This window comes from Lissotriton helveticus, chromosome 9, assembly GCF_964261635.1.
Source record: "Lissotriton helveticus chromosome 9, aLisHel1.1, whole genome shotgun sequence".
In the NCBI taxonomy this organism is placed as follows: Eukaryota; Metazoa; Chordata; class Amphibia; order Caudata; family Salamandridae; genus Lissotriton; species Lissotriton helveticus.
In genome coordinates, this window is record NC_136070.1 from 488,188,982 (window position 1) to 489,342,414 (window position 1,153,433).

General features: G+C 44.4%; 2 protein-coding genes and 1 pseudogene across 2 annotated transcripts; 2 read left to right on the forward strand and 1 right to left on the reverse strand.

Annotated features, from left to right (window-relative positions):
* Window positions 1–101,821: 101,821 nt before the first annotated feature.
* GPHB5 (glycoprotein hormone subunit beta 5) lies at window positions 101,822–118,106 on the forward strand. The gene is made up of 2 exons (XM_078662087.1): window positions 101,822–102,025; window positions 116,981–118,106. The coding sequence occupies exons 1-2, from the start codon at window positions 101,822–101,824 to the stop codon at window positions 117,167–117,169; spliced, it is 393 nt and encodes a 130-aa protein (XP_078518213.1). The 3' UTR covers window positions 117,170–118,106.
* Window positions 118,107–156,153: 38,047 nt separating this feature from the next.
* RHOJ (ras homolog family member J) lies at window positions 156,154–668,443 on the reverse strand. Its single transcript, XM_078660325.1, has 5 exons — window positions 667,783–668,443; window positions 307,472–307,530; window positions 218,576–218,740; window positions 182,844–182,939; window positions 156,154–157,139 (listed from the first exon to the last, which is right to left on the reverse strand). The coding sequence occupies exons 1-5, from the start codon at window positions 667,940–667,942 to the stop codon at window positions 156,993–156,995; spliced, it is 627 nt and encodes a 208-aa protein (XP_078516451.1). The 5' UTR covers window positions 667,943–668,443; the 3' UTR covers window positions 156,154–156,992.
* A 454,259-nt stretch (window positions 668,444–1,122,702) lies between these two features.
* LOC144783203 (calponin-3 pseudogene) lies at window positions 1,122,703–1,123,212 on the forward strand (annotated as a pseudogene).
* Window positions 1,123,213–1,153,433: the final 30,221 nt, after the last annotated feature.

Consider the following 1,153,433-nt stretch of genomic DNA (forward strand, 5'->3'; position numbering starts at 1 on the left):
CCCTCCCCCCTGCCGTTTCCTGCTCCCGACTCTCAGCTGCACTTCCCTCCCCTTCCCTATTTAATGGTGGCCACGCCAAAGGCAAGCCTGTCTGCGCCTGTCTGTGACCCGGCCAGTGCCAGGGATCCTGGATCTCTGACCACCCACCGCTACGACTCAGCTGCTCTCCGCACACTCAACCCCGGAAGGAACAACAACTGCCAACTGTCGCAAAACTCCACCCACAGCCAGTTCTCCTGATGACTCTGCTGCCAAACCTTCATCACCCTCTGCACCCCAAGCCGTCCACCAGCACTCTCGAAGCCCCGACGTGCATCCTCTTCAACGTGCATTCCCTGCACAGACACGCCGTAGAGATCTGGGACCTCCTCAACACCCTCTCACCAGACATCGCCTTCTTCACAGAAACTTGGATCAACTCCACCTCCGCCCCCGACATCACCGCCGCCATCCACGATGGATATAAGATCCAGAAGAAGGAGCGCCCCAACCACCCGGGAGGAGGACTTGCCATCACACACAAGAACTCCTTCCGACTCACCACCTCCAGCACGAGCGACAGCCCATCTACCACCAAATGCCTCCATTTCCTACGAGGCCCTCTCACCTGCAGACCTCCCAGGCCTCAAACTGCGTTCACCACTACCATTGCCGACCTCAGCGTGCCCCACGCCATCCCCTCCCTGGACTACATACTCATCGGAGACCTCAACTTCCACTTCAATAACCCCAGCGATCCCAACTCAGCCAGCCTCCTAGACAACCTCGCCAACCTCGGACTGAAACAACTTGTCACCACCCCTACCCACAAGGCAGGACACACCCTCTAACCCATCTTTGCAGGAGGTAACAACATCCACTTCAGCCACACCACGCAAAGCTCCTGGATGGACCCCCACTGCGTAAACTTCCAAGTCGACAAACCCACAGCCCCCAAACCTGCCCCGCTCCCTCTGCGAAGGAACTGGGGAAAGGTCACCGAGAAGCAGCTCAACGCCGCCCTCAACCGTGATGCCGTCTACCCCATGACCGACGCCAATCTCACAGCCAAAGAACTTCACAGATGGATCACCAACTGCGCAGACGAGCTCGCATCACTCCGCAACCCAGACAGACAGCGCCCCAGAAAGGCCAACTGGTTCACCGCCGACCTCCAAGTATCTAGACGCACCTGCAGACGTCTCGAGAAGAATTAGAGAAACAGCAAATCCTCAGAAGACCGCACCACATACAAGAACGCTATGACAGAATACCACCAACTCATCAGATCCACCAAAAGGACCTTCATCCAGAACAAGATCCTCGCCAACTCCAGTAACTCAAAGGAACTTTTCAGCATCATCCAGAAATTCCCCAAGCCCCTAGCGAAACCACAGACATCACCCACTCCCAGGACCTCTGCAACAAGCTCGGCTCCTACTTCCATCTGAAAATCAAGTCCCTCTATGACAACTTCAAAAAACAGACACCGGACTCCGAAACCACTCCCTCCTCCAGCATCGCCAGCTAGCTCACCATCTTCTCTTGGACCCCAGTCACCACTGAAAACACTGCATTGACCAAGAAAGGCTTTAACTCAGGAGCCCCCACAGACCCCTGCCCTCCGCACATCTTCCACACAGCCGCCACCATCACACCAGAACTACGACGCACCATCAACACCACCTTCGAAACAGGCACATTCCCGGATGACTGGAAATGCGCAGCAGTCAAGCTCCTACTCAAAAAGCCCTCAGCAGATCCTATGGACCTCAAGAACTACCCATCTCCCTCCTCCCCTTTGGGACCAAAGTCACAGAGAAGACCGTCCAACTAACAAAATTCATTGAAGAGAACTCCATCCTGGACCCCACCCAATCCAGATTCTGCAGCAACCACAGCACCAAGACCGCTCTAGTCACCGCTACAGATGACATCTGCACCCTGCTCGACCAAGGTCACACTGCAGCCCTGATCCTACTTGACCTCTCTGCAGCCTTCGACACTGTCTACCACTGCACACTCACCACCAGACTCCACAACACCGGCATACAGTGAACCACCGTCGACTGGCTCCGCTCCTTCCTCACTGGCAGAACCCAAAGAATCAGACTTCAAGTGTTCCTCCCCGAACCCACAGAGATCAACTACGGAGTACCCCAAGTCTCATCGCTCAGTCCTACTCTCTTTAACATCTACATGGCCCCCTTCTCCGCCATCGTCAGACAGCACAGACTCAGCATAGTATCCTACGCCGACGACACCCAGCTCATTCTCTCCCTCACTAAGGACCCCAACACCACCAGACTCAGCTTCCAGGAAGGAGGGGTGTTGCATCCTGGATGAGCAGCAACTGACTGAACCTCATCTCAGAGAAGACAGAGGTGATGGCCCTCTGACCCTTCCCCTCTGCATGGGACAACACCTGGTGGCCCACCGACCTCGGCAGCCCCCAACCTCTCAGACCATGCCCAGAACCTCGGCATCGTACTCGACTCCTCCCTCTCCATGACCAGACAGACCAACGCCATCGCCTCCACTTGTTTCAACTGCCTCCACATCCTTTGGAAGACTTTCAAACGGATCCCCCGAATCAAGAAAGACCATCACCCACGCACTCATAACCAGCAGACTGGACTACGGAAACACCCTCTACATCGGGATCAAGTCTCTGCTGGGCAAACTCCAGTCCATACAGAACACCGCAGCCAGACTTGTCCTCGGCATCCCTCGACACAAACACATTCACCCAATACCTGCAAAACCTCCACTGGCTCCCCGTCTAGAAGAGAGTAACTTTCAAGATACTCACCCACGCCTACAATAGCCTCCATAACACCGGACCCCAATAGCTCAACAAAAGAATCTCCTTCTACATACCCAAGAGAAAACTCCGATCCGCCAACCTCGCTAAACCCCCATGCCAAAGCCCCGCACATCCGAAAGGCAAGAATGGGTGGCGGAACCTTATCCTACATCGCGGCTAAGACCTGGAACGCGCTCCCGATCTACATCAGACGTGCCCCCATTCTGCACATCTTCAGGAAGACCCTCAAGACCTGGCTCTTTGACTGACCGGAGATGCTCCCCCCAATGCCTTGAGGCCCTCATGGGTGAGTAGCGCACTTCAAAATTCCCTGATTGATAGCATACACACACTGCACAGCACTGCACCATCCCTGTACTGTGCTATTCACAGGCACAAATATGCCCATCACATGTATAACAAACATGCACTGCGCAGTGGATTGTCTCTTTTGCCGAGTGCATGATTATGATGCCTCGAAGCTAATCTAGCCATTTTAATACTTTGTTGTGCACTTTTAAAAACTGTGTTACTTTGCACTCTTGGACAAGCTTTTGTTGGCTCTTACCTGTCGCACGCTTTCCCTGCCAGCGCCCCGGTCCACCACGGGTATTCAACATTGCTGTGGAGGGCGCCGGCAAACAGTTGCTGTCTTTGACCTCATTTAACTTAGCGGGTCACGTGGAGTGCGACCCTCAAGCCCAACCCTATTTAGAGCTCTGTGGCTGAAATAGCACTTGATTCTCTCCTTTGCCGAGTGCATGATTACGATGCCTCGAAGCTAATCTAGCCGTTTTAATACTTTGTTGTGCACTTTTAAAAACTGTGTTACTTTGCACTCTTGGACAAGCTTTTGTTGGCTCCTACCTGTCGCACGCTTTCCCTGCCAGCGCCCCGGTTCACCACGGGTTTTCCCGATTGCTCTGGAGGGCGCCGGCAAACAGTTGCTGTCTTTGACCTCATTGGCCTTAGCGGGTCACGTGGGGCGCGACCCTCAAGCCCAACCCTATTTAGAACTGTATAGTCGCGCCAAAGTCTAGCCCGTCTGCGCCCGTCCGTGCTGAGTATGCGCCTGGGGCCAGGCGGGCTGGTCCCCGGTTCTTCTTACCCCAAGTAAGCACTCTTTATTCTACTCATACATTACTGTCTCTCAAACCATCTAGGAAATCCTGTCATCACACATTACCCCCTGTTGCCCTTCCTTATCTACACTGTGGTATTTGTCATCCCGTCCGCCGCAGGAAATGGAGCATCAGGACGGCATCTTTGGATACTGGGGCGTCTAAATCCACATCTTCGGAGAATGAACTAGGCTTTCTTGTCAATGCAAGATCCCTGATTAAAAATAACACCGCCTTCAGGGACTTTGTGTCATTGAGAAAGCCTTCCTGGGTTTTCATTACTGAAAGCTGGATTTCGGAATCCTCCGGCCGACCTTGTTGGGGCAATTCCCACGGGCTATACCTTGACAAGGATGGATAGAACGGGGCGAAGAGGTGGCGGGCTGGGTATATTACGCAAAGGCTCCTCTATTTGTCGAATTGAACATCTCTCTACCCCTGCAGATCCCTTTGAGGTCATGTATTTCTCTATCAACTCCACTCCTACAGTCTCATTTTAGGGCATTTTATTCTATAGACCTCCAGGCCCTAGAACCTCCTTTAGTCAAGATCTGTTGAGGCTATTAGAAACCTTGATTGATAGACCTAATCTCACTCTTTTGGGTGATTTCAATTTTCATCTAGAGAACTTGACCTCAAGTGATACTCGGTCCCTGATCGAAACTCTGCATGCTTGTGGCCTGACCCAACTCGTGGATAGCCCCACACACTTAGCAGGTCATACACTTGATGGTGTTTTTTCCAATGATCTCAGATTAAAAACCGGTACTCCAATCCCTTTGGCTTGGTCAGACCATTTGGCAGTGCCTATTGAGCTTAAAATCCAACATATTCAGCCAGATTCATCATTGCAAATTGCGCTCGCAAAGGGCCAGATTCTCAGAATCTGGCCCTTTGCGAGCGCAATTTTTGCATTTGGGATTCATCATCCCAAATGCAAAAATCGCTAATAGCAAAATCGCAAAAGTGCGAGGAATTGCATTTAAGGAATCTCTATTTGAGATTCCTTAAATGCAATTCATTAACCATTTTTAAATTGCGAATTCGCAATTTTTGGCCGCTATTTACCGCGAAGTCTGACTTCGTGGTAAATAGCGAAAAATTTGAAAAATGCACTTTAGTGCATTTTTCTAAGTTGTATGTTACACACACACATGTCCTTTGGGCATGTCTGTGAGCAACATCAGTCTACATTTTCATTTCAGGGGTGCTACAGGGTGTCCTTTGGACACCCCTGGCACCCTTGAAATCGCATCCTTATTTGCGATTAGCAAATTGCTAATCGCAAATAAGGAATAACTCCCATTCATTCCTATGGGCTTTTAGGCCATAGGAATGAATAGGAGTTATTCCTTATTTGCGATTAGCAATTTGCTAATCGCAAATAAGGAAGATGTAGGAATCGCAATTTTCTGTGCAATTTCTACATGAATCCCGTTTTGCAAGTCCTTAATAGCGATTCCTTAATATTTGCTATTAAGGACTCGCAAAACGGGACAATGATGAATCTGGCTGATTGTCCCTAAGAATGATTCTAAGAAATGGGAACTCAGAAGGAACCTTAGGGATATTAATAATGAAGCACTCGCGCTGTTTCTGAATAACCTTAGCCCCCCCGCCAATAAGGACACTAATACTGCTGCAGCGGATCTCTTTAACATCATTACTCAGGCCGTAGACATCTTAGCCCCGACAAGCAACATTACTCTGCCAGAAAGAGCCCTTCCGCTCCTTGGTTTTCGGATAGACTCAGACGACTGAGACAGGGCTGCAGAAAGCAGGAGAGGCTCTGGGGCACCCATCTGGATTCCACTGAGAATAAACAACGACATAAAATCCTTTTAAAAGAATATAAATTAGCAATTATTGAGGAGAAAAAGGCCTATTTTTTATCTGACCACCTCATTGAATTCTTCCAGGGATCTTTTTAAGATCATTGATTCCCTCTCTGCCTCTCAGACGGTGGATCCCATAGTGGAATCCCAGGAGTTTTGTAACAAAATTGCTGACATTTGACATTGGAACTCCTCAATCGGGAGTTAGATCCGCTTCCTTTGCCTCCCACAGCCACCGTATTGTATGAACCTACAGAACCTGGATCTAGTCTTCTCTCTTTTTTTCCTCTCCTCACCCTAGAGGACACAAATTGCCTCCTCGACAAAATCAGATCAGGTACCCCTCTAGACCCCTGCCCATTAAAAATCTTGAAGTCCTGCAGGGAGGTGATTTTGCCCCCCCTTCTAGAGGTGCTTAAACTTGCCATCGCTGAGGGGGTTTTCCCCCCTCTCCTGGAAACTGGCAGTGGTTAAGCCACTCTTGAAGAAAGCCTCCCTGGACCCTGGGGTCCCGAAATCTTCGACCTATTTCCCTTTTACCGGCCCCCGCTAAAATATTGGAAGTCCATCTCAACCACCATCTTACCACCTTTTTGGATGACTTGAATTTGCTGGACTTTTCGCAACATGGTTTTCGACGAGCCCACAGCACCGAATCCGCCCTTACTGTGGTGACTAATAACATCCGCACGAAGGTTGACAGGGGCCATATCACCCTCTTGGTTCTACTCAACCTTACGGCAGCCTTCGACACTCTATCACCCTCTGTCCTGGTCTCCAGGCTCAGGGAGATAGGTGTTGATGGCTCTGCCCTTAGTCTCTTAGCCTCCTTTCTCCATCAAAGGGAGCAGAGAGTGAAATTGGGTGATTTTCTGTCCCCTTCTATCCCTGTGCAGTGTGGGGTCCCCCAGGGATCTTCCCTAAGTCCCACCCTTTTTTAACATTTATGCCAGGGTGGTAAGATCCTATAGGTTTGAGTTATTGTCGTATGCTGACGACACACAAATCATGGTCTCCCTAACGCAATCGGTGAATGATTCTGCCCTCAAGTTTAGATCCTGTATGGAGGCAGTTTCTCGATGGATGGTCCAAAACTTCCTTAAACTCAACGGAGAAAAGACCGAGGTTCTGATCTTCGGGGGTGGCCAGGACATCTGGTCAAAAGACTGGTGGCCGAACTTACTTGGAGACTGCCCTCTCCCTTCGCCAGGAACCTAGGGGTCCTGATTGATACCACTCTCTCCTTTGACCGGCAGGTCAGTAGGACTGTGTCCACCTTCTGTGGTGTCATCAGGATCCTTAGAAAGATTGGATCCTATCTTTCTCCTGATGCGAGGAAGCAGGCCACTGTGGCTCTAGTCTCTTCGAGACTAGATTACTGTAACGCGCTGTATGGGGGTATGAACAAGAGTCTTGTTCACCGCCTACAGATGGTCCAGAACGCCGCAGCCAAATTGGTTCTCAATCTCCCTAGGCTCTCCTCAGCTTCCCTGGCCAGGAAAGCCCTGCACTGGCTGCCTGTTCAGTCTAGGATTTCCTTTAAGCTCCTTTGCCTAGCCCATGGGGCTATTTATGGCTCTGGATCAGAGGGCATATGGTCTCTCCTAGTTCCCTACATCCCCAGTAGAGCCTTTCGGTCATCTACCAAAAATCTTCTTTTAGTTCCTAGATTTGCCAATGCAAGATGGGAAGGCAGGGCCTTTTCCACCTTGGTACCTAAGCTCTGGAATTCCCTTCTTCCCGATCTGATAGGACAACCATCTTTGGCATGCTTCCGTAAGGATTTGAAAACCTGGCTTTTCCGAGAGGCCTACTCATAGTTATGTACCTGGTGATTTGAGACCTGTTACTTTGATATCTGCCTTGTCTGGCGCCTTGATGCCCTTGGGCTAAGTTGCGTGTTATAAATCCTCATTCATTCATTCAGTATTGCATACCAAAGCCGATGTTGGCTATGGGTGAGCTAAGCACACAGCAACTGAACTTTGAATGAGTGAGCCTGTAGTTTTCACTCCAGTGACACAGATTGATAGGCTTGTTCATTCCTGCTGATCACTACATGGTATAATGCCACCACCACATTTGTGTTGCTTAACTCCTGATGTCGCCCATGGGCATACACTGGACTTTTCTGTCCAAACAATGTGGCAGTAGTGATCATGCCATTGGCCGCCAGTCACTATCAAGTTATTGCATCTCACACTATTTATGCAGCCTTGTATGAGCTGGTTTAGTCTAGTGGGGTGATCACAAGAAACCCTTTATGGTCCACTATATTTTGTGTGTCAGACCAAATACACAACAGTTTAGGTTAAAATAACCGCTGCAGGGAGAGAAAAAAGCAGATCGTGACCATGCAGGCAAAGAGGAGAAAGCTGGCAGCAATGTTTACAGTTGTTTCAAGAATGCTGCTCAAACACTATGGATCACAAATATATGGACATCTTCAGCCAACAGTACCCAAAATAAATTATTGAAATGATTTGTTTATTGTGGAGTGCTACTTATTTCTAGAATATTATTTAGAAATGTTCCTAGATTCTAGAATATTCCCTGATTTATATGCCATTGTATTAAAAGCCATGTCACCAATGTTTTCAGCCATTTCCTGTGTTCTAATGTCTATATCTGCGGTGGGAAAGACTTAGGTATATTTTTAGCTTTCAAATAAATTACATGTGGTATCTGTAAGTTGTCTGTTGCAGGTGTATGTTTGCTCCTAGCAAACGTCATTTGTATTTCTGTTGCAGTCTCTCCACAGGTACATTTCACTATACATGGTCCAATTCATAGTCATTGTAGGTAGGAGGCTGGCTTAGTTTATGGTGCACACTTATTTAAGTGATGCACCTTGCACTAATCCAGGCAACCCTTTTGGTGATTTTACTGGTCTTTGATAACCTTTGAAAGATCTCAAAGTAGTAGCTGTGGCGAGTAGACTTCAGGCTTACCTTGAAGAGAACACTAACAAGCCTTAGCAGCTGCAACTCACGTGGAGAGCGAAGAAGGAGCAACGTTGGGACCAGCAAGGTCTAAGGGACTCACCACAAGCAGGAGAGTCGAAGCAGGCCCCAGGCAAGCAGGGGAGCCCACTGGAGCAGGAGAAGACCCCCAGGAGGACCCACAGGCCACAGGCAGAGGAGTCACAAGAGGACCTCGAGCAGCTCACCAAGAAGGAAGGTCCATGGTGCAGAGGATGTGGTGAGGATGCTGTACTTGGCAGAAAGAGATGCTGGAGGCAGGAGCTTCTTGTAGCATGACGATCTCTGGAGTGCAGAGCCAACAGGCCTTGGCAATGACAATTCAACACGGTACACAGTGGTTGTGACGGGGGATAATTGCCTTAAAATTGCAGAAAAGAGAAGTCAGCACTCGGGGGAGTTGTTGTTGAGCCTTTCAAAGTCCGTGGGATGGGAGGAGCAGCAGACCGGTCAGCTAGGTTGAGGTGCCTGCAGATGCAGGGGAGTCACTCCTTCACTTCAAGGGAGATTACTTTGGGTGTCCTTGATGCCCACAGGTCTCTTGAAGATCCTTGAAGAAGCACAGTTACAGACAACGAAGAGGACTTGCAGAACAGTGAATCCAGGAGTTGCAGGAGTCTTCCTTGATGCATTCTTTGCTCCAGGCGAAGTCCAATGAAGTTCAAGTGTCCAGACAGTCAAAGAGTGACGCGGTTTCAGGCTTGAGTCTTGTCCCACAACAAATCTGAGGACCCACCCACAGGTAAGCCCTTTAATACCCTAGGAAGGGGGTTAGGATGACTCACAGGTCCCTCTCAGAGGAGGAGGTGGACATAGGGGGGGGTCATACTCCCATGTTCTTTGTCCATTTTCTCACCAGAGTGACAGGCAAGAGTTCCCTGAACTGGCTCAAACTGGAATATGCAAGGAGGGCACCAAATGTGCCCTTCAAAACAGTCTGGTGGCGCTGGCAAGAGTCTCCACCTCACCCCAATTCACTAAGTCCTATCTGCGTGGTGGTCACACCTCCCTGCAACAGGAATCCTATTGTTCTACCTTCCCCTTCTCAAGCTCCGCTCAGGATCAGGAGGAGGGAAAAATCATGTCTGTGGTCGTCAGCAGCACTAGCTTCCTGTCAGATCCTCAAAGGCTGTAACCAGGAGCACAGGGGGGTACCGTAAGGGAGCCCCCCGTACATGGGATCATAATTCCAACACTGGAATTGATGTTGGAGTATGATTCCAACATGTTTAATACCAAACATGAACGGGTTCGGTGCAGCCACTATATAGTTAGACATCTCGTAATGACTGGTGTCCACTATATGTATCAAAAAGGCTGACTGCACTTCTAAAGCCTGTATAATCAACTTTGGGGTTTTTAGAGGTGTCCTGCTCAAGCAGGGGCACCCTCACACTTATAACCAAGCACCCTGCCTTCAGGACTGAACGGCCTACCATTATGGTGACTTATAGCTTTTAAGTATAGTAACCTCCGATATAAGGAAACTTATATCTGTCATGAGAGGTGCAAGCACCAACCACCACAGGCTGCAATGGCAGGCCTGTAGTAACAGTTTGAGGTGTCTCCCATGGGTGGCACAATACATGCTGCAGCCCATGGGAGACCCCTGGTGTACCTATGTCCTGGATACCTTAGTACCAAATACTAGGAGGCAGATTTACAAGCCTCTTGCGCCACTTTTGCGTCACTTTTCCCATGTAAAAAATGACGCAAAAGTGGCGCAAGGGGTTTGTAAATCTGCCCCTAGGTACTTACAAGGGTGCACCAGTAGCCACTTGTGGATGCACAGATGTACTTACCATGGTCAATGTAAGGAGTAAACAGAGTGACTGGGGTCCTGATTAGCAGGAACGCAGTCAGTAACAAAAAACATACTGACACCAGCAAAAAGTGGGGGTAACCATGAAAGCAGATCCTACCTTCCTACATAACACCCCCCTAAATGAAAAGAGATGAGACAAACCTTGACCAGTTGAGTCTTCATCTTCTAAGTGGAAACATCTGGTGGTGAGATCTGCATTGCCATGGTTACACCAAGGTCTATGTTCCACAGACAAGTCCATCCCCTGTATGGAAATGGACCACCTCAAAAGTTTAGGGTTTTCACCCTTCATCTGTTTAAACCATAAGAGGGGTTTATGGTCTGTCTGAATAATGAAGCGAATGCCAAACAGGTATGGCCTCAACTTCTTCAAGGCCCAGACCACAGCAAAAGCCTCCCTCTGAATAGCTGACCAAAGCTTCTCCCTGGGGGCCAACCTTCCGCTTTTAAAAGCTACTGGTTGGTCCTGGCTATCTCTGTTAGGTTTTGATAATACTGCACCTACCCCTCAGAAGCTCTGTCTGGACAATTAAGGTTTTGGGGTAATCAGGACTTTGCAGGATGAGAGCAGAGCACCTGGCTTGCTTCAGGTCACCAAATGCCTTCTGACAGCTGACGGTCCACTTAATTGTCTTAGGCATTCTTTTGGAGGTGAGATCAGTAAGATGAGTCACAATGGATCCATAGCCCTTAACAAACCTCCTGCAGTACCCAGTTAGGTCCAGGAATGCTCTGACCTGAGTCTGGGTAGTGGGAGCAACTCAGTCCATTATAGTCTGAATGTTACTCTCCAATGGTTGCACTTGGCCTCCACCTACAAAGTGACCCAAGTACACAACCTTTCTCTGTCCTATCTGGCACTTTGTGGCCCTGATAGTGAGTTCTGCCTTTTGCAGGGCCTCCAGAGCATTCCTGAGGTCGAACAGGTGATCCTCCCAGGTGGAGCTAAAGACAGCAATATTATTGAGATATGCGCAATATAGGCTTCCAGATCTATTAGGACTTTGTTCACCAACCTCTGAAATGTGGCAAGTGCATTCTCCAAGCCAAAAAGCATTACATTAAATTGATAATGCCCACTAGGGGTTGAAAATGCTGTCTTTAGTTTGACATCCTTACAGAGTCTGATTTGCCAGTTACCAGCAGTTAGGTCAAATGTACTAATACCACAGTATCAATCGGCTCATATGCCCGAGGAATTGGATGGGCATCAGTCCTAGTGACTGCATTGAGACCTCTGTAGTCTACACAAAACCTTATCTCTCTCTTACCATCTTGGGCGTGTGGTTTTGGCACAAGCACTGCAGAACTAGCCAATGATCCCAAACTCCAGCATCTTTTAGACCTAAGTCCTGATGCAGTCTTTGACATGGTCAAGCTGTCTGTAGATTTTACTCTTCACAGGCAGACTGTCGCCTGTGTCCATCAGGTGGTTTGACTGTGTGTCAGAGAGAACAAGTTCGGTAACTGTTTAAGGACTTGCCTACAATCATGATGTGAGACTGCCTGCCAAGGCCACTCAATCAACTGACCCATCAACAAGGTCTTGAGGCAGGAGATCAGAGAGACGGTCACTCTCTTCCTCCTGTTCATCAGTTGCCATGAGCAAGCTCATGTTAGCCCTCTCAATAAAAGGCTTTAGACGGATCATACAAAGAACTCTGTGAGGGCTTCTTGGAGTGCCTAGGTCAACTAAGTAGGTGATGTTTTTGTCAAGGATAATGTGGGGGCCACTCCACTTGTCCTGGAGAGCTGCTGGGGCCACAGGCTCCAACACCCACACTTTCCATCCAGCCTGGTAAACAGTCAGTATAACCATTTGGTCAATCCAAGCTTTCTGAAGCTCCTGACTGGCCTCCAGTGTTTGACTGGGCGTCTTTATACACTCAGTCATATGTGAATGCAGTCCACTATGTCATGCTTAGGGGGTTTGAGAGGCCCTCCCAGCCCTCCTTAATCTGACACAATGGACCCCTAACTGGATGTCCAAACAGAAGTTTAACTGGGCTGTAGCCCACCGCCTTCTGATGAACCTCTCTCTAGGCAAAGTGAAGGCAGAGTAGTGAGACATCCCATTTTTGCCCCACCTTTTCTAGGTGACCCATGATCATACCCTTTAGGATCTTGTTGAACCTTTCAACAAGCTCATTGCACAGTGGATGGTAGGTTGTAGTAAATTTGTAGTTTTCACCACACTCTTTCCGCATTGCAGCGATGTAGGTGGACATGAAGTATGTAACTCTGTACGACAGAACCTCCTTAGGAACCCCACTCTGGAAAAGACTCCCAGAAGGGCCGTGACCACCCCAGTAACTGTAGTGGTCCTAAGTGAAATGTGGAATAGCTTCTGGATACCTAGTGGCATGGTCTATCACCACTAGGATGTAACTATGTCTAGATACTGTTGGAAGGTTTAAGGGACCATTAATGTCTATCCCTACCCTCTCAAATAAAACCTCAACCACTGGCAGTGGAATTAAGGGGGCCTTTGTAGTGCCACCTGCCTTTCCACAGGCCTGGCAAGTGACACAGGAGTGACAAAACTCCTTAGTATTTTCGTACTTGTGGTGCCAGTGAAAGTGAGAGATCAGTGGTTCCCAAGTCTTGCTTTGCCCAAGATGTCCTGCAAGGGGAATGTCATGTGCTAGGGATAAAAGAAATCCCCAGAACTTTTGAGGTATGATCAACCTCCTGGTGGCACCAGGCTAGGGGTTACTTTCAGAAAACATGAGCATGTCTTCCCAGTAGATCCTATGGGGCCCACTAACATTCCCTGCCTCCTCAGCAGCAGATTGCTGTCTGAGCTGTTCAAGAGAGGGGCAATATTTCTGCTCCAGACTCAAGTCTGCCCTGGAAGGGCCCCCTGCTCCCAAGAACTCTGCCTTGTCAGTCCCAAGTTCCTCTGGGACAGTTCCCTCACTGGGACTAAGGTCAACTCCCTCAGGAGACTGCTCCTTACTGGGAGTGTGAGAGGAGAATAATTCTTTACCCTTCCTGCTTCTTCTCTTAGGAGCTAACTGGTCCATTCTTCCAGGATCCAGAACTCCCTCAGTGCTTAACTGGTTGGCCTGAGCCCCGGTAACAGCAAAGGCACTGGCAGAGATTCCCATCATCTCTGCATTTGTCCTCGTCTCCACTTCAGACGAGGCTCTAGTTTCTACCCAACAGACAGTTTGCCCAACAGACAGCCCATGGGTAAGTCTGAAGAAACCAAAAATCTCTTAGGGCCAGTTACCCCTCCCCAGCTGAGATTTACAACTGCCAAGGAATGATCAGTCCTTACATTGCTTGCATTGACCTCATGGTAAACTTGACCAAATATGATCTGTTCAAGAGATACATGTTTCTCTGTCACCATAGTGACATTGGGCCTTGTATCCCTGTATGCCACAGGTTCTTGACCATTAATCAGGGGCTGCTGCTTGTACTTGTCCATGTTAGTGGGACTTACAAGTTAAGTCTCAAGTTCCATGCCACTGTCACAGACAAGGACAGCCTGAGTGGGTGTTCTGACTAGGCCAGAACCTACTTCAGAAGTCACGTTTAACCCTACTAATCCCTTGGGAGCACTACTACTACTTGTACTAGGGCTAGGGGCATTAGTTGCTTTAGGAGCAGTAGTAGCAGTTTCCTTGGTGCCAGGATTAGAGCAATTGGCATCCCTTGCTCTATGGCCTTTCTCCTTACACAGGTAGCACCAAGGTTTCTTGGCAGAGGAAGAGGAGGATTGGGCCCTACCCCCAGTGGAGGATTTTTGGAGACGTTGTGAAGGCTCTTTTTTGTCTTTACCTTTCTTTCCAACCATACCCTTAGGGCTTGGAAGAGTCTTGCTTCTTGTAGTCCACCACCATTATTTTTCTGCTTGACCCTGGTGCAGACCCATTTGTCTGCCTTATTTCACAATTCTTGGTGAGAGGTCAGATCAGAGTCCACAGGTGCAATAGCTGTTTTGGACTATTATTAAGGATATGCTACCTCATCAATAAATTGTACAGTCCTTCATAGTCATGTACATTACTTCCATGAAGCCAGCCTTCCAGAGCCTTAATAGCACTATGTACAAAATCATCCCAGTCTTGGGTGTGTGCCTTCTGCGTGTCCCTAAACTTAACCCTGTATTGCTCAGTGGTTAAACCAAGCCCATCTATGAGGGCACTCTTTAAAACTTTGTAGTTGGCAGCATCTTCCACTTTGACAGCAAGAAGTTTTTCTCTACCTTTGCTAGCAAAGGAGAGCCACTGGATTGCTGCCCACTGCCCTTGAGGGACCTTCTGTACCTTACAGACCCTCTCCAAGGCAGTGATCCATTTATGGATATCATTTGCCTCCTGATAAGGGGGACTATCCTGCTCAGGTTCCTAGTACCATAGGACTGCTCCCTAATCCTAGGTTCGTCAGTGCTGCCACCATGGGACCCTAGTCCCAAATTCTTCCTAACCTTTTATACTTCCAGGGTCTTCTTATCAAGGGTCAACTGCTCCTTCCTGAGCCTTAGCTTAGTTCTCTCAAGTTTGAGCAGGTGGTATTCCCTCTCTAAGGACTCCTCCCTCTTGCTAGAGATGGAGGTCCCTATGGAAGTGTTAGAGGAATTTGAATTTACAGAGGGTGACCTAGACCTCCCCTGGACTCTTTTCACACTCCCAGGAGGAACAACGGGAGACCTACCTCTATGGGTCTCCTCTGGGTCATCCAACCCATTCCCTGGGAGATCAGAGTTTACCAGTGTGAGGGCCTCAGACCCCTCCTGGACAGGCTCAGAATTGTGGTCACTTGGGTGAGCCATCCCTAACCCCTTCTTTTTGGGCCTCTTCCAACCCGGAGTTATCCTGCTCTTATGGCCTCTCAGGATTCTGAAGGTCATACTGCAGGAGCAGCTGTAAGAGTTGCTCTGTGTTAGGGTTGCTACCTGTCTTTAACTTCCCGGATGCAGCCAGGGTCTTACGTTCCTGGAACTTAAGACCACTGTATCTAGAAAGTTGGGACCCACTAACTTCCCCAACTAAAGACGTGGTGACTAGGTGTAGTGTGGTGCTGCACCTACCTACCCTAGTAAGACTAAAGTCCAAAGATTGAAGAAATGGTTGTGATAGACTGTTAGCTGCCAATCCAAAAAGTTCAGTGAAACTTGCTAATCACAAATATTATTTTATATGTAACTACACCTAGATTAGCTGGTAAAACAGTGTGGACAAGATGTAGGTAATCCCAATTTACCTATTCTTAAATACCAAATTTTACCGATTCCGTATTTAAGAATAGGTAAATGGGATGTAGATACATTTTCGGTAAAAATTACCGAATCGGTAAGATTCGGTATTTACCGAATCGGTATTTACCGATTCGGTAATTGCCATTCATTCCTATGGGCCTGGAGGCCCATAGGAATGAATGGCAATTGCCGAATCGGTAAATACCGATTCGGTAAAATGGGGGCAACATTCAAGGGTGCCAGGGTGTCACTTTGACACCCTGTTGCACCCCTGAATTGTGCTTGTGTGCAGATGTGGCACACATACATGCCCTAAGGGCATGTATGTCTGCCACATGGCACAGTTGAAAATGCACAGATTTGCATTTTGAAAGGTATTCCTTATTTACCACCAACTTATAGTTGGTGGTAAATAACGAATCCTAAAATGGGAAAAGCACTCATTTGAGTGCTCCCTACATTGCAAATTTGGTAATTTACCGATTCGGTATTTTAAGGAATCGGTAATTTACTGATTCCTTAAAATACCGAATCCGTAAATTACTGAATTTGCAATTTAGGCCACCTACATCCCAAAGGGCCAATACCGGTCGGTAACGGCCGAAATTCGGTAATTTCGGCCATTACTGACCGGTATTGGGCCACCTACATCTGGCCCTGTAGGTTTAAATCCATTGGCTGTACACCAATGTAGGAGGCTAGCTTAGTATATGGTGCACACTTATTTAAGTGATCCACTTTCCACTAATCCAGGCAACCCTTATGGTGATTTTAGTGGTCCTTGATAACCTTTGAAAGCTCTCAAAGAGGTAGCTGTGGAGAGTCTCTTTCAGGCTTATCTTGAAGGAGTGTTAAGCAGCTTGTTTTTACCATATTAATCATGTGGTGTAGGTTAAATAAAATAGAACCACACAGTATATATATATATATAAATATGTCTATTTGTTACACAACACTCACTAACACATTGGTATATCTCCTACCCGAAGATATAAACACAAAAACACAGTAATACTTCAATTTCAATAAGGTAAGGAGCACAAAATACAGTGATCTCCAGGGGGTGACCAAACCATGTATTAAGAAAGTGGAATGTGAACTGTGACTGAATTCGGGACTTGGACTAGGAGATTCAGAGGAGCTGGGACACAAGGAACCACCCAAGGTAAGTACCAAGGAACCATACGGAGGCTGTGTGCAGAGTGGAAACACAGGTGTGTGTCCAATAGAAGTCAACAGGGAAGTCACAGTTGCAGTTTTTAAGAAGAAAGACCCTCCCCAGTGGACTCTGAAGAAACGCAGCGGAAGACAGAAGGTTTAGAGTCACCCTACCTGTGGATACCCCAGGAACCAGGATACCTACACCAGGAAAGCTGGGTGCATAGGAGCGAAGTGACATCAGAAACAGCTGTAGACCCCAATGGAGGACTTCAGTAAAGATGCCGCTGGAGAAGACTGTGCAAGAGTCTGGTGGGATCCAAGGGTGGATTCCTGAGGAAGAGAACCTGTAAGTAGAGGGGACAGAGTCTATGCCATTTCGAGGTGACCAGGAGGTACGGAAGAACAATGCCCACTGATGCCAGATGGTTCTGAAGTGTTGACAATGACCTTGTCTCTGCAGCTGTGAGGACCAGTTGATGCTGAGGAAGACAAGGTGCTGTGCACGAGCTGTCTCACATCAGAAGTTGAGAACCAGGGGGTCGGTGTCCGGCGGGAGCACCAAAAACCACGGCAGCTGCCACTTGTATTGACAGCAAAGAAGAAACAACGTTGTGACTAGTAAGGTCCAAGGGACTCACCACAAGCAGGAGAGTCAGAGCAGGCTCAGAGCAAGCAGGGAAGCCCACTGGAGCAGGAGCACACCATCAGGAGGACCCACAGGCAAAGTAGTCAGAAGAAGACCTTGAGGCGCTCATCAAGGAGGAAGGCCCACGGTGCAGAGGATGTGGTGAGGACATTGTACTTAGCAGGAAGAGATTCTGAAGACTAGAGCTTCTTGTAGTTTTATGATCTCTGGAGTACAGAGCCAACAAGCCATGGCAATGGCAAGTCGATGTGGTGCATAGCGGTTTGGTCCCGTTGTTTACATTGGGGGGATACTGGTCTCAAAATTGCAGAGAAGACATGTCAGTCCTCGAGGGAGTTGCAGAACCACCACCTGTGTTGCTGAGCCTTTCAAAGTCCGTGGGACGTAAGGAGCTGCAGAACGGTCAGCTTTGTTGCGGTGCCTGTAGATGCAAGGGAGTGACTCCTTCACTCCTAAATTATTTCGGGTGTCCTTGATGCCCACAGGTCTGTTGAAGATCCTGGAAGAAGCACGGACACAGACGACGAAGAAGACTTGCTGAACAGTGGAACCAGAAGCAGTAGGAGTCTTCCTTGATGCAGTCTTGGTTCCAAGCTAAGTCCAGCGAAGTCCAGTCTTGGTTCCAGACGAAGTCCAGCAAAGTCCAAGTGTCCAGATAGTCGAAGAGTGATAGAGTTTTAGGCTGGAGTCTTGTCCCATGAAAAATCTGAGGACTCACCCACAGGTAAGCCTTTAAATAACCTAGGAAGGGGGTTAGGACGACTCAGGGATCCCTCCCTGAGGAGGGCCTGGACAGAGGGAAGGATACTCCTATATCCTTTGTCCAGTTTCACCCCAGAGTGGGAGCCAAGGGCTCCCTGAACAGGCTCAAACTGGAGTATACAAGGAGGGCAACAAATGTTCAAAGCAGTCTGGTGGTTTTGGCAAGTCCCCCTACGGCAGCCCGTATACACTAAGTCCTCTCTGGGAGGTGGTTCCACCTCCCTGCGACAGGAAACCTATTGTTCTACCTTCCCTTACTCGAGTTGGGCTCAGCAGCATGAGGACAGAATCGTGTCTGTGGTTGGGAAAAGCACTAGCTTGCTGTCAGGCCCTGAAAGGCTGTAACCAGTAGTACAGGGAGGTACCCTAAGGGATCCCCCAGTATATGGGATCATATTTTCAACACTTGGTTTTATACCAAACATGACCGGGTTTGGGGCAGCCACTATATAAGTAGACATCTCGTAAGGACTAATGTCCACTACATGTATCAAAATGGTTGACCGCACTTACAAAGCTTGGAGAATCGACTCTGGGGTTTGTCGGGGTGTCCTGCTCATGTAGGGGAACCCTCACACTTATAACCAAGCATCCTGCCTTCAGGACTGAAAAGCCTGCCTTAGGGGTGACTTATAGGTTTTATGTGTAGTGACCTCAGATATAAGGAATCATATATCTGTCGTGAGAGCTGGAAGCATCAACCCACAGGGGCTGCATTGGCAGACCTGTAGTCACAGTTTGAGGTGTATCCCATGAGTGGCACAATACATGCTGCAGCCCAGGGGAGAGCCCTAGTGTACCTTAGTCCTGGACCTTAGTACCATATGCTAGGGACTTACAAAGGTACACCAGCAGCCAATTGTGGATGTACAGTAGTACTTACCATAGTCAATTTAGGTATTTAGGGAGAAAGCACTGTAACTGGGGTCCTAATTAGCAGAAACCCAGTCAGACTAGTCAAACAAAACATACTAACACCAACAAAAAGTGGGGGTAACCATGAAAGCAGATCCTACTTTCCTAAAGTCATGAATGCCTTGTAGTTTTTATCCTATGTTTGAGGTACATTTAATTTTTTTTTGATTCTCAATATCCAATGGAGTGCTCACTGAGATCAAACAAAGTTGTAGATTTGCATAATTACTCCTATCATATCATTGCAAACTCATGCGGATTGTCCTCAGGAACGATAATTCACATGGTAGGTGTAGCATTATTGTGCATTCACATATTTGTAATGATTTTTCAGATGGAGAACGCCCCCTCCTACAACACCATTAAATATGTGGAGAGGATTTGGCACAACGGCCAGAGCTGCAGACTGGTAGCTGGGGATGTGGGTTCGAGTCTCAGCGTCTGCTCAACATCCTGTGATTCTGGGCAGATCACTTAATCTTTCCATGCCCATGGACAGCGTCTGGATGCCCTCACGTGCCATAACCTAAGCTATATAAATCTACAATTATTATTTATTCCCTTTCCTTAGTAACTTTGGAAGTGCACATAATTCTTCCTGTTGCAGTAATGGTTTTCCTTGTGTGTAAAAGATGGGAAAGGACATGGAAAGGTGTTGTTAATACCTGCTTTGTGGTTGTGCACAATATTTGCATGGTCAGCCCTAATGTTACATGACCTTCCTTTCTTATTCCCTGTCGTGATCTAATCAAATTTACACAGGGAAAGTTAATGGGAAACCTGCCAAAAACTGGCAGGTTTCCAAACTAACTCTTGATTTCCTCCCCTCATTCAGAGATGTGAAAACTGCTTAATTTTTTTCAGCTGAGCCTCAAGTAGTCCCTCATTTGGTAACTGCGTGCTGGTGGGACAGTCACCAGAGAACTGCTGGCTTCATTGCTTCTGAAGGTCTGTGCTCTATTCGTCTTTTTCTCCTTATGCAACTAGGTCTACTGCAAAAAAACACAATGCGGCATATTATCAAGCAAGGCGTTAACATTATCGCCGCTTTAGCGGCAGAAAATTGCCGCTGAATGGGCTTGATAATACACCGTAGAGAATTCCAATAGAAGCCTATGTTTACACCCGAACATGGGCTTCTATGGGAATTCACATGGGTGTATTATCAAGCCCATTATCGCCGCTTTAGCGGCAGTTTTTTGCCGCTAAAGCGGCGATAATGCTAACGCTGTTTCTTGATAATATGCCCCAATGTTCCCCAAGCGCTTGGAGAAAATTCAAAGTGCATCACAGACATTGATTTTTTGTTTTAAGAAACAGCTCCTTCACCCCGCCTTTGGGAGTATATTTCTAAAAATTATAAAAGCATACACGGACCTGTATACAATGAGATGGTGGCCTGGCCTCCATTGCAGTGGAAGTACTTTCGGTAGAGTGGGGACACTCTAAATTAGGTCAGCTAGCTGGAATTTGTTACCACAGCAGTTGGCAGAAAACCCACCAATTACTAAACAAGGCATTTCTCTTGTGGATAATCAACCAGGTGTACTTTATCAGGAGGATTAAGGTGATTTGCATTTGTGATCATTTTCAAATCTCGATGCTGTGAAACAGGCTTTGCATTTTCTGAGCACAAATCCAACATTTTTCACACCTTAGTCAGTATTTGTAACTTGAGTCCTACAATGTTGTGTACAGTGGAAAGTATGAATTGTCTTCTCATTTGATGGATATGATCAATTTTTTTATTATGAATTTTCTCACTCAAATACAATGGGCAGATAACCATGTTGAAGGATGGTATCCGAAATTGCAGTGCAGATATTGTTTATTTTTTGTGCTAAAATGGCATTTGCATCAGTTTCTGGCACACGTTGGTGGCAAGGCCATGCTAGTCATGTTGGACCTGTCGGCGGCCTTCGACACCGTCCCTCATGCGGCGCTCCTCGCCAGGCTTCATGACATCGGCATTAGAGGGACGGTGTTCAAATGGTTTACATCTTTTTTGGAAGGCCGCCGCCAGACGATCTGGGTCTCGCAGCGCTCCGCCGAGATGCCGCCTCTGGGGGTTGGGGTTCCACGGGGTTCTGTGTTGAGCCCATCATTATTTAACATCTTTATGACCCCTCTGGCGGCGGCGGTGGAGGCGTATGGGGCCCAGATTGTGTCCTACGCCGATGATACGCAACTCCTCTTCACATGTGGCAAAGATCAGCCATTTGATGGAGAGGGTATTCGGGCCTGTCTGGCCATGGTATTCGACTGGTTCCAGCACAACAACTTGAAGGCCAATTCCAGCAAGTCGGAGGTTCTCTTTTTTGGATGTGCTACTGACCCCGAGTGGCGACAATGGTGGCCGGCTGAAATGAGTCCCCCGGCACAATCATCTTTGGTTGCCAAAAATCTCGGGGTTAAACTTGACAATAAATTGTCATTGAGAGCCCACGTACTTGGTCTAGTGGGCGCCTGCTTTGGTGTTCTGAAGATGCTCCGCAAGTTTCTACCATTGCTCTCTGCGGAGCATAGGCGGATTACCGTGCAGGCGCTCATTGGATCCAGGCTGGACTATGCCAATGCCCTTTTCCTCGGCCTCCCAGACTATCTGGTCCAGCGTCTACAGGTGGCGCAAAACTCTGCTGCCCGCGCGATTTTTGGCCTGCATAGGCGATCGCGAGCCTCGGGGCTGCTCCAGAAGCTCCATTGGCTGCCTATCCGTAAGCGGATTATGTTTAAATCCCTTACGTTGATGCACAAGGCACTGTTTGGCTCTGGGGCCGGATATTTACGGCGCAGGTTGGTCTTTTACCGCCCTACTCGCCTACTGCGTTCTGCTGCTCTTTTTACTGCCGTGGTTCCTCGCGTGCACAAGGCCCGCACTGGGGGCCGTTCCTTTGGCTTCAAGGCACCTCAGTTGTGGAACTCCTTACCACTGGCGCTACGCAGTACGCCTAATTTGTTTCAATTTAGGAAGAGCTTAAAGACATGGCTTTTTAATGCTTAGTTGTTTTTTTGGGGGTCTTTCTTTTCTGTATTGTTTCGTGTTATGTTATTACGCATTGAGCTGTTTGTGGAAAGCGCCGGGACACTCTGTCGGAGTAGCCGTGCGCTATATAAATACAAATTAACATAACATAACATAACATAACATAACACGTCAAAAGGCACATAATTGTTGCCACAACAACAAACATTTTGATTTAACAACTGTTAATATATCATTTCTAGATGTATGCGTAGGCATTACACCACATTTAACTTCTGATGACATCACAGGGTTGTACTTTTCCCCATTCATAGCCTTTTTGCCTCTTAACTTCCTGTAGTGTATTGAAATGGAGAGAAAACTACAGAAAGTAAACATGATTTCTTTTAGAATCGTATTTACGTATTTACTGTTTGTTGCTGTGATAGAAATGGTATTCCTGGCTGGCTGAAGTATGCACCCATGCCAGACAGGAACCATCACTCTAGTCGGGGTAAGCTAGATGCACACTGAAAGATAGCCTGTGCTCACACTCTGGTAGCTTGGCACAGAGCAGTCAGGCTTATCTAAAGAGGCAATGTGTCAAGTATTTGTGCAACACTCTCACACAGTACCACAATGAATACACCACAAAAATTCTCCACACCGGTTTAGAAAAATAGGGACTGTTTATCTGAGAAAAATAAGACCAGAACAACAAAAATAGAATCAGTAGTAGTCAAGATATGAATTTTTAAAGATTAAATGCAAAAACAGTGCTTAGAATTCACAAGCGATCGAAAGGTTACTTGAGGTAACGAGGGACCAGTGCAAATCCAGTTTCACGGCAAGCCGGCCACAGGACACATGCAGGGCCCTCTGAGAAAGTACCTTGGATGTATTAAAGTGAAGACGCTGAGGGCACGTGCATTGATCATTTCCACCGAGTCGGGTCGCTGCGTCGTCGTTGAGCTTCACTGAGTGAAGACAATGGACTGTCACCAAACTGCATAGATAGTCATCATCGGGCCGTACAAGCTGTAGGACTGATGTCGACGAACAGCCTCTGCGTTGGGGTCAAAGGGCGATGGGTCAATTCCAATCGGAGCAGAGATGACAATGCATCGGGTTTGTAGGAAAACAGGTGCAGAACCAATTTGTGAGGCCCAGAACTTGGAGAGGGCACCTCAGGCAAGGGTGGGGCTCACAGATGGCAGAGTCTAACAGCACCAGCATGATTGCCGGAAGTCTTTTTTGTCCCTGAGACTTCAAAAAACAGGAGGCAACCCATCAAGAAGGTCCAGCTCTCCTTCAGCTGAGTCAGGGAGAAGCAGGCAGCAGGACAACAAGCACAAAAGCAGTCCTTTCAGAAAAACAGTCCAGTTGAATCCTTTAAACTGCACAGCAGACCTCCTGACAGAGGTTCAGTTCAAGATCTAGAAGTTACTGATTTTAGGGGGTCAGAGACCCAGTATTTATACCCAAAAGTGTCTTTGATGTAAGGGGTGTCTTCAGAGCATGTCTCTGAAGTGCACAAGGATCACATTTCACCCAGTCTTGTCTGCCAGGCTATCTGGGGGGAGTAAATAAGTGCTTTGTGTGTGGACAGGACACTACCTATTGAGGTTTCAGTGTCACCCCTTCCCATTCCTCCCTGGCCAGGAAGATCCACCAGAATGCTGATGAGTGCTCAGAATGCAGATGAGCCTCACCTTCCTGTGTTTGTGGCTGTTGGACATGGCCCTTTCTGCAGGGTTACCCCAAAATTGTCGCATTCCTCCTCCTCTTTTTCTGACCTTCTTTTTATTGGCTTTAGGACTCTGAGCAGTTCACCACTGCTAATCAGTGCTAAAGTTCATGTACTTCTTCCATTAACATGTGTATAATTGGTGTATGCATGACTGACATATTTAATTCACTTGTAAGGTGGTTATACTATATACTCAGGGCCTCTAATTTCAAATACTACTAGGGGGCTACAGCGCGGATTGTGCCACCCACAGAAGTAGACTTTCAAACCTGTCTCAGGCCTGCTACTGCAGGGCCTGAGAGTGAAGTTTACTGCTAATTTACCTTGGCACTTAAAACCTACTTGCCAAGCAGTAAACTCCCCTTTTTTATTAGTCACACCTAAGGTAGGCATTAGGTTTCCCTAAGGACAAGGTGTTATGTGCTGCTCCCCCAATAAAGTTCCCTGACAACTTTCAGATAACGTCTGGCCATGGACAAAAGATATGCATCTGATTACAGCTAAGCCGATGTGAAACGTAGGAGTTCAGATAGATATGAAACTCTCTATGGAAGCTCAGGTTAATAATATAGTGGGCTCCTGCCATGGTATTATGAGATACTGAAGGAAAATTGTTCCCTTGATTTTACAGCCAACAAGAAAGCTAGTGGTGCAGAGTATAATTTTAAGCAGGATTGATTACTGTAATGCCCTCCTACTATCTGCTTAAAAGACTCTGTAGACCACAGGTAATGGTGGCTAAACTAGCCCTCAATAAATTGTGGTTTGACTCCGCAAAAGATACATTAAAAGAACTCCACTGCCTATCAATAAAAGAGAGAGGGGTTTTTAAAGTGATGGGCATAGTCCAGAAAGCCTTAAATAGACCAGGACCCAGACTCCTACAGGATAAATTCACCTACTATAAACCGGCTAGGAGGCTGAGATCGTCATCAGCTAACCTTGTACATGTACCAAGATTTAGGAAAACTAGAGTAGGAGGGGACCTTTTCAAGTCAAGGTAGCACAGGCTTTGACTAAGCTGCCTATCTCACTTAAAACAGAGATCTACTTAGTTTCAGGAAGAACCTAACAACTTGGATCAAGGGAGGAGTCTGTACTGTTCAGAAGAACAAAAACGGTTATCCCAGCCTTGATCTTACTGATAAACTCTGATAGTGTCAAGAAGCCTGCCAGGTACACGTTGTGTTTTATAAATGAATAATATTAATGATAAGTAAGTAAAAGCTAGTACTTGTACCTTTGCACTTTACATGTCCCGGTTGTGACAAACAGCCTATTTCGTTTTTCACTACTTTGAAGCCTATCCCTCTCATAGTGTAATATTGGTAAATGATTAATAATCTTTTAAACTTTAATTTCTGATCAGAGAGGAGTAGCTTCTTGATGTTTCGTATGTTTGGAATGGTATCGATAAATCCTACTTCAGGTGAGGTTGGATTTAACATTACTATTTGTGAAATGCCCTTTTTAGAAAGTGGACATTACTCTACACTTACTGCTCTGTGTGCCTGACAGCCTGTCTCCAGTACATGTCTGGGCTGGGGTGGGTGGCAGCTATATTTGTGCATTCCCTATAAACAGCCACTGTTAGAAATGGGGTTCCTGGTTGGCTAAGGTATACGCCCATGTACCAAACACATGATGTAACGTCAGCCCTTCCCATTCCTCCCTGCCCAGGAAGACCCATTAGAATGCAGATGAGTGTTCAGAGTGCAGATGAGCCTCACCTTCTTGTGTTTGTGTCTGTCTAGATGGAATGCCGAAATTGTAGATGTCACCCAACCCAGACGTGTATTGAAGACAGGCTGTAAGGCACAAAGAGCAGTAAGTGCAGAGTAATGTCCACTTTCTAAAAGTGGCATTTCTAAAATAATAATGTTAAATACAACTTTACCAGTAAGGAGAATGTATCACTACCATTTCAAAGATATGAAACATGAAAAGCTACTCCTCTCTGATTAGAAATTACAGCTTAAAAGTGAAATAAGGAACTCACAATGCTGGCCTATTAGAACGGTAGGCCTCATGGTAGTGAAAAAGAAATAGGTTCTTTGTGTCACTACCAGGACATGTAAAACATAAAAGTACATGTCTTACCTTTTACTTACATGGCACCCTGCCCTTAGTGTTACTTAGGGCCTTTCTTAGGGGTGATTTATATGTAATAAAAGGGGAGTTATATCATCTGACAAGTAGTTTTAAATGCGAAGTCAAAGTGGCAGTAAACTGCCCAAACAGGCACTGTGGCAGTGCTGAGACAGGTTTGAAAGGTTATTTCTTTGGGTGGCACACTCAGTTCTGCAGCCCACCAGTAGCATTTGAGTTACAGGCTCTAGGTATACGATATACCACTTTACAAGAGACTTACCAGTACATCAAATATGCCAATCAGGTATACACCAATGTTTAGGGGAGAAGCACATGCCCTTTGGCACTGGTTAGCAGTGGTAAAGTGCTCAAAGTCCTAAGGCTAACAAAAAGAATGAACAAAATCGAAAGGCAAAACGTCTGGGGAAAGACCACCCTAAGGATGACAGGTCAAACACAGTGCTTCTGTCCCTTTGGACTAACTCCTTTGCTCAAGGCAGCTGTGGCCCAAATCCTGCCCTCTCTAATGGCCTTTAAGATGGCTCTTTTGAACTGCTGGTCATTACCCGTCATTACCAGTGGAAGAGGTGTGGCGCCTCGGCCAGGGCGACTGATGCTGGAATCTGGGGACCACGGTTCGATCCCCGGCTACGGCGGCAGGTCAGCCCAGCACCATGTGACTCTGGGCAATAGCTCGCTTAATCTTCCCGACGGCCCCCCAGCGCCTAGAGACCCTTACGGGTGATTGTGCGCTTTACAAATGTGGACTTTACTTTACCCAAGCACACCACCGTACTCGGCTTGCTACTTGAGGAACAAAATCTGGATGCCCTTTTCCTTACCAAAACATGGCTTTCAAGCATAGCGGACCCTGCAGTAGTACAAGCCTTGCCCCCTGGATGCTTGATTCAGAGTCAGGATCGGGAAGTAATCAGAGGCAGGGGGATGGCATTATCTTAGACAAGTTCAACTGCCGGATCTTACCTAGCCTGATTCCGGATTGTGAAAGCTGTCTCTTTGCACTCGGCTTCTCCTCTACGTGCACTTTCTCTGGCGTCCTTATTTATCGCCCACCAGGCCCAATGGGCCTTTTCCTTAGGGAACTCCCGGATTTCTTAGCTAAATCGATCAGCTCTTTTTCGAATTTTTCTGTTTTAGGTGATCTTAATATTCATTTTGATCTGTCATCCTCTGCGAATGCCGAGGCTGCTCTGGCATTGAAATTAAAAGTGTCTGACCACACCCACCAAAAAAGGCCACTTCCTCGACCCGCTATTTTCTAACATTGAAAGTATTGCTGTGGGAAAACATATTCCAATGCCCTGGTCAGACCACTACATGGTCCCCTTTCTTTGGACCCATTATGACGGTGGTCAGCCAAGGTGGAAAGGTAAGAATGTGGTGTCAGAACTGGCCTAAACATCCTATCGAATCTTGGGCATCTGCACTTGATAACACTAGACCTGTCCTAGGGAATGATCCTGAATGTGCTAATACCAAAGTCAATTTATGGCTGGAATCATCACTAGATATGCTTATTCCGAAAATTTGGATGACTAGGAAAAAAAGACGGCCCTTGTGCAGCGTGGTACTCCCTCTAACTTAGAGAACTGAAACAATCATGTAAACGCTTGGAGAGAAGTTACAGAAGGGACTTCTCGAGTATGAAGAAAATTAAATATAGGGAAGCCATCAAAACCTATAAGGCAGAAATTAGAACTGCCCAAGCTGAGTACTATGGAAAAAAGAACACCTCAGCCTCCAACTCCCCCGTGAAATTTTTTAAATTGTGAAATCCCTTCTTAAGACCCCTCTGCCATCGGAGGATATTTTAGGACGCTGCACTAAGTTGGCTCATTTATTCCATAAGAAAATTTATGACATCTACTCCACCTTTTTCTCCCCTATCAGCTTCTGCAATTACCCCCGCAGAGGCTAAATCCCAATTGGTAGAGCCTCATATTGAGACTATCCCTCTTATGGATACGAAATCCCCAAAAACCTACTTGGAGCGGTTGAAATCTGGCTCCCCAAGGGATGTTGTACCCCCCACGACTCTCAACCTGGTCTTTGACTCTGTTGCTCCAATTATTCTGGACCTCATCAACATTTAGTTATCTTCAGGGATCGTTGCGTCTCCATGGAAGCAAGCTATGGTCAGAGCTCTTTTGAAGAAACCTTCTCTTGACCCTGAAGTCTTTGCTAACTATCGGCCGATCTCACTCCTACCAGGGATTGCAAAAATATGCGAAAAAATATGTGAACTCCGTTTTCTCCACATTTCTGGAGGAGAATGAATGCCTTCACCCCTCTCAAACGGGTTTTAGACCCCAACAAGGCACGGAGACGACCTTGTTGGCGGTGGTCGAAGAAGCCAGGAAAATTCTAGACATGGGTGGGTCTTCAGCTATTATTTTGCTCGACCTCAGTGCGGCTTTCGACACTGTTAATCACCAACTTCAGATCACAAGACTTAGAGAGATTGGGGTGACAGGAATTTTACTTAAATGGCTTGAGTCCTTCCTGGTAGATAGGACATTCCAAGTCTTCGAGGACAATTTCAGCTCTGAAAGAATGCCACTACGATGTGGGGTGCCACAGGGCTCCTCCCTGAGCCCCAAACTCTTTAATGTTTATTTGCGCCCACTGGCCAAGCCCTTTGGGGTTAGCATCATCTCCTACGCTGATGATACTCAGCTGATTGTGTCCCTCAACACTCTGGACAATGTAAAGAAAAATTTGGCCAGCTGCTTGAAAAGGGTCTCCGCATGGCTGGATGACTCTTTCCTAAAGTTGAATGCAACTAAAACTGAGCTGATGTTCTTGGGTAAGACCACTAATATAGACACCAGCGCAATTTGGCCTAAATGTTTAGGGGTGATGCCTACCCCCAAAGCTCAAATAAAAAGTCTTGGGGTGTGGCTGGACCATAGTCTGAATTTCAAAGAACAGGCGCGTAGGGTGGCAGGTACCTGTTATGGTATTTTAAAAATGATCAGGAAGGTTCTTCCTCTTCTGCCGTTTATTGCCAGGAAACAATTGGTGCAAGCCTTGATCCTCTCAAGGCTTGATTATGTCAATGTGCTTTACCTGGGGTCCCCAGCCACAACCATTAAAAAATTGCAAACTGTTCAAAACTGTGCAGCGCATCTTCTTATGCAGGTTCTTAAGCAGGAATCGGCCCAGCCTTATATCACCTCCCTGCACTGGCTTCCGGTGGCTGAGAGAATCCAGTTCAAGGCTCTGTGCATGGCTCAGAAGTCACTTTCAGCCAGGGCTCCTCCGATTCTTCAATCCATTATATCCCCTTACCTCTCTAAAAGATCCTTGCTCTCTGAGAATAAACATCTAGCAACGGTTCCCAGAGTATACTGAGCTAGGAGTGGGGGGACATCTTTTTTCCCACATCGCGGCCAAATGCTGGAATCAGCTTGCAGACCATGTCCGAATCGAGGCTAACTATCTCTCCTTCCACAAACGACTGAAGACTCTGCTGTTCTCTGGAAGCCTCGGATTGTTTTTTGATTGTTTGATGGCTCTGTCTCTAGTGCTGGGAGGCCTTTGGTAGCGATGCACTCTATACGTGTATATTCATTCATTCATTCATTCATTCATTATGACCCCTGATATAAGAGTAAGCTAGGGCAGTGCCAGGGGTGCCGGACTGCTAAACAGGGTAGCAGATGCTACTACACGGTGGCTTGTAATTGGCGTACTTGTTTGTACATTTGTCAATAAAAACATCTGTAATGCTTCAAGGACAAAAAGAGAAGCCAGATATAAAGAGCCAATGTAGATTCAGCAATGGATGAATAACTCCCTCCATTAAAAAACATACTTTGGGAAGTCAGGTGAGGCAGACAAAAACAGGAAGCTTTAACAACGATGGAATTAGAGAGAAATATCACACGCAATAAGGTGGAATTAGCTAAAAGGCTCTAGTTTTTACAAAGAAGGATATAGCTTGGATTGAACCAAGCTAGACCTCAAGGATGACTAAAATAGCTTCATTCAACAAGAGTTTAACACTAGCCAGAGAGGGAAACTATTACATGGTCATTGTTTACAATGGATGTAGTTCTCATAATTCACCACTCTGTTCTATGGAACAATGTATTAGAACCCTGACTCTTGACAAACAAAAAGACACTTTTTGCTGTTTGCAGGGGGCTTAAGAAGGACAAAGAGATGAAGCTTAGTAGTTCTGATTTGTTAAGTGTTTTCAACAAGGTACATCTTCTGTGGCAGTCGCCTACTTTCTACATCTATTTTAAAAATGTGAGTCATTTAAGTGTATAGTATCCCTATTGTAGTCCCAAACAATAATTATATATTTCCTATTCACTAACAAATGTTTTAAAATCCCTATTTAAGATGGTGCTTAGTATGCAATTAGTACAGTTTGTACAAACTATTACAACTATGCTTCCGAGTTTCAGCCCATTTTATGAAGCCTCAGCAAAATTCTAGCAAGCACAAATTTCCAAATAAAACAAATCCGCTTTGGGTGCAATTCACAAAGAAAGTCATACATCTTTGTTGGCTGTAACTGGGAGTACAGGAAGGTACCCTAAGGGAGCCCCCAGTATATGGGATCACACTTCCAACACTTGGTTTTATACCATAGATGACCGGGTTTGGTGCAGCCACTATATAAATAGACATCTCGTAAGGACTGATGTCCACTGATGTCAAAATGGCTGACCACACTTACAAAGCTTGGAGAATCGACTGCAGGGTTTGTAGGGGTGTACTGCTCATGTAGGGGCACCCTCACACTTATAACCAAGCACCCTGCCTTCAGGACTGAAAGGCCTGCCTTAGGGGTGACTTATAGGTTTTATGTGTAGTGACCTCAGATATAAGGAATCATATATCTGTTGCGAGAGGTGGAAGCATCAATCCCCAGAGGCTGCATTGGCAGACCTGTAGTCACAGTTTGAGGTGTCTCCCATGGGTGCACAATATATGCTGCACCCCAGGGGAGACCGCTAGTGTACTTATGTTCTGGACCTTAGTACCATATACTAGGGACTGACAAGGGTACCCCAGTAGCCAATTGTGGATGTACAGTAGTACTGACCATAGTCAATTTAGGGGGAAGCACTGTGAATGGGGTCCTGATTAGCAGGCCAAACTAGTCAAACAAAACATACTGATACCAGCAAAAAGTTGGGATAACCATGAAAGCAGATCGTACTTTCCTAAAGTCATGAATGCCTTGTAGTTTTTATCCTAGGTGTGAGGTCCATTTTTTTTTTGCTTTGCAGTAACCAATGGAGTGCTCACTGAGATCAAACAAAGTTGTAGATTTGCATAATTAATCCTATCATATCATTGCAAACTCATGCGGATTGTCCTCAGGAACGATAATTCACATGGTAGGTGTAGCATTATTTTGCATTCACATATTTGTAATGATTTTTCAGATGGACAACGCCCCCTCCTACAACACCATTAAATATCTGGAGAGGATTTGGCACAACGGCCAGAGCTGCAGACTGGAAGCTGGGGATGTGGGTTCAAGTCTCAGCGTCTGCTCAACATCCTGTGATTCTGGGCAAATCACTTAGGGCCAGATGTAGGTATCCAAATACCGGTCGGTAACGGCCGAAAATACCGAATTTCGTCCGTTACCGACCGGTATTTGGATACTGAGATGTAGGGCCACCTAAAATACAGATTCGGTAATTTTACAGATTCGGTAAAATTACCGATTCTGTAAAATTACCGAATCTGTATTATTAGATGTAGGTAGCACTGTAATCAGTGCTACAGGGCTTTAAGAATTCGTTATTTACCACTAGAAGTTGGTGGTAAATAATGAAAAGCCTTGAAAAAGCATTTTTTTTCTTTTCAAACGCTGCCATGTGGCAGACATACATGCCCTTAGGGCATGTATGTCAGCAACATGTGCACCCATACACGATTGAGGGGTGCAACAGGGTGTCAAAGTGACACCCTGCCACCCTTCAATGTTTCCCCCAATTACCGAATCGTTATTTACCGATTCGGCCCATAGGAATGAATGGCAATTACCGAATCGGTAAATACCGATTCGGTAATTACCGAATCTTACCGATTCGGTAATTTAAAAAGAGAAATTACCTACATCCCATTTACCTACTCTTAAAATCGGTATGATTCGGTATTTAAGAGTAAGTAAATCGAGATTACCTACATCTGGCCCTTAATCTTTCCATGCTCATGGACAGCGTCTGGATGCCCTCACATACCATAACCCAAGCTATATAAATCTACAATTATTATTTATTCCCTTTCCTTAGTAACTTTGGAAGCACACGTAATTCTTCCTGTTGCAGTAATGGTTTTCCTTGTGTGTAAAAGATGGGAAAGGACATGGAAAGGTGTTGTTAATACCTGCTTTGTGGTTGTGCACAATATTTGCATAGTCAGCCCTAATATTACATGACCTTCCTTTCTTATCCCCTGGTGTGATCTAATCAAATTTACAGAGGGAAAGTTAATGGGAAACCTGCCAAAAACTGGCAGGTTTCCAAACTAACTCTTGATTTCCTCCCCTCTTTCAGAGATGTGAAAACTGCTGTAGTCCCTCATTTGGTAACTGCTTGCCGGCTTAGTTGCTTCTGAAGGTCTGTGCTCTATTCTTCTTTTTTTCCTTCTGCAAATAGGTCTACTGCAAAAAAACACAATGGGGCATATTATCAAGCAAGGCGTTAACATTATCACCGCTTTAGCAGCAGAAAACCGCCGCTGAAGCGGTGATAATGGGCTTGATAATACGCCATAGAGAATTCCCATAGAAGTCTATGTTCACACCATAACATGGGCTTCTATGGGAATTCACATGGGTGTATTATCAAGCCCATTATCGCCGCTTTAGCGGCAGTTTTCTGCCGCTAAAGCGGCGATAATGTTAACACTGTTTCTTGATAATATGCCCCAATGTTTCCTAAGCACTTTGTAGAAAATTCAAAGTGCATCACAGGCATTGATTTTTTGTTTTAAGAAACAGCTCCTTCACCCCGCCTTTGGGAGTATATTTCTAAAAATTATAAAAGCATACACAGACCTGTATACAATGAGATGGTGGCATGGCCTCCATTGCAGTAGAAGCACTTTCGGTAGAGTGGGGAAACTCTAAATTAGGTCAGCTAGCTGTTATTTGTTACCACAGCAGTTGGCAGCAAACCCACCAATTACTAAACAAGGCATTTCTCTTGTGGGTAATCAACCAGGTGTACTTTATCAGCAGGATTAAGGTGATTTGCATTTGTGATCATTTTCAAATCTCGATGCTGTGAAACAGGCTTTGCATTTTCTGAGCACAAATCCAACATTTTTCACACTTAGTCATTATTTGTAACTTGAGTCCTACAATGTTGTTTTCAGTGGATAATATGAATTGTCTTCTCATTTGTTGGATATGATCAATTTTTTCATTATGAATTTTCTCACTCAAATACAGTGGGCAGATAACCATGTTGAAGGATGGTATCCGAAATTGCAGTGCAGATATTGTTTATTTTTTGTGCTAAAATGGCATTTGCATCAGTTTCCTGCACATGTCAAAAGGCACATAATTGTTGGCACAACAACAAACATTTCGGTTTAACAACTGTTAAGAAATCATTTCTAGATGTATGCTTAGGCATTACATCACATTTAACTTACGATGACATCACAGGGTTCATAGCCCTTTTGCCTCTTAATTTCCTGTAGTGGAGTGAAAACTACAGATAGTAAACATGATTTTTTTTAGAATCGTATTTACTGTTTGTTGCTGTGATAGAAATGGTATTCCCGGCTGGCTGAAGTGTGCACCCATGCCAGACAGGAAGTCGGGGTAAGCTAGATACACACTAAAAGATAACCTGTGCTCACACCCTGGTAGTTTGGCACAGAGCAGTCAGGCTTATCTAAAGAGGCAATGTGTCAAGTACATTCTGTCCATCAACTGTGTTTTTTGCAATGTTCACCCTGAGTGGGCTGGGTATGCTCAGACGTGAGTCCCAGGCTCTCCACACCACTGGAGTCAAGCTATCCAGGCTGATGAAGGCTGATAGCCAGAAACCGGTCCTTGGATGCTTGATTCCGGTCTGGGAAAGACATGGCTTGGTAGTTCGGACTGGACTGTTCCCATGAGGCACAGGGTCAGAGCTGATTTGCACATAGCCAGTGTCTAACCCAGGGTGGTGTGAAGTGCATAAAAACGATGGATTTAGGCCCAGATCCTTGTACTGGGGTGAATGTATGACATTGTTCTACATTCTGTCCATCAACTGTGTTTTTTGCAATTTTCACCCCGAGTGGGCTGGGTATGCTCAAACGTGAGTCCCAGGCTCTCCACACCACTGGAGTCAAGCTATCCAGGCTGATGAAGGCTGATAGCCAGAAACCGGTCCTTGGATGCTTGATTCCGGTCTGGGAAAGACATGGCTTGGTAGTTCGGACTGGACTGTTCCCATGAGGCACAGGGTCAGAGCTGATTTGCATATAGCCAGTGTCTAACCCAGGGTGGTGTGGAGTGCAAAAAAACGATGGATTTAGGCCCATGTCCTTGTACTGGGGTGAATGTATGACATTGTTCTACATTCTGTCCATCAACTGTGTTTTTTGCAATTTTCACCCCGAGTGAGCTGGGTATGCTCAGACGTGATTCCCAGGCTCTCCACACCACTGGAGTCAAGCTATCCAGGCTGATGAAGGCTGATAGCCAGAAAACGGTCCTTGGATGCTTGATTCCGGTCTGGGAAAGACATGGCTTGGTAGTTCGGACTGGACTGTTCCCATGAGGCACAGGGTCAGAGCTGATTTGCATATAGCCAGTATCTAACCCAGGGTGGTGTGGAGTGCAAAAAAACGATGGATTTAGGCCCAGATCCTTGTACTGGGGTGAATGTATGACATTGTTCTACATTATGTCCATCAACTGTGTTTTTTGCAATTTTCACCCCGAGTTGGCTGGGTATGCTCAGACGTGAGTCCCAGGCTCTCCACACCACGGGAGTCAAGCTATCCAGGCTGATGAAGGCTGATAGCCAGAAACCGGTCCTTGGATGCTTGATTCCGGTCTGGGAAAGACATGGCTTGGTAGTTTGGACTGGACTGTTCCCATGAGGCACAGGGTCAGAGCTGATTTGCATATAGCCAGTGTCTAACCCAGGGTGGTGTGGAGTGCAAAAAAACGATGGATTTAGGCCCAGATCCTTGTACTGGGGTGAATGTATGACATTGTTCTACAGTCTGTCCATCAACTGTGTTTTTTGCAATTTTCACCCTGAGTGGGCTGGGTATGCTCAGATGTGAGTCCCAGGCTCTCCACACCACTGGAGTCAAGCTATCCAGGCTGATGAAGGCTGATAGCCAGAAAACGGTCCTTGGATGCTTGATTCCGGTCTGGGAAAGACATGGCTTGGTAGTTCGGACTGGACTGTTCCCATGAGGCACAGGGTCAGAGCTGATTTGCATATAGCCAGTATCTAACCCAGGGTGGTGTGGAGTGCAAAAAAACGATGGATTTAGGCCCAGATCCTTGTACTGGGGTGAATGTATGACATTGTTCTACATTATGTCCATCAACTGTGTTTTTTGCAATTTTCACCCCGAGTTGGCTGGGTATGCTCAGACGTGAGTCCCAGGCTCTCCACACCACGGGAGTCAAGCTATCCAGGCTGATGAAGGCTGATAGCCAGAAACCGGTCCTTGGATGCTTGATTCCGGTCTGGGAAAGACATGGCTTGGTAGTTTGGACTGGACTGTTCCCATGAGGCACAGGGTCAGAGCTGATTTGCATATAGCCAGTGTCTAACCCAGGGTGGTGTGGAGTGCAAAAAAACGATGGATTTAGGCCCAGATCCTTGTACTGGGGTGAATGTATGACATTGTTCTACAGTCTGTCCATCAACTGTGTTTTTTGCAATTTTCACCCTGAGTGGGCTGGGTATGCTCAGATGTGAGTCCCAGGCTCTCCACACCACGGGAGTCAAGCTATCCAGGCTGATGAAGGCTGATAGCCAGAAACCGGTTCTTGGATGCTTGATTCCGGTCTGGGAAAGACATGGCTTGGTAGTTCGGACTGGACTGTTCCCATGAGGCACAGGGTCAGAGCTGATTTGCATATAGCCAGTGTCTAACCCAGGGTGGTGTGGAGTGCAAAAAAATGATGGATTTAGGCCCAGATCCTTGTACTGGGGTGAATGTATGACATTGTTCTACATTCTGTCCATCAACTGTGTTTTTTGCAATTTTCACCCCGAGTGGGCTGGGTATGCTCAGACGTGAGTCCCAGGCTCTCCAAACCAGTGGAGTCAAGCTATCCAGGCCGATGAAGGCTGATAGCCAGAAACCGGTCCTTGGATGCTTGATTCCGGACTGGGAAAAACATGGCTTGGTAGTTTGGACTGGACTGTTCCCATGAGGCACAGGGTCAGAGCTGATTTGCATATAGCCAGTGTCTAACCCAGGGTGGTGTGGAGTGCAAAAAACGATGGATTTAGGCCCAGATCCTTGTACTGGGGTGAATGTATGACATTGTTCTACATTCTGTCCATCAACTGTGATTTTTGCAATTTTCACCCCGAGTGGGCTGGGTATGCTCAGACGTGAGTCCCAGGCTCTCCACACCACTGGAGTTAAGCTATCCAGGCTGATGAAGGCTGATAGGCAGAAACCGGTCCTTGGATGCTTGATTCCGGTCTGGGAAAGACATGGCTTGGTAGTTCGGACTGGACTGTTCCCATGATGCACAGGGTCAGAGCTGATTTGCATATAGCCAGTGTCTAACCCAGGGTGGTGTGGAGTGCAAAAAAACGATGGATTTAGGCCCAGATCCTTGTACTGGGGTGAATGTATGCCATTGTTCTACATTCTGTCCATCAACTGTGTTTTTTGCAATTTTCACCCCGAGTGGGCTGGGTATGCTCAGACGTGAGTCCCAGGCTCTCCACACCACCGGAGTCAAGCTATCCAGGCTGATGAAGGCTGATAGCCAGAAACCGGTCCTTGGATGCTTGATTCCGGTCTGGGAAAGACATGGCTTGGTAGTTCGGACTGGACTGTTCCCATGAGGCACAGGGTCAGAGCTGATTTGCAAATAGCCAGTGTCTAACCCAGGGTGGTGTGGAGTGCAAAAAAACGATGGATTTAGGCCCAGATCCTTGTACTGGGGTGAATGTATGACATTGTTCTACATTCTGTCCATCAACTGTGTTTTGCAATTTTCACCCCGAGTGGGCTGGGTATGCTCAGACGTGAGTCCCAGGCTCTCCACACCACTGGAGGCAAGCTATCCAGGCTGATGAAGGCTGATAGCCAGAAACCGGTCCTTGGATGCTTGATTCCGGTCTGGGAAAGACATGGCTTGGTAGTTCGGACTGGACTGTTCCCATGAGGCACAGGGTCAGAGCTGATTTGCATATAGCCAGTGTCTAACCCAGGGTGGTGTGGAGTGCAAAAGAACGATGGATTTAGGCCCAGATCCTTGTACTGGGGTGAATGTATGACATTGTTCTACATTCTGTCCATCAACTGTGTTTTTTGCAATTTTCACCCCGAGTGGGCTGGGTATGCTCAGACGTGAGTCCCAGGCTCTCCACACCACTGGAGTCAAGCTATCCAGGCTGATGAAGGCTGATAGCCAGAAACCGGTCCTTGGATGCTTGATTCCGGTCTGGGAAAGACATGGCTTGGTAGTTCGGACTGGACTGTTCCCATGAGGCACAGGGTCAGAGCTGATTTGCATATAGCCAGTATCTAACCCAGGGTGGTGTGGAGTGCAAAAAAACGATGGATTTAGGCCCAGATCCTTGTACTGGGGTGAATGTATGACATTGTTCTACATTCTGTCCATCAACTGTGTTTTTTGCAATTTTCACCCCGAGTGGGCTGGGTATGCTCAGACGTGAGTCCCAGGCTCTCCACACCACGGGAGTCAAGCTATCCAGGCTGATGAAGGCTGATAGCCAGAAACCGGTCCTTGGATGCTTGATTCCGGTCTGGGAAAGACATGGCTTGGTAGTTCGGACTGGACTGTTCCCATGAGGCACAGGGTCAGAGCTGATTTGCATATAGCCAGTGTCTAACCCAGGGTGGTGTGGAGTGCAAAAAAACGATGGATTTAGGCCCAGATCCTTGTACTGGGGTGAATGTATGACATTGTTCTACATTCTGTCCATCAACTTTGTTTTGCAATTTTCACCCCGAGTGGGCTGGGTATGCTCAGACGTGAGTCCCAGGCTCTCCACACCACTGGAGTCAAGCTATCCAGGCGGATGAAGGCTGATAGCCAGAAACCGGTCCTTGGATGCTTGATTCCGGTCTGGGAAAGACATGGCTTGGTAGTTCGGACTGGACTGTTCCCATGAGGCACAGGGTCAGAGCTGATTTGCATATAGCCAGTGTCTAACCCAGGGTGGTGTGGAGTGCAAACAAACGATGGATTTAGGCCCAGATCCTTGTACTGGGGTGAATGTATGACATTGTTCTACATTCTGTCCATCAACTGTGTTTTTTGCAATTTTCACCCCGAGTGGGCTGGGTATGCTCAGACGTGAGTCCCAGGCTCTCCACACCACTGGAGTCAAGCTATCCAGGCTGATAAAGGCTGATAGCCAGAAACCGGTCCTCGGATGCTTGATTCCGGTCTGGGAAAGACATGGCTTGGTAGTTCGGACTGGACTGTTCCCATGAGGCACAGGGTCCGAGCTGATTTGCATATAGCCAGTATCTAACCCAGGGTGGTATGGAGTGCAAAAAAACGATGGATTTAGGCCCAGATCCTTGTACTGGGGTGAATGTATGACATTGTTCTACATTCTGTCCATCAACTGTGTTTTTTGCAATTTTCACCCCGAGTGGGCTGGGTATGCTCAGACGTGAGTCCCAGGCTCTCCACACCACGGGAGTCAAGCTATCCAGGCTGATGAAGGCTGATAGCCAGAAACCGGTCCTTGGATGCTTGATTCCGGTCTGGGAAAGACATGGCTTGGTAGTTCGGACTGGACTGTTCCCATGAGGCACAGGGTCAGAGCTGATTTGCATATAGCCAGTGTCTAACCCAGGGTGGTGTGGAGTGCAAAAAAACGATGGATTTAGGCCCAGATCCTTGTACTGGGGTAAATGTATGACGTTGTTCTACATTCTGTCCATCAATTGTGTTTTTTGCAATTTTCACCCCGAGTGGGCTGGGTATGCTCAGACGTGAGTCCCGGGCTCTCCACACCACTGGAGTCAAGCTATCCAGGCTGATGAAGCCTGATAGCCAGAAACCGGTCCTTGGATGCTTGATTCCGGTCTGGGAAAGACATGGCTTGGTAGTTCGGACTGGACTGTTCCCATGAGGCACAGTGTCAGAGCTGATTTGCATATAGCCAGTGTCTAACCCAGGGTGGTGTGGAGTGCAAAAAACGATGGATTTAGGCCCAGATCCTTGTATTGGGGTGAATGTATGACATTGTTCTACATTCTGTCCATCAACTGTGTTTTGCAATTTTCACCCCGAGTGGGCTGGGTATGCTCAGACGTGAGTCCCAGGCTCTCCACACCACTGGAGTCAAGCTATCCAGGCTGATGAAGGCTGATAGCCAGAAACCGGTCCTTGGATGCTTGATTCCGGTCTGGGAAAGACATGGCTTGGTAGTTCGGACTGGACTGTTCCCATGAGGCACAGGGTCAGAGCTGATTTGCATATAGCCAGTGTCTAACCCAGGGTGGTGTGTAGTGCAAAAGAACGATGGATTTAGGCCCAGATCCTTGTACTGGGGTGAATGTATGACATTGTTCTACATTCTGTCCATCAACTGTGTTTTTTGCAATTTTCACCCCGAGTGGGCTGGGTATGCTCAGACGTGAGTCCCAGGCTCTCCACACCACTGGAGTCAAGCTATCCAGGCTGATGAAGGCTGATAGCCAGAAACCGGTCCTTGGATGCTTGATTCCGGTCTGGGAAAGACATGGCTTGGTAGTTCGGACTGGACTGTTCCCATGAGGCACAGGGTCAGAGCTGATTTGCATATAGCCAGTATCTAACCCAGGGTGGTGTGGAGTGCAAAAAGACGATGGATTTAGGCCCAGATCCTTGTACTGGGGTGAATGTATGACATTGTTCTACATTCTGTCCATCAACTGTGTTTTTTGCAATTTTCACCCCGAGTGGGCTGGGTATGCTCAGACGTGAGTCCCAGGCTCTCCACAGCACGGGAGTCAAGCTATCCAGGCTGATGAAGGCTGATAGCCAGAAACCGGTCCTTGGATGCTTGATTCCGGTCTGGGAAAGACATGGCTTGGTAGTTCGGACTGGACTGTTCCCATGAGGTACAGGGTCAGAGCTGATTTGCATATAGCCAGTGTCTAACCCAGGGTGGTGTGGAGTGCAAAAAAACGATGGATTTAGGCCCAGATCCTTGTACTGGGGTGAATGTATGACATTGTTCTACATTCCGTCCATCAACTTTGTTTTGCAATTTTCACCCCGAGTGGGCTGGGTATGCTCAGACGTGAGTCCCAGGCTCTCCACACCACTGGAGTCAAGCTATCCAGGCTGATGAAGGCTGATAGCCAGAAACCGGTCCTTGGATGCTTGATTCCGGTCTGGGAAAGACATGGCTTGGTAGTTCTGACTGGACTGTTCCCATGAGGCACAGGGTCAGAGCAGATTTGCATATAGCCAGTGTCTAACCCAGGGTGGTGTGGAGTGCAAACAAACGATGGATTTAGGCCCAGATCCTTGTACTGGGGTGAATGTATGACATTGTTCTACATTCTGTCCATCAACTGTGTTTTTTGCAATTTTCACCCCGAGTGGGCTGGGTATGCTCAGACGTGCGTCCCAGGCTCTCCACACCACTGGAGTCAAGCTATCCAGGCTGATGAAGGCTGATAGCCAGAAACCGGTCCTTGGATGCTTGATTCCGGTCTGGGAAAGACATGGCTTGGTAGTTCGGACTGGACTGTTCCCATGAGGCACAGGGTCAGAGCTGATTTGCATATAGCCAGTATCTAACCCAGGGTGGTATGGAGTGCAAAAAAACGATGGATTTAGGCCCAGATCCTTGTACTGGGGTGAATGTATGACATTGTTCTACATTCTGTCCATCAACTGTGTTTTTTGCAATTTTCACCCCGAGTGGGCTGGGTATGCTCAGACGTGAGTCCCAGGCTCTCCACACCACGGGAGTCAAGCTATCCAGGCTGATGAAGGCTGATAGCCAGAAACCGGTCCTTGGATGCTTGATTCCGGTCTGGGAAAGACATGGCTTGGTAGTTCGGACTGGACTGTTCCCATGAGGCACAGGGTCAGAGCTGATTTGCATATAGCCAGTGTCTAACCCAGGGTGGTGTGGAGTGCAAAAAAACTATGGATTTAGGCCCAGATCCTTGTACTGGGGTAAATGTATGACATTGTTCTACATTCTGTCCATCAATTGTGTTTTTTGCAATTTTCACCCCGAGTGGGCTGGGTATGCTCAGACGTGAGTCCCGGGCTCTCCACACCACTGGAGTCAAGCTATCCAGGCTGATGAAGCCTGATAGCCAGAAACCGGTCCTTGGATGCTTGATTCCGGTCTGGGAAAGACATGGCTTGGTAGTTCGGACTGGACTGTTCCCATGAGGCACAGTGTCAGAGCTGATTTGCATATAGCCAGTGTCTAACCCAGGGTGGTGTGGAGTGCAAAAAACGATGGATTTAGGCCCAGATCCTTGTACTGGGGTGAATGTATGACATTGTTCTACATTCTGTCCATCAACTGTGTTTTTAGCAATTTTCACCCCGAGTGGGCTGTGTATGCTCAGATGTGAGTCCCAGGCTCTCCACACCACGGGAGTCAAGCTATGAAGGCTGATGAAGGCTGATAGCCAGAAACCGGTTCTTGGATGCTTGATTCCGGTCTGGGAAAGACATGGCTTGGTAGTTCGCACTGGACTGTTCCCATGAGGCACAGGGTCAGAGCTGATTTGCATATAGCCAGTGTCTAACCCAGGGTGGTGTGGAGTGCAAAAAAATGATGGATTTAGGCCCAGATCCTTGTACTGGGGTGAATGTATGACATTGTTCTACATTCTGTCCATCAACTGTGTTTTTTGCAATTTTCACCCCGAGTGGGCTGGGTATGCTCAGACGTGAGTCCCAGGCTCTCCACACCACTGGAGTCAAGCTATCCAGGCTGCTGAAGGCTGAGAGCCAGAAACCGGTCCTTGGATGCTTGATTGCGGTCTGGGAAAGACATGGCTTGGTAGTTCGGACTGGACTGTTCCCATGAGGCACAGGGTCAGAGCTGATTTGCATATAGCCAGTGTCTAACCCAGGATGGTGTGGAGTGCAAAAAAACGATGGATTTAGGCCCAGATCCTTGTACTGGGGTGAATGTATGACATTGTTCTACATTCTGTCCATCAACTGTCTTTTTTGCAAGTATTTGTGCAACACTCTCACACAGTACCAGAATGAATACACCTCAAAAAGACGCCACACAGGTTTAGAAAAATAGGGACTATTTATCTGAGAAAAATAAGACTAGAACAACAGAAATAGAATCAGTAGTAGTCAAGATATGAATTTTTTAAGATTACATGCAAAAACAGTGCTTACAATTCACAAGCGATCGAAAGGTTACTTGAGGTAACGAGGGACCAGTGCAAATCCAAAGTTTCACGGTGACCACGATTGAGGGCAAGCCGGTCACAGGACCCATGCAGGGCCCTCTGAGAAAGTACCTTGGATGTATTAAAACGAAGACGCCGAGGGCACGTGCATTGATCATTTCCACCGAGTCAGGTCGCTGCGTCGTCGTTGAGCTTCACTGAGTGAAGACAATGGACTATCACCAAGCTGCATAGATAGTCATTATCGGGCCATACAAGCTGTAGAACTGCTGTCGGCAAACAGCCTCTGCGTCGGGGTCAAACGGCGATGGATCAGTTCCAATCGGAGCAAAGATGACAATGCATCTGGTTTGTAGGAAAACATGTGCAGAACCCATTTGTGAGACCCAGAACTTGGAGAGGGCACCTCAGGCAACGGTGGGACTCACAGATGGCAGAGTCTAACAGCACCAGCATGATTGCAGGAAGTCTTTTTTGTTCCTGAGACTTCAGAGAACAGGAGGCAACCCAGCAAGAAGGTCCAGCTCTCCTTCAGCTGAGTCAGGGAGAAGCAGGCAGCAGGGCAACATGCACAAAAGCAGTCCTTTCAGAAAAACAGTCCAGTTGAGTCCGTTAAGCTGCACAGCAGACCTCCTGACAGAGGTTCAGTTCAAGATCCAGACGTATATGATTTTAGGGGGTCAGAGACCCAGTATTTATACCCAAAAGTGCCTTTGATGTAGGGGGTGTCTTCAGAGCATGTCTCTGAAGTGCACAAGGATCACATTTCACCCAGTCCTGTCTGCCAGGCTATCTGGGGGGAGTAAATAAGTGCTTTGTGTGTGGACAGGACACTACCTACTGAAGTTTAAGTGTCACCCCTTCCCATTACTCCCTGGCCAGGAAGATCCACCAGAATGCTGATGAGTGCTCAGAATGCAGATGAGCCTCACCTTCCTGTGTTTGTGGCTGTTGGATATTGCCCTTTCTGCAGGGTTACCCCAACATTGTCTCATTACTCTTCCTCTTTTTCTGACCTTCTTTTTATTGGCTTTAGGACTTTGAGCAGTTCACCACTGCTAATCAGTGCTAAAGTGCATGTACTTCTTCCCTAAACATGTGTATAATTGGTGTATACATGACTGACATATTTAATTCACTTGTCAGGTGGTATTCTATATACCCAGGGCCTGTGATTTAAATACTACTAGTGGGCTACAGCGCTGATTGTGCCACCCAAAGAAGTAGCCTTTCAAACCTTTCTCAGGCCTGCCACTGCAGGGCCTGAGAGTACAGTTTACTGCCAAGTTAACTTGGCACTTAAAACCTACTTGCCAAGCAGTATACTCCCCTTTTTTATTAGTCACCCCTAAGGTAGGCACTAGGTATCCCTAAGGGCGAGGTGTTATGTGCTGCTCCCCCATTTAAGTTCCCTGCCAGCTTTCAGATAACGTCTGGGCATGGACAAAAGATGTGCATCTGATTACAGCTAAGCCGATGTGAAACGTAGGAGTTCAGATAGATATTAAACTCTCTATGGAAGCTCAGGTTAATAATATAATGAGCTCCTGGCATGGTCTTATGAGATACTGAAAGAAAATTGTTCCCTTGCTTCTACAGCCAACAAGAAAGCTAGTGGTGCAGAGTATAATTGTAAGCAGGATTGATTACTGCAATGCCCTCCTATTATCTGCTTAAAAGACTCTGTAGAACACAGGTAATGGTGGCTAAACTAGCCCTCAATAAAATGTGGTTTGACTCCGCAAAAGATACATTAAAAGAACCCCACAGCCTATCAATAAAAGAGAGAGGCATTTTTATAGTGATGGGCATAGTCCAGAAAGCATTAAATAGACCAGGACCCAGACTCCTACAGGATAAATTCACCTACTATAAACCGGCTAGGAGGCTGAGATCGTCATCAGCTAACCTTGTAAATGTACCAAGATTTAGGAAAACTATGGTAGGAAGGGGACCTTTTCAAGTCAAGGTAGCACAAGCTTTGAATAAGCTGCCCATCTCACTTAGAACAAACAGAGATCTACTTAGTTTCAGGAAGGACCTACAAACTTGGATCTAGGGAGGAGTATGTACTACTCAAAAGAACAAAAACGGTTATCCCAGCCTTGATCTTACTGATAAACTCTGATAGTGCCAAGAAGCCTGCCAGGTAAACGTTGCATTATATAAATGAATAATATTAATGATAAGTAAGTAAAAGCTAGTACTTGTACCTTTGCGCTTTACATGTCCTGGTTGTGACAAACAGCCTATTTAGTTTTTCACTACTTTGAAGCCTACCCCTCTCATAGTGTAGGATTTAACATTACTATATTAGAAATGCCCCTTTTAGAAAGTGCTAAATGTAAGGCCTGGTAACAGAGGTGACCAGGACTCCAGCGTGCACCAACAATGATTTAAATTCTCCAGTCAAAAGTATATCGTGTTTTAGTCACACATTTAATCACAATTCATTGTATTGCTTCACCAATTACATAACATTTCAAGTAAATATCATGGAGAAAGTCCAACAAATAATTAATATAGTCCAATGTGAAATACATAAATTACACCAAATTAAATGACATCATAAGTTGCATAAACCCAATGCATTTCGGGGCTTGTGCCCCTTCGTCAGGGGTCTGCATGAAGAGAAGAAAAAAAGAAACAGGAAGAAAGAAAACTAAGTTACTTCCAGTGCTTAGGAGGAAAATGTTTTTTCTACATGTAGTGTTTTTTTTTTTGTAAAATTTTTATTTTGCAGAATATCAGTTGAAACGGAAAGGGGGTGGGAACAGTAAGAGGGGAATCAGAAAAAAGGAGAAAGATAGGCGACATGCCGCCACACAACCCCACACAGGGGGCGCAGAAACAGGGAGGGTGCATGCAAAAAAAAGAGGGGCGACAGGGCTCTGCAGTTCACAGGTAGCCAACAATAGTCCGATAAGCAGCGGGGGAGTATCCACCCAGTGCAGCATCTAGTCCAGAACAGGTATCCGTAGATCAAAGGAACATCCCAAGTTCGCCCAGTGTCCAGCAACCCTCCCTAGTCATAGCCAGTCGTAGCGAAAGAGAGAAGAAAGAAAGGAAGAACACAGGATGATTACCCCAACTATCCCTCCACCCTCAACCCTCCCCAACATCACCCTCCCCCCGGCGGCGGCGACCAACAATCACACAGTGCTATGCAAACATTCTCGTACTCAGAGTTGGAAAAGATGAAGAGACCGCAGTGTCGACGGACATACGGCCGAAGGTAAGCCTCGGGACAGAAATCTTACAAGCGAGCCCCAATTATACGTAAAATTTTTAAAATTCCCCAGGAAGATATCAGAGAGGCGTTCCATGCTCAACAGACGCCACAATCGGGCATGCCACAAGGAAAGAGCAGGGGCAGACGGGGACTTCCACGCAGCCGCCAGAGTCATCTTGGCCGCACCCAAACATAGCCACATAACACGCTTATCCGCTCTAGTCTGATGTTCAAGCAGCGGGTCCCTAAGCCCTAGTAGAACAAAGGCCATGGTGGCCGGGATCGGGTAACCCAGGATATCCTTTACGTGGGAGAGAATCTCAGCCCAGAATGGCTTGACGGCGGGACAATCCCACCATATATGGCTAAAGTTTCCTAACATCCCACAACCCCGCCAACACCTATCTGAAGCAGTAGGAAATATACGGTGTAATTTAGAGGGATACAGGTACCAATCAAAGACGAGTTTCATATGTGCTTCTCTGAGGTCAGTAGAGTGATTATGTGATGTCACATCTCTCCACAAGGCCTGCCATTCAGTAGTAGAGATGTCCCTCCCCAGTGTGGCTTCCCAGTGGTCCTGATAGCGCGGTCGCGGTGCCACGGTAGAGTCTAACAGCAGTTTGTACAGGAAAGAAATCGTTCCCTTCATGGTGGAGGTGTGAAGAATGAAGGATTCAAATTTCGATAAGGGTCTGGTAGCCGCGTCCACTACGGCAGGTGACGTCGCCCAATGTAGGAGTTGGAGATGTCTGTAGCGTTCTGTCGGAAGGACGCCGTAGTCCCTCATGCAGTTGTGGAAAGTGAGGGGTTCGACGCCATGGAATAAATGGGTGAGGGATCGACAGCCACCCTCCCTCCAAGCGTCAAAGGGACCTTCCTCCAGGGCCGGGGTAAAAGCCGGGTTGAAATGAATCGGGGTGAATGGGGACGGGAATGTGGTCCATCGGTCATCACCGCTCACCGTGTCCCAAACCTTCAATACCGTGCTCGTGGGAGTGCTAATGTAGGCATTTTTTGGCCGGTCTGCTTTAGGCTTCCAGGCCAAATCCCAGATGGAGCGACCCGCAACACTCCGGTCCATGTGGAGCCAGTGCTTTTCCGATAGCTGTTGGGACCACTCTACGATGACCCTCAGTTGGGCGGCCTTGTAGTATAAATGCATGTCCGGAAAGCCAACCCCACCTTCCAAGCGTGGGCGCCGCAGGACCGAAAACGGGAGCCTTGCACGGCCACCCTGCCAGACATATTTCAGCATCACAGTCTTCAATCTGCGGAAGTAATCTAACCCTATCGGAATAGGCAAAGCCTGAAAGAGGTACAACAGCTTGGGAAGAAGCACCATTTTAAGAGCGTGTATCCTGCCCAGCCACGAGATGTATTTAGGCTTCCACCTTTCCAGCTCCGCCTTAACAGTAGAGAACATCGAAGGGAAGTTAGCTTGGAACAGGGCGTTCATGGAGGGGGTCAATCGCACGCCCAGGTAAAGCAAGGACTCCGACGCCCAGGCGAGTGGGGTGAGCGGCCGGGTCAGTCGTACCTCCCCCGCCGACAGGGTCAGATTCAGGATGTAGGATTTATCGAAATTGACCTTGAAGCCCGCCACCTCTTCGTAGACGGAGAGCACCGAGTGGACATGCGGGAGCGACAGCGCAGGCTCCCTGATAGACAACAGAACGTCGTCTGCAAAGAGCGAGATCTTGTGCTGCTCGCCCGTAAAGGGAAGGCCCAAAATCCTCTCATTGTCCCGCACTGCCATAGCCAACGGCTCAATACTAAGAGCAAAGAGAAGGGGCGAGAGGGGACATCCCTGACGCGTCCCCCGGGAGTGACGGAAACTCGAGGATCTATGGCCGTTGACCAACACTCGGGATGTAGGGCTGCTGTAGTTGGCCTCAATCATCTTCACAAAGGAAGGCGAGAAACCGAAGGCCACCAGCGTCTTGTGCAAAAACCCCCAGTCGACGCGGTCGAAAGCCTTCTCCGCGTCGAGCCCCACTAGCACCGCAGGCACGCGAAATCGTTCCGCCTTTTCGATGAGGTGTATGACGCGGCGCAGGTTATCATGGGTCTGCCTGCCTTTAATAAACCCCGATTGATCAGGATGAATCAAAGTAGGCATCAGATCCTGCAGTCTACCCGCCAGAATAGAGGAATACAGCTTGGCGTCTAAGTTGAGAAGCGCGATCGGCCGGTAGGATGTACAGAGAGTAGGGTCCTTCCCCGGCTTGGGAATGACAGTGATCAGAGCGTCGGCCATAGAGTCCGTGGTTCTGCCATCAACCGCCATCGCGTTGAAAAGTGAGACCAGGTAATCACACACTTCAGAGGCGAACGTTTTGTAAAAGAGGGCCGTGTAGCCGTCAGGCCCTGGGGCCTCGTGCAGCTTCAGGCCTTTAATGGCGTCTAAGACCTCTTCTCGGGTGAAGGGGGAGGACAGTGAATCATTCCATTCTGTAGAGACTTTCGGGAGAGGCAGACCCTCCAGGAATTTGGACTGTGCGTCCGAATCAAGGGTGTCACTCGAGTAGAGTGCCGCATAAAAGCGCCCGAATACAGTCGCTTTGGCAGCATCACTGTGCTGGACAGAGCCCACGTGGTCGCGAATTCCCCCTATATAATCCTTCTCACGCTTGTCCCGGAGTTGCCGGGCAAGATGGCGCCCGATCTTGTTGCCCTGGGAGTAAGAGGTGCGCCTAAGACGCAGAAGAGTATACTCCGCCCTGTTATTGTAATGGGCCCTCAGTTTCCCTCGCACCGCCGTTAGGGGGCGTAGAGTCACCCTGGAGGGGTTCGCCTTGTGTGCCTGCTCTAAGGAAGCCAGTTCCAGTTCCAGAGCCTCCCGTTCCTTGCGCCTCAGTTTGTTCAAGTTTGCATTGAGGGCGAGGCATGTGCCCCGCAGAGAGGCCTTGCATGCGTCCCACGTGGTATACACCGACGTGTCCGCAGGTGGATTGAGGAGGAAGAAGTCACCAATTGCCTTGCGCAGAGCCTTACACGATTCCCCATCACGCACTAGAGCCGCCGGGAAATACCACTTGCGCCAACCATCCCCCCCGGTGGCCCAGTGCAGTCCCAGAACCACGAGGCTATGGTCCGATAGTGAAAGCGGAAGAATATCAGCTAATTGGATGTCCCCCCGGAGGGCCTGACTAACCAAAACATAATCAATGCGGGAGCATGAGTGATGTACGTTGGAGAAAAAGGTGTAATCCCTGGTCTGTGAGTGGAGAGAGCGCCAACTATCAATCAGTCCCATGTCTCCTATCTGACGTTTAGTTTCATCTGAAAAGACCCCAGTGTCTGCCCTGCGGCCCCCAGAAGTATCCAGACCCCTGTCCCACACCATATTGAAATCTCCTAATAAGAGTAAGTGACCCTCCACAAAGTCCCCCATCCTGTCCAGCAGCTCCTGCAGAAAGCCATTCTGTCCCGCATTAGGGTGTGGAAAAGTAAATTTTGTCATGTTCTGTGTCCCTACGTGTCATCCATCATATGTTATGTGTGCATGACCAATATGCATATGTTATTCCCCATGTTTGATTAATGACGCAATTATAGTTGTGTCCACCTCTAGTATGCCAGTTTCCAGTCCTCGTGAATACTACGAATATCAGGCCTATGTAAAATTATGTTGCCACGTTTCTCAGTGTGCACGTTATTCCATTATAAAGTCCCCGTTTCTAGGCCTCAAAAGGGCCCGGACATCAGATTCAGCTCCTGTCTCCTGAAGTCCTCGCTGAGGAGCGATACAGCCCCCACCTGTATCCTCGACCCTTCACTTACTTCCTGCCTCGCAGTGCCCGGTGCAGCTTGGCTCTGCCTCTGAGTCTGCCAAGACTATGTTATGATTCCAGTTATCAGTTCAGTCCTCCTTCTCTGCATTCCTAAGCTACTGAACTGCATCAATAGTTTCCGTCATTGTCTAGCCTTCTCGTCTCCACGTTAGAGAAATACTGTATTTAATGGTCATTTAATATTCTTCATCACGCACTACATGTAGAATAATGCATGGTCCAGTCTTAGAGTCAGTTAGCCTTTCCCCTCATGACTTCTAGTTTATATCAACATGTTCTCTAAACATCAGATACTAGATAGGGTTTAGGTACATGTCGCTCCGACCCTCCAGACTTTAGTCTCTGCTCCTAGCACAGAGTTCATAGCCCCCAGCTTCTCCTAGTGATACGTCATTGCCAGTTTGCGCGCACCATCAGGTTAGAGGTCCCGGCTCCTTAGGTAGCCCCCTCCATGGTTTCCGTCCCATTCATGACATATTCTGTTACATCTGCACCACATGTCTATGTATACGCCCAGTTACACCTACTTTTACTCTTATCTTTCGCGACTGCTACGCGTCACGCCTTCTGCTCCACCCACTGCTACGCCTACTGCAATGTAATGCTATGTGTTTGCGTTATGTATATAAACTCATGTATTGTTATTAAAAGCTAGCGCGCTCATTCCAGACCCAGCCCCAGCAGCTGCTGGGCCCCTGTTCCTATGCAGGTCGTCCTGTTCCTGTCCTTATGCTGTATTAAACCTGAAAAAAAACTCCTACTACCTCGAATCTTGACTCTTATTTATTGAGCTATCTGTTATGATATATGCCTAGTCAAAAATAGGGTATTATTTATTTATTTACCACATAATGGCGCCCGAACAGGGACTTGCCCTTTCTCCACGCGTCGGTGAAGCCACGCCGACCCCCTGACCCTCTGCAGTCGTGACGGAACTCTTCTGCGCAGTGGCAGATATTTCTGCTCAAGTATCCCTCAGGCCCACGGAGGAGACGGAGGAGGCGGTCCAGCATCCAGACGAGACGGTGGAGGAACGCGGCGAGTCCCGACCAGAGCCCAAGCCAAGAGTCCAAGGTCCGAGGTATCCGGAGGCCCACCCGTAACTGAAGTCCGAAGTTCGTCGTCCGTCGTCGTAGCAGTCCAGTCCAGTCCAAGGCCTTCCGTTCTTGCTGCCCGGTGAGTACCATTACTGGGGTAGTATCTAGACAGGGTCAATCTAAATTGACTCTGGTCCGTGGGTAGGTGGTACCCAGGCCCACAAACGAAGTGTTCACCTAGGTGGATACGGGTCTTGATGCGTCCCTTTATGGGACCGGTATGTTCCGTACTGTTTCAGCAGTGCATCCAGTAACTCTAGTCTGTTCCGTTCTCGAGAAATTCTTGTGTTTCTGTTCTCAGTATTCCAGGTAATAGTCTGTCCGAACTGTAATGTTATGATGTTGTTCAATGTATTTTCAATGTCGTGGTATGCCTGAATTGTTTTCTCAATTGTTATTGTTCTTCGTCTATTGTATTGTGTTCCGATTCAAGTTTACAATGTCTCTCTTTTCGAGACTACGTCAGTTAAAAACTAGAAAGGGTTTGTTAGAAGAAGCAGTTCCTGTCCCGCCCAGGGACAGTCCAGGTCATTTTATGTATCAGAAACATGGCATAAGCGCCATATTGTATCTAGATTTATGGGTAGATTATACCAAACAGTTAGAAGAAAAGTATAGATGGCCCGTATCGGGTACATGGGATGCTGAATGCATCATGCGAGTAGAAGAAGCATTATGGAAAAAGAAAGCCAGACAGTCACAGAAAGACGCCATCGAGTTATGGCGCAAAGAAGCTCATAAAAGAACCGAAAAAGAAATCAGAAAGTCAGAATTAAGTAGAGAATCCTTAGAACGAGCCCAAGAAAGAGAATTAATCGAGATAGGTGAACGAGTTAGAACCGAACAATCAGACCGGCAGAGGCATGCCCTTATTAAGGGTATGTATCCTCTTCTTGCTGAGGGCTTGCCAAAAGCGACCCCAGAGGCATCCAGTAATTTCCCGCCACCACTAGTTCCGACCAAGCTACGTCACAAACCGACCGCAGCTGATATTTTTATTTCGTCCTATCTGGACGACACAGTCCCCGAATATGCAAATCCTGTTCGCGCTCCGCCAGTCCCTGTAAATCAGGTAATTCCTGCTCCTCCAGACACCGGGGTGCCCTTAACAGCCCTCCCGGGTCAGCCCGCCATACAAGTCCAGCCCACGTTACAATTACCGACCCTGCCAGGACGAAAAGCATCAGTTGATGATTCCAGTTTAGGGGCCGCAGGAGGAGGTCTTCCTCAAACCCCGCCGCCACACAAGCGTTTATCAGCACTCGAATTACATGCTCAAGCATCACAGCGTACTCCTAAGAGTAATAAGTCTGTTGCAGAAATCAGGCAAACCCTTGGCGAATGTGTCTATGACCCAGTTCCAGGCGAATTTAATATGGTTTTATATTCCGTACGCATAAGGAGAGTAACCGAGTATCTAGTCACCCTGCCGAATATGAAAGAAGATCTAGACAGAATATATCGTTTCATCCGTACAGGGGATGATCCAGAAAGTATTAGTGATGCCATGTCTCAAAGGAAAGCCGAGATTCAGCGTATGATATTAAAGTTTTTAATTAACTGTCTAATAAGAGAACAAGATTACCCGTCTAAAGATCCAGACGAAATGAAAACTCTGACAAAGTGGAGTGATAATATAGCCGAAGGAAAGCACAATACCATTGGTGCCATGGAAAGTATGTACAAGAAAATCCGTAGAGAGATAATAAAGATACACGAACAGCGTAAAGCAGCACAAGTAAGCGAGAAAGAAAGTACCTCTGATCCTGAAGAGGAAGACGACGAGAATACTGCCAGAATAGCGTATGTAGGAAAACCTAGATTTCCAGATCGTCATTTACGTCTAGAACCCAAGTCTATTTTCCATCATCCAGCACCAGAACAAGGTTCCCTAGAACAAGTATTTCAAGCTACCGATCACATTCTGAAATCACGAATCGGTTACAGTGAGTTAAGTACTATGCATGAACAAGAACTAGTCCGATCAGCAGTCCGATGGATTACTGATTCTACCACTTTTCCAGACGAAATAGTGGCACAAATGTTTCTGAAAATGCCCCCAGCCGAGCAGCGACTGGTGGGTATGTATATGATTCAGCACCTCATTACTCTGTATGAGGGTCAACATTCCGATCCAGGTCCGTTACATGATATCCTGAACGAGTTACTCCAGTACAAATGGAGAGGTCTAGGTACCAATTTAATTAGTGTCATTCTAGAACAGCGCCACAAATATAGAACGTTTCTAAACCCGCATTTTGTTCATGTCTCACCCCCAGAAAGTAAATCATTCTACATAGACAGACAGAATCCGTTACGAGAAGTCCACCCAGTCAGAGGGGCGGGTGGCGAAATGCAGCGAGTGTTTGTATACACTCCGATCACAAAGATGGAACTTCTCGAGATGAAGAAATTAATTCCCTGTCATGACAAAGATCCAGCAGGGTTCCATAGAGAATTAAAAGACATGCTCCGTATGGGAGAATACACTTACCCAGATATCATTAAAATGTTAAAGGTCCTGTTGCCCGCAGGGGTGTATGAAAAGCTAAAGGAAAAAGAATGGGAGGTGGGAGAGAAAAAGATCGATTGGACAGTTCTAGAAGCTGAAGACAAGGCACGAGTACCAGGTACCGGTCTTGGAGATAAATGTAAAGAATTACCAGAATTATTGATTCAAGTTTTACCCAGATTATTGACAACTAGAAAAGAAGACTGGGATGCAATCTCAGCCTGTAAACAGAAGCAAGATGAAGATATTAGTGATTTTTATTCTAGATTTGAAAAATGTTTCAGTATCAACAGTGGTCTCAAGACAAGTAGTGAGTCATACCCTCACCTTTTTGTTACTAAATTAGTTGAGAACTCAAGCCCACAAATTAAAAATCGAGTTCTGAAAGTCGAAAGTACCTGGCAGGCTAATACCCCGTCCCAGATGTTGCAAATGCTTCAGTACCACCAGAATAGAATCAGGGAAGAGCAAGAACACGAAAGAAAACGTATGAAAGACACGAAAATGAAAGTGCTAGTTGCACAATCTGTTCCTCAAGACAGTCAGAAGAGGGGTCCGAATCAAGCCAGTCATCCTGCAGCTCACGTTAAAGGGAACTGCAATTATTGTAAACAGCCAGGTCATTTTATAAATGAGTGTGCAGTTCTGAAACACAACATAGCTACTGGTAAGACAAAAGAAAGACCACGTCCGCCTAGACAAGAACAAGTTTCACAGACTCCTCAGTCACAGAATGCACAACAGACAGTTACAGTACCGCAGCCTATTGCTGCAACACAGCACGTTACATCGCAGATGTACCAGTATGCACAGTCTGAGTATCCAGAGTACCAGCAGTATTCATGAAACAGCCTAGAGAGGGAGGTAGGCTTGCCTCTCATCGAGATACCTGTAGATCAAGAAGGTCCCTATGTTCACAGTCAAGTATTAGGGAAAGACAGAAAGTTTTTGATTGATACAGGGGCAAGTAGGACCACAATTAGTCACGCCGAAGTTCCAGGGGCTCCGCTCTCAGGCTCAAGAAATGTTTCCCTTGGATTTTCAGGAAAGCCTATTATAAATGAAATATCAAAGCCAGTTACTCTAGAAGTAGGTCCATTGTCCCGTACTACTGATCTGTTACTTACTAAGTCATGTCCAGAAAACCTATTAGGCATTAAAACACTGAAAGAATTAGGTGCAGTCATATGCTGTTCCCCAGAGGGAATACGTCTGTTCCTACGTGACTTTAAGGGTCACTATGTATTACGAGATTTTGATTCAAGACTGTCTAATGTTCCGCAGCATTTATGGGCGCAAGGTCCAACTGATGTAGGTTACATGCAAATCACACCCTATCGTGTGACTCTCAAACCAGGTGTAGTGTTACCACGAATCAGACAGTACAGATTGCCACCCGAGGCTGTAGCAGCCTTATCCAAAATTATTGACGAGCTCATCGCTCAAGGAGTAGTTGTAGAAACTGACTCCAATGTATGTAATTCTCCGATCATTCCAGTCATGAAACGTACTGATCCAAATGCACCCCCAGTATATCGATTAGTGATTGATTTACGAGAACTTAATAAATGTATTATTCCGCAGTACCCAGTTGTCCCAGACATCTCTTCTCTATTGACAGCCATTGATTCCGAAGCCACGTTCTTCACAGTAATAGACCTCAAGAATGCATTTTTTAGTGTTCCCATTCATCCAGACAGCCAGTTTCTTTTCGGATTTTGTTTAAATGGAAGGAGCTATATGTTCACACGCGCTCCTCAAGGTTTCACAGAAAGCCCTAGTATTTACAGTCAAGCACTTAAGAGACAACTAGACAATATTCACATGCCAACTGACACTGCCCTGCTCCAGTACGTCGATGATCTCCTGATCACAGCCCGTTCTGAACGTGCTTGCGAGCGAGCATCCCTTACAGTTCTGTATTTTCTAGCCGAGATGGGGCACAAGGTGTCCCCTTCGAAGCTTCAATTCTGTGTCCAGCAAGTGGTATACTTAGGACACTTGCTGTCCAAGAGGGGTAGGCAGTTGACACCAGACCGTATCCAGTTAATAGCGAGTCTTCCCCAGCCCAGAACCCAGAAGGAGGTACGTGCCTTTATCGGCCTTACTTCTTATTGTAGACAATGGATTCCTCAGTATGCATTTCTAGCCAAGCCACTGATACAGTTAACGACACAGGAGGCAGCCGTATCGACTGTTCTCCCTTGGACATCTGAACATACACTTAGTTTCAACGAGTTAAAGAAAGCCCTATGCCAAGCTCCAGTTCTAGCTACACCGAACTACAGTAAGCCTTTTACACTTTTCGTTACTGAACGCGAAGGTACAGCATTATCTGTTCTTACACAAGATCAAGCAGGACAATACAAGCCCTGTGCTTATTTTTCTAGCACATTAGATCCAGTCGCCCAGGCTTTGCCTGCGTGCCTCAAGTCAGTTGCAGCCACAGCACTAGCTATCAGACAAAGTGATTCCATAGTTTTAGGACATACCTTGACAGTACAAGTCCCACATTCAGTAGAAGTTCTTTTAAACCGAACACAAACTCAGCACTTGACAATTGCACGTTTAACAGGTTATGAATTGACACTGTTCCAGCCACACATAGAAATCAGACGCTGCAACGTTCTGAATCCTGCTACACTGTTACCATCAGTTAGTTCAAATCCTGCCACACACGACTGTGTGGAAGTAGTCAACATTACGACAAAGCCAAGACAAGACCTGACAGACATTCCGTTACCAGATCCTGACCTGACACTTTATGTGGATGGTTCATGTATGAGAACTAGTACAGGAGAACTAGTCGCCGCGTATGCAGTGACTACTGACACTGAAGTTATTGAAACACACCGTATTGACACCCTGTCCGCTCAAGCAGCAGAGCTAGTTGCTCTGACACAAGCCTGCATACACGCCAAGAACCTGAAAGTTAATGTTTACACAGATTCACGTTACGCATTTGGAGTCGTACACGACTTCGGAGTGCTCTGGCAGGAGAGAGGTTTCATGACTTCTCATGGAACCAAGATTCAGCATGGTCTCCTCATTCAAGCACTGTTAGATGCCATACATTTACCGACATCTATCGCTATCATGAAATGCAAAGCACATACGAAAGTTACTGACATTATTTCCCAAGGTAACGATCTAGCAGACCGCACAGCCAAGCTTACAGCACAGACTCTAGACATTCAAGTTAATCCGACACAGACACATACTCCAGATCCGATTACATGTATGACAGTTAAGGACCCTACGCAAGATGTCATAGATATCCAGTTACATGCTACTCCCGATGAAATCAAGAAATGGTCTGAACAAGGAGGGGTCCAGACAGATCAAGGATGGTTAACGAAGGGTAGAGCCACATGGTTTCTCCCCGACTCTATGGTTCAAGTCATTATTAATACCGCACATAGTCCAGCACATTTAGGAGAAAAAACTATGTTAGACAGTATCCAGAACATTTGGTTCAACAAGCATTTACGAGCTGCAGCTAAGCAGAAAGTCCGTACCTGTATGATATGTTGTCAGTTTAATCCAGGTAAAAGTATCCCGGTGGAACAAGGTGGTTTCCAGCCTCCTGACCACCCTTTTGAAGTCCTCCAGATGGATTATATTCAGATGGAGCGATGTCGAGGTTTCAAGTATGTCCTTGTAGTTGTATGCGCTTTGTCCAGATGGACAGAAGCATATCCGGTCCCAGATTACACAGCCGCGACCACTGCCAAGCAGTTGGTTCGTGAGTTTTTCCCTCGATATGGACTCCCTAGAGTCGTATATTCTGATAACGGCCAGCCATTCTCCTCAGAACTAATGAAGCACGTTTCTCTGTTATTAGGGTATCAGTGGAAGTTTCATTGTGTACGCCATCCTGAAGCAGCCGGTCTAGTCGAGAGACATAACCAGACCCTGAAAATCCGTATTGCAAAAGTGTGTAAAGATAAGGGTGTGGACTGGCTAGTAGCTCTGCCAGTCGCTTTATTTTACATGCGCATGGTCGCACATTCCAGATCAGGTCTGTCCCCGTATGAGGTCGTATTCGGCCGCCCCCCTAACATGTGGGGTACTCCTAGACCCCGAAGTATTACTGATGTTTCATGTAATATGCTGACAGATTACCTAGCTTCCTTGATGTCTGCCCTCAACTCATGTCGTTCACAGGTTGCTGCCGCATTTCCAGACAATACCGAGGTGGCACCGCATGAAATCGTTCCAGGTTCCATGGTGATGGTCCGGAACTTTGACAGATCAAGTCCGCTGGAGCCTCGATGGAAAGAGCCCCGTCAGGTCCTCCTCACCACCCGTACAGCCGTGAAGTTGGAAGGCCGAAAAGGATGGATACACCTTTCTCACGTTAAACTTTTTAAAGGACTGAAACCCGTCTTTAAAAACATTTCCCAGGATTTTAAGGACTGCCAAAATATTGTTCCTAAGGACTGTCCCGCAAATGACATTGATACAACCCCTCCCTTGGTAGAGAAAACTCCGCAGCAGGAGTATAAGCAAAAGCTCCGGTCTAGTAAAATAAGTCAGTCAGTTTGATTGTCTAAGTCCTCCCCTAGGTGAAACGGTTAGACTGTTTCTGACATGTATAAAATAGACCCCCATAGTGAGAGAATTAGTAAAAACTCAATCAGATGTATCGTTTTTCTATGTTTCATATTATTCATCAGCATTTTGATTTCCTGCACCAGTTATGCATTTTTCCTGTATTTTCCAGTTCCTCACGCAAATAAGCCTTCTAATGTTACAGTAGAGCACACGTTTAGTGATCTGCCTCCTCACGAATATTCTTACCGCCTCGCTATGCGTAATAACTCATTTATCCGTATGTTACATTACTCACACCAGACCAGCAATGCCACTAATTGTTGGGTGTGTGGTCGACTCCCCCCTTTCCAGACACCGAAGGGAGTTCTGCCACTTTTTCCTTATCCATTCTCACATAATGGTTCGTGTGGAGCATGGTCCACGTTGACGTCATCCTCAACAGATATGTCTTTTCTTAACAGTACATGTTTCCCAGACAAGCAAGGTCTCCCCCACAGAACCGGGTTAGATCTAGAAAATGAAGTGTACAATTTAGGTAATTATTCGTCGAATTTCATGGTCCTGAATGTTCAGTCTGATACTACTCCAGACTTACCTGCTATTTCAGTACTACCAGTCAAAGGCGAATTATGTGTCCGAAATAAGGGTTCCGTACATGTAGGACATAGTGATTGTATTACTATTGTCAAGTATAGTGACAGTGGGAAATCTATTTTCAAAGCTTCACGTCATTCATATTTTGTTTGTGGTCAAACTGCATATGTTCGTCTGCCCCTCGATTGGGAGGGAACCTGTTACATTGCTTTCCTACTGCCACCTGTTTTTCTAGCCCCACCTGACTACCATAGGAATTCCTTCCTAGTACATACTAGACACAAGAGAAATCTCCCGATTGTCGATTATACTGAAACTGCCGCAGAACAATTCATTGATATTGATAAAGGTGTGTTCCCTTATTTAGGCACAGTTGTAAACAGTAAGTTAATCCGTAGGTTAACAAGAACCCTTGAAGCAGTAGTAGATGAGACTGCCTCCGCTCTAGGTAACTTAACCGAAGAGCAATCCTTTATGAGAATTGTCGTTTTACAGAATCGTCTCGTCCTTGACGTCATACTGGCCGATAGGGGCGGGGCCTGTAGAGTCATCGGATCTAGTTGCTGCATTTTCATTCCAAATAACGCGCCGTCTGTTTATTCAGCTATAACCAGACTCCATAAAATTGCCCATCTGTTACACCAAGATCCAGGCACCTGGACATGGTCCGGTTGGTTCTGGAATATAATTTCCGCATGGGGATGGAAAGTCCTGTCCTTTCTAGGTATCGCAGTAGCGATCATATTCAGCTGCTGCCTCTGTATACAATGTGGCCCTGCGATTTGCGGCATGTGTGCTACCTCTTGTATTCCTAGTCCCAAGCCCCGTTCTAAATCCCGTTCCAAGACAATTCGAGACGAGCAAATGATACTGTATGAAATGATAGATGGTATCATGAATATTGATGTTTCCTGATGGAAACGTAGTGACAAGGAGGGAATGTGGAAAAGTAAATTTTGTCATGTTCTGTGTCCCTACGTGTCATCCATCATATGTTATGTGTGCATGACCAATATGCATATGTTATTCCCCATGTTTGATTAATGACGCAATTATAGTTGTGTCCACCTCTAGTATGCCAGTTTCCAGTCCTCGTGAATACTACGAATATCAGGCCTATGTAAAATTATGTTGCCACGTTTCTCAGTGTGCACGTTATTCCATTATAAAGTCCCCGTTTCTAGGCCTCAAAAGGGCCCGGACATCAGATTCAGCTCCTGTCTCCTGAAGTCCTCGCTGAGGAGCGATACAGCCCCCACCTGTATTCTCGACCCTTCACTTACTTCCTGCCTCGCAGTGCCCGGTGCAGCTTGGCTCTGCCTCTGAGTCTGCCAAGACTATGTTATGATTCCAGTTATCAGTTCAGTCCTCCTTCTCTGCATTCCTAAGCTACTGAACTGCATCAATAGTTTCCGTCATTGTCTAGCCTTCTCGTCTCCACGTTAGAGAAATACTGTATTTAATGGTCATTTAATATTCTTCATCACGCACTACATGTAGAATAATGCATGGTCCAGTCTTAGAGTCAGTTAGCCTTTCCCCTCATGACTTCTAGTTTATATCAACATGTTCTCTAAACATCAGATACTAGATAGGGTTTAGGTACATGTCGCTCCGACCCTCCAGACTTTAGTCTCTGCTCCTAGCACAGAGTTCATAGCCCCCAGCTTCTCCTAGTGATACGTCATTGCCAGTTTGCGCGCACCATCAGGTTAGAGGTCCCGGCTCCTTAGGTAGCCCCCTCCATGGTTTCCGTCCCATTCATGACATATTCTGTTACGTCTGCACCACATGTCTATGTATACGCCCAGTTACACCTACTTTTACTCTTATCTTTCGCGACTGCTACGCGTCACGCCTTCTGCTCCACCCACTGCTACGCCTACTGCAATGTAATGCTATGTGTTTGCGTTATGTATATAAACTCATGTATTGTTATTAAAAGCTAGCGCGCTCATTCCAGACCCAGCCCCAGCAGCTGCTGGGCCCCTGTTCCTATGCAGGTCGTCCTGTTCCTGTCCTTATGCTGTATTAAACCTGAAAAAAAACTCCTACTACCTCGAATCTTGACTCTTATTTATTGAGCTATCTGTTATGATATATGCCTAGTCAAAAATAGGGTATTATTTATTTATTTACCACAAGGGGCATACAACACAGCAAAAGTACATAGGCGTCCATGCAACAATCCCTTCACCAGCAGCCAACGGCCTTCCTTATCCACACTAACCCCCACGGGCTGAAAATGCAGGGAAGCTCGGAAGAGTAGGGCCACCCCTCTATGCTTCGTGGTCGCAGATGCCCTGTAGATAAGGGGGAACTGCCTATGACGAAGCCTCAACTCATCCCTCCTAGCCAGATGTGTTTCCTGGAGGGCCACCACATCTAAATGATGATCCATGATGTACTTCCAGAGTTTCTGCCGCTTCTGCGGAGAGTTAAGGCCCTTCACATTCCACGTTCCTATGCAGACAGGCATAAGGGGCAACACAGAATCCACGCTATGTTCACAACCAGACAACCTCGGTGCCCGCACCGGCCCCGCACATGCATCAGGGCCCAAGCCCACGGAAAGATCCGGGGGAAGGATCCCAGCCACACCCACTCCAAACGACCCACAAGGTCATACCGCAGGCCGCGCCCGGCATTCACGTTCCGAAGGTACAGGGGGGTCATGAAAAGGTACATCCCGAAACAACATACAAACGTATAGGAGAACGCCATCAAAAATATCCCCAGCAGACACCCATCACATATCGCCGCCGCCACCCCCCGTATCCCCAACCCCAAACCAAACCACCCCGCCATGACACCCATAGGCAGAGCTTCAAGAGGCCCACCCTCTCCCCCCCCAAGAACAAAGAACAACAAAATACAACTCAAGGCACTGAACCTGAACCTCGCAGTCTTCAGTTCCAGTAGGTCGTGGTTCAGAAGTCTCCCACTGGACTGGGGTCGGGGCGGGGGGGTCCACCTGGGGACCCCCAGGTCCACAGTCCGGGGCGTCTTCTCCAAAAGTACCATTGTGCCCCGGGGACCTCAGGCCAAGAGCCCCTCCGACGCCACTCCATGAGTTCGGGGTCACGCTGCACCAGAGCCCATCTGGGGATCAGTCACGGTGGCGGAGGCCACCGAGGCCACTGCGGCCCCTCTCTCTTGCTCACTAGTCGCCGAATCCGGCCGTCGTCGTTCTGTTGCCGGGCCTACATTGTGCCATGATGAAGAGCGTCGTCGCCTCCGAAACGGGGAGCTACGGGCCTCCTGCGTCGGTCCCGCTTCTTCAATACCTAGGAGATCCCTTGCCTCCCGCAGGGAGTTGATCTGTCGCAACCGATTCTCCCAACGAAAGATGATCCTGAAGGGGTGGCCCCAGGAGTAAGATACTCCGCGTTCCCGGAGGAAGGCGGTCACAGGGCGGAAGTCCCTCCGCTTCTGCAAGGTCGTTGCTGCCAGGTCCTGGTAAAGCTGGGGGCGATGGCCCCTAAATTGCAACGAGGTAGTGGTTCTCGCTTTTCGCAATATCTTCTCCTTCAACTGAAAATCGTGTACGCAAACAAGAATGTCAGGAGGCGGCCCTCCGCCCCTCCTGGGCAGCCCCACTCTATGCACTCTGTCCATCTGGATGTCACGTACCTCCTCATCCTCCAAGATCTGGAGAAACAGGGCCAGGACGTACCCACGCAGGTCCCCTGCCTCGCCGTCCCACGGCACCGCTTTGATACGAATGTTATTTCTTCTGGAGCGGTTTTCCAAATCTTCTGCGTGGGTTTGTAAATCCAGATTCTGCTCCGTAAGGCGTATGATGTCCTGTTGGAGTTGATGCACATCATGCGCCATGCTAAGATCATGGTCTTCCAGCGTCGCCACCCTTTCGCCGATCCCATCCACGTCTCTCCGCACCTCCCTGAGGTCCGAGGCCAACTGCGTACGGAGTTCGGAAATATCGTCCTTGATAGTGGCGAAGAGTTCTGTCATGAAGGCTTTAGTCGCCGGCGCCTCATCATCTGACTGTCTGGAGGAGCCACTGGCCCCCGGCGAGGCTGGCTGCTGCGATGGTTTGAGGACTACCTCCTTCCCCGTCTTCCCCCCTTTGCGCTGCGAGTTGGACATGGTGGTCAGGCTCCTCCACACTCCTACACACAGGCTCCAGATCACCGCCACTCGGAGGGCGGGAGCCGGGACGGCGATTCACTGCGTCAGGGCGACCCGCCGATGGCGCTGGTCGTCCACTCCAGTGGTCAGTCAGGTACCCCCCTACGGCAGTGCGGCCACTCTTCCTCTAGGTCACCTCGATCCGACGGCGTACCAGTGTCCAAGATGCAATCCAGGGGCAGAAGGCGGCCGGCACCGCAAGGCAGACTGCTAGGCTCAAGGCCGACGGCACCCCAATGTGGCACGCATCCCCTCCAACGGCCAATACCAGGGACAGTCCAGATCGGTCGGCCAGCGATAAGGTTCCTCCAAAGCAGCTCCAAGCGTTCGGCCGCTACCAGGGCCCACTATCCGAGTGGCGGCAGGTACAGCGCTCTGCTCCCCAAAACCGCGTTGGCAAGACGCGAAAGCCCCGTTTTCTCCAGGCGTCGCCGTAAAAGCCCACCTCCAACGAAATGGCAAACCACTCCACAGTCTCCATTAGCAGTGACCAGGGCCCCCGATGGTGTCTAGAGCCCAGCCGCTACCGTGGTCCGGCTGCCAGGCTCAATGCCTCGTGCCTCGCTGTTCGTAGGCGTGTGTAAGCCCTCGTATCGGCCCTCCAGCCACCCGCACTGACCAGGCCCAAAATCAGCAGTCACCCACGAGGCGCGCGACCTGGCGCCGACACTGGGCCTCGCCACTCCGCAGCCTCTCCTGTCTTTTCCCGCTGGTAGGCACGCCGGTCCGTCACTCCCCGGGGTGAGGAACCCCTCTGGTCTACCTCCGGTGTGCAGCGCTCGGATCGGCTCCGACTTCCAGGGGGGGGGGCCTCCCCCCGGCTCCCTCCGCCGGCCCCAGGTGTCGTCCAGTCACCGGTCCGGGCCCGGGCTGCCGACCGCTCCTCCCAGTGTCCTGCAATGGACGCTCCCTCCGCCGGCGGGTCCGGATCTTCGCTGCTCCCGCTCAGCGCGGCGTACCCTGCGCCGGTGCTGCGACAAGGCCCGGAACTGCTCCGCCTCCTCCGGTCACCAGATCACGCGAGGCCGCCGCCTCGCAGGCCGCCGCCCAGCACTCAGTTCTCGCCTCTCACCGGTCACCCTCCGACGAAGGGGGGAAACCGGAACACACCGCCAGCAATCGGCAGCCCCCGCCGACCGTACAGCGTAGATAGGGCGCCTCGGGACCCCGCAATTAGCCGCTATGCAGGATCGGCGTCGGAGAGGCTCGAGAAAGCGTCCTACTCCGACGCCATCTTGGCCACGCCCCCCCCATGTAGTGTTTTTAACATCAGTCTTACCGCAACTATGGAGTTGCGGTAAGACTGATGTTAAAAACACTACATGTAGAAAAAACATTTTCCTCCTATGCACTGGAAGTAACTTAGTTTTCTTTCTTCCTGTTTCTTTTTTTCTTCTCTTCATGCAGACCCCTGACGAAGGGGCACAAGCCCCGAAATGCATTGGGTTTATGCAACTTATGATGTCATTTAATTTGGTGTAATTTATGTATTTCACATTGGACTATATTAATTATTTGTTGGACTTTCTCCATGATATTTACTTGAAATGTTATGTAATTGGTGAAGCAATACAATGAATTGTGATTAAATGTGTGACTAAAACACGATATACTTTTGACTGGAGAATTTAAATCATTGTTGGTGCACGCTGGAGTCCTGGTCACCTCTGTTACCAGGCCTTACATTTAGCTATCCAATAGTGTGCAGGCACTAATCCAACGCGCACACATACCGTACAAACAGGCTAAATTGGATTCATGAGTGCAGTCCCCACATACATTCACCTTTTAGAAAGTGGACATTACTCTACACTCACTGCTCTGTGTGCCTGACAGCCTGTCTCCAGTACATGTCTGGGCTGGGCTTGGTGGCAGCTATATGTCTGCATTCCCTATAAACAGCCACTGTTAGAAATGGGGTTCCTGGTTGGCTAAGGTATACGCCCATGTACCATACACATGATATAACGTCAGCCCCATCTATTCCTCCCTGCCCAGGAAGACCCAACAGAGTGCAGATGAGTGTTCAGAATGCAGATGAGCCTCACCTTCTTGTGTTTTTGGCTGTCTAGAAGGAATGCCCAAAAGTGTAGATGTCACCCAACCCAGACGTGTATTGGAGACAGGCTGTGAGGCACAAAGAGCAGTAAGTGCAGAAAAATGTCCACTTTCTAAAAGTGGCATTTCTAAAATAATAATGTTAAATCCAACTTTACCAGTAGGGAGGATTTATCATTACCATTTCAAAGATATGAAACATGAAAAGCTACTCCTCTCTGATTAGAAATGACAGCTTAAAAGTGAAATAAGGAACTCACAATGCTGGCCTATGAGAACGGTAAGCCTCATGGTAGTGAACAAGAAATAGGCTCTTAACTTTTACTTACATGGCACCCTGCCCTTAGTGTTACTTAGGGCCTATCTTAGGGGTGACATATGTAATAAAAGGGGAGTTATACCATCTGACAAATGGTTTTAGATGACAAGTTAAAGTGGCAGTAAACTGCACAAACAGGTGCTGTGGCAGTACTGAGACAGGTTTGAAAGGTTATTTCTTTGAGTGGCACACTCAGTTCTGCAGCCCACTAGTAGCATTTGAGGTACAGGCCCTAGGTATTCGGTATACCACTTTACAAGAGACTTACCAGTACATCAAATATGCCAATCAGGTATACACCAATGTTTTGGGGAGAAGCACATGTCCTTTAGCACTGGTTAGCAGTGGTAAAGTGCTCAAAGTCCTAAGGCTAACAAAAAGAATAAACAAAAACGAGTGGCAAAAAGTCTTGGGAAAGACCACCCTAAGGATGACAGGTCAAACACAGTGCTTCTGTTATTATTGTCCCTGATATAAGAGTAAGCTAGGGCAGTGCCAGGGGTGCCGGACTGCTAACCAGGGTAGCGGATGCTACTACACGGTGGCTTGTAATTGGCGTACTTGTTTGTACATTTGTCTATAAAAAACTTCTGTAATGCTTCAGGGACAAAAAGAGAAGCCAGACATAAAGAGCCAATGTAGATTCAGCAATGGATGAATAACTCCCTCCATTACAAAACATACTTTTGGAAGTCAGGTGAGGCAGACAAAAACGGGAAGCTTGAACAAAGATGGAATTAGAGAGAAATATCACACGCAATAAGGTGGAATTAGCTAAAAGGCACTAGTTTTTACAAAGAAGGATATAGCTTGGATCGAACCAAGCTAGACCGCAGGGATGACTAAAATAGCTTCATTCAACAAGAGTTTAACACTAGCCAGAGAGGGAAAATATTACATGGTCATTGTTTACAATGGATGTAGACTCGTAATTCACCACTCTGTCCTATGGAACAATGTATTAGAACCCTGACTCTTGACAAACAAAAAGACACTTTTTGCTGTTTGCAAAGGGCTCAAGGAGGACAAAGAGATGCAGCTTAGTAGTTCTGATTTGTTAAGTGTTTTCAACAAGGTACATCTTCTGTGGCAGTCGCCCACTTTCTAAATCTATTTTAAAAAATGTGAGTCATTTAAGTGTATAGTATCCCTATTGTAGTCCCAAACAATAATTATATATTTCCTATTCACTAACAAATGTTTTAAAATCCCTGTTTAAGATGGTACTTAGCATGCAATTAGTACAGTTTGTACAAACTATAACTATGCTTCCGAGTTTCAGCCCACTTTATGAAACCTCAGCAAAATTCTAGCAAGCACAAATTTCCAAATGAAACAAATCCACTTTGGGTGCAATTCACAAAGAAAGTCATACATTTTTGTAGGCAGATCTACATCTATGTGCCAGTGCAGGTTTAGGATGTTCTAGTATTCACAAGCATTCATAGAAATAGGAGGAAAGAAGTGACATGTCCCATTCTTCTCACTGAAGTTATTTAATGTCACAAATTTAGCACTTTTAATTATGCTATTAATGTTCTCATATTCTGATGACATTCATACTGTGGTGCATTTCAATGAATATGATTTTTTTACCGTAAAACCTCACATTTCATGACAATTGACAATTATAAAGGGTAGTCTTATGTGGGGACCCCTGGCATTCTGCAAACAGCACAACGCAATCTAAACATTTGTTGTGGGCACAACATCTATTTTGGGGTCCCTGTTTGTAACAACTTTGACTTTGTTACCTATATCCAGCTAATTTAAGCCTTTGTGATGTCAAACAATACTGAGTTACATGTTAAACCTTCAGAAAGAGTACTAAAGTAAAGCTTGAAAAAACACTGATAAAACCATTTCTTTTTGCCCTTCGATCTAGAATGTTACAGCAATATTCTATGTGGAATTCAGTGTCTAGCCAGTGTGTTCCCTATATTGCAGCAGAGACAAAGTAATGGTATTTTGGGAGATGTTCAGTGTGTCTGGAGAATAATATTAAAATAAAAAGCAAATAGCACTTGAAATTGTAGCTTTAATTGCTGGATATTAGTCATTAAAAATAACATCTCTTCACAATTTGTCTTCATGTAAAAGTGAAGATCAAAGCATTGCTCTGAATATTTGCACATTCCAATTTAATGTTCCCCTCTTTCAATGGGTACTCTTTTCTGGCTATATAATGTACTCCATCTCTCCTGGCGTAGAGAAATTGGTTTGGGCAGGAGACAGTAGAAGGAAGAAAAGGTAAAGAGTATGTTGTAGTGATAGAAGGGAAGTAAAATGTGGAAGGGAAATACAGATAGATATGAAGTACAGATATAGGAGAGGTAGGGAGAGATGTAACTTAAAGAGAGAAAGGTGAGGTGGTCAGAAAAAAACTGAGAAGTAGAAAGAGACATAGGTATTGTTTTATAGTAAGGTAAAAGAGGTACAGATATGGAGAAGGAAATGTAGAAAGACTGGGAGAGGTTGGTTAGGCGAGGGTGAGGTATACAAAGAGAGGTAAGGTAGGTAGAAATAATATAGGTAAAGACAGATAAAGGGATAGTTAGCTGGGTAATGAGGTGAGGAAGTAAAACATATATAGAGATATTCAAGGAAGTTAAAGATAATTGTGAGGTTGAGATAGGGGCATTATGAGAAGTGGCATAGGAAGACAGGCCGGGAAAAGAAACCAGCTTGTCTTATTGAAACATGAAGTAAGAAGAGCACATAGGTAGAAAGAGGGAGGCGCTGTAGAGAAAAAGAGTTGAAGTAGAGAAACAGAGGTGAGGGAGAGAAAGGAAGAAGAGGTTGATACAGATGTAGAAAAGGTGAGGTACAGAGAGAGAGAGTTGTGAGGCAGGAAGAATGGTATAGACAGAGAGGTGATGTAGACAAAGATCTAGGGGCCAGATGTACGAAGCTTTTTTCAGCTTGCAAACAACCCGATTTGCAGAATTGGGCTATTTGCTGCCTGAATAAAGCATGTTTAAATGTCCAAAACCATATTTGCGATTCAACTAAGCTATTACTGAATCACAAATTGGGTTTGAGAGTCGCTGTTAGGAAGAGGCATGCCAAGGGCGTCCCTTCCTAATAGCGAGTCGCAGGGGCATGTATGAATGTTTTGCGACTGGACGGTGGTCACAAAACATTCATCATTTGCGACTCCATGAAGGAGGTAGTAACCCATTCGCAAATGGGAAGGGGTTGTGAATGTTGGCCTAATATTTTTTTTAAGAGCAGGCAGTGGTCCCACGGTCCCACGGACCACTGCCTCCTCTTGAAAAATGAAAAGGAAACTTTTCTTTTTGAAATGCATGGAGTTTTCCTTTAAGGAAAATGGGCTACATTTAAAAATAAAAAATTGCTTTATTTAAAAAGCAGTCACAGACATGGTGGTCTGCTGCCCCAGCAGGCCACCATCCCTGTGAGTGCTGGCCATTCCCAATGGGTTGCAAATTGAGATTTGCCTCATGAATATTAATGAGGCACGTCCCTTGCAACCCATTGGGAATCTCAAACCGTGTACAACACACTGTTGTACATAGCTGTTTGCGATTTCTTAATAACGAGTTGAAAAAATTTGCTATTAGTGGAAATCACAAACACAAGTCTATGTACATCTGGCCCTTAGAGAGGTTAAACGAGATGGATTCAAATAGAGAAGGAGGTTCAGGAGATAGAGAGAGGGGGTAATGAAAGAGAAAATGGGGTAGAAAGAAAGGAGTAAGGCTGTGAGAGAAGTGAGCGAGAGGAAATAAGTAGAAGGAGGGAAGGTGGAAAGTTCTTGTTGCGAATGAAGGTTGAGGTAAATTGAGACTAAATATAGTGAAAAAGAGATGGAGGGTGAAATGTGGGTACTGAGAGAAATGTGAGGTAGAGAAAAGAGGGAAAACGAGACGTGAGGTAGATAGTGGTAAGGTAGAGGGCTGAGCAAGTTGTATAGAGAGGTGAGTTCTAGAAAGACTAAAAGGTAGATAGAGTGGTGTAGTAAAGAGCGAGAGGTGAAGAAGATGGAGGACATGTACAAGGGGATGAGACAGAAACAACAGAGAGGTGCAGTGGCAAGGTTGATCTATAAAGAGGGGTAGAGATGTAAACATAGACACAGAGAGTGGTTGAGGAAAAGGTTAATTCATAAGAAAGTTTGAGAAGGGTAGGGTACGGAGAGGTGTATTCTGAGAGGCGAGGTAGGTAAAGAAGGAAGTACATAGATAAGATAGAGAAAGGAAGGAGGTACAAGGTAAACAGAAATAGGTGATGGAGAAGAAATGAGGTGACATTACAACACACAAGCGTTTTGAGACAGGAAAACGTTTCTTAAGTGTAATGCCTGCCTCGAGGACGGGTACATTTTGGGGTGCAAAGCCTTGTCTATCTTTTTTAGTAGATAGGCTTTGTGTCCAAAACCTGGTTGGTTGCATGGGAGGGCCCATGTTCTACCAATAGGTTGCCCGCTTGAAGTAAAGTAGATCACCGTAGTGATTTTGTGTTACTTTATGGCTACTTTCTAGTGCAAATCAAAATTTGAATTGGAATTGTGCTAGTGTAATGCCTTTGACTAATCTGGCCCAGAGCGTACCATTTGTGATGGTTTTATTGTAAGCTTTTACTCACAATGTACTCAAATGTCCCCTTACCTTGTCCTCAAGTGATTTGTACTAATATTAGTAATAAGACATAAACGATTTTCTTTCTCAATTTTTCACAGCTGTAAATATTAGGTGGTATTACCCATTTAAATGACACTGAATAACTCCAAAAAAGACATGTGAAATGTGAGTTATTCTTGTCAGTATTTGAACAGATGACTCACATGTCACACATCGTGCCACAACAAATACACCATGGCCATAGTTTAGTGTAAAAGGCCATTTATTAGGACAGGGTTGCAAAACGTATTAAACCTTTAATCAACATTTAACATTAACTTTGCAATTACGAACATCACCATACATTCCACAAGCACTCACACCAGCTTTCAATACCTCAAGCCATCATACCTTGTTCCATATTTCACTCATCCACTCCTTGGGCTCTTGCCATCTATCCAGGCTCTCTTTCCTTTTTCTCCCAAACACCGTCCCCTGAAACTCTTTCCTCACTCTAGGACACACCGTACACTGTCTTTTGTCACCTGTACCGCATGCTTGCCCCCCCACCCCCTCCCCCGAGGTTGTGGATACGCCCCCTTGTGACTCTCCACTCCCCAAAATACCGCCTATCCCTGCAACCTGTCCTAACTTTGGCAAGACGCTAGGAGTCACAAAAATCTCACTCCAATACCCTGTAATCATGTAGATTGGGCGAGTGGACAAACTTCCTGCCTACCCTTTTCCTTCCCACCCAGTAATGCTCAGAGTCAGGAAGAGGCTGGACACGCCCTTCCTGACTCTTATAAACCTCCACTAACTCCCAGCCCTTCCCCACCCTAACTACCTATCAGCTGCCATGTCCTTTTTGGGCACGAAGCACCCCAGGGGAAGACTAGTCTGCGACCTGCTTCCTCCGGGGTCATCATAGTGCCACAACAATCACACTATGATCATAGTTTAGTGTTAAAACCATTTATTAGGACACAGTTACAAAACTTATTGAACTTTTAATCAACATATAACATTAATTTTGCAATTACGAACCTCCCCATATATCCTGCGAGCGCTCACACCCCACACCAACTTTCAATCCCCCAAGCCATCAAACCTTGTTCCATACTTCACAGTTCTACTCCCTGGGCTCTTGCTATCTATGCAGGCTCTCCTTCCTTTTTTTCCCAAACACCCTCCCCTGAAACTCTCTTCCCGCTTGACAACACACCACACACTGTCTTTTGTCACATGTTCTCCATTCTTCTTCCCCGAGGGTGTGGACACGTCCGCATGTGATTCTCCACTCCCCAAAATACTGCATCCCAAAAAAATGCCGTAGTGTGTTTTTCTGCCCCCCAGATAAATTTCAGACATCGCTTTCAACAGGGATCTCGCCTGCACCAGATATTCTCATGCCATAACCCCATCCCGTAATTCCATCATATAATAGGCATTCCCCATTTGTGAAAGGTGCACCCTGTCATCCCAAAAAAGACAAAATTCTTCCTCCTTTATGCCCCATATGCCAAATCACCGTGGTGCTCCTGTTGTCACAAACAATCCCTCATAGCTCTGTTGAGCTTGCGTTGAGCTTAATCAATTGCCGAATGTCTCAGTGTCTCCCTCCAAACCCGACGTGGCACCAATTCAGTCCACACTGTGCAAGCCCTGGCAAAGTTCGATTTGATTGCTTTCAGATCACGCTGGATATGCTGTAACAAAGGCAAGCCGGATAATTGTGCCTAATCATTTTCCCCTAGATGAATCAAGAGCATGTTGGGACAACCATTCTGTGGCACCAGCTCCGTCAACCAAGGCAGCAAATTATCCCAGCGCATTCCCCCTTTACCTCACCATATCACCTCATGCCGGCTGCTGTGCAGTCCTAGGTTCCGTCCGTATATTTGTTGGTCAGCATACTTTTCCGCCCAATGCACAAACCAATGTCCGATGATCCAGGTCACTGTCTTGGATCCGGGCCCGCTCACACATCCTGCATTAGAAGAATAAAGTGAATTGGGTCTGGCCTCCCCTACTACTTATTATGTTAACAACAAGGACCCCCTGGTACAGATACGTATCCTGGGACAGGGTAAACAATGTATGTAAATTAACACTCCCAGGCATAAATTACAACGGTAACACAATAGAGTGAACAAACAAACTACTAGGGTTTCAAAAAATATACATTTTTAATTCAATTAAAAAGACAGTTAATAATAGTCGGTGCAATGATTAAAGTTAATAAAAAATCCTGGACTAATACATATGGATTCACAAAACAATTAGTTTTAATATAAAAGTATAAAAAAATCAAAAGAGGTTAGATGGTATCCGGTCGACGCGTTTCAACATAAAATTATGTCTTCATCAGGACATTTACCATCCAATTTCTGTAAAAAAGATTATAACAGATTTTTAATGATAATACTCTAGTAGTTATAGATTTGTTACAAGTTTCTATCAGTTTTACACATGTTTGGTATAAAATATGATATACCGCTCCTTATATATATGTCATACACCTATGCATATGTCAGTTGATAGTCAATACATGCCAACAACGAAATACAATATATGATAAATGAATTTTATGCATTACCTAATTGACTGACCTTATTCTTAAATATATTCCTGTTTGTTAAAACGTCAGTAAAAAAGCGGAAAATTCTCCCTGCTTTTGAGTACAATGATTTTAGCTCACTGATTTAGCTAAATGTTTATTCTCCATTTCATACATTGCATATAATCAACTTAATTGTCTTCCTTTGCGCATTTTCCGCTTTTTTACTGACGTTTTAACAAACAGGAATATATTTAAGAATAAGGTCAGTCAATTAGGTAATGCATAAAATTCATTTATCATATATTGTATTTCGTTGTTGGCATGTATTGACTATCAACTGACATATGCATAGGTGTATGACATATATATAAGGAGCGGTATATCATATTTTATACCAAACATGTGTAAAACCGATAGAAACTTGTAACAAATCTATAACTACTAGAGTATTATCATTAAAAATCTGTTATAATCTTTTTTACAGAAATTGGATGGTAAATGTCCTGATGAAGACATAATTTTATGTTGAAACGCGTCGACCGGATACCATCTAACCTCTTTTGATTTTTTTATACTTTTATATTAAAACTAATTGTTTTGTGAATCCATATGTATTAGTCCAGGATTTTTTATTAACTTTAATCCTTGCACCGACTATTATTAACTGTCTTTTTAATTGAATTAAAAATGTATATTTTTTGAAACCCTAGTAGTTTGTTTGTTCACTCTATTGTGTTACCGTTGTAATTTATGCCTGGGAGTGTTAATTTACATACATTGTGCTCCCCTACTACTTACCCCTACAACCACCCCAGCACTGGAACAAGACCCCCTTTCATTTTCTCACATAGCGTTCACAGCACTGCGACCTCCACCTACTAATCTGACAAATCTGACCCCAATCCCACCGCAAGAAGCTGCTTCCATCGCTGCACCAACCCGTAAGGAGCGTGTCCCAAAAACAGCCGGATCCCTCCCCAATCGCGCAGTTCCATTGGCAACACCACCAACAACTGAAAAGCCGACACATTCCGGCCATCCTCATGACAGAAAACGACGGTATAATGCCACCCTGGTCACTTCTGAAAACAACGCCATTCCCGTACTGGGCACACTTCAACACTGCCTCCCTTGCACAACTATACCCACTTCTCCTGCCTTGTTGATTGGTCTTTGAACACCACAAACATATCCCTAAACCACCCAGATCCAAATGCACTTCCTCGTACATCACCCCCAACTCTGTCTTAGACCCCAACAATTCTGAAACCTGAAACGCCCCATAGAATATCCAAATCATGCAAAGACAAAAAACAGCGACCTCAAAAACATCATAACAACACACAGGTAACACTGCCAACAATTATTTTAATAGGTCGAACGTAATGGCTTCTCTCAATGCCCTTCACTCCCTCACTGTTTACCCTACCCTTTCAGAACGCGGCCCAGAATCTCATCATCGGCAGGGTGGAAACCTCAGTACAGTTTACCATAGAATGAGACCCCTGCCAAATTGCCCCCAATAGTTGTGGATGATAAACCTTTGTCGATGCAGAACAAAACAAAGAGTAACACACTCCTCTCTGCTGCCTCCTGATCTGGTTCCCAGTGTCACTGTGAACCGTTCTAAAACTCTCTAAACTCGCTCCAGGCCAATCTGTAACATCTTCTCGTGGATTCAGCTAACAAGCCCTCAACCAGACCCACAATTCTCATTTACCCAGAGCCCAAATATCTGCTGGTAAAGGCCTGTTGACCACATCGGCTCCTGGCGCCAATTGCAAAAACGATGCCACTGCAAACAAGATGATGAACCCGTAATGTCATTCACCCAGGTGAATGTTTTTCTCCGAAAACAATATTCAAATGTAAGCATGTCAGCATGAATTTCCTTAACAGACGCACCACCCTCAGGCCTCTAGCCTTCTGTCGGTTGACCAGTTCAACCACCGTCATGTTGTTCACATTAAACAACACAGTCCTGTTTGCCAGCTCTGTCCCCCACACCTCCAGTGCCACCAACAGTGGGAAGAACTCCAAAAAGGGTATGCTATTCTCTTGACTCAACGAGTGCATCGTCCAGCACTCTGCTAACTACCTCCCATCCCAAAACAGACCAAAACCCTGAGCATCTGCCACATTCGAAAACATCTAGCCTGCCATACAGTATTCTCATCCAGAAAACGCAAGGCACTCCATCAAAATCTTCCCAAAAAGTCCTCCACACCCCCAAATCTGCCCTGACTGGCAATTAGATTCACACTGTGCTGCGGCAAAACCGCTCCTGGCATAGCCTTACCCAGGTGCCTTCAGAATGTCCGTTCTGCCCTGACCACACAACACACAAAGTGCAAGAAAACTAGCAACTTCTGCATGCATCGCAATTCAATCTTGCGGTCCCCCATCACCTCCAATAGAAAACCCTGAATATCCTCCTCCTTTGCTTGCGGAAACCTCTCCAGCATCTGTACCGTATCTAATTTGATGCAGAGAAAAGTTGACCCTCTGTCTTCTGCGGCGCCAGAGGCACCCCAAAACACCCTACCATGTCCTGAAAATGTTAAAGGGCCCTGAAACATTCCCTAGAGTCTTTCCTGCCCACCAGCAAAAAATCATCCAGATAGTTCGACACCTCCTTATGGCCACTGGATTTCGTGAAAACCCATTGCAAAAAGGTACCTAAAGTTTCAAATAAAAGCACAGGAAATGGCACACCCCATCGCCAAACCTTGTCCACATAGATGGCCCCCCTCCAGTAGTGGAAAATCCGCTGGATGAATCAGTAACAAACGGAAAGCTGACTTAATGTCACATTTCACCAGCTGTGCTCCCTGGCCGCAGTTGTACGAGGTGAACAGCAACATCTACCGACCCTTACCACACCCTAGAGTCCTCCTTCGGCTATGACAGATGATGGATCAACTGAAATTCCCCCGCCACTTTTTTAGGCACCACCCCCAAAAGAGAAATAATCAAGTCGGAGATGGGCCAATCCCAATAAGGCCCGGCTATTTTCCCTTGTGCCACTGCTTTGTCCTGTTTCACCAACACCACCCCAGAAAACTCCTTAGCAGACCGTAAATTGTCTGCCCACCTTCGACTCCTGACATCCAATCCTGAAACCTTTTGTCAAAACCACATTCCAGCTGCAAAGCTTCCTCCCTACCAGGATATATCTCTAGCCAAGGCCCTAAGGTGTCTGCCTTAATGGGAGTGATTGACTTTTGTGCCAGGGTGCCCCCGTTGATCCCTTCCCCTGGACGCCTTCCACTGTTCAGCTGGACTGGCCAGTGTGAAGCCCTTAGTGATAGGATATCTCCCCCCGCACTTGGAGCACTTGTGCCTAAATTTACACGGGTGACGGGAACAGAAATCTTTAGTCAAGTTCCAGCACGCCCCAACAGAGGCCGTGGATTGCGTGAATAACATCCTTTGCATCCAAAGTTCACGGTCCACCTCCCCCAGGGCTTCAGACTCACACAAAACTCTTCATCGTAACTGAGCCATGCAAAACCTCCAAAGTGCATATGGACCTTCCTGATAATGCACATATATTGTACTGTGCTATCTCCTTGTCGCCATGTTTCTCACAGTATATACTGGCATATATCAAGAAAGCGGACATGCAATTCTCTAAGTTAATTAGTACACTGGGCCTTCTAGTCCGTACCCACTCTTCCTCCTTGGACCCCTCCTTCGTCTGAATTTCCCTATGTAAAAGTTTGAAAACATCCACATATTAATGTTTCCAAAATCTGTTCTTGGTCTTCTCAGATAAATGAGACCTGGGTCTGGCATCACCAGACCCATGTAAGGTAACCGCTTCTTATGTTTGCTATCGTCTGAGGTCTCATTCCCTATCGCTGCCTCAGACTCATCTGAACTATCAGACTGACACCTTTCCCCCCGCAGATTTTTCCGCTACATCACTTGAGCATCTCTTTTCCCTTCACAGTTCCTTTAACCTTACCCACGTCAATGACTCCTCTCCAACACCGACAGACCTGCTGGTGGCTCTCCTTTTCTTCTGCTCCCCGCTTCTCAAATGGACCGCCGATACCCGTACCTGAAGGCAATTGCTCCGACTCCTTCTGCTCTGTGCGACTCCAGCCGCTCTACTTTGTCCCCGTGCTCTTGGTGCCTTCCCTGTCCGCACTTGACCTCTGCAAAACACCAACTGCACCACTGGTTGCACACCCTTTTCCTTTATGACGCACCTCAGTCATCTCTGTTTTGTCTTCCTCTCGAAACTCCTCTTCTTTCCACTCATCGCTGCCCTCAACATAATCCAGCACCAGCGCATCCTCGCCCTCCTCAAACTCACTCATCCTTGCCACCACATCACGCTTCTGTACACACACATCTTTGTCCCAGCGGAACCCTTGATCCTGTGAAGTAAGAAATGCGTGAGCCCTCGGTGTAGGGGTAGCAGCCGTAGACCTCTCCACCTCTTCCAGCCAACGTCTTAATGCCGTAGTGTGTCCAGCGGGCTTCCCCGTCAGTCTTTAAGCCTCTACTGCTGACTTTGGCCACATTTCCCCCACCCAGCTGCACCAACAGCGAGGGTCCTGAGCACCACCGGGCCACTAAGCCGCAAATGCTCCCTGCCTGTCTGGGCCCGCACCTCTTCTCCCATTACGGCATTGGGAGTAACCTTTGACACCCTCCTCTCTGCCTCAGCCTCTTCCTGGCACTAGATTGCCTCTCCCAGCTTTCCTCAGTCTCCTGGACCAAATGGTGCTGTTCTCTAATCTGTGCCTCTATGTCTACCCCCTACCATCTGTTGTCAGGCGTGCTGCTGTACATCGGGCAACTGCCCACCAGCCTTATCTCAACACCCTTGCAGGAATCCCCCTCCCTCCCACTCCCTTCAGGACCCCCACAGGCCTGTCCCCCTGCAGCATTCTTCAGTTTTTTAAATGTAATGTCCCTTTGGTCCAGCCTGGTCTTTATACGCCCCTCTTATAGCAATGGCAATGGAAAAACCCACCGGGGCCTCCGGCCCATCTTTTTTCTATCCGCTGGCTAGCAAGAGGACATTGGGGGTAGGCCCGCCTCCGCAGGCTACACAGAGTCATCCTGTTTCCCAGCGGGAGCGTGGCTTGCAAGTGGGCCGGGAGGCTGCAACGCCTCATGCCCAGCCTCGCATTACCTGTGGAGCGTTGAGTGCTCCTGCCCAACCCTTGCGTGGCCTTCGCTCTGCGCCCTCATCCCCCTCGGTGATTTGCATGCAGCAACAGCCACAGCTCCACCGACCTACGCAGAACACATCGGGTGGTTCAAATTAACCCATGCTTGCCCCTGCACACCAGGCATCAGCAGATCTTGACGGCTGGCTGCACCCAGTGAGTGCATAGTGGCCCTGACCTCTGCCTTTGAAGGCATGGCCATGCCTTTTGTCTCGACAAAATATTGTATAAACTTCACAAACTTCATACCTACCCTTTTCCTCCCCAACCGGTGATGCTCTGAGTCAGGAAGAGGCCGTACACACCCTTCCTAACCCTTATAACCCCCCCTAACTCCCACTCCTTACCCCCTAACTGCCTATCAGCTGCCAAGTCCTGTTTGGGCACGAAGCACCCCAGTGGGAGGACTATTCTGTGACCTGCTTCTCCCGTGGGCCATCAATTGCCCAAATGTACTAACTAATGCACCACTGCCAAGTGACACAACATCACACAAATCGGCAAAAAGCAACAGATTGGTGTTTACTTTACAGTGCAAAAGATATTTTTAGCTGGAAAAGTGCGCTTTTTTCAGTGCCTTCAGTGTTTTGCACTGACTAGCGCTGCACTACTTCAAGGAGGTATTACTGGGATAGTGAAAGCACCTTTACTTTTGATGCAAGTCCTGACCTACTAATAGAGTGAGACTGGGCAGTGTGTCAAAAACATACACCTCCTTGAAGCAAGTGCTAACAAAGAGAATATTTTACTTTCTCAAAACACCTACATGGTGCATGTGTGCTGAAGTTCACAGAACACCTCCACATGGTGCATATGTGCTGAAGTTCACAGAATAGCTCCAGTGTGCATGATCCTTACATGTTTTTCCACAATTTGTGCTGGAAGGGTATGCTTTCAATACAAATTATATGCTAGACAGCACACACTCACATACAAGGCAGCCTTTAAGAGCACCATTGGAGGGGAAGACAGCAGCAGCAGGTCAATCTTAGCACATATGGCTGTGCACTGTTTTACCCCTTGCACAACGTAGTTGAAATTGAGTACATTTCCCTGCGTCAATGTTAGAAATGGGGGCCAAGTAGGGACCCTTGCTTCTAATCAGGATAAAGGAGTTACACTCTTTTGATAACCCTTGCTCACACCCCTTGATAACTTGGCATGAGCAGACAGGCTTATCCCAAAGGCAATTTCCCAAGTATTTGTACTCCAAACACACATTAACACAGTGAAAACACCACAAATGGACACCACACCAGTTTAGAAAAATAAAGTATCTTTATCTACACCAAACAAGACCAAAACGACAAAAATCCAATATAGATGTATCAAGAATATAAGTTTTAGAACAGTTACTTGTAGAAACAAATAGCTCCACCTGGGGCTATTACGACTTTGTGGCAATGTGTCTGTTGTGTTTCCTTGTAGCCAGAAACCATTGCGGCCCACGATAAGGTCAAAATGGAGATTATGATGGTTTTTGACAACACTCCTTCATATACCCACTAACCTCAGTTACACTAGGGCAGCCAACTCTGGGTCTTTCCTAGAATGACATGGAGGCTCTACATGATACTAGACTTTGTAAATATAAACAGAATCTGTAACATACATTTGGGTCAGAGGAACCTTGCAGGGAGTTGTTGGACAATGAGTGAGTTTTGAATGAAACAAGGCTTATGATTAACATGGAATTTCGATCCACAGAGATATTTACTCTCTTTGCGATCCTTTCTGTTTACCCATTTCTAGAGCGGGGCCTCATTTCCCTGAGCAGTCGCCAGGAGAGGTGAGGAGTACTCCCACATAAAGGTGGGTGAGTACACAAATGTTATGATGATGATCTACATTGCTACAAATGAGTGGTGAATTGGACAATAATGCCATTTTCTAAAAGAGAGATATTGAGCAACAGTGTTTTTGGATGTTCTAGGTCAGAGAAGATTTTTATAATTTACTATTATATATTGTTTTGTAGGAATGAATCCAGGGTTCGTGTATGATTCGCTCACCTGATGCGAGTCACAGGACATGGTAGGCTGTATTGCACCAACCATTTGAGTTGTTAATCACTACATTTCACATTTTTGCAGTAGCTTTGTTATATTGGTCCTGACGAAAGCCTGGATAGAGGTATCCAAGTGGCTGAAACATGTAGACCTGCCATTTCACCGCATATGACAGTTATTTTTTCAAAATGTCAGCGCGCTGTTTTTAGATTTGACACCAGGATAGTGTTTATTAAAGTTTCAGAAGTATCCTAATAGCCAATTTTAACGTTTGCACAATATACTTTTTCACTTTATTGCACTGCAAACCTTCAGCACCACTGATCAAAACTGGCTAGTGGCTGTACCGATCACTGGGGTACAAAACAAGCATAGTTTTGATATTACTTTTTGCTGGTTGCACGAATGGTGCTACCAATCACAAATCCCAGATGATGAAGTGTCGCCACTCATGTGGGCTGATGGGATTCTTTTCTACTTAATGTATGCTTTTTCTTCTCTTTGGCCTAGTCATTCTAATTCCTCTGTTAATCTCTGTCTTATGGTTTGCAGACCGGTAGGTTTATTGTGTTTTTGTGGTTGTAGAATGGGAATAAAACAATACCTGGTCTTTAAAAATGGATATTCCCTAGGACCCTCTGATTAAGTTTTTTTGTGTAGGGGAAGATAAAACTCCTGCCAGACCTAAGCCATCCCTTTTTATACATATAAGCCACCCCTAAGGTAGGCACTGGGTAACCTAGATGGTAGGGTGCAATGTATGTAAAGGGCAGGGCATGTATTTTTAAGAATTACATGCCCTGGTAGTGAAAAACTCCCAAATTGGCTTTCCACTGATTCAAGGCCTGTCTCTTGCATTGGATAACATTGTGATTACCATAATGCATCTCTTAAGTGTAATTCCCAATGTAAAGAGAGAATATTTTCAAGTTTGGAGTCTCTGGATTCACAATCTAAAATGACAACTCATGGTGAAGTTGGATTTTAGGTTGTAAGTGTGAAAATGCCACTTTAAAAAAGTTGGCACTTTCTTACTTTAGCCATTTTTGCGCCTACTACTCCATCGCTGTCTGCTTGAACTTTTGAATGTGCCCTGGTCCAGGTCGACCGGATATCCCAAATAGGCACGTATTGCTTCTAAGCACTATTGTGCAGTTTATTCTTGAAAAATTCAGATTTCAAGTTCTATTTATTGTATTTTTGTCATTTTGGCTTTGTTTTTTTATTAAATTAAGTTCTATTTTCCAACCTGGTGTGGAGTCATCGTGTGTGGTATTTTCACTGTTTTACTGTTTGAAGTGTTGCACAAATACTTTACACATTTCCTCTAAGTTAAGCATGACTGTTCTGTGCCAAGCTACCAGAGGGTGAGCAAAGGTTAATTTAGGGTTTACCTTACACTTAGTCTAAGACTGTGGTTGCTTCCTGATTTGGGCTCATATCCTAGTCAACCAACAAACCAATTTCTAACACTATTCTATGGGGAAGTGTGTAATCAAAGTACATTGCTGTCAAAAAATTGAACAAGAAAATGTTTGCTCTAGGTGTTTGTGTTCTTATTTGTAAAGGCTTTTTGTTGGTGTGTGCTATGTTTGGATGCCCTTACAGAAAACACCCACAGAGGTACCCAAGGCAGGAGGCATGCTGTGTTAAGCATAATATTCTAAAGTCACACGTTTTAGACCATGTCCTTAATTTCATAGGCCGCACCTCTTGTGAAGGATTCCTAGTAATGTGCCTTTGACCACACCCCTTCCAGATTACCCTCATCTCCATCTCACTTATGGACCTGGCTAGAATAGAGTCTTCTGTTAGATATACAAACAATCTGTTTTAATGAAGAACTGCCTGAGCTGATTTTTTTTAAGAAAACAAACTCTTAGATTGAGTATTTGTTTTCGCTAAACAAAAATGTTTGTTGAGTTTGGACAGTATCATGTTCTGTACTTGTCCAAAAGGGATCTGGGTATTTCTTTTTGGCATTTGAGTGCATACCATAACTCAAAATATCTCAGAATATGTGAATGTTTGGCTGACAACAAAGCTCAGAAAAATAACACATTGCTGCCCTGCAATTCCAAGTTTTGTTGTTAACAAACCCAGACACGGCCTGTGCAGGTAAGAGGAGTGGGGCCGGGTTGGGGGAGGGGATTCGACTGATGACCATGAGATAAATAAATAAATAATTTGTCCTCATCGTCGTCTTTCGAAATGTACCCCACTGCTCTTACCTGCATGAGCCGTGGCTGAGCAAACCATACACTAACTTGGATATATTTTGCATTGATTATTGCGCAAAAGTCACCTAAAAGGAACTTACAGATCCCTACTGTGCCTACAAAGTGTAGAAAACTGGATCATGATATGTCCCCCTGGGGCTTTAAACATGGCACCCACTCAACAAATTTTCCGTGCTGTGAACAGAGTTACGGAAGCGGTGTCTGTCTTCACAGTATGGAGATTATCTGCAAGGTGAGTATAGTGATTACCTGCAAGGAGATGGTCTCCATACCCTGTTTTTTTGGTTCTCTGTGTTCTGCTGTCTAAGTTCCCCACTTTGCATTTTATAGCTACATAGTTTTAAATGAATTTTGGGCACCTGTGAGATCTTATGTTAGTAAATAGAACCAGCATCGCTCCTATAGAATGCAACCAACCCTGATACCTGACATACAGACTGAACACCTCACATGGCTGTTACTCATTCCTTGGATTAGGTACTCATCCTATTATGAAATAGTAGCTTTTCCTGCCTCAGAGTCGCACTAACATCCTTTTATTAATCTTGTTGCAGACTTTCCACCAGATATTTAATAATTTATGGTAAAATGTCTTACTCATGTTGATGGTTTATTTCATCGCTATATCATGAAGGCTTGTGATTATAATGGATATTTCAGTGTGTTGTTTTATATCTCTTTGGTCCTGATGATGGCTCGGGCTCTGCCATGGTTGATATTGCTGTAGCAATTCATACATTGCAACAGGTGGAAAGCTCCTAAAAGCCTGTGTAAAAAACAGTTGGTTTAATTATATAAAAATGCATGGACTTTAATGAAAGACAAGCAGTACCAAAAGTGGGGTCTCAAAATATTGGCCTACCCTCCATACAATGACAAGGGGGTGGGCTCTGGTTGGACAGCAAAATAAACACTGTTGCTATTTGTCTTTTGTAAATGGATATGGTTTAGAATCAATGCTTTAAAGTAACATGTTTTACTTCATTGGTATATAGGGTTGAAGCGTATCCCAGCTACTGCAGCCTTTAGCAAAGGCCATTCTCACAACATGCATAATATTGTGGTACATGGTGTTGATTTTTGTATGGGATTTTCTTTCTAGGGTAGTTAAGAGGGGCAACCCACAAAGCAATGCCCAACTATTTTCTAACACTGCCCCTGACAAAAAGTCATCCATTTTCTTTGCCAATACATGTTGTAATTATGATACTTAGTGTAGGATTAGTTCCATCGGAGGACCAGATTAATTCTGTACTTTTATGAAAGGCATTTAAATTCTTCCATGTTGGAACTCCTGTAGTATTTCTTCTCTTTCTTCAAGGGGTTACAGGAGTTCTGCATATATATTTACACATGTAATAAAACAGTATATCTCATTAGGTGGTTACAAAATAAAATCAGAGGGTCATCAACATGTTAGGGCAGCAACTAAAGTTGTGATGCTTTGTTGCGTGAGAGAGCAGAAAGTGCCATATATTCCTAACATTTGGCACTGTCCTGTTCCCTCCTTACCGGTGGCGCACAATCAGGCTGCCTAGCACCACACTCATACCTTTTTGTAACATAGTACACAGTTGTCTGTGTCAGAACTGGCATAGGTTTTGTACTGGAAGGGTACTCTTCCAATACAAAATAGTATGTCTAGACACATTTTTTAAATATAATACGCTGTGGACACTTGGAGTGTGCCGGGCTGTGTGTACAGGGAACTCTCCTGCTTTCTGCCTACTTTCTGCCTACTCTTTCTACTCTTTCTGCCTACTCCTCGCGGAACCCGCTCCGCGGGTCCCGCTTCGCCGGGATTGGCTGCTGTCACTCGAGGATTACTGCTTGTCATCTGTGAGGTGGGAGCTGCAGGGCTGCGAGCAGAGCGGGGGTCTGGGACTACCTTCCCCAGAAGCGCCCGCCGCCCAGATTTACAGCACCTGGGCTGCTCTCCCTGCTGGCCCCTCCCCATCTGTTTGAAAAGCCCTTGCCTTCGGCTCACCTGTGGGACGCTATGCTGTGGACACTTGGAGTGTGCCGGGCTGTGTGTACAGGGAACTCTCCTGCTTTCTGCCTACTCCTGGCGGAACCCACTCCGCGGGTCCCGCTTCGCCGGGATTGGCTGCTGTCACTCGAGGATTACTGCTTGTCATCTGTGAGGTGGGAGCTGCAGGGCTGCGAGCAGAGCGCGGGTCTGGGACTACCTTCCCCAGAAGCGCCCGCCGCCCAGATTTACAGCACCTGGGCTGCTCTCCCTGCTGGCCCCTCCCCATCTGTTTGAAAAGCCCTTGCCTTCGGCTCACCTGTGGGACGCTACGCTGTGGACACTTGGAGTGTGCCGGGCTGTGTGTACAGGGAACTCTCCTGCTTTCTGCCTACTCCTCGCGGAACCCGCTCCGCGGTTTCCTGTTCGCCGGGATTGGCTGCTGTCACTCGAGGATTACTGCTTGTCATCTGTGAGGTGGGAGCTGCAGGGCTGCGAGCAGAGCGCGGGTCTGGGACTACCTTCCCCAGAAGCGCCCGCCGCCCAGATTTACAGCACCTGGGCTGCTCTCCCTGCTGGCCCCTCCCGTTTACCACGGACCTATAAACTGAACTGACCAGTCCCGCTGCGCGGGAGCGACCGGGAGAAGCCCGGGACAAGGGCGGGACCGTCTTTGGCCATCAGGGGCCGACTGAGGCCGGGTCGGGCCCCCCCTCTGTCATCTTGCAATTGTGGTACTAGGGTTACTCTTGTAATGATCGTAGGTATTACCAACTGTACAACATAGTACAAATACTGTATACTAAGATTGCTAAATATGACAACATCTATAGCCGGCACCCCCGGTACCCCTTATCCGGTCGAGGTCGGGGCAGCCACCCTGGGCCCTTTGGATAAATATTTTTGTTGGGTTTCCAATGACATCGACAAGGAAATTGCCCTGGCGGAGAGACGCGCTGAGCGTAGGCTGTCCATTGAACTTCTTAAAATACCCATGGATAAAAGACAACCACAGATATTTCCGGCATTGGTTCCTCCCCGGTCATCTGTAAACCTGCCAATGGCTGACGAAACGCCCTATCCTTTTCCCCCAACTACAGTCTTGCTCCCTGACCCGCTTGAGATTACTAATCTCTGCTCTTCCCCTGCAAGTGCACTTCCCTCACTTACCGATCCAATAGAACATCTAGATCCGACTCGATATTGCGTGTCAGATCAAGTGGTAGGAGTAAAATCATCATCTAAGAGGAAGAGGTGTCCTCCTCCTAGAAAGTGTTATCAGCCCAAACCTTCAAAAAAATCAAAGAAAGTGGCGGCATGCACCCTGCAGCAACGTAATGAGCTGGTCCCAGTGCGAACATAACATATAAGGAGGGGGCCGCTCCTAAGGTGGTTAGCCCTCCCTCGATTAATTTCCACCCACCAGTTATGGGATTGCTAGAGCTCCCACCCGCACCATTGGTTCTGCCTCTTGTGGAGGGTACTGCCCCAGTTGATCCTAGTCCGAGAACTCAAATAGGACATGGTGAGTCACATTTATTACCCCTACTTTGTTACTCGAGTTGGAGAAGCTGATCAGGTCTTTACTGACCCCGCTCGAGGATCAAGTAAAAAAATTAACAGAAAGGCTAGACCATTTTGAGCAGGTAACCCTGGATAATTTTTACTCTACGAAAGCATTGATCAAGTCCCATAAAAAGACAGGGGAGTCCACTAATCATCATCAATATGGTGGGCAAGTGAAAGATGCTTCGGTTGTTGTATCTCCCACATTGGCGGACAGTACCCAACAAGGCCACAGGTAAAAGGTCAAATGAAAAAAGCTAATGCAGAGACAATTAATAAACCTAGTAGCAAGATTGCTATAGAGGGAAATCTTCCTGCTTTGGTTGCCACGGGTTCAAAAGACCCCTCTAGCATAGTGAATCCCCGACCCAATACCTCCCAAGTCTCATCTAATAACCCAAGATCTTGTCATACTACTGCAGCCAGCAGTAGTAGAAACATCTTGGAGAATAAAAAACCTCAAACACCATCATCACACGATATCCCCCACCCTCCCACTTCCCCCTCTAGATCTGCCAATAGCATGCCCAAACAACCATTAGCGGAGGGGCCGCGTAGGATACCACACATGAATCTTACCCCTGACTCTTTTCCCTACGTAGCTGTCCTTATAAATGTCCCATCATTGCCAGCCGAACAAAGGGAAACGTTTCAAATGCTAAAAAATAAGGTTATGCATTGGCTAAAGGTCAATAGACCATTACCAGGGGGAGTGGATGGTTTGATCATTGGAGTACGAAGGACTGAGTGGATCGGTTGTACTTCTAAGAAAGTGGGGGGTGATTGTATAGTTATTAATTTCCAAAATCCTAGGGTGGTAAATTTGATAACGAAACAGGATGGGGGTTCTGGTTTTGGGGGAATTGGTATTGTAGATTTAACCTTTTTTTATCCAAGACCACCAGGTGTTGAATCTATTATGACAATGTATCCAAAACCCTTAACTAGTGTCCCCCATCGGGGGTTTGTTCCCCCTGCTGTACCACTTCAACTGAGTTGCCATCATGGTGGTACAAATATTAATTGTTTCGGACTCTTGAGGAACATGGGGAGGGAGTATTGACAAATGTTTGATAACTGTGCAAATGTAGAAGCTGGTAACAACAATGAAACCAAAGGTGGTGGTTCCAATAAAACTGTTACAGACTCAAATGTGGAACCAAATAGCATGAACATCTATTCTGGGTTAGTGGCTCTGGAGCATATAAGTGGGGAATGTAATGAAACTTCAGGGAGTGAGGAGCAAAACACTTTAAATACCCATGATGATCTACCGGTTGAGACTAATAAACTAGAACCCGTAGGACTAGTGTCCATGGATGGCACAAGTGTAGGGAAGTTTCTCTCATGGAATATTGCTGGGCTGGCCGGTAAAGTGATGTCTCAGGATTGGATTGATTTTATTGATGGTTATGAAGTTTGTTTATTCCAGGAGACATGGGCATGCGACCCTATCTTCCACCATGGCTATTTGAATTTTTCAATCCCGGCAAGTAAAGGTGCAAGGGGTCGTCCGAAGGGTGGCCTCAGTATTTGGGTGAAACAATGCTCACATATCAAAGTAAAAATGGTCAGTTTGGGTTGTAAGGATATCCTAATGTTAAGATTAACCCCAGAAAAGGGGGGGGGGGGTTTAGATATCTATAACATATATGCTAGGGGTACTAACATAGGAAGCTCTCCCACTCTAGAAGCCCTGTCCACCTTCCTAGACTCACAGTCTCAGGGGAACAAGATTATATTAGCGGGAGACCTGAATAGGACTTACGAGCCTCTTGATACTACGGATGATCCCGTGGGGCAGGATGAGGACTCACATTGGGGCGTCCCGACCTCGACCCTGGTTCCCGTCAAACGATGGACGAAAGACATTCTGCTAATGAACGCCATTTGCTTGGAACACGGGTTGAGAGCTCTCAATGGAAGAACGAAAGGCGATAGGGAGGGCGCGTGCACTTTTGATAATGGCCTAAACCATAGTAGGATAGACTATGTCATCTGCAGCCTTAGTCTATGGCAGTGGATTGGGGACATGAAAGTTGAGGGTAGATTGGAAAGCGACCACAATCCCCTCTGCATGACCCATAATTGGTGGTCAGTTGAGTCTGGCAGTCAGCTGGGGAATGAAGAACTAATGCCCACAATGACGAATGACATGCGTAGACTTCACTGGCCAAGTGTCATGGCGAATGCGGATTCTATGGATTATATAAACTCTGAGCTGGATGTTGCAATTGCTGCAATGGAATCCGTAAATTCCGTTAACCCAGGGTCCAGGGAAATAACGGATATACACAATGAATTTTTTGGCCATATAAGACCTCATTTTTTGAGAGCCCGTAAGCCCAATAGGAAAAATCCTCCCAGATTAGCCAAGTGGTTTAACCAGCAGTGTAGGACAGCAAGGGTAGCCCTGGGCAACGCTATCAGGAATAGGGACAGGGAAGCCATAAGTAAGGCTAGGAAGCATTATAAGGCCAGCATACTGCTTGCGAAAAAACAATGGGATGAAGAGTACTGGGTAGAATTGAAGGAAGCATCGGGGGCCAAGGACTCCAGGTTATTTTGGAGGCTACTAAAGTGGGGAAGAGGTGGGAATCCAGACAAACCAGACAATAATGTCGCAGAGGGCGCCTGGGTAGAATATTTCAAACCCTAATATGCAGAGTCCACGGAGGATGGGTCTGCAAGAATTATTCCAGCAGTATTCGCAAGGGATGATTTATTCTCCCTTAAGGAATCAGAAGTTGCAATATGTGCTGCCCAAGGGGGTAGGGCCCCGGGTCTTGATGGGATTCCACCGATTTCCCAGTTGAACGTGGTGTTCGACAGGGATGCGCGATGGCACCCTTGCTCTTTTCGCTATTTATTAACGGAATTGTGGCTCGGATGTTGGATGTCCCTGTGGATGCACCCTCGTTGACGGGCCTCAGGATTCCTATCCTGATGTTCGCCGACGACACATTGATTTTGTCCAAGACACCTGGAGGCCTGCAGCGCGCCCTCCACACCTTTGACCGCTTTTGCGGAGAACGTGGCTTGGAAGTGAACGTTGGTAAAACCAAGCTGATGGTCTTCTCGCATAAGCGTAGAGCCAGCCCAAAAATAATCCTGAACAATAGTGTGTTGGAGGTAGTTAGCGTATTTACCTAGCTTGGGGTCCAGATCTCTAATGACTCAAAGTGGTCCCAACATTTAGACAAGGCGACCCTTAAACACCAACAGATCGCGGGAGCATTAAGGGCGGAACATAAAAAATCAAAAACAAAACCTATTAAACCAGTCTTGGCTGTTTATGATGCCAAGGCCATAGGGTCTGCCCTATATGGGGCGGAACTATGGGGCTATAATAATGTTTCTTCCTTGAAGCTATCAGAGAATAGGTTTATTCGGGGTATAACGGGTCTCCCCCAGAGCGCCCCATTAATCCCGCTTGGTCTCGACTTAGGGAGAAGATCGGTCAGTGACCGAGTAAGACTGCGTCCTATCCTTTATTGGTGTCGCCTTTGGACCACTCCAGAGTTACGGCATTATGCTGAGGGATTCCTATCAGTAATAAAAATGGATGTTTTCCATAAAATAGCTTGGCTTAAACACCTTAGGGCTGCTTTAGGTGAACTTGGCCTTTCTAATCTCTGGAACAACCCCTCGGAGGAAGCCTTCCCCACCAAAAATACCATCAAAAGTTTATACTGAGGTAGGATTGACAATAGACTCTGGATCAGAACGAGAGCCGATACGATGGGGGGGCGTTTTCTGGAATTTAAACAGTGTCCACTGTTAGAACTTTATTGGGACACAATTACCGTCCCAGGAGACAGGAAACTAATGTTCCAGTTGAGATCTGGTTCCCTCCCTTTGAGGTCTTTGACGGGTAGGTGGAGGAGTGCGACCACTTCGAGCTGCCCGGTGTGTGGAGCAGCCAAGGAAACCATAGGTCATTTTTTATTTCTCTGTAAGGCATATATAATCCCCCGAAGAGTATGGCTGGTACCAATCTGTAGGAATTTAGGGACATCCAGTGGAGTTGAGGCGCTAAGAGTGATCTGCACGTCTGCTGATCTGTCAATTGTTCTTGGAACAGCAAAATACTTGGGGTGGGCTTGGTCAATTAGGCGGAAGGGTATTTCTGTTAACGAAAAATGATTTTTCTGTGTGTAAATGTGCATTTAATTGCTTTTATTCTTTAGTGTCAAAGCTGTCACAACAGTTTTTAACAATTGATGTATAATAATGATCAATTTCAAGTGTTGTATATTCTTTTTTTTTTTTTATGTATGTTGTGCTTTTATGAGTATTTGCTCGAATAAAGCTTTGAAACCAACCGAATAATAATAATAATAATAATAATAATAATAATAATAATAATAATAATAATAACAAAGTTGAAACTGTTTTGAGAAATAAAAGCATTTCTCCAAGTTAACGCCAGTGCCAAAGAGGCATTATTTTTGGTGCAAAACCATGTCTGCTGTTGTTAGTAGATAGAGCTTTGCATTAATAAGCATGGGAAGGTCCATGTACCACTTATGGAACACACACCTGATGCAAAATGATGCAAAGCAGTGCAAAGTGCTGCTTTGTGTTACTTTTAGGGGTACATTCCAACGCTGGAAAGTAAATTCCAAATAAACATTTTGCTCTGGTTTGTGTCACTTTAGTGACACAAACCCGTCAAAAAATGTTAGCATATCTGCCACACTTTACTCAGAGTACTGAGTAATGTAAAGTCTGAGAAATGTACATATGTAATGCATTTTAAAAATAACTGCTGGAAAGTGGATTATTGGTAGGGGTAAGTATGCACCTACCACTAGTCGTAAGGCCACCGACACGGTATAGAATCCTGCAAGGGTCTCAGTAAATTAGCCTCTTGCTCAACCCTAGACAGGAGCGTAAAGCATTTAAAAACACCAATACATCAAATAAGTAAGACACAACACACAATAAAAATCCCACACCAATTTATAAAATTAGCACATGTTCTTATGAACAAATAGTCACCAAAATGACAAAAATCCAATGTAGGGAATTGAAGAAATTAATTTCTAAAGATTAACCACTTTATAGTGCTTAAAAATATATAGTGCCACTCTGGGAAATCTGGTCGCGCTTGACTGGGACAAAGCCAAAGTTTGAGGCTGATCATGATACAGCCAAGGTCGGATACACTTAGAAACTTTTCTGGAGCTTTTTCTTCTGACGCTGCTCAGCCCACCACAGCAGGCTGGATTCGGGAGGGTTCGCAGGCTAGACTTTCTGTGAGGCCCTGGTCGAATCGTGGAAGTTTGGAGCTCCGGAGCTTTCAACGGGACAAACCTGAATTCCTGGCCAGGATACAGTTGAATGTAGTCGGCTTGACTCTCGAGTTCAGGTCGCTCACTTTATAAACATTTTCACAAAAGCTCTCCAACGTTTCTCAAACTTCAAGAGGTGCTTCCTGAAGGTCTACTTGTAGGTTCAAAGTGTCCAAATCACCAATCCAAAGATCTGTAGTCTTCTAGATGATCTCTGGGATGTCTGGACCACAATTTGCACAATGCAGCTGGCTAAAACCGTAAAAGTCCACTGGACGCACTCCAGGATAGGGACTCTTGGTGAAGAAGATGCAGGTGGGCTCTTTTAACCTGTAGTGTGCAGGGAATACCCTCCCTAATTCTTCTTCAAGCAAGGCACAGTCCCCAGGGCTGTAGTACCAGATTGTGAAGCAGGCACAGTCATCCAGAGTGCAGACCTTTGGATGCGAATCCAGATCCCAGCAGGGCAGTCCTTGTTTTCGTAGTAGATTCAGGCAGCAGATCTGATAGAGTATGCATTGCTCATATATTTATTCAGTGTCTGGGGCGACAAGCAGGGGGGCACCTCTGTTCAATGAGATGCTGGGTGCCACCCCAAAGCATTACAACTTCCCCCAAAGTGTGGCATCTTCCTGTTCCACAAAGCACTGCACTTCCAAAATCCAACATGGATGATTTCTCTACAGGCGAGTAAGAGCTAGCTAAACAATCCCACACTGTGGCTCATTTCCATTAGCTCTCCTCCCCTGACCTCTGAAAATTCCTGTCCTAAGCCTGCCATCTGGCTGAGGCACACAATGTTGGGGTGGGTGCGCCTTACATTCCTTACTGGTCAGCTCTCTCTTTGAGCTCAGTTTGATTTACCCAGCCCCCTCTGCAGGACCCATCCTCCTCAGCTTCAGGGCTCTCTCCATCAGATAACCTCTGCTCTGGCCAGGCCACTTATTATCTAATCAAAGCAGCCTGGCTAAGCCTGTTAAGGCTGGCCAATCAGCAGAGACCACTAGAAGGCTTGTGTTTGGATTACAGAAGGGAAAGTTCTATAACTTCTCTTCTGTACTAGTTATGATAAATTCAACATTGGCAAGTTGCTGACTTCATCTATACCAATTGTTTAAGTCTTTGAATGATAGTTTACTCCTTTCCTAGCAATAAATATATCTAAATAAAATATTGCAACATTAGCCTATGGAGCTAAGTATCTGCAATGGGGAAAAAGAAATTGGCGATGTCTCCTCATCAGGGCAAATTAAACATCTTTTATAAGTCCCTGCTGATAGTGTATGCCCCCACCACTGGAACACCTTGTCGAGACCTGGGGGTGTCTAATATGTACACAAAATAAGGTAGATTAGCACTTTTAAAGTGCCCATACCACCAAAGTCGAGTTTGGACACAATTTACTTTGTAAGACTGTCTGCAAAGCTGTTAAAATGACAGTAGGCACTGGATTTGTACATGTGCAAGTGCAGGAAATCTGCTGGACCTCTAAACTTCCAAGCCCTATTACATACTTGTGACTTATAGGTAATTTGAACCCCCTAGCCCTATTATATACTAGGGACTTATAGGGATTGGTAATACCAATTATGAAAATTTACTTTTAAAGACAGGCTGCAAGGTAGGACTGCCTTTAAAAGGACAGTAAGCACACAGCAGCGCACACATGCAAATGCAAGAAATCTGCTGGGCCTCTACACCTCCATGCCCCATTATACAATATGGACTTATAGGTAGATTGCACCCCCTGGTACTATTATCTACTAGGGACTTATAAGGTCTGGCATTGCCAATTTTAAGCTTACCCTATCACATGTACCTTTTTACACATAGCACTGGCCCCGGGCCTGGTTAGTAGAGCTAAGGGTTCCATCAGTCAGTTTGCACCAGTATCATTCCACAAACAAATTGGGGTGAACAGGGCAAAAGTAAGACTTTCTAACAACAACCAAATCACAGACATTGATGAATTTAACTACACAGTCATTGCACAGTTTTCCAACGACATATTAACCTCACCAGACTCTCTTGCCTGTGAAACAAACTTGCTTTTTTGGCTAGACACTTGCAGTGTAGTCAGGGCCAGAATGGCCGCTCTGGCACTTCTCTGGTAGTGGTTACTTTCAGAGACGAATGGGCGACCATGGCACAGCAAAGCCCATGTGCATGGACATCACATAAGGGTCATAGCTGCGACCCCTTGCCCTGTTTTTGCAACCCCTGACCTAAGAGGTAGCAAAATCAGTAGGATGGGGAGCCCAAGGATGTTTTTTGAGAGTAGCCAGAGAGAAATTGAGCTCCTGTCTACACTACCAGATGAGAGTGATTAAGTTTTGTGAAAAAAGAATGCAGTGTACAATGATAAGGTGATATGTGAATTTAAATTTGACCTATGAGAAACCCTACCTTTATTAATGTCTCTCACAGACCAAACTAAAAACAGTGCAAACGACAGTCTGTACCAAATAATTGTCTGTTGTTCAAAAAAGACTTTTACATTCATATATCAGACTATTTGAGAAACATCAGATCTATTTGGATCGTATAGTCGTGATGAGACAATAAAATACACCAAACAGTCTTAGTTTTGTGTCTTGTGTGTGTTTACATGTTACTTCTGCTACGTAAAGTTAGCCCATAGGATGTTGGGAGGAGTAGGAAACCATAATGAATGTGGTATTTTCCCACTTTGTCTCATAGAGCGTGCCTCCTTTTCCCCATAGCCACTGCCAGATGAGGTGAGGTATCCTCCTCATGCATTTGGGGTAAGAACGTATTGGCATGTACTCATATTTGGGTGTATGTAGAAAATAATGAGAGTATCACTACAATCTATGATGTTTTGTTTTGAATGTGAGATCTCTGTGCATATTAAAATGGTTGCCCCTATTCCCTTCACTGTGTTACAGAAACCGTAAGCTGTACGGGACTTGCAGAGGAAGGATTGTACATTCCTGATTGCAGGTGATTCGGTTGTATCTGTTCCAACCGTTTCTAGTGTACTTGGATTGACAAATATCTTTTTATATTTATCATATTCTTTGTATATATTTTTTTCACATCTGCAGTAGCATCATAGTAGTGGTCCTGAAGTAGGCATTGGATGAAAAGTTTTCCATATGTGCTGAAACATGTTGACCTCTTTTTTGAACAAAAGACAGTTATTTGCTACAGGCTGTCATTTGCACTGTTTTTAGTTTGGTCCATGAAAGACATTAATAAAGGTAGGGTTTCTCAAAGGTCAATTTTAAATTCACATATCACCTTATCATTGTGCACTGCATTATTTTCCCACACTTAATCATTCTCATCTGGTAATGTAGACAGGAGCTCAATTTCTCTCTGGCTACTCTCACAAAACATCCTCTGGTTCCCCCGTCCTTCTGATGAGGTTGTAGCCCTTAGTGTCACCAGTGTGACATCAATGAGGAGAGCCAGATGATGAAGCATGTCACCTGATGGTAAGTAATGGGAATCTGTTCACTTAAATAGGACTTTCCATTGTAGTATTCTTCATTAAGGAAGTTGGTGCACACACAAGTATTGGTTTGCTCTAGAGTTCATAGCGTTCAGAGTTTTGCTTTCAGACCCTTGGATATTCGTGTTGTATAGACGTTGTTGTGGGGCAAGTTATCCAGGTCAGGTCTCTAAATATTGCCTCAGACCCTATCCATAACTGTGTTTTTTCTGTAGCAAAATCAGTGCCAGGTACACAGCAGAGGATTTTAAACATTACACACAATAAACAACTTATTTACAAAAACATTAAATCAACATACAATTTCATAATCAATACAATACCCCTTGATATCATTCATCCACATTCGCTCTCAAGAAGTTCTCGCATTCAACACTTTCATACATGAATATTTTGCTTACAATAACAATTCTTTTATGTACATTTCATATACAATTTTTTCAAGAACCATAGTGTACTGTGTGCACTAAATCAAAAAATTACAGATCTTAATTATAATTCCTTATGGTTCGTACTGAAAATAAGGTCTACGCGTTTCGAACTCCCATATGTAATGGGGTTCTCATCAGGACCGTAAACTGTAAGTGGGAAAAAGAGAAGGGACTCTTATTAGTTCATTCAGAAAATACTCCCTAAAAAGCTGTGTTGCGGCTCAACAACCGCCTTTCTGCATCTTACCTCTCTAATATGTCTTCTACGTGTGGGGTCTTTTAGTTCACCACGACGCGGAACCACCTGGATGGTAAATGTGTATTGTTTAGCTTTCATATATATCCATACTTCCAAGTCACTCAAGAAATGAATGAAGCAAAACACTCACTTGTTCTCTTTCGTGGACTTTCTCTACTGCTGTGAAGAGATTATGGAAAACTATTTTTACTATGTTGTTTAAACGCGTAGTCACTCCCTGTTGTACTATCACTGTGGTGGAGCTTCTTACCTAAATGGGGATCTGGAGCACCTTTAGTTATGGACCCTTTGTTTATGAAGTGCTGATCTGGGCACCTCCGCCAAGCGCCTAGTGGGAGAGACAGGGACGGGTCAGTCTCAGTCTTACGGTTTTATCGGCAATTGCGAGGCGTAGAGGATAACTTTGTACTTCAAAGCGTTGATGGCGTCTTACCTCGTTGCGTCCTGTTTTCACAGCTGTGTTTCGATTCGGTCTCTCGTTGCCGGTCGGTCAGAGTGTCTCCGCAGATGCGTTTCCGTTTTATTCATATCACGTGATATTCTCTCAGAAAGTGAGCGCCATCTTTAAATGGGGGATTTGTTCTTACACTCACATTCTCAGATGGTCCTTTCCAACTAGAAAACGCACACTTCCTCTGCAACAATCATTGTTGTGATATTTCGAGGGACTTCCCTCATAAATTTCGAAGGTAGAAGGGTCACATTTAGTCATGATACCAGATTAAGAGTGGCAATTCGTTTAGACAGTGATTAGTAACTTTTCTACAGTTTATATATTTCTGATAATTCATTGAGTCCTTCAATGGCCGAATTGAATTTCAGAATCATCATGGCTTCTTTTTGTGCAAGTTTTGCCTCCAAATCTCCTCCTCTTGGATCTGTCTCAACTTTCATGATGACTGTCCACCGTAGATCATTGTCTTTATGATCTTTCAATTGCCAGTGATTCACCAAGGGAGCATTAGGGACCTTTCTTTTTATCCTGGATCTATGTTGTTGGATTCTCAAACGAATCTCCTGATTGGTTTTGTCAATGTATATTGCATTACATGGACATATGATCCCATAAATCACATTCCGTGATTTGCAGTTTGTAAAATAGTCATGTCTCCACATTTTTTCATTGTGCTTGAAAACGGACTCTTCTTCCGTTGAAGCGCAGCAATTACAACTACCACATTTGTGGTGGCCTGTTATAGGGGGTAGTCCAATCATAGTTCTTAGTGTCGGTTGCGGTTTCATTGGCAGTGCTGCTCTCACCAGTTTATTGGCAATGCTTGACTCTTTCTTGAAAGCAAATAATGGAGGTTTTTTCAATTCCTCTCAGAGGCCAACTTCATGCAATCATAGAGGAAGCATCCCAACAAGGCTTCCTCGGAAAAAAGGAATCAGAGTATCTAAAAATTCAACACCCTAGAATTCCTCTGTTTTATGTACTGCCAAAAGTACACAAGAATAAGGAAACACGTCCAGGACGCCCAATCGTCTCAGGTTGTGAATCCCTAATGGAGCCTATATCAAAATTCGTGGACTTCTTTTTAAAGCCTTTCATACCAGATGTAAAATCATACATCAGAGACACCACGGACTTCATAAATAAGCTAAATGAAGTGGAATTTGATAAGATGCATGATTGGATGGTGACAATGGACATCACGTCCCTGTATACTCAGATACCACAAGAAGATGGTATACAGGTACTAAAAAAGACATTGGAAACAAGAGAACGGCCACAAAAGGTTCCGACAGAATTTATTATACAATTGGCAAGCTTCGCATTAAAAAAGAATTATTTCTGTTTTGATGGAGAATTTTATTTTCAAGTAGGCGGCGTCGCAATGGGATGTCCGTTTGCTCCTGAATTAGCCATTTTGTATATGTCAAGTTATGAAGACAAGTTTGTGTACCAAAACAATCCGTTTGGAGCATGGATAAAACATTGGAAGCGTTTTATAGACGATATATTTTTTGTATGGTCTGGAAAATGAACTTGAGAACTTCCATGGCTGGTTGAATAATAGCACACAGGATATTAAATTCAGCCTAACATATTCCAAAAGTAAAATGCCTTTCCTAGATGTCGAGATTCACCCTTCGGATGAAGGAGGCCTAAAGACTACGTTGTATAAAAAAGAGACAGACAGAAATCGAGCGCTACATTTTAGCAGCAACCACCCCCGGAGCCTAAAAGAAAATTTACTTAAGAATCCGCAGAAATTGCCAAGACAAGGAGGAATATATCAGACATGCAGAAAAATTGACTATAAATCTGATTGACCGGGGCTACCCCAAAAAATTACTGAAAAGATCCCAAAAAAGAGCGTGGTGGACCCCACGAGATTGCCTATTAGAGAAAAGATCGAGACAAAAAGTGGACAGAATAGTGCTAGTCACCACATACTGCCCCAATTCCAATAAACTTAAAAAGTTGATTAACAGCAACTGGCATTTGGTTAAAAATCTATGTGAGGAATTGAAAAAACCTCCATTATTTTCTTTCAAGAAAGAGTCAAGCATTGCCAATAAACTGGTGAGAGCAGCACTGCCAATGAAACCGCAACCGACACTAAGAACTATGATTGGACTACCCCCTATAACAGGCCACCACAAATGTGGAAGTTGTAATTGCTGCGCTTCAACGGAAGAAGGGTCAGTTTTCAAGCACAATGAAAAAATGTGGAGACATGACTATTTTACAAACTGCAAATCACGGAATGTGATTTATGGGATCATATGTCCATGTAATGCAATATACATTGGCAAAACCAATCAGGAGATTCGTTTGAGAATCCAACAACATAGATCCAGGATAAAAAGAAAGGTCCCTAATGCTCCCTTGGTGAATCACTGGCAATTGAAAGATCATAAAGACAATGATCTACGGTGGACAGCCATCATGAAAGTTGAGACAGATCCAAGAGGAGGAGATTTGGAGGCAAAACTTGCACAAAAAGAAGCCATGATGATTCTGAAATTCAATTCGGCCATTGAAGGACTCAATGAATTATCAGAAATATATAAACTGTAGAAAAGTTACTAATCACTGTCTAAACGAATTGCCACTCTTAATCTGGTATCATGACTAAATGTGACCCTTCTACCTTCGAAATTTATGAGGGAAGTCCCTCGAAATATCACAACAATGATTATTGGAAAGGACCATCTGAGAATGTGAGTGTAAGAACAAATCCCCCATTTAAAGATGGCGCTCACTTTCTGAGAGAATATCACGTGATATGAATAAAACGGAAACGCATCTGCGGAGACACTCTGACCGACCGGGAACGAGAGACCGGATCGAAACACAGCTGCGAAAACAGGACGGAACGAGGTAAGACGCCATCAACGCTTTGAAGTACAAAGTTATCCTCTACGCCTCGCAATTGCCGATAAAACCGTAAGACTAAGACTAACCCGTCCCTGTCTCTCCCACTAGGCGCTTGGCGGAGGTGCCCGGATCAGCACTTCATAAACAAAGGGTCCATAACTAAAGGTGCTCCAGATCCCCATTTAGGTAAGAAGCTCCACCACAGTGATAGTACAACAGGGAGTGACTACGCGTTTAAACAACATAGTAAAAATAGTTTTCCATTAATCTCTTCACAGCAGTAGAGAAAGTCCACGAAAGAGAACAAGTGAGTGTTTCGCTTCATTCATTTCTTGAGTGACTTGGAAGTATGGATATATATGAAAGCTAAACAATACACATTTACCATCCAGGTGGTTCCGCGTCGTGGTGAACTAAAAGACCCCACACGTAGAAGACATATTAGAGAGGTAAGATGCAGAAAGCCGGTTGTTGAGCCGCAACACAGCTTTTTAGGGAGTATTTTCTGAATGAACTAATAAGAGTCCCTTCTCTTTTTCCCACTTACAGTTTACGGTCCTGATGAGAACCCCATTACATATGGGAGTTCGAAACGCGTAGACCTTATTTTCAGTACGAACCATAAGGAATTATAATTAAGATCTGTAATTTTTTGATTTAGTGCACACAGTATACTATGGTTCTTGAAAAAATTGTATATGAAATGTACATAAAAGAATTGTTATTGTAAGTAAAATATTCGTGTATGAATGTGTTGAATGCGAGAACTTCTTGAGAGCGAATGTGGATGAATGATATCAAGGGGTATTGTATTGATTATGAAATTGTATGTTGATTTAATGTTTTTGTAAATAAGTTGTTTATTGTCTTTAATGTTTAAAATCCGCTAAAACAAATGAAAAAATAACAGATTGAATAGTAATTAAAAACTTCAAGATTCAGTCAAAAAATCAAATTCGCCCTCATAGTGTTTAATTCGTGTGATGGGAATATAAATAGAATTCTCGTGACTCATATTGGCAGCAGTGGCAATTGTTCTATAGTATAAACTAGGCAGAGTTTGGCCTTGCTGTCTGGGAGCCCATACCCAGTGTTGTGTATCCAGGTACACAGCAGAAGCAAGTCCTTATGGCTGTTGGTTGGGACTCCTTTCTCTTTGTTTCCCATCTATTTTTTGTTACACTAATATTAAATAATACTTAATTATTTATTATCAGTGTAATAATAAAGTGGAGTAAAATTAGCTGCACTTAGGCCCTCCCTGGAAGATAAGGTAAGTAAAAAATGTGTTTAAATGCTAATTGTTTGCCTGTTTGAGAGTGAGCATGTGGTTATGTGAGAGAGTGGGTGTGTGTAACTGTGAATGTGGGATGGGGATTAAAGGTCAAAGAGCGTGTGATGTCACGCTACCCTTGGTGCCTCAGTGAATTGACGTTCATGTGCATGTGGCCCCATTCTTCTGATGGCCCCTTGGAGCGTTGGTTGTGTTTGGTTTTTGAGTCAACCCGGAGTAGGCTTAGTATAAAGGACTCAGCAAATAATCTAATAGTGCCAAGAAATCCTATATTGTAGGCCGACCTGTTTAAATCCACAACATACATACAAGCACCGAACAAAGGGGCAAATCCACAAGAAAGTGGCAAAGTGTGCCGTTAAGGCAAGAAGGCTAACGACAAGCTTCGTCACTTTAGAAAAGCAGGTCTGCACCATATTTACTAGAATATGGTGCAGCCCTGCGTTTCTCCCTCTGCTGGTGCTAAATATAGCTGCCTAGAGCCAACGCAGGCACCTTTGCATCATAGTGCAAGGGTGCCTATGTTGAGAGGAATATTGTTTATGTGCAGGAAGGTCCCCCTTCCTGCTTATAAACAATCTTGAAATGCTGCTTTGTAACTTCTATATGTGCTGCTTAATTCAGCATACATAGAAGTTGCAAAACTGCAGTTTTTAAAAATTATTGTTTATGTGAAATAAAGGGGCACCTTCCTGCACCTAAATAATCATTGGTGTTTTGCTGTTTCTATGTGTGCTGCACAACGCACCACACATGGAAACAGCAAAAAAGAGGAGAAATAACGCATTTCTCCTTGTTAATAATTTTGGTGCTTCCTCCTATTTATGCTGCTCTCGTAAATAGGGGGCAGCGTCAAAATCAATGAGTGTTATGGTGGAAAGCCCACCACAAGATCCATTGCCCTCCCTTTTCACGCTAAGTATAGAGTGAAAAGGTGCCTTAATTACACATTAAGTGGCTCAACAATGCCTTGTAAATAAGGTGAAGCCCCTATCGTCCACAATGTCACTTTGTGGTGATGGTAGGAGCTTGAAAATTTGCCCCAAAGTGCCAACTGAGCTCACTTTAGGATACAGATTTTTTTAATTGAACCGTATGTGCTAACGATTGTTGATACTTGCTGTTCTTCTTTCGAGGTTCAGTGCCTGTTGAAACAGCAGCTGTTTGCGATTTGTTGCTACCTGAAAGAATACCAGTAATGATCCCAGGCATCTTCTGCCTTAATGCATAAATACAATGGTTCCATCCTAATGCTTCTTACAATTATGTCACCCTCCCCACAGCCCCAAGCCCTGCCAGGAGATAATGTGTTTTGTTTGAGTGAATGCAGGTATGAAACAATGCCCTCAGTATGAAGAGGGAGGCTGGCTTTGGGATCAGCGCTTTTGATGTTTCCTGTAGTCCTTGCAAGTATCTGCCTCTCCTTAGCTTTGATTGACAAATCCCTTCCTATATATCTCAGCAATTAAAGGACTCGAGAGAGGCTTCGCTGGAGAGCCCCCGGTCGAACCTATTAAGTGCTTCTGTGCAGACGGATTCCTGACAATCTCTCAAACTTTACCTATTAGCAGGTTTTAAAGCCAGACTTCCAGCTCTGCAGCTCACAAACAAGGTAAGTGTTGGCCTGGGTCTGTGTCCGTGTTCCTGCTGACTGGAATTTTCAAACTATAAATCACTAAAAGTATTTAAGCAGAACGTGTTTTAGAAATACAATTTGTATTACTTTAATATTATTCTATAAACCTATGAAATGTAGGCTATGTGCAAATTCCTAACAATATAATGTACAATGAATAATATATCGAACATTAGCCAAAATGTATACTTTTGGATAGCAACTTCTTTTTACCCACTCTTCCTATCTTTTGCTTTCTCTCTCTGTATATGTGTTTCCATGCATGCGCATGTCTATATGCGTGTGTGTGCGGTCGGTGTATGTGAGTGAGGGTGTCAATGTGTGTGTGTGGGTATACATGCGTGTGTGTGAGTAGAATACCCGAATATGCATGTGTGTATATATAACTATAGAGAGTGATAAAAGACAGATAGCTATCAAGGTAACTCCGAATTTTCATTTTCTGCCTAGTTCAATATTATATGTTCGAGACATGCATTAAAATACGTTTAGTGCCAAAACAAACTCATCACAATAATACGATATATAGTAACTGTTATATGCTGAATTAATCATAAATGTGATAATACATTCTGTAGCTATTTATTTACTTTATTGTTTTGTAATGCTGGCTTCTGGCAGACAGCTACTTCGTAGGACTAATAACTGTGTTGTAAGCAGGGGCGTCATTAACCAGTCTGCTCTCCAAGCGAGTGATGAGAGAAAAATTCATATTTGGAAGTAGGGCCCTATCATGAATAGCCGGCGCCTGTTTTTTTGTGTTTGAGGTGTCTAACGTTCATACCTATAACACAGAATGTATCCATGTTAAGCCATTAAGTTTAGGAAGCACAAGTCGGAAATACGAGTGGGGTTTGCTGCTCTCTGTTTCTGGCATCTTCTTTCTGAAGCGCATATATTATCTCAGAGAAATAAGGTCACCACTGTATGTGAAATATACATTGTTTTTTGCTTTTTGGCCTTCCAAGACCTGAGTCAAGAAGGTGTGCTTGGAATTGTGTCGCGAGGTGGCCGTCGGTTTAGTCCAAACAACAATGAAGCCTCACCGTGTGCTGCTTGGCTCGCTAAAGCTGCTGATCGTGTCCACCTGTCTCAGTGCTCTCAAGACCTCCAACGTCAACCTGCGCACGTTCATTGGCTGCGCTGTGCGTGAGTTCACGTTCATGGCCAAGAAACCCGGCTGCAAAGGGCTGCGTATTACCACTGACGCCTGCTGGGGTCGCTGTGAGACCTGGGAGGTGAGTACCACGTCATGCTATGTTATGCGCTTTTATCTGTCTTGTTATGTCATGATATGTTGCAAGGATCTGTATGCAATAACTGTCTATACAGAGGGAGGCCCATATTAGATCCTCTCGACTTGCGTCTCTTGTTTTTCGTTTTTCTGTTATCATCTTTTATGTGTACTATTATCTGTTGAATTCTCGCCTCATATGTTATTGCGTGCCCTGTTTTACTGTATTCTGTCATTATCATGTGAATTGCTCTGACACCTTCGGGTGAAGCTAGCGCTATATAAAACTTATAAATAATAAATAAATAAATATAAGACTTTGAGTTGGGTTTGCTTTGCTTTTTCAACACAAACCTAAGGCAAAGTCTACCGGTTGGATTTCGAATCCAAAGCAAATTGAGGTTTGCAATGGCCTGTAACGCAAGGTAATGGACTGCTCTGCTTAATTTTGCATCACGGGAAGTTCCATGAATGGTGCATGGGTGTTCCCATTCAACCACTCAAGGGTTTCAGAGATAAATCCCTATCAACAAAAAAATGTAGGCAAGGATTTGCAGCAAAGTACTGGGGCTTCCTGAGGCAGGTATAACTAGGAGAAATGTTTTCATTTCCCATTTGTCTCTCTATGTATGTGTTCTACAGCACACATACAAAGAGGGAAATGCCTTAAAGTATGTGGTACACAACACTCCTGGACAAAAACTATACTAACCACAACACAGTCACCCTTGCACTGTTGTGGCAGCCAAAAGTGCGTCAGTGAACAGAGGCGCATCATAGTAAATATGGCGCTGTTCTATTCTCTCACATTCATGCAATGCAGTGCAATGCAAAATAGTGCATCAACTTTCCTTGCTGCGCGGCATTGCACAATTTCTTTGTAGTTTTGGCCCAGACTTTGCATGTAGCTGGAAGGCTAAAAACAAATAAACATATGGATCATGAATTACAAAGTATAACATAAGATAAAGTTTGGTTATATAAGCAATATAAAATTAGACCAAATACAAGACAACCTTATAAATGCAGTTACAAGAAATGTTTTCAATTTAAAGCATAGAACCATTGTCTGACAAAATATATTTTCTTCCTCTGGGACGCCAGACCAGTGACACAAGTTTCTTATTGCAAGATATTATCTGCCACTAGAGCGCTCTTGTAATAAGAAAATTATATCTCACATTTTATACGGATATATCAGTATCCCTTGTGTTTCATCATTGTAAACGCCGAAGAAACGACATTATAGTCACCGAAATAATTAAATGTTCGACCTACCACTGCAAAATGATAAGTTACCCGACTCAAACTTACACTTTGCACAAGTCGTCATGTGGAAATGCCAGTGCACATTGCCTGGTCAGTAGAGTAAATTGCCATGAATGTAGTACAGGAATTATCTGTGCAAAATTTAAAGTCAGACTATTCCCACTTTGATGCAATTAAATTCTGCCATGCAAACATGATAGCCAGGATGAAAGGTTTCCAGAGTGACGCCTTTCTTTCTTATATTCATGTACAAAATATCAATGTGTGAGGAATGATTAAGAAACCCGAATACCATGCACATCTCCTCTGGTTTCACAGTTAATACAAGCACATTGGTTTTGTCCAAAGCGGTTATCAATTTAACAGGCATTGTTGTGCCTGCCCTCGTGCTGATTTTGGACTCAAAAACACACACCTCCCGGCTACCAATTCCCACAATAGACGGTTCAAATGAGAATTTCTAAAAAAATGTATCCTTAAATTTCATTATGAAAAAGACAGATACAACTGTGCCTTAGGGAGAGTTACCAAAAGAAGGGGCATATTATCAAGGAGCGGCGTTAAAATTATCACCGCTTTAGCGGCAGGAAACTGCTGCCAAAACGGCGATAATGGGCTTGATAATATGCCGGAGAGAATTGCAATAGAAGCCCATGTTAACACCAGAACATGGGCTACTATTGGAATTCTCAAGGGCATATTATCAAGCCCATTATCGCCGCTTTAGCTGCATTTTCCTGCCGCTAAAGCAGCGATAATTTTAACGTCGTTCCTTGATAATATGCCCCGTGGTGTCTAACTCTAGTCTTAATTTTAGTTTTTCTGAGTAAATATTCGTCACTTTCTTACAATACTTGGAACTCTAAATTGCCGTTTAACATTCTGTCCATTCACGTATTACCCTTTTGATGTAGATTTGTCCCTTCATACAATGACAGAACAGCAAATGTCCTGCATTTTCGTCAATATTACATTTTAGTCTGATATATAAAATAAAAACTTCCAAAACAGTTAATTAATACCTTAATTTTTGGTTGTTTCGTTTACGTTCTCTCTTTCATGACGCAGTTTGGTCTATATGTCTACTTATCGTGATCCCTAGGGACAGACATCCAAAAGTTCTAGACAATGCACCAACATTTCCCCAAATATTACTAAACAATGGTTCTTGCTCATTAAATGTACAGATTATGCCGTCCGTGCATTGCTCTATTCATGATTTAGGGCCAGATTAACTAAATATTCATGTAGCACAGTAATCAAATTCTCTGCTGTGCGATGGGAAAACACAGCACAGAGTCATAGGCCCTAAAACTGGCCTGCTGCAGCTGTAATCCCTGCAGGGATGCAGAAGCTTGTCTTGCATGATGCACAGCCAGGTGCCATGCTGCAGAGGTGAGAATGTCTAGCATAAAATTTGTAGTGGAAGCTTGCTTTTCCTATTTAAATTCCCATGCCTTGATAAACTTAGAAGAATCCAGCACATGCAGTGCAGAGTATGTTTTTTTTTTTAAATAAACACATTTTTCCTTGTTACCATCTGCTTCAAGGACTCATTTATATTTGAAACAAAGCCCAGTCTGGCTACCTTTCTATGGATTGGGCTTGTGTCAAAACCTATGAGTATTTGCGCTGCTTTTCCCAAATAAAGTCCTTTGATAAAAAGTGACACAAAGTAGCGGGAAGAGGTCTTTGACCTGAGAAAAGACAACATTTCGGTGCCAAATACCAGTGCAAAAACATTGTAAGATTTTGCATAATTTTACATCGTATTCTGTGGCTTTTCGACAGCGCAAACCTTTAGTAAATCTGGGCCTTCGTTTTTTAACCAACTGTCTGAGTAGACATTTATTTTCCCACAGTAGATGAACTTGCTTACCAATACTTTTGGTGTCTGAAAGACCATGTACAATGATTTTCTAAGCTTGTATATGTATATACATTCCAGAGTGAGAGCAAGCCTCTTTAATATCGAGTCAAGGAGTATTTTTAGTATTTTGTCGGTCCTACACTATGCGTACGAGGTCACACCACTGACATTTACAACTCCAACACATCACATCTCTGCAACCTACCTCCAGCCTCCTTTTCAAAGACCAGGGTCTTGTTTGTATAATTGCGAGCGGGATAAATATCATAAATGCCTCCATTATGCATTTATTGCACCTTCTTAGGACTCTAACCCAATATTTATCCAAAAGACATTTTGTAAGGTAGTATCCAATCTGATTCATAAAGACATTGCTAGCAGGCCAGAAGAGAGCTTGCCATGCAAAGTGATCTGCGATCTAACACATTCAATTAATACATCTAAAGGCCTTTTACATTTTTAATGTAATCTGGCAAATGTCTCATGCACACCTGACGTATACGACTTCCAAAGGTGTTCATTTGCCACAGCTTTTTATACCCTTTACATTTAAAGTTATTGTGCAAATGGCAGTAACTTTTTCTTATTTCATTTAGCCGAGCTGATCCAGTTATGTACATTTTTCTCATATTTCATTAGCAGTGTGATTACTGTGCACTATCCTGATATCTGCATGGTATGTGTCTAGGGTAGTATTTGCATACTATGATGAAATCACAAAGACAAGAATTGCACTTTTGGAAAGTAGGAGATAGTAAATAATTTCCTCATGGATAATGAGTCAATTGTTTTTGAGTCAGCCCTACAGTATGATTTTGAAGACGAGGGAAAAGAGTGCACTTTTGATGCAAACTGAGTTATGATCCCATAATTTAGGAGGAGGTTCTGAGAAGGACCTGGATAGTGTAATTCTTTTTCTGGCAAGTGTGTTGTTGAATAGATGTTTGTTTCTGCTTCTTAGCGCCCTGCATTCTCTCGATGCTTTGAGATTTTTTAATCTAATTTGGGATTTTGAGGCGGAAGGCTTTGTAGGCTAATCAGACTGTTTAGAGTGAATATCTAGCTTTGAAGTTATCCAGTTTAAGCTATTTAGGCTAGATGAGATATTTCGCAAGTTGATCTCTTGATTTATCTTTAAATTTGTGAATGTATCTCTGAGTTTGTTGATTATGTCAAAGAAAAAGAACGAAAAATTGCTGCATTTAGGTTCACTGGGACCCTCAACTGTTGAATGTAATATGTTATGTGAGATAATGTTTAAAACAACCTTTTTGGACGTGTTCTTGGCCCCATTGGTTTGTGACTTAAGGAAGGAGGCTTTGGCTGTCATTGCAGTAATTTTGCAAATTTTCCTTTGCCTTTTTAATTTATTATGAAATTTAGTAGAATGAAATTTTCTCTCTGTCCTTTTACCTCTTCTCAATTTCTGTCTATTCTAACCGAGATTGGGAGAGACCCATTTAAAGGATTGCTTTTGTTTTTTATCATGAGAAAACAATTTTGATTGTGATTTCCTTTGGAGTTATACGAGTTAGGAGGAGAAAATCTAGGAACGCAGCACTTTTTTTTTCTACGTCTCTGAAACGTTTCATCCATGTCTATTTTTGTTTGCGGTGGACACTGAGAACAGGAAAATTACCTGATGATAAAGGGGATTATTGTGTGTTCCGATCAGTACATTTCAAATGGGCCTTAAAAGTGTACTTTGATGGTTTACAGAGAATTTGATATTGATTCCAGGGAGTTTTTTTTAGGAGGAAAGCGTGAGTTATGAGACAGTGAGGTCTGTGGGTGTATTTCATTTTATGTTGTAGTGACTGAGAAAAACATGTTTGTAGGAGTGGAAAGGAAGAAGGTCAGGAGTTCCTTGTACTATTTATTAAGAAGATGTTATTCCCTGGAGAGTGATAGATTTTGGTAAATCTGTTTGTGATCATCGAGTAAAATGAGATAGACAAGTCAGTGTTCAATGTATGTAGAAGGATGTATAGGACAGATTACAATTTGAAATGCTTTCTGTACTTTCTAGTGAGAATATATCCGTGAATGGATCATCCATTTTTAACCCACCTTCTTCTTTACATAAACAAAGCTATTATAGTTAAAATAAATAGTGTAGCTAGGAGGAAGTCTTATTTGCCACTCTAGTGTCAGCATATCAGAGGTTTTAGGTGAAGTGGAAGTTTATTTCAAAGAACAATCCTGCGAAGAGAATCCAGTGCTCAGAGACTACAAATGACACAGAAAATGTAAGATTCCAATTTATGGGACCTTACAGATGGAATTAAAGTGAGACCATGGGAGGTGTCTATAGTTAACAGGGTCCTAAATGTAGAATTCCTTAGGCCTCTGCATTTCAAAAACATTGTAGCTAAACTGGAGGAAAGTCACAAATGCCTAGACAGATACTTTGTGCAGTGCAAAAGAGAGGTCACCACTGCACGGATAGATGTGGCCTTTTGACAAAAATGAAATAAACAAAGCCTTTCAATTCTGTTCCAGGTAAAAGACATTTGTTCTGGTAAATTTATGAATTGAGAGGTTCAGTGAAAGATCTGCATCAATTTTAATCCCCATTTTTCTTACATTTTGTTCAGTGGCTGGTCTGACACCAAGGGGATAATTAGCCCCCCATGTGCACCCCCCACCTCGCCTTCACTTCTGGGGCCCGCAGGGGGCCTCCGAAGTGAAGACCGCATGCCTTTCCACCACGGAAAGGCATTGTTCTAAGCCTATCCTAATATGTCTGGCGGTGTCTGATAGACACCGCCACCATATAAACCCCGGGGCAGAAAAGCGGCGGACGGTGTTTCCGTCCGCCGCGGTCCCCCCCGCCATAGTAATATGGCAGGGGGGAAATGGGTGGCGGGCGGGCATGGATGTCGGGCGGATCGCCACCATGGCTGTGGCGATCCGCCCGACATCGTAATGGGCCCCTAAGTAAATCCATTGGCACCATCAACACAAAAAGGAAGATTTCTGTTTGTGATCCATTACCCTTCATTCTGTTGCAAGCCTTCCTATTGACCATTGCCTCCTGGCCGTTACTGAAATTGGCTCTTGAGTCAGAGAAATCAGCGTACGTTTACAAGTAATGGAGAGTTCCTCCTTCCTTATTGTGCATGGCTGTCTTATTGCTGTGGAGGCCTAAACAATGTGTTTTGTGTTTGTGTGTTACTGGCCTTTTTAAAGTTAATTCATGCTTCAAGGGGAATCCAACCTAGACCTCTCAAAATTGGTATGTGATCTCATCTCTTCACACCCTTGACACAGTAAGCAGACATATGGCAAATGGCTTTGCTAGTTGCCAGTGTGGCATTTGGGAGATCTCAAATTAGACTGTTACCCCATTGGAATGTACAATAGAGGTATGCATGGCTAAACCACACTTGCCTCTAGCACACAGCCTAAACCACAAATGCGTCTTAACCACGCATTCCTTTACCACGCATGCATATACCATGTCATTTTGTAGTAATGGCATAAATGGTAAAGGGGTATGCATGGCTATGGACGCACCCCCCTCCCCCTGTCCTAGGCTACAAACTCCCCACCTGCCCTCCCCCACCCTGAGATCCAAATACCCTGTACCCCAAGCTGTCCCTAAGCCTTAACAAACACTACCTGACCCCCTTGCACCCCCCCAGCGCTGTCCCTAAAACTACCCAAAGCCCTTCCACTGCCCTGAGGCCTAAAACTCAAACACCTGTTTTTAAAAAACTACCTGACCCCGAGCCCTAAAAACGACCCCGACTACCCATTCCACTCCCCCTGCACTGAGGCCTGAAACCCTGTCCCTTAACAAACACTACTCTGACCCCCTCCCACCATGCGATGTCCCTAAAACTACCCCAAGCCCTTCCACTACCCTTAGACCTAATACCCTAACCCCTAATTAAAAAAAATACCCCAACCCTCCCCCAGCCCTGGAAACTACCCCAACCACCCCCCAGCCCTGTAGACTACCCCAACCACCCAGCCCTGAAAACTACCCCGACCCCGAACCCTGAAAACTACCTCCATCCCCCCAGCCCTGAAAACTACCTGTAACCCACCCAGCCCTGAAAACTAGCCCGAACCCCCAGCCCAGAAAACTACCCCAACCCCTCAGCTCAGAATACTACCCGATCCCCAGTCAAAAACCTAACGCCGACTCCCCAGCCCAGAAAACTACCCGACCCCCCCAAGCCCAGAAAACTACCCCGACCTCCCCAAGCTCAGAAAACTACCCCCAAACTTCACCAACCCAGAAAACTACCCAGCCCAGCCCCACTTACCTCACAGCGGCTCTCTTCCTGGCAAGGTCTTCCTCCTTCCGACCCTGTAGCAGCTAGACTTCGTACTGCCTTAACCATGCATATGCATGGTTAAGGTATATACATGGTTAAGGCAAGCGTGGTTATGCTTGTGAAGTCAGAACAAGCGTGGCTGAAGGCACGGTGTTCCGACTGTTTCCCTCCCATCGAGGAGAGAGAAGGATAGCACCTGCATTCCTCCCCTGAAGTCTGTATCAGGGATGTATATATTTAGTTTCTCTATTAATCATAGTTGGAAAGAGGTAATTCCCACAATTTTCTCAGTCTTAATTACCACAGATTTAGCAGATGGCAACAGTTTATGTGGTAATTTGAAGGACCCAGTGTTTGAACTGGCCATGAAGTTTCCATTGACATTGAATAGGGGAAGAGGAATTCAGTTTTTGCTGGATTTACTTTCAGAGAGAAGGAACTCACCCAGTTAGTTTTCCGGGGAGTGATTTTGAAGCTCTAATGTGAGATGGATTTGCTGCTTTAAGATAGTGTTGTGTATAATCTGCATATTGGAGTATGCGGTTCACATTTTCCGGAAGCACGTTCCCCATATAGAGTTTTGACAATGAAAAGATGGAGCCATTACATTTTACTAATAGGATAGAACACCTGAAAGAGCCTAGTTGAACAAACTGTGATCTGTCAGAGAGGAAAGACACAAAGCATTGCATCACGTATCAACAATAACTATTCCCACTCCAGTGAGTGTAACAGTAGGGAAAGTGCTGGCTAGCAGAGGAGTAAAAATTACTATTCCCACTCCAGTGAGTGCAAAAGTAGGGAAAGAGCTGGATAGCTGAGGGATAAAAATTACTACTCCCACTCCAGTAAAATAAACAATAGGGAAAGTGTTGGATAGGGGAGACGAAAAAATTACTATTCCCACTCCAATGAGTGCAACAGTACGGAAAGTGCTGGATAGCGGAGGGGTAAAAAATACTATTCCCACTCCAGTGAGTGCAACAGTAGGGAAAGTGCTATATAGCAGAGGGGTAACAATTACTATTCCCACTCCAGTGAGTGCAACAGTAGGGAAAGTGCTGGATAGCGGAGGGGTAAAAATTACTATTCCCACACCAGTAAGCGAAACAGTAAGTGTTGGATAGCAGAGATGAAAATATTACTATCCTCATTCCGCCCACACCAGTAAGAGAAACAGTAGAGAAAGTGTTGGATAGCAGAGTGGAAAAAATTACTATTCTGACTGCAATGAGTGCAACAGTAGGGAAAGTACTGTATAGCGGAGAGGAAAAAATAACCATTTCCACTCCATTGAGTGCCACAGTAGGGAAAGTGCTGGATAGGAGAGGGGTAAACATTACTATTCCCACTCCAGTGAGTGCAATAGTAGGGAAAGTGCTGGATAGCGGAGGGGTAAAAATTACTATTCCCGCTCCAGTGAGTGCAACAGTAGGGAAAGTGCTGGATAGCGGAAGGGTAAAAATTAATATTCTCACTTCAGTGAGTACAACAGTAGGGAAAGTGCTGGATAGCGGAGAAACAAACATTACTTGTAACATTTAAACAATGGAATTTCGTTTTCAAAATCATAAAAATAAATAAACAATATTTTAAAAATATACATTTAAATATATTAAACATAAAATAAACACATTTTATAATATTATTTACATATAACAAAAAGCTACAAATATTATATAAATAAATTAATGAATACATTTAAAAACAATTATTTAAAAGGAGCAAATATTAAAAGAATGATGTAACACATAATTGTATTTATTTTGTTTCCTACCCTAGAACACGACACCAATAAAAACACTTAAAACTTTTTATTTACATTTATTTCCATAATTGACATAATTAATAACCAATTAAGAAATATTATTAATAAAAACAATAAACATCCATCAAAAATACATGCTTCAACACTATTATATCCACAGCACACACCTAAAACAAATTACACAATTACCATATTTAATTTCTAATTAATCAATTTTAATTAATTAACTAATTATCAATTTATCAATTAAAAATAAATCACTTCCTACCCTTCTCACAATTTACTCCTATAAACACCACAAGACACACCTAAACCTATTTTCAAAATGAACATAATTAATTACTAATTAAATATTTAAAATTAATTACAAACTAATTATTATATCATCAATTAAAAATAAATGACTTCCCACCCTTCCCACCTATACATACCACAACACATACCTAAAAGTAATTATACAATTACCATAATTAATTGCCAATTAATTAATTAAAAATTAACAATAAATTATTAATGAATTTATAAAAAAATACTTTTCACATCTAACACAATACCATCTCAATTAAACAAATATTAATAAATAAATACATATTCGATACCTTAAGGGCCTGATTCTGATGCGGTTAGGAAAGCATTCCTACCTAGGGCCTGATTCTGATACGGTTAGGAAGGCCTCCTAATGGCATTTGCTCCTTCCAAATCGGATCGGGAACGTGTCTTGCCGACCCAGGGCCCAATTATGATGCGGTTAGGAACATATGCTCCCATTGAAGTCAATGGGAGTCTAACCAAATCGTATCTGAAAGCATCTGGATGCATCGTACTCCGTCGGTTGGACTCTCCCGATCCGAGTGGGTCGGAAACCATTTCCAACCCGATTCGGTTGGGAAGCTTTCCAACCCGCATCAGAATCAGGTCCATAATATAATTAAATTACTTCCCACCCTATTCACTTATAACCCCACAACCCGCTACAGTACTAAAAACGCAAAATTCAATTAAAAAATAATTAATACCAACTAAATTTTTACAAAAATAATAAAAATACACACAATTCTTATACAAAAATACACAGCATATACATATAAAATATATTCTAAAATACATAAAATGAATAAAAAAATCGATAATTTTAACAACTATATTTTTGCAAAAGATAATAAACACTTCGATATTTTAAACAACAATATTTTTACAAATGATATTAAACACTTTGATATTTTAAACATTGATATTACTTACCTAACTATCGATATTCTTGACCACAATTAATTTTTCTGGCGATATTTCTCACCCACAATATTTTTACCATGATATTGGTGCAAGTCGATATTTATACATTGATATTTAGGGGCCCATTAGGATCTCGGGTGAATCGCCACCACCCACATGGCGGTGGCGATCCGCCCAAGATCCATCCCCGCCCGCCACCAATTTCATTCGCCATATTACTATGGCGGGGGGACTGTGGCGGGCGGAAAGATCGTCCACCGCTTTCCCCCCCGCTCAACAAGTTGACTGGGCGGAAAATAGTTTAATATGGTGGCGGTGTCTGTCAGACACCGCCAGCCATATTATCATGGGGCGGAAACATGCAAAAGGCATGCGCTAATTGCTTGCAGGGGCCCATTGTGGACCCCCATGGACTCTGGGGGGTGGGGGGTGAACATGGGGGCTACCTATGGTACCCCCCTGCAGTTCCATGCACAACATGGCAGGCACCCCGCCACAATGACAGGAATGCAGGATGCACCGCCACTGTGGCAGGTGCATCCTAATAGCCCCCATGGGACCCCGGCCCTTATGGCGGGCGGTCCCATTTCCCGATAGGATGGCGGGCAAACAAAGTCCGCTCACCATCCTAATGACCCCCTAAGTCTCTGCACCTTCATGATTACTGCTTAGCACTTTCACTTAGACTGTTATGTTGCATTTACCACCTTTTTAATGGGTGGAGAATGTTCTCCATTCTTAGTACCACTTATGCCACTACCTATGTCTATTGATGTCCTTGGAAATGCTTTCTGTGGGATGGGAAGGGCTACTTTTACCTCACAAGCATCCAACTTATTTCAGTCTTAGGGGCAGCAGCCCATGTAAGATTTCCACCTATAACGACATTATGGCTGCCTGAGTGATTTGTCACTGTATATTCACCCACTGGGAGACAGATTCAGGATCAGGCAAGAGTATGTACGATAGAGTATGATTGCACAACCCAATCATGAGTTAGGTGATGAAAACAGTCAGTTTCATTTTACCCCTGATAAATGTTGGCAGGCCAAATTTACCAGGTGAAAAAAAACTGTGGGCATGTAGATTGTGGTGCAGTTGTTACCAATAGCATGTTGGGCTCCATTTTCACAGAGAATCACGTGTTTGGTGTTATTTATCACTTTAAAAAACTAGTGCAACGATAACACAGGAGTTGTAATCAGGGTCTTAGTGGGATTCCTTATTTCCTGCTGCTAGAAGAAATTTGGAATTACTATGTGGAAATCGAGGCAATGTTACTGGAGACAAGGCATGGCCTAAGATCTAAGGTTACACTTAGGGCCCGATTCCGATCTTGCTCGGAAGGGCACCGAACGCGATACGGCCGGAAAAATTGCGAGCCGTACGCGTGTTTTCTGCCTGACTCATACAGCTGTACAAGTGAGCAAGTACGATGCAAGCAACGCGAAATTCACCGACTGAATTGTTTCGGGGTCCAAACCGCTCCCTACATCTCGTCCGTAAGCAAACCGCGCCGTGCAATGGATGCGATTTATGACCGAGCCAGTACAATGCAGGTGTCGGACAGCCGGTTCGCGCCGAAGTTTGCTGCTCGCAAAACATCCAGGAAGTTGCATTTGGGGGTCCGCTTTGGACCCCCTGTCACCCGCAGCCTTACAACACAGGGGGAGACCCAAGAGACTCCCCAACACAGGCATATACGGTGTGGATGGCACTGACGCGTACCCACTGTGGGGGCGTCTTTGTGCGAGACGTACCCATTCAGTCAATGGGAGCCCATGTACGCGTCGTACGACCAGCTCCCTTTGACTTCTATGGAAGTCTGACCGAACTGAGTCCAGTAGCATGCGGCCGCATCATACTCGCTCGGTCGGACTGCAGGAGTCTAGCTCGGTCGGAAAACACTCTGGATCCAGCTCGGTCAGAGAGCTTTCCGACCCAGATCAGAATCGGGCCCTTAGTGTTGAGGTGTTGGATGTTCTCTAAATTTGGGACTAATTAGGGGTGCATATGCAGAAAATATAAGATGGCAACCTTGCTTGAATTAGGATATGCATCCTTATGTTCTCGGAGTAGGTAGTAAAAGTGAGCAGTGAAATTGGTGCGGGACAGGGGTGGAGGGAGGAGAGAATGTTGCCTAATAGGGGGAGCTTTACCTGCTTTTCTCTGAACATTATGTGTTATCCTATTACCTTATGAGAGGGGTAGACGCAGGCCAGGGACTGTGGACGGGTTGCACTTCTACTCTCAACGTGGGAACACTGTGGCCAGTCTGCCTTGGTCCAGCTCCCATTCCCAAGGACCAGATTAAGAGTCTGGGTATTTGGTTAATCGCAACTTGGACTTTAAGGGGCAGGCATGGATGGGGGCAGCTAGTTGTTATAGAATCCTTAGGATGTTGCGTAAAATTCTCCCTCTTCTTTCATTCTCTGCCAGAAGAATTATGGTCCAGGTATTGATCCTTTCTCGCTTTGACTACGCAAATGCTCTCTATTTAGGAGCACCACATAATACCATTACTAAACTACAGATTGCTCAAAACTGTGCAGTACGTATGCTCCTGCGGATTCCCAATCGCCAATCAGCTCTTGCCACTCTCCACTGGCTTATCCTGCAGGAGAGAATCAAGTTTAAGGCTCTTTGTGTTGTACATAAGACACTAGCAGGGAAGGGACCGCTTCTTCACTCATATGAAGGTATCTTATTTTTTTTATAATTTTGTGCTCAATACTGCTGTCTGATGCTGTCTGATGCTGGAAGACAGGAAAAAACTCAAGGATATATTTGATCCTTCATTGTCCCTGCTACTTGAGTGGTAGACCTATTGCCTTAATTTGTAAGAATTGGTTGACCTGTAGGATATGCATTTGTAAGAACGTGTTGACCTGTAGGATAGCTCAGTGGTATAAAGCCCGAGATTGTGAGATCTGTGTAACTTTTCATTCTCCCACCGTGGGGGGTGATTATGATGGCAGGTGGATCACCACCGCCCGGCCGGCAGTGGTGATCTGCCCGCCATCACAACCTGATTTACCCCCGCCACATTACCATGGCAGGGGTTATCGCGGCAGATGCAAAGTGCGTCTGACGCTTTTCCGCTGTTCGTCAATCGTTAGGATTACCGGCCGGGCGGACTTGGGCACTAATATGGTGGTGGTGCCTACCAGGCACCACCACCATACCGCCGCATGTATGGCGGCCGGTCCCAGCATTGCTAGTGTGGCGAACGGACGAAAGTCCGCCTGCCATCCTAATGGGCCCGTAGTGTTCAAGTTGTTTTTCACTTCATTTTATGATGAGAACTTTCTCGGTAGAAGAGATTGAAAAAATGATTTGAATTGCAATATAGTAGTGATAGGAGAGGCTATATACATTTTGAAAAAATATAGGGGTTTGCGTGGAAGTGCATACACAGAGAATCTCTACTGCCTATAAAGCCTATGGACTTGATTATAAGATGGACCGCTGAACTTGTGGTGGAGGTGTGGTGGTGGTCAGGGACCAGCACACAGTGGTCTGACCACTGTATTCCTAGTATCATGGTGTAGGACGTGAGTGGGCCACCAAAGCTGCCAGGGATCTGTGATCCCTTGCACTGGCGCAGTGGTTTTGAGGCAGCATTATGCTTGGCAGTGCTGCTGCGGCACCACCAGGCATATTACAAGTTTCCTCATTGCGACCCTAACCACGGCAGTGAGAACGCATTTGTTATGGTGGTGGTGAGGAAACAAAGGGGGCATGCCTCATGGCCCATGGGATGCATGAAGGGGGGCACATGGTGTGCCTCCCTGTATGCATGCATGCCTAGTTCCTGCACGGCATGGAATTAACAGTCCATGCCATGCATGAAACTTCTTTGATGTTCCCATTGCGGTGCCTTTTCTTTAAAGCACTGCTGTGGAAATACTAAAGGACCACCCGCCAGACTACAAGGGAACTTGTAATCTGGAAGGCAGCCGGAAGTCGTGTTTGGCGGTGCGGGAGCAGGGCAGTGCAGGAGCACGGTGGTGGCGTGCCGCCCCGCACCACCAAACTCGTAATCAGGCCCTATGTCCTTTAGTTAATTTCTTTAATGTAATAAAACCCACATTTTTGAGAATTTTCATGTGAAGTGAATCCCTCTAACATGGATGGTTCTGGATAGCTTTGCATACCATGAATGTATTGGAACATGTCATGAGTGCTTCTTCACAATTGCTTGCAAATGCAATTTGTTTGGAAATAATACTGTAAAATGTACTATTTGGCCCTTTTATTTACAGTTTTTTTCTTGACGGAAAACCCCTCAAACACCTGAGGGAGAAAGAGTTGCTTGCTACTCTGGGTGCTAATATATACAGCACCAGTCTGAAAGCTCTTGAGCTGCAGTTTGAACCTTACTTGTAAGCTATGGGCACAAACGTTGTTAACACATTTTCATAACAAAGCGAAACATATTCGTATAAATCTTTGCTTGAATAATATCCAAACCCTTTGTTTTGCACAACTGTTCTTAAATACTTAGCTTAATTTTATTACTCTCAACAGAAACCTATCTTGGAGTTGCCTTACGTCGATGCACATCACCGAGTATGCACCTACAACGAAACTAAACTGGTTACAGTGAAAATGCCGAACTGCAGTCCAGAAGTGGATCCCTTCTATACATACCCTGTAGCCATCAGGTGTGACTGTGGGGTGTGTTCAACTGCCACCACCGAGTGCGAGACATTCTAAGTGCCTCTTTAGCTACATACCTGTTCGTAGTACAATACTTATAGCAATAAAAATATATTCTACATGAATGCACTTGATTTCCAGCAATTAGATATTTAAATTATGTCTTTATACTGTATAAGATAGAGGTTCTCAACCATTTGACTTCTGGGACCTCACTTAATCATTACTGAAACTCGGGGAGCACCACTGAATCATTATTGGAAGTCGGGGACACCGGCACAACCATTTTCTATGATTTGAACCGCAAAACAATACACAACAAATACACAAACAAGCATTAAGCAGACAAATACACAAATTATGAAAGATTTTATTTAATTCATCTGTAAATATTGAGAAAGGTAATGTTAATTCTAGTTAGAAGATTGGAGGTTTTTAAATTCAATTGAGGCCACTCATCGTCCATACAATATTTTGTTTGATGCAGTTCCACTACTCTCACGAATCAATAGAATACAAACTTCATTTTTAGCTTCCACTTCACTTTCAAATTCTTTCACATTTACATTTTAAAAGGTTCAACTGCACATTTTGCTTCTTTATTTATATACAATTTATTAATCACCTTATTTAATTTTCAAAGCAGTGGTGGACCCTTTCAGTAGGCTTTGAAGACCCCCTGGGGTCCCCGGCTCACAGGTTAAGACGCACTGGTATAGGTTATTATTTATATTCACATATGGAATTAATTGCTTTGCTCTTTGCTGTTGTAGAAAGTGAAAGTGATTTTGATATTAAAGTATTAAAATACAACCATAAATAGTACTGCAATTCTGCAATTATAAATGTATTTAAATTCTATTTTTATCCTAAATGACTTAAAGGTTCACATTGTTACAAGCAGATGCCAAAGGAAATTCTCAAGAATTATGGATTTTTGTAAATATTTTTACTTGCATTATTAAAATTTATAACCACTCTTTTTTAAATGCGTGAAAAGTCTTTATGTAATTTTATACAGTATGATCTGTTGTAATTTCTAATAAAAATGTCAAAGTTTAATCAATTACCGTAATTAGATTCTGTGATTCAATAAAAAGCCAATATTGCATCTTTTCTTATCCAAGGCAAGATTCCAATTTTTGGAACAGCAACTTTCTTTGACACGTCCACACGTCCACACACCATTCAACATCAATCTAATATTGAATATTAATATCCAAAGCAAATTAAATAGTAAGGGCCTGATTCACAAAGGAAGGTAAACTTACACTTTTGTGTAACTTTACTACTTTTTGGTGTTCAGAAACTGGGTGCAGAGTTTTATGAATCCAGACTTCCTACTACTTATATGTGCACAGTTTCAGGACAAGAGACTGAGCAAATGGGGCAGAGAACTCTGCACACATTAGTATAGGGAGTGCAGAGGCGTACAACTCCGCATGTAGTCTTTGAATACCAAAAGAAGTAAACTTACAAAAAAGTGCAAGTTTACCTTTGTGAATCAGGCACAACATTTTTAAGCTACAGTCCTTAGACTGATAGCCTAAACAACTGCACCTCAAAAGGAATACATTATTTTCTCCCAGAAATATGTCTTCACGTGCTGTCCACGAAGTTATTTTTGAGTTTTGGGGAACTGTGATTTGACCATTACTATATGGTCTATTGCTATTTCACTCTAGAATTCGTAATTTCTACTTTCTGGGAATGTGAAAACAAGGATTCTGCAATGAACTCACTGTTCTGCATACCTTCTATTTCTGTTGTAAAATGGCATTCTACATCCTTTCTCTAAGCCACTCATCCATCATTTTCTAGCAGTTCCACTTCATAGTCCTCTGAAATGTTCATGATAAGAAGGGTAACGCTCCTCTACCCCAATGCTGCTACCCTCTGCAGTCCTGGCTGTTCACCTGGGCATTGGGTTCTTAATCGTCCGCCTCTCATCCATCAGTATTTTTACAGAGGATAGAAGTCAGAATTCCTGAAATACATTTACAATCTCAAGAACCTGGGAACTACCCTAGGATAATACTGAAAATGGCACACGGCCACCTACACCAAACTGTTGCTCCCGGCCTTTGACCCTATGTCTTCTTCCTCCAGTTCTCAAATGCCCAACACACTCCTACATCCCAGCACCTGCTACAAAATTCCAATATTGACATTGTGCTCATTCAGTGCTGTCTGTCACTGGAGCATTCTGCACAAAAGGACACAGTCATGCACCTGTCAAACTGATAAGCAGCGAAAACCCCAGGGAAATGCATCACCTACTGAGTAAACAAAACTATTGTCAATGTGCATACCGTTCAGCCTAAATAACAAGAAACCACTAAGTGGTGCATCAACATTACCACCTGGTGAAGGTGCAGACTTCATCAAGAGGCCCTCAACCTACAGTTTTTGCTTCAGATTGGCCAATAAATTATCATATGATCTACCTATCTTACTCGATTCACACTTTCAACCATATGACACCAATCCTTGGGGATCTCCATTGTCTGTCAGTACAAGAAGGGACCAGGACTAAGATCTGCCATGGACCAATACATCTTTGTGAGCTGATGTGCCTGATTATTCAAAGGACAGACTCACCTGTCATGAATCCTCATGGCTGCTGTAGTTTAAAGACTGGTTGGTTAATTGGTTAGTCCCTCCTTCAAGCTCAAGAGATGCTGTTAGCAGGCGTTTCTGTGCCCATGGTGCAATTTTGTGGTGTAGCTTGCCAGAGAATATGCGGGGAGTTTCTCATTACAAGTCATTCTGAAAAATACTTCAAAGCATACACATTTTTAGAGACTTGTCCTTTTCTCGTCCAGCCTTCCTCGGGATTTCATTTCAGGTCTTGATTGCAATTTGTAGATCTCGTGCAGCAGTAGAAATGACTTAGGCTGGATTGGAATATTCAAGGACAATGACGCCTATTTTCTTCAATTGCTGGGATAACCAATTATCCCCTTGAGCCACAGTGAGTTTGCATGGAGAGAAGAATTATACAATACTTTCCATACTCATCTAGCACAACGTCCCCCCCCCCCCCCTTCGGGAAGTTAATGCTGCCCTCCTTAGCTCTAACTTCCACATTTTATCACCTATCTTCAACAGTCACATGCTCACAATGCAAAAGTGACTTTTGGGCGCAAGCACACTCTAGTACGACAGCCAAGACTGTGATGATTCTTTGCTATGGATGAATGTTTGTGGAGCTGTACTTCAGTTAGTCACTACTCGTGGGCTGTCTGGATAAGCTAAACCTGCTGCTTAAGTGAAGAAAACTTCAAGAAAGTGCAATCAAAAATTACTTTATTATAAGAATAGATCCTGGACTCCCAGCTCACACCAGGGCAGCAGTTTAATTGCTTAAGTTGGAGTTCCTTTGAACACACACACATAGGGGAAGAGTTGCTAACTTTTAGCTCAGTACAGCGCAGTACCCAAAGTTGCTGCACTGTGCTGAGCAAGGGAGAGACAGCAGCACAGAGGCAAATCTATTAAGTATGGCCTACTGCTACTCTCGTCCCTTAAAACACCACACAAGCAGGTTACCTAGCACGTGGCACACTTTGCACCATGGTCCAAGGGTGTGTATGAGGTATGGGATAGGTTTTGTACTGGAAGCAAACTCTTCAGTACAAAATCCTATGTCTAGACAATTTTTAAAGCATTGGGGGGCTTACTTACAAGCCAATTGCGCTGCCGGTGCGTCACTTTTTTTGACACACTGGCGGCTTAGCGTGCCTGCCCATATTTACAAGCCAAGTCAAAGTCACCCTATGTGACTTTTCATGGCCTGGTAAATATGGGCCCCTTTCACACAATACTCTGTGGGAAAGGGACATTCCAGGGTTGTTGCTGTCGGTGTTCCCAAGCAACATCCATGGAACTAGACACGTTCCCAGATTGAAGCATTTTGCAAAACTGAGAATGCGTCAGAATACTACACCTCACATGGGGAGGTGTAGCAATAGCGCAACAAGGGGCAAAACTTGTATTTATCCTTGGTTTTTCCTCTTTCTACGTGTGCTGCACTCTGCAGCATGCATGGAAAGAGGATCATGCCATTAATAATTGTTTTTGTGCAGGAAGGTCTCCCTTCCTGAACAAAAACAATAATTACCGCAGCACAGGCACCCTTACAAAATGACACAATGGTGACTGCGCTGGCCCATGGTAGCCAATTGTGCGCCAGTACAGTGGAAAGCACAAGGATGCGTTGTATTATTGTTACTACAATGCATCCCTTTGCTTTGAAAATGATGCAGCACAGCGCAGCTAAATGGCTTGCGGCACAGTGCTGCATAATTTTCTTGTTGAGGAGGCCATGGATGTGTTTGTTCAGCGCAGCTTACAAACAATGGGGCAGATTTACAAGCCCCTTGTGACATCTTTCGACACCGTTGCGTCACTTCTGTGATGCAGTGGCATCGTAAACAATGCAAAACCAAAGGTGGTGATGGATGGAGCGTTGACAATACAAACACTCACCCCCAGTGAACTGATCTGGGTTTAATCAATCACCGTTCTTTAGCTCACTCCGCCACCCCAGTTCAGACATGGCCATATGCAAATCAGTCTGACCCCGTGCCTCATGGGAACAGTCCAGCCCGAACTGCCAAGCCATGTATTCCCTGGACCGGAATCAAGCTTCCCAGGACCGGTTTCTGGCATTACAGCCGTCTTCAGCCGGGCTTGCTTGACTCCAGTGGGAAAGTGAGCAAGGGACTCACGTCTGAGCATACCCTGCCAACTTAGGGCGAACAAAGAAAAACCAAAGGTGGTGATGGACCGAGCGTTGACAATACAAACACTCACCCCCAGTCAACTGATCTGGGTTTAATCCATCACCGTTCTTTAGCTCACTCCGCCACCCCAGTTCAGACATGGCCATATGCAAATCAGTCTGACCCTGTACCTCATGGGAACAGTTCAGCCCGAACTGCCAAGCCATGTCTTCCCTGGACCGGAATCAAGCTTCCCAGGACCGGTTTCTGGCATTAGAGCAGTCTTCAGCCGGGCTTGCTTGACTCCAGTGGCAAAGTGAGCAAGGGACTCACGTCTGAGCATACCCTGCCAACTTAGGGCGAACAAAGAAAAACCAAAGGTGGTGATGGACCGAGCGTTGACAATACAAACACTCACCCCCAGTCAACTGATCTGGGTTTAATCCATCACAGTTCTTTAGCTCGCTCCGCCACCCCACCTTGGTTTTTCTTTGTTCGCCCTAAGTTGCCAGATTCCGGTCCTGGGAAGCTTGATTCCGGTCCAGGGAAGACATGGCTTGGCAGTTCGGATGGACTGTTCCCATGAGGCACAGGGTCAGACTGATTTGCATATGGCCATGTCTGAACTGGGGTGGCGGAGTGAGCTAAAGAACGGTGATGGATTAAACCCAGATCAGTTGACTGGGGGTGAGTGTTTGTATTGTCAACGCTCCGTCCATCACCACCTTTGATTTTTCTTTGTTCGCCCTAAGTTGGCAGGGTATGCTCAGACGTGAGTCCCTTGCTCACTTTGCCACTGGAGTCAAGCAAGCCCCGCTGAAGACGGCTGTAATGCCAGAAACCGGTCCTGGGAAGCTTGATTCCGGTCCAGGGAAGACATGGCTTGGCAGTTCGGGATGGACTGTTTCCATGAGGCACAGGGTCAGACTGATTTGCATATGGCCATGTCTGAACTGGGGTGGAGGAGTGAGCTAAAGAACGGTGATGGATTAAACCCAGATCAGTTGACTGGGGGTGAGTGGTTGTATTGTCAACGCTCCCTCATTCACCACCTTTGGTTTTTCTTTGGTTTTTCTTTGTTCGCCCTAAGTTGGCAGGGTGCTCAGACGTGAGTCCCTTGCTCACTTTGCCACTGGAGTCAAGCAAGCCCGGCTGAAGACGGCTGTAATGCCAGAAACCGGTCCTGGGAAGCTTGATTCCGGTCCAGGGAAGACATGGCTTGGCAGTTCGGGATGGACTGTTCCCATGAGGCACAGGGTCAGACTGATTTGCATATGGCCATGTCTGAACTGGGGTGGTGGAGTGAGCTAAAGAACGGTGATGGATTAAACCCAGATCAGTTGACTGGGGGTGAGTGTTTGTATTGTCAACGCTCCGTCCATCACCACCTTTGGTTTTTCTTTGTTCGCCCTAAGTTGGCAGGGTATGCTCAGACGTGAGTCCCTTGCTCACTTTGCCACTGGAGTCAAGCAAGCCCCGCTGAAGACGGCTGTAATGCCAGAAACCGGTCCTGGGAAGCTTGATTCCGGTCCAGGGAAGACATGGCTTGGCAGTTCGGGATGGACTGTTCCCATGAGGCACAGGGTCAGACTGATTTGTATATGGCCATGTCTGAACTGGGGTGGAGGAGTGAGCTAAAGAACGGTGATGGATTAAACCCAGATCAGTTGACTGGGGGTGAGTGGTTGTATTGTCAACGCTCCGTCATTCACCACCTTTGGTTTTTCTTTGGTTTTTCTTTGTTCGCCCTAAGTTGGCAGGGTATGCTCAGACGTGAGTCCCTTGCTCACTTTGCCACTGGAGTCAAGCAAGCCCGGCTGAAGACGGCTGTAATGCCAGAAACCGGTCCTGGGAAGCTTGATTCCGGTCCAGGGAAGACATGGCTTGGCAGTTCGGGATGGACTGTTCCCATGAGGCACAGGGTCAGACTGATTTGCATATGGCCATGTCTGAACTGGGGTGGTGGAGTGAGCTAAAGAACGGTGATGGGTTAAACCCAGATCAGTTGACTCGGGGTGAGTGTTTGTATTGTCAACGCTCCGTCCATCACCACCTTTGATTTTTCTTTGTTCGCCCTAAGTTGGCAGGGTATGCTCAGACGTGAGTCCCTTGCTCACTTTGCCACTGGAGTCAAGCAAGCCCCGCTGAAGACGGCTGTAATGCCAGAAACCGGTCCTGGGAAGCTTGATTCCGGTCCAGGGAAGACATGGCTTGGCAGTTCGGGATGGACTGTTTCCATGAGGCACAGGGTCAGACTGATTTGCATATGGCCATGTCTGAACTGGGGTGGAGGAGTGAGCTAAAGAACGGTGATGGATTAAACCCAGATCAGTTGACTGGGGGTGAGTGGTTGTATTGTCAACGCTCCCTCATTCACCACCTTTGGTTTTTCTTTGGTTTTTCTTTGTTCGCCCTAAGTTGGCAGGGTGCTCAGACGTGAGTCCCTTGCTCACTTTGCCACTGGAGTCAAGCAAGCCCGGCTGAAGACGGCTGTAATGCCAGAAACCGGTCCTGGGAAGCTTGATTCCGGTCCAGGGAAGACATGGCTTGGCAGTTCGGGATGGACTGTTCCCATGAGGCACAGGGTCAGACTGATTTGCATATGGCCATGTCTGAACTGGGGTGGTGGAGTGAGCTAAAGAACGGTGATGGATTAAACCCAGATCAGTTGACTGGGGGTGAGTGTTTGTATTGTCAACGCTCCGTCCATCACCACCTTTGGTTTTTCTTTGTTCGCCCTAAGTTGGCAGGGTATGCTCAGACGTGAGTCCCTTGCTCACTTTGCCACTGGAGTCAAGCAAGCCCCGCTGAAGACGGCTGTAATGCCAGAAACCGGTCCTGGGAAGCTTGATTCCGGTCAAGGGAAGACATGGCTTGGCAGTTCGGGATGGACTGTTCCCATGAGGCACAGGGTCAGACTGATTTGCATATGGCCATGTCTGAACTGGGGTGGAGGAGTGAGCTAAAGAACGGTGATGGATTAAACCCAGATCAGTTGACTGAGGGTGAGTGGTTGTATTGTCAACGCTCCGTCATTCACCACCTTTGGTTTTTCTTTGGTTTTTCTTTGTTCGCCCTAAGTTGGCAGGGTATGCTCAGACGTGAGTCCCTTGCTCACTTTGCCACTGGAGTCAAGCAAGCCCGGCTGAAGACGGCTGTAATGCCAGAAACCGGTCCTGGGAAGCTTGATTCCGGTCCAGGGAAGACATGGCTTGGCAGTTCGGGATGGACTGTTCCCATGAGGCACAGGGTCAGACTGATTTGCATATGGCCATGTCTGAACTGGGGTGGTGGAGTGAGCTAAAGAACGGTGATGGGTTAAACCCAGATCAGTTGACTCGGGGTGAGTGTTTGTATTGTCAACGCTCCGTCCATCACCACCTTTGGTTTTTCTTTGTTCGCCCTAAGTTGGCAGGGTATGCTCAGACGTGAGTCCTTTGCTCACTTTGCCACTGGAGTCAAGCAAGCCCAGCTGAAGACGGCTGTAATGCCAGAAACCGGTCCTGGGAAGCTTGATTCCGGTCCAGGGAAGACATGGCTTGGCAGTTGGGGATGGACTGTTCCCATGAGGCACAGGGTCAGACTGATTTGCATATGGCCATATCTGAACTGGGGTGGCGGAGTGAGCTAAAGACGGTGATGGATTAAACCCAGATCAGTTGACTGGGGGTGAGTGTTTGAATTGTCAATGCTCCGTCCATGACCACCTCCGGTTTTTCTTTGTTGGCCCTAAGTTGGCAGGGTATGCTCAGACGTGAGTCCTTTGCTCACTTTGCCACTGGAGTCAAGCAAGCCCAGCTGAAGACGGCTGTAATGCCAGAAACCGGTCCTGGGAAGCTTGATTCCGGTCCAGGGAAGACATGGCTTGGCAGTTGGGGATGGACTGTTCCCATGAGGCACAGGGTCAGACTGATTTGCATATGGCCATGTCTGAACTGGGGTGGAGGAGTGAGCTTAAGAACGGTGATGGATTAAACCCAGATCAGTTGACTGGGGGTGAGTGGTTGTATTGTCAACGCTCCCTCATTCACCACCTTTGGTTTTTCTTTGGTTTTTCTTTGTTCGCCCTAAGTTGGCAGGGTATGCTCAGACGTGATTCCCTTGCTCACTTTGCCACTGGAGTCAAGCAAGCCCGGCTGAAGACGGCTGTAATGCCAGAAACCGGTCCTGGGAAGCTTGATTCCGGTCCAGGGAAGACATGGCTTGGCAGTTCGGGATGGACTGTTCCCATGAGGCACAGGGTCAGACTGATTTGCATATGGCCATGTCTGAACTGGGGTGGTGGAGTGAGCTAAAGAACGGTGATGGATTAAACCCAGATCAGTTGACTGGGGGTGAGTGTTTGTATTGTCAACGCTCCGTCCATCACCACCTTTGTTTTTTCTTTGTTCGCCCTAAGTTGGCAGGGTATGCTCAGACGTGAGTCCCTTGCTCACTTTGCCACTGGAGTCAAGCAAGCCCAGCTGAAGACGGCTGTAATGCCAGAAACCGGTCCTGGGAAGCTTGATTCCGGTCCAGGGAAGACATGGCTTGGCAGTTGGGGATGGACTGTTCCCATGAGGCACAGGGTCAGACTGATTTGCATATGGCCATGTCTGAACTGGGGTGGCGGAGTGAGCTAAAGAACGGTGATGGATTAAACCCAGATCAGTTGACTGGGGTTGAGTGTTTGAATTGTCAACGCTCCGTCCATCACCACCTTCGGTTTTTCTTTGTTCGCCCTAAGTTGGCAGGGTATGCTCAGACGTGAGTCCCTTGCTCACTTTGCCACTGGAGTCAAGCAAGCCCGGCTGAAGACGGCTGTAATGCCAGAAACCGGTCCTGGGAAGCTTGATTCCGGGCCAGGGAAGACATGGCTTGGCAGTTGGGGATGGATTGTTCCCGTGAGGCACAGGGTCAGACTGATTTGCATATGGCCATGTCTGAACTGTGGTGGCGGAGTGAGCTAAAGAACGGTGATGGATTAAACCCAGATCAGTTGACTGGGGGTGAGTGGTTGTATTGTCAACGCTCCGTCCATCACCACCTTTGGTTTTTCTTTGGTTTTTCTTTGTTCGCCCTAAGTTGGCAACGTATGCTCAGACGTGAGTCCCTTGCTCACTTTGCCACTGGAGTCAAGCAAGCCCGGCTGAAGACGGCTGTAATGCCAGAAACCGGTCCTGGGAAGCTTGATTCCGGTCCAGGGAAGACATGGCTTGGCAGTTGGGGATGGACTGTTCCCATGAGGCACAAGGTCAGACTGATTTGCATATGGCCATGTCTGAACTGGGGTGGCAGAGTGAGCTAAAGAACGGTGATGGATTAAACCCAGATCAGTTGACTGGGGGTGAGTGTTTGTATTGTCAACGTTCCGTCCATCACCACTTTTGGTTTTTCTTTGTTCGCCCTAAGTTGGCAGGGTATGCTCAGACGTGAGTCCCTTGCTCACTTTGCCACTGGAGTCAAGCAAGCCCGGCTGAAGACGGCTGTAATGCCAGAAACCGGTCTTGGGAAGCTTGATTCCGGTCCAGGGAAGACATGGCTTGGCAGTTGGGGATGGATTGTTCCCGTGAGGCACAGGGTCAGACTGATTTGCATATGGCCATGTCTAAACTGGGGTGGCGGAGTGAGCTAAAGAACGGTGATGGATTAAACCCAGATCAGTTGACTGGGGGTGAGTGGTTGTATTGTCAACGCTCCGTCCATCACCACCTTTGGTTTTTCTTTGTTCGCCCTAATGTTATGTTACTTTATTTCTTTTATAGCGCACGGCAACTCCGAGGAGCATCCCGGCGCTTTGGCAAAGAAAGACAGCATAGAAAGCAACCACACAACAAAAAACAGAAAGAAAAACTATTTCTTAAAAAGCCATGTCTTCAGATCCTTTCTAAAGGTCAGAAGACAGGGAGCCGATCTCAGGGACACTGGTAATTCGTTCCATGCCTTGGGTGTCAGATAGCGGAAAGAACGACCTCCCAATCGTGCACGACGAATTACAGGAACTTTAAGCAAAGACAGACCCGATGACCTGCGATTCCTGCTTGGCACATACCGGAAAAAGCGTTTCCCAATATATTTGGGGCCAATACCATTAAGGGCCTTGAAGGCCACAGTCAGGCATTTAAAAAGGACCCGCTTGGAGATGGGTAGCCAATGAAGAGTGTTCAATAAGGCAGTGGCGCCAGCTCTCCTTGGGAGTCCAAAAATGGCACGGGCTGCCGAATTCTGGACTACTTGCAAACGGGTCATAAGATATTTTGGTAGACCCAGAAAGAGAGCGTTTGCGTAGTCTAGACGCGACCCGATTAATGCCTGTACGACTGTTTTCCTGTGATTGAGTGACAGTAGAGGGAAAAATTTCCTCAACATCCGTAAGATGCCGAAGCACTTCCCAACAATGGACAAGATGTGGGGTCCAAAGGATAACTCACAGTCCACTATCACTCCTAAGTTCTTCGCCTTCGCAGCAACCTTGTCAGGAGGAGACATATCCTGAGGCCACCAGGATTTCCAGTCATGTTCCGGTGCGCAACCAAAAAAAAGCAACTCTGACTTGTCAGAGTTGCATTTTAAGCCATGACCTCTGAACCACTCAAACACCGCACCAAGGCAATCCCTGATCTTTATGCCATCAAATGACCCCTCCCTGTCACATGTGAACAGGAGTTGGGTGTCATCAGTGTAAGACACGATCCGGGCGCCAAAAGATTCCGCGACTTCCGCCAGAGGGGCCATAAAGATGTTAAACAGCATAGGGCTGAGAATGGAGCCCTGCGGGACTCCCACCTCTAGCGGAGCCATATCAGCGGAAAAAGGGGGCGCCCAGATCGTTTGCCGGCGGTCGGCCAGAAATGATTTTAGCCAGTTCCACACCGTTCCTCGAAGGCCACACTCCCAGAGTCTTACAAGGAGGGCATCATGAGGAACGGTGTCGAAAGCCGCCGACAAGTCAAGCATGACTAACACGGCCTTTCCCCCCGAGTCGAGTACTTCCCTGATAGCATCAGTGACCTCCAGCAGAGCCAGCTCCGTGCTAAAATTAGCTCGGAAGCCGGACTGCGAGGAGTGCAATAGGTCGTTTCCTTCGATGAAACTGGAAATTGTCCTATGCACATACCGCTCGGCCACTTTTGCCAGAGCAGGGAGAAGGGAGATTGGCCTGTAGTTGGCATGTATCAAGGGATCCAAGGTGGGTTTTTTGAGCAGTGGTAAAATCATGGCTCGCTTCCAGGCCAGAGGCACCTCCCCTGTCGACAGAGATGTATTCAACAGGGGGTTCACCAAGATGTTAATGGCGGGAGCCACTTTTCCCAAGCATTTAGCCGGACATGGATCTAAAGGAGAGCCGGATTTCAGGCCGGACAGCAACTCCAAAGATGTACTAAGATCCATAGGGGGAAATGCAAAAAGGAAAGGGCCATGGTCTTCCACCGAACGAGATGGCGGTGGGTGGCTCACAACCGGTTGCGCACTAGAGAGAGAAGCCTGGATGGCTGTAATCTTACTGACAAAGAAGGTGGCAAGTTGTTGTATCCACGCGTCCGTATGAGTATGGTTAGGGGTGCAGACAGCAGGAGAGATAAAGTCCTGGACCACTTTGAAAATTTCTTTGCAGACATTATCAGCCTCATCAATACGATGTTCAAAATAGACCTTTTTAGCATCCCAGATAGAATGATGATAGGCTTTAATGGCTGCCCGAAATTTAATTTCTCCGCTGGGTCGTAAGTCCGCCTCCAGGCCCTCTCAGCCCTCTTACACTCCTGACGTTGGGTCCTCAACTGAGGAGAGAACCAAGGGGCAGACGCCCTACGCTCTCCTAGTTTAGATCTTTTAATGGGGATTAAGGTCTCAAATCTTGCCAACAGCCATTTATGCAAGAGAGCAAGATTTTCCTCCAAATTTCCAACAAGGGGGCAAGGTGAGGAGATAAGAGCCTCAGACAGCATGTCCCCAGAGAGCAGATGAAACGGGTGTGAAGTTCTCGCAGCCACAATTTCTCTCTCCCGAACCGAGGCAGTAACCAGCAAAGAAAAGGAGATTAAAAAGTGATCCGACCAGAGTACTGGCTGTGTGGCACAGACCGAAATGGGTCTTGTTGAGAATACCTGATCTAAGGTATGGCCTTTATTGTGTGTAGGGCCTTTCACAAAGGGGAATAACCCTAACGGAGCCGTAATATCATTAAGTTTTATAGTGTCCGGGTCGCAACTATTGTCCATATGGACATTGAAGTCTCCCAGGAGAATACAGTGGTCTGACCTGAGACAAGAGACTGCTAATGCTTCTTGCAGTTCATCAAAGAAAGGCCCTATTGATCCAGGGGACCTATATATAAGTATCCCAGTGCAAGCCTGGAGGGAGGAAAGATGTAAGGTGAAACCAAGTGCTTCACATCCCTGTATATTCTCCACCAGAAAGGTAGAGCAGGGAGTACTCTTTTCCACAATAAGAGCAACTCCCCCACCTCTGCCCGATGTTCTATCCCTCCTGAAGATGGTATAATTCGGAGGGATGGCATTTGCCAGGTCTGGCGCGGAGAAATCACCCAACCAGGTCTCGGTCAAAAACAGACACTTAATGCCCTAAGTTGGCAACGTATGCTCAGACGTGAGTCCCTTGCTCACTTTGCCACTGGAGTCAAGCAAGCCCGGCTGAAGACGGCTGTAATGCCAGAAACCGGTCCTGGGAAGCTTGATTCCGGTCCATGGAAGTCATGGCTTGGCAGTTGGGGATGGACTGTTCCCATGAGGCACAGGGTCAGACTGATTTGCATATGGCCATGTCTGAACTGGGGTGGCAGAGTGAGCTAAAGAACGGTGATGGATTAAACCCAGATCAGTTGACTGGGGGTGAGTGTTTGTATTGTCAACGTTCCGTCCATCACCACCTTTGTTTTTTCTTTGTTTGCCCTAAGTTGGCAGGGTATGCTCAGACGTGAGTCCCTTGCTCACTTTGCCACTGGAGTCAAGCAAGCCCGGCTGAAGACGGCTGTAATGCCAGAAACCGGTCTTGGGAAGCTTGATTCCGGTCCAGGGAAGACATGGCTTGGCAGTTCGGGATGGACTGTTCCCATGAGGCACAGGGTCAGACTGATTTGCATATGGCCATGTGTGAACTGGGGTGGCGGAGTGAGCTAAAGAACGGTGATGGATTAAACCCAGATCAGTTGACTGGGTGTGAGTGTTTGTATTGTCAACGCTCCGTCCATCACCACCTTTGGTTTTTCTTTGTTCACCCTAAATTGGCAGGGAATGCTCAGACGTGAGTCCCTTGCTCACTTTGCCACTGGAGTCAAACAAGCCCGGCTGAAGACGGCTGTAATGCTAGAAACCGGTCCTGGGAAGCTTGATTCCGGTCCAGGGAAGACATGGCTTGGCAGTTCGGGATGGACTCTTTCCATGAGGCACAGGGTCAGACTGATTTGCATATGGCCATGTCTGAACTGGGGTGGCGGAGTGAGCTAAAGAACGGTGATGGATTAAACCCAGATCAGTTGACTGGGGGTGAGTGTTTGTATTGTCAACGCTTCGTCCATCACCACCTTTGTTTTTTCTTTGTTCGCCCTAAGTTGGCAGGGTATGCTCAGACGTGAGTCCCTTGCTCACTTTGCCACTGGAGTCAAGCAAGCCCGGCTGAAGATGGCTGTAATGCCAGAAACCGGTCCTGGGAAGCTTGATTCCGGTCCAGGGAATACATGGCTTGGCAGTTCGGGATGGACTGTTCCCATTAGGCATAGGGTCAGACTGATTTGCATATGGCCATGTCTGAACTGGGGTGGCGGAGTGAGATAAAGAACGGTGATGGATTAAACCCAGATCAGTTGACTGGGGGTGAGTGTTTGTATTGTCAACGCTCCGTCCATCACCACCTTTGGTTTTTCTTTGTTCGCCCTAAGTTGGCAGGGTATGCTCAGACGTGAGTCCCTTGCTCACTTTGCCACTGGAGTCAAGCAAGCCTGGCTGAAGACGGCTGTAATGCCAGAAACCGGTCCTGGGAAGCTTGATTCCGGTCCAGGGAAGACATGGCTTGGCAGTTCGGGATGGACTGTTCCCATGAGGCACAGGGTCAGACTGATTTGCATATGGCCATGTCTGAACTGGGGTGGCGGAGTGAGCTAAAGAACGGTGATGGATTAAACCCAGATCAGTTGACTGGGGGTGAGTGTTTGTATTGTCAATGCTCCGTCCATCACCACCTTTTGGTTTTTCTTTGTTCGCCCTAGGTTGGCTGGGTATACTGAGACGTGAGTCCCTTGCTCACTTTGCCACTGGAGTCAAGCAAGCCCGGTTTAAGATGGCTGTAATGCCAGAAACCGGTCCTGGGAAGCTTGATTCCGGTCCAGAGAAGACATGGATTGGCAGTTCGGGATGGACTGTTCCCATGAGGCACAGGGTCAGACTGATTTGCATATGGCCATGTCTGAACTGGGGTGGCGGAGTGAGCTAAAGAACGGTGATGGATTAAACCCAGATCAGTTGACTGGGGGTGAGTGTTTGTATTGTCAACGCTCCGTCCATCACCACCTTGGGTTTTTCATCGTAAACAATGCGCCATTATGCAACAAATTAACAACGTGACGCATCTAGTGAGATTCGTCACGTTGTAAAGCCCTGCGCTACATTATACCTGTGTCAGGTATAATGTATGAAGGGTGGGCGTTCCATCGCAAGGAAGCCCAGTAAAAGGGACGCAGTGAAACCTACAAGATTTCACGGAGTCACTCTTCCATCCCCGCTGCGTCAAAACCTTACGCCTGCCGTTACGACACAAGAAGCGACATGGATCTGACTACCTTGCGCCACGGTGCGCTGCATTCCAAATGCGACGCATCCGTGGTGGTACAAGGGTAGTTTTCCGTCTCGCATCTTTATTGGCGCATCCCTGCTAATATAATAATCCACATTTGTATAGCGCACAATCACCCGTTAGGGTCTCTAGGCGCTGGGGGCCGTCGGGAAGATTAAGCAAGCTATTGCCCAGAGTCACATGGTGCTGGGCTAACCTGCCACCGGAGCCGTGGATCGAACCCTGATCCCCAGATTCCAGCGTCAGTCGCCCTGGCCACGGCGCCACACCTCTTCTGCGCCAGTCCTTGTAAATCTGCCCCAATGTGTAAACTGTTTGGAGAACTACATATATTTCTACAACTTTGCACCTGTCTCAAGGAGGCGTTATTTTTGTATTTACAGCCCAGTCGGACAATTTTAGTGGATAAGGTTTTGTGTCAAAAAATCTTGGTTGCTTGCGCTGGAAGTGCTACTCATGGTACAAACCCTTTGACTCAGAGTGGCAGAAAGCAGTACAAAACCCTAATTGTACCAAAAAGGGGTAAAAAACATTATTTTGCGCTGAAAATAAAATACCTTTTCAAGACTTTGCGCCAGTTAGCATCACTTTGCGTCCGCCTCAAAGTCATGATAAATCTGCCCCATACTTTTTCAAATGTAACATCTCACCAAGATTCCACCATCCCATCCTTTAAATGATGCAAAGCAAGAAATCATTATAACAGTATCATACCGCAAAATAATGGGGATCCCTGGCATATTGTCTTGAATGGACTCTGAGACTCCCATAACTCACAGATATTTATAGACCTAGGTCTGAATAGAAGGCATTCTGAACAGTGGGGCTTCCCAGCACCATAGGGACTGCAGGGGCCTGTATTACGCCCCTGCATTACAACTGTAAAAAAAACTCTACTACGCACACTAAATTGAGAGTACCTTAGTACAGGAAAAGTGGCATCACGCACCCTTTGACCATGAATGTCATCATATGGTTGACTGACTGTTCCATCCTTAGTCTTTCGACAGCCTCCACCCCTCCCCCCAGTCCCACCATTTGCTGCCGAATGGATAGATTAGGAGGAAGAGTTAAAACGACATCTTCTCTCAATATTACTAGTTTTGCTGACACCGGGGTAGCAAGGACAATCCAGTACTAGCAGCTACTAAGCCTTGCTACCCTAGTTGCCAGCCATAGAAAGCAGAGCAAGCAAGAGAGAGAGTAGACAAATATTCATTTATTTTCATCCAACCCTGATAGACCGCAGTGTTGCTGCAATAGATTACTTGGTCCACTGCGCCCAAATAAATTCTGAATTGGCAAACAAAGGATTCACTGTTGGTTTTCGACGGATTCAGAAATGTTCAGCATACTGCACTTGTCATTAGATCAGATAACGAATGTAAAATGGTGTCATCTCTTTCTTTTGCTTCGCTGCTTACAATTAAAGAATTATTAATCCAGTGAGTGGTTCTAGGAGTAACATGACAAAGTACATTATCACTTCACTGTAAAATTTTCTTTGACAGATCTCTGGCAAAATGTTCATCTAACTAAATGTATTTAACATTAACACTACAAAAACAATACATTTTGAATTGTATTTCTAAGAAAGATGGAGTTTGTTGCACTGTTTACTCAAATGTGCTAATTTAGCAAGAACAAGTGAACTTTCTCAGTCATTCTTTATTACGTGGTTTTGTTGTTTCAAAACTAAATTTAACAGGTGAAGTTTACACTGCTAAAAATCAGTAATACATCTAATCGATCTCACAGCTGATTGGGACTCTGTAGGACAATAATACACATGGTGATGGTCAATCAGCCCATAGTTAGAAATTACAGAATAAGCCCTTAAATGCCATGGCTAGCATGCAACACCTGTAGAGGCGGGCTTCCATTGTTGTTGTGTCAGATTGATTGACAGGTACTTTGGGAACTTTTCAATTGCCTTTACATCACAGTGGCAGAATACCATGATCATATAGACTTTGCATATATGTACATTGTATAAAATGTCATTGTCTTCACACACCCTTTGAGCTCCGAAGATATTACAGGTTAGAGCCCTTGTCCATGAGCAGCCCCTGAAAAGCCTACTGCTAATTGATGTCCTCGACACCATGGTAATAACACAGGTGACAAAATACATTGGAGAAAATTATTAGGGATCATGTTACACAAAGTGCACCAGGGGTGCAACAGGTATGTTCTCCTCTCCACTTGTAAATGAGGACTCCTTGTGGCTTTGCACCTGACCTTAGTACAGAAATGGTAGAGACAAAGACGCTTTTTAGGCTCTCCCTGACAGCCTTACCTGTGGACGGTCCTCTGACCATGTCCGGCAATTTTGGGCCCCACTCTGATGCTTTAGATCAAGGCACCTAGTCTCACTCTCTCTGTTTGCCTTTTTAATTCCTCTGGCTTTTCTGCCTCTTTCTTTTTCACTTCTCACTTTCACCTTTCACATTTTCCCTCTTCTCACTTTTGCTCTTTTTCTCACTCCTTGTCTCTTTCTCCCCGCCACGCTTCATTCACTTTTGCCTCTTTCTGCCCGCTATCCACTCTTTGTCTCTCTGTGTCACTTTTTCTCACATTAGCCCCGTTCGATCTTCTCACATTTGACAAGTTTTGCTCGCTTTTCCACTCTCACTCTTCATTCACTCTTCACTCAATCTCTTTCTAGCTTTATTTTTTCCTCTTCTTGGCCTTCTTTTTGCCTCCATTTGAAACCCTTTTGCTTCATTTTCCCTTCTTCCACTAATGTTTCATGCCTTTCACTTACCTTCTATTTCTGTGCCATGTTTCCTGCTACTTGCTCCCGCTCTGCCACCTAGCCCTGCCCTCTGGATCGCTTCCCCCCCTCTCGGACCTTCTTAATGGCAGCCACAGAGTGCCCAAAGACCTATATGCCATGAACCCCAGTTGCCCATCCATGCGATGCACTCTGTCCTCGCCCACCCGGACTGAAGATACATTATTCTGGCACTTCTCCTGCTGCATACCTGCCATCCTGCACACTCCGACTTCCTCCTGCATCTCCCCAACCTGCTTCCCCTGGCCGCTCCCGCCTTTGCTTCCTGCACACGCAACCTTACCTCTTAAAACACCACCAGGCTTAACACAAACGCCACTTCTCTTCAAAATCTGACTGCGCACCAAAAATGCCTTAGAAGTCTGAGACCTCCTGTATGACCTCCTTCTGTACATACTCTACCTCACCAAGACCTGGCTTACCCCAGCATCTGCCCAGGCCATCACAGTGCCCATCCCTCATGGATACAAGATCGAATGACACAATAGAATCAGTAAACCCAGTGGTAGACTCATCATCATGTACAAAAGAAACTAAATTGCTCCATTACTTCAGCGAACCCCTGTGACCACCTAGAGCACCTACCCTTCAAACTCAGGACCTCAGGCACCATCACCCTGAGAGCAGCACTGCTCTAGCTGCTGTCTGGACCAAGATCTAATTTCTGCACCCCTCTCATGGACCTCATTGCCCCCCGGTGCTCGCCTTCAACTCCTTCATTTCACTAACCACAACTTTCAATTGCAGGATCACACCAACCCCAATAACACCAACCTCTTTGAAGACTTGAGCATATTAGGATTCACCAAACAAGTCAATGACCCCTCTGCCCTGTATCCACCAACTTTTCCTACATCACGGTGGACAAGCTCACCCACTCACTTGGGCCAACCGCTCCCTTGTCTGCTTTGGGCAGCACCTGCCCATAGCAACACAGAATCATTTATACCATGACTACTTGGCGCATCTTGAATAAGATCTCCAAAGAAATCTAGACATAGAGGCTCAACTTCAATGCCCGCATCACCACAACAAAGTATCACCATGAACTTCAACACATGGATCACCTCCTGTGCAGGCTCCCTGACACCGTTAAAAACACCTTCTCCTCTCAGTCAAAGCCACAGGCAAGTTGGTACAAGAAAGAACGAATATTCCCCAAGTGCCACTGTAAATAGCTGGTACACTGATGGCCCAATCCCCATGACAACAATGACAGAGACACCTACAGATCAGCCCTCCGTATCTACCACCAGAGAGACTCAGAGCCATCAAGCACTCAGCACTCACAAAACGGATTGAAAACAGCTTCAATTCCTCGAAAAGAACGTTCGTCATAGTGAATGAATTCCTGTTCCCTGCTGCTAGTTCCATGATTGTCACCCCCTCACAAGAGCTCGGCACCCAACTCACAGTCTACTTCTGTTACAAAATCAACACCATTTACAACAATTTTCACTCCAACGGTACCTCTCTACGCTTGCTATCTTCCAGTCCAATTACAAGAACATCCTGAAACCACCCTAACCTGCTGGCAAGCAATCACCCCTCTAGAAACCTCCAACACCATGTGCTCCATGCACGCACTCTAGGCCCTTTCAGATCACTGCCCTCTCTTTATTTTCACCAACTGACTTGACCTCATATGCACAGTCCTCACACTAATCCTCAAAGGCTCTCCTACCACTGCCACATTCCTGGACCCCTGCAAACACTCCACCATATTCCCTCTCCTAAGGAGACCCTCTGCTGACCCAAAGACACAGGCTATCTACAGACCTCTCTCCCTCCTCCCTTACCTGGCCAACGTATTAGAAAAGCTTAGGACTCAACTGACTGGCTGACCACCTCAGTGCCAACCACCTCCTGGACCCCGCCCAATCTGGATCCACCACATCTTCATGCAAAGCCACAACGAGACCAGACTCCAGGATCACCGCTCTGATGGATCAGCTCCTCCCTTTCAAGATGCATCCAAACAGTGAGCTTAGCCCTGTACATTTCCACTGCCTCCTTGCTGGTCTGTGAGGTCCCTCAAGGCTCCTCCAAGAGCCCTATGCTATTCAATATCTAAATGGCCTCTCTCACCAACTTCTTCAACACTCACAAGCTCAGCATCATCTCCTATACCGTTAACACCCAACTCATCCTCTCCCTCTCTGAGGTTACCTCTAACACCCAGGCGATCTTCAATTGCAAGTCTGAGGTCTCAAACTGGATGAACACCAACTATCTGAAACTCAATACAGACAAGATGTAAGTGGTCCTATTCGGAAGACACCTCTCTCTTGTCCTTGGCTTGATAATTGCCCTGCAGTGGCCACAGGTGAGGTGTTGAACCAAGTTTAAGGGATGGAGGATAAGTGATTCAGTACCAATCTATATTTTTTCAGAGAAGCCCCTTTTCTAAAATTCAAAGAGGGTGTCACTCCCACCACATCTTGAAGGGTGTCTTCACAATGAAGGATATCCCAAATTGTTTTCAAAATCCCCCTAAAGTTATTGGCCTGTGTATTAAATGTAGTAATGAATTAAATGGATTCCTTTGATTTATTGGTTCTTGCAATTCCGGTCAAAACTGTTTTCTAAAGAATGGCTTTCCTACTCATCATGTTTACTCTGTTGAAAGAATATGAACTGTCCAAGATAAAAACAAAAATATAAAATCCCAAAACACATTACAAGCAAAATAGATGTTGTTTTCTATGTAATACTGTGCCCATTAATGAAATGCATAAAATGCTATACGTTGTCTGTAAAGAAATACACATTGGAACATATGAGAACTATAACAAATGGAGACATGAGTTACAGCACTAAAAGGCACTTTATGAACTCTTATGTAAGTGACTGGAAGTCAATGAAGTTCTTTGGTATTGTTTGTAATCCCAAGACCCCTACAAGACTTGATAGAAGACTAGCCCTTCATAGTATGGAGTCCAGCTTGTGGTAAATAAAATATTACCCTGGCATAATTCCTAGGCATTAACAATTATCATGCATCAAGTGAGAAGCAGAGTCCGTGGTATCTGAGTTAAAATGGGCTTTATTCCAATAACTCGAGTCATGGGAGAATATGTTCCATCACCACTGAGGTTCAGGAAGAGTCTTCTAACATTTATTTACTGAACATGATATTTATACATTTAGTCTTGTACATAGGACGTAGGAAGGAACGCTCGAGGCAGAGCAGAGAAAGAAAATGAGATAAGAACATGTGGGCGTACATGAGGGTGTGTACTTCGATGAGTCCTAGGTAGGTGATAGGTAGGTGTCATAGGTGGGTGGGTACTTAGAGGAGGAGTTTGCATGACCAGCTCGAACTTTGTCCTACTTGTGTGCAACATGAGCATGACGTGCAATTGACGTGTAACTGGGAGGAGAGCTGACTTTCAGTCTAGAAGAGATCTCTTGTGTCAAGGCGACCAGCACATCTAGTACTAACTGATATCTTGAGTCAGGGGATGTATTATCTGAAGCAAAGGTTGCTCGTCACTAAATGACAGAAAGGGCATATTTATTCGTTCGTTGCATGAGCTTTCTATGGATGCAAGCACTGTAATCCACTTAAACAGAGACAGAATGGCTGGGCCCTATCTATGCAGATGGGTTCTGTGTACCTTCTTCACCAGACTGAAATGTGATTCTGTAAAGCAAACAGATAACTGTTATTCATAATACTGTCTTGGCAGGCCTTACTGGGCTTCTTGCGGCTTTCAGTGTGTCAGGAGTCATGAAAACATTAATTCAGGGACTGGTGGTTCAATCTGAACCACAAAAAGGGTTCAGTACGATATTTATTTAAAAGTGCACAATGTAAAATACATGGGCCTTCATGTTAGCTTAACTTTTGGGAAACTTGATGACAGGCACCTTAATGCAGGACATAAATGCAGAGGCCTAGTGATTCAGGCCACTACAAGGAAATATGCATGGATGACATGCACACACATGTAACATAGGGTATACGTAGGGGGCATCCTGGTCAGGCAAAATTTCATTTTCCTCAGTCCCTCCTTGTCCCCTACGTAACCCTTTAGGATACATCTATATTCATGAGACCGTATAGTTCATCATACAGAATCATTTGTTCATCTTTAACTCTTTGTTTACGTGGATGGGGAATACAGGCAGTAGCACACAGGCCGCAAATGGCCGGGCCACACTGCAGACAGAGACAGCAACCAAATATCATGAGTAGGACCAGTCCTACGAAAGACAATACTTTCCATCCCCAAGCAGATATTATACCCCAGAGCCAACTGGACCAAGTCCATGTGCCTGGGTCTTGATGTATGACATTAGCAATTTTGTGGAGTCTTTTTATCGCTGCGTACACGGATGGCGCGTTATTTGGGATGAAAACGCAACAACTAGATCGGATCACTCTACAAGCTCCGCCTCTATCCGCCAAGATGACGTCTAGAACGAGGCGGTTTTGAAGAACGACAAGTCTAATAGCAGACTGTTCCTGGGTCAAGTTCGCCAGGGCAGATGCAGTTATATTTACAACTGTTTCAAGAGTCCTTGTTAACCTGCGTATCAGTTTACTGTTTTGGACGGGACCTATGAAGAAAAAGAATCCTTTGTTGAAATCTGTATATTGCTTCCAAGCTGTTTCAGTCTGATCGATCCCTGCGGAATCTGTCTCTCTCTTTTGTCTAACATGTTCTAGTCGTGAATCTCTATGATAATTGGATGGGGCTAGAAAAACGGGTGGCAATAAGAATGCTATATAACAAGTCCCACCCCAGTCTAAGGGCAGATGTACATAGGCTGTCTGACCGCAAATGAAATAGGTATGGCGTGATGGTTTGAAAGAAGAAAGTCCTTTATCATTAAATTCTACTACAGTGTTACACTCGCTGTGTCCCATATGTACTGAGCCTTTCTTACTAACACATAGGTCACCTTTTGCTGGCAGGACTGATATAAACGGTGGACCTGTATTTTGCTTGGGCTGAACATTTAACATTATAAAATTAACAGATGCATTTCCCTGCTCATACTCTTCATTTTCTAGATCGGTTCCCTTTCTTTGGGGGAATCCGTCTTTGTCTGGAAAGCATGCTTCATTCATTACTTTATTCAGGTTTCCATATATCCAGCCACCTGGATAAGCTATGTACCTTCTATCTATTGAGGTCATTAGAGCAAACCATGCTCCACATGAACCATTGTGTGAGAACGGTAAAGGGTAGAAGGGCAGAACTCCCTTCGTTTCTTGATAAGGAGGCAGTTGGCCACATACCCAGCAATCAGTCGCATTGCTGGTCTGGTGAGAATGGTGTAACATTCGAATAAATGTATTGTTACGTAGTGCAAGTCGATATGACAATTCATGAGGAGGCAGGTCACTGAATGTGTGCTCTGCGGTCCTGTTACTGGAAGAATGTATATGTGAGGAAACGGGAAAGAAAACATGTAGCAATAAACTGATACCAATTATAACAATGCACAGTATAAAAAAATGATCAAGGTAACTATACATCTACTGCGTAATATCTTGCAGTATTTTTCCTTCTTATCTCTCTTCTTGCTATTCTCATATGTGATCTTATACATGTCAGAAATCAAGTCTAACCGATTCACCACCGGGTGGTCTTAAACAATTAAACTACGTCTGACTTACTAGATCGCAACTTAAACCTATACTCCTGCTGTGGAGTCTTTTCTAGCAAAGGTCAGTGTTCTTTATAAAAGTTTCAAAGTTCCAAATAGTCCGAAGTATCTTTTGTAGTGATGAAGGTGAGTTCGGCCTTTACGTCCTTCCACCAACTTCGGCGTCTTCCAATGTGGCTCAAGGGGGCTTGAACGATCAAAATTCCGGACACAAGTATAGAATCTTCTGGTGCTTATGGCATGTTCCTTGACCTGGGTGTTGTCAGGGAAGGCGGCAGTCCTGTGAACAACAAGAGAGTAGTGCAGACATCAAGGAAGCCAGGTAATCTGTCAGCATGTTACTGTCAACATCAGTTATTTACTTAAGCATAGGTGTACCCCACATATTTGGCGGTCTACCGAAAACTACTTCATAAGGAGATCGGCCTGTTCTGGAATGAGCTACCATTCGCATGTAAAAGAGGGCAACCGGCAAGGCTACCATCCAATCCACGCCTTTTTCTGTACAGATCTTAGCAATTTTTGTCTTAATTATCTGATTATGTCTTTCTACAAGGCCTGCTGCTTCTGGGTGTCGGACACAATGGAACTTCCAGGTATATCCTAACAGAAGAGACACTTGTTTCATTAGTTCAGAGGAGAATGGCTGGCCGTTATCTGAATGGATCACACGCGGCAATCCATACCTGGGGAAGTACTCGCGCATTAACTGTCTGGCTGTTGTCACAGCAGTGTAATCTGGAACTGGATATGCTTCTGTCCATCTAGATAGTGCACACACTACTACTAAGACATACTTGTAACCTTTACATCTGTCATTTCACTATGAGCTGTGTTTATGATTACTTGTACCATAGAATCTGGGAGAAACCATGTAGCTTTTCCCTTAGTCATCCAAACTTGGTCAGTCTGAACCCCTCCTTGTTCAGTCCACTTCTTTATCTCATCTGTGGTGGCATGTGTCTGTATGTCGAGTACATCATGTGTAGGGTCCCTGACTGTCATACTTTTTGTCAGCAACGGTACCTCTGTCCTTGTCGTGTCTGTTGGTGTCTGTGCTGTAAGTTTAGCTGTTCGGTCTGCCAGGTCATTACTCTGGGAAATGGTGTCTGTAACTTTGGTGTGAGCTTTGCACTTCAGGATAGAAATGGCTGTAGGTAAATGTATGGCTTCCAACAGGGCTTGAATAAGTTGGCCGTGCTGAATCATGGTCCCATGGGAGGTCAAAAAACCTCTCTCTTGCCACAGGACCCCAAAATCATGAACTACGCCATAGGCATATTGTGAGTCTGTATAAATGTTCACTTTCAAGTGCTTAGCTCTTATGCAGGCTTGTGTCAGAGAAATGAGCTCTGCTGCTTGTGCTGACAGTGTGTCTATTTTCTGTGTCTCTATGACTTCTGTGGTCACGGCATACGCTGCTACTAACTCTCCTGCACTCGTTCTCATGCATGAACCATCTACATAGAGCGTCAGGTCAGGGTCTGGTAGTGCAATATCTGTCAGGTCTTGTTTTGGTCTTGTCACTATATTCATAACTTCCACACAGTCATGTGGTGGTGTATTTACTGTACTTGAGGGCAAAAGTGTTGCAGGATTCAGAATGTTACAACGTCTGATCTCTATGTGTGGCTGAAATAATGTCAGTTCATATCCTGTCAGTCTCGCTACAGTCAAATGTAAAAATAAAAAAAAATATAAAAAAGCATAAAATGTTTACCGTGACATGGAGTCGCTAAAACTGGCGCGTGACATAATGCTCTTTTTAATTCCTCAAATGCCAAGGTGTGTTCTTGTGTCCTAGGGAGTACAGTCAGAGTGGCTGCCTCCTGTGTAGTTAGCTGTATGAGTGGTTGGCTAGATACGCATACTGGGGAATCCATTGCCTACAGTAAGAAGTGAGGCCAATAAAGGCACGTACTTCCTTTTGTGTCTTGGGCTGTGAAAGGTTAGCAATGAGCTGTATACGTGCTTGTGTTAGCTGTCTCCCCTCTTTGGAAAGCAAGTGTCCAAGATACACCACTTGCTTTTCACAGAATTGCAACTTCGAAGGGGACACTTTGTGTCCCTTATCTGCCAGAAAATGTAATACTGTCAGTGATGCATTTTCGCATTTTATTTCTGAACGTGCTGTAATTAGGATGTCATCTACGTACTGGAGTAGGGCAGTGTCAGTAGGCATGTGAACACTGTCTAGCTGTCTTTTTAATGCTTGACTGTAAATACTAGGGCTTTCTGTAAAACCTTGTGGAGCTCTTGTAAAGACAAAGCTACGACCTTTTAAGGAAAATCCGAACAGGTACTGGCTGTCGGGATGGATGGGGACACTAAAGAAAGCATTTTTCAAATCGATAACAGTAAAGTAAGTAGCCTCTGAATCAATAGCAGTCAATAATGAAGAAATGTCTGGCACCACTGGATATTGTGGTACTACACATTTGTTCAATTCTCGCAGGTCAATAATCAATCGGTACACTGGCAGTACACTAGGATCAGATCTTTTAAGGATAGGAATGACAGGCGAGTTACATACATTTGAGACTGTCTCTACCACTACTCCTCGTGCAATAAGTTCGTCAACTAATTTCAATAAGGCTGTTTCGGCGTCAGGTGGTAACTTGTATTGTCTAAGACGTGGAAGTACCACTCCTGCTTTGAGTGTGACATGGTGCGGCGTTATGTCCATGTAACCTACGTCAGTCGGTCCTTGTGCCCATAGTGTCTGTGGCACATTCTTGAGTCTGTGGTCAAAATCAGTCAGTACATAATGTCCCTTAAAATCACGTAAGAACAGGCGTACTCCCTCTGGAGAACAGCAGATAACTGCTCCTAGATCTTTTAATGTCTTCATACCAAGTAAGTTTTCTGGACATGACTTAGTAAGTAGCAGGTCAGTGGTACGTGACAGTGGACCAACCCCTAGGGAAACTGGTTTTGATACTTCGTTAACAATAGGCTTTCCTGAAAATCCCAGGGAAACATTCTGTGAGCCTGAGAGAGGTGCCCCTGGAACCTCGTCATGACTGATGGTAGTTCTGCTCTCCCCTGTGTCAATCAGAAACTTTCGATCCTGACCTAGAACACGACTATGTACATACGGACCCTCTTGATCTACAGGAACCTCAATAAGGGGCAAGCCTACTTCCCTCTCGAGGCTGTTTCATGAGAACTGTTGATATTCTGGATAGTCAGACTGTGTGTACTGATACATTTGTGGTGTGGCATGAACAGGCGGTGGTGGAGGAAAATTCGCTACTGTCTGTTGTGTGATCTGTTGCGTGTTATTCTGTCTAGGAGTGTACTGTCGCTCTTTTGTCTTGCCTGTAGCAATGTTGTGTTTCAGGACAGTGCAGTCCTTTACAAAGTGACCTGGTTGTTTGCAATAATTACAGTTCCCTTTAACTGGTGTTGTGTTATGTTTGTTTGAAGTCGCCGGTACCGTCTGGGCAATCAGCACCTTCATTTTGGTCTCTTTCATGCGTCTCTTTTCATGATCCTGCTCTTCCCTAATTCTGTTCTGATGATACTGTAGCATCTGTAACATTTGTGAAGGGCTGTTTGCTTGCCAAGTACTCTCAACCTTCAGTACTCTATTCTTGATCTGGGGTAAGGAATTCTCTACTAATTTGCTCACAAAAAGATGTGGAAATGACTCGCTACCAGGCTTAAGGCCACTATTAATAGTAAAACATTTCTCAAATCTAGAATAGAAATCACTTGTGTCCTCGTCTTGCTTTTGTTTACATGCTGAAATAGCATCCCAATCTTCCTTTTTAGTCATCAATAATCTTGGCAAAACTTGTATCAGAAATTCAGGTAGTTCTCTATCTCTTTCTCCAAGACCAACTCCTGGGAGCCTGCCCTTCTCTTCTGTTTCCAATGCATCCCAACTTAACTTTTTCTCACCCACTTCCCAGTCTTTTTCCTTAAGCTTTTCATAAATCCCTGCAGGTAACAGTACTTTTAATAGCTTCAGAATGTCAGCGTATGTATAATCTCCTATGCGGAGGATGTCTTTTAATTCACGGTGAAATCCCCCTGGGTCTTTATCATGACAAGGCAACATCTTTTTCATTTCAAGAATCTCTAATTTCGTTAAGGGGGTGTAAACATACACCCGTTGTAACTCATTGGCCGCATTCTTGACGGGATGAACCTCTCGTAGGGGGTTCTGTCTGTCTATGTGTACGTTATGTCTGTCATGGTGTAAGACTGGAGGCATGCATGTGGTCAGAGAATCTATGTACTTATGTCGTTGATCCAGGATTACATTAATTAATTCAGTACCTAAACCTGTCCATCTATCTAGTAAAATGTCGTCTAGTAATTTATGCAAGTGACCAGGAACAGAATGCTGACTTTCATACAACGTTATCAAGTGTTGGACCATGTAAATACCAGCCAAACGCTGTTCGTTCGGTGGAAGGCTTAAGAAAGTCTGAGCCACTATATCACTGCTATATATATTGGCATTGGACACCCACTGAGTGGCTGACCGGGCCAACTCTATTTCGTGTTGTGTGGGAGGTCTCTCACTCCCTATCCATTGTTTCAGTGCTTTTTCAGTAGCCTGGAATAATGCTTCAAGGGAATACCTTTCTTTTATAGCTGGCCCTTGTTTACAGTAATCAAGGCACTTGGGTCTGTCAAACTGTCGCGCTTTTCCTACATAATTAATCTTGCCTTTCGGATCCTGACGATCCTCTACCTCTTCCGCTGATGACTCGCCCTTCTCGTCAGACTCTTTTCTGTGCCTTTCTATTATTTCCTTTCGTATTTTCTTGTACATGGCATCTATCTGTCCCTGTTTCTCATGTCTACCGGCATCTATGTGATCACTCCATTCTATCAAACCTGGCTTTACATCTCCGTCTCCTTCGTCTTGTTCCCTGATCAGGCAGTTAATAATAAAACGTAAGATATGATTCTTAACCCCTACCTTTCTTTGTGCCATGGCTTGTGCTATACTATCTGGTCCCTCCCCCGTTCTAATAAAACGATACATGCTATCTAGGTAATCTTTCATGTCTGGTAATGTCTCTAGATATGCAACAGCTTGTCTTAGTCTGCGTGAAATCACGACCATTGAACCCTTTCCTGGTTCTGGATCATATACACAAAATGGAATGGCTGCATCTACAGTAGGCACCCCTCCCACTGCCCCGGGACCTACGTCATCTTTTACGGGCTGCTGCTGAAGTTGCTGGAGTTGATCTGCTGGTGGGGGTGGAGGAAAACCTGCATTAACGTAGTCTGGAAGGGACTCGTCTAGATACGAGGAAATGAACGCATCTGATGCTGTCGGCTTTATTCTATGTACTCTATATGGTACAGGTGGTGGCGTCCGCGGCCTACTGGATCTTTCTGAGGTGGTCACTTTAGCTAGTTCTTCTGACAGAACGGGATAAATACCATTAACAACGGCGTTTCTTTCCCTATCAGTCTGTTCTGTTTTGACACGTTCCCCCTCCTCCCGCAGTTCCTTTTCTCTGGCTTTTTCCCCAGCTTGTCTAGTTCTATCTGCTTTATTCAATTCTTTCTCTGTTCTCCTATGTGACTCTTTGCGCCACAATTCGATGGCATCTTTCTGAGAGGGTCTTGACTTCCTTTTCCATAGCGCTTCCTCCACCCTCATAATACATTCAGGATCCCATGTTCCCGAGATTGGCCATCTATACTTTTCCTCCAGGTCCTTTGTATAGTTTACCCATAAATCTAAAAACAAAATGGCGTCTGATCCATGCTTATTATACATATAATGACCAGGTGTGTCTCTAGGCGGGATGTTAACTGACTCTTCTAGTATACCTTTTCTGGTCCCTATCTGACGTAACTTTGAAAACAGTGGCATGTTTGAAATCAATACAATGAAAACACAATACACAAAAATAGACTGAAACAATCAACAATCATTCATACAAGAAACATTATAACACTAAAACAGACACAGTCTAACCTGATACATGGAATAAAACATGTACTTGAAAACAATAAAGTTTGTGCACTGGAATACAGTACAACCATACCGGTCCCAAAAAATGAGACACGTCTTTACCGGGCCCACGTTTAACCGTGGACCCGTCTTGACCGTTTCCACTTTTTACAGTGGACCCGTCTTGACCGTTCTCATTTAAAATGAGCCCGTCTTGAAACTTGATACATTCCCCATAGTGGTACTCACCGGGAAGCAGAACTTGAAACTTGAAGGCCTCGGAAACTTGACTTGACTACGCTTGCGCCTTGGAACGGGTGGACCTCTGGAGACCTCGGACCTTGCTCTCTCACGGGCTGGGCTCTGGTTGAGACGATCCGCGATCCTCACCGCCTCGTATGGATGCCTGGTCGCAGTCCGTCCTCCTCCTGGGCCTGAGGGAGTAGCGGGAAAACCCGATGGCGTGCGCACTTGAAGTCCGTCACGGCTGTAGAAGGGGGCAAAGACTAGACCCACAACTCCGGCGAGTGGGGAAAGGGATATGTCCCTATTCGGGCGCCAAATTAATGTGGTAAATAAAATATTACCCTGGCATAATTTCTAGGCATTAACAATTATCATGCATCAAGTGAGAAGCAGAGTCCGTGGTATCTGAGTTAAAATGGGCTTTATTCCAATAACTCGAGTCATGGGAGAATATGTTCCATCACCACTGAGGTTCAGGAAGAGTCTTCTAACATTTATTTACTGAACATGATATTTATACATTTAGTCTTGTACATAGGACGTAGGAAGGAACGCTCGAGGCAGAGCAGAGAAAGAAAATGAGATAAGAACATGTGGGCGTACATGAGGGTGTGTACTTCGATGAGTCATAGGTAGGTGATAGGTAGGTGTCATAGGTGGGTGGGTACTTAGAGGAGGAGTTTGCATGACCAGCTCGAACTTTGTCCTACTTGTGTGCAACATGAGCATGACGTGCAATTGACGTGTAACTGGGAGGAGAGCTGACTTTCAGTCTAGAAGAGATCTCTTGTGTCAAGGCGACCAGCACATCTAGTACTAACTGATATCTTGAGTCAGGGGATGTATTATCTGAAGCAAAGGTTGCTCGTCACTAAATGACAGAAAGGGCATATTTATTCGTTCGTTGCATGAGCTTTCTATGGATGCAAGCACTGTAATCCACTTAAACAGAGACAGAATGGCTGGGCCCTATCTATGCAGATGGGTTCTGTGTACCTTCTTCACCAGACTGAAATGTGATTCTGTAAAGCAAACAGATAACTGTTATTCATAATACTGTCTTGGCAGGCCTTACTGGGCTTCTTGCGGCTTTCAGTGTGTCAGGAGTCATGAAAACATTAATTCAGGGACTGGTGGTTCAATCTGAACCACAAAAAGGGTTCAGTACGATATTTATTTAAAAGTGCACAATGTAAAATACATGGGCCTTCATGTTAGCTTAACTTTTGGGAAACTTGATGACAGGCACCTTAATGCAGGACATGAATGCAGAGGCCTAGTGATTCAGGCCACTACAAGGAAATATGCATGGATGACATGCACACACATGTAACATAGGGTATACGTAGGGGGCATCCTGGTCAGGCAAAATTTCATTTTCCTCAAGCTATATAATAGAAGTGGGATGTCTGGCTCCAAGTGGAATGAATGTAGAGAAATGACAGCATGTAAACCTGCTTGTACTCATAATGTAAATGCAAATGTAATTGTAATTTGCACTTGTATAGCGCCTATCACCCAGGGGTCTCTAAGCGCTGTACGAATACCGCTGTGGAACCCTTCCTGGCCTGTTTCTGTGAGGTGTCCACTCCTGGGCACCCCCAAGGTGAAGCCAGGCATCCTAGCGTTGTTAGGGCCAGTGTGGAGATTAAGCAAGCTATTGCCCAGAGTTGCAGAGTGGAACCCATGATTAGAGTAGGCACCGAGGCGAGAATTATCAGGTCCGAGGACATTGAGCCCGAGACCCTGCCGCGACAGGGATTGAACCCTGGTCCCGGGCCAGACCTCTGCCTCAGGGTCTGCCGCTCTAATCGGTGAGCCACACTTCTCCTCATAAGAAACAACAAACCTTTTCAGACCCCGTAATGCCATCAGTAACTACTAATAGGATTTTTTTTAAAGTAATTTTAGGTAATTTTTATCTAATTTGCGTACAAAATGATGAAGCATGTTGTATTCTTTGATTCTGGACATATATTTTCCTTTCAGAGATACAAGGCGTGGTTGTGTCCAATTATGAAAATATTTTGAATCTTCTTCCGAAGGCGCTTGTGTTTTTAATGATGAAAATAATTTTTTATCTCCTATCAGAAAATCCATTGATTTATCGAAGTCTTTTATCTGGTGAAACTGTTGATGTTGTGTTTGTATCTGGGACAGCAAGAGTGTGTGCGTTTGTGCCTGTGACAGAGAGAGAGAATATATTAAATTGACAACCTTTTACCAACTCTGGCCACAATCTGTTGGTTCTGTGGCTTAGTTAGGACTCATGAGGAGCTTCTTTAAGTGTGTCCAAGAGTTGATAGGGAGCACGTTTGCGAACATTTCATGCAGCGCAGCAAAGAAACGTACTCCATTTTATTTTGTTCAAGGAAGACATCAGAAATGTGCCATATTTACAAAGATATGGAGTATTTCTGCTGCCTCCTTGCGCTGGTGCATTGTGTGCACCCTAGTGCCAACACGGGCACAGTTGCCTGCATTATGAGCCGGATTGTTTTTGTGCAGGAAGGAACACCTTACTACACAAAACAATCCTTAAAGTCATGTTCCTTTTTCTATGTGTAATGTGTAATGCATCAGACATAGAAAAAAGGAAGAAATAAGGAGAAATAAATATATTTCTCCTTGTTATGCCTGGGTCCGGGAGGCGTACTATTTTGATGCATTTCAAGGTTCAACACAGAACGTTGTGCAAGAGCAACATAAACCTTAAGTCAGATTTATGAAGCCATGCACAGCTACTATGCGTGGCCCTGAGTGGTTCCATAAATCTGGAGTAAGGGAGAGCAAATCGCTTTGTTGCCTTATTCTGCCCTGGGAAGGTGTTGCGTGGGTATTGTGTAAATCAAGGAGAACTAGCCATAATATCGGTGCTCCTTTTGTATGCTTGTACAGGGGAAACACATTTGTGTTTTTAGAAGACCCTCACTCATCAACCTAGTTGGTGACATGCTTCATCATTGGGTCCCACCCAACGTACTGAAGGCACTGTTGCGTGGGTGTTTCCATGGATTTCCCATGGTTTTTGATGCATTCCCAGATTTAACAAAACTGGTAAACCTATGACTGTGCCAAAAAGATACACCTTCGCAGTGGAGGATTAACGAGAAGAAATATGATTACTTCTCCATGATACTTCCTCTTTCCTTGTGTGCTGCATTCTGATAGAGGAATATGTGTCTCAGGATTGTTTTGTGCAGGAAGGTGCTCCTTCCTGCACACAAACAATCTCCTACAGATCAGGGTGGGCTCAAACATGGTCTAGAGAGCTCTTTAGAGAAGTCTTGTTTTTTTTTATATGGGGTTTTACATTTAATAAAAATTTCTAACTCACGCCAAGGTATCCCTTTATTAGTGGGGTGAGCGGGGAAGATTGAAAAGCTATGGGAAGAGGGAATCAGGATATTGTGGTCCTATGACCCTAAGTGGCAACATGTTTCTGCCCTACTCTATTGGCCTGTATAGGTCATGGGCATTCTTTAGGGCAATACCAGAGAAGTGAAATCCCCCACTGATGCAACCCTGTAAATTATACAGGTTTGTACATGTTATGCTAAAGGACAAATCCCCATATATAAAAATGGAGTGGAGTGTAAAGTATAAATATTTGAAACTAAAAACGGACTTGTAACTACCGTGAACAAGAACAGTTGTGCTCGAAACGCATAGGTGAAGGAAGTATTTTAGAGCTGGATTAAACTGTGTTGATATCTACCCGAGAAGAGTGCGGCGTCATTATTTACTTGCTACAGAATATATATATATATATATATATATATATATATATATATATATATATATATATATATATATATATCCAACGCAAAAGGTTGCCCCAAGAGAGAAACCAGCCGGCAGATAGGATTTCACATTTATTGACGATCACAGCGCACACAGGCAAATGCGCGAACACCAGCCTCCTCAGTTCATAATTTGCCGATTTGCCAGACGCGTTTCGAGAAATGTATCTCTTCTTCTGTGGCAGCTTGTTAACTCATACGGTTTTCCTTACACCATTTATATCATCAACTTCCAGCCCCAGTGGGCGTTGCCTCTTGCACGGCCTTATGGATGTCGTAATGCATTGATTCCACATTTATGAATCCGTTTAGAGTTAGCTGAAAAACATAATAAAAGCATTGTTTACCTCAGTGGGCAGTGGCACAGCCGCGAGGGAAACCCACCATCTGAAAATGGGCCCGAGATGGCGCCAAACGGTGTCACTTTAAAGGGAGGCAGTATTCACGACTATCACTATGAAGCAGAGCGGACCTTATGCAGAGACTCTGTGCCACTGCCCACTGGGGTAAACAATGCTTTTATTATGTTTTTCAGCTAACTCTAAACGGATTCATAAATGTGGAATCAATACACTACGACATCCATAAGGCCGTGCAAGAGGCCACGCCCACTGGGGCTGGAAGTTGATGATATAAATGGTGTAAGGAAAACCGTATGCGTTAACAAGCTGCCACAGAAGAAGAGATACATTTCTCGAAACGCGTCTGGCAAATCGGCAAATTATGAACTGAGGAGGCTGGTGTTCGAGCATTTGCCTGTGTGCGCTGTGATTGTCAATAAATGTGAAATCCTATCTGCCGGCTGGTTTCTCTCTTGGGGCAACCTTTTACGTTGGATATATATATATATATATATATTGTCAAGGTACTTATATCTGCATTCATGTATAGTTAAACTTTTTTACCCGTAGGAACTTTCCTTCACAATATTTTTGACGCCAATATTCTTGCCCGTATATATTCTCCCACAACATTTTTGCTTCTGATATTCTGTCTAAACACTGGCGTTTCATGCTACATGGCAAAATGCCATTTCGTGCTGCTCTTAGAAAGCCTCTCAACATAAATAAATGTGGGTAGGAAAGTTTATTAATGTTTCACATTGCTAGGCCCTATTAAAAAAAGTCTATCACATTGTGAATCTGAAGTAGAATTATACATTTGTGAAAGGTACCATAGAAATCAAAATAAATAACTGTAGCGATGGTCAATTCCCTCAGGTGCTATTTATCTACTAGAACCACAGAACTTAAGGTGTAAGGCTCTGCAAAGTAGGGCCATTGGTTCTCGGAGAAAGTATCAAACATCAACTGAGGTCATTGATCTACTGTAGATAAATGGTACCTGTGATAGTACCCAAAGGCAAACTACCATTACTATAGGTTATTTGTTCTCTAATCGTGGCTCACGAGGTACCAAATACAATCACTGTACTTTACAATGAAAATGTGATAGCTGCTGATTAGGTGGTGTAAGGCGACAGTTGCTTGGTGGCCCTATGTGGGCCTAGATAAAAAACAAAAACACCCTTGTATATGACAACTCACCATGTGGATGTTTACTGAAAGTATCTGCCCTTTTGTAGTTTGAAGATGTTCCATGTTGACCATGGCTCTGGGATCACCATGAACCGGTATGTGTTTGAGATGTTAAAACCACATGGTAATCTTCCTCATATTTGCAGTCTAACAAGGCCATGACTGCATGATGCTGAACATGATTTAGCACTGAACCATGGGGGTAAAGGTGAGTTAGCGATGTCTTGCATGAGATTTGTACGCAAGGCACATCTTCCCGTACAAACAATTTCCGCAGATAACAACCAAGGGTCAATTGTGTTATATGTGTAATTTTCACCCCCCAAAAATTATTATGCATGGAAATTGCAAACATTTTCTGCTAGGGCATTGTTTCTTCCTGTTTTTGTGTGCCACTAGTATTCCCTATAAAGCCAGGTTGGGTTAGTTTTTGTGATTGATTTTAGTTGATATTACATCAAGATGTAATAGGATCCAAAGCCAGCAAGGAAATGGGACCCCATCCTGTGTCTTGCTCGTGAAGCATTTGGCATGCACTGGTCTCTGGTGCCCTTGCACCTGCTGCACTACTGAGATCTATGAACCTGCTTTGCATGGAATCCTATTTCTGGTTGAATTGCTCCTTCTCCAGTACCTCCACTGTGCATGTTTAATGTGAGGTCTCATGGTATGCTTCACGGTGCCTTTGAATGCTGCACTTGCATTAGCTTTAGGGGCAAAAATCAATTTGTAAAGAGTTAGGCTGCATCGTTCGAGCTCCGGTGCAAAACCTTAGCAAATCAAGGCCCAATTGTTCTGAGGTAATAGGTACTCAGATGTGGATATCAGGACTGAAGTACTAGACAGCGCCTTGAGATTCTCACGGGTGAGTAGTGCGCTCTACAAATTCCTTCAGTGAGTGAGTGAGATTGGCTACAAGTGGCAACAGAATTCGTTTTGCATTGAAGCCTTTTTTTTTATAGGCAGTCATTTAAATGGTTGGCCACAGAATGTATATGTTTGTGGGTGTAAAGCAGTTCTTGTTGTATATTTGTTCATGTCACTCAGACCACGTCCCCTTATAAGGCGAAAAATCGAAAATAAACATGTTAAATGTTTTTGCCCAAGGATCTCTGTTGTTAGTTCAACTTAGACATTTTTAAAAACTTAGAAGTCTATCGGACCAATATCTAAAGTACTTTTCAGGGGGAATGTGACATATGCATGTGAACGATGTTCTGTGAACGTATGGTAAGATACACCTAGGTGTAAGGACTTGCTTATGTCTGTGAAATATGAGTGGGTAACACAAGCATGCACCTGGTATTTTCAGCGGAAGTTAAGCATGTGAGTGTTTACACACGAGATTCAGGGAAGTGGTTAGGGAACTCCCAAGCAGATATTGTGAACACCCAGTCAGATTTAACTTAGTTGCAGTTCACAACCGTTATCGAGTACATTTCCCAATATTGAAAATCTGAAAAAACAAGTTGCGCATGTTAATAATAATGTCTACAAATGTCCCAATTACCACAGCTTTAGATGGGCAAGAGATATACAGCCTGATTCATGTACATGCCGTTTTGCGTGTCCCTAATAGCGAATCATAGCGATTCGCTATTGAGGACACGCAAAACGGCATTCATGTAGGAATTGCTAATAAAATAGCGATTCCTACATGTTCTTTATTTGCGAGTAGCAATTTGCTACTCGCAAATACTCCCCATTCATTCCTATGGGCCAAGAGGCCCATAGGAATGAATGGGGATTTGCGAGTAGCAATTTGCTACTCGCAACTAAGATAGCGATTTTAAGGGTGCCAGGGGTGTCCAAAGGACGCCCTGTAGCACCCCTAAAATGCACTTTTGGACAGGTGTTGCGCACACACATGTCCAAAGGACATGTGTGTGTGCTACATGCAACTTTGAAAAATGCTTTTAAAAGCATTTTTCTGAGTTTTTGCTATTTACCGACAGGTCTGACCTGTCGGTAAATAGCGGCCCCAAAAGTTCAAAATCGCTATTTCTTGATGTTTCATGAATAGCATTTGAGGAATCTCTATTAGAGATTCCTTAAATGCTATTCCTCGCATATTTGCGACTTCTTAAATAGCGATTTTTGCATTTGGTATCATGAATACCAAATGCAAAAATCGCACTCGCAAAGGGCCAGATTCTCAGAATCTGGCCCTTTGCGAGTGCAATTTACCTACATGAATCAGGCTGATAGAAACATGAGATATATTGTAAGTAGTAATTAAAATTCTAAATTGTATTTATATAGCCCTCACCATCCCTGGCGAGGCGTTGAAGCGCTTTTAGGCGAGTAGTACGCTACTCCGGAATTCTAGGTTAGAGTTTTTTAGTCAGTAGATTAGTAACATACATTAAACTGGATATAGAAACGGTTTAAAAAATCAAAACAAAAAATATGCCTGATTTCGTAATCTAAAACCTGTTTATTTTCTACAGTGAATTAAATACACATACATAGGATAAGAAAAAGGGCATACGAGTATTTTATTCAGGAACACCAGACACTAAGGGGCAGATTTATGAAGGCCTTGCGCCGCCGGTGCGTCATTTTTAACATGGGAAAAAGTGACGCACCGGCGGCGCAAGGCCTTCAGCCCCTAAGCCTGTTTCTCCAAACAGTCATAAGTCATGTATTGGTCGGATATGTTTAATGATCCAAATTTGATTAATTCATAAACAAATGCAGACAACAGGGCTTATTTACAGGCCCCTTGTGCCACCGGGGCATCACTTTTTATATGGTAAAAGTCAGTTGCGGCTGGCATGACTCCCGGGTGGGGGGTTGCTGGGGCGGGGGGTTTATTTAATAATAAAAAGAAACTTACCTTCCCGCCGGCCTGGTCACGCGCCGTCTCTGCTTCTGCTCTCCTGCAGGAGGAGGAAGCAGGCAGCCAGGCTCCCACCCCTAAGCCAAGACGCCGCCCAGTCTGGGGCTAATGGCCCGGCCATGTTCTCCACATGGAGAAGGGTAGAGTGTGCATGACTAGTTTGGTCGTCCCCAGAGGGCAAACCAAACCAGTCATGTGCACTCAGGAGTGGCCACACCACTCCTCCCCTGCCCAGTCCTGCATGCAGAGCAGCTCCGCCCACCCACAACCAATCCCCTCTGCGTTCTAACAGTGCGAGAAGCAGAAATATAAAATAGTAGTTATTACCATCTTATGTTTCTGCTTCTCACACTGCAAGAAAGCAGTGGGGCGTCGCTCCTCTGCCCTTGTGGAGGAGTCATCCCTGGAAAAAGTGATGCACCGGTGGCGCAAGGGGCTTGCAAATAATACACATAATGTATGACTCGCAGGTTACTCCTGTCTTATTGAACTAGGCCTTATGTTCACATGTCATATCGCTAGCCTTCTCGCCTACACTTACCCCGGACCCAAAAGAAGAGTGCATGCATTCAGCGCCGCCATATTGGCTCACATCTGTAGATATGTCACTCACGATACAAGTGGTTCTCCAGAAACCATCACAGTGGGATCTCAGACGCAACATCACTCAGCAAACGTTTCATATGCTTTTGTTGTATTCACCACACTTTCTGTACTTTGAAATCAACATATTCACTAGCAGCGTCTTAAATGAATGAGTTTTATGTCAAAATCCAGACTTGCTTTCACATGATGTTGACAAACTCTCGATAAACGTGCTTATTACAGAAGACGTTCAATATAAAACTTAAGTGGCATTGACATACATCTACACAGATATCATTCACTGTTTGGAATGCTATTGTGCTCCCAGAAACCTATCAGGCACTTGCAGTTAGCCCTTGATTTAAAATAGCAAATAAAATAAAAGTTGGCATTAGATTTCCATACAGATGTTAGTGTGAACGTAATCACACGCCATCTTGTGACACTATTAATGTAGGACTAATTCATTTTAGTATTATCAAAGGTGTCAAATATATCTGGAATGTCATAAAAATAACTAGTACAGTTATTGTATAGTAGTAATTCATACATTGTGTGCTTCTCACCCAGTTTTGTTAAGGTTACCCGAGATGTACCAACCAACTTTGCATAATTTTTTGTTGGGTCATCAAAGCACAAAGCACCTTCATTGCAACAGTACCAGGGCCTTATTTAAGCCACCTGACATATGTGTTTCTTCTGATGTGTGGAAGGCAGCGCTACAAATCTAGCCTGGTTCTCTAAAGTCATTAATAGGAAAATAAAATTTCAATTACATATCTAAAATATTGTAGTTTGAGGGTTTCACAGATTGAAGGCAGCCCCTGATTAATGAGGGCTCCATACTGGTCATTCTCCCCATTTCAGCTTGCAGACAGCAGCGTGCCTTCTTCTTCATTCGGCCATTGTTGCCGCAACCCGTTGTGGCAGGCACGTTTCTCGGCAGCGGCTCTAAAACATGTTTAATGTAGTACCGTCCTGCTGCATTCTGGGAAAGATCTCATACGATTGAACAGCACCGATGACAGGTCAGACGGCCCCCCTTCTTCTTCTTGGGGTGAAAAATTGTTAAGATGGCTTCGTCGAACACTGTCTTGAGGCCTTTCTGCGTCAGGGCGGAGCATTCCACGTAGCACTGGGCACCGATCTGCAACACAGGAAGCGAGAAAGGCGCGTGAGAGGTGGCGGGAAAGTTCACATTCGAATAAACACACTTATGAAATATATTGCTTTATAACCTGAACTCTAACACGAAATGTAAATTGATGTAAATTGATGCATTACTCTCGGTGAAATTAAATCTTACTATATTGTAGCTCTTAGGATTTTACAGCCAGATTCATCAAGGGAAATTGCGCTCACAAAGGGCCAGATTCTGAGAATCTGGCCCATTGCGAGCGCAATTTTTGCATTTGGGATTCATCATCCCAAATGCAAAAATCGCTAATATAGAATTCTCAATTTTGCGAGGAATTGCATTTAAGGAATCTCTATTTGAGATTCCTTAAATGCAATTCATGAAACATTTAAAAATTGCGAATTCGAAATTTCGGGCCGCTATTTACCGCGAAGTCAAACCTCGTGGTAAATAGCGGAAACTTAGAAAAATGCACTTAAGAGCATTTTTCTAAGTTGTATGTTACACACACACATGTCCTTGGGACATGTGTGTGCGTAACACCAGCGTCCAATATCATTTCAGGGGTGCAACAGGGTGTCCTTTGGACACCCCTGCACCCTTGAAATCGCAAACTCAAAATGCGAATCGCTAATAGCGATTCGCACATTGATATGTGTTCCCATTTATTCCTATGGGCCTTTAGGCCCATAGGAATGAATGGGGAGTTATTCCTTATTTGCGATTAGCAATTAGCTAATCGCAAATAAGGAAGCTGTAGGAATCGCAATAAATATTGCGATTTCTACTTGAATCCCGTTTTGCGAGTCTGTAATAGCGATTCCTTAATAATCGCTATTACAGACTCGCAAAACATGCCGATGATGAATCTAGGTGTTAGTGTGTTATTATGAAATACGCAATCTTCATAATTTTATTCTTATGTAATGCATTATTTGGCGCTTTAGGGAGTAGAGTTGGCTTTTACTTGCATATGCTTTTTAAAGTTTAGTTGGGCGAACAGAGGGGTATATATTGACAAGCCCCTATCACCACAGGGACGTCACTTTTCATGACATTCCTGTAGCGATAGGAGCTTTGCCTTATTTACAAGGCAGCAGCTTAACTCTGCCTTGTAAATAAGGACCCCATACATGCAATGCTTAGCGTGAAAGGGGAGGGCAATGGGTGTTGCAGTGGGCGTTCCACCGCAACACCCATTGATTCTGACGCTGACCCCTATTTACAAGGGAGGCGTAAATAGGAGGACTCGCTTATGACCAGGGAAAACCTGGTTTTACCCCGGGACAACGTGGATAAATGTTTAATTAGCATGCATATTCTTGATTGAAGTTGATAAATGCCACAGTCATTGTCAGTTGCTGGTCAAGGACAATCCAATAGCAAAGTCTGCAATGCTGTTTCAATTGGATGAAGGCCCATTAGTTGCCAGATTTATATTGGAATACATGTTAAATTACAAGACCTTGGCCTGATTTGCTAAATTTGTTGCTACACTGCTTTGCATTAAAAAAAATCTTAGAATTATGCCCCCTTTTCTATTTAGCTGTACAGTGATGCAGGAGCACAAAGAATGTGATGCAGAGCACGCTTTGTGTCATGCAAATCACTGATGTGCTGGGCTTACATTTAAAGAGTGAGACTAAGTGGCATAACACATCCAACATACTGAGCAAATATGGCAAGCCAGGAGAGAAAGGAGGGCATAAGCCAGAAGAGTCCAGTTCAGAAGGTGTAAACCAAGGAGGTGGGTATTCAAGAAAGTGCTACAAAGAGGTAGCAGATGTTCATGCAAGAAGGGGTGGATAATCTGACCTCAGAGGTGATAAAACATGAGAAAGATCCCTTTGCTGTATCCCAAAAGTGAAAAAGGCTGCCATCTGGAAAGGCCTCTTTGATAATGTCAATGCAATGACACGATGACTCTGGATGAATGTAAGAAGAAGTGGGGGTGATTATACATTTAGGACAAAGGAGAAGCTGGCAAAGAACATGAGGCCTACTATGGCAACAGGTGATGGCCCAGTCACCCCGCAAGAGCTGATGCCCAATAAGGTGGCAACATTTTGCTCTTTGATGGATGGTGGAGGAAGTGATGACCCAAATATTGATGATCTAGAGGACACCATCATATCTCAGGTTGAGAAAATTGGCAAAGAAAAACATGTAACCAAATGAATCATGTTTCAAGACATAGGTGTGAAACATAACACGTCACACGCACTCACTATGGTTGTTGAAGTTGCATCTGGTTTGTGTGGGGAAACATCCTTTACAACGCTGTGTTTACACCGCGTGTCCTTTACAATGCTGCCATTACAACGCAAGTCATTACTACGACTTGCATTGGATGGTGCTATTGCTTAAGGAATAGTTTGATTTTCTATTCCAACAACTTCCCTACTGTTACGTGGGCTGGAGTTGGAATAGAAAATTAAATTATTCCACAATCCAGCGCCCTCCAACGCAAGTCGTTGTAACGACTTGCGTTATGAAAACTGCGTTGTCAAGTACCGCGATCAAAATGATCGCGTTGTACTGACATACATCCGTTTGTGTGGAATATTCCATTTTGAATTGCAGATTTACAATATCTGATGGGCAGCATGCTAGAATTGTATTGAGTGTTTTCGTACTGTGTAGTAACTCATGACCTTTGGAGCCAGGATCAAAAATGTACTGATAGGACATGGGTCGCATAATCCAAATTTGTATTGAAATCTATATATTTATTTTTTAGGTCGAACAGGAATGTGTTTGGCTATAATCACTATGGAAAAGTATTCAGTATCTCTCAGAGGAAGATTGTTACAAACATTTATATTTTTTAAAATATATTTTCGGATATAAAATACATTTCCCATGCTTCCCTCTATGCTCCTAGCTCTTCTGCTCACACACTGCCCTGCATCCTCCATGCCCCTCGTGCTCACACATTGCTCACTCTGCGCCCTGACCACTTAGCTGGTATCCTACTCTCTCTGCATCTTTTACCTGCATTACACACAATGCCTCTACAGAACTTTGTCACATGAACTACTGTTTGGGCCACAGCACCAGGGTTACACAGACTGATACTATTGGCCAAGAAAAGGGCTGGACTGGCCATGATTAAATCAGTGCGTACCTGATGAGATGGATTCATGTATTATCATAGGCTTAGCTGTCTGATTGAGGAAGTGTGAGAAAGTGATTGGCTGCTCTCGCCTTCCATGAGCTGCCTGCTATTTGTTAATCTGTAAACCACTTGTTCAATCAATGGGGAGAGGATGTGGTCAAGTGGCTAGGGCCGCCGATCTCAAATCTGGGTAACCGGGTTCGAGTCTCGGCAATGACACTCAACATTCTGTGATTCTGGGCAAATCACTTACTCTCCCTATGTCTAAGAAAAATGAATGTGTCCTTGTGTAAGGCAACTGTTGCTCGTGTAACATGCTCTGATACCTATCTAAAACTCTGAAAAAAATATGCTAATCCCCACAGCTCCTAAGGCAACATCTAAAGCAGATGCTATAATTACTTCACCCACTATGTTGAGCTTGTGGGGCAGATTTACAATAACCAGTTATTTTGCGTGACGTAAAAAAACCCTTGCGCTACCTTGGATGCGCCGTATTTACAATGTGGCGCACCGTGGTGCAAGAATGGAAAGATAAGTGACGCATCTTCTGACATAAAGGCAGCGCATTGCTGAAGTCATGTCGCAAGCACGACGCAACTCCAGCAATGATTAGGAATGCCTATTCCTAACATACTGCATCACTCCTTACGCCTGCTTCAAGCGGGCGTAAGGTTTTGATGCAGTGGCATCGTAAAAGTGACTCAGTGAAGTCTTGTAGATTTCACTGCATCACTTTTACGAGGCTTTCCTATGTCGGAATGTCCACCCTGCATACATTATACCTGACGGAGGTATAATGTAGCGTAGGGCTTTTACATCTCAGTAGATGCGTTACGTTGTAAATATGCTGCATAGTGGTGCATTGGTTACGACACCGCTGCGTCACAGAAGTGATGCAACGGTGTCATAGAAAATGGAGGACTGCGACCCATCAGAATGAACTGCACCACTTTCATGCCTTAGGAAATCTGTTGTCACCAACAACAGTGGCATAAGGCATACATTTCTCATCTAGTGAGGGAGGGCACCATCTGTGCAAGGGTGTACTATATAAAAGTAAGCAAGCCCTATCAGGGTATTGTCACTTTAGCGGGATAGGATTATAGGTTATTGGCAGATACAGTTCAAAGACCTAGCTTGAAGGGCATTGGGATGATGTGTGCATTTGCAGGTTGGTTGCGTTGCCATGTCCAACATACTTCATACTTTGATTCATGGACATGTATTACCATCACACTGTCCCCCAACTTGCCAAAATGTCACTTTAAATTTGCATAGTTGAGCATGTTAAATCTGATGACCTTGCGTAACTTTTCAAAGTCATGTTGCAAGAATTTGTTCCAGATTTTATGTGGCAAAAGCTCACAACATAAACATATCAAACTCAAAATTGGCAGTTGTCAATGATGATTAATTCTTCAGAAATGTCCTGATGAATATGGCCACTGCACTGATCTCAAGGATCAACATTGTGAGCTACAGTCAGTCCTTTACTCCTGTACAATTGCACATAGGGGGCAGAGTGAGGAAAAGTTGTATGTAACGTTTAAAATAGATGCACTACAATTCCCAACATGCAAATCTGTGATCACAAAAAAGATAAGACTGGCAGAAAGGTATCGTATATGATTGGAAACACGTACTAAAAAATTACTACTGTACCCTTAACAGTAGCTCCCCATGTCGGGGTTGGGTCGCTGGACGAATATTACAATCACAAGTGGTAGTAAACACACCACATATTAATAGAGTGGTATATACATCTGCATTAAAATCCTACATGCACAGAGGATTTGTTTTTCAATTAAACTCTCACAGCCATGATGATGCAGACATGTACTTCCCTTGCAGGCTTACATACCTTCATTAACAACCCTACAGAATGGTTTATTATGATAGGTCACCAAATGAAGAATCCCTAATAAGTGGACACATGTCTTTGCTACATATGCTGATTTTATTACTTATGCAGTTGTTACTTTTACCTATTCTCTTTGTACTATCTCTGCTCTATTTAGATGTGTTCCAGGGGGTTAATGGTTCGTTGTAAAATCATCACTTGCAGTTCTATTGTTTGTGAACTATATTAACTTTTAAAACTGAATACATAACAGTAAAACATCTATGACAGTGCACAAAAACAGCCAGTGGTACTGGAACAATTATAATAGTGGGGTGCTGTAAATATTGTTACATCGCTGAACTCAGAGAGATTCTGAAAAGTCCAAGCATCATACAAAGAAGAAGTGTTGCAAATGAGCCACACCCATTCAGCAACAGTGTGCATTTTGGAGAACACTGTTACAAATACATTACTAAATCATGGTGTAGTAGGCACTGTCATTTACACAAGCCCATTTTCCACTGAAATAATCACTCAATTTGCACAGACATAGTTTTACTGATAAAACTGTATAGCGCATAATGTGTTGATAATTGGTTTTAGAGAATATTTGTAATTTGTGCATCACTAAGTAAAGTGTCTTGATTTCTTTTTATCCTATTAAAATCTGTTTTTCCACCACACTTAAAAAATACAAAAAGCACTTCATTTGTGCTTTACTAACTGTATATTTATTTTGAAATATTTGTTCAGTACGTTTATAGGTATTTTAATGTTGTTGTGTGTTAGACAAAGACATCTTACAATTTTTCTTTTCACACCAGCAAGATTTTCACAGTTCACTTTATAAAATTCCCTCACTTTGCAGTCAGAGAAATAAAAGTAAACACCAATGTCCACGTAAGAAGAATATCCAGCAATTTATAAGACTAGCCTGACATTTGGCCTCTATATCTGACCAAACCCAGCAAACCTGACAAGATAAAACAACTTTTAAAGCCATCTTGAAAGCTCATTCTCCATCAGAACGCCCGCATGGTTACTCTCGGGGGTGCTGCAGCACCCTTAGCACCCCTACTTCCAGCACCTATGAAAACAACCAGTTTTGAATGTCTTGCCAAATGGGATGGCCAACATTTAAAACGGAGTTTTTTTTATAACACACTTTATTGATTTTTGCAACAGATCTAAAGGACTGTAACATACTAACTGTACAACAATGGTGCTGTATTCCTCAAATCCCTCACCCCCCTCTTGCCACCTCCCAGGGATATATTTACATATGTGCACTAGTGGGCGATTGGAGCCCTGACCTATTGTATGTCTGGATTTCGATGTCGAGTAGTGGCCCAATGGATTAGTCCTGTTGATGATGATGCCCCTGTAATTCACCCATGAACACCATAGTTTTGTGAGCCTCCGGGGGCTTCCTCAGGTCTCTCAGTAAGGTTGTGTCCTAGTCATGCACCAGTCCATTCCCCTCTTATATTCGGCAAGAAACTGTGTTGTTTCCAATTTCCATTGTCACGCTCTGTTACTCTTAGCCACAGCAAACCCCAACCATAGTAATGCCAGCAAGTAGCGACTCAAGGAGAGGTCAGTGTTGATATGACGAAGGGGCAATCTGGGGTTGCAGGGGATAAGATGATCTAAGAGATGTTCTAAGCAGGGTAAGACCCGTTCCCAGTATAAGCGTAGTTTTGAGCATCGCCATTTGGTGTGGAGGAAGTCTCCATCTTGAATGCTGCTGCGCAAACAATGGGGGGAGGCGATCAGCCTCATCTGTTTAAGTCTATGTCTCGTAAGGTATGTTCTATAATGGTAGTTAAGGTGAATGAGGCGAAGTCACTTGGCTATTGCTACCTGCCCAGCGATATTTCAGCCTCCCTTCAGTCTTCGTCCTCGAGCGGTCCTATGTTTTTTTCCCAGGCTGTGCGTAATGCTGGGAGGGTGTCAGCAGTGGCGGCTGGTGTCATTTGAAAGTGGTGAGGCATAAAATTATTGCAGTACTGCACTATGGCGAGTGAGCATAGCGAGCGAGGCCGAACAACTTGCATTTCAAGTAGTACTCTGTGTAAAAAATGCCTGCATGTAACAGCAAAGGCTTCCCATATTATCGTTTCTACTGGTGGAGTTGGCACACACTGAAACAACACGCGACAAAACTGTTCTCCAGTCACAATTTTGAACCATACATGGAGGCACTCGGTAAGGAATTCTTTAACTGACCCGTAATTCTGAAAAGTTGCACCTGTTTCTGTGCCCTGTTCCTAATAGCCTTCTACGTTTTCTCTTATAAGAACTTTTATTTACTGAACAGCATGGACAAGCTGGCTGCACGCTGCACTTCACTACACCCATTCTGTTCATGACCTGAGGTGCACTTCCCATACAACTGCAGAAAAACAAACACTAAATTCCTTGTTTTGTTCGTGTGGCAGTTTCCCAGTTAATTTGACAAAAATTAGCAATTTGTGAAATATTTGTGAATATATAGATGCACGATTTTGCGAAGGTTATATTTCCACAACAGAGGAACTGTTCTTAAATGAACTCTCCTTTGTCTTCTGCGGCAGTTAAAAATGTAGCTCAGCTAAAAGAATAGGGGCCATATGTATCAAGGAACCATTTTGCGATTCTGTAATAGCGATTTTTAAGAAATCGCTATTTCAGAATCGCAAAATGGTATGTATCAAGAAAAATGCAATTTTCTAGTGATTTCTTGATATTCCTTAATTGGAATACTTTCCCATTCATTTCTATGGGCCAGGAGGCCCATAGGAAGGAATGGGAATTTTCTCTCAATTTGCGATTCGCAATTTGCTAAAATTGAGAATAATTTCAAGGGTGCAGGGGTGTCCAAACGACACCCTGTTGCAGCCTTGAAATAAGCATAGGGGCACATGTGGTGCACATACATGCCCTTAGGGCATGTATGTGCGTCACATGGCACTTTGAAAAATGCAAAAATGTGCATTTTTCAAGGAATTCGCAACTTACCACCAACTAGAAGTTGGTGGTAATTTGTGATTCCTTAAGGCCATTTAGCAATTTTTTTTGCCTTCTTACATTGCATTTAAGGAATCGCAAAATGTGCGATTCCTTAAATGCAATCACCAAATAAGGAATCGCAAATTTTGCAATTCCTTATTTTGCATCGGGATTTCCTTCATACATATCATTTAGCGAATTCACATTTGCAATGGCTGAAATTCTGCGAATTTCGGCCTTTGCGAATGCGAATTTCAATGATACATATGGCCCTAGGTCTCCTCTCTCTGGAACAGCAAGTTGTGGAAAACACACGATACCGACATTTTTAAAAATGGGCAAAGGGAGTGAGAAGTTATGATTTTTTAAATAAAAGGCGAAAAGTGTCCATACAACACAATGTAAATCTCAAAAGTCAATGTTATTTAGGAAGCAAATATTCTCAAGTATCTTACAAGAAGTAGAGCAGGAAACGGACATTTATTTTTCCATCTTTAGAGACGACTGCAGAAATAATTCACACGTAGAAAAGAAGAGGGAAAAATAAATACGGACAAACGAGAAGCAAGAAATTGGATTTTTGGGGCCATGACAGACAGGCTTATTGTCCACAATAATTCTGCTTATCAGATGCTTTCTGCTAGAGGGAAGCCGTGAAGGAGGACGCCAGGCCGAGGAAAGAGAGGGAAGGCTGGGAAGAGTTCTCAAAGAATTCTCAATCCTGTCGGCGCTCGGAGTTGATATTTCAAATGCTAATTGCACCTTTTGAGTAGAGATAATGGGCAATGAAAGACAAAAAGACGTCACGGCAAAAAAATTAACATAACCATGCTTAAAGCACCATATGGGGCCACAATACCTACACAAGCCGGCGCAGCATATTGACCGAAACTGTAAATTAAGCACTGCTTATCACGCTCCCTCCCCTCTATAGCTGTCTCTGAGGCATGGAAACACACAAGTAATGAAGATTAGGAGGTATCCGTCATGCACAAGGAAGAATGCCGACGGATGTGTCCAGAACTTGTCATTAAAAAGAATCCCGATTTTAAAACCCATAGCTCCTAACAGATCTCACCTCCAGCCCTCGCTATCTAGGTCTCGAATTTTGGGTATATCTTAAATGATAGTGTCCTTAATAACACTGATTTTAAGGCCCATAAGGGAGTTGACATCCCACTGTGCGCTTGGAAGCAGCTCCGATAGCTGAGGTGTTATCACGGGTGAGGTGAATATCGAATAGTTCCTATCAGCAGCTGGGAGTGAAGCGGAAAGGCAATATTGTCTGGGAGGCTGGGACAATGCAAGCGATTAGAGGAGTTCATTTATTCCCAAGTGGGTTGGTGTCAAACGTGACTAAGGCAGAGCAATGGGATTTCCCCCACAATCGCGCCTTGCAGAATTACTTGGGGGGGGGGGGGGGGAGGTCGCGCTGGGGTGGGGGCCAGGGAATAAAAATAAATAAAAGCAAAAGAAAGAAACCTTACCTGACTGCCGGTCTGTGCAGCATCTTCTGGGCCCTTGACGCCTTCATTAGAGAAGCAATCCCACCCTCAGCCAATATTGGCGCTGGAGCAGCGCCAGGATTGACTCAGGGCACGGTTACTCTCCGCCCCCCAGCCCATTAGGAGACCGAGGTTTGAGCCTTTGCTCAACCCTCGCTCTCCTAATGGGCATGCACCAACCAGAGCAGACACAAGTGGGCATGACTGGGCACGGCGTACAAATTTGCCGACCTTCCCCACTCATGCGCACTTGTGCTGCTGCCTGCTGCCCCTGGTCTGACAATGCCTGTCAGTCAACATGACACAGGACTGCTCATCCCCTTCAGACTCTGAAGGGGGTGGGCGGTCTGACGTCATGCTGACTGACATGATTGCCATTTCTCCCTCGGCGTCTTTGAACTTAAGTAAACTGAGAGTTTACTTAAGTTCAGAGACGCTGAGGGAGCTGGGGGCAGGGGCATGGGGGGGGGCAACGCCCCAGCACCCTAATGAACGCACCGCCCCTCGGTGTCAGGTATATGATACACCAGAGAGCAATACATCTGTGATATTTTGTGTTCCCCCAGTTCCTACATTAGCAGTATGGCATCCAAGGGGTATACTCTCAGAGGGTCTCTAGTCCTGTAATGTTTGGTGTAAGAGCATGGCGGAGTACCGATAAAATTGGCTGCAGTGCAAGGTGTATTCTTTTTTAGTGTTTGATATGTTTTCAGTGTGAAATCCTCCATCAGGCCCCCTTAAAACTGGGTTTTAATCTGAAAAGTTTGACATGTGAGATTTTCGGGTCTGAAGCAGCACAAGAAAAGGCATGCAATAGCCATCTATCAAAGCGATGCAAAAATTCTGCTATATAGGGCTCTTGCATTGTGCATGAATAAATTAGTGCTTACACAAAGCGGGCACAAAAGACTGGCCACCCTAACAGCGCTACAAAAAGAAGCACACAACAAGAATCCATACTTGGGCAACAACCATGGAGATTCTCCTCCTGCTACATGGACAGGGCTTGCTTAGCCGAACTTATTAGCAGAACACCTATTCAAAGAAATATTAAATTCTTCCATGGACATCATTAGGAGTTGCAGCTGCGATCCCTGCTTTTTCCTTGTGACCCCTGGCACTACCTTTGCGACACCTGGCCTCAGAGGTGGCGAACACAGTGGCAGCTTGTCCTTATGGACGTTGGATGGGGGTCCACCATCTTTATTTTCCTCTAAATTTATTTATTGCACTAATAGTGAATAATATTTCATTATTCACTGTTAGTGTGATAGAAAATGGAGTACAATTAGCTGGAATATTACCTTCCCTGGCAGCCGAGGTAAGAAAAGAAATGCTTTAAAATGTATGTTCTGTGCGTGGTTGTGGGTGGGTGTGTGTTTAGGTGAGAAAGAGTATGTAAGTGGGATCGTGCGTGTATGTTTAAGCATGTGTGTGTGAGTGAAACTGAATTCAAAGGGTCTGTGATGTCACTTCTGCTATCCCTCGCATTTTGGTAAACTGACCTTCATGTGTTCAGACACTATGGGGGATATTCTCAAGAACGTGTGATAATCATTGCAAAATGATCTTAATGCAACTTTGCACATCATAGTCTATCGCGACAAAATAGCACTGCGTTAATGTTATATTCTCAACCCGCTGCACCATGCGATTGTATCAGGATAATGCGCCGAATGACAGTGTGAAAATCAATGTGACACCGAACAAATGCGAAGCACGGACACGAAAAAAGTTGCTATGCCCCTGAAGACGAGGTTCAGTCCGCAGGAAGACAGGATCATCGTCACAGAGGTGATAGAACACTACCAACAACTGTTCGACACCTCCTCTGTGTCATTGGCCAGACAAACGGATATATCGCAGACCATCGTGAACAACGTGAATGCAGTCGAAGTGTTGAGGAGGTCAATGGAGGAGGTCAAGAGGCGCTGGCATGATGTGCAAAGCCAAACCAAACAGAAACTTGCTGCCAAAAGGAAGGCAGCAAAGGCGACTGGGGGTGGGAGTCCTGCGCCACAGGAGGAGCTGGATGAGCTGGAGGAAATTGTGGCCACAGTCATCAGTGTGGAGACGGTGCAAGGAGTTGGGAGCCCGGACACAGATCGATATGACCTGGCCCAGCGGCAACAGGGTGAGTATCGACCAGGTACTGGGAAGGCGGAGAGAGATGGGAACAATGGCAAACATGCACAATTATGTGTAGCACACTGCACACGCACAATGATTGTGGAACATGTCCCTGATACCCTGGCACACTGCAGCACACATAGAAACAGCAAGTAGGCCCCCGTCCACTATGTGCACAAAGGGCCCCCCCTCCCTATCACTAATCCCACAACCTACCCATGCACATGTGCTGAGTCCAGCAAAGCAGCGGCTCTGTGAGCCACACTGATAATGCAAGTGACACTGCATGACCGATAGCATGGCTGCAGCTAAAATACATGACATGGTGCATGACACAACACTGAGGTGGCCCAGTGTGGATCACATCCTCAAAGTAGCAGGTCACACTCTGACACATCCACGTGCACATACAACCCCTGACGTCAAAAACACATCTGCAGACAAACAATGCACAAGAGTACAAAAACCGTCCAAGATCACAAATGACCCAAGTCGCCAACATCTCAGCACACGAAAAGCACACAAGTCAAAGGCACACCGCCTCAAACGGATAAGGGGCCACTAAATCAGAGCTGCAGGGGTGACTCTCCTACAAAGCAGCACACACACATAGCAATCACAGCACATCAACATTGATGACAATATAGTACAAAGTGCAACACTTTCACTACAGGACAGTAGACACAACTGGTGCCACTTGTGCGTAGAAACTGTCCAATCACATCTGCCATTGCAGGAAACTGTGAGATGATAATATATATATAATATATGATATATAATATATGAGTACGTGGAGAAGTGTGGCTCAGTGGTTAGAGGCGGCAGACCCGGAATCTGAGATCGACCGTGGACCAGGGTTCGATTCCCCGCCTCGGCGGGTCTCGGGCTCATAAATTCCACGGTCTCGACAATTCTCGCTCCGGTGCCTCCTCGACTCACGGGGTCACACTCTGCGACTCTGGGCAATAGCTTGCTTAATCTCCACATCGGCCCCTCGTGGCGGGATGCCTGGCTTTCACCTTGTGGATACCCTGCCGGGGTTTCTCACAGGGGAATACCAGGACGGGTTCCCTAAGCAAGCGCGGAGATGCCCCAGGGTAAGTCCTGCGCTATATAAGTTTCATACATTTACATTTACATTTACATTTACATTTAACCTCACATCCGTCATGTAGTCAAAATGTTCACTGTCTCCCATCAAATAGCCATCTCCTCCAAAACAGTCACAATGTACATTGTCATGCTGTCTGTCTGGAAACATGTACAATGCGTCGGACGTCGAATAAGCTGGGAAAGGCAGATGGCATAAACAGAGACACGACGAATGGATTGAGATACATGCGCAGAGGATCGCAGAGAGGAAGATGCACAGCTGCTTAGTTGTAATGTATAGTCATGCGTATTATAGCGAGCCACGTGTTTGCTGATTAAAACAAACAACAGACTGGTACAGTATGTTGGGAGGTGGAGATGAGATACGACAGATTGTTGTACTTATGGGTAGGATTTAAAGTACGAAGAAGCTTAGTTGGACAACCTTGCTGGCTCTGAGACACTGCGCAGACTGGGCGGAACTCGGAGAACAGTAAGGAACACGTTGTGCCATCTGGGTGAAATCGCCCTGATGGGAAAAACCAAGTTACGTCATGGTTTTGGTACATGCTGGGAGGGGGAGGTGGAAGGGAAGGGAATGTCTGACACGTGTTGGGAGTGTCAGTGGGAGGGGGGAGGGAAGGGGAAGTTAAAGTTTTCTAGGTTCAGAGAAACGGTCAAATATCAGGTGGTAAACATCACTTACAACAAAACTTTTACAACGCACTACCATTACAACGCGGTCATTACAACGCAAACTATTACAACGCATTGCTCTGGGAGGCGCTCTAGGATAGGGAATAGGTTAATTTACTATCCAATAACCTTCCCTAGTGTCCACGGGGACTGGAGTTGGAATAGTAAATTAAACTATTTACTATCCAGCACCCAAAAGCGCTATGCGTTGTAATGGTATGTGATGTAAAAACCGCGTTGTAAAGGCAGGCGTTGTTATAGCCTGCGTTGTAACGTCATACATCCATATCAGGTACATAACCAGACACAAAGATACGATGACATGATAAAGCATGGCGCTTTCGTTGGACTGCTATGGGAAGAGGTAGGCAGTAATGGCTGAGGATGGGACGCCGCCTTATTTGACAGTATTATCCTGGAACAACAAGGCCTCAACGATTCTAGGAAAGGGAGGAATGTTCTTGCCTACCTGGAACGACAACAGGCAAGCATAGTGTTGCTACAGGAAACGCACCTGCCACCATGTCTGAGTCATACATTTGCTAGCAGATGGGCACAGATTAGAGTGTTTTCCTCCTATTCATCATATGCTAGAGGCACGGTTGTGCTGATTAAGAAGTCGATTCACTTCATTACGCTGGGAAGCATAACAGACACAGAAGGTAGATATGTAATTGTGTGGGGCAGATTTGGGACTGACACGGTAACCATTGTCAATTGCTATGCACCCAATGTTGACACGCCAGAGTTCTTCACAATACTATGGGGGAAGTTTGTAAATATCGGCTCGATGCACGTTATATGGGGAGGAGATTTCAACGTAGCTCTGGCACCTGATCTAGATAGGGCTGATGGATGTATGCAATACAATCGCAAGGCAAGGGATGTGTTACAAGGCATAATAGAGGAGGGAGGGCTAATTGATAGTTGGCGTTTTTCACATCCTGTACAAAGAAAAGGGACGCACTTCACGTCATACGCTGGTACATGGGCCAGACTTGATTATTGTCTCCTGTCCCGAGGACTGAGTACAGATATGGGGAAGGTTATCCATTTAGCCAGGACATATTCAGATCATTGCCCGGTTTTAACGCAGATACGAATGCCCGGCTACGATCGAACCCGCCCCCCGTGGAGGATACAGCCCACGGCGCTGCTAGATCAAGTTTTCAAGACTGAACTAGGAGACGAAATTGCTGCGTTCTTCCCTCAAAATAAAGGGTCGGTGGAAAGCGTAGAGGTAATATGGGAAGCATTCAAAGTCACGATTAGGGGCTACTGCATTTCCAAAAGCTTTGGTGTGCTACGGGACATAAAAGGCACCATACGCAAATTAGAGCAGGAGTTGAAACAGCTGGAGCTACAGATGGCAAGAGGGGATGATGGGAGACTTTAAAAAGATTTTAGGGCTACACTATCAAAATATGAAGAAGAGGCAGCAAGGGAGGCGAAATTTAGAGGTAAACATTGGATTGCCAGGAGATACTGTTAAGGGGAAAGGCCGGGACTGGCGTTAGCAGAACTCATTAGGAACCCTTGATTTGGCACCAACATACTGGAAATTGCCGAGAAGGGAGGCGAACTATGCCAAGACACAAGAGGCATAATAAAAGTGTTCGAGGCACATTATGAATCACTATATTCGACACAGAGGCTAGACGAAGAAGAGGTTGGACCCTTCTTAGATGACATTGCACTGTGCTGGCTTAGTGACTTGCATAGGACATTCCTTAGTGCTCCTCTGGAGCTAGATGAGATTAGGGACGCAATAATGTCACTAAAAAATGGTAAGGCATCAGGTAGTGATGGCCTACCTGCTGAATTCTATAAACAATACATCGATATAATGGCCCCTGTACTTAAGGAGGTCTATGAGGAATCATTAGAGATAGGGATTTTACCTGGTTCGATGCGAGAAGTGATCATCACGTCCCTGGTAAAACCCGGGAAGAACCCCTCAGATTGCGATTCCTACCGCCCACTATCCCTTATTAACTGCGACGCTAAAATTTTGGCCAAAGTGCTGGCCACGCACCTTTCCCTTCTTGTGACAAAAATAGTGCTTCCGGATCAGGCAGGGTTTGTTCCTGGATGATCCACGAATCATAATTTGCGCATCCTGTTTTCATTGATCCAAACCATAGCTCCAGAGTTTCCGGTGGCTGCAGTTTTTTTAGATGCGACTAAAGCATTCGATTCGGTCGAATGGCAGTATTTATTCTCCATATTGCATAGAATGGGGTTTCCTAAAATATTTATTGCATGGATTCAATTGCTATATACCCGCCCTACTGCCAAAGTACTTATCAATGGACAGTTATCTACACCACTGTCAATTACCAGGGGTACCCGTCAGGGGTGCCCACTAACCCCCTTGCTATTCGCTATCACGATAGAGCCACTAGCATGTCGTATACAACAGCTTCACAAAGCCAGTGCGTTCAAATGCTTCCAACGTCAAATAGGAATCTCGCTATATGCAGATGATCTGACATTAAATGTCGTAGACCCCCAAACAAACCTGAATCCAGTGCTGCGCGAATTCTTAGTATTTGGCCATCTCTCGGGCATACAGATAAATTGGGGAAAGTCGCAATTCTTTCCACTCACTGCTGCAGTTACGGAGTTTCAGCTGGATTACCCGCTGAAGTGGTGTAGTACGGACCTCCGGTATCTGGGAATTCAGGTCTCTAAAGATAGAGAGGAGACGCTTAGACTAAACTATGGCACGGCCATTACCAAGTTAGCGGATAATGTTACCCGTTGGATATCTCTGCCGCTCTCCATGGCAGGCAGAGCGTCCCTGATCAAGATGGAAGTACTGCCTCGCTTCCTATACCTTTTCCTCAATGTTCCTTATTACCCAGGCACTTTTTTCTTTAAGACGCTGCGTTCAGAAATGCTCAGACTGTTCTGGGGTGGTAAACAGCCACGCTTAAAGTGGACTGTCATAACGCAACCATACGATAATGGGGGATTCAATGTACCTGATTTCGAGGTATATTATATGAGTGCACAGGCACACTATGCCTATCACTGGATGGTGCCAACGCGTTTCATGCCACAGCTGGCAGTGGAGGACTGGGTGGCTCGACCGCTGCCCTTGGCTGGCCTCATACATGGCCCGGTGGGGGCTGTTGAGACACCGCTCACCACAGTGACAAGCACGATAGAGGCCTGGAGGAGGATAGCGAAAAAACTACAGCTAAAGTTTTTATACTCCCCACGTATGCCACTGAAATACCATCCAGGGATGGCACTGCTACAGGAAACTGGATTTCAGGTTATGTGTAGACGCCTTGGGATTGCCACATGGGGGGATCTGTTCTTAAATGGGCAGATTCGCAGCAGGGAACAGATGTTCCAGGGATTGCAGCCCACACAACTAGACATTTTTTATTATGTTCGACTGACACAGGGACTTAAGGTGGTCTTGCCAGATTACCCAGGGGAACCCAAGATCGCCGTCCTACTGCATGGCATGTTGAGCTCGTCTGATGGGAGGCACACAGTCTCCGGTATCTATAGGAGTATACAAGCTCAAAGTCAGGCAGTCAATAGCACCGCTCGCAGACGATGGAGCGAGGACATGGGGTGCGATATATCGGAGGAGCAATGGGATTATTGTTGTGATATAACTGCCAACATAGCGGCCAGTTGCCGACTTAAGATAATCCACTTTAAGGTTATACAAGGACTTTACTATACACCAGCAATGAAACTCCGGTTTCACTTAGTGACGGATGACAAATGTGCACGATGTAAGGCTGATGGAGCAGGGTTTATGCATTTGGCGTGGGAGTGCCCTGCTGTATGGGAATATTGGACGCAGGTACACGAGGGACTACAAACCATGCTAGGCCACACGTTTGACAGGGATCCACTCATCATGCTATTGGGGTATACCATGCAGATACCTAAGCAATCCAGGAAACTACTTGACATCGCTCTACTGCTGGCAAAACGAAGGGTTGCCTGTCGATGGGGGAGGGGAAGAGCACCGAAATTTAAGGAATGGCTCACAGATTTAACCTACTGTCAGGAGCAACACGCTGTTCATGCAGAAACACTGCCTACAGCGAGTAGGCCCAAAGATATCTGGGGACCCCTTCAGACATACCTAGTAGGTAGATCAGAAGAACAGGGCAGCGTAGAGGCAGATGGAGACGAAGAGGCTGAGTTTCTGTAGAGAAGTATGTAACCTGTATTTATTATGCTTATGTTACGGGACAGCACGGGGTGATGCTATACCTTAATGCTCTATGATTGCTGGATGTAAAATGCTTTCTCCAGATTGACGCATGATGAAAGTGGAGGTCGTAATGTGCTGCTGCTTTGACCTACCATCACACTGTGATCTGAAAGTTTATCTGACATGGGGCTCATGGATGTGTTGTGTGGCGAAGTCTTGAAATGTTTGCATGCCTCTGGTAGGGAAAGTGATATGCTAATGAGATTCAATATGTCCGAAACTGCTCTTTGTGACTACTGGAAATGAGACACTACATATAATGGACAATGATATGTATCTCTGTTTATACTCTGATGCAAAATCCAAAATAAAGTTTAAAAAAAAATAAAAGTACAATGCGTCAACATACATGGAACACACTGTTAACCAGCATCTCCCCTTTACATTGCAGAGGGACAATCAACACATCCTGCAGAGCAGACCAGACATCTCTTCAGTGATGATGAAGAGGACCACCTGGCCATCTGCTCTGACATCCTCCAACGGGTCGTAGACAGCATCCGCACCCCACCACTGTCCGTACCATGCTCTCCAACAATCCTTGGCTGACATCGCTGGGGCCATTACTCGGAAACAAGAACTGTCTAGTCAGACAGGCTCCAGCGATGACAGCACAGAGTTGGCACAGATGCGGAGGACAAAGTAGACCATGGAGCCGATGCAGGCTGGAAGTATGGCTGCCACGGCTGAACACCAGCGAGATGTAGCTGGGATCTTCCATGCCCTGCAGATCCTCATCTTGCCATTGCTGCCACAGAGCTTGTCCCAGATGACTGCTGCAGGATCTTCGGCACACACATCTCCGCCCCTGATGTGTCATTGGCACACAGTGATGCAGCCCTACCACCTTCGCCCCCTGATATGTCAGTGGCACACAGTGATGCAGCCATAACACCACAACACACACCTGACACACTGGACACAGAAGACATAGCAGAGGAGTAAGATGTGGATGGTAAGGACTGTGTGAGGAAGGAGATAGTAGCATCCATCCTTGTCATATGGCCTGTCCCTGCATGGTTCGGCCCTGTCCATCATGCCCTGGAACAACACCTCCCACTGTCCCCGAAACACTCTGCGACATTCACCTGGACCCCGACATGGACGGCCATATCTGCTCTGGTTACCAATGATACAGCAATGCGGCTGCGGACTGAACTCTTCCTCCTCCGATTGACTTTTCATTCCCCCAAGGATTCTGGTTGGCCCTCTACTGGGCAACCATGTAATGTGGGGTTTGCATGGCCAAGTACTGCTCCAGCTCCGACACTCCACAGAATGTGAATAAAACATTCCAAATCACACAGATGTGTCATGTCTATGTTCGATCAAGTATAAAAGTATGGAGGAATGTAGGAACATTGAGTGCACTAAAAGGTAAACCCTGGGAACTGACATCAATGCGCATATTTAACCCTGACCCAAATGGCCAATTAGATGACTGTGAAGGTGTGAACTAACTGTGGCCTCATTGCACATGAACACCAATCTCGCAACCCCCCACCTTAGCCCCAAGTCCATGTCTTAAACAGGTCTGTGTGTAAAAATGTCAATTTGGTAGCAGGCCTGAAGAAGTTTCTCTTATCACATGTGACAACAGAACATCTCTTCGCATACCTACTCACACACATCTGTGTGGACACAGCCTGTTTTGATGGATTAGATTGATTCACATGGCAAGAAGTTGGACACTATACTCACATTGCTGAAGACACGTAAGAGCACAGATCTACCAGCAACTATCCCAACTACAATGTCTGGCTCACAGAGGTGGAGCTGTCAATAGGGACTCACCCCCAATAGAAATGCATCAGTCAGTCCCTCCATGTGTATGGACAATGCTCATTGAGGCACACTATTTGTCATTCTAATCAACACTCATCACAGTTGAACACTAGTGAAGTTGCGTAGACTTTATTAGCATGTGCGTGTCAGTAGGGGCAAGACAAGGGCCACAACATGCAGACCAATGCTTAGGACACTTACAGGCAGCATAGGAACATGTCGAGGTACAAGTAATAGGGAGGAAAAATGAACACAATTAATTACGGTTGGCAACGCGCTCAGCACACCTTGCCTTGCTGGACGAGTCATGTGATGTTTGGCGTCGGCTCATTGCCCCGTGTCAGGGAACACGACTCACAGCCCATTGGATCTGCATAGTGCTGTACCACCGGACTCCGCCGACTGTCTGCTCTGCTGACAGTGAGCAGGTGAAAGGGTCCAACAAGGTCACATGTTGGACATTGCCATGTGTGTACTCTCCCTCCAGCAGCATGTCAGATTTTGGAACGTTGCCAAACGACGCTGTGTAGCTCCACCCATGGGACTGCATCACCTTGCACAGGTGTGTGTCAACACGCATAGGTGCACGCACATGCATTCTGAGTCCAGGCGAATGCAGACATGTCTACTGTTGTGGTGGGATATGTGACCATTCCTCCGAGATGCAGCAAGGTGTTGGGACCTGTGCTCTGGGTTGCAATCAGTTGTGGCTGCAGGAACGTAGTTACTCTTCCATGAATGCAAGCGCAGCTTCATAGGCAATTAGTTCCAAGAGTACGTTGTTGTTGAGTTCAATGAACACAAGGGAGAGCCAATCCATTAACTGGTCCACACAGCTGTGCTCCGTCCACACCGTTTCACCAATCCGCAACACAGCCCAATATGGGAGCGCCTCGATGTGGTCACTGCACACGATGACTTGTGCAATCTCCCATCCCCAACTGCCACCACATAAGCAAAATATCAAGGCATCCCATGCACTGGTATCACGTTTGCACTCCTGGTCGTGGGCCAACAGGGGTTGCACACACAAGTCATAATCCAGTTCAGCTACCGTTGTGTTGGATAGGCAGACATCCATGGGCCACTCGAATGTGCATGCTCGACAGTGGAACCAGAGCTGAACGCAGGTGACGTATGCAAGACGGAAGCTCAGATGGTAACTGATGCGCAACACTGCCAGTAGCAGTGATCCCAATAGATGCAGCATACGTGCACGGTACAGTTCCACGTGACAGGGGTTGTGCATGTGCCTGGGATGGCCTTCCATTGCAATTGTTGGTCTCGTAGAACTGGCACTGTTCAAACCGGCTGCAATTATGTGGATGATATGCCACAGCTCGGAGCAATGATTCATATGTGTGTGTAACGTTTGGACATATGGGTTGTTTTTTACTTATGTGTCAAGGGTATCCCATGCAGGTGTACCTCAAGCAGGGACAACTGTGTGTGGGGTGTGGACACATTGGTCTTTCATTAGCTCAGTTCGTGGTGTGGGAGTCATCAAAATCTGGTATCGTATCTCTCTCAGGGGATGCCAGCTGCATTCAAGACCAAGGTCGGAGGTTCAGATGTTCTTCCGCCTTATGTATTGAGACAAAGGAGCTTTCATACCTAATGTTAGTTTGACTACTGCTTGCATCTTTTAAATGTGATGTGGCCTTCGTGCAGCAATTGTGCCAGGCCTTAGACTTATGGTGCACCAATAGCGAGATGCACACAAAAGTTGGCATGTATGAGCCAAGAGCCTGATTGGCCTTGCACTCCATGTACAATCTCTCTCTTGCTCTCTCTCTCTCTCTCTCCCTCTCTATCTCTTTCTCTCTCTCTCTCTCCCTCTCGTCCTCTTACTTTCTCTCTCTCCTGCTCATTTTCTCTCTTTCTTCTCTTTCTTTCTCTCTTTCCCTCTCTCACTTTCTCTCTCTTTCTCTCTCCCTCTCTCTCCCTCTCTCTCTGTCCTTTGATGAGTGCATGACACACCTTCTTATCTTGAATTTTGTCTTGCAGGCTGTGACTTACAGATTGTCCAGGGATGACCCATCATGACTCTTCCAAACAGTTGTTTAGAGTCAAATTCGATTGTGATATTTTGTTTGGACTTTCAATGGTGAATGAATGATTATCCTTTTTCTGACCACACATGAATGTTAATTGTAATCGTGCGACATCAGGCAAATGATTTGTTCATGATTTCGTGAAGATGATGTGCAATATCTTGGTCGGGAGGGTGCCCAAGAAAGGCCCCAGGGGTGAGGGGAGGGTCCTGGGGGTGGTGGCGGTGGGTGTTGTGACCTTCTTGGGTGTCCGAGCTGCATGATCGTTGGCTCCATGGCATCTGTTGTTCTTCAGGTGTGGCTCTGGACTGGGCTCCCTTTTCATGGTTCAGGTTGTCGTCTGACTTTACACCAGGTAAGAGCAGGTGTTAAATCCCTACGGCTAACACACCTTATCACCTGTTTTGTGATCTTATCGCAGATCTGGCTGGTCATTGAGAATGTTGTGGCGTGGTGTTGTTGTGACTTTTTGCACGGGAATGCCTACTCTGCATATCATTAGCATTAGTTGCCGGGGGCATCTGTGGTGATGTTTTTAGCGGCTGCTATCGCAGCGGAAGTGGTGATATTGCCTGTTAGCACCAGATTGTGAATGGGGCACTACGTTTATCACCACTTTGGCTGAGATAAAGTGCCGATAACTCGGAGATAAGTCCTTGAGAATATGCCCCAATGAAGTTGTTACTTTGGTGCAGCTTTCACCTTCAGTGTGAATAAAGTAAAACACATATTATGTAAAAAGGTTGTTCCTTCGGTGGCCAAATATTTTAATTATTGGTATACATCTATAAATCTCAAAGGTGGGTGACAGGAAAATTTATTCTAGACAAGAATTATTCAAAAAAATATATACTTTATTTTCCTTTTTTTAATTTCATATAAATACTGTTTTAGATCAGAGATTGCATAAAAAATACATCTAATTGTTTCGAGAAATCAGGAGTAACAAAAATAGATCATAAATATAAACAACAAGACACCCCTTGGTAACAACCATACCAATCAACCTACTCACGTACTAGCACTCATACCACAATCAAATCACATACTCAGATGGAAAAAAGGAACTGGATAATAGTTAGCAAGATCACAATGCTATTGTTAGGGCCCCAAGATGTAGTTTTCGGCCCAAGCAGCAGGTCTACGCGCGTTTCGGCGGCTCTAGGCCACCTTCGTCAGGACCTTTTTCATCATGTTAGAGCAAATACCAGGGGATATTTTTGTTACTCCTGATTTCTCGAAACAATTAGATGTATTTTTTATGCAATCTCTGATCTAAAACAGTATTTATATGAAATTAAAAAAAGGAAAATATAGTATATATTTTTTTGAATAATTCTTGTCTAGAATAAATTTTCCTGTCACCCACCTTTGAGATTTATAGATGTATACCAATAATTAAAATATTTGGCCACCGAAGGAACAACCTTTTTACATAATATGTGTTTCTGTTCCCCTCTGTTCCTTGGCCACAACTTGCTCTTTTGAGGGGGTCCCATTGTACATGTTGCTAATAAAGTAAAACACTCCAGACTTACAGTGAGACACTACAGGTTAACAAGACAGTCAAGAAAAAAAAGATAGTTCTTTTAAATCCCCAAATACTTTTTGAGACCTGCAAGGCCACAAGCAATTTATTATAGGTCCCATCTGTGGCAGACTCCACGGGTGCAGATATCAGGCTGAGTTAGACTATAGCTCAACTTGCTCACACAGGCACATGTAATCACATGCACCCTCCCTCCACCCATTCATTCCTCTTCCACCCATCCCTGAAAACCTGTCTATCAACTCACAACAGAGCATTAATCCTCCTACACATCAACACAGACATCCATGCATTCTTCAGGTACCTCTCTACCTCTTCTAATTTACCATTCACTGCACATATACCATGAACTAGTGTGGCTGGGCAACTGCACCTGTGTTGACTGTAACTGAATGTGTGTCTGATGTAACTTTGGTAATCTTTGGGCTTGGACAGTATGCACAAAAATTCCTTTCTTACATACTGAATTCATTGTCCCTAAACAACTGCTAGATCTTGTGTGTGTGGACAAAGGAAACTAAAGCACCAGGAGCAGAAGACAGGTATTCAAAGAGTTGAGAAACCAACATATACATCGACCCATTTCCAATGCATTCATTCATCATTTCATCCACTACCCAGAAGAAGCTTCAAGCTATCCACCACCAGTCACATTTCTATACAAATACTTGCATTGATGCTTTCAGTATTGCTGACACATGTTCCTGCCTGCAACCTGCTCCTTAATTCATCCATTTATCTGTGTATCCTCCTTCTCCATTTGATCCTTCTGTTCATCCAGGTATCCACCCACACTGATGCATCTATCACTCATTTACCCACAAACTAATATGTGATGCCTATAGGCACATCTATAAGTGTTCCCTTTGAATGAATGTAACAGAGAACGTTTTCTTTTTGCTGCTGGTTAACCAGGTGGACGATTGTATATACCATATAGTGACATGGCGCTCTTATAGTTGGGTTTTCATGGGACCTTTTATCTTCTGTGGGTGCAAGATTTTGTGAATGTAAGAGGGTGGAAATGAGAACAACGTGATGGCAGAGGTGTAGCGATAGACTGCAGAGACCATCCTTCCACTCAGACAATCATTCTCCCATATCATTACATTTATCACAAGTCCACCCATAAACATGCATTGATTTATTCATTCAACTACATTCATGCATGCAACTATTCATCACCTCACACCCATTTATCTAAGCTATCTCCATCCATGCATCCATCCATCCACTCATGTATTCATTAACTGAACTCATACACACAAATGCACCTACACATATCACTTTCTCCACATACTCCCCTACTTATTAGCTATCTACCCTTTATCCAAACGGTTTCACCCACTTACACTTCATACCCATACAGCCATCCATCCATCAAGGGACCCGCTCCATCCGTCTATGGCACCACACCAGTACTTCACCCATCTAACTTACATAATCATCCATTTATTGAGCAACACTCATGCATCCACTGATTGATTCACAATACACTCATGCATCCTGCCACCGTGTATATGCCTGTAAAACTTCCCTGTGACTGTATTTATGTTATCTGGATATATGTTGTTTGGTTATAGTTGCACCTGACCTTGTTGTATGTGTGTGGATGGATGGCTGAATATATGTTGCTGTATGTGCATTGCAGTCTTTTATTACTAGGAGCACACAAGGCCAAGTACATAGGTTCGCGTATGTGTTCGTTTGGGAGTGCAAATATGCCTGTTGGTGCATTGCTCTGTGGGTTGCATGTGTGAATATGTGACTAGTTTGCTTGTCTCTCCGACAAGCAATCGAGAGAACTGTGACTTATTAGATTCATCTGTGCTAGTTATTTAAATTGGTTAGTTCATTAATCTTCAAAAGTGTTTTGGTCCTTAATTTCATGAGTTGCATGGAAGTGTACTTTCAAGTCGTGGAATTAAACTTCTGAAATGTGGAGCGTGGCTAACGGGGCTTTAGGGGGCAGCCAACCACTAGGGAGGTTTGCAACCCCGGGGTTTTTGGTCCAATGATGTGGCCCAGGCACAATTGAGCTTGTTGGGTGACTTTTGGGCTGGTGGGAGTGGGGTTACTTAACCGGCTTTTTCGGGCTCATGTCACCATTTTGTGTAAGGTGACACAATAGCCGGTTTCTGAGAGGGAGTGGTGAAGTTGTTCTTATCCACCCTCCCACCCTTACTAATTTCGTTTTTTTTCCTGTAAGGTCAGTTATGGAGTATGGGCATTTTTGTTAATCACAGGTTTCCGCTTGAAGCAATTTCAAGGCGGTTGGTAGCTATTTTTTACATATTTACAGGTTAAGTTTACGGCTGTGAACAAATTACTCTGGGAACAGGCAATAAGGAGAAGTTAAGACAGAAGATAGTTAGGTAGATGTTTAGATGAGTAGGTAAAAGGTCACAGGGTTAAAGTTCAACAGTTAATGACCGGGTAGTGGTTTTAAATAGTTGCAAGGAAAGGATAAGGGTTGGGAAATCTTAGGGGTGGGGGTAGGAGGCAAGGTAGGTGAATACATATATAGTGAGGAGTAGTTTTGTAAGGCTAAGGCCAATGTTAACATTGTGAGATGCACCTGTCTTCAATAAAGCAGCCTTTTTCACACATAAAAAGTGTGATTTTGGTCTGTGCTGTGCCCGCGTTTGGCCTAAAGTCACACAACACACCTTCTTACAGGGTCTTATAGTTGTACCTGTTTCGCCAGTTTTATTCCTTGCTCGTATGTGATTGGTTTCTCTTTCATGTACAGCAGGCGAGACAAGGTCTTGGGATCATCACGGAGATCAATCTGTCAACAAACAAATAAAGTAATATTTAACAGCTTGAGGAGGCAGAGAGTTATGTCGATCAATGCTTGCAAGCATTCCTTATGGGATAACGAGCCAGCATGTTGGTGTGATACATGCTTGCATTCCTTCACTACCAATACAGATAATGATCCATGAGTTTTTTTTGCTCCTTTATGAAGCAGGGGGCATGTCAGAGCGCACAACTCAGCGAGAAGCCAATATTTTGCTGATGCATCTGGAAACTAATACAGGACTCAAACAACCACATTGTGTATATGTATAGCTGCTTTTCAAAAAGTCATTGCAATGTGAGGGAATGCTTGTACTCTGGCAACAAAGGAAAGCCACACCATTACATTTTGCAACATTTAAGATAGTTCTCTTCTTCAAAATGTTCTCTGGATTTACAAAAATATTATTTTTGAAATCCTATTTGGGTTTAATCATGATCCTTTTGCTGCTGCCCTTACAATTTTCCTCGCCCTACAATAAAAGTACGAACTTAAGAAAATACAAATATATTTAGGCTTTAAAGACTATCCTACATCACTTTCATTCGAGTTAGACAAATGTACATAGTTCACAATGTTAGATAGTGCACCAAGCTTCCCTGCTGACGAACCAAAATGGCGTTCCACTAAGGGATGAGCAAGCTGTGTTGGGCCTCACATACTGAAAATAGATTCAGTAAAAAAGGACGAAATTTGTGCACTGTCTTCTACCGAATGCATTTGTGTTCTGAGAACCAAACAGTGTAGTAATATGTTGGTTCACAAAATACTGAGGGCCTCTTTTCCTATATTTTGACCCACGCAGTGCAGCAAGCCTTCCTGATGCACTGCCATGCATCAAAATAAAAGGGCAGAAATGTCCCATATCTACAAGATACAGCACATTCTTGTCCTTCTCCCCTGTGCACAAACTCCAGTCTTGCACCACCGTAGACACCCTTGTACCATGGTGCAAGGGGGCCTGCATTGCAGAGATGATTGTTGTTGTACAGGAAGGGACAACTTCTTGCACAAAGACAGTCATTAATGGCGTTTTGCTCCTTCAGCACACATAGAAAGTACAAGTATTGCTACTTCTTGCGCCACTCCTACTGGTGAGGCGTAGAATTCTGATGTAATCCCAGGTTTACAGCACTTTGTAAATCTAGGAATGTGTCAGGCTCCATGGACGTTGTGTGGGAACACCCACAGCAACTCCCATGGAACGCCCCTTTCACGCACAGTGATGCACAAAAGGGGCCCATATTTACAAGGCCAAGAAAAGTCACTCAGGGTGACTTTACGTGGCCTTATAAGTAAGGGCAGGCACACTGCACTGCCAGTGCATCAATAAAAGTGACGCACTGGCGGGCAATGGGCTTGTAAACAAGCACCTGAGTCGCAGTGGGTCGCAATTTGACCTACCCCATAATATTTATGAGGCAAGTTATAGTTTGCGACCCACTATCAGGAGCGTAACTGTGGGCCAACAGCCCCCGTGGTGCAGGTGGGGAAGCGTTTCTTGTTTTGGAGGGGGCCTCCTCACCCTTCAAACCAGCCCATTGCATGGTTTGCAGACTGTGTGCAATGGCATGGAATAAGAAACAGTTAAACGCTCGGGAAACCACACTGCTTTCCCCAGCGGGCCCTAGCAGCTTGGAGGGACACCATTTAGAGGGCCTTCATTGAGCCTAAGACAAATTAATATCTGTTTGATCTGGGAGACTCCAAAGTACCTCGTCACATCTTGCAAGAGGACTCCCATAATTTTGTGTTGTCACTGCACACTATGCATGTCTACAGTCATAGGCGTGCTGTGCTGTTGAGGTCGCAGATACCCTTTCCTGTTTGTGAATAGGGGACCACATCCTTTGAGATGTCAGTAAAATAGTAATGTTTTGTGACCAGTTTCAGTCACATAACATTAATACATACCATAAGGAATCGCTATTTGGAAAGGACGCACATAGCCCGCCCCTTCCAACTACTGATTCCCTATGGTTTTCTAAATTCGGTTATCAACTCTGAAAACCTTTTCTAAATGGGTTCAGTACATTTCTAAAAGAGTTTCAGTGGTCGTAAACCCTCTGACTTAACGAAACAGAGGGTATGCGACTTGAAAAATGTTTTGTACATTTGGCCAATTGTGCTTTCTTTCATCTTGTCTGGAAAAGGGATGTGAGGAAATGCAGTAGTACACTGTTGACAACTTTATTTTTTTTTATATATAGCATAAAAACACTTTTTTTGCCAGAAATTTCACCTGCATGCAAAGATTGAGGTGCAAAATGTGTCACCTTTATTAAACATTACTTTCAGAGTTATAACTTTGGTCACGCTATGGAAAGATGTATGTAGATTTGTGACACGCTGAGTGAAAATCCGCTGCGTGAATGGTTAAAAAGTGTGCAGACGAGGCTTGTAAAGGAGCTCCCAAATCTTTCACTCCATCCCAAAAAAATTAATTCCAAGTTGCCTTTTTAATCCCATGGCACACACTGACGTAAACAGGGAGCTATTTTGTAATTCAATGCAATGTACGGACCTTTGTCAATAAAACTAGCATTTTTTTTCCATTTTCCCCTCAAAGTTATTGTCATAAAATGCTCTGCAGAATATTAGAAGAAAATACTTTACACCCTTAGAAACGTTGCAGATCAAATTAACATTTATTTATTGGTTTAGTGTCATTCCACAACTTTTCGTCTGTTGATCGATATTGTTAAGGAAATGCAGCAGTACTTCATAGTCGCACATTAATCACTCTATGCCAGTAAGGGCTACATAGTCAAAGCTCATGAAGACATGGCTTAATATTTACCGATCAAAATGGTTGCTGGTTGTAAAAAGGTTACAGAAACACTTTTTCAAAAATATCAAATTAGCTAAATATGCATTGGCAAAATTAGGTCTTTCTTTAATGTGCTAATTCATGCTTGTACAGGAAGACATACATACTGTTTCCATGCATTAGCAAGTTAAAGAACATCCATTACTGAAAAACATAAAAGAGAGTTCAATTCATGGATACATTCCAATATAATAATTATAACCTATAATCCGTATAGGCGCTATATGGAGGATAGATTGGCCAAGGAGTCCTGTAAACCTAGCATAGCTGTACATCATTGGGGAGAGGAGTTGGCCTAACGGCTAGGGGGGTCGAGGACAAATCTGGCAAACGGGTTTGAGTCTCTGCAAGGATGTGCAACATCCTGTGATTCTGGGCAAATCACGTAGGGGCGGATTTATGATGACTGGCGCATCCCCAGGGATGCGCCAGTCATCCTGCGCCGCTGCTCCGCCACCCATGGTGCGCCGCATTTACAATGCGGCGCACCATGGGGCAAAAACGGCACAGATGCGTGACGCATCTGTGGCGTAAAGGTGGCGCATTGCTGGAGCTGCATCGCAAGCGCGACGCAGCTCCAGCAAGGCTCGGGGATGCCCCATCTCCACAATGCTGCGTCAAGACCTACGCCTGCTTCAAGCAGGCGCAGGGTTTTGACGCAGCATTGTCCTGAAAGTGACTGAGTGAAATCTCATAGATTTCACTCAGCCACTTTTAGGAGGCGTTCCTGCGCAGGAACGCCCCCCCCTGCGCAGGAACGCCTCCTTATGGCGCAGGGCTTTACAACGTGACGCATCTCCTACATGCGTCACATTGTAAATAGGGCGCATTATTTGCGCCACCGTTGCGTCAAATAAAGTGACGCACCGGCGGCGCAAGGCCTTCATAAATCTGCCCCTTAATCTCCATGTGCCTAACAAAAATGAATGTGTCCTCATGTAACGCAACTGGTGCTCATGTAAAGCGCTCTGATATCCGATACCTTCCGGTCAAGTTTGCGCTATATAAAACTCTGTAAAAACAAAAATCTAAAAAATCTGAATACTGAGAATGGACAACATCTGGCCTGTGATCAAACTAAACATATGGGCCGATGGGAGCGTGGCCTTTTTTTCCGCATAAGGGCAGGCACAAGTACCTATTATACTTTCCCCTGGGCTTTCAAGTAAATCTTGATTTTATCCCCTGTCCATGTAATGGGCATTCAGGCCAAAACCTGTTAAATTTCTTGTTTTACCGTCAGCATTATGAACGGTATACTAAATCGTTCCTACTCCCTTTTTTTTAAACACTGACCATAGAGATGCATACAAAACCCTTCTCACATAGAGAGAGGACGAGTTAATAATTTGTGAGGGCGCCTTTTTGAAAACTGCAGTTCGAGCCCGTATTTCGATGAACACTGTATAACTGCACTTTAATAGCTTGTACTATATTGAAGAATTATGTGTTGTGTTTAAGATTTTATGACTTTGTATGTATTTAAATATCGCATGTGCTTGCTTGTTTTATGGATATGTTTTTATCCGAATAAAGTAATAAAAGAAATGGAAATACCTTATAAACAACTCTTCCTTCACAGAACATGTCATGCCATCCTATGCCATCTTATGACACATGGAAAGAGCAAAGAGCCATTAATGATTGTTTAAATTTAATGATAATTTATGTGCAGGAAGGTGTCCCTACATGCACATAAACAATCATTAAATAAGAGCGATTTGCTACTTCTATTTCTGCTGCAGAAGTAACAAATAGCCATTATGGATTGTTTATGTGCAAGAAGGAACACTTTCCTGCAGATTAACCAATGACTCCCTGCAATGCAGGCTCCCTTGCACTATGGTGCAAAGGTGCCGGCGTTGGAGCTAGGCAGCTAATTTTAGTGCCAGCACTAGTGAAAACACAGGGGTGCATTGTACTGTAGTAAATATGTTGCAGCCCTGCATTTGAAAAAATATCCCAGCTTGGCACTAACAAATTAGGCGCAGCTCTGTGCTCCGACATTTTCTAGTAAATATGCCCCTGCTTCTCCTGGTTCTAAGTACATCTCCTTTATGCACAGGAAGGCACAAGTGAAGACACCCTAATGTTTATAGATATTACCAAACACTGGTACCTATACATTTTATTTTTCAATACATCGAGCAGTTCTTTGCCTGAAGCGTCCAACATAGAAAGAAAGAAGGAAGGTGAGAAAGAAAACAAAAGTGCACTAAACATTTTGGGCAAAGTAAATAGATCAAGTGAAATATCACAAACATTGCATATGGCTTTTGTTGTAGATCTCACACAATTTCGGGGTGGTCATTTTAGGGTCAGGCTGTCCTGGAGTGCAGAAAAAGAAAGCAATAAGGAGACCATCTAAGAGTCATGATTCACTGACTCGTACATGAAAAAACAACCATGCAACACAAGAAGAGAAGCGCTCTGCTATATTTTATTGGGACATTCTTAATAGCATCAATGTGTAACTACATGGCAAGGAAAAGCTAGAAGAAATGTTGTATCGTTATTAATGTTTCTCAATGAACAATGTAATTTAGCACACTTATGATCGTTTGTATATCATTATTAATGTTTTGTTTTATTTCACTTATGTACAAAATGATAAAGAACATAACTGTTAAGACCATCATCCTTAGGGTGGTCTTCCCCCCAACTTTTTGTCTGCGTGCCACCACTTTTTGCAGATTCTTTTTATTGGCCTTCGGACTTTGAGCACTTTACCACTGCTGACCAGGGCTATAGTGCATCTGCTACTCCCCTAAACATGGTAACAATAGTGCATACACAATTGACAAATTTAATTTTCCTGTAAGTCCCTTGTAAAGTGGTATACCATATACCCAGGGCCTGTAAATGAAATGCTGCTAGTGAGCCTTAGCACTGATTGTGCTACCCACACAAGTAACCCTTGAAATATGTCCCACGCTTGCCAATCCAGAGCCTGTCTGTGCAGTTTTACTGCCACTTCGATTTGGCATTCAAGACCGTTTGCCCAGTCCTAAACTCCTCTTTTATTACACATAAGTCACCCCTAAGGTAGGCCCTGGGTAGCCCATAGGGCGGGGTGCTGTTTCAAGAAAAAGGTAGGACATGAACTTTTAAGATTTCCATACCCAGATAGTAAAAAACAAAACACTTAATTCATTTTTCACTAGTGTGAGGCCTGCTTTTCTCATAGGGTAACATTGGGAATCCCTTAATACACTTTTAAACTGTAATTCCTGATTAGAAAGGAGTGGCTGTATCATGTGCTATATCTTTGGAATGGTAATGATAAATCCTCTTTACTGGTAAAGTTGTATTTACAATTAATATTTTAGAAATGCCACTTTTAGAAAGTGGACATTTATCTGCTTCTACAACTCTGTGTGCCTGTAGCCTGTCTCCAATACACATCTGGGGTGGATGACAGTTACACTTTGTGCATTCCCTCCAGACATCCACAAACGCAGGAATGTTAGGTGTGTCTGTGTACTCATCTGCATTCTGATGCCTCTTCCTGGACAGGAGGAGCTGACACACCTGAACAGGCTGTGCCCTGTCCTCACACAAAGGGCTTAGTACCCTCTATAGATAGGCTGGTGCCAGGGCTAATAAGAAAGGACTTTTGTGCACTTGAAAGACCCCTCTTTGAAGTCACCCCCATCTCAAAGGCACAACTGGGTATAAGTACTGGGTGTCTGATCCCACCAAAGCAGACAATTCTGGACATGCGACTGGGCTTTGTCAGCAGAACTGCTCTGCCACATCAAGGACTGCTGATCTAGAAGACCTGCGTTTTTGCTGTGCTGCCCTGCTGCCTGCTGCTCTCTGACCCTGCTGACCCTGCTGTTGGAGTGGTGTACTCTGCCATGCAACCAAAGTTAGCATGCCTCCAGTTGCTTGAGACTCAGGGCTCAAGCTTCCAGGATCAAGGTACTCTGTTCCCTCAGATCTTCATGGCTCTTGTATCCGGTCAGCACTCTATCGTGATCAGCCTGAAGTGCTGACTTTGCCCAGATAACCTCCATTGGCGCTTATTGCTTCTAAGCACTAGAATTCTTTTTATCCTTTAAAAATTAATAACTCGACTTCTACATTTTGGATTTTTGTTCCTGTGGTCTTGATTTATTTATAAAATGAGTGTTTTTTTTCTAATCTATTGCAGAATATTTTTGTGTTCTTTTCATTGTTTTACTGTGTGTGTTTGTGTGTGTGTGTTGCACAAATACTTTACACATTGCCTCTTAAAATAAGACTAACTGCTCTGGGTAAGCACAGGTTATTGTTTAGTGTGTATCTGAATTACCTTGACTATTATTGTGGTTCCTGCTTGGAAAGGGTGCATACCCCTGCCAACCTAGTTGGTCTATGGAAATATTGAGTGACAACTTTACAGGTTTTTATGCAGAATGTGTTGTTTATAGTGTGGGAAACCTTCTTTCCAACCTGTATTGCAATGGAAGAACAATAGGAGTCTGAATAATAACCAAACAGCAAATAGCATGTGCTGATCAATTCTTGATTCTTTTGAACACACTATATAAAAATGTATAAAAATTGTGACAAAGGTTCTAGAAGAGCTGCTTTGGCAAGCCATATCTAAAGGTGAGATGTCACAGACAGAAATGCAAGATTGAACAGGCAGTGAGGAAAGAAAAGCAAAGAAAACAAAACAAAACAAGAGAACAAAATAGAAAGGAAAATAGGGGAAAATTAAAAAAGCAAAGTGCATTTTGTACTTGATATGAAAAAAGACAGTCAAGTTGAGCACATCATCTGTAAGACAACAAATAATTCCTCAAAAAGTACTAGTTAGTTTCATCCAATTCTCTTGAATGGTAGATTCACACTCCTTCTTAACGGGTATGCTTCAAGAGGACTACTTAGGAAGTTGTGTGGACTATTCTCATTCTTTGGATCGCTTGTGACATGTCTGATACTGGGTGAAATACCTGATAACAGAGGCATCACTGAAATTCTCTAGAGGTGGATTAAGATGAAAAGAAACTCCTGTTTTTGAGAGTAGGTTTTCTAGAGAATCCTCCTACCACTCAAATAAAAGAGGGTTTCATGCATAAATCTGTGATAATATTGAAAAACATTAATTTGTGACAAAAGTTGATAGATTTTTCAACAATATTGTTGTTATTAATATCGTTTTCAATAATATAGTTGTAAAAATAGAGGGCCTCATTTACAATATTTTAACGCACGGTAGAAAGCTTCCCTGCTGCTTAGCTGTGCATCAAAATAAAAAGGCAGAAATGCGCCGTATCCACACTCCTGTCCTCCCCTGCGCCGACGCACAAACAGCGCCATGCGCCATGGCAGACACCCTTGTGTCATTTTAAAAGGGTACCTGCGATGAGGGGATGATTGTTTTTGTGCAGGATGGGACACTTCCTGCAGAAAAATAATCATTAAAGGCATTTTCCTCTTTCTATGTATGCTGCACACACTGAAAGAGGAAAACACATGGCGAAATAAAAGTATTTCTCCTCATTGCGCCTCCTTACGACTTCCCTGGGGACACATAGGATTCTGACACAATCTCAGGTTTACAAAATGTTGTAAATCTGGGAATGCATCAACTTACATGGTTGTTGCCTGGGAACACCCATGGCAATACTTATGGAACTCCCCTTTTACGCAGAGTTATGCGTGAAAGGAAAACATATTTACCAGGCCATGAAATGTCACGCAGGATGACTTTACATTGACTTGTAAATATGGGGAAGCCCTTTGCACTGCCGGTGCGTCAATAAAAGTGACACACCAATGGCGCAATTGGCTTGTAAATAAGCCCCATCGTTTTTTAATGTTCTTAGTTTATTAGGTGATATATTAATTTTATGTGTTATTATTTGCATAATTGTTAATAATATTTTTAATATAATTTGTCATTTTTTCATGATTTATATGCTTTTTATTTAATTGCTAATAGTAAATATATTGTTGTAGCAGGTTGCTATGCTTGTAGGGTGGGAAGTTAATTAATTATAATTGATACTAAATTATAGATTTATTATTAATAATTTAATTGATTTTTAAATATTTTAATTTTGTAATTGTATTTTTTATGTTTTATATTAGGTGCTGGCTGTTGGGTTAGTTGAGGTATAGGGTGGGAAGTTAATTAAGTAATAATTAATTAACAATTAATTATTTAATTGGTTATTGTGTAAGTTCTGTAATGATTGTATTTTTTAGTTATATGTTAGGTGCAGGCTGCTTTGTTAGTAGGAGTATAGGGTTGGAAGTTAATTATTAATTAATAAGTTAATTGTGTTACATTTATTTTATATTGATTGTATGTTAAGTGTGGGCTGCAGGGTTTGTGGGGGTATAGTGTGGTGGGTTAATTAAATAACAAATAAATGAAAGTTTTTTTTCAACTTTTAATTTGTTTACTAATCATAATAAATTTGTAATTGTTTTTATATTTTATCTATTTATATATATATATATATATATATAGTTAATTAATAAAGTAAATATTAAGAGTTGTATATTTGTTATAAATTTATATATGTTAAATTGAACTACTTTCCTTACTGTTGCACAGACTGCAGTGGGAATAGCAATTGTTACTCCTCCAAAAGTTCAATACTTTCCCTACTGTTACGTAGACTGGAGTGGGAGTAGTAATTTTAACCCCTCCAGAGTCCAATACTTTCGAAAATATCTTTCACATTTGTGTTTCCTGCTACTGACTGTTACCTGATCAAATCATTCTGTTGTGTTTATAGACCAGCGTATTTTCGATCTTGTTGAAAAGCTCATAATATATTGGGAAGTACAAGATATCATCAGTTTATCATATTTATGTTGCAATAGTCTTGTCTATGTACCTTGTTCTTATTATGTAGAAAGATAGAGTGAACACATTTATGAATGTACTGTTAAAATAAAATATTTTTTGTATTTTTATAAGTCAAGTCAATAACCTTTATTCGGATATGCATTATCCATAAAAGTACAAACATAAACATAATCACGTACATAGTCCATCATTATTAATAATAAAATCATTAGTTAATATTTTGCATTTGCTTTAGTAGTTTTTTATGTTTTATGTATTCACATATAATATATATGCTTTTTTATGGTAGTAAATTAAAAAACACAAAAATGCTATATAATGTAAAACATATATTTTAATAATAGTGCTATATTATATATAGGCATATATAAATATACAGAGAAATATATACTTATGTATGTATGTCTATATTATAAGTATATATTTATATATCATATTAAATGTTACTTACATTTATTTAATTTACATTATATTAACGTTTTATATTTAAATATTTAAGATTTACTATTTTAATCTATATATACACAAATATATTTTAAGAAACAATAGTTGTCTATGTTATTAATTAGTGTGAAAATATTTTTTTTAAATATTTTTGTACTTACCTTTATACGTATAGGGAAACTATATTTTTGTAATCAATATTTTTGACGCATGATTACTGTATCACATTTTTGATCAATATTGTGTCAGTTATTCAGGTCATGATCTGCTAATAAGGGCAGTTATGTTGGAAGAGATAAGGAAAGTGTGAAATGGTGTATCTGTACATGAGTTCCGGAATAGATTTTAAAGGTATGAGATAAGACAGATCGGATAGGGGAGAGGGTGTGGCCTTACCCAACGGTGGGGAACCGGGTTTGAGTCTCGGCAGGGACGCTTAACATGCTGTGATCATAGGCAAATTATTTAATCTCCCCGTGCCTAATAAAAAAAAACGTATGTGTCCGTCTGTAAACAACTGGTGCTCATGTAAAGTGCTCCGATACCTTTGGTTCAAGTTTGCGCTATATAAAACTCTGAAAAAAAGAAGAAAAAAAGACAGGGGGGCGCCCGCAGCATTACCTTAACAACAGTCAATTAAACTGGCATACACCTCACAGAAGGTAAACTGATAAATTATGTATTATCACTATGCGAGGTACACATGCAATAAAGTTCAACCCACGGGAGTCGCCAGAAAAATAAAATACCGCCACTCCTAATCATATCCCGAATGGCAGTAAGTGAGAAAGTGAGACAAAAATGCAAGGCGCTCCCCTTGGGAGACTCTGAAAACAATGGAGCCAAATTGTGTTTTTATACCTAAATTCATTTATACATCCAACTCATTCTTCTCTTCATCCGACTTTACTTCTCTACCTCCATCGATCCAGCCATCTCTCCGTCCATCTATCTCTCCATCCGTCCATCCATCTCTCCATCCATCCATCCATCCATCCATCAATCATCACTGATCCCTCCAGTCACCCATCATTTTAGCCTGATTTTCTTCCATCAATCTTTCTTCCCATCCATAAACGTGGTAATAATAACTGTCCTTAAAAGTCACTATTCGCTATATTTCTTTAGCAGGCTTCAAGAAGATGTGCATTGTGAGAACTATTTAACATTCCTTGAGTTTTGCCATGGCGTAATAAGTTTATTTCACATGTTTGCCTGTTTCCATTCCTTCCCTAGTGTATTTTTTAGGTAAACAAATTCAAAATAAATATTTAAATAGCGCGAACTCGGTCCAAAGACATTGCAGCGACTAACATGTGCACCAGACTACATTACTCAAATTCAGATTGTTTTTAGGCACAGGTGAGTTAACTGATGTGCCCAGAATCACAGGATGTTGAGTCCCAGTTCCAGAGCTGGCATTTCTCTCCTTAGTGCATACATGTTCTACCATTTGCTTATCAGCACTCACGTGAAATTTAAAAAAGAGTGATAAAACAACAACTGTAGAATCCAAATTAAATATGGTTGCTCTATTACATGTCCAGATATCTCTGAAGTTCAGTTCAGCCCTTGAGCGTTGGTCAAGTCCAAATGTAGTCCGCAATGTAAGAGTGGTTTTACAATGGCACAATTCACCCAAGTATGATTTCAAACCCGAATCATATTTTCATTTTCAGTACAATTTGCTGTGAACCATTTTGATAAAATGAGAAAAATAACCATCTCCTGTGTTCTCTAACGGTTCTGAGTTTCAATTTGAATTCTTTATCAAATACATTAGCTTATTTTTTGTTTGTTTGCACAGTTATAAATATTTCTAGAGGTTTTTGGCAAAAATAATTTTATGCAAGATTTTTTCACATTTTTTTATTGGACATATTTATTGAAGCTCATTTATTTTCTGAGCGGTTTCTGAGCTGCGGTAATACGTTGCTTGCTCGAGTGGGCAGGAAGCATTTTGATTAATTTCCACGTAATTTAGAACTTAAATGGTCTTTCAGTCCCACCTCCGCATCCGCACTCAGCCCGCGATGCTCATTCCTCCTTCCTGGACATCTGATCGATAACGGGCTGGTATTTAAAATGTTGCTGAACCGCGCTTTTGAACAATGCATTTTCAAACGTGATTTATATACAGCCGTGTACGTTGCTAACAGGACCATCTGAAACATTCTCGTGCGATATGTGACATCATTCACATGTCTGAGTTAAACGCCTGATGCCATAGGATATACCGTTTGTTTTCTTCTGTGCTGTACTCTATAGTGCATGTTTTGCTCTTAGTAATGCTGATAACACTGAGGCAGGAGCGAAACACAGGCCCCTGCAGCCCTTGAGGGCCCAACCCTCCAGGTGGCCCCCAACCATACAAGTGGCCCCATTTTTTCAAGGGACAATGAATATATACGTGAGCTACGAGAGATTCAGTGCCTCATCATATGCAGCGGCGAGGTATGGGGGTGCATAATTTTGCATTACGCCACCGCACTGAGGGTATTTGCTGTCAGCCGGGCTTCTACGATCTTTGCGATTCTGTGAAAAGTCACTCTTACCGTGTTCTGTGAATCTGGTATAATCAGTGGTCGAAGCAGGGGAAAAAAAATAGGGGAACTTTGGCCAGAGAATTAGAGGGTGGGAATAACCCATGGATTCGATAAGTGGGCGGAGTTAGAGGTGTGGCCAGAATGCACAAAACATCCCAATTTTCATATTTGTTTGGCATTTCACTGACCAGTTACAGCTTATTATGCTATTTAATTCAACCAATGGATACACATGATTATTTTGGGTTTAATATGAGTCATTGACATTAAAATACATTCACAAAGTGGGATATGTTTCCAATCACAGAATGTCCCAAATACGCTTTACAGTGGAATCACAAGTCATTTGTCTCCTAGCCATGTAGTTTCTGTCATCAGCACTTGTCCTCCCTTTTTCCACAAGAGCAGTTTAAATATGAAAAATATCCTAGTTTGCAAATGTTTTTTATAAAATATTTGCCACATTATTCAACATCTGTCTCATAATCTGATAATGTTAACTAATAAATAGTTGGTAGCTCAAATGGATCGAAAGTTAATAAAAAATATGACTTGTGTTGCTGCAAAGTGAACAGCCCTTTCCAAAGGTTGACTGATCACCTTTCTCACTGCTGCATTTCCATGTTATACTGGTATTAATAAAGCAAAATCTTTCCAGAGACTGATAGCATGTGTAAAAATGTCAAAATAAAAAAGCATCAGAAAATATATTGCATTATGCTGCAGCTTTTTTTTATGCTGCATAATTTAGTCAACACTGCAGCATAATTTTGTCCTCCATTGCTGCATTGTAGACCTGGCTTTTACAGCGGGTTTATCATCAGATTTTCTGTTTTGTTGCCTGTAAATTAAATGCTGCTAGTTGGATTTTCTGCTTTTTTTGCCTGTAAATCAAATGCTGCTAGTGGGCTTGTAGCACTGGTTATGCCACCCACATAAGCAGCCGTTAAATGTGACTCAGGCCTGCCACTGCAGTGTCTGTGCACAGTTTGTTAACTGCAATGTCGACCTGGCAAGTGCACCCATTTGGCAGGCCCTAACCTTCCTGTCTCTTACATGTTAGTTACCCCTAAGGTAGGCCCAATGTACCCCTGTGGGCAGGGTGCAGTGTATGTGAAAGGTAAGATATGTTTGTGGTGTGTGTGTCATGTCCTGATTGCGCAATACTGCCATTTTCGTATTTCACTGTTGCAAGGCTATCTGTTTTTATAGGATAGAATGGGGAGTTTGCTTATAACATCTTATAGGCCTAACTACCCCTGGGAACAAGGTAGGAAAATAAAGTTTAGTATGCCTGAACACAGAATGATAAATGCATCTTTTAGTGAGGGTGATTTTTACATTCTGTGTTTGAAAATACCCCTTTTAGAAAGTAGGTATTTTCTTGCTTAGCCATCCGTCTGCTAGAATGTGTATTGACTGTCTGGCTTTGGAGTCACAGGGGCTGGGGATGTGCAGTAGCTCCAGAGAGTCTGGATGAGTCAGCGCTAAGCGGAATATGCCTGGTCTGCATTTTGAGTGGTGGGAGGAGTAGCACCTGCACCTGAATAGGGATGAGCCCATCTTCCACAATGATGGCACCGCCCCCCTGTGGTGTGTCTGGAGCCAGGGCTCACACTGAGCCAAGTGCTCCCTATAACTGATTTGGACTGGGCTTAGAGCCCTGGGCCAGGAGAGAACAAAGAGATTTACTGTATAAAAAGAAGGGTCCAGACTTTTAGATCACTGCTGAACTAAGGAACCTGCCAGGTAGAAGGACCAAGAAAGCTGGAGGGGGAGTACTGCTCTTATGCTGTGTGCTGTTGGGGTTGGCCTGTAGTGGTTGCTTCTGTCTTGGGTAGGGAAAGGACTGGACTGTACTTTCATCATCCTGCTGTTAGAGGTTTCTCCAAGGGCTTGAAGTAGAGCCCGCCTCATATTGGAAGTCTCAGGGATAGAAAAGACTTCAGATATCACTTATGGGAATCAAGAGGAACCTTTGCCAAGGAGAAGAGCCGAAGAAGCTGATGAGGAATACTGTCCCTGTGCTGTTTGCTGTCTGGGGTTGGCCTGCAGTGGCTACCTTCTGCCAAAGAAAGGGAAAATGACTTTGCTGTTTGCTGTGTCCCCTGCTTGAGGAAGATCTCCAAGGGCTTGAAACTGAGCTTGCCTACTGTTCTGAAGTCTCAGGGACACAAAGACTTCACCACGAGCTACCGTGAACTTAACTTCCTTGCGGGGATTTCTGACCTGCTAAGAGGTGCCTGTTGTTGTTTTGGACCTCTATGGGCTTTTTTGTCGCTGGGAGCTGGAAAAGTAATGCAACTTCGAGAAGTGCAACACATCGCACCTGTTTCTAAAGCATCACTTAAGAAATCATCACAGCGCCTGCCCACGGCTTGAGAAATCGCCACACACCACTTCGAGTGCACCGGTGTCCGTAGTCCAAGATCACCGCACCGATTCCAACGCAAGTCCTGCTGTTCCGTTGCAAGAACCCACGCATCGTCCCGTATTGTTGCATCACATCGATGGCGCCAGGTCTGTCGCATCATTGAGGGACGCAGTAGGAAATTGATGCATCACCTCCCCACTCAGAAAGAAACCGACACATCACCTCTTCTCCGGTAAGGAACTGACGCATCACCTCCCCTGCGCAGCAGTAAGGAACCGACGCATCACCTCCCTCAGAGCAAGGAACTGACGCATCACCTTCCCTGTGACCCTTTTTGGGTGAGGTAGACTGGCCTTAAGGGCTTTAGCGCTGGTAGCGCCCAGTACAACAAACTTTGTTGTTGCTCCCCAATGACCACCTCTGCTACAGATTCCCTCACTGCCACCCTTTTACAGTGCCCCTCAAGTCTCCATTACCACACTCTCTCTCAGTGGCTTCACTAGGAGGGTGCGGGGGGTGCCGCCCGCAAAGGGTGACACCAACACATGGGGTGACACCAATCTGCACTGCAGCCTGCTCTCACCTTTACTGTCGCTCCCTGTGCAAGCCAAGCTTGTTCCTCATGCTGTTCACACTCGCCAGCGTCTCGCAGGAGATCTGCAATGCTTGACTGCAATTTTCTTTGCTCACAAGGCAACTCTATAGCAGCCTAGCTCATCTGAGGGTGCATGGTTTCCTATTTTTCAGTATCTTTCAGTCTTCAGTTTTCCAGCGAACCAGTTCAAAATTTCAGCTTGCTCTTCACTACAGAGCCACCTGTTGCTCGCACTCTTGTTTATACATATCCAAGGAAGACAGATGGAGTAAGAGATAGAGGGAGCTAGAGGGAGTAATACAGAGAGAGGGAGCTAGAGGGAGTTAGAGAGAGAGAGGGGGTTAGAGGGAGCAAGAGAGAGAGAGAGGGAGCTAGAGGGAGTAAGACAGAGAGGGAGCTAGAGGGAGGAAGACATAGAGAGAGGGAGCTAGAGGGAGTACGACAGAGAGAGGAAGCTAGAGGGAGTAAGAGAGAGAGAGAGAGAGGGAGCTAGAGGGAGTAAGACAGAGAGGGAGACAGAGGGAGTAAGACATGGAGAGAGGGAGCTAGACAGAGAGAGGGAGCTAGAGGGATTAAGATAGAGAGAGAGAGAGAGAGAGAGAGAGGGAGCTAGAGGGAGCAAGACAGAGGGAGAGGGAGCTAGAGGGAGTAAGAGAGAGAGAGAGAGAGCTAGAGGGAGCAAGGCAGAGTGAGAGGGAGCTAGAGGGAGTAAGACAGAGAGAGAGAGCTAGATGGAGCAAGACAGAGAGAGAGGGGGCTAGAGGGAGTAAGAGAGATAGAGGGAGCTAGAGGGAGTAAGAGAGAGGGGGCTAGAGGGAGTAAGACAGAGAGAGAGGGAGCTAGAGGGAGTAAGACAGAGAGAGGGGGAGCTAGAGGGAGTAAGATAGAGAGAGAGGGATCTAGAGGGAGCAAGACACAGAGAGAGGGAGCTAGAGGGAGTAAGACAGAGAGAGGGAGCTAGAGAGAGCAAGACAGAGAGAGAGGGAGCTAGAGGGAGCTAGACAGAGAGAGGGAGCTAGAGGGAGTAAGAGAGAGAGAGAGGGAGCTAGAGGGAGTACGACAGAGAGAGGGAGCTAGAGGGAGCAAGAGAGAGAGAGAGAGAGGGAGCTAGAGGGAGTAAGACAGAGAGGGAGACAGAGGGAGCTAGAGGGAGTAAGACATGGAGAGAGGGAGCTAGACAGAGAGAGGGAGCTAGAGAGATTAAGATAGAGAGAGAGGGAGCTAGAGGGAGCAAGAGAGAGAGAGAGGGAGCTAGAGGGAGCTAGAGGGAGTTAGAGAGAGAGAGGGAGCTAGAGGGAGGAAGACAGAGAGAGAAGGAGCTAGAGGGAGTACGACAGAGGGAGGGAGCTAGAGGGAGTAAGAGAGAGAGAGAGGGAGCTAGAGGGAGTAAGACAGAGAGGGAGACAGAGGGAGCTAGAGGGAGTAAGACATGGAGAGAGGGAGCTAGACAGAGAGAGGGGGCTAGAGAGATTAAGATAGAGAGAGAGGGAGCTAGAGGGAGCAAGACAGAGGGAGAGGGAGCTAGAGGGAGTAAGACAGAGACAGAGGGAGCTAGAGGGAGTAAGACAGAGAGAGGGAGCTAGAGGGAGTAAGACAGAGAGAGGGAGCTAGAGGGAGCTAGACAGAGAGAGGAGCTAGAGGGAGTAAGACAGTACCTAGCGCCGTACATTTCTGACAGAGGTGGTCCATGCAGTAAGTCGTGAGGGGGTGACACCATGAGGTACCCGCACCGGGTGACACCAACCCCAGTGACGCCACTGCTCTCTCTCAGATACATTTAATTTGATTTACAGTGCCACTCATACCAGTGTAGTGTGTCAGAGCACTTTACATCACACACAACACACAGAGACAATCAATTATATGTGTAAATCACTGTATAGGAAATTTACATAAGACAAAAGATTGCAAGATGTAGTAGTCACATGACAACCATACTAATAAGCAGTATAATTTAATAGTGATTGGTCTGTAGAAACACAAACTCAGAATTTAAAACGTAATACCATGGTTGGGGGTTCTCTTTAATATTCAGAATTGTTTTCTATCCAAATGAACACTATTTGCAAAATTAGGATATTCAAAGACTTGGGGAAAAAAACATAACCCTCCAATTTATACCTTGCAGTTTGCATCCGCAGCAAGAAGCCTTGTGTGCTGTCTTGTGCCAACATGTTGTAAATGAGGCCCTACGTTTGTTTTTCTGGATTCCAAAGCCCACCACATTTTGTTGACGACATGAAGGGTTGGGTGAATTGGTCTATTGAAAAAACCTCCGAGGGGGACTGCATTATTATTAATTACAAACATCCTAGGTTTACGGGCAAGATCTTGCTTAGGGCTTCATCTTATCTTCCAAATTCTGGAAATATCAGGCTTCTCTCTTTGGGCTTTTTTTTTCGCCTCTTGTACCAAGAATCTCTAGAGCCTGAATGCCCATCTACTAATCAGCTTATTCCCATTAATTGTTCCTTCTTATATTCCTCTTTCAAATCGGTTCAAGGCCCTGAATGAACTGAAGAGGGTTGACTGATGCCCAGTCTCTGGGGGCATGCTTCAATCAACTTGTTTGGATGGCCCTATTTTTTTTTGGAACAACTTGTACTGGTCTTGATTAATACAACATACAAAGCCTGAAAGGTCAACGTACAGTAAAAGAAAAAGGCATTGCAAAAAATTAATTCCTACTTGTATAGTCCCACCCTGCAATGCCTGTCAAAGAAACACAAAGAAAGGTCAAGTAGTACAGCATTCGTCCCACACCAACTTAACTCCTCCTCATCCCATGAATGTCTGAACCTCGTCAGAAACCAATTGGTGTACAGAACAGATAGGTTCCAATTCTATGCCCCGATACTCCACCCAACCCTGCCATATTTTGGGGAATTTCTGAGTACAGCCTTTCACTTTATATGCCGCCACCTCTAAGTACATGCAGTGGTCCATTCCCCTTTTCCACACAGCCAGGAAAGGGGGAGTTGTTGCCTTCCATTCCTGTGCAATGTTCCATTTTGTCAGAGTCAGACTCAAAATCAAAAGTTTATGTCTGTTGTCACCTAAGGTGTCAGTGATATGAAGAAAAATGAGTTTTGGATCAATGGAACCGACCAGAACCCTTGTCAAACATGTGGTCACTCAGCGGCACCCATATGGAGGAAAATGCCATCCACCTCGTTACATCGAAGGCAGGATGGAGAGGTAATCACTGCCATCCGCTAAAGCCAATGGCATGAAGAAAAACTCTGTGGAGATATTTAATTTGGATCAGTCGAAGTCTGCCTGTGATGGCAGTCTCACAGGGTGCACTCAATGCCTCAGTTCAGTCCTCTTTTTTCAGAGCCCCTAGGTTGGAGGGCACTGAATGTGTCGGGGTGATGGGAGATCAGTGTCTAGTAGATCTTCATGACCTTATGGTCCCCCAAATCGCCCTAGAGAAGCTAGCCATCAAGTGGGTTAAATTTGGTCTTTGATTAAGTTGGTATTCAATCTTAAGGATAGTCTCACAAATAACATCCCCCAAGGTCGATTTCCAAATTAGGTCCCACACGCGAAAGCCCTTCAATGCCACGACCTGCGATAGTCAATTTTCTCCACAACCCCATTTGTCGGAAAGAGAAGAAGGCCATTGATTCAAAACTACCCTCCTTGCTGGGGGAAGAGCATTACAGTTTCTCCTACCATGTAGGTAGGAGACAAGGGAGGAGTTTCCCATTGCCCACTTTTCAGACGCATTTTCAGAGTTGCCCTTGTAGTCATTACACCAATCATTTATAATCAAAAGATGGGATGAGTGATAATAGAATTTGAAATCCGCCATGGCGGTACCTCCACAATAGGTGGATTGAAAACATATGCTGAGGGGGATCCAAGAGGTTCGCCCTTCCAGAGAAAGGTAGTAAGGATAGAATTACATTTATGGAACCAGTATCATGGAATATCATATGGGAAGTTCTGTATTTGATAAAGAAGCCGGGGCAGAGACAACATTTTACAAATGGCAGACCGACAGGTCAGGGGACAGAGGCAAGACTGACCATGTCAAGACATCTCATAAGCGAGCCAATACAGGCTCCAGTTTACATGCACACACCAGCGTCTTATCAGGGGATACAAAAACACCTAGATACTTGAACCCATTCAAGGAAATCTGCAATCACTACACAAATGGAAAGCCCTGAGGACTGGCGCCTACTGAAAACTCTGTAGATTTAGACTCATTGATATGGAGACGCGAGGTTTTCCCAAAGATAAGCATTATTTGTAGGATACGGGACCTTAACTTGTTCAGTTCCGATAGGAAGAAGAGGACATCATCCGCATATAATGCTATTCTATCAGAAAGTCATTCCCTCCCATTTGAAGCCCCGCACCTGAGAGTCCATCCTCAACCAGGCGACCAGTGGCTCCATGGCAAGGGCAAACAGCAGTGGGTAGAGGGGGCATCCGTGCAATGTCCTCGGCTGTATTGGAAATGAACCAAACTGGCATTCCCCACCTTCTCTGTCACTGTCAGATCGGTGTACAGCAGCTTAAGATATGAGAGAAACCAGGTGCTGAAAAAGGGCAAATAAGTACTCCTAACTCACGGAGTCGACAGCTTTGTCGATATCGGCGAGGAGGATTGCCATTGGTCCCTCTAGCTTGTCAGCGAGCTCAAGTGTGTTATATAATCATTGAATGTTATGGTGGGTAGGGCAATGAGGCATAAATCCTGCCTGATCAGGATGTACTAGGTCTGGAATCATGCATACGAACCTATTTGCAAGCGCTTTAGCCAAGAGTTTCACATCAGATTCAACAGGGACATCGGGCGATATGCGGAATGTTCATGCTGTAAGAGGTGCAATGGTCTATGTGCTGTCTGCCCACCATTCCTGTGACCCTGTGCTTCCAGGATTGCCATTCAGGTTTTGAGATCCACCAAGCTACTGACGCGGCCACTCTCCGTGGTGTTTAGTCCTCACAGTGTGGGTTTTAAAGTCTCCCACAGCTTTGCGGGGATGTAACGGAGCCCACATTGTGCCTGAAATATTCCTCGATGGAGCATTCTATGTGTATACTTTATTCTGGGTTATGTAAATGCCAGGGTTTGGATGGCCCTATAAATCATACTCCTCACCCCTGCCATAATTGTGAGCCTACAGCTGTGCTTGCTGCCCCTGTTTCTCTTAACCCTTTCCTGTCAGTCAAGGGTGCCCAGACAATGGCACTTAGCCTCTCTGTTTTAGCCTTAACATCAACATATACTGTCTATAATGGGATTTGGTAATTCACATTTTGGAATATCTCTGGGCAAAATAGATTAAAAGCCCCAGGTTAGCATATCACTTCTACCTCGCATATAATTTGCCTCCAGGAAACTTGGCGTGTGGCACCTACTCATGTTGAATATTGCTCTTCCTTTTTTACTGCTGCTATCCTATCACCTTCAGGTCATGCCAAAGGTGGTTTGCAGACTTTAATTTCAAAATTGCTATATGTTAATATTAGAGGTCTGACACCGCTTCCCCATATTATCATTTTGTGTTCTTGTCTTTTAGAGGCGATCAGATCAAGTGATAATCAATTTTTACAATAATGTCTTTGATTCCACCCACAGTAACGTTGTTTTCGCCCTTGATGTGGACTTAGACATGCTGTTGAGTACAATTCATTCTAATTGCCCCATCTGATGGGTTGGTGATTTTGATATACAAAAATGCTCTCTCTCAGCGAGACGCATGTGTGGTATTACCAACCCAGTGAGGGTTGGCATTTTACACTTTCCACACAACACTTATGGAAAGTCTCTAAATTCTTTATTGTTTAAATTTGATTTCTTGCTATTGGAGAATTGTCGTTCTTTGACTAATGAGCAGACCCATTCCTTTATTGGTAGAGGTGCAAACACTAGAATTGATCACATCCACTGTTAGTCACATTGTTTACTAATTTTGTGGTAATTCAACCCACAGTGAGTGACCATACTCCGATCCACTTATCTGTGTCTTTCCATGCTAAAAGTGTAGGAAACGCTGACTCAGTTAGACCAAATGGCATCTGTATTAAATGGTCAGGGGTTGATCCCTTGTGTGTAATTCAGAGGCTGTTAATCACAAATGTAACTGAGTTGAATTATTGTTTGGCCACTGAGGTGGACCATGCTGGGTTGATTCATGGTTTTGAAACAATTGCTAGACCTTTTAATTGTTTATTGACATGACCATCTACCTAGGACCTCCAAGAGACATGGATGGTCTGACCACTCATGTACACAGGCATCTAAGATGCTGCACATTGTTTTGCAAAGTTCTCCCCACGGACTATTCTGTGATTAAGCAATTAAGAAAGCAATGTAACTTGGCATTAGCCTCCAGGAAAAAGGTGCTTATGGAGCAGGGTTGGCTAAATCTGGCCCAGGCAGCAGAAACCAATGATGTCATTTTGTTTTGGAGCATGGTGTACCCCTTTTCTAAAAATTATTCTGCCCCTGAATTAACTTTGCCTGTCCCTCTCCAAGCGTGGGTTGACCTTTTTTCAAAGATCTTTGATCCCCCACGAGTAACGACTTTGAGTACGGCCATTTAGCTCCCGTGGATGAATGTTAGAGCAGCAGCAGGCCTCTCGTATTTACCTTGGATGAGGTCATCTTAACCATAGAAAGTTGTGCTGGGTGTAAAGCTACCGGGTCAGATGGGGTGTCGGTTGATGCTTTTAGAGCTTTGGGCGAGTTATGGGGCCCCATTCTGACTCAAGAGTTTAATGAGGCGGATGAGGATACAATACCTTCCTTCCATGGGTTGATTCCATCACAGTGCCTATTTTCATAAAGGAGGAATACATCTGACCTGAAATGCTATCGCCCTCTCTCCCTTCTGGACTCCGCTACAAAGTTGTTGGGTAGGTTTCTTTTGCAGAATTTAGAGCAGTGGGCCACTGATAATTCTATTCTCTCGAAGGCCCTGTGTGGGTTGAGGAGGGTGATAGAGACAACGGAGCAGTATGCAAATTTAGACCTGCTCATTGGTACATATACCAAGACTAAGCCAGGTTTTCTTCACTTGTGCTTCACTGACCTTAGCATTGCCTTTGAACTCATGGGCCATTAGATCTGCGGCTCACACTGCTCACACTTGGGGCACCCGAGAACATGGTTTCTTTCTTGTCTTGGCTGTATGAGAACTTATCTGCCAAGGTCCATTATGGCCCCATGGGCAATGTTCTCAACTGCTCAAAATCAAGAGGAGAGTTAGACAGGGCTGTGTCCTGGCACCATTCCTCTTCTTTTTTTATAGAAATGGTGTAGACGGTGCCCTGAAGACTATGCAGGCTGATGCACCCATTGTTGCTGGTCACTCGGTTCCCGTGCTGCTGTACGCTGACCATGCGGTCCTAGGGCCTCATTTATGAGGCCTTGCGTGAGTTTTGCGCTTCCGATGCGTCACTTTTTGTGACGCATTGGCGGCGTAAAACTTGCCTCCTGATGCGCACTATTTACAAAGTGATGCATCTAAGCAGATGCGTCACTTTGTAAACCCCTGCGGTACATTATACCTGCGTCAGGTATAATGTATGCAAAGGGGGCGTTCACACGCAAAAAGCCTCGTAATAGTGACGCAGTGAAATCTATGAGATTTCACTGCGTCACTTTTAGGACGCTGTTGCGTCAAAATCTTGCACCTGCCTCACAGCAGGCGTAAGACTGATGCAAGCCCTTTCACATGGGGCTTTCCCCATGTGAAAGGACGCATTGCTGGAGTTGCGTCACTTTTGTGACACACCCCAGCAATGCGTGACTTTTGTGCTTAGAGATACGTCAGAAATACTGACGTATCTGTAACTCCTTGCGACATGATGCGTCATATTATAAATATGACGCATCAATCATGTCGCAGGGAGAGCGCAGTGAAAAGTGACGCATCGCTGTTTTCACGCAGCGATGCGTCACTTTTCATAAATAAGGCCCCTGATGTCTAGGACAGATGTTGGTCTGCAAAGACTGATTGACACCTTTGCTGATTTTATGAGGTTAGAAAATGAAAGATTAAAATAATCGAAACATTTACGATGTCGTGTGGAAAAAACATCAAGAGGTGTAGAACATCCTTTATCAAGGGCATTCCTATTGTGACGGTCAATTCATTCTGTTGTTTTGGGCATTCTTTTTTCTAATAATGGCTCATGGTCCTAACTTGTACAAAATGCTAGATCAAGAATTAGTAGAGTGTGCAAGGGAGTTTTCAGATTCTCCCTTAAACGTGGCAGCTGCCCCATTAGGGAAATGGTTAATATCTATAAAGCTAGAGCTTTGTCAGCTGCTATGCATGGCAGGGGTCTTCGGAGTCATACGTCTTGTAGTCCTCCCCAGGTTGAGGGGAATGCCTTTCTTAGGCTTCTCTTATGTACCGCCGCTTTAACACCACCTTCTACTGTTCATAAGGAAGTGGGGCTAACTCACCTGGAAGTTCTGCTCTTGCTTAAGCCTATTCTACTCTGGTACTCATTATGGGCCAAAACTGAAACGGCCTTTATGAAGTCTTTTATTTTTGATTGTTTAGTGTTAGACTACATTTTTTTTAATACTGCATGGCTTTTTTATATTAATGAAATTTCTAAATTACCGCTTGGTTCCCCTGTGCTCAAAGATCCTCTCAGAATGCCGGTGAGCTCACAAAAGTCCTGAACACCTCCATCACCTCAGTCTCCTTCCCTGAGGAATGGAAACACTCTGAAGTGAGCCTCCCCTGAAGAAACCATCCACCACCCAGCACAATCGAAGAACTACCGGCCCATCTCCCTTCTACCCTTTCCAGCTAAGGTGCTTCAGAAGGCAATCAGCCAGCAACTCACCAAAAACCTGGAACACGACAACCTCCTGGTCCCCTCTCAATCTGGATTGCCAGCCGACCATAGCACAGAGACAGCCCTGATTGCAGCGACCAACGACATCAGGGCCATCCTAGTCGAAAGCGAAAAGGCAGCCCTCATCCTCCTGGAGCTGTCAGCCACCTTTGAAACTGTTTCCCATCACATCTTGATCAACAGACTACACCACATCGAATCCAGGTAGACCCCATCAAATGGATCACTTCATATCTCACCGGAAGAACCCAGAGAATCCATCTCCCACCACTCACCTCAGACCCGAGAAGATCATCTGCGGCATCCCTCAATGAACGTCCCTCAGTCCCAACCTCTCCAACATGTACATGACCCCCCCTGTCCAACATCATCGGATCACAAGGACTAAACATCATCTTCTACTCTGATGACACCGAGCTCATCTTCTCTCTGTCAGAAGACCCCTCCACCATCAAAGCAAATTTCCACAAATATATGAGGAACGTTGCCAACTGGATGAAGGACAACTATCTCAAGCTCAACAAGGACAAGATGGAAGTTCTCATATTTGGGAAAAACACCTCCCCGTGGAGTGATGTATGGTGGCCTGCTAAACTCTCCCAATCCCCCACCCCAACATACCATGCCGCAACCTCAACATCATCTTGGACAGAAAGCTATCTATGAAGAAACAGGTAAACTCTCATCCGTCTGCCTCCACACCGTACGTATGCTCCGCAAGATCTTCAGGTGGCTCCTAGTCAACACCTGGAGGACTGTAGAACAGGCCCTCATCACCAGCAGGCTGGATTATTAGGAACACACTCTATGTAGGAATCACTGCACACCTCCTAAAAAGACTACAGACAATACAAAACTCTGCGACAAGACTCATCCTCAGCCGTCCCCAGACGGATCCATAACACACCCCACCTCAAGCTACACTGGCTACTGATCTAGAAGAGATGCCAGTTAAAGATGTTGACCCACGCATACAAAGCCCTGCACAACGAAGGACCAGCATACCTCAACAAATGCATGACCTTCTATCAGCAGATAAAACCCCTATGATCCACCTCCCTCTTCCTCACAGACACCCTTCAGGATCTGCCAAAACAACAGCAGAGGACGATCCATCTCACACCTGGTGGCCAAAGCTTGAACAACCTTCCCCTGCACCTCAGGTCCACCTCCTTACTCTAGCAATTCAAGAAAGGACTCAAGCCCTGGCTGTTCTATTGAACAGATAATTACAAAGCAGTTACAAACTCCAGGGCCTTGAGACCCTCACAAGTAATTTGCTGCACTTTATAAATCCTTTAATTATTGATTTTCACAAGAGTGAGGTCATGGCCTTCTTTTTAGGTGCTAGGCTAGAACACAGGGCCCTTGTTGAGTCCAAGAAATCAACTGTTGTTTCCTATCCATTGAATGCCTTCCTGGAGTACTTTCAACCATACCTGCCACTGTTGACCAATACCCAACACCGCTTTGTTCCAACAGGGCTGAGGTTGGGCATAGTACACCATGTTGTCACCTTCCCTACTATGAATCAGTGGCTCAGTGACATAGCACTGTGACCATGTAATGGTATGTCGAGAGCACCCAGCACTTTATATTTTGTTGCTTACATGATGGTGTAAGGAAATATTTTCTGAAACTGATCATTGTGTGCATTGGAAGACCCCGCCTTCTGTTTGAGTACTGCATCTTACATTTACGGAGCATTCCGAATTAGAAAAACATTTTTATCTAATTGTAGTACTTGCTATGTATGCTCGTTTAATTCTTGGGGTGCCTGTTTGGGTGCTGTTTTTAGCTGCATGATTTTTAAAATTGCATGACTGTACCACTGTTCTTAATTTGTTTTTAATTTAATTTATTTTGTTGTATTTTGTATCACCTGTTCCTCCATGGCCCAACGAGACAGTGTCAAATAAAGATTTCGGAATTTGAATTTGACTCAACAATAATATCTTTCTTGTCCAGTTTAAGTACCGCCTCCAAAATCAATTTCTCTGGAAAGCTAAAACCACGTAAAATTGTCACTACTTTCATGTGGTCGATTGCCACTTCCTGGGGCACGGAATTTTGTGGCCATGACCAGGGTGTATGATTGTGGATTTGAGCTAGATTCGGGAGGCAATGTTAGGGTGCCCTGACAGTGAGTCTGCAGGAAAGGGACCCCTGAAGGGCTTTGAGTGTCAGAGGGTTGGGTACTTCAAGGGGGATCACAAGTGTCCCAAGCGGTCCCAGCCCCACACCTCTAGGCAGTCACTGGGGTTGGTGAGTGTAGCGTTTGGGGAGGAGACAGTCCCAGATAGTTTGGGGGATAGTGCATGAGTTAACCTTGTGTCCCTGGATGACAGAGAGATGGCGCAAAGAACCCACATGCCTGACAATACTAGGAAGTACAGTCAGTTGGTCACCATCAATGGGCACAGGGTAGAGGCTAGGAGAGACACAGGAGCCATCATGACAACCATCAGGTGTCATCTGGTGTCTCCAGAGCAGTTAGTCCCTAATGTGTTCCACCAGGTGGTTGCAGCTGACAGCTGTGAGAGCCACTACACAGTGGCTCTGGATCCCTTTTCATGAGGGGGGTGTCTCAGGTCTGCTTAAGGTAGCTGTGAGTTCATGCATGCCTATAGATTGTCCTCTGGGTAATGACCTGGAGCATATACCGCCTGGAAGGAGGTGGAGTTCAGGTCCTGAATGGAGATGTTGTGGTTGCCTGAGTGGGTGTGCCTGACGACACGGTCCATGGCAGGCCGTCAGGGTAGTCAAGGGGACCTGGCCCTGAAAGAATCGCCCAGGCACCTGCCATAGAGAGAAAGGGCAAGGGGCATGGTAAATCCCTCGCGGTCTGGGAGGAGGCTGAACCTCGAGCAAGCTGCGGTACGGTACCAACAGGGGAGTAGGTGGCTGAAAAGAAGGTAACACTCCAGTAAGACGATAAGCTCTTCTTTAATCGTCCCAGTACATCGCTGTCTCGGCAGCAACTGCCGTCTGAGCATCCATACATTCTACACCTAGAATCCAGGTACCACGCGCACGCTGACACTCACGTGGCATCATGGAATATTATAAGTAAGCATCCTAACACATACCCCTCCCTTCATTTAAAACATAGAAGTTCAACTTCCCCCCCTCCCAAAATTGAAAACAAAAGCACAAAAGAGAGAAAGAAAAGAAGAAAAGAAAAAAAAAACACAGAGAAAAACTAACACCAGTATCTGACAATTTTCAAGATGTAACAAAATCACGATATTTGGCAGGAACAAATTTGATCCTTAAAGACCTTCTCTGAGGAACAGAACCATTATCAGTAATACTCACATTCGGATTCATAATGACGCCAGAAGAAACATGGGAAGACAAACCAAATTTGTCTTACACAAAATCAACCTTGGATTTGGGTACAATAGAAATGCAAGACTTGTTCCAAATCTTCCCATTGTCAAGCACCCCAACATGGTCTTTTACCTCTATGACCCGAACAGGAGGAGAAAATTTAGCATGTCCCTTGCGCACAAGTACAGGTTTTTTGATCCTCACCCAATCACCTTGACACACAGGAGATGTTCTGATGCTTTTATGTGCATATTTTGCCTGAGCAGCACCCCTAACATCAGCTACTCGTCCAATTTTACCCACATCAATTTCCTTCCTTAACATCCAATTCTTATTAAGCTTAGAACCTGCTACTCTACCCCTGAGTAAAGGGAAAGGTGACACACCCGTACTAGCATGAGGGGTAACTCTCATAGCCCACAACATGTCCGAAATCACCTGCTTCCAATGTAACCCATTTATAGAAGCCAATTGTAATTGATCCTTAATAACACGATTCAGGCGCTCAACCAAACCATTGCTACATGGATGATATAAAGAGGTAAGCACATGTTTAATACCATGTTTCTTAAAGTAATCCTCCATTTCAGCAGAAACCAAATGGGTACCATTGTCAGATACTAATTCCTCTGGGAACCCCTCTCTCAGAAAAACATCTGTAAAGAAATTAATCACCGTGGCAGAATTAATACCCTCAACAAATTTAACATCTGGCCATTTTGACATGTAGTCAATTAAGACTAATGCATACTTGGGAGAACTACCCAAATCATTAAATGGACCAGCTACATCGAAAGCTAATTTGCACCATGGTACCTCTTTAACAGAGATAGGATTCATAGCAGAAGGACAAGTAACTCGAGTCTTGTCGCTCAAAACACAGGCTCCACAATCACGCACACAGTGTTCAATTGCCCAATCCACACCAGGCCACCAAAAATCTTCACGTACTCTACGTTTCATAGCACGGATACCTAAATGACCAACATGAGCTAAATCCAGAACTGTTTTACAAAGCGACATGGGCACAACCAACAAACCCCCCCTGCGTAAAATACCATCCACCAAGGACAACTCATCACTAACTCTACTGAATGGAACCAACTCTGCAGATAAAGACTTGTCACAGGGCCATCCATTAGTTAGAAAGTCAATCACTTTACATAAGTCAACATCCTCAGAAATTGCACGTCTCCAATCAACCTCAGACAAAGAAGCGTCTGTCTCAGACACAGAACTAACAGCACACACCATCTCCAACTGGTCACATTCCAGCTCCAAATCATCGTGAGAAAGGGGTAACTTCGACAAACAATCAGCTACACTGTTGTTTACCCCCGGAACATACTCTAAATGATAATTGAACTCAGCCAGTCTTTACTGCCACTTCGCTATGCGAGGTGTGGCTCTTCCACCACCCTTGGTTGTGAAGAGATCCACCAAAGGTTTGTGGTCAGTTTTGAGTATTATGTAATTACCCCACAAAAAATTTCTAAAATATTGTACACCCCACCATAAGGCCAAAGCTTCCTTTTCAATAGTCGAATAGGTACTTTCAGCACCTCGAAGAGTTCTGGAAGCAAAAGCTATTACCTCCTCTCTATTATCAGATCTCCTTTGCATTAAAACCGCACCCAGGCCAACATTACTGGCATCTGTAACGACGATGCACTGATCATTGAGATCAAATAACTTGAGATGACGTGCCTGCGCAATTACCTCTTTCAAAGAGTTAAAATCATTAGCACACTGCTCAGACCAATCATACCTTGCATTTTTCTTCAGCAGATTACGTAAACACACAGTTCTGTCAGAAAAATTGGGAACAAATTTTGCGTAATATTCAAATAGTCCTAAAAAGGAACGTAATTGGTCTTTGTTCTGCGGTTCAGGTGCATTGCGAATGGCATCCAACAGTTTCATTTTAGGTTGCACACGCTTGGCCGAAATATGGTGACCTAAATAATCTACGCCGTCCCTGAGAAAGCTGCACTTATCCTTCCTTAAACCTTAAGCCATCCTCAATGACATAAATCATACACAATGTGCACTCTCCCTTAAAATCGAGCTTCGCTTTCAATTTGCCGAAAACTTCTACTCTTTTACCCCCATAAGCAAACATCTTGATAGATGATGGTGTCAAAGGGATTTCACCCAGAACCACAAAGTCTCCAACATTAATTAAAGTGAAAGGAGACCCTGAATCAGCAAGAAATTTGGTTGACTTATCATTAAGATTGATAGCACACATAGGAGACTTTCTCCTCTGGGATTCATCAAGGGATGCAATTTCCACTATACCCTCAGCCTCCATGGGAGAAGCCGATAACATCAACAACTCATAACAGGTGTCATCATCATCATCACATTCCACATTATGCTCCTCTATATTCTTTACGGTATGTGCAGATCCTCTTTGTACAACAGAAACCTTGCACATACGCGCCAGATTACCTCTTTTCCTACATTTGAAGCAAGATTGATTAACAGCAAAACAAAATTTGAAATTCCCCAGATGTGACCTACTGCCACATCGATAACATGATAAGCCTTGAGGATCATTCTTTGATTTGGAGACTGACGGCCGGGAAGCACTTGTGTTCGTAATCTTGGAAGACTTTGAAGGCTTGGGAGTGAGTACATTGATCTCAGTTACAGTAGAAGATGTAGAAGCAGTAGCAGGTGCACTCATCTTTCATACAGAACTGTGAATGTTCAACAGATTTAGCCAGAGTCAAAGCAGTCTCTAAATCAGGATCATCAGACGACAAAAGCTTCTCTCGCACTTTTTTGTCACATGTGCAATAAATCAACTGATCACGAATGATCTCATCTCTGAACTCTAAGTAGTTGCAGTTCACTACTAAAATCCTCAAAGCTGCAACAAAGTCATCAATTGACTCTCCAGGCATTTGTGCACGTTGCAAAAATGTATGACGTTCCAAAACAATGTTGCGTTTGGGATTAAACCTCTTATCAAGCGTTCTTATCAATGAAGCATATTCATCAATGACCAGTGAATCACCATCCTCACGTGAATTGTTGAGTATTCTCACTTCCTCCAGAGGCAGCGTTTCTAGGATGGATCTGCCTTCAACCCCCAGATTGTACACAAGAAGTGCCTTCTTCTTTTTTGAAGTGAATATGTCACCATCAATTGCATCAATGTAAGCCTCAAAAGTGGCTATCCATTGCTTCCAAATCATGGGAGGAGGACCAGGAGATTGCAAAAAGGGAGGTGGTGACTCTACTTTCTCCATTTGCGTGGGTGAGTTGCTGCCCCAAGCGAATAAAAAAAAAATGACTTTATGTGAATACAACACCTTAAAATTGCTTAAGTGCCAAATAACAGTTTTCCCTAGTGTGCAATGTGATACAGTCAGCCTTCAATTCAAGATATTTTATCTTTTTTTTTTGTTTTTAAATGTTTAAAATGTCTTTATTCCTCAATGTTGAACTCCTCTCGCGCTGAGCCTCTGTGCACTGTCAGCCAAGTTCATAAGTTAATTTAAACAAAAATGATTAATGCTTGCTTTTTAAAGCATAATCAAATAATTGCCAGGATTAACTTCTCCATTGCACTGCAGTTTGTTCCCAGCTTGTTAGAATTGCTTAAAATCCTCTTAAGCACGCAGAAATGAAATATGGAGAGCTTGCCCTTTAACGCGCTGAAAAATGCGTGTGCTTTCAGTAAGATTCGGAGGCCATTGTCAAATGGAAGCACTGACGCGGCAAAATGTTGATGCTAAGTCTCCACGGTAACGCTGGGAGACGTACGCTGCAGCACACGCGCACAGAAAGAGGCTCGCGCAGAGACAAACTCGCGCACCAAACGTTGTTGAAGAAGCGGGCTGAATAATAGGCAAACAGCAAAGATTTAGATAAATCCTCGGCAGAGGAACTCACGACATGCAGGAGAAGACCCGGAAAGTTCAGAAATTACGTCCGTCGTTCAGCCAGAAATTCGGGGAATTGACACGACGTCGCGGTTGCCTTGCCGTGGAAGAACACAACCTCCAGGACGTCCGGCAACATTCGTGAGATCAGCTGATGCTGGGAACCCTCATCGTCAATGAAAAGAAGGTAACACTCCAGTAAGACGTTAAGCTCTTCTTTAATCGTCCCAGTACATCGCTGTCTAGGCAGCAACTGCGTCCGAGCATCCATACATTCTACACCTAGAATCCAGGTACCACGCGCACGCTGCCACTCACGTGGCATCATGGAATATTATAAGTAAGCATACTAACAGTGGCCGAATTGGGGAACCTTTCTGAGCTCACCAATTGGCAGCAGGAAGGGGGTCCAACCAAGGAGGAGTTCTGCGGAGCTCAGAAAGAATGTCCTTATCTTGAGGGTCTGCGGCAGCAGGCTAAGACTTAGGCAGCTGGTGACACCTCTGGAAAGCACCTGATATATTGGGAGAATGGTCTCCTGTATAGTGAGCCTACATTTCCTGAGCCTGGTGCAACATGTGTGTTGGCAGTCCCCTAGTGATACAGGACATTTCTCCTGGATCTGGCTCATGATGTGCCACTGGCAGGTTATTAGGGGCAAGACAAGACCCCTGACAGGCTTGTCACCCACTTGTATTGCCTCAAATGAGGAAGTCCTCAGATGCATAATGTAGGTCCTATCCTACCTGCCAGACAAGGCAAAACAGGGGAAGTGCAAGGCTTCCCTACAACGGTTTCCGGTAGTTAGCACCCTCTATGAGAGGGTGGGCATCAAAATCATCGGGACTTTGGACCCCAAGACAGACATGAACAATAGATTTATTCTGGTCTTGGTGGACCCTGCCACCCGGTACCCGGAAACTATCCCCCTGAGGACTGTGACTGCACTGGTCGTGGCCAGGGCACTAATGGAAAACTTTACCTGTGTGGGTTTCTCCAAATAGGTGGTCCCTGACTGGTTACCAGTGTCATGTCTTACTACATGAAGGCTATACACAAAGAGTGTAAGGTGACCTACAAGTTCACCACTCTTTACCACTCCCAAACCAATGGGCTGGTTGAGAGGTTCACCTGAACCCTGAAAGGCATGATTATGGGTCTGTCAGACCCCCTGAGGCATAAGTGGGACGTTCTCCTGCTATGCCTTTTTGTTTGCGTTGAGGGAGGTACAGCAGAAGGTGGTTGGTTTTAGTGCATTTGAACTTCTGGACAGGCACCCTGTGAGATAACCTCTCAGTTTAGTAAAGGAGGGCTGGGAGCGAGCTCTCAGGAGAGCTCCCCATGATGTGGTCAGCTACAAGCTGGCCCTTCGCAACCAAACAGGCCACTACTGGAAACTCACCCAGGAGAATCTGGAAGCTAGCCAGGAAGACATGAAATGCTGATATGACCAGAATGCCACTCTAGTGGAGTTCCAGCTTGGCCAAAAAGTGTGGGTGATGAAGCTTGTGGAACCCTGTGCTGTGCAAGACAGCTGGTCTGGGCCCTATGAGGTAAAGGAGCGAAAGAGCAATGTCACCTACCTGGTGGACCTCAAAAGTCCTAGGAACAGTTGAGGATCCTGCATGATAATTGCCTCAAGCACCACTTCGAGAGGTCTGAGATTACCATGCTCTTGGTAACTAATGATGGGGTGGAAGAGAAGAGTGAACCTCTCCCCGACCTCCCTTCTTGCAAAAAGCAGGATGGCTCAGTGGAGGGTGTATGTCTCGCCTCCACACTGACCCTAGATCAGCAGAGAGACTGCCGGCAGTTGTTGGGGCAGTTTGTCTCTCTCTTCTCACTTACCCCAGGGCTCACTACATGTTGCACCCATGATATTAACACAGGGACAACCCAAATTTGAAAAATAAAATGTCAGGGATTGCAATCTCAGAATATTCTGCCCCAGCCTGTACTGTTCTCTCTTTCCCTCATTGGAAAATACACATGATCATGGCTTTGGGTTTTCCTTATCCATTCACATGCAGGCACAAATTAAAGGAAAATGGGTCATGACCAAGGGTCCTCCGCTAAGGCGGAGGAGCGTCGCCCCACTGCCTCAAAGCACAAAAGAAAGGAAAAAGAAAATGATAATAACTAGTGTTATTAACATTTTATTTTGTTCTCCTGCTGCGGCAGCATGCTTGCAGGGGCGGGGCATGGCTGAAGGGCAAGAGAGGAGGGTACAACCCTCCTAAATGCGCAATGGCTGTTTGGTTGCCCCTCTCGGGTCGCCCAAAACAGTCATGCGCACTTTCCCTGTTCTCCATGCAGGCTGCATTACAGCCTGTATGGATAACATGCTCAACCCTACAGCCCCAGGCTGAGCGCCGCAGACCAATCACAATGCAGCGTTGTGATTGGCTGCAGGGAGCGTGGGAGCCCTGGTGCTTTCTGCTTCCTGTTTCTCACAAGAAGCTAGGAAAAGGACGCAGGAGAGGCGGTGGCGGCTGGCAGCTGGCCAGGTGTAAATGTTTTTTTTTTAAAATGATATCCCCTCCGCCCCTTAACTGCTGCTTCCAGACAGCAGCTGCTACTGACCTTGTTGTCTTTCTCCAGCATGTACTTCACTTTAGTGGTATGGGGCTGATTCACGAATATTCAGGAACATTTTAGTGCCCACGAAAATTTGTAAATGACTGCTATCCTATGTGAAAATTACTAATAGGAAACAGGAGGATAAAAAGGTGTGGGATAGGTAAGCCTGGTGTGAACTGGAATGGCAGTGAAATGCCTAAGACAGCCCGGGCAGGTTGGCAAGGGTCATGTGTTAGCCACAGTGTTCATGTAGTACTGCTACTAAACCTTCCTCAGAAGGTGGCGAGGTGACCCATAAAATATGTTGTTCTTTCATATGGGGAGTTACCATGTTTGCAGTTCCAGTTTCTACACTGCCATCTCTATCTTCCTGCTTGGGATAGCTGCTACGTTCTATTTCTAATCAAATATATCGGGCGAGTAACTTGCTTCATTTGATTCCCTACAATATGTTGCTGCTCATGTTTAAAAGCCCTCTTTGTGGTGCAGAACCCCAAATTATAGTTTTATAATGAAAAAAATAGGAGAATGTTGCTGCTTATGTTTAAAAGCCCTCTTTGCGGAGCAGAACCCCAAATTATAGTTTTATAATGAAGAAAGTAAGAGAAATACTTGATGCAGACCTAAAGTATATACGATATATGATTTTATTGGATCATTACCTTTTCTTTATCAAATAGAGTAATGATGAGCTTCTGGAGGCATATTGGCAGACATTTTGTGACCATGGGGTATTGTCAAGGTTTGCAGTATTAATTTGAGTTGTAAACAGCAGTGGTACTCTGCTATGGTGGAGCCCCCCTGTTGGCCAGCTGAGGGAAAGAAAAAATAAAATGATAATAAAAGAGTATTATTATAATGTTATTTTTTCTCTTGACAGAGCCGAGGGTGGTGCTGGGCCATGCCACGACAGGCACCAAAGGGGAGTAGTGGGCAGCACTGCTGTCAGTGTGCATGACGGTTTGGCCGGCTGTCTTGGCCAAACTGTCATGCTCTGACATCTCCCCAGCCTGAGTTGCATTGCCGGGTGGAGAGAACAGCAGGCGTAGGCTCCCAGTCCCCTATGGAGCAGAAAACAAGTTTGCTCAGGCCAATCCAAGCCCTTCTCTCATGCTGGCCAGCATGAGGGAAGCACTGGGATTGGCCGTGGGGAGTCTGGGAACCTCAGGACGTACCCAGCAGGAAGGAGAAGAGCGGTGATCGGCGAGGAGCAGTTAAGTTATTTTCTTTTTTTTGTTTATTTTGTCGTCCGTCTGTTACCCCACCCCATACCCTTCCCCACACCACCACTCTACTGCGAGACCAGCCACTACCTGTTGTAAAAGTACTTTTCAGGAATTTACCTTTTGTGCATCAATACCTGTTGCATACCTGAGTTCCTATGAGAACATAGGGCACGTGCGGCATACACGCCTTAACTTCAGACACCCATTCTTCCTGGACATTGTGGTAAGAAGCAGGGTTTACCACAGAGAAACAGATCAGAAATACATCTGTGTTGGGATATGAAAGAGGTCTCAGTTGATTGTAATCTTCCTGTGAGAAAGGAGACAAGAGGCAGATATGATTTCGAGTAAAAAGAAGATATCTGTACATTGCAACTCATCACCACAAACATTTAAGACATATTTCTGAAATGAAAAAGTCATCTGTAAATTGCAAGTAGAATCTTTCATATTCACATGTTAGATTGCTGGTTTGTGAAATCACTTATTAAACATCGTGCTCTCTCTGAGGAGAATTTGAGAGGATAGACATCACATTAAAGACGGTCTTCACCTTAATGTGAGTGAACGCCTATGTTTCTCTGGCCCAGGCACGGAAATTGTGCCTTACTGCGCATTCTTTTAGACATACTGCACATTGTCATTAAAAAGTAAATTCATGGCGTGAGAAAATGGCAGCTCAATAGCACTGAATGTAGCAATTCCCACAATTATACTAAAAGCCTCCACGATAGCCTCACAGGTGACCTTTTCTCATAGCGGGCCTGAGCTTTCTCTGGTTTGGACATTTTTGATGATGTGAATAGATAGCTACGTTTGGTGTTGTCATTCCATTATATTTGCCTTGGTGTCACAAAGGTAGATCAGATCATCATTGCTTTGGAAGTTGGAGTTACACCTGCTTTCTTTTTCAAAGGAAACGTGGGACACAGTCCCTACCTTTAGTCATATTTAAGCTGGCTTCTTGCCTTGTCTGTATTATTGACAAACCTAGTCACTTTTTCGACTCTGCGCAGTACTGTTGACGAAACCTTGCAGGCCATTTCAGATGAAGCCTCTCAAGTCCAGTAGCATTCACAAACGGTCCTATTCTCCTAACAGTAATCAGCCAGCACCATTTGTTTTTAATTGTAATACTACTGTCCAAATGTTAATCTTTCTAAATTTGGATGAAAATATAGGTAGCTGCTAAGGTAAGTTAGTACTTGCAGGTCACAAGTTTGAATCCTGGTAAGTTGAAAAAGAATGTAATAATTAATTGGTTAATAAAGTGAAAAGCTCTGTGTTACGCTCTCACCATCACAGGCACAAACTATGACTGAGGTGGTATGGATCCACTGCAGTCAGGTGCTGTGTGTATCCATCTGCTGAAAGTTGCCTGGGTGCTTCCTTAGACCCCTCTCTGGCATCTTCCAAGATTCTCTATTGGAGGTCGCACTAATATTATGCCTCATTCTATCATGGCATACAAATAGTAAATGAAATTAATATTGTTCAAAAATATCAAATTGAAGGAATACCATTTTAAAAATATCGTCAAGACAAAAATATCGAGGAACAGAATATAGAAAGTAAGAATAGCATATTTTATGTATGTGATTTTAAAAAAATATCTTTGCATGTAATATTGATTACTTCAACATTTAGTTATTTATTTTGAGTTTTATATAGCGCTGGCTAAACCCGGAGGTATCAGAGCGCTTTAAATAAGGATCCACAAAGTTACAACAATTATATTAGTTACAAGTTACAACAGTTCACGATAAAATTTCCAGAGCGTCAGAAGACGAAGTAAATGGAGCTTGAAGGGAAATGGGGTGGGGTATAAGAGGGGGAAAGGATGGAGATAGGATGGATGGAGAGACGAAGGAGAGTCTGCCCAAAGTCCGGCTGAGTAGGTGACGGCTGAGGGGGAAGTCCACAGCCCATCTCCTTTATAGGTATCAGGTAGCTCCACTGAGCATCAGTCAAGCTGTGGTAGCAAGCCTCAGCCAGGCCTACTAGTGCAAGGGATTCCCCCTTCTCTGCTTAGAGTCCTTAGACCAATAATAAGAAGTTGGCACAGAAACTGGAATAGAAAATATAAAGTTTATTAAACCTCATGAGGTGGAACTACATTTACACAACACCCTTCGGTATGGTATGAGGTAGCACACTGACTAGAAGGAGCTTGGTCCTTTTATACCCACACAGGGGCTGAAATGAAGGCGGTACAAGGCAAAGAGTGTTGGTTTCAAATACATATAAGGTCATACAGAGAGTGTACTAGCAACAAGTGGGAAGGGCTGACAGTTAGCAAATTCTGGTGGACACATCTTGACAGTTACAAACTGGAGACAGCTGTATGCTCAACTGAGCATGTTCAAAGCAGAAGAGGATACATATATCTTGTCTCTAGGCAGATTTCAAGAGCAGTTAACAGGAAGGTAGAACAGAGCACATGGCAAACAAAATAGTTGACAGAAATACAAAATGGATTCCATAAACGGACAAGATAGTCTCTAAATACAAGATGTCTTCTGCTAATTCTTAACCTAATCATTGCTAAATTACAACAGAGCGGCTAGGTCTCAATGGGAAAACAGTTAGAGAGCAAAGAGGAGGAATGAATGGGGCGTAGAGGAGAAAGTGGGTGGACTAAAGGGGTAGGGGGAAGAGTACGATGGAGAGACAAAGTAAGGTCTGCCCAATGTCCGGCTGGGTAGGTGAGGGCCGAAGGGAAAGTCCACAGCCCATCTCCTCTATATCTATCAAGTAGCTCCACCGGGCATCGGCCAAAAGGCTAGGTCTCCACAGTCAGAGGTAGGTTCACGAATTCGGTATCCTGAAGGGTAGGACGGATAGGGGATGAGTTTGAGAACTGGTCGAAGTCCGGTTTATTGTCAGAGGAGTAGCACGTCGTGGTAGGGAACACAGTGACAGCCATTTTAGGGTCAGACAAGGGATCAACAGGTAGTAACAGGGAGGGCAAAAAAACTTGCTTGCCAAAAGATCATGGTGGTCCCCATGCCTTCACCACAGACCTGACTTTGGGGCGCATCAACAGAAGAATCAGAAGTATGCAGCAACAGCCCAGCGCAAGGAACACGGACATGCTTGAAACTTGCAAAATAGATGAGATCCATCTCTACCTCAAGATCGAATGTGGGTATGAAGCACTCCAGGTCCCCTCTATGCAGAGTCCGACGATCAGGCATGATGAGTCGACGGGCACCACTTCCAACATGGCAACCGGGATGACCATGGGTAGCAGCATGCTTTCCACCAGTCATGGCCAGCGAACTCGTTTCTGAGGGTCCCCACTGCCTCCCAGGGCAATCCTTAGGAATCATTTTAGGGCCTTATAAGTAAATGCCTGCTGATTAGGTCTTCCTGAGCATTTGCAATTGGAGACAGGCAGGGGTGATGTGTAGTCCTGCAATTTTCACTGCTGGGCACTGTCAGTGCTTGTTGGACTATGGGGAAGGCACAGAGCCCCTTCTACTTTAAAACCCATCCTGCTGCGCTGAGATATTGGCTGTTGCTGGGGATCCTTGTGCAAAGCCCCTTTCATTTATTCAGTCTTCTGCTGAGTGCCAGGCGCCATTTTAGGGTCAGGCAAGGCTCCGGTTCGCTGCAGTTTTCTAGCCAGTCGGGTACTGAAATTTCTCCCACTGCCCTTAAACCACATCCGGTCCTTTAAGTGCGCCCGCCTCACCGTGTAAGATGTAAGAGGTGTGCCTTCCAGGGGACCATGTGTCCGCAATGAGGGTCCCGACAGAGGTCCTCCGGTGGCGGTATGTAGCGTCCTGCTCACCGCTCATTCAGGGATCATGATGGGTGTGCAGCCACTACAAAATCTGCCAGTCCGCTCCGATGAGGCGTATAGGGATTAGCGGCTCTTCCTCCTTTCGAGTGCTGCAGCAGCCATTTTGTGCCGCTCCACTGCTGATCTCTCGGAGCCCCTGCGATGCTCAAAAAAGGTCTTATTTCTGTAGGTGTGGCACTCGTTCAGCCCTTACTGGATCGTTAGCATTTTCGCAGCCTCTGAGGCAAGTTTGGCGAGTTTTAAGGGCGCTTATGTGCTCGGAATACTGAAGCCGACCGGGAGCTGAGGTGAATCACATCCACCCGGCCAGATGTTAAAGTCCTGAAGAACATTAACTTGTATTAAATATCTTTTTTAATTAGTTAAATATATATTAGCTCTTATATTAGATGTAGGTTTTATTATTATAATTGTTTTTAATTTTGTAGTATAGTTTGTATGTTTTCATGTGTAATGAATATTGTTTTACATTTAATTAGTATATTACAATATTGTAGTGGGTTGTTGAGTTTGTTTGGTTTTATATTTTAAAATTATTTTATGCTCAATTAAATCTTTAATTGGTAAACAATTATGTGAACTATTGAACTTATTAATTGTTAATTTAATTATTCAACTGTATTTTTTTATTTTTAATGTGTTATGTAATTTTTTATAATTTAATAACTAATTTACATTTAGTAGCATGTGTTGGGTTTCTATGGGAATATGGTGGGAAGTTAGTTAAATAATCAATTATTGTTTTTCTTTTAATTCATGTTATCGAGGATCCTGGTAGGGCTCAGCACTTTAGTCTGGCTGCCCCTTCACTACCTGCTTTTACACCCATCTCAGCCTCTCAAGTTAAGGAACTCTTGATGAGCATTAAATCGGGTTCGCCGATAGGCCCGTGTCCCCCAAAACCTTGCAGCTGCCTAAGAACTTAGTGGCAGAATATCTTAGGAAGCCTTTTGATCTCATCTTGGAAATCGGAAACTTTCCTCGGTCTGGGAAAGAAGTCATTGGTATGAAATGTTATCGCCCTATCTCCTTGTTACCCGTGCAAGGGAAAACTTTAGAGAAATACATTTATCAGGAGTTAGTTACATTTATCATGGACAATGACCTCTTGTACTCCTCTCAGAATGGATTTAGGAGCGGCAAGCATTGAGTCTGCGCGCATTTTAGCAGTAGACTGTATTAGAAGCCAGGTGGACCGGGCGGAGCTGCTATCTCAGTCATACTGGATTTATCAGCAGACTTCGAAACAGTCTTGCCTACACGTGTGGTTCAAATGCTACAAAATCTAGGTATGGACTACCTAGCACTTGATCTCCTTCATTCCTTCCCTACGGATAGGCTTCAAATTGTTAGCTGTGGACAGCTCAGGGTCAAGGCATTTAATTTACTGTGTGGGGTGCCGCAGGACTCCTCTCTTAGCCCTCCTCTTTTTAATCTTTATGTTTACCCCCTTGCAGCTTTGGTGAGGTCCTTTGGCTTCCAGTGGGTTTCGTGTGTGGATGACACGCACATCACTATGTCAATTACAGACAGTTTGCCATTAATGACTGATAAATTTAAACATTTCATGGCTGGTGTTAGCAGCTAGATGAGAGACAACTTTTACAAATTAAATCCGGATATAACCGAGGTTATGGTGTTTGGTCGGAGCTGTGGTGACCTGAAGCATGTGACCCCGTACCCATTCCTGTGAAGTCAGTTAAGAACCTTAGGGTTCTATTTGAGAGATCCTTGAATTTGAACATGCAGGTAACCCGTATTTCTTCAACCTGTTTCTATATCATCTATACCTTAAAGTGTGCTGCATGTATGTGCACCACATGGCACATAGAAAAATGCAAAACTGTGCATTTTTCTAAGGATTTGCAACTTACCACCTGGAAGTTGGTGGTAAATTGCACTTCCTTAAAGCAGGTACGCAATTTAAAAGGCGCCTCCTGCATTGCATTTAGAGAATCGCAAATTGCGATTCTCTAAATGCATTCGCAAATAGGTAATTGCAAAAATTGTGATTCCCTATTTTGTAATTGCCTTTGATAAATCTCAAAAGGCTTTTGCCCGTTCGAAAACGGTCCGATTCTGCTCATCAGCCCGTTTGCAAACAGGAAAACGCTTGATACATCTGGCTCTTTTAACATTTCAAAACTTAAATGTTTTCTTCATAGTTTTGTTACTATACTTTTAGATCCAGCAGTAGCTTTCTGCCTTATTTTTTTTTTGTCTTTTTCTTTTCGCGTAGTTCTTTGTTTCTGTGCTTTTCCCCCGCAATGGGCCTTTGTACAGAACATGGCTTAGCACTTTGATACCTTTGGGTTTAGTGAGCTTAATAAGGATTTGATTTAATTTTCAATTTTGTTCTCTTATTGATGACGGAATGGTTCCGTCATGACAACGCCTGGATAGGAATGTCCAGCACAGGGCTGGAATTCCTGCCGCACGCAAGCGGTTAAGTGTGTTTTTGATTGCTTATGTGTAACTGATATTTTCTACAGTTTAATTACTAATTCATAATTTGCCAGGGGTTAGCTGGGTTCATAGAGGAATAGGATGGGAAGTTATTTAATTTATGAATTCTGTTTTTTTTTTATTTATTTTTTTTAAACCTTTATTGTAAAAAGGGTGGACACAATTACATGTTAACGAAAACCACATCCGGTCAATATCACAGAGACGGGCAATGCAAGTCAAAAAATCAATACACATACCACCCGCCTCCCAAAGTCCACATCAACACCCAGGATACTGTTGTACCAGAACGGCACCAGGATAAAAGAGGTTATGTTTTCATTTTTTAAAGGGTTCAGAGATAAAGCAGGATCCGACATCATACAATCCAGCAGCATCAGAGAGAGGGAACATCGCAATTCAGGATATACACATTTGGGACCGCCGCCGGCAGGGCGCAGACATTAACGCGCACTAAACAGGATAGGCAACAAACCGCACATCACGCCCTCCTATGCAGCACACGTCCGCTGAACCAAAAACGCGACACGATGATAACCTCCCCCCTACTGGCCCGAAACATAAAAACATCCAATGAACTACCTACTACTCGGAATCCCAGAAAGAAGATAAGAAGAACAAAAAAAGAAGCCCAAGCAAAGCAAGAGAGAGAAAGAGGCCCTAGTAACTAAAAAAGAGAAAAAGAAAAAACAGAGAAAACAGAGAAAACCCCCCACCCTGCACCCCTGCCTCCGGCTACGGCCCCCCCCTCAGCAGTGTGCCTGTCGCCCGCTGTATGAACCCGAGATTTAGAAGAAAGAGAAAGGAAACAACCACCCGTCCAGACTAAAAACCCCAAGCGAGGGAAGAAAAGAAAGAAGAAAAGAAGCAGGAGATGGCGCCACAGCGCTTGTGAAGGGAGGAAAAGGGAATAGAAGGTCATAGAAAATAACAAAGAAAAATAAAAATAAACCCCCCCCACCCTACACCTCTGCCGATGGCTACGACCCAACCCCACTAGCAGCGTGTCTGTCGCCCCCTAAACTACACCCCAAGGAAGGGAAAAGACGGAGGAGAGTGCAACTTCCCCCGCCCCGCTCGCACAAGGCAACACAAATCTAGTACACGCAGGTCCACGAACTGATACACGTAAACGGCATTAGAAAGACATAGCAGTAAAGCATCTCCCCATCAGTAGCTGGCCGAAGAATCCGCCCCACATCACACAGAAAAATTCAACCCTGCCCCGCTTTAACACGCCCGTTGGCGCGTAACAACCGAACAGTCGCCCCACCGTACAATGTCCAATGATCAGGGTTAACAGGAAAGCAAGGCAACGCCAATACCATGTGAGAGTTCTGCAGCAGGGAACCATCAAGACACAACCAACGATTGTCCGAGTTCAGCAACAAAGTACCAAGCCAGCCTTCCAGATCGCGCCGCCGCCAGGGCAACAAAGAGTCGAAGGCCACGTTGTCCGGGGGCACAGGCGGGGCAATTCGAATGGGCAAAGTCAGTGTTCCGTGGAAGTGGTCCGCCCGAGGTGTAGTTGCATGCCCCCCTGCGCCACACATGTGATCGGCTGTGCGGGACTTATACACCACACCTGATGGAGCCCCATAATTGATCAACTCTAGGCGTGCAACAGTGGATCCGAACGTTGGCACAGTGCCGTGAGCTGCTCTTACCATCACAGGATTAACGTGACTCCCACCCGTCGGAGGGGCAACAATGGCGTCCAGCTGTAGTCCAAGGGCTCTGACTCCTCCCACCCAGGCAGCATGGAGGGAGCCGAGAGCAACAAAGAGGTCCCGACTCGTGGGCTTCATCATATGTTTCTGGGCCAGTATCAGTCTCTCAGGGTGCAGCTCCTCACACAAAACGGCAACAGAAGCCCTGTCAAGTGTAGCTGATAGAAGAGCCTTGGTAAATCCACTAGGCAGGGGTCGTCACTAACATCAATAAGTAAGGGCAAGCCACCATAGCCCACATGAATGTGCACAAACCGTGCCGTCACTGATGCCTCGTGCGAGGCGCAGGCAGAAGTGGCGCTGTGAGACACAGAAGGCTGTTACAGCGGTGAACCCTCCAGGCACATGCAAAATCGGCAACTTTTGCTGTACTAACACACTGGAGAAGCAGGGTTCACAAACATGGTCCAATGTCGACACGGACGGTAGTGTTGTGCCCAGCCAATATGGCGGCCCCCTTCTTCACCGGTCCACACCAGCAGGAGAAAAACAGGATATAGTTGTGCGGGCTCGCAACGAGGGAATCCTGAAGCTTAGCAGCTGTGGCCGGAGTAGCGCGCTTACCCCATCTCCGTCAGCGCGGGTAATGTGTCGTCCCCCGCAGTCCCGACTGGCAATCGTCCAGGCCCGCCCAGCCACGGCCTCAATTAACTGCGGTAGCCGGAGCCGATCTCCAGCACCTCCGGGTGCAGCCCGATTCCGCCGCAGCCCGGGCAGGGAGGAGCTTAGGACGGGTTCTCGATCACGCCAAAACACCGGAGTTGCCGTCAAGTATGCCCCAGACCATCCGGCGTATCATCGTGCCGTTCACGAGCCTGTGCGAGCGGGAGCAGGCAGGATTTCAACAGGATTAACGGTGCGGGGTGAATTCTGTTTTTCTTTTACATTTTTTATGTTAATTGAATATTTAGTTGACAATTAAATAAGTACATGTTCAATTGATTATATTTGTTATAACAGCTAATTGTATTTTAATGAATGTCTTATTTATTGATAAGTGCATTTAATAATGAGCTTTTTAAAACTAATTTTATATTTATTTTTATGTTCATTGTATTTGTTTATCTAATTACCATTCTTTTGTTATTATTTTTCATTTATCATTTACTTTAAAGTTTTTTGGGGATTGTCATTGTTGTGGGTAGTAGGGAATGTATTTATTTCATTTTCATTTTGTTGAAAAATGTTTCTATTATTAATTCCTTCAATTACATTGCATTTTATCTATTTATAATGAATTTATTTTTTATTTTCAATATGTTTTAATATATTTATGTATTTGTATTTTTATGCGTTTTCCTTTATCTCTTTTTATTCATCCTTAAATAGGTCATCACAGGAATTATGGGACTGGTAGTTCCTCCATACAATTGAGCCTTAAATGAGGTGCTGCCAAAAGCGTCCATCCGTAATCAAATGAAAATAATCACTGGGGTGTTCACAAAAGTGTAGGAAAATCAATCTACAGGAAGCAGAGGCGGCACGGGACCCGGTACAGATTTTGATGAAACTTAGGAGGAATGTAGATTATGGTTTGGAAAGGGTCCTTTTTGTTAGTCGAACTAAATTAAAAAGGGTTTTTAGTTATAGTTTCTCAGACACCAAGCAAAATGTGTTTATCAGTTCCTAATCAAAAGTTAGCACGTATTACATGTAATAAGGAAACCCAATGTTATCTTATGAGAGAGGTAGGTCTCACGGGGAAAAAAAACGAATTTAGGAGCTTTGCATCCCCAGTGCATGGAAAATCTAACAGTACATGTCCAACCTTTTAATTACTATGCATCCAAGGCGTACCTTAGGGGTAATGCATACACAATAAAAGGAAGGCTTACGGGCTTGTCAAGGGATTTATGTAAGTGGGTGGCACAATAAGAGCTACAGGCCCACTAATAGCATTTCATTTAAATGCCCTAGGTATAAGGTAAACCACTTTACTTGGGACTTTAAGTAAATTAAATATGCTAATCAGGTTAAACCAATTTTACCTTGCTTTCTGGCGCGAGCACATGCACTTTAACACTGGTTCGCAGTGATAAAGTGTACAAAGCCCTAAAGCCTACAAAAACGAAGTCAGCAAAATAAGAGGGGTGAAGGCAAAGAGACTGGGGGTAACCCTGCAGAGAAGGCCAAGTCCAACAGAGGTGGCCCTGCTCTCTGCCTCTCATGGAACACAGAGGTTGCTGTGCTGCATTGTGTGACAACTTTGTAAATCTGTCCCAAAGTGTACTGTGATTTCCTTTTCAGATGTCCCATTCATAATGACACCCCAACCTTTCATATCAATTATTCCAACAAACGAATGCTGTGCACTTAGCCCAGTCCTATCTTAAAGATAGAAACTGCCACACAAGCAAACATTAAAATACCAACCTTTCATTGGTTCTAACTGATGAAGTTGCAACAAATTAGGCCCTATCCATGATAATATCACGATGTATAAAAACCAAGCAGTGCGGATGACATAAAGACCAGTAAATCGATAAAGTGCTAGAGCTAAATAATAATAACCAATGTACAAAAAGTCGAGCTCCGTGAATTGTTTGATGCTTTGAGAGGCAATATCTTAGCTTGGCTGAGTGCCAAGGTGAGACCACCAATTGCTAGCTTGAAACTTTAAGAAATTGATGAGCGTCTAGTTTTACAGGGCGATAACTATCGTTATCCTTCCTTGCTTTACAGCCCTTTGCACCCTTGGTGTACTACTGTGGAGTAGCATCCAAATAAAGATTATGGGATAGTTGGTTGCAGAGCAGGACACTTGATCGATTACCTGAGAAGGGCGAAAGCTGGCAAAGGGAAAACTTCACAACTAACATTACTCATTGATTGTGCATAGCATTTCCTGTCTTTCCTGTCCCTAATATTCCTGGCCACGTCTTCCTACGCACATTCAATGGTAAAATAGTGCCAGAGTGTGGCAGATGGAACAAACTTTCTTAAGTATTTCCTTCTGACATCTAGCCACGTGAAATAATTTGTGTCATACATGGCAGAATTGCTTTCCTAATTCACACATCTTTTCACATATAATGACTATTCTATTGTCAAGACTGAGATTCCCTACCCCCCCCCATTTTGACGTATCAAAAGTTTCTTTGTAACAAATGATTCCTAATGCTACCCTACCTCATTCTGGTATATTCCATAATATTTTCTTGTTTATCCGCAGTTTTATAAATATTGCCTCACTTAATAAAGACCAGATAACAAAGGGTGTTTTTAAGTAACTTAAACTTGATTGGCTGCCTTTCAACCAATCAACCTTAGTCACTGTGTTTAGACATTTCTCATTCGCTGAAATCAGACTTGCTAAGGGCAACGATTTAAGGTTCATGGAGGCAACCCAGTCAGAACACTCATTTTAGTCTCACTGCAGAGAAAATATTTGCATAACGTTATAAGAGCCTTAATCCCTTGCTCCCCTCTTCTCCGCCATAGGCAGAGTGCAAAAGAAGCCAGTTTCTATCACTTTCACTTTTCTGTGGAGGCTTTCATATTTCCTGCTAATGATAAAAATAGTATCATTGTTTTGCTCCGATTCGTCAATGCTTTAAGTAGCCTGATATATGTTTCTACTTCTTCGGGCATGTTGAGTGTCGAGTGTAAGGCTGGGGTTCATAGTAAAAAAGTGGAGCCAAGAGGCAATTGTGTAGAATGACTAATTGTTTCCCAAATTTAACGAGATATGAAGGATTACAGCTTGGCTAGATGCAGTGCTGACACTGCCTGGTTCAAAAGAAAAACGCAATGGCCCAGATTTACTATATTTGGCACAATGCAATGCTGCCCCAAAGTTGGTTCACTGTCTTGCATCAAATGGAGAGAAAATAAATGTGGCAAATTCACTAAGATATGGAAAGCAAATTCTCTCCCTCAGCGCTGGTGCACTTTTGGCAGCTTTGCGTCAACAAAGCTCACAGCCTTGCATTATTGCTTTTTAGTTGCAATGGCAGGGGTCCCTTCCAATACAAAAACAATGATTTAAGGATTTCCCACTTTGCATGTGTACTGTACAATGCGGCACACATGCAACGTTGTTAAAACAAGGAGAAATTATACATTTTTTCTTTGTTACACGTGCCTAAATAATACTTTTGGCTCAAATCCTGATTTAAGTTGGATAGTAATCCTCACTCTAAGACTTTGGACTGGGTTAGCATCACTAAAGTACGCAAACCCAGCGCAAAGTGTTAGTAAATAAAAAAAATAAAAACATTCATTAAGGGCCTGATTTAGACTTTATTCCATTACAAAGATGGAGAAGCGTGACTCAATGGTTAGAGCGGCAGACCCTGATGCAGAGGTCTGGCCCGGGACCAGGGTTCAATTCCCACCTTGGCGGCTCTTGGACTCAATATCCCTGGACCTGATAATTCTCCCCTCGGTGCCTAGTCTAATCATGGGTCCCACTCTGTGACTCTGGGCAATAGCTTGCTTAATCTCCACAACGGCCCCAGCAGCGCTTGGATGCCTGGCTTCACCTTGGGGGTGCCCAGGAGTGGACATTTCACAGGAAAGCCAGGATGGGTTCCACAGCGGTATGAATACAGCGATACGAGACCTCTGGGTAGAAGTGCGCTATATAAATACAAACACATTTACATGTACATGGCAGATATCCCTTTCACTGTATTACGTGCTGTTGGACCTGGCCCTTTTTGGCAGGTTCACCCCGAAACTTTTTTCTTTTTCCTAGCCTGTTTCTGGAACCTAGTGTTGATGATTTTAGGCCTTTTCGCACTTTTTCACTGTGGTACAGTGTAAAGTGCGTGAGCTCTCTGTATGTGTGGTGAGTGACCTGCCCTCCCATAGGAATGAATGGGGAATATGTATGCCAATGATAGTTCCTGATGTGTGGGGAGTGCAGGGTTGAGTTTGGTATGTGCGAACTCGTGAGATTGAATGCTGCGTAATGATGTATGCGGCATGATTGTGTCTAGTGTAGAAGTGCAATTTTTAGAAGTTGGCATATTTGGGTAATCTGTGCCTGGCGTGTGATTGGCTGGAGCCTGGCTCCAGGAGTGAGCCTGGGCCTGCTTGTGGATTGACTGTCTGGTTTGAGGATGACAGGGGCTGGGGAGCCCCCAGGAGGTTGTCTGAGTCAGCCCTTGGTTGAATGACTGCATCTGCTGCCAGGGGAGTGGGTGGAGATAGCACCAGGGAGTGAACAGGGCTGTGCCTGCCTGACCACAATGCTGGCTCCACCCCCCGCTGGGCGACTGTCGCCTCTGCCCCTCACAGTGAAAGGAATTCCCTATAACCAGTTCTAGCTGGTTCTCACACTGCCTGCACCCTGCTAGACAAAGGATTTCTCTGTATAAAAAGGGGCTGTGTCCCCTTCCAAAATGTTCTTGTTTCTGACTTGAATCTGCCAGGGGCGTGCTGCTGCTTGGGCCCAGGGAAATCCCTGGGCCCTGCCCAGCCCCGGGACACCTGGAGGACTTTGCTCTGCCCTGGGATCCTTTGGACCTTCTTCCTATCCCCCCAGGACTTTACTGGAACTTTATTTTGGCTTCTGGCGCTTGAGGAGCGCTTTGATCTTGCCCCTAGCGCCTGGGAGCGCTTATTCTGCTGTTATAGCGCTTGGGAGCGCTTTTATGATCCAGGCAGGTGCCCACCCTGCCTTTCGTATGGCCGCGGACCTTGCCGCTTATTTGCCTGTTTTTTACTTAATTATTTGAAGCCGGTGCCCACCCGGCATTGCCTGGTGTTCCTACCGCTGCTGCCCGGGACTGCCGAAGGAGCAGAGCCCTGATTGGCTCAGAGCGACGAGCCCCCTCAGTAACTGCCGCGCTGTGAGTGGCGGGCCGTGGGAGGCTCGCCCTGGAAGGCCGCACTGTGATTGGTGCAGCGCTGGAGGCTGCACCGACGAGCCGCGCTGGGATTGGCCATCGCCCGGGAAAGGAGGAAGAATGATGGCGGCCGGTCGACAGGGCTCCCGTGAGCTGAGGGAGCCCTGCCGCGAGAGGAAAGGAAGCCGGGCGTGAAGCGGAGCCACCCGACCAGCCCGGTGAGTGTCGAAAGGCTAGGGGTAGGCTGGGAGCTCCGCGGGCGGCAGTGCCTGATCAAGGCAGTGTTCGAGTGGCCCCGTGGCAGCGGGCCGCTCCTCCGCCATGCGGTTGAGAGCCCCGAGGCTCTTGCGGGCATTGTTTGTTTTGAGCCCTGCAAGGCTCCAACGTAGGGGCATAATTGTTTAGAGAGCCTGTGTGGCTCAGAGGGGGCTACATATGTTTGGAGAGGCCCCAGTGGGGGTCCAGAAGGCCCATGATTGTTTTAGGAGCCTGAGTGCTCCGACGGGCATTCCTTTTGATCACGAGTCCCCAGAGGGGGGATTCCAACGTTTGGGGCATGTGACATGCCCAGAGCCTGTGTGGCTCCAGCATTTGGCCGCAGTGTTTGGTGTCAGAGCCTGTGTGGCTCCAGCAGTGGGCGCAGTTTTCGCCTAAGGGTCAGTGAGGACCCTGTCGCAGTTTTGATTCACAGCTGCCCAGCAATTAGTGGGCAGCTGCACCGTTTAGGTCTTGTTGGTGTTCCCAGGTACCCAGCAAGTAGTGGGCACCTGCAACGTTTAGGTTTTGCGTCAGTGGCGCACCCCTGACTGGCGCTGCATTGGCAGCGCGCCCTGACATTCTGGACACAGGGCTCTTTGGTCCCTTTATTGGATGGGGGCTGGTATGTGACTTTATTTAGGCGCAATGTGATCTGGTGCTAGGGAATGTAATGCATTTAATATGATTACGCACCTTGATCTTACACCTCTGAATGTTTTTGGGCATCATGTGTTTTTGCGCTATTGAGTTCTGTTCTGGCACCTCTGAATGTTTTTATGCATCATGTGTCTTTCTTGATTTTACACCTCTGAATGTGTTGGTTGATGCATCATGTGTTTTTCCTTCCCTACACCTCTGAATGTTGTGAAGCATCATGTGTAATGTGTTCTTGCTGATACCCCTAAATGTATTTTAATCTTAGGTGGTTGTTCTTTCCTGTAAAGGTAGTCCTAGTGAGGTCCTGGTCCCCTGCGTGACATTCTCCTAAGGTGGTTAGGGTTGCGTAGGTGGTACTTACCTGTTACCAGTAGTTACTGGTTGCATGCTATTCTTGCTAATTTGTGCTACAGTGATTTTATATCCTTTTATTCTAATTTCTGACAGTATTTCTATTTCGAAAAGTGTTGATTCTGACAGTGGCCCATGTGGCCCTGTCTGGTGAATAATCCCTTGTGAATATTGACCGTGCCAGTTGGCACAATGTACCTGTGTGATTTCTATCTGATGTGATTTGGACAATACAGAAGTTATTTTATATAACCTTGTGTGGAGTTCCTTTGTGGTGTGCCTAGGATGTTGTTGCTGTTGTGTGCTGGCGCAAATGCTTTACACATTGCCTCCGAGTTTAGCCTTACTGCTCGTGCCAAGCTACGAAGGGGGTGAGCAGGGGTTATCTTGGCGTGTGACTCCCTTGCCCTGACTAGAATGGTGGTTTCTGCCTGGCTTTGGCGTCAGCCTTAGCCTATCAGAAATAGCCAGTTCTAACACGTGCCATTGGATATAATACACTTGTAATACAGTGGATGGGATACCTGTCACGTTTGTAATGGAGTAACCCATCCGCCAAACTCTAAATCAGTCCCTTAGTATTGGAATTCGAACTGAAAAAGTTATATCTACACAGTGCAATGAATCAGAGTGCATAAAAGTGCCTTTAGGTACATTAAAATAGACCACGGTTTGAAAATCCAAAACAATCTATTGAAAATCACAAACAGGGCTTTGGATCCACCTATATCAGATGGTTTTCTTCCAACTCCAATTTGCTCATCTTTCATCTTGTCTAGGCTCGAGTGGTTTTGAAGACACCCCAAACTTTATGATTCGAGAGCTTGATTAATCTACTGAAACAATGTGCCACAGTCTTCTTCTTTAGAATTCCATCAGTACATTCAGAATCTCTGCTCCTTGATTGTGCTAATTTGTTGTGCTCTGCTAATCTATCGGAAGATGGAATTATGTTTTGATTTTTTAGAAAATCAAAGATTTGTTTTCATTTATGTCACCTGAAATTTGTACCAGAACTCCCAACTCAAGACAGAGATGGTAGGAATTGGTTCCAAATTTCTTACCACCAAAGTAGGGCTGACAGGGATCTCCCTCGGTACAGCAACTGCCTGCACAAAGGAGTTAGGGGCATATTAGCAAGAACCTCGTTAAAATTATTGCTGTTTTAGCGGCAGGAATTTGCCGCTAAAATATCGATAATGGGCTTGCTAATATGCGTTATAGAATTCCAATAGAAGCACAGGTTAGATGTCCTTCACATCTAACCTGGTCTTCTATTGGAATTCTATAACGCATATTAGCAAGCCCATTATCGCCATTTTAGCAGCAGTTTCCTGCCACTAAAACAGCGATAATTTTAACGAGGTTCTTGCTAATATGTCCCGTAGTTCATTATCTTTCTAGTTATTAGACTTAGCAATTGCTACTCTTGACTGTAGGACCTCACCTTAAACCCAGAACTCTCAATGTCTGTATAATTGAAGGATGGTTGTGAGATAGTGCTTACAATGTCTGACTGGTGCAAGATATGCTCCCTACATTTCTCTTGCACTCTTGAAATTAGTATCTGCATAATGTTTATGGATGATGTATCACTGCCTTGCATATCTAACCCAAGTCAACCAGAATATCTCCATCACTGTGGTGTTACGCAAAATGAAGGAGCCCGCTGCAGAATGTGAAGAGGGGCCTTGAGTCTCCCATATCTCACAAAGATTAATTGTGTTTGAAGGAGTCCTCTGAGGGGTTGGGGACCCTCTGCACTGGAGGCTCTGTAGGGGTCTGCGTTACATGTCTGCTCTGCTGCATGTCCTTATTATTCTGAGGCTCACGACAGAGATTGGACGCATGAGATTTGGTCCTTCAGGCCAGTTGTTCAAATATTGGCACACGAGCTTTCACTTTCTTCATCTCTATACATCTCTGGCGCTATTAGCTCATTCTGCAAAATCAGAACTGTTGGTCTTAGCAGAAGACTCAATTCACACAGGGTGCTTGTGGTTTCACCCAATGTATTTTGGTATTTTTATAGCTATGCTCCTCTCTTGGTCTGTAATTACTGACTATTGGAAGTGAAGTACACTACCCAACTTTCAAGGATGGAAGAATAAACCGACAAATATTAGAAATCTGAAGCAGTGATATAATTTTAGGAATTTTTCGCCAAAAAATGTTTTCAAGAATAACGAATTTAAGAATAACGCTTCAGAACATACGTTATTGAGAAATGTATGAGGATTTCAATACAAACGGATTGTTGTAAACTATAGATACTTTTATTTATGGATTCTGAATTGAGTTTGTGTTCTATTTATCAGATACATTGTTGTATTTATTGAATCATAAAAGCATTCATTTATTGTCACGTATTTATTTGATTTCTATGTAATTTTCGATGTTTCTATGATTGAATCATAATATAAAAATATTTTACAAATAATGCATTTTAAAATTGTAGATGATTGGTATTATTTTGATGCAATTGAATTACACATTTTGCTGGAGTTTTTCGTGCCTCAGAGAGTTTATGGTTTGACAGGAAGACTTAAGTGTCTATACCACAGTACAACTATTTTCATTTAGGTTCCGGGCTAGCTCGTGACAGTTGCGTGTTAGCAATAAATGCAGTTAGACAACATTTAAGTTTCTACCTCCTCGTCTGCCTAATCTTCATATTTGTTCCCACCCACTGTTGTTTTGGATTTAAGAAGTATATAACTGTCTCAGTTCCATAACATCTAGTGCAAATACGTAATCATGCTTTCTGTTATTCTAGTAAACCAATTCATTAAACCATGCTGGGAGACCTGGAGGTATTTGCGCGCGGAGAATTTTTAAGGCAAAGCCGTCAATTTCAGTATTCTCACCGGTGCGTTCATACTCCCCTTTCAGGCCTCCATTCCGCGTCCCTTGTGGGCGCCTGCAATCTGTTTCATGGATTTTAAAAATCTAAATGACACCTTGTGATGCGCAATTAGTAACCGCTCAGTAGTCGCCAGGTGCTAAGCAGACAGTGAAAGACGGCCCCAGGTAGCAGCAGAACGCCAAGAAGTGATCCAGCGAAAGATATATTTCTTAAAATAACAATATCCAGAGAGCTGCTGCCTGACCTTCTGTTGTGAGTCTGTTAACAGGGAGGCATGAGCGTAAATTTACCAAAATGCCAGTGGCAGCGAAAGTGAAATCACACGCCCTTTGACCTTTAATATCACTCACACACACATGTTTACACGTACACACATTAGCACTTACACATACTCTCTCACATAAACAGACAAACAATATACATTTTAAAGCATTTTTACTTACCTGAGCTGCCAAGAAAGGCCATATTCCAGCTAATTAAACACTATTCACTATTCGAGTAAAACAAAAATTGAGAGAAAACAAAGCGAAAGGAGCCCCAACCGACGTCCATAAGAACGTACTGTCACTGTAGGGCTTATTATTAAGAAACAGCGTTAAAATTATCGCCGCTTTAGCGGCAGGAAACTGCTGCTAAAGCGGCGATAATGAAATTGATAATATGCCTTTGTGAATTCCAACTTGGGTTGAGGGGTTGGCCTAACGGCTAAGGCGCTCGACCTCGGACCTGGGGAACTTGGTTCGAGTCTCAGTAACGACGCCAAAAAACCCCTGCGATTCTGGGCAAATCACTTAATCTCCCTGTGCCTAAAGTGCCTAAAAAAAAATGAAAGTAACTGGTGCTATGTAAAGCGCTCTGATAACTGATTCGTTTCGGTTCAAGTTCGCGCTATATAAAACTCTCTAAAAAAAAAAAAAAAAATCCCATTGAAGCCCATGTTCTGGTGAACATGATCTCCTTATTGGAATTCTCAAGGGCATATTATCAAGCCCATTATCACTGCTTTAGCAGACGTTTCCGTCTGCTAAAGCAGCGATGATTTTAACGCCGTTCTTGATAATATGCCCCTGTGTTCTTGGAACTGATTTTGCCAACTCTACGGCCAGGGGTTGCAAAGACAAGGCCAGGGGTTGCAAAGGCAGTGCCAGAGGTCGCAATGGGTAAGCCAGGGGGTTGCAGCTGCGAACCCTGTTGACTCCTAAATGATGTCAAAGCATGGAGGTTTGGAAAACACAAAAACGCAGGTGCAATTCAGTATTCACATATGCATGGAAGGATTGTTTTCTTTGCACGTCCTTGTTCATTGGAGCATCTGTGTCAGGGTATAATACAGTATTTTACCACACAGTAGAGGGTCCTTACTTCTAAGTGATTTTATGACTATTCCTAAATGTGGGGAAGGGGTGTAGGCCCTATATTATATATATACTTGTGAGCCCACAATAGGGCCTAGGTGTGTATGACCATACCTAAGTGTAAGGGGTTTGGAATCACTTGAGGTGAAGGGTTTGCACTAAAATACAGTTGAGTTGGCTACTGTGTGCCAATTGTAGAGTGATATAAATTTAAATTTTTAGTTCGCAGAATTGATGTATGTCTTAAATGGTAAAACTGTCCTGAAGAAGGTGATGTAAAACATCCCAAGTGCCACCGAAATGCCGCGTAGACTTAGCCCTTTTTTCCTTTCTGTAGTATATTGTCCAATTGCAATATAATTAATGGGTATTTGACAATTATTAGAGTCTCACAGGGAGGGACGAGGGGCTTGGTAGGTCCAGAATACAGGCCCCGGGGATACTGGTAATGGAGAGAGGTATGCTGTTCTTAGAGGGGACGGAGTGAGAAATGTGACAGGCCACATCAGTGATGACAGCTACAGACAGGTGCTAGATAGGACAAGATAGTGCGTGCTCGTCCAGGGATAGCTCCAATAAGGAGCAAGGGCCCTCACACACCTGAGTGGTGTCATGCTTCATCATAGGGCAGCTCCTTGTTGGGCCGGTGCTGCAATGCCCAATGGGCACCGCAGGGGGGCTCTTTGTTGGAGGTCTTCTCGGTTTGCCGTTGTGAAGCTAAATGATGTTTTTGGAGGGTGCCTATGTGTAGTGAGTAGAAATGGGATTCTGTGCTTGTGGTTTTTAAAACGGCTCCTGGATTCTCCAAAGACAATTTATACGAGGAGTACCTGGGCCATGTTTAAAAACATACTAAAGAGTCGTAGACTGAGGAGGGAGGATTAAACCTGTCTCAGTTCTAAGGTTAGTGAGTTGTGGAGGGGGTCAACATGTTTCATGCCTTAATCAGTTCGTAAGGCTCTAAGCATTTCTTCAGGACCTTTTTATCCTCATCTACTTGGAGGGGGCAGCGTGTGGTGACTAGCTAAAGGGAGTAAAGAGTCATATCCCCTCAAGTCAGGATTCAACAGTAATCCTAATGTGGAGTGAACACAAAAGGTACAATTATACCTTCTGGAATTTCATGCACCTGAAAGAGAATGGATCGAAAACAGTTAATAAACAGCAGGGAGTGGCCTTGTTCACACTGGTAAAGAAACCATGAGATCATGGAAGGAGAAATAGGCACGTGAGCACCTAAGCAGGATCAGGTGAAAACAGGCAAGCAAGTAAATAGACAGGATAGAATAAAAAACACAGTGGTCATGATAACGTGTTATCAATAAGATATCATTTCTGTCTTAAGATCTGAAGGTCCACATATGAATACACAATTCAAAAACCCATACATACATCATTTTCGTGAGTATGTGGCGAGGCCACATGGTGATGCTTCTGTCGCAGGGCAGTGCAACTAGGGGAGTAGATGTACCCCCCATGACTCTGTGCTCAAATATGTGTCCTATGCAGTCTCTGCCACCAGTGAACTCACCTAAATAGGGGGTTGTTCTGCCCCAACAGAGACAAGCCGGGATGCTTGCTGGCGTTGCAGAGCCGGCCCAATAAGGAGCTGCCCTATGATGAAGCATGACACCCTCGGGTGCTCCTTATTGGAGCTATCCCTGGATGACCAAGCACTTTCTTGTTCTATCTAGCACCTGTCTGGAACTGTCATCACTGACGTGACCTGTCACATTTCTCACTCCGTCCCCTCTAGGAACACAGACAATGACATCTTGCAAATCTTAGATCTGAAATAGATTGAGGTACTGAAATAATTTTGGTTTTTAATAATTTTTGATTCAAGGTACGTTTTTAACTTGTTTACATTATTTGATTTATGGATGATACTTTGTAATGCCTATATTTTTATATAAATAAATATGAATGAATTATTTTATAATAATGTGACAGAGTCATACAGCTTTTTAGTTTGTTTAAGCTGCTCACTGTATACTATTTATTAGAGCATCTCTATTCAGGCCAGGGGTAGAATTTTGGGGTTTTACTGTTAAAAGCTTGCACAAAAGGGAATATATTTTGCTTCCAATATAAGTGACTTCATTGCTCAACATTCTCACCCAAAATAATGTTGCTGTAGACCCTAATTTACTGTCGCTTGAGACATTGAAAACTGCTGAAACAGAGACAGAGTTAATTTGACAGAGAGTCACTGTAATGAGAATATTCCACTTGTCAATTAATGACTTTATTTTCATATCAAGTCCCTGATTACTGAGTAGGGTGTTAAATTCCGATCTCTGCACAAATTGCAAAAGGATTGAAATATCAAGCTGAGCAATCATTATTGCAATCCCGTCGTTTTCCTCTAAAAGATTTCAACAGGGCAACATACTGAAATCTATCTGTGGAAAAGGCCCAGAAAAAAGCCAAACTTGGAAATCAATGTGGAGGATACCAATCCTACATATTATGCCTCGTTTACCTATGAAATCCGTGAACTAGGATTTATTTACTGCAGCCTATAAATTAATTAGTCAAATCCAGCCCACATGCAATCTTCAGAGGATGATGAACGTTTCTGTGTTGAAGATGCACTCCATATTTAGAGGGTAATGGGCTGGATTTAGAGTTTGGTGGATGGGTTATTCCATCACAATTTCTGCCTTGACAGAAGTGCATTGGGATAAACTAAATCAGGACCGATGCCCACCATCACAATGTAGCAGCTGGGCCAAGTGGGTTTTCTTCACATGTTGATTACTACAGGGGCAAAAAACGTTGGGGTGTATTCATGAAAACATGGCTTAATATATTTATAAAATGCGAAATGACCCTCATGAATGTGAAGACTCATTTTCTAAATCTACACGTTTGGACTCCTATATCAGGCTAGGGGTCTGCGCTCGCAGAGCTTGGTTGGAACCCCATGCATAATAGAGCAGTAGGCTCCCATAAGCCATGTGGGTATAGGGGTTTGCTAATGCTCACATGCTCTTGTCCCTTCATCTGAAAGAGTGGAAATGACATGCTTCAACCCCTAAATTAGGGATTGAAATTGTTAGACCTGAAGCCCTTGGGGTGGCATTGTCTCAAACCTTTTGCCTTCACTCCTCCTGTTTGCTGAATTCGTTTTTGTTGGCTCTAGGACTCTGGACACTTTACAACTATTAATCAGTCTAAGGTGCTTGTACTCTCCTTCAAACATGGTAAAATTGGACTACATCTGATCAAACCTGGTTGCCTTCTTATCCCTTTTACCAATACCAAACATTAACCTCTTTCATATTGCTCACTCCACTGACATAATCAACAACACTGTGCCAACCCTCCAGAAACTTGATTAAAAATCGTATTCACGAGGGAGGAGCTTAGCGCGCATCCAAGATGGTCGCGTGAGCTCAGAGCTCCCGGACCCTCGCCACCTCCACCGATTATCCTGCACCTTATCCTGATTTGGACGACGGGCTTTTGTGGTCGTGACCCTGCTGATTATTTCCTCGTTTCCGCATTTCGTCTAGGCTCCCGGGAGCCGGAAATATGGACTTTTGACCATTTTTGGCCTGCTCCATGGTACTGCCCCGGGCTTGCTTTCCCTGCCAGCCGGGTGGTAATTGAATAACAACGGCACGTGTGACTCTCCCCTGCCCGGTCTCCAACTTTCGGTTTCGATTCCGGTGCCTCCACCTCATGGACTCTGCCTTGGTCGCCTAGGTGATTTGATCCTCTCACCAGGCCCGCAGGTGCTTGGCGATCCTGGTTTTTCCCTGCTTCTTGACCGGTGGCTGGCCTTTACCGATTCTCCGACTTGCTGAGGGCACTTCGAGTGTAGCCATTTTCACTAGGTCTCAGAGTACCCCTCGGGGCTCACAACCCAAAATGGCCACCAAGCCCGAGGGAGAAAGACGCAAGACCAGACCGGCAGCTCGAGGAGGCTCTGTGCAGTCCAACGTCATGGATCGATACACCCTCACTAAGGGCTCTCCGGGTGGACCGAGCAAACCCCCTGCCAACCTTGGGGACGACTCCCTGTTGGATGGAGATCTGTCGTTGAAAGACGTCATGGGCGCCATTAATGGGATGAAGGCCATGCTAGGACAGCAATACGAGGCCCTGACCCATAAGTTGGACACAGTTGCCATAGATGTCACCCTGATCAGGGCGGACCTTGCGAAGACTAACGAGAAGGTCAAATCCCTAGATCTGAAGACATCTAGCCTTATTACCGACGTCTCCGAATTACAGACTGAAGTCGGTAACCTGAGGTCCGCCCGTGACTACCTCTCTCGACGCCTGGATGATTTTGAAGGCCGCGCTCGACGGAACAACGTCCGTCTGGTCGGAGTACCGGAGACGACGGAATCATCATCGGTGGATCTACTAGTGGAGGACCTTGTCCTGAATCACTTAGCGCCCAAAGGCCTTAGCAAGTTTTTTGCAGTAGAACGGGCCCACCGTATCCCGGGTGGCCCGCCTAAGCTTGGAGCTCCCCCGCGGCCCATCATTGCACGGATCTTTAACTTTCGTGACAGAGACGTGATCCTCCAGGCTTCCCGCACATCGGGCCCTACGGCTTATGAGAATGCTTCGGTTAACTTCTACCCGGACTTCACCCAGCAGGTACAGAAGCAGCGCCTTGGATTTCAGGGGGTGAAGAGGAGACTGTGGGACAGAGACATGAAATATGCCATGCTTTTCCCGGCTCGCCTGCGTGTGGTCTACAATGATAGGACATTTTTCTTTGATCATCCTGGAGCAGCCAGCGACTGGCTGGACTCACTGCCCCCTCGAGAACAATTTGACCGTCCTGATCACTCCGGTGGTGCGGGGGACGGCCCGGTGGAGCAGGAATGAGGAGCGAACTCAGCTCCCGGGCCGCCTTGTTGACTTTTGGCAGTGGTTTGATGCTACGCAACTATTGTTTGCTATTGTGTTGTCAGAACGGGGTGTGGGCGGGGGTCGGGTGAATCTTCCTCCTCTGGGGTTCTTTTCGTAGATTAGTTGTATATTAGGGCGACAGGCACACTGCAAGTTGGGGTGGCTCTTGAGTCTTACGCAGGGGTGCGGGGTGGGGGGTATGATGATGTTTTGGGGGGTTAAGGGGTTTCGATTTTTGTTTCTCTGTTTTTTTCAAGGCACTGTACTGATGATCTTCTGTATTTACGTGTTGCGTTGGGGGTGGGGGGGCCTTGGGGTGGCCTGTGGGATGGGGGATAGGGGACTACGTATACTGTGTTGGAACGTCAATGGGTTGGGTGATAGAATTAAGAGGGGGGTGGTTTTGCAGATGCTGCGACGCTTGTCTCCGGATGTGGTTTTGCTTCAGGAGACGCATCTGCTCGGCAACACGTGCCATGCACTGAATAGGCGTGGCTATCATCTCATTGCACACTCAGGTTTCACTTCTGGCTCCAGGGGGGTGGGTATTATGGTTCGGACCTCCCTCCCTCTCGCTGTAGACGATATTATACTTGATGATAGAGGGCGGTACGCCGCCATTGTTGGGCGCTGGGAGGGGAAGGTGATTACTATGTTTTCGGTCTATATACCACCGGGCCTCCAAACTACGACTTATGCCGATCTGGGAAGAGTGATTCTGGGGGTCCCCGAAGGTTTGCTGGTGGTTGGGGGGGATTTCAATTCGGTAGTGTCTGGGACATTTGACCGTTACCCTCCCCGTGTTATCGCACAATCTCAATCCTGGTTGGGGGACTTCCTGGAGGCGCTGGGGCTGGCTGATTGCTGGCGTTTACATCATCCTGGGCAACGCCAGTATACCTTCCACTCTGGGGCCCACGGTAGCCTTTCGAGACTTGATTATGTACTGATGCCCTCCTCTCAGGCTTCCCTTATAAGGGAGGTTAAACACCTGGCCAGGGGTATCTCGGATCATTCCCCGTTGTGGTTGGTTGTGAACGCACATCTGGCTTCGGAGGGTCGTCTCGCCCCGATTAACCCGTGGTACCTCCGCGATCCTAAGATCAGGAAGGAACTCCTTGCAGCGATCAATCACTACTTTACTGACAACGTTGGTTCAGTGACCTCTTCTGTTTCTCTATGGGAAGCGTACAAAACTGTAATTCGAGGCCAGGCCCTCTCATCGATTGGCCATGTTAAGAGATGTAGGCGGGAGGAGGTTGTCCGTCTTTAGTCTGAAGTTTCCGCCCTTGAAGGGGAGTTGGATTCTGGGGTCTCCCCTGAGAAGCTGCACCTTCTAAGCCTGAAACAGCTTGAATATAGAGCGCTGGTGACTGATGCTGCGAAAGAGATGGGTCGTGAACGGCAGGGGCAGCTGTATGATGTGGGTGATAAGGCTGGGAAATTGCTGGCTTGGTTGGATAGGAGAGAATGTGCGAGTCGAGTAGTTCCTGTTGTGGTGGATGAAAATGGTGTGGATGTCACTGATCCAGCTGGAATCGTGACGCGCTTTGCTGACTATTTTCGGGTGGTGTACTCCTCGGTGTCAGATCGGCCGAAGCGGGACTCCCACTTGCTTCTGCGTCATATCTCGCTCCCATGCCTGTCTGATCAAGAGAGGGATCTGTTGGAAGCTCCGCCCACTGCGGATGAGATTGCGACCGCTATCCGCTCGATTCGCTCGGGGCGGGCCTCGGGCCCGAATGGGCTCCCCATTGAACTTTATAAGCTCTGTCCGGATGTACTGGCGCCGTATCTCCGATCGATGTTCTTGGAGTCACTGGAGGAGGGGTTTCTTCCTCCTGACCAGAGACTGGCCTCCATAGTAGTTATCCATAAGGAGGGTAAGCCGCGTGACCGTTGTGAATCCTTTAGACCTATTTCCCTGATCAATGCTGAACCTAAGATCCTAGCCAAAGTCCTTGCTAATCGTCTGGTGTCTGTTATAGGCGATCTGGTTCACCCGGACCAGTCCGGCTTTATACCGCACCGAAACACGGCACTTAACCTTCGGCGACTGCATGGAGTCCTCGCGAGAGCGGGGACTCTGCGGGAGCCAGCCATCTTGGCGTCCTTGGACGCCACCATGGCGTTTGACACGATCGAGTGGCCTTATCTTTGGGCGGTCCTCAGTAAATTCGGTTTTGGACCCGCCTTTATTCGCTGGGTGCAATTGCTCTATGCTGACCCCTTAGCCAGGGTGGTGGTGAATGGGCGGGCCTCGACCCCCTTTGCTCTTGGTAGGGGGACACGCCAGGGTTGTCCTTTGTCCCCGCTCTTGTTTGCCCTAGCTCTGGAACCACTGGCGGCTTGGTTGAGGTGGGAACCGTCCTTGAAGGGAATTAGATGGTCCCCGGACTTTGAGGATCGGATATCTCTGTACGCAGACGATATACTTTTGTACCTTACGTCACCTCGTAAGTCGTTAATCGTCCTTTTTGATGTTTTGACTTCATTTCATAAAAATTCCGGTCTAGTTATCAACTGGTCAAAATCCTGTATTTATGTTCTTTCCGGTGACGCTCCACTTCTGCCACGTGGCTGTCCCATCTCGGTGGCGCTGGAGGGTTTTAGGTATCTGGGGATCTTTATTACCTTGGACCCCGCACTTCGATATAAACGCCATTTGCTGCCCCCCCTCCAGCGCCTCCGTGCGGATGTTGGAACGTGGAGTCGGCTTCCTCTCTCTCCTCTGGGACGAGCAGCGTTGTTTAAGATGATGTCGCTCCCCCGATTTCTCTATGCGCTTCAGAATACGCTCGATGTTGTACCGGCTAGCTATTTTCGGGAGATTGAGGGCCTCCAGAGGCAGTTGATATGGGGGGGCCGGTCTCGCATTGCCCTTTCGAAGCTTACACTCCCGTGGTACGATGGCGGCATCGCTCTCCCTGACATCCGTCGCTACTACCGGGCCTCTCAGCTGGGGGCCATCAATCATGGCTCCTACACTCCTTTGCCAAATCCGGCCTTCGCGATGGATAAATGGTTGTTGCCCGGTGGTGACTACAACAGGGCTCTATATGCGAAGTTGACAGTCGGGTCACTTACGGGCCCACTAAAACAGTCGTGCAGGTGTGGCATCGGGCCACGGCTGCTACAGGCTGGGCTGATAAGTTGACCCGTGCCACGCCGCTTTATGCCTCAGATAAACTTGGCTCCCTCTGGCGGTCGAAGGGGTTTGATCGATGGGACATGATTGGGATCAGCAAGGTTGATGATGTATTGATCAAGGGTAGGATCAAGTCGTTTGATGAAATGAAAGTTGAATATGGGCTGAATGATAGAGAATCCTTTAGATATGCGCAGGTCCGACACGCGGTCCTGTCTGTTTTCCCCCTGGGCTCGGATGTTCCGGAAGCGTCCCCGCTTGAGGATCGGATACTGGATGGGCATGTCCCGGATAGCACGATCTCCCTCATTTATAAAAAGTTAATCAATATTAGGATTGATCTATTGGATAGCCTTCGGGAGTTGTGGACTAGTGATGGTCTGGAGCTGGATGATGAGGACTGGCAGGCTGCGCTCTCTTCTCCTAAGGAGGTAGCTATTCCGGCACACCTTCGATTTGTCCAGCTCAAAATTCTTCATAGGGTATATGTGACTGGTCCGCGTCTGGTGCGCATGGGATTCTCGGCGGATGGATTGTGCAGACGTGGTTGCGGTATGGTGGCCACGTTCCTACATATCATTTGGGAATGCCCTGCTGTACTACACTATTGGAATCGCGTGCATGATGTAATGAGTGAGGTTATGGGTATGCGGTTGAAGCCTGAAGCGCGGAGATGCTTGTTGAATGTTTGGGAACCGAATGATTGTACCCAAGCGCAGCTTCGATGGGTGACACTGGGTAACATGATAGCCAAGCGTGACATTGCCCAGCTTTGGGGCGCTCAGAGGCCTCCTATGGTTCTGGCATGGCAACAGAACATGGACTGGTCCATGTTTCGTGAAAAGACTGTATATGTCTCCCGGGGCAGACCTGGCAAGTGGGGGAAGATTTGGACTCAATGGAACGCGTACCGTGGAGATATATGTACCCCCCCTTTCAGAATTTGATACCGACTTGTCTTCCTCCCAACCTGATGTTTCCTCCGCAGAAGTATAGATCTATTGATTGTTTCTGTTCTCCTTCTCTTCCCCCCCATCCCACAGTATATTTTGAATGCGATACTGTTAGCTTTATGTTTGTACCCCCCCCCGCAAAACCACATGATGACATGCTTGTACTGGACTGCCTTGTTTTCTTTTGTTTTTCTATTTTCTTGTTCTTTATATTCAATAAAAAAGTTAAAAAAAAAAAAAAATCGTATTCACCATAAACCCAAATCTACATTAGACTCCCTATGGCATAATAAACACATTAAACTTGATGGCACAACCATTTACTGGGAAAATAGGGCAAACAATGGCATCAACGCAGTACACGACTTGGACACCAATGACATCTCCATACCATTCTCATCACTGCAATTCACTCATAATTTACCCAATATGGACTTTTATAAGTTCTTCACACTAAAATTTGCGATAAGCAAACTAGGTAATCCTCATTCTCCGAACATACCATCACTTTTAAGGTAACACATGAAACAAGGACACATTGCTAAGACATATGGACTACTAAATACAAATAATATCCAACCAATAAAACACACTATTACAAAATGGACCGAAACACTTAAAGAATTCACAGACACTACCATCCCACTAGCGACATGGTTAGAAATCTGGCGCTCTTCCTTCAAAGGAAACATGGCATCCTCACTTGCTCAAACTAGATACTGGTTAATAAACAATGGGCCTTATAACAATGGCGGTCAGACTAGGGTCTGATGGCCATCGTTGCTGGATGGAGACTGACCGACATGTAGTCGGCGGTTCCATCTGACAAATTAAGATGTGGCTTCTGTGTAGGCAGTCAGAGACATCCCCTTTTCCATTACAGCTTGTGCTCAGACGTGAGTCCCGTGCTCTCCATGCCACTGGAATCAATCTATCCTGGCTGATGACGGCTGATAGCCAGAAACCGGTCCTAGAATGCTTGATTCCGGTCCAGGGAAGACATGGCTTGGCAGTTCCGGCTGGACTGTTCCCATGAAGCACAGGGTCATGACTGATTTGCATATGGCCATGTCTGAACTGGGGTGGTGTGGTGAGCAAAATAACGATGGATTAAACCCAAATCTGTGACTGGGGGTGAATGTTTTGCCATTGTGCAACATTCCGTCCATCAATTGTTGTTTTAGCATTTGTCATCCCGAGTGGGACAGGTATGCTCAGACGTGAGTCCCGTGCTCTCCATGCCACTGGAATCAATCTATCCTGGCTGATGACGGCTGATAGCCGGAAACCGGTCCTAGGATGCTTGATTCCGGTCCAGGGAAGACATAGCTTGGCAGTTCGGGCTGGACTGTTCCCATGAGGCACAGGGTCATGACTCATTTGCATATGACCATGTCTGAACTGGGGTGGTGTGGTGAGCAAAATAACGATGGATTAAACCCAAATCTGTGTCTGGGGGTGAATGTTTTGCCGTTGTGCAAAATTCCGTCCATCAATTGTTGTTTTTGCATTTGTCACCCCGAGTGGGACGGGTATGCTCAGACGTGAATCCTGTGCTCTCCATGCCACTGGAATCAATCTATCCTGGCTGATGATGGCTGATAGCCAGAAACCAGTCCTAGGATGCTTCATTCCGGTCCAGGGAAGACATGGCTTGGCAGTTCGGCTGGACTGTTCCCATGAGGCACAGGGTCATGACTGATTTGCATATGGCCATGTCTGAACTGGGGTGGTGTGGTGAGCAAAATAACAATGGATTAAACCCAAATCTGTGTCTGGGGGTGAATGTTTTGCCATTGTGCAACATTCCGTCCATCAATTGTTGTTTTTGCAGCCCGGAAAAGGGCAGCAGCACAAACCGCAGTGAAAAAGGGGATTTCTTTTAAACATGTGGTGCCTGACACACGTGACATGGATATTTGGGGGGCACTACAGGTGCCCCTGGGACCTTATAGCGGAGGAACGTGAGGAATGGGGGCCCTGCTAGGGGCCCTCAAAATCCCTTTCTGACAGCCTTTCCATGGCGGTCCGACCGCCATGGAAAGGCTGTCGAAAGGAACATCGTAATCGCTACGGTGGTGCCTGAGCAGGCACCGCCCCTATTGTAGGGATTACGATCCAACTGACAGCCCAACGGGATCCTAATGGAGCGATCGGACCACTATGCTGGATGTCTTAGCATCGACATCGGTGGCGGTTCAACCGGCATCCTAATGAGAATTCATGTGTTTTGTACCTCCAGCAAACTCCACAACCATAGTCTGATATAATTCCAAAAATGCTGGAACTGCAACTCAGAGGTGGGTGACTTACCTCATATGCTCCTACACTGTATATGTACTCTTCCCCTCTGGGCTCAGATCCAAAGTTCAATACAGAAGTTTTTGAAATTGCCCTTTCTGAAGGGTCACCCCCAGACGTTTTGTCTTTCTACTCCCCTTTTTGCTGAATTAATTTTTGTAGGCTTTAGGACTCTGGGCACTTTATCACTTCTAACAAGTACTTAAGTGCATGAGCTCTCCACTTAAAACATGGTAACACTGGCTTCTCCACAATTTGCATGTTTAATTTACTTATAAGTCCCAAGTAAAGTGCACTATAGAAGTCCAGGGCCTGTAAATTAAATGCTACTGGTGTGCCTGCACCACTGATTGTGCCACCCACATCAGTAGCCCTTTAAACATGTCTCATGCCTGCAATTGCACAACTGGGTGAGCGGTTTTAATCTGCTAGGTTGACCTGTAAAAGTAACCTCCTTGCCAGGCCTTCATTTTTTTATTTTTTAATACATTTGTAACCCCTAAGGTAGGCCCTGGACAGCCCCAAGTGCAGGGTGCAATGTAGTTAAAAGGTAGGGCATGGATTTTTACGTTTTACATGTCCTGATAGTGAAATACCCTTTAATTCTTTTTTCACTACTGCAAGGCCTAGCTCTCACATAGGATAACAATGGGATATCATTATTACAGTTTAAAAGTGTAACCTCCAATTGGGAAAAGATGGGACGGCCAAATTTCGTGTCTCTGGAATAACAATTCAAAAACATAACTTATGGTGACATTTGTTTTTAATTTGAAATTCTGAAAATGCCACTTTTAATAAGTTGGTGTTTTCTTACTGTAATCATTTTGTGCCTTTTGCCTGTCTCTGAAATATACATCTGGGGTGGGTGACAGTTGTCTTCCTGCATTCCCTCTAGATAGCCACACACAAAGGAAGTGTAGGTGTGACTGAGCAGTATGAGAGGGAGGAGCTGATACTTACACCTGAAAGGACTGTGTCCTGTCCTCACACAAAGGGTTGTGTATCCCCCTGTAGTGAGTCTGGAGCCAGGGCAGGGAAGACAGGGTCTTGTGCACTTCAAAGGCATCTTTTTGCAGTCTCCCTACTTCAAAGACCCAACTGGGTATAAGTACTGGACCTCTGACACCACCAAAGGAGAAAACCTTCTGGAACTGTGGACATTTTACCAGGAAGAAGAACTGTTGTGCTGCCAGGAGGGACTGCCACTTTGCTGAACTGCTTTGATGTATTGGCCTGCTGCCTCTTGCCTGGGAGTGAGAAGGACTGTACCTGCATCTCTACATCCCAGAACCAAAGTATCTCAAAGGGCTTGTTGGCTTGCCTACTGTTGCTGAAGTCTCAGGGATATCAAAGACTTCACCCTACAACTTGCATCCAGCACCTGAACTCTGCCTGCTGTGAGTCCTGCTCTGCCATGTGGTGCCAACCCAGTCCTGGGCTCTTGGATGTGAGTTTTCACTGCTGCAACCCAGAAAATCCACACATCGACGACGAACCAGGTAATTTCCCTCAAAGCCTCGCTTCGACGGTGCAACGCCTCAATGCATCGCTGCTGCTGCATGAACCGCGTACATCGCATAGCCGATGGCACGATGCATTGCCCCCTGTTTCTGATGCATCTCTGACTTTGCGCTGCTCGGCATCAATGCATCGCTTTTTGCTGAACGCATCACCTACAGCCCAACGATTTGATAACAATACGTCGCCCTGATGTTCATCACATCTTGACGGTCAACACATCTTCGAATTTACGCAGGTCTGTATCAATGCATCGTCCCATCTGCAAGATCGACAGCGACGCATCGCCTTCTTCGCTCCATGCATCACCCTCAGCGTCAACGCATCGAAGGTACAGTTCAGCCGGCCAAGGCTGGTCCCAGTATCCAACCTGCGCTACATCGCGGTCGGCCTGAATTTTTGGATTTGCTGCTGTCAAGAGCAACCAGATAGCTCTGGTTGGCGCTATTTGTTTTTAAGCTTTACAAAACAGTTTATTCTTTAAAAATTCATATCTTAACTTCTACTCATTGGATTTTTCTCATTGTGGTCTTGTTTTACTCATAATATTATTGGTTAATTTTCTAAACTGGTATGGAGCCCATTTGTGATGTTTTCACTGTCTTACCTGTGCTGTGTCCACCAATACTTTACAAATTGCCTCTTGAGCTAAAACTGACTGCTCTGTGCCAAGCTGACAAATGGTAAGCACAGGTTAATTTAAAGTGTGTTACTGACTTACCCTGACTAGGATTGTAGTTCCTGCTTAGACAGAGTGCATATCTCTGCCAACCAGAAACCCAATTTGTAACAAGAAGATATCTAATATCAGGTTTACTGTAGACTTAGTGATGGTATCACTGGGAATATTTGCTGCTTTGACTGTACCCCCTCTCAAGTTGTCTTATCTCTTACTAATTGACTGTATGCTAGTTCTGGGCAACAAACTGATCCTATCAGAATGGAAAATAACCTCAAACATTTCTTACTGTACTTGGTGGGCATGGCTTTGCATAATAAGATTCGCTGACAAAGACATACAATACCCATCAAACCTCGCTCTTCCCCAGAAATATATTTGGGATACCTTACATATCTCTCGTCAAACTCACAAACTACCTTAGAATGCCTTAAAAAACTTTTTAGGCTTTCTAACCCTACAAAGTTTTCTACTGCCACTCGCTTTGTGACATGCAAACTTGTAAACTTGCAAATTCACCATTAACCACCCCACAAGTGCATAACCAACAATCACTCCCCTATCACCCTCTGTCCCAGACTATCTATCCCTTTTCTTCTCTTTCCGTATCCAGCTGTTGTCACATGGATTCCGGGGGACATTGTCGTCTTCCCTAGGTTAGCATGAGCACGCTGCAGACTGTCCCTGCTTTGCGCACGTTACTACACTAGGTTATTTTACAAAAGTATCTTTTGTAACTTTCACACAAGAAGATACAGTTATTTTGCATGCATTGCGAGTTCCTGGGATTTAGTTAAACATTGTGTGCAAGGTTGAACAACAGTACCCCTTGTAATTCCGTTCCAGTCAGACCCTAGCGCCTAGACAAAACATTCAAATATTGCTGTTGTTTGGGAATACATACTTTGGTCTTATTGGAATACACGGATAATTATGCAACACTTGGAGAGGGACCTTTCCAGGGAGAAGAGCATGAGAGCACCAGTGGTGTAGATTTACCACCTATAGATTGAGGTATGGGGTATGCAGATAACACCCAGAGAACTTCTAACATATACACATCTTGCTTCTATACAAGGGGAGGGAGGTTAGGCTACTCTGCCGTATATAATGACAGCATTTTTAATGATTTACGGACTGCTTGCTATGCTGACCGTATTTGTGTTCTGCATTTTTCTGCGTATTGTGGCACGTATACTTCATAATAGAGCACGTTAGTTAAAATAAATATTTTAAACTTGTTTGTGTCTCTATCAGATCTTGTTGTGGACGAGGATAAGAGTGGGAGTGAAAGGGAGTGTCTGTCAACCGCGACTACTGAGAAAGTCAGGAGTGTTGTATTCCGGGGTGCCTAATCACTTGAGTCTCTGTGTGTGATTAGGAGGGCAAGTGAGGCACTATAGCTAGTCAGTCCTGGGCTCATGGGTGTTAAAGTGGTGGGATGCCTCAGTCCCTGGTTACTAAGGTTCTGTAATCCTACACATAGTTTTGTGTTTGCGCAGAGTCCCTCAACACTGTTATTACCTAATACAAATGTACCATCTGACTTTCCTATGAACACACATATACCATGCATACACTGCCAATGCAGCAAGACTACTACTTGCCTCAAGCGCCAATGGATTTGGACTCTCTCCAACAGTCAACCACACATCTACAACCTACAAATACACCTCACTCCCAGCAGTGATAAACCCATATGGGATTCCTCTTTTCACTAATTCTTTAAAGTGGCTTACAACCATGTTTCCACCCAACTGGTTACATCTATTTCTGTCTTTTGTTTTTATGTTTCTATTAAACAGCAAATACTTTTTTCCTGAAAATAACTACATTGTGCCTACATCTAATTGACAAATTTAATTGACGTGTAAGTCCCAAATAGATAGTGCTACATGTACCCAGAGCCTGTAAAGTAAATGCTGCTAGTGGCCCTGCAGCACTCATTGAGCCATCCACTAAATTATCACTTTAAAAAGTGTCTCAGACCTGCCACTGCAGCCTGGAGTTGCCTTTTTAAACTGCCATTTCGACCTGGCAAAATAAACCTTATAAGTCACCCCTAAGATAGGCCCCAAAGGCCCATAGGGCAGGGAGCATTCTATTTAAAAATTAGGACATGTGGACTTAGGTTTTACTCCGTCAACATAGACCACATGATGGCTCCCTCCTGCGTTCTCAATAGCTTTCCCCCACTAGAACTTACCAAACTGGAAAAACTCATGAGCCAGATTAAATCTGGATCACCCATCGACCCAGCTCCTCCCAGCGCTCTCACCCAGATAACCCATCTGATCTCGCCCACCATACAAGACCTGCTCAACTCATCCCTCCAGACTGGTACTGTTCCACCTCCATGGAAAAGGGCAATGGTTAGAGCTCTATTAAAAAAGCCCAATCTGGATCAATCCAACCCCGCTAACTATAGACCTATATCCCTTCTGCCATGGCTTAGCAAACTTCTCGAGAAGCATGTAAACATCATTCTCACTGACTTCCTGGAAGCCAACAACATACTAGACCTCTCTCAGACCGGCTTCAGGCCCCGTCATGGTACGGAGACTGCACTTATTGCAGTGACGGAGGAGGCACGGAGGATCTTGGACGATGGCGGGTCCACAGCCATCGTCCTACTCGACCTAAGTGCCGCCTTCGACACTGTCAATCATAACATCCTACTTCACCAGCTTAACAAAATAGGAGTGTCAGGCACAGCACTCATTTGGCTGAGGTCTTTCCTTACGGATAGATCCTTCCAGGTCTTTGAAAGGGACTTCACCTCAGCCAGTAAACCCCTCACTTGTGGAGTGCCTCAGGGCTCCTCCCTGAGCCCTACCCTTTTTAATGTCTACCTACGCCCCCTAGCTGATGTCGTCCGCCCATTCGGGGTGAAAATTGTCACCTACGCGGACGACACGCAGCTAGTGGTAGCACTGGACCCCCCCCTGAACTCTCATCACAGATTACATATCTGCCTTGAAGCCGTCGCTGCTTGGATGTCTAGCTCTTGTCTCAAACTTAACGGGCACAAAACAGAGATAATGCTCCTTGGAAATAACATCTCGAAATCCATCAATCCCATCTGGCCTCTCTGCTTAGGAAGCCCCCCGCAACCCAAGGAGCAAATCAAGAGCTTAGGCATCTGGCTCGACCACACTCTAACCTTCAACTACCAAGCCACCAAGCTTGCTGCCACCTGCTTCGGGCTGATGAGACTTCTCCGCAAAATCCTCCCCCTCCTTCCGTTCCATTCAAGACGGATTATGGTTCAAGGCCTGATCCTCTCCCGTCTCGATTGTGGAAACGCCCTATATCTGGGGGCCCCACAATCTACACTTAACAGACTCCAGGTCATTCAAAACTGTGCGGCAAGAATCCTCCTGGATATCCCCCGCCGAACTTCAGTCAGAGCCAGACTGAAGGATCTTCACTGGCTCCCGGTGAGATCCAGAATTGAATTTAAGAGCATGTGCATCGCACACCGATCCTACTGGGGTACAGGCCCCTCTATTAACTCCCCCCTGATGAAAGCCTATCTACCCTCCCGCCCACTCAGGTCTACAACCTCCCACCTCACCTCAGTACCACGCATTAGGAAGGCCAGATGTGGAGGCCGCTCGCTTTCTTACAACCTGGCTAGGATCTGGAACTCCCTTCCCCTCCCTATCAGATCAGAACCTAACCTTCTCACCTTCCGTAAACTATTAAAAACTTGGCTCTTCAGCAAAATTCCAATCTAACTTTTCACTCAGCTTCTCTTACTCCAGCCTCTCCAGCCCAACTCACTCTTTTCTATAGCGCTGGGACGCCCCTGGGTAGCCAACGCGCTTTACAAATCATCAATACAATACAATACAATACAATGTTCTGGCAGTGAAAAACTACCAAAAATCACTTTTCACTGTTGTAAGGCAGACCACTCCCATTGACTAACACCGGCATACCTTATTACATTTAATACGTTCTAACTTTGGATTGGGAGCAGATAGAGATATGCCGTTTACTCTCAAATGAATTATTGTAATTTAAAATCCTCTTTAATGGTAAAGGCAGATTTTAAGCCACAATTCTAGAAATACCAATTTCAGAAAGTTGGCATTTTCATGTCTGAACCATCTGTGCCTTCTGCCTGTGTCCTGGGTCACATGACTGCGAATGGCTTTGCTGTTTGGGGTTTGTGTATTCCTTCCCGACTTTGACACAAAGGGTGCTTAGGTGTGAGCATGATGGGCCATCCTGACAAGATGACTAGAGTGTGGTTGCACCCAGCCTCACATACACTTCAAAGGGCTTAGCCTCCTGCACACACAAAGAAACTTGACACCCGGCCTGCCCTGCCATTTGTCACCCCAGACAGTTTGGAGCCTGTACATGGGAAGGATAAGGACTTTCCAGAAGCAGTGTTTGGGTTTGGACAGGAAATCCCTCCACACAAAGCTTGGACATCCAGAGCCACTGTTCAGAACACTCCTGGACCCGTGGAATTTACAGAGATTGCACTCACTGCTGCCAGAGGGCTACCCTGCTGCTTGAAGGACTGTCTTGCTGTCTGAGAAGGAAGACTGTACCTGTTGCCTTCATCCTAGGCTAACCAGAGTGAATCCAAGGGTCAGCTGGATGACCTCCTGTGTGAGCTACAGGGACACAAAAAGCTTCAGAGGTTTCTCTGCAACTCCCCAGCTGATTTGCTGCAACAAAACTTACAACGGGACCTGCCTGAGCCCTGCTGGCCTCTGCTGGTTTAGGTCCCTGATGCCCAAGAAGTACAGTCAAATGTCCTGGACCCTTGGCTGGCATCAATGTGTACTCCTCCTAAATTAAAGGTGACAATCCAGAAGTTTGGGTCATGAACAAGCCAGTTTGTGCCAAGACACTCCCGCCCGTGACAACTGCCAACAAAAAGCTCAGGTGAGACTGCCTCTTCAACAGCAACTGCCAGTGGTGACCAGAAAACATGAAACCCGCACTTCGCGCTACAACGACAGCACGGGATGACCACCAACATGATGCTGCCACACTGACCATCTATGAAGCTCAATCGGCTCTTCGTTCTATAGCAGCGACTGTCCACAACACCAAGCCTACTTCTCACACAACAGCGACGAACATCAATAACGCTCATCCTCCTCGCAGCCTCAACCAATGTGACTCAGACTAAGAAGATAACTTTTCAGCAGGACTAGCTTGGTCCCTGTATCTGAACTGTGCTTCTTTGCGGTCAGCCTGAACTTGTGACTTTCCCTCTGTTTAGCGAGACCAGATGAAATGAAATTGGGTATTTATAACGCGCGCGAATACTCACAGAGAATGTCCCTGCGCTAATCTCAAAAAACAAGAACGAGAAAAAGGCCCTCCCCGAAACCAGGTGTTATTGTTGGAACAGCCAATATTTTAAGTTGTTTCCTGAAAGATAGCAGGTCCTGAGCCAGTCTAAGGTATAAGGGTAATTCATTCCACAGACGAGCAGCTTGTACCTAAAAAAAGACCTTCCTCCTTTCCGAGATCTAGTGATCTTGGGAATCACCATGAGGGATTGTTTAGAGGATCTTAGGACCCGTTGAGGCTGGTAACGTTGGATCCCATTTCTCAGGTAAACTGCACCCGTATCATGGAAGGCATGATAAGCGAGCACTAGGGCCTTCTTAACCTGGACCCTCTTTCTCACCGGGAGACAGTAGAGTGCCTTCAGGTGAGGTGACATGTGTGTTCTGGGGTTTACCATAAGGATAGCTCTGGCTGCAGCATCCTGTACAAACTGCAGCCGCTTGAGCAAATACTCTGGCAGCCCCAGATACAAGATGTTTACGTAATCCAACCTAGATGTAATTAAGGCTTGCACTACGATCTTATGGGATTCCATCGGGAGGAGGGTAAGAAAGTTTGTTACCATTCTTATCAAGCCGAAGCAAGTACCAGCGACTGCTTGAATTTGGGCCTTCATTGCTAGACTCAAGTCTAACTTGACTCCCAAGTTTTTAATCGCACTGAATGGGGCCGAAGGAGGGGACATGTCGCCGGGCCACCATGAATTCCAATCCGCACATGGGGTGCAGCCGAAAAAAATGATTTCGTATTTTTTCTGGATTACACTTAAGCTGGTTAAGTCGCATCCAAGCAAAAACCACTGTTAAATATTTATTTATCTCCCTTCCACGAAAACTCGCACCTTTGTCACATGTGAAGAGGAGTTGCATATCGTCGGCGTAGGAAATAATCTTTGCTCCATGCAGTTCTGCCAGACGAGCAAGAGGGGCCATATAAATATTTAAAAAGTGGGTCTCAAAATAGAGCCCTGCGGGACACCCACTTGCATTGGAGGAATGGCAGCTGTAAATGGCGGAGACCAAATTTTCTGCTGCCGCTCCATTAGGAAGGAAGCAAACCAATTGTACACTGTACCCCGACACCACACTCTGCTAACCTGCGCAAAAGCCGGTCTTGGGGCACGGTGTCAAAGGCTGCGGATAGATCCAGCACTAAGAAGGTAGCACAGCCCTCTTTGTCAATCTGAGCGTTAATCGTTTCTGAAACCTCCAATAGGGCTGTTTCTGTGCTTAGAGTAGTTCTAAATCCCGACTGGCTATCATGAAGCACGTGGTTTCCTTCTATGTAGTCTGTTAAAATGGAGTTAATGTACTTCTCCAGGACCTTAGAAAAATAGGGTAACAGGGAGATAGGCCTATAGTTGGAGGTGACCGCAGGGTCCGCTGTAGGTTTTTTCAGGAAGGGGATGGTTTTTGCCCTTTTCCAGCAGCTAGGTACCGTTCCATGTCCAAGTTACAAGTTACGAACTGAATTGACTGCAGAGTTTAAAAGTTCCGCAATCTTTTTCAGGATAATTGCTGAGCAGGGGTCAGAAGGGGAGCCCGACTTCACAGTTACCATGATGTCCAAGGATTTTTCTAGGGAAACAGGGGGAAATTTGGAAAGTGCGCAACCAGCCCCCAAGGGCAGGGCACTCCAAATCTCATCAGTTTCTGTTGTGCCCGTAAGTGCAAATGACTGTTGAATCAGATGGATTTTGCCGTGGAAGAAACCTGCCATCTGATAAACCCAACTGGAGGTGGGAGTGAAAGCCTTGCTTACAGCACTGGGAGATGAGAAATCATTAACAATTTTAAATATTTCTTTTCCTTTATTAGCGGTCCCTTTTATTTTTAGGGTAAAGACATTTTTCTTTTCAGCCCGCACACCGTTAAAATAAGCTATATGGCTTTATTCTTAGAGTCGAACTTGGTTCGTCAGACTCTCTCTAAGTGTTTGCAGGCACTCCTGCTTTTCCTGAGAGTCTCTGTAAACAATGGCGCAGAGACGCGGTCACTTGTGGCTTTACGCGTTGAGGAGGGCGCCATCACCGCGACCTTTTCTTCAAGCCATAGCTCTAGACCAGGGGCATCAATTTCTGGGTTTCCAGTGAAGGGAATCAGGTGCTAACCCAGAGCTCTCTCCAGGCTATCAGATGTAACCTGATTAAAGGGTCTGAAGGTAACAGAACGGAGCTTATCCCTAGATTGAGCTTGGGATAAGGACCTAGGGATTCTAAAACTCAAGAGAAAGTGATCTGACCATACCAGTGGTTGAGGAGCATCAGTTTCCATACTGACGCTGGAAAATAATTGGTCTAACATGTGGCCCTTTTCATGGGTGGGAAGATGAATATAAGGGGACAATCCGAAGATCGCTAAAGATTCCAACAGTCGAATCGCCTCGGGGTCAGAGGGATCATCCATATGGATATTAAAATCTCCTAACAAAAGGCAGTGCCTGTACTTAACTGAAATGGGGGAAATGGCTTGAGTGCGTCACTCAATAAACTTGCCACCCTGACCTGGTGGCCTATAAACCAAAATGCCCACAATAGATTGATGATCCGCGATAGTGATCACAAAACTGAGGCTTTCTGCCTCGACAATATCCTGGGCAGGGAGAATAGAGCAGTTCAATGAGGATTTAAAAATTATGCCAACTCCACCCTCTCTTCCTACAGGCCGATCCTTCCTTAAGATCTGGTAGCCCGGTGGGATAGCCCCTGCTATCGTAGGGTTCAAGCCGTCATTCAGCCAGGTTTCAGTTACAAACATAACATCAGGGTCGGACTCAGATAATAAGTTGTTGGACTTCAAGTTTTTTTATAGAGCGGGTGTTCAGGAGGAGAAATTTCAGTGGGTAATTAACCCGTAAGCCCAAATCCAGAACTGAACCCTTGCCCGCCTTGATAGCGCTTCCGCCTCTCAGTTTGCTGCTGAGAGGGTCTGCCACCCAGTTGCACACATGGCATATAGGTGGGGTCTCAGTCATACTATTAATACCTTTATAACAGCAGTTTTGTGACTGATCCCCAATATCAAGGAGCTCTGATCTGCTGTAAATGACAGAATACCCTGGTAGAGGCAGGTACCGGGCAGAATTTCCGGCTCCAGACTACTGCGGGACGCTGAGGGGCGCAGACAGGCTTGCCTTAGGTGCGCCTTCAGCACGCCAGCGGCGCACACGCTCGTGCATCGTCTCGTTATGTAGGCACCAGGTCTTGACGACTAGACTGCGCTGGAAGTAAAGATGGCTGACTCGGACAAGTTGGTAAAACACTTGCGATCCGGTGCCCCCAACCGCAGTGAGTTCCGAGTAATTAAAAACAATTCCCACAGTTCCCCCACAATTAAAGGAGCCTAAAATCGATTTTCTGTATAAATTTTAAAGATAGTAAGGACCCCATAATTCACACACGATAGCAGCAAAATACATTTTAAAGATGACAAGCACACAGTATTTCACACACACCAGTGGCAAGGCGAGTCAAACAATGTCAGTTTCAGGTTTTCGAGATGACAGCAAAGGGCACTTTTTGTCCTGGTAGGTGGTATCTCCACTTAACATTTTTAACTTGAATGTCTCCAGTTTTACTGCTTGGATGTTTGTCAAAGTGGTATCATTTTATTTATTAACATTTACTCTATTTTTCTAACTTAGCCTGGAATTTTACTAGTGTTGTTTTTTTAACTTTATTACTGTTTGCGTGCTGCATAAATATTTTACAAATTGTCTCTAAGTTACATCTGACTGCCTTGGTGCCACACTACTGAGGGCTAAGCACATGTAAATATGGTGATTTTTGTGGTTCACCCTGACAAGAATTGTGGTTCCTGCCTAAGTGGGGCTTCCACCTCCCTCAGCCGATAACCTAATTTCTTACAGAAATAGAGGGTTGCATTACTCACAACGTTTATGAGCAGTGGAGTAGAAAGGGCTTGCATTTTTTTGTATGCACGATGTATATCCTCTTTCAGCATTGTGTGCCCGAGCCCTGTGCCAAGCTGAACTGACATAGAGGGCTAAACTGCAGGAAATTAGGGTGTCCAGCTGGTCTGGGATCCAGCAGCTACTATTGAACCAGATCAGGGATCCGGACTGGCTTCACTGATATATGCATAATTTGTCCTGGTGTAATTTAATGATACTGGGATACATTTAACAGTTCCTGCTAGTCGTCTGCTTTCCATTCTGAGCAGCAACTTGCAGGTGGTGAAGGGGCTTTCTTATGTTCAATCTAGGTAGGCCAAAAACAAAAGCCGAATTTAAGATGCCTTCAACTCTCCTGTCTCTCATTTCGTTCGAGTATGATCCTGGCTGGGAGCAAGATGAAGCCTAACACCTAGATGATAATGGAATGGAGGGAAATAAAAGCACACAACTTATTATCACTTGACAAGTATTTAAGAGAAATATTGGAGGCAGACTTTTGACTTTGTTCAGCTCCCGTTTATAAGCAATGTGCATGCCATGTGACGACATCAGATGTAACAGTCTGTCTGAGTGGTTACAAAAATAACAATTTAAATAAAACTAATTTAAAAAAAACTGTAATTCTTTATCAGCGCTGTTCTTCCCAATCTAGGGTGTCAGAGCGCTTTGCATCAGATGCACATATTATACACGTTATACATGAACAATAAATCAAATGTGTAATAACCAAGGTACATGATTTGTTACATACGAAAATGAGGTTTACTAGGAGTATGAGTCACTCATTGTCTTTCCTGATAGGCATTAAGACCCATATTTATCAAGGTTTTGCGTCGTTCTTGCGTAACGCAAGGGGACGCAAGGGCGAGGCAAAACCTAAGTGAGATTTATCAAGCCACACAAGGTTACCTTGATGGCCCTGCACGGCTTGATAAACCCAGAGTAACGCAAGGCAGTGCGAATAGCTGCCTTGCTTTACAATGCGGGCGGGAGGCGTTCCATGGGTGAAGCGTGGGTCTTCTCACCCATCCACCCATGGATTTTGATGCATTCCCACATTTGCAATTAGTGATAGACCTGTGAAAGTGTCAAAATACAATGCCTCCCCAGTTGTGACATAACAAGGAGAAATTACTTTATTCGCCTCACTTTTCCTCTTTCCGGTGACTGGTAGGGACACAGAGCCAGACGTATAATGTGGGACCACCAAATGTTTGCTGGGGGTGACTTGATATATAGGGGGAGCACAATACTTGTGTAAAAAAATCCTTTCCTCTAATCCTTTATCCAACCTCTTAACATACCAACAATTATCTCTTTAAAAAAAGAGCAGCACATTTTATTCACTTTCAATCAGTGATAAGAACACCTTGAAAATGGAATATTCAATGTAACTTTTCGGTCGTTTTAAAATGTCTCCACTTAGAGTGATTTCTAAGCCCAATTATCTATTTTCGTGTGAAAGAGAGAGGTGTGATTCCAAATAAGGAAAAAAGACTTCTAATTGTTCTTTCCATTCGTGTGATACTATTTATTATATTCGTTGCTTTCATATAACATTCAAGCAGGGAGGAATTTGCTTGAGAGCGACATTAAAAACGTAACATGCTGATTCAAATGTCTTTAATCCATCCCTGATCACAATTTAATGACATTGTAATTTTAATTACAGAAACACAAGCGTGCATCTGTTCTTCAAGCAATCTCTCCCTTCCTTAATTTGTATGGCAGGTATATCCAGGTATGGTGGTTGCCGTACTTCCGTCTGCAGAGATATGTTTATTTGTGAAATCTCCATTTACGTCGCCAAATGTATGCTTGCTGAGGGCACTAGTTTGAAAACAATTCCTATGTTAAATAACTTACTAATTTTCTGATTGTGTGTTTTTTTATGTGTATGGATGAGTGCGTCTGTGTGCAGGGAAAGAGGTGTCATAGGGCGTGGGTGGACATTTTCGCTTGAGGCAGCTGAAACTCTGAAGCCAACCCTGCAGGCACACAATCCTTTGACAATCATAATTGTTGCAGGATCTAAGTCTGGTCTAAAGCTGGATTTGCAGAAGGGATAATTTTGGCGTCTGAAGGCACTTGCTGGGAGAACACAGAAACTGAAGACCTGCAGAACATTTGACACATTAGTTTATGACCCTGTCCACGTGTAATTTGCAACTTTTTTCTGTTTTGCTAGCAATGATGGGTGTTGCTCAGGAGACACTGCAGAAGTAGCAATCTGTGCTTGTGTCCGCCTCATGTATTGCATGCGTGTCCTCGCCCTTGCTCATGAACCCTGCTTCCTGCTCAATGCCCTGATCCTATGGCTTCCTTGGCTTGTCTTCCACTTCTGCACGTTATTTAATTGTTTATTCATCATTTGCATGAGGTCCTTTCTCTCTTCGCCTACTTGGCATCTTACTGTGGTTGTGGGTGTTCACTGACCGCTTCCCCACTTTCCTGCCCAACAACCCATTGGTAAAACAGAAGGGTCAGAGGGAGGGGTAGTTCTGGGAGACCCACTACAAGCAGTGAGAGATGCAGGGGATTTGGACATTTAAGAAGTCACAGGAGTTCTGTGCTTCAGAAGCTGTGTAGGAGCTGCCCAGTCAGAGTTTAAAGTTGAACCTGGAACCATGGACTTCTGAAATTTAGGGGATTATTTATGAGAGCTTTGCATCACTTTTGCACTATGTAAAGCGGTAAATGCATGATGCAAGGCGCTGAATCATATTTATGAAGCCACACAAAGCTGTCCTGCGTGGCTCTGAATGGCCTCATCAATCTTGAGTAAAGCGCAAATCGATGTGTCACCTCGCTCGGGAGGCATTCCATGGATGTTGCGGTGAGTGTTTCCAAACAACACTCATGAATTTTGATACTGTTCAATAAGCTACATTACCTCCCATCCCTCCCTCGCCTTCCTTCATAACCAATGAGGCCCCTTCACTCCCAAAGACTCACCCTTAACCTATAAAAACATCCTCCACCCTCAACAACTTCTGCTCTTTTTCACCTCTCGAGTGAGACTTATCTTTGACTTTCCAATCTGTGGCGAGGCTGTCGGTCTTCAGATGTTGGTCATGGCCTATGCAGGGCATTGAGCGGAGATCTTCCGACAGTGCGGTTGTCTCCTGTGGCTCTTCAAGGGAAGGTGTGGAGCGCTGGCATATGGATGTTGTGGCGGAATCCAGTGGTCATCTGGTTGCTGGGGTGCGTTTCCGGGTCACGTTCGTGGAGCAGCTGGGCTGGATGGAAAATGCCAACAAAGGGATGTCTACAGAAATTACAACTATTGGTAGTTAGAATGTTTTTTTTCCCACTTTTTGTGTTTGTTTTATGGATTTGCTCTGCTATTCTTATTGTCTATGTGGAAGTGGCTGGTCCTCATTGGGTTTGAGCCTTCATTCCCAGTGGCTATTTATAGAGTTGGCGTTTGGGTTTGTGGCACTTGCTGTTCATGATGGATCACAAAATGTTGTTTAAGAGGAATAATGTGGTGTCCTCCACCTCTTCATTGGAGGAGGAATCTCCTGATCCCTGTAAGAGTCTTCGTGCTCGGAGTCCTGCGTGGGTGAAAGGCCTCTCATGACCAGGGAGGGAGTGCGGGGCATGATTGAGACTGCGGTGACCAAGTATGTTCTTTTTCACTCAGTTGTCCATCTCTATTTTGCTAGCTATTCCCTCATTGGTTAAGAAGGAAGGCGAGGGAGGGACAGGAGGTAATGCATCCATTACTTACTGATAATGGCATTACTCCTAGTCCTACTCCCTCGACTTCTTCAAGGTCCCTTCCACCCTCCAGGTGCGGTCCAACGTAGTTTTGGCTTGGCTTTTTATGTAAAGGAGGTGGTGGAGGCAGGGGGTGTTTTTGTAGGTTAAGACTGGGTCTATGGCAGGCAAGGGGCCTCATTGGTTAAGAAGGAAGGTGAGGGAGTAGGACTAGAAGTAATGCCAGTATCAGTAAGTAATGGATGCAAATCCTTACGCCTCTAGAGGTGAGGCGTAACAAGGAGAAAGCTCTTAATTTTTCCTCGCTATGTCCTCTCTCTCTATGTTTGCTGCATTTTTCAGCACACATACAAAGAGGAAAACACCTCTTAGGATTGTTTCTGTGCAGGAAGGTTCCACTTCCTGCACAAAAACAATCCTGCATGCAATGGAAGTACCTTGGCGCTAGGATGCGAAATGGCACCAGCGCAGGGAGAAAGGACAGGAATGCACCATATTGCATAAATACAGTGCAATCCTGCCCTTTCACTTTGGAGTAGGGCAGAGCATCAAGGTGCCTTTCTGTGCAGCCAAAATCCTGTCAATGCGGGCCGCAGAGCCAAGTGAGAGGAGAGATGGAAGTGTGGCAGTGGAGTAGCAAGCTGAGAGAAGGCAGAAGAAGTTGGCAGCTGGTGTCACTTGCAACCCCCATCCACCAGTTTACCCACCCTGCTCTCTGTACACTCTTGAGGGAATTTGGAGATACCTTGATGGTCACATAGAGGACTCACTGCTTTGTACTGGCAGGAGGATAAAAGAGCTTTATTCGAGTAATGAGAGCCTACTCTAGATTACATATATAATCACTATTGATAAATATTTCAATGTCAAACTGCCCCCCATTTCTGATGCTGCACACCAGGGTTTTAAAATATCTTAGGATAAGAACAAGGTGCAAGGAAAGTCAGTACAGGGCAACATGACCTCTCCACCAAAACACAGAGCCAGATTTGTGAAAATGTCATGCAACACAGCAAGACATGTTGCTGTGCTGTGATGAGCCACATGAGCGGGAGAGAGCAGGATATCTACTAAGATATGACTCATTCTTGCTCTCTTTCTGTGCTGGTGCACTGAGTGCAGCCTAGCACCGAAGGAGGCACCCTTGCACCATGGTGCAAGGGTGCCTCTGTTCCCTATCTGCACAAAAACAATATTTTGAGGCATTCTCCTTTTTCTATGTGTGCTGCAGAATACAGCACAAATAGGAATATTAAATAACAAGGAGAAATAAAAAAATGTCTTCTCGTTATGCCCCTGTTGGAAAGTTGTGACATTTTGAGCATTCCCAGATTTGCAAATCTTTGTAAATCTGGTAATGCGTCAAAATCCAGGGGTGGATGCATGGGAACGTCCATGATCTGGTTGTGTGATGGAACCACACATGCTTTTAGCACGCATGTCGGTTCCACGCAGTCTCAACGACGCATGTCTTAATCACAAATATGTCTTTAGCACGCATGTCTTTCAAACAAATAATGCACTGTTAAGGCATGTATGGTAGACACATATCTGTGGTTAAGACTTGACAGGTAAGTCTTAAACCGCGACCCCTGCCCCGCCCTGAGTCCTATAACTACCCCTCCCTCATGAAAACCAACCCCCCTCCCCCCGAGCGCTAGAAACTTCCCTGCCTCCAGTCCTAAAAACTACCCTGCTATTCCCTAAGCCCTAAAAAACTACCCCGACCTTCCACTGAGCCCTAACCTCTACCTCGCCCTCCCCTAATCCCTAAAGACTACCCTGATTGCCCGAGTCCTAAAAACTACCCTTACCCTCTACACCCTAAAAAGTATTACCATACCTGCCCACCGCTCTGAGCCCTAAAATGCCTCCTAAACTCCTGCCCTGACACCTAAAACTACACCTTCCCTCCTAAAAAACAACCCACTCACCCGACAACTACCCCAGCCCTAAAAACTACCCTGAAGCCCCAGCCCTGAAAACTTCCCCGAACTCCCAGCCCTGAAAACTAACCCAAACCCCCAGCCCTGAAAACTGCCCTGAAAACTACACCAAACCCCCCAGCACTGAAAACTACCCTGAACCCTCTCAGCCCTGAAAACGATATCATGCCCCCAAACCATACAAACTATGCCCCCACAACTCGTTCCCAGCCACACTTACCTCACCGTGTCACGTTCTTTCCCAATCCTTCCTGCTGCTTGGCTGCTGCCGCCAGCTAGCAGCTATAATGCGCATTGCTGAGGCCGCGGTGTTCCGACTGTTTCCCCCAAGCTCCACCCATGGAACGACTACCTAGCCCTCTAAGGTATATGCAATAGGGCAACTTGCAAAACGTCTGTAGGCAAGTACTATTACCAAAATCTGAAGACTGCATGTATGCCCTCTCATGATAGCATGGAGCAACTATATATATAGTAATGTATTGAAAAGTAATTGCATGTTGGAAGATCTACCGCCTTCAGGGTCAGATGTTAATGGTAGATTTATTTTTACACATATATACGAGACATTCGAGACCTACTGCTATAATGCCTAACTTGCACAATATCTTCCCTAATTATGGACTGGCAATTGTGTACTTTCCGTAACCAATGAATTGTCTTATTTAGTAGGGCTTCTTTGCTTTCACAAACCCCAGGAATTAGTCTAGGTATGTTTGTTAAGAACACCCCCGTGAGCACTGGCACACTTCTTCATAGGCACATCGTGCCTTGAGGTCAATCCCTTGCACATCAAGAATGAGGGACCAACCAGCAGACTTCAATTGGCACCTGGTGGGAGTCTCAGATTGATTGAACCCATAGTCTCCCCTCTTTGTTGCATACTCTGACCCTCCTGTCTATTCACTCCTCCACATGGTGGACAGTTGCTCTATGGCTAAGACTAGGATAAAAATCCCTAGATGCTGTGGAAGCAAAGGTATGTGATGGATTTATGGCTTAAGAGCTTGAGGGAGCTAAGGGAGGGGCTGTCACTTGTGGGTCAATCAGTTTAGTAGTTCTAGATGGATAATGACTTTGTGAAGATTGTGACAGATTTTCTTTCAATTCGCTGATCTCTTCCATTATCGGTGCCAACTGGTCATCAGTAATAATGTCCACTGTAGAGGTGCTCAATCTTGGTTTCGGGCTGCTAGGGGCTATATCACTTGAAGTGGGGGGGAGGTCATACTGCTGCAAAAGAGCTGTAAATCTATTAGTAAATTCAACATCAACATGGAAGGGAGCTGATTCGGCTTCTCTTACTGTAGTGTCAAGTGGTATATCGAGCTGTGGTGTGCCAGGTGCCGCCCCAACAGTATTTCCACATGCCAGTAACCCTGATGTCTGTGTTTTACACGAGTTTGCATGTGGTTCAACTAAGGAATATTTTAGATCTGAACCCTTTATTTTCAATGGTTGTGAAAGATTTTCCTTGTCGTTTTGCATGAGCAATCCCTCCACTGCTTCAATTAAGCCCTCAATGTCCTCCAGTGTGCAATTATCTGTGGCATGCTTATTCTGTTTCTTTGCTAGCCCTGATTCCCCAGTATTATCCAGAGCCATGCATTCCCCATTGTCTAGTCCAGTGGGCAGAGAGGGCGCACTACTAAAGGGGACAGGAGTGCTTACAATTGGGTAACCCGGAAAGTATACACCCAATATTGCAGGCAGCTCACTAGATGATGCGTGCAGCGTACAATAACAAGCATCATCGACCAGATAATGTCCCAGAGACCCACATGCACTTCTGGGGGATGGAGAGTTCTTAAAGTGTTTGGGCCAGCTAGTCGGTTTTGTATATATAGTACTATACCAGTTAAACCTTTAGAAGATGTAAGACTTGGACCTTTGAGACAAACCGTATTAAAGAGAAAGAAATCAGTGCCTCTGCGTGTATATGCCATTTCGATTGGAGCAAAGAGGCAGGCAACAAAGAAGAAGGTAGAGTCACTCCCAGCATTTAAAATAACCACTGGTTGTAAAATTGGATATTAAACCAAAAATTGACAGTATCTTTATTGATAGATCCCAGGGGGTGGCCCAGCTCAGCCTCTTCTGGCCGCTTTGCCTGGGTATATCCTGCAAATGTCCCGTGCTGCAGGGAAGGCAGATGCAATTTGCGAAACGGCCACTACAACAAAGCCGTTTCCACGAAATCCTTAACCACGCATGCAGTACAACGCATGCGTGGTTACCACTAAAGCCTTTACCACGCATACCTTTACTACGACATTTGTAGTAAAGGCATATGTGGTAAAGGTAAAAAGTAAAGAATTGGGGGAAAAACTCACCAGAAGTAACGTCGGGATATGAAGATAATCAGCGTCGTTTAAGAGAAATCGGGAAAAAAAATCAGTTTCCTCTTAACGACGTATTACGTCACCACGCAAGTATTCGAGTTAAAGGTTATGCGTGGAAAACGAATTCCGTTGTAACGCATGCGTGGTAAAGGCATGCGTTGCAACGGAATTCGTTGTAACGTCATACATTCATGCAATTTATGTGCCGGGAGGCAGCTGCTGGTGTGGGCATGATGGCTCCTGCCACTAAGAGTGCTGGTGCCTGTCGTCTCTCCTGGGCTGAGAAAGGTCCCCTGTGCTGTAGTTGACAATCGGCATTGGATTAACCTTGGCTTCCAATGTTTTCTTTGATTTGACAGTATGGTATTTCAGCTTGTAATATTTTCTTGCTCACTTCTTTCACCCCACCCCTTCAAATTCAAGGCTCTTTATGTACTTGCCATTCTTTTTGTCATCTACTTATTCTAGAGCATCTATGAGGTCATCAAATGTTTTGATCCATGCAGTCCATCTGGCACCAATATTCTGCTTTTTTTGGCGATGTCAAATTGCAGTGGGGGTTTCAGGAACGTGGCTGTCCTGTACTTCACGCTTCTTAAGCAGCCATTAAACACTTTCACAATTCTAAAGGTGTTTAGGCATATTGAATGCCCACCTGCTACCTTGCACGCATCAGCACTTGCCATCACACCCAATTTGAGATTGTGTGGCACTTCCCTTGTTCATCCTGGGAAGTCTGTTTGCACTCCCTGTACCTGATTGTCCGTTTTCATCTAACTGTCTCTGCAGTTAGTGCTTTCTTGCACCTGACTATCATTGCCTTTAGTGCTTCTTCATACCTGGTTGTTGCTGTCTTTAGTGGTTCTGCTTTGTATGGATGATGGCAAGGCCCGGACTGGTTGTTGCGGGCACGGGGCTATCCTCCGGTGGGCCGCATGGGTGGGGTGGTTTTGAGCCCCTGGGGCCGTTTTTGTTACCGGGCCGTTATTGCAGCATAGCTGCAAAAATGGCTCTGTAACAAAATCGGCTGAAAACCAGCCCTGGTAAAGAGCATGGTCGCACCCCTGACCCCCGGGGAGGGGGTGGGGGGGGGGGGGCGGCCGAGCACTTTGCCAGGGCCGGTTTTGGTTCCCAGTCCGGCCCTGACGATGGCTCTGTGTAATGCTGTGGCGCATAATTCTTTCACCATTACCAGTATCCTTCTGGCAAGCTTTCTGATGGTGTTCCTCTGCAGGGCGTTCATCTTCTTCAGTGGTCTTGTATGAACTAGAGCAGCGCTTTGACTCCACATAGGTCAACCGCAGCCTGTTTCTTGGGGTGCCAGTGGCATGCACAAGCAGATTGCTGGAACTTGGCAACCTCCCAGGGAGAGCAGTTTTGTTTTCCTGGGACATATCCCCCTACTCGTCACCAGTTGTAGCATCCACCCCAGCTCTAGAGCATGCCAATGACCAAGCCACTCATGGCTTTATTTTTCGGCATGCAACTGTTAACTGAACGCATTGACCACACCCAGATATCTGCGAACTGATTATGTAACTTTGTAAGGAGTCCGGCAAGGACCACAAGAGTACTGCTGCACATGATCATACAACACTACACTCTCTCTACCTTCAGCAGCAGCGTCATGATGTCGGCTCACAGAATCGTTCTGTTCCATGGGTGTGGTCACTGTCCCAGTCTCCAGTCTCCAGATCACTGCAGTCAAGATCTTACGGGGACGCAGGCCCAGCACACAGTCCGCACCATCAGATGAAGCGCGGCACTGTGATGCACCACTGAGTGCACATCCCAGCACTTTGTGCTCATCCACCAGTCCTGTTTTCCACAGCAGGAGAAGGGGATAGAGTAACCCGATGGGGGAATTCTGTGAAATCTTCCTCCACCGAGTGGGGGAGTTTAAAGTTTTCAAGTGGTTCTTCTCTTCATAGTGGGGACTTATCTCATAATGTAAAGATTGGGATGAGAAAGTGATGAGAAGGCAATACATGTGTTTATGGTGTTACCTTACTCATTGCTGTTTTAAAGACTGCCTTTGATATGCCTCCCACTTTACCCATTAGTTGAGAGGCCCTACTTGCTCTCTTTTTACTATACTTTATATATCATCTGAAGGTTGGGCTTAATTGGGGCAGACATATATCCTATCAGGTGCACAACATTTCTTCATAAAACATCCCATTGGCATCTGGAACGAGATAATTCTACATCAGTGGTGTTTTCTGCCAAAGTATGGATTTACCACACATACCACATAATGCACCACTTGCTGCATAATCTGCAGATTTCAACAAGAAGAATGTGTTTCTAGCTCAAATGGATAAACATTTAGCAAGAAGCCTGACACATGGCACTGCACTGTTGCAGTCTATTTGCAAAAGTTAACTGGTTACGTTCCAGGGGATGAATTTGATATATTCAGCTGTTAAACTGGTACTAATGAGACAAAACCTTTGCCCAGATTAATATGTGCTAAAGTGACAAAGCAGTCACATAATACTACCACAGAATGTTACATATAACATTTTACATGTTTCCTTTACTTACCACATATTTGTAAATCTCCCTTGCCACATAATTCCAGTGACTCTTGCAATAGCTGCCGCATAACATTTCGTAATACCATCATAGGATACATATCTAATTATGTATAGGATATTAATATGTTTCTATTGGTAAAAGTGCATCGCACAGAAGATGCAGCGTACATGTCTGCTATTCTTTACACTGTCACTTTGACTTCAGCCACTTGCGCTACGCTTCCCCTTCCCCCCAATGGCATGAATTTCCAACGTCTAACAATGCCTGTACGGATTTTGAGGCTATACTTAACATCTGCTTCCCTGTGTGTGACCTAGCAGATTAAATTGTAATCGCTCTTCTTGACCAGAGCAACCAATTTAAACAAGAACAGTTTAATGGCTATTATTAAAGAAAATCACAGCTTTTACAATTATCTCTTCTGACGTGCCCGGCTTCACATCACGAAATCCTCTAATTGTTTTTACGAAAGGATCCAGTTTACGAGTATTTATGTCTACCACTAGATGGCAGCAGATATCCTAGAGACAAAGGTTCGGAAAAAGGAAGCTCGCAAAATGTATATATACTGTGCTTTCTGCAGGCTCACACATCCAATTACATCTATTTATAGAACTAGAACCTCAATTCTCCTGCGAAATTACAACTTGAAAAAGTCATTAATACAATGGGACTGCTATGATATGTTTCCTGTGGGCTTTTTTCAATTGTAATCCAAACATATTAAAAAGTCAACAATGCTTCTCGACTATCTCTTCTGCTAGTCCTCCCTTTAGAATTCTTATGTCTCGGGGAGGCATGCTTCTTCTCCATTTCCTGTGAGGTTAACCGCACGAGGAGAAAGGTTATGAGCTTTGTGTAAAAGTGGCACAAGATTTACACATTCTCCTTTTACACTCAGCCACAGTTGCCGTGTTGGAAGTACTTTTTAGCTCTCAGCCACACAACATTTTAGTTGTGTGCCCCAGTCCTATTGTTTCTGAGACAAAGCATATACTAAGGGCCTTATTACGACTTCGGCTGTCAGACCACCTGACTGCCTAAGCCGTATCCACCACAAGACTGCAATGCTGGTGGCCTTGAGACCGCCGCCAGGCCGGATGAAAAAAATAATAATAATCAGTGTTTTATATAGCGCAAACTAGACCCGAACATATCAAGTACCAGAGCACTTTACATGAGCACCAGTTTTGTTACAGATGGACACATTCATTTTTGTTAGGCAGGGAGAGATCAAGTGATTTGCCCAGAATCACAGGATGTTAAGCGTCGATGCCGAGAGTCAAAACCGGTTCCCCAGCTTCTAAATCGACTGCTCTAGCAGTAAGGCTACATCCTCATCCTACTGAGTGAGCCTGATGCCAAAGCAGCAGCCCAGCAGCGCCTGCACTGTCCTGCGCGCACTGCTGCCATGCTCCTTGTTCCCCATGTCACATAAAATCGGCAACAACGCCCTGTTTGGGGCCCACCCCTTGCCGTTCCCCTAGCTTTTTCATGGCTGTTTCACCTCCATGAAAAGGCTTGTGGAAAAGCACGTTGGAATATGGACGGTGGTGCCAGGCCTGGCACCGCCTCCATTCCTCCCCGCTCTGAACACTGCCAGCCCCGTGGAATCCAGGATCCTGGCGGTGCTGGCGGTGTTGTGGCGGGCTGATTGCTGTCCGACCGCGAGACTTCTAAACAGGCGGTCGGACATCCTAGGTTACGGCAGTCGGACCACCACCACGAGTACAGTGGTCTCGAGACCGCCAAACACGTAATAAGCCAGTTAGTGTTGCTTTGGGTTAGACCCTTCTCATGATTTGATGGAACTGTTGGGCATCTCAGGAATCTGCGCCCTGTTTGATGTCCTTCCTTTCTGTGCTTGTTCCACAGAGGAGCACATCTGTCTCTCATTGTTCTTAGAGGTTGAGTTCTGTCCTTTCACTGTTGACCTGAAGGAACGTTTTTTCTCTGAGTTCCAGATCTCCATAGTAGTGCATGTCTTTCCTACATCTCTTCCCCACTTAATGCACCCAATACCTAACGCCCCCATCCTCCTCTCTTAATTAGCCTCCCCCTCACCAATTCATCTGTTGCTCCCCGATGCTCCCTGTCCTGTTCCATTGCTCCCCAGTGCTCCCTATCCCACACCACTCCCAATTTCAAATTTTTATGAATATTTAAAAACAAATTTTACAAGTTCCAGGCCCTTGCAAAGTGTCTCACTTCCTTTATTTGCACTCCTCCATGCTTTCTTTTTCACTTTTAATTTGCCGTTCTAAAATGGTCATCTTGGAATGACTTCCTCTGCACACCTGCATTAGGATGCGTGCAAACGCATCAGTGGCCATCTTGGAATTTATTTTCTTTAATATAGAACCCATTCCAAGATGGCACTTATGAGTCTGGATATGTGTGCATGCGCAATGAAGCAGTGGCACAGATTTTGCTATTAAGTAATGCTAATGCAAAGAAGCCTTAGCAAAACCAATAACTTGGGGCTAGATGTAGGTAAAAAGGTTTTACCGATTCTAAAACACCGAATTTTACAGATTCTGTATTTTAGAATCGGTAAAACCTATGTAGGTAATTATTCAGTATTTTTTACCGAATCGTTAAAATTCGGGATTACCGAATCGCCCATAGGAATGAATGGCAATTACCGAATCGGTAAATACCAATTCGGTAAAATTGTGAAATAGTCAAGAATGGCAGGCTGTCACTTTGACTCCCTATTGCACCCCTGATTAGTGCTTGTGTGCCACATGGCACAGGAATAAATGCACATATTTGCATTTACGTAGGAATTCGTTATTTACCACCAACTAATAGTTGGTGGTAAATAACGAATCCTTAAAGCCCTGTAGCACTGTTTACAGTGCTACCTACATTTCAAAATACAGATTTGGTAAAATTACCGAATCTGTATTTTTTCATGCCCTACATCTCAGTATCCAAATACCGGTCGGTAACGGCCGAAAATCGGTATTTTCGGCCGTTACCGACCGGTATTTGGATACCTACCTACATCTGGCCCTTGGTCTTTTATAGTCAAGACGTATTGTCATTACTAATAATTGTTGATTCTATGATAGCTTAGAAGTTGAAACAATGGCACATACTATGAATACAAAGGACTTGCAATTAACCTTTCTATCATCTAGTTTTAAGTACATACTTGAATTTATAAGCTGTGATTTGTAATGAAAGCCTTGCTTCTGTCTGTGGTCGAACATCTGCGCCAGATGAAACAAGAAATTCTAATACCAAATGAACCAGGAGCAAACAAGGGGCAAGTTAAATATCATCAGCTTTTCCTACTGATAGCCGGTGCTTTAAATTGGCCGCTACTCACCTGTACTGAGTATCTGCACTTCTTATTTTTACTGATCAGAGTACCAGCACTTCTCCACTGCTAAGGAGAGTACTGGTACTTATTGAAGGTAAGCTAATTGGTGCTAGTACTGCGGAACTCGAGACAGTCAAGAGTGCAGCAGATCTGTAGGGCACTCTGACAGCCAAAGTGACTTTCTTTTGTGCAATTACGCGAAACTTTAGTAAAATTATGCGAAATGCAAAACCTACATCTGATGCTATATTTTAGCATGGAGTGCGTTCTTACGTTAATTTTGGATGCGCGGACACTTAGCGCCAAAAAAGCTCAAAGACAAGTGTTGCAAACAGCACCTTCTCACATTCTGGCAGGTCGCATTGTTCCTGTGTGCCTGCTCTAAATTTTGCCGCAAACAGCACGTAATTATCCGATATGGCGATATAGCGCTATTTTCAGGATTTCGCGTAAGACGTGAAGTTATGCAAGTTTTCGCTTGTCTAACCGACCTTTCTCCCAGGCCTATATATCAGGCGTACAGTGCACGAAATACAGTGACTTTAGGATCCATGGAACACGTAAATAAATGTTATTTAAAAAATATAAGTGCAGCAATAAAAAATATGACAGACGCTACTTTATTTCACACCCTCACTAAGGGTATGCTTTTGCTTCAAGTCACAAAAGTCATGACAAATAAAGGTTACATGCTTTGGGAACAATGATCTTTTCCTAATAAAAATATACAGAGGTGTCATCGAGTGGGCTTTTCTTTAAATAGTAAATGATTCATTTCGGCATTATTCTTGCTACACGCTTGCCCATGGGATGATGATATACTGCTTACGACCAGAAGATGTCCCAGAAATTAAAAAATAATTGTCTTTACAGCTGCTAACGTAGGAAGAGCAGTTTGTCTCCCACTCACTGCTCAAAATAAGAGCTGTGAATCAGAGTGACTCCCGCCTTCCGTCTTCTTGACCAGACAATGGTGTTTTTGTAATACAGGGTAAGTTTACAATAATCATTCTTCAATCTTGCGCTTTTCAGTGAAATAACTGGCAGCTTTGACTGAGTAGGGTGAACATCTGAAACAGATCATGGAGCAACATCTTTCCACCCAGGAAGCCCCCCAGAAACAGTTGCGGCCGTCATGACTCGCGGGTAGAGGGGTGCCAGAGGGGTGAAAGTCGCGCGGGGAGGAGATGGTAATTAAAAAATCTAAAAAATGTAAACTTACCTTCGCCTCCGGTACCACGTTGCGTTTCCTGTCCGCGCCTTACAGGAAGCCGGCAGGCTCCCTCTCCTCCCCTAAGCCAATAACAACTCTGCAATGGCAGCCTTGTGATTGGCAAGGATGCCGACCCCACAGGCATTTATGGGGAGCCCATTTTCTCTATGTAGGCTGCATGCAGCCACATAGAGAAAATGCACAGTGTGCATGACTGGAGGGCTGACCAAACAGGCAGCGTCCACAACAGTGCTGCAACAAGAAACCTCGCAATATTAAAAATCTCCCATGGATCATTAAGGTTTTGTAAGTACAATAGAGCAGGTTTAACCTGAATAAAGCCTCTCCCTTTCAAGATTGGGACTAAAAACCTCCTGCGGATAGTGCAATAATGATCACAAAACATAATAAAATGCAGTGGGTCCTGTATCAAATAATTATCACAGGGACCTAAATCACATGTTCTGTTCCAGCCTTGTGAATTTCCCAGATAAAAAAAAATTAAGTTAAAACGGAATGTGCATTTCAATATTCTCTCATTTCCATTTCACAATTCAGTCTAACATATTCTGCTTCATTTCGTTTCTCAAGAGACTCTGGACCTATTTTATCAAGGTTTTGCATTGCCCATGCCGCACAAGGTGACGCAGGGCGATGCAAAACCTAGAGTGAGATTCACCAAGCTACGCAAGGCCACCTGGCATGGCCCTGCATTGCTTGGTAAATCTGGAGTAATGCAAGCCAGCTAAGTCGCTGCCTTGCGTTACTTTGTCATCAGAAGATGTTCCGATGGTGAAACAAAGGTATTCCCATGCATCCACCTATTGAATTTGGTGCATTCCCAGATTCATCAAGACAAGTAAACCTGAGAATGCGTCAAACTGCTACACCCTCCCAGGAGAGGCAAAACATGGAGAAATATAGTTATTTCTACTAGTTGTTTCCTCTTTCTAAGTGTGCTGCATTCGGCAGCACACCTAGAAAACAGAAAATGCCTCGGAGGATTGTTTTGTGCAGAAAGTCGCCCCTTATTGCACAAAAACAATCCTGCTTTAAACGGAGGCACCCTTGTGCCAGGACGATTGTGTTGACACAAGGCAGCACATTGTGCGGCAGCGCAAGGAGAGGACAGGAATGTGCTATATATATATATATATATATATTCACTGAAAAAACCATAGGTTATAGACCATATATAGTTAGGAATTAGCATTTAAAAAACCTTATTTTACTCACACAAAACCATTGAAATTCCATATATAGTTAGTTGCACTAACTATATATCGCGCACCCGCAATCCACTGCTGATCATGTCACATATTACATCATTCATGACATGGTCAGTGACATCACTGATGACATCACTGATGACATCTCAAATGACATCACTGATGACATCACTGATGACAACATCCAGTGACTGTATGTTTCTGTAAAGTTAAAATATGTCTTACATATTGAAGAATGAGTGGATGTATAAGTGTCTGGATGAAGGATTTAGTAGGTGCGTGACTGACTGTATGAGTGAGTGATTAAATGTGTCTCACTGAATGCATGGGTTAGTGACTAAACTGTCTTAATTTGTGCATCATTATGTCTGTTGTTCTGTAAACTGCTGCATGTGTTGATCATTAGCTATACGAGAGGCTATATGTGTTATTAATTGGTTGCCCAAGTATTTATATGGGAGATTGAGTTTGTGTGGGGGTGGCTGGAAGGTGTGCGACTCTATGCATAGATGTGTGAGCAGTTTATTCACTAGGTGTATGAGTTCAAGAGTGCATGTGGAAACAGCTACATAGGCAGTTGACTGTGTGCATGAGTGAATGGATATCTCAATGCTACATGTCATAGTAAGTACATATGTAAAACACAGTACATGTGAGAGTTGGCATATATAAATAACTGTGCATGAGAGCCACTGAATGAGTGAGTGGTTGTATCGATCATTGTGAACTTGTATCAGGGATTGTATAAGAGAGTAAATATGTGTTAGTATATGTTTCAATAAGTAAGGTGTGTTTAACTGTATAGTTGAAGAAATGGAGGTGAGATTGTTTCTTTGCATGACTGACTGGGTGTGTGAGTAACTCCATGGATGAGTGGCAGTGTGTGAGTGTCTGTATACACTGAGTGTATCTAAGGTTATATTAGAGTCTGAAGAGGTTTATCGTATTAGCACAAGAATGATGTCATTTGAGATGTCATCAGTGATGTCACTGACCATGTCATGAATGATGTAATATGTGACATGATCAGCAGTGGATTGCGGGTGCGCGATATATAGTTAGTGCAACTAACTATATATGGAATTTCAATGGTTTTGTGTGAGTAAAATAAGGTTTTTTAAATGCTAATTCCTAACTATATATGGTCTATAACCTATGGTTTTTTCAGTGAATTTTCAAGGTTTTGTAAATGCTAATTCCTAACTATATATGGTCTATAACCTATGGTTTTTTCAGTGAATTTCAATGGTTTTTTAATAGCAAATATCATAAGCTGTCGAATGTCAAGTACGTGGTAAGTGAAAACATTTTCGCGTTTATGCACACTGATCTGCTTTGAATGGTGCCCCCCCCCCTCATTTCTATTAGGAGTACTCTCGCTTTGCAGATAGTGAAAGGTAGTTAACGCAGGCCTTTGCCCCCGTTGTAATCCGTCGTGCCTGCTTCTCTCTCCATTTGATTGATTGTTATCCAAGTATTTACTGTTTTAGAATTAGTTCTCTTTGGTTCATTCTCTATTTACAAACAAACACAGAGTCGCAATACTCTGTTTAGTCTTTGCAGATAACGAAAAATCGTGTAAAAAAAAAGAAAAGGAATCGAGCAAAATCAGTAGGCCACTAATGGGATCTCTTTTTGACCTCGCTAAAATAGAAACATTAGGAACAACCCCTCATGACAAATACAAAACTAGTGAGATGAACTGAACTCCACACAATGATGGCTGCAAAACAGCTCGGCTCCGCCACCCACCCCGCCCAAAATAACGATAAAGAACGGCTGCCATGATTGGTTGCGGAATGACCACGACGGAGCTACAAAATGGTGCTGCTCTCATGCTAACCCCAGCTTCAGTCTGAAACATCCAGAAACACTGTAGACTACCAATTCGATCAGTTCCGGTAGCGCCCCAATGTAACCCGGTAGAGAAGAACTAGCCCTCCCCTCTTTGACTGATGGTTCTTGTTGCCTGTCCCTTCTGTTGTCATTTAACAGAACTATTTAGCCTGCTGAAAGGGGTTGTGTTCCGACCGCTGGTTGGTGGAGACATTTTGACTATATTCTGTACCTGCGTTGTCGCGTAATGCGTCATATGACGCGCCGCGTTAGCGCATCCGGAAGTCATCCGGGGCGCGCAGCGCGTAACGTAAGCATAACAAGTCATGTGACTTGTTAATAAAACTTTTCATTGGTTCATTTTACTTTTCTTATTGTAATGATGAAAGGCTTGGTCATATGACCTAAAAATTACGCTTTTCATTACTTCCGAACATTATTTTTTCTTAAATATATGTTATAATGTTCCAGGCTAATGTACTTTCCCGGAAATTTTACAACTGTCCTGCAAGTAAAATATATTCTTTTTTCGAGAAAAAGAGCGTTTCTTCGTCCCATGACGGAGCCGTTGAGCAAAAGAGGGTCGACCTGCTGTCTTAGTCGCCGATACGCCTGAATATGAGATTCTTATCGATCACTTTATGTTGCAGGAATAGAAAACACAACAGCCCTTGACCATTTATCTTTACTGCGTTCCTTCGTATTATACCTTTTACCCTTCATGTAATTGGTCTGCTTTATTTCACTTGCCTTTTAATGATTCTAAAACAGTCACTATTATTAAAAACTTTACCAATGTATATACTACTACCATGTTTTCTTTTAAAAACCTTTATTGTGAAAATTTCATTATACAAATACTTGCCTATAACCACGTGGGCCTGCCACAGAGCAAACTGTAATCGTATATGATGAATAGACATTTACACTGTAGAGGAACGTAACGGGCGGGCCATTAGGTTGCAAGAACTAAGGTGTCTAACAGTTACGGAATCGGTGGACGTACATTTTATAATTAAAATACGACAGGGCCAGTTACAATAAAATTATCTAGATATACATTTGCGGGCAAGTACCATGGGTGACGTTAATTCGAACTTTCAACAGTACAGTAATCAATAACACATCAGAACTTAATATCAATAGGGATGTCGAAATATTCAATCAATTCTCGTCCCCGCCCGCCATGTGCTTCAAAACTGCATACGTATCTCGTGATTTCAAGGTTCTGCAACCAGTACACAACAAGGAGTTACGAGTCCCATTTATTCCGGCGCCATTTTGGGCGAGGACGGGCAGGTCCAGGATATAGTCAAAATGTCTCTACCAACCATCGACTATGATGATGTTCATATGCTGTATTTATTAGAGTAACACTCATCTGTCCACATGAAATTAATTTGCCACAATCTAAACATGTCATTTTAATCTTTCCAAAGTTCTTCTAAATATTTGGGACCGTTTCCCTTGCCTCTGAAGCTCTCAGTGCCACTTCTTTGATGAATGTACTAGCAGGTCAGGGGTTCTCCTCCAAATCTCTCTTTTATGCAGCACTATAATTAATTGGTGCCACCTCTCCATATGACGATGCATGTTATAGTTACCACTACTATATTTTTTTTCGGTTCCTCTGGAGAGTTCATCGTGGCAGATGAAGCGTGTAACGTACCGGGCATTTACCATTTTTTGCATGTACAGGAAAGGAAAAAAAAATCGAGCGTCCGAGTTCTAAGGTGTCCCAGGGCCATTTTAGTGGACCAGGCCCAAATCCAAAGAACAGGCCGCCATTTTGAGAGTCCTCATGCAGCCGCCTGTCGCTGTAGCATCAAGAGCAGCCAAAACTCAGCTGAATGGCAACTGAAACGGTAAAGGGGCGCCCCACTACAGCAGACGAGCCTCCACCTAGGAAGGCCCATTCACGCCGGCTCCCCCCCCTTCGGGCACCCCACGCCGTTATTCGGAGCAGTATTGTAGGATGGCCACACCAGTGCGGCAACTTGCTAGACATCACCTCGGTGGTAACCGAATCTCAACGCCTTGTGGTGTCTTCTATTCAGAAAACATTGTTATGCTGCCTTCGACCTATTCTCCGCAAGTGCGCACACAACTCAACTGCATAGCTTGCTAGACACCACCTCGGTGCCATCCGGATCTTGGAATGTCAGCACCTTTTGGTGTCTTCTCTTCAGAAAATATTGTTGCGCTGCCTTTGGCCCCATTCGCACATCAGTCCGCTACTGACGCCATCTCACAGGCTAATGGGGCGCCCCACGCCGACTTTCAGCATTGTAGAATGACCACACCAGTACAGCAACTTGCTAGACATCACCTCGGTGCCATCCGGATCTCGGCGCCCCACTGCAGATGAAGTGCCTCTCAACTATGAAACCACCACGGTGACATCCGGATCTTGGCGCGTTGTGCTGCCTTCGGCCTATTCGCACATCGGTCCGCTACTGACGCCATCTCACAGGCTAATGGGGCGACCCACGCCGAGTTTCAGCATTGTAGGATGACCACACCAGTACAGCAACTTGCTAGACATCACCTCGGTGCCATCCGAATCTTGGCATCTCAACGCCTAGTGGTATCTTCCATACAAAAAATATTGTTACGCTGCCTTTGGCCCCATTCGCACATCAGTCCGCAACTTAGACATCACCTCGGTGCCATCCGGATCTTGGCATCTCAGCGCCTTGTGGTGTCTTCTACTCCGAAAATATTGTAGAAAATATTGTTGCGCTGCCTTTGGCCCCATTCGCACATCAGTCCGCTACTGACACCATCTCACAGGCCAACAGGGCGCCCCACGCCGACTTTTACCATTGTAGGATGGCCACACCAGTGCCACAACTTGCTAGACACCACCTCGGTGCCATCCGGATCTTGGCATCTCAGCGCCTTGTGGTGTCAGTCAGAAAATATTGTTGCGCTGCCTTTGGCCCCATTCGCACATCGGTCCGCTACTGACGCCATCTCACAGGCCAACGGGGCGCCCCACGCCGACTTTCAACATTGTAGGATGGCCACACCAGTGCGGCAACTTACTAGACACCACCTCGGTGCCATCCGGATCTTGGCGCGTTGTGCTGCCTTCGGCCTATTCGCACATCGGTCCGCTACTGACGCAAACTCACAGGCCAACGGGGCGCCCCACGCCGACTTTCAGCATTGTAGGATGGCCACAACAGTGCTGCAACTTGCTGGACACCACCTCGGTGCCATCCGGATCTTGACGCGTTGTATTGCCTTCGGCCTATTCGCACATCGGTCCGCTACTGACGCCGCCTGACGTGCCAACGTATTTTCTCCGCATTTTATACCCTATGCCGCATAACAGGTCATGTGACTTGTTTATAAAACTTTTCATTGGTTCATTTTACTTTTGGTTTCCTAATGATGGAAGGCTTGATCATATGACCTAAAAACAACACTTTTCATTGGATGAAAACTTTTTTTTTCCCCCAAACGATGAAAGCCCCACCTTGTTTCTGGATGTTTCAGACTAAACTGGCGTCAGCATGAGAGCACCACCATCTCGTAGCTCCGTCGTGGTCATTCCGCGAGCAATCATGGCAGCCGCTCCCCACCAGAAGCCTGCAGGAGTCGGGGCCCCCAAAACTTTTGATGAATTCTCAAGGCGGAGGGGACGCTTTCGAGAATGGGGTCCAAGACCTAGCAGACAAGCGTCGGATTTCCAAGGTGTCCCAGGGCCATTTCAGTGCACCAGGCCCAAAAAGGAAAGAGCCTGCCGCCATTTTGAGAGTCCTGTGACAGCCGCCTATCGCTGCACCGCAAGAGTGGGCGCAACTCAGCTGAATTGCGGCTTTTGACACAGTGGACCAAAAACGGACGGAATGGCAACTGAAACGGTAAAGGGGCGCCCCACTACAACAGAGGAGACTCCACCTGGAGAGGCCCGTTCACGCCGCCTCCCCCGGGGCGCCCCACGCCGTTATTCGGAGCAGCATTGTAGGATACCAAAACCAGTGCGGCAACTTACTGGACATCACCTTGGTGCCATCGTTCTGCTGCCTTGGAACTATTCGCACAACAGTTTGCTACTGATGACCCACCCCCCGCGACGCCCCACGCCGTTATTTGCTGGGTGGCAACTTACTAGACATCACTTTCGTGTCATCTAGATTTCGGCGCGTTCTGCTGCCTTGGAACTATTCGCACAACAGTTTGCTACTGATGACCCACCCCCCGCGACGCCCCACGCCGGAAATCTGGACGTTGTGCTGCGTTGGGACTATTCGCACAGCCGACCGCTACTTCGTTGTTTTTCCCTAAAAATGTTTATATGTTATTACTATTTTTGTTTTCTTGTATATATTTATAAATTATTAAAGTTTTATAATCTTACTACTTTGTCGGAGTGCTATATATTTTTAATGTGACACATAATTGTAAAAACTTTGATGTACAAAGAGTCATTCCTGGAATCTTCCGCTTCACGCTCGGTCCCCTCCCCAATCACAATACAGGATGGTTTTCAGATAATAGCAACGCTTCTGCTGTGACGGATCTCATCGAGTGTGGACCTTGATCTACTATAACTCCTTTGAAGAGGGGTGATTCTTTACAGCTGTGGCCATAAACTACATCTGCAGGGCTAGCTGATAGCCTAGGACCGGCCTGGACAATCGGACACAGAGGAAAAGGAGTGTCAGAGGGTGCGGTAGTGAATAGGGCGAAAGGGAGGTGTCGGGCGGGCACAGGGTGTGATTCTCAGGGAAGAGCAGCGCAGATGGGGGGAGGTTTATTACCCATGCATAACACAGACAGCGGGGGTGACCACTGCCTGGGTGAGATGCTTGCGAGGGTGGGGAGCCATGCTAAGGATCGACAGCGTGCACAGAGTGGGTCTGGTCAAGGCATCTAAAATGGCTGCCGTGCACGACAAAAGTGTGGCATTTGAAAAAAGACAAGATGGCGCAGACAATGTTTTTCAACACTTCCTGATTTCCTTCGAATCGAACGTTAACAGACGTTGGGGCATATTACCAAAGTTAAACGATATTTATCCCTAACGATGCATTGCAAAGATTTTTTTACCGTCAGAAATTATCGCAGATAAACCTTGCTATTATCAAGGTTTATCGCAAATACGATAAAAAACGACCGCAATGCATTAATATCGCTGAAAACTCCGCGATATTCATGCATTACCGAGCTAATGCTCTTAGCCATGTTATCCACCTCCCATTGGATAACATGGCTAAGAACTGCTCAGGGCAGCTGTTACTTTTTGGAGATATTCGCGCTTATCTCGAATATTTCCAAAAGTTGATAATAGGAGATAGCGATGTTAGCGACTGTTTCCAGTCGCTAACATCTTGGCATGCCCACTTTGCATGTCATTAGTGATAAACATCACTCACATGCAAAGTGGGGCCCAAGATGGTCGCTATCTCCTACTAGCCGTCGCTAACTGGTGTTAGCAACAGCTAGGTAATACAGATATAATTTTATCTCCGCGAAGCGGAGCGCTGTTACAGATATATATCTTGTTTTTGAACGTTAATTTCTCAAAATGCACTGAAGCACATATATTGAGACCTAGCAAAGGCACATCGGGCTACCAGTCCCTAATATTTTACCAAGTTTCGTGCAAATCCATTCAGCCGTTCGATTATTATTATTATTTTTTTTTTTTGCCCCGCGGGGCCCTTTTAAAACCTCCACATCAAACTTAGGAGGTCAGCGAGGATCTACTATGCCCCCTTATGGTCATTTGCCCCTTCGCTTTGGCCTCCTCTTGTCTCTCGATCCTACCGAGAGACAAGATGGCGGCCGCTACGTACTGTTTGGAATGTTTACAGACACCGGAGAGCCAATCAGCTTCGCTTCGCAAAGCTCCGTAACGCGAAAAGTACGCGAAGCGGTGCGCTGTTACAGATATATATCTTTTTTTGAACGTTAATTTCTCAAAATCCACTGAAGCACATATATTGAGACCTAGCAAAGGCACATCGGGCTACCAGTCCCTACAATTTTGCCAAGTTTCGTGCAAATCCATTCAGCCGTTCGATTATTATTATTATTTTTTTTTTTTGCCCCGCGGGGCACTTTTAAAACCTCCACATCAAACCTACGGGGTCAGCGAGGATCTACTATTCCCCCTTATGGTCATTTGCCCCTTCGCTTTGGCCTCCTCTTGTCTCTCGATCCTACCGAGAGACAAGATGGCGGCCGCTACGGACTGTTTGGAATGTTGACAGACGCCGGAGAACCAATCAGCTTCGCTTCACAAAGCTCCGTTGCGCGAAAAGTACGCGTCCTGGAGCGCTGCCCGGTCCGCTGTTACAGATATATATCTTTTTTTAAACGTTAATTTCTCAAAATCCACTGTAGCACATATATTGAGACCTACAAAAGGCACATCGGGCTACCAGTCCCTACAATTTTGCCAAGTTTCATGCAAATCCATTCAGCCGTTCGGGCTAAAAGTGAGGCCAACCGCCCTATGGAAAACTCAATGTTAAAAACACGTTTTGGGACCCCCCTTTTTTCTCAGCCCCCCCTTGACGAACACCCCCCAAATTTTCAAGGGCTGCTCAGAAACAAAATGTTCCATTTTCCTGAAAATTTCAGCCAATTCCGTCCACAAACGCCAAAGTTATTAGACATAGAATTTTCAAAAATCCCATAGAGAAAAAATCCTAACTATATATACCTACTGGCGACCGCCAGTAGGTAATATATATATATATATATCATTCCAGTAAGCAAGGCGACTGTGATCTCTGAAACGCGTCTGTTTTTTTGCACTATGCAGTTCACTTGATAACTCTTTTGAAAAATAAAATACCTGCCATTTTTGAGAAAGAAGAAAAGTGTCTGTTTCTCTGTTTTGCCACAAGCATCTGGGAGATTTTAACTTGATATATATATATATATATATATATATATATATATATATATATATATATATATATATATATATATATATATATATATATATATATATATATATATATATATATATATATATATATATATATATATATATATATATATATATATATATATATATAATTAAAAAAAATAATTTTATTGGCATTTAACATGGTCACAGATAAGCAGATACAGTCATTACAATTTTCTGTTCTTCCATATTACTAGAATATATCACACCAGCAGTAGACCCGATCCCATTGCACAGTATTGGATCCCATCATCCACCGGTGGGTTTACAACTCACTCATTATGCATAGGAATGCTTAACCTTCCTGGCTACTGTGAGTCTACCTGCTGCAGTGTATTATCCAAACTCCATGTATCTATAAGTATCTGAGGGTCCAATCCATCTTGACTAGGAGCTCCAATGGGGAGACCTCCTGTATAATGCCCATTAAACTCAACTATCAACAAACAAATGCACGGTGGCATAAAAGTTTCCAGGAACTGAGAAACACCAATCAGTGTGAATGTAATGCTTGTTGGGCGGGGATTGGGGGTCAGTCTAGTCATCAAGCAGTTATCCCACTCATCCTGTGCTCAGCAAAATGCGGAGAGATCCGAAGAGCGTCCACCGTCTCTACTGCGTACCACTGCACTAACTCACCAGGCTCACCCCCAATCTCCATCACTCTTGCTGCCTGTTATTAGCCCTTATTGAGGGCCTTCCTTCTGATCTGACTCCCCGGCTACAGGCGCACATCCTTCACCTGCCTGAGATCCATCTTGGCTTCCTTCTTCAGTATCACGCTCCCGCTCCGGGTGTTCCCGGGCATCCAGGTTATCCCGCCTAGGAATGTGCCATATAATGTTAAATATGGCGCACTCCTGCTATCTCCCTTTCACACAGTGCATCAAGGCGTCTTGCTATGTTGTGTTACGTGAAAGTATTGAGAGAGCGCCATTTACAGTGAAATTTGGAGGGGTGCAGCATATGTACAAGTAGTCAGCACCCGCATATATAGAGGCCTGTTAATCATAGTTAGATGCAAGATGTGAAAAGTGCTAAAGTGAATTGGTATCAGAATATGTGCAGAGCCAACGTTACAAAGTGCAATCCATGCTTGCTGACATATATAGATGCTTTAAAATTAAACCTTCTCCTAATGCAACGTGTGTTTAACAATGCAATAGAACTTGAGATCTGCTTTATCTGAAACGTAACGAATTACATACATATATATATATATGATTTGCTTAAAGTAGAAGATGCATTTATTGTTTAAGGTTGATGTCTAGTGAACGAAGAGAACAAGTTAATGTAAAACGTTGGGCCTATAAAACCCAAGCAGAGGCCTAGTTAATGGAAACAGTGCAGGCCTGTTGAGAAATGTCTTGTTTAAACATTGAGCTGTAGACAGGAGGGATAGATGTGACCTTTAAGAAATGTTGCAATAATCATAGACTGCGAGTTATTTGCGTGTATTCCTTTGCAGGCGCCTCATCAAGCAGATAGTAGAGTAGAAGGGCCCATTGTGTGAGTATGTTAGGATTCTAGACTCAGACATGGAAGAGTAGACCAGGAATTTACAGAAGCAACTTGAAAGGATGAAGAGCCTGAGACCCAAGGACGGCTGAACGGACAAAGATGGATCCTCGCCATGTGGAATTTTACAGAACTTAACACCTTCTAGAGGGCGTACCTATAGGCGTGTCAACAACATTGTGGGGTTTGTATTAGGGACAGTGCCCCGAGGGTGGAGGCAGAGCAGATGGCTGAGGGACTAGAGAGAGCGGTCACATGGGCAAGGAGCTTAACAGCAGTGATGGAAATTTTAGTCTAAGAGAGAAGGTGGTGAACTTCTTAGGAAGTCTCCACGACTGACACCTTTGGTTAGGTTGGGCTATTGTTGAGTAGGGATGTCATCTAGCCTAGAGTAGGGACAGACTAATCTGAATTGATGTCTTTTATCTTGATGGGCACCAGAACACAAGTTATAGCTATCCTGTTTAGTTTAATGGTTCTGGAATTGATTCTCGTTCTTTTCATTAGTCGATTGAGACTTTTCCGTAGGATTATGTTTGTACTAGTACCTGTTTATCTTCTGAACCTCTTGTTGAGGTGCCTGTATCTTCAGTTATTTTTGGTTATGTAATAAACCCTTTAAATTCAGTCTTTAGTCAGTGGTTCTTTGGGGAAAGCAATTGGGTATTCTGAAATTGATTTATTTAGTTGTGACTAGATTGCCTAAATTTACTCTATGACAGGTAAAAAGGTTCAGTCGACCTGTGACGGGATTCTGGAGAATGGTAAGCCGACTCTAGAAGTTAAATCCCGCCTTTTCAGTTGGTAGCAGTGTAGGATGGTTGCCTTCTAGAGAAAGGGTAATCTAGAAGTAGGTTGAGATTTCCCCGAGGCCCATAAAGAAGAACATGAAGAGTGTCCAGAGAGCCACGGACGGAGGATGGCGTTCCATGGAATCTGACGGAGAGTAACAGTGCGGCGGAAAGCAGCAGGTCGGAGGAGAGTGAGTATGAAAAGGGTCATGCGTTGCTAGATTGCGGTGTTATGTTGTGTCATTGTGTTGTAATGTCTTGCGGAGTTTTATGCCTGTAGTGTGAAAGGAGATCAGGTTGTGAGCGCGCGCAACCGGTGAAAATCTTAAGCTCAAGGAAAGTTTAAGTGATTGGGGTGTATCGAACATCCAAAGTAATTGTCGACTGTTGTGAGAGGGGGTCATGAGGTACCATTGATCGCTCGAAGGACTGTGTGGGTAACGGACGCTGGTCGGAAGTTACCGGAGGTTAAAGAGGTGATTGTCCGTTCGCTCGCGGACAGGCATTCGCCGGAAAAGGTGACAATTACAGTAGACTGTGGCTGTACAGTCAGGGAGGTGGCTGCTTGATCGGAAGTAATCATTTCTAGTATATGATTGGGACGCATGCGTGACCGGCGAGACATCGGAGAAAGGAGGGGAACTGCTGCGAAACGGAGGCGAGTGACGCCAGAAGGAGCCGCGCTGTGATAGGGCGGTTGGTGTGAAGCCGCGCTGTGATAGGGCGGTTAGTGTGAAGCCGCGCTGAGATTGGTGGATTGTCATCAGGAAGAAAACGAGGGTTGTAAACAAGGAAACGTTGTGGGTTTCATCATGAAATGTTTTAAAGTATTGCGGAAATGTTTCAAAGGAGAAAACAAGATAGAACCTCGGGGCGGGGAGGAGGCTCCACCCGAGGATACTCCAGCTTACTATATGGCAACGAATGTTGGGTTGCATACCATATTGTGGCTTGATAATTGGTGTAAGATGACAGACGGAAATGAAGAATTGACCTTCCCGAAATACGGGACGTTTAGACTAGAAGTGTTGTATCAACTGAAAGCGATTAGGGCTGCATTGCGACCTTTGCCCAGACCAACACAGTTTGAAGCGCTCAATGCATGGATCAGGGCAGCCCACGACAGGAACAGAGACAGGAGACAGGGAAGAGTGAAGCGATCGGTAAGGGCGGTTCAGGAAGCGAGATGGGATGCCATGGAAAAGAGATGGAGGGTACAGACCATTACAGTAGATAAGGTGTATTCGTTACTGGAAAGTACAGGGGATGGGAAGAAAAAGAGTACAGAAGATGAAGACAGCGAGACAGATGACAGCCTGATAGAGAGGCTGTTGTCAGAAAGGCCACCCCCATACAATCCAGAGCTAGAGGGAACACAACAATCGAGAAAGCACTGGGAAGCCCCAACAGGGGAAGGCGGAGTTCCAATGGGGAACGGATGGGACACCTCAGGGGAAAAGTTTACCCCAGATAAGGGATAAAAGGCACCTCCACCCTCACCGGTAAATAAAGTAGTGGGAAGATTTACAGTACAGAAGGTACGGGTGGAAGAGGGTGTCCATTCTCAGAAACTGCCAGACGCACTTACAGTACCGGTTACTATAGGTCATAGTATCAGTGTACAATCCAGAACAGACACATCATGAGAATTTACCCCAGATGGGGAGTGAGAGAAGTGCAAGTGATGGTAGAACTCATGTGGCAGATGGGTGGAAGACATTACCTCGACCTGTAGAACGGAGCACCCCATTGGTAACATCGGCAGACCCTTCGGAAGACAGAGGGGGTTGGAGGGGATCGATGGATCTGAGAGGACCAAGGCCGAAGTCGATGAGGGAGTTGAGGCCAGATTTGAGAACCTGGGAAACAGTTGTGGATACCCAGAGCGATAGGTTTGAGGAATGTGTTTGGGTCGGAGAACGAGGAGAATAGAATGGTCTCTCACTGTGCAGCTAGTGAAAGCAGACAAGAATGGGAACGAGAAGGTGTGGGAAGTAGGGGGACGTCCCACCACACCTCTGGAAACAGCAGACAAGAGTGGGACTGCGAGACCTGTGAGGGTAGAAGGGTTCCTCCTAACACACCTGAAGAGAACAGGGGAGGGAGTCAGAACGGCAGCGGGAGGGACTCTAAGGAAACTTCTAGCCAAGGCACGTTGAGAGCGGCAATAAAGGCAAGAAGGTTAGATGTGCTGAGACTAAGTAGAGGAGATTGTGGAAGGTACACTGCCACTAGAAAGGATTGAATTATACGAACCAGATGAGCTATTGTTTGTGGCAAAGGATGTCACTCGGAAGGCTAGGACTGCTCATGAGAAACTCTCAGAATTAGCGAACAAGTATGAGGTGGATTTGACAAAAACGAAAGCCCTACAAGGGGGCCATAGGTTACAGTACTCCAGATCAAGACCTGGAAGAAAAGAGGGTGATCGGGTTAAAGACCCATATCAGGGAACTGATCATGGGAATCCGAACATGGTCCAACTTGGAGAAATGGGAGGAAAGGTGGTCAAGGAAAAAGACAGTTAGGCGGAGTGTTATAGGGACACACCCGGGAGGAGGGTTGATGCATGCTGAAGCGTACCCCTTGCGGGAGGTGGCCCATGGGGGATATGTACATGTACCCTGGAGCAGGGGAGACCTGGCTGCCTTTACTAACACTTTCCCAAAGTTGCGAGAGAGCCCAGTGGAATGGTACAAGCAGGTAGAGAGGTTCGTTAAAATCTCAAAGGTGCTGTGGATTGATTTAAACACACTGTTTGACATTGTGGTTCCAAGTGATTTGTGGATAGCGTGCAAAGTCAGTGTCGAATGGCCCATAGCGGAGCCAGAGCGAGATAAAGCCACAAACGGGTCGTCACCTAGGGTAATGGCAAAGTACGAGCAGGCGGTCACGTGGCTGAAGACTAAAGTACCGCCACAGGACATAGACTGGGTAAAAATAGATCGGACTAGGCAGGAACCAAAAGAGACGGTGCATGAGTACTATGAGAGGCTATTGCTGATTTTTAAACAGTACAGTGGATTAGATGTGATGGATCCGAAGGATATGGGACAGTTTGTATCCAAGTTTGTGCTGGGATTGAGGCCTGATATCTGCCTCATGATACAGCAACATTTGATCTGTTGTCAAAACAAGCCTTAAGACGAGATTTTGAGGTATGCAAGGTACTGCAGTGATGAGATAGATTCGAAAACGAAGAAGCTTAAGGACAAACTGATGCTAGTCCAGATGCAAGCAGGAGGACAGGGCCAATCAGGAAATGGCACCTTGGGAAGGAAGTCAGGGGGACAGAAAAGAGACAATGAGGAAGGTCCGAGACCTAGGATAGATATAGCGACCCTGAAAAAGACGACCAAGTGCCATCAGTGTCACGAGGTCGGGCATTGGAAACGCGAGTGCCCCCATAATCCGGACAACCAGGTGCAGGAGGAGGAGGAGGAAGTCGAGGAAGTCGAAGCCCCTCGGAGGCGGAAGGTGACAATGACTAAGCCCCAAATGACAAAAGGGGGGACATCGGCCCCTAGGGCTCCGGTTCCTCAACCACCTAAGATTTCAGTAGGGAACAAAGTTTACAAGCAGATGCCCTTCATAGTCGAGGGAGATGAGCATTATTACTTTGATCCAGTGTCAGGACGGTGCCTGAATGGGGAGGAAGACTGTACCCTTGGAGCGGTACTAGAGGTAGATCAGAGGGGACCCTTTGTAGAGGCTGACGTAGACAGACACCCACCACCTTCCTGGTAGATACTGGAGCTTCCAGGTCTTCCAGGTCTACTGTGCGGTCCGCAGTGGTCCCCAATTTGCCCCTTTCAGGACAGACTATTCAAGTGGTGGGGTTGCAAACAGAAGAATGACAAATCCCCTGACAGAGCCAGTTCCGGTAAAGATCGGAAGTTTCAGAGATAGACATCAGTTTGTGGTGTGTGATTCTAGCCCCGTATGTCTGCTAGGAAGAGACCTTCTGTGTAAGCTGAATTGCACCATCTATTGTACCCCCAAGGGAGTAGAGTTGCAGACTAATGATGATGATGCCGATTTCAAGGTTGCAAATTCGCATGTGTGCATTGAACTGTACCCTGCCATAACTGTGGAAGAACTTCCCTGGGATTTGAGAGACTCAGTCGCACCGGAAGTGTGGGACTTTACGGGGGAAGAGATCGGACTGATCAAAGGAGTAGAGCCTGTTAGAATACAGATAAAGCAGAATGCTGACTTCCCTAGAACGCCACAGTACAAGCTGACCCCAGAGACACTTGAAGGTATAAAACCTGTGATTGAGTCCATGATTAGACAAGGGATCCTGAAGGAGGTTATGGGCAGCCCTTGTAACTCTCCGATAATGGGCTTGCAGAAGCCAAGCGGGAAGTATAGGATAGTACAGGATCTACGAAAAATTACCAACATAGTTGTCCCATGTTGTCGAGTGGTACCGAATCCAGCAGTAATACTGTTTCAGATACCGTTCCAAGCTGAGTGGTTTTCTGTGATTGATTTGTGTCAAGCTTTCTTTTCCATCCCACTGCATGAGGAAAGACAATTTCTTTTTGCGTTCAAAATAGAGAGTCGCGTGTTAACATGGTGCCGTATCCCACAAGGGTATGCAGAGAGCCCAGAGAACTTTAATCAGTTGCTGAAAAGGAATTTGGAGAGTCTAGTACTGCCACAGAACTCAGTTCTCGTACAGTATATAGACAACCTCCTTGTTGTGTCAGACTCCGAAGACGCTTGTAGGATTGACACCATAGCCTTGTTGAACCATTTGGGAGAGAATGGGCACAAGGTATCACCTAGCAAGTTACAGTACTGCCTGCAAGAAGTGCAGTATCTGGGTCACAGAATAGCAGGGAAAGCGGAAAGTGTCACCAGACAGAATAGAAACGATCATGAGAATGACTGTGCCCTCGACCCAGAGAGAGGTTAGAATGTTCTTGGGCATGGTTGGCTACTGCCGACAATGGATTGCAAACTTTTCTCTGAAAGCAAACCCCTTGCAGAAACTGACGCACAAGGACGTAATAGATCCGGTACCATGGGACACAGACTGTATGATGGCTTTTCTCGAGCTGCGAGAGGACTTGTGTCGTGCTCCGGCTCTGGGAATGCCAGATTACCACAAATCATTTGCATTATTCTGCTGCGAAAGGGAAGGATGTGCTTTAGCAGTTTTAGTGCAAGATCATGGATGAGTCCGTAGACCAGTTGCCTACTTTTCGGATACCTTAGACCCAGTAGCCACAGCGTTGCCCGGATGTCTCAAATCTGTTGCAGCAACAGGTGTCAGCATTGAAAGATGTGAAAGCATTGTAATGGGATATCCACTGAAAGTGCATGTACCTCATTCTGTGGAATTGTTGATGACCAGGACGCAGCACTTAACCAACAACAGGCTCACACGCTACGAGCAGGTCATACTTGCTGCGGAGAATGTGACTCTCAGGAGGTGCTCTGTCTTGAATCCTGCTACCTTGTTGCCATTACCAAACGATATAGAAGATGATTGGGAAGACCATGATTGTCTTGATGTAACTGAACTGTGCACAAAGCCTAGGCCGGATATTGTTGATGTGCCGTTGACCGACCCAGCTGAAATTTACTTTGTCGACGGCTCATGCATAAGAGACAATACTGGTCAGTTGAGAGCAGCGTTTGCTGTTTGTACTATTTCTGGAATAATTGAAGCAGCCTGCCTGGAAGGAGTACACTCTGCACAGGTGGCTGAGATCATTGCGTTGACGCGTGCCTGTTTGGCAGCCAACGGAATTCGGATTACCATCTACACCGACAGCCAATATGGGTTTGGGGTGGTTCATGACTTCGGTCAGTTGTGGTCTCAGCGGGCCTACATGACGTCATCTGGCTCCCCAATCAGGAATGGCGAATTTGTCAGGTTATTGCTGGAGGCCTTGCAGGGTCCTGCAGCGATAGCAGTGTTTAAATGTACAGCACACACCAAAGGCACAGACTTCGTGACTATGGGGAATCGCTATGCTGATGAAGTTGCACGTTACTGTGCAGAGCAGGGATATTCATATACTGAACAGACGATCGAGGGGCCAAAGGAGAGAACTGAGCTAAGCATGATGCTTGAAGTGGCAGATACCTGGGAAGAATTGAGAGACATGCAAGGACAGACGTCAGACTATGAGAAAAGGGTGTGGGAATCGGCTGGTTGTGTCAAGGGAGATCTGGACATGTGGATTTCAGCGGATGGAAGAGCTGTGTTGCCGAATGAGTTGGTGAGTGCGATGGCACGACAGATACATGGTCCTGTGCATCTGGGAAGGCATGGTCCTGTGCATCTGGGAAGGGATGCGATGTTGCGTGTGTTCAGACAGACATGGTACAATCCCAAATTTAGACAGGCTGCGGAAGCAGTATGTCAGAGATGCGTGACATGTCAACAGATAAATGTTGGGAAAAGAACACCAGTTACACTGAGTCACATTGGAAGGTCTGGCAGACCTTTTTACAGGATGCAAATAGATTTCATTGAAATGCCGAGGTGTAATAGCCTTAGGTATGTCTTGGTGATTGTGTGTGTATTCTCTAGGTGGGTTGAGGCATACCCTACACGCAGGTGCGATACACTCACTGTGGCTAAACTATTGTTGAGGGAATTGGTGCCACGATTCGGGGTTCCGACCTCTCTGGAATCGGACCGAGGAAAACATTTTAATAGCGAAGTTGTGAAGATGCTTTGCTCTGCTCTGAACATTGATCAAAGACTGCATTGTAGCTACCGTCCAGAGGCTTCTGGCATAGTAGAGCAGATTAATGGGACCCTGAAGGCCCGAATGGCAAAAGTGTGCTCATCCACGTCCCTGAAATGGCCCGATGCACTGCCGTTGGTATTAATGAGTATGCGTAGTACCCCGGATAGGAGGACAGGGCTCTCACCTCACGAAATCCTGATGGGGAGGGCTATGAGACTGCCATCTATTCCTACAACTGCCTTGCTGAATATCACAGATGACCTGATTCTTGATTATTGCAGGGGACTATCTGATGTCATCCGTTCTGTGTCCCTTCAGGTGCAGGCTGCTGAAGTTCCGGCTACTAGCGACCTCTGTCACGACCTGTGTCCAGGTGATTGGGTTTACGTGAGGAAGCACGTGAGGAAGAGCTGCTTGGATGTTCGTTGGAGAGGACCTTTCCAGGTGATACTTGTGACCACTACTGCTGTGAAGTGTGGCGGATTGCCGAATTGGGTCCATGTGTAGTGTAGTTCCTATCATCCCAATAGGCTCTGCGCATTGGAATAATACCTCCAATAGTATAGACCTAGACCAGACGTTAACTAGGTCTTCTACTGTCGATATTAGACTTAAAGTTTTGGGTTTGCCAGCTAGCTCAGAGTTCACTAGAAACTTTCTCGAATAGACAAGGAGGAATTGAACCTCCCTGGATAGACAAGAAGGGATTTAGTTTCTGACAACCATAGAACATGACAACTTTGCTCTCCCCTAATCAAGAGTGTATCTCTAGAGTCGTGTGAAAACAAAAGACAACTTATTTTACTCAGTCAGTACGTGCATTCTTAGTTTCACCAGATTGTAGAGAAAAGGAAGAGCGGGCGTGTTCAATAAAAGATGTTATTTATTGATCAGTCTCTCTTCTCGTACAAGAGAAATGAATCGATATTATTGCAATACTTATGGTTAAGTAAAGTGCATACAATAAAAGCAGAAGTATAAAATAATACTGTAAAAACATTTATATGGTTTCTAATCCATATAGTGGTTTAAAATGGATAAAATAGATACATACATATAAACATTTGACTAATCGTACTCAACTGGTGCTTCTAACCACGCCTACCCCAGTGTACCTGACCTAAGCCTAATACGTGGGCGGGGATAGAAAGTAGCAGTCTAAGTTAAGTTTGTTTTGCCAAGTGACTGATTCAAGAATTCTCTGCAAGGGGTTATTCAGTTCCGTACCTGAGGTCTAGGATGGTTGAGGGATAGTATCTCTCGTCTGAGGTTTCGATATTCCAAGCTGCCTGCGAGGGCTGCTCGGAAGCGCCGGAGCTGGATTTCTCGGCAGGAGAAAGCAGCGTCTCGTTCTCAGCGCGTCAGGAAGGCGGGGCAGCGCCGGGGGGCTTCGCTCTCTGCTGGGCTTCGGCAAGTCTCGCTGCTCCGATCTCGTCACCACCGCGTGTGTTTGCTTAAGGCAATATCGGTAATATTTATACCTGTAAGGTGCCGAGATTGACGTAAGGATGGACATAGATACATCAATAAGGATGTCATACGAGCTGGTCGTTAGCGCATTCTTTTACTGAAGTTCTCGGTGAAATCAAAACAATGGCCGCAGGGTTTTTCCCAGGTTGTCATAGGTTTGATTTGTTTTGAGAACTCCGTATGCCTTATCAGGGGCTGGAGGAATATTGCTTGCCTAATTAGATGGCAAGCGTTATGACCTAATCAGATAACGCGCTCCTGTGCCGTGTTCTGGCGTAATCAGATAACGGTTTCTGCATCATGGGATGGCTGCTAGTTAACTCGTTAACCAGAATAGGGTCAGGAATAGGGGGATCGATACAGAACCTATAGGAATACATCACACCCACTCCACGCTAACTATGGCCATATTTACGAATCTAGGCATAGTAAAACATACTGTAGAGTATCGTGTATACCTTACCACCCCAAAATACACATAATGCATTTTGAAATTATGTAACATACGGGGAAAAAATAGTCACATGTACTATATGCATTTAAGCAGTAGACTAATGCTAAATTAATCACGCATGTATTCATTATTAGTAATCGAATATGAGAATTACACATGAAATGGCTCTTAATACAGAAGAAAAGTTCGAGACCACTTCATCACAGTTTAAAAAATATTTATAAACATACCAGCGGGCAGCTAATGTCTATGAAGTTTCTAAAAATAGAAATTAGTTCTCTAAGAATAGTTCTTACTTTAAGCAGAAGAAAAGTGTCCCGTAAAAAAAATATTTTGGGGCTGCTAAAAAAATTGCTGTCCGTGGACTGGAGGAAAAGTCGATCTTGCTACTTTATTTTTAAAGTTGAAGGCCAAATTCAAGGTGTCGGGAACGCCGTGTGCTAGCTTGCTCAAGAGTCGTTATTTCTGCTCTGGTGAGAACATCATATCGTTGAGACTGCTGAAAAAGCTGTCAACAGCTTCCTGTGATAGTTCCACTAACTCGGAAAAGGATGTAACCATGCATTCATGTGCATGATTGTCTCCATTGACGTTTTGATTAGTATTGCTGACAGAAGGTTGTACCTGATCGATGCTGCTTTCATCTTGATCTTCACTACCCCTTAATCGTAGTGGTGAAGTTTCCACGAATGCCGTCATCAGGATTGGCAGCCGTTGAGGGCAGCACAATGCATGAGCCTTTACCGGACCCAACAATGTTTCTGCATCCATTGGCGCATCCGATTGTAGCGTCAGACAGGTGTCCAACACCCATTCTTCTCCGCACAGCATGCACCTTAATACAGGTAAAACACATCTTTGCCATATCGGCCGAAATGAAAGAAACCAAGTCATGTTCATGTCTCTAAGCCGGGTTAGTCCCAGGATTTTTGATATCCGGTCCCGGTATCCAATGGCTCGGATTGTTTCTTCCCTTGTCGCAGGTGTTTTGTCTGTGACACGGTTTGCCATAACGAAATATAAGGACTAAGAATAGGATTCCTGCAATTAGTCCCAGAATGAGGGGAACTCCTCCAAAAATCGAATGGACGAAGTCTGGAAAAATACCCAGTATGGCTTTGAATGGTGTTAATGCCATCGAAAATACTGTCTTAAATACATTTGAGACTCCACTGGTATCAGAAATATTTAAGATTTCATTCAGGATTTCTGCGAAATGTATGGGGGAATTAGTTGATAACAATGAGTGAATCTCTGCAGTCGTCCTTGCGACTAGGAGATCATACGTTTCTTTTGATGACGTGAGCCTGGTCGGCGTCTGAAGAAGCACTGTTTTCATTCTGCTTAAAGTATCAACTCGAATAGAAGTAATTTTCAAGTGAGGCCATGCCCTTGCCTCCCTGTCTGGAAAGGAGCTGGGGAACAATAAGCGTCCACAGCACATGACCTTCGCAGTCGTACTAACGAGATAAGGAACCCCGGGCAGTAGACTACAACATCTGCGATCCACAATTAGAATGTAACTCCCGTTATAGAGTCTTTTAAAGAATGGTTCTATCTCTGTTGCAGGTGTGCCTAGCTGGTGACATGAAAGGTTATTTGAGTTCCCTTCACAGGCTCCATGCAAACTAATTCCATTACACAGAAGTGTACCGCTTAGTGACATCGCACAATTATTGCCACTAAGAAACACTTTCTGTCCTTTATTACTGACACATGCATGTGAATAGGGCAAGTTCCATGTTGTCTTAATGTACCCTTTTCCCAATTTTTCGTACATGCCAGCCTGTATATATTTTTGGCAGTATTGAAACCTGAAAGTTGATATCGGAATATTAATTATCCCATGTATTATCCATTCAATGACAGGTCGTTCTGACATTGTCAATGGTAATCTCTCGAGTTTCTCAATGCTCAGGATTGTATAATCAGCACCCTTCTGTGCCATACTGATCTGTTTATCAGTAAGGTTAAAGATAGTGAATAGTGATGTTGTGTTGATTAAACGCCAAGGCACATAGCCTGAACGCAGGTTTTGTAACGTCCAGCCAAGCTGTACAATAGAACGCAATTGAGACTGACCGTGTTGTAACAACAGTAAGTCTTGCGATATTATGTCGATTGCTGAAGACACAATGCTGTCCAATGAAAAGATTCTGGAGGACAGAGTCATTAACCCATTGTCCACTACAGAAAGCGATTTTTCCAAATTAATACGGTCAATTTCCCGTATACTTTCTGCTGTCTCAATTTGAGTTATCTTCCAGGCCTCGTTGTAAGCTGCATATATAGAGGCTGCTATGAAGCGTTTTTGACGCTGTTTGCGTGGTCCCATAATGAAATCACGCAAGTCAGCACCATCAGTAAGTAAAGTTAGGTGTTGCTTAATTTCTGTCAGTGTGGAAGTTTTTAGCCATTGAAGGCAGAGTTTGCCCACACTGTAGGTGGTGATTATCCCTGGGTGTTGTCTTTGGGAATATCTAGGGTCTGGCCTGGTCAATTTGAACCCCTGTGTTTTGTTCAGGAATCTGTCTTGACAGTTATTAGTATCTGTTGGCCAGATCAACCATTGTTTCCAATCAGGATTTGTTCTGTTTTGGTTTAATACATAGTTTACGTCTATTTCTTCATCTGCAGAGTTATTGCTGTTCATTGTTGGTTTTGGAATAGACGGTTTATTTAAGTCTTTGATTTTGGCTAATCCAAGACAGCTAGTTTGTTGAATAGTTTCATTCAAGAATATAATTTGTTCTGGGATCATGCAGGCTCTAAACAATGATTCTATACCTTGTACTTGCCATTCTTTTGTACCCCAAACACTTTTTACTTCAACATTTTTGTCCCAATAATCAAAACCAAATGTATTCATTTGTTCAAAAAATGAGTCCGAATATATCAATTTTGTGTTTGTAAGCATGGTTTTTGTTCCTGTCTTATTTGACAATTTGAAATAAAATGTTTCAGCATTACTTGTGTTGAACCCTGAAAAGTATGAATATTTGTCATAAAAGGTTCTTGAGCTTCCTTTTGGAGGGGTTGCACAATGTTCCCATTGATTATAATTTAAAACATTTCTAGGTTGTGCTGATTTATGTAAAAAATGGTTACCATAGTGGTTGTAGCAGTACATACTATCATAATTAGACGAACCCTGCAAATAATCATGTTTGGTAAATTTAGCAGACATCACTAGATCAGACATCATGTTATTAATACTTTCAAAGTCCCAATCATCAGCAAATGAGTTTGGTTTTACAAAGTCACTCAACGAGATCTTGATTTGGTGTGGATATTTGAGGATCTCTACCGGACCATAAATTTCATAGTCAGTATTGTCCCAAGCTACCCCACCCGGTATAGGATTGGCTGTGAAATTGACTGAAGAAAGTTCTCTTTTCTTGACGTGTGAAGACGTGTGTGGCTTGAGGATCAAGTTGATTTTCTGGCTTGCTGTGTCCATTTTAGCATATTTTCCCTCAATGAAGCGTCCCAAACATAGTATCATGATGAGCCAAAGTATCAGGATAAATACACCAAATGACACCCAAAATTCAATCCACGGAGAAATCAGATAGGTTTCTTTCAGCTGTTTCAAAAGTTCCTTAGCTTTATCTTTAAAAGTTTTTGTTGATGGCTGTGTCTTTGATTCACTTAGATCTTCAGAAGAATCTTCAAAGTTGATGAAGTAGCCGGATGCCGTTCTGTCTATTGTTCAAATTGCTTCAGGATTACTGTTTCTTGCAGCTTCAGCATATTCATTTGTTACTTCATTGTAGGTTGGTGTGTCTCTACTAAATGTTTTTATTTGGGTTTTCAGAGGTGTGAGTTCCATTGCATTGTTGCATAGTCCTTGTTGTTGTTCTGTAGGCGTTTCAAATGTGATTAGCCTTTTAGTTAGCACCTCTGTACTTGTAGCAAACCTTGGTGTTCTACTACTTATCGGTAGTCCACTTGGCCTACTGTTTGTTATCGGCCACATGATTGTGGTTTTACCAGGTCGATGGATACAACTCGGTTCTCCTTTTTACCAGCAAGCGGCGGTAGTACAACTGATCTTGTCCCGTTGATGGACAAGACAGGAACTGCTTTTCTGTAAGAAGGCCCAAATTCCTTCTTTACCGCGATCTTTTCTCTGACTAGATCCCCGACTTTTGGAATCCAGACAGGTCTTGCTGGGACAGGTGGTGGTTCTTCAGTGGTTGTTGGCTGCTGTTTCAACTTTATGTTGCTCAGGTCTTTTCTTGTTTCGTTTAAGTCCTGTAAAATAGCCAAACGATCTTTGATATCAAAGCTTTTTTCTTTTACCACTGAAGTCTGACTGTCAAGATCTAAGACTAGCATCCTAGTTCCAAACAGTAATTCGTACGGACTGAATCCCCTCAGAGAAGTTCTTGGCAAGTTGTTTAGACTACGTTGGACACTTATTAGATGTTTGACCCACCCAGCTCCCGAACCTAATACCTTTGCTGTTATAGATTGCTTTATGTCTTGTTTTTTTCTTTACACCGTCCCGTATCCCTCAGGAAGGAAGTGAGAAGAATCCCGCTTCGCTATGCTCATTTGGCCGTGCTTTCCCACAAGCTTGAGGGCTAAAGTGAAAACATTGGTCAAACGTAGCATGCTCCTAGCGTATATGCCATTTAGACTCGCAAATCTTGTATAACAGTCCCGACGTCAGCCGAGTGCCGGGGTCTACATTTATAAGTGGAAACTAGTCTTTATTTGTTAATGGGACGCATTATTTACACTTGTTTCCCTGATTATTGTTTAGCCCTTATTGAGTGAAACGCCATGGTATTACCCCGTTCCTCTCGCCGCTGCGATCTCTGTTGCAGCCCGGGCATTTTTTTACAAAGATGTGATGATGCAGGCTCATGCCTGGCCACCAGTACACTGATTGTAGTTCTTCCAGAGAATCTTTTAGTTTGAGGTGTCTGAGACCCTCGCCCATATGTGCGTCTGCTATTAACAAAGTTCTCCTGTCCTTGTTTGGAATTACTCTATCCCCCACATTGGGCGCCATGTAGTGTAGTTCCTATCATCCCAATAGGCTCTGCGCATTGGAATAATACCTCCAATAGAATAGACCTAGACCAGACGTTAACTAGGTCTTCTACTGTCGATATTAGACTTAAAGTTTTGGGTTTGCCAGCTAGCTCAGAGTTCACTAGAAACTTTCTCGAATAGACAAGGAGGAATTGAACCTCCCTGGATAGACAAGAAGGGATTTAGTTTCTGACAACCATAGAACATGACAACTTTGCTCTCCCCTAATCAAGAGTGTATCTCTAGAGTCGTGTGAAAACAAAAGACAACTTATTTTACTCAGTCAGTACGTGCATTCTTAGTTTCACCAGATTGTAGAGAAAAGGAAGAGACGGGCATGTTCAATAAAAGATGTTATTTATTGATCAGTCTCTCTTCTCGTACAAGAGAAATGAATCGATATTATTGCAATACTTATGGTTAAGTAAAGTGCATACAATAAAAGCAGAAGTATAAAATAATACTGTAAAAACATTTATATGGTTTCTAAGCCATATAGTGGTTTAAAATGGATAAAATAGATACATACATATAAACATTTGACTAATCGTACTCAACTGGTGCTTCTAACCACGCCTACCCCAGTGTACCTGACCTAAGCCTAATACGTGGGCGGGGATAGAAAGTAGCAGTCTAAGTTAAGTTTGTTTTGCCAAGTGACTGATTCAAGAATTCTCTGCAAGGGGTTATTCAGTTCCGTACCTGAGGTCTAGGATGGTTGAGGGATAGTATCTCTCGTCTGAGGTCTCGATATTCCAAGCTGCCTGCGAGGGCTGCTCGGAAGCGCCGGAGCTGGATTTCTCGGCAGGAGAAAGCAGCGTCTCGTTCTCAGCGCGTCAGGAAGGCGGGGCAGCGCCGGGGGCTTCGCTCTCTGCTGGGCTTCGGCAAGTCTCGCTGCTCCGATCTCGTCACCACCGCGTGTGTTTGCTTAAGGCAATATCGGTAATATTTATACCTGTAAGGTGCCGAGATTGACGTAAGGATGGACATAGATACGTCAATAAGGATGTCATACGAGCTGGTCGTTAGCGCATTCTTTTACTGAAGTTCTCGGTGAAATCAAAACAATGGCCGCAGGGTTTTTCCCAGGTTGTCATAGGTTTGATTTGTTTTGAGAACTCCGTATGCCTTATCAGGGGCTGGAGGAATATTGCTTGCCTAATTAGATGGCAAGCGTTATGACCTAATCAGATAACGCGCTCCTGTGCCGTGGTCTGGCGTAATCAGATAACGGTTTCTGCATCATGGGATGGCTGCTAGTTAACTCGTTAACCAGAATAGGGTCAGGAATAGGGGGATCGATACAGAACCTATAGGAATACATCACACATGCTTCTCACACCCGACGAGCTCCAGCACCTAAAGAAGGAACAGCTCCTCCCCTGGGTGAGAACAATAACGATGAAGAAGATCCAGAAGAGGGGACAAGTCAAGCTGTGGGGGTGCTGGTAGAAGTTGGGAACTCCCCTGATCAAGCTGTGTATGATCACGACGACAGTGACACTGAATCCGCCCCAGAAGAAGGAAGTGGCGGAGAAGGTGATCTGAGTGCAGAAGAGGCTGACCAGGAGGACGAACAGGGTGTGCAAACGAGAGGCAGGCGAGCAAGAAGTGCAGAAGCTCATTGGCCCGAAAGGCGGAGGCGAATGAATGTGAGATTGGCTTCCGAAAGAGAACTCGCCCCTGTGTCCGAAGAGTCTGATCTGAAGGAGAAAACGAAGGAGCGGCGCAGAGTGGACCGAGAAGGTCAAGGAGGGTGCGAGTGCCGTGCCAAAGATATGCCACTCCAGAGTGGACCTATCCTTTCACAAATGTTAGGATTACCAATGCCAGGGGTACTGAGGTCCGGGAGGGTGAGGTCAGTGGAAGTGACCAGCACAATCCCCAATGTTAAGCTGCAAGTGGTGCTGTTGATACCTGGACTTGAAATTGAAGGTATCCTGACACTCACCATTCCTAATCCCCCTCTCCTAAGCAAGATACGTGATTTACTCCTGGAAAGACTGATTTTTCCTACCTTCGTTCCGGACATGCCAGCCTATGATGTAGTTGTGCTTCGCATGGAACTTTTGGATTATGTGTTGCAGGCAATCGGATCAAGCATAATCATAGACTATTAAGAGCTGTAAAATTGAACTTTGAACTTTTGAAAAGAACTCTGAGTTTTAAAATGTGCGTTGAAAGACTCTGAAAAGACTGTTGTGAATAACTGTTAAAAACTAACCTAGAGCCGAGTGGAAGAAGAACAAAGTTAGGGACTTTCCACAGAGGAAGGAGAAGGGTTAGGGCTGTCTGTTGATTGAGGAAAAAGAAGAACTGAAACAGAATATTCAAGTTGCCAGGTGTGGTTCAAGAGACTCAAATAGCAAAGAAAGAGAATTGGGTGCTTTCCGAGCACGAACTGCTTGAGCCAAAACCATGGCACCTGGAAACCCGAATCGTAGAGCCAAGTGCATAGCAGGCACCCTTTTAGCAGGAGTGATTCTCCTTATAGTTATAGTAGTTTCAGTTTCCTATTTTGCACCACACAAACCAGTAGAGAAGGCTGAGGGGACACAGGCACCTGACACCCCTAGCCAGAAGGAAGAAAGAGAAAGAAGAGAGAAGGCCTTACTGGCTGCAGAAAGTCGTAGGTTGCATACTGACCTGTCTAAAGGAAATTTTGGACAGAATGCTTATGCAAAACTGTTGTATGAATACATTGATGCGATGGATGCGAAAGACTGTTATGTGTGTATGCAGTTGCCAGCCTCAGTAGACGAGGGTATTAGATATCATCACCTTCCGTTGACATATGGAATTTCCTGTAGTTTGTTGATTAGCATATTGTATGGTAGAAATCATTTTGAATATTATTTTTCAAATTATGATGCTGTGTTACCAGAAGTCCCAAATTACAAGCATTTGAATAAGTGGGACTATTATAAATCGGAAGACAGACTGGGATATTCTTTCATTCCCACACGAGAACTAGACACACCGTATGCACACCGACACAATTTGACTTGCTCATTGTCAGAGGTGGAAAAGAAGTTCATTGAGCAGGTGGAAGATAGGTACACGAAGCAAAAACAGTTGCGAGATTCAGGACAAGGAAAGGTAGATTGGACCGAAGAAGAGAAGAAGCACAAGTCAAAAGGGAGTTACGGTCCAATAGCTTTAGATGAAGTACAGAAAGGGAAGTTATGTCTCCACAGACCACAGACGTATTATGAAAATGTGTATGTGGGTCAGACCACGTGCGAACACACCTTTACATTAGAGTACTACACGAAGGACTTCTTGAAGAGCGTGGTGCAAGTGATCCCTACTGTATACTTTGTCTGTGTAAAGAATGCGTACGTGAGATTGCCAGAGAAGTGGTATGGAACATGTTATCTAGCAATTATCTTTCCCAAGATTTACCATACTGAGGATTTTGCTCTCTTGGAGGGAGGGTCTCAGAGGAGGGTAAAGCGGGGGGAGGGTGCTGGAGCAGTGATTGGAGATGTGTTTGGAGCAGCGATACCTATGTTAGGAGTCATTTTGAATGACATCAAGATAAGACGGTTAGCAACTGTAGTGGATGAACTGTCAATGAATACAGCCAAGTCTCTAGTGCTGGTTGAGGGTGAGATGTTGTCGATAAGGACAATGGTTTTACAGAACCGTCTTGCCCTAGACGTCCTCCTAGCAAAAGAGGGCGGAGTCTGTAAACGTTTGAAGATTCAGGAATGCTGCACTTATATACCAGACAACTCTAAGGATCTGGAGGCATATATAAGCAACATTACTGCGATCCATTATGAGATCGAGGACTTGACCCAAGAGAATACATGGGAGACTGTTGGCAAGGGATTTGGGAAGGTTGGAAACTGGTTTGCCAACCTAGGAAAGGGTTTCCTTGGTTTTGTACTGAAACCCCTTATCATAGCAGTGGCATGTGTGATCGCCTTGTGGGGTTTAGTGAGGTTGTGCAAGTGGTACAAAGCGAATAGATTGGCGAGATCCATGAGAGTGCAAGAGAAATGCGAATGGAAAGACTGCAAGATAATCAATATCGCAGTTTGAGAGCATTGGAGATGCTCAAGAGGGGAAAAATGGCAACAAGCTCTGTTTAGTTCAGTTCATATCCTGAGGATGATGTGAGGGTGGTGATGACACGGGTCATCAAAGGGGGGAACTGAGAGAGCGCCATTTACAGTGAAATTTGTAGGGGTGCAGCATATGTACAAGTAGTCAGCACCCGCATATATAGAGGCCTGTTAATCATAGTTAGATGCAAGATGTGAAAAGTGCTAAAGTGAATTGGTATCAGAATATGTGCAGAGCCAACGTTACAAAGTGCAATCCATGCTTGCTGACATATATAGATGCTTTAAAATGAAACCTTCTCCTAATGCAACGTGTGTTTAACAATGCAATAGAACTTGAGATCTGCTTTATCTGAAACGTAACGAATTACATACATATATATATATGATTTGCTTAAAGTAGAAGATGCATTTATTGTTTAAGGTTGATGTCTAGTGAACTAAGAGAACAAGTTAATGTAAAACGTTGGGCCTATAAAACCCAAGCAGAGGCCTGGTTAATGGAAACAGTGCAGGCCTGTTGAGAAATGTCTTGTTTAAACATTGAGCTGTAGACAGGAGGGTAGATGTGACCTTTAAGAAATGTTGCAATAATCATAGACTGCGAGTTATTTGCGTGTATTCCTTTGCAGGCGCCTCATCAAGCAGATAGTAGAGTAGAAGGGCCCATTGTGTGAGTATGTTAGGATTCTAGACTCAGACATGGAGGAGTAGACCAGGAATTTACAGAAGCAACTTGAAAGGATGAAGAGCCTGAGACCCAAGGACGGCTGAACGGACAAAGACGGATCCTCGCCATGTGGAATTTTACAGAACTTAACACCTTCTAGAGGGCGTACCTATAGGCGTGTCAACAACATTGTGGGGTTTTGTATTAGGGACAGTGCCCCAAGGGTGGAGGCAGAGCAGATGGCTGAGGGACTAGAGAGAGCGGTCACATGGGCAAGGAGCTTAACAGCAGTGATGGAAATTTTAGTCTAAGAGAGAAGGTGGTGAACTTCTTAGGAAGTCTCCATGACTGACACCTTTGGTTAGGTTGGGCTATTGTTGAGTAGGGATGTCATCTAGCCTAGAGTAGGGACAGACTAATCTGAATTGATGTCTTTTATCCTGATGAGCACCAGAACACAAGTTATAGCTATCCTGTTTAGTTTAATGGTTCTGGAATTGATTCTCGTTCTTTTCATTAGTCGATTGAGACTTTTCCGTAGGATTATGTTTGTACTAGTACCTGTTTATCTTCTGAACCTCTTGTTGAGGTGCCTGTATCTTCAGTTATTTTTGGTTATGTAATAAACCCTTTAAATTCAGTCTTTAGTCAGTGGTTCTTTGGGGAAAGCAATTGGGTATTCTGAAATTGATTTATTTAGTTGTGACTAGATTGCCTAAATTTACTCTATGACAGGTAAAAAGGTTCAGTCGACCTGTGACGGGATTCTGGAGAATGGTAAGCCGACTCTAGAAGTTAAATCCCGCCTTTTCAGTATGATAAACCTGGCCCTCTGTGTTTAAACTCTAGATAGTCAGTAAAAGAACACATATAACAATACATTTTATATTCAAAATACACTGTCAATGGGTGAAATTACTGCAATTTGCTATAAGTTACTTGTGAAGCACTTCATTGCCCTTGCCGCTGGCCAGTGGTATATCAACATCTTTATTAAATAAGATAATAAATCAATTCACTTTAATAAGTCAGGAATAATGGTAGAAATATCTCATCAAACAATGCACAAGGTCTAGTCACAAAATATCGTAACTCAGGTTTTAAACAATAGGATGTATTAACTTTTCAAAGTAACAAACTCGAAGGACTGTAATATTTTACAAGTATAGCAGTGAACGTGCACTTAATAGAAACTACTGCACCTGTCCCGCGGTGTCGTAAAGTCCCAGTAAGTGCTGCTTTCCTCCCACAGTCACAGTCACTGAAAGAGAAAAGAACAGAAATAGATCAAATCTCTTTTCCTACAGACTGCAGTGCTGTAGATGGAATTAGCAATGGAGGAGGAGGGGTGACACCGAGTTTCAACATTTCAAGGTAAGAGAACTGCTCTTTAAGCAGATTGAAGCAGATGGTCTTTGTTAATTCTTCAGTGGAATGCATCATGCATGGCTGAGGCTGGTATATTTTTGTCATTCTAGCCTCCTGGGAAAATATGGTTTTGAGCTTACAAACCGAGGCACCAGTAAACATCTGAGAGATTATCTGAAACACTAAGGAAAATGAAAGATGATTTTTCTGTCAATAGTTTTAGTAACTCATAGTTTGTCTGTTTTATCGATCAATGTTCATTGACATCCAGCAACTTCGAATTTTCAAAATTTGTACATAAACAAACAATGGGCAATAACCTGGCACATAGGTTCAATGACGTCAATTCAGTGGCGTAATGCAAAATGATGGGGGCCCTACACAACGTGGCGGTGGCCCTTGAAACCAGTGGCGTAGCAAGGGGGAGGGGAGGGTCCGTGCGGCACAAGTTTTTGGGGCGGCAGACTACCCCCTTACCTGTGGCAGTTGCAGGGCAGCAAAGATGGAAATTGACAGCAACCCCCCTGCTCTAACATGCGGCTGCGGGTGGCAATCTCAGGGGCCACCACGGGTGGCAAAAGGTGTTGTTACGCCACTTCTTGAAACTTCATATCTCACAGGCATGCATAGGCTTCGACAAAAATTGGGGATCACTTTATGCATGGGGTCCCCTGTGCTGCAGGGGCTGCAGGGTCCTTCGTTACACCCCTGCGTCACTTCCTTTGATATCATTAGGTGGTCAACGAGAAAATGCAACGTCTTCCGCTTTGCTTATGACTGGTGAAATCAGTGGTGTAGGAAGGGGGTTGCGAGCCGGCTTCGGGTGTCATCACTGAGGGGGGGGTGACAAAATGGCAAAAAGATGTGTTTTTTAAACACATTTTATTGCCATTTTGTCAAGCCAGGGGTGACAAGTGTCATCACTGAGGGGGGTGAAAAAATTGCAAAAATATGTGTTTTAAACACATATTTTTGCCATTTTGTCAAGCAGGGGTGACAAGAAATTTTCTGCACCCGGTACCACCAGACCTTGCTACGCCACTGGGTGAAACGACGTAAGTTAGGGACAATATAAATCTTTTCCCTTATAAACTGCATAAAATGAACTTGGAGGTGCTTTCTGTTCGCATTTGATGCAGTATAATGTGTGGTACAAACTTTTCCGAAAGGTTTTCACCTGTTCTTCGGCATCTAGAGTGGTGCAAGAAGCCAAACTGGGCTGTCTGGTCCATCTTAGATGAGGAGTACGGAGGGTCAAAGGGCTGCAGGGGTGGGGGTGGGGTCATGGCAGGAAATCCACATCCAATAGGGGGATTTGCAAATCGACTGATAAACTAGTTCCTAGTACATGTGGCACAAATATGGTATCAATGGTTTGATGCAGTTTTCAACAGCAAGGGTAATCAACTACATTATTGCAAAAAGGTGCTTTAATGGAATTATCTTTTGTGGGTGGGACGCAGATCAACCCCTTGCAACTAATCCTTTGCTAAGAACTAGTCAATAATAACAGACCAGTTTTGGCTTGTATCATAAAACCTGAACATATTTATGAATAAGTGACTTGTTTTGGCTTCAAAATGTGTACTATAAAATATACTATTGCAATATTTTTTTCCAGGCTCAGTTGATGTAGAGAAGAAAGGTTTTCAACTATATTTCATGCTGTTAACATTTGCGTAGCCTCAATGGGGCAATACATCTTTTCCATTCTCTTAAAACAATTTATTTTCTTGTTTTTATAGTTAATTTTATGTTTTAAATAATTTCATTGTTCATCATGAGCATCAACATCATTAACAAAGACAAATACTTGTGGTCTTTACATGCAACACTTTAATAAAATGTATTTATGGAGCACTAAGAGTGTAAGTGTCTGGGAAGAGTGAGGGCCTCATTTATGAGGTTTTACCATAGGGCAGCGCTGCAGGCCTTCCTGTTGTGCTGCCCTACGGTGAAAGAAAAGGGCAGGAATGCGCCGTATCTAAGAGATACGGCTCATTCCTGTCCTTTTCCCCTGTGCCGGCGCACAGTGGATGCCGTGCGCCAATCGAGGCACCTTTGCACTACGGTGCAAGGGTGCCTGCATTGAGGGGATGATTGTTTTTGTGCAGGAAGGGAACCCTTCCTGCACAAAGCAATCACAAGAGGTTTTTTCCTTTTTTTCTATGTTTGCTGCAGAATGCAGCTGCTTGTACATTCCCGTAATAAGAAGGTGCACATTGTGAAAACACACAGTACAATTGGGGAAGCAGGGCCGCATTCACAAAAAAAAATTATGCAGCGCAAGCCATTTTGCTGCACCGAGCTGCATTACTTTAAAAGCACAACAATGCGTTGAATTAACAACAATACAACAGATTCAAGTGTTTTCCCCTGCACAGGTGCACAATTGAATGCCATGCACCAGAGCAAGCATCCATGCGTCATGTTTCAAGGTTGCCTGCGTTGCGGGGATGATTGTTTTTGTGGAGGAAGGGGCGCCTTCCTGCACGATAACTATCATTGATGGCATTTTCCTCTTTCTATGTGTGCTGCAGATGCAGCACACCTAGAAATCAGAAAAAACTAGGAGCAATAAAAGTATTTCTCCCCGTTGCACCACTCCTACGTCTCCCTTGGGGGGGGGGTGTAGGATTCTGCCGCATTTCCAGCTTTACAAAACTTTGTAAATTTGGGAATGTGTCAGGTCCCATGGATGTTGTGTGGGAACACCCACAGAAACACCCATGGAACGTCCCTTTCACGCAGAGTAATGTGTGGAAGGTGCCAATATTTACAAGGCCATGAAAGTCATGCGTGGTGACTTTACGTGGCCTTGTAAATATGGACAGGCGCACTGCTCTGCCGATGTGACAAAAAAACTGACACACCGGCGGCGCAATGGGTATATGAGGCCCGCAATCTGCAACCCATGCAACAGAGTGAGTCAAACTCTTTGCAGATGTCATTGACAAACAGAGACCTCATTTTGAAGACAATTAAGAGCCAGATTGCCGTTTTACCATAGTACAACCTAAAAGGGGCCATCCGTTGAATGATGTCTCAAGAAATCATAAAACCCAAGTTGATGTCATAAAATAAGTAGACATTGTAGAATGCCTAATGTTGGAGATTGATAGAGTCCGAGCATTGGACAAAGAAGACTGCTTGTATATACAATTGTAGGACCTCTTTAAACTTTAGAGACAGACACATTTTATACTGTTGTTTTGTTAGACAGAAAATATAGACGTTTCTAAAGCTGTTAAGTTCTAAACAAATTCAAAGATAACAATAGGACATATTTGGGGGCTTAGAGTAAAAAAAAAGGTACATATGGATAAAGTGTTCCTTCTAAACACACGGCAGTGTAATCGGATCAGTCGTTGCTTCAATGGTGAAGAAGGAATCATGAAGTGTGCATAATACGACTGTGCTGAATGTAAAATGGATTCATTACTTTTTAGCTCGTTTACATGAACCTTTATACCAAAGTCTGCAAGTCGCACTTTTCACTATTGGGAGAACCACATTTAAATGTTAATGATGTGCCGTGCAGATATGTATCATCAGCTCACATTTGAGCCTTGACTTCATCCTTTAGAGCACACTCTTCATGGACCTTTAATTTTATGGGAAATATTTTAAGAGGTACTGAGAAATACTGAAGGACCCCACATGCTGCATGCTCAAATGGAAATTAGATAATTATAATTTTGGAATGCACATGTCCTGAAAAAGTGCAGGTGCATCACATTTTAATTCCCATATTACAGAAGGATCCATGCACTTGTGCTTCCATAATATAAAGACGCGCCCCTGCAGCGCAAAGGCATGAAGTGACCTACGAGCAACATTGTAGCTTCAATAATATGGTCTCTTGTATCTTCATAGTTAAGCGCCAGAAAATGTAATCTACATTGCATTTAGAAATAGGTAAACTATGTGACAAAGATGCAAGTGTACATTTTTACACAATACATATGGTGTTGCACTTATCGTCAACAATATTTTAATGTTATGAGCATTATTGGTATAGCATTGTGAAAAATAGATACCTTGCTGAATTAAGTGCTGCCTGGAATTGAAAAATGTGTAGTGTTCTAGATCCCCACATTGGGTCCAGATTTTACTCATTAGATAATTTCAAACATTTGCAATAGTCAAAAGTTGGAAATGGACACCCCAGTACAAAAGTGATAACGTGCTTGTGAAAAAAAATAAAAATCTGCATTCACAATCTCAAATAAAAGCAGTTTTTAAAATGCTAATTTTTTTTTATTAACATCAACCTCAGAAAAAAGAATACCTGCTATCCAAAAATATATTACGTGGTTTATCATGTTCTCTAAAAGTGTAACTTACGAAAACCACAAGCTTTGAGGCCCAGATTGACTAAAATTCACGCTCTGCAGCACCAAGGTTAAAAAATTGGCAGCACTAAATCAGTGAAACCCTAAGCAGTGCTATGTGGATCAAAGACGAGCCAGCTCTGCCTAGGGTAAGGATTCTGCTGGAATTTCACCCTTACATTTGAACGTACGGACATCAGTGCAAAATGCGTCATTTTTGGTAAATAACATAACGTGTGCATTTGTAAAGCACACGTTCACCCTCAAAGTGGCATCTTGGTCCTGAATAACAGATGTTTATTGTTACCCAGCTCAAAGGTACTCAGTGGTACTAAATGAACATTACTCCTAGGAATATCATGCGTTATTCTGCTTCTACACTTTGGGGGAGATTGACTAAGATTTTGTGCTGTGTTTGCGTCACCAAAGTGACGCAAATCAACGCGAAATCTTTCTTTCCTTATTTACTTTCCCGCGTTAATCTTGTTTAACACTGGAAATAACGTAAAAGTAACGCGAAGCAGTGCATATCACTACGTGGAATTACTTTGCGGATCCCATGCAACCACCCAAGGTTTCTCACGCTAAACCCAATAAACGTGAGAAAACTGCGCCCTTTTAAACTAGGTGCAAGGAAGGACAAATGCTTTCATTTCTCCTTCCTTTTCTGACTTTGCATGCGTGCTGCACTGTGCAGTATGTATACAAAATAGGTAAAGCGTTCCCTCGAGTCTAGGCATATTATTTTTGTACAAGAAGGGTATCCTTCCTGTACAAAACCTATGCTAGACTCACACACACACCGTAGCACTAAGGTGGTGTGTGGCGTACAGCAGCTGTAATCAGTGCCAGTGCAAGGGAAAGGGGAGGAGAGAGACATAGCTTTGAAAATATGGCTCTCCTGCTTCCTTCCTGTCATAGCAATGCAGCGCAGCCTAGCGGGAGTCTGCACTGCGTTGCGTGGAGATTTGGTAAAATTCCCCCTCTGTGCACCTGGTTTCATTTGGCCTTAGGTTTTTCACAATGCCAGATAAAGCATAAGGGCATTGACATTGTTGCCACACTGTTGTGTCCCTTTTCCATAGACATTAGTTAGGTAATGCTTGTACTTTTAATGCAAAGTGATTTTGTCACTGCGGTAAGATCAACATTTGATGCAAAATAGTGGTTGCGTATGGTGCTTGATCGGCGTTGCTGCTTATGCTGTTGTGCATCACCTACACCGAGTGAGTGCCCACACTAACGCAGAGACGTTTTAAAGTGTGGGCCATTGCCCAGGGACCTCAACTTCTAAGAGGCCCCTGAGAAAGTAAACCTTTTTTGTATCTTACTTGTGCCTATTCCTGTATCTTAAACTTTATTATTCACAACTTGTTGGCATCATGGGGCTTGAATTAGCAGAACATGGCTAATAAGATTCAACGTTGTTCTGAACATGGGCCTCCAAACTATTTCTTGCTCAAAATCTTGAAGATGCCACTCACACTGAAGTGCAATAAATCTGGACTTCAGTGTTCTTTTGATGCCAATTCTATATATAAAAAAGCTGCAAAATGTTCCCGTTGATATACAAGAAATGTTTATTAAAGCATGGATGCGAAAATGCTAAACCTAAAAGCAAGTGCTTAGCAATGAATTTTCACTTAAAGTGTTAATATGCAAGAAGAGTAGTGTTTAGAAAATGATGATATCCAATCTGTAACCATTTGAAAGTCAGAAGGGCCATTGGACTCCGAATATTGCCTGCTAATCTGCCAGGAGGGAGCGCAGAGGCTGCCATAACTGCAAATGAACGTGGACGAGTTAATCTCATATCCATGGCAGATTAAATTCCATGTCTTCAAATGTTGTATAAAATGGAACGTAAATATCAAAGTTAAGCTTTTTGCACATGGCACTAAAGCTCTTAAGAATTGCATCTAATGCCGCCCAAGATAATGGTGGTGGCCCTGGGCAAGTAATTTAACGCCTGTCATTATCTGACTGGTACATGTTTGCTTCATCAGGCTTTATTACTTCATTATTTTGTGTTCTGATTGAGATGTATATCTGCTGAAGCCACCTTGCAATTGCGCCCTGCTGCAGGCCCAGGCAGAGACATGGTGCTAAGGGGGACTTATAACCAGTACAGTATATAGGAATCAGGTCTACAGTAAAATATAAATGGGGACTTATTTTTGTTTACACATATCTTTTGCTTTAGGTCTAGTTTGCTGTTTTTCTGGTTGAATGTATGTTTAAAGGAATCATCGACAATTTCCCATAAATTCTTTTATATCACCGTGCATACTGAATTCCAATGTTAGCAAGAGATTTTGCCATGGTGAAGACAAGATGAAAAGTCCCCCCACCCCGCCCCACATCTCCAAAGTCTGAACGGTGCAAAGACTTTCAACACTCGAGGTAATATAGCATTTTACCTGCTGCAGTGCTCCTCATAAACTTAAAAGGCAATTTTCAGACATATTCTACTTATTTGGCACCACGCCGAGATGATGCTTTAAAGGGCGGCTTTAACGTGCATTATGAAAGTGCTACCTCTACTTCAAACAGATGAACCAGGAAGTACTGTGACTCCTACCTTAACTTGTCTGAAAACATCTCAAGCTACTTTACAATTCAATTATGACCAACTGTCATGCAGGCCTTAATTTTGACAAAACCAGATTACACAAATACTATCTATTTCTATATACATTTGTAATTGAATTTCAAGTTCTAGTTCTACAGGGCCGGACTGGCCGTAGCACGAGGTTTCCCTGTGGGCAGGCAGGGTGGGGGCCTTGTTTTGATTCACCCTGGGCGTAGTTCGCGGAGCCGCACTCCGCGGAGCTACGCGAAGACTCACTTGCACTCCGCGAGCTACGCGTAGCTCCGCGGACATGCGTAGTTGCTTGCTAGACCCGTTCGCGTGCCGTTTTTCGTCTTCGGGAGCGCGGTGCGCGTGTTCGGGGCGCTGCCTGCATGCTCGGGATGGCTAGCGCGCTAAGTTACCCAAGAGGTTTGTCCCGCCCGCTTGCGTTTCCTTATTTCCTGTTCCGGGTCACAAGTAACGTGTTCGGGTTGTGCACGACATGTTCGGGAACTCATCTTCTTGTTCGCACTACAAAAGTGCGTGATCGCGCTAAATATCGCGCGAACCTACATGGTGGCACACGCGACCGGGAAAAAGTAAACGCAGAACCAAGGTAAGCTATTGCCGCGCACGCGATAATGTTATTCAGCGCGCGAGAACTACGCTACGCACCGGATCGTGGAGTAATCGACAGCTACGCGTTCTCCGCGGAACGCGGAGTTGCCGAAACTCCGCAAGCTCCGCGAACGGAGCGTAGTTCTTCGCCCAGTGTTAGTTTTGATCAGTGGGGGCCGGTTTTTCAGCAGAAGTGCTTGACACTAGTATCCCCCACCCGCTTCTTAGTAACACTCCCCCCTCACCCTGGGGCCGATCAAGTGGAATTGCTGGGGCTGGCTTCTGTTCCCAGTCCGGCCGTGTATTTCTATTTGTGAGCACACTATTACCAAAAATAGAGTGTCCCAGTGTTGAATACAGCCATGTTGGGTTAACCAGCAAAGAGGTAGGGTTTGAGCAGTTTTCGAAATGCTAGGTAGTAGGTTTTGAGACAAAGTCAGCATTGAGGCTATGGAACGCTGTCCCACCTCATCTTGGTCTCACAATGTTTACCATATACTTACGCTTACCAATGCCTACACAACAACGGACCCAAATATGTCAACGTCGGAAAAACTTCCACGTACCCAAAAGAAACCTCCGATCTGCCAATCTCACACTAGCTGAAACCCTGCACATCCACAGAACCAGAGCAGGCAGAAGATCGTTCTCTCACACTACAGCCATGACCTGGAACAAGCTACCGACAGACATCAGATGTGCCCCCTCCCTGGACACCTTCAAGAAGGCTCCCAAGACCTGGCTCTTCGGCTGAACAGATCTGTGTACCCCCCTCAGCGCTTTTAATTGAAATAATATGAACAACACTTTTAAAGAGTCACTATGTAGAATGTAAGTATTAAAGGAAAGCTATACTTTGTAGCTGGACCATTTCAGAAAGTGAATGAGTTCAGTGGGGTCGGAGGGGGTCCCAGAGCGGTGTTCTCAGTCGTGATAGGTGACCAGTTGGAGATGGTGGGCTGGCTGGTGTCTCTGGGAGGCAGAGGGCTGGATGTGGCGTCTAGTGGGTGGTCGACGAAGTTGTCGTAGAGTGTTCTGATCTTGAGGTGGAGGTAGGTTCCAAGCTTGTCGCAGAGGTCTTGGGATGGGGTGATGTCTGTGGCTTCACTGCGTGGGTTGGTGAAATCCTGAATGACACTGAAGAGTTCCTTGGAGTTGGCGAGGATTTTGTTTTGGATGAAGTTACTTTTAGTTGTTCTGATTTGGTTGTGGTAGTCAGTCATGGCCTTGCGACCCTCACAGGTGAGTAGCGCGCTTACAATTACTTGATTGACTGATTGACTTATACTCTGTGGTGTAAAGTAATTGTTACGTGCATTTTGCGAGGCAGTAAAAAGTGTTTTTCTCATGTCAATTTACCGGTACTGTAATAACTAACTCTAGCATATTTTCTGGATACCTTGTACAAACATCACATTCCATGCATAGCAAAGAAATTCACGTGTTCAACGTCAAGTCCACATCTCTGGATGCTTCTTCTATAGAGATCTCTACGTATAAAGCAAGCTAGCTTATAAATTATGACTGTGGAGTTTATTACACAGTTCAGGAATGAAGGGTATCCAGACAGATCACATATTCAGCTCCCATTATAGAGCTGCCTATGGGATCCATCTGGCCCAAGTGAGATATGCTGAACTTGTCCTGGTGTAATGTGCCAACACTATGACACAGCTCAGCAGCGGCAGACATTGTCTGCTTTCTGGTCAGAAAAGCGAAGTGCAGGCAGCAAGGAGATTTTCTTATTTTAGAATCAAGGTGGCCCCAAAACAAAAACTAATTTAAAGGGCCATCAGCCCTTTTTTTTTTTACTGTGATTCTGGTTGGTAGCAATTTGGAGCCTAACACCTAGATGCTAAAGTAATGGAAGGGAAACAAAGGCACATCTTGTTATCATTTCGCAAGTACTTAAGAGAAACTATGATTTGGAGGCAAGCTTTTGACTTTGTTCAATCCCTATATATAGGAGATTTTCATGCACTGTAAGAATGCCAGACGTATAGGTCTGTACATGTATTTACACTAATAATTTAAAAATCACACATTATTTAATTGAATTCTTATATAGCACTACTCATCCCCATGTGGGATGCCAGAGTGCGTTACATAACATGCATACATACATACAACATACATAACACGCGGGCAAATTTCATTGCATGCGCTGAGCTGAAACACCAAATGTGTTTCAGCGCGTGCAATGAAATTCGTTCTATTTATTTATTTTTTGAAATTACTCCGGTCGGCCGTGAGCCAGAGTTTACTAAACCCCAACCTGCCCCTCCCCGCCCCGCCTCACCACCACACGGCACTCTCTCCATGAGCCGCTACCGTCTACCTTTTTTTTTTTTTTTTTAAATTCCTTTTTTTAATTTTTTTTTATTGAGATGGATCAGAATACGAAAAACACATACATATTTACAGATTACAGATATCAGATATCAAAAAACAAGACATATCGGAAATTTAGACATCAGGATTAAAACAGATTCACAGATATAAATAATTCTTTAACAACTACCAGTAGTAGTCACAATCCAAATGGCTTAAATATAAATTGGCATCATAGGAAGACGTTACCTTACAAAGCATAATAGGTAGTATAGGGACAAATAAAATCCATCATCTTATTTTCCTCCAGTTACTTAGCGGAGCCCATATCTTTTTGCCATGCTCTTTCCTCTTTTTACCCTTAAAATTATATAAACATTCTTCAATATTATGGGTCCCTAGTAACCTCGTGAGCCACATCTGAAATGTGGGAGCTATCGGGTCTTTCCAGGCCGCCGCAATTAAAATTCTAAAAACAGCGACACACAGAAAAATAAAGGCTTCGGCTTCCTGATCAACTTTAAGATTTTCATCCCTGCCAATCAAAACAGTAGTTGGGGATAGAGGAATTTGACACTCTAGCAGCCCCGATAGAAACTTCTCCATTTCTTTCAAAACGGGCTTGAGATTCTGGCAAGAGTAAAACATATGTATTAGATCTGCCGGACCTTGGTTGCACCTTGGACAACTATCTGTATCCCTTTTACCCCATTGAAACAGCTTAGCGGGGGTGTAGTAAAGATTAAAAATCATCTTATAATGTTGTGCCTTCAGATTGGTCGCTCTTAATACTTTCCTGTTTAATGCCAGAGCATAATCCACATCAATGTCTGGATCTCCTATTCTTACAGCCCAGGCATTTTCTACTTGTCCGATATCCTCTTCCAATCCCTGTAAAAGATGATTATAGCCTATTTTAATCTTTTTACCCCCAGTCTTTATATATTGTACAAGTGGATTTAGCTCCTGAATAGAAACCCTAGGTCTTAGTGCCTTCACTGTTTGTTCTAGCTGTTTGTATAACAGCCAGTGATTCGAGGGGATACCAATTTTTTGTTGCAAGGCCTCAAACCCTAGGATATCATCTTTACACATTACATCCCCTAAGCATCTAATGCCCAAGCTCTTCCAGAGGCCACTATTCCTGTTTTGTCCAAGATGTAAGAATGGGCTTGAGTTCCAGAGATCTATTGTACCGTTAATCTTAGGAATCTTAAGAAATGTCAACGCCGCCTTCCATGCCCCCCACGCAGACAGCATCACTTTACTTTTACTCCGCTTAAAATACAGGACATTGATTTCACGTGTTAGAATCCCCCTGGCCTTATCACCCGTTACTAGTTCATAGATTGTGGGGATTCTGTGGGTACCATGCAGTGCTTCAGGAAGATCATAATACAATAGATGGTTCATACGTAACAATAAGCAGACCCAATGGTATAACCTTAAGTTAGGTGCAGATAATCCACCTCCCTCTAACGGTGTAGAAAGTCGAGCTAACGATCTTCTAACTTTGCCATATTGCCATAAAAATTGTGAAAAAACTGCTTCCATCTTTTTCATCAAGCCTTCATCAATTAATAGCGGTATGGCACGGAATAGATACAATAGCTTTGGGAACATTGACATTTTCAAAACATTTACCCTCCCGATCAGAGACAAATGTAGTACATCGATCCTTCTCAGTTCTTTGTCAATTGTAGCTAATAAAGGCCCATAATTTACATTTGCATTAATTTTTACTCCTAGATAGACCGCGGAGTCCACATACCTTTGATCTCTTTTCTGAATGTTCTTAGAACAGATTATTATAGTTTTTTCTGTATTGAGTTTATACCCTGAATAGTTCCCGAACTCCTGAGCCAAACTACTTAGTTCCTGCATTGCCGGTTGCGGATTAGTAGTGACGATTGCCAGGTCATCCGCATACGCCAATAACTTGGTGGTATGACCATAAGATACAACAGGAGATATTCTATCGGATGCAAGAATCTTCCTAATTAGCGGGTCAATGTACAATGAAAAAAGTATGGGTGAACAAGGGCACCCCTGACGGGTGCCTCTTCTAATCACTACCTCATCTGATTGAAAACCCATTGTAGTAATTCTAGCAACTGGGTCCATGTACATCGCTTTAATGGCTTTCCTGCATTTTTCTCCAAAACCCCTTCTGACCAATATCTCCCACATAAAATCCCAGACCACACGGTCGAAAGCCTTCTCGGCATCCAAAAGGATCATAGCCATATCTCCACCCGTAGCAGTGACTGCATCAAATAGTGAAATTGCCCTTGCTGTATGTTCCGTGGTACCTCTCCCTGGGACAAATCCATGCTGCCATGGTGAAACGAGTTGGCTAATAATCCGTCCTAACCTTTTTGCCCAAACTTTAGAGTATAACTTAGCATCTGTGTTTATTAACGATATCGGACGGTATGATCCTGGATTCTCCTCTGGTTTCCCCTTTTTATGAAATATAACGATATTGGTCTGTTTCCATGAGTCCGGGATAATACCTGAGCATATTATTCCATTAAAAAGATCTTCAAGCAAGGGGAGGATTTCATCCCCCAACACCCTATATACCTCTATTGGCAGACCGTCTGGTCCCGCCGCTTTACCAGCTGCCAGTTCATTCAGAGCGATTTTTATCTCCTCTGCTGTTATATCCAATTCTAAACTAGCCCTGTCATCCGCTTCCAGCATTGGGGTTAGGGGGGACTGATCTTGCATAAATGGTACTACCCCTGGCTCTTGATCATATAATTTAATTAGTTTTGAAAACATGCGGGGCAAGATGGCGGCCGTGTAGACGGCCGGGAAGCAGCTCGATTGAGGAGGTGCACTATGAATGTTTGACAATCCCCGTAATCCCTCTACCGAACGTACTGTGAGGGCATGGTATCGATAGAATGTCTGAGAAACTGACCTGTCAGGTATGCGAAGCAAAAGACGCGAGCTGGAGCTGATCAGGCGTTGAGAGGAAAAAAATAAAAAAAGGCGCTGCATGAAACTGACCCGCCGTCAGCCGCTGAAGCGGCTCTTGCTGGACGTATTGCAGGTAACGAGGAGGCTGAGAGGCGGGGCGGCTGCCGGACTGCTGGCGGAGGCGGAGGCGGAGGCAGTGGAGTTCGTGGAGTCTGCCTTCAGCAGACAAGCGGTGCGGAGCATTTGGTTAAAACGGAGCTGGCAGCGGAGCAGGAGATCCCGCTCAGCTGAATTACGGCAAGCTGATACTCGATTGTGCTGTCAAGCGAGCTCTGTACAAGGCGAGGTGGGGCTGAAACGGTACACTCTGGAGGATCCCCTGGACTTGAAAGTGGAGGAGGATACTAAGAGCGATTGTATCTTAGGCGGTAAGGAGCAGTTTGGGCTGAAAGAGAGGAGGAGGGAAATTATGGCCCCTAAAATGAACACCAGCGCCAAAGCTGCTGCTAGGAGGAAGGCAGCAGCCGAGTTAGCAGAATCGTTGATAGATTTAGAGGGCAACAAGAAGAAGAATCAAGGCTCCCCTTCACTTAAAAAACCGATACAGCAGCAAGGGGCAAGCAAATCAAATCCGGATTCCCAGGGTACTATCCCAATTTCAGATATTTTTCAGAGAGTGAGTAAAAATAAAGACTCCAAGGATATTAAGGCTGATTTAACTCAGATTCAGACGCAAACTACACAAAAGCTTGATGTGGGATCCCCTGATGACACAGAAGGGGGGCATATTGAGCAACCTAATACTGTTGAAAATATAGAGGGGGAAGAACAGCAGGGGGAGGCTCCTGAAATTGAACCTGCGGATAATGTCTCAGCAATACCCCGAGTATTAGAAGGGATCCTGGAGGACGATACCGGGGGGAGTCACTGCGGTAAAAAAGAAGCCCCGAGTGAGGCATTCTTCTCTGTATCAGAGGGCGGAGAATGGTCGGAAGATGAGGAGGACAGCCTGGAACAAGAAGGCAGTGATTTAGACTCTGGCAGTGATTTGGAACAAGTTGAAGGTAGTCCCCCGAATACAGCGGTGAAAACTTTATTGAGATCGAGAATGCACAGCCAGAAGAAGGAGCAGCCGCAGATTAATACTGCCACAGATGGTCTAGGTGGGGAATCTGCACAAATGTCCCTTCTGGAGGTTATTCACCAGGAGATTCTAGCGCATCGAGAGGAAGCAAGACAGGAGAGTCGTAAGTCTCAGGCAGCAGTCAGAAAAATACAAGAGGCAGTCAGGAAACTGACCAAGGTATGTGGGAACTTGGGAGAACGGATCACCAATTTGGAAGATAGAGTTGTTTCTACTGAAGCGGAGTCAGCGGCTGCTTCCAATAAGGTTGATATGCATGCAAAGCAGCTAACGGATATGCAATGGAAGCTTGAGTCATTGGAAAACAGATCGCGTCAAAACAATCTACGTATTCTGGGAATCCCTGAAGGGTCAGAGGGTACAGATATGAAATCATTCGTTGTAAAACTGTTCGAACATGCCTTTATGGACTTAAAAGACTGGGATTTTGACAGGGAGGTTCAGAGAGCACATCGTATCCCTGCTAATATCCATAAAAATCGGAAAGAGAGTGACAAGCCTAGAGCGATCTTAATCTTTTTGGGTAACTTCAATCTGAGGCAAGCGATCTCTGAGAGGGCGAGACCGGATAAACAAAAGGCAGTTGATGGTTTTACGTTTTTTGTCCGCCCTGACTTTTGCCATATTACGGTTGAGAGACGTTGGAGATTGCGGCAGATGATCAAACCGTTTCAGGACAAGGGCATGCAGGCTTATCTGATTAACCCCGCTCAGCTGAAAATAATCAAAAATGGAAAAACATTTTATTTTTCTTCTGAGATTAAGGCAAAAGAATTTCTCTTGTCATAGGTAGCCTAGGACTCTGCAAGTGGTTAAACGGTCAAAGTGTGTTTAAAATACTGGTCTCATCTATTTGTGAGTTCATTATATTGGTAATTATGGTTAATTGGTGTTTTGAACTGAAACTTATAAGGTAGGGGGTCACAAAACTAAAATCTAAAACAAATTCTAATAAAAAAAAAAAAGAAAGGGGGAAAAAAATGGTTACAGATCTTCCTCCTCAATCTGAGCTGTAAACCATCACGTGCACAGACCTTCGGTCTGAGCGCCTCTGGGCAAGGGGGGGGGTGAAGGCCAGCTCCAGGCTGGAGCTGGGTAAGGGGAGGGAGAGAGTGCAGAGGGAGGGAGGGGTGGGGGAGGAGGGGGAAGGGGAGAAGAAAACCTTGGAAAATCACGAGATGGAAAGGATTTGGTTTTGGACGGATATCAGATATATGGTGAACTGTCAATTTAGGAAACGCAAATACTGTAACAATGTCAGACATTAGGATATGTTCTATTAACGCAGGGGGGTTAAATGATTGGAAGAAACGGCAGAGAGTGAGTCACTTGGTTAGATCTAATAATATAGATATAGTTTGTATTCAGGAAACCCATATCCCCTGGAATAAAAGAAAGTTGTTGGAGATATGTGGGTATACCTTGATTGGATGTTCATCGCAATCATCAACGATCAGAGGGGTGGCTATTTTGGCTAAAAATAATTTGTCCGGGGTGAAGCGTAGTAAAACTGATGGCTCTGGCCGATGGGTACTAGTTGAAATGAATTTGGGCTTCACGCTGTGTACAATATACGGTCCGAATGAGGATGACCCTATGGTATATGACAAATTAGAAGAAGAGTTGGCTAACTGGACGAACCCGTTGATAGTATGCGGTGATATGAATATCTCCGCAGGTTGGCAACGGGGGAGGGACTACACAGGTCGCAAACGTAAAGTTAATAGAGCTTTAAGTTCCTTGATCCAGTCTCACGGTTTGGTGGAGGTATGGGGAGAAAAAGTGCCCGGAGATCGAGGGTATACATATTTCTCCCATCCGGCACAGAAATATTTTAAACTGGATTACTTCTTTGTCACAGCGGGGGAAATCGGTAAGGTCAATATTGACAAATTACCAAGAATAATATCCGACCATAATCCCCTAATTCTGAGCCGCTACCGTCTACCTGTGCCACTTGGTTTCTCTCATTCAAATTTATCACCCTTACTTGGGACAAAGAGAGTATTAATATGAAAAGAAAATAGGCTCTGTTTGAAGTGACAGAGCAGAAACCCACTGAAAATCAGTCCCTCAAAATAAACACATATATCTCAGTTCAGAAATAAAGCAAATGGGACCATGAGAGAAGAAAGTTAGAACAAAACAAGTGGGACGGACTTCATATAAGTGTACTACTACTGAGGAATCTAAATTCAGTAGTGTACATTTTGGATAAAACGGTCACCAAATAAAATTGACATGCCTCTCAAGCTCCATTACCCAAGGAGCAAATGTTTTTGTATTATTTTCTAATAGCACTGCTGTTGGGTGCGTGAAAATATAAAGGGTAAATTGATAGAAATACAAATACCTCTTCCCTAAAGGAACACTTCTTCCGGTGAAAAAAAGCAAACATGACCTCTATTAAATAACAGTTGATCCTTTAACACAAAACGGCTAAGAGTCAGTCATTGAATGTCCACTTAGTTCTCCTCTAATTGACTTGTATTGACTTTTATGCCAATTAATAGCTTTACTTTGTCAGTGGGCATGGCAGCTAATTCTTTTTGTCAAGAGCCATTGAATAATGAAGAAAGAATTGAGAGTGGAAATTACAATTTCTGTATTAGTCACAAATTAAATATTGAAGAGAGTGATATAAGATAACAAGCCAGCTACGGTCTACATATACACAAATTGAAAATGTAAATATTGGGAAATTTGTCTTCCAGTGTCTACTTAACCTATGGACTAGAAGTCCCGGGCGTAACTTAAAAAAATGAGAAGAGCTCCCTCAGCACTTTCGGAGGACAGGGTATGTTGTATTTAAGAAATTAATTTAAAAAAGGAATATTGGGGTTTATTCTACCAGTGTCACATGTAACATCATTCCATATTCACTCCCATTCGAGCATACCTTTTCCTATTCATAAAAAGCCTTTAGACTAATTTTCAATACACATCTCAAAGGAGAGACAGGAAGAATTTTATGGACATTTATTGACTAAAATCTCTCACTTTACTGAAGTTGACCATGTGATTTTGAGAACTTTACTATGCTAAAGATAATTAAGCAATAACGAAGTTCTCAAATATTCCAAAGATTCATTCTGTTCTGTGAGACCTCGGTGTAAAGGATCTCTGGGGCTAGTCTACTCTATCAGTAAAGAAAACCTCCTTCATTTCACTGCCCTGTTGAGTGCTTAGTCACGAAGATTATGTTTTTACGATTGAGACTTTGGAGGTTGCTTTGAGAAGGCCAAATTGTGTCCAGTTAAATTCTCTAATCAGATATGAATGTGGATCAATATCATACGTAATGGTAAAGGGTAACCTAGGGCAGGCAGAGGGAAGCTTCCTCGTAATTTGTAGAGGGATCTGGTGTGTACAGAAGAGGTTAGGAAAGATTTAGAGGACCATTTAAAATCATTATCATGGAAATGTTTAATATGAATCAACATGCTAGGACTGTAAAGCATCAAACAGATGCGAACCTGCCTCACCTTTTAAAAGATAGTGGCACATGAACAATACAAGCTTAGGGCCTTTTTATGACTTTGGTGGTCCTCCAGTGGCACCACTACCGCCCCGTCCGCAGGAGGGTGGCCAAGGCCGTGGTGCTCCCGCCGGCCTGATTCAGAGTTAAATACAGGTCAGGCGGGCGGTGTTGCGGGGTCTCACTGGGGTGGCCTGCTCAGCTCATAGGCGAGCCTAACATGCAGCCCGCCGTCATGACAGCACCGACTATATGTTCCAACACAGTGTGGCTTGCATGCCACACCGTGCAGGAACAGGGGTACAAATTACAGGGGGCACATGTGCCCCATCTGCATGCAGCCCCGGGACTAGATCCTGCAGGGGGCCCGGTTAGAACCCCCATAGTTGCCTCTACGCCACACTTTTCATGGCCAGCTCCCTGCCATGAAAAGGGCAGTGGACAGGCAGCTCAAAATGAGCTTGGTGGTGCTGCAGCAGCACCGCCAGCATATTACTGCCCATTTCCAGACCACTAGAGCAGCGGGATCCCTGATCCCGGTGGGGCTGGCGGTCTTGTGGCAGTCGGACCACCACACTTTTAATTCTGCGTGTGGGCAGGCAGTGTGGCGGTGGTTGGACTGCCACCATGAGTACAGCACTCATATTCAGGCCCTTAAAGAAAGAGGTATGTGAGACACAGTGAATACCAATAAGCCACACTCCCACATTCTACTCTAAATTAAACCTGTTGAAAATTAGAAGGGAAAAAGGTCTGGGAAAAGGCAAAATATGCAGCATTCGATGTGTTAAAAACAGAGTCTGCATGATATGCCTTGTTTTCAGTTGGAAACTAGGAATTTGAGGTATTTACCACCTGTGGTTAATACCTCACCCAGTATAATGGTAAATACATCACCCTACTCCAACAAACTTGTAGTGAGGGCTCTTGAGTAGGAGTAACCTTTTGAGGATAGGATCATGATGCTTCTGTGAACAAAGTCTATTATTATTATAGTTCTGAAAGTGGTCCACAGATAAGACTGCTTTCTTCTACACTTAGCCCAACTTGGATGAACATTGACCCCTTATCCAATTGGTATATACAAGAGGGTGTAAAAGGATGAAAGGCATACCCAGGTGCGACTTGTGTGGATAGTACATTGGACTTGGTTCAAACTAGAAATTGGTACTAATTCAACCAGTGGCTTATCTTATGGATTCAGTATTTCCTCTAGAAACTGAAAATTTTTCCTTTTGCAATGTATTCTAAATCAGGCCATGAGAGAAGGAACGCAATTTAGCCCATGATGTACATGTTGGGCCACACAGTCACCGTGGGTTTGGCGCAACTCACATTAAGGCCCTAAATCTGGAAAAAAGTTGATGAAAAATTTCCTCAGTACTTACTTTACTATAAAAATTGTGCAGGGACCCACCTTTTCTTTACTCAGGAACCATCCGCCAAAGGTGCTGAAGGAGGAGGGGGCAGCCAAATGCCCTGGTAGCCTAGTTTTCATTCCACTTCATGTCTCTTTGAACAATCACACTTTCTGTCTCTCTATCTCACTCTTACAGTTTCTTTTCAATTGTGTACTGCTCATTTGACACTGCATTACTGACCTTTTCTTTCTCCAACTTTATCCTCTTTTATGTGTTTCTTTCTCTTCTCTAGGTAAAAGTCTGAATATAAAAAATATGTCCTGGTTTCTAAAAGTAATATCCAGTATCCACCCCCTGCAACAAACTGTACAAAGTAACCACTCTGTTTTCACAACCACAGGGAAAAGCCCTAAGCTTATGTAAAGTGTTCTTCTTGAAAGAACTCAGGCTGATCAATTTACTGTCTCTGTTTTTTAATTGATGTAGCTTTAATAATTGATGTAGACTATTCTTTACACAGAGCGTAGCTGATGATCTATTTCTAAACGTGTCATTATTTACAGTCAATCTGCGATTATAGTTAATTTTTCTAAGAACATTTTAATGGATTACTAAAATTGTTTTAGCTGACATATATTAATTGTTTTTTACCCAATTAATTTTTAGGACTTCCAAAGTCTATAAATGGTATGATTTTAAATTGATTTAATCAATATTTTAAATATTATTTGTGTTTTCTATTTCCTACTGTAATAAGATATTTAAAAGTAGATTACAAAAAAAGATGACTAATTACTACGTCCAAGTTGTAGAAAGAAATTTAAAAAGGCGATCTCATGTGAAACTATATGTGAATGCTTGCTCCCTCCAAATAAATCCACTGTGCTGAGGTTAAGTATGAAGTCCTCATAATATGTTTTTCTTTGGCACTCACGAAAAAAAAACGTAAAAATGTGCGACAGCACAGTGTGGTTAGTGCCATTCATGTTAACACAGGATCACAAAGTTTGGGATTTTAGACACAACAGTAAAGCCATGCACAGAGACAGAACTGCTCAGAAGGTGCTGCACCAGGCATGCTCTTCAAAAAATAGGTGGATTTCACAAAATGTACAGGCCTGCATAAATTACTATTATACCTTCATACGTTTGCACCAATGTTTGCACCACCTGGCAAGTGAGATGAATTCTGCCACCGACTGATTCAAAAGTTGTTGTACACAGTAATGCACGACTGCATTGGCACCAATCTGTTCTATGTAATGAAGAAATGCTGGTGCAATGTAGGCCCTGCACTAATTCGGGTTCCGGCCACAGGTGTTTATGTGGTGTGGGAGTGAAGTGGGTGTGCACTGTTTCTTGCGTCCCTACTGCAAAGGTGCTTTACTTGTCCCACTGCAGCTTGGGAAGTGAGCAGGAAGATGGCTGGCAGTGTGCTTCTTTCAAACAAAACCTTTCATGCCGGTTATTTCTGAGAATCAAAGAGCAAGTAAATAATCTGAATACTGTGCAAAATCGAATAAATCAACTCTGGGCCTTTTAAGTTGTATAGTGTATGAGCGGTCCTAGATTAAAACGTCAGGAACCACAAGTGTCCGATTTACAAAGTCTCGATGCAACGCAGCATAGCTACCAGAATTGGTGTGTTGTGTTACGTAGGAGAGAGAAAGCTGGGCAGTGGCATATCTACTAAACTATGGCACTCTCCTGCTCTCTCCCTAGTGCTCGGGCACAATCAGGCTGCCTAGCTCAACACACACACACACATCTATGCAGCATAGTGCAAAGGTGTCTGCATCATGTCTGGCATAGGTTTTGTACTGGAAGGGTACCCTCCCAATACACAATACTGTGCCTAGACAAACATTACAATGTTTCCCACTTTGGATGTGTGCCGCACAGTGCACCACACATGCAGTTGGAAAAATTAGAGAAATAAAACATTTTTCCAGGTTAATGCCAGCCTCAGAGAGATGCTATTTGTTGCCCCAATATCCTGTCAACTATTGTTAGTAGATCGGGCTTTGTATCAAAAACCACAGGTGCTTTGACAGGAATGCTGAAGTAACACCCACGAAATGGCCCCCTGATACAAAGTAATATTCAGCAGTGTGAAGCAATGCTTTGTATTACCTTTAGGAAACTTTCAAGCACAAAACACGTTTGTACTGGAAAGTAAATTCCAAATAAAGTTTGCACCAATTTACATCACTTTTGTGATGCAAACCTTGTACAAAATGTTAGTAAATATGTCACCTAGTCTACCACACCAGCACAAATTTACTGACCACTATGCTAATAAACTTCAACAGAGGTTGAAAAATTAAGCCATGTTATTTTTTTTTTTAAATCAATTTTTATTGAATTTTTATAACAAAACAAAAGAATCAACCACAATATCTATATAGCAGTCCACGTTTCATCATTGTATAGATAGTTAAAGGGAGGGTAACTATCCCTGTTAATCAACAATAGAGAAGGATCAGAGACAATTTTACCGAGGAAATAGCACAGTTGACCAGTCAACCCCGGTGACCCAGGCACTTTCCCCATATCTGATCATGTTTCTCCAGACACCCCTTTGCCTCAAACACAAGTTTTTCCTGCAGCGCACACCAGTCTACCCCCTTCTGCCACAAAACAATCCCCGGTGGGGCCGGGTTTTGCCATCGTTCCGCCACATCACGTTTCGCCACTAAGGTCACAGTACCTTGAAATGCCCTGTCTGCTCTGGTGCCTCCAAACCCCTCCAGGTCCCCAACCAAGAAAGGTATGGAGAGTGGTCGACTTTCCACCCCAGCACCTCCGAGAGATCCTCCGCTATGGCCTTCCAACATCACCACTGAATCACTGAACAGGATCATATCATGTGGTAAAAATCTGCAAGTACCGCAGAGCAACAAGGGCAAGCCAGCTCAGAAAGGAGAACTGCGCATTGCAGTCTAGCTGGGGGTGAGACATGCGCAATGGTTCAGACGTAGTCTGGCTGAGGCAGTGAGGGTGTGAGGGCATGCCTCAGTTGGAAATCTTTATAGAACTGTAAGGAGTGTAGTGCATAAATGTCATGAAGGTTCTGGAAGGAGCACATGTGTGTCCCAGTCCAAGTCATGTAATTGTATGCATTACTGCTGCGATTTTAACAATGAGGAGACCAATATAGGTGGTTTGGGAGTTGTTTATGAAATGGCTATCGACCCATTAGGAGGTGCACTAAAAACATTAAATCATTTGTCAAATAATATCAAATAATTCTGTTATTCATGAATTATTATTATTATTGAACTGCATTATATTCGAAACAGTAACCTACAACCAAGTGGTAGTCTTTCTACCCTGGTTCCTAACTGGATAGAGGCTGATTATGATGTGGCAGATCCAGCAGCCACCACCAAACATTTTTTTAAACATTTTTTTATCTGTTTATTGGCATTTTATGAACAGGTTTTACATCTTAAGTAAACATTTCCATTAATTATCACTCCAGTTCGGCACTTAGCATGCGGCACACAAATCCAGTAATTTGCAGTCTGATATAGATATCAACATCCAGCAATAGCTAAGTACAAGGGTTCCGCCTGGTGTGGCGGGGTTATTCCCACTGAGATCAATGAGGATAGCGGTTGTGCCAGCGTGTATGTCTTTGTGTTTATGTGGCTTAGCACCGCATACACATGTCTATACCACCAGTGCTTTAAATGGTAAAAAATAAATGAAGGTACTCACCAAAAATAAGCAGTGGATTGAGGGTGGAGTTTGGGGCTGGGCAAGGGGTGGGGCTATTTATTTTACCTTTCTGAGCTGTGTGTGCAAAAAATATGCATGCATTGTAAAAATGTCTAACCATTTACATAGTACTTACCTAAGATTATGGTTATAAAACAAATGTTTATCAATAAATGGCACACTGACAAAACAGTACTAGTGCTGCAGTTTTTCCAAAAAAGCATGAAAGCATTGCAGGGATTTTGTTTCATGCAAATCCCTTTCATTTAAAATGTTGATGGGCAAAGATTTACGGGCGTTTAAAACAGTGGGTATGCTAACAATCTGCATGCCCTGAACAATGTGGCCCAAACTCGAGCCTATTAGGTTTTATGGATACCTTCTGACCCCCTCTGAAAGATACCCTGCAGTGATACTCCACCTTTCACTTCAGAGAGGCACACGCAGCTCTCCGTGTTCTACTGAAGACACGCTGCTGTGCTGGTGCTTTTGAACCAGCGCAGCCCAGGCTTCAGCTCCATTTCTGTTCTGTCAATTTAACCCATTGCAGGCCGTGCAGAAAGAGCTGCCAAGGATGGAGCTAAGGAGCGCAGCACCAACCGTATCAAAACCAGGCGGTCATGAGCACCGGTACTCTCCTTTCCCGAGGAAAGGTCCCGGTACTCAAGGGGAGAAAATATAAAAGTGCCGGTACTCAGTACCGGTGAGTACCGGCCCATGTAAAGCACTGTATACCACCATATGACCCTTTGAGACCCCTCCAAGGGAGTAGCTAGGAAAACCACCAAATGAAGAGCATGGGATGGGGGCTGGGACACCGGAATAAAGAGCAGGAAGGGATCAAAACAGAGACAGGAAGTGGGGCAGGATGGCACTTAGGCAGTGGTGGAAATGGATTTAGACTTCGGAAGTGAAGTGAGGAAGATGTGGGGGGCGGAGTAGAATGGGGGAACAGCAAATAACTCCTCCTTGGATGTCATTCAACACCATGCAAAGTGATGCACTGACTTTACCCCAAACTGCCAAAGAGATGATCAATCCAACCACCATGGAACAAGGCCCAAATAAGAAGGTCCTTGAAGGACTTCCTCTCTGCAAGGTCCTATTTACAAAAATAAATTAAGAAATATACTGACATATATTCTTAGAAAATTTGCATAGTTTTCCTCATTTTTCTTTTTTTAAATGTGCAATGCCCGATGCCTCCTAATTATAATTCTTCTCCCTAGCCTGGCCAGAATTTTGAAACCAAAAACTGGGCTGTCATATCCAGGGAAATAGGACTAAACTGTGGCACCTACCATGGATGTTAAAGTATCGCAATGCGAATGCCCAAGACATAGGACCACATGAACGTAACCAAAATTATATTAAACTGCCTCCATTCAAAGCCTCCAGCCTGAAGCCACTCTGACTGAACCTAACTTTGCCAGTTAATGCCTTCCCTTCCCATGTTGCGATGGACTCCAAGACCAGGCTGGTGATCCAGTGGATGCTGTTTCACTCCTCATTAAAATCTGCTGTGCTGGGTTAATGGGGCAGTATAACAGCCACATTTTCCAAGAACAGAATTTTGATACCCTGTGTGAGAAGAGGGCTGGTGAAAAGGTGAGCCACTACACCACTCTCATATAAGTGCACACTAGAAGTGGATGAGAAAAACAAATTAACATGAGCCAGAGCCGATCCGATTGTAAGGCTTGGGTCTCACAGCCTGTGCATGTGCCAATCCCCGAAAATGTTTGCCGGGTACATCATAGAACACCACCTAAAATATGATAAAGTCTTTTCAAAAATCAAAAAGTGTATTTGTTTAACATGTGTGAGCGTTGACATGTATATGTCACATTATATATAGAACTGCACTGAGAAGTAATTTTAAAAAACAAGAACATAAAAACCATTTCTGTCCCTGGAAACAGTGGCATTAGTGAATTAAGAGGCAAGACAATTGTCATGTGAACCCTGTATGTGGCTCAGACTGTTATAGATAAAGCAACATTATAGTCTAGTAAATCAAACACAAAAGGTTTTTATACAGCTGGTATTTTGAAGTCATAAATTTGAAGGTGCTTTCATATGGGATAATGAAGGAAAAGGAGGTTCAATGAAATACATTTTTGCCAGTGATCAGACAGTTGGGTTAAGAGGAAAATCCACAATTAATCCAGGTTTTCTGGTTTCACTTTGTACAAATCAGCCACTAAAGGGGTATCTATATGTCTCTTCTTGTTCCCTTAAATGTTAAAGCTTTGTTTTTACCTCCGTGCACAAGTGTTGAGCGAGGGTGTCCAGCAGAAGACATGAAAGCTTGGCTTTTTATGGGCTCTAGGTTCCAACGGGCCCTCGAACTAAACCAGAGCCAGGCTTCAGACTCAAGCCGGGCTCGAGCTTTCCGTGTCTCGGCCAACTCTAGTTCTCATCCGACCCTCTCTCAAAAACCAGGACATTTATTACTTATTGAAAAAAACATCTGAACACCAGTACAGGCCTTGTAAAACCAGAACTGCCCAGGGGAAATCTGGGACGTCTGGTCACCGGATGTATGACGTTACTACGCGGTCAAAACACCGCACTACCATCACAACGCAGCTTTTACAACGCAAGTCGTTACCACGACTTGCGCTGTAGGGTGCTGGACTTAGGAATAGTATGATTTACTATTCCAACTCCAGCCTACATACAGTAGGGAAGGTGTTGGAATAGTAAATCACACTATTCCTTAGTCTAGAGCGCCCTCCAGCGTAAGTCGTGGTAACGACTTTCGTTGTAAAATCTGCATTGTGATGGTAGTGTGGTGTTTCGCGTAGTAAAGGTTGTTTCCCCTGGTCACCCTACCCCCCACAGGCCCCTCCCCTAAACCACTGCTCCGCTGCCCTCCACCACTGGTCCCGCCTCTTTTCCACGCCTTGATGTATTCCTCCCCATTACTTTCACAGTAAATCTCCCTTTGCATAGAATCCTCATTGCTTTGTTGCTACGTTTGCAGTATTCATCACATACTTACAGATGCATGCAAGCGAAAAAAGATGATTGTCGCAGTTTACCTAATCCTCTAAGACTGCGAAATGTTCCCAGACCAGGACAAATGCAGGAACACGTTTTAGTTTTATTACTGCGTTTCAGCAGCACCGTAAAAATAATTATAATAACATTATTTTATGAAAGAGCAAATCAGAAAATACTTTGTAATAGTAAGATGTAGTTTGATGAATAATTTGATCTGTAATGAAATCACCCTAATAATATACAAATGAAACATTATTTCGTATGAATAATTCATACACTATAACCCAAAAAGAAATATGCTATAACTCCATGGATAAAAATAGTGATTTAAACAAAGTAGATAAACCACATGTGGAAATTCCAATCAACCTGAGCAATGCTAGTAGATGGTACGTGCCAATGAAACCAGGTATTAAATAGTTCCTCACTGTTTTTTTCTATGAAGTTTGACGGGCGTGTAGAATTTGAGGGGAGATCGCACACAGACTTCACTTACAAAACAAATCTTAATAATTCTCGAGCATAGAAAGCCAGATTCTATTTTACTTTCTCTCTCTCCAACCACCAGCTTGGTAGCTCCTAACAGTGCTCACACAGCTACACAGCTTACCTCAGGCCCAAATACTGAACTAATCACATAAAAAACATCACTTTTTTTAATCAATGCAATAATAACAATTCCAGAACATAGGTTTCCCAAATGGTCATTACGTGCGTATGCAGTAGGGTGGTTTTTGACTAACCCTCAAATTATCTTATTTAATCAATGGATGCTTTTGTCTACCCCAGAAATATCATGTGTAATGAAAGACAGTTGTGTCTACAGGGCTTAATGTAAAAAAGGGCCAGAGCCCATGGTATCTCCTAGGATGTGCCTGCAGTTTGCAGCACTTAGTGCCCTGGCCAGTGCTCGAAACTGCCCGTAGCAGGGGCCTAGATGAGCTGCTATTATTATATTTTAGTGTACATTGAATTGATAGACGAACCTGCTGAAAATAGGTAGACAGCACCACCATGAGGTGTCCTGTCATAATAAAGTGCTGTGTTAAGGATTAAGTGCTGTGATGAGCACCGGCAGACACCAGTGCAAATTAAGCACTGTAAAATACTTCCGGAATTATCTGGTGTAAACAAGGGCAGTGTTTGTCTAATACCGGAGATATCGTGTTAAGTCAAGGGCCTTATTGCCTACCACCGACATTATCGTGTTTATTTAAGGGCAGCTTTGTCTACTCCTGAAATATCTTGTATAATCAAAGGCACTTTTTATCTACCAAAAGAAATACCTTATTTAATCAAATGTAGCTTTGGTCTACCCCGGAATAATCTTATTAGCATGCACGAGGTTAGGATAAAAGTCAAGTTGGACATACTTTACTTTATTTCTGCACATGGAGAACATGTTTCAACACAAATCCATGCCTGCAATAACATACCATGAAAAATTGGGATTTATGCGTCTTTAATTCTCAGCTATTTCACCACTCCTCCTTACTTGGAGTACATGTTAATGTAGTTATGCATTCAGTTTGATAAAATGCATTGACAATGTTCGGAAAACACCCATATATCTGATACTTGTAATGACAGCTCTCATGGCAGCCTCTGGAAACACAATTTTCACGACCTTTTGACATACGTGACTGTGAAAAATCCGCACAGCTGGCGAATTTTCCACAATTGTAAGTGGCATTCTAAACAGGAAATTCTTCAGCTTCTGAACCTGTATTACAGGATCTGGGAGGTCCGGCCACAGATGACCCTTTTGGTGCCTGGCTGTTGGAATTACACATGGAAAAATTGCTATTAAATGTCCCATTGAGGGGAGAGAACACATGTCTTTGCCTTGTCCTGCATGCCTGACAGTCCCCAACTATAAGAATGTAAGTTTGATGATGTCATATGGGGTTTTGCGATCTATTGTAACATCTTTCTATGGATGGCCCCTTTAATTGTACTCACTCTTAATTTAAATGTTAATCGGAGGAGACTGTTTAACTCCATGCAAGAAACGTACAGCCGGTATTCAACTGTCTGCATAAGGAAACAGCATCAGTTGTTTGTGGGTAGTAAATTCACCTTATGCTGCAGAGAAGCATACTGCTGTTTTCCTTTGTTAAATCCACTGTGATTGGTTTAACCAAAGATGCTCTTAGAAACAGGTGGAAATGTCACAAAAGGCACTTCCTCTGACTTTCTGTTGTTAACAGGTTACGATTATAGATTATTTTCGCTTTGACTCTTTCAAAATGGTTTGCCACATTTTTCGTTTAATCGTAAAAGATAATTACAAAGATTAGCAAACTATGACAATAATATTTTAATAAAAATCATATTGAGAGTTAAAAAAATATTTTTTGATATACTAATAATTACTATTTATTCCTGTTGAAAGCACACTTTGCTGAACTGATAGGTTGACACTAAAATTGTATTTACCACAAAAAAACTGAAGTAAATGCATAGTATGGTCTGCTGTGCGCCCAAGTCTAATACCAATAACCAACAATAATCAATAACACTGGAGTAACCACTAACCTTGGGTTTCTGAGCAGGGTGCTGCCAGGCAAAAATCACTTCAATACCTCGTTTTGGGTAGTAGGCACTCTCTAAATTCAATTACAATCCAGTCCAATAATGTCTAGAATTAAAAACAACTACATCTTATATAATATTGTTGAAAATATTTTTTGCATTTTTTGCATCTCCCAATATTCATATGACAAAATAAAGGCCACAATCATTACAGTGATTTTCTTTAGATTTGGGCAAGAGCAGAGTAAAGATGTTATAGACTCAAACTGAGAAATCTTTTTTTTTTTTTTTTGATTATAGTAAAAAGTATTATTTATTCCTGTTGAAAGCAAGCTTTGTCAAACTAATAGGATGCCAGCTAATTTAATGTATCACAAAGAAACTGAAATAAATGCATTAAATGCCTACTTGAGCACACAAGACTAATAACCAACAATAATGAATAACACTGGAGTAACCACTAACCGTGGGTTCCTGAGAAGCGTGCTGCCCAGAATAAAGCACTTTGACACCTCGTTAGGGGTAGTATGTGTTCTATAAATGTAATTACAGTACAATGTAATAATGTATACAATTAAACAAAACCCTAGATGAACTTGTTCTCTGTCCCATGAAAACACAATATTTTTCTGTCTGAGATTGTCCTGATATTCATATGACAAAATAAAGGCCACAATAATTTTTGTGATTTATGTGTTTTAGACTTGAGCAGAGTAAATGTTTTATAGACTCTTATTTGTATACACAGAGTAGACAGCTCCTTTCTGAGGGTCTTTCGTTAAAGTGCCAGATTCCTCTAAATTCTTCACTCTTGTGGGCAGACTTGGATGCTGCAGCCGATTGGGTTGAGCCTCGGGGATGACACTCACCCCTCCTACCATGGGGTAGTGCGGCGGCAATCCCCCCTCCTTTCTCCTGCACCAGGGCCCAGGAAAGGGTCCTGGGCCCCACCTCACCTTCATGGGGAGCTCGACGGCGCTCCCCGACTTCTGCTTCCCTGGGGCCCAGTATTGGGGGTCCGGGGTCCCTTTCATCACTTTGCGGGGGTGCAACGGCGCTGCCCGACTTCCGCTTCTCCGAGGCCCGGAGTTGGGGGTCCTGGGCCCCTTTCATCATTTTGCAGGGGCGCAAGGGCGCTCCCAGACTTCTGTTTTCAATGGTGGCCAGGGTGTGCTCCTGCCACCCGAGGGCCATTTCACAGGGAGCGCGATGGCGCTCCTGGACTTTACTGCATGGGGGGCACAGGTTGGAGAGCCTAGGCCCCGTAGGCACCTTCCCGGGGGGAGGGGGGGGGGGCGCAATAGCGCACACCGGCATCTCCTTCTTCAAGATGTCAGCCTCTGCGACCTGACACATCCCGGAGGCACATCAAAGACCGGCAGCGGAGCTCCACGCGCTTCGTCATCGGTCCCAGCAAAGGTCAAAGGTCGCCTACCTTCTGGGGGGCATATCTCGGCCCCGGTGCGGCCAATTTTGACAATCTTGGCCTCTCCTCACTCCTAGTGGCCAGCCCTAGCCATCTGGCGCACTTTCTACCACCCTCTTGGGAGGCCAGGAGCCGTCTTCACTGGCTCCTTGTGCCAGGTGGCCAGCCCTAGCCATTTGGAGCACTTTTTTACCACCCTCTTGGAGGCCAGGAGCCGTCTTCACTGGCTCCTTGTGCTAGCCTTTCACCTGGCTCTCCTTCTGGACCTCTCCTCTCTTTGCGCAGAGGTCCAGGCTTCTTCTCACTGGCTCTGGACTCCCTCCAAGGTGCAGTCCAGTGTCCTGGGACAGCAGGGAGTTCCTTCTTCCAACTGCCCATGGCGCCAGGTTCCAGCACCAGTCTTTCTCAGCCAGGCCAAACCCCAGAGAGAGCTCCTCTTCCTGTGCAAGACCTTTTAAGAGAAATTGGAGGGCTGGCAGGAAGGCACTTCTGCCTTATCCTGCAGCGACACATCACCTCTATGCCCCTGTTTGCTCCTTCCTGCATAGGCCTCTGGGATACTTCAAGATGTCGTCGTCCAGGGGTCTCATGCAACATGGTCTCTGAAAAGTCCCTTACCCCCTTGCTGACTTCATGGCCCGGGCCGAAGCAGGCCTGGAGCCTGGCACCTGGTGATAGCTTCTGATTGATAACCTACAGCTTCACCCCATCTCGCTCTCTTGGAGAGAAGACCTTCACCCTTGGGAATGCTTGAAGTGCAGGGACAGGCCTCTGATACTCCAGCTTGGGGAGGAAGGAAATGCATCCAGACTGGCAGGGTCACACCTGGCCAGGCTCTGGTTATGAGCTGAGTCAGAGAAATAGGACATTTCTGGATGACCCATAAGCAGTACAGATATGGCTTTAGACTCAGCAGAATACTTCTTTTTACACAACTTACACTGTACTTTGATGCATGTCCGAAATCTGTAGGCCTTGGGAAATTAAATTAGCCCATGTGGTCTCTGTCTCCATAGGAGAGTAATGGAGTGTTCCTACAGTGAAACAGTAAAGCACACTGACTTTCCCTTACATGTGTCTCCCCACATTATAAAGCCTATTCCCTGTCACCACCCAATTCTACATAATCCCTGCTGCACCATTATATCTGTACCAGCTTCTGGGCTGCACATGACAGGGCTTTGTCCCACAGCCCTTACATGGGTACACACACGTGTGCGCATGTGTCCACATATAACCAGTCTGGTGCCCCTTACCCTGGCTGCAGCAGCCTTATCGCACAAGGCGGACACCGGTGAAATCCACATACAGTCCGTTGCATCATGAGTTCACTGTGGGTGAGTCCCCCCTTATGAGTCTCTCCCACAGTACAAGCTAAAAAATAAGGTCAGAACTACCTTCTCATACACTCTTACTCTAACTGGCTTAGTCATTCTTACTCTTACTCTCACCTACTCTTTGTCATTTATTCTCACTTCCCCTGACTAACTCATTCTCATTCACAGTCAAAATCGCGGTTACTCACTGCCACTAATTTGTATTAGTACTCATCCCCATTCACACCCTGTAACACTCCATCGGCTGATTTTAAGTCATTCATTCTTGGTCAGCCACTCTCACTCACTAGCAGTCATTCTTACTCTCACTCATTCTCAATCACTGTGAGTCACTCATACTTACTTACCGACACTCAGTCTCACCCAGTATCACTTACTGCTTGTCATTGACGCTCACAAATATAAACACATTCACACATACTAATGCTCTTTCTCACAAACATATAGTCTTACATACAAACACACAAAGAACATACACTTCATAGCGTATTTTTTTTACTTATCTCAGTTCCCATTCCAGCTCCTGATAATCCATTTTTTATTACACTAATATTAAACATTAGACTATTGCTTGTTATTAGTATAATAAAAAAAATGGTTCACCCCTGTGGTTTTAGCACGGACTTTTTCACCTCTGAGACAGAGGTAGAAATGTCAATACCATTGGTTGCAAGGGGCAAGACCAGGGTCTCAGCTGTGACTCCCGAAGACCCCTAAATGACATCTATATATAGAGAGGAACAAAAAGTGGAAAAAATGAATTTGGCAAGTGTTGACTTCATGAGTGTTCCCAGACAGTAATGCAGGTCTATATTTTTATTGGACAGTGATATGTATTTTGCCAGATTACATTTTAACATTCCACAATTGATTTTACCTTCACTCCTTTCACGTTTGTTGCTGGTGTGTGCATGTGGAAAGCTCTGGTAGCTGATTTTCGTACTGCAGCAGCCCTGAAGTATTTTGCTCTGCTCAGACAGCAGCCAATATCCCCCTAGAGAGATTGTGCTTCAATTCAACGGTACACTGAGCAGACCGAAAGCCAAGCAAGTCCCGGCTAAACCCAAGGAGCAGGAATTTCCACAACATGAACAAAGGGATAGCGAGGGCTTCATTTCTGAAAAGTATTGCATCGCTGCGGGAAAACAATGATTCAACACTTTTCAGTGCGCCATCCTTGTGACACCACGGATGTGCCATATTTACTGTACAGCGCTCCATGTTGCAAGGATTTACAGATATGTCAGTGTTCCTGGCGTATCTGTAGGTGCAAAATTGACGCATTGCTTGAGTGTGTCTGAAAACAGACGCAACTCCAGCAATGGGGCTTTTCACATGGGGCTTGCCCTACGTCACTCCTTATGCCTGCTTCAAGCAGGCTAAGGGATTTGACATTGTGACGCCCTAGAAGTGGCGCCGTGAATTCTCATAGATTTCACTGAGTCATTTCTGCGTGGCTTTCCTGCGTTGGAATGCTCACCCTGCCTACATTATACCTGATGCAGGTATAATGTAGCGCAGGGTTTACAAAGTGACGCATCTGCGTCACTTTGTAAATATGGCGCAGTGTGGTGCAGTTTTCACCTCCGTAGGGTCACAAAAAAATACGCAATGGCAGCGTAAAGGCCTCATAAAAAAGGCCCCTGATTTCTGTATGTTCATCCCACATTGGTGCTTTACCCTATATAACTGATTGCATTATGGTACACAACTATGGGACTCAAAGCTAGGGGGCTCGCTTGCCAGAAAAATTATGAAACGTGGAGATACGGTGGATAAACATGGCTACTTTGGAGAGAGCATCATTTTAGAAATGAATTCATACATTTTTGCGTACAAGATTTCACTCAATACTTATCCGAGCCTCCTCCAGTCACTCTTTCTACAGCCAACCTAGCTTCCCCCTTTCTTTATACCGCACCTCAAGTAATGTTTGCTGTTGTATTTATGAGTTACAAGATAGGGCACTCCCCGCCTTTCATTAGGGTATCCAGCATTGCTTCGATCGGGTGACATCATCACAGCAGATGTTCAGGATACTCCCATGGCAAAAATGTACACTTTATCAAACCGGAAAAACTGTACATAGTCAATGGTTATCTTTCAAAACTTTAGATAGTGTGAAGGCTGTAGGAAGTACATTGCTTTGTTAAAATCTATGTCAGGGCTTTTTAAATTTTTTACACTTGACTTCTTTTGATAACAAATTACTTTATGACTATTTCTCTCTTAAGCCCATATGTAGGAAGCCTAATTGCGCTCGCAAATGCGGAAATTCGCTGAATTTCAGCATTTACGATCGCAATTAGGGCAGTGTGCTACACAAAAACCCACATGCAAAATAAGGAATAGCAAAATTTGCGGTTCCTTATTTTGGTATTGCATTTAAGGAATCGCAAATTGGGATTCCTTAAATGCAATGTAGGAAGCACCCAAGTTGTGCGACTTTTGGCTCAAGGAATCGCAAAACACCAACAACTTCAGGTTCGTGGTATTTTGCGATTTCTTTGAAAAATGCACTTTTTGGCATTTTTCAAAGTGCCATATGGGTCACATACATGCCCTTAGGGCATGTATGTGGGCCACATGTGCACACATGTCAATTTCAGGGGTACAAAAGGGTGTCCTATTGACACCCTTACAACCCTGAAATTGCATTCTCAATTTGCGATTCTCTAATTGAGAATCGCAAATTGAGAATGTCTTCTCACTCATTCCTATGGGCCTTCTAGCCCATAGGAATGAATGAGAAGGTATTCCTTATTTGCGAATCACAATTTGCGATTCACAAATAAGGAATAAGTGGGATTTGCAATAAAATTTGCTAATCCTACCTACATTTCGTTTTGCGATTCTCTAATTGCAATTCCCTAAAAATCGCAATTAGAGAATCGCAAAATGAAAATTACCTACATATGCCTCTTAGTTCCTTCTATTTACAATGGAAAACCAACTTTTGGGAGGTGTACAATAATACATTACCTAACAAGATCTTTATTGTTCATTAATATGTCTTTAGCTTTCCAGCAGTTAAATGTTTTTTTCCCACAAATATGGCGTCTTGGTTCGATGCCAGGTATTTTTCAACCACTTATGAAGGACTTCAGTATGTAACATAGGAAAGCAAGTATATCAAATTGGTTAACTTCATGGAGTAAAAATTGCCCCCCAGATTTATAAAAAAGTCATGCAATGTAGTGCTTTTGTGGAACAGCAGAACAGCAGCACCACATCTACTAAGGTATAGCGCTCTTGTCTCCTTTCACTTTGCTGCCACACTTTAGGCGGCCATGCGCTAAGGCACCCATCCTTGCGCCGCAGTGCTAGGGTGTGTCCGTTCTGTAAGGAATAGTATTTCGTCTGGAAGTGTATCCTTCCAGCACAAAAATGATCCTTTAACACATTTCCTGCTTTGTATGTGTACAGTACAATGCAGCACACATGCAAAGGAATGAGAAATCAATACATTTCTCCTGTTATGAATGCCTCGAAAACGTGTAAGAATTTGGCACAAATCCCTGTCTACGAATATTTGTATTAGAGATTTGCATCAAAATGCATGGATGGTTGCATGGAAACTCCCGTGAACCGCCCATGAAACGTCCCCTGGAAGCAAAGCAATGTAAAGTAGAACAATTCTGCGTTACTTTGGTAAACTATCCATTGCAAAGCCTGATTTACAATGGATAGTAATTCCCAACGTTTCACTTTGCGTAGGGTTTGCGGTACAAAAATAATGAAAATCTGGCGCGAAGCGATAGCAAATCAGGCCTTGTTTTTTACAGTAGCGAAATCTACAAGTTATACCGCAGGCTTAGAGGCTGCAAAACAAACTATAGAACTTCAGGCCCCAAAATACAACGCCAACTTGTTGGGAAGAAGACCAAGTATTTAGCTTGCAAGCGAATACTTTTGAGTCTAAGAAGTTAGGCTCTTTATGCCCATCCATGCCATGTGATAACCACAAGGAAAAGAAGTCAGAACAAACCACTATTCAATAAAGGTGCTTGTTTGTAAAACAATTAGGCCCTGATTCGCAAAGAGCTTCCAAACTCATAGCGGAGGCTCCGCTGTTGTCGCAGGATCTCCGCAATGCAGTTTCCCATTGCAAAGATCCTGCCAGAAGTGCCGAGGCTCATGGTAAATTGTGGCTTGAGCCTGTATTAATTAAATATTTACTGTTTCTTATTTCAGAATGGAAAATACCAAGAGGGTTGAACTGGGCAGGAAATAGCTGTATCCCAGGCTGTCTGAAGCCGGAGAACAGTTTTAAATTTTATTACATATCCCTCCACTGGTGCCACTATAAATGCCACTCTACCCAGATGGACTGGCAATAAAATTAAAGCCCTCAGGAGCTATTTATAAAAGGGTTTGCGCAGCAAATACATGGTTTATTTCTTAACATTTCCGTCTGTATTTATCCATATTTATTTTTTGGTCATTTTATCTGTATTTATCCACATTTATTTTGTGTTTTGTATAAAAACGAAGTTGTAAAACTACATTTCCATATTTATTTAACCGATCGACGTGCACTCATACTTTGATGTCTGTCATGTTTTAGCTATTTAAGCTTCCAAACAATATATACAAATGCATCCACTGGTTAATATTAGCGTTATACCACAAATGTATGTTGACATATGCGGTTATTTGAAACTATTTCATCGTGTTTTTTCCTTTTCTATGCTATCCATCGTTCAGCTGTTGGGCTATAATTCATGAATAAAAGCAAGGAGGTTCACTTAAAGAAGCACCATTTTCTGTATTTATCCACCTCAAAAAATAAATGCTGACAGAAAACACATTGTTTTCTGTCTGTATTTATCTGTAAAAGTCTGGTAAACTGGAAAACAGGGAGCCTTAATTATAATTTATATTCCAGTTTAGGAGTTTTCCTAATATCTTTGGCAGTCTACACACAGGTTACCCTTTTGCACTGGCAGCTTTGAATTTAGGTCAACTATGTGATACCTATTGGTAGCTGGTGAATGGCTTGTCACTCTTTTACACGGGTGGCTGGGAGTGCTCAGTCTTGCAGCCCACGGTGAGACTTACCAGTTAATTTGTGACTCGTCTTCCTAATATTGCGCTAGCGTTGTCTCTCCGACGTGGCGAGAAGCAGAGGAAAAGAGGCACGGATCAAAGTTAATAATGCAGCCCTAAATTAGCAGGTGACAAGCTCTAGATGAACTGCTGTAACTAACCAACCAAGCATTCACCCAAAGAGAATAATGAGTTATACTTCCAGTTTAGAGTGGGCACTCTCCCGCTGAGAAAATTTACATTCAAATGGCCCCGTGGGGGCCACTGATGCATGCACCATCTGTATCACTACAGCGGAGAGTGTTGCATATGTAGTTTGTGCCTGCTCAACTTATGCTCGTCCGCGCAAAACCTGGCTAGTTCTTGTATGCAGATGCCTTGGTATCCGTAGCCATTCTGCTGCCCTTCGTATCCTGAGGTCAGACTGTAACTTGGCGCTTGCCATTCCAGTAGCTAAGATTCTGGGCGCCATGTGGATAATCTTTTATTGTATTGATATCGGCCTTGAACGACATGAATTATGAATATGTCACACCGCAAATGTACTGTTTTATCTCTTTATTATGTATTTTTATCTGTATTTTAATTTGTATGGCCGTATTGGCTGAAATTAGGTTATTTTGACTGACTGAGATTAATGACCAGTTTGCACTAGGTCCAAGGGGCAGTGAAGTGTTACAATTTATTGTAGAAGGAGCATCACAAACAAGAGGTACTACACTTCAAATGGTATTACTTCATATAAAACAAATATGGGTCAAGATGAGATTACGAGGGCATGTCATTTTCCACTTAAGGCCTAATCACAGGTTTGGCAGTGCAGGAGAAGACCGCCATGCAGGCGGCCCGCTACCATACCGCCAAACCTGTGTGCCTACCACCCGCCAGAGTACAAGTTTCCTTGTGTCTAGTGTGCTTTTTTGGGTGATCCCATGGCATTGCTTCTGAAAATGGGAACCGCAATAGGAATGCCAAAAATAGTTACTGCACGGTATGGACTGTAAAATCCATGCTCTGCAGGAACTGGGGTGCATACACACCGGGGGCCTATGTTGTGCCCCCCTTCATGCATCCTTATGCACATGGGCAACAGGGGGCCCTGCAGGCCCCCCTTTGTTTCTGAACCGCCAGTCTTGTCATGGAGTAAAGATTTCCATGACACAGCTGGCCATCCTAAAACTCGTAATATGCATGTCAGTGCCCCAGCGGCACCACCAAACTATTGCTGTGTCCCTGACTGCTGCGCCACTGCCAGGGAATGGATGTTCACAGGCGGCAGTGCAATGGGGGTCCGAATGCCAAAGTTGTAATTAGGCGGTCGGACTGCCAGAGTGGCAGTGGCTGGACCCCCACCGCCACACCCACTCGTAATTAGGCACTAAGGGGCAGATGTATCAAGCGTTTTTCCCCCTCTAGGCCCGTAGAAATGAATGGGAAGCCATTCCTTATTTGTGACTCGCAATTTGAAAGTCACAAATAAGGAATATGTAGGAATCGCAATTATTATTGCGAAACCTACATATATTGCATTTTGCGATTCCATAATAACAAATCGGTAAAATTTATTATGGAATTGCAAAACCCAATATTGATACATCTGGCCCTAAGTTTTATAAACAGTAAGCACTGTCCTGGCATTTTTGGGTGACTGCAAGAATGAGACAATGGGAAGTAGTAGAAAGAGTGAGATTATGGATGGATGACCTAATATGTGACTGAATACATGACTGAGTGAATGGAATAATTACTACTCACATGCATGAATGAGCCTATGGATGTGTGAATGAGTGAGTACATGGATAAATGGGAGAGTGAACACAGGTACACAGGTGATTGAGTGTGTGAATGTGCAGATGACTAAGTGCATGGATGATCAGGTGATTGAGGGCAAGGGTTCATATGTGAATGAGTGCATTTACCACAAAAGTTGAAGCTCATTGGTCTTCATAGTGGATGCTAGGAGATAAGACGAAGCTGTGGAGAATGGGCTGGCAGTGGACTAGTAAACACAGAGGGCTTGAGAGGCACAAGAAGCATAAATTCGCCTTCTAGGGAAATGAAGAGTGCAAGAACAACTGGGAACCAGTGGTGCCTAGTATGTGCCTTGGGCTGTGAAGTACACATGAATTAAGATAAGGAGGTCGAAGAGTAGGGAGAATGGTGGTCAGCAATATAGGAATGTGGAGGGAATTACCTTAGGGGTAATGACCACAGCTGGTAAGCCCAAGAACGCCTATGCTTTTTAGGAAATGCTTATGAAAAATGTCACTATTTGAGTCAAAAATGTGTCCAGGAAATAGCCACCCTATAGCCAGTTCAGCTCGTTCACCTTACCTCCCTCGCTGATTGAAATGTGTGGAAAAGGGTTCCACTCTACCACTTTCAAAGACCACCAGCCACCACTGATGTCTACCTTAACTTATGCAACGTATCGCTTTATGTGCTAACAGCGCCCAAGTCAACTGCAATTGATCCTTGATATGTTTTTGTTTCTGTGAGTAACATTACATACATTGCTTGTCAGTTAATGGTAGTTTGACGTAGAGGTGTTCTATCTCGCGAGACGCAGCCATCTGTCACAGACATGTGACTCCATGACAAAGCTGAGACAGCTGTCATCCCGCCAACGGCTGCCAAGAGTTATCTAAAGCTTATCTAAAGCTGACAACCAACATTGGCATACTTACGTCCCCAAGCGCCTACGCTGCAAGTGGCCCTCGTAGGCTGGTGTATCAAGTGACTGGGACAGACTTCATTCAGGGTTGCTGGCTTAACATGTCGCCAAGAGACCGAGTCCTTAAAGCAGCTGTCTGGGGTCCCCTTACATTGAAATTTATAGTCAGACATAACGTGTATATTTAAGCAAAGTATAGACACCAATTTTGGATAACTATTTAAGATACCGGACTAATGTGTCCTTCGTGTGAATGCAGTGGATGTGCCTGGGAGTGGTGAAAGGGTTAAAATCTGAACTGCAGGATAAGTATTAGGGACACATTATTACTTTTTGCACGCACTGGGACTAACAGTATGCACAATTACATACAAACATGTGAACAAAGAACATTCTCAATATGCTAGACCACCCAAGTTGGTTAAAAAAAAGAAAGAGGCAGCTTTAAGCGGTGTCTTTCCTTGCAAGACCGAAAAGTTGGAAGATCAAGTAAGAAAATTTGGGACAGATTTACTAACTTTTCAAACAATTCTGTACAGCAACCAAAGCTGCTGCTGCTGTGTTGTGTGTAAGGGAGAGATTAGAACAGCTTCATATTAACTAAGATATGGCACTGTTTTTCTCTCCCCCAGTCATGACGCACTTAAGGCTGTCCTGGGCCAATCCACGTACCACAGCGCCATGGTGAAGGGTAGTGTGCGTGATGTTTTTCACATTTGCACTGGAAAGAGACCCTTTCTGCACAAAATACAATGCATAGACATAGTTTAACATTTCCCCCACTTTATGAGTATACTGTTAAGTGTAGTGCACAGGCAAAGTTAGAGAAGTCTGGAGAAATTGAAACAAAGAAGCATTATTTTTGGTACAAACCAATGCCATACATTTTGATAGATGGGGCTTTGCATCAAAAACCATGGGTAGTTGCATGGGAATGTCCAGGTACCAACCGTGGTATGACCCGTTGACACAAAGCAACTCAAACCACCTACTTTTATGAGTTACTTTAACTCCTTTTAAGGCGGCCCAAATTCCGCTGTGGTACGGGAGTCTAAATAATGGGCGTGCCGCATCATCCAACGGATGTACGCAGCACTAACGAGGAACTGCTCGTGACGGACGTTGGCCGACGCGCACACGCGAGTTAAGGATACTATCTAAGGCAAATAAAGTTTTAAGTTGGAAAGTGAATCCAAAATCAACGTAAACATGGAGCAAATTAATTGTACCACTGTCACATCATTTGCTTAGCATTCGTAAAATGCAGTACATGTAGAAAGCACACCAGCAGAAGACTTCTTTCCAGGCTCAAAACATTGAATGTAATTTAATTATCACAGCACAATGAGCTCTTCGCAGCATCCTATGTAAATCTGCAGTCTGGATGGTTTTTTAGTTGCGGGTTATTTCAGCATACCACAGATGCTTACTAATAGCATATATGCAGATGTGCAGAGCTTAATATGCCTTTTATTGCCATTTTTTAGAGTAGATAGCGGCCCTGACTCACGAGAGGCGTGGCATTAAGTAGGTCATGATGCCCTTCCCCTCCATCCACAATGGTAAGAAACAGCATATTACGCTCTGCACAACTGCAAAAGTGGTTTTTGCCATGGTATTTTTTCATGTGTACCTGTTTTAACAAAATAGTTTTAACCCAAACCAGGATTCAAGGGGTTACATTTGTTCAGTATAATAAACTCACAATGAGGAGACATTGTAGCTGTTAGCAACACTATTTTTTCCCTTCGCATTTGTAACTGATACATGCAATCTGTGAGGCAGTAAAGAGTGTTTTTCTAGTGTCAGTTTTGCTCTACTCTGGTAATAAATCCAAACTTAACATTTGCACTGCAGTATTAAATGTGTGAATGCAAGATTATAGGTACAGCTGCTTTAAATATTATGCTTTATTGGCTCATATTTATTTTAACTCCTTGGTATAACAAGGTTTTCTGTATTTATCAATTTTTTTTAATGTTGTTTTATATAGCACGAATTTGACCTGAATCGGGTATCAGAGCGCTTCACATAGCACCAGTTGCGTTACATGAGGACACATTCATTTTTTGTTGGGCCCGGGAGATTAAGTGATTTGCCCAGAATCACAAGATGTTCAGCGTCGTTGCCGAGACTCGAACACAGTTCCCCAGATTCGAGGATGACCGCCCTAGCCATTAGGCCAACTCCTCTCCTCATCTTTTTCAGAAGATGGTGTGTGCCGCAGAACTACCAAACAAAATGAAGCAAGTAACAGGAGAAAATTGGCTGCAAGTTGAAGGACAGGTGACACTAAGAATATCCATTGGGAGGATATCAGTAACAGGGGTGTTTTGGGATACAGGGTTCTAAGTGACAACACAGGTAAGACTGCAGGTGTTTTGAGGTCTGCTTTCCTCTGTCCTGCAGCCTCAGACCTGAGGCTGGGTTGAAGAATCGAGCTTCAGATGACATGAAAAGTGTCTGCCGGGATCCACTTGTTTCACTCAGTCGGGGTTGTAGAAGCTTGCGCCTGTTACTAGTGTTTGCTCCAGCACCAATAACTCAACAATTGCGCATACGTTTAATGCTGCTGCCACTGTTAGGGCTGATAGTAAAATTACATATGCTGCTACTATTACTGCCAAACTTGGACTACTATTACCACAATTACTAATACTTTTAGGAGTAATAGTAATGCTGCTCTTTGTACTGCTACTTATGCAAATCCAGCTCCTACAACTAACACTATCATAAATGCTAATACAACGACTACTTATACAGAAAGTGCCGTAACCACTGTCAAATATGAGTAGTAGCAGCATAATCATTTTAATAGAAATGCTAGAGTTACTTCTACGATCACTATGATCAATCCTAGATTTCCCAGTACTTTTCTTACTTTCAGCATTTGTGTTACTAATGCTACTGGGATCATAATGAAACTGTTACCATTGTTGCAGCTAATATTAGCATCAGTGATATTGCTAGTCCCAAGTATCACTAAGAATATTATGAGAGCCATTAAAACTGCAAGTAGCAGTACTCCAAACACTATTGTCATTTAGAGATGCAATAACTTGTATTGTTACCACGTTACTAGCATTTGGTTTGGAATCACTTTATTTTTGATACTGCTACTAGGAAATGTAATAATGCTGCTGGTGCTTATTACTAGTAGCAAATGTAAAACTATTATGTATTCTGTCACTACTACAGCAATTACTGCTGATAGTAGTGAGAGTATTATTCCTATTAGTACTATTAATAACAACTATAATAATAATCATACTAGTCTCGTCTTGCTTTTTATACATTTCCTTATTTCATAGCACTATAACCAGAAGGTGCTAACATCACATAATAAAGGCTATAGCTGCAAGATGATAACTGACTGAGCTCTCTTGTACTACTTGTAGGACTAATAATGTTGAACGAGTATAAGAATAGTACTACTCCTGGCATTGTTATTATTAGCACTGGTGCTGCTGGAGTTAGGTTTTGGGTTAGTAATTTACCTGGACTAATTTTGTCCGGTTTATAATTAGGGACGTCCTCTAAGCTTTAAATCAGGTGGAATACAATACAACTAAAAAGCACTATAAGTAACAACATGGAGGGAATGACAAAGATAGAAATGCAAAATAGAAGTCCAATCAAAAGTGCTTGTGCCCCCACCTCAAACATTATTAAACTAAAACGTTCCACGTTAAGAAGTAGAACCTTAGAATATACTGAAACACTTTTGAAAGCACTGAATTTCATCAACACATACTGGATTACACAACCAAAAGTAGGTATGTTAGATGGATGATGAATTATAGGGCAATCAAGACTCATTAAGAACTATAGGCCTCATTATGATGTCGGTCGGACTTGCATCTGACTGATATTGTTACGAACTGAAACCGCCCGCCATAGGCTGGTAGTTCCGTCTGCAGTATTTGAATGTGCCCCCCCCCCATGACTCCACCATGATTATGGGATTAAGCGTCATTCCAACGCTCCAATGGGCTCACGGAGCCCGTTGAAAGTACAGCAGAATACCCTTGCAGGTCTCCCTCCAACGGCCGTCATTGTAATATGGTGGTTGGAGGGAAACCATCAATGTCGAGTGGAAAAGCCTACGACCATCTGTTGGATGGCTTTCCACCTGACATTGTAATTGGGCCCTAAAGGGTTAATGTCATGAGAAAGCTATGCGGGTTGAGGGTCCACCAATGGGATGTTTGTGCAAGTCACATAGTTGTTTCAGACTGTCATCAGTCCTAATCTTTACCACTTCAATTCAATCTTAATCCTTTGCAGTACATGACAATAAAGACTTGGACATCAGTGCTGAGACAAGTGCTAAAGCACCCAATGAACGCCTAAGTAGACAATCACTAAGCAGTTCAAACAATGAACATGGCCTGATTTACAAATGTTCATGTAACATATTTGGAAAATCCCATTTTATGCTTTTAAAGTCTACACCTGATTCACAGAACCATGAAGCGATTTGTGCTGTGAAATTCTACATCCTAATTCACAGAAACATGTATTGCATTTTTTTAAAGCAATAAGTGCACTTATGACAGTGGAAAATCCATGATTGTGTTGGATTTCGACTTAAAGGTTTGAGAGCAAGACAGGTGGGCCAAGATTTACATATATTTCATACAACTCAGCAACCAAAGTTGCTAGTGTTCATTGCACAAGAGGGAAAAACAGTGCATAACTAAATCTAGTACCACTGGCCTGCTGCTGTTGTATCCCCAGCGCTCGCGCTCTAACAAGCTAACTTGAATGACCCACAGCCTCGCATCATGATGCAGAGGTGTGTGTGCACTGTCTACCATAGGATTTGTATTGGAAGCATAACCTCCAGGACTAATTGCTATGTCTGGATAAACTCAGAAGACTACTATGCATTGGATGTGAGCTGTGCATTGCCAAGGGCATGCAATACGTTCTTTTCTAGAAATTAACACACTGCCAAATTTTTTTACAGTTGCCTCAAGTAAGCATTTTTTTAATGCAAAATCCTGTCTGAACATTTAGTAAATTGGACTTTGTGTTCATGGGAGTTTGTACGGATCTGGCCAGTAAGGATCCTTAAGGTAAAATGACACAAAGCAGAGCAAAGCGTATTGAATTCTGAGAAAAGACACCTTCCAACACAAAACCTTTTCATAGCAGGAATGCAATGTATTTAAGACAATACTGCGCATCTCTTCCTTTTCCCCTGTGTTGGCACCCTTTTGGCAGTCTAGCGCCATCGCAGACACCCTTGCAACATGGTGCAACGGTGCCTGCATTGCAGAATGCAGCACACATAGAATGCCACACACATAGAAAGAGTAAGTAACGAGGAGAAATAAAGATATTTCTCGTTGTTATGCCTCCGCTGGGTAGGTGTAACTTTTTGGCTCATTCCCTGGTTTACAGTTCTCGTAAATCTGGGAATGCGTGAAAAAACATGGGATTTGCACGGGAATTCCCACAAAAAACCCCATGGAATTGCTTCCCAGGGCAGCTAAGGCAACAGAGTGATTTGTCCTGCGTTGCCTTACTCCAGATTTATTGAGGCACTCAGGTCTGCACAAAGTGGCCTTGCTTGTCTTAATAAATCACATCTTTACACCACTTTGCACTGGTGCAAAGCCTTAGTAAATCTGGGCCATGGTGTTTCAAGGGGCGGCCAATCACAATGCAGTGAACACACAAACTGCTAAGCTGTGGATAGTCATAAATATTTTGCAGATACTTTTTGTGTTGAGAATATCAAGTTATATGCCAAGACAATCATTCCATTTCACAAAGGCTGTAGAGCCAGACCACTGCTAGTTTAGGGATGTGTCATTTCATGTGTTCTCATTTCACAGCGTTACTTTAGAGACATGTATTTCTAAAGCTGAATTGTGTGTTGCACGTCCTGCGTCAAAGCTCCTTCCAACTAGGCTCCATGTAAAAACATGATGGCCAGATTTAGGCACTACATCTACAGTAGCTGGTACGGCTTCACAAAGGTAATCCGGTCCTTGCCGCTCGAAGCAGTTCAGATTGGCCTGGTCCATACCCCCAAACATAAACGTGCAAGTACACACCTTCATGTACCCCTACCCTCTAATTTATTTAATGAATGGACACAGGGACTGGCTTGAAATCAGTCCTGCCTGATTTCATATTAAACATGCCAGAAATCCCTTTGATAAGAAGCTGTGGTAATTCTTGAGATGGAATCAGTGCTTAATCTGAGCTAGTGGTTTCTGGTGCTCAGCACCAGCACTTAATTGTCAACACAGGTACTTATGACAGCTGCCACGTGGTGGCACTGTTCGTGAAATTTCGAGATAAGCTGAACAACAGTTGTTAATGAATTCAATATACATTAGAAACAATTGAAACCTGCCTCCGAAGCCATTCTTATAGATTTGGGGGCCTCAAACAGGCTACATTGTCACACTTGTAGGAGTGTGGTTGTGTAGGTACTGTCATTGGCAGTGGCAATAGACGGTGCTAGCTCCGTAATCCCCTGACGAGGGCCCTGGCACTTTTTTATCTTTTTTCTGCAAATGAAGCACTGGATGGAGTTAGCTTCAGAGGTCATTAGTGTTTTGGCCTGCTACTTCAATTCCATTTAAGCATTAGGGACAGACATTATGCTTATTATTGAGGAAAAGAGCCCTCATTCAGATGCGGGGGGCCTGAGCTCCAGGGGGCTCCCTACAGCAATATGCACGGGTGGCAGACCCCTAGCCTGAGAGCTCCTGACTGGATCTTGAGGGCCCCCCTGCAAAGTACATGGAGGGGGGCCCTCAAGTTTCGTTATGGCACTGCCCTCATTAAGAGAGGTCTGGAATTGAATTAAGGAGCGGTAATACTGGAACTGGTATAATCAATATTAGGAGCATTGGTAATACTGAGACTCAGTAATACAAAGAGATGAAAGACTGATCCCCTGTACATCCCATGGAATGGGAATAACATGTGAAAATCAGGACTACTGCCCCAATTTCACGTATGGCAATTTTCAGTCCCATTACTTTTCCCGGGGACAAAGTCTGACAAGCATGACCTGGAAGATTTGTCCCCTGTACACTATGTAGTATTACTGTACCTGGTAATGGAAGCATCACTACAAGAGTAATCTTTTATGTACTCTTACACGCTTTTGTGACTATGCCCTATATGACTTAAATGTTGTTTGGCATGAGTTGAAATGGTAAACCAAGATTTAACGCAATGGGGTTTGAAAACTTAGAAGACTGTGCACTGCTGGAAAGATATTTGCCTAGCGACAAATCAGTGGCTAATGCAAAATTATTCTGCAACCAATACAGTGAAACATTTTCTTATTTCTAAGTATAATGATGTCATTAATTTTAAAAATAACTAATACATGACAAAAAATAATGAGAGTCATCAGTTAATATGTGGTTTAAAATAGCTTCAGAATATTATATCTAAATATTCTGTAGAATATTAACATCAAAGTAGGAAATATTATTTGAAAGTAATCACGCTACAATCAAATACTATTTCAGAAACATGACAAAAAACTGAAACTATAAAATATTAATTAGAGCAAAATTAAATGAGTATAGTGGTGTAATCCATCAATAGAATGATACATGTTAAATATGAACAATAGCAATAAAGAATAATATTAGCTTTTTAAAACATTGAATAGATTGTGGGGGATATTTACAATGAAATAGCGCAGTGCGACAACGCAATACATTTTCTGTGCTGAGCGGTGCCATTCAAAAAACGCAGGGAAGCGCATATTTACAGGAATATGGAGTACCCCTCCGCTCTCCCCTGCACCAGCGCTAAGGCAACAGGCGTGCGCAAACGCAGGCACCCTTAAACCATGGTGCAACGGTGCCTGCGTTGTGGGGATGATTGTGTTTGTGCAGGAAGGTGGCCCTTCCAGCACATAAACAATGAATAATGGCATTTTGCTCCTTCTATGTGTGCTGCAGAAAACAGTATTTCTCCTTGTTGCACCACTTTAACGTCTCCCCAATCAGTAGTGTCAAGAAGCCTTGGAGGTTGCGTGGGAATGCAGAATACTGTGTGAAAGAGGGCCATATTTACCAGGCCATGTAAAGTCATGTAAAGTGGGCCAGCACACAGCGCCACAGGAACGTCAAAGAAAATGACGCTCAGGTGGCCTTAGGGGCTTGTAAATATGCCCCTATGTTCTTTCTTGCAGATGCAGTTTGTCGTAGGTTCATTCCACCTTAGCTCACCCTGAAAAAGTGCTGGACACTTTGGAGAATCTTATTAATGAATACAACGATCCTTCTCTATGCAGTTAATTAGGTTTTCCATGTTTAACAATCATCACACAGTATGTTGCTTAGATAATAAGGCATTCAAACCATATGTCCGCTCTGCTTTCAGTTTCAGTGTTGTACTGTTACCTAGCAGACCTGCAGGGCGTTGCTGATTGTCAGGAAAACTCACTCCGAATCTTAATTTTCCATGCCTGAACATCATGTCAGTTGTTTTATGTTTCATGTTTTATTTTGCCGGCTTTGCTCCATAGACTAAATAGAGGCTAACGGAGCTTGCTTACTGGCGTGGAATAAAGCATGTAAAAGTCCATAATTGCTTTGATTTTGGCTTTTTTCTGAAATGCTTTAAAGCTTAGGCTATGTATGTTGAGAGAAAACTTGCTATAGCATAGCTTTGAATGATGATGCATGACAATATAAGTTCATCTCTAATTTTGGGCGATCCACCCCCCTCCACAGCGCCACATTTACTTGATTTACATACTCATGTCTCCCTTTGTGTGACTGTGTCTTAGGTTGAACAAATTCATGGCAGAAGGAGCCTGGAATTTAGGACTGTGGCTGCCTCCTGCTAGCTTCTCAGGCTAGTCTGGGTTGCGGAAGATATGCACAGTAGAAACAAGAAGGAAGGGTGGCTTCATTGACCATAAAGACCTGTCCTAACCCCTTCCACCTGCAGGCATGGGCTGGTAAGGATAATAAAGGGTTTGGGGGCAGGGGCAAACCAGGCCTGCCAAATGACAAGGAGGTGCTCATCAAGGCATACATCAGAGCTTTCTGTGCACCAGAATGCTGGGAACAATGCCCAGGCCATGTCCCACAGATGCTTTTTGATGCTAGCCCAGTCAGCCCATCAAAAAACATTTCAAAATAGCATTTCTGAACTGAGGAGCTTGGAAAAAATCAAGGTAATTTCATGATATCCCCAGACACTATATAATCTTTTGTTAATGCTATTATACGTTTACTTTACTACTAAAGAGAACCAATTAAGTTACTTTATTCCAGCATTACCTTTTTAAGTGTAGGCTTCCCACTGTAAGGTGTGACATTTCCAGTACATGAGAACAAAGTCATAAGTGTGAGAGAGAGAGCAGAATTTGCTCTGTCGTTTGTAGGGGTGCATTATAATCATGAGTAGTCCGCACCTGCATATAATCTTTGTCATGTTAACATTAGTGCCACTAGATTGTGTATTGTAATGAAGTGGAAGGTGAAGTGATAGACATATTTTTGTATAATATGAAGAAATCAGCATTGCAATTACGTGTGTTTAGATGAAACCATAATGTGTAGAATTGTACATGTGACTAATGATCGGTTCTTAATTTGTAATGTTTATGTAACGTACCGATTTAAATCTGCCCAGTAACAATGATCATGTATAAGTGTGTTTATGAAACTATGTGCTACTTCTTATGTTGGTAGAATGCTGTAGCCCTACCGTGTATTTCTCCATGTTGCTCTCACGTTAGGTTTGCTAGTAGAATTTATGTGGATGTTGAAATTGTTCTTTCTCACGTTTTCTGTTGTAGGTGGAGAAATGCATCTTTCTTATTTAGAATAATGTCTTTATTTTAGGAGTTAGGCTTAGAGAGGAGAAGATACTATGAACGGTGATGCTGATAAAGTGAGCTGGTGTTCTTTCTCACCGGAGAGAGCCTGGGAATCAAGGTAATCGAGCCAAGGCCTAGGAGCTTCGCTGCCACATGGAAAGTTACCTACGAGGAGGGGTCTTGCGTGGATAGGGTGATGTTGCAGAGCATCATGGGAAGTCTCGAACCAAGTTTAGTATTGGAGTTAGGGACAGAGTCCGGGGTCTTCTGCCTTGCCTTGAGATGAGAGAGCATCTTAGAATGAGCTCTGTAGCTTTATGCTACTGAACCCATTCAACGTGAGTGGCCTTCTTAGGAAACATTCACAGGCGGAACTCGCTTTGGTAATGCTAAGTAGGGATGTCACTTTATCAATAGTATAGGGACAGACTAATGCTTTTTTATCTACGAACCTCCAATGAAGGGGACTCTTGACATAAGAGCTGTAATATTTTGCTTCCTGATCCTCAATTTGTTATTTTGTGTATGGTACATCATCTTAACTTCGCCTGTAGGTTTGGCTTTGTATTAGTTACAATGTATTCCTACACTCTCGTTTTGAGGTGTTTGTATGTCCAACTGTTCTTGGCTTTGTAATAAGTCTTACTAAACTTTGGATCGAGAGTCTGTGATTCTTCGGAGTCATATTTATTTCCCCTCTACACTTTCAAGTAGATAAAAAGAGACGTTGGCCAATCGTTCCCGAGTAAGTCTAGAATGTTGAACCCAGCTCTTTCAAGGGTCTCAAAATTCTGCATAAGGAATTAGCAAATTTGTTTTCCAATATAGTGGTTTCCATTAGGCACATTAAAGATAATCTATCATATTCTTGACATTTCATATTTTTTAAAATGTATGACCTTTTTTACAATTTCATCTTAAGAGCATGAACTAACCTCCAACGATAATGTTAGAGGTATACCTGAACTGGGGGTCCCAGAGGCTTCCTTCAGACTCAAGCCTTCAGTTGGCAAAAATATATTTTTGACATCTAAGATAATGATATCACTGCAATAAACCATCATCATTAATAGTTTTCCTTTGAATACCTTAATAGAGGCATGCCTGAAGACCTCCTATAAAGCCTCTTATAGCGTAAAGGCCCATTCAGAGCAGTTTCAGCCTAGAGTTAATCTTTATGGCAGTGTTCCTCCAAGTCATTGGACTCGTGTACACTACACCTTAGAACTAATATTGGTTTACAATTCACAATTTTTTGTTATTTATTAACCAACTTAAGCAAAACATTTTCTTCTCACAAAGCACTATTTTTGCTTTCTCATTATTTATAGATCATATGTTCTTAATGCAATAATCTTGCTAAGTATGTATTTTAGATTGTAAATCTTGTAATGTAGCATCTAAATGACCTAGCTCATTAGCAACCAACAAGGAGCCAATATGTCTAGGCAGTAATTAGGGGAAAATTATATTGTATTATCAATGACAATAGGTAAATTCACAATATATAAATAAGCAATATTAAAACAATGCAAGGTATCCTGCACTAAACAGCCTTGCTTTAACCCTCTTTAATGGCAATCTTAGAGAGTATTATTCCATATAAGCTCAATCTGGACCGGATGTTTAAACTGTGATAATTTTAATATTGACAAAGGGTCTGAAGTATATGAAGTGCTTCACGTTTTGGACACATAATTGAAAAGCAGCAAAGCAGCTATAAAAACAAGTATCTAACTCTTTGGATGTATTACCAATTTCACCTGAAAACAATGGTCAAAAGTGGAGTTATTCTTTTTGAATCCCGCTTGTTAAACCAGGATAAGATTACTAAATATTTTATTGAAGCAATATATTTGTGGCAACATTTTCAACTCAAGAGTCAATATAAATATTAATCTATAGCAGGATTAGTAATTTCTACTACCTTTTAAAAAAAAGGTTACAATAGTGCCTCACTCTAAAATGGTAGGATGTGTCTCTAAGAGGTTACTGACCTAGCCTGCTCTCCAGATGCTCTTACGCTTTCAGGCTTACTAAGGCCTTTATGCTGCCGTTTGGAGCTACTGACTCGGCCACATGGATCTTGGCCATGTTTTGCACACTTACTACTTTTGCTTCCTTTTACTCCCAGTTCTTGGACTCAATACCGGAATGCCTCACCTGTAACTTTGCAGGGATATTTCCTCTTAGAGATGCATCTGCTTTTATGGCCTGATTGGTTTTTTAAATATTGTTGTGGGTTGCAACATGGAAACTGCTACCTAGCTCATTACTGCATTGTTCTGACAAGACTTCTAGCCTTGAAAATGTACAAAGGACGAAACACGTGTCGGCTGCTTCTGTTGTTTGCATTTATCAAGACTTGGAAATGTTCAAAGAATATTATCACATATGAGAAAAGAAGAATTGCCATGGACCATACAAGTTCATTCACTTTGGATTACCTGTGTTATTTATCCTTACTATATTGACATCTTGTGTGTGCTTCAATACTGATTATTGTATAATTCTCATTTTCACTTAACCCCTTGCAAGCACGGCGAATTTTCGCACTGTGCGGCCGTTTTAAAGAGTGGGCAGGATCATGATGGCCCCCAGCCGTCATCAGCACACGCCCACCGTGATGCATGACTGACAGGGGTCTTCATCAGCATGGAAGGGGTTAAAGTCACAAAACACCAAATGGCACAAGAGATACCCAGCATAATAGTTTCTAACATAAGACGGCAATTTAATTTACTTCTATTTGACTTTTTCTTTTAACAGCCTAGAAAAGCAATTTCTTTGGGTTCTTTAGGCAGATAAAGTTGAAGAATATCCATTAAATTTCAATCTGTGATGCACTATGCAGACATTTCCTTTGGTAATTTTACATTTGGCTTCAAACCAATGCATTATGCCTGTTTTTTTACAAATTATCTCAATTTAGACATTTTAACAGGAGAGTAACTAAAACAATTCCTCAGTTTATCATACCAAACAAGCAGTGGTCTATTATTCCTATATAGAACACTGAGTCCCTCAATTTGCACTTATTTTAGATGAGGCAAGGCCTTTTAAAAATAAGGAGCACATAAGTCATAAAGACTGCAGAAATTACATTAGCAAAATAGAGATGTATTTGTCTTGCATAGAAGGCAAAAGATGAAATAATGCTTGTTGGTGAAAGTGGTCAGTCTTATCCCTAAACGTCACTAGAATGTGTTATTTTCTGTCAGTAGTCTGGGTACCACGAACATGTATTCAACTGGATTCAACATCTTGCCATATTTAAAAGCCTTAGACACAGACCCTTCCTCTTTAAACTGACCATTTAAATAATTAACTGGTGTTCAAGAAGAAGACTGCTGTAGGCCATCACATTTGAAGTGATTTTCAGAAACGATATGTTGCATGAAGGATACTCAAGGACTCTAATAAATCATTTCAAATATCGTCCGCTTTTTTTGCACATTTCTGTTTCAAGATAAAAGTCAAACCCGATCAACATTCATTAACATATGACCTTCCTAATTCATTCAATTGTCTGATCAAAAGATTTAGCATAGATATGCATTAAACTAATACACAGATTCAAAACTTAGGAATTCAGTTATTACAAAATGTAACCACTGACAAGTTGAATTAAATTTACGGGCCTTAACATTCAAATTTTATAAAGGCAAGAAAAGTCCAACCAATCCCTGTCTTGCATCAGCTAAGTCTCTTGCAGCAAGATCAATTCATTTTTAGTAAACAAATTGAACAACACCCTATTTCATAAGTGTTGGAACAAACCATCATCATTTCACACAAAGAAGGGCATGGGGATGTTAGGAAAATGTTACAGTGTTCCTATTAGGTGAAACAAATAAAACATTCACACTAATAGATGGATGAGATTCCTTTAATGCTCAACAGCAATGATTGATATTAGCCATAGGCGGACATACCCTTGTAAAGCACTGTTTTGAATGGGCTCCTCAGAATATAAATAATAATTATCAATACTTTTACATCTGCCATTGTTATATTGGTAATTGACGTGCTGTTATCCCTATCCATTTATTTCCATAGAGTGAAATACAAGACCATGATGGCAAAATCCGAGAAAGAAAACATTTCAAGCATCCCAATGTTGTTAACAGTATAATTTAAAGTGAAAATCACTTTAGTGATTTCTCCGACCTGTGTAGATTTCACAAATGTAAACAACTAGGGCCCAGATGTAGGTAATAGCACATTACAGAATGGTAAATACCGAATTTTACCGATTCGGTATTTACAATTCGGTAATTGCTATGTAGGTAAAAAATTCAGTAAAAATACCGAATCGGTAATATTCGGTAATTACCGAATCGGTAATTACCGAACGGTATTTGACATTGATTCCTATGGGCCTTGAAGCCCATAGGATTCAATAGCAAATACAGATTCGGTAATTACCGAATTTACAAGGGGGACAGGGTGTCACTTTGACACCCTGTTGCACCCTGTTTCTGGCTTGTGTGCCATGTGACACACATGGCACAGGTGTACATGCACAGATGTGCATGTACACTGGAATTCGTTATTTACCATGGAATAGTATTCCATGGTAAATAACGATTCGGTAAGGGCCTGTGGCACTGATTACAGTGCCACCTACATATTGATTTACAGAATCGGTAATCTTACCGATTCGGTATTTTACCGACTCTGTATATTTACCGAATCGGTAAAATTACCGATTCTGTAAATCAATGGCCCCCTACATGTCAATTCCCAATTACCGGTCGGTAACGGCCGAAATCGGCCGTTACCAACCGGTAATTGGCGACCTACATCTGGCCCCTAGTATGTTGTATTTACATTCTTTAACTCCGATACATGACTAACTTGTTTTACAATATTCTGCATATTTGTGGGTTGAATGTTATTAACCATTTTCCCTTCCTAACAAAATCTAAAGAGATTCAATAAATCAAAATAGAACAATAGTCATTCTTCTGAATGTTAAACTTCTATAGGTCACTCGTCAAGGATATTCTTGATGCACTTCACTCTAATCATAATTTTGTCTCAGAAAAATCATCTAAAGAATGGCCACCACAAGGCTTGTTAGAAAATACAGCCTCTAGATCAGATGGTATCAACAATTTATTATTTTTATCACTTTATTTTTAATTCATCTCACTTTTCTACTTTGTTCTAAATAGCAGCCAACAGGGTTCCCATGAGTGAAGCCAACATGAGCTGGATATAATTCGAGAGGGCGGTTTTGAAATACACATTTTTTCAACCACAAAATTGATTCTTTTGAATTTGTGTCTTTATGGTGGAGTTTGCACTGGGATTCACTTCTGTAAAATGATTCTATAAAAGGTAAGATTTGGCAAGTTTATGTTCAGTGCATATTTCCATAAGTAATGATGACTGTGTATACAGTTGATTATTAAGTAAATGTAGGGTTTCTGACATTCCCTGTAAAGTCATTTGCATTAGCATAATGCAATTTAAAAAAGTGAATGTGTCTAACTTTCTTGTGATCCTTCCATTTGTAAGTTTTCAGTTAATTGCCCTAAAGATAAATTGTGATCATTTGGGTACCATCTCCCAAAGCAGTTTCCATAAATTATATAGAAGAGATTTAAAAACTAGAAAGGAAGAAATTCAACCTAGCGACTGATATAAGACAAGCAAAGTCAAATTATCACTAGCTGCTTCAGTCATCATATGATTGAAGCCACTTGCCTCTATACAAGAAATGTTTGTAGCTTCTGTGATCCTTATTTTTGAATTTCTTTTGTAAAAAGTTCTTTCTACAAAATTCCTGATAGAAACTGCCAAGAGAGATACAGAACCCATGGTGCTAATGTCAACATTTCTTTCTCTTGAGATTCTTTTTAGTTGTAGGTCTCATTTTCACTTTTCTTTAAAGCAAAGTTAGTTCTTCATTGTTGGTATGGGTTTTAGAGAACCCCTTTCGCTTTAGAATGACATTTTGAAGTTAACACCAAATTCCTACAAAAAGTAAACGAATAAAAGAACTGAACACCAGTGTCTTTCCTCCTTTGTCCTTTAGCTTTTTGACCAGTGACCATGCAGATGTATCACTCATACACCACTCATAAATCATGGCAGAGCAGAAAGTTATCACTGTACAAGAGGTAAGTATGCGGTGGGTGATGCATGTCCTTTCAAGTGTGTAATGTGTTAGTTGTTGGTTCTAGCACAAATAGTAATAAAGCTATGCAATGCAGGGCAAGCAAATGTTTAAAGGGATACATCAGCCAACAAAGTTTATCACTGGGCAGGGGGCCGGTCTGAGGTGGGGGCATACTTGCCAAAGTCATGCACAGGTTTGTTAGTTACACAAACCGCATGCCATTTCTTACTGGGAAGGCCCAGTCTCCTTCACACCTTGACCGCCATCATCCATCGAAGTGGGTAAGGTGCAAAATCTTGATGTGGATTTAAATGGTAACAAAGAGTTTACAAAGTCATCCATGACAGGGTAAACAAAGATTCCTTCATCTACAGTTTGTTTTACCTCTCTGCACCAAACTTGACCTCTTGAGGTTCAGGTGAGAATTAATGACCTGCCTTTCGACCACTGCATAGTGACTGTGATCGCATCAATATTCATGAATTATTAATAAAAAGAAGTGAGCACTGGACCAATGGTCAGATCTGTCTGCCTCCCAATACCTCTTGCAAGCTATCCCCCACCACTGTTCATCTCTCTAAACATCTGCTTTGAAGAGCTTCAGAGCGGAAAAAAGTGACAGAAATCAATTTTTTCAAATATATTTGATTGCTCAAGATTATGTGATTTTTTTCATGTAGAATTGACCAAGAATGTTGAGTAAGAAAATTGAAATGCAAATAAGGAAGTCAGGTTTTTCCTTGAAATAAATGGTAATGACCAGGTGCCATACCTCCTGGATGGAGGATCATGTATAAAAGAGCTGAGTGACAGGAATAAGAGTGCTATCTAGCTCCAAACACTCTGAAAAGACTTGCCACCCTCAGGATATGGGTAATTATGCACAGTTGGGAATCATTCTGTTTGTTACACACGCTACAGTCTTGAAGGGATAGAATTGTTCGGAAAGGAGAGCACCAGTCAGTCAAATGCCTATTTTTAAAGAAAGCTGGATTTTAACATTTAATTGTGCTGTTTGTTGTTGTGGAGGTTAGAAAACCTAACAATGGGCTATTTTTGCATCTGATGATGCAAGTTTGCTACTCAAGTAAACCATACTTCAATATGCAAAGCAAAGATACGATGAGGGAGAGAAGCTAAGGGGTCTATTTATTAGTCGGTTTGTGTTGCTCTTGTGCCATGCAGCGTGGTGCAAAAGCGACGCAATCCTTACATGTAAAATATGAAGTCACGCAAAGCCACTTTATGTGGCACTGAGTGGCTCCATAAATCTGAAGTAAGGCAATGCAGCACAAATCACTATGTTTCCTTACTCTGCCCTGGTAAGGCGTTCCATGGGTGTTGCGTGGGTGTTCCTACATATCTCCCATAGTTTTTGACGCATTCCCAGATTTACCAGAAACAGCAGATCTAGGAATACACCAAAAAGATACGCTTTCTCAGGTGCGGCAAAATGAGGAGAAATATATTTATTTCTCTTTGTTACTCTATTCTGCAGCCCACTTAGAAATAGGAATATGCCTCTCAGGATTGTTTTTGTGCAGGAAGGTATCCATATCTGCACAAAAAACATCCTGCAGCGACACACCATGGTGCAAGGGTGCCTCGGTTGGCACAAGGCTGTCAAAGGGGAGCTAGCGCAGGAAAAAAGGCAGTAATGCATTGTACTGCATTCCTGCCCTTTCCAAGACACGTAGTGCAGCGCAGGAAGGTGACTTGCTGCACTGCACTCGTGACATTCTCGTAAATGGTCCCTAAGGGATTATGCCTATATCTTTTGGGTAGAGGATGCAGCCTTACGGCTAGGGCAGTCAACCTCAAAGCTGGGGAACTGGGTTCGACTCTGGGCAACGACGCTCAACATCCGGTGATTCTGGGCAAATCACGTAATCTTCCTCTGCCTAACATAAATGAATGTGTCCTTGCGTAACAAAACTGGTGCTATGTAAAGAGCTCTGATACCCAATATCTTCGGATCTAGTTCACGCTATATAAAACTCTGAAAATAAATAAATAGCTTTTCTTTTCTCATCATGAACTAGTCTTCGCTCAAGGGCAAAAAAAGCACTGTGTAGTAAAGGTAATATACAAAATGCAAGGATCCATACTAGGTCACTGATAGTCTTTGTTAACATCCGGCACACAATTGAAATAGGTCTACCAGCAGGGGAAGACATTCATCAACAGTAAAGGCCTATAATACGAGAGACTTTGAACTCTGAAGCTGGTAAATGAAGGTATCAGCTTAAGTGGGATTCCGAGATGTGTGGTAATAACACACCCTCTGGGTTTTCCAAACATAAATTTAGCCTAGAAAATCTGGGGGTGTTTGTGTTTGGAAAATGACCCGGAATTAACCTCATGGAAACTGTGTGGAAACACAAATTTCTGCAATATTTGCCTATATCTCAGGGTAGATGTAGTTCTAGGTTGCAGACTTACCAATGTGGAGTTATTGCTTAATACATAGTGAGGGCCTCTGCTACACATTGATGGGTTTGCACAAGCATCAGTGGTACTCCGGAGGTGGCCGTTTACAGAGGTGAGTCGCAGTGGAAACAACAGATTGTTATATTTTCGATTCACCCCTTACCCTAATTCTTCATCCAGATCATCCTCTCTTGCCACATTTGAGGTCCATCATTGCAGCTCAGTACTTTCACAATATAATCCAATGGGGGAGGGGGCTTTTCAAGGATTAATAGGGAGTAGAGGGCCGAGGCAAAGGTCGACAGTAACATTATTGTGATAGGTGCACACTTTTAAATGCTGTAAAGTTTAAAACTTTTCTATTTGATGCAGTTGTATTGACAATGAGATTTCTGGAGAATAGAGTATGGTATTATCTATCTGAAAGACTTCTCAAAACACATATCCCGCTATTATTTGCAATATTACATTAAGCCGGAAAACAACCTTTACAACGCAACTTTTACAACGCACTACCATTACAACAAAACTTTTACAACGCAAGATCCATTACATCGTATGCCATTACAACGCAACCATTACCTCGCATGACACTACAACGCATACCATTACAACGCATGTCATTACAACACAGTCATTACAACGCATACCATCACAACGCATAGTACCCTTACACTATCCAAAATGTACCATACTGTTGCACCCCCTGGAGTTAGAATAGTAATTTTTACCCCTACACTATCCAACACTGACCCTACTGTTGCACCCCCTGGAGTTAGAATAGTAATTTTTACCCCTACACTATCTAACACTTACCCTACTGTTGCACCCCCTGGAGTTAGAATAGTAATTTTTACCCCTATACTATCCAATACTTACCATACATGCAATGTAATGGTATGCTTTGTAATGGTATGCGTTGTAAAGGTAGTATGCGTTGTAATCGAATGTGTTGTAAAGGTAGTTTTTAGACAATTTGTTGTAATGGCATGCGTTGTAATGGAATGCGTTGTAAAAAATGCGTTGTAAAGGCATGCGTTGTAAAAGTATGCGTTGTAACGTCAAATATCCCATTAAGCCTATCCTCTTCGTGGTAAGCACTCTTCATCTGTTCCTAGTTGAAGCCACTGCTTATTCAAAACAACATACTTTACACACAGACACCCACTTCACATTCAAAGCTGTCAGATGTTGAACATCTGCAATTTCCAGAGTTCTGTACAACAAGAACTGATTTTGCCTGAAATTCCTCCCTCGCTTAAGCCACAAGCCCTCTCAAAAACTGTTTGTTTCTTTCTTTTTCTTCAGGAAAGATCCAAAACTGTCCATCTAAGTAAGTTACTCGTATGATACTCTATTTCCATAATAACTATCCTTTTCTTGACCGTATTGGTGTAGCTGCCCCTTTCTCCTCATTTCCTATTTCCAGACAGGGCCCAGAAGATGTTTACTACCGGTCAGGTAGACAGGAACAATTAGGCCTTCCTTCCACATTTTCCGTTCACCAAACAATGTATACATGTTTAACCTACATCTTACGTGTGAAAGAAATGCGCAAACTCTGCTGGCCCTTTGGCTTGTTCTTGTGAAGAGGGAACCTATCGATTTTAATTTTTTTGCTACTTTTCTACATATGAGGTCGTATTTTTTTTTACATAGGAACCAGCTCCCCATACTTTCAGTATATCCTCCAGACTAATTGCTATGCAGATCTACAGCACTCTTAGCGTAAAAAAACAGGAAATGCTCACTAATTGTTCCTCTTTGGGCCAAGTTCACAACATATTTCCATTGTGCACACTCAATTTTATCTGGCTTCTCACCCTTATGGGTCTAGTGGCTCAGTCCTCCTTTTTTCTGCCCGTATTTTACCATACCAAAAATACTTTATTATTACTGTTGAAATAATTTTTAAAAATGCTGATACTTGCTGCATGGAGCTGCCTTGCGCAGTGAATCTGTCTGATGGCTCTTGTAGGTGCTGTCACCTCTTACCCCAAGAATGACGCGAGCCAGAGGAGGTACGGTAAACACGTCTTTATTCTGCCGTGTACACCTCCTTACTGCCTTGTTGCCGCCTACTTCCTTTCCTCCCCACGCCCTTCCTGTGCTGCCTGTCCTGTCACACATACAGGGTCAGGCAGCCACATTACGACATCTCCCCCTTTTGTATAAAGTCTTACTGCATCCTTAGATTACTTCAATGAGGCGTTCCGGCCGTCGAACTTGTCGTCGGGGTCTCGCTGATCTGTCTGAGGTGTGTCGATGACGTACAGGGTGGTCCTGTCTGGCTGGGCTGGATGAGCCGCAGTCGCTGCTTCTACTCTTACTTTCAGATTCGGTAGATGATTCCCACTGGTGTTGGTCATTTGTCCCAGGTGGGTTGCATTTCTTGAAGTGTGATACATTACGTGTTATTTTCTTGTGATCTCCTTGGGCCGTAATCATTGTCCCTCTCCTACGGCTGACCTTTAGTGGGTGTGCCAGGTAGCGACTGTCTGCTTTGGTTCCTCGATCTCTCCGGACTGTCACCCAATCTCCTTCTCTGATGTCCGAGTGCTTTGCATGTCTCCTCTGATCAGCATATGTCTTCATTTTCAGTTTCTTGTCGTAATCAATATTGACTAGTGTCTCATGGTCAGTGTTTGTTGGTCTTGACTGACTCGCATTGGCTATGGTTGGCAGCCGGGTGCGTGGAACTCTCCCTAACATGAGGGTGGCTGGACATTGATCTGTGGTGCTGTGAGGCGTGGTGCGATACGCTCTTAGCACTTCATTCAGTGCTTGTTGAATGTCTTTGTGGGCCAGCTCCGCTTGTTGCACAGCTTTCTTTAGTGTTCCCATAAATCTTTCCACCATGCCATTGGCTTGTGGCCACAGTGGTGTGATTCGCTGATGTTTGAAGTCCAGGTGTGTCGCGAAGTTGGCAAACTCGTGACTGTTGAATGGAGGCCCATTATCGGATTTGACACGTAGAGGAATGCCCCATGCTGCAAACGTTTCATCAAGCATTGGAATTACTGCAGCTGCTCTGGTGGATGGTATGAGTTGGGCGAACGGGAATCTGGAATACTCGTCCATAATGACGAGGATGTACTGTCCTGACTTCAGGGGACCAAAGAAGTCTACTGCCACTTGCTGCCACACTCCTTCGGGCAATTCAGACATCTGTAGTGGAGCTGGCGGGTCGTCTCGACTTACTAGTTGACAAGATGTGCAGTCTTTGAGAGTGTCTTCCACCATTTGATCCAGTGTCGGGAACCAAACCCGTTCTCTTAGCGCTTTCTTGGTGGCACTTGTTCCACGATGGCCTTCATGGGCAAGGTTGATGACTCCTTGTCTCAGTTTCTGAGGAATGACAATCCTCCCCCCTCTCAAGATGAGACCGTCACTGCTGATTGAGAGTTCATCTTGGACATGACGGAATGCAAGAAGCTCCTTAGCGAGAGGGCTGTGGTCATCCGGCACGTGGCGCCATGAGCACTGACGGATACGATCCGAAACAGCCTGGACAACTGGGTCATGAGCCGATGCTTCCTGAATGGCGGACAGCGGGACTGTGGGAGGACACGCTGCATCAATGACAAAGTGTAAATATTCCTCGGCAATGGAAGGCGGAGGAGTGGCAGAGACTGTCGGGTGGCGTGACATATAGTCAGCAGGGTTGTCCGATTTCCCCGGCTTATGGACAATAGTATAGATGTAGTCTTGCAGACGGAGGCCCCAGCGCTCTATGCGTGGAGGCATCTTGGCCCTGGGATTGCCGAAGATGGTGATGAGGGCCTGATGGTCAGTGACAATGGTAAAATGCTTGCCGTAGACAAAGAGGTGGAAGTGTTCACACGCCCAGACCACCGCTAGGCTCTCTTTCTCCGGCTGGGAGTACCGAGTCTCGGTGTCAGTGAGACTACGGCTGGCGTAAGCAATGATGTGCCGTTGGTCAGAGTCCTCCGTGTATTGGGCAAGGATGGCACCGAGGCCAACCGGACTGGCATCCACCGTGAGTTCCGTCCGCTTCTTTGCGTCAAAGTAAGCCAGATTGATCGCCGAGCTGACAGCCTTCTTGATCTTCTTGAAGGAGTGATGGCAGGCGTCTGTCCACTCGAATGGCTGACCTTGACGGGTGAGTTCCCGCAGTGGATGACTAAGAGTCGCAAAGTCCTGTATGTATCGGGAGCTGTAGCTCGCCATACCGAGGAATGAGCGAAGGTCACTCACATCCTGAGGTGTTGGCGTGTCTGCTAAGGCTGACACCTTTTCGGGATCTGGTGTCATGCCATCTCTGGAAAAGATGTGTCCATAGAACTTCAGGTGTGATTTGTGAAACTCACATTTGGCCGAGTTCAGGGTGAGGTTTGCCTGGAGGAGCGCATGACACACTCGGTCAAGGGCCGTGTCATGTTCCGTCTGATCCTTGCCATACACCAGGAGATCATCGCTGTAGTTGAAGGAATTCGGTATGCCTTGTATTACCCGTCTGATGGTTTCTTGGAAAATTTCAGCGGCCGATGATATGCCAAAGTTCAGGCGTTTATAACGGAAAAGGCCTTGGTGTGTTGTGAATGTGGTGATGTAGCGGGAGCGTTCATGGAGTTCAAGCTGGTGATAACCTTTGTTGAGGTCTAGCTTTGAGAAGACGGTGGCTCCATTGAGACGGGCGATCATGTCACTGATGTGTGGCCCAGGGTGGCGTTCACGTTCAATGGCCACGTTAGCTGCACGCATGTCTACACAGAGACGCACTTTGTTGTTTTGTCCCTTTTTGGGGACGACAACCACGGGAGATATCCATGGCGTAGGGCCGGAAGTACGTTCAATGATGTCGGCTTTGAGTAGTTCCTGTAGTTCATCATCTACTGCCTGTTGCAGATGAAATGGCACTTTCCGATGGTGTTGTGCTACTGGTGTGACACGGTCGTCTATGTGTAATTTAACCTTAAAGTGGTTCAGTTTTCCCAGTCCTTTAAATAAGTTGGGGAATTTTGCCACAATGTCTGGTGCATCTTCAGTCATGTAGAGAAGTTCTACCAATTTGAGTCGTTCCGCTGTTGGCAAGCTGAGTAGACAGTCAGCTATGTCTGGGCCTTCTACCACATGGATGAATGCTGGAATTGTCCGATCCCGAAAGGTTAGGGTAGTGTGGAACCGGCCTAGGCATGTTAGTGGCTTCCTGGACATCCATGTAAAGATCCGCACAGCTGCTGGTTCTAGCACCGGACGTGGTTTCATACTCTGATGTTCTAGCGCGCAGATATAATTCAGGGAGGCTCCTGAGTCTAGGACAAATTTGGCTGGGTGACTTCCAATTCGAATGTCTAGTTTCTTATATTTTCGCAGCCGATCCGGATCTGAGACCATGCATATATATTCGTCACTATCTTGAGACACAGGCGTGCGTGTCGCGGAGTCACTGGATGTTGACCTCGACCGACGAGACTGGCGTGATCCGAGGGAGTGATCACTGGACCGTGAAGAGCTGGTGGAGTGTCTTTCCTGATCTTTGACAGCACGTGCATGATGGTGTTTTGAGGATTGGTTCCTGGAAGATCGCTGTCTTGAGCGTGATGATCTTTGCCTTGACGACTTAGCTTGGCATACACTTTCAAAGTGATTGTCTCTGCCACAGTGGTGACATCGTTGCCCCATGGCGGGGCATTGACCTGAATGTGGATAGTCCTGTCCGCATCGATAACAGCTGGAGTGTGATTTGGTGGATTTAGTAGAGCGTGACTCCCTTGATCCGTGATTCGCTCTGGACCTGTGAGAAGAGTGATGATGTGTCGATTTTCTTGATTTCCCTCGATCAATCTGGTGTGGACGACTCTTGTGACTTCTTGCTTGAAGGCGAAATGCCTGTTCTTTTTTGTCTGATTTGTTCCCTTCCATTTTCTTGGCATGGTCTTCTGCCTGGTCGTTTATACGTGTCATTTCTTCGATTTCCTCTAGTGAGTAGTGTTTCTTTAACAGGCGTCGCCTTAGTGACTCGGATTGACATCCTTCAATAATGCGTAGTCGCAGTGCATCCTCAGTGTTGAAGTCATCAAAATTGCAGTGTCGTGCTAGTCGTCGAATGCGTAATATGAAGTCACCCATTCTTTCTTCTTTTTCCTGTGTAGCTAGGTTAAACGTGTATCGTTCGTAGTCAAGATTGTATTTGTGTAAGAATTGCCTGTCAAGAATTCCTTTGACGTCATCATATGAAGCAGTGGCTGCATTGGGCAATTCTTTGATGAGTTGAGCAATGTCTTTTCCTACTAGATTGCGTAGGGCAACTAGTTTCTGTTTGGGGTCCTGGACTTGTGCACCTGTCATATAGTCCTCAAAATCTTCAGACCACGTCTTCCATTTGGGGCCCATACTGCTGCCAGAGGTGAGCTCCAATGGCTCTGGTGGCCGGAGGTATGATAGTCCCATGATGGGGTGGGGCCCTGTGTGGTTCATGATGGCAGCGTTGGTAGGTGGAGCTTGTGTTCCTGGTGTCGCAGGTGCAGCTGTTGCTGGCGTTCCTCCTGTATCACTGGAGGAGCTAGATACCAATGACATGCTCAGAGAAAGAGCTTAGCGTGATTTGGGGCCACTTTATGGAAGTATTTCGAAATGCCTGACTCTAAAATGGCCGCTCCAGTAAATGTGCATGGAAGTCAATGGGCCACGCCTGACCTCAAAATGGCCGCCGTCGGTGACACGTGGTATGGCTTGGAATAGTTACAGTCTATGTGGAAGTACGTTTTATTTAGGCAATTTAGGGCAGTCGCTTTGTTTTCTGGACTCACCCAGCTTGGCTGTGTGCACCACGCGTCTCTCGCTCGCTTCGGTGCGGCCGCAGCGCCTTGCAGCGCCTTTCGCGCTCTTTTTCTCCAGCCAGGTGTCTGCAGCGTCTTGCACGCTTTCGTTTGGTGGGTGGCTGCAGCGTGATGGGACACCGGCGTCTTCCTCCCCCCGCAGCGGTTCCTTTCTTACCGCGCTGTTGTGGGGACAGAGGGCAGGAGACAGGGGGCGGCCCGTTGGCGCTTGAGCGCGGTTTGTTCTCCAGGCGCCCAGGCGCCACTCTGGCAGGGGCTGCAGGCTCGAGCGTTCGGCTGCACACAAGCAGCGGGGTGTTGAGGCGACGTGGGATCTATTGCAGGAATCCCACCCTCGTCGCCATTGTCACCTCTTACCCCAAGAATGACGCGAGCCAGAGGAGGTACGGTAAACACGTCTTTATTCTGCCGTGTACACCTCCTTACTGCCTTGTTGCCGCCTACTTCCTTTCCTCCCCACGCCCTTCCTGTGCTGCCTGTCCTGTCACACATACAGGGTCAGGCAGCCACATTACGACAGGTGCAGAGAAGTGCATCGGACAGAGGGCTTTATTTTAATCTTGGTAGAGAGGGAACTCTGCAACAACAGTGATGGAGAGCCCTCCCGGCCAACATTATGGTCTGCCTGTGTGATTTAAATTCGGGTGAACTATAGACTGACAAAGCCAGAGACCACCCACTTTACAAAACCTGTCACTGCCAGGAGGTAAGGGACATTGAAAAGTACACAATACCCCCTCAATATGCAAGGAAACTCCCATAACAAGGGGGGGGGGGGGCATTGTTTTTTTATTTTCTTTTTGGGGAAAAAAAAGTTGTAAGTTTGATGTACGACCATGTTATGTTGCTAGAGCCATCTGTCAACCTTTCCATGCATTGGCAGGACCCTATGACGGCAGTAATTTACTCTGTCGCCTTGGTGGAGGATGGGCCAATCCACCAAAATGTATATGAGTGCCAGACTTTCCAGTGGCATCCCACCCATAACCTAAACAGCATCACATTTCCGTGTGCCACCCCATCAGTGACATGGTTTAGCATCACCTGTAAAGGTAGGGCTGGATGCTTTAGGTTTAACCCTGAAGTGCCAAGTACTTTACATCCATCAGGCTGTCACCTCACCCTCTCACCTGTCATCAGATGGTTAGGTGGGATCAGGACACTCAATGATCTCACCCCACACTGTATCGAGCTAGGGGAGGATGGGGTGAAAAAGCAACAGGCTAAAAATCCAAGTCTGCAAAGTGCATTAGTTGTCTCGATGCAGTTTGAAGGCCAGAGCTTTCAGTTTACTCTTTTAGTGCTCGAGGTGGAAAAGAGCTGTTTCTGCACCATGGGTCTGTGGTGTAGCCAGTTGCTGAGGAACTGCTCATGAACCTTAAGGTATGTTACAAAACATGTATCTCCAATATTGTGCATGTGGGTGAGAGTGTGTTGAGAGAGTGTATATATGTGTATGTGTGAACTTCTGTTTGTGTGAAAGTGAGTGAGAATGAGTATAAGGGCACCCATGGCAAAATGCTGCTGATGAATACTCAAGATAATTATTGTCATAAGGGGCACACGTGGCACAATTTCATCACATTAGAAGTAGTTCTTGACATAAGGGCACCCATATCAAAATGTTGACATACTTGAAGTGACCCTTGCCATTAGGGGTTCCCATTTCAAAATGCTGGTGCTGGCACACTAGATGTAATTCTTGGCATAAGGAGCACCTATAGCAAAATGAAAGCACTCTAACAGTGGAGGTAACTATTGATATACGGGAGATAGCAACTGCTCATTTTGGATAAAAATGGGGTAAACTCCTGGGGAACATCAGGCATCATTGGCTTAGCCCACCATGAAAGTACTTGATAATTTAGTGAGTGTCCTGACAGATTCAATGATTTCAATTAAGTTTATGTGAAAATTGTGCTTCAACCTGCACTATTCGACTTTTCTCAAGGAGAGAACCCTCTAAACCCTCACAAAAGAAGTCACACTGAGTTGGTTGGATCACTGTTTGGAATTCAGGGCATGCATTATGCTTCACAATTTCCAAAGATCACCATTTCCCACTGGTCTATTTTTGTATTGCTATAGGAGATTCTATTGGACCACATTACCTCATCTGATTTTTGTTTAAATCATTTTTTATGTTGGCAGATTGTGCCTCTTGTGAGCACCTGGTCATGTGAATACATTTTCTTATATTAAATATGTGTTCATTCTCATAGGAACGTGGAAGAAATTGGGTTGTTGGTTGACTGGAGTGTGAGCCCTGGTCAGGAAGCAACCCCAATCCCTATTATGGTAAGGCACAAGCAAACCCAAAATGACCCAGTGCTCAACCCCCCTGGTAGCTTGGCACAGAGCAGTCAGGCTTAACTTAGAGCCAATATGTAAAGTATTTGTCCAGCACTTCAAACAGAAAAACAGTCTAAACACCACACAAAATTGATCCCACACCACATTAGGAAAATAGAGCTGAATTTAATAAATAAAACAAGACCAAAATGACAAAAACCCAATCAGTAGAACCAGATTTAGGATTTTTTAAGAATAAAGCGTAAAATAGAACCTGAAAGCATAAAGTGCCAACCATGGCTATCTGGTAGTGCTGGACCAGGACAAAGTCGAGAATTTTATGCTGACCACACTGGACCGCAAGTGGGAAACAGTCTCAGATTAGTCCTGCCGAAGTTTCACTTACTCAGTGTTATGCCAAGAGTCCTGTTCGCGTTGGAGAGGGCAGCAAAGGAGCATGGAGAGCATCGTGGGAGGTGTTGACACGGCACGAAGGGAAGGACGGGTCTTTCAGACGGACAGGCTGGTGGTTTGTGTTGGTGGTCCCCTGCGAGAGGTCGATGCTGCAGTGTGAAGATATGGGCTAGTGTCGGCTTGCACTGATTTTCAGTGTGAGCAGTGTGATCTCGGTATGAATGGGACTATTTACAGTCGCAAAGAGGCCAAAAACTTGAATTAAAATCCTATGAGCCACATCAAGGGTCCAGGACCTTGGAGGCTCCGCTTGGGGGTCAGGAACTCACTGAAGCTGGGTCCAGATCCCATGGTCCAGGAGCTGTTTGGGAAGCCTTTCGTGTCCTATGCCTCAGATCAGGATGCCAGAAACCCTTGAATCAATCTGGGTTCAAGATGAGGTTGCAGGTCCAGTTCTTCCTCCCCAGTCAAGAGGCAGCAGGTCAGTACAGCAGGGAAGTAGCAGTTCAGCAAAGTGGCAGTTCTTTTAGCAGCCCAGCAGTCCTTCTTCCTGGCAGTGTATCTACAGGTCCAGAAGTGTACTGTAGTAGTGGTGTCTGAGGTCCAGTATTTTAACACTGCTGTGCCTTTGAAGTGGGAAGAAGCTTATAGAGTCATGTCTTTGAAGTGCACAGATGCCCGGCCTCCAGACTAAATACAGGGTGAATGCAGCCCTTTGTGTGGGGACAGGACAAGCTTATTCGAGTGTAAGTGGGACTTGGCCCAGCTTCACCCGCTCATCCGCCAGTGATGGCCTATCCAGTCACACCTAAGCTCCCCAATGTGTGTGACTGTCTAGGAGGAATACACTAAACCCAGCTGTCAGCTACACCCAGGCACATGATCCAGAGACAGGCTGCAGGCACCATATGGCCAAGGCAACAACATGCCAACTTTCTAAAAGTAGCATTTTCAGCATTGCAATTTAAAATCTGACTTCACCATAAGTGAGGATTTTAAATTGTGTTTCCAGAGACACCAAACATGAGGGGATTGCCTGCTGATATTTGGAAATTATATTTATAAAATGTAATAAGGCAACTCCAATGCAATCCTATGGAAGAGGTAGGCCTTGAAGTAGTGAAAAACAAATGTAAGAGTATTTTACTACAATGACATGTAAAACTTAAAAGTGCATGTCCTACATTTTAAATACATTACATCCTGCCTGAGTGTGAAAGTGTGCGCCGATGACCTCGCACCACTAAAGAACCCTCCAAGCAGACCCGGCAGCAAGAAAACCCCCTGGTTCACCGACGAACTCAAGGACTCCAAGAAGAACTGCTGCACCCTCGAGAAAGCCTGGCGCCACGACCAGACCACAGACAACATGACCGCCCTCAAGCACGCCACCCGCAAGCACCACCAGCTTATCCGCGCCACCAAGAAGACAGCACTCAAAGAACGACTGGACAACAACGCGCACAACAGCAAGGAACTCTTCAGCATCGTCAAAGAGTTCTCCAACCCCAGCACCGGAAAAAACGACATCGTTCTTCCACCGCAAGATCGCCGACATACACAGCAGCTTCGGCGCACAGACCACGCACCCTACCACCGAACCAACGCCCGCCACCACTACCCTCAGCAACTGGACCCCGGTCAGCACCGAAGACACCACCCGCACGATGAACACCATCCACTCCGGATCCCCATCCGACCCCTGCCCCCACCACGTCTTCAACAAGGCCGACGCCATCATCGCACCCCAACTCCGGGACATCATCAACACCTCCTTCCACACCGCCACCTTCCCGGAGAGCTGGAAGCACGCCGAGTTCAACTCTCTCCTGAAGAAACCAACAGCGGACCCCACCGACCTCAAGAACTTCCGCCCCATCTTGCTCCTCCCTTTCCCTGCCAAAGTCATCGAGAAGACCGTCAACAGACAGCTTGCCGCCTTCCTCGAGACGAACGGATCCTTCGACCCCTCGCAGTCCGGTTTTCGAGCCAACCACAGCACCGAGACCGCCCTGATCGCAGCCACCGATGACATCAGATCCCTGCTCGACAACGGGGAAACAGCGGCCCTCATCCTCCTGGACCTCTCTGCAGCGTTCGACACTGTCTGCCACCGCACCCTAGTGCAGCGCCTCAGCAACATCGGAATCCAAGGGAATGCACTGGAATGGATCATCTCGTACCTCGCCGGAAGAACCCAGAGAGTCCGCCTCCCCCGTTCAGATCCGAGGCCACTGAAGTCATCTGCGGCGTACCACAAGGCTCTTCACTCAGCCCAACCCTCTTCAACGTCTACATGAGCCCCCTCGCAGCCACGCACGCCAACACAACCTCAACATCATCTCCTACGACGACGATACCCAGCTAATCCTCTCCCTCACCAATGACCCCACCACCGCCAGAGCCAGCCTACACGAAGGGATGAGAGACGTCGCCAAGTGGATGAAGAACAGCCGCCTGAAACTGAACTCAGACAAGACGGAAGTCCTCATCCTGGGATCACCGCGCTCCGCCTGGGACGATTCCTGGTGGCCCCCTGCCCTGGGCACCACTCCCAAGCCAACGGATCACGCACGCAACTTGGGCTTCATCCTGGACTCCTCCCTCTTGATGACCAGACAAGTCAACGACGTCTCCTCATCGTGCTTCAACACCCTGCGCATGCTCCGCAAGATCTTCCGATGGATCCCCACCGAAACCAGGAAGACCATCACCCAGGCACTTGTCGCCAGCCGACTGGACTACGGGAACACCCTCTATGCCGAAACCACAGCCAAACTCCAAAAGAGACTCCAACGCATCCAGAACGCCTCCGCACGACCCATTCTGGACATCCCCCGATACAGCCACATCTCCGGCCACCTTAGAGACCTGCACTGGCTCCCCGTCAGCAAGAGAATCACGTTCAGGCCCCTCACCCACGCACACAAAGCTCTCTACGACCTCGGCTCCAAATACCTCAACGACCGCCTGACCTTCTACACGCCCAACCGCCAGCTACCATCGACCAGCCACGCCCTCGCTGCCGTACCACGCATCCGCAGAGCCACCGCCGGAGGGAGATCCTTCTCCTACCTGGCAGCCAAGACTTGGAACTCCCTCCCCATCCACCTTCGCTGACCCAAGACCATCTCTCATTCAGGAAGCAGCTCAAGACCTGGCTGTTCGAGCAGTGACATACCCCTCTCCCCCAGCGCCTTGAGACCCTCTCGGGTGAGTAGCGCGCTATACAAATGCCTTGATTGATTGCCCTCTGGACTGTCCAGAGCCTACCATAGGGGTGACTTATATGCATTAAAAATGAAGGTTTGGGCCTGGCAAATGGTTTATTTTGGCAGGTTAAATTGGCAGTTTAAAAACTGCACACATAGGATGCAGCAACAGGCGTGAGACATATTTAAAGGGCTACTTAAGTGGGTGGCATAACCAGTGCTGCAGGCCAGTAGTAGCATTTCATTTACAGGCACTGGGCACATTAGTGCCACCTTCCTAGTGGCTTACAAGTAAAATAAATATTCCAATTAGGTATTAGCCAATCTACAATGTTTTAGTAGAGAGCGCTAGCACTTTAGCACTGGTTAGCACTGGTAAAGTGCACAGAATCCTAAGGCCAACAAAAACGAATTCAGCAAAAATGGAGTCAAAAGGTTTGGGGATGACTCTGCAGAAAGGGCCAAGTCCAACACAAGGTTTTCTGCCTGTTTGTGAGCAGTATGATTAACCATCCTCACTTCACTTGAAAGAATCAGATAGGGCACGAAGGATCCATCGCACTAGGCAGCAAACATGGATTCCTGCTCATTAAAAAGCCCCCATGAGCCCAAGTAGCACGAAGGATCCACCGTGCTAAGTAGCTACCATGGCTTTCACAGCCAGCACACGAAATGACTAAAAGGCAGTGAAGTTCTCAGTTAAACAATCCCGACTGGAATAAAGATAAAAGAAACTAAACGGACAAAAAAACACACTATTGTCCAGAAACCCACCGTGCTGTCAAAAATCAAGAGCCCTGATGAGAGTCCGCATATTTAATATCAGAGACTCGAAACATGTTGGCTTCACTATGATTTGTGATATGAACATGAAGGAATTATGAATTCATTTTTTGTCTATATACAGAGGAACAGTCCCATGTATCAGCGCCTAGAGACCCTAACGGGTGATTGTGCGCTATACAAATGTGGATTATTATTATTATTTGACACCAATGTGTTCCATGTGTTTTCCTGGCATACTTCCTTGTTATATATGTGAAGAGTTTTAAACCCTGATGTATGAAGCACTTTTGTGGGTGGGGGCAAACCTTGCAAGTCACAAAATCACCACGTTTATGACCACAAAAGAGATTTGTACAATTTACAGTAGCTATTTTACAAATTTCAAAAACGATTTCTGTTTCGTGAAAGGTCTTTTGTAGTCTTTTCGTAATCACATATAGGATAGGGCCTGAAAGGTGCAATCTGCTCTTGTTTGAGACTCTGCTTCTGAAAAGGATGTAGCTATGGTTTGTGACCACAATTTCAGTAACAAACCACTCATCAGTTGCTGACCAACCCACAGTTAGGGTGGTAATTGATTTGTTAAAGGGGAACCTGTCCCCATAGGAGAGCTTTCCATCGGGGAAGTATGCTAGCGGTCCTGGAAAGTCGTCCCAAACAGGAAACATTTTTAAGGAACACCCCTCAAGTTAAGGGACATGGTTTGATTTATAAAATATTTCTTATTTGGGAACGCAAATGAAGGGACTGAAATCTGCTGTCCCTTTCAAGCCTCCATCTTGTCCTTTGCAGCCATTCACAGAGGGTTGCAAGGTGTGATCTACCCAATTAAAATTAGGCATCTCGTTTTGCGACCATGGCGACCTGACAATTTCCAAAGTGAGCTATTGGTATTTATGTCACATTTCAAATTGCATTCTCAGTTGGTGTGTGCATTGTGCATTGTACATCCCTGGTTTGCAAATGAGAATAGTACATCAAGCCTTTAATTTCTAGTTCTCTTAATTGCCAAGTGTCATATTAGTGTTACTATTCGCAATCCTTTCAGTCCTTTAGGTTAAGTGCTATCCAAATTCAATAAACATCAGAATGAATGATTAACAAAACAAACTTCAAATCTATGGTTTATATCCCTTCTTAATAACAAATATAAACCCAGCAGGCATACAAGCAGCATACATATACCCAAAAGTGTAAAAAAAAACTGTAACACATATGTTTTCAAGAACAAAATTAAAGGTTGATGATTAAGCTATAATATATAAACAAAAATGTTCTAAACAAATACAGACAGAAATATATAAAGAAATCCAGGAGACTTTTATGTGATTTTTAGTATGTTGTAAATTGCCTTTATTGGCAACAGCAGAATATTATATTATCCTGATGCAAAATACAGATCTTTCCAACCAGAGTCTAAATGTAAATCCTCAAAACAGGGACTTTGCTAAAATCTTGAACTCTGTCATCAAGAAAACCATTACCACTACCCCTTTTTAAGAAAGTATAACCGCTATTTTTTTTATGTGTATCATGATTGCTTGCTTTTTTCTTGGGGGGTTCTGAAATCATCTTGCCCATCCCCCAACTATTCCTGCATACCTCAATTTGTCACACCTGACAACTAAATGTGCAATTATGGTTTTCTTGGCAAAAAAATGTTGGTAATGGTTTCCTTTGTTACATATTTTTGCTATTCACGTAACATCTACAAAAACAAACAGTATTTTCGTACCAGCATAAGCAATATGTTTGGGGGGGGCCTGACTACAGGAGGTGTTATATATTTGAAACTCCCCTCCTACATTGCCACACCACACCCAACTTGGCGGCTTATTTACAAGCTCATAGCGCCACCATTGCGTCACTAAGTTTGACGCAAGGGCTGCACAATGGTCTTGCCCATATTTACAAAGTCACGTAAAGTCAAACTGCGTGACTTTTCATGGCCTTGTAAATATGGGGTCCTCTCATGCATTACTCTGCATGAAAGGGGTGTTTCATGGGTGTTGCTGTGGGGCTCCCACGCAACTTCCACGGAAGATGAGGCATTCCCAGGTTTACAAAAAGGAAAAACAGGTGTATGACATTTTGTAAAACTGGAAATGTTTGGGAATCCTAAACCTCCACAGGGGTGGCATAGGAATGGCGCAACACTTTTATTTCTCCTGGTTTTTTCCTCTTTCTATGCATGCTGCAGAATACATAGAAAGATGACAATTACAATAATGATTGTTTTTGTGGAGGAAGGTGCCCCTTCCTTCACAAACAAATCATCTCCGCAGTGCAGGCACCCTTGTAAAATGACACAAGTGTTCCTGCGCTGACGCATGACAGCCAATTGTGACAAGCGCAGGAGAAAGCACAGGAATGCGTTGTATTGTTGTTAATATGACAATTCCCTGTGCTTTGAAAATGACGCAGCATGGGGCAGCTACTGGCTTGCGGCGCGGTGCTGTACCATTTTCTTGTAGATGAAGGTCTTAATAAATCTGAGGTGAAGAATAAAGTTTCCCTTTTCGGCGCACCCTTCGGAGTGTAAAAAGACAGTAGTCAGAGAATCACTTCAGTGAAGAGGTACTCCTCTAACAACCTTGAAAGCCGTCACACGGTTTTGTAAGTCTGATATCAAAACAACCAAACCAAACTCTTTGATCCATCCATATCAAATGATTGTCCCAGGTTGTGTTGACTAATATTACTGAGAAAGAAACTGAAATGCTAATGAGGAACCGTGACTTTTCCAGGAATAAAATGGAATTAATAGAGATCAGTCCTTTTTATACAACAGATAGTGTATGGATATGATTGACTGACGCAAATAAAACTGATATTCTGCTCCAGGCATCCTAAGAAAACCCAACTGCATCTCTCAAGTTATGGGTAATTACTCAGATTCTGGATTCGCGTTACAATAAGTCTCGAAGGGATAGAATAATTAGGAAAGCAGATCATTGTTCAGGGACATGCATATTTCTAAGAAAAGGTGGAATTTTAATATGGCACGGTGCTGTGTTTTGCTGTGCAAGAAAGAACTGAAATGGGCAGGATGCAACTTGCTGAGCTCCATGGTATTGAAAATGGTGAGACCTACCTTGAGTCGCCTCCTGCTGCTATTACTGCAGACATTTACTGCATTATAGGACCTCCCATTGCAACCCTTTTTCCATTCCTATCCTCCCTGGATTAACATCCTTACTGAGCACGGAATAAGAAATCTTATATCCCTTCCATCTCTTTCATCTCCACTCCTTTCTGTTCCCAGCTATCCGTATGCTTCTCAAAGAAACCCACAACTGCACTCACGTGAAGCTGGTTTACTCCTTGGCGGTCCAACTTCTCTTGTCCCACAAATATGTCATCATGTGAATTGGAGACAATTTACCCCTCCTTTTCCACATCCATTGTAGATGAATTTTCACAAATATTAGGAGGGCTGATTTTTTTAAAATACCTCATCTAATCTGAGAATACGGGCCAAATTAAAGCATGGTAAAATGTTCATCAATCAATGCATTTGTAAAGCGCACTACTTACCCGTGAGGGTTTCTTGGCGCTGGGGGGAGGAGGGGGTAGGGGGGCCGCTACTGCTCGAAGAGCCAGGTCTTGAGGAGTCTTCTCAAGGTGAGTAGGTCTTGGGTCAGCCAAAGGTGAGTGGGGAGGGTGTTCCAGGTCTTGGGAGCGAGGTAGGAGAAGGATCTGCCACCGGAGGTCGATCGTTGGATGTGGGGGACAGAGGCGAGGGTGAGGCTGGCGGAGCGGAGTTGGTGGGTGGGGGCGTAGAAGCGGAGTCTGCTGTTTAGGTAGGCTGGTCCTGCGTTTTGGAGTGCTTTGTGTGCGTGAGTGAGAAGCTTGAATGTAATCCTCTTGTCGACGGGGAGCCAGTGTAGGTCTCTCAGGTGGGGGTGATGTGGCTCATTCATTACAACAGCGAAGCCTGCATCATTTCTGGCATTTTGTGTTATTCTTGTTATGCAAAATTTTAAAATTAAGCCACTAAGCCATTTCGTGTAATTTCAAGTCTGCTCAGGTGAAATTCTATTCTGGGTGCCCGGGCCCGACCGGCAACCCAAAGCAGCCCTGGCAATTTTGTCGGACCGGCCCCCACCCTTGGGTGTCTGGAGGGTGCAGGCATGAAGCATTGGTGCTTAATAAAACCAGCCCCCAAGACGGCTGCTTTTGTTACTGGGATCAGATATTTCAGCATTGCGTTAAAACCAGTCTCTACTGCTCCAAAATCGGACATCACGGCTCCAAAACCGGCCCCCACCATTTCAGCCTCTCGGGCAAATGCCCAATGCCCGTGACGACCAGTCCGGCCCTGGTAGAAGCAAAGGAACGAATAAAAAACACAGAACGTGAATGGCTGTTGTTTAAGGTACCTTTGTTTTTAACACAAAACCTGTCCTTGTGTGCTTTTAGGAAGTAACGACATAGTTCGAACTAAAATATAGTGCTACATGCCAGTTTTGGATTTCACTTAATTTTTCTGAAAGTTTGTTCAATTACACAAAAAACATTTGCACACTCATACTCGAAACCTAGCACTGAAGTCTTCATGGCATCTTTTAAGCAACACTGACTTTGTTATCTTTACCTGTTCTACGGTACTTACAGCACATGTACAAGAGCATCACTTGCTTGTTTCCTGGTACTCTACATCACTTGCCACCATCAATGGTTCAGAGATACTTTTTTTCTACCCATGTACTATATTAATTGAGCCACTTGATAGCTTGGACCTTATGTTTTGCATTTTATTCTGCCTAACTCAAAGCCTTCTTGGACTTTTTGTATAGGGCCATGCTTATTCTGGGTGTTTTTATTAAAAACTTTATAAACCACTCTCATACGCACTAGTTCTGATTCGCACTATGGAGAATACCTCAAATAAATAAATTAATACAATTTAGCAGCGAGGTACAGAAGGGAGAGGGGTTAGAGCACACGTTCTTAAGTTATAATTCTTTGCAAAAGTTAAATTTTTCCTAAAGATCAGTGCATATAACTTTGAACTTTTGGGGAACTGATGTTACAGAGAGGCAAATGACTAGCCTTCCCCAGATCATTATTTAGTTAAGTAAACACTTTACTTACGTTTTTGGTTTTTTTTTAGAAAGAGAAACAATTGGGTGGGGTAGGTTGTGGCAGAACGAATTAGTAGGTGGCTTCAGGCTCCTAAAAATTCTCAAATACAATCAGTCTCAACGTCCACTACTTATCTAATCGGTAAACTACAATTCATACTCATTTAAGAGGATAATCCTCTGGGGACCATCAACCACAGCAGTACATGCTGCCTTTGGAGCTGCAGCTCAGGTCCAAGAGCTAAAATCTAGCCTCTCAACAGTGATGACTGAGCCAATAGGAGAGGAAATGCAGGGCTACTAGGGAGGGTAGCCCCTTTAGGGCACATATAAAGCTGCAAATGCGGAAGGCAGCCAAACCTGTTCTCCTAACTTCTGCCTTCTGCGTTCCTTTCCCAGGCAAGTGCTATGAAGGTTTCTGAGGGAGAAAGAAAGTTATGTAGATGGCCACAGGGAACGTGGTGGAGGACTGAGACTTTCATCAGATTGCCGCCTTCTGCACTCATTTTCTGGGATGGACAATTCCAAGACAATGATTGTGGCCCTGGATGATTGAATTTTGGAAGGCAGAACCCTTTAGTGGAACTACCCCTGCTCTTCACATAAGGGAGAGACATTAGACTTGAGAAGATTTTATAAACCTGGGCAGATAGGAGAATATATCTACCAAGATGCTAAATGTATGCCTTTGAAGTAAACAATAAAGAGAGGAATTGTGCGGAAAACTATCACGACCTGGTTGACTAGTACAGTTAGGTAAGTGGGAGCTCCTCTAAATATCAGTGAAGCTCCAGTCTGCCAAACAGGCAGGTCCACCACCTATTTAAAGGTGGGAGAACTCGCAATTGTCTGCTTGTGATATCACAGCTGTTTCTGGAACCTTCGTTTTGTTTCTTATTAACAGACCCACATATGGGGATTGTTTTTGAGAAATAAAAACAATACAAACTCAATGTGCATGCAATGGCATCCCACTCAGCATTACATTTATAATCGAATTGTTTCTACTATGTTGGCAGAAGCATTTTGTTAGAACCATCACATCAGTCTTAGGGTGGTCATCCCCCAAACTTTTTGCCTTCCTCCTCCATTTCTGATGGTCTCATTTTTTTCTGGCCTTAGTGCTTAACCACTGCTAACCAATGCTTTCATGTGCTCTCTCCTTAAAACATGGTAACATTGGCTTTTCTCAAATTGGCGTATTTAATGTACTTGTAAACCTCTAGTAAAGTGGTAGTAGATGTGCCCAGGGTCTGTAAATTAAATGCTACAAGTGTGCATGCAGCACTTATTGTGCTACCCATTAGAGTAGTCCTGTGAGCAAGTCTCAGGCATGCCAATGTAGCCTATGTGTGCAGTTTTAAACTGCCATTTCGACCTGGAAAAATAAAAGTTTTGCCAGGATCACACCTTCCTTTTTAGTACACATAAATCACCCCTAAGGTAGGCCAGAAACAGCCCACAGAGGAGGTGCATTGTATTTAAAAAGTAGGGCATGTCCCGGTAGTGAAAAACTCTTACATTAATTTTTCACTACTGCAAGGTCTACCTCGCCCATAGGATAATATTGGAGTTACCTTATTACATTTAATTAGCTGTAATTTCTAAATGGTAGCAGGTACCCAGTTAACGTTTGGTGTCTTTGGAATTGTAATTACAAATCCTCTTTCATGGTAGTTGGATTTTTAATTACAATTTTGGAAATAACACTTATAGACAGTTGCCGTTTTCCTGCCATTTGCCATTATGTGCCTGTATCTTGTCTCTGGGTCAAATGACTTGGTGTAGTTGACAGTTGGGATTTGCGTATTCCTCCTCGGCAGCCACACACAATAGGGAGCGTAGGGGTGTTTGGATGGGCCATCACTGGCAGGATGAGAGTGAGGAGCTGGGCACAGCCCCACATACACTTTAATATGCTGTATCCTGCCTCCATACAAAGGGTTGCATACCCCCTGTAGTTAATCTGGAGCCAGGGCAAGGAAGGCAGGGCAACAGTGCACTTCAAAGAGATGTCTCTAGAAGGTTCACTCCACTTCAAAGGCACAACTGGGTATAAATATTGGACCTTCGATGCCAATTCTTCTGTACATTTGTGGACCTGTGGATGCCAAAAAGAAGGATCGCTGAGCTGCTGAAAGCAAGGCTTCTCTGTTGGACTGCTACTCTGAAGGACTGCTGCTCTGCTGTGCTGACCTGCTGCCCTTATGCCAGTGTGAGTGTTGGAAATAGCCTTTTCTGCAGGGTCACCCCAAAACATGTTGCCTTTGTTCTCCCAGTTTTGCTGAATTTGTTTTTTTTGGCTTTCGGATTCCGAGCACTTCTCCACTGCTAACCAGTGCTAAGGTGCATGTGCTCTCAACTCAGAACATGGTAACATTGGCTTATCCATGACTGGCATATTTAATTTACTTATTAGCACTACATGTGCCCAGTGCCTGCAAAACATATGTTGCTAGTGGTCCTGCAGCACTGATTGCGCCACCCACTGAAGTACCTTTTTTAACATGTCTCAATGCTCCATTGCAGTACCTCTGTGTGCAGTTGTAAACTGCCATGTCGACCTGGCAAGTTAACCCTCTTGCCAGGCCCAAACCTTTCTTTTTGATAGATATAAGAAACCCCTAAGGTAAGTCATGGACAGCCCATGGGCAGGGTGCAGTGTACATAAAAAGTAGGACATGCACTTTTAAGTTTTACATGTGTGATTAGTGAAAAACTCTTAAATCGTTTTTAGTACTGCAAGGCATATCTCTCTCATAGGATAACATTGGGAATACCTAATTACATTTTACAAGTGTAGTTTCCAATTGGGAAGAGACTGGACCCCCAAGTTTGGTGTCTCTGAAATCCCAATTAATCACAAACTATGGTGAAGTCGGATTTTAAACTTTTAGAAAGTTTGCATTTTCTTACTTTAGCCATTTGGTGCCTGCTGCATGTTTGGATTGGGTGACAGCTGGACTTTGTGTATTCTCTCTAGACAGTCACACACAAAGGGAGCTTAAGTCTGACTTGAGGGGCAACCTGTGTCCTGATGGGCCATCATGGCCAGGGCGGGAGGGAAGCTGGATACAGCCTCACACTTATACCTGAATAGGCTGTATCTTGTCCCCACACAGAGGGCTGCATACTCCCCTGTACTGAATCTGGAACCAGAGCAGGAAGGGAGGACATCTGGGCCGTTCAAAGACCTTGTTTAAAGTCTCCCCCATTTCAAAGGCACCACTAGGTATAAGAAATGGACCTCAGACACTACCACTTCAGCACACTTCTGGACTTGTAGATACTCTACCAGGAAGAAGGGCTGCTGAGCTGCTGAAGGACTGCCACTCTACTGGACTGCTGCTCTGAAAGAACTGTTTTCCTGCTGTACTGACCGGCTACCTACTGCCCTCTTTGCATGGGTGAGAAGGAATGACCCACATCAATTGAACCCAGACCAGAGTGATTCCAGGGCTTGCCTCCTGATTGAAGTCTCAGGGACATAAAAGACTCCCAACTCACCTATAACATCATTGAGTCTGCCCTGCCAAGTGGGGCCGACCCAGTTTTGGTCACTTGGAAGTGGGTTTGAAGTGCTTCTCCAGCAGAATCCACACATTGCCGTAGATGTAAAGACTCGGAACTAGCGCTAGGATCAGCTCCGATGCACTGAGATATAGCTGTTTTGAATTGTACATAGGAAGCACCATTTCAACAGTACACCAAAGGATCTTATAACATGTTAGAGCAATTAAAAATAAGGACCAGGCATACCTCATGGCAAGACATTTCCAACAGTCTCACGATAATAATCTGGAAGATCTGAGATACATTGAATTAGATCAAATGCCACAAAGACTCAGAGAGGGCAGCAGGGAGAGATACCTGAGACAGCTTGAATCGAGACATATTGTACGCTTAAACTGTAAGATCCCTAATGGACAGAACACCGAGGAAGAGCTCTATGTACACCTGTGAACATATAAACAGGATTGATGGTGGCAGATCTTTTCCAACTGACAACAGATAGGAACACAAGTTTGATTTTTTATCTCTATCATACACATACAATTAAGAGAGATTATAAGGTGTTAGCACACTCCTTTTTACCATTAGGACATTTTTGCAATTTATTTAGTCACATAGCACTTTAAATTTTCCATAAGGTGGTTGGTCCACAATGTCGATAAGTAGAGGGATCGGGCACTGGCCCTATAATGTATGAGTGGAACAAACAATTGAATACAGGATTGACAATGTTCAATGTGGTTTGATGTGAATATGATCCCTCCCCTATTTTGGGGATCAAATTGTTGACACTGTGAGAGTAGAATAGTGAGACAATTAAGGCACAATGTACAGATCACTTTACCTGTTTTAGAGACATTGCACAGGAGCAATTGTGATAGCATTTGCTTTTAGAAGATTTAGAGCGGTTCAAATATGTGGTTTGGCAGCTACAGCAATTACATTCAGTAAAGGCACTTGCTTGTGAATGCCATACATGTAAATAGTAAGGCTTGTAGAGGATTTTGGTACCTATAGCCTCAACTCTACGTGGAATACTTTATTTAAATTTCCTACGCTCATACGCTCATCTGTACATTTTTGTGCGCCACATGGTTGGATGAATTTACTCAGTCATTGTCGTTTGGACAGAAAGGCAGCACAGATTATTGGTTTTTAGAATAGACATTGTACTAGAGTATTAAGTATAATTATTAGGTTTTAGAGCGTTAGAAATGGCCCATGAAGATTGGGTCAGATGGTGAAAATATGTTGCCAGTTGGGCAATTCCGGCTATTAATGATCTACTGGAAAGTGGTTGTACTGGGCAAGGGCAGTCTGTACCTTGCGTTCATAGATTTAGGGACTGCCTTCGACCTGGTCCCGCGTGTCCAATTGTGGAGTGTCCTCGAAGCACAGATTAGGTGGGGTGATCAGGGTCAAAAAACATCACGTATCCCTGTAAATAGGGGTGTCCGCCAGGGTTGTGTGCTAGCCCCCACTCTGTTTTCACTATATGTAAACGGAGTGGTGGAGCACCTTCTCAATCAACCAGCAGACGCACCTACCCTGGCTGGTAGGAAAATCCCCACCCTCCTATTTGCAGATGACACCCTCCTGATCTCAAAAAACCCAGTAGGCTTGCAACGCCTACTCACCAGCTTCAAGGACTTCTGTGATTCTAGGGGTCTTGCTATTAATGTAGGCAAAACTAAGTTCCTGGTCCTAAACCCCCCAAGGAAAACTGTTATTCCACCTTCCTTGGACTCTGTCCCACTTGAGAGGGTAAAAGAGTTCGATTATTTAGGTGTGCGCCTATGTGATTCCATGAGTTGGAAACCTCACCACCAAAAGATATTGTTGACTCATAAGAGGGTGGTAGGGGCACTTTTGAAGGAACAACGTACCTCTGCACTTAAACCCATTGGTCCTGTTCTGGACATCTACCGGGCAAGGGGGGTGAGCGCAGCTTTGTATGGGTCTGAACTGTGGGGTGTTCAGAAAGTAGACTTTCTGACCCACTCTGAAAATAAATTCCACAAAGATCTTTTGGGCTTACCGCATAGCACACCATCTCTCCCACTTCTCTTAGATGCGGGCACTCGCCCAATAAGTGATCAGGCGAGGTTGCGCCCCCTCCTCCTATGGGCACGAATCTGGAGGGTACCTGAACTATCTAGTTATGCCGAAGGCCTAAGGGAACTACTCTCAACATCTGGCTGGTATAAGGTCCGGTGGTTAAGAGAAGTTAAGTGCCTTCTTTGTGACCTGGGCCTTGAGGATTCCTGGGCTAATAGAACTGCCCCGCCTAAACAGATCCTAAAGAACCTATATTGGTCATGGGTGACGCATGGCAGGAACTGCAGCTCTAAACTGTGCAGAACCACTGTAGAATTTGATGGTTAAGGAGGTCCCCTTTTGCGAACCATACTTAGATATGATTTCCAAATCCTGGGATAGGGCACTTTATTTCAAGTTCAGGGTGGGCTCACTGCCAGTGGGGAAATTGACTGTCAGCTGGAAAATACCGGCGCAAACAACATAGAATTGCCCTTTCTGTGTAAATAGGCCCGAGACAGTCTCTCACTTACTGTTTGAATGCCCAGTCTATGCAGTCCCTCGCCGCGTTTGGCTGAAGCCGCTCTGCAGGACCTTTGGCACCAGATCTCATCTGGAGGCCATACGAATTTTAAGATCAGATCCCCGCCCCCTGTTTGCCTGCTGCCTGGCCAAATTCCTTGGTTGGGCGTGGCGGGTTAGATCCTCTAGGCTACTGAGTCTCCCATAAATACCTATTGTACTTGTGCCAATGTTTTATTTGTATGGTATTAATCAATGACTAATTTGTATATTTGTATCAAGGAACAGAGTGCTCTCGAGATTTTAATGTTCTTATTTTGCTCTGTAATGCTTTTTAAGATATGTTCAATATATCGAAATAAAGCTGTTTCTACTACTACTACTGTAATGAATGAAGAGGTGGTTTTAACACTTTCAATATTGCTGGTGATTCTATACCTTTTTTTGGTGTAACGCAGTAATTTTGTACATACTTGCTAACGCTCTGTCACATATTTTATATATTCTGCATATCATGTAGATAATAAGGTTTACTGTTTTTACTCTGTCAATGCCATCGTTTGCAAAGGGTTGTACTGTCACTTTTTTTCATCCTTGTTCAAACTTTATTCACTTTTATGCCCTGTTACTTTAAAATTTGAAACTGCTATAAATAGTAAGAAAAATGGCGGCAAAACAGGTTTGACAAAGACTGCTTGTGCAGTAGAAACGCGTTACCTGGATCAACGTGGCTCGAAAATAAATCCCTTTTCAGCTATCCCGAGGATGCTGGAATCCGTTTCTTATGAGGGAACAGTTGTTTTGCATATATATATATATATATATATGTATATATATATATATATATATATATATATATATATATATATATATATATATGTATATATATATGTTTTTATTCAATTTTCTTTCTGCAAAGTGCAAGTGTATGTGGGCTTGAAAAACAGACATATCTACGCGTTTCAGCTGTGGCCTTCAACTGGGATATACACACACACACACACACACACGCACACACACACACAGACCTTAATACTTACCTGCAAAATATTATACATTTACATGTAAAACCTTTACCACAGGTGTGTCTTTACCATTCATGCCTTTGCAACGAAATTCACTATAAAGGCATGAGATGTAATGGCATATTTGTTGTAAAATCCTGCATGGTAAAGGCATATGTGGTAAAAAGACATGCATGGTAAAGTCTGCGTGGTAAAGGCATGAAAGGTTCTGTCGTCTTTGTAAAGGCTTCCCTCAGTTGTGACATGGTCAGAATTTATGTGTGCGTGCTGCTAAACTTTTATGAAAAAGTCATTGAAACAGCTCAGTGAGTTAACCATCTGCTGCTGTGACCTATCTGTAACCCACGGGTCATATCCTTAAATCCCAGCAGGACTGCTGCAGTCTTCAAACCTTCTGAGACTGTGAAAATGAGATCCTTCCAGATGGGGAATGTTACTAGTTATTTTTACAGCTCGGCAAATGGCAGCAGATAATACTCTGGAGAAAGATAAGAAAGATAAGGTATTATTGTACATAGAGTGTGCAGTGCTGATTAATGTGGAGTTTGTGAAGGGTGATTATGGCTGAGTGCTGCAAAATGTGGATGTAGGAGGGAAGTGTAGTTTGTGTACCTGTTCTGGCTAAAACTGGTGTAAAAGTCTGGCCATACTTTCCTTCAGGGGTAGGTTCTAGACTCATTTGAATATGGTTGGCCCCTGACTGTAATCAATTAGAAGGGCAAACTGATGGAATGGAGTGCATCTAGAGTAGTGTTTATGTATTTCCACCCATTCCTTTTTTGCTGGTTAAGGGCCCATATAGAGTAGTACACTAACAGAAAAAATCCACAAAGGGTCAAATGTGGTAATTAATTTAGGAGGTAATTACTTCTTCATTATAGACATGCTAGTTGGATGAAATGCGGTCTTGCTGACTTTGCCAGGTGCACCCTCATTTCCACAGATAAGAGGCAGTAGTAAATCTGCTGAGTATGGTGGACATTAAAATTCACTTAGAATCAGAAAGATATTTGGTGGATATTCTGCTGAATATCACTGATGTGGGAACTAGATAATAACAACAGAAAAAGGTAAAACAATTTCCAGAGCAGCAAAATTAGCTGACGATGGACATATTACATTTTCCTGGCAGAACTCTGAACCGGTGTTCAAATATGTTTGGGTTTCTGAGTGATGTGAATAAGAGGTAAATGGTTTATTGGTGAATTAATGGGTTACATTATTTAAGTGGATCTTAGTACCACCAAAGTGACTTTTTAGCCATCAAATAGAGAGTAAAAAAACATACTATAAAAAACATTTTAAAAGGTGTTTACACAGTAAAGTGGCTTTTAAATCATCAAACCACAGGGTACAAAATGTACCATAAAAATACATCTAAAAAGGTGTTCACGTAGTAAAGCTAGATCCAAGCTGTTAGTTCAGATTCGTCAAGATGCTGGATCAAAAGATTTCAGAGATGTGGCTCTGAAAAATAATTAAAAAAATATTGTAACCGCCATTCATTTTTTTATTAGGTGAAGTGTTTGTGTGTGCTGCCCCACAGCGTGATGGAAAGAAAATCCCATATAGAAGCAATATATTGGGTTGCAATATTATGAGCACTGGAAGTAAGGCACCTTTTCCTGAAAAGACTGTATTAGCAGAGTTAAGCTGTCCCCTCCAAACAGTGTTATCAAAAACAGAAAGAAAATGAAGTTTAAGTTGCAAGAGGGAAACGTAGAAAGCATAAGATGGGGAGCGATGTTATCTGTCTGAGGTGGAGCGGAAGATCGTTCCAGACTCTGTCTGCGCAGAAGGAGAAGGAGCAGCCTCCCGATCTGGTCTTTCTGGTGTGGTGGACCACCGCGTAGGAGAGCTGGGCTGATCATAGGGTCCTTTGGGGTGCGTGGAATTTGAGTCGGCTGTTCAGGTATGCTGGTCCGGTGTTGTGGACGGCCTTGTGAGTGTGGGTCAGCATCTTGGATGACTATAGCTTCGATGGGGAGCCAGTGGTGTGTGCGCAGGTGCTGGGAGATGTGGCAGTGTCTTGGAAGTGTTTTGGATGTTCTGTAGCTTCCGGTGAGATTTTTGTTTATTCCGGCATAGAGTGCGTTGCCGTAGTCGAGCCTGCTGGTGACCAGGGCATTTGTGACGGTCTTTCTGTGTTCGAAGGGGCTCCATTTGAAGGTCTTACGTAGGAGGCGGAGGGTGTGGAAGCAGGAGGACGAGACAGAGTTTATTTTATTTATTTATTTATTATTGCTATTAATTAAGCGCGAACGAACACCCGTAGGGGTCTCAGCGCTTAAAACCAACTACATAAGTCTCAGTAAGTGCCGCTATGGTATTATTGGTTAAAGAGCCAAGTCTTTAACTGTTTGCAAAAAAGCAAACGAGTAGGACTTATCCTGATTGTTAGTGGCAGTGTGTTCCATAACTTGGGAGCAGAAACCAAAAAGCGACGGTCGCACCAAGAAACTGTTTTTGTGCGGGGCACCACTATTTGATTCAAGGTGGTGGAACGGAGTTGTCTGGAGGGAATGTAGGGGATCAAATGATCCTTAAGGAACTGCGGTCCCTGATTGTGGAGTGCTTTATAGACTATACATAAGTCTTGAACTTAATCCGATTACGGATTGTCAGCCAGTGATAGTTCCTTATTGTTTCTGAGATAGATTTAAATTTGGGTGTTCTAAACAGGAGTCTGGCAGCTGCATTCTGTATAGTTTTCATTTTATTAGTCACACGAATCTGGGCATTTACAAATAGACCGTTACAATAATCCAAGGAGGATAGGACTAGGGAGCTTACTAGAGTTTTTCCAGCTGTGTCAGGTAAGAAAGGAATCATTTTCCTCACTAGTTTAAGTTTGTGACAGGCTATGGCTGCTGTTTTATTAGCATGGGCCATAAGATTGAGGCCTTCATCAAAAACCACTCCCAAGTTCCTCACCTTAGAAACCGGTTCAGGGGGAGCTCCGAAGGATGAGGGCCACCAGACTGAGGACCAGCCTGGTGAGAGTGGTCCGAAGATGGCAACCTCCATTTTTTCAGAGTTAAGTTTAAGACAATTGGAGGCCATCCACACTCCAATTGCTAACATACCTCCTTGAAAACGATTTGCCACCTTGTCTCCATCACTATTTATTGCCAGGACCAACTGCGTGTCATCTGCGTAGGAGGTTAGGCTCATCCCATGGGCTTTGATGACTTTGGCCAGGTCCGACACATAGATATTAAACAGTGTCGGACTTAGGGATGAGCCTTGAGGAACCCCGCACGGCAATGACAGCTGGGATGATTGGAAAGGTCCCAGGGAAACCGCCTGTGTTCTCCCAGCTAAAAATGAGGCCAACAACTTTTTCTCAACCCATTGAATACCCATTTTTCCGACACGGTCGACCAAGATCTTATGATCGACCGTGTCGAAAGCTGCGGACAAATCAAGCATCACCAGGACAGCTGTTCCTCCCTGATCCCGGATGACTCTAATATCATCGGCTGCTTTAATTAAAGCTGTTTCCTTACCATGGAATTTTCGAAATTCAAATTGGGTACTATCCAGCTGATGATGTTTCTCGATGAAATCTGATAGCTGATGGTTCATAGCTTTTTCGGCTACTTTTGCCAGAAATGGGAGACTCGCTATGGGTCGATAGTTTTTTAACTCATCCTTGTCCAGGAGCGGCTTTTTTAAGAGGGGTTTTAAAAGAGTCTTTTTCAATATGTCGGTGTAGATCCCAGATCTAAACATGTGGTTGCAAACTTGTGTAATGACCGTAACAAGGGAGTCCATCACCGGGGGCAGGACTTTGAAAGGACAGGGGTCTAAGGCGGATCCAGTTTTAATGGATGTAATAATCTCCATTGTTTGGTCGTCCTTGAGATCAGTAAAGTACGTAAATAGAAGGTGAGAGGGGATGTTACTGGTAGAGTTTAAGATGACATCTATTTTAGAGGAGAAGGCTAGATATATATCATTTACTTTTGTAAAAAAGAAATTTGCAAGCGCATCACAAAGTGATTGGGAAGGTGGAGGTATTAAATCAGGAACATTTCCAGCAAGCTGCCTTGAGATATCATATAGTTGCTTACTAGAATTTTTCGCCTTCTCAATTCGTTCAGCAAAGAACTTCCTCTTTGCCTCTACGATCATAGATTTATAGGTTGCGAGAATTTCCTTGTAACTGGCTTTGCTCTCTAAGTTGTAAGATTTTCACCAATGCCTTTCCCTATTCCTACATAGTTGTTTCTGTTTCCTTAAATCATCAGTGAACCATGGGGCCGAGGGGGTGGCCCTATTTCTTGACAATGTTTTAATAGGTACTAATGAGTGAGTAGCATACCCTAACCAGTCCTGATATTGAAGAGTGGCAGTGTTAGGATCGGTGGCTAAAGTGGGGCGTGTACTGTCCAGTAACTCTTTTAAGTCTGTCTTATTTATATCTTTCCAGACCTTTAACAATTCGGGTCTGGAGATGATGGCTCTGTGAATGGGGCTCTCCGTAATTGTAATTCTGCCTAAGATGGCATGGTGGTCAGACCATGTCATAGGGAGGATATCTGTTATACACAATCCCTCGAGATTGGAAAACATGCCGTCCAAGATATGGCCGGCCTCATGGATAGGGGATGTTACCACTTGATGGAGCCCCCACGTTTCCATGTCTGTGAGTAGGGAGAGGGTATCTTTATCATCAAGTTGCTCTAAATGGAAATTCCAATCAGCCATGACTGTATAGAATTGTTCAGTCATTAATGACTCCAGTAAAGAGCCTAGATTGGAGAGGAAGCTTGTACGTGCTCCTGGAGGTCGATATAATAACACTCCTTTAAAATTATAAGACGAGGTTAACTTAATGTCAAAGTGTAAAGCCTCACAGCATAACGAAGGGATGGACGAAGTCCTTACTAAGTAACTTTCCCTGGCAATTATGGCCAGCCCACCCCCTCTTTTGCCCTTTCTATCTTCTCGATAGGCCTTATATCCTAGCGGAACCGCAATCACTAAATCCGGATCAGATGCTTCATCCATCCACGTTTCCGTGATTAACAGGATATCTAATTTCCTAACATTGATTAGGTCCGCTATTTCCTGTCTATGCTTTCCCAAGGACCGAGCAGTGGAGTGGTGTGGCTCACCGGTTAGAGGCGGCAGACCTGGAAGCAGAGGACGGCCTGGGACCGGGGTTCAATTCCCGACGTGGCAGGGTCGTGGACCAGGGTCAGCAGACTCGATAATTCTCGCCTCGGTGCCTACACTAACCAGGGATCACACTCGGCAACTCTGGGCATTAGCTTGCCTCATCTCCACAACGGCCCCCCACATACGCCGGGGATGCCTGGTTTCACCTTGGAGATACCCAGTAGGGACCATCTCACAGGGAAAGCCAGGACGGGTTCCCCAGCGGTCTAGAGCGCGTAGATACCCCATGTGGGGTGATTCATGCGCTTTACAAGACAAGACAAGACATTACATTAATAAGTCCTATAAAAGTCTTGACCGATTTTGAATTGGTCTTTCCAGTAGGATATGCCTTACTAGTGTGGATGGGAATGACAGTGTTACATTGCGGACAGCTCAGTGAAGTGGAATTTACGGCCAACTCCGGATCATGCCTTATACAATGGATTATGGGGGATAAGCCTAACTCTAATAGATGTGATCTGGAATATGTTAGTCGATCATCCGGAGCCTTTGGGCCAGGGGGAGTGGCCCTCGGCCCGGTACCGGCGCGGACGTGATGACATTACCCTTTTATCCAGTGTTGAGGAGGGTGGGATGCGGCCAGCTACTGGAGCGCCACCCTTTCCTTCCCCCAATTTGGCGGCTGCTTACCCTCTGTTCCCCAGCGTCAGCAAGCAATCTGCGTGAGTATACTGCCGTTTCAGGAATTAAGGCTCTCAGTATTAAATTGTGGACAAAGTTTGAAAATAAATGTCAAAAATCAAATCAAATGCACACTTTTTAAAATTAGCGAGACAGAGCCCCGGGCGGTCTGGCGGTCCATTTTGAGCTCTGAGTCCAGGATGATTCCCAAGTTGTGCGTGTTGTCCACGTGGGTGGGCAGACTTCCGAGGGCAGGGGGCCCGAGGTGTCGTGCCAGGCGTCGGGGTTTGGGCCCATGAATGAGTACTTCCATGTGGATACTATTATCAACGGGCCAATATTTTCGTTGCATCTTTAAAAAGTCTATATGGACTCAAGTCCTTACTTATTTAACAAAAAAGCTGGAAAACCAACAACATGTATTCACGTCATCTAATACAAAAGAATATTCAAGGGTGATTACTGAGTAGCACTGCATATTTATAAAAGGCTAAGACCTCCAAACAGCAAGCACTTCCTAAACAAAACAAGCATTTGCAATTCCATCGGTTTCGCAATTACAAGAGTTTGAGCTATTGGCATTGTGAGACCTATTGCATTGCAAATATTTTTTTTGTAGTCAAAACCCCTGTGACGCACTTTCATGTGCATTAAGGCTGTGCCCCTTTCTTTAAAAAAGCTATGTTTAACAAAAGGTGTGCAACACTATTAAAGTGAAACTGTGGAATGGGGGCTTTTCTAAAAAAAAAAAAAAAGCATCTGTTCGTCAAACAAATGCTTTTTTTGTAAAAGCCCACATGCCGTATTCCACTTGAATATCGACTGTGCACCTTTCCTTAGACACGACTCTTCTAAAGAAAGGGGCGTGGCCTTCATGCATGTGAAAGAGTGGCATGGGTGCTTTGACAACAAAAAATAATGTTTGCAATGCGATAGGTCTCGCATTTACAAGAGTTTAAGCTGTTGGCATTTACAGTGCCAATGCTCAAAGTCTCCTAAATGCGAGGCCTTTGGCATTGCAAAGAAGCAGCCACCATTGTCCCGCCTGTTGGAAAGTGCGCATGGTGAGTTGAATGTAAGGAAAGCAGGTCGTGCCAGCAGTAGGAGAAACTCATTAAAAAAAGTAGTGCTTACAGACTAAATAAAACATACCATGCAACAACACAATTAAAAAGTTCAGTCATGATGGGAGGTTTCGAATAAAGACAAGGCGGTACTAAGGAGGGACTAACAAGGCAATTAAGGTATCCGAAACCAGCATTTACGAAGGATAACAACACAAGCCAATGAAAAATCTGGGTGGAGACTGGGTGAAGCTTCAAATCTCTAACTCAATACAGCATGCCTCACAGAGCAGCGCATACGCTGCCCAGGCTTGACCTAAATACTATAAAAACAGCAGTTAAAATGCTGCTGTGTCAGCAAAGTAAGTTTATCCTAGTGCACACACTGGCTCTAATCTAATAAAAAGACTAGTTAAGCCTGTCACCAAAACCTAGTAGGAACACAATGCAACAATGTAACAAGTCAGGAAATTACTTAGCTTTGAAAGGCAGCCCTTAAAAACAACGACAAGCCATGAAAAACACATGAAAACCAATGGCTGAAGGGCTGACCCAAAGCCGACTCTCTGTCTGTACTTCTTATTGTATCTTTTCGAAGAATTGATGACATGAACTCTTCCAAACTGTTAAAGCTGTCTGTTGACAGGCCTAAAAGCACCCCACCATACTTCCTACAAGAAAAGCAATTGAGCTGTGATTTACCGTGGTGTGTCCCCTGTTGTGACATCATGGTATGGGAGCAGTAAATGGGATAGAAAGCAAAGTTGGACTGTCTGGACAGCTTTCTGAGTTGCGATGGCTGGAGAGTATCAAAGATGTGAGCAGGATGAGACTTGAGGGTTTGGAGGACTGAGAGATATGAAGCTCATCGTCTTGGACATACAGTCTACAAAAAGCTAGGTACAGACGAAGGGAAAAGTCACAACCTTTGGCATCAGATCACATCACACAGGTTGACCCCTTGACGCTCCAGTAGCCTTTCAACAGTCTCCTATGTAGTGCTGAAGGGCTAGGGGAAGGGTGAGGGCTGGAAACTATAGAAAGTAAACTCGGTCCGTAGAACCCTCTTTACCTTCTGATCCAGACACTCTCTCCTTGAGCCTTGACGCCAGAGGAAGCAAATGTGTTGCCAGGAGGTACCAAAGAATAAACCTGCATTGATGTCAGTGGTTATGAAGAATGAGCCTGTGAGAGTCAGTGTTCTGAGGGATGCCAAGTGACTAGCTGAGATGAATGATGAGGGGATGAGTGAAGCAGAGGGATGAGTGAGGCAGTTGTGTGATGCTAGGAAGTTGTGTGATGTGTGTGTGGATGACAGAAGTGAGGACATGGATGGAGGTGAATCATATGACATCAGGGTGTTTATGAGTGTTGTGCGTTGTGTGATGTTGCGGTTTGTGATTGGGGTGGTCTATGTTAGGTCAGGGCTGTAATGGAGGCCCCCGTAGTGTGGGGGCTCCAGGTTCACCCATAGTGGTGGGAGGCCACTCAGCCCCTACTGATGTGAGTGAGGGTAGCCCCTTGAGCATATCTTGCAGGGGGGGCCCTAACGTTTTGTTACGCCACTGGTCAGAAGGCTTGGGAGTGATGTAGTTTATATATGATGGCATAATGATTGTAAGTATGATGGGCTTCTTGTGAAGTCGGCCGTGTGACGTAAGGTAAAGGTGCTTCTGAGTGGGTGTGACACATGATGTCACAGTGTTTGTAAGTGTGGTGGCTATGTGTTGTCAGGGTTATTATAAGCAAGGTCATCTTCGCGATGTCAATAATATGCTAAGGTGGAACGAATGATTTTGGGTTGTTTGTGAATGCGATGGGCAGTTTGATATCATGGTGCTTATGAGGATGAATGATGTCATGGTGGCTGAGAGTGTGACAGTCTTATGTGGTGTCAGAGTTTTTGTGAGGTGGGCTGTGTGATGTTAGGGTGTTCATAAGTGAGGTAGGGTGAATAATGAAGATATTGCTCAGGGGGCATCAGCAGTACGGGTACACAAACACTCTTGGGTAGCTGTGTGCTATACAAGTCGATATAATAACACATTGGATCTGTACTTTATTATTTTACTGCTGATTCTTTCTATTAATCACCCTAAAATATCAACAAGACACTGATTTAGGATTGAACAAGACTCCCTTTTTAACTGTGCATGACTCCACCCACTCTCGTATGTGACTCAGAGATTCAATGATGTTCCACAGGCAAATCAACTGAAATGTCACACCGGAAATAAACAATGTGGTGGATCCTGTTCCTAAGCCACAAGGCCAGGTAAATACATCGATTGGAGTGTTTCTTCCATGAACATAAAAATATGATCTGTTTTCAGAGAGGACGAGCAAAAAACACTGTTGTCCACAAAGCTTTTTACTTGGAATCTTTACTTAACTACGTTTCTGAGGTATTTTATTTTGCGTTGGTGGTGGGAGTGTATGCAAAATACCATTGCACAACATGCAGTAATTTTTGTCAAATCTTTTCTCATCATGGAAAAGCGTTATAAGCAAATGGTTGATTGTTGCTGTATTGGTATGTCGTTAAATATGTAGAAATCCTTTCATGCTTTGTGCCACAAAAATACTGCATGAATGATTACACACAAGGCGCAAGAATGTCATTCGTGAATAAGGCCCCTATTGTACTTGGAGACAATCGGTCTTTCAGTAGTACTCGGCGTATAACAGGGTCTCTCTCCAGACAATATCTGAAGAGGTTTTAATTAAAGAACAAGCAAGAGTGTTAACACTGGCCATTTGTATTTGCAGATCACGTCCGTCATATTATGGATATTGGAAAGGTCGATTACTCATGCATAACATAGTCTCCAAACATCGGTCTGCTTTACAATGCACGTGGGCTGAACTACGTCCCACCACACTCTCCACCAACACTAGCCATTTTAGGCAGAATGATGTAAAGTGCTAAAAAGCTCATCTTCCACTGTTCGTTCTATCGTGACCGGAAAATAGTTCTCAATTAAAGAAAAAAAGATTTTTTTTTCCAAAAGGCCTGATGCTACTACAAGTCATTCTTGTGTCATCAGGGCATGTGGATACAGAACAAAAACAATATCAGCTGTCTTTTATAAGTTTTACATTTAAATTTGTATTTAATTTGGGTAAACTCCTTAAATATGCTGTCTGGAAACCTCTTTCCTCTTTACCAGAACCTGACCTGACCGCCTTCCTCGAGACGAACGGATCCCTCGACCCCTCGCAGTCCGGCTTCAGAGCCAACCCCAGCACCGAGACCGCCCTCCTCGCAGCCACCGACGACATCCGGACCCTGCTCGACAAGGGGGAAACAGTGGCCCTCATCCTCCTGGACCTCTCCGCTGCGTTCGACACGGTCTGCCACCGCACCCTAGTCCAGCGCCTCAGCAACATCGGTATCCAAGAGAAGGCACTGGAGTGGATCATCTCGTTCCTCGCCGGAAGAACACAAAGAGTCCGCCTCCCCCCGTTTCGCTCCGAGACCACCGAAGTCATCTGCGGCGTCCCGCAAGGATCTTCACTCAGCCCCACCCTCTTCAACATCTACATGAAACCTCTCGCAGCCATCGCACGCCAGCACAACCTCAACATCATCTCTTACGCCGACGACACCCAGCTGATCCTCTCCCTCACCAGAGACCCCGACACCGCCAGAACCTGCCTACACGAAGGGATGAAAGACGTCGCCGAGTGGATGAAGGACAGCCGCCTGAAACTGAACTCGGACAAGACGGAAGTCCTCATCCTGGGATCTTCGCCCTCCGCCTGGGACGACTCCTGGTGGCCCCCAGCCCTGGGCACCGCACCCAAGCCAACCGACCACGCACGCAACCTGGGCTTCATCCTGGACCCCTCCCTCTCGATGACCAGACAAGTCAACGCCGTCTCCTCATCGTGCTTCAACACCCTGCGTATGCTTCGCAAGATCTTCAGCTGGATCCCGACCGAGACCAGGAAGACTGTCACCCAGGCACTCGTCACCAGCCGACTGGACTACGGAAACGCCCTCTACGCCGGAACCACAGCCAAGCTACAGAAAAGACTCCAGCGCATCCAGAACGCCTTCGCCCGACTCATCCTGGATGTCCCCCGACGCAGCCACATCTCCAGCCACCTGAGGAACCTGCACTGGCTCCCCGTCGACAAGAGGATCACGTTCCGGCTCCTCACCCACGCACACAAGTCTCTCCACGACCTGGGCCCCAAGTACCTCAACGACCGCCTGACCTTCTACACGCCCACCCGCCAGCTACGGTCCACCAGCCTCGCCCTCGCAGCCGTACCACGCATCCGAAGAGCCACCGCCGGAGGAAGATCCTTCTCTTACCTGGCTGCCAAGACTTGGAACTCCCTCCCCATCCACCTTCGGCTGACCCAGGACCATCTCGCCTTCAGGAAACAACTCAAGACCTGGCTGTTCGAGCAGTAGCATACCCCTCCCCCCAAGCGCCTTGAGACCCTCCCGGGTGAGTAGTGCGCTATACAAATAGCATGATTGATTGTTTGATTGAAAGGTCTAGCATGTCAGGTGCGGAAAACATAACAACACAGTGAGGTTTTTATTACGGAAAAGACCTGAATACTGACACGTTCCTAATCGCTCAGCTCCAAAGTTTCTGCAAGATGGAAGACCATCCTAAGGCTATCAGGTCTCACACTCTTCATTACTCAAGCTGGAGCCAGTGGCGTAGCAAGAGGGGGCAGGGGTAGGGAGGGCGGTCGGCCCCAGGCGGCACCAGTTTTAGGGGCAGCGGCCTCCCCCTGGCTCTTACCTGCCGTTTCGGGGAGATAATCTCTCACCCCCCACTCTTTTGTGCGGCTGCCGCGGGGGCAAATGCAGGGACCACCCCGGGTGGTCAAAGGACTAGCTATGCGACTGGCTGGAGTAATCGCGTAATTTTGGTAATTTTGTATCACGAAAGTAATGCGCAATTACTGACATTACTACAATTAACTTGGTGTAATTAAAATGTCTCCCAGGCCTAGTTTGTAGGTTGCATTAGGGCCCATGACAACTCTGTTGCTGCATTGGGCGTGACCACGTATTATAAGGAATAAAAGAGGCTCCTGAAAAAACCTTGGGCCGCAGCACTAGTTTGTTTTTCAAATTACACACACACCCACCCTGTAGACAGTGAAATCCATGATGCTTTGCAATATCCTTATAGTATATGGAATAATGCTTCATCATAGCTGCTAAGGTTTCATATTGCTATGTGTGCTATTTTCATAATTTCAGCGTAATTATGCATAACATTTCAATTACTGAGAGTGACACTTTCTCACGAGCAAAATCAAACAATGAAGATGAGGGAAACATATAAATATCAGAAATTACACCCATAAGCAGTAGAAAAATCATCAATAGTAGCTCAAGCAGAGTGCCGACCGCCCTGCTGTCCGGCACGCTGCCCGCTAGTTGCACCTGTCATGGCTGTAGCAATTTAATTAGCATTACATATAGCAGCACAGAAGTGTTTACTTTAGGACATCTTTTTAATACCGGCTGAGCTCACTGAAGTCTCTCAGGCACTTACTTAGTTCTGGCGAGGCGGCGGTCATGCTACTCAGAACATCAGTGCAGACTCCAGGGTCTCTCTGTCCCACAGGATGGGAGGCTCCAACAACAATACCACAGATTTATTCTCAGTTGCCTATTGTTGCCGGGCGGGCCAGCAGAAAAACATTCCTGCCTTAGCCAGCCTTTGCCCACTGGGCCCCGTGGATCCTCCCTGTTGCCTGCAATCAATCTTAATCAGAAGCAGATCATCGGTGTGGACTCCAGGCCACTCTCTGTTCACCTGGGATCTGGCCCAAGTTGATGATGTGAGGCCCCAACGACACTCTTCTCAGCTGCCTAAATAAAATGAAGAGTCAACACAGTCACAAACTCAACAGCTGCCGGCACCATGAGACAGCAGGCATTGGGCACTGGAAATTCTCAGGCTGGGTGAGGCACACACAGCCACTCACATCCGGGGAGCCAGGGTGCTGTAGTGGTATTTAAAAAACTACACTCCTAGCCCTAACCAAAATGACCCCAAAAGCCAAGTGGTCCGCCCCAGCCAGCCGGCGCACCAGCCCCAACACCACAGCCAGTGGCACAGATGAGTTGCCTAAGTCAACACATGACACACACAACTTGCAGACAGCCTCCACATCAGCACCAGGCATTGTCTGGGGGGAAAGCATCGGGCCACACACAATTAGGCGGGCAGCAGCCCGAGAGCGTGCCAGGGCGCTGTTTACCTTATGCGGCTCTCATCAAAACTACAGTGTGAGTGACCAGATTCATGAGTGTGTCGGCAGACTTCAAGTTCAGCTGAGCTAATACAGGGCTGGCAGCTGATTGGCCACACACTAAGCAACTTTTCTGGGCGCCCACCAGGCAACTTCCCCTCAGAGTCCTGGCCGCGACTCCCTCAGCAAATGCGCCACACAAGTATTCAGGTGGAGAAGCAGCTGCACAGCGGGTGTGCTCTGGCTCCAGCGTCCTCGGGGATGACATTGTGACCGTTTAGACTCAAAACTCGAGGGGGTAAGTCCCTGGCGGTACTAGGTGCAAAAGCGTGGAATACTCTCCCCGCACATCTGAGAGGATTGGACAGTGAAACAGAGTTCCGTAAACAACTAAAACCTGGCTTTTCAAACTCCAAGACACAATTGCCAGAGACCTAGTGTGATTCCTGATCTGGTCAAGTCAAGCAGCAAGGCAACATTACATCGGTTGGCCATACTTGGGCGCCTAGATGCTCCTTGGAGCGATTGTTGCGCGATATAAATGGGCAATTACATTACATTACATTACATTGTTAAAATGTTACTGTGCTGCCAGTGCCACATCCTCACAAACTTTATCAAACGTTTATCAAACTTTCTTTTGACTCCCAAGCCAGCAAACTGGCCTCTGTTTGGTACATCCTGAAGATGATTAAAAAATGACTGCCGTATTTACCAGATGACACACGAAAGACAGTGGTCACGGCCTTGGCCTTGTCAAGGTTGGATTACGGGAATGCACTGTACGCCGGAGCCAAGGTACAGATTCTTTCCAAATTACAACGTTTGCAGAATGCAGCTGCAAGGCTGGTACTCGACATTCCTAAATATGAGCCAATTTCCCACAAATTAAAAAAACCCTCCACTGGCTCCCAATTGCAAAAAGAGTGCAGTTTAAATCTTTATGCCTGGCCTATAAGGCGTTACATGGATCTGGCTCACAGTTCCTGAAAACCCACTTGAAACTGTATGAACCCTCTAGAGTCCTTAGATCGAGCCAATCAAAATTATTCACGGTTCCGAAATTCAGATGGGCCAGATGGGGTGGAAGAAGTTTTCTTTTGCACACAGCTAGGGCTTGGACATTGTTGCCACTCACCATAAAAAACAGTCCGTCTTTAGGCTCCTTTAGAAAAGCAGTTAAAACATGGCTCTTTACCGCGATACGCTAGGCTACCCGTCCCAGATTCTTGCGGTCTGTCACAGCGCCAAGACGCCCTTGGGCATTCGCGCGCTCTATAAATGGATACATCAAATCAAATCAAATCAACTGCAGCACCCACTCTCACCACCGCAGGAGGCAGATGTTCCATGCCTTTTAAAGTCACTGGACTCACTGCATTGGCTGATGTCTCTGTATTAGGCATTGGGCACTGCGTCTGACGTCAGTACTAGTCAGAATCGATGCTGCGCTGCGGGAATATTTCTTCTTATTACATTGTAGCCAGTAGCAGCTAGCTGCTCAGCCCGCCCCCAAGCCTGCCAGGAGCATCACACACGCCATGGCACACTGCCACTCCAACTCAGTCAGCACATCGCTAAAGGCTTGACAGCTGAGGCAGGCGATATGCCTATAATGCATGACTTTGCATTTCAGTACGGTGATGCGGACCACCACACTGAAATGCGCTAGTGTAACGCCTGATGCGTGGTACTTGGCAGGGCTGCTTCTTACCGTATGTTTTTGTTTCAGTTTTAAGGTGTACTAACAAAATATTCCAATCAGAAGAAACCCTAGCAATATGTTCTGGTTTACCTACACAAAAAAGTATTCTAAGATTCTTTTCGTTTGTTGGCAGGTAAATAAAGCCACGCACAGCCTTGTCGCAAGAGGGCAATAGTTTTTTCCGCCTCAGCACTATTCCAAATATACACCTGGGAGAAATAAGGTGCTTCCTGGAACTGAAAGAGGATTAAGTTTGGCATGTACTGCCAGTCCAAGTTTCAAATAAAAATGTGAAGGTTCCCTGAAGAGCTTCTATCAGCAATGTGCTCTTCTAAATGCATCAACTGTGAAAATGTTTCTGTCGTGGAGGAACGTCCTTTAGGCTTCCCACCCCACACCACAGCAGCAGCCCTGGAATAGAAAGCTTGTTCTTTCTAAACGTCTATTATTTAGGGAGGCTAATCAAAGCCTATATTTACAAGCCAACATTGCTGCAAAGGATGACCTAAATTTTGCCAAACATATGGTGTGAAATTCTTGACCCGATATAAATTAATTATTCAGATTATACAGAACTGACACACTAGAACTGAAACTTCCTGCCTGCCAACAATACAATATGACTGCCTTGCTCCCACCGACTGCTGAAAAAAACAGCACTATTATTTTTAAAGCTAAAATTTTAAAAGAGTTTTCCAATTAAAATCATCGGTAACATTGGCAATAGTTTTGAATCTCCCGTTTTAGAACCCATAACAATATTCACTTGTAAAAAAGTATTTACTGTGAACCAGGACCAGATTCATCATTGTATTGCATTGCTCTTGCGGCATGCATGGTGTCGCAAGGGCAACACAATACTTAAGTCACTTTTACCAAACAATGCAAGGCCACCTTGTGTGGTCCTGCATTGCTTGGTAAATCTTAAGTAATTCATGGCAGCGCACGTAGCTGCTTTGCGTTACTGTACCCTGGGAAGGCATTCCATGGGTGGAATGTGGGTAATCCTCTTCTCCTTTACTGATCTCTGAATTACTCTTTTTTTTTCCTCTTTACACTCGTAAGACGCTAACGCCTTATCTGTTATCCTATGTTAACAAATTGCCCTATGTTTGATCTGTTCTTGATGTGTAAATTATCCTGTAAAGCGCTCTCATACTCTTGGGCCCAGTAGCGCTAAATAAAACCTATTAAATAAATAAATAAAATAAAATAAATGGATTTTGGAGCATCTGAGATTTATTGCATTCTGCAGCACACAAAGAAAGAAAAAGAGGTGTTCGTTCCCGCTATGGCGCAAAGGTGCCCGTGTTGTCACTAGGCAGCAGATTAGAAAATATTGCACAAGCTGCCCTCACCCTTTCATGAGACACAGCAAGTTGTCTTGCAATGTTGCGTTGCATGAAATATTGAAAAATCTGTCCCCAAATGTGCAAGGGGATTGAAAGCAACAGATGCAAAAAGCAGTTCTTCAAAGATACCACAAGCAAGTAGCCCAGTATTGAATGTTTCTTTCTTGATGCAATGTAACATTTACAGAGGAAGACTGTGGGCATCACAGTTTGCAATGGCACAGTGTCACAAGGCCAACAAGGGGCATTTGTTTCCTGAGCCTTTATTTTATGAAAACTAAAGATGCCGGCTTGTAAAACTAGTCTAAATTGGGGAAATAGATTGCAATCATAGGAGGTGGGGAACCAACATAAATGCAACTCAATCACGATACAGTGTTTTGACATAAAAACTGTGTAACTCAACGGATTTCTGGTCAGCCTTTATTCTATCATAGAAAGCTTTTCAAAAACAGGCTGCCTGACAACTTCATAACAATCAGGTTGTCAACCATGACATTGAAGCAGATCTACTTTGCAGTTTTATAAAAATAGTCTTACCACACTAAAGCATCAGAATATTGTTAAATTTAACTGAGAGAGTGTAGCTGATGGATTACCCCATTAAGACAGCACAAGACTAGTGGGCCTCACATAATTCTATCTTATATAAAATGAAAAAACATACTTGTGGCAAACAAGGTGGGCCCAGATCACGGAGTTTCAGGAAGTGACCAGGGGTGATGCCGGCGGGTGATGTCAAGGGTCCCATAGCCACTGCGTCTCTGGGAAGGAGGAAATTGTGCGGAATGATTTTCATAACCATTCATATGCCAATGAGAGGTTCAGCTATGGCTGAGACTCAAACAGCGAAGCAGGCGTGGACTACCAAAAGGTAATACAGGCAGTAGGGGATGAGCCATTGGAATGCGGCAGGTCCCCCAAGATGTGGAGGCATGGCAGGAGGCCCAAGAGGGCACTGCAAGCTAGCGTGCACACCATGTACCAGCCTGCAAGTTGCCCACCCCCAAGAACGGTGACATTGTATCAGGGCCTATATTGCTCAAAGAGGGAAATGAAGAGAGAAAGGTTAGAGCTTCAGCCCTCAGCAGACAGAGAGAGAATGCGGCAGGGGGAAAACAACATCTGTCAATGGGAAGGAGTGAGGGAAGTGAAAGAACCCAATATGGGAAGGTCCCTGGGTGGCTAGGTGCTAGACGCTGAGCATGAGTGTGGGGACAATAAGTGGGTAGCATGGGAGGGAGGGGGCAACATGAGAGTCTGCTCACCATGTGGTGGAATGAGGTAAACATTTTTCTATACTTTTCAGTGTAAGAACACAGTACACTTATACAAAAGGACTTGACTTTCTTACTCACTGTTCGTCCCACAAGTTAAAGAAGATAGATGTTTAGTGAAGACAGAAAGCGACCATTGGTCTATGGCCCATTGAAATTCACATAAAATCCTTTGCAGTAAAACAGGTAAACCAGTAATTACTACCAGGTCTGAATGTGACATCATGTCTGTTATCCATGTGCTAGGTGGCCTACCAAATAAACACATTGGAGGACACCTTAGACACATTTCTAATTTTACCAGATAACCTGACCCTTGCCTAACGTAAAAAGAACCAACTCAGAAAAGGAAGACATCAACCTACACAAAGTGCTATAGATTGACCAGGGATAGCAAGGTCCATGCCTATTTCCCTCTTCTCCAGGAATATTGGATTACTCCCATTGGGTTTCTTCTATTGCAACTTTCATCACCTAGCAACAGGACCCAATGATAAAATAAATCGCCACCAGGTGGATAGAGAGGTTTACCATATTTTTCCTCCACTAGCAACATCTAATAGGTTCCAAGCATTGGCTTCACTACATAATAACTATCTATTCCAACAAAGTATGGTGGGGGAGAGGTATGACATAAGAGTGGGAGCGGAATCTATCAAAGGGAACAAAATCCGAGCCGGTGGCTGGGCTGCTAGAACCTAATTTGTTCTGTTTAAATGACTTTGAGGATTTTTCTGGGGTAAAGAACCTGTGACCTAGTCCAGTAATAGATGCCGAGCCTTGTAGTTCCAATGCTCCATCTTGTGTCGAATGCCCAATGGTTAGCTCTAATAATGGATCCGAGGATTGTTATTTATTTGCTACATGGAACATATATGGACTGCAGAACAAGGTGGGCGAGTTAGAATGGTCTACTGTTACCACTGGGCTGAATATTATATGCCTCCAGGAAACTCCATTTCCTGTCGAGGGGTATTCTTCACACTTTTGGGTGCTATTCCCTCCTCTTTGGGAAGGGCTAAAGGAGGTTTACAAGTCGTAATTTCTAATAACCTCCCAGTTATGGTTAAACGATCCTCATCAGCATGACCGCATACCCAGATGCTATGGTTAGCTAATAAAAGTGGACCAGATGTGGTATTGGTCAATTTTTATAACAATGTTTTTAATTCTACCCGTAGCTCCATGGTTCGTACTTTAGATGCTGCATTGGAAGCTTTTTTTTAAGTCTAATTCATTCTGATTTTATTGTGATCTGAGCTGGGGATTTTAATATCCAGCATTGCCCTTTACCTGCATTGCAGGGATGGAGATGATTTGTTGCATTTCTGTCACAATGATTATGGCAATATCATTTATTTTTAAAGATGATCTCCTTCTGTTCGAGAGCAAAAGTGGTTGGAATGGGGTACAGATATACACTTTTACTGGTAGAGCTGCCTGATCATGTGCTATAGTCTATGGCCAGTAAAACAGGATGTTCCCTTGGGTGTGGATAGATGAAGTGAGCCAAAGGGTCAAGAGAAAATAATTACAAATTAAGTCAAGAATTCTTACAATTTATTGAGAATACAAAAAGTTTTTTTTTAAAACGAAGAGTGGACCAGAAGGATCCCACTCCACACAACTAAAACCATAAAAACGTTTTTACATTCAATATTGGCCAGCAAGATTGAAACACAAAAGACAGAAGGGACTGTAAGACATAGAATAATGCAATACTAATTGTATATTCGGAGCCGTTTGTAAACACCTAAGCTATGTACACCATAATTTTGTCTATCAGCAAAAGATGTAGAGATCATGAATTATACTTGGTGTAGCGTCGACGCGTTTCGGTGGTATTTCAAAGTTCTATCCATCTTTATCAAGACAATGTTTTGATTTCTGTCAGGGTTCAGGGGTCGATATAATTGCCCTAGAAAAATAAACATACAATAAATTCTGATGCATATCAAGTAATTTATGATCGTTATTTTTAACGGTGTTATCTCTTTAGCCTGTAAAACATACAACATGGCAATACATTTATATAAACCCACTCTAAAATATCTTGGTGGTATTGTAACTGAGGTTTTTTTCAATACATCATACACGTAGGTATACAGTCACTGTTGTACAGATTATGGTTCTTCTTACAAATTTATACCAAGGGAATTAACAGTTATAATACATGTCTTTATGCAGGATCAATTATTTACCCTCCTTTCGCAGAGATAGAAAATTCAGTTCGTTAACCATTTATTAGTTTCTTTATATCACTCTCTTTGAGGAAAACCTGTTCTTATTTGAGTGGAAATTAACAAATACTGTGCATCATCCAAAAGGATGAAAAGCTGAAAGGCTTTTGAAATATACAAAGTTGATACCATGTCTAACCATCTGTAAATTATTTCCTGCCTCTTTCTTCGAAGATAAACTATTATCTTAAGGCCTTTCAGCTTTTCATCCTTTTGGATGATGCACAGTATTTGTTAATTTCCACTCAAATAAGAACAGGTTTTCCTCAAAGAGAGTGATATAAAGAAACTAATAAATGGTTAACGAACTGAATTTTCTATCTCTGTGAAAGGAGGGTAAATAATTGATCCTGCATAAAGACATGTATTATAACTGTTAATTCCCTTGGTATAAATTTGTAAGAAGAACCATAATCTGTTCAACAGTGACTGTATACCTACGTGTATGATGTATTGAAAAAAACATCAGTTACAATACCACCAAGATATTTTAGAGTGGGTTTATATAAATGTATTGCCATGTTGTATGTTTTACAGGCTAAAGAGATAACACCGTTAAAAATAACGATCATAAATTACTTGATATGCATCGGAATTTATTGTATGTTTATTTTTCTAGGGCAATTATATCGACCCCTGAACCCTGACAGAAATCAATACATTGTCTTGATAAAGGTGGATAGAACTTTGAAATACCACCGAAACGCGTCGACGCTACACCAAGTATAATTCATGATCTCGACATCTTTTGCTGATAGACAAAATTATGGTGTACATAGCTTAGGTGTTTACAAACGGCTCAGAATATACAATCAGTATTGCATTATTCTATGTCTTACAGTCCTTTCTGTCTTTTGTGTTTCAATCTTGCTGGCCAATATTGAATGTAAAAACTTTTTTATGGTTTTAGTTGTGTGGAGTGGGATCCTTCTGGTCCACTCTTCGTTTAAAAAAAAAAACTTTTTGTATGCTCAATAAATTGTAAGAATTCTTGACTTAATTTGTAATTTGTAATTATTTTCTCTTGACCCTTTGGCTCACTTCATCTATCCACACCCAAGGGAACATCCTGTTTTACTGGTTAGCTAACCCCAATTACCTTGACTCTTGTTAAGGGGTACCTCTCATACCTACCGCTATAGTCTATGGCCGCCAGTAACAAATTTGGTACTCCTTGTATTATTCCATCTATACTAAGTTACCCCAGCCCAATAATACCTTTATTTGTTTTGGGGCCATAAAGGAGTGGACTCAATAATAGCTACCAACGTCACTCCAGTTAGGCCAAATGGGGTCCGTACTATATGGGCAGGAGTGGAACCTAACTGAGATTAGCTATTGCCTGGGGAGGTGGTAACCCAGGAATATATGCTAAAAACTTTTTGTATGCTCAATAAATTGTAAGAATTCTTGACTTAATTTGTAATTTGTAATTATTTTCTCTTGACCCTTTGGCTCACTTCATCTATCCACACCCAAGGGAACATCCTGTTTTACTGGTTAGCTAACCCCAATTACCTTGACTCTTGTTAAGGGGTACCTCTCATACCTACCGCTATAGTCTATGGCCGCCAGTAACAAATTTGGTACTCCTTGTATTATTCCATCTATACTAAGTTACCCCAGCCCAATAATACCTTTATTTGTTTTGGGGCCATAAAGGAGTGGACTCAATAATAGCTACCAACGTCACTCCAGTTAGGCCAAATGGGGTCCGTACTATATGGGCAGGAGTGGAACCTAACTGAGATTAGCTATTGCCTGGGGAGGTGGTAACCCAGGAATATATGCTAAATAGTTTTAAAAGCATTCTCAGTTGAATTAACATCTTCCTGACAAGAAGCCCCAGACATTCACGAGCTAAACGTTCAACAGCTGAGAGAGGCCTTACATCACTCACCTAGAGATACCGTGTTAATCAAGACTCTACGCAATAATTAGAATCAAGCAATTGCCAAAAGGAAAAGGTTTTTACAAGAAGAGGCATGGTCCAATTTAAGACGAGCTGCTGAGACAAGGGATAGTAAGCTATTTTGGAATACGATTAATGCCCCTTTTCTGAAATCTGATAAGATCCCAGAGCTTAACTCCTTTGCAGCCTGCGATGCATGGGTGGAAAATGTTTCCCAATTTTTTTATGATATTATAAACGTGGGCAGAGAAATGGGGAATGATTGAACCTGCAGTTGGTATCCAATCCCACTTAACACCTCTATTGATGAAGTTATTTGTGCTATAAATTCTAGTTCTATAGGAAGGGCCCCAGGATGGGATCCCTGGAGACATTTGTAAGGCACCCAAAGAACTACGGGTACCTATTTTAACTAGGGTTTTTAATGCAGCTGCCGAAAGTACAATTCCCAGTCTTGGCCTGTGTCAATAATCATCCCCATTTTAAAAAAAGGTGACAATTCAGATCCTATATGTTACCGCCCCATTTCCCTCCTGGATGTTTCTGTAAAATTGATGAGCAGGGTTTTGTTACAGAGGCTAGATGAATGGGCCTGGGAAAAATATTTTCTTTCCCCGGCCCAATATGGGTTCAAGAGGAGCCTGGGAATAACGGAACAATCCGTCACTATAGACCAGTTAATAGGGAAATATGCCCGGGATAAGCTGTGGTCTCCGCACCTCTGCTTTGTAGATCTTAGCAGTGCATTTGACCTAGTTAATCATTCTATCCTATGGTCAACCCTTACTAGCATAGATGCTCCCATGGCGATTATTTGTTTCTTGGCTCGCCTTTATGAGAATTTATCGAGCAAAGTCCATTATGGTCCACAGGGCGAATGCTCACCTAATTTTAGTGTAGGAAAGAGTATTAGACATGGATGCATACTAGCCTCTTTATTGTTTTCTCTTTTAATTAAGGGAGTGGATGAAGCCTTGCAAGCACTTTAGGCAGATGTACCCTACATTACAGGTGCCCTATTCCGGTGTTGTTATACACCAATGATGCCATATTAATATCTAGGACCCCCAATGGATTGCAGAAATTGATGGTAGCCTTCTGGGAGTACATGGCATTCAAACAAATCTAAGACTTTCACTATGATATGCGGGGAAACAACCAAATAAATGTAGGCCCTTCTATATCGAAGGTTCCCTAATCAATAGAGTGAATACATTTTGCTATCTGGGGATCCAGTTTACAAGTAATGGCATATGGGCACAACAGATTGCAAATGCACAGCTTAAAATGAGCAGGAATTGCAAGTGGATTTACATTTTTTCATCTGAAGTGGGTGAGCGCCCATTTAAAGAAATGATTGAGATTTACAAGGCTAAAGCATTACCTGCCAGTGGTGGCTCGTCCGCTAAGGAGGAAGAACGTCACCCCACTCCTATTTCAGCAGTGCATTAAAGAAAAATGCAATGATAACACAACAATATTATAATTTTATTTTTCTACGCACTCAGGCGGCGGGCAGGGGTCTGTGATGCCTGAGTAGAGTGAGAGTGGTTTGGACTCTTCTAAGTGGGCATAACTGCTTGGCCGGCCCTCTGGGCATGTTCTCCATGGGGCTGTGTTGCACAGCTCTGTGGAGAACATGCCCAGCCTTCCAGGCACTGCCTGAGCGGCCAAACAGGCCGCTCAGACCAATCACGACACTGCTAATGCAGCGTTGTGATTGGCTGGGAAAGTCTGGAAGCCTGGGTGCCTCTGGTGCTTTCAGCAAATCTGAAGAGTATGGAAGAGAGGTGTGTGGCGGAAAAGCTAAGTTTCATTTTTTAAATTCTTTTAATACATTCCCAAGCCTTACCACCCCTGCTCAGCGACAGCCGCCACTGTTACCTGCTGCCACATTGGTGGCTAGACTGTGGGGTTACACTACAATCACATCTCTCCAAGTCGAAGAAAACACCTTTTTAACTGGCTGCTTTGTTTGCCTACCTCAGCCCCATCCCTGATAATGCATAAAGAGTTGGGGTTGTTTTATCTGTAGGATTTTATTTTAATGAAACCATTGTTTCTTTGGCTCTCCATCTGGATGAAAGAAGAAACTAGCTTTACCAAACTGATTTTACTTGAGTGTTTAAAACTGTATCATGCCTTTTGCAATCCATGGCTGGCTTATATATGTTCCACATTTAAGTCTATGTTCCATTTAGCAGTGAGGGAGGAGCCAGCACAGGTTAGCATTAACCAAGAGTCACATTAAAACTACTTTTTGTCTGTGAAGGTCTAAAGCTGGACTTTATGTGGAGTCAACGAAAATGATGGTAGCTATGTATATGTCCTTAGGGGAAAGGGAGGGGTGTCAGGAGTATTTGATGTGTGTTAAAAACAGCCAACAATGGTATGTCCTAACTAGATTTAAAAGTGCTATGGTGCATCAATTGGTTGCATTTCCGAAGATGAATACATATCCCCCTGACAAAACTCCTTGTTCCTGCGATGGAATTAGTGAGCAAAGCACACAGCACTTACATTTATTCTGTAAGTTTTATAAGGAGCTGTGATGTCATTATTTGGAACCACTTTTTATAATGCAGAATACAAGAAACTATAATGATACACTGACATTTTTGCTTGAACTAAACTATTACTTTGTGTGTTTTAGTGTTGCCCTTTTTATTTTAAAAGCTATTCAATTAAGGAAAAGTATTTTGTTAGATTCTGTCCAGGGTCTATAATTGTTATGAGATGATATCTTAAAGGATTTTATCGTTCTGTGAATTATATTGCTTGAATTTCTTTTTAATTGTATGTACTTTCATGGTAGTTTTTACTCGCTGAATAAAGTTCTTTAATTGAATTGAGTTGACCAGGAATTGGTAATACATTAAAATAATTTCCAGTCCCCTGCAAAAAACTATGATTTCGAAACAATAAAATGTCATCTGCTCCCCCTTTGAACTCGATTTACAGGGGCATGCCTATGCTGCTAAGAGCAAGGCAATAAAACATCATGTCAGTGTCACCCAATGGTTGCTACTGTGAGATGTCCTCTTTTACCAAGTTTTGGTGATCACTTTTCAAACATACACACTATTGGTTGGGGTTGTTTGCTTAGTTCAGGTTAGGACCTCCACTATAGCCAAATAGAAAGGAAGGAAGCCAACCACCACAAAGCTAGCAACAATTGTGTGTAAATGGGACTCTGAAGAGTTAATGAATAGTGGGTGGATGGGTGACCCACTTACCTTTCTCTCCAGACTCCTGTATGTTGTTGATACTTTGTTTTACCAGGACCGTATATTACTGCAATATGTTCTACCCACACCTGCTAACGACTCACAATATCCAGAGCACGAGCAAAGCGGTTACTATTTCCACAACTAGCATCAAACTCCAAAAGAAATGAATGTCTGCATAGCCTCAAATAGCTTCTAAGTTTTCCCAGTCCGGCCCCGAAAGCGCTAGGATGCCTGGCCTCACCTTGGGGGTGCCCAGTAGGGAGCATCTCACAGGGAAAGCCAGGAAGTGTTCCACAGCGGTATACAGCGCCAGGATGCCTGAAAGGTGATAGTGCGCTTTACAAGTATATATACATTTACATCTACATTTACATTATAGTCCAGTTTAATTCTTCTCATTATCATTCTATATTCAATGTGTTTCAATTGCATTTCATCCATGGAACTGTTTGTGGCACTCTATACAACTTTCTCCTGAGTTACACACACCACGATTTAAACCACCCATTCTGGCTTTCACCCTGTTCCTACATGTTGTTACAATAAGTGCATTGATCGCTGTATTGAGATTATCAAACTCAGAGACTATTATTTCCCATGGTGTATTGATGTTGCTACCCAATTAATGAGTTGTATGGTCTTCTTCACAATATAAGCAGAGAGCTGCTGCAAATCCACTTTCCTGCAGCATAGATAACGGATCTTGTTTGTTAGTAATTCAACTCAAGATTTAATCAATTCTGTGTTGCAATCGGGCACAAATACAGAGAGCATGATGTGAAAATTATAGTGTTATGGTTACAGTTGCCTCAGTTTATGACAATATAAGAAGTGATAAAGACATAGTAACATTTACTCTGCCTCGTGACCTATGACTTAATAGTTGGTCTAGCTAGTCATCATCCTATCCCCCTGACTGCTTTAGTGCCCGAAGACAACAAAAACTCCATTAAGAAAACACCCTTACTGTCCATCATCAATTATTACAGGGTCCCACCCAACTCACATGTTGGCACTAAAGTTTCCTTTCAGGAGAATATAAGGGCCACATTGTGCTTTCTAGACCATATCAGAGCCTAAAAATCACAGCACATGAGGAAATGTAACTTGTCAGAAGTGGTTGCTGCTATAATTAGAAAGAAGTAGTCTTTGTTCATCCCTCTAGGAATGTAGCAACACCAATAAATTCCTAGACCCTGTGGGAAAAAGTTCAACATCACACAACAAGTTCACATCCATACCTACAAACAAGTCCTCAGACGTGTGTGCCCGCTTTGTGGTGTTATGGTTGAAGTGTAAGATTTAAAGCAACAATCTATATTTTTTTTTAGTAAGAGGTCACTTCTTAATTCATGGCAAAAAATGATATAATGTCTGCAAGTCAAAAACTTGAATTGGAGACTTTTCTTTGCAGAAGTTGTAATTGTATTTAATTTCAGCAGTTCCTTACCCGCTGCTATGATTTAGATATTTTGTTGAGAGGTGGCTAATCTCTTCACTCAAGGGTGAGGTGCGAGAGGAGGGCAGTCGGGTTCTTGACATATAGAAATTGAGTAGCAGTACTCACTGTCAACTTTAAACATTGACGGATAAGGCGGTCATGTGCAGATGTAGGAGTCTACTCTACCAGCTTCAAGCTTGTGGTAGTCCTCCATATCCCTCTGATTGGGTTTCATCTTGGGCTTGCATTAGGTTTGAAGAGAAAGACAAAGCACTCTGCGATTAAAGATCATGTACCTTCACCCCATCCTTTTTCCTAAGCTTTAGAGACACTCACAATTAACACCAAAAGAAGCTAAAGATTGCTTTTTCCAACATATCTTCACATAGGTGGGCTTAGCTATATGATTTCCTTATTGTGAGAAGTTGGCCTGATATGCAGTGCTCACTATTCTAGTGAACACTATGTATCAGTCCAAACAACCCTTATTGATGATTGGTTGTAAGTCAACCTGATAGACCAGCTATCCTAGTAGCATGGACAAGAGCAGTCTTTAGGCTAAACTCTAGAGGGCGTGTTAAGCCAGCTGTTTTACCATCACATTTACCCCTTGAACACCAAGTGAAAGGACACCACACAAGTTGTTATGAAAATAAAGTATATTTATTTATAACAAGACTACCCTGAACTCTTTATGAGTCAGGGAGCTAAGCACAATACCAAACTCTTAAAGAAACACTGAAAGTCGCACAATTTACACAAATGCCCGAGGGGCACGAAAAACCATATACTACAAAAGTGGAATGGTAATTACTAGCAGGTAAGTAACTATTCTCAGAGGCTTTGGGATCGCTAGCACTAGACTACTGAACCTTTAGATTACGAGCAGGAGGCCTAGGGAGATCGGGTGCAGAGTGTGCACTCTCACGCGGGATGCGGAACAAAGTCTATGGAGGCTAGTAAATGCAAAGTTAGTGTTATCGGACGAATCCGACTAGGTAGAGCTGAAACGAAAAAGGATCTGGACACTTAGATAGTTAAGCTATGCTGGAGCACCGAAATGCTCAGGTTACCTAGCCCAGGGGCTGCGGCTGCATAGGTATGAAAAGACGTCGGGAATCCTCGTTGCAGTCTATGGAGCCTGAAAGAAGAAGTTGCTGGCAGGCGACCAGTGATGAAGTTCGATGTGATCCAAGCCTGGATCGATGAAGATGGAGACCTGTAAGCAGAGGGGACCAAGTCCTGAATCACTAGCCAGTGATTAGGTGGGCACCAGGATGGCACCGGGCGAAGTCACCTCGACCAGGTGAGTGGACGACGCTGGGCTCTGCAGTCTCTCGGACCAGGAGGCGTTGTCGGCGACCAGGATGGAGGTGCGAGCTGTCCCACGGTGGTGTCTGCTGTCGACGTCGCTGGACCCAGGATTGGGGCAACAACTCTTGGCAAATGCAAGCCCACGCGGTGGACTCAAAATGGCGTCTGGAGTGGACCAGGAGGGTCCAGGGTGCTCCTCTGTTGGAGGGGAGCAAGGGCCAGTCTGGAGCAACCAGACCAGCGGTGTTGTCGTCGTGGTTCGTCGTCAGAAGGGCCACTAGCCAACGGGAAAGTGTCCTGCACAACGCGGTGAGCAGCAAAGAGCAGAAGGGCCCCACGCAGATCTCGCGGATGCTGGAGGGCTGGACTTCGGTGCTGGAGCTGCTCAGGGTCGGGGCTTCTCAAACCCCAAAGCACTCACTCAAGGATCCCTCGGTGGTCGTGCTGGGCAAGCGTCGTGCAGTCTTGAAGATGGCCGGTCCCTCGAGGTCTCGTCACACCCACGAATCTCAGCTGGGCTGATGATGCAGGTAGAGGTCAGAGGTGCCAGGGAAGCCGGTTCTCGTCGAGCTGGGCAGTCTTGATCCGGAGGAGAGACTTACAGCAGACCGCGATGCTTGGATGGTGCCTGCGGGTGCAGGGTGACTACTCCTTAGTCACAAGGGAGAAATCTTAGGAAGAAGTCTTGAGTTCCTTTCGTAGAAAGTAGTTTCAGGATTCAAAGATGATCTAATTTGGAAGGGGGCCTGCTCCTACCTTTATCCTGAAAAAAGGGACTGGCACGCGACTAAGTCCTGCCCTATGGGTGGGACTAGGAGGGGGGTGGTTACAGCCCTCTCCTTTGTCCGGTCTCTCCCCAGCTCAGGGGCTGGTGTGCCCCAAGAACTGGTTTGAGCCGGCATATGCACAGTGAGCACCGGGGTGCCACTTGCAGTCACCTTCCTTTCAGCCCTGCCTACCTGGGATACACAAAATCCTGTCTGGCATGGTGCTAGCACCGCCCCTGACAGGAAACCCTTTGTCCAGGCCTCCGTTTGCTGGAAGGACTCCCAGCAGCAGGAGGGCAGACTGGTGTCTCGGTGGCAGCATCCATTTTGTGGAGCTGAGGCTGTGTTTAACTTTAACCGGGGTTACAGCTACCAAAATGTCTTCTCCCTCTAGAGGGGTGGAATGCTACCCCTGTCGCCAGAACTGGCGAGGGGGTAGTATTACAAAGCGTATGACACCTTACACGACATGTTTAGATAATGTCAGACCAAAGTTACCATAACCGCGAGGATTATAAGGCACTTAAGAGTATATGGTCTGACGCTATCATGGAAACGGCTAAGGGATAGATCCCGAAGGCCGCAGACAGGCCCAGCTCATGCCAGAGCACTATCTCACACGATTCCAAGCACTCTGCCTCCAGGATTGTTAAGGCCTGCCATAGGAGTGACTGATAGGAGATCTGTGTGCCCATTCTAGGTTTAGATATAGGTATACTATATCTAAAGCAAAGGGTGAATACACCACCTTGCCCCAGCTGTCAAGCAGCCAGTTGTGTCAGTTTTGGATGGCCAGCTAGGGGTGGCATAATGCATGCTTCAGCCCCTGGTAGGCCCTGGGTACACCTGTGCCCTGGATACCTAAGGTATACTGTACAGGGACTAATAAGGTGACTCAGTATCCAATCAGATATGTACCTAGGGTACATGGAATCCATTTTAACAGAGAGAGCAGTGGGCCTGGGGTCCTGAATAGCAGGGCCCCAGGTCAACTTAGTCAGAAAACAAGCAAAACACCAAGCAAAAAGTTGGGGGCAACCATAGTCAGGGATCTACCTTCCTACACTTATGCCAATTGACATTCTACCAGTGTCAGAACACAACAAATAAGGGTTTTAACAGCACACCTCTATCAATATCCCACTGTAATCAATGTAGTTACAATAGACCTGAACATAAAGACACTCATAAGAATTTATTTTTTTTCCTGTAAGAAGGGATCCGAAGCAAACGGTGATCTTCATATTCTTTTATTCAAAAACACTTCATTAAAAGTTCCAGCACACAGCTTGCCGACACGTGTTTCGTCTTACAAAGACTTTTTCAAGGCAGCAAATTTGTAACTCATGTATCCAAATATCCGGATAATTAAAGTTGTTCGCAATTGTCACTTGGGTGGCGTGCAAATTGATCACGCTGTCTTAGTCAGTAGTGTAATCAATATTAGGTCCTATGGTGCGTAGGCCAATCCACGGTCCCAAAATGCGAATAAAAAATACCAACAGGTAGTACAGGAGTAAGATGTCACCTCACATGTCCTGGACGTTCTACGTTGGCTGAGCGATACTCTTCTAGCTTTAATTGATTTTGTTGAAAAACAGAGCCAAAGACAACCAGTACTGAGACTGCATCTCACCTAAGCTGTTTCACTGATTTTTTTTCAAGATTATTGACATTTATCATTTGGTTAAAATCAATTATTTTGAAATTTCATTTTTATTCTTTTTTTCATTTTGTTGAGTTATTACGTTTGAAAATTGGTGCTCTCTGTTGGTTTTTCTACCAACTTCTTCCACTTCCACATCCTGTCACTGGGTGACATGTCCATATCTAGCTATGCCGTTAGGCAAGGCCATTGTTTTTTCTAAAATTATACATACAATATCCTTACTTAAAGGGGCTTTTAGCCACCTCTCTTCATCCATTGGTCTTTTGTCGTGTCATTCACATTTTGCTTTTGACACAGCTACAGCATACAGGATGTGACAATAGGTTAGCATATTTAAACCACTGCTTAATTTCACTTTGAGTGACTGCATTTTGCTCTTTAACAAGGAGCACATTTGCACACAAGGTTATTCCGTTCAGTGCCAGTGTTTTTGTTTATACTTTATAATTACTTTAGTGTTGTTCATTTGTGTGAGAACAAGGCACATTGCAGCTTTATCAAATCGCATCTCCTGCTAAAACTGTTGTAAATTCCTTTTGTAGTGGCCTTGTTTATCACACTGCTGATATTTCATATCAGGTTACATGAACTCTGAATATAGCTAATCAGTTTCCTCCCTCCTTCCCTCCCTCCCGCTCTGCCTCGCTCCCTCCCTGCCTCCCTCCCTGCCTCCCCTCCCTTCCCTCCCACCCTCGAAATATATGTATAACTTACTTACTTATAAGGGTTTTCAGCCACACTTCATCCATTAGTCAGAGGTAAAGTCATTCACATTTTAACATCACCAGCTCAAGCATGCATCAAATCTGTGTCAGCCCACTTCAGCCATAGACTGACTTCATTATGAGTTATGACATGCTGCTCTTTCACACGGAGCACATACAACCATAAAGTAGTTCCCTTCAGTGCCATGGAGCTCAATGGTAATGTCCGTTGTTCTGAGATCAAAAAAACCTTTTTAACTTTAGGCAATTTTATTTTTATGTTGATGAGGGCCAGCAGCTTCTTGAACAATAAAGTGTTATAATAATCATGACAGAACAACACAAGAGTTCGTAAAAGGTCTGCTATTGGCTTTGGCAGTGCTTGATCAATTGTTTTTTTAGGTGTACCTCATAATCACTTTTCCACCTTTCCACCACTTGTAGGTTCCTTCACCCTTTATGCCCCTCTTTCTCTGCCTTCCTCCTACTCCCCATTGCCCCCCATCAACCACTTCAAACATTTATTTATTTTCCCCTCAATCTTCAACCTTCAACCTTCTTTATCCCTCTTTCTGTATACCCATGCTTCCTCTTAACTCTTTCCCTTCATACCTTCCTCCCTCTACCTCTGTCTGTTTACCTTTGTTTGCTTTAATATTCTAAACTATGTACACAAACAATAATTTACTATGGGCTCCACAATGTATTTTTCCTTTTAAAAACATGAATTTTGAAATAGATTAACACGTTTTAACCTGTTCTTTGGTTTTATTTATATTATTTTTAAACTGTATTCCTATTTACTTGTTTTTCCACTAAATGTTTGTCGGTTATGTAGATTTCTTTTCATTTGTTTTTTTTAATGAATATACCTATTACACATTTTGCTTTCTGGGAGCTGAACCTGTACATGTGATGCTAGAGCCTGGATGATTCCTCTTCTTTCTGTTACCAAAGCGTTTAACTGCAGTGTCACACGAGGGATAGCTCTATTTAAATCCAGACCATGTGCTTCTGTGTCAGAAGTGTGAAAAGGGAACTATTGTTCCCTGTTTTCGAACGATCTTTCTAAAGTCTTTTAAGGGATTAGCATTTCAATAAGAGGAAAAAGGAACAAAGAGATAGCTTTAAAACTGAACTCATTTAGCATTTTTGCATTTAATTGTATATGCATTAAGAACAAGAAAGTTTGCCAAGAGTCCCTATTTTCACAGCAGATAATGAGCAGGAGGAAATATTTTACATGGAAAATGCTTTTCTATAAAAAGGAAGAAGAATAAAAAACATGTATTTAAACAGTCTTTAAGCATTGGTCTTAGTGCTGTAAAGTAGGAAAAAACCTATTCGCTCTCGTGTATAGGAAGTAGTTCTGTTAACTCACTGCACACCATTACCAATATCTATTTTTGAGTTATGATTGAATAAAGTCATAGGCTAGAGACTGTAGTTGTACTCGTGATAACTAAAAACTGCTCACAGGTAGAGATGTGTGGAATTTAAATGTGTATAATTAAACCCTTAGATTTAAAAATATACTTCTTTTACAAAGTAAATATCCCGATTGTCAGATATTGCCCAGTAAGGTGTCTTCAGTGAGTCAAACTGATTCAACCTATTATTTTAATAATTCGAATTGTGATTTCAGTTCTGCATTCCAGCCAATATGGTGGCCTCAATTTTAAACAGATTTGATTTATTTCCAAAAACACACAGTGCTCATTGATGCAATCTGCAGGTAGTCTCCAGCGCTCTCCCATAGCATGGCCCAAAGCTATCCATCGGGGGGCTCACAAAAGCCCCCCTCTCAAAGCAACGATAAGGTGTCTGCCAGGTTGGATCCTGAGACTCGTTGAACAGGTAACCATAGTTCATTCATATAATGAACTTAGACACAAGCCCCTGATTAGAGTTGCATCTAAATTGCCAGGTGTTGTGAAACATTATTTCAAGCTTAACAACCAACAAACATTTAGCATAGATTCCTTGCTTTTCCAGATGCCCATATTTACATGATGGGTGGGGGCGGTGCACCCAGTGGCGTTACGCACCTTGAGGGGGCCCCCTGCAGGTTAAGTGAAGGGCCCCCCTCCGGACTCAATCTAGAGCTCCCCAGCAGAAGTGCGGTGCTGATTGGGCCCCCTGGAGGGAGAGAGCCCCCCCCCGCACCGCAGGGGCTGCAGGGGCCTGTGTTACGCCCCTGGGTGCACCTTTGCTTAGTAACTTCCTCATCAGACTCTCCCCATCCGGTTTCCTTTTCCTTTTAAAGTCGGACTGGGTGCTATGGTGCATAGGTAGCCCGTGTTCCTGCAGTTACATGCCAGTATATAACTGCCATCAAGGAAGTACTCCACTTCAATCTAAGTGTGTCTATGCATCTCCTAACGCTGCTATTGCAGCCAACTTGGTAACCCAGGCACGGGCTATGTCCTTCTGTCCTAGCCTTTTCTGTCTTCCCACTTCACTGTGTACCAGAACACTGTCCTATTCAGCCCATTGTATTACTTCCTGTTACCATATACGGAAATTAGACCCAATAGGAAATTTTCAGTTAACTGCCTCCTGTCGTTTAGCCAGCACCGGAGCCGGAGTCCATGAATCTGCCTGTCACTCTTTTTCTTTTGGGTCTAGAGTATGGGCCAAATATACAGGTTTCAGGTGTGGCTGCAATAGGTCTGCCTGTCCCCACGCCAATGAACTGCCTTACTTTTTTCCAACGCCTCAAGAGTCTGGGACACAGCCATACCATATGGAAGTAGTCTGCTCCAACCTACTTTCACATTGGGCATTTCACTTGTGCACCTGGGAAGGATGTATTTATCCTGTTGGGGGTGAAACATGCCCTATGAATTTAATAAAAATGTATCTACTTGAAGCAGACATTTTAAGGTACTTTCAGAGCATATGTGCCCAGGTCCTCTCAGCTATTGCCCTTTGTGCGTCTTCCTCCCACTTACCTCTAAGTTTCTCAAGTGAGGGCTTTGATTGATTTATAATTGCCTTAGATACTAGGGTAACTAACTGCCCTATGTTTGCAAGATGTGGTAAGCATTATTCTCAGGCCCTCGTGTGTTAAATGCTCACATTGTTCCATTTTCGTCACTCTTTTCAGTGCAAGGATTTCTAACTCCTCCAAAAGTTCACTGATTTCCATTATTGCCAGCCCCCTATGTTCCTATATTTTCTATGCCCTTGGTCCCCCAAATCCTGAATATTTCTCCACAATTTCCACCCATGGGTAGGGCCTGTAATCACTCAAGCAGCAATTCAGGAGCTTACGTCACTGGTGTGGCTTGTATTGAGGCATCTGACCCAGCAATGTTTAACTACTCACATATGTCCCTGCTTCTAAGTGTCCCTTTGTTTAGGATATAGCTACAAACCTGTTCAACCCAACAAAGAATACACATGTCCAGTCGTCCCAATACAGTTGCTTAGATTTTGGCCAGCTGTCTAGTCAGCCGTTGTAATTAGTCTGCAAGATAATAATTTTCCATATCTGGGGCAGCTAACCCCACCTTCCATGTATGGAGTTGGAGGTTGTTTCAGTGCCACTCGGCCCTGCCAGTACCCCATATCAATTCCATGAGATTAGTATTTATTTCATGAAATCACCCACTATGGATTAGAATTGCTAGAGTAGCATAGAAGTTTAACAGAGTGGGGTGCGCCACCACTTTCGCCACAGCAATTCTTCCCACTACAGATATTGAGAGAGCTTTAAGGAACTGTGTGCTGCATTGCTGTTACAGCAAGCACAATATTTCCATACTGTAGATCTTTTTCAGTTTAGTAAATATGTACCCCCTAGATAAGATAAAATGAGTGGTTCCTATATTAGTCTCCCTAGTAAAGGGGGGGTTCAACACTCCATTTTCTGGCACCAAACTCAATAGATGCAATCGCTATGACAACCAGGAGGGGAGGGAAGAGGCAACATTACCCCCTCTCCACTTTGTAGGCCTCTGAGATCACTTACCCCATATGTACCCTTGCCACTGGTTTCATGTACAACAATGAGGTTTGCTCTCCACATCATCTGCCTAAACCCATTCATCTCATTACTCTATTTAGATAGTCCCATCTTAATGTGTCAAACACTTTTTCAATGTTCACCACTAGAATTGCAGCAATGGGACGCACCTCAGTGAAGTGAGATAGTATTTCAGTTATTCGCCTTATGTTAAGTGCTGTGTTTAATAAGCCCACGCTGATCTGCGTTAGTATAATTCTCCCAAATTTGGGGCCAGTTTAGAGATGTGAGGAGCGTAAAATTAAATGGACAGGCAGATGATGCTAACTTTTTCTATCATATTAATGTCTGCTAATCTCTTGTTCAGTTAAGTTCTCACCTATAGCTTCTTCGTCTTCAGGGAGAGATGCCTTCAAGTCACCTCTTCCAGATATTGTGGAAGGTTCATCATCTCTGTCTCTATCTTTAGTGAATAGCGTTCTAAAACAGCACACAAATACATCATCAATTTTGCTCTGCGAATGCACTAAGGTACCTGGCGCTATTCAAGATCCCACTAGTAGTGTGCCTGTTTTATTTGGAGGTTGTCCTGCCAGACTAGCTGGCTCCCCACTTCATCATGCACATTAGCCATGTAAGCCTCACAATAAAAGCATCACAGGCTCAGATGGCTTTTCATGTATCTCTGAATGATCAAGGCATTGTTCTAATCCCATAATTGATGCCTCTTTTAGCTTCTCTTCAATATCTTACAGCAGAGTGGGTTTAATGCAGCAAGACGTTTTTATGCAGTGCCCATGCATTAGAGCTTTAATGCCTTTCCATTGCATAGATATATATAATGCTGTGCCTCTGTTTTCTTCGAATTATTGGTTTATACCTTCACTTATAGTTTTTTGGGAGACCTTATCCTCCAGTGATTTGGTTTACAAGTAGGTATTATTGCTTTAACTTACCTCATTAAAGAGTCATCAACAGTGGGTTGGTGTCCGTGCAGTTCTAAGGAAATATTCTGCATGGTCAACTGCTGTGCGAACCGCAGGGGAGCACATTCAGGCACCCAGTTGCACATGGAGTTCAAGTGCATGTGAGTAATAAGACTAGTACCTAGTCCATGCATACTTTTCTCTCCAGGGGCCATATTAGTAGCAGTGTCGAGAGATAAAACTTTTATAAAAAGAAGGCACAGACGCTTGTGCGCATCTCTTCAGTAATACAGATAGCGCCTATCACATATAGTGCTGTCACAATCCTCAAGGGAAACAATTTGCCTCTGCACCCTAATATAAATGCGTGTGCAGTGGCAAATAGGTGACACAGTCAGCTTGCCCACCGAGTGAAAACCCTGCAACCTGGCTGCTGGCGTGGATCAGTTTTTCTTTAATAATTTCAGTTCAACGTGTAACTTACAATAGGGGTCTCCAACTCCACACTGAAATCTTCTTCTCTGCAACAGATCATTGCCACCATTTTAGAATGGAGTATCAATAAAGAACATCTAAATAGACATCATCAATTTAGTCATTTAGTTCAGTCAATGAAGAGTGTTTTGGATCACTTCAAAACCCTTTATTGATAGGAGTTCAGTATTTTCTTTGTCTTTTTTATTAAATTTAGTAAATCAGATAAATCTGTTAACAGAAATATCAGGAAAATTACTAATTAGAATCAATCAAATACATTACAGCATATGTTCCATAAAGGAATTGAATCCCTATTCTACTCTAAGCGTATTCTAACCTACCAGAACCCATAAAGACGGCTTTTGGAAAAAAGCAAGATTTAAAAGAGCACTGAAATAGAATCAAATTGAAGCCAAACTCCTCATGAAGAACCATTCCATAACTCATCCGAGTCTCTTCTCTCAAATCAGAATCAGCAGTCGCAGTAACAGCTGTTCAAAGTTAAGCTAAGAAAATAGTTGCAGTAGTAGCTCTAACCGTTAAGGAAAATAGACACCTACAAAGTATTGATTAAAGAAGAATATTAACTGACAGAAAGAAAGATGGAAGAGTCCTAATCTGGCCTAGTTGTGTAATTATGTTAGAAATTAGTGCTTACTACGAAAATCATGCTACAAGTTTGTGGCTTGCCTTTGGGGCAGGACATTACTGGTAAGAGGAACAAACAGGAAAAGTGCACCCATTATGTAATATGGGCCCAGGTACCTATTAGTCCTCATTTTAATACCCATCTATCTAGTGCTGCCACATAATCTAGCAATAGTGGGTGTGACATATCTGTAGCCACATTGGTAATACAATTAAAATCCCCCCTACAATTAGGGCATCATTTATAAATTTTGTTATCTGCAATAATAACATATCTAAAAAAAACATGATCTATGTCCAGTCCATATATATTTACTAGTGCAATATCTCTTCATCCATCCTCTACCCCAAAATAATGTATCTACCCTCTTTGTTTTTTATCTCTTCAGTTACTTGAAAAGGGAGTTGAGACCTAATACAAATGAGTACCCCTTGGCCAATCTCTGAATATTCAGTAAAGTAAATTTGACCTCTCCAGCATTTCCCACTCCCCTTTGTTTGATATAAGATTGCAAATTATACCTTTTGGCTATGCTATTGAGACGCTGTGCATTCCAAGTAAGACATTTGACTCTTCTCTCTACCTCCATTGCCATTTCCACCCTAAAACTCAGATTCTTCTCTGCACCCTATCCATAATGGAATTGGAGATCTTATGAAACTCATGTTTCTCAATCTCTCCCACTGCCCCAGAATTTTGCTCTTGGTAAGTATGTTTGTCATGGGTACCTCCTAGTGATGCATAATCTAAAGCTTCCCACCACTCCCCTTGCCCAGGATGGGCTAGCAACTTCTCCCTCTCTGCACACATTGGTGAACCAAACATACACCTGTTCTCCAGGATCATCTTTTTGGTTTCCGCCCAATTGGTGTTTTGAGCGGGCATCACTCCTTCACTGTCAACAACCCTATGTGTCCCGGTGCAATCTGTTCATATAAGTCTTTCTCTGCTTTTGTTAGGAGCTCTCAGGCATTCTCCTAGTGGCTCTTTGTTCTCGTGCAGCATCTGTCAATGTACTCCTCAGAGCAAATCATCAGCTTCATGAGGGTTTATACTTGGAAGTTATCCTTCTTTGGTGGATTACTATGATGCTTGAGATTCCTGTTCACATCCTGAGTCAGATTCCCTTCCTGGCATATTCACCCCTTTGCTTCTAGTTGTGTTAGGCCAGCTGTCATTGCCAGAGCCTTGCCTTGTACTTCCTGGATTTTCTGTCTCAAAGGGCATATGTGATTGTTTATTTTTCCCTTTCTCTTCTGCACTAGGATCTTCTAAGTTACTCCCATTTATTTAATGGTTCAGCTCCAGTTCTTTGGGCCTCTGACCTGCCCCACACTACTTGTGGACTGGTTATGAATGTGGTGCCACTCCCCTTCATTACCTTTAATTTAGCTGGAAATACCAGTGCCTACGTCACTTCCATGTCTCGAAGTCTGCACTTAACCTCATTAATGGAGGCTCTTTGCTTTTACACCAAGGCCATGAAGCCAGGGAAGAGCATGACATTATGGTTGTCGATTTTCATTTGTCATTTCCTCCCCTGTTGTAATATGTGATCACAATCTCTGAAATGTAATAGATCTGTAACCAAGAGTCTAAGTGGTGCAGCAGAGGGAGAGGGCGTGCTGGGGCTCTCTGTGCTCGTTCCAGCAAAATAAGGGTGACAACTCTTCAGTAGCTAACTCTTGCTTGAGCCAATATTTCAAAAAAGTGATCATGCATTTGCCTTCAAATCATTCCCAAAAGGGCCACAATTCTAATTGTTTTTCTCTGTGCCTGCCCCTCACTGTATTTAGCTCCGTATTCTAGAATTCTCACATTTTCTTTTAGGGGATTCTTCTGGTCTTGGAGATCCACCGATCGCCTAAAAATCCTGAAGTTAGGTTGTAAAGAGCTTGAGCGTGCATGGCGACGGGAGTACTGCTCCATAGCTAAGGCGAAATTACGCAAGGCTCAATGTGAGTACTATGCTGCCATTAAGTTGGCAAAGGGTGATTTCTTTGCCGAGAGAATTTCTAGAGCTAAGAACAATAGCAGAGAAATCTTTGCTATTGTGCGGAGCTTTACTTCTCCAGTAGCAGAGGCCTCTTCCACGCCCACTTCCCCCAGTTGGTGTGAAAAGCTGTCCACTTTCTTTATTGATAAAATTCAAAAGATACAGGCCAGCCTTAAGCTTCCCGCCCCTGCCAACCTATCTACTAACTGGATATTTCAGGATAACATCGAGCCTACCCAGCTTCTTTCTGGCTTTGTTAGAGTGGAAGTGAAGGATGTGGCAGCCATACTTAAATCCCTTAAATCAGGATCCCCGACAGATCCCTGCCCAGCTAGGGTCCTCAGTGGAGTGGCTGATGTAATCGCTCCTATAGTAGCGACTTTGATTAATGAATTTCTGCAATCAGGTGCGATGCCCTCTCAGTGGAAACACGCTAAACTTCTCCCCCTGATTAAAAAGCCTACGGCTGATCCACTGCTCCCTTCAAACTATCGCCCCATTTCCCTTCTCCCAGCTCTTGCTAAGGTCTGCGAGAAGGTGGCGTTTAAGCAACTGGAGAAATTTTTGGAAGCCTCAGGGGCTTTGCACCCTGCTCAATCTGGCTTCAGATCATCCTTTAGCACCAAGACAGCGCTTGTAGAGGTCTCGAAGGCTATTAAAGAATGCCTTGATGGGGGCGGCAGAGCGGCTCTAATTTTATTGGACCTCTCTGCCGCGTTCGATACTGTTCCCCATCTCATGCTCCTCTCCAGGTTGTCGGACATCGGGATTGCAGACGTGGCACTAAGTTGGGTGGAATCATTTCTTAAAGATCGTTTCCAACAAGTATGGTTGCCTCCATTCCACTCGTCTGATAACAAAGTGGAAACTGGGGTCCCACAGGGCTCTACACTCAGCCCTCTACTCTTCGACGTTTATATGACCCCCCTGATTTATATGGCAGAAAGTTTGGGTGCTAAAATTATGGCCTACGCCGATGACACCCAACTCCTCTTCACCTGGAAAGGTAATGATTTACAGACTGAGAAAGCCCAGCACTGTCTGTCGTCAGTATTTGCCTGGCTGGCCCAGGCCAGCCTGAAATGTAATTAGGAGAAATCCGAAATACTCCTCTACGGACAATTCCCTATAGGTTTCAAAGAATCATTGTGGCCCACAGGATCACCCTGCCCAAAGAGTGACTGTGGGATAGCAAAAAACTTAGGGATTTGGTTTGGGGCAGATATGTGCTTCCGAGAACAGATCACTAGATTGGTGGGAACCTGTTTTGGCACCCTTACAACCCTAAGGAAATTCTTTCCCCTCCTCCCTAGAGCTGTCAGAGAGGCTGTGGCCAGGGCTCTCATACTCTCGCACCTGGACTATGCCAATGCTCTGTATATTGGCTCTCCTGAGTTTCTTTTAGGGAAACTGCAGGTGGTACAAAACGCAGCGGTTAGGCTCCTCTTTGACATCCCTAGGAGGCTAAGTGTCCGCAAACAACTATGCGACCTTCATTGGCTCCCGGTGTCCCAAAGAGTATGTTAAAAGGCCCTGGTCCTGGCCCATAATGCCCTCCATGGCCCTTGTCCAGCCTACTTGAGGGCTAGGTTTATGTTCTATTAGCCGGCGCGTCAACTACGCTCGGCATCACTTAGAAGCCTGGTTGTCCCTAGGTTTCAGAAAACTCGCCTAGGGGGCAAATCCTTGGCGGTTAGAGCGGCGAATATGTGGAACGCCCTGCCAAACCAACTACGACACACTACGGATTTGACCAGTTTTAAAAAAACTATTAAAAACACATCTGTTTAAACAAGCCTTTTAGATTTCCGGTATATGCTGTCTTTGTTTTCTCCACACGCCAGGACAGTCTCGACTAACAGTGCGCGATACAAATCAGCCTATAACATATAACATAACATGGTGGCTGGCTTGATGTTGGTGACAAGCCTCAAGTGTGGTATGTAATTTGTTCATTTTCTCCAAGTTTTCTGCTTTTTCAGGAATGGGCAATTATCTGAATTCCATCTGCATAGAATAAGGTTGCTACCCTGAATTGCAGTTGATGCCTTCCATTTGGAAGATTGCCCTATACTTGTTTTAATGTTGCTTCACTGAGGGGGGCTTTCATTCAGGAGCTCCTGCACTGCATTATTTGTACGAATCTAATTCTCACTGCCCTCCATGTGACACCTCCTTTTCTAGCTTTCCTGTCACCAATCACCAGCTCTTCATCTCTCCTGCAACTGGCTATTGCACCCTCCCTATATTCATCTGCAGCTGTTGGCGGCTAGTTCATCCAAGGATGTTTTGGGAGCCCGATCTGGAGCAGTAAATCAGTTACTTGTGGCCGTTTCAGCAATTAATTATGCCCATGAGTGCCCCAGGGCCATTCTGTTTTACCCCTTGCACAGGTCATACAATCTGGCATCGGCATTCACAACGCCCTTCATCCCAAATCTTTATATTAGTAAATCTGAACTGCTGTGAACAATACTAAGTATGTTGCAGTGGCGGCTCCTCTGTTAAGGCAGAGGAGTGTCGCCTCACTGCTTTAAAGCAGTGCAATGGAAAAATTAAATGGTACTAACAGAAGTCATTTTCAATTTATTTTTAGTATTCCAGTTGCCGCCAAGTTAGGGTGGGCGGGGCTGGGCTTCCCATTTCACAGGGAACAGGAGTGGCTGATGCTGCACCAAAAGTGTGCATGACTGTTTGGCTGGCCGTCTGGGGCTGACCAAACAGTCATGAGCACTTTGCATGTTCTCCATCCAGGCTGTATTACAGTCTGGGTGGAGAACATGAACAGGCCCCCACTCCCTCACTGAGCGCCGAACCACGGCACTCAGACCAAAACCAAACACTGCTATCAACAGTGTCTTGATTGGCTTGGGGAGTCTGGAAGCCTGGGTGCTTCCTGTTCCTGGTTCCTGCAAGGAGAGGCGGCGGCTGGCAATGCCGACGGCTACCAGAAGGTAAGTTTTCTTTTTTTTATTTATTTCCTACCTCCTTCCCCCATCCCCCACCACTCTCCCCTACCAGCCGGCACTGGTATATTGTTATGGGAAATCTCTCAAACCTTTGGGTTCCAGTCAACCAATTTGTGCTGAACCAGTTTTTAACAGTGACTTTTACCAGTTTAGTGAATTACATGGTCCAGCAATTGACAGTGCGCGGTCTATAATTTAAACTGTTAGATGTTTCTTCATTTAGTCGCTGGTTTCGTCAATGACAACCATCCTGTGAAATGCAGGCTCAGGATTGGAGTGGCAAATGTCACTCTGTGCAAGATATGTCAGGAAAATTATCGGATGAAAACTGTGGAAAGAGGAGCATGTGGGTTATATATTAAAAGGTTCTGTGCCAGGCTCAATTCAAGACATAAATGGAGGAATCCTCTGCAGTTAGGAGCTCCCTCTTTTTACCGAAACACACTCTTAATCAGCGCTTTGATAGAAAGAGATGGGCACCTCGCCATGTGTGGCACAGACAGCTCTCCAAGTACAAGTTTACAGCTGTCTTTTTTTCCAAATTCTTTCTATTAAACAAAAGAACAATCTTCAGAGACAAAGCATACATAGACATACATTTACGGGTAATGAAAATGACATGGTAGCCCTGTAGCCCTCCAGTATATGGCACACAATTACAAGCTACGTAATTCATTGTGGTACCAGACTGAATTCTCCGCTTAACTCTCATAGGATAACATGTAGGACACACGTCAGGGTCCCATTCACAGGTCTCTATACTGTGCCCATGACCCCCCATATTTTCTCACACTTGCGGGGGCATCCCCAGCTTTGATAGACCACTTGTTCCGCACTATGGCACCAGTCCATATTGCACATCCATGTTTCCAGTGTCATGGGCTCTGCTGCCCCCCATGCCCGGGCAATATTCCTCTTGGTGATCCCCCTGCTAAGGCTAGCCAGGACTTGGCCCACTGTGGCCATGTGATCTCTCCTGTGATGCCCAGGATGCACCATATGGACTCCAATGGCACCTTCTCTCCCACCACTGTCTCCATTATGTGGGCAGACCCCCCCAGCACCTCTGTATCTTGGGCAAGACCATAATATGTGGAAGAAGGACCCTTTCTCGCCACACCCCCTAGCATACAGCTTGGACACACAACCACCAATACGAAACAGTACCACTCGCGAGGCATATGATCTGTGAAGAATGCAGAGTTGAACAATCCTAAAGCATACTCTAATGACTATTTCTCTGGGACTCTGAAGGGCCTCAGCCCAGTCGTTGTCCTTCAGAAGTCCCACATCTGATTCCCAGGCCTTCCTCAAGGAACCCACACAATCTAGGGAGTTGTTCACCAGTTTTTTATAAGTAAGGGGCACTGCTTTATCAATCTTGGGGTCTAAGAGGAGCCTATCCTCCAAGGGAGAATATTCTGGTAGCACAGTCCCTTCTTTCAGATGACGATGAAGCGCAAGACGCAGTTGTCAGTATCTGAGGAATTCATCTCCCCCCAATTAAAAGTAATCCCATAAGGTATCAAATGTCACCATTTTGCCGCCTTTCCAGATGTCCCCAAGTACGTCAATTCCAATGAGGCTCCATTTCCAGAAGCCCTGAAGCTGTTGTAATTCTTTAAAAAAATCTTCCTCCCATAGCAGAGATTGCTCTGTGAATTTCTTCACCGAGCCTGTCATTTTAGTTGCCTTATGCCAAATGTCAATAACCGTCCTTGTATGTGTCGGGAGATGTGCATTGCCCTGACCCTTTGGTACAGTTCAGATAGATAGCTTTGGTTGTATAACACCAATCGGCCCACCCTATACGCTGGTTCCTCAAGCGGGGAAAAGACCCATCCATTGATATTAATATTTCCTAATATCCAGAACTGCCAGTCCCCGTTCATACACACCATTCTGGAGCTTCTTGAGTGCAATTCTAGAACTGTCCCCCAAACCCCATAACAACGTGCGCTGTTCGGATTCAACCGTGAGGAAGAACTTTTCTTGTATCCGATATGGGGTTTTCTGGACTACATAAAGTAAACTTGGGAGGGCCATCATTTTAAAGAGGACAGCTCTGCCCATTAGGGAGACTGGGAGCCCCTTCCAGTGAGCCTCATCATCCCATAGTCTGTTCAGTTGCACCAGCAGATTTAGTTGCGTGAACTCCTCCACTGACTTTGTTACCCAGATACCCTAGTACTTAAACTTATCTTTCTGTATCAGATCCAAGCATGCCGAAGTTAATACTGGGGAATCACCCGCCAGAGAGAATACTAGGGATTTGTCCCAATTGATACGGTATCCAGAGTAGGAGCCAAAGGACTGTATTATGTGAATGAGCCTATGGAATGTTTGTCGGGCCAGTGAGCATAAAGAAGGATATTGTCTGCATACAAGGATATGAGCTCTTCCCAGCCCCCCCTACATCAATACCCCATACTACCGGGTCTCCTCTTATCCAGGCTGCCAGTGGTTCCATCCAATGCCAACGCGAATAACATCGGTGACAGTGGGCACCCCGTCACACCCCCCTGTGGAGTGCAAAAGCTCTGGAAACAACTCCATTGACCCTGACACGTGCCATCGGAGCAGTATATAGCAGCTGAATCCACTTTTGCAGATTTAGGCCAATACCTACCTTCTCCAAGACAGCAAAGAGGTAGGACCACTCGATGCTGTCGAATGCCATAGCTGAGTCTTGTGTAGGCTTTCATTGCAGTGCTGATGTATCAGACAAAGACAGAGCAAGCTCTTTCTGCTCTAGGTTAATTTAAGATGGCTGCAATACCTAATCTTCATTGCTTAAATAGTATGTCCCTCTCAAAGATGGCCGCTGCACTTCTTGTTTGCTGTTGAGTAAATTTCATTATGTTTCAATATAGCCTTATAGCCCGCCGTAGGGGGTTATACCGGCTATTAAAGGCCTGCTGAATCGTTAAAGGCCCGAGCTGAAGGCGAGGGACTTTCACGAAACAGCGGTACTTTAATAGCCGTATAGCCCTGCTACGAAGAGCTATAAGGCTATTAGAACATTCTGCCACTAGAGGGCAGAATGTTCTAACAAACTAAACAAAGGGTTCTCGAAGCTCGAGGGGATATAAATCCCCTCAAACTTCAAGAAGCCTTTGGAGAACATTGGAATGTTGCTCTGCGGGCCTTTACCGGCCCGTAGAAGCAGGGAGCACTCCATTGTCTGCAATGGAGCTCCCAACATTCCAATGTTCTAATACATGTTGTACAATTATTGCTGCCTCCTAATTTCATGGGAAACTTTTCGACTCTTTTCTCCATCTCTTTGGACTTGTACAGCAGTGAGCCGCCAAGCCACGAGGGTCTATGAATCACACATCATACATCAAAATCCATAACAATGTCTGCTCACCGCAAAGCCCTTGGTTGATGTGCAAGCGAAAAGATTTATGGAAAACGGTGAATGTCCAGTTATTGCTTGCCTTAGCGTCTTCTTTTCTAGGGAAGTGCCTCTTCACTCCCCCGCACTTCCCTTCACACAGCTCAAATAAATGAGATTGCTTGCTAACAGATCGCTTCTCTAAGAGAAATGGAAAACTTTAGAATTGGGGAGACACAAGATGTCTGTAAGCATGTTTTTTTAACTAATAATCTCACTTGCAGAAGTATGCTCAAACCTTATACTTGCATTCCTGTGCTGTTATGATTTGGAAGATATTGCATGGTAAAGTACAGTTAGCAAACACTAACGGCCACATGAATCAATGTTGCCGTTTGCGAATCCTTAATTGCAAAAATTAAGGAATCGCAATTAAGAATTCGCAAACGGCAATGCATGAATAATTCACATTTTTTTTGCGATTTCTTATTTTTCCTAATTGCGATTCACAATTTGCGAATCGCAATTAAGGAAAACCCTTTCCATTGAGTCCTATGGGCCAAGAGGTCCATAGGAATCAATGTGAAGGCATTTACAATTTGCGATTTTCAATTTGCGAATCGCAAATTGAAAATGCAATTTCAAGGGTGCAGGGGGGGTCCAAAGAACCCCTCCCTGCACACCTGAAATTAAACTTAAGTGCAATTTACACACACACATGTCCCAAGGACATGTGTGTGTGTAAAATGCAACTTTCAAAAATGCATTTTTGTGCATGTTTGAAGGTTTTCGGTAAATTAGCATGAGGTTCAACCTCGTGCTAATTTACCACTTCCAAATTGACAATTCGCAAATTAAAAATGATCATGCATTGCATTTAAGAAATCTGAAATTGCGATTTCTTAAATGCAATCGCAATTTTAGAAATCACAACATGATTGCGATTCCTAAAATTGCGAAATAGATGATGCATCCCAATTTTGATAATTGCATTCGCAAACGGCCAAAAAATGCGATTCGCACTGTTTGCGAATGCAATTATCGTTGATGCATGTGCCTGTAAAAGCGTTGTTCACTTTGTTTTAACAAACATGAGTGTTATCTTAAAACTTTATTATAGTCTGAGGGGGCAAGGAATTGGCGTAGGGCAGCGCTGCAAGCCATTTTGTTTCGCTGCCCTAGGTCAATTCGAAAGGCCAAGAATGCACCGTATTTACAAGACACGGTGCATTCCTGTCCTTTCAGCCAATGCTGGCGCACAATTAGCAGCAGTGCGCAAACACAGGAAACCGTGGACCTTCCTGCAAAATACAATCATAGGAGGTGTTTTCCTCTTTCCATATGTGCAGCAGAATGCAGCACACATGGAAAGAGGATAAAACGAGGAGAAATAATGTAATTTCTCCTTGTTATGCCACCCCTGGAGAGATACACGGTTTTAACGTATTCCCAGATTTACACCAAATCTGGGAATGTGTGAAAACCTATGGGTGTTACGTGGGAACACCCACTGCAATGCCCATCGCCTGCCTCCCCGATGCTGTGCGACGCAACGCAGCGGCATGCGCTGCATTGCCTCACTCCATATTTACAATACCGTGAAAAGCCACACAGGGTGACTTTATGTTGCTTTGTAGATCTGGCTAAGTCCTGTGTGTCTTCATAAAATCACAAAAAAAATACATTCCTATGGCGCACAGGGCTTGTAAATAAGCCACTTAGTTTGATAGTCAAAGACATATGGTTGGCGAGAACCCTTTAGGAATGTAAGAAACGTTTATGAATGCATATCAAATCTTTGGAAACACAAAGAGGGTGTTTTAATGGGGACTATAGCATAGCCTGTGTCCTCCAATACTGTGATGAAGTGGTGAGTTTTCTGAATTAATATGATAAGGGATCAACCCTAAGAAAGCCAAATGCTAACAACATCAGGAAATGTGCGATATAAGACATTTCTGGGCCGAATTGGAGAACTGAATTGAACAGCAGCTGAACATGTAGATAGCAGACTTATCTTCCAACTGCATACACACGATAATATGCTATGATACACACATATATCAGCTGACGTATAATGACTTGAAATTGCGCTTAAGTGCCCTAGGACCTTATTTACAAAGCCATTTTGGGGTCGCAAGCCCTGCAACTCACAGCCATCTTATGGTTTGTGACAGCAAAATGCCTTTTTGCTACCTTCTACAGCCATTTTGCGTTTTTGAATGGTGTACCCGATTTGCAAAATGAGTTTACCGACTCATCCTGAATTGCAATGAGGAAAGGCGTAAATGAGGAATTCCTTCTTAAATGTGATTCATTCTGAGATCCCTGCGACTGCACATTTTGAGAAATACCCATTAGCACACAGGTCGTGCTGAAAAATAAGACCCTAGTAGCAAATCTGCTACCACATTTTCCTACCAGTAAATTCAATAAACTGGCCCCCAGCATTCCAGTATTGTGTGACAATCATGAGAGACAAAAAGAGAAAGGATATAATTTATGTTGAGGTTCTGGAAAAAGAGTTACTTCTGTTTCTGAGCCTGATAGAAAAGACCAACCAAAAAAGGAAGTTAGAAATGTGAGCAGAAAGTCAACCAGGGAAAAGTGAGAGACCCAACACAAATGTTAACGAAAGCAAGCAGCATGGAGAGCTTGAAGACCTTCAAGATGCAAGCCATTGCCCATGTGGAAGGTATAAAAAGATTGAACATCACAGATGTGAGCCCACAAACCATTCAATTAGTAATATAGCAGTAAGAACATCTTGATCTATTATGAACTGTATTTAATGCCACTGTAGTTTGACTTGCAGCCGGTACTTACCCGCCCCATAGTACACAGGCCGTCATGTGAACCTAATTTACCTCTCCTCATGTGCCCATTGCTAAAGGTACGCCCAACAACAATGGTCACAGTGTGAAGCTAAATACTGTTGTGGTACATTGCTTTAACACATGCACAAATGACATCCCTTCACAAGCCAAGTAAAGTTCTCAAAAATTGTTACCTTTTGCAGATACAGTGCAATGGACCCACCCAACTGCATAAAGACCAGAGGAAAGAGTGATCACAAATGACAAATGATACTATATGAAGCAACAGTGCTCAACAGCTCTTTCAGAGCTAGTACAGTTTGAACCCATTCTGGTGACTTGTAATATATTGGGTGTGATAAATACTACTCAATTACAAGTTTCTTGGGATAACATGCACATTTTGGTGCTTACTACACCAAACTCTGCATGTTCATTTTCTCCCAATAAATATTGGCAGGTTGGACCTGCTGATACTTTTCAAATAACGCATTCATTTATCATGTGTGGTTACAGCACATATCGCAATTAACCTGACTGCTTGTAATAAGGACCGTAGTCTACCACTCAAAATGGCAGACTCCTAGGTGTCGGGAAAGACACCTACTTAGAGACAATAGGCTCGACACCGAGGCTAATGAGTCTCTGGTATCTATGGTAGGACTCCTCTTCTTTGTCTGGGGATTGCAAAAGTTCGTTCCAGAACACATCCTTCTTCGGAATAGATTCTGTGAACCACTTGCAATGCATTGGTCACGATGCCTTCATCCCTGACTCAATGTCCTCCTGACAGTCTAAAGGCAACATGAGGGACAATCAGCCAGTGCTGAATTTGATCCGGTGGCTGTAGGGAAGGCCCACTGGCATTCTTTGTTGGGGACCAGGACTTATTTTAATCATCAGAGTTTGACTCCGAACAAGAGAGTGAAGAACACCAAAGCAGGAAAGGAGGAGAAAGACAGTAAAACACTGAGAAAGGGAAAAAGCAGGGATGAAAAAGAACCTGCAAAAGGGAGATATAGAGACAGGGACAGTAGGTTGGTGGAAGCAAGAGGCATGAGGTTAAATCTAGATTATACAGCCTTGGTATTCAGCCACCGTGAGATGCAGCAGTGGCGCCAGTGGGCTTCTGAGGGAAACTTTGGGCCCTGGCAATTCTTCTGCATACTAAGCTTTGCAATCACCCTAAACATTTTGAGCCCCAGTCACATACTTCACTTGGAGTATGTCCTCTGGCAACTTATACAACCTATTAAGCCTACACCTATTACATTAAAAATATAGACTATTTGCTTATGGAATACACATTTGTTACTCATTTCTTCATACATTTACATGGAAGCAATGGACATCTGAATAACAAGCTTAAGCTTCTTTCTCAAAAACCGAGTAATGACTTCCCATCCTTTTAACATTGTACATTTAAAAGCAGTCATATGCTGTCCCTTGTCACTTACTTGCAGAAGCATGCCATCCAGTGAGACTGCCAGCTGCCTTTCCATCGCCACACTTAATGTCTCCACAGACTATGACTGTGCAGGATAACACAGAGGAAGTGAGCGCTTCCTCTAGTGATATACCAACAGTGGAAACGCTGTTTTACTGCGGAAGGGTTGTTATTTCATAGAAGTGAATAACTGGGGTTTGGTTTCATAACTGCTAAATTCTAATGCAAAACATAAGAGATGGATAAGGTTGAGTTGAGGATTACCCATGCCAGTGGTACATATCCCTCCATACTACATTCTCTTAGAACAGAAGTGATGATGCGTACAACCAGCTTATGATATTGACAGTAGAAGATAAGTCATTACCCGAAAACATATTGTGGTAACCGAAGTACCAAAGGCTAACGCCTGATACCTTATTTCAGACTACTTCTGCACATGAACCCCCACTGCTGAAAATATCACGCAGTAGCCTTACAGGAAATAGAAATTATGAACAATCAAGACAAAATGTGTTTGTCCTAAAAATATAATTTGTTGTGATTAAAGAAACAGTGGATGCTTTGGCCACTTATAGTTTGAGGCGTATTACGAAAACGATGGGAAAACTACTACACCTTCAATGGGCTCTAAATTAGTAAACTGCGGCTAGAGGTAAAAGTTATTGGTTATGTGTTGTCTGCATCATGTGTGTATGCAAACTATTGTTTCTAAAACCACCTCACAAAGGTATGTTGCTGGTGATCACTTAACCAGGCTATGCGTAGGTTGGTGTGATTTATAGTAATGTTGCAGTTGCTCTCCCCTGCATAGTCCCTGATTGTCCTTTCCTCCTCCCCTGATTTTTTTAACAGATTTTATTGATTGTTTTTCAATAACGTCATAGCAGTTCGGCAGTTCAAATCACATCATTTATTGCAAGCTTACTCACAGCATGAACTGGTTAACACATATCTATCTCTTTCCTCCTCCCCTGATATTGTAAACTTATTAACACATACTTAAAGCAACTTCTTGACTCAACATGGAGTATGAAAGTGCCTTAGAAATCCGACAATGCAATGTAACACAAAACTACACTGTCTACAGTAGTTTCGGTATTTCTATTTTCTGTATTTTAATGGACCTTAGGCACAATACGGGCAATGCTAACTTACATGATGTGAGAGTTCCGTCTCTTAGGATCAGACATTGCCGGATTCTATGTCACAAATAAATTACAGGTTCAGCTATTTGCTATGGGTGCAGATAATCTATATAATTGAGTCTGCCTTATTGTTTTGATATTGCCCCAAAATTGAAGGTCCTGTCTTAGCCCATCTGATGTGCCTCCCATAATTTCAAAAACTCATCATTAATATAGTCTGTTTTGTACTTGATTAGCGACATTGGTTTATATTTTCCCAACACAACAATATTTGAGGTGTCTTCCTTATGAAATGAAAACAATAGTTGTATCATTGGTTAGCTTGAATCTGTTTGACACTAGATCAAGAACCAAGCAAAACCTTAACGAAAACGGGTCATTCTTCAGAAGAACTGGTCCAAAGGAAAATAGCATAAAATATACTAATCATATATGATCAAAATCCAACTTTAAAAACATTCCAAAGAACTGAAAATCAAATAAAAAATAAAATAAACATTTGCAAAGGTGGTGAGTCTAATGTGCATTGCATTGATGTTTTGCAGGTAATAGGCATGAAGTGGCACCATTATTCTATTCATGAGAAACTGTGAAGTGAGAAATGACTGAATCCACTTCACCAGTAAAATAATGGAGCCAATGGCGCAATGTAACCACCCGCAATAAGCTTTCTGTATTGATCTTCCGTAGTCAGATGCTGAGAAAGCAATAGATGCAGCACAATCCAGTCTAATGCAGAAGCAATCCACAAGGGCATTACAGAGGTCAGATCCACTGAAGAATCACCAATACCTTTGCTTCATCAAGTAGTCTGAACAAGTCAGGATCATCACTGAGATTGTTATTCAGCCAGAGGGTTTGTAAAAACTGATCACAGAGGTAAGCAGAATGTTTTACAAGGGATCGGAATGATGTATGTGGTGGTTACTGCACCTAACAAATATCAAGGGTGATAAACTCTCATACCTCTCAACTCACACAGTGCCACAGTTTGACAGACGATACTGGCGCTCATCACCAGGTCTCCCAGTGAGGAGCCGATATCACAAGGCTGCAGGAAAAACGACCTGAAAATCACTGTAGATGGGGTCTTCCAGCTCGTTTTCTGATGCTTTGAACTGCAGACGTCCCTTAAGGGGTTTGGAAACCCCCCTGGACATCGGCCCAAGGCTCAACGAGCTGTGGGGTTCAAAAGTGCTGTGTAGGTATTTCTCGGTAGTAGGCCCCATCCCTTTCAAGGCCCGACGCTCTTCACACAGTGAGATTATTTTTCAAGTTAAAGACATACAATTGCCGAGACGTGGGCCCATGCTCTCCATGCCACTGGAGTCAAGCTATCCTGGCTGATGAGGGCTGAAAGCCCGAAACCGGTCCTAGGATGCTTGTTTCCAGTCCAGGGATAACCTGGCCTGGCAGTTCGGGCTGACCTGTTCTCATTGGGCGCAGGGTCAAGATTGATTTGCATATGGCTGGGTCTAAACTGGAATGGCATGGTGAGCAAAAAAACTATGGATTTAGGCCCAGATCTCTGTACTGGGGTGAATGTATGACATTGTTCTGCATTCTATCCATGAATTGTTCTTTTTGCAATTGTTCTTTTTGTATTCTTCAAGTTGGCAGGTATAAGTATCCCCGCAAATGTTCCCAGGTACAATTGAGAAAGTGAAACAAGTCAGAAAATAGAGATGAATAAAAGACTAGTAAAATATAGGGTCGTATACATGTAAAAATCCCTTTCACATCTACAATCTGTACAGTGTGTGTGGGTAACCATGTGCATATATCTGTAACTGCACAGGTAAGCTGCCTATAACTACAAAAGGTATTTATCAATTATGGCAGTTACTGTTTCTTCACTGTGACGATGCTGCTCTGCCTTCTCATAGTCTACAACATTGTTGAACCTCTCAGAAGCTTACATTACAAAGTACATAAACATGTAGTGCATTATCTATGAATTTGTGACAAAAAGGTGCAGTTAACACTGTGCAACTGGCAGGCACCCCGGAATAGAGCAGAGTTAGAATGAAGACCAAGAGATGCAGAGATGCAAGAAAGAGAAAAGCAATAGGTCAAAAACGTTTTCGGGTCTGGCTCAGAGAGGACCTGGCCTGGCAGTTCGGGCTCGATGCTTCCTGCAGGACCTAGACTGATATATATATATATATATGTTTGAGTGGCATCTTCTACAGCAGGCAGACTTTTGGGTTTGATGTTTAGAGGCTTTGCCTGAGCCGCAGAAGACGCCCCGTGCTGTTTTCAGCATCCCAACAAGTTCGTCAAATGGCGGACATGTCTATGGAAAACAGGTGCCATTGTTGTGGGGTAAGCCAGCAGCACGAGCAACTTTGAACTGGTGCCACAATCCACTTGGATGAAACTTTTATTATGCAAAGCAATGTGTGATACCGCTCATTGAAGAAATACGACGTGCACCACAACTACCAGCATGCCATTGGTTTGGCCATTCCTATCAAGGCGGAGTAAGCTGAACATTTAGATTGCCGCCAAAAGTGCCTCATTAATGACTTTGATTCCAGAGCCCCTGAGGAAGTGTTTTTTAAACATGAAACGCGTTGGGAAGGAATTGCGTATTTTGCTGGGCTGGTCCTTGGTATCGTGTTGCTGCCTACAATAAAGAAAGTGTGGCAAAAACTTACCTGTTTGAGTGGCATCTTCTACAGCAGGCAGACTTTTGGGTTTGATGTTTAGCGGCTTTGCCTGAGCCGCGGAAGACGCCCCGTGCTGTTTTCAGCATCCCAGCAAGTTCGTCAAATGGCTGACCTGTCTATGGAAAACAGGTGCCATTGTTGTGGGGTAAGCCAGCAGCACGTGCAACTTTGAACTGGTGCCACAATCCACTTGGATGAAACTTTTATTATGCAAAGCAATGTGTGATGCCGCTCATTGAAGAAATACGACGTGCACCACAACTACCAGCAGGCCATTGGTTTGGCCATGCCCATCAAGGCGGAGTAAGTTGAACATTTAGGTTGCCTCCAAAAGTGCCTCACTATTGACTTTGATTCCAGAGCCCCTGAGGAAGTGTTTTTTAAACATGAAACGTGTTGCGAAGGAATTGCATATTTTGCTGGGCTGGTCCTTGGTATCGTGTTGCTGCCTACAATAAAGAAAGTGTGGCGAAAACTTACCTGTTTGAGTGGCATCTTCTACAGCAGGCAGACTTTTGGGTTTGATGTTTAGCGGCTTTGCCTGAGCCGCGGAAGATGCCCCGTGCTGTTTTCAGCATCCCAGCGAGTTTGTCAAATGGCGGACCTGTCTATGGAAAACAGGTGCCATTGTTGTGGGGTAAGCCAGCAGCACAAGCAACTCTGAACTGGTGCCACAATCCACTTGGATGACACTTTTATTATGTAAAGCAATGTGTGATGCCGCTCATTGTAGAAATACGACGTGTACCACAACTACCAGCAGGCCATTGGCTTGGCCACGCCTACCAAAGGCGGAGTAAGTTGAACATTTAGGTTGCCACAAAAACTGCCTCCCTATTGACTTTGATTCCGGAGCCACTGAGGAAGTGTTTATTAAACATGAAACGCGTTGGGAAGGAATTGCGTATTTTGCTGGGCTGGTCCTTGGTATCGTGTTGCTGCCTACAATAAAGAAAGTGTGGCGAAAACGTACCTGTTTGAGTGGCATCTTCTACAGCAGGCAGACGTTTGGGTTTGATATGTGTATATATATATATATATATATATATATATATATTCACTGAAAAAACCATAGGTTATAGACCATATATAGTTAGGAATTTGCATTTACAAAACCTTGAAAATTCACTGAAAAAACCATAGGTTAGAGACCATATATAGTTAGCTGGACATTTTATTGACATAAAACCAATGAAATTCCATATATAGTTAGTTGCACTAACTATATATCGCGCACCCGCAATCCACTGCTGATGATGTCACATATTACATCATTCATGACATGGTCAGTGACATCACTGATGACATCTCAAATGACATCACTGATGACATCACTGATGACATCTCAAATGACATCACTGATGACATCACTGATGACAACATCCAGTGACTGTATGTTTCTGTAAAGTTAAAATATGTCTTACATATTGAAGAATGAGTGGATTTATAAGTGTCTGGATGAAGGATTTAGTAGGTGCATGACTGACTGTATGAGTGAGTGATTAAATGTGTCTCACTGAGTGCATGGGTTAGTGACTAAACTGTCTTAATTTGTGCATCATTATATCTGTTGTTCTGTAAACTGCTGCATGTGTTGATCAGTAGCTATATGAGTAACTATATGGGTTATTGATTGGTTGCCCATGTATTTGTATGGGAGACTGAGTGTGTGTGTGGGTGTCTGGGAGGTGTATGACTCTGTGCATAGATGAGTGAGCAGTTGATTCACTAGATGTATGGGTTCAAAAGTGCATGTGGAAACAGCTGTATGGGCAGTTGACTGTGTGCATGAGTGTATTGGTGAGTGAATGGATATCTCAGTGCTAAATGTCAAAGTAAGTACATATGTAAAACACAGTACATGTGAGAGTTGACATATATAAATAACTGTGCATAAGAGCCAGTGAATGTGTGAGTGGCTGTATGGATCATTGTGAACTTGTATCCGGAATTGTATAAGAGAGTAAATATGTGTTAGTATGTGTTTGAATAAGTAAGGTGTGTATAACTGTATAGTTGAGAAAATGGAGGTGTGATTGATTCTTTGCATGACTGACTAGGTGTGTGTGTAACTTCATGGATGAGTGACAGTCTGTGAGTGTCTGTTTACACTGAGTGTATCTAAGGTTATATTAGAGTCTGAAGAGGTTCATCGTATTATCACATGAATGATGTCATCAGTGATGTGATCAGTAATGTCAAATGAGATGTCATCAGTGATGTCATCAGTGATGTCATTTGAGATGTCATCAGTGATGTCATCAGTGATGTCATTTGAGATGTCATCAGTGATGTCATCAGTGATGTCACTGACCATGTCATGAATGATGTAATATGTGACATCATCAGCAGTGGATTGCGGGTGCGCGATATATAGTTAACTATATATGGAATTTCATTGGTTTAATGTCAAAAAAATGTCCAGCTAACTATATATGGTCTCTAACCTATGGTTTTTTCAGTGAATTTTCAAGGTTTTGTAAATGCAAATTCCTAACTATATATGGTCTATAACCTATGGTTTTTTCAGTGAATTTCATTGGTTTTTTAAAAGCTAATATCTATATCTGTAAAATATATTCTTTATTACGTGACGTATCACGTAGCCACGTGAGACGCCTCATGACGCGTCACATAACCGTGACGTATCGGCTCTGCAGCGCAAACAAAACCCGTAACGTAAGCGCGCCGGAGCACGCTTACAGATATATATATTTTTTTAACCTTAATTAGACAAAATCCACACGTGCACATATCTTGAGGCCTTGCAAAGGCACATCAAACAAACAGTCCCTACAATTTTTCAAAGTTTGCTGGAAATCTATTCCCTTAATTTTTTTTTTACTGTTTCTCTTGTTACGCTTACCGGGACGCTACCCGGTACGCGAACCGGACGCTCCAAAAACACAAGATGGCGGACTCCCGTTACGCTGCCGGTTAGCTGCCCGGTTCGCGTACCGGGACGCGCCTCTACGGCGGGGCACTTTAATATCCCCCTCATCAATCCTAGGGGGTCAGGAGGGGTCTACCTTGCCCCCTTTCCTTCATTCCCCCCTTCGTTTTTCACCACATCTTGTCTCTCGATCCTACCGAGAGACAAGATGGCGGCCGCTGTGGACTGTTTAGAATGTTGACAGACACCGGAGAGCCAATCAGCTTCGCTTCGCGAAGTTCCGTTACGCGTCAGGTACGCGAACCGGGGCGCTGCCCGGAGTGCGCTTACAGATATATATATTTTTTTGAACGTTAATTTCTCAAAATCCACTGGAGCACATATATTGAGGCCTAGCAAAGGCACATCGGGCTACCAGTCCCTACAATTTTGCCAAGTTTCGTGGAAATCCATTCAGCCGTTCGAGCTAAAAGTGAGGCCAACCGCCCTATGGAAAATTGCATGGGAAAAACTCGTTTTGGGACCCCCCTTTTTTCTCGGCCCCGCCTTGACGAAACCCTCCCAAATTTTCAGGGGCTGCTCAGAAACAAAATGTTCCATTTTCCTGATAATTTCAGCCAATTCCGTCATCAAACGCCAAAGTTATTCGACATAGAATTTTCAAAAATCCCATAGAGAAAAAATCCTAACTATATATACCTACTGGCTATCGCCAGTAGGTAATATATATATATATATATATATATATATATTCCATATATAGTTAGTTGCACTAACTATATATCGCGCACCCGCAATCCACTGCTGATCATGTCACATATTACATCATTCATGACATGGTCAGTGACATCACTGATGACATCACTGATGACATCTCAAATGACATCACTGATGACAACATGCAGTGACTGTATTTTTCTGTAAAGTTAAAATATGTCTTGAGTGGATGTATAAGTGTCTGGATGAAGGATTTAGTAGGTGCATGACTGACTGTATGAGTGAGTGATTAAATGTGTCTCACTGAATGCATGGGTTAGTGACTAAACTGTCTTAATTTGTGCATCATTATGTCTGTTGTTCTGTAAACTGCTGCATGTGTTGATCATTAGCTATACGAGAGGCTATATGTGTTATTAATTGGTTGCCCAAGTATTTCTATGGGAGATTGAGTTTGTGTGGGGGTGGCTGGAAGGTGTGTGACTCTATGCATAGATGTGTGAGCAGTTTATTCACTAGGTGTATGAGTTCAAGAGTGCATGTGGAAACAGCTACATGGGCAGTTGACTGTGTGCATGAGTGTATTGATGAGTGAATGGATATCTCAATGCTACATGTCATAGTAAGTACATATGTAAAACACAGTACATGTGAGAGTTGGCATATATAAATAACTGTGCATGAGAGCCACTGAATGAGTGAGTGGTTGTATCGATCATTGTGAACTTGTATCAGGGATTGTATAAGAGAGTAAATATGTGTTAGTATATGTTTCAATAAGTAAGGTGTGTTTAACTGTATAGTTGAAGAAATGGAGGTGAGATTGTTTCTTTGCATGACTGACTGGGTGTGTGAGTAACTCCATGGATGAGTGGCAGTGTGTGAGTGTCTGTTTACACTGAGTGTATCTAAGGTTATATTAGAGTCTGAAGAGGTTTATCGTATTAGCACAAGAATGATGTCAAATGAGATGTCATCAGTGATGTCATCAGTGATGTCATTTGAGATGTCATCAGTGATGTCATCAGTGATGTCACTGACCATGTCATGAATGATGTAATATGTGACATGATCAGCAGTGGATTGCGGGTGCGCGATATATAGTTAGTGCAACTAACTATATATGGAATTTCAATGGTTTTGTGTGAGTAAAATAAGGTTTTTTAAATGCTAATTCCTAACTATATATGGTGTATAACCTATGGTTTTTTCAGTGAATTTTCAAGGTTTTGTAAATGCTAATTCCTAACTATATATAGTCTATAACCTATGGTTTTTTCAGTGAATTTCAATGGTTTTTTAATAGCAAATATCATAAGCTGTCGAATGTCAAGTACGTGGTAAGTAAAAACATTTTCGTGTTTATGCACACTGATCTGCTTTGAATACTGCCCCCCACCCCTCATTTCTATTAGGAGTACTCTCTCTTTGCAGATAGTGAAGGGTAGTTAACGCAGCCCTTTGCCCCCTTTGTAATACGTCGTGCCTGCTTCTCTCTCCATTTGATTGATTGTTCTCTTTGGTTCATTCTCTATTTACAAACAAGCACAGAGTCGCAATACTCTGTTTAGTCTTTGCAGATAGCGAAAAATCGTGTAAAAAAACAAAAGGAATCGAGCAAAATCAGTAGGCCACTAATGGGATCTCTTTTTGACCTCGCTAAAATAGAAACATTAGGAACAACCTGTTGAAAATAGCAATGCGTATGTACATAAGCGGCGTTCATTTGTGTTCACAGTACCCCTTGTTGATTGTTTCAATCGAGCATTGAATTGTTCGAAGTTAATTCTCTTAAGGATCTTCTCTACCTGCAAACGAGGAAGAATAGGAATATTCTCTCTCCCTTTGCAGATAGTGAAGGGTAGGTAACGCAAGCCTTTAACACGTCGTACCTATTTCATTCCTCATTGATTGATTGATTGTCCGAACATTGACTGTTTGGGAATTAGTTATTTTTGGAGGTATTCCCTGTTTGCATATAAACGTAGGAAAATCTTTGCAAGTAGTGAAAGGGTACGTAATGCGGACCTTTCTCCCCCGTTGTAATCTGTCATGCCTATCTACTCCCCACTGATTGATGCACCTTTTTCACCCGGACCATTTACTAGAGATACGTCATCTGGCCCGACCAGAGAGCACCCCTAGTGAAAAGGACATATGCAATAATAACGAAGTGATCACTGTATCCTGTTAACAGAAACTTTACCATGAAACAACCTGGAAAGAAAAAAATAGGAAAACGAAAATCAGTAGGCCACTGATGAACATGAACTTTTATTAAACAACAAACAAAGAAACGATAACATAACGTAATGATAAAACCTATTAATGTCCTAGAAACAAGAAAACGTTAAACTATGCCAGTGGTGAGAGACCAGAAAAACAGTCCGAGAAACCAAATCCGAGAAACCAAATCACCCCTCGCTGTCCCAACTCATGCACTCTGAAAGTTCAAAGTTTTGAGGAGTGCTTGTAACATTGTCTGAAGCCTATTTGCAATTGCTTCATCTTCACTATTCTTAAAGTAAGTGGGGGCTGTTGTGATGCGGTGCCACCCTGAACCGCTTGACGGAGGCCCCCGAGGGACGGTGTCATGTCGCGGACTCGGAGGGGGCGCTTGGCTCCGGCCCCCTCCCCAAGTCGTGTTGCCCTGGTGTGGCCTGAGATCGCCCCCGACATAGGTGGCCGGCTCCCGGGGTCAAGCGGAACTTTTTTCCTTTTGGTGACTCTTCCATTCTTCACCTTGTCCCACAATCCGTTTCACCTAAAGACACGCTGTAGTGGGGCACCCCTTTTCCGTTTCATTTGCCATTCAGCCCGCTTTTGCTACACTGTGCCTCTTCCGCTATTCAGCTGTTTACCGCCCGCTCTTTCGACTACAGCGTCTCGCTCACCATGTACTTGAGTTGCTCCCGCTCTTGCGGCGCAGCGATAGGCGGCTGCCACAGGACTCTCAAAATGGCGGCCATCTCTTCAGATTTGGGCGTGGTCCACTAAAATGGGCCTGCGACACCTTGGAACTCGGACGCTTGTCTGCTAGAGCTTGGGCTCCATTCTCGAAAGCGTCCCCTCATCCTTGAAGATTCTACAAAAGTCTTGGGGGGCCCCCGACTCCCGCAGGCTTCTGGTGGGGAGCGCCTAGCATGATTGCTCGTGGAATGGCCACGACGGAGCTACGAAATGGTGGTGCTCTCATGCTAACGCCAGCTTCAGTCTGAAACATCCAGAAACACTGTAGACTACCAATTCGATCAGTTCCGGTAGCGCTCCAACGTGACCCGGTAGAGAAGAACTTGCCCTCCCCTCTTTGACTGATGGTTCTTGTTGCCTGTCCCTTCTGTTGTCATTTAACAGAACTATTTAGCCTGCTGAAAGGGGTTGTGTGCCGTCCGCTGGTTGGTGGAGACATTTTCACTATATTCTGGACCTGCGTTGTCGCGTAATGCGTCATATGACGCGCCGCGTTAGAAAGTTTAATAAATTATTAAACACAATAAACAATCCTTAAAAAATAAAAGTCTATCATTCATTTTTCATTGCAGTACGCTGCCCAGAAAGCTTCCCGGTTCCCGGACCGGGCGCTACCCACGCAAAAAAACAAAAAAAAAATTATTTTTTTTTGCCCCGCGGGGCCGTTTTAAAGCCTCCACATTAAACCTAGGGGGTCAGGGAGGATCTACTATGCCCCCTTATGGTTATTTGCCCCTTTGTTTTGGCCTCCTCTTGTCTCTCGATCCTACCGAGAGACAAGATGGCGGCAGCTACGGACTTTTTGGAATGTTGACAGACGCCAGAGAACCAATCAGCTTCGCTTCACAAAGCTCCGTTGCGCGAAAGGTACGCGTCCTGGAGCGCTGCCCGGTCCGCTGCTACAGATATATATCTTTTTTTAAACGTTAATTTCTCAAAATCCACTGGAGCACATATATTGAGACCTACAAAAGGCACATCGGGCTACCAGTCCCTACAATTTTGCCAAGTTTCGTGCAAATCTATTCAGCCGTTCGGGCTAAAAGTGAGGCTAACCGCCCTATGGAAAAATCAATGTTAAAAACACGTTTTGGGACCCCCCTTTTTTCTCGGCCCCCCCTTGACGAAACCCCCCCAAATTTTCAGGGGCTGCTCAGAAACAAAATGTGCCATTTTCCTGAAAATTTCAGCCAATTCCGTCCACAAACGCCAAAGTTATTAGACATAGAATTTTCAAAAAACCCATAGGGAAAAAATCCTAACTATATATACCTACTGGCGACCGCCAGTAGGTAATATATATATATATATATATATATATATATATATATATATATATATATATATATATATATATATATATATATATATATATATATATATATATATATATTATAAAGCGCAAAATTGACCCGAAGGTATTGGAGCGCTTTACATGAGCACCAGTTACGTTACACATTCAGGCATGGGGAGATTAAGTGATTTGCCTAGAATCACAGGATGTGGACGCGACCCCGAGGCTCGAACCCTGGTTTCCAGCACCAAAGTAGGCAATCTAGCCGACGGACCACATCCCCTCTACATAATGTTGCATATGACAGGTTCCTGTCTGAAGTGGCAAACTAGGTCACAAAAGAATAAACCGGGATGCGGCCTGAGTAATTAATTACCAGTGACAGAGATTAGTTCAAGGATTTCTCCCATCACTTTTTTGTATTTCTCAGAACGAGTAAAACAAACAATCACGTTGAAGAGCCAAGTCCAGAGCCGATAAGTACCATCCTCCTCCTCTTGAAAAAATGATTGCACTATTGACTTTGACAATACATATTTTATACAGTGCTCTGAAGCTAGATTCAGGCTTCATCAATCCCATATAAAATCTAATGACACAAGTAATTGACGTGAATAATGAAGCTGACGAGGGATTATTGTGAGTCAAATCATCCACAAGAAACAAACAAACACAGTCAAACACAGAACTAGACACCACCGCAGGCACGCAAGAAATGAAAAAATATTGAAGCCTGTTAAAAATAGCAGTATGCCTGGCTTCTGCATCCTATGTGGTTTCGACAGACTCATGAGAATCAGTCTGGAATTGTTCGAGGGTTAAATGCCCTAGGGAAAGGCATCCCAAAAGAGACTACAACATTCGTGTACAAAAATCTCCTAAAAAAGATTTCACAAAATAATAAAATATAGTGAGGGCCCTACTGTTATAGGAGTGGCATCTTGAGTTGTACGACTGGGAAACGGCGACTGATTTATTTTAATTTTAATGACTTGTTATTTTAATGTGTAGGAGGAAACCTTTACTCTCTAGTTTAATATTCCTTTAAGGCAAATGCTATAATTAGATTGATTAAATATGAACATTAAAATATATTCAGATGTAGGTCTCTTGACAATACATTGTTTGCTCAATGCTTTGTGGGAGAGTGAGCAATGTGAAGGGAAACTGATTAGGCTGGGATCTCTAAGTAAAAAATTTTCTTTAACAAAATCACTACTTTTGTGGAAATATATATATATCAGCTATATGAGGACATCATTTAACATTTAGTACACTTAAAAAAATATCAAAGATAACACTTGATAAATGTCGCACACACACAAATATCTATCTATCTATCTATCTATCTATCTATCTATCTATCTATCTATCTATCTATCTATCTATCTATCTATCTATCTATCTATCTATCTATCTATCGCTATCTATCTATTCACTCAAAAAACAAAGGTTAAAGTGAAGTTATACATGAAGAAGTTGGTAAAATTTGGACTTACAAAAAGAAAACCTTAGAAATTTCCAGAAAAAAAGTACTACTGTTTAAAAAACAAAAAAACACTGACCTTCGCCATGCACAGCAGGTGGTTGGCCTAAGGACCTGGATTGTGGCCAGGCCAGGCCCTGAACCCAACACCGCAGGCGATCAGTCCCCAGTTAGCTGGCTATTATATAGACTCAACCTCTACATTCTTCCGTTTTTTTAATTGTTTTGCTGACCTGGTGGCAGTCCTTGTAGGAGCCAGAGGGTTGCAATGGCTCTTGTGGAACTCCCAAGGGATCAGCAAAACAAATTAAATAAAAAAGGAAGAATGCAGGTGGGAGTCAGTATAATTAACCCACCCCAAAATAGTTTTTTTTAATTTAACCAGAGGCAGTCCCTGCACCCAGAAGGTCCAGATGTTACCCCTGCCCTGATACCTTTTTTTTATGTGCCAGGCACAGGGACTGAGTTCCCAAGTCCTGTAATGGTGGCGGAAACATTTTTTTTCTTAGTGCCTTCAGCCACTCGCAGCGAGAACTCCCACAGGAGTATTTTGCTCAAGTGGGAGTGTTAGACCTGACAGCCTTAGGGTGGTCTTACCCCCAACTTTTTGCCTATATCCTCACTTTTTAAACCTATTTGTTGCTGTCTTTAGTACTCTGTGCACTTTACCACTGCAAACCAGTGCTAAATTGCTTGGGCTCTCTCCTATGAACATGGTAACATTGGTTCATCCCCAATTGGCATATTTAATTTACTTTCCCTTTTTATACATATAGGTCACCCCTAAGGGAGGCCCTGGACAACCCAGAGGGCAGTCTGCAATGTATTTAAAAGGCAGGACATGTACTTTTAAGTTTTACATGTCCTGGAAGTGAAAAACTCTCAAAGTAGTTTTTCACTACAGCAAGGTCTATCTCTCCGATAGGATAACATTGGGATTACCTTATTACATTTTATAAATGTGATATCCAATTGGGAACAGATAAGACTCCCAGTTCTAACTTATGGTGAAGTCAGATTTTAAATTACAGTTCAGGAAATGCCACTTTTAGAGCTAGGTATTGTCTTTTCTTAGCCATTAGGTGCCTGCTGCCTGTCTCTGATCAGTTGTGGGTGGGTGATAGCTGTGCTCTGTGTATTCCCCCTAAACAGCCACAGACAATGAGAGCTTAGGTGTGACTTGATGGGCCCTCTTAGGAGGATAGGAGGGAGAAACATTACCCAGCCTCACTTACACCTGAATAGTCTTTGTCCTATCCCCACACAAAGTGCTGCATACCCTCCTCCTGCCCCCTGTTGTGAGTATGGAGCCCAGGGAGGAAGGGAGGACATCCGTTCACTTCAAAACCCTGTCTTTGAAGTCTCCCACTACAAAAGCACCATGACTTCAGTACACCTCTGGACCTGTGACCACTCCGACAGGAAGAAGAACTGCTGTGCTAACCATGTTTAGTTACGCTGACGATTCTCAAATAATCTTCTCACTGTCTAGTACAGACAAGGACTCACCTTCGCCCCTGAAATCTGGCCTTGCCAAAATCGCAACCTGGATGCGGACCAATCTGTTGAAACTTAACGGAGAAAAAACAGAGGTTCTAATCTTGGGTCCCAGCCCTGATCTATGGAATGCCTCCCACTGGCCATCTATCATGGGCCCTCTTCCCATCCCATGTGACCAAGTCCGTAACCTAGGTATAACTATCGACAAAGGACTTACGATGCAGCCTCAAGTCGGGAAACTCACTGCCATGTGTTTTATAATCCTGAGATGCTCCGTAAGATAATATGGATGCTCCCGGAAGACACCAAGAAATCTGTAGTCAATGCCCTAATCACCTCAAGGCTTGACTACGGGAATGTCCTTTACCTAGGGGCAACCCAAGCTGTAATGAAACGACTGCAGCGTGTACAATATGCTGCGGCCCGTCTGTTGCGCAAGTGCCACAGAAGAGAACACATGTCGGAACACCGAAAAATTTTGCATTGGCTTAAAATTGAGAGCAGAGTAAAATTTAAGACTCTTTGCTTTATGCACAAGATCACATTTGGTTCTGCCCCAAGATACCTAAAATCCCTGGTTCATGCCTATCTTCCCACTCGGCATCTTAGATCTTTTTCCCAGGGCCTTTTTAGTGTGCCAAAAGTCCGGCTTTCCAGAATCGGAGGCAGATCTTTTTCCTACCTAGGTCCTAAGTTATGGAATTCCCTCCCCCTAAAAATGCGCACTGAAACCAATCTTGTCACTTTCCGTAGATCCCTGAAAACCTGGCTGTTTAACCAGTAGACCTGGCCTGGCTAACTCTCCCTCCCTTCCTTTCCCGCACTCAATCTTTCTACCAGCGCCGGGAAACCCTTTTTGGGTAGCTGTAGCGCTTTACAAATCAAATAAATAAAATAAATAAATAAAAGACTGCCACTCTCCTGGACTGCCGTTTGCTGGGTGTCTGCCTTGCTGTGTTGCCCTGCTGCTCTCTCTGCCTGGGTAAGAAGGACTGGGCCTGCATCACTTGAACCTAGAGTGGCTCCAATGGCTAGCTGCCTGCCCTACTGATCTAAAGTCTCAGGGACATAAAAGACTTCCAACCATCCTGCTCCTAATCCTGGACCCTAAAATCTGTGTGTCTGCCCAGCCAAGTGGTGTCACCCCAGTCCTGTACCCTTCGAAGTGGACCTATGGTGTTTACTCCAGCAGAACCGACACCCTATGCTGCGAGAGCAGAATCAACGCATTGCAGCTGTTGCAGGAACAGGACAGGTGCATCGCCCTTTAAACCAGCCCATCGCCTTTGGAACCACTGCTTCAGAATCAACGCATCGCTGCCACTTCCTGGAGAAGATCGATGCACCACCTCTACTGCATGTAGAAACCTGGTGCATTGCCTTCAGTAACACCACATCTCAGGACTGGTGCATTGCCTTCGGAACCAACGCATCGCCGTTGTTGAATGTAGAAATTCAAGCACCATCCCTACCGTGTGGGGAACACCAAAGTATCGCTTGGCTGCACTGTGCATCTTGGAAGACGCAACCAGGATTAAGGTACTTTTGTTCAGTGGTCCTCACTTGGTCCCTGTATTTGGCCAGGCTCCATCGCGATCGGCCGGAATTCTTGACTTTGTCCTGATCCGGCGCAACCAGATATCCCAAGTATCTCATTGCTTCTAAGCTCTAATTTACAGTTATACTTTCAAAATTCATATCTGAAGTTCTACGTGTTGGATGTTTGTCTCTTTGGTCTTGTTTTATTTAATACATTAAGTTATATTAATCTAACCTGGTGTGAAATGTTTTTGTGTGGTGTTTTCACTGTTTTACTGTTTGAAGTGTTGCACAAATACTTTACACATTGCCTCTAAGTTAAGCCTGACTGCTCAGTGCCAAGCAACCAGAAAGTGAGTAGAAGTTAAGTTAGGGTTCTTATCCTGACTAGGATTATGGTTGCTGCTTGAGTAGGGCTCATACCCCAGGCAAACCGAAAAGCCAATGACCAACAGGGAGCAAGACAGATGAGTGGAAAAAAGTCCTCTCAGCCATTTGGAATCTTTTATTCTTTTTAATTTGCAGGCCTGTGGAATTCCCAAGGGGACTCCTGTGGGACTAACTGTCAATATATCTATACATTCTGAACCTTAATTTACAACACTACTGAACAGATTTGGACCAAACAACACACTTTCTGAGAAAAGATGTACCTTATTTCCAGATTTGGTGAAAATCTGTAAAGCATTGTCTAATTTTTCCTATGAAAAAAGCATGGGCAATAAAGTGTTTTGAAACCTCCTGTTTTTCTCTGCCCCTGCTCCTGCTTCATGCATTGCCCCAAAACTTTGCAGGAAGGAACAGAACTTTTTTTGGTGGAAAGTTTTGTGAAGATTCGTTAAACAGCGACAGCGTTATTAGCAAAACAAAAAACACTCTTCCTATGGAAACATTGACTCATGTATAATTACTGGGTAATATATCTGTCTCCATATATAAATGTAATTAAGTTATGCAAGCTAGGCCCTCATTGTGAGTCGACCAAAAAGTTTGAATATATTTGGTAACTTCTTTTACTACACATATCGGAATTATTGACTGCCAAAACCTGCCAATATTCATTGGGGTGGATGGCCTGAATCACTGGAACACTTGATTTTGGTGCAGTAAGCACCAAAATATGCTTGCTATTCCCCAAAAACTTGCAGTGGGTGGTAAATACAACACCCAAAAAATACTGAATAAGTCGGTGTCATGATTTTAAAAATGCAACAATGATCACACCCGCTATGGGCCAACTTATAGTGTGGGCCTTAGTGATTTAACTGTATTTAAAGAGTACTTTGTTATTTTTATATTAAATCAAAACTTTTTTAGTGGTTTAGATCCATGCCTTTTAACCTCAGATTATACTGAAAATCCACAACATTTATGCATTGTAAAACTCATTTTCAGACTAATATCTAATGAAATCCCATAGATAAATAAACACTAGAATGGAAAGGGAAACTGAATAAATATAAAGGAAATGTTTAAATACATCTGTAGAATGTCCAAATTAATCTGAATGTAAACACAGATTTTGGTCACTGCCTATCATTATTATCGTACAGGAAACATCTGAGGGCTTCGCCCAGGGCTCCAGCAACAAAGCTGCCGCCAAGTGAAGATAGCAGGCAATTAAATTTTAAAGCTTCAGAGGGCATCCTGCCAATCCAATTACCGACGTGGCTTAATGTTACAGACCTCTTCATTGAATGTAAGTGCAATGGAAACTCAGTAACACATTCCATCGCATAACATTGAACTATCCATCACTCCTATAAAGATGTGTGGAAAATACTAAGGTAGTCACTGGCAAAGTATACATTTATAACCAACAGATAATTTATAAAGACTTAATAAACAACTCAACTAGTATTGTGCTCATGTTGAGACACATCATGCCTAATTTAGAGTTTGGTGGTAACTGGAAATCATAATTTATGGAAGAAGTGCTCATTTAAAAGGAGAATCCATTCGCTGCATTACCTCTACCATACTAATCCTATGGTGGTGGAAATTCAACCATCAAACTCTCATACGGGGTTAGTATTTCCCCCAGAAATTGCAGGATTTCCCATTACTTTGAAAACCAAAAGGCCTGATACAGGCGCCTATTCACAAAGATATATACTTTTGTGCATATTTACTCGTGTGTATATTTACTATTAAACCTAGTCAGAATTGTGACGTTCTTGCTAGTCACCATTTAACTTGTGCCCTGCCATGTACTGGTTATGACCTCACACATTACATCACTCATGACTTGTTCAATGATTTAATTGATGTCACCATGGATGACATCTCAAATTACATTGTTGATGACATCACAAGTGACATCACTGATAACACCATAGTAATATATATTTACTGTGTGTACACACATGGGTGCCTAGCATGAAATAGAATAAACCCTGGAGGCAACTGTGGTTGTGCATGTTGAAAATACATGGTGTACAGATCACTAAAGTTTGTGGTGCAATTAGTGATCTGTGTTGAACTATGTAAAGGATAAGTTCGCTGATATGAGCCACAGAGGTATCTTTCACAGTAGGTTGTGACTTAAAGCCAAAGCCTGTTGCCTGTATCAAAAACTCTGTGAGAAAGCCTACAGCTTCTGTTGACAATAGATTATCCACCATTTAATATCTTTTATGTATGTCAAATATGTCTACCATGTTTTTGAAAGTATGTTTCGTGAACTCTTGTATGCAAAGCATACCTTAAACACAAGTAAGAAGGTTGATTATTCTGGACACCTTGCAGATTTAAATCCTCCCATGAGGAAGCTAGGTTTAAAGCCCATAGCATATTTTGGCTTGCAGCATAGTGTTTTACAAATCCATGACTTCAATTAGCTCTGTGAAGTAGATCAAACACTGGCACAACATAAGACTGTGTGCTATCTTTATGATATCCTTCTTCGTAAATATCCTTACGCTATCCTTATTCTTAAATATACCTATGCTAGTGTTATACATGGAACCAGGTTTTTGATGATCTGTGAAGTGGTTTTGCATGCCAAAATGTTTAGACATGAGAATAAATGGTTAGTTTGAGAGTATTTCTATGTTTGTAAAGAAGCATCTACCAATTGTTTATGCTAATGGTCATCTATGGGCCCTCATTTCTAGGCCATCTTTTATATCATCGTGGGGATCCTTTCATCTTCCAAGTCTTGTTTGCTAGACTTGTTGTAACATGATGACATCATTGCTTTTCCTATCACCAGTGACATCCTTGGGATGTTCTTTTTTCAGTGTTAGGTTGATAGGCAATTCCCCGGTAGGGTTGACTTTCATTCTGGCGGATCCCTGTAGTTTGTTCTCTTCTATTGTAGAACGTTGCTTTAGTTACTAATATGCCTTTGGCATCTATATCCTTGTTTAGCTGTCTACTTCGATCTCTCCCAAATTACTCAGGCGTCCTTTTGTCCAAGTTGTCATCCTTTGGGATTTCTAAGCACAGAGTTAGTTTGCCTTCATCGATTAAAACACATATCCATGTATTTCATGAAGTCTTAGCCATTGTTTTTAGCAATTTCTCTTTGACAGTCTTTTTATGCCAACACAACAAGATGATGGACAGAGTGCTGAAACTTTCCAAGCACTCACCCCCAGTCAAGAGATCTGGGTTTAATCCATTGTTCTTTTGATCACTATGCCACTCTAGTTTGGACCCAGCCATATGCAAATCAGTCTTGACGCTCTCCTCATGGCAACAGTCCAGGCCCGAACTGCCAGGCCAGGTCCTACCCAGGCCGGAAACAAGCATCCTAGGACCGGTGTTGAGGTTTGTTGTGTTCGCTATAGTCTTTTTCTGCCTCCATCTGCAACCTTGATCCTCTTCTCTGTTACAGCCAAATGTTTTCCAGTCTGTTCTTTGATTGCCTTCAGCATCTGGCTTGTACAACAACTGGAATTCTATGAGGTCACAAAGCAATTTCCTGTGAACGAGCTAATCAGCGGTTATGTATGTTCGATTTAATTAACCAGGAGCTTCTAAATGTGCCCAACGAGGATTTGGTTCCTTCAGCCTCCTTCATCCTCTGGGTAAACTTGATATCCCTACTCATGACCAGTTTATTGCCACACCATTTGCTTAGTCACTTGTATGATGATGGAGTACCCACTCTGCCAAACTAAGGTCCTCCCACCTGATTTACAGATAGGCAGACAGAAAGTATGTTCGGACAGAACCTACTGTGGCTCTGTCACTGACATATTCCTCCAATGACCCGACGAAGTATCGGTTGTTGGTGGTTCACATAGAACACCATCTGCCTGATTTATAGTGAAAGTTGTTGCTATTTGTCAGAGGAAACCAGTGGTGAATAATGATCCCCACACCATGGGAGTCAACTCCCATAATATGGCTATTAGTGTTCCTTTTTCCATAAACAATCACCTGCTTTGGGAGTTTTTCTATGAATTTTTGGAAAAAGTAAAACGTTGTAAAATTTTGTCGGGAGGCCGTGATGATTGACGGAGCTGTCTGTCTAACTTTTACAACATTAATGGTGGTGTCTGCTAATGTTTAGCATTGTCTGCTGGGCAGGAGGACTACTCTTAATTTGGTGGGTGGTGTACCCTCTCTATTGCGGAAGTAAAGTACTCTGAATTTCAACATACTCACCTCTAGATTGCCAAACTCTAAATCAGCCCCAATATTTTTTTTAATCCTCTTGTTTTTACCTGAGTGTGCATTTGGGATGCTTAGGATAATGACATGCGTAGGGTGTTTCATTTACTCCTGCTATGTGAATATCTGGTGGGGCTTTGTTGTTGGCTCACATTTTACATCACCTTCCCCGTTTATTGGAATCGGATTTCAAGCAGTCTACACTTGTCTATATCTAGTGAGTTTCCTTGCATTTTTGTGGCACACAGCTCCCTGTGGTAGGTTCTGCTGTATATTTAGGCGTTCTCTTCAAGTTGTCATTTCTAGTTTCATTGCTTACTTTTATGATTCACCTATTGCCCACTTTCTGTATTTTCATTGCAATTTGTAGACCCCCCCCCTGCTTTGTCATATATGAATATCTTTTGCTTATCTGCCACATGCTCATCTCACACATCACAACTCGTCTGCATATGTTTGCGTGGGTGTTTCATGTAAACAGTGCCTTTCTAATGGAACTATAGGTACGTATTCAGTCTTACTCTTGGTTCATTCCTGGTCATTTTATCTTGTACTTTCCTTTTTGGGTTGGTTTTGGCAGATTTCTTTGTCATTGCGTCTCTCTTTAGTGCCGAGATCTGTTATTTGTGGTATGGCACTTACATTTGCGAATTTCAGTGCTCTTCCTGCACACTTTAGTTTCTAGATCTGTTCTTTCAACCGCATCCGTTTTGCTTTTTAGGGTATGCACAGGATGTTTTGCTGGTGCACTTCTTTAGCCAACAATTTACTTGGTTTATTTGCTGGTAAAATACTGCCAATCACTTTTATTTGCAAAGTGCCGTCAGTTTACCTTGTGTACAGTGCTATCCCTCCACTGGACTCTTTTGTTACATCGTCCACCTCACTCTAATCCACTTTCTCCGTGTGAGCTACCGGTTCCTTTTGATGCTCTTCCCTGGACTTCTCTTACTGATCTAATCCAGACTTCATTGGTGAGTCTGTCTTTGTTTTCCTACGCACCTGCCAGCAGGCATCCACGCCTTTTATTTGTGGTTTAACATGCAGGAAGGCTTTGGTGCCTTGTCTCCTACCTTTGAGATCTAGATTTGCAACTGCACTACCAGAAATAGGAACCTCAGTCACGCTTGGCTGCACAAAGGCATTGCTTTAGGACGGAACATCAGTGGTAGAAACTTAAATAATTCTGGCAAAACATAATAAGCTAGACTTTGTTGATATTTTCGCTGTCCATGACAAAGCAGATGCCTACCTTTGACATATTGGGACCATTTTCGGCAACATTCTGCCGTTCTCTTGCATATCCATAGCCATTCTGGACAATTGTTGGTTTATGGTGAGATAATTGTGTCTATCTATTGCACAATGATGTCCCTGGCATTTTCGTACCCATCCTTGACTTGTTGCCACAATTCCTGGCATTTAGGGCTATCCTAGGCATAATGGTGGTGAAAATCCCTCTCATATCATAGACATCCCTGGAATCAAACATAGATTCAATAAAGAGGTATGGGAGGCAGAATATGCCCATATGTTACAGTAGTAAATGTTGTCAAACTAACAAGCTCATGTTGGGTGTCAAATATGTGCTTCTCTTAAAGTGACAATGTTCTGTTTGGAGGTCTTAAACTTATTTATCCGAAGTGAATATTGTGTATTTCATGGTAAAATCTCTGTATTTTCAGGAGGAACTGCCCTGACAAAGCATAGTCTCAGTCATAACATATTACTGACAATCTACTTGGAAGGGCAGGATAAAAATGTAAGTGAAAATATATGCAGTGTATGCCACATAGATTCTTCAAATAGATGGGCTATGTGACATGCTCAACAATCCACCGTTTTGTCAAAACATTTGAAAGATTTTCTTGAGGGTAGGGGTGTAAATATATATGGGCAGGATAACGTTTGCCTAGCATGCCACAAAATAATTTGAATATTTCATCTGTGCCTCTTCAGAAAACCTCTATTTGATGTCAATTGTGTGAAATTTGCTCATGTCGCTCATTTGGATTTTTTCAACATTTCAAAAGTGGGAGAACCCTGTGAACCACACTAGAGTGAGTAAGGCTCACTCACACTGCTTGCTTAATTAGTGCAATGCGAAACATACATTTACCTATATATCTTTCAAAGTTTACCAGTCGTTTCTTAGCATTAACACTGGGTTTTGCATGAAAGATTCTTGTTAGGGTTCTAAGGCGAAGATATTTTACAGAACAAAAACTACTCCTTGAAACGGGTTGAGGCCAAAGCGCTACATCTGATCTGAATTTTGTATCTTCCAGTCGTTTTTAACAGCATAATCTATTTTTCAGGGACATAGTTATTGACTTACCCCAGGGATGGACTGGTGTTGACCCATATAGAATGTTATGAGACACACAGGCCGCTTGAATATAATAGATCTTAACATGACACCAAATAATTATCTTGCCAAATCTCACTCGTTGTTTCTTTTCTTTTCTTCCTTATTAATAAAGATTGCATTTTATTCATATATATCCTATTAATGCATTTATTCCAACTATGTACTTTCATGGATTAGCGGTTCCTCCATCCATTTCTGCTCTGTCATCCAATGGGCAGTTGGGTGAATTTTTATATATATATATAATTTTTTTACTATGCCTCCAATGTTATATTCTGGGATTTATTTTCTTTTAAGTCATACTCCTAGTTGTCACTGTTTTTTTGTGATTCCAATAGAGCTGCCTAAGAAAACCAGTCACGGATAGTGTTGGCATCATCTCAATGGAATCAAACTGGTAGTGGAGGAGATATTATATGCCACGTGGCACCTTCTTTGTATCCTTCTCATTCTTCTCAACATACACCCTGGGTGCCTTTACAGGCAGCGGACATAAAAATACTACAATAGTCGTACAGTTGCAACCAAAGAAGCAGGTGTGCATTAGGCACATGCGCTGCAAATGGAAGGAAAATAATTGCTATTATATCAGTTTGTGGTACCACTCTTTTGGCTCCAGCATCAAATACAGTACAGCAGAACACCTACCCCTCAACGCCTTGCTGGGTCTTACAGAAAAAAGCATGCTTGTGCCAGTGGTATAATGAAACTTGAGGGAGCCCCCCTGCAAAGTACATGGAGTGGCCCCCCTCCAGACTCACTCAGGAGCCCTCAGGCCAGGTTACTGTGCTGAGGGGGCCTCCTGGTGTTCGGGGGACCGCCCACACTGCGGGAGCTGCGGAGCCTTTGTTACGCCAGTGGTTTGTGTTCCAGAGAGTGCTAGGGACTAGGAAGTGGGACCTAACATTTCTAACACTGCTATCACTGTGTCTGTGCTACGTTACAATGCAAACTGGTTTATAGTCCAAGGAAGTGATCAAGTGGGTAATGTAGGACCTACCGTTAATGTAGGAGAGCAGAAAAATGGTGGGTAAACTGATTGCAATAAGGGGTGTATCTGCCAGTGGTGCAGAAGGTGCAGGGGCACCGGGTCCTAGCGCCCGAAGGGTCCATCGAACCCTTGAAAATGTCTATATTTTGTCACCCCAACAACATTCAAAGGAGACATGTTACTCGCTTGACCCATGGCTCATGGCATCCTTGCTATGCTACTGGTTGCTGTTCTGTTTCAGTGGCTCTTCTACGTTGCAATAACTGTAGACATACTAGGAACTTTTTAAAACCACACAACTTCCATTAATGTCTGTAAATGTATTGTGTGGGACCCATCATTGGCAACTATGTAATGTACAGCAACGTACATCTTAAGGAAGGGGAGCAAGCGGCCTGCAACCTCATCTGCTTGCCACTCTCCAATCCTGTTCAATGAGCATTTGTAACCAGCTTACTCTACCCTTACCTCTCTTTTAGCGCCTAGAAACCATTCACGTTTGCAGAACATACTTCAACAACAAATAAACATAAAGTATAAAGTAATGGTTAACTAAACTGTTCCAAAATTAACAGGATTACTCGAAATACAGTGGTCAAGGATGTCGAAAATCCTCTTAACACCAGTACTTAATTTGAGCAGGTGGTTTCCGGTTCTCGGCACCAGCGCTTAATTGTCAACACCGGCACTTATGACAGCCTGCCACATGGTGCCTCTGTTTGTCTAATTTAGAGATGCTCTCAACAGCAATTGTTTATTAATTCAACATACATGCACAAAACGAATTCATGCCACCAAAGCCATTCTTCTAATGGAATAGTCAGTTTACCTGTCACAGGCAAGTTCACACATATTAAATTCTAAACGGGAAATCTATATAATATGTTGTCTTTTTTAGCTGTAGGTTTATACACCTTTCATGTTTGGAATATGCCTTTTTACTTCGCGTAACCAATTCATATTTTACTAAGAAAAAGAGATATAAAGGATTTGCGCTTGCATTCAATCTATTTCAATCCTAGATGTTTTCGCCTTTTCAAGTGTGTCTTCCATTTAGATATGCTCGCAGGAGTTATGATGATGATGGTCTTCTATGCAACACAGACTGCCAAAATACTGCCATCATTTAATAGAATATGCAGCATTCTTTACATAACTATTCATTAATAATCGAAATTGATGGCCCACATTAAAGGGAAATGCAAAGTGAATCGCCTCCAATGTGTCTTGCAAAACTTCAGAAGTAGCAAGTAAACTTGATCAAAGCTGGAGTGTTTCATCAGCCCACAACCCTCCTGCTTTCAGTGTGATCTCTGTAAACATTTTTATTTTTAGCTTTGAATATGAAGTCAATTCAGCCCAGTGCTCTGGAGCATAAACACAGCACCACTGCGCCTCACTATTAAAAATCCTATTAGGATATCCACAAAAACCGATGGTTTGCTAACTATCCTTCTTCAAGTGTATTTACAGGATCCCTGCGATGATCTGGTTTATTTTTTTAATTCATTTTATAAGATTTTTGTTTGGTTTTCAGGAGAATAATAATACCAGAGCATCTTGAAAGAGAGTATGCATTTATTTGCAGTTCTTATGAAGACTTCCTCTTAGAGACAACATGATCTCCTTAATGACATGTTCATACTTCACACATGCTGTTCAGTATTGTCTGTCTATAAATCAAGGCATTGGTTGACTCGGGATCTTAACACAGGCCTCCACACCCCCAGTGGTGCAGGGGGGCCCAAGCTCCAGGGGGCCCCCTCAGCACAGCACTCTGGCTGCAGAGCTCCTGATTGAGCCCAAGGGGGGGCCCTCCTCGTGCCTTGCAGGGAGGCCCCCTCGAGTTTTGTTACGCCAGTGGATTGACTGTTGGTCGACATGGGAACTTGCACTATGCTAAGGGATGGAAAAAGCAGCGTCTATCCACTGCCACACATGAACGCCATTTAGGGTCGCAACTGCGACCCCCGGCATTCCCTTGTGGCCCCTGCCTCTTTCTTTACAACCCATAGCATCAGCAGTGGCAAAATCAGTGGCAGAGCAGACGCAGCACGTCCTTATGGACGCCAGTGAGGGCTCCATGCACCTCGTTTTTTGTCATTTTTTTAATACTAATAGTAAATATATTACATTATTCGCTATTAGTTTAATAAAAAATGGAGTACGAATAGCTGGAATATAACTTTCCCTGGCAGCTGAGGTAAGTAAAAATAAAAAGCTTGTAAATGTATGTCTGTTGTGTGCGTGCTTGCAGTTTTGAGTGTGTTTATGTAAGAGAGAGTATGTTTATGAGTTAATGTGTGTGCATGTGCAGGCAGATTGTGTTTGTATGTGTGAATGTGTGTGTATGTATAAACATATGCATTTGAGAGTGAAAGTGAAGGTCAAGGGGCATGTGAAGGCACTTCCGATTTCAAAAGGCTTTATTCGAGCATTTCTCATAAAAGCACAATACATACAAAATATTAAAACAGTATTAAATGGTTGCCTCGAACAATTAAGAACCAGAACTTTTGGGTAAAATTCATATACATATATACATTCAATATAAAATACAAACAACGTCATGTAGCTTTTAATAATAAAACCCACCCACTGTAAACAGTTACTCGGCTATCAATTTATTCCTAATAAACCATGCCCACCCCAGAAATTTTGCTACTGCTATGACCAATGGCAAGCAAGAGCTAGTACAAATAATTCGCAAAGCTACAATACTACTTTTGGTACCTAGATTTTTACATGCAGGTTTTAACCAAATTTGCCTAGGGATGGCATAGGCTTGACAGGTGAATAAAAAGTGCCCAATAGTCTCCTTTTCAGATCCCCACGCGGGGCAGGAAGTATTTGATGAACCCCGCCACCTACCAGTAAGTGACCTGAGTGGAAGAGTACCTATCCTCAATTGACATAGAAGCTTCCTATCCCATGGCTTGGTTATTATGTCCCAATAAGGTTCATGGTCAGGAGAATTTTTTGATTCCAGATAACATCCTGTCATGGATCTAGAATCAGTATTTCTCCATTCCCGCTCAGCCACATAGTCCCAATACAACTCCTTTACAGTAGTTTTACTAGGAAATAGAGTGCCTGACGGGTTATCCCATAGGGTTTGGAGACCCAGTGAGCATAACAAAAATCTAAGGTCTTTTAGCCATTTGATTTTATGAAAAACATCCCCTTTAATTAACGCCAAAAAACCTTCGGCATAGTGCTTAAGTTCTGGAGTGGTCCATAGTCTTCTCCAGTACAATATCGGGCGAAGCTTTGCCAAATCAACCACTGCCTTTCTGCCCAGCTCATATCTAAGGGGGAGAAGGGGGGTACTTTTAGGAAGACCTGTGATTGTCCTAAGGAACTTATTTTCGGACTTTTGTAATGAATCAAGTTTTCCAAAACCCCACAGCTCAGCCCCATATAGTGCTGAGCCAAGGGCTTTTGCCTCGTAGACCTGTAGGGCTGGCATGATTGGTTTGGTTTCTGATTTTCTATGTTTTGCCCGAGAACTCCAGCTAGTTGTCTATGCCTTAATGTCGCTAGATCAATGTGCTGGGACAATTTAAGATCATTGGTTATGTAAATACCAAGGTAGGTAAAAGCTTTGACTACCTCTAGGGGGCGCTGGTTCATAGTTAGCCTAGATCGAAAATTACGATGCGGATTAAAAACCGTTAGCTTGGTTTTTGCCACATTAACTTCGAGACCATGCTCCCCACAGAATTCCTCAAAGATGTTGAGGGCACTCTGCAAGCCACTCGGAGTCTTTGATATTATAAGAGTGTCGTCGGCGAACATTAATATTGGGACCTTAATGTCCGCCAACGAGGGGGCGTCTAAATTAGCAGACAGCATTCTAGCTACTACTCCATTGATAAACAAGGAAAAAAGCAGGGGGGCCATGGCACACCCCTGCCGAAGTCCCCGCTCAACCGGGAAGTCCGCAGTGACCTCCCCGTGACTGCCCCACTGAATCCTGGCAAAATTCGCCTCATGTAACCTCATAACCAGGGTCAGTAGGTCCTCCGGTAGACCCAATTTCCACAACACTGACCACAGCTTTGACCTGGGAACCAGGTCGAAGGCAGCCCGCAAGTCCACAAAAGCGGCATACAGGCTGCCCCCGCCCAGCACCACAGTTCGCCACCGTAGCAGAGTGAAGCGGAACACCTGGTCCACCGTACTAGTTGCCTTCCGGAACCCAGCCTGGTAAGGGGATAATGCATTTTCTTCATCAACCCAGGCCATGAGCCTGTTCACCACCATCCTCCCTACCACCTTTTGGATGATAGCTATCAAGCTTATGGGTCTGTAGTTACCCGGCAAGCCCCGGTCGCCTTTCTTGTGTACAGGGATAATGATTGCACCCTTCCAGGATGACGGGACAATTGCACCCTTGGCAATAGCATTTATCAAAAGCAGGATATATTTACCCCAGCGTTCCCTATCATTAATGAAAAGGTCCGCCGGGATCCCATCCAAGCTGGAGCTCTTCCTCTTGATATTGCACTTAGGGCCAACAACACTTCGCCCTGGCTAAAAAAGTTACCTTTGGGGTAAACCGCCATAAAATCTTCCATCTCAGAACCTGGGTGGCTATCGGCATATTGTGGCTTAAAATAGTTTACCCAGTCCTCCTCACCAACGTTATTATCTGGGCAATTAGATAAACCACCACTACCCCATTAGACAATGCTCCAGAAGAGTCTAGAATCTTTAATCTTACTTGCCTCCCTTAGTTCATTCCAATGCCTCTCATCCCATGCTCTTTTAGCAGAGGCTATACAGTCTTTATAAATCCTTCTTGCACAGCGGATAGCCAATTGATCTCTACTTTTAATAGCTGTTCCCAAAGCTAACCTGGCTTTCCTACACTGAGCGTTATACCACCTCACAGAACTGGGAGGTACCTTATTGGTTTTCCTACCCATTTTCTGAAAGTGGGATCTAATAGCACCAAAAAGATTATCATGTATAGCCGTAACTTCTTCAGACCCAGGAACGACTGTTTTTGCTTGATCTAGGGCAATTATCTCCTTGTCCACCTCCACGTCTATACTAGCCATAGACTGTTGGTTAGCCAAAACCTTGGGCCATTTTAGCCGTCGCATGTTGTTGGAGGATACAGGCAGGGGAACACCAATCCACTCTTTAACGGGCTTCCCTGTTGAGGGCCACCACCATTTGTGTGTTACGCACAATGGGTCGTGGTCACTTTCTAACCTGTGCTTTACTTCCATATCGTTAACTCCCATCCATAGTTGAAGACTGCACAGAACATAATCTATCCTACTCCTATTTCTGCCATTATCAAAAGTGCATGCTCCCCCCTTGTCACTCCTTGTTCGCCCATTTAAAGCCCTAAGGCCCCTTTCCAGGCAAATAGCATTCATACATAAGATATCCTCAGGCCAGCATTTAATTGGGTCTAGATTTAGTCTGGGAACACCCCATAGCATATCCTCGTCCATCCCAACTAGATCATCACAAATGTCCAGGGGTTAAAACGTGCGGTTAAAATCTCCAGCCATAATGATGTTATTATTCATGGAGTGTGTCTCAAGTAGGGAGACCAGAGCCGCAAGAACTACTGATTTCCCCCCGTTGGAACCCCTGGCATATACATTATATATATCCAGACTCCCAGATAGGGCCATACTCACTTTTATATGTTGGATATCATTACTACTTGTCTCAACCACATTAATAGAAAAGGGCAGACATTGACGTACCCATATAATCAGACCCCCCTTCGGACGACCCTTATGACCTTTTGTTGCCGGGATCGAGTAATTCAGATACCCTTGAAGGAAACAGGGCTCACACATCCAAGTCTCCTGAAACATACATACGTCGAAACAATTTACAAAATCAACCCATTCCTGAGACTCCAGCTTAGGGCGGATGCCAGCTATATTCCAGGAAACCATGCTTCCTAGACCCTCGATATCATTTATTACCGGTTCCATGGGGAGTTAGTTCCTTGCGGGGGTACATCAAGGACTGTTTTATTGTCAGTAAACTCTACTGGCCTAGAGTTCCCCATAATTGGTGCCACCCCCTTGGAATGATGATCATGTGAAGGCACTTCCGCTCCCCCTGGCATTTTGGTGAATTGAAATCCATGCTGCCACACGCAAAATATTTGTCCTTGTGGTTTAAGGTGAAGCAAGACCTCAGATCCGTAGATCAATATGGGTGCTGTCCTAGTTTCGTAGATCATGGAAAGAGGTGTTAAAGAGCGTAAAAAAGTGCTAAAACATTGTCTAATGTTCTCTTTGAGTTAATTTTATTTGCTATTTGAGAGACCATGATAGTCTAGAGTCAAACAGAGAACATACGTATCGGCACTCCTTCACTAACTCAACAACGGAACCCATATTCATCCAAGTAAACTTGGGATTATCAATTCCAAAACACATTATTTTTGTCTTGTATAAATTTATTTAATGCCATTCTTGCCAACATAATCAGCCAGTGAATATATGGAACACTATAGCCCTTTTGGCGTCTGGTCAAGAACTACAAATTCTTTGGAGGAGTCCACCAAATGTGCAGCAACAGAGAAGATATTTAGGGCCTAATTATGAGTTTGGCGGTCCGAGGGGCTAAACCCACGGTGGCCACCATATACCATATTCGGAGTTGGGCGATCGTACTGCCATGGGACCGCTGCTACCGCCAGGGATCCATGATCCTTTGACAGCAGTCAGCTACAGCTCACAGCAGGTGCAAGTTAATCATCGAGCAGCCATGTCATTTTGATTATCAACGATTTCTGTCATGATCTGTGGTCCGCACTTACCTCTTTGTGCTTGATTAGCATGGAAGCACAATATCCCAACTTGCTTGATGGTCCATGCATTAAGAAGCAAGAAAGGCAGGTCATGTATGCAGAGTGAATGCTCTGTTTGGAGAGAATTTGTGTCTTTGCTGGACACGCCTGACGAGGCACCTGAGTTCAGTCAAGAAAACTGCATGTTCGGGGAGCTGGAACAGCGAGGGGGAACATGGCGGCGTCAGGCTAACGCCCGTCGCGGAGCTCCGTAGCTCAGCGGTACTGCAGAGGGTGTACGCGAAATAATGGACTAAGAGGGACGCGGGTCTTATTCTCCCTATGCGGTGAGACAATTAGTTTATGTTTTTCCCCACCTCTGGCCACTTTCAGACACGTTTTGTTCTTCCGATAGGAGAGCCGACTGCAGCGCTCAGAGGTGCTAGGACCGCGAAGACGCATGGCGTGCGGTGTCAGGGGGAGAGCCGAGTTCAGCGGTAGTCGATTCTCTTCCGGGCCAGCGTCAGGAGTGGAATCAGCAGGATCAGTGAAGCCGGCGTGCTCAATCGGCAAGCAACTGGTGGGGTTGTGGGGCCGTGCGAAATCCGCACTCCTCACCATCCAGTTTCGCGGGCCTGTTTACCGGTCCCGGGTCAATTTCTCCAAACAAACAGCAAGCGGAGTCAGCTTTGAAAACACCGGTAAGGCGGTTCCAAAAAGGGGGGGCTGCATGGATTTACAACTGGTGTCTTCTGTCCAATTAGCTCAGCCTCTACCTGGAACAAAGAGTGGGACATTATTTACTATAGTGGGGGTTGGGGAGTCTAGCTCTAAAGTAGTCCCTATTCAATCGGCTGAGAGTTTATGTGAAACCTCGGGGAAACAATCTACAGTCAATAGAAACAGATATCAACTAAGGTCTAAGCAAGACCTGAAGTCAAAGGGGCTATTGAACTCTGCTGATAACTTTGAGAGAGGTGGTCCATCCCCTGTAACCCCATTTAAAAGGAAGAGACAGATAGGGGTTAAGAAAGCTGGGACATCAAAGGTGACCTGCCAGCTACAGTCTCAGAGAAATACTCCATCGCTTGAAGCCTACTTCAAAATCATGGAGCGCATGGCGGGTCCAAAGGAGAAAGCGAATGAGGCTATTCAGTCTCAGTCTCAGTCATTGTCCCTGCCTCAGTCACAGCCTGACTCCGAAACTGAGCCAGCAGTAATAACGTTGGAAAACCGGTATACACCTCTTGAAAATGTTCTAGGGTCTTTAACAACAACTGGTAGAGAGGGGTCTGCTGAGCCTGTAGTAAACAACACACAGGGTTCCCCAGTGCTTTTTCAATCAACGGGGCTGTCTAGCCTTCCATTACCATCACAGACACAGGCTTCAGCGAGTCCCACTCAAGACACCGTGCTCTCCCAACCGAAACAGGGTTCAACAATGGTTCAGTCTGAAGGAGATATGATCGGCTCCTTATTCAAGTCCCTCAGGGAGGATCTCCTGAGGAAATTTGAGGTCTCGGAAAGCAATCAGAGGAGCCTCCACGATAGATTTGACCACCTCGAGGCAAAATTAGAGGACATTTCTGCTCGTACAAATGTGTTAGAATCTAAGGTCTCTCTATTATCTGATTCCACGCTGGGTAACGCCAAAGATATAAGTAACTTAAAGGTACAAAATCGGTCTTTAATGATGGACATAGAGAAACTTGAGATGCATACACGCAGAAACAACCTCCGAATTTTGAAAATACCAGAAGGAGAGGAAGTAGAGGACATTAAGGGCTTTGTGTGCAAGCTCTTACGAGAGGGGGTCTTGAAGGATCGGCCAGACATCGATTTGGAGTCAGAAATCCAGAGAGTGCACAGGGATCCCTTCAGGCTACATCCAGATCGGAAGGCCCCAAGGAAAATTTTGGTCAACTTCCAAACTTACAGCATCAAGGAACTAATTTTAAATAGGTGCCTCTCCAGATCTTCCTTACACCACCGAGCTAATCCTTACTTAATCCGCTCTGATATTGGAGGTCGTACTGCCCAGAGACAGTGGGAATTAGGCTCCAGAATGCCAGAACTTAGGGCATTAGGTGCGCAGGTTCAGATGAAGTTCCCTGCACTGTTAAAGGTCATGTGGAACAATAAAATGTATAACTGTAACCACCCAGAGGAGGCAGACGAACTCTTATTAAAAATGAGAAAATAGCTCAGTATAAGGATATAAGTCAGCCGATCCGTGGAGTTGTCAAAAGTGTATAAGAAATCAGGAATCACAGAGATCAATACAGAGCAGATGGAGATCGGGAAAAGGGAAGGTTGGAAAAAAAAAAAGGGGGGGGTCTCCCCCATGTTGTTTGTTCTAATAATATATGCAAGCAAAGCATCTCCCCTTCACAAGGAGTAACTCCTTGAATAAGAAAAAAAAAAACAAAAACAAAAAAACGCACGGGTATAAATTTAAAAAAAAAAAAAAAAAAAAAGGGGCATAGGGAAAATAAATAAATAAATAAAACATACATACACACTGAAATCCTGCATTAGTCACATAAGAGGGTGCAGTACCGTAGGAGCGGGGGGTTCCCCATAGGCGAGACCAGCGCCTATTCTGATGGGAGGGTTCCCCGTGGGAGGGTTTGGGTTGGGTCAAGGGGGGAAGGGTAAAAATAAAAAGTCCTCATATAATGTAAAAACCGGCAAGTCAATCAGCATATTGAAAGGTGGGAATGTTACTTTTTATAGACTACCATGGCTGCCAGTATGCTGAATAGTAAGAAAATCCTCTCCTGGAATCTTAATGGAGTTGGGAGCGTAAAGAAACAAGCTAGGGTCTGTGAAGTTTTAAAAAACTCAGAGGCAATAGTCTGTTTATTACAGGAAACCCATTTAGAGGCAAAGCTATGTAAACAGGTTTTTAGTAAACTAGGCTGGGTAGAAGAGGTACTCTGTTCAAGGCAGACGGGGGTAACTAGGGGGGTAGCTATTATCACAAGAGCCAATAAGGGGATAAAAATCCGGAAATGGGACACGGACCAGTCCGGCAGATGGTTAGTGGCGGCTATGTTAATAGATAATGCCCCCTATACCTGTGCGGTGTATTATGGTCCCAACGAGGATAACTCAAACTTCCTTTTGAAGCTGGAGGGAAGTCTATTACAGTATAATGCGCCAGTAATATTAGGAGGGGACTTTAATTTGGTTTTTGATAGCCTGTTGGATCGTACCTCCAGGGCGAAATATTCTACCCCAAAAAACTCTCTCCTAGTCTTAAGAAACATCATGAAAGATTTTAATATTCTAGACGCATGGAGAGTTAAGTATGGTGCTGTTAAAGAGTATACCTTCTACGGCAAGAAATATAAACACTACTCAAGAATTGATTATTTCTTACTTGATCGTACCTTAATCCCGGACATAGTGTCGGTAACCCATTTACCGCTAGGTCTCTCAGATCATTCAGCGATAGAGCTCATATTAAACTTCAGACTTAAGCCTACTGCGGTCAGATGGACCCTGGACAGAACCCTCTTGCTGGAAAATCAGACTATGTCCAAGGTCAAAGAAAGCATATCTGAGTTTTTCCTTTTTAACATAGGCACTGGCTCAGAACAACTCGTCTGGGATTCCTTCAAAGCGTACTTAAGGGGCATTTTGAGTTCCCTGATGTCTTTTAAAAGGAAATCATTAAAAATAAGAGAAATGCAAGACCTCGAAGGAATCAAAAAGAAGGAACTGGAGTTACAGAGAGCAGTTCGGTTGGATAGGGAAAGCATTCCTAGGCTAGAAAAAGAACTTCTGGATCTCCAATCTCAATTCCAGGCAAGAAGTGATAAAGTCATCAAGGACAGATGGGAAGTCAGCAAATTGAAGAACTTTGAATATGGGGAGAAATGTGGAGCCCTTCTTGCCTGGAAAGCAAGGGCAGATAAGAGTAGGAACAGCATGGACTCACTAATCCATCGAGTATCTGGGATTATGTTAACAGGAGATGATCTGATCAGGGAGGAAGCAAGAGGATTCTTTAAGGACCTTTACCAAGAGGTCGGTGGCATTGAATTAGACGCGGTGGATTCTTGGTTGGGCCAGATTGATCTGCCCCAACTACCTGAGGAGGCAAAGACCTTTCTGACCAGTGAGATCACAGAAGGGGAAGTGAGGGCGCAGCTGAAGAAGATGAGTCGGGCGAAAGCGGCTGGCCCAGACGGTCTACGATCGGAAGTTTACGAAGATAATTTAGAAGTAATCCTGCCCGTCCTCGTACCACTTTTTAATAGAATTCTTCTTCAAGGGGAAAGTACACCTACCTCCTGGCTCGAAGCTACTATCGTACTAATAGTAACACCAAATAAGGACCCCCAGAGGATAGAATCTTACAGGCCGATCTCTCTTCTGAACGCTGATCTAAACATCTTCTCTGGGTTACTAGCCTCCAGGCTAGCAAAAGTTATTAAGTTAATAATTCACCATGATCAGAGAGGGTTTATACCAGGTCGACAGCTTAACGAACTCACTTTTCAGGTATTGGGGGCAATAGATCTCGCAGAAGAAAGGCGCCTCCCTCTTACGATAGTAGCGATAGATGCCGCTAAGGCGTTCGACCAGGTAAACTGGGTTTTCCTCTGGGAGACAATGGCTAAGCTGGGGTTCCCATCCATGTTCGTCGAAGGAATTAAATCTTTATATAAGGAGCCACGTGCCAGAGTCTTGATCAATGGGGGCATGACGGATTGGTTCAACATCTCCAGAGGCACAAGGCAGGGCTGTCCCCTGTCTCCCCTACTGTTCGACGTTTACATCGAGCCCTTTGTGTGTTCCCTGAGATCTGAGCCTAATATCCTGCCCTTCAAAATGGGGGAAGTTGAACTTAAAACTGCCTTATATGCAGATGATCTTCTCCTTTATACCATCAACCCCATAGAATCGATCCCCCTATTATTTAAACTATCTGAAGAATTTGGGAGGGTCTCGGGTTATAAAATAAACAAGGAGAAGACCGAAATTATGAGCTGGAATAGTTCCCCCCCAGTACAAGGCGCGAAACAAAAAATGAGGTATTTAGGAATACAGCTTACTCAGAAACTAGCAGACACTGTCAAAACTAGCTGGCAGGGGGTAGTAAAGGAAGTTAGTAAGTTACTATTAAGGTGGGGGACTCTTCCACTGAACATCTATGGAAGAGTGAACCTTATAAAAATGACCATTCTACCTAAAATAACTTTTCTGTTTAACAACATACCATTATCTTTTGACCACAAAGACATCGCTAAGCTACAAGGGAAAATAGGTTCATTTATTTGGGCCACAAAATCTCCTAGAATTACTTGGAGGAAGCTGAGAAGGGGGCTGAAGCTGGGTGTCCTTGCATTACCAGATCTCTTGATGTACTGTTACGCCTTCCAGCTTAAGAACTTTAGAATTTTGGCGAACAGGCTTGACTCCTCCTCGCATGGTCGCCTATTTCAGGCAATGTTATCTGACCAGTCACTCAGTCCAGACTTTTTCCTGTACAAATTCGGCCATCAAAAATTCTACAAAAAGGTCCGCCTGAAAATCCTGCAGGCATCGTTAAAAACCTGGCTGTATCTCCGGAAAGTCTTGCAAATCCCATACTATAATATGCACGCTCCCATCTGGGACTCACACGGTACCCCCGATTGTCTGTTAGACAGATTGGCAACCCCATTGAGAGAGGCGGGTGTAGTAAAGTGGGCAGACCTTAGTACTAATTCCCAATTGTTAGACTGGGACTCATTGGTTAATTTAACTGGGGGGTCCTTAACAAGATTCAAGTTTTATCAGTTGTCTTCATGGTGGGGGAGACAAGATTGGGGGACGCAGGAGGAGCCCCAATTTCTAGATCTTATTGAAAGAGGCGGGGTCTGGAGACGTGAGGTTGCCTTCTGGTATAACACTCTGATCGGGGCAAAAGACACTTTAACGTCCGAGATATCTGACCTTTGGAGTGGGGATATAGTAGGGAATCCGGAGGAGCTTAGGAAAATCTGGACTGATGCTTTTGCTATATCACAAAAGACAATTAAACCAGCTAACCTCAGAAGGAATCACCTATTTACAACCTACAGGGTGTATTGGACTCCGGCCAAGCTCTCCAGGTTATCAGCAGAGAGGTACTGTTGCCCAAAGTGTAAGCTGGGAGCAGCTGACGATCTGCATATGTTTTTTGAGTGCTCACAAATCATCAGTTACTGGAGACAGGTGTGCCGGTTTTTGGAAGAGGTTTTGTTAACACCAATTACATGTTGCCCTAGATTAATCTTTTTTGGGCTCCCTCCGGGGTACGTGCTTAACAACCCAGTTACCCAATTTATCTTTTATGTAATCGTGATTGCAAGGAGAGAAATATGTAGAGAGTGGAAGTCGGTGGCTCCCCCGAAATTTGCAGATTGCCTGAGGAATGTTATGATGATGATAAGTCAGTCAGACTTGGTGTGTGGTGGCGAAAGCGCTAGGAAAGTGTGGTCAGTTTTAACATCTTGGGCCGAAAGATAATCGAAGTCCAATGATTATGCCAGAGGTTATAGGCATGGTCCTCCCAGGTAACATGTCGAAAGGGGAGTTGGACTAAGAAATAGCCTGCCTCTGGGCGATCTCTGTATGCTTGCACATTCCATCAAGGGCAGAATCTAAGAAAACTAAGTGTGCAAATGGCACGGAGTGATCCCACTTAGAGGTTATATCTGCTGGTGGCATATATGAGGACAAAAAAAAGAAAAAAAAAAAAGAAAACTGCATGTCCTATGATGCCACATGACTCTCATGTCATTGCATGTGGTAGTGGCCATTTTGAAGTCACAAAGTTTAAGGTTTTCATTGTGCTAGGTAATCTAAGATGATGATTGTGTTTCAACTGTAGGAATACTCTAGGTTGGTGCTTTCTGACAATAACATTAAATGAATATTTATTCGAGAGATAATTTTTCTTAAGATCTAGCTGAGTGTAAATGTACAGAAACAAAAATAAAACGCATGCCTCTGTTCTTACTCATCATGGGCCATTCCCTCTCAAAACGAGTGGTCAGTACCTCCTAGGGAATGACAGCTGATTAGGAATGGAGCATGATTGAAGAGAAGCTTGAAACTAGAATAAAGAGCTAAAAAGATGCAAAATCAGGGCATCTGTACAGAGCAAATGTGATTTCAGGAAAATGTGACATAAATATTTGAGAACTGCTAATAGATATAGGCAGGCATAAAATGAGAAAAGGATAGGTCTGTAAGAAGGAAAGGCTCAGACAGAAATGTGAGTGAGGACCTGAAAAAATATTGGAAGGCTCAGTGGGATAGCAACAGAGCAATGGGTCCAAATGTAAGCAAAGAAATGGTGCCTCAGTGGGTAGCAAACATAGGGCCCGATTAGGATTGCGGTGAATCCGCATCCTCCGGGCAGGCGGAAGCCACCGCCGGCCCGGAGGATGCGGATTCACCGCTGCGGTGAGTGAAATGACCCCCCGCCAGATTAGGATGGCAGGGGGGTCATCTGCGGACAGGAAGACCGTCCGCCGCGAGACCGCGGCGGAAAAGCTCTAATATGGTGGCGGTGTCTTCCACCCATATTAGGATATGCAGTGGGATATGCCTTTCCGCGGCGGCAATGCCGCCACGAAAAGGTATACGGTCTTTTCTTTGGGGGCCCGTTGCGGGCCCCCAGGGTGAAGGGGGGTGGGGGTGCACATGGGGAGTACCTATGGTACCCCTCTGTATTTGCATGCACAAAGCGGCAGGCACCGCGCGGTGCCTGCCGCTTTGTGCATGCAAATGCACTGCATGCAGTTTTAACATTGCGGCGGGCGCTGCTTCAAAATACAGTAATACAGTGTTAAAAATACAGGATGTGACCGCCAGGGTGGCGGTCACATCCTAATTCGCACGGAGGGACCGCCGCTGCCCCTGCGGACGGTCCCTCCACCTCTGGGGTGGCGGACGGACGCAGGTCCGTCCGCCATCCTAATAGGGCCCATAATTAGGGTGTGGAGGTCACTCAAACCTCTGGCATCTGTGCTACTTCACTCGCTGCTCTAATGAGAACCTTTCCACATAAGAGGCAGACCTTCATACCGAGAAAAGGAAGGGAGACATTGCGTTGTTACTAAGGCCCTTTAACCAATGGTTCTGTTCTGGACGAAATGGCATTGTCAGGATACAAAACCTCTTTGCATGTGCATGCCCTCTGTGTGCTATCAAACATTGCAGGCAATATTGAAAAGCTTGATATTCCCTTCCATTTTCCTGTTGATATGCATTGCTTTGTGCTGTTACTACCATTATTATTCTGACTTTTTCTGATTTATGGTGCCCCAAATGGTCAAAAACCCAAATGCTACATTATGCAAGTTGGTGGGTGGCACAGCACATATTGCATGGCCCTCTCTGGGTCCTGCCTTTGTTCATGTCACACGAGAACAAACAAAGAACCCTGGAGTGTTTTCAAGAGATGCTGGTATCCTATTCTCAAAACAGTGCAAACATTCCAGGAGAACTGTCTGCAACCTCAGAAACACCCAGACACTGATTAGAGACTGTCTATAGGATCCATGGTCAGGTGGGATTTAGACAAGATAGATAATGAAGTGTTATCGGGGTTGTTTCAGTAAGCAGATACGTAAATCCCATGGGAGAGCATGTCAGTTCTCCTAATCTTTCCACACAGCTGGAGGCAGGTGCAGAGTCTAACTGCCTCCAATACATCCAAGTAGGAACATATACATCATCGTATTCACCACTGTGTCTTCCAAAGTGCTCAAGCAAACAGATTTAGCTGATTTTTGATAGGAATACCAGAAGGTAGCTGGAGAGGGTAGACAAGGTCGGTCATCATGAATGTAACAAATAATGGCCTCCCCCTTCTCCTGTACTTTTATATCTTCCCTTACTGCAGCCAGTGAGTTCGTCTTTCAATCATTCTCACCATAGTTTACGGACTCATGTAAGTATTCTAGGACTTGACTTATTGTCCAAGGCATTCTTGATGAATAAATAACAAAGACCTATGTTCTTGCAAAAAAAGATTACCTCTCATTGAGGGCCAGATATACAACCCGTTCTTGCATGCGCAAACGGGTTTGCAAACCCGTTTGCACATGCAAAAACATCATGGGCCATGTACAAAGCCTATTTAGCGACTCACAGTTTATTTGTGAATCTCAAAACGATGTACTAATGTTTTGCGACCGCAATTGCAGTCGCAAAACACTCGCAATTACCACCTACTTCAAGTAGGTGGTAATGCATTCGCTAATGGGAAGGGGTACCCAAGGGACCCCTTCCCCTTTGGGAATGCATGGGAAAATATTTTTTAAGGGCAGGCAGTGGTCCCAAGGGCCAGTGCCTGCCCTTAAAAAATGAAACGAAAACATTTCATTAAATTATTTTTTTAACTGCATCCCATTCTCCTTTAAGGAAAATGGGCTGCATTTTTTTAAAAAACTGCTGTATTTCAAAGCAGTCCCAGACATGGTGGTCTGCTGAACCCAGCAGGCCACTATCCCTGGGATCGCACACCTTTCCCAATGGGGTCGCAAATTGCGAGAGGCTCATTAATATTAATGAGCCTCGCAATTTGCGACCCCATTGGGAATCACAAACAGTGTTAAGCACACTGTTGTACATTTTATTTTGCGCCTCGCAATTTGCGATTCGCAAAATGGTCGTACATCTGGCCCTGAGTCTTTAACAGTGATAGTTTGTAACCTAAGGATTTTTTGTCCCAATCACAATCCCATAACCATCAGTGATTTCCGGTCAGATGTACAACATCAAAAAGTAGAAATCGCTACTGAGAAGACATACTTAAAGAAGGTGAAAGAAAAACAAGCAAGATTATGCTAAGGTTAAGACTTACCCAGACAAAACCTGATGTTAGTTGCACAGCAAGTATCTACTTCTCACCCCCTTCCCCTGTCTCCACAAAGATAATTCTGGCCCTTCTGGAAGCACTGTTGAGCATAAGGCTAAGGGTCACCTAAAGAACCCGCACAAGGTATCCCAAGTGTGCTGCGTTGCCATGGTTCTACGTAGTTCACTGGCTTTACAATTCCTTTGCAAACATCATCCAATAGATGCTGCCAAATATTAAGAGGAGGCGGGACTTAATCACATCCTGAATAAAATGTTAATTTCTGATATTCCGAGTAGCTTGCAAGCATAGATAATGTGAGAGCATTAAAACAAAATCTAAAGCAAAAAAATAATGCTTGTGTTTATTGAATGTTTGCATGTGCATCAAAAAATATGTGCTTGCTTATTGACGCGTAACTGATCGCGGAATGAGAGATTCACACATCTGGTGCACTCGGGAGCAAATCAAAAAATTGGTGTTATTGTCCGGTATATTTAAGTAAAACTGTTTGTTAATGATCCACTTCTGATTCAAGTGCATAACAATACAAAAATAATGTTAATAATACAATTAGAATAGGGTTCATTAGTGCTAATCTCCAAATTATTTTTATTATGACCTTATAGTTTATGGGTTGTAAACTATTATTTACTGGAGAATCTTAACGTGGATCCTGAAAAATCAATTATACTGCAGGATGCTAATTTTATTTTATATTTTGACATTTTATGGGTGAGCTGGACATGCCATGGCTAATTAAAACCCAGCCTATGGGAATAGTCTTTCCGCAATCCATAACTGAACTAATGTTCATTCCTAACAGCTTTAAGGCATCTGCTAAACTGACTATCAAAGGAAAAGTTATATATATTAAATTCTAGAACCCTCAGCACTGGAGGCTGTCATAACAATATCTAATCTTTGTCAGAATAGCTCAGGGATGACACTGAAATTTCATATTTCAATTACATTTGTGTATTTTTGAATCCGAATGGCCTGGGCTTTCTATTGCTTCAACGTTCAGTTTAATTGGATAGCCTTGTAATTTAGTTTCACTGTAAAACCTAGTTTATTCAATTCATACTGTTGTCAGGGGGAGCTAGGGGGCGCAAAAGTTCGCCTGCAAAGGAGCTTTATCGCTCCCAGAGGATACGCAATAATTTTTCTGGGAAATGCTCTTTCTAAAGGCAATGATTTTCCTTATTAAAAAGATGAGGCAAAAAATTAACCAATGCAGTTTAAAGTTTCAAAAGAGTCGTGCGTGTTTCCTTGAAATGCTACAATAGTTAGTGCGATCTTTTTCAGCACACAAATGTAACGTTTTTGAAAGTTAAGGCTGATATGTTGTTGTTTTAGGAAGTTTGGGATTTTTTCTAAATGGTAACGCATCTCTTCAAAGCTATTTTAACATGTAGTAGATTAGATTTATAACAGTGATTTACAAGGGTGCTTTTAACCAAGGCGTTCAAGCTTTGCTCTCGTTGTCTAGGTGACGTCCCCATAATTCAGTTTTTACCCATCTATTATTTTACATTATTTATGACCCCCCAAATCATCTGCCCCTGAGGAGGAATGGAGAGTCATTATTTAACACAAAATACATAACACCCATCCCCACCACTCTCTGTGCCTTCCCTCCTCTCCAGGAACTGTTCTCCCTACTTTCCAGTGCTCCTCTGACAGTCTCTTAAAGAGCCCAGGATGAGCAGCCTCGAACTGAGATACAAGTTCGCTTATGGCCTGGCACTCCCCCAATTCCCCTCTTTTTACTTGTGTTACCTACGGCCATCCCTTGCCTGGATGAAGTCTCCCTCTCCCTTTCAAGTTAAGTATTGAGACCACACCGATTTGGGAATTATTGGAGTAGGGGGGAGTAACCCTCCCGGCCGTATTTATTACAAGATTAAAAACATTATTTATTACATTGTTTTCAATTAAGCAGAAAGGCCAGATACATTGTTAAGGCGATGATGTCACATGGCTAACCTCAACTCTAATACACATGACACTCCTACTGTAAATCTAACAATGCATATATACACTTTCTGCGTGTCCCCTCTAGAGCCTACGGCAAGGTCAATGACTGGCAGCCTCCGGATCCCCGCAAACTACGAGAAATTACTATGTCGGAGTCGGCTTGCGCAGGGGGTACAGCTTATCCAACAGATCTTTTTCCACCGGGTCCCCCCTACGCCCTGTGCCTTAAACTCCATAACGGGGGCTGCAGAAACTCTGCATGGCTTGCGCAGGGGGTACAGCTTATTGGACAGATATTTTCCACCGGGCCCCCCCTGTGCCCAGTGCCTTAAACTCCATAACGGGGGCTGCAGAAACTCTGCATACTTGCGCCGTGATGCGCATGTGCGTGCGAGGGTGGCCCCAGGCCCACTGGGAAGAAAGACTCCCCCGGGCCCCCGCACCCCGACAGCCTACCTACCGGCTGTCACTGCCCCTGGAGTTACATGTTTGACCCCTAAGGACCGAAGACTATGCTTTCCAATCATGACCTTACCGCCTGACCGGAGACACAACTAAATACGACATTTTTAACTGATATCACATAACATGTACTGACTTGTATACAACCTTACATACGTCAAATGGATAACTTCGTCCTACTTGATTCTGCTCTTGACAAGTTCACACATATTGACACTTTTATTATCAATTCACCAAAACATCGCATTGAAATTGAATAACTCCTGGGATACCTGTAATGAAGTAAAAGAACAAAGTAAACATATCACATTTATATTACTTCCGACTCCTGAGATACCTGCAATAAACTTGTAAGTGAACATAGTGAAACGGTTACTGACCAACATCATTAGCAGGTACCTAATCATCAATCTTACACTAATGTTATCACCCTGGACATCTGTAATAAACTTCTTTAGAGAAACGTCACAATACCTCCCTGACCTACCCGTTTAAATTACCTGCCTTAGGGGATGGTGGGTGGGGAAAAGAATTACGGGCCGCTGGGGGCCCGGGTGCTGCTTCCGTGGGGAGCGTAGGAACAAGAGAACGTTCCGCTCCCCACACCCCCTTTTAACGGGGGGCACTGACCAGACCAGTCTCAACTGGTCTGTCCCTGCTGTTGTGTGCCCGGGTGAACCGGAAGCACTAAAGTGCTTCCGGTTCACCCCGCTGTAAGCAAATGGGGGAGGGGGTACTCCCCCTCCCTTCTCCCGGGGACGGGCTCGACCGCCATAAGAGCGGCGCGCACTATGCTAGTGCTTCGCCTTTTCATACTCACTGGTGTGATGTCATAGCAATCAATTACTGGATTCAGAATCGAGTTGTTCACATTAATGGCTCTGTATGAGAGCCATGCATAACACATAGAATTATAGATGGATAACAGTGAATTAAGTTTTTTTTTCTACCCAGTGTTGCCGAATTATATGAAATTGACAAGTCAAAGCTTGAGTTGTCTATAATGTCACTCAGAACCCCTAGCTGAAAATCATCCCTGCAATTCACCTTTTACCCATCGATAATTTGATGGTATCTATGCCTACCAAAAAACCAAGTACAAGAATCATGTAAGCTGGCCAGGCAAACACAAGAAAAGTACAAGGGTGCCAACAACAAAAGTGCGAGGAGAATCATTCAGTAAAAAAAGAACAATATGTACACATGGAGGATATCCACAAGGGACTTAATAGCATCACAACACCAAAGTAATTGGAAAACCTCCCCCAACAACAAAATGGGGTGTGATTTGAGGAAGGGATTCCACAAGGAACTAAAAACACTACCAACACAAATCTTGACGTGTGAGAAATGTATGGAAAACTAACCAAACAGAAGATATGTACTGTCCCCAACAGCAAGGTGGTGTGATGTGTAGCAAACACTCTACATGGAATCTAAGCAGGTGCACAACACTTCACTTACACATAAATAACTCCCCCCAACGCAAAGCGGGGTGTGATGTGTAGAAGGGACTCCACACAGAACAACGGTAAATGCACGTAAGGTAAGTAAGTGCACATAAGGTAAGTAAATGCACAACTGAATATCAAGCACTGTACTATGATGGATGGTGATACAGCACCAACCATAACCACAAAAAGTGGGAGAAAACACTGCAACACCCTTAGTAAAAACGAAAGGAAGGTAAACACTCACTCTAGAAAAACAGGCTTGAAACTCTGAATTACCTGTCTATAACTTAAGAAGTAAGGGCAAGCACTGTAGTAGAAATACATTTTTTTTTTTTGCAGAGTTTTATATAGCGCGAACTTGAACCGAACCGAATCAGTTATCAGAGCGCTTTACATAGCATCAGTTACGTTACATGAGGACACACTTTCATTTTAGGCACGGGGAGATTAAGTGATTTGCCCAGAATCACAGGGGGTTTTTAGCGTCGTTACCGAGACTCGAACTAAGTTCCCCGGGTTCGAGGTCGCCGGTACGCCTTAGCCGTTAGGCCAACCCCTCTCACATTGAGCAGTGCACCTAGGCTCAAAATAAACTATACTCTCACATGGAAATATTCTTACAAGATACCCTCCCCAAACAGCCATGACGTGCGATGGGATACAGTGTAAGGCACACAAACTTCACATGCTGAAATACAGAAAACTGGCATTCTAATGGAATTCAGGAAACACAAAAATGAACAGTAAATAAATCCACAATCTCCTCTGTGTATGATAGCTAACCAAGATACTACTTATTAAACGTTCTTGACATGTAAATATGTGGATACAATTTTTTAAAGTACTTTAAATAAAAACAACAACAGAAATAAACTTAAAGTAAAGTAGAAAGAAAATCTTATACCCCAGTGAGCAATCTCTCACCCGAAGTCTTCACCCATACAGAATATTTCCAATAAAATCCATGCTTCTGAGAAGAGACAACAAGCCACGCAAGAGAGTTCAAGATGAATTAAAAGTGGAAGTTTTACTTTGGGTGTGAAGAACAAGTACACAATAAACATTGTTTACCAGCTAACCAGCATCTCCATTGGCACATCAAACACTCCGGTAAAATTGACCTTCATGCTGAGCTTCTATTTTCTAATAACTTTATTGACAAACAGAGCGTGGTTGGCAATGAGGAACTCCAAGTGTTCCAGTGCTGCTTCCACGCACAAGATGGAGGCACGTGCGTGATGCTGAGCCCGATGGCTCACAGCACGTCTTTGCAGGCAGGTGCTCTAAAGCAGGAATCCACAGTGCACAGCCTGGAACGACAGAGAGGATCCACGGTGACAACAGAGGACAAAGGAAAGGAGGTAAGGGGGCGCGCGCAGCCAACAGACTCGTTCCTCTTTTTTTAAATGTTACGCACAATGACACACGCTCTCCTTTAAAACTATTACGCTGCAGTTAACTGTCACAGGATAAGAGGCCTGCTGGGGCAACATTCAACAAAAACAAATCATGGCTCACCTCACACAAAAAGAAGTTGATTCCCCAAGTACATCAACACATAAAACACTTCTAGGGTTGCAGCAGTGAGGTAAAAGACGGACACAGCAAGGACTAGCGGACTTGGGTTGACAGTAGCATGCAATAGTAGTTATAAAAAGGCTGCTTATCGCTGTAAGAATAAGGTGGCCCATTCCTGATGTTGGTGAAAGTCACAAACAAGCAATAATATCTCCCGCTGATCGCTCCACTTCAAATCAGGACAAATGAACTGCTCAGTACACAAACAGGAAAAGCGGGTCTTCTTCTACACAACAATCACAGGGTAAAGTAGGTCTCTGAGTAAGTGGCAAAACACAAGGAGGCTGGAACGTTTAATCCTCTGGAAAACTCCACTTAAGGAACTGGCATTTTCATGTTGCAGCAATGAAAGCAGTTCCAAGGGAGGAAGGTGGAAGGAGAGAAAGTCCAACGTAAACTGGCACTCACGGGTTGGAGCGACCGATGGAGTGGTCACTGGTGGGCTCGGGGTGCCAGATTCTTCAAGATCCACTTGAATAGCTTCAGTTTCCATACATTTACTTCCAACTTGACAGTTTCAATCCAATCAGGTGGCATATGTAGGTTCTACCTTCTTAAATCATCACCAAAATGTGTTGTAAATAAAAGTAATCCATTCATGTAGGTTCTTCAGGTACCTTTATTCAGGTAAGAAGTTACAAGATGAGAGCTCCACCAGGAGCAGCCTCACTGCTGCTCAGCCCAACACCAACTGACTCTCGCACACATGAACATTCTATTCACCAGTATTCTCTCACCCAGTCACCCAGGCTGAGCAGCAGTATAACAGCATCCCTAAGGTAGGCTCAAGGTACACCCATGGGCAGGGTACAGTGTATGTGAAAGGTAGGATATGTACTGGCATGTTTTACATGTCCAGATACTGAAATACTGTGTATTTATGTTTTCATTTTTGCAAGGATTAGCTCTCCCATATCATTGGAGCTGCCTTGTAATATTTTACAAGTGTAACTTTCAATTGGGAAAAGCTAGAGAAATGGAGTTTAGGTTCCCTGAGCTCAGAATTTAGTAACACATTTTTTAGTAAAGGTGTTTTTTAAATTGTGGGTTTGAAAATACCACTTTTAGAAAGTGGGCATTTTTTTGCTTAGCCATCCTGTGCCCCTGTGGCCGATGGAATCAACTCTTGTTTTAGATTGACAGGGGTTTGTTTGTGCATTTGCTCCAGACACTCACACAAAGGGAGTCGAGGTGTGCCCTGCATATGCTGATGAGCCATCTTGGGCTAGAGTGGTGAGAGAAGTTGTCATTAGCACCTGAATAGGGTGTGGCTTCCCTGCACAATGCTGTCCCCACCCCCTGTAGTGTGGCTGAACCAGGAGAACAGAACTGGTTTTGCTGATTAAGAGAGATTTTCTGAACAAAGACTTCAAAGAGAAAAGGGTGTATAAGTATTAGACCTAAAACCCTTGAACTTTACATTACTTCTGGAATCAAGAGGGACCTCTGCCAAGGAATAAGAGCTGAAGAGCTGTGAGGAGTGTGTTGCTTTGCAGGGTTGGTCTGCAGTTGCTGCCTCTGCCAAGGAGAGGACAAAGACTTTTCTTTGCTGTGAACCTGCTTGAGAAGAATCCCCAAGGGTGTGTGTGTGCATTATGGCCTCCTGTTATGAAGTCTGAGGGACACAAAGATTTCGCCTACAGCTTCCTTGAACTCCACTGCTGGCAGATCTGACCTGCTAGGGAGTACTAAGCCCAGTTCTGGGACTCTGGAGGTTGTTCCTTCTACAGAAAGAGGTGATGAACTGAAGAAACCATCAAAATCTACGCTTCGCTCTTCTTGCAGCTGTTTTATCTGCACTGCTGTGCAGAAGAAAATTGGATGCATGGCCCGTGTAGTTGAAGAATTGACGCAGCGCATGTCAGCGACCTGAAAAACCACTGCACGTGAGGCCCGTGCACCGATCTCTGAAGTCTATGGCCCTGCTATGTGGCTAAAAGAATCGACGCATCTTGGGACAGCGGCTAAAGAAATCGACGCAGCACCCGTTGTGAATGTCACTGCATCGCGCTCCCAACGAATCCGGATTAGACTCATCGCACCTGGGCGCCATATCTACATCAAAGCTGGGGCTGCAGTAAGAAACTGATGCATCAAAGCCCCGCCCAGTAAGAAACCGATGTATCACCTTCCCTGCGTGACAGTAAGGAACCAAAGCATCACCTCCCCTGGAGCAAGGAACCAAAGCATCACCTTCCCTATGCATAAGGAACCGAGGCATCACCTTCCCTGCGCTTGTTATTTTTGTGATTTTGACACATCCCAGGTACTTTGCACAAAAAGCGGCACATCCATAGTTTCCTATGGACAGAACTGTTTTTATCTTTTAAAAGTCCTGTTTTTGAGTACTGCGTGTTGGATTTTTGTTGTTTTGATTTTGTTTGATTTAGATAAAGATACTTTATTTTTTCTAAACTAGTGCAGTGCCATTTGTGTTGTTTTCACTGTGCAACTGTGTGTTATATTCACATGCTTTACACATTGCCTCTGTAGTGTAGCCTGACTGCTCTGTGCCAAGCTACCTGAGGGTGAGCACAGGCAAACTTATGTGTGTACCTTACTTATTGTGACTAGAAGGAAGGGTCCCTACTTGGACCAGTTGTACACCGCTGCCAACTAGAGACACCATTTCTAACAACTGCATTCTCTGCCACTGCACACTACACCACTCTATACTATTGCGCTTTACGTCACTGCACTTTATGCCACTCTATTTCTCACCACTGTACTGTATGCCACAGCACTCTATTGTGTACCACTGCAGTCTATACCAATGCACTGTATGCCAATACACTTTGTGCCTCTGCACTCTAAGAAACTCTACTCTGCAAGGTTGCACTCTCCGCCATTGAACTCAACGATACTCTACACCACTGCACTCTATGGCACTGCACTCTACTTTGCACCACTCATCTCTACGCCAATTCACTGGATGCCACTACACTCAACATAACTCTAATCTACTCTGCAGCACTGCACTTCATGTTACTGCACTATACTCTGTATTCTACCCATTTTACTCTACACCACTGCAATCTATCCTGCACCACTCAAATTCACCATACACCACTTCATTCTACTCAGAAACAATCTATTCAACGATACTGCACTATATGCCACTCTACCCTGCGCCACTCCACTCTACTCCATTGCACTCTACGCTACTGCAATCTATGCTGCGCTACTCCGCCACTCCTCTGCACCACTCTGCGCCACTGCACTCTATGCCAATGCACTCTGCTCCACTTTACTCAAAACCAATACATTCTAAGCCACTGCATTTGCCAATCATTCTACAACACTGACTGGCTGACACTCTACTCCATTAAACTCTAGTCCAGTCTATGGCGCTCTACTCCACTCTATTCCATTCCACAATACTCTACTCCACTTTATGCCATTCTGCGACACTAATCCACTCTATGCCAATTTTACTCCACATTATTCTACAACACACTACTCCACTCTACTCCACTGCACTCTATGACTCTACAGTACTACACTCTAAGCCACTTCACGACACTCCACCCTGACACTCTATTCCACTCCACTCTATGACACCCTACTCCACTCTATGCCGCTCCATCCTACTGCACTACTGCACTCTTTGTCACTCCCCTCTATGACAATTTACTCAGCTATGCTCCACAGCACTCTATAGCACTCTACTCCACTCTACGCAGCACCCTGTATGCCACTCTGCTCTGCTGTAAACAACTGCACAACACTCTACGCCACCCCACTCTACCACACCTTATTCCACTTTCATATTAAACTCCACTCAACTTTATGGTATTCTACTCCATACCCCTCCACTCTATAACACTCTGCTCCTTCCACAACACTGTGTGTACTGCCACTCTATGACGCTCCACTTTACTCCACCACAATCTACTCAAATCTACTCTACACCACTCCACAACTCTCCATGCCACTCCATAACACCCGCTCTATTCCACGATACTCCAATCCATGCCACTCCACTTTAGGCCACTTACTTTTAGCTATGCTGAACAGCTGACCGGCTGATGTACAACATGGCTAAAACAAAGTGTGTGATAACCTAATGCATTCTGGATATTGTTGTCATGTTCTGCTTCCTTGAACTAATCAAACTAACATATTTTATAGCAATGATTAGTAGAATAAGAATCCAGGACATGCAGTGAGGAAGTCATCCTACCTACCCCAGTAAACCAGTGGATGCCCATAAAGAAGTGTTGGGCCTTACTTAAATTCAAAGACACACTACCAGAGCAGCATTTGAAAATGAGGCAGAGGCATTAAATGCTATTCTGTCACCTGCCTGATTATACTGACACCTGCCAGAAGCTAATTAGGAGTCAGAGAAGGTTGGTTGGTTGTTTTTTTTCTTACATCATATGTGTTTTTTTTTAGACAACTAAGAATTTTATATGTGATGTGTGAGTGCAGGCATGTGTGTGCGAATTTGGCCTTTGCAATACGTTTTATCATGAGGTTCTCATTTCAGAACAAGTTTGGAAATAAAAATTATCTAATGTATCTTTCCTTTGCGACTGTCCAATGTCCAGTTAGTTGCAAGACAAATGTACATACGGTATATGCTTGACGTGCAAAAGGCATGCAAGTACTGCTGCCAAGGTGCTATAATTCAGTTTTTGTAAGCCCTACAGTGAGTGTTGCTTGAACAACATTGCTGACACATGTTTTCACAGTTCCTAAAAGCCATTTTAGGTAGATCCTGTGTCATAAGCCCACTGTCAGTTGCATTTCTATATCGTTGTCAGTATGGGGGTTAATGTGATGCCCTAAGGGTAACAGGTTTGCTTAGATGTAGGTTCTCTACTTGTTGTGCCACAAATCTCAAGCTGCACCTCACTGATGAGGCCCTAGAAGACTCAAACCAGGGTCAGGTGGCCAGTGTTCACATTCAGAGGGGACACTGTCTGGCAGATCAGGCTGCAATGTTGCTATGGGAGCAGGACCTAGTCAAATGTACATCAGTATCAGTGGTAAAACACAATGATCTGAAATGCTGCCCTGAAACATTGTCATGCTTTTCTTTTTTGGAGTGTGCTCAAGTGCTTCTTTGCCACCCCAGGGGAAGACAATTAGCACAGTTACTATAATTTGAAATTTCATTATAGGCCCTGTTATTATTTGTTGGAGACTACTTGGAAATAAATCTATGAGTCACTTAAACTGGGAACAATGAAAAGATGATTCCATGCATTCATTTCAGTTGAATTAATCACTCTGAGATTAGTCACACGAGAATAATGTGGAGGTGATTATTTTTAGATCCTATTTTTTCATTTCTGTTCTTTCCAAATTTCAGATCAACTCCCTGTAATTTACTATTTTGACTCATTTTTTCCTCCTTATCATACCTGAAACATTTTCCTTATCCTTTACTATATGCCTGTTAGACCCCCAACTGTTTGCCTGTTTACCTACTATTTTTGTTGGCCTTAGGACTCTGAGCACTTTACCACTGCTATTCAGTTATTAAATGCACGTGCTTCTCTCCTAAACCTGATGTATACCTGATTGGCATATTTAACGTACCTGTAATTTCCTTGTAAAGTAGTATATCATACACCTAAGGCCAATAATCTACAAGCTACTGGTCTCAGGCCTGCCACTGCAGGGTCCATGTGTGCAGTTTACTGCCACATCGACTTGGCATTTGAAACCAATTGCCGAGCCTTAAACTCCCTTTTTATTACACATGTCTCACCCCTTAGATAGGCACTAACTGACCTTAAGGGCAGGGTGCTGTGTATCTAAACGGCAAGATATGTACTTTTAAGGTTACATGTATTGATAGTAACAAACAGCTACATTCATTTTTCATTACTGTGAGGCCAACTCCTCTCAAAGGCTAGCATTTGGGAATTCCTTAAAATACTATTAAGCTGCAATTCCTGATTAGAAAAGTGTAGCTGCATCATGTTTCATATCTTTGGAATGGTGGTGATAAATCTTCTTTGTTGGTGAAGTTGGATTTAACATTACTATTTTAGAAATGTCACTTTTGTAAAGTGGACATTTCTCTGCTCTTAACTTTGATTTGTGTGTCTGCAGCCTGTCTACAATATACGTCTGGGTTGGGTGACAGCTACACTTTGTGCATTCCCTCCAGACAGCCACAACCCCAGGAAGGGTGGGTGTGACAGAGGACTTGTCTGTATTCATCTACATTTCAATAGCCTTCCTGGACAGGAAGGGGGAGCTCACACTTACATCTGAGCAGGCTGTGTCCTGTCCGTACACAAAGGTCTGATAAACCCCCACCGATAGCCTGGCAGACAAGGCTGTGATGAAAGGGGACCTGTGCACTTCAAGGAGCTGCTTTGAAGTCACCTCCCACTTCAAAGGTGCATTTGGGTATAAGTACCGTGGCTCTGACCCTACCAAATCAGTAAACTACTGGACCACGGAGGATTTCTGCTAGAATAAAGAGCTGCTGTGCTGTAAGGATTGCTACTTTGCCCTGACTGACTCTTCTGAGGACCTGCTTCTCTGCTTTGCTGAGTTGCCCTGCTGCCTGCTGATCTCCACCCACCTTTTTCGGAGTGTGCTCAAGTGCTTCTTTGCCACCCCAAGGGAAAACGATTAGCACAGTTAATATAATTTGAATTTTCACTATAGGCCATGTTATTATTTGTTGGAGACTACTTGGAAATACATCTATGAGTCACTTAAACTCATAGATTTCTTCTGCTGAGGAAAAGGACTGGACCTATCTCACTTGAACCCAGAGTGACTTCAAAAGCTTGCTAGCATGCCTCCTGTCTTCTGAAGTCTCCGGGACACAAAAGACTTCCTGAAATCCTGCTCGTGCTGCTGGCCTCTGCCATCTGTGTGTCCTACCATTGCCTGAGGTGCCCTCTCCAGTCCCGGGCTTCAAATGATGGGTCCTACTGCTGTTTTGCTACAAAACTGACAAATCGTGACCACTGAGGTAGTCGGAACAGATGCAGAAGCTGTTCGATGACAGCGGTTCTACAGCCTGTGTGACCCAACGACAACGCTCTGCGTGGCTTGATGACGATGCATTTCCTGGATCTCAACAGAGCTCAACAACTATGCAGTGACACGACTGCGTAGAAAAGTTTGGTGCATTATGCCCTCAGTGTCGACGCTTTGCTCTATCAAAGGCACTTTTTTAGCTAGACCTGCATGAGTCTTGAAGCCGGCCTGCTCTCCCTCGTTATTGGCCTGAACTTTGGATACACCCCAGTCCCTTGCAACCTTAAGTAACCTTTTAGCGCTATTGACTTCTAAGCACTGTTTTTGCATTTATTCTTAAAAAAAATTATATGACTTCTATTGATTGGATTTTTGTCATTTTGGTCTTGTTTTACTCAAATAAATATTCTCTATTTTTCCACCTGTGTGCAGTCTTTTTATGTTGTTGTCATTATTACTGTGTGTTTGTTGCACAAATACTTTACACATGTTCTCTTTAGATAAGCCGACTGCTCTGTGCCAAGCTACCAGAGGGTGAGCGTAGGTTATCTTTTAGGGTGTATCTAGCTTACCCTGACAAGAATTGTGGTTCCTACTTGGACAGGGTACATGCCTCTGCCAATTAGAAACCCATTTTCAAACAGTGCCCATATTACGGGGCAATATCTTTCACTGTGTGTGTTTTTACCTTTCCAATTTCTCCATCAGATTTATGCATCCCAATTTTCTATTTTATTTTCTAAACAACAATCTCGCTAGATAGCCACAAATCTGCAAATATTACAAAAATTCATGCGAGTCTAGAGTGAACTTCTCCTTGAGAAAAAGAAAGGAGGCTAAACTCTCCTGCTAGCTAGCTAGATCTCCCAAAATTATAATGCAATGAGTCCCCCACCTGATTGTAATTTGATCTTGAAAAATAGATGGTAACAGTCTAGCTGCAGCGAGGGGTGTGTAATAAATAATATTAGATATTGACCATTTCCGCAGCACCTTCCTCCAGACCGAATGCATAGCCATAATCACTTTGAATTTAGTTTTCTTGTAGTAGCTGGGTTCAAGGACTGACAATAATGTGCCATTTACTTCTTCTCCGAGGCCAATTGCAAAGATCGAGGGGAAGCAACATGTTGGGAGTACAGCCCTAGCCCCAAAGAGTGGGACAGCTAGATGTTGAAGCAGGGCTGCCCAATTATAGAGCATTAGATTGGGAACTGACCACCCACCCCTGTCCAGCAGCAAGTACATCCATTTCGATGTCCTTCGTGGCTGACGATAGCTCCATAGGAATCTAAACGTAGAATTGGCTTTTTGGCCCCACCCCGTTTGTCTCTGTGGCGACTTTAATAACAATTTGCCAGCTGATTTTAACTTATCAGGGGGACAAAAATATGTAGGCGAGAAACCTAAAGTGTTTAGGGCCCTTCAGATCTGTGGCATCAATGTTTCACACTCTCCCCTGAGGCGGAAAGCCGGGGGCTCCTTGCTTTACTCTTTGGTGTAATTCTACGCGCTACTGAATAATATTAGCGTTTTAAAAACTTTGTATATATTTTAACCAGCCCGATTTTACTAGCACAGCCCTCACCTCGGTGCGAGATCAGCGTCGCCCCGAGACTGCAGACAGGCTTCACAGGTCTACAGCGCTCGCTCTCACGCGCTGACACATCACCCCACCCACCTCAGCAGACATCTTGAGTGAGGGAAGGGTGGCGGTGCAGTGCTTGGAAACCTCCCGCCCCCTAGATTACTTAAGGGTCGGAGATCACCCCTGCAGGTAAAATCATTTGTTTCACACTCTCCCCTGAGGCGGAAAGCCGGGGGCTCCTTGCTTTACTCTTTGGTGTAATTCTACGCGCTACTGAATAATATTAGCGTTTTAAAAACTTTGTATATATTTTAACCAGCCCGATTTTACTAGCACAGCCCTCACCTCGGTGCGAGATCAGCGTCGCCCCGAGGCTGCAGACAGGCTTCACAGGTCTACAGCGCTCGCTCTCACGCGCTGACACATCACCCCACCCACCTCAGCAGATATCTTGAGTGAGGGAAGGGTGGCGGTGCAGTGCTTGGAAACCTCCCGCCCTCCTCTCTCCCCCATGCATAAAAACATCATACCTTCCCGTCCGCGCAGCGGGCGGGCGCAGCGGGCGCGCCGGCGGCGTGCCGGAGGCGCGCCGGTGGCGCGCCAGAGGCAAGCCCGTCTGCGCCTGTCCGCGCCGCGACCGGGCCCAGGGCCATAACCCCTGCCCAAAACCTGTCAGGAGCCTATAAAGAGTACTCCAGCCAAAGCCTACTTGCGCTTCGGCCATCTATCATGGCCAATTGCGTAAATATCAAACCCTCAGAGATCCACAAGGATTCCGCCACCTCGTGCCCCCATTGTAATGACACTATTCCACTTATACTTCCTAATAGTAGTGGCACAATTACAAAACAGGATGTGGGAGCTGCCATTTCCATAGCCCTTATAAATGCGCGCTCACTTGGTAAGCACAGGCAGGAAATCTTTGATCTTATTACTGATTTTAAATTAGATGTACTGTTTATCACCGAAACTTGGACGGATGATACTTCACAGCCAGATCTAGTCATCGCTGTTCCAGAGGGATTTAAGGCTTATTGTCAGGATAGGCCCAAACAAAGAGGAGGCGGGCTGGCCATAATTGCCAGAGACTCGTATCCCGTAGGAACGAACTCTATTCCATCAACTTCCTGTGAGGCCATGCAATTTGCCATCAACGTTTCCCCTTTGTTTAATTTCAAGGGAATACTAATATATCGCCCTCCAGGATCTAAGACGGCCTTCTTATCAAGCATTAACACCATGATGGAATCCGTAGCCACGGAAAGTACCTTTACGGTTCTAGGTGACCTAAACTTTCACATAGATCTAGGTCACCTTACTGACACTGCTACCCTCATCTCTGATCTAGAAACCCTAGGGCTAAAACAACTCGTTACGTCCTCCACTCATCAAGCAGGCCACATCCTGGACCCCATCTTTTCTAACCTAGAAGGCTTGCAAATTACCAACATTTTGCCTATGCCTTGGACTGACCACTTTGCAATTTTTGCAAATATAGCCATTAATAATCATTCCAGCACCAATTCACGCCCCACTCCCAAACAATCTTTTAAAGACTGGAAAAATATAAATCACGATGATCTGCAATTTATACTGGAACAAACTCGTCCTACGTTCGCCTCAGATCCCAACCTAGCGCTACAGCAATTCTACGACTGGCTGGGCCAGGCTACACACCAATCAGCCCCTTCCAAGGAACATTCCAGAAATAGATCTAAACCTACTGCCCCTTGGTACAATGAAAAACTAAGGGCACAAAAACAGACTAATCGTAGCAAGGAAAGAATTTGGCGAAAAGACTATGACACAGCCAGTAAAGTAGTCTACAAGGAAGCCCTGGCACTTTACAAAGCCATGATAGCGAAAGCAAAAAAAGAATACTATAGTGATCAAATTGAGAAAGCCAAGAACTCGAGCAAACAACTATTTCAAATCACTAAAGCACTATCAGGTCATTTCCCCGACCTCACTCCCCCTCCGTCGCAATTTTTGTGTGATTCTCTCGCCTCCTTTTTTTTCACCAAAGTAGACAACATCTACCAGGCTTTCTCCACCAACTCACCTCTAAATACAATCACATCCACTACCTCTTTGCCAGCCAATATGTTCCCCAGCTTCCAACCGGTCACCCCATACCAAATAAAAAATATACTATCCACTATTAAATCAGGATCACTGCTGGATCCCTGCCCTCTCTCCGTACTCCGACCGGTAATGGATTCTATCCTACCGGCACTTACGCAGGTTTGCAACTCAATCCTCTTGTCAGGCAACTACCCGGAGCGCTCAAAAATACCTTATTAAAACCCTTGTTAAAAAAAAACTCCCTGGATAAAAGTGAGTTAAAAAACTATCGCCCCATCGCTAGCCTCCCCTTCATGGCAAAGGTGACTGAAAAAATCATGAACACCCAAATTTCCGAGTTTATAGAAAAACATCAGCTCCTTGACAACACCCAGTTTGGGTTCAGGAAACACCATGGGACTGAGACAGCCCTGATCAAAGCCGCCGATGATATCAGGGTAATCAGGGACCAGGGTGGCACTGCCATCCTGGTTCTGCTAGATTTATCGGCGGCCTTCGACACGGTCGACCACAACACCTTGGTCGATCGTGTCCAGGGATTTGGCATTTGTCACACTGCCAAAGACTTAATTGCGTCCTTCCTTGCCAAAAGAACGCAGGCTGTTATTCTAGGACCCTTTCAATCGGCCCAACTCTCTGCTCCTTGTGGAGTTCCTCAAGGCTCATCCCTGAGTCCGACACTTTTCAACATTTATGTGTCGGACCTTGCTAAGACCATCAAAGCACATGGGATGAGCCTAACCTCCTACGCCGACGACACCCAACTAGTGTTGGCAATCAAAGGGGATGGAGAGCAAGTAGCCGAAAAATGTAAGAAAGGGCTCCTAGATATAGGAGAATGGATGGCTACCAACTGCCTAAAGTTAAATTCAGAAAAAACCGAGGTACTCATTTTTGGATCACTCCTACCAGCCTGGCCAACTAGCTGGTGGCCAGAGACCTTCAATACCCCTCCCACTCCTACCACGAAGGTTAGGAACCTCGGAGTCACCTTCGACGATGGTCTAATCTTCATGGACCACGCCAATAAAACAGTGTCCACGGCACACCTGAAATTAAAAATGATCAGGAAAATTCGTCCTTTTCTCCCTGACTCTGCCATCAAGACACTTGTCACTGCCCTTGTCCTTTCATCTTTGGACTATTGCAACGGGCTATTCCTTAATGCTCAAACTAGAGTAATTACAAAACTCCAATCGGTACAAAACGCGGCGGCTCGTCTGCTCTCTGGCAAGACAAAGTTTGAATCCATCTCCAAAAATATAAAGGATTTTCATTGGCTCACTGTACAAAAAAGAATTCACTTTAAATCCCTCTGCATTGTGTTCAAAGCAGTTAACAATCAAGGACCACATTTCCTAAAACATCAATTACAACACTACAAACCCACCAGAGCTTTACGATCAGCCACTCTCAATCAACTGGTCGTCCACCGCACCAAAACAGTCACCTGGGGTGACCGACGCTTTCTGGTGGCGGCCCCTAGACTCTGGAACACCCTGCCTCTTAACATCAGACAAAGTGCCACGCTCCTCCAGTTCCGTAAACTCCTGAAAACTTGGCTGTTCACTCAATAATCATTTCTTTCTTACAGTCCGTATTAACTAACTGGTTCCTAATCTCACATTTTGTACCTAAATAAATGGTTTATCAGCGCCAAGACGCCTACGGGTAAATGTAGCGCTCTATAAATATTAAAAATAAATAAATAAATAAATAGGGATCTAGATGGTTGTACTTACTTTTCAGCTCCTCATAATAAAATGGTGCGATTGGACTATTTTTTTCTGTTAGATCAGCTCGCGGATTCAACCTCTATCTCTATCTCACCTCGTATAATATCCGACCACAATCTGCTGACTATTAACTGTACTCTTTCTACTATCACGAAGGTTCCTAGACCTTGGACCTTCGAGAGGAAGCTATTATTAGAAGAATCTTACTTGAGCCATATGCGATCTTGGCTTTTTGAATTTTTGAATATCAATAGAGGGTCGGCTTCCAACAGTATAGTCTGGGATACACTTAAAGCAGCGATTCGAGGGAAAACTAAGAGCTTTTCCTTCTCCCGCCAGAAACAAATCCGTAAATAAATTAATATTCGGACCAATGAATTACGCCGCGCAGAGGTTTTGCTTACTAGTACCATTAAGGCAGGTCAGGACACATCCCATATCCAACGGCAGGTGGCTTGCATCAAACCCTCCCTTCTGGAATTTTTTGTTATAGACTTAGCAGCCAAATACATACAGTTTCGCTCCACCATGTTTGAGTTTGGGGAAAAAGCAGGAAGGGTCCTTGCCAAACGTCTCCAACAGCGTTCCCTGGCTAATCGTATTGACTCGATTCAGGATGCTCAGGGCGGCACCCACGATACCCCAGACGGAGTCTTGAACGTGTTCTCGGAATTCTATTCCTCATTATATACAGAGACAGTTAGGGACCAGAATATGGATGAGGAGTTTGCTATGTTTGTACATGAGCTTAATACTACAAAAATATCATCGGATCAGAATTTAATTCTAGCTGCACCTATAGAATGGGAGGAAGTCGAACTGGCGCTAAATACTTTGGCTAAGGGCAAAGCAGCTGGCCAGGACTCTATCCCTATCGAGTTGCTTGGAGAGAAAAACTGGCTATGGCCAGGATTTGCCATAACCATAGAGTAACATGTCTGTGATAGACAGTCATCTGGGATCTATATTGCTTGTATTTGTGTGGTAACGGGCCATGGAGGAACAGGCTGCCTGGATCTGTATAGTAACACAACTAAATATGTCAGACTGTCTTGGGACCTGGAGTTATCTGGCTATGCTGCAGTGTATTTCTATGAGCACAACTAAAGGGGTATGATGTATAGTAGGCTGATTGAAAATGTTTGGTATGTGATAATTGGGGGTTTCACTTAAGGATTTTATTTCCTATAATATTGGAAAGTATTGAATTAAGGGCATGTTACTTTTATGTGTATTGGTTGTGCTGTATGTCATTGTAAGTGCATTTGTTGTTTTGAGACACATCATGTATCATGATGTGTCTTTGAGTAAGTGTAGTGTTGTGAGTGATGTCAAATATGTGTATTTTCAACAATACTTATAATGTTCATTTTTTTAAGTATAGCCCTCTGCAATGTTAGCATTGTTACCGTGTACTTTGTGTGGCTGTCTGAAAGGTGTAAAGTTATTCGACTTTTTTTAAAGTATTTTTTTGGGGGGGGATTTGCCTTTGTACTGATGGTGTTATTCTTTGCCTCCGTTTTTTCTACGTGACTCACTTCAAGAACCGGTCAGTGGTCATGTGTGGTGTGTGATTGACTTAAAGGCTCAGCCAGAGTAGATTTAAGCAAGTTAGGGTGGTACTCGTTTAGTAGACGTGGGTGTAATGTTTGTGAAATGCAACTGACTTACCCTTTCATAGGTGTATTTTTGTTTTTGCATTTCCCTCCCACTTTGTAGCAGAAAGCCCCCAAATTCCTGCCTCTCGCCAATGGGGAGAAGAACTCTACACATGAGAGATAGGACTGGAGTAGGTTTAGACCAGTGCCCTTAGCTATGTGAATTGCAATTATATGTCAGTGAATTAGTACTACAGGATTACTATGACACAAACATGTAAATGCCTCTCTTAATTGCCCTCTGGATATTTAAAAAATCTCTTCTAAACCATTTATTACCACACCCAAACGAACATACATAACTAATCAACGTAAATTCTAGAACCGCATTAAAAGATTAATCAGATTAAGAAAGCGTTCAACACCATGCTAATAGTAGAAGGCACTACATCAACGCTAATAATGTAACGCAGAAACATACATGCATATTGGAGAATTAAGCGCAAGCATACACAAATACCCAAATATATGCCCTTAGGTGCATACATGGACAGAGACATACACGGTTGTGTAACAACAGCCCCCACAGCCCCCGAGGTACTTGGGGGCCCCCAAGCTCCAAGGAACACCCACCGGCACTGCGTACAAGTGGGGGGCCCTGGCTGGAGAGCTGCTGACTGGGTCCAAAGCATGGAGGTGGTGGGCTGCATGTACTTTGTAGGGGTGCCCTCTCAAGTTTCGTTACTCCACTGGGCATAGACACGCAGTGGCGTAGCAAGGTCAGGTGGTACCCGGTGCGGAACATTTCTTGTCACCCCCTCACCCACATTGAAATTATTCAAATAAGGGAAAAAAAGATAGGTCCACATATGTTTGCCATTGTCACCCCCCCTCAGTGATGACCCCCAGGGCGGCCCGCACCCACCGCACCCACCTTCCTACGCCACTGTAGACACGTGCCAATGCATGCATACACAAGCGCACGCGCACACAAGCCTACACGGAAACGAACGCATATACAAGTACACGCTCATACACACACGTAGACGTTTAATTTCTGTTCCTTTCTCTGGAACCTCTGCAGTTATTGCTCTGATCTTTCATATTTCTTTCCTCTTGAGTAATGATTAACAGGAGTCCAAAGAGCCTGCCATCAATTTTTATTACCTAATTACAACGAGGCAACTGAAATACACTACAGTAAAAAGAAGTGCTGGGGATTACAGTGAAGGCCTCATTTGTCATCCCCTATCCACACAACGCTCCCACTAGATAATCAGTTTTGAACTGCGCAGAAACAAAAATAGAACAAGGGCCGGCTTATTAAGTGCCGCTCTTTTTAATACTACAAAACAACAGACCCGCAGGCTCTTTATTTCATAAACTGGAAGGCAATTTGTGGCCAAGAAAGGAGTGAAAACACTGCCATTTCATGCTTGCCACTGAGAGGTCTATTGGGAAGGGAATAGAGCCCCGCATCGTGATGTCACTTTGTTATTTAACTTAAATGAAAATGTGCCAACTATGCATGTATGCACTATTTTTATAGCGCAAAGCTAGCCAAAAAAGTCAGAGTGCAAAAAAGGACAAAGACAGGCATAAAGTGAGAAGAGAGGTAGCTGATTTGTAGTCTGTTACGGAATTGTTGTGAAGTGTTCCTTAAAGAGGTGCGTCTTGAACTCTTTCTAAAATTGGAGCAGACTTGGGTGGTCCTGATGGATATGGGATGTTGTCCCAGAAACTGGGTGCATGAGTGGAAAAGTCCTGCTGCCTTGTTTTGTTTAAACACATCTTAGCCTGCAGTCTGTTGGTGTTCTGGCTACGGGTGTGCCGAGAACTACCAGAGATGTTGAGGGCAGGTAAGGTAAGCAGGGGGTTCTGGTCGTGACCAAATATAATTTGCATGTGTCTCGTGGGTGTATTCAGATTGATTTCTTTATCCAGTTCCTCCTGAGGGTTATGAATGGCCCTCTGAACGAACTTTATAATTCTTCGCCTGCTTTAATCAATGGTTAAGTTATCCAAGAAGGTACGCTACCTGTAGGCATATTCCAACATGCAGAGCTTGGGGGATTCCAAGGGGTACCATTATGTACTCTTTCGCAGCTGAGAGGAGGGAGTAATAGAAATGTATGCATAATCCTGTTCCTCCTTCAGGAAGTCTTTTTTGAGTTTTTTTATCTAGGACTGGAGTGAGGAGGATGGGCTCGGGGTGGTGGGGCAGAGAAGATGGGCAACAAAGAGACCATTCCATACAGGCACTGTGCTACCTCATCAAGTCCTACCCAGACGTCTTAGGGTCTGTGAAGTCAAAATTGAAGTAAGTGTGACTGTCTGTCTCCGTTGCACCCCAGTGCCCAAAGGAGATTCACAGATGTTATCTCCTTATTCCACGATGCATAAAAGACGGGGCTCGGGCAACACAGGCTGGGGTCTGATGATTTTATCTTTCTCAGAGAATAGTTTATGATAGGGAAAGCAGGTTTGTCCTCTGACCCAACATTATGGCTCTCGGTAATCTGAGAATGAAGCACAGAGGCTTTAAAAATTGACCAGAAATATTTGCAAAGCTGCAACATTACTCCACAAAGTCTGAAAAGTGTTTTCAAAAGCTTTGCAACTTTTGACAAGGTTGTGTTCATTACAAGACAAAAAAATGAAAAAAATGAAAAGGGAGGTCTCCTCACAATCCGTTAGGGGACGAGGAGAAAAACAAATGTGACAACTGACAAGTAGTCCCTAGTTGGCCTATAGATCAGGCAGAGAGGGAGGTTCCTCAGTTAGATTGACAAAGGGGTGAGGGGGAGGGAGGGGGAAGCCAATTAGCCAACAGATGCCATAACCACATGAAAAATAAATCACAGATAATGAGGGAAAATTATAAAAACACAATTCAAACCACAAAGTGTATGTACTTGTACAAATTTTTAATTCACGATATACAAAAGTTAATATATAATACCAGTTTAAAAAAACATAAAAATGTACTTGTAAATGTACATGGGTACAGAAGAATAATTTAAAAACACAAGAACACAAGTTGTCGACGCAGCGTTTCGGTTTCTATGATTTTGACCTTCATCAGGACAGGGTTTCTAGAAGAAGAAACATCTTATTTAGAAAAGGATCTATTACATTTTAATCATCAGTTTCTATTACATTTTAATCATCAGTTTGTTCACACATTATTAACATTAAAAGACCCATATTATCTGGCATAATTGCTTGACAAGTACAGTGTCACGTTTTTCCTTTAACATAGGTGGGCACATTTCCGCCTCTTTTATTAAACATGTGGTATGGTCTTGGAGGGAAAAGGGGGGGGGGGAAACCTTGGAAGGCTAGGGTTTATAGAATATTACACAAACCCAGTGGCTGAGGTAGGGGTAGCTCATGACTAATAAAATATTGTGGCCAGTTTTTTAATAATTGCTGGAGCAAGTAGGGGTTTATAAATTTACTGCCGTTACAAAAACCCATAATGATACAGTTGTACCAGTACCTTTGGAAAGAGAAGACAGGATCCTCTCTATTCGGTTCTGTATACGTGTTGTTGCATCCAAACTTTTGGAGGCACGTTCCCTTGAATGATGTGGTAGTTCTAAAAAGAATATTTGTATTTATAATATCAGGTCATCATAGGGTTTACTGCTAAGATATGAATACAACCTGAAGAATTACCTTTACAGTTAGTCTTGTTGGTGTATCCTTTAGTTCTATTCACCAATAAGATGGTTCAAGTGCGAACTCTGTGGTGGCTATCTTCATCAATTAGATAGTCTCTGTGGGAGCCCTGTGTTGTGGCAAAGAACGGATAGAAACAATGTATGATCTCTCTGCTAATATCACGAGAATTTCTAATAGGAACAGTATGTTCAATTACCTTAAATGAATTTGGTATTTCTGGTATACGTGTCGATATTAAACGTTACTCAGGTTGATCAGATGGATCTCTTTAGAGGTTACTATCGTCAATTAGTAATACTCTGTCGGAGTCCAAAGGCGTCCACTATATTAGGAGAAGCCATATATACACTATTTCATAATCCTGGTTTAGAATAAATTAACATGTCTATAGTACTGAACTTTTATCGTAATTACCTTATGTCTTTACGGAATGAAGTGGGAGAGTGCAGGTAGCCACCGATAATTCATTAATCACTGGTCATTTCTGGAGAGAGGGTGATGGACGCCAATTTAGTAATTTGCCTACTGTTTATATTCACTTACAGGTAAGATCAGAGTTGTTCAACACTTACCCAAATATGTATCATTTTGAATGTATTTTAAAAAAATAGTGGTCCAGGGACTGGTGTCGCGTCGCAGGAAATAACTTGCTGCGGGGAAATGATATATCTCTACGCTGGGTACGTAATATCACCAGGCTGGAGAGAGACGTGCATAGTATTAGTATATGCTGTTTTTTAAATTGTTTACAATATGCTAATTAACTCTGTGGTTCTAAAAACTCTTTTTCAAATTGAGTTTTTATAATACTGATCTTACCTGTAAGTGAATATAAACAGTAGGCAAATTACTAAATTGGCGTCCATCACCCTCTCTCCAGAAATGACCAGTGATTAATGAATTATCGGTGGCTACCTGCACTCTCCCACTTCATTCCGTAAAGACATAAGGTAATTACGATAAAAGTTCAGTACTATAGACATGTTAATTTATTCTAAACCAGGATTATGAAATAGTGTATATATGGCTTCTCCTAATATAGTGGACGCCTTTGGACTCCGACAGAGTATTACTAATTGACGATAGTAACCTCTAAAGAGATCCATCTGATCAACCTGAGTAACGTTTAATATCGACACGTATACCAGAAATACCAAATTCATTTAAGGTAATTGAACATACTGTTCCTATTAGAAATTCTCGTGATATTAGCAGAGAGATCATACATTGTTTCTATCCGTTCTTTGCCACAACACAGGGCTCCCACAGAGACTATCTAATTGATGAAGATAGCCACCACAGAGTTCGCACTTGAACCATCTTATTGGTGAATAGAACTAAAGGATACACCAACAAGACTAACTGTAAAGGTAATTCTTCAGGTTGTATTCATATCTTAGCAGTAAACCCTATGATGACCTGATATTATAAATACAAATATTCTTTTTAGAACTACCACATCATTCAAGGGAACGTGCCTCCAAAAGTTTGGATGCAACAACACGTATACAGAACCGAATAGAGAGGATCCTGTCTTCTCTTTCCAAAGGTACTGGTACAACTGTATCATTATGGGTTTTTGTAACGGCAGTAAATTTATAAACCCCTACTTGCTCCAGCAATTATTAAAAAACTGGCCACAATATTTTATTAGTCATGAGCTACCCCTACCTCAGCCACTGGGTTTGTGTAATATTCTATAAACCCTAGCCTTCCAAGGTTCCCCCCCCCCCTTTTCCCTCCAAGACCATACCACATGTTTAATAAAAGAGGCGGAAATGTGCCCACCTATGTTAAAGGAAAAACGTGACACTGTACTTGTCAAGCAATTATGCCAGATAATATGGGTCTTTTAATGTTAATAATGTGTGAACAAACTGATGATTAAAATGTAATAGAAACTGATGATTAAAATGTAATAGATCCTTTTCTAAATAAGATGTTTCTTCTTCTAGAAACCCTGTCCTGATGAAGGTCAAAATCATAGAAACCGAAACGCTGCGTCGACAACTTGTGTTCTTGTGTTTTTAAATTATTCTTCTGTACCCATGTACATTTACAAGTACATTTTTATGTTTTTTTAAACTGGTATTATATATTAACTTTTGTATATCGTGAATTAAAAATTTGTACAAGTACATACACTTTGTGGTTTGAATTGTGTTTTTATAATTTTCCCTCATTATTTGTGATTTATTTTTCATGTGGTTATGGCATCTGTTGGCTAATTGGCTTCCCCCTCCCTCCCCCTCACCCCTTTGTCAATCTAACTGAGGAACCTCCCTCTCTGCCTGATCTATAGGCCAACTAGGGACTACTTGTCAGTTGTCACATTTGTTTTTCTCCTCGTCCCCTAACGGATTGTGAGGAGACCTCCCTTTTCATTTTTTTGTCTTTATACGGTTTGTTAACCGGGGAGGTGGTTCTTAACATACCTCAGAGCAAATCTAGCTCCCCAGGCCACTATGGAAGGCCTAAAAACACTCAGCTATAGTGAGGATCAATTTAACAAGATCATAAATAGCACTATCAAAAATGTAACAACTATCAATACTAGTAACAGCGATGAGGAAGAATGGCGCATTCTGTGGAACAACAAAAAGAGAATAATAAGAACAGAATTACATTCAGATTTCCTAATAGACTACTGCAGACACGGGACTATCCCCAAAGGCCTCCAGGTGGCTAACGAGCCCGGTATCTTCATAAATAATCAAAAATTCATCAAGAATTGGACCCTTATAGCAAACAGATGTAGCAGAGACTGGATGCTGTTAATAATAGAAACGGCAACCGACATCTTGATTATAGAAAGAGAGGAACTAAAAGACCTAGAGAAAAAACTAGAAGAATGCACTGGTCTGGAAGAAGCTCGTAAAAAATTAGAAGACATCCAAAATGATGTGAATGGCTATAGGGATTATCTGATAAACAAAAAGAGTAATAAACTGAAGAAAGATATAGAAAAATATAATCCGGAACACGTTTATCCCTATCTGCAGAAAGATTATTATGAGCGACCACGTGAATACCCCCAGTTTCGCAGACCAGGACCACAAAATCAAAGACAAAATTTCCAACGTAAAAAAGTGAGGTTTTTCGACACTTCATACACGAGTTCTGACTCAGAAACCGAAGTAACTGAGAACGGACAACACTCTTCCCTAAAAGACAAAGATACGATTGGAGCTCAATCGAGAGATACCCTCTCTTTTTTAGAGCAGCGACAAAACTTTTCCCACAACCGAGGGAGAGCGAGAGGCAAGAGCAACTACACCCCTCGACCTCAATACAATCACCGATATCAGACAAGGAGCCAGAAAACCTGGGAAACGTAAAAAAAGCACCTGTAATTAATCTATCAGAGACTAACCTAACAGAGATAGAAGTAAAACTTTTAGAAAAGGGCTTAGGCTTTGCTATTGCATCCCCCGTAGATAGGTTCAACTTGGAGAGAGACCTTCAGGCTTTCTTTAGGAAAGTCAGATTGCTAACTTTCTTTGAAGATAAAGAAAAAACACCCTCTTCCAATAAATCCGGGCTAAAACCCAAATCTTCATGGACCCCAAACATAGGCCAAATAAACAAGAATATAGAAGCCTTTGAGATAGTAGTTGAGAAGGGTATTTCTGATCTTCTAGATCAAAAGAATTGGACTAACTTAAATTTAAAAAAAGAAGAAAAACAGGCGCTACAAAAATTGCAGAATTGCCACACACTGACGATTAAACCCGCAGACAAAGGGGGTAGCATTGTGATTATGTCTACGCAACAATACACTGAAAAAATGCGTGTTTTATTAGATAATCAGGATCACTATAAACAGGTCAAAAGAGAAGACTGGTTACAATTAAAAACCACAGTCAAAAGAACACTAGACCTAGCATTAGAAGATGAGGTGATTTGTAACGAAGAATATAAATACCTCTTCAATGAAAATCCGGTGATTCCGGCTCTCTACGGGCTACCGAAAGTACATAAAGACATCTTGAACCCACCCATGAGACCCATTGTGTCCAGCATCGGTTCCCTTACAGAGCCTTTAAGTCAATACGCAGACATTTTTCTCCAACCCCATGTCATTAACCAAAAAGCCTATGTTAAAGACACAGGAGACATTATTCAGAAACTTGAGGGAATTCCTTTTAACAGTGACACCCAATTTTTAGTAACCCTCGACATAGAGGCTTTGTATACAAATATACCCCAAGATAGCACTATTGAAATGATAGAAAGCCTTTTTTCAAGTCAAGAGAGGGACCTTAACGCACAAGAAACCTTCATAGTCGACTGTGTGACATTAGTCTTGAAAAACAATATTTTTATGTTTCAAAACGATTTTTTTAAACAAATCAAAGGGACCAGCATGGGAGCCACATGTGCGCCGAGCCTGGCATGTCTATACGTGGCTAGATTCGAAGATAACCACATTTTTAATACTATGGCACCATTCTATGAGAACATATCCAATTGGTCTAGGTATATAGACGATGTCTTCTTCATATGGACAGGCCCAGTAGAAACATTGGAAGAATTCATCATATGGCTAAATTTAGGTGACAACAATTTGAAATTCACCTCTAATTATGACACACAGCAGTGTGAATTTTTAGACATTTTGATCAAGAATGACGAGAATAAATTATCAGTTGAGTTGTTTACTAAAAAAACCGATCGCAACACCATGCTGCATTATGATAGTTTCCACCCACCGTGCCAGAAAGACAATATACCTTTCGGCCAATTTCTCAGGTTGAGACGAAACTGCACCAAGATGCTAGATTTCGATAAACATGCCAATACCCTCACCGAGAAATTTATCAATCGTGGCTATCCAAAACGGATGATCAGACACGCCTATAAAAGAGCAAAATATTATAATAGGGACAACCTCCTGCAGAATAAACAAAAGAAAACTGAAGCAACCAAACCTCTCATTTTTGTGACCAATTACAGTTCTGTTAGCAACAAAATAAAGAATATTATTAACCGAAATTGGCACTTAGTGACCAATAAGAATAAAGAAAAATTACCCAAACCTATGTTTGCGTTCAGACGCAATAAAACGATAAGAAATAGCTTAGTTCATACTTACAGGAAAATTAAACCTGAACTACAACAAAGCATGAACAATGCTCCCTTGCCAACAGGTACTTTTCCATGTGGTAACTGTGGCAACTGTAAGTCAATAATTAAGGGTGCCTGTATAGATGTAAATAAAAACACTCACAAAATTCAATCAATGATGAACTGTAGGTCAAAAAATTTAATATACCTGATTAAATGCCCCTGTAATTTGCCATACATAGGCGAAACATCTAGAGAGGTCCGACTAAGACTGAATGAACATAGATCTGCCATAAGAACTAAAAAGAAAGGAGCACCTCTCACCGAACACTGGCAGGAGGCCAAGCACACACTGGAAGACCTATCCTGGTGCGTGTTGGAACAAATACACATGAGCGCTAGAGGAGGCGACACTGAAACCAAACGAAGGAAAAGAGAGCAATTTTTCATGTCAAAATTTAAAACAGTGAAGAAGGGATTGAATAACAAAGAGGATTGGGAGCGTATTTTAATCTAGTATGGCCCCCTAAGATGCATAGGTACCCTTGTGTACCTTCACAGTTTGGAACAGTTTATATATTTACAGAATCCAACAATATATGCACCCAAGGCGTAGTGATGACGACAAAAATGCACATTAGCGTCATAAACCTAATATAAATTACTCTTGTGCACCTTTATAGATATTAATAGTTTACATATTGATAGAAATTAACAAGGGATGCCTTTAAGGTGTAGTGATGACGACAAAGATGCACAAAAACCCCATAGACCAAATAAAAACTGGTGTTGCCGGGAGAACGCGAAGTGCTAACAATGTATTATCACTTGGGCTATCTAAGCGGCAAATGCTATCTGTTTCATATCAACACAGTGCTTTATTTTGCGATAAAACCAGAATGTTGGACATTAGTTCATGCAGTGCGGCAAGATTAGTCGTTTCAAAAGTTTTGGAGATTAGGTCAGAATAAAGTAAGCTAATAATATTTTGGAAACAATCTTTTGAAATATTTTTCACATCCTCGTGTAACGCTCTACTAAGTGTAGACAGGCTCAGCTCATTGAAATTGTATTCGCTTCATAAAAAACGAGTGCTTGCAATTTCAATGACCTATGTAGTCACCGTTAGTTTTATAATACACATCAATACTTGTGGGCCAACCCCCGACTTTAACATGTCGAATCGAGGAGCCTCCCTTTGAAATAATAACATAAACTACACTTGTAGTTCCATTTGAACTACCGGAGCGGTCCGTCGCGCAGCAAAAACCGCGCGGTAATTCAGTATTCCACACGACCCAAGGCATTCCTGCCCGACAGGAAGTGATGTATGATGACAGAGAGGAAAACTACACGAGTAGTTCTTTCACCTGAACTACTCAAGTAGTCCAATGCCTGACAAAAAACGCGCGTCAATTAATTATCCTTAAGGAACACCGGCTGATTTAAGTGCCGATCTGTTGTATAAAAAGAGGGCTACCGCCGTCCTCCTGCATTCGTGGACGGAGAGACGCGAGGTAGCAGGGAGGCCGAATCGCATTCTCAAGGTAAGCTTTATCCGAGGGTAGGGTTAAACCAGGACATACACCCGAAGCGGTAATGAACTGTTTTAAACCACAGTTCTTTTAAAAGTGTAAATTTACTAAAGTGAGGCAATATGGGGCTGTTAACCTTAAGGAATAGTAAAATAAAGCGCAGCGCTGAGCAGTAAGCTCCCACCACAGGTAATGTGGGGCTGTTAACCTTAAGGAACAGCATAACAAAGCGCAATGCTGAGCTGTAGGCTCCTTCTACAGGCCAGACATAGAGTAAATAAAATAATGTTTGTCCCAACTAACTTATCACCAGCAAAAACGCATAAACACTGGCATACCCCCGTTATAAGGAACATGCGAGGAACTGTAATAATAAATAGGGTGGTTCAACATTTTGAAAAAGAGTTTTTAGAACCACAGAGTTAATTAGCATATTGTAAACAATTTAAAAAACAGCATATACTAATACTATGCACGTCTCTCTCCAGCCTGGTGATATTACGTACCCAGCGTAGAGATATATCATTTCCCCGCAGCAAGTTATTTCCTGCGACGCGACACCAGTCCCTGGACCACTATTTTTTTAAAATACATTCAAAATGATACATATTTGGGTAAGTGTTGAACAACTCTGATCTTACCTGTAAGTGAATATAAACAGTAGGCAAATTACTAAATTGGCGTCCATCACCCTCTCTCCAGAAATGACCAGTGATTAATGAATTATCGGTGGCTACCTGCACTCTCCCACTTCATTCCGTAAAGACATAAGGTAATTACGATAAAAGTTCAGTACTATAGACATGTTAATTTATTCTAAACCAGGATTATGAAATAGTGTATATATGGCTTCTCCTAATATAGTGGACGCCTTTGGACTCCGACAGAGTATTACTAATTGACGATAGTAACCTCTAAAGAGATCCATCTGATCAACCTGAGTAACGTTTAATATCGACACGTATACCAGAAATACCAAATTCATTTAAGGTAATTGAACATACTGTTCCTATTAGAAATTCTCGTGATATTAGCAGAGAGATCATACATTGTTTCTATCCGTTCTTTGCCACAACACAGGGCTCCCACAGAGACTATCTAATTGATGAAGATAGCCACCACAGAGTTCGCACTTGAACCATCTTATTGGTGAATAGAACTAAAGGATACACCAACAAGACTAACTGTAAAGGTAATTCTTCAGGTTGTATTCATATCTTAGCAGTAAACCCTATGATGACCTGATATTATAAATACAAATATTCTTTTTAGAACTACCACATCATTCAAGGGAACGTGCCTCCAAAAGTTTGGATGCAACAACACGTATACAGAACCGAATAGAGAGGATCCTGTCTTCTCTTTCCAAAGGTACTGGTACAACTGTATCATTATGGGTTTTTGTAACGGCAGTAAATTTATAAACCCCTACTTGCTCCAGCAATTATTAAAAAACTGGCCACAATATTTTATTAGTCATGAGCTACCCCTACCTCAGCCACTGGGTTTGTGTAATATTCTATAAACCCTAGCCTTCCAAGGTTTTCCCCCCCCCTTTTCCCTCCAAGACCATACCACATGTTTAATAAAAGAGGCGGAAATGTGCCCACCTATGTTAAAGGAAAAACGTGAGACTGTACTTGTCAAGCAATTATGCCAGATAATATGGGTCTTTTAATGTTAATAATGTGTGAACAAACTGATGATTAAAATGTAATAGAAACTGATGATTAAAATGTAATAGATCCTTTTCTAAATAAGATGTTTCTTCTTCTAGAAACCCTGTCCTGATGAAGGTCAAAATCATAGAAACCGAAACGCTGCGTCGACAACTTGTGTTCTTGTGTTTTTAAATTATTCTTCTGTACCCATGTACATTTACAAGTACATTTTTATGTTTTTTTAAACTGGTATTATATATTAACTTTTGTATATCGTGAATTAAAAATTTGTACAAGTACATACACTTTGTGGTTTGAATTGTGTTTTTATAATTTTCCCTCATTATTTGTGATTTATTTTTCATGTGGTTATGGCATCTGTTGGCTAATTGGCTTCCCCCTCCCTCCCCCTCACCCCTTTGTCAATCTAACTGAGGAACCTCCCTCTCTGCCTGATCTATAGGCCAACTAGGGACTACTTGTCAGTTGTCAGATTACAAGACAAAACCCTGCAAAACGTGGTTTGGTAAACAACTCAGCACAAAAAGTGGCAACAATCTTACACTAAAATGTTTTGTACAGACGTTTTCGAGAAAATCCTTGTTTGCATAAATATTCACTTACACACAAAGTGTTGTTACGTTTACAAAACTTTACTAGCGGTGTTATCCGAACATCTGTCATAGAAGGCCAAATCATTCAAGTCACTGTTCAAAGCACTGTAGTACTGTACAGAAGTACTGTGACTGCCTAATCAAGAAATGTGTGCCACTGAAAACAGTATTGGTACTTTCCCATTTAAAGCATGTATTCCTGACAAGCAGTGCCCTCAAACTTGTAATTAAAGAAGTGATTATTCTCCTTTTCTGGCGCTAGGATACTTCTATTTACCAAAATAGGTTTTTTATGCAGTGGGAAATCAAGTTGGCTGTTTTGGCTGCGCCACAAGGAAGGTTTTTTTTTAGTAGGAATAAATACATTTGAAAAAAATAGGCAAGAAAGGTTTCATAAGTGCCATTGCAACAACCTCTTTTGAAATACAACAAAGACTCCCTAAGGTGGTCACAGAAACGCAGCTGTTGTAAAAAAAAGTTGTATTTTCCTGCTGCAGGCCACGCGCCTCCGTTATAAACTCCTCACAGCTGACCCGGAAGCTCTGCTCTCCTCCCGAAAGCTCTGATGCAAGGAAACCGGTTACACCTTACTCTCCTGGTCTTACCATCCTTTTGGCTCGCTATAACATTATCAGTCCAATGAACTTCATCAAAGACCTATCACTCGAACTGGCAGCCATTACTTATTTCTGTTCTCCCAGGCTGCAGACTCCAAGTTCATCACCCAGCATAATGAAATGAGCAGGGGACACGGGGGCCTTGGAGTATGATGTTGCCATCCCTAATGCAAGCGAGGGATAAGAGGAGCATGCCTGGTGATTTAGAGAGTTACATTGGAAGTAGACCCATCTGACACCATTGGCCCACTTGCCTGGCATTGTGGCATTAGGAGGTCTGCATTAAGGGCAAGTAATGCTTCCTCCACCCCCAAGAAATATAGACATGGTCTATGATTCGATCTCCTCTGACACAAAATGGAAATGGCCTGTGCAACACCAGCTTCTCCTTTCCCTTCACAAAACCACCATGGCATGAGTTGGTGCACCCTTGCCTAGGCCAGATTCCATCATTGAAACATTTCAAAGAGTTGTTTATTTTACAGTTGAAACCCTTTCTATCATGCACAAAATTCTTGGAGCACTCGTACTGCTCTTTTATTGTTGTAGGGAAATACCAAGTGACCATAAATATATATATATATCACAGCTTAATATCCACACCCCACTGGATTCTGTAAGCTCAGACCGGATAATACGACATGCCACCACCGTCCCTGACCTTGGTGTTTCCCTACAACAATAAAGGAGCAGTAATGGTGTTCCAAGAATTCATGAAGTCCTCTCTGGGAATAAAACGCATTGGCTGTGCTGTTTCTTAGATGTATTGAAGAATAATAAAGATAATTGTTTTGTGACTTCATACCACTGCTCCCATGTTATTTTGAAATTGAAGAAAAGTACATTGATATTGACACCATTGAACAATGTGTATTTCATGAAAGTAGGCAAAAAGAAACAAAGAGAACAAACTCCTCAATACAATTTTTTGGATTCTTCTGTCACTCCCTGTTGTGTGTTTTTTCTGGTTTAATGTATTTCTGGTTTTGGAGTAGTTTGACCATTAAAAGGTGAGTGCAGACCACTATTACCTTATGGAACTAGCACCTGTGCAACTGGCTTTAGCCAAAATTACTCTAAATTTGGTATTATTCACATTTTTATTTAATTTGCACACTTTAGAAAGCACTTGTGGAAATACCAGAACATGAAACAGTAATTGCACTAGGTGTGTGAATACTACATACCCTATCTAGGAATCCCCATCTGCTTAGTAGGGATCTCTTTGCCTTCAGTGCATTTGCCGGTACTGAGAAATGCATTCAGTTCCTAGATGTATGGTGAGCATCAGCCATGCTTTACGTTTTCTTTTACAAATCCTTTCAAAACATACCTATGTTTCTCTATCCTTCCTATATTGTGTTTTAGAGAAACAAACTAGAAGTAAAGCACAACAAATAAATAAAAAAACGCCCTGCACATGGTGAGTTTTCTCCCTGTGCATTGGAACCATTGATTTCCCCTCCATAAAGGTCTCTCATGCCTTACATGGCAGACCCTTGCAGGCAAAAGTGGTGACAGCGAGCTCTGTGACACAGTGATCCATTGGTTGATAGATCCCAGGGAAAAGGTCTTCTGCTGCCAGAAAAATGGCACTTCCCTCAACTCAAAATAAAATAGGGGAAGAAACACTGTGTTGGGTTGGCTAGAAGGGAAAGTCACTCATTTCAAGTGAATGATTCCTCCACTTTGCCAAGCCCTAAATTACCCCCTTAGTCAGCGAATGCCATAAAAATGTTCCATGGCTCAGTCCCTTCTGGAGCAAGTTTGAGAGTCCCCGGAATACAGCATTTTTGAGGGTGGGAGGGAGGGCTCCTGTACAGTGAGGCAAGTGACCCCAAACCAGTGACAACCAGGAGAGTGTTGCCCCCCAGCAGTAAAGAGAGTTCCTACTTAACCTAGCACATGACATTCCCTTAGTTGGACATTTGGGGCAGACTAAAACCTGGGACAGACTAGTCAACCACTGTTATTGGCCTCAGATGTCAGAAAAGGTGTAGGAGTTATGTCACTCCTGTGTCACCTGTCAGGCCTATGGCAAGACAAGTGGCAATCCAAAGACTCCCCTCATACCACTTCCAGTGTTGGAGACCCCTTTTTGAGACAATGGGTACTGTTGTAGTTGGTACCCTAGATCCACCTAATGCCTCAGGGCAAAGGTCTATCCTAGTAGTAGTGGTGGCTCATGCAAGTAGATATACAGAAGCCATGCCCCTTAGGACAGTCACTGCCCCCACAGTACATAGAGCCGTCCTTGGTATTTTTACCATGGTGGGGTTTCCAAAGGAGGTCCTTTCAGATAAAGTCACAACTTTGATGTGTGCATATCTGAAAGCAATGTGGGATAAGTGTGGGGTGACTTATAAGGTCACCACACCATATCTCCACAAGGTAATGAGCTTGTAGAAAGATTTAACACAACCAAGAACCGTATGGTCATGGATTTACCTCATAGACTCAGGATAAGATGGGATATTCTTCTCTCATGCCTATTGCTTGTTTACAGGGAGGTTCCACAGAAGTGGTCTTTGGGCCAGCCCAGTAAGTCTGGTGCCCAAATCTAACCAAAAAGGAGGCAAACATGAGTCAAGATTATGTGTGGACTACAGAGGCCGAAATGCAGTACAAAGACTGATGCTCACCCCGTACTCAAAGCAGATGAGCTCATTGATAGGTTGGTGGCTGACAAATATCTGAGTACCTTTGACCTGCCATCAGGTTATTGGCAGGTATCCCTCACACCTAGAGCCATGGAGAGGTCTGCCTTTTCAACCCCAGAAGGCCACTTTCAGTTTAAACTATTGCCTTTTGGATTGAAAATGCACCTGACACCTTCCAGAGATTGGTGAATAAGTACTTTCAGGCCTGGAAAACTTTAGTGCAGCATATCTTAATGATATAGCTCTCCTCAGTTCCACCTGGGAGGATCACCTTGTCCACCTCAAGGAAATGCTTCAAGACCTACAACAGGCAGGGCTAACTATCAAGGCAAGTAAGTGCCAATTAGGGCAAGGGTTTGTAGTGCAGATGGACACCAAGTTGGTGGAGGCCATGTACAACCTCTCCAGCCCAAATTCTGGACAATTATGGCCTGGGAAGCTTTAAAGACCCATACCAAAGTCAGAGCCCTTTTAGGGCTGACAGGGTACTACAGAAGACTTGTTAAAGGTTATTTTACCCTAGTCACACCATTAACAGAGCTAACCTCCAAGAAGCAGCCACGTAAAGTCATCTGGACTAACTTATGTCAAAAGGCATTTGAGTTCCTTAACAAAGCTATGTGTGCAGCACCTGTTGCTTCAAAACATGGGATGGGGTAGTAGTGTCACAGTTGAACGACCAGGTTCAAAATCAACCAGTTGCCTTTATTAGCAGGCAACCCCTCCCCAGAGAGCAGTGCCATTGAGAGGGAAGACTTTGATATGGTTTGGTCCCTGAAGAAGCTAAGCCCCTACTTGTTTAGGACTCACTTCACAGTTCAAACTGATCACAGGTCTCTCAGATGTTTGATGCAGATGAAGGAAGAGAACCCTAAACTGCTGAGATGATCCATTTCCCTAAGGGTATGGACTTTGCAGTGAAACATAGACCTGGGACTGACTATGCCAATGCAGATGGCATTTCCAGGTTCTTTCACATAGATGATGAGAATCAGCAGGATAAGGGTTTGTTTGCTCATGACATTTTAAAATAGAGGAGGGGCATTTAAGAAAATGCATCTTTTTGCATGTTCACCCCAACTTTTTAGACTGATACTGCTGTTTTTTTTTACTCAGAGTACACTGAGGCCTGCCAACCAGACCACGGTGCCAGTGTTTTAACCCTATGCAAAAGTTATGTTTAATTGAATACACCAGTTGGCAAGGACTGACTGACTTATAAGTCCCTAATATATGGTACCCAGGGCCTGTACGACATAGTGTTCACACAGGACTGCCACACTGGTTGTACCATCCTGCATGTGACAGAGGTAAAATGGGCCTCAGCCTGCCAATGCAGACTGACAGGGCAATGTGCCACGCTGCTAAGTCGACTTTGCCATTACCCCGTAATGTCAAAGGGGCAAGTTCCCTCAAGTAATGTATGTAAGTCTTACTACAGAAGGCCTTTAGAATCCTAGGTCAGGGAGCAATATGGTATTAAGTAAGACATATGTTTTAATCTACTTTAACACCAACACTTCCAAATTGTCGTTTTGCTGGGGAAGGTTACAAGCCCTATTGGCTAACACAGGGTTAAATGGTTGGAACTCCAACCTGTCTACCTCCTGAAAGGGATGACCTAACACAGTCAAGTAAGGTATCAAATTATTTAGGACATTAAATCCGACCGGATAGCCAGGTCAGATTTAAGGTCACTATTAAAGTTAAGCTACTTTTAGAAAGATGCTACCCTGCACTCCAGCTAGTACAGTGGCCTCACAAAGGCCATGACACATAGACAGATTTCTGGGAGACACGTGAATGACTCCCAAGCCTGGGAACAAAGGCTGATGCCACAGAGCAAGGTGTTACCTCCTCTCCCAGGAAGCCCACTAAGGGTGTTAGCCCACGAGGCAGGCTTTAAAGGTGAAGTCGCCTTTGAAGGGCTGCTGGTAACAACATCTCTGAGCAGGATGCCTTTTGTTCCTGTAGACAATTAGGAGACAGAGCCAAGAGAGGGAAACCAGTGCCCAAACTGGTTTTCCCATGGGTCTGTAGCACACTAGTAGCCACACCCCTAGGGTGGGCTACTCTGATCCTCATGATCAAGGAAGGATCATGCCATTTTGAAAGGGGTAAGAATTAGTCATGGGCGGATTTTGCGGATCCACGATTCACGAATTTGCGAATTCACGGATCGTGGATCCGCAAAATCCGCGGATTTTGCGGATCGGCGGATTTGGGGGCGGGGCTTCCTCGAGTGTGTGGGCGGGGACAAACGGACGGGGCTTCCATGCGAGCGCACATGCCTCTTGTGTGTATAAAAGGTCAGAGACCGATCAGAGCGGCAGATTAAGAGACAGAAGCTCCTGGTCACAGGAACAGCACGGGGATTGCGCTCGTGAAAGTCAAAGATGCAAATGCCTCTGGCCTGCATCACAGCGGATTTTCGATGGTATATTTGGGAAGAAGGCACACCTGCCCAGCCTCCACAACGCTCACGATTGATTTTGGGCTGATGAATGAGTCACTGAATTTAAGCTTCAACTAGGGCACATGCTTTATTGATATCTGCAAGTGTTTCCTGTTGAGGTTTATTTTTTGTGCCAGGACCGTCGTGCCAGAATGAACCCTGCCCTTCATATTTATTCAAGAAGACACCACCGTTTTTCCCCATCGTAAATAATTTACGATGGCGCCGGCAAGCTGCCAGCGCCATCCTGAAAAAGTTACTTAATTAGCTTCAACAGGAAGCTCCAACTGATAAAATAAAGCAGGCGCTCGAGCCCCTGCTGTATCTTATCTATTAGAGCTTCCTGTTGAAGCTAATTAAGTAACTATTTGAGGATGGCGCTGGCAGCTTGCCGGCGCCATCGTAAATTAGGCTTTGAACTTTTGACCGCGGAATCCGCCGCTCGCGGATTGCGGATTTTCGGTAAATTCGCGAGAGTTCGCGGACCGCGAATTTACCGAAAATCCGCAAAATCCGCGATCGGAGCGGATTTTGCGCTCATGCTTAGTAAGAATGGGGTACTATGGAATAGCCAGGTGCCAATCACAGGAACTGTGTCACTAGAGGTGAGGGGGCCTAGGAGCCCACTGGCTAGTGACAGCCTGGTTCCTTGGAACTTGTTTCTAGGATAAATATGGCACCACTAGGACCCTACTCCTTAGTTCACATTGACAAAGAAGAGGGGCCTGAAAAAGAATTGCCCTGCTTCCTCTAAACTGCACACAGAGAAGGTGCACTATGTAGAGGACTGCACCTGCTGCACCTTTGGGCTAACAAGATTGGGACTGTGGCTGTAGCTCCTGACCCTGGAAAAAGTTGATTTCCCAGCTTCACTAAGACCAGTGACTCCAAAGATCAGGGGGCAGATCCCCTAGAAGCAGCTCCAGGAACACAAGAGCTGAAAGAGCCCAAACTGACAGAGTGGTAGCCATCACAGATGATTTTTCACTACCAGTCACCGGGCAGGACAAAGAGGTAATCCGAGATAATCAAAATTTGCACCCAAATCTTGCAGACCCAGGAGTGCTGTTCAAAGTCAGATTTGTCATACTCAAATGACACCAGTCCCCATCAAAGATTTTGCATCCAACTGCGGTGCAACACAAACAGTAGTCCAGCATCGGCTGTCCTACTGCAATGTAGATAGCAGTGGCCTGTGCAGGTAACAGCAGCAGGGCGGTGAGGCCGGATGTGGGGACATTTCGACAGACAACGATAAGGGAAATGTATTATTTATTTAATTTTCCCTCGTGGTCGTCTGTCGAATTACCCCCCCACACCATCTCGGCCCACCACTCTTACCTGCATGGGTCGCACATGGACCGAAGGGCCTGTGTTTGACCTCATGGTCACAGATTCAAATTCTGGCAGATCCACTCAGACTTTCATCCTTCTGAGGTTGAAAAAATGAGTACCATTGAGTTGGGTAACAATAAACGGTTGTTATTCAGCGCCATGATACCCTTCTGGATGAATGCGCGCTTTACAAATACACGTTATGTTATGTTTTTGTAGTTCACCTCCAAGTGACACGCCAAAGAAGGCCTGAACAATAAATTACACCTTCTATCGCTTAGAATTCTTGAGTTCAAATGAATACTTTGCTTGAAGGTCATGTCACCCTAGACACCTGTCTTGCTACTGACTTCATTAGCAGCTTTAGTCTTGAAATCCAATGGTTTTAAATAACTCAAACGCATTAAAGATATTCTTACAGTAATGAAGGCTCTGACTGTCAAAATGTCATAGACATAGTACATGAACTCAAGGGGATGAGGGGGAAGGATGCCATATTAGACTCTAGCTCTGCATTAAATTTAGTCCCTTCTCCATCAGATGTTAAAAATGAAGATGAACCTATATGGCTTTACGAATGCTTAGGCATAAGCAAATATCAAGGATACAATTTTCTGCTCAGGTAGGAGTGGTCAGGGATAACACCAGCTGAAAACATGGCAAATATAATCCTAAATGCAGTGTCTTTTGCTGCCCAGTGACTGCTGGTGCAGGTAAGGGGGGGGGGGGGAGTCGTCGACAGACAACGGCGAGGGAAAATAAAATATGTGAAATGCTCTTGCCCCAAAAAAAGAGCCCCCATCACCCCACCAGCTACACCACTGTATAAATATGCATTCATTCATATACTTATATGTTGCTCCCTGGCAATATACAGAGCATATTTATTGTCAAGTTGAAATTTCCATTGATAAGGTATTTTTACCTTGCTTATAACGTTGGCGCCCTTTGACATATCTTTACAAAACATTCCAATAAAATAGCATTAGCAGCACGGTTTTTGCATGTTAATCTTGGTGTAGATACATCCAAGGGGATAAAAAGTATAGAAGGATTGAGGTTAAAAACTAAGGGACAGATGTAGGTAAATAGCATTTACAGATTCGAAAATACCGAATTTTACCGATTCGGTATTTTCGAATCGGTAAATGCTATGTAGCAAGTCATTTTGTAAAAATTACCGAATCGTTAAGATTCGATATTTTCCGAATCGGTATTTACCGATTCGGTAATTGCCATTTATTCCTATGGGCCTGGAGGCCCATAGGAATGAATGTCAATTACCGAATCAGTAAATACCGATTCGGTAAAAGGAGGAAAACATTGAAGTGTGGCAGGGTGTCACTTTGACACCCTGTTGCACCCCTCAATTGAGTATGGGTGCACATGTTGCAGACATTATGTCTGCAACATGGCACTGAAGCAATTTGCATAAAATTGCTTTTTGGGGTGTTTTCGTTATTTACCACCAACTTGTAGTTGGTGGTAAATAACGTATCCTAACATGGGATAAGCACTCATTTAAGTGCTCCCTACATTAGGAATTCGGTAATTTACCGAATCGGTATTTAAGAAATCAGTAATTTACCGATTCCTTAAATTACCGATTCGGTAAATAACCGAATCATTAATTTCAGCCCCTACATCAGAAAAGCCTATTACCGGCGGCAACGGCCGAAATTCGTTAATTTCGGCCGTTACCGACCAGTAATACCCTTCCTACATCTGGCCCTAAGTGATTTCCATATTTATTGTTAAAGGAACAACAAAATCCATTGTACAGAAATACATCAAGCTTCGCATGAAACTAGAACTCTTCTCAGCGATGTGCCTTTGTTTGGTTTGGAATGAAATCATTGAGTAGTTTTTCCGATAGTTATATAATAAAAGCTGTTGGGTGTGCCTTAAAGGATTAACTCATAACTATATCTAAACGGTTACTCCACAGACAGTGCAAAGATTTGAGGATTCGTTAGGTCTCCACATTCAACAAGGTAGCAGTTTTCCCCACAATTTCGGACCGAGGGGGCATATTATCAAGGAATGGTGTTAAAATTATCGCCGTTTTATCGGCAGGAAACTGCCCATAAGCGATAATTTTAACACCGTTCCTTGATAATATGCCCCAAGATTCGTAAATCTAAGCACTATGAATGGCTGGCCTTGATAGAGAAAAAATTGGCCATGAATGATTTGGGCAAGCATATCCCACTTTCCTACTAAGTGGGGGCCCACTGGTACTCCTAACAATGAAGAAAAACACCCTTGTTATTTTCTGGTTCGAGAATTCTAAGGCAGATTCAAGGATCCAAATTTAGGGTCTTTGAATTGGGAATTGGTTCTCTGAAGTCTGGATCCTGGAATATGATATGGGATGTTGAAAGCCTGAAAAGGTTTTGAAATAAAAATGAAAGCAATGCACTTATATTGCGGATTGGCCAATATCAATGCATTGCGGAGTTTGGGTCTATGCGAGCTTTGAAGGGGTCCTGGCTAAAGGCTTAAGCATTGCAGTGCAGTGATTTAGAGGATGCACTCAGGAATTGTACCCATTCTCCGTGGTGAATGGCTATACACAGCACATGCTCAGCATCCGCAGGCAGCAGGCCAAAGATCAGGCCTCAACTACGCATGGCAAAAGGGATTAGGTGCTTCGTAGGGCAAAGGACCTACGGCCATGTGCAATTAGATTGTTTAAACTTTTCAAATAACTTGATGCCTACTTGTTCAAGGGCATAATTCAGAGATCAGAGAGACAGGCACAGTCAGTTGTACCTTTGTTGTTTTTGGCTTGCAAGCCATGTGGGTGGCTTTGCAATTCCTTTGACCCGACTATTGATCTTTTAATTGCAGGTATGTCTTTTGCTTTTTGCTAGCTTTAGTAGCTGCTTGCGGGTACTTGCTGCCAGTCACAGTTTCTGATGATGGTACGACCTCAGGTTTGAGTAAAAGTTATGAGAATGTATATTATAAATCGTCCGAGTTCATGTGATGTCACTTCAAGTTATGTCTTCGGGTGGTATGCAGTGGCGAGTGCCTTTTTTGCTACTACTATGATTTGCTGAAATTGCTCCACTGTAAAAACATAGCTACAAGGTTTTACCATTTCAGGATTCTGGCATCAATAAGAGAAAGACTGTACAACTCCTTCTCCAGGTTTTTGAGTGGTGGCTTTAATAAATGTCAGTATGAACATCTATTCATGCTAAAAATCCAATGCAGGTAACATGAATTGTTGCTCAAGAAGAGAAATGACTAGTTGTACAACTAGTCGGGAACATAGGGCCACATGTATCATGCATTTTGCAGGTCGCAAACGGCCTTGCGACCGGTAGAATGCATTTTGGTATGCAAGAATTCCAATTTGCGAATCAGTAACATGTTACCGAATTGCAATTTGAAATTGTGAATACACACCGATTCGGTATTAGGAAGGGGCGAGTTTAGGGTGTCCTTCCGAATACCGAATTGCAGTGGTATGTAGGAATGTTTCGCGACCAAAATGAGGTCGCAAAACATTCCCATTTTACGACTTACTTCAATTAGGTGGTAACCCATTCGCAAACGGGAAGGGCTCACCAAGGGACCCCTTCCTCTTTGTAAATGTTTATAAAAATATTTTTTTAGAGCGAGCCATGCCTGTTCTTGAAAAATATAAAGAAACTTTTTTCATTTTTCTTTTTTTTTAACACAATCCGTTTTCCTTTAAGGAAGACATGCTGCATTAAAAAAAAATTTGCTTTATTTAAAAGCAATCACAGACATAGTGGTCTGCTGACCCCAGTTAAAATCATCCCTATGATTTTAACTATTCCTAATGGGTCGGAAATTGCAACTTACCTAATTAATATTATGAGGCAGGTCGATTTGCGACCCATTAGGAAACACTAAATGTATCTCTTGAAGTATCAGACATTCAAATTGCGATTACTTGATTGCGATTCACGGAGACTCGCAATTAGGTCATCGCTATTTGAAATAATGATACATGTGGCCCATAATGTATATAAGAATCATGCTTCATGAACTGAGTGTAGCCTCTACACCATATTGTTCATATGGCACCTGCTGTTTCCATTGTGTGATAATGGCAAAAACCAAATTCTGTGGCATTAAGTCATACATTTCAAAAGGACCCTGCCTCTTCGAGCCCTCCCTCATTTCGGAAACAATACATTTTGTCTAAGATTAACAGTAAATAGCGGGTGAATGAAAGTAGTTTGGTTTATCTACCTCTCTTTTGCTACCCTACCTGTCTCTCACGCCATTATTTCACTTCCTCATCGTCCCCTCTCTTTCTGATCCTCTCTACATTACAGTTTACCTCTCTCAAACACACTCATACCTCTGTCTAACTTGCCTCTCTACCTTTTTCATCTGTTTTCATCTCACTTTACTCTGTTTCATCTCTCAGTCTACGTCACTGTAGTGTTATCTTTCATCTGTTTCTATCTTACTAATCGCTAAAATTCTGCGATTGCCTTTCCTTCCCTTCCCTATCTCTCCACCTCCCACTACCTTCATCACCGCTTTATTACCTTCTGCCCCTCTTTCTCTAAGTCACGTAACTTTCTGTCTCGTGTCTCTCTTCCCTTCTCTCACTTCACCTCTTTTACCTTGCTCCTAGCTCTCTACTCTTCTGACTTTATTGCTCTATCTCTACTCTAACTACATGACCCCACATATCTATCCTGTCCTTAAATACATCTCTTTCTACCCTGCTTTTCACTGTCTGTAAGTCATGACTTCACCTCTCTATATATTTACGTTTCTACGGTCTCTCTCTTGCCTCATCTCACCCCTCTCTCAGAACGTAAGGTCTCTGTTTCCATCTCACCTCTCAGTACCTCTCCTACATCTCGCCGTGTAACTTACTTATCTTCACCTTATCTGTGCCTCTCTCTTTGGCCTGGGTGAAATTTGGGTAATTTCCTTTGCAGAAATTCGATGAAAGGCCAAAAGATAAATGCAAAATTAGAAGTTATTAGGTAAAAGGCCGGTTTTGACAAATTGTTCTTTTTGTACAGAAAAGTATTTGCATCCATTTTTTTTTTTCATAACCAAATTTGCATCCATTTTTAAGAGAGACAAATACTTTTCTATAAAAAAATAGCATAAAATAACGAATGATGCAAAAACAGCCTCTAAAATTCGCTTCCTTCGGGTATACGTGTGATACTGTAGCACGCTTTTTACCCAAACTAAAGGGCTCATTATGATGGCGTGCGGAGCCGGCGTTGGCGACCGTAATACCATCGCAACTGGTAATACCCTCCGCCATATTATAATGGCGGGGGTATCGGGGCGGAAGCAAAGTGCGTCCGCCGCTTTTCCGCTGGTCGGCAATCGTTCTGGTTGGCGGCCGGGTGGACTTGGGCCACAATATGGTGGTGGTGCCTGTTATGTTGGGGTTTAAAGGCCTTTCCGAGGCGGCGATGCCGCCATGGATCAGGCTGGCGGGGATTTGATTTGGGGGCCTGTTGCAGGGCCCCTGGAGGGTGGGGGCTGTACTTGGGGGGCACTTATGGTACCCCCCTACATTGCCATGCACAAGGTGGCAGGCACCGCATGGTGCCTGCCACATTGTGCATGGCAATGCACAACATGGCAGCAGCACCCGCCGCAATGGTAAAATCTGTTTGAAAACTTGCTAGCAAGGGAATTTATTGATGCACAAATCCAAGTAATTGATCAATTTAAACCTTTATAATTGAAATCAATTTGATTAAATCAAAACCTGTTGTAAATCTATTTCGCCACTACATTTATTGGCATATTGGTCGTTACTCATAGGAAAAGAAAGTGCTACACGGGGAATAGATCAAAAAAAATTACACTTTATGTAAAGCTTTCATCATTAAGGGTACATTATTCATATCTTCAGAGAAGAAGAAAAAATCCCTGTATATGAGTATTGTACGTCAATGACTCTGTGATTAAGTATTTAACAGAAATACCCTTTGGATACCTTATTGTCCACTTGTTTTTATCCAAATGCAGAGATATATGAAGGAAATGCGTCTTAGAAATTCCTGCCAGGAAAAAAGACTCTGTTATAAATGTTATCGATGTCTATATACTAGCGGTGGTTTAGTTGACTAACATCTAAGTCTTTTCATTCAATTAAACAAGTATTTACCTTATTTTATTTGGACTCTGGCACATGAAGATCAGATCAGATGCTGCGCTTCAGTAGTACGCAGCATCTGATCTGATCTTCATGTGCCAGAGTCCAAATAAAAAAAGGTAAATACTTACTACAACAGTAATGAGTTTAGATTTTCTCACTAGCTATGAGGCTAAAAAACGTCTTTAGGTAGATATGCACATCTATAATGAAGATATAAGATGCCTAAGTAATTAATCAAAGAAGGTTGGTAATTAAGTGTTCAATATTGTCTGATATGTTTTTTGAGGATGAAAATTGATATCATAGTATACGATAGATGCTATGTATTCATGTAGACATAAAAATGATTGTAATATCGTTTGCTTTGCACACGGGTGAAATATAAAAATGTATATAGATTTAATTTGATCAGAGGTAACAATATGGTTATTGTATCCTCCACAGGGGTTCATAGTTGTTTTAAAGATTGAAGGTCCTGAAGATGGCCTTAAGGATTTGACAACAAAAAGGCCGAAACGTCGACTTCAAAGTCCACATCTTTTTAAACAGATTCATTCAGGACAACGTGATCTTTGTTTAAACAACAAGATCTGCTGCTATATATTACGAAAGAGTGGATCACAACGCAACTGGATTTTAAGAACAATTTATTTACTTCTTGTCCAATTGTTTATTGATGATTTATTTTCTTTTTTCTTCTTCTTTGAAGATATGATTAATGTACCTTAATGATGAAAGCTTTACATAAAGTGTAATTTTTTTGAATCTATTCCCCGTGTAGCACTTTCTTTTCCTATGAGTAACGACCATTATGTCAATAAATGTAGTGGCGAAATAGATTTACAACAGGTTTTGATTTAATCAAATCGATTTCAATTATAAAGGTTTAAATTGATCAATTACCTGGAATTTATGCATCAATAAATTCCCTTGCTAGCAAGTTTTCAAAACATACTTTCTGCCCAAGCTCGCAAGGGTTTATTGGGTTACCCACTTTGAACATAACTTCAATGGTAAAATGCCTGATGCGACCGCCACGGTGGCGGTTGCATGATGATTGGGATGGCGGAACTGCCGCATGGCAGGCGGGCGATCCCGTTTCCGCTAGGGTGGCTGGCAGACTTGAGTCCGCCCGCAATCCTAATCACCCCCTAAATCTCTCTTGATCGCAATGTGGTGTAATGACAATCTCAAGCAGTATCCATAACAGTTGTAATGCAAAGTACTGGAAATTACACAAGATCACACATAATTTCGCCCGTACCTTCACTCCATCTCTCACTATATCCCACCTCTCTTTTGTCTCATCCTTCACTCTACATTGTCATTCTCTACCTCACCTCTGTTTTGTCTTACTCTTCACTTTACATTGCCATTCTCTACCACACCTCATTCTCTACCTCACGTCTCCCTGCCTCAAATTTCCCTCTACAGCTTATCTTTCACAGCTCCACCCCTCTCTTCACCTAACCTCTCAGTTTAGTTCATGATTTGTTCACTACCTCTTATATCCACCTGTTTCCTCTCTCTTTCTACCTCTGTGCCTCTAATCACTTCTCACTCTCATTACCTAACTCCTCTCTTGCTCCCTCTCTGTGTCTACCTCTTCATCTCTCTATGCACCTCCACCTCCACCTCGATTTCAACTTTCACTGCACCCATCTCGTGACCTTCCTATCTTTATACAAATCTTTATAGCTTTTTGCTTTAACCTCACTACTCTCTCTCCACCTCACCCTCGTCTTTTTACCAACTTGTCTACCTCAACTCTTTCATTACTTTTATTCTTTCTTTTCCGTGCTTCATCTCTTTTTACCGCTCACTACACTCACTCTTTAAATTCCTCTGTGCCTCACTACTCTTTTTTTGCCCGACCTGTCTTTCTATTCCTTAATTATCTTTTTTTCTTCTCACCACCTCACCAGTCTTTTTCTGCCTTGCATCTCTATACTTTTTTACTGCATTACATCTCTGTCTATCTTTGCCTGCCTTTTACTCTAATGTATCTCTCTTTTTATCTTATCTATCTTTGTAGCTTTCTCTACATGCCTTTCTCCAACCCTCTCTCTATCTAACGCGAAATCCTTAAATTCCTCTCTACCTCTGTATCTACACCTACCTCTTCTTCATTCTGCATCAAAAATAAAGAGTGCAAGTCCTATCTAATATGCCCATTTCATGCTTATTTATTTGTTGCTGTCTCTACATGGTTTCAAACTTTGATCTTGATTTTCAGTACTAGAATACCGTATATTTGACGTATTCACTTTTTTTAAAATGCTGGAATTACTAATCCAATGTGTGCCTAGCTCTCGAAATTCTCAGAGACTGCTCACATCTGTTATCGAGCATGTGGCAATCTTCAGGGTATGGTAGCATTTGAAACATATCTCATAATAACCTTCAGTGCATACACATATTTTCCAGTAATCACACAATAATCTACAGTACATATCCAGATCTGCCACCCATTAAATAGTACATTTTAGGGCATAGTCAGATTTGTCACTCATCACCTATATAGTTAGAATTGACATGTGCTGAGCCGTAGACACAGAAACATAGAAGTTGCCACAGAGGATGCCGTACTCACCATCATACTTTTGTTTCATAGTGTTACTATTTTTTTTTAACAGGTCGACCACTGTGTGTCCATGGAGGCTATAGCCCTATATTTCGAAGTAAATTATTGAATAAACGTTTAAATCAGACTCTTCTCCAACGCAGAACTGAGATCCACAGCAAGGGGAGTAAATTTGACTTGACATGATACGCATCCAACCATTCATCTCAATATCTGTCCATCCTTTTGTTGACTAAAATATTTCTTTGTGTGCAGTCCGAAGATGTGTATGATATGCGGGTCATTATATGTATCTCCATATATACATGTGTGTGTGTCAGAGGCTCTGTGCACATTGTTCTGTGTGCAGAGGCACCTAAATAGCTGTTTGCCTCTGCATTGGAGACAGAATGTCTGTCTGTGAGAATGGGTACCGTGTATGATGGTCTGCGTGCATAGGTACCATGTCTGATGGTCCGTGTGCATGAGTACCATGTCTGATGTACTGTGTGCATGGGTACCGTGACTGATTGTCAGTGTGTATGGGTACCGTGTCTGATGGTCTGTGTGCATGAGTACCATGTCTGATGGACTGTGTGCATGGGTACTGTGTATGATGGTCTGTGGGCATGGGTACAATATCTGATGGTCTGTGTGCATTGGTACCGTGTCTGATGGTCTGTGTGCATGAGTACCAAGTCTGATGGACTGTGTGCATTAGTACCATGTCTGATGGACTGTGCGCATGGGTAACGTGTCTGATGGTCTGTGTGCATGGGTACCATGTCTGATGGACTGTGTGCATGGGTACTGTGTCTGATTGTCTGTGTGCATGGGTACCATGTCTGATGGTCTGTGTGCATGAGTACCGTGTTTGATGGTCTGTGTGCATGAGTACCATGTCTGATGGATTGTGTGCATAAGTACCATGTCTGATGGTCTGTGTGTATGGGTACCGTGTCTGATGGTCACTATGCATGAGTAGCATGTCTGATGAACTGTGTGCATGAGTACCATGTCTAATGGTCTGTGAGAATGGGTACCATGTCTAATGGTCTGTGTGCTTGGGTACCGTGTATGATGGTCTGTGTGCATGGGTACCATGTCTGATGGTCACTGTGCATGAGTACCATGTCTGATGGACTATGTGCATGGATACCATGTCTGATGATCTGGGTGCATGAGTACCGTGTCTGATGGACTGTGTGCATGGGTACTGTGTCTGATGGTCTGTGTGCATGAGTACCGTGTCTGATGGACTGTGTGATTGGGTACCTTGTCTGATGGACTGTGTGCATGGGTACCTTGTCTGATGGTCTCTGTGCATGGGTACCATGTTTGATGGTCACTGTGCATGAGTACCATGTCTGATGGACTGTGTGCATGAGTACCATGTCTGATGGACTATGTGCATGAGTACCGTGTCTGATGGACTGTGTGCATGGGTACCAAGTCTGATGGTCTCTGTGCATGGGTACCATGTCTGATGGTCACTCACTGTGCATGAGTACCATGTCTGATGGACTGTGTGCATGAGTACCATGTCTGATGGACTGTGTGCATGGGTAACGTGTCTGATGATCTGTGTGCATGGGTACCATGTCTCATGGTCTGTGTGCATGGGTACCGTGACCGATGGTCTGTGTGCATGGGTACCATGTCTGATGGTCTGGGTGCATGGGCACCGTGACTGATGAACTGTGAGCATGAGGACCGTGTCTGAATTACTGTGTGCATGGGTACCATGTCTGATGGTCTGTGTGCATGGGTACTGTGTCTGATGGACTGTGTGCATGGGTAACGTATCTGATGGACTGTGTGCATGAGTGCTATGTCTAATGGTCTGTGTGCATAAGTACCATTTCTGATGGACTGTGTGCATGGGTACCGTGTCTGATGGTCTGTGTGCATGAGTACCGTCTCTGGTGGACTGTGTGCATGAGTGCCGTGTCTGATGATCTGTGTGCTTGAGTACCATGTCTGATGGACTGTGTGCATGAGTGCCATGTCTGATGGTCTGTGTGCATGAGTACCATGTCTGATAGACTGTGTGCATGGGTACTGTGTCTGATGGTCTGTGTGCATGGGTACCATGTATGATGGACTGTGTGCATGGGTACTGTGTCTGATGGTCTGTGTGCATGAGTGCCATGTCTGATGGTCTGTGTGCATGGGTACCGTGTCTGATGGTCTGAGTGCATTGGTACCATGTCTGATGGTCTGTGTGCATGGGTACCATGTCTGATAGACTGTGTGCATGAGTACCATGTTTGATAGACTGTGTGCATGAGTACCATGTCTGATAGACTGTGTGCATGGGTACTGTGTCTGATGGTCTGTGTGCATGAGTGCCATGTCTGATGGTCTGTGTGCATGGGTTCCGTGTCTGATGGTCTGTGTGCATGGGAACCATGTCAGATAGTCTGTATGCATGGGCACTGTGTCTGATGGTCTGTGTGCATGGGTACCATGTCTGATGCAGTCCGAAGATATGTATGATATGCGGGTCATTATATGTATCTCCATATATACATGTGTGTGTGTCAGAGGCTCTGTGCACATTGTTCTGTGTGCAGAGGCACCTAAATAGCTGTTTGCCTCTGCATTGGAGACAGAATGTCTGTCTGTGAGAATGGGTACCGTGTCTGATGGTCTGTGTGCATGGGTACTGTGTATGATGGTCTGTGGGCATGGGTACCATGTCTGATGGTCTGTGTGCATTGGTACCGTGTCCGATGGTCTGTGTGCATGAGTACCATATCTGATGGACTGTGTGCATTAGTACCATGTCTGATGGACTGTGTGCATGGGTAACATGCCTGATGGTCTGTGTGCATAAGTACCCTGTCTGATGGACTGTGCGCATGGGTACTGTGTATGATGGTCTGTGTGCATGGGTACCATGTCTGAGGGTCTGTGTGCATGGGTACCATGTCTGATGGTCTGTGTGCATGAGTACCGTGTCTGATGGTGTGTGTGCATGAGTACCATGTCTGATGGATTGTGTGCATGAGTACCGTGTCTGATGGTCTGTGTGTATGGGTACCGTGTCTGATGGTCACTATGCATGAGTACCATGTCTAATGGTCTGTGAGAATGGGTACCATGTCTGATGGTCTGTGTGCATGGGTACCGTGTATGATGGTCTGTGTGCATGGGTAACATGTCTGATGGTCACTGTGCATGAGTACCATGTCTGATGGACTATGTGCATGGATACCATGTCTGATGGTCTGGGTGCATGAGTACCGTGTCTGATGGACTGTGTGCACGGGTACCGTGTCTGATGGTCTGTGTGCATGAGTACCATGTCTAATGGAATGTGTGCATGGGTACCTTTTCTGATGGTCTGTGTGCATTGGTTCCATGTTTGATGGTCACTGTGCATGAGTACCATGTCTGATGGACTATGTGCATGGATACCATGTCTGATGGTCTGGGTGCATGAGTACCGTTTCTGATGGACTATGTGCATGGATACCATGTCTGATGGTCTGTGTGCATGAGTACCGTGTCTGATGGACTGTGTGCAAGGGTACCTTGTCTGATGGTCTGTGTGCATGGGTACCATGTCTGATGGTCACTCACTGTGCATGAGTACCATGTCGGATGGACTGTGTGCATGGGTAACGTGTCTGATGGTCTGTGTACATGGGTACCATGTCTGATGGTCTGTGTGCATGGGTACCGTAACCGATGGTCTGTGTGCATGGGTACCATGTCTGATGGTCTGTGTGCATGGGCACCGTGTCTGATGAACTGTGAGCATGGGGACCGTGTCTGATGGGCTGTGTGCATGGGTACTGTGTCTGATGGTCTGTGTGCATGGGTACCATGTCTGATGGTCTGTGTGCATGGGTACCGTGTCTGATGGACTATGTGCATGGGTACTGTGTCTGATGGACTGTGTGCATGGGTAACGTGTCTGATGGTCTATGTGCATGAGTGCCATGTCTGATGGTCTGTGTGCATGAGTAGCATGCCTGATGGACTGTGTGCATGGGTACGGTATCTGATGGACTGTGTGCATGAGTGCTATGTCTGATGTTCTGTGTGCATGAGTACCATGTCTGATGGACTGTGTGCATGGGTAATACGTCTGATGGTCTGTGTGCCTGAGTACCATGTCTGATGGTCTGTGTGCATGAGTATCATGTCTGATAGACTGTGTGCATGGGTACTGTCTCTGATGCTCTGTGTGCATGAGTGCCATGTCTGATAGACTGTGTGCATGAGTACAGTGTCTGATGATCTGTGTGCATGGGTACCGTGTCTGATGGTCTGTGTGCATTGGTACCATGTCTGATGGTCTGTGTGCATGGGTACCATGTCTGATGGACTGTGTCCGATGGTCTGTGTGCATGGGTACCGCGTCTGATGGTCTGTATGCATGGGTACCGTGTCTGATGGTCTGTGTGCATGAGTAACGTGTCTGATGATCTGTCCGCATGAGTGCCATGTCTGATGAACTGTGCGCATGGGTACCATGTCTGAGGTACTGTGTGCATGAGTATCGTGTCAGATGATCTGTGTGCATGAGTACTTTGTCTGATGGACTGTGTGCATGGGTAACGTGTCTGATGGTCTGTGTGCATGAGTGCCATGTCTGATGGTCTGTGAGCATGAGTAGCATGCCTGATGGACTGTGTGCATGGGTACCGTATCTGATGGACTGTGTGCATGAGTGCTATGTCTGATGGTCTGTGTGCATGAGTACCATGTCTGATGGACTGTGTGCATGAGCGCCATGTTTGATGGTCTGTGTGCATGAGTACCATGTCTGATAGACTGTGTGCATGGATACTGTCTCTGATGGTCTGTGTGCATGAGTGCCATGCCTGATAGACTGTGTGCATGAGTACTGTGTCTGATGATCTGTGTGCATGGGTACCGTGTCTGATGGTCTGTGTGCATTGGTACCATGTCTGATGGTCTGTGTGCATGGGTACCATGTCTGATGGACTGTGTGCATGGGTACTGTGTCCGATAGTCTGTGTGCATGGGTACCGTTTCTGATGGTCTGTATGCATGGGTACCGTGTCTGATGGTCTGTGTGCATGGGTAACGTGTCTGAAGGTCTGTGCGCATGAGTGCCATGTCTGATGAACTGTGCGCATGGGTACCGTGTCCGATGGTCTGTGTGCATGGGTACCATGTCTGATGGTCTGTGTGCATGTGTACCATGTCTGATGGTCTATGTGGATGTTTGCAAGTATGCTCGTCTGTGTCTATCTGTATGTCTGTGTATATCTTGCTCTGTCTGCCCCCTACGTCAACGCGTGCATTAATATTTTGTGTCTGTGTGTGAATACACGATACAAATCAAATGTATTGGCTTTGACAGTGCTTGTTATCTCTCTCTCAGAGAAGCGGCGACTTTTCACAAGGAATCATTAGCCCCATCCTGCAGGAAATAAACAAAAATCGACTGTGTCTGAGGCTGTAATCATGACTACTAGAAAATCCCACTCCAGGGGAAACAGTCAGCATTTCCAAGAATGATTCGGGCTCTTCTCAAGTTGCCATAAATGACATTTAAGGGAAACGAAAGCCTATTCTGCTACAGCCACGGTAATTCCTTTTTGACAAAACAAATCGCTGAGTTGTAAATATGTAGACATTTTCATTGCTTCTCCTGCAAGTGTACAAGCAGAAAATTGATACCAAGCTCTTGATAAATTAACCACTGTGCACCATAAATTACTCTCCTGTGGATTGTAAGGTGGTTAGCACTTTACACTGAAATGCATTAACAAAATTATCTGCTTCCATTTTGTTCTTCATTGATCTCATTGTTAATATTTTATTGCATGGATAAAAAACAGAGCCTGGATTTGATGGATTTGCCTGTATAGAGCGGGCCAAAACCTACTTTAAAATTGTCTTTTTGCACAATTTGCACGAAGCGCGTGCCAAACGCCGTTGTTTAAACGAGATTAATTGGACTTTCTTTTAAACGAGATTGTGCATCATATGTGCTTTGTGAACACACACATTAACAACCATTTACTCCGATCGTGTACTGTGTGTCGATGCACACTATTTATTATCCTTTTTCTTTTAAATCCAATTTTCTCATAATACATAAATGGATATCAGGGTTGTTGTAACAAAATCACCAGAGGCCCTACATAATTTAGTGAGGCGGCCTGTGAGTCCAGTTTCCATGGACGTCTGGCCCCCGACGCCCTTTTTGCCATACAGGAAGAAGCTGGCTTCTGTTTCCCCTCTTGCTTTGTTGTGCCTGCCAATATCAGCACTGAGCACTCAGGAAGGTCGCGTGAAGGTGACAGAAAGGCCATGAGTTCCTGCAGTGGTCAGCGACCCACTACGTCACTGAGGCATCAGCAGCCAACGTTCTGTTCTTGGGGGACATATTGTATTTTTATTACAAAAATATTGTACCTCATATTGTCAAGCAGCATGCTTTTCCTGTAGATTTAATTAAATTAGGGGACAGAGTTATCCAGATCACGCCATTGCAATTACATGCAGTGACGTCAAGAGTAGGGTGACCAACTGGCATGGGGGGAAATTCAGGACGGCGAGTGTAAAAATTCAGGACAAAGGGTCAAAATTCAGGACAAAAATTCAGGACAAAAGGTCAAAATTCAAGAAAAAATTTCGGGACAAAGGGTAAGTTTTACAGACGCGTCAGAGGAGGTCGCGCAATAGTATATAAGTAAGTAAATAGACAACCACTTAAGTACAAGTCAAAATAAGTTTATATTAGGTTGAGACAATCGTGCACTTCCCGGTTTTTCAGTATGGCCGCTGCTTGCTACCTTAGACGATTGAAAACTGGCATCTCGCTCCAGCAGGTACATTAGTCACCAGACGATGGTGAACCACGCCTGAATATAAGTGAGGCCGCTTTTATTGTTGATTCAAAACTATTGGATATACAAGGAACTTGGCAGTGCCAGCCCCAAGTAACAAAACCTCTCACCCCCCTTTCCAGCCTCCGAGGGAAACACCTGATGCTCGGTTGGCCAGTCCGGCCTTGCTACCACCCTCCAATGGTGCCCCTCACCTTCACATAGAACGTCTCTCATGTGTATTTAATTTCTTTTATAGTGTTACTCATCCCACGTATGTAGGGCAGGGTGTCAGAGTGCGTTACATCACCCACACATTATGTAGAGACAATGACTCATAAACGTGAAAGTCAATTTATAGGAAATGTTACTTAAGATAATGGGTGCTACAAGGTGTAATCATTCTTTTATATATCATTCAGTCTTTCACAATTTATTCTGTCCTTCCATCTATGTGCCATCTATATCCAAACATATTCAACCATTTGCAAACCTAGCCACCATGTATCCTTCCATCCATCATTTTACTCATTCATCCCTCCACCCACCCTTTCACTTATACATCCATTATTCATCCACCCACCCTTTCACCTCATCCATCCGTACAGTCATCCATCCACTCTTCTACCCATCCATCTATTCACTCATCTATCCAGCCATTTACCCTTTCACCCATCCAGCCATCCTTTCACTTACTCTTTCATCCACCCAGTCACTTATTCTTCCACCCGATCACCCTTTTAGTCATTCATCCTCCCTTTCTCTCTCCATCCCCTTTCACTTATCCATCCATCCACCCTTCCACCCACCCACCCATCTACTCATCCATTCATGAATCCATCCATTGACCCAATTACTTTTCCATCCGTTCTCGCATCCATCCACCTTTTCACTTCTTCACTCATCTATCCATCCTTTTGTCCATCTATACCCTTTCACTCACTCATCAATCCTTACATCCACCCTTTAAATTATCCATCCATCCACCCTTTCACTTATCAATTCATCAATCCATCCATCCTTTCAGTCATCCATTCACCCATTCACTCACCCGTGATCTACCCTTTCACTCATCCATCCATCCTTTCACCCACCCACTCATCCATTCATGATTTCATCCATTGACCTTGTTACTCATCTATCCTTTCACTCATCCATTCTCCCTTTCTCTCTCCATCCCCTTTCACTTTTCCCTCCATCCTTCCACCCACCCACCCATCTACTCATCCATTCATGAATCCATCCATTGACCCCATTACTTATCCATCCGTTCTCGCATCCATCCACCTTTTCACTTCTTCACTCATCTATCCATCCTTTTGTCCATCTACACCCTTTCACTCACTCATCAATCCTTACATCCATCCTTTAACTTATCCATCCATCCACCCTTTCACTTATCAATTCATCAATCCATCCATCCTTTCACTCATCCATTCACTCATTATCTACCCTTTCACTCATCCATCCATCCTTTCACACACCGATTCACCCCTTTACCAATCCATCTACCCTTCCACCCATATATCCATCTATTTACCTTTTCTCTCATCCATACTTCCACTCACTCATCCATCCATCCTTTCTTTCATTATCTATCCATTCACAATTTCATTCATCCTTTCACTAATCCATCCAGCCTTTCACACACTCCTTCACTTATTTACTCACCGACCTTTTCACATGAGTTGAGCCTTTGTCTGCAGAGTTACAGACAGAAGAGGCCCGTCAAGAACTTCACCCCTGCTGTAGATCCTAAAGCAAGGGGTGGGGTGGGGGAGGGTTTACTATGCCCCTGCACATAGGCAATCTGAAAACTAGAAGTCATGAGTCATGCATGATGCACAGTGCCAGGATGTGAGGTGACTGTGACATGGTGTTGTTTCCAGGGCTCTAAGTGGGTAAAAAAACTGGGGGTGTCTCTCAAAGGGGGTATTCAATGTAATTAAGGGTGTGGTTTAAAACGCCTAGGCTAAAAATCTGTGCTTAGCATAGTGTTTCGCGCGACTGGTATTGTGTTGTTTCTGTCATTGCATCCAGATATATAATACTGCAAGTATCATTACACCAACAACAAGCCAGGACTATTGGCTTTGTCAATGGTTGTATTTGTTTAAAATAAAAAAGCAGTAACCATGGCTTTGTTAGCCTTGGTGCTGTACTTCTTGAGTTTACCCGCCTCAAAGGTTTCAGCTCTCTCTTTATAATAGTAGTATGGATGTGAACTTATGAAACACCCTAGAACAACGTACGTCATGGTGAAAGCACATAAATTACCTAGAATTCTTTTGTGACTCAATATACCTCAGACATCCTTAGCTTAAGACTTAAACGTAAAGCTTAAGACCTGGCTTTTCTCACAATTATTGCAAACTGCATCTGCTGCTTTTTTTCTCATACCGTATAGCGCCAGGACACTCTTGAGTAGCTGTGTGCTCTATACATCTTTTCACTATCACTATCCTACATCTAATCACTGGTGTGGTTCATACAGTAATTACCTTAGAAACAGCTGGCACTTACATTGGGTGTTCATTATATGAAGCTAGTTCCATCATCACTCTACAAACACACTGCAAACTTCCAGTCTTTGATGAATGCTTCATTAAACTGTGGCTCTAGAAGAGCAGCATGATTTGATCATATAAGACTTTTAGAGGGAAATGATTCTGACATTTGTTTTGCAAACTGGAAAATTATTTACTTCAAGGACTCATTCTCTAAAGCAAAACTTTGAACAATTGCCTTTTCATTTTTCCCTTTAGTGTTTTGTTCACTGTCCACCAGGCTTATTTGACAAAAACAGCATTTGACCACCTGATCAGGTGGATAGGTACCATAGAGGACATAACGAATTTCGCTAGTCTCAGTACCCTGGAACCTGGGAAAACGTTTTTCTCAGACCTGCTCTATTGCTAAGGAAGGTGCATGAAAAGAGAAGGAATTAGAAAGAAGACATAGAATACACATTCGGAAGTGACAGCAACATTGGTACCACCAAAGGGAGAATGACTTCAGGTAAGCCAAATGGGAATTTGCAAAACATGAACTTAGCCTGAGGCAATGGAGGTTTACTAAGAACCTGACTATGATCTGTTCACAGAGTCAAAGTGGGAAGGCTACAGCATTCAGTAAACTGAAAGAAGCCATTGAGGGTGTTGTACTGTTCTTTGAAGAAGTGGGTGATTTTGGGTTGTTGGTCGGCCGGGCATAAACCTTGGTCAAGCAGAAACCACAATCCTAGTCAGGGTAAGGTAAAAGCAAACCCTAATCAATCTGTGCTAACCCTCAGGTAACTTGGCACAGAGCAGTTAGGCTTAACTTGGAGGCAGTGTGTAAAGTATTTGTGCAACACTTCAAACAGTAAAATAGTAAAAACACCACAAAAAGTATTCCACACCATTTTAGTGAAATAGATCTGAATTTAATAAATAAAATAAGGCAAAAATGACAAAAATCCAGTGAGTAGAACCGGAGATATAGAATTTTATACTAAAAAATAGCACCAAAAAGCTGAAAGCACCATTGGGAATATCTGGTCGCGCTGGATCGGGACAAAGTCACAAGTTCAGACTGACTGCGATGGAGCATGGACAGGCTATAGGGACCCAGTAGGCCTCCTGAACAGAGTACCTTAAATCCTGGTTGTGGAGCATTGAGTGGATCCGCGTTGAAGATGCGTTGCACAACTGAGGCGATGCGTTGGTTCTGAGGTGTGGTGAGGCTGCAGTGAGAGGTTCTGTTGCGTCAACCTAGAGGATCCCGTCAACGGGGCATGCAATGCAAAGTCAGATGTCGGGGATGCGATATGCAGTCGAGGTGATGCGTCGGTACGGATGAGCAGTGAAGCTGTGATGCGGAGGTTCGCCGTTGTCATCGAAGCTGCCTTCGAAGAGAGGTTAAAGGAGTTGCATTGTGGAAAGCATCGCGCAGTGTCACTTCCAAAGGTGATGTGTTGGTCCCAAAATGCGGGTTGCGGCCGTGATGTGAGTCGTTTGCGAGGGGTCGAATCCATGCAGTAGTGATGATGCAGTGGCTCTGCTCGGGGATGCCCCTCTCTGCTAAGGAGATGCCTCGGTTTTGCTCAGGGATGATTTGCTCAGCAGAGAAGATGTGTCGCTCAGCAGAGAAGATGAATCATTTCCGCTGGGAAGCAACGTAGGTCCAGTTCCCAGGGTCCACGACTGGTGTGCCACCATTTGGGAGGGTAGATTCAAAATGGCAGAGTTAAGGTGCAGATGCAAGGTTGACAGCCTCTTATGTCCAGGAGGCTTCAGATCAGGAGGCCATCCAACTAGCCCTTGGAGTCACTCTGGGTTCTGGGTTCAAGAGACGTCTTCACACCCAGGCAAAAGGTCAGCAGGTAACAGATCAGCAGATCAGCACAGAAAAGCAAAGCAGGAGTCCAGTAGAGTACAGTCCAGCAGAGTGGCAGTCCTTCAGCAGCACAGCAGTCCTTCTTACTGCCAGAGTATCCACATGTCCAGAAGTGCACTGGTGGTGATATCTGAGGTTCAGTATTTATACCCTGCGGTGCCTTTAGAGTGGGAGAGACTTCACAGAAGTGCACAGATGTCCTCCCTTCCTGCCCTGGCTCCAGACTCACTACAGGGGGAGTATGCAGCCCTTTGTTTGTGGAGTGGACACAGCCTATTCAGGTGTAAGTGCGGCTGTGCCCAGCTCCTCCCTCCAATTCTGCCAGAGATGGCCCATTGAGGCACACCTAAGCTTCCATTGTGTGTGGCTGTCTAGGTGGAATACACAAAGCCCAACTGCCAACCACACCTAGTCATGGGATCAGAGACAGGCTACAGGCACCAAATGCTTCCTATGCCACTGTATTCAAGCCATCATGGCTGATGAGGGATGATACCCCAAAACCAGTCACAGGATGCTTGTTTCTGGTCCAGGGAAGACCTATATTGGCAGTTTGGGCTGGACTGTGCACATGGCGAACAGGGCCATGACTGTTTTGCATATGGCTGGGTCCAAACTGGAATAGCATTGCAAGCAAAACAACAATGGATTTAACTTAGATCGGTGACTGGGGATGAATCTTTGATTTGTTCAGCATTCCGTCCATCATCTGTTCTTTTTTCAAAAAGATTTTAAGTTCTGCAATGGCAGACCTGAGACACGGTTAAAGGGCCACTTAAGTGGGTGGCAGTAGATAAGGAATCAACGATAGCAAGATTTATTTCTATTTTTGTAGATTTATATAGCGCAAACTCGACCCGAAGGTATTAGAGCGCTTTACATGAGCAGCAGTGATGTTACACAAGGACACATTAATTTTTTAGGTAGGCATGGGGAGATTGTGATTTGCCCAGAATCACAGGATGTTGAGCTGACGCCGAGGCTTGAACCCGATTCCCCAGCTCCAAAGTCCGCAGCTATGGCCGTAAGGCTACATCCTCTCCCCAATGATGGTAGTATGAAGAAAAAAGTGAGGCCAGTTGGTGATCCTAATGAAATAGGATTACTTTAGTTTTATTAACATACGTTTGTCAACCATAATACACACAAAATATTATATAATAATCATACTGAGTCACTGTCTCTTGTTAGTGCATTCATATTGCTTAGCTAACTCATTGGAAAATGGGGAATGTGGGTTTTTGGGCTTACAAAAGGGAATGAATAGTGCGACTATTATTCAAGAGTCATTTGATCTGGCACGTGCCTTTTTACTGGTACCGCCAACTGAATATGTGGATGTGAACATGTTTTACACCTTGGTTAGGTATACACAGACTTTCAGCAGGAAAGATACTTTAACCTCTTCCATGCTCGTGACGGCTGGGAGCGCTCGCATAGCGCTGGAAATTTCGCGCTCACGTAAGGGGTTAAACAACAGCAATCAAATGTAGGAAGAAATGAAATCAGTCGAATACAACTCTGTAATAAAGTTTGTCTCAAGAAGCTGTGACAATCAAGGGGTGTGTAGCTGAATGCATGTAGCAGTGCTTCTTTCACTGTTAAACGTTTTGAAGATTCTGGCCTTCACCACAAAGAAATGACGTCACGCTCTCCAGAGCATACCACCATCTTTGTGCCACATTCTGCAAATGAGGTAAATGAATATAAATGTTGGGAACTTCCGCTGTAGACCTTGATTGACACCCTTGTTCTCTAATACTGCCCCAAAACGTTGTTTCTTCCGTGTAACCACGGATGAAAGCAAAATACAAAAACATTTGGGAGAAAAAAATAAAAGGCACAGGTAGATAAGATATACGGGTTTAATGGGGAGAGTTAGAGTTAAGTGGAGGATAAAGTATACCATAAGGAAAGGGTTAAAAGAAAACAAAAAAGGGCCGAGACCTTCCGTAATCTCCCTCATAATTTAAAAGTGAATGTAAAAATTGAATATATAATATAATAACAATTGAAAATAAAACACAAAAATTAATACAAACTTGATTAAATGATGGGGGTCCATGCGTTTCCACAAGTAAACAAACAAAACAAGTGTAATATATGTTTCGCCTCAAATTTCTAGAAATATTTAACAAATAGAATGGAAAAATAATTTCAAACATAGAATACGGAGATTCATCAGCTATAATTTAGGTCAAAGTGGTTAACCACTCAAGAATAATGTATGAAATCGTGTGTACACTAGAAGAAAATGTTTGCTTGTGCTTTCCTACAGCTGCCTTTCTGTATAGGCCCCTACAACATAAATATACCCCTGTTGACTTGTTGGTTTATCACTACGGTAATCAGAGATGGATTACATTAAAAGATCAATAGCAAAACCGTCGAAAATCTGAAACATTGATGTAATAAAATTGATCAATGTTAAGTTTATTCATTGATTAGCTGCATCTAGGGTCACAATTCGTCAGAAGAAATGCCGATACATTGTGATTAGCAAGGGCGGGAGACGGGGAGTGGACACACCACGAGCACTGAGGTAGATAGTGACGGGGAGGGGCAGTCTGCTGAAACACTAACATAAGCAGAAGCACAGAGGACAGGAAGGGATGGTGAAAACTGGAGATGGGAAATTAGATAAGGGAAAGATAACGTATGCAATGGGTCTCCTTGTCACAAATCATGTTGGGGGTGGAGTGGACCCAACGAGCTTTGACTGTGCCATAATCGTCTTGCTGGGGTGGGACTGTGGGTGCTTATTCTTTTAACATGGAGATAAGTGTTTACCTTCTCTAACTGCAAAATGAGAGAATTTTGTTAAGTGAACTATGTGACAATCTTGCTGAGGTATAGTAAGTGGGAAAAGAAAGGTTGTAGAATGTAATTTTTAATAGTACCCCAAAAAAAATTAAATACCTGTGAATCAACTGTACAAATATTTTACACTATAGCGGAAGTGGGGAAAGCACAAATAAAGTGCATTTTTACATAATTCTGAAATGAAATGTTAAGAAATATTTTAATAGGATCAAAACAAATCAAGACACTTTACTTGTGCAAATGGTAAATATTTGCTGAAACTTGTTCTCCACACATTATAGTTTGTATGCTATATTGTTTAATTAGTAAAACTATACCTATATGCAAATTGAGGCGGCATATTAATGTAAAGTGATTTCTGTAAATGATAGTGTGCGGCCACACCATGCTTTAGTAATATATTTGCAACAGTCTGTGCTCCAAAATGCACCACCGACTACATACTACTTATTCCCTTACCACTCTCCTATTGAATACATTTGCTACACTTGTTTTTTGTGCTACACTTGGATTTTTCACATTCGCTTTAAGTTCAGTGATGTAACACTGATGGCGGCACTCCCACTCTGAAAATTGTTCCAGGACCACTGGGCTGTTTTGAAAAATGAAAAAAAGTAAGCTAATTCTTGCTTTAAAAACTCCTCCCCCACGGCCTGATGGGATATTTAGAAATATAGATGCACGTCTAGATATCTTTGAGTTTACAAGCACTAGCATAGAAGAATGTTATGGGCACTGGTGCAAGCAAGGAAAATTGTCCCTTTGACTGCTGTTGTGCTAGGAAAATATAAGGCTGCCAAGGTGCCATGGGTCCTCTAAGGCTCTGTGACCTAGTGCCACTACATCTGCTATGCGCCTGTTCATGACAAAAAATACAGTTCTTTCTGTGGGATATAAGTGAAGCCATTCATTACGTCACCCATGGGATAGGAGAGGAAAGGTATCTGGAGCACGACAGATCCCTGAAACGACCTTTGAGATTTTACCAGCAATGTTATCCGCAAATGAAGCTGCCACCTCATGGGTTACTGTCTCTAATGTGATTTATGATAACCATAGACAGTGTGAGGACGGGGCTAATTAACACAGCCACAACACGTGGCCAATTTTGGCAGTCTCCACTCAGTAAGTCCTTTGCAATTAAAAGTGACCAGAATATAAATTACGCTAAATGATCTAACTGTGAAAGTATAGTTGGGGTGAAGAAGGTATATATAGTCAGATTCACACAGTTTCTGATCACGCGTTGCGTCCATTTTGAAACTGAAAATAGGCTCCTGGGTGGCAGTAATGCTTTCAGCACAATGTGGAGTCATTGCTACAGAAAGGATGAGAAACGTGATGTGAAGTGTGTAAAATTAAAGTTGCAGTTCCTCACTCAGAAATGCCCAAGTCAAAACTTTTGGTCAGAAGTATGAGGTCACTCGCTTGGTGCAATGGATAAAATAGTCCATTTACTCAAACCCATGGCCAATCTATGAACTACGTTGGTGTACAAATATACCCATCCTTACAAGCCTATACTTACTCAGCGTCCCTCTTGGGATATGATCAAAGGCGTGTTCTACCACCATATAGTGGTCAAAATATCAACCTACAAAAATAGTGCATCCACTATATCAAACTTACCACTAATCGCAAGTTAAGTCTATGAAAGTGATGTGGAATTAAAAGTAGTAAATATATACTTACGTGTTTGCTTCATTTTAATCACTTCTCCTTTTAACAACTCTGCTTTTGCACTTTCCTTTACTAACCCAATTTACTTTATATCTAAAATAGCTTTCAACTTTCATACGCAAAGGTCCTTTGGTGACCAAATGCAATAAATTAGATGAAAATGTTGTTGAAGGTTGATATTGTAAATGTAAATGTAGTATACTTGTAAAGCGCACAGCTGCCCCAGCAACGGGGCGTCCCGGCGCTGTATAACTCTGGGGAACCCGTCCTGGCTTTCCCTGTGGGATGGTCCCTTGCTGGGAGTCCCCAAGGTGGAGCCAGGCATCCCCGGAATTGGTGGGGCCGTTGTGGAGATTAGGCAAGCTAATGCCCAGAGTTGCCGAGTGGAACCCCTGATTAGAGTAAGCACCGAAGCGAGAATTATCGAGTCCGCTGACCAAGGTCCACGACCCTGCCGCGTCGGGAATTGAACCCTGGTCCCAGGCTGACTTCTGCTCTCAGGCCTGCCGCCTCTAACCAGTGAGCCACACTACTCCACACTGATATTTCGCCTGCTATATCATTGACGTCGATTCATCAAAATGCCTGGGGTAGCGGAAGTGACTTTAACAAAAAAGGGGGGGACCTAGGAGCTGGTTAATGGTCTAGTGTCCATGCTCCACATGATTACGCAATACAAAAAGAGGACACTGTTCCAAGGGTAGAGTCCAGGGAGTCACCCATTTACCTATAGAGGCAGAAAGGCTAAGAAAAAAGGGGGGAGTCCTAGGTGGGACGGACCCATCAGTCAGGGGGAGGAATAAGTCTTGCCTCCTGTTGCCCTCACACACCCCGAGGGGTGTCATGCTTCATCATCGGGCGGTTTGCTCCTCGTTGGGCCGGCGCTGCAATTCCCAACGGGTCCCCCGAAGGGTCTCTTTATCGGAGTTCTTTTAATGTATGCTGGATGGTGCGAGTGGGTGTGGGGGGGGTTGGGTACTCATAAGGGTAACCAGATACGTGCATAGTGGTTTAAAAATTGTCAAGGGTGGCCTAGAAAGGTAGTTCCATCTGGTAACCCCCTTCACAGAATACAAGCCCATAGAAAGGGTGTAATCCCAAGAGGCACAATGTACCTAAATAATCTAACGTGATCAACATGTTTCGCGCCTCTGCTGCCATAGAGGTCATTGGTGCTTCTTCAGGACCAGGATTTAAAACTATATGTAGTGAAGTGCACGTGAAGACATAAATAAAAATAAAAGTAAGTACCCATAATGCATGTCAGGGCGGGCCATTACGCTGCTCCTGATCTTGATCAAGACTTATTTATATGGATAATCAGAGAACCAACTTCAGTCTGGTCCGTTTTCAATCTCAGACCAAGTGTCTGCCTCTACCTTTAGCTGGTCCTCTATATATAGGTCTTGGGAATCGCTTATAACGGCTCCTGCAGCTAATATATATAGAGGCCTCCCCCTGACTGATGGGTGCGTCCTGTAAAAGGGTGACACTACCAACCAGAGTATAAGATCCTTAAGTATTGCCCGGCGGTGTCGCCTCTTGAACCCGCAAGATATTTAACAAATGAAGAGGCAGGCGCTGGAGACTGGAAGGCAGGAAACAAGGGTTTATTTTCTCCGGAGGAGAAACACATCAGTTGGACAGCAGGTATCGTTCTGAGGTGCTCTACCCGCATCTCTGAGGCCTGGCCTCTTATACACAAGTTTATCTCTTTATTGCATGTAACACATTCTCATCAATACTTTGATGTACGGAAAGACATCCTCGGAATCTCCCCTTCAGGCCCGTTCCCACACATAGTTACAGTTGGAGTCCCCACCCCGGTCACAGCAGGTGATGATTATCGCGCAGCTGGATATTCCGCCGATTCACGGAATGTGTGGGGTTCGATCGGATCTCGTAGGGTGGGGGCTTTGATCGACCCGAGGGCCCTTTAATGGGAGGAAACTTCCTACTGTACTGGGGGCAATAAACAGTATCCGCAGAGCCAGGTGGTGGCCTGGGAACAAGGAAGACAAACGGGCACACAGGAAAAGGGGGTTTGTATCAAAGGGCCTGGGACCATGAAAGGAATGAAGGGAGGTGTCGTGCTGGGAACAGGATGGGATTCCGAAGCAGAGCTGCGCTGAAGAGGGGTTTATGATCTGAGGCATGTGAGGGCGAGGGGGTTGTCGGCGTGCGGGGTGGATGCCTGCGAGGCTAGGAGAGGGAGAGAGACGCGCTGGCTATCAGCAAGGGGCAGGGAAGCCATGGTGTTCAAAATGGCGGCTGTTTACGTGCACGAAAAGGGTTCGAGAAGAGCAAGAGGGCGCCGATAATGTTGACGGTTTCAGCCTAACTTTCAACAGTCCTCCCTTTTCAACATATCTAGCCAACTTGCTTACTCAATGTCAATTTTCATCAAATTCCTAATCTCGGCATCATACAATGCTCTCATGTGTTCGCTTCCAAAGTCCACAGTTTTGGGGAAAATACAATTTGCACATAAAGAACACAGAGGTGGCAGACATTGAATTCCTAAGCATAGACCACATATTACAACTGCAGGAATCAGGATAATGGTGAGCAGTCTCCAGCCCCAGTTCTTAACGGTGTCCCAGAACCAACCACCAAGCGACCATTCTTCCTGGTCTTGGTGGACTTCTGAAGAGAGTCTGTGAAGATGTTCGATGGCTTTGTACACTGAGGGTGAGTTGTCCGGTATGTATGTACAACAGCTGGACCCAATAATGCGGCATGCTCCTCCACGGTCCGCCAGAACCACATCTAGAACAAGGCGGTTCTGAAGAGCCACCAGACGGACCGCTTGGAGCTCGGCAGTGTTGTTAGCAAAGATACCAGCTGTGATGTTCATGGTTGTCTCAACTGCCTGAGTCAGATGTCGGATGGCACGGCTGTTTGCCATCGGGCCCCAGAGGGGGACGAGTCCTTTCATAGCATCGAGGAACTGCGCTCCTGTTGAGTCGGCTTGCTCAATGTCTTTGGCTCGTTTTTGTCTATGGTGATTCGCTGGGGCCACATAAGTCAGAGGAAGGATGAAGGAGATGAAACAAGTGCCCCCCCAGCCTTTGGGGAGCCAGGTGTAGGCCTTGGTGCCGCAGACGAAATACATGTTTGGGGATGACACAAAGGAAGGTGGATCCGTGGAATCCAAAGTTCTGGTAAAGCGGCAAGCGCTGCGGCCCACCAGCTGTGTCCCAAGTCCTTCTACACACATGTGGCCTGTGACGTTGATGACCGACAGGGCCACAGTCAGAGTGGCAGCCGTTCGTTTCCGCAGATAGGAGAAGGTGGGTCTGGTCGGATTGTTGAACACCTGCATTTCGATTCGTTCTTTAGCCGGGATGTCCATTTGGATTGAGTCGTTGGAGGTCTGCGGGCAGAAGTGTATCTTCGTTTTGTTTCGCCGGACCCCGTGGGAGAAATGCGTTACGGTTCTGCCGGAGGTGGCATTGTCCTTATAGCTTTCTTGAAGGAGGATCAGCCAAGCAAGGCAGGAGCCGTGAACAGAGAAGGGTGAAGGGATGAATGGTATTGAATGTCCAGTGGCATGGGGTAGCAACCCACAGATCCAGCAGTTGGTGGCATTGGTGGCAAGATTGTGTTGGTGAAGCAGCTGCACGAAAGAGTTATTCCAGAATTCCTTTCGCCTCTCTCTTAGTTGAGGAGAGAGCGAAATCAGATAATGTTCCTTCATGGTGGTAGGCTGAGCAGTGGTTAGGAATGTTTCGTGAGCAGGTGCATGTTCTTCCATAATCCAGAGCGTGGTCATGAGGAGAAAGCAGAAGAGGATTGCGATGAAGAGTGCAATTGTCTTTGAGCTATGGAGTCTGTCTGTTCTCGGATTTCTGTAGTGGGTATTTCCTGTTGTCTCCATCGTCTTCTTATTTGGCGCTTCCATCATCTTCTTATCTGGCGCTTCCATCATCTTCGTTTTCAAGGTGCTCGGTAGTGGGCAGAACCACAGACTTAGTTAGATTCTCTCCAGGTAACCCTTGGTAGTTTTGGGTCACCGTTCTGAGACCTTTTAACCTAGTCAGTGGCCTACTTAGCCGAAGCTCCCTCCTTTCGACGCAGGAAATACCCTTCTCGAGATGGCACAGTGGGATCAGAATGTTTTGAAAGTTCAAGTGTCTCTGTGTCGGGATAACAGTTCAATGATGGTCGGTCTTTGTTCAGGAGCTCTTCTTGGGTACTGACGTTGTCTGTCGTGGCCAGGGCTGAGGAGACCTTTTTGCAGTGATGGGCGTGCAGCCAGTGCTTCTTCCCCTCCACTCGAAGAGCTGTCCGAGTGGTGATCAACACTTGCCAGGGGCCCGTCCACCGGGGTTCCAGACTCTTCGACCGCTGAAAATTCCGGATCAGCACGAAATCCCCAGGTTGGATGGCGTGACCCGGACCCCTGGAAGCATCGGGGATGGCCTGCTGCACCTGCTGATGAATGACAGACAGAGTTTCAGTCAATTTATACAGATAATCAGACATTAGGACGTCCGGGACGTCATGAATGGAAGTTGGATTTGGGGCAGACCAGATGCTCATGGGTCGACCGAAGACAACTTCATAAGGAGTTAAGTGATGTCGGGTGGGGGTAGAGCGCATCGATAGCAATGCCAGTGGGAGGGCGTCTGGCCATTTCAGACCCGTGGTAGCCGCTATCTTGGCCAGTTTAAGCTTTAGTGTGGCATTGTGTCGCTCAACAAGTCCAGCAGATTGGGGGTGGAAGACTGCGTGAAATTTCTGTTTAATACCCAACCCCTTTAAGATGAGCTGGATAACTTCGGCTATGAAGTGGGGGCCATTATCACTCCATAAAATACGACAGAGGCCGTAACGGGGGAAAAATTCCTTTAACAGTACCTTTGCAGTGGCCATAGCGGTGTTGTCACGGGTTGGATATGCTTCCACCCACTTGCTAAATGCGCACACCACAACAAGTACATATTTTAGGCCTTGGCACCTGTCTAGCTGGATGTAGTCCATCTGCAGGACTTCAAATGGGTGGTTTGGGACCCCAAATCCCCCCCGGGGTACTACAGTTCCTTTCCCGGGGTTGTGTTGCAGGCATATTAAGCATTGTTGGACCAGGCGTTTGGCGGAATCTGGGATTTTATCATTGTGCCAAACTCTGGAGACAAGTTCGATCATGGGGGCTGATCCTATGTGGGCAGGGGAGTGTGCCATGGTCAGTATGGGAATCAGGTATGAATCAGGTAGCAACCATTTGTTCGTGTCTTTTGTCCGCCAGCAGCCTTCATCGTCTTTTAATCCCACCCGTGTCCATTCAGTCAACTCGTGTTGTGTGCTAGCCGTTTGAATGTCCCTGATAGTGTCTCTAACGTCAGTCCATTTTTCCGCTTGTGACCTGGTCACGTACATATGTGTCGTCGTCCTATTTTCAGCTGTCGTTCGGGCAGTGATGTCGGCTAGTGCATTTCCCTGTCCAATAATGTCTGTCACCTTCTTGTGTGCCTGGCATTTGATGACGGCAAGCTTGTTGGGGAGAAGGACAGCTTCGATCAAGGCGGAGACTAGATCCCCGTGCAAAATGGGTGTGCCGTGTGAGGTCAAGAATCCCCTTTCCCTCCAAAGGAGCCCAAAATGGTGAACCACCCCGAAGGCATACTGGCTGTCGGTGTAAATGTTCGCTGTGGTTCCTGTTGCCAGGATGCAGGCTCGTGTCAAAGCAATCAGTTCCGCTGTCTGGGCAGATCGCTGGGTGATGTGGGCTGTTTCTACTACGGTTCGAGCCGTGGTGACTGCATAGGCAGCGGAAGTGGTACCGTCGGAGAGTTTGATGCAAGAACCGTCCACCCACAGCTCCCCGTCGGGGTCAGGGAAAGCCGTGTCTCTGAGATCAACCCTACTTCTGGTCTGTTCGTCCGTAAGAGTCACGCAGTCATGTACAGGGTGCACATTGGGATCGTTCTCTGGCAAGGGTAACAGAGTTGCCGGGTTCAGTGTGGTGCATCTTTTCAGGGTGATATGGGGCGCAAGCAAAGTCAGTTCGTATCCAGTCAGTCGTGCACTCGTCAGATGTTGCGTCTTGGTTTGGTTCAGGAGGGTGTCGACTGCATGGGGTACCAGTACCGTGAGGGAATTCGAGAGTACAATCCCCTCACTCTGTCGGATAGAGATTGCAGCAGCAGCTACAGCTCGAAGGCAGGCAGGCAAGGCTCTGGCGACAGGGTCAAGAGTGGCAGAGAAGTAAGCGCACGGTCGTTGCCTAGGGCCGATGGCCTGGGTCAGGACAGATAAAGCGCACCCCTCCCTTTCGTGAGTGTAAAGGGAGAAGGGCTTTTTGTAATCAGGGGTACCTAGGACGGGGGCTGAACAAAGGGCATCTCGTAGTTCCGTGAAGGAAGTTTGACACTCAGGGGTCCAAGGGAGTGGGAAAGGGACGTCTTTATTTAGCAGAGAAAGCAGTGGTTTTACAACGAGGCTAAAGTTTGGTAACCACTGTCGGCAGAAGGAGGTGAGGCCTAATAGGGAGCGAACCTGCTTCTGGGTCTTAGGGACAGGAGTATCTAGAATGGTTTGGATTCGATCAGGAGTGAGTTTTCTTCCATCTTTGGACAAAAGGTGACCTAGGTAAGTGACCTGGGGTTGGCAGAATTGCAACTTCTTCTTGGAGACCTTGTGGCCATTTTCCGCAAGGAAGTGCAGGAGTTGAATGGTGGCGGTAACCGCTAATGGGGTAGTGTCGGCTGCCAAAAGGATGTCATCGACATTTTGTACTAACACCACTCCGTCAGGTAACTGGACTTGATCTAGTTGTCTTTTGAGGGCCTGGCTGTAGATGCTAGGGCTTTCTGTGTAGCCCTGGGGTGCTCGGCAAAACCTATATGAGCGGGCTTTTAGGGTAAAGCCGAAGAGATATCGGCTGTCTGGGTGGATGGGGATGGAAAAGAATGCATTTTTGAGGTCGATGACGGTGAAGGTGGTGGCAGTAGAAGGAATCAAGGTCAGGATGGTGGTGATGTCCGAGACCACAGGGTACTGGGGTACCACCACTTTGTTGATCTCTCGGAGGTCGATGATAAAACGGTATGCTTTCTCATCTCCCTCTCCCTGTTTCTTGATGATGGGCAAGATAGGGCTGTTGCAAATGTTGCTAACCACTTCCTCTACCACTCCTGCGTCTATCAGTGACTGGATAATCGTTACCAATGCCTTCTCGCCCTCGGGCGATATCCGATATTGTGGGAGTTTTGGGAGTGTTGCGTCTGGTCGGACAGTAATGTGCACTGGGTCAATTAACATACGCCCTACGTCCGAATCCGCTTTGGCCCACAGATACGGAGGCAGGGTGTCAAGCAGGGATGCGTCAGCGTCGGTGATGGAAAACATGTGTTGGGGAGAGCAATGTCTAAGCAGAACGGGGTTGTCGTAAAGAAACACTCGAACTCCATCTTGAGAACATCTGATCGTCGCTCGGAAGTGTTTCAATAAGTCAAGTCCCATAATGGCGTCAGGGCTATTGGAGGAGATAAAAAACGTGGTGTCAGTGGTGTTGTTTTCTACGTCAAAGAGGATCGGGGCAGACAAAGGGTTGGTGGAGGGCGTTCCATCGAAACCTGTCGATGTTATGAGTGAGCCAGACAAGGGTGCCCTTGGAATCAGTCGTTTAGATAACGCACTACGTGTTGCGCCAGTGTCTACCAGAAATGGAGACTTGGTACCCAGGACCTTAGCAGTGACGTAAGGGCCCTGCTGGTCAACATAGAGCTCGACTGGATCCCTCCCTTGCCCTTGGCTGTCCTATGCGAAGTTGTGGGCGTCTTCATAGTCGGATTGCTGATATTGGTTCTGCCTGGGTCGATCAAACGTATTTGGTCTGCCTGATCTGTCGTTAGTCGTGTCATTTGGGGGCCCTCGCTGTTGTCCCTTATTTCTCAGTCCATTTGCTATGTCCCTGGGGTCTCTGTTTTTGATTATTTCCAGAAGAACTGGGCACTGGGATTTCCAATGGCCAGTTCCTTTGCAGAAAGCACACTGGTTCTCTCTAAGGTCTGTACGTCCACTGTAGGAAGTCAGAGTGCGGTCCTGGGGAAATATAGTCTTAGGGACGTTCGTCTGGTAGTTTCCCCGATATTGGTCTCGTCCTATAGTCACCCCTTGCAGTTTGGCAATCATCACCCTCTCTTTCAAGTCCTTCTTCTTTTTCTCTGTTGCCCTATCGTTTTCATTTTTCTGGTGTTCATAATATTGGGCCATTTGGAGAATAGCTGTAGGTTTGGAGGCTGCCCAACTACTCTCGCTGGCCTGTAGTTTCTGGGAGATCTCCGATGACAGGCCCTTAACATAATTTTGGACAAACAGATGGTGTCCGGTCGCAGTGGTCATGTCCTGGCCGCTGTAATCGGAGAACACCGTTTCAAACCGGGAGAAGTATTCCGATACATCCTCCTGGGGTTTCTGGCGACAGGCCGTTACTATCGACCAGTCCACTTTCTTTTCTGGAATCAGGGTTTTTAATTTCTCTACGATTTTATCTGGAAGGTCTAGAATGGATTTCAAAGGCTTTTGTCCTGGTCCCCGTTGTTTATCCAGGTCATCGAGTTGTGACCAGGTATGTCCAAACAGCTCAAGGTGGTCGACTTTCCGGATTTGCTTCCACACATCAGCTGGTAGACATAACCCGAAGAACAAGTCGATGTCAGCCAGGGTCATAATCGTTGAACCCAGGGCTGTACCTAATTCAGTATAAAAGGCAGTGGGGTTTTTACGTAGGTCGGGCAGAGATTTCCGGAATGTCAGAATCTCTTGCCGGTCCCATGGCTGGTAGACCCAGTTGTACACTACCCTTCCCTTTGCATCTTGGTTGTTTGCATCATCGTGAGTCCCTGTACCTCGGGGAGGAACCCAGTAAGGGGCAGCCTCTCGTATCGGCATCATGGTGTTAGATTGCTCGGTTGGTGGCTCGGTCACTACTGAGGTCGTGGGTTTAGTTCCCGACTCTCGTTCAGTGAGGTGGCGGAAAACCTCAAGCGTACGCGTAAGGAGGTCCGACACATCACACTCGCCCTCATCCCCGATATCGACCTTCCGGTACAGAGTCGTTAGGCTCTCGGGACCTTTGTCTCGATATCGGTCCTCGTATGCATTCAAGACATGGTAACACAGTCGTACGGTAAAATGTCGTCTGTGACTCCCTGTATACGAGTTAAACATATCCGTGATGTACTCTTCATCTTCCTTCCTTTCTACCAGTGTCCTTGCTATCTTGTCGATCCCTGCTCGCTCATCTTTGCTGAGTCTGCTTGTTCTTGCAGGGCTAGCCCCTCGAGTCTCATGGTCGTCTAATGTTGTCGTTGATGCAGTATTTAATACAAGGGGTTCGGCTGGCACAGAGGCCATGGGGGCCGAAGCTGTGGCGGTACCTTCGTTTGCACCTGGGGGTGGTGCGTGCTGCGCTAAGGGTTGGGAAGGGGCATATGGAGGGGGCATGTAGATGATAGGGGGACCTAACAGCAGATCATCGTTGGCTCGTTGTTTCGAGGGCAAATCAGGGTAGAGCGTGGAGGAGGTTCTAACCGGACACTGGCTCGGTGTTTCCATTTCTAGTTTCTGTTTAGCTTTCTCTCTTTCCTTTATCTCTTTTTCTAGTTTCTGGGCAGCTAGGTGGGCTGCTTTTCGCAGCTCTTTTCCCAACCTACTCTCAGTTTTCTTTTTACGTTGTTCAGTTTCTTTGCGCCACATGCCGAAACTGTCAAGCATAGTGGGTGTTGTCTTGGTTTTACCAAGGGCTGTTTCTAGCGTTTTTATTTTATCATCATCGAAGGATCCTATCAGTGGCCACTGACTTTCTTGATCCTTTTTCGTATATTTATGCCATAGTTTGCTATAGGCTATAGCGATCAATCCATGCTTCATGAACATGTCCTTATTAGGGGTGCCTTCCAGTGGAGCCGGATGGTTCACCTCTAATAAGCGGTCCGGGCTAAACAGGCTACTAATCAGTGGGGAGAAGACAGACATGACGGCTCGTAATGAGGGACAAAAAGTCAGCACTGCCTATCTTATCACTGTGTGCAAAGACTAGACAGAATATTTCTATTCTACGTTGTTTGCAGGCAGTGAATACCTCATGAACCAATAACAAATGACCAATAAATATTCAATGGGGAGAATAAGTAGGCCCGCAAAGGTCTGCGGTACCTACCCCTTTCACTATCTGCAAAAAGGGTGGTCTCTTTCCTGTTTGCAGACAGAGAATCTCCAGAAAACAATAGTTTGCGAACAACAGTTCAGTTTCAAGTAATTATTCAGTGGGGGAGAAAAAAATAGGCACGACGGCTGCCTTACCTATCCTCCACTGCTTGCAAAGAGAGAGCCTGTTGTTTCTCCGTTTGCAGACAGCGAATCTCCAAATAAATAAAAAGAGCAATACTAGTATTTCCTAAACAATCAAGCAATTATTTCGCAACTCGTCGTGTTTACACGACCTTACCCGAACCGCATGGACAGTTTCTTGTCTTCCGAATCCAGAGCCCGATCGTCCTCTTTTCTCCGTTATCCTCGCGGCACTCCTGATGGTTCCCAGTCAGGACCGTAGATCACTCGAGAGAGGTCTGTTCGGAACCAGTGAAGTTCGGATGATCGGCTGTCAGACGAGGGTCTATCGGACAGGCGCGCTCCCGATCGTTGCAGTCGTTCACTCTGTCGTCAGGACCTCTCCCACTGGATCCACGAGTCACTGATGGGCCCCACGCTTGGGACGCCAATTGTAAAAGGGTGACACTACCAACCAGAGTATAAGATCCTTAAGTATTGCCCGGCGGTGTCGCCTCTTGAACCCGCAAGATATTTAACAAATGAAGAGGCAGGCGCTGGAGACTGGAAGGCAGGAAACAAGGGTTTATTTTCTCCGGAGGAGAAACACATCAGTTGGACAGCAGGTATCGTTCTGAGATGCTCTACCCGCATCTCTGAGGCCTGGCCTCTTATACACAAGTTTATCTCTTTATTGCATTTAACACATTCTCATCAATACTTTGATGTACGGAAAGACATCCTCGGAATCTCCCCTTCAGGCCCGTTCCCACACATAGTTACAGTTGGAGTCCCCACCCCGTTCACAGCAGGTGATGATTATCGCGCAGCTGGATATTCCGCCGATTCACGGAATGTGTGGGGTTCGATCGGATCTCGTAGGGTGGGGGCTTTGATCGACCCGAGGGCCCTTTAATGGGAGGAAACTTCCTACTGTACTGGGGGCAATAAACAGTATCCGCAGAGCCAGGTGGTGGCCTGGGAACAAGGAAGACAAACGGGCACACAGGAAAAGGGGGTTTGTATCAAAGGGCCTGGGACCATGAAAGGAATGAAGGGAGGTGTCGTGCTGGGAACAGGATGGGATTCCGAAGCAGAGCTGCGCTGAAGAGGGGTTTATGATCTGAGGCATGTGAGGGCGAGGGGGTTGTCGGCGTGCGGGGGGGATGCCTGCGAGGCTAGGAGAGGGAGAGAGACGCGCTGGCTATCAGCAAGGGGCAGGGAAGCCATGGTGTTCAAAATGGCGGCTGTTTACGTGCACGAAAAGGGTTCGAGAAGAGCAAGAGGGCGCCGATAATGTTGACGGTTTCAGCCTAACTTTCAACAGTCCCACCTAGGACTCCCCCCTTTCTTCTTAGCCTTTTTGCCTCTGTAGGTAAATGGGTGACTCCCTGCACCCTACCCTTGGAACAGTGTCCTCTTTTTGTAGTAGTGGAAGTGACACCATATTCCTTTTGACCTCAATGTTGTCACAGGAAGTGACATCATATGACCTTTGACCCTGCATCGTCCCATAACCTTAATCCAGATGACATCCCCCTTTACTCCTCTGTCACTGCTTAGCAGTTGAAAGCATGGGCACATGATTTTGGGGGCCACGCATAACATAAAACTATAGATGGGTAAAAAGGGAATTACAGGGATGTTTTTCACCTATGGGTTCAGGGCGACAACCTAGACAACTTGGTCTTTCCTCTTGTTGTCTATTTGATGCCACTCAGATCACTTTATTTAAAAACATTCCCATAATTAATTTTTACCCATCAATGGTTCTATATATATATATACCTTTCAAAAACAGATAAAACTAGCATGCAGCTACTGCAGTCAATGGCATATGGCAGCAGTTGCAGGAGCTGTACCTGGACCCAGATGCAGAGGACTCCTGTGAAATATTTCGAGCTCTGGCACTTGATTTCTCTTAAATGTAAGCAATGTGTAAGAAATATGGGGTATTATACACACTTGCCATGTCTGCCCATTTTGCATGCTTAATTTCTGAATTTTCTCCATTGTGCTTTCTCATTTATCACAGATACATGCTGATAAAAGTAAGCACAAACCAAGTTGATTGTAACTTGTTCCGAGTATGACATCCCGCTTAGTGCAAAAGCAGCACAACATCTTTTACAGTCCGTTTTACAGTATAACTAGGGCCTAATTGATAGAATGTTTCATCTATTCAGTAACTTTTGCAAACATCTTGCATCTGCTCTTGGTTGGTTTTTATCTTTTGAGTCACTCCATAGCCGTCCTCATTAATCATTCATAAAGTCTATTTAATAATCAGCTGGGCTAACAATGATTTATAAGTGCACTCTTTATTTTCTAAAGCTTTTGGGAACTGAACATTAATGAAATTCACCTTTCAACAATTTAAAAAAAATATTTTCAACTATTTTTCAAATTTCTTCTATTTTTGGAAAAAGCCAGTTTGGGTTAGTGTTCCTTAAAGGACCACCACGTTATGTTATTTCAGCATTATAGCTATTTTTGCATAATAAGAGCAAGAGAAAGGCGTCTATTTTCTTAATACTTTCTACCATAACCACTATGAACTAAGGTACATCACACACCATTAATACAGAGAAGCCATGTTTGCACGCATTTTACTCTATATATAGGCAATTGATAACATAGTCATTGGCAATTCTCTGTCTCATAGCTGAAAGTTCCTCGTCAGTCACTGATGAGTTTAAGCCATCAATAAATGATTGTGCAGTCACTCATCTTTCCATTCATACATCAATTGATCCACTCTCTGACTCAGTATTGCCTTCACCCACTCAGGCCGCCACAATACAACACACATGCAAACTCAAGAAGCATATGCGAAATAAGTTTCAAGAACAAAATTAGATAGAAGAAAAATCCCACCACCTAAATGCGGTGGGCATATGCTTTCAATAAAATATATGTAGAATACTGAACATAACAGTGGTTGGCCATCTTGGAATGATATTATGTAAAGTATACCATTAAAGGCCAATTTGCTTTAACATATTAATCTCTCAGTATATATATTCAGGCTTACTGCCCTTGGCACCACCAGCTAGGGTGGTTTAACGCCTTAACTGCGGCGGTTTTTCGGCCGCGGTGTGGGCGTTCTACTGAGTGGGCGGGGCTCCGTCAGCCGTTGGCTGACGGCAGCACCCGCACGGTTCACGGGAGCACGGAATGGGTTAATAGTAAGCCGCTGTATTAAAAGAAATACTTTATTGGCGATAATGTTTTGAACATCGTTTTATACGATTTTTTCAAAGATTTTATAGGTCTTCTCCTGTATATGAGTACAATTTGACAAAACGGTCTATTACAATATTTTAGAGTGAAAGTAAAGAAACTGTTTTTGTTCACAATACTCAATGAATTCATTTTAGTGTAACGGTTTTTATTGACTAAACACTTAAATAAACATGATCAGTGTGGCGGTAAAAATAAAACTACACAGCCAACTCAAGTCTAGTGTATTTAGAATTGCTTTCCTACTAAGCAGCCATCAGGCTTACAGTAAAAAAATTACAAGTATTAACAAACTGCACTTGACAATACAACATACAGCTCTTCCTTAGAGGGTCTAACAAGGATTATCAAGGTACAAATCTTCAAACCCCAGCGTAGCCCTATCAGTTAGTTGTTGATAGAAATTGAACCACCATAAGACATTTTCCTTAAATACTGAAATTAATTGATGCCTCCTTAGCTTCTTAGCTTTAGTTACCGGCACACCAAATCGGTGTTGGCATGGGGGCACCCTTGCACCACCCATGGTATTCCTCTATGATGCAAAGTAAGGCAAAGTTGAACAGAGTGCTTCTTTGCGTTACTTTAGGCAACTTTCCAACTTAAATCAGGATGTGGATTGGAGAGTAAATGAGCACAACATTTTGCACTGGCTTTGCATCAATTTTGTGACACAAACCCGGTGCAAAGTGTTAATACATTTCCCCCAAGAGTCAGGCTTTAGTAGGAAAAGAGAACTCCTGATCTACCAAAACGTAGTATTCAATGACCATGTTTTTTCGTCTGTTAAACACTACACTCCATGCAAATAATACTTAATAAGCAAATTATACATTATCTGTTTTTGCTTGTCTATTGTTTGTCCTGGTGCACAAATTCTCTCTAATGTGGACGGTATGCTGCATTCCACCAGGGAAGCGGAAAAAATGGCGCAAAAGAGCATTTTCTTCGATTCTTGCACCATTTTAAGACGTATGTAATTTGGCTCTGGGGAAATACTACCAATGTTTTCCACCTTAAGCATGTGGAGAAACACGCAAACAACAGTCGGTGTGAACCTAGGGCAGAAAGAGGGGCAGAATATTCAATACAACACTTCCTCCATCGTGGCTCTGGCTCCAGACTAGCATTCAACCAGTTCCTGTTTAAAGGAGGCACAAGAAGCAGATGTCGCTATTTTTAATGAAAGCTCTTGGTTGCTGTGAAGACAAGCAAAGAAAGACTCGGCAGCAGTATGAGCCGAGCTGTGGTGATCAAAGGTAGCCCTGTGGAGTGACTGCTCATTACGCCGGCAGCCTGACAGAGCCGAGAGAACACTTACCGAGGACCTGAATGCACACTGGGACCACTTTAACAAGGCAGGTATTCCTGCAAATAATAGCAACTGTGTATCCTCCTGGGAAGCAAGTTTAAAGGTGAGGTATTGTTTGTTGCAAGGTTGTGCAAACAGCATTGTCGCTTTCTTCAGCATCATTCGCTATGGCACTGAATTTTGAAGTCTTCTAGAAAGTTCCAGGCAGTAGTGGGTTGCACGAGTGATACCTGTTTTACAGAGCGGTACCTGTGTGCTTTACTTCCCGATTTTGGCGGCTCCTTCTGAAGTGCGCGGTGACTGCTTGCTTGGCCTGTCCTCTTTGGCTGCCCAATACAGTCTTGCGCACTTCAGCCTACATGGAGAACATGCCCAGGTCCCCTGTCAGCGTCTGAGCACCGAAGCCGAAGCATGACGTCTGACCAATAACAACGCTGCTAAGGCAGCCTTGTGATTGGCTGACTGGTTCGCCTGGGTGTGCTTCCGGTAAGGCCAAGCGAGAGAGGACTACAGAGGCGAGGACTACAGAGGCGAGGAAGCAGCGAGAAGGTAAGTTAAAAAAAAAAGTAAATTCCTACTACCCCCGTGCCGTCTCCCTCCTGCCCTCCCCACTACCTCGAGAGTCCTCCCCCCCTTTCACCCCCCTACCTCTGATTAGTGCCTGTCGCCGCTGCACTAATAACTTAATAAACGCAGGGCCATACAATTATGTATACTATAGCCTCTAAGCAATAACCAAAGTAGTGAGTTTAAAAAAACTAAAAAAAACTGATGGTGAATATTCCCATAGGCCCTAATTCCGAGTTGTATGGTGTTGAGGTATGGTAGAAGAGCTACGCTGAATACAAGGGTTAATGATTTTAAGGCACAGCATATGAGGTCTGGGGCATATTTGGCAGGCCTCCTGCTCCAACAGAAGTAGATCGTGCTTAATTTGTAAAAAAGAAAAAAAGAAATTTGATTTCGGGGCCCAAATATTTTACAGAAGCCCGAGGCCGGCACTAGCGAAAGTTAGGGTGCCGAAGACCAAGACTGGCTACTCTTGATTCTACCTCAAGCCTTTCTAATCCACCACCAGACCCTCCCTGCACCCTTATCTCATTGTTGCAGGTTATTTTTTTCACTGCTTTTTCTCTATGTTACTATTTTCCCTCTTTCTCCTTCTTCCACAATTTTGTGTTTTTGCTCTCTTGCTTAAGTCAGAGGTCTCATGAGGACAAATAAGTGCGGTCCCAAAAATGAGTCCCAGTGGGCCTGTCCTGCAACCACTGGGACTCATTGAATCATCGGATCTAAATGAGAAAAAATAGCATGGGTTCAGAAAGCAAAAAAACGTGTTCTCTCCCATGGATGGATGTGATTTCTCATAGCTAAATTTTAACTTTTGGTGACATTGACATTTTCTTTTTCTTTCCCTTTCGATTTCATTCACATTTTTAAATTGTGTTGACATATTTAAGGTACACAGTTCCATTTATTTTTTAACTTATTCTTATTATAATACTGCATTGTGAATCACAGGAATTGGCACATTCTAAATTTTCTCGTTATCTGCCAATGTGCCATCAACAAGTATTACATTGCGATATGCGTAGTGCACCAGGTTTTACTCACCCAATCATCATTTGTGCTTACAGTCCACATGCAGTAATTACATTGATAAGAATCATACAGTATGAAGACAAAAACTATAACATTGCGCAGCAATTTAAGGTACATAGTTAATTTAATTTCCTTCTGAGCCAATGCATATCATAATGAACATGAAAGTTCTGTTTGAAAACATGCCAATCCCACTAATAATATTAGGCTCATTATTATCTTTTACAGTACAGCATTGAAAGCATGTGCCGGGCCTTTTTTTTGGTCTTAGTGCAGAAATACTGGTCACATGTGGATTGACCCCTGTTTTGATCAAAACATGAACTGTTTAGACAGAAGTTTCTATTTTACAAAACATTTCTGCATCCCGAGAAAGTGTGGTCATGCTCTGGGTGCACATAAGCACTTTAAGTTTGATAGGTTGGGGCACACACCTTCTAACGGGAAAAAATAAACAAGCGAATGAATAGATGTGCCAACAATCACAAGCACTTTGTGTACATTTCCATTGCAGACAGGCCCTGGCTCCTGCCGTGAGAGCGGCTCAGAAAACACCGCCCTCGTGACTTCACACAGCAGGTTTAGGCGGACTGAGAATGGAGGCTGATGCTAGGGCGCGCCTCTAACAATGCTGAAGCATCTGGTTTCCCCTTTCCATTACAGAAAATGCGGGTATGATTTATTGGCAACAGATGACTAATAACAGAAAGAACCGCCAGCCTGAAACTGACCCTGTAAGAAATAACAGATTACTGGACATACACTCGTTATGAAAGTTATCTGGCATTTTTGATAAAATGGTCAGTTCTATAAGATACCTTGTTGTTGAGTTGAAATCACACTTCTTATCAAACAGTTGCTATTACTAACCAACTACAATTAAACAAAGACTAATTCTGTTTATGTTGCACTTGCGAAATATGCGAAGCATTTTTTATTTTGATCTGTTCATACCACTAAAGGAGTATAGGGGTGCAAGAGTCCCGCGCAGCTTAATTTATTTTTCCTTCTGTTTTTTTAAGCACTCGTTCACTCCTAAGTATCTTGTGTGTACGTGATCTGGAATTCTGACTAGGCGTGGCCGGTGCAGATAAGAGCGGTGGGTGTGGTCCAGCAGGTTCAGCATAGCAGATGCTCCAGCGTCCGTCGACATAACAGACTCTGCCACCTCCACTAGAGCGGTTTCAGTGCTATATCCTGCCCAGAAGCCTGATTGAGTGTCATGTAAGATGTTATGTGTGTCAACAAATTTAGCGAATTGACAATGTGCCAATTTTTCTAGCATCTTAGCAGGTGCCAGAAGAAGAGAGATTGGTTGGTAGTTGCGGAGCTCCACCGGATCGGCATTGGATTTGTTTCAGGAGAGGTAGTAGGAATGCTTGTTTCCAGACATCAGGAAAGATGCCAGAGGACAAAGACACATTCCAGATGTGATTCAATACTGGATTAATCCAGTGAGCTAGTAGTTTGAAGATCATGGGTGGGCAAGGGTCTGCGGGAGAACCCGATTTGCATCTTAAGCTTTCAGCCATTGATTATTGCAGTGTTATATGGGCGAACTCCGTAAAAGCAGTCACAGGCTTGCTGGTTGGCAGTGCCTGTGGTACAGGTAAAGGTTCTCCCATCGTAAACAAGGAGTAGACTTTCTGAATCTTCTCCTAAAAAAAATAGGATACTTTTGTACACAAGGTTAAGGATGAAGGCATTTTCCCTTCAACAGCTGGTGGGTTTGTGAAGGCTCTGACAATCTTAAAGATCTCCTTGACTGAATTCTCTGCACCTTCAATCCGTTTAACAAAACATTCTCTTCTAGCTGCTCCCATCATATTCCACAGCTTTTTTAAGGCCTCCTTGTACGCTAACTTTGCCTCTGGAGCCTAGGCTTTCCTCCATTGTGTTTCCAATCTCTTGCACCCACTTTTTTTAGTTCTTAGATCTGCCGAGAACCATGGGGGTGACGGTGAGTCTCTCTGAGACTTGGATGATTTTAGAGGTGCCACAGCATCGAGAGAAGACATGATCCTGACATTAAGCTAACCGCATCCTCATTTGGATCACCCGTGCATAATGGGCCACCTTTATGGAGCAGTGGACTGATATTGTCTGCATATACTCTTTTCCAGTTTCTACTTAATGCTGAATGTTTCTTGCCAGTGAGCTGTATATTCCCTATGTTAAAGGAAAAAGGAACTAGATAAGGATCTGCCCATGTTAGACAATGCGGGACTTCAGCTTTAATAGATTCAGTATTTGAAAAAATAAGGTCCAAAGTATGGCCTGCTTTATGTGTGGAGGCAGATACGTGTTGAGTGAGGGTTACTCCCTTAAGGGCTTGCACAAGCTGTGAAGCCTGGGGACAGGAGGGGTCATCCACATGTAGATTGAAATCGCCTAAGGCCATAAAGTTTGCGTATTGAAGTGATTTCTGTGCAATGAGATTGCTCAGTTCCAAGAGATATTGATTTGGGTAATCTGGTGGCCTGTATATTAGTAAGCCAGCAACAGAGAGGGTTGGGGCAATCTTAATGCAAAAATGTATGCCCTCAATAGGGCCCATACCACACAAATCAGAGTAGACAATGTCCCAAGCTTCCTGCGGAATAATGGCTACCCCACCACCAGACTTATCTCCTTTCCTATTAGCACAAATGATTCTGAGGCCGGTGGGATCGCTAGGGTCAGCGACGAAACAGTGTCTTCTCTCAACCATCTTTCCCTAGGGAACAGCATGTCCCACCCATTGTCCACCAGCAGTGGCCAGATATCATCAGCATGCTTGGGTAACGATCTGCAATTGATCAAACCGGCTCTTACCCCACTGCTCAATGTTATCTGTACCCTGGGAGTCTTTACCCTGCTGCATGACACCCCCTGGGCTCCTCAAAGTAAAGTTATAGATCTTACAATGATAACTGGAATCAGGGCTCTTCTAACTTTCCCCATGGATTCCAGTACATAAATTATTAAGGCCAGGAGGGATTCCTGCGGCCAGTGTAGTCTCTTCCAGCTACCAAAACGGGCAGCATGGCCGGTGCTGGTATGTCCACAAAAATCTAATGATCACCCCATCAATAACCTTAAATCATTGGTTCTCTACTTCAAGGGGATGGCTCTAAAAATGTAGAGTATTTTAGGCAGAAAAACCATCTTGATCAAATTGGTTCTTGCTATTAAAGACAATTGTAAGTTGTTGATTCTGACAAATTTTACCCTTGGGCTTTTTATTAATGGACCTAAATTTGTCTGTATAATTTTTTTCTACATCAGCTACGATTTTTACCCCCAAATAGGTAGCACCCTCTACCTAGGTTCAATATACAGGGTGAATAACAAGGGGGAACAGGGTCATCCCGGTCTAGTACCTCGCTGTATTTTTATGAGATCCGACTGGCCCTTCATCATGGAAATCCTAGCTTTGGGCTGCTGATACAATGCTTTCAAGGTCATACAAAACCTGGCCCCTAAACCAATCTTCTCGATCAAAAACCAGAGATAGTGCCAGGAGACCCTATCAAATACTTTTTCAGCATCCAAGAGTACTAAAGTCTTAGGGTCTTCTTTCACTGCTGCTGCGCTGTAAAGTGTGATCACTCACCTAATGCGGTCAGTTGTTCCTCGATTTGGAACAAAGCTGTGTTGCCAAGGAGACACGATTTAATCGATTATTCCAGGCAACCTTGTAGCCAGGATCTCAGAGTAGATTTTAGAATCACTGTTCATTAGGGTAATCTACTTGTATGAGCCTAGTTCTAATGGAGACTTCCCTTTTTTTGGGAACACTACAATATTTGCTAAGGCTCAAGACCCAAGTGGTGTCACTCCTCTCTGCTCTGTCAGAAAAAGTTCCAGCAGGTACTTATTAAGGCAGGAGGACAAAATCTTATAGAACTATCCGGGAATGAGATCCGTTCCAGCTGCCTTCCTGGCAGCAAGGGCGTAGGATGCTAACTCAATGTTCTCTAAATATTCCTGGTCTTCCTCACCTATGTTCCCCACCATCACTGAGTTCAGATAACTTATCATGTCCTCAGACTCCCCTCCCGCATCTTCAGTATTATAGCCTTTGGTAAAATCTCTGGAAGGCAGCACTTATTCTTTCTTGATCCGAGACTATTCCTGACACAGGATCTCAAACTTCCCGAATATGGGACTGGGCTGTTAACTGGCTAGTCCGCACAACCAAGAGATGACTAACCCTCTCACTATATTCAGAAAATCTATATGTCTGTGCCAGAAAATTGTCTGCATCCTTCATTGTCGAAAAGCACACTATTGCTGCCTTAGCCATGGCTACTTACACCTGTGATGTATAAGTCTCCATACCCAAGGCCACTACTTCCATCACCATAGCCTATGCGAGTGACAGCCTTTTATAGAAGTCACACAGATGCAGTCTCTTTTTTTTTGCGAGCCCAGCTGTACCAGGCAGCCTCCTCTCGAACCAGAGCTTTGAAGGCATCCCAGATTATCCAGACGGAGGCACTACCCATGTTTTCTGACATAAAAACTGGAATCCACTCCAGCATATGATTAAGGTATGCATCTTCAAAAGATCAACACCGCGACTGACGCAACTTGTCTAGCTGATGGACCTCCAGTACCAACGGGTTATGGTCTGACATGACCATGGGATATTTCTCTAACCGGCTAAATGGTCTAGCTTTGCATAAACTTTACGTGGAGCTGAAAAATATGTAAAACCAGGATCCAAGGGAAATATTTCTCTCCAAACGTCCCTCAGACCGCGAGTGGAGTAGAAATCCAACAGAGACCTAAGAGCCTAAGGTTTATGACCGTTATACTTTCTGGCCCCCATGCCTACCAATTCCACATTCAAATTGATATTGAAATCCCCACATATGATGAGCAGGAGAGGGCATAAGGATAACTCAGAGTTTAACCATTCAAACACAGTTGGGTCATCTAAGACTGACCCATATATGGCAAAAATTGTGAAACCCCGATTGGAGAACTGACACTCAACGATGACCCCGCGTCCATATTTGACTGCCCGAACTCTTGGGAATGTGCACCTTTCAGCACCAAAATTGCCACCCCATGCACGTGCTCCTTGTGAAGTACTACCTACCACTTGGTACCTCAGAGACTCTAACAGTGTCCTCCTAGACCCCTCAATCTGTGTCTCTTGCATACATACGATGTCTGCCTTGAGATAACGCATATCAAGGGCAACTCTACGCCTATTCATGGGATCATTTAACCCCCAGATGTTAATAGTTGCTATCTGCAAATTAATCATTCATGATATATGAAAAGCCCATTGTCCTGTCTAACATATTAAATCCCATCCTCACGCCTACATAGTGCATGACTGTCTCTGTCCACTTGGATGAACTCCCCTGTCCCTGTCCCACCTGACTCATTCCCCAGCTCACCCCATGGCACCTACCCCCGACCACCCCACCACAAACGAGCAAATAGGTCAAATCTGACCCTGGTGATGCCACCCTCTCCACCCACCCCAGAGTGCCCCTTGGATCCAGCCCTCATGTAGAAACCAGAGAAACCGACAAAAAAAACAAAGATTAGGAAGTAAAGATAATATACTTGAGTAAAAAAAATGAGAAAGAGATCCCCTCCCGAACGTCCATAGAATGCCAGCTACAGAAATCCTCAGAGAGTCAACATTATGGGAAACTTTTCATTCTAATCCTGGCACCCCGAACCCTCCCTTGATCGCCTTCAGGTACTCTTGAGCCTTAATTTCAGACAAAAAAATCTGCATCTTCCCATTAAAGATGACTTTAAGTCAAGCCGGATTTAGTAAATATGCCACACGGATCACTGACAGAATATCGACAGTCAAAATATCGACAGTCAAAATATCGAGGTAAAAATATAGAATGCCAGAATATCGACTTCCTATCTACAAACAGGTAAGTACAAAAATATCGACTCCAAAATATCGATAGGAAAAAATATAGACAGTCAAAATATCGATTTTTTTAAATATCTTAAAAGTAATTTAAAAGTACTATAATAATAAATATAACTAATTTAAACATACTTAAAATACTTAAACTTAAAATTAATAAATAATTATTATAACTTAAAAAATAATAATAATTAAAACATATATATATAAACCCCCAAAAAATGTGTGGATTTTAACCACTTTATACTGTTTAAAACAGACCGAGGCAGGAGTAATGTTTTGGAAAACAGACTACAAAGCACTATAATTGTAGTATGTCCTCTATCTCTATGATCACATGGTGTAATGCAAGAGAAAGAGAAAAAAATGTAACTTGGAAAAAAACTGTGGAGCACCAGGTATTTAACTGTGGTAGTCTTACTTACTGACTGTCTGTGAGCAAGGGCGGATGCCCGATACGCGCCAGATTTTGAATAAACCTCTGTGCCTTCAATTACGCTGGATTCGTGTGGTTTTCCTTGGTCGTACAATACGGAGCTTTGGGAGGCTGCAGCTGTTGCATTCTAATTTCGGAAGGTGATTGCTTCCGAGACGAATCCACTCCCCTTCAAGTTGGCTGCGGTGTGCAATCAGTTCACACTTGGAAGGAATTTCGTCAACTACAGCCCCGTGTTCAAAGGGCTCAAGTCACTCGAATCAAGGAAATATATCAGCGACGTCTTTGACAAATCGGGCGGCATCTAACGCTGAGAAAATATCCCTTGCGGTGAGTGCTCGTGAATTAATTGACACGGTGGGGAGGAGTATCCGGCACCAGCGCGTGACCCTGGGAGCTTCATTAGCTCGGGTCTTCGGACGCTGAGACATTTTAAAGGAATTTTGAGCCTATCGCTATGTCAGCCAAAATTCTTCGTGGCAGAGAGGCGGCGGCTGCTGCACTCTATTCTAACCTGCCGAAAGTTACACCAAACTCAGGAGCAAACGATAAAGCGGTCCCAACGGGCAATGACAACACAGCAGAAAGCCAAATACGAGCGGCGCTTAAAAGACTTGAGAAATGTATGTACCAAGAGATGTCAAAATGGTGGGAGCACAAATCGCTATCAATGTATTTAGAGGAAAATCGTGTGCCACGTGGGTTGCGCATTTTACTAGCGCCCAGTTACGATAAGCCAAACCCTAATATGTTGAAAGAATGGGGCCAAACAAACTTAGAGTCTTCCACCAAGCTAATACAAATCCTAGTAAAATATGCATCCATTGACAGAGAAATACTAATGAAGGAGATAGAGGAAATCAATGACCTGTTACAAAAATTTGAACCACATGAGATCATTACCAAAACCCGGAAGGAAATTGACGAGCGCTTGCTTAAACAAGAGGAAAAAATCAAAGCAAGAAAAATCCATAAATTCGCCAGAGATAAGGAGGACTATGCCCAAGGTCGAATATACACTTTTGCGCGCAAATTTGACAGTGCCAAACGTACAAAATTTGCGCAGCAAGCTCAGCAGGCTAAACAGGGCAAGACCTTAAATCAAGCGGGTTCTTCTACTTCGGCCCAGATACCATCTATAATGTGTAACAACCAGGAAATAAGCGACAATGAATCGCTAACAAGTGGCCTTACATCAGATGAGGAGGGCAACACTCCGTGGGATGCAAATTCATTGATCCTTGACCTCGGCGAGGAAGTGGATTTTTTAGTTTCGGATCGGTTACAGACTTTAAGGCCTCGGACCAAACATCAACCGAAGGGGCAGCAGCAGCAACAAAGCGAGCCAGATGCAACAAAAGGAGGCGCGAACGCCGGAAAAAGCGCAAAATCGCCCAAAAAAGCAAAGCAGCAATATTGGCGCAAAAACAGATAAAAGACAACACTGTTATCAATTTATCTACCGTTACCCTTACTGAGGCGGAAAAACAACTGTTGAGCCTGGGGTTAACTTACTGCCCAGCATCTGACTTTAACTACGCAAAAACCCGCGTTGATGTTTACCTATTTATCAGAAAACTTAAAATCAAAAAATTCTTTAACATCAAGGAAGGCTTGAATGAAAAAGCATTGCCAGGCAACACAGAGATGGTGAATATACCTCTGGCATTGCCGGCTAAAGACACTAAAACGTTGTTGGCGCTGCACCATCTGGCTTCCGACAACACATTATCTCCTGATACTATTTCCACTCAGGATGAACTCAGAGTTGCTTCCATTCCACAAGTTGGGGCTAACATCAGCCCATTTAAACCTAAGTCAAAATTTAATCCCACTATGCCTAGGGATTCAATTGATGTGTTCCAGGATGTGGTGGTTGAGGACCTCAAACGACTACATCACAAGATCAAACATAAAAAACGCTACAAAGGTAAGCATGAAAGAGATTATTTATCACTCATCAAAAAATTGGGCAATGACCATAAAATCATTGTAACTGCTGCAGATAAGGGCGGCAATGTAGTCATTTGGCCCCAAGAAGCATATATTGAGGAGGCAAGGAGACAGTTAAACGATCCAACATGCTATTCTAAAACCAACATTAAACATTTCAATGATGCAAAGGATGTTTTAAAAAAACTGTTGTACAAATGCAAAAGAGATGGCATGATCTCCTCCCAGGAATTTGAATTTCTTCATGTTGAGTTCCCAGTATTGCCCAAGCTATATCTACTCCCAAAGATTCATAAGCAGGTGACACCAGTCCCTGGCCGGCCTATCATCTCGGCCATTGCGGGGGTGGCAGAACATGTCACACAATATATTGACTATTTCCTGCAGGACTTGGTTAAAAATCTACCTACTTATGTCAAGGACACTGGCGATTTCATTGCTAAAATTAAGAACTTTCCTTGGAGCAATAATATGTTAATGATTACTTTGGACATAGAATCCCTCTATACGAGCATAGAGCATACATCTGGTCTTAAAGCACTGGAATTCTTTCTTGGTAAAAGACCCATGAACTGCTACTGTCATAACAAAGTACTGATGGAGTTAACTACCTGGTGTCTGAACAATAATTTCTTTTTATTTGGGAATGATATCTATATTCAGAAGCGTGGAGTTGCTATGGGGGCCTGCTTCTCTCCTAGCTATGCGTGTTTACACGTAGGCTGGTGGGAGGAGCAGGTCCTCAGGCAGCAACACGCATACATTTTTGATGAGCATGTTTTGTTGTGGATACGTTATATTGATGATGTTTTTGTTTTATGGCGCGGGGATTTAAACAGTGCAGACACTTTTATTGCTAATCTCAATATAAATCAGGAAAATCTAAAATTCACCAAATCTATTAGCAATTGTGAGGCAGAGTTTCTGGACGTCAAAATATTTGTGCATAATGGGTACTTGGCAACTAAACTACATAGAAAAAGCACTGCTGGCAACAGTATCCTCCACGCCAGTAGTGCACATCCACGACATGTAGTAGATAATATTCCTCTAGGCGAACTACTCCTGATCAAAAGAATATGCAGCACTGAAAAAGATCTTGAAGAATGCACCAGTGAAGCCCTAGATAGATTCAGACAAAGGGGTTATCGAGAATCTGTCTTAAAATTGGCTGTGCAGAAAGCCAAAAGCAGAACTCGTGATTCCTTACGTGACCTAACTCATAATAACGAGTCAGTCGAAACCTCTGATAACAATACCGATGCACCAAGACTTATAACTACTTTTAGTAGACAAACCAGACAAATTAGATCTATTGTAACACAAAGATGGTCGGTTTTACAAACAGATTTGGTGTTAAAACCAAGATTGCCTAGCAGTCCTACTGTGACCTTTCGGAAGGGCCCTTCCCTTAGGACACATATCTGTCACGATTTCCCAGAACTTAGGAAAAAAGAGGAGTGGATGAAATCCCGATTTGGGTTCAAACGTTGCACCTCCTGTAGGGCATGCAAATTTGGTAAAACAACTACCCAATACTACACACCTTTCAGTCCTGACCCAGTTAATATCGAGGGTCAGTTTACTTGCAAGACTGAATTCGCTATTTATGTCCTGACATGCACATGTGGGCTCAGATATGTCGACAGCACACAAAAGCCTGTGCATGTCAGGATTCTACAGCACCTCCGAGCCATCGTGAACAATGATTCATCATATCCGGTGGCCAGGCACTTTAAAACTAATCATAAAAATGATCTACAATGCCTGAACTATTTCGTCATCGCCTCAGTGGACAAGCCTGTGAGGGGTGGCGATAGAGAGAGGATGCTTAGAAGACTTGAGTCTCAATTTATTTTGGAACTAGATAGCAGATTCCCAAACGGGCTGAATAATACGGATGATTTGCATGTTTTCTTATAGATATTGTTCTTTATTATTTCAGGTTAGATAGAGTGTCAGTCGTCTAGCACCTCCATGTTGATTTTTTTAAGAATTTCGTTTACTACCACTTTCCATTTTCCCTTCACTTATAGCTTCATGGTTGTTACCATACCAGCTTCCCCCTATTCAATTATTATTTGGGTAGCACTTTATCTTGTTTTTAAAAGAATTTTTGGGCATAGACATTAAGTACTTTATGCAAATCTCTGTTTCCTTACCTATAATTGCTCTCAGATAACTTAACAGTGGTCTCTTTCCATTTGCAGTCTGCTATTCCTATTCGGCTTTTGACTATTCTCCTTACTTGCATTTTAGGCATATATTATGTTGTTGCTATTTTATTGGGTTATCAATGAACCTTTCCAATTTGTTTTGCTGTAGTGTAGTCAAATGTTTACAATATTGCGGAATTTGCACCAGCATGCATTCAACACCTTATTTGACTATGTATATATAGTCGTGTAATTTGCACTTTTGCATTAGCACTTTATGAGGATATACAACCTCAAACCCAATTCTGTTTATTTTATCCTTATTATTTGGGTCCAGTTCTTAGACATTATCTACATTATGACAAGAATCTGCATATACTATATCAGCACTTTACTGTTAAAATGTATTTATATTTATAGTTATATTTACGTATGAATCTTGTTATTTGTTTGAATTTGGTAACCCATATATATTTTATAGACTTGCGCATAATGCACTTTATTGCTTATTTGCACATGGATACGGTCTCATCCATAATATTACATTGGATTTATGTAAACTTTAAATATAGCACAACGGAAATGGACTATTTTAGCACTATATGCAGTTATTTAGCCTGATTTGAAATGTTTGGTGTCCAATTTATTTTATTTTGTTTTTGGTCACATATTGCATTTTGTAAGGATTACTGTATGGACTTTGGAAATGTGGATTTTAACCCCAAAAACATGAGTGGATTTTAACCACTTTATACTGTTTAAAACAGACCGAGGCAGGAGTAATGTTTTGGAAAACAGACTACAAAGCACTATAATTGTAGTATGTCCTCTATCTCTATGATCACATGGTGTAATGCAAGAGAAAGAGAAAAAAAATGTAACTTGGGAAAAAAACTGTGGAGCACCAGGTATTTAACTGTGGTAGTCTTACTTACTGACTGTCTGTGAGCAAGGGCGGATGCCCGAAACGCGTCAAATTTTGTTAGGCTCAGCTTTTAAATAAACCTCTGTGCCTTCAATTACGCTGGATTCGTGTGGTTTTCCTTGGTCGTACAATACGGAGCTTTGGGAGGCTGCAGCTGTTGCATATATATATATATATATATATATATATATATATACACATATTATTAACAAAACATATACAATATTTTTTCCGTAGGATAGCGAGATGTTTAAATTTACTGATCCAACTCCAGTGAGTGCAACAGTAGGGAAAGCGTTAGATAGAGTAGGGTTAAAAATTACTATTCCAACTCCAGCGAGTGCAACAGTAGGGAAAGCGTTGGATAGCGCAGGGGTAAAAATTACTATTCCCACTCCAGCTAGTGCAACAGTAGGGAAAGCGTTGGATAGCGTAGGGGTAAAAATTACTATTCCCACTCCAAAGAGTGCAACAGTAGGGAAAGCGTTGGATAGCGTAGGGGTAAAAATTACTATTCCAACTCCAGCAAGTGCAATAGTAGGGAAAGCATTGGATAGCGTAGGGGTAAAAATTACTATTCCCACTCCAGAGAGTGCAACAGTAGGGAAAGCGTTGGATAGCGAAGGGGTAAAAATTACTATTCCCACTCCAGAGAGTGCAACAGTAGAGAAAGCGTTGGATAGCGTAGGTGTAAAAATTACTATTCCCACTCCAAAGAGTGCGACAGTAGGGAAATCGTTGGATAGCGTAGGGGTGAAATTTACTATTCCAACTCCAGCAAGTGCAACAGTAGGGAAAGCGTTGGATAGCGCAGGGGTAAAAATTAATATTCCCACTCCAACGAGTGCAACAGTAGGGAAAGCGTTGGATAGCGTAGGGGTTAAAATTACTATTCCCACTCCAAAGAGTGCAACAGTAGGGAAAGCGTTGGATAGCGTAGGGGTAAAAATTACTATTCCAACTCCAGCGAGTGCAACAGTAGAGAAAGCGTTGGATAGCGTAGGGGTAAAAATTACTATTCCCACTCCAGCGAGTGCAACAGTAGGGAAAACGTTGGATAGCGTAGGGGTACAAATTACTATTCCCACTCCAGAGAGTGCAACAGTAGGGAAAGCATTGGATGGCGTAGGGGTAAAAATTACTATTCCAATTCCAGCGAGTGCAACAGTTGGGAAAGCATTGGATAGCGTAGGGGTAAAAATTACTATTCCAACTCCAGCGAGTGCAACAGTACGGAAAGCGTTGGATAGCGTAGGGGTAAAAATTACTATTCCCACTCCAGAGAGTGCAACAGTAGGGAAAGCGTTGGATAGCGTAGGGGTAAAAATTACTATTCCCACTCCAGAGAGTGCAACAGTAAGGAAAGCGTTGGATAGCATAGGGGTGAATTTTAATATCCCCACTATAGTGAAAAAAAATTAATCTAAGTCACATAGTTATAAATTAATAAATTAATACATTTTAATTACCAATTAAGAATTAATTAATTACCAATTACAAATTATTTAACAATGTATTTAAAATAAATACCAATTAATTAATTATCATGTTTAATAAATTTTATTAAATTACTTCCAACCCTATTCCCATCCTATTCCCCTATAAACCCACAACCCGCTACAACAATTAAAATATTATTATTCACATAAATATTAATTAATCATCAACAATTAATTATTTACCAATGAAAAATTCATTGTCAATTTATTCATAATAAATACCAATCAATTAATTAATTAATTAACATATTTAATTAATTACAATTAAATTACTACCCACCCTATTCCACTATAAACCCACAACCCACTACAGAAAATAAAATATTATTATTCACATAATTGTCAATTAAACAATTAATTAAAATTAATTATAAATTAAAAATTAATCATTTATCAATTAAAAATTAATTAACAATTATTTCAAAATAAATACCAATTAATTAATTAACATATTTAATTAATTATAATTAAATTACTTCCCACCCTATTCCCCTATAAACCCACAACCCGCTACAGGAAATACATTATTAAAATTAAAATATTTATCAATTAAGCAATTAAAATTAATTACCAAATATATTTTAATTAATTTCCAATTAATAATTAATTAACAATTAATTCCAAATAAATACCAATTAATTAATTAACATATTTAATTAATTATAATTAAATTACTTCCCACCCTATTCCCCCTATAAACCCACAACCCACTATAGAAAATAAATTACTAAAATTAAAATATTTATCAATTAATCAATTAAAATGTATTACCAATTATATTTTAATTAATTACCAATTAATAATTAATTAACAATTAATTCTAAATAAATAACAAAAAAGAAAATAACATATTTAATTAATTATAATTAAATTACTTCCCACCCTATTCCCCTATAAACCCACAACCCGCTACAGAATTATATTACACAAAAAAAATATTATTAACTTACCTAAAATTCGATATTTTTGTTGTCTATATTATGTCTAGTCGATATTATGTCCATTCTATATTTTTGATTCAATATTATGTCCATTTTATTCGATATTTAAATTTTCAAGTCGATATTTTGGTAGTCTATATTATGTCTAGTCGATATTATGTCCATTTTATAGTTTTTTACTCGATATTATGTCTACTCGATAATAAAAACTCGATATTTTGAATCTATTCCATGCCACACTACCTAATCCCTGAAAAGGTGAGATCAGCTTGCGTAATCGCTATGCCTTTCCACAGTAGTGTGGCAACAGTCCGGGCAGACAAAGAACGTATTTCCCTCATAGGTGCGCATGGGTTCTGGTCTTGCATTTATGAATATGGCTTGCCAGAGGAGGAAGTTACCCAAGAAAACAAACTAAAACTGCCCGAAACCATTCGGGTTGTCCTGCCACTTGATTATTCCTTAGAATCATAGGAAAACTATGAGCTTGCTGCACCTCAGCATCCCGGTTCCACCGCAGTAAGCCAGGGAAAGCTCCCATTAGAAGTTCCACCATAAAAGATCTGATATCACTCCCCTCAGTGTTTTCCGCTTGACCCAGAAATCTAAGATTATTTTGGCGTTGTCGGTTCTCGAATTCCTCAAGCTTCTACATTACTCTGTCATTTGCGAATCCTGTGCCTCCTTATGCTTTTGGAGTTTCCTGACATCCCCCTCTATTACTCCAGCCCTTTTCTCCACAAGGGCCACTCTCTCCTTCATTTCTGAGCAAATTTAACTGATTTTCTAAATTGACTCTTGCAATTTTTCTGTAGCCTGGTGGGCCCTGCGGTTTTTTCAACTGGGCCTCCCATGCTATTTGCTTTAAGGTTGAATAAATAAGTTCAATTGAGGGGGGTCTATGGGACCGAGGGAGTTGCCAGGGCCGACTTGAGTTGAACTTTTTCCTCCCCGTCCTTGCTCTGAACCTTACTATTAGCAGAATAGTCTCATTTTAGGTTGCGGGCAGTGCTAGTGTCCCTGTCTTGGCCGGTTTGGCTTGTTTTGGTCTTCTTTCTCTGTTTTTGAGTGGTGAGTTTGTTGTGACTACCCACAGGGCTGACCGATGAGCCCTCAGCCCCTGTGTCACCATCTGTGAGCACCACACTAGAAGCTGACAACTCAGTCATCCGTTAACTAAAGCAATTTCTCCCCCAGCTCTGGAGTCTACAGCATATGCTTTGAGCTAGTAACCAGCAGGAAAATCCCATCCGGATTAGTACTAGGGAGTGTGGGTAAAGGAGAATAATTTGTGTTTACCGCTAGACCCATAGAAACTCCCTCCAGTCAGGCAGCTGTGGGCCACGAAGTCCTCCCTTCAGTAGTTCACCCGCTAGGTCGTTCTGCCCTGGCACTAGGTAGTCAGACTCCTTCCACCAGCAACCTTGTATCCTTGAGCGAGGATTTTGGCTGAGCCCCGCCCATCAATCCTGTTTACGCAAGAGCAGAGGAGGAGTTCTCCACCAGACTCACTGGGGGGCATCCTTGGCCCTTACGTAGCTGACGAAAATTAGTGATTACTTAGAGCTGCCTAGATCCACGCCTACTTTCCACTGCATTCTGTGGGCTTCTTGCTCTCCTTACTTTACTGCAAGAGCAGCAGCATCCTCCTGCTTCTTGGCTGGACTAGCACAATGGGTCTGCTCGAAGGTCATCCCGCTGCAGCTCCCACAGCGACGTCCTTCCTTGCCTTGTTGAGCATAGGAGACATCTCCAATGGGAGAAGCTGTGCAAACCTCCTGCGTAGAAAAGCCGCTATAATCACTGCTTGCATTTCTCGAAGTTGAGAACCACTCAGCCTCCAGAGCCGTGAAGGGTCAATAAGGTATGTTTCTTTCTCCATATTATTCCACCATCTTTCTGTTCATTAGAGCTGGAGCCACGGGAACACCTCTTGCATCGGTTAAGTAGCCGCCATCTTGCTCTTCCTGCAGTGTGTTTTTGCAAATGGTGCATTTTAAAGCACATTTTAATGATTAATTTAGTGAGAAAGCAAGAAGGTTATTAGAGCAATTGTTAACTAATAATCTTGATATAAACATATTAAAAACTGTCCTAAATCTTACTGCATTAATATGTTCAACAGTTCCTGTAGAGTGCAAATTGTACAGTGCGACAACGTCAGGCTCTTAAAAGTGTGTGCTTGTCCAGTGTCTTGCAGTCCAAGCAGCCTCACCTTTGGAAGTCAAAGCTCCAACAAGGCTTGTGGAAGCACCCACAGCTGCTGAGTGTAATCAATCATATAGAAATACGTATAGACAGGGCCTAATGTAGGATGAAAAAGTGGGTGTCTCTAAAAGGGGTGTGGTTGAAACATGTAGACTAAATTTCTGTGATTCCCACAGTGTGCCACCTGACGGATATTTTGGTTTAATTCTGAGTTTTCTGTTTTTGCATCTAGACATAAAACACAACAACCGACATACACCTAAACCTCACCAGAGCCATTTCCTTTGCCAGTGATGGTTAGCTCTTACAGATAATGAGTGACAACAATGATTTGTTGTTAATAATTAATATGGAAAATGTTTCAATTCTAAAATTGTGAGACTGTAAATAAAAGATTATTGAGGCCTGTGGAAGCAGTATTAGTCTTCAGTTTTGTACACTTTAAGTTAGAAATGTCCTTTTTCTCTCCACAGCTTGTCCATCCGCATATCTTAAATCTCATCTCTTTCCTCTACAGCACCCTCTCTTCACACTCTCCTACATAAACTTCCATTCACTTCCCCGTTTACAAACATATACTGCAATGACTCACATGTAAGGACTTTATTTTCTTTTACTTTCGAAATGTCAATATTTTGACAACTGTGTCCCCTTCACACACATTTACACAGAATTTCAATTGCAACTGGAATGCATGACCTTTGTTCTGTGTGCTTTGCAGGGAGGCCAACCCACTGACAGAAACTGCGATAAACTTGCTCTGCCTTCAGCCTCAGCGACAAAGCTCTCTATCGCAGCCCATTACAAACAAATGGTGTGACCCAGTTCAAAGTATGCTCTATACAAAAGCAATAAGATGCACAAAAACACAACATGATGGGAGTACTTCAAACTTAGGGAATGCAAGATTAAGGAAAACACGTGAAATAGAAACAAGAACTTAATCAATGGCATACAATACCTTAACATTTTTAACGTTCATTGTTCTGAGTTCAATCAGTGTTTTACATTTTTTTATTTATTGATTTTCCAACTGAAAGAGAAAGATAACCCACAAAGAAACAATGCCATTCATAGGTATACAGTGTAATTTCCCCTTGGTTACAGTACGCTTTGTATTCTGATAGTCCAGCAGTTGCTGATGGAGAGGTCTTTTCTTGAGCGACATTTAACATTGGCAGTTAAGTCTGTATCAAGCATTGACAACAATCTTATCTCCTCCTGATTTGAATCACATGCAGCAGTAGTGACACACGTGGAGCTAACTTGTGTCCGTGGCGGGCTCGCTGGGCGTACTTGTTCCTCCCCCAGATGAACTTCTCAGGTGAGTTGCAAAGGGTTCCCAAATGTCCTTGGGTCTTGCCCGTGGGGGCATCAGGTCCCAATAAACCGAGTATTGTTCCTGACAGTATGTGGCATCTACCTTCCAGGCTTGTGTAGTCGTTGCAGGCCACCACCAGTGCATTGCCACTCTGCGTTTGGCCAGTAGCAGAAGTAGCACCGCTAGTCTGCAGTGTGGTCTTGGGACGGTTTCCACATAACCCAGTAGGCCAGTCAAAGGATCTAATTGGATTTGCGTCCCCACAATACCTCTCAGTGCGGTGCATATGTCGGACCAGAACTTTGCCACTTTGGGGCAGGACCAGTCTAAGTGGAGGAAAGTGGCCTCAGGGGATCTGCATCGCACCCAGTGCAGGCTTTCTCTTAAACCAATCTTATGTAACTGTGTTGGTGTCCTGTATGTCCTGTGTAGGTAATTAAAATGTATCAGGCATAGCCTGTAGTTGGGTGGTAGGTTTTCTATCTGTGCGCAGCTCAATCAGTGTTTTTGACATTAATGTAATGGGTACGAATATAGGGCCGGTAACGGCCTATTTCAATGTCTGTTTTAATGCCATATGACAGTGCGCAATCCCAAGAATTACTCAACTGCGAACATTTAGCATGCTACAGCTGCTGTTTTTAACAGAAACATTGCGTTGATCAATCTAAACAAATCAGACCCTTCATAAGCACCAAGTATGCATGCCATATTCTAGGCACGCATACTCATAGCATTTAATGGTTTTTGACATTTTTCTGGTATTCCAAAAAATCAAGTTACTCTATGCACATATTTCTCCCTTTGTGCTTGACTCCTTCAAAAGCTGAGGATATTTGGATCAACTTCAGCAGGGAACAAAAGCTCTGCATGACATTTGGATCAACCTCGCTGGGGAACAAATACAGCAGCTCCACTTCTAAATGGGCCAGCAACGTATCACCTTGGCCTGGTGTCAAAGTGGGAGAGGCCGGTAGGACCAGGCATCATTCTCAGCACAATACACCTAATACAAATTTAGCATTAACAATTAAAATTAGCGAGGATAAGGTGGCAAATCTCACTTACCACACTTTCATCTAATCCTACTTTGTGACAAATGGGTAAAGGTGCAAGCGATGCCTGTGCAGAGACGTTTTAAGGCATGGGCCAAGTGGGCCCTGGCCCAGGGCACCAGCCTTTCAGGGGGCCATGATAAAGCCTGCTCAGTTTCACAGAAATTCTTGTCCTGATGACCTTGAATAATTCTAGAACAGACTGTTTTAAATACCATTTTCATTCAATTTACTTTTAGTGTGAATGATGTATGGGAGTCTATTACTGACATTTTGCAGAGGAAAGTTTGTTTTTCAAAACCATGCAACATCTATCAAAAAGCTTGTTTTAGATCAAAAGGCAACCTTACATTTGAGAAATGGGAGGAGGTGACAAAGATTATTTGCAATAATATTAGTGAGCTGTTGCTGCATTATAATACTGAAAAACACACGTCACTATCCCTGAATATTAGATGTAAACAGATTTATAATTTTGACCAGTGTGTCTGTACAGTGGGCAAAGAGGGCACGAAGCTGAAACTGGATCATAAATTCAAAGCTGGTTTGAACAGGGGCCTCCAAATTATGTTTGGCCCAGGGCTCCCAAAATCCTTATGGTGTTCCTGTGCCTGTGAATGATGTCTGCTCTCATGCAGGGATGCAGCCTGCAACGTCCGAAACAGTGAGGGTGGCAGTGTCGCTGGCTTACAGTGGAAATCTCCAAAAACTTCCATGGCACTGAAGGGTTTTAGAAAGGTACGCCCTGCATTGTGTGACACATTGCAGAAAGTTGATTTACGGCCTGGCGTTTGTTCAGAGCAAGGCGGAAAGGCAGCCTGGGACAGGCAGCCCGGACTTAAAGAAATTGATGTATTTCATATTTTTTGCAGGAAAGATGTAGGAACTTTAAAAGGGCGCAGTCCCAGAGCCCTAAAGCAGAAACCTCCCCTGAAGCCAAAGAACCACTACCGTTCATGCTTTTAAGTGACATGAGTCAAGTGGTGCAGCTGTTAGGCATTTGTCAAGGTGTCATGTGTAAAGTTGTTGTGGCCATGTCACAAAGCAGAATTCTGTACATCTGGCATGCCACATATGCAATTATGCCTTGTACCGATATTTCCAATTATATGTTGCACATTATTCACTGTATGCAGGTGCCCGTTTCACAAGGTCATGGCATACAGTCTGTGGTGGAGGGATGTATTGGAAGGCATTATTTTAAATTATGTCAAAGGGCCACCAAAACAACAGCGGCAAATCTAATGATGTCCATGGTGTGGAATGTACCAAAAATGAATAAATGCAAGTAACGTTCTTCATAAACCCACTCATGTAATAATGAACATGCTACTCATTTAAAAACGGTACAAAAGGGGGTTGTGATGGACGGAGCATCTGAACCAATCAAACACTCACACCCAGTCAAAAGATCTGGGTTTGATCCATCACCGTTCTTTAGCCCACTCTGCCACCCCAGTTCAGACATGGCTATATGCAAATCAGTCTGACCCTGTGCCTCATGGGAACAGTCCAGCCCGAACTGCCAAGCCATGCCTTCCCTGGACCAGAAACAAGCTTCCGAGGACCGGTTTCTGGCATTCCAGCTGTCTTCAGCCCGGCTTGCTTGAATCCAGTGGCAAAGTGAGCAAGGGACTCACGTCTGAGCATACCCTGCCACATTTATGGCGGTCAAAAGCGGTACAAAAGGGGGTGGTGATGGACGGAGCATCTGAACCAATCAAACACTCACACCCAGTCAAAAGATCTGGGTTTGATCCATCACCGTTCTTTAGCCCACTCTGCCACCCCAGTTCAGACATGGCTATATGCAAATCAGTCTGACCCTGTGCCTCATGGGAACAGTCCGGCCCGAACTGCCAAGCCATGCCTTCCCTGGACTGGAAACAAGCTTCAGAGGACCGGTTTCTGGCATTCCAGGCTCTTACAGAAGGAAGGGTCAGCAGACTGACTGGAGAGCCTTCGCTAGAAATTACAAAGAGCATCTCCGAAAATACGACAGCTTACCGTGCTGAGTCAGCTCGTTTTTGGATTTTCCTCACGGACTGTTTACTCCTTGAAGCACTTTAAGAGACGTGCATCATGCATGACGAAAATTACCAATGCACGGAGTTTAAAGATTTCATCTGACCTACCCTAGGGTCTAAGAACTATCGGTCTGTTGCCCTCGAGTATATTCGTGCACATTTTTATATTCTCAAGGTGAGCTACTCAGTTTTTCGTGAGACCAGCTGTTTTCTATAGGCCTTCCACATTTGCAGAACATTTAGAAACGCTACGATTTGCAGTTTGTTGCCCAGCAAAGTTGAAATGGAACTGTAGAAACTCTATTTTGCGCCCTGATGAAGGAATCCTCAATGGTGGCACTTTTACCGAAACGCGCGTCGGCGCTTTCCTCTGTTTGTTGGTTTCAAGTGTGTTTGTAGTTTCTTCCCCTGATGTATCTGGTGATGGCTGGAAGTGTGTATGCCTGAGAGTCTGAATGGTTTTTGTATATAATGTTTTATTGTCTTATGTGCTGGGCCAAAATCGGTTCTATCCACACTATGTGTGGGAGGGTATACTCAGACGTGAGTCCCTTGCTCATTGCACCATCAGGATTCAAGCAAGCCGGGCCGAAGAAGGCTGTGATGCCAGAAACCGGTCCCCAGAAGCTTGTTTCCTTCCCAGTATAAGAATTGGCTTGGTAGTTTGGTTTGCCCTGTTCCCATCATGCACTGGGACAGGAACAGACTAATTTGCATAAAGCCAGGTTCTGAGCTGGGATGGTGCAGTGAGCTAAAAAAACGGTGATGGATTAAAACCATGATCTCTTGACTTGGTAAGAGTATTCTGCATCATTCAGAAGCTCTGTCCATCACCACCCCCTTTTCCAAAATCGGTTCTATCCACACTATGTGTCGGAGGGTATACTCAGACGTGAGTCCCTTGCTCATTGCACCATCAGGATTCAAGCAAGCCAGGCCGAAGAAGGCTGTGATGCCAGAAACCGGTCCCCGGAAGCTTGTTTCCTTCCCAGTATAAGAATTGGCTTGGTAGTTTGGTTTGCCCTGTTCCCATCATGCACTGGGACAGGAACAGACTAATTTGCATATAGCCAGGTTCTGAGCTGGGATGGTGCAGTGAGCTAAAAAACGGTGATGGATTAAAACCATGATCTCTTGACCTGGTAAGAGTATTCTGCATCATTCAGAAGCTCTGTCCATCACCACCCCCCTTTTCCAAAACTGGGCCAAATATCACCAGAGAAAATAATTTGATATGTCTATGAAAATAACCTCTTTGAGGGAATGAAATCTTCCGTATTAAGAAATGTATTAAAATAAAATAAAACGATTTGATATGTGACAGCGTGTCTGTGGGCAATTGGAATTATTTGAACTCTTCAGTCCTCTAGAGTAATGGGAACTTCCCGTTCATGTTCTGATTATTATTGAACTCCCTGGTGGGTAGTTCCCCCTTATCCTTTTTTTAGGTTCAGGGTTCCCTTCCTTGTTGTATATTCATTTGATCCTCTTACAGGGCCTCCTCGGCAGGCAGTCGTGGACTGCGGAAGCGGCTGAGCTAGGCTCGTTGCAGCTTGCGGCCCGGGATATGCCTGGATTCGTGAAGACCCACTGACGGTGCTTTCCCGCTGTGGGCCCGGCGCTGTCCTTGCAGCTCTTCTGGGTCATGCCGCCCCCCTGCTGTGCCAGTGTGGACACGAATTTGGCACTTTTAACCTCTGAAGACTCCCACGCCGACTACCCGGTTCCAGCCGCTATGGGTAGAGACAAACCTAGTGGAGCTGTCCCCAAACAGGGCACCTTGGACACACCGGACAATGCAGCTCTTCTGGCAGCAATAAACAACGCCAAAGATAAGTTAGATGCCAAAATCAGAGCGGTGGGGTCGGAGGTTTTGTTCCTGAGCCAAGATCTCAGGATAGCAGTTGACCGCATCAGAGAAGCAGAGGCACGAGCCTCGACAGTGAAGGACTCGGTGACCACCCTCCTAGAAAAAGAGTAGAAGATGTAGAAGGCCGAGTGAGGTGCAATAACCTACGCTTTGTGGGTCTGCCGGAGGGGTTTGAAGGATCCTCCATGACCTGCTTCATTGCCCAATGACTCAAAGATATTATGCCGAAGAACCTACTCTCCACATGCTTTGTCGTGGAACGAGCCCACCGGGCATTGACTAAGAAATCACCCCCAGGCGAGAATCCCAGACCGGTAATCGCAAAGTTATTGAACTATGCTGACCGTGATACTATCTTACAGTTTGCTAGGACATATAAAGAACAATTCCAGCATGAATCACGGCCCATAATGGTATTTCCTAATTATACGAGCCTGGTCCAACAGCAACGCCAGTCATGTACAACGGCAAAACGTAGGTCACGAGACCTAATTTTGCAGTACATGCTTTTATACCCGGCTAGGATGCGAGTCATATTCAATTCAAAGTCCTCTTTCTTGGACACACCGGAAGCTGTCTTTGTGTGGACGGATGAACACTCTCACCTTAAGCCGCAGTCACCACCGCCGCTGGAGTCAGACTCCTCCCGAGGATCACAACGGAACAGGCCTCGCAGGACTAAATCGAAGAGAGGTCATAGATCTGGCTCAGACAAAAGATCCACCAGTCCGGAGCTCATCCCCTGAGTCCTCCAGTCATGCCTATGTTTAGCCTGCGGATCGTTCTTCTCTGGGACTATCCTACTATTTACTGTCTGCTAAATGGGCGTGGATGTCCAGCCTGGGGCTGCCAGGCCCTGGATACTTCTATCTCCCCTTGTTAATGTTTTTTGGGTGGGCTGGGTATAGTTGGCTTGGGGGCCCAGGTTCCCTCCGTTGGGGGCCTGGTGCGCCCTACACCTCAACAGATGCTCCTCGTTTATGGCAGTGTCGGGTGGGGGGATGTTCGGGGAACTCAGTTTTATAGTTGTGTTACATGCAGCCATGTCTGGCTCGATTTAGGTACCATTATATCTACCACGCAGGATTCACCCAGGGGTCACAAGGAGTGGCCATTCTGATACCTCACAGAGTCCCTTTCCAGCACATAAACTACTGGGTAGGTCCCGGGGGCACATTTGCTATCGTCACGGGCACACTGTATGGGGAGCATGTCACCATGGGTAGTGTTTATGCTCCCCCTCCATGAGGGGCGACCGTTATCGACAAGATTTCCAGGGTTCGGGGGGAACTGTCAGAGGGCATAACCCTCCTTGGCGGTGACTGGAACAACATTATGGGGCCAGTAGACAGACAGCGTAGCACTGATTGCCAACCACCTGTTGTTCCTTCTAAACTGCACTCATTGGTATCCACTTTAGGCTGGGCGGACATTTGGCGGGAGTATCACCCCACAGAACTTAACTACACATTTATGTTTGCGGTTCACGGTTCACAATCCAGATTGGATTATTTTTTCACACCTCACATATTTCTCCATAGGTTCTCACAAGTCGCCAACCTTCCCAGAGGGCTCTCTGACTTTTCCCGTCACTCTCAAATTCCATACTTGCTCTCGTAGACCCCTCCCTTTCGATGGCGGATGTCCCCTTGGCATATTGGAAGCCCGGACTATCAAGACACTTTGCATGCTGCAATCACTGAATATCTAGACATTAACGTTACCTCTGCCCCGTCCCAAAGCACCCTTTGGGAGGCCCTAAAATCTACCCTTTGTGGGGCCGACATAAGCTATCGCACCAAAGACAAACGTGCGCGACAAGAGCAACTGGCCGACCTAGAATCCCGCCAGGCATCCTTGACATTACAGCTTAACCAAGACACCAGCCACACTCTCCAGCGTAACTTGCTGCAAGTACAAGAAGCTATACAGCAATATTTAATGTGGGAAGCAAAGGAGATTTGGGAGGCATCACAACATCGGATATACCAAAGGGAAGATAAGTCAAGTAAAATGCTCCACAGGCTCTGCCAGGCCAACAAATCCCCAGCCATGGTCCCCACCATCCGTGATGCTGAAGGTGTCTTGTGCTTATCACCCGAAGTGGTGGCCCGGTAATTTGCACACTTTATAGCACATGTCCGCTTGCTCTACACTAACTTAACATTTCTCTTTGTATAGCCGGACATCACTCAGACCCCATCGCAATCCAGGGGCACAAGACAGGGCTGCCCCCTATCCCCACTGTTGTTTGCCTTAGCAGTGGAACCCTTGGCGGCGTGGGTTCGGAGCGACCCGGTGCTCCGTGGATTTGAATGGTCCCAGTCGAGATCGGACTGCATCACGCTTTACTCAGATGATGTCCTTTTCTTCATGACAGACCCATGGTTTTCTGGGCCCACACCTTACAAATCCTTAGAGTGTTTGGGGAAACTATCGGTCTGCACACCAACCCTGCTTTTCCGTGCTTTTCCCAGTATGCAGCACCCAGGGACGGGGTACCTGGGTGTCACAGCTGCCGCACGCGACAGATGGGTTTAAGTATTTGGGCATCTTCGTGTCACCATGCCCTAAGATCTCATGGGCAAATAATATTGACCCATTGATCGCGAGTCTAAGTAGCGAAACAACAATCTGCTCCTCCCTTCCACTGTCACTGTATGGGCAATCTGCCATTTTTTAAGATGGTCTCCCTACCCCGAATTCTATACAGATTACAAAACTTCCCCTACAAAATTCCGCGGTCCTGTTTTGCGCAAGTAAATGCCATACAAAATAAATTTCCTTGGAACGGAGGGGCAATCAGGGTTGCACTTTCTACCTGCACACAGTCCACGTACTGTGGGGGTATAGCAGCAGCAGATATATATGCTTATTACTTGGCTTCTCATATATTGATAATAAATGAATGGTGGTATAACTCCCCAGCAGACCTGGCCTTTGTGTGGCAATGGAGAGGGTTCCCTTCCCCAGTTCCTTTATAGCACCAAAAACCTAGATATTTTACCCCCGGCAAGTAGAGTAGTGAAACTGCTTAGGTGGAACACTGTCCGACAAATGGGATGGCGCGGGACCCTAACCCAAACAACTCCATTGTGGCAGGGCACATACCTCTGCCCAGTGGCGGCTCTGGAGGGGTTTCGTGGGTGGGACTTGGTGGGGATATCGACCCTGGGTGATGTGATTTGGGGCACTACATCGAAATCCTTACAACAATCAATTTACTTAAATATCTTTATTGCATTTTGTAATTTTGATGGCTATGATTGTTACATAGCATTACAGTGATACATGGGTCAATTAGAATCACAAAATTACATACGCCCTCCGGTAGTATGCTAGAGACCACAAGGCATAAGTTTCCGGCACAAATATTGCGTCAAGACATGTTAGGGTCAGTGCTCATACATCATAATAAGGCACTGAGTTGTACACGGCGACCATTATGTCTCATTACACTTTGTAGGTCCTGAATATGAATGCCCCTGTATCTCGTGTTTATACAAAGCATGCTTGTGGTTCCATTCTTTCAACAATTAAAGGTAGAATTCCAATTACAAAGGACACAATTTTACAAATACCTTCAATTCGGCCATGCTCTAACTCCCTTGATCCATGCCTTGGAGACCCTTCTGGAGTTTCACCCTCTGGAGGGCTGCCTACTGATAGGGATCTATGCCTACATAAAATCAAGCAAATACACCAAACATTGACGACTCACACACGGACGACGCTTGATAAGACGCGACGAGCGTGGCAAGCAGATATCCCTGACTTGACAGATGACGACTGGGTGGAAGCCATGGCCAGACCTCGGGGCGCTGTCGTGTCCACACGATACCGCCTTATACAGTTCAAGTATTTACACCGTGCAAACTATACACAGGCCCGACTTTGGAAGATGGGTGTTATCCAGTCCCCTACATGTTTACGATGTGAGAGGAAGGACGTGACATTTTTGCACACAGTTTGGAGCTGCACCGCGTTGTAAGCCCTTTTGGCGCAGTGTATCGTCATGCTTAAGCAAAGTATTATCATGGGAACTCCCATTCGAGCCACAACCCTTCCTCTTGCACAGTACGGATGACAATGGGGGGGGTAAGTACAAACAACATCCGCTGTTCTTGGCTCCCAATATCGCCAAGCACGATATTGCTCAGATGCGGAAAGGGACTTCTCCTCCGACTGTAGGCACATGGAAGACCGAATTTGACATGTGTGTGGGTGCAGAGATTGCAGTGTTTCTGGCCCGTGGCTGCCATAAAAAACATATTGACCCAATGGGCGACATATCCTTTAATAGATCTCCCCCCCGACCATCCTCAGACCCCTGATAGGAATTACTACCTATGCATACATTTATTGACCAAACCACTTCATATTATGTAATAGCCTGTCATTCTGTGAATGTATCACCTACATTTACAATTACTAGAATCTAGCACAGTCTGCAGTTTGTTAACGTTATGTAACCTGCATGTATTGCAGGCTTTGCAATTGTTTTTGAAAAACACATTGGTATTCCTGATGTATTTATTCTTTCCAAACTTTTGTAGGGCTGCGGCCCATATTTCATTGGAACAACCAAAAAAATTACATTGGCTCAATTTACACAGATTTTGCTGCTGTGAGTAGTTGTGACTTACCCTCGTAAGATTTACTACTAATTTGCAAGAGCAAACCAGAAACAGTCCTGGCTTAATCTTGGAATTTAGTAGCAACCCTGGAGTACGCCAGAAAAGTGTTTGTGAATTGACCACTTGTGTCTAGAGGAAGGTTATTCCCTAAAGCGAAAATGTATTTTTGCCTTGGGTTTCCAAATCTTTGACTTGTCAGGCCTTGATTCTCAGCGGTTTTTTTCTTGTGCGGGTCTGCAAGTTTTGTGGCATAAATTCACATTATTCTCAGAAGAAGCATTGTAACTCGAACCCTGGAACAAATCCGTTTAATTTTTTGTTTTTTCTCTTTCTTTGTCATCTTGAAGAGAAAAGAGATAGTCTAAAAAATGTAGGGGCACATTTACTAGGAAATAACACAGCACTGCACTGCAAGCCATTTTCCTGCGCTGAGCTGCATCATTAGGAAAGTGCAGGGGTGCTTCGTATTTACAGCCATACGATGCATCTCTGTGCTTTCCTCTGTGCTGGCACCCAATTGACTGACTAGCGCCAATGCAGGCACCCTTGCACCATAGTGCAGGGGGCCTACGTTGCAGGGATGATCATTGATAGCGTTTTACTCCTATGTGTGCTGCAGAATGGAAACCTTGTAAATCTGGGAATGCGTCAGAATCCATGGGTTTTACGTGGGAACATCCACAGCAACACTCATGGAATGCCCCTTTCGCACAAAGTAATGCGTGAAAGGGCCATATTTACAAGATCCTGAAAGCCACACAGGATGGATTTGTGTGGTCTTGCAAATTTGGCTCAGCATTGTACGCCACTGGAGCCTCAAAGAAAGTGACGCTCCGGTGGTGCAGGGGCCTTGTAAATATGCCCCTTAGAGTCAGTAAACAAACCTACATTTAGTAAAATTCCATGCTTTTTCATTAGTAAAAAGAGGTCCAGTTTCCTCATGATACAAACATTTACATTGCTGCCTATTTGCACTTAGTGGACATTCTGCAACTTTATAAACATCTAGACCTAAAATAGCCCCAAAAATGGATCCGATATGAAAGTACACGTGAGAAAAGGTTCCAGAATAGTCTTTTTTCCGATCATTCTCGTTTTCCCAAAGATTGGAGAAATGATTTATAGGTCTATTACAATACCAGTCTGCTAGCAATCAATCTAGAGCTCATTAAAGAATAATGAGGAATACTGATTGCCCTCTCCCAAAATAAATCTGCCACTCCAACAAATCTAATAGAAAGCTGATAAAATAATTTAGAACTATGCTATTTGAAAAAAGGTTATTCAGTGAAGTGCACTTGGTTCTGAAAACATGAATTTAGCGTTTCCCTCCGGACTGGTACTGGAGCCTGTTTTAAATGTGAAATAGACACAAAAAAGTATTACTCTTTTGTGGATAAAAAAATCATTACCTGTGTGAGATGTGGTAAGTAGATATTTTGATGCTCCTTGAAGGTCAATGGAAATCTTTGCAATAATGAATGGTTGGTGAAGCTTTATGCTGACTATTGCACCAGCTTGGGCCCAGATTTAATAACGCTTTATGCCGGGTTTGTGTTACTTTTCTGATGCAAATCAGCAGCAAAGTTTTGTGGTGGGATTTAAATTCCAAACAACATTGCACTGAATTGTTACCCAAAATACTGCAAAGCTGTGCAATGCACTGCCTAAAGTTACTTTGCATGAAGGGGTCGTTCCTTGGGTGGTGCGTGGGTATTCCCATGCAACCAGCCATGGGTTTTGATGAACATCCCTCTCTAGGACGATTTGTAGACAGGGATTTGTGCCATACATCGTCTCTCCTTGAGGCAGGCATAACGAGGAGAAAGGTTTTCAATTCTCCTCGTTTTTTTCCCACTTTGCATGTTTGCTGCACTGTACAGCAGACATACAAACTGGGAAATGCATTAAAGCATAGTTTTTTAAACTGCAAGAGACCCCTTCCAGCACAAAACCTATGCTCTCCACAACACAGACACCCTTGCACCATGGCCCAAGATTTTCTGCATTGGCGCAAGGCAGTTAAAAGTGCATCAGCACAAGGAAAGAGCAGAACAGTGTCACATCTTAGTAGATATGGCATTGGTCTGCGCCCTCCTGTTCAGGCAATGCAGTCACAGCAAGTTTACATGCTGTCCTGCATTGTGTGACTTATGTAAATACGGAGCCTCACGTCAACATAACTTGGGAAAATCGGTCGTCCCTCATAACGAGTGCTAACCAGGTTACTGCCCCAACCCATTCTCAGCCCACTGGTGCTCCCACCGGAAATAAATGTATGTACGAACTGGGCCCAACTTTTAGCAGGTGCATTTCTAAGGTCAATGATAGCACCCACGGGTAGACTAGCAAAGGTCCATGGTAAGTCACCTTAATCGGGCATTGGAAAGCAGTAAATGACCCTTGCTCCCAAGTTAGTATGTTATTTTTCATTCAGGTGATTTTAACTCTTTATACCCATTAGAGATGCCAGCCGAAATGGATCGCTTTAGCCCCGGTATTTCCTCTGCTGAATTCCAGGCAACTTGTAATTATGCCCTTAATATTTTTTCCTCTTGTGCTGTGAACGCACAAAGAACATATTTGCAAAACACAAACTGAGTGGAAATTACGCATACATGGACTTATATTGCATATATAAAAGTATTGTGTATCACATTCTGAGTCATGCTTTGTGTGGCTATTAGTGTGAAAACAAATTTGCCCATGGAAAATAAACTATGCCAATGTGGCTGAAACTCTACAACCATTGTGACAGTTTAAAATTAGAAATTTAGAAACTTTGCAAAAGTTCTCTGGTTAAAAAACAAAAGCCCGCAGAGCAGTAGTTTTGATCAAGCTCAATAAAAGAAAGCATTAATGCCGTCCATCAACATTTCAACTATTATGTTCGTCTCTGTCAATGTTACCACGTCAAATTATGTGTGCAACAAGCAAATCACCTACCCATAGAACCACATCACAACATGTACAGCATCACAACATGCCCAACCAGAACAAGCAAGCAAATGTCACACCTTTCATGAAGAAAACTACTGCAAACTCCATTGAGCTAGCTAATTACCACTTTATTTCAAACATTGAAAGCCAAGTCCCTAGACAAAATATTGAAACTCTACAACATACTCCACAACCCCCAATCAGGATTTAGATTCAAGAAAATGGCGGAGATCTTTTATTCCAAATTGCCGTAAGGTGCCTTGGGGGTGAGAGGGCCTATGCTGTGTAGATGAAGTGAGTGGAGGTAAGTGACCTAAAGCAAGGTTAGAACAGGTTAAAACAGGAAATGGAAGTATCAAAGAAAAAATCAATCGGTCTTCCAATCTGATTAAAAAGATGAAAGGCGCAATGCTGAGATAATGTCTCAGGTTGGTGCTATGTTTAACATGTTTCTTGCCTAATAGTCTTCTGATCTGGCGGCGATTTGTCAGGACCTATTAGGAAACAATTCTATCTACACAAAGGTGGTTGTCAGGTGGTATTACCCTGCTTAACCAACCTGAACGGTACTCTTAATGTAGTGGCTGGTAGAATATGACCAACCTGGTGACAAGTAGAAATATCAAACAAAAGTTAAATATGGGAAAACATTTCAAAACAAAACACACAAGTCCCCTGTGGGACATGCTCACTCCACACAGTGGTGAGGTCGAACAACCGTGTGGGAGCCAAGTAAGTAGCTCACGCTAGTATCGTATTTTGACAATAGACACAATTGTATGTGGTGTGTCGCAATCACTGGTGGCGCATTTATGACTATCGGCACAATTGTGTTGGGTAGGACAACCCACCTAAGTTGCAGAACGAAATGCAAAACTCACCCTAGTAGGGTAATTTAATTACTTCATCAGTACCCAGCAGGAAAAGACACAGAGTGAAGTATCAGTGTCCTAGGTGGATATGTGGGGGTAGAAAGGCAAGAAGGGTTTTAATTTGCATATTCCACATGCTACTCAATTCAAGTTAACAGTATGATTGAAAGATTTGGCATGTGTCACGTGTTGAGTTTAGCCAACCCCATATTAATTCAGACAGTAACTTTAGAAGCCGGTGCGTGTAGCAGTGGCCATGAACTTAATACAAATGTTGTAGCTGCGAAAGAAGACACCCCGTGGATGTCAGAACCAATGCTATCAGTAACAACAATCTATATTAACAAGCAAGACATAGCTTGATATCATGACAGTAAACTGTGCACTTATTCAATGAGCAAAGGCGCAGTTGCTGTTTGGTAACTACTGCGTTAAAAGTAGTGAGAGAGGCCAAAAGGTGCACTCGGGATGGCTCGCTAGTGTAGTTCATAAGAACCAAGCTGCCGTGTTGGTTGTCAAGTAAAGGGAAAGAAAGTACTCCCGTTTTTCTCGCTGGCAACACGCAAATGGACCTACCCACTGCTACCGAGAACCGGGAGGTAAAATGCCTACCGTCCGTGATCCTTAAGTAGTGCTCTGGAGTGTGCGCGAGGGGGCGGGGCAATCAACAGGCTCTTAATCAGCACTAGACTGCTGTGGGTAACAGTATTGTGTGTGTTGTTTGGGGCCATTTTAAAATAGAGAAAACAAAGGAATAGTGAAGGGCTTATACGTTAGTAGTAAAGCTGTGGTGTCTCAATTAAAAGGACGATGGTATGCTCATATGAAGGGTGCAATTCTCTGGGGCCGTTATGGACACATGTGTGGTGCTATAGAGTCCAAGATAGGGGATGTGTTCATAAGTGAGCGTCAGAGCCAAGGATAGGCATATGTGGAGAAACTACTAGGCAAAATTCATGATCTGAGGAAGTATCTCAAACTTAGATAGGCAAATGCAGAGAACCTTCATGGCGGACAGGTGAAAGACGCCATGCTTAAGTAGGTAATGTTAGGTTATGTATCGGATTATCGAAACAACCATGGCCAGGCAAGTTGACAGAGAGTGGGTCATAACTCAAGATCTCTGTGATATAAGGGAGGACCCAGGGATAGGGTTCATATAATAGTCTATCCACATGTCAAGAGTTACGTTCTCTCCAGGGGATATCCTCATTTAACCCTTGACTATCCGTTGACAGACGGTAGACCCATCTCTGCTCTTTGTTGAATAAGAACCCCTTACTGATGCTGAGGTAACTTTCGAACACTAGCCACCTTAAAGAGTCTGGTGAATGTTGATCTTGGTCAAAGTGTTTGCACATTATGGTGATAAGTTTGTGACACCTAATATTGCTCCAGCGTTCAGTGATGCGTGTTTTCACTGCTCGTGTAGGCATGCCTATATATCTACGGTGGCAAGGGCATGTGATCATGTAAATGCAATCAGAAGTATTGCAGTTGGTGTGGGTTCGTAGTTCCCATTTAAAGGTGTTAGAGAAAGTAATCTCCTTTGTCACATCTGTGAAAGCGCAGAATCGCAAGGGAAATGACCCTTGACTGGGGGTAGGCCCCATAGTTGTCGTTATGAGATTTGTTTCTGGGGCTTGGGTCTGGTGTGGGTTAACATATCCTTGAGATTTCTTGTGTGTTTGAACGCAAATATAGGTGTATCTAACTCTAATGATCATGTTTTTAGTATACCCCAATGTTTCTTTATTACATTCCTAATTCTGTTGGAATCGGGGCAAAGGTAGTCACACAGGTAAGGATCTCTGATTTTTCTTTTAATCTCGGGTCTAGTAAGGCCTCATGGTTGTTATTCCTTGCTCTTTTATTAGAAAGGGCAATGTTGCTTTGAGGGTACTCACGCCTAGTCAGGTTATTAACTAGCAAGTCAGCCTCTGATCTGTAGTCATCTGTTGTGCTACAGTTTCTTCTTAGCCGAAGAAATTGGCCAAAGGGTAAGTTCTCCTTGAGTGCTCTAGGGTGGTGCTACTAAACAGTAAAAGACTATTGGAGTCAGTTGGTTTTCTGTACACAGTTGTACTCAAGTGGCAATCTGCAAGTTTGATTGTGAGATCAAGAAAAGGGATCTTGGCATTAGATATGGAGCTGGAGAATCTTAAGTAGGGATTCAAGGTGTTTATCCACTGGCAAAATTCCTCACAGATCCTCATATCTCCTTTCCAAAAGACGAGAATAACTTCAATAAATCTCTTCCAAAGGAGTAGGATGGTCCTGAAGTGGTTGGAATCATTGAAGATCAATCTCTCCTGAAAAGCAGCCATATACAAACAGGCCACACTAGGGGAAAAGGTACTACCAATGGAAGTACCTTGGGTTTGATGTTATAGTTGGCCTTTGAACTCAAGGACATTTTCCATGAGAGCGAGTGTGGCAAATTCCAACACAAAATGACTGGGAGTGGGGGAATCTCAGTTAGTCTTGCGGACGGTATCCTCTATCACATCCAAAGAAGCTCTTTGAGGGATATTCATGTAGAGGGCCTCCACGTCAAGAGTGACCAACAGGTTGATATTTTTGGTATCTTGAGTTTCTGTTATGAGGCACAAGACGTCTGCAATGTCTTTTAGAAATGATGCCGTTTTTTCTAACAAGTGGCTGCAAGAAACAGTCACAGAATTTTGACAAAGGTTCAAGGATGGAGTTGATCCCCGAGACAATGGATCTGCCCGGGATTGGAAATGTACCTTTATGAATCTTTGGCAAGGTATAGAAGTATGGCACCTTAGGATCTTTATTAACAAGGACCTCTGCTTCCTTCTTACTCAACAAGTTTTGGGCTTCTGCTGTGAAGACCTAAGCAGTGATGGTCTTGGTCAGTCTTTTGATGGGACTATTCGAAACAGGAGTGTAGTATTGATGGTTGCTCAGTTGCCGGTGACATTCCGTATCATAGTCTATGGTAGACCTGATTACAGTTGCCCCACCTTTGTCCACTTGTTTAACAGCCGTCAATTCTAAAGTGGATAGATTGCAGAAGTGGTGGGGTGGTGACCCTTGTCAGATCCTTGAGTATGGCCTGTTCAAAAGTAAGTACCTCATTAGGCACCATACTATTGTTGGGGGTAAAAGTAGAAGGATTATGCAAGCCCGAGTCACTTGGACAAGGCATCAGTTTGTCATGGAAGAAAGATTTTAAACGTACTTTGCAGAAAAAGATGGCAGCTTAGTAGAAGAAGCATCCTGCTTCCCACTGACAACACATGTCAGAAGATGCCTAGTATGCATTTATTGTGGAATAAGTAATGTTTGATACATATATAGACCAAGGTCTCAGCGTTCCAAGTCCTGTAATGCAACATCTCAGCTCGCTCTGTCCCCCTTGAAATCTTGCTTTAAGTGGCCAACTTTACTGAGGTAGGAAATATTCGCACCAGATTTTGTCAAAACATCTGGTGATGCTGATGCTCATGTAACAAGCCTCAATTTAAAGATTGGAAACTAAGAAGGACTACATTTAGTGTAATCAGTGCACAAGAAATGATCCGAATAAGAAAAATCTAGCAATGTTCAATGTCCATGCGGCTTCATGATGTGATTTGGAAGGGACTCAAGTACAGCGTCCTTTACAGTATTGTAGCTAAAGTATGCAGCATGTTTGACATAAACTGAATCCTTGTAAGTGGCTTCAGTTTTAACTGCACTGTAGCTTTGAATGAATCCTGATTGTACTGGATAAGACCAAAACAAGAGGGTATTGTCATTTTAACTTTTTAGGCACCCTTGTTCCGAACAGCTTTGAATTTTATTGCTCATTTTCTGCTAATTCAAGCTCACATGATGGCAAACAAATATTAAAAACTTGATCGCATGAAAACATTTGGAGTATGTCTTTGTATATACCCCGAATATTCTTAAACTGACACTGGGCAAAGAGAGACAGAGTTAAAGGTACAGGTAGGAAAGAATGAGAGCGGTAGAGATACAGAAACAGACATAGGTAAGTTAGAGAGAAAGAAAGTTCACGTTACCAGGCGCCCTTGGAAAAGGCGTGTCCTGGGAAATTGTCTACTTGTCCATGCTTTCAGATGTCTCTAGAAGAGGATTGTTTGAGTAACTACCACACAATCTATTGAGCTATCTGAAGGTGTGGTCTCCAAAGCAAAGTTCAACCCAATCGTGTGCACTCCTGTACTACCACAGACTGCGCTCTCTGTTCTTCCATAACTTGGAAAATTCATTGAAACTTGCTGCTTTGGCTGCCAAATGACACCAACTAACTTTCCATCAATCAACTCATACTAAAGGCATCTAGCCAGGATTTCATCAGCTAAAAGCATCTTACCTGTAGCTCTGTTGTGAGGAATATATATGTATTTAGCCTTCAGACTGGATGTTCGGGTTTACAGTTGACTAATTTAGGATAATGTACTGGTTGGCAAGGTGGAAGAGAGGTTACAAGTCTTGATGTAAGCTGTAGCAGAACTTGCAAGCTGTTCAAAGAGCGGAATCAACTGAGGCAGATAGGTTTCATTAAGGGTAATCATCTTGGATCTCCTTGGATAGATCTGCCTGGCACTGAGGCAGCCTTCTGAGAAAGTGTGGGAGGTGTTGGAAAAAAGCTAAGCCAAAGGGGATGAAGGATGGAGTGTTGAACATTGCAAGCACTCACCCCCAGTCAACTGATCTGGGAAAAATGGCACATATCCCTGGAATGAGCTAGTTCATTCCATTATTAAATAAATGTAGGGTGAAATTCATTAGCAACACTGGCTTCCTAATAATGAATATGTGTACCCGATTGTAATGAGAATTGTGGAAAACTAGTCTCTGGAACCTGTGCCCACTAAGAAGGCTGTAAAACAAAATCTAAGCTTGTGAATTAAGGTGTGTGTCCTTTGATATGGCTTTATTTATTTGTTACCTCCTATCTGTGATGCTCCTAGGTCAAAAATATGGATAGGTTTCAAAACATTTTTGTTAGACCTGGCATCATTGGCGTTAGTCTCCCTTCCATTTTTAACGGATTGCCTCCTCTGTTTTGATATAGTTTTGCTGGTTTTATGCTTTGGGCACTGTGCCACTGCTAATCAGTGCCCCAGTGCAATTGCAAGTGCTCCCTATGTTAAATTGATGTTCTAATTGGTGATCCCATGATTGGGTTATTTTATTTACCTGTCAGCCCCTAGTACAGTGCACCATGTGTGCTCAGGGCTTGTAAATCAAATGCTGCTAGTGGGCCTGCAGCAATGGCTGTGCCACCCACAGAAGCAGCTTGTAAAGTGTGTCTCAGGCCTGCCATTGCAAAGCCTGTGTGCAGTCTAGTACTGCCATGTCGACTTGGCCAGGTGCACCCACTTGCCAGTCCTAAACCTTCCATTTACTTCATATTAGGCACCCCTATGGTAGGCCCAAGGGCAGGGTGCATTGTAAGTATAAGGTAGGACATACTCTGATGTGTGTAGCATGTCCTAATAGTGAATTACAGCCATTTTCGTTTTTCACTATTGAATGCTACCTGTTCTCCATTGGCTAGAACGGGCAGTTAGATTATTACATTCTTATAATCCTAACTGACTCGGGGAACATGGTAGGAATTCCAATTTAATATGCCTGAACTCAGAATAGTAAAGTTGGTTTTAAATATTCTGTGTTTGAAAATACCACTTTTAGAAAGTAGGTATTGTAGTGTAGTTCCTATTTTCCCAATAGGCTCTGCGTATTGGAATAATATATCCTATAGATGTGACGTAGGACTTATGTCTACTAGGTCTCTATCGAATATATTAGACTTAATTGTGAGTGCCAGCTAGCTCAGAGGACACTAGAAACTTTCTCGAGTTCACAAGAAGGGATTTAGTTTCTGACAACCGCATAAACATGACAACTTCGTTTCCCCAAGATAAAACTGATCTTCAGAGTCGTGGAAACAATAGAGAGATATTTCACTCAGTCAATCGTGCATGCTTCATTTCACCAGAGGTGCAGAGAAATAGAGAGACGGGCGTTTTCAATAAAAGGATTTATTGAACATTCTTCTTTCTCAAGCATAAGAAATGAACTGCTACAATCGTAAAACTGGTTGCAAAATATAATGCATACAGTAAAAAGAGTAGGAAAAAATAATACTGTAAGAGCATTGTATGGTTCCTAAACCATAGATAAATACATACATAAATAACAGAGGCTAAAAGTACTCAACTGGTGCTTCTAAAATACGCCTACCCCGATGTACCTAACCTAAGCTTAGTACGAGGGAAGAAGTAAGTGAGGTGTAGCATAAATGTAGTATTCTTTGCCAAGAATCTGTCCAAGATTTCTCTTAGGGTCTAATCAGCTCCGTACCTTGATTTGGAATGAAGAAGGTCAGGCTCAGGACTCGATTTCTCAACAACCCGCAAGGGTAGCTAGGAAACACTGGAGCTGGATTTCTCAGCAGGAGAAAAGACAGCGTCTATCTCAGTGCGTCTGCTGGAGGGTCTGCTTCCTTCGGCACTTGTAGTAGCAGGGCGCGTCGGGCAAGTAGATAGTCGAACTGCTCCAAACCACCGTGTGTTTGCTATGGCAAGTGTGGGCCTATTTATACCTTGAAGGTACAGAGTTTGACGTAAAGGTAGACATAATAACGACATTAAAGAGTCTCAGTTCTTTGAAAACTCCATGTGTTCTTGGACAAGTCAGTTTTCGAGCAAGGGGAAGTCCCTAGCTGCTGAAGCCGAGTTTTCCAAGAAATCGTTGTGGATTTTCGGAACTAGTGGAAGTAGCCCTGCCGTATTTGGACTGCATGAGCTATGTCTAAGTATGGTTATGATTCTTATGCCTATATAAGGATATGGTGATTTATACCTATATAAGGGCATGAATCGGGAAAATTACAATAGGGTCCTAATATGTTATACAACAGTATTTTCTTGCCTAACTGTCCAGGCCTGCCTCTGCTAGGTTGTGTATTCCTTGTCTGGGTTTGTGAGTGACAGGGATGGGGGATTCCAGGAGACAGTCTGGGGCAGCCCAGTGGTGAAAAGAGAGATCTGCATCTAGATTGGAGGGAGGAGTTGCACCTGGGACCTGAATAGGGCTGGGCCTTCCCTGTACAATGCTGTCTCCACCTCCTGTGGCTTTTCTGATGTCTCTACCCTGCACTGTGAAAGAGGAGAAGGAATCATGTCAACAAAGTGCTCCAGAGCTGTATCTTCCCTCCCCTGTGCAGGCTCCACCTCCTGTGGGGCGGCTGATGTCTCTGCCCTGCACAGTGAAAGGAAGAAGAGAGTCATGTAAACAAAGTGCTCAGGAACTGGTTTGTACTAGGCAGAGGCCTCTGTGCCTTCAGAGAACAAAGGATTTTGGGGTATAAATATTGGGACCCTGATCCCAAGAAATTAGATCACTTCTGGAACAAGAAACCTTTTGCCAAGGAGAAGAACCAAGGAAGCTGTAGGAGTTTGAGTGCCCCTCTGCCAGTGTGCTGTTTGCTGGGTTGGCCTGCAGTGGTTGCTTCATTGCAAGGAAAGGAGAAGGAACTTTTTAAGGACTTTCATCATCTTCAGAATATTCTCCAAGGGCTTGAACTGTGCTTGCCTCCTGCTGAAGTCTCAGGGACAAAAGACTTCATCTTCAGCTCCCCTCTGAATTTCCTTGCTGGGAATTCTGAACTCCAGTCATTTGCGCGTCGCTGGGAGTTGGAAGCGCAACGCATCGAGAGGAAGAGTGTTGCCGCCACAGCTGAAATCGTCGCATCGCCGGAGAAGCGTGCCTTCGCCGCATCTCCCTGGAAGCGTGTGTTCATCGAAGCTGCCTGCTGTCGCATCACCGGAGAAGCGTGACAACATCGTGAGAGTCGCCATCACATCACCGTAGAAGCGTGTCGCAGGGCCTGTCGTGGCTCCAAAGTACAGAGTCGTCGCAAGGCTGCCAAGGCGTCTACGCATCATCATCGCATCGGCGCCATCTTCTCGCATAGCAACTGAATCATCACATCGCTTTAAGGCGCCATCTTGTGCGCACCGCAACGGGCCCGCAGGCCGAGAATCTATGCATCACCTCCGAACCGGTAAGGATTACGCCGCATCCCCTACTCTGCGCAAGCATTGAGGCACGACGCATCATTTCCCCCGGATCACGGAACCGACGCATCTCCCCTTTTTGCGAGCCTTTTGTTTACTTTGCGTTACGCATTCAGGTACTTTGTCGAGAACTTTGTAGCATTTATCAACAACTTGAACTTAGTAACTTTGATCATCTTTAAAGCAATCTTAAGTGTAGTGTTGTGGTTTTTTGTCGTTTATGGTCTTGTGTTTAAGTCTATATAAAGAATACCTTTTTTTATAAAAACCTGCGTTGTGTCCATTTGTAGTGTTTTCACTGTATTTCTGTGTATATTCACAAATGCTTAACACACTGCCTCTGAGATAAGCCTGTCTTTCGTGCCAAGCTACCAAGGGGGTGAGCAGGGGTTATTAAGGAGTGTAATCCCCTTATCCTGATTTAGAAGTAAGGGTCCCTATTTGGACAAAGGTGAATACCATTGTCAACTAGAGACCCCCAGACCTAACAATTTTGAAAATATATGTGTTGCTATCAATACATTTCATGCATGAATCCATATATAGGTTGTTCCGTGTGCTTTCTATTCTGCATGTTCTATTGGTTTTTGAGCAAACAGTAATTATTATTGTTTTGTTATTTTTTTTAAGTTACCTTATAAGGCACTAATTTAGTTTGGTATTCACTAATTGATTGTCCTCATGGTGCTTCACTAGAGAAAGCTTATGTCTTGATTTTCTTTTTGTCTATTACAAGTGCTTTATGAGGGTGAATGGTAGTTGTCGGTCGAAGATCCACTGACTCAAGGTATTGGATGGTGTGGTTTGCGATGGAGTGCTTTTCATATGGTGGGGTTCCATTGGGAAGAAATTGAATCTTTTAATGTCGGCAACCAAAACCCTTATGGAGGCTATAGACATATTTTACCACTTTATGTGCAGCATTCTCTTCCCCAACTGCAGAGTCTACAGATAAACTTACTATTAAAATGTAGTTCTGTGAATTCCAAAACAAATGTAAACTTATACAAAAGTGTAACCTTGGAATGTATCAAAATGCTAAGCCTTCCCAGGTGAGGCATAGCGAGGAGAACTACATGTATTTCTCCTCGTTATTTCCTTTTTCTACCTGTGCTGCATTCTGCAGCACACACAGAAAGAGGAAAATGCCTTTAAGGATTGGTGTCCCTTTCTGCAAAAACATAAATGCTGCCTGTGACATACGCGCCCATGTACCATGGCGCAAGTATGCATATGTGGGAGCTTGTCAGACACATGTGCCCCAGTGCAGAGAGAGAGAGAGAGAGCAGGAATTAACCCTGCACTCGAAATTATTGGGAATTCCTTCCCTCTCCGTTTGACGTTTGTGTTGCTGCGTTGGGTTGCGCTAAATGTTACTAAATCTCCGCTTTTCTCTTTGAAGTTTGACTTTTGACACCAATACTTACTGTGTTGAGGATAAGGGTTTTCTCCTTTCTATTGAGTGAGCATTTTAGCAGGCCCTATTTCGTAAATATGGTTCTGCGCTCTTATCTTCCCTTGGCCCAAAGCTGTGCAGCAACTTTGGTTACTGTGCTACACTGTTTCACAATTTTGTAACTTCCCAAAAGAGGCAATACCTGCCCTGTGTTTCTGAGCTCTGCTGCCTGTAGCACATGCACTAAAACGAGAGTTTTAAAGTTAATGTATGCACTGAAAATGGCAAGAAGAAACACAGAGATCCCTTCTGCATCAGCCCAATGCAGAGAACAGGAACATGAACCTAGAATCAACCCTGGTTGTGTCCAGACTGATGATTCACAGCTGATGTGGAACACGCATGTCTTGTACTCAAATACCCCTAGCTAACCAAGCACAACAACTCTTGCACATGATGCATCAGAAAGCCATCACATGTCCACAGAAATGCTAAGAATAGCAGCATCCATCTGCAATTACAATGGGTGCAGTCAAGTGATATTACTCACAATGACATGTTTAAAATGAAACTGTTCCTGTTGACTTTGACTGGAAGATTTACATTTAGATCACACTGTGTCATTCTGTAGGATGAATTGCAAAGCTCCTAGAGGTAATTTCTGTACCAAATTAAATTTTGCTTCCTATAAGATTTATGAATTGAAAATCTAACTTCTAGTATAACATATTCCCATATAATTGTCCAGCTCACCATTTTCCTTTACCCGTTAAGGCACTACTAGGTTCTGTTCTGCATGGGCAATCCCTGCCGATTACCCAGGACCACACTAAATTATGTTTTCAGTATCATAAATACATTTATGAATTACACACGACGGTCTACTGCATGTAAATTAATTTAGTGAATGTTAGCTGTGGGAATCTTAAATGTCTGGCTGGATTTGGCCAATCACGATCGCTCACACACAACCCATGTGGTTTCCCTGTTGATAGTACCATAGTGGGCCTCTGTAACTTACCCAGCTCTGAAAGGTTCAGCACAACAGGTACGGAGGGGGGAGAAGGAGAGGGAAAGAGAGAGAGAGAATATGACTAGATAGAAAGAGAGAGCGTGAGAGATGGAAGGAAAAAAAGCTGGTTTGAGCATTGCACCTGGGCTGCTTTTAGTTGACAGTCTGGCCCGGTTCCTGTATAAGGTCATGGAACAACTCAGTAACTTGCAATATCAATCAAATGCATTACAGTGCGTGTTTTATCCCATGTATAATACATGGAACCCTGTAATCTCTGCATACAAAAGCAGTTTCTAATTTCCTTATTTCAGAAGACATGTGAAGCACCTGATCGCCTGTAATAAGAAAGTGGCATAGCCGCTCATCTGTAATAAGTTATTACAGTTGAGTTCTGATGTTACAATGCCTGCTGCAAGAGCCTGCAGCCAAGGTGAAAGAAGGGCACAGGGCATACATAGAGTTGAAATCAAATGTGCTTTTCCTTCTTCTGCTCTATTTTTCTAGATAAAGAGAGTGATAAGCAAAAGGGAGATATTTATGGCACTATGTTAATTTTTTTCAGTAGGAAATTATAAAAAAGATAACACCTCCTGAATGTTTATACATTTCTACACATTCTAAACTATAGCACTTTTTAGTCTCACATGTTTTGAGTGAATCTAAGATTTGTTTTGCCACAAATACCTACTTGTGTGTTTACTTTTATTCTTCTTCTTTGCAAACATACCGTCTCTTTGACATGAAAAAACACAGCCCACCAAGGACTTAAGCCTGCAGCCGTCTTCCTCTATATGTTCACACAATTCTTGGCGGCTTGCAATATCCTTAAAATGAATGGAGAAGTGGAGAAGTGTGGTTCACTGGTTAGAAGCGGCAGACCCTGAAGCAGAGGTCGGCTCGGGACCAGGGTTCAATTCCCGACGCGGCAGGGTCTTGGGTCAATGTCCGCGGACTCGATAATTCTCGCTTAGGTGCCTAAGCTAACCATGGGTCCCACTCTGCAACTCTGTGCAATAGCTTGCTTAATCTCCACAACGGCCCCAGCAACGCCGGGGATGCCTGGCTTCACCTTGGGGTGCCCTCTCACATGGAAAGCCAGGACGGGTTCCCCAGCGGTATACAGCGCCAGGACACCACGTAACGAGGTAACAGTGCGCTTTACAAGTATACATACATACATTACATTACATTACAATGGTGCGGGTACTTTATCCCCTATATTCATGCCTCTGGGTTATTTCATATAGCATTGTTTGATGAAGCCATTGCATGCACATTTATTCCTCCACAACTATAAAGGTTATTCCCCCAAGAACTATAAATGTGCGACTTTATATTCAGTTGAGACATGTATGGGATTAACTAGCGACGATTAGTTCTTGACTTAAAAAATGACAAAATTGTGATTATAGGGCATGGGATATTGAAATTGTTCTATGTTGTTGATAGGTACTGGTGATACAATAACACATATAACTGAAGGATGCTCTGTTTACTGAAATAGCTAAAACCCAGAAATGGTATCAGAGGTTGCAGTGTGCCAGAACCTATCAGTCATAATTCGTATCTTACTATTTTTTTGGTTTAGATTAGTACAGTATTCTTGAGGTATGAAAACCACCATATTTACAGGGAGAGTCAAGGTTTTAGCTTTGTGCTAAAAACCAGTGCATGAGTGAGCCATGAAATTGTTTGGCATGAATTTGTGTAACAAAACACCATGTAAAAATAAAGAAAAATATTTTGGGAAATCAGGACACAGAGGTGCAGAGTTAATTCTCTTTATTGAGCATGAATAAATGACCCCTGGTCACAGCTAGATCATCAGTCCTCTCTGCCTCACAGCTTCTCAGAATACCACTGTCCAGATTCTAGAAGTGGAAGCATTGAGTTCCTGGAATCCATATCTTGTTACCAGGCAACAAAACTTAATATATAACACATCTCCCTTCCTTACATTTCTACAGAATACAACAGAACACAATAAAGGATAAGAAAAACAAAAACAACTACCAATAAAAACAGGCATGACAACAGGCAAGACCACAGCTGTGGTTCCCCACTAGTCACACAAATAAGAATCCGATTACTTGGGTCTGGTTTTAATGTGCACATTTGCCTCCTTCCTACTTTGCTCATTTTTGCATTCACCAACATCGCTTCTCAACCACTCTTTCTTTTCCACCTAACTACACTGAGCCACCTTCCTGATATTCCACCAATTCCCATCTGACAACTTCACTGTGCTCCCCCTTACTTCTATTACTCTTTTTGGGGAAGAGAACTTGGAGATCCCTTTTCTTTTAAAGATGTCGCCTGCACTCTGACCAGCTTACCATAAGCAAACACTCTGTCATTCAATTTCACCCTTTCGTTGTTCCTCTCCCCATGCATGGATTGATAACCAGTAAATCTTTTGCGCACGCTGTCATAATCCCCCTTACGTGGTCACGATGTGGCCATCCAAGCCAGAATTGCCATGATACAAGGAACCTTTCCTTTGAGCAGACACAATGGTGTACCTCCCATTGCAGTGTGGAGAGTGATCCTGTAATTCCAAAACATGTTCCTCACCTGACATTTCCAGCAAAGTTTACTGGTAATGGTAACTAAACACTCTCACCCAGCACACAGTTGAAGTGCTCAATCAAACCATTTACCCTAGGATGATACACAGGGGTCCTGCAATGATTAGTGTCCCATCTCTGAAGACATTTTTTGAATTCCCTAGATATGAACTACGGTCCATAGTCAGTCAACAGATCTGCGGGACATCCTTCTCAGTGAAAAATGTCCTCACAAAATGCAATCGCATTGCTGGTTTTAACCTGCTTCACAAACCCCACCTCTGGCCACTTAAAAAAAAAGTCCATAATTACAATGGAATAGTTTTCACTAACACCTTAACCTTCAAAAGGTCCGCAAGTATGCATAGCAACTCTCTCCCAAGGGCGCCAGGAAAAGGCTACCGGGCTTATCTTAGTCTCTTGAATCATGTGTGATTTGTCACTGCACGCACAAAGGGAAGCAATTTCTGACATGTCTTTCTACCCGTTTGTCAATCCCTGGCCACCAAAAATCAACTCGGCTCTTCTCTTCAATGCCGACATACCTCCATGTCCCTGGTGAAGCAAACTCAATAACTGCTATCTTAAACTTTCAGCCTCTACAAGTCTCTCATTCCTTCTTACAATACCATTCAACACACACCACTCGTCCCACACATGCTTGAATAGCTCTAGCTCTTCGTCTCCCTTCCATCCTGTTACCTTAGGAAGAACCTTCATCAATCAGAGTACTTGTAAAGCGCACTACTTACCCGTGAGGGTCTCAAGGCGCTGAGGGGAGGTGGGTGCCACTACTGCTTGAAGAGCCAGGTCTTGAGGAGTCTTCTGAAGGCGAGTAGGTCTTGGGTCTGCCATAGGTGGGTTGGGAGGGTGTTCGAGGTCTTGGCGGTGAGGTAGGAGAAGGATCTGCCGCCAGAGGTTGTTCGTTGGATGCGGGGGACAGCAGCGAGGGCGAGGCTGGCGGAGCGGAGCTGGCTGGTGGGGGTGTGGAAGCTGAGTCTGGTGTTCAGGTAGGCTGGTCCGGTCTTTGTGTGCGTGGGTGAGGAGCTTGAAGGTGATCCTCTTGTCGACAGGGAGCCAGTGTAGATCTCTCAGGTGGGGGGTGATGTGGCTGCGGCGGGGGACGTTGACGATCAGTCAGGCCGCAGCGTTTTGGATGCGTTGTAGTCATCGTAGGTGTGTGGTTGGGATTCCTGCGCAGAGTGCGTTGCCGTAGTCCAGTCTGCTGCTGATGAGGGCCTGTGTCACAGTTCTTCTTGTTTCGGTCAGGATCCACTTGTAGATCCTGCAGAGCATGCGGAGTGTGTTGTAGCAGGAGGAGGAGACGGCGTTGACCTGTATAGACATGGAGAGGGAGGAGTCGAGGATGAATCCTAGGTTGCGTGCATGGTCGATGGCTAGGTTGCGTGCATGGTCGGTGGGTGTCGTTGCTGTTGCCAGTGTGGTCGGCCACCAGGAGTCGTCCCAGGCTGAGGGGGTGGGTCCAAGGATGAGGACCTCTGTCTTGTCCGAGTTCAGTTTCAGACGGCTGCTCCTCATCCAGACGGCGACAGCCTTCTTTCCATCGTGAAGGTTGGTTTTGGCGGTGTGTGGGTCCTTGGTGAGGGAGAGGATGAGCTGGGTGTAGTCGGCATAGGAGATAATGTTGAGGTTGTGATGGCGGGCCACTTGTGCGAGGGGGCCATGTAAATGTTGAACAGCATCGGGCTGGGGGATGAGCCCTGGGGGACGCCGCAGATGATGTCGGTGGCTTCGGATCGGAAGGGCGGGAGGAGGACGCTCTGGGTTCTGCCGGAGAGGAAGGAAGTGGTCCAGTCAAGGGCCTTTTCGTGGATTCCAGCTTCTAGGAGGTGTGTCTTTAGAGTGCGATGGCAGACCGTGTCGAAGGCGGCTGACAGGTCCAGGAGGATGAGGGTGGATGTTTCGTCATTGTCTAGTTGGCGCCTGATGTCGTCTGAGGCGGCGATGAGGGCTGTCTCGGTGCTATGGTTTCGTCTGAACCCGGACTGGGACGGGTCCAAGATGATGTTGTCTTCTAGGTGGCGGGCCAGTTGCATGTTGACGATTTTCTCGATGACCTTCGCCCGGAACGGGAGCAGGGAAATGGGCCGGAAGTTCTTGAGGTCCTTGGGGTCCGCCTTGGGCTTCTTGAGGAGGGCATTGATTTCAGCGTGCTTCCAGCTTTCCCGGAAGGTCGCTGTTTCGAAGGAGATGTTGATGACCTTCCGTAGTTGGGGTGCGATGGCTGTGTCTGCTTTGTTGAATACGTGGTGTGGGCATGGGTCTGACGGAGATCCTGAGTGGATGGAGTTCATGACCTTGCGTGTCTCGTCGTCGTTGACGTTGGACCAGCAGATCAGGCAGTTGGCGCAGGTGGTGTTCACAGGGGAGGTGGAGCCTGGCGTAGTCGGGGCGGTCGTGGTGCTGAAGCTGTCATGGATGTCAGCGATCTTGCGGTGGAAGAAGATGGCTAGTAAGTGGCACAGTTCTTGTGAGGGCGGGATGTCGTTGGGGGTTGGAGAGTTCCTTTGCGATGCTGAAGAGCTCTTTGCTGTCGTGTGCGTTGTTATCCAGGCGGTCTTTGAAGGAGGATCTCTTGGCAAATCTGATGAGGTGGTGATGTCTGCGGGTGGCGTCCTTGTGGGCTGCGTGGTTGTCCGGTGTGCGTTTGTGGAGCCATATCTTCTCCAGTTTCCAGCATGCGCGTTTGGAGGTCTGGAGCTCGTCGGTGAACCAGGTGGCTCTCTTGCTGGCTTGGCTGTTGGAGGGTTTCTTGGGCGGGGCAAGGGTGTTGGCACAGTCGTCGATCCACTGTCTGAGGTTGCGGGCTGCGGTGTCTGAGTTGGTGGGGTCGGTGGGTGGGTTCTGGACAAGGGTGCTGATCAGCTGGTCTTCGGTGATTTTGCTCCAGCAGCGGCGAGGTAGCTGTTGGGTGCGGTGGTGCATGGTTGATTTCTTGAAGGTGAAATGGATGCAGTGGTGGTCGGTCCAGTGGAGTTTAGTGGTGTGGTCGAAGGCGACGTGGGTGCCTGTGGAGAAGACGGGTCTAGCATGTGGCTGGTGGCGTGGGTGGGTGTGGTGACGAGCTGTCTGAGGCCGAGGTAGGCGATGTTGGCGATCAGGATGGCGGAGTTGGCGTTGTTGTTGTTCTCGAAGTGGAAGTTCAGGTCTCCGAGGAGGATGTAATCCGTGGAGGCGAGTGCGTGGGTGCTGGCGAGGTCGGCGATGGAGTCGCTGAACTAAGCTCAGGGTCCGGGGGGTCTGTAGATGAGTAATCCTTTGAGGGTGGTGTTGGGGTCGGTGTGGATCTGGAAGCTGCAGGTGCGGCAGGAGAAGGGTCCATGGGTCAGTTTCAGGGCGGCCTGGAAGCACGTATGGTTTCGGCCGGCGTTGAGTGCATGGAGGGTGCTAGCGTCGTAGCGGAGTCTGGTGTTGTGGCGTTCGCGGGGTCCAGGGGTTCTGGTGCTGGGCGCGGTCCAGGCTAGGATGGGCACAGACGGGCCTACCTTAGGCGCGCATTCGGCGCGCCAGCAGAGCGGCTGCGCAGCGTCCGGCATATATGGGGACGCAGGAGCAGCGAGTAGGCAGGGGGCGGGCCGCAGGGGGCACAGCGGCGGGGAGCCACTGGCACAGAGAGTAAAATCGGGCACAGAAAGGGGGGAAAACGAGTGGCACAGATAAAAAAACGGGGCACAAGGAGGGGGAGACACTGGCACAGAGAGCAAAATGGGGCACAGAAAGGGGGGAAAAACGAGTGGCACAGATCAAAAAAACGGGGCACAGGGAGGGGGAGACACTGGCACAGAAGCAAGGACGGAGGAGACTTACAAGCAGCAGCGGTAGCAGGGGCACACAGTCAGAGCTGCGTGGAGGGGGAGCGACCTACCATGAGCTTTAACAATGCAGGATCCTCCAACACAGCATTTCTCCACTCATCTTCATTTATTGCGCTGCCAGAATTTGAGATTTCTGACAACATCCATTCTTCATCCTCTCTTCCATCATCATCACCCACCAACAGTAATCTGGACAAACTGTCTGCATCCACATTTTTTACCCCAGGTACGTCAAAGTCAAAAAGTTTTTATTTGCTTTGGTACTCAACTGAGGACCACAAATTTGGAGACATTTACAGAAAAAAAATAAACTTACACATCAATATAGTATTAAGAAAGATTTTAAAAATTTATAAAAATTATAACAAACCCATTCATCTGTCGGTTGTTTACATAATAGTAATAAACTATGTACTGTAGTAATGTTGCATTTCTGATATATCGGCTGAAGATATCTTAGCCGCGCTTTAACTACACTTGCATGAGGACAAACAAATAAAATGTGCACAATATCTTGATCACCGCCTAAACAAAGGTTACAAATGGGGGAGTCTCCTTTTGACCATTTAGATGTGAAGGCAGAAACAGGTAGGATGCCTAAGCGCAACATAGTTATGGACCTTCTTGCTCCGTGTGTAAGACAAAGCCCCAAATATGGCCGCGACTGCTTATATTCCAGTGACTCTATGAAAATTTTATATGTAGATAGTTTACTACAATGCATAAAGTCCAGATCGTAGCTTAACCTTGGAGTAAAGCATTTCAAAAAAAGTTTTAACTGGGATTTTGTCCAGGATAACAGAATGTCTTTAGTAAGGTTTGCTATTTTAAATGCTTCGGACATATTCTTGGAAAAGTTAAGATGACGAGAGTCTGGTTTAAATATCTCAATCTTTAACAAGAATCTCAGTGTTCCTTCCTTTGCATGCAAGATGTTATAGGCCCATCGGATGACATTTGCCATAGCTGTGGCGTACGAGCTTGTTAATGCAAATTCCAGTCTGATAGCCTGCACAGATGTTGATGTAGAAACCTTTAGTATTCTTTTCAAAATCTTTCCTTCTGTTATATTCATGAAAGACCACTGGCTTATAGGTAAGTGTTCTGTTGCATAAGACAAGACCGAGGGTATTTTTACTTTATACACTTTGAGCAGAGAGGAAAAATGCCTATTTCCTGTGGCAGTATACAATCTAGGAAGTGCCCCAGCATGGATCTCAGATTTTTTCTTTAGATTGCTTATTTGTTTAGAGTTTTGTAAATTCTTTGTAAAAATCCTCCCAAGGTAGGTATATTCATCTAATTCCTCTACTCTTATCCCATCAAGGATCCAGCTATACTTGGCACTTTTTTTCCGGCCAGAGAAGGCTACCACTTTAGTTTTCGTTAAATTCGGAATTAAAAAATGGTCCTTCGAATAAACATTTAAGGAATCCAGTAAATTTTGGAGGCCAAAAGGTGTAAGGTCTAACATAACTATGTCATCTGCATACAACAGCGCATGTATACTCTGAGAAGCAACCTTTGGGGTCAGGCTAGTGCATTGTTGTAGGTGTGATGGTAAATCGCTCAAGTATAGCGAGAATAAAATTGGTGCAAGAAGGCATCCTTGCTTAAGACCATTCAAAGTATTAATTGGTTTCGTCAAACCTTTTTCACTTCCCATCTGTACCTGGGACCAGGTGTTAGTATGTAACAAAATTATGAGTTGCAACAAATTTTCACAAATCCCCAGTTTTCTCAATTTTTTCCATAGGGTTAACCTATCAACGCGATCAAACGCGGTGGAATAGTCTATAAATGCAGCATACACTAAGCATGAGCGCAAAATCCGCTCCGATCGCGGATTTTGCGGATTTTCGGTAAATCCGCGATCCGCGAACTCTCGCGAATTTACCGAGAATCCGCAATCCGCGATCGGAGCGGATTTTGCGGTCAAAAGTTCAAGCCTAATGCATTTACGATGGCGCCGGCAAGCTGCCAGCGCCATCCTCAAATGGTTACTTAATTAGCTTCGACAGGAAGCTCTAACAGATAAGATAAAGCAGGGGCTCGAGCGCCTGCTTTATTTTATCAGTTGGAGCTTCCTGTTGAAGCTAATTAAGTAACTTTTGCAGGATGGCGCTGGCAGCTTGCCGGCGCCATCGTAAATTATTTACAGTGTCTTCTTGCATAAATTTGAAGGGCAGGGTTCATTCTGGCACGACGGTCCTGGCACAAAAAATAAACCTCAACAGGAAACACTTGCAGGTGTGCCTTGTTCCCAAATATACCATCGGAAATCCGCTGTGATGCTGGTCTCTGACCTTTTATACACACAAGAGGCATGTGCGCTCGCATTGAAGCCCCGTCCGTTTGGCCCCGCCCACACACTCGAGGTGTGCACCGTCTTCCCGCCATTTACCCACTATGATGGACATTTCACTCAAGGGACCCCTGCGCACTTCGGCGCGATTGCATTAACACACACTTGGTCGCTGGAACTAGTTGAAGCGCAAATGCGGTGACTCATTCATCAGCCCAAAAAAAATCGTGACATCGTGGCATTTGCATCTTTGACTTTTAAGAGCACAATCCCCGTGCTGTTCCTGTGACCAGGGGCTTCTGTCTCTTAATCTGCTGCTCTGATCAGTCTCTGACGTTTTATACACACAAGAGGCATGTGCGCTCGCATGGAAGCCCCGTCCGTTTGGCCCCGCCCACACACTCGAGGTGTGCACCGTCTTCCCGCCATTTACCCACTATGATGGACATTTCACTCAAGGGACCCCTGCGCACTTCGGCGCGATTGCATTAACACACACTTGGTCGCTGGAACTAGTTGAAGCGCAAATGCGGTGACTCATTCATCAGCCCAAAAAAAATCGTGGCATTTGCATCTTTGACTTCTAAGAGCACAATCCCCGTGCTGTTCCTGTGACCAGGGGCTTCTGTCTCTTAATCTGCTGCTCTGATCGGTCTCTGACCTTTTATACACACAAGAGGCATGTGCGCTCGCATGGAAGCCCCGTCCGTTTGGCCCCGCCCACACACTCGAGGAAGCCCCGCCCCCAAATCCGCAGATCCGCAAAATCCGCGGATTTTGCGGATCCACGATCCGTGAATCCGCAAATTCGTGAATCGTGGATCCGCAAAATCCGCCCATGCTTAGCATACACTGATTGTGATTTCCTCTCAATGTATTTGTCAAGTATAGTCTGGAGGATTGAGATATTATCTGTTACTGAGTGATTGGGACGAAAACCGGCTTGGTACATCGGTATTATTCCCTGCGAAAAGCACCAGTCTTTTAATCTATCCAGTACCTCCGCAGCGAAGATTTTGCCTGTAGCGTCCATTAATGCAATTTGGCGGTAGTTACTAGCAATGTTTTGGTTCCCTTTTTTGTGTATGGGGATTATAGTACTTCCCTGCCATGATTTTGGTATTCTCCTGGTACAAAAGATGAAATTAAACAATGATGTTAACATCTGACTCCATTCTTTAGGATTGGATTGTAAAACTTTGATCGGTATCAGATCAGGGCCTGACGCAGAAGTATTTCTCGCTTTTCTAATGTGTGTTTCAATAGAAAAGGCTGTAGTTTTTTCAATTAATAATAGTTTGTTTTCCGTGCGAATTTCAGCAGCATTACTCTCAGCTTCAGTTGAGTTTGCTTTATATAGGTCTGTTAGATAGGCTTCCCATTCCTGCGGTGGTACTGGTATGGCATATAATTTCTTTTTAGTCCCAGTTATTTTGGCTATCATAGACCAGTATTTTCTTTGATTATATTGTTTTGCCGCCTCGTGAATGTCCACCCAGTTTTTGTCCTGTAGCCTTCTTTTTTTGCTATTCTTTTCTCTTCTTTGTTGGTTTTTTAATTTATTTATCTCTTGCTGTGTTGTGGGTGAATAATTTAAAAATTGACCTCGTATAAGTTTGTTGAGTTTCCTCCTATTGGCATTTTCGTCGACGGTCTTATAAGTTTTATTTTTACGTGGTTTTTCCCTGTTAAGCAGAGTTCTTTTAAGATTTGTCATGATACATTCGAAATTTATTATTTGATCTTCCGAATGTATTTTGGTTAAAAAATTATTTTGTGAGATCTTTTCATTTATATAGTCAAGGGTCCCAGAGTTCCAAAAGATTCGCCTCTGTTTTATATTAATTTCAGTACTCCCATTAAGGTGCATAATTGGATTCAACGAGGAAGATTTTAGCGACCATCCAGTGTATAAACAGAGAAGCGCATGGTCACTATCTTCTGTGAAGTTGATTTTCAAGTGATGGAATGTATCTGCTATCTCTATGTTACATATTAAATAATCAATGATTGAAAGGGATCCGTTTCCACGTCTTGTGAAGGATGCCGGTCTGTCACCCTCTACGTATCCGTTCAAAATTGACCCATTAATGCTTGGGAGTGAAGCTAATAACATTTTCCCTCTTTTGTCAGCGCTTTTTCCTTTAGGAAATATCGGAGTAGGTAAATCAATTGCTTCATCTTCGTATGTTTTTGCCCATTTGCCAATTTCTGAATTAGAGATTTTCCCATTCACATCACCCACAATCAAGAACGCAGTGTTTGCACGCTCTTCGATTATCTTAGAGATTGAGTCAATAGTTTCTACAAAGATGGCATCCTGAGAGGTTCCTGGAGGAATATACATGTTAAAAAGTAGAAGAGCCTTTTTTTGGTCAGAGTTATTTGTTTTTAATATAACCTTGATGCATTGGAAGTTATCAGATTTAGAGTTGATTATTTCTTGAGACCATTGATGTTCCTCGCTTAAGAGAATAGCCAAACCACCCTTGGCATGGCCTCTGGTTGTTGATATAGCCGGAATGTCATAGACGTAGTAACCCTTCTGTTTGAATGGTTTTATAGCCCACGTTTCCTGCATGGCTAAAATATCAGGGTTATTTTTTAAAGCTATGTTCATTTTATTGATAGTTTTCCCGGCTAAGTTCCATGAGCTAATCTTTAAGCTGCTGTTAAACAGTACAATGAGATCGAAGTGCTTGTTTGTTACTGTTTAAGGTCTCAGATACCCAAGCCCAAGATTCCGTTGTTTTTCTGACCTCTATTTCTTCATGATATTGGGTCCACACATTCCTTTGACCGTCTTGTACCTGAATTTTCAAAGTATCCTTCCTAGAGCTAATTCGCTCCGAGTCAACATGATCACAGGTGTTTGTATCCCAGTTATTTGTTGGGGTATTTAAGGTAGTGTTTTGGAGGCCGGTTAGTTTAGTTGTATAATTCCTAGATGGAAATATTTCTATGACATCATAGCCATGTTTATGTAATATTTCTCTTTCCCCTATGATGATTCCAGGTACAACAGATGACCAAAAAGCTACTTTCGCGATTTTCCTATTTTCTTTAATAGGGAATGTTACTAAATCTATTTCTTTACTAGTGATGGATTTCAGCATATAGATTTGCTGCAGCAAATTGATTATCCTTCCTCTATTAAGCGGTAAATCATCAGTTGGGAAAAGTTCTTCAAACTGTAGATATTTAGTCATAGATTGATAGCCACCAATGGATAATATCTTATCAGACCCGCTTTCTTTATTTGTTTGTTCGATACTACTTTTTGTTCTGGAAGGTATATATTCAGGAGCTTTAAGATTCAATTGTTTTATGGGTATTTTGATTTTAATTTCATTTGATTCCTCTGTGAAAGATTGTTTGGTTGCTACTTTGTCAGAGACACATTCCTCATTATTGTGATCATTAGTTGTATTTTTAAATCTGATCTTTCTCGATTTCTTTTTATTTATTCTTCTTAGTGATTTCCTATTTCTGCGTTTTATGTTTGATCCCATGTTACATTTCTTATGGGCGGACATTAGTTCTCCAACTTCATCTAGTACAGGTCGAAGAGATGTTGTTTCATCTGCTTCGTCAGTATTTTTTAGTGTATTGGTGTTCTTTGTCACTGAAAAGATCGGATACTCTTTAATTTTCAATAGAGGCTCCTCTTTAAATAGTTTCTTTAAGGAATATATTCAGACCTCCTTGGTGTCTTTCTTGGTTTTAGTGTTAAATTGGTGTACTAGATCCTGGTCAAATGTTTGAGTACTATTGTCACATGTAGTTTGAGAATCAGGAGTTAGAGTTTTAGTTGGAAGAGAGGGTTTGGAAGCCTCTTTTCTTTCCTCCTGAGTCTGTGTACTAATTGTTAATTCTATATGTTCTTTTTTCCTCTTTTCTTCCACCAAAAATTTCAAAATGCCGATTTGAACATCCAAGGTCTGATCCGAGTTTTCTAAGATGTTACCTAAAAAAGAAAGGACTGATTCAAGTATTTCCTGTAAAGTATATAGAGCCTTTGAGATGGGTGTCGCCATATTAGTAGAGTTCATATTATTTGGAAGAAATGTATCCAATGATGTATCCAGATCAATTTTAGAGTCGAAGTGTTGTTCTTGAGAATCGATTTGTAAATTGTCGGGATTTAATAGTATCTCAGAAATATTTTCCATTGGTTTTATACCATCCGGACAGAGGTCCTCGATGTCCGGAAAGTGAGTTATTTGTTTTGTTGACATGATATTATTAAGATTAGAAGAATCGAGAATAGATGTTTGAAATTCCTGTATGGAGCATAAAGTCTGAGGTTTTATGTGAGAACCAAGATCACTTGCAGTTGAGGTGGTCTGCGCATCCATAGAAGACAAATCCAGAGTCTCTTTACTTGGAGTTTTTTCCAAATTTACGGGCAGATCTAGAGCAGGTGAACAGGAGTCTTTTTTGGGAGATAAAGCTAAGAAATATTTGCTGATAGCTGGAGTACCGATCAACTGACCTTGTTTTACTGCTTTCGCAGAACATTTTCTTACAGCTTCTTCAGTACCCATTCTCTTCATAAAAATGGTACGAGATCTTAATTTTTTATATGCCATATAAATTGTCTCAATCAAGTAAGAGGTATTTTATTGATAAGTTTGTCCTGGGAATAAAGACTCAGTAGCAAGAGCGTTTTAAGAGCAGGTGCAAAGTGCAAATTTTTAAAATAGAATTATATAAAAATAAAAATAAGGTGGCCCGTCCCGTCCTTAAACGACCTTGGACGGCCCGCCCTTTGCCCGGGCTTCGCCCCGAGCTTTGCCCCGCGCGCGTCCCGCTTGGCGCGTAACTGGGCTTGCTTTTGTAGTAATATTGTTACACCCTATTGGTTAGGGTGTGGGTGTGGCTCTGGGAGGGGGCGCGGCTCACGCGGGAAGAGGACCAGCTGCGAGGTGGTGAATGCTGGTCCTCGCAGTCCCGGGGCCGGCGCCTCTCTCTCCGCTGCGGCCACAAGTTGTTAAAAAGATCCTCCCACGACGAGTCAGGTTAAAAACAGCTCCTCTGGCTCCAATAACAGCTCAGGCAGAGCACAGCGACACAGGACTTCAGGGCAAACAGGTTCTGAATCACGAGCGGCACCCGCGAAGCGGGGGCCGCGAAAAGTTATCTGGTTTGCTGGGGGTGTGGCTCTGGGAGGGGGCGCGGCTCACGCGGGAAGAGGACCAGCTGCGAGGTGGTGAATGCTGGTCCTCGCAGTCCCGGGGCCGGCGCCTCTCTCTCCGCTGCGGCCACAAGTTGTTAAAAAGATCCTCCCACGACGAGTCAGGTTAAAAACAGCTCCTCTGGCTCCAATAACAGCTCAGGCAGAGCACAGCGACACAGGACTTCAGGGCAAACAGGTTCTGAATCACGAGCGGCGCCCGCGAAGCGGGGGCCGCGAGAAGTTATCTGGTTTGCTGGGGGTGTGGCTCTGGGAGGGGGCGCGGCTCACGCGGGAAGAGGACCAGCTGCGAGGTGGTGAATGCTGGTCCTCGCAGTCCCGGGGCCGGCGCCTCTCTCTCCGCTGCGGCCACAAGTTGTTAAAAAGATCCTCCCATGACGAGTCAGGTTAAAAACAGCTCCTCTGGCTCCAATAACAGCTCAGGCAGAGCACAGCGACACAGGACTTCAGGGCAAACAGGTTCTGAATCACGAGCGGCGCCCGCGAAGCGGGGGCCGCGAGAAGTTATCTGGTTTGCTGGGGGTGTGGCTCTGGGAGGGGGCGCGGCTCACGCGGGAAGAGGACCAGCTGCGAGGTGGTGAATGCTGGTCCTCGCAGTCCCGGGGCCGGCGCCTCTCTCTCCGCTGCGGCCACAAGTTGTTAAAAAGATCCTCCCACGACGAGTCAGGTTAAAAACAGCTCCTCTGGCTCCAATAACAGCTCAGGCAGAGCACAGCGACACAGGACTTCAGGGCAAACAGGTTCTGAATCACGAGCGACCCCAGGTACGTATTTTATCTCAAACATAGGTTCCTGAAGGCAATGTAACCCTTGACTATGCGAGGTGTGGCCTTCCCAGCTCCTGTTATAGTGAATAGGTCCACCAGGGGTTTGTGGTCAGTTCACAACTCAAATTGCAAATTTTACACAAAAATGTGAAAATGTTGTACCCCCCTCCAACATACAAGGACCACCTTTTCTACTGTAGAGTATGTGCTTTCCGCACCTTTCAAGGATCGAGAAGCAAAGACCACCATCCTTTCCTTGCTGTCCTGTGCTTGTTTGCAAACGGACCACACCCCAAACTGCAGTTGCTGGCATCATTAACAATAATAGTTTTATCTTTTGGGTCAAATGACTTGAGTGTCACAGCTTTCGTTATCCCTTCAAATGTAACTTGACACTCCTCAGACCGGTGAAACTTGATCCCTTTCTTCAGGATTTCCCTCAAGGCGTGCACCCTGTCCCTGAAATGAGGTCCAAAGTTGGCGTAGTACTCAGCTAGCCCTAGAAAATACCTTAATTGATCTTTATCTTGCAGAGCAGGGGCACTCTCGATGGCTACAACTTGTTTCAAGTTGCGTTTAACACCTTCATGAGTTAAGGTATGCCCCAGGTACTCCACTTCCTTGGTGCAAAATTAGAATTTCTCTAATCCAATGGTGAGTCCTGCTAACTCCAATCTTCTCAATACCTCTTTCATCACCTCATGCTGCCAAATTTCATTCTCAATCCAAACCAATATGTCATCCTGGAACACCAACACATTTGAAATGTTCTTTAACACTCCTTGCATGATCCTTTGTGATGCAGCTGAAACTGAAGCTAACCCAAAAGGCATGCAAATAATTTAGCATGCGTCTCGGGTGTTATGAACGATGTCAAATGTCTTGGTCCATTTTTCAATTGTACCTGATGGTATGCGTTGGATAAATCCAACGTCGTGAAACATTTTCCAACCTTAACACTGGCCAGCATCTCACTAATCTTGGAAAGGGGATGATGGTCGACCCAAATGCAACTATTTAAGTCTCTGAGGTCAATGCACATGCAAATGTTTCCATTAGGCTTCCTAGGTATAACTATTGGACTGAACAATTCTGAAACATCAAGGATTCAATCTCGCCTTGCTCGCTTAATCTCAACAATTCTTCCTTCAATGGGCCCATCAGCGCCAAAGGAACATTCCTAACATTATGTACTTTGGGCACTGCTCCCTCCTTTAATACAATGCGATGTTCAAAATTAGTCAAACATCCTAACCATTTTTTGAAAAATTTGTGGAACATATTGACCCAATTGGTTTCCCCACACAACTCTGCAAGCAGAACTTGTTTGGAATGGTTGATGTTGAGTACAATTCCCAAATCCCGGTGCTCCTTCCATCCCAACAACGATCTCCCCTTCTCTACTACATACACCTTCCCATTAGCCTTCCAGTTTAAGAATTGTAGTTCAGCAGGAAAATATCCCAACACTGGTAATTTTACACCACCATATCCCACAGGTTCAACACCAGCAGGATATCATTCTCCTGTTTTAATGCCATTCCTTATAGTCACATCGATTAAAGTTAAAGGAGAACACAAATCCGCCCACATTTCCACTTCCTTCCCATTCATTCTTATCTGACACTTTGGAGGCCGATACAAACACATATTCACTACAATCTCCCCCTCCTTCTCTACGAACACTTCCACCACATCGTCATCCGTTTAGATAATGCCCATGCCTGGACACCCCATTCTGTCCTTATATACAAAATGTATTGGTTTGTTGAAGTGGAGTAATTGTTTTTTTTCTGCAGACTCTAGAAAAATGTCCAGATTTCTTGCATTTGAAACAAGTACTATTTATGGCAGGGCAAGTCCTTGATTCTGCAGTGTGCCTCAAACTCCTACACCTGAAGCAAGACCTGGGTTTGAGTCTCTTGAAAACTTGTTTTAGCATAACTTTCCACCTTGAATTTATGTACAACCTTTTTTACAGTACATACATTACATGCCTTTCCAGCCTCATCACCGCCCTTAGTACCTAACTTCCCCAGCTCCTTCACATAAATGGATGCGCTCTCAATACGTTTGGCTACCTCTATAGACTTATCCAAGATGGGGTCCTTGAGCCCCAAGTGCTTCTCTTGGATTTTTTGGTTGCAGTTTATTGATCATCTGGTCTCTTATGATTTCATCTCTCAGGTCTCTGAATTTGCATGTGACTGCCAATCTTCTCAATGCGGCTACGTACTGATCCACAGATTCACCTTGCTCCTGTGCACTTGAAAAGAACTTGTGCCTCTTTACTGCTATACTCACTTTTTTCCATAGTTTTCCCTCTAGTGCCCTAAGTGCATTGTCATAGACATCATCACCATCCTCATCAGCAGCATCTGAACCCGCATCAACATTCCTACCCACAACCGGCAATTTTTACAACACTCTTCTGCATTCATTGCCCAAACTGTTTTTTTAATATGGCCAACTTCCTTTTAGCTATATATATGTCTCCACCAAGTGCCTCCAAATACGTCATAAAAGCATCTTTCTAGTCTTCCCATCCCATGACCAGGATTTTCTAAAAACATCGGAGGGTGAGATATGCTATGCAATACCATGACAGTTACGGAATTGAATAATGTCCTCTATAAGTCAAAGGTTATCCGTGAATTTTCACCCAGAAGTTTCAGCAAATTGCCAAACATGTCTCATAATTGCTCCCACAAATCCATAATGGAGTGCCTATCACCACAGAACTCAGATAGGCAATGCGGTGGTTCAAAGTGCTCACCCAATTGAAGAAATGTATGCCAGTCACTGATGCATTGGCATGACAAGCTTCAGTTGTTGAGGACTCTTCACCTGTGTCGCTCTGCTCAATCAGCTTATTTAGACTAGACCACTATGGCAGTGTTTCCTGTGTCGGAAACCCTGTGAAAATAGGGTCCGTACAACGTAGCGCGGTTGCTTGGCAGCCTGGAAAAAGCTTGCACAGAACGTGACATGGTTGCTAGTTCACTCAATTTTATCCACTTTCTTCCTCAACACCAGCTAAGTGGTGACACAGCATCCTGAACTTATGACAATCGGACACATCTTAACCCTCGATACCAGCGCACAAATGAACGCTGGGAGAAATGGCGACTTTTGAAACCGCCTCCGTGTGCATACACGGGATTCCACAATACACCTCAAGCTGTAGCCTCAACTCCAAAGGCAAGAACATTGTGAGGCTCGATTATACCCCTGACCATCCTTCTGCTTTAATTCCCGCAGTTGATGTTTCTATGCACTACAACCGTTAATCTCCACACACGGGTTACTCACGGCTTCACGAGCCGACCAGCTGAGGTTCACCCAAAAATCCCTTGCTTCCACAAGTATATCAGAACTTCTCCATGCCATAAAATGTCTTGAACCCAGGAACCGTAAATCTGCAGCGATAAACTTGTAGCTAGCAACGAAAACCATCTGCGTTGGTTTTCACGTTACTTGTCCTCTACCACCTCCTCTTCAGTTTCCCTTGCGGCATCCCATCCTCGTCATCAGTTTTGGGAAGACAGGACACAGAGGTGCAGAGGTAATCCTCTTTATTGAGCATGAATAAACGGCCCCTGGTCACAGCTGGATCCTCATTCCTCTCTGCCTCACAGCTTCTCAGAATCCCACAATCCGAATTCTAGAAATGTAAGGATTCAGTTCCTGGAATCCATATCTATTTACCAGACAACAAAACTTAATACAGAACAAAATTATCTTCAAGATTAAAAATAAATACATATTTTTTTAAGACACAGAACTGTTTCACCTTAGTGCCTCAGATTACATCACTTCATTGAGAGGCATTTATTAAAAGACAGTTTTTAAGCAACGTTCATGCACCCCCACTCATGACCGTGTCATTAGTTATCTAAGTGGCAAGTGAGCTGCCATGTGCACCGTATATGTGGTCTAGAGTCTTTTTATACAAGGAGTGCAACGTTATAGTCTATTAAATTAAACAGAAGAGAATATGTGCCTAGGTTCACACAATTTGGTCAAGGGCGGAACCCAGGATTGAATCCAGATTTTCTGATTTCACTTTGTGCAGTTCAGACACTTAGGGCTCAATTGCGATGTTGATCGGAGTTGCCTCCAACTGAAACCGTCGCAGTCTCGTGACCGACCGACCGACCTCTGGTCGGGGGTCCCGACACCGCAAATTACAATGCGACTGCACATGGTGCGGTCACATACTCCCATTTCTCAATGGAAGCTTGTGCTGTGGCTGTAAACCAGCCATACCACAAGCTCCCATTGAGAAATAGGAGAGTCAGTTAATCTCTGCTCGCGTTGCAGGCACTTTAAGGTGCCTGCCACGCGGTGCAGGGATTAACTGAGGCAACATAGGTGCCCCCTTGGTCCCAAACTGTAGGCTGCAGGGAGAAAGGGACCCATCTAGGGGCCCCCAAATTCGCTTTCCGACACGCTTTTCATGCGGAAAGCCGGGCATGGAAAGCCTGTTAGAAACCGAACATTGTAATCCTCAACGGCCGAAACGCCATTCATTGGGATTACGTGCCAGTCTGACAGGCTCCTTGAGCCCGTCGGAAGCCAGCCGGTATGACCGTCCGGTTTCAGTTTCAACCGCATGCATTGTAATACCGTATTGTAATACGGCAGTCGGAACTGAAACCGCAATGAGGATCAGAAAGCCTCCGACCACGTGGTCAGAGGCTTTCCGAGCCTCATCGTAATAAGGCCCTAAATGGGTTTGCTCTTTCTCACTCCTGTTTTACATCAAAGGTTAATTCTTTGTCTTGATGCACATTTTTAGAGGATGGATGGGAGACAGAAGCTACATGAAAGCTCAGCTCGTTTTGTGCTCGAGGGTATATGAGAAACTCCAGCTTGGTCCAGAGCCAGGCAATTGCCTCGAGTCTTTACTGGCTCTCCCACTCTTTTTTTATTTCAAAGATGAAACGTTTACTGAATAGTAGTACGCACAGTGACATTTTATCTGTTAGCCTATAGTAACAATATATTCATTTTACGCAAACTTAGGAGGTCATTAGGATGGCGGGCGGACTTTGCCTGCCCGCCATCCTCGTGGTATTAGGGACTGCCCGCCATAAGTGCGGGGGTCACGTGGGGGGTATTAGGATGTGCCCGCCACAGTGGTGGGCACATGCTGTATTTTTAGCAGTGTGGCGGGCGGTGCTCTCTGCACCGCCCGCCACAATGCTAAAAATGCATTACAGCATTTGCATTTACAAAGCGGCAGGCACCGCACGGTGCCTGCCGCTTTGTAAATGCAAATGAAGGGGGGTACCACAGGTACCCTCGTGTGCACCCCCCACCTCTCCTTCACTCTGGGGGCCTGCAGGGGGCCCCCAGAGTGAAGACCGCATGCCTTTCTGTGGCGGCATCGCCGCCGTGGAAAGGCACCTACACACAACCATCATAATATGGCTGGCGGTGTCTGATAGACACCGCCACCATATTATTCCTTTTCCGCCCAGGACGCAAGGCGACCGGGGCGGAAAAGCGGCGGACGGTCTTTCCGTCCATCGAGGTCCCCCCGCCATATTAGTGTGGATGTCGGGTGGATTGCCCCCGCCAGGCTGGCAGTGGCTACCGCCAGCCTGGCGGAGGCAATCCGCCCGACATCGTAATGGGCCCCTTAGTGTGGGAGAAAGGCTTAGGGGTTCATTAGGATGACGGGCGCCCGTCATCCTAGCGGGGATTGGGACCGCCCGCCATAAGGGCGGGGGTCCCGTGGGGGGCATTAGGATGTGCCCGCCACAGTGGCGGGCTCATCCTGCATTTGTAGCATTGTGGCAGGCGGTGCTCTCAGCACCGCCCACCACAATGCTAGAAATGCATTTCAGCATTTGCATATACAAAGCGGCAGGCACCGCGCGGTGCCTGCCGCTTTGTATATGCAAATGTGGGGGGGGGGGGTACCACAGGTACCCCCAGTGTGCAGCCACCACCCCTCCTTCACTCTGGGGGCCCGCAGGGGGCCCCCAGAGTGAAGACCGCATGCCTTTCCGTGGCGGTAAAGGCATTGTAAAATGCCCATGTTGATATGGCTGGCGGTGTCTGATAGACACCGCCACCATATTATTCCTTTTCCGCCCCGGCCGCAAGGGGACCGGGGGCGGAAAAGCGGCGGGCGGTCTTTCCGTCCGTCGAGGTCCCCCCGCCATATTAGTGTGGATGTCGGGTGGATTGCCCCCGCCAGGCTGGCAGTGGCTACCGCCAGCCTGGCGGAGGCAATCCGCCCGACATCGTAATGGGCCCCTTAGTGTGGGAGAAAGGCTTAGGGGTTCATTAGGATGACGGGCGCCCGTCATCCTAGCGGGGATTGGGACCGCCCGCCATAAGGGCGGGGGTCCCGTGGGGGGCATTAGGATGTGCCCGCCACAGTGGCGGGCTCATCCTGCATTTGTAGCATTGTGGCAGGCGGTGCTCTCAGCACCACCCACCACAATGCTAGAAATGCATTTCAGCATTTGCATATACAAAGCGGCAGGCACCGCGCGGTGCCTGCCGCTTTGTATATGCAAATGTGGGGGGGGTACCACAGGTACCCCCAGTGTGCAGCCACCACCCCTCCTTCACTCTGGGGGCCCGCAGGGGGCCCCCAGAGTGAAGACCGCATGCCTTTCCGTGGCGGTAAAGGCATTGTAAAATGCCCATGTTGATATGGCTGGCGGTGTCTGATAGACACCGCCACCATATTATTCCTTTTCCGCCCCGGCCGCAAGGCGACCGGGGGCGGAAAAGCGGCGGACGGTCTTTCCATCCGCCGAGGTCCCCCCTGCCATACTAATATGGCGTGGGGGAAAACTAGTGAGGATGTCGGGTTGTCGGGCGGATTGCCCCCACCAGGCTGGCGGTGGCTACCGCCTGCATGGCGGGGGCAATCCGCCCGACATCCTAATGGACCCCTAAGTTTTCCTAAAAAGATTTTTTTTTCCATTGAAATGATGCTGGCTTGACGGCATCATTTGTATGTGAGAATCCAAGAGTGTCACAGTTTCTGTGACTCCACTGCTTACTGAGCAAAAAGTAAGGGTAGGGAACACAAAGGCGTTGCTACAGAAAAATTGTGTACACCCTCAATAAATGTAGTAATGTATCCTGCGCCACTGGTTCTTGAACTGAGATCCATGTTCTATAATGAACCACACCCCTCTGAAAAGGCTGAGCAGACAGTAGGGACTAATTGACCAAAGGAAATAAGACTGAAGGAACTAACTGACCGTGACTAATTCACTATACATTTGCAAATCTTTAAGTACATGGTTTTGTTTACATCAGCTTTGTGAATTGCAAGGGAATTAACGATCGCTGATTGGTATGAAAATGACCAAACCGTAATGGAACGTAACACTCTCGTACATCACGTTTGTAATAAGATCAAAGGGCATAAACAGCTCATTTCTCATCGCATCCAAACAGTCGCATATATTCGTCAGCATAAGGCAGAGCCTGCATTTCCGTTCTCTATTAGTAAACGTTTTCAGAGAAATAGGCTCGTAAACACAAACTGGCAATTAAGAAACAATGTTACAAATAAAATAGTTCTAGCTTCTTGGATATTTTGCATCTAATTCTTCTGTTTGTAGTGCATGCAAGAGCCAGATTACATAATCTTTCAACATTTGCACCGACTAACCAGTGCACAAACAAAATTCGGGATAAATGACAGGCGCAACAACACAACTGTTCACCTGTTAATTAGGTGGAGATGTATTTTCACCAATTGATAAATGTGAATAATAGTGCTAAACACTGTAACATGTGAAGATTATATGAACCAACCCAATGTACAATTTTTACATTTATCTATTTTTTATTTTGCATTCCGTCGAGGGTAGGCTTTGGTAGACAGCCACTATGATATTCACTATATAAAGATGAAAGAACACTTAAAACAATACTTTGGAGAAGAAAATCAAATAGGGATGTCCTGTTGCCTGGCAGATAGAAATGTGTGAATGTAGTTTCTACGTGGCAATTACTGCTGAGTACCATGGTTGTCAACTCTGGCCCTCATTACAAGTGGGAGTATATCACTCGAAGGATAAGTGCAGAGATCCATGCCTGTACTTTAGAGTCTGTCTATGGTAACATATAGAAAAAAAGAAGAAACAAAATCCCTGAAAAATAAATAGAACAAGTATCTATAGACAAAATATTTTATATATTATTTTTAAATGTAGAACAAAACCAAAGTTATGCTACATCATTAACCACATTTTGAAATAACTATTTAATTTAGACAAACATATCAAATTAAATTAAAATGATTAAACATAAATTCTCACCTAAAGATGTATTTATTTTTATTTTGTATGATGCATTAATAATTAATCAAAGGAATGCCTTAAATAATTTACAAATAATTTAGTTATTTTTTTAATAAAAATGGTTGTCATTTTTTAAATTCAACATAAAGTACAAAAATATTTCATATTTAAATATGTGCTATTTTAATATTTTATTTATAATGAATGACATGTATTTATATATTTTTGCTATATAATTTATCATTATTTCCTATGGGTTTTATTTTAATTCCCTACCTCCATTATGTTGTATGAAAGGGTGTGGTACCAGTGGTTGGCCTTGTGTGGTGCTGGACTTAATACTGTTTTTAATTTTTTTAGTAGTAACTTAGATGCGGATTTTGTGAATAAGCAAAAAGTAGTAACCTTACTCAGAAGTGTGAATCACTCAAAAGCGTAAGTGACTTCGTTAATCATGCCCTTTAACAGTATTTTACAGATTATGAACAAGGGTGTTCACTGTGATGCTCATTGATATGCCTCATACCTATGTAGCTTTTATCACAGCATTAAAGTACACAAACAAAGTGCAGTGTTTTGCATTTTCATTTGGCCACACTTACTTTTGAAGCACTGCCATGTCACATTCCTTTTGAAGGGGAACGCAATCAGTCAAAAACAAGTCAGCCTAATTGAAAAAAATAATAATAATAATAATTGGGCTTCATCAGTGTAGGTTGGGTCCTATGACACAGTGAGCTAAGGGGTATTCCGGCAACACTTAGAGTGTTACACTGATAAAAAAAAACAGTAATCTATGACTGCATGAATGAATTCTCGGCCATTGATAATTACTTCGGGTTGTCCATTATTTTCTGATCACTTTGCCACTCCAGGCAGAGAGCAATCATATGCTCAACAACAATAAGAATATCTAATCCAAACTGAAATACTATGCTACGTCCCTTCTGAATAGGAACACGAGCAAGCCCAGAGCAGTTTCATGCTTATTGGGCCTCATCAGTGGGATGAGCTAAAGTCCTGGAAACAGTGAACTTTGGAACCTATGTCTGGGCCAGGCTGAAACTGGCACATGGTTATTTGTGTTACAATCTAGAGGTTCCCTAGCCTGAGTTATTTGCATTTGGCTGGTCACTTCTAGTAGTGAGAAAAAAAGTTATGAACTCTAATGCAGCTGTGAGAGACCATGGCTGATACTTTTGATACCATTCACCCAGCTCTTTTGTGTTTCAATCCTCTACCACTGGATATAGACTTCTAACCCTCTTTGACCACCTTGAAGAAAAAGTTGAAGACTTATCTGTTTGGTTAGACACTTTTTCCAGTATAGCGCCAATAGACACAGATCCAGATTAACAAACATTTTGTAATGGGTTTGCATCACAAATGTGAAGCCAACCTGTTCAAAATATTTTTTTAAATTTACTTTCCAGGGCAAAGCATGTTTTAAGCTGAAAAGTTGCCTGAAAGTAATTGAAAGCAGCACTTTTTGCTGCTATGCTTTAGTCTGCGTAAAGAGGGCATTCCATTGTTGGTACATGGGCGTACCCATGAAACCAACCAACGTTTTTGACACAAAACCCTATCTGCTAACAATAGTAGACAGGATTTTGCACCAAAAAATAACACCACTTGAAAGCATGCTTTTATTTCGCCTAACTTTTCCCACTTTGAATGTGTGCTGCACTGTACAGTACACATCCGAAGTGGGGAAAGTTTTAAAGTTTGTCTAGGCCAGTATTTTGTAGTGGAAGGGAACTCTTCCAGTATAAAACCTATGCTAGACTCACACAGATACCTTTGCACTGTGGCGCAAAAGTGAGTGCATGATATGAAGCTGCATAGTTGTGCGTTCGTACTAAAAGGGAGCAGGATAGTGCCAGATCTTTGTAGATATGGTGCTTTCCAGCTCTCTTCCTCTCATGCAACGCAGCACAGCAACTTTGGGTGCAGCGCAGCATTGCGTGAATGGTTTGGTTATCTGGGCCCCAATGTGTAGTTTATGCTAAGTAAATGCTGTAAATCAGTTTTGGTCATCAGCTATTTGCAACATACTCCAGACCCTAAAGGGGTGGAGTGGGAATATTACCACCTCAAATTGTTAAAAGAGGTAGGTTTCCAGCGCCTTCCTCCGTGGAAGCAAAATGGACCGCCGGTGCATGAAATTGCACTCCACAGTGCAGTAAGTAGGTTTTGACTGTCAGCTGGTCATCTGTCAGTCAGTCAGCTGTACATTGTGTTGTATTATCAGCTTCCAATTAAGCTCCTGATTCCATATCACATCTTGGTCCTTGCAATTTAAATCAATACTGTACCACACACATATGCACAAACTCCATACATCTGCATGTACAGCATCTCATATTTGCAATGCCTGTGCTACAAACAAATTGGTGTTTCTAAAGTGCATTTATAAGAACAGTGGTCCTTGACAAAGGTTTGATATAAAGCCACGATCAATATAGACTAGAATCAGTACTATATTCCTTCTGTCCAGCCGAACAGTGAGATTTTTAATGATTTAAATTCCAAATATGAGAAAAAGCAAATAAAGTGGGACACAGTCCTGCGTCCTACAAAATACATTCAACATAAAGAAACAAACATGAACATTCAGGCAAAGCAAACAGGCTTGCATGCAGTGAAAACAATAGAACAAGCAAATTGAGAACAAACACTGTTACACTTATATTTTTAGTTAAACAGTGTATTCGGCGTAAAGCAAGTCAACGACGATGTTTCGATCCTTTTGTAAAAATAATAGGATCATCATCAGTACAACATCAATGCATGCCTGAGATACATAAGGCCATGTGCGGGTTGCTGCCAGAGAAAGGGATGATAGCCAGACTGCAGCAGAGCTCCGGTGAATGTTTGTGTCAGTGGTCAATGATATCATGGGAACCACTTGAATCCACCAGGGGATGGCGGTAGAAGCAGGGCTGCTGGAGAAAGTAGAGTGGGTTCCCGGGGTGGTGGGAATACCATTGCTGACAATGAGATCTTCAATTCCGATCTGGAGGGATTACCCAGTTTGGATAATTAGGAACCAGTGGGGGGAGGCTCCTGAAGTGGCAGGAGATGGAGGATAATTATGGTCCGTGGTGGCGTGACAGGTGTAGGGGCTGAATAGCCTGTGGTACAGTGCCACGATCTGAAGCTTGGTGGCCGGGTGTACAGCTAAAGTGCAGCATTGATGTCTAGGGCCAAACTTCATCAATCACATTAAATGCATTTGAAAGTAAATACAATGGTCATATTGTGAAAAAGCCAACAACTAAGAGGTAATGGTGGAACCAAAAACCTTTTAGGGCCCCATGCATCAACCTGAAAACCGGTTGCATACAGGCAGATTCGCACAATTTGCCCCTTTGCGACTGGTATTTTTGCATTTGGGATGCATCACTCCAAATGCAAAAATCACAATTTAAGGAATCGCTAAATTTGTGATTACTTAAATAGTGATTGCGTTTAAGGAATCACAAATTGCGATTCCTTAAATGCAATGCATTAAACTACAAAATGTAGTGATTTCGCAAATATGAATCGCAAATTACCGTCAATCTAAAGTTGATGGTAATTTGCGAGTTCTTTGAAAAATGCACTAAAGTGCATTTTTCAAAGTCACGTGTTACATACACACATGCCCTTGTGGCATGTGTTTTGCGCAACATGTGGATACATTGTAATTTCAGGGATGCACCAGGGTATCCTTTTGGAACCCTTACACCCTTGAAATTGCATGCAAAATTTGCGGGTACCTATTGGGTACTGGCAAATTGCGCATGCAATTTCCATTCATTCCTATGGGCCTCTGGGCTGTTGAAAATATGTGACGTTTAGCTGCCAATGGCACACATTATAACAGCCCCGAATTAATCAATGGTAGGGAAGAGAGAAGCAAGAAGTGGTTCACTCAGCTTCCTACTACAATACCAAACAACCAAAGGGAAGTGAAACCACACCGCTCTAGAAACTAGATTCCCTTAAAAAGAAATCGGGGAGACCCTCACCCACTAGTTTCTATCAGTGGTGTATATGATATCCACTAATGTACTTGTAGTGGATCGTATCATCATCGGGTCTTGCCTCCACCATACGGATGAGTTTCTGGGTGTAGAAATATGGTGGGATCGGCAAGGGTAGACAAAAATTACGTCCTATGCCACAGGAAAGCCATTTTAATAAAACAGAGATGGGGGTAAGATTAAAAGACAATTGGATGTGCTGGGGACGGATCATGAGTCCTTCACATTTCACAATTTGGTCTACATCTTTCAGCCATCTTGCTCCTAAGTAGGTCGGCAGACTTTCTTTAGTACTATCATATCCCTTCTGGAATCCTATATACCTATTATTATGTCCATTTACTTACATACTTTGAGATATTGATACGACATTCTCTTAATTAGGGTCTGGACCTGCCCCATAGGAAGCGGGAAAGAGACAGGTAGCCTAATGGTGGGGCATTATATAAGGTAAGAATACGCCAAGCCTGTGGCGTTATCCTCCTCTATTAGTGGATATCATATAGACAACAAGTGGGTGAGGGTCTCCAAAATATTTGTTTAAGAGACTATGGTTTCTAGAATGGTGCAGTTTCCCTCAGCTCTGCTATTTGGCAGCAATGATGAATCTATCATCACTGCTCATTATGCTTCCAGTACTGTGGTGGATAAACTTCAAGTTAATTTTGAGATGGTAGTTACAGACACTTCAGAATAGGGTTTAAAAGTTATAAATCTGCTCAAGTTTAACGTGATTGGTAGTTATCCCCATTTCAACCAGGTGTAAATCAGCAATAAAATGGACGCAAATTGAAATGTGAATACCTACTGTTATTCGCTTTTGAAAGGGCAGGAGTAAATCCAACTTTTTTACAGTGGCAGATGACATGATCAATAATCCTTTCCTATATATAGAGTGTGTTCAGGTGCATTTCACAAACAGCGGCGTGTGCATTGCACTCAATATTTAACTTTTGCACTGTGTAGAGTGTCAAACTTCAAAATCAGTAGAACCAGATATCATAAACATCTCACTATTTCTGTATCATCACCATTAATGTTATTTCAGATAACTTGATGGTAAACCAGGGGATACGAAATTTAAAGACACATGCTTTCATGCAAAACTATTATAAAATATAATTAGATTAAAATGTGAAATACAAACATCTGAAATATCAAAAATTTATTTTGCCATCGACATGCACTAATCTTATTAAATCCCAGTGAGAATGTCTAAAGACCTGTACACCGCATACTACAAAAGAAGTGTTTTTAGGATCACTGCATGAACTCATTTGTTTGCAGGGATGACAATTATAAGTAGTATAGAAATTACTGCACCTGATATTTACAGCATGATATATAATAAGCACCCTAAAACCTGCAGGAAAAAAATAGAGGAAAAAGTTTCCCTAAACAGCATGACATCAGTGGTGGCCGGCATGGATCAGGAGGAATGTAAAAAAAAAACAATTACCTTATCGCCGTGCTTCGCGTCTCTGCTCCATCATACTTAGGCCGGCACAGCAACCAGGAAGCACACCCAAGCTCCCTTGGCCTGTCATACCTCTGCTTTGCAGCGTTGTGATTGGTCTGAGCACCGTGATTCAGCGCTCAGACGGAGACTGGGGGCCTGGGCATGTTCTCCACATAGGCTGTTATGCAGCATGCATGGAGAACATGCAATGACTGTTTGGCCGGCTCCAGTGGGACAGCCAAGCATTCATGCGCACTTGAAGTGGGCAAATCACCCCTCCCCTGCCCTGCTCGGAGAGCAGAGCAGCCCCACCTGCAAACCATCTGGAAACAATAAATTGATATTAACAAGTTATTACTTTTTTTTCCTTTCGGCACACTGCTAAAAAGCAGTAGGGCGACTCTCTCATGCCTTAGCGGAGGAGCAGCCACTGCATGACATGGACATTTTGGTGCAGAAAGCAAACTTATCTACATGTAATTGCCCATTTCAAAGGATAGCATGTGTAACTGGATGTGATTATCACACTCTGTAAGTTACGGAAGGCATGGCTTTGTATTTTATTAGGTGAGATAATTATACCATATTTGTCTGGGGCCCTATAATCCTGTTTTGATGTATAGCATGGCACCTGTGAGCTATGAAGGGCAACCCTGATATTAATGTGCATTGAGCAGGCATCTAAAGCTTGTGAAACATGGAGGACAGCAAATGTTAATGTGTAAAGAACTCCATTTTAATATGGCCTCGGTCTGTCAAAGGAAGAATGAAATGAGGAACAAACAAAAGACTTGTCTGGGCAATGAGACAACTACTTCACAGCTAAGTTGTCTCCTACACATGAATCAAGCCTTGAGAAGAGATCCTAGAATAACAAACAACACATAAAGAAAATGATAAATATGTCGTGGAACAACACAACATAGACATCAAAACCATTTCACCAGCATAGCCGTAATCTTGGGACAGAGTAATGTGAACAAGAAATCACAAAATGCTCTGTTTCTCTTCCAGCATAATACACTCAAAATTAGTTTTAAGGGCAATTTTGAAATGATTCCCAAGTGCTGATATGTTAAGGCTAGTTTTTTTATATATTGTTTTGGCTTTGTGCACCTCGTTTGCACCAAGATAAGATTTGGGTCAAAATAACGTTTTGTAGGTTAAATATAGCTGATAACTGAACGAGGCACCTCAGAGCTCCTTATTACCATCCTCTTCTGGTAGCCCGATTTAACTTTCTCGGATGGTGAAGACCATTATGATGGTAAGATAAGTTCTGATGAAACAGTGTTTTTGACCTGGGGTAAGAGTTAAACACCATCGTTTCCAAGACATCATTAAAGGTATCTCTGGGTTGTGTGAGATCTTTGCTGGAACAATATGTTGTAAAAAGCTTCTGAGGCCATAACTGAACTACAAAGTCGATAGCAAGGACACCAAGATCTATCATAAATTCATCATCATCACAGGGAGCACCAGAAGAAACAGTATTGTCTATAATACAGGGTTTCTGCAGCCAGAATTTATGTTCACCCAGGTATACAGACAGTATACTGAGCTCAAAAGACTGTGCTACAAAAATAGATATTGCATCAAACATAACACCTACAAAAATACTGTAAATGTAGATATGTGCATTATAGGTAAGTATATGTTTACTTTACTTGATGATATATATATATGTATTACAGAGCGGCGGTAACTCTGTAGTTATAGCAGTGGAGTAACTCTGTAGTTATAGTTAATATTCTAACAGATTGGAATTCCACAGATTTTTGATTGGTAATAACATTGCCACCTTTTGATGAATCTCCATGAAGCTTTGCAGATATATTGTTTTTTCTGTGCTGGCTGATGATGCACAGTTTTGTGGTGAATAGTTAAGGGGCAGAAAAAAAGAAGAGAGGTACCAAAACACATTGTTCCACCAATGCACTTATCATCGACATTTTACACAGATGTAGCAGCAAAATTGAGAAACAGATTTTTATGAAATTTGGTACAAATATAGATTATGGTGTAAAAAGGGTTCTTTTTGTTGATTGATCTAAATTGGTTCAGTAGTTTTTAAGTAGTAAGGGGGAGAAATTTAGTGATATATTGGGCCGCGGTAAACTGCATTACCTTCGCGGTATACCCCTTTAGCTGAAGATGATGAAAAACAATAAGACTGGTTAATGGAAACCCTTGCAAAATGAAAAGGCAACCATATTTTTTAGACCACATTTTGCCTATGTTCTGTGTTTTAATGTGAAATATAGGTTATTACTCTTGATTTAATCTAGATGAAGAAATAAGGCAGATTTGCAACTTCTGTAGAGTTCACAATAGTTTGCTAATCATATATTCTTCCCAAGTTCATTTTGTGCAATGACACATTTCTGTGCTCAGTATACAACTGAAAGCTGCAATACCCCCAAAAATCAGCTTTATAAATGTTGAAAGTAATTGTTTTTAAAAAACATTTAGACGATTGGCCTAACTACGTGGTGGTCGACGCGTTTTGAGTTCCTTGGTGAAGGAACTCTCTTTCAACATTTTCAAATGTTTAGATGACCTATTGGATACATTAGTGACTGTTTCTTCGAAAATATGCTCTAAGTGTATCATTAGTTTTGCACTATATGTTTGGTATTGAGTTATCATCATTTTGTTTTTTTTCCTTCCCATCTCCCCTTCCCATCTATTCTCAGGTTGTTTAAAAAGACTTGTACATATGAGTATGAATGAAGATGCATGAGTGATTGATAGAATGTTAGTTAGAAGTGAGCTCAAACTTTTTTAGATAGGGTTCTTTCCTTTCTCTCTCCTGTGGTTTCTATGCCAGTTTATAATAAAGAAAAATATTTGTGTAAGTAATGTATGTTGATTCCATCATCGAAATAAAATAGATAGATTTCATTTAATAATTGATAGGAAGAATCAGTTTGAGTCTGTTCTTCATGGTCTATTGCAGTAGTGGCAAATTGTTGTTGTTTCTTAGCAGGTCCACTATTAGTATTTAATTTACAGGCCCTGGGTACATGTGGTATAATTTCCCAGGAACTTACAAGTGAACAAAATTAGGTTTAAGCCAATTTTTCCATGCTTTAGGGAGAGAGCACAATCACTTTAAAATTGGTTAGCAGTGGTATAGTGCACAGTGTCCTAAACAAGAGGGGCGAAGGCAAAAGGTATGGGGTACTACATCCCAAGGGAGTCAGGTCTAACAAGCTCCACCTTAATAGCCAGGGACTAAATGGTGATCAAATCCAGCACTGAAATGATCAGCTTGTGAGCTTGAATGTGGGCTCTGAACCACATGCTGAAAACTGAGCTTTTATCTAAGGAGTGCATTATATCTTCCAGACACCTAGGTATCCCCTACCACTGCCCTGGGGTCACTTACCTTTGGAGTTTGCCCCCAACTGGCTGTGTATTTATTTTTTTGACAGTGTGAAATTTGCAAGTCATCATTGATTTGCGAGTTTCAAGATGTTCGAAAAAAAAACTTTACAGCTGTAATGCAGCCAATCACATTGTGTAAAACGAATTCTAAATATGATTGCCATCATTCGTGAGTTGTATTGTATCGTATTAAACCTTTATATTGGTAAAAAAAGTAACCATAAAAGCACAACACATGAGCATCGCAAAGACAAATAAAATAAAATATTTAAAGCATTCCATTTGCCAGGCTGTGACAAAAATCACAAAATAAAAACACATTGAATATTAAAATAACATAATCACTGTAAATAGTGAATTACGTAAAAATGTGTATGTCAGGCATCTCAGTTGACATGATTCGGGGCATATCATAAGCCTCAGGCGCAGCCGTCAAAAGAAGAGATGCAATTAGGCAAAATCAATAGTTAAGACATATATTGCAAGATGAATAGGGGCGAAGATAAGTAAAACCTACAGGTTCTTCAAAATAGTCCAGACCCAAAATGAACATTTGTAAGAAATGGCCATGCACCAGTAAAATACTCCTGGTTAGAATAGCATTGATTTCCTTTTTACAATAGCACATTTCAGGAAGGAGCAGATGCTGACAAAGTGAAAAGGAGAATTTAACTGTTGTAGATATACCAGGGAATCACCACATCTTCTAATTCCACTCGCCCTTAGCATTGGTATTAAAAACCTTTTAGTAAAAGCATTATAAAAATGGCAAAGAAAGTTAAAATGTAGCAAGCTCTGAGAGGCTGACTCATCACATGGGCACATTAGAATCTTGGTGGAATCAAACCAGCCAAGATGAAAGCTGAGGTACCACCTCACATAACCGAGTCTGGTTAAAAGCAGTCTTTCCCAGGCACTGTCCACCCATTCTAAGTATGGCTCTAGTGCCAGAGAACTTTAGAACTTCACATAGTCCCCGGCGGTAGTTTTAGCTATGTCAGTTTCCTCCCTTAATTGGTTTCTCCTGATTTTAAAGGCCCTCCTGACCCAGGCTAAATCAGGCTTAGACATAATGGAAGGACTAGCGAAGAGGTCCGGCCTCTACTAAATTGGTAAATTCCATCGTAATATAGTGAAGCCAGGGGATTTTCAGACTTCTTTCACTAGTAAAACAGTCAAGAATGACCTCTCTATTAAAACCAGCATGCGGGTACACCCAAATGTCTCACCACAGGAGGAGGGGGCAATTTAATAATATCCTCGATGTTAAAAAGCCCAAGCTCGTTGTGTACAATATAGGTTGAGCAAGAGGGGGGCACGCCCAACAGACACCTCAGTACCCTATTCAGTTCACCTGAGAGGGAGATAGTGTTCGAGTAACCTCAGAGGCTGGCCCCAAAAGTAAGAATAGTAAGGCATTTACTTCTATACACCTTCAATAAGGGGGCACTGGTTTACTCCCAATATCAGAGTCTAGACTGTTGATGTACCCAGTTGCACTCGCAAATCTGTGGGAGGCTGTACGTTGGCATGGTTCCCAATTACCCCTAGCATAAAAAAGAATGTCCAAGTAAGAAAAGTCCTGGGTAGAAGCAAGGGGATGTCCTTGTAAATAGACACTTCCGATCTGGCGAGGCTTAGGGCCACAGGCCATAGTTTTATACTGATTGGTGGCAAGGCCAAGTGACTCCATAAAGCTGACAAAATCCCTGAACAAAAGGCTTAAGATATTTGGGATTCTTGCAAGTAAGACGGCATCATCTGCATATAGTTATACAGGAACCATTTTCTTGTCACTATAAGGGACATCCAAGGTTTTCCTGGTAAAAGCTACACATAAATCAAATTAAATAGGGCCAAGACAGGACCCTGGTGCACCCCTTTCCCTAATTTGAAGCCGACAGTGCGTTCGCCTGAGGGCCCAAACCTAACAGACGCTGAGAGATCATAATGTAGGGGACATAAAACCTCAACTAAGCCACCATCCACCAGGTTAGTCCAAATTTCCCACAACTTGGATCTTACTACACTGATGAAGGCAGAAGACATGTCAGTGGAAGCCAGACAGATGGAGCCCTGCCTGATGATGGTTTACTTGCTGATCAGCAGGTGCAGATTCAAGCATTGCTCCACCGGCCCAGCCCCTCCCTGAAAGCATACTACACCTCCGACAGCATGCTCAATTTCCTGACCCAAGATAGAAGACACCCTCCAAGCGATCTTCATGGCAGAGTCCAGGAGGGAGATTGGCCAATAAAGAGCTTGAATAAAATCTTATAGCATGTGAATGTTAAAACAGGGGTTGGACCCAGAGCATCTATTATAAAAGTTTAAGAAAACACTGCTTGAACCACTGGGCCATTTAGATAAAAAGGCTTGGACGAAAATGCTATCAGTGCGGACCAAACTAACTTTGCAAACCAGGGTTACTCTGAAAAATGCCATTAGGCCCAATGCTTGCCCTACCTGAGGGAGATGGAATCGCTGGAACATTAGAAGCAATGTAACCATCCAGGCAAATAGTCTCCACAGCCTGGGTCTCTAGAAAAAAGAGGATATCATAATTTTGGATCAACGAGACCCAGTTCTCATAATCAATTTTGCTGGTAAGGCCAGCAATATTCCAAAATAATATTTTAACCTACTTGGTGGGCAACCACCCCTCTACAGTATCTGGGTCATGGCTGCCCAGAGCTTCAGCTCCATGGAAACCCCGCCACCCAGGCCCGAACAAAGGGGGAGGCAGGCGGGAGCGGGAAGGCGAGGCAGCCCGAGCATCACCGGGGGGACTCCTGTCATTGGCATAATGGGGGTGCACTGGGCAGCGGATAGAGGCCCTCATCCACCCCAGGCTCCCAGAGATCACTCCTCATCGGAGCGGCCTATCCTGCCACGGATCTGGGGGCACAAACGTTCCCGCGGAGGTGCCCTCACCCAGGAGTCTAAGCACACAGCCCCCGCTTCCGGGACTGGAGGCGCGAGGACAGCTAAACCCGGTCTTCTTTCAGCCCTTCTACCCCCGTGTGCCCCCTCTCCAACAACTTCTGTTGCAGTCAAACAAAGTGATGCCGCTGCCAGGCACTGCGAGGACCCGCAAACTTTTCCCAGGTGTGGGGGCGCGGGGCCACGACCGGCTGATTCTGATTGCCGTCGACGTTACTCCAGTTGACCCGAACCTACACGCCTCCTCTCCCCTCCTGACTCTGATTTTTTATTTATGTACCCCCCTGACTTCTTTTGGCATTCTAATTCATACTCACTGGGTCACTCTCATGGACTTCTTTACTTTTGTCCTGCCCGCCATTTTGCTGCTGCTCTCGGACGCTTTTCTCTGGACCCTGACCCGCCATCTTGTCCATTCCCTCGTCCTTTAACCCTTTTCCCTCGTTTCCCCCTTGACGATCCTCTGATTTGCCTTTTCTCCATACCCTTGTATCCCTCCCATTCTCTCTTGATGCTGTGACTGAGTGCCCCCTCTGACCCCACTTAATGGAACTCTGCTCTCCTGGTTTTTTGGATCTTGACCTGAGAAAAACTACTATTTGTATATATATGTATATAGAGATAACTCTAACCACTAGTATATGTAGTAGACCTTTGTACTCCCTACCATGCCTATGCGACTCTTAGAGTATATCCATTCGTATCCCTTCCTAGAGTGACTTTACTACTTGTACATTTGCAATTTTTTCTTTTTATATCTCTTCCTTGTGTGACTTTTTAACTTGTACATTTGCAATTTTTTTCTGTTTTTATCTTTTATGTAATGCATGTAATCCTAAGTCCTTATGTATCGCAACTTGTTATAATGTAAAGCGCACTGACACCTTTGGGTACAGTTTGCACTATATAAAATCGCATTAAATAAAAATAAAGATATATAAACATTAAACTATTGCTGCCAATAGGCTGGTCCATGCCTCGGTAAACTCCATGCGGATGGCACACCTTATTAACTTGGCCAGGGCTAAGTCAATCTATATCAGCCAAGTCTCACAAAGATGCAAATTGGTTCTGCTTCTGGATGCTAAAGGGCTGTGAAGGGGCAGAATAAAGACCAGAACGCTCCAGATTTTGAAAATAAATTGCCACATCTCTATAAAAATAACAATGGGGCAAAATCTAAATATTACTTTGCTTGTGTTGACCTAGGGCTGAAGCCCTAATCAAATGTCCAGCAATAGTCGTTTTTTAAACATCACAACACGATATCCCATAAGTTCTTTAGTCATCTTCCCCACCCACCCCACCCTTCTAGCCATACGTACTTCATAGAAGGACTTGCCCTAGTATCTCAACTTCCCATGGATCCAGTGATTTGTTTTGTGGATTATCTCTACAGTGGATTCAACAAACCCTGGACTAATAGTTGGCACATTAGCAAGGACAATGACAGAGGGGAAAGTCACCAGTGGAAGCTCACTTTGGGTAGCAAGGACAGCGAGCCAGCCCCTATGGCTTGAAAGGGGGAGGGGTGCACTTACAGGTACCCAAGGTAGCTCTGAGGTTTGGCCTGTAACCTTGCGTCCTTGTATTGGACAGACCATTGCTGATCTTGTTAATGTTAATGTTAACGGGATTTATAAAGCGCACAAATACCCGGAGGTGTCGTGGCGCTGAGGACACAGTACACCTGATCTACCGTCTAATTCATGAACAGCCAAGTTTTTAGTTCTTTCCTGAAGGTAGAAAGGGAGCTCGTACCTTCCCTCTCCCTTTTCTTTCTCTTATTCAGTTGCTTCTGATTTCTTTGTTATTTATCACTCCATTTTCAGGTTCCCTTTCTACTTCTTCTACTTTTTTCCCTTAGATCTTTCATTTTCTTCATCTATTTTCACTACTCCTGATTTTAATTGTCTGACGAGGTTATATTCCTCTATTTTTTTCCTCGACCTACTTGTATGGTTCTCTAGGTATTATTATGTCTGTTTCTTCTGTACTTTTCCATTTTCTTCTACTGTTCATTTGGTCTTTCCTTCTTCTTTTGTTTCACTACTTTCCTTTCTCATCTCCTTTTTTCAGTATTCTTCTAGCTTATGCCTTCCATTAATTGTTTCTCGTTATTTCTTTGACTTTGTTTTTTACTTATTATTGATGTCTATAGTACGGTTTTTGTTATCTTATTATATGCCTTACACATGCATGATTATTTCAATTTTTACTCGTACGCACCATGAATGGTTTTCCTTGCTTCACTTTGCTCTTATTATGGTATGCCGTTGACAATTGTTACATGGAATGTTAGAGGCCTTCATTCCCCAATTAAAAGGCAAAGAGTATTATCCCATATTGCTAAACTTAACGCAGATATAGCTTGCATACAAGAGTCTCACCTCTCGGCTGAAGAGTCTGTCAAACTGAAGAGAGGTTGGGTGGGAGAGGTTCATTTTTCCCCAGGGGATGGTAAAAGAAATGGAGTTGTGATTTTATTTCGTAGGTCGCATCCTGTTAAAGATGTTACAAGTTGTACTGATCAAATAGGTAGATGGGTTTTGGTTAACTTTACTTTAGAGGGGGTCCCTATGTCTATTTTAAATGTTTATGCTCCAGTTACTGGTGATGCCTCTTTTTGCTCCTCCCTGGCCCCTCAGATCACACAAAATTACAATGATAATTTCATTCTAGTTGGAGATTGCAACGAGGTTTTAGACCCATTCTTGGATAGAAAGTCAGCTACTGCTTACATTCCCCATAAATCACATAAATCTTTTACACAGCTCATCCACCAATTTAAATTGCTCGATGCATGGAGATTATGCCATCCTACCCTGCGAGAATATTCCTTTTTTTTCCCTGCCTCATCACACTCAATCGAGACTAGATTATTTTTTTCTCTCGCATCATCTGTCTCAGTCCCTTATTTCCTCTGAAATTGGTTCTATTTTAATTTCTGACCATGCCCCAGTTTCCATTTCATTGGACGTGTTATGCAACCCTAATTCCACCAAAAAATGGCGATTCAATAATTCCCTTCTCCTTGATTCTGTTTTTGTCTCGTCTTTTACTTCTTTCTTCCATGAGTTTTTCTTGCTAAATCAATCTGACGAGATTCAATTCCCGGTAGTATGGGATGCTTTTAAAGCTTCTGCTAGAGATTTTATCATTCAATTTGTATCCCGTAAACGGAAGAAGGCGCAACAAGTCACCAAAGATCTTTTTTCTAAAATTAAAAGTCTAGAGCATTCCTATTATACTTCAAAGTCCAAAGACTGTTTAGACGCACTTATTGCTACCAAGCTTAAATTTAACCAAGACACAACTAACAATGCCTCTAATTATTTACTAAAGTCTAGTGCAAAATTTTACGGCGGCCAAAACAGAGCTGGTAAATTGCTGGCCAATTACTTAAAAGCTAAACAAAATCGGGTTAACATAGACACTATTCATGGTCTGGACGGCTCTCTAAAGCATAAAGATAATGACATTCTGCAGGAGTTCCAACATTTTTACGAAACGCTCTACTCCTCTGAGTCTACTTCGTCTGAGGACTCCATTTCCCAATTCCTTTCTCACATTGAGCCTCCTTTTGTTTTCCCTCCTGATCTTTCTTCCTTAGAATCGGATATAACATCATCGGAACTCTTGCGATCTCTGCGGATTTTGAAACCTGGGAAGGCTCCAGGTCCTGATGGGTTTACTGTTGAGTTCTTTTCTCACTTCTCTCACTTACTTATCCCTAAATTGCATGCTCTTATTTCTACTTTTCTTGAATCTGGTTCCGCTTCTGGCTCCTTTTCAGACGCTCTTATCTGTATTATTCCCAAGCCTGGTAAGGATCCGCAGCATTGTAAGAATTATCGTCCAATTTCATTGGTTAATATTGATTATAAGATCTTCTCGAAAGCACTAGCTTTGCGTTTGGAATCGCACTTGCCTGATCTTTTGGGCAAGGAGCAGTCTGGCTTTGTTAAGGGCAGATTTCTTGCAGATAATACCAGGCTATTTTTCGATATTATCTCTAAATCTTCCCGCTCTTCTCAGTCTCTTGCTGCCATTGCGCTTGATGCTGAGAAAGCTTTTGATAGAGTTGAATGGTTATACCTTTTTCAAACCTTGAAGTGGTTTGGTTTTGGTTCAAAAATTTCCAAATTGATTTCCCTCGTATATTCTCACCCGAGGGCGGCCATATCGGCGAATGGGGGTATTTCTCCTTATTTCTCTCTCAAGCGAGGGGTTCGTCAGGGTTGCCCTCTTTCCCCCTTTTTATTTGATCTTGCTTTGGAACCTTTTTTATTACGAATTCGTCAAAATAAAGACATTCATGGCTTTACTTTCCAGCAGTCCCAAATTAAGATGGCGGCGTATGCAGATGATATTCTTTTATTTCTTTCCCGTCCTAGTTCTTCCCTTCCTGCATTCTTAAATGAGGTGGATTCTTTTGCGTCTGTGTCTGGCTACAAATTAAATAGGGATAAATGCGAAATCCTGCCCCTTACGAAATTTACTCTTAAAAATGATTTTACAGCTTCTGGTTTTTCTTGGAATTCTCAGTCCATTAAATATCTGGGTCTTAACTTCACGGCTTCCCTAAAAGGTACGGTTATTCGTTGTCTTGATGACTGTGTTAAAAAATTAACCACTCTTACTGCTAAATGGCATCCGCTTTACTTATCCTGGTGGGGGAGGCTTGACACGATTAAAATGATGTTATCGCCTATTGTTCTCTTTACTATTTCCAACATCCCGGTCTCTATCCCCTCCACATATTTCACAAAAATCAACTCTCTTCTTTCGGCATTTTTATGGGGTCACAAAAAGTCTCGTATGTCCTTGAATAAGTTGTTTCGCCCCAAATCGGAAGGTGGAGTGAATTTTCCTAATTTTCCTTTATATCATAAATCCTTTTTGTTGCATCATGTTTCTAAGTGGTTTTTGGAAGATGATGCTTTCTCTCCTCTTTGGTTAGATTTGCAGAAATCTTTTATTTCTCCATTTCAGTTTAAAGAATATCTTATGTTCTCTCGCAAACCACAATGTGTGACTACTCCTATTGTTAAACACACTTTCAGAATTCTCCCTAGTCTCCCGATTCCGTCCTTTTTTGATCAACCCATCTGGAATAATGGTTTGATTTTGATCAATAATAAGCCCATTTTTTGGAAGGCTTGGAGAACACATGGTCTTATTTGGATACACCAATTATATCATCATGGCCGGCCTCATACCTTTTCCTCAGTCGCTTCTCTCTTCCACTTTCCCTCTTCCTTTGGTACCAGATTTGACTTATTAATGTCTGTTCTTGAAGAGGCTCGTAATGCTTATCTGGTTTCTTCTTCTCCTGCTTTTCCTTTGCCCTCCAGCATGCCTTTCCTATATTCTTTACTTCTCAAACGTGTAAATGCTTCCAAAATGTATGCCTCTCTTTTGTCACCCTCCTCTCCTAGACCTAAAACAAAAACAGAGGAGTTATGGGAAAAGGATTTTCAGGTTTCCTGGCCCATTGCTTTATGGGACAAGATTTGGCTGAAACTGCGCAAATCCTCTAGAGCTGCTAATGCGACCCAGACACTATTTTTTATCTATAATCGTTTATTATTTTCCCCACTTGCTCTTAGCAAGCAGTTTCCAGTTGCCACGGACTCATGTTGGTCATGTTCCAAGTCAGGTGCAGATCTTTTTCACATGCTTTTTGATTGTCACCTGGTGCATGCCTTTTGGTTACGGGTATGGTCCCAGATTAACAAAGTTTTTTTATCCGCACATCCCTTTTCTGTTATACACATTTTCTTGGGGAGTGTTTCTCCTATTTGGAAACAGTGTACCATGGGTACTAGGATTATAGATTTATTATTAGCGGTTGCTTTTCAGCAAATTACCAAAAATTGGAAGGATTTTACCAAAATATCGTATCAGGCCTGGTGGTATGCAGTCTGTTATATTCGTTTACCCTATGTCCCTGGCGACCAAGAGACGAGAATTATGGGAACCTGTGACCTCCTTGTTCGATGACTATGCCAGACGCTCTTTGCCAATTTCTCCTTTGCAACAAGAGGTTCCTAAACCCCCATGAAGGCTTCTTCATATTCCATAATGTTTTTTTTATTTCATGTCACATGCCTAATTTTGCTTTAATGACTTTCGCTTGTTCTAGTACGAGTCTCTGATCTTTTATGTGGTTTTTTCAGGTGCATTTTGGTATATTTATTATTCATGATTATAGTATAATTCCATATTTTTTTTATCATGCTTAATTTATTCCTTTTTTTTTTTTTCTTTCTGATTTCCTTTCTTTTCTCTTTTTATTTTTATATATCTCTTCCTTTCTTCTGATATGTTACTTAGAGTTTTAATGCCGTGTACCATGTTTTTATGATGCTAATGTGATTACTTTGTTTCAATTCTTTCAATAAATATTTTCTAAAAACTTAAAAAAAAAAAGAAAGGGAGCTCGCACTTCTGAGCTCACTTGGAAGAGTGTTCCAGAGTTTGGAGGTGCCGTAGTGAAAGCTGCGGCCGCCCAAGCGCAATGTTCGAACTCTGAGCCCTGTCAAACGTCTGGCCCCTGTGGAGCGAAGGTGTATTCTTGGTTCATACCAGACGAACTGGTTTTGCAGAAAGAAAGGACCTGTGTGGTTCAGTGCTTTATACGCCAAACAAAGAGCCTTGAATTTGATGGGTTGTGCCACCGGAAGCCAGTGCAGGTTACGAATCTCTTTAGATACAGACATGCGCGTAGCTAGGGGGGGGCGAGGGGGGCGGTCCGCCCCAGGCGGCACTATTTTGGAGGCGGCAGCCTAACGGGCCCCATCAGGTTGTGTGCTATTAAGTACGTGCCAGCACCACGTGGACCGTCGTCACATCCTGTCTGTTATTTGAGCGGGTAGTTCAGTTTGTTGCAGACGGCTGGTTGGTGAGTTTGCCGCGCCGCCTGCAAAGCATTTTTGGGTCTCGTAGCTTCCATCTGCAGCTCGCGCCGGCCCCTAGCAAGCCTGGCCCGGGCGTAGTGTGCTGTGAGCTGCTGCACCCTGGCAAATTAAAGTCTTGCCACAGCCGAGGCACACAGGAAGGAGAAAGTGACCTGCGGGGCACCAGCCGGCAGCCAGGACACTAGTCCGTCAGGAAACAGCCCCGCGCTCGGGACTCACTCAACAGCTTGGACGACTCCAATCTCAATTAGGGAACGTGAGTGACATAAAAATATACTTTTGCATTTACTTTCATTTGCGAGAACTGAACATGGAATGAGTAGACTGCACCACTTTTGCTAAATGTCAACACAGAGGAATTTAACATTTACCGGCTGTGATTTAGAAAATAAAAGCGGAGAATTAGAATACATTGCTCTGCTTACTTTTATCTGTAATTTAATGCTGGTGAGTGCGGCAATTAAGTAAAGGCCTCTTGTGGACGCAATCACAAGTATAACACAGGCCGCAAAACGCTGGGCGGGATGGCATTCAGCAGAGCAATGTGTTTTAATTCTCCGCTTTTATTTTCGAAATCACAGCCGGTAAATGTTAATATCTTAAATAATCGTTCATTGTCGGGGCAGGCTCCTTTCAATTTAATCATGCCTCCACAACCTGGCTGGCTCTTTCAAGGGATGGCACATAACTAACTCCTGACTGGATGGATCAGGTGTGTTTTTTTCATAGACAAAATGAAGTACTCGACTGCACTGGTTTCATTATGGTGAGCGCTGCTTTTTAAAAGACATCCACCGCGCACTGCAATGTAAGTTATTTTTGCTGCTGAGAGCATTTGCCCTTTTCTGCCCACGTCAGAGCACTGTGGTGTATCGACTGCCTACGGACTCGAGCATAGCACTGTCTGTGAGCAGCTCTGAGCAGAGCAGCTGTCAGCAGTGAGTTTCACATTGCAGCTTAGACACTACAGCCCTAGGCAGGATTTTACCGTTGGTAAATGGCCTGTTACACTAAGGGGCAAGCGCTAGAATCAGTGATGTTTGTGTTTAGGGACAGAGTATGCAATAAGGTTCAGATTACAAAAAGAAAAGGAGTTGGATTGCTGAACAAAGTGCGATAAGGTGCTCCGTGGCCAAACATGATCTAGCAATTTTACACTGGCAAATGCAATTTCTGTGGCTCTGCAAGAATCAATAATGATCACAAGTGTGAAATCACTAGAGTAGATTGTGGGTATACAATCGTTTTACGGTGGGATCAGGTGTTTTGCAGCAGTTTCAAGTTCTTTTCAAAGCGTGTCCTTGCTCAAATTAATGTAATTTGTTATGTTTATCTGTTTCCATGTACTTAATTTGTTGATTTTGCTTGCAAAACAGTGTCCCTCTTAGTATCATCCATTTAGTAGCTGAAGGGCATTCATAGGTACCCTAAAACCTTAAAAATGTCACACATAAGCACTCTTAAAACGTGGCAGCTACGCAGTCTGTGTTTCTTGTCAGATAGTGCCCTTCCATTTCTGGTGGTTTGTATTAGTTTTAAGATCTTCGTAGTGTTTCTCATTGCTGAAATGGCTGTAATTTCTGATATATATGTTTTCCTCATCTTAATTGTTTGATTTTTGCTCGCCAGAAAGTGTCACTCGTAGTTGTTGAATGTCACTCATAATTACACTCAAATTACGAAAATGTCACACATAAGCAATCTGAAACCTTGGCAGCTATGGGCCTTTATAATTTATTTGGGGACACTCACTGTCAGTGACTGCAGTCAGTGTCCTCAAATATATTATAAAGGCCGCCCCCAGTGCAGCGCGACCCCTGTGTTAAGAGCAAGGCAAGCGCACCTGCTTGTAAAAGCTGCCTGCCGTGCAGCATGCGCTATGTACCCCGTTTGTGGTTGCTTGTGGGTCCTGTACCAGGGCCGTCAATCTTGTAGCTCGGGAAAGCGCTACCAATGATGGCCCTGGGCATAACTTGTTTGGCCAGCCCTCGCTGAAAAGAAGCGCAGCAGTGACAAGTGATGAGTCACACGCTCCAACACCACGCAGCACGCTTGCCTCTCGTGAGCAGCCGCCACTGCAGCACGACTATCACTGTAGGCGGGCCGGACCCAGGCGGCAAATGTGAGAAATATTTGTACCCAAAATTTGACAGTGAGGTGAGATTTAAATTCGAGTCCGAGACTTAAGCTCACACAATCACAGGGCTGCGGATGCCATGGGCGGCAATCTGAGGGATAGCCACGGGCGCCACAAGCTCTAGCTACGCCCCTGGATACAGATTTTCCCCTAGGGATGTTGACCAGTAAGCAGGCCGCTGAGTTTTGAACCAGCTGAAGCTTTTTTAGGCACTATTTCTGTATATTCAAATAAAGCCCGATGCAGTAATTCAGTTTAGACTGGATTAGCGAGGTTACCACGGTTTTCCTGGTGTCCAGAGGAATATAAGGAAAGATCTTCCTTATTTTCTTGATAAGAAAGTGGGAGGCGGATATGGTTGCATTTGTCTGCTGAGAGAGCGATAGTTTGTTAGCAAACCAAACTCCAAGGTTTTTAGCCTTGACCGCTGTTTTTGGTGGTTTTCCCATCTCCGCTGGCCACCATAGATTACCCCAGTTTGGCTGCATATTGCCAAAATTCAGGACCTCTGTTATTTCAGAGTTAAGTTTGAGACAGTATGTACTCATCCATCTGTTTATGGTACACATACAGTTATGAAATTGGTGAATCGGGGGAGCCTGGTTTTTGTAAGCAGCCACCACTGTCTGGGTGTCGTCGGCATATGAGGCCAGACTAAACTTAAAGTCCCAGATCAAAGGAGCCAGTTCGGAGATGTAGATATTAAAAAGAAAAGGGCTCAGGGAGGAACCCTGTGGTTCTCCACACGGGAGGGTGTAAGGCTCTGAACGATACCCATCAACCGAAACTGTTAATCTCCTATCCTTAAGAAAGGAGGACAATAGGGCTAGTGCAGTGCCTCAGACTCCTAGACACTCCGGTCGCTGTTCTAGGAGAGATTGGTCCCCGTATAAAAGGCAGCTGACAGGTCGAGGAGCACAAGGGCGGCTGTGTCTCCTCCATCCATCACGGCTCTGATCTCCTCAGTGGCTTTGATAAGTGCTGTTCCGTGCTGTGTTCTTGGCGGAAACCAAACTGGGAGTGAATACATTGTGTTAATTGAGTGTCATGATTGTGTCTATTATTTTTCCTGGCAAATGCAGCGGGCTATTGGTCGATAGTTATTCAGGTTTGCCACGTCCAGGTTCGTTGTTTTTTAGCAGCGTACGGATGGAGGTATCTTTTTACCTGGAAGGAAAGAAGCCAGATTCAAACATGGAATTAAAATTTCTGTGAGCCAGGGACTCACCAGATCTGCTATTTCTATCAGAAATGCCGGTGGGCATGGGTCGGAGGGAGATCCCGACTTAGCTCCTTTTATATATTTTTTTCACTGTTTCAGATGAAGTGGGGGAGAAGCTGCAAAGGGTAATATTTTCAGAAACTGGGCTTGTCGGTAGAGTGGTAGGGAGGTGAGCTGAAGCATCCTCAAAGATCTTGAAAATGTCTAGGACTTTAGTTTTAAAAGCAGCTGCGATGTCGTCACAGAACTTTTCATTGCCCCTGAACTCTGTAACTTTGGGAATAGTCAGTTTATTTACTGCTGAAAATAATGCTTTAGAGGATTTTTTTGCGTTCTCAATCTGTCTGGTAAAATAATCCCTCTTTCCTGATATCAGTAAATTTTCATATTGTGTTAGGGCCGTTTTGTACGCTTTCCTCTCAGGTGAGTGATAATTTGCTCGCCAACACCTTTCTAGTCAACAGCATTTTTGCTTTCTTCCCATAGTATGTCAGAGAACCAGGGGGCAGAGGGGGTGCTCCTATTCCCTGACAATTCTTTGGTGGGTACTGAGGCATTGACAGCTTCCTTGAGCCATTCAGTGTATTTGGTGGCAGCTGGTTCTGAGTAACCATATAATTGTGGTCGAGAACTCTCCAATTGTGTACGGAAGGTCATTTTATACATTTTACTCCACTCTATATGGGTTGAGACAGGAGGCTTGGGGATACCTCCGAGCCCAACAGTGATGTCTGGGACATTGAACTTAAGTAATGAGTGATCTGACCATGTGAAAGGAAGAGTTTCTTTGAGTATGAGTCCATGAACCGAGGTAGAGATACCGTATAGCGTGTGTCCCGCCTCTTGAGTGGGGGTCTGTACCTGTTGAGTTAGGCCTACGGTTCCCAATGTGTCTAGGAGAGTCCGTGCCTCCCTGTAATCCTTGTCTTCAAGGTAAAAATTAAAATCTCTGAGGATGGTAAAATCATTGTTTAAAAAAGTGGGTTCCAGGAGACTATCTAGATTAGACATGAATGTGCTTCTAGATTCTGGAGGCCGATACACTAAAGTGCCCCTAAAAGTCAGCCTAGGGTTAAGGTCGAGAGCAAAGGAAAGAGCCTCATATGAAGGTGTAAAGATAGGGTGGTAGGTTATTGGGAACTGCTCCCTAAAGATGATTGCTACTCCTCCGTCTCGCTTAAGTGGCCTATCGACCCTGATAGCCCAAAATCCGGCTGTGGAGGCGGTGAAAAATTCAGGGTCGGAGGCAGCATCTGCCCAAGTTTCTGTTATGAAAAGTATGTCTAGATTGGAGTTTGAAATCGTCTGTGCAATTTCATATTTGTGCTTTGCCAAGGATCTGACATTTGTGAGGCCAAAGTGAATTACAGCACGCTCTGTGAGTTTGGAGGGGTCAAGACAATGGGAACATTTGGGAGGCTGAAAAGCAAAAGTCCTTTGAGCAAGTGGGAGAGTGAAACAGCAGGGACAGTTTATGCTACCATCACTGGGAAATGACGGGCAGCAATTCTCCTTGGGGTTAGTGAGGAGGTGTAATTCCCTTGCGGTATATCTGAGCGCAGGAGGATTTGAAGGACCTGGGGTTCTAGCCCTGGGCCTGGTCCAGGCGTGGACGGGCGCAGACAAGCTTGCCTTAGGCGCGACTTCGGGGCGCTAGCGGCACGCCCGCTGATCACGTCCGCACCATCTTAGTTCCGGTGGACAACTAGACTGCGTCCCAACCGGATGTAGTTTGCAGGCGGAAGTGAGGTGGAAAGTAATGGTGGTGTGTCCGCTCTCCGTGCAAAAGGCACAGCAGCCGTGGCGGACCGGGTCGGTACACACTCAAGACTCAACAGTTAACGTGCAGGTTAACGGTAGGTGCAATGCTGCTTAAAAAATTAGAAGCGATAAAATATTTAAAACACAACCGTTTGAAATACACAGCACAATCTAAGTAAACTCTGTTAAAATAAGGCAAGAGGCAAAGCTAAAAGTATCGAGGTGCCAGCAGGGTTTACTTTGGGTGTTTTATACTTAGTTCCGGTGGACGACTAGACCGTGTCCCAACCGGATGTAGTTTGCGGGCGGAAAGTAATGGTGGTGTGTCCGCCCTCCGCGCAATCAGCACAGCAGCCGTGGCAGACCGGGCCGGTACACACTCAGGACTAAACACCTAACGGTAGGTGCAATGATGCTTAAAAAACGAGTGGCGATAAAATATTTAAAACACAACAGTTTGAAATACACAGCACAATCTGAGTAAAATCAGTTAAAATAAAGCAAGAGGCAACGCTAACAGTAGCAAGGTGCCAGCAGGGTTTACTTAAGTCTGCTGCGCGTCAGCACCATTGGGCATTTTATACTTAGTTTCAGTGGACGACTAGACCGCGTCCCAAGTAGATGTAGTTTGCGGGCGGAAGTGAGGTGGAAAGTAATGGTGGTGTGTCCGCCCTCCGCGCAATCGGCACAGCAGCCGTGGCAGACCGGGGTCGGCACACACTCAGGACTGAACCGCTAATGTGCAGGCTAACGGTAGGTGGAATGATGCTTAAAAAATTTGCAGCGATAAAATATTTAAAACACAACAGTTTGAAATACACAGCACAATCTGAGTAAAATCTCTTAAAATAAGGCAAGAGGCAAAGCTAAGAGTAGTGAGGTGCTAGCAGGGCTTACTTAAGTCTTGCCTCACACGCGCTACCTGCTGGGCAAGGGATCAAACTCTTCCTTCCTTTGGACGGGGAGCTAGACTCTAACATCAGGCCAGTGACAGTACATCCAGAGTTAATGACATCAGTCTTTGCTGGTTCTGAGACCAGCCTCAGGATCAGAGTAGATCACGTTTTCTCAATAGATTCCAAGTGATCAAATATGCCCTGCAGCTTATAGTCAAGAAGACCTCCAACTCACCAAATTGTGCTAGCATGTCCTCAAGGACATCTTTTATAGGGACAGAAGTTTTAAGTGTCATAGTCTCTAAGGAGCTCAATTGGCTGTCGATTGTTGAGTGAGATCGACTAGCTCTGCACTTCTGCTTATTGAAGTGGATTTAGCAGACTTGGCAGATTTGGTAATTACCTTGTTCGTGGGCAGGGCACCAATGGGGGCAAGTCACCACCCTCCTCAACCTCGGATGCCATCTGCTTCCCTATGGCATCCTCGTCCTGACTTGGCACTACTGCCAGTTGACTAGTGTGTGGGGATTGCAGTAAACATAAGGCCCCTCTTTCAGCAGGTACAAAAGACAACATTTTTTCCACATCAAGAACTTCTTTATTAATGGCACCCACAATAGGGTTGGCTCTTGGGTTTCATCATGAGGTTTTATCTTTCCCTGGCCGGGTTGTTGTCCTTTAGATATTCTTCCTGCCTCGTTCGGGTTGCCAGGACCTATTAGTTGCGTAGCTGAGTAATCCCATCCGAGCTCGTCTTCCTCGTCCACGTTTTTCTTGAGTCTATTTTTCTTCATATCTGACCCCCGTTTCATTCTTTTCTGGGTTCTCTTTTCCTCTTGTTGGCTGCAGTTGCTTGTGGAGGTGTCTTCTCCCTTCACCTCTTTACTGCTGCTAGAAAGCCTGGACACTGATTCGGCTGATTCCTCATTCATTGAGTAAACATTTTCCATGGAGTCTGGGGAGAGATACCCTGTATCGTGGATCCTTTTTGGGATGGCTCCTTCTTTGTTGGCTCCTTTGCTTGGCTGCGCAGTTACAGCCCTCTCTTTACCAGATGTTCCAGAGTTTGTAGGGGTACTCTCTTCTACCCTGTTGTCCGCATCAGCATATCCCTTATTTTGGTGGTCATCATGGGATACCTCTGGGCTCCCAAGAAAGGTATTCTCGACACACGATCCCCAGGAGGGCCTCCCTTCCACCGTGTGCTCTAAGGAATGAGCCGGGGGGATCTCTGGGGGCTCTCTGTAGATGCAGTTTCTTGATTGGCCCCTAAATTTTCCATTTGTAATGCCCCCTGTACCCCTGGTTCTTTGTTGCCCTCCATAGGGGAAAGCATGCTTGTAATCACCATCTGCTTTTTCTTCTCCCCCTGTCCGCCCGGCAACATATCTTTTAGTTCAGTTTTCTTGTTGCTTTTGGGAGCCTCCACTTTATCCTTTCCCTTCTCCGATTTGGCACATTTTCTAGCGCGGTTGTCAGCTTTCTTGATTTCTGCCTTGGTTTCTGCCTTGGCCTCTGACTCTGTTTTAGGGTTGCTCTCCTTGCGAGACCCGCAGAGTGTGTTTAGGTGCATTCTGCCGTGACCTCCTCGTGCTGCCATGGCCTCCGTGTGCTTTGCTCTGGTGCTTCTCTCACTCTCAGCGTTGCTAGGCAACCCCAGCCTGCAGCGTGAGCGGATCCTTCTCCTAGCGGTTGCTGGCAGAAGATGAGTGATGGATTTCCAGCACGTGGGGCAGGCTGTGCTGTTTCGATCCGAGCGGATGCCGCTCAATCTGTAGAGCCACTAAACTCAGGAGAGGGCTGTCGGCCCTCGCATCTCCCTCGGTGAGATCTTGATGCGATCCTGGTTTCCTCCAGGTTTTCATGCATGCTGGCCTATCTCAGGTCCACCTCGCAAATATTTCCATGATGATGCTGGTCATGTTACCACTCATCCGCAGATTTGCTCGGTTCAGCAGCGATCCTGTTCGGGGTGAGTGCGGCGAGACGCGGGGTGAGTGCGGCGAGACGCGGAGCGGTACGGAGGTGAGTGAACGTGACTCTCACTCAGCCGCCATCTTGCCTAGATCAAGCCAGTAGTTGTGTTATTTGTGCCAATAAACATGATAGTTTACTCTGATGTGCATTTTAACTAAAAATATGTCTCTGTTCTAAGTGCAACTGTCTGCTAGAAGCACATGTACTGCTCTATTAAAATTATTTGCAATGCTTTTTTCTTTCTAATTTAACAAATGTATTGCAGTAATATGGCTGCCATGTTTAGGTGGTGTCAAATTTTCATTTTCTTCCCTTCTTTCTATTTGTGGTATTAGTTTATAATAAAAAATACCAAAATAACCATTGCACCTTCTTGCCAATGCCAGGCATATTGCCTTTGCCACTGCTTATTCAGTCTCTGCAGTATGTACTTGCTTTGCTCAAAGATTTCAGTTTAAATAAATGAACACAGTAGTCACAATATCAAGGACAATGAATTTAATAGCAAGTATATTCTATTACATTAGAAAGTATTTGTTTTTAAGAGTATTCATATCCGTCAGTGTTGCTGTTATTGTTGTTATTATTATTATTAGTAGCAGTAATAGTAGTAGTATCGTCACCATCTAATAAAAATAATAATGGTACGTTCTGATGGTTTTAGCTCTCAAATTCTGCAGAATTGTCTGGGTTGAAGGTTACTGTTACTAGGACAATTACCTAGGCTGTGCTCTGATGGAAACAGTTTCGGATGCACAGTGATATTCCATCCATCTTACCAAGTGACTTTTGCAGAGAATCCCTTTCTTTTACAGAGTTTTATATAGCGCGAACTTGACCCGAATCGGGTATCAGAGCGCTTTACATAGCTCCAGTTGCATTAGAAGAAGACACATTCATTTTTTTTCATAGGCATGGGGAAATTAAGTGATTTGCCCAGAATCACAGGATGTTCAGCGTTATTGCCAAGACTCGAACCCAGGTCCCCAGATTTGAAGTCGACCGCCCTAGCCTTTAGGCCAACTCTTCTCCCCTTTGCTGATGCCATAGACATTTCTTTATTTTTTTAAATGTTGTCAATTAAAGTCTGGCTTATTAAATGTGCAAATCCCAGTAAATGTTTTACTAATTACACTGAATAATCTTGATTTACAATTTGACAACGATACTTCCTGGTTTCATCAAAATGATGGACACTGCTGGATCTTGCTTTTGAAAAGCATGGGTCAGTGTTTAATGGAGTTGCGGAAGTTTAGACTGATAGGTCAATTTCAGCAGTTTTTAATTTTACAGTCTCCTACTGCATAAACCTTTTCTTCCGATCTCTATTGCCCTGCTTGCTCTATTATTCAATCAAATAAGATTATAGACCTCTTTTTAGTCAAACATTCAATTACTTTAAGTGTTCCTGAAAGGTCCTTTTACAGGCAGGTGATTTTACATTAGGTTTTTGAGCCACTAGGAATAAAAAAAAGCCTTAATTATCAGCTCAGCAGTTTGACAGTCCTCTAGCTCTAACTCCCCTGATATACTTGTCAAGATGCCAGACTGAAAACACGTTTTTTACCATTACAGAATGGAATTTATTTGAAGCTTAATGTGAAACTCCGGTTTGAAACTTGCAGCAGGTTAGCTGGAAAGGGAACTAGAGGTTGAGAGTAGGTTTTTTTGTGAAGAATTCACATTTTTAGAAGTTCTCCTTCCCCACACCACCTTTAACTCGACAAAGCTGCAAACTCTGTGGTCTTAAAGAGTTGAATTTTACCCGTCCGAAAAGGTGATGGGATCTGGACATGTACGATGTCCCCCCACCAAACTCCCCAAGTGCTGCACCCTTTGCTGTTGACCCAGCGGATAATTTATGCCACCTCTTCATCGTACTTGTCTGACTTAATTTGGTAACAAGATGCTAGACCTTGCGGTGTATGTACAACAATGCAATTGTAGTGGAGCATAACGTTTGAAAAAAGGATTTGTTAATACTAATTGGTACTTGATATGCCATACCCTACATTTCCAGTATTCACATTATAGGTGATACTTACATTTTGGTGTTTTTTTCCAGCACATGATGAACATGTAGATATAGTTCTGTGTCAAACTAACATGGTTCACGTAGTGGTCTTCTACAGAAGAGGCTTCACCAAAATAATGATTGTATGAAACAGCTGTTTTAGTTGAGGAGTGTGATGATTTGGGTTTAATATATGATATGGCAGTGGCACCTTATCGTGGAATACAGTTGCAAAACATGTCTTGGGTCCAGACAGGCTCATTTGTAAACTGTAAGCTCAACCCTGGGTAGCTGTGACTTTGAGCAGCAAGGATTAACAAAGGAACTTAGTGTAAAGCATTTTACATCACCAAACAATGGAAGAAGAAAGTCACACAACAAGAAAGAGACACAACAACAATTTATAAAAATAGAGCACATTTGTATTAATGTTACAGTCTTTGATCATCAAAATCAACTGTAAGGTTCCAGAGATACATATTTCAGAAGACAAAAATACTTTTAATCCCACCGGAAACAAGCATTGGTCAAAAAAAACCTTCAAAACTTTTGAAAAGTTCGAAACAGTTTGATGGGATATAAATTCGATAAGTACATGTTACTGGCCTAGTATATACAATATAACCTTATAACCACACGTTAGCATTGCATTATTCACATTGTATTATTACAGTTAGGAATGATTCACTTTCTGTCTTGTTTAACCTATTGGTGTGACCAGGGCCCCTTGCGTTTCGTTTCTCTGTTCCATGTACCGTTTCCCTGAAATCACGTGATTGGGATTTTTGCATGAAACCACAATGGATGGCTTAGCTGTCTGCTCGACTTGCTAGTTTGTAGCTCAGGGAAACCCAAGGTCACACCTGCCCTTCTTGTGGGATGCGCACATTCTAGCAGATCCCGTTCCTGCACTCCTCGAGCTCCAGATAGAAAGGGTGGCACCTTACTGACCTGCTCCCGGAATAGCTTGGGCCTAGCTACTAGCAATCAATTGTGTCTTATATGGGTCTTCCTGCTGGCTCACTGACAAGTTGTATCTTTCCTAGTAAGGTGTCATCGTGCTATGTGTGAAACGTCTATATGCTTTGTACTTCCTGCATGTAGACAGTCTCCTCTGCGCACCTCTGAGGGTCGTGTAGACTGAGGCTCCCCTGTCAGGGTTTGTATTTTGCAGAATAAACGATTGAACCGTCTCCATTGCTGACTGACTTATTATTGGAATTAGGTTGTATGGGCTATTGGTGAGTATAGTCCATTAGTGTAATATTTTGGTTCCTTCAAGTTAGTTTGACGACTCTGTCCGGCTTGGGCAATCACATCTGACAAGGCAGCAGTCTAGGAGTCCAGTAGGGTTACCATATATAGTTACCTGACTACCAGTGCCTTTTCCAGTCAAGTTCCAATCTTTATGAAACAACTACCATAGACCATAATGGTGTGGTCCTGATGCTGGGGTTGCATGCAGAAAAGATGTTCAGTGATACTCCTGGAACTGTGCGGTCAAGGGGGGTGGAGTGCAGTTGATCCCTCAGTACACTGGTGGAGTGAGGCAACTTTGGCCATGACACTTGGGTCCCACAACCCACAACCCATTTTTTGAGACAGTAGAAGGCCAGCTTCGGCTGGGCTCCCGATCTCATGAAACAGCACTCACATTGAATATGCTTGGTGGAGGATAGTGCCACTCTTGTGCAACAAATCCAGACTCTGAAAGCTCTCCTGAGCAATTTTTGTCTATCTCAGATTTGTCTTTTGACGTGCCCGGCGGCAGCCAGCATTGCTACTGCTTTGTCAGTTTGGGTTCCTCAGCTTTGATGACCCTGGTGCTATTCCAGGGGGCCAGCTGACTGATATTCAGAGTCACTGCTTCACTCTTGGGCTGAGGATCAACTTTTCCTTGGGCCAGGAGCCACAGGCATAGTCCAAACTCACTAGCCCCAAAGTGCAGCAGGTGCAGTCCTTTTGATCTGCAGCCTTCCTTCATGCAGCTTCAAAGGCAGGAGGGCAGTCCTCTTTTGGTCCTCTCTCCAAATCCAGCATGCACCAAGGTTCGGGGAGCCAGGGGTGTCCATTATATCCAGGAAAGTTCAACGAGGGGACAATGTGATCCTTAGCCAATGGGCTAGTAGGTCCCCTTCTCTTTGGTGACAAAGTTTCGGTGATGTGCAGCTTTTGGCAATCCTGGATTCCAATCCTCCGTAAGGTACTTCCTCTGCTCCCTTTCCAGGCGAGGAGGGTCATGGTCCAGGCCCTGATACTCTCCCGCCTGGATTATGGGAACGCCCTCTATTTGGGAGCACCGGCTTCTGTCATACAGAGGCTTCAGGTCACCCAAAATAGCGCGGCCCGCTTACTGTACAACCTGCCCCGTTGGCAGTCAGCGAAGAAGGCCCTAAAGGAGCTCCATTGGCTCCCTATGGCTGCAAGAGTGCAATTTAAGGCTATGTGCATTCTGCACAAATCCTTTCATCGAGTAGGCCCGGCAATTTTGCATTCCATGGTCACGCCTTATGTGCCATCTCGCACTCTTCGCTCTGGCACCCTCCAGCTGGCAACTTCTTTTAAAATCAACAGAGCCCGCTGGGGTGGCCGCTCTTTCTCCCATTCTGCGGCAAGACTCTGGAACTCCCTCCCTCTCCCTATCCGAGGAATCAGCAACCATATGTCCTTCAGGAAAGCTTTGAAAACGCACTTGTTTGCTAAAACCTACTGATCTACCCTGAGCCCGCGTTAAGCAATTAGTCACAAGCGCTGCGAGGCCTCCGGGTAGGTATGCGCTATACAAGTGCAATTTTTCATTTCATTTCATTTAATTTCATTTCATTTCATTTCAATATTCCTGCCACTCTCAAGATGTCTAAACCTTCCCTCGACTGTGAACAGCTGGGTAGCCAACTCCAGAGGTGTGGCTACACAAGGGCTACATGCCGATGGGAAAACCGGCTTGGGGATGGGCTTTCTCTCTATGGCCCTGTCTCCAACTTGTCTACAGGAGCAGAAGGCATACTGCTTGTGAGTGTTGTCATAGGTGGCCCTTCGAAAGATGCTTCCCTTTTGAAGCTCACCTTTTGAGCTGACACCACAAGCAGTCTTCCTGAGAGAGGAGGTCACACCTCACTCTGGAGCAACTTGATATTAATACAAATCCTTTGTTGATAATTTCATATCAGATCTCAGAAACAGGTTTATCTTAGATTGAACTTCCTTTTTCTAATCAAAGATAATATAGCATTCTAGAAACATGTATCCAGCTTTCAATGTGGTACGCCTCCAACATACCATAACATACCAAGCTCCATTGTCCTAAAAGTTGTGCAACAAAGTTATAAAAACAAGAGCTAACTACGTTTTTATATTATATTGGCTATTGAAGGTTATTTGGAGATGATGTGTCACCCTTTCTGGCTATGCTTGAACGACAAATAATTCCACAGCTCTTCTTTGGGTAGTTTGGATGTAGTCATGAGTACCAGTTCCACAACTAAAAACAACTCCATATCCCTGATTACCTTTTGTATGGATATAACCTTGTACTCCAGCAACCTATCTCAAAACATAGTGCTATCTTGTGAAACTATGTGTGTCCCATATAGGAAATACCAATATTTGTGAAATATTTCATCTATTTTTTCCATAAAAGATGTAAACAGTGTCCTGCAAACATTCATGTGTTCATTTGAAAGATCATGCTCATCTGTCAATTTTGACCCATTTTGGTGCTTTACAATTGGAGGTTTTGAACCAGTACTACATCTTAGGAAATGTGCAGACAGTGTGGTGTTCTTTTTAATTGCAAAAGCCAAGCCCACCTATCCTTAAATGCATCTTCACTATACCTAGGGATGAAGTGGAGTGTATTTTTGGGAACAAGATACACTGAAAGACCAGGTATACCAACCTGCACACATGTTTTAGTCTATACAGAAGCATATATGGGAGTTATTTAGATTCAGTAATATAAATTGACTTGAAAATAAATGCAATAATGTCTTCATCCAGTTACTACATCTCAAATGGTGCTTACTTTGTGCTGGTGCTTTCCGGTTCTTAGCACCGGCACTTATTTAACAGGACTGAGGCTATTACATTTTTCTTCCCTGTGCGATGGGCCCAGTAATTATTGCAAATAAATGTACTAACTGTCCTGCTAGGGTTGCATGTCTGCCTGGTATGTCCAGAGGATGGCCCACCCAGGCCCAGGCACAATATAGGGTTTGTGACTAGATTCTGTCATGAGCAGTACGTTGTGCGGTAGGATCGGACCACGTGAGGTGAGATTGGCCGCCCCACCAGGGATTGTTTTTCTCTGAGTGTTGCTGTGCTTTGTAACGGCCCGGAACATCTAGTGAGCAAGACCGCCCATGCCTGCTACAGAGTTGAATGTGAGGGAGGGAAGATGCTCCCGCAGAACGTGGAGCTGTCTTCACTTGCGCCAGTTCATGTCTTTTTGAAGTCTTACAGCATGGTGTCCTTCTGCACCAACGCTGCAATCTGTGCAAGAACTGGTCATGCTTTTCATCAGAATTTACTTTCTTGTTCTCCTGCTGCTGCTACTGCCCAATGCCCTGCAAGTGTTAACAGTACAGCTGAAAGGGTAAAGAATATTTTTTGGGGGTTTTTTATGGAGATTTATATAGTGCAAACTCGACCCAAAGGTAATGGAGCATTTTACATGGGCACCAGTTATGTTTACGTAAGGGTACATTCATTTCTTGGTAGACAAGGGGAGAATCAGTGATTTGCCCAGAATCACAGGATGCTGAGCGGACGCCGAGATCTGAACCTGGCTCCCCAACTCCAAAAAGTTGGCAGCGCTGGCAGTTTGGCCTCATCCTCTCCCCAGTTATTGTTATCAGCCCAGGCCTACCTGAAAATAAAGATATTATCACAAAAATTAAGATAAAACGAGAATTTTGCTTTACCGTTCACATACTTTTTAAGAAGGCTCCGAAGAGTATAATACTTTCCTGTATTTAATCTGAATGTGGCCACGGCTTACCACTGGTTTGTAAAAGGCAGTACATATTATTTCTTTTAATGACTCGGGTATTTTAATGTCAAAATAGTTTTTATTCGTGACGTCAAAAGGTGACAAAACTCCGTGTGTATGTTATATTCCTAAGCATTTCAGCTGTAAATGTAATTAGTTTAACATGTGTATCGTAGCATAGTTCCATGGCTGCAAGGAGCCGCTGTTTTATGACGTCCAGGTTACCTAAATGACAAAAGTCAGCTTAACCTTTTTATTGAAGCTTTTGGAGCTGGTGTTATAAAGACTTACGGCCACATGCATCAACGGTTCCGTTTGCGATTCCTAAATTGCGAAAATTAAGGAATCGCAATTTAGAAATCGCAAACGACAATGCATGAAAAAATCACAATTTTTTTGCGATTCGGTATTTTTCCTTAATTGCGATTCACAATTTGCGAATCGCAATTAAGGAAAACCCTTCCCATTGATTCCTATGGGCCAAGAGGCCCATAGGAATCAATGGGAAGGCATTTACAATTTGCGATTTTCAATTGGCGTATCGCAAATTGAAAATGCAATTTCAAGGGTGCAGGGGGGGTCCAAAGAACCCCTCCCTGCACCCCTGAAATTAAACTTAAGTGCAATTTACACACACACATGTCCCAAGGACATGTGTGTGTGTAAAATGCAACTTTCAAAAATGCATTTTTGTGCAGGTTTGAAGGTTTTCGGTAAATTAGCATGAGGTCCAACCCCATGCTAATTTACCGCTTCCAAATTGATAATTTGCAATTTAAAAATGATCATGCATTGCATTTAAGAAATCTGAAATTGCGATTTCTTAAATGGTAATGTTAATGTTAATGTTAAAAATGCTTATAGAGCGCATGGCTACCCCAGTGACGGGGCGTCCCAGCGCCTGCAGACAGCTTGAAAGTAAGGTAAACTAATCCAAGGGGGAAACGTGTAGCGCCACTTAGGAACCCTAGGTAGAAGGGAACAACCAGGTTTTGATAAGTTTTCTAAATGACAGATAGTTATTTGTAGCGCGCAGCTCCGAGGGGATCGAATTCCACAGTTTCGGGACCAAATACCTGAAGCCTGCTCCTTTGGATTTTGATGGTGCAGGCAAGATGAAGGTCCGCTGAGCGGAGGGCACATGCAGGGACATAGGAAGAACACAGACCTCGCAAAACTCGGGGGCCAGAGCAGTGAAGGATTTTATGAATTAGGCAAAGGGAATTAAATTAAATACGTTGTGTTACCGGAAGCCAGTGTAAACGCCGCAGAATATGGGACGTGCGACAGTATTTTGGTATGGCGAACAAAATGCGGGCGGCTGCATTTTGGGCCCTTTGGAGTCTGTTGATGGCTGTTCGATTAGAGCCCAGCATTAAGACATTACAATAGTCTATGTGCGATAATACAAGGGCTTGGACAATTGTCTGGCGTACAGGTGGTTCAAAAAAGCCCAAAATTGGTTTGAGCGACCGTAGGAGACCATAACACACCCCAGCCATATAATAGCAATTTTAGAATCGCAACATGATTGCGATTCCTAAAATTGTGAAATACATGATGCATTCCAATTTTGATAATTGCATTCGCAAACGGCCGAAAATTGCGATTCGCACCGTTTGCTAATGCAATTATCGTTGATGCATGTGCCCGTTAGGGGTATGTAGCAAGTTGCAGTTTCACCCAGGGCTAGCTATGAAATCAACATGCCTTTTTGTGTTTTTTGTTGAGTGATTGAACATGTCAGACAAAACACTGATCCTCCCAGCTGCTTTCAAATTGACACTCGCACGTAATACTTATACAAATAATGGGAGAAGGCATGAGTTTTAGGAAGGAGAGATCAAGGACATCTTTATGAATTTGCAGTCCCTGGGCCAAATGTATTTTGTGTGAAGACATTTCTAATTTATGATCCAGTTTCAACTCTTTTATGCCCTCCAAGGCTACGTCACTGACAGGCACACTCTCCAAATTCTACATGTGTTTTCATCTAATATTAAGGGATAGTGATGTGTCTTTTCAATATTGTAATACAGCAGCTGACTAAAATTATTGTAAATAATCTCGGTGACCCTCTCCTGTTTCGAATATGTGAGGTCTTGTTTTGATCTAAAAGAAACTTTCCGGATGTTACATGGTGTGTTTGACCAAAGTCCCACGGGCCAAGCACAGTTTGATTAATCCCTGTGGTAAAGGTCTCGTGGTAGGACACGTATATGGGAAAAGCTGAAAAACGCCAGTGTGGTAAAGGGGAAGGATTAAGTTTCATCTTTGTGGTAAAGGGCCTGACGTGAAGCAAATGTCTGTGTGGTAAAGTAAGTCAGTGGGTTAAAATGATCCTGTGTCATGATTGTGTGTTAAACAGCCGAGTACTGTGTATTAAAAATATCTCCTTTGATGCATTGTAGTATTGTATTGTAGAAAAGGAAAGTGAATTATTAGACAATCTTGCTGAATTACAGCGGGTGTAAAGGAAAGGCTGTAGGATGTAATTTTTTGGTAACACACAACAAAATGTTAATACCTGCAAATACACTGCACACGTTTAGTAGTTAGAAAATCAGATATGAAGCATATTTTTTTGTAATTCTGAAGTATGATGGTAACAAAGATTTTAATAGGATCAAAACAAATCTAGGCAATTTACTTGGTGATGCACAAAAGAAAAATATTCATTAAAATTCGATTATGAATTATTATCATTTGTGTGAAATATAGTTTTATCAGTAACTGTATTTCTGTGCAAATCTAATGACCATTTCAATTGAAATGATGCTACCTGCAAATACCAGAGCGCTACCACACATTGCTTTAGTTAGATTGAAAAATCACCCTCCTCATGTCCATGAAAGCTAAGTGGATAACTAATGTTGGTTGTTCTCAAAATTGGGCCATGGTTCTAAAAAGTTGTGAAGCACTGCTCTTAATGAAAGAATGGTAAATTTCACATGCACATTTACCATTAGTTCTTTCCTTTGTGTGCAGCACTGCTTTGGGATGATGAGGGTGAACAATGGTGAACAGGGAAGGCTTGGGCTCAAATTTATTAGCACTTTGCATCAGGTTTACATCACAAAAGTGTTGAACTGGGCTGTGGCGTAGCTAGCCCATGTGCCGCCCGTGGCGGTCCCTGTGTTTGCCACCCGTGGAGGTATGTTAGAGCTGGGGTGTGTACTGGTGATTCCCATGACAGCCACAGGTAAGTGGGTGGAGGCCGCCACCCTCAAAACTCGCCCCGTCCCTCCATGCTACGCCACTGGGTCTGCAATTACTTTCAGCTAAAAACGTATTTTGCACTGGAAAGTAGTGGTTAAGGAAGGCTAAGTAGCACTATGTGGCACTTTTGGTTAAGGGTGTGCTCAATGGGTGGTATATGGGCGTTTCCATGCAACCGTTCATGGGTTTTGATACAAATCCCTATTTACTAAAATTGGCAGACAGGGATTTGTGTGAACATTTATTACACCTCCTCGAGGCAGGTGCAAGTTTGTTGAAAAGTTTTATTTCTCCAAACTTCTCCAACTTTTCCTGTGTAATGTACGGTAAAACACACATACAACGTTAGAAAAATGTTAAACAATGTCTAAGCATAGCATTTTGAACTGGGAGATTAACCTTTCAGCACGAACCCTTTGTGAGGCTTTATGCACACACCGTTGTACACTAATGGAAAGTGTGTGGGGTGCAAGTTTGCCTAAGGCACACTGACGCAGAGGATAACAACAGGAATGTCATATCTTAGTGGATCTATCTTTGTAGGTATGGCACAGTCTTGATGTCTCCCTTTCACACAACATAGCACAGCAGCTTTGGTTGCAATCCAGTGTTACATAATTTCTAAGTGTTTTAAAGAATCTTGGTAATGTAACGCAAAATCGCACTTGAAACAGGAAAAGACGAATCCATAAGGTAGATCTGGCATAGCTGTGGAATAATCATTTTGAATCTACCAACCTAGGGTACATTTGACCGATTCAGGGAGGCTCATAGTAAGGACCATAAAGCACTTCAAAACTCGACTAATATTGAATCCCTTTAGTGTCTCATGAGCGGGTCTTTATTGCTCATACATTTCAGTTTCCATCTTTGCTGAAATGACACATCAAGCGTTCTGCCAAACGTTGCTTCAAACAACTTTGAGATTCCAGATTTAGATCAGCTCATGTGTATAGCAGACTGACTGGATACCTTTAACATAAATGCACCATTGTTTGTCAATTGCTTGTGCTCAGTTTGCTCAGTTTGCTCACTGGGATGACCAAGAGAACGCATATAGGAAGACGTGACTGGCATTGCCTGTGGAAACATTCTTTGTGTCATGAGGATGAGAAACCTACATCAGGCAGACTCATGATTCATTGTCTGGTGCTGGTGCTGGCTCAGTATGTTGACCGCACACTGCTGAAATATGCAGCGACCTGCAGATCGCAAGCTTGAATATGGCAAAGCAATCTCTGCCTTCCACCCTTCTGAGGCTGGTCAATCAGGTACCATTACATTGGATAATTGTGACATGGTGACATGTTACTTATGATACTTCAAAATGAAAAAAAGCTTGGTATGTTACATAAAAACAAGTTATTATTATTAAAAGACGTTTCTTCTGCAGCTTCTCAAGACCCTTAAGTCAGGAACTTAAAGTGCTGGACAAGATTTGAAAAAAATAAAATTGTGTATGATAAAGGTAACAATAACAGAATTTGACCCCTGGCAGCTAATGGCCAGTGTTATTATATGGCAGTGCAGTGAGCTTGATGTAGTCCCTTGTTTAAATCTCTTGTGGGAGTCACAGCAAAAGAACTTTAAAAAAAGTATAAACTGATCCAAAAAACGTATCATGTCTTATTAGAAATTCCGATAAAGTGTATACATGTTTTTTAGTCATGGAAATGCATGAATTCAAGCTTAGGATTCAGAATAGAGAGGAAGGAAATTTATTCTTGGGCCTAAGTCAAAAGAATACATTTTTCCTGAAACCATCCCTTAGTCACACTGAGGGCAATGCACCTTCAACGGACAATCTAGACACCACTCTCCTGGAACAACTGCTAACATTATCTGAGGATATTCATCTTTGTTGTATTGTATTGTCATATTTATATAGCGCTTACCACCGCTATAGGAGTTGCTGAAGTGCTCGCCTACATGGGTAGCAGACTACACTGTGTAGGGTGTGTGGTCTTTGTTTTGATCCTATGTGGGAATATTCCCATGTTGTGCATGAGGACCACCGAGGTGTGGTTATCATGCCATGGGACACAACCTTTAGCTGTGCTTGATGGATGAGAAAGTGTGAGAGATAGGATCACAGTTTATGGTTTTCAGTAAGGTGGCAGCTTTGAGCAGCTATGCAAGTCCTTGTATGGTATTTGTTATGCTCCTAATTCACTTAAGTGGTTCCTGCATGGGGCTGTCCATTCGGATATATTTTGTTTAAAGTTTAGAGCAGTGAACATTCATAGGTTAAAGAGAAAAATGATGGAGAGATCTGCTGTGATGGATTTAGTTAATATCCTATATCTAAATGTCATTATGTGATGTAAAGAAGCGGACATAGTATGTAGCTAGTTGGGACCTGCAGTGGTAGACTACATGAAAATCCTCCATTGGCCAGCAGCCTGTCACAGATCTCGTCAATTATCCCATGCATGTTCAGTTGGAGATTGTTGGTTTATTTGCCGTGGACCGGTACAGTACTGGGAGATGAACATGCCCCTTAGCAGTTTTGTCTTATGTGAATTTAAGAGTGTCAAGCAATAAAATGGCATTATTATACTGCCTGTATGAACTATAATCACCTGCCCAACTGCTGAGTGTTACGCTATTTCTAGTAGTGTGAAATATATATTGTATTTGTACTGCATTTGCATTTATATTGTGTTTACTACCGTAAACAAGGGGATGTAGCACTTTACGCATGGCAGCATGATCCTCCGGATCCCAGGTTCAGCAGATTTTTAGTGAAATACCTTCATCTCTATCCTTTACCAAAATGTTTCATTTCTTTTAAGTGTCATGATTGCAAAGAACCAGTAAGCTGTTCTGAGAATGCCAGGCCTCCCCTGATCCTTTTAGTTCCATCTATCATCTTAAAGTAAATGTTCTCCAAACCAACTACTATACCACCAGGCAGCTTGCCCATTTAGATCCAACTACTGGCAAAAGTTGCCTGGACCACTTTATAGTACTGCTCTGTTCCGGGGTCTTGATCTGTGAAACACTTTCACTGTCTGTTGTTTTTAAGATATTAAGAAGACATACCACACATCTCTGTCCTTTAAAGGTTGACCCAGGTATAGAGGGAGCTTGTGTATATCATGTAAAGTATTTACTCTCTCTCCTACAAGGTATTTCCTAATAGCCAAACAGTGAACCCACTGTTACTCATCAAGGGATTAAGATTGTCAAAATAACCTAGATTTTGAAATGGCCCCTTATGGAAGATGAAGTGTATCATGTATGAAATCTACCTACCATTCCTCTGAATATTAATGTGAAACACCTTATATATGGCACCAAAGCGGGTTATGTCCACTGCGTTCAACACTAATAGGGTGAGACGCGATGGTGCCAAACTCACCATAAATGCGGTTCCCGGCCGGTGCAGCACTTTTCCACCGGCGTCCACGAGCAGGAATTGAAAGACTGCCTTCATGCCCAGTGGAACGCAAATCTAACGAATCCTGACACTGCTCTCATGCTGTTTTTAGCATGAGAGCAACTCCAGAATTAATTGGAGCAGGCTAACCCAGCGCTCATTTTGAGGCTGGGGACTGTGCCAGCAACCTCTCGGCTGTTTCACAGCCCTGCTATTATTGAGTCTACAGTGCGCATGTCAGGCTGGCCGTCGCAAAACAGCCAGCCAATCCGCCATACGCACTGAAAGGGGCAGCAGTTATCCTGCAATCACAAGATTCAGCCCCACCCCCTGCCATCTCACACAAGCTGTACAGAGTATGAGGAAAGGGCAAACTAAAATGCCATTGCCTTGCCATTTTATTTATTTGTGATTGCCTACTGCGCTCGCAGCAGGCGGGATGACGCTCCTCTGCCCATTAGGAGGAACCACCCCTGACTAAGCTACAGATTACAATGCAGACATTGGACAGTGAAACCACCAAGCACGTACAAGCCAGAGAGTATGAGAACAGACCTTATACTGTTACTCTCACTCTGCTTACAGAGAATGCTCTTAAGCCCTACTTTCCAGCCCATTATCAGCTTGGGCATCCCTACAAGCAAAGCATTTGAGAACCAGGGCTCCCAGTTTACACGTTTTCCTACTTCAAAAAATGTATTCACAAATCAGGCAAGACGGGAAATTTCTAGTTGACCACGTGAAGAGCAATATACTGCTCACTGAAAGCCCTTGCAAGAAGTGGAAGGCAGGCACCTCATGAACTGACAGCAAGACTACTTCAAATCGATGTATCTCACGAATTCCCTTGTACACAGGCGGAGAATCTACAGCACAATAACATGTTTGACTGCAAGCACCACACTGTAGACACATCAGTTCCACCCTAAGGATCTCCCAGTGATTGCAGACTAGGAGGGTGTGAAAAAAGTGTAATTTGCTTCAGAGTAGTTATGAGTAAGGCAACATTACTAAATGACACCTGTGTAACAGAATTTTTTCCTGGTCATAGCAAAGACCCACATCAACTTAAGGACAACTACATTATGAACAAGCACCTTTGAGTCATATCACAGGGAACCCCAAAGAGAGAACCAAGCCTCAGTATCCCAACTGCAAGCTTCACACCTCCCGATAGCGAACAGCTATGCCAGCTTTATTATGGTTTGTGTTCTGTTTTGGAACCTTGACCATGTTTACATCTGGATCTCTCCTTACTACATGAAATTCTAACTTTCAGAGGAACAAACAGCAGTTCCACCATCCTCTTGGTTGGCTTACAGTGAACAACAACATAACAACAAGTGATTACATTTTTAAAATTAGCTATGTAAGCATCCAAATCCAATTTAAGTATGTGTACCAAGTCAAGAATCATATTTTTACCTGCATGTATGTACAACAATATTTGTTGGTTGTGTATTTTACAATTGACAATTTTCTAGTCTATTCTCCCTTTCCACATTTCAACTCAAACACTGACTGCATTTGTTTGCAACATCTGACCAGCGGCTCTGGGCATGGGGTTTATATATCCTCATCAGCCTTCTATTCCTAAGCATGTTGAGATGTTTCTGCATTGCTGCATTGATTCTAGGGTAGCTGTACCCAGTACCGGTCTATGGGGGTGCGGTCAATAAAAGTTTTAAGGACGCCCGCATGAGATAAATCTACTTACAATGAATCTAGATAGTGGGTCTCCTGACAAGACTCTTATGGATCGTGCAGTGCTGGGCGGGAGCCAGCATTGGACTTTTCTCTTCTATGGAATCTTGTGAGTCCGAAAGGAATAACCACAAGCATCCTCTAGTACCTTTCTACTAAATTACAATATTAGGCAATGAAAGAGGATATGTGGGGCATGAAAGTTGATTTCACATTCAAATCAACATGATTTCTAAGATAAAAATAGAGATGAAAGTGCCCCACAGACCAAAAAAACAAGATTGTTCTATGGATGCATCGCAGGGTTGTACAAAGTGACTTTTAAATTAGTGCTGGCCTGCAGAAAGGGACAGAGAAATAATATATGAAGATTCAACTATCCATTCTGTGCATATTTTTGCCAGTGATTGCCCTAGGTGAGCAACGACACTCACTTCTTGGGGCCAGGACTTATTTTCAGATTATGCAGAAGAGAGAGAAAGGCAGAAAAGGAAGAAAGGAAGAGAAAGATAGAAATACAGTGACAAAGGAAGAAAGCAGAGTTTAAAATAACCTGCAAGTGTGAATAATGAAACAGGAAATGGCACTACAGCAAAAGTATTCTGCATTTTATTAGTAGTGAAGATCAAAACATAACGCTAACTGTAGCTAGCATAAACATCAACTCAAAAGTTTCGATACACTTTTGGACTTCAAGAACACACTTTGAGAAGGTGAAGAGCCAATAAAAGTTAGCGTGAGCCCTCGCAGAGCTCACTTATGTGACAAAACAGAAATGCTAGTTCAAAATTCAATATTTAGATTAGTTTCACACATCAATGTGTACTCTGTCATTAAAGCAGAACGAACCACTACAAAAACCGGCATATACAGTTTCAAAATGACACAACGAAAACAACTTTTAGACAACAAAAAAAATAAGACTAAAGATTACTGGGTGCCTTAAAAATCCAGTCATGAATACAAAAATAGTTACATTTCCATGAATAAAAGTGTAAATAGCAAGTTAAGATGTTAAATGGAGCAACGGTTAAACGCACACGGGCAGAAACCAAAAACTCAAACAAAGCCAATTAACGAACGCATTGCTTACAATTAACCCAATTTGCCCTAATTGAATTACTCTCCATTATAAGTAGCACGCGAGGACTACCAGCCGAAAATAATATACACATGTATTTAGAGCGTCCCTTAATAGTTTATGTAACTTTTATGGGCTGCTAACAGTCCTCAGCCTGGCACAGCAGGGTTCCATTTACACTCAATGACAAATTCACTAATTAGATTGAAGTTACAACCTTACCTGCATAGTGGTCGAACACCGTAGGGACGTACTCCTCTGGGAACGCGTCATTCGCATAACTCATCAGCAGACATGTTTTGCCAACCGCGCCATCCCCTACCACCACACACTTGAGCATCTTCACAGTCCTGCTGCCGGCGTCTTCCTCTCTCGTGCCCATTTCAGCGACCGGCAATCTCCACAGGAAAAACAGCAGAGAACTCTTTTGATGTTTTTTTTTATCTCGTTTGTTGAAAGCTCAAGAAATCACGCCAATGCCCCCATGCTGTTGCAATATCCTCTAACAATCACCACATTTTGCAAAAAAAACGGGGTAACTGGCCGTTTTGTCCACGTATTTCTAAAATACAGATTGTCCTTTCCCTTACTGGTTTGAGTCAGGAAGCTTACCTCATTCTGACAGAGATATCTTGGTATGTGTTGCAACACAGAAATACAGTTAAAAACCGTGTGAGACTTTTTTGACTTTCCCACTTTCCTCCAACCCGGCTACAGAAACCGAAGCCTCTTGCTGCTAACCCCACCCAATTAGCCCCAGAGGTTCGGGGTCTCGAGTGGCATGGAGCATTAGTCGGCAGTAGGGATTTTTCTCTTTCTCCGGCGTGTTGTGCGTGTCAGGAAATCATGAGTTTCCTGCTGAATTCCATATTAGGATCAGTGGGTCGGTAAGAGGGCTAGAAACAATAGGAGCTCTGTGTGTGTTTGTATTTTACAGGAACCATGCCAGGACACGGAGTAAGAAAAACACCAGCAGCCCCACTGCAGGCTGAGCTGTTAGACTTCCTGCTCCCTGCCCCTGCTCTCGGTAATCCTAGCTAGAGCGGCTGAGAAGGCCCAGGTGATGATGTCATCACTGTACATCACTCTAAACTTTTCCGGCTCACAAGGACACATCAGGGCGTGCTCACAGGAAAGAGTTGTCCACCAGCCCGTTCACACTTTTTGAGAGAACAAAACGGTGTCACCCAGCTGTCTGGCGAAACAAAACAGCTGTAGTGCAGCTTGGGTAAAAAATCCATCCTCTGGCCTTCTTACTGATGGCAAACTTGCTTGCTGTTAATCCAAAGTGATGGTAAAGGAACGGAGAACAGCTGTTAAAATACACTAACGTTATTTAAAAAAAGAAAAACCGCTGCTGCTTTAGTGCAGCTGTCATGACTGTATTAGGAAAACATTTCTAGTAATGTCTACACATATCTTTCAACCAGCAGAAACATGTGTCGCCATTGTTTATGCCAATATATTAAATTAAAAAGGCACAAGAAAAATTCATTCGCATTTGGTCTTTCATTTTCTAGAATATATTTGAATGTAGGCACGATACACAAACAAATAGTTAGTTAGGGCCTGATTCACAAAGAATTTGCTGTGATTTACTCCTGGCTTCTGAAGTTCAGCAGTGAGTCAGGGCAGCCATTAAAATAAGGCAGGTCTACTTACAGCAAAACCCTTGTGAATAGTGCCCTTGAAATAAGAATTTATGATTGATGTGGGCTTGTGTATTATGTGTTACCCCAAAATCTAGATTAATAAAAAATGATTGCAGAACCTATGCCAGGTGTACACACACCTACACATGTATGCTAGGAATAAACCATATATACAGCCATAGCAGTGACAGGAAAGGGAGCCATTGTTCCTAAAGCAAATAAAAAAAAATGCCACACTGAATGCTGATTGGGTAGTAAAATACGTGAGCAATTAATGTGCAATGGAATATCTTTGAACTCACTTGGCGCATTTATGTGTCAGGGAATAAGGGTTCTCTTTACACAGTTACCCAGTGAAGAGCAGATATTACGCGGTGGAACACAAGGTGTGTAGAGTGGGTAAGTAGGCTCTACACAGCCATTTACATTCAGTGGCGGCTCCATGAGGGAGTGCTGTTGGGCGATGGGGCAGGGCAGAGGAGGGGCAGGGTGGGGGGGGGGTAGTAAACTTCAGCCCACGGCAGAACGGAGTTAAGTAAATAAATAAAACAAATTAAATTGTGCGCGCTGCAACGCCACAGCAGAACGGAGTTAAGTAAATAAATAAATAATACAACAAATTACATTGTGTGCACATTTTATATGTGGGTGGTGGAAGGGGGACTGAGCTCCTCCACCCTAATGGAGGGGCCGCCGCTGAGTTTCTGGCCCACTTAAAGGTCCAATCTCAAAAGAGAGAGTTTCCCAGAGAACCAGAAAGGACTGGGTATACAACAGTAACAAAAGGGGGGGGGTTCCTTTCTGTGTTATTTGACTTATGAGGTCTGACCTTCAGGCCTAGATACTAATTTAACTTTTAGTATTCAAATATGACACAGATTATTATATCTGCACACGACTGAAGTATTTTTCATCTCTCAAAGTTTATTTTGTTATTATTTTAAAAACAATAGAAATCATTTATTTTATAACTATTTCAAATAATCCTACACAGATTGACTATCTAGTACACATTATCCTTATACTTATATTTCAATCAAATTGCACTTAATCAGTACACACAATTTTTTTTTTTTAAATCATAACATTATGACAACAGAATATAAAAACTTTTATATAAAAACAGAAGAAAGTCCTTTGTCGACACGTTTCGGTGTATAGAGACTGTTGTAACACCTTCTTCAGGAACAGACTTTGAATTAAAAACCAAACTTCTTCATTCTAAAATTAAATACATACAGTTAGTGTCATATATTCTGATGAGAGCTAAATGTATTAACCTAGTGTGCATGGTTACCCACGTGACATATTATTCAAAGAGTTCTTACTTTCTTATAATGGATCTCAGTATGTTTCAAGATTCCACACCCTTGCAAATTACGATCAAAGGTTCCTCTTCATAGATAGTAATACCGTTAGGTATATTTCTTAATTTCTCTAAGGAGAGAAACCCACAAATTAGAGATATATCTCAGATGGATTTAGAGCCTCCAAAATGGGCTGTAGAATTGTTACTTACTTAACACGGAGAGAGGTGTGTCTTTTATGTCAGGATCGAGTCTTTTTACTTTCGATTCTGGTCTAGGTCCCTTCTGTTTATTTTCTTGGGTTTAATCCTAAAAGAGAACATCTATATCGGTATGGCCGTATGTTTACATTGGATCTCAAGAGCAGACCTTGGTCTTCACAAAACATACCTTAGGATTATGTATCCATTCTCCGGTAATTCTTGAAACGGATTCTTTTCTCGTTTTAAAGGGTTTTTCTTCACTTTAGACCCTTAATATGGAAGCCGTGATTCTTCCTTTTGATTGACCTAAATTTAAAGATTTTAAATCATTACGCTTTGTGTTATTAAAACCTTCTCTTGCTTAGCAGTCTATATTTCTTAATTTTAACATTTGGACCTGAAAATGCTCATTTCATTAAGTTCTTTATGTTTATGAGCATTGTCCGATGTGGTGAGTGCTAAGTATGTATTTGCGCAATAAAAACAGTTTTATAACTCTGTTTTAAGTTTGCTAGTGCCGCCGTTATCACTAATAGTGAAAGCGCTGTCAGCCTAATACCCACGGTTTCACCCGCTGTCTCTATTACTCAGCGGTTTAGTTTTTAACCTGTTTCCCTTATCCCCGATAAAACGAACCGGTTTGGAGTATCGGTAGCCCTTGCTTACGGCAAATATAGAGTCCCGTTATAAATATAGTCTGGTATCTGTGACACATTAAGTGTTGTCACGGCTTACTGTGCTCCTCCATGTGGTCCCAGACTCCTTACCTTAATGTACGCGAACTCTAGCAATCGACACATCCTCTCTTCCGGCTATTTGATGAATAAATGCGCCTGAGTCTCTATTTATATAGTTCACTAATTTTAGCTTGATTAGCTGATTCATTACACTCGTGTGGTAATTGTCACCGGAAGTCCCATCGCTAGCCACTTAAAGGTCCAGGCAGCAGGCCATCTGGGCAGTTACATGGAGCCTCTGGAACTGGTTATGTCCCTGTTGCTTAAAATAGGAGCACAGACTTCTGACCCTTGGAGTCACTTCAGCCTGGGATGAAGGGTGCATGTCCAGTCTTACTTCTCAGCAAGCAGGGCAGCAGTAGGCTGCAGAGCAGACAGAGTAGCAGGGCAGCAGAGCGGCAGTCCTTTTGGCAGCAAAGCAGCACAGCAGTCCTTCTTCTGTATCTTTCACAGGTCCATGAGTGTACTAAAGAGTTGGGACTGAGGATCCAATATTTATACTTGGTGCCAGTTGTGAAGTAGGAGAAGGGTCAAGGAATTTTCCTTAACCCCATGCGGGCTGCGATAATTCTCCCACTGTGTGGGAGAATTAATGAGCAGGCGGGGTTTGGACGGCCCCCGGCCGTCGTTAGCACACGCCCACTGTGACGTGTGATGGCTGGGGGCGGTCCTTAGCACCGAAGGGGTTAAATATCCTTGAGGATCCATGCCTCTCCTTTCCTGGCCCAAAGCTGTCTACATGAATAATGCAGTGATGACAAGTCCTTTGTGTGAAGGCAGGGCACAGCCTATTCAATTGCAAGTGGGGCTGTGCCTGACTCTGTGCCCCATCCTGCCAGTTATTGGCCCATCCAGGTACACCTAATCCCTCTATTGTGTGACTGTCTGAGGAGGAATATAAAAAAGTCCAACTGCCAATTACATACAGTCATGTGACCATGGAGCATGCTATACACACCAAATGGTTAGGGCAGGGAAATTCCAACTTTCCAAAAGTATCATTTTCAAAATTGTAACTTAAAATTTGACTTTACCATTAAAGAGGATTTTTAATTACAATTTCTCAGACACCAAACATGACATTCCCATCTGTTCCCAATTGAAAGTTACCTCTTAGTAAATGTAATGAGTTAACACAATGTTATCCTTTGGGAAGGTCGGCCTTGCAGAAATTAAAAATGAATTCAAGAGTTTTTCACTTCCATGAAATGTGAAACTTAAAAGTACTGTTCAACTTTTTAAATACACTGCACCCTGCCCTATGGGCTATTGGGTCTACCCTAGGAGTGACTTATTTGTCTTAAAAAGGAAGGGGTAGGCCTCACAAAAGGTTATTTTGCCAAGTTGAAATGGTAGTTTAAAACTGCACACTGGATGTAATGGCAGGCCTAAGAAATATTCAAAGGGCTACTTGAGTGTGTGGCACAAAGAATGCTGCAGGCCCACTAGGAGCATTTAATTTACAGGCAAATTAAAAATGCCAATTGGATGTATGCCAATGTTGCCATGTTTGAAGGAGAGAGCAACAATTACTTTAGAGCTGGTTAGCAGTGGTAAAGTATACTGAGTCCTACATGTCCTCAACAACAAGTTCAGAAAACAAGAGAGTGTAGGCAAAAAAGTTTGGGGATGTCCTTGCTGACAGGGCCAAGTCCAACTGCATCCAAGTTGGGATACATGCTCACTGCCTGTCTGACTCGTTCACTTGGCTCAGTTGGGGCATATTACATATTACATAGATATTGATAATGACATTCAAAAGATACAAAATGATAAACAATAGAGACATTTGTAAACAAATAGTGAGCTGTGTTGCCAACCACAGGTAGTGCAGCTACTGTGATGTAAGTGGTATCAGAATGCTAGAGAAGGCTGTGTTTTATACAGCAGTTCTCTGATTGCTGCTACGGGGGGAACACGGTAACCAATGTGCTCCTGCTTCTATCATCCTATCAGTGGGTGGAGGGCTTATTTGTTTTAGAAATCGTCTTGTTTTTAACGCTTGGCCTTGAACACCCACCTGATTGCATTGCCTCCTCTGTTGCCCTGGTCCACCGCAGCCTTGTGGCTGATTGATTTGGAGGGCTGAAACAAGAGCGAGGACCGGAAATACTCACTTCCGGTAGTGCGCACTGACCCGCCATTTTGGTCGGCGGTCTAGTTGCTCGCGCTGATCCGGCTACATATTCAGTGGTGACTCTGGTCTGTTATACAGCAGTTCTCTGATTGCTGCTGAGGGGGAACACGGTAACTATTGTGCTCCTGCTTCTATCATCCTATCAGTGGGTGGAGGGCTTATTTGTTTTAGAAATCGTCTTGTTTTTAACGCTTGGCCTTGAACACCCATCTGATTGCACTGCCTCCTCTGTTGCCCCGGTCCACTGTAGCCTTGTGGCTGATTGATTTGGAGGGCTGAAACAAGAGCGAGGACCGGAAATACTCACTTACGGTAGCGCGCACTGACCCGCCATTTTGGTCGGCTGTCTAGTTGCTCGCGCTGATCCGGCTACATATTCAGTGGTGACTCGGGTCTGTTATACAGCAGTTCTCTGATTGCTGTTACGGGGGGAACACGGTAACTATTGTGCTCCTGCTTCTATCATCCTATCAGTGGGTGGAGGGCTTATTTGTTTTAGAAATCGTCTTGTTTTTAACGCTTGGCCTTGAACACCTACCTGATTGCACTGCCTCCTCTGTTGCCCCGGTCCACCGCAGCTATGTGGCTGATTGATGTGGAGGGCTGAAACAAGAGCGAGGACCGGAAATACTCACTTCCGGTAGCGCGCACTGACCCGCCATTTTGGTCGGCGGTCTAGCTGCTCTACGCCCCCTGACACCTATTTCAGTCAAACATGGCACGCGAGCGCAGCGGACGCGCCGGCGGCGCATCGAAGGCGCACCAAAGGCAAGCCCGTCTGCGCCCGTCCACGCCAGTACGTCTCCTCTCACCAGAACTGCTGGCAGACATTCCCTAGGATGACACACTTACTCTAGAGAGGCTTTGTTAAGTTTGATCCCTTTAGCTCACCGGTGCAATAGCCCCCCATTACACCCTCGGAGCGGCCCCACTAGCTGCTCGCGTGGCATGTTTTCACTTCCCAAACCCTTGCCCCTTCCTGTCCCCCTTGCCACACCTCCCCAACGTCGGCTTAGAATACTACAGTTGAATGTGAGATCTTTAGTCAAGCACCACGCCGAAATATACAACCTCATTGCTGATGAAACCCCAGACATATTCTTTTTGACTGAGACATGGGTTAATGATGATTTGGTAGCCAAGCCTAATTTGGCTCTTCCCCCTGACTTCTCCATCTGTATGATTAATCGTGAAACCAGGGGAGGCGGCATTGCTATAATTACCAAATCCTGTTACCCCTGTCTCTTCAATAAGTTGACTATTGAGGGTTGCGAAGGCGCACACTTCAACATCTCCGTGAGTTCCCATCTTACTCTTTCTGGGCTATTGATTTATAGGCCACCAGGACAGGCTACCGGTTTTAAAAACGCTCTACTAGAGACAGTTGGATCACTCACTGTGGGAACTGCTAATTTTAGCATTTTTGGTGACCTAAATCTCCATTTTGATCTTGCTCAGGACCAGACTATCAGCAGCTTGCTTGCTGACTTAGCTGCATTCCAGCTTCATCAAATGGTCGCTAGTCCCACACATACAGGGGGACATCTGCTAGATCCCATATTTACGAACATCGAGACTGCTACGGTGATGACCCCTACCCCGGTGGCCTGGTCCGACCACTTGTTGATCGAAATGACTCTTCCTATATCAAAACAATTACTTAAGAATACTCAACGGTCTGTCTTTAATCAACCTTGGCAAAAGCTTAGACTTGAGGATTTTCATTCTCTCCTAAGAGATGACCCTCTGGGTCCTTTTAACAATGTCGAGGCAGGCTACGAAATGTTCTGCGCCTGGATTACTCGGGCGCTTGACTCCCTCATCCCGGCAACCTGGTTTAAAGGCCGCACCCAGGAATCCAGCCCCTGGTATAACGACACCCTGACCCTTTTGAGAAAGGCATGTAAAAGAAATGAACACGAATGGAGGAAAGATTATGACCCCTGAAAAAAACCATACTATTTGACTGAACTAAAGTCATATCATGGAGCCATTTACAAGACGTGGGCAGCCTTTTATGCCAACAAGATTAGACTTAGTCCTAACCCTGCCAAATTCATATTCAAAGTCCTTAAAGACCTCAGTGCCAAGAAAGTCTTGATGCCTACTACCACTTCCAAATCCCATTGTGAAGAACTAGCTTCCGTCTTCCTGGAGAAAGTACGGACAATCTATCGGTCCTTTCATTCTATGTCCACTTGTTGCACCTATACTACCTCCAGATTAGGGCTGGCCTCTAGCCTTAAGGTTATCCCTGAGATCTCCTCCGAGGAACTAAGTAAGCTGCTTGTGAAAATTAAATCTGGCTCCCCCGCTGACCCGCTTAAGCCTGCTCAGATCAGAGAATCCTCCTCGCTCTGTCTGATGCCTTTATGCCAGATAATCAATGCCTCTTTCTCATCCGCCACCGTGCCTGCAAAATGGAAACAGGCCTGGTTCTCTCCCATCCTTAAAAAACCCACCTTGGACTCTACGAAGCCCGATAATTATAGACCTATTTCTCTTCTCTCCTGGGTGGCGAAGGCGGCCGAAGCCCATGCCAACAGCATACTCACCAACTTCGTGCTCTCCAGTAACATTCTAGATACTACGCAACATGGCTTCCTCACCGGGCATAGCACAGAGACTGCTCTCCTGGCTATGGCGGAACACCTGCGGACCATTCTTAACTCCGGTCACACGGCGGCACTGATCCTACTGGATCTCAGTGCCGCCTTCGACACGGTATCGCGTGCGATTCTGCTCCGTCGCCTGGAGGAGGTAGGAATTTCAGACCGGGCTCTTGAATGGTTCAGATCTTTCCTGACCGGGCGATCCTTTCGTGTCTCCACTCCTCCATTTTTATCCAAGGGACATCCAATTGAACAGGGTGTCCCCCAGGGCTCAGCATTGAGCCCCACATTGTTCAATATTTATGTTCAGCCACTAGCTGCTGTCGCCAGACAGTGGGACCTTACTATGGTCCCATACACGACACGCAGCTAGTGGTTGCTCTAACGGATGGCTCAAGCCTGAATGTCTTCAAGTTTAAAAGTGGCCTTACAGCCGTGGCAGATTGGATAACATCTATCTGCTTGCAACTTAACGCAAGCAAAACTGAAGTGTTGATAGTCGGTAAGAACACTGATTTATGGGGTGACCATTGGTGGCCTAATGCCTTGGGTAAGGCCCCCGAACCTAGGAATGAAATCAAAAATATGAGGGTGTGGAAGGACACCTCTTTTAGTTTCTGCTTCCACACTAAAAAAGTTGCTGCCACGTGTTTCGGCATCTTACAAGGGATTAAACCTATCCTAAAATTCTTTGCTGCTTCTACTAGACAACTGATAATCCAGTCTACCATTCTCTCTCGCCTAGACTACGCTAGCTCCCTGCTTCTGGGGGCCAATCAAGCTGAGATCACCCGGATGCAGCGTATCCAGAATGCAGCAGCCAGAGCCTTAGTTGGCCTTCCCCAGTTTTGCTCTACCACCGATACCATCCAGAGGCTTCACTGGCTCCCTGTGGCACAGAGGATTCGGTTTAAGACGCTTTGCCTGTCTTTTAAAATTCTGAAACTGGCTACGCCTAAAATGCTTGACAACCTGCTGATCCCTTATATCCCTTCCCGTATATTACGTTCCACGGGGCAGCACTTGGTTACGGTGCCTCGGATAAAACGCTGGAGAGCGGGAGGTCGCTCCTTCCGTTATCTGGCAGTAAAATTGTGGAACTCACTACCGGCCCACATACGAGAACTGGACGACCTATTGACTTTCAGGAAGGCAGTCAAAACTCACCTTTTTCCCTTAAAAAATAGGTTCTTGCTGAAATCTGTCTTACTGGGCTCCGCCGTAGTATGCTGTTTTCTAGCTGCTGTAAGCGCCGGGACGCCCCTTTGCTGGCGCAGCTGAGCACTATATAAATAGTTATAACATAACATAACAAATGTGCACACATCATGAGTGGTAAGGTTGTGGGCACAGTGACTGGCAAGTATAGATTTGGCGGTCGTCCGTCAAAGCAACTTTACGTAATTTGTGTGGTAATGACACAGAAAGATATTGGTCGCTGAGTGCAATCATGTTTATCTAAAAACTTCTTGTGTTTTTGTTAATGAAAGCTACAGCTGCAAGAAATGTCATTGAATAAAAACAATGGAAAAAGTGGTGTTTCCTCCCATTGAAGCATAAGTCTTGCACTTGTGCATGGCACCCTCGTGCTGCTTTACTATATATCTCAGTGAAAGGAACCCTGCCTTCCTGGCCTCCAAACCATAGATTTTTGCACATTCTCAGAAACTGTCTGAAATGTATGCACTCTGAATTACTCAATCTCATGCACAGTGTTGTAGTATGTAATAATTCTTTATTCAGTTTTGATTTGAGAAATAACATAAAAGTGCACCAAAGGTACAATCTTTTAAAAATAATAATATCCCTAAATACTATAAACTATAAAAGGCAATAAAACCCACAACGTTGTAGGAACTGTGCCGGTGCAATTCCAAATCCCTGGGTCAAATGGTCTGGGTGATGTACAGGGGAGTGACATTTGAAAGTGTGACCATGCTTTGCCTTGTTGATTGCATAAATAAAGCATGTGCTCTGCTCTTTTCAGAGTTGACATGGGCTCATGGAGCTTCTCAGCAATGTCCTCCTTAATAGAGGGAAAGAAAAGGCAAACTGGAATAATCAGATTTGTAATGTAAATTAACATATGTGCTTGGCCTGCAGCTTGTGTTTATTGAACCTAGAAGTCCAAGTCAAGACTTGAAGTAAGGAGATGTAGAATGTCTACCCTGGTCTGGGTGCTGGTGTTTAGCAGCTTTCTCATACACGTCCTCTTGCTGCCTGATGATAACCAGAAAGATCCAGGGATAATCCCTAGCAGTATCCAACTCACTGGAGAATGGTGCAGAGAGCTTAAAGTATACCTACAATGAAGCTGCCTAAGAAACATATCTATGTGAATGTCAGGAACTGGCCCCAGTGAAAAAACTTAATAAACAAAACAGACCTTTGAACGGCTGGTACACTGCAGAATTAAAAATAATGAAAGCCAATTTGAGATCCTTAGCAAGAAAATTGATGTATTGGTATACCGTAGAGAATAAACTTGAAAGCCAATAGACTCTATAATAAGAATTTCAAATGAACTAAAGCAAACTTTTAGCCAGAGAAAATTAAAAAAACCTCCTAACATTTCAGAGGCGCTGTTTGTTGTGCTTAACAATTTATGTAATCCCTCAGAGGAAAAATGTAATCAGATAGCTGAAGACTTCTGCCAGAAAATGTTAAATATACTAGCATCCTTGGCAATGGAGAGACACCAAGTCACACAGGCTGCAATGAACAGTATAAATATAAGCACATTCGAGTTTAATTATCGTACTAATGAAGATCTGCTTTTATTACTGAAATAATGAGGACCCTCGGGATGCACGGCTGACCAGGTACCAGCAAAGATATATAAAGAAGTCAGCAAACTGACTCTAGCAGAGTGACAGCATTTGTGAATGCTTCGCTGAAAGAGGGTACCTTCCCAATATGTTAATAATAGCATTGATGCCCGCTTATAAACAAGAGGGGTTTAGATCCAGAGATATTTTCAAATTACAGACCAGTCTCTCAACGGCCCGTCCTTAGCAAAATCAAAGAAAGTACTTGTTTCAACAAATCTCTAGCTATGTGGTGGCAAATAATCCCCTCCACCCCAGCACAAATGGGTTTACGAGAAGGGCATTCTAAGGAGTTGATGATCATATCAGCTCTGGGTGAGCTTAGACGTAGGGCAAGTGGTGATATTCCTGCAGCTTTGATATTAATTGGCTTCATTGCAATATTTGACATCATAAATAATAATATATCCCCTTACCACTCTAGAAAAGATTGGGTTTAAAGAAACAGTGCTAAAATGGTTTAATCTAGGTAGCAAATGCAATGGCCTTCATTCCATTGTGAAAGTTGTGGAAGGTGGTTCTGGCAATTGTGGGTTCATTGGTGAGGGAGAGGTTCAGCTGAGTGACGTCGGCGTAGGAGACAATATTGAGTCCATAACTTCTGACGATGGCTGCGAGGGGGGGCTATGTAGATGTTGAAGAGGGTGTGGCTCAGGGGCACTCCACAGCTGATCTCTGTGGGTTCTGAGATGAATAAAGGAAGTCTAACTCACTGAGTCTGGCCGGTGAGGTAGGAGTGTAGCCAGGCCAGTGCCCGCGTCGTGGAGTCTCTTGAATATGGTGCGGTGGGAGACGGTGTCGAAGGTGGCTGAGAGGTCTAGTAGGATGATTGCTGAGGTCTTGCCTTGGTCAAGGAGGGAGAGGATGTCTTTGGTGTTGGCGAGGAGTGCGGTGTCCATGCTGTGGTTGCTTCATAAGCCGGTTTGGGAGGTGTCCAGGATGTGGTTCACTTTGATGAACTCAAAGAGTTGGGCTTTGATGGCCTTCTCAATGACCTTGGCTGGGAAGGGGAGGAGGGAGATGGGTGTGAAGTTCATGAGGTCCAGCAGGTCTGAGGACGGCTTCTTCAGCAGAGATCTCGGCGTGTTTCCAGTTGTCAGGGAAGATTGTTTAGCTGGAGCAGTTGATGGTGCGGCAAAGCAGGAGGGTGATGGTGGCGGCTGCTCTGTGGAAGATGTGGTATGGGCAAGGATCTCTCGGGGCTCCTGAGTGGATGCTCTTCATGGTCTTGAGTGTGTCCTCTGTTGTGAGCAGGGTCCAGCAAAGCTGGGTCTGTTGGGGTGCGGTATGGTTGTGTGCGATGGTGGCGGGCGTAGTGGCTGCGTCTAGGGTGACAACGCTGTCGTAGATCTTCCTGATCTAGTGGTTGAAGAAGGTGACAAGTTTGTTTCAGAAGTCTTAGGAGGGAGGAACGTCCGTGGTCTCACTGTTGGGCCGGGTGAACTCCTTGACAATGGTGAAGAGTTCTTTGCTGTTGGCGTTGAATACGTTTTGGAGGGCCTTTGTCTTTGTGGTTTTGCTGAGGAGGTGGTATGCATTGATGGCAGATTTGAAGGTTGCTTGAGTTTTCGGGGTTTTGTTGTTACCCCATCTCTTCTCGAGTTTTCTGCAGGCGTGTTTGTACTCGTGGAGGGCGGGGGTGAAGCACCTGGCTTTCTTGAAGTATTGCTTGCCTGGTCTTTTCTTGAGGGGTGCCAGGGTGTCAGCACAGTTGGAGATCCATCTGAGGAGGTTGTGTGCTGCAGTGTTGGCGTCCTTTGGCATAGGTGGAGTGGTTGTGCTGAGGGAGTTGACGAGAAGTTCTTTGGTGACCTTGATCCAGCTGCGAGGGGGGGCGATGAGGGTGGTGGTGTACGTGGGTGTGGCGAAGGCGAGATGCACTCAGTGGTGGTCAGTCCAGGAGAGTTCGGTGGTGTGGCTGTAGCTGATGTTCCTGCTGGCGGAGAAGGCGGGTCGAGCGTGTGTCTGGCTGTGCGGGTTGGTGCAGTGACTAGCTGCTTGATTCCGATGTTGACTAGGTTTTCAACAAGGAAGGAGGTGTTCTGGTCACTGGGTTTGTCATTGTGGAAGCTGAGGTCTCGGAGTAGGATGTAGTCGGTGGATGCAAGAGCCTGAGGTGTGATGAGGTCTACGATGGCGTCTGTGAAGAACAGTCTGGGCCAGGGGGCATATAGACAAGGTGCAGCAGAGGGCCATGTTGGTCCAGATCTGGAAGTGGAGGTGTTCAAAGGTGGATAGAGAGCGTGTACAGTCAGAGTGTGCTCTTGTGGATGATGGCGATGCCTCTTCCTAGGCAGTCGGGCGATCCTTGCATGTGATTATGTAGCCATCGGGGATGGCGATGGCGAAGTTCGGTCTGGAGCAGGGGTTAGTCTAGGTTTCTGTGAAGAAAGCGATGTCAGGAGAGTTGGCGTTGAGGGGGTTCTATGGTGTGTTTGTGGAAGGACCTCACATTAAGGAGGATGCAGTTGAGCTGGATGGGTGCGCTGTTGGTCGGCCGGGCGGTGAGAGGAGCTGGTGTTTTGACATGGGTGAAGGTGCGGTTGCAGTTCCAGCAGGCAAATGGTGCTTGGGTCTTCTTCAGTGATGCTATATGGCAGGCAGCGTGGCGTCCACGGTTGAGGGCGAGGAAGATGCTGGTGTCGTAGTGGTGGAATGTCCGAGGACCAATGTTCCTGGCGCTGGGTGTGGTATAGGCACAGGCGGGCGCTGATGGGCTTGCCTTTGGCGCGCCTTCTGCGCACCAGCAGCACGTGGCCGCCCAGTAGCTGCCATTAAGTACTGCTGCTGGGGGGCTGGACAGCTCGGAGGTGGGAAATCGCGGGAGTGGGAAGGAACACTGGAGGGGGACAGGGCCTCAGGGGATCCCAGGAGGGGCGACGAGAGAGAGAAACAGGAGGAAAAGGAAAGAAAACAAGCCAAAGGCAGAGACACAAGTAAAAAACGAGAGAGAGACACAGAAAGAGAGACAGAAAGAGAGAGAGAAGTGCAGTCAAGCAGCAGAGGGGTGATGTTCTACCACTGGGCCACCAGGGATGAGGAGTATGTAGGAGCTTGTGGGTGGAGGGCGGCCTCGAACTCCTGACCTCGGATCAGCAGCAGCAGATGGGGACAGCAGCAGCTACCTGACGATGCCGCGCTGTGGAAGGAGCAAGTCCACTAAGGATCGTGGGTTGTACTTTCAGCACGCTGAGGCCACCATTAAGTAGTGCTGCGGGGGGGCTGGGCAGCTGGGAGGTGGGAAGATGCGGGAAGGGACACTGGAGGGGGACGGGCCATAGGGGATCACAATGGTAGGGGCGACGAGGGAGAAAAAAAAGGAGGAATAGGAAAACGAAAAAAAACAAGCCAAAGACAGAGGCAGAAAAAAAGAGAAATGCAGAAAGAGAGACAGAAAAAGCAGAAAGAGAGATAGAAGGGCAGCCAAGCAGCAGAGCAGTGACACTATGCCATTGGACCACCAGGGATAAGGTGCAGTCAGAAGCCTGTGGGTGGCGGAGTGCCTCGAACTCCTGACCTCCGGGACAGCAGCAGAAGCAGCAGGTGGGGACAGCAGCAGCTCCCAGACCGTGCTGAACTGTGGGAGGAGATAGTTCACTAAGGATAGTGGACTGCACTTTCACCGCACCGTGGCTGCCATTAAGTAGTGCTGCGGGGAGGGGCTGGACACCTGGGAGGGAGGAAAACACAGTAACGGGAAGAGACACTGGAGGTGGGCTATGGAAGGAGCAAGTCCACTAATTTTTTCCAGTCCAATTCTCATTGTATGGATCCTCATTAAGACAATGTGCATGTGGATTTCCCATGGGGTCCATTTTGTCTTTGCTGCTTTTAAATTTATATTTGCCTCCATTGTCTCAGCTAATTGAGTCTTTTGGCCTAAAGTTTTTTTTATGTGTTAAGCAAAGTAGGATTTGCTTTCATGGTTACCCCCGCTTTTTGCTGGTGTTCAACTTTTTTCTGACTAGTCTGACTGAGATCCTATCCTGCTAATCAGGACCCAAGTCATTGTGCTTCCTCCCTAAATTGGCTATGGTGTGTATCTGGTACATTCCTATTTTTCTACTGGGGCGCCCTTAAAAGTCCCTAGTTTATGGTAATGAGGTACCTGGTGCCTGGGTACCCCAGGGGTCCCCTGTGGGCTGCAGCATGTATTATGCCACCCTCAAGGGCTTCTCCAAACTATGACTGCAGGCCTGCCATTGCAGCCAGTGTGAGTTGGTGAGTGCACTTCTCTCAAAATATATGTTTCCTCATATCTAACATCACTGCCCTTGGAACCTATAAGTCACCCCTCTAGCAGGCCTTTCAGTCCCAAAGGCAGGGTGCTTGGTTCCAAGTTTGAGGGTGGCCCTGCATGAGCAGACCACCCCTACAAACTCCGGAGTCCACTCTCCAGACTTTGTAAGTGAATCCGCCATTACGATATAGAGAGGCCATGCGTCATTATGCTAGGACCATCTATTAACTGGCTGGAAAGTACCTGGGCATGTTTAGTATCAAACATGCTGGAATCATACCCCAACACCATATTTGGTATTAAAGGTATGATTCCATCCATGGGAGGGCCCCTCCAGGAGGCCCTTTATTCTCCCGGGAGTGATCTTACAGAGCCCGACAGCAACCTAGGGCTGCTGCCGACCACATACACGATTCTGCCCTCCTGCTGCTGGGCCAAGCCCGAGCAGGGGAAGGTAGGACAATAGGTTACCTGTCCCAGGGAGGTGTGACCACCTCCCAGACAGGCACTCGTTTATTGGGCCAGGGTGGGGGCACTTGCCAGCACCACATAGGCTGCTGGAAGAGCACATTTGGTGCCCTCCATGCATACTCCAGTTCAAACCAGATCAGGGCTCCACGCTCTGGCGTGAAACTGGACAAAAGACATGGGAGTATCCTCCCCACTGTCCGACCCCTCCTTTGGGGGGGACCCCTGACTCGTCCCAACCCTCAACTTAGGGTACTTAAGGGCTTACCTGAGGGTGGGTCCCTAGATTCGTCTTGGGACTCAATTCCGATTGGCCTCCACTTCTTCTTTGACCATCTAGGCATCCTGGCTGAGTTGTGCAAACTGTGCCGAGCTGATCGCATTGTCTTTTGCTTTGGGACCGAGACTGCACCTGAGAAGACTCTGTCTATTCCTGTCCTCATCATCCTGCAAGCCCGCTGCACCATCAGTGTCTGTGCTCCACACAGGTTCAGTCCTGGGCCTGCAACATCTAAAGACATCCAAAGAATCTCCCTTGGAGGGAAGGAGCCACTCCCCTGCATCTGCAGGTACTGCAACACGATTAACTGGTTTGCCGAACCTGGGCTCCAATTGATTCCACAAGGCTTAAAAACACAGGTGGATCTGCATTCCCTCGAGGCCTGAGCTGTCCTCTCGAGTTGAGGTCAGCATCCTTCGTAGAACGCCCCGTAACCAAACCCCTGTGCACCATATCGCTGCATCGCTTCAATCCCCCGGTGACCACAATGGTTACCACGACTGACTTGTGCCAATAGGGTTGGACGTATCGAGAGGTTCTGTCAATGAGTCTGTCCCCGCTATAACTGACCATGGATGGACTGATTCTATTGTCTTCAGCATCCCGGTGGCTTGGGCAGAGTTACCGATTCAGTGTGTCCCAAACATGAAGCTCCTCATCATTTTTTTTCTACCTGCATCATGGAACTCAAGGGGACTTCCTCTTCTGTGCCCCTTGGACACCCCTGATTGGCATAGACTCTGTCCCCTCTGCTTTCAGGTACTGTTTGACTCAATCTCACTTTTGGGTTCCAACAGACTCTTTCGTCCTTCTGTGGTAAGACTGCAACAGCGATGTACCCGCTGATTAATATGAGTACGCGGTTGAGTATCCTCTTCTCACCCGACTGTACTGGGGTTCATAGACTTTTGCCTGGGGTGGTTCCTTGGGTCCCTGACTCTCCTACGTTTCTTGGGTCCAGTCTCAACTTAGATCGTGGTTTGTATCTCACTATTTTGATATAGGGTCCGGTCTCCCCTCTGGGGACTACTGTATATTGGTGCTACTTGCTGTTCTATATCAAAAGTATTGTGTGCATTGTGAATATCTCCGGGTAGGAGATATTGTAATCTGTTAGTGAGCGTTTGCAATAAATATCTATTTTTATAAGTACACTGTGTGGTTCTTTTTCATTTAGCCTATATTAAACGATTAGATACTGGTAAACTGCGCTGCTTTGCACTCCTCCTAGATTAAGCCTGAAGGCAGCTCTCCACAGCTACAACTTAGAGAGCTTTCTATGTTTATCCAAACTTCTACAATTACCATACAGGTCGCTCGGGTTAGTGCATGGTGCTACACTTACATAAGCGAGGACTGTTAGACCTGGCATCTTTGGCGTGGTTTCCCCCCATCTTTTTGCCTCTTCCTCCTGTATTTTTGATGCTGTGCTGGATTTCGGTTTTGCAGGTTTAGATGCTTTGGGCACTTTGCCACTGCTGTTCAGTGTCAAAGTGCAAGTGCTCCCTGTGTAAATTGTTATTATGATTGGTTATCCATGATTGACATATTTGTGTCACCAAGAAGTCCCTAGTAAGGTGCACTGAGTGTGCCAGGGCTGTGATAACAAATGCTACTAGTGGGACTGCAGCACTGATTGTGCCACCCACATGAGTAGCCATAAAATGGTGTCTCAGGCCTGCCACCGCAGAGCCTGTGTGTAGTCTGTGAACTGCCATGTGCTCCTGGTCGGTGTCCCCACTGGCCAGGCCTAACCCTTCCCTTTCTGTACACATTGGTCACACCTATGGAAGGCCCAAGGTACCCCTTTGGGCAGGCTCCAGTGTATGTGAAAGTAGAGCATGTACTTAGATCACAACCTCTTATGTTATAGATCACAACCTCTTATGTTATGGCGCTCACTGGAATGTCGCTGACCCCACCCCACGAACCTGCCCTAACTGCTTCTTTAAATTTAGTCCTCTCGATCTCTCCTCACCCCAGACTCCCACTGAGGATGGCCCACCTATTCAGGCTGCCCTTATCAATGCTCGTTCCCTCGCTAAACATTCAGAGGAAGTATACGAATTCATCATTGATAAAAACCTTGACATCCTTTTCATTACGGAGACATGGCTGAAGGAGAACTGCGCCCCAGTAGTTGAGCTGGCCGTACCCAGAGGGTTTAAGATCACCAGACAGGACCGCAACAAAGGCAGGGGTGGAGGTCTAGCCGTGATCTATAAGGAGAAATGGACTTTGAGGACAGAATGCACAGGAGAGATCGAGGATGGAGAAGCTATGGAATTTTCCCTAGCTTTATCCTCGCAATTCACTCTAGGGGGACTATTGATCTACCGCCCTCCGGGTCCTTTAGGCAATTTTATTAAATCCCTGGAGGAGATCGCCATCCAACGCGCACTTAGATTCCCACGCTTCCTTATGCTGGGAGACTTCAACCTTCATATGGACACAGGCTCGGCTCCCGGAGTTAAAGAGCTGAAAGAAATTTGTAATTTGGCTCAGATGACTCTTCAGGTACAGTCGATCACGCACGAAGGGGGACATTGTCTAGATCTAGTATATTCCAACTTTAACATTTCTACCGATATACCATGCCCCATCTCATGGACAGACCACTTTCCGGTACTTTTTTCCTGGCACACAAACAAAACCCGTATGGTGCCCACTCCTATAACTGAGGAACGTCCCAGGAAAATTAATATTCCGGATTTAGCGAAGGTCCTCTCCCATTCTACCCCAATGAAAGCTCATAACCTAGATGAGGCTGTAGACAACTTTTCATCCTGGATAAACTCCTCCATCGAGTCACTACCAAAAAGCAAGGGTAAAAATAACCATAGGATCTCCCCCACTTCCCCCTGGTATACTGATCAACTAAAGATTTTAAAAACAGGATGCAAGGCGCTAGAGCGAGTATGGAGAAAGAACTATTGTCCCACTGCTAAAACTGAACTTCGCGCAGCTCAAAAAAATTACTACGCAGCAATAAAAACCGCTAAAGGGGAATTCTATGCTTCTAGAATTTTTAAAGCCAAAAACAACAGTCGAGAAATCTTCTCCATAGTTAAAAGCTTTACTGCCCCGATAGCAGAGAAGACAGCTATTCCACCCTCCACAGACTGGTGCGAACAACTCTCTACTTTCTTCATCGAAAAAATCCAAAAAATTCAAGACAGTCTGAGTATCCCTGTCCTCCCACTTGCCCTACAATCAGACTTAGCCTTAACTGGCCAACCCCCCTCTCCTTTACGTCCCCTACTATCAAGAGCTAAAGCAGAACTGACCAAATTTACTCATGTAGAAAGTACAGATGTAATGACCATATTAAAAACTCTGAAATCTGGGTCACCTATAGATCCTTGCCCTGCAAGGGTCCTGAATGGAATAGCTGAAATAATCACCCCCATGGTCACCACACTGGTTAATGAATCCCTATCCTCAGGAACTGTGCCCACCAAGTGGAAACAAGCCAAACTTCTCCCTTTAATAAAAAAACCTACCGCAGATCCGTCGATCACCTCTAACTACAGACCCATATCACTCCTACCAGCCCTTGCCAAAGTCTGTGAAAAGGCAGCATTCAGGCAATTAGAGAGATTCGTTGAATCCTCTGAAGCTCTCCATCCTGCCCAATCAGGGTTCCGCACCTCTTTCAGCACGGAAACTGCATTGGTGGAAGTGGCTGAGGCCATTAGGGAATGCCTTGACGGGGGCGGCAGAGCGGCCCTTATTCTTTTGGACCTCTCTGCCGCATTCGACACGGTGCCCCACATCCAGCTCTTGGCGAGACTGGAGGACATAGGCATCTCCGGCACGGTCCTGGATTGGATTAGGTCTTTTCTATCGGACCGTACCCAACAGATTTGGCTTCCCCCTTATCATTCCTCTAACAGAAGGGTGGAAACTGGCGTACCACAGGGATCGACCCTAAGTCCCCTTTTATTTAATATTTATCTAACTCCTCTTGTTCGGCTAGCAGAGAGCTGGGGTGCCAAGATAATGGCTTACGCCGACGACACCCAGCTTCTCTTCACCTGGCCAAAGGAGAACTTATGTACCTCAGGAGTTCGCCAATGCCTCTCCTCCGTATTCACCTGGCTAGCCAAATCATCCCTCAAATGCAACGAGGATAAAACAGAAATCCTGCTCTACGGCCAATTCCCCAGTGACTTTAAGGAGTCCATCTGGCCCGGTGAATCAACATGCCCCAAGGGAGAGAACGGGATTGCCAAGAATCTGGGAATTTGGTTCGGAGCCGACTTATACTTCCGCGACCAGATTTCTCGCTTGGCAGGAACATGCTTTGGAACTCTGACCACTCTTCGCAAGTTCTTTCCCCTCCTTCCTCAATCGGCGAAAGAAACGGTTGCCAGGGCTCTGGTACTCGCCCGGCTGGACTACTCAAACGCCCTCTATTTAGGGGCTCCTGACTATATGATCAAAAAACTACAGGTTGTCCAGAATGCCACGGTGAGACTCATTTTTAACATCCCCAGGAGACTCAGCGTGCGCAAACAGCTGAAGAATCTTCACTGGCTCCCTGTGGCTCAACGAGTTCGCTTTAAAACTTTGGTCATCGTCTACAAGGCCCTCAATGGACCATGCCCCTCTTACCTAGCCAAAAGGTTCACACCCTACCTCCCTTCCCGTCAGCTGCGCTCCGCCTCCAAAAAGCAGGTGATCATCCCCAGATTTAGAAGAGTCCGCCTGGGCGGACAATCCCTCATGGTAAAGGGAGCTCAAATGTGGAACGCCCTGCCAGACGCTCTTAGACACGCTCCCAATCTGACCAATTTTAAAAAACTGCTCAAAACTCACCTCTTTCAAACTCATGATTAGCATACCTCCTTCCCACTCTGTCTCAGTTTCATTCCCGCGCCAGGACAGTCTTGACTATCGGAGCGCGCTACAAAACCTCATATAACATATAACATAACATAACTTGTGCAGGTGACATGCTCTGGTAGTGAATTACAGCCATTTTCGTTTTTCACTAATGTAAGGCTATCTTGCCCCATAGGCTATCATGGGGGATGCTGGCTACAGTGGCTACCAGCATATCTTCCCATAGGAGCAAGATAGGACATAAAAGTCTGGTATCCCTGAACTCAGAATTTAATAACATCTTTTAGGAACGTTTGTTTTTAAATCCTCTGTTTGAGAACAGCACTTTTAGAACGTTTCTGTTCTCTTTTCTGACCTTTCTGTGTGCCTTGGCCTGTTTGTGAATTGACTGTCTGGTTTGTGAGTGACAGGGGCTGGGTGGCTCCCAGAGACTGAGTGGGCCATCCCTGGGCTGAATAGCTCCATCTGCATCTAGAGTAGTGGGAGGGGGAAGCACCTAGGCCTGAATAGGGCTGTGCCTGCCTTACACAATGCTGGCTCCTCCTCCTGCTGGGCAGCTGATGACCCTGCCCCTCTCTCTGAAAGGAAAGGAGAGGCCAGGAAAACAAAGGAACCCTCAGAACTGGTCCAGACCGGGCTTAGAGCCCTCCTGCACAAAGGGAACAAAGACTTTTAGGGGTATAAGTACAGTACCCATGACTACAGAAAATTAGATCTTCCTGGAAACAAGAAGGAACCTCTGCCAAGGAGAAAGCTGGAAGACTGAAGAAGGACTGCACTGCTGTGTGATGTTGGACTGACCTGCAATTGCTTTGCTGCCTAGGAGAGGGGAAGGACTTTGTTGTTGCTTTGTCCCTTTACTTGAAGGACTCACCAAGGGCCTGTTAGGAGCTAGCTCCCTGTTTTGAAGTCCCAGGAACAAAAGGACTTCACCCCCAGCTTCCCGGAGCTCTGCTGAGAGAGTTCTGTCCTTTCTAGAGTGCTTGGGCCAGTTGTGGTGCCTCTGGAAGTTGTACCTATGCTGGGAAGCTGGAAACCAAGATTTGAAAGACTTTGCTACAGAAAAGTTACTGCATCGCTTGCTTGCGGAGCGTGTCCCCGACAGTGCGAGGAAATTCCCGCTGCTACGAGGGCCGAGATTGGTGTAGCACCTGTTGCAGCTGCCGGAGACGTCGCATCCTTCGTTTGCGGGGAGATCACCATCGCTGCAAGCATCGCCGCAGAGCCTGTCATCGCTGGGTGAGATCGCCGCACCGCTTGCTTGCGGATCGCATCACGTCGCTGCGAGTGTCGTCGCAGAGCCATCGCATCGACGAGCTACGAGAGGAAGATCGCCGCTGGGTCACGCATCGTCGGCCCGGAGATCGTCGCAACCCCTACAGATCATCGCATCATGCCTTTGCGAGAACAAACTTCCTACCGAACCTATGCACCGGAATCCATACAAGTCATCGCCTTCCTCCCCATACAGATCGGATTCATCGCAACAAGCCCGCTGCTGCAGCGGGGCTGTCGCCAACGCCTCCCCATGGCCTCAGGAGCAACGCATCTCGTTTTCCATTGCACCAGCTTCTGCTTTGGAACTTTGTTGCATTTAAAGGTACTGTTGGCTAAACGTGATGCAACTGTGAACTTTTCACGCAACTGTGGATTATTTTTATCGCAACTTTAAGAACTCTTTCGCAACCATATTCTTGAACTGTGTATGTTGGATTTTTCTCATTTTGGTCTTGTGTAGTTTAGATTAAATACCTTTATTTTTCTAAACTGTTGTGGAGTCAGTTTGTGGTGTTTTCACTGTGTTATTGTGAGTGTTGGTACAAATACTTTACACATTGCCTTTGGATAAGCCTGACTGTTTGTGCCAAGCTACCAAGGGGGTGAGCATAGGTTATCTAAAGAAGTGTTTCCTCCTTACCCTGACTAGAAGCAAGGGTCCCTATTTGGACAGTGGTACCTACCTCTGTCAACTAGAGACCCCCAGTTCTAACAAGGACCATATGCTGATCCAGCTTCTCACAATGTGCCAATGATACTGAGATAAAAAAGAGATCTAGAAAGAGTGATCCAATAGCTGCTGTAAATCTGCTTCATTTTCCAGAGCAGGTGAAAGGCTGGATGAGTGCGAACCATTTGAAACTCAAAGGCTCCTAAACAGAGATCTTAGGTTTGGTGAAACCTTTTACACCACCTCCATCTGTGTTTTGGACAGAGAGTTTAGGACGTCCTCTGCTATTTTGGTGCCAAGAGTTTAAAACTTAGGGGCTCAAACCGAGGCTTCACTGACTCTGTCAGACTAAGTATCAACTGTGACTAAAACATGCTTATTTCAACTGCCCCACTTAAATCAGTGCTTCATTTATTTACTCCACCTCTAAAGATCAACGTGCTAAATGCAGATGCGTCCTCTCTGTTGGGCTATTGTAATTCCATCTATCTTGGTTTACCAACATATCTCATCAAACAAAATTGCAACTAGTCCATAACTTTGTAGCAAAATTGGTTACAAACATACAATGCAGTTTTCATAGAACCCTAGTACTGGCAAACTTAACTGGTTACCCTTAAAGGAAAGAGTATTGCTTAAATCATTTAGCTTTGTGTATAAAGCCGTACACCAACCAGGCCTTTCACCTCTTGAATCTCGTTTTAATCTGTACTCTTCTGCACAGACTCTGAGATCGGCATCCAAACTTAGCCTTGAGGATATGTCTGAAGACCTGGCTCTTTCCAGCCTAAAGAGAGAGAATTGGAATACAGCTGTAAACTGGATTATGACATGCTTACAGCACCATAATACCCCAGTGGGGTGAGTATGATTTTAGTTCACATTAATATTCAGTAGCGTAATAAATTGTATATAGACATGCAGTAAGTGATTTTGCTACCCACTTACCTGTGCCAAGATAATGTGCCTCCCCTGGGTTTGCAGCAGGACAGGTAAGGTGCCCCAACAGAGTCAGGAACTGCAGGGTTTTCAGGCTTTGCATTATGCACCTAGGCCTGGTTTTGAGGTCAGAAAGTTCTGCTGGTCTTGACATCTTCAGGGCTGGAAATCTCAATTTATTTTTATTTTTAATTTTTTATTTCATGAATTTGTAGAGCGCCTGAATCCCCCCCTGTGGGGTATCTCTGCATTTAGGACAATGCTGCTGGTAGGCTGATAAAAAGAGTTAAAACAAAGGAGACTTGAGAAGTTTTTTAAAGAGAAAGTAATCAGGACATAGCCTCAAATGAATGGGCAGCTGGTTCCAGTAGAGGGGGGCGAGATATGAAAAGGATTTACCACCTAATCTTGCTTTCCTAATTCTGGGGATGTGTAGAAGCGATTTGCTTCCTGACCTAAGAGTTCTCGAGGGAGTGTATGGCTTAATCTTCCTAGAAAAATAGAAATGGCCTTTGTGATGTAAGGCTTTGTAGACTGTGCGGCAGACCTTAATGCACTGTTCAATCAGCCAAAGTTTCACACAAAGAACTTTCATACATAAGTATATGTAGAACTATATGGCAAACATTTGCAAAGGTATGCCCATGAACAAAAATCTGAGACCGGGCAGTGACCCTCCCCTTTTGACAGAGCAACATAGGGATCTTTAAGGGCAGTGTGGCTGTTTAGGTTCTCAAAAACTGTGTAAATAATGAATTTAAAAAAAAAGTAATTCTTAAGTAAACAAATAGGTACCGCCCTAAACATATATAGACATACAGGGAGATAAACCTTGTGTATCAAGGATATCATTTCTATTTATGACAAAAGCAAATGAATCCTTTTTTTCAGGATTTTTTCATCTTTTACCTGTAAAGCCACATTTAGCATATCTGATCAAATTTGGTCGCAATTCCAATTCCTGAATATTGCATCATGTGTCTGGCATATGAAACCGACAGCATAGGTAGGAAACATCAGATAACCTGTGATTTTTCTACATTAAAGGAGACAACTAAAGGCGAGAGGTTGTGCAGTCAAAAGCCACACAGTTTAGTTGATCATAGGGCTTGCAACAGCAAAAACCCTTTTACAAATGTTCTAGCAATGTTTTACGATTTGGAAAAGTTTTTTGAAATCACAAAATAGGTTTAGAAATCATAACTGAATCACAGTTTGGAAGGGACTTAATGAGGGGCCTACCTTCCAAATTGAGATTTGGTAACCTAACCATCAATGGTTGCAGCCCTAGCTCCTGTCACAAACCATTGATGAGTTACAGACTTTTAAGTTGGAGTGGAAACTTATTCTCATCGTGGGCCCCTTCTCCTTTAAAAACAGGGAGCAGCTGCAGGGTCAGTAGGCAGTTGCACAGGGGAGCCCTGCCTGCCCTCACTGAAGTACTGTTAATTTAGAGGTTTGGGTCGGGGACAATCGATATTTGCCCGGCGGTATTGCCTCTGTGACCCTCGAATTATTTAATAAATGAAGAGGCAGGCGCTGGAGACTGGAAAGCAGGAAACAAGGTTTTTTTATTCTCTCCGGAGGAGAACACAGCAAAACGGACAGCAGGTATCGTTCTGAGGTGCTCTAACTTATGTTTGAGGCCTGGCCCCTTATATACAGTGTTTGCGGTTTTTATTACAGTTTACATACTCATGATAAAGCTTTGATGTACGGAAAGACATTCCCGGAAACCCCCCTCCGGGCCCGTTCCCACACATATTTACAGTAGAGGTCCCCATCCTGGTCACAACAGGTGATGAGTATCGCGCAGCTGGATATTCCGTCAATTCATGGGATGCGGGGTTCGATCGGATCTCATGGGGTGGGGGCTTTGATCAACCAGGGGATCCCTTGATGGGGGAAGCTTTCTATTGTACGGGGAGGGGCAAGGAACAGTATCGGCAGAGCTGGGTGTCGGCCTGGGAACGAGGAAGACAAACGAGCACACGGGGAAAAAGGGGGTTTGCATCTAAGGGCCGGGGATCATGAAAGGGAAGAAGGGAGGTGTCGCGCTGGGAACAGGATGAGGGCCTGGGGCAGAGCAGCGCTGAAGAGGGGTTTATGATTCAAGGCAGGTGCAGGCAGGGTGGTTGGTCAGCGTGCGGTCTTGGTGAGGGTGAAGGGCTATGTCAGGGGCCAGCGGCATGCAAGAGGGTTCGTTCTGATCAGGGCATCTTAAAATGGCGGGTGTGCACGACAAAAGTGTGGCATCAGGGGAAGAGGCAAGATGGCGCAGATAATGTTCACCAAACCGTACTAATTTTCAACAGTCCTCCCTTTAACATATTCAAGACATCTTGCTGGTTCATTTTCTACTCGGTTCTATTGTGGTGGGCATGAGAAAGAAAACGGTAGGAACCCTAGATGAAAGAGTTGTAAACAATACATTTTGAGATTTCTAGTTTTCAGGAGGCGGACCTATTGGATAAACTTTGATAAACTTGTTTAGCAGGAAAGTCATAGTAATGCAATGCAGAGCAGTGAGTACATTTCATAAGGCGAACTGATGGATTGTTACATCATCAATATAATGTTGGCTGGGAGAGAAACGAGACGTGGCAGAAATGATCGGGAATGTTCGAGGTTTAGTAAGCTTTCAGCAATTCTTCGTCTTCCGTTGGTACTGTGGAGCACCGGCGGTGGAGCTACGAGTCCAGCTCTATTCTAAGTTCCGTGTTGCAGGGCACGACCCTTTCCTCGCGTTTCTGGTCAGAAAAAGGGTCTTTCTCGCCCGGTGTCCTTTGGGATCAATAGTCAAAAGTTCAGGTGGAAGAAGAGTGTACAAAATAGTCCATAGGGTAGGTCGGAGAAAAAGGGGGATGGAGCAAGGCCAAATCAGGAACAAACTAGGGGAACGAGAGACTTCAGATAGGCGGGCTCATGACCGAGTCTAGAGAGCGGGGACCTTTCGGCACACATTCGAACATAGAGCGGGGGCATCAGGTTAGCCCTTTCTTCTCACTTTGTTGGAGGTAGTGCCTCGTCCTGTAGCTCTGTTCTGTCGCGGTCTCGCCTTGGCCCATGTCACAGACGTTCCACAGTCCGTAGTCAGGCCACGTGCTCCCACATCCGGTCCTTCTTTCCTCCAACAGCCGTACCCTTAAAGGAGTTTGAAAAGACAGTTTTTAGAGATTTGGTAGAGGAAAGTAACCACATAAGTCTATTTCTCTCCCAGCTCCAGGCAAATGAAGATAGGAACGTTCGCTATACATATAAATGATCGATGGTGGACCTGCTGGGTTTACTATGGCTTTCCTTCATAACTGTTTAATATAGTCACGACAGGTCATCTGATGGGGGGCCCACCTCTGTAATGTAAGCCGGGCAATGTTAATAAAAAGTGGTGTGAGCTAACCGCATGGTACTAATAGGCTTCTATCATCAATGCCTCCTGCCCTTTAACTAAACATTTTCACTTTCGACAAGGCTCAGTGTAATGGTTTTCTTTGCTCCGGTCTAATCTTTAACTTTGCAAAACATCATTCTGGTCCCTATGCAGCCTCTCGCGGCCTGATTACTAAATTAGAGAAGACAGGGGTCTCATCGGAAGACACCTAGGTACATAGAAAACGTTGATGGGGGGGGGCAACTGAACGCAATACTGGGAGCGTCCTGAGAAGATGGGGGGTTTCGGTTACCTTTATGGTTTTGGGTATCGCGACAATTTGGGACGGGGAGGGGCGCGTTTATCTGAGGCACTTTTATTCCATAGTAGTAGCCGCTGACATGTAGTTCCCTCATTTCGGGTCAGATTGAGGAACCTCAGTCAGCTTACCTGTCCTTTCCTTTATGGCCATTCTCGATTTCATCAAAATTTTTTCCGGAAAGGAGAGGTGGTGACACAGTAGTTAGGGTGATTTTATTAAGGACAAGTTTTGAGCAAATACCGGCGGTATTTGAAGCCAATTGGGTGGTGTGCTAGGGGTGGCAGTCTGTCAATTTCGGGGGCTAAACGCTCGGGAAGAGGGGAGTGGGGAAGAGAGAGAGAGAGAGAGAGAGAGAGAGAGAGAGGAGAGAGAGAGAGAGAGAGAGAGAGAGAGAGAGAGAGAGAGAGAGAGAGAGAGAGAGAGAGAGAGAGAGAGAGAGAGGAGAGAGAGAGAGAGAGAGAGAGAGAGAGAGAGAGAGAGAGAAGAGAGAGAGAGAGAGAGAGAGAAGAGAGAGAGAGAGAGAGAGAGGAGAGAGAGAGAGAGAGAGAGAGAGAGAGAGAGAGAGAGAGGAGAGAGAGAGAGAGAGAAGAGAGAGAGCAACGGCAGGCTAAATAGTACACGTGCGACAGAGAGAATGGCAGTGTATTTAAGGAAGGCTATTTAGTGCATTACACAGTAAAGGACATTCACGGGACTGCGTTAGAATCTTGAAAATCATGCAGTTTGAGCATTAGACAGGGGTAGAGGGGACATGCTTCGAGAAAAAGGAAAAAGAAAAGGAGTACCATTGTGTCGCACTTTCTTGCATTCTCGGTCCTTCGACCCGTTGAGTCAATGCTTCAGTCACACATGCACATTCTTTCATAGCTTTGATTCATCCGTGACATAGGTTCATTCGCGCAGCCTGGGTTAAGAGTGATCACTTTTCATCAGCTCATACTAGTTCTACATGTTGTTTTGCTACGTGAGTAGTTTGCAGGCGTGGCTTAGTGCCACCTGCAGCGCTGGTCTGTTTCGTGTATTAGACATGGCAAGGCTTCAGATCTTCGCCATACCTTGGTTGCGGCCCTGATGTACCCTGTAGAGGGAGGGAAAAAAGAGGGGAAGGGAGGGGGACAACATTCGCGCACATCCAATACATGGATTCGAAAGTCCTTTACTTACCTCATACTCGTCTTCCTCCTCGGGGTAGAATCCCCGGGGGTATCGTTTCTGGAGTCGGGGGGGGGGGCAGTGTGTCCTTATAGATCGTGTGCGGGGAAACGTGAAAAGGGAACCAGAGGTGTCTAGGTGCGAGGTATCTAGTCGAAAGATGTTATCTCACTATCGGGATCCTTAAACCTCCTTCAGCGCTGTGACGTTCTAAGGTTCTTCGGTTCTTGGGTCAGCTCTGTTCCCTAATACTTTGAACGTCGTACTTTATAACATTTACATCGTTTTATTTTACCCTTCTTTTACATTCCCTCATTTATACCGTCGTTTTACCCATCCTTGGAAGTCGAGGTCTTCCTCCATGCGAGAGTTCATGAGTCAGTCGCGTACTTTGAAGGCAGAGGTTGCGTGTCGATCCGATCCGTCCTCCAGGGCTGGGCAGCCCATCTCTTAATAACCTTAAAGAGAGAGCATAGTAAGGGTGCACAGAAACGAACTCTCCGCCCATCCCACATTTTTAAATAAAGCAAGCAATACCCGTTCATCATTTCGAAAAAAGGACCTTTATTTTGCGAGATCATAGTATGTGGATTCATAAGGGTGCAGTCGTATTTGGCCGGGCACGGCAATGGCTAAAGTGCGTACAGTGGGGGGTGTTGTTTGGCAGCAATAAAAAAAACATCTGAAAGTTTTAGCAATTCATTTGTAGCAAACCAGAACGGTCTATCAGTCGGCCGGGTGGTTCGGGGGCGTTTATTTCATAATTTAGAAACATAGTCATACTAGTTGCAATCAGATTTCCTACATGCATACCGTGCGCGTGCATCATAAGCGAGGATATACATCGGCTATAAAAATATAATACATTGTACATTTATATCATCATTTTTAACGCGATCCTTTTACATGTTCCTCGAGTGAGCTCTCCGTTCTTCTCGTCAAGTGTACAAAGGGTCATATATGTATCAGAACATTAAGTTTGTATAGTGAAAAGGGACACCACGAGGTGTTCGTAAGTTCCTATTGATACCGGCGCCATTTTGGGCGGGGCCGGGTTAGTCCGGAAGTAGCATCAGGGAAAAATGTTTCCTACAACCGGCAGTTGGACCAGAGTCCTTTTCGGCAGTTCTAGAATTCATGCTAACAGAAGGAGTGCAATGTCATGTTTATTTCGTTGGCGATCAAGGCAGTTGCCCTTACCGGAGGCCTGCAGTGGCCGAGGGCTCCTTCGGGGACCTTTGTAGAATCTTCAAGGCTGTGGAGATGTTGTCGGAGTGGGGCTCGTGCTCCGGTGGGCGAGCCACCGAGTTATATTGCTGGTCAAAGTTACTCTAGCGGCCGAGGCCCGCCTTCCAGCGGACCCAGACGCCATTTTGGGGCCCCACAGGGGCCCACTCTCGTCGAGTTTGCAAGAGTGAAGAGATACTTCGGAGTGAAAGGAAGAGGGCTCTGTTTTGTGAAAGCGGGACGTTCGGCTGGGGTGCAGCTGTGATGCCCCCACCTGGGGGGGCGAGGAGACTCGTTCGCGCCGTCTCCTTCTTCCGGTGCACCCCATGCTGCTCGTTTTCATCGGCCCGCACGAAGGTCTCTCCCCATCCGGTGCTTCCCAAGCGTGTGCTCAGTGCTGTGGGAGTATGGCCACCTGTGGCGCGCATTCGGCGCGGCACGAGTATCGGTGCAGTCATTGCAGGTTCGGTGCTCCGAAAATATGGGCACCATTGCACGTTCGGTGCTGCGCAAGTATCTGGGGCACCATCGCCTGGTTGGGGGTGTTCGGCGTTGGGCCGGGGCTGGGAGACCTCCTATCCGTGGAGGTGGGAGAGGCCGTCCGCGTCGCCTCTCCCTCCCAGCCAACTTGGACAAATTGTGCGGAGGTACGTGCAGGACATCCCGCCGTCCAGAGCTGCTGCGGCTGTTACGGAAGGGAAAAGGAAGAGGTGTCTCGTTCTTCTTGGACATGTGGCGGGACTACCTGAGACTATCCAGGCCCGTTGCGGCTGGCCGAGGAGACATGTGGCGGGACTACCTGTAACTGCCCAGGCCGCTGGCCCCTTCCTCTCCTCGGCTCCCCAATACGTTAAGAATTCCTGACCAAGAGTTGGCAGCAAGGCCCGCCTTATATGGGTTGCCGCCGGTTGGGCGTAGCCGTAACCCTACCCTGCTTTGGAAGGTTCCAGAAGGTGGGGGGGGGGCCGAGTGTTCTGTTGATTTCAAGTTCTACAGTTTACCGTTCTTGTTTTTCTAGCGTTATTGTGTTTTTCTTTGCCTGTTATGTTAAAATAAAAGTTCGTGTTTATCAGTGGCTTACTGATTTCGTTTCCCATTTCTTTCTTTCCAGGTTGTTTTATGCTAAAATTTCTATTAACATAGTTTATGTAACATGGAAGCACGTGCAGGGGGAATGGACGCAGATTTACGTACACATAAACTCAGACGGGGGGGTAATAGAAAAGTATGACACACAAGATCCAAAGACAAACATAAAACAGTGATTATTTGGCCAAAATTATCTTTTTTCCGTCTGTTAATTTAGAGCTAGGCTGGGTTCCCGTTTTTATATTGTCCGACCTAGGAAACCTCGAACATGTCGCTGAAATCGTTCTGGCGGAACCTGTGCCATCGGGCATAATCAAACGCGGTGGTTCTGTCTGGTCTGTCCGTGCGAGTCGGATTTTTCTTTGGTCTCGCGCTTTTTCTCATTCTGCTGGCCTGTCATTCCTGTCGGCCCTTTGCCCTTACTCACGCTCAGTAGAGTCGGGCATTGGGCTTTCCAGTGTCCGACATATCTACAAAAAGCGCATTGGTCTTGCCCTAAGTCTGGCCGTCTTTTGCGTTGTGTCGGGGATAACTTTTGGGTCGTGGTGTCCCGGGGTTGTCCTGTCGGTATATTTCTCTACCTGGTTTGTCCTCGTCTTTTCTCTGCCGTTGCATAGCCTCTCTGCGCCACATACCGAGACTGTCGAGCATAATAGGCGTTGTCTTATTATTGCGAAGGGCTATTTCCAACGTTTCTATTTTATCAAGGTCAAAGGATCCTGCCAGTGGCCACTGTTTGTCTTGACTTTCTTTGGTATACCTGTGCCACAATTTATTATAGGCTATGGTAACTAATCCATAGTTTATGAACATATCCTTATTAGGGGTGCCTTCTAGTGGAGCTATATGGTCCACCTCTAATACACGGTCCGGGCTGAACCAATTATCAATCAGTGGGGAGAAGACAGACATGACGGCTCGTAACGAGGGACTAAACAGTCAGCACTGCCTATCTTATCACTAGGTGCAAAGACTAGACAGAATATTCCTATTCTACGTTGTTTGCAGGCAGTGAATACCTCATGAACAAAAAGTAACAAATAACGAGGAACAATCAAACAATCAATAAATAAATAAGATAGAGTAAGATCAATGGGGAGAGTAAGTAGGGCGCAAAAGTCTGCGTCCTCTACCCTTTCACTATCCGCAAAGAGGAATCTGTTGTTTCCGGTTTGCAGACAGAGAATCTCCAGAAGACAATCTGCGAACAGTAGTTCGGGGTCAAAGAACCCAGTTAATCAGTGAGGGAGAGGGAGTCTCCCAAAAACCGTTAAGAAATAATAGAGTCAGTGGGGGAGAAAAAAAAATAGGCGCGACGGTTACGTTACCTATCCTTCACTGTTTGCAAAAGAGAAGGAGCCTACTGTTTCTCCATGTGCAGACAGTGAATCTCCAAATAGGTCAAACAAAGAGTAATACTAGTATATTTTTTTGTAAACAATCAAGCAATCAATTATTTTCGCAATCCGTCTTGTTTACACGACCTTACCCGGACCGTATGGACAGTTTCTTGTCTTCCGAATCCAGCGCCCGTTCGTCCTCTTTTTCTCGTATTTCTCACGGCACTCCTAATGGTCCCCAGTCAGGACCGTAGATCACTCGAGAGAGGTCTGTTCGGAACTAGTGAAGTTCGGATGATCGGCTGCCAGACGAGGGTCTATTGGGCAAGAGCTCTCCCGATCGTTGCAGTCATTCACTCTGTCGTCGGGACCTCTCCCACTGGATCCACGAGTCGCTGATGGGCCCCACTCTTGGGACGCCAATTGTTAATTTAGAGGTTTGGGTCGGGGACAATCGATATTTGCCCGGCGGTATTGCCTCTGTGACCCTCGAATTATTTAATAAATGAAGAGGCAGGCGCTGGAGACTGGAAAGCAGGAAACAAGGTTTTTTTATTCTCTCCGGAGGAGAACACAGCAAAACGGACAGCAGGTATCGTTCTGAGGTGCTCTAACTTATGTTTGAGGCCTGGCCCCTTATATACAGTGTTTGCGGTTTTTATTACAGTTTACATACTCATGATAAAGCTTTGATGTACGGAAAGACATTCCCGGAAACCCCCCTCCGGGCCCGTTCCCACACATATTTACAGTAGAGGTCCCCATCCTGGTCACAACAGGTGATGAGTATCGCGCAGCTGGATATTCCGTCAATTCATGGGATGCGGGGTTCGATCGGATCTCATGGGGTGGGGGCTTTGATCAACCAGGGGATCCCTTGATGGGGGAAGCTTTCTATTGTACGGGGAGGGGCAAGGAACAGTATCGGCAGAGCTGGGTGTCGGCCTGGGAACGAGGAAGACAAACGAGCACACAGGGAAAAAGGGGGTTTGCATCTAAGGGCCGGGGATCATGAAAGGGAAGAAGGGAGGTGTCGCGCTGGGAACAGGATGAGGGCCTGGGGCAGAGCAGCGCTGAAGAGGGGTTTATGATTCAAGGCAGGTGCAGGCAGGGGGGTTGGTCAGCGTGCGGTCTTGGTGATGGTGAAGGGCTATGTCAGGGGCCAGCGGCATGCAAGAGGGTTCGTTCTGATCAGGGCATCTTAAAATGGCGGGTGTGCACGACAAAAGTGTGGCATCAGGGGAAGAGGCAAGATGGCGCAGATAATGTTCACCAAACCGTACTAATTTTCAACAGTACTCCAAAAAGGTAAAGACCGCTGGAACTAAAGAAGATAAAGACCGCTGGAACCTGAGTGAGGCTGTCACTATGAGAGGAGAGACCGACTTGCTAAACAAGTAAGCAATGGAAAATGGTGCCCCCGGCAGAAACCCGGGGACGATGATGCCCTGCATCCAGGCACAAGATTGGCAACGTTGTCCTGAGGACCCGAGCTGAGGGCACATGAGACTGGCACTTTCATTGGTATGAAACAGAGGTCCACAGAGGGGGTTTTACATAACCCGCTCAAGGCAGCGGATGTAATGAAGCCAGGACCTGGGACAGTGGTCTGACATATCCTCAGAGGAACAGGCAGTGGCTCTGGTCAGATTTGGGTCCTTGTTGTCACAGATCGAGATGGCGAAAGGCCTGAGCATCGCAGTGGAGGACAATGCAAAGGCCCACTGTCGGACCCTAAGGTGAGCAACAGGTGTCCAGAGGAGGACAGGCCACGAGGCTGGGTTCACAGTTTGACACTGCACATCGCTGAATGATAGATAACATGCTTTAAAGTGACTGGTGGCTGTTGGGGTGACAGGAATGAGTGATGGCCCTTGTCATGCCCTCTAGCACAGGAAGTTGGCCTGCGGTATAAAATGAAGCTTGGCTCCTTACCTGAAAGATAGTAGGGGACTAGGCATTGAGTGGAAGGTGTTGTGGGCAACCCCCAAGACTGAGAGGTTGCTCCCTACTTAGACAACAGAGTTCTATGTATGAAATTCAACCCACAACCCCATATGTATTATGACAAGCATAGCCTTTCCCTAAAGTTTCAATATATGAAAGTTGCACAGGCAGTCTCAGTTGTGCTGACCACACTACTAAGGGCAGGAAAGGATGGTGATTTATTCTCCCTACCACAGAGGAGGGCAATAGGAGGACCTAAAGAAAGACCAGTGTGGAAGGGGCACCAAGATCCATGTCACAATTCTATCAAACAGGCCAGAAAGAGTGGGCATGATCAAAAATCGACGGCAAACCTACCTCAGTAAAAATATCAGAGGGTGGACTCAAATCACTTAAGCGGGCAAGGGGAGATCAAGGCAAGGCCCCAGGTGCATACTATGAAGATGAAAAACTAACCAGAGCACAATGATGCAGTTTTTCACAGATCTTTAAAATGAGATCAGCACAATCAGAGAAGATCTAGGATCTGGATGATTTGGGTCATGGAGTTGACTCCCTTCAAAACTTACAAGACAAAAGTAGTTTAAACTTCAAAAGATATTGATCAATAGAAATTACCAACTCGTCCTACTCCAGGAAAAATAAGAAGGTTTGGAGAATCTCTCTGGACTCTGTAACATATGCACAAGAGGAGCTTCAGAGGGCAAAGAGAGAAAAAACATTAAGAGCTTTATCCAAGGCCTTGCTGAAATAATCCTCTACGCTCACACACCAGATGTCATCTGTGTAGAAACTGCACAAAGAGCGACTGGAGGTAGGCAGGCAATATCATGGCAGCCAAAAGCCATACCAGGGAGATACACATACACAGTCGTATATAACTGGGAATAGCTGCAGCAAACACCTCAGTGTAAACGAGAAACATGAGCCTCCAACAACTAAAAAGGATGGTGTAGGCTGATCTAGGCATCTGGAGGCATACGTCGCTATTACTTCTAGGAAGGCTAACAGTACTTAAAGTTCCAGCCCTCCTTGTATATTTTTCTAGTGTTCATTTTACACATCCCAGAGGATTATATACACAAGCTTCAATCTCTCTGCTCTACGTTGATTTGATAAGACAAAAAGAGGATAGTTAAACACTAATGCAGATTAAGAACCCATCTTGAAAGGGTTAGTGGTCCCTGACTTTTTTGATTACTTTTGAAGTGTCCCACTTACACCTCCTGGTATCCTGGACCAAGAGAGAAACAGAAAAGGGCTGATGCATGACGGATCACACTATATGTGGAGGACGTTTGTGGAAAGTTCCCTGGACATTAAAGATACAAAAGAGTCCAAAGCTATTTTTGTCACCAATAACAAGGGCCACATTGCAGATATGTTATGTGGTTAAAAACAAGAGGACCTCATTCCCTTCATGCCCCTAGGGAGAAACAGCAAATTTACACCTGGCCTCAATAGGCTGGCATATCAAGATTGGCTAGAAGGTGGCTGGAAAAAAATATGGCACTTGTTTGAAAAAGAAGATGTCAAAACATTTGAAAACACTTAAAATATGGATTTGGTCTGCCAGAAACGGTACGTTTTAGATATATGCAGTTATGACCCTGGATCCATAAACAGAGAATCAAACAGGAGTCAAGTAGAGAACTGACAATTTCTGAATCATCCCTGCTTACTTGCACTAGAAAACAGCACACTATCCTACTGTGTTTATGAGCTATCTAACACCTGAAGGGGGCAGAGAAACCCTGTTCCAACGGGCACTGGGAAAAGAATCACCGATAACCCAAGACAATAACCAATCGCACAACATCTTCACATGTACAACCAATTTCACCACCCTTGCTGGGGGGAAATAAACAGTGGTACCATACAGAAGGCCTTATACTCCAGTTGATGCTGGTGCTAATTAGGCACCAGGAGGCATAGAGGGGATGTAAACAGGATGGGGCCTTGACACACATTGTCTGGTCATGCCCTCGGATAATGCAATTTTGTGAATTAGTGCTGGATATATTCAAAGAAATAATGATCTCCACACTGGCACACTGTATAAAGGCATTTTTTTGGGGGGAAGCCATCCACAGGCATCTAACCACTTCGCGGAGGAAAAAGACAGCTCATCACACATCTGTTACTAGCAGCAAAGTAAACAATTCTATCATTTTGGAGTCAACGGGGGACAGGTGGGTATTTCAGGTATGGGAAAACTGTCCAGGACTGCTAAGGACAGGGAAAAGGATAAGGAATTTATGAAATTGTGAAGTCCACTGGTAGATTTCTTTGGTAAAAACTACAAGGAACTGCTATGCCTTAAGGGACTTAAGTCATTCAGGGGCTTATTTACAAGGAGTTTGCACCACCGATGTGTCATTTATTTTTATTATGGTGGCACAGTCAGCACTCTGCATTTACAAGTTGAAGCATCTAGGCTGATGAGTCACATCTTGGAGTCCTGCATCAAAATGTACCTGAACTGGCTGCACCGCTTAAGTATTAATATATATGAGGCAGGTGTTCCATCGTAATTTCCAGTGTAAAACTGATGCATTGGTATTTACGAGATTAGCAAAAACTGACGCATCGCTGGCAAGTGTCATACAGAGTCCCACATTCCTGTGCCTCTATAATCAAGGCATAGGAAATGACACACTGGTTTTAGCATATAAAGAGAGGCCAAACAGAACAAAGTAGCAAGCACAGCTATGCCATGGAGGTGCTGATTTTGCAGCTGGGAGTCACCAGGAGACAACGGCAACAACCACCACCCCAACCACCACCCCTCTTCCCTCACCACCACAAAGACAGTGCAGGAGAAGGGAGCATAGTTATCGGCAGCAGACTTCCCTCACTGATCTCAGGGAGGCTGAGGTCATCAACTACAACCGCCAATCATCCACCTGCTACACCAGACAGCGCCGATGGTCCAGCCACCAACTCCCATGTTCACTGACATCCCTCCACAGGTCAACTCATACATCTTCAGGTACTCCATCATCAGTGATCACTTCCAGAATGGGATGTATGGGAATAAACTACTGGTTGGTAAGTACATCTGAAGTATATGACAGAGCGTTTATTATTATTAGTTTTTAGTTAGGTAAATAATAGCATAAAAGCATATATACAATCCAATGTTTCATTTGGCAAAATCAATGCAATTCATGCATATTTGATTGTTTGAACCCATTAATCAAATGTTTCATTTGCCAAAATTAATACAATTCCTACATATTTGGTCGTTTTAGAACCCCAGCTGTATTGGTAAAATGCATTATTCAATTAAAATCATTAAATAATAGTATAACGAAACATTAGGTTCTCAGGCCCATCATGTAGAAAAATCATCATTCATTGACATTTTTGACCCATCTTATCACGCGCAAGTCCAACAGCAAGCAGGTATTTACTCAGACAAAAAAATATGTAAGGGGAAGTGCCATCTTTCAAGACTCTTAGGTCTTCTTGTTGTCTCCTGAACCCCATTGTATTGCACAGTGGTGGTTCCATTCCCTTCCTGATCTTATCATAGGCTGTACAAAAGAACAGTATCTGTGCAATAGTTTCATTGATAACTTCGGTGCATGACAGACGTAATAACAGTAAATAATCGATGTGCTAATGGACATATCTGAGTGCACTACCAGAGACAGTGCATATGTAGGAGATGTGGCCCTCATACTTGCACCATTCATCAGGTCACATGTTCCATGCAAACCTGCAAGTCACACGTGTCAAGACATGCTAAGCCACTGCGTGCATTTATCAAAAATGGGAAGAACCTGAGCAATTCAACGCTTGGACAAATGCCATATTGAAACACTATGTGCAAGAAAGGGCTGCCTTGGCTGTTGTCTGTGTGTCCAAATGTAACATGCACCACATGTACTCACCACATTTAGGTGTTTTACCATTCCTTTTGCATTGGACGCAGCTTCTTGAATAAACTTGATGATTAGCAACGTTGGTTGAGCAGTGAAATGTGTAGGCTCCTCATTGGATGGTCAGAGTATTAAAAATATAAATTTGCCTATTTCAAACTTCACCTCTAGCACTCTCTTTTTGCAAAGTGGATAGTAACCATTACGAAGTGACATTTACCATGAGTTGTCCTTTCGTCTTCGATGACCTTGATGGACCAGTAGCGTTATTTAGGGACTTATAAAATTTAAACAATACTCAATCATCTTATCTTGGATAATCTAGTTGAAAATATGGATAACTGCCTATTCTAGCCACCCCAACACACTCATATTGGCAGAAATTAATATCTCAGAATCTTTATGTGCCCGAGAGTCATACAACGTTCATAATGGGAGCTCGTGAAGGCACATCGAGATGGGGTTCGTATGATAATGTCCGACTGTTCTAGAGCACATATTTTCATTTATGTAGTTTAAGTGACCTGGTTTTGTCCTCTGCCTTTCAGAATACATTAAGCCTGACTGTTACTTGTTCTTACTGATTAGCTCACTGGGTTCCTAGACACCATAAATAGTTTAGTAGACAAGAGCTCCTTTTACCTCTCATCCATTACATTTTAACCACAATTTTTAGTAGCAATGGACACTACCATGCATGAACCAACATTTTCAATATTGTATGCGCTTCTTATGGGGTCTTAATTGAATATATGCCATACACAGTTTAAAATATGTAGATATACATAGGGCCTCATTTGTCATTATTTCAGTCAGTGCAACGCAGCAAGCCACCTTGCTGCGCTGTGCTGCCCGAAAGGGCAGGAATACCCCATATATACTATTATACAGCACATTCCTGTCCTGCAATTGCACTGGCACACTTTTAGCTGCCTAGCACCAACGCAGGCACCCTGGCGTTATGGTACAAGGGTGACTGCATTGTAGGCAGGATTGTTTTTGTGAAGGAAGAGAAACCTTCCTGTACAAAAGAAATCCTGAGAGGCCTTTTCCTATTTCTATGTGTGCTGCAGAATGCATTACACGTAGAGCGAGGAAAAAATGAGGAGAAATACAATAATTTCTCCCCATTGTGCCTCACCGGGTAGGCGTTGCATTTTAACACATTCCCAGGTCTACTACTAACAGTAAATCTGGGAATGCGCGAAAACAAATGGGTGAATGCATGGGAACACCCATGCTCCACCCATGGAATACCTCCCTGCCACAGAGTAACGCAAGCCAGTGATTTGCCCTGCCTTGCATTACTCTAAATTAATCAAGCCATGCAGGGCAGTGGCGTAGCAAGGGGGGGCACCCCACCCCCACTCTTACGACGGCAGGAATTGCAAGCACCCCCCACTTGCACATTCGGCCGTAGGTGGCGAATGCAGGGGCCACCACGGGAGGCCTAAGGCCTAGCTATGCCACTGATGCAGGGCCATGCAAGGCGGCTATGCGTGGCTCGATAAATTTCACTTAGGTTTTGCATCACCCTTTCTCCCGCTAGCGTGGCACAAGGGCAACACAAAAACATGAGTGCCGATGAGGGAAAAGATAAAATAGGGAGCTTGTACAGGGATTTTGGGTAAAGAAATGTATCTTAAATTTCGATGTAGCTTCACTGATCCCTCTCACTGCCTACCTACTCGCTCTCATGGCATGTTTAACCTGCGTTCTCATATAGCCGAGTCACCCACAATTAATGTACCAGCCAGGGCCCCCAGTAGACTACTTAAAGGCTGTTGAAATCTTCTTGGCCATCTGCGCACAACACACAGCTGTCACTCACTCACAAACGTAGCACTTCACTACATGACATACATTTTTTTAAAGCAAGAGTTCTTATCTCTGCAATTTCTTTTTTAACTGACATGTTTTACCTCAGTGCACAGCTAATGGATACAGTGATTTTGTGGAGTTTCTCTGAAAGGCTTGACAAAGGGAATCTCACTTTCTAATCTGGGTAAAGATCAAATGCCTGAGCTTTTTAAGAATTATACCTCTGTGTGGCAGGATAATAGATTATTGGGGAAATATGTCACAAACGTGTGCCATATCATACCACTTACATTTTACCAGCTTACTAGTTTAGTTTGTTCAATTGCATTTGGTTCACCTGGTCAGTTTAAACGGCAATAGGGACTAGAGAAGCACATTTCCCTTTGCCATAATAAAAATACAAATATTCATTAAAGAAATGCTTTCAACACATTAAGGGCCAGATGTATGACCTGTGAAAATAGCGACACACAATTTGCAACAAATAGAGCTTCACAAATAGCGAGTCGCTATTTGGTACCTACTAAAACCACCGACAACATGATTGGCCCACTCGCTATTTGTGAGTCGCTAATGTCTCGCAAATAGAAAGTCCCGTTAAAAAGTCCATTTTGCATCCGCTATTTGTGAGTGTGTATTAAACAGGCCAATAAAGCACTTGCAAATACAGAAGTTCATTAAAAAAAGTAAACACTTCCTGTTTGAGCTGAAGGAGCCCAAAACAGGAAGTGGTGCCCAAGGATACTACTGAACGAAAATCAAGAACATTTGCAGGTGCAGCAGCACTGTTACACACTGCTGATAGAGAACCAGAGACAACATGAGTGGAAAGGACAGCAAGAAGGTAAGCAAGGAGTGGCTGAGAAAGCTGAAATTTTCAGAGAAAGAGCACAATATAATCAGGGAGGAATTCTGCAACTACCACAATGAGCTGTTGGGTAGTGCCTCACATTGTCTGCTCGAGACTGAGAAGAGGAAGCTCTGGCACAGTATGCAGGAAAGGATAAATGTGCCAGGAGTTGCACACCGCTCCATAGATGACGTTAAAAAGTGCTACTATGATCTCCGCTCCAGGACAAAGGAGAGGGTGGCAGCATTGCTGGAAGAGGCAAAAAGAACTGTAGGGGGTCCATCAACTTCAGTAGAGCCATCACCAGCTGAAGCAATGTTTAAGGCTACCCTGGAGAGGGAAGCTGTAGCAGGCTTTGGGAGCCTTGATACATTCTAGCCATCAATAAATACTGGTAAGTGAAAAATGCGCATGTGGTGTGTGAATATTCACTAGCGCCTACTGTGCATGCATGCTAATCAACCACCAGCAAATATCCAAGTACAAACAACAAACAACACTGGTGTTGCATCATGGGAGATGTAGTCTTTGACAAATTCAGTATAATGAGGGAATGACTTGAGCTGATAAACATTGCAACACCACTGAAACAGTGAAACACATTTTTTATTATTTTCTATTATTTTTTGTCACATAGACACACCATTAGAAGCAGACAACACTGCTGATAAAACCGCGGGTAGCCATGAGCCTGAGTAGATGGAGGAAAGGCAGGGCGTTGGGGAAACAAGTGGGCACAGGTCATCGAGTGTCCCATCTACTGTGGCTACAACCACTTCTGAGTCCACACCCACTGTCACTTAAGCTGCACAGCAGGACACAACACCACGAGGCACTCTGTCCACCCGTGTGTGTCTCTCATGGCCAACACAACAGTCCCTGAGGTTTGTCCTCGACTGTATTAGCCAGTCAGGCCATGTCTGCTTCAGTAGACCATGAAATGGTGCAAATACAGCGCCTTCAAAACAAAATCCAAAGACAATGAAATGTCAGGATGAGCCAGGGCTTTCGCATGATCACCAACCAACTGGCTGAGAATCAGGCCAGAATTGAATCCAAACTGGATGCCCTAACCAACACTGTGGCAGACTTAGCAGAAGAGTGGTCTGCAAAAAGGGCAAATCTAAGGTGCATGGAGCACAGCAGCAGCCAGAAACTTGATAATTTGAGCAGGGCCATAAATAGACTGGAACATGCAACAAACAAACATACCAAGCGCACTCTTGGCCTGCAGGTAGAGATGGGCCACTACAGTTGGGACGTACCTCGTAGCCTTGAAAAAATTATGGAGCAAAACCAAAGGGGATGATGGATGGAGTGTTGAACATTGCAAGCACTCACCCCCAGTCAACTGATCTGGGCTTAATCCATCATCATTCTTTAGCTCACTCCGCCACCCAGTTCAGACATGGCCATATGCAAATCAGTCTGACCCTGTGTCTCATGGGAACAGTCCAGCCCGAACTACCACGCCATGTCTTCCCTGGACCGGAAACAAGCATCCTGGGAATGGTTTCTGGCTAATCAGCAATCATCAGCCAGGCCAGCTTGAATCCAGTAGCAAAGTGAGCAAAGGACCCACGTCTGGGCATACCCTGCCAACTTAGGGCGAACAAAGCAAAACCAAAGGGGATGATGGATGGAGTGTTGAACATTGCACGCACTCACCCCAGTCAACTGATCTGGGTGTAATCCATCATTCTTTAGCTCACTCCGCCACCCCAGTTCAGACATGGCCATGTGAAAATCAGTCTGACCCTGTTCCTCATGGGAACAGTCTAGCCTGAACTGCCAAGTCATGCTCTCCATGCCACTGGAATCAAGCTATCCTGGCTGATGAGTGCTGAAAGCCCAAGATCGGTCCTAGGATGCTTCCTTGCAGTCCAGGGAGGACCTGGCTTGGTAGTTCGGGCTGGACTGTTCCCATGGGGCACAGGGTCAAGACTGATTTGCATATGGCTGGGTTCAAACTGGAATGGCAGGTGAGCAAAAAAACGATGGATTTAGGCCCAGATCTCTGTACTGGGATGAATGTATGACATTGTTCTGCATTCTGTCCGTCAACTATTGTTTTTGCATTTGTCGCTCCGAGTGGGACGAGTATGCTCAGACCTGAGTCCCGTGCTCTCCATGCCACTGGAATCAAGCTATCCTGGCTGATGTGGGTTGAAAGCCCGAAACCGGTCCTAGGATGCTTGTTTGCAGACCAGGGAGGACCTGGCTTGGCAGTTCAGACTGGACTGTTCCCACGGGGCACAGGGTCAAGACTGATTTGCATATGGCTGGGTTCAAACTGGGATGGCATGGTGAGCAAAAAAACGATGGATGTAGGCCCAGATCTCTGTACTGGGGGGAATGTATGACATTGTTCTGCATTCTGTCCCTCAACTGTTGTTTTTGCACTTGAATAAAATTACAGCAGCAGTTGAAACACTGCAGACCAATCAGATCATTGGTGGTGTTGGCATTGGTGGCACTGACAGCGAAGTGTCAAGCCGGAGGAGGATTTCAGCCACGGAGACACCAATTATGCGCAGAAGCAGCAGCCGACACCTAGGGTTGGGTTGTGGCAGCTCTGGCCAGGCTACACAAAGGGACAGGAAATTAACATTCTTGTCTCCCAAAACAACTTTACAATTACTTAATTTTCATTATTGTTGGTGACGTAACCCCAATTTACTTTTATTTTGCTTATGCCTACAGTGAATGATGGACCTGTTGTCCTAATTTTAATAATGGATGCCTGAAAATGAAAGCACCCATTGATTTATCTTACCAAAATTCCATTATTTATTTGCCAATATCCTGATCCCTCAAATACACATTCCTTTTTTAAGACCCTTAGAGCGCTGCTGGTGTCTCTGGTTTGGGCGGATGGGCAGGCTAGGGTTTCATGGGAGCTACTTACACTCCCATTGACACAGGGAGGTATGGGCGCTCCAGACATGCAGCTATACGCCTTATGCGCTCAGTCTCAATTCCTACACCACTGGGTTCACCCAACGCCCTTTCAGCCCCACGTGGCTGTGGAAACCGATGCAGACATGTGGCGCTGTATGAGCCATATTGCCGCCCTTGAGATGGCATAGATACCCCGGAGACCCTGCGCTGGGCATGGGTTGAACTGCGTAAGCGGGCGGGCGGGCGCTCGCGTATTGTATGCCCTTTTCACACCATTAGCACACAACTCTATGTTACCAACTTTGAAAGATGGTATTAGCAAACTACTGGCGCAAAATATTACCCTCCACACATTTGCAGATCTTTATCCCGAAAACACACTTCGCTCCCTCCCGACAGCAGATGAAGGTCACACGGTACCGTTTGCTGAACTCTTCCTATATCATAAATTGCGTGCTACCTGTTTCCTTCATGACAGCTTTCCGACACCTCCTCCCTCACTGTCAGCATTAGAAAGCCTGCTATGCTCCCCCTCACCCCGTAAACTCGTCACACGCATTTACGCACAGATTCAGACCTCGACTCCATTGGTGTAGCCCAAAGCATTGCAGGGCTGGAACGTGGAACTCCCTGTGCCACTGACTGAAGAACAATGGGCGTACTGTTGTCGCCAACTCACTGAACTGTCCACAAATTATAGGCTTCGCCTGATACACTTCAAATTCCTCCACAGATTTTACAGGATGCCCGTAGGTCTACATCGTATCGGACTATGAGACGACGATAGCTGCTGGCGCTGCAGGTTTAAATCCGCCTCATTCTTACACATGGCATGGGATTGCCAGAGGATGCCGTCATTCTGGTCCACAATCTTCTCTATAATAAATCAAATCATTGGCACATCTCTAGCTCCCACCCCCCTACTAGGATTGCTGATCTATGTTAAAGACACGCAACCCAAGACACGCAAACTCCATGCTCTACTTATCCTGCTTGCAAAACAGCTGGTGGCGGTGCACTGGGGGTAGAAGAGGGTGCCCTCCATTAAGGAATGGATAAGGGACGTCACGTACAGCCATTCCCAACTCGCCACATTTTGGGGACTGATGCCCCCCACCTCTAGACCTAGGGACATTTGGGAACCATTCATCACCTGGGTACCGGAACAGCAGTGATTGGACGGGGACACATTGCTGCACACTAGGTCACCCGATTGGCCACCGTAACTTGCTACATTAGTCTCTTCATGTAGCTACACTGTTGAACATGCACACAATATAAGCCGAGGCTCTAGATTTATAAACAGCAGTCCCTTAGACATATATTTCTTGATTGACATCACAATGAAGTAAGTTGTATGCTTGCATGACTAGCACTCTTGATAAAGGCACTTTCTGTACTGGCTTTGCAGTGAACCGTAAATGCAGTCTTTATTCCTGGATATACATTGACTATGCACTGGCTCGTTCTGTTGTTTGTGTTGATGTGTTTTCATATGAAAATGTTAATACAAAAAATAAAAATAAAAAAGCACCCATTGATATTCACAAATTGTTCTTTCTTATGTACAGCTGAGTGTCTAACTGATGTGTATGCACCTTTTAGAAATAGGTGTTGGCAATATGGTGCTTGCGCCTTCTCCCCTCTGCTGCAGCGCTACCATCCCTTTGACATAGGGCAGGTGGTCCAGGGTATTCATCCTCCGAATCTGTGTCAGACACATCCATGGGCATTCCACCCCTGCAGGCCATGATGTGCAGCATGGCACATGTTGTCACGATTTTACAGACTGTCTCTGGTGCATACTGCAGAGCGCCACCACTCTTATATAGGCAACTGAAGAGAGATTTCAATATTCCAAAAGTACGCTTGATCGCTGGCCTTGTGCGCAGTGTTTTACCGCATTTTATGTATATTGTTGGGAGACAGATATGGTGCGAGGATCCATGAAGCAGGGCATACACTGTCACATGTTGTGAGATATGTGATGTTGAGGTTAAATGCTTACAGACATACAAGTGAATAAACATTTGTCTGGGGACTGGTAATAACATTACCTAGGAGGTATCCATCATCAAGTCACCTCTTTCTAACCTTTTTTATATAGACCACTGTGTCTGAAAATATATGCGTCATGGGTGCTTCCAGGGAATTTGGCTACAATGTCTGTGATGATGTTTTTAGCAGTACACACTACTTGGATATTGAGGGAATGTGTGCTTTTTCTGTTACGAAAAATGTATTCATTGCGGGATGGTGGACACATGGGCACATGGGTCCCATCTATGCACCCTATGACCTTTGGGAACCTTGTTTCTCTGTAAAAATCAAGTTTTGTCTGGTCTAATTCCTCATTATCTCTGGACATGTATATGTGTTGATGGATGTGGTATAACATGGCGTATAGGAAATTATGGAAAAAACACGAAAGCGCACTCTGAGATACACCACCAGCCACTGCAATGACATCCTGGTAACTACCAGTGGTCTAGAGGTGGAGGGAGCACAAGACTTGTAAATGTGTGGGAACTGCATTGCTGCACAAGTTTCTACTCTCAAGTTGTGGCTTCAAGGGGTCAATGAGGTCTAGTATGACCTGCTACTTAGCCTGTACTGCTCATAAATCTCCTTCTCTGTCTTATCCAACAATGTCAGCCTGACTCCTAATATCCTCCCCTGTCTTCTCCTCCTCTGCAATACCGCGAGTATCCGCCTCCTCCTTGCTAACACGTACAGGGTAGCCATTGTGGAAAGGTTAGTGATGCATTCTGGGTCTGTTTTTATAGGTTGTTTCTTATTACCACCTGTTTCTGCTTAGTGGTAAATCGCATGCGCAATGTGCCTTTTTCTACTTATTCGCAATTTGCGACTGCTCTGTACATGCAATTTTGCGTGTCGCAATTTTGGTAACGCAAAAAGTGTGCACTTTTTTTGAGAGTCAGTATTCACTCGCAAAGCAATTTAGGCAATTGCGATTGACTTTTGTACATTGTATATGGCAATTTTTGCATGCGCAATTCATTTTGCGCAAGCAAATTGGTTATACATTGTGCCTAACTTGGGTGTCCAGTATTCTATTCATGCTCTGAACTTCAACAATGTATTTTCATCTTGGCTGTTAGCCAAACAAGGCAACACTAGTACGTGTTGTCTCACTTTGTTTAAGAATTAATCTGGTTTGTAGTTCACAGTTAAAAATTATCCTGACCTGCTTATATTTAATTTCTTTTTGGACCCTTGCAGTATGGAAATCTTAAAGACCTTGAGAGAATTTCATTTAACATTTTTACTTTACCCTAGTTGCATGTTTAGACCCACAATTTACAAGTTTTGAAAGGGCTGGCTTAAGCAGACAACCCATTGAAATGTTTCCTCTGGAAATCAATGGAAATACAACAATGACTTTGACGTATCACATTCGATGGCTGAATACATTGGAGGCTCACCTCCAGGGTTTGTGCATAAAGTTAATACATGTGATGCACCGCATTGGGGGTAAGCACAGGTTTTAGGTATGTTCCCATACTTCACATACTCTTTGAACCTATTTGGTTTACATGCTATCACACCAATTAGGAAAATATCAATCAGCCTTTTATGTCTTCAGTTGTCAGCACATTTATTTAATCATTATGGATTTTCAACAAACTTCAACAAACTCAAACTAGAGTGTGGGAATGTGCGTAGTCAGCAAAGCGTTCAAAGCACATTGCCTTTATATTTAAAGAATATTGTTCCAGATTTACTAAGACTCTGCACCAGCCCTAGAGTGACACAACGTGATGCAAAGAGGTACAGTGATTTATTTTCCAGCATAAAGGGGATTTTGTGCTGGAAAGGTGCCCTTTTCACAGAGCCACATACCATTTGTACCACTTTGAATCAAGGTGCCATTACTGGAGGCAGATCAATACAAACACCAATAGATTGTGATGCAAAGCTTGATCTACTTGATAGGCAGGCTTGGCCTTGTATGAAAAACTGATGTCTCCTGGAAGAAGATGCAAACAAAGCGGAGTATTTTGATTACTTCAAAAAAATGATACATTTCCTGTGTGCTGCTGTGCATAGCATGCATCTAATGCATTGGAGCCTTCCATTTTGGTCTGAGCATGGGCCAATGCTAGACAGTGCACACTACAGTTAACTCTGCCCCATGGTGCAATGCTATGTATCAAGGGAGCCTGTTTTTGAGCTAGCGAGGGAATGATGCCATTAGAGCAGCTTAGGGGGCTTTTCAATACATTAAAACTGCCAGCGACTTCGAAAAGCATAGCAGCTCATTCAGCTCACTCACATTATCACTCGTAGCCTCTCCGCTGTGTCTCAACCTCGCCCTCAAGCCACGAGACCACAAGCCTCTATGGCAGTGCCTCTACGGTGCTTCTATTTGACCTCAACAGCTACCTCAAGAGTTATCTCCTTGATGCATGGCGTGAATCACCATCATGTCCTCTCTTTCAGCTCCAGCTCTGATTCAAGAGAGCTTGAGTCCTCAAAGAACAAGATGGAAGGGTAATGAGGGCAGCGATAGGTTCTGGTTAATTGCAATAATACACAATGATGTCTTTTCCCAGGGCCACTGCCCCCTATTCCCGGTGATCCTAACAGTGAGTCAAGATTCAGCACATAGTGCTGCTGGGGATGCAAGTGTGCAAGAGTGAGGGTGGAAAAAAGATGGAGCAACTGTAAAAGGTAGAGCTTAGCGGGTGTCGGAGGGGAGAATGCAAGCCAAACCTACTGCTTCACCGCCTGCCTCTGTGGCCACACAGCTCCATGGCTCAGTCTTTGATTTCCTCTTAGTATAATGAAGACCAGCAAATTGAGAGGACGTGCAGCAATGTGTGAAATATTAGTAAATATGAGCTATTACTTCATGTACAGCTTTGGAGCTGAAGTGACCCCCATTATGAGACCTACAAATACATATTCACTGTCTTTTGACCACATGATTGGTATCCCAATGGGGGTTGGTGTCTATTTTAATCAGGCGGTCTCTGTGCTGAATGAAACTGCTTTTATGAGGGTACATGTTGGAAATTTGTCCTTTCTTACAGACTCACCCCAGAATGTGGCCTTCTTTTGCTGAACCCGTTTTTGCTGGGCCTTTACTCCTGCTAACCATTGATAAAGTGCTTGGGCTCTCCTCTCTAAACCTGTCAAAATTGGTATACATCTGATTGGCACATTTAATTTACTTGTAAATTCCTAATATATACTGGACTATATTTACCCAGGGTCTGTAAATTAAATACTGCTAGTCGGCTGCAGCATTAATTGTGCCACCCTCTAAAGTAGAACTATAAATATGTCTCCAGACCAGCCCCTGCAGCCTAGGTGTGCAGTTTAAACTGCCATTTCGAACTGCCAACATAAATCTTTAGCCAAGCTTAAACCTTCCTTTTTATTTCTTATAAGCCACCTCGAAGGTAGACCTTACAAGACCACAGGGCAGAATACATGGTATGTAAAAGTCGGACATGTATATTTAACTTCAACTCAAACAACTAATTCAACTTAAAGGTCAAGTTGGACTTTAATTTACTATTTTGGAAATGGCAAATTTAGAATGTTTTCATTTTTCTGCCTAAACTAAGACAGTGTCCACATGGTGTCTGACCCCTGATGGATCCCCTGCAGTGAGATGTGCATTCTTCCTAGACAGTGGACAAAGGGCTCTCAATGTGGGAAGGCTCTGTCCAGGCCCTTCCTGAGCTTCATAGAATGCCTACCTTGTCACTGCCAGATGAAGCTCACACTTAGGCCTGCCTCCTCTTTGTCTCTCTAATGAGGTTGGCATCACAGCAAACCCAGTCGGAGTAGAAGAACTGACCAGAATTGCTTTAGGGGCTGGAAAAAAAGCTTACTCTCCACCCACACCTTCCAATGGGTTTAAAAGTGGAGTCCATAAACCTCTCCTCAGAATACTCCTGGACCTGTGAACAGTCAAAAGGCAGACTGTACAGCTGTCTGAAGAACCTGAAGGGAGACTGGACCTGCTTGCCTTGAACTTAGGAACTCTGAAGTAACTTTAAAGATCAGTTAGCTGACCTTCTGTTTGAGCTACAGAGACATAATAAGCTTCCAAAGGCCCATTTTCTGCAGCTGCCCAGCTGACCAGTACCAACTGTCCATGCTACTGGCTTCTGTTGAAGATAGTCCAAACCCCCAAATAGTGCCTACATGTCCTGGACCCTTTGCTGGTGTCAGAGTGTACTCCTCCTGTCCCCAGATTGCAACAAGTCAGACTTTATGCCATCTTTCTAACAGGAAAATAAAAATACCAGCTGACCATTTAATTATGCTGTCAACAGTTCAACAGACTAAGACCACTATCATTAGTAAGATGATCCAATCATGTAATCATTATGTTTTTTCTTTCATTAAGTTCGTTGACGTTTAGCACAAAAGAAAGAAAGACAACACTTTACTATTTACACAAATTCACATTAAACACAACAAGGTGAAAACAACAAATATAATTAAAACATAATTCACACAGCAGAACAATTTGATGAACTGAAAACAACCAGACTTAAGCACATGAAAATGAATTGAAATTGCTGCCAGTCAACAACAAAACATTGCTATGAAACAAACTCAGTGTACCATCCAAGGGGGATATTTTTAATTAAAGCAAAAGAGAATAAACAGAAATGACACACATTTCTTCAATTGCTATGTAATTTATAAAGTTAGTCCCCTGTTGGTCAAATTGGTGCCAACACGTTTCGAAACCCTTTTAAATTAAAGGGCTTCTCTTCAGGGCTGTGACTGGGTTCTGTGGAACCAAAAAGAATAACTTTATTTAGACGAGCATTTACCAAAATAGTTAGCCCCTCTTTTGTTTACCACCTATCTTTTACCTGTGGTTTATTTCAAGAAAGGCTCATCAACTTTGTTGGAGGCCCAATTAATTCACGTTCTGGACTTATTCCTGAGATTGGTAGGAGCTTTCTGGGTGCAATTAAATGTGGCAGAGGTTGCTGTCTGTAAAAAACAACAAACAATACCCATTTGTATGGTTCAGCTTCAAATTATTAAACCATAAATGTAACGATATAATGCAAGATTTAGTTAACAGCCGAATGTGCCCATTTTGCGCCCTGCCTCGAGAGGTAGAAATAACTTAAAACACCAAGATGAAAATTCTTTGAGCGTGGAATGCGCATGCAGAATCGACCTGTCAACAAAGTGAAATGTGAGTCATTTTATTTACCGCTAACCGGAGCCTTGAACAATTTGTGACAATTTAGAAACTCACAATTATGCAGGGCTTGGTTGCTATGGGTTCAACTTCGTTAACACGACCTGTCTCGGAGGTGAAATTAACTTGAGACACCAAGATGAACAATTCTTGAAGCGCGGTGAGTGCATTCAGAAAAAATCTGTTAACAAGGTTAAATATGAGTTATTTTGTTCCCCTGCTAAACAGAGACTTGATACTTTGTAACTATTTAGAGACTCACTTTTAAGAACGGCGTGGCTGCTCTAAATTCAGCTCCGCTCCTGTCTGCTACACCAAGGTGTCTGTACTGGATTGAATTAAACACAAGGAGAAGGGATTTCCTGTTCCCTACCTGCCGAGTGCCGGAAAGTCAAACAAGGGCTGCTGGGCCTTGTAGTTAATAATCAAAGGCTTCTAAATGTTTTGCTTGCAAAAGTTGACACCTTATTATATCTGTTAGACGAACACTATAATATTCGTAGGTTTAAAATCAGTACAAAAACTGTAGCAATGTACCAACATGTACTACTAATGCAAATTATTGCAGTTTGCCAGCGGCGTCAATTACATTAAGCTCAGGATGTTTCAGATATTTAATTTAATCCCGATGTAGCGCTATTAAATTTAAGGATGATGTAAGTCTCTTTTTGCAGAAGGATTCTCTCAAGGACTCCACCCCTTGGAGTTTGTTTGATAACAGATAGGACTGTCCATCTCATGTCTCTGTCGCAATGGTTAGCTTGTACAAAAAGACTTACCAGTGGTGCAGTCATCACTTTTGTGCAAATGCTAGACCTGTGTTGCACTATTTGTGATCGAATCTCTTGATTGTTTTTACCAATATAGAGTTTGCCACACGGGCAAGTGATGCCGTAAACCAAATTTTTAGATTTACAATTTGAAAAGGCCTTGTGAGTCCATTTAATTGTGTTGTGCTCAAAGACAGATCCTTCGCTCGTTGTCTCACAGGACACACAATTGCCACATTTGTGATGTCTCTCAATTGGTTTTAGGTTCTATTGAAAGCGGAGATCTTGTTTTTTAGTTGTTATGGTACAATCAGCTCTCACCAATTGCTGCCCTATGCTCTGTTCCTTCTTCATAGCAAAGAGGGGCCTTTCAAATGGGCATTCCAGATCTTGGAGTAAATGCCAGTTCTTTAGGATCATTTGGAAGAACTTATTGTTGTGTGGACTGAAGGTTGACACGCACACAATTTGGGAAATGGGTTCATTCACCTTCTTAGAGAGAAGACAGTTTCTGGGAGTGAACCATGCACTTCTTTTTGCTTGTTTCAATAATCGCTTTGGGTAGCCTCTTTTCCTTAGTTGGTCGCACAATGCAGTGGCATGAACATCAAAGTCCACATTCCTAGAACAGTTCCTTCTAATTTTTAATAACTGCCCGTACAGCAAGTTATCCCGTAAATTTCTGGGGTGTGAGCTTTTATAATGAAGGATCGTGTTTCTGTCAGTTGGTTTAAGGTGCAGTGTTGTCCTCAATTCTTTATTTATGGGCATGACCTCTACATCTAAAAGTAGGAGTAAAGTCTTGCTCATGGTTATGGTGATTTTGATATCTGCATGTCTGGTGTTTAACCAGTGAAAAAAGAGGGATAAAGTTGCTTCAGTGCCCTTCCAAAGGCACCAGATATCATCGACGTACCGATACCATTTGGCCAGATGTTGATGGTAGGGGTTATTTTCAAAAACAAACTTCTCTTCCAATCTAGCCATGAAGAGGACTGCCATTTCTGGTACGAAAGGACATTCCATAGCGTCCCCATGGTCTGAATATAGAATTTTTCTTTAAATTTGAAAAACTTTTTTTTCAAAACCACTAATGCCAGTTGTAGAATAAATTCAGTGGGGACCTGGTGCGGGTGTTCCCTAGTCACCAAATAAGATTCCAATGCTTTGAGGGTTTCATCCGGGGGAATTTGTGTGTACAAAGATACCACATCGAATTAAACGAGTCAATTATTGTTGGGAATACAATGAAGACCTTCAACTTTATTTATGAAGTCCATTGTATCTCTCAGAGACGATGGAACCTGTCGAAGGAAGGGTTGAGGAAGACATCAACGTATTTGGAAACGGGCTCTAATACCGAGTCACAGCCGGAGACAATTGGTCTTCACGGTGGATCTGGAAGCCGTTATGAATTTAAGGTAAAAAATACATTACCGGTGTTCTGCGATGATCTTTATTCGAAAATTTATACTCCTTTTGACTCAGAAATCCACTTTCAAGGCCTTGTTTTAAAATTGGCATAATTACTTCCTGGACTTCTCGTGTTGGGTCCTCTTTTACATGCCTGTACCAGGCAATTATTGTGCACTTGTGCACATGTGCACATGTGCTTAAGTCTGGTTGTTTTCAATTCGTCAAATTGTTCTGTGTGAATTATGTTTAAATTATAATTGTTGTTTTCACGTTGTTGTGTTTAATGTGAATTTGTGAAAACAGTGAATGTTGTATTTCTTTTGTGCTTAATGAAAGAAAAAACATAATGATTAAATGATTGGATCATCTTACTAATGATTGTGGTCTTCGTATGTTGAACTGTTGACAGCATTATTAAATGGTCAGCTAAGAAAGTTTTATGATATTATAGTTACTGGCCCAGCCTAGCTCTGTGATACAGGGCCCACCCTTTTCGATTGCACATATCTTTCTACCAGGGGCACTGATGGAAACCAGGATCACTGTTGAAGCCGCAGCTGTTGAAGTCTCTGGTTGGCCTCAGCTTCCTGGTTTGCCCCACTGATCTGACTTCCAGAAATGTTTCTAGGTATGAGCATAATGTCCTTCATCATGACTGAAGTTGAGTAACAACACATCAAGGTCTTCCCAGACACGGACTTTGGACGTCACCCGCTCGGAATTTTCCCTCCTACGGCGATGATTGCATCGGGACCCTGTTCTTCAGTAACTTGCTGTTGTCGAGCTCCACTGTGTGGATCCAGCTTGCTCCACCAATAACTCGTTAATGACGCATTTCTTCTCCCAAAAAGTTTCTGCGTCTGAATGAAGACATTACACCAGGATGAATCTGGTCCATGTATCTGACAAGCTCTCCATCACGGTCGGCCTTAAGTAACTTCTGACTTTGATATGGTCTACCAAGACTATATAATTGCAGTTGGCGCTTTGTGCTTTTTTTGACACTATTTCTAAATACAAACTTTAAAAATGAATATCTCTGGTTCTACTTATGGGTTTTATATCATATTGGTGTCATTTTATTTATCGCAATTTTTCTAAATTGGATTGGGATTTTTCTTGTGTTGTGCTTTAACTTTATTACTGTTTGAGTCCTGTCTATATACTTTACATATTGCCTCTAAGTAAAGTTCGACTGCTTTGTGCCAATCTACTAGAGCAGTTGTTCCCAAACTGTGCGCCGTGGCGCCCCGGTGCGCTATTAGAACTTGCCAGGGGCGCCGCGCATGTCCTGGGCATGTGGGAAAAGTATAAAATTCACGAAGTTTGTCAATTAACTATTTGCAGCACTGAATAACCCATTTGACAGAGTCATCCCCACCTGTCGGCGTCTGAATCATAATTTGGCCCAGCGCACAACATGATTCACAATGCAATAAAGAGCCTCCGCTTTCACGGGACTGCTTTTTTCCCCTTGCTGATAGATTTTCCCATTAATTGGTGTCAGTGTACATCCGCCCAAATGGGATTGCTAAAGGGCTACATTATGAACAGAAACAAATATGAGTGCATAATATTTTGCTAACCAGAGTCAAAATTCAATTTATCACGGGCAGCACACTGCATACACAGTGACTGAAACCTCCCCAACCCCCTGGTCCTTCAAGTTGTAATGAGGTGAAATACCTTCACCTACCTTCTGACAGAGCTGCTCCGTCAAAACATTCTCACCCATAATGCACTTGTTACCTTCACAATCGGGGCGGTTTGCAATTATTAATGATGAAATATGTTTTAAAGATGTACGAGTAATTGACCGCTTCTTCCCTCTGCACACACAAACCTGCATGTTCCCTCTCCCTCCAGAGTTTTCCATATTCCTTTTCACTTCTAAATCCACCGTGCACGCCCTCCCACTAATGTGCACCACTCGGATGGATAAAGGTTTCAATAGAGCGATGAAAACGTATGTGTTATATTTATTTTAAATGACTCCTATCTCAATTTATTAAAAACTACTAGCGCAAGAAAAAAAGTACCCCAGTAACCCACATGTGCTTTACAAATATTTCAATTAAATTAAACCAGATATTCCTCTTCTCACTGTCTGATACCTCACATTCGGGCGGGACCGCTGATTTCTTTGCACAAAGTGATAAGAAGGGGTTTGGATTGCCTGGTTTCTGCGCAGGGCTTGGATTTTAAAACTGTCTTGTGCTGATTGGTGAGGTCCGTCAGCCATGGCTCTTTGCAGGATTTAGGACTGGCTGCAGAGAACTGCCCATGCCCTAAGTGCCCCTGCGTAGGCTGTACGAGCGAGGGGCAGGAGCAAAGAAAACTGCAAAGCGTGGCCGAGCACAGAAGAGGCACCACGAAGTGTGAACCCCCCTGGAGCCAACGGCCCACCGACTAAATGAAAGCACCTCAGAGCCACCCTAGATGTGTGAGGAAGACCAGAGAATCACCTCCAGAAGTGTGAGCGCTCCAAAGCCAGCCACTTGTCTGCTTGGGAGGATGCAAGATAAAGACCCCCTTCACGTGTGAACATCCCAGAGGCATCCTTTTGAAAGGTGAATAACCCTGAGACAACCACATCTCGATGTCTGAGGGCCCAGAACCTCCCTCGACTTGTGATTACACTTGATGTGTGCTATACTGGAGATACGCTTTGATCCATGTTCAGCCCTTTTATGCACGTCTGGACGGGTAAGAGTTTAGTTGCTTTCCTCACAAAAATGTTTTTAATACCAGATCTTTCCCTCCAGGTACTCAGGTACTTACATATTTATGTATTATATTATTTTGTGTATATAACCAAATTCTTACTTTATGTCACCAATTAAGTCATACATACCTTTCTGGGGTTAAGAGTGATTGGCTTATTTTATCTTGTAACTTTTCAATTGTTTGTGTAAATCACTTTTAATATTTTGGCCACGTTTGAGGTACAGAAAACTACATAAATAACTAAAAACTCCTGCCCCAGCCTTTCCCCACACACGAGCCTTACCATACTAGTCTGCGTCCATCATATCTCAGTTGTGGCCAGCACATGTCTTCGTGTTTAGCACTGTTTTCCATCCCACAATTGTAAACCTTACCTTTCCCCCTGTGTCACTTCTAATTGTCTTTATTCTCCATGATATTGATGGGTTGTCTTAGATTTCAGTGCCTTGTGTCGTACATCACATTTTCGGTGCCACACTTTGGCACTGTCCTTCTAAACATACAGAGACCTCCAAAACCTGTCAACTGGGTGCCCAGTGGCTTGAAGTTAGTAACATAGTGGGTGTTGGCATTGGAATGTTACCCGCATAGCAAAGACATGTGTACACTTACTGTGTGTGCCCGGCTGCATGTGAAACGAATATTGTGATTTTGTTTAGCTCTGGTATCCTGCTAATCTAGGGTGTACCTAACGTGTTCATGGTAATGCAAGGTTCAGAACCTATGTTGTGACTTTGAGGGGTGCATAATAATCGCCCTCATAGCAGGTGTAGAACCACTTTGCATGTTCTGGGTAAGTTACACAGAGAGGTGGTGGCAGTGTGCCTAGCTTTTGTAAATCGGTTGAGTGACCAGACATTTTTATCTGTGCCGGGGAGAAAGTAGTCTACCCACGCTTCACATGCAGATTTCTGTTCTTATGTTAACCTTAGATTCTTGATCTGATATCACGTGTGCGGATGTATGACGTTACAACGCATACTTTTACAACGCCTACCTTTACATCGCAGTTTTTACAACGCATGCTGTTACAACGCATAGCGCTAAGGGGTGCTGGATAGTGAATAGTTTAATTTACTATTCCAACTCCAGTCCCCGTGGATAGTAGAGAAGGTGTTGGATAGTAAATTAAATCTATTCCCTATCCTAGAGCGCCCCCCAGCGCAATGCGTTGTAATGACATGCGTTGTAAAAGTTGCGTCGTAATGGTAGTGCGTTGTAAAAGTTGCCTTGTAAAGGATGTTCCCCCACGTGTGCATACAGTGTGTGTATATGCAACAACTGCTTGGAGCATGTATGTTAGTGGGCCTGCATGTGTGGTGAGAATTTTGGACTGGGACCAGTGGGATCTATGTTGGATAGCCTCTTGTTCAACACAGAGCAAGACGAAGGGGTGATACCGCTTCCCCAGACATTGGGATGTATTGTTTGCCTTCTAGTGGCTGGAATTCAGAGACACAGACACTGGCATGAAGGCGAATGGAGAAAGGCCACCCTTTTAGAAATTAAATGAAAGCCTTGTTAGTAAAGTGATTCTAATAAGTTCTTCTGGGACGGTGCTGTTCAGTGGATGGTAGGGGCAAAGGTGGGACTGCAGTTTATGTTGTTCAAGGTGAAGAAGTTTCTAGACAGGGCTTGTCCTTTCGTCTGTCTCTAATCATTGCTACATGAAGGCTAATAACAGCCAGGTGCACATAACTCAATTAATTGTGCTCATGCTTTATACTTCTGTTTGAAGCCAGCATCGTTGCTAACTGCTTCTAGAGCCATCACCTACTACTACTGTAATTCAGTCTTTGCTAGTCTTCCTGCATTAGAAGTTCATGATCTCCAAAGACCTCAACTGCTGTTGTTCATTTGCTCTCAGGAGGAAGAGACCATATGATTGAGGGCAAGGGGCACTCTCAGGAGGACGAGACCATGTTATGGAGGGCAAGGGGCTCTACATTGGCTCAGCAAGAGATTGTATTTTCATCAGAATAGTTTGCCATGTCTTCAAATGTAGTCATGCGCTTTCCCTTTGCTATATAACTCAGACAATATCTAAGGAGCATCAGGGAAATCTCCTCTCTTGACTCCTTAAAAAAAAGGAACTACATTTGGCTCTTTACTAGGGTAACTGAAATATCTGCTCCAAGAGATCCTAAGGTAGTGAGTCGCGGCTGAGCTTACACCCCTCCCACCCACCCCCACGCACCTGAATAAAAATATAGAGACATCATGGGGAGCCGCGGCCAAAGGCCAATAGGTCAAAGGAGCCAAGGGTTGAAGAAGTTTGGGAACCACTGTACTAGAGGGTTAAGCACAGTTTATTTGGTGACTCTAGAGGTTGACACTTACAAAGAATGTGATTATTATTAGAAGCGGGATCCCACCCCCTTCAACTAATACTCCTGATAGAGCGCGCGAGGTCACCCAGCCAATAATTTCGCCGTTTCCGGCTTCAGGGCCCATATACTTTCAATTTACCATATACATTGATCGGGCGACTGTGTTTCCCTACTGTTATTACTCAGCGTACCCGACTTACCATCCACCGACACGGGTACCTATGACCTCAACGGATCAGGGAGCTAGCTGTAAAAGGAAAGGCAGCAAAATACCAACCCAAAATGACATTCAATACTGTTTGTAAATGACCACGGACAACTGGAAGTTTTAAAAGCTTTATCTAAAGTTCGTTTTCGTTGAGCATTAAGTTTACAAGAATGAGACAATCAATAACCAAGATAATGAAAAGTACATAACTATAGAGAAATAAAGTCAGGGTAATCATGAAAATACTAATATGAGATGCAACAAGAAACGCTATGCATTTTAGGGCAAAAGGTCTTTGGAAAATTTAAGTAAGGCCGTTCTAGACCATATCAGAAAATGACAAACTGCAATGCAAAATATGATTTCTAAAAGGTAGGATAACATAGGAACAAGTTTAAGAGAATGCAATTGACTTTATGATTCAATAGTTGCGGCAAAGCATGGAAAATCAACATATGCAAAGGTGTCTCTTTATTGAAGCAAAGACAGAAAAATAGAAAGGTGCAAGTTCAAAGAATTTTAGAGCAATATTTACCTAGACTGGTGTGAAAACCAAACCCTGGCCACGGGTCAGTTAAGGACAGGAAACCCTCAAGGAAGGATACCCCTCAATGGACAGCAGGTGCAGAATGGACACCCTGGACAGGACAGGATACCCTCAGATTAGGAATCAGGACAGGACCCTCAGGACAGGACAGCAAACCCTCAGGACAGGACCGCTCAGGACAGGACCACACCCGCAGTTTGGAAGCAACGCCTGCGCTCCACCCTCTCTGCAGCTATCGATCAAGACCCCGATTGGATCAGCGAACTCCCAGCAAAGTGCTTCGCCAGCACTTTAAGGTTCAGTAGAACCTTAGTCTATGGTCAATTTCGGACAGAGTGCTCCGCAGCGCTCTGTATCTTCAGTCACCTATTGAGTGCGATGGGTCAGTGACAGGTCAGCTAAACCAGACAAGTCGGACAATTTCCCTAGGTGAACCCAGGGTAGATATACAGTTTGGGGACGGTGTACCACCCCCCAATGTTGCAAAGTGTCAGAATCCCTCAATTTGGATTGGTCCTAAGGTAGGCTTTGGGTAACACACCAATCATAACACACTATTTGGATGCCTAATTTACATCTCTGGGTACCGCCTAGCAAGATTGGGGTTCCCATGAGAAACTGCAGGAAAATACAATAGTAATTTTACATTGTTGCGGAATAGGGACACATGACTCCGTTCTGCTGGGTTTGCAGGTCAGTTCTCAGGAGCATCTTGCCCATCCCTGCCAGCTGGCCAAGTTCCATCAGCCAAGGTTGTCAGTTCCCCAGACAGTGGAGCATGCGCAGAAAGGCCCTCCAAGATGGCATTTGGTTCAGTCAGACCCCCATTTCCCGCGGTACATGAAAAGTAAGCGAGAACAAATTAATACATAGAAATAACATTATGAAAACACATCACAGGGTTTGTACTTTCAACTTATCACTATAACATATCCTTATGCAACCTAAATGTTATCTACATATAAACAGGCACAAGAGCAGTGGCATGAGCAGTACCACGTTACATTCAAAGCTATGTATTACGCATGCGCATAAATTTCCCTCCAACTCTGCAGACACGTCAGGACACGTGAGTGTGGCTGACGCATGCGCAGTAACTAAATACAAGCGGCAACCATGTTAAATGACTCGAGTAAATTATTTTAGTAAAACACATATGCAAGCGTCAGGAAACCTCGTTTAAACATAAAGGAAACGTTAGTAAAACGTACAACTTATTACTGGATTACACATAGACGAGGTTCATGAATTCGGCAAGTCGCAAAATATGCGAAGCTTTGCTTCATCAATCCCCTCTTTGATGATATTTACTATCATCACAAAATAAATGGAACCAGATGCCAACTTCTCACACCTTATACATCTCTATCTCTTCCAACAATTTGCTCAACTTTTCCTTCTCATCTTTAGTAGGGTGAGAATTCTTCACCCTTTTGTATATCTCATTATTCATTTCTTCTAATTCAAGCTCATCCACACTTCGTTTCACTCCTCTGGCATTCACTTGATGCTTTCCGGTGTGTTTTCGACATTTGCAACAGGCAAATATGAAAAAATAGGATAAGACCTATAATTCCAATTGGCATCAGTATCTTAAACAATAAGCTTTTACCTATGCTAGCAAACCAATGACCTACATTTGAGAGACCATCTACCAGTCTCTTCCAGGCACTGTCAACCTCGAGTGTTTTGAGTTCCCTTTCCAAATTAGTAATGTTTTTCACATATCTTTTGAGCTGCACACTTTTGTCCGGAATATAAGTGCAACAATGTTGCGCCTTCAACATCCGGCAGACTCCGCCCTCTTTTGCTAATAAGGTATCAAGAGCAAGTCTGTTCTGCAAAACCATTGATCTGATCGCAACCATTTCGGTATTGACCAGCAGAAATCCATGAGCTGTGTCAGTAGACAACGCATCCACTATAGTGGACAATTTACAAATTCTGTGAGTGTTCAGAACCACTCCCACTCCAGGTATCAGTGCACTGAAAATACTACCCATTATTTCACCTATGCTTTCTCTTTTACTACGCACTAAGACATTCGTATTTTCACTGCTTCCAGCAACTCCATTCACATGGTATATTTTCGGGAAGACAATGCCAAAATAGCAACTTCCATACCAGTGATCCGGCAATTTGAAATAAGCCTTGTCCCCACAAATATAATAAATTCCAGGAAACACAGGTCTGACCCATTTTTGAAACCCCAACCTCCAATTACCTTGTAATTATGTTCGCATTCACTGGAACCAATGAAAATGTTATTATAATAGCTAGTCTTCTCGCGGTGAAGACATAGCTTGCCTTTCTTTTCAAAATCCAGCAACAGAGCAGGACCCGCCCCACCAGTTGAGGTGCCTTCCATGTTCTCTGCCCACCTTGGTCTTTTCTGACTTTCGTCATTTGCTTTCTTTTGTATTTTAATTCTCCTTTTCTCTGCCATGTTCAGGAAAAATTTTTCCTGCTCACGCAAAGAACAAGTCAAGTTATCTCTGTGTGCGTCACCTATGTCAATATCACCAATAGTCAGAAAGTAGTCTCCCATATATCGTATTACGTCGCTTTTTGTATGTACAGGATTCAAGTTCCCACGTATAGGAAGCTCAGAAAAGATCACGTCATTATTAGAGTAATAGTACTGTAACGGTCCTCTTTTGTAAAATAAACTAGCTAAAATGCTACAGGAGATTCCGTATGTCAGCGGCAAGTGATGGTATGTCACGCCTTCAGCTACAGAGGTAGGTAGCTTCATGCAGACATAGCAATCTTCAATTTCCATAGTCTCTACATAGTGTATTAACAAGTTTGCGAAAACATTTAAGCGCGTCTTATTTTTAATTCCATGATAATGTAGTTCTCCCTCATCTGATGCTTCTAAGTCTTGTTTTGTTTGTCTCAGTGCTCTCTCATGTCTGGCTACACTCTGTGTTGTCAGCTCCTCACTGTCAGTATTTACAATTTCAGTAGGGACAATATTAGTATTTTTGCTCACCGCAAAAGGAATGAAAACTGTTAGTCCTATCCAGAGTAATATCAGTATAACTATACTACATACACATACCTTGCAGCATGTTTTGCAACGACTGCAACTAGGTCTACCATTCACGTTTGAATCAGACATTTTGGCTCAGAAGAAGTTTCTCGACCCCTCTTTGTGTCTTTACACCAGTAGCTTACTTTGTGCAAATTCACGGTGGCTCGTCTTCTTCTTCGGCAGAGTACTCAGGGACGGGTTCTCCGTCGCTCTCGTCAGTTATATCAAGATCTTCAAGTTCTTCCAACACAAGTGTCCATTCAGGTGACTTGTACTTTTTGTTTTGTCTCTTTATTCGATCACTCCTTCTCTTGGAAGTATCTTCTCGCTGTTCTGCTATGCGAGCACTTCTCCTTTCTTCTGCACGTTTTTCCTCTACTGTTTTTATTCTCAGTCTCAATTTCTTTATGTATCCAGGCTCAATGTGCTTTCTTTTCTTGAGTCTTTTAGTTGGTACTTGGACTTCGTTTTCTTCTCTTGCCCTTTTGTTTTCATTAGTTTGTGGCGATTCTGTTTCAGTTTCTTCCTCTTCTATCTGACTATTTCCAGGGCTAGCATCTATTTCTTCTGCCTGGTTACTAATCTGGCCTTGTTCAGGAGAATTTTGTTTTTGCTTTTCAAATGTCTCTGTTTCTGTTTCCTGAACACGTTCTTCTAATCCTATCTGATCCTGTTCAAGCACTTCGATCTCTGGACTTTCTTCTGCTCGAACTATTACGCTATGTCTAGTCTGTCCCTTCCCGATATCAGGAGTCAGTGGAGGAGTATCAATCACTTGCTCTGTATCCTTCACTTGTTCTGTATCAATCACTTGTTCTGTCCCTGTCTGACCTTCTCCTTCCTCAGTTTTGATGTGAATCTCAAGATTCTGAGGTTCTTTGCCTGTGCCTTGCTTTTCCTCTCTAGTCCACTCTCTACCTTCCCAAAGTCGCTCACTTGTTCGAATGGGGTCTTCAGTGAGATCAATCAATGGAATCCACTCCTCTGGCCATATGCTCGGCAGCTCGTCTTCAGCTACTTCTGGCTCAGCTTCTTGGACCCCTTCAGCAGGCTGGGCTCCTGGTAGTTCGTTATCAACTATTCTTGGGCCAACATCTGCTGATTCTGCAGCTCGACTGGTACTGGGCTGTACGTCGTCAGCTACTTCTGGTCTGGCTCCTGCAGAGTCCTCTGCTGGACGCCCTTCTTCTTCAGGCTCCTCGTCTGGTAATACCTTCTGGGTGTGGCTGGCGTGTACCCAGCGTGGAACCCCTGCACACTTTACTGCTGTGGTAGTTACCAGGATCACCTGACGTTTCTCTCCCCACCTTGGCTCCAGGCAGCTCTTCCGGGTATGTTTCTTTATCTTCACCCAGTCCCCCGGGACCAGTTTGTGGAGGGGAGTCGTTGGATTGAGGATGGCGTCTTCTCCGATCTGGCGAGAGATAGAACGCACTTGGTCACCCAATCTCTTGCAGTATTCAAGCACCAAATCATCAGTAATACTCAACAGTTTGCTTCCTGGCACCCATGCTTGTCTCATCACTCTTCCCATAATGATTTCATGGGGACTTAGGCCTGTCTTGCGGTCAGGAACACTTCTGAGTCCCATCAGGACCAGGGGCAGGGCCTTCACCCAGGTCAATTTAGATGCATCACACAGTTTTGCTAGTCTGTTTTTGATAGTTCCATTTATTTGTTCCACTACTCCAGAAGCCTCTGGACGGTAGGCACAGTGAAGCTTTTGTGAAATTCCAAAAGCCTTACAGAGTTCATCGATCACTTCATTATGAAAATGTGAGCCTTGATCTGATTCAATAGTGACTGGAACCCCGAACCTAGGTATCAGTTCTTTCAATAAACACTTAGCTACTGTTTTTGCGTCATTTTGGAGAGTAGGGAAAGCTTCCACCCACTTTGAAAATAAACAGACCATGACAAGGACATATCGCTTCCCTTCACAACGGGGCATGGTGATGAAATCAACCTGTATTCTCACAAAGGGACCCCCGGACTTCCCAATTTTTCCCAGTTCCACCACTGTCTTCTTCCCTGGGTTCATCTTTTGACATGACAGGCACCTCTGGCAGAGGGACTCTGCTACTTTCCTGAACTTTTTACTGTACCAAGTCTGTTGGAACACTAGAATCATGGCATCCCTACCAATGTGTGATCCGTCATGTATCAATCTCGCCATTGTGCTAAGTAAGTGTCTAGGTAACACAGGCATACCAGTTGGGCCCAAGATGACACCATCCACACGTCTTGGTCTACACCCATCTTCCTTCCACTTCTCTCTCTCTTGCCAAGGTGCCGCCTGCTGCCACTCTTTCACTTCATCCCATGTAGGCACTTCTTCAAACACCTGAAGTTGGCAGCTGGTTCCTGGCCCCCCTCGTTTTAGATTTACGATATACCGATCTCTGGCGCACCATTGGGCCACTCGATCAGCAAAATCATTTCCCTGTGATACAGTGTCCATGTCCTTCTTATGGGCGACACACTTTACCACTGCCAGTTCCTTTGGTAACTGGATTGCCTCTAAAAGGTCTTGAACAACTTTTCCATTTCGAATTGGGGTACCTGATGAAGTCAGGAACTCCCTCTGTAGCCACAACTGGCCAAAGTCATGCACAACCCCATAACAGTACTGACTGTCAGTATACACTGTTATGCGTAGGTTCTTCCCAATTTGGCAAGCTTTTATCATAGCAATCAATTCAGCTACTTGTGCAGACTTTATGTGATATAAATAACCTGCTTCTTCACTTTTGGTTAAGGAGACTACCGCATAGGCAGCACTCAGACCTCCTTGTTCATGTCTTAGACAGGAACCATCCACAAATAATTCCTTGTCATGCACAGGCAATGGTGTTTCTTTAATGTCTGGACGTGGCTTGGTATTGAATTCTGTTAAATCAATGCAATCATGCTCATCATCCACCCCACCTTCCATATCCATTGGGTCGGGGAGTAAGGTGGCAGGGTTCAAAATACTGCACCTAACAATGTTTACATTTGCAGCACCCACAAGAATCCTCTCGTATTTAGTCAGCCGACTAGGGGTGAGATACTGAGTTTTTGTTCTGGTCAGTAAAATTACCACTCCATGTGGGACATACACAGTTACCGGATGTCCCATGACAATGGACTCACTCTGCTCTAAACTTGCGCAGGTAGCAGCTACTGCTTTCAGACAGCCTGGTAATCCAGCAGCCACTGGATCCAGGGTGGCAGAGAAATATGCCACAGGCCTTCTCGTTGTGCCATGATCTTGTGTCAGGACTGATAATGCACAATTATCACGAGTGTCGCAGAATAGGGCAAATTCTTTGGAATAGTCTGGCATTCCCAATGCAGGGGCTGTACACAGACAATCTCGCAGTTTGGTGAAGGCTGTTAAGCTTTCATCATCCCATTCTACAACATCTGGTGTTCCTCTCTTGGTCATTTTTATCAATGGCCTAGCTAGGACTGCAAATCCCAGAATCCACTGCCTGCAGTATCCTATCACACCCAGGAACATTCTGATCTCTTTCTGAGTACGGGGTAACTGCATCTTTTGTATTATTCTCACTCTTTCTGACGTCACTTTCCTGACCCCTTTCTCTATCTGGTGCCCCAGATATTTCACTGATTTTGCACAGAACTGTAGTTTGTCAGGGGCCACTTTATGTCCTTTCTCACTCAGATGATTCAGGAGGGCAATGGTGTCAATCACACAATCCCTATGACTTTTAGACGCCACCAAGAGGTCGTCTATGTATTGCACCAGGATAGAGTTCCCAGGTAAGACCAAAGTTTCCAAACATTTTTTCAAGATCTGATTAAAGATAGAGGGGCTCTCTGTGTACCCTTGAGGGACCCTGTTCCAGACATACACGTGACCATTGAAGGCAAATGAGAAAAGAAATTTGCTATCTGGATGCAAGGGAATGGAAAAGAATGCATGACACAGGTCTATCACAGTGAACCACTCAGCATCCCAGGGAATCTGATACAGAATCACTGCTGGGTTCGGGACAATAGGGCAGCAGGGGACTACTATCTTGTTAACTTTTCGTAGGTCCTGCACTACTCTGTACTTGCCACTAGGCTTCTTGATGCCCATAATCGGTGAGTTACATGGGCTACTCAATACCTCCTGTATGATGTTTCCTTCTAACAATTTCTGTATTTCCAGAGTGACACCTGCTCTCACTTCTGCATTCATCCTGTAGGGTTTAGTATTGGGGTATACTGCATTGTCCTTTATTGCTATCTGGATGGGGTCTACATTTTTCATTAACCCTACATCTTTCCCAGTAAAGTCCCATACCTCTGGCTTCACTGCTTCTTGAAGTTCTTTGGGCAAATCCTGCATGGCCATTCGTTTAATTTCTGAGTCAGGTCTGATTAACATTAATTTATAAATGCCGTCTTCATCGGCGGTCTGAATTTCAACACCCTTTGGTGTGCAAAAGATGGTACAGTTCATTTTGCACAGCAAATCACGTCCCAGTAAGTTCACTGGACTGGTGTCGCAAACGACAAATCTATGCATTTCCTTAAAGTTTCCAATTGAGATCTCCATTGGCTTGGTAACAGGAGTACTAATCAATTGATTAGATACACCCACTACTTGGATGGCTTCTCCCGAGAGGGGTAGGTTTGGAACGTCCACTGTTCTCACAGTAGAACGGGTAGCGCCAGTGTCCAACAGAAAAGTGACATCATTTCCGTCAACCTTTCCTTCAATGTATGGTCCGGACTGGTCTACCGGCAAGGAGGCGCCAAGTACGCACTCCTCGTCCTCCCCTCTCAGGCCCCGTCAGTACTGGTCATCACAAAGGAAGGTATCATTCAACAGATACTGCGAAGTTGCTGCATTTCTGTTCTCATTGCTTTCCCAGACTTCTATCTCATCACCCTCTGCGCCTTTTCCCCTATGTACTTGCTTAGGAGCTCGGGGCACCTGAACCGTTTTTACCTGTGGTTGAGTCTTTCTTGGTCTTTCTTTCTGCGTCTGTGGAGTTAAATCAGGTGTTTTGGGGTTATCGTCAGGCAAATAAGGACACTCGTTACGCCAGTGTCCAATTTCTCCGCACTGGTGACAGGGAAATTTCTTCATAGCCTCCTCTCTGCTCATTTTGGGCCGGGGCTTACCTCCTCCCCCACCCCCAGGACTTTGGTTCTGAGTGTTTTTGACCATGTTACTCAACTGTTTTTCCTGCTGTTCTGCGAGCTTCACCTGAGCCCACATGACCTTCTCCTTGAGTGCCTTTTTCTTTTCTGCCATTTCGTCCTCGCAGTACTTTGCGTACCGCAGGACCTCGTCTATCTTTTTGGAGTGCCAACAAATTTTGTTATCCTTTATCCACTGACAAATTTCAGGCCTTAAACCGTTTACAAACCTGTAAATGAAGTGCGTCATATCCTTCATTTCGATGTTATCTATACCACTGTATGTTTTAAACACCTGCAACAGCCTTTCATAATAGGAGTGCACTGTCTCGTCTCTCTCCTGCGTGGTCCTATCTATCCTGGTCCAATCAGTTTCCTTTGCTGGCACCTTATTTTTCAAATGCAGCATTACTTGTTCGTATTTTTTCATCACTTCAATCGACGGCTCCCCTGTGCTAGAGTCCCTCGGGTACTCCTCACTAGGCCAGCCTATGGCAATTTTACACTCGGTCCATAGATCTACCGGGACCACAATGTCGAAAAATCCATCCAGGTCTTTCCACAGGCATTTTTGCACTTTTACGAACCTTTCCACTTGCCGGTACCAGTCAACTGGCTTCTCGCGTAATTTCGGGAAATCGTTAGTAAAAGACACAATATCCTGTCTGGACCATGGAACGTGCACATACCTCCCACCTGGCACTTCACGCATGGGGCATAATGTTTCGGGCTTGTCTACTTCTCTCAAAGGGAACTCAGGGGTGGCTTGTCTGGATCGAGCCTCATCTTTTTTTCGTGCCCACCTGCTTCTCCATTTTTCCACATCTCCCCATTTCTGCAAAACTGCAAGCAACTCTTTAATCTGCAACTTTTTCCCTGACACATTCAAGTTCTCTATATCTTTGTCTGAGAATTCAGCTCTGTAAGGTTTTTGCAAGGGCTTGGATCTTGAAATATCTACCCCCATACTAGCTGCAGTGTCTGTCAACTTTTCGTGGAGCACCCTAGTACTTCTGGTAAGGCTTTTACACATAAACAGCAAGTCTTCTTCAGAATAGGTGTTTAATCTGTCTAATCCCACATTTCCTGCCATCAATTCCTCTATTTCTACCCTCAGCTTGTAGAGGTCTAAAGGTTTCGTTTGCGGAGTCTGTTTTTCTAATTCACGACTCCAATTCTCAATTTCTTCCGGAGTTACCAAAGAAACACTCCTAGTATCTGACGTTGATTCTAATTTAATTTCTTTCGTATTAAAAGGATTATGCCTCTTCTGCACTCCCTTCCCGGTCTGTTTGTTTGGCAGGTCCAAAAACGCAACTTCGGACTCGCACTCACTGGACTGATCGTCTATCAGTAGGGGCTCTTGCCTTGGCGGGGCCATGATTGGGTTCATAACTGGAGGGTTTGGACTTCCTTGATTATTCCCATACAACGGAACCACTGGTCCGATTGTTACCGGAATAGTCAAAGCCTCAGGACTGGTATTTAACTGGGAGATTTTCTGAATTATTTCTGTCCTCTGTCTAGCTAGGGCCTCTTGCTCCCTTTCATCTAGTACTCTTCCTAATGTCTGGTCAGGTATCATCTGTGGGGTCAGGTGAGGGGTAAGACTCGGGGCAGTAGGATGCGTTTCACTTGGTCCCCCACCATAATTTGGTTTTGGGAACAAAGTTCCTGTGCCAAATGACCTGCGCTCCTCCCCATATGGAGGCTGCAAAAAGGGCATTCCTGAACTTAATGGCTTTTCTTCGTTTTCATAAAGAGGTCCGGGGAAGAAGGCTCTTTCACGGGAATATTTTTCCTCCGGGCTCACGGGCATACTAGGATATATATTTCGTACCTCCGCGGGTTCAGGATTCTCAAAATAGGGCAGTACTTGACCACCTCCCCCCCTACTTAGGGATCTGTCCTCCTCCTTAATAGATGGACGCTGGGGATTCCCTCCTGTACTGGAAAGTCGGGCTCCCTCATCATAAGGGGGCGGACTTCTCGTAAAGATGTCATCTAACAATTCATCGTCCGACTCTCCAAGCGCTCCCCAATGCTTACTCTTTTCTGTCCTTTTCTCTCCCGCAGAAGGGGTACCTGCTGGCATCATGGGAAACAGACCCTCAACAATCATGCTCTGCCTCCACTGTTTCATCCTTTTATCTCTGGTCTCTTGTTTCAGCCTTGGGTACCACTTGGTCAGACCTTTGTCCAACCGGGGTTTCTCTCTTTCAAAAGCCTCAATATCCCATTCCTCTAATGCCTCATACTGCGTTAGTCTCGGTCGGGGATGCAATTCATTCATTCGGGTTCTCAAATTAAATAAAATCCTGCCATTGAAAGTACCGTCTAACGGAAAAGCCAATATTCCGTCATCTTTTGTGTACTTCACCCAATTCTCCAACCACACGCAGGTATTGTACCCTCGGTCAAACATCATGAACGAGGCGGGAGTATTCGGTGGCGGGACAATAACGCCCTCTCTGGACTTAATTGGTTTGTCCGTTTTGAAATAATTCTTTACCCTATTTACAAGGGACATTTTTCTCTTGGCTCCGTACATAATATCGTATCTATTGGCTTTCCACTGATCCCTTTCAAACCCTTGGTTTCTTGGATCGGGTCTAGTCTCTGGACAATACGAATGCCACATACGATTTCTATGCTTAACTCTGTTTACAATGTCACCTCCAATCAGAACGCCTTTTGCAATTTCGTGCGACCTATGGGTGCACGCGTTCAAAAATCTCGACCAATGGGTGCGCGGCCCCTTCGTGAGACTGTCCTCACGCTCCGGCGCTTCACCCCTCCTTTACAATTCCAGCCCCGCTACCCGCCCGCTGCTTCTACCAATCCCAGCGCGGCACGGAGTGACGTCAGAGGCGCTTCGCGACTGACTCCCTCCCTTCACAAGGTAACGGAAACTTTCTTTCTTTTTAAAGTGCTAGTGCTTGGTTATTTAACAACGAATACACATTCGCCACAGTGCTCAAGTGTCTAGACAGGACAGCGTTGTTTTACTGCAAGTAAACTACTTCCATTTACTTTTCACGCGCTGCGGGCAGATCTCTTCCGCCTACCCTTCACTCTAGCATCGGCGAACCTGTTATTCCCCTAAACTCATCCACTCTTCCGGGATATATCCGAGTCTAAGGTTTCCCAGCGGACCCCTCTGCTTTCACCCAAGCTTCGAGGAACCTGCTACTCTTCCGATGTGACCCTTACTAGGTTACGCCACTATGGGAATTTTGCCAATGAACCTCGTTACTGACATTTATTCACACACGTATTCAGAAAAAAAAAACCCTAGTTAGTGCTTCCCGGTTATCCTAACCTGCACCTAACTTTCCTTAAGCCTGTGACCTCAAGACAATGGATTCTATTCACCACTTGCCTTTTCAATTCCCCGGGGAGTTCGGACAACACTGACTGACACGGTTTACAAACGCATGGATTAATACATATAAAAATATAAGAACAAGAATAACAATGATAAAACAGTTCATGAATTGTTTTTACAAGAGATTATTCATGCGTATTCACAAGAGATTGATCAGGTCTCTCGGAATGACCGCTCTTATAGCAGCATTAATATACTAGCAGCTACCGACTTAGCTAGCCTAACTAATCCTGCCTAACCTTTAACTAGTCCCTAACCATCCTCTGCTAGCCAGAAAAACTGATAGAGCGCGCGAGGTCACCCAGCCAATAATTTCGCCGTTTCCGGCTTCAGGGCCCATATACTTTCAATTTACCATATACATTGATCGGGCGACTTCACGGGCTCTACCAATTTGTGTGTGTTTCCCTACTGTTATTACTCAGCGTACCCGACTTACCATCCACCGACACGGGTACCTATGACCTCAACGGATCAGGGAGCTAGCTGTAAAAGGAAAGGCAGCAAAATACCAACCCAAAATGACATTCAATACTGTTTGTAAATGACCACGGACAACTGGAAGTTTTAAAAGCTTTATCTAAAGTTCGTTTTCGTTGAGCATTAAGTTTACAAGAATGAGACAATCAATAACCAAGATAATGAAAAGTACATAACTATAGAGAAATAAAGTCAGGGTAATCATGAAAATACTAATATGAGATGCAACAAGAAACGCTATGCATTTTAGGGCAAAAGTTCTTTGGAAAATTTAAGTAAGGCCGTTCTAGACCATATCAGAAAATGACAAACTGCAATGCAAAATATGATTTCTAAAAGGTAGGATAACATAGGAACAAGTTTAAGAAAATGCAATTGACTTTATGATTCAATAGTTGCGGCAAAACATGGAAAATCAACATATGCAAAGGTGTCTCTTTATTGAAGCAAAGACAGAAAAATAGAAAGGTGCAAGTTCAAAGAATTTTAGAGCAATATTTACCTAGACTGGTGTGAAAACCAAACCCTGGCCACGGGTCAGTTAAGGACAGGAAACCCTCAAGGAAGGATACCCCTCAATGGACAGCAGGTGCAGAATGGACACCCCGGACAGGACAGGATACCCTCAGATTAGGAATCAGGACAGGACCCTCAGGACAGGACAGCAAACCCTCAGGACAGGACCGCTCAGGACAGGACCACACCCGCAGTTTGGAAGCAACGCCTGCGCTCCACCCTCTCTGCAGCTATCGATCAAGACCCCGATTGGATCAGCGAACTCCCAGCAAAGTGCTTCGCCAGCACTTTAAGGTTCAGTAGAACCTTAGTCTATGGTCAATTTCGGACAGAGTGCTCCGCAGCGCTCTGTATCTTCAGTCACCTATTGAGTGCGATGGGTCAGTGACAGGTCAGCTAAACCAGACAAGTCGGACAATTTCCCTAGGTGAACCCAGGGTAGATATACAGTTTGGGGACGGTGTACCACCCCCCAATGTTGCAAAGTGTCAGAATCCCTCAATTTGGATTGGTCCTAAGGTAGGCTTTGGGTAACACACCAATCATAACACACTATTTGGATGCCTAATTTACATCTCTGGGTACCGCCTAGCAAGATTGGGGTTCCCATGAGAAACTGCAGGAAAATACAATAGTAATTTTACATTGTTGCGGAATAGGGACACATGACTCCGTTCTGCTGGGTTTGCAGGTCAGTTCTCAGGAGCATCTTGCCCATCCCTGCCAGCTGGCCAAGTTCCATCAGCCAAGGTTGTCAGTTCCCCAGACAGTGGAGCATGCGCAGAAAGGCCCTCCAAGATGGCATTTGGTTCAGTCAGACCCCCATTTCCCGCGGTACATGAAAAGTAAGCGAGAACAAATTAATACATAGAAATAACATTATGAAAACACATCACAGGGTTTGTACTTTCAACTTATCACTATAACATATCCTTATGCAACCTAAATGTTAGCTACATATAAACAGGCACAAGAGCAGTGGCATGAGCAGTACCACGTTACAGGCAAAGCTATGTATTACGCATGCGCATAAATTTCCCTCCAACTCTGCAGACACGTCAGGACACGTGAGTGTGGCTGACGCATGCGCAGTAACTAAATACAAGCGGCAACCATGTTGAATGACTCGAGTAAATTATTTTAGTAAAACACATATGCAAGCGTCAGGAAACCTTGTTTAAACATAAAGGAAACGTTAGTAAAACGTACAACTTATTACTGGATTACACATAGACGAGGTTCATGAATTCGGCAAGTCGCAAAATATGCGAAGCTTTGCTTCATCACTCCCAATTTCTTACTGTACCACAATATGGTTACTATATTAGCAATATTAATGATCTCTGTTCACTATGTTCACGCACTCACCTCACTATCTGTGCCTTTCTTCTGTCCCTCCTTCTGCCAGTCTGCAATCACATACCATTCTGTCATTGTCACTTAAGCAGACGTTGACTACTCATCCATCAATGTGGAGTTTATTTGCCAGTCTATTATACTGGCAGAATAGAGGAGGGGGTTCAATTAGATTGTGCCATTGTTCAATCAGCCTGAGGTCCTTCCCATGCTATATGTTTGGTATTGGGTCTCTAGTTGGCAGGGGTTTGCACCCTGTCCAAGTAGGGACCACAATCCTAGTTAGGGTAAGCTAGCTACACACCTGTGCTCACCCTCTGGTAGCTTGGCACAGAGCAGGCAGGCTTTTGGTAAGAGGCAATGTGTAAAGTATTTGTGGAACGCACACAGTAACACAATGACAACATCACAAAAAGACACACAGGTTTAGAAAAATAGAGAATATTTATTTGAATAAAACAAGACCAAAACAACAAGAATTCAATCAGTAGAAGTCGAGATGTGAATTTTTGAAGAATAAATGTAAAAACAGTGCTTAGAAGTCAATAGTGCTAAAAGATCACGAAGGACTCGAGTAAAACCAAAGTTCAGGCCACCCGTGATGGAGGGCCGGCTGGCTAAGTGACTCTCACAATCTCGCTGAAAAAGTACTCTGGCTGGAGCAAAGCGGCGATGCTGAGGGCACGATGCGTTGATCATTTCCACACAGTCGGGTTGCTGCATCATCATCGAGCTCCATTAAGATGCAAGCAATGTTCCATCACCAAGCCTCACAGAACGTTGTTAGCAGGCCATGTAGGCTGTAGAACCGATGTCATCGAACAGGCTGTGTGTCAGTGTCATATAGCGATGCGTCAGTTCTGATCGGCGCGAAGGTGACGATGTGTCGGTTTTGTAGCAAAATAGCTGCAGAACCCACTTCTGAGGCCCAGGACTGGAGGGGACATATTGGGCATGGGTAGGACTCACAGAAGGCATAGTTCAGCAGCACCAGCAGGATTGAAGGAAGTCTACTGTGTCCCTGAGATGTCAGAAAATCGGAGGCAAGCCAGCAAGCCCTTGGAGTCACTCTGGGTTCAAGTGAGATGGTTCGGGTACTTGTTCTCAGGTGGGCAGAAAACAGCAGGCAGCGGAGCACCTCAGCAAAGCAGAGAAGCAGTTCCTCAGAGCAGTATGTCATGGCAAAGTGGAAATCCTCACAGCACAGCAGTCGTTACTCCAGCAGAGTTCTAAAATAGTAATGCTAAATCCAACCTTAGCAATAAAGAGGATATATCACCGGTACTCATTTTAAATCAGGTATTGCAGCTTAAAAGTGTTTTAAGGAATTCGGAATCCTAGCCTATGAGAGAAGTAGGCCTCACAGTAGTGAGAAATGTATTTTGCTGGATACTACCAGGACATATAAATGTCCTGCCTTTTAGAAACACAGCACCATGCCCTTAGGGTCACTTAGGGCCTACCTTAGGGATTACTTATGTGTAATAAATGGGGAGTTTAAGGCTTGTCAAGTGGTTTCAAATGCCAAGTCGAAGTGGCAGTAAACTGCACATGTGGGCCATGCAATGGCAGGCCTGAGACAGGTTTGAAAGACTACTTGTGTGGGTGGCACACCCAGTGCTGCAGGCCCACTGGTAGCATGTAAATTACATGCCCAGGGTATTTGCTATACTGCTATACAATGGACTTACAGGTAAACTAAATATGCTATTCAGGTATACACGAATGTCACCCTGTTTTAGGAGAGAAGCACATGAACTTTAGTACTGGTAAGCAGTGGTAAAGTGCTCAGAGTCATAAGATCAACAAAAAGCTACTGCAAAAAGTGTAGGTAAGCAAGCAAAAAGTTAGGAGAAGACCACCTAATGATGACAGGTCTAACACTAAGCATGGCTAGGATCCCTGACCCTGGGATCTTCGGTGATGGAACAACTTTATAGAAACCTGACAGAACAGTCAACCTTAAGCTGCATGTTGTGTTCCCTCCAATTATTTAATGGTCAAGCATTTTGAGTCAAAACTGCCTCAGCATTTTATTAAATTAAACAACACCAGTGGTTCCCTTGCAAATAACTACTCAGACACAGTTGTCTTGCTAGTATCAAGCAGCATGTCTTGGAGCCTTTTGAAATTAATTCTATAAATAAATAGCCTATATCATCTCTCCTGATTTGCCAGAAGCTTACCCTGAATAATTCCAAGCCATTTGCTTCCATGTCTAAAGGATACTACAATCATTTTGATTTGATGAAGGCCCTAGAATTAATTTAAGTATGGGGTTCAAAAATGGATGCATCCAGTGTATTGGCTGAATGTTTAATTTATACATTTAAGAGCATGAGCTTGTATTATAGTCTGTGCTTTCCTAAAATATGTTCTATACAGTCAATATTGTCTTTCCTTTATTATTGTTCTGTTGTGCACATTCTCAATTTCTTTCACACGGCACTTCTTTGTGCTACGACGTGGAGCACCTACTTTGATGTTTTTATTGTCTCAAAACTAGAATCAATGATCTACATTGGATACACGCTCCACTTGTATAAAGCATTTTTTGTATACGTTCTTTGGGATTTGGCAAGCCATGGCCTCTCACGTATGTTGTTCAATTTTCTACTTAGTTGTATTCTATTTATTAGAGCATTGAAATTTTGGGAGCTCCATTGAAAACAATGGAGTGCTCCATGTTTCTAATGGCAGGTAGAAGCCCAGCGCTCCAACATTCCAATGTTGGTATTCACAGCAGTTGCTGTGAACAAAGGCCTCATGGAGACCAAGTTGATTTCAATCACCTCAGGCTCAAATAGAGAGGCCTTTTTTTTTTATTTGTTAGAACATTCTGCCCGTTAGTGGCAGAATGTTCTAATAGCCTTATAGCCCTCCATAGCTGGGCTCTACTGGCATTAAAGTCCCACTTCCTTATTAAAGCTTTAACACTTGAGCGGACCTTTAATGGCTGGTATAGCCCGCTACGGCGGGCCATAGGGTTATAATAGCTAAATTACCCTGGTTCACAGGCATACCAGGTTTTCTCTTGTTTCCTTATTTCTCAATATTCTATTGCAGTGCATGAACTGGAATGCTCAACTTAAGTCACTTGATCAAGGCAGCTTTAGCACTAAAAAGGAAGCTGCTCAATGCAAATCGAGTATTCACTCTTGTATATAAACAAACTAATTTACTGGGAAGCAAGTGCCAGTGATAAAATGATAGCAGTGAGAGTACCTCAATGCCAAATGAAGTAATACACAAGGCAAAGCTGTCAGTATCATTACAGCAGTCTGCTTAGACTGCTCCTAACTGTAGCTGATGGTATGAACATACTCATGTAGGATACAAAGGTTAAACATTAAATGTGGCAACTTTTTTTGTACTTCAAAACTCCTGGCCGATGCATGCATTTCTCAATCAATCAATCAATCAATCAATCACAGAATTTGTATAGCGCACTACACACCCGGTAGGGTCTCAGGGCGCTGGGGGGGGAGGGGTCCGTTACTGCTCAAAAAGCCAGGTCTTGAGTTGCTTCCTGAAGGAGAGATGGTCCTGGGTCAGCAGAAGGTGGATGGTGAGGGAGTTCCATGTCTTAGCCGCCTGGTAGGAGAAGGATCTTCCTCCGGTGGTGGCTTTACCGATGCGTGGTATGGTGGCGAGGGCGAGGCTGGTCGATCGTAGCTGGCGGGTGGGCGTGTAGAAAGTCAGGCGGTTGTTGAGGTACTTGGAGCCCAGGTCCTGGAGAGCCTTGTGTGCGTGGGTGAGGAATCTGAATGTGATCCTCTTGCTGACGGGTAGCCAGTGCAGGTCTCTCAGGTGGCTGGAGATGTGGCTGTGTCGGGGTATTTCCAGGATGAGTCATGCGGAGGCGTTCTGTATGCGCTGGAGTCTTTTCTGTAGTTTGGCTGTGGTTCCGGCGTAGAGGGTGTTTCCGTAGTCCAGTCGGCTTCCTGGTTTCGGTGGGGATCCATTGGAAGATCTTACGGAGCACGCGCAGGGTGTTGAAGCACGATGATGAGACGGCGTTGACTTGTCTGCTCATCGAGAGGGAGGCGTCCAGGATGAAGCCCAGGTTGCGTGCGTGGTCCGTTGGTTTGGGAGTTTGGGAGTCTTGTCTGAGTTCAGTTTCTGGCGGCTGTTCTTCATCCACTCGGCGACATCTTTCATCCCTTCGTGTAGGTTGGCTCTGGCGGTGGCGGGGTCGTTGGTGAGGGAGAGGATCAGCTGGGTGTCGTCGGCGTAGGAGATGATGTTGAGGTTGTGTTGGCGTGCGATGGCTGCGAGAGATCTCATGTAGACGTTGAAGAGGGTTGGGCTGAGTGATGATCCTTGTGGTACGCCGCAGATGACTTCGGTGGCCTCGGATCTGAACGGGGGAGGCGGACTCTCTGGGTTCTTCCGGCGAGGAACGAGATGATCCACTCCAGTGCCTTCTCTTGGATTCCGATGTTGCTGAGGCGCTGTGCTAGGGTGCGATGGCAGACAGTGTCGAATGCTGCCGAGAGGTCCAGGAGGATGAGGGCAGCTGTTTCCCCGTTGTCGAGCAGGGATCTGATGTCATCGGTGGCTGCGATCAGGGCGGTCTCGGTGCTGTGGTTGGCTCGGAAACCGGACTGCGAGGGGTCGAGGGATCCGTTCTTCTCGAGGTAGGCGGTGAGCTGTCTGTTGACGGTCTTCTCGAAGACTTTGGCAGGAAAAGGGAGGAGCGAGATGGGGCAGGAGTTCTTGAGGTCGGTGGGGTCCGCTGTTGGTTTCTTCAGGAGGGCGCTGAGCTCGGCATGCTTCCAGCTCTCCGGGAAGGTGGCGGTGTTGAAGGAGATGTTGATGATGTCCCGGAGTTGGTGTGCGATGATGGAGTCGGCCTTGTTGAAGACGTGATGGGGGCATGGGTCGGTTGGGGATCCGGAGTGGATGGTGTTCATCGTGCGAGTGGTGTCCTCGGTGCTGACCGGGGTCCAGTTGCAGAGGGTGGTGGTGGGGGCGCTGTTTCGGTGTTTGGGTGCGTGGTTGGTGCGCCGAAGCTGTTGTGTATGTCGGCGATCTTGCGGTGGAAGAAGGAGGCGAGTGAGTCGCAGAGGTCTTTTTTTTTTTTGTCCTCATTTGCCGTTTTCTCGTTCCAAGAAGTATTTAACCACCTTATTGTCCTTCCAGAAGAGGGCCAACAACATGACCTCTTTCGGGCAAACATATAGAATTGGCGGGAGGTACTTTCTGGGAGATCGTACTCCATCAAGGCCTATCACAGCCTGTTGGCCATGGCATCGTTGTAATCCGGCAGACCCCTTCTGGACCATGGAGTAAAAGGGCATAATCATCGGACCCGGGGAAAAAAAACAAAAAACCTGGTAGTCCGAATAGCTTAGCATCTCCAATTGACTAAAAGATTCCAAAATGCAAGACTTCGGACGCTGCCAGACCTAGCTGTATCAACCTTCGATGTTTCATAAAGGGATGCCAGCCATTCTGTGTGGGTCAGAGGGTTGGAATCGACCCAATGTTTGCATATTTGTCTTCTTGCAAGGAGAATTGCATAAAACAAAAAGGTCCTCTCTTTCCCCTTAATATTTTCCTCTAGACCAAATATAATTAATGCTAGGCTGATGGAGATCGGAGTTTTGAGGATTGACTCCACAGTGGCCCTTACTTCTTCCCAATAACCAATAATGCTGGGACAATCCCAGAACATATGAGTATTGGAAGCTGCAGGGAGGAGGCACTTATTGCAACATTTTCCTGACTAGAATTTAGAAAGCCTTTGGGGGGAGAGATAGGCCCGATGTAGTGTAAACAGGTGGTTGCGTCTTAACCATGCAGGTTTAACAACTTTATATAGGAGACTAAAAGAGTTAAGCCATACATCCTCCGCCTGTGACCCCAATTCATCCCCCCACAATTCTGCCGGGAGCTGAAATTCACCATCTGCCTCCTCCATGATAGACCAGTACCAAAAGGCCACCTCCTTACGTCCCATTTGTCTTTCTATCAGATGTTTCACTAAGGGGCTATAGCTCCCGATCTGATCATTCCTTTTTAGCTGCTCTCGAGACCAGCTGGTCAATTGTAAGTATTTAAATCTAGATAATGCTGGGCCGACCTTCTCAAATAGCACTTCCCATTCCACCAGAGAACCTCCTGCCATCAACTCTCCCCATCTTAGAATCCCGGCTTCTCTTAGGAGGGTGGCAAGACTGTCTTTTAGGCATGGGGGGATCCCCGGGGAATCCCATATTGGGGCAAGAATGGGAAAATATGCCAACCCAACTCTAGACTTTATCTGAACCCATTCTCTTAGTAGTGATTGCAGGGTCTTTAATCTCACCTTCTTGAAAAATCTTTGATGACCAAACTTGAACAAGAAGCCCTCCAGTGGAAGATTAGATCCATTTATCATGGCCCTAAACATCATCCCATTTGAGTTATCTACAGGGGTCTTCAGCAACATCCTAGAGTAAGACAGCTGGAATGCCCAATACTCCAGGTACGGCAATGCAATCCCCCCCTTCTCCCTCCTCCTCCTTAATTTCTTCCAAGCCAGTCTTACAGATTTATAGCTCCAGATAAAAGAGTTAATTTGCTGCTGGCATTTATGGAGCTGTTTGGAATCGAATGCAATTGGGATTGAGTTAAATATGAAAGTAAATCTCGGGAGGATCGACATTTTTACTAGGTTAGTTCTCCCATAGATCGTTAAAGGGAGAAAGGACCATGCTCTCATTAACGCCTTTGCCTCACGACATACCCGATCCAAATTGGTCTGAGCTAGAATGCCGATGTCATGGGTAATTCTAACTCCTAGATACCGGATTGAGGGGGTGACTATTAGAAGTGAGTTGTCTTCCAATTTAATTTTCCAGGCTAGCACCTTCCCTGCAGCCTCACCATATTCAAATTGTGAGAGCTTGCTGGCCTCCCACTTCTTAGCCACCCTATCCTGCAGAATACTATCAAGTTTCCCTTTAAGTTCCTTCCGCCTCTCTTGATCTATTAGGGGCATATTGTCAGAGCCTGGTTTCGAGTCTAGGAATGACAACTCCCGCTCTATACTTGATATTGCCTCGTCATAATGTTTCTTTCTGTATGCAGCTCGGTTAGTGATACACCCTCTTAAATAGGCCTTAAACGTCTCCCACACAGTTGTCAATGAAGCCGAGTTTACATTACATTAAAAAAACAAGGTAGACTCTCCTACTAGGAAGTCCGTCTCTGCTTCCTCTAGCAATATAGTCCGATCAAAAGACCAAGAGGTTCGTTTGGTTTGTTGACCCAGTGTTAGCGAGAAAGAAATTGCAGAGTGATCAGACAGGTGGGAGGGGAGGTATACCACACTCTTCAGAGCATCTCTTAGTGTATAACTAAAAAAAGCATAATCGATGCGAGATTTATGCTTATACTTTAGATTGTGAAATGACACCCCCATCTTAGTGCCGGCTCTCTCCTTCCATACATCCGCTAACCCCAGAGTTGCCATAGATGTTATAAGGGTTAACCTAGATTTGGCATGTGTAAGTGCTCTGGAATTGGGCGATTTATCCAACTTAGGATTTAGTACTATGTTGAAATCTCCCATCCATATCACGGGGTTTTGTGAAGTGATCAGGTGGCCTTGAATTATGTCTAGGTAAGACGGGTCATCGTGGTTGGGGCCATAATAACCCACTAAGGTGAAAGCCCTCCCGACCAACTGTACATTAAGCAATAGCCATCTACTGCTGGGATCCTCCTTGTAGTCTATTACCTGAGCTTTAACATGTTTCTTAAAGAGGATCAGAATCCCCCGGATGTTGGCATTGTGATCTGTACAAAGAAATGTTTCTACGCATTTAAAATTTTTCACCATATCCTTGACCTCCTGTTTTAAGAGATGTGTCTCCTGGATGACAATGACCTGCGCGGGGGAATCTCTAAGATATTGCAAGATTTTATGTCTCCTTCCCCTCACACGCAGGCCATTGACATTCCAGGATAGGAACTGTAGAGCCGTCATTTACTATCCTGTCCCCGCCCTCCCCGCCTTCCCCTCAAAAACTCTTAGGGACCCATCTTAGCTACTCCTGTCCTGGATATTATTAGATTTACGGCAGTTGTGGTGCATACTAACGACTATATAGCAAAATGAGCCCGACAAATGAGAACTTTTTAATGCTTTTCCCCCCCTCCTCCACCCCCACCCTGGAAACCCCCCCATACTTGACCTGGCCAGATGTGTTGCCAGATTGCGTCTTCCTCGCAACCCTGCCCTGGCCTCGTCTGCTTTAATTAGACGTTTAGGCCGGCCTATTAGTATATGTTACACCCCTAAAATCATGTGGATGACGGAGGGTCCCCCCCCAAAGTTGTGCCAAAAAAAGGAGAAACGAAAAGTGTTTTTCTAGGTAGGGTGTATCTTCCAAAAACGTCTTCTTTTTTTTTTCCCATGTGATCCCGTTTCTCCCCCATTTCACTCTCTTTTTTTTTTTCCTTTCTATTTTTCCCCCTTGACTGTGATTTTTTTTTTTTTAAAGTTTACTTTCCATCTTTTAACTTTCCCCATTTTTTTTTATCTATTCTTTGTTATTCCCTCTATCCCGTCCCCCTCCTCTATATATTCCCCTGAAGCCTGAGTACTCCATTAGACTTTGGTGTTTTCCGAATGTTCATACCCTTGCATTGTGGAGTATCCGAATACAAGGGAGGGAAGGTATGGCTAGCATAGAGAATGACCTAAATGCCCCCCTGTGTATGGTTACTGATGGTGGCTAACAACTCGTCAGCATCGAGGGGTGAGCAGATGTTATGCATCTTATTATTGAACATAACCCTTAGAAAAGCAGGGAACCTCATCTGCACGGTTGCTCCCGAGGCCCTGAACTTATCCATTTTCTGGCCCAGCTCCCACTGCCTGTCTAGCGTACTTTTAGACAGGTCTGACCGGACTTCAAAAGAGAAATCCGGGGCCTTTAATGAGTTGGCCTTGAGGGCAAGGTTCAAGATCTTCTCTTTAATAGAGTACATCTGAAAGTTCACCAAGATTTTCCTGGGTTTCACCCTACCCGGATTCAGACGGAAGGGGTCCCGGTGTATCCTCTGGATGTCATTTTCTAGCTCTGCAGTGGTCTCCTCCAGATTGAGGGCGTTCTTTAGTAGGGAAAAAATACATACTGCTTGATGTCACTCCCTTCCTTTTCTTCAGGGATCTTTAAGAGTCTAAGGTTATTCCTCCTAGAGTAATTCTCAAGGGACTCAACCCTGTCTTTCACAGCATCCCCTTCTCTCCGCAGAGACTGGATCCTGTCCTCTGCATGCTCCAACTTCGCTTTAAGTTCCCCCACTACTCCCTCCAGGCTCTCCGTCCGCTCATAGAGACCGTCTACCTTCTTACCGATAGTCTCACATACGGCCCTGATCTCAGCTTGGTTTTGTATAGACTCCGCAAAACCACATTTGATCTCACTCCTCATTGCTGAAATCATTGCCTCAAGGGTTTCACTCCCCTTGCTGCTCCCGGGCATTGCTTCACCGTTCTCCCTCGCCTCTCCACTCTCGATTTCGGCCTCCTCTGACATCTTTTCAGGGCCCTCAGGGTTTCTTGCTGGCTCAAATATGTCCAAGACCCTTTCACCCGTGGGACCGGATGGCGTGGGCCCCTGGAAGGTAGCGGCACTGCTAAGGCTAGTACTCATACTATTAGAATAGGAGCCTTTCTCCCCCCCTAAACTGAGTCCGATGTCTAAAACTTGGGGTAAGACCTTAAAGTAAGATCTAAGTGATGGCGTGATTCGGGGAGCGGTCTTACGTAGCCCCTTAGACTTGCTTTTCACTGCTGCCGTTTTTTTTGGGGTATTGCTTGGTTTTTACTCACCCCCCCTCCTGCTGCCCCCCCTGGGAGAGACTGCGAAATAACCAGACCGGTTTGCCCCTCCTCCAGTGCCTCTGCCTCTGCCCCGGGTAGTCTTTCCCCTCCCTTACACCCGCTGGGAATCTCACTGTGGCACACTACTCTTTTACTAGGGCCCTTTCCCCGCCTCCTACATTTCACGGAACCTCGTTTTCCCAGGATGTTGCCTTTCTCAGTGCTATCGGTAGAGTGCTCACCACCCTTCAAGATCTTTCCTCCCTCTTCCACAGTGCTCCTTGAAACAATGCTGGAGGCAGCGTCAGCCGTGGTTAAATCGGGCACAATTGCAAGCACTTCTGAAAGCGAGCTCCCAAGAGGCAGTTTTTTCTCAGCCTTCGCTTCTCTCCGCTGCTCTCTGCCCCCCAGGAGTCCGCGAGTCGCCGCTCTGCGGCTCCGTCGAAGCTCAACGGCTGCCTCTGACCACCGTAGGAGAGAGGCGGGGGATGGAACGAGGCTCACGCACATCAGCTGCGCCGAAACAACTCCCGGCATCGGAAAGCTAAAGCCTCTCTCCTCGCCGCTCTTGCACTGAACGGCAAAGCGGGGGACAGTCTCACCGCGACACTCCGCTCAGCTTGCTCCGAGGGTCTCCCGTCATCAAAATCGTCCGGCTCCGGTAAGAATCGTAAAGTCACAGGCTACGGCCAGGGACAGGTCTGCCAAGACGCGCGTCCGCCCTAACCAGCGGCCGCCATGTTCTCCTGAGCAGAGGTCTTGCGAGGGAGTGATGTTGTTGTTTCCGGCTCTGGGGTTGGAGAACTCTTTGACGATGCTGAAGAGTTCCTTGCTGTTGGTGTTGTTTTCAAGTCGTTCTTTGAATGTTGACCTTTTGGTGGTGCAGATCAGCTGGTGGTGTTTGCGGGTGGCGTTCTTGAGGGCGGTCATGTTGTCTGTGGTCTGGTCGTGGCGCCAGGCTTTCTGGAGGGTGCGGCAGTTCTTCTTGGATTATTTTTTTAGTTCATCGGTAAACGAAGAGGCTTTCTTGCTGCCGGGTCTGCTGCGAGGGGTCTTCAGTGGTGCGAGGTCATCTGCGCAGTTGGTGAGCCACTGTGTGAGGATGCGGGCTGCTTCGTTGGGGTCCGTTGCGCTGGCGGGAGGGTTCTGTCTGAGGGAGGTGGTGAGCTGGTCGGCGGTGACCTTGCTCCAGCTCCTGCGGGGAACCTGTTGCTGGTGGTGGTGGGTCGTGGTTCTCCTGAAGCTGTGGTCAGTCCAATGGAGTCCGGTGGTGTGGTTGAAGGAGATGTGCTTGCTGGAGGAGAAGACTGGGTCAAGCGTGTGGCCGGCGTAGTGGGTGGGGGTTTTCACCAGTTGCTTGAGTCCGAGGTTGGCGAGGTTGTCCAGCAGGGTGGTGGTGTTGCTGTCCTTGTTGTTCCCCAGGTGGAAGTTGAGGTCCCCTAGGAGGATGTAGTCAGCGGAGAGGAGGGCGTGCGGGCTGATGAAGTCTGCGATGTCTTCGCTGAATTGTGTGCGTGGTCCCGGGGGTCTGTAGATGAGGGTTGAGGTTCCGTGATTTGCGAACCAGACTCCATTTTGTTTGCGTTGTTCGTGACGCCATCTTGTGTTGCCCTCACGTAGGCCTATGGAGGTAACCGAACTAACAAAGTTGCATGGGCTTCGTTGTTCATGTACATATTAATTAGGCCTTTTCTGACTTGTGAGTGAACTGCAGGACGCTGACCCCGTCACCTGAAACTGACCCTTTGCGAAGCCAATTTCCCTGGCTGATCGTTGTCTGAGATTGCCAATCAATGTTCAGGATATCGTTAACTTTAGTGCTCTTGTACATATCTTATCCTATTCAGCATCTGAATTGTTTCTTTTCTTATGACTTTTCATTACATGGGTAGTGCTTTCAATTATGGGTTTGTCCGGCTTGTGGAAATTGAATTTGGGACATTCCTAATAATTAACTTGTGGGTTTGTACAATGTAAAGTGAGCTTTTTATGATGTGATAATGTGTGAGAAAATGTATTTCGTTCGTCAGTATTTGTCGCAGTGGGTGTGCATTTGTAATGAGCAAAATATGTAGAAATAGAGATGTCTTGCTCTACGAAAATTGAGCAGTTGGCATTGGAAATCTAGTCTAACAAAAGGGTTTTTAGTCAGGTTTCCAGCAAAGGGCGCGCAGCTAAATAGTAACGCAACAACTTATAATGGGATATACGGTAGCTGTGAGGTGCAAAGCAGTGAGGAGGGGATGAGCCCTGTAACCCCTCAGTGTAGTGTCAAAAAACTAACACCACGTCTACTACAACAATAAACACTGATGCACACTCTAAATATTAAATACTGGTGTCTGTTTAGACACGTTGCACAATAGAGACAACAGCCTATTCATTTAGTGAAGGAAAGTAGAAGTTCTTGGAGACAATCGTCAGAAATGGTGTCTTTAATGTTCATGAGAACCAGCCAACACGTGTTTCGTCGCGTAAGGGACAATCTTCCCACGACTCCTCAGGGCTAACGGAGTCGGAGTCGAGGAGCAGAGAATGGATGCACCCGTCCTTCCGCCCTAAGCATCAAACTGTCTAATTTCGGCAATACCACGTTTTTCAACATCTCACTCCATGAATTATATCATTTTGTTTTTTCTCAAGTTTTATACCTTCCGGATACAACGCGATTGGGCGTTTGTCCTTCACATTGTGAGTAGGAGTGTCCTACCTTTCGAATCAACATTGCATTTCCCGCAACACGGCAGTTTCAGACCGAGAGAAATTTCTGAACATTCAGCCATATAACACACAGTCCAGGGCCCTGTCGGGTCGGAAGTATCACCGACGGAGCGATTCTCCCAACGATACTTCAATTTTCCTTAGCCCTGAGGAGTCGCGGGAAGATTGTCCCTTACGCGACGAAACACGTGTCGGCTGGTTCTCATGAACATTAAAGACACCATTTCCGACGATTGTCTCCAACAACTTCTACTTTCTTTCACTAAATGAATAGGCTGTTGTCTCTATTGTGCAACTTGTCTAAACAGACACCAGTATTTAATATTTAGAGTGTGCATCAGTGTTTATTGTTGTGGCATTGAAAATCTAGGTCAGATGGAAGCAAGGAAATGCATGTTAAAAGAAAGTGGTTTCCCGACCCAGTGAATGAGTAATGAAGGCGGTGAAGGCCTGGCGTGAAAAGGGATCAAGTTACAAAGCAGTGGATAGTAGTGTAAAAAACCTGAGCAGAGTCTTCCTGGACAAATGCTTGATCTAGGCAGTGTAACCCTTCATCAAGTCATTCTGGTTCCATTAGTAATCCTTTGTTTGCCAGATAAGAATGCAGAGTGCCTGTGACAAGCACCTTTCAGACGAAACAGCACAGCTTGAATAAAATCCCAAAGTGTGCTGGTCAGCTGAGTCTCATAACAGGAAACGAGGTTATATTGAATGCCTGTACACCAGATATATTTCAGTCAACTCGGTGCATCATCGCCATTAGACAAACGAGGAAACAAGCATATCAACATCTATGACATTTCCACTATGCAGCATAACAAGAGGAAAGGCTGGTTCTGTGGTAGAGAAACTGGAAACAGAAAGAAGAATAAAGATTCTTTCCTAAGAGATAGATTTGGAGAGAAAAATCAAAAGCCTATTTGCTATTATTTGATAGAAAATGAAGAGTGCCATGAAAAGTAATTGAAGATTTAACCAAGGAAGAAAAGAGTGAAGTGAGTCAAAATTGGTTCGTTAGGAAATCCAAAATGTCAAAAGCAGTGACGAGAAACAAAATGGATTATAAAAATAAATGATTTTTATGTAACATGGTAAGAAATGTATTCCTTTATGGCTAGAAACAGTCCATTCAGCAATATGTGTTAGCAGTGAATAGGTCAACTTAAGATAAAGATGTCTGTCACCAGCCAACTGGTAAATGTAGATGCAGTGCTCTGCACCATAATCCCAACCAATCCAAATAGATATTGAATACACATGGACACAAAGATTAAACTTTGAGGAACTACACACAGCTTTGTATGAAAATAAAACTGGAGGGTGCTTTTATAAAATCACTGTAATTCAGAGTCTGTTTCTTTAAAAGTTAGAGCCAGTAACCAAGAGGAGCTAGAAATGGGCAACAGTGTCAGGTCTGAATGACCAAACAAGAATGTAAAAAATATCATGGTACAATAATATCATGTCAAAAATGTCATGAAGTAAAAACTATTATGGTATAGAATATTGAATGTATAATATCATTCTTTAGGTATCTAATTGTATTCTTTACATATAGTTGAATATAATCTTGTTTAATTGAATATAGTTGCCTTAAAATGTTTTTAAAATAAGGTAATATATTGGTTATTATATTATTTTTAAGTATTAGTATATTCATAATAACTGTTTATTTTGTTAGTAGAGTTTGTAAGTTTTAATTTAGAATTAATATTTTTTCAGTTGAATTAGTAGCTTTTAATTTGGTAGCTGGTTGTTGGGTTGGCCAATGAATACGTTAGAAAGTTATTTAAATTGAAAATTATTGTTTTTATTACCTTAAATTATTATTATATCTTAATCAACTATTTACTTGCTAATTAATTATGTAAAATAGTTCATTGCATATTTAGAATATTTCTTACTTGAGTTAAATTTCAGTTTTTTATATGGGTCTTTTACATTTTCTACAGTGTAATTAGTAATTTGGTGTCAGAAGTTTGGGTTTGTATGAGATTAGGGTGTGAATGTATTTAAAAATTTGAAATAAGTATTCCTATTTTAAAGTACTTTTTATGTCAACATAACTATTTCATTGGTAATTATTATATTAATATTTTAGGTGGTCAATTTTAATTTTATTATAGAAGCATACTATGGGATTTTTGATTTGTGATTTAAATGACCTAAAGTTCAAATAGTAAATTATAATTTAGTAGTAGGATGTTGGGGTTTGTGAAGGATTAGGGTGGGATCATATGGAAAATAATAATTCTTGTTTTTTTATTTTTTAATGAGCTTTTTAAGTTAATTAAAAATACTTCATAATTAATTATGCAAAATATGTAATTGCTTATGTATTATGTCAATTGTTCTGTGATATTTTATTCATTGGTAACTTGTTGATTAGCATATTTATCAATAAACTTTTCTACACATAAGTGTATATGTTTTTGATTGATTTGACATGTTTAATTTAATTACTATTTTAATACTACCCATGTTTTATTTTTAATTTATTTAGATTTGTTTAAGAGTTTTTTGGTTGTAGGAAGGTAAGTGAATTTATCTTTAATATACTTATTCAGGTTTACATTTGTTAAATTTTTACCATTAAAGTTTATTTTATTTGTATATTTAATTTTATTCATTTATAATGCATTGATTTGATATTTTAGATATGTTTTAATATTTTTATGTTATTAGGTACTTAATTGTATTATTAAAAATTGATAAGATTTGATGTGGTATCGCTAACTCCTCATAAAATCCAACACTTTCCCTACCATTGCTTAGATTAGAGTGGGAATAGTAAATTTAAGCATTTCAATGTCCAACACTTTCCCTGATTTGGGGATATTGCAGTAGGAATAGTAAATTTAACCCCTGCCCTCCCAAAGTCCAAAAATGTTTCTCATTTTGCTTATATTGGAGAGGGAATGTTCAATCTAACTCCTCTGAAATCCAACAATTTCTCTACTGTTGCTGACATTAGAGTGGCTTGAACTCTTTTACCTCAGAGAACATAGTCGCACTGTCTTCCCTAATTCATCAAGCAACTAGTCAGAAGTAATCCCATCACAACGCATGTTTTGTTGATTTCTGTGCCACATTTGACTCAGTGGAGACGGGCAATTTATGACGGAAACTTCAGGTCTGGGGCATCACCAATAATTTGCTCATTGTGATAATATCCTTGTACCCTTCAACATGGGTGAGGGTCAAGCTATCCCAGACAGTTATAGTGTAACAAATTAATTCCCATGGATAACGGATTAAAGCAAGGCTGTGTCCATGCTCCCTTGTTATTAAAACTGTATACTGAGGACATGTTTGTGGCTCTAAAACATGCAAATCTAATCCCACCAACAATTAGATATATTAAAATACCCATAGTGCAATGTGCAGAAGATATCGTCCTGTTTGACCATTCTAAAATTGGGATCCAGAAGGCCCTAAACACCCTCCATAAGTACAAAAAGGCAAATAAAATGATAGCAAAACAGTCTAAAACAAAAGTTATAACCTTCGGGAGGATGACCAAGAAATCAAACTATTGCTGGATTATGGGCCCTCTAAAAATCAATGGGACAAAATCGTATAATTATTTGGGCGTGTGGCTCTCCACAAATGGTGGAACTAAAATTCACTTTAGTCACCTAAAGAAAAGGCTGCACTAATCATCACTAGACCAGCTCAATACTCTTCAGTTCCATTACTAACGGCCTATGGCCATGAAGCTTTCCGGGCAACTTACTAAAATTACAGAACAGCTCCATCTAAAAGCATACAAGAAGGTCTTTAGGCTGCCCTTACACATAAGAGGCTGTCTGATAAAACTTGAATTTGGCTTGGAGGGGCAAGCATGGGCCAACATGGGAGTTTTTCTAAAATACTATTATAGGTGCATTACGACTGCACCTAACACCTTTAAATTTATTCTCCAGTACATATTTAAAACTAAGATCAGCCCTTGGTCCATTTACCTAAATGAGTCATCCAATACCTTCCAAATAGACCTGTCCGTACTGACAAACTATTGATCAGGCACACCACATTTAAAACTATTCTGAAAAAGTAGATAAAGGCACTGTCAAAGTCAAGCGACATGGTCAAACTGAAGAGCACAAAAATACTAGAAGCACTGGCCATCTCATATGTTAATAATTACTCACCCTGCTTGAGGCCACAATTATACCTTCAGTGCTCACTTGGGAAAGCCCGTCTTAAACAAATATTGGCTGCAAGGTTAATGGGCCTACAAATTAAAGAAACAAACCCAAATTGGCCCTCCTTTTGCAAGATTGTGTGGCTATAAATCTGAATCTTTTAACCATTTATTATGTTGCTGCACAAAGCTGCCCCATTCTAGGCATACGCTGTTAAAGCCACTCTTCTTAAGCCACAACATAAGGACTTGCAACGAGGCTAGGAATTTTGTCTTCACTATGATGGAGCCAACTGAACTGGCTAAATGTGGGAAATATATCAGAGTGGTACAAGACCTCCTCAAAGACCTCGACAAAACTGGAAAACTTAAATTTGGAAAGGACAAGATCCAAACTCAGTAAGCTTGGAGTGGCATACAGCATCTAGTGTTTATCGTGTATGATTACACATACCATTTTAACACTGTTTAGCACTTCGGCAATATCATGTACAATATTTTAACACTTTTTTTAACCATTGTTTTTCCTTGCGTTTTAACTACCACTATGCATACCATCACTGATGTCAAAGCTAATCTTGCTGCTATGGACCTAGGACCCGTTTTAAAGAAATGTTCTGTTGTACAGCCATTTCCTCTACTGTAAAGCACTTTAATGTTGACTGCTACCTTCATGCCTCTTACTTTATTTCAACACTGCTGATACTATTTATTTTCTATGCACTTGTGCTATCTCTATTAAGGCTACTTCAGCTGATAAAAATAACTACTGCAAAGTTCAACACTTTCTCTACTGTTAGTTTGCTTAGTGGGGATAGTAAATTTAACCCTTCCAAAATCTATCACTTTCTCTGACTTTGCTTACGTTGGAGTGGGAATAATAAATCAAAGCCTTTTAATGTTCAGCACTTTCCCCACTGTTGCTTAGATTGAAGTTGGTGTAGTATTTCTAACCCCTCCAAGGTCCAACACTTTCCTTGCTTTTGTTCAAGCTGGAGTGGGAATAGTAATTCTAACCACTCCAAAGTCCAACAATTCATCTGCGTTTGGAGTGCGATTAGAAAATATGCACCCTCAATAATTTCTCAACTTTTGCTTAAGTTGAAATAAGAATTGACTTGCACTTGACATTTTTGGCATGGGTTTCCCTCAACTTTTTCACTTCAATCTTCCTGTTTTTGCTGACACCGGTTTTGCTGTTAGGACTATAGCCTATTTTATGACTGCTAACCAATGCTAAAGTGCTTGTGCACTCTTCCTTAAACATGGTCAAATTGGCTTACACCCAATTGGCACATATCATTTATTTGAAAGTCCCTAGATAAGTGGTGTTACATGTACCCAGGGCCTGTAAATTAAATGATGCTAGCTAGTCTTCAACATCAATTGTACCACCAATTTAAGTAGCCTTTAACATATGTCTCAGGGCTTCCATTTAACCCTGTGTGTACAGTTTTAAACTGCCATTTCGACTAGGCAATATAAACCTTTTGTCAGGACTAAATCTTTCTTTTGGGTCACTCCTAGTGTAGGCCCCACACAGTCCAGATGGATAGGCTGTGATGCATTTATATCTACTTTTAAGTTTTACTTGCCCTGGTAGTGAAAAACTCTTAAATGTGTTTTTCATTACTGCAACACCTACCTCTCTCATGGGATAACATTCATTTAATAGGTGATAACTTTCAATTGGGAGCAGGTAAGAATACTGACTTTGGTGTCTAAAGAATTATAATTTGAAAACCCACTTCCATAGTAAAGTCAGATTTTAAGTCACAATTCTGAAAGTGACATTTTCAGAAAGTTGGCCTTTTCTTGTCCTAGTTTCTTGCTGTATCCTGGGTCACATCACTAGGTGTAGCTGGCAGTTGGTCTTTGTGTATTATTCCCAGACTGTGAGACAAAGGGCTATATGTATTGGCAGGAAGGGACATCTCTAACTTGATAGGAGGGTGGAGCTGTCATTTACCACACGTGTACATCACAAAAAACTCAGCACATTCCCAAAGGGTTTGACACTAGTCTTTTGTGCCTCCAGACAACCTGGGGCCAAGGCAATGTGGAAGAAAATTCCAAACACCGCTGGGGGTGAAAATCGGCCCTTAATGTTAATCCCATCAGTCACGTTAGCTTTGCACCTTGCTATTTTCTTTAGCACTCTCTGCTTCTTACACAGAATGTTGTTCTATCAGCATTTAGACAACTTTAGGGGGAGATTTTCTCCTCAATAATATTGCAGTAACACTCAAGCAAAGTAACAAATAATTGATTACAGTTATGTGCTTTCAGTAATATCTCATGCCATTGTGGAAACTGTAGTTCTTGCATCTTTCATTCCCATTTTCATTGTTCTTTTAGCACTAAGATACTGTTCAGTTTTCATTGAGGTAATCTCCTTTCATTGTACAGTGAGAACATTTCTGTTTTTACTAAGGTCACTAGCATATTTTCCAGAAAACACTGTTTTGTGCCCAATAAAACTCTTCCGACGACTCTCACCTTGTTAGATGGAGATGACTTTAAATGCTGCAGAACAATGCAAGTTTAGCTTAGAATGTCACCCACCTTGGATCTGGTTTGATGGTGAGGGAAAGGAGATCAGTTTTATCCATGTTCGTCTTCGGGTAGTGTATTCATCTTTTTTTTGTTCAGACACAATGTCCCTTAACATACAGTACTGCACTGTCCTAAAACTACCCCAGCCTCTTCCACTGCACTGAGGATTAGCCACTATCGTTTTTTCATCCAACCCAACAGTGGAATGTGTAAGCAATTTTCGTACCCGAGTAAGTAACCCACGTCCGGCACCTCGAGTCGGGGTCGGCAACTCACCTTGGGGGGTAGCGCTAGCAGAAACAGTGGGAAGTGCAGAAGAGATCACAGAGGGGGCACGTGGGCTCATCGCAAAGAAAGAAAGCAAGGGCGCAGTCACGGAAGAGGGGACAGAAGACAATGTTTGTTCAACGTCTCTCAACAAAGTAGGGGCGGAAACAGAGGAAGTGGGGGTTGCGGGACAAGGGAGGAGCAGCCGTTTGTGGAACTAAAACCACCGCAGGGGAAGCAGAACCTCTCAACATGGAGTACAATGATTGCGGAGCATACGGGGGAGGGGGCCGAGCATTCAAAATGTCCTCCATCTCATCTTGCTCTTCCTCTCTCACTACATAGCTTTTATCCGTCTGTAACCTATGAAGTCTATCTGCGCGCTCAATCTGTTTCTCATTCCCTTTCTTAGTATGTTCTCTCTCCCTCTTCTGAGCTACCTTCTCCTGAGCTACCTTCTCCTCTCTCATCTGTCGTTCCCTCACTTCCTTTTGCCACATCCTCAAGGAATCGAAGATACTCTGGCGACTACGCCTAGCAAATAACTTATCCTGCAAATAACCTAGTTTGGCCACATCGAAAGAACCAGTCAAAGGCCACTGCAAATCTACGTTACCCTTAGTATATCTGTGCCACAAAGTATTAAACAAAATTGGAGTCAATCCATGTTTAACATACATCTCAAAATTAGGTGAGCCCTCCACTGGGGTGGGTTGGCCGCAGCAGCACCCGAGGCACCGTAGCTTACTCAAACACGGCATCTTCACTCACTCAATCACACCCCAACACAAAATTCACACTCACCCTCTTACCAACACCCAGACCGCACAATCACTACAAAGCACACACATATATTCACGCTTCCTATGCGTCAAATCCCTGCCAAACACGTGTTACCAAAATGGGACAAGGCCCGTCGACCAAGTCCTGGGGAACCTGGACCCTACCGCAGACCGAACAGTACACACGCTGTTCCGAGATTGGGGAACACATCCGCCACCCGGGCGGCACTGCATGTCGTTGCGCACTTTACCGCGGGAGACCCGGGACCCGCTCCCAGCGAACCACACACACTAGGGGTTCGGGTGAGTCCCAGAATCCGCCCGCAATGAGCCACGCCTCGACCGCAGTACCACCCGGTCGGATGACCACAAACAAACGTCCACCCAACCTCCACCAAGTCTGTCAGAGCACCACTCGCACTCTGAGTTCCCCGGAGCACACTAGCCCCAGGAGCACACAGGCTCCTCCAACCACTAGAGACACGCCTTTCTCGGAGACACACCAGTCTCTTGGAGCATCCCAGCTCCCTCAATCAACAGTCGGACCACTCACCTTCTGTACGCGGTACCGACCTCTACCGTTCTCCACCGCCGGCTGCTGGGACCAACACGGTCAGCTCCAAAGTTCCGCCTTCCGGACCCCGGCGCAGGATCATGACCTGGGACCTCTCCCGATCAGCAGGGTGGGGCAGCGCTGCGAGAACCAAGCTCGGCATCAAAGTGGGTACCCAGACCCACCGTGCCGACCAGAGGGTCCCCGGCCTTCTGCTACCCACTTACGGGTGAGAAAGATCCTTATCGCGGGGTCCCTGTTTGGGCGCCATCTGATAAGCGTGGCTCAAATCTACCCGAGTGACTTACCGCACTCACCTATAATCACTAAGTAAGAAGTCAGCCGGACAGTGGAGAAGAATAAACAAAGTATTTTATTAGGCCACAAGCTCCCATATGAGAGGGCCCTGTCCGACCTCACCCCTAAGAGTGCGCCGAGAGGACTGCCTCATCTCATCACAGCAATACAAAATAACATGGTACAGCAGAGTAAAAACACGCCCATACTGGAAAATTGCTGGACCCCAGAGAGGGTGAACAATGGCCTCACACAAGAGGTATCTGCACCTGCAATAGCAACATTTGGTTATCTCTGCTCAAGGCCGCGGAGCCGGGCCTCAGCATCTCCAGCGCATGAGAACAGTACTGATTAGAAGTTTTGTTATTAGTTTCGATCACAGTTAGCCAAGAAATGAAAACTGCTGCGCCCAGGGGTTTTCCTATTCCTACGGGAGGGGGAAGGAGTGAGTGCGACTCGCCTCACAGAGAAGCACTCCAAAATGGTGGCACACAAGCTAAGCTAAGAAAACTGAATAACACCACACGCATACATGATTAATGAAATGAAGAATATAAACGTAAAGGCATCAATGAATACATCATTAGTTAGACACATTATGCTAACTCATAAGTATAAGTGGAAGTGGGCGGGGCATCGGAAAATTAAACCTATCACTAATTAAAAAACTACCCTGACCCCATGAGACCTAAAAATTACTCCACCCCCCTGAGACCTAAAAACGACCCCCTGAGGCCTAAAAATTACCCTGACCACCACAGCCCTAAAAACAAATGCCACCCCTCAGCGGTCAAAAAATACCCCCACACCCCCTGCCTTGAAAACTACCCCAATCCTTAAAAACTACCCCCCAAAACCCGACCCCCAGCCCCACTTACCACACCGTGTCCTCTGGCTCCTTCGTCTGCCTCCAATACTTTCTACTTCCACCCAGCAGGAGCAGCTGCTAGTCTGCTCACTGCCTTAATCAGGCATATGCGTGGTTAAGGCATTTGTGCGGTTAAGGCAAGCGTGGTAGCACTTGCATTGTCGGAACACGCGTGGCTCTACCAGCGCTGTTCTGTTTCCCGTCTCCAGCTGGTAGACGCCCCTCATTGATGCTTTCAAGGACACTCTCTGACCAGGCACAGAGTTATTAAAACATAATGCTTCACATACAGTGCTAAGGCACCGTCTTGACCCATTTGAGAGGGTAGACCAAAGGTATCACTTTCGCCGAGTAATAGCAGTATTAGATAGCCCGGATTGTCGAATGCCTTAGACCAGTTGTCTGATGAGGTGTGTGACAAACAAGAAGCGGTCTTTGGTGAACAGCCATACCAATACTTGAGTTAAAGAGATACTGAAGAGCCACCTGCTAAAATATCTCATGTGTTCTAATATTTATGACAGTATTGCAACAAAAATTGCAATGTTGTCCTTTAATTTTATAGGGAAGGAGACATCGTAAATAGGAAATCTTTTTTCCAATGTTTAGGACATTCAAGAAATATGTAATGTATATTTTGATTTCAGTCAATCTTGTAGATTTTACCGACCTGTTCTCTATATTAATGGACCTTGCCAGAAAGAAATAGTTTGTGATTCCTTCTCCCCTGTACTCAGTCTGTGACATTACTTCTTGAAAGGAGTTCGATTACTTGTGACAAGCATGGGGAGGTTTATTTGTGACCCACGTGCAGTTCTCCAGATACCCAAGTGAATTCAAACCAATATATTTGCTTCTGTTGATTTATGAAGTTCTGGAAACAGCTGCATGAACCTCGATACATTATTCTGAAGTACAATAACCTCCATTATACTTTCCCTAGGATATCCGCATTTAAGAAATATGGCTTCGCTGGTGTTCTCAGAGTTTAGGGAGAACCTGAGTTAATGTAACATCTAAAATATGATCACAAATTTGTGCTAAAGTCCACACTTATCATCATTGCTGAAGCTCTGACATTCCTGTAGAGGTCTATCTGAACTCCCACACGTTACTGAACGCTAATGTTTATGATTTATATACATATAGACGTGTTTACAACGCGCAGTTTAGTAAGCATCTGCTTTTAGTAATAGTTCCCAAAATCCCGTGATTTTATAGACGTTCCCAGTTCTCAGAAGGTGTTTTTTAGTGGCATGTCTCAATGAGTTCACAATGTTTTGTTTCTGAAAAATGCTGCTGATATAATCTGTTGTCTCTGCCATACCTTCCCTGTTCTCTTTAGCCAAGCTTAGGAGGTTATAGAATGTTGGCATGTCACTGTTTTGCTGGGTGAGCAATCAAATCACAGTGAGTGAGTTGAGTGTGGTATGTCATAATAAGGTGTTCTGTTCTATGGGAAGAATGTTACGTTATAAGGATTCTGTGGGTGTCAGTTGCCTGCAGTCGGTTGGAAGGAGGAGGTGTAGTAAACCTTACCTGCAACATACTTGAAGTCTTGTATTTCTTCATGTGGTGAACATCACACTGAGCAGGTGGGATTCTGTTCCTGGTGGACCCTACATTGCAGCCTTCTTTGGGCTTCTGTGCAGGGAGTGACAGCAACAGCAGGACCATCATATTAGATATGGCTCTGTGTGATGTGTTCACCCTTACCTAATGCAGCACAGTACGTTTGGATGCTGCAATGAGATGTGTGAAAAGTGAGTAAATCTCAGGATGAGTTCACCTTCCTTTAACAAGCCTAGCTATCAATAGCACACAGTGTGACTGAGGACTGCCAGTGGTGGCAACAAATGAATATACTTACTGGAAAGCCTTTTTACCTGCCAACGCCCAGGGGATGTTGCCTTCTGGACACTCCTATGTTTTTCAGTTGGTCTTCAAGTCCCCTGCAGTCTGGTCCTGCACTCCATCCATGTGAGAGATCAATGGCATATCTGTGTGTACAGAATACTGTGCGTGAAGTGTTTCTGTTACATGTGGCTGTGGCTATACAGAATTGCATTTTGTTTTTCAGAACCAAAGGGGTACATCAGATGGAGGTTGGAGAGATCCCTGGACAATAACGTGAATTGCAGGCCATCTCAAAAGCATTTCTGAAGTTCTCTGAGTTGAACAGACTCTGTGATGTGGAGACACAGGGGCATATTATCAAGGGCCATATTGTCGCTTTTGCTGCACTTTTTGCCAAAAAAGCGGCGATATTCTTATTGCCCTATGATCAAGCCTTCAGGCATTAGCTGGCGCTTTTTCTATCGCCTTGCATGTCAGCGATATTTATCGCTAAAGACATGCAAGGTAGGCGTTCTTTACGAAAAGCACATGGAAAAGGGTGATAGACGCTTCCTTGTGGCAGCTCCCAGATTATGGAATTCCCTGCCAGCTTCCATCAAAGACAGCCCATCCCTGATGCATTTCCGCAGAAAGATAAAGACCTGGCTGTTTGATCAAGAATAGTTACCGGCCTAACCTCGGGAATACATTCAAAGTTTCTAGCGCCGAGACGCCTACGGGCAATTGTACGCGCTGTATAAATCTCAAAAATAAATAAATAAACATCTTCGCTTATTAGCAAAGATGGCCCGGTAATACCAAAAGTCGCGCTAAACCCGATCATCGCAGGAATTGTACGCCTGATTAAAACCTGACTAAGGCATACCTAACATGGGAGGTGGATTATAGGGTTAAGGCCACATGCTCATATTAGCAAGCTTATCGCCATTTCGCATTGATTTTCGTTGTTTTGTCAGCGATGTCGGCCCATTTTGGTCAACTTAACTCATCAATAATTAGGGAAGGCTCTCCATTCTTTGCTTGCGTGAAGACAAAGGCTATGGCTTTAACAGTCAGGATTAATAAGTAAAACAGAACAATTGCTTGAAATAGTTCCTAGAGTTGTACCACTGGAACACACAAACACTGCCTGCAACTTTAGTATAAAAATGGCACCAAAATTGCAGGCCAGTGTGCTACGTTTTCACTACCAGAAAACTGGGTTCCCATACCAATAATGACGAGAAACTCTTTTGCGTGGCAGGAATGGATTCACTGATCACCATTGATCCAGCGCTAAGGAACTTATAATTTTCCAAAGACAGGGCCCAGTTTCCATTATCCAACAAGCTCCTTTGGGCTGGTTTAAGTGTGATTCTAATGACTATACCAACTTTCCAATTTCCATTATAAATGCTTAATTCTTGTATACCAAAACTGGCGATGTAATCTTTATTTAGTTGATTAAATGTAAGCAAATTAAAACCCTTAAAAGAAAGACACTCCTAATAAAGAGAGACTCATTTGTAAATCTTATAATGTTTATCTAAAATAATGTGAAATAATGCTAATCAAAGTACAAATATTCAGCACAAATCATAGATCGTCACAAAGCGAACAACATCAGAAGAGAAAATGACAAATTCACAATACATGGCAATGAATAGAGGAGTGGATAGAAGAGACAAAAACAAAATACATTTGCAAAGATTATGTAAATTCAGATATCAGGCTATACTAACCCAATTAGAAAAAAACTAATCCCTGGCCACGAGAACAGCAAGGGCCCCTCAAGAAGATTTGAAGAGGCAAAGACTATGTCAGGATACACAGGAAGAAACAACAAACCAACAACATAGGACACTCTCACCCCAACAGTCAGCAAGAATATATGTCCTAACCCTTCACACAAGGCACTTCAGTTACCCCCTAAAACCCAAAAGACCAACCCACATAAGTATCTAACTTAGGTTTTTCGACATATTTGATTGGTTAAGGAAGGGGGTGTTCTGTCACACCACTCATTACATGTCTATCAATTTTAAATACTTCATTGTTTTATTCATTCAGATAGCATCAGCATCCACCCCAGGAAATACAAGGTTGGGCTGCTATCATCTCTTTCCTCTTCTCCGGCCTCTTTAATATACTTGGTATATTTTCCACCGAGCACCTCTCTGCAGAGGAAACTTCCTTCCACGTTTGCCGCATTGTTCTTTCATAAAAGCTCTTGGCAAGCACTCAGGATTCAAAGGAGAAGGTTAAGTTTCATTCTCCTCTTGCTCTGTCTTCCCTTCATTTTCTACCTTTTATTTCCCCCAAAATCTTTTGCTTTAACCCATTATTTGTCATGCAGAATAGAAAGCCACTCTTCTACAAGAAACAAACACAAACATGTATTATTCATTTGTAAATGATTTTCTCTACGCACTACCCCATGCTGCATTTTATCCCTGCGCAACCCAAGTTAAATATTAATATTTCCTAGCTGGTCGTTAATAACATGCATTAAAGTTGCATTAATACTTATACTTTAAATTAGTCAAAAAGCATTTTGCGGCCTACTTCAGTAAGCGCTTGCGCAGTAAAATTTTCACTAGTTTTAGACCTTTTTGGTTAATCTTTCACTGCACACTGTTAGTAGATGTTACTGAGGGTTCAATCCAAGCAGGTTTTATTTACGCGAAGACCTTGCTCCATCTCCATTTTCAGGACCAGGAACCTGGAAAGTCCTGCACTTTGCCAAAAAAAAGCGGTCTTAGGCCTGAGGTCATCGTTGAGAGAAGGAGCTGGCTGACTGCAGAAGAATGGTGCTAGAAGTGCTCTTGAATGAAGAAGATACTGTCTTTGACAAAATGACTGCCAGGAACTGCACCAGTAGGTGCAGAATGAAGCCCATTGCAATGTGGAAAAGGATCCATGCTGCCAGTGTAGGTCATGAGGCCTTGTGACACTGCGGCCCCTGCAACAACACCTTGAAGGTAAATCACCTGTGACAGCTTGGGACTCCTAGAAATCATATCCGTGGCCTCCCCTCAATGAAATAAAGTGCCTGTGAATATGCTGTGTTCGAAGAACCATGACCTTATGTCGGTGGTCAAACTTGTAGATGTCCAAAACATGTAGAGAGATGGGCGCTTAGACAAGTTACAGAGAATCAGCATGGCAGCATGAGGAAGACTGTGAATTTTGGGAACTGTTGTCACCTGCTTCCCATTAACTATCCAGAAGGGACTTTAAGAATGAATAGAAAGGAAATGGGAGAGGCACCCTGGGAAACTCCTAATAGAGTTCCTTCTGAAGGCTATATGTCCATTGTGACACTGACCCAATTCAATTTAGATAGAATATTTTAATGGGGAAAGTAGCCCAAGAATACAGCCCCTAGTTTACATCTCACTATGACTGACATTAAAACAGATGTGTGCAAGCATTCTATTCTTCAAATTGTGTATCTGCAATATTTTGTTGACTCTCATAAATAAAGTACTTTTTCAGCTAAGCGTTGATTTATTGACTGTTATTTCATATTTAATAGCTTTCTGAGGTTCTGCCCAACGGCACTTCTGTGGTTACGTGCTAAAGGGGTGTAGTTGGTGCTCAGTTTTGGGTTCAATAATAAAGCCCCATGATTCCAGTGGAAGAAGACTCTGATTGTTAAAATCTTAGACCAATAGCCTCTGTCTGCCCTGGGACTCTTAATACTTTTCCCACATCTGCAAAATGTAGATGGCATATCAAGCTTGTAAGGATATTACTTTTACATTTGAATATTGATGAAGAAAATGGCAGCTGCATGAAATTTGAAATGTTCATACTTTTTCAATTATATTTTGGCAGGTTTGTTAGATTTTGTGAGAAACATAGTCAGACCCTCCAGGATTTCGCGATTTCGCGATTTGCCGCGAAATCGGCACTTTTGTAAAAATGCCGCGATTTTTACAAAGGTGCCTGCGAAATCGGCACTTTTGTAGAAATTGCGGCATTTTTACAACAGCCGCTTTATCCTGGGGGGTCTGTATAGGCAATGACGGTTCCAGGAGAGAGGGGACACTGTTTTGGGCAAGGAGCCCAAAGAGGCACGGTCAGTCATGGAGCAGTGCGAGAGATTGAAGCAGCGCGGAGCCCTGCTGGGGAAAGAACGAGTGAGACAACCCGACGTAAGCTACCCGCGTCTGGAGAAGGCCACCCAGTAATTGTGGCCTAGCATTATTAATCGGAGCCTATATAAATAGTCCTGTGGAATAGGTTTTTACTTCAGTTACCTGTCCTGTTCCTCTTCAGGGAGCGTGATTGCATCGTTTGTGATCAATTATGTGTAGAAATATTCGGCTTTAAGTGGAGTGGGCGAGCCAACAAATTAGCAGCAAGAGCTGAGCCATAGGTCTAGCCCAGATCTCAAAACCCGTGCACGGTCCGATCCTTGAAAATATTACTTTGCAAATCCTACAGCAAACATCACACGGAATATGGCAGTCTCCATAAAATTCAAAAAAGTGTACTTCTTACGTATATAGCACTGCACTGACAAGTGCTTTATTAAAAGTGATTGTTTTTTAAAATCTGAACCATTAGTGAACTAAGAGGCAAGTCAGGTGTCATGTGTAAATCCTGTACGTGGCCCATAACGAGGAGCAGCGTTATACTTTATCAAGTGAAACTGCAGCAGCCCATAATTGTGAAGCACACGCTCGAGGGAAACAAAGTGTCTACATTGTAAAGAAACCAAATATACAAAGCTTCATGTTGTTAAATAACAAAAAAAACTAAGATATCTGTGTTTGTTGTAGGAAAAATGGCCGCATAAAATGCCGCAAAATTGCTGCTAAATTTCCATATTTGTGCCGCTAAATTTCCATTTTTGTGCCGCTAAATTTGCTAATCCATGCCGCTATATCCTGGGGGGTCTGCATAGTTAATACAATTATTTGAAAGACAGATGAGGCGCACGACTCTAAATCTTCAATTATCGCTTGTTTACCATTTCATCAATAACCACAAGCACCTTGTTTAATCAAACGTTTAAACCGTTCAGGATTATCAAAGAGTAGAACAGCCTAAAAATCGGGGCTTTATTTTCGCACATGCGCAATTAAACTGTAATAACTTTACCTTATCAACATAACCAGACCCACTTTGAAAACACTGCAGAGATAAGATAGCAATAGGTATACATATTTTATCATTTTCTGTTTGTTTCCAATAATGCAAAAATATGGACTCGTCGGTGTTTTCATGGTCGGTGTTTTCATGTCTTTTAAAAAAAGATATTTTTTCAAAATAGTTTACAAATATCAGAAATAATTCTCTTCCAAACTTCTCAGAACAGCTGGAGTTCCACAGTTTTTGCATCACTGTTTGAGAAGCAGCGGGAGACTTCACAGCTAACGTGTTGAGAACTGCTCCGAGAGATGTCTCTTGATTACATACACCAGCGTTTCTCAGTGTCTTTCCCGTCAGGCGAAAGAAAAACCCAATGTGAAATCACCTCAATACATTTTTTTTAATTGGTGTGCATATTAGACGTCTTCTGCTCATTTTATAGTTTTGCTCTTATGACTAGCTTCAAACAACAAATGATTTATAGGTGCCTTTGGGGTTCAAACTCAAATGGTAACGAGTAACAACATTTTTTCGGTGTCCCTATGTGAAATATGTTTTGCTGTGTTGCTAACAAGTTAGGAACCATCGCCGTATATCATTTGGAGCGTGGCTCAGGCCATTTATGAGTGAAGGGCCCTTTCCACTCCTCGTTCTCATTTTTCCACCCTCACAAAATATGACAGCAGGATTATTAGATTTGCTTCCAGAGGAAATGACTCCACCGGGCCTCGCAGTGCAATACATTTAGACATTCCCTAACCAGAAACTCTTTAAAGTGAGAATGTTGTTCTTCCATGTTTTAAGAGGTTTTATTCCAACCTTCTACCCCTTGTTAAGTTACTAAAGAGAAATATGAAGTCCTGGACGAAAATGTTTAAATATTCTATGACACTGAGGGGCATATGTACAAACTCCTATCCCACCATAACGTCACTTTTATCAAGGTTGTGGTTGCGATAGGGGCTTAGCCTTATTTACAAGGCAGCGTTAAACCACTTAACGTGGCTTAACACTGCTTTGTAAATAAGGCCTGGTTTCATGCTATGGTTAGCCTGAAAGGGGTAGGCAGTGGGTGTTGCGGAGCACGTTCCACCGCAACACCCATTGTTTTTGGCACTGCCCTCTATGTACAAGGGTGGCGCCAAAATTAAGTCCAGTAAAAACCTGGTCTGAAGTTAGCGAAACGAGGAGAAATACATTATTTCTAATTTTTGCATTTTCCACGTGTGCTGCCTTATGCAGCACACATGGAAAAAGCAAACTGTCAAGGATTGTTTGTGTACAGGAAGGTCCCCCTTCCTGTACAAAAGCAATCTTTAAAAAGAAATGCAATTTTGTGACTTTCATGTGTGCTGCATTAAGCGGCACATATGAAAGTGAAAAAATTGTATTTCATAAGGATGTATGACGTTACAACGCATACTTTTACCACGCATACCTTTACAACGCGGTATTCACAACGAATACCGTTACAACGCATAGCGCTTTGGGGTGCTGGATAGTGGTAAGTATAATTTTCTATTCCAACTCCAGTCCCCGTGGACACTAGGGAAGGTGTTGGATAGAAAATTAAACTTATTACCTATCCTAGAGCGCCCCCCAGCACAATGCGTTGTAATGGTATGCGTGGTAATGCCTGCGTTGTAATGGTAGTGCGTTGTAAAAATTTCGTTGTAAACGTTACATACCATTTCAGGATTGTGTATGTGCAAGAAGGGACACCTTCCTACACATAAACAATCCTCCCCTGCATGCAGACACCCTTGCACTATGGTGCAAGGGTCCCTGCGTTGGCGCTACACTGCTAAGTGTAGCGCCATTGCAGGGGGAAACTCAAGGCTGCACCATATCGTTGTAAATATGGTGGTATGGTTGTAAAGCCAGAAAGGCTAATGCCTCTCTCCGCCACTTCCTTGTAAATATCCCCTTGAGTGGCAGTTTTTTTTTCAGAACAAATTTTTATTATGTTGTTGATGAATTACACAGGGTACACCTTCCCCCAGTGATCCGGGGGACCAGTGAGCAAATAACGAGTCATCATATATAGACATTTCAATCAACATTTGGATATAAAACAACCCTCACAACTTCCCTCCCCCTATCCTCCTTCCCGGATCCCACCCCTATCCCCGCACAGTGTCTACATAGTCTAAAAGTAAGAATTATCAAGTCACAGGCAGTGTGTGCTCCTCATCACCCAGGTTCAACGAGCAATTATTCAACATCAGCATCCTGTGGCGCAGGTGGTTCCAGCCACATCCCTCTATAGTCCGCCCATTGCTTCCATATCTTAAAATGCTTCCGGGGGCAGCTCCTGGCCTCGAACACCGGGCGCTCCAGTCCCATACAAAAGTCCAAACCCCTCCTCCACACTTCCAGCAAGGGGGCCCTGGGGTCCTTCCAGGCTCGAGCTATATCTCTTTTGGCCACTGTAAGACCCAGGACTAACAGGTGTCGTTTATATATGTTTCCTCCAACCTGTTCCATAATATGTAGTAGACCCAGCTGCGGCTAGCGGGGGAGGTCCCAGCCCAACACCTCGGACAAGCAACTCCACACACCCGTCCAAAACCTCAGCAACTTCTCGCAAGACCATACCGTGTGTATAAATGTGCCCACTGCACGGCCGCACCGCAAGCACTCAGGGGAGGCAATCAAACCCGCCCTCCACAGTCGTTCTCTGGTGTAGTAGGCCCTGTGGAGGTATTTGAATTGAATGAAGCGTAAGCGCACCGCTATCGCCGCTCCTCTCGGAGCTTCCAAGGCTTCCCTCCAGTCCTCTTCCTCAAAGGCCCCTATGTCTTCTTCCCACACAGTGCGCAACTTATCCAATGTAGAGGAGCAATGCGTGACCAGGGTCTGATAGATGTTAGAGATTTTCTTTCCCTCCAGCTACCCCATAAACACCTTGGCCTCCAGGGGGCTAAATTCGGGCAACGAGTCCAGGCCCATTAGGTAGGGGGACAGAGCGTGTCGTAGCTGCAGGTACCTAAAGAATTGGGTTCGGGGCATATCATATTCTTCTCTCAGTGCTTGGAACGACTTGAGAGTCGTGCCTTTCATGACATGCCCCAAAGCCGATATGCCAATGGCATCCCAGCCCCGAAACCCTTGCAAGGACGCCAGGGCCGGCAGCCGGCCGTTCTGCCATAGCGGAGTCTCTCTCGTCAGTTTGTTCCACCACCCCATGCGGCGTAGAGCTCCACGCCACACTTGGAAAACTACCTGGGTAGCCACGGGAAGCTTCGTCCTGATGGTCGCCGAATATAATATGGTGTGCAGCGTATCCGGCTCCATCATGAATCTCTCAAGGGCATAGGCCGGGTCACCCCGGTCCCCATACCACCAGTCGTTGAGCACCAGCAAGTGAGACGCTTGATAATAGGATAGGATATCTGATGTTGCTAGGCCCCCACAGTACGTGGAGAGGAAGCAGGTACGGAGTGCCACTCTCGCCGCTCCTCCGGCCCAGAGAAACTGGTTTAACGCCGAGTTCAATTGGCGAAACCACTGCGGCGCTATGGGACAGGGGTGATTTTGCAATTGGTATAGGAGACGCGGGAGGGCCACCATCTTGAATATCGCCGAGCGACCATATATATTTAGGGGCATTCTGGACCATGTCTTCATATCTGACCGCACTCGGTCCCATACAGGCACCACGTTGCGCGCCCACGCCACACCAGGTATATCAGTCAGGAAGACGCCCAGGTATTTAATACCGCCAGCCGCCTCCTGCAGCGTCGACGCCCAGGGTCCTTTCTCCTCCCGTCCCCCCAACATCCACAGCGTGGATTTCGATACATTCAGGTGTAAGCCTGACACCTCCCCAAAAATACGCATTATTTCAAGGACTCTAGGCCCGACCTATTAACGTCCGTAAGGAAGAAGAGGACGTCGTCAGCGTAGAGTGCAATTTGGTCGTACGGCCCATCACCCACTCAAGTCCCTGCAACTGTGCGTCCATCCGTACCCACGCCGCCAGCGGCTCCATGGCCAATGCAAATAAATAGGGAGAGAGGGGGCAGCCCTGCCTGGTACCCCGGCCAATAGGGAACGGGTCCGACACCGCACCCGCCACTCTCACAGATGCTGTCAGGTCCGTGTACAGCAGCCGTAGATAGGAGAGAAAGCGCAGTCCAAGATTCAGACGGGACAGGAGCGCTCGGAGATAGGCCCAGCTAAGTGAGTCGAATGCTCTATCAATGTCGGCCAGAAGGAGCGCCGCCGGGATCCCGGCAGCTCGGGCCACTTCCACCACCACCTGCGTGCGACGGATGTTGTGCCTTGTCCCCGGAAGCTTGTTTCCTTCCCAGTGTAAGAATTGGCTTGGTAGTTTGGTTTGCCCTGTTCCCATCATGCACTGGGACAGGAACAGACTAATTTGCATATAGCCAGGTTCTGAACTGGGATGGTGCAGTGAGCTAAAAAACGGTGTTGGATCTAGCCCTGATCTCTTGACTGGGTGAGAGTATTCTGCTTAATTCAGAAACTCTGTCCATCACCACCCCTTGTTGTTAAATATTTTGTCCACCCTAAGCGTGGAAGGGTATACTCAGATGTGAGTCCCTTGCTCATTGCACCATCAGGATTCAAGCAAGCCGGGCCGACGACGCCTGAAATGGCAGAAACCGGTCCCCGGAAGCTTGTTTCCTTCCCAGTGTAAGAATTGGCTTGGTAGTTTGGTTTGCCCTGTTCCCATCATGCACTGGGACAGGAACAGACTAATTTGCATATAGCCAGGTTCTGAACTGGGATGGTGCAGTGAGCTAAAAAATGGTGTTGGATCTAGCCCTGATCTCTTGACTGGGTGAGAGTATTCTGCTTAATTCAGAAACTCTGTCCATCACCACCCCTTGTTGTTAAATATTTTGTCCACCCTAAGCGTGGAAGGGAATACTCAGATGTGAGTCCCTTGCTCATTGCAGCATCAGGATTCAAGCAAGCCGGGCCGACGACGCCTGACATGGCAGAAACCGGTCCCCGGAAGCTTGTTTCCTTCCCAGTGTAAGAATTGGCTTGGTAGTTTGGTTTGCCCTGTTCTCTTCATGCACTGGGACAGGAACACACTAATTTGCATATAGCCAGGTTCTGAACTGGGATGGTGCAGTGAGCTAAAAAACGGTGTTGGATCTAGCCCTGATCTCTTGACTGGGTGAGAGTATTCTGCTTAATTCAGAAACTCTGTCCATCACCACCCCTTGTTGTTAAATATTTTGTCCACCCTAAGCGTGGAAGGGTATACTCAGATGTGAGTCCCTTGCTCATTGCACCATCAGGATTCAAGCAAGCTGGGCCGACGACGCCTGAAATGGCAGAAACCGGTCCCCGGAAGCTTGTTTCCTTCCCAGTGTAAGAATTGGCTTGGTAGTTTGGTTTGCCCTGTTCCCATCATGCACTGGGACAGGAACAGACTAATTTGCATGTAGCCAGGTTCTGAACTGGGATGGTGCAGTGAGCTAAAAAACGGTGTTGGATCTAGCCCTGATCTCTTGACTGGGTGAGAGTATTCTGCTTAATTCAGAGACTCTGTCCATCACCACCCCTTGTTGTTAAATATTTTGTCCACCCTAAGCGTGGAAGGGTATACTCAGATGTGAGTCCCTTGCTCATTGCACCATCAGGATTCAAGCAAGCCGGGCCGACGACGCCTGAAATGGCAGAAACCGGTCCCCGGAAGCTTGTTTCCTTCCCAGTGTAAGAATTGGCTTGGTAGTTTGGTTTGCCCTGTTCCCATCATGCACTGGGACAGGAACAGACTAATTTGCATATAGCCAGGTTCTGAACTGGGATGGTGCAGTGAGCTAAAAAACAGTGTTGGATCTAGCCCTGATCTCTTGACTGGGTGAGAGTATTCTGCTTAATTCAGAAACTCTGTCCATCACCACCCCTTGTTGTTAAATATTTTGTCCACCCTAAGCGTGGAAGGGTATACTCAGATGTGAGTCCCTTGCTCATTACACCATCAGGATTCAAGCAAGCCGGGCCGACGACGCCTGAAATGGCAGAAACCGGTCCCCGGAAGCTTGTTTCCTTCCCAGTGTAAGAATTGGCTTGGTAGTTTGGTTTGCCCTGTTCCCATCATGCACTGGGACAGGAACAGACTAATTTGCATATAGCCAGGTTCTGAACTGGGATGGTGCAGTGAGCTAAAAAACGGTGTTGGATCTAGCCCTGATCTCTTGACTGGGTGAGAGTATTCTGCTTAATTCAGAAACTCTGTCCATCACCACCCCTTGTTGTTAAATATTTTGTCCACCCTAAGCGTGAAAGGGTATACTCAGATGTGAGTCCCTTGCTCATTGCACCATCAGGATTCAAGCAAGCCGGGCCGACGACGCCTGAAATGGCAGAAACCGGTCCCCGCAAGCTTGTTTCCTTCCCAGTGTAAGAATTGGCTTGGTAGTTTGGTTTGCCCTGTTCCCATCATGCACTGGGACAGGAACAGACTAATTTGCATATAGCCAGGTTCTGAACTGGGATGGTGCAGTGAGCTAAAAAACGGTGTTGGATCTAGCCCTGATCTCTTGACTGGGTGAGAGTATTCTGCTTAATTCAGAAACTCTGTCCATCACCACCCCTTGTTGTTAAATATTTTGTCCACCCTAAGCGTGGAAGGGTATACTCAGATGTGAGTCCCTTGCTCATTGCACCATCAGGATTCAAGCAAGCTGGGCCGACGATGCCTGAAATGGCAGAAACCGGTCCCCGGAAGCTTGTTTCCTTCCCAGTGTAAGAATTGGCTTGGTAGTTTGGTTTGCCCTGTTCCCATCATGCACTGGGACAGGAACAGACTAATTTGCATATAGCCAGGTTCTGAACTGGGATGGTGCAGTGAGCTAAAAAATGGTGTTGGATCTAGCCCTGATCTCTTGACTGGGTGAGAGTATTCTGCTTAATTCAGAAACTCTGTCCATCACCACCCCTTGTTGTTAAATATTTTGTCCACCCTAAGCGTGGAAGGGTATACTCAGATGTGAGTCCCTTGCTCATTGCACCATCAGGATTCAAGCAAGCCGGGCCGACGACGCCTGAAATGGCAGAAACCGGTCCCGGGAAGCTTGTTTCCTTCCCAGTGTAAGAATTGGCTTGGTAGTTTGGTTTGCCCTGTTCTCATCATGCACTGGGACAGGAACACACTAATTTGCATATAGCCAGGTTCTGAACTGGGATGGTGCAGTGAGCTAAAAAACGGTGTTGGATCTAGCCCTGATCTCTTGACTGGGTGAGAGTATTCTGCTTAATTCAGAAACTCTGTCCATCACCACCCCTTGTTGTTAAATATTTTGTCCACCCTAAGCGTGGAAGGGTATACTCAGATGTGAGTCCCTTGCTCATTGCACCATCAGGATTCAAGCAAGCCGGGCCGACGACGCCTGAAATGGCAGAAACCGGTCCCCGGAAGCTTGTTTCCTTCCCAGTGTAAGAATTGGCTTGGTAGTTTGGTTTGCCCTGTTCCAATCATGCACTGGGACAGGAACAGACTAATTTGCATATAGCCAGGTTCTGAACTGGGATGGTGCAGTGAGCTAAAAAACGGTGTTGGATCTAGCCCTGATCTCTTGACTGGGTGAGAGTATTCTGCTTAATTCAGAAACTCTGTCCATCACCACCCCTTGTTGTTAAATATTTTGTCCACCCTAAGCGTGGAAGGGTATACTCAGATGTGAGTCCCTTGCTCATTGCACCATCAGGATTCAAGCAAGCCGGGCCGACGACGCCTGAAATGGCAGAAACCGGTCTCCGGAAGCTTGTTTCCTTCCCAGTGTAAGAATTGGCTTGGTAGTTTGGTTTGCCCTGTTCCCATCATGCACTGGGACAGGAACAGACTAATTTGCATATAGCCAGGTTCTGAACTGGGATGGTGCAGTGAGCTAAAAAACGGTGTTGGATCTAGCCCTGATCTCTTGACTGGGTGAGAGTATTCTGATTAATTCAGAAACTCTGTCCATCACCACCCCTTGTTGTTAAATATTTTGTCCACCCTAAGCGTGGAAGGGTATACTCAGATGTGAGTCCCTTGCTCATTGCACCATCAGGATTCAAGCAAGCCGGGCCGGCGACGCCTGAAATGGCAGAAACCGGTCCCCGGAAACTTGTTTCCTTCCCAGTGTAAGAATTGGCTTGGTAGTTTGGTTTGCCCTGTTCCCATCATGCACTGGGACAGGAACAGCCTAATTTGCATGTAGCCAGGTTCTGAACTGGGATGGTGCAGTGAGCTAAAAAACGGTGTTGGATCTAGCCCTAATCTCTTGACTGGGTGAGAGTATTCTGCTTAATTCAGAAACTCTGTCCATCACCACCCCTTGTTGTTAAATATTTTGTCCACCCTAAGCGTGGAAGGGTATACTCAGATGTGAGTCCCTTGCTCATTGCACCATCAGGATTCAAGCAAGCCGGCCCGACGATGCCTGAAATGGCAGAAACCGGTCCCCGGAAGCTTGTTTCCTTCCCAGTGTAAGAATTGGCTTGGTAGTTTGGTTTGCCCTGTTCCCATCATGCACTGGGACAGGAACAGACTAATTTACATATAGCCAGGTTCTGAACTGGGATGGCGCAGTGAGCTAAAAAACGGTGTTGGATCTAGCCCTGATCTCTTGACTGGGTGAGAGTATTCTGCTTAATTCAGAAACTCTGTCCATCACCACCCCTTGTTGTTAAATATTTTGTCCACCCTAAGCGTGGAAGGGTATACTCAGATGTGAGTCCCTTGCTCATTGCACCATCAGGATTCAAGCAAGCCGGGCCGACGAAGCCTGAAATGGCAAAAACCGGTCCCCGGAAGCTTGTTTCCTTCCCAGTGTAAGAATTGGCTTGGTAGTTTGGTTTGCCCTGTTCCCATCATGCACTGGGACAGGAACAGACTAATTTGCATATAGCCAGGTTCTGAACTGGGATGGTGCAGTGAGCTAAAAAACGGTGTTGGATCTAGCCCTGATCTCTTGACTGGGTGAGAGTATTCTGCTTAATTCAGAAACTCTGTCCATCACCACCCCTTGTTGTTAAATATTTTGTCCACCCTAAGCGTGGAAGGGTATACTCACATGTGAGTCCCTTGCTCATTGCACCATCAGAATTCAAGCAAGCCGGGCCGACGACGCCTGAAATGGCAGAAACTGGTCCCCGGAAGCTTGTTTCCTTCCCAGTGTAAGAATTGGCTTGGTAGTTTGGTTTGCCCTGTTCCCATCATGCACTGGGACAGGAACAGACTAATTTGCATATAGCCAGGTTCTGAACTGGGATGGTGCAGTGAGCTAAAAAACGGTGTTGGATCTAGCCCTGATCTCTTGACTGGGTGAGAGTATTCTGCTTAATTCAGAAACTCTGTCCATCACCACCCCTTGTTGTTAAATATTTTGTCCACCCTAAGCGTGGAAGGGTATACTCAGATGTGAGTCCCTTGCTCATTGCACCATCAGGATTCAAGCAAGCTGGGCCGACGATGCCTGAAATGGCAGAAACCGGTCCCCGGAAGCTTGTTTCCTTCCCAGTGTAAGAATTGGCTTGGTAGTTTGGTTTGCCCTGTTCCCATCATGCACTGGGACAGGAACAGACTAATTTGCATATAGCCAGGTTCTGAACTGGGATGGTGCAGTGAGCTAAAAAATGGTGTTGGATCTAGCCCTGATCTCTTGACTGGGTGAGAGTATTCTGCTTAATTCAGAAACTCTGTCCATCACCACCCCTTGTTGTTAAATATTTTGTCCACCCTAAGCGTGGAAGGGTATACTCAGATGTGAGTCCCTTGCTCATTGCACCATCAGGATTCAAGCAAGCCGGGCCGACGACGCCTGAAATGGCAGAAACCGGTCCCGGGAAGCTTGTTTCCTTCCCAGTGTAAGAATTGGCTTGGTAGTTTGGTTTGCCCTGTTCTCATCATGCACTGGGACAGGAACACACTAATTTGCATATAGCCAGGTTCTGAACTGGGATGGTGCAGTGAGCTAAAAAACGGTGTTGGATCTAGCCCTGATCTCTTGACTGGGTGAGAGTATTCTGCTTAATTCAGAAACTCTGTCCATCACCACCCCTTGTTGTTAAATATTTTGTCCACCCTAAGCGTGGAAGGGTATACTCAGATGTGAGTCCCTTGCTCATTGCACCATCAGGATTCAAGCAAGCCGGGCCGACGACGCCTGAAATGGCAGAAACCGGTCCCCGGAAGCTTGTTTCCTTCCCAGTGTAAGAATTGGCTTGGTAGTTTGGTTTGCCCTGTTCCAATCATGCACTGGGACAGGAACAGACTAATTTGCATATAGCCAGGTTCTGAACTGGGATGGTGCAGTGAGCTAAAAAACGGTGTTGGATCTAGCCCTGATCTCTTGACTGGGTGAGAGTATTCTGCTTAATTCAGAAACTCTGTCCATCACCACCCCTTGTTGTTAAATATTTTGTCCACCCTAAGCGTGGAAGGGTATACTCAGATGTGAGTCCCTTGCTCATTGCACCATCAGGATTCAAGCAAGCCGGGCCGACGACGCCTGAAATGGCAGAAACCGGTCTCCGGAAGCTTGTTTCCTTCCCAGTGTAAGAATTGGCTTGGTAGTTTGGTTTGCCCTGTTCCCATCATGCACTGGGACAGGAACAGACTAATTTGCATATAGCCAGGTTCTGAACTGGGATGGTGCAGTGAGCTAAAAAACGGTGTTGGATCTAGCCCTGATCTCTTGACTGGGTGAGAGTATTCTGATTAATTCAGAAACTCTGTCCATCACCACCCCTTGTTGTTAAATATTTTGTCCACCCTAAGCGTGGAAGGGTATACTCAGATGTGAGTCCCTTGCTCATTGCACCATCAGGATTCAAGCAAGCCGGGCCGGCGACGCCTGAAATGGCAGAAACCGGTCCCCGGAAACTTGTTTCCTTCCCAGTGTAAGAATTGGCTTGGTAGTTTGGTTTGCCCTGTTCCCATCATGCACTGGGACAGGAACAGCCTAATTTGCATGTAGCCAGGTTCTGAACTGGGATGGTGCAGTGAGCTAAAAAACGGTGTTGGATCTAGCCCTAATCTCTTGACTGGGTGAGAGTATTCTGCTTAATTCAGAAACTCTGTCCATCACCACCCCTTGTTGTTAAATATTTTGTCCACCCTAAGCGTGGAAGGGTATACTCAGATGTGAGTCCCTTGCTCATTGCACCATCAGGATTCAAGCAAGCCGGCCCGACGATGCCTGAAATGGCAGAAACCGGTCCCCGGAAGCTTGTTTCCTTCCCAGTGTAAGAATTGGCTTGGTAGTTTGGTTTGCCCTGTTCCCATCATGCACTGGGACAGGAACAGACTAATTTACATATAGCCAGGTTCTGAACTGGGATGGCGCAGTGAGCTAAAAAACGGTGTTGGATCTAGCCCTGATCTCTTGACTGGGTGAGAGTATTCTGCTTAATTCAGAAACTCTGTCCATCACCACCCCTTGTTGTTAAATATTTTGTCCACCCTAAGCGTGGAAGGGTATACTCAGATGTGAGTCCCTTGCTCATTGCACCATCAGGATTCAAGCAAGCCGGGCCGACGAAGCCTGAAATGGCAAAAACCGGTCCCCGGAAGCTTGTTTCCTTCCCAGTGTAAGAATTGGCTTGGTAGTTTGGTTTGCCCTGTTCCCATCATGCACTGGGACAGGAACAGACTAATTTGCATGTAGCCAGGTTCTGAACTGGGATGGTGCAGTGAGCTAAAAAACGGTGTTGGATCTAGCCCTGATCTCTTGACTGGGTGAGAGTATTCTGCTTAATTCAGAGACTCTGTCCATCACCACCCCTTGTTGTTAAATATTTTGTCCACCCTAAGCGTGGAAGGGTATACTCAGATGTGAGTCCCTTGCTCATTGCACCATCAGGATTCAAGCAAGCCGGGCCGACGACGCCTGAAATGGCAGAAACCGGTCCCCGGAAGCTTGTTTCCTTCCCAGTGTAAGAATTGGCTTGGTAGTTTGGTTTGCCCTGTTCCCATCATGCACTGGGACAGGAACAGACTAATTTGCATATAGCCAGGTTCTGAACTGGGATGGTGCAGTGAGCTAAAAAACAGTGTTGGATCTAGCCCTGATCTCTTGACTGGGTGAGAGTATTCTGCTTAATTCAGAAACTCTGTCCATCACCACCCCTTGTTGTTAAATATTTTGTCCACCCTAAGCGTGGAAGGGTATACTCAGATGTGAGTCCCTTGCTCATTACACCATCAGGATTCAAGCAAGCCGGGCCGACGACGCCTGAAATGGCAGAAACCGGTCCCCGGAAGCTTGTTTCCTTCCCAGTGTAAGAATTGGCTTGGTAGTTTGGTTTGCCCTGTTCCCATCATGCACTGGGACAGGAACAGACTAATTTGCATATAGCCAGGTTCTGAACTGGGATGGTGCAGTGAGCTAAAAAACGGTGTTGGATCTAGCCCTGATCTCTTGACTGGGTGAGAGTATTCTGCTTAATTCAGAAACTCTGTCCATCACCACCCCTTGTTGTTAAATATTTTGTCCACCCTAAGCGTGAAAGGGTATACTCAGATGTGAGTCCCTTGCTCATTGCACCATCAGGATTCAAGCAAGCCGGGCCGACGACGCCTGAAATGGCAGAAACCGGTCCCCGCAAGCTTGTTTCCTTCCCAGTGTAAGAATTGGCTTGGTAGTTTGGTTTGCCCTGTTCCCATCATGCACTGGGACAGGAACAGACTAATTTGCATATAGCCAGGTTCTGAACTGGGATGGTGCAGTGAGCTAAAAAACGGTGTTGGATCTAGCCCTGATCTCTTGACTGGGTGAGAGTATTCTGCTTAATTCAGAAACTCTGTCCATCACCACCCCTTGTTGTTAAATATTTTGTCCACCCTAAGCGTGGAAGGGTATACTCAGATGTGAGTCCCTTGCTCATTGCACCATCAGGATTCAAGCAAGCTGGGCCGACGATGCCTGAAATGGCAGAAACCGGTCCCCGGAAGCTTGTTTCCTTCCCAGTGTAAGAATTGGCTTGGTAGTTTGGTTTGCCCTGTTCCCATCATGCACTGGGACAGGAACAGACTAATTTGCATATAGCCAGGTTCTGAACTGGGATGGTGCAGTGAGCTAAAAAATGGTGTTGGATCTAGCCCTGATCTCTTGACTGGGTGAGAGTATTCTGCTTAATTCAGAAACTCTGTCCATCACCACCCCTTGTTGTTAAATATTTTGTCCACCCTAAGCGTGGAAGGGTATACTCAGATGTGAGTCCCTTGCTCATTGCACCATCAGGATTCAAGCAAGCCGGGCCGACGACGCCTGAAATGGCAGAAACCGGTCCCGGGAAGCTTGTTTCCTTCCCAGTGTAAGAATTGGCTTGGTAGTTTGGTTTGCCCTGTTCTCATCATGCACTGGGACAGGAACACACTAATTTGCATATAGCCAGGTTCTGAACTGGGATGGTGCAGTGAGCTAAAAAACGGTGTTGGATCTAGCCCTGATCTCTTGACTGGGTGAGAGTATTCTGCTTAATTCAGAAACTCTGTCCATCACCACCCCTTGTTGTTAAATATTTTGTCCACCCTAAGCGTGGAAGGGTATACTCAGATGTGAGTCCCTTGCTCATTGCACCATCAGGATTCAAGCAAGCCGGGCCGACGACGCCTGAAATGGCAGAAACCGGTCCCCGGAAGCTTGTTTCCTTCCCAGTGTAAGAATTGGCTTGGTAGTTTGGTTTGCCCTGTTCCAATCATGCACTGGGACAGGAACAGACTAATTTGCATATAGCCAGGTTCTGAACTGGGATGGTGCAGTGAGCTAAAAAACGGTGTTGGATCTAGCCCTGATCTCTTGACTGGGTGAGAGTATTCTGCTTAATTCAGAAACTCTGTCCATCACCACCCCTTGTTGTTAAATATTTTGTCCACCCTAAGCGTGGAAGGGTATACTCAGATGTGAGTCCCTTGCTCATTGCACCATCAGGATTCAAGCAAGCCGGGCCGACGACGCCTGAAATGGCAGAAACCGGTCTCCGGAAGCTTGTTTCCTTCCCAGTGTAAGAATTGGCTTGGTAGTTTGGTTTGCCCTGTTCCCATCATGCACTGGGACAGGAACAGACTAATTTGCATATAGCCAGGTTCTGAACTGGGATGGTGCAGTGAGCTAAAAAACGGTGTTGGATCTAGCCCTGATCTCTTGACTGGGTGAGAGTATTCTGATTAATTCAGAAACTCTGTCCATCACCACCCCTTGTTGTTAAATATTTTGTCCACCCTAAGCGTGGAAGGGTATACTCAGATGTGAGTCCCTTGCTCATTGCACCATCAGGATTCAAGCAAGCCGGGCCGGCGACGCCTGAAATGGCAGAAACCGGTCCCCGGAAACTTGTTTCCTTCCCAGTGTAAGAATTGGCTTGGTAGTTTGGTTTGCCCTGTTCCCATCATGCACTGGGACAGGAACAGCCTAATTTGCATGTAGCCAGGTTCTGAACTGGGATGGTGCAGTGAGCTAAAAAACGGTGTTGGATCTAGCCCTAATCTCTTGACTGGGTGAGAGTATTCTGCTTAATTCAGAAACTCTGTCCATCACCACCCCTTGTTGTTAAATATTTTGTCCACCCTAAGCGTGGAAGGGTATACTCAGATGTGAGTCCCTTGCTCATTGCACCATCAGGATTCAAGCAAGCCGGCCCGACGATGCCTGAAATGGCAGAAACCGGTCCCCGGAAGCTTGTTTCCTTCCCAGTGTAAGAATTGGCTTGGTAGTTTGGTTTGCCCTGTTCCCATCATGCACTGGGACAGGAACAGACTAATTTACATATAGCCAGGTTCTGAACTGGGATGGCGCAGTGAGCTAAAAAACGGTGTTGGATCTAGCCCTGATCTCTTGACTGGGTGAGAGTATTCTGCTTAATTCAGAAACTCTGTCCATCACCACCCCTTGTTGTTAAATATTTTGTCCACCCTAAGCGTGGAAGGGTATACTCAGATGTGAGTCCCTTGCTCATTGCACCATCAGGATTCAAGCAAGCCGGGCCGACGAAGCCTGAAATGGCAAAAACCGGTCCCCGGAAGCTTGTTTCCTTCCCAGTGTAAGAATTGGCTTGGTAGTTTGGTTTGCCCTGTTCCCATCATGCACTGGGACAGGAACAGACTAATTTGCATATAGCCAGGTTCTGAACTGGGATGGTGCAGTGAGCTAAAAAACGGTGTTGGATCTAGCCCTGATCTCTTGACTGGGTGAGAGTATTCTGCTTAATTCAGAAACTCTGTCCATCACCACCCCTTGTTGTTAAATATTTTGTCCACCCTAAGCGTGGAAGGGTATACTCACATGTGAGTCCCTTGCTCATTGCACCATCAGAATTCAAGCAAGCCGGGCCGACGACGCCTGAAATGGCAGAAACTGGTCCCCGGAAGCTTGTTTCCTTCCCAGTGTAAGAATTGGCTTGGTAGTTTGGTTTGCCCTGTTCCCATCATGCACTGGGACAGGAACAGACTAATTTGCATATAGCCAGGTTCTGAACTGGGATGGTGCAGTGAGCTAAAAAACGGTGTTGGATCTAGCCCTGATCTCTTGACTGGGTGAGAGTATTCTGCTTAATTCAGAAACTCTGTCCATCACCACCCCTTGTTGTTAAATATTTTGTCCACCCTAAGCGTGGAAGGGTATACTCAGATGTGAGTCCCTTGCTCATTGCACCATCAGGATTCAAGCAAGCTGGGCCGACGATGCCTGAAATGGCAGAAACCGGTCCCCGGAAGCTTGTTTCCTTCCCAGTGTAAGAATTGGCTTGGTAGTTTGGTTTGCCCTGTTCCCATCATGCACTGGGACAGGAACAGACTAATTTGCATATAGCCAGGTTCTGAACTGGGATGGTGCAGTGAGCTAAAAAATGGTGTTGGATCTAGCCCTGATCTCTTGACTGGGTGAGAGTATTCTGCTTAATTCAGAAACTCTGTCCATCACCACCCCTTGTTGTTAAATATTTTGTCCACCCTAAGCGTGGAAGGGTATACTCAGATGTGAGTCCCTTGCTCATTGCACCATCAGGATTCAAGCAAGCCGGGCCGACGACGCCTGAAATGGCAGAAACCGGTCCCGGGAAGCTTGTTTCCTTCCCAGTGTAAGAATTGGCTTGGTAGTTTGGTTTGCCCTGTTCTCATCATGCACTGGGACAGGAACACACTAATTTGCATATAGCCAGGTTCTGAACTGGGATGGTGCAGTGAGCTAAAAAACGGTGTTGGATCTAGCCCTGATCTCTTGACTGGGTGAGAGTATTCTGCTTAATTCAGAAACTCTGTCCATCACCACCCCTTGTTGTTAAATATTTTGTCCACCCTAAGCGTGGAAGGGTATACTCAGATGTGAGTCCCTTGCTCATTGCACCATCAGGATTCAAGCAAGCCGGGCCGACGACGCCTGAAATGGCAGAAACCGGTCCCCGGAAGCTTGTTTCCTTCCCAGTGTAAGAATTGGCTTGGTAGTTTGGTTTGCCCTGTTCCAATCATGCACTGGGACAGGAACAGACTAATTTGCATATAGCCAGGTTCTGAACTGGGATGGTGCAGTGAGCTAAAAAACGGTGTTGGATCTAGCCCTGATCTCTTGACTGGGTGAGAGTATTCTGCTTAATTCAGAAACTCTGTCCATCACCACCCCTTGTTGTTAAATATTTTGTCCACCCTAAGCGTGGAAGGGTATACTCAGATGTGAGTCCCTTGCTCATTGCACCATCAGGATTCAAGCAAGCCGGGCCGACGACGCCTGAAATGGCAGAAACCGGTCTCCGGAAGCTTGTTTCCTTCCCAGTGTAAGAATTGGCTTGGTAGTTTGGTTTGCCCTGTTCCCATCATGCACTGGGACAGGAACAGACTAATTTGCATATAGCCAGGTTCTGAACTGGGATGGTGCAGTGAGCTAAAAAACGGTGTTGGATCTAGCCCTGATCTCTTGACTGGGTGAGAGTATTCTGATTAATTCAGAAACTCTGTCCATCACCACCCCTTGTTGTTAAATATTTTGTCCACCCTAAGCGTGGAAGGGTATACTCAGATGTGAGTCCCTTGCTCATTGCACCATCAGGATTCAAGCAAGCCGGGCCGGCGACGCCTGAAATGGCAGAAACCGGTCCCCGGAAACTTGTTTCCTTCCCAGTGTAAGAATTGGCTTGGTAGTTTGGTTTGCCCTGTTCCCATCATGCACTGGGACAGGAACAGCCTAATTTGCATGTAGCCAGGTTCTGAACTGGGATGGTGCAGTGAGCTAAAAAACGGTGTTGGATCTAGCCCTAATCTCTTGACTGGGTGAGAGTATTCTGCTTAATTCAGAAACTCTGTCCATCACCACCCCTTGTTGTTAAATATTTTGTCCACCCTAAGCGTGGAAGGGTATACTCAGATGTGAGTCCCTTGCTCATTGCACCATCAGGATTCAAGCAAGCCGGCCCGACGATGCCTGAAATGGCAGAAACCGGTCCCCGGAAGCTTGTTTCCTTCCCAGTGTAAGAATTGGCTTGGTAGTTTGGTTTGCCCTGTTCCCATCATGCACTGGGACAGGAACAGACTAATTTGCATATAGCCAGGTTCTGAACTGGGATGGTGCAGTGAGCTAAAAAACGGTGTTGGATCTAGCCCTGATCTCTTGACTGGGTGAGAGTATTCTGCTTAATTCAGAAACTCTGTCCATCACCACCCCTTGTTGTTAAATATTTTGTCCACCCTAAGCGTGGAAGGGTATACTCACATGTGAGTCCCTTGCTCATTGCACCATCAGAATTCAAGCAAGCCGGGCCGACGACGCCTGAAATGGCAGAAACTGGTCCCCGGAAGCTTGTTTCCTTCCCAGTGTAAGAATTGGCTTGGTAGTTTGGTTTGCCCTGTTCCCATCATGCACTGGGACAGGAACAGACTAATTTGCATATAGCCAGGTTCTGAACTGGGATGGTGCAGTGAGCTAAAAAACGGTGTTGGATCTAGCCCTGATCTCTTGACTGGGTGAGAGTATTCTGCTTAATTCAGAAACTCTGTCCATCACCACCCCTTGTTGTTAAATATTTTGTCCACCCTAAGCGTGGAAGGGTATACTCAGATGTGAGTCCCTTGCTCATTGCACCATCAGGATTCAAGCAAGCCGGGCCGACGACGCCTGAAATGGCAGAAACCGGTCCCCGGAAGCTTGTTTCCTTCCCAGTGTAAGAATTGGCTTGGTAGTTTGGTTTTCCCTGTTCCCATCATGCACTGGGACAGGAACAGACTAATTTGCATATAGCCAGGTTCTGAACTGGGATGGTGCAGTGAGCTAAAAAACGGTGTTGGATCTAGCCCTGATCTCTTGACTGGGTGAGAGTATTCTGCTTAATACAGAAACTCTGTCCATCACCACCCCTTGTTGTTAAATATTGTCGCCCTATGAGGCATAAACCCGGCTTGATCAGGGTGAACTAAATCTGAAATATAGGGGCGGAGACGGTTGGCCAGGGCTCTCGCCAACAATTTCGCTTCAAAATTTAGGAGCGATATCGGTCTATATGAAGAGTGGAGTTCGGGGGCCTCCCGGGCTTACAGAAGACTACTATTTCGGCATGTCGCCAATCCGCCGGAAGGCGACCATGCTCCCGGGCCGTCTCCAAAGCCTTCCTATAGCGCGCCCCCAGCTGAAGGTGAAAAGTTTTTATGAATTCACACGGGAACCCATTAGGTCCAGGGGCCTTCCCAGAGTTCAGCTCCCCAAGCGCCATATCTAGCTCCTCCAAAGATATAGGGAGCTCCAGTCGGTCGCAACCCTCATCCGACAGCGCGCGCGGCGGGAGGTCAGCCAGGAATTTGTCTACGGCAGCCGCTGGGAGAATTTCTCGGGGGGCATACAGATCCGCATAATACTGCGCAAAGCTGGCTGCCAGATTCTCCGGGGCAGTCACAGGGTCCCCCCCCCCCCCATCGTCGCGAAGCCCCGGCAGGGACTGCGCCCGGAAGGCGTTCTGGCAGAGTCTATAGAGCATGGTACTGGATTTATCTCCCCATTGGTAAATTCTGCTCTGTGTGGCTAACCACAACTGGCGCGCCTCATTTAGCAGCAGGGACGTATAAGACTGCTGCGATAGCAGTGCCTGCCCGACAGCCGCAGCCGTGTCCCCAGTACTACTCTCCTCCTCTAGATCCCGAACCCGCCTCGCTGCCTCCTCCACGTCCCGCGTACGAGCCCCGCGGGCACCCGCACACCAGGCAATGTCAACTCCCCGGATCACGGGCTTCAGAGCCTCCCACTGGATGACAGCATCTGTTTCGGGCCCATCGTTGTCCTCCCAGTAGTGAGAAATGGCCTCTCGTATGTGCGATTTGTAGCTGTCTTGTTGCAGGTGCCATGTAGACAGACGCCATCTAAAGGGCTGCCTCTTCTTATCTAAGTGTAGGTTTAGCGCCACCGGAGAGTGATCCGATAGGCCACGTGGGAGTATGGTCGTAGAGTCCACCCTCCCTATCCAGTTTGAAGGAATGAACAGATAGTCTAGTCTGGAAAAGGACCGGTGTACAGCAGAGACATAGGAGTATTCGCGGCTATGGGCGTGGTGGTACCGCCATGTATCTATCCATCCCATCCCCTGCGCCATGCCGCTCAGTTTAGTAGGGACGTCAGCCACAAACCCTCCTCCAGGCCTATGTCGGTCCATTCGTCCATTCATCACATCATTCCAGTCACCCCCCACAATAGCCAGTACATTCGGAATATCGGCCCAGATCTCAAACAGCTTTTCAATGAGTGCCTCTTGCAGCGGAGGCGGGGCATACACGCTACCAAAGACCATCGGCTCATCCCCCACCATACCTTTAACAAACACAAACCTACCATGGGCATCAATCCATTGCGTCTCATGTACATAGGAGAGCCTGCGATGTACCAGGACTGCTACCCCTCGAGCCCCCCTCGCAAAACCTGCATGAAATACTTGCTGATAGCCATATCGCTGCAAGCTGAGGGTTTTTGTGCCTTGGAGATGCGTTTCTTGCAAGAGGAGGACATCCGCCCGCTCCCTCTTCCCTTGTCGCAATACCGCCCCTCGCTTTATTTTATCCAGCATTCCCCGGACATTCCAACTCACCACCCGCAATAGCGCGTGTGGAAGGCCTGTACCCTGGGCGTCAGCCATAATCGATTGGAAGGAAAAGCAAGGCCCTGGGCTTTCGGCCACACACACATAGACATTTGGAGCTGAACTTGTGTAGACACCGTGTCTAAACTAACTACCCCCCCAACCGTACCCATACCCCCCTCCCCCACCCTGCCCCACCGCAGCCACAACACACCCCGCCTCTACCCCCCATTGCTAACTGCCCGCAGAACACTCCCTCCACCCCCCACCCCATACCTCAGCAACATTGAAGTACCTGTCGCGGTATAGATCGTCACCGGCCCCCAACGGGAGGTCCGGGACCCACTATCCCAATGGATCCCCAAAACTACCCACTCAGTCCCAACTCACCCCCCGCTAACAGACCCTTCCGAACTGAGGGGCTGAGTCCGCCCTCCCCATGTCGTCCCCCAACCCGCGTCCCTAAACCACAAAGTTACTTGTTCAGCAGTTGTCTCAAGCAGCAGTCTGCATAAGCTGTCCATGTTCAGAAGGAGCGTAGCCTCCTCCCCGGAGCTTGATCGGAAGTCTGCCACATACCCCGGAGATTATGATGCCGGATTTTGGGAGTCTGTAGCCTCAGTGGCCTCTGCCACGCCAGTCTCTGAAGGAGGATTCTTCTTGGTACGGGATCTCCAATTGCTTCTGCTACGCGACCGCCGTGGGGTCCGAGGGGGCCCCGTAGTGGAGGATGTGTCCGAGTCCCGACCTGGAGGAGTATGTACCCTGATCCGGACTGTCTCATCAGTCCAGGTAAAAACTTCTTCCGGAGTGTTAAAGAATAGGGTCTGGGACTGAAAAATCACCCGCAGGCGGGCCGGGTAAAGCAAGGCATAATGGATCTTTAGGCCCCGCAGTCGCGCCTTGGCCTCGGTGAAGGATTGGCGCTGTTGCTGTACCAGCCTGGAGTAGTCTGGAAATATCAGGATTTTGTGATTGTCAAACAGCAGAGGCTCCTTCAAGCGTGCTTGCCGCAGGATCGTGTCGCGGTCGTGATAGTTGAGCAGCTTGGCTATCACCGGTCTAGGGCGTTCTCCCACCGGCGGCTTTTGGGTCAGTGCTCGATGCGCGCGTTCTACAATAAAACAGCGCGATAGGGAGTCCGGAGGGAGCCACCCCTCCACCCAGCGGGTCAGGAAGGCCTCCATGCAGCCCTTCTCACAGTCCTCCGGAAAGCCCACAAAGTGTAGATTATTTCTCCGAGCACGCCCTTCTGCATCCTCAGCCCTTACAGCAAGGCCCTTCTGGATCCCTTCCATGCTGGCCATTTTCTTTTTCAGGGTCGCTACATCGTCCTCCACTCCAGTAATCCTTGTCTCTGTTTCTGTTATGCGAGCCACCGCGTTGCACAGGTCCTGGCGTAGTACTGTAATGTCATCGCCAACTGCCCCTATTATTGCGTCTAGCATGTCCCTGGATTGTGTCATGAGGGCGGCGTTATCGGGGACGGGCGTCGGTGGGCCCCCGAACCCTCCAGCACTCCCAGTCGGCCCGGTGAACTTGTCTATTGTGCCTTGCTTCGAGGTGTGCCCACTGTTGCCTCCCCTCGTCATGGCGGCCTGTGAAGACAGGTACGGGGTCCACGGCGTCACGGGAGCAGTGAAGCGTGGATGTCCACCCCCAGGCCAATCTGCGTGTCCGCCTGCGTCGTCTCACCTCCTCGTGCCAGTGGCACCACGATGAGTTTGCACCCCCTTCAAACCCAAGGCCGGCAGGTGTGCCACAAACAGTGCCGGGGCTGTGTTGATCGCACCGTCGGGTAGGCTTCACTGCAGATGCCCCACCACCACTTCTTCAGGATCATAGCCGTGGGACTAGGCCACAGGATGTAGTCTGTTACGGGGATAGCTCGTCTCCGCCCCCTAGCACCACAGCATTGTCGCCCGTGATCACCCACTCCACGACCCTCCGGCGGGCTCTCGGCCCCCGGGCCCAGGAGGGTCTCCTCAGCAGCCAGACAATGTCACCGAACCGGGGAGAGGCCCCAGTTCGCCGTGTAGGAAGCGTCGCCCGGTCGTGGCGGTCCGCCCCAGCTAAAGTTCTTTACCCCCCCTGCAGCAAGCGTCGGGGTTATATGCCGAGATCCAGTGGGAGGCGGGGGGGAAAACAGGGGGAGAGGCGTTCCGCAGCCCCCACAGGCCAGTAGCATCCCCCCGGTCCGATGCGACCGCCGAGTGGGGCCAGTATAGTCTTATCCTTCACCTCGTCAGCAGACACGGGATCGGGGCCCCCCGCAGCTGTGCCGCCGGCCTCTGCTCCTTTCCCCGGTCACGTCGTGAAGCACCCTGTGATCAGTTGGGCTTCGGAAGTGCGGGGCCGCCCCCCGCTTCTCTGCCACGCCGGCGGCACCACACCTCCGCCCGGTGACCCCAAACTCAAAGTCCCGGCTTTGCGCGGGTCAGCAGGCCGCACCACCTCGGAGCCTGAACCTCCGCCCAGCAGTCTGCTACGGCACCCAAATTGCAGCCGGGGCACCGCTGCTAGTTCCGACAGCCAACGATTCTGTTTAGGGCGTCGCAGGGTCGGGGAGACGCAGGATTTTTGCCGGATATCTGATCGACGGGACGGAGCTCGCTTAGGCTGCGTCCGCCATGTTCGCCGCCTTGGCCACGCCCCCCTTGAGTGGCAGTTTTAATAACTTTTCACGTTACGCAGCACAGCGTTAGATTGCATTGTGTGAAAGGGCGTAACAGTGCCTTATCTATTAAGATATAGTTCTGCTTTCCTGTCCCTGCACAAGCACACCTTAGACTTCTATGCACCAGCGTGGGCACCCTTTAGTTGTACCACACTTTTTATACAAGAAGGGGACCCTGCCAGTAAACTATGGTTTAACATTTTTACAATTTGCACATGTGCTTTTGGGTTCAGCAAGCATGCAAAGTTGGATAAATGCTGAGAATTTTAAACGTTTCTCCATAATGTTTTGTGCAAATCACTGCAAATGTAAGTAGATTGTGATTTTGTCAAAATCCAATTGTGGTTGCATGGGAACTCCTACGTACCACCAACGGTTTGCCTCCTTAACTTGAAATGAAGCAAAGTTGCCCGTAGTGCTACTTTGTGCTGCATTAGACAACTTTCCCATGCAATTCATTATTTTTTTGGGAAAATAAATTCCACTACAACACTTTGCACTAGTTTTGCATCACTTTTGTGACACAAACTCGGTGCAAAGTGTTTGTAACTTGCATCTAAATGGATCATCAGTCTTTCTGCATTGTGCCTCAAGGGCGGTTTCAGGTCAAGATTGCCGCAGGATCTGGAACATGGACTTAAGAAGACTCATTTTCTCTGCTGAGCACAGGCACAGGAATCAGCTAAGAAGCCCTAATTGAGGATTCGGTTCAGTTGGAGGAGGTAGAGCAACTTAGGAAACCTCTATTTGAGCATGAGGAATGGCAAGCAATTGGCATGTGCGTGCATTGAGTGGGGTTTATATAACTTTTGTCATCCAAGATGGTTGCTGCCCCACATGACCTGGGATTCTAGCTGCACTCCCGTGAGATTTCCCTAACATATAGGGTTGCTTGCCCATTGTTTTTTGAGAAGGCCACAGCTTTGGAGGAGCACTACTGAAGATATGATGGTTCCCTATTAGATTGGTTTCGAGTAGTGTCGGACATTTATTACTGGGGACACTTGCCTGGTGGGAGTCTTGGGTGTATGAAGATGCACAGTATCTTTGGGGTTGATCAAAATCCTGGGACTAGTCGCCGGGGAGCAGGTTGCGCAAGATGCAACATATTGATCCACCTATTTACTCGTTCTTGCATTCACCTACTTAGCAGGGTGAAGCAGGGGAAATCCCATGCACAGATCAGAACTGTTAACCAAAACAAATGGCGTACCATTAGCAGAGATAACCATCAGGGTATAAACCAGAAAGTGTGCCTCTAGCACAGATCTATGTCTCTGGCAAACAATAGAACAGATTGACATCATAAATCATACCCCAGCTTGTGTAGCTCTAGCACAGATGAGCATTGTGAAACAATCCCATTTCATGCCTCAATATGGGACAATATCATTGAGAAAAGCAGACAGCATTTCCCTGGCACTAATCAGCATTGCTAATTCAAACAAGGCTAAGGATAGTTGGGTAAGTTTATGCATGCACTGCAGAAATCTGATTTTTGTTTACTTAATTACATTTACCATTAATCTCTGAACCTTTGTCACCTGCTACCCCTTAAATATCCAGAAGTGACTTTAGGAATGAGTAGGCTGGAACTGGGAGAGGTACCCTGGGAAACTCCTACCAGATTTCCTCCTGAGGGCTATGTGTCAGTTGTGACACAGACTCTTTTCAATTATGATGGAATACTTTAATTGGGAAAGTAGACCAACAATACACCTACTAGTTTGCAACACACTGTGATTGACAACCGAATAGATGTGTGCAAGCATTCCACCTTCTAAATGTTGTACCTGCAATGTTTTGTTCTTTGTCATAACCAAAGTACTTTTTCTGTTAAGTGAACAGACCAGGTAGACATTGATTAAATGCTGTTATTTTATGTTTCTTTGCTTTCTGAGGTTCTACCCACTTCCATGGAAAAGGGCTTAACCTCTTCGCTACTGGGCCTTCCACCCCCCTGTGCTAAGCCTTTTTTTCGCTATTTGGGGTAGTTTGTGCTTAGGCCCCTGTAACGTTTTGACCACATTAGGTATCCACGCCAAATTTGCATCCTTTTCTTCCAACATCATGGTAATTATGAAGGTACCCAGGGTTTGTGGATTCCCCTGGAGGGGGCTCAGAAAGTATCCAAAATTCAGCTACATTTTTTAATTTTTTTTGAAAAATGGTAAAGAAGTGCTGTATATGAAAGCGTCTGATTTTCTTCCCTGGAAATGGTAGCAAAGGGGCTGTGGTGCTGAAATTACAATGTTCCCGGCTTTCAGAGACAAGCAGACTGTTATCGGAAAACCAAAATTTTACACAGTTTTGGCATTTTTCTGGGACATTGCCTATTTTTGCTATTTTTTGTGCTTTCAACCTTCTTACAGTGAATGGTAGAAAAGAGTATGAAAGCACTAATGGATCCTGGACAGCTATACATTTTAGAAAAGTAGACACAATTCTGAATTCAGCAAGGAATCATTTGTGTAGATCTTTCAAGGTTTATTTATAAACACTAACAGTTGAATATAGGAAAAATTGAAAATGAGTTGAAAGAAAACAGCCGTTTGTGTCAATATTTTCACTTGTAACTTCTTCTAATTATGACAACTGTTTGAAAGCAACATACCGTTACATCCGCTGGACCTTTCTGGTTGTGTATATAAGACTTGTAGGTTCACCAAGAACCCGATGAACCCAGAGCCAAAAACTGAGCAGTGTCTTGCAATGTTTTTTTATTATGCACCGGGTATATGGCAATTCAGTTGGGAAAATATATACATGGAAGAATCGTTATAAAAGACACCTATGTAATTCTGAAATTGGAGCTAAATATAGAGTTTAGAAACAGTAGATATTTGCACATTTGCGAAATTGTGAGTACCCATACTAGCATGAGAATTAAGGGTCATTTTTCAAAATGACTTCTTTTTTACACATTGCCTTTCATTTGGAAGGCAGAAATATATCGAAAGTCAATAGGTAATAACAGTTGCTCTACAATTCTGTGTTACCCTAAGTCTCCCGAAACAAATGGTACCTCACTTGTGTGGGTAGGCCTAATGCACGCGACAGGAAACAGCTCAAAACGCAATCTGGACATACTTTATTGTTACAGTGATACTTACTGCTTTGCGTACTGTGCTGTTAAGCCGTCAACCAGCCCGTTTCGCACATCACCACCACGATGGCAACGTGTGTGAGACCACGTTCACTGCGTGCAATGTTCTAGACTTGCCGACACCGCCCGCACAGTCCTTGACTGTGGTTATGCGGTTATTTGGCTACAGCCTGGGTGACAGTGTTAAGGCAGCCTCCCTGCTGAGTCGGGCCACATCCAGGAACAGCCGGCGTCCCAGCTAGCAGAGGCAGCACCTGCAGGGGAATACTCTCCTGGTGAGTGCGCTCCCCAAAGCTTGCGCCAACATTAATGCACTCCGGCCGCATCCGCGTGCGGAGCCCTTCAGCACGGAGGTGCATCCACCGTGTTTTACTAGCTGCATCACTCACCGGGGCCATTCGCACTTGTCCTACCCGGCAGTAACCGCCAGTTCAGATCGAGCCCTGCCTTCTAGTGCGAGGATCCTCAACCGGGCTCTGATGCGGGTCACAGCAGTCGCCCGTAGTTCCTATTTCTGAGCTCTAGGCGATCGGCGCCGCCATCTTAGAATCACGGGCCTGTGTCATGAACCTCCACTTCTCTCCCTGCCCTGGGCAGCCGATGCCAATATTTACAGATCTGCAGCAGCCAGGGGCAGTTAGCAGACTAGCCTCATAGTTTTTGAGCGATTAATAGAGCAGGAACACCAGGATTTTTAGAGGTTATAGGCTCCGTCCAGCAGAGCTGCGCTACCACGTAGCCATCTCACTGTGCGCCCTCTAGCGCCCCCAGCGCTGAAACTTTTCAGACACTCAACCTCAGTCACAGATCTGGGTTGAATCCATCATCCTTCTTTAGCTCACTTTGCTACCTCATTTCGAACCCAGTTATATGCAAATCAGTGGGAACAGTGAGCCCAAACTGCCAAGTAAGGTCTTCTTGAATCCAGTGGAAAAGTGAGCAAGGGACCCACGTCTGAGCATACCCTGCCAACTTAGGGCAAACAAAGCAAACACAAGGAAATGATGGACGGAGAGCAGAAACTAAATGAAAATGTTCTCACACCCACAAAATGTAGATGGGCATTTCAAGTTAGTGAATATATGAGTGTTATTTGTGAATAATGATGAGGAACATGACAGCTGCATAGTCTTTAAACTTTTCATGCTTTTTTTTGCTTTGTGAAATATAATTAAGAATATTGTTTGAAAGAGTCAGCACCCGATCAAACTGATGAGGCCAGGAATATTAGTATTGCTAACCCTGTGAACACCTTCACATCCTTGGAAAATTTGACAATGAAATAGGAGAATTACACACGCTTTCCCATCTGCAGGATACAAAGATGAAGCCCTTGGCAAGACGACTGAACTACATTTTTCCAAAATAGAAAGAAACATACCTTCATTGTGGTATTTCTTGCGCAGTTTCATATATAATGCAAACTCAACCCAAAGTTACTGGACCACTTCACATGAGCACCATTTACAATACAGAAGGACACATTCATGTGTTTGTCTGCTTTTAAGGCACAAGGAGATTAAGTGATTTGCCCAGACTCACAAAACGTTGAGGCAATGCTGAGATTTCAAACCTGTTTTCCCAGTTCCAAAGGCAGCAGATCTGGCTCTACGGCGCTTCTTATCCCCATCCTCCTCTCACTGTCATAATTAGGAGAAAAGAAGATTCTTTGGCAGCTTTACTGAGATGACACAATCTCCCTCTTCTACCCTTGAGAAATAGGAGAAGTAAGGAAGCATCCTTTGGAGTTCCTATTACCATAGGCAAAACTCTGTTAAAGAAGAATGTAGAGCAAAGTTTCATAAGAACTTTGAAAGGTCAAGTGGAATCAATTTTAGACAGACAAAAGTAGTTCCAGACATTATTCTAAAAACTCTATCTATCTTCTTCTCAACATGAAGCTCTTAAGGTGGGGAGTGAAGAGAATATTGTGGAAGGAAAAGCTCTTTGCTACACAACAGCCAGGAGAAATGAGGCAGTGACTGAAGCAGTCAGTGCAATAGCCATGCGGAATTGGAGCTTAGAAAATGCCACGTTCTATTCAGGTGAATATCCTGACATGCTGCTAGAAGATAATGTAGAAATGGATAAGGAGACCACCATGCGGTAACTTTCACTCTCTCGACTGTTGTAACTGGCAGAGAAGGTAAGAAAAGAAGAACTCTAAATGTCAAGATCATCCCTCAAAAAGACAAAGTTATAGGAAAATTAGAGAATTACTACATCAGATCCTGGCAATGGATTAGAAATGTTAGCAGAATCAGGAGAGCACTTGAGGGGAAGTGGCTATTATCATAGCCAAAGTTACATAGATAAGATAAGTCATACTCTCTCAAGTCATCTCAAAGACGTTGAGGATAGCGTTGAATTAGAGATGCGGGGGAATGCATGTCAAAACACTCAGGGCCCGATTGAAATGTTGGTGATAACCGTGCTCCGTCACAACTGATTGTGCTTATGGTTCACATGATAGTCTGCCGCTGAAATTTAGAAGCGGGGGAACCATAGTTTGACTATGGAGGAGACTCGTCCGTCTCTGTCATGGTTGGCCAAAGTTCTCCAATGGCTCAAAAGATTAAGAGTTGTCAGATAATTGGCTATATGTTCGTCCGTCTACACTAGGATTTATGGACAAATAGCCATATTTCCTGCCTATCACCACAAGGCAAACCCTGGCAGTAAGGGACAGTAAGAAACAAAAAATGCCCTCCTCGACATGGGATATGAGCCCCATGGCAAGAGGAGAAAAAACAATTAAAAATTTTTTCAAACCTTTGCTTTATGACTCTGTCATGTTTGACAGAGCCACAGTGCAAAGTTCCAATGCATTCATAGGAACTGCTTTAATGGCGGTTACTGTGAATGCTAGAAATGTCCATTGGCCCAAAAGACATCTCTATAAAAACGGGCCCTCAAATAGACAATTCAGCTAAGAGGCTTATACATAAAAACAATGATGTCTAGAGGAGATCCTGGAGATCAAACATTCAGTCTGGTGACATCCTGGAGGCACCTGAAGGTTCACTGGACATTAGAACCTTCCTGTAAGACCTGATCAAAACCGTGGCCTATGTTCACAAATGGCTGCATTCTTGAAAAATGAGGAACAATAATATTGAATTGCACAAATATCAACAAAAAATAGCAAGCACCTTACTATCACAATTATATACATACAAAGAAATAAAAGTAACATTGACTAGTGAAATATTGGCATCAAAAATATCTAAAATATCAACATTTTGTAAACAATATCATAGAAATACTAAGGGCCTGGTTACGATTTGGACAGGAAGGGCTCTGACCGTCGGTTGGATCCCTCTTGCCCGCATCGTAATCATCGATTCGGATTCCCTTCTGACCGAGCCATTTCGATGGGCCCACCGTCATTCAGAAGGCCTGCGATAATCCCCCAGCTGAGGGATTACAATGGCAATTTCCCACTGCCTTTTTGTGCTGGCCCTTCCAGCACAAAAAGGCATTGGGAAACGTCTTTTGGGGCACACAGCAGGGCCCCCATAGATGCAAGGCCACCGAATGGCGGCCCCCTCTAGATCCCTGCACCTGGTGGCAAGCACCTTGAGGTTTCTGCTTTAGGGTGCAGGGATGAATTGCACCTTAGCATTTTGCTATGAGAGCATGCATTCCATTTGAAATGCATGCTTCCATAGCAAAGTATAGGATTGCAACGATTCCTGGAATGGAACTGACAACTGGAGGTCATTCGGTTCGAGTTCCAGATGGTCTCGGGTCCGTCCGGCATCGTAATTGGCCCCAAAATATTACCACCGCAAGAAAATATACTAAACGTCACTAAAATATTGAGAACTAAAATATTGATAACCAAATTATTGTTACTCTAACATTAAAAGAATAAAACTAACCACCCAAAAAAGTAAGTAAATAAAATAATCACACAATAAACACAACAGAGCAGACCAGGTCAGGGGATGGTGTATAACTATGCTTATCACTGTGAAACAAAAGGATGCACGTGTACAAATACTGTTGAGAAACATATGCTAGAAACAGACCCATCAGCTTAGCTTTTACGCTGGAGTTCACGTCATGTGGGGAATTGTTTTTGATCATTCAACACCAAGGCCAGACCATATAGTGTCGGTTTTGACCGACCTACACAGCGCCATAGGATAGTCTTACTACCAGGCGTGTTTTTAACCTTGACACACAGCCTCTCATTTGAACTCTTGTGCTGAGTCTATGTAGTCAATTTTATCCATCACTTTCTCTTGGGCACTGCACTTTGTTAACGATTATTTCACTGTGAGTCACATGGCTAGAGCACTGACATTCACTCCTGTGCAGACACTATATGGTCTGGCCTTGGTGTTGAATGATCAAAAACAATTCCCCACGTGACGTGAACTCCAGCGTAAAAGCTAAGCTGATGGGTCTGTTTCTAGCATATGTTTCTCAACAGTATTTGTACACGTGCATCCTTTTGTTTCACAGTGATAAGCATAGTTATACACCATCCCCTGACCTGGTCTGCTCTGCTGTGTTTATTGTATGAAATAGGGGAGTGAGTAGACAGGTCTTAAAATATTTCCCTTGACCCTCCACACACCGTTTTGTTTTTTAATAAAATAATCACAACATATTTTCGACAAACTAAAAAAATAAAATTAGAATTAATCACATATTAGCACAATTATTGTTATAAAGTGTAAAAAAAAAGAAAATAAACAATAAAGCATGAAAAAATGTTTAGCACCACTAATATATATCGAACACAAAATACATTGTATATTTAAAGTTGTTAATTTATATGGTACAATATAATATATACATGTATAACTTTAAACTAAAACTATAACAGAACACAATCAAACACTAATTAGCATTCACCAAATAATGTTAAAAAATCAAAAAGCAGAGAAAACAACCTGTAGAATTAAACTTTAAAACAGTTAACCAAGTACAACACTTTCGTAAATGAAAAGCAGCATAAAAAGGACACATAAATGTTGAAGAATTTGTTTAACTACAACGCTACACTTCAAGAAACCAAAACACAACTGCTTTACTGAAAGACAACAGAGGAAAAAGGGCAATCTTAAGAGAAACAACAACCTATTTTCAAGTACATTACACACACTAATCTTAAATTAACTTAAATAAGCAGAAACTGCATGTGATTTGTTTTGAGCATATTTTTAATATATTCTTAAGCCTAAACATAAATAACCAAAGCTCACCCTGACCGGAAAGAAAATAGCACTTAAAATACATTTGGATCCATATGTTTTTTTAAACCTTTATTTAAAGATTTACAGATTAACGGTACAGAAAGAGAGGAATTGGATGATGAGGCATGGGTAAAATGTCGTATATCAAGACATTGCAAGACTTGTTGTATATATCAAAGTACATTCCAATTTCGGATAGCAGTGGTGGATAAGAAAGTAAACAGCTGTTTAGGAGGCAAAAAGTAAAGTAGGGAGTCATTGCAGACAGGGAACATGGGGCATATGGTATCACATGTCAGTGTCCTGGCTGGAGCTGTCCGAGGATGTGACAGGGGTACCATCGTCCAGCTCCAGTGCTGCGATATGTCTGTATCCTAGAGGGGGGCATAGGAAGCAAGCAAGCGTCCGGCGGGGGCGCTCGCCCGCACCATATTTGTGTGCCATAGCATATTTCCTAGAAGGGTATTTTCTCAGTCAGCTTGGTCATGAAACTCCAGCAAAACTAAGCGTTCATGAAGAATTGAGCGGGAAGGTGAGGGAGTGTTCTCCTTGTCTATGTGTTTGAGGACAGTCTCTACTCGCACCAAGCTATTACCGATATAGTGGAACTCACCCCCCCTGTTTAGAAATGCGTAGTCCATGAATGCAGGCCTTAAATGCATGCCAGAGGGTGGCATATTGTGGAACAGACTCTACATTCAACTGAAAATAATTGACTGCATCTGAAAATATTCGACTGCAGCGTCCTGGAGCATGGAGTGGGAAATGAAGTCCAACAGTGCCGTCAATGGGAAGGACCAGCGGCTCTCCCAGCCACAGCTGTGAGGAAGAGTGAGTGTCAACCACACCTCTGCATGATCAAACAATGTTTGTGGCAACACCTGTAATTCTTGAAGCCATGGAAATCTGGCTGCTGACAGGAGCCAGTAGTCCAGTTGGGTCTACACAAAGTGTGGAGCGGAGTAAAAAGTGTAACCGCGAATTGCAGGATGTTGTGCGCGCCAGATATCCCTGAGTGTGTGTGTTTGTATCATATCCTGACAAGCAAGTAGTGATCATGGCTAAGTACAAGGGATGGTACTGGAAGAGTCCATGGCTGGGTCAAGAATGATATTTAATTCACCATCCACCAAAACAGCATCCACGTCTGTGCCATCCAGGAGGGCTGCCACGGAATGGTAAAAGGGGGGTTCATCAGTGTTGGGAGGATGTAGGTTGAAGAAAACAATTCACCTCCCCAGCATAGTTCCGTCACCATAAAGTAGTGCTCCTCAGGTGTATAAAGGGAAGGGACTTGTGTATAAGTATGTATACTCCCCTGGGAAAGGATCTATAGTTCGCAAAACAATGGTGCTGACCCCACTATGCAGCCAAGACAGGGGATGTTTTGTGGGCAGGTGGGTTTCCTGTAGGAATGCGATCTTTGGGCTGTGTCAAGTGAGGTACGATTATACCAGCTTATGTTTGCGTGGATTATTTAAACCTCAGAATTGCAAGGTAAGAAGGGTCATATCCACTGTCTGCTTAGAAGTACCCATTAGGAAGAGAGCGGGTGGTAAGGGTCTGCCAGGTTTGTTTTAATAGGGATGCTATTGCAAAGCCCTGTCTCATCAAGAAAGAAAGAGAAAAGGAGAAAAGGAAAAGGAAACCAGAGAGAGAATGAAAATCCAAAATACAATCCCTCAGAAACCTCCCCCCACCGACACTAGGAGCAGAAGTATCAGCGAATCCCAATAAAACCCACAACATTATAGAACTTGTAATCAACTCAGGGGGTGGGCAACACATGGGAACCAGGCACCCATTCTAAGCAAGAGTACTTATGAGTGGGGCTGGTAAAGTAAAGCATGTAACTGCAGGAAACTTTAACTGATCTGGCGGGTCGATGATATCCACCATCTAGACAGCATTGAAGAGGTCAGCACTAGCTGAAACATTTTCGTCCTGTGGCGAGTGGTTCACAGTAGTGCGATTCGAGTAGGGGCCGCCCAGGCCCAATCTTTTGCAGAAAGTGAGGACTTCAGCAGGATTGTCAAAAAAACACTGTTTGCCATCTGACATCACCCAGAACCTGGTGGGGTAGAGCACACCATACTTGAACCCATGTTTCCTGAGCTGTGCCTTCACCTCCACAAACGTCTGCCTCGCCTCCAGCACAGCCAAGGTAAAGTCTGGGTAACTGGAGATGGTGGTGGCCTCGTAAAGCAGAGAAGAGTGCTCCCTGGCCTTACAGAGTACTGTGTCCCCGTCCCTATAATTTAGAAGGCGAGTGATTATTGGCCATGGTGCCGCTCCTGGAGGAGCCCAAGGGCCCAAGGACCTATGTGCCCTCTCCGCGATGAAAGTGGAGGGGGAGTGATAGGTGCTAAATAATTCAACAAGCAAGGTTTCCACAAATTGTTCCAAGCACCCCATGTTGGTGATCTCTGCCAGGCTAATGATGTGGATATTGTTGCGCCAAGAGTGCACCTCCAAGTCCTCATTTTTGATGGCCACTGGCTTCAAGAGACGTTCGGTTTTCTTCAGTCTCCTGGTCAAGGAGGCAGTGGTGTCTTAAAGAGTGGAGACACACCACTGCAGAATCAAGGCGGATGCCTTGTCTGTCTAGACATTCACCCATGCTGCCTAGTTGGGAGGTAAGAGAGTCAAAGCCTGCATCTATGGCTTGGAAACCCACATGCTGTTTGGTGAGGATTATGGTAACTCCCTCCGGGGGGTCAAACAAGCTGCGGAGTCCTGGTTGGTGTGAATTTATGATGAGGGCTCCTGGTTGCCCTATTAATTGGGTCAGTCAAATGTAAATTTACGATGCTTGTGGTCCCTTCATCCCATGGTGGCAGATCCGCAGTGGTAGGGCCACAGTGCAGAAGGCAGATGGAGTTATGAACAATGCAGTTAAACTGGGTAATGAAATTCACCACTAATCCAATGCTGTAAAGGACCCCACCAATGTGTGGTGGCTCTATTATCCTCGAGCTCCAGCCTAGAGCATCTCCAACGGCGGTGGTTGCCCCAGGGGAAGCAGGGTATGGCGGAGGTCATTGCTGGGAATCAAGGAGCCATGGGGAAATCGCATTCAGCTATGCGGTCACAGCCACTCATGGAAATTGGAGGGAGGGCTGGGAGGCAAAAAACAGACCAAGAAACCCCAATCAGGGGGCACTCACCGCAGCGGAGGGCGTATGTCTCGGATAGGTGGTTTCCCAGCCTACGGTGTGTACCTGGGGTCGGGTGGGGTAGCAGCAGAACCTCACATCATGAAGCCAGCCAACCGTGGGCCCACCCCTTGAGCCAAGTGGCCCACATACTCCAGCCTAGAGTGTCCCCAACAGCAATGGTTGTAGCAGGGGAAGCAGGTTAGGGCAGAGGTCGTCGCTGGAAGTCAAGGAGCCATGCAGGAATCGCAATCAGTTATGGGGTCACAGCCACTCATGTAAAATAGAGGGAGTGCCGGGAGGCAAGGAAATGGCCAAGGAACCCCAATCATGGAGTGCTCACCGCAGTGGAGGGTGTACGTCTGAGGTAGGTGGTTTCCCAGTTTGTGGTGGGTGGTTTGTGCCGGATGCAGTAGCAGCAGAGCCTCACACCATAAAGCCCGCCAGCCCCGAGCCCACCCACCCGCCAAGCGGCCACAGCAGCCGTCCGGCAAGGGTGCACTGCTCATGATGTTGTACACAAATTTCGTGAAATGCAGGTTGGCCACGTCCCCACAGTGGCAGCTAGTCTGCAGGCAGGCTGCAACCCATTGCAGAGGCCCACCCAGGAGGCACCGGCAGCACCAGCACCAGGCTGTAGCCCACTGAGGGCAGCTCCAACACAGGCCTGCCCACAGTCCAGCGCTGTCCACAGCGGTCCAGAGCCACGCAGCTACAATCATGCAGCAGGGAGCAGCCAGCCGACTTGGGCAAATTGTGGAAGAAGGGCGGAGGCCCAGTGCAGTGCCGCTGCCCAGGCTTCAGGCTCGCACTCTGCCCCTGTCACAGCGGGGCCGCCAAGGTGGGCCATGCCTCACCTCCTCCGCAGACCTACACAGCAGGATGAGTCATTAGGCTCAACCAGCAGGTCAGTCGGTCTGCAGACGCTCAGGCCCACGGAGAGTCACCGATCGAAGCAAGGATGGAAGCCCCGACCCATAGGATTAGGGCTGTTGGCTCCAGAGCTTCACAGCCATGCAGCCATCACGGTTGATGGCTCGGCCATGCCCTCTTGGATGCATATTTTGAAATCCAAGAACACAACAGAAAATACACTGCACGTAACATTTTAAAAAAATACAATAAACTAGTGAACTAACAACGTCTGTTTTAACAGCAACAAATAAACAACAAAATAAATCTAATTCTACTATTATTTTTCCTACAGTTCTGAAGAAACACCTGTGCCAAAAACAACAAAATCATTGGAAAATTAAAGTGGTCTCCAAACATCACCAAAGCATCTAGTTAATAAGTTTAAAAGTTAAAAAGATATTAATAATGCATGCATAATTAACTAGTACAATTCTATTGATATTAATTTATTAATGCTACAATATTTTGTGTACCCACACATAAAATAAGTAACTGAGCCACAAGCACATGATCTCAGAAATGAAAATTATTACTAAAACACAGGGGATACACATGCAGCAAAGAAAGTACAAGCTGTGAAAGAACACATTGGAAAAGTACCAAATATTCTTGTAATGTATATTACTGGAGGGCAACTACAAAACATAAAATTAATGAAATCTTAGCGAGCATAATAATCACTCCAACACAAAAGAAATAGAGCACAGGGAAGCTAGTGTCGGCTCTCAGGAGCCTACTGGTACAAATAAAAAAAGATATAGGCCAAGATTTACATAGATGTATTGCAACGCAGGGCAGCAAGTAAACGTGCTGCAATTCGTGAACAAGAGAGATGTGGTGCTGTTCTGCTCTCAACCTCTCCTGGTGCACGTTTTGCTGCCATGTGCCAAAGGGTGTCTGCACTGTGGGAGTATAGGTGTTGTGCAATAAGGGATCCCTTCCAGTAAAAAAAACTATTTTTTTCCACTTCAAATGTGTGTTGTACAACATTGTTATCTGTGATATTAAAGGTCACAATATTGTTGATTTCACAATATTTTGCAATGATATTCTTGCCCGACGATATTCTTTATTCAATACTTTGGCTGGGCACATTAAATAATAAATATTCAAAGAAGAAATTTTAAGCAAGACTAGATGTGTTAGGAGGGTTTACTTCCAAGTTTTTCCAGATGTTATTTGAAACCACACACTGAAGTATGCAGATAAGTTAATTCATTCTAGACTTCTGAGAACTATGTGCTCAGTTCCAAATTATCCAACAGTCAATGCTGAGAATACTTTCTAAAGAGAGTTTAGAACTATGTATGAAATGGTGAAAGAAATATATTTTCTTTAAAGTACAAAATAGAAAAATCAAATATAACGAAGAAGTAGGTGTTATTAAAAAATAATTTTTGTGTCCAAAGGATGGGTGTTCTATAAGACAGCAGCCAAAAGTGAATTGTGCTGTTTATTTATTTATTTTACCTTATTTATCTTGCATAACAAGTAACCTATGTTAAAAAAGTACATGGGAGGGATTGTATTATATAATTTTTTGTTGATTGACAAGAATTGTCACAACCCTCTCTTTTTGCAAGCAAACCAAAGTTCAAAAAGTGAAGGCCAAAGGTGCATTTACTGTTGGAGATGGGATTTATTTGACACCTGCCAGCAGGATGGTAGAGTGTGGGGGGTGGGGGAGTCCAATGAAACAGGGTATTAGTAAGAGGATTAGGATGTAAAAATAAGGGAAGAAAAGGAGAGTTTCCAAGTAATGAAAAGGTTGTTCACAGTAATAGGCTAATAGGCTTATTTTACTGTCATTTCATTAAATGTTAATAGTTTGAATAATATCCAGAAGGGCAAATCAATTATGACTTTCTTTTATAAAAGAAACTATCATTTTTTTTTCTTCAAGAGACTCATTTGATACTTTTTTAAACTTTATTTTGCATTGTCATCATATCAAAGAAATGAATGCACATGTACAAACAGCAGCCCAAAAGAGACAGTCTCAGCTTCCCAGAGTCAGCGGCCGCAGAAACAATAATAGGATTGGCAAAACACCCCATGACCCGTAGCGTTGACAATATCATAATACATCAGGGTCTGAGACCCGACCACACTCACATTGACGAGCAGAGATGCTGAAGGAGCTCCAATGTTGACATCTCTCCCACCCGCCCTCCAGACCAGATGACTCATTTGATACCTCATAAGATAATTTGAATGAGAAAAGGAAAGTAGGTGCATAAACTACAATATATTTTGCAAAGGCAGGGTGTTTATTTTGATAAATTAGAACTGGATACCATAGGGTGGTGGATAGTAGATGGCACTCTATCAATGTTCGGTAGTCTAGCATTTTATGCTCCATTACAAAACTAATGCTCATCCATGTGAGGTACTCTAGGATTTTATGCTCCATTACAAAACTAATTAGGACCTTCAACACTGTTACAAGCTCAATAGGCTGTAAATAAAATGGTACATATCCTGAAGGCAGGGACATGAACAGGGTGGCTACTCATGAAACAAAAACACCGGAGTGTCTGATGGAAACAATTTAAAATTTTAAACTTAATTATATTTTGAGGTTCAGAAAACCTTGATACTGTTTACAGTCATTGGTTTAAAAGCTGATCCAGTTTGGATAATTCCTTGATACTGAACATTATAACATTATAACTGCTGAAAACACACTTTGTGATTATTGATCATAGTATGATCATTAGGCATAAGTGAAATTTAGATTACATTGACATCATTTGCATAATCTCTGGAATTTAATGTTATGTTTGTCACGGAAAATTCCCCAAATTATGCAATTTTGCCACTTTGCATAATCAAATGTTATTTCCTGTAAATATTTGTGGTATTTACATGGGAGCAACAGAATATGAAAGCATGTTTTTAACAATGCTTTCGTTTAAATGAGTCTTCACATAAAACATTGAAATGAGGATGTATTTCATACAAAGATACAGAGTTAAATTACAGATTTGCATTTTGTGTAATTACATGCAATTTTGCCAAATTTCACTCAATAACACAAAAGCAAATCACATTAATTTTGCACACCTCTTATGATCATCTTAGAAATTAAGGATGTTGACACAAAAATAGGGGGTTAAAGTAGTGATATCTGCAAACAGTGACATGGAAGCTTTAGGCCACATTAAACAGGAAATTATGAAATTCCTCAGACTAAACAGAGCGGCACCAATCCATGTGCTATGGAACCCACTCTAAGTATTTTTGTGGGAGTTGGAAATATAATAAGTCTGGGTTAGGCAAATTAAAATGTTTAAATAGAAACATAAACTGTAATTTTTAGAAGCATAAGCCTCTCACGAAAACTTTCTCCAATAAAATTAGACAGACACTGGCTGGCTATGAGCCTGACATTAAATGATCTGGAATAATAAATGTACAAATATAAGAACAACATTTTACAGAATAAAACAAAATGATAAGGAGACTATTGGTCTGGCAGAGCAAAGCTACAGTGGCAGAAACCAAAATCTCTAAAGTTGAAGACCCAGAGAGCCGATAAATGCAGGAGAGTAAATAATCCTTAAGAAAAATGTTCAAGGACTTCTATTAAATTATCTATAAGAAAAACTCATTCTACTATACTGCCTCTGCTGTAAGTGATGAATCTTGTCAAAGTAATGGAGGTGAACCTAAATCAATTATTTGCAGAAATGAGGTGCAGGAAATTATTTAGAAAATAAGGACTTAAAACAAAGGTTAAAGGGACATTATAGTTAGGAAATAGAATAAAAAAAAACTTAGAAATTCACTGAAAAAAACAAAGATGCAGGGAATTAGCATTTAAAAAACCTTAGAAATTCATTTGAAAAAATAGACCAACCCACGAATTTGCAGCAGAATTTAAAAAAAAATACTTTAACCTCTGGTGGGGTACCTGTTTGAACACCCCCATATCTGCGGGGTCAGGGTATTCCTACCCGGACTGCTTTTCTTTATTTTTTGCTTTTTTTGTGGGCCTCGGCTTCAAGCCTATTCCCAAGATGGCTGCCAAGACTTCCTGGTGGAAGTGTTGGTAGCCTATCATATTTTAGTAGGATCCGCAAGTTCACTACAAGGATAGCGATATTTAAACTTAAATATCTCTGAAAATACTGTACGTATTTGCACCAAATCACAAAAAGCATGCTTTCTAGACCAACATCTAGCTGTCTGCTAAATTTGGTGTAATTCTGTTCAGCGGTTCAAGCTGTAGTTGTGCAAAAAAAAAAATATAAATAATCTCTATAGACATAACATGTCGAAAATGCTTTTAGGGACCCACTTTCTTCTCGGCCTCTGCTTGAGAGATCAACCCAAAATTTCAACACAGCAGCTGAACCAGAAAGAGGATGTTTTTTTGAAAATTTCTTGAAGATTCGTTAAGCGGCTCCTAAGTTATTGGCAATAAAAAAACACTTTTCCTATGGAAGCTTTTGGCCTAACCATAACTACCTACTGGTGACCGCCAGTAGGTTATACAAATATATATCTATATAAACATATTAAACTCACTTTGCATCTTCTAAGTGGCCCGGATCTCTTTTCTTGTATTGAAGAAAGCTTCCTGGTTGGATATACAGGGACTCGCTATCCCATCCGTGGCCCGCCTTATTTTACTCACACAAAACCATTGAAATTCCATATATAGTTAGTTGCACTAACTATATATCGCGCACCCGCAATCCACTGCTGATGATGTCACATATTACATCATTCATGACATGGTCAGTGACATCACTGATGACATCACTGATGACAACATCCAGTGATTATGTGTTTCTGTAAAGTTTAAATATGTTTTACATATTGAAGAATGAGTGGATGTATAAGTGTCTGAATGAAGGTTTTAGTAGGTGCGTGATTGACTGTATGAGTGAGTGATTAAATGCGTCTTACTGAATGCACGGGTTAGTGACTAAACTGTCTTAATTTGTGCATCATTATGTCTGTTGTGATGTAAACTGCTGCATGTGTTGATCATTAGCTATACGAGAGGCTATATGTGTTATTAATTGGTTGCCCAAGTATTTCTATGGGAGATTGAGTTTGTGTGGGGGTGGCTGGAAGGTGTGTGACTCTGTGCATAGATGTGTGAGCAGTTTATTCACTAGGTGTATGAGTTCAAGAGTGCATGTGGAAACAGCTACATGGGCAGTTGACTGTGTGCATGAGTGTATTGATGAGTGAATGGATATCTCAATGCTACATGTCATAGTAAGTACATATGTAAAACACAGTACATGTGAGAGTTGGCATATATAAATAACTGTGCATGAGAGCCACTGAGTGAGTGGTTGTATCGATCATTGTGAACTTGTATCAGGGATTGTATAAGAGAGTAAATATGTGTTAGTATATGTTTCAATAAGTAAGGTGTGTATAACTGTATAGTTGAAGAAATGGAGGTGAGATTGTTTCTTTGCATGACTGACTGGGTGTGTGAGTAACTCCATGGATGAGTGGCAGTGTGTGAGTGTCTGTATACACTGAGTGTATCTAAGGTTATATTAGAGTCTGAAGAAGTTTATCGTATTAGCACAAGAATGATGCCAAATGAGACGTCATCAGTGATGTCATCAGTGATGTCATTTGAGATGTCATCAGTGATGTCATCAGTGATGTCACTGACCATGTCATGAATGATGTAATATGTGACATCATCAGCAGTGGATTGCGGGTGCGCGATATATAGTTAGTGCAATTAACTATATATGGAATTTCAATGGTTTTGTGTGAGTAAAATAAGGTTTTCTAAATGCTAATTCCTAACTATATATGGTCTATAACCTATGGTTTTTTCAGTGAATTTTCAAGGTTTTGTAAATGCTAATTCCTAACTATATATGGTCTATAACCTATGGTTTTTTCTGTGAATTTCATTGGTTTTTTAACAGCTAATATCTGTAGCTGTAAAATGTATTCTTCTTTAAATCCAAAAATATATTTTATATGTTTATGAATAATTTTTTTTTTAAATATTTTTTTTTCTTCGTTCCCGCTTCGCGAATCGGGAAGCTTCCCGTTAGCTGACCTTGATGCCGCGAAATAGACCGCGAGCCGGTAAACGTTTCTTTACCGCAAGTGCCGCGTTAGAAAACAACATCGTGACGCCTCCCGTCCGCATGACGTTTCACGTTGTCGCGTGATACGTCATATGACGTGCTACGTTAGCGAACTGGTACGCGAAGCGAGTCGCAAAGCGCAGGTTTCTGGAAGCAAACCGGGAGGCCCTGCAAAGCGCTTAACGTAAACACAGCAAGTCATGTGACTTGGTAATAACACTTTTCATTGGTTCATTTCACTTTTGGTTTCCTAATGATGTAAGACTAGGTCATATAATCTAAAATGAACACTTTTGATTGGTTGAGAACTCTTGTTTTTCCCAAATGATGAAAATCCCTCCTTCTTTCCTCACTCTGACTTTCATCATTGTGAGAGAAAGACCCTTTGTGATCACTGAGCAATGGCTTCTTTAGTACTGGTGCTTCCCCACCACCTCCACCACATCCAAGGAAGAGTGGACCACCTGCTCAAGTTCTAATTCAACAAGAAGAAGAAGAAGAGGAACAGGAGGACGAGCACGAAGAGAGGCAGTTTTTGCCTGAGCAGCCCAGGACGTCTCACCGGAAAGAAAACTTCATTTGGCAATTTTTTTAAATTCCCAAAGGTCAGAAAAAAGTAAATGCAAGATACGTAACTTGCCTTATATGTCAAGATAGACTGTCCAGAGGGACCGACAAAAAATACAGTTTCGGAAACTACACAATGCATCGCCATATGACTAGGTGGCATCCTAACAACTACAGTGCTGCACAGTTTCGGAACGACCTAGATAATCTCCCTATTATGGCCAGAAGATCTGTTGTACCGGAAGTAACGGGACCAGAGGGCAGGGAGATGGTGCCAAATATACAAATGAGATTTGGTGATGTAAAACACATCTGCGCATTTTGCGATGGATTCATTTCCTACGGAGAAAAAAGCATCACTCTGATCAACAGAGCTATTGACTATCATATGCAAGTTTGTCCGAAACGCCCAAAATAATAAATACTTCTTTTTTTTGTTTTGTTGCTCCTGTTGAGCCCTTTACAATGAATCGTTTTCATTGCCCCCTCCAAGAAAAACCCAAAAAAATATAAAACTGTTCCGAAAAATTCAAAAACAGTAAAAAAATGTTCAGAAAAATTAAAAAAAAAGTTCTTTTCAGAACTACCTCCCCGTTATTAAAAAATTGGTACAATATTTGGAATTGTGCCAACCTCTATTTCTCTTAGTTCGCTTCCTAGTTCGCTCGCTGGTACGCGAACCGGAAGCGAACCAAAAACAGTAAGTATAAGGGAAGGAAACAGACACTTATGTTAAAAGAAACACAGCTATAAGGGAGTAAACTAGAGATACCATTACCCGTAATCCACTGCTGATGATGTCACATATTACATCATTCATGACATGCTCAGTGACATCATCAGCAGAGGATTGCGGGTTTTTTGGCAACATGCCTTATCCACGGTTTAATAACGCTGCCTTTTGCTTTATATACGTTTTCAAATTGTATGAAATATATACCAATAGGTCGTTATGAACCTTTAGGTAGTGCTTTTCTTCATGAGGTCTGGTCGCTTCCATACACATACAGATGTTTCAAAGATGATCAAGAAGTTTATCTGAATGGAGAGGAATGCACTGAGACGCCAGATCATTCACTAATGTGTAGGCACATACAGTTACACGGTTCATGCAACAAACACCGACCAAATATGGCTTGCGTGTTGCAAGGCACGCCAGTTCCTGCTATCATCCCCACGTTCAAGTTGTTGGAAAATGGTAGTTATTTGATGCTCAATAATGAAGATTGTTCTGAGTTAATTAAAAGTATTCCTTTTATCGTAACAGTAAGTGAACGGGTTATTTGCTGCAGAAATGTTCTATTTCCTCCCACACATGAACATAGGGAGTTTTCAATCTGGCCACAAATACCAACCTTGGGACACGTTTCAACGGCATGGCAAGAATAAGAGCTCTTTTGTCTCAGAGAGAGGTGGCCTTGAGTTCGGCCCGTGAAACTTTCGTACTTCACATAGCGAACACCCATACAGAGGTGCACACCCTTTTCAATTAAGATTTGCCTTTCAATTTCAGCAACATGTTTCCGACTATCTTTAACGCATCCTCCACAAAGTCCCTGGCACACTTTTTTAAAGTTGTTACCAGTGGTCTCGTGACTTCATTTGAGAAAATCTTTGGAGTCATCCCTGCTTCCTTTCATTGTATTTTCTGCACTCTGGTTCGTAGATTGGCATTTTTACTTGCATTACCAGCGGACGCTCTTGTGCTTTTTTACATTTTTAAATATGGATGTCCCTCCTATGCAACCTCCGACCCTGCAGCTGCTGACACTGTTCCGCAATCGCATGCTAGAATATTATGGCACAATGCCGTTGGCGATATTAAGCACGGCATATGGATTATCTTTTCGGTTCTCCTACTTCACCTGTGTCCAGCCTGTATTTCACTGCCTGACCTGTGATTTCGATTGGGCCATTGATTTGTGTCTCTGCGGACCGGTTTCTCCTGACGTCGACTTTAATCAGCTGATGACTCCTATCATTACTCACGAATTGGTTTGTCCTGGCGAAAGGATTATGGCTGTGGCATTGATGCATGGACTACTTGGTCCCTGGAATTTACTGGCGGCAGCACAGTCTTTCTTGGAACAGAGCTTTCTTGAAAACCCACCGAGCTGTCCTCTGATGGTGATAGAGGATCCGGTGCTGGGAGAGCACGTATGTTCTTTTCCGCTTTTAAATTGGATGGCTGAACTGTTTTCGGATGAAGACGGTGACTTCCTATTGGAGGCTGTTGCAGCTTATTTTGCATACACAGTTATGTCATAGACCTTTTTCATGTTTGATATGCTGAGTACTAGCATTTCATTGACAATTCATTGACTTATTTGTCAAGTTTTTATTATTTACCTTGCCTATTGGCTTAAGACTCGATAAAGTACTTGGCTGTTTTATTTTTCTTTAGCATTAAATTTTCCTAGTTTTTAATGCTTTACCTTGCGGACCGTCCACATATAAACTTGCAATCTGCTCTCATGAGATGGCACTTCTATTATCTTATTCAGTTCGTTTCCGGATCATGAGGAGGTGTCATCTAGGTCCTGGATATCTTTACACCGTGTTAAGTTAGCATGGGCTCATTACCGGTTTAAACGCCATTTTTCCTTTTTTGCAACTTCTGCACACGACACTTAGTTGTTGCTTTAGCTTTCCACCTAGTAGTTCATCGTGGTTTACATGAGAATAATATGTTATTGGTCTACTATCTGCTTTACTTGTTAAACTATATCTGTACAGCGAGTGCTAAAGTTTCAAGAACAACACGATACAGAATTGTTATGAGGTCTGATCTCCACGACTTCATACTCATAACATAAGTGCAACTTCTGCCAATTCTGGGCATGAGGCGGGTTTTATATTGCTTTGCCGAACACACATACACAACAGTTGATGCGGTTCACATGAAGAGAGAGCTGGTGTATGCTGATGTGATTCCTTCAAATCTAAGACACTAAAGTATGGGCACGCCCTAAACCAACACAAAGAGACCTTCTTAGCAAATAATATAATATGTGTATTAGGGAGGGTGAGATATAAGCAGCCGCGGGCCGTGGAGGGAGTTACGATGGGGCAGGGAGGCGGGGAGGGGGAGAAGCAGGGTGGAGCCCTCTCTACCTTGCCCCTCCCCCTCCCCGCCTCCCTGCCCCACCGTAACTCCCTCCACGGCCCGCGGCTGCTTATAAGTGTTGCTAACTCTTATTCATTTACAGCATGTTAACATACTGTCACCATTCGCTTTTTATGTACTAGTAACTATGCTGGTAATTTTGCTACTGATAATATGTGTACTTGTATTCTCCACCCTGCTTCTCCCCCTCCCCGCCTCCCTGCCTCACCGTAACTCCCTCCACGGCCCGCGGCTGCTTATAAGTGTTGCTAACTCTTATTCATTTACAGCATGTTAACATACTATCACCATTCACTTTTTATGTACTAGTAACTATGCTGGTAATTTTGCTACTGATAATATGTGTACTTTTATTATCTAAGGTACTACGCCTGAGAAGACGGCATTAGTAAATAAACATTTCAAATACACATCTGTTCTTCTTAACTCCATGTTCTGGTTTCTAAGAAATCTATAACGACCGACTGTTCATGAGTTCCACGTATCCTGAGGTACTATAAGTTCATATTCTGGATTGTCTAAACATTGAGAGTTTGTTATATCCAATGTGACACTGTACCTAGCTTGCTAAGGAGTTTTTGATTACTAACGTGAGTTTTGGGACACCCTAATTCGCCGAGGTTCCAATCCTCTGTCCACAGTTCTGTGTGAGAACAGAAACCCTGCGACAGGGGCACCCCCGACCCTTGCTGGAGCTTCATCACACTTGCGATACAACTCCAGCAATGCATTCGCCGAGGTTCCAATCCTCTGTCCACAGTTCTGTGTGAGAACAGAAACCCTGCGACAGGGGCACCCCCGACCCTTGCTGGAGCTTCATCACACTTGCGATACAACTCCAGCAATGCGCCACCTTTACGGCACAGATACATCACGCATCTGTGCTGTTTTTGCCCCATGATGCGCCGCATTGTAAATGCAGCACACCATAGGTGACGGAACAGCGGCACAAAATGACTAACACATCCCTGGTGATGCGCCAGTCATCATAAATGTATCCCTATGCTTCTTATCTTGTTAGAGATGAACCGCCATATGTATCATCAAAGTTATTTGCATTTCCTAAATAGCGAACTTTAAGGAATAAATAGCGATTCTTTACCATTCCTAGTTTGCGATGAGCTATTTGCTAATTAGCCGAATGTAGCCCAATGAAGCCCAATGTAGCCCAATGTAGCCCAAAGATGGCCGCCAGACACACAAAAAAACAAATGTAGCCCAAATATCAGCCAGATGTAGCCCAACTATAGCCCAGTGACAGAATGACCAATCAGCTTCGCAAACCTCCGTTACGCGAAGCGGAGCGCTGTTACAGATATATATCTTTTTTTGAACGTTAATTTCTCAAAATCCACTGGAGCACATATATTGAGACCTAGCAAAGGCACATCGGGCTACCAGTCCCTAATATTTTGCCAAGTTTCGTGCAAATCCATTCAGCCGTTCAATTATTATTATTATTATTTTTTTTTGCCCCGCGGGGCCCTTTTAAAACCTCCACATCAAACCTAGGGGGTCAGCGAGGATCTACTATGCCCCCTTATAGTTATTTCCCCCTTTGTTTTGACCTCCTCTTGTCTCTCGATCCTACCGAGAGACAAGATGGCGGCCGCTACGGACTGTTTGGAATGTTGACAGACGCCGGAGAACCAATCAGCTTCGCTTCACAAAGCTCCGTTGCGCGAAAAGTCCGCGAACCAGTGCGCTGCCCGGTCCGATGTTACAGATATATATCTTTTTTTAAACGTTAATTTCTCAAAATCCACTGGAGCACATATATTGAGACCTACAAAAGGCACATCGGGCTACCAGTCCCTACAATTTTGCCAAGTTTCGTGCAAATCCATTCAGCCGTTCGGGCTAAAAGTGAGGCCAACCGCCCTATGGAAAACTCAATGTTAAAAACACGTTTTGGGACCCCCCTTTTTTCTCGGCCCCCACTGGACGAACCCCCCCCAAATTTTCAAGGGCTGCTCAGAAACAAAATGTGCCATTTTCCTGAAAATTTCAGCCAATTCCGTCCACAAACGCCAAAGTTATTAGACATAGAATTTTCAAAAAACCCATAGAGAAAAAATCCTAACTATATATACCTACTGGCGACCGCCAGTAGGTAATATATATATATATATATATATATATATATATATATATATATATGTTGACAAGTCAATTCGGAAATGTTTCCAGAAAATATGACAGCGGACCCAAATTTTCGAAGGTGCAATTTTATTCGTGCATTAAACCCCACACCTCAGCCATGACGCGTTTCGGGCCTCCTTGGCCCTTGATCACATGATAAATATATATATATATAAATATATATATATATATATATATATATATATATATATATATATCCTCTCTCCTCAGCACCAAACAATTCAGCGCACACGCAGGCAGGTGCGACTACATGCGGGGGTGCACCCGCATCAATGTACCAGCTCCATTTCCTCTCCACCACGGCTTCCGCCAGGAAAGAATCGCACTCGTAGGGACTTGTTACCATACGTTTTATTCCAGCAACAGAGCAACAAGTAAACAGACGCGTTTCGGAATAAACCTTTCTCTATGTTTACCGGAACGCCGTACATCCAAAGTATTTAAACATCATCACTTCCGCCGTGAACATCAAAAAAGGACTATCATATGTATTTATAGTATCTTGAAATCAGCGCCATCTTTAAATAGCAAACTGGTCGACTTTAGAACATATATATATACGAAAATCACATGCATAATCAAATTGAAAACACTTAATCAAGCCCTGGATGGGCAACCGTTATCATGTTCACAAGAATCAATCAAGCCCAAGATGGGCATATATCCTTGATGAAGTAAATACTGAATGACTCAAGCCTCCTTAGTAACAAAACTCAAATCATCCCAAAATATATCAGCGTGGAACACATACCATCAGTGATACCATTGAAATGAAATTAAAGTCGAAGTTTAGCGAAGATAGAAAATATGTAAAGAGTGGAAGATAATAAAGAGTAGAAGAATCAAGAAAGAGGAAAGAATATAGCATAGGCAAATTTGAAACATAAATGTCAACAACTCATCAGTTCATTTGGGCAGAGTAAACATTTAGATCCAAATCAATCATTAAAAGGATGCAGACACATTGTGGTACCAAAAGATTCCTCTTATTCACCCAGATGTATAGCAAGTTCTTCATGGCTATTAAGACCATGTGGTGTTTATATATATATATATGTTTGAAAGTCGACCAGTTTGCTATTTAAAGATGGCGCTGATTTCAAGATACTGTCAATACATATGATAGTCCTTTTTTGATGTTCACGGCGGAAGTGATGATATTTAAATACTTTGGATGTACGGCGTTCCGGTAAACATAGAGAAAGGTTTACTCCGAAAAGCGTCTGTTTACTTGTTGCTCTGTTGCTGGAATAAAATGTATGGTAACAAGTCCCTACGAGTGCAATTCTTACCTGGCGGAAGCAGTGGTGGACAGGAAATGGAGCTGGTATATATATATATATATATATATATATATATATATATATATATATATATATATTCTCGCTCCAGAAGCACCAAATAGCGAGTCACTCCCCAGACGGGTGCTGTGGCGCGTTGGTGCAACGCGTTTTGTATTTTCGCTACGATTCTTCTCCCATATCCGCTTCATTCTATATATATAGAACTCTTGGTGACATAAATACATTGCTTATATTGAACAACATAAATATGAATACCATTTCCGTTTATCAAATATATTCAAACAATTAGTTCGAAAGTGTGTAATCTTGCCGTGGATCGGCAATAGCAACCAACAAGGTTGCCCAGATGTCCTATTATTGTCCTATTACAATTCAGTTACCTCTGATGGTTATTTATACCAGGCTTTTTAACTACTCATATCTTCATAAACTTGATTACTTCTACATTGCCAGAAAGAACAGGGGTGAATGCACACAAAACCAATACATACAAAAATAGTGTCCGTACGGAAAATGAGCTTTGCCCTGAATATTAAGAAACTTCATAATTTCCTATGTGCCCAGATGTACAGCCAATTCTTCCCCACCATTAAGTCCCTCCGGACTTTTCGTTTGCAGATCCACAATATATCTAGACTCTAGTCTGCGCAATCTTTGCAGTCTATCCCCTCCCCTTGCATTTTCAGGTACACAATCTAGACAAAAGTATTGCAACATACTCCTATCACTCTTATGTTTAATGAAGAAGTGGCGTGCTACCGGGTAAGTAAAATCCTTATTCGTAATAGCACGCATGTGCTCCAGGATTCTCAATTTCACACAATTGATGGTACTACCCACGTATCTCATCCCACATGGGCACTTCAAGCAATAAACTGCAAATGTAGTCTGACAAGACATAAATTTGTTAATCTTTTTGCCATCTTTCATTCCTTTCACCTCATAGGATAAAGTGCGTTTGCTGGCTGAGCACGCTTTACATTTCCCACAGGAATACGAAAATAAAATCAAAACGCGAAAACAAGAGAAATTTGATCGCGACGAGAGGGACTATGCTATGGGTAGGGTCCTAACCTTTGCTAAAAAATACGACCAAACACGAAACGAGATGAGTGGTCCTGATAAAACATCAAGGAATGAACCTCAGACAAGAGTAGAGACTTCAGAATCTGAAGTAACGGAGGAAGAACTGAGTGGAGAAGATGTGGCAGGTCCTGCGAGAAGAATGCCCAAAACTCCTTTTCATCAGGAGTTCAATATCATCCGCCAAAGCTGGTTAAGGGGCGGGAAGAACAAACCCCCAGAGGAAGGAGGCAAACCAGACGCGGCGGGTGGAAAAGGAAGAGCAAAAGCGAACCAGACATCAAGGATAACAAGAAGCAAAAGAGGGGCGAGATGGTAGCAAATAGCGATCAACGTCTCACAATTGTAAATCTCTCGCAGAAGAAACTAACAGCCATTGAGGAATTGGTTCTGAAATTGGGTTTGACATTCTGCCCCAACCACCGCCTAGAATATACACAAACACGAATTGATTTATTCAAGTTCATACGCAAGCTGAAGTTGTACAAGTTTCATAAAATCAAACCGACAACCAAAGAGGCCAAAACCATAAGATCTAATTGGAAAGGCACGGATTTATTGAATGTCAATGATTTAACATCCTTTGAGATACTGGAAGATTTATGAAAAGAGAGTACTATGGAAACTATTCCATCTGCAACTACACCAACACAACGAGTTAGGAATACGGAAGTTGCACAAGAAGCACTACCTAGTGGTCTGAAGTTGCCATCAAAATTCGTACCACAAATGCCCATAGACTCAATAGATACTTTCTCTGACTTAATCATTAAAGATCTGATCAAGTTCAGGGAGAATAAATCAACGAAAAAGAGCCATGATAATTTGACACCAGCACAGAGAAAAGCTGTCAAGGGGCTTGGAGGAAGATATAACAATTATTGGCAAACCTTCTGATAAAGGAGGTAACGTTGTCATCCTCACCAGAGAACAATATGTGGAAGAGGCTATGCGACAACTTAATGACCGCAACTGCTATGAAACAACAACTAGAACTCGATACAATGACAGTATCAAAGAACTACATGAACTTTTAATGAAATGGAATGGCAAAGGAATGCTGGACTTGGATGAATATTTGTTCCTACGAGTAACCAACCCTGTACTACCAACATTCTACCACCTACCAAAGGTACACAAAGACATGAAACAACCCCCCGGAGGACCAATCGTCTCCTCGATTGGTAGTCTAACTGAGAACCTTTCCAGATATCTGGATCATTTTTTTTTTAGGAAGTCCTGAAACTAAAATCCTATATCAGAGACACAACAGATTTCATTGAGCACATTGAGAAACTGGATTGGCAAACCACCTATTGTCTGATCACTCTGGACATAACCAGTCTCTACACCCGTATCGACCACAAACAAGGCTTGTCTGCAGTGGAATATTTTTTAAAGAAAAGACAGTTGAAATTCGCAACACACAACATAATGTTGCTGGAATTGATTCAATACTGTCTTTACAACAATATCTTTCTCTTTCAAGGGGAGTTATTCAGACAAGTCTCTGGCACGGCCATGGGCTCCTGCTTCGCCCCCAGCTATGCGAATGTATTCGTTGGCTGGTGGGAGGAGCAGGTAGCCTGGGCACCAGAGAATCATCTCTGGACAGGAAAGATCATTTCGTGGTATAGATATATTGACAATCTAATTTTGGTGTGGAATGGTTCAGTTCAGGAGGGGGAGGACTACATCAGGTTTCTAAATATGAATAACAACAATTTAAGATTCACTGGTCAGGTTAGTTTGGTGGCAGCGAACTACCTAGATCTTCAAATCAAAATTCAAGGGAACAAGTTGAACTGCTGCCTTTACAGAAAACCCACAGCAGGCAACAGAACCCTGCATGCCTCGAGTAGCCACCCCGTAGACTAATTGACAGTATACCATATGGCGAGCTTCTCAGACTCAAACGTAACTGCACAACGAAATCTGACTTTGATCTAGCAGCCAAGGACAGCCTCAATAGATTTTCAGCAAGGGGTTACAATGCGAAATTGCTCACAACCACTCTCCAAAAAGTATCCGAGATACCAAGAGAGGATCTTTTTAAGCAAAAAGACAAAAAAGTTGATGAAGGAAGATTTCGTATGATAACCTCATTTTCATCAGATGCTAACTGGCTTAGAGGGACTATAAAGAAACACTGGAATATCTTAAAGACAGATAACATCATTGGAAATGATGTACCTGTAAATCCCCTGGTCACATTCAGAAAGGCCCGTTCTCTGAGGGATGGTTTAGTCCACAGTCATCTAGAAACCATTGTAAAAAAGAAAGGTACATTGAAAGATGCTAAAGGGTTCTTTCCCTGTGGGAAATGTAAAGCGTGTTCAGCCAGCAAACGCACTTTATCCTATGAGGTGAAAGGACTGAAAGATGGCAAAAAGATTAACAAATTTATGTCTTGTCAGACTACATTTGCAGTTTATTGCTTGAAGTGCCCATGTGGGATGAGATACGTGGGTAGTACCATCAATTGTGTGAAATTGAGAATCCTGGCGCACATGCGTGCTACTACGAATAGGGATTTTACTTACCCGGTAGCACGCCACTTCTTCATTAAACATAAGAGTGATAGGAGTATGTTGCAATACTTTTGTCTAGATTGTGTACCTGAAAATGCAAGGGGAGGGGATAGACTGCAAAGATTGCGCAGACTAGAGTCTAGATATATTGTGGATCTGCAAACGAAAAGTCCGGAGGGACTTAATGGTGGGGAAGAATTGGCTGTACATCTGGGCACATAGGAAATTATGAAGTTTCTTAATATTCAGGGCAAAGCTCATATTCCGGGGGGACACTATTTTTGTATGTATTGGTTTAGTGTGCATTCACCCCTGTTCTTTCTGGCAATGTAGAAGTAATCAAGTTTATGAAGATATGAGTAGTTGAAAAGCCTGGTATAAATAACCATCAGAGGTAACTGAATTGTAATAGGACAATAATAGGACATCTGGGCAACCTTGTTGGTTGCCATTGCCGACCCACGGCAAGATTACACACTTTCGAACTAATTGTTTGAATATATTTGATAAACGGAAATGGTATTCATATTTATGTTGTTCAATATAAGCAATGTATTTATGTCACCAAGAGTTCTATATATATAGAATGAAGCGGATATCGTTCCAAGATAGCGTGCACAATTTTGTTGGTCACGTCCTGTCCTATGTTTGTTTCCATGATCACAGAGTTACAAATGGCGCCGCAATGTGTGTTATGCTTAGACACAGAAGAAGGGAATTACCGAAACGCATCTGTCGATTTAATAAAGAACACTGCTATGCAAAGTATCCCGTGAGTGCTGTTTCTCTTTTCCTGGCGAATGGGAGAAGAATCGTAGCGAAAATATATATGCGGGAAGTGTAAAGCCTGCATAGGAAGTAAAAGGGTAAGAAAATATGGGATTCCCGGGACAAACATCTCCAGAACCATCAAGAAGTTCATGACATGTAGCACCAGTTATGCAGTTTATTGTCTGGTCTGCCCGTGCGGCCTAAAGTACATTGGGAGCACGACCCATCAACTAAAGATAAGGGTACTTGAACATCAAAGGGCAATTGAGAAAGCAGACCCGGCATACCCTGTTGCAAGACATTTCGACCAAGTGCATCAGAGAGACAGAAGCAAACTGCAATATTTTGGAATTGATTTTGTGGCAGAGGGGGCCAGAGGGGGTGATAGATTAAAAAAACTGAGACGCCTGGAATCCAGGTATATCATTGACCTCATGACAAAGGCTCCACGGGGATTGAATAGCGGAGAAGAACTGGCAGTTCATCTGGGAAAATAACTGTACTATCCAGCCATATGACTCTCTTTTCTATTCTTCTCCCTTTCCCTTGTTTTGGACAAACACACATAAATACTGTAAAATTGGGGCAGAAATGTTCAGGAACGGATGAGAGGAACCAATGACTTGAGACATTCTAACTAGGGAACCTTTCTTCTTCTTTGGATAATAATGTGATACACTCATTTGACTTTCTTTGGTTCGGGTATTTAGAATTTTGAATTTAGAATTTTGCATAGCGAATCTAGGTTTGAATAGGAAAACGAAATCTATAATTGATATGAATGGTGGGGGTATGTCTTGCACTTGGTGGAAATAAGCTGTTATTCACAAATGTAGCATTGCCAATACAAGGCATGATGGACTAGTATGAACCTTGATAGCGGGGATTGTGAGGCTTCACATCCCCCTTCTCATCTCTCCGCGATTATCGCGGGGAGCCAGGCCGATACACGGCAACACTGTAGTAATCAAGGGAATACTTGAGGTAACATAGAGCGCGCAGCGTATTACAATGTATTAAACGTAAGAAACATACTTCAAGATGGCGCGACCTAAAAGCACATAGTCCGTCAACCATGTCTATGAATGTTTGCTTTAATACCCATGCTAACCCTCGCAATGTAATTGACACTGACGAAGGCTTTACGCTGAAACGCGTCTGTTAAACTGTGTGATTAAACTTTGATGGTGTGAGCACGGCAAACTTTGACTCCACGAGTGCGGTTCTTTGGAGAATAACGAGTCTAAAGCTGAGCGCTGTGTATATATATATATATATATATATATATATATATATCCAACAAAGTGCTGAGACCCATTAGGAAGCAGCCACACACGAACTCCGTAGTGAACTCTTTATTTTCAAGAACCTGCCAGCAGGAATACAAAGGTGACGATCTTCAAATTAAATCAGCTGCCAAATGCATTTCGAGAGACGAGCTCTCTTCTTCAGTGGCAAATTCGTCATCTGCCAGAACTCTCCCCCTTACATAATCAGTCCCCTCCCTCAGGGCGTTAGCAATCAGTGGCGTTTGTGGGATCTGTAGTCCGTGTCAGGTAGGGATTGTTCCTAGCGAAATGGATCCAAAAATAAAACCAAGTGGGAATGAAGGCACATCTCGATTGTTTGCCTGCCTTGCTTAAAGTTCTCAATAGAGTGTTCGAAAGGGCAACCCCTGCAATGTCCTTAAGAACGTTCGCGTCCACTTGCCCTCCAAAGTGAAGAGGGCTGGCTCTGTAACAACAGCGGGCTGCTTCCACGACCGGGCGGCCGTCTATAAATCCAACAAAGTGCAGAGACCTATTAGGAAGCAGCCACACATGAACTCCGTAGTGAACTCTTTATTTTCAAGAACCTGCCAGCAGGAATACAAAGGTGACGATCTTCAAATTAAATCAGCTGCCAAATGCATTTCGAGAGACGAGCTCTCTTCTTCAGTGGCAAATTCGTCATCTGCCAGAACACTCCCCCTTACATAATCAGTCCCCGCCCCCTGGGCGTTAGCAATCAGTGGCGTTTGTGGGATCTGTAGTCCGTGTCAGGTAGGGATTGTTCCTAGCGAAATGGATCCAAAAATAAAACCAAGTGGGAATGAAGGCACATCTCGATTGTTTGCCTGCCTTGCTTAAAGTTCTCAATAGAGTGTTCAAAAGGGCAACCCCTGCAATGTCCTTAAGAACGTTCGCGTCCACTTGCCCTCCGAAGTGAAGAGGGCTGGCTCTGTAACAACAGCGGGCTGCTTCTGCACTTTGTTGGATATATATATATATATATCCAATTAGTTTGCTGGCCACGTGTGATGATTTAGTATTTTTACTATGTCTATCGTGTATTCACTTTTGATACCCAATGAGAATGGAAAGGGGCGACCGCTCGGTCCCCCCGAACGTATGGATGGGGGCCCGAACCTCCCGGGAAGCCATTTTGGGCGGGGTAGGCGTGGCCCGGCTGGTATGCCCAAAGCGGCATAGCCGGAGCGCGCCTTCCCCCGCCCGAGAGGGGTTGTCCTAGACACCTCGAAGGAAGACCACGCCCAGTAGGCGTATCAGGGACGGGTACACGCCCTCCCGCAGAAGGATAAAGGAGCGGGAACTCAGAAGATCGTCCTCTTGTTCCTCGGATCGGAAGGCTGCACCCACTCGTTGCTCGTGAGCCCTCGACGGAACAAGCAGCAATTTTGAACGTGGTAATCCTGTTTTTATCTTTCAGTTTCGACACAGATTTCAGGACCTCGTGGATCGACCAAAGGCGGAGGACTCGAAACCATGCCTAGCAAGCAAGCAGGAAAGGGTTCAGAGATGGAGAAGATGTTACGCCTGTTGTCGAACCGGATGGCGTGTATGGACCGAAAGCTCGGTCAAGTCCAATCGCTCGGTAGAGGTTTGGCGGAGGTAAAGAAGCAATTGGCTACAATGAACGACCCAGGTCAGCCGAAAAAGGTAATAGGCCCGGCCTTGCCGGGAGTGGTTCCCGGGTTAAGAGGGAAGCGGGTCAAAGAAAGGGCAGTCTCGGGGGGGGTCCCGGCACCAGTGGTGCCGCCCATCGTCCCCCTAGTACTGGCTGGTAACCCGGTTCAGGAACCAGTTTTAGGCCAGCCTATCCCAGTGGTGATCACCTCGACCGAGGATGATGAAATGCCCCCAGAATTGGCCGCTCAGTTGACCGCATGGCTTAAAACAAAGGTGGGGGGCACAGCGACCCCGGGAGATCCAGCCGAAGAGGCCAGAGTGTTAATGAAGCAGTTGCGGCAATCGAGAGATGTCGCGAAAGCGAGTGTTCCTCTTGTTCCCCCACAGGTGGCGCCAGGAGTACCAGCAGCTGGTCAAGAGAAGGTGGCGGCAACAATAGCCGATCCGGGTAAGCTCTCATTGCCAATGGTGGGGGAGGGCTTGATACCCTCTAGGCAGGAAAAGGTTGCACAGCACGTTCCCTTGGCCACGAAAGAGTTAATATGGGGAGACAAGTATGTCAACATGTTTTCATTGTTAACGGACCATCGTGAGATGGAGTATGCTAAAACGCAGAAAGATTTGTGGCACCCTAGTGTATGGCGCGCCAAGATGGCCGAGTTCAGGGTGGAAGAGACAGTGACGAACTGGGTTAAGGCCTTCTCTATATTTACCGCAGTTATGGGGGAACGTAAACCTGATGTTATGACTGAGTTGGTTTGCTATCAGAATCGCATTATGGATTTTTATTCAATGTATGAGGGGGAAGAATGGAAAGGCTATGACATGAAGTTCCGTAAAGCAAAGGAATATGATGCTTCTCTGTCTTGGGATTGTTTGGACTCGGTGTCATGGCACAAGCAACTCCTGCCAGGGGCGACAGGTACGTCCTCGCCAGGCGGGAGCGGGTCCGGAGTTGTCCGCCAAAAGTCCGGTGTGCCCTTTCGAGCAGGCACAGGTGGGGGCTATCAGCCTAGAGTTGGCGGGAAGGGCGGACAAGGAGGGGTCTGTTGGGGCTTCAATCGAGGCAATTGTAACAGACCACAGGGGACATGCAAGTTTAAGCATGTGTGTGCCGGCTGTGGGAATTCCTCACACCCGGAAAGTGCATGTAGATCAAAGAATGGCGGGACGGGTGGAAAAGGAGGACCTAAGCAGGAGTGAGGTGGACCTTTGTAACCGATTGCCTACACCTGTTGATCTAATGGTTATGATTCCGTGGTTAAACAAATACCCTGATCATGTGTCCGCTGGGGTGTTGAGGAAGGGATTCTTACATGGCTTCCACATCCCGGTGGGGGAAGTTCGGGGGAATTCCTTTTGTAGAAACCAGTTATCGGTACGGCACAACCCAAGCGTGGCAGAAAAGAAAATAGCAAAAGAAGTCAGTTTCGGACGAGTGGCTGGCCCCTTTTCCTGCCCGCCGGTGGCCGATTTCATATGTTCCCCGTTAGGGGTTGTCCCGAAGAAAGATCCGGGGGAGTTTAGACTCATACATAACCTTTCTGCTCCCAGGGGTTCCTCGGTGAATGATGCCATAGACCCAGAAGTTTGTTCGGTACGATACGCATCGTTCGACGATGCCGTGGCCATGTTGAACCACCTAGGCCCTGGGGCGCTGATGGCGAAATGTGATATCGAATCAGCATTCCGGTTGCTTCCGGTGCACCCGCAGGATCAGCGCCTGCTAGGTTTTGCATTTCAGGGAAATTATTACATGGATAAATGCATGCCCATGGGTTGTTCCATTTCATGTGCATATTTTGAGATGTTTAGCTGTTTTTTGGAATGGGCATTTACAAAAGCCACAGGGCATAGACATGTTATGCATTATCGGGATGATTTTCTGTTTTTGGGGGCAGCCGATGATATGAATTGCGCACAGGCGCTGTATGATTTCTGCATCCTCATGAATGAATTCGGTGTCCCATTGGCACCAGGTAAGACGGTCGGACCATCTACTTCACTGGAGTTTCTGGGTATTGAGCTTGATTCTGTGGAGGGGTGTTTCCGACTACCAGTAGACAAAGTGACCAAGTTCCGGGCTTCCTTGAGGCAATGCCTGGGTGGGGAGAAAGTGACCCTGCACCAGTTACAACGAACAGTGGGTCAGCTTAATTTTGCCTTAAGGGTGATTCCTATGGCCCGCCCGTTTTCGCGCTCTATCGCGCAGGCTATGGGTGGTCTCAAAGAGGCTCACCACCGTACGAGACTGTCTGGAGAGGTTCGCCAGGATATGCGTATTTGGTTGGCATTTCTGGCGGACTTCAACGGGCGAGTCATCTGGAGCTCCCCGCCAGAGTCTTCGGAGGAATTGGGTCTATGGACCGACTCGGCAGGGAGCGTGGGTTTTGGCGCCATCTTGGGTGATCGATGGTCGGCACAAACATGGCCAACATGGTGGCACTCAGACGGCCTCACAGGTAACATTGGGTTCCTGGAGTTATTCCCCATCTGGGTTGCTCTGATGACATGGGCTGATGACTTCAGGGGCCGCTCAGTGGTGTTTTGGTCCGACAATATGACTGTCGTAGATTGCATTAACCGACAGGCAGCATGCTGCAAAATGATTTTGAGATTGTTGAAAGAGATTGTGCTGCTGTGCATGAGATTGAATGTACTGTTCAGGGCGAAACATGTGCCAGGTGTACTGAATCATGCGGCTGATGCACTCTCTCGTTCACGTATGCAGGCATTCAGGGGTTATCTGCCCACAGCAGACTTAGAGGCAGCACCATTCCCAGAAGCAATGTGGCTAATCGGTGCCTCGGATTACAAGACCTCGTGGCAGCGAGTCTAGCCCCCAGGACAAGGAAAGCATACGAAGGAGCGTTTCGTTCTTATTGCACATATTTGGGTCCTGTGGGGAGTCTGCATTGGGGGCAGGAGGAATCCTTCCTGGGGTACCTGGTTGCACTACACAGGGAGGGCCGATCAGTGGCAACGGCCGGTAGGCATAGGGCGGCCATTTCATTCATGGCCCAGGTACACGGCATAAAAGACCCTACAGGTTCTTTTTTGGTGAAGAAAGCCCTTCGCGGCTGGCAGCGCCTTGAGGGTTGCAAGAGAGATACGAGGCACCCGATTGGCTTAGACAGACTGTCTCTGCTTTTAGCAAAGCTGGACGAGACGTGTTCCTCCCATTACGAAGCAGTTCTGTTCCGGGCAGCGTTCACATTGGCATTCCATGGGGCCATGAGGGTGAGCGAGCTTGTCGCAAGGAACAAGAGAGATATGGAGGGAGGTTTGTGCAGGGATCACATCCAGATAAGGGGGGATTCGATGGTAATCATGATAGCCAGGTCCAAGACCGACCAGGGGGCTATGGGAGATAGTGTGGTCGTACAGCGCAAGCGAGGGTCCCCCGTCTGCCCGTTGAAGTGTGTGGAAGACTATTTGGCGCTGAGAGCGGCCGCTTGGGGGGGGGGCTTGCTCCGACACAAGGATGGCACCCCACTGACGAGATTTCAGTTTCAGAGGGTGCTGGCACTGGCAATCGCTGACGCGGGCATGGACCCGTGCAATTTTGGGACCCACTCCTTTAGGATAGGGGCTGCTACTGAGGCTACAGCCAGGGGTCAGAGTGCCGAGGAAGTGAAACAATTGGGCCGTTGGTCCTCGAATTGCTTTAAGAGGTATGTGCGATTGCACATGTGGTAAGTGATCATTGACATGCACTCACGTTTTCTGTCTTTTGTTTACTTTGCAGTTTCGCGGGCCTGCCATGCAGGGCGGAATTGGAGGTCGACCCTACATCAAGAGACCAGCGGTCAGAGATCACCGACTGGGGAGAGGATGGTATGGGTCGTGGGCCACTCATACGTGAGGCGCGCCGGTGACGTATTCAAGGAAGGTGACGCGATTCACGCACCTGGGGAATACGGGTTCAGAGTGGCTTTCCATGGGAAAGGTGGGCTCGTTTTTGACAAATTTGAGTCATTTTTCGAGGGACTTTTAGGGCGGCATAGGTCACCGCCATCTATAGTCATAGTACACCTGGGTGGCAACGATTTGGTGACACTGGGTAGACGAGTGTTACTTGAACGAATCTTGTCGGCTGTTAGCTGGTTGGCTAAAAGAGTCCCGGGGTGCACGATTGCCTGGTCCCACATGATTCCTAGAAGGAGGTGGCAGGGGGGCCTTTCAGTGTCAGCTCTGAACCATTCAGTTAAACGGGTCAATAATAAGATTAATAGACTGTTCCGTTCTGCACAGTTGCATGTCATTCCTCATGGGTGTATCCGGGGTGACCATATGTATCTGTACGATGGGGTTCACCTGTCCAGGGAGGGGAATGATTTACTAATAGGAGATTTGGTTGCATGGCTGAGAGGTTTGAGGAAGTATGACCTATAGGAGGAGTTGGGGGGACCGGATAGTCGGTCAACTATCCGGTCTGTGGCGGTAAGGTCATGATCGGTGAGCAGGAATTTAAAGGTCCCTAGAGTGGGGCGCCACCCACAATGGATGGGAGCGCCTGGGGGACGACGGCCATTGGCCCCTTCCACGGGGAGGCGGCACCCACTAAGGATGGGGCGCCTAGGGGGAGATGGCCATGGGCCCCTCCCAGGGGGGGAGGCGGTTAAATGCCCCTCCTGACTAATTTCCCGGGGGCCGGATATCCGCGACGGCGGATAGAGAGTATGGGGTGGGGGGGAGAGTCCACGCTGTCCTTCCTACAGAGACCTCATACGGGAACTCGGATGACCCTTAAGTTGGCGTCGAGTAGAAAGGGGGCCCCCACCACGACAAGGGAAGTTACAGTTGGCAATGAGGGTAGAGCCCTCTGCGCATGCGCCGCTCACACGGTGAGGGCGGGAGTTTGGTAGTAGGGATCTGACACCGGTTAAGACCTTGCCGTTGGCCCTTAATGCTAGGATGTACAATTTGAATTAGAGTGTATGCATTTTCAGGATGTTAGCCAAAAGTACATGACTGCATCGAAATGTAATAAATGTCAAATTGTACATAATGCATAATGATGAAACTTTTAATTTAATGTTTTAAATTTTGTTTCATATTTTAATAAATACGGCCGGGAGGGTGACTCCCTCCCGTCTTCCAAAAAATTCTACGATTGTCCGACTTCCCATCCTTGGGGATGTGTGTTGGGAGGGGGTGGCGGGCATCCCGGCCATATGGAAAGGGGCGACCGCTCGGTCCCCCCGAACGTATGGATGGGGGCCCGAACCTCCCGGGAAGCCATTTTGGGCGGGGTAGGCGTGGCCCGGCTGGTATGCCCAAAGCGGCGTAGCCGGAGCGCGCCTTCCCCCGCCCGAGAGGGGTTGTCCTAGACACCTCGAAGGAAGACCACGCCCAGTAGGCGTATCAGGGACGGGTACACGCCCTCCCGCAGAAGGATAAAGGAGCGGGAACCCAGAAGATCGTCCTCTTGTTCCTCGGATCGGAAGGCTGCACCCACTCGTTGCTCGTGAGCCCTCGACGGAACAAGCAGCAATTTTGACCCACCCACCAGCCCCTGATAGCAAATGTTTGGAGAAAATAAAGTTTTCTGAGTGATGAAAGTATAGGCCTTTCCTTTTCCTTGGTAGAGTGAATAAAGGAATGTTGAGAATGTAAATATGGTTTGCATTGGAGAAATTTCTTCTTGCAGGAATGATCAGTAATAGCAGTAAGATGAGGTGGAATTTTTTCTTTTTAGTAGGTAAACAACTGTCGTATTTATTTGTCGGGCGGTAAGGTCATGATCGGTGAGCAGGAATTTAAAGGTCCCTAGAGAGGGGCGCCACCCACAATGGATGGGAGCGCCCGGGGGAAGACGGCCATTGGCCCCTTCCACGGGGAGGCGGCACCCACTAAGGATGGGGCGCCTAGGGGGAGATGGCCATGGGCCCCTCCCAGGGGGGGAGGCGGTTAAATGCCCCTCCTGACTAATTTCCCGGGGGCCGGATATCCGCGACGGCGGATAGAGAGTATGGGGTGGGGGGAGAGTCCACGCTGTCCTTCCTACAGAGACCTCATACGGGAACTCGGACGACCCTTAAGATGGCGTCGAGTAGAAAGGGGGCCCCCACCACGACAAGGGAAGTTACAGTTGGCAATGAGGGTAGAGCCCTCTGCGCATGCGCCGCTCACACGGTGAGGGCGGGAGTTTGGTAGTAGGGATCTGACACCGGTTAAGACCTTGCCGTTGGCCCTTAATGCTAGGATGTACAATTTGAATTAGAGTGTATGCATTTTCAGGATGTTAGCCAAAAGTACATGACTGCATCGAAATGTAATAAATGTCAAATTGTACATAATGCATAATGATGAAACTTTTAATTTAATGTTTTAAATTTTGTTTCATATTTTAATAAATACGGCCGGGAGGGTGACTCCCTCCCGTCTTCCAAAAAATTCAACGATTGTCCGACTTCCCATCCTTGGGGATGTGTGTTGGGAGGGGGTGGCGGGCATCCCGACATATGTAGTATTCAATTGCACTTGCACTTTAAATCTGCTTCCGCCCTCAAAGGCGCCATGTGACCAAGGCCTCGTGTAGGCCGAAACGTTATGCTGTCTGTTGCAGAATAAAATTTACTCACAGATCAACTTGGGTCTCCAGTTTCTTGTCGGTAGCAGTGGGAGTTGAACCTGTGAGCTGTTGCTGCCTGTGGAACCTGTGCTCATTTATTAGCCGGTTGAGTACTTCTCCGGCGGTGTGAGACCCCTCCTTCTTCAAGTGGCCACACGGCAGGAAGTCGTGACCTCTGGTGCTCCGGACGTCGTTTGTTTCTCCTGTTGGGGAGAGACCGTGTGAACCCCGGGACGCCCGGCGAGTCTGTGCACCTGGAAACGGATCCAGCAATGGCGTGGTGAGACGGTTGTCCCAGACCGCGACGCTCGCTGTGTGATCCGGACAGCTCTGTGCAGCGATCGGAAAACATCCAGTGAAGGAGTTCATGTTCTGCGTTTGTGGGCGCAAGATATTCATCAACGCGCCCGAACACGAGTGAGTAGCACACAATTGGCGTTGTATTTTGAAATTTATTGCCCATTAGCAACATGGCAGCTGGCGCAAGAAAAAAGAGGGAGGTGGTCGCCCTCGATGTCTTTGACGACTCCCCGGCTGGGGGGTCGCAATCGGTGGGTGTTTTGGGACAAACATCCGAAGATGGACCCAATCTTCGTGGAAAATTTAAAGCGCTGGAAAAACTAACCAAACGCGAGCAATCGAAGTGGTGGGAGCATTGCTCCCTTAGCAGGTATCTGGAGGTCGACCGAATCCCGAGGGGGCTCAGAGTCATGCTAGCTCCTAACTATGACCAGCCAGACCCGGATATGCTTGGGGAATGGGCCGAATTAAACCTAGGTCATTCCAAGAGGTTGGTGGAAGTATTGGTACGCTACGCGGAATCCGACAGAAAGAAACTGCAAGTTCAGATTGAGGAGCTTAACACAGAAATAGAGGCAATGGGCGCGGACTTTGTTCCTGAATGTAAAAAATTACGGGAGGAAATGTTGCCCCGAGTGCAAAAAGAAGAAGACACTATTATTAAGAGAAAACAATTTAAATTTCAGCGCGACAAAAATGATTATCTGGAAGGTCGCATCTTCACTTTTGCACGTATGTATGATGCCATGAAATTGGCTCAGCCTCCAAACTTACGTAACGAGCCCTCCGTGAGCAGGGTTCCAAGATCTACGTCTCCTGCAAGCTCCTCAAGTGTTGACCTTTGTTCAAACATGGACAGTGGGTCAGAATCGGGTGCCGACAGACTGAGATCTGGGTTGGGGTTTACCAGGTTCACCCTGGCACAAGAGCTGGAATGTGTACGCCTGGACAGGCGCGATACACTGCGGCCCAGGGTGAAAAATCAACAACAGGCCACAAAAGCCCCAACACAAAACGCAGAGAGCGGCGCAAAACCAATACAAGGCGCCAAGCCAAAGCGCAGAAATTACAAAAAGTGGAACAAAAAAACAGCAACAGCAATGAATGCTCAGAATGACTTGAACCTTTCAGTAATCAATCTCACAACTATGACATTTTCCGCTGCAGAATTAAAGACTCTTTCATTAGGATTATCTTTTTGTCCACCCAGGAATTTTAATTATGCAGATACCCGCATTGACTTGTTTAAATTCACGCGCAAGTTAAAATTAAGGAAACATTTTGCGCATGAAAAAGCATCAAAGGGGCTAGGTAGTACCAATGTGTGCACGACTGGCCCAGCATTGATAGCCAACGACATGCCACTCTTACCAGACATGCAGGGTTTGAGATCAGAAAATTCTTTGACTCAGGGTGGAGACAGCCAAGTTGTACAACATACTGGAGGCCTTACAAGTTTCAAAAAACGTTCCACATATACTCCGCACATCTTGCATGACAACAAAGATATTTTCCACGAGGCTACAGTTAAGGACATCAAGGTCCTTTATGAAAAAACACTCAAGCAAACCGAATACAAATCAAGGCAGAACCACAAATATGCAAATTTGGTAGCCAGAATAAAGAAAAGCGGGAATGTCATTGTTCGCCAATCGGACAAAGGTGGCAACATTGTGCTATGGTCTAGAGAGCTTTACCTTGAGGAGGCATCAGCCCAACTAAATGATGTGACTTGTTATCGACATTGTGATGTGGGCTCTGTCAGAAAATCCCAAATAACTTTCTACTCATTGCTGATGGGGTGGAGATCATCAGGTCTCATCAGCATGGATGAACTCAAATACTTAAAGAATGAGCACCCAGTCACACCTGTCCTATACCTGATTCCAAGGATCCACAAGAACCCATGTAAACCGCCCGGCAGACCTATCATCTCTGCATGTGGTGGGCTCCTGGAAAAAACTTCTGTTTATGTGGATTCCTTTTTGCAGGATTTTGTGTGCGGTCTTCCGTCTTACATTCAGGATTCCAGTGATTTTTTAAGGAAAATCAATGAACTAAAGTGGGATCCTGAGTATCTGCTCATTACTCTTGATGTTACATCTCTTTATACGAGTATTGTTCATGCTGACGGGCTAAGGGCTACCGCATACTACTTAGGACAACGCCCAATTGAATTTGTCGAACATAATAAGATGCTACTGTCAATGATGAGTTTCTGTCTTAACAATAACTTTTTTATGTTTAACAAACAGTATTTCCAACAGGTCAGGGGAGTAGCCATGGGGGACGCATTTTCTCCCAGCTATGCCTGTATCCATATGGGATACTGGAAGAGACAGGTCCTTTTCGGTGAACATTCCACAATCTGTAAAGATCACATCATTCGATGGTACAGATACATCGATTATGTATTCCTGATCTGGCATGGTACACAAACTCAGGCAGAGCATTTTATTGACAACCTGAATGTAAACAACTATAATCTGGCTTTCACTTCTGATGTCAGTACATGCAGGGCAACGTTTCTGGATGTTACAATTGAGATTATCAATGGCTGCCTAGAGACATCGTTGTATAGAAAACCAACTGCAGGCAATACTGTGCTGCACGCAGGGAGCCACCATCCTCCTCATCTGATCAGGAGCATCCCCTATGGGGAGATGCTCAGGATCAGAAGAGTTTGCAGTACAGATGCACAGTGTGATAGAGTGCAGCAGGCTAGCAAACAGAGGTTCCTTGCAAGAGGGTACAGTGAGAAGATTGTGGCGGCTGCCATACACAAAGCCAATGCCCTCCCTCGTGCTACAGCACTTTTGCCTAAAAAATCTCAATGTCCAACTCTTCAGCCTATGCAGCAACCCATTAGACTGATATGGTCATTTAACAGTCAACATGGGCCACTCAGAAAAATAATGAATAAGCATTGGGATTTGGTCAAATGCGATCCCGTTATTGGTGAGCACATGCCAAGGAAGCCAGCTATAACATACAGAAGGGCACATTCCTTACAGGATGCATTGGTCAGCTCTAGCCCAGAAATTATACCATCTAAGGATTGGTTGGCGCACAGTAGAGGATTTAGCAAATGCTCTACATGCAAAGCGTGTTCACATGGGGTCAATACCACCGAATACCCCCTTTTCTGTTATCCCGTGCAAAATCACAAAACAACTCACTTGTAAAAGTGAATTTGTGGTTTATGTGTTAGAGTGCCCGTGTGGGCTCAGGTATGTGGGCAGTTCCAAGCTGCAGGTCCACAAACGTGTACTCCAGCACTTGAGGGCTATCAACAACAGTGACTCCACATATCCGGTGGCTAGGCATTTCAAGGAGAAACACAACAACAACAGTGTTCTCCTGAAATATTTTGCCATAGATTCAGTGGGTCCTCTCAGGAGAGGAGGTGACAGAGATGCTGCACTTAGGCATCCAGGGCAGTTTGAACAGTTAAAGGATATCGTTGTGCTGGAGGCGTGCTTACCATTCACGGCTCCTTGTGTGCAGCTGAGGTCCGGGTGCTCCTTTGTACGTTGGGTACTTCGGAGCTAGAATATTTACACGGCGACCCATGCCGCGGAAGGAGCACCACCCTGAAAGAACCGGGGGCCATGCGGTCTTGACTACGGGCCGAGAACATGGGACAGCAGCGTATGGATTCTGCACGAATTCCACCCAGCGAGGCCCATCTGTGGGCTTGAAAAGTTACTAACTGAACATTAGCGCGACGTGAGGCACTACAAGTCCCATAAGTCCCATCCAGGGCGTGCATCTAAGCAAGAAGGGGTGTGGTGCCTCAAGCGCTCCTTCATAACTGCCAAAGCCTCTGAAGAGAAGTGGGGACACTTCGAAACGCGTCAGGCATCCAGGGCAGTTTGAACAGTTAAAGGATATCATTGTGCTGGAGGCGTGCTTACCATTCGAGGCTCCTTGTGTGCAGCTGAGGTCCGGGTGCTCCTTTGTACGTTGGGTACTTCGGAGCTGGAATATATATATATATATTTTACGAACAAATGTCCCAAGCGAGGGGAGCGTCCGTAGGCTGGCGCTGGCGGCGAGGATCAGGACAGCCTCGCTACAAATTGTTAGCACAAGTTATCTTCATCAAAGAAGACGCCGCACACCACTTCAATGTTGGTTAGTTCAGTTTAATTTTCCTGTAGGTTTTTCTTCCAGGAAAAAAACCTACAGGAAAATTAAACTGAACTAACCAACATTGAAGTGGTGTACGGCGTCTTCTTTGATGAAGATAACTTGTGGTAACAATATATATATATATATATATATATATATATATATATATATATATATATATATATATATATATATTCATATATATCCACACAGTCCAGGAGCCCAAAGTAGACAGGCCACACGGAAGTCTGTAAGAACACTTTTAATGCAGCACGCCAGTGCAGAAACAGACAGGAAAGCCCTTCAGTTCACCAAATAATCAACTTGCCAGACACGTTTTGGGAGCCTAGCACGCTCCCTTCTTCTGTGGCTTTGCAAATACGAAGGAGTTGCTGCATTTTCAGTTTAAACAACGCACACCTGCCCCTCCCTGGGCGTGGCCGCGAACAGCCTCCTGGGTGTTGTAGTGTCATCGCTAATTTCAGTCCCAGTGGATGCACTCTCCTTCCCAAAATTTTGCACGTTTCATCCCAAGTGGGTATTCGTATTGCAAAGCCACAGAAGAAGGGAGCGTGCTAGGCTCCCGAAACACGTCTGGCAAGTTGATTATTTGGTGAACTGAAGGGCTTTCCTGTCTGTTTCTGCACTGGCGTGCTGCATTAAAAGTGTTCTTACAGACTTCCGTGTGGCCTGTCTACTTTGGGCTCCTGGACTGTGTGGATTTGTGCGGCCAGCCTGGTCGCGGACATGGCTCAGCGTGTATTCACGACTCCCTTGGCACATAGGATGCCATGCATTGAGAGCGGAAGGGACTCTAGCGCTATCCAGGTGTGCGCTACAGCCCGCAATAATGCAGCAAGAAAGCGGGGTGCAGATTAGCAGGTTGGCGCCTCTACCCACTTGGGATGAAACGTGCAAAATTTTGGGAAGGAGAGTGCATCCACTGGGACTGAAATTAGCGATGACACTACAACACCCAGGAGGCTGTTCGCGGCCACGCCCAGGGAGGGGCAGGTGTGCGTTGTTTAAACTGAAAATGCAGCAACTCCTTCGTATTTGCAAAGAAACAGAAGAAGGGAGCGTGCTAGGCTCCCGAAACGCGTCTGGCAAGTTGATTATTTGGTGAACTGAAGGGCTTTCCTGTCTGTTTCTGCACTGGTGTGCTGCATTAAAAGTGTTCTTACAGACTTCCGTGTGGCCTGGCTACTTTGGGCTCCTGGACTGTGTGGATATTCATATATATATATACATATATATATATATATATATATATATATATATATATATATATATATATATATATATATATGCAAAAAAGAAGCAGAGAACTCTGGGTAGTTCTCAAGTTTAGGTGGAAGTCTGCTCCTGTATAGAGTACTCGCAACACCTGCGACACTCTAGATCTGCCCATCTCAAATGTCTGCTTTTCTATCAAAATCTTTAAGCATAGGATAGCACAGTGCTATCCACGCTGAGATAGAAATGGACAAAGTTCTTGCCGAGCAGTATAATGACAAAAGCCATTTATCACTCCAGGCACAGTATTACAGCTTTGAAGTGGTAAAATACTAAAACCCCTGACACAGTGTTTCGCTCTAATTAGAGCTCTTCAGAGAGGTATAGCTTTGTCCAGACAAAAGGGAGCACCCAGTAATAGTAAAAAAAATACCCTTTCAGGCATAGAATGACGAATAAATTATGCAAAAAAGAAGCAGAGAACTCTGGGGAGTTCTCAAGTTTAGGTAGAAAGCAGCTCCTGTATAGAGCACTCTCAACACCAGCGACACTCTAGATCTGCTCACCTCAAATGTCTGCTTTTTTATCAAACTCTTTAAGCATAGGATTAGCACAGTGCAACCACGCCGAGATAGAAATGGACAAAGTCTTTTGTCATTTCTACAGCAAAGTTTTTAAGCATAGGACTAGCACAGTGCTGTCCTTGCCGAGCTGCAAATTGACAAAAGCCATTTATCACTCCTGGCACAGTATTACAGCTTTGAATTGGTAAAACACCAACCAAGCCAATCTGAAATGAATATATATTTAACCTACTGGCAGTTGCCAGTAGGCAGTTAAAGTCAGGATCTAGTTTCAATAGGAAAAGCGTATACCTTTGGCGCTGTTTGACAAATCTTCAGAACATTTCCCCCCAAAAAGTGAGTGTCAAATTGGATCGTGGTAAGTTTCGGGCCGATCTGTCAAGCGGAGACTGAGAAAATGGAGGGGGGGTCAAAGAAAGTGTGTTTCCCATGTTAATTCCCATAGAGAATTTGAATAAGACTATAGTCTGAATGGCTAGGCGAAATTACACCAAATTAGGTAGAAAGCTAACTTCTAATACAGAAAGAGTCCTTTTTGTGATTTGGTGTAAATACATTCAGTAGTTCCCAAGATATTAAAAGGACACCAAATTTGTATATATATAGGAACCCATAACCCCGATGTTCTGACAGTCCCTGGGCTAAAATCGGATTTGCTGGCAACCTTTCAACCAGAAAATGTTGGCAGCCATCTTGGAACTTGGCTTCAACTGTGTAAAAAAAAAGTGTAAAAAAAAGAAAGGGGGCATAGTAGGAAAAGTTTGACCCCCTAGCTCTGGTCCTCGGACATCCCTGGGATCCTGCCAGGGCAAATAAACAGTTTTTTACAAAGAAATTAGTGCTTATTCATGATTATTGTATAGCCCCCATGTGGGCCAGGTCGCGGTAGCATGAAAAAAAAGGAAAGAAGCATAAGTATGTTTTTTTAAGATTCTTGCTGTGGGTTCTGGTAAGTTATTTTGTGCTTATCTCAGGTCATGTAACACATGTCTTACTTCTATCTCTATCGTTTTTGGGTGGTGGTTGTGCTCGCTAACAAAATATATGACATCATTTCTAGTTGTAGCCCTCTAAGTTCAGTTCAAATAACTTTATTTGATTCGGTCGAGTCATAAAAGTACATACATTAAAGATAAAACAAAATAAATGCATGGTAACATTTTGTACAAAGGGAAAAGAAGCTCCTACCGTTCTGCAACACATTTATGCAAGATGCAAAATATTAAAAAAAGCCCTAAAATCTCTAAAAGCTTAAATTCATTTTAAGATTAATAGCGATCCCTGATTAAACTAGCGATTTTAATGAAGTTAAGCACAGCGCTGCAAATAACAGCAGTAGTTAATGACCGCAAATAATTAAAACCCTCCTGGTAAGAGCAGGAATGGATTTCCTTTAAAATGGGCTTGATAAAACGTGCCCTTAGGTCTTCATAAAGTGTGCAAAACAGCATAACGTGCATTGTACTCTGATGGGCTGAATTATTGCAAGGACAGGGAGTTAGGCTCTCACACCAGCCCGCCTGTTAAGGAAAAGGCACAAGAAAGTGCAATGTGCAAAGTCGGACTCTAGTCATGAGGAAACGCAAGTTAACATGCATGGTAAAAGACAAATAACATTGCAATTGGCTTTGAGACTCAAAATCTGGTGTTCCATTATCCTGATTAGACATACATAGTTCAGTTCAGAACGGTTTTTTTGTGACCTGTTTCATGTTTGTTTGGATACCCTGAGGGTTATCATAATAATTTTCCAAGCCTATTTTACAAAAGGTTTCTTTAACATAATGAAGCCAAGGGTGTGACATTGCATTATCAAGATTCATACTGTCTCTGACAATACTTCATGAAAATAATAGGTCCTCCGAAGTCCTGATTTTACCCCATAAAATCAATGGGGCAATATTTATCCTATCTTTCACAAAATCCATACCTACTTCAGAGTTGCAAAAACGTGTTTGAGAACTGTGGGGAATCATCAATAATCTTGCAAGAAATTATTCTCTTAAATCCGAATCTGGGAACTTTTATGGTAACCAATACTCCGGCCCCAAAGGTGGCTACCGATAGACATTTTAATTTATGTAGGGTTAACAATTCAGCTACCAGCTTGTGTCCAAGCATGCAAGCGAAGCGAAAAAGCCCCTCTATTGTTCTGCTGGTTTGTTGGATCCTAGTCACAATTAGGTGTTCCCCATTTAATTTATTATTAAAAACATTACCCGAGTAGGTAAAATTTGACACCTTTTCAATAACATTTTCCCTTACTACAAATTTCCTTGCTTTTGTTTGGTTGGGGCCACATACCATGATAAATGATTTGCTAAAGTTTAACTTTAGGTCCAATGCCAACATATATTCAGTGAACGCATTCAGACATATTTGGAGGCTATTGGTCGTTAGGGTCATCAAGACTGTGTCATCTGCATAGGACAGCAATGGAACCTGTTTGTCTTCTATGTGTTGGAAGTCCAATTTCTGTTTTAAAAAGAATGATTCCAGTCCATTTGTTTATACTAGAAATAAAAAAGGGTCCAGGATACACCCCTGGCATACCCCCTCAGTAGAAAGTGATGCATGTAACCTACGCAACAGGCTAACAAGGGGTTCTTCAAAACCCCTATTTTCCATCAATGTCCACAACTTCCCCCCACTCACTGTATCCAAGGCACTGGACAAGTCCATGAAGGCCAGGTGGATTGCCCCCCTGCCCTCATGTACTTGCCCATAATCATGGACAAGTTGAGGCACTGTTTATTGGTTCCCATCCCCTTTCTGAAGCCGTATTGAGTATTAGATATGAGTCCAGAGGCATTAGCCCATGACTCCAAACATGCTAGGATTACCATCCCCATAACCTTGCACATGGCATCAATTAAAGAGATCGGCCGGTAACATGTGGGGTCATTCCTATTTCTTTTTTCAAAAATTGGGACTACCAATGCATTTCTCCATGATAATGGGGTACGACCACTATTTCTGCTTTAAAAACATTTAACAACAAGGGACCCCAAAGTTGGGATTGTTTTTAAATAAATCCAAAGGCATCCTATCTGGTCCTAGGGCTTTCGAGGAGATGCCCTTTGCTAGGGCGTCCTGGACCTCACTTAGGGTCAGTGACAAACTAAGTTGATGTGCTGATTGAAAGTTAATGAGTATCTCATCCCTGTGTTCTTGTGATGAGGTGCCCTTTGGATTAAATATATTCAGGAAATGAAACTCCCAAACTTTTCCTGTTATAGTCGAGTTCATATTCCTTGAGTCACTGAAGAAAAGGGGACGGTTATGACTTCCCAGAAGCTCTTGGAATGCTTTAGAGCACTAGCTCTTTCAAGATCTTCCCAGGCCAGTCTTCTGAGTTCTTGTAGCCCCCTCATAACAAGTATTAGCATAGTATTTAGTATTTTCTCTGTGCTTGTGCGCTCCTGGCTTTATGCATATCCCATGTTAGATAATACTTTTTTGCCTTTCTTGGAGGTGAAGTATGTGGCTATTTCTAACATTGTATCTGCAAATGTTACAAAATATATATTTACTACTTTACATTAAATTGGTTTAATTTTATGCTTACAAAAAAAGCTGATCTTCTTTTAGTGTGCTGCTTTTTTCTTTTCTGCTCTGTTCAGTTGAGATGTTGGTCAGGTGCTGCTACTTTGTTTGTTGGCTAGAAAAGGCTTGTTTACTTTTTTTGTTTAAAACAATCATTATGCTAGTTTTAGGGGTGTTACATTTTTAGCTTTTCTTAACATTTGGTAGATTTGAGTACTCTTACATTTAAATATTCTAATCACATTTTCAGTCTGTTTGTTGAGTTTGCAGTTTAGGAAATTGGTGTTTTTGGAGAGCACGATTGTGTTCTTTTTTGTAATATAGTAATGCAGCTAAAATTTGGAGCTGCAAAGCAAAATATTTTTTTTAGTGGCTTATTTTGAGCTTAGCATTAGGCAAATAGTTTGGGTTAAGTTTTAGTTAATAGATTTATTTTATTTACTTTCTGATGTTGATAGTAGGTTGTGTGTGGGGTAGTTCTTGGAATTTCAATATAGAGCTTTTCTGTAAGCCACAGAAGCTGAGCTCCATGCAGACTAGATTTAATAATTGAAACATATAATAAATCACGGTATGTAATAAAAACCCCACATCCTCTTGGCTTTTTCGGACTGGATTAAGTATACATTGTAAAGTACTAACACTCCTAGATTATGATGAAGCCTAACTTTATGCATTTGGTTCAGGGCTCCTGCAAATCAGATTTGGAAATCAATAAGATCTTAAGACAACCTGTTTGAAAGTGATGCTTTTTTCACTGAATATGTAGGTGGAACTGGCTGGAAAAGCAGGGTTTTTTCAGCATGGTTAGGAATGTTTGAAAATGTATTGAGTGACATCAACAATTGTTTCATCTTTCATCTTTTATAACACCCATATGCCACCCATCTGCACCTAAACTGTCCGAAACCTTCTGACCTTCAATGTCAGATGCAACCAGGTCCACTTTTGTTTATGTCTCATTGAGGTATAACCCCTGAGAACTGTTCAAATGGGGCATAATTATAGGATAGAATATCAAGAGTACTTTACTTCTATTATTCACTTACACTGTAGGGTTAGCCTTTCTTCAAGGGAAACAAATATCTTGCAGTTTCTAGTACCTACATTTTGATTTTCTGTTGCTTATGTGAATTTCACAACCCTCTTCAAGTCCTTCACATTGGATACTCTTTAATCCAAAATGTATAAAATTGATATTGAGCCAATAATATCAAGTAAAACAGAAGGTTCCACTTGCTGTCTGGCATGGGCAAATATCTATACAGCATGCAAATTATGGCCATAGAGTCACTTAGCTCTATTTGTACATTCAACATTTCAGTTATTCTGGCACTTACTGCGCCCCAAAAGTCCTGGATGGCAGTACTTTGTCTGAATGTATATATCATTTGTTAGTTACATTTTGGACACTCTGATGTACCATGCGCTCTACAGTACCATTTTCACTGGTATGCAATATAACCTGTGAATAGTGCACAAACTGATTAATTCTCAAAGTATTAATGCTCACAATACTGTATAAAGGATCTATAGATGCTCACCATATTTTCTTAGTCTCCAGGTCCAGAGTAGTCAATAAACTATACCATATCTTCAATCTCAACTTCATTTTGGATTCTGCAATGTCCCAAAGCAAATTGTACTGTTTAGCTACTTCATGTGTTTCCTTCCTTGGAAAGATAACTGGGTCCTTCAAATCATGGCTGTTTTATTTATAATCTTCTTGCTTTACATCCATTGCTTTTGCCAATATTTGTGTACACTTACATTTGGACATTTGTTTCCAGTGATACAGCTCATATTCTCCTATGAGATCTGGACTCCCCTATCCAATATTTCTCTCCAGGTTATGAAACCAGCTCGTTTAACAGGTACACTCACTGCTTTTCTGGAAACATTCTGGGATACCAGGGAAGCCTAAAGTGACTGATATCTAGTGCTGTTGAAGATATATGTTACCTTCCTAATGTTGTCCTATAAACATATTGCTACATTTGCAGTTTTTAGTCTGACCTTGTTGAAATGGTTTTGTCTGAAAAACTTTAAGTTCCATTTGCCGAAAGAATAAAATAATGCAGCTGCAGGAACATTTCTGGCAGTCTCCTCTGTTATCTCATATCGTGCCCTGATATTCCTCAACTGTGTTGCCCAACAATAAAGTTGATGGCCAGAAAGTGTCAGGCCTCCCTTATTCAATTAATTCCATTATTTATTTCTGGGTAATTAAAAACGTTTAGAAGCCTCTGTGATTCTATTCAGAATTGCCTTGGGTATATTTGACTTCCTAAATTGAAGAGAAAAACTGTGAAATAAAAATAAATCATCTAGGAAGGAAGACATTTTTTATGTATGTTTAGCGTACCACAAATTGCCATTGGAAAATGAATACATTGTTCTAATAGATGTTCTACCTTCTTCTCTGCTATCCTACTGTTATGAGAAAAAAGTACACAAATTGTTTGTGACACTTATGCCCAAATACCACTTCCTCAGCTGTATTGTTTAACATATCATTGATATTTCGACCCATTGCTTCTGATTTACCACTGACTATCTAACAGACAGATAACTACCCAAACTCCTAAGCCAACTCATTGACTCATGGATTAATTTTTAAGGGTGGAGGTTATAAGCTTGTATGCAAACAAGACCAGTTTATTTTCATAATTCAAGTATTTAAAATGAAGAATTCTTTTGTCCTGTCTCATCCTTTTGGCTAATGGTTCTGTTTATAAATGAAAATGACTTGGAAATACTCTGGTTTAGGTCTCCTATTAATTTTGAAGGTATCCATAAGGAAATAATTTGTGCATATATTAAAGAATGGAAAAGTAAATAATGACTGTATTGTTTTCATTATTTTCTCTCCAAGGCCAACATTTTTTAAAGATTCTTAGAGGAATTCTCAGTTTATGTGATCAAACAATGTGGCTGTGTCCATGGCATATACCACTATTGATAACACTTAACCATTGCCAAATCAATTGTTCCTACTAGTCTCCAAGTGAGATCACTTAATTGTCTTGCTGGGATTAATTATTTTTGTTTTACTGTACTATAGTATGCAAGGTCTTATGTATTCTTTGGATGTATGACGTTACAACGCATACTTTTACAACGCCTACCTTTACATCGCAAGTTTTACAACGCATACCATTACAACGCATAATGCTTTTGGGCGCTGGATAGTGAATAGTTTAATTTACTATTCCAACTCCAGTCCCCGTGGATAGTAGGGAAGGTGTTGGATAGTACATGAAACCTATTCCCTATCCTAGAGCGCCCCCCAGCGCAATGCGTTGTAATGGTTTGCGTTGTAAAAGTTGCGTCGTAAAGGCACTGCGTGGTAAAAGTTGCGTTGTAAAGGATGTTTACCGTATTCTTTTGACAAGGATGCTAGAGTAATATTTATATTTGCAGTAAAGTAGAGATATCGGTCTATTTCCTTCAGGCTTGAATCCTTTCCAGACTTTAAGATAACAGTTATGGTTGCTTGGTACTTAAATGCAAGTATTGCTTGGCCCATAAAGATATTATTAAAAGGTTTGGTTATTGTTGGAGCTATCTTTTCTGCTAGAGCAGAGATACTTAAAGTACAGCCCAAAGACCACTTGTGGCCCTCCTGACCTTTACATGCAGCCCCCTGGGCTGCTGTTTGCTTGACTTAGCATTGATATTCAAAAAGCTAATAAACCGGCAAGTATTTATTTACATGTTAACTGAAGTAAAAGGAAGAGCAGCAAAGAAGGTGTCCTGCACCACTTATGTTTAGAAACACTGAGGGTATCATTACGATGCCGGTCAGACTCTTGTCTGACCAGCACCATAGTAGAAGTAGGACCGCGTGACTAGAAGTCAGCTGTCCCGCTGCCCTGATTACAATCTAACCACCTTCATGGTGGAATCAATATATAAATGTTCTACTGCGGCATGTGCTGCAGGATGCAGAACACCTCCCAATAGAAAATAAATACTTAAAAAACATCCCTGCGCTGTGTGGCAGGAACCATGCGGTGCCTGAAACATGGTGCAGGGATGGTTAGGGGGGTGCCTCCCAAACCCCATAAAGGAGGGCCAGGGGAGAAGGGTGCCCTGCTAGGGGCCCCCAAAGTCACTTTCTGCTTGCCTTTTCATGGTGGGTGAACCGCCATGAACCGCCATGAAAGGGCATGCAGAAAGGGACATTGTAATCCATACAGCAGCACCGCCCTTATTGTAGGGATTACTGATGCACCGATGGGAAGCACCACAGATGGCCCCTCTGCTTGATGCCTCTTCCCATTGCATCATAATGCAGCTGGGGATATTCAGGGGCAAATGTCGGTGGACCTGACACCGACGAGCCGTCAGTGTCGGACCCACTGACATCGTAATAAGCCCCTTAATATTGAAGGCATAGTGCAACAAACATGTAAAAATATGATAACTTGCGGAAGCATTCCACCTTAATAGATCAAAATATATCACTGCATTGAAAAACCTTTTTTATAAAAAAAAATTGTTATCAAATATGAACTTGGAATGCCTTCTTAGCTCTGAAAATAAGTTTAGTGAACCAAGAGGCAAGTCAGTTAACATGTGTATCTTCTATGTGACCGATGTTATTATACATTGAACAACATCATAGTTTATTAAATCAAACACAAGAGGCTTTGTACAGTGCACCTCCTGAACTTATATTTCTGGGTGTACTCGCGTGTAATAATAATGGAAAATTATGCAAAGTGAAAAAAACAAATGCCTAAGATCACACAAATTGCTCATTTTGGTAAGCCGCAATTGATTCCAGGTTTGATCTCTGTTTCTAAGCACACTAAGTGCTTGATTACAAGTCTGGCAGTACATTGAGCGCCAGACTAGCACGGGTAGGACGGTGGTTGTCTCCTGAATGCCCTTTTACAATTAGGGCAGTAGGACTGCCATTGCACAAGTACGGCTGTGTAGAGGCAGTAATATGTTTGTTGGGACCGCCATGAAAACTGTGGCATGTAGATGCATACAGGTGGGCATATGTTGTGCCCCCTTGTGTACATGAACACCTGTTCTCGCATGGCATGGACTTTACAATTCATGTCTTGCAGGAACATTGCTGGGTCCATTTTCTGAAGCAGCGCCATGGGAATGCCCAAAAAAAGACCACCAGTCACAAGAAACACTTGTAATATGGCGGATGGGCTGACCACAGGTTTGGTGGGTGCGGAGGGGAGGGGGGGGACAGACAGGGTGCCACACCGCCAAACCCATAATAAAGCCCTTAATGTTTATAGATAAGACACAAAAGGCATAAGAAGATTGGGAGAAGAAAGATTCTATTTCATTCCAATTTCGAAATTAATTGACTTCCTTTGTACCCTTGAGTCACTAGAGATAGATATAGCAAGCAGATAAGGCTTACCCAGTGTGCAAGAGAGGGATATAATGGCTCAGATACAACATGATATAATATTGGCAAATCAATCAATCAATCAATCAATCAATCAATCAAAACATTTGTATAGCGCGCTACTCACCCGGAGGGTCTCAAGGCGCTTGGGGAGGGGGGTCCGCTACTGCTTGAACAGCCAGGTCTTGAGTTGCTTCCTGAAGTCGAGGTGGTCTTGGGTCAGGCGGAGGTGGGTTGGGAGGGAGTTCCACGTCTTGGCGGCCAGGTAGGAGAAGAATCTTCCTCCCGTTGTGGCTCTTCGGATGCGGGGGACGGCTGCGAGGGCGTGGGTGGTCGATCGTAGCTGGCGGGTGGGAGTGTAGAAGTTCAGGCGGTCGTTGAGTTATCTTGGGCCTTGGTTGTGGAGAGCTTTGTGTGCGTGGGCGAGGAGTCGGAACGTGATTCTCTTGCTGACGGGGAGCCAGTGCAGGTTTCTCAGGTGTGCAGAGATGTGGCTGTGTCGGGGGATGTCCAGGATGAGTCGTGCTGAGGCGTTTTGAATGCGCTGGAGTTTTTTCTGGAGTTTTGCAGTGGTTCCGGCGTAGAGGGAGTTGCCGTAGTCCAGTCGGCTGGTGACGAGGGCCTGGGTGACCGTCTTCCTGGTCTCGGTGGGGATCCAACGGAAGATCTTACGTAGCATGCGTAGGATGTTGAAGCATGACGAGGAGACGGCGTTGACTTGTTTGGTCATCGAGAGGGAGGAGTCCAGGATGAAGCCCAGGTTGCGTGCGTGGTCTGTAGGTTTGGGTGCGCTGCCCAGGGCAGGGGGCCACTAGGAGTTGTCCCAGGTGGAGGGTGGCGATCCCAGGATGAGGACTTCCATCTTATCTGAGTTCAGTTTCAGGCGGCTGTTCATCATCCACTTGGCAACGTCTTTCATCCCTTCGTGTAGGTTGGTTCTGGCGGTGGCGGGGTCGTTGGTGAGGGAGAGGATCAGCTCGGTGTCGTCGGCGTAGGAGATGATGTTGAGGTTGTGTTGAGGAAGGAGATGATCCATTCCAGTGCCTTCTCCTGGATTCCGATGTTGTTGAGGCGCTGCACTAGGGTGCGGTGGCAGACCGTGTCGAACGCTGCGGAGAGGTCCAGGAGGATGAGGGCCGCTGTTTCCCCGTTGTCGAGCAGGATTCGGATGTCGTCGGTGGCTGCGATGAGGGTGGTCTCGGTACTGTGGTTGGCCAGGAAGCCGCACTGCGAGTGGTCGCGGGATCCATTCGTCTCGAGGAAGGCGTCCAGCTGTCTGTTGACGGTCTTCTCGATGACTTTTGCAGGAAGCGGGAGGAGCGAGATGGGGCGGTAGTTTTTGAGGACGGTGGGGTCTGCTGATGGTTTCTTCAGTAGGGCGCTGAGTTCGGCGTGCTTCCAGCTCTCAGGGAAGGTTGCGGTGTCGAAGGAGGCGTTGATGATGTCCCGTATGTGGGGTGCGATGACGGAGTCGGCCTTGTTGAAGATGTGGTGGGGGCAGGGGTCGGTAGGTGATCCGGAGTGGATGGAGTTCATCGGGCGGATGGTGTCTTCGGTGTTGATCGGGGTCCAGGTGCGGAGGGTGGTGGTGGGGGGCGTTGGTGCGGTCGTAGGGTGCGTCGGTTGTATGCTGAAGCTGTTGTGTATGTCTGCGATCTTGCTGTGGAAGAACGAGGCGAGCGAGTTGCAGAGGTCTTGCGATGGGGTGATGTCGTTGTTTCCGGTGCTGGGGTTGGAGAGCTCTTTGATGATGTTGAAGAGTTCCTTGCTGTTGTGGGCGTTGTTGTCCAGTCGTTCCTTGAATGCGGTTTTCTTGGTGGCGCGGATCAGTTGGTGGTGTTTTCGAGTGGCGAGCTTGAGGGTGGTCATGCTGTCTGGTGTCGGGTCTCTGCGCTTGGCTTTCTCGAGGGTTCGGCAGTTCTTCTTGGAGTCCTTGAGTTCGTCGGTGAACCAGGATGCTTTCTTGCTGCCGGGTCTGCTGGGAGGGGTCTTCAGTGGGGCGAGGTCGTCTGCGCAGTTGCTGATCCACCTCGTGAGGTTGTTGGCGGCTTGGTTTGGGTTCGCTGAGCCGGCGGGAGGGTTCTGGTACAGGGATGCGGTGAGCTGGTCGGCTGTGATCTTGTTCCAGCTTCTGAGGGGGACCTGTTGCTGGTGGTGGTGGAGCGTGGTCCTTCTGAAGCTGAAGTGGACGCAGCTGTGGTCCGTCCAGTGGAGTCCGGTGGCGTGGCTGAAGGAGATGTCCTTGCTGGAGGAGAAGACGGGGTCAAGCGTGTGGCCGACGTAGTGGGTGGGGGTGGTCACCAGTTGCTTGAGTCCGAGGTTGGCGAGGTTGTCCAGCAGGGTGATGGTGTTGCGGTCGTTGTTGTTCTCCAGGTGGAAGTTGAGGTCCCCGAGGAGGATGTAGTCCGCGGAGGGGAGGGCGAGCGGGCTGATGGTGTCGGCGATGTCTTCGCTGAATTGTGTGCGTGGTCCCGGGGGTCTGTAGATGAGGGTGCCTCTGAGGGTGGTCCTGGGGTCGGTGTGGATCTGGAATTGCAGGTGTTCGGCGGCTGTGAGGGTGTCGTCGGAGTTGGTCGTGATGCGGATGGTGTTCTTGTGGACGATGGCGATGCCTCCTCCTGTCTGGTTGACGCGGTCCCTCCGGGTGATCTTGTATCCGTCCGGGATGGCGATGGCAATGTCAGGCGCTGAGGAGGCGTTCATCCAGGACTCCGTGAGGAAGGCGACGTCTGGAGCTGTGGTATTGAGCAGGTTCCAGAGCTCCACGGCGTGTTTGTGGACGGAGCGGGTGTTGAGCAGGATGCACTTCAGGTGGTTGCTGCTGGTGCTCGGCTTGGCAGGTGCCGGTGCAGTGCAGGTCCGGATGCAGGAGAAGTTGCAGGCATGGCAGATGAAAGGTCCGTGGGTGCGTCTTGGGGTGGCTCGGTAGCATCCGGGGATCCGGCCGGTGTTGAGTGCGTTGAGTGTGGTGGCGTCGTACGTCCGGCGGGTGGGCTGGTGTCTGCGGGGACCAGGGGTTCGGGCACTGGGCGCGGGCCAGGCGCGGACGGCCGCCGACGGGCTTGCCTTTGGCGTGCCTTCGGCGCGCTTAGGGCGCGCCCGCTGCGCGTCAACGCTGCGTGTTTGCCACTCTGCTATAAGTGGAGAGTGGGGGGGGCGGAGCGAGGGAGGAGCAGCTGGGAGGCGGGAGCGGGGCGGCGAATGGGAAGGGACTCAGAGAGGGAAGGGGGCGGGGCCGCAGGGGAGCAGCGGCGGGGAGCGGGGAGATGGCGGGAAACGCGGCAGGGGCTGGGCACAACAAGAGGGTACACAGAGGAAAGAAACAAAACGAAATAAACAGAGGGCAGGGGCTGGGCACAACAAGAGGGCTCAGAAAAGGGGGTGGTGATGAACAGAGTGTCTGAATTAAGCAGACCACTCTTACCCAGTCCAAAGATCAGGGCTTGATCCATCACCGTTATTTATCTCACTGCCCCATCCCAGCTCAGAACCTGGCTATATGCAAATTAGTCTGTCCCTGGCCCAGTGGATCATGGGAACAGGGCAGACCAAACTACCAAGCCAATTCTTCACCAGAAAGGAGACAAGCTACCGGGGACCGGTTTCTGGCATTTCAGCCTCTTCGGCCCGGCTTGCTTGAATCCTGATGGAGCAGTGAGAAAGGGACTCATGTCTGAGTATACCCTGCCACACCTATAGTGGCCAAAAAGGATTCAGAAAAGGGGGTGGTGATGAACAGAGTGTCTGAATTAAGCAGACCACTCTTACCCAGTCCAAAGATCAGGGCTTGATCCATCACCGTTATTTATCTCACTGCCCCATCCCAGCTCAGAACATGGCTATATGCAAATTAGTCTGTCCCTGGCCCAGTGCATCATGGGAACAGGGCAGACCAAACTACCAAGCCAATTCTTCACCAGAAAGGAGACAAGCTACCGGGGACCGGTTTCTGGCATTTCAGCCTCTTCGGCCCGGCTTGCTTGAATCCTGATGGAGCAGTGAGAAAGGGACTCATGTCTGAGTATACCCTGCCACACCTATAGTGGCCAAAAAGGATTCAGAAAAGGGGGTGGTGATGAACAGAGTGTCTGAATTAAGCAGACCACTCTTACCCAGTCCAAAGATCAGGGCTTGATCCATCACCGTTATTTATCTCACTGCCCCATCCCAGCTCAGAACCTGGCTATATGCAAATTAGTCTGTCCCTGGCCCAGTGCATCATGGGAACAGGGCAGACCAAACTACCAAGCCAATTCTTCACCAGAAAGGAGACAAGCTACCGGGGACCGGTTTCTGGCATTTCAGCCTCTTCGGCCCGGCTTGCTTGAATCCTGATGGAGCAGTGAGAAAGGGACTCATGTCTGAGTATACCCTGCCACACCTATAGTGGCCAAAAAGGATTCAGAAAAGGGGGTGGTGATGAACAGAGTGTCTGAATTAAGCAGACCACTCTTACCCAGTCCAAAGATCAGGGCTTGATCCATCACTGTTATTTATCTCACTGCCCCATCCGAGCTCAGAACCTGGCTATATGCAAATTAGTCTGTCCCTGGCCCAGTGCATCATGGGAACAGGGCAGACCAAACTACCAAGCCAATTCTTCACCAGAAAGGAGACAAGCTACCGGGGACCGGTTTCTGGCATTTCAGCCTCTTCGGCCCGGCTTGCTTGAATCCTGATGGAGCAGTGAGAAAGGGACTCATGTCTGAGTATACCCTGCCACACCAATAGTGGCCAAAAAGGATTCAGAAAAGGGGGTGGTGATGAACAGAGTGTCTGAATTAAGCAGACCACTCTTACCCAGTCCAAAGATCAGGGCTTGATCCATCACCGTTATTTATCTCACTGCCCCATCCCAGCTCAGAACCTGGCTATATGCAAATTAGTCTGTCCCTGGCCCAGTGCATCATGGGAACAGGGCAGACCAAACTACCAAGCCAATTCTTCACCAGAAAGGAGACAAGCTACCGGGGACCGGTTTCTGGCATTTCAGCCTCTTCGGCCCGGCTTGCTTGAATCCTGATGGAGCAGTGAGAATGGGACTCATGTCTGAGTATACCCTGCCACACCTATAGTGGCCAAAAAGGATTCAGAAAAGGGGGTGGTGTTCATCCAGGACTCCGTGAGGAAGGCGACGTCTGGAGCTGTGGTATTGAGCAGGTTCCAGAGCTCCACGGCGTGTTTGTGGACGGAGCGGGTGTTGAGCAGGATGCACTTCAGGTGGTTGCTGCTGGTGCTCGGCTTGGCAGGTGCCGGTGCAGTGCAGGTCCGGATGCAGGAGAAGTTGCAGGCATGGCAGATGAAAGGTCCGTGGGTGCGTCTCGGGGTGGCTCGGTAGCATCCGGGGATCCGGCCGGTGTTGAGTGCGTTGAGTGTGGTGGCGTCGTACGTCCGGCGGGTGGGCTGGTGTCTATGGGGACCAGGGGTTCGGGCACTGGGCGCGGGCCAGGCGCGGACGGCCGCCGACGGGCTTGCCTTTGGCATGCCTTCGGCGCGCTTAGGGCGCGCCCGCTGCGCGTCAACGCTGCGTGTTTGCCACTCTGCTATAAGTGGAGAGTGGGGGGGGGGCGGGGCGAGGGAGGAGCAGCTGGGAGGCGGGAGCGGGGCGGCGAATGGGAAGGGACTCAGAGAGGGAAGGGGGCGGGGCCGCAGGGGAGTAGCGGCAGGGAGCGGGGAGATGGCGGGAAACACGGCAGGGGCTGGGCACAACAAGAGGGTACACAGAGGAAAGAAACAAAACGAAATAAACAGAGGGCAGGGGCTGGGCACAACAAGAGGGCAGCAGAGGAAAATACAAAAATTAACACAGGGAATATAACGCAGCGCAACAGAGGTAATACCACAACAGCGGACCAGGAGCACAGCTGCGTGCAGCGGCGGCACTCGGCGGGATCGGGGGCAGCCTGGGCTCACTCATGGGGAGTGTGCGAGGTGCGTGGGGTGACCGGCCCAGAGGGTCAGAGGTCACTCAATAACTCTTCTAATGACTAGAGGCTTAATTTAGAGAGCAATATGGAATAAAACCCTCAAAAAAACTCTGCTACTGTTTGTGCAAACTATGTACATGTTTTGCATCCCTTACGCTCCCCTTTCACCTTCTGCTGCTTCCTCCCACAACTCCCACCACCCTGCTCTCATCAATGTGACCTTTGGTCAGACCAGAGACTATACGTTTGGCTCTTATGAAGATGTTTGCAACTATCTATGTGCTAGGGATTTCTGCAAGTCATAGAGCAGGCCATCAGGTCTGGTCATCTTGCCATCTTTCTATTTTTTAATCATGTTGCACAGGACACAATTTTGGCAGATTTTGAGTGGGTACTTGGGATTTATCTAAGTGTAAGGTTTTGTTATATGTATATTTGAAAGTTGTTATCAAAAACAGCTGGCATCTGATCTGGATCATCGGGCCTGTTAGGGGAGAAGAAGGTAAATCTGATACAGTTTCTTCCCACTTAGCCTTCATTGTAATGATAGTGCTTTAGTTTGCTAATTTGCAACTTTTTAATGTACTTTTTCCCATTTTTGTCTTAAGTCTAGCTGTAAATTCTTGCTTTTATTCATCCCTTGAGTGTATTGGTTAGAATGTTTTGCTAAGGTGGTCAAATATTGAGCCTCCAACAACTGATTTTATGTACTTCTGTTTACCACCTTGCACTTATTAACAGCCTATATTGGCTGTTGGGTCAGTATCCCCTAATAAAACAATTAAAGGCCTCCCATATAGTAGCTAAGGCACTTGCTCCCTGATTGTGAATAAAGAAATATTTAGCCAAGCTCTTCACATTATTCTAATATGTTATCTAGAAATGTTCTAAATATCTCTGAAGCATCTATATTTTGGTCCATAAAAGGAAGCAACCTAAAACTTGATTGCATTTACTTTACCTAGGGCTAACACCTACCCACACATACTATCAGCTTTAGTACATACGTCCTCAGCTCTTGAGTGAGCCTTAATCAGAGCTCTCCATGGGTTCCAGTTTTTCTGGGAGCAAATATAGCTCTTAAGGCATCTGCCAAATATGATGTAGTTTCACTTTTCCTTCTGGGAGATATGTTTATTATAATAATACTATATCAAACTTTTCATATTTAGTGCAACATACTAGATCTCCACTGAGGCACCACTAAGCCTTTAATGCTAAATTAAACAATCTCCATTCCCCTCACATACTGCCTTATTTATTTAGTTTGCCATTTGTAATGATGGCATCAGCTGAGCTACTCTGATTTAGGACATGTGAGTTTGCCACTCTGCTCCCATGTCCTGTGCCCATCCCCATCCCAAACCACTTACTTGAAAACTGGTGTTGAAGAACCCATTGATATTCTTATTCATTGATATTACCTTGAGAGAGAACATTCCCAATTGCCACTTGGACGACTATGTGCCATTGTGACCCCGTTTACTCAACCATTTTAACTCCTTGTATTATTTTATTCGCACATTTTTTAATTAGATCATCTACATCCACAGGCATTTACAATTGTGCATTTTACTATTCCACATTATTCTCAGTGTTCCTCAAAACTAAGGGGCTCATTAGGATGGAGGATTTTCCGCATCCTCCGGGCCGGCGGAAGCCACCGCCGGCCCGGAGGATGCGGAAAATCCTCTGCGGACCCACCAAAGACCCACCGCCACATTAGGATGGCTGGTGGGTCCTGGTTTCAGTCCGCTGCTTTTCCGCCGCGGTTGACTTACAACCGTGGCGGAGAAGCTGTAACATGGCTGGCGGTGTCTATCAGACACCGCCAGCTATATTAGGATAGTGTAAAAGAGATGCTTTTCCACGGCGGCTTTTCCGCCGTGGAAAAGCATACGGACTTTGACTTCGGGGGCCCGTTGCGGGCCCCCCTGGGTGAAGGGGGTGTGGATGGTGCACATGGGGGGAACCCATGGTACCCCCCTGCATTTGCATGCAGAAATCGGCAGGCACCGCGCGGTGCCTGCCGCTTTCTGCATACAAATGCAATGTATGCATTTTTAACATTGCGGCGGGTGCAGCTTGAAGCTGCACCCGCCGCAATGTTAAAGATAGAGGATGTGACCGCCACCCTGGCGGTCACATCCTAATCTTCACGGAGGGAACGCCGCTGCCCATGCAGACGTTCCCTCCTACTCTGGGGACACGGACGGACTCAAGTCCGTCCGCGATCCTAATGAGCCCTCTAATTTGTACAGGGCTCCTCTTTCTTTCACTGCCTTTCTTCAGAATTCTACTGATACCTGATTAATTTGAGAAAGTATAACTTCAATATTGCAATGCTTTAGGTCAAAATGTGAGCTTTTACTCTGTACATCAAAATCTTACTGGGATTTCCCTAGGCTTTTAGAGATTGGAATTTAACTTGAATTCCTATTTCACTATAGGCCTAAGTCTTTTCCTGTGTCAATTTTCAAAACTGTATCTTGCAATACTTTTATAGCAAAACTTTTGATATCAGCACCTGACATTGTCTTGCAGATTTTCATTTGTGATTGTTTTTTCAATATCGTTTCTACTACCATTTGATGGGATTTCTTAGCACAGTCCTCAGATGCTTTAGTTCTCTATACGCGAGCAACTTTTTATTGACATTGTCTGTCTCTTTCTGCAACTTTTTTGCTCTTTTAAAATTTGCCATCATTTCTTTGCACATAGATTCTCTACGATAGCACCATCTTCTGCTTTTCTTGTTTTTGTGTGTCGTTATCTTGTTCAGGCTAGTCATCTATTCTATATATCCCATATTGTTTGACTGCATAGAGCTTCTTTATTTCTATTGAGATTGCATCATGTTAATTGTTTCTGCTAGCACACAACCACCCAAAGCAGAGCATATCTTTGTGGTAGATATAGCAGGGATAGCAATGGGAATATCAGTATCCTGTGTGGGTTGTGCTGTGTACATTATTATATATGTTGCTGTAAGTCTAGCATCAGCCATTTGTGGATAGGTAGGGATCCTAGTTTCCTCTATAAACAAAGTAGCAGGGTTAAAGATATTTGAGGAGAAATAATCTTGTGTTGTCTAACTGTAAATGCATTAGGTATATTTTCGAAGCTAAGGTGTGATAGTAGTGGTTTTAGTGATAACAATGAGAACAGCATTGGCCATTGAGATCTTGTTACTAGTGGTGGCTGGAGTTGCTTTATTTTTATTAGTCTTCTGTAGACTTCCTTTCTTTGCTAATTTAAGAAAGGGCCAGCCTGCTGTGTTTGTTTTGTTCAATATAGTAGCTATGCCTGCCAAACAGCCTGCTAAATGGTCTATTATGGTGATTTTCCTTGGATGGTTTATTTATCACACATGCATCATTTTCTTGTTGCAGAGTATAATGCCTTTTCCTTTTTCTTATTAACGACCCATGACAGGGATGGCATGTTTTAACAATGCAACTTTGATCAGAGATTTTATTACCTTGAGGTGGTTTTTATCTACTTTGCACCTTGCTTCTTTTACTAGACTTAACTATTCATAGGGATCCTTGGATACCTATTCCTCTAACTGCCTAGCACCTCTTAAAAAATGTCTTCCTTTGCCTTGTGTAATATAAGGATATACACTTCTAGCCACCTCATCTGAGATACTGTCTTGCCATGAACCTTGACAAAATGGAATTCCCGTCTTGTCCATACATGATTGAGGGTGAAAGGGTGCATCCTGTTTCTGTTCACGCTTATCCTCACACATTGCCACCTCAAATGCCCAATTGAATACATTAAGACTATGCTTTTGTCATTTATACTCGTAGTCTAGCTCCACAAGATATGAGTTGTGAATTTGTGCATTGTGCATGTACAGATCCAGGTCCACATCAAGGAGAGGCTTGAATATGTATGCTTCACAAATACTTGGAGCAGTTGCCTTTGCTTGCATGCTGCCACATTGCCTTGGTTGGCTTAAGATAGGCTTTAAGGTTACCCATCCCCACCTTCAAAATCAGAAGAAAACACATAAATCCTTTGAAAAAGACCAGCTATTAGAGAGTGAACAATCTCCCTTCCTTCCTCAAGACATTAGTCCTAGAAATAAAAAACGACTGGGGGCATTCCAGGATAAATAAGTCATGCTTCACATGAAAAATAATTCCTGATCAAATGCTCTTTGATAAATCAGCAATTCGCTCAAGACTGCTCCAGATAGCTTTCTGTAAAATAATGTATTTAACAGTCAGTTGTGCCTTTATTTGCAAACTCATTGATGAATTAAAAGGGCCTCACTTGCAAAGTTATTTGTGGTTTGTGTGTTTTTGTCATAATTCTGGTTCTATGAACGTATCTGACGGGGTCTGTGTGTTGCACGCATCTATGGTTCGCTCCGTTACAGCCATTCTGCAGGACCAAGAAGAGAATAGACCAGTTTGTGGTCCAGCTTCCCTATACCTGAAGCAACTTCTAGAACAGCTGGTATTACACTTCTGGGTGAGGCCACATAATAGCCTGCGGTGCTCAACCCAGCAGTACTTCGAATTCCGGATTGTACCTCGGCTGCTCTTCGTTATGTTCCCGTGCATTTGCAGTACTCCATAGGTCATCAACGAGGTATTTATTGTTTGCCAATTGCAGGAGCACTTGAACTGCTTTATTTATTGCGGCTCATGCAGGAGGGCGTAGCCACAACTCTTTCCTTGTTGTCCAGCACAGGAGTGCTTGGACTACTTTGCTTTGCGGCTCACGCAGGAGCGTGTAGCCACAAGTCTTTTCTTGTTATCCAGCGCAAGAGTGCTTGGACTGCTTTGCTTTGGGGCTCACGCAGGGGCGCCTAGACACAACTATTTCCTTGTTGTCCAGAGCAGGAGCGCTTGGACTACTTTCACTTTGGGGCTAGCGCAGGAGCGCGTAACCACAACTTTTTCGTTGTTGTCCAGCGCAGGTGCGCTTGGACTGCTTTCTTATTGCGGCTCGCACAGGAGCGCATAGCCACAACAGTTGCCTTATTGTTTAGCGTAGGAGCACTTTGTTACATTTCCTTTGGCAGGACGTGCAGGTGCTCGTAGCCCCTTGACTGACCTTCATGTTCGCGCTTATAGTTTCAGTTCCAATTCTATCCTGGTGAGTAAGGATTTCTCATTCAATTCTGTCGTTGTACCACACCCCAGGTAATTATACAGTTCCTTAGGGTAAAACTATTCACTCTGTGTAGGTATGTGTGAGTGTGACCCAGTGGTGATAAGTACTTATCCATATGATTTTTAACAACAGATGGTAGTGTTTCCTAGAGGCGTTCCTTCGTCATCTGTGGGTGCAGCCAACTAGGTCTGCAGTAAGGACACCACTTCTCACCGCTAGGATTTCTTCCCCCAGTCCCCATCTTCACCCTTGTCAGTATATATACCATTTCTAGGGAAAGGTGGGAGATGGGGGAGGTTGTTCATGTCTCTCCTGTGAGATTACCCCACAAGCAGAAGGTAAGACTTGTGGGGTCCAAACAGTATCCGAAGCCCAAGTCGTATATCTTGCCTGGGCGACATGAGCAACCTCGATATCTCCATGCAGGACATAGCAGCCATGTTGACCTGCTTGCAGGCATACAACCTTAGTTTATGTCAGGATATAACAGCCTTACAAGGTCAGTTGGCCGTTGACCAGACGGGGGCTTGGGACCCATCTTCTACACTTGGGTCAGACAGGAAGGGTTGTTAAGGCCTCCTTTATTCAATCCCGGGGGCCCTCACCCTCACCATCCTCTCGAAGCTCTACCCCTCCCATACAGGTGATAGCCCCCGACTCAGTCCAACTAGCCACTCATGAACGCTTTTATGGCAATAGTTCTAAGTACAGTATCTTCCTCAACCAATGCCTTCTGCACTTCATGGCTCGTTCATCTGCCTTCCCGGATGATGTTTCCAAGGTCGCTTTTATCCTTTCCAATCTTGGAGGGAATGCTGCCCAGTGGTCCATATCCTTGGTTGAGAATGACGATCCCTTGCTGTACAGTCTTCCTGTTTTCAAAGAGACTATGCGAAGAATGTTTGCCCGTCACACACTCGTACAAGCTGCTGACAACGAACTCTTCAACCTGAAACAGGGTAAAGCTGATCTGTTGCACTACATCACCACCTTCAACAGATTACCGGGCTATACATGATGAATTGAAGTATCCCATTTCTCAGATGTCAGAACCCCCTGAGGAGATTGGACCATTCATCGACCTGGTGGTCAAGCTGACCTATAGGATGCAAGAGCAGAAAACTGAAAAAACCAAGAGCAACGATTCCAAGTTCCTTGCGTTCGGCTAACCCATGCAATAGGTGGAATCCGTGGTCCAATATCCAGGGAAAAGAAAGAAAAAAAGCGAAGACAGAACCAATGCTTGTACTGTGGCAAGAGTGGACACTTAGTCAGGGAATGTCCAGTCAAACAGTCAAACCAAGATTGAATAAACCGTTTGCCCTTCTGATAACCCTAAGAGATGGGGTGGGAAACGACTGAACTCAGTAGAAAACGGGGTCCATCTACTGGGTTCTTCCTCCATCAAGACTCAGACCTTTGCCTTTCATGGCCGCAACCAACATGTGGGCATTGCTGTGACGTTGCAGTCACAGACAGGCCAGTCATGGCAGGTCACAGCTCTTATCGATTCAGGTGCCTCTGGGAACTTCATAAACACCCAGTACATGGTGGGCTTGGGCATAACCATCATGAAAACCAAAGAAAAACCAGAATCAGTGAAAGCAGTGGATGGCATAGATTTAACCTCTGGAATAATCAATTTTCAAGCAGAATCCATGAAGAGGATGTTTTGGAGCGATCACATGGAGTCCATCACCTTTGACGTTATTGATGCACCTGAGTTCAGACTCATTTTAGGCCTCCCGGGGCTAGTAACCCACAACCCACACATCAATTGGGTGTCCGGGATTATGACATTGGATTATGCTCACTGCAACGACTCCTGCTCTTCACAGAAAAAAACTCCTGTGGACGGGCAATAAAAGCTCATGTGCTACCCCTGACTGGGATGGGTACGGTTACACAGGGTTGTACCCGAGGCATATATTGATTTGACCATAGTCTTCGATAAAAAAGAGATAACTCTTGCCCCTGATATCCAACCTTTTAGAGCAGGTAAAAGACGCAGCCATCTACACCAAACTGGATCTACGCGGGGCCTACCATCTCATCAGGGTCCGGAAGGGAGACGAGTGGAAGACTGGGTTCCGAATGAAATATGGTCTGTTTGAATACCAGGTCATGCCTTTCAGACTTTGTAACACCCCTGCGGCCTTCCAGTATTTCATTGATGAAGTACTAAGAGAATATATCGATCTATTCTGCATGATCTACATCGATGATATACAGATCTATTCTAAGGACGTCCCAGAACACATCCAACATGTACATACCATCCTCCAGCAGCTACAACAACATGGCCTGTACGTCAAGCTAGAGAAAATCATGTTCCACACCATTACGGTTGAGTTCCTTAGTCTTATATTGACCCTTGCAGGAATTGAAATGGACACAAGAAAGGTCGATACCACATTGCGATGGCTGTCACCTTGCTCTGTGAAACAAGTCCAGAGATTCCCGGGGTTTGCAAACTACTATCGATGATTTATCGTAGGATTTTAAAGTATCATTACTCCCATTACTAGCTTAATGCGCTAAGGCGTAAAGTTTTTATGGGATCCCAAAGCCGAAAAACCCTTTCAGGAACTGAAAACCAGGTTCACATGTGCCCCAATCCTGATACACCCCAACCCTGAGCAGCCTTAAATAGTAGAAGCCGATCCCTCATAGAATGCCCTGCGGGGTGCGTTGTCACAAAGGGACACCAACATGGGCCTGTTACAATCAAATGGCTTTCTATTCCCGGAAACTACAGCCAGCAGGACACAACTATACAATTTCCGATCAAGCACTCCTAGCCATTAAAGCAGCATTTGAAGAATAGCATCATTACTCAAAGGACGTTCAACATCCAGTACCCATCTACACATACCATAGAAACCTACAATTTGTCCTCTCGGCCAGGGCCCTCACATCCAGGCAGCTATGATGGACCTTGTTTTTCAATGAATACAACTTCCTAATCACATATCAACCCGGAAGGGAGAACGCTAAGGCAGGCGTCTTGTCCAGACTAGAAGAAACCAAAGAAAAACGACCAAAGCAGAACCTGTGTCCATCATTCCTGAATGCTGTTTTGAAGCCGTAATCCTTTCGTCTTTCTTCTTATCCCAGTTGCACAATGACATCAAATATAAAGATCTGGTGGTTTGGAGCGGTGACTGTTAGAATTGGGGGTCTCTGGTTGGCGCAAGTATGCACATGTGACAAGCAGGGACCCTCTCTTCTAAGTCAGGGCAAAGGATGACCCCTTTAGAATTACCCTTGCTCACCCTCTAGGTGCGTGGCGTGAGCAGCCAAGGCTATTCTTCAGGCGTTATTCAGTTAAGCATTTGTAATCACACACACAGTAAAATATACCAATCCCCCCACAAATGGACACCAGGCTGTGGATATATCAAAATACGGTTCTTTATATAAAAATAGATATAAGTATATCAGCAGACTTATAACAAGACCAATAACGTTTTCTTAAGGCCACCAGATTGTAAATAGGCAAAGGTTCTCAGTTGTAGTTTCCAATGGTTGTTTACTTGTTCAAATAGTTCTTTTAGTTCAGGGGAAGGGCTTCACGTTACAATGTTCTTTCCTTACCCTTCTCAGGGCTTCCCAGTCAGCCTGAGACCTCCGGTGCACTTCGCAGCGCTTTCCTCGCGTTCGCCGAGGAAACTGATCCGGCGTCTACCGGGGCTCACGCGGCGGGCGTGAGGCTGCGGAGACCGCGTCCGACTCTTCCCAGCGGCTCCGGGACAGAGCAGGCGGCGGGTCGGGCTCGCGGTGCGGCGGACTTGAGGAAGGGGAAAACAAACGTTGCGGGCCCCTAGCCCGGTGTGAAGTCCTTCCACCGGTTGTCAGTTTTCTAAAGGACGAGTCGGGCCAGGTCAGCGCGACTGGTCAAGGTCGTGAGCACCTTCGGATCTCGAACAGTAGCAGGTGCGGGCTCACAGGCAGGCGCGGCCCTCGACGCCTAGTACGACGGTACTAGGGGTCTCCACAGAGGGGGGCGGCGCGGCCTGTAAATGCTCAGGGGTCGTGAAGCGGGGACGGCAGGGCACGGCTGTGCGGGCTGCGGTCTCGGCAGAGATCACGATCTTCCAGCGAATTCCGGCGGGAGGGGCGAGAGCGTTTCAGCGCGCTCCAGTGGCAGGCTTAGGCAGAGGAGCAGGCGGCCTGACCCGGGGACAGAGAGCGGCTCTGGATAGAGCGAGGCTCCCACAGGTTGAAGGGCAGGCAAGCTCCCGAGTGCCACAGCCCTAGGAGGGGCGATGAGGGGCGCAGTCTTCTCCGGCGGGAGGCACACATGGCTTGGGGTTCAAGACGAGCGAAGGCACATAGAACCCAATGGTCCTGGGGTTCAGTTCAGGGGGCAAGCTCAACTCAAGCCCTTGGAGAATGTTTAAAGCACAAAGCCGCAAAGTCTTTTCTCATCAAGTCTTTTCCTCTCCTTTCTCAGCAAGGCAAGCAGCAGGCCAGTCCTTCCAGCGTCTTCTTCTCCTTCTAGTCGGGCAGAGGTCCTTCGTGGTAAAACAGGATTCTGATTTACAAGGAGCAGGGCTCCTACTTTTATACAGAGTTTCTTTTGTTCTCACAGGCCAGGGGGGCCTTTGCATAACTGCTTTCAGTCTCTGAGCACTTGTTGGGTGTACTTCTGGCTTCTGCTTTCAGTGCGTGGGCAGGCACATCAGACGCTCCCCAGGGGGGCAGGGCCAGCATTGTGGGGACAGGGGCAGCCAGGAGTACCTTGTTGACAGTGCTTTGCCCTTCCTGGGCCAGGTGCAGGCTGAGTCATCAGTCGCTCCCCAGGGGGGCGGAGCCAGCATTGTGGTGGCAGAGCACAGCCTGATGAAGAGTCCAGGGAAACTCCTACCTCCCACTAAGGTGTAATCCTTCCATTCACCACCTGTCATCCCCCAGCCCTGTCACTCACACAACCCAGACAGTCAGATACACATCCAAGCAGAGGCGGGCTGAAATGGTTAGGCAAGCAAATGCTAACTTTCTAAAAGTAGCATTTGCAAACACAGGATATTAAAATAAACTTTACTAAAAGAAGTATTTTATTATTCTGAGTTCATGCATACTAAACATTATTATTATTTATTTATTTAAAATATTTATAAAGCGCGGCTGTCACCTGGCAGGTATCCTGGCGCTAGTAGCTACTCTTGTGGTTTATTGACGAGGGTGAACTAAGGCTGGCCGATTCTTTTATAGGGGTAGAGGAAAGAGCCATGTTTTTATACGTTTCCTGAAAGAGAGGAGGTTGGGGATATGGCGAATGTCGGCAGGTAGGCTGTTCCATAGCTTGGCTGCAGCTACTCTAAATGATCTACCTCCCATCCTGGCCTTCTTACATCTGGGCACTCTCACAAGGCAGGCAGTTGTGGACCTAAGTGTTCTGGTGGGGGTATACCAAGTGAACAGACGTTGAAGAGGTCTGGGTCCTATTCCATGTAGTGCTTTGAAGACCAAGCAGAGGGCCTTGAAGGCAATACGTTGCCTCAAAGGCAGCCAATGCAACTCGGCCAGTGCGGCCGTGGCCGAGAATCTCCTGGTCCATCCGAGAGCCAATTTGGCTGCTGCCGACTGGACTCGTTGGAGTCTGTCCAGTAGTGTCGCAGGAGATTCGAGCAACAGGGCATTGCAGTAGTCAAGGCGACTAAGGATAGTACACCTGACTACTAGTGCTCTGGCGGAGGATGGGAGTAGAGGCAAAACTTTGCGCAGTGAGCGCATAAGGCCAGAGCAAGTGGCGACTGTTCTTGAGACCTGAGTTTCCATGCTCAGTTGATGGTTTAGCATGACGCCCAGGTTACGAACTGTGGTGACTGGTGGAGGGTTGTTGGAGTTCTCCAGGGGCCAAAACTCATCGGGCAGAGGGCGGGGTATACGACTCGCAGGGCAGTACATCACCTCGGTTTTCTCATTATTCTCTACCATGTTCCCTGAGCCTGCTGGGATTATAGAGTGTAATAATTCCAGCAGCCCATCTGGCCTAAAGGGAACAGGTAGCCTTACAATAGTGAAAAACGAATTTGGCAGTAATTCACTATTAGGACATGCCACACACATCAGAGCATGTCCTACCTTACACTTACAATGCACCCTGCCCTTGGGCCTACCATAGGGGTGACTAATATGATGTTAAGGGAAGGTTTAGGGGCTGGCAAGTGGGTGCACTTGCCCAGCCAGCATGACAGTACCAGACTGCACGCAGGTTCTGCAATGGCAGACCCTAGACACATTTTAAAAGGCTGCTTCTGTGGGTGGCGCAACCAGCGCTGCAGGCCCACTAGCAGTATTGGTATTTACAAGCCCTGGCACTCCTGGTGCACTTTACTGGGGACTGACAGTAAATCCAATGAACCAATCATGGACATCCATCACATATACACTTTACAGTAGGGAGCACTTGCACTGCGGCACGGGTTGGCCGTGGCGCAGTGCCTTGAGCAGCGGACACCAGCAAAAACATCTGAGGCACATCAGCAAAAAAGTGGAAGGGAAACTCACGCCAAGGTGCTAGGTCTAACAGTGACCTTAAAGGGGTTACTGCACAAAATATATTCTTGTATAAAGGAGACTGTTACTATCTCCCGTTGGCAAACCACCAGCAACAGGCTCTCTACATGTGCCATGACTACCTCTTGTCTAATCATCCTGGATACCATAAAACCATGGACCTAATACTAGACACTTCAGGTGGCTATTCATGGAAACCAACGCTCACACCTATATAGCTTGTTGTTCTGTTGGATTATCCCAGTGCCTTATTTTCCTTGGCACACCATATCGATCGATGGATTTCGTCGTCGAACTGAGCAGGACCAATGCAGATTATACCACCATCCTCATCATTGTGGACCACCTGATCAAAATGGCACACTTCGTACCATTAAGAAAGCTACAGTCAGCGGCTGAACTGGCTGTGATCTTCATGTACAACGTGGTGCGGTTGCGAGGGGTGCCATCTGTGTTGATCACGGACAGGGTTCCCCAGTTCATATTCTGGTTTTGGAACGAGGTGTGCAACGCTATGGAAATGCAAGTTTGTCTGTCCTCTGCGTATCACCTACAAACCGATGGACAGGCAGAAAGGACTAATCAAACCATGGAACAGTACCTCCAATGTTTACTGCTGTCCATGGAAAAACAATAGTCAGAAGTGCTATGGGTAGGGGAATATGCCTAGAGCATAGGAATATCACCTTTCTACTGTCTCCAAGTTCGGCATCCACTATCAGTACAGGAATACCACACCCTACTACATGACCTCTTGCAACAAGCCGGATTCAAGCTAGCCAAAGCCAAGGAAACCTATAAACAAAACACCAAACAACACAGACAGGCAGAACCCGACTACAAAGTAGGAGATACGGTGTGGGTGTTCATAAAAAGCCTCAATGTGCATGGTCCCAAAAAACTGGTGCCATGTTACGTAGGCCCCTACACCATTGATAACGTTTTCAAAGGAGTATCCATGAGACTCACTTTGCCACCACAAATGAAGACACACCCTGTTTTGTATGTATCACTCCTACAGCCAGCTCACCCAGAAAGTCTATCCGCTTTCCCTCCACCTCCTGTACTCAGAGATGATCACGAGGAATATGAGGTTCGTGCTACTCTTAATTCCTGTAGGACTAGAGGAGGCTCTTTTACCTGGTAGACTGGAAAAGGTAGGGTCCGGAGGAAAGGTCCTCAGAGCCCTTGTCCTATTTACGCCACGCCCCTCAGTTGGTTCATGGCTTCCATGTTCGACATCCCCTTAAACTTCGTCCTGCCACCCCTGTTTAACGGGAGGGAGACTCTGTCTTGAGAGAGTGTAATTTCATTATTCTGGTCCTATGAGCATACCTGACGGGATCTGTGAGTTGTACGCGTCAATGGTTCGCTTTGTTACAGCCCTTCTGCAGAACCAGGAAGTAAGTAGACCAGTTAGAGGTCCAGCTTCCCTATACCGGAAGCAACCTCTAGAACGCCGGTTTTGCACTTCCTGGCGTGACCGCATAATAGACCGCGGTGCTTAACCTGGCAGTGCTTCCGATTCTGGATTGTGCCTCGGCTGCTCTTCATTGGGGTCCCGTGCATTTGCAGCACTCCATAGGCCGTCAACCAGGTATTTATTGTTTGCCAAGCCCAGGAATGCTTGAATTGCTTTATTCATTGTGGCTTGCCCAGGAGCGCGTAGCCACAACCCTTTCCTTATTGTCCAGCGCAGGAGCTCTTGTACTGCTTTGTTTTGGGGCTCGCACAGGGGCGCATAGCCACAACTCTTTCCTTGTCGTCCAGCGCAGGAGCGCTTGGACTACTTTCACTTTTGGGCTAGTGCAGGAGCACGTAACCACAACTCTTTCCTTGTTGTCCAGTGCTGGTGCGCTTGGATTGCTTTCTCATTGCGGCTCATGCTGGAGCACATAGCCACAACAGTTGCCTTATTGTTTAGCGCAGGAGCGCTTTGTTACATTTCCTATGGTAGCAGGCGGAGGACCACGTAGCCCCTTGACTCACCTTTATGTTCGCGCAGGAGCGCTCATAGCTTTAATTCCAGTCCTATCCTGGAAGCCTTCCCATTACACTCTGTCATGGTACCACACCCCAGGGGATTATACAGTTCCTTAGAGTACAATTATTGACTGTGTGTACGTCTGTATGAGTGTGACCCAGTGGTGATAAGTACTTACCCATATGGTTTATCCCTACAGGTAATGTTTCTTAGAGGGGTTACTTCGTCATCGGATGGTGTAGCCAACCAGGTCTGCAGTAAGGACACCACTCCTCACCTCTAGGATTTCTTCCCCGGTCCTCATTTTCACCCTGGCCAGTCTATATACCATTTCTAGGGAAAGGTGGAAACAGTGGAGGTTGTTCACGTCTTCCCTGTGAGATTACTCCGCAAGCAGAAGGTAAGACTTTTGGGGTCCTGACAGTTTTAACTGACATCCAAATATAATTTTTATGAATGTATAACCACTTTAGGAATTCGCAAAAGCTAGTTTTACTATCTGAAAATTACTCATGCAAACATTTTCATGTGAGTAAACCTATTCTTGTGAGCAGGAAGCAAAGATTCCAGTGTAGAAATGCCTTTTATATTGATGTACAGCCACAAGCATATACATTTGTGGGGTTTCAATCTCGACTGAGATCCATTCACACGCTGGAAAAGTCAGAAACTTACACTTGATAAGGTTTAGAAGCAAACCTGTCAGTTCCAGTCTGGGCTAAATCTGGGCAGTGTGGTGAGAATCTTTGCCTGAATCTGTTTAATGGTTGCACTTTAAGGTTCTTGGACCACCATTTCAGGCCCATACAGTATCCTTTATGGAATATACTTTGCTGCCTGAACGCAGACTGTGATGGCTGTGTCTATCTCTGTATTCCACTGAATAGCATACTATCTTAGAGACAAAAGCACCTTCCAATAAGGGACTGAACCCCAAATCCTTATCTATGCATACAAACACACTTTTTGTGCTACTTAATGACTTGAATGTTCTTATTTTTATCCTAATGGAAACTTGGTTAAATGAGATCTTAGCCCCTGATATTATAGTTGCTATCACTTCTGAACATAGCATTTTTCATACAGATTACACTAATCATACTCAATCTATCTATTAATCTAAATTAATTGTGCCGTTTAAAAAAAAATCTCCGGTATGATTCCTCTCTCAAGTACACCCACAATTGTTTTTATTTAATGTCAAACTTAGGTTCTCTTGCATATCATAAACCTTTCCACCCACAGGGTAGGCCATATTCCTGAACTAATTTTTAACTCCTCAGAATTGACTTGTTTTGAATCTTCCACCCTTCTTGGATGGCCTGAAAAATATCTTGCCCAGTATAACATCCAAACTGTCATTACCCCAAAAAGTGTCAACACCCTCCTCAAAGCTGTCCCATACATCTTGTGGGACATAATGAACACTAAGGAGGCTGCAAACCATTTCTTCCATTTGGTCAGAGACAACCCATAATTCTGGCCTTCCAGCATTAGTTAGCCTTTTCAACGAAGCCTTGTCACCCATTATCAACAATACTGCTCCTAAATCTAAGAGAACTGGGACTGTAAGTGGATCTCAGACCATGGTCCTCATCAGCCTTGCTGTCTGAAAAGCTAAAGCCTTGAGAGACTGAAATAGCCTGGTGTCACTCTTATAAGGAAGATGATCTGCACCTCTATAAAATCCAGTTACAGCATTAAAAAGATGAAAACCTAAACCATCTACTATGATGCTATAATCTCAGGTTCATCCACCTCCTCTTGAACTCTCTTTAAAATGTATCAATATCCGGACTAATCCTCGCTGTTTGGTTGGTAGTACCATTACTCCTCTCCAACAGTTTTCTGATACACCGTCTATTAATTTTATTGATAACATTTAGAAACTTTTTGATGCCATTTTGTTGTCTTCTAATAATACAACACTACTTTCTCTCCAAAGTTTGAGTTGTCTGATATTCTTGTTATACATTCCAATTGGGATGTGAATTAGGCTACAACTCAATAGCTCATACTGTTGGCCAAATATTGGACACACTTGCTCAACTTCTCGTTCAACTTTTAGTTTCATTCAGTGGTCATGAAGAATTGAGGGAAATAGCTTACTCAATGTCTTTCTGGCTATCTAGAACACCAAACCTTCTTGATAAGTCCTAGACTTGGCAGGGGAAACAAGACTTCACTGCTTTCTAACTCTAATAACCTTAGACTAAATGTGATCTCCCTACAGGATGTTTCTTCTCTGAAATCTCCGCTGCATTTGGCCCTGCTGATCAGACAATGATAGTTGAGTGTTTGTTGGGGGAAGGGCTGAGATGCTCTGCATGGAGCTGGTTTATGCTCTCCTTTGGGGCTAAAGTCAAACCTTGCTCTTCTGAACTCTTTCCTCTAAGAAAAGACAGGTCTACTACCGAGTTCCACAGGGTTCATCCCTGTCTCCTGTATGTTTTATTAGGTATATATGACCCCAGGTGCAATAGATCCATTTCTAAGGATTAGAGTGTGTTTCAGACGTGAACGATACCTAACTCTTATTTTTGATAAGCCAATGTGCAAAGCTTGAGACTGCCATCAAATACTGCCTTAGAGTTGTCTATTCTTGGATGAATGCTAGTTAATGAAACCTCAATGTCAAGAAGACCGAAATTTAGATTTGTGGCCCTGGTTCACCTTGGAATCAAAAACAAGAGGACCCCCCTAAGACTAAATCTATTAAGTGGCAAACACTCTAATCCATAACAGACATAATTGTAGTCCCACACAGAGAGTATTTATTTGAAAAACATATATATCTATTTATTATTATTTTCTGAAGTTTTCATTTATAGGTCATACAGTAATAAAGGCACAAATATATATACAAAATCTATTTACATATCAAAATGTATGCGGCACATACCCTCTCACACCTTCAAAGTAACCACCAATCAAACCTATACAAACCATCCTCAGTCATACCAATCAGCAATATATACAAAAAATACAACCACTTTACAAAAAATTTACACCATAAGAAACAGACATACACAAATGAAACAAAGCAAAACAAAAAAAGAGAGAAAAAGCGCCGACGCGCGTTTCGGAACAGGACCGATATTCACCAATCCTTCGTCAGGGCGCAAACAATTACGTGTATTCTCTTCTGTATGTTTTCAAAACAGTTCCATAGGTTTGAGGTATACATCAAAAAGGTATAAACAGTTGTATGTAGAGAGCTAGGCTCAGGGCTGCCGCTTCATATCACAATATTCAGTCATTAGACAATATCCCTATCCACAAATATGGGATTGCGTGGAAGATTAAACAGGAGGTTAGAATACTTCACAACTGAATGAGAGAGAATCGCCATACGAGTGATGAAAGAAAACAGCGTGGGTCCGGTTCTAACAGATGGAGGTGTCCCCTCCCGATATAAAGCAACCACTCTTCCCCTCTTAACCGATACTTCAGGTAGAAATCCCTCGCGATCAAGCGGGGCACCGTGTCCCGGGCAGGCTTCTTCGCATAGGGGCACTAATAGATCAAAACAGCCTGAATTCTAACACGATCGTGTGGGCGGCAATATGTAGCGCGTCCCTCGAATGTAAAGTCGTGGCAAGACGTCCAACGGTGAGGCCGGGACCTTCCTCACCGCTGGACGTCTTGCCACGACTTTACATTCGAGGGATGCGCTACATATTGCCGCCCACACGATCGTGTTAGAATTCAGGCTGTTTTGATCTATTAGTGCCCCTATGCGAAGAAGCCTGCCCGGGACACGATGCCCCGCTTGATCGCGAGGGATTTCTACCTGAAGTATCGGTTAAGAGGGGAAGAGTGGTTGCTTTATATCGGGAGGGGACACCTCCATCTGTTAGAACCGGACCCACGCTGTTTTCTTTCATCACTCGTATGGCGATTCTCTCTCATTCAGTTGTGAAGTATTCTAACCTCCTGTTTAATCTTCCACGCAATCCCATATTTGTGGATAGGGATATTGTCTAATGACTAAATAATGTGATATGAAGCGGCAGCCCTGAGCCTAGCTCTCTACATACAACTGTTTATACCTTTTTGATGTATACCTCAAACCTATAGAACTGTTTTGAAAACATACAGAAGAGAATACACGTAATTGTTTGCGCCCTGACGAAGGATTGGTGAATATCGGTCCTGTTCCGAAACGCGCGTCGGCGCTTTTTCTCTCTTTTTTTGTTTTGCTTTGTTTCATTTGTGTATGTCTGTTTATTATGGTGTAAATTTTTTGTAAAGTGGTTGTATTTTTTGTATATATTGCTGATTGGTATGACTGATGATGGTTTGTATAGATGTGATTGGGGGTTACTTTGAAGGTGTGAGAGGGTATGTGCCGCATACATTTTGATATGTAAATAGATTTTGTATATATATTTGTGTCTTTATTACTGTATGACCTATAAATGAAAACTTCAGAAAATAATAATAAATAGATATATATGTTTTTCAAATAAATACTCTCTGTGTGGGACTACAATTATGTCTGTTATGGATTAGAGTGTTTGCCACTTAATAGATTTAGTCTTAGGGGGGGTCCTCTTGTTTTTGATTACAGTTTTTCCCTGCCTCCTCCCCCTAATACTTATTTTCAGGGACCCTCGTGTGTTTTTGCCTAGTTCACCTTGGACCACTCAACTGTGGCCCCCCATGCACGCGGTCTCCTCTTCTGCCTGCTGACACAGTAAAACATCTTGTATTCAAATTAGACAAACAGTTGTCCTTGGAGACTCAAGTGTTTTCTTGCTCCTATCAGCTTTGGCTTTTATACGAAAACTCTCTAACTGAAATCTTCTGAGTACCGTCCTATTGTTGTTAGGGCCAAAATCCATTCAAGGATTGCATATGTCCATTCATGTTATTTAGGTCTTCCAAATAAACTTTGTTCTCATCTACAGCTAATCCAAAGGACCACAATCAGACTTGACTGTGTCCTTAAATTCGACCACATTGCAGAAGCCGGGCATAAGTTTCATTCTCTTCCTATTTGTCAGCCATCAGAGTATGCATGAGAAGATAAACACCTCCACACATTCTACATTCTCCTTCTAAAACCCTTTCTAAGGTTCCTCATTGTAGACTGGCCGTCATGGGTGGCAGATCATTTGCTGTTTTAGCAGCCAATATCTGGAATCAGATTCCTAAATACCTTCATGATAGCGAGGACCATTTTTTTGTTTAAATGCTTGACACCCAACCTTTTGTCTGATACTTCCTCTGTTATCCTTCTTTAGGTCTTGCTTCTTAGCCTGTATCTGAATCTTTGTCATTTTCTACATCTGTTGCACCTTGCTTTTAACCACCAAGATGCACTTATCAAGTACACTCATTCCAGACCAATCCCCTTGTGGTTTGTGACGAAGAAAGCCACACCCTAAACATTAATGAACGTGTAGTGAAGGACACATCTCCTTGGAGATAAATATTTTCCCAGTGGCTGAAAAAATAGAAAAGTGAAACAATTTCATTTTACTAATGCTTTACTGTGCATGCATAAACGCCTCTGTCCAGTAATAACATGCTCACAAACTTGTCTAGGAGTTTGCTAGGAAACCGTCTGGATTTCAAAAATTGAGAAACCTACCCCAGTGCAGTGATAACAATCTGTGCGTGTAGATTTACTACATGTATATGCATCGGGACCCTTTCGGTCTAAATACAAAAAATCATCAGGTCTAGTTCTGAATGGCTCCGCAGGGGTGAGCGGCGCGAGACGTCTCCCCCTGCGGATTTCGCGCATAATGGTAGGGTCCAGGAGCGCGTTAGAGGGAGCGTCAGGGAAGTTAGCATTGCGTAGCTTGCTGAGGAGATTAGGCGCATGGAGTTTAGAGAGGGCGTTTAGTTTTTCTTAGCAGAATCAGGCAATTTAATTGTTTGGTGCTATAATAGCGGAGGATAGTTAGTCAGGGTAGGTGTATTTTTGAGATGGAAATGAGTGACCAGCTTATAGCAGAACTGAGAGTGATACAGCAGGAGGGCAGGGAAGACATGCTGACACAGGCAGCGCTCGACGAAATGATGCCTCCAAAACGCCCACCACTGAGGCAAGCGGCAAAAGGAGTGAGGTACGCCATTGAAGCCTGTCAACCGGCTTCTGTCAGGAAACAAAAAGGGCGTGTTCGTTCTTTGAGTGCTGGGGCGGAGGCGGCTTTGCGTCCTGGCGAGAGGAGTCAGATTGTGACAGCAAGAAGAGCGTCGTCCCTCACACGCCAGAAGACAGTGAGTGCCTTAGATAGCAGAAAAAGCGGACCTGAGGCGCCTATGCTGGTGGCGGGACCCCCTTTGAGAGCTGCTACGAGTAGCGCGCAGGTTTCCCTGAAGAGAAAAGGGAAAGAAAAGACGGTAAAGAAGGTAGCCCTTACACAGGATGGTTTGGGGGCGCAGTGTTTGACATTATCTCCTCACCCCTGAATTGTATTCCTGTCAGTGAGGCAACGGGGTTTGATAATGGACAGAATAACGCAAGTCAGAGGTTCATTATGAGAGGGGGGTCGGGGTCGTTGGTGGCATATTCGAGTGACAGTGAGGACGACGAAGTGGTTTATGATTCACAACCCCCGCAGGCCCCCCCTAGTCAAAAGATTCAGATACAGCTGCCTCAGAATACTTCGAAGTTTCCCATGGCTTTAGTAGTGGGTCCTCCAGTGTTTAAGCATGGCGCAACGTTACAGGGGACACAGGAGGTCAGTGAGTCTGAGGTGGAGGAGGAGTTTTCTGTGGATTCGGACACGGACGAGGACTCCGAACAGGAGCAAGGACAAGAAACATTGCGTGCAGAACAGGAAGGCAGGCGGTGGGACACTCAATATATCTTTCCGCGTGCCCGCCCTTCACCGTATGATGCACTACACAAGAGGAGTGGACAAGTTGGAAGTGGGGACAGTCAGTCGCATTGGGTTGAGCGCTCCATGTGCACTGAAATTCCAGCTAGAGTTCAGGCTCCCATGGAGGTTGTTCATACCTCACGAGTACCACGCGACATGGTTGAGGCGCAGATGGTTGGTGTCAGGAATGCGCCATCTGTTCAGGCGGCTGCCCCTACCGTGTCACGGTATAATGCGGAGCTTGGTAAAGTATGCGCCAGCGAATCTAGAGCGGATTTTTTGCGAGCAGACAGGTCTCAGGAGCGGAGCGCTGATCTGTTTTGGTCGAATTTTGACGAGGGAGTGGGGGATGGAGCTTGCCGAGGTTCTAGTGGTGGGTGTCAGGTGAGGGGTGAGTTTTGTCAATCAGCAGAGGGTCAGGTGGGAAGCGCAAAGAAGGGCAGAAAGAGTATACATTCCAAACAGAGTGTAACGGGTATGGTGGGTAAAGAAGTCAGGGTTGGGGGGGGGGGGCAACAAATTCTTCTTTGTTGTTTCAGAAGTCCAGTGCGGATTTTTCTGTGGCGAATGTAGCCCCACGAGACTATCAAGAGCGGATGTCTCCGACTGAATTGCAGCAGCGGGCAGGACAGCTACCATGCGGTAAGCATCAGTGGTGGACAGTGTGGGAGGAGGGTAGAGATGACAGGGGGACTGTCCGAGAGTTACCTGTGGTGCAAGTTGTTGGGGGAAGGGAAGGCGGGAGGAAGGTTGGGGCAGGTGATTTGGCAGTTGCTGGTACTTTGCTTCCGAAGAAAGCATTACAGGCAGGGGTTTTACCTCAAGAATTGCCTGTTATACCAGGAGGGAAGGCTCGAGATGCAGCATCGGAACAGGTTCTCAATGTTAGGCAGCGGCTGCCTTATATGGGTGTGGCGATGTCGCTGGGGTCCCATTTCTCAGAAAAAACTAAGCAGCGGATATGGAATCACGAGTTTGTGGACATATTCAAATTGCTGCATCGAGACTTACAGGCCAAAGAGGGTTCCAAAGAGGAGGAATGGGAGTTAGCGCGACGTCCCAGGATGCCTCGTACGATTGAGAACTGGACCTCAGCATTCTTGATCTACGCGAGCATCTATTGTGAACGGTACCCCGAAAGGTCCGTCGCTCTTTACAAATACATGGACATAGTAAGGAAGGCTCAGTTACACTTTGGGGGATACTCCTGGCTTAATTACGATGAGGAGTTTCGAGCCCGTATGAGTATTTGCGTAGAGAAGCCTTGGGGTGACGTAGACTCAGAGCTTTGGCTTCAATGGATGTCCACATCACATCCATCGGCTACGACACACACTGCATGTGGCTTGCCAGTTCCCTACCGGCCCTTTCTATGGCGCCCGCTCAATCTGGAGCGGATACATGGGGAAGAGGTTTTTCATCAGGTACAGGAGCCTGTTGGAATTATAACAGAGGAATGTGCAACAGACCATTGTGCCGTTTTAAACACGACTGTTCCCATTGCGGGGGGCGTAATCCGCCCACGCAATGTAATGCCCCAGCGGGAGGTTTCAGTGGGCATAGAGGCAGTGACCAACAGCGGTTTCCAGAGCAGAGTGGTTGGGCAGCGAGAGGTAAAGGCGCCCCTTTCCCTCCTTTCCCAAAAGGCGCCTACTCCCATTAGATTGAATAGCTTAGTGCCTTGGTTGAATAGATATCACGATACTGAGGCAGCATCCCGTTTGTTCTGGGGGTTTCGGGAAGGGTTCAAATTAGGGTATCAAGGGCCTAGACAACAGAGGTGGGCTGACAATCTGCGTTCGGCTAAAGAGATGCCGGAGGTAGTACGTAAAAAACTGAACACGGAAATTGGAGCAGGTAGAATAGTGGGCCCTTTCAGGTATTGCCCTTTGCAGAACTTGATCGTGTCCCCTATTGGGGTCATTCCCAAGAAAACTGCTGGTGAATATCGTATGATTCAGCATCTATCCTGGCCAGAAGGGGGATCTATAAATGATTTTATATCTGAATTAGACACTTCAGTGTCTTACACAACAGTGGATGAGGCAATGGAATTAGTGACAAAGATGGGAAAAGGAGCCGAAATGGCGAAATGTGATATTCAGTCTGCTTTTCGGTTAATGCCAATTCACCCTACTGACTTTGATTTATTGGGGATGTTCTTCCAAGGGCACTATTTTGTGGACAGGGTATTGCCAATGGGCTGTGCGGCCTCTTGTGCGCTTTTTGAAATGTTCAGCACGTTCATACAATGGATTTTCTCTCAGACGTGTACAATGGGTGTCTGTTGTCATTACTTGGATGATTTCCCTTTCATAGGAAAGGCAAACACGGGACACTGCAAAGACGCGCTGACGCGTTTCCAGACGCTTGCTGAGGCTCTGGGGGTCCCTTTAGCACCAGACAAGACCGAAGGCCCGGTCACAGTAATAACTTTTTGGGGCATTGAACTAGACAACACGCATATGACAGCACGCCTTCCTCAAAATAAGATTCGCGAGATTAAGGCTTTTATCCTCACAGTTTTAAACACAACTAAGATTGAGGTGAGACAGGTGCAGCGCTTGTTGGGTTATTTAAACTTCGCTTGTCGAGTGGTGAGGGCGGGAAGGACGTTTTGTAGACGTCTAGGCATGGCTTTATCTGGTGCATATCTCCCACACCACAGAGTTTGTCTGACAAAAAACATCAAAGAAGATTTACGAGTGTGGTTGTGTTTTCTGGACAATTTTAATGGCATTCCTTTACAATTTGTGCATGACAATTTTGTGTGGCAAGTTCAAATCTATTCTGACGCCGCGGGGTCCAGTGGCTTTGGTATCTTCTGGGAAGGACGGTGGTGCGCAGAGGGTTGGCCAGAACATTGGAAGAACCATGGAAGAAGCATCGCTTTTTTAGAGCTTTATCCGCTGATTGTAGCATTACTAGTGTGGGGTCAAGAATTTCAGAACAGGTCGGTGTTATTTCATGTTGATAACATGACAGTTGTGAACCTGATTAACAACCAGAAAGCGAAAGATGTTAGACTTTTACAATTACTGAGAATGTTCATGCTTTTAAGTTTACGATTCAACATGATGTTCAAAGCTCGACATGTCCCAGGGGTTAATAATTGCATTGTTGATGCTCTTTCCTGATTTCAGTGGCAGAAGTTCCGCGAATTGGCGCCAGGGGCGGATCTCTACAAAACAGAAGTGCCACACAACCTTTGGGCCCTGGGGGAGCGAGGATCGTTCAGCTAGTCGAGCAGTCCATTGCCCCTTCGACTAGAAGAAGTTATGTGCAAGCATGGCAGGAGTTTTTACATTACAAACAGAGTTTGGGTGGAGCTGAGTCAGTGGGGATAGTTACAGGTGGTATTTGCGATTTCGTGCTGACTTTAATAGATAAAGGTTTGTCGCACACCACAATTGCAGGTAAATTGTCTGGTTTATCCTTTTATGGTCAATTGTTGTGGGGTTTTGACCCGGTGGATGATCAGCTGGTAAAGAAAATGTTGAGGGGTTTACAGAGGGGGTCACTTGGTTTACTGCGGCCAAGAGCTCCCATTACGTTTGAGTTGTTGCAGAAGTTGTTAGGACAATTAGGTTTGTTTTGTTATGATCTTTGGGAGATTGGGCGTTTTAGGTTAGCTATGATTTGGATGTTTTTTGGGGCTTTTAGGGTTTCCGAGGTTTTGGGTGTTGGAAGTGATAGAGGTCTGTCCAGTGCAGAGATTGCATTAAGAGAAAATAGGCTGGGGATATGGGTGAGGAAGTCTAAAACAGATCAACTAGGCCGAGGCACGTCGGTTTTTCTAAATAATAGTGGGATGGCTGACTGTTGCCCGGTGCAGGAGTGGGTTCGTTTTGTTTCTAGGGAACAGATGACAACAGGCCACATTTTCATTCATAAAACTGGTGAGAAAATTACAAGTTCTCAATTTTTAGCAGTATTGAGAAGGGCTCTGACATGCTTGGGGGAAAGTCCAAAATTGTTTGCCACACACTCTTTTCGTATAGGGGCTGCTACAGAGGCGGGAAGATTGGGATTGGGTTTGGACGTGCTAAAACGCATTGGTAGGTGGAAGTCTAACAGTTACAAATGTTATGGGCGCAAATAAGCTTGTTGTTTGAGTATCTGGATGGGGGTGCGTTGGTCTAATTTTTCTTTCATTTCAGGTACTGTGCGGGGTGCAAATTCGAAGTTTAAACGGCAGACCTGGATAGTAGGCCATTCGTATGTAAAGTGGGAAGCCCTGTTCGCAGAAGAGCAGATTTATGGACGATCACTGGGTATTCCTAGTGCGCAGCACGAAGTAGTCTGGAAGGGTAAAGGAGGCATGCAGTGGGATGATTTAATTTCAACATTAACGCAAATGTTTCACATGCGAGGTTGTCCGGACCACCTTATCGTACATGTAGGTGAGAATGAAATAGTTAGAATGTCAGGACTAGCGCTCATCAAACGCATGCAACTTGATTTGACGGTGCTGAGGATGAATTGGTCGACCACTCGCTTGTTTTGGACTGAGTTCATATACAGACAATCTTGGCGACAGGCCAGGTCACATGCAGCAGTGGAGAAGGCCAGGCGGAAACTAAATAAAGCTATGAGGGTATTTTGTAAAGTGATGAAGATTGGGGTTTTACAGCATGACAACATCTTGAGTAGCGAGAGTCATCTTTTTCGAGATGACGGAGTCCACTTGTCTCAGTTAGGCATGGCCTACTATTTAGTTGAAATCAGAGACATGCTAGCGCAAAAGCTACAAGTGAATCTTTGGTGCAATTCAAAATTATAAAAGAGGTCTGTTTTCTTGGGGTGGGGCCAGGAAAACTCTTTGGTTTTCCTGGGTGCCGTAAAATCCCCAGGGAGGAGGAGTCTAGAGCGGGCTCCTCCAGTTATTAGTTAGATAGGGGGAATTATACAGAACAATGGAGGGGAAAAAATGGAAAGAAAATGTTGGGGAAGTTATGATGAGTTCAATACAAGAAAAGAAATTATTTGATGGTTTCGGTATAAAGTCTAATTTTATAATGAAAGGAAATAAATAAATAAAGAAATGGTTTCGGTTTAAATGCCAAATTTACATGTTTGATGATCTGTTGGGAAATTTATGAATTACATATCCTGAATAAAGTGGCCTTTTCTGCTATGAGAAAGCGAGTGGTCTCAATTTGTGGGCGATGGCTCCGCAGGGGTGAGCGGCGCGAGACGTCTCCCCCTGCGGATTTCGCGCATAATGGTAGGGTCCAGGAGCGCGTTAGAGGGAGCGTCAGGGAAGTTAGCATTGCGTAGCTTGCTGAGGAGATTAGGCGCAGGGAGTTTAGAGAGGGCGTTTAGTTTTTCTTAGCAGAATCCCACCCACCCTCCCTAAAAAAAAAAAAAGCAAGAGAGGGAGACACATAGGATGTACACTTGGGAGAAGAACAAAACTTATATGTGTTGCGTACGGTATATATATATATGCATTGGTATAGCTTAGTTTACGAGCATATATTGGAGTATTTGCATATATATATATATTTATATAGGTTTTTGCCACTTCAGGATGCGTTTCCCATTACAGATGGCCTGAGGCGTAAAATCCCCAGGGAGGAGGAGTCTAGAGCGGGCTCCTCCAGTTATTAGTTAGATAGGGGGAATTATACAGAACAATGGAGGGGAAAAAATGGAAAGAAAGTGTTGGGGAAGTTATGATGAGTTCAATACAAGAAAAGAGATTATTTGATGGTTTCGGTATAAAGTCTAAATTTATAATGAAAGGAAATAAATAAATAAAGAAATGGTTTCGGTTCAAATGCCAAATTTACATGTTTGATGATCTGTTGGGAAATTTTTGAATTACATATCCTGAATAAAGTGGCCTTTTCTGCTATGAGAAAGCGAGTGGTCTCAATTTGTGGGCGAAGTTATTAGTCCATGTCACTTTAGAGTACACCTACAAATAGACGTTTTTACGATTACACAAAAGCACTGGAACTCATAAAAGTTGATTCTACACTGAGAGTAAATGGGATCCTGTAGGTGGAACATGCGTGTTTCAGGGAGGGAACAGAACACCAACACACAGAATAACATTTTAGGGAAGTAAATGATAGTAAAATATAGAGACAATATTTAGCTGATTAAGGAATTGATTTTGCAGTTTTTGTCTCTTCCAGTCTTGTTATTAAAATTACCAAATGTAAGCTCACCCTTGATACAAAAAACGATTAGGGCATTACGTTTCAGGGTTTCAGCATCAAAAAAGAAAAAACACATAATTTTCTCAAAACTCGTCCACTGTTTGTCTCCATTTGCCCAGGGCTGCTTTCTCAGAATTGTAAATAACGCTTCATCTTTGCTTTCTTTTTTGTATCCCAGGTTTAGGGTTTTACATCGTTGTAAATCTTATCCTAGGTGAAGAAGGAATGCACAATGTATTATATTTTGAATATTTCGGTCCCCAGAAAGCAATATATATACAAAGTAAGCGATGAGAAATGTCTTGCCAGAAGCACTAAATAGGCTGTTTCACACACTTTCCACATTGTGAAACAACTGTTGTGTCACAGTTACAAATAACAGGACAAATCAAAGAGATTTAAGATCTTTCTTTTAGGAAAATATTCCTTTGCACACTAGCTAGCTTGAAAACTGAATTAAACAATTTGATTGGAGATACATCCTTTTGCAAACTGCATCCACGTTAAAAAAGAGAGATCTCTTTCACCAAAGGAGTATAACTGTCCACAATTCCCTGATATGGCAGGGCACCCATCAATGCTTATGTGACCAACTATTAATATTGTGCAACCAGGAGAAGCTGTTAAGTGTTACAAGCCTTTTTGTTTCCTTTCCCTAATACTGCTGTTTCCTGAAAAGAGATATCAGGGTCTATTCACAAACAGCATTTTGCAGTGTTTTTAGTAGTACTGCATAACTACTACTTACTCACTGCACAATATTCACAAATCTATGTGTGGAGGTGTCCGCCTCTCCTATGTTTTCTGTGCACAGCTCTCTGGCCCGACTGTGGACCCACACACATGAATGTATATGTTTTTGTAGTAAATGTGAGAGAGACCGGGACAGGTGGCTGGAAAATGGATAATAAGGAAGGAGGGGTTTAGAGGAAGGCTTGCACCCACCTACAAAAGTGTAAGCCCATTCCTATTCACAAACTGCACTTCTAACTACTATTACTAGTACTACAGACAAAAGAAATCCCAGAACAGTTGCAAATATACTCCATCTCAGGCTTGAAAAAAGTCCACAACCATACATGACCACAGGTACCCCAACAACCTCCCGTAGAAAATAATGAACGCAGGGGCCAAAACTAGAAGCCCATAGGGAGTAATATCTATATAAATCAATTTATTTCGACTTTAAAAGGATATATAAATGTAATTTGATGTTCAAAAAATTATACATTTAACAAATAACAATAAAAAAAATTTACAAACTATTTTAATAACCTTTTTAAATAGTTAAATTAACCTAAATTAATTTCATACATATCTTGTAGTATGTTGTTATCAATAATGAATAAATATGAATATTTTACTTTTGATGGAATTGTATTTTCAATACATCTTTAAGAAAAATAGTTTTTAATTTATTTTACTACATTAAGATAAATGCATATTTAAATAAAAATTAAGGTATTAGTGCTGTTGCATTTTTTTGTTCAACATTTAAAATAAATACATGCTATGAATATACATTAAAATTGAACATAACAATACTATGACTATTCTTTTGAAAGTTGAATAAACCTTTTACATTTTCTCTATACCTCACCGTAGGAGGATCTCCACCACGGTGGGGCAGATATTGTCATACATGTAAAAAGTTACTAGTCGTTACTTTACAATTGTACATTTGACTTGTTTCGCAGGTGGAGACATGTAGATCTGCATTTTGTATTAAATTTACTTGGAAATGGTGCATATTCAAAAGTAGCAAATTTACAACACAGTATAAGAGTAATTTTACAAGTGTAGTTCTACTCATGTGTAAATCTACCTTGGTGAAGGGGTCTCACCCAATCCTGTTAAACATGGTAATGGTAATGAGTTGTAGTCCATCCCTGCAACTTGCCAGCTCTATTTTTATGTAATCTCTCATTTTATTTATTTAGTCAAATTAATATTCAGTACACTCTCTATATATAGTTCTATGAGCAAGCGACATCAAAATAAAGACCAAGTTAATACACAGATACTCAGGATAACAGAGGGGGAGATGAGAAGACCTCAGTTTCACGAGGTAGCAGGCATGATTTGCACAAACAAGAAAATATTAACCCCTTCTATGCTCATGACAAGCTCAGCTCGTCATGTGTTACGCCTGTCGTACGCTCATGACGAGCTGAGCTCGTCATGTAACGCGGGTTTCTGCAAAAGTCAGCGCACAGCGGGAAAACCGCTAGAGCGCAAGGGGTTAATAACTTTCCAAGTGGACAACAGTTTTGGAGAAATCATATATTGTTTGTTCACTTGTTTCATTATGAGTGCTAAGCATGAACAAGTTTGCTATACTATTTTTCGTTTTTTCGATTGAGGGATGTTTAGATGCAAATTTTCATTCTTAATCCACAAACAATGGATAGATGTTTTTTCAAGGCTCACACCATCTTAAGGTGAAGAGTGCTTCAAGCATATAGAGAAGGAGGTTGAATGATAAGATGGGTGATTGTGATCAAGATTTCCCCCCCTTATCTTCTAAGTGGGCTCCCAAGGAGAGAGCTAATTGTAAGAGATCTTGAGAGGATTTTGAAGATGTTAGCCAAAGCTGCTTTTCCACTACCAATAAAAGTATAATTACTCTGGCCTTACAACTGGCCTGCGATCTTCCTTGGAATGAGGTATTTAATTTTACAAAGGAGATGAAATGTTTAGAAGGCAAAGTTCCCTATCTTTTTGATTTGTCCAAACATTAATGTGGCTCAGTTCAGTGTGAACACTTAGCACCAAATACATCTAAAGGCCCGACAGGCTGTCAGTGACGGTTTGTCTGACATCGGAGGCTCTGGTCCCACCGCCAGATAATGATGCAGACTATCAGAGCACAGCGTGCCGAGGGACTGACTAATGCCTGCAACAGGCTCAAGGAGCCTGTCAGAGTGTCCGTCGGAATGTAATCCTTACAATGGGGGCAGTGCCTGCGGAGGCACTGCTGTAGGGATTACGATATGCCCTTTTCCTCTCACTTTACATGGCAGTCTAACTGCCATGTAAAGGCAGACGGAATGGGATTTTGGGGGCCCCTAGCAGGGCCCCCATCCCCATGGTCCTCTGCTAATGGGCCACGGGGTTAAATGTGTTGCCCCCAATTAGCCATGCACCATCATGTGGTGCCCGGCTAGCAGTGCATGAATGTTAGAGAACTGCCCATTTCGACTGAGGCCTGTGCTGCAGTCCTTTTCAAGGGCCACAACACAAGCCACAATGGAAAAGAACAGTTTTCCAACCACCTGCACGGCAGTCGCATTGTAATCAGGCAGGTACTACCGCCAACATTTGGTCAGACAGACAACTGCCCGAGGCGATGGTGGTCGGTGGTTCGTCTGACCACCATTGTAATGAGGTCCTAAGTCTTAGAACCAGGGTTGTATTGAGAATTGGGGATCATCAGTATTTTGTTTTAAAAGAAGTCAAATAAGGGAGACAGTGGCCATCCATGATATTAGTTCTCCTACATTAAAGCTTCAGTTTTAAGATGTTGGCAGAGATTGCCAGAATCACTTTAAGTTCCATGTAAATGGACAAAAATGCTCCCCACCAGAGGGCTTCCTTGTACATGTTGAGTAGTATAGTAGCTAGGCTACAACCTTGATACACATCAGAGGTTTTACACATTGGGGTCTGTCTGTTGGCGATGGGAAGGACATGAACCATTTTAGGACAAGACTGCTGGTGCGGATCCCTGCAGCCAGAACAAATAGAAGGATTTTATGGGTCACTCTAGTGAAATCCTGCAGACAGGTCTAATTGAACCAGGAGACAACCATTACCAACACCTGTCACATGCAAGGATTCATTGATTACTTGATGCCTCTTTCTCGGTCTAAAGCATGATTGGTTAGATCACAGAAAGCCAGATGTGGTAATGCAAGATGTATATTAGGAACAGGAACACGTTTTTGAAGCTGTATGGAATGTTTCTTTGGGTGAACAATGCTCTGATAATATGAGGACAAAACGAGCAAAAGATGCAATTTCTTTAAAGTTCTTTTAGCAGTTCAAGAGCATCAGTGCAGTGGACATCAGTATCAGTATGCTAGCATGGCTTCTTAAAAGCAAGGAACAAGTGCATACCAGTGATATATAAATGTTTCATGATAGATAACTTTATTATTAAATACAGAAGAATGTTGGGTAGATATTGATTTTAAAATCAGGCAGATTTAATGGTCTTTCTGAGAAGAAGTTGACAGTTTTAAAAGCAATGAGTTTGAAATGAGATCACAGGCTTACGAGAGCAAAATAGTGCTTTGCATTGGCGGTAGAGTAGCACTGAATTTAAGATAAAACATTAGTAATCATGACAGTCTAATTGACTTGGATATACCTCCCTTTAGACCTATCTTACATAACATACTTTAGACTTCAGTTGAAGAAACCAAAATTATGTTTCTTTGGATCCAGACTTAGCATCAGCATGCTCCAGCTAAATACCAAGAAAAAGGTGAACAATATACTGATGATTGCAAGTAATCAGTGTGGTTTCACCTTCAAAGGATTTCTTCAGAGTACTGCTTTTGGTTATATCCTTAATTTACCCACAACAGTCCCGTGATCAAATAATAGGTAGATCTTTATTACACTGACTCCTGTATGTCTCAAGTGGGGAGGGTGGCCAAGACTGAGGTGATGAAGAGTATGACATAATGTAATGAAAATAAGAAAATAGCTTCCCTTCATATAAATGAGAATATAACAGATCAGAAAAAAAGATCAACAGCGTAGTAACCAAAGTTTTATAACAAACCAACATTTATCAAACACAGAGGGCAGCACAGATCATCCAAGCACATCAGAATCTCTATCAACAAACTAGTACAAGTTATGTTTAACATATATTTTTCCTGAAGCTTATGTTGCAACACCACATATGTTTCTTAATGAGATGAGCCCATGATCTACCAGGTGCAAATCATCCTCACGGAATATTCCTGCATGCATGACACAAAAGTGACTCTTGCATAATCGTGCGCTGTGCAGATTACCAATGTGTTCCAGAACCCTTTAAGAAATACCATTCAGTGTGTTCTCACTCAGACACTTCCAACATTTTAAAAGCATAGATGTTTTACTTTCTGAGTGGAATAAATGTGACAACACAAACACTTCTCCAGCCTTTTCTCCACCAAGGATACAGCACAGTGAATAAAAGCAGTCAAGACTAAATTTTGCTCCAATACTAAGCTGGAAAAAAAATATGGTCCTGAACTCCAGACCTTAGGAGAGTGTTTCGAGTTGGGTCAGGTTTTAGCAAGGGGAGTTTCAACTGCCCTCATGGTTGATCAACGGCCCATCTGTCACAGCTCTGTTGGTCAGTGTAAATTCTCACTACTCCTCTATTTAGGTCCACCCCACCAAAGACAACGTTCCTATTCTGGACTAATAGTGAGAGTGTGGCACTACCTACCACAATGTGGGAACACATTTCCAGTGTGTCAGAGACTTTGCTCTTCTTTTTTTCAATAATAGACTCCCATTTCAGGAATTTGTTGTTAAAAAACAAAAAACTTTTCCAAGCTGATGCATCCAACATGGCGCCTGCTCAGCAAAGGATCAGTGTTTTAAATGGAGATGTCACATCATTGTTCTGTGCGTTTTAAACTACTAGGAGGTGCACAACCAAAATATTGTTTAAAAAATATTGTGGGACACAAATATTATGTCAAAAATATTGTCATGTCAAAAATATAATTAGACAGAATACAGAAGATAAGAATATCATTTTTGTAGGTACATTAGATAGTGTCTTTTAATATAGAAGCATATAATATTGATATTTAATTATTTTGACCATTATTTATTATGTTTATTAAGTTGTTATTATTTTAATGTTAACTTTTGTTGAGTAGTTTTTTTCTGTTTTGGTAATATATGTAAAGATTTATTTAATTTTATTTAAATGCATTTATTGGCATGTTGTTAGGTTTGTACGGGATTATGGTGGAATTGTATTTCCTAATTATTTTGAATGTTTATTTTTTATTGCAATTATTTTATATAACTATAAATTATGTAAATGAATTAATGTAAGTCTTTTTATATATTATGTAATATTAAAAAAGACATTTTGCAGTTGCTAAAATATTTTTTAGTAATATTTCAAGTATACATATTTTTTTATTTGGTGGGAAAAATACAATTGAGTTTTTTAATGTTCAACAATTTTTCTACTTTGGATTACTTTGCAGTGGGATTAGCAAGTCTTACCCCTACAAAGTCCAATACTTTAACTATGGTTGCCAACAGAGTGGGAGTAGTGTATTTGTCCTTTTCTAAGTCAGCATTTTCCCTACCTTTGCTTCAGCTTAAAAGGGCATAGTATATTCAGACCCTTCAAAGTCCAACACCTTCCCTGCTGTTGCTCAGGTTGGAGTGGAAATAGTAAATCTGACCTCTCCAAAATCCAACACTTTCCTCACTGTTGCATACATTGGAGTAGGTCTAGCAAATCTCACCCCTCTAAAAAGCAACACTTTCTCTATTGTTTCTAACATTGTCGTGGGAATAATTATTCTGATCCTCACAAAGTCTTTCCATAATATTGCTCTAGTTGGTGTGGGAATAGTATATCTGACCCCTCCAAACACCAACACCTACCCACTGGTGGTCAGATTGGAGTGGGAATGGTAGTCCTAACTCTCCCACAGTTCCCCACTTGCCTTACTATTTTCTATTTTAATATTGTAGGAAAGAGCCCTTCTTTTATGGTTACCCCTCACTTTTACCCCCAGTGTCGACTGTTGTGATTCTGAAAGTGCGCTGGGTCCTGTTAGCCAGACCTCAGTGCCAGTGCTCTCTCCCTAAACCTGATACATGTGAATTAGTAGCCCCAATTTTGAAGGACTTTAACCCCCTCATAAGTCCCTGGTAAATGATACATGGGGTACCCAGGACATGGGAGTTAAATGCATCACCAGTGCCTGAAGCCCTGTTTGTGCCACCTGTTTGTGCGCACCTCCGAGACGTCATCAACTGCTCCTTCAACTCCGCCACCTTCCCAGAAGACTGGAAACACGCTGAACTCACCGCCCTTCTGAAAAAACCAACAGCAGACCCCACCGAACTCAAAAACTACCGCCCCATCTCGCTTCTTCCATTTCCGGCCAAAGTCATCGAGAAAGCTGTCAACAACCAGCTCGCCGCCTTCCTCGAAGCCAACAAATCACTCGACCCCTCACAATCTGGCTTCCGAGCCAAACACAGCACTGAGACCGCCCTCATCGCAGCAACAGACGACATTCGAACTCTACTGGACAATGGAGACACAGTCGCCCTCATCCTCCTCGACCTCTCTGCAGCCTTCGACACAGTCTGCCACAGCACCCTTTTACAACGCCTCAGAAACATTGGAATCCAAGGAAAAGCACTGGAATGGATCACCTCTTTCCTCACCGGAAGAACACAGAGAGTCCGCCTCCCACCATTCAAGTCCGAGGCCTCTGAAATCATCTGCGGCGTACCTCAAGGATCCTCACTCAGTCCCACCCTCTTCAACGTATACATGAGCCCCCTCGCGGCCATCGCCCGCCAACACAACCTCAACATCATCTCTTACGCGGACGACACTCAACTGATCCTTTCTCTCACCAAGGACCCCAGCACCGCCAAAACTAACCTACACGAAGGAATGAAAGAAGTCGCCGAATGGATGAAACAAAGCCGTCTGAAACTGAACTCAGACAAAACAGAAGTCCTCATCTTAGGTACATCCCCCTCTGCATGGGACGACTCCTGGTGGCCGGAAGCCCTCCGAAAAGCACCCATCCCGACAAACCACGCACGGAACCTTGGCGTCATCCTGGATTCTTCACTCTCAATGAACAGACAAGCCAGCGCCGTATCCTCTTCCTGCTTTAACATTCTTCGCATGCTCAGAAAAACATTTCGCTGGATCCCCTCCGAAACAAGGAAAACAGTCACCCACGCTCTAGTCACGAGCCGACTGGACTACGGAAACACCCTCTACGCAGGTACCACCGCTAAACTCCAGAAGAAACTACAACGAATCCAAAACGCCTCAGCCAGGCTCATATTAGACATCCCACGCAACGAACACATCTCTGGTCACCTTAAAGACCTCCACTGGCTACCCGTCAATAAGAGGATCACTTTCCGACTGCTTACCCACGCACACAAATCACTCTACGACATCGGACCAGATTGCCTCAACTCTCGACTGTCCTTCTACACCCCCTCCCGCCAACTTCGCTCTTCCAGCCAAGCCTTCGCCACTGTACCTCGCATCAACAAGACCACCATGGGAGGCAGATCCTTTTCATACCTGGCTGCCAAAACATGGAACTCACTCCCCGCTTACCTTCGCCTCACCCAGAATCACCTAGCGTTCAGAAAGCAGCTTAAAACGTGGATATTTGACAAATAATCCTCCTCCCCTTCCTAAGCGCCTTGAAACCCTCTGGGTATGTAGTGCGCTATACAAATTTTATGACTTGACTTGACTTGACTGAGTGCCCCAATTAAACAATTGACAGAAGTCCTGCCATTGCAGACTGCATGAGCAGTGCAAACTGCTCGAACACAGCTTTTTTTCACCATGAGTGGCAAAGTCAATGTCCTATATTTATTATATGCCAGTCACCTCTAAGGTAGGCCTCCTGAGCTTTGGAGGCAGGGTGCATTATACTAAAGGTGTGGACATATAAGTGCAAGCTTCTATTTCCCTATGGTAGCCTCTTCCCACTAAGGGCCACTATAAGTGATCAGCTGGCCATAGAACAACAGGGGCTGACACTAGGGCACACCCAAGCTTGCAGCTCGATTATGGTACCACTGAAATATGTTGTCTGTGATATAAACTGCTTTTCTTATCACCCTGACATGATTGCTGTATCAGGGTTGATGTGACATGCACCCAGGTGGCTACCTTAGAGGTTGCCAGCATGGTTGTCCAAACCTTTTCTGTGCCCTGGCTGACAGCCCCCAGCTGCTGCTGCCAAGACAGGAATCTGACCCCCTGCCAGGAAATCTCACAGAAGTCAAAAACAAAGGCCTGGCTGGGAAGGAGGTAACACCTCCCTCCTGACAGGATGGCTAGTTAAGTGGCACATCAAGCCGGTGAGCATCAACGCTTACATCACCTCTGATATGCAGCCAGACTGCCTCCCCAAGGAGTAAACTGCAATCCCCTACCCCTAGGCACAATTGCAGCCAGGCAGGTGGGAAAATTATGTAGTCAGGAGGTGTGCCTCAAGAAGGCTAGCCCCACCCCTATGGTGGCTACCTGGTACGTACAGCCAAATAAGATTTACACCATCTTTAAAAGTGACAGAATAAAGGGTTCTGAGTAACAAAGGTGACACACAGCCCTGATGTGATCACTTCAGAGGTGGCTTAGCTGCTGGGAATAGCAGCCCATTAGCTACTCGTACCCACACCCCTGAAGCCTCACAATCTAGGATTTAAGGAGCACCCCTGGATTAGAACCTCAGATCTAATTCAAATTGCTACCGAGGACAATGAAGAGACCCGAGTCAATGACCACAGAACCTGCACAGAACAAAGGGGTGATACACTACACCTGTGGCAACCACCTTTCATAAACACAACTGCAAATTGTCCCTGACCAAAGACCAGTTCCCCTAGACAGATGGACCCCTTTTGAAAGACAAAGGGAATTCCAGACTCCCTTGGACTAGTGGCACTAGTCCCCTGCAGTCTGCAGATAAAAACAACATCAGGAAACCAAAGAATTGCTGGTCATCTGGCCCTCAACGGGTCACTCAAAAGTAGATGGCCCACTGCATTGTGGGAAGAGAAGTCCTGACCTCAGCAAGCTTCAGGTGGCTGCCAGTTTTCTGGACCTCCAAACGTTAAAACAAGTACTCGCTTAACACTGCCAACGCTTGTTGGTGGCCAGTCCAGAAACCGCTACCTTTACTTGGCTCTGCAACATGAGAGACCTCCGCAGCACCTGCAACTGACCACCTCAGTGGCCCCGTGGCTGACTTTTGTTTGCACTGTTTCCTCACCCACACTGTCTAAGGGGTAGCTCTCCCATGGCTCCTGCTTCACCACCAAGGACAGCCAGAGCCACTCTGCATCCGGGCCCTACGAGCCAGGTAAAATTCAACTGACTGTCGTGGCCTGGTCCTGAGACTTGCATCACCTTAAACTTTCTTTTGGTATCTAAATTAATATAAAAGTATGCTTTATTTTTATAAATTGGTGTCTGATTTCTTTTGAGTTGTGTCAATTTCTTATCGTCCATGTTGGTACTCTGAAATGCTTAACACATGTTCCTTTAGTAAAGCCTGACTACTCTATGCACACACTACCAGGACTGAGCTAAGGATTTATTATTGTGAATACAAGGACCATCTTTAGGGTATTGTTAGAGTATTACATAGTGAAGCCTAACCGGCATCACTATATAATACTCCACTTTCGTATACCCATTAATACATATTTTATCATTTTAGTTATCTATACTAATATAATAAAGAGAGAGCCCAAACCTTTGAGGCGGGTAATCTCAGGAACCACAGCACCAATCACAACACCCAATACAGCGTTGGAAAGGGCAGTTGCTGCAGAAGGACATAGGCTATGCAGACGGCCACCATATACCTTTTAAAGGTAAAAGATCTGTGCCAGCAAAGTAGTCCCTTGTGGGCGTGTCTGCGTTGTGCTGTGGGCGTGACAAATGCTGGGGGCGTGTGGTACGTTCCGCCCTTCATGCCATGTCTCATATCGTGTGCTGTGGGCGTGGGCGTGTGCGGGGCGCGGGATTACGGAAAAAAAAGCAAGTGTTGTGCTCAATATTTCATTGTTTTTTCTTCCCAGGTTCTGTACATTCCAGCTCTGGGTGTCCACCCTGCTCCCATTAAATACCCCTGCACCCCATAATCATAACCCACCCTTACTCCTTAAAATACCCCAACACCCTTAAACACTAACCCATCTTAACCCTATAAATATACCCTGTACCCCAAAACCCAAACCTATCCCTAAACCCTAAAAATACCCCTGTACCCCAAAACTCAAACCTAGCCCTGAACCCTCAAAATACCCCTGTACCCCAAAACCCAAACCTACCCCTGAACCCTAAAATACCCCTGTACCCCAAAACCCAAACCTAGCCCTGATCCCTTAAAATACCCCTGTACCCCAAAACTCAAACCTACCCCATAACCCTAAAAATACCCCTGTACCCCAATACCCAAACCTGACCCTGAACCATAAAAATAACCCTGTACCCCAAAACCCAAACCTACCCCTGAACCCTAAAATACCCCTGTACCCCAAACCCCAAACCTAGCCCTGAACCCTAAAAATAACCCTGAACCCCAAAACCCAAACCTAGCCCTGAACCCTTAAAATACTCCTGTACCCCAAAACCCAAACCTACCCCTGAACCCTAAAAATACCCCTGTACCCCAAAACCCAAACCTACCCCTGAACCCTAAAATACCCCTGTACCCCAAAACCCATACCTAGCCCTGAACCCTTAAAATACCCCTGTACCCCAAAACTCAAACCTACCCCATAACCCTAAAAATACCCCTGTACCCCAATACCCAAACCTAGACCTGAACCATAAAAATAGCCCTGTACCCCAAAACCCAAACCTACCCCTGAACCCTAAAATATCCCTGTACCCCAAAACTCAAACCTAGCCCTGAACCCTAAAAATAACCTTTAACCCCAAAACCCAAACCTAGCCCTGAACCCTTAAAATACCCCTGTACCCCGAAACCCAAACCTACCCCTGAACCCTAAAAATACCCTGTACCTCAAAACCCAAACCTAGCCCTGAACCCTAAAAATACCCCTGTACCCCAAAACCCATACCTATCCCTAAACCCTAAAATTACCCCTGTACCCCATAACCCAAAACTATAGCTGAACCCTTAAAATACCCAAACACCCCAAAACATATACCTCAGTACCCCAAAACATATACCCCTATACCCATACTTACCATATCCAAACATTAAAAAAAAACATGCTTTTACCATTCATGCATTTACAACGAATTTCGTTGTAAATGTATGCTTGGTAAAAGCATATACAATGTAATGCCATGCATTATAATGACATTGCGGAGTCATGTTACTTTTGTAATGAAAGTATGCGGAATGATGGTATGCGGAAAGAAAGTTGCGGAATAATGGGTGTTTACATTGGTGGCACGGCGGCCCACATCTCCAGCAACATACTCATATTTTTTCACCACCGATTTGAAAAATGCACAGGTCTCTCTCATCAGCCACGGCCGGAAGTAGGTGTAACTGCAGGGCGGTGATGTGGGGAGGGGGAGGGGCAGGGTGGGGGGTAGTAATGTATGGATTACGGACTTTAACAGGTAAGTAAACCTATAAATAAATAAAACGAATTTCGTTGTGTGCACTGCATCACCAAATGCGATGCAGTGCGCGCAACGAAGTTTGTTTTATTTATTTATATGTTTACTTACCTGTTAAAGTCCGTAATCCATTCATTACTGCCTCCCACCCTTCTCCTCCCCCTCCCCACGTCACCGCCCTGCAGTTACACCTACTACCGGCCGTGGTTGTCTCTCATTGATGGCCAGCACCGACATACACTTTTAGACTCACCTCCCGCCACAAGTTCTAGAATAGCGAACTTTAGAGCTGGGGAGCTACGTTCGAATCGCGGCATCAGCTCATCATCCTGTGATTCCAGGCAAATCGCTTTGTCTCCCCGTGCCTACCACAAATGAATGTGTTCTTCTGTATTGTAAATTGTGCTCATGCCATGTTGTCGAGTTCGCGATATATAATATTGCAAGGAAAAATAAAGTAGGGAAACTCGAGTTCACACAATACTGAACGCGCACTCTTAAGTGCATCAGCAGTGCAGTGTGAATCAGAGCGTTTCACAGGCCTGTCACAGATAAGAAATGCTATCAAAACGAAGTCCTACAAAACAATATACCACTGGCCGGCAGCAATTCATACCCGGACAACGTCGGGACGGGCTGCTAGTTCATATATATTTTATGTTAAGTTATAATTTGTTTGTATTTCTTTAGCCTAATTTTTTTAAGTAATCTCTTTTTTATAAGTTAATTTATTGTATGGTATTAAAATTTCAATATGCCTACATATTTTTTATGACAATGTTTTTGTCTTCTTTATTTTTTTATTTGATATTTTGTCCTTTGCATACAGAGTATACGAAAACAATATTTTTGTCCTCTACATTTTTTGCACATTTCTTTAAATTAATTGCTCGAGCTGCATCTAGTCCATTGTTTTTGCCCCACTATGCCACCTCAGTTTGTATGCAGCGATATGCAAGTCATTCTTGATCCTACTCCAAAAGGATAAGCCCTAATCAGGGTGAAACTGGTCTTGGGTTGCTCGTGTTTCAGTTACGGGAGGACCTGGCCTGGCAGTTCAGGCTGGACTGTTCCCATTGGAGCAGGGTCAAGACTGATTTGTATATGATTGCTTCCAAACTGAAGTTGTATTGTGTGCAAAATAACAATTGACTGGGATGCAGCCCAGAGTAATAACCACTGTCTAGAAATAATTCAAGCATTCTAGCCATCACTTTATTTGTATATTTTTCTATATTTGTTTGGCCAAATCACTTGGATTTCGATGTGACTGCCTTCTATTTCATCATACAACCACCAAACAGAGGAAAGACCGTGATCTCTGATGACCTGGCTATTGGAAATGACTATTGTTTGAATAGTAGCCCCCCATGTACTTACCATGACTGTCTTCTTGGCCCTAGAACTCTGTGCACTTTATCCCTCTTTGTGCCTGTGCGCATCCTTTAGGCATGACAAAATTGGTACATACCTAGTTGGCACATTAAACGTACCTATAAGTCCACAGTATATGGTGCAAAGAGTACCCAGGGCCTGTATGTTAAATGTCACCATTTGGCTGCAGCAATTTGCGCCACCCATTTCAGTTATATAATAACCGCAACACTAGGCCTACCATTGAAACCTAGCAGAGCAGTTGCCATATGTCCTTCCTGTGAAAAAAACGTAACAAGCCATTATCACTGTGGCAAGGCAGGATGCTTCCATAGCAAAACCCTGGATTACAATATTACACCTAATAATGCCAATTTCGGGTTGGAAACAACTAGAGAAATCTTTCAAGGACTCTCTTCAATAGTTAGACAAAATCAAATTTAACGATGAAGATTAATTATATGAAACTATTAAGGACAAGGTTTTTTAGAAAAAAATTGCTTCTTCCCTGTCTAAACAGGCCTTTCTGTAAGACCTTTAACTGTCACTCAGCAGCTGATGGCTCCCCTATAATGAGGTGTGAATTGCTCCCAGGACAGGGACAAAGGGCCTTGGTTGTGGGGAGGTATTATCCTTCCCTTGACAGGATGGCTTGGGGCTATGCCTAGGCACTTGATTAACTTCAAATGAAGTCTACCCTGTCACAGGCAGATGTAGCTCACACCTGTGCTTTGCTCCACTATTGTCCTTAAAGTCAGGCTGGGGCCGATCCCTAAGGGAGGGGGAGCTGCCCCAGAACTGGTTTACAGTGATCACAGGGGAGAATTTGGGTGAGTAGAGAGAGTTCTGACCAAGTGAAGAAAGGCTTCATGGAGAGAAGGGTCACAGTGGATAGTTGACAGTAAAGCCCACATGAAGTGGTGCAAAAGTGGGTACCTCTGGGAGCTTTTACCCCATTGGTTTGGCCTTGACATGAGATGCCCCCACCCACAGTCTCGTGCCAGGCATAAATGTGGCACCCACAGTACCCTCTTCATAACACTGCTGGACCTGAGGAAGATTCGGAAGAGGTCTGCCCTGCTGTCTGAATGAAAATCTGTGAAGACTGGACCTGCTTTTCTTCTAAACAGAACTCCATAAGTGACTCCAAGGGTCAAAAAGCTGTCCTCCTTTTTGAGCTATAGAGACATAAGCTTCAAGAACGCTTTGTCCTGCAGTGCCAGCTGACCAGTTCCAGCTGAACCTGCCCTGGACCCTGCTGCTGGCCTCTGTTGGAGTGAGTCTTGACTTCTACTGGAGGGAGTCAATGCTGAGCCCTCTCTGGCTCAGCCTCTAGTGTGCCTCACTGAGGAAAACCATGCTCTGAAACCATTCCTAAGTCCAAAGCAGGAAGCTTCTCCGGTAATGTTGTTGAAGGGGTTCTGATTTATGCCAAAGGCATCTGGGGTGAGAAACACAAACTTTTCCCTCCTAAACCAACGGTGGGAATAGGACTCCTTCTTGATGCAGGAATCTGTCGAGGTTGAGCCATTTTTACCAACTGCAGCCTGCAGCCCATTTCCGTTCAAGGCTTCCGACATCCATATAGTCTTTAAGGATGTATGGCATCACAACGCATACTTTCACAACGCATGCCATTACGACGCAACTTTTACAACGCATACCATTACAACGCATAGTGCTTTGGGGCGCTGGATAGTGAATAGTTTAATTTACTATTCCAACTCCAGTCCCCGTGGATAGTAGGGAAGGTGTTGGTTAGTAAATTAAACCTATTCCCTATCCTAGAGCGCCCCCCAGCGCAATGCGTTGTAATGGTAGGCGTTGTAAAAGTTGTGTCGTAATGGCACTGCGTAGTAAAAGTTGCATTGTAAAGGTTGTCTCCCAGTCTTTAAGTGAGAAGGTAGCTTTTTGACCAAGATGACCCTCGCTCCATCCTTAAAACGTATCCTTGCCCCAGTCTTGTACAACCGCATCACCGTGATTGGTGCCTAGAAGCTTCTGGCTGTGTTTTTAACAGTAAACTTTGATATATCCTAATTCTGGTTCTACTGGCTGGATGTTTGTAGTTTTAGTGTCAATTTATTTATTAGGACATTCACTATTTTTCTAAATTGGTTTCACATTTTTCTTTTGTTGTGTTTTAACTTTCTTATTTTTAAGTACTGCATAAATACTTTACACATTCCCTACAAAGTTAAGCCTGTCTGTTCTGTGCCATATACTGCTAGAGGGTTAACCTCAGGTTTATTTAGTCACTTTTTTGGTTCACTTTAATAATAATTGTGTTTATTACTTGGGTTGGCCTCTCATCCGTCTCAAGCTATAACCCAGTTTCTTATACTGGCAAATGGATCTTCGGACAGATTCAAAATTACCCTCAGTCCTAATACATCATATCGAAGAACAAATCCAAAAGTCACACCCAGATTTAAAATTCTTATGAATATTATGAAAATTAAAAAAATATAACTCAGAAAGACAAACACGTTAAGCACTGCTATGGGTCCAAACTGAAATAATTGTGCCCCCATAAGAATTAATGCAAGATCCGAAGCAGTGCAGGATAGAAGGACAACCAACATCCGAACTGTCATAGAACGAACTGCTTGGAATCTGAGCAACCATGATGCTTGGGAAAATATCTTGCTTGTTCCTCTAATTACAATCACCAGTGACAAATTAGCATCAAATATAGAGACATTAAGTCCAACACATGAACACATCTCACAGCAAGCATTGTAAAGACTGTCAGGAATCGCTGTCTGTTGGGAAACAGTTTACTAATAGCTGGGCCACCTTTGTTGACTAGCAATAGTCGTCGCAAAGGGAAGATCCTATAATGAAGTGACATTTATAGGTACCACATCATGGAAGCTTGCAGTAGGGTCCCAATGCTGAACAAACTCCATTAGCAGAGTAAATCTGTAACCTCGAGGAAAAATGTTAAAAACAACTAGTCATGAATTTTGCGTTGTAGCTGATGGAATTAAAAGCCTAGAAAATGGGTAGAAGTTATTGTGTCATTTGTACGAGGCTTTCTCTGTCTGCATGTTTTTACATTGTGAGCTAAAAAGTTAGCAGGTCCAAAAACATTTTATCATGTTTGCAAAATCAATAGATGTGCACACAAGGAAGATTAGTTAATAGCGCTGTTCATTATGACAGGCTAAGAAACCATTACACTCTCCTTAAATAAAGCAGACTCAAACAAGAGACCACCCACTCGAAACTGCACAAAGCAAGACCAAATGATGCAAAAATGAAAATATCCAATCCACATGTTCTGCCGGTCAGAAAAAACGTGTTTTACTGTGAAAATAAAATAAATTTGAAATATAATTATTGACCAAAGAGATTGGTTGTCTTTTGGATTGATATATGTTGGGTACAAAATATTGATATCTAATACTGGCTTTGAAAATAGCGATATTTTCTGTGTTTTGCTGTGGATTAATTTCCTTAACTTGTAAATAACGAGTAACATATTCATTGTTGTTTGAAGGCATATCGAGGACCATTGTTGTTTTATATCAATTGCTACCCAGGTCCTTTGATTTATTGGGGAACCCCACTGAATTAATGGTCTCTTGAGCAGGGATTCCTGCGAGGGTTTTTCGTTTTGTTTATGTTGTTTATGTAATTGTTTTGAACTGTTATTTGTTTATGTGACCAGACAATACAGGATATGTCAGAGAATGAAACACTCACTTATAGTGAAGACTATATTAAGAATGTTATTGAGGTACAGGGAGGTGGCAGCTTCCTGGGCCGTCCAACTACTCCTATTGACTTAACATTAAATGATAAAATCAATAAGTTGGAGAGACTTGAAAAGAAGTTGATTAGAACTTGACTTCATGGGCATGCTCTCACTCAATACCTTCAGGCGAACGTCATCCCAGTAGGATTGCAGGTTCGTAATGAGCCTGCAATTTTTGTAGATAACCTAAATTTAAAGGCAAATTCAGTTTCATTTCAAATAGCTGCTCCAGGCACTGGATGGTGCTTGGGGTTGAAACTGCATTAGAGGAAGTAGAGCGCCTAATTAAAGAAATTGGGGAATTGAGAAAGGAAATTGTTGAGGACTCAGCTTTAAATAATGCAAAAGAGGCCTTAGAACGTCTAGAGAGGACTCTGAAAGACTTTGATGCTTTCACTCAATCCACAAATTTGGATAAATTGACTAAGGACCTAAAATATTCTGACAAAAAGACTGTTTATCCTTTTTTGGCAGAAGGATATTATAATCAGGAGTCACAAGGAAGATACACCACCAGGGGCAGAGAAGGATATAGACAATACAACACCTTCTCTAACTCCTCTGTAAGTAGTGGTTCAGAATTGGAACAACCAACCACCAGTGGGGCTGCCCACCAAGTCTTCCAAACCGATTTTTTAGAGCAAGACCCATGGCCGGAACAACGTGGCAGGGGTCGCCCCTGGGGACGACCCAGGGGTCGGGCCAAACAACTTGGAATCAGGGCAGAGGCCAACCCAACTGGAATCAAGGGAGGGACAGACCAGGCAAACAAGTTCAGTTTCAACAGGAGTCCCATGGCGAGATTCGAACTCGCAAACATTACAGGTGGTAGAACTCCCAGATCTAGCCAATGTAGGGAGCCCTTTGATTAATCTTTCTAATTACAATCTGACTACTGATGAATAAATAATTCTAGAAAAGGGACTGTCTTTTGTTCCTACTAATTTACCCAATAGCTTTAGTCTAAAACTGGAACTTCATCAATTCTTTAGGAAAGTCCGATTGAAACATTATTTTAATAAGATACCGCACCAACCAGTGTTTAGCAATACGGGTCTTAGACCACCATCTACCTTCACTCCATCCTCCCAAATGATGCCACATAAAGTTCTGGCATATGAACAAATGGTCACGAGGGATATTAATAAATTACTTACCAATAAGAAATGTGCTAAGTATAACATTTCTAAACAAGAACGCACAGCCCTGGAAAGTCTGAAGACTAATCTGGACATAGTGATCAAGCCTTCCGATAAAGGTGGGGCTATTGTAATCCAGAATAGGGATGATTATAAAACAGAGATCCTTTCACAATTGTCGGTAGAAGTCAATTACAGAAAGTTACAATCTGACCCCACCAAAGACATCGCCCTGACCATCAGAACCTTGACTGATAATGCATATCAGGAGGGATTCATAACAAAGCATGAATGTGAATACCTAAATAATATCCATCCACGGTTACCTACGATTTATACACTTCCAAAAGTGCATAAGAGACTAACTAATCCCCCGGGGAGACCCATCATCTCCGGGTGTGGTTCGATTCTCGAACCACTGTGTAAGTTTGTTGATATATTTATAAAGCCAATAGCTGTAGACACTGCCTGCTATCTTAGGGACACCATGCAGGTGATTAAATTGGTGGATGACCAAACTTTTAATCGAGATAAAGAACTATTGGTGACCATGGATATTTCATCCTTGTATACTAACATCTTACAACAGGCTGCACTTGAGGTAATTATGAGGGTATTAGATGAAAGACCTAGGCCCCATAAGGTCCCCACGGATTTTTTGATTGATCTCCTTGAAATTCCCATGAAGCGTAATTTCTTTATCTTTGAAGGGGAATACTATGTACAGACGAATGGAGTAGCAATAGGGGCAAGCTTTGCCCCCAATCTGGCTATTATTTATATGGACGCCTACAAACACAGCTTTGTCCTCTGTGAGAACAATCCCTACAGAGATGGTATCCATCTCTGGCGTCGCTATATTGACGACGTGCTTCTCATATGGAGAGGCACTAAACAAGATCTTGTGGCGTTCCATATATGGCTCAATGAGAGGGATAGGAACATTCGATTTTTCCTGGACTGTAGTAGTCAAGCTATATATTTTTTGGATATCACAATCAAGGAAGAGGAAGGTAGACTACATACCACACTCTGTAGGAAATCCACCGAAAAGAATACACTCTTAAGATATTCCAGCCGTCATCCACGCAACCTCAGGGATAATCTCCCATACGGCCAATTCCTGAGGTTGCGGAGGAATTGTAGTCGTAAGATCGGCTATTTTTCAGAATCATCTATATTGATGGAACGACTAGTTGATAGGGGCTATCCTAGAAGCCTCGTGAAAAAAGCACGAAAAAGAGCGTGGTTCTGTCATAGAGAAGTGTTACTAGAACCCAAGGCTATAAAAGAGAAGGACAGTAAGAGAATGACATGTGTCACGACCTTTAATACCCGGAGTACAGAAATAAAGAAAATTATCAACAGCCATTGGCACTTGGTGGCAGAGGAAACTGGACTACCGGATCCACCTATGCACGCCTTCCGGAAGGGTAGGAGTGTCAGAGATTATGTGGTACATTCTTTACTACATAAGAATAACATTAAAAATCAGACTACTCTTTGGAATCTTCCACCATTGATAGTGCACTACAAATGTGGGGCCTGCAAGGCATGTTCTATGGCTGTGGAGACTAAACACAATGCACATATAATAACTATACCCATACCCTACGACATCACACTAACTGCAATACCATGGGGGTGATTTATGCCATTCTCTGCCCCTATGGGTTCATGTATATAGGTCAAACTACACAGAAGGCAAAAACACGTATCCTTCAGCTTTGCAGCAGGGTACGTTGTAAGGTACAGGGGGCACCTCTGGTGGACCACTTTATAAGGTTTAATCACCAACCAGAAAGCCTTAAGTAGTGGATAATTGAGAAAGTGACGCGGAATGTACGGGGAGGTGATTTTACGAACATCTTAAGTACCCGAGAATGCAGATGGATGCATTTTTTTGATACGGTCAATAGGGGACTGAATGAGCATGAAGAGGTTGCCAGACAAATGGCATCCATCTATAATGGCTAACTTGACTACCTCTGAATACTGTATATACATATTGACTGGATGATTGATGTTAACATTGCACATTTCTTTCCTAGATCTTACCAACATATAAATGTTTAAGGTGTTGGAAATATGCCTTTTTGATGTGTAACATATCAATCACACCACATATGTATGAAGATTATTGTGCATAGAATTCAGTCCTTGTACATTATTCTAAATTTCAATTGTTATATGTTTCAGGTTGGTTTATTGTTTTAATCAATGTACCTATGTATAGAGGATTTGGACACTGAGCTCGTTGAGAGTACTTTATAATTTATTGTTAATTAATTGATTTCCTAATCCTGGCCCAATTATTGCTATTGTATGTCATCCATTGCACTCCGCTATTTGAATTCTGTAATTAGAGCACCCGAATTGATTTTGATTTTGGTCGGATATCCCCGTATAAACTTGGGACTCGATCATATTAGCGCGAGGTATTTCTTCTATGTTTTTTACCTCTTGACGTCTTATGCACCACGTGACCTTACGTGAGGTGCAGACTTGCCCGATACTTTTGGGAAGACGCTGGTTTCCCGTGGCCCTCCGAATTCATCGTGGCTTCAATCGAATTCAACGGTCATATCCAAGAAGGTACACACGGAATCGGGTAGAATAACTAGGGGTGCAGTAGTTGTTTAGTTACCAATGTAATCCACTCCCTGCCCCCTTTCTTAAAAACAATCCTTTTTTTCGTGACATGACGCTGGGGCTCAATAATAGTACCGCCTCGGTCTGACCCCGCTCTCGTCTAGCGCAACAGCTTGGGTAAGTCAAGTTACTGAAATTCAGTGATAACTTACTTGCTATGTCGGATGGTCTTTTTAGATAATGTGTGATTGGCTTACTTGCAGTTATTGGTTCTCCCGAGACCATATGTACTAGTCCATTCCTTTTCTTTCATTTAGGGTATTATTGGAATTCGTTCACTGTTCTTAATGGAATAGACATCTGGATCAAAATAATGGAATAAGCTTGCGCACACCACTTACGGGTGAGTGCCTAATTAATCCCTGTCTATAGTGTCAGACAGGATATGTCACATTGTGCCATGAGTAAATGGGCACTTAGCCAGTTTTTCTTATTTTTCATGTAGGTTGCCCTCATTCATATATTGTTGGGACGCGACCGGCTTATCACCAGTTCTCTGGTAAAGTACCCAACCATTGCTTAATTCATATTGGAATTATCAATTATAGTGGCAAATTGAGTTAACTTAAATTATTTTAATTACCTTATAGGTTCCCTTGGTTCTACTTCCTTCCACCCCCCAGCCCCTTCCAGTCCTGAAGAAGACCCACAGCAGAGGCATCTAACTTCCCGTTATTGCGCCAGGGTCGAAACGTCGACGGTTTTTTACCCTTATGTTTTGAGGCCTATACCCTATTTCTTATGATCCCTTCCCCCTTGGCTTAATGATCACTGTATATAAAATTGTGTGGGTAGGCCCCTGTATTTTGTTTAATGAATAGAATTGTATATAAAAAAATTGACCCTTACCTCTTGAGCTTTCTCTCCTTTTCAAAATTCACTTGAGCACCTCTTTTGTCCTTACTGCAATCTTGCACTCTTTCTTTCTCTAAATTGCTAATTGTTTTTTATGAATGATGAAAATAAATTTGAAATATAATTATTGACCAAAGAGATTGGTTGTCTTTTGGATTGATATATGTTGGGTACAAAATATTGATATCTAATACTGGCTTTGAAAATAGCGATACCTTCTATGTGTGCTGCAGAAAGAGCAAAAAAAGAAGGAGAAATAAAAGTACTTCTCCTCGTATCACAACTATTCTTCTTTTGAAAGGCAGTCGTTTTTGGTGCTGCCTTACATTTACAGATCATTGTAAATCTGGGGCAGTGTCAAAAAGCCATGGTTGGGTGGGCGAGGTCTGGTCACACAAGAAGATGGCCGCTTGACTCCGGAGCTCAATGCTGAGGGGAGCCCCGGACGGCGGCACGAACACCTTGGGCATATATTTTCTTACTGCTGACCTGTTTTTTCTTTGTCAAGAGCTTTGCAGCGATGGCTGAGCTCGAAAGCGACACCTCCTCGACGGCATGTTCCTCTCTCCTCAAACTGCTGAGTGAGGCCTGTCGCGGCGGGAAGGTCCGCCGTCCACTGTAAAGAGGGGGGCCGACGTTGCATAGCAGCCGTGCATCGCTGGGAAGAAGGTCCGGGCTTTTTTGCAGTCTCATGCTGTGAGCAAGCACCCTCTCCCCGGTGCTTGACAAATTCTGGTGCTACAGGTGAGTTGGTGACTCATGAAGAGGAGGAAGGGCTGAGATGACGTGAAGAAAGGCCCTAATACCGGCAGGTTGACCCTACCCTCACAGTAATTTCTGAATTCTGGTGTTACAGGCGAATCAGTGTATCATGACGATGAGGATGACCTGTAGTGTAGTGAAAAAAACAAGAATTTGTCGTGAGGAAAATACAATTTAATTATAACCTGCCTTATCTATATACTGATATAGGTGGAACCCTTTCTTTCATTTTTGAGGGGGGATTATTCAGGACTATAGATAAAGGCTACCTGTTGTTGTGGATTGCATAATCGAGCAGTGGTGCAACCAAATGTGAAGTTGCCAATGACCTTCCCTGATTCAATGTGGCATTGGTGGAATGGAGCTGAACCGGCTTGAGCCACTTTTGAATAAGGCGCACAGCTGTCGTGTGTCTGGAGCATCTGAGGCGATTTTGTGTTCCTAGATACTGCTTTGTGTACCTGGTGAGGCAAAGACGGATGACTTTAAAGTGGCACTCATATTTTTGGATGCTACTTTTTGGGCAGTTATTTAACCCCTTTGCTGCTAGGCCTTTTCCCCTCCTTTGCAAAGCCTTTTTTTGGCTATTTGGGGTAGTGCGCGCTTAGGCCCCTGTAACTTTTTGACCACATAAGGTATCCTCGCCAATTTTGCGTCCTTTTCTTCCAACATCATGGGGATTCTAAACGTACCCCGGGTTTGTGGATTCCCTTGGAAGGGTCCCAGAAATTAAGCAAAATACAGTAACATTTTTGTTTTTTTCAGAAAAATTGGAAAAACGGGCTGAAAATGAAAGCCTTTGAGTTCTTCCCTGCAAATGTTATACAAAAAGGGTTTGTGGGCTGAAATCACCATTTTTCAAGCTTTTAGGCAATGACAGTCTTTTGTCAGAGAACCAACATTTTTCACACAGTTTTGGCATTTTTCTGGGACGTAGTCTATTTTTGCTATTTTTAGTGCTTTCAACCTCCTTCCAGTTAATGGTAAAAATGAGTATGAAAGCAATAATGGATCCTGGTAAGCTATACATTTGAGAAAAGTAGACAAAAATCTGAATTCAGAAAGGGGTCATTTGTCTAAATCCATGAAGGTTTCTTTATAGAAACTAACAGTTAAATATTGGAAAAATTGAAAATTAGTTGAAAAAACCAGCCTTTTGTGTCAACGTTTTCACCTGTAACTTCTTGTAATTATGACAGCTCATTGAAAGCAATACACCGTTACATCCGCTCTATTTTGAGGCAACATCGACATTGCCTATCAAAAAATGTTTTGGGCCCTTGCCTCTCGCGGGTACTTGGGCCTCCCACACAAGGGAGGCGCCATTTTTATCGGGAGACCTGGGGGACGCTGGGTGGTAGGAAATTTGTGTGAGCCCGGTGATGCCACACTTTCCCACATAAAAATGTGTGAAAAAACTGTTTTTTTCAGCTAAAATTGAGGTTTGCAAGGGATTCTAGGTAAGGGAACGTTGGGGGATCCACACAAGCCATACCTCTTTGGAAGCCCCTGGGTGTCTACTTTTCAGAAATGTGTGGGTTTGGTAGGTTTCCCTAGATGGCCGTCGAGCACGGGGCCAAAAAACCAGGTGACCCCCTTTCAAAAGCAGGTGGTTTTGACATAGGCAATTTTGAAGTTGCCTCATTACGTTTTGGGCCCTTGCCTGTCGCGGGCACTTGGGCCTCCCACACAAGTTGGAGTCAAGCTAGCCGGGCTGAAGAGAGGTGTTACCTCGAAACCGGTCCGGTCCTCGGATGCTTGATTCCGGTCTGGGAAAGATATGGCTGTTGTAGTTCGGACTGGACTGTTCCCATGGGGCAACAGGGTCAGAGCTGATTTGCATAAAGCCATTATCTGACCCAGGGTGGTGTGGAGTGCAAAAAAACGATGGATTTGGGCCCAGATCTTTTGACTGGGGGAGTGTGTGACATTGATCCACATTCAGTCCATCACTTGTTGTTTTTTGCAATTGCCGCCCTAAGGGCGCTGGGGATGCCCAGACGTGGGTCCCAGGCACTCCACACCACTTGGAGTCAAGCTAGCCGGGCTGAAGAGAGGTGTTACCTCGAAACCGGTCCGGTCCTCGGATGCTTGATTCCGGTCTGGGAAAGATATGGCTGTTGTAGTTCGGACTGGACTGTTCCCATGGGGCAACAGGGTCAGAGCTGATTTGCATAAAGCCATTATCTGACCCAGGGTGGTGTGGAGTGCAAAAAAACGATGGATTTGGGCCCAGATCTTTTGACTGGGGGAGTGTGTGACATTGATCCACATTCAGTCCATCACTTGTTGTTTTTTGCAATTGCCGCCCTAAGTGCGCTGGGGATGCCCAGACGTGGGTCCCAGGCACTCCACACCACTTGGAGTCAAGCTAGCCGGGCTGAAGAGAGGTGTTACCTCGAAACCGGTCCGGTCCTCGGATGCTTGATTCCGGTCTGGGAAAGATATGGCTGTTGTAGTTCGGACTGGACTGTTCCCATGGGGCAACAGGGTCAGAGCTGATTTGCATAAAGCCATTATCTGACCCAGGGTGGTGTGGAGTGCAAAAAAACGATGGATTTGGGCCCAGATCTTTTGACTGGGGGAGTGTGTGACATTGATCCACATTCAGTCCATCACTTGTTGTTTTTTGCAATTGCCGCCCTAAGTGCGCTGGGGATGCCCAGACGTGGGTCCCAGGCACTCCACACCACTTGGAGTCAAGCTAGCCGGGCTGAAGAGAGGTGTTACCTCGAAACCGGTCCGGTCCTCGGATGCTTGATTCCGGTCTGGGAAAGATATGGCTGTTGTAGTTCGGACTGGACTGTTCCCATGGGGCAACAGGGTCAGAGCTGATTTGCATAAAGCCATTATCTGACCCAGGGTGGTGTGGAGTGCAAAAAAACGATGGATTTGGGCCCAGATCTTTTGACTGGGGGAGTGTGTGACATTGATCCACATTCAGTCCATCACTTGTTGTTTTTTGCAATTGCCGCCCTAAGTGCGCTGGGGATGCCCAGACGTGGGTCCCAGGCACTCCACACCACTTGGAGTCAAGCTAGCCGGGCTGAAGAGAGGTGTTACCTCGAAACCGGTCCGGTCCTCGGATGCTTGATTCCGGTCTGGGAAAGATATGGCTGTTGTAGTTCGGACTGGACTGTTCCCATGGGGCAACAGGGTCAGAGCTGATTTGCATAAAGCCATTATCTGACCCAGGGTGGTGTGGAGTGCAAAAAAACGATGGATTTGGGCCCAGATCTTTTGACTGGGGGAGTGTGTGACATTGATCCACATTCAGTCCATCACTTGTTGTTTTTTGCAATTGCCGCCCTAAGTGCGCTGGGGATGCCCAGACGTGGGTCCCAGGCACTCCACACCACTTGGAGTCAAGCTAGCCGGGCTGAAGAGAGGTGTTACCTCGAAACCGGTCCGGTCCTCGGATGCTTGATTCCGGTCTGGGAAAGATATGGCTGTTGTAGTTCGGACTGGACTGTTCCCATGGGGCAACAGGGTCAGAGCTGATTTGCATAAAGCCATTATCTGACCCAGGGTGGTGTGGAGTGCAAAAAAACGATGGATTTGGGCCCAGATCTTTTGACTGGGGGAGTGTGTGATATTGATCCACATTCAGTCCATCACTTGTTGTTTTTTGCAATTGCCGCCCTAAGTGCGCTGGGGATGCCCAGACGTGGGTCCCAGGCACTCCACACCACTTGGAGTCAAGCTAGCCGGGCTGAAGAGAGGTGTTACCTCGAAACCGGTCCGGTCCTCGGATGCTTGATTCCGGTCTGGGAAAGATATGGCTGTTGTAGTTCGGACTGGACTGTTCCCATGGGGCAACAGGGTCAGAGCTGATTTGCATAAAGCCATTATCTGACCCAGGGTGGTGTGGAGTGCAAAAAAACGATGGATTTGGGCCCAGATCTTTTGACTGGGGGAGTGTGTGACATTGATCCACATTCAGTCCATCACTTGTTGTTTTTTGCAATTGCCGCCCTAAGTGCGCTGGGGATGCCCAGACGTGGGTCCCAGGCACTCCACACCACTTGGAGTCAAGCTAGCCGGGCTGAAGAGAGGTGTTACCTCGAAACCGGTCCGGTCCTCGGATGCTTGATTCCGGTCTGGGAAAGATATGGCTGTTGTAGTTCGGACTGGACTGTTCCCATGGCAACAGGGTCAGAGCTGATTTGCATAAAGCCATTATCTGACCCAGGGTGGTGTGGAGTGCAAAAAAACGATGGATTTGGGCCCAGATCTTTTGACTGGGGGAGTGTGTGACATTGATCCACATTCAGTCCATCACTTGTTGTTTTTTGCAATTGCCGCCCTAAGTGCGCTGGGGATGCCCAGACGTGGGTCCCAGGCACTCCACACCACTTGGAGTCAAGCTAGCCGGGCTGAAGAGAGGTGTTACCTCGAAACCGGTCCGCTCCTCGGATGCTTGATTCCGGTCTGGGAAAGATATGGCTGTTGTAGTTCGGACTGGACTGTTCCCATGGGGCAACAGGGTCAGAGCTGATTTGCATAAAGCCATTATCTGACCCAGGGTGGTGTGGAGTGCAAAAAAACGATGGATTTGGGCCCAGATCTTTTGACTGGGGGAGTGTGTGACATTGATCCACATTCAGTCCATCACTTGTTGTTTTTTGCAATTGCCGCCCTAAGTGCGCTGGGGATGCCCAGACGTGGGTCCCAGGCACTCCACACCACTTGGAGTCAAGCTAGCCGGGCTGAAGAGAGGTGTTACCTCGAAACCGGTCCGGTCCTCGGATGCTTGATTCCGGTCTGGGAAAGATATGGCTGTTGTAGTTCGGACTGGACTGTTCCCATGGGGCAACAGGGTCAGAGCTGATTTGCATAAAGCCATTATCTGACCCAGGGTGGTGTGGAGTGCAAAAAAACGATGGATTTGGGCCCAGATCTTTTGACTGGGGGAGTGTGTGACATTGATCCACATTCAGTCCATCACTTGTTGTTTTTTGCAATTGCCGCCCTAAGTGCGCTGGGGATGCCCAGACGTGGGTCCCAGGCACTCCACACCACTTGGAGTCAAGCTAGCCGGGCTGAAGAGAGGTGTTACCTCGAAACCGGTCCGGTCCTCGGATGCTTGATTCCGGTCTGGGAAAGATATGGCTGTTGTAGTTCGGACTGGACTGTTCCCATGGGGCAACAGGGTCAGAGCTGATTTGCATAAAGCCATTATCTGACCCAGGGTGGTGTGGAGTGCAAAAAAACGATGGATTTGGGCCCAGATCTTTTGACTGGGGGAGTGTGTGACATTGATCCACATTCAGTCCATCACTTGTTGTTTTTTGCAATTGCCGCCCTAAGTGCGCTGGGGATGCCCAGACGTGGGTCCCAGGCACTCCACACCACTTGGAGTCAAGCTAGCCGGGCTGAAGAGAGGTGTTACCTCGAAACCGGTCCGGTCCTCGGATGCTTGATTCCGGTCTGGGAAAGATATGGCTGTTGTAGTTCGGACTGGACTGTTCCCATGGGGCAACAGGGTCAGAGCTGATTTGCATAAAGCCATTATCTGACCCAGGGTGGTGTGGAGTGCAAAAAAACGATGGATTTGGGCCCAGATCTTTTGACTGGGGGAGTGTGTGACATTGATCCACATTCAGTCCATCACTTGTTGTTTTTTGCAATTGCCGCCCTAAGTGCGCTGGGGATGCCCAGACGTGGGTCCCAGGCACTCCACACCACTTGGAGTCAAGCTAGCCGGGCTGAAGAGAGGTGTTACCTCGAAACCGGTCCGGTCCTCGGATGCTTGATTCCGGTCTGGGAAAGATATGGCTGTTGTAGTTCGGACTGGACTGTTCCCATGGGGCAACAGGGTCAGAGCTGATTTGCATAAAGCCATTATCTGACCCAGGGTGGTGTGGAGTGCAAAAAAACGATGGATTTGGGCCCAGATCTTTTGACTGGGGGAGTGTGTGACATTGATCCACATTCAGTCCATCACTTGTTGTTTTTTGCAATTCCCACACAAGTGAGGCACCATTTTTATTGGAAGACCTGGGGGAACACTGGGTGGTAGGAAATTTGTGTGAGCCCAGTGATGCCACAATTTCCCACACAAAAATGTGTGAATAAACAGTTTTTTTCAGCTAAAATTGAGGTTTGCAAGGGATTCTGGGTAAGGGAACTTTGGGGGATCCACGTGTAGTGTAGTTCCTATATTCCCAATAGGCTCTGCGCATTGGAATAACATAAATGATAGTTTAGACGTAGGACTGAGGTCGACTAGGTCTCTACTGAATATGTTAGACTTAATTATGAATGCCAGCTAGCTCAGAGGTCACTAGAAACGTTCTTGAATGAACAGGAAGGAGTTAACTTTCCTGATTAGACAACAAGGGGTTAGTTTCTGACAACCGCATAAACATGACAACTTTGCTCCCCCCAGAATAAGGAGTATATCTCCAGAGTCGTGTGGAAACAAAAGACAGCTATTTCACTCAGTCAATCGTGCGTACTTAGTTTCACCAGGAGTGTAGAGAAATAGAGACGGGCGTTTTCAATAAAAGGTGTTATTTATTGAGCAGTCCTCTTTCTCATGCAAGAGAAGTGAATTGCCACAAATGCAATACTTATCATGAAGTAAAGTGCGTACAGTAAAAGGAGTATTATGAAATAATACTGTAAAAGCATTTATATGGTACTTAAAATGGATAAAATATATACATACATAAAATCATTGACTAAACGTACTCAACTGGTGCTTCTAAGATACGCCTACCCCGGTGTACCTAACCTAAGCCTAGTACGTGGGAAGGAGTAAGTGAGCTGCAGTTTAAGTTAAGTTAGTTTTTGCCAAGAATCTGAATCAAGAATTCTTTAAAGATCTAATCAGCTCCGTACCTTGGTTTATAGAATGAAGGAGGTCTTGTATCTCTTTCTCAGGACGCGATCTCCCAGCAACCCGCAAGGGTGACTGGAATCACTGGAGCTGGAATTTCTCTGCAGGAGAAAAGACAGCGTCTCTCTCAGTGCGTCAATGGGAGGGTCGGATTCCTTCGGCACTCGCATCAGCTGGGCGTCGGGCAAGTAGATAGTCGCTCTGCTCCAAACACCGTGTGTTTGCTTAAGGCAAATGCTGGTATATTTATACCTGAAAGGTGCCGAATTTGACGTAAGGTTGGACATAAGATGTCACTAAGAACTTACAGTTCTTTCTGGACTCCAGGAGTTCTTGTTCAAATCAAAACAAAAGCAGGGGCAATTCCCGGGCTGCTGGAGGCTTGGTTTGTTTAAAGAACGCGTTGTACTTTCTAGGAGTCTATGGGAGTAGCCTTGCCGTATTTGGACTGCATTGGCTATGACTACATATGGATATGATTCTTATGCCTTTATAAGGATATGTTTTGTTATAACCACATAAGGGCATGAATCGGGAATATTTAAATAGGGTCCTAGATACATTCACAACACCCACTCCACGTATAATGTCCATCATTACTAAATACTAAGCAATACTAAACATATAACGATGCATGTGTTTTCCAACCCACCCCAAAATACATAAATTGCATTTGAAATGGTATGTGGTATATACACGAAAATGAGTATTTATACTGTACGGTTTTTCAAGCAGTGGTATCATTCAGATAATGCATACATAAATATTGGCTGAATGAATTGCAAAAATTACATTTATGAAATGGCTCTTAATACAGAAGAGAAGGTCGATACCACTTCATCACATATTTATACAATACTGTACATGTGCTAGAGGCTAAGTCAAAATATTGTCTCTAGAGTCTCTAAAAATAGAAGTTCAGTTCTCTAAGAATTCAGAGTTCAGGGAACGCTGTGTGCTCATTATTTTAAAAGTTATTCTCATTGTTAGGAGAGAACATCAAATCAGACAGGCTTGTGAAAAATTGGTCTACAACAGTAGGTGAGAGTTCGACCAAGTTCGAAAAAGCTCAAATAGTGCAAATGTGAGAATCGTTGCCATCATCGGTGTCTGGATCAGCAATGCTCACAGAAGGTTGTACCTGTATGGTGATGCTTTCATCTCGTACTTCACTGCCACCTAATCGTAATGGTGAAGTCTCAACGAATGCCGTCATCAGAATAGGTAGCCGCAGGGTACAACATGTTACATGAGCCGTTACCGAACCAAGCAAAGTATCGATATCCATGGGTACTGCTGATGGTAGCGTAAGACAGACGTCCAACACGCATTCTTCTCCGCATAACAGACATCGAAGCACAGGTAAGATGCAATCTTGCCAGATTGGTCTGAATGAAAGGAACCAGGTAGCACTCAGATCTCGTAGCCGGGCTAAGCTGAGGACTTTAGTGATCCGTTCTCGGTATCGTATAGCTAGGATCATTTCTTCCATTGTTGCTTGACTTGCCATATCGGAGCAGAAGGATCAAAAATAAAATTCCTGCTGCGAGTCCCAAAAGAAGAGGCAGTCCGCCGAATACTGAATGCACAACATTCGGGAAAATGCCAAGAACTGTCTCAAAGGGTGCTAACAGTCCCGAAAAAATGGCTTAAATACATGTGTGATGCCACTGGTATCTGACATGTTTAAGATTTGGCTTAACATTTCGACGAAATGCACGGGGCGATTTGTCGATAATACGGTATGTATCTCTGCCGCTGTCCTTGCAACTTGCAGATCATACGTCTCTTTGGACGAGGTTAAAGGCACAGTTGTTTGTAAAAGAATAGACTTCATTCTGCTTAAAGTATCAATTCGAATAGAAGAGATATTCAAAGAAGGCCATATTGCCGCCTCCATGTCTGGATTGCTGTTTGGATACAGTACTTGCATACAACAAGTGACCATGGAAGTAACGCTCACGAGATAGGCTTTTCCTGGCACCATGCTACAACAGCTGCGGTCACTTATTATAACGTAGCTGCCATTAGAAAGTTGTCTGAAAAAAGGCTCTATCTGTGTTGCAGGAGTGCCATGCAGGTGACATGAAAGGTTATTTGATGAACCTTCGCAGGCTCCATGCAAGTTAATACCTTGACACAGAAGTGTACCGCTTAGTGATTTTTTACAATTGTTACCACTAAGAAATACCTCTTTTTTCCTTTCCCTATAACATTTATGTGTATAAGGTAATTTCCATGTTGACTTGATGTATCCTTTACCCAACCTTTCATACAGGCCTGCTGGTATATACTTTTGGCAATACTGAAACTGAAAAGTTGTTACCGGAATTGTAATTGTACCATGTATTATCCATTCAATGACAGGTCTCTCTGACATTGTCAATGGTAATCTCTCAAGTTTTTCAATGCTCAGAATCGTATAGTCTGCTCCTTTTTGTGCCAAACTGATTTGTTTATCAGTAAGGTTAAAGGTAGAAAATAATGACGTTGTGTTGATTAGACGCCATGGCACGTAACCTGAACGCAGATTTTGTAACGTCCAACTGTACAATAGAACGCAATTGGGACTGGCCATGTTGTAACATTGGCAAGTCCTGCTCTATTATATCAAGCAGGGATGTATGACGTTACAACGCATATTTTTACATCGCATGCCTTTACAACGCGGTTTTTACATCGCATACCTTTACAACACATAGCGCTTTGGGGTGCTGGATAGTGAATAGTTTAATTTACTATTCCAACTCCAGTCCCCGTGGACACTAGGGAAGGTGTTGGACAGTAAATAAACGTATTCCCTATCCTAGAGCGCCCCCCAGCGCAATGCGTCGTTATGGTTTGCGTTGTAAAAGTTACGTCGTAAAGGCACTGCGTGGTAAAAGTTGCGTTGTAAAGGATGTTTCCCCAATAGCAGAGGATACAATGCTGTCCAGTGAATGAATTCTGGAGGACAGAGTCGTTAACCCATTGTCCACTACAGAAAGTGATTTTTCCAAATGAATACAATCAATTTCTCGTATTTTTTCAGCCGTTTCAATTTGCATTACTTTCCAAGCTTCGTTGTAAGCAGCGTATATACCGGCGTATATGAAACGTTTTTGATGCTGTTTGCGAGGTCCCAGTATGAAATCTCGCAAGTCAGCACCTTCTTTAAGTAAAGTCAAGTGTTGCTTAATTTCAGCCAGTGTGGATTTCTGTAGCCATTCAAGACATGGAAAGGGGCGACCGCTCGGCCCCCCCGAACGTATGGATGGGTGCCCGAACCTCCCGGGAAACCATTTTGGGCGGGGTGGGCGTTGCCCGGCTGGTATGCCCAAAGCGGCGTGGCCGGGGCGCGCCTTCCCCCGCCCGAGAGGGGTTGTCCTAGACACCTCGATGGAAGACCACGCCCAGTAGGCGTATCGGGGAAGGGTACACGCCCTCCCGCAGAAGGATAAAGGAGCAGGAATCCAGAAGATCGTCCTCTTGTTCCTCGGATCGGAAGGCTGCACCCACTCGTTGCTCGTGAGCCCTCGACGGAACAAGCAGCAATTTTGAACGTGGTAATCCTGTTTTTTCTCTTTCAGTTTCGACACAGATTTCAGGACCTCGTGGATCGACCAAAGGCGGAGGACTCGAAACCATGCCTAGCAAGCAAGCAGGAAAGGGTTCCGAGACGGAGAAGATGTTACGCCTATTGTCGAACCGGATGGCTTGTATGGACCGAAAGCTCGGTCAAGTCCAATCGCTCGGTAGAGGTTTGGCGGAGGTGAAGAAGCAATTGGCCGCACTGAACGACCCAGGTCAGCCGAAAAAGGTAATAGGCCCGGCCTTGCCGGGAGTTTCCCCCAAGGTTGGAGGGAAGAGGGTCAAAGAGAGGGCGGTTTCGGGGGGGGGTCCCAGTTTCAGAGGTACCTCTCATCACCCCCCTCGTACCGGTCGATAACACGGTTCTGACCCCTGATGTAGGCCAGCCTATACCGGTGGTGATCACCTCTGTCGAGGACGATGAAATACCCCCAGAATTGGCCGCACAATTGACGGCATGGCTCAAAACAAAGGTGGGGGGCACAGCGACCCCGGGAGATCCGGCTGAAGAAGCCAGAGTGTTAATGAAGCAGTTGCGGCAATCGAGAGATGGCGCGAAGGCGAGTGTTCCTCTTGTTCCCCCACAGATGGCGCCGGGAGTACCAGCAGCTGGTCAAGAAAAGACGGCGGCAACAACAGCCGATCCGGGTAAGCTCGCATTGCCGATGGTGGGGGAGGGCTCGATACCCTCAAGGCGGGAAAAGGTTGCACAACACATTCCCTTGGCCACGAAAGAGTTAATATGGGGAGACAAGTATGTCAACATGTTTTCATTGTTAACGGACCATCGTGAGATGGAGTATGCTAAAACGCGGAAAGATTTGTGGCACCCTAGTGTCTGGCGCGCCAAGATGGCCGAGTTCAGGGTGGAAGAGACAGTGACGAACTGGGTTAAGGCCTTCTCTATATTTACCGCAGTTATGGGGGAACGTAAACCTGAGGTTATGACTGAGTTGGTTTGCTATCAGAATCGCATTATGGATTTTTATTCAATGTATGAGGGGGAAGAATGGAAAGGCTATGACATGAAGTTCCGTAAAGCAAAAGAATATGATGCTTCTTTGTCTTGGGATTGTTTGGACTCGGTGTCATGGCACAAGCAACTCCTGCCAGGGGCGACAGGTACGTCCTCGCCAGGTGGGAGCGGGTCCGGAGTGGTCCGCCAAAAGCCCGGGGTGCCCTTTCGAGCAGGCACAGGTGGGGGCTATCAGCCCAGAGTTGGCGGGAATGGCGGAAAAGGAGGGGTCTGTTGGGGCTTCAATCGAGGCAATTGTAACAGACCACAGGGGGCATGCAAGTTTAAGCATGTGTGTGCCGGCTGTGGGAATTGCTCACACCCGGAAAGTGCATGTAGATCAAAAAATGGCGGGACGGGAGGAAAAGGTGGACCTAAGCAGGAGTGAGGTGGACCTTTGTGACCGATTGCCTACACCCGTTGATCTCATGGTTATGATTCCGTGGTTAAACAAATATCCTGATCATGTGTCCACTGGGGTGTTGAGGAAGGGATTCTTACATGGCTTCCACATCCCGGCGGGGGAGGTTCGGGGGAACTCCTTTTGTAGAAACCAATGATCGATACGGCACAACCCAGGCGTGGCAGAAAAGAAAATAGCAAAAGAGGTCAGGATGGGGCAAATGGCTGGCCCCTTTTCTTGCCCGCCGGTGGCCGAGTTCATCTGTTCCCCGTTAGGGGTTGTCCCGAAGAAAGATCCGGGGGAGTTTAGACTCATACATAACCTTTCTGCTCCTAGGGGTTCATCGGTAAATGATGCCATTGACCCAGAAGTTTGTTCAGTACGATAGGCATCGTTCGACGATGCCGTGGCCATGTTGAACCACCTAGGCCCTGGGGCGCTGATGGCGAAATGTGATATCGAATCAGCGTTCCGGTTGCTTCCGGTGCACCCGCAGGATCAGCGCCTGCTAGGTTTTGCATTTCAGGGAAGTTATTACATGGATAAATGCATGCCCATGGGTTGTTCCATTTCATGTGCATATTTTGAGATGTTTAGCTGTTTTTTGGAATGGGCATTTACTGAGGCGACAGGGCATAGACATGTTATGCATTATCTGGATGATTTTTTGTTTTTGGGGGCAGCCGGGGATACGATGTGCGCACAGGCGCTGTATGATTTCTGCATCCTCATGAATGAATTTGGTGTCCCATTGGCACCAGGTAAGACGGTCGGACCATCTACTTCACTGGAGTTTCTGGGAATTGAGCTCGATTCTGTGGAGGGGTGTTTCCGACTACCAGTAGACAAAGTGATCAAGTTCCAGGCTTCCTTGATGCAATGCCTTAGGGGGGAGAAAGTGACCCTGCAACAGTTACAACAAACAGTGGGTCAGCTTAATTTTGCCTTGAGGGTGATTCCTATGGCCCGCCCGTTTTCGCGCTCTATCGCGCAAGCTATGGGTGGTCTCAAAGAGGCTCACCACCGTACGAGACTGTCTGGAGAGGTTCGCCAGGATATGCGTATTTGGTTGGCATTTCTGGCGGACTTCAACGGTCTAGTCGTCTGGACCTCCCCGCCAGAGTCTTCGGAGGAATTAGGTCTATGGACCGACTCGGCAGGGAGCGTTGGTTTTGGCGCCATCTTAGGTGATCGATGGTCAGCGCAAACATGGCCAACATGGTGGCACTCCAACGGTCTCACAGGTAACATTGGGTTCCTGGAGTTATTGCCAATTTGGGTTGCTCTGATGACATGGGCTGACGACTTCAGGGGCCGCTCAGTGGTGTTTTGGTCCGACAATATGACGGTTGTTGATTGCATTAACCAACAGGCAGCACGCTGCAAAATGATCCTGAGGTTGTTGAAAGAGATTGTGCTGCTGTGCATGAGACTGGATGTACTGTTCAGGGCAAGACATGTGCCAGGTGTACTGAACCATGCGGCTGATGCACTCTCTCGTTCACATATGCAGGCATTCAGGGGTTATCTGCCCACAGCAGACCCAGAGGCAGCTCCATTCCCAGAAGCAATGTGGTTAATCGGTGCCTCGGATTACAAGACCTCGTGGCAGCGAGTCTAGCCCCCAGGACAAGGAAAGCATACGAAGGAGCGTTTCGTTCCTATTGCACATATTTGGGTCCGGCAGGGAGTCAGAATTGGGGTCAGGAGGAATCCGTCCTGGGGTACCTGGTAGCACTACACAGGGAGGGCCGATCAGTTGCAACGGCCGGTAGGCATAGGGCGGCCATTTCCTTCATGGCCCAGGTACACGGCATAAAAGACCCTACAGGTTCTTTTTTGGTGAAGAAAGCCCTTCGCGGCTGGCAGCGCCTTGAGGGTTGCAAGAAAGATACGAGGCACCCGATTGGCTTAGACAGACTGTCTCTGCTTTTAGCAAAGGTGGACGAGACGTGTTCCTCCCATTACGAAACAGTTCTGTTCCGGGCAGCGTTCACATTGGCATTCCATGGGGCCATGAGGGTGAGCGAGCTTGTCGCGAAGAACAAGAGAGATATGGAGGGAGGTTTGTGCAGGGATCACATCCAGATAAGGGGTGATTCGATGGTAATCATGATAGCCAGGTCCAAGACTGACCAGGGGGCTATGGGAGATGGTGTGGTCGTACAGCGCAAGCGTGGGTCCCCCGTCTGCCCGTTGAAATGTGTGGAAGACTATTTGGCGCTAAGAGCGGCCACTTGGGGGGGGAGCTTGCTCCGACACAAGGATGGCACCCCACTGACGAGATTTCAGTTTCAGAGGGTGCTGGCACTGGCAATCGCTGACGCGGGCATGGACCCGTGCGATTTTGGGACCCACTCCTTTAGGATAGGGGCTGCTACCGAGGCTACAGCCAGGGGTCAGAGTGCTGAGGAAGTGAAACAATTGGGCCGTTGGTCCTCGAATTGCTTCAAGAGGTATGTGCGCTTGCACATGTTGTAAGTGATCAATTGACATGCACTCACGTTTTCTGTCTTTTGTTTACTTTGCAGTTTCGCGGGCCTGCCATGCAGGGCGGAATTGGAGGTCGACCCTGCATCAAGAGACCAGCGGTCAGAGATCACCGACTGGAGAGAGGATGGCATGGGTCGTGGGCCACTCATACGTGAGGCGCGCCGGTGACGTATTCAAGGAAGGTGACGCGATTCACGCACCTGGGGAATACGGGTTCAGAGTGGCTTTCCATGGGAAAGGAGGGCTCGTTTTTGACAAATTTGAGTCATTTTTCGAGGGACTTTTAGGGCGGCATAGGTCACCGCCATCTGTAGTCATAGTACACCTGGGAGGCAACGATTTGGTGACACTGGGTAGACGAGTGTTACTTGAACGAATCTTGTCGGCTGTTAGCTGGTTGGCTAAAAGAGTCCCGGGGTGCACGATTGCCTGGTCCCACATGATTCCTAGAAGGAGGTGGCAGGGGGGCCTTTCGGTGTCAGCTCTGAACCATTCAGTTAAACGGGTCAATAATAAGATTGGTAGATTGTTCTGTTCTGCACAGTTGCATGCCATTCCACATGGGTGTATCCGGGGTGACCAGATGTATCTGAACGATGGGGTTCACCTGTCCAGGGAGGGGAATGATTTACTCATAGGAGATTTGGTTGCATGGCTGAGAGGTTTGAGGAAGCATGACCTATAGGAGGAGTTGGGGGGACCGGATGGTCGGTCAACCATCCGGTCTGTGGCGGTAAGGTCATGATCAGTGAGCAGTAATTTAAAGGTCCCTAGAGTGGGGCGCCACCCACAATGGATGGGAGCGCCCGGGGGAAGACGGCCATTGGCCCCTTCCACGGGGAGGCGGCACCCACTAAGGATGGTGCGCCTAGGGGGAGATGGCCATGGGCCCCTCCCAGGGGGGGAGGCGGTTATATGCCCCTCCTTACTAATTTCCCGGGGGCCGGATATCCGCGACGGCGGATAGAGAGTGTGGGGTTGGGGGGGAGAGTCCACGCTGTCCTTCCTACAGAGACCTCATACGGGAACTCGGACGACCCTTAAGATGGCGTCGAGTAGAAAGGGGGCCCCCACCACGACAAGGGAAGTTACAGTTGGCAATGAGGGTAGAGCCCTCTGCGCATGCGCCGCTCACACAGTGAGGGCGGGAGTTTGGTAGTAGGGATCTGACACCGGTTAAGACCTTGCCGTTGGCCCTTAATGCTAGGATGTACAATTTGAATTAGAGTGTATGCATTTTCAGGATGTTAGCCAAAAGTACAGGACTGCATCGAAATGTAATAAATGACAAATTGTACATAATGCATAATGATGAAACTTTTATTTAATGTTTTAAATTTTTGTTTCATAATTTAATAAATACGGCCGGGAGGGTGACTCCCTCCCGTCTTCCAAAAGTTCAACTATTGTCCGACTCCCATCCTTGGGGATATGTGTTGGGAGGGGGTGGCGGCATCCCGGCCATATGGAAAGGGGCGACCGCTTGGTCCCCCCGAACGTATGGATGGGTGCCCGAACCTCCCGGGAAACCATTTTGGGAGGGGTGGGCGTTGCCCGGCTGGTATGCCCAAAGCGGCGTGGCCGGGGCGCGCCTTCCCCCGCCCGAGAGGGGTTGTCCTAGACACCTCGATGGAAGACCACGCCCAGTAGGCGTATCGGGGAAGGGTACACGCCCTCCCGCAGAAGGATAAAGGAGCAGGAATCCAGAAGATCGTCCTCTTGTTCCTCGGATCGGAAGGCTGCACCCACTCGTTGCTCGTGAGCCCTCGACGGAACAAGCAGCAATTTTGACCCACCCACCAGCCCCTGATAGCAAAAGTTTGGAGGAAAATAAAGTTTTTCTGAGTGATGAAAGTATAGGCCTTTTTTCCTTGGTAGAGTGGATGAAGGAACTTTGAGAATAAAGATTTGGTTTGCATTGGAGAAATTTCTTCTTGCAGGAAAGTTCAGTGATAACAGTAAGATGATGTGAAATTTTTTCTTTTTAGTAGGTAAACAACTGTCGTATTTATTTGTCGGGCGGTAAGGTCATGATCGGTGAGCAGTAATTTAAAGGTCCCTAGAGTGGGGCGCCACCCACAATGGATGGGAGCGCCCGGGGGAAGACGGCCATTGGCCCCTTCCACGGGGAGGCGGCACCCACTAAGGATGGTGCGCCTAGGGGGAGATGGCCATGGGCCCCTCCCAGGGGGGGAGGCGGTTATATGCCCCTCCTTACTAATTTCCCGGGGGCTGGATATCCGCGACGGCGGATAGAGAGTGTGGGGTTGGGGGGGAGAGTCCACGCTGTCCTTCCTACAGAGACCTCATACGGGAACTCGGACGACCCTTAAGATGGCGTCGAGTAGAAAGGGGGGCCCCACCACGACAAGGGAAGTTACAGTTGGCAATGAGGGTAGAGCCCTCTGCGCATGCGCCGCTCACACAGTGAGGGCGGGAGTTTGGTAGTAGGGATCTGACACCGGTTAAGACCTTGCCGTTGGCCCTTAATGCTAGGATGTACAATTTGAATTAGAGTGTATGCATTTTCAGGATGTTAGCCAAAAGTACAGGACTGCATCGAAATGTAATAAATGACAAATTGTACATAATGCATAATGATGAAACTTTTATTTAATGTTTTAAATTTTGTTTCATATTTTAATAAATACGGCCGGGAGGGTGACTCCCTCCCGTCTTCCAAAAGTTCAACTATTGTCCGACTCCCATCCTTGGGGATATGTGTTGGGAGGGGGTGGCGGCATCCCGGCCATATAGCTTTCCTACACTGTATGTTGTAATCTGTGATCTGTGTGGCTTTAGGACTAAGTTGATGTTCTGACTTGCTGTGTCCATTGTACTATATTTTCCATCAATAAATCTACCCAAACATAAAATCATGAAGAGCCAAAGTAGGAGGGAAAGTACACCTAACACAATCCATAATTCATTCCAGGGTGAAATCAGATATGTTTCATTGAGTTGATGATAGAGTTCAGTCATTTTTTGTTTTTAAACTTTTTGTTGCTGGCGTTTCTTCATGTTCACTTGGATCATCAGAAAAGTCATCGAAATTGATGAAGTAGCCAGATGCAGTTCTATCAATTGTTGGAATTGCTTCCGGATTTCCTTTAGTCTTTCAAGTTCAAGTTCAAGTTCAAGTTTAACATTTGTATAGCGCGCTACTCACCCAGAGGGTCTCAAGGCGCTTGAGGGAGGGGGGGTAATTTATCTATCGAATATCCAAGTTTTAAGTTGTTTTCTGAAGGAGAGGTGGTTCTGTGTAAGGCGGAGGTAGGTAGGGAGAGAATTCCAGGTTTTGGCCGCTAAGTAGGAGAAGGATCTTCCTCCCATGGTGGATCTATGGATGCGCAGAATTGCGGCGAGGGCTTGATTGGACGATCGTAGTTGGCGGTGGGGGTGTAAAAGGACAGGCGCGTGTTGAGGCATTCGGGTCCTAGGTCGTAGAGGGCTTTGTGTGCGTGGGTGAGGAGACGGAACGTTATTCTCTTGTTGACGGGGAGCCAGTGGAGGTCTTTCAGGTGACCGGAAATGTGAGCTTGGCGGGGGATGTCTAGTATGAGTCTGGCTGAGGCGTTTTGGATGCGTTGGAGTTTATTCTGTAGTTTGGCTGTGGTTCCGGCGTAAAGGGTGTTTCCGTAATCCAGTCGGCTTGTGACCAGTGCGTGGGTGACAGTCTTCCTTGTTTCGGTGGGGATCCAACGGAAGATTTTTTTGAGCATGCGTAGGATGTTGAAGCATGATGATGATACGGCGTTGACTTGTCTGGTCATCGAGAGGGAGGAGTCCAGGATGAAGCCCAGGTTACGAGCGTAGTTCGTAGGTATGGGTGCGGTTCCTAGGGCCAGTGGCCACCATGAGTCGTCCCTGGCAGAGGGGGATGAACCTAGGATGAGAACTTCCGTTTTGTCCGAGTTTAGTTGTAGACGGCTGTTCTTCATCCACTCGGCTACTTCTTTCATTCCTTCGTGTAGGTTGGTTTTGGCGGTGTTTGGTCTTTAGTGAGGGAGAGGATCAGCTGGGTGTCGTCTGCGTAGGAGATGATGTTGAGGTTGTGTTGGCCTGCGATGGTTGCGAGGGGACTCATGTATACGTTGAAGAGGGTGGGACTGAGTGATGATCCTTGTGGTACGCCGCAGATGACTTCGGTGGCTTCAGATCTAAAAGGGGGGAGGCGGACTCTCTGGGTTCTTCCGGCGAGGAACAAGATGATCCAGTCCAATGCTTTTCCTTGTATTCCGACGTTGCTGAGGCGTTGTATGAAGGTGCTATGACAGACTGTGTCAAAGGCTGCGGAGAGGTCGAGTAGAATGAGGGCAACTGTTTCTCTGTTGTCTAGTAGAGTTCGAATGTCGTCTGTTGCTGCGATGAGGGCGGTTTCAGTGCTGTGTTTGGCTCGAAAGCCGGACTGTGAGGGGTCGAGGGATTTGTTGGATTCGAGGAAGGCGGCGAGCTGACTGTTGACGGCTTTCTCAATGACTTTGGCAGGGAATGGGAGGAGCGAGATGGGGCGGTAGTTCTTAAGTTCGGTGGGGTCTGCTGTGGGTTTCTTCAGGAGGGCGCTGAGTTCGGCATGTTTCCAGCTTTCCGGGAAGGTCGCGGAGTTGAGGGAGCAGTTGATGACGTCTCGGAGGTGGGGTGCGATAATGGAGTCTGCTTTGTTGATAATGTGGTGGGGACAAGGGGCGGTTGGCGATCCTGAGTAGATGGAGTTCATCAGGCGGATGGTGTCTTCAGTGGTGATTGGGTTCCAGATGCAAAGGTTGTTAGAGGGGGGTTTAGGTTTTGAGGTGGGTGGAGTGGACTGGTCTCTGGAATGGTTTCCAAAGCTGTTGCGTATGTCGGCGATTTTGTTGTGGAAGAATGAGGCTAGGAAATCGCAGAGGTCTTGGGAGGGAGTGATGTCATTGGTGCCGGCGGTGGGGTTGGTAAATTCTTTGACGATGTTGAATAGTTCCTTGCTGTTGTGGGCGTTGTTGTCAAGTCGATCCTTGAATGCTGATTTCTTGGTGGATCGGATCAGTTGGTGGAGTTTGCGTGTGGCGTTGTTGAAGGTGGTCAGGTTGTCAGTGGTTGGGTTTTTTCTCCAGGTTTTCTCGAGGGTACGACAGAACTTCTTGGATTTCTTAAGGTCATCGTTGAACCAGGGGGCTTTTTTGCTGCCTTGCTTGATTTGATGGTTTTTCAAGGGTGCTAATTCGTCGGCGCTGTGGGTGATCCATTGTGTGAAGTTGGTGGCTGCCTGGTTTGGGTCCGAAGATTTGGCAGGAGGGTTTTGGTGAAGTGATGTGAAGAGCTGGTCGGTGGTAATTTTGTTCCAGTTTCTTCGGGGAATTGGTTGTGGGTGGTTGTGGGTCGTGGTCTTTTTGTAGTTGAAGTGAACGCAGCTGTGGTCCGTCCAATGGAGAGCAGTGGTGTGATTGAAGGAGATGTGCTTGCTAGAGGTGAAGATTGGGTCGAGTGTGTGCCCGGCATAGTGGGTGGGGGTGTCAACAAGTTGTTTGAGTCTGAGGTTGGCGAGGTTGTTCAGAAGGGTGGTGGTGTTGCTGTCGTTGTTCTTTTCCAGGTGGAAGTTGAGGTCTCCCAGTAGAATGTAGTCTTCGGAGGGGAGGGCGTGTGGGCTGATGAAGTCAGTGATGTCTTCGCTGAATTGTGTGCGGGGTCCTGGTGGCCTGTAGATGAGGGTGCCTCTGAGTGTGGTCTTGGGGTCTGTGTGGATCTGGAAGTGAAGGTGTTCGGCGGCTGCGAGGTTATCGTCAGAACTGGTCGTGATGCGGATGGTGTTCTTATGGACGATGGCGATGCCTCCTCCTGTTTGGTTGGTGCGGTCCTTTCGGATGATCTTGTAGCCGTCCGGGATGGCTATGGCGTTATCGGGAGCTGATGAGGCGTTCATCCAGGTTTCTGTAAGGAAGGTGACGTCCGGCGATGTGGTGTCGAGTAGGTTCCAAAGGTCAATGGCGTGTTTATGGACCGAGCGGGTGTTGAGCAGAATGCATTTTAGGTGGTTGTTGTCGGAGTTCTGTTTGGAGTTTGTGGATTTGGTGTGGATCTTGATGCAGTCGAACTTGCAGGAGTGGCAGGTGAAGGGTCCATGGGTGTGTCCTGGGGCGGCTTGGAAGCAGTCTGGAAGTCGGCCGGGGTTGAGTGCTGAGAGGGTTGCGGTGCCGTACATTATGCGGGCGGAGGGGATTTTGCGGGGACCAGGGGGTTTGGCGCTGGGCGCGGTCCAGGCGCGGACGGGCGTAGACGGGCTTAACTTTGGCGCGCCTTCGGCGCGAATGGGGCGCGTCCGCTGCGCGTGAACGCTGCGCGCAAGTGCATCTGACATAAGTGGATAGTGGAGGGGGCAGAGCGAGGGGGGAGCAGCTGGGAGGCGGGAGCGGGGTGGAGAGGCTGGCTACGAGGCCTAACAAGCAAAATGGCAGCGAGAGCATAACCGAAACCAGCAAGAGATTGGGGCACAAAGGCACCGGCACAATCAGGCAATAATTGAAAATATTAAATTACGCAATGCGAGAGCAGAGGGCACAATAATTCTTCTACGCAGCAGTGAGCACTAGCAGGCAGCAATTAACAAAGCGCTACAATATGATGCAGTGAGCACTAGCAGGCAGCAATTAACAAAGCGCTACGATATGATGCAACAAAGCGCTACGATACCCAGGCACAATTCTTAGAGGCAGAGAGGCAGTGCTAGCAAAGCGCTATGAGATCCAGGCAGGGAGCGTGGGGAGCGACCGCTTCACAGAGAGTCAGACGGTCACAGCGCTACAGTCACCAGGACGAGCCTTATCAGTCAGTGGGAGGGGGGAGCAGCTGGGAGGCGGGAGCGGAGTGGAGAGGCTGGCTACGAGGCCCAACAAGCAAAATGGCAGTGAGAGCAAAACCGAAACCAGGACGAGATTGGGGCACAAAGGCACCGGCACAATCAGACAATAATTGAAAATATTAAATTACGCAATGCGAGAGCAGAGGGCACAATAATTCTTCTACGCAGCAGTGAGCGCTAGCAGGCAGCAATTAACAAAGCGCTACAATATGATGCAGTGAGCACTAGCAGGCAGCAATTAACAAAGCGCTACGATATGATGCAACAAAGCGCTACGATACCCAGGCACAATTCTTAGAGGCAGAGAGGCTGTGCTAGCAAAGCGCTATGAGATCCAGGCAGGGAGCGTGGGGAGCGACCGCTTCACAGAGAGTCAGACGGTCACAGCGCTACAGTCACCAGGACGAGCCTTATCAGTCAGTGGGAGGGGGGAGCAGCTGGGAGGCGGGAGCGGGGTGGAGAGGCTGGCTACGAGGCCCAACAAGCAAAATGGCAGCGAGAGCAAAACCGAAACCAGGACGAGATTGGGGCACAAAGGCACCGGCACAATCAGGCAATAATTGAAAATGTTAAATTACGCAATGCGAGAGCAGAGGGCACAATAATTCTTCTACGCAGCAGTGAGCACTAGCAGGCAGCAATTAACAAAGCGCTACAATATGATGCAGTGAGCACTAGCAGGCAGCAATTAACAAAGCGCTACGATATGATGCAACAAAGCGCTACAATACCCAGGCACAATTCTTAGAGGCAGAGAGGCAGTGCTAGCAAAGCGCTATGAGATCCAGGCAGGGAGCGTGGGGAGCGACCGCTTCACAGAGAGTCAGACGGTCACAGCGCTACAGTCACCAGGACGAGCCTTATCAGTCAGTGGGAGGGGGGAGCAGCTGGGAGGCGGGAGCGGGGTGGAGAGGCTGGCTACGAGGCCCAACAAGCAAAATGGCAGCGAGAGCAAAACCGAAACCAGGACGAGATTGGGGCACAAAGGCACCGGCACAATCAGGCAATAATTGAAAATATTAAATTACGCAATGCGAGAGCAGAGGGCACAATAATTCTTCTACGCAGCAGTGAGCACTAGCAGGCAGCAATTAACAAAGCGCTACAATATGATGCAGTGAGCACTAGCAGGCAGCAATTAACAAAGCGCTACGATATGATGCAACAAAGCGCTACGATACCCAAGCACAATTCTTAGAGGCAGAGAGGCAGTGCTAGCAAAGCGCTATGAGATCCAGGCAGGGAGCGTGGGGAGCGACCGCTTCACAGAGAGTCAGACGGTCAATCTTGTTTCGTCACATTCGTATAGTCTGAAGCTACATCATTGTAGACAGGTGTTTCTTGACGAACTGTTGCAATTTGGGTTTCAAGAGGCACAAGTTCCATGGCTTTGTTGCATAGTCCTTTTTATTTACTGCAGGTTTATCAAAAGTGATTAGTCTCTCAGTTTGAACCTCTTGGATTGTAGCAAGGTTTGATCTTCTACTACTTCTTGGGAGTCCACTGGGCCTACTACTTATTATTGGCCACGTGATTGTGGTTTTACCAGGTCGATTGATACAACTCTGTTCTCCTTTTTACCAGCAAGGGGCGGTAGTACTACTCATCTTGTTCCGCTGACAGCTAAGACAGGTACTGCTTTTCTGTAAGAAGGCCCAAATTCCTTCTTCACCGCGATCTTTTCTCTGACTAGATCCCCAATCTTTGGAATCCAGACAGGTCTTGCTGGGACAGGTGGTTTTTCTTCAGTGGCTGTTGGCTTTAACTTTGTGTTACTTAGACTTCTTCTTGTTTCATTTAAGTCCTGTAAAACAGACAAACGATCTTTGATATCAAAGCATTTTTCTTTGACCACTGAAGTCTGACAATCTAAGTCCTGGATTATCATTCTAGTACCAAACAATAGTTTGTATGGAGTGATACCTTTTAGAGAATTTCTTGGCAGATTGTTAAGACTACGTTGGACACATTTTAAATGTTTGACCCACCCATCACCCGAACCTAATGCCCTCGCCGTTATAGATTGCTTTATGTCACGTTTTTTTCTCTCCAATACCGCACTTCCCTCGGGATGGAATGGACTAGAGTACCGCAATGCAATGCCCATGCTGGCCATGGCCTCCTTGTAAGCCCGAGTGCTAAACGCAGGACCCTGGTCAGAATGTAGCATGCCAATTGCGTATGTGCCGATAAAGACTCGCAAATCTTTTATGACAGTTCTGGCGTCAGCCGAGCGCTGGGGTCTACATCTAAATGAATCTCGTCTTAATAATTATGGGATCGCATTTCTCTGGCTGGATTTCTGCATATAGATAGCCTGATGCTTTCTAATAGAGGTGTCCTGGCAATTGTCTGGTCCGGTTCACAACTGCGATTTCTATTGCAGTTCTGACAATTCATTGCAAAGTTATAAATTTGCACGCTCATCCCCGGCCACCAGTATTGCCATTGTAATTCTATTAGAGATTTCAAGATCTCTTGGTGCCTCAGACCCATTCCCATGTGTGCTTCTTGAATCAAGTAAGCTCTCCGGTTCGTGTTTGGAATTACTCTATCCCCCACTCCAGGGATTTGAGCAAAAGGAACGGAGTTCGCATCAATTATGTATTTATTTCCGAGTAGATAATTTAGAGGTAACGCCGCATAGTTGCCGTTCATTGAGGCTTTAACTGCTAGTAGCGTTTCACCATCTATTTGTTTTTAGTACGCTTTTTTGTAGCTACGGAAGCCGGTTGAACAGCTGCCGCCGTGGCTCTGTTAGCCAATGAATTCCCCGCAACGTGAACACCATCACGTTGATGACTCAGTGAATGTATCACGTGAGTCTTTTGTAGTTCTTTCTGTAAAAGAACTACTTGTTCCCAAAGCTTTTTATGCTTTATTGTGGCACCAGTCTCATCTTTGTAACCGTTTTTGATCCATGTCTGCATGTCATTATTGTAAGACTGGACGCAATAATGCGAATCGCACACTATTAGTGTGGGGAACTCGCGATCGGCATTTTCAAGCGCCATCTTTAAAGATCTTATTTCAGCTCACTGAGCTGTACAGTTTCTGAGTGATTCTGTTTTGGTGATTATCGGTCTGAATTTACCTAAGCGCCAGCGACCTTCAACAATCGCGCACGCTGCATTGTAAGATTTTTTATCCACAACGTAGTGTTGTGCAAATCTGTCCGTGTAGATTACACAGGTGTACTGTTCTAGAGGCAGAATTTCGATTGGCAGACCATATTCATATTCGTATTCCATATTTTCTAATTTTTTATTTTCGGATCAAATGCGTGTTTCACGTCTTCTGCAGCAAGAGAATTTTCTCATTGTATCCATTTTGGATCTAATGCCACAGCATTCGGAATGCATGGTCTTGTTACTGCCTCAAGGGCTGATACTGCTGTTAAAACAGATATGATCTTGCCTTGGGCTAGGGCTCTTTCTTTTGCTACAGCAGTTTGAACCGCAGTTAGAATTTTTTCAGTAGAACTGAATTTAATTTCAGCTTGTGTGTACAAGTGTGATTTATATGCTATTGGTACAGTTTCTCCCTCATTAGAGGTCAGGTACGTGAATCCGCATCTTCCTGGGATGACTCGGATTACAAGGTTGCGTTCGTTTGCTCGTGTTTGCAGTTTTGTTTTAGTTAACATGTCTGTTTGCAATGATCTTAACATTTCTGTGTGTTTCTGGGTCCAATTGATTGGTTTGAAATCAGGTTTTATTAAATCATAGAGAGGTTTAACCCTTTCTGCATAATTTAGAATGTATGTTCTTCCGAAATTCAGGAAACCTAGTATTGATTGTAAGTTCTTCAGCGTTTTTGGTGGTTGGAGTACTACACACTTCTCTGAGAAGTTGTCTGCTAGGCTTTTGCCTTCACTTGATAATTCATATCCTAAAAACAGGACAGTTAGGTGAGCAATTCGTGACTTTTTAAAGTTGAATTTGTACTCTTCAGCTGCGAACCCAAGTATTATGGTGTTCACTCTTTTCAAGTGTGTCTCCAGGTCGTCATCTGTAAGATAGATGTCATCGACATATGATAATGCCTCATCATCATACATTTGTAGTAACTCTGTTACCCTTGCTGATAATAATCCTGGGCTAATCTTTAATCCCTGTGGGAGACGGCAACATTGTTTTTGCGCCCCCATACAGGAGAAAGTGGTCAAGTATCTGCTTTCTGGAGCTATGTTTTGACAGAAGAAACCATTAGAGATATCTAATGTCGTTTTATATTTTTTGCGCACGATGTTATTCATTAGTGCTGCACTGTGTGAGTTTTGTACTGCAAATGTTTTGCAGCAAGAATTTAGGTGTCTGTAGTCCAAAACTAGACGATATGAATCATCTGGCTTGGAGACAGGAAACAAAGGATTGTTCATTTGTGAGGTGCATGTTTCAATCACCCCCTGATATTCAAGTTGATCTAAGATCTCCCTGACTTGTTTTTTAGCTTCTTGCTTAACAGGACACTGCCTTTGGGCAGTAGGTTGATTTTTTAACTGAATTTTATGGTGAGGAGAATCCTCATCCCATCCTACATGATTTTTATATAATGCAGGGGCTTGCGCCACTGCCCATTTTCTAGCAAATGTGTATTTTTTATTAATTGGAATGTGATTTGAGAACGCAGGCATAATCATTTCTTCGCCATGAGGGCACTCCCTGACAAACTCTGGTGGCTAGTCTTTCTCAGCTAACAGGATATCATAGCCTTTAGATAAGTTATCCCAAAAGAGACCTCTTATTTTCCTAGTTTTGTCCCCTTCTATACACAATGTTATTTCATATAATTTATGGGGTTTGCTAACTCTGGTGTCTGCAGTTTCCACTTGAATGTATTCATTTGTGTCCATTGTCTCCAGAAGATTCATCAGGATCTTGCGAGCTATGGTTACTTCTGCTGCGCTGTCTAGCATTGTCTGGGCCCACTCTCCGTTTTTCAGTTGTGTCCTCAGAATCCTCGGCATGTTTTATTTTAATACTGGCTACCTTCTTTTTTTTAAATTGTAATTTTTTACTTTGATGAGCAGGTTCCTTGTCTTTGGACTTGACGTACTCTTCTTTGTGTTCTGACCGTCCTCTTCTTTCCGATTTCTGTGAGGAATTCTGAAAAGATCGAGAGGGACGTGTATCAATATCTTGATATCTGTCAGGTTTTCTCAATTTATCCCTATCTCTAAGGTTGGATCTTTTCTCAGAGGGCTCCCTCTGGGGAGACTTGCTTCCTCTTTCTGGAGATCTATCTCTCCATTGAGGAAACCTTCCTCTGGACTGAAACTGTTTTTCTCGGGGAGTAGCTTGTTTATTACCCTCCCACCTCTTTTTTGGAGTATTCAGATCATTTTTAATAAAAGTTTTTTCCGGATTTTCAATTAGTTGTGGTTTTAGTGGTTTCCCACCCAAACTATCTCTACCTAGTTCTTCATAGGATTTTTCTATGATTCTGGCAAGTTCAAAAGGCTGTTCTGCTATATCTGTTTCTTTCAATTTCTGGCGGATCGCCACAGATGCTGCTTCTCCTTTTATGTTGGCTAATAATATAGCCGAGACCTGCTTGAAGTCTTTCAGTAATTTCATACCTAGAGTTAAAGCAGGTTCTGGACCGTATTCATTTTGAATCTTTCTTAGTACGTCTGGTATAACCGCCATGGACGGAACACCATGTGTTTTTGTGTAAATCGAAGCAAAGACTGTGCGCCAAGTGTCACAGTCCTCCGCATGTGGTGCGATCCCCATTGGAAGGCAGATAGTCAGAATCCTGTGTTTCTCATGAGGTGTGGTATCTGGAAATACTGCCTCTATTTGAGTGATTTTTTGAGCTAATCAGAATGGAATTTGTTCCCGTTTTGCGGGTATTTTGCCAATGGCTGATTGTATATTCTGTGGTGTAATTTTATTTGTGTTCCTCTGTTGAGGGGTGTGCTGTGGAATTCTTATTGCTGGTTGGACTGTTGAAGTCCTCCTGACATATTGGACCAATTGTCTATGTATTTTAATTAGTAGTTTTAGCTGAGCTAAAAGTTCCCGGTCTGACATTTTTTCAATGTCGGTATGTGGTGTGTAGCTGGCTAGAACCGGCCATGTGGCTCCTGGTCTACCTAGTGGACCGAGCCTGGTAATGGGATTTTGATGTTTTAGGGCGCCATTAAACCAGAGCAGGTGCTCTTGGTATGTTAGTGGAATTTCAACGTCCTCGAAAGGAGCGTATTCATCCGGAGGTTCCTCTATTTTGTACTAGTGGAAATCTTGAGTTACAGCGTGTGCTGCTGGAAAATGTATCCATGAATAGAATACCTCTGTCTGCCGATATTCATGGGCCTCTACCACAAATATGACTGTACCACCTCTTGATGATAGTCCATTTTCTATAAGTTTAAGAGTTATAGTTCTTCTTACATTTACCGGGATGATTATAGCATTCGGGTCTACTTCTTGGAAACATGTGTCATCCGCTAAAAGTTGAGCTGCTATTCTAGCTCTCTCCCTTTCATCATCACTTTCGTCATTTTTCTGACAGAAAGTTTTTTGTTGCAGAGCAAGTTTCAAGGAAACAAAGATTAGGTGCACAATATTTTGGAACACTGTATCCTTCAACGTTGACTAAACCAAAAACTAATACATAGGATTCTCATCCTACTAAGTTCTGGTGGATATTAACCTTTTACCCACTCCAGACGTCTATTGGAGTTTTTACGGGAAAAAGGGGTCTGTGTGAAAAAGCACGACTGAGTTACTCTAGTGTCTTGCGTTAGATTATCGCCTTACCAAACGTTGGGCGCCATGTAGTGTAGTTCCTATATTCCCACTAGGTTCTGCGCATTGGAATAACGTAAACAATAGTTTAGACGTAGGACTGAGGTCGACTATGTCTCTACTGAATATGTTAGACTTAATTATGAATGCCAGCTAGCTCAGAGGTCACTAGAAACGTTCTCGAATGAACAGGAAGGAGTTAACTTTCCTGATTAGACAAGAAGGGATTAGTTTCTGACAACCGCATGAACATGACAACTTTGCTCCCCTCAGAATAAGGAGTATAACTCCAGAGTCGTGTGAAAACAATAGACAGCTATTTCACTCAGTCAATCGTGCGTACTATGGGGCCGATTATGATCGCGGTTTTCCTGCATCCTCCGGGCCCGCGGAAGCCACCGCCGGCCCGGAGGATGCAGGAAAACCGCTGCGGAGCCTCGAAAGACCCACCGCCACATTAGGATGGCTGGTAGGTCTTGCATTCCGTCCGCAGCTTTTCCGCCGCGGTCACCTTCCGACCGCGGCGGAAAAACTGTAACATGGCTGGCGGTGTCTATCAGACACCGCCAGCCATATTAGGATGGTGTAAAAGAGATGCTTTCCGCTGCGGCTTTTCCGCCGTGGAAAAGCATAGGGACTTTCACTTCGGGGGCCCGTTGCGGGCCCCCTGGGTGAAGGGGGGGTAAGGGTGCACATGGGGCGAACCTATGGTACCCCCCTGCATTTGCGTGCACAAAGCAGCAGGCACCCCGCGGTGCCTGCCGCTTTGTGCATGCAAATGCGATGCATGCATTTTTAACCTTGCGGTGGGTGCAGCTTGAAGCTGCACCCGCCGCAATGTTAAACATAGAGGATGTGACCGCCACCCTGGTGGTCACATCCTAATCTGCTTGGAGGGAACGCCGCAGCCCTTGCGGACGTTCCCTCCTCCTCAGGGGTCGCGGACGGACTCAAGTCCGTCCGCGATCATAATCGGCCCCTTAGTTTCACCAGGAGTGCAGAGAAATAGAGAGACGGGCGTTTTCAATAAAAGGTGTCATTTATTGAGCAGTCCTCTTTCTCATGCAAGAGAAGTGAATTGCCACAAATGCAATACTTATCATGAAGTAAAGTGCGTACAGTAAAAGGAGTATTATGAAATAATACTGTAAAAGCATTTATATGGTTTCTGAGCCATATGATACTTAAAATGGATAAAATATACACATACATAAAATCATTGACTAAACGTACTCAACTGGTGCTTTTAAGATACGCCTACCCCGATGTACCTAACCTAAGCCTAGTACGTGGGAAGGAGTAAGTGAGTTGCAGTTTAAGTTAAGTTAGTTTTTGCCAAGAATCTGAATCAAGAATTCTCTAAAAATCTAATCAGCTCCGTACCTTGGTTTATAGAATGAAGGAGGTCTTGTATCTCTTTCTCAGGACCCGATCTCCCAGCAACCCGCAAGGGTGACTGGAAACACTGGAGCTGGAATTTCTCGGCAGGAGAAAAGACAGCGTCTCTCTCAGTGCGTCAATGGAAGGGTCGGCTTCCTTCGGCACTCGCATCAGCTGGGCGTCAGGCAAGTAGATAGCCGCTCTGCTCCAAACCACCGTGTGTTTGCTTAAGGCAAATGCTGGTATATTTATACCTGAAAGGTGCCGAGTTTGACGTAAGGTTGGACATAAGACGTCACTAAGAACTTACAGTTCTTTCTGGACTCCAGGAGTTCTTGTTCAAATCAAAACAAAAGCAGGGGGAATTCCCGGGCTGCTGGAGGCTTGGTTTGTTTAAAGAACGCGTTGTACTTTCTAGGAGTCTATGGGAGTAGCCTTGCCTTATTTGGACTGCATTGGCTATGACTAAATATGGATATGATTCTTATGCCTTTATAAGGATATGTTTTGTTATAACCACATAAGGGCATGAATCGGGAATATTTAAATAGGGTCCTAGATACATTCACAACACACGCAAGCCATACCTACTTGGAAGCCCCCAGATATCTACTTTTCAGAAATGTGTGGGTTTGGTAGGTTTCCCTGGATGGTCGTCGAGCACGGGGCCAAAAACCCAGGTGACCCCCCTTGCAACACCAAATTGTTTTGACTTAATTATGTTTTCAGTTCTACAGCGTGAGATTTTTGGCACAATATTGCATGGAAATTGTGACAGACATTTTCAAGTTTGCAGGACATTGTGGGTAAAAAATAACTTGGATTTCACAATAGAGACATCACCATGTACTCCCATGGGTTAACAATAATATCTACATTTGGTAGGTTATTCTTAGATTGAATGTACACCTTGACAGAGAGACTCAAAAGACAAAGATTCCAGCAAAGCTATCAATTTCTCAAACACACACACATACTGGTTGGATTTGGCACGAGGGCGAGTGATGGTTCAGTACCTAAAATTTTATTAACAAGAGATTTCAAAAAAATAAAATGCACTGTCAATAATTAAATGCACAAAAACCAAATCAGTGACTTGCAGCTCGTGAGCTGTAAAGCCATGACAAGGAACCAACCGTTTTACAGGCCATTCACGCACCTTTCATACCTGATACACACAAGACCATTCACAAAACCAAGACATTACAACATTTACAAAAAGGGACAAAGTTCAACCTGCTTCCAAAAAGACAGATATTAATGCACAGCCATCTACTCCTCAAGCACACACACATACTGGTTGGATTTGGCACGAGGGTGAGTGATGATTCAGTATATACAATTGTATTAGCAAGTCATTTCACAAAAGTGAAATGCACTGTTAATAATTGGAAGGACAAGAAACTGAACCATTGACTCACAGCTCGTGAGCTGTAAAGCCACGACAAGGCACCAACCTCTTTACAGGCCATTCATACACCTTTCATACCTGTGACACATACAAAACATTCACACCGCCAGCCGCGGGCCCATCAAAATACAACACTCACACCAGCAGACAGCACCATTCAAGGGCCCATCACTTTCACACGCCCACATTTCTGACACAGCAACTAAACAAACTGATGGATTGTGTGGAGTGGCACGCAGCTAGCAGTGTGTGTAGTGACAAGCAGCAAGTCACTACTCACACACCGCCAGCCAATCACCAATCCATGCACACCACCATCCAAGCACTAGTCCACGCACACCGCCAGCCAAGCGCCAGTCCACGCACACTGCCAGCCAAGCGCCAGTCCACGCACACCGCCAGGCAAGCACCAGTCAACCCACACCACCAGCCAAACGCCAGTCCATGCACACCGCCAGCCAAGCGCCAGTCCACATACACCGCCAGCCAAGCGCCAAACCACGCACACCGCCAGCCAAGCCAAAGTCCACGCACACCGCCAGCCAAAGCCAGGCTACACACACCGCCATCACATTTAGGATTTTTTGTGGAGTGGCACTCAGCTAGCAGTGTGTGTAGTGACCCGCAGCAAGTCACTACTCACACACCGCCAGCCAAGCACCAATCCACACACACCACCATCCAAGCACTAGTCCACGCATACCGCTAGCCAATCGCCAATCCACGCACACTGCCAGCCAAGCGCCAGTCCATGCACACCGCCAACCAAGCGCCAGTCCACGCACACCGCCAGCCAAGCACCAATCCACATACACTGCCAGCCAAGCGCCAATCCATGCACACCACCAGCCAAGTGCCAGTCCACGCACACTGCCAGTCAAGCACCAGGCGCCAGGCCATGCACCCGGCCAGCCAAGAGCCAAACCACACACACCGCCAGCCAAGCGCAAGTCCACGCACACCGACAGCCAAAGCCAGGCTCCACACACCGCCATCACATTTAGGATTTTTTTAAACAAAAAAAACACAAACAAATTGCAAATAGACACAAATCTACTAACACAAAATCTGAAACTAAATACATGGCACTAATGCCAACCTTGAAACTGCAGAACAACCACTGTCGAAACCGCAATCAGGAATCAAAAGCTGTACACTAGATTTAAAAGAAGAAAACAAAATTACAATCACATATGAAAATAATGCACCAGTCCACCTGCCAAGCTAAGGGGTAGGTGGACCTAACAGTACAAAATAATTATTCACCCCCGTAAAAGGAAACCAACCCTTGCCCTTGAGGCCACCCCCAAAAACAAAAATTAACAAAACTCTGGCGTCTAGTGGGTAGATGGGCCTAAACACAAACTGCTACTTTGCCACCCAAAGAGGGCAGAAATGGCCACAATCATCCTCCCATAAAGGGATGCGGCCCATGTCCAAGGGGCGGCTCCCTAACATAAAAATAAACCCTAGTGGCCTAGTGGACCCACACAAAAAAAAAAAACTGAACTGCCCCTCAAGGCGATACCAAAGGGGATGATGGACAGAGCGCTTGAACAAATCTAACACTCACCCCCGTCAACTGATCTTGGTTTAATCCATCATCATTGTTTAGCCCACTCCACCACCCCAGTTCAGATATGGTCATATGCAAATCAGTCTAAGCCTGTGCGCTTTTATTGCCCTAAGATGGCAGGGTATGCCCAGACGTGGGACCCTTGCTCCCTTTGCCACTGGACTCAAGGTACGGACCAGCTGTTCCGCGCTAAAGTTCGAGCGCTTCGCGTGTGGGTAGGTTTGCAAGCCATGGGCTGCACTGCCATCAGGGTACTTTCTCTCGTGTGCTGCCCCACGGGAACAGACTGCGAGGCCCACTAGGGACTTCCATTAGGGTCTACCCCTCAATGCAGAACTACTTGGCCTGCCCCTTTACAGACCCTGAGAGGTTGTATCGCTCCTTTTCACCTTTTTCACTTGTATATTGTTCACCGTGTAGTACTAATTGTTTTAGGTCCTGAAGAATTGCGTTATTAAGCAAGGAACATGTCGACCTGATTTGAGGGTCGAGGTAGTTCCACTGTGCCCCCTACAGCCTCTATCTCCCCTCCCACCTTTTATTCAAGGGAATCAGTCACGCCAATAAAAATCTTTGTGAATTGATTCACCTTTTTTAATCTCACATTCCCCACAAGACTACACTCCTATTTCTCCCCCTCACATGCACTCAACCGTTGGCTTGAACTAAAGATCTCCGACAAAGAGCGCCCTTGTGGCGCCCGTCAGGCATTGCAGCGCCAGCCTGTCGAGGAGCAAGAGGCCAATGATGAAGCATGACATCTAGCTCGCTGAGTGTGTGAGGCCTCTGAGTTCTAACACAGGAGCTCTTCACTCCCTGACTCTACCCACTCTGGGTTGCGCACTCCTTCCCCTTTCCCCCTTCTTTCTCCGTCTCTAGACATTCTTGGGGAACTTTGTACTTTCTGTGCTACAAGCCTGGCTGATGGTGGCTGATTAGGCAGAAAATGGTCCCAGGATGGTTGTTTCCAGGGCAGGGAAGATATGGCTTGGCAGTTCGGGCTGGACTGTTCCCATGAGGCACAGGGTCAGACTAATTTGCATATGGCCATGTCTGAACTAGGGTGGTGGAGTGAGCCGCTCCCCCAACAAACAAACAATGGCGGCCATTTAAAAAAAAATCCCTGGTGTCTAGTGGGCATTCCTGCTGCACGATCGCACGATCGTGCAGCAGGAATGCTCAGAAGAGGCATCGAGGGAAAGGAAAACACTTTCCTTTCCCCCAATGCCTCTTTAGTTTAAATCCCCCCCCTCCCCAGCCCCAAAACGTACCTGTTAGTTCACCGACGAGCAGGAAGCAAATGGCTTCCTGCGCGTCGGTGAACTAAGGGGACCCTCCAATGACATCAGAGCGCCTCGCGCGCTGATGTCATTGATGATGCAGAAGGGGGGGCGGGGGAGGCAGGGGAAGGTCTTCCCCTGCCTTCCCCATTAGAAAGGGGCCGATCGAACGCCCACGGGGGGAGAGCCACAAAAAGGGGTGGTGATTGACGGAGCATCTGAATCAATCAAACACTCACACCCAGTCAAAAGATCTGGGTTTAATCCATCACCGTTCTTAGCCCACTCTGCCACCCCAGTTCAGACATGGCTATATGCAAATCAGTCTGACCCTGTGCCTCATGGGAACAGTCCAGCCCGAACTGCCAAGCCATGTCTTCCCTGGACCGGAAACAAGCTTCCGAGGACCGGTTTCTGGCATTCCAGCCGTCTTCAGCCCGGCTCGCTTCCTCCGTGGGTGGGTGCCATGACGAGCTGTGCTCGTCATCAGCACACGGCAACTGTGTGCCATGACGAGATCAGCTCGTCATCAGCACACAAGGGGTTAAGAGGAGTGCACTGCTTCAAAAATTAAGAAATAATATGTTCTTCTTCAAGAGATGCAGACTAAAGCCACGCTGCTTTTAGGCAAACATAACATGCTGCCTCTCACTGAGCTGCAATTTCTGGATTTGATTCATTAACTCTGATGACTCCGGAGCAACATTTGCCCCTTTTAGGCATGTTCTTTCACACGGGTGACCCTATCTCAGTATCATTTGACAGGAATGCTGCATTGTTAATTGTAAATAAACCGCGTCATCCTTGGAATATTTTCTGCTTCAGTAAGACAGACTGGGTCCGATGCCAACAAGTGTTACCTTGGCAGCTACATCAAGAACTACTCACTCTAATGAACGATCTAACCATTAATGACATAAATATCTAACAGCAAAGACAGCTCCACTAGAGTAAGAAGAGTACAAAGATATGGTCTGACTCTCTCCAGAGTCTATTCCTCACTACCTCTCAACGGACTCTACTACGGAAGGCCTCACCTTCATTATTTATTTCTTTAGCCTAGCTAAGGCTGAAGTCATACATACCCCTGAGGATAATATTGGCTATTTTGAGTCCTTTAGAAGGAGGTCTCTTCTTGTGTTTTTTATGCTTGTTTGATGCACTCATAACTTTTTCTGGCACAGAGATTAACATTCTCTCCATCATTTGCACCACGAATATCCATATCTATCATCTACTGCATTGAAGGCCCCAGATAGGAGACTCACTTGCCCGTTAGAGAATGCATTACCTGTTAAAGGATGTAAAACAGGAACAACTGGAATGCCGCCTGGTAAAGTGACTGGTCAAACTGCAAAACAGCCCTCCTATTCCGAAGCTCTAAACCAGGGCCGTTCCGTCTCAGTAGTTTGGAATATCACTTCCTCGGCTCAAATATCATCTAACCTTATGATGGCAACTGCACCAGACTCTACTATGGAGCGGATACTCCAGGAAATCTCTGCTGTAGGATGACGTTTGGAAGTTATCGAGACATCCATATCTGTTCTTACAGCTGAGACTAAATCCATACGTGCAGACATCACTGGATTCCAGAGTCATGGGGCAAGAATTATGTCATTGAGTTCTATTTTGAAAACAGATCCATCCAGGGATTCCAAATTGATTACCTGCTGAAATATATAAGGGTGTATGCGATGGATAACTAAGGATGCAAAATGTAGATTAAACAGTCAACATTTCCAGTATTCCTTCTTAGAAGATAAATCACTGTTAGACATGAAAAGATCTGTATCTGCCAATAGAATGCACAGGATCCCAAAGACCTTTTGATATTGTAACCCCTGTTGATTTATATATGAATTGCAACAAAAGTGTCAGCAAAAGTGTCAGTAAGCACCTGAGCTGGAAGAGGAGGACCGTGGTCAAAATCAAAGAGGTAAAACAGTTTCAGTGAATGCAGACTTGGCTGACCTTGGTAAAGTGACCTGAGCAAAAAGGCAATCCGACAAAAAATGCATGCACATGTTGTTCTTAACAATTCCACAGTATGCACCAGTCACCCATGTGGGCATACCCATTACACTTAAGGTATCACAACGAGGAAACAAAAAAGTAATGGTTAGGACTACATCCCCGTTCATTATTTTTTGCCTACCTTGCCATCTTAGACTTAAACTAACCAAATACAAATTAGCATTGATCTTGCTCTATTTAGACTCCATTAGTGTTGTATAGCTTGAGTTCTGTGGCACCAACACCTGGGCCTACCCATAGCATTGCTTTTAGGACTGACACCGAGTCAAACTAGTAAATTTATTGGAACATGTCATCTTTACATTTGTCAGTGTTGAGGTAATAGAAATTGCGATTCTCCTATTAACATGACCAGAGAATCTGGATTTCATTAAAGACACGGAGGCTGACATTATGCATTTATCCTTTAATAGCAACTCACACAGCCGCACTACATCACAAAGGATAAAGTTCTAGAGTCAATAACAAAGGATGTATCTAGGAGATGATCTGCCTCTTTTAAAAGAATCGCAGCAGGAAGAACTTCAAAAGGAACTGAGAGATCCGGGTAACAGGAAAGAACTTCATGGGTTGAGAGATCCAAGTGGAGCTTGAAAAAACATCATGGGAGAAACTTCAGCAAGTCAAAGGCCAGCCGGTTAAACGGAGTTGCCTGAAAGAAAGAAATGAGTAAGAACCAAGAGCCTGAAAGAGCAATCTCATCACATAGGCATAATAAAAGATTAAAAACAATTGAAGCAATCAATAAGATCATGAACAAATACAATATATCAAAGATGTAATAAGTTCAAAAGACATCCCTCAAATTGTAAAAGGGAGGAGGGAGGGATAATGTCAGCCTCCGTGTCTTTAATGAAATCCAGATTCTCTGGTCATGTTAATAGGAGAATCGCAATTTCATTACAAGACCGGAGGCTACATTATGCATGTTCGTAGCCCCGAAGGACCACCTCAGACATATGCTCGATAGGCTTGCAATAATGACGAGCAAAGGTATTAGCATTTGACCAGTCAGCAGCTTTCAGAATATCATCCAACTTACCACCTGACCAAAAAGATTTACTGGCCATAGCTCCTCTGATAGAATGTGCTTGGAACTTAGAGAGGTCAATACCAGCAAGCTTCATGGTAGATTTAACCCATCTAGCAATGGAGGTGGAAGAAACAGGTTTGAAAGGTTTCACAAAGGAAACTAAAAGTTGATTTGCATCATTAGGGCGCAGGAGAGACATCCTTGCGTCATATTCTTTCATGCAAGAAACCACACAAAGTTTAGGTAAGGTGTCAAAACGAGGATAGAAGATAAAATCTGACATTGTTTTGGTTCTTCTTAGTAATTCCATCTTGACACCAAACATATCATAACATCTATTTGAAATGTCTAAGCTTCTGATGTCAGATACTCTCCTACAGGAAATTAAACATAAGAGTGTAGCGAGCTTAAAGGAGAGAAACTTTCTATTAAGGGAAGAATTATCTGGCCAGGAACAAAAAAGGTCTAAAATGCACTTGACATCCCAAAGGGTCTGGTATTTAGGTCTAGGGGGTCTTCTTAGTCTTATACTCTTGAGGACCCTACAAATGATAGGATTTTTACCTACCGATTTACCGTTGATAGGAGCATGACCAGCAGAGATTGCGGATCTAAAGCAATTAATAGAGCGATAGGAAAGGCCTCTGTCAAATTGTTCGACGAGAAAATTAACGATATTCACGACAGGAGTCTCCACGGGATCCAGACTCCTTTCCAGGCACCAATGAAACCATTCCAAATGTTGTTGTATCTAAGGTGTGTCCCAGGTGCCCAAGATTCTCCGAGAAGAGAGAGAGCTGTCGACGAAAGTCCAGACAGCTCGTTGGATTGCCTGACACTTTCCAGGCAAGAAGGTTCAAATTCCCCTCGAGAATAAGATGGTGATCTTCTCCGTCTGCGTTTGAGACCAGGCCTGGAGAGGCTGGGATCAGAAAGGGAATGTCGCATGCTAGTTCCAGGGCTGTCGGGAACCAGGCTTGGGACGGCCAAAAGGGAGTTATTAGGATCAGGGGGCATTGATCCGATCTGACCTTCTGAAGGACTCTCTGAATCATGGCGAAAGGAGGAAAGGCATAACCCAGGAAGTGGGACCAGGGTTGGAGAAACGCGTTCACAGCAAGAGCGCCCGGGTCTGGCATCCAACTGAAGTAGTTGGGAAGTTGGAAGGTAAGTCTGCTGGCGAATAGATCCACGTCTATGGGACCCCAAAAGTGGGAGAGGGAATTGAAGATGTTCACATCGAGTTTCCAGTCCGAGAAGTCTATAAGGAATCTTGAATTCCAGTCTGCCGAAATGTTCCATTTCCCGGGAAGATACTCCGCCCTGAGGGAGATTTTGTGTTCCAGACAGAACATCCAAAGTTTCCTGGCAAGGTTGGAGAGATCTGCAGATCTTGTCCCTCCAAGGCGATTGATATAGGCCACAGCGGAAACGTTGTCCATCTTCAGAACAACGGACCTCCCTTGGATGGAGTGTTTGAAGCTCATAAGAGCGTATAAGCCAGCCGTCAATTCCAGAAAATTTATGTGTTGGGAGGATTCCGATAGGGTCCAAACCCCACCGGTGTCCTGGTCTCCCAAACGAGCACCCCAGCCATGAAGACTGGCATCTGATTCTAGGACAAAATCCGGGGATGAGCCGAAGATAGCTTTGCCGTTCCAGGCGTCTAAGTTCTCCAGCCACCAAAATAGCTCTGCTCTCGCATCCGGATCCAGAGACACAAGGTCCCCATACCACAGACCTGAATTGAGGGGTTTTCTTTTTATTCTCTGGAGTGCGCGGTAGTTCAGAGGGCCGGGAAAAATAGCCTGGATGGAAGAAGAAAGGAGCCCAAGAAGTCTGGCTAGTTCGCGGAGAGTTAAAGACTCTTGTTTCAAAACAGACCTGATCTCCTTCCGGATCTTGGCAATCTTCTTGGCCGGAAGAAGGAGAAGGCATTTCGTGGTGTCTAGGGTGAAGCCGAGGAATTCTATAATTCTGCAGGGAGAGAGCATGGATTTGTCTCTGTTGATGATGAATCCTAGGCTCTCTATTAGGTTCATGGAGGTTTCTAGATCTCTTAGGAGGTCTGAATGGGATTGGGACATGATAAGAATATCGTCCAAGTAAATGATGAGGCAGATACCTCTCTCTCTTAGGATTGTAACGACACACTTCATGATCTTGGTTAAGCACCAAGGGGCAGAAGAGAGGCCGAAGGGAAGAGCTTGGAACTGGTAGAGATGTTCTTTCCAAGCAAATTGAAGGAAGGGTTGATGTTCCTTGTACATGGGAATGGTGAAGTAAGCGTCCTTCAGGTCTAACTAGGCCATCCAGTCTCCTTCCAGAAGGAGATCCCTCAGGAGGTGGATACCCTCCATTTTGAAATGGCGATAAACTAGAAATTTGTTGACTTCTCGAAGGTTTATTACGGGTCTCCAACCCTTGTCCTTTTTCTGAACGAGAAACAGTGTGCTTATGAATCTTGCATCGGACCAGGGAACCTCCACTATTGCGTCTTTTTTGAGCATAGAAGCGATTTCTTCCTCCACGATCTTTTCTTTTTTTTTTTTTTTTTTTCTTCAAAAACCTTTATTTGAGCAAGCATAGAAAAATACAAGAATGGGCCTACAACCTCAAGGGCTGGCCGCTATTAATAAGGCACAAGGAAATAAATAGAAATGTGCTCCCGTGGTCAGGCACAAATCAAGTACCAAGCATTACTCCAAACATATCACATAGCATATTGATTTTCTGTTTTATACATGAACACAACAAACCCTAAAAAAGGCGAATGCATAGTAATCAAGGTCAGCCCAAAGAACGGAGGGGATGGTCAGCAATCAGGAGAACATAACAAGAGCCCTGAGACTCTAATAAGGTTGGGGGGGAAGGGGAGCAGTGGGGAGAACCGGAAATGCACAAGACAGTATGAAAAGGTTCCGGGAACGCTCGCCTAGGGAGATAGAGTAACATCAGTAGTGCCAACAAGGGGAGGGGTACAGATATCCCCACGATATTCATTCCACTGGCCCCAAATCTTCGTCCACGCCCTGGGTCTGCTCCTGGCCACATATACAGTTTTCTCACGAAACATGGACCAGTCCATGTTGTCCTCCCATTTCGAGACCTCAGGGGGTCTGGATGCACCCCAGAGTTGCGCAATATCCCGTTTTGCAATCATGTAACCCAAGGTAGCCCATCTGGTCTGGGCTACCGAGTAGTCAGTGGGTTCCCACACATTCAACAGACACCGTCGTGTCTCCGGCCGCAGGGCAACACCAGTCACAGCAGTCATCACCTCAAGCACAGCAGTCCAGTAGGCCGCCACCACTGGGCACTCCCAAAGAATATGTAAAAAAGTAGCGCTCGACCCACAACCACGCTTACATAACCCATCCGGGGAAAAGCCCATTGTCACCAGACGCGGACCAGTGACATACACTCGATGAAGGATTTTAAGTTGAACCAAACGGAGACGGGCAGGGATGGCTACTTCTTTCGGAGAAGAGAGTGCCGATTGCCAAACCTCGTCGTCCAGTTCCAACCCATCGCCGACCCAAACCTCCCGAAGTCGGACCAATAAGTCTGCCCGATTATTGATCAGCTTCTTATAGATCAGGGAAATAGTGCTATCAGGCAGGTGGCCATCAAGGACACGATCTTCGAGGGGGGAAGACTCGGGCAGGATCTCATCAGGAGTCAAGACTGAGGCGAGGGCGTGTCGGACCTGCAGATAACGAAAAAATTCTCTACCATTCAAACCGTATTCCGCCTGGAGGGCCTGGAACGACTTCACACTACCTTTCGAACAGACATCACCCACCTTACATATCCCAATCGTATCCCAGCGGTCGAAACCCTTAGTAGACCAGAGGCACCCCAAACGTTCAGAGGCATAAAGCGGCGTCGCCAATGTCATTCGACCCTCCCATCCCAAACTCACATTCGCGGCTCGCCACACAGTGACTGCAATCCTGGACGGACCCACAAGATGGCGCCCTGCTGATCGAGAATAAAGCGCTCTATTAAAGTCCCCACCCGGCAGCTGGAGTTTATCCATCTCAAATGCAGGATTTCGACCCGGTGAAAACATCACGTGATTAATAGCAGACAACTGGGAAGCCCAATAATATCTCTTGATGTCGGGGAGCGCCATGCCCCCGTCGTACCAAGGGATGGTGAGTTTCGCGAGGGCAATACGTGGACGCCCGTCCCAAATCAATTGCCTTTGAAGACTCTCGATCTCTCGGAAGTAGGTCTTGGGAATGTCGTCATAGGAATTCTGGAGCGCATAGAGGAACCGCGGCAAGGACATCATTTTAAACAGAGCCGCCCTGCCCAGAGGAGACAAAGGGAGCTTACGCCAACGGGCCACGTCCAGTCGCAATCTAAGCAACGGGGGGAGGAGATTACGCTCAAATCGGAGCGAGGAGTCCAACGTAATGAAGATCCCTAAATACTTGAAGCCAGACTGGACCACCTGTATAGGAAGTCTGCTCGGCAATGGGGGTAAAACACCCGAAAGAACATACACGCAAGACTTGGCCCAGTTAATAACGAGGCCTGAGTTGGCTCCAAATGAAGTAAGAACATCAAATAAAACAGTCAGAGATTTACGCGGGGAGGTGAGATATAAAAGAATGTCGTCCGCGTAAAGCGAGACGCGGTCCTCAAAGTCCGGTGACCAGCGAATCCCTTTAAGCGAAGGCTCCCACCGAAGCCATGCAGCTAACGGTTCCAAGGAAAGTGCAAAAAGCAACGGAGACAAGGGGCAACCCTGACGGGTTCCCCTGCCAAGGGTGAAAGGGGTCGAAACTCTACCGTTTACCACTACTTGTGCTAGGGGTTCAGCATACAATAACTTGACCCAACCAATAAACTCAGGCCCGAAACCACACGATCTTTTCTTGATCTTCTGAGAGGACAAAGGGGTGGGGTAAGTGTGACTGGAAGAGAATCTGTAAGAAGTCTATCTTGAAGCCCATGACGGTTTCTAAAACCCATGGGTCTTGGGTAATTGAATCCCAAACATGATAAAACTGTTTTAGCCTGCCCCCTACTATGGGAGGGATAGAAGAAGGAGGAGTAGTACTTACTTGTAGAGTTGGAGGTTTTGGGAGTACCTCGACCTCTTGAACCACGGTTTCTCGGGCCTCTTCCTCTTTGGGGAAAGAAGGGTTGTCTAGGGGGGTAGAAGCCCCTTCCTGTTCCTCTGAAGGATGAATAGGGTCGTTGGTTGCCTCGGCCGGAAGAGCGACCCCTTCTACCGGCCTGGCCAAAAAGGTTGGTGTTGAATACCCGTCTCAGGTTATTTTGGGCTCTATCAAGGGCAGTAAAGGTGGATACGTATTTACCAATCTCCTTGATTATGTCCTCTCTGAAAAGAAGGCCTTTGGGGTTCTGGGAGGGTTCCTTCTCCGCCATGTCACCTAATTTGGGGTTGATTTTATTTAGAATAGATCTCCTCCTCTCAATGTTCAAACTAGAATTGGTGTTGCCAAGGAGAACGATGGCCCTTTGGCTCCAACCTCGAATGAGGTCAACGTTCAAGGGGGTAGAGGAGAGGTGGGATTGTTCAGCCATATCCAGGATTCTAACCAAGGGTCCTAAGACGTCTAAAAGTCGGTCTTGGCAGCCCTTGAGGGCCCTCTCCAATCCTTTTCTAGGGTCACGTCCTAATTTAAATAGGAATTTAAGGAGGCTAGGGTCTAGGTTTGGAGTTTGACAGACCCTTTCATCAATGGTAGGTCTGGGGGATTCGGACCTCATTGTGTTTCTGGTGTTTCTATCCAGAAGGTTTCTCAACCAGCGTGTGACAAATTTGGAAACATGATCCTGCGGGAACCATTTTGAGCTGTTAGGGTGAGAGATGTTTAAGGAGGAAAACATCTCTTCTCCCATAGGGTTTAAAATAATATTTTTTGGGGTAGGTTCTGGATCGAATTGGGAGTTAAGATCATGTTGGACCTCATCTAGGTCAAAGACGAACTCGTCTGAAGGGTCTTTGGAGGAGTTGTCATCAAAGGAGGAGGAAGAGGATTCAAGACCAACATTTCTATTTTGGTTAGCACTGTTCCAAAGTGTGCCGCGAGGGGCACCATACATATTTGTGCCGCCATGGGCACCGGTCAAGGAAGTGTCCTGAGGGACATCAGGTTCAAGTGGGGCGCGTTGGCCTCCCATCCAAAGTGAGGTGCTAGAACCTCCTGCGCTATGAAAGGCGCTAGGGCCTGTAGTGCCTTCGCAATGTTTGGTCTTTTTGGGTTTTTTACCGTGTAAGGGGGGATCCTGGGGGTCACACAGTCTTTTAGGGAGCATGACTTCCCTGAGAGAGGACATCATGCATGACTTAATTTCTTGTTGCAGAAATTTTTTAAGTGAATCATCAATGGGGGCAGGTGAGCTAGCAGTGGCGTCATCAGAATCCATGTCAGACATGGTGTAGTGATGGAAGGATATTAACAGGAGTATTAACAGGTAAGATAATGATAAAATTCTCCTCTACTTCTCCTCCTTTTTTTTTTTTTTTTTTGTTTTAAATGTAAGGGTACTCCTTTTATCTCTTCTTTTTTTTTTATATATAAGAAATTATCCTAACCATAAGGGGTAAGGGGGGGGTAACTAATGGGTAAAGTTAATAGGCTCATAAAAGTCCTAAGCAAAATATTGGTAAGTTAATAGGCTCATAAAAGTCCTAAGCAAAATATTGGTAAAAGCAAGGGATGCTTATTGAGCAAATGCGTATTTAAAATGCCAAATTTGGGAAATGAGCGCAGTGGTCGTGTCTCCGGCGGCTGAAGCAGAGCAACTGACAAACTAATTCAGTCGCACTCGAGCCCAGCCGCCGGAGGAAAGGAAAGTCACTTAGAAGGGGAAGCACGCAACGCGGGTGTTGCGAGCGTGCTTTCCTCTAAGCCGAAAACCAGGCGCACCTCCGCTGAGGGAAGAGCGTCTCAAACGGCGAGAGGCAAGAAAAGTAAGTCCGAAAGAAGGCAGAGAGGCGAGCGCGGTCGCGCGTTTAGTCAGAGGAAAGGGTGGTGGTGGACAACCATAAATTGGAAGTCCATTGGGAGGGAGGGTGGGGGGTGGGGGGGAGCCTGCGCCACCCACGAAGCAAACCGGTGCGAAAGCACAGAGTTAGGAAGGGAAAAAAACAATCGCAAGGTTACTAGGCAATGATAAGCAATAGGCAATGAAATAAGCCCAGAAGTCCAGGTTTATAAAGGCAGTATAACACATTAAAATGGCTTATAAAGGCAGTATAACACATTAGAATCGAGAGTATAATGCATTAAAACGATATAGAATTTAAAAAGTACAAGTCTAAGCCTAAAATGAAGGAGCAAGTAGAAGTAGTGACTTATCTGCTGGCGAGCCGCTTTTAAAAGAGGCAGATCATCTCCAGATACATCCTTTGTTATTGACTCTAGAACTTTATCCTTTGTGATGTAGTGCGGCTGTGTGAGTTGCTATTAAAGGATAAATGCATAATGTAGCCTCCGGTCTTGTAATGAAATCTCCCACGGGCCTCAAGGGCTTTTTGAGGCTGCACTGAGAGGCTTATTTGTCTAGAGAAATTAGTCTCTTTCTTGATGCAAAATGTACATGTTAGAAAGAGTCAGCTTGGATATAGTCTGATTCCCAAAATCCCCTTCAACTTTCTAGCTACAAGAGACGTTCTATCATACACCTATCCTCAATGTGATGATTTTCTGTTGTCAGAAACTCCTCTGGTTCCAGGCCATTCAGCTCATCAGCACACATGATGTACAGGAGCAGGGTTGTCGAGCAGACTCATAACTATTCCAGATAATGTTTGGAATTTCAATGGGAGAGAAACTGCTGATCTTGCTGCTTTATCAGATCCTCTGAGCTATAAAAACCCTATATTAGACCAGTCAGAATGTGAGCTTAGATAATGCTAAGAATCTGGACAGGAACTAGGGGCCAGGTTATTAATGGATTGGGTTACCCTTGCTTCACCCAAGGTGATGCAAGGGCAATGCAATCCTTAAGTCAGATTTGCTAAGCAAAGCATAACCACCTTATGAGACCCTGCATGACTTGGTGAATCCAGAGTAATGCAAGTCAGCACAAGTCGTTGCCTTGCATTTCTCTGCGCTGGGAAGGAATTACATGGGTGGGGAGTGGGTGTTTCCACGCATCAAGTCATGCTTTGCTGCATTCCCAGATTTACTAAGAGTAGTAAACTTGGTAAAGCATCTAAATTGACTCATCCCGGATAGAGGTGCAATGAGGAGAAATATCTTTAATTTTCTTTTTTGTTTCCTCTATCTAGAGTACACTACGAAAAGATAATCCTGCCTGCAACACAGGCACCCTTGCAAAATGGCATTAGGCAGCACATAGTGCCCCAGTGCAGTGAGAGAGCAGGAATGCGCCATATCTTGGTAGATATGCAAATCCCTGCTTTCTCCATTTGACACAGCACAGCATAGCACAGCAAGTTGTTGTGATGCATTGGAATTCTTCTAATGTTTATTCCTGGCCCTAGATGTGACTATGCAAAGTATGGCTTCTTGAATAATAAATGGAAATCGGGCTCCACTTTGAGGAAAAAAAGTAACACAAGTTAGCTAATGAAATGATAATGGTAGGCCATTAGATCTATCATTCTTGGTGTGATGTTCCTCCAAGCCTTTGTTTTCACCCTTCATGTTTTGCTGTTTTTTTTTCTTGACTAACCACTCAGAGGGCAGGGTACAGAGTATTTTAAAAGAAGGACATGGGGGTTTAAGTTTTACATGTCCTGGCAGTGAAAAACACCTAAATGTGTTTTTCACTGTAGCAAAACCTTTCTCTCTCATTGACTAACATCGGGTTCCCCCTTTAATTTTTAAATGCTGACTTTGGATTGAGAGCAGCTAGAGATATACTGACTTACTCAAATCAATTGCCATTCACAATCCTCTTATGGTAAGGTCAGATTTTTGGTCACATTTCTGAAAAGGCCACTTTTAGTAGGTTGGTGTTTTCTCGTCCCAACCATTGGTGCTTTCTGACAGTGTTCTGACAGTATTCTTAGTCACAGGACTGTAAAAGCCTCTGCTGTTGAGGTAGGTATGTTACTTCCAGACAGTAACACAAAGAGGACTTAGTTGTGGACATGATTGGATACCCTGGTAGAAAGACTGGGGAAGAGCTATTCTCAGCCCCACTTATACTTCAAAGGGCTTTTCCTCCTGCACACACAAAGGAGTCTGACACCAGTCATAGCATACCTTTTTGTCACCTCAGAGAGTTCAGAGTCTTGAAAGGGGAAGTACTTTACAGAATCAGATGTAGGTGTAGGGTACAGAGTCCCCCCACACAAATGCTCGCACCAGGTATAAATACAGGACCTTTGGACCTATTCAGCAGACACTCCTGGACCTGTGGAAGTTACATAGGAAGGACTGCCCTGCTGCTTGAAGTATTGCCTTACTGTCTATAAAGAAAGGCTAGACCTGCTTCCTTTCTATTTCCAGATGCCTATTCACCTTGAACTTGGCCAACATCAAATAATAGTCTGCTCTCTTACAAGAACTTTCACCCCCGTCCTTTGAGGAAAAACCTCCCTTACAGCCAATTTTTGTGTCTTAGACGCAACTGTAGCAATACACATGACTACAGGAGACAAGCGGAGGACCTGTGTACCAAACTAAGACACCGAGAATACCCAGAAAGGACCTTTAAAAAATGCAAGAAAAGGGCAATAAATCAACCCAGAGAAAGCCTTCTAGATACCAAACCCAGGGTACCAGAAAAAGACTTAATCACCTGCGTAACCACCTACAATGCAGCATCAAACAAAGTGAATAAAATAATAAACAAAAAATGGAGCATCAGAACATCAAGAGCAATAACCTGGCCTAAACCAAGGTTTGCTAACAGAAGAACGAGAAACCTCAAAGACATTCTGGTGCATACCAGACCACCACCACCGAAACGAGGCGACCTCACAACTCAACTAGGAGTAATCCTCCAGTGGTGGGACATTACCTTTGTGGCTCCTGTTCTGTATGTGATTTAACTACAGCAACAAAGACTCTGCAACTTCTTCCAAACTTCAAATGGACCATCAGGTACCACACAATTGCAATACTACCCATGCAAGTTACATGATCACCTGCCACTGTAACTTATGGTACATCCGGATGACCTGTCGCAAAGTAAAACAGAGAATAGTAGAACACAGGAGCAACATCAAGTGCCAAAGAAATACAACAAAAATGAGCAATCATTACATAGAGACCAAGCACACAGTGAATGACTTGAGATGGGTCATTCTAGAAACCCTAGCCACAAAAAACCATAACGCAGAGAGGGTTCTATCCGAGAAGGAACAGAGATGGGTCCCCCGCTTACGAACAAATGTTTGTGGCCTCAATGATAACATTCCATGGTTAAGCCTTAACCGTTGAACTAATTCTGTCTGATACAAACACGAACACTAATGACACAGAAGCCAACATTACATAGCCGAGCAACCACTGAACTCTAATTTATTGTTGGTCTTCTGAAAACACATGGATTTCAGAACATCCTGATGTTATCTCTTTCCAGCTTATTGAGTTGGACCCCATCGGTATCAGTACCACAACTAATTAATACCCTATTTTCCGGGAAGACAGTTCCTATCTTTGGTTTAATGAATGGGATAAATATAAAGAGCTAATTTTGCTATACCAATAACCCTGACCGTCTTTGACGAAATTAGGGTCCCTGTCATTTATCCCTATACCCATTATCAGTTTTTAACAATAGAAATGAATATCATGGCAGGGCCAGCACAAGTTGTACAACCTCGGCACAAGCCGACATCCCATCTACAAGTAAGAAGGGCCCATTATTTCTTAAAGAAGCTCCTCTACTTTAATCCATCTATAGGATAAAAATATGGAGCTAATTTTGCAGCCTTTTTAAATAAATAACCCTGTCTGTCTTTATCGACTTAAAGGGATGCAGTCTTTTTTCCACTGCAATCACCATTATTTTAAGTGGACAGAAAGGAATCTCTTTTTGAATTCACGTTCCAAGAGGCAGAGCAAGCACACGTTTTGCATCTTCCGCACAAGAGGTAGAATCAACGCCACAGAGAAACATCCCGACACAACCGTATTGTATCACTCTGCAGCAATTGTAATGCGTTATATATGAATGTTGTCTCCCCAGCAGTGTTTGATTAATTCAGATGCTCCGTCCATCACCACCCCCTTTTGTATCCATTACCAATCCCTTTAATACCGCTTTTGACCGCCATAAGTGTGGCAGGGTATGCTCAGACGTGAGTCCCTTGCTCACTTTGCCACTGGATTCAAGCAAGCCGGGCTGAAGACGGCTGTAATGCCAGAAACCCGTCCTCGGAAGCTTGTTTCCGGTCCAGGGAAGGCATGGCTTTGCAGTTCGGGCTGGACTGTTCCCATGAGGCACAGGGTCAGACTGATTTGCATATAGCCATGTCTGAACTGGGGTGGCAGAGTGGGCTAAAGAACGGTGATGGATTAAACCCAGATCTTTTGACTGGGTGTGAGTGTTTGATTGGTTCAGATGCTCCGTCCATTACCACCCCCTTTTGTACCGCTTTTGGCCGCCATAAGTGTGGCAGGGTATGCTCAGACGTGAGTCCCTTGCTCACTTTGCCACTGGATTCAAGCAAGTCGGGCTGAAGACGGCTGTAATGCCAGAAACCGGTCCTCGGAAGCTTGTTTCCGGTCCAGGGAAGGCATGGCTTGGCAGTGCGGGCTGGACTGTTCCCATGAGGCACAGGTTCAGACTGATTTGCATATAGCCATGTCTGAACTGGGGTGGCAGAGTGGGCTAAAGAACGGTGATGGATTAAACCCAGATCTTTTGACTGGGTGTGAGTGTTTGATTGGTTCAGATGCTCCGTCCATTACCACCCCCTTTTGTACTGCTTTTGGCCGCCATAAGTGTGGCAGGGTATGCTCAGACGTGAGTCCCTTGCTCACTTTGCCACTGGATTCAAGCAAGCTGGGCTGACGACGGCTGTAATGCCAGAAACCCGTCCTCGGAAGCTTGTTTCCGGTCCAGGGAAGGCATGGCTTGGCAGTTCGGGCTGGACTGTTCCCATGAGGCACAGGGTCAGACTGATTTGCATATAGCCATGTCTGAACTGGGGTGGCAGAGTGGGCTAAAGAATGGTGATGGATTAAACCCAGATCTTTTGACTGGGTGTGAGTGTTTGATTGGTTCAGATGCTCCGTCCATTACCACCCCCTTTTGTACCGTCTCCCCAGCAGGAACCACCCTCTCCGGACGCCTGATGATGCTTTAACATAAACACGGACAAGGTAGGCATTACAGGGGCATAGCAGGGTAAGACTGCATTCACACGGGTTATGACCGCTGATACATCTGTCAATAATGAACCACCTCCACAACTAATACCATCTTATTAATGCCTAGTGCTCTAGGCGGGGGCAGGCTTCATCCACACATTGTGTGAACACTAATGACGATACTCGCCTTTATCGCTTACGAGCCATATAACTCGCGCACCACGCGCCAGACTAACAACATGGTCACAGCCTTAGGGAATAAGGAACACAAACAAGATAAGTCAATTTTTAAGACATACACATTAAGCCATGACTTAATACCCTTCAAACTCATAGTACCTAGGTAAAACCGCAACCTACTGATTGTGGAATGATAACGACCTGTAATAGAGTGTGTACACGTGAACCATAGTCAGCACTTCTCATTATAAACCTGTATCAAAAGAACAGAGGACTGCTACCATACAGGCCTCTCTTGATATTTTAACGATCTGAACCACGCTACTAACATCTGAGATGACAGGTTTCAGCATTATATGAACAATGTGAGATCCTTTGCCATATGGGAATGAGTGAACATTTTGTCATTTGTACGAAAAGAATTGGTATTTTTTAGTTTCTTTAACTTATTCTGTATTACGGTATGCAGGCAGCACCCATCCTAGATACCGCGCAATCGACGCTATCTATATATGCTTGTTTGTCTTGTCTTCCTCTTTGTTTACAGACCTTATCATAGTCAGGCTAATGTATCTAGACCCATCTAGACCCTACAAATACAGGGTCCCATCCTTTTTCACTATTTTCTCTAGGTCCTGACTCCTGAAGAAAGCCTAATGACCCCTCCTGGGCAAATTAAGGCTGAAACATGTCAACCTTTTATGGACATTAAATAGTGCGGAAGCCTCTTAACTCTCCTTCCTACGCATGCCTAAATCTTTAAATAAGCCTGAATCCAGACCCAATACAATTTTCTTCTGTCTCGCACCCCAAGCTTTTTATCAAAGATTTTTTTCATTCACACTATCACTCACTATCATTGATCACTACTGTACCAACCAGTGGTTTACCTCCGGGTGGAGGAAGCATGTGAACTAACCCTATGATGATGCTGTCATGTTGCTAAAAGAGAGGCGGAGAACCAAGATATACCGCCATCCAAGCCTCGGTACGTGAATTAGGGTTTTTTGTCGGTACTCGAAACGAAAAACTAACACACCCTGGTTACTCAGGACAAGTGATCCATTCCCCTTTTGATTTTTTGAAGAAGAGAGGTATCAGTGGTGTAATGGCATCTTCTTACCTTGTCTGGGGGGTCGGAGCTGTCAAGGTCTGCCAGCCACGCCACTCACACTCTCCGGCAGCAGGGTTCCCTCGACCAATTCCTCCAGTGGCGTGGAATCAGTGGCAGTGGACGTCCCACCTCCGGTCTTTCTTGCCTCCTGCAGCAACCTTTTCCTCAGACCTCTGGCATATATCGTACCAGCGTTTTTGCAGGTCTTTTACGCTGCGGTGGGTGGCGCTAATGGAGTTGACCTTTTCCTGGATGTCAGCCCAGATTCTGTGTTTGCGGTTCTCTGGCACTCGCAGGGATTTTTTCCCAAAAAGCAGCTCATGGCTCACCACCATCTCCTGGATGAGCACCTCCTGCTCCCTTTCAGAGAACTTCTGTTTTCTGTTCCTGATTGTTTCCCCCTGCTGCTTATCCTGTGTGGCCATTTCTCCTCTCTCAGTAGCAGTGCACTAGTGCCTCAGCCATCCTTCCAGCCTCTCACTCTGCATCTGAAACTCAGGTGCAGTATGGGTAGTCACACTTCCTGGTTGTGATGTCATCAAGCTGCACCTGAATTTCCGATTCGCCGATTTGCGATTCCTTATTTGCGATTTCGCAATTAAGGAATCACAATTTTGGGGAATCGCTAAATATTAGTGAACTTTGAATTACATCGGGTATTGCGATTCTCAAAATGTGATTAGCAAAAAATTGCATTTTGAGAATCGCAAAATCTGAATTTGATGCATATGGCCCTAAAAGAGAAGTTGATGTAAGTAGGCTATCAGCAGGACCCTATGATGCAAGGGGTTAATGGTTTTCAGCTTGAGGGTTTCCATCACAGAGTAGAGGAAGAGGTGTGCTGATGGATCTGAGAACTGGTGTTGATAAACCAACTCTGAAGAAACGTAACCCCTGCCATGTTTGCGGCAGGTTAATGTTAAACTGAGGACTAGAGTTATGCAAAGATTTAAAAAGAATGCACCCAGTTTTGAAGGCTACTCGTTGCTCAATGGGCAGCCAATGTAGCTGTTTTAGCCCTAATCTGCCTTTTAGATAGGTTCAGAATAAGTCTAGCTGCTTGGTTTTGAACCAACTGGAGGCGTTTTAGCTCTCCAGCTGGGAGCCCGAGGTAGAGGCTATTGGAAAAATCTAGTCTGGACAGGACCAGAGAAATGACAATCTGAGTAAGGGCAGCCGAGGAGAAAAAACAGGCAATTTTCTTAATTTTCTTCAGTTGAAAAAAGCAGGATGACACAACTGCGCCTACCTGTCTTTTCAGGGAGAGATCCTCGCTGATAAAAATCCCTAAGCTCTTAACTGAAGATGACTTGGGCGGAGGAACTCCCATGCTAGATGGCCAGAAGCTAGGGTTCCAACTAAGTACACTCTTCCCAGGCAAGACCAATTCAGTCTTGCCTGGGTTAAGTTTCAAATGATTGCAGCTCATCCAACTCAGGATGTGAGACATGGTGTTTTGAAAATCTTTCACTGAGTCCTTGGTGTTTAAAGGAAAGATGAGCTGCAAATCATCTGCGTAATTGAAGATGGTAACGTTCGCTTCCCTGAGAGAATACAGAAGAGGGCGTAGGTATAAATTAAAAAGCAAAGGTGATAATGACGAGCCCTGAGGCACTCCACAGGTGGTAGGTGTAGTGGGAGCTGTGAAAGAACCCAATCTGACAGATTGAGTGCGGCCTGTAATGAAAGAGCGAATCCAGCTCAATGCGGGGCCCCTGAGACCCGCTTGTTCGACACGGTTGACCAAGATGGCATAGTCAACCGTGTCGAACGCCGCCGAAAGGTCCAGTAGTACCAGAGCCTGGTGGGTCCCCCTATCAGCATTCCGCCTCAGGGTATTCTGCACCGCGAGGATGACCGCCTCAGTGGAGTGACAAGGGCGGAAACCCGCCTGATTGGGTGCGAGGTACTCTGAGTCTTCAACAAATTCGGAGATACTGTCACAGACGTGAGCTTCCAGAAGTTTGGCACAGTAAGGCAGCAATGATATAGGCCTGTAGTTAAGAGGGTCCAACGGATCAGCTCCGACTTTTTTTAGCAAGGGAATGAGGAGAGCTTTTTTAAGGTTGTTAGGGACTTTACCCTGTGAGAGGGCTACGTTCAGCATGGAAAGCATACCCTCAGGAATGGTAGTTCCCACCTCCCTCAAAATGTGAGGGGGGCAGATATCGTCAGGTGAGCCTGATTTAACCCTGGCAAAGAGTTTAGATAAGATGGCACCATCAATGAGGGGAAAAGATTCCAGGATAGATGGGTTGTAATAGGTATCCGCCAGAGGGGAGGGAGACGGAGTGATGAGGATGCTTTGTTTTATGGTACGAATTTTGTTAAAGAAGAAAGAATTCAGGGAATTGCAGAGATCCTGGGTAGGGGCCACAGGTTGAGAAGTCCTGTCACTGCCACTGAGACTTTCCACGATGTTAAACAGTTCTTTTGATTTATTGCGGGAATTAAGGATTTTTGCCGAGAAGTAATCAGTTTTATGTTTTTGGATAGTTTTCTGATATTCCTTTCGGGCCCTACAGTAATTGGCTTTGTCTAATTCAGAGTATGCTGTTCGCCATTTCCGCTCCTTTTGACGAACTTCAAGTTTTAAGGCTTTGAGGTGGGGTGTAAACCACCTGTGAGCATCGTTGGGGCGGGAGCGGGGAAAATTAGAGCAAGGAGCATGTATATCAGCAGCCTGAAGTAGCCAGTTGGAAAAGGCTTCTTCAGTCCCATCAATATTCTGATCTAACGGGGGGAGGGATGAAGTAAGTGTGTCAATAAAGGCGGAAATGTCAACGTTTTTCCATATCCTAACTTTCCCTCCTTTTTGAAAAGGCTGTTTTTGATTTTTTGCAATTATGATAGTAAAATGAATCAGGAAGTGGTCCGACCAAATACAAGGGGTGATGGAATTAATAGCCAAAGGAATGTTCTGTGACCATTCGGGCATTGGAAGCCCGAATGTCAATTTAATACTGGAAACATGGTAAATGGAAATCAGGTTCAGAATGGTGGATCTGCGCAGTGTCAGGGAAATAGCAGCAGGTACAGAGACAAAGAGTTCAGAATCTCAATATACTCCAAACTCAAGTGATGCAAGTTCCACAAGCTCTGATGCCACAGCAGAATGTGAATGTCCAGAGATACACCACAGATTAGATCCCCAATACAAATACTAATCCCTTTGTGAATCAGAAAATGTCCCAACAATATTCTATGCTTCAAATGGATCATTTCAGCTCAGACCTGTCTCAATTGAGAGGGTAGGATGATTGAGTGCATGACGCAACCTTGGAGGTAGACCAGAGTAGTTCATACATTGATGGTGAGGTAAATGGGAATCCTGTCTCATTCCTTGTCAACAATTACAGAAGGGGTACCTGTCAAAATAGGGTCTTTCAAGGATCATCACTGATTCAAGGTCGGTCAATCTACTCAAATGAGACCTTTTATGCACACTAAATTGTTCCATTTATTGAACCCCAAATGTTATTGAGTTTCATACTCATGATGAGGACATTGTCTTCAAACTTGCTAGACACAGTACAGACATCGGATTGTACCCTTTATTGACCAAAGAAGATTGAGAGATATAGTGTTGCCTGAAGTCTGGGACTTTTCAGGTGAGATATCAGACTTATCAAAGGTATTGAACCAATCCTCATCACTGTGAAGCCAAACGCTGAATATTCAAGAATCCCACAATACTATTTGACCAGTGAAACTGTTGCTGGGATTACACCTGTGATTGACTCAATGATTGAACAAGGCATTCTGAAAGAGATTATGGGGAGTCCATATAGCTCGCCTATCACGAGTTTGCAGGAACCCAGTAGCAAGTACTGCATAGTGCAGGACCTGTGAAAGGTAAATTCAATAGTAGTTCATTGTGGCCCTGTGGTACTGAATCCTGCTGTGATATTGTTTCAGATTCCATGTGAGGCCGAGTGGTTCTCTGTCATTGATTTGTGTCAAGCCTTTTTCTCTATTCCTTTGCATGAGGATAGTCAGTTCCTCTTTGTTTTCCATTTCAGCAGCCATGGTGCTAAGTGCCATAGGGGTATACAGAAAGCCCCTCAATGTTCAATCAGATACTCAAAAAGAAATGAGAATCTAGTGATGCTTCAGCACTCACTTCTAGTCCAATATATCAACCACCTATTTGTAATGTCGAATACGCAGATGGCTTGCAAATGTGACACTGTTGCTTTGCTGAACCACTTAGCTGAGAACGGACATAAAGTGTCCCTGACCAAATTGTAGTTCTGCCAGAAATAATTTTTGTATCTAGGACATCACACTGAGAAAGCAGCATGGAAGGTTTTCCCATAATAACAGTAAAATATATATTCAGACTATTTGCTATTTACAATCGAGTGTGCACATTTTTATATTATGTACTCTTTAGGTTCACGTATTATTTTAATAGCAAATGTCTTTTTTCTCATAGAATATAATTTTACGCTCTCAAGCTATGTTTAAATGCATTCTATTGAACTGTCACAAAGGTGAACACTATAAAACTGTGAAGCACTCTCATACCCAATTGGGTTATGTTTGCTCTATATAAAACACTGAATAAAAAGGTATCCCAAGAGAGAATCTCTGTGATTTTAAAAATGAATCCGCCAACTACCCAGAAGGAAACCAAGATGTTTTTTCAGAATGATGGGCTACTGGCAACAGTGTATTCGCAACTTTTCCCTGATGGCCAAACCTATTCAGAGGTTGACACACAAAGATGTGCCAGATTCGGTACCATGGGGCGACAGCTGCATGCATGTCTTCTCAGAGTTGAGAGAATGTCTCTGCAGAACCCCAGCACTGGGACTGCTTGATCATTATAAATGTTTGCTTTATTTTTTAGTGAGAGGGAGGACTGCACTCAGTGCTTACCCAAATTCAGAACAATGCTTGCTATTTTTCTGCCACTCTTGATCCTGTTGCCACCGCATTGCCTGGTTGCTTGAAAGATGTTGCATCTACATTTGTGAGTCTTGAACAATGTGAGTGCATTGTTATGGGCTACCCATTGACAGTCTTTGTACCCCAGTCAGTGGAGGTGCTAATCCGTACTTGGACACAGCACCTTAGGAATAGTAGGCTAACCAGTTATGAGCAAATCTTCATTGGTTCCAAGAAATTCACCATTATTATTTCAACTAATTTTCCACCTTTACATTTGTACTGTACTGTACTGTACAGCCCACATCTCAAGTGAGGAAAGTTTTATAGTAAGTGTGAGTATAGTATTTAGTACTGGAAGGGTGGAACGGTAATAGAATTGCTGGAACCTCCCCAACTGACTTTCCAGAGCTGATAAAGTTCATGGCCATACACCCAGCCCATCCTGTTACCAGACTTAGACCACTGTACTGTTTTGTGAGAAGTGTTCACACCTAATTAGGGGCAAGCATTGGCAGGGTCAGCAGCTGGTAGGTTAATGCAAACGGCACTGAGGATCTTTGGTCAAGGCGAAGGCAATTTTCTAAAATGTACTGTTCATAAATGTTTATTAAACGTCCAACTTTGCTAGAGAATTGGGTTTATTATAAATATTAATGATCCAGCATAGTGCTTGAACATTTCACTAGCCTGTCCCAAACCCAACTTTGGAGAATGAATATAATATTCTGCATTCTGGTTTTCCTCACTGGACAGCCAGAGCCTTCAACAATGAAAATAGCTTTTGGTAGTTTATCCATGTAGTAACAGGGTAACATTCAATTTCTACATGACCTGTTTTTAAATACCACACACCCTACTTTGTGTGTTACAAGGCCTACATAGCAGTTACTTATTAATATTTCAAAAGGGAGAGTCTTCCCCTGTCAGAAGGGTTATTTTGACCAGTCAGGCTGCAGGTTTAAACTGTAGCGGCCAGGTTACAATTGTAGGTCTGAACCTATGCTATCCTTGTCACAGTAGTGGAGGTCTAAATAAGTGTTGCAATCCACAAGTGACGTTTAACTTTCCATGTCCTCTATTTCTGACAGGAGAGTTAAATCATGCCAATCAAGGATTAGCCAATATTTGCATGTTTTAAAGATCAGAGCACATACACTGGGCACTGGGCCGCAATGCCTCAGTGCATACAATCTAAAAACCAGCAATACAATTCAGCAAAAACTTGGGGACCATGCAGAATTTTCTCACAGCCCCAAAACATACAAAATGAAAATATGCACGTAATATTCATCTACAACTGGAGGTAACGGAAAGGATTGTGCCCTATTGGCAATTTTACTAAGGGAAAGAGGGACATTTTGGACCGATTCACAAATGCATTTATGGGTGTGTGAATTAGTACTCCTTCAGTACTAATTTGTGTACTTTTTAATGTCCTTGTGAGTTGACCCCTTTTGTAGGTGCATTGTTCAATCAAACAATCAATCAGGGATTTATAGAGTGCAGTACAAATTTTTACGATAGTCCAAGACCTATGTAATGCTGAGAGAATCCTCCCTAAACAGACGCCTTCCCAAGATTTATGCAACTCCCTGAAAGTATATTTTGTGTACAAAATCTTCAACATTAAAGCCGCATCCCCACTCCTGGACACACGGAGCCCCCCGACACCACGGTAACCAATTCAGCCACCTTAGAACACTTCCCTGCAATATGCCCACAGGTCTTCCTAGATTTGCTGTCCCGAGTCCCGAATCTGGCTCTCCCAGAGACTGTTGCCCATTCACATTCTAAAGGACACCTTCTCTGCCCTGCCACATACCATCTAACTATTGCCCCATCTCCCTGTTTCCCGTCTCGGCCAAGATCTTAGAGGCGCATGTCGCTAAGTGTCTATCCAATTTCATTGAACATTCCGAACACCTAGATCCTTACCAAGCAGGCTTCCGCCCTGCTCACACCACTGAGGGATTAATTCTAGCACTATTGGACGCCCTATGAGTAAATGCGGACAAGGGCATCCCTCAAGCCCTGGTGCTCCTGGATCTGTCGGCCGCTTTTGACATGGTCAACCATAAAATCCTGATGGACCGTGTCAGACAGGCCAGCGTACAGGGATCAGCCTTTAACTGGCTCAAGTCCTTCCTCGAGGGCCGCACCCAAGCAGTACGCCTTGCCCCTTTTACTGCCCCCAAGATCGCTACTACGTGCGGGGTCCCACAGGGATCATCGCTGTCTACTGTTCTGTTCAATCTCTACCGCCTGCCTCTGTAAGGAACAGGAAGGTAACTACATTTAATTAAGCTGATGACCTTCAGCTTGTTTTTATGATCGACAACTCCCCTGACTCAATCCAGGAATTTCAAACCACCATGCTACATATCCAGCGTTGGATGGACCTCAACCATCTCAAACTTAATCCAGCAAGACTGAACTAGTCCTGCCTGGGAAAGGTCAGATCTTCTGGGGCCCACACTACTGGCTGACGGAACTGGGACCTCCCCCCACCCCGTCCTCCTCCGTGAAAAGCCTAGGGGTCACCATAAATGCAGATCTCTCCCTCAGAGCCCAAGTCGGGGCAGTGGTCTCGGCCTGCTTTTTCCAGTTGCCCAAAATCAGGAAGATCAGCCATCTGCTCACTCACCCCGCTCTCACACAGGTAGTGATTGTCCTGGTACTCTCTGATCTTGACTTTTCTAACTCTATCTACCTCGGCCTGCCACAGTTTCTACTTAAACGTCTCCAGCTGGTACAGAACTGAGCTGCGAGACTAATCCATAGATAACCAAGATGGCAATCTGCCATACCCTTAATATTAAAACTTCATTGGCTCCCTATTGCCCAACGTGCAGCCTTGAAAACAGGGTGCCTAATCTTTAAGGTCATGTGTATTCCACTGAGGGCGCAATGGCGGCTCGTTGGAACGCGGAATGACCACGCGGAGATGGGAGAATTAATAAAGTTCGGCAATTTGTTACTTGGCCACAACAACAAGAAGATATTACCACACAGAGAGGGCTCACAGTTGGTACATAAGTGAGTGGAGATTTATACTCCAGGAAGGCACGCATTTATTGGTATTGCATGTTGGAAAGTGGTACGTCTGACAGAGAATCCTTCTCTTCAGCCGTTTTCTCAAGAAATAAGACTGGCGGAACCACGAACGCCCTTGTCCTGATGATGCCTAAAAATTGAATAGGCTGAAACGCGTCGACATTTTTTTGTTTTAAAGGCACCAGCAAAAATGTTGGAACATTTAAAAGAAACTCATAGGGAGTATATAAAAATAAATAGAGATTTATGGGTATATCTCTTATACTCTCCTTTATGATTGGTGACCTTTATGTATAAGGAATGCTTGTGTTTATAATATGATTGTAAGCATCCTTTTGTGAAATCTATTAAGGGCGAAGAAATCTGTAGGTTAAAAAAATACCAAAAATTATTTTTTGTTGTACTTGAATATATTGTGTGTATGTATATAATGTTTTTGATGTGTATATAGTATATATATGTATATTTGTAATAATGTTGTGCATATGTATATTTGTGTTTTCAAAGTAGTGACTAAAACACTAGACTTTGCTGAAGATAAGAAGGTAAAATAAATTCCACAAATAATACCTAATTTGGAGAATTCTTTTCTGGCTGCGAATGGTTAAGGGAATTAAAGATACAGATTTATTTCATTAGTGTAATAGCACATTAGAAAGAGATAATGAATGGTATCTTTTTTCTCTATTTGTTCAGATTATTGATCCCTAGGCATCATTGTTTTGTATTTAATCTTGAAGGTCCTGCACTGCCGGAGCCCTAAATTCATCAGCTGCATGATATAGAGGCATGTTCCCCCCCTCAACCTGCGCTCAGCCCACCTCCAGCTGCTAACTACCACTGCCTTCAAGCTCAAATGCCAGGGAGGGTGTAGGTTCTCCTATCTGGCCCCTAAACTATGGAACTCCCTACCACCAGTAATCCGGTCTTGTATCAACCTCTTGGAGTTCTGAAAAATTCTCAAGACATGGCTGTTTGAGCAGGCTAATGCATAAATCCATCTCTGCCTTGACACTGCCCAAAGCAAGCGCCATGAAACCTCTCGGTGTACGTGCGCTATGGGAATCCTTGCTAACATAACATAGCTACTAACCCGTAAGGGTCCCAAGGTGCTGGGGGGAGGGGTTCGGGCTGCTCCGGGGTCATCCGAAGAGCCAGGTTTTGAGGTCCATTCTGAAGACTTACAGAGTAGGGCTATGTCTGATGCTGAGGGGGAGTTCGTTCCAGGTCTTGGCTGTGATGTAGGAGAAGGATCTGCTCCCCGTTCTGGCTCTGTGGATGTGGGGGCTGCAGTTTGCCAAAAGTGAGACTGTCTCTTGTGCACCCATGTGCATTGTGTTTCTTAGGTCTAATTTTGACACTCAACTGTCTGCAAGATTGTCAATCATTCATTGAAATGTACTTGAGGGACTTTGCTTTCACCCATATGAGTAGTGTTTTCTCACCTTATGCAATTGGTGTTCACTATAAACTGTCCGTGCATTATTCTTTCTCCTACGAGGTGCTTGCATTGCAATGCACGAGGGACTGTATTGTATCCTAAAACTACGTTAAGTCACCAATCATTTTTTATTTCATGGATACATTGTATACAACAAGCAATTGTTGTTGTTTAATGTTCTTCACTGCATCGGGCTTTTAAAATGTTTTATTCAGGAACCAAAATGCAAGGCAGACATCTCTGCTTGCGGCGGCTGTGCCATAGTCCATAACATAAGGGCAGTCCATTTGTGAATGGGGAGCATGACTACAAGTCACTCTCCCTCTGCTTCTCAAAAGCAGAGGATTTTTTGTCTTTTTATATCTTTGGCGACTTAGATTTGGGTAGATATTTATTTCTAAAGGATTTACTGCCTTGCTCGCACAGACCATTTAGTACTTCAATCTGCCAGATCAGCAAAATAATGCTTGACACGCTCCACTAGGTTTCGCCCTTTCTTTTCCTGGTGACATATATTCTGAACATTTGTCATTATTATGCTGGCAAAGAGAGCAGTATAACACATTGATTATTCAGTTTCTGCCATTTGAAATGTTTCTTTCCCGAAATATCCTTGCATGGCAGAAAAATATGCACACTAGTACAGTCTCGTAGTCGTCTCTCAGCATCTGCCCTATTGTGGTTCATTTTAACAACAAATCAACCAATTTAAAATGTAACAATGTTATTTTCAAGCCAAACTCTATATGATTGCAAGCTCTAGAGAGCTTGCTGCCCCTTAGAGTGTTGTACCAAAAGTCACTCTTTAAACTACTACTATGTTTCTTTGCTAATTTATTTATTTATTTATTTATTTATTTATTTATTTATTTATTTTTAACATTTCTTAAGCGCGAACAATTGCCCGCAGGCATCTCGGCGCTGTAATGTCAACAGCTCTCCTGAGATAAGCAGTGGGTTCTAAAGGTTAAACAGCCACGTTTTCAACTTCTTTCGGAAAACAAGCAGGTTAGGACTAGATCTGATGGATTGAGGAAGTGTGTTCCATAGCCTTGGAGCCGCAACCAGGAAACGTCTGTCTCCCCAGTTGACTAACTTGGTCCGTGGAACAATCAGATCATTCTGTTTAGCTGAACGGAGTGGGCGAGAAGGAATATATGGAACCAAATGGTTTCTCAGAAATTGAGGTGCTTGGTAATGTAGTGATTTATAGACAATACACAAGGTTTTGAATTTAATTCGATTTCTGATGGGCAGCCAATGATAGCTTCTCAGGACTTCAGTTATTGGTTCAAACTTGGGAATGTTAGCAAGAAGTCTTGCTGCAGCGTTCTGAACTGTCTGCATTTTCTTGATGACTCTGATTTGAGTATTGGCGAACAGGCCATTACAATAGTCCAATGCTGACAGGACAAGAGCGCTGACTAATGTCTTGCCGAAATTTTTAGGGAGGAAAGGCAGAACCTTCTTTACCAAGCGTAGTTTATAAAATGCTGTTGCAGCTATTTGGTTGGCATGTGCCATGAAGTTCAGGCTATCATCAAAGATGACGCCCAAATTTCTCACCTTCGTAGAGGGTTTCGGCAAAGTTCCAAAAGATGATGGCCACCACACCTGAGACCAGGTGGGGCTGAGGTGGCCAAAGGTTACCACCTCGGTTTTCTCGGAGTTCAATTTTAAGCAGTTTGCCGACATCCACTGTCCGATAGCCAACATACCTGCCCTAAAATTCTCCGCTACTCTATCCCCATCGTCTCTGACGGCCAGGACCAACTGAGTGTCATCCGCATATGAGGTAAGGTTCATCCCATGTGCTTTGATGGTCTTAGCAAGGTCCGACACATAAATATTAAATAGTGTCGGACTCAGGGATGAACCTTGAGGTACCCCACATGGCAAGGACAGCTCAGCTGATTCGAATTGTCCTAAGATGACCGCCTGAGATCTGTCCGCCAGAAAAGATGCCAGTAATTTTTTAGCCAAACCTTGCACACCCATCTCCTCGACACGGTTGACCAAGATCTTATGGTCAACCGTGTCGAAGGCAGCCGACAAGTCCAGTAGCACCAGCAGTGCTGCACCTCCTTGATCCCGGATTAGACGGATGTCATCTGCCGCTTTAATGAGCGCCGTCTCTGTTCCGTGAAACTTGCGGAATCCAAACTGGGTTTCATCGAGCAGCTGGTATTGCTCGATGAATTCCGCAAGTTGATTATTCATGGCCTTTTCAGCTATTTTGGCCAGGAGTGGAAGATTGGCTATGGGTCTGTAGTTTTTCAACTCCGTTTTATCTAATCCTGTTTTTTTTAAAAGAGGCTTTAATAGGGTTTTTTTAAAAAGGCTGGGGAAAATTCCTGTGCGGAACATTGAGTTACAAATTTGTGTTATAACAGGAATCACAGTGTCCATCAATGGACGGAGGGTTTGCAGAGGACACGGGTCTAGTGCTGAACCGGATTTAATGGCTTTGAGAATGTCGTGAGTTTGAGTATCTGTGATTTCTATAAATTGGGGAAAAATATTATCAGAACGGGGCATTGTCGTGTCCTCAGTGTCTAGATTATCTGCAGCGGTAAATGCAGAGAAAATATCGTTCACTTTAGTGAAGAAAAAGGATGCTAGTGAATCACAGAAACTTTGCGAACATGGAGGGTTCAAATCGGGAACGTCTCCTGCAAGCTGTCTAGTTATATCAAAAAGTTTTTTAGAGTTTTTTGCACTTTCAATTTGTTCGCAATAATATCTTTTTTTTGCCTCCATGATCATAAGTTTATATTGGTTCTGGAGCTCCTTGTATTTATTTTTACTTTCATCATCATAATTTTTCCTCCATTGCCTTTCTTTGTTCCTACATATCTGCTTCTGTTTCCTAAGTTGTTCCGTATACCAGGGTGCTGATGGAGAACTTCTATTCCTAGACATTCTTTTGACAGGTACCAGTTCATTAGTGGCTTGTTCCAGCCAAATTTGATATTGTTCTGCTGCTATTTCCGGATCGTTGGACCATGTAGGATTGGAAGCGTCTAATGCAGCCTTGAGATTAGGGATATTGATATCTTTCCACACCTTAAATGACTCCTGCTTAAGGGTAGGCGTTTTATCCGTGTGGATCTTAATGATTTCTATCATACCTAGTACCAGATAATGGTCCGTCCAAGTCATTGGCAAGACCTCCGTGACTAGCAGATTATTTAGATTAGAAAATATACCGTCTAATCCGGGTCTGTCCTTTGAAAACAAGGCAGCATTTACTAACCTCTGAGTTATTTTACCATCCCTAGTCAGGAAAAAAGAAAGTTATCAAAAGCAAACATCATCTCGTTAGAGGAAACCTAATTGAAAATGTATGCATGGCGTTCAAACACCAAAAGGCCAATCGGGTCTCATCATGTTTATAGGTGAATGCCCACGTATTCGTTTAGCCAATTCTTCTTTGGCGCGCCCATAACGTAAATATAAAATAAAACGTAACACACTCTAAGGCACAATGGTGACTCAGGCTTTCCTCCTAGAACAATTATTACCATAGAACGCTATGAACACAGCTCTATATATTTGGGCACATTTATCAACACTTTCTGCCGGTGCAAAGTTACTAAAGGTTGTTCAAACCAGCTCAAAGTACTAATACAGGAACATATTTATGGGGATTTGGCACAAGGCAGCGCCCTGCGCTGACACCATTGTGCAAGGGTGCCTGCGTTGCATGCAATTTAGTTTTTTGTGCAGGATGGGGTATCTTCCTGCAGAGAAACAATCCTGAGAGGCTTTTTCCACTTTCAATTTGTGATGCAGAATGGAAAAAACGAGGAGAAATAAAGGTATTTTTATTTCAAATTCTGTTTATTGTGTTTCAAAATCAACACAAAGATATAGCACAATTGTTACATGTCCTTGTATGCCAAGCCAAGAGTTACAGATATCACATGAGGGTTACGACTTGTTCACAAGATCTTTGGCGAGCCAGGCCTACTTGTAAGTTCAGTTGAAGCATGATACCATTGGTATCCAGTAGCTGTGTGTCAATCATACCTCCAAGAAGAGGAACAAAAGAAAGGAAAAAAGGGAAAAAAGAAACCTAATATAAAAAAAGAAGAACAATAGAATCATGATGTCATGATGCGTATGTCATTTTGGTGGTCAGGAAAGGAGGGTTTCCGACCGAAGGGAGAGGCACTTTCCTAGATACAAGCCCGTGTCCGTGCCGCTGTGAATTTATATGTGAAATAAATTGAGGGCTCTCAGCCGTGGGGCGCACGCCGTCAACGGGAGCCCTTCCGGACAAATATTCCACCAATGGCAACCAAATATATTCAAACCCTTTCCTGGAGTCTTCCACTATGTCGTTCCTGAGCTCCAGAGCCAGCGCCTGTAGGAGAGTAGGGTCTGCTTTCCTATGGTCACCCCATTTTTTTGCTTTTTGCTTCACTGGTTTTCGACTTAATGTGGCTGTGGGCCTGCTAATCAGACCCACAGCCCTGCTGTTCTCTCTCTAAATTTCACACAATGTACTTTAGGTACATCACCAATTGGGATTTGGGTCACTCTTATGAGTCCTTGTACAGTGTACCATAGGTACCCAGGGCATAGGTGCATCCAAGGCCTACCAGGGGCTGCAGCATATATTATGCCACCCCTGGCTGGCCATCCAAACTGACACAGCTGACTGATCACTCAGCTGGGGCAAGGTTGTGTAATCACCTCTTGCTTAGGTATAGTATTCCTATACCTACCCTTATATATAGACACATATGCACCGATAAGTCACTCCTATGGCAGGCCTTAACAATCCTGAAGGCAGAGTGCTTGGTTTTATGTGAGAAGGTGCTCTAGCATGAGCTGAGCCTGTCTGTAGCTGTCGGAACCATGTCCTTATAGCTGTTCTATGATATAGCCATACCATATACTCTTAAGTGCATTATAATCCTCGCGGTTATTGCTAACTTTGGTTTGGCTTTATCACAACATGTCGTGTAAGGTGTCATACGCTTTGGAATACTACCCCCTCGCCAGTTCTGGCGACGGGGGTAGCATTCCACCCTTCTAGAGGGAGAAGACATGTTGTTCCTACTAATCCCGGTTAAAGTTAACCAGAGCCTCAGCATCACAAAATGGATGCTGCTGCCACAGACACAAGTCTGACCTCCTGCTGCTGGGAGTCCTTCCAGCGAGGGAGGCTTGGACAATAGGTGTCCTGTCTTGGGAGGTGCTAGCACCACCCCAGACAGGCCATAGTGTATTGGAGCAGGGAGGGCTGAATGAAATGAGACACTGCCTGGGGCATACAAGGTGCCCCATGCATAGTCCAGTTCAAACCGGTGCTGGGGCACTCCAGCCCCAGCTCTGGCGTGAAACTAGACAAAGGGAAAGGGGTGTAACCACCCCCTTTCCTGGTCCCACCCATAGGAGGGACCTAGCAGGTAATCCAGCCCCTAAATTTGGTATATAGGTAGGAGCTGAGTCCCAAGACTTTAGATTTATCCTGACGGAAACTTGTAACGAAACTCTGGACCTTCGACATTCTACTCGACATAGAAGATTGAAGAATCTCCCTTGTGGTCAAGGAGTGACCACCCTGTGCAAGCAGGCACCACCAAGCGATCAACGGTTGGCTTTGTCGACGCTCCCTCCGGAGCCCGAGCACAGAGCCTGACAAGACCCAGACTTACAGACTTGCAACAGCCTGATCCACAGTCACAGAGGAGCTGAGACCTGTGGAGGCGACGGGAGACGTGGGACCGGCCATCTTCGAAAGCCAGCAAATTGCTTTCCGTGCAACTTCTGAGGCACCTTCGAAGTTGTGCATTGGGGATTGAGAAGCCCCAGCCCTGAGCACCAACTGCACTGAAGATCCGCCCTCCACACTCCATGAGTTCTGCGTGGGGCCCTTCTGCATTTTCCTGCTTGACGCGTCTGTCCGGTCACTTGCCGTTGGCTAGTGGCCTCTGTGGCGACGAACCTTTTGATTTACACCACTGGTCTGGTTGCTCCAGACGGGCCCTTGTGTCTCTGAAAAGGAGAAGTCCATCAGACCTTGCTGGTCTGATACGTAAGCCATCTTTGATTCCTGCGTGGGTTGCCTTTGCCAAGGCTTGTTGACTCTAATCTGGAATCTGACACCGCCTACAGCGAGAGCCTTTGTGGGACAGTCCCTATCCAGCTCCTGGTCTCGTTGACACCTCCTGGTCCACGTGGCTGCAGAGACAAGCTTCACGACATCACCTGATTGCTTCGCGACATTGCCTGGTTCCTTCCTGGTTCCTTCCTGGTCACTGGCTAATAACCCAGACTATGTCCCCTCTACTTTCAGGTACTCTTCATCCTCGATCCGCCCTTGGATCCACCCGGACACCTCCCTCCTGGTCGCCTGCAGCATCTTTCTCCTAGGTTCCATAGGATTCAACGACGAAACCCGACACACTTTGACACCTATGCACCTGCTTCCTGTGGGTGAGGTAACGCGAGTACTTCGGTGCTCATGTGGGTATTTACTATCCTAGTGTCTAACTTTCAAGTAGCTGTCTCCCTGTCCATCCGGAAGTGACCTAAAAGAACTAGTTTCCAATTGTTTTGTTCTCATTCTAACTCTATGGTAACTTGCATGCGTGTAAAGACACTGCACGCACATCCCGTGGGCCTCCTGCTCCCTATCCTTTGGTAGTACAGCGTAGCCCTAGCGATTCTACAGGCCCTAGGCCTATCCTTTGTTCGTGATGTGGTTCTTATACCACTATTTTAGTATATGGTTTGAACTGCCCCATGGGCATTACTGTATTTTGTGCAACTTATTGTATTATAATTGGGTATCTTGTTATGTGCTTTTGCCTCTGACCTCATAAAGAGTTTAGAGGATTGTGTTAGAAATAAATACATATATATTTTGATATACAACCTGTGTGGTTTCCTTTCACTTGGTATTAAAGGGGTTACATATGGTAAAACAGCTGGCTTCACATGCCCTCTTGAGTTTAGCCGAAGACTGCTTTGTCCATGCCACCACTAGGATAGCTGGTCTATAAGGTTGACTTTACAACCATCACCATAAGGGTTGTTTGGACTGGTGCAAGGTGATCACTAGAATAGTGAACATCATATACCAGGCCAACTTCTCACAGCGCCCTCCACAGCGGTGCGTGCCATTGAGTTAATGATGGTGACTCTTTTTCTTTTCCACGCGGCAGCTACTGCCATTTTTGCTGCCCCCAGTGAGTTTGGGATTGGGCAAGACAGGAGGTCCTCCCTTGTGAGCGCCATTGATCCTTTGGGTTGTACCGCCTACTCACTGGCCGTCCCGGCGCCTGCGGTGGTGAAATAATTCGGGATTTTATTGTTGGGCATCTCTTTCAGTGGCATAAGGGGACACTCTCCCTGGTCAGCTCTTGGCCGCCCCTACTGCCTCTCTCTCAAAACCATGCCGGGCTCTCTCCGGATTTGTAGGGGACCACCTTCACTCTTCGGCCTCCTCAGGGGGCTCCCCAGGCTCAGTCCGTGGTGGCTGTGAGGGCTCATAGGCGATCCCTCCTGGATTCCTCCCAGGGAGTGCGGCAATCGCGCCACCCGTGGACCCTCAGGTTGCAAGCTCACTGCAAAGCTCATTATGACTCATTAAGAAGGGAGCCTGTACTCTCGCTCCTTCTTTGCACCCTGGGCTCACTTCTTATGCAGAGATGATGGCCCGCTTAGCGGACCGCTTATGGATCTTGCCACTTGCCTGGCCCCCTGTTGGGGGAAGCTTCCGATATGTAAAAGCAATAGTCCCGGGAGCCTCACTTTACCTGCAGCCCCCCGCAAGGATTTCGAGCCCCGTTGTTGACTTCCTGATGTGGATCCCCAGAGTGCTAATGGGGCCCCAAGTTGCACCGCTCACCTGGCAAGGGCTTGTAGACTTTGCAACTCGGTTGTCACCATCACAGGTGGGTGCCGTCCCATAAAGAGATCCCATTCTGGGGCAGGTACGGCTCTGCTAGCTCCTCTTCTCCACACGGCAGGGACCTATAGTGGGTAGAAATTGTTTCCCCAAAAACCTTTCAAACATTGCATGTGTAACTCATTGTACAATACAAATGCAATGTGGAAAAAGTTTTAAAGTGAGCCTAAGCATACTTATTTATATTGGAAGGTTAACCTTCTAGTACAAAATCTATACTAGACATCACACACACACACCTTAGCACTATAGGGCAAAAAGTGTGTGAGTGGTGATAGACAGAGAGCTTGAGTGCGAGCGTTCAAGGTTGATCACAGGAGTGCCATATCTTTGTAGATATGACTCTGTGCTGTTTAACCACATTGAAGAACCCAGCGCAGCAACTTTGGCTGCTGCTCTGCATTGCGCAACTTTAAAAAAATGTCTGCCCCATTGCAAGTGTGTCTGTGTGAATGCATGTGTGTGTGTGTCTTACGCATGATTCTACGTGCAGTGATTATTGACAATTTAAGCTTTTTCAAAGAATTTTGTGAGCAGCAAAAATAGAAAATCCGACAAGATTTTATTTTTACTTTATGGGTGCCTAATTATCTATAAGGATACAGTAAGGCACACCAACTCTCAGCCCTCTTGACATCAACTCATTTGACTGTATGAACATATGTGCCTTACCTTTTTGTTGCAATCTTTGCATATATCTTTGTGACTTCATATAGTGTGAAACTAGCTACAGGACCATATATCGCTGTATAAAAGGAGTGGGCCATTGAGTTTATCAGGCCTGTTCTAATCAAGTCAATATAAGATCACATTTACGTACTAATTTAGGTACACAAACATGACTTTATGTGCAACAAGTGTATTTAGAATTACTAGACATCTGAGGCATCTCCTCTCTCTGGTTTTCCACACATTAATAGGTCATGAATTGAACGATAACCAGTATGTTGGTAAATATAATTAATCCCTTCTCATGAGTTCTGCTTGGACCTAGTCAACAGAATATGCTCATTATTTTGAAATGCACAGTTAACACCAAATATCCGTTGTTACTTTGTCTATAGGGAAGACCTAAAAAGCTCTCTTGTTAAACCCTTCAAAATAGAATTTACATATCTTAGACTGAACTTACTTTAAACTCCTAAATTTGTTTTCACTACTGTAAGGCCTATCTCTTCCTTTGGGTAACATTGGGTTAACTCATTACATTTAATAAGTGCTAACATTCGATGGTGAACAGATAGGAATGTCAAGTTTGGACTCAAATGAGTTGTATCTTAAAATCCTCCTTGATGGTAAAGTTAAGTCACAATTCTGAAAATGCCAATTTTAGAAAGTTGACATTTTCTTGTTCTAACCATTTGGCGCCTGCTGTCTGTGTCCTGGGTCACATAACTTTAAATAGCTTGGCAGTTGGCCTTTGTGTATTCCTCCCAGACAGGGAGACAAAGGGGGACGTGGTGTGGCAGGATGGGCCATCCTGCCAGGATGGGTGGGGCAGAGCTGCTCCCTGCCCTACTTATGTTTTAAAGGGCAGCCTCAGGCACACACACAAAGGGACCAGACAGCAGTCTTTTGTCACCCCAGGCTACTTGGAGCCTTGACAGGGATGGAGCAAACTTTCCAGATCCAGATGTTTGGGTAGCCAGGATGTCACCACCTCTACAAAGGCTGTCACCAAATATACATATTGGATCTGTGGAACCACCTCTTCAGTACACTGCTGGACCTGTGGGCGACTTCATAGGGAATGCCTTGTACTCCAGAGGCCTGCTCTGCAGCTTGAGTCCTGCCGTGTTCTTCAGTGGACTGCCCTGCTGCTTGAGGCCCGCCTTGCTGCTTTAAGGATGAAGGACTATTTCCTTAAACCCAGGGCTACCAGAGTGACTCCATGAGCTAGTTGACTGGCCTCCTCTGTAAGCAACAGTGACATTACAAGCTCCAGACACATTGAACACTGTACATGACCTCTGCTGGAGGGACCTCTATCTCCCCAAGTGATGCCCCCAGATGGTGTTAGAGTTGCTACTCCTGCCTAACCCTAAAAGTTAGGACTTAGAAAAATGTGCACAAAAAAGTGCGAGAAGAACCAATAACGGACCGCCGCAAGATGTCATCCGGCCTTGTGAAGCCCTCTTTGGCTATGGCTTGCATTTTGCAGATCCAAAAAAATGTCTAAGACTGAAGGTAAAAATCTTCACTGGGCTCAAAGGTGATAGGCTCCCCATCGACAGGGATGATGGAGTGGAAGTCCAGCTTTTCCGGCTCTGAGCTTTTTCCCACCTTGTTCAACGGCTTCTCAAGGCTTTGTGCAGTGGCTCCCTGACGACATTGAAGCCTCCTCGGACATAGCCTGCTGCCTTGCCCCACTGAATTCTACCTCTGGACTTTTCTTTGAAATTTCACCTGGACCGACAGTAACTCTAGACCAAACCCAATCCACCTAGTGTGTCCAATCCGCACTCCATCCCAGTCAGCCATAACTTTTGACTTTGCCCTGGTCCCACACGACCAGATACCCACGGTTGATATTTTGATCTTTTAGGTGCTTTTAAAAATTCATAACTCTGCGTCTACTGATTGGATTTAACTTAATTTTCTCTATTTTTCTTAATTCGTGTGGAATTTTTCTTGGGTTGCGTTTTCACTTTGTTACTGTTTGTGTGATTTATAAATACTTAACAAAGTACCTGTAAGTTAAGCCTGACTGCTTTTGTGCCAAGCTACCAGACATTTAAGCACATGTTATTTTAGTGACTTTCTGTGGTTACCTTGACAAGGATTGTCGCTTGAGTAGGGTTTTCACCCCCTCAATCAATAACCCAATTTCTAAAGTCAACAATTCCTGACTATGTGACAATTAATATAGAAATAGCTGGAAAAACTAGGGTAGAGATGACCACACTGCCCGAAGATAGACAAACAACAACACACCTCTGCTCCTAAGCTCCATGTGATTTACAGCTCTTCCCAGGTAGTGGATGCCACATGATAACTTAATATTTAATTAAAATACAGAAGAGGTGCCAATTGAAGCTGATAATCTACACCTGCAAAACCCTGCACAACCATTGATCAGCCTACATCAACCATCACCTGAATTTCAACCCCCTACCAGACAACTATGATATACCTCCCTCTCACTCTCCTACACCCTGTACATCCACCAAAGCGACAGCAGCGGTTGCTCGTCTCCTACCTGGAATGATCTCCCTCTGCAGCTATGGACCCAAACCACTCTACTAGAATTCCGGAGAGCACACAAGATATGGCTGTTCGAATGAATCACCTGAACCATCATGACCCTCAAGCGCCTGGATACCCTCTTGGGTGATTAGCCACGCTATATAAATCCTCTTGATTGATTGATTGACATAAGGCAGGACATACATATAACATGTTTAGATAAGTAACCAGAATTGTAAACCAAGTTAGCTGTGAGCACCTAAAAAGGAACACTACTGCTGGTGTACATCGGATTGGCTAATAAAAACCATAATTTTTTTAATATTCTCATTGTCCTGCAATCTATGTATGCCCTCATGAAAGACTGATGTACAGAACATGTGCTAGTACCCAACACATAGAGTCAGTAAGCTTCATATGTCAATGCAGGAACAAAACAAGCCTTGGAGACGCAAAGTCACTAAGCACAAATAACCATCTCACTAGATCAGACAGGTGAAATAGACACTTCAGAGAAAGGCAGTGAAGAATGCCCAGGATAACTATGATATGCGAACCAACAGCCAGTACCACAAACCTAAAGCATTGCCAGCACAATGAGCACTTAATCACTGGCTTTTCTACTGTTACTGAGATGTTGGGTGAGAAGGGATCTAGGGAAGGTATTGTGCTCTTGCATTTTGGAGCAAAAAGCTGAATGCCAGCTGCATAGTCACAGTTGATTACAGTAAAAGTAAGAAAAAAGCAGGTTGAAGCATTTTTCTGGCTCCCCATTTCAAGTCACAACACTTTCCACAGAGGTGCATCACGCAGAGCCCTCATTGCAGCTTTTCCACAGCTCAGCCACTGGGCAGTTACAAACTTTTAAAAGATCTACTGAAGGATTGCTTTGCCCTTACGTCACACAAGGTGAGCCAAATTGACCAAGCCACACAAAGCCACCTTTTGTGTCCCTGCGCAGCTCAGTAAATCCAGATTGACGCAAAGCAGCGCAAGTCACTGCTTTACGTTACTCTGCGCCAGAAAGGCATTACCTGGGTGGAGAGTAGGTGTTCCACTCAGTTAGTCAATGCATTATTCGATTTTGATTAAAACCATAAAAGTACATGTAACAGCAGATACATCATAAAAATGTTAAAAATATAAAAAGACCTTAAGCGGCTCAATATAAAAATAAAGATCAATTTTACTTAGGAAAAGAATATTGCATTCTAATTGCAAAACATAGCCATTTGCAAAACAATTATGTTGCAATATGTAATTAAGCCCTGCTTAAAGCTATCTGGATTAACTAATACATCATAAAGTGCATAAAATATAATTGCCAGGAGCATTTCAAGCATTCAATTAATTAATCAATTTTATGCCTAATATGATACAAAGCTCAGACCTAAAGCCACTGCATATAAATTGCGACTGAATAGCATAGCTTTACCGTGGATAGTATTTAGAGGAACTCCAAGACAGCCCTGCACTGCCTCATCTTGGCCTGTTTTAAGAGTGGTAAGATACATACAGACCTCAATGTGGAAAAGTATTTTGCAAAAAAGGATAAAGTGCATGGTGCTCTGTACAGACAATCCATCGCAGGGACAGGCTGGAAGGGTGGCTGAAAAGATGCTGTGTATTGGGTACGCCACCAATAATTGGTCAATGTTAAGGCATAATCTGACAAACAGGTACCTGTGTTGTGTATTTTCAACCATAAAAGATATGACTCAATACCAAGACAGGTTCTGACTTGGGCAGTAGCTACAACCTTGGACAGGCCTGCGTTTTTGCCTTCCTTTCCTCTGCACATTTATCTAGGAAGGCTTTCACCAGATATTTTCGGAAGCTGGGCTTGAAGGTGGAATGATTCAGAAACATCTCATCTAGAGCCAACAAGCTACAGGTCATAGATACATATGACAGCCAATGTATTTTAGAGCTCCTTTCCAGAGCCAAGCAATCAGTCCGGCCTGCACAATTTAATGTAGTTTCCTCCTTCGCCCATATCCTTAAATATAAAAGAAGGGGCTTCAGTCTTGCAAAATCACGTATATGCCCAAGTCCAATTTCCAGATGACATATATAATTGCTAGTGGATTTGGGTAGAGCAAGCAGTCTTTTTATGAACCAGTTTTCCACGTTCTTCAACCCTAGCTGATCACAGATGCCCCAAAAACTGGCGCCATAAATTGCACCGGAGCGGCATCTAGATACCATTGATCCTGCCCAACCAAGAGATATATGAGGCGCTCCATTGGCGTAGGTCAGCTTTTAACTGTGGCAATAAGGGGGGGAAATTGGCCTTATAAAGGCCTGAGAAAGGGGGAGTGAGTTTGATGCCCAAGTATGTGATTTCCTTAGCTGTACATCGAAAGGGGGAAGCTCCCTCCACCTGTCGCCATTCCTCTTTGGATAAAGTCAAATTAAGTAAGAAGGACTTGGCCAGGTTAACCCTAAAGCCCGCTACCATCTGGAATACTGAGAGCTCCGTCTGAATAGCCAGAAGAGAGGTCAATGGCTCCGTGATCGGGAGAAGCACATCATCCGCAAAGAGCGAGATCTTATGTTCATCTGTGCCAAATGGCACTCTCGGAATGTTGAGACGCACTCTAACTTTATGTGCCAGGGGTTCTATACACAGGACGAAAAGAAGGGGGGACAACGGGCACCCCTGTCTCGTCGCCTGCTCCAGGCTGAAGGAGTGTGATGCAGCACCATTGGCCAGGACTCGGGAGGGGGGGGGATGATAATTGGTATGAATAAAGCCAATGAAGGTCTTATCAAACCCAAAGCGCTGCAGAGACCGCAAAAAAAAAGGACAATTCCACGCGGTCAAAAGCTTTCTCTGCGTCTAGCGTGAGAAGAGCCGCTGGGATGCTCCTTTTCCTGACTTTTTCCATGATCAGCATGATGCGCCACAAATTATCATGGGTCTGGCGCCCCTTGATGAACCCTGATTGGTCTGGGTCAATAAGGCCTGGGAGCACATTTTCAAGGCGAGTGGCCAGAATTTTTTATTAAATCTTGGCGTCCAAATTCAGAAGCGCTATGACGGTAAGAGGAGCAAGCTGTAGGGTCCTTCCACGGTTTGTGTAACACTGCAACAAGTGGCTCCCCCATGGTGGGAGTGACCTGTTGTGTAGATGCGATGACATTGAACAAGATGGCTAAGTAAAGGGCGAAGGTGCGGTAAAAATTCCCTGCAAACCCAGCAGGTCCTGGTGCCTTCTGTAATTTTAGCGTATCAATCGCTTACTGTACCTCCTCAGTCATGATAGGTTTAGCCAGGTCCCCATTGGTACTTGATGAGACCTGCTGGAGGTCTAGGGGTCTAGATAAGCCACTTGGTCCTGAGAACGGGGTTTCTCTGAGGTGTAGAGAGTGCGGTAAAACTCCCTGAAGGCTTTGGCTTCTCCTCTTCCATCATGTGGGAGACGAATGCGTCATCCACTATTAGTTTAATGTACTCCCTTTCCTGTTTTGCCCTTCATTGGCAAGCTAATAGTGAGCCCACCTTGGTCCCCCCCGCAAGATGTTTTTTTCCGCCCTGTTGGTGTATATGGCCTGCAACATCCCTTTAAGGGATGATACCTTCCGCAGTGACTGCGCCGATGCGCCCTCCTTATGCGCCTTCTCTGCTGTTAGCAGTTTCTTTTCGAGCATGAGTCTCTCCTCCCTCTGCTGGTTTTTCAGGAAAGTGGTCAGTTTTATGCATTTGCCCTGGACGATGGCTTTAAGGGCGTCCCAGGTGGTCTCATGGGAGGGGAGCTCTGGATAATTGCTCGCCAAAAAGCCCTTAATGGTCTGTCTGAGTTCGCCCCGCAGGAGTCTATCCCAGTAGAGGAAATGAGGAAAATACCAGCGCACGTGCTTGGAGCGCGGAGCCGGCCAGCTGAGGGACAACTCAAGCGGAGCATGGTCAGACAGGCATATCGGGTGAAAGTGGGATTGTAACACCGTGGGGAACAGAGATTGGCTCACATATATATAATCGATACTGGAGTATGTCCTGTGGGAGTGGGAGAAGAAGGAGAAGTCACGTACGGTGGGATTAGTCTCCCTCCACACGTCCACCAAGCCCAGGTGCTGGAGTTGTGACCTAAGTACCTTGCCAAAAGAACCCCCTGACGCCCTGTGTGAGTGAGTTGTGTCTAGTCCCGGATCCCAGGTGAGATTAAAATCCCCCATAAGGAGTATGCCGCCGTGCAAAGTTCTCCAGATTCATGTGGAAAGAGAGGAGAAAGTCTTGCTGGCCAGTGTTAGGTGCATAGAGTACCGAGAACGTGCATGGTCTTCCCCTCAATTCCCACCGCACCATTAGGTATCTCCCTGCCTTATCAGATTTGGTGTTTTGAGATTGGAATGGGACCCCTGCATGAAAGAGGAGTGCCACCACATTTTGTTTTTAGGCGTGAGAGGATCTAAAAATGAGAAGGTAAGCTTTATGTTTGAGACGATGTTCCTCAGTTTTCTTGAGGTGCAATTCTCGGAGTGCCGCCACTTGGATATTGTGGTCTACCAAGTATTTCCAGAGGGGCTGCCGGTTGTTAGGGGTGATAACGCCCCTAACATTCCATGTTATACTATGGACTGCCATACTTATCTAGGTGGGCACCGGCCCCACTCCCTCAGGCCCCCTGCTCTAACTCTCTCCCCATCCCCCACTCCACCCAACCCAGCAAATGTAAAGTGCAGCAAAGACATCTAACTAGAACAGCATAACAGTACAAACAACAATAACGAGTTCGGAAAATCCCCATCTCAGAGGGGAACCTCATTACAAGAAAGAGACTCTGGGAGTGAGACCATGTCAGCTTCCCCCAGCCCCAGCATCCTCAACATCTAAGGCATATTCATATCTTTGCTGTAGAGTCAGATAGTGACTTTCATAACCCCAAACACCCTTGCAATAGCTGCTCCCAGTAATCCAGACAGGTGGCCTCACATTAAACAAGATAGGTGCAAGCCCTCCCCTTCGTCCACCCTCCCGTTGATACCCCCTTACCTCACCCGTGGCGGGGAGTTTGTTTACTTCAGTGACAGCAAGTGCAGCCCATCTGTGGGCCTCACAGTTTGCAGACGTCAGTCCAGGGTTTGCACAGGTCTGTCAATGCAGGTGGCTCCTCGATAAGTGAGGTAAGTGCAAGTCCTCTGCTCCATCCTTCCTCCCACTGATGTCCCCTTGGCAGGAAATATTTTGCATCACTGACAACAGGTACAGACCAACCACGGGACCAACGGTTCATAGACTTCAGTCCGGAGTGTTCTTGCTCCCTCGACCCACTCTCCGCCATGCAATGAAGGTGTTTGTTATCCCTTTGGAAGGCAATCCCAAAGGGATATGTCCATCTGTACTTAACCTCCCTCTCTCTCAAGAAGGCGGGGATCGGGCGGAAGTGCTGCAGTCGCATGAGCATGGCCTGGGCCACATACTGGTATAGCGTGCACGTGGCATTTTGGAAGGTGACCTTGTCGGTGATCCTCGCCTTTTGTAGGACCAATTCTTTGATCTTGAACAAACTGAATTTTGCTAGGATGTCTCAAGGCCTCCGATGCTCCCCAGGGAGCAGCAGCTCCACTCTATGAAATCTCTCCTTTAGGAATTCAGTGCCTTCTTCCCCCAGGACTGGGGAGAAAAGGCCCACCATAAATGCTTCCAGGTCTGGACCCTCACAACCTTCCTCCAGACCGCGGACTCGACAGTTGTCTCAGCGGGACCGATTTTCCAAATCTTCGCACTTGAGCAAGGTGGTCCGCAAGTGACCTCTCAGCTCTGCTGAACCTTCTTCCAGGGGTTTAATTAATATGATCTGCCAGCTCCTGGTATTTCACCTCGAGGTCCAGCATACGGTTGACCACCGAATCAACATCTGTCTGTATGGTTTCCAATTTCTCCCTTGTCTCCGCTCAAAAAGAATCAAAGTAGGCATTCATATCAGCTTTGATATCTGCACGGAGCTCCTTCTTGAACTCCCGGAGGGAAGACAGGAGGTACTCCCTTGTGAGCACCATTGATCCTGTGGGTTGTACCGCTTCCTCACCGGCCATCCCTGCGCCTGCAGTGGCGAAATAGTTTCAGATTTTATTGCTGGGCATTTCTTTCAGTGGCATAAAGGGACACTCTCCCTGGTCAGCTCTTTGCCGCCCCTACTGCCTCTCTCTCAAAATCAGGCCCGGCTCTCTCTGGATTTGTAGGGGACCACCTTCACTCCTCGGCCTCCTCAGGGGGCTCCCCAGGCTCAGTCTGCGGTGGCTGTGAGGGCTGATCGGCGATCCCTCCTGGATTCCTCCCTGGGAGTGCGGCGATCGCGCCAGCCGTGGACCCTCAGGTTGCAAGCTCGCTGCAAAGCTCATTATGACCCATTAAGAAGGGAGCCTGTACTCTCACTCCTTCTTTGCACCCTGGGCTCACTTCTTATGCCAGCTCGCCATGATGGCCATTTTAAGGTCAGGCACCAGGCTGCCAGCACTGCCCAATGGACTCTTCTTTTGCCCCACTTTTGGTCTCTGCAGAGATGATGGCCCCGCTTAGCGGACCGCTTCTGGATCTTGCCGCATGCCTGGCCCCCTGCCGGGGAAAGCTTCCGATATGTAAAATAAAAAGTCCCGGGAGCCTCACTTTACGTGCAGCCCCCCTCAAGGATTTGAGCCCCGTTTTTGACTTCTTGATGCAGATCCCCAGAGTGCTAATGGGGCCGGAGGTGCACCGCTCACCTGGCAAGGGCTTGTAGACTTTGCCACTCAGTTGTCACCACCACAGGTGGGTACCGTCACATGAAGAGATCCCAGTCTGGGGCAGTTACGGCTCCGCTAGCTCCTCTTCTCCACACGGCAGGGACCTATAGTGGGTAGAAATTGGATGCTGGCTGCTCTGGTAATTTGTCCTGTCGGTGGGCCCCACGCTAGTGCCGCTCATCGCTCCTGGTAGAGAGCGCCGCCATTTTGCGAGGTCCGATCATTTGCTAACACCGCTCCGCAGTCTACTCGCTGCACCTCCTCAGAGGCACTCAGTGGGCTGCGTCGAGTGCCCCCACAGCTCCGCTCAGCATTTCAGCCGACGGGGGCTTCCTGCCACCACATCGCGTAGCTCTGGGCTGGGAGAGCCACCATTTTACAAAAAGCACCCCAGGATGGTTGCGATCTGCTGGCCCCACAGTGCCGCTCAACAGGGGCTCCCCGGACCACTGGATCGGTCCCCAGAATTTGCCCCACACCTGGATGTTCCTTGGGGGGATCGGGGTGCGTTTAGATACGCCTCAGGGCATAATTACTTTGGGGCCTGGGACGGAGCCGGTCAGAGTCACGTCCGATCGGACTTGATGGCTGGCCACACCCCCAATACAGGTATTTTAATTAGGTTTTGGCACATCCCCAGGTTTGCATGGTCTTGAAAATCTGGGAATGCTTCAAAATCTATTGGTGTTGCGTGAGAAAACCCCTGCATTGCCCATGGAATGCCTCCTGAGCACACAGTAAGGCAACGCAGCACTTTACCCTACATTACCTTACTCAATATCTATGAGACCATTATAAGCGACTCAAAAATGGCTTTGCATGACCTCATAAATATGATTTGGTGGTTTGCGACCACCGTTGTGTCATAATAGGTGATGCAATGGCGGCACAATGGGCTCGCAAATATGCCCCATAGTATTTTGTTTCTGGTGTACAAACTTTATTTGCAATTGACAGTAGTCTTACATTAACACTAATTGTACTTTGCACTTTTATGCGATACTTTGTGTCCATGGGGCTGCCAATCAGTGGTACATGGGTATTCCTAAGTTATGATTTCTGCTGCAAAGTCATGCATACTAATAATGATAGACCAGGCTATGTGTCAGAAAATGACCGCTCCTGGATGCTGACGCTAGGTTGGAGGTGTCTTTTAGTTTCCCCAAAAACCTTTCAAACATTGCATGTGTGACTCATTGTACAATGCAAATGCAATGTGGAAAAAGTTTTAAAGTGAGCCTAAGCACACTTATTTGTATTGGAAGGTTAACCTTCTAGTACAAAATCTATACTAGACATCACACACACACACCTTAGCACTATAGGGTAAAAAGTGTGTGAGTGGTGATAGACAGAGATCTTGAGTGTGAGCGTTCAAGGTTGATCACAGGAGTGCCATATCTTTGTAGATATGACTCTGTGCTGTTTAACCACATTGAAGAACACAGCACAGCAACTTTGGCTGCTGCTCTGCATTGCACAACTTAAAAAAAATGTCTGCCCCATTGCAAGTGTGTCTGTGTGAATGCATGTGTGTGTGTGTGTCTTACGTGGGAAACATCCTTTACAACGCAACGTTTACCACGCAGTGCTATTACAATGCAGGTTTTACAACGAAAACCATTACAACGCATTGCGCTGGGGGGCGCTCTAGGATAGGGAATAGATTTAATTTACTATCCAACACCTTCCCTAGTTTCCACGGGGACTGGAGTTGGAATAGTAAATTAAACTATCCAGCACCCCAAAGCGCTATGCGTTGTAACAGCATGCGTTGTAAAAACTGCGTTGTAACAGCATGCGTGGTAAAAGCATGCGTTGTAACGTCATACATCCGTTTTACGCATGATTCTACGTGCAGTGATTATTGACAATTTAAGCTTTTTTCAAAGAATTTTGTGAGCAGCAAAAATAGAAAATTCAACAAGATAATAATTTGATTTTACGGGTGCCTATTTATCTATAAGGATACAGTAAGGCACACCGACTCTCAACCCTCTTGACATCAACTCATTTGACTGTATGAACATATGTGCTTTACCTTTGTGTTTGCAGTCTTTGCATATATCTTTGTGACTTCATATAGTGTGAAACTAGCTACAGGACCATATATCGCTGTATAAAAGGAGTGGGCCTTTGTGTTTAATCGGTAAACAGACATAATATCGACTACAAAATATCGAATGGACATAATATCGAGTACAAAATATAGGCTGGACAAAATGTCAAATGGACAGAATATAGACATCAAAAATATCGTTTTGAAGGTAAGTAATGTAATATCGAATGTTAAAAATATAGAAAGTTAAAATATCGAAGTATATAATATAGGTTATTAAAAGTATCGCATTTTTAATCATATCAAATTATTTATAGTGTTTGTTATGTTATTGTATGTGTGAAAAGTGTGTATTTATGTTATAATTAATTTTAATTAATGAATTTTGTTATTTTAATGTTTGCGTAATTTAATTCTGTAGCGGGTTGTGGGTTTATAGGGGAATAGGGTGGGAAGTAATTTAATTATAATTAATTAAATATGTAAATTTATATATTGGTATTTATTTTTAATTAATTGTTAATTAATTTATATTTGGTAATTAATTAAATTTTAATTGGCAATTACTTTTAATTAATTGATTAATTGCTAATTATGTTAATTTTACTAATTTATTTTCTGTAGCAGGTTGGGGGTTTATAGGGGAATTGGGTGGGAAGTGATTTATTTATAATTAATTAAATATGTAAAAATATTTATTGATATTTTTTTAGAATTAATTGTTCATTAATTTTTTATGGGTAATTAATTAAATTGTAATTGCCAATTAATTTTACTTAATTGATTAATTGCTAATTATGGTAATTGTACTAATTTATTTTCTGTAGCGGGTTATGAGTTTATAGGGGAATAGGGTGGGAAGTAATGTATTCATAATTAATTAAATAATTCAATATATTTAATTGTTTTTAATTTTAATTAATTGTTAATTATTTTAAAATGCTAATTAATTAATTGGTAATTTGTAATTAATTTGAATAGGTAACTAATAGTAAACATTTATTGTAATTTGTAATTGTAATTGATTAATTATATATTATATTAAATTGGTAATTACTTTTAATTAATTTTTCATAGATATTAATTTATACTGTTTTTAAATAATATAAGAAGTATTTACTTTGCTTACTGTTGCACTCTCTGGAGTGGGAATAGTAATTTTTACCCCTACGCTATCCAACGCTTTTCCTACTGTTGCACTCTTTGGAGTGGGAATAGTAATTTTAACCCCTACGCTATCCAACGCTTTCCCTACTGTTGCACTCTTTGGAGTGGGAATAGTAATTTTAACCCCTACGCTATCCAATGCTTTCCCTACTGTTGCACTCTTTGGAGTGGGAATAGTAATTTTAACCCCTACGCTATCCAACGCTTTCCCTACTGTTGCACTCTTTGGAGTGGGAATAGTAATTTTTACCCCTACACTATCCAACACTTTCCCTACTGTTGCACTCATCGGAGTGGGAATAGTAATTTTTACCCCTACGCTATCTAACGCTTTCCCTACTGTTGCACCCACTGGAGTGGGAATAGTAATTTTTACCCCTACGCTATCCAACGCTTTCCCTACTGTTGCACTCACTGGAGAGGGAATAGTAATTTTTACCCCTACGCTATCCAATGCTTTCCCTACTGTTGCACCCACTGGAGTGGGAATAGTATTTTTTACCTCTACGCTATCCAACGCTTTCCCTACTGTTGCACTCTTTGGAGTGGGAATAGTAATTTTTACCCCTACGCTATCCAACGCTTTCCCTACTGTTGCACCCACTGGAGTGGGAATAGTAATTGCTACCTCTATGCTATCCAATGCGTTCCCTACTGTTGCACTCACTGGAGTGGGAATAGTAATGTTTACCCCTACGCTATCCAACGCTTTCCCTACTGTTGAACCCACTGGAGTGGGAATAGTAATTTTTACCTCTACGCTATCCAACGCTTTCCCTACTGTTGCACTCTTTGGAGTGGGAATAGTAATTTTCACCCCTACGCTATCCAACGCTTTCCCTACTGTTGCACCCACTGGAGTGGGAATAGTAATTTTTACCCCCAATGCTATTCAACGCTTTCCCTACTGTTGCACCCACTGGAGTGGGAATAGTAATTTTTACCCCTACGCTATCCAACGCTTTCCCTACTGTTGCACTCACTGGAGTGGGAATAGTAATTTTTACCCCTACGCTATCCAACGCTTTCCCTACGGTTGCACTCTTTGGAGTGGGAATAGTAATTTTTACCTCTACGCTATCCAATGCTTTCCCTACTGTTGCACTCTCTGGAGTGGGAATAGTAATTTTTATCCCTACGCTATCCAACGCTTTCCCTACTGTTGCACTCTCTGGAGTGGGAATGGTAAGTTTTTACCCCTACGCTATCCAACGCTTTCCCTACTGTTGCACCCACTGGAGTGGGAATAGTAATTGTTACCTCTATGCTATCCTATGCGTTCCCTACTGTTGCACTCACTGGAGTGGGAATAGTAATGTTTACCCATACGCTATCCAACGCTTTCCCTACTGTTGAACCCACTGGAGTGGGAATAGTAATGTTTACCCATACGCTATCCAACGCTTTCCCTACTGTTGAACCCACTGGAGTGGGAATAGTAATTTTTACCTCTACGCTATCCAACGCTTTCCCTACTGTTGCACTCTTTGGAGTGGGAATAGTAATTTTCACCCCTACGCTATCCAACGCTTTCCCTACTGTTGCACCCACTGGAGTGGGAATAGTAATTTTTACCCCCAACGCTATCCAACGCTTTCCCTACTTTTGCACCCACTGGAGTGGGAATAGTAATTTTTACCCCTACGCTATCCAACGCTTTCCCTACTGTTGCACTCACTGGAGTGGGAATAGTAATTTTTACCCCTACGCTATCCAACGCTTTCCCTACTGTTGCACTCTTTGGAGTGGGAATAGTAATTTTTACCTCTACGCTATCCAATGCTTTCCCTACTGTTGCACTCTCTGGAGTGGGAATAGTAATTTTTATCCCTACGCTATCCAACGCTTTCCCTACTGTTGCACTCTCTGGAGTGGGAATAGTACGTTTTTACCCCTACGCTATCCAACGCTTTCCCTACTGTTGCACCCACTGGAGTGGGAATAGTAATTGTTACCTCTATGCTATCCAATGCGTTCCCTACTGTTGCACTCACTGAAGTGGGAATAGTAATGTTTACCCCTACGCTATCCAACGCTTTCCCTACTGTTGCACTCTCTGGAGTGGGAATAGTAAGTTTTTACCCCTACGCTATCCAACGCTTTCCCTACTGTTGCACCCACTGGAGTGGGAATAGTAATTGTTACCTCTATGCTATCCAATGCATTCCCTACTGTTGCACTCACTGAAGTGGGAATAGTAATGTTTACCCCTACGCTATCCAACGCTTTCCCTACTGTTGAACCCGCTGGAGTGGGAATAGTAATTTTTACCTCTACGCTATCCAACGCTTTCCCTACTGTTGCACTCTTTGGAGTGGGAATAGTAATTTTCACCCCTACGCTATCCAACGCTTTCCCTACTGTTGCACCCACTGGAGTGGGAATAGTAATTTTTACCCCCAACGCTATTCAACGCTTTCCCTACTGTTGCACCCACTGGAGTGGGAATAGTAATTTTTACCCCTACGCTATCCAACGCTTTCCCTACTGTTGCACTCTTTGGAGTGGGAATAGTAATTTTTACCTCTACGCTATCCAATGCTTTCCCTACTGTTGCACTCTCTGGAGTGGGAATAGTAATTTTTATCCCTACGCTATCCAACGCTTTCCCTACTGTTGCACTCTCTGGAGTGGGAATAGTAAGTTTTTACACTTCCGCTATCCTATGGTAATAATATTGGATATTATTTAATTATATTATGTTACTATATATATATATATGTTTTAACAAATATGATTGTAAAAAAAAATTCTATAACTTTCATTAATTATTTCATTATTATAAGGTGATTTAGGTATTTTTAAGTATATTTTAGTAATTAATTTGTAATATTAATTTAATTTAACATTGTTTTTAATAAAGTCGATATTTTTATAAACTAAATTTTTGTAAACGATATTTTTTACTCAATATTTTTGTACTTACCTGTTTGTAGATACAAAGTCGATATTCTGTTTGTCGATATTTTGTCACCGATATTTTTGATAGTCGATATTATGTCCCTCGATATTATGTCAGTGATCCTGTTTAATCAGGCCTGTTCTAATAAAATCAATATAAGATCACATTTACGTACTACTTCAGGTACACAAACATTACTTTATGTGCAACAAATGTATTTAGAATTACTCGACATCTGAGGCATCTCCTCTCTCTGGTTTTCCTCCATTAATAGGTCATGAATTGAACGATAACCAGTATGTTGGTAAATATAATTAATCTCTTCCCATGAGTTCTGCTTGGACCTAGTCAACAGAATATGCACATTATTTTGAAATGCACACTTAACTCCAAATAAACGTTGTTACTTTGTCTATAGGGAAGACCTAAAAAGCACTCTTTTCTATCCAGTTTATCACATTAATGCAAAAATATCAGCAGTTCTATATGGCAAGCTCTCTTAATAAACCCTTGAAATAGAATTTACATATCTTAGACTGAACTTACTTTAAACTCCTAAATTTGTTTTCACTACTGTAAGGCCTATCTCTTCCTTTGGGTAACATTGGGTTACCTTATTACATTTAATATGTGCTAACATTCGATGGTGAACAGATAGGAATGTCAAGTTTGGACTCAAATGAATTGTATCTTAAAATCCTCCTTAATGGTAAAGTTAAGTCACAATTCTGAAAATGCCAATTTTAGAAAGTTGACATTTTCTTCTTCTAACCATTTGGCACCTGCTCTCTGTGTCCTGGGTCACATGACTGTAAATAGCTTGGCAGTTGGCCTTTGTGTATTCCTCCCAGACAGAGAGACAAAGGGGGACTTGGTGTGGCAGGATGGGCAATCCTGCCAGGATGGGTGGGGCGGAGCTGCTCCCTGCCCTACTTACGTTTTAAAGGGCAGCCTCAGGCACACACACAAAGGGACCAGACAGCAGTCTTTTGTCACCCCAGGCTACTTGGAACCTTGACAGGGATGGAGCAAACTTTCCAGATCCAGATATGTGGGTAGCCAGGATGTCACCCCCTCTACAAAGGATGTCACCAAATATACATATTGGATCTGTGGAACCACCTCTTCAGTACACTGCTAGACCTGTGGGCGACTTCAGAGGTAATGCCTTGTACTCCAGAGGTCTGATCTGCAGCTTGAGTCCCGCCTTGTTCTTCAGGGGACTGCCCTACTGCTTGAGGCCTGCCTTGCTGCTTTAAGGATGAAGGACCATTTCCTTGAACCCAGGGCTACCAGAGTGACTCCATGGGCTAGTTGACTGGCCTCCTCTGTAAGCAACAGTGAGATTACAAGCTCCAGACACATTGAACACTGTACGTGCCCTCTGCTGGAGTGAGCTCTATCTCCCAAAGTGATGCCCCCATATGGTGTTAGAGTTGCTGTTCCTGCCTAAACCTAAAAGTTGGGACTTAGAAAAATGTGCACAAAAGAGTGCCAGAAGAACCAATAGCGGACCGCCGAAAGATGGCATCCGGCCTTGTGAAGCCCTCTTTGGCTATGGCTTGCAGTTTGCAGATCCAAAAAGTTGTCTAAGACTGAAGGTAAAAATCTTCATTGGGCTCAAAGGCGATAGGCTCCCCATTGACAGAGATGATGGAGTGAAAGTCCCGCTTTTCCCGCTCTGAGCTTTTTCCCACCAAGGTCAACGCCTTCTCAAGGCTTTGTGCAGTGGCTCCCTGACGACATTGAAGCCTCCTCGGACATAGCCTGCTGCCTTGCCCCACTGAATTCTATCTCTGGACTTTTCTTTGAAATTTCATCTGGACCGACGGTAACTCTAGACCAAACCCAATCCACCTAGTGTATGCAAACCGCACTCCATCACAGTCAGCCATCACTTTTGACTTTGCCCTGGTCCCACATTACCAGATACCCACGGTTGGTATTTTGATCTTTTAGGTGCTTTTAAAAATTCATAACGCTGCATCTACTGCTTGGATTTAACTTAATCTTCTTAATTGGTGTGGAATTTTTCTTGGGTTGCGTTTTCACTTTGTTTCTGTTTGTGTGATTCATAAATACATAACAAAGTACCTGTAAGTTAAGCCTGACTGCTTTTGTGCCAAGCTACCAGACATTTAAGCACATGTTATTTTAGTGACGTTCTGTGGTTACCTTGACAAAGATTGTTGTTGTCGCTTGAGTATGGTTTTCACCCCCTCAATCAATAACCCATTTTCTAAAGTCAACGATTCCTGACTATGTGACTATTAATATAGAAATAGCAGGAAAAACTAGGAAAGAGATCACCACACTGCCTGAAGATAAACAAACAACAACACACATCTACTCCTAAGCTACATGTGATTTACAGCTCTTCCCAGGTAGTCGATGCCACATGATAACTTAATATTTAATCAAAATACAGAAGAGGTGCCAATTCAAGCTGATGATCTACACCTACAAAGCCCTGCACAACCAATGACCAGCCTACATCAACCATCACCTGAATTTCAACCCCTCACCAGACAACTATGATCTGCCTCCCTCTCACTCTCCTACACCCCGTACATCCACCAAAGCGACAGCAGAGTTTGCTCCTTCTCCTACCTGGAATGATCTCCCTCTGCAGCTATGGACCCAAACCCCTCTGCTAGAATTCCGGAGAGCACACAAGATCTGGCTGTTTGAATGAATCACCCGAACCATCATGACTCTCAAGCGCCTGGATACCCTCTTGGGTGATTAGCCACGCTATATAAATCCACTTGATTGATTGATTGACATAAGGCAGGACATACATATAACATGTTTAGATAAGTAACCAGAATTGTAAACCAAGTTAGATGTGAGCACCTAAAAAGGAACACTACTGCTGGTGTACATCGGATTGGTTAATAAAAACCATAATTTTTCTAATATTCTCATTGTCCTGCAATCTATGTATGCCCTCATGAAAGACTGATGTACAGAACATGTGCTAGTACCCAACACATAGGTGTTGATTCCGATCCGGTAAAATGCGCTCTGAATGGTCGTACGGAGAGTTTTTTCCCCGTACGAATCGTATCCGTAGACGTCCCGTACGTACGATGAAGTACGATCCGTACTAGGTGCCGAACTCCGTACGAGTCGTACAGGACTCCGTACGACTCAAATCTCCGTACGAATCTCACTCGGAACCCGCAGTACGCGACATCGCGGCACGTTTTTACGACCCAGCAAGTACGATCCGTGTCGGGTACGTGCCGTACGACCCTTTTCCTACGGGAGCCGAAAACAGTCGTAAACGCAGAGGTCGCGCCGAAACAGGTACGGAAGGCCCCCCCCCGGGTACGGCACGTACCCCCCATGATCGCAGGGGTACGCGCCGTACCCCTGTGGTCATGCGGGGTACGCGCCGTACACCCAGCGTACATGGGGTATGCACCGTACCCCATGTACAGTGGGTGTACGGCACGTACCCCATGTACGCTGGGTGTACGGCACGTACCCCGCATGACCACAGGGGTACGGCGCGTACCCCTGCGATCATGGGGGGTAGGCGCCGTACGGTGTGTAGGTGAGCGTGCGATTTTCCGTACGAATCGACGTGTACCGTACGAATCGCGTACGGGTCGGCCGATCGGGATCGGAATCGTCCGGTCGTACGGCGTCTGTACGAGTCGTACGGAAACGGCTCCGGATACGATTCGTACGCCGGATTATTTTACCGGATCGGAATCGACCCCATAGAGTCAGTAAGCTTCATATGTCAATGCAGGAACAAAACAAGCCTTGGAGACGCACAGTCACTAAGCACAAATAACCATCTCACTAGATCAGACAGGTGAGGTAGATACTTCAGAGAAAGGCAGTGAAGAATGCCCAGGATAACTATGATATGCGAACCAACAGCCAGTACCACAAACCTAAAGCATTGCCAGCACAATGAACACTTAATCACTGGCTTTTCTACTGTTACTGAGATGTTGGGTGAGAAGGGATCTAGGGAAGGTATTGTGCTCTTGCATTTTGGAGCAAAAAGCTGAATGCCAGCTGCATAGTCACAGTTGATTACAGTAAAAGTAAGAAAAAAGCAGGTTGAAGCATTTTTCTGGCTCCCGATTTCACGTCACAACACTTTGCACAGAGGTGCATCACGCAGAGCCCTCATTGCAGCTTTTCCACAGCACAGCCACTGGGCAGTTACAAACTTTTAAAAGATTTACTGAAGGATTGCGTTGCCCTTATGTCACACAAGGTGAGCCAAATTGACCAAGCCACACAAAGCCACCTTTTGTGTCCCTGCGCAGCTCAGTAAATCCAGATTGACGCAAAGCAGCACAAGTCACTGCTTTACGTTACTCTGCGCCAGAAAGGCATTACCTGGGTGGAGAGTAGGTGTTCCACTCAGTTAGTCAATGCATTATTCGATTTTGATTTAAACCATAAAACTACATGTAAACAGCAGATACATCATAAAAATGTTAAAAATATAAAAAGACCTTAAGCGGCTCAATATAAAAATAAAGATCAATTTTACTTAGGAAAAGAATATTGCATTCTAATTGCAAAACATAGCCATTTGCAAAACAATTATGTTGCAATATGTAATTAAGCCCTGTTTAAAGCTATCTGGATTTACTAATACATCATAAAGTGCATAAAATATAATTGCCAGCAGCATTTCAAGCATTCAATGTCCAAAAGGCAATTAACATAAGGGCCAATTTTATGCCCAATATGATACAAAGCTCAGACCTAAAGCCACTGCATATAAATTGCGACTGAATAGTGTCAGGAGGAAGACTTTGACTTTGTAAGATCTGAGATAAAAGAGGGGGAAGTATATAATCAGCTAAAGAAGATGGCAAAAGGAAAAGCTGCGGGCCCGGATGGGCTCCCTGTGGAGGTATACCAAATTGGTGCGGAGATAATTGTCCCAGTTCTCACTTCTCTGTTTAACAAAATATATTTGGCTGGTGAACCTATTCCAAAAACTTGGCTGGAGGCCTCAGTTGCTTTGATCCTGAAGCCGAATAAGGACCCCCTGACTATTGAATCATATAGGCCAATCTTGCTGCTGAATACTGACTACAAAATCTTTGCAGGAGTCTTGGCGGCGAGGCTGGCCAAAGTAATTAAAACTATTGTGCATGAGGATCAGAGGGGTTTCATGCCAGGTAGGCAGATTAACGAGTTGACTTTTCAGGCCATCGCAGCAATAGACTATGCTACTGATAAGAAACTCTCGTTGACCATTGTAGCAATAGACGCCGCAAAGGCGTTTGATCTAGTCAATTGGGAATATCTCTGGGATGTACTGTCTGGTTTCGGCTTTCCAACCAACATTATCACCTCTATAAACGCGCTGTACCTGAACCCAAAGGCAAAGATTCCTTTAAATGGGATGCTCACGGACTGGGTTCAAATATCAAGGGGTACTAGGCAGGGGTGCCCCCTTTCCCCCTTATTGTTTAACTTATATATTGAGCCATTAGTGATTAAGTTAAGGGCAGATCGTTTAATAAAACCCTTTTCTATAACAGATTTGGATCTAAAGTTCGCCTTATATGCAGATGACCTTTTAATGTTCACTTCCAATCCTGAGGTAGCAATACCTAGACTTTTTGACCATGCAGAAGCTTTTGGAGAGACCTCTGGTTATAGAATAAATAAGGAAAAAACAGAAATCATGGAATGGAATCAGGAGGTGGTGTTACCCGAAGCAACATCAAGGATGAGGTACCTTGGGATCCAGTTATTCCAGGACATTACAGAGATACTGAAAGTTAATCTGGATAAGGTGTATAAGGAAATTTGTGGACAATTACAGCGTTGGTCCGGGCTCCCATTAAACATCTTCGGGAGGGTCAATCTTATAAAGATGATTATACTGCCAAAGGTATCTTTCTTATTTAACTCAATACCCTTATCTTTTGACGCAAAGGAAGTGGGTAAACTACAAGGAAAAATAGGTTATTTTATTTGGAACTCCAAAATGCCCAGAATTTCTGCCAAGAAGTTAAGGAGACAATTAAAAATGGGAGGACTGGCGTTACCTGACATTCTGCATTATGGCCATTCCTTCCATTTAAAAAATTTCAGAGTTATGGCAGGCAAATCAGATACATCTTTTTTGGGACGTTTGTTTCAGGCAATACTGCATGGTATCCCTCAAGGCTATGAATATTTTTTATTTAAGTTTGGAGACCCCAGATTTTATAAAAAGGTCAGACTAAAGGTTTTAGTTACGGCTCTGAAGAATTGGGTTTTTTTCAGGAAAAAAATACAAATCCCATACTATGCTCCTCAGGCCCCAATATGGGACTCTCCAGGAAGCCCAGAATGTCTTAGAGATCAACTGTCAACCCCTCTTAAACTAGCAGGGTTGATGCAGTGGAGAGATTTACAAAATGACCAACAGCTATTGGGATTCCCTCTTCATGTTGACCGGAGGAACCCTTACAAGGTTTAAATATTACCAGCTATCAAGCTGGTGGTCTACTGTAACATGGGAGTGTGCATCTAACTCGAAATTCGATTTTGTAAACAGAAAGGGGCGATGGGATAAAGAGCTTTCTTTCTGGTATGAGGCATTGATGGAAAAAGAGGGAGTTACTGATTTGGAAATTCAGAATCTCTGGGGAAATGTTGAGGGATTGGATGGTAACAAACTGGTAGACCTGTGGGGGGATTCCTTTAGTCTGGTGAACGGAATAGTACAGTCAGCTCCTCTTAAACGAAACCATCTGTTCACACTGCACAGAGTGTATCTTTCCCCAAAAAGATTGACAAGGATCACAAACCTGCAATATAGCTGTCCACGGTGCAAATCTCTAGAGGCAGATGACTTACATATGTTTGTTGAATGTCCTAGTCTCAACCTGTTTTGGAAAAAAATCAAGGGTTTTTGGTGGATGTATTAGAAACACAGATTGTGGTGTCACCGGTAATGATCTTGTTCGGCCTAGAGGCGGATTACCATCTTCATAATCTACAGACTAAATTTATTTTCTATGTGATGTTATTGGCAAGACGAGAAATATGTAAAGTATGGAAATCTGAAGATGCTCCCATTTTTTCTGAATGCTTAAAGTATATTATATATATCAGTGAGTCTGATATAGCATGTGATAATTCCTCAGAGTTCAAGATCCGGGAGCTCCTTGTGGCATGGCGGAATAGATGAGAGTATTCCTATGATTTCACCTGGGTACTGTTGGTGCTTAGTCCTCAACCAATTCAGGGGCCGCAAAGTTTCAGAGGTTGAGGTGGATAAAGCAAACAGTAAACACTGGAGGGGGGTTTCTTTTCCTACCTCCACTGGCATCAAATTCTGTGGCCGTAACATCGAGATGTCAGGGGGGGGGGAGAAGAGGATCCCCTTCTAGAGCACCCAAAATTGGTATATGAGGAATTAAAAAAAAAAAAAAAAAAAAAAGAATGCCCAGGATAACTATGATATGCGAACCAACAGCCAGTACCACAAACCTAAAGCATTGCCAGCACAATGAGCACTTAATCACTGGCTTTTCTACTGTTACTGAGATGTTGGGTGAGAAGGGATCTAGGGAAGGTATTGCGCTCTTGCATTTTGGAGCAAAAAGCTGAATGCCAGCTGCATAGTCACAGTTGATTACAGTAAAAGTAAGAAAAAAGCAGGTTGAAACATTTTTCTGGCTCCCCATTTCAAGTCACAACACTTTCAACAGAGGTGCATCACGCAGAGCCCTCATTGCAGCTTTTCCACAGCACAGCCACTGGGCAGTTACAAACTTTTAAAAGATTTACTGAAGGATTGCGTTGCCCTTACGTCACACAAGGTGAGCCAAATTGACCAAGCCACACAAAGCCACCTTTTGTGTCCCTGCGCAGCTGGGTAAATCCAGCTTGATGCAAAGCAGCGCAAGTCACTGCTTTACGTTTCTCTGCGCCAGAAAGGCATTACTTGGGTGGAGAGTAGGTGTTCCACTCAGTTAGTCAATGCATTATTCGATTTTGAATAAAACCATAAAAGTACGTGTAAACAGCAGATACATCATAAAAATGTTAAAAATATAAAAAGACCTTAAGCGGCTCAATATAAAAATAAATATCAGGGAGGAGCCAAGCTCGTGACCGCAATGGCCGCTCTGTAGCTCGGCTCCGTCAGCCTTCCTGCCCAACACGCAAATCCTGACAAATATCCTGCCCCGAGACGACACACTCGGGAAGAAACGGAAACGTGAAGTAACGCTCGTACTCACCGTCTGGCCTGGAGGCTCCTGCGTGCTGTGGATCCGAAGCTGTGCTCCTGCTTGGTCCGGGGCCTTCGCGGTGTGGAGACCGGAGCCTTGCCTACGTGGATCGGCCGGGGTAGCGATGTCGGCGGCGGCCACCGGCGGGAGAGAGGGCCGACTGTGAGAAGCCGTTGTGCGATTGTTCCGGTGGATACTGACCGGGCCCGGTCCAGCGGCCGGGGGGCCCCGTGGTAGGGCGCGGCGCGCCGTGGATGGGGGTAGACCGTGCAGGAGGACGCCCCCGTTGCTGCCTCGTCCGGCCATCTTGAAGCCCTGCGCCCGGAGTCGGCGTGTGATGCCCGCGGGTGGTGGCGCAGACGGGACCCCCGAATTCGGTGGCGCATCTTTCTGCACCAAGAATGCCATTATTGGGGCCTGCATGACCTCCAGGGTTGTTCTCGCTTAAGAGCCCGCTCCAGGAGTTGCGGAGGGTGGTGACGCGGCTGAACCCGCAAAATTGCGGCCGACGCCCCGGGAAACGGATTTCCTCAGAGCGGCGGACTTGTGTGGCTGGAGTGCGCGGGGGCCTGGTCATGTGAGCGTGAGCCCACGATTGGTGATGTCCTTGACGCCTTGCAGTCTCTGCATGCGGCCTTGGCCCCCGGTGCCCCTGTGAAAGGTATACGGTCTGCCGCCATCTTTGATGGACCGTTCTTCATGGACGCGGATCGACTTCGTGGTGGCGCTGCTTCGTCCCCCTTGATCGCTGCGAGGAGTGCTATCGCAGTGCATCGACAAGACTGCAAGCCTGCGGCCCCGAATCTCCTGGCGGTTGTGAGTGTGGAGTGCGAGGATGTGGGCTCCATGTTGGGGCCCGAACCTGCTCGAGGGTTCGAGGAGCGTTGTGGACTGCTGCTCCGATCTACTTTGGTGAGGTCGTGCTGTTGTACTGCGGGGGAGCCTCTACTTTCTTATACGGCGAGACTGAACTCCTGTTTTTTGCTGCTCTTGGTGTCATCGTTGAGAGTTCCGGACTGCAGAGAAAGATTCTTGTTTTGTTGCTGGTTGCCGGGGCCCCCTGGTCTACACCCTTTCCTTGTTTTGTTCCTATCGAGTAGCCTCTCCATCTTGATATGTGTGCTTTCCACTGCTATATCATGTGTGGTAGTGATGACTAGGAAAGACCAGGGGTGAGCCAAACTGAACCCTGAGGACTGCCGGTGAACGGATTGTGATGAGGCAGACCCCCAATCATGATAATATGGACGATCCCTTTGAGAGTTTATGCTACCTGAGATTGTGTCGATCTCGTTTAGACGCTGCAGGATTGTGTGGGTGGGCGGGGGGCTGGGGCCGAACGACTCGATTGATGGTCCCCCCCCCTCTTGATTCTTCCCCCCCCTTTTTTTTTTTTGTTTTGTCTTTTTATTCCTCTCTTTCTCCTTGACTTCTCTATATTTCGGGTTCTGATTTAGGACGACAGGCACGCTGCTGGGGGGGTAGGCCGTAGCCTTCTGCAGGGGTGCAGGGTGGGGTGGTTGGGCGGGAGCTTCTTCTCTGTTTTCTTTTCCTTAGTTCTATGGCTCTTTTGTATCCCTTTATCGGAGTGCCGCGTCTGTGCTTGTCTCCCATGGTGCGATTGTGGGTGGGAACTGGAGGTGTGTTGTTCTTCTTCTTACGGTTTTGCCACATTGCTATTACGACTCACATGCCCACCTTGCTGGCGATATCCTTACTCTCTTCGCGTGCTTATTGCTGTGTGGCGCTTGCATCGGCGCGGCGTTCTCTCCTTCTTGCTTATATTATTTCTCCCCTTTCCTCCCTCCCTTCTCCCCTCTTTTTCTTCTTTAGGTTAGTATTGCGGATGATTGTGCCTACTGTTGCTATTCCGGTTCCTCCGTTCTGTCTCAAACATGTAACTGGGTGATATGTAGACAAGGGACGAGCCACGGTGGGTACTGCTCTGATATATGGCGTCCATATCCTGCTTGATGTAAACTGTTGCTGATGTTTATCCATATTGATGCCCTTATGTTTCGCTGTTTGTTTCGTGGCCCGCTATGGGACCTCGGATATCCATACACTGCAATTGATCCTGCTATACTCCTTATTATAAAATTAACCTTCTTTGATCCTGTTCGATGGCCGTACTTAACCTTTCCAGACTGTCCTGATTGCCTCTATATTGTTGGCTGCTTCCGGGGTACATCCCTCCGGAGTCATTGGCCTCTCGTACTGTGTCGTGGCCGGCCTGACTGGTTGTAGGCCCGTATTTGTATTTTCCTTACTGCATAATAAAGGTTTTAAAATAAATAAATAAATAAATAAATATCAATTTTACTTAGTAAAAGAATATTGTATTCTAATTGCAAAACATAGCCATTTGCAAAACAATTCTGTTGCAATATGTAATTAAGCCCTGTTTAAAGCTATCTGGATTTACTAATACATCATAAAGTGCATAAAATATAATTGCCAGCATCTAGAGCCAAGAAGCCACAGGTCATTGATACACATGACAGCCAATGTATTTCAGAGCTCCTTTCCAGAGCCAAGCAATTAGTCCGGCCTGCACAATTTAATATAGTGTCCTCCTTCGTCCATATCCTTAAATATAAAAGAAAGGGCTTCAGTCTTGCAAAATCACGTATATGTCCAAGCCCAATTTTCAGATGCCATATATAATTGCTAGTGGATTTGGGTACAGCAAGCAGTCTTTTTATGAACCAGTTTTCCACGTTCTCCAACCCCAGCTGATCACAGATGCCCCAAAAACTGCCGCCATAAATTGCACCGGAGCGTCATTTAGCCTTACAGATTTTCAGCAACTCGTTAATGAGTCGACTACTCAGTCTAATTACAAAGCCTTCAAATGCTTCTTTACTCCTGGGTAAGGGAGCTGCCCTGCCGTCTTTCAAAATATGCCAGCTCAGTCTGTCATGGAACAATACGTCCAGATACGATGGAACTTTACTAACCATGGTCCTATTGACAAAGAAAGTCCTGCAGACCCTTGCATGATGGCCAAAAACCATAACATGAGTTTTAGACTGATTGACTAATAAATATAAGCTGGACAGAAAAACAACAAATTGGTCTAGTAGTTTGTACAGTCCATTTGAGTTTCTTGCCATCAGGATGTATCATTAGGCGTAGGCCAAAGCCGGTATACCTTGCCTGCCTACCATTGGGCAATCAGTGACAGTATTCAACAAGTGCTTCTCTAAAGTATAAAGAGAACAGAAATGGGGCCAACAAGCAACATTTGAGCACCCCACATTCCAGTCTAAAGCTTTCTATAATTTCCCCTTCAGAACCATATCTCATGCTTGCAGTAACTTTAGCATGAAGCTCCCTCAGAAAGTCTCTTATGGTGGGCTCGACCCCATCTCAGCCATTATCGCCCAGTGCTTCGACCTGTTGACTGAGTCAAAGGCCAATCTCAAATCCAAGTGGACCACGTAGAGTTTGCCCCCTTTGGCCAGTGAGTACTCGTTTATTAGCATGTACAAGTTGAGGCATTCATCTACAGTCCCCAGACTAACATGAAACCCAAACTGGAGATCAGAAAGGACATTGTAATTCTCCCAAGTTTGCAGGCGGTCCAGGAGGACTCTGCCTTAGATGTCGAATTTATCAACAAAATCGTCCAGTAACATTTTGGTCGTCCTTGGCTCCATTTTTAAAGAGTGGTACTATTGTTGCATGTGACCATGCCTTTGGAGTGCAGCCTTAAGTGACTTTACTAGGAGGTTATGGGCCTTATCGCACGTGGTATCAAACCACTGAGTCCGCTTGTTACAGCTGGACTTCAAGGTGACAGTAAGCATTTCTATTGCTGCCCTACAAATTATGTTAAAACTATTTAATATTATTTCAGACCACCTGCCCTTACTTTCCTCCAGGCATATCAAGATATTGCTGTAAGAGGCACCAATCAAGTTTGAGAGGAAAAGGTCCTTGCCCAGTGTACCCCAACTCACAATCACCCACTTGTTAAGAGTAAAGGATAGCGGTAAAGTAGAAGGGTAGCCTAACTCCTGTCTTTTCCCATATGCAATACCACTTATCGTGACTGATATCAGGCTATGGTGACTCAATAAGGAGTCCATCACCTCATAGCTCCCCATCCGTGTTCTTAGATTATATGATAACAAGATAAAATCAACAAAGCTAAATCGACAATGCCCAAAATATGTAGGTATCCCAACTAGGACACCTAAGCAAAAATCTAATTCTGCTCTATTTAAAGCAAATTAAATGCATACCCCAGATGACTATGATAGAATTGTGTAGCCGGCTCTCTGTCAATGACCAGAAGGTCGCAGGATTTAGGGAGAGCTGTGTAGGGTTTATTATTGAAATCCCCCGTCCAGACAATTGCATAGCTACGCTCCAAATTGCTCAAACATAGCTCTATGTCATCCTTCAAAAGTTTCACAATAATGGAGTTACTGATAACAAATACATTATTGTAAAGGTTCCCTAATAATATATGTTCAATGCCACATTTCAGAAGTATGAGCTGGTACTGGGGCTTTTCACTGCATTACCAGAGTTACTAAAAGTAGTAAACCTGGGAATGCATCACAATTGTACGCCCTCCCAATAGAGGCACAACAAGGAGAAATATCTTTATTTCTCCTAGTTATTTTCTCTTTCTAAGGGCTTTATTATGACTTGACAGTGTGAGAACGAGCTGCAACACCAGTGCCCTACTTGTGCGCTGCCAAAGCCATAATTAAATCACCTGCTAGATTCTGACTGGAATCCAGGTCGGGTGGTCCTGCGTCGGCTGGTCCATGTCAGTGCCTATTTAAAGGCTCATGGGAGGGCATGGCACAGCACTGGGAACACCATTTCAGGTTCCTGCAAGGCATGGACTGTTAAGTCCATGCCCTGCTGGAACTGAATGTGCACACAGACAGGGGGGCATGGTCCCCTGCATGCATCCCCTGGTGCAGAGGCAACAGGGGCCCTGTAGGCCTCCCTTTGTTTTCTCTCCACCACACTTTTCATGGCAGGCTCACTGCCATGAAAACCGTGGCAGAAAGGAAACTCATAGAATGCTTGGTGGGACCTCAGCAGCCCCGCCAAGCATATTGAGGCCTCAAGACCGCCGCAACTCCGCCGATCCCTGGAGGTTGTGGTAGTGCCAGTGCAGTCCGATGGCCTAAGTCGTAATGGGGCAGTCAGACCGCCGGTGCAGTGGTGCCCACACCCCCACTGTGGCTACGGAGGCCCGATGGACTGCTGTAGTAATAATAAGGCCCAAAGAGTGCTGCACATGGCAGCACACTTATAAAGAGTAAAAAGCCTCTAAGGATTTTTGTTTGTGCAGGAAGGTGTCTCTTGTGGCACAAAAACAATTCTGACTGCGACTAAGGCACCCTTGCACCATGGCATAAGGGTGTCTGCATTAGCACTAGGGAGCACATAGTGCGCTGGTACAGTGAGAAATCAGGAATGCATTATAACTTAGTAGATATGACACAACACTGCCCTCTCCATTTGATACAGCTCTGCAAGTTGTCTTGCTGTGTTGTGCTGCATCAAATGTTAGTATATCTGACCGCTGATCTGCAAAACTCATATTACAGTAATGCATGACTTCAGCACTGCCTCAAGATTCACACATGCAACAGCCATGAAGGTCAATGTGAAGGCCAGGTAAAGGAGGAGGAGGAAGTTAAATGTTTCATATGCATAATGGCTAAATTCCCATGACAACACTGTCAAGGTATATCACCGCGGCAAAACAAAAATCCTTTAAGGTTCCCCAGTCTCATCTTTGTGTAGCACCAATAGGTACATAAATCTAATCTTAGGAAGGTCCTGATTGGCATTAGGATCAACAACCCAAAAAGCGAAAAAAGTGTAACAGGCAAAAGAATAAATAATCTACAATGCAAAGTAGGAATCATGTTCAATACAAATATATATATATATATATTAACTAAAATCCCCCAAAATTGAATGGCAATTGAGGGATCATGCAGAAAATAGGTTTACCAGTGTCAGTAGAAGTGAATGAGGTGTGTGTGTAAAACCATGCACCCTGTCGCAGGCACCCCACGGTGCCTGCCACACTGTGTAGGGTTTTACAGAGGGGTCCCCAACTGGAGGCCGCAAAATGAAGTGGACCCTGCTAGGGGCCCTGCAAGTCCCTTTCCAACAGCTTTTTCGTGTCAGACAGGCCGACTCGGAAATGCTGTTGGAAATCGACATTGTAATCGGTCGGTCTGAAACGCTATTTGTAGAGGTGCACAATGAGTTTCCGACCGACACAAATACTCCAAGAGGCAGTCGTAACCGATTCTGAATAACCAGATGGTTTACTTTCCGACCGCGAAAACCGTGTTTGGTCGGGTGGATTGTATACCAACCAAGTTGGTCGGAAGGGTTTCGAAGCCGTCCAGGAAATTCGGACTGTCAGGCGGAGGCTTTCCATCCGACATCATAATGAGCCCCTAAATAACAACTACATATAATGGCATCTTAAATGATTTTTTAACTTAAAGGTTTATTTTCCAAAATATACAGACAAGGAAGAGGGTCAGAGCATAAAGATCCAGAACCAGACAATTGTTGAATCCGACAGCCTCTAAAAACTTTCAATCACCTCAGTGCATTTGGTCTGGGGTGGGACCCACATACACCCAAGTTTAGGTGGTGCAAGAACCACCACTAACAAAAGCACAAAATTGACCCAGCACCCGAGAAAGACAAATAACATAATATGTGACGGCAATGTAGCATCATATTTCTAAAACCAAAGCAGGATAGAACAGATAGCTTCCCAATGAAAAAAGCCAAACAATGGTGTTTTGACTGTAGAAACACGGTCCTTTTATTCCCAATAATTTTTATTTTTAACAGACATAATAGAATTGCTCACCAACGCGTTTCATCCCTTTCTTGGGAGTTCTTCAGGGCTCGAATATGTTCCTTTAATCGTTGTTGTTTAACGTGTAGATTTATAAATAAAATGTATTGATCAGCAAAGCACATGTAGCGTATCTGATGTCAATGTGGTAGCCGTACGAACAGATAGTGTCAGAAAGGCATCATGTATCCCGTCATTAAGTAGTAAGAATTTGGGAATGGGTATATCCCTTCGCCTATGTGTGGGCGTCCGGTTCTGAAGAAATTTTGCAAAATTTCTTCAGACAGAAATGGAAGGAAAAGCAATGGACAATATTCAGAGTGATATGCAATAAACAAAACATTAGTCGCGAATGACCAACCTGTAAGTTGCAAGATGTATGATCCAGTTTTTTTTGTAATAAAACGGTGGCCTTCATACACCACAAAATGTTGTCCCCTTGGCAGGAAGGGGACGTTGCAGAGTATGGCCTAGACGGATGGGGGGAACTTGCATGCCTGGAAAGGGATACTCGCTCTGCAGGCACCAGGCAGTGTTGTGTCGTCAGGCTGGTGGGCACTGCATTTTTCAATGCCATTGTATTTAACAGATTCTGAGCATTAAAGGCCTGTGACCTTGGGCGAGGTCAACATAACGCCAGAGATAAAAGAGGCAGGGTTGACTAGGTGTCAGCAAGACCCTCCCCAACCCCCAATGCTAGTATGCTTTTTTCAGAGGATGGGCTGAAGGAGGGGCCTGCAGTGTATTTGGCAGTTGAAAAACATGAGGGAAGAAGTAACATGTGAAGCCCATAGTGCTCTGCATTGAGAGCAGCCTTGTTGCTCCTGCCATGATTGTTGCCTTGAGCAGCAGGTTCCCACAGGTATCAGTGCTGCCCACCCTTTAGATGCTGCAAGCGCCATTGTGGGTTCAAGTCAGGCTGCAGTTCCAGCCCACACGTCTCCATTGATTTGCTGGTTGTCTTGTGGGAGATCTGTACTTCTGCATTAGGTAGTTACAAATACCGGTTAGCAGTTAAAATGTTGCATACTTTCAGAGATAAGTCAAAATCAGGCAGCAATTGCACAGGCCTATGCCGTTTTCATGGACATATGCACAGTAAATTAAATTTGATTCCATTAATATACATTGATTAATCTGAGAGGTAAATGGACCATGCTGATGACCACAATGACCTCTTGAACTGAAACAAAATGAACAAAAGAGTTTTGGATCGTGTAGAATCTTGTCTTTAGCTTCTACCACCCGAAAATTCCTGGCCTCCCTGCACCTATGCCAAGACATTGAGAGAGAATATTGCACGAGTATGAGTGCAGGGTGTGTGGTCAGTCTATGTGTGCAGGGTGGGTTGTGTGCCTGTATGTGTGCAGGATGAGTGGGGATGCTGTATGAATGCAGGGTGAGCTGTGTGCCTGCATGAGTGAAGGGTGAGCTGTGTGCCTGTATGAGTGCAGGGAGAGCAATGCGCTTGTATGAGTGCAGGGGGAGCGGTGTACCTGTGTGACTGCGGGGTGAGCGGTGTACCTGTATGTGTGCAGGGCGTGCGGTGGGCCTGTATGAGTGCAGGGCGAGCGGTGTGTCTGTATGAGTGCAGGGTGAGCAGTGTGCCTATATGTGTGCAGGGTGAGCAGTGTACCTATGTGACTGCAGGGAGAGCAGTGTGCCTGTGTGAGTGCAGGGTGAGCAGTGTGCCTGTATGAGTGCAGGGTGAGCGGTGTGCCTGTACGAGTGTTAGGTGAGCAGTGTGCATGTATGAGTGCAGGGTGAGCAGTGTGCCCGTATGAGTGCAGGGTGAGCAGTGTGCCTGTATGAGTGCAGAGTGAGCGGTGTGCCTGTATGTTGTGCAGGGTGAGCAGTGTGCCTATGTGACTGCAGGGAGGAGCAGTGTACCTGTGTGAGTGCAGGGTGAGCAGTGTGCCTGTATGAGTGCAGGGTGAGCGGTGTGCCTGTATGAGTGTTAGGTCAGCAATGTGCATGTATGAGTGCAGGGTGAGCAGTGTGCCTGAATGAGTGCAGGGTGAGCAGTGTGCCTGTCTGTGTACAGGGTGAACGATGTACCTGTGTGACTGCAGGGTGAGCAGTGTGCCTGTGTGAGTGCAGGGTGAGCAGTGTGCCTGTATGAGTGCAGGGTGAGCGCTGTGCCTGTATGAGTGCTGGGTGAGTAATGAGAGTCCACTGGGTGTATGTGGATAGTGCATGGGTGCAACGCGAAGGGTTTGCCTGTGTGAGCGCTGGGTGAGCAGTATGCTGGTGTGAGTGTAAGGTGAGTAAAGCAATCCACATCTGTAACTGTAGGGTGACAGGGGCGACGTGTCTGTGAGTGTAGGGTGAGTAATATGTTTGTGTGAGAGCAAGGAGAGTGGAACAACTGTGAGTCAATTTGCATTTGCATTTTTTTTTAAAACCTTGTAATAAGCTTTATTGAAAGATATACTGAAAATACTTCTTTTACACCCCTTATTTCCCATATTCTCTTATAGGGGTAGAACCCCCTGGGCCTCATTTATGAGAAATTACGCATCGCTGCGTGAAAGCAGCGATGCGTCACTTCTCAGTGCGCACTCCTTGCGACATGATTGATGCGTCATATTTACAGTATGACGCATCATGTCGCAAGGAGTTACAGATACGTCAGTATTTCTGACGTATCTGTAAGTGCAAAAGTCACGCATTGCTGGAGTGTGTCACAAAAGTGACGCAACTCCAGCAATGCTTACTTTCACATGGGGAAAGCCTCATGTGAAAGGGCTTGCGTCAGTCTTACGCCTGCTGTGAGGCAGGTGCAAGATTTTGACGCAACTGCGTCATAAAAGTGACGCAGTGAAATCTCATAGATTTCACTGCGTCACTATTACGAGGCTTTTTGCGGGGGAACGCCCCCTCTGCATACATTATACCTGACGCAGGTATAATGTAGCGCAGGGGTTTACAAAGTGACGCATCTGCTTAGATGCGTCGCTTTGTAAATAGTGCGCAACAGGAGGCATGTTTTACGCTGCCGATGCGTCACAAAAAGTGACGCATCGGAAGCGCAAATCTGACGCACAGCCTCATAAATGAGGCCACCTGTATCCCCCAACTATTTTTGATTCAACTCACAGCTTTCTACTCTACCACTTTATGACAGAGTTCTTGTACCCAATTTAGACCAATCGCTAAATAAAATACTGCAAATATTGCAATTGTTCTGAAATCATAGCTGAAACCAACAAAGGCAGAATAAAAGATTTTGTTCTTTCTATTTTCTACCACATTTTATTTCTTTTCACAGACTCTGAAATGCAATTAGAGTGGTCTTCTCTAAGGAAGAATTTATTTCAGTTGTGCCATTACTGTCTGTCGAGCAGCCGTGTGCGGTGTTAAAAATTGCAACCAAATAATAGCTTTTCCTTGTAAAGATCTCATGCAGGCAGGGTCATGTTGTGTTTTTTGTTCATAGAAAAATACTGCACTTTGTATCTGTAGTACATGGCATTCCTGCCTGTAAAATTTGCTCTAACATCGTGTGTTTTTTAGTGACGATAAAGAATTCAGCTTTGAAATAGAAGTCAGTACTTCGTCACTGCTACCTGTATAGAAGAATTGGAAACTGTAAAATAACAGATCTTACAGATAAGAAAAAAGAAGAAAGACAAGGACATAGGAATTTATGAAATATGTTCTACTGACTAAGATTACATAATGCATGTGATGTAGCATTTCAACCTGTATTAGTTCAAAACCTACGGGAATGTGCACATTGCATTAGTTGTAGCTAACTGTGAGAGAATGTGGTTGTTGGGACTGGAATATCCCTTGTGTGCTCTCCTGCCTTACGTATCTGTACCCTTCTGCTGGTTTCTGCCTCAGTGGACACCAGAATCATGCATGTATAATGAGGGTGTGCAGATTGGATTGAGTCACAAGGAGGGCTCTGTGGGCAGGAAGGGGACGCAAAGTGCACCTCGCCTTCATTGAGAGTGACTAATGGTTGAGAAATCATTCAGTACGGCTGGACAGGTAGTGGTACTGCAAAGGATGACCAGAGAAAAGGCCTTACAGCCAATCAGAGGTCCCTAATTTTTTATTTTCTGTATCATGGTAGTCCAAGGAGTTCCTGCAGGATTAACTGTTTAGATATATACCTGCTGAAGAGAATCACAGAATATAATGAAAATCGCACTGTTTGAGTAAAGTTCAAACCTTCTGCCAAATCTTTTTTTTCTGCAGCTGAGACAGTAGTTTCCTATGGGAATGAACAGGGAAATAAACATTATGGACTTTTTCTTGGCCCGCTTGACAGATCATCCCAAAAACTTCCATGAAGGAGCTGAAATGGAAGATTTGTTTTTCCAGAACATTTTGTGACGATTCGTCAAATGGCACCAAAGTTATTAGCAAAACAAAAAAAAACTATTCCAATTGAAACTCTGACCTAACTATAGATGCAACACAGTGTTGCATCTATATATATATTCACTGAAAAAAACACAGGTTTAGGGTACATTATAGTTAGTTGGACATTTCACTCGTACAAAACCAGTGAAATTAGGTCGTTATAGTTAGTTCAGCTAACTATAACTCACACCCCCTCAATGCACTGCTGATGACGTCACCATATTACATCATTCATGACGTGGTCAGTGACATCTCAAATGACATCACTGATTACATCACGATGACATCATCCAGTGACTGTGTGTTTCTGAAAAGTTTAAGTATGTTTTATATATATATATATATATATGCCAAGATGCATTGAAAAATGAGTGAGTGTATACGTGTCTGACTATATCATTTAGTAGGTGTGTGCATGTCTGTATAAGTGAGTGATTAAATGTGTGTTAATGAATGCATGGGTTAGTGACTAAACTGTGTAAATATCTGTATCAGTCTGTCCGTTGGTGTGTAAGCAGTTGCATTTGTTGGTGAGTAGCTACATGAGTGTCTATATGGGTTATTGATTGAATGTCTGAGTATATGTATAGGTACCTGAGTGTCTGTGTGGGTGGGTGAGGGGTGTGTGACTGTGCATAGATGTGTGAGTGGGTGATTCACTGGGTTTATGGGTTCAAGAGTATGTCTATGAGTAGCTGGGTGGGTGGGTGAGTGTGTATAGCTGTGTTGGTGAGTGAATAGATGTCTCAGTGGTACATGTGTGAGTATCTACATATGTGAAAGGCAGTGTATGTGAGTTTTGAAGTATATAAATGACTATATGAGAGTGATTGTGATAGCGGCTGTATGGATGAGTGTGTGCTTGTATCAGTGATTGTATAAGAGAGTAAGTATGTGTTAGTATATGTATGAATAAGTGAGGTGGTGTGTGTATAACTGTATAGGTGAGTAAATGGGAGTGTGATTGATTCTTTGCATGACTGACTACATGTGTGAGTAACTATTGGTGAGTGGCAGTGTGTGAGTGTCTGTATAGAAGTATGACTGCATATGATAGTGCTGTATTGATAAGTGACTGCATGAGTCAATAACTGGATGTGTGTGTAGACCTAAGAATCAGTGAGTTGGTATGGAGTAACTGGTATTGGTGTGCCTATGGTTTCGAAAATGGTAGTCTGTATTTTAGAGTGGGTGTATCAAAGGGTATATTAGGGTGTGAGGAGTTGCATCAGATTATCATGTGGATGATGTCATCAGTGATGTCATTTAAGATGTCATCAGAGATGTCATCAGTGATGTCACTGACCATGTCATGAATGATGTAATATGTGACGTCATCAACAGTGCATTGCGGGGGCGCGAGTTATAGTTAGCTAAACTAAATATAACGGCCGAATTTCTCTGTCCAACCAACTATAACATCCCCTAAACCTGTGTTTTTTTCAGTGAATTTCAAAGGTTTTTTAAATGCTAATTTCTAACTATAATGTCCCTGAAACCAATGTTTTTTTCAGTGAATTTATAAGGTTTTTTTAAATGAAAATTTCTAACTATGCCTACAGAAGTAGGACATGTGCAGAAAGAGGAAGACAGGCACAGAAAGAAGCAGAGAAATGCAGAAAGAGGCAACAGAAGTCCAAAAAGACAAAGCAAGGTGCAGAAAGAAGCAAGAGATATGCAGAATGAACCAACAGAGGTGCAGAAAGAGGCCTTGTTACAAAGCCATCCTGTGCCCCAACTTTTTGCTGACTGGTACTGGTGGTAACTGACTCCGACTAACCAGGCCAGAAACCAGTGCTATGCTAAAATACACTTAGAATACAGTGAAACACCTACATACACTAGGGTACACTATGAGTTGGGGTACCCCTGTGATTGGCATGACCTCCCATGTAAGGCCATAGTATATAATAGGCCAGGGGGATTAAAACTACCTCTAAGTCAGTGCAGGAAGATGCTTCTTTAAGTAGTAATCATGTTTGCAGAGTGGTGGAGAAAGGGTGCTGGGCATCCAACCAGCTCTCAGGAATTCCACTGCCTAGGACTTACAGGAAGTACCAGGAGGGCTTCTTGGCCCCCATCCCGTAGTGTGCCAGGAGGAGCGTTTGCAGTGTGGTGGAGAAAAAGTGGCATGGCCTCCAAAGACGTCTTAGCAATCCAACTGTGTGGGTCTTACTGGAGGTAAAAAGAGGGGTAGTTGGCCCCCAAGTACATCCCTGGGGCCAACTACCCCTCCTATAACCTCTAGTAAGTCCTAAACAGCAGGATTGTTAAGTTCTTATAGCAGGACACTCCCCCTTTGCCCCCCACTGTGAAAACGTGCTCCCTGGAGCGCTCTTGGATGCGGATTGAAGTCCCCTTCACTGCTGGGGGTCCTTTAGGGGCCAACTAGCCTACCTCGTACCTCCAGTAAGCCCCACACAGTGGAATTGCTGAGTGGTGGACACAGGCCACATCCCCTTTCTCCGCCACTCTGCAGGTGCACCTCCTGAATCATTCTTGGTTGGAAGTCCCCTTGAATCCTGAGGGTCCCCGGGGACCAACTAGCCCACCAGGTATTTCCAGTAAGTGCCACAGAGCTGCATTGCAGAGAGGTGGTCCGAAGCTACGCCCCTTCTTACACCACTCTGCAAACGCGGCTCCGGCCACACTGCTGCTTGGAGAATGAAGTCCACTTGTGTCCTGAGGTCCTCAGGACACAAGAGGACCTCATCGCCTCACCAGCAGTGCACCAGAACCCTCTTTTGCAGAGTGGTGTAAAAAGGGGCATTTGCACACTTGTTATATCAGGTCCGCCCCCTTCCTGCACCACTGTACAAACGTGCCCCCCTTGCGCATTGTAAGTTGGGGGATTAAGTCCCTTTGAATCCTGAGAGTCCTTTGGGGCTAGCTAGCCCACCAGGTACCTCCAGTAAGCGCCACATAGTTGCGTTGCAGAGTGGTGCAAAAAGTGGCATGGCCTCGGACAACCTCTCCTCACTGCAGTGCAGTTCTGTGGCCCATACTGGAGGTGCCTGGTGGGCTAGTTGGCCCCCAGAGACCCTTAGTATTCATTGGGAAATAATTTCCCAACTTACAACAAGCCAGGGGCACGTTTGCACAGTGATGAAGGGAGGGGGTGGGGCCTCTGGCGTAATGCTGGCTTCTTTATTTTATTTATTTTTTAGAAGGGGGCTGTGTGGCTCCCTTTTTTAACTATTTTTGGGGCCCTGGGGACCCCAACCCCAGGGCTTGACCGCTTTTTCATAAAAAAACGAAAAATAGCCAATTTCGGCCCGGGACCCCATTCCCCGGGGCATGGCATCCTTTTTTAATATATATTTATAGGGGGGACCACATGACTCCCTTTCCCTGGCCCACTTTTGTCCCCGGGGACCCCATCTCCTGGGGCACGGCTTCTTTTTTAATTAAATAATTTAAGGGAAGTGGGCCGCGTGGCCCCCCTTCCCTGGTCCACTATTGTAATGTAATGTAAATGTAATGTAAGGGCACATTTCTATAGCGCGGCTATCACTCCATGGAGCATCTTTGCACTGTGGACCGTAGCCAGATGGACTTGGCCGGCAGACTGCTCGAAAATCAGAAGGCCTGCACATTTATACTAAAGCTTTACAGGCGGTGTCCGTAAGATTATAAATCCAAGTTTTCAGAGATTTCCTAAACTGGCTCTCCGCGGGAATTTGCCGGAGATGAAAAGGAAGCTGGTTCCACGCCCTAGATCCAATCACTGCAAGGGATTTCCCTCCCTTGGTGATAAGGTTAAATTTAGGGATCGCCAATAGATTCATATTTGAGGACCTAAGATTCTGTGATGGCAGATACCGTCTGAAGCCATTCGAGAGGTATTTGGGTCCTCGCAGATGGAAGGCCCTGAATGTGATGACCAATATTTTAAACAGGATGCGCTTGTGTATTGGCAACCAATGAAGGGCGTTAAGCGCAGCCGAGGCGGACGACTTCCTCCGCCATCCAAGAACTAAATGGGCGGCTGCATGTTGGACCATCTGCAGCCTGTGTAGAACCGATTTATTCGCTCCCGCATACAGCCTGTTACAGTAATCCAACATAGATGATATAAGTGCCACCGCCACCATTTGCCTGGCTGCCAATGGAAGAAGGTCAAAAAATTTCCTGAGACCTCTGATGATATTGAAACAGGTGCCAGCCACCGTCACCGCCTGTTTTTTAAATGACAGGGAGTCATCGAAGTTAATGCCCAGATTACGGGCAGTAACAATGGTGTTAGGAGGGACTTCTGCATCCTCCGGCCACCATTGTTTAGGTGAAAACAAGTTTTGCTGTCCAAATGGCAGAATTTCGGTTTTGCCCGAGTTACACTTGAGGTGATTATTCCTCATCCAATCGAAGATGGCTGCGGGGCAGTTTTTAAGATTTTCTTCTCCTCCAGGTACCTCGCTATCCAGCACTAGGATTAGCTGAGTATCATCAGCATACAAAATTGTGCTAATCTGGAAGGATGAGATTAGTTTGATCAGGGGGACCATATACAAGTTGAAAAGTACAGGGCTCAAGCTAGAGCCCTGCGGCACCCCTGTCTCCAAGGCTTTCTCTTCAGAGCAAAACTCTCCTAGAACGGTGATTTGCCGCCTTTGATTGAGAACGTTTTTCAGCCACTCCAGCACCACTCCTGCTATCCCCGATGTTACCAGGCGGTCTATCAATATAGAGTGCGAGACCGTATCGAAAGCCGCCGATAGATCGAGTAAAATCAGGACGACTTTCTTCCCCTGGTCTATGGCGGCCCACAAGGTCTCCACAGTGAACAGGAGGGCAGATTCCGTCGAGTGCTGGGCCCTGAACCCTGACTGATTAGTGTGCAGGATATCATTATCCTCCAGAAACTTGGTGAGTTGCTTATTTACGAATGCTTCCGTCAATTTGAATAGTACTGGAAGTAATGAAATGGGACGGAGATTCAAAAGCGTTGTCGGGTCTGCTAGAGGTTTTTTCTGTAGGGGCTTTACAGCGGCGAGTTTCCATTCCCTGGGAATCTCAGCAGAGGAAAGTGAGAAATGAATGATGCCGTTAATATTAGGGTTCACCGTGTCCACTATAGCTCGTAGAAACATCGGGGGGCAGGGGTCGAAGGGCGAGCCAGATTTACTAGCTAGTATAGCCTGGCGGGACTCTTATAGACTAATGGGGCAGAACGTTTTAAACCAGACTGTCCTGGAGTCCTCCCCATACACCCCATCGGGGGGGATAACACCGGTTGAGGGAAGTCTTTGATTATGTCTTGTATCTTTTGCTCAAAGTAGTTGGCAATGGTATTGCAGAGGGTCGATGAGGGCGGAATGTCCTGCGAGAGCACTCTGGGATTACTAAAACTGTTAACGATCCTGAAGATCTCTTTTTGTCTGTTATTAGCGGAGGTAATGGCTTCCAGATAATATGCTTTTTGGGAGGGTTTAATCAAGGCATGATACTGCCTTCGGGCTGATTTATAAATACTGAGATCCTCGGCCTCATAATTCCGGCGCCACCTCCGTTCCAGCGCTCTGACCTCACCTAGTTTCTCCTTTAAAGACAGTGAGAACCATGGAGCAGACACTTTTTTGCGTCCGTGTAGGTTGTCTGAGCCTATAGGGTCCATGGGTCCACTGAGTTCAGTGATCCAATCACAAAAGCGTTTATTGTCAGTTACAGTGTGGCCAGTCATTATAGGTTTACTATCATTGGCTCTCCCTGAAAGGTCAGGATTGGCAATTATCTTTTTCCAGCTAGGTTTGGCACACCCACCGGTTTTACTAAAGCGTTTCTCTACACAATTGCCTTCCACTATGAGATCAAACGGGATAAGTTTGTGATCTGACCATGTCTGCACACAGGGGGGTTTAACCTTCAGAGTATCTAAATTAGAGCAGATACAATCCAGCATATGCCCCGCTTTGTGCGTAGGATCCAGAGTCAGCAGGCTGAGCCCAAGGACCTTTGTTATGTCTCTAAAGCAAACGGCCCCCGAATCTGTAGTGAATCTAGGTGAAGATTTAAATCGCCTAGCAGCGTAAAGTTGGCAAATCTGAGAGTAAGATTGCTGAGCACCTCCCCAATATTCTCCAAAAAATCTTTTTGTTGGCCTGGTGGGCGGTAAACTAAAGCACCTGAGAAAGGAAAAGACTCATGGGTCTGCAGACAGAACCCCATACTTTCTGCCCCTTTTATGTCTAATAGTTCATGTATGGTGCATTTCATGGTATCCTGGTAGATAATTGCGAGCCCCTCCCCCCGCGTTGCTCCTGCCTGTCAAGTCTTTGAATTAGATAGCCTTGCGGAAGGGCCAGTGCGATGTCTGGGTTACACCAGGCTTTCAGCCATGTCTCCGTAATGAAGAGCCAATCAAGTTCGCCCTCTGAGATTAGGTTGAAAATGTGTAACCCGTTCTTACACATTGACCTAGCATTTATGAGCCCTACCCGAAGAACAGTAGGCCAGTTTTTCCCCATTGGGGCTTGTTCCGGGGCAAGCGCTGTCTTACAATGTCGACAGCAGACTGGTCCTTTCCATTTGTCCACTTTTAGGATATCATGGCACTGGGGTGCATATTTATTCAGTGATAGTATAAAATCCCTGGTCAGGCCCTGTGTCTGGGCCGGTTGGGCAGCATGATCGGCCCTCCACCCGGCCGCGGCACGGACGGGCACAGACGGGCTTACCTTTGGCGTGCCTTCGGCGTGCCATTGGTGCGCTCGCTGCGCGCGTCCACTATTGGCCCCAGGGACCCCATCCCCCGGGGCTTGGCCATTTTTTATTAATTGAGGAAGGGGGCCATGCAGGCCCCCCTCCCCAGGCCATTCCCCGGGGGGCCGGCCATTCTTTTTTTTTAAATTAAAGAGGAGGGGGGCTACATGGCCCCCATCCCGGGCCACTCCTGGCACCGGTGACCCCATCCCCCGGGGCCAGCCCTTTGCGTTGGGGACCATGGGGGAGCCCCAATGCCCCCGCGGTCCCGCCAGCTCCCCGCATCCTGCGGGAGCCGGCATTGCTTTAGAGCAAAGGGAGCTGCTGGCATGCAGCTCCCCTTGCTCAAAAGCAACCCTGCTCTCGCTTCAATCAAGCAAAGCTGAGTTTACTATGACAGGGCGGGAGCTGTGCTCCTGCCCTGCCATAGCAACTGGCAATGTCGCAGGGTGGGCAACCCGGGACATTACCGGAGCTGGCCCTCAGGGGCGGCGGTACCCAGGCCCATCAAGGGCTTCTGGAGGGGGGCTGCGTGGCCCCCCTCCCTTATTTACATAGCTCCGGGGAGGTGGTGGTCTCCAGTGCCGGGGTCTGCTATGGACCCCCACATTTAAATCAGTATGTGCCCCAGGGAGGTGGTAGTACCCCGGGCGTGTTGGGGGGCTTTCCCCCACACATATTTTTTGTTAAAAAAAGAACCAGACCCCCGTGGAGGTGGTGGTCCCCGGGGCTGCGGGGGTGGCACATGCCCCCGAATACAATTTAATAAGTCCCAGGGAGGTGGAAGTCCCTGGGGCTGTTGGGGCCCCGCGGGCCCCCACACCCCAATTTTATATTGCTCCCCACTTCGTTCTTTTTTTATTTTTGTCAAGATTCGCGCACCCAGCGTGAATTCTGCCAATTTTCTTTTTTGTTAAAATACTTTTTTTGCCCTGGACCCCCTGAGCAGGCCTAGAGGGTCAGGGTATTTCTACCCTGCCCCCCTTTTCTTGTTTTTAAGCCTTTGTTTCACTGTTTTCTTGTGACTCGGTTCTACCGAGTGACAAGATGGCTGCCTACACTTCCTGGTTTGGAATGTTGGCAGCCAATCAGAGTAAAGCTCGTGCCCAAGAGAGTTTGAGAACCCTCCTCTGTGATCAGATATCTATATTTTTCTTTTTCTAATTTCTCTGAAACTACTGAACGGATTTACATCATTTAACATTTAACAAAAAGGGCTCTTTCTGAACCAAGGCCTACCTTGTTGCCAAATTTGGTTTAATTCCGTTCAGCAGTTCGAGCTGTAGCTTTGTCTAAAGTTTCCTATGGAAATAAACATGGGGAAAATGCATTTTGGGACCCCCTTTTTTTCTCAGCCCCGCTTGATGAATCTCCCCGAAAAGTTCAAGACAGGAGCTGGCCAGAGCACCCCACCAGTTTTTAAAATTTCGTGAAGATTCATCAAACAGCACCAATGATATTGGCAAAAGAAAAAATGCTGTTTGAATGGAAACAAGGTCCTAACTATAACTACCTACTGCCACCCGCCAGTAAATAATATAAAAACAAAGGTTACAGGGACTTTATAGTTAGGCTGACATTTCACTCGTACAAAATCAAAGCCAAAGATATGGACGAGTCAAAAAACACTTTTCCTATGACAACCAGGTCCTAACTATAACTATTGAACCGGTGGCCAATTATATAGACTTTTTTCTTATGCCGTTCGTAACCAACTTGAGCTCATATATAAGAGACACAACGGACCTCCTTAAACATCTAGAGGATCTACCTTGGCAACCAAATTTTCTATTGGTCACAATGGATGTTGTATCTTTGTATACAAATATTGACAATGATATCGGCCTAAATGCGTGTGCATTTTTCTTGAAAGAGCGTGACATCCAGTTCAATCGACATAATCAGATGTTGATAGATATGGTGGAGATGTGTTTAACACAAAATGTTTTCCTTTTTGGAGAAGAAATTTACCAGCAGATCCATGGATGTGCCATGGGTTTTTCCTTCAGCCCAGCCTACGCCTGCCTCACTATGGGATGGTGGGAACAGCAAGTCGCATGGCACACAGATAACGACATATTTGTGGAAAAAATTGCCAAAGGGACAAGATACATAGACGATCTTCTGATAATATGGGAAGGAACAAGCCAAGAATTTGAAAACTACTTCCAAATCCTAAATTCCTCTACGTCAAACATAAGGTTTACATACAAGATCAGTAAGGATAGAGCAATTTTCCTAGATACAGAGATTTACATTCGAGACAATAAGGTGGAAACAACACTTCATAGGAAAGAAACAGCAACTAACTCTATCTTACATTTTGAAAGTTTCCATAAACCATCTGTGAAAGAAAACATACCGTATGGGGAATTCCTCAGTTTGAGAAGAATATGCTCTGAGGAGGAGGAATGGACAAAAACGAGTAAAGCAATGGCCCAGAGATTCCAAAACAGAGGATATAACAAATACGTCATAATGAAAGGATGGCAAAGAGCAAACATGAAGAATCGAAAAGATGCTTTGACTACTAAACAAGAAATAAGAAACACCATGGGAGATCAAAAACCTGAGGAAAGAAAAGTGAGACTGGTTCTAGACTATACGAGGGAATCAAAACGAATTGTAAATATTTTGAGGAAAAACTGGAAATTATTACAATTAGATCAAACAACTGGAAAAATAATGGGTAACCATCCTCTTGTCACATTCCGGATAGCTAGGAATTTAAAAGACAGACTGATACAGAGTCATTTTCAAGACCATACGAAAAAGAAAAAAGGAATCCAATGGCTCAATACCAAAGGATTTATAAAATGTCAACACTGCAAGGTGTGCCAAATTGCAATAAATAAAAAGGAAGTAATGTTACCCAACAAAAAGATGTGGCAAATAAGACAACTGATTGACTGTATGAGCACACATGTGATATATGTGATTGAATGCCCGTGCTCTTTAAAGTACATTGGAAGCACGAAAAATGAATTAAAAAAACGCATTCTAGAGCACATCAGAGCGACTACGAACAAAGACAGGAGTAACGCAGTCGCGAAACACATGGAGGTGGTTCACAATAGTGATTGGAAACGCCTAAAGACATACGCACTTGAATGTATTTTGCCACATGAAAGGGGTGGAGATCAGGAGAAACAACTTAGATGTAGAGAATCGAGACAAATCCTGAATTTTCGAACAATGAGCCCATGGGGTTTAAATCAGAGTGAAGAACTTTATGTACATTTATAAAATTCTCCTTTTTCCTTTTTGGCTTTTTTGGGGGGTTTGTGATAAAATGATGTACATTTGAACGAGGAAAAGAGATAACAGTGAAAACATTAGGTTTTTCAATGAAAAATGTAAATAATTGAATGTAGTTAAAATGGAAAATATGTTTATAATAATAATAATAATAATAGGGAAATTTATAAAGCGCATGGTTACGCTATGAAGCGTGTCCCAGTGCTAACTGAAAGAAACAGACTCAAAACAAAAGCGAGGAGTGTACCCGACTAACCTGAAAATAGGTGTGTTTTTAATTTCCTCCGGAAGCTGGATTCCGATGGATCCAGACGGAGATCAAGGGGTAGAGCATTCCAGCTCTTCGCCACCAGGTTATAGTTCATGAAGTACACAGAGAATTCTATTGCGATATAAGGCCATGTACAGTGTAAAACACATTGCGCAGTCAATACGCAGTAATCAAAATCAGTGGTTACAATATGTTATTAAGATGCCCTTGATTTATTATATTATGATTAGTTAAACAATGGAACTTTTTTTCGAATTGCAGTACATTGCTTAAGCCCACCGGAGGGCATGAATGAATATAATTAGAGCTTCCAGCAAGGTAGCCGAATTATGGTGACCAATGTATGCAATAATGATTATGCCCACCAGAGGGCTCACAAGTGTTAATTCCGAATGTTTATGAATTTTGTCATGAGATGGAAACGGGGCGAATCATACGTATTTGTCGAAATGCACTGAATCAAAGTATTGACAAAATATATGAATTAATATATTTATCTATGGCCGGCATTTGTTTATATAAAAGTCTGTGTAAAAAGTTTCACACGAACAAAGAAATCACTAAAAAACTACATTTCCCATCAAACTTCCACGCACAGGAAGTGAGATCAGCATCAGAAAATGTGGTGGGTCCTTCGATAATATAGGAGGAGTCTGTACACTGGTTGCATTTACCGTGAACAAGCAACTGTGGGTTGCGAAACGCGTTGGTTTGTAACTTTATTGCTGAACTTTGACTAATAAATCGGAAGATTGGGAAAGAAACTCTTTGTGAGTGCGGACTTTTTCCCTTATCTTAACGGATTTGTGCAATATATATATATATTCACGGAAAAAAACATAGGTTAGAGACCATATATAGTTAGGAATTAGCATTTAAAAAACCTTGAAAATTCACTGAAAAAACCATAGGTTATAGACCATATATAGTTAGGAATTAGCATTTAAAAAACCTTATTTTACTCACACAAAACCATTGAAATTCCATATATAGTTAGTTGCACTAACTATATATCGCGCACTCGCAATTCACTGCTGATGATGTCACATATTACATCATTCATGACATGGTCAGTGACATCACTGATGACATCACTGATGACATCTCAAATGACATCACTGATGACATCACTGATGACAACATCCAGTGACTGTATGTTTCTGTAAAGTTAAAATATGTCCTACATATTGAAGAATGAGTAGATGTATAAGTGTCTGGACGAAGGATTTAGTAGGTGCATGACTGAATGTATGAGTGAGTGATTAAATGTGTCTCACTGAGTGCATGGGTTAGTGACTAAACTGTCTTAATTTGTGCATCATTATGTCTTTTGTTCTGTAAACTGCTGCATGTGTTGATCAGTAGCTATATGAGTAACTATATGGGTTATTGATTGATTGCCCAAGTATTTGTATGGGAGACTGTGTGTGTGTGTGGCTGGCTGGGAGGTGTGTGACTCTGTGCAGATCAATGTGTACTTGTATCAATGATTGTATAAGAGAGTAAGTATGTGTTAGTATATGTTTGAAAATGTAAGGTGCTCTATGTTTAACTGTATAGATTAGAAAATGGAAGTGTGATTGATTCTTTACAGGACTGACTAGGTGTGTGAGTAACTCCATGGATGAGTGGCAGAGTGTGAGTGTCTGTATAGGTGTATGAGTGCATATGATAGTGTTGTAAAGATGAGTGATTGTATGTATGAATGATTGTATGGGTGAATGAGTGAGTGTTTGTGTAAACATAGGAATCAGTGAGTGCGTATGTAGTAACTAGTATTGGTGTGTCAATGGTTTAAAAAATTATACTCTGTATTTAACACTGGGTGTAACAGAGGTTATATGAAAGTGTGAGGAGATGCATTGTATTGTCACATGAATGATATCATCAGTGATGTGACCAATGATGTCAAATGAGATGTCATCAGTGATGTCATCAGTGATGTCATTTGAGATGTCATCAGTGATGTCATTTGAGATGTTATCAGTGATGTCATTTGAGATGTCCAGCAAATAATTTTCTCCAGTGTCGTTTTTCACGTTTCAAAAGTTTTTATTATACTTGTTATAATCCATATTATTCATCCATTTGAGTTACATATCACTCATGTGGTAGTGTTTATCGTGACTTCATCACCTTGTACATCCAAATTTATACATATAAAGTGGCCTCCCAATGCATTTCGGCGTACCTACGCCTTTGTCAAGGGATCTACAAATCAAGAATGAAGTTAATTAGTACCACTGTACTTTCATCCACTAGATTGTGCCAATACATCATATTTTGTATCTACATAATTCAACCGCCTTAGTTCACATTAATGTTCTCATCGTGAAAAACAAAATATACATCAAATATCGTGACTGTGTCTACTTCATCAGATTATACATTGCCTATGAATCTCATCACCCAATGTGCATCATTCTCATTTACTGAGGTTCCGTGACAATTTTAAGTGATGTTTTCGACTCGCACGAATATGGTCGAGTCTGGTATCTAAGAACCGCAAATGACGAGTTTAGTAAGTGTGCGCAGTTTCGCTGTGCTAACTTAAACCGTTCGTTTGATATGCGGGTTTTTCATCTGTACCCACGGGTTCCATCTTAGATACGGCATCCATTTTGTCTCTTGCCCTCAAGTAGCCAGCGAACGGACACTGTCCGCTTCGTCACCCTGGGACTCTCAGGATATTTGTGGAAGACACATGTACTTTGTAAATATCTTTTACAATGAGGGGGATGATACTGTAAGGCAGATGGCCCCGCTCGAGGCTCATCTTGCCGTCCGGTTTATTGTCTCAGCCGTGCATCTCATTAGGCACGTCCCTTTGATGCCTGTATCTCGTGTTTCCCGATACCTCCCCTTTCACACTCTTTTCAATCCCCCACTGTCTCCATCTTCCTCTGCACCTGTCCTTGTCCCTATTTTCATCTGTTTTACTGCCGATTAGAATTCACTAATGTTGGGAAGATGGGTTTTTACAGTTGGGAACCGCCAAATGTTTCCGCACTTATGTTCCGGACCTTATGTGTACCAAAGTGACCAAAGCGACCCCTCTGGGGGATAATTATGGGAACCAGGTTGTAAACTTTTGTGTACCATGTTGTCCTATGAGTAAATTCTGTATAAAAGGAGCGATCCACAGAACCAATTTGAAGCAGTCTCCCCAAGTTGCACGTGTTGTACTTGTTGTGACTTCTGTGTTCCCTGCAGTAAATAAACCTTGAATCTTTGACGCCGAAGGAAGTGTCCCGTGTCTCTGTAGTTTGTGCGCCGAAACAGGTATCCCATGAAGGTTATAGGTGTTGTTCCCTGGCACCGCTGGTACTGTTAAAAAGTCCAGTCCTTCAGTTGGCGCCCAACGTGGGGCGACTTCAGCGGTACCGGTCCAGTCCAAAGCCTGATGATCGTGAGGAACTTCGTGTGAAATCTCCGAGGGAAGGTGCACCCCGCTTCATCGATCCTGTTATCGAAATAAGTGGCCCGAAGTTTTTCCCTGCGAAGATTCCCGCCTCCTGATGGCTGCAATGGACCGATGCCCTGACTGTCGACCTGTCTTCGACGCCCGGCGTAGACCTTATGTACAAGCGAGACGATAGACGGGCCTTCCTGGTGACGCCATTGAAGTTCTGAGTTAAGTATTTGTGGGTCGCTCCCAGTCCTTAGTGGTTGTTCTAGCTTTTGAAAGCTTTGTGGTTAGCCTTTAAGGTTTTGTGGTAATAGCTCACTGAGCTTTGTAATAGCCTCCTCAGGCTTTGTGGTTAGCTCTCCGAGCTTTGTGATAGCCTTAAGGCTTTGTTGTATTGCATGGTCCCATTGCATTTGTGGTTCTTAGTATTGGTTCTTAGTATTATTTGACAGTTGCAATTGCCAAAAACCGAGGGTTTTGACTTACACGAGGTTTTATTGCTTCGGTAATCCTTGAAGTTTGATACTAGGTTAGTGTGCACGATGCCTAGCCATAGTGATTTGTTTCGTATTTTCAAATGTTGCGCAATGGATTCCCGGTTGGAGGACGCATGTCCGATACCTCCAGTTGGAACTCCGATACATGATCTTTATAGTCGACATGGGGTGGGTCCTATAATATATAATGATTACTGGATCCGCTATACAAAGAAAGACGGTGACCTTAGATGGCCGCCACATGGAACTTTTGAACTTTCGATTTTAGATAATCTTGAGGCTAAATTATTTTTAAAGAAAGCTAGGCCAGCTATGTTTGATTCCTTTCGGATATGGCGTAAAGAGGCCAAGCAGAAAGAAATCAAACAACTTAAAAAGAATCAAAAATAAGAGTTCGTTCCTGTAATGCAAGCTATAAAAGAATGTAGACAAGACAAAGAAGAAAAAGATATGGAAATCGCTACTAGATTGCATCACATGAAAATAGATAAATGTTACCCAGTTTTACCGAATAATCTAGAAAAGAAAGAAGAAGATTTGAAGGAGGATTCCTTGTTATCATACTTGATGAAATCACCACCTCCTTATGTACAGGGTGCTACTGCTCCTGTAGCTCCTCCTATAGCTCCTCCTGTTGTTCCTCTTGTTGCTCCAGCGGCTGCGGGCCAGCCCGCTGTTAACCCTACGTTTGTTCCACCACCTGTTCTTGTTCCTACTGCTCCTGTACCTGTACCTTCGCAGACTGTTGTTTCTGCTACTCCAACTACCTTGTCCGTTCCTACTATGCCTTCCTTCACCTCTAGTGTTGTTGCCCCTGTTTTTCTTTCTCCTTCTGTTCGTAAGCGTGTTCCTAACTCTGTTGCTACTCTTTATTCACCTCTTTCTGGTCCGTTATTTTCGTCTGATTCATCTGAAACTCCTCAGAGACGGAGTCAGATCCCTAGTGGTAGGGAGAAAGAGACGTTAGTAATAATGGCACATAGGTGGATAAGACATCCTGCTAATTACACTCCGCGTGTAGTCTTTGATACATTTTCTCAGTTTAATGAGCCTACGCAGAGATTCGTATTTGAGGAGATGTGTAACTTTTTGAGAGAAGAATGGTATAATGATGATGTAGATGATGTACCGGCCGACATAATTGAACTTCAGAGTCACTTTTCAAACGGTATGATTATAGGAGACAATGTACGACGTGCAGTGGAAGGCTTATTAGCATTCAGATCCACAGCACATTCTCGGGTATCATTAGATGATACCACTGAGAACTGGAAAGCGGTTCCTGGTCAGTATCCCATGAGAGAAGTTCCGCCACTGTGGGTGCCTGGTGATCCTAATGCGAACCCTGTGGTGCTACCGCATTTTCGAAGGGTGTGGATACATCTTCCATGGAAACGATCGGAAGTTTTGCAAGTGAAGCAATCCTTACCCGATCCGCGTAAAAATCCGGCTGGTTATTATAAGGAGTTATCACAACTGATAGAAGCTTCTATTATGAATATTGCCGACATCGACATGTTGTTTGGCAATGTTGTACCGCAACCAGTTTGGGCTAAAATTCGTCAAGCCGATCACGCAGTTGAATTAGGGGGTGATTGGGTTGCACTGCTAGCAGCTGATGCATTACAAGTCGGTGGGGCCAAGCCTGAACAGCTGATTTTGGATTTGCCTCAGAAAATCATTACGCTCATGAAAACTCTCATGCCAGCGATGAAGGTGAACTGGGATAAGTTATCAGCTTGTAAGCAAAAGAAAGACGAGAGTGTCTCAGATTTCTTTACAAGGTTTGAGGAAGCGTTTGTCGACCACAGCGGCCAGGACATGGGCGCTGAGGGAGGCCAGCGGTTATTCGTTGACAAATTCGTGTCAAATTTGCTGCCTGAACTAAGCAACAAATTGAAGAATTCAGAGAGTGCGTGGGCAGTTTCAACCCCTGCGCAAATACTAGCAACGGCCCAGTATTATGAGAATAGGGAAAAGGAAGAAAGTGATCGTGTAGAAAAGAAAACTAAGGAGCTCAAAACGAAGGTTTTGTTGCAGCAAGCATACCCTCCACGATCAAACCAAAATGATTCGCAACAGCAGTATCGACCACGAGCACAGCCCGATAGGACACAGCCGCGCTCTGACAACTTTGATTCCAGATCTTCACTTGGGTATAATCAGTGCGCATATTGTAGGAAAGAGGGACACCTAAAATATGATTGTCTTGCCTTACGGGACCGCCTGAATGGTGTGTCGACACGTGGAAACCGTGGTGGTGGTCCTCAACAGGCACCACGTGGTAGAGGTCGTGGTTCATTCCACAATCAGAGTGATCGTTATCAAAATCAATCAGATGCAAATAATTACTTTGACCAGCGAAATGCGGGGTCAGTTCGATCTGCACAGTATAATGTGGATGATTATTACGTAGAGCACGAGACTGTTGTAAATGACCATTACTAGGACAGCCAACGACAAAGAGAGGGAGTAGTGTCGGTTCCGGTCGATCAGAGTGGGCCTTACGTTGCAGTGGCTACATCGGGTGTAGTTGAGCCTTTTCTGTTAGACACTGGTGCGACGAAAAGTTCCATCATGCATTCAAAACTCCCTGGCGCACCTTTGTCTGGCTTAACGAATGTTTCCGTTGGATTCTCTGGCGCCCCTGTTAGTAACCCAGTCTCTAATCCTTTGCCTCTTATGATTGGACCTTGTGAGCTAACCGCTCCACTGATTCTATCTACAGGTTGTGGTGAAAATCTTTTGGGTCTGGATTTGTTGAAACGATTATATGCAACATTGTATTGTTCCCCCGAAGGAGTGGAACTTACATTGGGACGGAGAGTGATCTCTCCCATGTATTTATCGGTTGATAAATTCCCACCGGAATTGAGTTCCCTCCCTGCGTCTCTATGGGCCACAGGTCCCAATGACGTGGGCCTGTTAGACATTCCACCCTATGTGATTCAATTGAAACAAAATGCGCGATTACCGCGTTTACCTCAATATCGTATTTCTCTGGAGGGCGAACGAGCGCTGTTAGCAATCATTCACGATCTCATTGGAAAGGGTGTTGTTGAAGAAACTCGTGGAAATGTATGTAATAGCCCTGTATTGCCAATTTTGAAACGAACTGACCCAACTAAACCTCCTGTATATCGTTTTGTAATAGATTTGAGAGAGGTAAATAAAATAGTAGTTCCACAATTTCCTGTGGTACCTGACATTACAGCTTTATTAACAATGATTCCGGCATCTGCCTCCTGGTTCACAGTGATCGATCTAAAGAATGCTTTCTTTAGCATCCCAATTGCAGAGGAAAGCAGAGACCTATTTGGATTCTCATTAGGAGGTCGCAGTTTTAGGCTAAAACGCGCTCCACAGGGCTACTGTGAGAGTCCGTCAATCTACAGCCAAGCACTTAAAGGTCAGCTTGATGCCTTTGTATTACCAACGGGTGCAGCTTTGATTCAATACGTGGATGATCTTTTAGTGGCAGCTGATACAGAAGCTATTTGCAAAACGGCTACAGTATCATTGTTGTACTATCTACATGACTTACACCACAAGGTATCGCCTTCAAAGCTACAGTATTGTTGTCAAGAAGTTACCTATCTAGGTCACTTATTGTCAAAAGAAGGGAGAAGGTTGACCCCAGAGAGAATTGCAGCGATTTCCCGAATGACTGTGCCAAAAACCCAAAGAGATGTTCGTGCCTTTTTAGGTATTACGTCCTACTGCAGACAATGGATTCCAAATTTTTCATTGTTGGCGAAACCATTGATAGCCCTTACATGCAAAGACGTTTCATCCCCAGTACCTTGGTCTGAAGAATGTCAGAAAAGTTTTTCTGAATTGCGTGATGCGTTGTGTTCGGCTCCTGTGTTGGGCACTCCTGACTACAGTAAGCCATTTACACTATACGTTCACGAGAGGGATGGTTGCGCGTTGAGTGTTTTGACACAACCTTTTGGTGGTAAGCAACGCCCATGTGCCTATTTTTCTTCGACTTTAGACCCAGTAGCAAGAGCCTTGCCAAGTTGCTTAAGGGCAACAGCGGCAGCTGCGGCGTCCATTCGACAGTCCGCAGGTCTAGTCATGGATAATATGCTCACGGTAATGGTTCCGCATGCAGTCGACACTCTATTGAACCGAACGAAAACTCAACATCTGACGAGCGCAAGATTGTCTGGATATGAGTTGACGTTGCTGGCCAGTCATATACGGATAAAACGGTGTAATGTGTTGAATCCAGCAACATTGCTGCCGATCGACACAGAATCAAGTGATGAAGCAGTACATGACTGCTATCTCAAAACTGAAGAGGAAACTAAGGGTCGCATTGACCTAAAAGATACTCCATTGACAAATCCCGATGGTACTTTGTATGTGGATGGTTCTTGTTTCAAGTTACCGAATGGTGATGTGACAACTGCATATGCTGTAGTTACATTGAGAACAATTGTGGAAAGCGCAAGGTTAAGTCAGAATTCGGCTCAGGCTGCTGAGTTAATTGCTTTGACGAGAGCGTGTGTGTTGTCTAAAGATAAACGGGTGAATGTGTTTACAGATAGCCAGTATGCGTTTGGTGTGGCACATAGTTTTGGACGACTGTGGAGAGAGAGAGGATTCCTTACGTCACATGGTACGAAGATTCAACATGGCCAGCTTGTAAATGATCTTTTGGATGCACTTACGTTGCCTAAGCAAGTGGCAATTGTTAAATGTAGTGCGCATCGTAAGGTGACGGATGATGTTGGTCGTGGTAATGCGTTTGCGGATGAGACTGCTAAGGAGACTGCCCGGAACCTTAGCACTCGAATGTATGTGACGAGTTCGGTTAGGTGGCCTGCAGAATCAAGTATGTGTGAGAACACTATCGAGAGTGTGAAAGCAATTCAGAATGAGGCCACCGAGACTGAAAAGGCGAAGTGGAAAGAAAGTACGGGAAAGTTGGATGCGAATGGTTGTTGGACTGACTTATCGGAACAGAAAAGATGGATGTTGCCTGATGCGTATGTGCTGGCTATTGTGACTATGACACATGGGTTAGCACATATTAGCGCGAAAGGTATCTGTAAATTGCTGTTTCCTGTGTGGAAGAATGATGGTATTACGAAATGTGCTGAACGCTTGGTTAAGAATTGTATGGTGTGTTTGATGCACAATCCTGGTAAGGGCACTCCCACTCCACCTGGCCATTTTGCCCCTCCTGCGTACCCTTTCGAAGTTATCCAGTTGGACTTTATCCACATGGAGAGATGTAATAATTTGAAGTATGTGCTGGTTGTGGTGTGTGCATTTTCTAGGTGGATTGAGGCCTACCCCCTTAAGGATAATACGGCTTTATCCACGGCAAAAATTTTACTCAAAGAGTATTTTTCCCGCTACGGAATGCCTCGGGTTGTGTGGTCAGACAACGGAAGTGAGTTTGTTGGGAGCGTGATGAAGAGTGTGTGTCGCGGGTTAGGGATTGTACAGAAATTTCATAGTGCCAATCATCCTCAGTCAGCCGGTTTGGTTGAAGGGTACAATGGCACCCTTAAACTAAAACTAGCAAAGATTCAGGCTACGACAGGTCTTTCATGGCCTGACGCTTTACCCTTAGCATTGCTGTCAACAAGGGCAACTGTACACTCCCGAGTAGGGCTCAGTCCCTATGAAATAGTGTTCGGTCGCCCTGCCAATGTTTGGGGGGTCCCTAGACCGGGTGCCTTTTGTGATCTTGAGTATCCAATGTTGATCGATTATCTTCATGACTTGACTGCTAAACTGAGGTTAATTCACCAACAGGTTCACGAAGCATTGCCGACACAGACGGAGGGTCCAGGCCACCAGCTCCAGCCCGGAGATTGGGTGGTAACGCGGAATTTTTCGCGCAAGAACAATTTGGATCCCAGGTTCACTGGACCCTATCAGGTCCTCCTTGCCACGAGAACTGCAGTTCGTCTCGAGGGGCGGAAAAATTGGGTGCATGCCACCCATACCAAGAAAGTCCCCATTCCGTTGCCAGCAGACTCGTGGGTAAGGAAAGGCATTGCATCAACTGAAACCGAAGGATTGCCGGCGTTTGTACCTTTCAGCGACGCACAACCTGTCGGAGAATCCTCAGTGCAGCAAAAAGGCATTATTGAACACTTGACATCAGAAGACTCAAGACCAGAACATTTAGCTGATCAACAGGGCGTTGTCCCTTCAACGGATCTTTTGTTTAACGAACAGACACGTCCTGGGAAAACCCGATATTTTTTGAGATCCAGCACTAAAGACTAATAAAAAACCCGTTCTGTCCGTTTTCCATGATCAGTTTGAACACTCATACTATTGTAATTATTTTGTATATATTCATTGAGCTTCGTTCCTTACACTTTTTGTTTCCACAGCTGAGAGCCTTTTTTTTTTTTTTATATATATATATTTGTGAAATAAAGGCCGTAGGGCCGCGCGTGTACTTCCTCCTGGTTAGTAGGTCTTGACGCTAGGTTAAAGACCGTCGATTTCTGGGAACTCCTAGGAATTGACTATTGCTACACAGAACGAAGTGCGTCAAGAAACGTTGCGGACGGTCATAGGGAATGGCATTTTCAAAGCTGATGGACTTGGAAAGAGCTCAAGCACAAAGATTCAAGCTGCAGCAACTCAGTCGTACCAAATGTTTTGTGTTCCAAATATTCGTACTATTTGTGACTGTCTCTGCGTTATTGGCGGGTGGAGTATATTACACGATGTCTTACTTCTTGCCCTCTATCATACCTACTCCTACCCCTGACTTTAAACTCACCTCCACTGTTTCTCCTCATTCTTTTCACATTTTACCTGAACACGAGCAGCTATTGCCCAGTTTGTTATGGCGCGTATAAACATACGTTCTATCCTTAAGATCAACATAACGCTCTATTTCGGTGCACTAGTAGTCGCTTTAATCTTGCATCCTCTAACACTAAGACTGGGTTCACGCTTACCTTGGTTTCATGAAGTCCGTAACCCGGATTAACTGCTGCTCCGCTATACTCCGACCTAGACGTACAGAGCTGCGGGCGGGAAAGTTTTCCTAACCGGAAGTTTACTGTCTAAGTTTAAAGGTTTAGGGATGACGGGAGATGTATTTCACCGGAAATTTAAAGGGCCAGAGATTCTTTTCAATAATAGTATCTCACACGTGGAATATAACAGGAAATGTGAATGGTTTGTAGTGCAATGCGTTAGGGTTAATTCACCGCAATACTGCTCAACTCAAATTCTAAAAGCTACCAAATCAGTGAAAAATACGATAAAAAGCATAATGAGAACATGTTTAAGAAAACGATCAATGCATAGTCACATGTCAAGACATTCATAAAGTTCATAAAGACCAGGATCATACATCTATAAGTAACATAAAAATTCCACTCTCTCATTAAGTCCTCCCGGTTTCAGTGTTCTCAAGAAATAAATCCAATGATTTTCTCTTTTCAATAATTGAGATTTGTTGTTCACACCATCATGTCTCTCTACAATTTCAAGGATGCATGCTTTCAAATCAGTTATGTCATGTTTAGCCTCCATGAAGTGCATCGCTACAGTTGATTTGAGCATCTTAGTTCTTATATTGCTTTTATGCTCATTTAGTCTTATCTTTAGTTTTTGTTCTGTGTGGCCCACATAGTGGAGGTTGCAAGGACAACTCAAAAGATAAATAATGTTCGTTGTGTCACATGTACCGTCAAAAGGTCTTCTCGCGTAACCGTACCAATTCTTTGTCTTGTAGAGAACTTGTTGCCTACCTCTCTATTTAGGAAAAGCACGGATCGGAATAACCTACTCAGATACGACAGTCACCACCCACCATCGCTGAAAAGGCACCTACCCTATTCACAAATGATGAGGGTGAAAAGGGTCGTCTCGGAACCCGAAAATGTAGAGGAACAACTCAACGAAATGACAGAGCGATTTCACAAAAGGGGCTACCCCCAGCCCATACTTAATGAGGCAAGACAAAGAATTGGTACGGTTACGCGAGAAGACCTTTTGACACATAAACCTACCATCAAAGAACCACGCATTACTTGCGTCAGTAAGTTCTCAACAGCCAGCCAGGCTTTTAAAAATATCATTAAAAAACATTGGTCAATCCTACAAGCAGAGCCAGACTTTAAAGGAGCATTTGCAGATGAACCGCTGCTTGCCTACACTCGGTCAAGAAACATTGGAGAATTATTAAAACCGAGCAACAAAAGGAAGAGTGCGAGGAAATTCAAGGGCACCCTACCATGCATGAATTGTCATAACTGTCCGAACATCTTGAAAGGTAATGAGTTACTATCACCAAACCTTAAGGAAAAAGTATATTTGAAAGTGAACGGTACATGTGACACAACGAACATTATTTATCTTTTGAGTTGTCCTTGCAACCTCCACTATGTGGGCCACACAGAACGAAAACTAAAGATAAGACTAAATGAGCATAAAAGCAATATAAGAACTAAGATGCTCAAATCAACTGTAGCGATGCACTTCATGGAGGCTAAACATGACATAACTAATTTGAAAGCATGCATCCTTGAAATTGTAGAGAGACATGATGGTATGAACAACAAATCTCAATTATTGAAAAGAGAAAATCATTGGATTTATTTCTTGAGAACACTGAAACCGGGAGGACTTAATGAGAGAGTGGAATTTTTATGTTACTTATAGATGTATGATCCTGGTCTTTATGAACTTTATGAATGTCTTGACATGTGACTATGCATTGATCGTTTTCTTAAACATGTTCTCATTATGCTTTTTATCGTATTTTTCACTGATTTGGTAGCTTTTAGAATTTGAGTTGAGCAGTATTGCGGTGAATTAAACCCTAACGCATTGCACTACAAACCATTCACATTTCCTGTTATATTCCACGTGTGAGATACTATTATTGAAAAGAATCTCTGGCCCTTTAAATTTCCGGTGAAATACATCTCCCGTCATCCCTAAACCTTTAAACTTAGACAGTAAACTTCCGGTTAGGAAAACTTTCCCGCCCGCAGCTCTGTACGTCTAGGTCGGAGTATAGCGGAGCAGCAGTTAATCCGGGTTACGGACTTCATGAAACCAAGGTAAGCGTGAACCCAGTGTTAGTGTTAGAGGATGCAAGATTAAAGCGACTACTAGTGCACCGAAATAGAGCGTTATGTTGATCTTAAGGATAGAACGTATGTTTATACGCGCCATAACAAACTGGGCAATAGCGTAAATGAGAATGATGCACATTGGGTGATGAGATTCATAGGCAATGTATAATCTGATGAAGTAGACACAGTCACGATATTTGATGTATATTTTGTTTTTCACGATGAGAACATTAATGTGAACTAAGGCGGTTGAATTATGTAGATACAAAATATGATGTATTGGCACAATCTAGTGGATGAAAGTACAGTGGTACTAATTAACTTCATTCTTGATTTGTAGATCCCTTGACAAAGGCGTAGGTACGCCGAAATGCATTGGGAGGCCACTTTATATGTATAAATTTGGATGTACAAGGTGATGAAGTCACGATAAACACTACCACATGAGTGATATGTAACTCAAATGGATGAATAATATGGATTATAACAAGTATAATAAAAACTTTTGAAACGTGAAAAACGACACTGGAGAAAATTATTTGCTGGGGATCCAGCTCAAACTAGTGCCCAAGGAGTCAAGCCAAATCACGTCTTGCCTTTCTTTTTATGTTTACTGTTTCTCTAGAGTGGGGAGAAAACCTTGGAGCACAGTAAAACATACCGAAGATATACCTGTAAATCAAAGCAGTGCACAAACTAAGTCCATTCTTTGTCATTTGAGATGTCATCAGTGATGTAATCAGTGATGTAATTTGAGATGTCATCAGTGATGTCATCAGTGATGTAATTTGAGATGTCATCAGTGATGTCATCAGTGATGTCACTGACCATGTCATGAATGATGTAATACGTGACATCATCAGCAGTGAATTGCGGGTGCGCGATATATAGTTAGTGTAACTAACTATATATGGAATTTCAATGGTTTTGTGTGAGTAAAATAAGGTTTTTTAAATGCTAATTCCTAACTATATATGGTCTATAACCTATGGTTTTTTCAGTGAATTTTCAAGGTTTTTTAAATGCTAATTCCTAACTATATATGGTCTCTAACCTATGGGTTTTTCAGTGAATTTCAATGGTTTTTTAATAGCAAATATCATAAGCTGTCGAATGTCAAGTACATGGTAAGTAAAAACATTTTCGTGTTTATGCACACTGATCTGCTTTGAATGCTGCCCCCCCATCCCCTCATTTCTATTAGGAGTACTCTCTCTTTGCAGATAGTGAAGGGTAGTTAACGCAGGCCTTTGCCCCCGTTGTAATCCGTCGTGCCTGCTTCTCTCTCCATTTGATTGATTGTTATCCAAGCATTTACTGTTTTAGAATTGGTTCTCTTTGGTTCATTCTCTATTTACAAACAAGCACAGAGTCGCAATACTCTGTTTAGTCTTTGCAGATAGTGAAAAATCGTGTAAAAAAACAAAAGGAATCAAGCAAAATCAGTAGGCCACTAATGGGAACTCTTTTTGACCTCGCTAAAATAGAAACATTAGGAACAACCCCTCATGAGAAATACGAAACTAGCGAGATGAACTGAGCTCCACACCATGATGGCTGCAAGACAGCTCGGCTCCGCCACCCACCCCGCCCAAAATAACGATAAACTCTATGCAAATATTACAAATATATACAACACACCAGCAAAGTAACAGGGTAAAACATTTTATTAAATAACTATTTACATAACTATTTTATACTTTTTGGTGCCCGATCCGGCTAGCTCAATCGATCGAGCATGAAACTCATGCACTCTGATAGTTCAAAGTTTTGAGGAGTGCGTGTAACACTGTCTGAAGCTTATTTGCACTTGCTACAGCTTCACTATTCTCAATGTAAGTGGGGGCTGTTTGAGGACGTGACTGCATTTGAAAACAATGTGATGCGGTGCCACCCTGAACCGCTTGACGGAGGCCCCCGAGGGACGGTGTGATGGCGCGGACTCGGAGGGGGCGCTTGGCTCCGGCCCCCTCCCCAAGTCGTGTTGCCCTGGTGTGGCCTGAGATCGCCCCCGACATAGGTGGCCGGCTCCCGGGGTCAAGCGGAACTTTTTGCCTTTTGGTGACTCTTCCATTCTTGACCTTGTCCCACAATCCGTTTCACCTAAAGACACGCTGTAGTGGGGCGCCCCTTTACCGTTTCAGTTGACATTCCGCCCGCTTTTGCTACACTGTGCCTCTTCCGCTATTCAGCTGTTTACCGCCCGCTCTTTCGACTACAGCGTCTCGCTCACCATGTAGTTGAGTTGCTCCCGCTCTTGCGGTGCAGCGATAGGCGGCTGCCACAGGACTCTCAAAATGGCGCCCGGCTCTTCAGATTTGGGCGTGGTCCACTAAAATGGCCCTGCGACACCTTGGAACTCGGACGCTTGTCTGCTAGGGCTTGGGCTCCATTCTCGAAAGCGTCCCCTCAGCCTTGAAGATTCTACAAAAGTCTTGGGGGCCCCCGACTCCCGTAGGCTTCTGGTGGGGAGCGGCTGCCATGATTGCTCGTGGAATGGCCACGACGGAGCTACGAGATGGTGGTGCTCTCATGCTGATGCCAGCTTCAGTCTGAAACATCCAGAAACACTGTAGACTACCAATTCGATCAGTTCCGGTAGCGCCCCAACGTGACCCGGTAGAGAAGAACTTGCCCTCCCCTCTTTGACTGATGGTTCTTGTTGCCTGTCCCTTCTGTTGTCATTTAACAGAACTATTTAGCCTGCTGAAAGGGGTTGTGTTCCGACCGCTGGTTGGTGGAGACATTTTGACTATATTCTGGACCTGCGTTGTCGCGTAATGCGTCATATGACGTGCCGCGTTAGCGCATCCGGAAGTGCTCCGGTGCGCGAAGCGCAGCTTCCCGGAAGCGATCCGGGGCGCGGCGCGCAGCGCGTAACGTAAGCATAACAGGTCATGTGACTTGTTAATAAAACTTTTCACTGGTTCATTTACTTTTCTTATTCTAATGATGAAAGGCTTGGTTATATGACCTAAAAATTACGCTTTTTATTACTTTCGAACATTATTTTTTCTTAAACATATGTTATAATGTTCCAGGCTAATGTACTTTCCCGGAAAATTTACAACTGTTCTGCAAGTAAAATATATTCCTTTTTCGAGAAAAAGGGCGTTTCTTCGTCCCATGACGGAGCCGTTGAGCAAAAGAGGCTCGGCCTGTTGTCTTAGTCGCCGATACGCCTGAATATCAGATTCTTATCGATCACTTTATGTTGCAGGAGTAGAAAACACAACAGCCCTTGACCATTTATCTTTACTGCGTTCCTGCGTATTATACCTTTTACCCTTCATGTAATTGGACTGCTTTATTTCACTTGCCTTTTACTGATTCTAAAACAGTGACTATTATTAAAAACTTTACCAATGTAAATACTACTACCATGTTTTCTTTTAAAAACCTTTATTGTGAAAATGTCAGTATACAAATACGGGCCTATAACCACGTGGGCCGGCCACGGAGCAAACTGTAATCGTATATGATGAGTAGACATTTACACTGTAGAGGAACGTGACGGGCGGGCCATTAGGTTGCAAGAACTAAGGTGTCTAACAGTTGCGGAATCGGTGGACGTACATTTTATAATTAAAATACGACAGGGCCAGTTACAATAAAATTATCTAGATATACATTTGCGGGCAAGTACCATGGGTGACGTTAATTCGAACTTTCAATAGTACAGTAATCAATAACACATCAGAACTTAATATCAATAGGGATGTCGAAATATTCAATCAATTCTCGTCCCCGCCCGCCATGTGCTTCAAAACTGCATACGTATCTCGTGATATCAAGGTTGTGCAACCAGTACACAACAAGGAGTTACGAGTCCCATTTATTCCGGCGCCATTTTGGGCGAGGACGGGCAGGTCCAGGATATAGTCAAAATGTCTCCACCAACCATCGACTATGATGATGTTCATATGCTGTATTTATTAGAGTAACACTCATCTGTCCACATGAAATTAATTTGCCACAATCTAAACATGTCATTTTAATCTTTCCAAAGTTCTTCTAAATATTTGGGACCGTTTCCCTTGCCTCTGATGCTGTCAGTGCTACTTCTTTGGTGAATGTACTGGCAGATCGGGGGTTCTCCTCCAAATCTCTCTTTTGTGCAGCACTATAATTAATCGGTGCCACCTCTCCATATGACGATGCATGGTATAATTACCATAACTATATTTTTTTCCGGTTCCTCTGGAGAGTACATCGTGGCAGATGAGGCAGGTAACGTACCGGGCATTTACCTTTTTTGCATGTAGAGGAAAGGAAAAAAAGTTCGAGCGTCCGAGTTCTAAGGTGTCCCAGGGCCATTTTAGTGGACCAGGCCCAAATCCAAAGAACAGGCCGCCATTTTGAGAGTCCTGTTGCAGCCGCCTGTCGCTGTAGCATCAAGAGCGGCCGAAACTCAGCTGAATGGCAACTGAAACGGTAAAGGGGCGCCCCACTACAGCAGACGAACCTCCACCTGGGGAGGCCCGTTCACGCCGCCTCCCCCCCCCTTCGGGCACCCCATGCCGTTATTCGGAGCAGCATTGTAGGATGGCCACACCAGTGCGGCAACTTGCTAGACACCACCTCGGTGCCAACCGAATCTCAGCGCCTTGTGGTGTCTTCCATTCTGAAAATATTGTTGTGCTGCCTACGGCCTATTCGCTGCAAGTGCGCACGCAACTCAGCTGCATAGCGAGTGAAACACCAAGGGGGGCCCCACTGCAGCCGAGGAACCTTCATCTTGGGGGCGACGCACAGCATCACATTGCTTTCCAATGCAGTCAGATCCTCAAACAGCCCCCACTGACTGACGCCGCCTCACAGGCCAACGGGGCGCCCCACGCCGACTTTCGGCGCAGCATTGTAGGATGGCCACACCAGTGCGGCAACTTGCTGGACCCCACCTCGGTGCCATCCGGATCTTGGCGCGTTGCGCTGCCTTTGGCCCTATTCGCACATCGGTCCGCTACTGACGCCACCTCACAGGCCAACGGGGCGCCCCACGCCGACTTTCGGCGCAGCATTGTAGGATGGCCACACCAGTGCGGCAACTTGCTGGACACCACCTCGGTGCCATCCGGATCTTGGCGCATTGTGCTGCCTTCGGCCTATTCGCACATCGGTCCGCTACTGACGCCGCCTCACAGGCCAACGGGGCACCCCACGCCGACTTTCGGCGCAGCATTGTAGGATGGCCACACCAGTGCGGCAACTTGCAGGACCCCACCTCGGTGCCATCCGGATCTTGGCGCGTTGTGCTGCCTTCGGCCTATTCGCACATCGGTCCGCTACTGACGCCGCCTCACAGGCCAACGGGGCGCCCCACGCCGACTTTCGGCGCAGCATTGTAGGATGGCCACACCAGTGCCGCAACTTGCTGGACCCCACCTCGGTGCCATCCGGATCTTGGCGCGTTGTGCTGCCTTCGGCCTATTCGCACATCGGTCCGCTACTGACGCGAACTCACAGGCCAACGGGGCGCCCCACGCCGACTTTCGGCGCAGCATTGTAGGATGGCCACACCAGTGCGGCAACTTGCTGGACCCCACCTCGGTGCCATCCGGATCTTGGCGCGTTGTGCTGCCTTCGGCCTATTCGCACATCGGTCCGCTACTGACGCCGCCTCACAGGCCAATGGGGCACCCCACGCCGACTTTCGGCGCAGCATTGTAGGATGGCCACACCAGTGCGGCAACTTGGTGGACACCACCTCTGTGCCATCCGGATCTTGGCGCGTTGTGCTGCCTTCGGCCTATTCGCACATCGGTCCGCTACTGACGCCGCCTCACGTGCCAACGGATTTTCTACGCTTTTTATACCCTATGCCGCATAACAGGTCATGTGACTTGTTTATAAAACTTTTCATTGGTTCATTTTACTTTTGGTTTCCTAATGATGGAAGGCTTGATCATATGACCTAAAAATAACACTTTTCATTGGATGACATTTTTTTTTTTTCCCAAACGATGAAAGCCCCACCTTGTTTCTGGATGTTTCAGACTGAAGCTGGCATCAGCATGAAAGCACCACCATCTCGTGGCTCCGTCGTGGTCATTCCGCGAGCAATCATGGCAGCCGCTCCCCACCGGAAGCCTGCAGGAGTCGGCGGCCCCCAAGACTTTTGTAGAATCTTCAAGGCTGAGGGGACGCTTTCGAGAATGGGGTCCAAGACCTAGCAGACAAGCGTCCGATTTCCAAGGTGTCCCAGGGCCATTTCAGTGGACCAGGCCCAAAAAGGAAAGAGCCTGCCGCCATTTTGAGAGTCCTGTGGCAGCCGCCTATCGCTGCACCGCAAGAGTGGGCGCAACTCAGCTGAATGGCGGATTTTGGCACAGTGTACCAAAAGCGGGCGGAATGGCAACTGAAACGGTAAAGGGGCGCCCCACTACAGCAGACGAGCCTCCACCTGGGGAGGCCCGTTCACGCCGCCTCACCCCCCCCCCCGGGGCGCCCCACGCCGTTATTCGGAGCAGCATTGTAGGATACCAAAACCAGTGTGGCAACTTACTTGACATCACCTGGGTGCCATCCACATCTCAGCGCGTTCTGCTGCCTTGGGACTATTCGCACAACAGACCGCTACTGACGAGCCACCCCCCGGGACGCCCCACGCTGTTATTCGGAGCAGCATTGTAGGATACCAAAACCAGTGCGGCAACTTACTGGACATCACCTGGGTGCCATCCACATCTCAGCGCGTTCTGCTGCCTTGGGACTATTCGCACAACAGACCGCTACTGACGAGGCCACCCCCCGGGACGCCCCACGCCGTTTTTCGGAGCTGCATTGTAGGATACCCAAAACCAGTGCGGCACCCAGGCAACATCACCTGGGTGCCGTCCAGAACTCAGCATGTTGTGCTGCCTTGGGACTATTCGCACAAAACACAGCTACTGACCATTGTTGCTTCTTTTTTCCTAAAAATGTTTAAATGTTTTTACTGTTTTTGTTGCGTTGTATATATTTATAAGTTATTAAAGTTTTATAATCCTACTACTTTGTTGGAGTGCTATATATTTTTAATGTGACACATAGTTGTAAAAAGTTTGATGTACAAAGAGGCATCCCTCGAATCTTCCGCTTCAGGCTCGGTCCCCTCCCCAATCACAATACAGGATGGTTTTCAGATAGTAGGAACGCGTGTGGTGTGACGGATCTCATCGGGTGGGGGCCTTGATCTACTGTAACTCCTTTGAAGAGGGGTGATTCTTTACAGCTGGGGCCATAAACTACATCTGCAGGGCTAGGTGATAGCCTGGGACCGGCCTGGACAATCGGACACAGAGGAAGAGGAGTTTCAGAGGGTGCAGTAGTGAATAGGGCGAAAGGGAGGTGTCGGGCGGGCACAGGGTGTGATTCTCAGGGAAGAGCAGCGCAGATGGGGGGAGGTTTATTGCCCATGCATAAGACAGAGAGCGGGGGTGACCAGTGCCTGGGGGAGATGCTTGCGAGGGTGGGGAGCCATGCTAAGGATCGACAGCGTGCAGAGAGTGGGTCTGGTCAAGGCATCTAAAATGGCTGCCGTGCACGACAAAAGTGTGGCATTTGAAAAAAGGCAAGATGGCGCAGACAATGTTTATCAACACTTCCTGATTTCCTGCGAATCGAACGTTAACAGACGTTATCTCTCCCACACTACCGGTCCCCCTCGGCTTAAACGCCGAGATGGTAGGGACTGCATCCCGTGGAGATAGGCCGAGACGTCACTCAGCAGAAAAAAAAGAAAAAAAAAAGTCTATAAACATACAATAAGTTAAAAGTCAATCATTCTTGTTTCCTTGTAGTACGCTCCCCAGTCCGCTTCCCGTTACGCGAACCGGGCGCACCCCACGAAAAAAAAACGTTTTTTTTTTTTTGCCCCGCGGAGCCCTTTTAAAGCCTCCACATCAAACCTAGGGGGTCAGGGAGGATCTACTATGCCCCCTTATGATCATTTGCCCCTTCGCTTTGGCCTCCTCTTGTCTCTCGATCCTACCGAGAGACAAGATGGCTGCCGCTCCGTACTGTTTGGAATGTTTACAGACACCGGAGAGCCAATCAGCTTCGCTTCGCAAAGCTCCGTAACGCGAAAAGTACGCGAAACGGAGCGCTACCCGGGACGCTGTCACAGATATATATCTTTTTTTAAACGTTAATTTCTCAAAATCCACTGGAACACATATATTGAGACCCAGCAAAGGCACATCGGGCTACCGGTCCCTACAATTTTGCCAAGTTTCATGCAAATCCATTCAGCCGTTCGATTTTTATTTTTTTTTTGCCCCGCGGGGCCCTTTTAAAACCTCCACATCAAACCTAGGGGGTCAGGGAGGATCTACTATGCCCCCTTATGGTCATTTGCCCCTTCGCTTTGGCCTCCTCTTGTCTCTCGATCCTACCGAGAGACAAGATGGCGGCCGCTCCGTACTGTTTGGAATGTTTACAGACACCGGAGAGCCAATCAGCTTCGCTTCGCAAAGCTCCGTAACGCGAAAAGTACGCGAAACGGAGCGCTACCCGGGACGCTGTCACAGATATATATATTTTTTTGAACGTTAATTTCTCAAAATCCACTGGAGCACATATATTGAGACCTAGCAAAGGCACACCGGGCTACCAGTCCCTACAATTTTGCCAAGTTTCGTGCAAATCCTTTCAGCCGTTCGGGCTAAAAGTGAGGCCAACCGCCCTATGGAAATTAACATGGGAAAAACGCGTTTTGGGACCCCCTTTTTTCTCGGCCCCCCTTGACGAACCCCCCCCAAATTTTCAGGGGCTGCTCAGAAACAAAATGTTCCATTTTTCTGAAAATTTCAGCCAATTCCGTCCACAAACGCCAAAGTTATTAGACATAGAATTTTCAAAAATCCCATAGAGAAAAAATCCTAACTATATATACCTACTGGCGACCACCAGTAGGTAATATATATATATATATATATATATATATATATATATATATATATATATATATATATATATATATTACCTACTGGCGGTCGCCAGTAGGTAGTTATAGTTAGGACCTAGTTTCCATAGGAAATCCGCAACATTCTATTGAGAATAACTTTGGCGCCGGTCGGCGAATCTTTGCGAATTTCTCAAAGAAGATGGCCTGCTCCGCTCCGCTCCTTCCCTGAAAGTTTGGGGGGGATTCGTCAAGTGGGGGCTGAGATAAAAGGGGGGTCCCAAAACATGTTTTCCCCATGTTATTTTCCATAGGACGTTTAGACACGGCTACAGCTCGAACGGCTGAATGGATTTATAAGAAATTTTGTAGAAAGGTAGAGTCCGAAAATTTCCCAATACTTAAATCTTTTTCTGATGTTTCCTTTTCTGTCTAGTTTGTTGATCTTTATGACAGAATTCATCCAATCACTATGTGTAGGTGGCAGTTGGCTAATCCATTTTAAACAGATCTCCCTTCTGGCTAGAACAACTAAAACAAAGAGAAGGTTTTCCTGACATTTTGTTAATCTCCCCTTACACATTGTGACGTCAATCCCAAAAAAGGTAAAAGTTGTACTTACAGTTAGCTGAGTCTGTATAATTACGCTCATGGTCTTACCCACTTCTTTCCAAAATTCTTCCAGTAGGGGGCAGTTTCTGAACATGTGGAAGTCGTCTGCCTTTTCTTCCCCACACTTCGGGCACTTTTTTACGCCTGCATTTTTAAATTTAGACAATTTTTTCGGAGTCCAGTATGCGCGATGGATTGTATATAGGTGGTTCCTTTTTAGTGCAGCAGATTTTAGAGTTGACCAACATTTTTCCACGGATCTTTCCCAGATTATATCTAAGTCATCCAGTTGTAGCTCTCTCCCCCAGATTTGATCTTCCATCCTCTTGTCTCCCTTTCCTACAGTAATAAACGCCCAATACCACTTTGCCACCTCCTTAGTGATTGTTAAGAGTTCTACCATTTCTATACAACTATATAAATTCCAACATTAAGTCAGTACTTACGGTCCTATGATTAACGCGAAAACAACATCTGGTAGACAAGTATGATACTTGTCGAGTAGTCTAAAGGCTAGCTCACCCCCGCATTTCCAAACCAGAGTTGGTACTATGTAAGGAATAAGGATACTCCTCTGAAAACCTCGGACAGATGACAAAATTCCCCAACCTCGAGAGACCAAGGGGCAGTGTTGGTAACGAAACCAGAGGCAGAAACCTGAAACCCGAATACATAGAAATTTCGCAATATGAGGATAAAAAAAAAAAAAAGAAAGGTAGAGTCCGGCTCGCAGATTACGCTTTTCTTTGAATGGTGTAAATCTGTTCCGTAGTTGCTGAGAAAATTAACTTTGAAAAAATATATATTGGGCTACATTGGGCTATATATATGTTAGAGCCCAAATGTAGCCCAACGTAGCCCAATATAGCCCAATGTAGCCCAAAGATGGCCACCAGAGACAAAAAAAAACAAATGTAGCCCAAATATCAGCCAGATGTAGCCCAACTATTGCCCAATGACAGAATGTCCCAGAGTGTTCTAAAGAACAACTAGAGCGCTAACAGTCTTACTTATGACAAAAGTCTGGCACACCTGAAGTCATCTTGATTGGAATAAAGTGTTAACACTTAAAACATTTAATTTGCAAAGGAACAAAATGAGGGGGTTCATTTTGCCATAGAAATTATGATTAGTGCTGAAGAAAGAAAAATTAGGGCACATTGTCAGTGACTTCTCAAATCCTCTTATATTTCATTAAAAAAATTCTGATATGCAGTCTCCCAAGATGGCCACCAGAGACAAAAGAGCCCAAATGTAGCCCAAATATCAGCCAGATGTAGCCCAACTATAGCCCAATGACAGAATGTCCCAGAGTGTTCTAAAGAACAACTAGAACGCTAACAGTCTTACTTATAACAAAAGTATGGCACACCTGAAGTCATCTTGATTGGAATAAAGTGGTAACACTTAATACATTTAATTTGAAAAGGAACAAAATGAGGGGTGTCATTTTGCCATAGAAATTTTATATATATATATATATATATATATATATATATATATTCACTGAAAAAACCATAGGTTTTAAACACGTTATAGTTAGGAAGTAGCATTTAAAAAACCTATGAAATTCACTGAAAAAACCATAGGTTTTACACACGTTATAGTTAGGAAATAGCATTTACAAAACCTATGAAATTCACTGAAAAAACCATAGGTTTGACACCAGTTATAGTTAGCTGGAAATTTTATTTGCATAAAACCAATGAAATTCCAACGTTATAGTTAGTTGGACTCACTATAACTTGCGCGTGCAATGCACTGCTGATGACGTCACATATTACATCACTCATGACATGGTCAGTGACATCAGTCATGATATCACTGATGACACCATCCTTGTGACAGAGTGACAGACCTCTTTTCACTGTAATGTAACCCTTGAAACACATATTCAAAAATAGAAACTAAAATTTTCAAAAAAATGGAGATACCCATACCAGTTACAACAACCAATTCAATAATTCCACCATCTATATACACATCCACTCATTGATCAACAGTTCTACATAGTCACTCGTACATATACTCACTCATGATATGTAGTGATACACCTATACATCCTGTTACACACTGACAGTCATCCAAAAGATACTCTCACACATATTCACACATGCAAATAAACTATTGAACATCCATTTATTTGCATATACAGCTATACACACACAACCACCTTACTTCTATGGAAACTTACACATACTTACTCTCTTAAACAATCACTTATAGAAACACATACTTATCTAAACAGGAACTCTTACAATCTCTTTCTCTCACATATACTCACTTATATACATCAATATTCACATATATTAGATTAAAACATATGTAGTTACTGATAAAGACACTAGCGAGACAGTCATTCACTCACTAACACACACATATACACACTCTTCCACCCATACAGTCCTGCACATATGCTGTCTTCAAAACACATACAAAGAGAGAGTCAGTCATTCATGCATCTATGTGTTAAGTAATACCCACCAAACCATACAAGCACTCATACTGATACTAACAAAAACATCTAATAACCTATATACATACACATGTAGCTACTCACCAACCCATGCAACCACTTATACACAAAGTGAAACACTAATATATATATTTAAATATTAAACATTACTCTCTAATATATGTATTCACTAAGATACACTTAATAAACCAGTTAACCAATCATTTTTTTTTTAAAACATCCAAGTAATCACTTATTTAAACATTTATTCTTCCATCAACTTTTACATATACATATATAACACATATTTTTTTTTTAAAAGACACACATTCACTGGATAGTGTCATCAGTGATGTCATGACTGATGTCACTGACCATGTCATGAGTGATGTAATATGTGACGTCATCAGCAGTGCATTGCACGCGCAAGTTATAGTGAGTCCAACTAACTATAACGTGGGAATTTCATTGGTTTTATGCGAGTAAAATTTCCAGCTAACTATAACTGGTGTCAAACCTCTGGTTTGTTCAATGAATTTATATATATATATATATATATATATCACCACCAACTGCTGACCTCAATAAAAAAGTCAGCGGGACACATGCTCCGAGCACAAAAAAGGATTTATTCAGGCATAATTCAAACGGTTTCCTTCAGTCCGTTAAACGCTAAAGGCAGACGAGTTTCTGGCCGGAATGGCCATCATCAGTGCCAGTCCCACAGGATGTTGATTTCTCGTGGGCTTCAGAGACTACTCCCAAAGAAGTAGTATCTCGACTCCTCCTCCCATAGGCAGGTGTGTTGATTGCGCTAGGAATCCCAGGCCCACTTCATGATGGTAATTGCAGTCCCCACAAGGTTCCTCATGCAGTGGTATGGAAAGCTGAACAGCGATATTGTCCCCAAATTCTTGGCGCTGGGCTGCACTCCACCACAGAAGTCCTGGATATGTTGATCCTGCTGAAACCTTTACTTGTGCCTTAATCAGGCAGCACAATGCCGCCTCCTCTCTCCCCTCGCATAAATACACTCAATTTTTCAATTCAAGAATCTTTATTCGGTGATTAGAAAACACCATAAAAGCACATATACATATACATAAATTTAAAAAGATCATTAAATATTAATCAAGATCCTTGTACATAATTGATACAATAAAAAATGCCAACATACAGAGCCATAAGGATCAGAAATCTCAAGTCTTTCATTCCTCTCCTCTCGTCATCCTTAATCGGACTGCAACTTTGATAAAATTCATGATACTACACAAAGTTAGTGGGTCCGAGGCTTTTTGCAAATAGACTGGTGCATCCCTGGCATGTTCCAGTTGGGCTTTTTTTAAAATATTTACAAGGAATCTACGCCTAGGCATAGAAAAATAAGGACAGAGCAAGACAAAGTGAAGGGAATCCTGCGGGGACCGATTATCGCAGCCGCAGGGTCCCTTCTGCTCAATTGACGAGGTGAAACCTGTAGGTGTAGCCAACATAAAAGGAAGCAAATTCAATCTAAAACGGCACATGAGGAATCTATCCTGTGTATTATGCACAAGAAATAAGTAAGGCTCCATACCCTCCACACTCTTCACCAGATTATAAGCTCTCACAGTTTTTTTCACTCCTTCAGCATCCATTCGGCGTTGGGTTTTCCGCTCTCGGAAAATTTCCCCTACTTGTTTCTTGTGCTGTGCTGAGATGGATGCGGGGTTCGTGAAGAGATTTCCGAACCCTAAATCCTCAAGGGTGTTTTTCACGTATTTTAGCCAGGGGATGCGCATACAATGAGTCCTACCTAGGCAGTCCAATAGAATTTCTCTGCTTAAATGCGCATTAGGATTGATCCATAATTTTAACCAGGCCACAATTGGCCTAAGTTTTAACAGATCATCCAAATATGGCCTCCCTAGCTCCCTGTGGGCTATGAGTCCGGCGGTGCTGGATGGTGCCCTCAGGATAGATTTCAGATATCTATTTTCTTCCTGTTGGATTCTAGTAGTGTTAACGAAGCCCCAAACTTCTGCCCCATAAATTACTTTGGAGCATGTTATGGAGCTATACAAGTTCATCACCTGTTCCGGGCTCCATCTGCCCAACCTCCTACCATATCCAGCTATTGCCCCATTAGAGGCAATCATTTTGCTACAACGTTCCGCCACCAGGGAGTTAAATTGCAGAGCACCATCAAAGGTTACCCCGAGGTAGGAGAACGTTTTAACCTGCTCCAAACTATGGGTACCTATTGTGTAAATGAATTTGGAGGAGGATTTTTTGCCGGCCAGGAGCACGTATGATTTGCCTAGGTTGACAGATAGATCCAGGTTACTCATGAACTTAACGAACCCGTCTATCAGGATTTGTAGGCTTCGAGGTGTTCTTGCAAGTAAGACCGCGTCATCTGCATAAAGCAGGACGGGAATATGCCGCGTCCCAATCCTTGGGGAATCTGCCTTTAAGCCCAAAAGAAACTGCTCCAGGTTATTATTATAAAGGGAGAACAAAAAAGGGGCAAGAATACAGCCTTGTCTGACTCCACTCTTACATGGAAAGGAATCAGACAGTCCTCCCTCCCTGTTAAATCTGACCTTGGCCGTGGTGTCGCTGTGCAGTTCCCTCAATATAGTGATTAGACCACTCTCAATCCCCATACCTGACATCATATCCCACAGCTTTCCCCTGTTGACGTGATCGAATGCTGCTGCCAAATCCATGAATCCCATATAAATGGGTTCATCGCTGGCCAGGGTATATTTGGCAGTCAACATATATAGGTTCAGGCATTGGTCACTAGTAGACCTCCCTGTCCTAAACCCATATTGAGTGTCCGAGAAGATGTTATTCTCTTCGGACCACTCGGACAGTCTATTCAAAATTGCCCTACCCAGAAGTTTAGCCGATACGTCAATCAGGTAAATAGGCCGATAGCACTTAGGGTCGTCCCTGTTGCCCTTTTTAAAAATTGGCACAATAATCGCTTTGGACCATGATGGTGGGAGACCGCAGGTGATGGCAGTGTTTATGACCCTAGTCATCAAAGGGGCCCATAATTCTATATTACTAAGAAACAGGTCAGGGGGAATTCCATCCGGACCCGGGGCTTTGTTTTTAGTTAAACCCTCCATCCCTGCCGTAATCTCCTTGAGCGTGAATATTACAGGGGGAACCTGACTTGGGGTTACCGGTGACTCCACATGGGTGCCTGGCTCATGATTGTATAAACCCCTAAAGTGGGTGACCCACTGCTCCGGGAGGATATTAGCCCCTATCTCCGGGGAATCATTTTCTTGAAAGGTCGGTTTGTTAATGATTCTCCAGAACCCCGCTAGGTCCTTTTTTTCCCCTGCCTCTCTTAGATCTGCCCATGCTTCTGCCTGTAGGGCAAGTTTCCTCCTTTTGGTCTCTTTTTTATACTTTTCCCTACACACCCTAATATTTTGAGGGTCCCTTGGTTTCGTCTTAAGGGAACATTTCAATTCCCTCAGTGCCTTAGAGCAATCTTTATCAAACCAACGGGGATTTACCGGGTTGCATGAGGGCGCGCTGGACCTTAGTAGTCCATCGATCAGGTTAGCGATGTGATCAAACTCTTCCAGTAACCTTGGTCCCTGGACTTCCAAATCTAGACAATCGTTAATGGCCGGTAGGCCCATCTCACCCAGTGCTTTATAAAACTTTACCCCGTCTATTTTGGACCATTTCAATCTCCTGCCTTGATCAGTGACCCTCACCTCAGATGAGCAATGGGGTTTAATTCCTGTACCCGCCTTGTACAAGAGTGTTAAAATAAGCGGATTATGATCACTGAAGCTGCTCCAGTCTATCCCTACAGAGATAATTTTATTAATCAGGGATCTCGAAGCCAGGATGTAATCTATAATAGATGAGCAGCCCCTGCCCTTAAAAGTTGGTGGGAGTGTGCCAACCGGCTGTGGGTCTATCATATTAATGGTGTGCTCTAGGTCGTGCTTAAGCCGAAGCAACCTAAGAGCCAACCCAATAGGCGTGTGAGAAAAATGCGGCCCCTTCTCAATTGGGCATTGCGCCCAGTCTATATTTGCCTTAATCAATGCCGGACAGAGATGACAATTAAAGTCTCCCACCACAAGCAACCCATGAGATAGCCCCTTATTCTGAGAAGTAGTTTCTTGTCCTAGCCTGTGGTCAAGTTCAGCTAGTAACGGGGTTTGGTTATTTGATGTCTCACTGTTATAGATATTAAAAACTGAGAATCTTAACCCCTTTCCAAAGAACCGAACTACCTGGATTCCATGTGAGGTCCATTCTGGGGCCGACCAAGTGCCTGGGAGTACTAAATCTACATAGATGGACAAACCGCCCATTGCTCTCCCTGAGCTAGATTTTCGGGCGGGAACAAAGAAACACTTGTACCCCTGAAGATGGTAATTATTCACCACAGCCCATGTCTCCTGTACACATATGACATTAAATTTTCTAATAAAGTCAACCCATTCCTTGTTGTTAAATTTGCCCGCTATGCCTGCTACGTTCCAAAAAATAAGCCTCACGCCCTCTCCACTCGATTCTACACCCCCCTGGATCCTTGATCTTGTCTCCTGTATCGACCCTTGCGTAGCCAGCCCATATCCCCCACCTATACTGTCTGTAGCCGTAATCTTAGGTTCAGAAAACGTGGGTTCCCCCACACCAGCCGTTAGGGTTTGCTGAGCCATGTGATTTTGCTCCTCCGACATATCTACCTGAGCACCCTTTTCTATATAACCCTGTTGGACGTTTTCTGTGTGTCAATCCACCCCCTCTAGACCATTCAGGCAATTAAACCGATTGTAGGTGTGAAGGGGTGGTTCTGGTCGGCCAAATAATGGCCTAGGGTTAAAGGCCTGGTGTCTCCCCCTCCTTCCAACCCTCTCCCAGCTGTCATTACTTGGAAGTGGCTGAAATGGGACTGGGGTAATGGGAAAAAAGAAAGACACACGAAGGGTTTGGATGGTAGATTCCCTAGATCTATTCTTCCCTTGGCATATGTAGGACACCGTTCCTATGTCCCTAAAACTCACCAATATGCAGTCCCCTACAATGGATTTCTGAGTTCTCCCCACCCATGGTACCCTTCTCACCATTATGATTTCGTTGTTAAAATGTGTCGGGAGGGGTCTATTTGTGTTTAACCACTTAATTACCCTGCTTTTCAGGGCACAAAAATCCTCAGTTTCACCTTCCACGAGCGGGGGGACCCCTGCCATGACTACAGTGAAATCATTAGTCTCCGGGGGTAGGTTGGGTCGACGTGGTCTTGGGAGGAGCTTCATTAGAGGGGTTGGGATGATATTATCTACCGGCTGTGCCGGAGGTACAGGTCCTAGCGAAGGGTTGGGCATATTGGCATTGAGGGGCTTAGTTAGTGCGGGCTTTGACTTTAAGGGTTGTTGTGAGGCCGCCGCATTCACAGCTTGTGGGGGGGCTAAGTTTGCTACACTGTTTACCGACTGTTGAGGGACTTCATTGGTGGCAGTAGATTCTGGGTGCCTTCCCTGTCGACCAGCTGGAGTTTTCAGACTACCTAATGTGGCCTCCAATATAGTTAGTCTGATCTCAATCTTTTTTATACTTTCGCTGATTGGTAGTAGTAAAGACCTTAACAGGAATTCCAGGTTTCCTAGCGGGACAACAGCGAGGGGAACATTAACAGAACCAGTTCCTGTGTCTTTTATGATAACCGGAACTGGGTCTTCCTGGACAGTAGGTTTAGGATGTGAATCTGCTGGTAATTTTACTACTAATACAGGGGGTTTTAGGGATTTCCCAAAATCCAAATGAGAGGTCTTGGGTTTACTACTTCCCTGGGCTCCCTTCGTCTTCCTCCTGCGTTTTTTTGGAGGGGGTCCCAAAATTACTTGTGTGGTAACAGGCTGCAACTTGGCTTTCCTGTCCTTGGGGGCTGGGGGGGGTTGGGAGACTAAGTCAATAGTCACCCTGGTAGGGCTGGGACTGGTTGCTGGAGCTATACTCATAACTGCGACTGGTGAAATGTTAGGACACTCCCTCAGCAGTAGTGGGACATCATCAATTCGAGACAGCTCCTCCCTGGATGTAGTGAGTTGTTCTCCAAGGGGGGTATTTTTCAAGTTACCTACTGAGCGTCTCCTTTCTGCCCTTAACCGGGACAGATTACACTCTTTATCCCCCTCCCCCACTGCCCGGGAGAAGTAGTTTTCTAAAGTCCCATTTTTTGCTCCTCCTGGCTTCAATGGGGTACTCTCCCTTGCCGGAGACGGCATAATTTTTATTAAAAATCAGTTGTATTCCGCAGGGGGCTATAACAGAGGAATAGGTCCAGGGGTTGACTACACGAATCAAGAGGGTAAGCCCGGCCCGGCCTACTCCGGCCTATGACGGCCTTAGACGGTCCCGCCCTTGTCCCGGGCTTCTCCTGGCGCCCTCCCGCGCGCTCCCGCGCAGCTGGACACCAGACTGAAGATGTACTGGCAGAAGCGGATAGGGAGGAGCTACCTCCTGCGACGCGGGACCCGCGGAGCGGGTTCCGCTAGCTGTAGGCAAAAAGGTCCGTGGGCAGCAACAGATTCCAGGCGTCCTTGCGAGTCCCAAGGCAAATGGGAATCCCAGCGCAATTTGAGGCGAGTGGGGCTGGGCGGGGCGGTCAGGGAGAGCGGGCCAGCTGGAAACGGCCAAGGCAACCCGGGACTCCTGGGAAACCGAGTCCGGGTTGCTGCTCGCAGCCCTGTCACACACTCACCGCCCAACAGCAACAACAGCCTCTGTGAGCTCCCTCCTGCGACGCGGGACCCGCGGAGCGGGTACCGCTAGCTGTTGGCGAAAAGGTCCGTGGGCAGCAACAGATTCCAGGCGTCCTTGCGAGTCCCAAGGCAAATGGGAATCCCAGCGCAATTTGAGGCGAGTGGGGCTGGGCGGGGCGGTCAGGGAGAGCGGGCCAGCTGGAAACGGCCAAGGCAACCCGGGACTCCTGGGAAACCGAGTCCGGGTTGCTGCTCGCAGCCCTGTCACACACTCACCGCCCAACAGCAACAACAGCCTCTGTGAGCTCCCTCCTGCGACGCGGGACCCGCGGAGCGGGCACCGCTAGCTGTAGGCAAAAAGGTCCGTGGGCAGCAACAGATTCCAGGCGTCCTGCTTGACACCATTTAAAAACCGCCCGTTTTCCTCTTCATTTTCTAAATGGAAATACCTCTGCTTGGGGTGCGCTGCGATGCACTCCTCGTACTCCACCACTGGTTACTGATTTCGTGGAGCTCCAGAACGAGAGGGCGTGTCCCCTGCGGGTATCAGCGGAAACCGGCTACACATAACCACCAACTGCTGACCTCAATAAAAAAGTCAGCGGGACAGCTGATAAATATATATATATATATATATATATATATATATATATATAAACACACAGTTTTGCCTGCTGTAGAAAAAGCCGCAACACAGGTAAGTATTCGCCAAGACTTTAATAGTAGGTGCTGCTGGGACTGAAAACGAAACTCCACCAAATAAATGTCCAGCTTAGCCTGACGAGTTTCGTGATGGGTCACTTCATCAGAGGCTTGAGCATGAGTGTCTTTGCACGTTAATTTCGGTACTCTTTAAATGTTCTCAACACCGCCCATGTGGGTGCGGCCACTGCTGTGGCATGCTGGATGTTGCAGTACCATCTCTTACTCCAGTGAGCTAGCGTGTGCAGACTTCAATATCGGTACAAGTATTACCCTCGTGGGCTGCGATGTCCGTCTCTGGCCCTCGCTTACACTCTTGTTCCTCCAATATTGTGGCACCTGTGATCCAAAAAACCGGCGTCGTTAGGCATCGATCAGGAAATGCTTCGCAGCATCCGGGCTTTTTCCGCGGCTCAGGCGGGGCCGCTCTCAATACAAACACACAGTTTTTCCTGCTGTAGAAAAGGCCGCAACACAGGTAAGTATTCGCCAAGACTTTAATAGGAGGTTGCTGCTGGGACTGAAAACGAATACTTGTACCGATATTGAAGTCTGCACACGCTAGCTCACTGGAGTAAGAGATGGTACTGCAACATCCAGCATGCCACAGCAGTGGCAGCACCCACATGGGCGGTGTTGAGAACATTTAAAGAGTACCGAAATTAACATGCAAAGAGACTCATGCTCAAGCCTCTGATGAAGTGACCCATCACCAAACGCGTCAGGCTAAGCTGGACATTTATTTGGTGGAGTTTCGTTTTCTGTGAGCTCCCTCCTGCGACGCGGGACCCGCGGAGCGGGTACCGCTAGCTGTTGGCGAAAAGGTCCGTGGGCAGCAACAGATTCCAGGCGTCCTTGCGAGTCCCAAGGCAAATGGGAATCCCAGCGCAATTTGAGGCGAGTGGGGCTGGGCGGGGCGGTCAGGGAGAGCGGGCCAGCTGGAAACGGCCAAGGCAACCCGGGACTCCTGGGAAACCGAGTCCGGGTTGCTGCTCGCAGCCCTGTCACACACTCACCGCCCAACAGCAACAACAGCCTCTGTGAGCTCCCTCCTGCGACCCGGGACCCGCGGAGCGGGTACCGCTAGCTGTAGGCAAAAAGGTCCGTGGGCAGCAACAGATTCCAGGCGTCCTGCTAGACACCATTTAAAAACCGCCCGTTTTCCTCTTCATTTTCTAAATGGAAATACCTCTGCTTGGGGTGCGCTGCGATGCACTCCTCGTACTCCACCACTGGTTACTGATTTCGTGGAGCTCCAGAACGAGAGGGCGTGTCCCCTGCGGGTATCAGCGGAAACCGGCTACACATAACCACCAACTGCTGACCTCAATAAAAAAGTCAGCGGGACACATGATAAATATATATATATATATATATATATATATATATATAAACACACAGATTTGCCTGCTGTAGAAAAAGCCGCAACACAGGTAAGTATTCGCCAAGACTTTAATAGTAGGTTGCTGCTGGGACTGAAAACGAAACTCCACCAAATAAATGTCCAGCTTAGCCTGACGAGTTTCGTGATGGGTCACTTCATCAGAGGCTTGAGCATGAGTGTCTTTGCACGTTAATTTCGGTACTCTTTAAATGTTCTCAACACCGCCCATGTGGGTGCGGCCACTGCTGTGGCATGCTGGATGTTGCAGTACCATCTCTTACTCCAGTGAGCTAGCGTGTGCAGACTTCAATATCGGTACAAGTATTACCCTCGTGGGCTGCGATGTCCGTCTCTGGCCCTCGCTTACACTCTTCTTCCTCCAATATTGTGGCACCTGTGATCCAAAAAACGGGCGTCGTTAGGCATCGAACAGGAAATGCTTCGCAGCATCCGGGCTTTTTCCGCGGCTCAGGCGGGGCCGCTCTCAATACAAACACACAGTTTTTCCTGCTGTAGAAAAGGCCGCAACACAGGTAAGTATTCGCCAAGACTTTAATAGGAGGTTGCTGCTGGGACTGAAAACGAATACTTGTACCGATATTGAAGTCTGCACACGCTAGCTCACTGGAGTAAGAGATGGTACTGCAACATCCAGCATGCCACAGCAGTGGCAGCACCCACATGGGCGGTGTTGAGAACATTTAAAGAGTACCGAAATTAACGTGCAAAGACACTCATGCTCAAGCCTCTGATGAAGTGACCCATCACCAAACGCGTCAGGCTAAGCTGGACATTTATTTGGTGGAGTTTCGTTTTCAGTCCCAGCAGCAACCTCCTATTAAAGTCTTGGCGAATACTTACCTGTGTTGCGGCTTTTTCAACAGCAGGCAAAACTGTGTGTTTGTATTGAGAGCGGCCCCGCCTGAGCCGCGGAAAAAGCCCGGATGCTGCGAAGCATTTCCTGATCGACGCCTAACGACGCCGGTTTTTTGGATCACAGGTGCCACAATATTGGAGGAACAAGAGTGTAAGCGAGGGCCAGAGACGGACATCGCAGCCCACGAGGGTAATACTTGTACCGATATTGAAGTCTGCACATGCTAGCTCACTGGAGTAAGAGATGGTACTGCAACATCCAGCATGCCACAGCAGTGGCCGCACCCACATGGGCGGTGTTGAGAACATTTAAAGAGTACCGAAATTAACGTGCAAAGACACTCATGCTCAAGCCTCTGATGAAGTGACCCATCACGAAACGCGTCAGGCTAAGCTGGACATTTATTTGGTGGAGTTTCGTTTTCAGTCCCAGCAGCAACCTCCTATTAAAGTCTTGGCGAATACTTACCTGTGTTGCGGCTTTTTCTACAGCAGGCAAAACTGTGTGTTTGTATTGAGAGCGGCCCCGCCTGAGCCGCGGAAAAAGCCCAGCTGCTGCGAAGCATTTCCTGATCGACGCCTAACGACGCCGGTTTTTTGGATCACAGGTGCCACAATATTGGAGGAACAAGAGTGTAAGCGAGGGCCAGAGACGGACATCGCAGCCCACGAGGGTAATACTTGTACCGATATTGAAGTCTGCACACGGTAGCTCACTGGAGTAAGAGATGGTACGGCAACATCCAGCATGCCACAGCAGTGGCCGCACCCACATGGGCGGTGTTGAGAACATTTAAAGAGTACCGAAATTAACGTGCAAAGACACTCATGCTCAAGCCTCTGATGAAGTGACCCATCACGAAACGCGTCAGGCTAAGCTGGACATTTATTTGGTGGAGTTTCGTTTTCAGTCCCAGCAGCAACCTCCTATTAAAGTCTTGGCGAATACTTACCTGTGTTGCGGCTTTTTCTACAGCAGGCAAAACTGTGTGTTTGTATTGAGAGCGGCCCCGCCTGAGCCGCGGAAAAAGCCCGGATGCTGCGAAGCATTTCCTGATCGACGCCTAACGACGCCGGTTTTTTGGATCACAGGTGCCACAATATTGGAGGAACAAGAGTGTAAGCGAGGGCCAGAGACGGACATCGCAGCCCACGAGGGTAATACTTGTACCGATATTGAAGTCTGCACACGCTAGCTCACTGGAGTAAGAGATGGTACTGCAACATCCAGCATGCCACAGCAGTGGCCGCACCCACATGGGCGGTGTTGAGAACATTTAAAGAGTACCGAAATTAACGTGCAAAGACACTCATGCTCAAGCCTCTGATGAAGTGAGCCATCACGAAACGCGTCAGGCTAAGCTGGACATTTATTTGGTGGAGTTTCGTTTTCAGTCCCAGCAGCAACCTCCTATTAAAGTCTTGGCGAATACTTACCTGTGTTGCGGCTTTTTCTACAGCAGGCAAAACTGTGTGTTTGTATTGAGAGCGGCCCCGCCTGAGCCGCGGAAAAAGCCCGGATGCTGCGAAGCATTTCCTGATCGACGCCTAACGACGCCGGTTTTTTGGATCACAGGTGCCACAATATTGGAGGAACAAGAGTGTAAGCGAGGGCCAGAGACGGACATCGCAGCCCACGAGGGTAATACTTGTACCGATATTGAAGTCTGCACACGCTAGCTCACTGGAGTAAGAGATGGTACTGCAACATCCAGCATGCCACAGCAGTGGCCGCACCCACATGGGCGGTGTTGAGAACATTTAAAGAGTACCGAAATTAACGTGCAAAGACACTCATGCTCAAGCCTCTGATGAAGTGACCCATCACGAAACGCGTCAGGCTAAGCTGGACATTTATTTGGTGGAGTTTCGTTTTCAGTCCCAGCAGCAACCTCCTATTAAAGTCTTGGCGAATACTTACCTGTGTTGCGGCTTTTTCTACAGCAGGCAAAACTGTATGTTTGTATTGAGAGCGGCCCCGCCTGAGCCGCGGAAAAAGCCCGGATGCTGCGAAGCATTTCCTGATCGACGCCTAACGACGCCGGTTTTTTGGATCACAGGTGCCACAATATTGGAGGAACAAGAGTGTAAGCGAGGGCCAGAGACGGACATCGCAGCCCACGAGGGTAATACTTGTACCGATATTGAAGTCTGCACACGCTAGCTCACTGGAGTAAGAGATGGTACTGCAACATCCAGCATGCCACAGCAGTGGCCGCACCCACATGGGCGGTGTTGAGAACATTTAAAGAGTACCGAAATTAACGTGCAAAGACACTCATGCTCAAGCCTCTGATGAAGTGACCCATCACGAAACGCGTCAGGCTAAGCTGGACATTTATTTGGTGGAGTTTCGTTTTCAGTCCCAGCAGCAACCTCCTATTAAAGTCTTGGCGAATACTTACCTGTGTTGCGGCTTTTTCTACAGCAGGCAAAACTGTGTGTTTGTATTGAGAGCGGCCCCGCCTGAGCCGCGGAAAAAGCCCAGCTGCTGCGAAGCATTTCCTGATCGACGCCTAACGACGCCGGTTTTTTGGATCACAGGTGCCACAATATTGGAGGAACAAGAGTGTAAGCGAGGGCCAGAGACGGACATCGCAGCCCACGAGGGTAATACTTGTACCGATATTGAAGTCTGCACACGGTAGCTCACTGGAGTAAGAGATGGTACGGCAACATCCAGCATGCCACAGCAGTGGGTGCACCCACATGGGCGGTGTTGAGAACATTTAAAGAGTACCGAAATTAACGTGCAAAGACACTCATGCTCAAGCCTCTGATGAAGTGACCCATCACGAAACGCGTCAGGCTAAGCTGGACATTTATTTGGTGGAGTTTCGTTTTCAGTCCCAGCAGCAACCTCCTATTAAAGTCTTGGCGAATACTGACCTGTGTTGCGGCTTTTTCTACAGCAGGCAAAACTGTGTGTTTGTATTGAGAGCGGCCCCGCCTGAGCCGCGGAAAAAGCCCGGATGCTGCGAAGCATTTCCTGATCGACGCCTAACGACGCCGGTTTTTTGGATCACAGGTGCCACAATATTGGAGGAACAAGACTGTAAGCGAGGGCCAGAGACGGACATCGCAGCCCACGAGGGTAATACTTGTACCGATATTGAAGTCTGCACACGCTAGCTCACTGGAGTAAGAGATGGTACTGCAACATCCAGCATGCCACAGCAGTGGCCGCACCCACATGGGCGGTGTTGAGAACATTTAAAGAGTACCGAAATTAACGTGCAAAGACACTCATGCTCAAGCCTCTGATGAAGTGACCCATCACGAAACGCGTCAGGCTAAGCTGGACATTTATTTGGTGGAGTTTCGTTTTCAGTCCCAGCAGCAACCTCCTATTAAAGTCTTGGCGAATACTTACCTGTGTTGCGGCTTTTTCTACAGCAGGCAAAACTGTGTGTTTGTATTGAGAGCGGCCCCGCCTGAGCCGCGGAAAAAGCCCGGATGCTGCGAAGCATTTCCTGATCGACGCCTAACGACGCCGGTTTTTTGGATCACAGGTGCCACAATATTGGAGGAACAAGAGTGTAAGCGAGGGCCAGAGACGGACATCGCAGCCCACGAGGGTAATACTTGTACCGATATTGAAGTCTGCACACGCTAGCTCACTGGAGTAAGAGATGGTACTGCAACATCCAGCATGCCACAGCAGTGGCCGCACCCACATGGGCGGTGTTGAGAACATTTAAAGAGTACCGAAATTAACGTGCAAAGACACTCATGCTCAAGCCTCTGATGAAGTGAGCCATCACGAAACGCGTCAGGCTAAGCTGGACATTTATTTGGTGGAGTTTCGTTTTCAGTCCCAGCAGCAACCTCCTATTAAAGTCTTGGCGAATACTTACCTGTGTTGCGGCTTTTTCTACAGCAGGCAAAACTGTGTGTTTGTATTGAGAGCGGCCCCGCCTGAGCCGCGGAAAAAGCCCGGATGCTGCGAAGCATTTCCTGATCGACGCCTAACGACGCCGGTTTTTTGGATCACAGGTGCCACAATATTGGAGGAACAAGACTGTAAGCGAGGGCCAGAGACGGACATCGCAGCCCACGAGGGTAATACTTGTACCGATATTGAAGTCTGCACACGCTAGCTCACTGGAGTAAGAGATGGTACTGCAACATCCAGCATGCCACAGCAGTGGCCGCACCCACATGGGCGGTGTTGAGAACATTTAAAGAGTACCGAAATTAACGTGCAAAGACACTCATGCTCAAGCCTCTGATGAAGTGACCCATCACGAAACGCGTCAGGCTAAGCTGGACATTTATTTGGTGGAGTTTCGTTTTCAGTCCCAGCAGCAACCTCCTATTAAAGTCTTGGCGAATACTTACCTGTGTTGCGGCTTTTTCTACAGCAGGCAAAACTGTGTGTTTGTATTGAGAGCGGCCCCGCCTGAGCCGCGGAAAAAGCCCGGATGCTGCGAAGCATTTCCTGATCGACGCCTAACGACGCCGGTTTTTTGGATCACAGGTGCCACAATATTGGAGGAACAAGAGTGTAAGCGAGGGCCAGAGACGGACATCGCAGCCCACGAGGGTAATACTTGTACCGATATTGAAGTCTGCACACGCTAGCTCACTGGAGTAAGAGATGGTACTGCAACATCCAGCATGCCACAGCAGTGGCCGCACCCACATGGGCGGTGTTGAGAACATTTAAAGAGTACCGAAATTAACGTGCAAAGACACTCATGCTCAAGCCTCTGATGAAGTGAGCCATCACGAAACGCGTCAGGCTAAGCTGGACATTTATTTGGTGGAGTTTCGTTTTCAGTCCCAGCAGCAACCTCCTATTAAAGTCTTGGCGAATACTTACCTGTGTTGCGGCTTTTTCTACAGCAGGCAAAACTGTGTGTTTGTATTGAGAGCGGCCCCGCCTGAGCCGCGGAAAAAGCCCGGATGCTGCGAAGCATTTCCTGATCGACGCCTAACGACGCCGGTTTTTTGGATCACAGGTGCCACAATATTGGAGGAACAAGAGTGTAAGCGAGGGCCAGAGACGGACATCGCAGCCCACGAGGGTAATACTTGTACCGATATTGAAGTCTGCACACGCTAGCTCACTGGAGTAAGAGATGGTACTGCAACATCCAGCATGCCACAGCAGTGGCCGCACCCACATGGGCGGTGTTGAGAACATTTAAAGAGTACCGAAATTAACGTGCAAAGACACTCATGCTCAAGCCTCTGATGAAGTGACCCATCACGAAACGCGTCAGGCTAAGCTGGACATTTATTTGGTGGAGTTTCGTTTTCAGTCCCAGCAGCAACCTCCTATTAAAGTCTTGGCGAATACTTACCTGTGTTGCGGCTTTTTCTACAGCAGGCAAAACTGTGTGTTTGTATTGAGAGCGGCCCCGCCTGAGCCGCGGAAAAAGCCCGGATGCTGCGAAGCATTTCCTGATCGACGCCTAACGACGCCGGTTTTTTGGATCACAGGTGCCACAATATTGGAGGAACAAGAGTGTAAGCGAGGGCCAGAGACGGACATCGCAGCCCACGAGGGTAATACTTGTACCGATATTGAAGTCTGCACACGCTAGCTCACTGGAGTAAGAGATGGTACTGCAACATCCAGCATGCCACAGCAGTGGCCGCACCCACATGGGCGGTGTTGAGAACATTTAAAGAGTACCGAAATTAACGTGCAAAGACACTCATGCTCAAGCCTCTGATGAAGTGACCCATCACGAAACGCGTCAGGCTAAGCTGGACATTTATTTGGTGGAGTTTCGTTTTCAGTCCCAGCAGCAACCTCCTATTAAAGTCTTGGCGAATACTTACCTGTGTTGCGGCTTTTTCTACAGCAGGCAAAACTGTGTGTTTGTATTGAGAGCGGCCCCGCCTGAGCCGCGGAAAAAGCCCGGATGCTGCGAAGCATTTCCTGATCGACGCCTAACGACGCCGGTTTTTTGGATCACAGGTGCCACAATATTGGAGGAACAAGAGTGTAAGCGAGGGCCAGAGACGGACATCGCAGCCCACGAGGGTAATACTTGTACCGATATTGAAGTCTGCACACGCTAGCTCACTGGAGTAAGAGATGGTACTGCAACATCCAGCATGCCACAGCAGTGGCCGCACCCACATGGGCGGTGTTGAGAACATTTAAAGAGTACCGAAATTAACGTGCAAAGACACTCATGCTCAAGCCTCTGATTAAGTGACCCAACACGAAACGCGTCAGGCTAAGCTGGACATTTATTTGGTGGAGTTTCGTTTTCAGTCCCAGCATCAACCTCCTATTAAAGTCTTGGCGAATACTTACCTGTGTTGCGGCTTTTTCTACAGCAGGCAAAACTGTGTGTTTGTATTGAGAGCGGCCCCGCCTGAGCCGCGGAAAAAGCCCGGATGCTGCGAAGCATTTCCTGATCGACGCCTAACGACGCCGGTTTTTTGGATCACAGGTGCCACAATATTGGAGGAACAAGAGTGTAAGCGAGGGCCAGAGACGGACATCGCAGCCCACGAGGGTAATACTTGTACCGATATTGAAGTCTGCACACGCTAGCTCACTGGAGTAAGAGATGGTACTGCAACATCCAGCATGCCACAGCAGTGGCCGCACCCACATGGGCGGTGTTGAGAACATTTAAAGAGTACCGAAATTAACGTGCAAAGACACTCATGCTCAAGCCTCTGATGAAGTGACCCATCACGAAACGCGTCAGGCTAAGCTGGACATTTATTTGGTGGAGTTTCGTTTTCAGTCCCAGCAGCAACCTCCTATTAAAGTCTTGGCGAATACTTACCTGTGTTGCGGCTTTTTTTACAGCAGGCAAAACTGTGTGTTTGTATTGAGAGCGGCCCCGCCTGAGCCGCGGAAAAAGCCCGGATGCTGCGAAGCATTTCCTGATCGACGCCTAACGACGCCGGTTTTTTGGATCACAGGTGCCACAATATTGGAGGAACAAGAGTGTAAGCGAGGGCCAGAGACGGACATCGCAGCCCACGAGGGTAATACTTGTACCGATATTGAAGTCTGCACACGCTAGCTCACTGGAGTAAGAGATGGTACTGCAACATCCAGCATGCCACAGCAGTGGCCGCACCCACATGGGCGGTGTTGAGAACATTTAAAGAGTACCGAAATTAACGTGCAAAGACACTCATGCTCAAGCCTCTGATGAAGTGACCCATCACGAAACGCGTCAGGCTAAGCTGGACATTTATTTGGTGGAGTTTCGTTTTCAGTCCCAGCAGCAACCTCCTATTAAAGTCTTGGCGAATACTTACCTGTGTTGCGGCTTTTTCTACAGCAGGCAAGACTGTGTGTTTATATATATATATATATATATATATATATATATATATATATATATATATATATATATATATATATATATATATATGAGGCAGAAAACGTCTTGACAGCAGTTTCGGCAATAGACGAGACGAACCCAATGATGGTGCAATATTCTTTATTGTAGCCCAAACACCACACCGATCATTACGCGTTTCAGCCCGCGAAGGGCCTTGATCACATGACAAGCCCTGAGCAGGTGAGGTGACACTTTTAAAGTTCTAGCGTGCTAGTAAATTTGCATAGACATAGAGGATAGACTCATGTTGTTTCCTCCATACTGCTAAGAACCCCCCACATATGCATAGGTACAACATAAGATGCGAATGTAGGTACACAAAAATAACTGTAAATTACATTTAGTGCAAATTGACTGCTCAGACGCATCATAATGATAGGGCAGTTCAGTTGCTGTATAACTGCATCAAAGTAGAATACAGAGATAACAGAAGGTAAAAACATGTAAAAACAATTTCTAAAAAACAGGTAAAAACAGCTAAAAGCATGCAAAAGGTAAATTACATGTTTAAACTGTTTAAAATCACTGTTAATAGTCCCACTGAACCCTTTGCCCATGTTGACCAAAAAATTACCACAAGGGGGTCATCGAAGCCTATCTAGGCTATCATCCTATGTGCAAAATAGCAAAACAAGTCAAATAACTTGTATTTGATGTACAATACAAAAAAACTTTAGTCACGCTAGAAAAAAAACCAGTGTTAAAAAATACTTTAAAAAGTGTCACACTTAATTACATTATAAACTTATTAGAAAAGATTTATAAAAAATCAATGAATTGATCAGAAGAGTAGCAGCTTGACATGAATGCAGTAAATATACTTAGATACAGTTAGCAGCAGCAGGAAAATACTTATAAATAGGTGTACATATCTTCACTAGCATTCATGCCGTTAGGGATCTTACAATCGAACAGTAATATATGTCTAGTTTCTAGCTTACGCAGGAGTGCCTCATGGTCACCCCCTCTCCTTAATGGAGGAACTGTGTCGATTACAAAATATTTTAACCCCTCTGGGTTTTTGTTGTGAACCTCCTCGAAATGTCTTGCTACAGGGTACGCAGCGTCGCCGTTGTTGATGGCTCTAAGGTGCTGGAGTATCCTTTTGTGTACAGGCAGCTTTGTGCTGCCTACATATCGAAGGCCACAAGGACACTCCAGCACATACACCGCGTACTCTGTTTTGCAAGTTAACTTTGTTTGGATGTGCAATGGTTGGTCATTAAATGGGATCAAGTATTCACTTCTGCTGATGCCATTCTTACAAGCCTTGCATGTAGCGCACTTAATGAAACCCTTGCTGCCAGCTAGCCAATCACCTGATGTTCTGATCTCAGGGCTGCTAGAAACCAGACTGTCGCGCATGGATCTTGCCTTCCTGAATGTGATGTTGGGAGGGGTGCGTAGTTGTTCTCCTAAGATTTGATCACTTGCTATTAGAGACCAATTACTACGTACTATTCTCCTAATAGCCTGATGTTGTCTGCTATAGGTCAGGATCAGCCTGGTTTCGTCCAGCAATACGGGGGATGTGAGTGCTGGAGGAGTTGTTGGAGCTACAGCTCCCATAGCGTTGGCTCAGCACATGGCACTGTCTAAGACCTCCAACCGATAACCCCGCCTGAGGAATCTGGCTTTACAATCATTCTGGGCCAGCCTGCAATCCAAGTCTGAGCTGCAGATCCTTCTAATACGCAGCATCTCACCATACGGGATGCTGCGTATTAGAGGTGCCGGGTGATGACTGGACGCATGGAGCACAGCATTCCCCGCAGTTGGCTTTCTAAAAAGTCTGGTGCGCAATTCTAAGTTGTGAATGTAAATCTCAACATCCAAAAAACAAATGGAGGAACAACTCATCTGGCTAGTGAAGCCCAGATTGAGAGAATTAGTGTTGAGGTCATTAACGAATACTAAAGCCTCCTCCTCACTACCATTCCAGATTATTAGCAGGTCGTCAATATAGCGGAGCCATTTGACGACCTTGGTAGCCAGTATTTGTGTAAAGAGAGGTGGTAGGACCTGCTGCTCCCAGTAGCCCATATGGAGGCAGGCATAACTGGGAGAGAAGCAGGCCCCCATAGCCACCCCTCTCATTTGTTGGAAGACCTGCATAGAAAACAAGAAGAAATTGTTGCTTAGACAAAGCTTAATCATTTCAAGTACCATTGTAGTGTGGTCCTTGAGACATAATGGCCAGTTGCCCAAAAAATGTGATACTGCATTGAGTCCATCCCTGTGGTTAATTGATGTATACAGGGAGGAAACATCCAATGTAATCAGCATATACCCTGGTTTCCAAACAACATCCCTCAATTTCTGCAAGAGATCACCAGTGTCCAATATGAAAGATGGCAGTTGTTTAACAAAGTCTTGGAGAAAGAAGTCCACATATCTACTTACGTTCTCCAGAATGCCATTGCGTGCCGATAAAATGGGCCGCCCTGGTGGCTTGCTGCTGTTTTTGTGTACCTTAGGGATGAAGCATGCCACCGGCATAACACGGTTCAGCGTTCTAAGGAACCTGTACTCATCCATAGACAGGAGACCAAAAGGCTGTTGATTTCTCGTGGGCTTCAGAGACCACTCCCAAAAAAGTAGTCTCTCGACCCCTCCTCCCACAGGCAGGTGTGTTGATTATGCTAGAAATCTCAGGCCCACTGCATGATGGTAATTGCAGTCCCCACGAGGTTCCTCGTGCAGTGATGTGGAACGCTGAACAGCGATATTGTCCCCAAATTCTTGGCGCTGGGCTGCACTCCACCACAGAAGTACTGGATATGTTGATCCCGCTGAAACCTTTACTTGTGCCTTAATCAGGCAGCACAATGCCGCCTCCTCTCTCACCTCGCATAAATACACTCTAAATGGAAATACCTCTGCTTGGGGTGCGCCGCGATGCACTCCTCGTACTCCACCACTGGTTACTGATTTCGTGGAGCTCCAGAACGAGAGGGCGTGTCCCCTGCGGGTATCAGCGGAAACCGGCTACACATAACCACCAACTGCTGACCTCAATAAAAAAGTCAGCGGGACCCATGCTATATATATATATATATATATATATATATATATATATATATATATATATATATATATATATATGGGATTAGCTTTTAAAAACTTTGTTTTTAAATGAGGAGATGGGCCATGTGGCGTCCCTCCCCGGGCTTAATATGGCCCGCGTGGCCCCCCTTTCATTGGCCAATTGTGGCCCATCGAGACCCCATCCCCAGGGGCCTGCCCTTTATTTTATTTTTATAAATAGGAGGGGAGCTATGCGGCCCCCCTCCTAAGCCCAATTTTGGCCTCTGGGGCCCCATCCCCCGGAGCCATGCCTTTATTGATCTTTTTCTTAAAAAGGGGAGGGTGCCACACAGCCCCGCTCCCCAGGCCTATTTTGGCCCCGGAGACCCCCATCCCCCAGGGCCAGACCTTCATTACCTTTTTTGTAAAAATTTAGTTGGCCTGCAGGACCCCCCTACCTGGGCCAATATTGCCCCGGGAACCCCATCTTCAGGGGCATGGCCACCTTGATGGGGACACGGGGAGAGCCTGAAAGGCCCGTGGTCCCTGGCGGCTTCCTGCCTCACGCGGGAGCCGGCATTGCTTTTGGACAGAGGGAGCTGCTGACATGCAGTTCCTTCTCTTCAAAAGCAATTATGTTCTGCTTCATGGAAGCGAGAGCACCAATGTTCCTGCTTCATGAAGCAGAGCAGTGTTTGCTATGGCTTAAGCCCAGGACATTGCTGGAGCCGGCCCTGGTGGTTTCCCCAGGGCAAACTATAGCTCCATGAGTGGCACCATTCCAACATTAATTAAGCCGGGGGGGGTGGTTCCTAGGGCTGCGGGGGCCGTGTGGCCCCCATATGTAATTAAATAGAAAGTTGCCCTGGTGAGGTGGTAGTCCCCGGGGCTGCGTGAGGGGGGGGCACTAGTCCCCCAAGCATTATTAATCAATATATCCCTGGGGAGGTGGCGATCCCTAGGGCTACGGGGGGGGGTGTGGACCCTCACCAATCTAATGAATTAGCATTGGGGAGGTGGCAGTTGCTGGGGCAGCATGGGGGGGCAGGAGCACCCCATGCATTTTTTATTAATATAGCCCCGGGTAGGTGGCGGTCCCTGGGGCTGCTGGGTGCCCATGCAGCTTTATTTTCAATTGCCCGCGGGACCTTGCCGAGACTGGGCCTCATTAAATGAAGTGCAGGAACCTGCGCTTCATTTAAAAATAAGTTTCAGCAGGATTCATGGATCCACCGTGATTCCCACAGATTTTTTTTTAAAAAAAGCTCTTTTTGGCCCTTCCCAGCAAGAGGCCTAGGGGTTCAGGGTGTATCTACCCTTCCCCTCATTTTGCTTTTTATTTTACGTATTTTCTTGTGACTCAGTTCAACCGTGTTACAGGATAGCTGCCAATACTTCCTGATTGAAGTGTTGGCAGCCAATCAGATCTCAGGCACGAGATCGGGAGGGGTCACGGATCTACCAAGGCCACAGTTATATATCTCAGAAATCTTTACATTTCTCAGCAACTACTGAACGGATTTACGCCATTTAACAAAAAGAGTGTTTTCTGGACCAAGGGCTGCATTTTTGCCAAATTTAGTGTCATTCCGTTCAGCAGATTGGGCTGTAGTTGTGTCTAAAGTTTCCTATAGAAATTAACATGGAGAAAAAGTGTTTTGAGATCCCCTTTTTCTCGCCCCCGCTTGACGGCTCAACCTGAAATTTTCAAAACAGTAGCTGAAGTGAGCATCAAACTAGTTTTGAAAATTTTGTGAAGATTGATCAAAACGCCGACAAAGTTATTGGCAAATTAAAAAACGTTCTTCCTATGGAAACTATATCCTAACTATAACTACCTACTCACAACCCAATATATATGGGTTCTAAATACCTTATGTACACTTACCTTACATTGTAAAAGCATGAATGCTAAAGGTAAATGCGTGGTAGAGAGTTGCATGGTAAAAGCATTACATTGTAATGGATGCGTGGTAAAGGCATGCGTTGTAAGTGCATGCATGGTATGTCATATAAAGATCGTCATTAGAACTGACGTGCCATAGGAAATTGATATTTTGGTTTGCTAACAACTTTTGTGGCATTTGATGAATCTTCACAAAACTTTCAACAAAAAATACAAGCCAACTCTGTTGCTTCCTGGAAAGATTTGGGGTGATCTATTAAGTGCAGGCCAAGAGAAAAAGGGAGGTCCAAAAACAAGTTTTCCCCATGCAATTTTGCATTGAAATATTGAACGGCGATACAGCCAAAAATGGCTGAATTGATTACAAGAACTAGTTCTTGATTCAGAAAGCATGCTTTTTTGTGATTTGATGTAAATAGTTTTTGAAAAATTAAGGTTCAAAATGTATGTATATACAACGACACAGTACCACCACGGAACTACAGTGGAGTATTGTGGTACCACAAGCTCAATACACTTGAACTGATTGGATGGTCAGTACCTAAATAAAATGTTTTATGACTCAGGGACTCGAGTGCTCTGTTGTAGGAAATAAAACAAATATGGAAAAAGGGACTGGGGTAGGTGTGCCCTGGCCCCCTGAGCCTTATAGGGGAGCCCAGGGATACCCGCAGGGTCCAATAAAAAATGTTTCTCTTTGCAGTGCTAAGGGGCTATTGCCCAGCATGGGCACCTGTGAAAATTTGCATAGGTACCGCTGTACCGTGGTGCTGCATAATAAAAAATAGTGTGGCCTTGGGGCGTAGCACAACCATAGGGGTTGGTCAGCAGTGGGAGTGACCCATTGTGTGCTCATGGTGTGTTGGGGCTCTGCACTGTAGGCCGTGTGTGGTGCAAGGTGGGTATAGTAAGGTATGGTAATAAAATATCCCTGTACGTTAAAAAGAAAACCCTAAAAATGAACTGAAGAAAAAAAACTCATGATGTTTCAGTTAGGTATTGTAATAATATCTTACTTTTACATTTTAAAAAACATTGCAAATTCACTGAAAAAAACAAAGGTTAAATTGATGTTATCATTAGGTGAAAAATCAGTTAAAGCAGAACATTTTGAAATCAAAAAGCCACTGAAATTCACCAGTTATAGTTATAGTTAACTGAAGAAATTATAACTCACAGCCTCACCTTGCAATGCTTATGACCTCACATATTACATCACTCATGAAATGTTATATGACATTGTTGATAATATCACTAATTATATCATTGATGACAACAATGTGCATGGGTTGCGAGACCTAAAAGGTAGTTGCCACGTGGTGCTCCTTTAAAATTGACAGGATAATCAAAACTCTTTCGTGGGTCATGGCATGGCATTGTAATCATGCATAACAATAGCATCTCCAGATGGATGCACAGACAAAGGCATACGACCTATTCCGTACTCAGTGGATTACACCAGCACGCACACCTCCTGCATTCCATGTAGGGATTCTCCATTGTCAAGCACTCACAGCTTCCTGTTTGACTCCTACGGGTAGCAGTGTATATCTATTGAAGACATTGTTGTTTTTATCATACAAATACCTGACCAACATGGATACAAGGCATATATCAGCCCATGATAAACATTGAGAGAGACTATGAGAAATCAAATATTGATTCAGGTGCATGCATTGCTGGAGCCGAATAAGGTATGTACTCGCCTGATAAAGAAGAACTGCTGTAGGTCTTGATGATGCCCCATCTCATGGCCACCAACAGATAACCAATGACAACCTCTGCCGGTCTTTCCTTCTTAGTTCCAGATATGTATATGTTGCACATAGTTTACCTGACAGTGTTCCAGCACTTGCTGAGCTTTATGACACAGAGTGCCTCAAGGCTCAGCAAACTGCTTTTATGCCCCTCAGCTAAAAAAATTTCCGTAACTGTGTACACCTATTTACACTAGTTAGGCACTTATTACAAGTTAAGGGTGAACTTTTTATTCCTGGGTAAACCTGTGTTTGCATAAGGGTTTGAATACAAGTTGTGTGATAAAAATCACACCCTCATAGTTTTCTCATGTTAAATCTGCCAGGCCATACCTGCCAAAATGTACAGGGGAAAAATACCCAGAAAAAAGAAAAAACATGCAAAGTTCAGTATGTTAAAAAACAATGTATTAATTAGTTAATGTATTGTGATCTGGTGTCCGTTTTAAAGAGTTGAATCTTCAACTCTTTCCTATAACTTAAAGTGTCAGTGCTGTCCTGATGTTTATATGGATGGTATTTCAGATCCTGGGTGTATAAATAGAAAAGGCCTGTTGTCTATTTGTATTCTTTGTTACGCATCTTAGTCTGCAGTCTGATGGTATCCTGGCTGCGAGTGTTCCAATAATCACCAGAGATGGGGAGCTTGGCCGCAAAATCAGATGGTGTGCTGATTGTGATTGTTCTATTCAGGTCTGTGAAAAATCAAATCCACAGCTACTGAACTCTACTGGTCACAGTGCTGGACAGAAGTTGTGTTTCACCAACAGTCTAAATAAACAGATTTGTTTCCCTTTGGGCTTAACAATTCTTTTTGCCTTTGTTTTGGTGAACGGAGATAGTACCACCCAGACTCATCACTCATACTTTGCCTCAACTGCTCCGAGTAATAACAATTAGCAGTGCTGCCCTAAGTGCATTAAAAAAACTGGGTGCCATATTTGCAAGCCCCGAGCGCCATCGGGGCATCACTTTTATTGAAACTCCAGTGGCGCTGTGTGCTGGCCCATATTTACAAGGCCATGCAAAGCCACTTTGCGTGGCTTTACACAGCCTTGTAAATGTGATGCTTTCTCACGCAGTACTCTGAGTTAAAGGGGAGTTTAATGGGTGTTGCTGTGGTTGTTCCCACACAACACCCGTGGCTTTTTGACACTGCCACAGATTTACAAAGATTAGTAAATCCGAGGCAGCACCAAAAGCGAATACCTTTCCAGGAGAAGCGTTAAAGTTGCGCAAAAGGGGAGCAATACTTTTATTTCACCCTGTTTTTGCTCTTTCTATGTGTGCTGCATTCTGCAAGGAGAAAATCACCATCAATGATTGTTTTTGTGCAGGAAGGTGTCCCTTTCTGCACAAACACAATTATCCCTTGCACTGCCTGTATTGGCACAAGACTACTGTTTTAGCACCGGTGCAGAGGAAAGCACAGGTGTGCGCCATATTCCTGTACATACGGCTCATCCCTGCATTTTTTAAATGACGCAGCTTGGCATAGCAAAACTGCTTGCGGCACCGTGCAGCACCATTTCATGTTGGGCCAGTGATGCCACTGGCTGCACTTTTGGTAAGAAAGCCATTTTAGCATGATTCTAAGTATTACGCTACCACAACCATCGCCCCAACGGAGCGGTACCTGAGACATGTTCTCTAGAAATGCCCTCCATTACTGATCTCAATGTGAGGACAACAATGCAAAGGTAAGTGATGTAAGATATATTATATTTTTGCTATTATACTTCTTACATCCACTGGTTATTGTTCACTAATTACCTCTTCGTTGATAACTACTGCAATAACCAGTGGTTCTCCTCCAGTCCGGATGAAGGAAGCATACAACAAAAATAAAACCCAATGGTGATGCTGTCACGTTTTTAATACAAGGTGGAGAACCAAGATATACCGCCCCACAATTTGAGTACGTGAATGAGGTTTTTTAATTTACTAACCAGGCAAATATTGCAGACCCTGGTTACTCAGGTCAAGTGATCCGTTCCTGATTGATTTTGAATATTATTGAAGGAAGCTGAATGGATCACAATCCTTTCCTCCTCCCCTCTCTTGATTTAAATATACAGCAAGCAAGCAAGGGTGACAATAAAGTCAACCAATATTAAGTAATGGGTGGGGTAAGCCCTCTACAAGTTGACAATAGCTTATTTTGCAAACTGACAGCTTGTGCTGTCTGGTAGGAGAAATGATAAAACATGTATCTTATAATATCTACTACACATACTACAACTACTAAGCTGCATTACTAAATGACTCATTGTAAACATGCCGCCCTCCTAAAATAAGATGAAAACAAGGACGGATCTCTGGTCTTATGCAGATTGTTTGTCAGCCATCCATTGAGCATTAGAATTAGTTCTGGGTACACTGTGCAAACCACTGTTAGCCAGGGTGTCGGAATGGTACATTTGTCAGATGTGCAAAAACATGCTTGTGAACCTTGAGATATGGTTCTGGCCCTTTAAGGATGGAGCCAGGAAACTAATAAACCATATTCCACATAAAGTATATAGATACAGTTCTGAGGTTATACAATATTTCATTATAGAATAAAATCCTTATTCTGCTGAACACAAAAATAGAATTCCAATCATATTGAAGAATCAAAATAAAAGAACTGCCATCTTGAAGAATCCAAACAAAAGAGCTACTGACACATGTTTGCGACACTTAAAGTAATTTGTTACTTCACCATGGCATAGATGCTCTACTAATAGTTTAATAAAAACGTTCCCAAAACCAATAAGTGTTATAAGCATGAAGAAAAAATCAAGAAAAGTAAGAAAGCAAGGGAAATGAAAAAAAATATCAGTTCAACCAATTAGATCACATTAAAAGACTTTTTTATATATTAATCATGCATTCTGATAAATACATGATTGGATTTTTGAGTTTCCAAATATTGCACTGATACACAGTTCATAACAATATTGAATGAAATCCCTAACATAAGCATTCGAAAATAATAGATCGAAATATCTTGTACAAGAGAAAAAAAGGTAATCACACCGGAACATTAAATCGTACCCCTGTCATGGGATGAATTATCTTAATATATGTTTTGTAGTAAATATTTTACATTCTTTTCAAGATTCATACTTGAGGTCATTAGGAAAATTAACTCAACAATATTCCAAGAGAATTTATTTGAAGGATTGAAGTTATAACCAGTTATATTCTCTACTATAACATACCCAAAAGTAAAAATATTCTCATAGATGGCCTACTACTTTGTTTGTGGACACCTTCTGATGTATGATGTAAAAGTCATGACAATTAAATGTAACTAGTATACAAGGAAAAAACATAAAAGGAATGATCAAAATTAATTTATCACTAACTGATCATATACAAACTATCTTTGGACCCTAGAATGACATTTATATCTGTAGCAAAATATGTGATCCAGAGTTCAACGGAAGTGTTCCACAGGAGTATTAATAATAGAAGTGAATTTATCAGGTTGTTTTGGCTTTTAAAAAAGTGCATTGTAAGAAAGTGTTTCCTTAGCAATAGCTGAAGTTTAAAACCATTCATCTGATTCTAGCCAACAATCTCCACAACAATACCATACGTCACTTGGAAGAAGGGCACGCTTTGTCGCGTACATTCTCTAAAGTGTGTAGTTTCTAGGCTGCCATTTATGAGCCTTTTATACAGCACCTGCCAATTCAGATTTGCCACATGCTTTCACCATCTCGAACATTCCAGGGCATATTTACAATGGGTTGCACAACTGGAATGTCACTTTTTACAACGTTCCGGTGGCGCAATGCCCTGCACCATGTCTATAAAGTGGGGTTACGCAACTTTGCATGGCTTAACACCGGTTTCTAAATATAGTACCCTTTCACACAGTTTTCTGCATGAAAGGGGCATGCAATGGGTGTTGCAGTGGGCGTCCCACTGCAATATCCATTGCTTTCTGACTCTGCCCCAGATGTACAAGGATGTGTACATCTAAGGCTGCGCAAAAACAAATGCCATCCAATAGCAGGCGTTAGATTGGCAAGCAAGAAGAAAGATTTTTATTTCGCCTAAGTTTTTGCTCTTCCTTGCAGCACACATAGAAAGAGCAAAACACCTTTAATGATTGTTTATGTGCGGGAAAGTGTTCCTTCCTGCACATAAACAATCATTAAATAATGACAATTTGCTACTTTTATGTGTGCTTCAAAATGCAGCACACATAGAAATAGCAAATCGCCCTTATAGATTGATTATGTGCAGAAAGGGCCGTGTCTCGAAGGTCCTTTTTCTTGTATCAGTTGTCGCCATCAGGCTTCCCTTACTTACCCCGCCACTGGTAGCTGCACCATGATACCTAAAGGCTCCTGTCCTCAAGAACCTTCCATCAAGCATCCCACCCGTAAAAAGCATTGTAGCAAACTCTATACAATCTGGGCTAAAAAGTCTCCTTTTAAATATTCGTTCCTTGCCTAAACACTACCAGGAACTTTGGGACCTTGTCAATACGGTAACACCAGATATTTGTTTCCTTACGGAGACCTGGTTGAAGCCCCACACGATGCCTGCCATCATGTTAGGGGTTCCAACTGGATACAAGGTTCTGAAACTAGATCGCCCCACTAAAATACGTGGTGGTATCGCTGTCATATACAGAGAAGGCTTGAAGCTTTCTCTACTTGATCAGAGATGCTGCTCTTTGATGGAGGTCATGATCTTGAAGATCAGTTCCACCTCTAAAATCCAATGGAAGGGAGCATTAGTCTATCGCCCTCCGGGGCCGAGTGCGAGTTTTTCGCTCACCCTATTGGAATTATTAGCCCCTTATTTTAAAGCCAAGGAAGACTTTATCTTACTTGGAGATTTTAATATCCACATAGATCTCCCTAATCATCCAGACACAGTATCCTTGTTTTCCGATCTTTCCACTTTAGGATTGGTAATTCGGAACAGTGGTCCTACACATACAGGTGGACACACTCTGGACTTAATTTTCTGTAACTGTCTTAAGATAAAATGTGATTCCCCAGTCCCGGTAAGCTGGTCTGACCATTATATGGTCAAATTTACACTCTTAGCCCTTCACTTGCCTCGCCATGAGTCTCTCCCAGCAGTCTGGCGACGACAGTGGCATAATGTAACTCTAGATGGGCTACAGAGGGTATGGAATGAACCCACCATTCTTGAGAATGACGATGTTGAGAGTGGTCTTACTAAGTTCAACAGGGCCCTCCTAGAGGCGGTGAATCTACTGGCGCCCCTGAAACTCCATAAACAGTACCCAAGATCTAAACAGGAAGTATGGTACTCGGAAGAGCTGAGAGTGGAGAAACAAGGGTGTAGAAAGCTCGAAAAAATCTGGAGGAAGTTACATACACCCCTTAGCAGGAAGTTGTACTCAGAGGCTCTAGCCATTTACCATAAAAATATAAAATTGGCCAGGAAGAACAGTCTCGCCTTACAACTGGATGAAGCTGGCAATTCCACCAGAGAACTTTACAAAATTCTTCAATCTTTTGTAAAACCTGTGGCCTGTGAAAGTCCTGATGATTTTTCTCAAACTCTCTGCGATGACATCTCAGCATTCTTTGAAAATAAAATAGAGTTAATATATGAAAAAATCACAAAGGCCGCAAATCTCAGGAGTGATGTTGATTACTCCGTCCTCCGGACATCAAAATGTGAAATCACTTTGTTTTCTGCATTTCCGGAAGTCAGCCTATCTGATGTTGTCTCCCTGTATAATCAAATCAAGACAGGGTCTCCAACAGATGTTATCCCTGCTAAAATGGTTGCTCCATTAGGTGAACTGCTCTCCACCGGCATTCAAATGATGATCAACCTCTCCCTTAAAAAAGGGCAAGTGCCCAGTGATTGGAAAAAGGCGATAGTGAACCCTATTCGGAAGAACGCGGCGCTGCCTTGGTCGGACCTTTCTAATCTCCGCCCGATCTCTCTCCTACCCTACCTAGTAAGATGGCCGAGAAGCATGTGAACACACATGTGTCTAATTTCACCGATGCAGCGGGCGGTCTGGACCACTCGCAATCTGGGTTCAGACCTAACCACAGCACCGAATCAGCCCTCCTCTCCGTGACTGATACCATCAGGGTGGCACAGGATAATGGAGGTTCTATGATTCTGGTGCTGTTAGATTTGTCCGCTGCCTTTGACACGGTGTCACATGAAATTCTTATCGGTCGTCTGAAAAGGGTAGGGATAGGCGGATGCGCCCTGTCATGGCTGGAGAGTTTTCTCTCGGGCCGCTCACAAACTGTCTGATTGGGCTCCCATTTCTCAATCTCTAGGGAGCTCACCAAGGGGGTTCCTCAGGGCTCATGCCTAAGCCCCACACTTTTTAACATGTATGTGGCCCCCTTGGCCGACATTGTGAGAGAATTTGGGTTCACGCCCATATCGTACGCTGACGACACCCAGCTTTTATTTCCTTTCCAGACCCTGACGCCAACAATTAAACACACTTTTGCTGCGGGAATGAGAGCTATAGCCGATTGGATGACCTCCAATTGCCTACAATGTAATGTGGGCAAGACGGAGGTCATGCTTTTCGGAGAAGCCTCTTTCCTTTGGTCACCTGATTGGTGGCCTCCAGAATTAGGGCCTACTCCCTGTCCTAAACAGGCAGTAAAAAATCTTGGTGTTCGCCTTGATCAGTCACTGCTTCTGAAAGATCACGTAACGCAGGTAACGGGATCTTGTTTTAGGGTCATTGGGCTCCTGAGGCGTGTATTTCTGTACCTAGCAGATAGTTACAGGAAAACATTGGTCTAAACGCTAGTGATCAGCAGGCTAGATTACTGCAAGGGGCTTCTTCTCTCTGCCAATGAGGAACAACTTGGCAGATTACAGGTAGCCCAGAATACGGCTGCCAGACTGGTCCTTAATGCTCCAGCCAGATCCCCTTCATGCCCTCTTTAGAACAAACTCCACTGGCTGCCCATTCGCCAGCGGGTTAAATTCAAAATATGTTGCGTAATCCATAAATGCCTGTTTGGCACTGGCCCAAAATACCTGACCAATAAATTTCAACTCTACGAGCCAGGGCGCTCTCTGCCCTCTAGGAACTAACTGCTGCTCCAAGTTCCACGGATTAAGAGGGAAAGGCAGGGTGGTCGAGCACTCTCCTATAGGGATCCTATTCTTTGGAACACCCTACCCCTAACGTTGAGACAAAATTCCAATCTAGGAGCTTTCAGGAAATTCTTAAAGACACACCTGTTCCTGACTATTTAAACCCTGTATCTTTCCTGTCTGTTTTTTGGTCTCTAACTTTCATGGTTTATGGTAAGAACTCAAGCGCGGACATACCCCTTTGGGGGCCGAATTCCTGCGCTATATAAGCAAATAAATAAATAAATAAATTCCTGCACATAAACAATCATTCCCTGCAGGGTGTCTGTTAGTTAATATGCTAGGCAGCTATTTTTAGAGTCAGCACCAGGAAAAAGACTGGGATGCACTGTACTGTTAGAATTAAGCTGCATCCCTGAGTTTTGAAAATTTTGGAGCGCGGCGCTGCGAAATTTGCTGCTGCGCCGCGCTCTGCCATTTCTTGTAAATATGCCCCTCTGTGTTAATGCTACACTCAAATAGACAGCCCTCTGGTGATACCACTCTCAAGTCAGCAACTTTGTGAAGTGGTCAATAAGAGATATTGAATGGGTATCAACTGGTTGGCCCTCCTGCTTCCAAATGCTTCTGAAAGGTCTTCTTATGAGAGGAAAATATACTTTTCATCTTTTGGTCTTTTGCTCCTTCTGTTTTTGTACTTGGAAAGGCTGCGATTTTGCCTATAGTAGAATCTGTGAGACCAAACCCATTAAGTATATTATGCCTCTTGTGTTTTGTACCTTCACATCATTGGAGAAAGTAAATGCACTTAATGATGGGCAGGAATTGTATGTATTACATTAAGGCATCCACCAACGTAATCTTCTCCTCTGACAATTTCACCAGAAAACTGCCACTGATGGGAGGAATCTCCTTTTATTTAAATTGATATTTGTCTGGCCAGGTGTGTCGTGGCTCTGTTGCTATTCTATTTGTCTTTCGGAAAATCTATGCAGCACTTTATCAGGAGGAGAGCTCTCCCTCAGTAGCAGCTATAGAGGAGTATCTGGAAGAGATAAACGTACCATATTTAGGACCAGATGTAGGTAAATCTGATTTACCGACTCTAGAATACCGAATTGTACCGATTCGGTGCTCTAGATTCGGTAAGTCAGATGTAGGTAAAAAGTCGGTCATTTTTACAGAATCTGTATGATTCGGTAATTACCGAATCGGTATTTACCGATTCAGTAATTGCCATTGATGCCCATAGGAATCAGTGGTGTCATGAGTGATGTCACTGACCATGTCATGAGTGATGTAATATGTGACGTCATCAGCAGTGCATTGCACGCGCAAGTTATAGTGAGTCCAACTAACTATAACGTGGGAATTTCATTGGTTTTATGCGAGTAAAATTTCCAGCTAACTATAACTGGTGTCAAATCTATGGTTTTTTCAGTGAATTTTATAGGTTTTTTACAGGCTAATTCCTAACTATAACTGATGTGAATCATATGGTTTTTTCAGTGAATTTCATAGGTTTTTTAAATGCTAATTCCTAACTGTAAGTGGTGTGAAACCTATGGTTTTTTCAGTGAATTTCATAGGTTTTTTAATAGCAAATCTCTATAGGTATGAAATGTAATATTTTTTATAATGAATTTTATATTTTATAATTATGTAATACTATTTTTTTTATTTTGCCCCGGAGCGCTCCCGGGGCGCGTACCGATGCGCTCACCGGTGAGTGCATTGTTACGGCGCACCCCGGGGCACGTACCGGTGAGCGTCCCGTTAGCACTATTGCGCGAACGAAAACAACATCGTGACGTATTGCGTAGCCGCGTGATGCGTCATATGACGCACGGCGTAAGCGCACCCGGAAGCATCCGGGCGCATACGATCGCGCAACGTAAGCGCCACCGCGCCCCCGGGCACGCACCGGGAGGCGTAGCGTAAGCGCGTCGGGTCATGTGATCTGAAAATAACACTTTTCATTGGTTCAGATCAGTTTTGGTTTTCAAATGATGAAAGCCCGAATCATGTGACTTGAAAATAACACTTTTCATTGGTTCAGAACAGTTTTGTTTTCCAAATGATGAAAGCCCCCACCTTTTTTCCTCATTCTCACTTTGTTCTTTGAGTGAGGAAGACCTGCTTTTTTCTTACAGATATGGCTACAGTACTATCAGCAGCTGGAGCATCTGCCCCACCACCACCACCACCACCACCACAAGGATCACCAGAAGATCACATTGGTGGTCAAGAAGAAGAGGAGGAAGAGGAGGAAGAGCAGGAAGAGGAGGAAGAGAGAAGACAGTTCCTGCCTGAAGACAATCCCCCATACAAACCAAGAGAGCACTTCATATGGGAGTTTTACAAAATCCTAAGGGGTTCCAAAAAAGTAAACGCTGCAAAGGTGACTTGTCTCATCTGTGGTGCTGTGCTATCCAGGGGGAACCCTGCAAAAAAATATTCCTTTGGGAATCGTATATGATTCGGCACATGCAGCGTTTACACCCTAATAACTATTCTGCAGCAGAGGTGAGGGAACTCTGCAGAAACCTACCCCAATCATCATCCAGAACCTCAACAACCAAAGAACCCACTACATCGGGTCCAGAGGCAAGTGAGGTGATTCCAAATATACAAACAAAGTTTGGGGGATACAAACTTGTTTGTATACATTGTAACAAAACAATTAGTTATGGTCAGCAAAGCATTACACTAATCAATGTTGCTATGGATAACCACAAATGCCCGAGGAAACCATCATTTTTCCTGATTTTTTTTGTGCTCCAGTTGAGCCATTTTCAATTCCTGTTTTTTGTTTCTCCCCATAAAAAATACATAAAAAATATAAAACTGTTCAGAAAAGCCAAAAAAAGTAAAAAATGTTCAAAAAAACAATAAAAAAATATAAAACAACAAAAAGAATAAAAAAACATTTCTTTTTAGAACTACCTCTAATTTATAAAAAAAAAAAATTTTTTAAAAACTGTCATTCTTTTTTCTCCAGGGTACGCGTACCGGTACGTGCACCGGGGCGCGCACCGATGCGCGCACCAAAAAAAAAAGAAAAAAAAAAGAATGAACGAGTGAGCATGAGGGAAAGGGGCAGAGAGAGTGATGTTAAGAGAAAGAGAGCTAGAGGGAGCAACACAGAGGGACTGTGTATTAGATAGTAAAACAGTGAGGGAGGATTAGAAAAGAGCAGTGACTGTAAGTAAAGAGGGGTGAAAGAGGGTGGATAAAAGTGAATAAAGGTAAGACATGGGGAGTGACAGAGAGAAAGGAGAGAGAGAGTAAAGGAAGGAGTGACTGAAAGGTAGTGAGTGAAGCAGCAAAGAAAGGTAAGTGAGGGAGTGTGGGTGAGTTGTAGGGAGTGAGCATGACGAAAGAGTATTGACAGAATGAGGGGAGAGAGACAGCGACGATAAGAGAGACAGAGTGAGGGAACGGAAGTGAGGAACTGTGAGGACAGACGGACTGAGAGAAGGAGTGACAGGAGTGAAGTAAATGATTAAGGGAAAGGGAATGAGTGAGGGAGCAAAGGAAGGGAACAGAGGGTAAGGGAAGTAAAGCAGGGGGACTGAAAGAAGTTGAATGTGGGAGGGGAGTTAGGGAAAGGGGAGTAAACATGGAGGATAAGAATAAGTGAGGGAAGCAGAGTAAGGAAACAGGAGTGAGGTAGGGTGAGAGAATAATAGTGAGGTTAAAGCAAAGGGTGATGACAAACTACATTTTTTTAGTCACACTTACCATATAATTAATGTAACTTTAATTACATTTTTTTACTACACTTTGTATCTGTGAAAGAGAGAAGAAAAAATAAGTTATAATTAGTAAAATATATATTTTAAAATAAAAGATACAAATGAAGAGGTTAAAAATCATAACAGTGTATTAAGAAATAAAGTAAGAGTGAAGGACACAGAAAGGGAAATAAAGTAATGTAGAAGGACAAAAAGAGGGAAAAAGAAATAGAAGGAGAGCAAATTACTAAGAGTAAGGCATATAGATTAACTGACAGAGAGGAAGAGAAGAAGAGAGAAATGAACTGAAGGTAATAAAGATACTAAAAGAAAGTTAGTTAGCACAACTAAATCAGGAAACATGAGTAAGTAAAAAGATAATGACTGAGAGGGAAAGGAGTCTAATTAAGGATGCATTTAGAAGAATGAGGAATGGAAGATAACTGAGAGTAAGTGAAGGAGAGTCATAGAGTGAAGGGATGAAGGGAGAGAGGATAATATAGAAGGATTGAGGGAAAAGGAGTGAGGTAGTTAGTAGACAAAGAAACTAAGGGAAGGACTGAGTGAAGTGGAGTACAATGAGCGAGGAAAGGAAAATGAGTAAGGAGCAAAAGAAGGAAAGAGAGGAGAAGAGGACTAAAACAGTGGTTCTGAGAGAAAGTGATTCGGTGATGAAAGTAAAGAGAAGAACATTGAAAGATAGGAAATGAGGGGTAGTAATGGAACCGGACTAAAAGAAATGGGGTGAAGAACGATGAGAGAGGAGCAGTGAAGTTGTTGTAAGAGAAATGATAGAAGGTAGATAAACACAAGTGAACATAACACAAGGAGAGTGAGGGACTGAGGACATAGAGGTAGTGAACGGAAAATAGAGAGAAGAGGTATAAAAAAAGGAGCAAACAAAGATAAGCGAGGGAGAGTGGGTGAGTTATAGTGATAAAGTGCAACAATACTGGTGAGTGAGTAAAGAGGAATTACTAAAAGAGCAAAGGAGGAAAAGACGGAAAAGGGAAGTAAAACAGAGAGACTGAAAGCTGAAAAGTGGTGCAAGGGAGAGAGGGGATGCAGACAGTTGAAATGGAAATGAGGGGTTGTGAAAGAAGTGCAGTAAACAAATGGGTGTGAAACAGACTGAGAGAAAGGCAGTGTGAGTGAGTAAAGAGAGCTGAAAGAGAGAGGAAAAAGGAAAGTGAGTGCGAGACAATGGGAATACAATATAAATTACACAATACAAACTATAGAATAATTTATACAACATGTTAGATAGTTTATTTTTGCTGTTCTCAGAACATATTGGATTTCACTAAAAACAGTGAGTTCAAACTATTCATCATATGACAGCGGGAAAAAAAACACAATCAAAAAGATTGTGTTTAAAAAAAACATATAAACTTACAAATCACATATGTACACTAATTTTTGATTCACTTACTTTTCCTTTAGGCCAAATAGTACATCATGAAGGTCCTTTACGTTGGAAGGTACTCTGCTGTTCTCTAAAAAATCCATTTCATCGACTCTCTAGAAAAAAAGCTCCAAGAACATCTGAAATATGTTTCAATGTTCTCATATACTCCTTCTGTTCAGTCATGACTCTTTGCTCATTCCTTCACCTTTCCTTAAGGCCAAATAGTGTCAGATGTATCAGTATATTTTCAAATTACTTAAAACAAACTCTAAAATTACCGTTTTCCCGACGTTCTGAAAGAAAGGCTCAAACAACATTTTCACAATATTTAAATATTCATAATTCCATCTCTGGCTCTCTCATCTTGAACATTTCCTATAATACTGATATCACTTACTATGTGATCCACTTACCATACCTTTATGAGAACTATCATTTTTATATTATCTTCATCACTTTTACTCACAATATAATTTTAAACAGCAAACTAACTTTTATTAACTGCACCCATCTTCATAGGGCAATTACCTTTACTTAAATGTTGGTTCTAAAAACACTAGGTATGAATTTTTTTTAAGTCAAAAGGCAAACGTTGTTTGAAAGTCAAATGAGTGTCATTACAGTTAGTCCAACCTTTTCGACATTTTAAATAGCATGTGTAATGCCCTGATGTTGTTGAAGGACCGTCATGATAAATAATAGCTACAGTTGCAAAAGTTCTTCCTGATATTGATAACTGAGAAGCCACGAAATTATTATTAGAAGTTGACAATTTACTTCCATCAGGTCTACATCGTTGGAACATTAAAATTACATATTTACCATAAGTTTGTAAAAATAATGTGGACAGCATTGCAGACTTACATTGGGTACACACCATATTTTGATCAGCTGCTTTAACTAGATTATTAAAAGACACTGATTTGCAGTCTGGTAAAGTCAAATATATAAATCTTTCAGTGTCTATTCTAGTACTACTTGATAAACTACAGTTGTCGCAGTCACGCTGCCATTGATAAGAAAGGCTAAAAAGATTTTTTATATCTTCACCTTCATCTTCCAATACATCAAACATATACATTAAAAATTCCTGACAATCCTGCAGAATATTCTGTGAAAATTGATTTTGACCAGAACATATGTCTAGAAGATGTCGAATTTCTGAAACACTTTCGATTTTTGCTCTATCACTGCTACATTTCTCAAACACAGAATTCAATAAACAGCAGAATGTTTGATCCCGATTTTCAACAATCTGTTCTTGTAAATTTTCAAGAAAAAAAACAACATTAAGCACTACATTAGCATAGCAGTTGACACCAGAACTGTTTTCAAACTGAGATCCAACAACATCTTCAACAGAATCCTTTTTCTTTCTGCTTACAATTACAGTTTCATCTACTTTTTGTCTTTTTGCTACTACCTCACTGCAATTATTCTCATTTCTTCTTTTTCGGCCTACCACACGTTTTTCAAACCGAGGATATTGAGGCAAATGTGGAGCATACTCTCTTCTTAACCTATTGTATTCTTTAACACAATCTAGATCAGCACAAATCTTTGTTTCATCACACTCAATCAAGTACAATCCTGATAAAGTTCTGACTCGTGATAATGCCACTTATGCCATACCCTCTTTAAACACAGAACTTCCAATGTTCACCAAAACACTATCTACACTTAAACCTTGAGATTTATGAATTGTCACCGCATATGCCAAGCAAACAGGAAACTGTTTTCGGCGAACATATAAGTCTTTTACAAGCAAAAATCTAGCTGAACAACAACAAATTTGTTCTATTTTGTCAATGCCATCAAATTTAATTTTTAAAATTTCAATTCCATCTCTATTTTTGTAATTCACAAAATCAACAACATGACCCATTGCTCCATTTACCAGACCTCTTTCAACATTTAAATTCCTTCTCAAAATGATATGACAATTTAAACACACATTCAGAGTCTTTTCAAAACCAGCAGTTTTAGATATACTCTTCTCTAATGAATCCAATTTTGATTTCAAATTTTCAGACAAAATAATTGTTGCTCCCATATGCTCTATTTTATCTATAGCTTCCAGTTTCACAATCTCTTCATTTTCTAACTTTAACATTTTGTGGTTGAAGATGGAACATTCTTGCAGAGTTGGCATCAAACATATCCCAGATTTGTTCTCAGTAATTTTCTTAAAAATATTCTCTGGAAGAATGTTTTATTTGGATACAAATTTGAAATTAATCGTGCATGTAATGCTTCTTTCCCATGCTCACTTACTTTTCCGATTCTTACATCTTGTAGAATATTTTTATAATCTTCATCCTTTGCCTGTCGCATATTTTGAAGCAGTTCTGCATATTTGAAATTTAACCATATATTAACGTTTCCAATGCTTCCTGGGCACTTCCTGGTATCTTCATGTGTGAGCATTTTAAACACTGGTTGTCCTTTCACTGGAGTCAACTGCAGTAGATATCCAAAAACAATAATGTTTTTTCCTCCGAATAAGACATCATATTCTGTTCTAAGGATTTCTTGCATTCTCAAATGCACAAAAGCGAGCATTAGATTTGAGACCATGCTTATCTCATCAATGATAAGAAGTTTCATTTTCTTCAGGACTCTGGAAACTTCAGAACAAGCATCTCCAGATAGCTTGTGGTATTGTAATTTGTTATCATGCTCAACTGGTAGCATCAGTAAACGATGTAAAGTAATCCCTTTAATGTTATGTGCTGCCAGCCCAGTTGGAGCGGTAACAACACAAGACAGCGGTGATTCAGTCCTTTTCTGCAGATAAGTTGCAATTGCTTCAATCAGAAAACTTTTTCCAGTTCCCGCTTCTCCACTCACATACAGTCGGACAGGCTTAAATGATGTACATGAGCACTCTTTTTTCTCATGACTGAATCCATGTTCAACCTGTTCTGTGACTTCGTCATATATCTGTTTCTGCTCAAGGTTTAGTTGTTTCACCAAATCTTCTAAGTTAACTACATCATCTTGAGCTTGTTCCATAGCTCCACCTCATCCATGGCAGTGGCAGCTTCATTTTGGATAATTGGTCCTCCTAGTGGATCCTGACTCAATGAAGCAGAACTCTGACTGTCTTGAGAACTGTCTCTAGCAATCTCTGCTGCAATTGTGGCTTCTTGCTCTATTTCTTCGTTCAACATTTGCAGATCATTTGGAAAATCAGAACATTCTATGGTATCCTTGGTTGCATTAAAAGAATCTTCGTAACAGAGAAAATCTCCAAGTAGTACCTCTTCTGTACGCCATGGCTGAAAGAGTTGCAAAAGAGCTAAACAGTAAAATTGCCTTTTCTCTGGATTTTCGCAACTCAATTTTCGATGATTAATCAAATGGCCTTTTCTCTGCTTCACTAGACATCCTTCACACCCAATGATAGCATATATTCCATTGCTGATATCTTCTCTGATGGTCCTCTTATAAATATAGTTTTGCAGAACTTCATACAAACAACTGTTCTCAAGATGACTACTTCTATTTGGATAGTATGTATCTCATGTTTGTCTTCAAAATATCTGTACTGTTTGGTTCTTTTCCGCCAAATACTCAATTTCTTGTACAGATTTCAAAACTCGGTTTCGTGTTGCAGCAAGACCTAGACTCACTCAAATAATTGTTCTAGACTTGGCGTAGAGACTTGCTGTTGATAACCGATCAGAACATTCATATGCTCCAATTTCTCGATGCGACAACATCTTCAAAGTGAAACTGTATAATTTCTTGCTTATACTCTTTTCATGTGAAATGTCCTCCCACATTTCCTTCAGTTCTGTCTTTTCTTTTTTTGTGATGTAAGACGTCACATATCGAGCCACAGCAATAGAGTTGTCAGCAACGAATTGAATATCCATGTTAGCATTCCACATGGACAAAATCACTGGGTTGTAGTCGTTGATGTACTTGGACTCTTCGTTTCTTTTTAAATTGTATGTATTTTTTGGTGATTTTCTCGTCACAGTATGTCGTAGAGAAGACATCAAATTATTTACTCTTCCTTTAGAAATCACTGGTCGTGGAAACCCGAAACGACATTTTGTGTAGAACTTTTCCTTGTTTCTGAATTTTCGACGACAGTACTTTCCACAACGATGGGATTGAAAGCGTAAAACTTGTTAAAATGATGAAAAACACTCTGACATACTTTTCTAGAAAGACAAGCCAGTGAATGCCCTTGCAAACCTGTGTTTTCTCTCACTCTGCAAGGATCTAAGTCTTGCAACATCTTCATTTTCTGTTTTAGACTTTTCTTACTATATGTACGTAAGAAATTACGAAGCAAATCGATTGATTCCTGTCGCACACTACAAATACTACTACACTTCCAAGTGTACACTGGACCCTTAGTTCGTCTCCCTAAAACTTCATCAGTTAACACCTCTTCTGCATTTCTAGACACAAGTTTCTCTTTTTCAATGGGACAACCGTCTTTCACCTCATATGCTCGACCACTGGTGTCAACTGCATGCACCAAATCATTCTCCTGGAAGTAACTCTCCTCATTAAAAAATGGCTCACAACTTGAACTATGCATCCATTCTCCAGAAAAAACTTTACAAAAATTAGTCCGATTAATTACTCTTTTGCATCTATTCTTTGATTTTAAAACATCAATTGTCTTGTTGATTGTCCTAATTCTATTTATTACTAAAATAAATAATTTTTTCTTAAGTTCAAAAGCCTGATCAACAATCTTCTCTACACTTTTCTTTTTCTTATAAAAAGCAGCTCTCTGTTTACCTTTTTTAATATTTTTTAACAAATTTAAAACCACCCTATTGCGAAACATTAGTTTACGAATGTCCCTAAATTGGTTTTGCCTTCTATTCCTATACATATTATTCTCTCCTGCTCCAGTAGTAACATGTTTGGGGGGCCTCTCCTTCCTTTTCAAATTTGCTCTCTCCTTCTGTATATTCCCATCCTCATCAACAATTTTTTTTGATCTACATATGTTCCGAAAGAAAGACTTAGTTGTCTTACCAGGAGCTTTTTTCCTGTTTTTTGAAGTATTTGTTGTAGACGAGTGCTTTAATTCCGTTGCTGTTTTTGATTTTTTCCGCTTGGCATCTTTTCTTCTCCTTTGCCTTGAGGGCATATTTCCTTACTATTGAAATCTTGATTTCAATCTGTGTTAAAGAAAAAAATAACACATTTTAGATCACTATTAACAAACTACAAAGCAATGACAATAAGCAAACGATATAAACACTAGTTTACAACATATCTAAGTTTATATCACAGCAACTATGTAACTAGGATTAAGACAGAGAAAAAGAGCTAGAGGAACTAACACAAAAAGACAGAGAGAGTCAGACAAAGAAACAGGTAGAGGGAGTAAAACATAGAGAAGGAGTAAGACAGAAAAGTGTATAATATGTTGTAAGACAGAAAAAAGATGTAATAGGGAGAGGGAGTCAGTCAAGGAAAGGGACAAAGGGAGTAAGTCAGAAAAAGGATGTAACAGGGTGTACGACAGAGAGAGGGTGTAAGAGGATGTAAGATAGATTGAGGGTGTTAGAAGGGGAGAGTATGTAAAAGAGACTAAAACAGAGAGAGACTGTAAAAGGGAGAGAGAGAGAGAGTAAGTTTGAGGGAGGGTGTAAGAGGAAGTAAATCAGAGAGAGGATGTAACAAGGAGTAAGTCAGACAGAGGGTGTAACAGGAAGAGAGGAAAAGAATAAAAAAGTCATAAAGAGGGAGAGAGGGTGTAAAACAGACAAACGGTGTAATAGGGAGTAAGTCTGGGAGAGGATGTTACAAAGAGAAAGGTTGTAAGATGGAGTAAATCAGGAAGAGGATGTAAGAGAAAGTATGACTTACAAATTGCTGTAAAAAAGAGAGAGAGGGAATAAATTAGAGACAGGGTGTAAGAGAAAGTAAGTCAAAGACAGAGTGTAAGAGAGTGTAACACAGAGTCAGGATGTAAAAAGGAATAAGTCAAAGAGAGGGTGTTAGAAGGGGACAGGTGGAAAAATAGAGTAAGTCAGGAAGAGAATATAATAGAGACTAATACATTGTTGATAATGCTTGGTAAAGAAATGTTGGTGCATAAAGGAATTGTATTTTCTAAATGAGTGATGTTTCAGTAGTGTAATAAAATGCTTATACATATGACCTGTGCTCTGTTTTGTAAATGTTATTTAAAAAAAGATTTCGGGCACATGAATTGCTTTTACATTATTGACAAGGATTGGATAGTTTCTGCATGATTAAAAAAATATATTAGCACATTTCACAATCATGTCACCTGTGTTTCCTCAGATTAGTAAGCAGATTGTGCAGATGAGGTGAGGCCTGTCCAGGGGTGCAGAGGAGATAAGTCCTGTGTCCAACAGTGCTGTGGACAGGACTTACCTCCTCTGCACCCCTGGACAAGCCTCACCTCATTTGCACAATATGCTTACAAATAGAATGCTTGTACATAGGACGAGCGCTCTGTTTCTTGAATGTTATTGGAAAAACGATTTTGGGGCAAATGAATAGCTTTTACATTTTTGAGAAGGAATAAATAGTGTCCACAAGATTAAATAGATATATTTGAACCTTTCACAATCATGTCACCTGTGTTTTCTCAGATTAGTAAGTACATTGTGCACATGAGGTGAGGCCTGCCCAGGGGTGCAGAGGAGGTAAGGCCTGTGTCGAAGAGTGCATTGGACAGGACTCATCTCCTCTGACCGTTGAACAAGCCTCACCTCCTCTGTGCACCCTGGACAGGCCTCAATGTATTGGGTATAATTAATGGTAACAGGATGCAGATAAGGTGAGGCCTAACCAGGAGTGCAGATGAGGTGAGGCCTGTCCAGGGGAGCAGAGGTGTTGAGGCCTGTGTCTAAGAGGGCAGTGGAATGGACTTCATGAAGCCTCTCCCCCACTGCACTCTTAGACACAAGCCTTACCTCCTTTGCACTCCTGGACAGGCTTCTCTCCCACTACACTCTTGAACACAGGCCTCACCTCCTCTGCACCCCTGGACAATCCTCACCTCATCTGCAACCCTGAACAAACCTCACCTCATCTGCACCCCTAGACAGGCCTCAGCTCATCTACACCCCTGGACACGCCTCACCTCATCTGCACCCTGTTACCATCAATTATACCCAATACATTCAGGCCTGTCCAGGGGGCACAGAGGAGATGAGTCTTGTCCAAGAGTCAGAGGACGTGAGTCCTCTACACTGCACTCATGGACACAGGCCTCACCTCCTTTGCACCCCTGCACATGCCTCACCTCATCTGCACAATCTACTTCGTAATCTGAGGAAACACAGGTGACATGATTGTAAAAGATTCAAATATATTTATTTAATCTTGCAAACACTATTTATTCCTTCTCAAAAATGTAAAAGCCATGTATTTGCCCCAAAATCGTTTTTTAAATAACATTTTGGAAACAGAGCGCAGGTCCTATGTACAACCATTCAATTTCACTACTGAAACCTCACTATTTTACAAAATACAAATCCTCTATCTTGCAAATGATCTTACCAAGCATTCCAACACCAACGAAGCTCAATGTGCTTCCTAATCTGAGGTAACACAGGTGACATCATTGTGAAAGATTCAAAAATATTTATTTAATCATACAGACACTATTTATTCCTTCTCAAAAATGTAAAAGTCATTTATTTGCCCCAAAATCGTTTTTTAAATAACATTTTAGAAACAGAGCGCAGTTACTATGTACAAGCATTCAATTTCACTACTGAAACCTCACTATTTCACAAAATACAAATCCTCTATCTTGCAAATGTTGTTACCAAGCATTATCGAAAAACATGACACAAACCAACAGTAAAGAAGCTCAATGTGCCTCCTAATCTGAGGTAACACAGGTGACATGATTGTGAAAGGTTCAAATATATTTATTTAATCATGCAGACACTAATTATTCCTTCTCAAAAATGTAAAAGCCATTCATTTGCCCCAAAATCGTTTTTTCAATAAGATTTAAGAAACAGAGCGCAGGTCCTATGTACAAGCATTCCAGGTCACTACTGAAACCTCACTATTTCACAAAATGCATTTCCTCTCTCTTTCGCAAACATTCCTACCAAGCATTATCAAAAAACATGACACAAAACAACAGCAAAGAAGCTTAATGTGCTTCCTAATCTGAGGTAACACAGGTGACATGATTGTGAAATGTTAAAATATATGTATTTAATCATGCAGACACTATTTATTCCTTCTCAAAAATGTGAAAGCCATTCTTTTGCCCCAAAATCGTTTTTTGAATAACATTTTAGAAAAAGAGCGCAGGTCCTATGTACAAGCATTCAATTTCACTACTGAAACCTCACTATTTCACAAAATACAAATCCTCTATCTTGCAAATGTTGTTACCAAGCATTATCGAAAAACATGACACAAACCAACAGTAAAGAAGCTCAATGTGCCTCCTAATCTGAGGTAACACAGGTGACATGATTGTGAAAGGTTCAAATATATTTATTTAATCATGCAGACACTAATTATTCCTTCTCAAAAATGTAAAAGCCATTCATTTGCCCCAAAATAGTTTTTTCAATAAGATTTAGGAAACAGAGCGCAGGTCCTATGTACAAGCATTCCAGGTCACTACTGAAACCTCACTATTTCACAAAATACATTTCCTCTCTCTTGCAAACATTCCTACCAAGCATTATCAAAAAACATGACACAAAGCAACAGCAACGAAGCTTAATGTGCTTCCTAATCTGAGGTAACACAGGTGACATGATTGTGAAATGTTCAAATATATTTATTTAATCATGCAGACACTATTTATTCCTTCTCAAAAATGTGAAAGCCATTCATTTGCCCCAAAATCGTTTTTTGAATAATATTAAAAAAAAAGAGCGAAGGTCCTATGTACAAGCATTGAATTTCACTACTGAAACCTCACTATTTAACAAAATACAAATCCTCTATCTTGCAAATGTTGATACCAAGCATTATCAAAAAACATGACACAAACCAACAGCAAAGAAGCTCAATGTGCTTCCTAATCTGAGTTAACACAGGTGACATGATTGTGAAAGGTTCAAATATATTTATTTAATCATGCAGACACTAATTATTCCTTCTAAAAAATTTTAAAGCCATTCATTTGCCCCAAAATCGTTTTTTAAATAACATTTTAGAAACAAAGCGCAGATCATATGTACAAGCATTCCAGGTCACTACTGAAACTTCACATTTTTACAAAATACAATTCCTCTTTCCAGCAACAACTTTTTATCAAGCATGTTAAAAAAACATGAAAAAAAGTCACATTAAAAAACCACATTTTGCTTCCAAATCTTCTCCATAGAGCATACAAGTCTCTATCTATATTAAATGAATCATTACTCACCTTTACAAATGCTTTGGGAGATTGAGAACAGTGTCAGACACACACACCAATATTTCTTTAGCAGAGCAAAAGGCACTGCAACCATAAATGGCACAGAAAACCTCTAATTCTACACACATATCCCTCATGTTAACCAATTAAAACTCTTCCCTCTCTATTTTCAAACCAACACCCTTCCCCCCCTCAGCCCTTTCTACCAGTTACCATAGCAACTCCCTCCTCACTGAACTCTCAGGTTTAAAAGTTTATTCTACAATGTTGCAAATGAACTCAGCAAGGATGTTTGACCTCTCAATAAACCAGCTTATCCGGTGCTATGTTTCTTTAAATGACTTTTTCTTAACCATTCAAATTACTTCTTTCACAGAACAGAACCATGCACCCTAACTTTCAGTTTTCAACTATCTGAATCCACCAATCTTTGCTTGTGATTCAAGAGCACTGAAACTCCACAGTTTTTTTTGCAAACTCCTACTGTTCCAACTGCCATTTTATTCCTACACTTCATCTGACTGCACCAGAACCTCCTCTCACCATGTATTCTGTCTGGATTATTGGACATAGCTACATCCACTGGGCTCAAAGGTATGCAGCTCTCAGAAATTTTCACAACCTTGATTTACCAAATGTGCACATCAAGTGGGTTGGCCAAAAAGGATTGAGATGTCATCAATTGATACCATTGGTGAAAACCTTTCACCATCTGCCACACCCTGACCTTATAATTTTGCACTGTGGTGGAAATGACCTAGGCACTTTGAGTGGGGTAGGTCTGGAAATGGTTTTAAAGGACACATTTGGGCAATTGATGACACTTTTTCCACAAACTGCCTTGGTATATTCCAATATATGCCAAAGACAGAAATGGAAGTGGTCCAACCAATTTTGTCCACAATTTGAGAAAGCACAGAAACATGTGAATAAATCTGTTTCTGCTTACATGAGAGACTATGGAATGGGTTCAATATACAACAATAATTTGCGTTACAACATGCAAGATATCTACAGAGGAGATGGTGTGCACTTCTCAGATGAGGGGAATAGAATATTCCTCCTGAATTTAAGACTGTGCATTGGAACCTACTTGTAGGTACCTAAATCAGCCACAGAACCCAAAAGCTCTTTTCAGGGCTACCCTACCTCTGATCACTCAAAATGATTATTTTACTCTAACTTTTTTCCACTATTTTTCACCAAAGTACGCTCCCCCGGTGCGCGTACTGGGCGCTCCCCCCGCGAAAATTAAAAAAAAAAAATTTTTTTGGGGCCTATATGGGCCTCCTAAGCCCCCCTCAGAAAACCTAAGGGGTCAGGGGGTGTCTACCGTGCCCCCTTTTACCCATTCCCAACGTTGTTTGTCCTCCATCTTGTGTCTCAATTCTCCAGAAACACAAGATGGAGGACTTCCGTAGCGCTACCGGTACGCGTACCGGGGCGCTCACCGGTAAGCACTCCCAAAAATTTTTTAAAGTTAATTTACATAAAAACCTCTGTAGAGATGTTCACCAAATATAGAATAGGCCCTACTACATACCAGTCTCTACCATTTTCCCAAATGTTGTCGAATTCCATTGAGCCATTTGGCCTATAGCCCTGTCTAAATAACCTGAGGTAAATTACATGACTAAAACACATATGAAAGTGTTAGAATTTGCAACCAATGAAAATGTTACTTTCATTTTGTATTTTTATGTGCTGACATTTCATTGGTTATAGACATGAATATATATAAAAAATGAGAGGGAAACACGGCCATTTTGACTAGTACTACCTGAGGTACATTTATAAAAGATTTCCTCTGAAAACCTCAACTCCTTTCTGAAAGGTAAGTTGTTAATTTGTAAGGGCAACTATGTTCTGCACTTTAACTTAAATTGGAAAAACGTTTTCTGCTGTCCCTCTGTTATAGTTATAGATTGAGATACGCTTCTCTGTTATAGTTATGGATTGAGTTAGGCTTCTCTGGTATAATTATGAATTTACTTAGGCTTCATCACATGCACTTTTTTATATTTCTACTTCCTGCCTGATACCATACACTGCCCAAAGATAAATTCACTGTTAAAAACTCAGAAGTACCTGTCTGAACTTAAACCCAACAGTGCCCTAACTCTACTGATATAGTTATTTTTTAATGCAATTTACAGCAAAAAAATGGAAGGTAAAGAGGAGACCAATACAATTTCTTTTGAAATTATGGATAAGGACATTCTTAACGAAGACTTGGATTTCATGGATGAGTCTGAGGATCAAGAACTAATTGACTGTCTTGAAGCAATTGAATCATGTAATGAAAATTTGGAGGACATTCCGGATGATGTAATGTTAGAAGTGTTATTAAATTATGAACAATCTCAACAATAAATTTATATTTAATAATTAAAAATTGTTCGAGACATTATTCATTTTTATATGTAATTCATGAAATAGTACCAAAATGATTATAATATAAACTGAGACTTACAGTATACTGTGCAACTTTCTTGTGTTACATAGTAAGTTTGCTCATAGTTACTTCCTTTCTCCCACTATATTATCTCCAATGTGTTTTTCACATCTCTTTTTCATCTCCTGCCTCCTTTCTCTCACTGTCTGTCTCTAATGCACCATATCACCGCCAATTTTGTGTAGATTCAGAAGAGAGTAAAATGTAATACTTGAAAACATCATAAGGGAGCAGGGTAGACTACCCATGATCCCCTAGGCCTTCTCAGGGAGTCCTTAAAGGATCTGTTTCTGCTTTCCTGACAGACTATGGTATGGATTCCATATACCACAATAACTTCTGTAACAACATGCAAGATATCTACAGAGAAGACGGTGTACATTGAATTTAAGACTCTGCATTGGTAACTACATGTTGGTACTTAAATCACCCACACAACACAACAACTCTATTCAGAGCTACCCTACCTCTGAGCACTTTAAATTATTATTTTACTGTTTCACTTGGTTGTCCCCATGGTACGCTCCCCGATACGCTCCCCGGTGCACGTACCGGGCGCTCCCCCCTGCGAAAATCGAAAAATAATTGCCCCGCGGGGCCCTTTTATGGCCCCCACATCAAACCTAGGAGGTCAGGGGGGGTCTACCCTGCCCCCTTTTGGTCATTTCCCCCTTTGTTTTTGCCACCTCTTGTGTCTCGATCCTACCGAGACACAAGATGGCGGCCGCTCTGGACGGTTTGGAATGTTGACAGACACCCGAGAGCCAATCAGCTTTCCGCTCGCGTACTCGCGTTACGCGCCGGGTGCGCTCCCCTGTGCGCGTACCGGGGCGCGCTTATAGATATATATATTTTTTGGAACCTAAATTACCCAAAATCCACTGGAGCATATGTCTTCAGACATAGCAAAGGCACATCGGGCTACCAGTCCCTACAATTTTGCCAAGTTTGGTGGAAATCCATTCAGCCGTTCGGGCTAAAAGTGAGTCCAACCGCCCTATGGAAATTAACATGGGGAAAACACGTTTCGGGACCCCCCAAATATCTCGGCCCCCGCTTGACAAATACCCCCAAACTTTCAGGGAAGGAGCAGAGCGGAGCGGGCCATCTTCTTTGAGAAATTCGCGAAGATTCGTCCACCGGCGCCAAAGTTATTCCCAATAGAATGTTGCAGATTTCCTATGGAAAACAATCCTAACTATAACTACCTACTGGCGACTGCCAGTAGGTAATATATATATATATATATATATATATATATATATATATATCAGGAAAAAACTGACTATTCCCCAATCATACATTTGCTGTAGAACTTTACTACTATTTTGGTGTTCACAAACTAAGAGTGTCATTTTACTACTAGTATTTTACGAGTGTAACTGTACAAGTACTAAAATTAAACTTGTAGTTTGTGAATACCAAAACAGTGGTAAAGTTACTACAGCAAGTGTAAACTTGCACAAAAGTGTAAGTTTACCTTTGTGAATCAGGCCCTCTTTGTGTATCGTCAAGTTCGATTAGAACAGATCTCTCTCTTAGGGCACCAACAACTATGTACCCTAAAGACCACTAGGCTGTTCAAATCCTTACAGCAAGATTTAGAATGCATGAAATACTGTGCTGTAATTGCAAATGTGCCAGGCAGCAAAATAAGAGGTCATACGAATACTTAAATACAAGCACTGAATGGAGCTTCCTTGTTATCGACTCAATTGCTGTAGTAATTTGCGGATGTCACTGTGATGCTGAGGTACTCAGTAAGGTTTAGCCCCTATCAAATCACTAGGTATAAATCTGTGAAAAATAAAGAGAGAAGATGGGAGCCAAAGAGAAGATGGGAGCCAATTTACACATGCTCTGTGAGAGAACAACTATTAGCCTTTTACACGTTGTGCATATGGTTGCAATAGGAGAAAGGTCGATCATCTCTTGTTATTTTTCACCGCACACATAGGAAGAGCCAAGGCCGGACTGGCCGTAGCAGGCACCGGGCAATCCCCCGGTGTGCCGTACAGATGGGGGGCCGTAATTGTTACAAGGCCGTTTTGCAGCATAGCTGCAAAATCGCCCCTGTAACAAAATCGGCTGAAAACCAGCCCTGGCAAAGAGCTCGGCGACGCCCACAACCCTCCAGGGCCGGTTTTGGTTCCCAGGCCGGCCCAGGGGCCTCATTTATGAGAAATGACGCATCGCTGCATGAAAGCAGCGATGCGTCACTTCTCAGTGCGCACTCCTTGCGACATACCTGATGCGTCATATTTAATGAATGATGCATCATGTCGCAAGGAGTTACAGATACGTCAGTATTTCTGACGTATCTGTAAGCACAAAAGTGACGCATTGCTGGAGTGTGTCACAAAAGTGATGCAACTCCAGCAATGCTTCCTTGCACATGGGGCAAGCCCCATGTGAAAGGGCCTGCATCAATCCTACGCCTGCTGTGAGGCAGGCACAAGATTTTGACGCAACATCATCCTAGAAGTGATGCAGTGAAATCTCATAGATTTCACTGCGTCACTTCTACGAGGCTTTTTGCGGAGCAACGCCCCCCCCGCATACATTATACTTGACGAAGGTATAATGTAGCGCAGGGGTTTACAAAGTGACGCATCTGCTTAGATGCGTCACTTTGTAAATAGTGCGCAACAGGAGGTATGTTTACGCCGCCGATGCGTCACAAAAAGTGACGCATTGGAAGCGCAAAACTGACGCAAGGCCTCATAAATGAGGCCCCTGGGAAGAGGAAACAGCCTCAGGGTATTGTTTTTATGCAGGAACTTCCGCCTTCTTGCACAAAAACAAATCTCCTTACAAAGCAGGCACATACGCAGGAGAAAAGGCAGGAATGCGCCTTATTGACTTAAATGTAGAGCATTCCTGCTTTTCCCTGTCATGCAACGCATCGCAGCAAGGTGTCTTGATGCGCTGCGTAACTTGGCCATAAATATGGCCCACAGTGTTTAAAACAAGCAGTCTTGGAGAATGCTCTGGATACATGACCAAAAAGAACGTGTCTGAAATCAGACTCTATTGGCACCCGGGCAAGAAGCTGTACGTAATGCAGAACCTCTATCCAAGCAGTTAAAAAGGAAATGGAACACTTTGCCTAGATTCGTAGACTTGTATACTTTGGATGTTGTGTAGCTGATGGAGAAACTTACTGACATAAAGCCAGCAATGGTATCATCCAAGATACACAGTGATGATGCAGCCCGATGCAGTACAAGAAGAATGCACTACAGGCTGTGGTTTTCAATTCCAGCAACTGTTAGGCATGGCATGACTGCCATTGAGTGTGAATACATGCTGCAGTGTCGCTGTTTGAAAATGAGAAAAATGCCATCAAAATAGCTATGAGAATTATGTCCTTAAAGACAGATGACCCAGCTTCAGCCATGTTCTGGATTCTGACCCTTTTAAACTCTGCTTCTAGTTTTCCATAACCCTCAGCAAAATCTAATTTGAAAGTTGACATTCCTGGATTTCTGAGTAAATAGCAAAATCAGCAAGAACATTGTATCAAATCAGTGTCTTGAATTGGTAACGTGCTGGCTCTGTAAAGTGATAAAATCTGAACAGATAAATTGCACAAAAGTGGGTTTTCTGTCCTTGACACTGTAAACGCTATTACTCATGTTTAACAGCTGGGTAGCTGATGCACCCAGACTATCACTGAAATGACACACGGGGTCCTATATAAACATTTATGTTTCTATAACTTTAGTCTAAGAGCACTTCCTTTGAATATGTCCCCTGTCTCAACATAAGGGACTTACTTAAGCTAAGCTCGTTTAAATATTGCAGAAACCTTTTTAGAGTGAAATAAAATATGTTGTGTTATTATTAATGACTGAGTTGCTTAGGTCTCCAAGTCAATTCTTCCAACTCTTCTCAGGTGCGGTTGTTCCACCAGTTATGCCAAGTGATTGCATCTTATTGTGGCATGTTTTGAGATATTATGTTTTGAATTGTTTTGTTTTATTTGATGTTGTTCTCCTATGTTAAGTGTTTCTTTGGTATTGTGATGTTACATTACTTTGCTTCAATGACCACCTTATGCCAAACCTCTGCTGTCCATTTCACATGGGAACAAAATATTAATGCTGCTTAACAAACTAGTGCTCGCCAAGGAAGCCACGCTGGATCTCATTATTAGCAACCCAATTAGTTTTATAATAATAAGAAGGCATAATAAAAACTGATTGGTCTGATCCCTTCATTATCCTTGCAAGCATCACACAAAATATAATTCATTTGGATCATGTCAAGTAAAGCACAATTGAAATATGTCTGTGTACATCACATGAATATATTGCCTGTCGTGGTGTCTGCACTATGAATGCAAGGAGTCACACATATGGACACTCTTGACATACATACGTAGCACATTTTAGGTCAACAAGCATGTCAGCCAAGAAATTATGAACAAGAAAATTGACCCCTGGTAGTGTTTACCTGCATTGCACCAATCAGTACACAGTACCACACACAAAGGGCTGGTTGCATCAATAAAAAATACACCTTAGTGCATAGCGTGACAGATTGCATCCAAAGTGTCATTCGGAAGCCAGCCATCAATGTCAAAGTTTCAGAAACAATGCATTGTGTACTGCCATGTGCTGTGTGTAACTTGCACCTTGGCTAGTTCCCTAGCGATGTGTCAGAAATAAACAAATCTTTTGTAGGAAACGTGACACTTAAGCAGGAAACAAGACTCCATAGCAGGAAACGGGACACTTTAGTAGGAAACATGATACTTCAGTAGGAAACGTGACACTATAGTAGGAAACATGACACTTTAGTAGTAAATGTGACGCTTTTGTAGGAAGTCATGCTTCACCAGAAAATGTGACGCTTGAGTAGGAAAGGTGACAGTCTAGTAGGAAAGGTGATGTATTTGTATTAAACATGAAACCTTTGTAGGAAAAGTCACGCTTTACATGAAAATGTGATGTTTGACTAGGAAAGGTGACACTCTAGTAGGAAAGGTAATGCATTTGTAGTAAACATGATGCTTTTGTATGAAAGTGACCTTTCCCTGAAAACGTTACGCTTCAGTGGAAAGAGTATCGGACAGAATACACACATCAACACAAAAGCATTAAAAACACTACTTTGGGCATTGTCATGTATAGTGTGCAACTTGTACCTTGGCTATTTCCCTAGTGACAGACTCACACATTGGAAACGTGAACCATCAACATAGGCAATGATGCAACAGCTCTGCTGTGCTGCAAACCAGGAAGCGTGAAGTTTCTTCCAATTTCACTTACAGTCTTTTTGTCAGTTTTCGTGGTGGGGGTGTTTCTTGTTTGCTGCTGTTTTCTAGTCTTGTGGGTGTCTGTGCTGCCCCTGTTGTCTCCCCAAACTGTTATTTCTCTTTTTTTAATTAAAATGTGTGTAGTTTTGTATAGTGTATTGTTGGGTGTTTGTCCGAATAGGGGTTTATAATTATAGGGGTAGGCAGAAGGAATAGTGTTTTACTGTTGTTGGGTTTAGGTTGGCTAGTGGGGGTAGGGCGATGTCGGGCAGAGGAAGGGCCAAGAACCTGACGGGTGAGGAGTTTGGGGGCCTGCTGTGCTGTTAGTCAGGTACCTACCCAACATGATCGGCAGTAGAGGACGGGTCAGCCAAGGCTACCCATGGGAGGCATCAGCGTTGGGAGAAGGTGCGCTTCCAGCTGTATCACAGCGGAGCATCCACCAACTCAAGCGCCGGTGGGCAGATGTTATCAGATGGGAGCAAGATATCCTGGATCATCTGGGGATGGAAGTTGATGGGGATACCAAAAAGACTCTATACACCATGAGCTTATAACTGTGTGACTATTGCACAATACTTTAAACGCTTTCATTCTGGAAGGCCCAGATATGCATAGAAGTTACTATAGCATGATACAGGATAACTCTATTACATACACTGAACATGGTATATGGGCCTGTTCATAGGGGCATTACAATAGCCAAAACATACCATGCAGTGCAGGGGAGGCCCATAGGTGATATGGGACCCATTGGGCACTGTGGAGGGAGTGTTGTAACCCGGCATGGTAGGTCATTACTGACTCAGAACTGTGGGGGCAACCACCATCCATGCTGCAGGGGAGCGTACTCATATGTCATCAAGTCACAGGTTGAACAGGGTGTTTGTTTTCCCCTCCAATGCTAACACATACGTCTATGTGACAAAAAATGGTAATCATTCCTTTATGAGCCTGTATGTGCATTATTGATAATTGTTCATTTACAGTGCACTGACAACAAGTACGGAGCTAAGTGAAGAGGACAAGTAAGTATGGGTACTGTCTGATTTGTATGGCCCTGTAAAGAATACGCATTGACTTGAGAAGGCCCCAGCATTGTCATATTTTGCAGAGTGGGGTCAAACAAATTGGACTGTTGACATAGCCATCAAACCCTGGCATCCTTGCACCAGGTTACAATCTAGGCTGGTTTCGTACCTTGTTTGCACTCTGTCCACCTCACATGTAATGTGCCTGCTATCATCTGAATACACTGCAACATGGCATACATATGTTCATCATGAGGGCATTCCAACTGTTCCTTAGGCTACAAGTCCAACGCACAGAAAATACCAGGAATTTGTGATATCAATGTACTGTGCTTCATATGCATACAGTGTACATGTTCAGCATTCACAGAACATTGTTCCCTGTTTTTGTCACCTGCTTGTTTATGTGCTCTGTAACGATTGTGTGTGTTTTCTTAAATGGATTGAAGTGAGATGTGCAAGGGGTATCATCACTCTGCGGGAAACAAGCTGTACCTTACATGTAACAACAGAAGTAGGACAAAGGTACATATGCAATTGATGGGCCAAAGTGCTATGTGGATTCATTTCCAATGTATGCAGGCCCACACAATGGATGCCTCTTAATATGCTGTGCTACTGTTGTGGCAGCTATGGTGTGGATGCTTATGGCAAATGTACTATCAGCTGCCCCAAAACCAACTATTGGCCATTAGTCCTAATGTCTTTTACCCATACTATGGACAGAAATTGCCAACATGTTACCTGTAATATGTGACATACATGTTGCATGGGATAGGCTGTGATTTCCCTGAAATAGTATGTTTGCCCATGTCTATATTTAAGCATGATACAGGTGTGGTTGGGGTGTAAGACATTCCCAGACCATACTTCCAATTGTCAACAGCATATCTATTGTTGACATGTGGCCAGTGGACATTTTACAAAAATGTGTGTCTCTCTTTTGTATGTTCACATCAGACTATGCACATGCCTACAGAATATGACCCTCCACCCAACCAACATTGATAAAGTCTAAATGATAGAAGGCATGTCAGACATTCATGCCACTCTAACAGCAAATTGCTTTGTGATCCCTACATGTACCTGTAGTACCGTGTCTAGCCAAAGTTTGAACTCCAATGGCCTCTAGTGACTATGTGAGCAGAGTTGGCATACCAAAACATAATTCCATCCTATTATGAATGCTGCATATGTATTTGTGAGGTGATATCGTTAACATGTATCATTCATGATAACATAACCAGGGGGCAAGTTACATATCCCCACATTTTACAGTGATTGCATCAGTCCATTGTCCATGCCAATTACTTATTTGGGTTCCCTACTTAGCCCACATTGTTCATGATATGTGGAAACTGTCATCCCACATCATAGGTACCAGCGCAACCCTCAGAGTACTGCATATTGGTGCCATGTGAGATGGGGTGCCAGAGGAAATATTGCCAGAATGTCATGGTGGTACAAAGGAAGTTGTGATGAAACTCAATGTGAACATGGAATCGGAGTGGTGAACTTCTTTCTGCCTGTCTGCTGCACATTGCTACTTTAGGTGTATACTTGGAAATGTATGGTACTTTTTGTGTGGCAGGTCCACACAGGCTGTGATGATTCCTACACCAGTGTAGACTGAATAGATATGAGTAGATGTGGGATATGTCGCCAGTTCGCATATGTCAATACTGTTACATGCCTGACTCCTGCCTCATATATCCATTGCCCTGTAATAAACACATGTCCATACCTTTATAGTGTTTTGTGAGAAATAAGAACAATGTGTTAAGTACTACAAGCATTTATGCACTGTGTTGTTAGCATACAGGTCATTTCACAATCTGCCTACTGCTGCAGTTACCCATATCATCTCGCCCAAGGAATGTTACCATTGAACCATTTTTTCCAATTACCTGCAAGATGCAGCACAATATACTCATACATATGAGATCTAGAGCATTCATGCACACACTCATCACATGGATTAAGTATGAGTTGATGTGTGCTAGAAATGGGGGTCTCTAGTTGGTAGAGGTAGGTACCTTTGTCCAAGTAGGGATCCTTCTTTCAAGTAAGGGGAAGGGGGATACACTTCCAAAACAACCCCTGCTCGCCCCCTTGGTAGCTTGGCACAAGAAAACAAGCTTATCTCAGAAGCAGTGTGTAAAGCATTTGTTACCACATACAGTAATGCAGTGAAAACACTACAAATGGGCACTGCACCAGTTTAGAAAAATAAGTAATCTTTATCCAAACCAAACAAGACCAAAACGACAAAAAAATCCATGATACAGTAATAAAAATATAACTTTCAAATGGTAGAAATAGTTCAGTTAAAAGAACATTGCAGATGCAATACTTTTCACACAAAGTACCTTGGATGCATCGCTCATACAAACAAAAAGGGCAACAGGGAAGGTGATGCCTCGGTTCCTTACACTAAGGAAATGTGATGTGTTGGTTCCTTGCTCCGGGGGAGGTGATGCATCCATTCCTTACTGGAGAGGAGGTGATGCATTGTTTTCTTCCTGCGTGAGGAGGTGATGTGTCGGTTTCTTACTGCATCCCCCAACGATGCGACAGACCTGGTGCCTCACTGTGATGCAACAATCTGGGGCGATGCATGCGTTCTTGCATCCGTACAGTAGGGCTTGTGTTGGAATCAGAGCGGTGATCTAGTACTTTGGAGATCAGTGCCCTTGATGTGACGTGTGCCAATTTTTGAGCCATAAGCACACGCTAAGACGATTTCTTCAGCGATGTGTCGGGAATAGGTGCAGATGCATCACGCTTTTTGTTGAGTTGCTTTTCCGGGTCCCAACAGCCAGAACATCCTCCAGAGGCCCAGAACAGCTACAGGCACCTCTTGGCAGGTCAGAACTCCTAGCAAGGAAGTTCAGGGGAGCTGGGGGTGAAGTCTTTGTGTCCCTGAGACTTCAGAACAGGAGGCAAGCTCTGCATCAAGCCCCTGGAGATCTTCCTCAAGCAGGGGGCACAGCAAACAGCAAATTCCTTTTTCCCTTTCCTTGGCAGAGAGTAGCCACTTCAGGTCAACCCCAGACAGCAACAGCACAATATTCCTCCACAGTTTCTCCTGCTCTTCTCCTTGGCATAGGTTCCACTTGATTTCCCAGAAGTGATCTAAAAGTCTGGGGCCCTCTTTTTATACAATACATCTCTTTGTTCTCTCCTGGCCCAGGGTTCTGAGCCCAGTCCATACCAGTTCTGGGAGGCACTTTGCAAGTGCAGAACAACCTCCATTGTTAGTGTGAGCCCTGGCTCCAGACACACCACGGGTGGTGGAATCATCTTTGTGGAAGGCAGGCACAGCTCTATTAAGGTGCAGGTGCTACTTCTCCCACCACCGCAAATGAAGACCAGACCTATTCAGCCCAGCGCTGACTCATCTAGACTCTCTGGAGCTACTACACACCCCCAGCCCCGTCACTCCAAAGCCAGACAGACAATACACATCCTAGCAGAGGCACACTGGATGGCTAAGCAAGCAAATACCTACTTTCTAAAAGTGGTATTTTCAAACACAGAATGTAAAAATCACCCTCACGAAATGATGCATTTTAACATTCTGAGTTCAGGCATTGTAGGAAGGTAGGATCTGACTGCATGGTTACCCCCACTTATTGCCTGTTTTGTTGCTGGTTTTTGACTAGTCTGACTGGGATCCTGCTAATCAGGACCCCAGTCTATCTGCTTCTCCCTAAATTGGTTGTGCTATGTACTTAGGTACACTCAGATTGGATATAGGGATACCCTTAACAGTCCCTAGTATATGGTACATATGTACCCAGGGCATATGCACCCCAGAGGCCTCCCATGGGCTGAAGCATGATTTATTCCACCCATGAGAGGCCAGGCAAAATGGAACTTTAGGCCTACCATTGCAATCTGTGTAAGCTGGTGCTTGCACCACTTACTTAAGATATATGTTTACTATATCTATAGGTCACTACACTTACAACTTATAATTCACTCCTATAGCAGGCCGTGACAATCCTGAAGGCAGGGTGCTTGGTTTTACGTGAGAGGATGCCCCTGCACGAGCAGAGCCCCTCTACAACCTTCAGAGACCATTCTACCAGGTTGTCTGTGACACAGCCAGACAGTTAGGTAGAGGTGCATTATATCCTCACGGTAAATGCTTTCTCGAAAACGACTGAAATAAAGCATGTCGTGGTTGGTATCAAATACCTTGGAATCATACCTCCATACTTCTGAAGCAAGCTTTGTGGGGTCACTGGTCTTTCCGGTACCAGCCTTCTCAACCGGGCAGCACAAAATGGTTGCTTCCGACCAGAGACACATTTCTGCCCTCCTGCTGCTGAGGCAAGTTCGAGCAGAGGAAGGCAGGACAATGGTCATCCAGTCACAGGGAGGTGAAACCACCTCCCCGACAGGATTTAGTGTATTGGGGCTGGGTGCGTGCACTTCCAAAGTGCCTGAAAGTCTGCATCTGGGGCACACTTGGTGTCCCTGTGTATAGTTCAGTTCAAACCAGTCCTGGTAGCCATTGGCTGCTGCTCTGGCGCAAAACTGGACACAGTGATGGGATCCAAATTCGATAAATACATATTATTGGCCTAATATATACAATATAACCCTATAATCATATGATAATATGTTTAGAGTACATTGTAGTCACACAATAACTAATGATTCACTTTTAATTCGCCTGCACCTCTTGATATGTTCAGGAGCCATTTTGTTTCGTTTCCCCGTGTGCAAGTACTGTTTCCCTGAAACCACGTGATTACGCTTTTTGCATGAACCCGTGATGGCCGGCTTAGCCATCTACTCCATTTGTTAGTTTGAAGCTCAGGGAAACCCAAGGTCACACCTGCCCTTCTTGTGGGATGCGCACATTCTAGCAGAGCCCGTTCCATTACTCCCCGGGCTACAGCTAGACAGGGAGGCACCTTACTGACCTGCCCCCGGAATAGCTAAGGCCTAGGCTATTTGCAATCGATTGTGCCTTATATGGGTATTCCTGTTGGCTCACTGACAAATTGTATCTTTCCTAGTAAGGCGACTTTGTGGTGTGGGCGAAATGTATATATGCCTTGTATCGTCTGTATGTAGTCAGTCTCCTCTGCGCACCTTCGAGGGTCATGTAGTCTGAGGCTCCCCTGTCAGGGCTTGTATTTTATGAATAAACGATTGAACCTTCTCTATTGCCGACTGAATTATTATTACTGATATTGGTATATGGGCTATTGGTAAGTATAGTCCATTAGTATTTAATTTGAATCCTTCAGTTGGCGACTCCGCCGGCATTCCGCGATAGGGTCGTCCCCTCCTGTAAACAGGGGTGACGGTACAAGGAAGAGTTCTGGCCGAGTGGGTGGACAGAAAGAGGATCCTGATTTGAAACACCCGTTTGGGGTATAAAAACCAGCCCTTCCACTCTCGAGCCCAGTATCCCTCCAAGCTATTGAAGACCCTACGCCAGAGTCCTACGGGCTTAACCCAAGAGAAGAACAGACTGTGTTGGTCTGTCTAGGTGTCGGCAGTGGAGAATTCGCAATCGACCTGCTTGCACCAGGTGAGTGACATTTGTGATTAGATTGGATGAGAAACACTGAGAGGAGGTGTTTCTTTTTGACGACAGTTAACTGTTTTTGTTTGAAGGTGGCCGGGGAAGCCGGACCACGAGGGAATCTGAGGATCTGCCGTTGCGGCGAAGGGGCTGCACGGGTGGGTACCTCACTGACTTGTTTGGTGAACATTTGAGACTACACCTGATGCCTTAGCGGAGTACGGCGTTACTCGCTCGGCCGAATCCTCTCCGGGAAAGCCCTGGGAGCAACTGGGTAAGCTAGGGTTCTGGAGCTACGCACCCAGATGCCCGGCCCAACCAGCACAGGACCATGGGATGGCCTGTGAGAGGGTTTGTGGTTCGCCTATCAGGTGCTCTCAGAACAGTCTGATGACTGTTCCCTTTGGTGAGATTTTGTTGGTCTGGAATTCTTTTGAATCAATGTGTTTTGAGATTCTGTGAAAAATAATTGTATAAGTATTGCCATAATGCCTTGTTTTAGCAAAATATGTTATGGGTGCTGTTGTCGGAGAGGTACACGGCTTGAAGAAAGACAGCCTGCCCCTCCCGAGGGCAGTCCCAGTTTCGATATGTATGTTAAACATTGTTTACAGCCAATTCTATTCAATACCCTTTGGAATAAGTACACCAAAGATAATTTGGAATTACAATGGCCTCTTATGGGGTCTTTTGATGAGAAAAAGATTAGTTGTATACAGAATAAATTATTTATGAAGAAAAGCCGTCAGTGTATGTTTGATTCCTTGAACTTGTGGTTGAAGGAAGCAAAAAGACGACGAATCAGAGAAGAGAAGTTGGGAAGGTTGAAATCGGGTCAGACAATCACTCAGAAGGCAGTGACATACGATAAGGGAAAGGTGGAAGAAAATATTGAACGGATGGATAGACAGTTTCGGTTATAGACCGATAAAAGTTATGTGGCTAGACCAGAGACAGGAGATGAGTTAGAAGATGTACTGGAAGCCCGACCACCTCCCCCTTATGCGCCACAGGGCTTGTACCCAGCCGTACCCTTGTTATGGACTGACCAGTTGGGAGCCGCATCGGCCGTCAACACATGGATAGGGGCGGTCGCCACGGCCCCCACTGCCGGATCGGGGCATGATGTTCCGCTTTCCCCTCCTTCTCTTCGACAAACTACCTCACCCTTAATATCTCTTCAGCCGGAGGCGGCTGTCCCTTCTCCCTTGCACCCTGTGTTTCTCTCCCCTCCGACTCAGACTACTTTAGATCTCCGAAATACAGTTGGTCCGGGTTCCACGCCCAAGCGACCGTTGTCTGACTTGAGTGATCAACAAGCTTTCACTCGGTCGCTGTTGGGACTGGAGGAGAGGAGAGCCATTATAATTCAGGCATCCCAGTGGATGCGGAATCCTATTTATACTTTGGAAGATATTTGGAGCACTATGAAGGATTTCGAACCAGTTGCACAACAGCTGGCTCTAGAGAGTATGGCGATCCGATTGATTTCATTATGGGAACAGTGATTTGAGGAAGGATTACCTCCTCAAATACTGCGTGATATCAGGGATCACGCTCATAAATTTCATCTCCAAATTGAGGAAGTATATCAGAATGTGACAAGGCTTTTGAATTATCGGGAACGAATGCACCGAAAGAGTGCCGAGTGGGGAGCGCAGCACCCCATGAGAGAGGTGCATCGTCTCTTTTTCCCGGAATTACCTAAAATAAGGGATAATGGGGGTAATGTCACTAGGGCACGAGTGGACGCTCGGCTTCAGGAACAATGGGTTTACACCCCTTGGAAACGAAGTGAGGTCCTTACGTTGAAGGCCCAGCTTCCTGACCCCTGTAAAAATCCTACAGCCTAATATAAGGAATTGACCGAAGCTGCCAATTCCGCCATCATGACTATAGCTGACATTGAGCTATTTTTTGGTCTCTTGATTCCAGTGGATATTTGGAGACAGATACATGATACAGACCATGCCCCCGATTTAGGAGGAACGTGGGATCAAGTAAAGAATTGGGATAAGGAACGGAAGCCCGATGAGAAACCCAGGGATGAAGTATTAGCAGTACCGGGAACAATTGTTACATATATGCAGACTCTTCTCCCTCCTAGAAAAGTAGACTGGGACAAATTAACAGCATGTAAACAGAAGAAGGATGAAAGTGTGTCAGATTTCTTTACTAGTTTTGAAAAGGTTTTCATAGATTTCAGTAGGCAGGATCTTTTTACAGAGGGAGGAGTACGATTATTTGTGAATAGATTTGTAACAAATTTGCTCCCGGAGGTTATGTCCCGCCTCCAATCGGCTGAGAGTACATGGACTACCGCTGCTCCGTTCGTCATCCTCGGCATGGCCCAATTTTATGAGCATCGTAAAAATGAAAGCAAGGAAAGGTCAGAGAAAAAGACTAAGGATCTAAAAACTAGAGTGCTATTGCAGCAAGTAAGCAGAGGGCAAAATTCTGGACGAGGGGTGCGAAGTTCGTTTCAGAGAGGTACAATGCTGGGTAGAGGTAGAGGAGGCCCTCCGAACATTGGGATAAATCAATGTTCTTATTGTAAACAGGAAGGTCATTGGAGGGCGGATTGCCCTCTGTTGTCGGGAAGGAATGGCTCCAGTAGAGGTCGAGGAAGGGGTCGAGGGAACATAGACCGAAATAGTATGCGACAAGAGGACTCGCAATATGAGGGTTCGCGGATGAATTATTTTGATGACCCCCAGAACAGACAGTACTACAATTAGACTTATCAGGATGATAGGTATGATGGACAGGATTATGCATGAGACAGCCAGGGACAGAGCGGGGGCCATATTACAGTACCAGTTGACCAAGAAGGACCTTATGTAGAAGGGGAATTGTTGGGTACATCAGGAACGTTTTTAGTGGATACTGGAGCGATGAATAGTTCAGTCGCCCTCACACTGGTCCCGGGGGCTGCTCTGTCTGGCCAAAATAATGTATCAGTAGGATTCTCTGGAATACCGGTGGTAAGCCCCATTTCGAAACCTTTGCCCTTTACCATAGGCCCCATTTCTATGCATATGCCTTTTCTCTTGACTTCTAATTGTGGTGAAAACCTTTTGGGTTTAGATATTTTGAAGAAATTACATGGACGCATTTATTGTTCCCCCGATGGTGTTTTCCTGACTATGCAGAAACCACCTGTGAAAGTAGCTCAATACTTTGCTAAAACTGAAACCCTACCCCCTGAGTTTTCTACGGTTCCTCGGACACTGTGGGCTACAGGGGACACTGATGTTGGACTGTTAAGAATAGCCCCTGTGTCAATAACTTTGAAACCAAATGCCCAGCTGCCCCGCATTCCTCAGTACAAGATTTCACCGGAGGGTGAACAGGCCTTAATGCACATTATTCGTGACCTCGTTGAAAGAGGGGTGGTGGATGAGACAGCAGCTAATGTCTGTAACAGCCCAATTTTGCCGATCCTGAAAAAGACACCGATTGATGGTGCCCCAGATTATAAGATTGCATATCGTTTTGTAATTGACCTTCGAGAGGTCAACAAAATAGTGGTCCCACAGTATCCAGTGGTACCAGATATTACAGCGATTCTTACCATGATTCCTCCCACGGCTAAATATTTTTCAGTAATTGACCTAAAAAATGCTTTCTTCAGCATTCCGATTCATCCTGATAGCAGACATATCTTCAGATTCTCATTAGGTGGCCGAAGCTTTAGATTTACGCGTGCACCCCAAGGCTATACAGAAAGCCCTAGCATATATAGCCAGGCCTTGAAGGCAGTACTTGATGAATTAATTTTGCCAGCAGTAAATTCGATCATCCAGTATGGGGATGACATTCTGGTGGCCTCCGATACAGAGGATGGCTGTAAAGAAGCAACGGTGATGTTGTTGAATCATTTGGCTAACAAAGGAAATAAAGTCTCCCTCTCTAAATTTCAATATTGTCGACAGGAAGTGACCTACCTTGGTCACTTACTGTCGAAAGCGGGGAGACGATTGACTCCAGAGAGAATATCTGTAATTCCTAATATGTCTGTACCCCGTACCCAACTTGATGTTCGTGCTTTTCTTGGCATAACCTCTTACTGTCGCCAATGGATTCCTAATTATTCACTCCTCTCTAAACCCTTGTTGTATTTGACGACCAAAGATGTGCATGAACCCCTACCCTGGACGGATGAGTGTCAGGAAGCCTTTGATTCTTTGAAATCTGCTTTATGTTCGGCACCTGTCTTGGGTACCCCGGATTACCGGAAGCCTTTTTCACTTTATGTGCACGAGGTGGACGGTTGTTCGCTTTCAGTGTTGACCCAGGGTTTCGATGGAAAACAGAGACCCTGTGCATTCTTTTCATCGATCCTGGATAACGTTGCACGAGCCCTACCGAGTTGTCTGAGGGCCACTGCGGCAGTAGCGGTGGCTATCCGACAATCGGAGGGTATAGTCTTGAATACAGATCTCACAGTCATGGTACCGTATGCTGTGGATATTCTGTTAAATAGAACTAAGACCCAGCATCTTACAAGTGCTCGTTTAACAGGATACGAGTTAACATTGTTTGCACCACATATTACGATTAAAAGATGTGCTACATTGAATCCAGCAACATTACTGCCTCTCCCTTCCAATGAGAAAAAGGATGATAACCATGATTGTATATTTAGAACTGAAGAAGAAACTAAGGGGCCTGTAGATCTTACTGACACCCCTTTAGCAGAACCCCAAGGAGAGTTATACATAGATGGTTCTTGTTTTAAGTTGCCAGATGGTACTGCAACAGCTGCATATGCTATTACAATGTTGAAAACGGTGGTAGAAACTGCTAGGATTTCCCATCACTCAGCTCAAGCAGCTGAACTAATAGCCTTGTTACGAGCATGTGAACTGAGTGAAGGATTAAGGGTAAATATTTTCACAGACAGCCAGTACGCCTTTTGCGTCGCCCATAGCTTTAGGAGATTGTGGAGGGAGAGGGGTTTCTTTACTACTCATGGCCAGAAAATTCAACATGGTCCTTTAATTGATCGATAGCTACTTTTTCTGGTAGCGTCAAAGCAAATAGCAATCATTAAATGCAGTGCTCATAAGAAAGTCATTGACTCTACTGGGAAGGGAAATGCTTTTGCTGATTCGATAGCTAAAGAAACAGCACAAACTAAAATGACTCCCATGTTTCCTAGTGCTTCAGCTCGGTGGGTGGCGGTAACATCTGTGTTCGATAATACCATTGAAAGTGTAAAAGAATTGCAAAAAGAAGCTACAATAGACGAGACGCAGAGATGGGAACGGGAAGTAGGGAGATTAGATAAAAATGAATGTTGGATAGATCGAACTGAGAAACAGCGATGGTTACTCCCTAATGCATTGGTATATGCTTTAGTGACCATGGCTCATGGTCCAGCCCATATAGGAGCAAAAGGTATCTGTGCCGTACTGGACCCAGTCTGGAATAATCCAAATATTCCTAAAACTGCGGCACATGTAGTTAAATATTGCCCTGTGTGTTTACGCTATAACCCTGGGGGTAGAGAATCTGTCCTGAGTGGATATTTTGCACCACCGTCCCTGCCCTTTGAAGTTATACAAATTGATTATATACAAATGGAACGAGTGAACAATTTGAAATATGTATTGGTGGTGGTTTGTGCTTTCAGTAAATGGGTCGAAGCCTACCCCACCAAGGAAGCCACTGCAGTTGCAACTGCCAAAGCCCTGGTTAAGGAATATTTCCCACGATATTGCTTGCCCCGGATTATCTGGTCCGATAATGGGGCACATTTTAACTCCTTGTTGGTTCAAAGTGTTTGTGATGGTTTGCAGATTAAGCAAAAATTTAATGCAGCCAGGCACCCCCAGTCAGCTGGTCTGGTTGAGAAATATAATGGCACTTTGAAATTAAAGATGGCCAAGATTTGTGCAAGTACTGGAATAAAATGGCCCGATGCTCTCCCTGTAGCGTTATTGTCTCTGAGAACAACCCCCCACACAAGAACTAGGTTATCACCTTATGAAGTAATTTTTGGTCGTCCTGCCAATGTGTTGGGAGTCCCTAGGCCCAGGACCTTTAGAGATATTGATTATACTTTGATGACAGACTATTTTTATGCCTTGACTAAAGATCTGCGTTCTATTCATCAACAGGTATCCAAGACATTGCGGCCGCTACCAGAGGGTCCTGGACATCGGCTAGAACCAGTGGGGCCTGGTGAAGAATTACCAACGGAAGTCAAGTTTGGAACCGAAGTGGTCCGACCCCTATCAAATAATCCTTGCAACGAGATCGGCGGTGAAGGTGCATGGACGCAAGCACTGGATCCACATCAGTCACCTGAAACGCCTGCCGCTACCTTTGCCCTTTGATCTGCAAAACCGCGAAGGAATCTCAAGCCAAGAAGGTGAATTGCTGCAAAGCTTTGTGCCCTTTTCAGACACCCAAGAAAAGGGGCAGCTGAGTGAAGTGTTGCCCTCGGGTGAAAGGGTGGCGGCTCGACCAGCGGAGGCTTTTGTTTCTGGTGCATCACAGTGTCCGTATGCATCTGATGCCCTTGCAACAGAGTTGTTTTCTGACCAGGAGCTACCTGGTTGCTGTAAATACGACCTGCGGCCCCGAAAACAACGCGGTACCCCAGATCCTCATAGTAAGAGTTAGGGAAAGACTTGAGTTGAAGAACATCAGATAGATTTACTGGGGTACTGAGCGAGACACTGGACTGAACACGTTGAGAGCTTGGAACACTCTGCTAAGTAGCTCTATTCAGAAAGAAAGACTGAGTTAAGGGCTGCGGTTGTTCCACAGGAAAAGGAAGGTTGTTTCCCTTTGATGAACGATAGGAGTCTACCTGTGAGGCTCTAAACGGACACAGGGAAGAAGATCCCTTGGTGGGAAGAAGAACCCCTCTGGTGGCGTGCGTGCTTTGTGGATACAAAGTTAGCTTTTGGACTTATAGAGAGTGACCGAGTTAGATTTGGACTTATTGAGAGCATGTTTCCTTTTGCTTGATTCGCAATGGAGGATGAAAGACCTCTGGCTCCTCGACGATATGTTGATAATATGCATTTGTTTTCCGGATGGTCCACTCGAGTGAAGGTGGCAGTCGTTGCTTTCATTGTTATAATCACAGTGATTTTGATGTGTGTATTCGTATATTTAGAATTTCAGCATCCTGTACAGAAACTGTTGGGAACTACTGTTGCCCCGGAGGAACACCTCTTTTATTCCTTGCCCCCTCATAAGGCGAGACATAGAGAAACTTATGTGAAAAATGCTTTTATTGAAATGTTGCACCAAACCCACAGTACCACAAACAAGACAAATTGTTGGGTCTGTGGTTTACTTCCCTCAGTAATGCACCAGCATGAATTATTCATTTCCCTACCGTTATCTTACTTAGCTAGCTGTGAAGCCTGGTTCTAATTATTATCGTTGATGTATTCTCATTATGTTGCTAAACCTAAGATATATACTGAAAGAGATTATGAGGCCATTTTGAAGTATATTGAACAGCATCAAGGATTTGATGCTGAAGGAAATGGAGGAGAGCGATCTTTGGATCCAAATGCTTGCATGAATGTATATACAGATTATAAAAATCTGACTTGGTTACAAGAAGAAATGCAGGATTTTGAACTTTTCAATTACACCATGTATTTTCAGCATTTTAAAGAACGAAATGTCACAAATGATAAAGCTTTGCCAATCCCTATTACTAATACCACCTCCCCTTTTTGCATACAAGGACGGGGCCATGTTAAGGTAGGGAAAAGTAAATGTAATTACACTTACACTCTGCAGGTATATAGTACTCCACCTATGATTACCCCTCCCGATGTATATTTTGTGTGTGGTGAGAACGCGTACACTTGGCTCCCGAGGGGATTAGGCTGGGCGTTGTTATCTCTCATTCTTCTATCCTCCAGTTTACATTGCCCCACCTGATTACCACAGAACACATCAGTTGGTTCGTAGGGAGGTACTGGTTAACCGAAACATTAGGAGTTTTGATACGGACAGTACAGACCAGACAGATACCTCCCTGCATCAATTCGAGGATTTTGCTAAAGGTCTCACTCCTTTCTGGGGACCTATCTTCAACAGCCGTAGTATAAGACGTTTGTCTAGAATAGTGGAGAACGTGGTTCATACCACAACTAGGGTCCTAACCAACATTACTGTGGAGCTTCAGGCGACGAGGCTTGTTTCGTTTCAGAACCGGATGGTTCTTGACGTCATCCTCGCAGATAGGGGCGGAGCTTGCCGCGTGAGCGGCAGCTCTTGCTGTGTGTTTATTCCTGATTCGGCCCCTATCATTCATCTTGCAATCCAGAAGCTACACCGATTAGCTAGCGAAGCACATGTTGAAAATGGTACCTGGTCTCTTAGTGGTTGGTTGTGGGGTCTCTTAGATATGTGGGGTTGGAAAATATTTATGGTGCTTGCTGGAGCTTTTGGAGTCATATTTACTTGCTGTCTGTGTCTCCAATGTGGCCTGGCTTGCTGCTCTTTCTGTGCTACAAGAATAACGTCTGCCTTAAACTTTTCTCGCCAGGCCAAAGTCGAAAAACAAATGATTCAGAAGGAGGTTTCAGATCTTATGCAGATCGATGAGGGAGTTTTCGTAGAATGAACATAGTTATATTGGCTATAGTAGGCCAAAAGGGCCCTCTGATGGGATCCAAATTCGATAAATACATATTATTGGCCTAATATATACAATATAACCCTATAATCATATGATAATATGTTTAGAGTACATTGTAGTCACACAATAACTAATGATTCACTTTTAATTTGCCTGCACCTATTGATATGTTCAGGAGCCATTTAGTTTCGTTTCCCCGTGTGCAAGTACTGTTTCCCTGAAACCGCGTAATTACGCTTTTCGCATGAACCCGTGATGGCCGGCTTAGCCATCTACTCCATTTGTTAGTTTGAAGCTCAGGGAAACCCAAGGTCACACCTGCCCTTCTTGTGGGATGCGCACATTCTAGCAGAGCCCGTTCCATTACTCCCCGGGCTACAGATAGACAGGGAGGCACCTTACTGACCTGCCCCCGGAATAGCTAAAGCCTAGGCTATTTGCAATCAATTGTGCCTTATATGGGTATTCCTGTTGGCTCACTGACAAATTGTATCTTTCCTAGTAAGGTGACTTTGTGGTGTGGGCGAAATGTATATATGCCTTGTATCGTCTGTATGTAGTCAGTCTCCTCTGCGCACCTTCGAGGGTCGTGTAGCCTGAGGCTCCCCTGTCAGGACTTGTATTTTATGAATAAACGATTGAACCTTCTCCATTGCCGACTGAATTATTATTAATGATATTGGTATATGGACTATTGGTAAGTATAGTCCATTAGTATTTAATTTGAATCCTTCAACAGGACAGGGGAGTATCCTACCCTCTGTCCTGACCCTCCCCTCAGAGGGACCCCTGATTCTGTCCAACCCTCTCCATTGGTACAAAAGAGCTTACCTGGCTATAGCACCCTAGATTTGATGTGACAAGATTCTGTTCAAGAAACCACTGAACTTCGACCATCTGGACACTCTGGACTTCGCTGGACTTCGACTGGGCTCAACTTTGTCTCCCTCTCCGTCCAAAGCATTGTATGTGCCTGTGCACCAGACAGGCTCCGTGCAGGACCTGTGGAGCATCAAGGACATTTGAAGTGAAGGAGTGACTTTGGGGGAAAGGAGTCACTCCTTTGCATTTGCAGGCACTGTAATGCAACTGGCCAGTCTGCTTATCCTGAGCTCCTGTAGACTATGAAGGTTCAAGCAACCCAGGAGGTGGGTTCTTTTGTTCCTTGAGGTTGAGCTGCCCTTTTACCAAGTTTGAGGCCAGTATCCCTCGTGGGGACCAAATAACCCAAACTCCTGTGCACTGCGTACTTTTACAATTGCATATGCTTGTTGGCATTCCCTAACTAAGTGCATTGAGCTATTGATAGCCCCAACCTCTGTGCACATGTTGTACAAATGAAATTTGGCTTCCTCACACTCTGTGCCCTGCAAGCTGGTACTTTGTGAAACTGCTAGCGGTCCCCTCACAACTCATGTGCCTTCAGCCTGTGGGTTCATTTGAGGGACAACACCAATTTTCTTGGGCTCCCCTGGTTGCACCAGGCCTGTGCTGACTCCACTTGCTGTGGTTAGTTCCCTGGTCTTTGCTGGGGCAGACCGTGAACTTCCTCAACCTTCCTTGTGAGTTGCCGCTGTGAAGGCTTGTTGGTGCTCCTGCCGGACACTGACCCCCTAAGCACTCAACACCCTTTGTGGGACAGCTTGTATCCAGCTCCTGGTTGTCTTTGACATCTCCTGGTTCCCGTGGCTACAGAGTCATGGTCTCCTTCTTTGCACCTGAAGCACCCGACATCGGTGGGCATTCGTCTACCAAGTCCTGGTCACACCAGAGTGACCCAGACTCTGTCCCCTCTGCTTTCAGGTTACTCCCTTCAAGAATCCACCTGAGGGTTCCATGGACAGTTTTCTTCTTTCCAGCAGTGGCATTCCTTTGAAGACTCCCATTGAGAATGAGATGCCACTTCAGCCCTATGCACAAGGCTTCCCTGGGCTAAGTAACTCTGGTATTTCAGTATCCACGGGTGTGGTGGTTCTCCAACCTTCTAGGTTCCTAAGGGTTTCCTCGTAATCGACTGAGAAGGGTCCTTAACACTAAAACTGTAACCGCAACTCTCCCATTGATTTGTACATAGCACGCTGTTGTGTTCTCACACTGCACCCATCCTCTGTGGGGCCCCTACTTAGTCACCATGGGTGGTTCCTTGGGCTCCCAGTAATTCTACAACATGTAGACACTTTTTTGACTCGAGTCGTGGTTCTTATACCACTATTTTAGTATATGGTGTGGTCTCCCCATAGAGCCCACTGTGTATTAGTGCTACTTACGTTTGTTTCTGTGCTACAGTATTGCGAGCTTTGTGTTTATCTGCTTGTAGCAGATACTGTGAGGCATTTAAGGTGTGTTATAATAATAAATACATCTTTTTATAACTACTGTGTTGTTCTCCTTTCATTAAATCCATACATTAAGGTTGCATTCTGGTAAAACAGGGTGCTTAACATTCCTTCAAGACTAAGCCTGAAGGCTTCTCTCCACAGCTACCACTTGAACAGCATTCTAAGGTTATCTTTGACCTCTTAAATCACCATAAGGGCTGTTTGGACCGGTGCAAGGTGGCCACTTTAATTAGTGGTACAAAAGGGGGGTGGTGGTGATGGACGGAGCATCCGAACCAATCAAACACTCACACCCAGTCAAAAGATCTGGGTTTGATCCATCACCGTTCTTTAGCCCACTCTGCCACCCCAGTTCAGACATGGCTATATGCAAATCAGTCAGACCCTGTGCCTCATGGGAACAGTCCAGCCCGAACTGCCAAGCCATGCCTTCCCTGGACCGGAAACAAGCTTCCGAGGACCGGTTTCTGGCATTACAGCCGTCTTCAGCCGGCTTGCTTGAATCCAGTGGCAAAGTGAGCAAGGGACTCACGTCTGAGCATACCCTGCCACACTTGTGGTGGCCAAAGCGGTACAAAAGGGGGGTGGTGATGGACGGAGCATCCAAACCAATCAAACACTCACACCCAGTCAAAAGATCTGGGTTTGATCCATCACGTTCTTTAGCCCACTCTGCCATGCCAGTTCAGACATGGCTATATGCAAATCAGTCTGACCCTGTGCCTCATGGGAACAGTCCAGCCCGAACTGCCAAGCCATGCCTTCCCTGGACCGGAAACAAGCTTCCGAGGACCGGTTTCTCGCATTACAGCCGTCTTCAGCCCGGCTTGCTTGAATCCAGTGGCAAAGTGAGCAAGGGACACTTTAATTAGTGGACAGCATATACCAGGCCAACTTCTCACAGTCATACTAGACTTTATTTTCCTACCTTGTTTCAAGTGGTAGTTAGGCTTATAAGATAAAATAAGTAAACTTCCCATTCTATCCCATGGGAACAGATAGCCTTGCAATAGTGAAAACAACATTTCTATCAGTATTTCACTATCAGGACATGCCACACACACCAGGGCATATCGTACCTTTCACATAAACTGCACCCTGCCCACAGGGGTACCTTGGGCCTACCTTAGGGGTTAATAACATGTAAGAAAAGGGAAGGTTAGGGCCTGGCAAGTACACATACCAGGTCAACATGGCAGTACCAGACTTCACACAGGCTCTGCAATGGCAGGTATGAGTTAGATTTACAGGCCGCTTAGGTGGGTGGCACAATAAGTGCTGTAGCCCACTAGCAGCATTTGATTTACAGGCCCTGGGCACGCACAGTGCACTGTATGAGGGACTGACTAGTAAATCAAAAATGCCAATCATGGAATCACCAAGACATATCAATAATTTACAGGGAGAGCATATGCACTTTAGCACTGATCAGCAGTGGTAATGTGCCCAGAGTCATAAATCCAACAAAAACCAGTCCGAAACAGGAGGCTAAAAAGCAAAAAAATCTAGGGATAAACCCTCTGAAAAAAACAGGTCTAACACCACATTGTTAGACCTGACTTTTTCAGAGGGTATATGCATCTGGGTAACAATCTGCATAGAACTTTATAGACACAGGCTTGGATATATGAAGGGCCACATGCCATTGGTAGGTTTCTATTACATGGTCTAGGTTAAAGTGTTTCAGGTATGTCCATATGTCATCCTTGGAGAAGTTTCCAACAGGTCTGTTCATTTGGAGATAGCTAGCCACACTCTCTCTATGTCCTGACCACTGTTCCCAATAAGGTGCGCTCGTGGGTGCGCTCAACCCCTCTCTACCCGCGAGCGCGCACTCCCGTGTGTGAAGTGCTCGCACACAAATTGCATCCCGAGAAACAGTTCGCGCCGCCACATTAAAAAGCGAGTGACGCGAAAAACAGGCACTCCCTGGATGCGGTTTTGCCCGCGTGTGTCAAGAGTGCAGGTAAGGCTTGCTTGAGTCTTGCTGTTTTTTTGGCACGTTGCTAGGCAGATTGTGGGCTTTTGTTTAAGTATTCATGGAAATCACGGCTCATTCACGAGCTGTGAGAATACTTAATCAAAAGCCCACAATCTTCCCCGCACAGCAGTTTACTAACAAAAGAGCACAGCAAGTTTAAAAACACAGCGTGTACTTTCAGAAAGTACATGCTGTGTTTTTAAATTTGCTGTACTCTTGTTTGTAAAGCGCTGCTGCGAGACAGAGTGTGTGCTTTTGTTTAAGTACTCATGTTAATCATAGCTCGTGAAGGGGCTGTGATTAACATAAATACTTGGAAAACAAGTAGGAGAGTAAGGAGTTGTGTCCGTGAACGTCGGACGGGAAATACTCCTGATTCCCTGGTCAAGGATCAAAAGAACAAAATGGAGGAGTACTACCCGATGAGGGTATGTGAAGGCTCTTGTCTGAACTCAGGAAGAATTGTTCCTTTGTTAGGAAACCCCTCACTCACCACCTAGTGGTGACTTGCTTCATCATCGGGGCCCACCCAAGTGGCCTAGCGTCACTTGGGTGTGCTTCAACACCTGCAACTGCAGTGGAGCTGGTAGTGAAGTGTGGGGTGCATACAAAAAAGAATGTGAGTGTTAAAAATTGTCCTGGTATTCTTTTGTATAGAGTTTTAATAAAAAAGATACTGGACAAAATTAAAAGATAAGGTTGAGATAGTAGTGGGGAAGTTACGGCCCACTTATCTCTGTTTTATGTGTTGGTCGACATGTTTCTACCATAAGGGGAAAATCCCCGGTATTCCTCAGGACCAAAACAAGGAAGTGGGTGGTATGTGCCCCCTAAAAGACACACCCAGACCTAAATCCTTGGACAGCCAGAAGAAAAATCAGCTTCTGGGACGCACACCTAAAATAGAGGGTGCTTTAAAACCTGTGGGGAAGGAAAGAAAAGAATAAAATAATTACTATCCTGTTACGTAGTGCAGTGCTAGAGTGCAGGATTCGTGCAATTATTCTGGCTTCCCACAGTGGTGTTTGACATAGTGCCTTCATCGAAGCAGAGCGTGTCTACATGTGTTGTGCAAACGTGCTCTTAGCTATGGAGATAAAATATCTATGGAATAAGGTCTGATTGTAGCCTTAGTGCGTGCTATATAGGGAAGAGACATGCTGGCATCAAAGTCAGGGGTGCACTATGTAGGAGTGCTCATATTGTGTACCGCCGTGGATTGAATAATGTGCCAGCTAGGTAACATTTAATTACTTTTGTATGACCTGATCATGGTTTGTGGTCAACAGAAAAAAACAAACTGGACTGACAAACATACACAACATAGAGTAATTCACAACTAAAGATATGGCAGACTGATGGAAACAGGGCTTACAATGCTGTAGCTCAACTCGAGCTGCATCAAGCAGGAGGGGGGCGCTATGCCGGTAACAACATAGTCTAAGGAGAAAAAGATATGTTGATAGTAAGGGGGGTTCCCTGTTAGGCACTGGCGATGACCTCCGTTGTTGGTCCTGTCTGTAAGGAAAGAAAACAATAACTTACAGTTGTCAGGGCGAGATCAGGCGGTTCACCTACTTCCCCGTGCTCGCTGCTCGGTAGGAATGAGTCAGCGTGGGCGTGGTGTTTAAAAAGCGTATGGTCGCTTCCGGTGGAGCCAGGGAGAGTATGGGAGCCTGTGAGGGACAAGGGTAGGCATGGTTACTCGCAGAAGCCGCGCATGCGTGGTAGCGCGAGCCTTACTGCTGGTGGTGGGCGAGGGAGTCGCTCGGCACCGTAATAAGAGTGTTCACGGGGTTGGCAAGGCAACGGCAAGGCGCTGCGCCTGCGCAGAAGAAATGTAAACACTGGTGGTCCGGGAGTAGCGGAGTATGCCGCCCGGCGCCGAGTGTTTGGGCAATGAGAAAGTTCAAGGGGTAGGCATGGCAACAGCAATGCGCTGCGCCTGCGCAGAGGAAATGTAAACACTGTAGGGTCAGGGAATCTCCTTTGTAACTTGCCGGAGATGTCACAGGGGATTTATAAACGGACTGAAGAGGTGTCTTCAGTCTGTAGGGTCTATTGCTCAAGGGCATGGTGGGTGAAAAAACGGTGCTTAGGCCATGGGGAACTAGTTGGGTTTAGCATGGTACTTCAAACGTTGGTTGATAGTTAAGATAGAAAAGGAAAAGTGTCCTACAGCCATGGGTGTGATCGTATCTGTGGGAGATAATGTCCAGACAGAGAAGATGGTTCATCTCAGCACAGAGTTCCATGGGATATTATCATTAAGCCCATGGATATGAGTGGAAAGTCTATATATCCATCTCTGTTCCTTTTCAAATAGGCGGGCCTGGATATTGGGGCCCGCTTGCAGCTGTTCGATGACCGTCCACTTCATGTCGTTTGTAGTGTGGTGGGCCGTTAGAAAATGATCTGTGAGTTTTGTCACGTTCTTTTTACATCTTATTGTACTCCTGTGTTCACAGATTCGTTGTTTGATTTTTCGCGTTGTCATGCCGACGTACGGTTTGCCACAGGTGCAGGTGATAAGATAAATCACATTGGAGCTGTTGCAATTAGTATGGGATCTCTGCTCCCATGTCTTTCCTGGTTCCAAGTTGATGGTCTTGGTATTTGCAGTGAGGTGGCATACGCTGCAATCCCCACAGCGTGAATGTCCAGTGACTGGTGGTAAACCCCAAATCTGGGTCAGTGTTGGTTCGTTGGTGTTGTGATTGTTTTTGGGTCTAGTGTTCACCAAGGTATTTTTTAGACTGTTCGCTTTTTTGTACGAAAAAAGTGGTTTTTCCCAATGGAATGATCCAGAGTTGATGATTGACCAATGTTTTTTGATACTTTTACTCACTTCATTGGAAATGACATTGTAGGTCGTGACACATGTCAGAGGAATGTTCTCAGTGTCTTTTACAACTTCCTCAAGGAGTGCTTGGCGTGGTTGGTTCCTTGCCCGTTGTCGGCATTTTTTAGTGATCTTGGTGGGGTATCCACGCTGAGACAGTTTGGTGGACAGGTCATCTGCTTGTTCTTTGAAGTCCTGGAGATTGGTACAGTTCCTCCGTAATCTAAGGTATTGGCCATAGGGGAGGTTCTCCCGTAGGGGCCGCGGATGGAAGCTTTCAAACCTAAGAAGGTTATTCTTGGCCGTAGGTTTGAAATGAGTCTTAGTGGTCAAGGTGTCCTGTTTTTTTTGGATTTCAATGTCTAAGAAGATCATTTTTTCTTTATCTATGCTGTGAGTAAAGTGTAGATGTGGGTCCCGTGCATTGATCCAGGTGATAAAGGTTGTTAGTATCTCCTGGGGGCCCTTCCAGATTGCCAGCACGTCGTCAATGTAACGGCGCCAGAACACCAGGTTTCCAAGATAAGGGTTGTTGGGCGAAAGTATGTGTTGTGTTTCAAAATCAAAAACATAGAGTCCGGCTATGCTGGGAGCAAAAACACTGCCCATTGATGTGCCCCCTATTTGGAGGTACAGGGATCCCTCAAATTCAAAGAAATTCCTTTTGAGAGCCAGGGTGGCACAGTCAATGATGAAGTTGACGGGTGTTCTGTGTTCCCATGTGGTTTTTTCCAGAGTTTCTTTCAGTACTCTGATGGTGGCGTCTTGGGGAATGTTGGTATAGAGACTCTCTATATCCAGACTGATCAATATCATGTCTTCCTCCATTTTTATGGTTTCCAAGATGGTAAGGAGGTTTTTTGTATCTTTCAAATAGGTTGCAGTCCCTTGTACAATTGGTTTCAAAAAGTAGTCGCAAAATCTCGACAATGGTTCGAGGAGTGAGCCTATTCCAGATACTATTGGTCTCCCAGGAGGAGGGTTTTTGTTCTTGTGTTTTTTAGGGACTATATAAAAATACGGTATTTTCTCTTCAGTCTTGGTCAGATAGTCCGCTTCCTGTTTGGATATTTTGCCTCTGTATTCTGCTTCTTCCACCAAGCTCATTATTTCTCTTTTCAGGTCATCTGTGGGATTCTCGGTGAGGGGGAGGTAATTGTTCCTGTCCTCTAACAATCGTCTGCATTCTTGTTGGTAATCGGTGGTATTCATGATCACTAGCCCCCCGCCTTTGTCGGCTGGTTTTATGACGATTGTGTCATCCCTCTTAAGGTCTGATAGAGCTCTTCTCTCTGCTCCACTGATATTCTGATAGCGTTTGGGGATTCTTGTGGACTCTATGTCTTTAAACACTGCTTGTTCAAATGTGTTTATCTCCACAGGAACGGTGTGTGGTGGTGGAACAAAAGTTGACTTAGTCTTTAAGCCGGTTTCATTAGGTATTTCCTCCGTGTTTTCTTTGTTGGTTTTCTCAAAGAACGCTTTGAGTTTTAATTTTCTGAAGAATCCTGCTAGTTCGCTGTGTAGTTTGAATCTATCAAGATTCGCAGTTGGGACAAATCCCAGTCCTTTGTTGAGGACCTTTTTTTCAATGTCTGTTAGGACATGTGACGATAGGTTGGTCACTAGGTCCTCATGTTGCTGGGGCCCGCTTTGTTGGATGCGGTTTTGTTCCTGGTGTTGCTGCTCACCATGTCCTCTTCCTCCCAATGGACGGTGTTGCCCCTTTTGTTGCGTCCTCTCCCGCGCCTGCCTCTGTTCTGAAAAGGAGGGCGGTATTGGTTTTGTTGAAATGGATATTGCTGGAAGGGGGGTTGCCATCCGTACATGGGAAATTGTTGTGGTTGTTGATATGGATTGAAAGGGGGTTGATTATATTGTGGCCACTGGTAATTGCCTTGGTAGCCACCTCTCTTTTTCTGCAATAGACCCTACAGACTGAAGACACCTCTTCAGTCCGTTTATAAATCCCCCGTGACATCTCCGGCAAGTTACAAAGGAGATTCCCTGACCCTACAGTGTTTACATTTCCTCTGCGCAGGCGCAGCGCATTGCTGTTGCCATGCCTACCCCTTGAACTTTCTCATTGCCCAAACACTCGGCGCCGGGCGGCATACTCCGCTACTCCCGGACCACCAGTGTTTACATTTCTTCTGCGCAGGCGCAGCGCCTTGCCGTTGCCTTGCCAACCCCGTGAACACTCTTATTACGGTGCCGAGCGACTCCCTCGCCCACCACCAGCAGTAAGCCTCGCGCTACCACGCATGCGCGGCTTCTGCGAGTAACCATGCCTACCCTTGTCCCTCACAGGCTCCCATACTCTCCCTGGCTCCACCGGAAGCGACCATACGCTTTTTAAACACCACGCCCACGCTGACTCATTCCTACCGAGCAGCGAGCACGGGGAAGTAGGTGAACCGCCTGATCTCGCCCTGACAACTGTAAGTTATTGTTTTCTTTCCTTACAGACAGGACCAACAACGGAGGTCATCGCCAGTGCCTAACAGGGAACCCCCCTTACTATCAACATATCTTTTTCTCCTTAGACTATGTTGTTACCGGCATAGCGCCCCCCTCCTGCTTGATGCAGCTCGAGTTGAGCTACAGCATTGTAAGCCCTGTTTCCATCAGTCTGCCATATCTTTAGTTGTGAATTACTCTATGTTGTGTATGTTTGTCAGTCCAGTTTGTTTTTTTCTGTTGACCACAAACCATGATCAGGTCATACAAAAGTAATTAAATGTTACCTAGCTGGCACATTATTCAATCCACGGCGGTACACAATATGAGCACTCCTACATAGTGCACCCCTGACTTTGATGCCAGCATGTCTCTTCCCTATATAGCACGCACTAAGGCTACAATCAGACCTTATTCCATAGATATTTTATCTCCATAGCTAAGAGCACGTTTGCACAACACATGTAGACACGCTCTGCTTCGATGAAGGCACTATGTCAAACACCACTGTGGGAAGCCAGAATAATTGCACGAATCCTGCACTCTAGCACTGCACTACGTAACAGGATAGTAATTATTTTATTCTTTTCTTTTCCTTCCCCACAGGTTTTAAAGCACCCTCTATTTTAGGTGTGCGTCCCAGAAGCTGATTTTTCTTCTGGCTGTCCAAGGATTTAGGTCTGGGTGTGTCTTTTAGGGGGCACATACCACCCACTTCCTTGTTTTGGTCCTGAGGAATACCGGGGATTTTCCCCTTATGGTAGAAACATGTCGACCAACACATAAAACAGAGATAAGTGGGCCGTAACTTCCCCACTACTATCTCAACCTTATCTTTTAATTTTGTCCAGTATCTTTTTTATTAAAACTCTATACAAAAGAATACCAGGACAATTTTTAACACTCACATTCTTTTTTGTATGCACCCCACACTTCACTACCAGCTCCACTGCAGTTGCAGGTGTTGAAGCACACCCAAGTGACGCTAGGCCACTTGGGTGGGCCCCGATGATGAAGCAAGTCACCACTAGGTGGTGAGTGAGGGGTTTCCTAACAAAGGAACAATTCTTCCTGAGTTCAGACAAGAGCCTTCACATACCCTCATCGGGTAGTACTCCTCCATTAACATAAATACTTCATCATCAAATTGCCTTTTCTGTTTTTCTGAGAATTTCACACCAATGTCAACGGTCGTGTGGAAACCTTTAGTTTTGTGCCAAACTTGCTAGATGTCTCAATCAGTTGTGAAGATGGAAAACTTGTTACATCCCTGTACAAGAAGGAAACTGATAGAAATACCATTTTGCATTATAAAAGCTCGCACCCACAGTGCTTAAAACAAAACCTGCCGTATGGGCAACTACTACGGATCAGAAGAAACTGCACTGAGTTGGTTGACTTTGATATGCACGCAGATTCTTTTTGTAAGGAAATGGAAGGGAGGGGGTACCCTAGAAAATTATTAAAACACTCCAAGAAAAGAGCTAGATTCACCCCTAGGGAGACTCTATTGGAGAAAAAGATTAAATCTGATTTGGATAAGCTTGTTTTTGTGACAACCTTTGGTCCTCACACTAACAAGTTTAGACAAATTGTTTTAAGAAATTGGCACCTACTGGAGAACCTTGAATGCCCTATGTCAAAACCCATTTTCGCAATGAAAAAGAATTTAAGTGTTAGTCAGCAGCTAATACGGGCTGATAGCTATATCCCTAAACCAATAAGTAATCTGACAACACAATGGAACTTACCACCGATTACTGGACACCACAGATGTGGCAATTGTGTGGCCTGCCCGTCAACATTGGAGGGAGAGGTTTTTGACCATAATGGAATAACATGGAAACATACAAATTTTACAAATTGTAAAACTAAAAATGTGGTGTATGCAGTGCTATGCCCCTGTAATAAAATGTACATCGGCAAAACAAATCAACAAATAAACATCAGGATAACACAACATAGATCGAGAATAAAGAAGAGGGTGCAATCTGCCCCCATGGTTGAACATTTCTTGGCCCTTAATCACAATGAGAATCAATTCAAATGGACTATTTTGTCCGCAATTGAATCCAAACACCGTTCCCCTAGCATTGAAAGTGCTTTGTTACGTAAAGAAGCATACCTGATTATGAAATTCGACAGTATAAATCGAGGATTAAATTGTATGAGTGAGCTTAATAGAGTTTAACTTATATTGTCTTCATGACGCTGTGGGCCACCAATATGAGTTTTATTGAGGCCTTGCCAATGCTTTTATTAAAGTGACCTGGGGTGGTTTGCTCAATAGGAATACAATTCCCAGAATTCATTGCTTCTAATAGCGAGGAAGCTCCTCCCCCGCAACAATCACGTGTTGTTTTCAACCCGGTAAAGAAGCTAGGATAATGGAGGTAAGCTCTTGCTCCGATTGAGTACGAGTGATTCACTTTAAACGACCAAGAGAATTTGACAAAAGGTAAGCGCGATGTGGTTGTTGAAGAGAGGCCCGCGCACATACATTAGTCCAGCACACGTTGGGGGCATTGCAAGTAACGCATTGTATTTGCCCTCCTTTTAGAAATTGAACTGGTTCGGAATTGAACATCAAAAATTCGTGGCTTTGTGTCTGAACTGAAATCGACCTTAGCGTAAGTAGAACTGCTGCGAACGCCGGCTGGCGTTTGTACAACATAAAGGGTATAAACCGCTGATGTTCACTTTAAACCGCTTTTTACTTACGTAGAATTTGTGAACTCAAGCGCAACGCTCCCTGATACTGTACTTGAAGTCTTCAGACGAACACTTCTTAAGGTAATTTCCCTTTTTCTTGAGAAACAATAAACATAAGTTGAAGTTAGACTATAATTAAACGACTTAGTCCCTGCTATATTTTTTTGCAGAGTGGCGAGCACTGCATGAACTTACACTATAAGCCTTTAAACAGCGCTGTTGGAGGCCAGGTATGTTGGCTCACGTTTAGGTAAACACGATATTAAATTGTCAGATCGATTGGGAAGCGCATTACAATTTATTTTTATTTTTGGTTTTTTTCATAAACAGTTGGCTTGTATGACACGACTCATCCAGCCCTGATGAGTGTCCGGCAATATAAAAAACCAGGACTTGAAACGCGTCGGCCACTACAATAAGCGTAGTCTGATCATTGGACATTAAGAGCCTTTGTATAAATAAATTTACCACTTCACTTCAGGAACATTATGTGTCGTTTAAATGCGTAAAATGTGAATTTAAGTCACATACCACAACTGTTTTGTTTGTTTTTTTGCTATTTTTGTGATTTATTGCTGTTATACTTGCTTTGATTCATTAATTTTTTCCATTATTGTGAATAGTTTTTTGTCATTAATGTGAATTGATTTTTTGTGATAAATGTTTGTGACATTAATGATTTTATTGTTTAGAAGATTGTATATAATGAGATTGTCTGTTGAGTGGATTATGTGTTCTTTTTTGGAATCTAATGTAGTATGAAGAATAATTAAAACTAATCAGCCAAAATTGATGGCTAGGATAAATGCATTCATTTTCGTTTACTTCCATACATTAGTAGTTTTTTCTTAAAATATTGGAGGAGAGGGTACACATTGAGTTTCTCTTACTGTTTATAGGCCCTAACTTCCCTCCCTTACTCTATTGGGCCAAACCCCTTCCTTTTACAAAACTTGCCAGGGACACTAGAGAGGTCTGCACTTTGGTGATGTTGCCGTTCTCAAAGAGATCATTTGCTTCAAAGATATCATGAGGCTTCATTCCGTACACTTGGATTGCCCGAATTAAATTCCCAACGTTCTCCAACTGATGCCAATTTGCTTGGAGACAGTGTTTATCTTTTGTACAGATCCAGGCTGAAGTTGATTAATTAGGTGGTAAAGAACAACGCCATCTTTTAAGCCCAGGTGGAAATTCTCGACACTAGCCGCGCCAGTGACTTCTTCGATCCAAAGGCACAGATCCTCCTCAATTTTTGGGTCATACTTCAAGGCGATCTTGTTCTTGACCTCGGCGGACAGGCCATAGGTGGGCCCCTTGTTGAAGTTACTCATGCTTCTGCTGGTGCTGTAGAGCTGGGCGCAGTGCTCCGTTAGGCCTGGGGGTGATAACGGGCACCAATAAGTGCGCCAGTCAAGTAGGTATGACTGCCTATGAGACCCAATGACATCTTTACGACCCAAAGATGCAAATGAACAAACCATTTGACCAGACGACCATCAGTCTCCAGATAGGCACGAACAAAGGGGTGCGTCAGGCTGGCATGTCTGAACCGGGAACCAGGCGAGAGAGCTACGACAAGACGGGGATAATGCAACCACTGGACAACTTCACTGTTTCACTACAGATGGGCACCAACAAAGTAGCCTCCCAAAAAGGAATGAGTGTATATGGCCTTGGTCGGCAAGTGTATGACCTTAAGTACTATGCTGCACCCACAGAATCAGTCATTCACAACGGAAGCCAGGGGACAGGAACAAATGGATCTTAAATCAGTGAAATCCATTATCAGGCGGAGTACCCTGACGACTACCCAAGGGATTATCATGGCCAGTACAGCGACCAAGGCATTGATTATTAGATATGCATGGATTGATCAGTATTAGTTCTTATTTTATTCCATACACACTAGAACGCTTATCATATTCCAAGAAATATTGCATTCCATACATTCCCTGTTCCCGCCTCTTTTTATAAACCTATGGTTGCCTTTGGTGCTGCAAGGTATATTTTTTTTAGTCATCAGCATAATCAATAAATACATAAAAAGTAAAAGAAGAACATTTCGGCGGGTGAATTTTTTGTATAGCCAATTAAACGTTTTTTGTTCCTTTTTTTGCAACTGTTTCAATCTTTAAAATTAAAAAAAAAAAAAAAAAAAAAGAATACTTAAACAAAAGACCACAATCTTCCCCGCACTGGAGATATAGCTAGGGCCGGCTCTAGGGGAGAGAGGGGGTATGAGTGGGTGTCATTTGTGCAAGTATTTTGCTATTTAAAAAGCACCTGCTGCGGAGGAGTTCCTGGCCTCCAGCAATTATCAGGCCTCAATTAAAATGACAAAATAACTCTGGTGATTAATGTCTTTCTGGAAAGAGACAGAGTTTTGACTCATCCAAAGGTAGCGCAGTGGGTTAAATTGACTGCAGCTAAGAATTGAGCCAGTAACTGTCAAACAGCTGCGTGTACACTGCAAGTATTATGTTAGAGCTTTATGTTTTTTTACCCGGTCTTTCATCATCCTAATCTTGCCAAAAGGGCAATTTGGGTAGGAAACAATTCTTGTTATTAAAGAGAACCCCTAACACTGGTGTTACATTTTAAATTCTGAATTTATATAAGAACTCTTAAACTTTATTACCTACCAGCATCAATGACATGTTACTCCTACACTACACCTTGTAGTCCTGTCTAATGTAACATTTCCCACACACTGATTTACATACCTATGATTGTCTCTGTCCAATGTGTGTGTGATGTAAAGTGCTCTGACACCTTACAATGGTAAGAGTGGTGCTATTAAACTAAATGAATCAGAGAGACAGTTATTCTGGAGACTTGAGGGACACTGTTAAAGGGCGGTGGTGAGGGAATCCGTCGCAGAGGTGGTCATTGGGGGGGCGTTAACAAACATTGTCGCAAAGTACGCCACCAGTGCTAAAGCCGGCCATGGAGATAGCTTACCTGTTATACCTCTTTTTGGGCTCTCTCTTTAACTCTTCTCTGACTTCGGGCCTCTTTTCTTCTACCTTCAAATCAGCTGTTCTTCTTCTTTAACATAAGCAGCCTTATTTAGCTCCTAATGACATCTCTAATTTCCGACCTTTCTGCTACCTTGAAAAATTCTGGAATATATTGTGTTTTCTCAACTTTCACTTTCTCTTCAAGGTAATGACCTTCTTAACCCAGTTTAGAAGGGTTTTCGTCGTGGTCATTCACCAAAATACTCTTAACTTTCAGTTTCTAACTCAAAGCTTTGTGCTTGTCATCACAAACACTTTTCACTTATTCTTCTTCTTGACCTTTCTGCTGCTTTGACACAGCGGATCACTCTTTCCTTATGTACATGTTTGGTCTCTAGTACTGCTCTTAACTGGTTTCATTCTTCTCCTGCTTAGTGTCCTGGAAAAAATGGCATCCTCAGCAGGCAGATTGAGACAGATTGTGTGCTTTTATTTAAGTATTCATGTTAATCATCGCTCGTGAAGGGGCTGTGATTAACATGAATAGTTGTCTCGGGTGCTTGGTTCGAGTCATCTGGTCTTCTCATTGTACACTATTCCTTTAATTTCTGTAATTTATTCTTTTGACTTTCTCTTCCATTTCCATGCTGACAGCTCTCAAATCTGTTTCTGCTTTTCTTCCTTATCTGACATCCTTCTTGACCGTATTTATGCTTGTTAATCGACTGCTGAAAACTAGATTACTATATACTTTTAAAAAACGTAATAGTAAAGAAAATAAGATCCTCTTAGATCCTCTTATTTCCCGCTTCAGCTGCTATTACCATCCATTGTCCTATCGTTTTATATATATCAATATTCCTACTTTCTCCTCAGTTAGAAATCCTTGTGTTATGTTTAATTATTCTCTGACTTTCATAGAACAGTTGTGTTCTGTGGTCACGTCTTGCTGTTTACATCCCCATAATATCCAGAAAGTCAAATATTTTCTCCCCTTCTCCTCCATCCTCCTCCTGGTCCCATGCCTGGCCCTTTCTCGAATCAACTACTTTCCTTCTTTGTATGTTGAAGTCCATTAATCTCTAGCTCTCCCTACTCCAAAGCTACTTAAAATGTTTGTGTTCAGCTCCACGTTTCTCTTAACTATCTTACTCCAACTTCTTATTTAGCTCAGATTGTTTGTTCACTGCTTTCCTTCCAGCTTAGATTTTGTTATCTTTGTGTTATTTTCAAGGGTCTTCACTCTCTTGCCCCAGCTAACTTACTTGATGTCTCTGTGTACTCCAATTCTTTCTCTTAGTTTTGGTTCCACATCTATGTAGTTTCTATTCTAGTTGTTTCTTCGCGCTCTCACTTCTTCACATTGCCACCTCTAATCTGTTAAATAATTTTTCACTTTCTATTCTCTCTGCTCCTAGCCTTTCTGGTTCTAGGGCAGTTTCCAGTCCTTTCAGCTAGCTCCTGGCCCTTCAACATTGTAGCTCTGAGCACCTCCATGACCTGCAGGCTTGCCAGCATACCCACTCTCTACTGGGCCTCTGCAGGAGGGGATGCAATGGTAAGGGTGTGTTGACCCATAGTAAAGGGCAGACCTCTGTGAAAATGTTATGCACATGCAGCAGTGGCGCAAAAACCCTCTGATGATAGTCAATTGACGATGCGCGGGGGCCAGTTAGTTTTCAGCATAGCCGACTGGGTCAAAGGAAGTCTTCAAAGTGCAGCATTTTTGTAGACGGCTCACAAGTGCTCCACAACAGGCCTTCCGTTCTGACAATCATCTAGCTCCCTGCTTTATTTATAAAAGTAAGTCATCAAAACTCTTCTGTATGTGTCTGGCGACCTACCTTCATTCTCTCACTGTCCACTTCCTCCATTTGTTTTAAGAAAAAGTTATTGATACTGTGTGTTCTTTTCAGATTTAATTTATTGAGGCGGTGATGTATTTTTGGAGCCCATAGACACATTTACAGTATTTCAGTGGACTCTGGGTAAACAATATATATATTATGTGATCCACTCCTTAATTCAGTTAACCATCTTCTTAAAAAATAGTGTGCATAGCTTTAATTATGGAGCTAAGCCTCATCAGATTCCAGGTCTTGGCCTATTCGTCGGTCACAGGAATTCTAATTTTTATGTCTGTCAGTAGACATGACCTTTAAATTTTAGTAAAACTATATATGAACTAATACTTGCTATAAGACACTTCCAGCCAGTCTTCTTCAACCATTGGTCCCTTGTTGCATCATTCACATTTTTCTTCCACCCACAGTAGAATACAACATGAGCCAATGGATCAGCCCCCTCCAGCCATTGGATAACTTCAGTGTGAGTGACAGCATTCTACTCTTTCACAAGAGCACATTCACAGCCAAAGTAGTAACCTTCAGTACCAGGTACTAGTATAGCAATGTGTGCTTTTTGGGACAAAAAAATGTCTCTGCTCTTAGCTAATGTTTTTTTTATATATATTGTCCAGTGCCCAGCAGCTCCACTAACAATTAAGTCATAGCTGCCAAGGTTTTAGATTGCTATGTGTGACATTTTCATAAATTAAGTGTTATTATGAGTGACATTTCAACCACTATGCGTGACACTTGTTATACCTAGACTGAATAAATGCCACAAATAACCAAGAGTTAACTGCATACAATACCCGTGTGGAGCACATTTACACCCAGTCTGTACTGTGCAAAGCATGCAAATAGCCGAGTCTTTAGGGTCTCTGTCTCGTGCCTGCACTCAGCAATGCTACATAGTAAAGTGTGATATTGTCCTATTCAATAAAACAGTGGCCATCCTTGCATACTGGGCCTTCACTGTGCGAATGACCCATGACTCTACCTGAAAGTATCCACATCACAATATCAATTTAGGAAAGGATTGTCATACCATCAGCCAGGTATGCATGTCTAGTGCCTGCTGCTGAGATCCTGGACACCTTCAGATGCAGCTTATTGGGCTCCTACAACCCTCTTAACTAATTCTGACATCGGGCTTTTTGCGCACCATTGTATGCAGCAACTCTTGTGCTTTTCTAAACCTGGTGAGTCATTGCCTGTGTAACCAATTCATGTCATGGCTTGTGTATTCAAATTGCAAATCTGCCTTAAGCCCCTTAACGTGGGTAGTATGTGTGGAAATGCAGCGTCTTTTCAGGTTTTTATAAAGCAAAAGTTTGGAGTGATATTTGGCGCTGCGCACAAGAGCTTTCTGGTTCCTGGAGCACATAGCCATGGCTGCAGTGCTCAGAGACCCTACACTGCCACACACAGAGGAAAAAGCATTGGTCTTGACTACCTGGCACAGCATCAAGCTCTGGTGCAATGTGTGTGTCCTAGTGTATTTGCCATAACAGTGAAGCATTGCTGAGGCACAATATGTATACATGCTACAAATTACTAATTTCACATAGGTGATAGGCCATTGATACTACCCTCTTGCATGCTGCATGACTATCCCCAGGGAGTACCTAGATGGACCATGTGTATCATTCCATTTGTACACAACATCATTGTACAGAAACTTTCTTAATATGCACATGGCTCAGCGTTTATTAGGCCAGACACTGCCATTTCCTGTACCTTTGTATTGTACCATTCCTGTACTTTTTTATTGTAACTTTAAGAGAAGTACTTGCTTCTTGTGATGTTTGGTCATGATTTTTTCCATTGATGTATTATATTTGGCAGGACATGCCACTTGTGCAGCTAATTGTAATTCATGCAAGTAATTGATGAAAACCTGGGCAATTGCAGCATGGCCTGATACATATGTCCTTTCTCTCCTACGAACAACATGACCCCTGAGCAGGAACGCTAGTACTACATTAGACTGGAAAGGCATGTGGCCATGGTCTTTCAGAGAATGGGGAGCCGATACGAAAAGGCAAAGGTCACAGGGGCCTGGAAGTCGCCACCTCAGGTTCAGAAAGCACTGGACAGGGCAAGCACCAGGCCTGAAGTTCACCACTCCCATGTGGCAGATCCTGGTACAGTAGCAGGACCCTCCACAGCACTGCCAGCAGTGACACCACAGGTGGTGATCCTAACTCCAGCTTAGTCTATGGACTTTGAAAGGCAAGCCAATTCAGACATTAAATTGAGTGTGGCAGGGCTGGAACTTCAGGTGGTAATACTGATGAAGATGGTTCGAACACTACAGAAATCAGTGGACAAAATTGCTGAGCAGTTATTGTTGCCATTTTTTATAGTACATATAGTTTTACAATAGGTTAGGATAAGTTTTAGCTTAGTGATAGGTTAGGTTAGCTTTCATGTTTTATAGATTATTAATGTTTATGTGCTGTTAGGTGGCGATGTGGGTGTGTTGGTTGTCAGGTGGGTTGGGGGTAATTTTTAGTATGTGTATAAAGGAAAATCAAAAAAATACAAATGCAAAGAATATTTATTTCTTAAGGTTTTAATGTGTAGGTAGTTTGTGTATAGGTGTAGTTTATGATTGTCTCTTGTGCAAATGTGTGTTAAGGGGGTGGAGGGCTGATGTTTAACCTGTCTGTTGTGGTATATATGTAGAGTAGTATAAGTTAAGGTTAGGTAGATTAGGTTGTTTTAAGTTAGGATAGTGTAGTTGATTGTGCATAGGTTAGTGTAGGTATAGTTTAGGTAGGAATAGTTACTGTAGTTTAGTTAGTTTTGGATTTTAGTTTTTCATGGTGTTTAAAATAAAATATGTTTTACACTTTGACAACTGCTTGCTCATTGACTGTGCGGTTATTGTCATATATGCTTTGGTTGGGTAGAGAACATGCTGTAGGATTTCCTGACAGTGTTTGTATACATGTGCAATTAGGTGAACCACCAAAGGAGTGGAAGGAATCTTCAAATGTTATTGTACACTGTAGGTGGTACTCTTGCTGTGAATGGACACACAGCTCAAAACCAGGTACTAACCTAATGTTGCACTATGAGTGTATGTGACGCAACATATTTTGTATGAATGACTGAGTCAAACCATTGTGACTAAACTTGGATGTATTGTGTGCCACACTGATGGCAGCCACTTACACGCTCTCTTTAGCACCATTTCTTGCCACATCGCTGTTGTCTGCTGAACAGTATGCATGGAGATATCCCACACCTGGGCAGAAATGTCATGCAGTGAAACCATGGGCAGATTGCTTATTGTAGCACTTCAGTCATGAGAACTTGGGTATCTATTTGGTAATTTAGATGCCCATAGGGATCACAAAAAAACAATTTTGCATGGCCTGTGCAGTTTCACTCCTGGATTTAAAGTACACATTTTACTTTAGATAGGAGGTAGTTTCTTTGAGGTCATCACTTCCACCATGATCTACTTAGCCAAATCATATACAGATATACAACACATTGCTTCTGATTAGTGAATGTATCTGCATGTGAACCAAGAAGCAAGTCACAGTCCTTGGGGCAACAGCCCAAACATAGTTTGTGAGCCATTGGATGACCAAACAGAGTCCGTGGGGGATACATGTCATGGTAAATGTTGAGCAGGGGAGTCTTCCAGTGAAGAGGAGGAGGACCAAATTGCTGTTAGGGAAGAAAGGCCACATAGGCAGTCTACAAATGAGTGAGATCAATAGGTGGGAAATACAAGGGAGGACACTACCAGTTTAGAAGTACACTGGCATGGAAACAAGCACAGGTAAATTGGGAAACTGGACATGTGGCACAGGAAAATGCTATCAGCCATTTTTTCCTTGGAAAGAGGGAAAATCCACTTCTTCGTCCTCTGATGTGTGTGGTGCCTCCTGTGAGTGGGAGGCATACACATATCAGGGGCTGAAAATGTGGATCCCATGTCCACAGCAGAATTTCTCTGCGCCAGCAAGTAAGGCATCACAGCACTAAAAAGGGCCTAGTGGTTTGACAGCAAAGTGACAATGACGTGGTGTAAGGCACCCATTGTCACTATACAGAAGTTATACTTCTTCTCCATGGACTCTAGGATGTTGTAGATTGCCCCCAGCTGGTTGGCAACCTTGCTGGCGCCACTTTGGCAGAGCAGATGTTCATGCCTCTGCCTCATAAGACCTGCGATGTTAGCCAGAGACTGTTCTAAGTAATTGAAGGGAGGGTAGATGATTCTTATGGCTTCCAAGGTGTTTTTATTGGGACTGAGGCACCTACAGACTCCCTCTAGGGTGCCCACCACTGGCTCCATCCCCACCTGCATTGCATCTACCAGCTCCTGCTGGACTCCTATTGCATGATGTTAGAATTCAACTTTGGGGTCCTCAAAGTCCAGAGCTAGGGGTGGTATGGCTGGTGGTGTTTGTGGGTGATTGGCGTGATTAGCGGATCCTCTGGAGACCCAGTAATGTCGTTGGTCCTTCTTGCAACTGGAGATGGTGTCCCAATAGAGTACAGGATTTCCTGGAGGGTGTCTTGGTCGAGGAATGGCAGATTTTCATCCTCAGCAGGATCATCATCCAGGACACGCAGTGGCTCAGGAGCAGTTGGTACATTCTCTGCAATGAAATAGAGATATGTTGTTGTTGATCTATGTTGGATGGTGACATGAGTATCTGGTTTACATTCTGACTTCCTACTCATTCCCTGTCAGGTCAACATTGATGCTTAGGACATCTGTTACTCATAGGCTAAAAGGACAATTTGCAGCATATTTGCCTTTCAGATGACAGTATCTCTGCATTGTTCACACAACCACTGAGAAACAGAAGTATAATCCCAGCCTACTGAGCGAGGAGTCGGACAACCAGCAGCAGTGAAGAGGCAGCAGTGAGGAAGCCTGCCGAGTGCTCCGTGAGCCCCGTGAGCCCCGCAGGTGTCCTCAATCAGCCCTCCGCAGGTCAGCATCGGTGCAGCAGTCGACATCTGAGCTCGGAGCTCACAGGAGCTTGAGCCAGGCAGGCTTGAGCCAGGCAGCAATCTGCAGGCAGCGGGCGACACCGGCGAAATAGAGAAACGCCGGTCGGAGGCTGAGGTGAGGTGAGGCGGAGAGAGCTGAGCACAAACGTCCATAGACAGCAGGGGCATGCTCAAGCTCGGTCCGGCAGCGATTTACGAGTCAGCCTTACCCCCCACCCGGTTCCCGAATCACCGCTGTACCACCCAGTCACCTCCGCTCCTTGGACTTCGGTGGACCTTGGTGGCATTTCCAGCACTGACGGCGGACTGCGAGAGGACTGCAGGAAGGTACGCCACGTCTCCATAACCTCCCTCGGCAACTGCCTGTAACTGTCTGGCAGTAGCGCGGAGTTGGGGGACAGTTGGGGGTGTCGGGGAGTTGGGGGAGAGTTGGGGGAGAACAGAAGCAGGAGGACGCGAGTGGGAGAACGCTGAACAGCTGATGGATCCGGTCCCCGCTCCCCTGCTCTCTAGCTGTTTCCCCAGTGGACGTCTTCCCTCCCTACCCACAGGCTAAGCACAGGCAGGAACAGTAGCAGGAACAGGAGCCTAACACTCCTGGTTGGTGAATGCGGTTTTGTCAAAAAAGGAGGGCGAATTGACAGAAAAATAAAAGTAAACAAACAAACAAACAGAAAACAAACAAAACAGAGAACACAATTTTTAATAATCTGAAAAAAAATTTATAACGACCCTCTTAAAAAAAAAAAATCCACAGCCTCGCCTTAAGCAATAAAAAAAAAGCAAAAAATAAATAAATCTACGCCACAGCACCAAGTCGCAAGGTGGGCGGGCAACAACCCAATCATGAGGTCCTCAAGGGGGGATGAGTTAAAAGAGAAAAAAATCACCATCTAACCCCAAAAAACCTAAAAAAGAAAGTGAGATGGAATCGGAAATAGAAACGGAGGTCACCAAGGCGTTGGTCATGGAGTACAACAGCACAGCATTAGGAACCGCGCAGGAAGGAATGTCACTTACGGAGCCGAGGCAAACAAACAGCGACAAGCAGTATGCGACGGAACTCGTAACACAGGGCATCGGAATTTCTCTCTGGATTCGCAAGCGCAAAATCAACTGTCAGCAAAAAAGTGGCTGAGACAGCCCCGCCTGTCACTAATGAAGGCGGCAAGAAGGGCATACCATCGGCACCCCCAAGGCATTACTCATGCCCAAACAGCAGCAAACGGGCATTGATCACCGACTTCCTAAAAGTGGCCACAAAAACAAAAACAGCTAAAAACAACCAGGAATGCAACGACCCTAAACAATTTAAATATTCTCAAGATACCAGTCTCAGCATCGACACCATTGACGGCCTAAGTGAAGCCGATACGAATATCCCCCACGATAAGTGCATCAAGAGCTGCATCAACGAAAAAGCAGAACTTTGGGCAACAGGACCAGATCTGGATCACGCATTAAAAGGCGAAGCCCATGGCCCCCAAATTCCAAAAATCATACCCCTCCCAGAAGGTGGTCACTCCCACAAAGTCAATGCAATAGAAGCAGAAATACACCATCAGCCGCTAATCTTAGAACCACAGTCGAAGGGGAAACAACAACTGTCACCGAGCCACAACGGTCTTTACAGTAACAAAGAAGCCATCTCAATACATCAGATAAGCATGGGCATTCTAAGCCCTTTCGGAACTATACACATGCTGTCGACGGCCCTACTCACAGACGACCCTGTCATAGCAAAAACCAACAAGCATTATCTACCGGATTCCGTTCATCGAAGTAGTAGAAAATCACTGCCCTCAAGGCAACATGATGACTCATTTCTTAGTTTAAAAAATCTCGAAAATTTTCCCACGGTGCCGCAGTCGCAAAATAGGGAGAAAGAATACGAAATTCCAGCCTCTCTGGACTTCTTGCCTCTAGAGCATACACCTTCATCGGTACAGGCAGCCAGCTCACCACCCTCAGCAGTCTGGCCCCATTTGCTAAACACTTTGGACACCATCGGTAAAGCCATGACTTATCACGCAGGCAAGTTAGATACCCAAGTTGGCCTGTTAAACATCCTAGCTACCTACGTTCAGGGGGTGGAACAAAAGCTGCAAAACCTTAATGAAATGATAGAGCGGGTGCAGCAAGATCGAGAAACAAGCTACCTAACAAGCCACTGCCATTGCACGCAAATAATAGATCAACTAGCCGTAGTCCCAAACTTAATGTCCGAACTACTGGGGGTCGCCAGGGACACCTCAGCACAGATTAATCCACCAACTAAGAAATTCAAAGAAACCCAGGAGGAAATGGATCAGGTTTATCCAAGTCCCCCAAAAGAGCACAATGTAAAAGCAGGGTGGCTTAACAGTGCTCCAACACCGGAAAGCACAGAAACATTACAATTAAAAACCGTTTCGGACAATATAGTTGTCTCGATCAGTCCATCAGTTGATCATCGCAACGAGCCACTTGCAAAAGAAGGAAATATTAAAGCTCCACTATCGAAGCGGGAGAGGACACGACTAAGAAAGGCTAGAAAGGGAAAACAAACAAGACATGCACCAAGCGTAACTGGTACCACAACGGAGCTAAATGTTACCCAAAGTGAAGACGACACATCAATAACAAACACCGAGAAAACAAGCCTAGTGGTCGACACAACCCCACCCACCAATAAGCTTACTACCTCAACAATTCAAAAGCAAACAAAAACGGAACATTTGCAGCCAGCAAACGTATACAGCATATTCAAACCCGCAGAAAGGGAAGTGAATTGGCATATAACATCTCAGCCCACTCAAACCCTAAAAAAAACTACCAGACGCAACACGATAGAATCCGTTAAAACCAGCTTAAGTGACGCAATTTGGCACAATGAGGGAGACAGCAAGGACGGGAGCACCGCCGACAAAACATACAGGATCCACAGGGAAAGCAGTGTCCCAATCACTGCAATGAACAATGATATACCTCCTCTAAACACTGCATGCAACACTCAGAATCTTCGCCCAACCACTGCGGGACAACCCTCAGAGGGAAAAGAACTTAAAAAAAGCCATCACACCGAGCTGGTCTCCTCCGACAGCAATAACTTCTACAACGACTAGCTGCATTTCATCCCTCACTTCGAATCGAGGGGAACCCATGAGATCCTTAACAGAAGCGTAATATTAAAACTGCTCAAAGCACTCCCGTCCCTGCGTCACATCAAGACGGGCAATCTTGAAAGCGTTGAATTTAGTCCAAATCCCGACCCATCTGGTCGAGAAATCACTATAGTAAGCTTTACTGATAATTCCATCACAGAGCAAATCTGGCAGCAGCAGGTCTCATTTGCTAAATGGGGTATAGAATTAAAAAAACCAACCCCTGCCCGCTATCCAACCCCACTTCAACAACTAAAGTCATCAGAGAGCTTGTTGAGAGGCGCGAAAGGCCCAGAACACCAAAGCCCAAGTATTGGCAAAGATCAATAGGGGAGGAAAATTACCATAACCTTCGTTCATCCGGAAGCAGGAAAACACACAGGGCAAAGGAAACAGAACCCAGCCGGAACCCGCCAATGTACGCCATGAACAAACTCATCCAAAGCTAAAACAACAGACCACGGGTGTAATATTTGCTCTTGGAACGTAAACGGCCTGAGCTCAAAACTAGAAGATCCGGACTTCATGGAATTCCTCAATCAACACGATTTAATCCTCTTTCAAGAGACATGGCAAACAAATCCTTCACCAATAGTAGGATACAAAGAATATCTTAACCCGGCCCAGAAAGGCTCGAAATATGGAAGAGCTAAAGGAGGGCTTTCAATCTATGTCTCGACCCACATCTCTTGGCAGGCCACGGAAGTAGATTTAGATACAACATGGATGCTATGTATCAAATCAACAGCTCCTACCTTCTACAGTTTATTAATACTGAATATATACATCCACCCATCATCCAAACAAAAGAGATTGAATATCGATACCCTAGCAGCAACATTGGATACATTAAAACTGGCTCACCCACACTCCAACATTATTTTATCAGGAGATTTTAACATGAAATTACTAAATCTCAGGAAAGATAGTCCAACAGGCCACGTTCCATCTAGCAAACAACGTGATACACATGGTAACAGATGCGCTTCCCTGTTGGAAGAACGATCATTGGGCGTGTTAAACGGACAAGTGACATCAGAGAGCCACCCAGCATATACCCGGGTAACGCAGAAAACATGCTCCATCATTGATTATACATTAACAGACCTAGACCTTCTCCCACACATCACTAACTTTGAAATAAAAGATAGGTCAGAAAGCGACCACCATCCTCAAACCTTCACTTTACTCCTAAATACGGCCGACCCAGCAAAAGAAAAAGTGATGTCCCAACTCACAAAATGTTACAATCAGAGACGTTTAATTTGGAAAAAGGAAAACATTGGTGACATCATGGCCACATGTATAACACTTTCGGAGACTTTTAAAGTCAATCCATCATGCATAAAGGCTTGGGAAATCTTTGCTCAAGACCTAAACAAAGAATTCTCAAAAAATGGCCACAAACCAGGCAGACCAGAAGGGGTAGGATGGTTCACCAAAAGTTTAAGGAAACAAAAAAATCAATTGAATATACATCTAAGGCATTTGCGAACTCGAGGCCCAGAATCCACTCAGGATATTCTCTCACTAATATCAAAATCAAGAAAAGATCTCAAAAGACACTCCAAGGTAGCCAAGAAAGCCTTCAGAGAAGAACTCTGGGCAAAACTCCTCCATGCCAGCATCCAAAAAGACTCTAAGCTCTTCTGGGATTTAATTAACCAGCTATCGAACGGCAAGAATAGGCATTTCAACTCTGACGTAATGGAGGACACCTGGAAAGCACACATCGAGCAAACATAATGACATCCTACCCTCAGGAGCCACAAATCAGGAAATCCCCATTGCAGTAATAGCTTATGATACACCTAAGATTGAACTGCCAGAACCACTTCTGCAGATCTCCCAAGATCGGGTCCTTAAAACCATAAAAAACTTAAGGCCTGAGGGAGCTCCAGGACCTAACGGATTGCCTAATGCATTATTCCGGCATGACCCCCTCATTCTGGTCTGACATCCTCACTCCATTATTCACACACGCACTATCGTCAGGTACGGTTCCAGACTCCTGGAGAGGAAGCATCCTAAATCCCATATATAAATCTGGTCCACATTCAGACCCCGCCAACTACAGATTGATCGCACTCATCGATGTTGAAGCCCAGATTTACGCCTCAAACCTGCTGACAGATCTAGAAGACTGGGTGAGCTATACAAACTTGATGCCAAAGACACAAACAGGATTCCGGCCTGGAATGGGCACCCTTACCAACATCTCTGTGGTCACACTCCTAGCCAATCAAGCCATGGCCAAATCCCGCTCCCTCTACGCCTGCTTTATTAACCTTAAAGCAGCATTTGATAAAGTACAGAGGGCAAAGCTATGGGCCAAAATGCAAAGCTTGGGGGCACCAACAAAACCTTTGGAGGCAATTATCAACCTTTACTCGGATACATGGGTCCAAATAAAAAAAGGAGACGGGCGCAGCATAACAAGTAAGATCCAAACTAAAAATGGGCTGAAACAGGGGTGCGTGCTGGCCCCTTGCCTCTTCAACATCTACACCGCCGACCTCGAGAAATACCTTCAACAAGTCCAAACTGACCCCCCAAAACTGGGCAAAACACTAATCACTAGCCTTCAATACGCAGATGATATCGTCCTTCTATCACAAACACCGATAGGTCTTCAACGATCAATGACTCAATTAGGAGCCTACACCATTGTATCCCAATTAACAATTAATCTCAATAAAACTAAGGTGCTGTGCTTCTCAAAACAACATAAAAAAGGGTCAAAAGGCAAATTCATCTGGAACCTGGGTGACAAACCAATAACCCAGGTGGAATCTTACAAATATCTAGGGTTTCAACTTGATCAAAATCTTAACTTCAAACGTCAGTTGAATCAAGTGAGAACGAAAGCAAAACAACTTCTCTACACCTTCAAAATTTTACACAGGAAATTAAAAGGCTGCTCAACAGGGCACGTACTGAAGGTAATCGCAGCGAAATTCATACCAACCATATCATACGGGTCAGAAATAATGCATACAATAGACGCAGCCGCCCTTAACCAAGCCCAATCAAGCTTTTTCAAGAGGTTGTTCTCAATTCCCCAGCACATTGCTCAAGCCCAGATTCGACTGGAATACGGGCTAAAAAAACAGGAACCAGCCAGACAAGGGGCGGTTGTCAAATACTATTGGCGGATGAGGCAAGCAGAAGATAACACATTAGCCCACTCCTGCTGGGAAGAAATCGAAAAGCAAGCGAGGCTAAATAATTCCATCGCCACGGTCCTCAAAGGTTCATTTAAGGACTTACACCTCGAAGGGGCATGGCACACAAATACTTCTTTCTCTGGTTTCAAAAAGGCAGTAAACAGCGCAACCAAACAAATTTCACAGCTAATGGACAAAACTGCATTCTCAAAGAAAAAACACGCTTGGGCAGTGATTCGGTCTTATCAGTTGCTTAAACCACAACCATACTTGTTAGAACATTTCTCACAACACAAAAAGCATTATCTGACTATGTTACGGTTGGGGTCATTCCCCACGAAGGACCTAGCCCCAAAATGGAAACAAGTATGGTTAACAAAAGAATGCCGGCAGTGTGGACAAGGAGAAGAGAACCTCTTACATCTCCTATGCATCTGCCCCACACTTCTAGAAATTCGGAAAAGGGTCCTCCGCAAGTTGCTGATAAAAAATCAGCTACGGACATGCAGAGCTGCAGTCATACAATGTCTTGGAGGCCACTCCATAGAACTTTCTTGCAAAGCCATTATGCTTTGGAAAATGGCAGCCAAAGAATTAGACAACAAACAAGAATGAACTGGAGCGGTTCCGAAAAGACTGCTTGGACCCTTGTTCTTCTCCTGCACCAACATTTTTTCTGGGCCCCTTGTGTACAGTACCTCCTCTCACTGTTCAAAATTTCATTTTAATATGAAAGTTTTATCTAATGTATTATCTATGGATGATTATCCAGGTCATGGCAGCATTGTGCTTTCATTTTCTTAGCACCTTTTTAACCTTCAATTATTTATCTAATTATGCATTTTTGCTTTTTTTAACATGTTTGTATCATTGAACTTCTTCCACTCTTTTATGATTTTTAACGAGATCAAATAAGAGTATTTCTGACTGACTGACAACCACTGTGTGACAGAGCAGGTCAGTTGTGCCATGATACATGTTGCAGCACAGTTACACAGCTCACTGGCCCTGCCATTCCTGCATGTGTAATATGAGGTACAGTTCACCTCTTCCTTCGTTATTAGCTTTCTTTTTCAAGATGCCTATACCAATAGTGTTAAGACGTATGGACACCACTTCTGTGCACATTGCACCTAGTTCCCAGGGGCCTGCATTACTTGTGACCAGTACTCACCCCACATCTCCTGTGAAGGAGAAGTGGGTTTGCTCATGAATGTGGGATGAACCTGCAGTCTGCTTTTCACACAGTACACCATAAAGCTTTGCCTAGTTGTGATGTCTTGCATGCACATTGTACTTTCATGTCGCCAAGGGTTCAGTTTTTTACACATATCCTGCACATCTCTACACAGCTTCCAACCTTGCGACACTGCAGGACTATATGAGGGCATGTGCTTGCCATTAGTTTCCTATTTGTCTCTACTCATGTGATTTCATAGCATGTACAGTTGGCTCCATAATTGTGGGCAGTGGGCACTGAGTAGCACCTCTGAGGGGTTGGGCCCAATCACATGAGGTAGATTGCTAACACTGGCACTCAGGCCATTTCATCATTGACAAAGTAGGTCCTCTGCAGAGTTTTACTACCAGGGGCCAACCAGGGTCCCACGCCATCTTTTGTCAAACCCCCTCACTTGTGTGTGTAAATACCTTCTTTGCCAAACTTGATTTTGTCCCAGGCACTCAACTTCCTGTCACACACTGATGGTACCCAGATGGTAACTTAACTCTGATGTGCCTGCACCAACAATATGCATGACCATATCCAATGGACTGACATGGCTTCCTTGCAGTACACATATCCCTTCTCACCTCCTTGCTATGCAGTGTCTCAGCATTCAGACACAGTGGCAGCTTGACATGCTCAGCCAGCACCTACAATGCACAGGGGCCAAACAGGGTCACACACCATCTTTTGTTTCAACACACATGGTCCTCTGGTGTGCATCATTTGCATTCACCCCCACACCTAGTTTGATTTGGGTAATGACAGGACGTTGGCTGCTCCCTACATCCATCGAGACTGCTGCATGCTATGTAGATTCAAGCATTATACTACACATGTGACTTTGGCATGTTCATAAGTGTGAATCCGTCACATGCCCCACACCAGGCCCCTCTCAGGTATGCAATTTCTTCTCTGACAATCCATTGCATTCCATTGGTTTACAGTCCAAATTAGTGTGCATGAGCCCAAGTTAGCCACAATGGTATCCTGGTGCAAGGTGGCCTGCATAGTTCCTACTAATCCATAAGATCTTCGCATTTGTTGGACAACATGAACGAAGGGCTTGGTGCCTAGGCTGATTCTGGATACCCCCGCAGGATATGTTTGCCAATACACCAACTAGCTCACAGTGCCACCGTAAGCCTACCCCCCTAAGTTATTGTGGAGTGAATGGTTTCTAGCAACCACTGAACATGACAACCCTGGCCCCTCAGGGATAATAGAAACAGTTCGGAACCTTGCTCTAAGCCACTCGGGCTCACTTATTCTCAGATATGTATTCAGAGAATACACAGTGGGACGTTTTGAATAAGTTTATTGAACCAACGTTATTCTTGGATAAAATACGTGTGCGGCAATGATTAATAGACAGAAGCAGATAAAAGTGATTTCAAACACCAAAAGCGTAAATAGTAGATATAGCTCTACTATGGTGCTAAAGCAAGGTATATATGCAGGAATTTAAAACTAGGCAGATATCAAGCCTACTCCTTCTTTGCAAATCCTATTCTAAGTGTACCTAGACTGCATGTAGGTGTGGAGCCAAGAATACCCCCATGGACGATCCAACCCCATTACCTGATGGGAGAGAACAAAAGACAGCTGCATGGTGAAGTCTCAGCACGCAGGGGCCCTCTGTGTCAGCTGAAGTGCCTCCTATCACAATCTATCAGGATGCTCATCTTTTATAATAGAAAGCAGCCTTGCGATGTGTGCCTAGATTAGTGATGTTATAGACATGTAGATAGCCCTGTCACCCCGTGGATGAAGACATAGATGACATCTGTACATAGTGCAAAAAGAGACCTTGTATATGATGTTCAGGGCATTGTGATAATGTTATGCGAAGTTAGATGTGTAAACAAGTTAATTTTGGGGAAACTAATCCAATATTGTTGTGCCGGCAAATATTTGCAAAAGTTCACAGCTGAAATGTTATTGTGCGGACAATGTAAGAAATTAGCTGCTTTGTTACATGGGCCTAACCTGGGACTATAACACCCACTCCTCATATTAAGGGTCGATATCTAAAAGCTATCTAAAAAAGCCAGCAGACCATTTTAAAAATGTTAAAAAACTATTCTTAACACCTTGGCTGCTTGAGCTATTTTCCTCCTGTGCTGGGCCATAATGATAAAGGGTATGGCCATGACGAGCTCAGCTCGTCATGAGCACCCTAGAGGTATACCTCATGATGAGCTGAGCTCGTCATGAGCATCGAAGGGGTTAAAGCATCCAAAAGAGGCCCTTCTTTTAAAATATTCATTTAAAAGCACTTAAATCAGTATACTATTTGAGATCCCGAGCCCACAGAAAGCCATGGTACCTAGAAAAAGAAAGCAAAAAGCTGTTTTGGTTCATTTTGTTTAACAAATAGGCCAAATTGTTCCCACACAGAAAAAGCCAACTATTTATGAGTTCCGAGTGGTAGACACAACACTCCTGTTGCCAAAAACCACAGATGACGTTTCAAGAGTCTCACCTCAAAGCAGATTTATGGAGCAAAGGTGATTCCATCGAATTCATACATCAGCCACTGAGGGAGGCTTTGTAGCCCATAGGTTTTCCACTGCTCATATTATTAAGAGTTGAAGCATCCCAGAGTGGCTCTAAGGATGCATTCATCATCAATAGAATACACTGTGGACTACAATACACACGGGCCTTTAAGAGTTCCATCCGTACTTCAATTTCCGGTGACGCAACCAATTCTGATCCGGGACGTATATCCAGGATGCAAAGCAGACAGCGGAAGACAGGTTGTATGCAATCTAGCCAGACAGGCCTTAAGAATAAGAACCAATGCTCATTCAGTTCTTGAAGCCGAGGTGTGCCGAAGCAGTGTACCATGCGCTCACAGCAAATCAAGACTAGCAGTGCTGTGTCCGTAAATTGCTGAGCATATAAAATCGAATTAGGATTCCTGCCACAAGTGGCAGGACAAGCGGAGCCCTCCAAAAACGCCTACCAACATGGAGTGTATGAAGATGGTATAACTCCAAAAATTGAAAGGTGCTAACCAGACTGTAGCTGATACATTTAAGAAAGTGCACTATTCCTTTTGGGTCAAACATGTTAAAGATACGATGGACAGCTCTCCAAATTGCAGCGGGAAGTTAGTATGGAGTAGTGTTTGTATATCAGACAAGGACCTTGCAACCTGGAGATCAAACATTTTCTTGCTGAAGTTAAGGCCACATGCTTTTGAGAAGTATGACTTTCTGTTTGCACAGAGAATCAAACTGCATGTTGGAAACATTTATCGAAGGCAATAGCATTGCTTCCCAGACTGTGCGGGTAGGCGGACACTGTACTTGTGTACAAGTCACTATGGAATTAACTATCACTAGATAAGTGAAGCCCGGTTCCATTCTGCAGCAACCTGGATCATTCAGCATCAACTAGCTGCCATTTGAGAGCTGATTGAACATGGGATGAATCACAGTTGCTAGAGAATCCTTCAGATAACAAGACAAGTTCTCCACTGAAGCATTGCATGCCCTGTGGATAGAAATGTCCTTGCAAACTAAGGATCCACTTAAAGCATCTTCACAGTCAGACCCACTAAGAAAAAACTTCTGTGTCCCCTTTCCTGCATCTAAACCTGAACGGTAATTCCCAATACTCATGCACATAACCTTCACCTAGCACTTCATGTCTGCCTACCTGTTGGTATTGGAGACAATATTGCAATTGGAAAGTTGTGACCGGTAGGGTGATGTAACCATGAATTATCCAGTCTGTGGATGGTGCCTCAGCCACGGTGAAAGGTAATTGATCTAATTTTTAAATGTGCAACATGGTATATTTTGCAATCTCTGCATGCCATTACTCTCTGTCTTTCCGATAGATCAAATCCCGAAAAGGCTTGTACTGTTGATTTAATACCATGGCATGTGGCCACAAAGTAATGTGTGTAATGTTCAGCTCAGCAGTACGATTGACTGTCCATTTTGTAAAATAGACATGTCTTGCTGTATTATATCAATTGCAGAAGACACTATGTTGCCCAGTAAATAAATTATGAATGATAATGTGTTCATACCGTTGTCAACCACAGCCAAAGCCTTTTCTAAGTTAACCTGTTGATCTCGTATAATCTCTCAGCAGCTTCCTGTTGAGAAATTTTCCACAGCTCGTTGTATATTCTGTACAATAAGCACTTTTGACGTGGATTACAGGGACCTAATAAAAAATCACTGAGATCGATGTCATCAGAAAGAAGGGACAAGTGTTGCTTCACCTGGGAAAGTGTTGAGGTTTTTAGCCACTCTAGGCACATCTTCCCAACACTATATGATGTCACCACTCTGAGTGTTCTGTCCATACATATTGCTGATCAGGCCTATTGATCCTAAACCCTTCGATGTAACACAGGAATCTAGATTGACACCTGTTCGTATCCACAGGCCAAACCTACCACCTTTCCAATTGAGATCTGATGAATTAAAAGAACAATTTTGTATCATGGTATCTAGTGTATCCTCAAAAAGTGTGTTAGTTGCTACCAGTTCTCAAAGTTCAAATTCTTCATCTTGGCTATGACAAGACAGGAAGTTTGTTGCTCTGTTTTATTCATGAAAATTAGTTGATGTGGGATGAGGGATGCTCTAAATAAGGTCTAATTTCCATGAACCTGCCAATCATTCGTCTCCCAGATAGATAATAATACGGGCTGGGTCCGATGTATAAAAACTGGAAAATGAAGCAAACTTTCTTACAAATGTTTCTGAACAACCTTTTGGCGGTGTTAGACAGTGTTTATGGTCCCATTTCTTTTTGGAAGAATTGTGTGCTTGCTTAGAGTTATCCTTTTCAGAACTGCTCTTAACTATTGGTTTCCCAGGTTTAGCTCCCGGATTATCTCTACCTAGTGAAGCATATGTTTATTCGATAATCTTAGGCAACGCTCGCTCCTGTTGTGCAGGAGTGAATTCTCCAAGGTGTTGGCGTATAGCCACTGCTGCTGCTTCCTCTTTCACATTACTTAACATGATTGCAGAAACTTGTGCAAACTTGTCCAGTAGTTTCATTCCCAGGTCCAAGGCAGGTTCTGCCCCATACTTATTCTGTTTTTGTTTAAGTACAGCTGGTATAACTGCTAGTGAAGGGGTACCATGATTTCTGATATAAATGGCAGCAAAGATTGTACCTCAAGTGAAAAAATCTTCTATTGGACGAGCCTTCCCCATTGTCAGGCAAATTGTAGGAATTCTGTGTTTTTCTTGCGAGCCCTTGTGGGGAAAAACTGCTTCAAGCTGAGCAGTTTTCTGCGCTATCCAGAATGAGATTTTCTCCCCGCTGGTGGGAATTTGTTTCCATTGTGGCATTCAGTGCTTGAGGGCTAATGCATGTAGTAGCCAATTGAAGTTGTGTAGCCTGAGCAGCCCTCACAGGTTGGACTGTCAATGTTCTCATTATGAATTGTGTAAGATTTATGTACATTTTTATGAATCTCTATAAAGTGTATGCATTCCTGCTGCTGGTAAAGTAGCAATGTCTGGATGCGGTGTATATGAAGCTAAAACTGGCAAGGTTGCTTCTTTGCTGAGCGGACTGAGTCTCACATTTTCTGTGGTATGGGGTAGGGCACCTTTAACCCCTCCGCTGCGCTGAACGTTCCGCGCTGGTGCGGAAAGTTCTATTGCGCGGGCTGGCCAGAACGTTCAGCGGACGTGCGCAGCACTACCGAGGTAGTGCACGCGACATCGTGAACGTGGCCAGCACTGAAGGGGTTAAACCAATCAATGTGCTCCTGGTAAGTTAATGGTTCTTCTATGTCCATGTATGGGAAATACTCTTCAGGTGGTTCATCTGCAGTGTAAGTGTGAAACAACCATGTGTGTGCTTCTGCAAGTGGGAATTGAACCCAAGAGTAGAATACCTCTGTTCTGAATGCTTCATATGCTCAGACCACGAAGGTTACATCTCCACCCTTTGCCGGGAGGCCATGTTGTAATAATCTAATTGTAAGTACCTGTCTGCAATTTTCTGTAATACTTAGAGCAACTACTTGTTCTTCAATGTCCTCCCCGCTTCTCCATTTACGGACATTGTGTGAAGAGTAAAGGTATTTTATTTAAATGAATTTTATGAAGATTTGGTATGCACAATGTGGGTAACGTTTAATCCTCCAAACTTGAATAACCTACAGCCAATACATAGGGTATACTTACACAGCTGAGGCAGATTTCCATTCTCACCTTTGGATTATACATTAATTAACATTGGCTCAATGGTTTTTATTGATGGTTTGGCTTTTGGTGCTTTATCACCTGTGAAATCGTTATAAGTACTATATATTATAGATGTCAATGACACTAAACTTAATGCAGACCCTTTTTTTGTTTAAGAAATTTCTATTAAGTTTTCAGATACATGGAACAAGGATATAAGCCATTATAAGTAAGTAAAATAAAATAAACAAGTCAAGCAAATAGCAAATATTCAAATATGATTATGAGAAGGAAATAAGAGGGGAAAGAAAAGAAAAGAAAAGCAGGAAAGAGAAAGAAGGAGGAAAGAAAGAGAGAGGACGGAAACAAAGGGGGGAGAACAGAAGTCGTGTTGTATGATAAGAAAAAGAGGAAGAGAGAGAGAGTTAATGGATAGGAGAGTGAGCAGAAAGATAAGTAGTAATAGGAAACCAGAGAAGATCATCTGATCTAATTTTTTGAGAAAGAGAGGGAGATGAAAGAGAAACAATTCTATGTTCATCACAAATAAAATTCCACCAAGTTAGTAAAGAAATTTTCGAATTATGCTTCGAGGATTATAAAATAACTTTAAAGGGTAATACAATAAAAAGATCAAATAATCTAGGAGAGGACGATGAAACATCTACATCAGGAGATAAGGATCCAAGAAAAATATTTTGTAATGATAAAGTAGTATTAAAACCAAACACAAACATGCAAATATTCCAAACAGAATTCCAAAAGGATAAAACATTGGAACATTCATAAAGAAGATGTATCAACGTGCCCGTTTCAGTGGAACATGACCAACATAATGGAGAGGATAAAATCTACAAATATTAACAGGAGTAATAATTGCTCTTTGATAAATGAAATATAGAGATTGAGTTATGCGAGCAGCAGCAGAAACCTTAAATAATTTGGACCATAGTTTATCCCAAGTGATAACAGATAAAGAAATGGACAAGTCAGTTTCCCATGCATTCTCAATTGAAGACTTAGGTCTTTCAATAACATTTGACATCAGTAACTTATATACAAAATCAGCTTTAGGTCTATGAATTTAGAATAAGGTGTATAAAGTAGTAGAAGGTTATAGAGACGGTGTATGAGGTGGAATGGTAAAAGTAGTTAAGTGAGATTGTATGGCATTAACAATAATATTGTATTCATTAAGAAAAGAATCTGGTAAGTGGTAAGTAATTGGAAGGGTAGGAAAGGGAACAATGGACAAGCTGTACAATAATTGGTGAACAAAAAGAATATCCTTTTTCTTCGAGTATTGTATTATACCATACACAAGAGGACAAAAAGCATTGAAGAGGAGTAAAATCCTTAGAAAAAGTGTCATGAAGCAAAAATCGGGAGTGTTTTAAAATAGGACTATTAGACAGAAAGGTACAATTTGACATAAAAATTATCTGTTAAAAAGAGAAATCTTTCAGGAGGGAACATTCAAAATGGACCCACTTGGGATCAGGATTATCTATAAAATCATAAGCTAATGTAAAAGACTGTTTGATCACCCTTACTACTAATAAGGCCCCAATCAAACAGGAAATGTTAGGCTGGTTCGATCAGGCGTGTACCTGGGCGTTAAAAGCCCTTAAGAAAGCGCTATCCAACCTACCTAGGGACAGGGAAGTGGTTAAACATCTGAGGGCCAATTATAACATCGAACTGAAGCGCAGGAAACAGGAGATAGGAGAACAAGCCTGGGATGAACTGAATAAAGCTGCAGCCCTCCGGGATAGTAAACTGTTCTGGAGCACTATTAATAGCCCATTCCTCCAGAAGGAAGATTTCCCAGTCCTTACCGCCCAAGTAAGCGAAGATAGTTGGGTCCTACATTTTACAGGGATTTTTGACCCAACTAGGGAGCCCCATGATAACATCTGTAATAACCCCATTATATCACTTGAACCTTTGGGAATTACAATCCATGAAGTCGACATGGCAATTAATAGTAGCAAAGGAGGGAAGGCCCCAGGACCAGACGGGGTCCCAATTGACCTATATAAATTCGATCTGGCCCTGTGGAGTCCATTACTGACCCTAGCTTTTAACGCCACGGTCGACAATAGGACCCCCTCTACCTGGAGTGAATCCATTATTATTCCAATCCATAAGAAGGGAGATAGAGGAGAGGCTAAGAACTACCGCCCTATCTCCCTTCTGGATTCCTCTTTAAAAATTATGAGCAGGGTCCTATTGACGAGATTGGAAGAATGGGCTGAAGACAATAATATTCTCGCGTCATCCCAATATGGCTTCAGAAAGGGTCTTGGCACTATAGAACAATGTATTAACCTAAATCTCCTAATAGGGAAATACACCAAGGCCAAACCGGGTTCTTTGTTCCTGTGTTTTGGGGATCTTTCTAGTGCCTTCGATCTGGTCGACCATGCCTTGTTGTGGTCAACTTTACTGGGTATGGGTGCCCCCTCTGCTATTATCCACTTCTTAGCAAGACTTTATTCCAACTTATCGGCCCAAATCCGTTACGGACCTGTGGGGGAGTGCACTAAAAAGATTAAGGTCAGATCTGGCATCCGACAGGGATGTGTCTTGGCCCCGTTGCTTTTCTCGCTCTTCATCAACTCAGTCGAGCAGGAATTAAAGAAAGTACAAGCCGATGCCCCACAAGCAGGAGGTCTACCTATACCGGTATTGCTCTATGCCGACGATACCGTTTTACTTTCTAGAAATCCAATAGGCCTCCAAAAATTGATGAATTGTTTTTATGATTTTATTCAGGGGAAGAAACTTAAAATTAATAATTCAAAAACATTTATTTTGGTGTGTGGCAAAAAGGTAAACCATCTTAAACCTTTTTATTTTAAGGAAAACCGTATTGAGGTTGTCGAAAATTTCTGTTATCTGGGCGTTACCTTCAACAATTGAGGTTCCTGGGTCCCAGAGCAAATAAATGTTAAAGCAAGGATGGGGAAGGCTTCCTTAGGCGTTTTCCGTTTTGCCTCAAAACTAGGAAGTCGCCGCATTGTAGATATGTTGAATATCTATAAACATAGATGTGCATCGATTGCATTGTACGGTTCCGAGGTTTGGGGACATTGTAACGTAAGGGACCTGCAAATCATGGAAAATATGTTCCTCAAACGATTACTCTGTTTCCCACCCTCGGCATCCACTGACCTAACACACATAGAATTAGGTTTGGACTACCTAACAGACCTAGTTGGACTGAGACCAATATTGGTTTGGAAATCTATTTTTGCCAAGGCTGAAACCGGCTTTACAAAAGAAATCATCAAGGACTGTTTACATTTGGAAAAAGACTCTAACATCTCCTGGTTAAAGTATGTGATTTCAACCTTTAAGGATCTGTTTGATATGGATTTAAGCAAAGATCCTGCATGTATAAACTCTTTGTCCAAACAGGAGGTTAAAGGTGAATTTCTGAGGGTTAAAACCGATTTGCGGAAAGCTGAAACAAGAGAATACTCAACTCATGTTTTTTATTATTCTCTCAAAGATGATGTTCTGGGTATACCCATGTACCTTAATGCCATTAGTAGACGATCCCACCAATTTGTCCTTTCAAGATTAAGACTTGGCATTGTACATAATTTGGTGGCATTTCCAACGATGAAATGCCATTCTGCTATATCCTGTCCATGTGACGGTTTAACTAAACAAAGCACCTTGCACTTTTTGTTAATCTGTCCATTGTACAAAGCATTACGTATTTTCTATCTTAAACCTTTATTTGTGAAATATTCTACGTACACTACAGGAAATGCTATGCAATTATTATTCTCACTTGCCAGCCCGGATCTATGCTTTTTTACTGCAACCTTTATTTTAAAATCTATTTCAGTAAGAAAAAGTATGGTTTTCCTCTAAATTTTGTATGTAAACTTCTATAGTCTACGCCATATCTATCAATTTAATTCTATGAAATGTATTCCTCCTGTCGTTGTGTTTATATGTGCCATGTTTTTAACCTGTATACTTTTATGATGTTTTATAACAATCGAATAAAGTTTATGAAACGAAACGAAACGACTGTTTGATCAAAAAAGCGGAATGGTATACTTTAAACTTCGGAAAGCGCACGCCGCATTCATCTTTAGGACGTATGAGTTTGTGTAAAGCAATTCGTGGGTGCTTACTTTTCCATAAAAATTTTGTACATATAGAATTATTTTAGAAAAATAAGTATTGGAAATTTTGACAGGAAGCATAGATAGGGTATATAAAACAGGAGGAACAATCATCATTTTAATAGTATCTAACCTGCCCCACCAGGAAAGGTATAAGGAATTTTGGTGAGTAATGCAGCAAATGTAAATTTAATTGTGTCAGGAATAGAGGACGAAAACCAAATGCCAAGGTATTGAATGTTAGAGGGACACCAAGCAAAACTAGTATCATTAAACACAAATCGATAACATGTGGAGTTCAGGGAAAAAACTTCTGTCTTGGAAAGGTTGAGTTTATATCCATACAAACTGGAATATAATTGAACTTCATTGAAAAAATGAGGAAGAGAATCAGCAGGATTAGACATATAAATAAGTATATCATCTGCATATGCAGATATCTTGGATTCCACAGAGCCATGTTTGAAGCCAGCAATCAGGGAGTTAAAACGAATGCGCTCTAGAAATGGTTCAAGGCATAAAATAAAAAGTAAAGGGGAAAGGGGACAACCCTGCCTTGTGCCTCTGGACAAAGAAAATGACCTAGAAAATTGGTTATTGAGAAAAATGGTGGCTCGGCGGCAAGAGTACAAAAGTTTTGTAGTAATCTACCATGTTAGTTTCAGAGTGTAGAGTGCCCAACACATCGCATTCCACATTCTTATGTGTGTGCTGGTCGTTCCATATCTTGTCAGTTGCTGTTGACTGGCCAGAGGGACAGCCACGATATCTACTCTACTTATCTTATAATAAATTCATTAATTAATTTAACCTTGGTGTGGATCAACTTACTACATTTTCTGGCGACGATCTGGCCAAGTCATCAAGACAGAGTAGCGTGGCTGACGAATTCCAGCGTGTGTTTCAGAAGAAAACCTGATGTGCTGAAAGAAGACTGCGACTTTGATGATATGTCCGCATAAAAGAAACAGGAATCGGATGAATGGATTCGTTACTGCACAATTATCTGCACTACCGAGTTAACTGTGAGTAAACACAATAAATTAATTTTTGCGCATTGGCAGTGGCAGTTGAGGTGAGCACGAGCTGAAGCGAGCTGTGACATCATCTCAAGCGGTCACGCATTGTGCTCGATCACCTAAAGAAAGTCGGAAGAGTCACGCAAGGTACGCTCAAGAAACAAGCTCAACTGACTTGCAAAACAAGTGTGAAGGCGACGTGACGGCCATTTTGAGTTGAAGTAAACACTCAAGTAAAGCAGTGTTCGAGTCGCATCTTGTGAGACAGACATTAGCACAAAGAGTATTTTGAAATAAACAACTGAAGTTAGGAGGAAAAATCGCGAAAACAACATTGAGGTAATTAAAATTGGTCTTTGAGCAAACAATATTTTTTTCCGAGAAAATTTTCGAATTGGAATTAATTTAGCTATAAACAACATTACTGCTTAGGAGTTTGAGAAAAAAGTTTGTGAGTATATTTTTCTCTTTATACCAATATTTAAGTGCAATGGCCAACCAAGGTACAATAGTGACGCCTCCTGTATTTTTGGCTTCTCCAGGACCGCTCTCTGTAGAGTGGGAAGATTGGTTACCTATGTTCGAGAACTACATAGATGCCATAGATGGATCAAAATTTAGTGCAGCGAGAAAAAAAGCATTACTATTGAACAATTTAGGAAAAGAGGGTCAACGTATTTTTAAATATTTACCTTTAGCAACCTTACCCAATGGTAATGCAATTGAAGATGTATATGAAGAGTCAAAAAAAAGGTTGGAAACCAGATTTGCCAAAGAGATCAATATTGTGATGAATAGGTATCAATTTTATACTCACAGACAGTCTGAAAATCAATCTGTAGATGACTTCATTTCAAAGCTAAGAGAGTTATCTCTCAAGTGCAAGTTTGGAGCCATGACAGATGAGTTAGTTCGCGATCAACTCATTGTACAGTGCAGATGCAAGAAAACTCAGGAGAGACTTTGGGCAGCCAAAAACCCTAGTTTGAAGGACGCCATTGAGATAGCTAAAGTGATGGAACATTTACAATTTTGCATGCGAGATATGAACAAAAAAGGAGAAATCAGTTCTACCAACGTTTCTTGTATCTCTACTGAAGATTCAGACATTGCAGCAATTTCTAGAGGAACAAAATTCTCTCAAAGAGGCAGACAGCAATTTAGATCTTGTTATAGGTGTGGTAGCACATATCACAATGCAGATAATAGGAGATGTCCTGCCGTTGATAAGAATTGCTTAAAATGCGGAAGAAAAGGTCACTTCTCTAATATGTGTAGGAAATCATTCAAGCAGAGAGTTGCCATAATAGAAGATGCTGACATTTCTCTGCCTCAGAGTGTAAACATATGTGATACTAACAATGCTGTTTCTTTGCAGGCGGACAGAATTCTTTGTGTTGATGACCCTAATGACCAAAAGGGGAGGAAAAATAGACCCAAAGCTGAATTCGAAATTAATGGTGTAAGTGTGCACTTAATGGTAGACTGTGGGTCTATGTACACTATCATTCCAAAGTACATGTATGATAAATTGTGGCCTAATCACACATTAGAACCTAAAGATATCAGTCCAGGAGGATATCAGGGAGAGAGTATAGACATTATTGGGTACATGAAGTCAAACATTGAATTTAAAGGCAGGTTAACTGATGGCAAGGTATACATAGCTAAAGATGGACCTCCTATCCTAGGATGGATGCATCAGTTCGACCTATCAATAATCATAAATCCAAGAGCTCCAACACAAGTTTTAGTTGTCGAAAATCCTACAATAGAAGAAATCTTAGAGGAGGGTAAAGAGGTATTTAAGGAAGAATTGGGTTGTTTAAAGGGCTATGTACACGAAATAATTCTTAAACCCAACTCGATCCCAGTGCAACATAAAGTGCGCAGAACACCTTTAGTAGCTAGGGAAGCCATCAAGGGAATGCTTCAAGACATGCTTGATTCTGGAGTGATAGAGGTTGCAGAGAGTTCACCATGGGTTTCACCAGTAGTTATCACAGAGAAATCGGATGGCAAATTTAGGTTCTGCATTGACCTCAGATCTCTCAATCAGAGTGTAGTGGTGGATACTTTTCCACTACCGAACATTAATGAACTGGTTTTAGCATTAAGTGGGGGTAAGGTTTTCTCAAAACTTGACTTGAAAAACGCTTATCATCAAATCAGGCTACATGAAGATTCGAGACCACTGACATCCTTCATCACTACAGAAGGTATTTTTAGGTGCATCAGAATGCCTTTTGGATTATGTTCGGCAGCGAGCATCTTTCAGAGAATGATGAATGTGTTGTTTAAGGGAATGAAAAACATTATTTTTTTCCAGGATGACATTTTAGTGTTTGGGGACTCAGTGGAACAACATAATCACACCCTTCGAGAAGCGTTGTTCAAAATTAGAGAGTCTGGTCTCACTCTAAAACAAGAGAAATGTAAGTTCCTTGTGGATAAAGTCGATTACTTAGGTTATGAGATCTCTGAACTTGGAGTAAAACCAAAAAGGGATTTGTTGAATGCTATTCGTTTAGCTCCTATACCCTCTGATAAAGACAAATTGCGTTCATTTCTAGGCCTAATCGAATACTATTCGAAGTTTATTAGAGATTTCTCAACAAAAACAGCAGAACTAAGATCTCTTTTGAAGAAGGGTGTTAGCTTTATGTGGTGTGAAATTCCACAAAAATGCTTCGATAATATCAAAAGAGATATATGTGGAGCAGATATTCTTACGCCTTTTAACACTAAGTTACAGTCTGTTCTCACTGTTGATGCAAGTGCAACTGGATTAGGGGCTGTACTAGCACAAATACACAATGGAAAATAAAAGACTGTAGCATTTGCATCCAGAACACTGACTGTATGTGAAAAAAATTATTCGGTGATAGAACGCGAGACTTTAGCTGCTGCGTGGGCGTGTGAGTACTTTAGAATCTATCTATGGGGATCTAAATTCATATTAAAAACTGACCATAAACCACTTATCCGTGTATTGTTACCAGGTGGAGATGCCAAGTGCTCAACAAGATTAACTAGGTTAGCTTCTCACCTTCAGGAATTTTGCTATGATTTAGAATATATCCAAGGTTGGAGGAACATTCAGGCAGACTGCTTGTCAAGACTGTCACTTGATTGGGACACAGTAGATAGAGAAGCAGTTATCGAAAAAGAGAATGAAGGTGCAGTTGCCTTAATACAAGATGTGTTGAATGTATGTGAACCACAAGCATTGACTAACGATGAATGGGTTGATGCCATGGTGAAGGATAGTTCTATGTCAGAACTTAAGAAATTGATACAACAGGGATGCAGGAGAGAGAGCACTGTTCCCATTTCTGTTAGGCCATTTGTAAAGTTAGTAGATGAGCTTACTGTTTATGAAGACATGTTGATTATGAGAGGAGA

What these genes read in the sequence shown, in the direction of transcription:
- GPHB5 (XM_078662087.1), top strand. Translation starts at nt 101,822, where the DNA reads ATGAAGCCTCACCGTGTGCTGCTTGGCTCGCTAAAGCTGCTGATCGTG. An exon ending in GTCGCTGTGAGACCTGGGAG is followed by an intron (nt 102,026 to 116,980) that starts GTGAGTACCACG and finishes TACTCTCAACAG; the next exon opens with AAACCTATCTTGGAGTTGCC.
- RHOJ (XM_078660325.1), bottom strand. Translation starts at nt 667,942, where the DNA reads ATGGGCACGAGAGAGGAAGACGCCGGCAGCAGGACTGTGAAGATGCTC. An exon ending in GGTGTTCGACCACTATGCAG is followed by an intron (nt 307,531 to 667,782) that starts GTAAGGTTGTAA and finishes TTTCTCTTTCAG; the next exon opens with TGACTGTGACTGTGGGAGGA. An exon ending in ATGTTCTCATAGGAACTCAG is followed by an intron (nt 182,940 to 218,575) that starts GTATGCAACAGG and finishes GTTTGTTGACAG; the next exon opens with ATTGATCTCCGTGATGATCC.